At 43.6% G+C, this 1,153,433-nt stretch overlaps 1 non-coding gene and 3 pseudogenes across 1 annotated transcript; 1 reads left to right on the top strand and 3 right to left on the bottom strand.

The window, feature by feature from the left end:
* The first annotated feature begins 59,382 nt into the window (after positions 1 to 59,382).
* Positions 59,383 to 59,500, top strand: LOC126472310 (5S ribosomal RNA; annotated as a pseudogene).
* Positions 59,501 to 503,218: 443,718 nt separating this feature from the next.
* On the bottom strand, positions 503,219 to 503,291 carry Trnaa-cgc (transfer RNA alanine (anticodon CGC)). The gene has a single exon. It is a non-coding gene; the product is annotated as a tRNA-Ala (tRNA).
* An 81,519-nt stretch (positions 503,292 to 584,810) lies between these two features.
* LOC126472166 (5S ribosomal RNA) lies at positions 584,811 to 584,928 on the bottom strand (annotated as a pseudogene).
* Positions 584,929 to 811,181: 226,253 nt separating this feature from the next.
* On the bottom strand, positions 811,182 to 811,299 carry LOC126471740 (5S ribosomal RNA; annotated as a pseudogene).
* Between the last annotated feature and the right edge of the window lie 342,134 nt (positions 811,300 to 1,153,433).

Below are 1,153,433 nucleotides of genomic sequence, written 5' to 3'. Positions count from 1 at the left end.
CCACTCGTTTGCGGGCTCGGAGTTGCTGCCCGATAGCGCGCCATATGTAGTCCAATGGGTTCATATTACGTGAATTTGATAGCCAAGACGAAAACGTGAGTTCAGTATCATGTTCCCTGAACCACTGCAGCACGATTCAGGCCTAGAGATTCGGACAGTTCTACTGCTGGAAGATGCCATCGCCGATGGGGAAGACATCAGTAATGAAGGATGCAGGTGCTACGCAGCTGTGTTCACGTAGACCGCAGCAACCACGATGCCTCCGATTACTGTCACGGGTCCCATGGAATCCCAGGTGAATGTCCCCCATAACACATTAATGTCTACCAAATGAGATTAATCCTACTAGACGGCACGTGTCCATTGCTGGACAGTCCAATCTCCCTTGCCCACTGCAGTGGTAAGTGACGAAATCGTTGGGTCAACATGGAGCTACACTATGTTATCGAATGTATCCGGATAGCTGGCTGAAAATGACGTACAAGTTCGTGGCACCCTCCATCGGTTATGCTGGAATTCAGTATGGTGATGGCCCACCCTTAGCCTTGATGACAGCTTCCACTCTCGCAGGCATACGTTCAATCAGGTGCTGGAAGGTTTCTTGGGGAATGGCAGCCCATTCTTCACGGAGTGCTGCACTGAGGAGAGGTATCGCTGTCGGTCGGTGAGACCTGGCACGAAGTCGGCGTTCCAAAACATCCCAAAGGTGTTCTATAGGATTCAGGTCAGGACTCTGTGCAGGACAGTTCATTACAGGGATGTTACTGTCGTGTAACCACGCCGCCACAGGCCGTGAATTACGAACAGGTGCTCGATTGTGTTGAAAGATGCAATCGCCATCCCTGAATTGCTCTTCAGTAGTGGGAAGCAAGAAGGTGCTTACATCATCAATGTAGGCCTGTGCTATGATAGTGCAAGCATAACAACAAGGGTTGCAAACCCCTTCCATGAAAAACACGACCACACCAGAACACCACCGCCTCCGAATTTTACTGTTGGCACTACACACGCTGGCGGATGATGTTCACCGGGCATTCGCCATACCCACACACAGCTATCGGATCGCCCCATTGTGCACCGTGGTTCATCACTTCACACAACGTTTCTCCACTGTTCAAACATCCAGTGTTTATGTTCCTTACACCACACGAGGCGTCGTTTGGAATTTACCGGTGTGATTTGTCCCTCATGAGCAGCCGCTCGACCATGAAATCCAAGTTTCCTCACCTCCCGCCTAACTGTCATAGTACTTGCAGTGGATCCTGATGCAGTTTGTAATTCCTGTGTGATGGTCTGGATAGATGTCTTCTTACTACACATTACGACACTCTTCAACTGTCGGCGGTCTCTGTCAGTCAACAGACGAGGTCGGCCTGTACGCTTTTGTGCTGTACGTGCCCCTTCGCGTTTCCACTTCACTATCACATAGGAAACAGTGGTCCTAGGGATGATTAGGAGTGTGGAAATCTCGCGTGCACACGTATGATACAAGTGACACCCGATCACCTGACCACGTTCGAAGACCGTGAGTTTCGCGGAGCGCCCCATTTTGCTCTCTCACGATGTCTAATGAGTACTGCGGTCGCTGATATGGAGTACCTGGCGGTAGGTGGCAGCACAATGCACCTAATATGAAAAACGTATGTTTTTGGGGTCTCCGGATACTTTTGATCACATAGTGTATTTGCAAACAAAGTTAACGGAAAAGACAAAGAAGAATCAAAGAAGAGCTGAGTGGTTCATCACGGGTTAGATTAGTGAACAAGAGAGCGACTCAGAAATCCTCAATAAACTCCTGCTGGAGACATTAGAAAAAACTTTCGTATCGCGAACAATGGTAATATACTACCAAGACAGTGCGTTGGCTTGCGTAGCACTAGTATAGTTATAAACAGATTGCTTACACAGCAGGGAAGCAACAATTATCACATGCTTGTTGGACTTTTGACGGGAGAACAACAGAGATGTAGAAAAAATTCAACTTGCCGAAACTTAACGAAGGGTGTAGTATCTCTTTTAAACCTACTCACAAGGGAAATAACTCACTATGAACGGGTAAAAGCCAATAACACATATTTAAGAATACGGAGATGTGTCTGTTCTACCACTCATCAAGGTTATTTACCCGTAAAACTCAAACTTTGTGTACAGTCGATGTATAGAGGTTAACGAAGCTAAAGACTACAAAAGCAAAAGTGGCTTAAGAAACAATATCTTGCATCCGACGGTTATAATCAGCAGATTATTGGAGCTATCAATTAAGGTTTTGTTTGGCATAAGTCTAATGTACGAGGGTGTAGTGGAAATTAATGCCTCCGAATCTTTCATGTGAAAACTCTTAAAGGCCTTTAAATAAAACAACATTATTAACATTCTACAACTTTATGCTTCATGTCTACATATCTGCAGCCTCTGTCACTAGAGGGCTCAAAATTGTGGCGTGTAACATGGAGGTGTATAACGTAATTATGTCAGTGTGTGGGAAACGGCGTGCTGTAATCGAGTTTCGAATTCTAAGAGTTCGTCCGCACCTGTAGTACCTTCTCCTTCAGCATGACAATGCAAAATCACACACGAGCGCTGGGACATTTGCAAAAATCCGACGCCTTAGGTTAATTGATCATCCTCCATACAGTCCATACTTGGTCTCATCCTATTTTCATCTGTTCCAGAACTTAAAGAACACCCACGGAGACTTCACTTCGACAGTGATGAAGCGGTACAAGCAGAGATGGGGCTGTGGCTCCGTCAACAAATTTGAACATTCTAAAGTGACGGTATCAGCTATTAGGTCTCTTCTTGGGAGGAATGTGTTCGTCGCCAGTGTGACTGTTGGGAAGTAAATATGTAGACATGAAGAATAAGGATGTAGAATGTTTATAACGCCTGTTGTCTTTAAAAAGCTTTCAGAGTTTTCATATAAAAATTCGGAGGCATTACTTTTTTAACATGATCTCGTCTATTAACACACGCAGGTGCAGTTGAATCTAGGGTCTTTTTCAGTGAGAGTTCGACACTGAGTGTACAGAGTAACGTCTCAAAGCGAAATTTCTTCAACCCCGTGGTTTTTTAATGTATGGGGAGGGGCTCTGCAACCTCATAAATATGCGAGCACTTACTCTGGGCTGCTGTGCCGGCTGAAGATCAGCTGACTATCATTTTGCTTCACGTAGCTATTCTACTGTCAAAGCAGGGACATTCTTGGGATGCTCCTCCTTTTAACAGAATAGCATCAAGAGAATAGCATAAGGAATTGCAATGGACAGGAAAAGTTGGTGGCGCTTTATCACTAAAATTATTGATACAAACAAATTTATTTTGCCTCTCACTATTAACGTATTGACAATTTTTGTTGTATGTTATGTCTAGTACCAGATCAGGGAAGCCACTGCAATGAACACTGACATCGGAGGGGTATCCAGTTGCTGAAGTACTTCTAGACAATGTCATTGAAGCCAAGAAACATGACTGACAAGAGAAATCTTCCGTGATTAAAATGTCAAGTGTGCACACTCGTCCTGTGCACTGTGTTATTGTCGCTTCGGTGAGATTCCACTTTTCCATTTCGACGACATGTAAGGTAAGAATGTACGATAACACTACAAGTTTTAGTTTGGGAAATAGCGCTCTGTAAGTATTGTATATGTTACCGTGTTGTTCCAAGATAACGTTACCTTTTTGCCAAAGTACCCCTTTTATGACTCTTGTGAATCTGCTAGTCAGTATTGCTTGTTACACGGTATTGTTTCTGCACTGTTTTGAGCTTAGTAGTCTTTAGATTCTGAAACGCATCAGACTCTAGCGAGCCTCATGTTTCAATTTTATTACGCGCAGTAATTTAATACGTAATACGATAGTGCGCTGTTATTTATAAAAGCAGGAGAATATGGAAAATTAAGATGAATTTTGCGTAGAAGTGAGTGATGAATGCTGAAGTTACCCTTTCTTCTCGCGAATTATAATTTGTATGGCATTTTTTCCTTGAGTAGCTAGGTGGGACTGCAGTGTTGTGGCGCAGAGGCTCCCGATAGCCGCCGAGACAGGTGAATAGAGCTCGAAGGGCTCTGGGGTACACCAGATGGTCTTAAGGCCCTTAGGAAGGGCGGAATGATGGACCTTCCACGTATTCACTGGCCAACGAGTGCGGCGCGGTCTTTGAGTGCATTAGTAGCTGTATGTGCAAACGGCGCCTGGGAAGCCGCGAGATATTACTTCAGCGTGGGATGAACAGAACTCCTTCGTTACACTTGGCTCTGTAGCGTACCACTGCCACCATGGCGACGTAATTAAAACATTTCTTCTGGAAAATTTAGGAAGGGAAGGCGTGACCGCATTTGATAGGTCGGCATTCGCAAACATTGATAATGGCGACTTGCTATTGGGCAGCACTCGCAATCTCTCGAAATCGCACAGAACATTCTGGAAAATGGGAGCCACAGTGTTGTAACAAGATTTCCTGTTGGGAAAATTAGAGATGGGGCCATAGACTACAAGGAGCAGAGGACACAAGATTTCACGCATTCGGGGCGAGACCTTTTTACTTCTCAGATGTACAGGGTGTTTCAAAAAGAATATACGTATTTCGAATGCATATATTTATTAAACTTTAAGACATAGGAATATGAAACTTTACACAAATATTTACGAACCTCTCAAGTTCGGGTTACAGATGTTCAATATGTCCTCCATCAGCGACACGAACAATATCACATCGATACTCAGATTACTCCCATACTTGGGTAAGCATGTTCTTCGTCACTGATGTTATGGCAGTACGGGTCTGGTCCTTGAACTCTTCCAGCTTGCGTGGAAATGGTGGTACATAAACGCTGTCTTTAACTAAACCCCACAGGAAGAAATCAGAAGCCGGCCGGGGTGGCTGAGCGGTTCTAGGCACTACAGCCAGGAACCGCGCGACCGCTACGGTCGCAGGCTCGAATCCTGCCTCGGACATGGATGTGTGTGATGTCCTTAGGTTAGTTAGGTTTAAGTAGTTCTAAGTTCTAGGCGACTGATGACCTCAGCCGTTAAGTCCCATAGTGCTCAGAGCCGTTTGAACCATTTGAAGAAGTCAGAAGGTGTCACATCCGGTGACAGGAGCCCAGCTGAGACATGCTAAGTCGCCGGCTCCTTGACGACTAATCCAACGGTTTGGTAGACTTTCATTCAGATATTCACGCACTTGGTGACTCCAGAGAGGGGGTGCTCCGTCTTGTTGAAAAATGTAGTTGTCTTCGTGCAGCCTCGCAAACAAACAGTTTCGTAACATAGCGAAATTCTGGTGACCTTTAACCGTGTTTCCATCAAAGAAAAATGGACCGAAAACAGATGATCGGGATATCGCACAAAACACGTTGACTTTGGGCGAATCTCTTACATTTTCAATCGGTGCATGTGGGTTCTGTAGGCGCCAAATTCGAACATTGTGTTTGTTTACCTGACCACTAACATGGAAAGTCGCTTCATCAATGAACACGATGCGTTGTGCGAAAGTGTTATCATTGTCAATAGCATCAAGAATCTCGTTACAAAATGCCACACGTTTGCGTTTGTCATCAGGACGCAGATCCTGTAACATCTGTAACTTGTACGGCTTCATAACCAACTGACGTCTCAAAACACGCCAAATTGTTGTTGTAGGCAGTTAGTTTTAACTCCCGACTGGCACGACGAGTTGATTTTGGAGGACTATGTTGGAAAGCAGTTTGAATTCGTGCAAAATTTTCTTCAGGAACACGAAAGCGGCCAGGACTCTTTCCTTTGCATACATATCCTGTATCTAGAAACTGTCGATACCACCTGCGAATGTTCCACCTATTCAGAGGATCAATTTGGTATCTCAACCTGAAACGTCTTTGGACTGTAATCACGGAACTGCACTTCGCAAACTCCAGAACACAACGTGATTTCTGCTGCGGAGTAGCCATTTTAAACATATGACGGTTACGAAACAAAACAGAAGACAGCTGACATCTAGCAGCTATTAATATAAACTAGATTATGTATTCGTTTCTCCAATAGCCGAGCTGAGGCGCAGCGATCTATATTTTGGACAAAATTAATACTTTGTAATACGTATATTCTTTTTGAAACACCCTGCATATTCTGGTTAGAGACTCCTGGTGAGCGGACTGAAGCAGTAAAACAGAAAAGAGACAGCACGCCAGAGTCCCACACCGCCTGTAATTTCGTCTCACCTCGAATCACCTTCTTTATGTATGTGTCGAAGCAATCTGCCGAGCGTCTAATGCTTGCAAGATAATAGGCGCTTATTTTGCAGAATAGTCAAACATTCACTTTCGGGGTTACCTCTTGGCCGTCACTTTGCTATTTGGGGTTCTCATTATGTTTATTGCTCTCACTAAGCTACCGATACAGTCATCACAATTAATTCAGCTCTGCGTTTAAATTCATTTAGGGCAGATCGTAATGTTTGTAATCACTTCAGACATTATCTTTATGCAGCAAATCCGCTCATTCCTTTTCCTATGATCTTCCATAATTGTATTTTGGATTTTAGTATCCACACTCATTTTCTCCGAATAAAATATTTGCTACACAATTTGTTCTCGCATATTATCCACAAACTCTGATGAATAAATTTATAACGTTTCAGAATTTTTGTCTCCATTGCTAATGACTGAACTGGTAATGTTTGTCAGGGCACACAGCTACGGTTCATATCTTGAGGCCATCCTACCTTCCGTTTCCTTGCGCACAAATCATTATCAAACCTCTGAACAACTCTGGGGTAGTTTTAAAATTCAGCGTTTTACAGATAACTGAACCTGGCGAGTGGTAGAAAAGACATCTTGGTATTATTGTATAAATAAACACCCTTTCTCGTTCCATTGAGCGTTTCCTAATGCACTGTAATTACCAGGCACTGAAATGAAATACCTGTCTCGTTATGACTCAATAATCGTGCAGCTTATATTACTACGACATATACAAATTTAAATTTCTTGAAATTCCGTAGGAGAAAGCTTTCAGTATTTTAAACACGGTGGTATATTCACAATATATGGCGTACTAAAAGACAATTATACCAGACAGTACAAGCAGAAGTGTCTCATGTGCTTTTCGTCTGCCAGCAGAATCAAGGTATTAGCCATTGAATGGACAGGTAATGAAGCCGAATATACACGAACTGTCTCATACTAGTATTTTATAATAGTTTATATTTTCTGCCTTGATCGAACTGCAACAGAATGAAACAAAAGGGGAACTTGTAGCAGAATTCAGAGCCCAGAACTGCAACGAGGCCACAGCCAGAGAGCAGGTACTGGTGACTGAACTGCCTGATCAGCTCATGTGCCGTCAAACCACAAGCGCTGTAATCAGGCCGTAGTCCCAAGTCGCGTAATGGACGCAACTTGGCCGACCTACTGCCGGTTACGTCACACCTTCCGGACATCGACACGATCCAAATGTTTCGACGCGACCTGGAAACACCGCTGCTACCGTAGAATTAGTAGGGAGAAGAATTATTTAACCACGGCCGGCCCAGCTCGCCATCGCTCGACCTGTTGGACAGTAAGTGACACCGTGTCAGTCGGAGCCGCCGCCGTAGCTCAGCCGTCACTGGGATGCGAACTAGGGACCTCTGCATGTTTGCCCGGCTCGGGCAGCCAACACGACGCCAGCCGCCCACCCCTGCTCTCCAGCCGTCTGTCCACAGATCGACCCCGGGCGACGCCACCGCCGCGCCACCGGGGACACCGCGGTCTGGAGTAAAGACAGAAGGCGCTGCTAGCTGGTCTTACTTCGCACCGCACCCGTAGCGGACCTCGTGCGGGGAGGCCACGAGAAATACGGGCCCCTGAACGAGCTTCTCGTGTCACACTAGTCGTCTCGTCCGCCACACTTCGCGAACGGTCGGTTCGCTGCAGAGCACACGGGAGATCAATAGGTAAATGAAAAATACCCACTAAAGGTCTTTACACTAGTAGTGCACACCTCTGAAATTGTGACACGAAATGTACTCCTGGGATACAGTGATGCTCAGTCATTTACTGGAGGAATTGCCTGCATATAGAATATTTTATAATGAAATTGGACTCCCATATACTAAACGCATTTTATTTCACCTCTGTCACGTAGTTTCTTAATCATTATTAGTATTGATACATCCAAATTTCAAGACTAAGTAAAAACTGACATGATAGCTTTCCTATGATGAAACTTATAAGTGATCCATATCTAATACTTTATTTGGATTTTAATTAGATGACGATGCTATTCATTTAACTAAGCGCACATATTACACAAATATTTTGAGGTGCTATCAATTATGCATATATCGACTAATTGATTATTTACAAACTCTAGGAATATGGACTACAGAGTTACAGGCAACTGACAGGCCTCTTCCGTTAGGACAGCTGTGTTCCAACAAAGACCGTTCATAACGTGGACGACTGTATTTTCTTCATTGCTGTTTGAAATTTGGCGGGCTGAACAGTTTCCCCATTGCCCATGACTTCTGCAGGAACATCAGCTCCAGAGTCACGTTCATCACGAAAGCTTCTTACGTCAGTTTCACATTTGAATTCTTCTAACAATGCTTCCTGTGTAACCTCTTCAGTCAGTAAAATGTCATTAGTACGTGCCATTTTCACATAAATATTCTTCACACTCGGAGACAGAATAGTTACATAACGTGCACTCCAGGCTCACAGTGACACCTTAAAAATATTTCTGTCAGATTAATCAAACAGCAATACCCTACAAATTCGGACGTCCGCCCGCTACTAGATTTCACTAAATGCTGCGGGCTTTGTATCTGCAGTGGGGCATGCACAGTAACGGACAAAAAACTCCAGGCTCAGAGTGACCCTGGTGTACATTCCTAGCGTTAACTGTGTCGTGTGCTATTGAGAGCTTGTCGCAGGAGACGGCTGCTGACACTCGTAAGACCTGTAGAGTCACGTGCTGTGACGTACGTGCCACCGCCTGTCTTTCTCGTGGGCCTCGCCTCGTGCGATGACTATCTCACCGTCGCCGAGTCAATGCAGCGTGACGATACTACGTTGTGTAAGGAGTTGTGCTCTATGTGCCACTGGCCGTCACTACGTCTGACGCTTAGCGTGGATTATAACGTGAAGAAGGGAATACACTTGAATGACTGTACTAACTGGATTTAATAACGGAAGACTTTTTTTGTGTTCATGGAGGAGTCAAGTGCAATTATTAAATTACTGGATTGTGCATGTCCACCGCTGGTCTATCTGTCGCTTTCCCACACGTCTCCTCTGTCTCCCAAGCCGTCTACGGATATTGCCACTCCCACAGGAAGACTCGAACCCATCTCGATAAGCAAGAACTGCCCATGTTTAGCTCTGGTTTCTCCGCAACTATCCGTGATCCGGCAGATTTTGGTACCAAACATTTTTCGGCATCCACCTGTTATAGAATGATCGATATTTCTTCCGATGAACGTTCTAGAAGACAGAACGATCGCTGAAATAGCAGTTGCGACAGAACCGGCTGAACCCCACCATCCTGCTTTTTATTCCTCATGTTTCATGTATTGAGATATGTATAAAATTTTAGCTATCTTTCTTTACAGAATTCCACGTAAAAGTTCTTGGATTAGACACATAGTATGCATATTATGGAAATGGTAGCAACAAATTCCCCTCAGAAAAATTTATTATTTGGATAATTTAGTTTGTTCTTCTGGTTGAAATGAGCTAATTGGTTTCGTCAGAAATGATGGCAATCAAAGGTTATTGCAATTATATAACTTCGTATATCAATCCGTAGGAAATTCTCACTAGCTAATATTTAAATTCAGAAGGAAAGGCCACTTTCAAATTAAGGAGCTATTTTTCCTCTTTTTTAGTAAAGTGTTTAAATTAAGTCAAACGCAATTATTTTAAAACATATTATTCATTAAAGATTTCATTTGATCCTAATTCTCGGTGTCGATTATAGCTAAACTACTGTAAATTTCCGGGTTATGTTAATATACTTCTGATCGACCGGTTTTTCTGAATAGATTGACACCCATAGTAATGAGAAAGGATCCTTAATTAAAAATTACTAAATTTTGAATACTAAAATTTTAACATACAAGGTGGATCCCATGGTCATAAACCCGGGATTACCTTTGCGTAGGAGTAAATTAGTGATGCATACTTTAACAGGTACTACTCATGAGAAATAACATACAATCAAAATATAAGGCAGACTCTGTGACAAATAAAAGGTGAACTTTTTGACCTATGGAATTTGTAAACTGTTGTAAATTAACGAAGTTCAGTAATATCCTGGAGCGTGTCCTTATAAGGCCCAAGCTAGTGTGATTTTCGGTCGTTCTGTTCATTTCAGTCATACTCTTCGGCTGGTATAGCTAGTCTGTTCTCCAGCGCAGCCTCGGGAACTATTCGAGTTGTATTTCCGTTCGTGCAAACCTGGCTGAGAGAACGTGTTTTACAACAATGAGCATTAGACAATTAAAAGATGTGTTCAATCATTTGAACAATGTTTTTGACTAGTACAGTTCTTTGACTTTTGGTACTTAATTGGGTGAGAGCAACTTTCATTCACTTCTTCTGTGCCGGGTGAAGTTTTACTTTTTGAAGAAATAAGAACTATTACGCTCCGCATATGTCCGTGCTAACTACCTGTTTGTAAACTTTATTAGAGACTGTAAGAGACCTGGTAATCACCGGTAGGAGCCTAGAAATGTGATTAAAGAGTGGTAAATTCCAATTCTGAACTTAAGAAGAAGCTATTGGCTGTTCATTTTAAGGATATTTCCTACACCAGAAGTATTAGGTGGTGATCCAGCGAAAATGCGTAGCTGCCAAGGCTAATTCCATAATAGGTAGGACAAGTTCACGTGACACAGTAAAATTAATCTTATTAATTAAGGTGGCTGTTGAGAAATGGAATTCTGTTTTAATACCAACTTAGAACAAAGGGAAAAGTACTAATAAATCGACTTGACCAGCTCGACAAGATATGGTAATTATCCTTTGCCCAGTAAGGTCCAAAGGTTGGCCTCTTTGTAAGTGAAGAAGGTATAACTATATACTCGATACAGAGACAAACATTAACGTAAACTGCGTCAGCACTTTGTGTCAAACGGGCACATTGAATCATGTAGTGATCAAATTAAAACTCCTTCGTTAACTTCACGGCAATCTCAAGCCAGACTATATACCCCCGCGGTGGAGAACTCTTTGTTTTGTGGTTAGCTTTGAAACTGAGTGAGGGATTTAATATTGGCACTGATGTCAACAGTGTTTACTTACAAATGCCTTTGATAACAAACGTTTCGGACGCGCGTTTATGAAATGTGAATGGTACCGAGTGCTTCTTACGTCGGTATTTCTGTGCATTTTATCTCCAGGGACGCTAATGGAAGGAGGGAGACAACGGATTGAATTAATTCAATCATCCTTTTAAAGTTTATGGGTATGTATGAAGTATATTATGAAATAGTTTATTATTAGGACAGTGTTTCCAGAAATTATGACACTTACAAAATGATCAGTGTAAGCAGCGGTTATCCTATGTAACAGAGGCTTGAAACTGTCTTCCCTGTTGTTCAAACCAACGCTCGTCACGCATATACTCTGATGTTTAGAAACTGTTTTTGTTGTTTAACTGTGTTATAGTACTTCTTGTAATTTGGTACCACGGTATAATCTCACTGCAATATGGAATTGCTTCTTATACTAGAACAGGCATCGATAATTTCCCGATAATATACTCATCTTCCTCACAGTATCTTTTTGTACTTACTGTAATGTCGAAGTAAAACGACAGTTTTCAATGTTTATGAACCGTCAAAATCACAATGGCCCTATTGTGTAGTCCTCATTTTCAACTCGCACCACCAACTCTGTGGAACAACAACAATTATACAGAAGGCATAAACTTAGTAGACTGATCAGAGCGAGATAAACTACAATTTGTATTTGATACTAAGCAGAAGCTAGCCTTCGAATCTGCAAGATGGAGGAAGCTGTGTAATTCTGACTTAAATTTTTAACCACAGCACACAACTAAGCCACGTTGTTAAAGAAGTGCACGACAACTTCACCAAATCTCAACATTGACCAATTTTTATCATACTAGGCGTAACCATTCCCATCAATTGTTCCCTTCCCCTTCCTAGATGGAATTTTAGAAAGGTTAACTGGAACAAATTCTGCGAACTATTGGAAAATGACATCAAAAATAAAGAGTTACGAAAGACTTGAAGCCTTAGCTCTGCCAAGAAACATATCACCAGACGAGTAACAAAATCCTATATTCTTTGTTGGAATGAAGAATGACAAAGATTGTACGATTCATATGAACTCAAACGAGGCCTAGATTTAATAAACAACTGTCAGAAGCCTTAACAAAGCAAGAACAGTTTGATGGAAAGAAACACGGGAGAGCCGAGACTTTAAACACAGCAGCTGAACATTATACCTTACTGCGCAAAATGGAAACTGGACAAAAAACATCCACCGTTTCTGCTGACTCCCTTGGGCCAGAAATCATAGTCAAAAGAATTGAACATAAATCTAAGACCACCACTGCTAAGACGCAAAACAGAGAAGTGAGGTATGTAATTAGGGACATCCGTAAAAGCCACCAACAGCTCTTTCCTTTATGGACCTTATCAGAACGGAAGGCCTCAATACTGCAATCAGTTTTAACAAATCGCAGAAAAGCTACATGGCTAGACAACATATACCCTGAATTCGTTAAACATATGGGTCCAAACACACGACAGTGGCTTTTAAATCTTTACAGTGGTGTCCTGCGAAGAGGCAAGTTACCAAAGCCTTCAGAGATGAGCAAAGTTGTTGCTATTCCTAAGCCTGCGAAAAACATTACTGTGCAAGAAAGCTACAGACTAACGGCACTTTTAAGCATATAAATTTTGGTCGCAGATGCGAATATGGACAACCACCAGCTGTAAGTGTAGCTGTAGCCGCTGCATGCTGGTCCGAAGGAATATTGAATCGTAATTCGGAATAACAAGGCACTGCAATATCGTAAATATAGCACTTTTAAGAGTTTGCTTCGAGATAGTTGAAAAAATACTTTATGTGTGTCTAATAGCATAGCAACAGAGCAAGCTGGTTTTATGTTGGGAAGAAGCTGTTGCGGTTAGGTCCCTCGCTCACAACCTACATGGAGAGAGGATTCCAACAACAACGCAAGACATCCGCTGCGGTTATTGGTTTAAGTTCAGCCTATGACACAATTTTATAAACGGACTGCTACTCACGGTATAACAGCTCCTGCGTCGAAAATTTTTTCTTCATCTACTCAACGAGATGTTCAGTGACAGACTTTTCCAATTACACTTTAGTGGAATGTGAAGTATTTACCACAACGTACAATATGCCCTGCTACAAGTATCTGTACTAGCTCTTCTAATGTGCAATACATACATCTCAGATATACCACCAACACCATATTGGAAACTAATGAATGTGGATGATATTGCTATCTATACCCACAGTTCGAGCTTTGCCCAAACCGAGGATGTACTGACAGGAGACTTTGGCATAATTAGTAAATATTAAAAAAAATGGGGACTCCAGCCGAATCCAAACAAAACAGAAATCACGTTGTTTCATCTTATATGATAGTCTCACTGAAACATAGTCCACACCCTGCGTACTTCTATGTCACCTCAACATAACACTCACCTTCAAACAACATTTGAAAAAATTATCGTAACAGATCAAAACTAGAACTTACTGATTCGGAAACTGGCCAGTACGCCGTGTGTTACTACCGCCGAAACTATAGGAGTTGCCATTGTACACTCAACAGCAGAATACTGTGCCTCTTTCTGGATCAATAGCTGCCATAATAACCTTACCGACACACAGTTAAACAAGGCAACGGGAGTCATAGCTGAAACCATTAGAACAAATCCGCTCCAGTGGCTTCTATCAGAACAAGACGACTGGCAGTCCTCAAATCGCAGTTGGGAAAATGTAATGTCATACCGATGCAGATTTCCTTAAAAGGAAGAAAACGAGACTGAAGTAAAGACATCCACCCGTAGAAGTTGCCAACCAAATAAAGGACTTCAGCATCAATAGTCACTGAACGTTATTTAGGCAATATCAGTATGTCACGTAACTCCATCCTCGTGACAGATCAAACTTGGAAGATACCATGATTTTGCCTTGCCAGAAGACAGTGGTGCAACGACAACAGGATTCGCACAGACCATGGTATCTGCAATAATAGCCTGACTCAATGGGGATCTTCAGAATGCTCCCGACGTGGAGCTGAAGAGCAAACAGTAGCCCATCTGGCCCTGATTTTCACCTATACATCCTTCGGGGGTGCGTTACAAGGTATCAGTGACCTCACCACCGAAGCATTGATGGTGACCTGCGTTTCAGATAAACATGTGCAAGCTGTAGTAGACAAAATAAATATATGTTCCATTAGCTTATATTTTCAATAGTTATTGTAATTTTTAATTTGTTTGTCGCAATTTGTGTAATCTCGTTCAGATATATAGCCCTTTCAAAAAAGTTGTTCATATTACGTATATCACGAATTTTGTCTTAGATGAGACGACACGCCTTTTGTAAATATCTATAGGCTACGCTGCACAGCACAGGTAACTGACGTGTGACGACAGTAGTGTTAAACAAATTTCATTGCGCGAGGATCATTTCTAAAGTACTGCTACTGAGGTTTTGTGTTGATCTATTACATTTGAGGCGAATGTTGGTTGTATTGCAGCGGGGTGAGGGTGCAGGGGGGAGGGCGAACCTTCCGGCCAACATATTCTTCATTTGGCTGTCGTGATACAAATAGTGGCAAGAGGACAGAATAACGAAGTGCATATTAATGAATTCTTTACTGCAGCACAAACTGCACCCATTCGTATTCACAGGCTATTGCTATGGAGAGGGTATAGCGAATGAGTACAATAACTTCTCAGTGAGGGTAGAACAAACGGGCAAAGCAAGGGACTCTGAGCAGGCTTCTACTAAGCTATCACAGAAAGCGTCCTGATCGACTTATTTTTGCTTCAAGTATCATTTTTCTTTTGCTCTCCAACATGCACCGCAGTTAGCAAAAGTTTTCATCATATGCATTTAGATGCATTTGTAAAGGATAGTGAGTAGTCACTGCCGTTTACTGTTCCTTTTCGCTTGTTATAACTTACGATGTCAGCGGAGGTTAAAGTCAAAACCTTGACAACACATTTAGTACTCAATTTATCTGGCTTTTAGAAGCTAAATTTTTCTTGACCTGCATTAGGTTTATCTGTATGTATGCACTTCACATAATTTTAGCAAAACTCCGTGTTACAGGTAACCCCATATAAATTCTAGTGCATCTGAATTTTGAACTCGGTGCTGTGTTGTTGTGTGGTTACTTGTTTTTGATAAAAACATGAATTTTTTTCTTATTTATTCATTACTCATGTATCGTGGAACCATGTGAGCGTAAGCTGCTCGGCCATGGAACGCCTTTCCACCTAGTAAACAGAATGCTCTTAAAAATTTCAAATGAAAAATTATAAATATTAAAAACACGAATGAAAATGGCCTCGTGCAGTAAATTACACATTAAAATTTTAACTGGTGTGAGGAATCCTCGCACAGAATAGCAGGAGTTACACAGCATCTAAAAATATGGTATTGTCCACTCTATTTTTTTCAGTTAAATGTGAAGACCATGGGAAACTGACTCTGAACAACGTCCAGTACAATGATTAAGAAAGTATTTTCTTCGTGCAAATCATGTTTGGCTCTAGTATTCGCTAATAATGGCGTGTAACGAGGGCCTCCCGTCGGGTAGACCGCTCGCCTGGTGCAAGTCTTTCGATTAGACGCCACTTCGGCGACTTGCGCGTCGATGGGGATGAAATGATGATGATTAGGACAACATAACACCCAGTCCCTGAGCTAGTATTCGCTAAGTGAATGCTGCAGTTAGTTTGGAATGAGTCCACGTTATCAACCGCAATAATATCGTTAGTGGCCCAAACAAATTGAACGCAAATATTCTAGTGAGTAATAGGGCGAATCTTTTGTGTACACTGATAACTTTTGCGATACAGTGATGTAGCCGAAGTCACGCGCCACGATTAAGCAGGCGGCAGCTACAGCGTCAGATTTCGCGCGCGGTGACAGAGACGCGGAACAATAGCTTTCGTTATTCAATATAAAAGTTTTGACCATAATTGGTTCATTTCAACGATAGTAACTTATGCAAAAAACAATTACAGGACCAGGTGGTCACAGAACAGCAATTTTATAATAACTGTAAAATAAGAAACATGAAGTGATTGTACACAATTTGTTGTCGCTTTAAACTACAGATTGAGTTTACGTAAAATCGTGACGGCTCGGTCGCACATTCATACTTACTTAGAACATCACACAGTTTTGGGTTGGCGTAATTTGGATTATCTGTATTAATCCGATTTGTGAGAAAATGGTTGATGCGTGAGGAAATCTCGATAGAAATGGTGTGACCAACATTAAAAGAAAAAAAAAAGCGTTATAGAGAAATGAAGGTCTCTTCTTTGTCAAGGTAATTAAAAATGAAATTATGGCTTAATCTCCCAGAAAACAATAAAAAATTAGAATAGTGTGGTCATGGAGGGATCTGAAGTCTTATTCTTTTAATGCAACTTCAATTTTTCAGGCAGTAAGCCAAATTGCTCTATGTGTGCTTTACAGAAGGCTGGTAGAGTAAAACTCATGTGTTTCCCATTTCCACGTCTGAAACCAGGCAAAACAAAAGTAGAGTGCAGAGAACAGAGAGGTGCGTGATGCCTGTTCTGCTCCTAGTGTGGCGGGAGCTTCCCTCTGCAGAATCTTTGTCATGTCGGCACCGGCGACCATCTCCTTCTAGTGCCATCAAGGGACGTATACAAGCGGGGCGGCTCCGTCTTGTTGGCGCCGTACAATAGCACCCCCAGCGGACAATTTCTGGCAGAACGTTCCTCAGGAGCACCAAGTCCGAAAGTGCGGGTGAGTCGCACAGGCCCATCTGCGCACGCTCCTTCTCTCGAGGCTACGAACTAGGCCGACAGACTTGGCAAGTGCGCTAAATATGTCACAGCTGTAACTGATCTAAAGAGAGAAGTGAGCAGCGAGAGATGACCACGTAAGAGTGAACTCCATGAGTGGACTGTGTTTGTCTATATTTTCTGTATTAATGACCTAGCATTAGAGTTTCGCTCTACGAAAATTACGGTTCGGTCGTTTTGGTAAATGGCGTAGTAAATGGTAGAATTGCCGGTATCATTGGTAGGGTAAATGAATGTGGAAGAGACTTGGAGTCGATGACTTCTTTCTTTTTTGTTTGTTTTGCATATGATTAGAACCCCACATCATTCAGTGTTAGTCATTATGGATTCTATATCCTTACGTAATACCAATTGCATTTTGTAAGTAATAAAAAGTAGTTGATAGCGTAGCTTCTGCGCTATTATGTAGCCAAAGCAATTTTTTAAGAATAAATTTCAGTCGTCAGTTGCAAATAAATTTTGTTATAATTTACAGGTTTCGACAAATCAATTTGTCATCTTCAGAAGCCTACAAAATTACGGATATTAATAAAATTTATCTACCAATGATGACTGAAAAATAATACTACACTTGCTTAAAATTACAGCCACGAATAAAATAATCAAGGCAATTAATTTTGATGCAAGTACAGTTCACATGCACAAACATCTAAAATCTATATTGCTATTGTTGTTTTTTGTACTCAGTAGAAAGTTCTCCAGCATGATTAAAGGCAAGAGTTCCTTGTTGTTACTGATAAGTGCGAGCACTGGTAATGAATAGCAAAAACATGCTTTAGATAAGCTCGACGAAGTATTGAAGAAATGTTTGATACATTTTTGCTTTGATTTTTTTAAAATTTTACCTTCTTTGAGGGAATTACGTTTTCTAGCTCCGTATAATAAATCTGTATTGTTTTTAATTCGTACTACAATACCCCTGTGTTTCACGTTACAAATCAACAATTTTCGAATAAAATCTGAATTAAATATTGATTATTTTATTTTGCTGTAAATGCCGTTTATTTTTAGGTAATAAACAGAAGAATAACTACGTAGAACATAAATGTACCATATGTTACGAGGCCCTTTACATGTCTCCGCTCAATTTCTAGACGGTTCACAGCTTCCGGTTTCTAGGGGTTCTAGTAAGACACTGATCGCATACACAAACAAAGCGATCGTAATGACGTAATGCTAGATAGGTATGCAACACATCTAATGTACAGGTAACCCGATTATGATCTGATCAAAACTATAAGGAAATCTACCGTAGTCCAGGCTTACTTGTGGTGGTCTACAGTAACCGACGCTAGTTTTACAACTCTGTCTAGGATACAATATTTCTTCTCTTCTCAGGAGACCAATTAAAGGCACAAGATAGTGGTATCATAGTCATTCATAAATTTTTAACTGACAGTCGGCGATTGCCCTTAAATGCATACACAAATGAAACATATTAACAAAGTTACAATCGAAGTATGCTGCGTTAACCTGCTATACTTGAGTAGACTTCCTGTAACTTCCGTAATTCGCTTCAGTCGAATTTTTGGAAGTTTCCTTCCGCGAGGACAATTCTTTCTTTCACTGTAATTGAAACTGAGCCAGTATTAGCTCTTGAGCGTGAATGTTATGACAGATACGTGGTACTTCAAAAGGTAAGTCACATGTTATCATGACAGACTAACTTCTACTGAACTACTACGGTTCACCGTGACACAGTTACATGACAAATTCTTCAACATAGTTGAATGGAAACAATGGTCGGGATGTTTTATCAATTGTTTAATTCGACGACAGTAGAAATCCACTCCTTGGTCAGGCAGTATTCAAAGGCTGTGTGAACGCCGTCATGTTGGAAAAATCTGTGATTGCTGTGAATCAGTTCCTCAGTTCCCTCTACATTGTTGTTTACGGTCGATGTCGATAGCATCACTTCCAGATCAATATCACCGTCTGTTCGGACTTGCACCAGAATTTCACGTTGAATCTATGTACAATATGTGGGTTTTGCCCACAAGAATCATTCTGTACCGAGTAATTGAGCTTTGCAATACATTTGCAGTTGCCACGCCATTTCATTCGCACAATACAATGCACTGTTAACCGTATGGCAGTAAAACTGTGCCTGAAGCGAGGCTAGAGCACGTACTCTGTTCTAACATTGCGCCAGTCTTGTTGCTCAGTGGTCTTAGCGTGGGACGAAATGTATAACTTACGTTCTGAAGTCACGCGTACCACTTGACACAATATGTTACGTTTGTTTCCTAACATTCGGATGATGGGACATACCCGAACGAAGTTTTTGTATGTCCATCCTTGGGACTGGAGGTCTGGGGAACCTCGGCCGTTCACTTATGTAAGAAAATAAAACACCTACTGCCATCCTTATGATGTCATTTATTGTACGGCTACCAGTTTCAGTGATTCAGTGCACCATCGTCAGGCGTTCACAGATGCTATGGGGTTAAAGCCATCCGTATACATGATGAATTAGTGGCCAGCATCTATAATTGGTTTTCACAGACTTCCTGTAACCGCAATGTTGTCTCTTCAACCATCAATTATCAAAAAATTAGATGGTTGGAGGGACTAAATATCTGTTACAGGCAGGCTGCAAAAACCAGTTTTAGCCGTCGGCCGCTGATGCACCATGTATACGGATGGTGTTAACTGCATAGCATGTGCCAAGGCCTGAAGATGCTGCACTGAAGCACTGAAACTGGTAGCCATACAACAAATGATATAAGGACGGCTGTAGGTGTTTCGCTTTTTTACGTACCCGAATCATGTCAATATACACTGCGCAATACAATTAAAGCACAATTTTTCGAAACACCATGATTGTTACACATTGCGGCGTAGAAGTTTGAAAGTGTCTCTAAGATACCTTCCTCTGTAATGGTGCACAAGCGCGGCTCCCTGCGACGTCATTCTCGCGCTCGGCTGCGATTCAAACAGCAAAGTAACACATGCGAAGAAAAGGCCAGAGTTCGGGACCTCATGTGAGGTGTAGTGTGTGTCAGATTGACTCCATAATTCACAAAAATTCTGCCCAAAGCCACCGTTGACGTGCTACGTGATGGGAGGGTCATCACATTCCTTCTTACCCACATTTTACCCATTCTTTTGACACCTCTGTGATGGAGCTTAGAATCGCTCCGTCCAGTGTTAGAAATAACGCCGCGTCCTTATGGGTAACCGAGGAACACATTTCAGACATATCGCCGCTGAGAACAGACACAAAAAGGCTACAAGGGTTGGCCTTAAGGGCGTCAATGAAACCATCCCTTTCCCTCAGGCGTTGATTCCCATACATTTCGCGCTCGAAAACGATAGTTCGCAACAGGACGACGTTCTGGGTAATATTTGACGCTTCTGACACCCCTGGACGTTTCAAACTCTCTCTATGAACATCGTGGGCCTGTAACTCCGTTGGTCATAAGCCCGCCACTTTGGAGTGCGACCACAGTTTTTGCTCTAGTGTACAGTGTGGAACCACTACAGGGCGTTCAAATTCATTCGATGCACTTTGAACGCGATCCAAAGCAGCAATTAATGTTTATGCTATTTAAGCCCTCCTTTTCTGTGACCTCGTATAGCATGATTATGGAGGGGTGTTACATTGACAAGTCCATGAAAAAAACGTCAGTGTCCCTCAAAGACCCCCAGTTCGGCAACATCCACTCAGGTTTCTTAATTACTTTAAAATATACCTATACAGAGAAAACCCTTGAAAGAGTCCTGGCTGCCTGCTTGTAAGCGTTCAGAATTGGGCGGATGTCGAGGGGTTGCCTGCCTGCAGGGGCCTAGGAATTTCATCACAGGTTTTCTCTGTACAGGTATTTTTTTAAGTGATCACCAAATGTGGGTAGATGGCACTGAAGGTGTTGCAGAACTGGAGGGCCTTAGAGGGACACTTTGCTATTTTATTCAGCGAAGTGTCAATGTGACAAATCTCTGTGATGACGCTTCAGGAGTATGCAAAACAAGGGGGCTTAAAAGCAGTCACCATTTGCTGTTTCAGATCGCGTTCAAATTTCGTCGAATGATTTTGAACTGTCCTTAGTGGTTCCATAGTGTACACCAGAGCAAAACTTGCGGTTCTACATCTACATTGATACTCCGCAAGCCACCCAACGGTGTGTGGCGGAGGGCACTTTACGTGCCACTGTCATTACCTCCCTTTCCTGTTCCAGTCGCGTATGGTTCGCGGGAAGAACGACTGTCTGAAAGCCTCCGTGCGCGCTCTAATCTCTCTAATTTTACATTCGTGATCTCCTCGGGAGGTATAAGTAGGGGGAAGCAATATATTCGATACCTCATCCAGAAACGCACCCTCTCGAAACCTGGCGAGCAAGCTACACCGCGATGCAGAGCGCCTCTCTTGCAGAGTCTGCCACTTGAGTTTATTAAACATCTCCGTAACGCTATCACGGTTACCAAATAACCCGGTGACGAAACGCGCCACTCTTCTTTGGATCTTCTCTATCTCCTCCGTCAACCCGACCTTGAAAGGAGTATGGTCACGTTGTTTGGGATTTATGGCCAACGATGCCCTTAGAGAAAGGCTGAAGCGTCCGTGGGGTCCCAACAGTGCCAAAGATTGGCAAGAACGTCATCTTGTTGCATACCGTACAGAATTGTCGTTTTCGACCGCGAAATGTGTGGGAATCAACGTCTGAAGGAGTGGTTTCATTGACGCCCTGTATACCACCACCTGTGACCTTTTCTTATCGATTCGGGGCATTGGTGTGAAATGTTTCTCTCGTAAACTCGAAAGAAACTGATTTCAACGCTGGACTTTGCGATTCTAACATCCATCGCGGAGGCATCAAAAGAAAGGGTGAAATGTGTGTAAGAGAGGGTGCAACCACCTTTATCATCATGTGACACGTCAACAGTGGCGTTTGGAGTAATTGTGTTGAAATATGGAGCAAATGGGACATCATTAATCCTTCTTTCACGTTACATGAAATTCTTATATAAAAGATGTTTCTGCTATTCGTTAACAGATTTAAGACTTATCAATAATAACAGGAAACTCTTGTCTTTGATCTTGTTTATGGCTCTGAGCACTATTGGACTCAACTGCTGTGGTCATAATTCCCCTAGAACTTAGAACTACTTAATCCTAACTAACCTAAGGACATCACATACATCCATGCCCGAGGCAGGATTCGAACCTGCGACCGTAGCGGTCGTGCGGTTCCAGACTGTAGCGCCTTTAACCGCTCGGCCACTCCGGCCGGCTTTGATCTTGTTAAAGAGCCTTCTATTGAGTACAAAAAAGGACAATAATAATATATATTTTTCATGTCCACGCATTTAAAATGTACTTGAATGAAAAGTAATTTTCAAACGTGATCTAAGACAATACACAGCACAGAAATTACGCCATCAACTAATTTCTATTACTTACAAGAGGCAATTTTTATTTTGTAAGTATATAGGATATACAATGCACTGACCCTGAACAATGTGCGGTTATAATTATGTGCAAAACAAACAAAACAAAAAACAAAGAGAAGTCATTGGCTCCCAATTTCTCTCTCACGCATTCACTTTTGTTTCCCTACCACTACGGGTAATACGATTTACTACGTCATTTACGTATTGTACCAAAACGACGGTACCGCAGTTTTGTTAGAGCGCAACTCTACAATTAATACATGGCACTGGTGGAAAGACTTCTGATCAGGATCTTTACGGCACCAGCTGTCCTACCGTTGTCAGCCAAATACTGACAGTGAAAGTTTCATCTACCACCAGGATTCGAACTAGCTTACCTTCGAGTCGATCACCACCGCACATGCGTGTGTCGTTAGCGACCTTTTTTATGTTCCAGTAGTCTACTTTATTGATTTGTTTTTCGTTCCAGCAGTCTACTTTATCAATTTGTTTTTCATTCCAGCAGTCTGATTTTTTAATTTTTTTTTTTTAAATTCTGTCTTCTCAAAAGTAGAAGAGGAATCAAAACACTTTTTAGAAGGAAACGACTAAAACTGAACAAAATCCACAGTTATTTAGAACGATATCATTTACCAGGCATTCTTTAATCAGGAAATGATACGTGTTCTGGAATAACTAAGGAAAAGAGGAAAAAAAGAATCGCCGCTGGTGGGTGAGTATAAGAGCAATCCTCTCCAGACCTTCTGCCTCCGGGCACGTCGTCTTCTAGAACTGGGGAAAATAACCTTTTCGTCTTGGTCACCGTATGCCTCTTCATTGTGTTTAACATCAGCTTCTTATTCCCGGGATGTTCCAGCTGTGCGTGGGATCTCGAAACTCAGTACCCAGGAAATTAGGAAAAATTGTTAGTATTTCGGTTCACGCGCAATCGTCGTATCTCGTTCATACAAACGGTTTCAGATGTCCAGCACATTCTTGAGGCCGTCGCGAAGCAGATAATGCACCGCTTGGGTTTGTAGTCATGTCACCGCGTTTGTGTTGGGTTCGGGGTAGAACGTTGTGTTCGGAAAAAGAACAATCGTAGGCTCAATAGCTCTTTATCCTACGCGGAGAAGGAAGGCAGTCATCTTTATCACTAGATGCTACACTTCCACAGAGGCGCCGCACATAAGACGATGGGAGCCGTCGTCTCAAACATAACATACCTGGTATAATGGAGAGGTCAGCATGCCGATGGCGTGGAGGCGAGATCCGGTGACTACCAGGTACCGCGTTGTTCATGTTTCTGTGTCAAAGGTGGTATGGTAAATTGTCCGCCATATCACGTGCAGTGAATTGTGTCGCGCCGTGTTTCCGCACGTTTGGTGGGGTGCCTCTTCGCGAGTATTCAGTAGCTGTCGCCGGTCTATTGACCGGTAGATCTGTCATAAAGTACGATAATCAAGAAACAATCTCTGATCTGATGAAATGATTGGGCAACGTTCTTCACTATCACCGGCGCAATTCGAGAAGCTGGTGACATTTTATCTATCAAGAATCCCGATAGACTTGACTGTTGTCTACCTCATATTTTTAACACCGCGCAAAGATAAAGCGCCACCTTGCAATCGTGAACGTGTACGAGCCAGAGATCTCCTCTACCATTGGGTAGGGTCAGGGCATCGCATTGGATCTTGAAGAGTATTCTTACACTGATGAAGGATCCAGACGCTGCCAGTATGCGTCGAGTGATCATCTTCGGCATCGGAAGAATCTGTGCGTAGTGGGAACTACGTGAAGCTAAGTTTGTATTTACATAGGCAACCCGCCGAATCCTGTCTAAGGCGCTCATGCCGTTCGCTCTGTCACCATTCCTGACGGCTTGGAGCAACCGCTTGAAGTTGATCACCGCCGTGCGTCGTACATCATTCGTCAATACAATCCCCAGACACTTTATACTGTCCCGTATCTGGAAGGGTGCAACGCAGTCAGCAGTCAGTTTAGTACCAATATTCAGAGAGACCGATCTACCCACATTCTTGCGGTTACCCATACTGGCACCGTATCTGTTGATCCAATGCAATGTCGCATTAGTGTCGTTGCCATTCTGGACCACCAGTAATAAGTCATCTGCATAAACCTTGCACTGGAAAGTGTCTCCCCGTATTTCAAGTCCTGTCAAGCGTTGGCGAAGGCCGCTGAGAAGTCGTTGAAGGACCAGTACATAAATGATCATGCATAAGGGACATCATTGTCGGATTGATCTCGTAATAGTAAGTGGCCCTACTAACCAGACATTAACAAGTACTTCAGAGGTGGCTCTGTGCAGTAACCGCTTCACTGTGGTGATGTAGGGCGTGGGAACTTCATTTGCTTCTATACCTCCGTAATGTAGGTGTGGCAAACCCTGTCAAAGGCTCGATAGAAATCTGGATATTAGAGCTTCGTGTAATGGATATGCTACCGTCAGTGCGATCGAATCGGGTATTCGCCGATTGTCGCCTGGATGTTGCTATCACCACCGAAGGAATTCTAGTCAAGTGACGCCATGTCATGCAATATTCAAATAAGTCGTGCCGCCATCAATCTGGTAGAAATCTTAAATTCACAGTTAAATAACGATAGTGGACGGTAGGTTCAAATGGTTCTTAGCACTATGGGATTTTACATCTGAGGTCAGCAGTCCCCTAGACTTAGAACTACTTAAACCTAACTAACCTAAAGACATCACACACATCCATGCCCGAGGCAGGATTCGAACCTGCGACCGTAGCGGTCGCGCGGTTCCAGACTGAAGCGCCTAGAACCGCTCGGCCACTCCGGCCGGCTGGACGGTGGGCTCTGAGTCTAGTGCCACCTGAATGCTTAGGTATTGGGAAGATCAGCCCCTCTACAAAGACAGGCGGAAGTAGCACGTCTCGGGGACATTATAACACGGCGGATTTCAAAGGTCCGATAAACTCCGAAGGTATACCGTCTGGCCCCGGGGACTTATTGAGCGCCCCTTGCCTATAGCTTCTGCCACTTCGTTCTAGTTAATTTTCTCCCGTAGTATGGCCTCCGCCTCTTGATCGAGCGTCCAAAAGAACGTGTGACTAAACGTCTTATAGGGCCATCTTCTCGTGTCCTTCTTCGGTGTATAATCGGGTATAATGGTCAATGAAAGTATTTGTTGTGCCATTTGGTGTCACCAGATGTGGTCAGTGGTAAGCATTAGGACTTTGAGTGGCCGCGTATATTAATTAATGACATGGTGCATCGATGAGTGTTCGTTCGCGACACAAAGTAATGTCCTCGCACGGACCGCTGCTCCTTCCATATGAGAACACATAAAAACAATGATTTTTACCTAGGCTCGTTGTAGCACCACCTGTAGATGAGGAGGGGGAGACTCTTTGGTAGACTCACGTAATATTGTGAAACAGAAATTTAAAGCTCGCCGTCTTCACAGGAACGTTTGCACTCCAACACAATCAGTTCTCGCTGTTTTGCTGGATTGGTACATTCCAACCTCCAAACTAATGTCGTAGGGTATATTCGTCGACGTCCTTCACAATATTGCCAACTTTCTTGAATAGCTTCGCTACATTTTGGTGCTTAAAGGTGGCCAACATTCATTTTCCGTAGACTGCGGCTTCGCGTCGCCTCTTGGCTGTGGAGGGCGATCGTCAGATATATATTATTCAGTCGGTGAAGGCCGCTGGCCATAGTTCTGTATCATGAATGAGAGGTTGGCGGCAAGTGATGTAGACGCGATCGATGCGGTTGGCTGGCGGTGTGACTAGTTACGTATATAAATCCGGTTCGGTCACCATGGACGTGTTCCCCCAAATCTACTAACTGCAGATCTCGTACAAATGTTCTCAATTCTGGACATGGGTTATAGCGTGGGAACTAACCCTTTGGCTCCAGCACACAAGTGAAGTCGCCAATGAGGATGTAATGACCGTGCCCTCCCAGAAAGAGCGTGGCTAATTCTTCTGCGAGGAATCGTGATTGTTCTCTTCGTTTTTCCGTGCCTGAGGGCGTGTAGATGTTGGTAGGCCGCACTCCAACTATTGTTATAGCCGCTCTACGTGCCCATAGTAGATAGGTGTCGTCCTCCGCTACGATACCTTTTTTAAGGAGTATCGATATGCCACTATTGGTTTATGAAGCTGATGACATCAAGTTGCTGTAACTATAGAACGATGGGAATTTATCGATGTGTACTTCTTGCAAAGGAGCGATTACTATATCTGCCGCAAGTAGCATGTCTTTGAGTAGGGTCGCCTAGAACCATGATAGTACTGTATTGGTATTAATGGATGCGATGCGGAACGCCTGTTGACGTTCTACATGTCGTGGGGCGTGAATGTTAGGCGAACGTCCTTGTCGGTGAGGTCTCCGTCGGTGGCGTCAGTGAATTGACCATCGTCAGTAACAATGTGGGCTCTGTAGGCGGTTTCGCCTCAGCCGGGACATCTGCAGTTACAGGCAGCTGGATTTCCTCACTGTCATCGGTCCAGTTCTGCCAAGACGAATCCTGTGGCCAGACCTTCTCAGTATCAGCTGTTATGGCCATGTCTTCCTCTACTGTGTCGAGTTCTAGGATTTTCTGGTACTCTGCCTGAAAGGTCTCGCTGGTGTAGAGAGCACCATCGCATTCGGTGGTGTGCAGTGGTCGTCATTGGAGACCCAACACTCTCTACTGTGGTGTCGTCATCCTTTGTCTGTTCGCATTCATCTTCTCCCGTACGAAGAAAGCAGTCTTTCGATGGTGTGTGACGTCTTTTCTTTCGCCGCTTTGGTGACCTCTGTTTTGTGCTGTCGTACAGCCATATCCATATCGGCCTGCTGTTATGAAGCCCCGTTGTCTTAGATGTTGGGGACAAGAGCAGCCGTTGTTTCCAACAGCTGGCCGATTTCCATATTCACCTATGTTCCTGCGACATGAGACTTCTGTTGCAGCTGCTCAGCGGTGCTCCCTCGCCTGACTTCTTGGACGTATCGTCATCCACCTGTGTCGACTGTGTCCTGGGATCGTCCGCCATTTGGTACTGCGGAAAGCGCAACGGGGAATCCTTCCGGAAGCTGGCAATGTACGTACGAAGTATGGATGCTGTCGTGAGTGTGAGTACAGCTTCACCCGTCGATATTTGAATTATCCTCCTTTGGACATACTCTGGACTCTAACATGGCCCTCCTTGCTACAACCCAAGCAGGTCCTGGGCTGCGCATCATAAATTTTTATCTCTCTACGGCCACTATTAAGGAGCTTAGATGGGACATGCCGTGTAAGATCGATCCGAACTTGCCTCACCCCGTTAAGAACTGGGTACATCTATTCCCATATTGCCATCAGAATGTTTGAATTTTAACCCATTCTTATGGTCACATACAATTTTATCACATTCTGTGTGGTTAGATGTCTATCTGGTCCAATGAATCTGTTTTAATCTCTTCCCCTACCAATCGTTTGATTTCGAAGGGTTTGGGTAGCTCGAAGCCGTAATCTAAGCTGATCTTGATGGTTGACTTATCATATGAGTGAGCCACGTTGAGTCTATAGCTTAGTACTCTCAAGAAAAACAAGAGGTAAACAACCCCACACGCAGACATAAACAGAGGTCTGTGTCGCTCAGCCGCTGGTGGCGAAGTGACCCCGGCTGCGGAGGCGAGGAATTAAGGGTGGCACGTCCAAACACAGCAGATGGTTTTCGGCATCCTGTAACGTCTCCACGTCGACCTATCTTACTACACTTTCCATACAATCGACCGGGACACACACACTACTTTACTACCTCGACATCTGTCAGTGTTGGATGGTTAGATGACCCCATGTACCAGTTCTACACGATCTAAAACGTTCCAAAGAGACCGTGTGCTCTTTTAAAGGGCTCACTTAATATTTTGTACTGTGAATGTACTATAATTATTATATGTATACTCATTTTTCGCAGTTTCGTACAGTTTCACTTGAAAATATCTTAAGCCCAAAATTGTGAACGCAGATTTTACAAATGAATAACTTTAAAAGTCGAAGTCAGCAATGACGATTTTTGAAAATATTATGCGGCTGTGAATCCCACCCAAGAAAAGATAAACGGAATTATAGACGTCATTGGTGAACGATACCTTTACAGTACAGAATTATAGCTGCATTTAGATGAATTTGACAGGAAATACACAAAACAACAACACCAGGGAAACAAATTGACAACACAATAATATCGTTCTCTCTACCAGCTCCAAGAAAATAGGTCGTCATATTATAAAATTTTTGGGAGAGTGCAATCGTACAAATTCTGAAAGGATGCGCACCATTACTTCTTCGTGGTAAGTAAGAAAGAAACGAATGGTTGAGTTTGTCTCGTTGCATTCGAGATTATAGGACGAAGGAAGTTGGGATGGAACGTCTCTCCTACTACGAGGTCCTTATAGACAAACACTGAATTGAGAAGGATGGGAGAAGAAATGAACTGTGTTGTTTTAGAAGAACCATCGCGTTTTGCAAACAAGGGAACCACGGGGAACACAATTCTGGAATGCTGGATGTGTATTTAATCCCTTGTTTTCCCGAAGTGGAATCCCAGTGCCTTAGCCATTCCGGCTAAATGGATCTGAGCACTATGGGACTTAACAGCTCAGGTCATCAGTTCCCTAGAACTTAGAACTACATAAACCTAACTAACCTTAGGACATCACACACACCCATGCCCTATAGCCATTCCGACTCTCTGTCTGAAGGAAGGAGACATGTGAGAACAGCAACGAAACTATAAAGATTAATGGTATCCAGAACACTCGCGAAGTAGCCTCCATTAATAAATAAATTTTGAACATATTACGATGATAACATCGTAAATTTCCTTAAGAGCGAAAAGCGTCTATCTACAAATCAATTCGGATTTGGTAAACATCGCTCTTGCGGTGCTCAGCTTACCCTTTTCTCGTTCAATATCCTGCGAAGAGTGGGTAATGGGCAACAGACAGAGTCCATATTCGTAGATATCGGGAAAGTATTTGACTCAGAGCCACACCATAGACTTCAAAAACGTCCTAACTCATGCTATAGGTTTTCATACGTGTGAGTGCGCGCAGAACTTTTGAAATAATAGAAACCAGTATGTTGTCCTGGACGGTGAGTGAGTGTTCATTGGAGATAAAAGTATCATCAGGGGTACCCCAAGGAAGTGTGATGAGATCGCTCTTGTACTTTATATACATGTGACGGACTGGTGGGCAGCTGTCTGCTACTGCTGATGACGCTGTAGTGCACGGGACAGTGTCGTATTTCAGTGACTGTAGGAGGACAGCGGATAACTTGGATAGAATTTCTGTCTGGTGAGACGAATGGCAGCTTGCTCTGAATGTTGGCAATTTTAATTTAATGTAGATGAGTGGGAAAAATAATCCTCCAACGTTCGAATATAATATTAGTGATGTAGTGTTTGACGCAGTCATGCAGATAAATGTCCAAGCGCAATGTTGCAAAGTTACATGAACTGGATCGAGAAACTAAAGTCGGGAGTAGGGAAGGCGAATGGTCAAATTTGGTCTATTCGGAGAATTTTTCGAAAGTGTAGCACATCTATAAAGGTGACCACGCACAGACCACTAGTGCGACCCAGTCTTGAGTAGAGCTCGAGTGTTTGGGATTCCCACCACATCGGATTAAAGGAAGACATCGAAGCAATTTAGAGGAGTGCTGCTAGATTTGCTACCGATAAATTCGATCAATATGAGAGTATTACGGAAATGCTCCGATAACTCAAATGGAAATATCTGGAGGGAAGGATACGTTCTTTTCGCGAAAAAAAAAATTCAGAATGTTTAGAGAGTCGGCATTTGCGTTACACTACAGAATTATTCTGATGACAACAACATACGTCTCGTAAGGACCACGAATACAAGATAAGAGAAATAAGGCCTCGCACCGAAGCAAACTGACAATTGTTTTTTCCTTGCCCCATTTTCGAGTGGAACAGGAAAGACAATGACTAATAGTGGTTCAAGGTACCCTCGGCTTTGTATCGTATCTAAATGTGGATATTGACGCTAAGCAAAGGAGAAGAAGAAAATTTTTTGAGATGACTGCCAGCTTTCGGTAGAATATCATAAGAAGGACATCACTGTAATTTTAAAGTACAAAGGCACACCTTTTATCGCGCCTTAATTATCTGCGTACAGATATTTGCTTGTCTCTCTTTTCTGGGAAATATTTTAATCCACGTCGGCATCGCTACTTCGCTTTATATTACCTGCTGATCTGCTCCTTAAGGGATAGCGGCGTGTGTATCTTCCGAGGGTCGGGCAACATGTTTTGAGACATAATACCGGCCTGAGGAACGTGATGAAGTTCCGGCAATTGCCGGCGGGCACAGAATTCCTCTGGGGCGGGTAGTTCAATGTGCCCAGAACTTGCGCCGGCGCCCGTGCCGCTGACAGAAACCTGCGTGAATACCGGCGCCAGCAGTGGAGAGCTTATTCACGTTGTACCTGCTAACCTGGAATGGACGTAATCTGAAGAACGTACTACAGGCCGGATACGAATATGACGGAAGTTTCCACATTTCACGAAAAGTAGTAAAGAAAACACGCCCGTATTTTTTATCGATCCAGTCTAGCGACTTGACAAACAGAATGCCGAGAGATAGCGTTGATGGAGAATCTTCTATAGACACAAAAGTTCTTCGAGTTGTATCCCTGTGAAGTGTGATATGTCCATTACTGTTCATGATGCCCGCATCTCGTGGTCGTGCGGTAGCGTTCTCGCTTCCCACGCCCGGGTTCCCGGGTTCGATTCCCGGCGGGGTCAGGGATTTTCTCCTGCCTCGTGATGGCTGGGTGTTGTGTGCTGTCCTTACGTTAGGTAGGTTTAAGTAGTTCTAAGTTCTAGGGGACTTATGGCCACAGCAGTTGAGTCCCATAGTGCTCAGCGCCATTTGAACCATTTTTTGTTCATGATGAATATTAATGACGTAGCACAGGTTATTATAATCTCAGATATTTCGCAGAGCTAGCCGAGCGGTGTAAGGCCCTGTAGTCATGGACTGTGCCGCCGGTCCCGGCGGAGGTTCGAGTCCTCCCTCAGGCATGGGTGTGTGTGTTTGTCCTTAGGATAATTTAGGTTAAGTAGTGTGTAAGCTTAGGGACTGATGACCTTAGCAGTTAAGTCCCATAAGATTTCACACACATTTGAACATTTCGCAGAGCATGTGTTTATCGATTAGGAAGTCTCATTACATAACAGTGAGAACTTACGAAAATGTCATTTTAATGCAGATTTTGGCAAGTGGCTATCAAGACGATTATATACTATCCCTTTATTACATGAGCCACAAATCGAAACATGTAAATCATATAAGTGTCCGACTAGCAGTACATAAAGATCTCAAGTGGAACGCTCAAATATGCTATATGTACATATGTACATGTCATATGTACATATGACACATTTTAATTTATTAATTAATTTTTAATTCATTGGCTGTCGGGGCGTTTCCACGCAGCCATATCAACAGTGGAATATCAATTAAGACGGTGCGACCGTAAGGTCAACAGAACACCCAGTCCCCAAGCGGAGAAAACCTCCAATCTGGCCAGAAATCGAACCCTGGACCCTTCGGATAGCAATCCGCTGCGCTGACCACGCAGCTACTGAGACGGACCAAAATTTAGTGGGTGGATGCTGGGAAACTGTAGATTGCTTATGGAGGGAAAGAAACAGCTTACGAAACACTTTCGCGGCCTGTAACGGCGTGTGGAGTTTAAATCACGCCAAACTACGAGGGCTTTAAAAAAAATACATGATGGTTATAATCAAGCTTTGGCTACTTGAGGCGGTGTAGACGGAAAACTGTTTACCTAATACGTACCCAACACTGTAGGAATGATGTTCAGACTGTGCGCTACAGGTTGGTTGGTTGATTTGGGGGGAAGGGACCCAAACAGCGATGTCATCGATCCCAAAGGATTGTGGAAGGATGGAGAAGGAAGTCGGTCGCTCCCTTTCAAAGAAACCAACCTGGAATTTGCCTGAATGAATTTGAGGGAATCACAGAAAACCTAAATCAGGATGGCCGGAAGCGAGTTTGAACCTTCGTCCTCCCGTATCCAGTCCAGTGTGCCACTGCGACACCTCACTCTGTGGGCGGCAGGATTTGCCTTCTTAGTAGTGTTAGCGTCATGATTTGCCGTTAGGCACAGCTGCTGGTACGGTGACGTAGGGTTGAAACAGGTATTAGTGTGCATTAGAGTTGCAGACAGCCAACGTGAGTCTGGATGAGGTGAGCAGGGTCTTACTCGTAAAGCGGCTCTATCAGAACGACACCAGTAGTGTAACTGCCCTTTGCGAGTATGGAGCTCAACCTTACTTTGCTCGTGAGGTCACTGTACACATTTGGATAAAACCGAATCATTAGCCGAATGTTACAAACTGAGTGGCCAGAATGATAACCAGATTTGAACCCGTGTGATGTCTGGCTGTGGGGTTACCTGAAGGACAGGGTTGGTCTACGAGGCGCTAACACACGTCGGACGTCGAAATTGAGTGTAACGAGGGACGTAGCCAACATCCCACCTGAGACGTTTCGGACAGTAGTAGAGCAATCTGTAGTGCGGCTCCAGGGTACTGTGCATGCAGATCGTCGGCACGTTGAGCAACGTCTGTAACCTGGACCGTAAACATGGTACGCAATTAATAAATGTTATTCTCTCATATGGTTATTAAAATGTGTTTCTTTCAATGGTTTATTTATTATTTCTCTTCAGCATGTCCTTATAAACGTATCCACGAAGTTTCGTAATCCCACGATAACTGGTTTTTCGTGCGGGTCCTTCTCAGGTAGAGAAAGTTTAATTATAACTAACCAGTGTGTGTCACAGTATTATGGTTGGACAAATATCTTTTATTGATAATTACACTACATTTAAAAAAGACACAGATATACGACAATTTTTTTCGTTGTACTCACCAAGTCTCTGTCAAAACCAGTCGGAACGTTCTGCCAGTCGTTCCAATTCTCAACAATAGTACTGTGCTCTTTGGTCGCGGAGCCATTCGAGAAAAACTTTTGAAACCTCCTCATCATCGGAGAATCTGCTCTGTTGATAATGATTTCTTAGATTACCTGTACGTTGCCGTCTATGGTCAATATCGATGTCGTTCCTTCCCGATCAACATCAGCCACTCCTGTGCGACCAAATAGTTGGCACTATTTCACTACGACGGGACGCCTCATTGCAGTTGGTCCATATACCGTCAGAATTTCGCGGTGAATCTGTCTATGGTTTAGTACTTTGGCCCACAAGAATCGTATTACCCCGAGTACGTGATCTTTAAAGTACATTTCAAGTTGCCGCGCCATTTCACTCCCGTACCTGTTACCTGCGCATCATAACTGTGGCTCTAGGAAACCAAGAACATGTACTTCCTTCTGACAATGCGCCACTCTTGATGCACAACGGTCTTAGGGTCGGACGACATGTGTACCTTACTTCAAATGTTCTCTCGTAACAGGGTACACCGATCGTCTGCAAAGAAGGGCAGTGAGAATGGTCAGAGACTTGTTCGCCTTAGCGGAGAATGTAACAGGGATACAGCAGAGTCTCGACTACCAGATACTTGAATAACTTACTCAGAACTTTCAAGAAGTTGTTTTCAGGTCGGAAGCTATGGCTATTCTCCAGCCTTTGATGTGTCTGTCCCGTAAAAACTTAACGAAACAATTAAAATATTAATATGTCGCACTGAGACATTTAAGTAACCATTTTTCTCATGTTCCATCAGTGAATGTAACCGGAAGAAACTTAATAATTGGTAGAAAAAAGTACCCATTGCCACGCACCTCATAGTAATTTTTACACTACTGATGTAATTTTAATTTAGATCAGTGATTACCATGTTAGGGAGAGCGTGCACACCTTTGATACGTATTTTTCAGCCTTAGCTCGCGTAAGGGATGAGCTTTGGTCTAAGGCTACATCATAGTATCTCGAGCGTAATCACACATGCAAGGTTGTTATCAGCAGACAGGCTGCTAATAGGAACCTCGCATGTGTAACAACGCGCGACACAGTCTGACGCTGCATTATGCCATCGTCGCCCGCCGCTGTGGCCGAGCGGTTCTAGGCGCTTCAGTCCGGAGCCGCGCTGCTGCTACGGTCGCAGGTTCGAATCCTATCTCGGGCATGGATGTGTGTGATATCCTTAGGTTAGTTAGGTTTAAGTAGTAGTTATAAGTTCTAGGGGACTGATGACTCCTGGGCCAGATCGGATCCAGAGTCAGACGATTAAACATCTCTCATCTGACTAGAAGCGACATCTCCTCGTCATCTTCAACCGGATCTGCTGCGATGGCGTCTTTCCATCGCAATGGCGGGAGAGCACCATCATTCCGATGCTCAAATCTGGTAAAAAACCGCTTGATGTTGATAGCTATCGGCCCATCAGCCTCACCAACGTTCTTTGTAAGCTGCTGGAATGTATGATGTGTTGGCGGTTGGGCTGGGCCCTGGAGTCAAGTGGCCTACTGGCTCCATGTCAGGGCGGCTTCCGCCAGGGGCGCTCTACCACTGGAGTCTACCATCCAAACAGCCTTTTTCAGACGCCAACACCTGGTTGCCATCTTTTTTGATTTACGAAAAGCGTATGACACCACCTGGTGACATCATAGTCTTTCCACACTAAACGAGTTGGGTCTCTGAGGCCCGCTCCCGATTTTTATCCAAAATTTCCTGTCGCTTCGTACTTTCTGTGTCCAAGTTGGTGCCTCCCATAGTTCCCCCATATCCAGGAGAATGGGGTCCCGCAGGGGTGTGTATTGAGTCTCTCTCTCTAATTTTAGAGGCCATTAATGGTCTAGCAGCAGTTGTAGGGCCGTACGTCTCACTTTCTCTGTATGCAGACGACTTCTGCTTTTCGTACTGCTCCACTAGTATTGGTGTTGCTGAGCGGCGCCTACAGGGAGCCATACACAAGGCACAGTCATGGGCTCTAGCCCACGGTTTCCAGTTTTCGGGCGCGAACTCGTGTGTTATGCGCTTTTGTCGGCGTCCACTCACTGTAGTTGAGACATATCGATTCTTAGGACTGGTTTTCAACGCCCGGTTGTCGTGGCTTCCTCACCTTCGTCAGCTTAAGCGGAAGTGCTCTCAGCACCTCAATGTCCCTCCGCTGCCTGAGCAACACCAACTAGGGTGCGGATCGCTCTTCGCTGCTGCAGCTCTACAGAGCCCTTGTTAAATCCCGCCTTGTCTATGGGAGTCTGGTTTATGGTTCGGCGGCGCCCTCAGTGTTGCATTTACTCGACCCAGTGCATCCCTGTGGTGTTCGCCTACCGACAGGAGCTTTTAGGACGAGTCCGTTGACCAGCGTCCTTGTAGAGGCTCCGTTGCAGGTAAGGCGTGCACAACTGCTGGCCAGTAACACTGCACACGTTCGCAGTTCTCCTGCGCATCTGAATCACTGTCTCCTTTTCCTACCCACGGCGGTTCATCTCCCGCATCGGTGGCCCAGGTCAGGGCTTCCAATTGCAGTTCGTCTCCGATCCCTTCTCTCCAAACTCGAGTCCTTGCCTTTACCACCTATACTTGAGATCCATTCACGTACACCTTCATGGTGTACACCTAGGCTGCGGGTTCGTCTGGACCTTTCACATGGCCCTAAGGACTCAGTTAATCCTGCGACTCTCCAATGTCACTTCCTCTCGATTCTCGACATATACCGGTGCCATGTAGTGGTTTACACCGATGGCTCGATGGCTGATTGTCACACTGGCTTAGCCTATGTTTATGGAGGACACGTAGAACAGCACTTCCTGCCAGAGGGCTGCAGTGTTTTCACTGCAGAGCTGGCGGCCATATATCGTGCTCTTGAGCACATCCACTCATGCCCAGGCGAGTCATTTCTCCTGTGTACTGACTCCTTGAGCAGCCCACTAGCTATCGACCAGTGCTACCCTCGTCATCCTTTGGTAGCGACCATCAAGGAGTCCATCTATGCCCTGGAACGGTCCAGTCCTTCAGTTGTGTTTGTCTGGACCCCAGGTCATGTCGGAATCCCAGGCAACGAACTTCCCGACAGGCTGGCCAAACAGGCTACGCGGAAACCGCTTATGGAGATCTCTGCAAGTGACCTGCGTTCAGTACTACGCCGCGTGGTTTTGCGGCTTTGGGAGACGAAATTGCATAACCTCAGCACGCACAACAAACTGCGTGCCATTAAGGTGACAAATGTGTGGTAGTCCTCCATGCGGGCCTCTCGCATTTGCCACGCTTGGGTGACACACGGCTACCTCCTGTACCGTGATGACCCACCTCAGTGTCGGTGCGGCGCTCGACTGACAGTGGCTCATATCTTGGTGAGTTGTCCTTCTCTGGCTGCCTTGTGACGGACTTTTCAGTTACTGGACTCGTTGCCATTAATTTTAGCTGACAACGCCTCATCCACTAATCTAGTTTTACGTTTTGTAAGCGACGGTGGGTTTTATCATTCTATATCAGTTTTAGCGAATGTCCTCTGTCCCTTTGTGTTCTCCACTCTAACGCTTTTAGGGTGGATGTTTTAATGTGTCGCAGAGTGGCTGGTTTTCCATTTTATACTCGTGGTCTGCCAGCCACGGTCATCTGCTCTCTTGCCAGCCGGAGTGGCCGAGTGGTTCTGGGCGCTACAGTCTGGAAGCGAGCGACCGCTACGGTCGCAGGTTCGAATCCTGCCTCGGGCATGGATGTGTATGATGTTCTTAGGTTAGTTAGGTTTAAGTAGTTCTAAGTTCTAGGGGACTGATGACCTCAGAAGTTAAGTCCCATAGAGCCCCCCAGAGCCATTTGAACCATCTGCTCTCTTGTTTTTACCCCTTCTACCTATTTCTTTCTCTCTCTGTGGTTTTCTTTTCCTGTTTTGTCCATGGTAGTGTTGGTTGTCCTTCTGTCGTTCTTCTGGTTCTTCCTTTTTCCTGTTATTGTGCTGTACGTGTCCTTTCTTTTCTTCTTTTCCTTGTGTAATTATTTTTCCGTGAACAGTGAACAAGGGACCGATGACCTCGCAGTTTGATCCCTTTGCCCCCCCCCCCCCCTCTTTTAAACCAAACAACCAACTACAGTATATTTCACAGATATTAAAAAATTTGTCAGTTGGCTGATCAATTACCTGTGTCTTCGTACATCCATAGATGAAATGGATGACAGTGGGGCGTCAGCTGGGATAATTTTATGTTAAAAATGAAGAAATTCCTCCAGCTGTATTTAAGGTGCCGATTTCATTTTGGCAACTTGTTTTAACGTTGTAACAACGTCTTCTTCAGGCCCATACTCTTGTTGACGTCAACTGCGTGCGGCTGATACTAGAAGTAAGTGGTGGGATACGGACGTGCTCCGTCAAAGCAACGTTGTTACAACGTTGAAACTAGTTGCCAAAATAAAATCGGCACCCTAAATACAGCTGGAGGAATTTCTTCATTTTTATTATGAATTATCTGTGTAGCTTACCCTCGAGGACTCTTAGCTTAGTGAAATGTATCTTAATGGGAAGTGGTCATTTTCAGTACAGATCAGCGACCACCTCTCAAGTAAAGTGTGCACGAGCCGGAGGGAGCAAAAAGAGGTTAGTGATAGACCCCCGCAGTTACAATGAAGCACGTGTTCTGCTGCAAGGTCAGAAGGTCAGATCTTCTCTAAACACGAGCATCTTGACCGTACGGCCTCTTCTGTAGGAAGACGGAGAGACTTGTAGTGAATTGCGTACGTTCAAATCCTCTCAAAGGACAAGTGGAATGGGGAAACGTGACATGAGGGCATGGAGATTCTCATGTAGAGGGTAATTAGGTGGAACTAAAGGGAACGTCTCGTCACTGACACTGGAACTGCCGTTTCTGATGAACAGAGCACGCCTGACCTTCCTGCCTCAGGTGTCGACCTAAATATCGCAGACTGAGAAATCTACAGCCGAGATAATCATTCGGCCAAAAGCAAGAGGACGACAATCAGTCCGGGGAACACTCTTACAAAACTGTAACCGTGGTGAGATATCGCAAGGTAGCTGTCCTCATCTCTTCCTTCACTCTTTGGGAAGAATCGCTGTTGTTTAATTTCCCATGTTACAGATGTCATTGGTTCCATGTAAGTGACAATCGGTACCTCAACACACCTCCCTGATTCTGCTGCTCACCTGGAGAGCAATTCCTTCTAGGGGAGGCACCGTTTGTACATTGGAGTTTTTAGCCATACTGTAACGCTGTTCCCTTAAGAGGTCTCATCATGTCACTAATTTTCAAGCTTCATATGGAAGGTAAGGACCGCACGCACAGGCCTGAGAAATTTTTCCACTTACGACATTAATTTGAAGATACAGGAAGAGAACAGATGAAAATATCTGAAGTTACTTAACCCATCTGTTAATAGAAAGTTTATGCCTAGCGTTACTATGTTCTTACATCGTCTCGTAATAACAAAGTAAAACATTTCCCCAGAAAACTATTACGTGCGTGTAATTTAATGACAGAAATGTCGGGGATAAGTGTATTTAAAAATTCGAAAATACACTCCTGGAAATGGAAAAAAGAACACATTGACACCGGTGTGTCAGACCCACCATACTTGCTCCGGACACTGCGAGAGGGCTGTACAAGCAATGATCACACGCACGGCACAGCGGACACACCAGGAACCGCGGTGTTGGCCGTCGAATGGCGCTAGCTGCGCAGCATTTGTGCACCGCCGCCGTCAGTGTCAGCCAGTTTGCCGTGGCATACGGAGCTCCATCGCAGTCTTTAACACTAGTAGCATGCCACGACAGCGTGGACGTGAACCGTATGTGCAGTTGACGGACTTTGAGCGAGGGCGTATAGTGGGCATGCGGGAGGCCTGGTGGACGTACCGCCGAATTGCTCAACACGTGGGGCGTGAGGTCTCCACAGTACATCGATGTTGTCGCCAGTGGTCGGCGGAAGGTGCACGTGCCCGTCGACCTGGGACCGGACCGCAGCGACGCACGGATGCACGCCAAGACCGTAGGATCCTACGCAGTGCCGTAGGGGACCGCACCGCCACTTCCCAGCAAATTAGGGACACTGTTGCTCCTGGGGTATCGGCGAGGACCATTCGCAACCGTCTCCATGAAGCTGCGCTACGGTCCCGCACACCGTTAGGCCGTCTTCCGCTCACGCCCCAACATCGTGCAGCCCGCCTCCAGTGGTGTCGCGACAGGCGTGAATGGAGGGACGAATGGAGACGTGTCGTCTTCAGCGATGAGAGTCGCTTCTGCCTTGGTGCCAATGATGGTCGTATGCGTGTTTGGCGCCGTGCAGGTGAGCGCCACAATCAGGACTGCCTACGACCGAGGCACACAGGGCCAACACCCGGCATCATGGTGTGGGGAGCGATCTCCTACACTGGCCGTACACCACTAGTGATCGTCGAGGGGACACTGAATAGTGCACGGTACATCCAAACCATCATCGAACCCATCGTTCTACCATTCCTAGACCGGCAAGGGAACTTGCTGTTCCAACAGGATAATGCACGTCCGCATGCATCCCATGCCACCCAACGTGCTCTAGAAGGTGTAAGTCAACTACCCTGGCCAGCAAGATCTCCGGATCTGTCCCCCATTGAGCATGTCTGGGACTGGATGAAGCGTCGTCTCACGCGGTCTGCACGTCCAGCACGAACGCTGGTCCAACTGAGGCGCCAGGTGGAAATGGCATGGCAAGCCGTTCCACAGGACAACATCCAGCATCTCTACGATCGTCTCCATGGGAGAATAGCAGCCTGCATTGCTGCGAAAGGTGGATATACACTGTACTAGTGCCGACATTGTGCATGCTCTGTTGCCTGTGTCTATGTGCCTGTGGTTCTGTCAGTGTGATCATGTGATGTATCTGACCCCAGGAATGTGTCAATAAAGTTTCCCCTTCCTGGGAAAATGAATTCACGGTGTTCTTATTTCAATTTCCAGGAGTGTATGACCAATTTGAAGATAATTCTGATTACACGCCACAGGAATGGTAGATGGCAGTTTTCCCACGGCATTGAGACAGTCGTGAATATATAAGCCAGCGGTACGTTGAGTTGTAACGAGAGATTTATACACCCGTAGCATTTTATCTAATCTTTGACCTTTTGATCAGAAATAGAGCAACTGAGCGGTTGTTGGAAATTGGGGCAAAAGACCCTTGTTAACCTCCGCTAGCTGTCAAAGAATTTGATTCACGATATTCCAGTTCATCCATTTAAAGGAAGCACATAAAATACAGCCACTTTAAAAAGTGTTATAAATAAAATTATGCCACAAGTGAAGTTGACATTTCACTTGCATATTTTCGAAACGTGTACCAATGTAACGAAACACAGTTTACAATGGCAGCCTGTCCGCGCTGAGAAATTTTCATCTTTCTCTTGTGTCTACTAATTCCCATATTAAGAGTTTCTCCAAGGGCAGTAGCTTTGGACATAAACGACCTCTAATACAATTAAGAACCGTCAGCCTTCCTTAAAAATGTTTATTCTAATAATCATGGAAAATTACTAATGAACGTTATTATTTTATGAATATTCGGTAAGCCATATTGGGATAACATGCTGTGTTTACGATGGAAACTGTGTCCCACTGAATTTCTTTTTGTGGCAACTTTCATTTTGGAATGACAGTTTCAGAGACTTTATTGGTCTCACACAGATGTGATTTTATGTGTATAGACTGAAGCAGAGAATGAAGATTTGTACGAAGCACGGGAAATCAACCCGCGTCTCCTGCTTACTAGGCAGGTGCGTTAGCTACTAAGCCACCTTGGCATAGCGGTTCACACAACTGCACCGATGACCCTGGCACGCGCCCCCTGCGGGTTCGGGGGTAAGAATAGGCCCGCGGTATTCCTGTCTGTCGTAAGAGGCGACTAAAAGGAGTATCAACTGTTTCGGCCTTTAATGTGATGGTCCCCATTAGGGTTTGACATCCATTCTTCCAAATTCACCAGAAGTATGAGCCTTTTGGGGAAGGACGCCTTACGTGGTGCACCAGTCCTCTGTACCCTAAGACCTTGGCACTCTTCATCGTCTTGGCGTCGTAACTGCAGCCTCAATCCCTCATTTTGGGCGTACACACCTGATGGGTTGCGTAAGTTACACCCTTTGTGCGTCACCATCTGAACCCACGATAACTATGGACTACCCATGGCACCCAAAATCCTGCACGGTAGCCAGCCCGTTGTGGTGGGGTCAAATGGTTCAAATGGCTCTGAGCACTATGGGACTCAACTGCTGAGGTCATTAGTCCCCTAGAACTTAGAACTAGTTAAACCTAACTAACCTAAGGACATCAAAAACATCCATGCCCGAGGCAGGATTCGAACCTGCGACCGTAGCGGTCTTGCGGTTCCAGACTGCAGCGCCTTTAACTGCACGGCCACTTCGGCCGGCGTGGTGGGGTCGTCATGTACCCTCTAGGTTGTAGCCCCCTGACAACACAGGGATCGTACTGCCGATGCCTGAGCTGACACCTCCCCACGTAAGCCAAGGAGTAGATGCCCGTCTCTCTGGGGCATCGGGACTCCCAGCAACGGCCATCCTGGCAGGTGGCCTTTGCTGCGGCTGGGTGGCGCCCGTGGGGAGAGCCCCTGGTCGGAGTGGGTAGTATCGGGGCGGATGCCCCCCTATGAAGCGGGTGAAATCTCAGTCTGGTGATCGCCCGACCGCCAATGTCTCTAAGCGTGGTAAGATGGAATTTAACGCTGTGACATATAACCCCAAATCGTTCCCTTCCCTAGCCACACCATGGGAGGAACTTAGGGCTGCAGACAGACAGGAGCTGTATTCACCGTGATACCTTGTGTGCAGCAGAACTGATGGGGCTTCGTTTTAGGGGACTAAGCCTCTTTTCTTTGTGCACAATCTCGAAGATAAGTTTGGGGAAGTGGCGTCTCTTTCCAAAATGAGGAGCGGGGCCATTCTGATACAGGCAGCTTCATCTGCGCAGTCACGGGCATTACTCGCCTGTGAGAAGCTCGGTGACATCCCCGTTAACGTCACTCCCCATAAGTCCTTAAATTTGGTCCAGGGGATTATTTTTCATAAAGATCTTCTGCTGCAGTCTGATGATAATAGGGTCGCTACCGGTGCCTTCATCCTGGCCTTTGAGGGTGACTGCATGCCTGAGAAAGTCAAGGTCATGATCTACCGGTGCAATGTCAAGCCCTATGTCCCGCCCGCTATGCGATGCTTCCAGTGCTGGAAATTCGGACACATGTCCTCCAGGTGCGCTGCCAGCCCCACGTGTCGTGATTGTGGACGACCTTCGCATCCTAATGCTCCATGTGCTCCGCCTCCCACCTGCGTTAACTGTGGGGAGCTTCATTTTCCCTGCTCACCAGACTGTGCAGTCTACCAACGAGAGCGGAAGATACAAGAAATTAAGACCTTGGACCGTTTAACTTCCCAAGAGGCAAAGAAGATGCTAGAAAGACTCAACCCCACACCTGTGTTGAGGAGTTATGTTACCGTCACACTATCGCCACCAGTTCCTGCAAGGACTCCCTTCTCGATTGGCCCACAGAGCAATCAAGTTACGCCTGCACCACCGCTGGTAAGGGCCACTCTCTCTTCCACTACTCCCGAAACACCCAGTTAGGGAGTAGCGTGGCCCGAACAACTGGGGACGTCAGTCCCCACCTCTCAGCCGGAGAAGCGGCAGCCTTCTCCAGCTACCCAGCCGGAGAAGCGACAGCCCTCTCTGGCTACTCAGCCGGAGATGCAACAGCCTCCTCCGGCCTCACTCGTTCGGAAGGGGTCCCTTGGGGCAGTCCCTTCCAAGGACTGTACCAATGTCTCACAAGACACTAGCCAGTGGCTGAAGAAGCCACCAGCTGCTGGTCGAAGGGCTTCACGCTCTTCCTCTGTTCCTGACAATATGTCAGGAAAGCCCTCCCAGCATGAACACCCTCCTCCCAAAGACAAGAGAGAGAAGAGGAAGCTCTCTAAAAAGAATAAGGACCCAGTTGTTCCCGCACCACCACTTCCTGTCAGTTGAGCCTCTGAGGATGAGGTCGAGCTCTTTGCGTCCCCTGATGACCTGGATCTCGCCGTCTCCTCAGAAACGATGGACTTTGCGACGTCAGTCACTCAGTCGGTGGCAGCGTGTGACCCTGCAAAGTAATTTGCCTTTTCAGTGCCTTCATGCCCCTACAGGACACGCTTTGTACCATCCTCCAGTGGAATTGTGGCGGTTATTTTAACCATCTACCTGAGCTACGCCAGCTTCTAAGCATGACACCTGCTTTCTGCATTGCCCTCCAGGAAACCTGGTTCCCGGCAATGTGGACCCCTGTCCTTCGTGGATACAGGGCTATTACTGTAACCGTAGCACTTACCATAGTGTGTCAGATGGAGCCTGCGTGTATGTCCTTACGTCTGTATATAGTGCTCCTGCGCCCCTTCGAACATCATTGGAAGCTGTGGCTGTCCGCGTAAGGACTACCCAAGACATAACCGTCCGCAGTGTCTATCTCCCTCCGGGTGTTACGGTCCCCCAGACCGAATCGGCTGCACTTGTCACCCAACTCCCCACGCCTTTTCTTCTCCTGGGGGATTTTAACGCCCACAATCCCCTGTGGGGAGGAACGAAGATTACTGGCCGAGGCAGAAGTGTCGGGAATCTCATCTCGCAACTCGACCTCTGCCTCTTAAACACCGGCGCCGCCACACATATCAGTGTGGCGCATAGCACGTTCTCGGCCATAGATCTATCGTTGTGCAGCCCAGGGCTTTTACCATCGGTCCACTGGAGAGTCCATGACGACTTGCGTGGTAGTGACCATTTTCCAATTTTCCTTTCACTGCCCCAGCGTCGCTCCCCTGAACGCTTGCCCAGATGGGTATTTAGCAAGGCAAACTGGGAAGTGTTCTCCTCTGCTGCCACTGTTCAATGTCTCCCCCACGTTACCATCGATGTGGCGGTTGAGACAGTGACTGCAGCGATTGTTTCCGCTGCAGAACGTACCATTCCTTATTCGTTAGTGTGCCCCCAGCTAAAGTCAGTGCCTTGGTGGTCGCCGGAGGTCGCTGAAGCCATTAAAGAACGTCGGCGGGCTCTTCAGCGACATAAGCGGCGCCCGTCTTTGGAGAACCTAATTTTCTTCAAACGTCTCCGTGCTCGGGTCCGGAGGCTCATCAAACGGCGGAAACAGGAGTGCTGGGAGAGGTACGTTTCCACCATTGGTTCCCGTACTTCACCCTCCCAGGTGTGGATGAAGATTTGGCGCATCTTTCGATTGCAGCACTCTAGAGGTGTCCCAGGGCTTTCCATCATCGGGGCGCTATGCACCGATGCCGATGTAATCGCTGAGCATTTCGCTGAGCACTATGTTCGGGCGTCTGCGTCGGGGAATTACCCGTCTGCGTTTCGTGCGCTAAAACGCCGGGAGGAAGGCCAACGACTTTCTTTTGCTTCTCGTCACCCTAAGGCGTATAACACCCCGTTCAGTTCGTGGGAACTCCAAAGCGCCCTGGCACAGTGCCCCGATACGGCCTCTGGGCCAGATGGCATCCCCAATCAGATGCTCAAACACCTGTCCCCGGACTGTCAGCGATGTGTTCTTGCCATCTTCAGCCGCACATGGGACGATGGTGTCTTTCCGTCGCAGTGGCGAGAAACTACCATCATTCCGGTGCTGAAGCCTGGTAAGGACCCACTTAATGTGGATAGCTATCGGCCCATCAGCTTAACAAACACTCTGTGCTAGCTACTGGAACGCATGGTGAGTCGACGGCTGTGTTGGCTGCTCGAGTCTCGGGGTCTTCTGGTTCCGTACCAGAGCGGCTTCCGTCAGGGCCGTTCCACCGCCCATACTTTGGTCTTTCTCGAGTCTGCAATCCGCACTGCTTTTTCCAGTCACCAACACCTCGTCTCCGTCTTTTTCGACCTCTCCAGAGCATATGACACGACGTGGCGGCACCATATTCTCGCCACGTTGCACGGGTGGGATCTCCGGGGCTCTCTCCCCATTTTTATTCAGAATTTTTTATCTGTTCGGACATTCCGCGTTTTACTTGGCACATCCCATAGTTCACTTCATGTCCAGGAAAACGACGTACCACAGGGCTCTGTATTGAGTGTGCCACTTTTCCTTGTGGCCATTAATGGCCTTGCAGCAGCAGTGGGTCATCTGTTTCCGCCACGTTATATGCTGACGATTTCTGCATCTTTTTCAGCTCCTCCACCATTAGTGTTGCAGAACGTAGGTTGCAGGGAGCCATACGCAAGGCGCAAGCGTGGGCCCTCACCCATGGGTTTCACTTTTCTCCCGCGAAGACTTGTGTTATGCACTTTTGTCGGCGTCGGACTGTCCATCCCCAACCTGAGCTCTATCTTCAGGATGCCATGCTCAGGGTTGTTGACACTTACCGTTTTCTGGGATTGCTGTTCGATGCCCGGCTTACTTGGCTTCCACATATTCGTCAGCTCAAGCGTAAGTGCTGGCAGCATCTGAATGCCCTCCGCTGCCTCAGAAACATAACTTAGGGTGCAGATCGTAAAACGCTGCTGCAGCTCTACAAAGCCCTCATGCTGTCCCGACTGGATTATGGGAGTGTGGCGTATGGCTCGGCGTCGTCCTCAGCGTTGCAACTGCTGGACGCCGTTCACCACTGTGGGGTTCGACAGGCGGCAGGAGCATTCCGCACCAGCCCTTTTAATAGCCTACTTGCTGAGGCTGGCGTTCCTCCACTTCGCATCCGGCGTCAACTGTTAGCTAACTAGGCTGCACACGCCCGTTGTTCGCCCCATCACCCCAACTACCGTCTCCTTTACGCTAATGCGGCAGTCCAAATCCCACACCGGCGGCCGAGATCAGGCCATACAATTGGGATCCGTGTTTGGTCGCTCCTTAGTGAACTCGAGTCTTTGCCTCTTCCATTTGCTTTCCAGGTCCGCCCACATACACCACCTTGGTGTATTCGTCGGCCGCAGCTTCGGCTGGAACTTTCCCGATGGCCAAAAGATTCAGTTCCTCCTGCAGTCTTGCGTCGCCAATTTCTTGCTCTCCTAGGCGCATACCGTGACTCGGAGGTTATCTATACCGATGGCTCGATGTTTGATGGCCATGTGGGGTACGATTATGCTCATGCGGACTATGTCGACCAGCGCTCCTTGCCGGAAGGCTGCAGTGTTTACACCGCAGAACTGACAGCGATTTTTCGTGCCCTTGAGCGTATTCGTACTAGCACTGGAGAGTCCTTCGTCATTTGCAGTGGCTCTCTCAGTAGTCTGCAGGCTATTGACCTGTGCTACCCACGCCATCCCATTGTTGGTGCCATCCAGGAGTCCATTCATGCTCTTGAACAGCGTGGTCGTTCGGTGGTGTTCATATGGACCCCGGGACACATTGGGATAGCGGGAAACGAACTCGCCGACAAGTTAGCCAAAGAGGCTACCCGCAAACAGACGCTGGAGATCGGCCTCCCGGCAACTGATCTCCGATCGGTGTTGCACCGTCGGGTCTTTGGGATGTGGGGAGACGAATGGCGCACTCTGTCTGCACCCAACAAGCTGCGGCGAGTAAAGGAGACCACGACTGTGTGGGGTTCCTGCATGCTGGCCTCTCGCAGGGATTCTGTTGTTCTGTGTAGGCTCCGCATTGGTCACTCTTGGCTGACGCATGGTCATCTGCTGCGTCGAGAGGACCCCCCTCATTGTCGCTGTGGTGCAAACATGACGGTGGCCCATATATTGCTGGAATGTCCTCTTTTAACCGCTCTCAGTCGAACTTTTTATCTCCATGGTGATTTATCATCTCTTTTAGGTGACAATGTCTCTACGGCAGATCGGGTTTTAAGTTTTATTCGCGCAAGCGGCTTTTATAGATCCATATAATTTTATTGCATCACCCTCTTTTGTGCTGTATCTTTTACTTAGTTTTGTGTTGTCATTCGACTCCACCCTAATCTTTTAGGCTGGCGGTTTTAACGTGTTGCAGAGTGGCTGGCTCATCCTTTTATTTTCGTGATCAGTCAGCCACGTTCCTCTGATGTACAGTTTTAATTCCTTCTGCCTTTCTTCTGTATGTTGTTTTTGTTGCTGTACTCAGTTTTCCATGTTGCTTTATTATTGACCTTGGGGCTTTTCTTCCCCCGGAATTTTTCTTTTAGTGCCTCGAACGACTAATGGATGGTTTCACTGTGCTCTGTGTGTTTATGAAACAAGGGACCGATGACCTTTGCAGTTTGGTCCCTTTAATCTTTAAACCAACCAACCAACCAACCCTGGCACGTTTCCCTCCTCGATCCAAAATCCCACTGCCGCCCCAGTCTACTTTAAACTATGATTTAATTGGAAGAGGAGTGAAGAGAAAAAAAAACAGAAAGGGAAGCTGCATCAGGATTTTGTGCAGACTTAGCGGTGACGAGCGAAAATGTGTGCCGGATCGGAATTCGAACCCGGGATCTCCTCCTTCCTAGGCAGTCGCGTTAACCACTGCGCCACCTAGAACACAGTGTTCACCGGAAATGGGCGGACATCTTGGTACGCCCCACACTGCCACCTAGTGCCACCTATCCGCACTATTTCCTCCGTGCTCACTATTCTGATATTCCCGCGGGAAGTCGGAAGTACTTGAGCATCCGCGCTGACGGAGATGGATCCCTTGCCCATCTACGCAGATAAATTATGTGCATGTGTGATGTCTGTTCTTTTGGACATGTGCTAAAGAACAGACACCACACATTCATGTATTTTAAAGTAGACTGGGGCGCTAGTGAGAATTTGGATCGAAGGGGGAGGCGTGCCAGGGTAATCCGTGCAGTTGTGTAAACCGCTGTGTTAGTGGCTAACACACCTGCCTAGTAAGCAGGAAGCCCGGTTTCGGTTCCCAGCCTTGGTAAAAATTTTCACTCGCCACTTCAGTCTACATTCAAAATACGTCCATTTTTCGGTTAGGTGAACGACTAATCCGTTATTGCTTCGCCTGTGGTTGTCCGAAACGTTGAATAAACAAAACGTATTGTATGCGAACGAATAGCTTAGGTTGATCTCGTTTACAATAAAACGTCTAAAAAACGATATTATTTTGGTTCTCAGTTCAAAGTTGTCCCTTCTACATGCTAGGAAAGGCACTTCAGCTCACAGGCGATTGCTGCCATAACCATTAGAATAAACGAGATGGGAACCACCTATTCCCTGTGAAGTGCTCGTTGTGCAGTTGATTATAGCCCCTTAATAATTTCACATCTACATCTACATCGCTGGCAGATGAAGTTCACCGGGCATTCGCCATACCCACACACAGCCATCGGGTCGCCACATTCTGTACCTTGATTCATCACTCCACACAACGTATTTCCACTGTTCGATTGTCCAATATTTACCCTCCTTACACCAAGCGAGGCGTCGTTTGGTATTTACCGGCGTGATGTGTGGCTTATGAGCAGCCGCTCCAATATGAAATCCAAGTTTTCTCACCTCTTACCTAACTGTCATAGTACTTGCAGTGGATCCTGATGCGGTTTGGAATACCTGTGTGGTGGTCTGGATAGATGTCTGTGTACTACACGTTACGACTCTCTTCAACTGTCGGCGGTCTCTGTCAGTCAACAGACGAGGTCGGCCTGTACGCTTTAGTGCTGTAGGTGTCCCTTCACGTTTCCACTTCACTGTCACATCGGAAACAGTGGTCTTAGGGATGATTAGGAGTGTGGAAATCTCGCGTGCAGACGTACGACACAAGTGACACCGAATCACCCGACCACGTTCGAAGTCTGTGAGTTCCGCGGAGCTCCTCATTCTCCTCTCTCACGTATCTAATGTCTACTGAAGTCGCTGATATGGAGCACATGGCGGTAGGTGGCAGCACATTAATATCTAATATGAAAAACGTATGTTTTTGGGGGTGTCCAGATACTTTTGATCACTTAGTGTACAAGGAGGTGGATGTTCCTTGCGCATACAAATAATAATCAGTACAAATGGTGCAATTAGTTGGAACTCTTTCAGTGGTAATAATTTTGGATAATTGAATTGACAAAAGAACCCCTTAGTAGTTAGTAGTGCTCCACCATTAGTAATAATTTACCTATAATGATCATTAACTTTCTGCTGTAATGTACAGATAGTAAGTGTTATTGAGAACCGGTTGTTGCCTAAACGTATTAATACTACTCCTGTATAGTTCATGTTAAACCACTGGTATATTACTTGCTAAACTGCGCTACTGCCTTTTATGTTATCAGCAAAACAGATTTTCAGTAACTTTCTTTAATGAACCATGCTAGTACTTGGTACAAGTTTGGCTAAATAGGCTGGCTACCGTTAACTTTTAAGAAATTACAGTTTACTTGATTACTAATGGAACCTAGGTTCGAGTCCCGTTTGTTCTGCTACCACTTCCTTTCAATAAAAATCTTTAGAGAAACAAAAACAGATAAGCATTCTTTCACAGGAGTAACGTTATCGGTGTATAGCGAATTTGACAGTAACCATACGTGTCATAACACGAACACAAAAGTGCACAAGCCGGCCGCGGTGGCCGAACGGTTCTAGGCGCTTCAGTCTGGAACCGCGCGACTGCTACGGTCGCAGGTTCGAATCCTGCCTCGGGCATGGATGTGTGTGATGTCCTTAGGTTAGTTAGGTTTAAGTAGTTCTAAGTTCTAGGGGACTGATGACCTCAGATGTTAAGTCCCATAGTGCTCAGAGCAATTTGAACCGTTTTTGAAAAGTGCACATGAAGCATGAAAAACATGTTTTTACGTCGACCAAAGATGTAATGAAAAGATCATGACTCTTATGGGAAGCGAGTAAAGTTCAAAGCAGTTCGTATTCTCTCGTTGAAAAAGGTTATAAGGGATAAGACTATTGTTCAAAATGGTTCAAATGGCTCTGAGCACTATGTGACTTAACATCTATGGTCATCAGTCCCATAGAACTTAGAACTACTTGAACCTAACTAACCTAAGGACATCACACAACACCCAGCCATCACGAGGCAGAGAAAATCCCTGACCCCACCGGGAATCGAACCCGGGAACGACTATTGTTTGTTACTTCCGCCATCACCCTGTAAACTTTGCAGTTGTTTGAAATAAGATGGATTTGACAACAGTACTCTGGCTCTGTAGAAATGGCGCAACTTGTAGGGTCCATAATTCTCTGTGAGGAGGAGTTTTATGGCACGTAGGACAAGCCGACATGCAAACCGGACATGGTTGGCTAAATATCAGTGTGACAGGAAGTGATAAATAGGAGCAGAACCACTGATTGTGGCAACTAATGATACTCAGAGATCGTATCGCATTCCGGAAAGAAAAATGACGCAAGGAAAAAAACGGCAGTTTTTGTTTGTATCACTGAAAAATACGCGGGAAGTGTCCCAACGTGCACAAGAAACGTCATAGCTCTATGTTGCAATTTGTCCACTTCAGAGAAGTTTTGTCAGTTTCGTTGTAGACTACTTCATGTTTCGCCCCGAAAGAACAGTGTCACTTCAGCGTTGCTACTAGCATGTGCGCATGGGTCATTCAAGAAGAGAGGCTCATTCTGAATTGTGACACTTTCCATGTGTAAGGTAAGTGGAAAGTACTTTTTAATATGATTGATTATTACTATATCTGTACTTATGAAATGTCTGCATCTTACAGACATTACAATGTTCTTCAGACATGCATTCATGTCCTAAGGAACAGATAGTATTTAACAATTACGGCTGTTGTAAATATTACGAAATTTTATGCGGTGCAGCGAACAAGAAAAAATGGAAATTTCTACCATAAAGGAAGCTCATATTGAATCCCTTTTCTCGGTGAAAAGCGTCCCTACATTACATGAACCCATTTATGATTCTGTGTTTTCGTAAGCTGTGTTCCTTACATTGCACTTAATTGATATTTTCTACTAAATTGTATTAATTTTCATAAATTGTAATTTTGCATTTTGTATTTTTCTAATAGAAACATTTCAACCTATTCTTCATTTTTCATTCGAACTTAAATACTAATTTTTCTTTATGGACGTTCAAATGTCGTTTTATATCAGTCAGTAAAAATATATATAGATATATTTTTGGGGGGTTGAAAAGTGGCAAAAGATTGCAAAATGTTTTTATAAAACAGATAAAGTGTTCCAACTCAAAGAACTATTTAATAATAATTACCTCACATTCGACAAGAACAGAAGTACATTTCCATATTACTATTGCATTGAATGTAATGTAATTTACTGGGAAAAATACTTACTTGAAATTTAAAGGAAGCTTATACTTTTTCAATGTAAGTTCTGTAAAATTCTTGAAGTTGATTTTTCTCAAGTATTGTAGTTTTGAGCTGTGTTACTGTCCTTACTGGAGTGCGATATGTCATGCCGTATCCACGAAAAAAGCCAAGTCCTGATGATACAAGGTGTAATCGTAAAGTTTTGACGATCACCTCCGTAAAATAAAATTCCGTAATTAATTTTTTGTTTGCGTGTAGGTAAATGCCTGCAATCATAGTTCACACTGAAATTCGCGCTCCGCAGTACCGTAGCATACTGCTAGAGAGGACAAAAGGTTATGCTGCAGCCATCTCCCCTTTATCAATGGTCTGATTGGATTGTAATTAAAACTTTATTATTGCCCCTACTATTGGTTGGTTGGTTGTTTTGGGGAAAGAGACCAGACAGCGTGGTCATCGGTCTCATCGGATTAGGGAAGGATTGGGAAGGAAGTCGGCCGTGTCCTTTCAGAGGAACCATCCCGGCATTTGCCTGGAGTGATTTAGGGAAATCACGGAAAACCTAAATCAGGATGGCCGGACGCGGGATTGAACCGTCGTCCTCCCGAATGCGAGTCCACTGTCTAACCACTGCGTCACCTCGCTCGGTGCCCCTACTATTAAACAAAATTATATCGAAGAATATAATCGGGGATTTGCCGGAGAAGAAAGTACGGCGCCAAATAGCTGCGCCACAGCATACATGACGCGTTGCCTTTCTTCAGCCGGCGTGAAAAATATGTATTCAAACGTTTGTCAAATAAGGTTTTGAAAACAACCACAAGTCGCGGTTAGCATTTTTTCGCTCTTCGAATGAACAAGAGCATCGTCAGAACACGCACTGCAAAAGCTACAAATTTAGACAATACGTAAAACTTACACTAACGTTACCTAAAGTACATATTCCATTCCCAGTATGGTGACTTTACGTTTAAAGTTGGCTGACAGCGTGCAAACATTAAAGACGAGAGTGACCAAGCCACGCGACGCAATCCTAACGGAGCCAGGTATATACGAAGGAGTAAGAGGTTTATTGTGAAGAAAGGTTGAAGACTGTGACAGGATACGTGGTAACCACATGAAGCACTGCCTATAGTGTCTACTTCTACGTAACAGACAGACGGGAATGAGAGCACACATGGCCAATATCTCAACAGGTATTGGTTTCTCGACATATAATGTAGAAAACTTATCTTCTAGTTTTGACCATTTATGCCTGCTGTAGGTATATATGACATGTTTTCCACATACTGCGTATGTAATTACATCTTTACTCAATTAAACGCCCTTGTGACCTAGAAATCAAAAACGCAGAAAAAATGTAGCCGTTGGTTTACGAGACCATGTATAGTATGTTTTTCTTGTCTTCCATTTACGCTGCTATTTTTTTTTTTTTTTCATACTTGAGAAACCGTTTAACTGCGCTATTGGTATGATAATGACGCTGTTTTGATGTGCAAATTAGCACGGCGTCCATTACACCAATTTAATTGCTGCGAGCTCTCGGGAAAAAGCACTTTCGCTTTGTTTCTTTCCGCGATATTAAAACACTCACTCGACGCAGCTCCTCATATCCAGTCTCCTTTAAATTTTTGCACGAAATGAATTGCAGTTCATTTGGTGGAGACATCTGCCGGCAGACAACGCGATTTCGGAGGGATTAGTGAGCGCGTCTCTAACGACCTGGCCGTCGACGCCCCGAACACATCAGGCGGGCAGATTAGCGCGCCGGGCGGCCAACTCATTTCCTGGCTCTGCTCTGCACTTAGTCCATAAATCAGGACGCCGCTTCCTTAATAACGCTGACGTGTGTGTCGCTACAATTCACGTGAATACAATCCTCTTCTGCATTCTCTACTTAAAAAAGCGTTAGTTTTGAAGTCGGGAAGAAGTAATTTGCTCTTTTTACTGTAAAACTTGAAATAACGCTATTTGTTTATGCTTTTCTGAGAGGACATCCGTATTCACATGCATACGGGAACTTCGGCATTGTAGTTTGATAGTTAGCAGTCCTTGTGATCTAAAACAAATGACAGTAGTTAAAAAATCTGTTTGTTTTTATCCAGGAACTAGGATAATTGCCTATGGTGTCGCATATCGTACAGGCTGTAAGTGAAAGTCGTTCAGTAGATTATTTTTCAGCACGGAAAATTTTATTTTGGCCACTATGAACTTAAATTTCTGCAAATTATATTCTGCTGAAGCACAGCTGAATAATTAATGAGCGGAGAAAATATTTTTATATTTCTCTTCTTTCGCATTGTGGGAATGTGTGCAGACATGAAAGGCACCGTCTTGAATGAAACGTTTATGCCTTCGAAATACAGAATACGCACCACAAGTCAGATTCTACGAAACGATTTAGAAAAGTAAGACAGTGCCAATTGATTCAAGATAAAACCAGAAGTTTCTTAAACGACCTCAAGTCAGATTTAACGAAGTGATTTAGAAAAGTACGACGGTGCCAGTCCTCTCAAGATAAAAGCAAAAGTAACGTTAACGATTAGCATATGAACAGGATGAGGTTCGAAATTTTGAGATAAAATTACAGATGATGTTTATGATTTTCGGGAAAGTAAGATGGTGTTAGTTGTGTCGAGAAAAAAGAAACAAATTGTATTAATTATCATAAGAAATCAAGATGGCATCAGTTTCTCGAGAAAACAAGCAGATGTTACTATACTCATTCACGCAAATGAGACGTGAAACATTGACTGTAGAGATACCGGTATAACACAGTCCCACGCTTAAACGAAATTCTACAACGTTGATGGAAGCAAAATACTGTTGAAACAGTAAAAAAAAAAGTTTAGCAAGTGAAAATTATCTTCTTCGTGGTGCGATACGAGAGATCGGTACAATTGAAAGAAACTATAAGACACCCTTCAGAAGATATTACGTGTAGGATGACGAATTCCATGGCAGTGCCTCCAGAACTTAAGATACGCCTAAGGAATACAGTGCGAAGTAACATTGTCCGATAGAAACCGGATAAAATACAAACAAATATCTATTGGTAACCTGTTTTAAAATTGGTGAATACAAACAAGATGCTTTGGTGAGGCAAGAAGGCACAAACTCTGCACTACCGAGAGTGGGAGCATGCAGTGTGGTACAATGTGTCAGATTTCTAATTGCTAAGTGGAGCTTCCTCAGTGGTACGGGTACGCATGTCATGATTTTCTCTGGGTTCTATAGCTACAGTGAGAGGTCTATAAAAACTTAGTAGTTCATTCAGTGACGTATTCATTATTCACAGAGGGGATGTGTATCTTCAGAGATGATGATAATCCCAGTCACGCTGACAGTAACGCCGATTTTGTGGCCTTGAGAATGGAATAAGTTACTCTCAAGAGCTTTCGAAATCGCCGGGTTAAAATACTATGCAGTATTTGTGGTCAGCATTCTTGCAAATAATGGGAACTGTTACAAAAATAGCATTAAATGCCGTTGAGCATCATTTAGTATTTGAATGGGTCGATTTCGAGGTTTATGGCTTTCTTGGATGCCAGTGGTGACATTACACTGCAACATACACTGCATTAGACTGAAGAGCACTGTTTTATCAATTTCATGTTAACTTGATCTGAAATCTTTCCTAATAAAATATGCAAAATGTTCACTACGATTACCATTTTTACAAGAAGTTACAGTTTTGTGGCTGGCAGGGACACAGTTGTCATCATTCTGCAAGATGCTAGCCTGATTTTTTATCACCTTGACCTGTAGATAGAATGTGTCGTACACACACACACACACACACACACACACACACACACACACACACACACACACACAAACAAACACACACATACACACAAAAGACAAATAATTTGATTACGAACAGTTTTTAGCTGACGCTGAAGTGATTAACTGCATTTGCATTTCCGAATATCTACTCACTACATGCACACACATCCTCTAACCCTTTTGAACCACTCTTCTCGCGTGCCGAGCTAGGGATAGTCGATGAAGTGTGACAATGCCCACAGACGATTACACCTCATATTCAGCTATCGGTAGAGGTAAATCTAGATAGCACGCTCAGTTCCCGTACAATTAACGTTTGTACCCCTTTTGTCGGACAGCCCATTTGCATCCAGAGTTTCCAGTTAGAGGTATTTGTGTAAGGGATATGGTTGAAGGTAATAAATAGATCGCTATCACAATGCTTGCGGACGTTCAGATCGTATCAAACATTAGTACATGTGTTTAGCCGAGAATTTACTAGGAGGATGCGGTTTCTTCAGTCTAACTGCTCAGAATGCGCAGAAATCATCACTCGTACTTTATTTTGGAAGTGCTCCGTGACAGATACTAAATCTAAAGGCGCCTTAAGTGATAAAGGCGATATAGCGACAATTTGAATGTTGGCATCGTTAGAGACGGAGCACTACCTCGGATTGCACAAAAATAGTGGGAGGAATGGCCGTTGTCATTTTGAAGGAACCACTCCAGCATTCACCTGCAGTGATTTACGGAATAGCATTAAACGTTATTAAGATAGCTGTTTAAGGTTTTGAATCCCACACCATCGTAAGCGTCACTACGCGACCTCGCTCGGGGCGTGTCTTTACATTCATGTAACATCAACATTTACACTTCCACTCTGTGAATCATCATACGATGTGTAATGGAGAGTGCATACCATTCAAGTACCATTTCTTTCTTCCTGCTCGAGCTATAAATGGTCCGCGGGAAGAACGCCATTGGGTACGTATCTCCGTAACATTAGCACAATAATGTGAAATGTATGTTGCAGGAACAGATGATTGTAGATTTTCGCGTCGTAGGGCTGCAGTGTAACATAGTTCACAGTACTACAGTTTAAAGAATACTTAATTCTTGGTACCCCTTAGAGTTTATTGTTCTTTCGTACTATATGCTTATGGCGTTATTGCCACTTAGTTCAACTTGCAATCCTTATACATATTACAGATGTTTTCACCTAGATGGTAGTTTACATAGAATATGTACAAAGGTATACGTGCGTTAAGGTGTTCATAACGTATGTGCATATTGCATCTCTGTACGAGACGCTTGTCGAGACTAAAGGGGATCTCCTGACAAGAATTGTCGCAGACTGCGACACTGTTTAAACGACATCGTCGATATTAGAACGAGTACGACAGAACTTTCTCTGACGATGACATGCCTGCGCTGGGGGAAGCCATTTTGAACGACTGTTGTAAATGTAGCAGAGTGTAAAACTTGTGCAGGTAAATAGAATTCATTATTACTGCACTGTAGACTCAGGATATTTGATCTCTCCGACATAAAGCAAATAAGTAATCTCTAGGTTTCTTTTTTCGCAGACACTAAAACTTTCACTTCGTGAAGAAATAGTGTGGTGTCTCATGAAGTTTCTCCTGATATTGAATATATTCTGTTTTCTGAATTTTATGTTTATTAGAACTCGGCAGATAGCAGAAGTCATTTGTTGCCTTAAGCAGTCCTGCAGAATACGATGGAAATGGGTAGGAAGCTGGTTCCCACAAATGTAGTGGTGACGAGTGAATCATATAGCACGGTAGTGAATCTTCAGAGTGGGGAGAAAAAATGGTTCAAATGGCTCTGAGCACTATGGGATTCAACTGCTGTGGTCATAAGTCCCCTAGAACTTAGAACTACTTAAACCTAACTAACCTAAGGACATCACACACATCCATGCCCGAGGCAGGATTCGAACCTGCGACCGTAGCGGTCGTGCGGATCCAGACTGTAGCGCCTTTAACCGCTCGGCCACTCCGGCCGGCAGAGTGGGGAGAAGTACGTGAGCCTCGAGACCGTATTTTACTTGGCATTCAATACGTAGGAGAACCACTGGTGTTCTGGCGAGAAACTCAGAATTTTCTTTGTTAAATATTAGTTATTAAAGTCCACTTTTGACATAGAAAATACTAGGAGGAGTCTACGTGTCATCAGGTTCAAAATGGCTGTAAGCACTATGGGACTTTCCATCTGAGGTCATCAGTCCCCTAGACTTAGAACAAATTAAACCTAACTAACCTAAGGACATCACACACATCCATGCCCGAGGCAGGAGTCGAACCTGCGACCGTAGCAGCAGCGCGGTTCCGGACTGTAGCGCGTAGAACCACTGGGCCACAGCGGCCCGATCGTGTCATCAATGCTTTTATACCATAGCATCGGTGTGCGGTAAACCAGTTAATTAAGTAGACAAATGAATGTAGTTAAATTACCGAAGATGTACGAAGAGCTACGAAGTTTTACGATGCAAGCAAAAGATTTCGGTCGCACGCCAATCTCACCACTTGGCGATGTCGTCAGAATTTGTTCTTAAGTGATAGTCGGTCTTACCATCCTCTCGAATTTTATTATCTTTTTGAGAGAATTCGTTTCGAAATATTAAACTGTTACTGTTTTACGATATTTTCTAATAAATGCATCGTAATAGCATCCCGGGACAAATTTCAAGTAAAATAGCTATCCGCTCGTCCACTTATAATCACAGGTAGCCTGCTTGCATCATCTGAAGAATCCAGTACACTAAAATAACTGCTTCGTGGAAAAAGTCATCTATGAGAGATTAATAGAAAACAGGTAGGAGGAAATCCTACCCGCCGATTCATTAAGATAATCAACGAGAGGATTAGCTTAACTAGCGCAGTCTCGGATGAGAAGGTACCTGTACCACTTTCTATTGGCTCACTGTTAAACTGAGAAATTTTTATGTCGGTTTAGTATAGCTAGGGGCTTTGACAGTGTCTGTTTAAAGCAGTTGACTTCAGTGATTGAGCGTATAAGATAGTGTTGTTTTATGGTAATGATAATGGCAGGAGATAAGGGACAGAATGGGACGCCGTACCGGCACGCAGCGTATTCCTCTTCAATGGTACCGCAAAGTTTAACGATATTGTCCGGCTGACGATCGTCATAAGGATCGTTTCATGCCCTCCCTCCGCGAGGCACGGAGAATTGGTTTGGTACTTAACTCTCGGGAATGAATAGCGTTAGTGACGGGAAGGCAGCTTGCACTCTTGTAGGGGACTCTGTGAGTGGATTACGTAACGCTAATCTCGCAGTGTCCACATCGTTTTCATGTACGATCGTGTAAAATATACTTCCTGAGATAGGGCAGAAAGCGATTCCAATTTAATGTACGTTTAGTAAGCGTACTTGTTTCCTCCGCTATTGTTACTAATACATTGTTAGTTAGTGATCAACATTACGGACTGGTGGCGTTGGTTGTAACTTGGCGAAGTTTTTCACGTCATTAGACGACTTGCGCAACCTATACACTATCGACGTATACACAATGAGATTTAGTGGAACGTCGGAATACTGTCATCCGACTTGGATGCTTTCGAAAATACATTATTGAATTTCATCGAACAATTGTTACTTTTAACGATTCTGAACAAGGCGCTGCACAATAATTTTTACGCTACTATACAGAAAATACGGTAGGATAGCACAGTTGAGCTGACAAGTCACAGAAATAACTTCCTTGATCCTTATTTTGTGGTACGGTTTTTTTTCAGTTTTTACGTTGTGCTCAGCTTTGCATCACTGTTTCTAAAGTCTTTCGCTGTTCAAGGGGCAGAATCTTCTCCTTCCTCGTATCGATACTGCGCTTGAACATGAACTCAAATAAAAAGCTCAGAAAATGGTTTTCACCACCTGCATGTCACCGAACGTATTTGGCTTTATGTCCAATCAGACTAGTGAATGAAAGGATGAACCTTACAGAATAAAAAGTAACTATACTGTGAAATATAAACAAATTAATAAACAAAATAGCCAATGGCCTTGCCACAGTGGTAACACCGGTTGCCGTCAGATCACCGAAGTTAAGCGTTGTCGGGCTGGGCTAGCACTTGGATGGGTGACCATCCGGTCTGCCGAGAGCTGTTGGCAAGCGGACCCTTATGAGGCAGACTGAGGAGCTACTTGATTGAGAAGTACCGGCTCCGAAACGCAGTTTATTCGAGTGTATGCGTTTCTGTACATTCATGAAAACAAAATCTGATGCTGGTTAACACTCAGGGTTACTCCATCCGATGTGTTGTAACGTTCTTGCATCCTCCTTGGCATGTTCTGCACAAGGATGTCGAGACGTCCTTAATCAGTCCTTTCGCACTCTTTGAAGGCGGCTTTCCTCAGCCCAGCGAGTGTGAGAAAAGGGGTTTCTGCTACGACGCACTGCTGCATGTTTCAGTTCTACACCTACATATCTACATCTACGTATATGCTCCGCTAGCCACCAAGCGGTGTGTGGCGGAGGGCACAATTCGCGCCAAAGTCATATTTCCCCCCGTCTGTTCCACTCGCGGATCGCGCGAGGGAAAAACGAGTGTCTGAACGCCTTAGCACGAGCTCTAATTTCCCTTATCTTTGAATGGTGATCACTGCGCGATTTGAAAGTTGGTGGTAATAATATATGCTCTACATCCACGGCGAAGGTCGGATTTCGGAATTTAGTGAGCAGCCCCTTCCGCTTAGCGCGCCGTCTATCTGCAAGTGTGTCCCACTTCAAACTTTCGATGAGGTTTGTAACGCTCTCGCCATGGCTAAATGTACCTGTCACGAATCTTGCCGCTCTCGCCATGGCTAAATGAACCTGTCACGAATCTTGCCGCTCTTCTTTGAACCTTCTCAACCTCTTGAATCAGACACAAAAGGTAAGGGTCCCATACAGACGAACACTACTCTAAGACTGGACGAACTAACGTATAGTAAGCTATTTCCTTTGTTGAAGGACTGCATCGCTTCAGGATTCTACCAATAAACCGCAATCTAGAGTTCGCGTTGCCCGTTACTTGTGTAATCTGATAATTCCATTTGAGGTCACTTCGAACAGTCACACCCAGATACTTGACGGATGTTGCCGCTTCCAAAGACTGGGCATTTATTTTGTACTCGTACATTAAAGGGGATTTTCGCCTTGTTATACGCAGCAGGTTACACTTATTAATATTGAGAGATAACTGCCAGTCATTACACCACGCATTTCTTTTCTGCAAAAGCTCGTTGATTTGTCCACAACTTTCGTGTGATACTACTTTCCTGTAGACTATAGCATCATCGGCAAACAGTCTAACGTCGCTGTCAATGCCATCAACCAGATCTTTTATGTAAATCGTAAAAAGCAGCTGAACTATTACACTGCCCTGGGGCACACATGAAGTTACGCTTGTGTGTGTTGAAGTCACCCCGTTCAGGACGACATACTGCTCCCTGTCTGTTAGAAAACTATCTATCCAACCGCATATGTCATCGGGTGAAACAAAGTCTGTTACCTAGCCTAGCATACTTAATCGGATTCACGTCAGCAGATACCGTAGACCACTCCACTCAGCTGATTTCTGGCTATAGGGGGTAGCTGTCAACGCGGTAGGCGTGGTGTGTTCTTGCATTATAGTCTTGCAAGATGAACCAATCATCCGAATGTTTTATGCAGGCTCGTACAATAAATTGGAGAATCTTGTGTCGGACTTCACCGCCGATAGATACGAGGGACGTCTGACGTCGTTACGTAATACTGGTCCAAAATACCCTGGCTGACGAAGAACCTGAAGGAATTAGAAGGCATGGTCTGATGTTACTGTAACTTCCTGAACACACACACACACGCACACAAGCACACACGCACACAAGCACACAAGCACACACGCACACACCCCCACACACACACACACACTCACATTGGGTATGTAAATGACTGAAAATGCAATTATTTGTGACTGGTAGGCCGGGTGCCAGAGTGCAATAGTGTTGTTCGTGTTTAGTATTTTCACCGCCTCTGATAGGATATATAAGGGGCCTGAACAACGTCAGATTTTGAGTCATCACCGTCAAAGATACATAGATGTTAATTACGCGTGTGAGACACGCTTATCAGCGTTGGCAGAGTTTGAAAGGGATGTAATAGCTGTTGTCCAATTGGTCGGCCGGTCGAACTGTGCAATATCCAGATTTGTGGGGCATTCGGGTGTGACAGTGTCCCAGTGCTGGACCGCTAGGGAACTTCAGGGCGATAATTTTTGTCATAAAGATCACCACGTCTGTCCACCATATGGGAGAATGGCCGCACTGTGCACCAGTAACGTAATAACTACTTTAAATCTGCAGGTGCTATCCGAAAACCTCCTGTAACATTCTGTATCATCCCACACCATTGATTGGGGACAAGCAGCAGTCGAGCTATGGGACTGCCGTTGTAAGCGTAGACTGCAGTTAACACCACCACACGAACGGCTGTGTCTGGAGTGGTGTCGTGGCTGGGAAACATGAACTACTGATGAATGACGTCGCACTGTGTTCAGCGATGAATCGTAGATTTTGCGATACCTCGGATGACGACCGTCGCCCGAGTGTGGCGGTGACCAGTTGAGAGGTCCCAGTCATCCAATATTTTGGACAGACCCAGCGGAGTTACTCCTGACGTCATGGTGTGGAGAGCCATTGCGTATGACTTTGGTCAGAGCTAGTAGCGGTTGAGGTAACTCTGACGGCACGACGGTATATTACGGATATCCAGCGTCGTCTTATGTAAGTTCTCATGCCACATTATCGTCGTGCCATTTTTCAACAGGACAACGCTCGTCAACACCTGGCACGTATCCCCATGAACTGTCTGCGTGATTGAGTTGGGTTGATTTGGCGGAAGAGACCAAACAACGAGGTCATCGGTATCATCGGATTCAGGAAGGGGAAGGAAGTCGGCCGTGCCCTTTCAAAAGGAACCATCCCAGCATTTGCATAAATCGATTAGGAAAATCACGGAAAACCAAATCAGGAAGGCCAGACGCTGGATTGAACCGCCGTCCTTCCGAATGCGAATCCAGTATGCTAACCACTGCGCCACCTCGCTCGGTTTTTGCTTGATGTTGAGTTATTCCTTTGGCCAGTGAGATCCAGAGACCTGCCTCCTATAAAACATCGCTGAAATACATGATACACCTCTCAAACCGTAAAGTTACACTGAGTTTTCACCTACCCTTCTAGGTGCTCTACTTTTTTTGTCAGGCTGTGTATTACTGACGCACTCCTTGCTGAACACGTGGCACCACATACCTATGTCCACATTGGTACGTGGTCACTTCCGCACTGTCGCCAGACGTCAGTGAAGAGAACCCAATTCCATTGACCTACGTTTCATTCCATGTGTTCCCCTGCCCGCCATCTTAGCGCACCACGGTGCTGGAGGTCGGTATTTCTATTTTGTAATTGTCGCCTGGAGAACGCTTTGACAGCGTGGAGACGGTTTCACGCTGGCAGGGTCGACAAAGCCATCACAGTTGCGTATTTCCGTTACATTCTTATTGGGAAGGGGAGCGGGGTAGAAGTGGTGGCGTAACCTAAGAGCCTTAACTTACAAGCATTGGTCATAATATAGTAGTGTTTTGCATCCGACTACTAGCAGTTCAGTGTTGTGTACGAGAATTGGGCAGCTTGAGATGGCCGTTCACAGCACGTTGACAGCCGGAACAGTCTACAATAGCCGCATTTGTCACGTTTCCGACTGAAGACACAGCGCTATCTACTGAACTACACTGAGAATGGAGGTTCACATTTACCTCTGACACAGGTGGTTGTACACTGTCTGACCAAAAGTAGCCAGTGACTACCATGTAATGCGGAACCGATCACTACGTGTCTTGGGAGTCGGAGCCGCGAGTATGAAAAGAGATGATCGTACTGTGTTGTCAATAGAGAAGCAGTGACAGCAGAATGGGTCGGTCAGGAGAGGTCAATGACTTCGAACGTGGAATAGTCATTGGATATCAACTAAGTAATAAATCCATCTGGGAAATTTCGTCTGCACCTCGTGGTCTAAAGGGCTAGCGTTGCTGCCTCTGGTTCAAGGGGGTCCGGGTTCGTTTCCCGGCCGGGTTGGGGATTTTCTCTACCCAGGGACTGGATGTTTGTCTTGTCCTCATCATTTCATCATCATTCGTGAACGTGGCGAGATTGGATTGTGTAAAGATTGTGACTTTGTACGGGCACTGATAACTGCGCAATTGAGCGCCCCACAAACAAAACAGGCACATTTCAACATTTCTAAAACTACGCAAGTCGACTGTTGATTATGTGATTGTGAAGTGGAAACTCTAAGGAATAACTACAGCTAAATCATGTATAGACAGATCTCATTTGCTCGCAGAAACGTCGAGTATCGCATGTGGTGGCTGTAAGAAATCGCATGAAATCAGCGGAAGGAGTCACTCGCGAGTTCCAGAGTGCTAACAAATGGTTCAAATGGCTCTAAGCGCTATGGGACTTTACATCTGAGGTCATCAGTCCCCTAGACTTAGAACTACTTAAACCTAACTAACCTAAGGACGTCACACACATGCATGCCCGAGGCAGGATTCGAACCTGCGACCGTAGCGGTCGCGCGGTTCCAGACTGTAGCGCCTAGAACCGTTCGGCCAGCCGGGCCGGCAGAGTGCTACCAGTTATCTACATAGCACAATGACTGTGCGAAGGGAATGAAAAAGAATGGAGAACCATGGTCGATTAGCTTCTCATAAGCCACAAACTTCTTTAGTGAATGCTAAGTGGCGCTTTAGATGACGCCACTGGACAATGCATGACTGGAAACGAGTGATTTGGAGTCATGGATTACGCTATACGCTGTGTCAATCCGAAGTAAGGGTTTGGGTTTGGCGAATTCCTGGAAAACTTTTCCTGCCATCATGTGTACAGTGAAGTACCGAGGAGGCGCTGTTACAGTCTGGGGGTGTTTTTCCCAGTTACTGTATGGTACCCTTACTGCAATTAAGAAAACGCTAAATGCAGAAGGATATGAACACCTTGTAAAAACTTGGGTACTGCGTATATTACAGGAACACTTGAGAGACGATGTTTATTTATACCAACATTACAGTGAGTTCTAGAGGCAATGGTTTGTGCACAATAATATTATTGAAATGGACTGTACCGTCAAGTCTCGACTTCATACTTTTAAGAGGAGTTACAACATCGACTGCGCTCCAGAACCCAGCGTCCAGCGTCGCTACCTTCTTCAGTTTCTGGTGTTGGAGGAAGTATGTGATGCTATTCCTCCAAAGACATTCAGACACTTAATGTAAAGTGTCTCAGCTTGGTCACCATACAGGCGAATGATGGATGCACCCATATTCATTTTCTATTAGGTGTCGGAAACATGTCATATAATAATGTACTTGTCAATTTCCTTTGGTAAAAAGATTATTCATAAGTCGGTTTCCCACAGAAAACGGGAAATGTGCAAGTCATCATAGTTGTACAAGCTGCTTGTGAGCATGTTAATGATTTTGGGCTCGCTTAACTACAAAGTTTTTGGAGATTTCGTTGTAAATTGTTATGCATTGCCTCTCTTAACGTTTTTTCTGCAAATGGGCTTCACAACTAACAATTATATTGTGGAATAAAAAGAGTGGCTGAGATATAATCACTGTCATAAAGGTTGTCTTTGTGACGGCACGTTTATTTTTTAAAGAACAATTTGTCTTCAGAAATAGTCATAAAATCTCATCAAAATATGCGACAAAAATATAATTACTAGCGAAGACACATCCGTGCGATGTTGCAATAATTAAGAACAGAGTACTCCACTGCTTATTGAGGAACATATAACAGGAGCATCAATTCAATGTTTCATTGCTATGGAACAGTTAAATCAACAGCTGGATCACCAAACAAATGGAAAGAGGTAGTTTTTGAGATTTAAGTTCCCAACATTTTCTGCGAATATAGCAGTTCATGAGAATGTAGGTCATCATTTATCCTTATACAGATAATGTTTGCAAATGTACAAATTATTGTAATAAACCTTTAGAGAGAGATGGTATTGTTGTTTAGCGATATGAATAATAATTTCATTTGGTTACACTAAGAATAAATCTTTGATGTGTCTGTTTATTTTATTTGGCTTTAGGCAGTGCTGTCGCCGTGTTACTGGCTTGCAGTCAAATGGTTTTTCCAATGAATAACGCTCAAAAATTTTCCGATGGTAACACCGAAAAAAACGGGAAGCAGTTGTTACGGCAAAACTGTTGGGTCTGATCATTAGTACCTAATTGCGGTACGCCACGAAGACTAAATAGGCCAATAACAAGGTAGCGCGGTGAACAATCTGTCACCTGCCCCGTTTAATCGGTCTCAAAGTTAAAGCGCTGCGTAAGCACACCTAAGAAGATCAGAAACAGGTGAAGCGACTAATGAGATCGACTCGTGAAGTAATGACATCAGCTCCCCAGGCCTTACAAATCGTTCTCAAATATTTGTCAAAATGGAATATTTCACATTAATATCTAATCTTACGTAGGAAGCATTGTTTGTATCTAAGTCAAAGTGTTAGATTGTTGTAACAGAGTTTTGGTCTCGAAGGTACGTGTTTTGCATTAAACATACTATAACTAACATTTAGAAGGAATGCAGAGCCATGAACTGCAAGTCACAGTCGGCCGCGGTTATAGGCACTTCAGTCCGGAACCGCGCGACTGCTACGGTCACAGGTTCGAATCCTACCTCGGGCGTGGATGTGTGTGATGTCCTTAAGTTAGTAAGGTTTAAGTAGTTCTAAGTTCTAGGGGACTGATGACCTCAGATGTTGAGTCCCATAGTGCTCAGAGCCATTTGAACCATTTTTTTGCAAGCCATAGTATAGGAGAAGCACGATTATGCTACCGAAATTGCCAACATTATGTACAAGGGATGCACTAACTTTCTCTCTATGCTTTGTTAGAGAATAATGATCATTTTACGAACTAATTAAGTTATTATCGGTGCGTATAAATTCATTATAAAAGTTGACAGCCTTTTAGCATGATTGCTTCTTCTGTAGCGGACAGAAAACTCTTTGATTACCTAAACGTGAAATGAGGGACTGCCTTCATGTTGTCATTCGTGACAGACGGGAACGGCAATGCCGAATCCTAGCATTAAATACAGAATTTAGGCGTTTTACCTTAATGAGACATATTCAGAAGATCGAAACCTTAAAAACCACGTCCCAAAGCGCAAAGCCCCTGCATAATGCGCTGACGAAACTGAGCGCTGAAGATTAAAATATCATACATGCTTCTCTGATAAAATATGGATCGAAATAAAAGTAGACCATGAATACAGAGTCTCTCTGTCTCTCTCTAAAACGTGTATACTTTGAAACAAGTTCTGCTCATTAAGACACGGGCTTCAGCCTACTATCAGAAGAAAAATTCAAAAACAGAATTATGAAATAACATGACTAAAGGCGTTCGCTTTTTCACAACGATAACGCTAGTATTACATACACGATGACGAATCAGTCTTTTAATCAGGAGTGCTGCGCGCTGCCAGAGGCAAGGGAAAAGCACTGCAAAGCGTTACGGGAGATTGCGAAGACATCCTGAGTGATATCATTCTTTCTCTGTTTCGGCTAATCATCGATTTCGTGCAAAAGAGCCGCCCACTGCCGACGGCGCTCACTCACGCTCCAGACTTTACAGCGTCAGTAGCGGCTATCTTGAATTTTGCTGCGTTGCCAGAAGTAACAGATATCTGTCCATCGTGAAAAACAGCTCTCGGAAGAGCTTACACGAATTTCTGTGCTGTTAGCTATCGGTGTTTATCGACCTTGTAAATCGGGGAGCCGACAAGTGCAATGTGTCCTGACTCGTCGGCCGAGGTCGTGTGCTGTGCACTGCTGATATACTGACCGCAGCAGGAGGGGAGAAATGAAATATAGTTGGTGAGGACAGCTATGGCCATTGGGACTCTTGATATTTCCCAAATAGGGTACCCTGAAATTCGCACTGTAGCTCTCCACCACGCGATGCGTCCTTGTATGTGAAAACCAAATTCTCTATCCCAAAATAAAGTGTGATCTGTCATTTTTGAGAGAACCCCTCATTGACTGCACGACGTGGCAGCACTGAAGAACGGGAAGCATGGTTTAAACTTATCCCGAGACTCCAAAATTCAATTGATTACAAAGTTTTGTAGCCGAAGGTTTTTTTTCCGACTATAAAAGTTTGCGTGTTCGAATCTCACACATTTCAGAGCTGTAATTTGTTAAATTTTTTCCATTGTGAGGTTCTTCAGCACCGCATATGAATTCCTTTCGTGAGAAGTACAGATCAGCTACACCGCAAATTTAGAGAACATTATAACTATAGTAGAATCGTTCATTACAAAGAAAAAAGTGAAAAGATTTGGTTTAATTAACAATAGGTGTTCAAAATGGTTGCCGTAACTAGCGACCGATTACTGGTAGTCATGGCTTCTTGGAGGCATGACCTGAACTCAAACATAGTATCTGTTTGCTTCCTGTCGTAGCCTCAAAATCATTGTTAACGTTAAACATGGACATCCTTTGTTACAAGACTATTTTAACCTTACTGCTTCTTTTTTTAACATCATTTGTGTACACTGAGAGTTGTTCTCTACCCTGGCGCGTTAACACATCACATACTTTGTTAGAAGTTCTCTCGCATGCGATAGACCGTAAGACAACTTCAGAAAGACTACTTCTGTTTTGAAGGGGATTATAACCACTTTGATGAACTCATCCATGCTCTGCACATTAATTACCACCTGAGAATACCCTAATTTTTCTCTCATAGAACACTGGAATCTTTTTGGCAGATGAAATCAGCTTCACCTTTTTTGTTGCAAGGGAACCAAGTTTCACACATTGCCTCGGCTTATCTGTTGTTTCTGACATGAAATGGTGGTCTCATCCATACTATAACGGTTGAGACACATTTAGTGGATTCGTTTTCATATATACATTTGGATGACAATCAAGAGTGCACTCTCATAGTTATTTCTTCACGTAAAATGTGTCATCTCTCTTCTTTTGATACAACTGTGGCCTTAGCTATTACACATGCAATCAAACACTGAATTTCCAGTACCAGATTGTCACTTGCTCAATGTTTAAATTATGGTTGGAATTTTGCAATGTCTTTCATGTTCCGTGCGGTTCTAAGCGCGTCAGTTTGGAACCGCGTGACCGCTACGGTCGCAGGTTCGAATCCTGCCTCGGGCATGGATGTGTGTGATGTCCTTAGGTTAGTTAGGTTTAAGTAGTTCTAAGTTCTAGGGGACTGATTACCTCAGTAGTTAAGTCCCATAGTGCTCAGAGCCATTTGAACCATTTGTCTTTCATGTTAACCGCCTTCAAGAGAACAACAAAAATTGTTTCAAATGGCTCTGAGCACTATGGGACTCAACATCTGAGGTCATCAGTCCCCTAGAACTTAGAACAACTTAAACCTAACTAACCTAAGGACATCACACACATCCATGCCCGAGGCAGGATTCGAACCTGCGACCAGAGCAGTCACGCGGTTCCGGACTGAAATGCCTACAACCGCTTGGCCGCAGCGGCCGGCATCAAAAGGACACACATGTTCGTCTTATTAAATTACGATTATAGTTTTTATTTGTGTAATCGAAAGCTGAACAGTGGCAACATGGTCGCTGCCAGGCTGCCCTCTAGGTAAGGGCGGGGGATGTAAATAACACATAAATTAAAAAGAACTCACTGTCATAAGTAGCGTTAAACTCGACATTTTTTTTGTATCTGTTACTACTGTGCCGATTGCTTCTGTTTGTGTGTGTGCATTTGGGGATATTCGTAATTCAAATTCCTGAGGCTATTTTAAGCACAGCTTGCCTTCTGTCGCATCTGGCTTTGGTTCTGTGTAGAAAATCCTTTTGTTAAAATAGGAACAGTATTAGCAGAACACGCTTCGGTAGCTGTCTTCTCATTTACTCACATCTCTCAGCGTCTGACGTTTTCATATTTACCGACAGCGGCTCATAGTCTGGGTGTCTCACTAGGTTTGAAACGTCAATGGTTAATGGGAAAGGAGGACCTAATTGCAAGACATACGAGTAAACCCGGAAGGCAAAGTAGTGGAGAGCAGCACAGGTGAGGGTAGATATCTTGCTGGCCATTAAAATTACGACACCTGGAAGGATAGCAAATAACAAAATTTTACTTATTGTAAGTATAGTTATTGTAAGTATACAAAGAATGTAGCCTTAAATTTTCAGTAAGTTGGGATATATAAGGTGCGAAAATCAGTACACAGAGTCGCCGTCTATGATAGCGGCAGCGGCTCAAATCCAGCTGGGCATGGAGCGGAGCTGAAATTGGATGATAGATCCGGTTACGTCGTTCCATGCTGCTTCAACTCTACGCCGGAATTAATTAATTATAGTGGCTAGTAAGTTGTAACGTGGGTGTTTCTCGGCAACCCACGACCAGATGTTTTCAGTGGCTGGGCGAACTGCTGACCACGTCATCAGAAGAACACTCTCTGTGCCGAGGTAGGTCAGGACAGCACGTTACGATCCGGGCTTTCGTTATCTTGTTGAAAGATAAAGTCACGGCTACGTCTAAGACAGGGCACAGACACCGGATTTAACAAGTCAGAAATATAACGGCTGCTATCCAGGTACAGGCTGTACGAATCTGAGGTCACAGTGTTATGTACCTAACATGTTCCCCATATCATCACGCCAGGTGCTGTGCCCGTACGACGATGATGAACACAATTTAGACATGCTAGCCCTTGTCAAATCCTCCATTCACTGATCTGTCCATCTTGATGCTCTACGCAGAACCGGGACACATCTAAAAGCCGACTTGGTGCCGCTCTTGAGTCCATGGTTGCTGTTAGCGCATCACTGTCAACACATCTGTCTCTTCTGCCGCGTTAAGAAAGCCCTAACAATGGTCCCCGTGCTGACAAACTATTATGCTGCAGATGCATTATTGCCACATCGAAATAAGTGTCCAAGGAATAGAAAAGCAACTGGAATCACTCAACAGAGGAAAGTCCACTGGACCTTACGGGATACCAATTACATTCTACACAGAGTACGCGAAAGAACTTGTCCCCCTTCTAACAGCCGTGTACCGCAAGTCTCTAGAGGAACGGAAGGTTCCAAATGATTGGAAAAGAGCACAGGTAGTCCCAGTCTTCAAGAAGGGTCGTCGAGCAGATGCGCAAAACTATAGACCTATATCTCTGACGTCGATTTGTTGTAGAATTTTAGAACATGTTTTTTGCTCGAGTATCATGTCGATTTTGGAAACCCAGAATCTACTATGTAGGAATCAACATGGATTCCGGAAACAGCGATCGTGTGAGACCCAACTCGCTTTATTCGTTCATGAGACCCAGAAAATATTAGATACAGGCTCCCAGGTAGATGCTATTTTTCTTGACTTCCGGAAGGCGTTCGATACAGTTCCACACTGTCGCCTGATAAACAAAGTAAGAGCCTACGGAATATCAGACCAGCTGTGTGGCTGGATTGAAGAGTTTTTAGCAAACAGAACACAGCATGTTGTTATCAATGGAGAGACGTCTACAGACGTTAAAGTAACCTCTGGCGTGACACAGGGGGTGTTATGGGACCATTGCTTTTCACAATATACACTCCTGGAAATGGAAAAAAGAACACATTGACACCGGTGTGTCAGACCCACCATACTTGCTCCGGACACTGCGAGAGGGCTGTACAAGCAATGATCACACGCACGGCACAGCGGACACACCAGGAACTGCGGTGTTGGCCGTCGAATGGCGCTAGCTGCGCAGCATTTGTGCACCGCCGCCGTCAGTGTCAGCCAGTTTGCCGTGGCATACGGAGCTCCATCGCAGTCTTTAACACTGGTAGCATGCCGCGACAGCGTGGACGTAACCGTATGTGCAGTTGACGGACTTTGAGCGAGGGCGTATAGTGGGCATGCGGGAGGCCGGGTGGACGTACCGCCGAATTGCTCAACACGTGGGGCGTGAGGTCTCCACAGTACATCGATGTTGTCGCCAGTGGTCGGCGGAAGGTGCACGTGCCCGTCGACCTGGGACCGGACCGCAGCGACGCACGGATGCACGCCAAGACCGTAGGATCCTACACAGTGCCGTAGGGGACCGCACCGCCACTTCCCAGCAAATTAGGGACACTGTTGCTCCTGGGGTATCGGCGAGGACCATTCGCAACCGTCTCCATGAAGCTGGGCTACGGTCCCGCACACCGTTAGGCCGTCTTCCGCTCACGCCCCAACATCGTGCAGCCCGCCTCCATTGGTGTCGCGACAGGCGTGAATGGAGGGACGAATGGAGACGTGTCGTCTTCAGCGATGAGAGTCGCTTCTGCCTTGGTGCCAATGATGGTCGTATGCGTGTTTGGCGCCGTGCAGGTGAGCGCCACAATCAGGACTGCATACGACCGAGGCACACAGGGCCAACACCCGGCATCATGGTGTGGGGAGCGATCTCTTACACTGGCCGTACACCACTGGTGATCGTCGAGGGGACACTGAATAGTGCACGGTACATCCAAACCGTCATCGAACCCATCGTTCTACCATTCCTAGACCGGCAAGGGAATTTGCTGTTCCAACAGGACAATGCACGTTCGCATGTATCCCGTGCCACCGAACGTGCTCTAGAAGGTGTAAGTCAACTACCCTGGCCAGCAAGATCTCCGGATCTGTCCCCCATTGAGCATGTTTTGGACTGGATGAAGCGGCGTCTCACGCGGTCTGCACGCCCAGCACGAACGCTGGTCCAACTGAGGCGCCAGGTGGAAATGGCATGGCAAGCCGTTCCACAGGACTACATCCAGCATCTCTACGATCGTCTCCATGGGAGAATAGGAGCCTGCATTGCTGCGAAAGGTGGATATACACTGTACTAGTGCCGACATTGTGCATGCTCTGTTGCCTGTGTCTAGTTGCCTGTGGTTCTGTCAGTGTGATCATGTGATGTTTCTGACCCCAGGAATGTGTCAATAAAGTTTCCCCTTCCTGGGACAATGAATTCACGGTGTTCTTATTTCAATTTCCAGGAGTGTATATAAATGACCTAGTAGATAGTGTCGGAAGTCCCATGCGGCTTTTCGCGGATGATGCTGTAGTATACAGAGAAGTTGCAGCATTAGAAAATTGTAGCGAAATGCAGGAAGATCTGCAGCGGATAGGCACTTGGTGCAGGGAGTGGCAACTGACCCTTAACATAGACAAATGTAATGTATTGCGAATACATAGAAAGAAGGATCCTTTATTGTATGATTATATGATAGCGGATCAAACACTGATAGCAGTTACTTCTGTAAAATATCTGGGAGTATGCGTGCGGAACGATTTGAAGTGGAACGATCATATAAAATTAATTGTTGATAAGGCGGGTACCAGGTTGAGATTCATTGGGAGAGTCCTTAGAAAATGTAGTCCATCAACAAAGGAGGTGGCTTACAAAACACTCATTCGACCTATACTTGAGTATTGCTCATCAGTGTGGGGTCCGTACCAGATCAGGTTGACGGAGGAGATAGAGAAGATCCAAAGAAGAGCGACGCATTTCGTCACAGGGTTATTTGGTAATCGTGATAGCGTTACGGAGATGTTTAATAAACTCAAGTGGCAGACTCTGCAAGAGAGGCGCTCTGCATCGCGGTGTAGCTTGCTCGCCAGGTTTCGAGAGGGTGCGTTTCTGGATGAGGTATCGAATATATTGCTTCCCCCTACTTATACCTCCCGAGGAGATCACAAATGTAAAATTAGAGAGATTAGAGCGCGCACGGAGGCTTTCAGACAGTCGTTCTTTCCGCGAACCATACGCGACTGGAACAGGAAAGGGAGGTAATGACAGTGGCACGTAAAGTGCCCTCCGCCACACACCGTTGGGTGGCTTGCGGAGTATAAATGTAGATGTAGATGTAGATAGTTTTGTTGCTGCAGACAAGCCCAGTCACTGACCGGTACGTAACGTCGTTGTACGATCCTGCACGGTCGAGAGAATAGTGTCTGTCCTCTCTGGTTCTAGTCACGTAGGGCTAGATGGTGGTGATGAGTTTGGTTTGTGGGGTGCTCAGCGGCGGGGTTATCAGCGCCCATACAAATTCGCAACCGTTTAACTTTCCAGTCTCCCCATTTTTCTGGATGACAAGGAGACGATGATGACAACACAAACACTCAATGCACGGGCGGAGAAAATCCCCCACCCGGCCGGGAATCGGACGTGGGACCTGAGGATCCAGAGGCAGCAACGCTAATCATTGGACCACAAGCTGTGGAATTTGGGCTGGAGAGATCCCGCATGGTGTTGTGTATGGTCTTCCTGGGCCCATTGATTCCATATACGTGCTGGTAGACAGTTACACTTCTTACTCGAACGTATCAAAACCAGCCAACGCTCAACTGCGATTTCTAAATAAGAAAAAGCTGCATAATGTGCAGAATGTATATGGGGTTACTCGTGCCTATTTGGTAAGGTTGCACTAATATTCTGTTTTAAATATACAAGCATGAAGTACACTTCATCCCAGTTTTACATTTGTTGCATTTTGTCTTCATGACGTTTCAGTTTTAAGGGCCAGCGTGTAGAACGGCGTTATCCATGGTACAAATTTCGTTACTAATTTCACCAATAACCCCAGTGTTATACTCAATACCGCCTCTGGTTGGATACGTGACCACTCAAATATCGATTCTGGGATCGTTTGTTTGCTGTTGAATTAGAGTAGATTTTTGGTTAATGTAAACTGTTCATCACATCTGAGCGGCGATTGCGTTATCACGTTGCTACAATTAATGTAGACTAAATGACTTTGTGTGGATTATAGGTAAAGTAGTAGTGTCGGACAGATCAGAATGTTGTTCACTTTCTTCATTTGCTTCAGGAGAAGTAGAGTTTATTTTTACTGGATGAAGAGCAACGCATAAATAAAGATACATTTCCTGAATTAGGAAAATCAAGCTTCATGCCAACAACCCTTTATTCTGGGTAGTAGGATAATCTGTGAACAGATATTCGTACTCTCTGTTCCACTATCTTGTAAACAGTCGTTGGCTGGTGACAAAACAATTACTACAAGGGACGACCAAATAGTTTCAATTCGAAGGTCGTACAGGCCAGAATATGCATGCCAATCAGGCAGAATCGCCGTGAGCATTGAGGCAATCGTCCCAATGACGCACCAAGTTGAAGATACTCGTTTGGTAAAACACAATGTTCTGCTGCGTGAGGAAGTCCGTAATGGCCTGCTGCACATCTTCGTCCGACAAGAATCGTCAACCCTTCAAGGCTTCTTTTTTTATTTTTTTCTCATACGGAAACCTTTCGATCTCTTATATGTACACTGGAATATGCATGTGTCTTTACTAGTTCAGAAGTTTTCTAGCTGTTAGACGTCCTCAAATTATTATCTTTTCTCCAAAAAAAAAAAAAAGAAAGGGACCGAAGGGGTCGCTTGGGGAGAGTTCAGGACTATAAGGCGAGTGCTCGATTGTTTCCCACTTAAGTTGGCGTAACTTCTGCGTTACAGATCGACTCGTACCTTGTGTCGAAGCGACCAGAACGGAGCTTAGCGCACTATTCACAACTGTGGTTTTTGACAGACATGCTGCTCCATATACATTCCTCATTCCCCGATGGAAGTCTAACGGCGTTTGACCTCCGGGAGCCAAGAAAAGAATAACAGCACGTTGGTCCTGTTTGGCGTATTTGGTAATACCGTCGCTATAGTTCACGCTTCAGCATGTACCACACGCATGTCACACTAATCTCTTCTCCACACGTCGGTACTTGTATACCTGCATTGTAGTTGCGCTACTTTCCATGTACGCTGCAGTAACGTCCTCAAACGGAAAACTTTCGATCGCCTCTTATAAGTATGTACACTGGAACAAGCATGTGTCTTTACTAGTTCAGAAGTGTGCTAGCTCTCTGAAGTCCCAAAATTATTTTACTACTTCGGCCATTACTTTGCACTTTTTTAAAAACGCCCGTAATGTAGGCGTGTGCAAAAAAGCTGTAAAGGAATTCCGAACATATTTCATGGCGTGGAAAGGTTCTTAAACACCTCTACTTGAAAAATCACCACCACCATCACCACCACAACCACTATCTTCTCGTTCTCCTTTCCCTCCTCATCCTGTTCTTACTTCTTCTTTCTTCCTTCTCCCTCTCACGAGTTCACAAACATCCATAGTTACTTCGTACTGATAATATAATTGATTTACTGATGCAATATACACAACTGGCTATTAAAATTGCTACACCAAGAAGAAATGCAGATGATAAACGGGTATTCATTGGACAAATATATTGTACTAGAACTGACATGTGATTACATTTTCACGCAAGTTGGGTGCATAGATCCTGAGAAATCAGTACCCAAAACAACTACCTCTGGTCGTAATAACGGCCTTGATACGCCTGGGCATTGAGTAAAAACAGAGCTTGGATGGTGTGTACAGGTACAGCTGCCCATAGAGCTTCAACACGATACCACAGTTCATAAAGAGTAGTGACTGGCGTATTGTGACGAGCCAGTTGCTCGGCCACCATTGACCAGACGTTTTCAGTTGGTGAGAGATCTGGAGAATGTGCTGGCCAGGGCAGCAGTGGAACATTTTCTGTATCCAGAAAGGCCCGTACAGGACCTGCAACATGCGGTCGTGCATTATCCTGCTGAAATGTAGGGTAGAGCCACGGGTCGGAACACGTCTGAAATGTAACGTCCACTGTTCAAAGTGCCGTCAATGCGAACAAGAGGTGATCAAAACGTGTAACCAATGGCACGCCGGGTGATACGTCAGTATGGCGATGACGAATACACGCTTCCAATGTGCGGTCACCGCGATGCGACGATCATATTGCTGTAAACAGAACCTGGATTCATCCGAAAAAATGACGTTTTGCCATTCGTGCAGCCAGGTTCGTCATTGAGTACACCATCGCAGGCGCTCCTGTCTGTGATGTAGCGTCAACGGTAACCGCAGCCATGGTCTCCGATCTGATAGTCCATACTGCCGCAAACGTCGTTGAACTGTTCGTGCAGATGGTTGTTGTCTTGGAAACGTCCCCATCTGTTGACTCAGGTATCGAGACGTGGCTAGCGATCCGTTACAGCCACGCGGAGAAGATGCATGTCATCTCGACTGCTAGTGATACGAGGCCGTTGGGATTCAGCGCGGCGTTCCGTATTACCCTTCTGAACCCACCGATTCCATATTCTGCTAACAGTCATTGGATCTCGACCAACGCGAGCAGCAATGTCGCGATACGATAAACCGCAATCGCGATAGCCTACAATCCGGAAACGTAATGGTACGCATTTCTCCTCCTTACACGAGGCATCACAACAACGTTTCACGAGGCAACGCCGGTCAACTGCTGTTTGTGTATGAGAAATCTGTTGGAAACTTTCCTCATGTGAGCATGTTGTAGTTGTCGCTTCCGGTGCCAACCGTGTGTGAATGCTCTGAAAAGCTAATCATATGCATATCACAGCATCTTCTTCCTGTCGGTTAAATTTCCCTTCTGTAGCACGTCATCTTCGTGGTGTAGCAATTTTAATGGCCAGTAGTGTATTTGAAATAACTGAGGATCAGATTGTGATATTTGGCAGACATAATAAAATCGATTCAGATCTAACATGTGAATATCGCTTTTCGTCTTCCAGAAGCTGTGTATCATATCAGCGTTCTATATCTGCTCATGTACGAGAAACAGAGATTAGGCTGCGACTGCGGGAAGGGCGGTAAGTTCGGGCAGGTGTGTGTAGGCGAGCGGTGGGAGCAGGTCGCGTGGTGACCCAGTTAGGACTGCGACATGAGCGTGCTGCGCTCACAGCTGGGACCGCGACGTGAACGTGCTCACAGTTCGCCGCGGGGCCTCTCGTGCGCACGCAGCCCCAGGCCCCGGCTTTTACTACCGCCGCTGAAGGAGCTCAGCACAGGTCACAGCCATACGGCCGCGTGTCTCTCCTCCATTACGAGTACGTTACTTTCAATGGATCCTAGGAAACGAAGCTTATAGTTTGTCACTCGGTCGACGTCATCATCACCACCAGAGACAGTTTATTAGCTCGAAAAGGATTAGACTTTGGAAGGGAATAGGCTGTGAACTCGTGAAAAGAACATTCTGACAAGCTGCTTAACATTCTGAATGAAACTATTGATGTTGATGGTTGGACGGAAATATGAACCTCGCCTTAGAAGACCACGAGTTCAGTGCCTTCGTTAATTGATGTACTAATGGTATTTTATATTTTCTCTTTCTCTGTTCGGCGTTAAAATAACATTCCAAACAAGTAGAGAAGAAATTTAAAAAAATATTAATAATGACAGCTTTCATTTTCGAAAAGAAATGGGAATACAATAAACCAGTTCATAATCTTTTCACAGATTTTACAAAAGCATATTATTCAGTATTGCAATCAAAACTGTACAGAATTCTTTTGGAACTTGGAATACAAAAGAAGTATGTTACACTCATAGAAGCGAGTTTGAAAAACACAAAAGGTAGAGTACGCCTGGGGAAATTGGAGCCAGAAGAATTTGTAATAAAGAACGGACTTAAGCAGGGAGATGCCCTGTCTCCGCTACTTTTTAATTTAGTCCTAGAATATATTGTACGAATGGCAGCAGATAATTCAGAGGATGTGGAGTTAAATGGAAATATTAAAATATTAGGGTCTGCAGATGATCTAAACATCATTAGCGATAGGAAAGAATCTGTAACAGCAAATGCGAATGCGTTAATCAAGGCTAGTGAAGATGTAGGTCTAAGGATAAGTGAAGACGAAACTAATACCTGGTTACTACTACTCGTAGAATGTCAACAGCAGTAGATCAGGAAATATTAAGAGTTGGAGACATGCAGTTTGAAAAAGTGAACACATTTAAGTATCTAGGCGTGGACATCACTTCGAGAAATGAGATTGAATCCGAACTGAAGAAGAGATTACGGGCGGGAAATGCGTGCTACTTCTCACTGAATAGATTACTTTCATCACGGATATTGTCTAGGCATTTAAAGATTTGAATATACAAAACTATTATTCTACCAGTTATGCTGTATGGGTGTGAGACTTGGTCTCTCACTGTGCAAAATGAAAAGCCGTTTCGAGTATTTGAAAACAAAATTTTGAGGAAGATTTTCGGAGCTAAGAGAGCTGACATTAGCGGAGAGTGGCGAAAACTGCATAACGAAGAGGTTCACGAACTCTATTCAAGCCCTGACATAATCAGTATTATTAAATCACGTAGGCTGCGATGGGCGGGTCACGTAGCTCGAATGGATGAGGCAGGGCAGCGCGCAGAATACTGGTAGGGCACTTAGAGGGAAAACGTCCTGTGGGGAAACCGAGGCGTAGATGGGAGGACAATGTGAAGGCTGATTTGATTTGAGGAGCCTAGGTATTGAAGGTGAATGGAAGGAAATGTCCCAAGACAGGGACAGATGGCGAAAATACGTTGCTCCGGTATGACCAGTGATTGAGTGAGTGAGTGAGTGAGTAAGCTTTCATGAGCATTATGTTGCAGACTTCACTAAACACTCACTCACGGCTATCGTGAGTGTTAAGGCGCCGCTTCCGTGACGCACCGGTCCCAGATCGAATCCGCCCGGTAGATTAACGACATGGTCGATGTGCCGTCCAGCCTGGACGTGGTTTTTAAAAAATGGTTCAAATGGCTCTGAGCACTATGGGACTCAACATCTTAGGTCATAAGTCCCCTAGAACTTAGAACTACTTAAACCTAACCAACCTAAGGACATCACGCACACCCATGCCCGAGGCCGGATTCGAACCTGCGACCGTAGCAGTCCCGCGGTTCCGGACTGCAGCGCCAGAACCGCTAGACCACCGCGGCCGGCCGTGGTTTTTAGGTTTACCAAGGTGAACACCGGGCTGGTACCCAAGTACCATCTTAGTTAACACGATTCGCAAACATTCAGAAAACTTCGTTGCGGGGAGTCGATAGAAAGGGCATCCTGGTACCCCTTCAATTAACCATGTCAAATCCCTTAATAATCATCCCGAGACTGCGCAGATGTGGGACAAAGGCACAGGAAAAAAGATCATACAGACATCATAGAACTCGAAGTTACACGAGGTGACTTAACGGAAATAGAGATAAATTTCAACTACTTAAACGCGAACTCCTTTACAGCACCACCAAAAAGACTGTATGCAGAATGGATTCTTTTAGCTACCTGAAAATCTCTATACCGAATGAAATAAAACACGTATGTCAAATGAAAAATAAACAATAATAATAATAATGGTCAAATAAATAAGTATAATAAGAACTTACATTTTTAGCTATCCGACCATTCATAGACATTATCAAGAGCATTGATACTATCAGTGCTTGTGCCATAATGGCAACCCAGTGTAATACGGAGAATCATCCATACCTTTGCATACATACCCTTAGGGGAGAGGGAAGGCGCAAATTGCTTTCCGATGCAGTACTCGACCTCTGTTACTACGGTAGGCCAAGCTCTCCTTTAAAAATCGTTTCTCTATATTTTCTACGAATATCAGTTAATTTTATTATTTTTTTCTTACTGCCTTATCCCAGGTTTTCTACAGCTGTATTACACATCGTGCATAGATAGCATAATTCTGTCAAGACCTTGTAAATGAAGTACTAGAAATCCTCAATGATACACCTGACGTTATCTGAGGCTTTTTAACATCGTCAGAGATAATATATGATGATCTGCAACTAACACTTTACAAGAAATATGAGATTTCATTAATTACGTGCGAGTTTTCATAGATAGTCTGCAGAACTGGTTTGATGCTGCCATCCACAAATTTCTCTGCTGTGCTGTTTATCTCAGAGTACCACTTACCACCTACGCACTCAGTTATTTACTGGATGTATTCCAATCTCTGTCTTCTTTTACAATTTTTACCATCTACAGTTCCTTCTAATATCATGGAAGTTATTCCCTGATGTCTTAACTGATGTCCTACCATCCTGTCCTCCTCCGCCGGCCGCTGTGGCCGAGCGGTTGTAGGCGCTTCAGTCCGGAACCGAGCTGCTGCTACGGTCGCAGGTTCGAATCCTGCTTCGGGCATGGATGTGTGTGATGTCCTTAGGTTAATTAGGTTTAAGTTGTTCTAAGTCTAGGGGACTTATATATTCGAAAGGAGATAATTATTTAAGATTCTGAAGCGAGCACACTAATAATCGTGCAACACAAATATGATATTCATGCAGGATATCTAAGTGTACACTTTTGAGTATACCTGTAGATAATTTCGGTATATAAAAGGAAGACGTAACGTGTATGGGACACGCTGGTATATCTGGACTGAATTTGCACTTAACTACAACTCTGTATTGTCACATTTGATCGTAAATTGCATATTTGGCCGTAATGTTTATATTTTCTTTCGACTGGACGCTACCACGGTATCAGAGAGCTGGGAATCATACTGTCCCCATTTACCTTAACGCAAAGCTCTTCGATGCATCGTAGCTGTCGACCACCACCTCCCCTGCAGACGAAGGAAGCGTCATCACCGGTGTGATTCTATTCCCGCTCCGCGATGAACGTTTTCCGCTGGGGAGACATTTCCTGCAGTCAGTTCCGCTGTTTTTGTTCTTGTAGCCAGTTTCCTTACAGTCCGTCAGAAGCCCCAGTGGTAGAACTGAATCATCGTCCACAACCTGGAGCTAAATGGTACTTTGAAACGATATTTTAAAATCTGGATTAAACAAAGTATTCACTGAAGAAGTTCTAGGAAGCTTATGCGTTTCCGCATAGAAAGAATTATATCTAATGGTCTTGCGTATTTCTCCCAATTTTTATTACTATCTAAATCTATTTTACACCTTCACATAATGTGCGAACGCTTTGCGTCAGTGGCAGATTTAATATGTCTAACCCAGCGACTTAGTATACGCGCTCAGGCGCTGGATGCAGTGATGCGACGAATATGAGGCCAAAGACAACATTCCAAAGCAGAAATCCAGGTAGTCCGTTCACAATAAAGCCAGTGTTATTATATAATCCACTGTTTGATTATATACAGGAAATGTGAGGCGAACAGACCACCTCGGTAATAACTATCCTTCATTGGTGTTACACACAACTAATTCCGATCTGTACGTTTAGTTTCAAGTATTTTTTATAACAAGAGAATGCATATAGAATACATTGGTCTCTCAGAATTTTGCACGTTATTAACATGTCATGATTCCGTTAACATTATACGTGTTACGTGGAAGTCCATCGGTCATGTCAGACAGTACAGTCTTGTTTAGCTCCCTTAAACGTCAGAAGTAAGGATCGAGCACCGATCAACACTAAAAATCAGAAGGTGCATATTTCAAATACCATCTGCGCTTAGATTTTCTGTGATACCCTTTTGTCATTTGAAATGAATGCAGGCATGGTTCCCTAAAGAAGTGCACGGTAGATTCACTCGCTATTCTCTTAACCAGTCTGAGCTTGTACTGCGTTTCTAATGACATTACTTAGACGGGACATTAAATTCTAACCTTTCTTCGATCTTATTTTAACAATAAAGTAGGACCGCCTATTATGTACAGTGCATTATCAACGGTCTTATCAGTATATGAATTACTGGTAATGATTCAGATGTCAGCGAGATGAATCCAATGTCATTTAGGTTTTCAAGATTTCCCCAAATTACTTTGATCGAATAACCGGATGTTTGCCTTAACCAGGCACACCACCACCACCACCACCACCACCACCAAAGATATTCTACCATGACTGAGCTAGTGTTACGTCAGTAATATACTTTGTGCGAATTGCAGTTAAACTGAAGTATTCTTGTAAGAAAGCTCGTATTGGGGATAGTTTTGTGTTCAAAGGAAAGAAAATTAGTGTTAGCACCCGTGGACGACGAACACAAGCTCGCATTGGGGAAGTAAACTAGCACTCATCGAGGCGTTTGGCTTAAACGATTTCGGGACACATCGGAGAACCTAAATCTGAGTGGTCGGATGGGTATTGGAACCGTCACACTCCAAACTGAGAGCAGGGTTCAAAAAGCGTTCCGAAAATCCGCGGTCTCCCCAAATCACGTCAGACGAATGCTGATATGGTTCCCCCAGAGAGCTGTCGAACTAACAAGTGCACATTGTCTAATGACCTCGAAATCGGCAGGCCGTTGAACACTGAGTTTCTGTCACCTATATAACTGATGGCGCCTCTATTTGATTGAACCGCTATCCAGAAAAGAGTGTGACTGAAGATTCAAAGGCGTACATTCGGAACTATTTGTATCCATTTACGCTTCAAATCCCCTTTGTTTCACACATGTTGTAACCCCTACACAGTCACGCATTTGGTAGACTGTAGATAACTTGCATTAATTACGATACAGACGTTGTCTTGGTGCCACTGCATAATGATTTAGTTTGTAGCAATCCCAACATTTTGCTTTAGTTTTCTCGACACGGTTCGTATTCCATAGGTTCCACAATTAGCAATTAAAAGGGTACGTTGAAGGGATCAATTACTATGATAACCACCGATGCTGTGACATGTTTATGGAAGTATCTATATATCGAGATTGTCATATTGTGGGGCGGCGGGTGGAATAATTTGGTTTATAAATATAGAATGTAAAGTAGAAAAGATGCATTTCCCGGCCGATTAACCATATGTGGGGCGGCGGGTAGAATTATTTGTTATTAACTGTTCTATTATTTATGCAGTCTTTTACCGTTCTCAACACTGGCTCTCTAACTACAATATTGGCAACCAGAAAGTGATTAGCAAAACCTGAAGCCTGTAATTAGAATTCCTAGTGCCCACTTCATCTGAGAAATACACTTATAGCTACAGCTTATAGCTCTGAGGAATTAGGAGATTGTCTGGGATTCATAATCAAAAACGATTCTTTAAAAATGTTCACTATATTCTGAAAGTCACAGACCATAAGAATTCACACAATCCAACTATCAGAGCAGTTCAGAGTCTAATACGCTGATGCAACTATAACTGTTCAAATTAAATGTTTAAGTGAATGCTCGCCATAATTTGATGATAATGTTCATCAAACGCCACGCTAAATAATAGTAGAATGTCTGTCCCGCGACGGCACGTGAAAATACGACATACGCAAACTGAAGATAGATCATTAAAGTCATCCCAGAATTAACACTTCACTTGAAAACGATTTCATGGTTACGCGTATCCCGAGTAACGTATTACGGCATCCGAGACTGTTTATAGCAATGATACCGACGCGACGCGACTCCCGGCACAGGTTGTGTGCTATTCAGCGTCTGGAGAGAACTGGGGCCTCCTTCTCTCGCGCAGCGTTCTTATATGTAACGCCGCGGTGCGGACGGCTAAGCCAAGGGAACGCCTGATCAAAATTGCTCTCCCGACTAGCCGCTGGGCTAGTGATGCACCACTTCAAGTTATGGAATAAATCATTGCTTCCTTTGCTGATGGCCGATGAAGCTGTCAATTTAAATGTGCATTCAGCACACAGGTAAGTAATCATAATAAAAGTCGGACGTGGCTAAGTCAAATATTTTGGGCGAGAGAATTAATTTAATTACACTACACGCAGTAGACGAGCTCTGAACTTGCCCTTCGGAGATACGCTATCGCTATAGTTTTATAGTTATTCAATTGAAACTTTTCACATCTTTATGATTATAGCGGTTCTCCCTTCTATATAAATTTATACATCCTAGCCTTATTTATTCGCCTACTTAATCTATCTTGCTTCCTTAATTTCTAAGACAAAAACCAGAAAATCATGAATTTCAACTAAAATTTTAATTTGTGAGATCCAGAATACTGTTTTTACTAAATTATAATGCAAAAGGAATCTAAATACAAATTTTTAAGTTTCTATCTCTTTTCTGTTGCGCCAATGATTTTTACAGAAAAACGTCCAAATTTCGAAAATGGTTAAAGTTATTGAACTGATATTCAACATATTGATTTAGTATTACTCCTGACATGCTAGAAATGTTTCAGGTTATTTACTTGATTTTTTAAAGTATTGCGCAACATTTATGACGTCAGAGCTAGTTACAGCGGACTGGCTGGCACACAATGGAAAGACTGATGTGAATTTTATAGGGCGTGAGTAGGCTGCTTCCCTACAATATGTTCCGTTTCATATACTATTACTTGCCCGAACAAAGCGTTACCGCTCCTACTGGTTTGTCGCTAACCGCAGACCATAATAGTCTTTTGGCTTGTAAAACATTGTACAACGAAAACTACTTCTGCTAAAACAGTTACAACTGTAAATGTTTAGCGAAACTGTTAAACTGGGCATCATTGTGACAATGGCACGCCGTAGCTTTTTATTCTTGTATAATGTAAATCGGGTTAGCGTCCAACATACAGCTGTACTGCAGTGTTTTCTTGCATAGTTCTACTATTGCTGATAGAAGCTACAAGTACGTGTATTATACTTGAGCTGGTAAGGAAGCCTTTTAGTCTATGGGTGGAAAAACGTTTTTGTAAAGTTCTTGAAAATTTTCTGATTCTGCCGATTACTTTGTAGAGCTGATTAATTAACGGGAAGCTGAGTAACTGAAAGTAAATTGATATTAATTAGTTATATGCGCAGATCAACCTGTGTAAGATTTCAATTTTACAAAAATTTTCTTCACCCACTGGAAAGCGAAGAATGTTATTTCCGTAGATTGCAGGAATAGCTTTGTGATCGTACACACAACTACGGAAACCAGTGGAACAATTGAAATTACAGAAGACAAGTCTCTTTAAAGAAATTAGGGACATATGTGAATGGTTTCGTAAAAAAGACAGTTTTATTTGTTATTATTTCTCTGTATATAAATATAACATACAATTACCTAGAATATTATATTAAACCCCCCCCATGAACCACGGACCTTGCCGTTGGTGGGGAGGCTTGCGTGCCTCAGCGATACAGATAGCCGTACCGTAGGTGCAACCACAACGGAGGGGTATCTGTTGAGAGGCCAGACAAACGTGTGGTTCCTGAAGAGGGGCAGCAGCCTTTTCAGTAGTTGCAAGGGCAACAGTCTGGATGATTGACTGATCTGGCCTTGTAACAATAACCAAAACGGCCTTGCTGTGCTGGTACTGCGAACGGCTGAAAGCAAGGGGAAACTACAGCCGTAATTTTTCCCGAGGGCATGCAGCTTTACTGTATGATTACATGATGATGGCGTCCTCTTGGGTAAAATATTCCGGAGGTAAAATAGTCCCCCATTCGGATCTCCGGGCGGGGACTACTCAAGAGGATGTCGTTATCAGGAGAAAGAAAACTGGCGTTCTACGGATCGGAGCGTGGAATGTCAGATCCCTTAATCGGGCAGGTAGGTTAGAAAATTTAAAAAGGGAAATGGATAGGTTGAAGTTAGATATAGTGGGAATTAGTGAAGTTCGGTGGCAGGAGGAACAAGACTTCTGGTCAGGTGACTACAGGGTTATAAACACAAAATCAAATAGGGGTAATGCAGGAGTAGGTTTAATAATGAATAGGAAAATAGGAATGCGGGTAAGCTACTACAAACAGCATAGTGAACGCATTATTGTGGCCAAGATAGATACGAAGCCCACACCTACTACAGTAGTACAAGTTTATATGCCAACTAGCTCTGCAGATGACGAAGAAATTGAAGAAATGTATGATGAAATAAAAGAAATTATTCAGATTGTGAAGGGAGACGAAAATTTAATAGTCATGGGTGACTGGAATTCGAGTGTAGGAAAAGGGAGAGAAGGAAACATAGTAGGTGAATATGGATTGGGGGACAGAAATGAAAGAGGAAGCCGCCTGGTAGAATTTTGCACAGAGCACAACATAATCATAACTAACACTTGGTTTAAGAATCATGAAAGAAGGTTGTATACATGGAAGAACCCTGGAGATACTAAAAGGTATCAGATAGATTATATAATGGTAAGACAGAGATTTAGGAACCAGGTTTTAAATTGTAAGACATTTCCAGGGGCAGATGTAGACTCTGACCACAATCTATTGGTTATGACCTGTAGATTAAAACTGAAGAAACTGCAAAAAGGTGGGAATTTAAGGAGATGGGACCTGGATAAACTGAAAGAACCAGAGGTTGTACAGAGATTCAGGGAGAGCATAAGGGAGCAATTGACAGGAATGGGGGAAATAAATACAGTAGAAGAAGAATGGGTAGCTTTGAGGGATGAAGTAGTGAAGGCAGCAGAGGATCAAGTAGGTAAAAAGACGAGGGCTAGTAGAAATCCTTGGGTAACAGAAGAAATATTGAATTTAATTGATGAAAGGAGAAAATATAAAAATGCAGTAAGTGAAACAGGCAAAAAGGAATACAAACGTCTCAAAAATGAGATCGACAGGAAGTGCAAAATGGCTAAACAGGGATGGCTAGAGGACAAATGTAAGGATGTAGAGGCCTATCTCACTAGGGGTAAGATAGATACCGCCTACAGGAAAATTAAAGAGACCTTTGGAGATAAGAGAACGACTTGTATGAATATCAAGAGCTCAGATGGAAACCCAGTTCTAAGCAAAGAAGGGAAAGCAGAAAGGTGGAAGGAGTATATAGAGGGTCTATACAAGGGCGATGTACTTGAGGACAATATTATGGAAATGGAAGAGGATGTAGATGAAGATGAAATGGGAGATACGATACTGCGGGAAGAGTTTGACAGAGCACTGAAGGACCTGAGTCGAAACAAGGCCCCCGGAGTAGACAATATTCCATTGGAACTACTGACGGCCGTGGGAGAGCCAGTCCTGACAAAACTCTACCATCTGGTGAGCAAGATGTATGAAACAGGCGAAATACCCTCAGACTTCAAGAAGAATATAATAATTCCAATCCCGAAGAAAGCAGGTGTTGACAGATGTGAAAATTACCGAACTATCAGCTTAATAAGTCACAGCTGCAAAATACTAACACGAATTCTTTACAGACGAATGGAAAAACTAGTAGAAGCCAACCTCGGGGAAGATCAGTTTGGATTCCGTAGAAACACTGGAACACGTGAGGCAATACTGACCTTACGACTTATCTTAGAAGAAAGATTAAGGAAAGGCAAACCTACGTTTCTAGCATTTGTAGACTTAGAGAAAGCTTTTGACAGTGTTGACTGGAATACTCTCTTTCAAATTCTAAAGGTGGCAGGGGTAAAATACAGGGAGCGAAAGGCTATTTACAATTTGTACAGAAACCAGATGGCAGTTATAAGAGTCGAGGGACATGAAAGGGAAGCAGTGGTTGGGAAGGGAGTAAGACAGGGTTGTAGCCTCTCCCCGATGTTGTTCAATCTGTATATTGAGCAAGCAGTAAAGGAAACAAAAGAAAAATTCGGGGTAGGTATTAAAATTCATGGAGAAGAAATAAAAACTTTGAGGTTCGCCGATGACATTGTAATTCTGTCAGAGACAGCAAAGGACTTGGAAGAGCAGTTGAATGGAATGGACAGTGTCTTGAAAGGAGGATATAAGATGAACATCAACAAAAGCAAAACGAGAGTAATGGAATGTAGTCTAATTAAGTCGGGTGATGCTGAGGGAATTAGATTAGGAAATGAGGCACTTAAAGTAGTAAAGGAGTTTCGCTATTTGGGGAGCAAAATAACTGATGATGGTCGAAGTAGAGAGGATATAAAATGTAGGCTGGCAATGGCAAGGAAAGCGTTTCTGAAGAAGAGGAATTTGTTAACATCCAGTATTGATTTAAGTGTCAGGAAGTCATTTCTGAAAGTATTCGTATGGAGTGTAGCCATGTATGGAAGTGAAACATGGACGATAAATAGTTTGGACAAGAAGAGAATAGAAGCTTTCGAAATGTGGTGCTACAGAAGAATGCTGAAGATTAGATGGGTAGATCACATAACTAATGAGGAAGTATTGAATAGGATTGGGGAGAAGAGAAGTTTGTGGCACAACTTGACCAGAAGAAGGGATCGGTTGGTAGGACATGTTCTGAGGCATCAAGGGATCACCAATTTAGTATTGGAGGGCAGCGTGGAGGGTAAAAATCGTAGAGGGAGACCAAGAGATGAATACACTAAGCAGATTCAGAAGGATGTAGGTTGCAGTAGGTACTGGGAGATGAAAAAGCTTGCACAGGATAGAGTAGCATGGAGAGCTGCATCAAACCAGTCTCAGGACTGAAGACCACAACAACAACAACAACAACATTATATTAAACGTCCCAAGACAATTTTTTCTCACACCATTGAACTTGTGAGTCTTATTTACTTATTTTAAAAATCTAGACGGGCGAAATGACGATAATAACGTTGAGCGCACAGTCTCTTTCTCTCTGTTGCGGGAATCCAAGTAATGTTGCGAACATTAGGGAATGTACACAATGTGGCATATGGAAGTTTGGATCGATGCAGGGAACGTGCACAGAAACCTGAAGTGATTAAGGCGTCCGCTTGCGATAAGCGGGAAATCAGCGAATAAATTCTGTCGGTGTCTAAGAGTGTGAACTAATTTCCTCGCTTAGTGGAATTGGGTTAAACGTATTGTGACCTTTTCTTGTCGCACGGTTCCACTGAACGGATACGCAAAAAGGACTGCGTAATATTTTGTTTGATTACCTTGTTTAATGGAGTTCAATTTTTTCATTCTTACTTCGTTTCTGTTATTAAAGGCCTATAATAAATTGGATTTTAAGAAAGTTAGAAAAATTTCTTTCACTAGATTAACAAACTTTGTTATAAACGTTTATTTTCTCTCATACAATGGGACAAATTTATAACTGAGTTACAACCGTTTGTCGTAAAGACAGACCAAGTCAGCCCATCTTCACGACAGATTAATTGAACTCTGCTTTCCGCCGGCCGGGTTGGTCTTGCGGTTCTAGGCGCTACAATCTGGAACCGCGTGACCGCTACGGTCGCAGGTTCAAATCCTGCCTCGGGCATGGATGTGTGTGATGTCCTTAGGTTAGTTAGGTTTAAGTAGTTCTAAGTTCTAGAGGACTGGTGATCTTATAAGTTAAGTCCCATAGTGCTCAGAGCCATTTGAACTATTTTTTGAACTCTGCTTTCCCTGTCTTAGACTTCACATCAGAGTGCTGTCCTGAACTGGGAATGCCTTTTCGACAGTTAATTATCCATATTGTAAATGTATCATTGCATATAAAAACTTCATTGCAGCAAAATTAAAAGATAAAGGTTATATAATTCCACATATGTGTAAAATATATGAGGTTGTACATAATTTTATACAAGGGCATGCTGAAAAGTAATGCCTCAGAAGTTTTCACGTGAAAACACTTAAATCGTTTTAAATAAAAGATACACTATGTGATCAAAAGTATACGGACACCCCCAAAGCATGAGTTTTTATATTAGGTGCATTGTGCTGCCACCTACTGCCAGGTACTCCATGTCAGCGACCTCAGTAGTCATTAGACATTGTGAAAGAGCAGTATGAGGAGTTCCGCGGATCTCTCGGACTTCGAACGTGGTCAGGTGATTGAGTGTCACTTGTGTCATACGTCTGTACTCGAGATTTCCACACTCCTGAACATCGCTAGGTCCATTGTTTCCGATGTGATAGTGAAGTGGAAACGTGAAGGGACACGTACAGCACAAAAGCGTACAGGCCGACATCGTCTGTTGACTGACAGAGACCGCCGATAGTTGAAGAGGGTCGTAATGTGTAATAGGGAGACATCTATCCAGACCATCACACAAGAATTCAGAACTGTGTCAGGATCCACTGCAAGTACTATGACAGTTAGGCGGGAGGTGGGATAACTTGGATTTCATTGTCGAGCGGCTGCTTATAAGCCACACATCACGCTGGTAAATGCCAAACGCAGCTCAGGTCTAAATTGATATTTTAAGCACCTTCTTGTTTCCGATTGTTGAAGAGCAATTGTGGGATGTCGATTGCATCTTTCAAGACGATCGAGCACCTGTTCATAATGCACGGCCTCTGGCGGAGTAGTTACATGACGGCAACATCCCTGTAATAGACTGTCCTGACCTGAATCCTATAGAACACCTTCGGGATGTTTTGGAACGCCGAGTTCGTACCAGACCTCACCGACCGACATCGATACCTCTCCTCAGTGCAGCACGCCGCGAAGAAAGGGCTGCCATTCCCCAAGAAACCTTGGGGTATGCCTGTGAGAGTCGAAGCTGTCATCAAGGCTAAAGGTGGGCCAACAACATATTGAATTCCAGCATTACCGACGAAGGGCACCACGAACGTGGTGCCATTTTGAGGCAGGTGTCCGGATGCTTTTGATCACATCGTGTATGTTATTTGCATCGTACATCTTTATTCTTTATGTCTACATATTTTTTTCTCCACATATTCACCCTGGCAACGAACACATTTTTCACAACTAGAGACCAATCTGTTGACACCGTTGCTATAGAATGGTTGGCTTTGTTGACGGAGGCACAACCTTGGTTGCTGGCTTGCACCGGTTGATCACTAACAAAGTGAAGTCCAAGGTGTCAGATTGTTGCCTAAGCCGCAGCGCTCGTATATGTCATGCTGAAGGAGAGGGTTCTCCATGTGTGGACGAACTCTCCTAATCAGAAACTCGATTACGGCACGCTGTTTCTCAAGCACTGACGTAGTTACGTTACACGCTGCCGTGTTATACTCTTCAATTCGGAGCTCTCTAGTGGCGGAGGGCATGCTGCGTAAAGATGTAGAATGTTAATAATCTATGTTTCATTTAAAAAGCGTTAAGAGTTTTCACAAGAATAATGCGATTGCATAACTTATCATCACGTCTTCGTACAAGGTGATGTTGGAAAAATGCTAAAAGTTCCAATGCACGCGTTTAATTACACGCAGACTGGCGTGAGATCTGGAACAGGTCAGAGAAATAAGACTAGCAAAACAGGAGGTACTGGTAGAGTACTTAACTTTAATCCACAATCGGTGAACATCTCTCTTGACTTTACATAATTTCCATTTTCAATAGACACTGGTAATGGCGCCTTGCTAGGTCGTAGCAAATGACGTAGCTGAAGGCTATGCTAACTATCGTCTCGGCTAATGAGAGCGTAATTTGTCAGTGAACCATTGCTATGAACGTCGGCTGTACAACTGGGGCGAGTGCCAGGACGTCTCTCTAGACCTGCCGTGTGGTGGCGCTCGGTCTGCAATCACTGACAGTGGCGACACGCGGGTCCGACGTATACTAACGGACCGCTACCGATTTAAAGGCTACCACCTAGCAAGTGTGCTGTCTGGCGGTGACACCACAAAATCACCTCAAATTTAGCTGTTCTATATACAACAAATTCTCTGTTGTCTCTCAGTATCACAGAACTACCTATCCATCTTAACGGTCTGTTTTGCAAACTCTCATTTCCTCCGCTCTCTCTACAACGTCATCATTCGATGTATTATATAAGACGACAATTTTTAATTCTTCTGGTAGATGCTACATTTATCAGTGGGGCCAGAAGAATGATTGTGTGGAAGATTATTGTTTTGAAGAGCAAGACTTCATGGCCGTTGCTCGTTTTGTCTTTAAAAATGAAAAATTCATAATGATGATCATGAAATTTAAAATGTTCCTGGCGTGCGTTATGACGCGCGGAATGCGCACGGCGAGCTCATAAATTGTGAGATGGGAAGTCTTCGTTGTTTCTCGATGGCTTACCTGAGCATGAATGGCAGGTATCAGTCAAAATATCGTACTGTGAAGCCGACCGGGGTGGCCGAGCGGTTCTAGGCGCTACAGTCTGGAACTGCGTGACCGCTACGGTCGCAGGTTCGAATCCAGTTTCGGGCATGGATGTGTCTGATGTCCTCAGGTTAGTTAGGGGACTGATGACTCAACTTCTGAGGTCATTAGTCCCCTAGAACTTAGAACTAGTTAAACCCAACTATCCTAAGGACATCACACACATCCATGCCCGAGGCAGGATTCGAACCTGCGACCGTAGCGGTCTTGCGGTTCCAGACTGCAGCGCCTATAACCGCACGGCCACTTCGGCCGGCTTAGTCTGTTGGGGAAAGAGGTGGTTTCCGATATAGTACTTCAGACTTTAAAAGTAAAACATCTTGACACTGATCGCAGATCATGACAGAGAACTCTAAAATGTAAAAGTTTTCTTGTAACAGACTCCATTGCTTTTTGATCATCAGGTTTGTTCCTTTTGGCGCCCATGTTGTCCAGTACACGTATGAATGTAATGCTGGTGCCCGAATCGTGAAACTCTGTCAGAAAATCATGAATACACAATAATTTATCATATGTTTCGTGTAGATAGTGCATCGAACCGCCACTCATGAGATATTTGTTTTTTTCGAGTCTGCATGTGATCTGAAACAAGAAGGATGGCTTTCGATTACGCAGTATATAGCCATCAGTAGCAATAAACGTCTTTCTCCGAAAGTGGCAACTACACCCAGCAGATTCTCGGAAGATTGCGGTGGTCAACGAATTCCGTTATTTGAGGGATACAGATTTCTCCAATCTTTTTCGTATTTGGCTGTCAGATTCTTGGAGATTGCAGTGGTCAACGAATTCCGTTATTTGAGGGATACAGGTTTCTAGATTCTTATTCGTATTTGGCTGTTGTTAAGGTATGATAATAACAACGAATTATTTAATTTCTAACAACCGTTAGCTAGGTCTTTGTTCGTCTGCAACGAATTACCAATTAACGCATTGTTTTAGTAATTTCAATGATGAGAAATTCTTATGATCTTCAGTTGCCATCACGTAGTTAAATTCTCGCAATTGATTCTGAATAGCATTCTGCACTATTAAATTAATGAGAAGACACTGTCCACTGCCAAACTAAAGAGTAACAAGTGCCGCAACTGCAGCAGGAACGTTAAGGCTAAAGCAGGAACATATGTGAGACGTATGAAGCAAATTGAATGCTCACCAATGAGTTTGATCTACTGGGAAACAGCTCATCATAAGAGAGCGCAACGTTGTTTCGAAATGAGTACGTCCTTCTGTGGCACGAAAGAGGTGCTGTGGTGAATAAGACACGACACGAAGGGGAAATCTCAGAAAGGGATGTAAATGGTAATTGAGGGACAATTTCGGACCACATTTTCTGTCCGTGGTACGTACAAGCTACTTGAGAACAATTCCCGTTGATGAACTGTGACTAGACTCTGGTGCGGCTGGAATTTTCCAAATGCATCATGTAAATGTTGTTACGTTTAAGCGCCATTTACATTTAGTAATGATCTATATACGAGCTGTGGCACGTGGCGATAACGAGGAACAGAGCCGAAATGACCATTGCGCAAGAGGTTCGTGCAGAGATTAGTTTTCTAAATGCAGAAAACGTGACAGTAGCAATTATTCACATTTAAGCCTGAGAGGTTACAGTGACATTGTCATGAGTCAGTCAATTGTTCTCAGATTATAGGAACCCCTTCACAGCTCGATGTGTCCTTGCAGATCAGAAAGAGAATATTGTAATGTAATATTAAGTCTAATACAGGAGAGATCTCAGAAGTAGTTCTACTTATTAAAGGTAATAATGCTAATGTAATATTAGGAATGGAAGGCTGACTGAAACCAACGAAATCTTAATTTTAGATTGCAATATACATGGCAAAAGTAGGTTAGACACCAATACTGGAGTAGTATTTATTGGCGCAAAGGAATTTGTAATACAGTGAAAGTTATTACCAATTCCTAATGTGAATTAATCTGGATGAGGACAAGCATCAAAGATGGGATGCTTTCATAGAACAACCGCTTCAGGTATTGCAGAAGCAGAATGTCGCTGACAAAATTTGGAGAATATCATGCATAAATTTCCTAATCATATTATTGCAACGAGGCAGATTTCAGCTTGTCAGCTGTAGAATCGAAAGGGTCACGCAATTAAAACTCGTGCCAGAGACTTCGAGCCCTTGATTAGAGATCCGAATCCGGAAAAGTAAGGAAGGAGGATTGGAGTTTAACGTCCGATCGACAGCGTGGTCATTAGAGATGGAGCACAAGCTCGAACTGCGAAAGGATTCGGAAGTAGCTCGACCGTATCCTTTTCAAAGGAACCATCCCGGCATTTGCCTGAAGCGATTTAGGAAAGTCATGGAAAACCTAAATCTGGATGGCTGGACGGAGGTTTGAACTATCGTCCTCCCGAATGCTAGTCCATTGTGTTAGCAGCTGCTCCAGTCCGCTCGGACCTCCTGCTGAGAGCAGTTTCGATCTCACAATAACTAACAAAAGAGAATTTTCCGAATCCTTAAAGTAGAGGAGGGAGTCAGTGACTCTTAGGTTGTTGTAGCATCAACGTCTATGTGTGCTAAAAAGAGTATTAAATCCGGTAGGAAAATATTTGTGCTCAACAAGTGGACAGGAAACTTTCTGTAAGCTATCTGAGTAGCCACCATCAGACATTTACGTGGTGGCCGAAGACTTGTAGCATCAATTAATATGATTCAAAAATATTGTATGTTACGTTTTAGACATGTATGTGCCAAGCAAGATTGTGAGGACTGGGAAAGAGTCATAATGGTTCAATAGACGTGTTTAAAGTTACTGTGAAAGCAGGGATTCGTCACAGATCCAAGCGGAGTTGATAAACAAAGGCTAAACGAACCCAAAATAAGCATAAGAATGTGAAAGACGTTCAAAGAACTGCAAAGACAAATATTGTCAACAGGTCAGTTCAAAAGAATTACAAAGTCGGTTTACGGAGCATAGCCGTCTGCTAAGTCGCTCAGTGACCATATTGGCACCGAAAGCTAAGATGACAGACACAAGTTCGAGGTTTCTAACTTCTGAAATTGTTTCAGTATGGGAAGATGGTGAGATTTTCCCACCTCATATCACTGCACAAGTGCCGAACCAACCGCCAGATATTGAAATAAATTATCACAGAATAGAAAATCAACTAAAATCGTTCAACATGCGAAGAAACTACTTCCTCTTCTAGCATCAGTGTAGGGTATATCACAGGAGCTACGACGACCTGCAGGCGATCGGAAAAAGGCGTAGAGTAATCGGGTAGGTACGCATAATTTACAGGACTATACAGCTTGCGTCATTCTGTTCCAGAATTATGAAACACTTTTTGTTATCGATTACTGTGAAACGTCTGTTCTAGGGCAATCAACATGGATTACACAAACTGAGGTCTGATAAAACGCTTTAGCTCTGTTCGTTCATGAGAATCAGAGGGCTGTAGATAAGTGTGCTACAGTTGATTATAGATTCCATGACTTCCGCACTTCCTTTAGCTGACGAAATACGAGCCCACGGAATATCAGAGCAGCAGCTTTGTCACTGAATCCTGCATCCCCTGGCAGATGGAACTTAACATGCTATTCTTAATAGGATGAAATCATCCTATGCAAAAGTAACATAGTGATCCAGAGCTGTTATTGTTCATGACATATACAATGTTATTCAAAAGTGTAAACCTTGTAGATCAGGCAACAACAGCTGTGACTAATCATCTTGAGGATTAAGAAGCCGCTTCAGCTGTATTTAATCCTTTCATTATCAGATCACAATCGGTTTCGTGGCAGTAAAACCACATCCTCGGGTGATATGTAACTAAGTAATAAGAGCTAAGTAGTCCGGAACATGGAACCCAACCTTCAAGTGTAAGACCAAACTAATAAACTGTTAAATGGCGGTACGTCGATGAATCGAAATCAGCCTGACTTAGGGATCCAAGTCCAAATTGGTCGCCGGCCGCGGTGGCCGAGCGGTTCTAGGCACTTCAGTCCGGAACCGTGCGACTGCTACGGTCGCAGGTTCGAATCCTGCCTCTGGCATGGATGTGTGTAATGGCCTTAGGTTAGTTAGGTTTAAATAGTTCTAAGTTCTAAGGGACTGATGACTTAAGATGTTAAGTGCTCAGAGCCAGAGCTCAGAGCCATTTGAACCATTTTGAACCAAAATGGTCTACAGAGCCACAACTCCAGTCTAGGCGCATTCCCGGAACACGGGGCGAGACCGCGTACAGTACACGTGAAAAGAGTGCCGTCTTCCCTCCAGATATTCTCATTCGAGTTCCCAAAGTATCTCCGTAATAATTGCGTGTTGATCGGACATAATGGTAACAAATCTAGCAGCACACTTCCGAACTGATTCGATATTTTACTTTATTGCGACCTGGTGGGTATCCCAAACGCTCGAACAATACTCAACTACGGGTCGCACTAGCATTCTGTTCGCCGTTTCCATTATGAATAATCTACATTTTACAAATATTCTCCCAATAAAATGAAGTTGAGCACATGGCTTCCCTACCGCCAACCAGACGTACTCATCGATATGACTGTGTCATGCAGCACCCCACTAATGCCATATTCGAACGTTATAACATTGTTTTTGTACTCATCAGCACTAACTTACAATTTTTTACATTTAGAGTAAGCTACCATTAATGAAACAAACTACAAATTCTGTGTAAGTAATGTTGTATACTCCTACAGTTACTCAACGACGATGCTTTCCCCTGTATCACGGCATTGTCAACGAACATCTATTAAGTTGACGCTCACCCTGTCCGTCAGATCATTAATGTACAGAGAGAATAAGAACAGTCCTACCACACTTGCCTGGGACACTCCTGACGATACACTTGTCTCTGATGAACACTCGCTGTCGAGGGCAACGTACTGGGTTCTATTACTTAAAAGTATACGAACCACTCGCATTTCTGGGAACCTAAACCGTATGCTTGGACCATCGTCAACAGCCTGAGAGTTGCACCGTGTCCAACTCTTTGTGGAAATCTAGGAATATGGAAGATGCCTGTTGCCCTCCATCACGGTGTGTAGGATATCATATGAGAAAAAGGCACGAGCGATGCTTTCTAAACTCGTACTGATTTGTGATCAGAAGCTTCCCTATCTCAAGGGAATTTATTAAATGCGAACTCATAATGAACTCAAGTATTCTGCAGCAAACCTACGTTAAGGATATTGGTATGGAAATTATGCAGGCCAGTTCCTTTACCCTTATTATATACAGGAGTCTCCTAATCTCTTTTCCAGTCGCCTGAGTCTTTGCGGTGGACGATAAATTCGCGACAAATGCAAGCTAAGTAAAGGGCCAATGCCGCATAGTATTCTCTGTAAAAGTGAACTGGGATTCCATCTGGACCTGGCGACTTGTGTGTTTTCAGCTATTCAGTTGCTGCTCTACGCCACGGTTTCCAATTTCTATGTCGTCCACGCTGGAGTCTGTGCGACAGTCAAATGACGGTTCCTTTTTTACGATCCTCTCGCGTTAATGAGGACACTCCTCGCGAATGACTTCAGTTTCTGTGTTTTTTGTAATAAGGTGTTATTTATTAGTACTACCTGGGAACATTATTGGCGCCGGCCGCTGTGGCCAAGCGGTTCTAGGCGCTTCAGTCCGGAACCGCGCTGCTGCTGCGGTCGCAGGTTCGAATCTTGCCTTGCCGCGGGCATGGATGTGTGTGATGTCCTTAGGTTAGTTAGGTTTAAGTAGTTGTAAGTCTAGGGGATTGATGACCTCAGATGTTAAGTCCCATAGTGCTTAGAGCCATATCACATTGTACGGCGGTATCGTTTATGGAGTGGAAGCAACGTTTGTGGGACTCTGGGTCCCTCAGACAGTTTTCCCGTGATTGTTCGACCAAGACACCCGCTTGCAGTAGTTTATTGTTGCACTAAAACACTAGCATACAATACAGGACACACTCAAACGGTAATGGAATATTCCATCCTTCGGGGAAATTTGAAGCATATGTTAACTGTATTTAGAAGCAGACAGGGGTACAGTTTTTCGGTCAGTCTAAATACTGTTAATACATTTATCCTAATGTGAGACAAGCGGTCAGTTCCTTCGTGGTAAAATGTATGCGGTTGCTTAAGGAACCATGATTTTCATCCAGGAATGGGCGGGCTAACATGATAAGAAGATCGATTCGACTGTGCTCCAGAAGTTACACTGGGAAGTTCTTACACGTCCTCCATACAGTCCCAAATCCTCCCCATGCGATGTCCATGTTTTTGGAGCCCTGAAGAAATATATTACCGGCGTCGATTTGCTTCGGATGAAGAAGTGCACGCCTGGGTACAATCACGTTTCCATAGGCAACCGTAAACATTTTTCCACGAAGGCACTGACCGCCTTGTATCACGTTGGGATAAGTATATCAACAGTTAAGGCGATTACTTTTGGAACAACAAACAGTTTGCTTACTTTTTTACATCTTTCTGATTTTCATTTGACTCCCCTTATACTTGGCTGGTTTACTTACAATTTGTACACTATTGTGGCGAAACTGAATACAGTAACTTCTGCTATTCCACTTAAAATGACGAGAAATGACGAACACGCTGTTAGTACATATTCCTGTGTTAAGTGGCCAGTTGATCTGTGTTCTGCTTGTATTGATTGGACTCCATGAACAACTGTATAGCTTTCGAGAAGAATCTTACAGTAAAGGAGAAATTTATAACGTTCCTTTACACGCTGTTTCAGACTCGCTACTGTTATCCTCAAGGTAGCTATTATTTGAGTTTACCTAAATCTCTACACCTGAGTACGTACAGTAGAACCTCTCTAATCCGTCACCTTCGGGACCGGGACCATGGTCGGAACGAGAAAAAGGTCGGATTATCCGAAAAATCTAATATTTATTGCAAAAAATATAAAAAGACCAAAAAAATGGTTCAAATGGCTCTGAGCACTATGGGACTTAACATCTGTGGTCATCAGTCCCCTAGAACTTAGAACTACCTAAACGTAACTAACCTAAGGACATCACACACATCCATGCCCGAGGCAGGATTCGAACCTGCGACCGTAGCGGTCTTGCGGTTCCAGACTGTAGCGCCTAGAAACGCACGGCCACTCCGGCCGGCTATAAAAAGACATTTAGTACAAAAAATTAAACGATATAAGAACTAAAATACGTTTACAATAATATAAAAATACATTTTTTACACAGTGTTAAACAATATATTAACTACAAAACGTCTACACACACTATAGTATGTATTGGTTTTAAAAGGAAAAACGACAAACAAATTACAGTCTGTACTGTACTTAATAACGTATAAACGTTATATACTGTAAACTAAAAACTGTTTATAGCACTGTATATAACAAAGAAATTTTTCACAAAGAAATAAACTACTGTATGTATAAATTAAGAAATGATTTTACTGTATGCATTGTTTTTACGGTAAAAACGAGAGCATATTACTTGGAAAAAAAGTCAGTTATACATTTTTGTTTAGCCGATGTTGTTCTAGATTTAGCTGCAGTGTCCATCCATTTTTTTTAATCCGCAAAACGTCCATTGGAGTTGAAGTTGGACTCTGCTCTATGTATTGAAGGGCGATGTCAAAAGTGTTTTTTGCATCGTTGTGTGAAATCCGGGTGGGGGTTCGTCTTCGCCGTCCGAGGCCTCATTCACAGTTTCCTGGCTAACAGCGGCAACAATCTGGTCGTCATTGAGCTCTTAAAAAGTGTCACATTCGTTGATCCACTCTTCAACTTCATTGGCAGGGACGCTCGGCTTCAGAGTTTGTAGATCTTTAACGATTTACAGTGCGTCGTTATTTTGCTCATCTTCGGTATGCTCATTTTCAGTCATAACTTGCGGCCAAAGCTTACACCACGATTTCCGCAGTGTGTCAGGTTTCAGTTCACCCCATGCGATTGTGTAGATAACATCTTTGATGTTCAGGGACTTTATTGCCTCGAATAAGTTATCACCTCCTTCAGATTTTTCCAAGATTGAGCAGATATACTTTCTGCGATATCGCCTTTTTAACCATTCTATAACGCCATGATACATTGGTTGGATGAGTGAGGTCACATTAGGAGGCAGGAAGAGAGCTTTTATGTCCCCTTCACCAAATATTCCACAGACGGAGGTGATGGTGCGTTATCCAACAGCAGTAGAGCACGAACAGGCAGATTGTTTTGCTTCAAGTCTTTTCCGACCGATGGCACAAACTCGTCGAAAAACCAGGATTTAAAAAGTTTGCAGTCCATCCAAGCAGATTTTTGATTGCGGTAATAAACCGGCAAGGAAGATAAGTTTATATTTTTGAATGCCGTTGGCTTCTTAGATTTGCCAGTGACGAACAAGAGGATCTTGTGGGTACCATCTGCGTTGCTACGAGGAATGAGTTATTCCATCTTTTATAAGTTTCGCTCCTACCACGGATTCATTTGAAGCTGCGAGCGTTTTTGTTGGCAACATTTTAAGGTTCAGCCCTGTCTCGTCGATGTTATACACTTGGCAGGGTAACAGTTCATTTTATTCTACAAAATCTTGAAACTTAACAGAAAACTCCGTAGCAGCTGCGGCATCGGCAGATAGTTTTTCACTGGAAATAGAAACAAATCGTACACCATGACGAGTTTTACAACCATCAATCCAGCCTTCAATAGCAGCAAATTTACTTTCGGCTTCCAGTTTTTGTGCCAAACTATCGATTTTTCTTTGAGAATTGGCCCGGATATTGGATTTCCTTTCCTTCTTTCTTGACAAAACCACATCCACAATGCGTTATCAAGCAGTTTAAGTTAAGGCTTTTTTAATGTTTTACGATTTTTCAGAATGTTTTCATCAATCGAAACTGTATAGGATTCAATTTCTTTACGATTCTTCTTCCAATCCTTAAGTGTCGTAACACCTACATTCAGTTCCTTTGCAATTTTTTAGAGCGATTCTCCTTCGTCCAGTCTTTGTAGCCCTGCTAATTTTTCATTTAGTGAAAGAGTTACGGGTTTACGTTTGAATCCAGACATGTTGAAGAACAGCTGTACACACAGTGAATCTACAGTAATAATTACTGTAATTACTCTAGAGAACACGGAATAAAGCAAACAACGACGTTTTTTAATCCCAACAAAGGATAAAACTGCACAATAACGTACAGTATAACAACATGCACAGCGACAGACACCGCAGCAGTGGCCCGACAGGCGTCCAGTCAGTGACAATTCGACACAGGCTCCCGAGCCTGAGCATGGTCGGGCTAACCGGAGTGACGGATCATCCAAGGTCTGATTAGAGGGGTTCTAATGTACTAGGATTGTATCTACATCCACACACAGATCATTACTCTGCAGTCAGTACTTTGTGTTTGACAATGGCTTAATGAAATCCCTTTAAAACTACATATATCTCTGCTAGCCCGAAGGAAAAATGAACACCTAAATCTTTCTCCCCAAACTTTGAGTTTCTCTCATGTTATTGCGATGGACATGTCTCTATAAGTAGGTGGAAGTCATTAAAGTATTTTGGCATTCGGAGGAGAAGATTGGTGTTGAAGTTTCGTATAAATACCTTTCCGCAACGTTTGAAGTCATTTTTTAATGACTGCCATCCTCAGCTCACACTCCACAACGTTTGACGTCATTTTTAATGACATCCTCAGCTCACGTATCATATCCGAGAAATCTCTCCAATACATCGCAGTAATACAGTACGAGCTGCTCTTCTTCGAACTTTGTCGATTTTCTCTGTCAATCCTATCTGTTAAGGATCCCATGCCGTGCATAAATACTCCAGAAGACGACGGACAGACATAGTGTAGTCAGTGTCTTTATCAGATTCGTGTAATATTTTCAAGTGTTTTGCCAATAAAACGCAATCTCGTTCGTCTTCCACACAAAATTTTCTATTTAATGGAACTAATATAAGTCTATGCCTGGTTGCTTTTGCAGCTATTGGCCTTTAGGTGAAGCGTTCCGTTTGATATCACCGGGCTTTAATAAAAAGCTTCTATTGCAGTTGAACTCCAAACGTAACATATTTTCCCGATTTCTGCATCCACTGCTGAACATAGCTTCACTGCGAATTGCCCTCTGCTGTCTTTCACCCTTCACAGTGCTGATGTCTCATAAATATTTATTGTTATTATTTCAGCACGTAGCAACGCACCAAAAGTATCTGCATATGTAGATTTATTTAATTTACTGTTTGTGTTAACCCTGTTGCCCCCTTTCTTTATTGCAGTGAAGCCGTTAATTTATAGTATGCATTTTACGGACTAGGCTACGGATACGATATAATCCGTAAGATATAAAATTTTATTCATATTTAGATAGCCGTTAACAATAATGCACAGATTTTTTGAAGGTGATACAGAACATATTTTAATAGAATGTGATTTTTATCTTGTGAATCAACCTCTGTTTCTCATGAGTGCTGTGCTGTTTGTTTAAAAAGCGATACGTGAATCAAAAAACAGTTACAATAGCATGTGTTTTAACTACAAGTGTCAACCAGAAAGGGAAGCGAGAAAGAAACATTTCTAAGATTCAACCACGAATTTAAACTGAAAGAGTCAAGGAGCAAGAGATCCTTTGTCATCTTTGCTCTGGTGTTATGTAAATCATCCCAAATGGCACAACTACTGCCCACTTTTAGTAACGGTGGATAATAAATAAACTTCCTTTGATTTTTTCAGAAACTTAAATATTAGAGCTAAGCACGTAACACGGGATGTTTCCTTCCTGTGGGCAGAGTTACATACGTGTAAGGCGACGGTATTCGGCTTGAATCGTCACCAAACAACTTATAATGCCACTCCTGCTTCTAATGTGTGAAGCTGCTCCGAATACTTTAAGCCTCCAGTTTGATCGTCTTTGGATACCACACTTTGAATTTTTCACCTAGAATTACTGGTGCACGCAAAAATGTCAATATCTATGTAATATTCACTCTACGACTCTACAATTCATTCCCGAAAGGGTAGATTTACCGGCGGAGTGTCGTGTAACGAATCGGCTATACCTCACCCGGGGAGTGTAGATCTGTGGGTACGTGGGATTCCTCGACTGAAAGTAATCGTAATGTGTTCGTCCGGTCCAACATTGATAACTGCGTTATAGCCTACCGCGATTGTTTGCTGTTAGTGGCTTCTGAAGAAAAAAAATGACATCTACACCAACAGCATACAAATAGTGATGGAAATTTAAGACACTGTTATCCAGTTAAGATTTAAAGTAGGGACTTTGTAGATTTACATGTGAGGATTCAGTTAATCCTTGGTAACTTGAGCCACCAAAAGTTGTCGCCCGAGGTTCGAGATTGACTGACCTGTATTGGTTCTCGTCTCTGCTACTGAGACGCGTTGTCGTGTGTCGGATCCATCGGACAGGGGAATACTGTGGAATCCACGCCTGCTGCGCACCTTTAAACCGATTTTACTTAAATACTTCAGCGCCAGTTGTTTCGCACGGGGTTTTTAAAGAGCGAGCACAATCCCTTTGTGTTACAGAAGGTCGCATTAGTGAGGGCCTCTGATTTGGCCTCTCGGTTGTCACTGAATCTCGTGTTGCAAGATTAAGTTCCAAAGAAGTTGATGTTCCGAATGACTGCATATTTCTCCCACCTCTGTTCTCCTACAGGGTGCTTTGATATGTGTAGAAAATGGCGAGAACCGTCGATCAAGTGGAAGGAGAACCAACTTTTGCGGCAGCAGGAGAACATGTAAGCGCACTTATTAGATTGGTATTAGGTTCGACTCCAGGCGCCGTGTGTGAGTTTTGCTGCCATGAGCCAAGACATCCGATGACAGTGGGAGGCCGTTAATCAAACGGCCTACATAGTAGGAGTCTACCTGAGAAGACAGATTTCTCGCGAGATTTGAGCGCTTGAGCTGCTAGCCGGGCAGTGTGTGCGTAGGCGGTTTAAACCGCTACGGTCGCAAAAGTTTGGGGCTGAGCCTCGTATATAATCACAGCCTTGCAACCCTTTCCTATCAGGTAAGAGGGAATATGCTAATTCAGATTTATTTGCATAGTTTGCTAGCTAAACATATGAATTACTATTACATGTCGGAAAGAACAGACACCACACATACAGTATCTTCAATGAGGTTGCATCCTAGGTCCGACCTCTTGCGGGAATCATGCGAGATGCTGAGAACAATGACGAAAATGCACAGGGGAGCGCTACGGAGGTAGGGTGCGAGAAATTGGGAATTTGGGTTGGACTGAAAGTGTACTCGGGTAGCCGGCAGTCTGTCTTCAGCACTGAAGCGATGCGGAAGGAGCTGTTTACGTCCACGCTGCGACAAGTGTCTTGCGTTGTTTACTTTCAGAGTGGTATTCATGCGTGATACGATCGACGATATAATGATCATAAAATCGTATTGAAGTTCACTTTCTCGAAAGACTATGCGCCACCGAAAGCACTTGCTGCCGAACACTTCCTTTGTGACGAACTGAAGATCCCTTGAGAAGACCTGATTGGAATATACCTGTCCATCGTCAGTAGTGTTAGTTACGTTAATTTGACAAACGACGCAGCTTATGACAAGATCTTAGCGTGGATGAAATTTTGGACGGCCTGATGAACCCAGAGTTCCTGGTGCCACCTGAAGATGTTGACAGACGTGAATGTGATACGGATCTCGATGCAGTGGTTGTGCTGCCTTCATTCCTGAACACCACGACTCCATCCTGTCGTTCAGCTCGGAACCACATACCCGTAAACAGAGGTCACCAAAACGACGCAAGAGCCGCAGATGTGTGGGATGATTCCACCGAATGATTCCCAGGAAGAGGTGACACGCGCAGTTGCCGGTTCCCACCACCATCATGGGCAGGATAATTCACTGAGTGACTCCGAAACACAGCAGTGTCCTGAAGACCCTGACGGTGAAGTTCCTCGTGCCGCCAGCATGGACACCCTGATGACAACGGCTCTTCCTGCCTCAGTTGCGAACGAATCTTACCGCCCCATTTCGTGGGCAGACGACACACGAATTACTTAACCCGTACGAGCTGAAGAAATGACGCAGGTCATCCTGATGAACTGGGCATGATCAGGAGACAGAAATTGCTTAAGACCCAACGACATTCGTTCTTACAGATATGAGCGCGCACAGCAATGGGCTGCCGATGCAGACATACGGAATTGCCGCCTTCTGTTTGGATATGATCGGCTCCTACATTAATCTCCTATTCTTATGTGACGCCTCACGAGCAGTGGACATTGCCCTGTTCCAAGAGCTACGGACGGAGACTTGGCCCTCTAGTATCGGGCTGCGCGGAGGTTCAGTGCCCGCCAGAGCAAATGCAACCCGATGGGCGATAGAGGGCAGTGTCGCCACAACTCTGCATTCGTCTAGTGAGTGCGTGCGCCACCGTCTCGCCACGTGAATACACACACCAACAGTATCCATCGCAGCCGGCATAAATACCGCCGCACCTTGAGTGCAACCTCAGTCGTGTACTTCGTCTGATAGCGTTTGTTACTGTTTCTGACTACTGCCTTCTGATTGTTCGCTGACGGCTTCGCTTTGGTATTACTTTCCTCTTTGGTCTCGCTTTGGATTGTGGCTTGTACTTGACCTGTTGACTGCGTTGTGCCGAAAGTTCGTTGCACTTAGTTGTTGTACAGGTTGTTATTGACTTGCCCTTGTTGTGCTGGGTGCGTCGTTTGGTCAGCCTGGTTTCTCGAGTACGGAGTGGGTTTGAGTCCCGTCCGCAGGCGGTCTTCCTGCCTTCTGTCGCCATGGTTTCCCCCCTGTTTTTCTGACGTGTGCACCTGTATCCGGCTACTCGCAGATATAGAAGGCCCGATTTTTATCGTTATGCTGTAAAAGTCACCCCAGCCGACAATGGAGATAATGGAGCCGCGAACATCGTGCACGATGGCATTGCGGCACTAGACGTCACCTTCTTGCAGTCAGTGAGAAGTTTACCAATAACAGTGCACGCGACCTGAGTAGTGAGATCTATGCGCCATCCGGCACAGACCAACGACGCGATTTCTCACACTTTTATTCTGAAACGATCACGCCGCTTTTTCTGGGACGATATCAGCACATCATTGTCGGCGGACATTTCAACTGTGTTCTTCCGAGGAAGGGCCAATATCCAAATTTTACCACCTGTCCCGAACTCCGTTACTCAATACATCGACTCAGTCTCGTAGGCACGGCGATCGCCTGGGATATACGTACGTCATGATCCACTGAGCCAGTCGCTTAGATTGCACCTACGTGAGTTTCCCGCTCGCTTCGAATGTCCTAAATATGGAAAGCTGGCCTTCAGCCTTTTGAGACAGTAGCGTTTGTGTGTCCACAATCAGCGTCCAATGTCAAACAATATGGTGCAGTCTGAGTCAGAGGACACTTAACATTGCCTATTTGCCAGAACCATAATGTCGACGAATCGTCACGATCACATGGGAATCCTGTGCAAAATTCATCACAAAATACTCGTCCATACTTCTGTGGTGGGAACAAAGTGCAAAGCCAGCCGTACGCCACACATTGGTCCAGTGTATTAAGGAAAGAGTGGAATGGTACCGACATACGACAGAATTTTACTACGTGATCCACTGGGACTTTATAGAACATCCGCCGTCCTCAGAACATCTGATCGAGGTTCATCGCGTTGAGAATGAGATTTAACCCTTACTCGTTGCCGATTGGAAGGCATAGTAGTCCGAGCAAGATGCCAAGACAGTAGCAACAGAGAATTATGTCGTTTCAGATCTGAGACACCGTCGACAAGCGCTGATCCGATCTTTATTTTATCTGACGGCCGACGGCTGGGATTACAGGCTGACACAGGAACAACCTTCGAAACTCACTATCCTCACTTCTATCGTGAGGAAGACCCTAACGTTTCGGTACTTACAGACATGCAACAGACTGTCCATCGTGTTCTTGGTGACCAGGTGGAGGACTCTCTTTTAGCAAACATCTCCACTGAAAACATCACTGACGTGTCCGTAAAGGGTGCTCTCAGCCGATCGCCCGGGGACAGAAGGATTTGATGCTGCCGGAATGGAGGAAAATGTGCGTGGAGGACTAATTATTCCGATAGCCAAACCCTCTGGAGATACGTGGCCTGACGGATGGCGGCCGATCACTTAACTCAGATTTTATGACTTTTTTTTTACGCGCCTCCTCGCAAAGTGTTTCAGACGAGTCCTGTACCAGGTCCTGTCACCCACGCAGACGTTCTTGTGCGGAGGTACTAATACACAATCGGCTATGTGATTATAGAGACATCGCCATTGCAACAGTCTGGTGACTGCAGGGACCCATGATTTCCATGATTTCCTTCGACTTCGCTTAGGTATTCGGTCGCGTAAACCACACCTATCGCGAAGGTGATGGGAAGAATGACTTTTCCACTTGCCTTCGACCTCGTTATCATGCGCCTACTTCGTGACACTTCGTCGAGGTCGTCGAAGATGATGGTTGGTGGACGGATGACTACCACAATATCGATGGGCATGATCAGTCCGACTGCGTTGTCCTCTTTCAACGATCATGTACGCCATCACCAGTTCAATTTTACACAGAGTACGCGAAGGAACTTGCCCCCCTTCTTGCAGCGGTGTACCGTAGGTCTCTAGAAGAGCGTAGCGTTCCAAAGGATTGGAAAAGGGCACAGGTCATCCCCGTTTTCAAGAAGGGACGTCGAGCAGATGTGCAGAACTATAGACCTATATCTCTAACGTCGATCAGTTGTAGAATTTTGGAACACGTATTGTGTTCGAGTATAATGACTTTTCTGGAGACAAGAAATCTACTCTGTAGGAATCTGCATGGGTTTCGAAAAAGACGGTCATGTGAAACCCAGCTCGCGCTATTCGTCCACGAGACTCAGAGGGCCATAGACACGGGTTCACAGGTAGATGCCGTGTTTCTTGACTTCCGCAAGGCGTTCGATACAGTTCCCCACAGTCGTTTAATGAACAAAGTAAGAGCATATGGACTATCAGACCAATTGTGTGATTGGATTGAGGAGTTCCTAGATAACAGGACGCAGCATGTCATTCTCAATGGAGAGAAGTCTTCCGAAGTAAGAGTGATTTCAGGTGTGCCGCAGGGGAGTGTCATAGGACCGTTGCTATTCACAATATACATAAATGACCTTGTGGATGACATCGGAAGTTCACTGAGGCTTTTTGCGGATGATGCTGTGGTGTATCGAGAGGTTGTAACAATGGAAAATTGTACTGAAATGCAGGAGGATCTGCAGCGAATTGACGCATGGTGCAGGGAATGGCAATTGAATCTCAATGTAGACAAGTGTAATGTGCTGCGAATACACAGAAAGATAGATCCTTTATCATTTAGCTACAAAATAGCAGGTCAGCAACTGGAAGCAGTTAATACCATAAATTATCTGGGAGTACGCATTAGGAGTGATTTAAAATGGAATGATCATATAATGTTGATCGTCGGTAAAGCAGATGCCAGACTGAGATTCATTGGAAGAATCCTAAGGAAATGCAATCCGAAAACAAAGGAAGTAGGTTACAGTATGCTTGTTCGCCCACTGCTTGAATACTGCTCAGCAGTGTGGAATCCGTACCAGATAGGGTTGATAGAAGAGATAGAGAAGATCCAACGGAGAGCAGCGCGCTTCGTTACAGGATCATTTAGTAATCGCGAAGGCGTTACGGAGATGATAGATAAACTCCAGTGGAAGACTCTGCAGGAGAGACGCTCAGTAGCTCGGTACGGGCTTTTGTCAAAGTTTCGAGAACATACCTTCACCGAAGAGTCAAGCAGTATATTGCTCCCTCCTACGTATATCTCGCGAAGAGACCATGAGGATAAAATCAGAGAGATTAGAGCCCACACAGAGGCATACCGACAATCCTTCTTTCCACGAACAATACGAGACTGGAATAGAAAGGAGAACCGATAGAGGTACTCAAGGTACCCTCCGCCACACACCGTCAGGTGGCTTGCGGAGTATGGATGTAGATGTAGATCACACTATAACCACTTCTATGCGGCCTGCAACGTCGTTTATCAGGGCTCACGCTGTGGGGATACACATTCAGACGCTGCGCCTATGCGGACGACCTTGTCGTCATCACACACACCAACGAGTAGGTCCAAGAGGCAACAAGGTTCAAAATGGCTCTGAGCACTATGGGACTTAACATCTATGGTCATCAGTCCCCTAGAACTTAGAACTACTTAAACCTAACTAACCTAGGGACACCACACAACACCCAGTCATCACGAGGCAGAGAAAATCCCTGACCCCGCCGGGAATCGAACCCCGGAACCCGGGCGCGGGAAGCGAGAACGCTACCGCACGACCACGAGATGCGGACTAGCAACAAGGGAGCGGAGCGGGCAGCCATATGAACGTCGCCGAATCCTGCACTATGACCACTGGAAGGGGAAACCCCGATGAAAGTGGGGCTACGTTCAGGACGATGGAGACTACGCCGTCTAGGAATAATTTTCACTCAAGATACCTGTCGCACCATGGCGATCAACTTTCGGCATCCTCTTCAGAACGTCACGACGGACGTTCGAAGCCAGTTGTTGTGAGCAATGGACATTTAACAAAAGGTATAGTTCAATTTCTATATGGCATCCAGCATAATACGCATCGCACAAATTTTGCCTCTCTCTGCAGCGATGGCGCGTCGGATCTAAAAGGCATCTGGTTATTTTGTCAGTACCGGTCACATAATCAAGGTCAAGCATGATACTCCCAAACTTCGTAGAATAAGAGGGGGGTTTAGCTCTGGTCAGTGTCCATGCGTGCGCTACGGCTCTTTACGTACATACCATCTTGAAGTTAAGGAATCGCAGCCTCACTGGATTTCTGGTCGACGAAGTCGGACCTAGTTCATGTCAACTACAAACCCGCATTGCACCAGTATTATCACAAATCGAACTTTCTCTCCTTGAATACAGTTATGTCCATTAAGACTTTCTTCGCACTAGGGCTCCCAAGATACGAGGCATCTATCACATCTTAGTGCGAACTGTTCCCCAGAATGCTGTCGAAGGACGCCACGCAGACCTTAGGTGGCTGGCAATGTGGTGCGTAGTTCAGCGACCATACTTCACCACGGCATTGAGGGCCACCTGGGACATCGTCGTTACCGGTAAATACCCGACGCACCACCAACTCCATTTTTATCGCCCTGGCAGACAACTCCTATGCCTGTGATGTAATGTGGACAACACAGACAAAAACTACTATTAAGTACTCGACTCTTACCGATAAACGTTGTTGTGCTTTTAGGGTTCTGTACCTCAGCTGGTACGACCAGAACTCGTATAGGATCACTTCGTTGTCCGTCTATCTATTCCACTACTAAAACCCTCTTCCTCAGAAATTGGTAGACATATGAAGTTGAAATTTATGTCTCGTACTATTGTCTATGGTTAATTGGCGGTGAAAAAAATTAAGCTTCTAACACAATGCAGTCAGAAGATACTGCAATTTTTTGTTATTGGTCTTTACTGACTGGTCTTATTACGGTTCCGTCTTACTTGAGCACTTACAAATTGCAAAACTGCCGTTTGTGTAAATTTTATATAAGAAATTTGTAAATTTTAATAGCATAAAATAAACAATTACTCCGTTGTATTCCTTAGGCCTTCTGATTAGAATCTATTGCGCTCGTGAGGCATAAGTATGGACCGAACTGTCAACGTAATTAGTTTCAGTTCAACGTTAACAAAACTCATTTTTTTCGTTATCCCCACGGGCACGTTCAAATTAATAAAGTTAACAAAATAGCTGCTGGTAACGTAACAGCCCAATGAACAGAGAACAAAAAGGGACTAATATCGGGAATAGTTCGTGTAATCGGAAATTTTTGTTCTGTGGTGGGAGGGAGTACAACGAACAACATGCTAGAAGCCCTGACTGGAGAGGGATGAGTGTGGGGGTGGAGGTGCTTTTCTACGTTTCTCTTGAATACCTCGAAAACCGTGGCCTCCAGCGATAACGTATCGCAGTAAAAAATTTAACTAAATGGAATTTCCTAGAAAAACGTCCTGTTCATTTTTTCTGTCAAACTAATAGCTTGCGCATAGAGAGCGAGAGAGGAGGAAAATCTTGCTCGTGTTTTATGAATCCCAGATACAATGTTGTGGGTGGCATACAGTGACATAGGTAGGGACTGAATCACCAAGTATACATAATTACGTTTGTACGGAACCCCCGTGGGAATTTAAGGACCTGGATAAGCTGATTAAACCAGAGGTTGTACAGAGTTTCAGGGAGAGCATTAGGGAACAATTGACAGGAATGGGGGAAAGAAATACAGTAGAAGAAGAATGGGTAGCTCTGAGGGATGAAGTAGTGAAGGCGGCAGAGGATCAAGTAGGTAAAACGACAAGGGCAAGTAGAAATCCTTGGGCAACAGAAGAAATATTGAATTTAATTGATGAAAGGAGAAAATATAAAAACGCAGTAAATGAAGCAGGCAAAAAGGAATACAAACGTCTCAAAAATGAGATCGACAGGAAGTGCAAAATGGCTAAGCAGGGATGGCTAGAGGACAAATGTAAGGATGTAGAGGCTTATCTCACTAGGGGTAAGATAGATACTGCCTACAGGAACATTAAAGAGACCTTTGGAGAAAAGAGAGCCACTTGTATGAATATAAAGAGCTCAGATGGAAACCCAGTTCTAAACAAAGAAGGGAAAGCAGAAAGGTGGAAGGAGTACATAGAGGGTCTATACAAGGGCGATGTACTTCAGGGCAATATTATGGAAATGGAAGAGGATGTAGATGAAGATGAAATGGGAGACACGATACTGCGTGAAGAGTTTGACAGAGCACTAGACCTGAGTCGAAACAAGGCCCCGGGAGTAGACAACATTCCATTGGAACTACTGACGGCCTTGGCAGAGCCAGTCCTGACAAAACTCTACCATCTGGTGAGCAATATGTATGAGACTGGTGAAATACCCTCAGACTTCAAGAATATAATGATTCCAATCCCAAAGAAAACAGGTGTTGACAGATGTGAAAATTATCGAACTATCAGTTTAATAAGTCACTACTGCAAAATACTAACGCGAATTATTTACAGACGAATGGAAAAACTGGTAGAAGCCGACCTCGGGGAAGATCAGTTAGGATTCCGCAGAAATGTTGGAACACGTGAGGCAATACTGACCCTACGACTTATCTTAGAAGCTAGATTAAGGAAAGGCAAACCTACGTTTCTAGCATTTGTAGACCTAGATAAAGCTTTTGGCAATGTTGACTGGAATACTCTGTTTCAAATTCTAAAGATGGCATGAGCAAAATACAGGGAGCGAAAGGCTATTTACAATTTGTACAGAAACAAGATGGCAGTTATAAGAGTCGAGGGGCATGAAAGGGAAACAGCGGTTGGGAAGGGATTGAGACAGGGTTGTAGCCTGTCCCTGATGTTATTCAATCCGTATATTGAGCAAGCAATAAAGGAAACAAAAGAAAAATTCGGAGTAGGTATTAAAATCCATGGAGAAGAATTAAAAATGTTGAGGTCCACCGATGACATTGTAATTCTGTCAGAGACAGCAAAGGATTTGGAAGAGCAGTTGAACGGAATGGTCAGTGTCTTGAAAGGAGGATATAAGATGAACATCAACAAAAGCAAAACGAGGGTAATGGAATGTAGTCGAATTAAGTCGGGTGATGCTGAGGGAATTAGGTTAGGAAATGAGACACTTAAAGTAGTAAAGGAGTTTTGCTATTTGGCGAGCAAAATAACTAATGATGGTCGAAGTAGAGAGGATATAAAATGTAGACTGGCAATGGCAAGGAAAGCGTTTCTGAATAAGAGAAATTTGTTGGCATCGAGTATACGTTTAAGTGTCAGGAAGTCGTTTCTGAAAGTATTTGTATGGAGTGTAGCCATGTATGGAAGTGAAACATGGACGATAAATAGTTTGGACAAGAAGTAAATAGAAGCTTTTGAAATGTGGTGCTACAGAAGACTGCTGAAGATTAGATGGGTATATCACGTAACTAATGAGGAGGTATTGAATAGAATTGGGGAGAAGAGGAGTTTGTGGCACAACTTGACAAGAAGAAGGGACCGGTTGGTAGGACATGTTCTGAGGCATCAAGGGATCACAAATTTAGCATTGGAGGGCAGCGTGGTGGGTAAAAATCGTAGAGGGAGACCAAGAGATGAATACATTAAGCAGATTCTGAAGGATGTAGGTTGCAGTAGGTACTGGGAGATGAAGAAGCTTGCACAGGATAGAGTAGCATGGAGAGCTGGATCAAACCAGTCTCAGGACTGAGGACAACGACAACAACATGGGACCCCCAGAGCACGAATTCTACTAACACTTACCCGGATTGTTAGCGATACACGGACCCTGAAATTGTAGTTGCCACACACACAAAATTTGCTAATGTAATAATTGTCATTGTACTCTTGTTTCCAGTTAAAAAATTTTTTGGCTTGAAATTCCTATTCAGTGAACGTATGTTTTCAAACAAGCAGATAAAAATTAACTTGATGCCTTCCTGAGAGACACTCTCCACTCCTTCCAAATTACACTATTGGCCATTAAAATTTCTGCACCAAGACGAAATACAGATAATAAACGAGTATTCATTGGACAAATATATTATACTAGAAATGACATGTGATTACATTTTCACGCAATTTGGGTGCATAGATCCTGAGAAATCAGTACCCAGAACAACCACCTCTGGCCGTAATAACGGCCTTGATACGCCTGGGCATTGAGTCAAACAGAGCTTGGATGGCGAGTACAGGTACAGCTGCCCATGCAGCTTCAACACGATACAACAGTTCATCAAGAGTAGTGACTGGCGTATCGTGGCAAGCCATTTGCTCGGCCACCATTGACCAGACGTTTTCAATCGGTGACAGATCTGGAGAATGTGTTAGCCAGGGCAGCAGCCGAACATTTTCTGTATCCAGAAAGGCCCTTACAGGACCTGCAACATGCGGTGGTGCATTATCCTGTTGAAATGCAGTGTTTCGCAGGGATCGAATGGAGGGTAGAGCCACGGGTCTAGACGGCCGCGGTGGCCGTGCGGTTCTAGGCGCTCCAGTCCGTAGCCGCGCTGCTGCTACGGTCGCAGGTTCGAATCCTGCCTCTGGCATGGGTGTGTGTGGTGTCCTTAGGTTAGTTAGGTTTAAGTAGTCCTAAGTTCTAGGGGACTGATAACCACAGCAGTTCAGTCCAATAGTGCTCAGAGCCATTCGAGCCACGGGTCTAAACACATCTGAAATGTAACGTCCACTGTTCACAGTGCCGTCAATGCGAACAACAGGTGACCGAGACGTGTAACCAATGGCACCCTACACCATCACACCGGATAATACGCCAGTATGGCGATGACGAATACACGCTTCAAATATGCGTTCACCGCGATGTCGCCAAACACGGCTGCGACCATCATGATGCTGTAAACAGAACCTGGATTCATCCGAAAAAATGACGTATTGCCATTCGTGCACCCAGGTTCGTCGTTGAGTACATCATCGCAGGCGCTCCTGTCTCTGATGCAGCGTCAAGGGTAACCGCAGTCATGGTCTCCGAGCTGATAGTCCATGCTGCTGCAAACGTCGTCGAACTGTTCGTGCAGGTTGTTGTTGTCTTGTAAACGTCCCCATCGGTTGACTCAGGGATCGAGACGTGGTTGCACGATCCGTTACAGCCATGCGGATAAGATGCCTGTCATCTCGACTGCTAGTGATACGAGGCCGTTGGGATCCAGCACGGCGTTCCGTATTACCCTCCTGAACCCACCGATTCCATATTCTGCAAACAGTCATTGGATCTCGACCAACGCGAACAGGAATGTCGCGATACGATAAACCGCAATCGCGATAGGCTACTTTCCGACCCGACCTTTATCAAAGTCTGAAACGCAATGGTACGCATTTCTGCTTTTATACGAGGCATCACAAGAACGTTTCACCAGGCAACGCCGGTCAACTGCTGTTTGTGTTTGAGAAATCGGTTGGAAACTTTCCTCATGTCAGCACGTTGCAGGCGTCACCACCGGTGCCAACCTTGTGTGAATGCTCTGAAAAGCTAATCGTTTGCATATCACACTATCTTCTTCCTGTCGGTTAAATTTCGCGTCTGTAGCACGTCATCTTCGCGGTGTAGCAATTTTAATGGCCAGTAGTGTAACAATCTGGGTGTAAACCAGATGTGGCTTGAACTGAAAGAAATACACTCCTGGAAATGGAAAAAAGAACACATTGACACCGGTGTGTCAGACCCACCATACTTGCTCCGGACACTGCGAGAGGGCTGTACAAGCAATGATCACACGCACGGCACAACGGGCACACCAGGAACCGCGGTGTTGGCCGTCGAATGGCGCTAGCTGCGCAGCATTTGTGCACCGCCGCCGTCAGTGTCAGCCAGTTTGCCGTGGCATACGGAGCTCCATCGCAGTCTTTAATACTGGTAGCATGCCGCGACAGCGTGGACGTGAACCGTATGTGCAGTTGACGGACTTTGAGCGAGGGCGTATAGTGGGCATGCGGGAGGCCGGGTGGACGTACCGCCGAATTCCTCAACACGTGGGGCGTGAGGTCTCCACAGTACATCGATGTTGTCGCCAGTGGTCGGCGGAAGGTGCACGTGCCCGTCGACCTGGGACCGGACCGCAGCGACGCACGGATGCACGCCAAGACCGTAGGATCCTACGCAGTGCCGTAGGGGACCGCACCGCCACTTCCCAGCAAATTAGGGACACTGTTGCTCCTGGGGTATCGGCGAGGACCATTCGCAACCGTCTCCATGAAGCTGGGCTACGGTCCCGCACACCGTTAGGCCGTCTTCCGCTCACGCCCCAACATCGTGCAGCCCGCCTCCAGTGGTGTCGCGACAGGCGTGAATGGCGAGCCGAATGGAGACGTGTCGTCTTCAGCGATGAGAGTCGCTTCTGCCTTGGTGCCAATGATGGTCGTAAGCGTGTTTGGCGCCGTGCAGGTGAGCGCCACAATCAGGACTGCATACGACCGAGGCACACAGGGCCAACACCCGGCATCATGGTGTGGGGAGCGATCTCCTACACTGGCCGTACACCACTGGTGATCGTCGAGGGGACACTGAATAGTGCACGGTACATCCAAACCGTCATCGAACCCATCGTTCTACCATTCCTAGACCGGCAAGGGAACTTGCTGTTCCAACAGGACAATGCACGTCCGCATGTATCCCGTGCCACCCAACGTGCTCTAGAAGGTGTAAGTCAACTACCCTGGCCAGCAAGATCTCCGGATCTGTCCCCCATTGAGCATGTTTGGGACTGGATGAAGCGTCGTCTCACGCGGTCTGCACGTCCAGCACGAACGCTGGTCTAACTGAGGCGCCAGGTGGAAATGGCATGGCAAGTCGTTCCACAGGACTACATCCAGCATCTCTACGATCGTCTCCATGGGAGAATAGCAACCTGCATTGCTGCGAAAGGTGGATATACACTGTACTAGTGCCGACATTGTGCATGCTCTGTTGCCTGTGTCTATGTGCCTGTGGTTCTGTCAGTGTGATCATGTGATGTATCTGACCCCAGGAATGTGTCAATAAAGTTTCCCCTTCCTGGGACAATGAATTCACGGTGTTCTTATTTCAATTTCCAGGAGTGTAGTATTGACAGTAATTGAGACATTTGTGCTAAATAAATTAACATACTACGGAGTTGATTCCCCATGGTGCACAAAATGGGGCAGAACACTGTTGCAGAAGCAATGTAAAAAGCGTTCAGAATTTAAATGAGCACAAAATCTCCAAGATTGGCGATCTTTTACAAGAGCTCGATATTTAGCGCGGACTTCAATGCGAGACGCTTATAATAGTTTCCATAACGAAACTTTGTTTCGAAACCTGGTAGAAAATCCAAAGACATTCTTGTCGCATGTAAAGTATGCTGGGGACAAGGCACAATCAATGCCTTGTCTGCGCGATAGGAATGGAAAGACTATCCACTACAGTGCTGCCAAAGCAGAGTTACTAAACACAGCCTCTCTTAATACCTTCACCAAAGACGACGAAGTGAAAATTCCAGAATCCGAATCAAGGACAGCAGCCAACATGAGTAACTTATAAGCAGAGTAGTGAAGCAACATAAACAACTTAATAATAGCATGTCTTCCGGCCCATACTGTACACCAATTATGAAATTAAAATGAAACCCAGATCTTTAGCTGCCTGCAGGCGTTGATAAATATCAACGGGGACAGTTGACAATGTGTGTCCCTACCTGGACTCGAACCCGGGATCTGCAGATTACAGGGCAGACGCTCCATCCGACTGAGCCTTCGAGGACACACAGGATGGTGTGACTGCAGCGACTTATCTCTGGCACGTTCCCCGTGAGACCCACACTTCCAGCTTACTGTCCACACACCACATGCTTAATTCCCCTGCCCACTATATTCATTACTCGCGGCTGTCAATCTATCGATTCCCGTCAGAGTTCGGGCAATGTGAGTGCATCCGCACTGAAGAAGATCATTGGCAGGTAATGCTTATCTATATGAAGATACCATCTTCATATATATATACCAATTAGGTTCCTTTCAGAGTATGCTGATGCAATAGCTCCATACTTAATAATCAGATGCTAACGCTCACTCGACGAAATATCCGTACCCAAAGACTGGAAAGTTGTGCAAATCACACCGAAATTAAAGAAAGGTAGTAGGAGTAATCCTCTAAATTACAGGCCCATATCATTAACGTCGATATGCAGCACGATTCTGGAGCATGTATTGTGTTCGAACATTATGAATTACCTCTAAGATAACGGTCTATTGACACACAGTCAACGCGGATTTAGAAAACATCGTTCTTGTGAAACATAGCTAGCTCTTTACTCACACGAAGTGTTGAGTGCTATTGACAAGGAATTCCAAATTGGTTCCGTATATCTGGACTTCCAAAAGGATTTTGACACTGTACCTCGTAATGAAATTACGTGCTGATGGAATAACGTCCCAAACATGTGAGTGGATTCGTGATTTCCTGTCAGAGACGATGAGTTCGTAGTAACTGACGGAAAGTCATCGAGAAAAACAAAAGTGATTTCTGCTGTTCCCCAAGATAGCGTTATAGACCTTTGCTGTTCTTTATGTATATAAACGATTTGGGAGATAATCTGAGCAGCTGTCTTAGGTTGTTTGCAGACGACGCTGTCGTTTATCGACCAGTAAAGTAATCAGAAGATGAAAACAAATTTGCAAAACGATTTATAAAATGTATCTGTATGGTGCAAAAATTGGCAATTGACCCTAAATAACGAAAAGTGTGAGGTCATCCACATGAGTGCTAAAAGGAATCCGTTAAACTTCGGTTACACGAAAATCAACCAAATCTAGAGGCCGTAAATTCAACGGAATACCTAGGAATTACAATTACGGACGACTTAATTTGAATGAACACACAAAACTTTTGTAGGAATGGCAAACCAAAGGTTGCATGTTATTGGCAGAACACTTCGAAAATGTCGAAAATGTAACAGATGTACGAAAGAAACTGCCTACACTACGCTTGTCCGTCCTCTTTTGGAGTACTGCTTCGCGGTATTGGATCCTCACCAGATTGGATTAACGGAGTACATCGAGAAAGATCAAAGAAGAGCAGCACGTTTTGTACTCTCGAAGAATAGGGGGAGAGAGTGTCACTGCCATTGTACGGGATTTGGGGTGGACATCATTAAAACAAAGGCGTTTTTCGTTGCGTTGGAATCTTCTCATGAAATTTCAATCACCTAGTTTCTCCTTCGAATACAAAAATATTTTCTTGACGCCGACATACATAGGAAGAATCGATCATCATAATAAAATAACAGAAATCAGAGCTCGCACGGTACCATATAGGTGTTCGTTTTTTCCGTTCGCTGTTCGAGAATAAAATAATAGAGAAATAATGCGAAGGTGGTTACATGAACCCTCTGCCTGGCACTAAAGAGTGATTTGCAGAGTATCCATGTAGATGTAGATGAACCGTTGTTTCTCGATTAAAGTAGACAGTGAAAACAATGGTTAGATCACAGACTTGTAGAAAATTGTGTAAGGAAAGGAAGATTCAATAGCGAAGCTGTCTGACACCGGTGCGCGCTGTACTGTAACGCTATACGTGGAAACCACTTGTGAAAACGCAGGTAGTAGCTGTACACTGCTGTACTCCAACCGAAACGTATCGTAAAAATCATTTTGGGGCATGTGCACACGAGACTGTCAATGGAGGACCATTCTCGTCGAGGATCAATTGTTTGTTAACCATGCAACGGGAAAGAATATTATTTTGACTGGAGTCAGGCACCATACATCATTCGTGAAATGTCGGTGAAAGGGCAGCTTTTGGAAGAGTATTTGTGTGTGTGTCGATCGAAAGATATAACACAACAAATGAGACATGAGGATGACACGGCGGCCGGTCGGTACCCTTGGGTCTTCCAAGCCACTCCGGACTGTGTTTGTTTGTTCTAGATTCTGTTTCAGGCACTCGTGTGAGATTAAAATGGAAAGTGTTACACCAAGAAGTACCATTTTGATTTTCATTGAAGCTTGAGGAGATGCCCATCACATAACGGGCTTTAAATGATTAAAATTTCATTCCATTCGGAATAGATCCCGATATCTAAACCAGTAGTCCGCATGGTTAGCTGCGTGGTAACGTGCACGGATGACATGCAAGCGGGATCGGGTTCGATTCCCGGCCGGGTTGGAGATTTTCTCCGCTCGGGGACTGGGTGTTGTGTTGTCCTCATCATCATTTGGCGTCGATTGAAATAAGACTTGCACTTGGCGGCCGAACTTCCCTCGATGGGACCTCACGGGCAACGATGCCATACGCTCATTTCATTTTATTATGTAAACCAGTATGGCATGTGTTCTCACACACTCTGATACACTCTTGTGTTAGTTTGACATGGAGGCAAACAGCCTTCCCACGTGAGTTGTAGGAATTTCTTGCCGTGCCTATAACACGTGTAAGTTCACGAAGGCTGATGGGTGCAGGATGGTATGAAAGTACACATCTCCCCATCGCATCCCAGACATGCTCTATGAGTGACAAATCAGGGGCCGGTAGGCTAGTCAGAGACCTATACATTTCTCGAGCTCTTTATGGCGTGCACTGAAGGGTGGGGTTCCGTATTATCCTGTTGGAATACGCCATTTCGTACCCATATCACGAAGGGTTTGCTATATACTGACGAGCATTCAGCCTCCAACAAAAACAAAGTGAGTCATATTGTCGTATCGAGTAATGACACACGAACATGAGGTATTTGAGAGGTACTTATATCGAGGGCCGCCTCTTCCTGTAACCTATCACCAGATCGTCCACGGTCACATTGGTCTCGACCAGACCGACTCATGGGGCGTAGGCTCTGGATGTACACCATATAACTCGCTGTCGACTGTTGAATGGTGAAAAAGACGCATGGCATCTCGACATCTGAATCGAGCCTCAAATAACGTATTCCAAACTGTTCGTGGTGGCACTTTGGCTGTAGTTACCCTTCGGATTTCAGCTATTCTCGTCCGCCTATTCGTCAGAACTGATCGAACAATCGCATAATCTTGTCGGTTTATAATGCTTTTGGATGGACCCTTGCAAACTACTCTTGCCACACTATCTTTCTGAGTTGATCTCGTGACCACTCGCTATGCAGTCATTGCCCTACAGCCAACAACTATGTGATCTGACGATGCTCCAAGACCGTAATGCCAAACATTTGATCTTTCTCAAAATCGAAAAGGTGGCGATAAGCTGCATGTTCACCTCTAATGTTCATCGTGTGCTGTAATTTCAAAATGAAAAGTTAGACGCACCCAATAGCTATTATCTCGGGGAGTTTCTCATTCCATTTTTAAATGAGGGTACTCAGTTTCATATTCTGCAATATCTTTCTGAATTTACTACCTTTTTTTCTATGATAAGGTGTTTCTAAATTTAAAAGCATTTTCCAAGATACAACATGATCATGTACCTAGGGACAAATATTATATTGGAATGTAACAGAGTTGCAACGAGGAAAATCGTTAGAGTACACGAATACAAGAAAATTTATTTGTACGTATCACACCTGCAACCTAATGTATAAAAATAAAAATGTAAATGTTCGTTTATTTATTTATTTATTGTTCCGTGGGAACAAATTAAGGAGAAGTCTCCATGGTCATGGAACGAGTCAATACATGAAATTATAACACGATAGTAGAAACAGATAAAATGAAATATAAGAAATATATTCAGGCGACAAGTCGTAAGTTTAAATAAAGAAAATCAACGATGTAACACTGGAATTTGCTTAATTTTTCAGCTCTTCCAGGAGCTCCTCGATAGAATAAAAGGAGTGAGCCATCAGGAAACTCTTCAGTTTAGACTTAAAAGTGTTTGGGCTACTACTAAGATTTTTGAATTCTTGTGGTAGCTTATTGAAAATAGATGCAGCAGAATACTGCAATCCTTTCTGCACAAGAGTCAAGAAAGTCTATTCCACATGCAGAATTGATTTCTGCCTAGTATTAACTGAGTGAAAGCTGCTAACTCTTGGGAATAAGCTAATATTGCTAACAACAAACGACATTAAAGAGAATATATACTGTGAGGGGAACGTCAGAATTCCCAGACTATTGAATAGGGGTCGACATGAGGTTCTCGAACTTACACCACATATAGCTCGAGCAGCTCGTGTTTGAGCCAAAAATACCTTTTTTGAATCAGAAGAATTACCCCAAAAAATAATACCATATGACATAAGCGTATGAAAATATGCGAAGTTGGTTTGTTAAAAATCTTAAATTTTCGGAAGTTCTTCCCCGAGTTCTTCGAAAATGAGACGCAACGTTGAATTCGAATACGTACGTGGTTTTCTACATCTACATCTACATGGATACTCTGAAAATCACATTTAAGTGCCTGGCAGAGGAGTCATCTAACCACCTTCACAATTTTCTATTATTCCAATCTCGTATAGCGCGCGGAAAGAACGAACACCTGTAACTTTCCGTACGAGCTCTGATTTCCCTTATTTTATCGTGATGATCGTTTCTTCAATGTAGGTCGGTGTCAACAAAATATTTTCGCATTCGGAAGGAAAGTTGGTGACTGGAATTTCGTGAGAAGATTCCGTCGCAACGAAAAACGCCTTTCTTTTAATGATATCCAACCCAAATCCTGTATCATTTCAGTGACACTCTTACATGTACGCAGGAGCGCCATCTGAACATAACAGCAGCAAATGCAATACTACAATGAGGTGACAAAAATCTTGGGATAGCAATATGGACATACGTACACAGACGTGGTAGTATAGCACACAGAAGGTATAAAACGGCAGTGCATTGACAAAGCTGTTATTTGTACTCAGCTCGTTCATGTGAAAAGGTTTCCAAAGTGATTAAGGTTCAAAATGGTTCAAAGGGCTCTGAGCACTATTGGACTTAACTTCTAAGGTCATCAGTCCCCTAGAACTTAAAACTACTTAAACCTAACTAACCTAAGGACATCACACACATTCATGCCCGAGGCAGGATTCGAACCTGCGACCGTAGCGGTCGCGCGGTTCCAGACTGTAGCGTCTAGAACCACTCGGCCACCCCGGCCGGCCGTGATTAAGGCCGCACCGTGGGAATTAACAGACTTTGTATGCCAAACAGTAGTTGGAGTCAGACGCATGGGACACTCGATTTTGGAAATCCTTAGGGAATGCTACATTCCGCATAAACAGTGTCAAAAATGTGCCGAGAACATCACATTTCAGGAATTACCTCTCACCAGGGACAATGCAGTGGCCGATGGCCTTCACTTAACGACCGAGAGCAGCGGCGTTTGCGTAGAGTTGTCAGTGCGAAGAGACAAACTATACCTGATATAGCCGTAGAAATCAATTTGGGACGTACTAAGAACGTATCCGTTAGGACAGTGCGCCGGCCGGAGTGGCCGAGCGGATCTAGGCGCTTCAGTCTGGAACCGCGCGACCGCTACGGTCGCAGGTTCGAATCCTGCCACAGTTGTTTGTAGAACATGCTGGACTATTCAAGCGAATGATTTGGCCACCCAGATCGCCCGACATGTATCCAATCTAACATTTATGGGACATAATAGAGAGGTCAGTTCGTGCCCAAAATCCTGCACCAGGGACACTTTCCCAGTTACGGACGGCTATAGAGACAGCATGGCTCAATTCTGTAGGGGGCTTCCAACGATTTTTTGAGTCCACGTGCTGCATTACGCCGGGCAAAGGGAGGTCCGACAAGATATAGGGGGTTATCCCAAGACTTTTGTCACAATATGTTAACATTGCTCTTGCCAGGCAGCATGCTTCTTGACAGGTGTGGTTTCGTTTCCTTCTCGCAATCAATTTTAACTACTACAAGAAGGTACGTAAATCATTAGACAAAGTTTTCCTCCCGTCTGTATTTTTTCTGCTTATATATAAGGTGTTTAGAAGAAGTCTGAAAAATTTGTAGCGGGCCGGAGTGGCCGAGCGGTTCTAGGCGCTTCAGTCTGGAACCGCGCGACCGCTACGGTCGCGGGTTCGAATCCTGCCTCGGGCATGGATGTGTGTGATGTCCTTACGTTATTTAGGTTTAAGTAGTTCTAAGTTCTAGGGGACTGATGTTCTGAGCTGTTAAGTCCCATAGTGCCCAGAGCCATATGAACCATTTTTCGAAAAATTTGTAAGGGTGTTGCAGGTTAGGTTGCGCTGGGAAATACTTATTAAGAAAAAAAATTTGAAACGTTGTGGCAGTTCCGAATTAATTAGCACTGAAAGCCGATCAAGCCGTTTGGTGCGTAGATTCAAGAGTCCCGTCAGATCCAATTAGTATTCGTGGTCCTCATAGCGCAGATTATAGCGCGCGAGACTGACCAGCCTTTGGCCTTTCGATCCGACTACCAACCCACGCCCAATTTTTGTGTCGCTCTATTGTTCAGTTTTAGGAAATCAACCTAAGAATTCGTTTGGCGACACCGTCGCTTGCGGGCCGCTTGGATTTGCTCGCGAAACGGTCTGATTGGCAAACTTCAATACTTATTAACTCGGAAACGGTGCAACGTATCGATTTTTTCTTAACCGTTATTACTGACCACCACCGAATTATATGCTGTTCCGTTTTGTTACCCGCAGTCGGTTTTAACAAAAACAGCCAATTCGTGTTTATGGCTTACCGGCTTATGATTAGAATGTTACTGCGGAATCTGAATCGTCCGTAACTTCGTAATCATACCCTTTCGCAGATTAAAACCATGCGAATTACTGTCACTGAAGCTAGTGTCCTCATAGATACAGCAACAGGAGAGATCTCTTGTACCCCGTATTCCAATGATCCCTACCGATTTACCCGTTCATTTTAAGCTACTTCATTTCACAATAAACGATTTGTAGGCAGACTCTTTCTCGAGAGACTGTTAACGATACGTACATTTCTAAAATATGTCCCTATTCAGACGTATTAAGTTTTTTTTCCTGAGAAGTCTTCAGTCCAACCGCGACCAACGCTGCATAACTGTGGGCAAAGGCAGGCATCCAGGACTGGAATACCCATACTGTTCTAATATTAACTGCGCCAGTAGAGTTAATGTCGGAATACACTCCAATTCGTACCGGAAGTAGATTTTCGGAACGTGAAAACTACTTACTTCCTAAGGTCGAGGCAAACTTAATTTGTTCCCCCCCCCCCCCCCCCCCTCCCCCCGAGCTACAGTATAAAATCCCCTCAGATACGATGATCACAATGAAAACTCATCAAAGTAGAAAAGCCATTAGAATAATATGTGAAGTTGTGTGCAGGAGACTGACCAGCGAGTAGCGTGGCTCGTTCTGGTAGATGGTGCCGACGCGTGTCCAGTTGAACTCCTGCAGCAGCTTGAGGCGTGGTGCGTTGAAGGCGTTCTCGCTGGGCACCACTCGGAAAAAGTTCGGGAAGTGGTCGCTCGTGAACATCGGATGCGTGTCTGCGTACGATAGCTGCAAAAGGCCCAAAATTCACAATCAAACTATTTGGTAATCTAAAACAAAATATATGGAAGACAAGTGAAAAACGCACGGAAAAATTAAATTATAACAAAGTCTTTTGATGCACTCCATTGTCACATTTTTGGTACGTTGATCACAGATTTTATTTTATAACTGAACAGCTTTAGATCAGTTAAAATAATTGATAGATATATACGTTCATTTCTGGAAATAACCATAATGCTCTGTAAAATCTCCAGAATTCTGCTGAGCGAGGTGGTACAAGGGTTAGCACACTGGACTCTCAATCGGGAGGACGACGGTTCAGATCCGGGTGCGGCTATCCTAATTTAGGTTTTCCGTGATTTCCCTAAATCGCTCCAGGCGAATGCCGGGATGGTTCCCTTGTAAGGGCAGGGCCGATTTCCTTCCCCATCCTTGAAACAATCTGAGCTTGTGTTCCGTCTCTAATGACCTCGTTGTCGACGGGACGCTACACTCTGATCTTTCTTCCTGCCCTCCACAATTCCGCTTAGAACAATCACTTAGATATTCATTTAGTATGTATACACTGACGGAAACTAAAAGTGTGCCAACATGAACACCTTGACCGAATACTACCAAGCTGATACTCCAGTATTTCCGTGTTTGTGGAATATGTTCATTACAATTTCATCCTTACGCCAGCTTATTTTCAGTATAGATAGCATCCCTCGAGTTGAAGACTGAGTGCATGGTGGCTGTTTGCTGTGTCTGGTGTTATAGGAACTTTTAATTTGGAGACTGGAACACAGGATGGCGACAGGACGTGAACGTACTGCTTTTGGCCACATTTTGGACTTTGAGATAGGTCAAATCATTTACAATATGGGCACTGACGCATAGTTGTTGATGTAGTCCTATGACTGCATAACGAGTGGTCGCAAGATGGACTCATGACAACTTTGTGGCAAAAGTAATGAGCATGATTCCAACTGGAGGTATTACAACACGAGAAGATCATACGATTTTCTACTAGCTCTGTCGAATAGACAGATGATAACAGCTGAAATCTGGGGAGAGACTGCAAGCAGAATGCCACCACGAACCGTCGAAAACAGATGACTTGTAGCCGGATTCACATTTCGAGCTGCCATGCGTCTTTTACCACTGGCATCGTACCACAGACAACAGAGATTCCGTGGTGTAGAGCCACTATCTACTGGAATATGACGTGACATTCAATGCTGTTCGGTGATGTGTTGCTTGTTCTTTGTGGCGGTCAGGTCGACGCCAACGTGACTGTGTACAACCTGGTAAAATGTTGCAGGAAGCTGCCATTCTTAAGACCCCTTATCTGTCTAATTCCTCGGATCATAATGCGTGGAGTTACTGGATGTGACAAAGAGACTCATTCGTTTGTTGTTGGAGGGAGACTGAAAGCTCGTCAGTATGTGGCATAAATGGGAAAACATGTTGTCATACCTTTCATGACCAGGGTATGAAATGGCAAAATTATAGCAGGATAATGCAAGATCCCACACTGAAGTTCATACCAGAAGCAGCTCGAGGACTGTACAGGACTCAGAGCAGACTGCCCAGTCTCTTGGTTTGTCATGCATAAAGTATGTATGCAAAGACGTATATTTTCGTACCAACACCGGCCAATAGTATTAATGAACTGACACAGCACGTGATTCAGGCATGACAACGAACTCCTCCAGTTGGGATTCTGAGACTTTTTGGTTCTATGCCGAAACGAATAAAAGAGTCTATCCGTGCCCATGGTCGCACCACATACTGGTGTAAGCGGAGGGTATTAGTTTCGTATAGAATGAAAATTTAATTATTTGATGAAAATATCTACAAAATTTGAGTATCGGACTAGTGGTTCATGATGTAACACTCCATTTCCGTTAGTTTATTGTTACTCAAACAGTCGATGCGACCTCGTACAGCTTGCTAATAACTCTTTATTAGTTTGGTCATCTCAATGTACTTATTTATTAAATGCAAGTTGCATGGCAGTTAGCCTTATTCTGCGTTACACCGATTTACCAGCACCATAAAAATTCTGTCTGCTGATTTTTAGCCATATCCCAGTATAGGGAACCATGGCGAACATTTGGACTGGAAAATGAGTATAGTTTCTCTCATCCCTTCAGTGTCTCACCCTCGTTGTTGTATATGAAAATGATGATCAACGAGATTGTTTTCTCTTTCAACATCTGATCGGTCGCGAAATTAAAATCACAGTGAAAATCCAATGAAGCTTTGCGCAGAATTGTTACATAGTGTCTCTAGTAAGTCCATCGATCGCGTCAAGGTCCCAGTTTTCAGTTCTGAGCACACAGCGAGCACGTAAAGATGCTTAGAACAGTAGGGACTCCCGTCAAATGTGAAATGCCTGCTGAGGAGTTTCGTCTGATTTCATGTAGCCCACAAAACGTAACTGGCATGCATTTCCTTCTTCGTGATAATACTCGTCCACACACTGCAGTGCGACAACGACGATCCTGCAACGTCGTCTATGGGAAGTCTTTGATCACCCACCATACAGCCCGGACTTGGCTCCCTCTGAGTTTCATCTCTGCCCACATGAACAGCTGGCTATGACGACAACATTTTGGCACAGACAACTAGCTGCAGACTAACGTAGAGAATTCGTGGAAAGCACAGGCGGCTACTTTCTATGACGAAGGTATTGGAAAGGTGGTACAATGCTACGACAAAGTCGGAGCGGTCACTATGCAGAGAATTTGCGGGAAGGTGTAGCTAAATGTTGCAAGTAAAACGTTTTAGTTTTTCACTGTGGTTTCCGTTTCGGAGCCGATAGAAGGTTGGGGAAAAAATGAACCACGTATTATCAGAAATCAAGTGACAGTCGGATGTTGGTTAATAATTTCTAGAGCAGTGCAACTATAGCGACAGTTCGCACCTCCTGGAGCAGATGTTTCCACAATAGATACCTACCAAGACAGTGGATTGCTTAAGGCAGGGATTGGCTGGGTTCACATTCCCTACTAGCGATTCCGATTTGAGTTTTCTGTGATTTTCATAAATCATTTGAGGTTAGTGATGAACTAATTCTATAAAGACGATGGCCAATATCCTTCTTAAACTTTGCCCAGTTGAGGTTGTGGTCCGACTCTAATAAACTCAATATCGACTAGACATTAGATTCTAACAATCCTACAAATAATGAGGTCCTGAATAATATGCAGGTCGCCTTACATTTCCAATGTTTTCTGCAACATTTTCGAACATTATACCTAACAATATCTGCCTATAGGAAATGATGGCGATAGTGTAACATACTGTACTAATGATATATGAAAGTTTGGTTCTAAGGATGTAATCTAGCTGATGCAAGTGCCTCCATTTCCACGTGATGTTGAGACATATGTGGTCTTCACCAAAAACTGTCTAAACTGTTTTACTACAGATGGCTGAGCACTTGATTAGTTCATTAGTCTAGGACACTTTTCAAACACAATATCTGTCAGTCTTCCAGCAATAGTTGGCGAGAACCGGAAATGGAAGTGACGATGGCGGCATTGAAATCCTCTCGGAAAGAGATACCACTGACTGCAATACGATTCGTCTTGAGAAATGTTTACGTGAATCAAATTTAACGAAGTGGTCCGTCAGATAATTGGCGCTCATCCGCGGAGCTCCTTTGTGAGCGTTGGTAATGATCTCCATTACGCTCTCATAGATTTGTGAAGCTACTCGTAAAGAAAAAGCAATGACTCTACGACGTAGGAGATGCCAATTAAGGAAGAAGTAGAAAAAGCACTAGCTAAAACGAAAGCTGTTTAAAAATGAGCTGTTGCGTCAAAAGATTCTGTTGTGGGGTAATTTCCGGTGTACTTCCTATCGCGTACAAAGTCTGAAGAGAGGACGAAGTAATGACTGCAGTGGGGCATAAAGCTGTGGCATAATAAAAGACGGCGTTCTGTATCTTACATTAAGAATTTCTGCTACCTCTGAATACGCACAAACGTTTTCTATTTCAAACAGCGGAGCAACATACCTACTACCTGTAAATCTGCTATTTCTACACACGGTTGTAACAAATGTGATTCAAGAAAAAATGTTTTTTGTTACAAAAATATAACGTTTACACTTGTGAGATACGTGAGCTGGAGATGCTCGTTATATAGAATACATTGTACTGTATTAAAACTGAAGATAGAACTAAATCAGAAAGCATTTGTGCAGCCCATCACACGGCAAAAGCTTCACAACGCATCATTGCAACTTTGAAATCGATTATCTGTTTCTACTAACTTCCTTCTCAGCACTTCATTTAATCCCTCCTGAAACAGATCGAATATAATACAATAGATATATTCTCACATCATCTACAAAGTATATACTACTTCACTTTTAGACTCCAATTAAGCCGGCCGCAGTGGCCGTGCGGTTCTAGGCGCTGCAGTCCGGAACCGCGGGACTGCTACTGTCGCAGGTTCGAATCCTGCCTCGGGCATGGATGTGTGTGATGCCCTTAGGTTAGTTAGGTTTAAGTAGTTCTAAGCTCTAGGGGACTGATGACCTATGATGTTAAGTCCCATAGTTCTCAGAGCCATTTGAACCATTTAGACTCCAATTAAATTCGTCTATCCACCAAATTTTGTACGACTTTCACTTATGCTACTGTTTATCTTAAAATGATGGACTGTTGGCCGTCTTTTAATCATTTTGCTTTCATATAATTGCTCTAGCTCTGTTTGCTGTATGAGAGTATGACGATGCCAGTTATCGGATACATACTTTACTGGTGCATTTTGTAAGGAAATGGGTAAAGCTAATCTGAAGATTACAAATTAGCAACCGAAATAGACTATAGAGGGTGGTCAGAAATAGTCTGAAAAGTTTGCAAGAGTGTTGCACGCCGAGAAATAATTGTTAAGAGAAATTCGGTACGTTGCTCCGTTTCCGAGACAATTAGCGTTGAAGTTAACTGAACAGGCCCTTGCGCGCGCAAATTCAAGGGACCCGCCAGAGGCGGTGCTGCAAACGTGTTCTGCGTTTGGTTCCTTACAACCGAACAAGAGAGCGATACGAAAATTGATCATGGGAAAGTAGTAAGAATCGAACCCGAAACAAAGACCGAGCAGTCTCGTGCGCCATTATGTACGCTATGTGAACAACTGACATTAATCGTATTATGGGGGGCCGATTCAATTTGCACGCGCAACGGTCTGATTGACTAACTTCAATGCTAATTAAGTCGGGAACGGCGCAACGTACCGATTTTCTTTCTTAGCAGTTATTTCTTAGCACAACCTACCTGTAATACCCTGACAAGCTTTTCAAACTGTTGGTGACAAAGCCGTATATAAGGAGAAATGATACATATGCAGTAGCAGAAACTGATCGCCGTACTTCTGCGTAACGCATTACCCGCAATGCCGACCTTAACAATTTATTAAATCATATAAGAGAGTGTCTCGTAAGTCTCCACATACATATAATATATTTACTGGTTTATAGCATAATAGATACTTCATAGTTTCACATCCGTGGCAAAGTTTAACTATTTTTATCGCGTACTGAATTTAAAGAAAATTTAAGTTGATGCTGAATTTCGCCACTAACTTCACCAAAAGAATCGATAAATGAAAAATAGCGTGTTTCTTATATATTGCTGTAAATGTCAACGAAATGAAGCAGACTCTCACACATTGACAACATCAATAGAAATCGCTTAATGCACACAAAAAAAACGCACTTGAAAATGGGAATCATTTTCCGAAACGCGTCGTGCGAAAAGTAAATAAAGAAAAATCGTGACTGGTAGCAGAAGATTTATTTATAAACAAACCTACTGTTTTCACAGTCACAGGCTTTCAAAAATCATTTATAATGGGTCTGATCAGATCAACTGGTAATGTTCTTACATATTTAAATCACTGCGGTTTTGAACGCTTCCAGATAATTTTTCCGATCCATAAACAACTACATCCTACCTATGTCGTAATTCTTCGCTAACTGGTTTCCCCCTGAACACTACTGTCCTTTAAATAATAAAATGATATTGGATACGAATCGATAAAGTAAGCTAGAGTAGGTCGTTAAGGATCACTCTCGTTAAAGCATGGAAGGCATCGTAGATTGCATCCAGTTTGTAGACACAGTAAATCTTTTTTAGCTTGACAGCAAACAATGCTTTTCTTGAAACCTTCCAATAAGCCTGGATTTCCAGAAAATTCGGTACCCATTTGTTTCGCGTGTTTATCAGCTCTTTCCAATAATACAGGCCCTAGTATCGGAGCATTGTAAGCCCTACCTTGCACTACACAAGCTATACCTTCGTGTGTAGCCTCTCTCACACATTTTCTCTCTGATCGAACATACTTCGTTCATATGTTGCCATAAGTTGATCTCTACTTTGAATTACCGAAAACTATTTACAAATTTCCCTTTTCCACCTGCGTTTTTAATTAACCGGCTTAAGCAGTGCAGTCTTCATTTTAAGCGGAATAGCGGTTGTTTTAGTTCTGATGTCCCTGTCATTGTGCTTAAGAATACATTTACTGTACCTGTATTTAAAAACGAAAACTATGGAAAGGTTGTTACACAAAACTGATTGATTTCGACACAGTTCACAGCCTTTGACAAACCTATTAATGAATCCGAAATCTGAAAAGTTTTGACAATGATATTACATAAAAACAACAGGCGGTAGCGTAACAGCAACGCCAACCAGTATTTTCTTTGTTAGGTAAAAGAAAAATATAAGCCAATAAATCTGAGTGATATCGCAGATGCAGAAATTAGGTATTTTTGTTTGCGAGAGAAGGAAAATCTATTAGCGTTAAACGACTTTTGTTTCGTGTTAAAAGAAAGAAAGTGCATGAAACTGTTTAATATTATGTTGGGACCGCAGTATATTTTTCATTTTAACCGATTTTTTTTTGTTAGGCGTTTTTGTGTTAATCGTTTTCCATTGTAACGGAGGAAACTCTATTATAACAGATACTTCACTGGTAAGTCACGAAGCAACGTTGGAGAGAAGTAAGAAGAGAACATCAACTACATCAGATACTGCTGGCACGCTTTTCGATAACACTGCGATCAGGCGGGTAGCTGCAGCCGTTCTGGCCACGGACGATATCAGAAAGATCCCATTCTGGATATGCGACTAAAATACCTTCGTTCCTCACTGCCATCCATCGTCCCTCACCTGAGAGGAGAAATGTCCATATGGATGTAAACACCACAGGTCACGCCAGTTCTCGAGCCAGGAAAAGTGCATAATTTGAGAAACTTCACACAATAGCAAAAGCACTTATCAGCATTGCTTTAATGCAACGGATATTATTCAAAGAACTCTGTCAGTGAGAAATAATTAACAAAGAACATTCGGAATAAAACTCTACAACTGGGAGAGTTTCAGTCGAACATTTCAACGCACACATTAAAACAACCATAATAGATAATGCAATCTATTTATTATTCTGGCATATCCCGAAGGCTTTCCGTGTTTGAAATTTCTCTTGTTCATCCTTACATAAGCAGTTGCTGTGCTGATACAGCAGTGTAATACTAAATGTGGAGAGAGTTTTCAACAGAAGTAATCTGTCCGCATACTGTTCTACTGTCAACACGCCTTTTCTTTTAAATATAAGACATCCTTATTTCTTATAGGCAACCATTTGTTGTACAGAATTATTGTGAAATAAACTCTTTATTTAATTATCAAGCAAGTAAGTAATTTACAATTTTCTGGCGTTACCAAGCTACAACAGAATAAAAATTGCTATGCTTACATCATGTTATGTTCAAAACAGAATGGGCAAAAAGAGACATGTGATGTCGTTCCTAATTAGCCAGGGTACATAATACATTAAATTTTTTATTGTGTTGTAACTTGATAATGCCCAACGGCCAAAATTAACTAATTTGCAAAAAATTAAATACACTCCTGGAAATTGAAATAAGAACACCGTGAATTCATTGTCCCAGGAAGGGGAAACTTTATTGACACATTCCTGGGGTCAGATACATCACATGATCACACTGACAGAACCACAGGCACATAGACACAGGCAACAGAGCATGCACAATGTCGGCACTAGTACAGTGTATATCCACCTTTCGCAGCAATGCAGGCTGCTATTCTCCCATGGAGACGATCGTAGAGATGCTGGATGTAGTCCTGTGGAACGGCTTGCCATGCCATTTCCACCTGGCGCCTCAGTTGGACCAGCGTTCGTGCTGGACGTGCAGACCGCGTGAGACGACGCTTCATCCAGTCCCAAACATGCTCAGTGGGGGACAGATCCGGAGATCTTGCTGGCCAGGGTAGTTGACTTACACCTTCTAGAGCACGTTGGGTGGCACGGGATACATGCCGACGTGCATTGTCCTGTTGGAACAGCAAGTTCCCTTGCCGGTCTAGGAATGGTGGAACGATGGGTTCGATGACGGTTTGGATGTACCGTGCACTATTCAGTGTCCCCTCGACGATCACCAGTGGTGTGCGGCCAGTGTAGGAGATCGCTCCCCACACCATGATGCCGGGTGTTGGCCCTGTGTGCCTCGGTCGTACGCAGTCCTGATTGTGGCGCTCACCTGCATGGCGCCAAACACGCATACGACCATCATTGGCACCAAGGCAGAAGCGACTCTCATCGCTGAAGACGACACGTCTCCATTCGTCCCTCCATTCACGCCTGTCGCGACACCACTGGAGGCGGGCTGCACGATGTTGGGGCGTGAGCAGAAGACGGCCTAACGGTGTGCGGGACCGTAGCCCAGCTTCATGGAGACGGTTGCGAATGGTCCTCGCCGATACCCCAGGAGCAACAGTGTCCCTAATTTGCTGGGAAGTGGCGGTGCGGTCCCCTACGGCACTGCGTAGGATCCTACGGTCTTGGCGTGCATCTGTGCGTCGCTGCGGTCCGGTCCCAGGTCGACGGGCACGTGCACCTTCCGCCGACCACTGGCGACCACATCGATGTACTGTGGAGACCTCACGCCCCACGTGTTGAGCAATTCGGCGGTACGTCCACCCGGCCTCCCGCATGCTCACTATACGCCCTCGCTCAAAGTCCGTCAACTGCACATACGGTTCACGTCCACGCTGTCGCGGCATGCTACCAGTGTTAAAGACTGCGATGGAGCTCCGTATGCCACGGCAAACTGGCTGACACTGACGGCGGCGGTGCACAAATGCTGCGCAGCTAGCGCCATTCGACGGCCAACACCGCGGTTCCTGGTGTGCCCGCTGTGCCGTGCGTGTGATCATTGCTTGTACAGCCCTCTCGCAGTGTCCGGAGCAAGTATGGTGGGTCTGACACACCGGTGTCAATGTGTTCTTTTTTCCATTTCCAGGAGTGTAGAAAGTTTATTTCAAAATAAAAGAAAAACCTATTTCGGAAAATATTTTCATGTAAGAAATTTATAATGCCTATGGACCAATACACACATCTTTATGTTGTATCTTCGCGCGATTAATCAACGACAGTATTACAGGGTGACAATTATTGAACTCTATGAAAAAAAAAAAACGTAAAATAGTTACGAACTACGGCGTGCACCCATTTTATTCAACATGTAAACGTCACTACAGATATTCGAATTTAGGATATGACGTGTTTGGTATGCATGCGATCATTGGCGATTATGTGGTGCAGATGAATAGAGAAATTCTGCATAACACGCAGATTTATCGGAAGATCGATGTTGTCGATTACCTCCTGAATGGCTGTTTTCAACTCAACAAAGGTTTTGGGGTTATTGTTCCAGACCTTGTCTTTAATATAGCCCCACAAAATGGAGTAGCATGTGTTCAGATCCAGAGAACAAAGAGGCCAATCGGGCTTCGTGCCAGTGGCCTCTGGATACACCAGAGCCAGAATGCGGTCCCCAAACTTCTCCTCCAGGACATAAAACACTCTCCGTCTTGCGTGAACCACATTTTGTTGAAATCAGGGTCACTTTAGATAATGGGGAAGAAATCATCCTCCAAAACCTTCACGTACCGTTCGATAGTCCCCGTGCCATCAAGGAATATCGCACCGATTATTCAGTGATTGGACACTATACACCACACAGTTATCCGTTGAGGATGAAGAGACTTCTCGATCGCGAAATGCAGGTTCTCAGTCCCCTAAATGCGCCAATTTTCTTTATTGATGAACCCATCCCAATGAAAGTGAGCTGCGTCGCTAAACCAATCCATATTAATTCCTATCATGCCCCCCGGCCAAACGTGCAGTTTCAACGTCTTAACGCAAACCGTTCAGAAGTTATTACGATTTCATTTAATATAGTTCAATAGTTGTCACTCTGTTACGGTGTGAAGTCAAGCGTCGACACGCTAGTCGGGAATGAAATGGAAGAGAAGGCTATGAGAAGAAGTCAGCCAATCGCACGCTGACCGGACCTCCTTCCAGGACGACAACGCGACAATAGCGGTCTGTATGTGAAGAGGACATAAGCGCCGTGACCGACTGGTGACGGCACAGTTCAGTAGCAGCTTCAAGATTAGCCAGTTCTATAGCAGCGTCAGCTCTCTACACTGCGCCTGTACACTCTATGTAGCACAGACATGGAATTCTTTATACTGAAGAAGGTTGCTTATTTTGCATGTCAACCTTTGCTTGCGACCCATCTGTGTAATTGGAGAAGTTAGGTATTGTAATTTCCTTTTTGTAATAAAACTCATTAATAGGATTTGTTTGAATGTTCGCCCAGCGAACCGACTATGCAGGTTCCTAGACACCACACACCCTGTATATAGAAAGCATTGATGGTAAGTAAGGGCTATTTTCTTCAAGATATTGCTTGAAAGGCACCGTAAAACGGGTCGAAAATGATGAATTTTTGTTACTAATGCATCTACTCTTAAAAGACTCGTCTAATTCGAAGTTACTCGCACACTCGGTTATCCGAGCGTCCGCGATAACACAGGAACGCACTTTTGCCCTCCTGGATAAGACCGGAGCGCAGGCGGTTTGCATTTACCCTCCTTCGACTTCTTACAGAGTGATCCAGTACTGCAACTAGCACTCGAGGAGGGCTCCGTACTTGAGCGCCTTGGTTTAGGTTTTTGTGGTTTCTCCAAATCGTTTAAGGCGGGTGATGCACGGTTCCTTTGAAAACGCCACGTCTGATTTTCCATTGCATAGTTAAGATTTTCTCTAATTGCCCTGTCGTCGAGTGTACGTTAAACTAATATTTGGTTGCAAGACGGTCCACAGCCACCATTGACTCTTTAGTTGATAATATTGTACCACAATGAGTGTCATTGGTTGAACTAAAATATCTTGAGTTTTGTTTGCATTGCTACAGTTTCGGTTGTGAAGTCATTTTCAAATATTTGTACAACACATAAAAAAGGCTGAGAGGCTAAGAACTCGTCAAAGCAAACAAATAATTGTGTATTACGTTTGTCCGTAAGTTTGTAGAGTTTTCATCTTGTATGTTGTTATTCCAGTTGCTATGGGTTTATTTATCGATGGTCATTTTTTATTTGTAGATTACTGTGGCTATTTAAGTTTACATATTGTTATTTTGTCGTTTGGAGGTAGTGAGTGCTTCTAGGCGCTTCAGTCCGGAACCGCGCTGCTGCTATGGTCGCAGGTTCGAATCCTGCTTGGGCATGGATGTGTGTGATGTCCTTTAAGTTAGTTAAGTTTACTAACAAGGGAACGTCCCCATCGCACCCCCCTCAGATTTAGTTACAAGTTGGCACAGTGGATGGGCCTTGAAAAACTGAACACAGATCAATCGAGAAAACAGGAAGAAGTTGTGTGGAACTATGAAAAAAATAAGCACAATATATAAACTGAGGAGTCCATGCACAAGATAGGCAACATGAAGGACAGTACGAGCTGAGGAGCGCCGTGGTCCCGTGGTTAGCGTGAGCAGCTGCGGAACGAGAAGTCCTTGGTTCAAGTCTTCCATCGAGTGAAAAGTTTAATTTTTTATTTTCAGTCAATTATTATCTGTACGTCCGTCCGTCCGATGCGAGGTAACTGCGCCGTAGTATGGGGACGCTACACCTAAACAAACATAGAAACGACAACATATTCCTGTGATTTGACGCACATGCCGTCACCAGTGTCGTATAGAATATGTCAGACGTGTTTTCCTGTGGAGGAATCGGTTGATCTATGACCTTGCGATCAAATGTTTTCGGTTCCCATTGCAGAGGCACGTCCTTTCGTCTACTAATCGAACGGTTTTGCGGTGCGGTCGCAAAACACAGGCACTAAACTTATTGCAGTGAATAGAGACGTCAATGAACGAACGGACACATCATAACTTTGCGAGAATAAGGAAAGTTATCTTTTCACGCGAGGAAAGACTTGAACCAAGGACCTCTCGTTCCGCAGCCGCTCACGCTAACCACGGGACCACGGCGCTCCTGAGCTTACGCTATCCTTGATGATGCCTATCTTGCACATGGACTACTCAGTTTGTATATTTTGCTTATTTTTTTCATAGTTCCACACAACTTCTTCCTGTTTCCTCGATTGATCTGTGTTCAGTTTTTCAAGGCCTATCCACTGTGCCAACTTATAACTAAATCTGAGGGGGGGTGCGATGGGGAGGTTCCCTTGTTAGTTCTAAGTCTAGGGGCCTGATGTTAAGTCCCATAGTGCTCAGAACCATTTGAACCGTTTGGAGGTAGTGAGTGGAGCTGTCAACGCTAGAAATGGAGTGCCAAGTGGAGAAATCGGAATATTTCCGACAAGTTTTTCTGTTTGAGTTCATTAGAAAGGTGACAGCAGCAGAGGAAGCCAGAAATATTTGCACCATGTATGGGCATAGCGACATTGGACAGAGCGCGGCAAGAAAATGGTTTTATCGCTTTAAGGAGGATCGTTTTGACAGTAGTTACCCTACGTTCAGAAAGAGCCGCGCGGGGAAGCCGTGCGGTCTATGGCGTATTGTCGCGGTTCGTGCGGCTGCCCCCTCCCCTCTCCTCCCCTCCCCCCTCCCCTTCGGAGGTTCGAGTCCTCCCTCGGGCATGGGTGTGTGTGTTGTCATTAGCGTAAGTTAGTTTAAGATAGGTTAAGTAGTGGGTAAGCCTAGGGACCGATTACCTCAGCAGTTAGGTCCCATAGTCCTTACCACAAACTACAAAAATTAATTAAAAAATTCAGGAAGACCTTCATTGTTTGATGAAGATCGTTTAATAGCCTTAATCCACAATGATCCACATCAGTGTACTCGAGAACTGGCAGATGTGATCAACTGTGAATATTCCACCGTCGTATCACATTTTCATGCAGTGTGGAAGGTCCAAAAGATTCGGTGTGTGGGTACCGCATGCTCAAAGCCAAAATCACAAAAATCAGCCTGTGGCCATATGTGCCTCTCTCTTTTCTCGTTATCAATTGGCTAGCGAACAGCACCGACCATGCCTTTCCTGTATCGTTACTGGTCTCGAGAAAGGGTGTTTTTATGCTAACACAAGGCAAAGAAATTAATGGTTGAGCCCAAAAAAAGCAGTAGCGCCCCCGTACAAAGACCTCCACGCTTCCACAAAAGATAATGTTATGCATCTTGTGGAAAAGCGACAGTAACTATCACTGCTGACATTTGCTGTGAACAACTAAGACGTCTTACAGACGCAGTCTAAAAGCAACGACCGGAAAGACTGCGTGAAGTGATGCTACTTCACTATAATGCTTGGTCGCACTATCCTAGACTGCTTAAAAAGAAACTCTGCAGGAGTTGAGCTGGGTAGCCATTTCGTTCCCACCTTACTCACCTGATCTTGCACCCTCAGATTTCACCTTTTCCACTCTCTGTCCAACAACCTTCAAGGAACTTCCTCCAAGATGAAAATGCGCTCCGAACATGGTTGTGCGATTTCTACAGCCGTAGAATCGAAAAGCTACCCCAGCTTTGGCGGACCGTTGTAAATAGTGAAGGAGAGAGTCTCTGTTATATGTATCTGTTGCGTTTGTAAATTTTATGGAAAGCACTACGAACTTATGTACCAACCTAATAAATGTTCCTGAAAAATAAGGCATTAAGAATTTTATTGAATGCTGCATGGGCCATTAGAAGCACAACGATTCACGGTGATTTACAAAAAAAAAAAAAAAAGACTGTTCTAGAGAAGATCCGCTCCATATATGAAAGCTTTTCTGCTAAAATTCCTTCCGCAACCTACTTACTCATTCGGCAGTTATCCACATATGATACCACGGACCAGCACGAACATAATCGTCCTATATTGGTACTGTAACTGGGTCGGTAATACAAACTGAAGTAGACGGCTACATACAATGTTCTAACAATCATTCTCACGTACGTACGTACGAGGGAAGATCAAATGAAAACGAGACAAATGGAGAAAAAGTAAGCAAACTACTTATTATTTCAAAAGTTATTGCCGTATCTGTTAATATAGAGATTCCATTGTGAGGCAAGGTGGTCAATGCCTTCATGGAAAAATGTTTGCAGTTGACTACAGAACCAAGATTTTTCTCTGGCGAGCATCTCTTCGTACGAAACAGATGGATGGCTAACAGCAAACATTTTTTCACGAAGGCATTGAGCGTATTGCCTCACAGTAAGATACTTGTATTAACAGTTATGGCGGTTTACTTACTTTTCCATTTGTCTCGTTCTTATTCGACCACCTCTCTTATCTTACAGGTCGCACGCCATTGTCAGTAATATTTTGTCACATTGTAAATTGTAACGTTGCATTTGTCATATTGAACATTGTAAATAATGCTTTGATCTTTTTTATTTAACGATGTACGTTATCCAGTCTTATGTATAAGGCTCCTTGTAAATCTAGCATTAATTAAAATTTACTTGATATGATGTACTTGTAACACAAAACTTGAATCCATGTTCAGCAGTCACCTGTATCTTGTCTTGTTGGGAGATATTTTTATTGGCTCCGTGGTAAATGTTTTGCTGGCAGAAGCAGATGTTACACTGGTTCGCCGTCTTCAGGCAATTAAAGCAAGACAGCAATCCTGATGCCGACTTGTAGCATGTGGCTGACCTTATACATACTGCCGGTGAATATTTCATCCTACGTGGAACAATCTCAGCAACTATCAAACGTCACTATTAGCGACAGTCTGCTTCCGCCCACCACCCGCTGATTGTGACAGGTCTTTAGTCCGCCAGTGATTGCTTCACGTGGGATGTAATCCAGATGGGTTTGCTGTACTGTTTTTTGTCTCTGTGACAATGCTGAATACCAAATGCACACAGAATGCAATCAGAACTGCTATACCCAAGAGATGGACTTCTGCGTGCTCATTAAGCGGTCTTGTACACGTGTGCAAAGTATGTGATGTGTTTCCGTGTTGTCCCGCCACTGTTTAGGCTCAATACTGTCGCCATAACGTACTACTTCTAAGTAGATCTCGAAGATCTGTTAACTTATCGACGGGATTTTATATGCATAATTACGAGGGCCTTTGAGAAGCAAAGCCTCCAAGTTCTGAATGTGAAATTTCTTAAACCCTTTTAAATGAAAGAAACATTATTAACTTTTTATATCTTTATTCTCCGTATCTACAAATTTTCAGCCCTCTGCCACTAGGGGGCTCTGAACTGTAGCGTGTAACATGGTGGTGTATAACGTAACGATGTCGGTGCGTGAGAAACAGTGTGCTGTAATAGCTCAGAAAATTGAGAGCACGAATTTTAAGAGTACTTCCACACATGGAGCACCATCTCCTTCAGCATGACGATGTCAGACAACACATGAACACTCCGACATCTGCAAGAATCCGACGCCTTAGGTTCGTCGTCATCGATCATCCTCCGTACAGTATCAACTTGGCCCCATCCGATTTCTGTCTGTTGCCAAACTTAAAGAACTTCAAAATAATTGAAAAGCCACGATCGCTTCAATATCGTTTACGATATTGAAGCGATCGTGGCTATTCAATCATTTTAAAAACAGAGTGATCGCCCCACGACACACCATGTGTTCACTGCATTAAAGAACTACTTCCAGGACCTCACTCTGATAGTGATCAATCGGTGCCACCAGAGTTGAGGTTGTGGTTCCGTCAGCCGGCCGCGGTGGCCGAGCGGTTCTAGGCGCTCCAGTCCGGAACCGCGCGACTGCTACGGTCGCAGGTTCGAATCCTGCCTCGGGCATGGATGTGTGTGATGTCCTTAGGTTAGTTAGGTTTAAGAAGTTCTAAGTCTAGGGGACTGATGAGGGTTGGGTTGTATCGGGCAGAAGACCAGACAGCGAAGTCATCGGTCTCATTGGAATAGGGAAGGACAGGGAAGGAAGTCGGCCGTGCCCTTTCAAAGGAACCATCCCAGCATTTGCCTAGAGCGATTTAGGGAAATCACGGAAAACCTAAATCAGCATGACCGGACGCGGGATTGAACCGTCGTCCTCCAGAATGCGAATCCAGTGTGCTAGCCACTGCGCCACCTCACTCGGGACAGATGACCTCAAATGTTACGTCCCATAGTGCTCAGAGCCATTTGAACCATTTTTTTTTCTTTTTTTTTTTTTTGTTCCGTCAACATTCTACAGTGACGGTATGAGCTAACTGTTCTCTCATTGAGAGAAACGCGTTAGTCGTCTGGGTGATTATGTGGACGTGAAGAATAAAGATGTAGCACTTTAATAACGTTTGTTTTATTTAAAAAAACTTTAACAGTTTTCATATCAAAATTTTTTAGTCGTTACTTTTCAGCTCGCCCTCTTAGTAAAAAAGTTAGCATATGGAGCTGACAACAATGTCACACCATTTATTCAAATTTCATCCGTTATCACTGCACACACGTAATATACGGAGTGTATCAGAATTAATGGCGTAAACGCATACAGTTGAAAATGCACGATTCTATGTAGAAGAAAAAATGTCTCAGTATACATAGCCTCTAAAACACATACCTTAAGAGCTATGAGAACCTGTTTAGTAGAAGAGATGCTTTAAAGCAGCGGAGATGAAAAATTGCTCACACCTCTTAAAGAATACGCTTTACAGCCCATGTTTACTGGACTCTATTTTTAGTTTTGATCTGTGCTGCCATCTCTCACAAAGTGGAACATAGAGAGCTTGCAGTAGAAGAGATTTTTTTCACAGTGCTGAAGATGAAGAAGTGAAAGTATGCGTTTTATAGCTCATGTTCGATGAGACATTTTTCCTCCTAATATCGTCTACTTTCAGTTGCATGCGTTTATGACATTAATTGTGATACATTCCGCATACTTTTCAACTGGCATGAAGATCATGACGATACTGCCGCATTTATTTTACTAAAAACTGAGTAGGCATCACTTCATAACGAATAACATGCTATACTCCGGAAGATAATAGATAACCAGTATTGTCCGTCACAGAGCTAGAATTTACAGCAAAATGCTTTACATTGTGAAATAGACTGTATACTACTTGTCCCAGTTTTTATCTGTTCGAATACTTGAATAAATCTGTTTCCATTCCTGCAAAGCATAACACACAACAGAGCTATTCTCATAATGAGAAACTCACTTCACACTTTTGCCGGATATTCGAGGGTCGGAACCGTTGATACGAATGAAAGGAAGTTACAACGTTTCGATACGATCTCTGTAAGCGGGAATTACGTGCCATTACAGGGGTTGCTGCAGCAGTTTTTCAACAAAAGGTACAACCAACTATTTTCCTCAACTAGGCAGGAAGTTTCCTCCTATAAATTTCGTTTACAGCAGCACCTGCCTGCACAGATTTGAAATGTTGTTACACCTGAAATTAAAACATGGATGAATTAGAATTTGAAACTTAATTTAGCTCTGGCAATGAACATGTCATGGAGAGCGAACGAGTTACAGGAACTTCAAGAGGAGCCGTTGAGCGGAAACAGCCGTGGAAAGGTACAGACGTTTGTTTGTTAACAACATATGAAATAGTTTAAAAAAATACAGCCCTGAAAAACGGTTGTGCAAATAGTTCACTTACTACGAGTGAACGCCGACAGATAAGTGTTGCTCACTTTTTCGCATATTGCCTGGACAGCGCGTTTCATCTTTTACATTAAGACGTCCTTAGCGGAGTAACCCAGAATAATACAGTTCTGTTTTTACGAGGGCTATTCGGAAAGTATGTTCCGATCGGTCGCGAAATGGGAACAACTGTGAAAATCCGATGACGTTTTGCACAGATACGTTGGTTAGTGTCTGTAGTATGTCCGTAGATGGCGGCACGTCGATCTTTTCAGTTCTGAGCGCACAACGAGCACGTAAAGATGCCTACAGAATAGTGTCTCCGGTAAAGTATGAGGGCCTGGTGAGAGTTTCGCCTGATGTCGTGCAGCCCACATAACGTAACTGTCATGCGTTTCATTCTTCATGACAGTTCTCTGCCGGACTCTGCCGGGGCAACGAAGATGCTCCTGCAGCGTTTTCTGTGGGAGGTGTTTCATCACCCATAACACAATCCGTAATTATCTTGCCCTGAGTTTAACTTTTCAGCACCATCATACACTACTGGCCATTAAAATTGCTACACCACGAAGATGACGTGCTACAGACGCGAAATTTAACCGACAGGAAGAAGATGCTGTGATATACAAATGATTAGCTTTTCAGAGCATGCATACAACATTCGCGCCGGTGGCGACACCTACAACGTGCTGGCATGAAGAAAGTTTCCAACCGATTTCTCATACACAAACAGCAGTTGACCGGCGTTGCTTGGTGAAACGTTGTTGTGATGTCTCGTGTAAGGAGGAGAAATGCGTACCATCACGTTTCCGACTTTGATAAAGGTCGGATTGTAGCCTATCGCGGTTGCGGTTTATTGTATCGGGACATTGCTGCTCTCGTTGGTCGAGATCCAATGACTGTTAGCAGAATATGGGTCGGTGGGTTCAGGAGGGTAACACGGAACGCCGTGCTGGATGCCAATGGCCTCGTATCACTAGCAGTCGAGATGACAGGCATCTTATCCGCATGGACGTAACGGATCATGTAGCCACGACTCGATCCCTGGGTCAACAGATGGGGACGTTTGTAAGACAACAACCATTTGAACAGTGGACGTTACATTTCAGATGTGTTACGACCCGTGGCTCTACCCATCATTCGATTCCTGCGAAACCCTACATTTCAGCAGGATAATGCACGACCACATGTTGCAGGTCCTGTACGGGCCTTTCTGGATACAGAAAATGTTCGAGTGCTGCCCTGGCCAGCACATTCTCCAGACCTGTCACCAATTGGAAACGTCTGGTCAATGGTGGCCGAGCAACTGGCTCGTCACAATACGCCAGTCACTACTCTTGATGAACTGTGGTATCGTGTTGAGGCTGCATGGGCAGCTGTACCTGTACACGCCATCAAAGCTCTGTTTGACTCAATGCCCAGGCTTATCAAGGCCGTTATTACGGCCAGAGGCTGTTGTTCTGGGTGCTGATTTCTCAGGATCTATGCACCAAAATTGCGTGTAAATGTGATCACATGTCAGTTCTAGTATAATATATTTGTCCAATGAATATCCGTTTATCATCTGCATTTCTTCTTGGTGTAGCAATTTTAATGGGCAGTAGTGTACTTTTTGAGTTATACTAGGTGGCAACAGTTAGCGTCCCACCCTGTATAGCTTGCTTACATTTATATCTCGCGAAAACCTCACGAAAGTCAAATCTGAGAGATTTGAGCTCACACGAAGGCTTTCCTATAATGATTCCTTCCGCCGATAATTCGTAACTGAAACAGCAAAGGGGTTGCTAATAGTGGTAGACAAAGTGGTCTCCACCATACAAAGTAAGGTGGCTTGTAAGTGTAGAGATAGAGGAAGGCTCTACCCGCGATATGGGCTGCAAATGGAGAAACCCTCTGACATAAGAGACTTCGACAGAAGGCAGCATCTGGGAACGAGTATCTTCGAAACGGCTGCTCGCATACCACAGTTGTGAGCATCTATGTATAGTGGCTGAAAAACTGTGAAACCACGAGTAGTCGACAAGGTGTCGGACGTACAAGTTACATCACAAAACTTTGGTTCAAATGGCTCTGAGCACTATGGGACTTAACTTCTGAGGTCATCAGTCTCCTAGAACTTAGAACTACTTAAACCTAGCCAACCTAAGGACACCACACACATCCATGCCCGAGGCAGGATTCGAACCTGCGACCGTCGCGGCCGCGCAGTTCCAGAATGAAGCGCCTAGAACCGCTCGGCCACTCCGGCCGGCCACAAAACTTTGAGGTCGGAGTCTTCCCCACCCTGCAAAGGAGGACTGAGACCGATTTGTGGCAGATCTGACGACAGAATACAATGCTATGCAGGCACAAGCATTTAGGACCACACCGTTCAGCGTACATTGTTGAACAACGGGCTTCACAGCAGTCAATCCTTTGGATTTCCCGTGTTGACCCAACGACACTGTCATTTTCGATTGCGGAAAGCACGTGATCAACGAGATTGGACCGTGGATCAATGCAAACATGGCGCCTCGTCGGATGAATCGCGTTTCAGAATCTAAGCGAACGGCTGCTCAAAACATGCACCGCTACACAGAGGCAGTCCGATTGGTGTAGTATTACACTATGAGGGACGTTTGTCTGGACTGCCATGGGACCTATTGTAGCAATTTGAGGCAGCACGACAGCCGAGCGCTGGGTGAAAATCATTGTGGAGCACGTGCATCCCTGTGTGCTCTATGTCTTCCCCGGCGGGGACAGCATCTTCCACCAGGATAATTGTCCATGTCGCAAGACCAGAATGGTGCTGAAGTGTTTTGTGTAGCATGACAGTGAGCTCGTATTGATATCTTGGTCACCTTGTTCTCTTGATCTGAATGAGATGGAACACGTCTGGGACGCTATCGAGCGCCATCTCCGAGCCCGTAATTTACGGGACTTACAGGATCTGTGCGGGGACATATGGCGGCACATACCTCAAGAAGCTTAGCAAGGAATTTTTAAATCCATACCACTCAGAATAACTGCTATGTTGCGTTCCAGTGATGTACCAGCACCCAATTAAGCGGCTGTTCATGATTTTTGCCTCCTCAGTGTATATCTGACTAATTACCACGGCAATAAAATTATAGAAATATGGGCTCTATAGAAGGCTCTAAGTTAGGATCAATTCCCTGCAAGCTGCGCTCTGAGCGAAGGTGAGGTCCACCTAACGCTCTCACACTTGTCAGTATGCTTTTAGGAATGTATGAAGGTACCAGATTTGTATTTAGTGATGTGAGCCGACGTACGTTGTTGTCGGATATGGTGCTTGATAGTGCGGTTGTTAGTACGAGAGCGGCGGCTGCCGGACTGTACCAAGCAGAGATATTCAGAACCAAGCCCAGGTACCACAGACCTAGTTGAGTGATCACTGAGCAGAACAAGATACCTCGAGCACATCATACAGCCCATTCTGTCCACGTTCGTACAAAATGAGAGACGACTTCTTCAAGCGGCATATTTTCCGCACGCTTTTTCCATTACCCAACGCGCTCGTCAAGATATTCGATTGTCTCTCTTGGCTAACACAGTTACAATAGGTGGAAGTAGTGTGAAACACCCACCCCTTGTTGTTACAAAGAACTTTAAGGAAGAGACGCTGCTGCAAAAGGCGGGAATGTGTAAAAGTCATTGTTAATTTGGGAAGTGTTGTATAGGACAAACCACAGTCACTGTACGAGAAAAACGTGCTGAACAACATTTGCACGCCATCTAACTGTGGCGAACACACCTACAGTTGGTTTTCTATGTATTACAGCAACATTTAGATACTGATCAGACACTTTCATTGATACTCTGTGGCTGAAGAAATGGTAGAAACACCATTAACAGGCAACTTATTCAACCGAGACGTTGGTTTTAATTCAGCCGAAGTATGGACTCCGCTCGTGTCTCTTGTACGCTCTCATAGGAGTTTTCGTCCTGAATCTGCACAGTCCAACCATATGACGCATACCCCTAGTGAATACCAAGTGCTGCCGGCCGAAGTGGCCGCGCGGTTCTGGCGCTGCAGTCTGGAACCGCGAGACCGCTACGGTCGCAGGTTCGAATCCTGCCTCGGGCATGGATGTGTGTGATGTCCTTAGGTTAGTTAGGTTTAACTAGTTCTAAGTTCTAGGGGACTAATGACCTCAGCAGTTGAGTCCCATAGTGCTCAGAGCCATTTGAACCATTTTGATACCAAGTGCTCACGTATTTTGAACGATGATTAGCACACGCTTTGCCACAGTTTGTCTGCTTGAACACGTTGGCGCCATAATGAATAAATAGGGACACTGTCGCCATCAGAAGTCAGTCAACAGCTCTCCGTGAAAGATGATTAATCCTTTTTACCAGAAATACCGGAAGAAGAAATAATGTCTCAGGCGCACTACCAAATTATACAACTGACAGGAAAGCTTTGAGACATTTGCTATCTCAGAGAAATGCTGGATGGAGTAGGTTATCTTTCCTGTATGCATACTACAGGCATCGTTCCCCAATTAGACAGTTCAGTATCACGTATTGTTCGTGGCGTCCATGACTTAATCACAGCTGCGGCGATACGACTTCTATTCTGACTTTGTAATTCGTCAGCCAATCCGCCTACTAGGTAGGAGTGAGATGCGTTGTTTTCGTAAAATATCCCATTAACATGCTATACGGAGCAACACGACCAAAAAGTGTAGTTACGTCGAAGCAGTTGTGCAACAACATCTAACAAAGATCTTGAAACCTATATTATTCGATTTCAGTATCAGTCTAGGTTCCATGTTAGGTGTCTTAAAAGTTACTAGTGTTGGAGTCGTAATGTGACTGTTATGGAGTGAAATTTTAAGCAATCGATTGTGTACCTTTTATCTCGTTCTAAATTTTCTGTGGTTTTCTTCCATAATGCTGCTGCGATTTTTATATCTAGGAGTGTAATTCCTCTTCCTGTTGAGCCCACTTCAAAACTTCTGCTTCAATCATAGATTTAACTATTAATATAAAATTTTTACACATTTCTGCACTAATAAGCGCATTATTATAGCATATGTGTATTGTTAGGGCTTTCTGTAGTTATACGTATTACTTTGCCGATTGTCCACGGTGTTTAGCATGTGTCATTGAGAGAAAAAATCCCGGAACTCTAATTATATATATTCGTTAGCTACTAGAAATATAAATATTTTTAAATGGAACACACCGAATATCTTTCTGTTGCGTAGACACCGTAGCACAACTGAGAGTGAAGCGTTTGTATTTCAGTGCTCACAAAATTGCGGCAGGGTGCTCTGTTTCAAGTGACGCACGCATTGGCTCACAAAAAGAACGCGAGTAGAGCTATCTGACGCCATAGTTTTATAGTAGCATCTGTTAAAGAGCATTGCACAAATAAAGGAGTACTGACGAATTCCACTGGCAATGGGTTTGAAAGGGCTTGGAATGTGTTCTCTAAGTAATGGATTTTGTTTGCTGCTGGCATATGTGCCTTTCACAACATAGTGGACGTTGTAGCGATTACTTTGCAGGTCTGCGAACCACACTTACGTCAGAGGTCGGTGTCACCGCATTTTAGTTCGAAGCATGTATCATGCAGCAGAGACTTCCGTGGGGGGGGGGGGGGGGGCGGATTTGTAAAATACATAGTACCAGTTACTTACCTAGTGTGAAGGACGAGCTAGACATCATGGTTTGACAATAGTTTTCAGAAATGGGTAGCTCTTATTTCAGTTGCATTTACCTGGAGCAGTGGTTAAGACACTGGACTAACATCGCTGTGGATCGGAGTTAAGATTCCCGTTCGAACGTGCTGACTTGTGTATTTCGTGGTTTCCGTAAAGTATTTAAGGCAAATGCCACGAAGTTCCTTAGCAATAGCTCATTTACAGTTTCTTTTTCCATCATCTACGTCTACATCTGCATCTATAACCGGAAAACCACCGTCAAGTGCGCGATAGAGGGTACTTCCTATTGCGCCTGGTACTAGGGTTTCTTCCTGTACCATTCGTGTATGAAGCGCGAGATGGATGCTTACTAAATGCCTCTTTGTGCGTTGTAAGCAGTATTATCTTGTCTTTGTGAACCTTCCGGCAGCGCTAGAAGCAGGCTGTAGTATATTCCTATATCTTTAAGCGTCTGCTAGTTCAAGATTTTCAGCATTGTGTGACGATTTTCCTGGTCAAAGTAACCGATCCTCACTGATGGGGGCCTTCTTGTTATGCTCTTGGTATTCCTGTTCCATCTACTTGGTATATTCACACGCAGTTGGGCAGTATGTACGAGTGTTCTGCGAGCAAATTACTTGGCAGCTTCGTATTATGGTCTTGATGTGCCAATCGCGAACGACCGACTGCCATATCACGTTGCCAATGACGTCGTTGGATGCGGTATGGAGGGTCGTGAGGTGACCACGCAAGAGATTACACACTGGGTGAGTTTGAGTCTAGTATTGATGGTTGCATACCAACCTCGTTTCTGTGTGGGCTTCTCTCCTTCCCCTATAGTTCGGCGAGTATGACATTAGCGCTGAGGTCGCTTCCTACTCGTCGACTCGTTCCCTTGCTAAAGGTTCAAAAATGGCTCTGAGCACTATGGGACTCAACTGCTGTGGTCATTAGTCCCCTAGAACTTAGAACTACTTAAACCTAACTAACCTAAGGACATCACACACATCCATGCCCGAGGCAGGATTCGAACCTGCGACCGTAGCAGTCGCACGGTCCTTGCTAAAGGGTGAAGGAGTGTGTCATCATTGGCGAGTTTTAGGTGACGGCTACAGTTCTCTTATTATCCTGTTAAAATTGTCGCCTTTTGCCAAAGTTCGACAAAGTTTATGAAAATTCACTTCGCTAAACTGCTAATATTGAGACGGAAACCTGAAACAGAGTCTGATTAAATAAAAAACAAAGGAAATGACACGTCAATAGCATATGAAACAGCTCATTCTCAGCATAAAAATAAACGTCTTATTTGTTCGTTAATGTTGTTACACATCCTCACCGACTTCCGTTTCATCATTCATGGCCCTTAAAAAATTGCATTATTCCAGTGAAAAACGTCTGTATTTGCTTGGATATTGCGGTAGATAATGAGATAACGCATATTAAAAGCTTACTATTTGTGAATTAGTGACACTCATGTACTACTAATATCTTAGACCATTCAGTATCGTTCATGGCTCAAGTTTCAAAAAGGTAGCCCAAGTACTCATTTCTGTAGGAGCTGAAGTGGGTTATGAGGTTGATGTGGGGCTATGTTATCCGATTGTAGTTAAGAATCGAATAAAATCCATTGTCGACGCTCTTAAAAAGTTCTGGTTATACGAGTTGCTGCTGCTGTTACCGATAAAAGAACATCATATCAAACTGATATGTGAATGTACTATGCACGTAAAACAACCTACTACAGTAACTGTATCGATTAGTAGTGAAATGTGGCATATAGAGAACATAATACAGTTTATTGCCCCACTTTCCGATGAGGAAAAAACAGCAGTTTACGTTTTATCGGAGTTTGTTCATTGTTTCGAGTCCTTGTAACTTTCTGAAGATTTAATGAAGACAGCACCCGCCGTAAAAGACCAAGCTTATAATATAGTGGCAGCACTGAAAGACTTCACTACACTTCTTTGCACCTGTCATAGTCTCAGTAGTTTGCTCAAACATACTTTGAAGCCGCAGTTATGAGCATCGCAGTCAGTACTAACTCGTGTAGGAGAGATAATAAACTTGTGTAAATCACCGGCGTCTTATTGTAAGGGAGCTGGTCTCACAAAAAGACTCACGAAATCACTCAAACACGAGATCGAACTCCGTTGGAACATTTTATTAGACAAGGTGGTTTCAGTACGTGATACTCTCATTGAGCTTAAGTACTTACTCCAACAGAAAAAGTTGAGTAGTCTTCAGAATATAGATCAACAGACTCTAAACGTGCTTATCATGTTCTTTATGCCATTCAATCACGCTAGTAACAATCCAGAACGAGACAGCTTTCCAACCCTCAGTCTCGTGCTTCTCTGTCAATGTTAAGTACTGGATGATCACTTGAGTTCTAATTAATTAGATAGCGATGCTCTGTCAATACTATCATTAAGATAAAGAAATTACAAGAACCGAAGGAATGATAAGATTAAATTGCACTTGCACCGTAAGATCGCTACGCTTCTATGTACCCCCATCTCGTGATCTTTTGATGCTGAGCGCTGAAGCCAGCGACAATGATTACAAAGAGGTTGTTGCTACGTGTGGAAGCATTCCAGGTGAGCGAACATCTACTTACGCCTAATATTCTATGACCCTGAAACATGATTATAAGTGAATGTTGTTAATAATTATGATTCCGTTCTTTCTAGTTACTCGTGGTTCACAGAAAACACGTCAGGTCCATCGAACCTGCGGCAGTCGTTGAAATTCAAGAGGTATGCGAAACGTCTGGACCATGTGGACAAACTCCGCGAAGTATTGTTGTACCTCCAAATTGCTGCTACCGAAAAGGATACATAGGTGGAATCTGTTATTCTTGGATGATGGAAAGAACATGAAAAGACAATGCCTTCTCTGGCTCTCATAGCTAAGAGCGAAGACACCTGGATCCTAACGCTGCGGATGACATTTTATCGGTTCACAGTAACAATGATCTTTTAAATGCTTTTGACTTATCTTAACTGACGACGATACTCCACAGAAATTAAAACAGTATCACAATATAATGTTATTTAAATTTGATGAACCTTTCTAACGATCTCCTAAGAACGCTCAGGTGGATGACCATCGCCTATGAGGGATTTTTTAAAATTCCGATAGCAAACGACAGAGAATTATCGCATTAATCATAAGCATTGTTGAATTACTCCTGGTTGGTTTTTAACAAACGCAGCTATGAAAAGGCAATGTAATGCAGTATCTGTGAATTCACAAGAAAGAATTCTACATACTACATTAATATACACTAATATACACTAGTTAGACAAGCTTGTCAGTCCATGTATTCATTTTGTCATGGTAACTTGCATGTAAAGGCTAACAGCGAATTGTATAGCGTATCACTCATTTCTGGAGACTGGTGTCAATTTATTTTAATATTTAACTACTACTCAGAGAATAAACCTCAGTATAAACAGGTGATAGTACAGTAGAAACAATGTAAAGAATAAACAAGGTAATCAACTGCAACATGCATAACGGTCTACAAAAATGTACTTCGTTTTTTTCCAACGGAACGGATTTGCACTCACATTCTGACAACTGGTTAATTTACTCAGTATGGGGTGTGACAATGTCGAGACATATTGTGAATGATGTCGTCAATCTTACGTTAATAGCACACATTCGTCTTGCGGAGAGTGGTTGGTGGATGCTGAAGTGCTGCAACCCGTTTCTCCAGTGCATCCCTTGTATGTTCTATGGGATTCAAAGCGGGAGAGTGAGCAGGCCACGCCATGCGTGCGGTATCTTTCGTTTTCATAAAAATAATCAACCACCCGTGCTCTATGAGGTCAAGAATTATCGTCCAACAGTGCGAAGTTTGGGCCCACAGCATCTCGCCATAACCGCGCACGAGATCCTCACACCACATAACAACAGTTCAATCTTGCTGATTCACCTGTGCAGTTTCATGAAGAGGTGTTAGAGTGCCCACACTATTAGGGATCCTCCTCGATACCGCTCTCTTTCCACAATATTTGTGTCCCGAAATAGTGATCCGCGTGCCCTCCAGATGCGAATCCGTCGAGAATCATTCTCCACACCAAATTGGGACTCATCTGTGAAAAGAACATTGGCCCGCCGTTCGACCGTCCAGTTTGAATGTTGACGCCACCACTCGGGATGTTCCCTTCTGTGAAGACATACCAGAGGTAAACAGACAGACAGCAGACCACTCTGCGGAAGCCTTCTGTACACCGTTTTCCTCGATACAACACGTACAGGAAATGCTGCGGGCTCAGATGCCACTTGGCAGTGCAGTAGTAAGGCGGTACCGTGGTTCCTTTACAGTCAAAATACACTCCTGGAAATGGAAAAAAGAACACATTGACACCGGTGTGTCAGACCCACCATACTTGCTCCGGACACTGCGAGAGGGCTGTACAAGCAATGATCACACGCACGGCACAGCGGACACACCAGGAACCGCGGTGTTGGCCGTCGAATGGCGCTAGCTGCGCAGCATTTGTGCACCGCCGCCGTCAGTGTCAGCCAGTTTGCCGTGGCATACGGAGCTCCATCGCAGTCTTTAACACTGGTAGCATGCCGCGACAGCGTGGACGTGAACCGTATGTGCAGTTGACGGACTTTGAGCGAGGGCGTATAGTGGGCATGCGGGAGGCCGGGTGGACGTACCGCCGAATTGCTCAACACGTGGGGCGTGAGGTCTCCACAGTACATCGATGTTGTCGCCAGTGGTCGGCGGAAGGTGCACGTGCCCGTCGACCTGGGACCGGACCGCAGCGACGCACGGATGCACGTCAAGACCGTAGGATCCTACGCAGTGCCGTAGGGGACCACACCGCCACTTCCCAGCCAATTAGGGACACTGTTGCTCCTGGGGTATCGGCGAGGACCATTCGCAACCGTCTCCATGAAGCTGGGCTACGGTCCCGCACACCGTTAGGCCGTCTTCCGCTCACGCCCCAACATCGTGCAGCCCGCCTCCAGTGGTGTCGCGACAGGCGTGAATGGAGGGACGAATGGAGACGTGTCGTCTTCAGCGATGAGAGTCGCTTCTGCCTTGGTGCCAATGATGGTCGTATGCGTGTTTGGCGCCGTGCAGGTGAGCGCCACAATCAGGACTGCATACGACCGAGGCACACAGGGCCAACACCCGGCATCATGGTGTGGGGAGCGATCTCCTACACTGACCGTACACCACTGGTGATCGTCGAGGGGACACTGAATAGTGCACGGTACATCCAAACCGTCATCGAACCCATCGTTCTACCATTCCTAGACCGGCAAGGGAACTTGCTGTTCCAACAGGACAATGCACGTCCGCATGTATCCCGTGCCACCCAACGTGCTCTAGAAGGTGTAAGTCAACTATCCTGGCCAGCAAGATTTCCGGATCTGTCCCCCATTGAGCATGTTTGGGACTGGATGAAGCGTCGTCTCACGCGGTCTGCACGTCCAGCACGAACGCTGGTCCAACTGAGGCGCCAGGTGGAAATGGCATGGCAAGCCGTTCCACAGGACTACATCCAGCATCTCTACGATCGTCTCCATGGGAGAATAGCAGCCTGCATTGCTGCGAAAGGTGGATATACACTGTACTAGTGCCGACATTGTGCATGCTCTGTTGCCTGTGTCTATGTGCCTGTGGTTCTGTCAGTGTGATCATGTGATGTATCTGACCCCAGGAATGTGTCAATAAAGTTTCCCCTTCCTGGGACAATGAATTCACGGTGTTCTTATTTCAATTTCCAGGAGTGTAGTACAAATGGCTCTGAGCACTATGGGACTTAACATCTGAGGACGTGAGCCCCCTAGAACTTAGAACTACTTAAACCTAACTAACCTAAGAGCATCACACACATCCATGCCCGAGGCAGGATTAGAACCTGTGACCGCAGCGGTCGCGCGGTTCCAGACTGAAGCGCCTAGAACCGCTCGGCCACAACGGACGGCCCTTACAGCCAAATAACGGCCCACCCTTTCTGATGTCACACGTGGGCGGCCTTGTCCTGGTCTCCAGGGCACAGTTTCGGTCTCTCTAAACTGTCACCTCATCCGAGAAACAGAATAATTCCCATTAAGCCCTAGGGCCATAGTAGTTTGCGACTCTCCTGCTTCCATTTTTCCTATGGCCCTCCACAGCAGAGTGTCTGTAGGCGTCTTCTTCGTGACATACTGCACCGACTTTGTGTGCACCACGATTGTGGATGTACGACTACCCAGCAAACACTACCCCGGTTGATAGGTGCCCTGACATTATTGCTGGCATGGTTGTCCGTCGATCGGAACTCCATCTTCCGTGCAGAACATGTAGTAACGACGTCTGTTGACAGTTAGTATGATTATATCCTGGATAAGACACAGGATGGGGAAATAGCGGTTTGTTGCTTTAATATACATAGCAACAAACCGCTATTTCCCCGTCCTGTCTCTAATCCAAGATTCTCTTTAACGTTTAGAAACCCCTGAAGTGAGTAGATGATGTTGAGACAAGTAATTTAATATAGGACATGTGGGGTCACAAATGTCGGGAAATAGAAATACCCCGTACGTTTGCATGAAGATGCTTGCATTGAAGATGTGACGTTACCAGATGACGTACCTCGACGTACGTGCAGCAGTGAAGCCTATCAATCTGTCGCACCTGATCATCCGTGTTGTGTCTAGACAAGACAGCCTAGACACAATGAGAGGAAGCCGAAAGGCACGCGCTAAGCCAAAGCAGGGTGCGTGAGGTCTGTAACAGGATACGTAATGAATGCTATAAAGAAAAGTATGTAGCTTCTGGAATACTTAACTTTAATCCATCCTTTTGGTACATCTGGAGATTGTGGCGATACAAGTGAGACTCTTTAGATACATGCAATGTTACTAATGGCGCCTTGCTAGGTCGTAGCCATTGACTTAGCTGAAGGCTATTCTAACTATCTGCTCGGCAAAGGAGCGAGGCTTCGTCAGTATAGTCGCTAGCTACGTCGTCCGTACAACTGGGGCGAGTGCTAGTCCGTCTCTCGAGACCTGCCTTGTGGTGGCGCTCGGTCTGCGATCACACAGTGGCGACACGCGGGTCCGACATGTACTAATGGACCGCGGCCGATTTAAGCTACCACCTAGCAAGTGTGGTGTCTGGCGGTGACACCACAATCCCAACCCATGTCAAGGAATCGGTGTGGCTCTGTCACGCGTGCGGCTATAGCGCGTGGGGCTCAGGTTTCGAGTCTTGCGTCTGGCAGGCAGAATTTTTTGCATTGCGCTAGACAATTAAGTGTTTATATGGAGGTAATATTCATTATTTTATTTGCCGATTTCACTGTCTCCGCTGGTTAATTACAAAGTACAGTACAACAAAAATCTACGTATTGTGTCACAAGTAAATAAGTATAAGGTTCCGAATTGTTTCGCTACCAATAAATAACCTACGTGTTCTTTACTACATAAAGTCTAAAAAAAAAAAAAAACAACGGGGAAGAAAGAAACACAAAACAAGAACAGCTTTTGCTTTGTTACGACGACCACAATAATTTTGTAAATTTTACGTTCTCAACAGATCACAGTTACGAAAGGTGTTCGGAAACAGAGTAGCCTAGCGGATTTATAGCACTGCCACCTACTTGCGAGGTTAGCTTGAAGAGCCCTTGCTGACATACAGGGTCCATGGATTCATGAGGTTTTCTCCATACCCGTACAGTCCATCCACTCGATACAATTTGAAACTAGACTTGTCCTATCAGGCAGCATTTTTCCATTCATCAACACCCAAATGTCGGTGCTGACGGGCCCAGGCGAGGCGTAAAGCTTTGTGTCGTGCAGTCATCGAGGGTACAGGAGTGCGCCTTCGGCATCGAAAGCCCATATCGATGACGTTTCGTTGAATGGTTCGTACGCTGACACTTGTTGATGCCCCAGCATTGAAATCGGCAGCTATATGCGGAAGTGTTGCACTTCTCTCACGTTGAACGATTCTGTTCAGTCATCGTTAGTCCCGTTCTTGCAGGACGTATTTCCAGCCGTAGCAATGTTGGAGATTTGATGTTTTGCCGGATTCCTGATATTCACGGTACATTTGTGAAATGGTCGCAGAGGAAAATCGCCACTTCGTCGCTACCTCGGAGATGCTGTGTCCTATCGCTCTTGCCCCGACTATAACACCACGTTAAAACTCACTTAAATATTTATAACCGATCTAACAACTGCACGGGACACTTTTTGTCTTATATAGGCGTTGCCAGCCGGGCGGAGTGGCCGGGCTTTCTCTGCCTCGTGATGGCTGGGTGTTGTTTGCTGTACTTAGGTTAGTTAGGTTTAAGTAGTTCTGAGTTCTAGGGGACTTATGACCACAGCAGTTGAGTCCCATAGTGCTCAGAGCCATTTGAACCATTGAACCGGTTCTAGGCGCTACAGTCTGGAGCCGAGCGACCGCCACGGTCGCAGGTTCGAATCCTGCCTCGGGCATGGATGTGTGTGATGTCCTTAGGTTAGTTAGGTTTAAGTAGTTCTAAGTTCTAGGCGACTGATGACCTCGGAAGTTAAGTCGCATAGTGCTCAGAGCCATTTGAACCATAGGCGTTGCCGACAGCAGCGTCGTATTCTGCCTGTTTACATATCTCTGTATTTGAATACTTATGCCGATATCAGTTTCCTTGACACTTGACTGGGTATATCGTCATACCCGACCGTGGGGTGTTTAGCGTCAATGCCGAGTGTCCTCTGTTATACTCGCGCACACTTGTTCTCGCTCGTCTTTCTACGCTCGTAGGGTCCACTTGTAGCTGACAAGACTCAAGCAACGTCTTTACGATTATAGGACAGCGCGGAGACCAGCGAGGCGAGTTCCCGAGCATACGGAGAAGGTCAGTTCGGAGATGAAGTCATACGATCCGCTAGCGGGTGTAAAGCGAATTTACGGAGCTCATTTCTGATCTCTACAGCACACCGCTCTCCCCGTCGTTGTCGGCTTTCTTGACACTGGAGCCGCTACTTCTCACTCAAGTAGTTCCTCAGTTGGCAGCACGAGGCTGAGTGCACCCCGTTCCAATCCACCCACCAAAGAAAAATCCCTGCAGTACTGGGAATCGAACCCGGGTCCTCCACACTGCAGGTAAACGTGACCTCAACGTCGACGGAACGTGAAACAAGAATTCTCCTTCTTAACACCAGACTAAATAGCTATGTAAGTGATATTGTTTCCACCATTCGACGTGTGTCGGCTGTGTAGTGGCTGGTGTTGCAATATTATTTCGCGGAAGGTTCCTCAGAACCTGCACCAGCAGAATGTAAAGATTGCGCGAGTGGAGACAAGTCTTAGTGGAATGGCAGATAAAGGCACAGTGGTACGTTGTATTACGGATAGCTTTATGTTCCGACGCATAGTACATGCTGAAAGACGTTTCCTGCGAGCACTGCCTGCATTAACTGCAGATATTTTGATCCATATGCTACCTAATCTAAGTCACTGATGTCACATACTTCATCATGTGGTAACCTTGAACAAGCTATACTCCCTGATAACGTAAACTCATTCGCTTAAAGTCGCCGTTCATTTTCCCCGCCTCTTGTGTTTACGACTACTGAACATGTACTTTACGTGGAAAAATGTCTTTCATTATTCGGTGTAACGTGTTGTTTACGCAAAAGTTATGGAAAAAAAGCGGACAGGACAGTGTACCGTAATTCCTTCTTATAATGTATGTAATTTCAAACAGGAAGTGTTATCGGACTTTTTGTTATTCTGCTTGTGGTGGGCTTTGGACACAGGTTATTTTTTTTATTTTCTCTCTCTAACTTTGTGAAGTGCAATTTTATAGCAATTCCCCGGAAAGTATTATTCGAAACGTTTACCAGCACAATGCTTGCGGGACGTTGGAGGTAGTGAAGTACTTCCTTGAGGAGGTACACTGTCTGGCGTTTAAGAAATTTCGCTGTAAGTGAATTGCCTACTCCTGGACTAAGGGCTGCCCCTACTTTCACCTAGTGCAGGAGATGATCGCTGTGGGAGCACAGCAAAAGTTTGGTGTTGTTGCTGTCTTATTCAGCAGGAAGACACCAGCGTTTTTTTAACAAAAGTACGGTGATATGAGGCACCGAACGAAATTTCTAGAGGGAAGCAGAATGTCATCGACAGAAGTGGAAATACACTGACCATTAAAATTGCTACACCACGAAGATGACGTGCCACAGACGCGAAATTTAACCGACAGGAAGAAGATGCTGTGATATGCATATGATTAATTTTTTAGGGCATTCACAAAAGGTTGGCGCCGGGTGGCGACACCTACAACGTGCTGACATGAGGAAAGTTTCCAACCGATTTCTCATACACAAACAGCAGTTGACCGGCGTTGCCTGGTGAAACGTTGTTGTGATGCCTCGTGTAAGGAGGCGAAATGCGTGCCATCACGTTTCCGACTTTGATAAAGGTCGGATTGTATCCTATCGCGATTGCGGTTTATCGTATCGCGACATTGCTGCTCGCGTTGGTCGAGATCCAATGACTGTTAGCAGAATATGCAATCGGTGGGTTCGGGAGGGTAATACGGAACGCCGTGCTGGATGCCAACGGCCTCGTATCACTAGTAGTCACGAACAGTTCGACGACATTTGCAGCAGCATGGACTATCAGCTTGGAGACCATGGCTGCGGTTACCCTTGACGCTGCACCACAGACAGGAGCGTCTGCGATGGTGTACTCGACGACGAACCTGGGTGCACGAATGGCAAAACGTCATTTTTTCGGATGAATCCAGGTTCTGTTTACAGCATCATGATGGTCGCATCCGTGTTTGGCGACATCGCGGTGAACGCACATTGGAAGCGTGTATTCGTCATCGCCATACTGGCGTATCACCCGGCGTGATGGTATGGGGTGCCATTGGTTACACGTCTCGGTCACCTCTTGTTCGCACTGACCGCACTTTGAACAGGACGTTTCACTTCAGATGTGTTACGACCCCCGTGGCTCTACCCTTCATTCGATCCCTGCGAAACCCTGCATTTCAGCAGGATAATGCACGACCGCATGTTGCAGGTCCTGTACGGGCCTTTCTGGATACAGAAAATGTTCGACTGCTGCCTTGGCCAGCACATTCTCCAGATCTCCCACCAATTGAAAACGTCTGGTTAAAGGTGGCCGAGAAACTGGCTCGTCACAATACACCAGTCACTACTCTTGATGAACTGTGATAGCGTGTTGAAGCTGTATGGGCAGCTGTACGTATGCACGCCATCCAAGCTCTGTTTGACTCAATGCCCAAGCGTATCAAGGTCGTTATTACGGTGAGAGGTGGTTGTTCTGGGTACTGACTTCTCAGGATCTATGCACCCAACTTGCGTGAAAATGTAATCACATGTCAGTTCTAGTATAATATATTTGTCCAATGAATACCCGTTTATCATCTGCATTTCTTCTTGGTGTAGCAATTTTAATGGCCAGTAGTGCCTCAGGAATGGATGTGTGTGATGTCCTTAGCTTAGTTAGGTTTAAGTCCCATAGTGCTCAGAGCCATTTGAACCATTTGATGTGAGTAGCCGGTGCACCGAGCCACCACGAGGTACCGACTGGTAGCTGTCGCGAACTGACAGGTACTACACAGCGGCTCCCTGCCCTGGCTACTCCTGCATCCCAAATTAGAATAACACTGAAGTGTGTTGGACACTTACCAAATGAGACTTACAAGTGACGCAGAATGTTTGCAAAGAAGTACGACAGACTACACAGAAAACTACATTTTCTTTCCTTATATTCTATAATAATAATAAAATGTAGATTGTCACTCATATGGATGTAGAAGTCATCCAAAGTTAAGTGTTCTATATTAAAGTGTTTTACTGAAACTGAACTAATACTGTATATATGTTGTGGCCTCCATTCATCCTCCTCCATAAGTCAGACCTAGTGAACTATTGTCTAGGCTTGCTACGACATATATAAAATTATTGGTCACCATGAAGATTAAAATTTATCAAAAAAGTTGAGTTAGTTACACTGTCATCAATATTAGCTTACCACTAATATTTATTTTAAAAAAGAAAACGTAAATTCACTTTGAAATCTGAAACAGAATGTTTCAACATTCATTGTTGTGTTATCTGCGAATTATACTATAGAACTACCGCGAAAATATGGAAGTATATAGGTGAGCACTGAAAAATAAATTCACGTCACAATATCTTAACCTACTATCGAATGAGTGATGAGCACTTTCTCAGTCCCGCTGTAAATTACTGTAAGAGTCATAGTAAAAGCTACTTTTGACGGCATCTTCTGTTAATGCTTCTTCCCTTGCGATTCTCCATGACGACGTGGAAGCAATGGCTGCTTGTAGGTCTCTGTACTATCCATATTGAAAACAACTTAATCATTTTTATCACTACGGAAGAGGAACTTAGGGGGTTGCAGAATATTCTCAAGATCCTTGTTGTTGTTGATGTTGTTCTTGTTTTTCTGGTCTTCAGTCCGAACACTTTTTTGATGCAGCACTGCACGTTAGTCTTGTCTGTGCAATTCTCTACGTTTGTACATAGCTACTGTAGACTGCATCGATCTGAACACGCCTACTGTAATGAAGTAACTGTCTTCCTCTACAATTTTTAATCCCCACAATTCCTACCATTATTAAATTGATTCTGAGACCTAAGAAGTTATAAGAAGAGGAACAACACCAAAAATGCAATAGGAGCGGAATATGTAGAAAATCGTCTACGCAACCTGTAAGTACAGTTCAAAATATTACTACAGAATAGCAAAAACCAACTACCAGAACTGTTTGTAACCTATAGGTACAGTGACCAAAATGTAAACAAAATAACAAAAATATGTACATATTCCAGGCCACTGAAGATGCCTTGCAGAAAATAAAGGCGAAACGCGTATGGCACGAAAATTGTGTTTCGTTCAGTTGTAGCAAGAGGGTCCATAAAGTAAAAATTATCAGTATACCGTATATAAAAAGCTTCTATTCTCTTCTTGTCCGAAATGTTTAACGTCCACGTTCTACTTTCGAATAAGACTACACTACAGACAAATGCTTTCAAACACTTAAATTGATATACGATGTTAACATATCTCGTTATGTTCTTGAAATTTAGTAAATCGGTTTTGGCAATAAATTGGTGTCTTTCTTTGATCATGTGTCAAATAAGACTTCACATTTGTATGACAACTCTCCGCGTGTACACTCTGTTTCATAGTTAGTTCAATACGAAACGGATTTCATACATCAGATAAGTCTTCCACCATGCTTTGTACAAGAGTTTTACTTATAAACTATCTTTTTTTAGGGGCCTGCAGTTTCCCATCGATGAACAAAATCATTCCTCTGACTGAGACTAAATGGTCATCTCTCTTCAATATTTACATGTATTTATCTGTTTATAAAGCCATCTCTCTACTGAATGAAGCGTTAGAAACGAAACAAAAATCTAATGGTGAGTATCAGAAAACTGCTTCTGTACCAAGTTTGTGAAAATTTAACACATGAATTTCATTAGTGATGTAAAGCTATCGAAACTGAAACGTTTTCGATACAAACGTGGCTACTATTCGCTCAGGAGATTTCAAGGCAAGAACCTCGGGTGTCGTCGCCGCTTCGGCTGACCGCATATGGACAATGAGGTCCGAAATGCAATCATAATGTGTTGGCAAAGGTCCGAGGAACAATGGCAGCGGTGGTAACTTCAACTGTGCCGCACAGCCTGGGTAAACGAGCACAGCACTAGTACGCTGTGATCAAATCCCCCTGCCTTTTAATTACCTTACCATTACCAGGAAGCTCATCAGTAGACACATCTTCTTACTGTTGCTGCAGTTCATTCATTGTCTGTATTCTTAACATTGAAACAATTATTATATCCCCAACATTTGAGTCTCTTAGATTTAACCTTCAGAATTGTTTGCAATTCTGCATCTACATATATCTCCACAAGCCATTCAGCAGTAGGTAGTACATCGTACCAATATTACCGATTTTCTTTCCTATTCCATTCACGTACTGAGCGTTCGAAAATTGAGTACGCAGTGTGATACATTTCGTCTCATTCTCCCTACGCGAGAGATATGTTAAAGACAGCTTAATGGTAGCACACAGTTTTTCGAATACAGATCTGCTAAATTTAACCAATAAGTTTTCACGAGAACTACATCGTCTTCTTTCCAAGGATTCCCTGTTTAGTTGCCTGTTATGATCTGACGGAAAGGGTGAACAGAAGTTTACGGCTGTTTGCTGCTGACGCTGTGGTGTACGGCAAGGTGTCGCCATAGAGTATCTGTAGGAAGATACAAGTTGACTTATACAGAATTTCTAGCTGCTGTGGTGAATGGCACCTAGCTCTAAATGTAGAATAATGTGAGTTAATGAGGATGAATGCGAAAAACAATCCTGCTACTTTCGAATGCAACGTTAGTAGTGAGCAGCTTGACAGAGCCAGATCGATTAGATATCTAGGAGTAACGTTGCAAAGCGATATGAAATACAAAGAGCACGTCAGGATGGTAGTAGAGCAAGCGAATGGTCGACTTCATTTTATTGGGAGAATTTTGTCCATGTATAACTAATGTATAAAGGAGAAGCCATATAGAATGTTAATGCGACCAATTCTTGAGTATTGCTCGATTGGTTGGGATACCCACTAGGTTGGATGAAAGGAAGACATCGATGCGATTCAGACACGTGCTGCTAGATTTGTTACCGGGTTTTCGATCAGCACTTACGTGTACGGAGATGCTTCGTGAACTCGAATGGGAATCCTCAGAGGGAAAACGTGGCTTTTTCCGCGAGGCTTTACTGCGGGAATTCAGGGAACCGGAATTCGAGGTCGGTTGCAGATCGATTCTGCTTCCGCTGCAGTACATTTCGCGTAAGGAACACGAACAAAAATTGAGAGAAATTAGGGCTCATATGAAGGCTTGTAGACAGTCGCTTTTCTCTCGCTCTATTTGCGAATGGAACACGAAAAGAAACGTCTGGTAGTGGCACAAGGCAGCCTACACCACGCGCCATATTGTGGGATGCGGAGTAATAATGGTTCAAATGGTTCAAATGGCTCTGAGCACTATGGGACTTAACATCTGGGGTCATCAGTCCCCTAGAACTTAGAACTACTTAAACCTAACTAACCTAAGGACAACACACACATCCATGCCCGAGGCAGGATTAGAACCTGCGACGCGGTTCCAGACTGAAGCGCCTAGAACCGCACGGCCACACAGGCCGGCAGTAATAATGGAGAAGAGATCTAGTTGCAGAACTGGTCACACTGGTGTGTTGTATACAATTTCCTTTGCAGGTGCACTGCATTTCCCAGAACCACCCAACAAATCTGAGCCTTCTATTCGCCTTTCCTATTACTGAATTTCCGTAATTGTGCCCTTCCACGTCGCTTCTTAGTATTACACCTAAACACTTTCGCATGTGACGCGCTCACAATGTTCATTACTAATCTTGTAATCGGATAACATACGGTTCGTTCTCTTTGTTACAGGTATTATCTTACATTAACCCACATTTAAAAAGAACTGCTATTCATTGCACCGCCGGCCGTGGTGGCCGTGCGGTTCTAGGCGCTCCAGTCCGGAGCCGCGCTGCTGCTACGGTCGCAGGTTCAAATCCTGCCTTGGGCATGGGTGTATGTGATGTCCTTAGGTTAGTTAGGTTTAAGTAGTTCTAAGTTCTAGGGGACTGATGACCACAGCAGTTAAGTCCCATAGCGCTCAGAGCCATTTGAACCATTTTGAACCATTGCACCGAAAAGTAATTTTTTCCGTGTCTCTCTGCAATTTCCTACTGTATAATAAGCTTGTTATAGTTATTATCTTACATTAATCCGTATTTAAAAAGAGTTGCTATTCATTGCACCGAAAAGTAATCTTTTCCGTGTCTTTTTGCAATTACTTACTGAATAATATGCTAGCGCAGAGCAGTAAAAGGAAAAGAAAATGTGAATTTCAGTCTGAAGACAGATCATAACTCTGTTACATCAAATGTAGATGAATATCCTGTAGATTGTATAACAAACACATTATTGGTAGCGACTCACTCTCAGTTGAAACGGAATGAACACTAAGAGGTATTAGCAGAGGGAATGTCATCATCATATGAAGGGCTTATGTCAATAGTGGTACAAGTCCATTATCTCCACTTTTCTGTCTATAATGCTTCTGAAATTAATGAGCCAAACAAACAGAAAGAAAGGTTCATCTCTAGCAAGAAACCATATGCTTGAATATTTCTGGTGTCTCGACTGCAGATTTTTCAGCGCCCATTTAACTTTCGAACTCTGTATCTCAATATGAACAAAAATGGACTTGTACCACTATTGAAATAAGCCCTTCATATTACGTCAGGTACTGTTTTTAGGGAGCAACAGAAAGTCCACGTAGTACTATTCCTTTCGCACTCAGTCTTTGGCTTTTGGGGATTTAAATGTACAAAATGTAGCTCGAGTATTCAGACTACAGGACAGTGCCATAAGAAAAATGACTAAAAAGAATAGTGAGGTTCGTTGTAAGATCTGTTTAAACAGTTGAGAATTCTATTTAAACCATCTGAGTACATCTACAAATCCATTGTGCACATTACGAAAAACGTTGGTAATTATCATACTAACAGCTCTATTCACAATCACGGAACAAAATACATACTTGAACGACATGTATAGAAAGAAATTACCCAAAAATTTGAAGCAGTATTTACTACTTAGGAAACCAACTTTACAACAAATTTCCAGAGCAAATGAACAGAAGGGCTACTACCGTCGTGTTTAGAAAGTCAGTTGCAACATAAGTCTTAAACGAGTAACCAACACAAAGTAAGGATGAATAAAAACAGTTTAGGGCTGATAAAACTGAAAGTAATGAAACATCTCTGTCATTGCACAATACACTTACAGAGAATAACGCACGTTACTTAAAACAGTCTGCACAGGATCCGTGGTGGAAGATGTTGATCTCATTTTATATTTCTGAGCTCAACATTTCCTTCATTGCAGAAGGATGCTAATCCAGTTTGTCAGACAAACAAATGAGGACGAACAAAGAATGTAACAGAGAGGTAGTGATATCATCATGATCCTGACTCAGCCGAATGGGTGTGTGCAGTGACGCGTAATGAGATGTGAATAAATAATGTAACATTAGTTTTGTAATTAACTAGACCTGTAAATAAATATATGCCTATGTGTATGTTAACATTTAATTATGTTTCATTATTGAATTAAGCTAACATGTCTAATATCGTTGCGAAATGATATGTGGATGAGTAAACAACTAACAGTAGAACTAGGTTTCATCCCCGTCAGCTCAGTGAAACTACTGTTTAAAACTCTCCCTGAAAGGGAACCCAGCGTACATCATCCGCTCCCAGTTGCCTATATTAAGGCGCATAAAATATTTTCCGGACCACTCCTTGAGTGCGAGATCGCAAAAGGTCAATGATGTTTACGGCATTCAAACGGTTCAAATGGCTCTGAACACTATGGGACTTAACATCTGAGGACATCAGTCCCCAAGAACTTAGAATTAATTAAACCTAACTAACCTAAGGACATCACACACATCCATGCCCGAGGCAGGATTCGAACCTGCGACCATAGCGGTCGCGCGGTTCCAGACTGTAATGCCTAGAACCGCTCGGCCACCCCGGCCGGCCCTCCGAGCCTATAAAGCATATTATCGCACTATCTGCAGCTACAACTTAAAGGATGGCCAGTTTCACTATAAGCTCCACAACGGACTGTTTCGCATGTCATCACATTCCGTCACTTTTCATCATTCACTGGAATCGCATTCGGGAGGACGACGGTTCAATCCCGCGTCCGGCCATCCTGATGTAGGTTTTCCGTGATTTCCCTAAATCGCTCCAGGCAAATGCCGGGATGGTTCCTTTCAAAGGGCACGGCCGACTTCCTTCCCCATCCGCCCCTAGTCCGATGAGACCGATGACCTCGCTGTCTGGTCTCCTCCCCCAAAAACCAACCAACTTTTCATCATTCCATTACACCAGTATGATTCTATATGCATTCTTTAAGAGTGGATACCTATCTGATCTTGATAGTGCGAATCTTTGTGCTCACTATGGCGCGGCATTTCTCATTCGGTGTTCATGGGGGAATTTAATGTTTTTTTTTTTTTTTTTTGTCGACGATGTCCATTTTAAAAATGAAGCGTAATACATACATACAATAGAAGGTGGTTCTTTGCACTCTCTATCGTCTTCCTGATGCATATCGTGGTTCATTAGCAGATAATATTTTTCATGTCATAATGCTCAACACAACACTTTCAGAAGAAAAAAGGACACGCCACTGAAGGAGTTATGCGGATTGGCCACAAATTGATACTGATACAGTCATATCGACGGAAAATACAAAATTGTGAACTTTAGCGGCCGATGGATGAATGTGTGACGCTGCAGCGCAATTTCAGCACTCAACTTGCAAGGATAGTGAACTTGGGACACGTCGATATAGTAGGGCCCATAGAAGCCCGCTGAAGTAATCGGTGAATCGCTCGTCTTCTCAATAGGAGCGTTGCCACTGTTCGAGGACTGGACAGGATTTAGCACGATATCTCTCAGGAGCTCATTCGACAACTCTCTCAATCAATGTTAAATCGCATAACTGCTTCTACAAGGGTGAGAGGTGGGCCAGTGCATTATTGACTTGCTCAATTTGTGAAGAGCTGTCTCTTGAATAAATCATACAGCTTTTCTGAAAGTGTAATTACTTTTTGTATGTAAATTTACATCACATCTACCGAACTTCCTCCAATTAGGTTATTTCCTTTGTGGTGCGCCGTTTTTCTTGAAGTGAATTTTGTCCACCCTTCAGATGCTTCGTTGGTGACTGATGCACTGATAGGAGCAGTAGTGGTTAGTAATATCCTCCACGTAAAGCAAATCAGTGCCAGATATATCATTATTCTTAGTATTCTCACAATAAAAAGAAAAGGTACACATACTTGGAAGTCGGTCGATAACGATCCATATTATTATCAGCAACATCGAATGAAAACTAGACAGATGGAAGAAAAAATAAGTGAAATGTTTATTATTTCGAAAGTAATCAACACAGCTGTTACTACATTTATCCCACTGTGAGAGAAGACGGTCAGTGCCTTCATGAATAAACGTCTGCAGTTGCCTACGGAACCGTGACGGTATTCAGGAGTGCAACTCTTCGCAGATCCGAAGCCATTCGACGGTGACTAATGTCTTTCTTCAGAGCTCCAAAAATAAGGAAATCACATGGGAAGAGATCGGGACTGTACGGAGGACGTGTAAGGGCTTCCAAGAGAAACTTCTGTAACGTAGTCCAAACAAACTTGGCAACATGTGAGTGGACCCATTACGATGCAGAAGTTTCGTTGGGAACCCTACACACGTCCTCCATGGAGTTCCCACCTTTCCTCATGCGATGTCCACGTTTTGGAGGCCTGGAGAACGACATTCCTGGCCATAGATTTGTTTCGGGCTGACGGACGAGTGCATGGCTGTATACAGTAATGGTTCCGTCAACCGCAAACATTATTCCACAAAAGCATTGACGTCTTGTCTCCCAGCGGAATGAATGTATTAAGAGTGGTGGCGATTACTTTTGAAATAATAAACAGTTTACTTCCGTTTTTTTCCATCTACCTTGTTTTCATTTGTCTGCCCTTTGTACACATAGTGCCATGAGAAATTTGAGCTGTAAACAGCAAGGGCGGCCGATAGTTGAGGGATGAATGGTATTTACAGTTCGGCGTGCCGTCTGTTCATTTTTCCTGTAGGGTTACGCAGACAGATAGGAACACTCAAAAGTTCTCTTGACTTCTCTCGATTTTATGAACTGCAGTTTCATTGCCAATTTTTGGAATACGAGCGTAGGGAAAACGTTTTCGTGTATGTAGCTCATTGTATTCTATTGTGATTCACCCTGGATACGTGCAGCAACTCATCCCCTGATAACGACCATCCTTCTGCTTATTTTTAATCTGAAAATAAGTTAATTGTTTCGAAAGCGATCTTTAAAATAAGAATACACGGTGTAAATTGTGCTTTCGCGTCATATTATAAAACAAGATCGTCATTATCCCCAGATAACACAATAACGCCTTTCTCCTGCTTACTAGCTTACCAAAAGTATTCGGACACCTATTAATAAACGTTAACACGGGGGGGGGGGGGGGGGGGGTGTGGGGGGTGTGTGTCTATCCTTCACCTTTATGGCGGCTTGAACTCCGCTGGGGATGCTTTGAATGAGGTGTCTGAATATCTGTGGAAGAATGGCAACCCATTCTTCCTCGAGAGCCAGAGCCAGAGAACGTAGTGATGTGGGACCCTGGGGTCTGGGGCGAAGTCGCCGTTCCATCTCGTCCCAAAGTGTTCCATTAGGTTCAGTATGGTATTCTGTGCAGCCGAGTCTGGAAGAAATGTTATTGTGCCCAAACTATTGCCTCACAGATGATGGTTTATGACTGGGTGCATTGTCATGGTGATACATTTCCTCTTCTGTAGTACAGAATGTTGCAAGCCGTGGCCGGCCGAAGTGGCCGTGCGGTTAAAGGCACTGCAGTCTGGAACCGCAAGACCGCTACGGTCGCAGGTTCGAATCCTGCCTCGGGCATGGATGTTTGTGATGTCCTTAGGTTAGTTCGGTTTAACTATTTCTAAGTTCCAGGGGACTAATGAACTCAGCAGTTGAGTCCCATAGTGCTCAGAGCCAGCCATTTGCAAGCCGTGTTCAAGCCCTTCAAATGGTTCAAATGGCTCTGAGCACTATGGGACTTAACTGCTGAGGTTATCAGTCCCCTAGAACTTAGAACTACTTAAGCCTAACTAATCTAAGGACATCACACACATCCATGGCCGAGGCAGGATACGAACCTGCGACTGTAGCGGTCGCTCGGTTCCAGACTGTAGCGCCTAGAACCGCTCGGCCACCTAAGCCCTTCCACAAGTAGCATTTTCTTAACTGCAGTATGGAGTCCACACCCTAAGAATGAAAGAGACTCCCATACCGTAACGACCACCTCCATCGCACTTCGCTGTTGGCACTACGCACGATAGCAGGTACGTCCTCCAGGTCTTCCAGGCATTCGCCAAACCCAAACCCTGCCATCTGATTACCACCGAGTGATTCATCGCTCCAAATCACTCGTCTCCACTGATCAACTGTCCAGTGATGTCGCTCTTTAGACCGAGTCAAGAATCGCTTAATACTGAGTTCAGAAATGTGTGGCTTATGAGGGCTTCTGGACCACTGTACCCTGCCATTTCAACCCCCTACGCCCCAATCATTGCGGAAGCTGCACTGCTCGTAGCGCTTTGAAAGTAACGAGTCTTTCCTTCGGCTGATTTGGTACGATTTTTTGCAACCAGCCTCTGCAATACTCGACAGTACCTGTCCGTCAGCACTTGAAGGCTGCCAAGTATTTTTGCTTGGCGTTTCCACTTTACAATCACACCACATCTAATCGAATTTGGCAGTTTTAGAGAGGTTGAAATGTCCCTGATGGATTTGTTAGTCAGGTGACATTCAATGACTGGTACACGTTTGTAGTAACAGCTATCCTGGCCAACCCATACCTGCTGTTAGTGCTTTTCACTGATAACACAATACAGGTCCTCCTCTTATGTCTTTCAGCGGTAAATTCCGTATTACAGACGGGTGCCCGTATACGTTCGATCAGATAGTGTATGTGCATTGTTTTTGTTCGCATTTGGTTCAAATGGCTCTGTGCACAATGGGACTTAACATCTTAGGTCATCAGTCCCCTAGAACTCAGAACTAAGGAAACCTAACTAACCTAAGGACATCACACACATCCATGCCCGAGGCAGGATTCGAACCTGCGACCGTAGCAGTCCCGCGGTTCCGGACTGAAGCGCCTAGAACCGCATGGCCATGTTTGCATTTAAATGGATACTTGAATAAATATTACACGTATACGTTTGATCAGATAGTGTGTGTGCGTTGTTATTTGCTCGCATTTACATAGATACCTGAAGAAATATTATTACTGTGCAACGAAAGTTTCACACTGGTACGGAACAAAAGTGTTTATCCAAATCCTAGCTTCATTCAATGCGACAAGAAGCGAACGACATTAATTAAAGAAATAGCATAGTTTTTTGAGTAATTGTTGTGTTGGGGTGGAGGTATTTTGTTTCCATTTAATCCCACGCTACGGCGGTGGAGAAGCGGCCGCCTGTTGCAGCTGCAGGCAGCTGGCGATACGTTCAAAGGCAGCGGCGGCCCGCCTCCAGAGGCCGGAGTTCTGCACCACTTTAGGTAATGAGTCGTCTGTGGGCGGTCGCCACATTTCACCTCCATTTCTCATTATCTTTCCAAATTAGTTTATGTCAACCCTCGAATGATCCTTTGCAGTTTCAGAGAGAAATGATATTGCTTCTTCCCGTAAAATTAGACGTTAGCCACGTTATTGAAAAATCCAATACCAACCAAAATTCGGTAACTAAAGTGCTTTCTCTCTGTATATACATTATGTACATTTTTATGTATGTGTACATTTTGTGAATGAAGTGTGAGAAAGTACAAGAAAGTTAGTGCGTTACGTACTTTTTATGATGCTTTTTTCTCTTCTCCACAGTTATCTGTATAACGTCTCCGTTCTTATTCTGAAAGAAATTTACTCATTCTTGTCCGACAGTGATGTTCTTTATCCCTCCACCTGGTTGGCATCTTTATTTTATTGCATGTAAGTACTCGGCTGTGTGACTCACGTGTTCCTTTGTAATGTTTTTCTCCAAACTCCGTTCTTCCGAAGCAGTCATAGACATACACTACTGGCCATTAAAATTGCTACACCACGAAGATGACGTGCTACAGACGCGAAATTTGACAGACAGGAAGAAGATGCTGTGATAGGCAAATGATTAGCTTTTCAGAGCATTCACACAAGGTTGGCGCCGGTGGCGACACCTACAACGTGCTTACATGAGGAAAGTTTCCAACCGATTTCTCATACACAGACAGCAGTTGACCGGCATGCCTGGTGAAACTTTGTTGTGATGCCTCGTGTAAAGAGGAGAAATGCGTACCATCACGTTTCCGACTTTGATAAAGGTGGGATTATAGCCTATCGCGATTGCGATTTATTGTATCGCGACATTGCTGCTCGCGTTGGTCGAGATCCAATGACTGTTAGCATAATATGGAATCGGTGGGTTCAGGAGGATAATACGGAACGCCGTGCTGGATCCCAACGGCCTCGTATCACTAGCAGTCGAGATGACAAGCCTCTTATCCGGATGACTGTTACGGATCGTGCAGACATCAACCATCTGCACGAACAGTTCGACGACGTTTGTAGCAGCATGGACTATCAGCTCTGAGACCATGGATGCGGTTACCCTTGACGCTGCATCACAGACAGGAGCGCCTGCGATGGTGTACTCGACGACGAACCTGGGTGCACGAATAGCAAAACGTAATTTTTTCGGATGAATCCAGGTTCTGTTTACAGCATCATGATGGTCACATCCGTGTTTGGGGACATCGCGGTGAACGCACATTGGAAGCGTGTATTCGTCATCGCCATACTGAACTGTGGTATCGTGTTGAAGCTGCATGGGCAGCAGCATACCTGTACACGCCATTCAAGCTCTGATTGACTCAATGCCCAGGCGTAACGAGACCGTTATTACTGCCAGAGGTGTTCGTTCTGGGTACTGATTTCTCCGGATCTATACACCCAAATTGCGCGAAAATGTAATCACATGTCAGTTCTGGTATAGTTTATTTGTCCAAGGAATACCCGCTTATCATCTGCATTTCTTCTTGGTGTAGCAATTTTAATGGCCAGTAGCGTGTGTTAAATACTCTTCATTAACTGGCTGTAACATAGCTTAGTAATTCCTTTCGGAGTTTACCTAAACAGCTGAAAAAGAAATTCCAGAGAACATAATTAATACAGACCATTGTAGACATAGCTAGCTAAAGTGTGATGAGGTGGCATTAAAGATGAGACATAATACAAGAAGAGACAAAGACGGGAAATGTCCTGTCCTTTTGAAAGGAATTATTTCCGAGTTTGCTTTAAGTGACTTAGGGAAACCACGGAGTGCCTACATTTAAATCCTTCTGCGAGATCCTACGTTATAGTGTCTGAATATAACTGCAGAAAGTTAGCTTTGACTAAGAAATCTATTTCCGTGCGAACCAGAATAATTAGCAGACTTACTGGTACTATGAAAGTAACTCGTATTATCATTCGAGGTTAACTTTAAATATGACATCTAGATGATAGACAGTGCAACGAAATGAATAGGCTTTTCATTTTACAAAACGTCCGCTACAGTAACTCTGGTGGACAAAGACCTATGATTCTATTGCTTTCTCTGAATTACCTATAGCTAAAGAACGCTCTATTTTAAAGAAATGGCTTTGGATAGTAGTCATATTCTGGAAGGATCAAGTCAAATCCCTGGGATGGACGCTGAGATGTTTCCTTGAGAAGAAGTATAACAGAATTTGGCTATCGTCCTCCTTTAGCAAACATACTGAGAGGTTCCCGATATTCTCCATGTCGCCATAATTATTAATTACGAAATGAACACGGTTACAAACAATACCGTACGAAACCCTTAACGTACTTGCATGTCTCTGCGATGTGACGGTATAGACTTTAGTTGCAGATCACTCCTAAGTAATTTCAGAATTATGTGGCGGCATCTTCGTCAGTTATTGATCGCTGGTGAAGTCCCATACCTACAAGCCAGAACCGCCTGGCATGTAGTGCTCTTGCTTGCAATGCTAACGAGGCGCCTGTTTCATTGACTTGCCTCATCTTCAGCTTTACTGAGCACTGGAGTGTTTCATCGTCTGGCTTGTGCATTATTTATGACTCTCGTGACCTTTGAGCTAACGTTCGTCACAGTTCGCTTTTCAGCTGCTTGCAAGTTCATCGGTTTTTGGATGCGTAACTTCGAAGTGCTCTCCCTTATCACATTCGTTATCCCCACCCCGCTGAATCTGCTGTGATATTTCTTTGTTTGATGTTTAATATTATAGTTGATATACTACCTTCTATTTCTTTCAATTCCCCGTTTATTATTCTACATTATTTAATTCACAACATCAATGTAAAATGGAGTGAAGTCCCATGCTTCTTGACAGAGCGTAAGGGAACGATGCGGGAGACCCGCACCGCCTTACTAGGCAAGGTCCTAGTGGAGGTGGTTTGCCGTTGCCTTCTTCCGGCCATAATGGGGATGAATGATGATGATGAAGACGACACAACAACACAAAGTCATCTCGGGGCGGGTGAAAATCCCTGACCCCGCCGGGAATCGAACCCGGGACCTCGTGATTGGGAAGCGAGAACACTATTTATTGGTTCGCTCTATATTATACACATTATAGTCCGCAGCTCGTGGTGTAATGGTTAATGTCCGGGGATCGATTCCCGATTATGACGGAGATTTTGTTCGGTTTGGGCCTGGTTGTTTGTGTTGCTATGACGTCATCTCAACTTCATCATAAGGACGTGCAAGTCACCGAAATAGTGTCAAATAGAAAAACTTGAACCTGGGGGCCGAACAACCAGGCCAAAGAATGCCATTACAATCATTTCGTTCACAGCGAGAACCATAGAGGTCTTGTACGAACTCATAGTATTTAACTATGACTAAATGTAATTCTCTTCGATTTTCGTCAGCTGCAAGACCTGTTCGGATGGAGGGTTTTTTTTTTTCATTTATGTTGACAACGGCCGGGAGAGCCGCGTGCTGACCACATTCCGTTCCATATCCGCATCCGGCTGAAGATATGGCAGGCGGTCGGTCCCACTGGCTCTTCAAGATCTGTTCGCAGTGATTTTTGTACGTCTGCCGAGGTGAAATCAGTTAAGATCCGGACGATATGAAAACGCACAGTTCAGGTGAACTTGAAGCAGCAATACAACTTGGAACTGGAACGTTGCATTGAACTGCCTTTTAGCCAAACTTGTTTCCACGAGGCTCAAAGAGTGTACCGCAAGTAGCCTTTTACAACGAAACTGTTTCATCTTCTTTGTGCCCGATTTGCCACAATTCATCTAATTTATATTGGAATGTCAAGATCACATCAAGACGCTGAGCCATAATTTTCTGTGCTTTTCTGAATATAAAATAGTGAGCTTTACTTTCAGTTTCGGGAATTTTTCTCTCCGTGTGCAGAGCCCCATATTCTGTCAACGGCTCGCCCAAATTAAACTAAAAAAAAAAATCCGTATTGTGGGGCCCGCAGCGTGATATAGGTCACAGTACGATATTTGAATGAGTAATTATTTACTGTTACCTGTTTAAACTTTGTTTTTCTTTCATACTATAAGCTTATTTCGCCGTTATTGCCTCTAATCATTATACATAATATAGATGTCAATTAGATGGTATTTTAGATGAAATACGTACAGAAGTATACCTACTTTAAGCTGTTCACAAGGCGTATCCGTACTGCATCTGTGTCTGGTCGCTATTTTCTTGCTGTCATATCAGGAAAAAGTATATATTTTCCATAATATTTTATAGCTGCCTGTTTTGACAGGTTATTAACTTGATGCGCGTTCATTTGTGTTAGGTTTCTACAACGTATTTATTTGCTGGATTAATGCGTGGTCGTTGAAATGGCTTTGAGCACTATGGGCCGTAACATTTGAGGTCATCAGTCCCCTAGAACTTAGAACTACTTTAATCTAACTAACCTAAGGACATCACACACATCCATTCCCGAGGCATGATTCGAACCTGCTACCGTAGCGGTCTCGCGGTTCCAGACTGAAGCGCCTAGAACCGCTCGGCCACACCGACCGGCCGCGTGGTAGTAATTTTCTTGCTGTCTTATATTGTGGATAATTACGCATTTTTCATAAGATTTTACAGCTTTATAATTTGATTCAAAAAGATGCTGTATGTTTACATTTGTTTGTCTATATCATAGATAGTGTGGTTTGAGTTCCCATTTGTTCATTCTTTGGTGTATGCTGAATTTGGTTTATCACTTCAAAATGCTAATGATGTTTTCTAAAATGTGTTAATGCTTTAGATCCGTTTGTTGGTTAGGAATATTAATTTTAATTTTAATAATCAACAACCTCTGTTGCACCGTTTAGCCGGCCGGAGTGGCCGAGCGGTTCAAGGGGCTACAGTCTGGAACCGCGCAACCGCTACGGTCGCAGGTTCTTATCCTACATCGGGCATGGATGTGTGTGATGTCCTTAGGTTTAAGTAGTTTTAAGTTCTCGGGGACTGATGACCAGAACAGTTGAGTCCCATAGTGCTCAGAGCCATTAGAACCATTTTTTGCACCGTTTACCTAGAATTAAACGGTGCAACTGAGGCTGTTGATTATTAAAATAAAAATTAATATTTATACGGTTGCTGACAGGGCCGCGAAATGTTGAAGATTTTCAGGTTATGAATATCTTGTGGGTTCTTATTGTATATGTAGGTAACCCACAGGATGCTCTAAACGAGCAAATATGTATAATGATTGCAGGTTGTAACAGAAAATGGCAATAACGCCGAAATAAGCTTACGAGGTGTGGCTAGAAAAAAACCGGACTAGTACTGGTGAAACAATAAGACGAATGCAATAAGGCTGAAAGTCGCGTGGCCTGTCACGTGACTCTCGCTCCACCTACTGCTCGAGTTTCATCTGCCTCCTGCACTCAGTCTGCCCGTGGCGTCTGTTTTAAGTAGTTGACGTTTTGTCTGTGCGTCGGAAAATGTTGAGTGTACAGAAAGAACAGCGTGTTAACATCAAATTTTGTTTCAAACTAGGAAAATCTGCAAGTGAAACGTTTGTAATGTTACAACAAGTGTACGGCGATGATTGTTTATCGCGAACACAAGTGTTTGAGTGGTTTAAACGATTTAAAGATGGCCGCGAAGACACCAGTGATGACACTCGCACTGGCAGACCATTGTTAGCAAAAAATGATGCAAACATCGAAAAAATCGGTAAACTTGTTCGACAAGATCGCCGTTTAACAATCAGAGCAGTGTCTGAGTTAACAGGAGTTGACAAGGAAAGTGTTAGGCAGATTCTTCATGAAAGTTTCAACATGAACAAAGTGTGTTCAAAAATGGTTCCAAAGTGTCTCACAATTGAACAGAAGGAACGCCGAAGAATGATTTGTTCTGACATCCTGGAAAACATTGAAAGTGATCCCACCTTCTTACAAAATGTTATTACTTGCGATGAATCGCGGTTTTTTACTTACGATCCCGAAACTAAACGCCATTCGATGCATTGGAAAACTCCTGGTTCTCCACGACAAAAAAGCACGAATGTCAAAATCGAAATTCAAGGCAATTATGATTGTTTTTTTTTGACATCAAAGGGATTGTGCACATTGATTGGGTACCAGAGGGACAAACAGTGAATCAGCATTACTAAATTAGCGTCCTGGCTACCCTACGTGTGCGAGTACGGAGAAAACGGAACGATTTGTGGAGAAAACAGTCATGGATCCTTCACCAAGACAATGCCCCAGCTCACAGTGCGTTGTCAGTGAAGACGTTTTTGGCAAAACACAACATTCCCATCTTATACCATCCACCCTACTCACCTGATTTGGCCCCCTGTGACTTTTTTCTTTTCCCTAAAGTCAAGTCAGCTTTGAAAGGAACTAGATTTGAGACTGTTGAAGCAGTAAAAGAAAAAGCGACGGAAGTAATGTATGGACTTACCGAAAATGATCTGCAGCATTGCTATGAACAGTGGAAAATTCGTATGGAGCGGTGTAGAGACCGAGGAGGAGAGTACATTGAAGGAGATAACATGAAATTGTAAATAATTGTAAATAAATGTTTTTTCCAGCATCAGTCCGGTTTTTTTCTAGCCGCACCTCGTATAGTACGAAAGTTCAATAAAGTTTAAACAGCTAACAGGAAACAACTACTCATACAAATGTCATACTGTAGTAAAAATATGTTCGGTTCCCCAAATGTAATAATATTATGACTGATCCACATGCGAAAAATATATCCTATATACAAAATAAATTCGCGGTGGAGGAAGTGGACAACCATATGCTGTATAATGGAATGACAACAATGACAATTTGTGCCGGAACGGGACTCGAACCCGGATTTTCCTCTTATCGCGAGCGTCCCTTACAATTAGCCTATTCGAGCACGCCTCACTACCAGAGTCAAACTTCCATATGTCGTCAAGCATGTGTTTACAACCTGCACTCTCACATCCATTATGTATATTTCCGCACAGAGGAGACATTTTAACTGATAGACGCTTGCCCGGTGTCGGCCGATAAATACATTGCAGTGCATGCGTTGTTCAGAAGTACGTTGCAGTGTTCCTTTGGACATGCGTGCAGTACTTTTGTAGTAGCTGTAAGATATATTTCTTGTGCGTCCGTTAGCGCTGCCGGTGTGTATTCTCTGTGTTTATGCATGGAACATATTCCCATTCTACCTTTCTTCGAATCTTTACCCAGTTGTTTACATAAGTTAATAGCAAATATCACACATATTCAGAATTTCTAGGGAAAACTCTGAACTTTACATGTAAACAAACGGTGGGCTGCAAATGATTTAATTTTAAAACAGATGGACGATTTCACAGAATATGCACGATCATAAACATACCGTGGACATAAATTGTAGGCTACTAAAGGTGGGTCCGAAGGTGATGTCAAATCTCTTAACAACAAGATCGTGCGCTACGTATCTGTGTGAAATTCAGACTTTTTTAATATTCATGTTTTCTTCCTAAATTCGATGCTACTGATACACTCAACCTACTCGGTGCGTAACTGGCGCATTTGGCATCTGCAAATAAAGCCCATATGATGAACTGAGCATAGCGTTGTCGCTAGGGACGTGTTGACATTTGACTACTGCTGTATAGGACCGTCATCTACTTCACACAGCGTGACTCGAATCAAATACCTATTTGTCAGTGTCCTTCACACTTTACCAACGGTCTGTCACTTCCCTGCATTGGGAGCACTTTCCATTCACTTTTAATTATTCTTTTCATGGAGGTGGAATTTTTCCACCTCTGCTGTATTTGTTTTATTGGTTCACGACTACTGTCCGCAGTTCGTGGTCTTGCGGTAGCGTTCTCTGTTCCCGCGCACGGTTTCGGTTCCCAGCAGGGTCAGGGATTTTCCTTGCATCGAGATGACTGGGTGTTTTTGTGTCGTCTTCATCATCATAATTCATCCCCATTACGGTCGGAGGGAGGCAATGGCAAACCACCTCTCCTAGGACCTTGTCTAGTAAGGCGGTGCGGGTCTCCCGCATCGTCCCCTACTGTATAGGACCTCATCATCACTACTGTCTGCCTTTCAGACAGTTTTAAATTGATTTTCCTATCGGACACTTACTAGTTTGATGATGATGTTTGGTTTTTGGGGCTCTTAACCACGTGGTCATCAGTGCCCGTACGGAGTCCTAATTTGACACAGTCCAATTTCTTTCACAATCCAGTCTAGCCAGTGTCACGAATGATGATGACGAAATGATGAGGACAACACAAACGCCCAGTCCCCGGGCAGGGAAAATCCCCAACCCGGCCGGGAATCCAACCCGGGACCCCGTGATCCAGAGGTAGCAACCCTATCCGCTAGACCACGAGCTGCGGACGGAACTCCCCAGAGGGGATCAGGAAATGGAATGGAACCTAACGGGTTGAGACGGTATGTGATATTATATCACAGATGGCAAAATCGCCGGCCGGAGTGGCCAAGCGGTTCTAGATGCTACAGTCTGGAACCGCGCGACCGCTACGGTCCCAGGTTCGAATCCTGCCTCGGGCATGGATTTGTGTGATGTCCTTAGGTTAATTAGGTTTAAGTAATTCTAATTTCTAGGGGACTGATGACCTCAGAAGTTACGTCCCATAGTGCTCAGAGCCATTTGAACCATTTTTTATTGCAAAATCGAGTCATCGAGTCAAATTTACAAAGAAATTGGCAGTATGAGCTCAGTTATCATTACGACACTGGCTTGTACGCATGCACTGTTCCGGTTGGAGAGGGTGTTATGAAGCAGTTGTATCCCCCTCTGAGGCAAGCTGGCCTACAGCTGTTGTAATTGGTCCTTGATATTCCGGATATTAACACTGGGACGGTGTTGACATCCGGTCTGGTCCCACACTAGAAGCTCTATAGAGTCACATCTGAGGATCTTGTCTACTTCGGGAGTACAACATAGCGCAGACAGTTCATAGAGACTCGTGCTGAATATGGACTGTCATTCTCCTATAAATATTACTAATATTGTTTTCAGTATGTTATCCACTTCTAATATTCGTGGTTTTTAAAGCTTTTTCAGTACAAAACCTAGTTTTGAAATTTGTGTTTTTAAAGGTTTGAATTATCCTGCCAAAAGCGCAACCAACCGCGATTTAGAAGTATCAGCTCTCTGCATGTTATCAAACATCAGTCAGTTCTATTGTTCCCTCATCATGCACGTTTGCAATTTAATTTCTGCCGATTAGTCTTATCGAGTTTATTATACCGTTGCTAGATCATGATTATCACCTGGTGCTATGACTGATTTCTCAGATGAACGAGTTAATCATTCACTGCATGCAACCAATGTTTAACCGTTTCTAATAGCTTATCTGGTGATATGGAGCTGACTGTGAATTTACATAGTATTTTAATACAAACGTTATTATGGATAACTAGTTACAATACTAACACACTGTAAGACTCCCACATCTTACGAATTGCCAACACAAAAAAAGCCTTGTCGTTGTTTGTTTGGCTGGAAGTTTTTATGACTGGCTGCCTTCAGTCGAAACAAGAGCAAGACAGTCTGTGTTCTCCTGTCCGGGTTGTTTGGAATTTAATCTCAATTCGTTTAGCAGTAAAGTAAGAAAAGTTAAGAAAGGGTGTGATTGGATCACGGAGAGAAGGAAATGAAGCTGGAGAGGAGCAGCAGGACGGATAGGTAATGGTGGCGGCTAAAAGCAGTCGTAAAGTGGGGTATTGGGCCGAGAGGCGCGCAGTGGCTCACGCGACCAGTCGAATTGGGCCGCAGTCAGCCAGAGACCAGTGCGGGGAGCACCTTCCGAGTTTCTTCTCCGGCCCCTTTTATCAGACTTTCTTGTTTTACGGGGGACTCCTGCCCGCCGAAGTAGCGCACAAACAAGTAAGTTGCGGAGATAAGTCACTCGTAAGTTCACACTTTCCTCTCAGTGTTTACGGGCGGGAGCGAAATACCACTAGTCACTTTTCACCGTCTGCCAAGCTGTCAATGACTTTAGAAGTTGGAGAAGTTTCATTACATCCTCGGTTGTCTGCCGTCGTATAATGTCTTGACAAAATATGTGACTGAAAGAAGTTACTTAGCCGTCCTATACTCGTGCCCACTTTCTTTATTTATGACGGCAGATACATGGGACTATAGCTGTCGATTTATTTGTCTGTAGCAAGACTAATGGCGCGTGGAACATAGATCACCTTTGATTACGTATTAGATTACGCATTATTATTATGCACTGACATTGCGATATTGCTTGCCTGTTAGAGGTTATAACTCACATATAAGCTTCATGAAGTCGATATCTCGATCTACTACTTCAAAGCTGGTATAGCAGTGCACAACGCTGACTTTGCTACTGGAGATTCATATTCAAATGAGGCAACGCTTCAAAGTGACTACCAGGGTCAATGTTCGACGGTTCATTATTCTTCCCTAAAATTCTATGGAAAGACATAATCTGAAAAACAATATACGCTGATGAGTTAAAACTTTAGGGACATCTATTCAATAGCGTGAAACTCAATGCAGCAGTAGTTTTGCGCTTCAGTGTTTCACGATAATACTTATTTGGCTAGATCTACACACAGGTCTCTTTGCTGTTCACTTTTGGCTGTATTATGGCGCTGGTTATTAATCAGTAGAGTGTCTGGGCTGTCTTCTTTACACAGAAAGAAGGCGCGTCCCTGTGGACCTGAGGCGTAAGATGGCAGACATACACAAATACATTCCCCAGAGATGGTGTGACTTCTCCTATACTCCTCATCGAAGCTGAGAGGCATCCTTTATTGTCTCAGAAGAGGTTGGAAACGCAGCCCAGAACATTAAAATTTTTCTTAGGATGCACTACAATAGCTCTCGAAATGAGTTTTGATAACACACTGGAAATATTTTGCCGCCTATTCGGGATAAAACAATTACTATTCTATTTCGTTGTTTTCTTTGGCGCATAGACCTAACTGAGTGAAATGCTTGTTCTTAGAAAGTATTTAAATTTTGTTCTTCGGTGTTGTCCAGGAACTGTTCACCTATGAAACTTAGTTTAACATCATATTTGTAAATCAGTTTAAAAAATAATACAGCGACATACATCTGCTCCAGAAACAAAACTGATTTTGAAACTTTGCCTTTCAATAAGCGTAAGAACCAGTTTCGTACATGACAGAGCAGCACGCAACATTTATATTTTCGTAGTTTCTTTCTACGTTGCTCTAAAAAACTTCGTGAAATAGTTCTTTCTAAATTTCGTGATGGATAATTTACTACTTTTTTGATGGTGATGTAATGTCTATACTGATAGGCAGTAGTGATGTAACGAAAGAAGACCAAAAGAGAGTAAAGGACCAACAACCACGTAAGCAATTTCTGTAACAGGGTTTAGCATGGACTCTGGAACACTATTTTCTACGCTTGAACAATAGGGTAATATCACCGTCAACAGTAGACGCTGGAACATTCCAATAGTCTGGTACGTCGGTGAGAAAATGAAACGGTGGTTGTTTCTGTTCATATGTAGTGTTTAAGATGCGTGACCCCTTATGATGCTCTCGGACGAATATAACTTACTTGTTCTGTCCGGCGAGCGTCTAGAGCCCTGTACATAAAGAAAACCACTGCACCAGTTGATGGTTGGAATCATGAGACCTCAATCAGGGGAAGCTTTAGATGAGAGATATGTCTGCTGCGCCGGCCGCGGTGGTCTCGCGGTTCTAGGCGCGCAGTCCGGAACCGTGCGACTGCTACGGTCACAGGTTCGAATCCTCCCTCGGGCATGGATGTGTGTGATGTCCTTAGGTTAGTTAGGTTTAAGTAGTTCTAAGTTCTAGGGGACTGATAACCACAGCAGTTGAGTCCCATAGTGCTCAGAGCCATTTGAACCATTTTTTTTGTCTGCTGTGTCTGTGGCTGTCAAACGCACATGGATGAGCAACGTTCCGGCACCTCGGAGTTATTGGGAAGCTAGGTTCCATTCACTCGCATAACATAAGCACCAGTACAGTTCTCGAATCACAGGAGTACTCCTACCCTCCAGTATATTCAAAAAAATCATTAAAGAAACCTTCCACGATACGTGAAATCAAGTTACTACTCGTTTCCCTGAATGAACATGTGGAAGAACGTAAAACCCAAAGTTTAAAACTCCTATAAAAGGAAAGGTAAGTATCTTATACCCCAAAAACCATACAGAATGTAAATCATAATGGGTTCAGTTAACAAGTATTTGTAACTAGTTTCCCTGCATTAAGTATAACTGTACAGTACGATGAGGTGAAAGGATGTTGATGTTTGGAGTCACAACATTCCACTCCGTAAGAGCTGCATCCAAACACCTATGATACATCATATGCAGGGTGAAGAAAAAATGCCACACTTGAGGGTTGGTACACGATTCCTAATCCCAATTCAAGACAAAAACGTATGTAGCAAAACCCAGTCCCGCCAATAGGTTTAATAGAAATGTGAAAAAAACGAGGTTCTGGCAACACTGTAACTGCGTGCAGCGTGGCCAAGAACTGGTGGCATGAACTTTGTGCTGTGCCAGAGCTGACCCGTTGGCTCAGTGATACGAGGCAATGCTTTAGGGAACGGATATGCGGAAACTTCTGTTTCAGTTAAAGCATCAAACTGTGCCCGTTTACACCTCCACAGTGATGAATCTTCTGTATTTCTTTCTGTCACTGATACTTTTCTGTAAACATTAAGACATAATGCGAACTTCTTACAGATTTAAAAGTCACACGTGGGCCAAGGGCGCGGAGTCGTAACAGCGGCCGTCCAATCTGGCCTGTTGGTGTGACCTATCGGCAGTAGAAGTGACGCAGTCTTATGACTATGTACTGTTGTACTAACATTTAAGTTTGACAAGGCCAGTATCTGTCATGTTTTAATTTAATTTCATATTGTGACATTTCTGAAGAAGGCTACATTATTATAGTCAAAACCTAGGTAAAGTTTCTTTGCTTATGCAACTGGAGGCTGAAATTTAATATAATTACATTTTGCAGTTGCTGACTCTGCTGCACCATGCTAAAAATGGTCATTATTGAGCATATCTGGAATGCCTTGAATGACCTGCAACGTGCTGTTCAGATGAGATATCAACCCTGTCCTACTATTGCGGGTTTATGGACAGCCCTGCAGGATTCATTGTGTCAGTTCACTCGACCACTACTTCAGACATTAGTCGAGTCCATGCAAAGTCGTGTTGTGGCACTTCTACGTGCTTTCGGGGGCCCTACACGACATTAGGCAGGTATACGAGTTTCTTTGGCTCTTTAGTGCATTTTAATGCGTATAGTTACCAGCCACTTTGTTGTTTATTTTAATGTAAGCTAATACGCATTTTGGGCTTTCACCCATCTTCAGTTAGCGATGTACGAGGCCTGTTCAGAAAGTAAGCTCCGATTGATTGCCAAATTGAAACCACAGTGAACATCAGAAATGTTTTACTTGTAACAATTAGCTACACCTTTCAGCTACTTCTCTACGTAGTCGCCGTTCTGACTTAGACTTTTGTCATAGCGTTGTACCAACTTTTCAATAGCCTCATCATAGAAGGCAGCCGCCAGTGCTTTCCGCCAATTGTCCACGCTGGCCTACACCTCGTTGTCTGTGTCAAAATGTTGTCTTCAAAGACAGCGGTCCATGTGACCAGAGATGAAACTCAGGGGGAGACAATTGCGGACTGTATTGTGGGTAATCTAACATTTCCATTTGAAAACGATGCAGGAGCATCTTCATTGCCCCTGCAGAATGCGGCTGAGAATTGTCGTGAAGACGAAACAGCACGACAGTTATGTAATGTTAGCTGCATAGCTTCAGGCGAAATTTCTCACCAGGCCCTCGTACTTGGCGGCAGACACTATTTTCTAGACATCTTTACGCACTCACTGCGAGCTCAGAAATGAGAAGAGCGACGTGATGCTAACTGGGGTTATACTAGAGACACTACCCAACACATCTGTGCAAAGCTTTATCGGATTTTCATAGTCGTTTCCATTTCGGGACCGATCGGAGCTTACTTTCTGAACGCCCCTCGTACATATCCAAGGTTTTAGTCAGTACATAATTAGAACATTGACTGCAAACTGGATGCTGCAGCTGCTTTTCTCCTGTGTTTGTTGTTTTCCCGATTTTTGCACTTATGGATGTGGCACAATCACTTTTTTCAGTTGTATTTTGCACAAAGCTGTCCAGTATCCGCCATGATGCCGACTAGTGATGGTATACAAGCCGGGCAGAGACGAACGGGAAACCATTCTAGCGCTGATACGGTTCGCAAATTGGGAACTTCTCTGGCATAATAACCTTTGAAAAAGGGCTGACTTTCATGGCCAGGTACCTGGAAACGAGCAAGCTAGTCGGCTGTCGCGTACCACTGTTGTAGCATCTATGGGTAGGGGTGAAGAACAGTGAAATAATGAGTAGGCGACAAGATGTTGGACGTCATCGTCTCATCACAGAACGTGGAAGCAGCGGCTTGCCTGCTGCGTACGTCAGGAAAGGTGTTGATCTGTGGCAGATCTGACAACTGAGTAAAACGCTCATGCTGGCGCAAGTCTATCAGAGCACACCATTGAGCGTACACTGGGCTCCACACCAGACAACCGCTACTTGCTGTTCCCTTGTTTACCTGGCGACATTGTCAGTTACAGTTACAGACTGCCCGGGGTCATCGAGATTCGACTGTGGATCAATGGCTCAATAGGACCGTGTCGCCTGGTGTGGTTAATCATGGTTCTTTTTACACGAGGTCTGTGGGCGTGTCTGGACACTTCGTCATCCAGACGGACGCCTACTGGAATTGGACACATGCCAATGGGGGTAATATTGCGAATCTGTGCTTTCATGGGACCATGATAACTGTGGACTACGTAAGAATTGTTGCGGATCGCCTTCATCCCTTCGCGCTTGATATGTTCCCCGAGGGCGATGGTATTTTCCAACAGGACACCTGTTGGTGTTGCAACGCCACAGAATCGTGCTACAGTGAATTAAGGAGCATGATAGGCAACTCACGTTAACGTGTAGTGTAGGCCACGAAAATTGTGTTACCTGAACTCAGTGCAAGGTGAACGCAAATCGCAGTAAACAGCTTCACACTGATTTGTCTTATCAGTGTATATATACACATTATACTCAATTAATTTGTCTAATTCTACCTATAGTCGTCTCTCCTCGACATTCTGGCGAAGTTCGACAGTTCGGTTTCAGCTATAATGAAAGTCATGAAAACTGACGCCGTTTTGAGGTAATAGATAGTGATATTTCGAAAGTAGCTCTAGAAAGGAAGTGCATTCGCAAGTGCTTAGATGTGGTTAACTACAAGTCGACATCTTTACTGAAGGAGTGTCTGATCAAATACCTGACAACTCGCTCAATAAAGACAACGGCCTGCACATAAATACAGCGTAGAACCCATCCGTCGGAATGTTGAAGCATGTGCATAACGTAAACATTGCGTTAGATAGCGCTGGACTGGGCGCAATTCAGCACCATGGCTATAAAGGAATAAAAGCAGCAACCAAAAGAAAGTCACCATTTGAAAATGGCCGAAGAGCACTATTCCGAATGCTCCTGGACGCTTAACCACTTGACGTGGCTGGAAGTTCGAGAAAATTTTATTAGTTTCTATCGCAGCGCAGCGAGACCACAGAGTCGTAGCTCTGTTATGTAGAGAACGACCAAAGATCATTTTCTGTGTATTGAATATAGCCGAGGTGAAACTTCCTTGCAAATTAATACTCTGTGCTGTATCGAGTCTCCAACTCAGGACCTTTGCCTTTCATAGGCTAGTGCCCTGCTAACGTTCTTTTTTTATTTTTATTTATTTTGAGCACTGCTAGCATAATCCGTTGCTCCCCGTTTCATCAAATGACTGTGGGATTTGGGGCAGGGGAGAATTTAGTTTTTTTTTTTTAGTTTATTTACATGATTAGCAAACGGCAACAATAGCAATATACATGAAAACAAAAACAAAAAAGGCCACGTCGGCCGTACAATTATTCATGGCTTCCGAGAGTAGTTCTTCATCGCAATTTTCTGGTAGACGACTCGCAATCTTGTGGATAACGGTCTCTGTGGCAGCGGGAAACAATTTATTGTGTATGCCGCCAGATTTGTGCGTCACCTCTTTATCCTGTGAAGGTGGGTCACTAGCTGATTCTGATGTCTTGCGGCGTTTATTGTGTGGTTTGGCCGAATTTTGCTTCTAGCAACATGTGTCAGTAATTGAGGAAGGGAGACACTCCCTTCGCTCCAGTACAAAAGCCAGGACCAGTATAATTCAGTCATCAATCTCGATAAGACTCTCGTGTTATCCTTGTTAACTTCGAGCGTAGGTGTGTCCGGATGGAAATGAGGTTCTTGGGTGGAACTATCGGTGGCGAGATTCAGTGACCTCTTGTTGTGTCTGTCCTGAGGTAGGGTCATGAAATGGGTCTTGTGAGGGCTTGACGTGCAATGCCGCCACATAGGTGTGTGAAATGGTGGTTGTCATTCAGTCTGTGTTCACGTTGTTGTGTCATACTGGGTGTTGTGTGATGTCTTTAGGTTAGTTAGGTTTAAGTAGTTCTCAGTTCTAGGGGACTGATGACCATAGCTGTTAAGTCCCATAGTGCTCAGAACCATTTGTTGTGTCATAGTTGTGTGATGTGATGGTGTAGGTATTCGTGATGGACGTATCCTTCTTTGCGAGAACTGGAGTATGATCGAGTTAGTCCGTCTTGAATCACCACTGCTCGGCATCCACGCCCATGGAAGGCTTACTTATACCAGTGTAGAAATACACGGGAGGAATACGGCTTGATAGTTACCAGCCAATCACGTTAGCAAATTCCGATTTCAAGATTTTCACGCACCTGCTAGCTATACGATTCAAACATGTGCTACGAAAAGTTGTGTCCCATGAAAAATCCTCCTCAGGTGGCGATAAAGTATGATGGGACATGTCGTCTGAAGCGTGTCCAAAGCTGTCTCACACCATTGAACACTGGGTAAATGCGCGGGGTAGCCCCGCGGTTTAGGGCACCTTGCCACGGTTCGCGCGGCTCCCCCCGTCGGAGGTTCGAGTCCTCCCTCGGGCATGTGTGTGTGTGTGTGTGTGTGTGTGTGTGTGTGTGTGTGTGTGTGTGTGTGTTGTTCTTAGTATAAGTTAGTTTAAGTTAGATTAAGTAATGTGTAAGCCTAGGCGCCGATGACCTCAGCAGTTCGGTCCCATTGGAACTTACCACTGTCACCAGTACTGGGTAAATTGTGTCTGTGTTTCAGTGACATGACTGTGGACTTTTTCATATGGGCTCATGCCTTTGCTTCATGCCGCTCGAAAGGCAGTTCGGAAATAAAGGTTATTTGAGGGCCAACTCCGGCATGGTCCATGCCCACCAGTCCATTGTTGCTGTTGGAGTGTCCAAATTTGAGTCCCTACCGCGTCCATTGGATAATCTCATTGCAGGCAGTGTCAGAAGTCATCTCAACATAGTCGACTGGGCTGACGATCGATATGTTAATGCCAGTGTGATCGTCGTGGGGAATCATGACATCACCATATAAGAAGCGCTCGACGGCCAGTGACTGCTTCGTATGCATGCATTCGAGAAGATGAACTCGAGAGTTGGTTATGACAGTTTGTTCAGCTTAGAAGCAAAGTGTTGTGGAAGTAAGGTATCACTAAGCATGCGCACTGGCGAGGACGGCTGAGGACGTTCTCATCGCGAAACTAACAGAGGCAGACCGGACGAAACGGAAATTTTATTTATATTTCAGTTTCATGTGTGCTGTAAGTGAGCACACTCTGCCTACTGGATACAGATACTTGAAACAAAGATACTATCACGCCCTCCTACAGCCAGAGAGACCTTACCTGCTTTTCTGTTAAGAAAACTTGGACCATGATGACATTTTGGGTTTTTCAATTAATGCTCGGTGGTACTGTAATACACATGTCAGGAAATTACATAAATTTGCTTGATAAGAGAGTCTTTGGAGAATTTTGCCCTCTGTCTCTGCACCCATAATACACATTAATTGGTATATGAAGAGTGTAAAATATTCACGCTTACGTGCAGACATTGCGATAGTCGTTCTATTCAATGAAGCAGGTTGGGCTAAGATAGTAGTTACTATTTTAATAAATACAATAATCAGCCACTTTGTTATCAGTTTTTATGTAACCTAATACGCATTTTGGACTTTCACCCATCTTCTGTTAGCGTAATACATGTTTGAGCATTCAGTCAATACATTGGTAAGCATTGACAGCAAGCTGGATGCCGCAGCTGCCTTTCTACTCTGTTGTTATTCCGATTTTCACCCCTGTGGATGTGGCGCAAACACTGTTTAGTCGTGTTTAGCACAAAACTGCCCAGTATACGACATGATGTCGACTAATCGTAGTATATAAGAGGCGCAGAGACGAATGTGGAATTATTCTAGCGAAGATAAGGTTCGCAAATGCGAAAATCCTCTCTCATATGGAACTTAAAAAAGGGATAACTTTTATGGCAGGACGCCTGGAAACGAGCATCTCGGAAATGTCGAAGCTAGTTGGCTGTCGCGGACTTCCGCAGCAGATGCGGGAAGAGGCTGAAGAACGGTGAGAGAACGGGTAGGCGACAAGGTGTTGGACGTCCAAGCTTCATCACAGAACGTGGAAGCTGGAGATTTGCCCACTCTCTAAATCCGATTGTTGTTGTTCCGTGACAGATCTGACAACACGGTACAACGCTGATGTAGGCGTAGGTCTTTCATGACATACCATTCAGGGCAGATAGTTGAACATGGGGCTCCCCGCCGGACGACCTCTGCTTTTTCCCATGTATACATAGTGACATCGTCAGTAACGATTACAGCGTGCATGGTACCATCGAGATTACACTGTGGATCAGAGGGATCGTGTCGTCTGGTCTAGTTAATCATGTTTCTTGTTACAACAGGTCTATCACTGTGATCAGATACGCCGTCATTCAGACGAATGGCTACTCGAAACTGAGCAGACCGAAGGAGTAGTATTGCGCTATGAGGGACATTCAGCTGGTCTTCCATGGGGCCATGAAGGCTATGGATTACGTAAAAATTATTGCGTATCACCTGCATCCCTTCACACTTGATGTGTTCCCTGAAACCGATGGCATTTTCCAGTGGGATATCTGTCTGTGTCGCAAGGCCAGAATCGTGCTACAGTGATTTAACAAGCATGATAGTAAGGACACGTTAGTATGTTGGTTACGAAATTCGTCTGAACTCAATCCCGTGGAACACATATTGCACACAGTCGGATGTATTACATTCCAAATGCGGATAGACGTGATAGTAAGCAGGTATTCGCATTGTTTGGATTATCACTAATATATATATATATATATATATGTGTGTGTGTGTGTGTGTGTGTGTGTGTGTTTGCACATTATACCCAATTAATTTTAGTAATTCGACCTGTACTCGTCCCTCCTCGTTATTTTGCTAGATTTTTGACAGTTAAAGTACAGCTATAATGAAAGTGATGAATACTGATACCGAATCCGTTATCTTGTAGTGATAACTCGTGATGTTTCGGAAGTAGCACTAGAAGGGAACTGCATTCGTAGATACTTACCTGTAGATGTAGTTAACTACAAGCCGACATCTTTACTGACAGATTGTCTGATCAAATACCTGACAGTGCTCTCAATAAAGACAGCGGCTCGCAGATAAGTGCAGCGTAAAACGCAGCCGTTGGAAGTTTGAAGCAGGTGGGTAACGGAAACATTGCGTTACATAGTGTTGGACTGGGCACCATTCGGCAGCACAGCTATATAAGGATGAAAGTAACAATCAACGGACAGCCACCATCAAAAAAAGACCGAAGTGCAATTTTCAGAAAGCTTGTGGACTTTTAAATGACGTGACGCGGCAAGAAGTTCGACAAATTTATGAATTTCTATGGCATTGAGACCTTGCAGTCGTACTTGTACATGGTTAGATTTAGCGTTTCTCCACAAAAGAGCAAAAAATTGCTTGCTCCGTTTTGCAGAAAACCATTAATGCTCATTTTCTGTGTACTGAATACAGCTGAGGTGGAAGTCCCTTGCACATTGAAACGTTCAGCTGGACCGAGACTCGAACTCAGGACCTTTGCCTTTGACTGGCAAGTGCTCTGCTGACCTTTTTTTATTTTTATTTATCGGGAGCACTGCTTGCATAATCACCTTCTCCATTCTGTATGAGTACTTCTGTTTCTTTTTTTGTGTATTTACTAGGTTGGCAAATGGCCATGAAAAAGAAAAACATATAAGGCTGTGGATGCAAAGCCATCCGCGAGTAAAAAAGTTTAAGGGAAAATGTTTATAAGGGAAGATAAAAAAGGGGGGAGAAAATTAAGGCATATGCTAATAATGCGTCTCTTTTCCTTTGTACTAGGGCATGCCGAAAAGTGTTGCCTCCGATTTTTTGTGTGAAAACTCTTGAAGCTTTTTAAATAAAACAGAAGTTGTTAATGACCGTATTTATTCTTCGTGTTTATATATTTATTTCACAACATAGTCACCCTGGCGACGAACATATCTCTCCTAATGAGATACCAGTTAGCTGATGCCGTCTCTGTAGAACGTTTGTCTTTGTTATTTTATTTATTTTTATTTATTTACACGTCAAGTTCCGTAGGACCAAACTGAGGAGCAAATCTCCAAGGTCATGGAACGTGTCAGTACATGAACTTACAACATAAAAGTAATAACAGATAAAAATAAATGTTCATGAACCTGAAAAAAATGTCAATCCATAAGTTTAAGTAAACGCTATCAGCAATACAATAAGAATCAGCTTAATTTTTCAAGGAACTCCTCTACAGAATAGAAGGAGTGACCTATGAGGAAACTCTTCAGTTTCGATTTGAACGCGCGTGGATTACTTCTAAGATTTTTGAATTCGAGTGGCAGCTTATTGAAAATGGATGCAGCAGTATACTGCACACCTTTTTGCACAAGAGTTAAGGAAGTCCGATGCAAATAGAGGTTTGGTTTCTGCCGAGTATTAACCGAGTGAAAGCTGCTTATTCTTGGAAATAAACTGATATTGGTAACAAGAAACGACAATAAGGAATATACATATTGAGAGGCTAATGTCAAAATACCCAGACTCGTGAACAGAGGTCGACAAGAGGTTCGTGAACTCACACCACTTATTGCCCGAACCGCCCGTTTCTGAGCCAAAAATATCCTTCTAGAATGGGAAGAGTTACTCCAAAACATAATACCATACGACATAAGTGAATGAAAAGAAGCAAAGTAGACTAATTTACGTGTCAATACCGTTCGAATAGTGAAAATGGCAGTATTAAGTCTTTGATCAAGATCCTGAACGTGGGCTTTCCACGACAGATTACTATCTATCTGAACCTAGAAATTTGAACTGTTCAGTTTCACTAACCATATGCCCGTTCTGTGAGATTAAAACGTCAGGTTTTATTGAATTGTGTGTTAGAAACTGTAAAAACTGAGTCTTACTGTACCACAACCTCACCTCTGTTTGCAGCGCTTCATCACTATCAAAGTGCAGTCCTCGAAGATGTTCTTTAAGTTTTAGAAATAGATGAAAATCGGTAGGGATCAAGTCGGGACTGTATCGATGAGAGTGAATCCAATACGTCGAATTGTCACGGATATGTCACAGCGCTCGTGCGTGTTCTGGCATTGTCATACTGAAAGAGGGGGTGCTCCATGTGTGGATGAATCCTTCGAATTCGAAACTCGATTACAGCACGCTTTCTCTCACGCACCGTTATAGTTATGTTACACACCACCCTGTTTCACTGAGGTGACAAAAGCCGTGGGATAACGATTTACACGTATACAGATGGCGGTTGTGTCGCATGCATAAGGTATGAAAGGTCAGTGCACCGGCGAAGCCGTCATTTGCACTCAGGTGATTCATGTGTCAAGGTTTACGACGTGATCACGGCCGCACGAGTAAAATGTGCAGACTTTGAACGTGGAATAGTAGTTGGGGGTAGATGCATGGGGCATTCCATTTCGGAAAACGTTATGGAATTCAGTATTCCGATATCCGCAGCGTCAAGAGTGTTCCTAGGGTAACCAATTTCGAGCATTATCTATCACCACGAGCAACGCAGTGGCCGACGGCCTTCACTTAACGACCGAGAGCAGCAGCGTATGTGTCCAGTTGGCAGTACTAACAGACAAGCAACACTGTGTGAAATAACCGCTGAAATGAATGTGGGGCGTACGACGAACGCATCTATTAGAACAGTGTGGCGAAATTTGGCAGAAGGTAACCGACACGAGTGCCTTTGCTAACAGTACGACGTCGCCTCTTCAGGGCTCGTGACAATATGCGTTGAACTCTGGACGACTGGGAAACAATGGCCTGTTCAGATGAGTTCCGATTTCAGTTGACAAGATCTGATGACAGTTTTAGAGTGTGGTGCAGACCCCACGAAGCTATGGACCCCACTTGTGAACAATGTACAGTGAAAGCCAGCGGTGACTCCGTAATAGTGTAGATTGTGTTTACATGGAATGGACAGGGTCCTCTGGTTCAACTGAACCGATCATTGACTGAAAATGGTAATGTTCGTCTACTTATAGACCATTTGCAACCATTCATGGACTTCATGCACCCAAACGACGCCGGAATTTTTATGGATGACATGTCAGCGGCCCTCAGTTGTTTGTGATTGGTTTGAAGAATATTCTGGACAGTTCAAATGGCTATGGTTCAAATGGCTCTGAGCACTGTGGGACTCAACTGCTGAGGTCATTAGTCCCCTAGAACTTAGAACTAGTTAAACCTAACTAACCTAAGGACATCATAAACATCCATGCCCGACGCAGGATTCGAATCTGCGACCGTAGCGGTCTTGCGGTTCCAGACTGCAGCGCCTTTAACCGCACGACCACTTCGGCCGACTCTGGACAGTTCGAGCGAATAATTTGGCCACCCATCTAACAATCACGGGAGATAACTGAGAGGTCATTTCGTGCACAATATCCTGCACTGGGAACAGTTTCGCGGCTATTGACGGCTATAGAGGCGGCATGGCTCAATATTTCTGCAGACGACTTCCAGCGACTCGTTGAGTCCATGTCACGTCAAGCTGCGGCAAGACGCCGGGTAAAAGGAGGTCCGATACGATACTAGGAGGTAAACCATGAGTTTGATCACCTCAGTGTACGTGTTATAACTCGGATCCCTCAAGCGACAGAGGATTGCAAATATGTACACATGAAGACTAAAGATGTAGAGAAATACCGTTTGACTGACTTAAAGAGTTCTCAGATAAAAACTCCAGAGACATTAATCTTAAGCTCGACCCTCGTATTTACAGTTTCTGAATGTAATATTCCCGGCTTCCGAGTAGCAAAACTCATCTTTCCCTAGTTTTTGTATCTATGTTAGTTTGCTCCCATTATGTAAATCGTTACATTTGATACCCTCAGCGTTTCCAACGTTTGCATTGAACCATCTGTTATTCAGTTACTCATACTCTTCATTATACACTCATGATCATGTGTTATGGGACCTTTATATTCACGAAACAAAAAATGTCGTATTGAAAATCTTCGGAGTAAGGACAGCGTTTGTGTGATGTGTGTGTTGATGGCTCATGGGTTCTCAACAGCAAGGTTATCAGCGCTCTTGATAAAATGAGTAGAAAGGACTGGTTAAAACGTCTAAAATGTTACAAAACAACTATGAGTAAAGCTCATATAAAATTCCACTCCCATCTTTCCAACCTCACTCACTCACTGCTGCCAATCGCACTATCATATTATCTCACATCCATTGTCTTCAAATGCAATGGAAATATGGCCAGATAGTCTTGTACTGTCAATGAAAAAACAAGTAAGACAAGGAGAAAACTAAGATAATTACACAGGAATATGTGGCTGACTCATCACTTACAAAAAATATGGATGAGATAGCCGCTATAATATATTAAAAACTTCTCTCTAAATTTTAGGTAACAAGTCCGGCATTTCACAGAACCTTGAAAATCGTAACACATTCGGGTTATTGTCAATTATAATAGAGGTGAAATCTTTAGGTAAATTAAGTGCTGCCCTCTTGACTGAACATAAAACAGTCTACTAAAACGTACTGCTCTGTGATCTGAACACCACATTGAAAGGTACTCTAGCCGGAGCAAACGGCTGTGATTCATAAGGTCTCATACTGTCTGTGTGGCTGGAAGGAGATAAGCGATGGCCGAACTATCGACTTTGTTAGGCACAGCTCGTTGTCTGTTACTTCCAGTGACCCTTCTTTGCGTCTGCACATGACTCTGAACCTCAATAGTGAGGTGATAACATGCCAGGGGATGGCACACCGAATTATCTGATCATCGCGACGCGCAGCCTTGGCCGCTACATATGCCATTTCGTTTTCGTTAATCCTCATATGCCCTGGTACTCAGCAGAAAGACACTTCCTTCCACAGCCGTTGTAGCTAGAGAAGGTTGTCTAGGATATTCTGGACTATTTTGTTCGCTGGATACAAGTGTTGTAGAGAGTTAAGGATGCTGAGGGAGTCGAAACAGACGAGGAATTGAGCAATCGTAGCACATCTCATCTGCTGCAGTGCCCTAAAGGCTGGATGTAATTCGACATAGAACACAGAGATTCCTTGAGGCAACCCGATCTTGAGGAAACTATCAAGGAGAACGACAGAGCAGCCAACGGAGTCCCCTCCTTAGACCCATCCATAGATACAGGTATTTAACTGTGTTGCTCATTCGAAACGTGGCAGGAGAGCATGGAAACACACAACATTCATGGTTCACCAGCACGAGAACTCTGACTTCGCGCTTTAATCGGTGTAAGAGATAGTTCCGTATGAGGAATAAGATGATCTTCATACAAACAAGAAACACTGAGATTCAGTTTTTGAGTTAGAAACCCGCTGCACAGTCTCTCCTTACCTGGTGGTTTGATTAGTCTGTAAAAAGCAAGATAAAATGTTTGTTTCGTAAACAACTCACCTTACTTCCCGACATAGTCCCCTTTAAGGGTGATACACTCGGTCCAGCCCTCTTGCAGCTTCTTAATCTGATCGGAAAAATAGGGTCTGCCAAACTCTGCAAAATACTCGTTGACTGCAACTATTACTTTCTCATTTTATGAACATTTCTCGCCAACAAGACGAAGTTTTAAGTTCAGGAATAGGAAGAAGCCCTTGGAGCTAAATGTGGTGAATAATGTGGATGAGGAACAAACTCAAATCTCCATTCATGCACTTTAGCCACTGTTATCGCTGATGTGTTGGATGGTGCACCATTCTGGTGAAAGAGTACGTTTTTGGGTGCCAGCCTTTGTCTTTTTCCAGCCAACGCAAGTTTGAAACGATCCAGCAATAAAGCATAATACGGTCCAGTAACTGTTCTGCCTTTTCCAAGTAATCTATGGGCATTATTCTTTGGAAGTCCCAAAAAATGGTAGCCATCACCTTACCAGCTGACACAGTAGTCTTCTTCGGCGCACTTTCACCAGCCATTGTCCATTGTTTTGACTGCCGTTTTGACTCTGGTTTGTCGTGATAGATCCAGGTTTCATCAACAGTCACAACTTGGAGCAAAAATATCTTGCAGATTGTGATTAAACATCGCCATAAATTCTTTCGAAATGTTGTGACGGATTTACCTTTGGTCGACTGTGAGCAATCGTGGCAGCCACCCCGCACACAGTTAGTTCATTACCAATTCTCCGTACACAATGTTATCCACTCGCTCAGTTGAGATGCCTACAATCTCAGAAAACCCACAAATTTTTATTCGGTGGTCTTGTATTAGCATATTATGGATTTTGTCAATCGTTTCATTTGTAGTGACCTCAAATGGACAATCAGAGCGCCCTTCCCCTTCGGTGTCTGTCCGACCACGTTTTAATTCATTAATCCAAACCTAAATCGCCTTCAGTGAAGTTGCAGAGTCCGCGTGAACTTCATCCAATTCTGTTTTGATTTTTGTGGCACTCCAAACTTTCAAATGAAAATGTTTAATAATAGCACGAAACTCTGTTTCCTCCAGTTTCCATCGCAGTCGACGCTCACCAATTCAAACGGCAGTCAACAATGAACTTTATGCTGAGTATTGTTGAAATTCTGTATACGATTCTTGGAATAATCTAGCATACTAATCATGAAGACGGAACAAAAATACTCCATAATTTTTTGGAAATTTACCAGACTTATCAGGTCACCCTCGTATATATCCAGAATGTAGAGTTGCTGTCAGACGGTCCATAAGTAAAAATTATCAATATACCGTAATTATTCCTATCTACTTCACGAAGATACGCTGAAATGTTGCCCATTTGCATCCACAAGTCTCTAGCGCATTTTATGGCAGTTTCGCGTTTGTTGTGTGCCTCGTTCATTGAGTTTTTACTTGAATGGTGAGCAGTGTATTCATATTTCAGTTAATCTCCAGAAATGAAATTTTTAAATAAGAAATGTATAGTATTAAGTTTTCCTAAATGTTACTGTAAACCACAACTCAGTCTCATGTGTTTCTTAACGTGGATATCCTGCCTCTTGCAAATTGAGGCCCGGTTTTAATTTGATGGGCACTTCTTTTTGTTAATTATTGGAAAACTACCTACAATATTAAATAATTAGCAGAGTGTAGTCGTTAGCATGAGGCACAGTAATAAGAAATGTGTGAATACAGAACGTGTCTCCCGTTTTCTCTAACAAATCAATTTCATTTCTTTAATTGACGTCCTGTAGACATTTATATCTGTTTATATTCTACTAGATACAGAAACACGTCCTGTAGACAGCAGACTATTGAAATAAAGCACAGTTGTGACAAGACACAAAGACGAAATGGATTGTCGGATTGTTGAAGGATGTGACATTTCTGGCTTTGGAGCCATAAGACTCAATCCCAAGATTCACTTGTAATTTGATTGAGACTGCAGTACCTGAGGCATGACTTATTAAGTGGTGAGAGACAGACAGAAGATGGTACAGTGAGCAATAATTCAGTGAGAAATTACCACAGTTTATTACGAGAATAATCTAGCTGCCGCCACAGGAGCCATCTCTAAATCTCTAAGATCCATTCATTAATATTTGGTAAAGTATAATTCATATTTGTTGCCATGCTGAATACACTTTCAGCAGAAAGCTATCATGAACTTATTTCAGATCTCATTTTTATAACAATTTTTATTAACGTTAGAATAATGATTTTCAGGCGAAGTACTTCGTGTATTATCGGCTCCCATGAAAAGTGTGCTACGTAGCGACGTTATTCGGGCTGTCTAGTCAGTCGGGCACGAGAGGTTGTACAGTATGGATCGCTCTACAGGGCGCACACTTAAGGTCTCGAATTCACGCCATATAAAACTGCATTGAATAATCGCGACTCAGCGTGCAAAGCAGAGAATGGAGTAGAAATATACATTAATTGTGGACATAGATTACCCAACATATTTAATCTAATAGACTTGTGATCGTTTCACAGCTGATGGTAGGGTTAGTGTGTGTCACAGACCCCTCGAATCAATGGACCCTAGTAGTCAACAAGACACTGTGCAAGCTGGTGGTGGCTCCATAATGGTGTGGACTGGGTTCTCTGGTCTAAATGAACCGATCATTGATTGGAAATGGTTATATTCGGCTACTTCAAGACTATTTGCAGCCATTCATGGATTTCATGTTCCCAGTCAAAGACAGAATTTTTATGGATGAAAATGCACCATGTCGAGGGGCCCCAGTCGCTCACTTCGGGTTTGAAGAGCGTCTTGGACAATTCAAGCGAATGATTTGACCACCCAGATCGCTCGACACGGATCCCATCGACCAGTTATGGAACGTAATCTAGAGTTCAGTTGGTGCACAAAATCCTGCACCGGCAATTTCGGAGTTATGGACGGCTATAGAGGCAGTACGTCTCAATATTTCTACGGGGGACTACCAGCGACTAGTTGAGCCCATGTCACGTTGAGTTACCACACTGCACCGGACAAAAAGAGGTCCGACCCTTTATTGGGAGATACGACTTTTGTCTCCTCAGTGTATAGGCGTATGTTTGTAAAATAAATTGGCTGGCGTTTAATGTTTTGTCTGCAAAGTGATTCGTGTGATGAATGAATAAAGAAAAGCATCTGGCATCCCAGATTTGGAACTTCATAGGTCATTTCGTAGAACTGAGAGCCTTAGCCATCTCAGAAGTTATTTTACAGCCCCATCTCAAGAAAAATGAACTCGCGTCCTGAGCACTACATCTGCCCAGGGGCACGGACATCTATAGAACATCTCAGATTTCTGGAGTATTTCACAATCTCTACCAGCTGGCCCCTCGCACGCCCTATGTTTCCAGTACAAATGGAAACAGTTACATATTATTTGTGATAACACGGAGGAGGGAAAGGAAGCATGGATTAATGTGGATAATGCGCGCTGCATTGGATACTAGCTAAACTCGTTACATTCAGTGGTCAGCTCAGTCAACGATCCATCTGATAGGAATGCCACAACCCATCTTCTCCTGCGTTCGTCCTCTTCGTCCTTTGTACCGCCGTAAGGAGTTATCTAGCACTCCCCTTTAGACTTCTGTATGTGGCTTCGGGACATTACCTTTTACTATGGAGCCATTTAGTGTAGTACCAACGATGTCAGCAATATATAACCATACATACGCTAGCTTGTTTAGTCTGAGCAGCGCCATTCGCTGCCATCACACGGCTTAATGCATCGCATAATTCACTGCAGCCGCTAACTTGGCCGTTAGTACAAAATGTGTCTGCTTACAATGAGCAGCAGCACGAAATGGCGCAGTAGTAAAACAAAGAGTTGTATTCGTTCTAAGCTATATGCAGTACTTTGGGTGCAGACTTGAAGTGAGTAAATGCCTGCAGCCTGGCGGCTGGATGGTGACATACTGTTCTTATTTCTATGGTCACCCAGTGTGCTGACTAAAACAATCTCTATATGTGGCTATTCTACTATTAAACATAAATCGGTAGCTCAAAAACTGAGTTATAAGATCAATCATTCAAACAACTACGCGAAGTTTCCTTTTGGTAATGTTGTGCACAGAAAGTTAACTGTCTCTGGTCCCCAAAACCGGACTGACGAATCAGATCTCAGGCTGAGGGAAGGCAAGAAAAAAGCGTTATCTATACAAACAAAGATACAAGTATAGCTATCACACCAGACAGACTAGAATTAACTGGTGAAATTGTAAACGATGTTTTTCAGAAAATCATTAAGTGGTTCTCTGCAAATGGGCTCTCATTAAACTTTGACAAAACACAGTATATACAGTTCCACACAGTAAATGGAATGACCACATTAATAAATATAGACTTCGATCAGAAATCGATAGCTAAGGTAGAATATTCAAAATTTCTAGGTGTATGCATTGATGAGGGGTTGAACTGGAAAAAACACACTGAGGATCTGCTGAAACGTTTGAGTTCAGCTACTTATGCTATTAGGGTCATTGCAAATTTTGGCAATATACATCTGAGTAAATTAGCTTACCACGCCTATTTTCATTCTCTGCTTTCGTATGGCATCATATTCTGGGGTAACTCATCATTGAGTAAAAGAGTGTTCATTGCACAAAAGCGTGTAATCAGAATAATTGCTGGAGCTCATCCAAGATCATCCTGCATACACTTATTTAAAGAGCTAGAAATCTTCACTGTCGCCTCACAATATATATATATATATATATATATATATATATATATTCCCTTATGAAATTTGTTATTAACAATCCGAACGCATTCAAAACTAATAGCAGTGTACATGGCTACAACACTAGGAGAAAGGATGATCTTCACTACTCAAGGTTAAATCTAATTTTGGCTCAGAAGGGAGTAAATTATGCTGCCACAAAAGTCTTTGGTCACTTACCTAATAGCATCAAAAGTCTGACAGATAGCCATATAGCATTTGAAAGGAAATTAAAAGAATTTCTTAATGGCAACTCCTTCTACCCATTAGATGAATTTTTGGATATAGTGAGTGGGTAATTTCCCAACCTAAAAAAAAAAAAAAGGGTATTGAGTGTCATGTAATATTTTGTCTAATGTAATATCTTATATAGACACCTTTTATTAACCTTTATTAACCTGACACGTTCCACATCATTACGAAGTGTCGTATTCATGATCTATGGACCAAGTACTAATCTAATCTAATCTAAACACTTTCAAATAATGCACGGTGACTGTCAGAGAAACCTCCTCGTTGTAGATCGCTTTACTTTTTGTGTGTTGTAAATAACAAGGTAGCCGAAGCGTTTGATATTTTAAGAGACATCGTATCGAAGATTTATACAGCATACAGTGAAAATCATCATCCGCTAAGTCACAAAGCGTACAAACATGTACGTTGAGTGATCGTGGTGATCGTAGCAGACGCTCATTGAAGAGGATTGGGACGAAAATAAAAGAACGACAACTGCAAAAGTCGCTGTAGAACTGACTGTCGCACTCGAGAGCCTTTCTGAAACAAAGAAACAGGAAGGGAGATCCATAAGCACGGGCAGGCCGTTGTGGCCGTGCGGTTCTAGGCGCTTCAGTCTGGAACCGCGTGACCGCTACGGTCGCAGGTTCTCATCCTGCCTCGGGCATGGATGTGTGTGATGTCCTTAGGCTAGTTAGGTTTAAGTAGTTCTAAGTTCTAGGAGACTGATGACCTCAGAAGTTAAGTCCCATAGTGCTCAGAGCCATTTGAACCATTTTTTGAACCATAAGCAGGGAACTTCAGGGCGAGCTGGAATTGAAAAAGCACTAATCAGTGATGCAAATGTCCGTTACAAGAAAACGTGATGCCGAAGTCGCAAATCCTGGACTATGGAGCAACGGAAGAAAGTAATTTGATCGGATGAGTTTTGTTTCGCACTGTTTCTAACTTATGGACGAGTTTTCCCCCAAGAGTGAAACATGACGAGGGATTTGTGACGATTTGGGCAGCCATATCGTAGGCCTCACGATTACTCAAAAATGGTTCAAATGGCTCTGAGCACTATGGAACTTAACATCTGAGGTCATCAGTTGAAAGGTGGCTACACTGAGTCACAGCGCCAGAGACTGCGCCAAAGATTATTATTCCGTCGCCTCCACTAGTGCAGTAGTAGTTCAGAGGTTGTCGTGGGCAGTGCTTGTTGAGAGGATGTCGAGAGCAGTACTAGTTCAGAGGATGTCGTGTGCAGTTGTTGTTCTGTTGGGCGAGACAGTAGATGCTGTTCGGTTGGTGTAATGTATAGATGGAAGATGTTGCAATGATCACAGTGTATTTTTCGTCAATATATACGGAGGTAAAAAAAATAATTATTTCACATTTCCCTAATGACAATGCCTCTTGGTCACAGGTTCAGTCAACAAAGCATCTGGCTCGTGTTCATGTATTAGGCTTGTAATTCTGGTTTCTATGTGCAATTATAGTATTTCTGGTTTTTCAATTAGTTCATTGTAAATGGTGTTCAAAATATCTTGTCCTATTGAGGAAGAACCGTGCCAGATACATGTACGTTGAATCACACTTCCACATACAGAACAGTTACACTTGTGCTTTGTTGTTTCGTAGCTTTTATAGTTGCAGGGGACATAATTAATCAATTGTGTTAACGGAACTTTCCTTTCATTCTTTATTGTTATTTTATGCAGTCAGATTGCGTACTAATACTACTCAGGGCCAACCGGTTACGAGACTTCGTAACCGGACACACAGCTACTAAAATTATTGTATTTTAAATAATTAAGCCTCCACGCACAGTCCCCTAGAACTTAGAACTACTTAAATCTAACTAACCTAAGGACATCACACACCTCCATGTCCGAGGCAGGATTCGAACCTGCGACCGTAGCGGTCGCGCAGTTCCAGACTTAAGCGCCTAGAACCGCTCGGCCACACCGGCCGGCTCTCACGATTACTCTCTAAGGTCGCATTACTACTAAAAATTATACCATTTTGGCTGATCAGGTCCACCCTATGGTACGATGTTTGCTCCCCAATAGTGGCACTGTGTTCTAGACGACATGGTTCCTGCTGACTCAGCTCATTTTGTCCAGTACTGATTTTGCAAACACGTGAGTGACTCCTCCCATGTTCCCTGCTCACCACAGTCACATCTCAATATTATTAAGCCTTTTTAGTCTACTTCGGAGAGAAGGGTGCGTGATCGCTGCCCACTCCCACCATACTTTCCTGAGCTTGCCATTGATTTGCAGGAAGAATTGTATAAGGTTCTAGCTAAAACCATACAGTATCTATAGTTACCATTCCGAGAAACTGGAAGCTGTTTTGAATGCCAATGTTTTTCCTTCGCAGTGATAGGCGTAGTAATGTGTTGTGTTTTTGGTTTTTCGATATTTTTGTCTACCGTCTGTATGCTGTGCTCTGTGTATTTTCTGCCCTTTCTTATTTTCATTAGACTGATCCAACAGTAAAGTGGAGAATATTATTTATAGCACACCGCTCTCAGCTTCCCATTTCCGCTGTATGACAATGGCGTTATGGGTGCAACAAAGACTGATGCGCTCACAGTTAACATTAGCGCAACGTTCCGGTACAGCAGTAAATTATACTATGTTCTGCTGAGTTTTCCATCAAACATTTTTCTATAATTTACGTGAGTTAATGTAGCTCATTTGCAACTCAAACACAGTTAAAAAAAACAAGAACTGGAAAACTCGTAGTCTGAACTACAGTTTGCCGTAGAACATATGCAACAAGCTTTTAAATATGCAGTTGTTCATTTGCGCAGCCACGGTGGCCGTAGTTGCCGTATAAATACTTCATTAATTCTGGTACTCTCTATGGATTAAGTGAAATGCTTTTCTTCATCACTCTACTACTTCTGTTTTATAATGTCGTCAGTGGTCTAACAGAGATCGTTAAAAGACCAAAATAGACAAAGTAAAGGGAAATGAGTGGTGCTGAAAATTAAAACGAACAGGAAAATAGGAATTAAAGACGGAAATACATGTTAAATATGCAGGCAACGGCTGATCACTTTCCTCTGTCTAGTCACTCAGGAAGCAAAAGATCTAAGTTCAATTGGTTATTGAGTCAAAAGTTTCAGAAATTGCAAAAATCTTACCTAGTTCATTTTCTGGAGATACTTTGTTCTAACAAGAAAGCGAATGGATAATTAAAAAAAAAAGTTATACCGAAACAAGAAGTAGCGTGATTCATTTGATTTTCATATTACTCTTCAACGAATTGGTTCTTGTGACCTGATGTCAACGATAGTACTGAGTATTTTAACCCACATATCACTAGACGAAATCCTTCTTCTATATCTACATCTACATCTGCATCCATACTCCGCAAGCCAACTGACGGTGTGTGGCGGAGGGTACCTTGAGTACCCCTGTCGGTTCTCCCTTCTTTTCCAGTCTCTTATTGTTCATGGAAAGGAGGATTGTCGGTATGCCTCAGTGTGGGCTCTAATCTCTCTGATTTTATCCTCATGGTCTCTTCGAGAGATATACGTAGGAGGGAGCAATATACTGCTTGACTCCTCGGTGAAGGTATATTCTCGAAACTTCAACAAAAGCCCGTACCGAGCTACTGAGCGTCTCTCCTGCAGAGTCTTCCACTGGAGTTTATCTATCATCTCCGTAACGCTTTCGCGATTACTAAGTGATCCTGTAGCGAAGCGCGCTGCTCTCCGTTGGATCTTCTCTATCTCCTCCATCAACCCCATCTGGTACGGATCCCACACTGCTGAGCAGTATTCAAGCAGTGGGTGAACAAGCGTACTGTAACCTATTTCCTTTGTTTTCGGATTGCATTTCCTTAGGATTCTTCCAATGAATCTCAGTCTGGCTTACCGACGATCAACTTTATATGATAATTCCATTTTAAATCACTCGTAATGCGTACTCCCAGATAATTTATGGAATTAACTGCTTCCAGTTGCTGACCTGCTATATTGTAGCTAAATGATAAGGGATCCTTCTGTCTATGTATATTTATTGCGCCTGGTGCCAAATGCAGTTCTGAAACACTACTATCATCTCCATCTTTCTATTTGATGGCCATAAGTAGTATCTGAGAGGTCCTCCATAGTTAATTCTCCAAATATTATATTTAATACATTTTTCAGCAGCTCAGGTTATTTTTGATTTGATGGAAAGGGGTGGAGTAGCCCGAAATGTAAACAACTTTTGTTACAGAAGCAGAAAAGTAGTCTGAGCAGATTGTGGTAAAACGACGAAGACAATTAACTCTTGGAAGCCAAATGGTCATGGCTGGAAAACATACACCTCCAGCTTAAAAGAAGGTGAGGAAAGACTTCATTCTACTTGGGTGTGTTTTAAAAACTCACTTTATTCAACACTACTTCAAGTGCATCTATGCAGATGTGGATATATCGTCTTTGTCTTGTCATACAAAAATAGCATGGCTTGCGTAGTTGTGCATAACTCTGCATAACTCGCTGGTCAAAGTGCATTATCTCGTGATGGATAGTCACAAAACACTAGAACATTCAGCTTTTTATGGTTCTGACACATGCTTACAAGTGTGGACTTGAAAATGGTCCATTCCAGAGACTAGTAGTGCTGAATAAAGTACAGTCCGCTGGAATGAAGCCTTTACTCAGGTTTATAGAGACTGTGGTGCCCACCCAGAAAAATAACATGTTCAAATTAGTGTAGTGTCAGAAAAATTTTACAAGTGTACAGCGTGTAGTATCTGCCCCTGAAAGTTTGAAGGTTTGTAGCTCCCAAACTGAAAGTGATAGGAATGTAATTTAAATTATTGTATACACAGCTGGTGTTACTGATTCCAGTGCATGATATAAACGACTATTGTTGCATTTAAAAAAAAGTATCTTTTTGCTGTAACTCTTTGGATAATAACACAATGAACTATGTTCATAGCTTCGCAGACAGTGTAACGTTTCTTATGGTGACCTACCGCAATAAATACTTCCGGCGCCTATTACTTTGTAACTTACAGAGGCAAACACATTTAGTGAAACACCCTGTGTATACTTTGATGGCAGTAAGTGTTAACAAATTCCAGGCCTGTACGGACGGGTTAGCTTTATTGTGAACACCGCTGAACCAGTGACAAAACGGTTCTGGACGTTTTTATGAGTGTTTGTGAGTATCAAAACATGTGCGATAATGGCAGTATCTTTTGATTGCATTGACTTAAAGGCTTAACATTCTCACACCACCAAGAGACAGTATATTTTAGTATTTGGCATTAATTTCAACTTGATACTTCTATCCGTTCCTAAGAATAAGGGTTTTTAACTGTCGGACAAATGAGTAGAAGTACAAGAAAATGACCCAATAACGGGTCCTTTTACTGAATGAGATATGGAACCTTAAAAACGAGTAGGATGATTACAAAATACAAATATATCGTTTATTTGTAAAGTATTGGAAAATGTCTTAACAGAGAACTTCAGCGTCATAACGTGGGTGAAAGCTGAAAAAATAATAACAGGATAACAGCGCCACTAACCACTGTCCTTCGGTCAGGAGGAAAGTTGCCACGAACATATGCCCTGCTATACAAAAACAAAACAAACCCCTAACTCAAGTACGCTTCGTGTGCTTAAGCCATCATCTGTTGTAGTGAAAAGGACGTTGACGTCAGTAGTGCTCTTCACGCGAAAAGGCAATATTATAACGATTACAGAAAGAAAATTATAAAATATTTTGTACAGATGGTTAGTCATGCCATGTTACAATTCTGATCGGTCCTAATGACTCTTGGCCGAGTAGCTAATGGCGCTGGGCTGAACATTTTTCATTGTGGATACTTCAGTAGTTATTACAAGGCCACCAGTTCAGTGTAGTGAATCATTTAGGTCCATAAGTAGCAGTAGCACTTTCCGTGCTATTAGCTCAAACGTTGAGCTCCCAACGTCATGTGAGCTGAAGAAGGAGCCGTATTCTGCTACTGCAGATTGCCTTAACTTGTACGCTCTGTTCAAAAACCTCAGCTGTATCACGCACCAGATTTGCTGCTGGGACCTATATCGATTTCTGAATGTTGGTCTTACGGTATTAGTGCGTGACTGATTTTCAACGTCGAATTCATTCCTTTCACTGTGACACGTATCATAGTTATCAATCTGTGCAATGGCATTGGAAGAGCAGTTTATTGCACGCCATTTCTTGCGCATTGCAAGATTCCAGAAACAACTACCACCCGACTTGGAAAGGGACATGCAAAAATGTATTGAGCATGTAAGCAAAAAACGCAGATGTATGTGATCTCAGATGGGCCCTTCTTTGCGGACGAAAAAAATGGCTCTGAGCACTATGGGACTTAACATCTGTGGTCATCAGTCCCCTAGGACTTAGAACTACTTAAACCTAACGAACCTAAGGACATCACACACATCCATGCCCGAGGCAGGATTCGAACCTGCGACCGTAGCAGTCGCGCGGTTCCGGACTGAGCGCCTAGAACCGCTAGACCACCGCCTTTGCCGACGACCACCGCCAAGTAACACAATTGGTAAGTTAATAATTTGCCGCATCATCCTCATTCCCTTTGCGCCAGATCAAGTAACAGTATTTTACGGCACTGCTTCTGGGGTGTTCAGTTCGACTGATTGAACGTAGGGTGCTTGAGTTCTGCAAGGATTTCTGGAAATGTAAGAATTTTTTTTCTTGATCAATTGCAGCACATAGAACGAACCCGTCACTGTCGATTATACATTGAGGTGTTCAACTCACGAATGGAAATCTTCAGTACGTCATAACTGCACTACACAAGACGTTGCGTACGTACTGCAAAAGTTAAAAGGTACAGCATGCAATTGTTTCATCTGGCCGATTCACACGAAGTAATTGATGTCTCTCATTGTTTCCACAATGCTATAGCTCCAGTTTTTCGTTGAAATATGGAATTATTAGAGCTATTTACAAAATTCAATCTGACGAGATCCTGGTGTATTTACCCTTCGCAGCGAGGCCGTCAGTGTGTATGATCATATGTCAAGAACGCAGATTCTATTTCTAGAAATCTGAAGATTTTTTTTCTCTTGTTTGAAAGCTTCCTAGAGAGCACTGAAACTTGTAAAGAGATTCGAACAGCTACTTGAAATAGAGGTGTCGACTGCAGTTTGGAACATTTGCCTTAACGGCTGGAAAAGCTGTATGCAAACCACCTGCCTGCCAATACTGATACGCAATAACGCTATAGGCAGAGGTTCACAGGAATCGGGAGGCACTCTAATCCAGATAGCAAAGTCAAGTTTTGAGTAGCAAGACTAAAAACTGATACGTACACTGCTGCCTATAAAAACTGCAATATAAAGAAGAAGACTTTAACAAACTACAAACTTGCATGAAATGTACGAGGGCTATTCGAAAAGTAAGGTACGATAGGTCACGAAATGGAAACCACAGTGAAAATCAAACTATTTTATTTGCAACAGTTAGCTACAACTTCCAGCTACTTACCTCCATAGTGGCCGATGCGACTTAGACGTTTTTCGTAGCGTTGTACCAACTTTCCAGTAACCTCGTTATAGAAGGCAGCCTCCAGTGCTTTCCGCCAATTGTCTACGCTGACTTACAGCTCGTTGTCTGTGCCAAAATGTTGTCTTCATAGCCAGCGGTTCATGTGAGCAGACATGAAACTCAGAGGGAGACAATTACGGGCTGTATTGTGGGTAATCAAACATTTCCAACTGAAACAATGCAGGAGCATCTTCATAGCCCTTGCAGAATGCGGCTGAGAATTGTCTTGAAGAAGAAAACGCACGACAGTTATGTAGTGTTGGCTACATAGCTTCAGGAGAAATTTCTCACCAGGCCCTCGTACTTGGCGGGAGAGACTATTGTTCTACGTATCTTTATGTGCTCCCTGTGTGCTCAGAACTAAACGAAAGACGTAACGCCATCGACGGGCATACTAGAGACACTGCCCAACACACCTGTGCAAAACTTCATCGGATTTTCACTGTGGTTTCCATTTCGCGTCCGATCATTCCTTACTTTCCGAATAACCCTCGTACTTGGATACGCAGTTCATTATCAGTTAAGCGCAACTGAACAAAATAGGTAGTAGCTACGCAGTCTGTTATTTGTTAATAAGAAAACGCGAATTTCTTATTCATCAATCTGATTTGAATGCCATTCAGGATTCAACAGCCCCACGTGATTGGCACCTGGGAGCGCAGACATACAGGAGTTTCTGCTTGCGTTTGTCAGAATGCCACGACTGTCATACGAATATGGAATCATTCATTGGGTTCAGGAGGATCATACGCAATAACACGCAGGATTCAATAGCACCACGCGACTAGCGCCTGAAAGGACAGACATACACGGGTTGTATAAAAACATGGAAACACCACGAGAAGGTCATGCTTGAATATAAATGCAGATGACAGCCAAATATACAGGTGGCGCTGTTGTATTTGACCACGAACGACACCTGTGCAGTCCTCAATACGTTGGAAGTGTCACTCGTGGTCTGAAAAGTGGTCTGTGTAGTTGTGAGTGCATTATTTCGGAGCTCAGTGCATTCGAATATGGGCAAATAGTTGGCGCTCATATGTAGGGTACTTTCTAAACAAGGAATCCGAAGTGTTTGGTGTTTCAAGAGCCAAAATATCGAAGATCTGTACCGCATACAGGGAAAGAACTTGCCCTCCTTCTAACAGCCGTGTACCGCAAGTCTCTAGAGGAACAGAAGGTTCCAAATGATTAGAGAAGAGCACAGGTAATTCCAGTTTTCAAGAAGGGTCGTCGAGCAGATGCGCAAAACTATAGGCCTATATCTCTGACATCGATCTGTTGTAGAATTTTAGAACATGTTTTTTGCTCGCGTATCATGTCGTTTTTGGAAACCCAGAATCTACTATGTAGGAATCAACATGGATTCCGGAAACAGCGATCGTGTAAGGCCCAACTCGCTTTATTTGTTCATGAGAAGCAGAAAATATTAGATACAGGGTCCCAGGTAGGTGCTATTTTCCTTGACTTCCGGAAGGCGTTCGATACAGTTCCGCACTGTCGCCTGATAAACAAAGTAAGAGCCTACGGAATATCAGACCAGCCGTGTGGCTGGATTGAAGAGTTCTTAGCAAACAGAGCACAGCATTTTGTTCTCAATGGAGAGACGTCTACAGACGTTAAAGTAACCTCTGGCGTGCTAGAGGGAAGAGTTATGAGGCCATTGCTTTTCACAGTATATATAAATGACCTAATAGATAGTGTCGGAAGTCCCATGCGGCTTTTTGCGGATGATGCTGTAGTATACAGAGAAGTTGCAGCATTAGAAAATGCAGCGAAATGCAGGAAGATCTGCAGCGGATAGGCACTTAGTGCAGGGAGTGGCAACTGACCCTTAACATAGACAAATGTAATGTATTGCGAATACATAGAAATAAGGATCCTTTATTGTATGATTATATGATAGCGGAACAAACACTGGTTGCAGTTACTTCTGTGAACTATCTGGGAGTATGCGTACGGAACGATTTGAAGTGGAATGATCATATCAAGTTAATTGGTGGTAAGGCGAGTACCAGGTTGAGATTCATTGGGAGAGTTCTTAGAAAATGTAGTCCATCAACAAAGGAGGTGGCTTACCAAACACTCGTTCGACCTATACTTGAGTATTGCTCATCAGTGTGGGATACGTACCAGGTCGGATTGACAGAGGAGGTAGAAAAGATCCAAAGAAGAGCGGCGCGTTTCGTCACAGGGTTATTTGGTAAGCGTAATAGCGTTACGGAGATGTTTAGCAAACTCAAGTGGCAGACTCTGCAAGAGAGGCGCTCTGCATCGCGGTGTAGCTTGCTGTCCAGGTTTCGAGAGGGTGCGTTTCTGGATGAGGTATCGAATATATTGCTTCCCCCTTCTTATACCTCCCGAGGAGATTACGAATGTAAAATTAGAGAGATTCGAGCGCGCACGGAGGCTTTCCGGCAGTCGTTCTTCCCGCGAAGCATACGCGACTGGAGCAGGAAAGGGAGGTAATGACAGTGGCACGTAAAGTGCCCTCCGCCACACACCGTTGGGTGGCTTGCGGAGTATAAATGTAGATGTAGATATAGAAAGCTGACGAAAGTGCGAGTTGAGTGAACGTGAATAACGATCACTGAAAGGATTGTGAAGAAAAATAAAAGGACAACAGCTGAAAAAATTACTGCAGAACTGTTTCAACAAAATAACAACACTAATTGAGGACTATGCGCTGGGAATTACAGGGCGAGGTGGAACTACAAAATCACTCATCAGTGATGAAAATGCCCGTAACAGGAAAACGTGGTGCTGCAGGGATAAAACCTAGACAACGGAGCAATGGGAGAAAATCTTGTCTCACACTGCTTCGAACTTCTGGCCGAGTTTATGTGTGGCGTACACCATCGCAAGCCTGCGATCCAGACTGCTTGCTGCCGAGAGCGAAACATTGTGGGAATTCGCTAATGATTTAGGCAGCCATATCGTGGTATTACATCGGATCCTTGGTTACTCCGCAAGGTCGCATTACGGCCAATGATTATGTGATCATTTTGGCCGTTCAGGTCAACCCATGGTGCATTGGTTGCTCCAAAATTGTGCTGCTGATTTCCAAGACAACAGGGGCACTATTCACACAGCTCACATCGTCCAGGACTGATTTTGACAGCTCGAAGATGGATTGTCGCATCTCCCTGGGCCAACCCAGACACCAGATTTCAATGTCATTGAGCCTCTGTGGTCTATTTTTGAGAGACGTGAGCTTGATTACTGCACACCTCCACCATCGTTACCTGAACTCACCACTATTTTGCAGAAAGAATGCTATAAGATTCCTTTGAAAACAACGTAGTATTTTTATTTACTCGTTACGAGACGACTGGAAGTTGTTTTGAATGCCAAAGATTTTCGTACACCGTGGCATAGTGATATGTTCTGTTTTTGCCGTTTCCATATTTTTGTCTACCGCCCGTATAGTATTTTCAGCCACGTAATTTACCTTGGGTCAGGAAAACGCCTTCTTCGCAGTAAGACAAGTTTCAACACCGACAATGAGATGGCATCTGCAGTACCAGAGACTGTCAGCCCTTCGACAGTAAACTGTTGCGAATACCTGACGCGGCGGTATCCTCTAATCAGAGGGTGTTCGACTGTTGCCCTCGTCAGCACGTTCTCTAGAACTCTCACACAATCAAAACATCGCTTGCTTGCCGAGACACTGGCACGCCATCTCTCATTACGTACTAAGATTGGTCAAAATGAAGCAGAGTTGAAGCTGTACGAGATGACGTTCCTGTGTGTGTTTTCGGAGCACAGCTCAACTTGATGCCCAGTCTGGTTAAAGCCATTCTTAGTCGCAGAGGTCGCAGCTCCGTGCACTAAATTTCGCATGCTATATGCCCCCAAATTACCTACAAATATAATAATGTGTTCCTTCTACCATACTTTACACGCAAAATAATACAGTTTCGTTACTTGCAAACTTTCTAGTGAGGCAATTTTAAGGCCAATGGTGTATTATGAACGCACATAGCTTGATATTACATCTGTTCCATTAAAGTATATGTTCATGCCAGCCGCGGTGGCCGAGAGGTTCTAGGCGCTTCAGTCCGGAACCGCACGACTGCTACGGTCGCAGGTTCGGATCCTGCCTCGGGCATGGATATATGTGATGTCTTTAGGTTAGTTAGGTTTAAGTAGTTCTAAGTTCTTTGGGACTGAAGACCTCAGATGTTTAGTCCCATAGTGCTCAGAGACATTTGAACCATTTTTATATGTTCATTTTAATACTTTTGAGTAATAGTAGATATGACACGATAAGTGATTATTTACGATCACATAGTACGTAGCCTTCACGTGAATTATTGAGAGTATAGTGGATGGTGAACGTTAAAGTTGTGGAAATAACACCGGGTGGTTATGATTAAAGTGCAGGTATTCACGGAGGTCCAATGTGGGATGGAATTAACGTCTGGCAGTTCAGTTGGTAGATATGCTAATGTGTTGAGGCAGAACCGATTTACGCTGGAAAAAAATTAGTCCCAATTTGGGACCGAGCGAGATGGCGCAGTGGCTAGCACACTGGACTCGCATTCGGGAGGACGACTGATCAATCCCACGTCCGGCCATCCTGATTTAGGTTTTTCGTGATTTCCTTATATCGCTCCAGGCAAATGCCGCTATGATTAGTTTGAAGGGGCACGGCCGACTTCCTTCTCCGTTCTTCCTTAATCCGATGAGACCGATGACCTCGCTGTCTGGTCTCCTTCCCCAAACAACCCCCAATTTGGGCACCAGGCGCAAATCTCGTCGACGTCTCCGGTGCTCATATTGAGGACATCAGATATATAAACGTTTCTGTATCTTTCTTGTTCTCACTGCGCTAGATTTGCACCTGGTGTCTTAAATAGGAACAATTTTTTCCCAGCGTAAATCGGTTCCGCATAAACGCATTACAATGTCTATCAAGTTTCATTGCCATACGATACTTACAGCCCACACTGGGCCTCTGTGGGTAGCCGCACTTTAATTATAACAACCCGGTACACTGGTCCCCTCGGCAACATGTCTGTTAAGATCATACACTACGCGTTAACATCTGTGGCTGTCCAAGCAGATGCTTGCTGATACACCCCGCACCACACAGTTTTATCAACAAAACACGCTCTGGTAGTGCGACGAGCACCTGAATTTGACGATCAACGGAAGAAGAAACATACGTAGATTAGACAAGCCATGGTTTTTATTCCACTTCATGGACACATGTACGCGTATTTGGCACCATCCGTATAAGGCTATGGATGTAGTGTACATTTGTAGAGGTGGTTGTTATAGTGTGACACGTTAACATAGCCTGAACGTGGACGTGTGGTGCGAGACTCTCCTAGCGGACTGGGCGTCTACAACTCTTTCCTAAGTGGAGTGCTACAGTTCGTATTTGCTTATTGAGGACGGTATGCCCGTTTTTTCTGCCTCCTTGATCCAGTTCACCCAGACAGTTATACTGCGACCTCCAGTCTAACTACTGCGCTACTTGGGTTTTCACATGGACCAATCTATGACATAGAAGAAAGTCGCGATAAATTACATTAAAAATGTCGTAAGGACACAGTGAGTTCTAGAAACAGCCGTGGAGAGCGTTGTCAAGTCCGGAATGTGGAATGAGGATCAGTCATTCAGGCACAACTCAGCAGTTATGCAGATGTAGGCTCACAACCCGCTCTCACAGGTTTACTTGCGCCACTATATTTCTCCTATTTTCTAACCTTACAGAAGTTCTCCTGCATACCATGCGGAAGTACCACTGCAGGAAGTGCGGAAAAGTAGTTCCTCAAGGTAAGCAGGAGAATTTCTGTGTGGTTCGAAAAGTAGCAGAGTGGTATTCCATTATCCTTCATCCGGGACAGTAACATTTCATACACCTGTTTATCTTAGTTGCTGACTGAATTAAAACAACTTGACGCAACGGGGGGTATTGGCGAAAAGAAAGATGTGAGAGAGGTTGGTGAGTAAAAACTTGATAGTCCAGTCGTCAGAGCATTTACACGTCAAAGAAAAAGGTTCCGGGTTCGAGTCCCGGTCCGGCACCCAGTTTTAATCTGCTACAGAGTTTCAAATCAGTGCACACTCCGTTGCAGAAAGAAAATTCATCCCATGACTTGTTATTTAATCATGAGGGCATTACAGATTCTTCACTGAAATCAGTCCGTCTGATGGAGCAGTTTAACTCGGTAGCTCCCTAGAAGCTCTTCGAGAGGGCTGGGCTCGGGCCTATGTTCCCCTCTCACTTTTTCTGTCAATTCCAAAGTCATCCTTAACGTAAGTAACACAAAACTGTACTCGTTATGTACATCTACAGTTTTCCGTTTCACACGGGACCAGCAGTGAATGTCAAAGGAACGTAAGGGCGCAATGTTCGTTGCTAATTAACCCCATACGCTACTAGAGCAGCTAAAATGTTTCAGGGTTAGGCAATATTACAGGATTTGGCTTGTAGTCAGTCACGTGATTGCAGCGTGGTGAGACGCACAATGTTGCCTTTTAAGGTAACAAGAGAGTTCCTTGACTCCCATTGGAGAACTACAGGCCACAGCGACAGGATCATCCCATCATATTCTAAGGAAGTGTGAAATTTTCCCCTCATGCAGTTGACTAGGAAAGAAAAAACAGAGGCCCTTGTTAAGCTGAAAACCTACAAAGTACACACCAACTTCGGCGGTCGCACCTACAAATATTGCAGATTAGTGTACGTAGGGATATTGGTACTGTATATAACAATACTGTACAATTTTTTTTAAAACTTTTCAGCTACTCACTTGAAATAAGTCGTCACGATCAATGTGAAGAGAGTTATTTATTTTGCCTGATGTGTGGACAACTGTCGCGCTCACTAAAAGTGTTATTATCAAATATAAATCGATAGTTTATAAATCATTGCCAACTCCCTATTAGCCTATTTCTTCGTAGCGACAAACGTAGCGTCAAAGGTGAGTGGACAATGAACTGGCGACCACACACCACCTACAGTGACAAGAGACATCGTATTAAGATTATAAGTGAGTGAAAATGAAAATCTTGTGTCATATATCTGAAGCGAAACATCATGTGAACTACTGCAACCAGTGGCACTCCACGTCCTTTGCAGTAATGTCAGATCGGGTTATTTCAGAAGGGATACTTACTTGTACTAACATCTTACCCAGGATGAATTGTTTTTCATACCATTTAACCGCCTTGCAGGGGGGGGGGGAGGGGGGGGGGGGGGGAAGGCGGCGGGCGTGATGTTTATTCCAGCAGATATTTCACGCCCTCGACGTGCTCGCTTGGTTGCGACAATCTGGCGCATAACCACTTACCCTTCGGCGTCCGCTATTGATCTACATGAAGATTACAGCTACCAGCTGAGAGAGCCATACGTTTGTGCCCACGACTCGCCATAAACGATACCTCTACTGCCTGACAAAGAAATAATTAGTACTGGAGCCACTAAGTATTTACTATCGGAAGTGTGGCGACTCAAAACATGAGATAAATCTCTCTGATCAGCGAGCAAAGAGTAGGCTTTATCTTGTTGTACAGTAGAAATCACAGGGCATCTGTGGCTGTCGCATATTTTGTTCTGGACACAGAGTTACTTACTGCAGTGCATTAAAAAATTACCCGATGAAATTATACATGTAGCCCCCTTTAATGGACTCGTGTGCACGCGTGCGTACTCGAGTACGTTTTATGTTTGAGTTTGTCTGTGTGTGTGGGGAGAGAGAGAGAGAGAGAGAGAGACAGAGAGAGAGAGAGAGAGAGAGAGAGGGGGGGGGGGGGAGGAGAGAGAGAGAGAGAGAGAGAGAGAGAGAGAGAGAGAGAGAGAGAGAAATATTATATGTGCATTTTTTTACACTTTGTGGTACACCATAATTTTGAAATAAAAGAGCATGAATAACATTGTGCGGTGTATATAGAGTACACACACTGACAATATACTGTGTGTGAATCAATTACGAAGCAAAATACGAGGGCGTGCTGAAAAGTAATGCTTCCAATTTTATCATTCTCTTAACAGTACTGAATGAGGTACTACAGGGTGGGCCAAATGAAAGTGGCCCGAACGAGTGGATACTATTGGACGTCAATTTATACAGCATTAACGGAGGAGGAAATGACACACTGTTACCTCGAAGAGGATGGAGCAACTGCTCGTACAGCTGGCCGAACGTTGGAGCACATTTACACAATCTTCACGCATGACAGAGACGTTATCAGAAGTCACTCAGGTCGCGGTCCTAGCTGACTACGCAGGTCACGTTATCAGACAGTGTACGATTACTTTGTTTTGCGAGCCCTCAAATTTAAGGTGTATCGCAACAATCCTCATAAACTTCAAGAACTGCAGCAGAACATTTCGGATATTTCGGATGAGGATGCAGCAATTCCAGCAGTGAAGCTTCGATTCGCCTTCAACAACTTGCTGACCAGGGCCCAAAATGCCAAGAGATGAATGGTGGTCACTTTCAACTTTTGTTATAGTCAGGTTAGTACTGTATTTCCTTCCCTCTGCTGTGTTTCTTCGTACCCTGGAACTTTGTTCTCTGAGTCACTTTTATTTGTCCCACCATGGACATATCATGCATATTACTCGATCGACTTTCCCTCTTCGTTGACCCAAGTTCTAACCCTCTGCCGCTAGAGGCCTCCGGATTGTAACCTGTAACACGGCGGTGTGTAACGTAACTATATCGGTGTGTGTGAAACAGCCAGTTGTAATCGAGTTTGTAACCTCCAACTTAAATCCATGAAGAATGAAAGATGCTTACGGTGATGACTGTGTTGACATCAGTAAGCTCTGTTCCTAAAGACTGGAAAGTAGCCCAGGTCACACCAATATTCAAGAAAGGAAAGAGGAGTAACCCATTGAATTACAAACCCATATCACTGACTTTAATTTGCAGTAGAAGTTTAGAGCATATACTGTACTCGAACGTTATGAATCACCTTGAAGAAAATGACTTACTGATGCATAACCAACACGGATTTAGAAAATATCGTTCTTGTGCAACACAGCTAGCTCTTTATTCCCATGAAGTAATGAGTGCTGTCTACAAGGGATCTCAGATCTATTCCGTATTCCTAGATTTCCACAAGGCTTTAGATACCGTTCCTCACAAGCGACCATTAATCAAATTGCGTGCATATGGAGTATCGTCTCAGTTGTGTGACTGGATTCGTAATTTTCTCTCAGAGAGGTCACAGTTCGTAGTGACAGACGGTAAATAATCGAGCAGAACAGAAGTGATATCTGGCGTTCCGCAGGGTACTGCCATAGGCCCTTTGCTGTTCCTGATTTATATAAATTATCTAGGTGATAATCTGAGCAGCCCCCTTAGATTTTTTGCAGATGATGCTATAATTTACCGTCATGTAAAATCATCCGACTAACAATTCCAATTACAAAATAATCTAGTGAGAATTTCTGTATGGTGCGAAAAGTGGCAATTAGCACTAAACAAAGGAAAGTGCGAGGTCATCCACATGGGTACTAGAAGAAATCCGATAAATTTTTGGTATACGATGAATCGCACAAATCTAAGGGCTGTCAATTCGACAAAATACCTAGGAATTACAATTACGAGCAACTTAAATTGGAAAGACCACATAGATAATATTGTGGGGAAGGCGAAACAAAGACTGCTCCTTTGTTGGCAGGACACTTAGATGATGCGACAAACCCACTAAAGAGACAGCCTACATTACACTTGTCCGTCCTCTGCTGGAATATTGCTGCGCGGTATGGGACCCTTACCAGGAAGGATTGACGGAGGACATCGAAAAAGTGCAAAGAAGGGCAGCTCCTTTCGTGTTATCGCGCAACAGGGGTGAGAGCGTCACTGATATGATACGCGAGCTGGGGTGGCAGTCACTGAAACAAAGGCGGTTTTCTTTGCGGCGAGATCTATTTACGAAATTTCAATCACCAACTTTCTCTTCAGAATGCGGAAATATTTTGTTGACACCCACCTACGTAGGGAGAAACGATCATCATAATAAAATAAGAGAAATCAGAGCTCGAATGGAAAGATTTAGGCGTTCCTTTTTCCCACGTGCCATTCGAGAGTGGAATGGTAAAGAAATAGTATGAAAATGGTTCGATGAACCCTGTGCCATGCACTTAAGTGTGAATTGCAGAGTAACGATGTAGATGTAGTAATGTGCGACGTTGGGTTGTTTGTGCTGGTAATTAAGGAAACGGTGGTGTTAACCTCAACTTGGTCCCATCCGATTTTCATCTGTCTCCAAAACTTCAAGAATACCTTCGAGGACATCACTTCGATAGTGATGAAGTGACGCAAGCAGAGGTAAGGTTGTGGTGCCGTCAACAAAGTCAAACATTGTACAGTAACAGCATTAGCAAACTGATCTCTCGTTGGAACAAATCTGTTGATCACCAGGGTGACTATGTTGAGAAGCAAATATGTAGACATGAAGAATAAATATGTAGAATGTTAATAACGTGTGTCTTATTTAAAAAGTTTTATGACCTTCACATAAAAAATTCGGAGTCATTACTGTTCAGCATGACCTCGTACTTTATAGACAAGTGGTGTTTTTAAATCTGTTAATACACGAAGCTTTGCACCAGGAATTACAGAATTCCCAATTATTAGAGTTAATAACTATGTTATTGAATTTTACTGGTCATGTTGTGTTCGTATTTCAGTACTATCTGGTAGCTAGTAGTGGGTTAATACAGCAATGGTCAGCTAGCAGAGTTTATTAAAACGTGTAGGAGTTTCCTAACTTTATTTCAGCTACGTTCCGTTAGTTGAAGATAACTTGTGTGAGTTACGGCAGTATGCAAAATTGAAGATGCGTAGTAGCGTGTTACAATTGCCATAAACGTATATAAATTATGTGACTATCAGACTGAGCAAACAATCGTAAATTATTCTCGGACGCCGTCGCTCATAGAATGTCAAAGGGGTAGGAAATAAAAAACAATAAACTATAATAAATCACACTAGAAACTGGTAAACGCAACATAATCAGCATAAACAGAAGGATACGATGTTGTACGAGAACATGAACTCATATACATCGAAGGGAGAAGAAGAGTCTTTAAAGCACAGTGTAATGCTTTAGCATTTCTGAATCCTTACCGAATAACATTGCAGAAGAAGACAGGAATATTTAAACAAGATACTGCTGATTCAGGAGCGTACCGGTCTATTCAGTACAAGACGTGTGGCGTTACTGATCAGTGGTTCTCCTCGGGAAACTTAGAACGGACACAACATTCACCTTTGCAGAGCCTTCTGGCAAAATTACAAGAGACTGTAGTCCAAACAGATAGAAAAAATGTTCAGTTGTATCAGCATACAATACGTCATTCACATACAGTAATCGGTGGAACGTAAAGACTAAATTCTTTCACCACCCTCCACATCTTAATGGCCTTGATCCGTCCCATCATCTTCTAAGCCAATGTATTCGGAATATCTGTTGCACCAAAGTTCTATCACTCTCGTCTTATCAATGGGTACCAAGCCGTCCGTCTTTCTTTCCGCTTCCTTTTATCATCCCATAAACGAATCCTTTGTCAGTTCATCACTCCCCCCCCCCCCCCCCCTCTCCTCACACGTATGAAAACCTCCGTATGTCCCATCCATCTCGTAAACTCTACTCCCACTCAACTGACACACAACATGTTACATCAGAGCCACTCAAACCGTCTTCTCTCACACTATCCCCTCCCACTGCAGACTCGAACTCGGGACCTGTCAGGAAGTTTCATATCGGTGCACACTCCACTGCAGAGTGAAAATCTCATTCTGGAAATATCCCCCAGGCTGGGGCTAAGCCATGTCTCCGCAATATCCTTTCTTCCAGGAATGCTTGTTCTGCAAGATTCGCAGAAGAGCTTCTGTGAAGTTTGGAAGGTAGGAGACGAGGTACTGGCAGAATTGAAGCTGTGAGGGTGGGTCGTGAGTCGTGTTTGGGTAGCTCAGTTGGTAGAGCGCTTGCCAGCGAAAGGCAAAGGTCCCGTCTTCGAGTCTCGGTCCGGCACACAGTTTTAATCTGCCAGGATGTTTCATATCGGCGCCCACTCTAATGCAGATTGAAAATATCTTTCAGGAAACATCCCCCAGGCTGTGACTAAGCCATGTATCCGCAATATACTTTCCTCCAGGAGTGCTAGTTCTGCAAGGTTCACAGAAGAGCTGTGAAGTTTGGAAGGTAGGAGACGAGGTACTGGCAGAATTGAAGCTGTGGGGGTGGGTCGTGAGTCGTGTTTGGGTAGCTCAGTTGGTAGAGCGCTTGGCCGCGAAAGGCAAAAGTCCCGAGTTCGAGCCTCGGTCCCACACACAGTTTTAATCTGCAAGAAAGTTTCATATTTTATGCTCCATGACACAGATGGCCGTTAGCGAGTGCGGCCCTGCAACGATCGTCTGAACGGATCAGGCCGGAAGAGGGAGCGTTGCTGTCTGGGGAATGGTTACTTGGCGTTCACTGGCGGATCTCGTCGTTGTGGGAGGCACAATGGATCAACATATGTAGGCATCTATCCCTGGGGACCATGCAGTTCGTTTTTACTCAGCACAGTGGCATCTACCAGTAGGACAATGCAACGTGTCACACAGGTTGCAGTGTACGCTCGTGGTTCGTTCAACGCCAGGCCACCAAACCAGCCGGATTAAATCCCAGTCGAGAACCTGTAGGACCGTTTCGATCGGGTTGTCCGCGCCGTGGATCCTCGACCGTGAAACCTCGGGCAGCTTGCCACGGCTGTGGAGTAGGCATGGCTGCCATCCTTGTTGGTACCTTCCAGAAGCTCACTGACTCTTCATGCACGTCTCTCAGCGCTTTGCGCTGCAAACTGTGTTTAATCAGGGTTTTGCCAGCTGGTGACATTAATGTGACTAGGCTGTATATTTTTACTGGTATTAATGGTTGTGGATAAAGAGCGGTGTGTTGAACCATTGCCAGACTACATTCTCCCTTGGTGGAAGAGAAAATGAAAGAACAATAAAGGAAAAAAAAGTCCTAGATAACTCAAACACCTAAAACCAGTTGATAATTGAATGTTCCTAGATTTAGGAGTTAATATTAAAGTACTTCGTTAAAAGCCATGACGTTAAACGTAATTAACTAAATACTCTCGCCACGTGCAACGAGCGCAGCTATATTTCACACATCGAAAAATTAAATTCTTCTGTTGACGAGATACAGTGCAAGCTTTATTAGAAACTAATTAAATTGTTATTTGCATATTCATGAAATACCTCATTTATTCCTTAATTGTATGCAACAAATAATACACACATCCGCCACATATGAAATTATTTTAGTTATTAATCTATAGTTACAATTAAGTTCGTTGTGATGCAAACCTTCTTTAACGTTCTATGTGGGAATTCAAACATGTTTGTTTGACTCCCTGAACGATAAATAATACTCATGGGGTAGCACGTGTGGCGATTAATATGTTTATATGTTTGCAAACAGCAATCAGTCCAATAGTTTTACCTGAAATGTGAAGGTCATAAAGTATGATTGACACTCGACAGAAATTTTCTTCCTTGAGAAATTATTACTGCGCCATTCAGCTTTGTCATCAAAAACACATAATTAAATGTCTAAACTCCAGTGCTAAAGTGTGAGTGAAGACTTTACTGATAGCTTAAGTATTACAAGCGCCTATTCAGGAAAACGAAATCTAGTTACATACCTTTCTCTAGATTAATTCAATTTAATATTTTAAACTGATTCTAACTGAACATTTTACAATAAAGTATGTACTCGACAAGAAACACGATTATCTGTTCTATAAACAGGAGATTTAAGCGTGAACTGTGATGAATTAATGACATTTTGTTCGAAGACAAGTGCATTTTAAAAAGTCGACTCTGTGATATTGTCTGCACGTCTTCCCAGAAGTTCCATGCAACCAATGTATACCCTTCTCCTTACTTTTAAAGCTGATACAAACCCAATTCCAAAATCTATAATCACACACCTGCTGCATAGAGATTTTTGTACGAGGTTTTCTGTGAACAGCATTCCAATGTGAACATGTTTTGCATTCATTACCCTTGGCGCACTGAGTTGTTGAAAGCCTGTGTAACTTCAACGAAAGCGCTTTGTGCGACGCAATGAATGCATACGAGAGTATACCAGTACGGAAAGGCAGGGTTAAGGTGCCGGGACGGAAAAAGTGGCCATTGCATATTTTTTGTCTTGAGCAATGCTGCTCCCTGCTGAGAAGTGATCACGCTAATCCTAATGAAAACCGTTGCTGTTATCAAGGAGTCCGACAGAGAAAGGTTGTTCCCTTACCTTTTAATAACAACTTTCTTGATTTTCAGTCGCCTGATGTATAGTAACTCATTCATAATATTCTTGTTACCTAATTATACGTAGACTAATACTTTCTCATAATATCATTGTTTAAAAAATGTCTTTTGGGTTACAAACGTAGTTATTTGTTGTTCGGCTCGGTTTGATCCACAGTAAGAGTTACTTAAATGTATCAAGCATAATACTTCAGACTGACTTCTATATCGTTTCATATACAAAGCTGACATCAGTCATTCTATCCCTTTATGATGATTTTGTATTAATTAATCTTATATGAAACAATTTCTTTTGTGTTATATTTAGGCTAGAACAAAATTCCGGTTGAGAACTGTTTGCTGAAACCGCTTGGTATTGTTTTAGATGCTAGGGCATAAAGAAGCTTTCAAAATATGTTCGGAAATTAGAGGAACAAACGTGGGGTCATCTGATGTAAGGTAACTCATCTGTATAATTTTTTTTATCTCATTTGTACGAAGAGTAATACATTTTTACAATATCAGTGTTTAAATAAAATCATGTGGTTTACAAATGCAGCTCATTGTTGTTTCTTTCGGCTTAATAGTTTCATCTGAGAACCACTAATGTTGATACGGCGTCCGACCGGGAAAAGTGGCCGCGCTATTCATCAGGGAAAGTGGCCAAGCTGGTTTCTTTCTCCAGCAGTTAATTCTTAATCTGTTTACCCCAACAAGAGTTACTTCGATTTATGAAGCTTAATACTGCAGGCTGATATCTAAATAGTTTATATATAAAGCTATCATCCTAGTACCCGTTTTGATGATTTTGAATTAATTACTGGTATTTAGAACCATCTATTTTCTGTTATATTTACGCTAGAATCTAATTCCAATTGAAAATTGTCTGATGAAGCCGTTCGGTATTGCTTTAGAAGCTAGTGCATCAAGGTGCCTTGAAAACATGTTCGTAAATAAGTGGAAGAAACATTGGATCCCGTAGCGATAGAAAATGCGAGTGAAGAATTACACTGGTGAACAAAAGATTATGACCACCTGCTTAATAGCTTGTTGGGTCACCTTTGTAACGCAATGTACCACCGATTCTGCGTATCATCAGTTCTACAGTTTGTTGGTAGATTTGTGGAGCTAGGTGTCTACACGCAAGTCATGTTAGTCCCGTAAATAATTGTTCACTGATTTGTGTACGCGGTGGTGGCGCTCGATAGCGATCCAGCTGGAATCATCGGAATTTGGTGGTGAAGACTTTAACGTAATTTCACTACCACCCTCTTCGAACCACTCGTGCACGATTCTGGCTTGGAGAAATGGACAATTATGCTGTTGAAAGATGACGTTGTCATCAGGGAAGACATCGAGCATGATGGGATGCAAGTGGTCCGACATGGTGTTTTCGATTACTACCACAGGTTCAGTACCATATAGTTAAGCTGCATGCCCTCGGTAAAAATTACGGCTGTAGTTTCCCCTTGTTTTCAGCCGTTCGCAGTACCAGCACAGCAAGCCCGTTTTGGTTAGTGTGAGAAGACAAGATCAGTCAATCATCCAGACTGTTGCTCCTGCAACTACTGAAAATGCTGCTGCCCCTCTTCAGGAACCACACATTTGTCTGGCCTCTCAACAGATACCCTTCCGTTGTGGTTGCATCTACGGTACGGCCATATGTATCTCTGAGGCATGCAAGCCTCCCCACCAACGGCAAAGTCCATGGTTCATGGGGGGAGTATATAGAGGGTCTATACAAGGGCGATGTTCTTGAGGACAATATTATGAAAATAGAAGAGGATGTAGATGAACATGAAATGGGAGATACGATACTGCGTGAAGAGTTTGACAGAGCACTGAAAGACCTGAGTCGAAACAAGGCCCCGGGAGTAGACAACATTCCATTAGAAGTACTGACGGCCTTGGGAGAGCCAGTCCTGACAAAACTCTACCATCTGGTGAACAAGATGTATGAGACAGGTGAAATCCCAAAGAAAACAGGTGTTGACAGATGTGAAAATTACCGAACTATCAGTTTAATAAGTCACAGCTGCAAAATACTAACGCGAATTCTTTACAGACGAATGGAAAAACTGGTAGAAGCCGACCTCGGGGAAGATCAGTTTGGATTCCGTAGAAATATTGGAACACGTGAGGCAATACTAACCTTACGACTAATCTTAGAAGAAAGATTAAGGAAAGGCAAACCTACGTTTCTAGCATTTGTAGACTTAGAGAAAGCTTTTGACAATGTTGCCTGGAATACTTTTTTTCGAATTATAAAGGTGGCAGGGGTAAAATACAGGAAGCGGAAGCCTATTTACAATTTGTACAGAAACCAGATGGCAGTTACAAGAGTCGAGGGGCATGAAAGGGAAGCAGTGGTTGGGAAGGGAGTAAAACAGGGTTGTAGCCTCTCCCCGATGTTATTCAATCTGTATATTGAGCAAGCAATAAAGAAAAATTCGGAGTAGGTATTAAAATCCATGGAGAAGAAATAAAAACTTTGAGGTTCGTCGATGACATTGTAATTCTGTCAGAGACAGCAAAGGACTTGGAAGAGCAGTTGAACGGAATGGACAGTCTTAAAAGGAGGATATAAGATGAACATCAACAAAAGCAAATCGAGGATTATAGAATGTAGTCGAATTAAGTGGGGTAATGCTGAGGGAATTAGATTAGGAAATGAGACACTTAAAGTAGTGAAGGAGTTTTGCTATTTGGGGAGCAAAATAACTGATGATGGTCGATGTAGAGAGGATATAAAATGTAGACTGGCAATGGCAAGGAAAGCGTTTGTGAAGAAGAGAAATTTGTTAACATCGAGTATTTACTTAAGTGTGAGGAAGTCGTTTCTGAAAGTATTTGTATGGAGTGTAGCCATGTATGGAATTGAAACATGGACGATAAATAGTTAGGACAAAAAGAGAATAGAAGCTTTCGAAATGTGGTGCTACAGAAGAATGCTGAAGATTAGATGGGTAGATGACATAACTAATGAGGAAGTAATGAATAGAATTGGGGAGAAGAGGAGTTTGTGGCACAACTTGACAAAAAGAAGGGACCTGTTAGTAGGACATGTTCTGAGGCGTCAAGGGATCACAAATTTAGCATTGGATGGCAGCGTGGAGGGCAAAAATCGTAGAGAGAGACCAAGAGATGAATACATTAAGCATATTCAGAAGGATGTAGGTTGCAGTAAGTACAGGGAGATGAAGAAGCTTGCACAGGATAGAGTAGCATGGAGAGCTGCATCAAACCAGTCTCAGGACTGAAGACCACAACAACAACAACAACAACACAGGTTCGATGCAAGCACAGGACAACGTCTGTCATAGCATAATACTGCTCCCACCAGCTTGCGTCCGTGGCGCGGTGCACGTTTCGGACACACGTTCGCCTGGACGTCGGCGTTTGTGCAGGCGACCATCGACCTGGTATAGCAGAAACGTGATTCATCCGACGAGCCGACAACTTTCTAGTGATACACGGTCCAATCACGATGATTCGTAACCAACGATGTCGCTGGGCCAACGTGTGAAGGCGCTGGGTCGTGTGCTGCGGTGCCCCTTGTTCAACAATATGCGCTGATGGTGTGTTCCGTAACACATGTGCTTCTACCGGCATTGTGCTCTTCCGCCAGAGGTGCCGCAGATGGACATCTATCGTACTTGATAGAGCAGATGACCTTTCAAACTTCACGTTCTGTGAAGAGTCGTGGATTTCCAGCGACTTGGGGTCTCGTGGTAGTTTTTTCTTTACGTACTACACGATTATTTAATAAAAAATGGGGGTTCCTATTTAAAAAAAAGCAGTTGATGTCCGTTTGACCTATGGCAGTTCCATCTAGCGGGCCAACCATAGCGCCATCTCGTTTCCCCCTTCAAGCTAGACGAGTTTCGTTTTTTGTAGTTTTTTCGTTTGATGCTTATTTCGTGAGATATTTGGCACGGTCACTATCAATGAACCACCCTGTACAATTTGTGTTGTATGGCGCTGTTGCCGGTTCAGTCGTCTAATCGGAAAAGGTTTTCTTACTTTTTGCACGATGGCACTTTTTCCCATGGTGTGCGAGAGCTGTGTGTTAACTGTATTAAGTTTAGGTGACTGTAATGGATGCCACGTGCAGTGTTATGTTTGTGTTTTATGTTCAAATGTGTGCGAATTGCTAAGGGACCAAACTGCTAAGGTCATCGGTCCCTAGACTTACACACTACTTAAACTAACTTATGCTGAGAACAACACACGCACCCACTCCCGAGGGAGGACTCGAACCTCCGGCGGGAGGGGCCGCGAAGTCCGTGACAAGACGCCTCAAACCGAGCGGCTGTGTTTTATGATAGTGAGAGAGGGGATAGGGTTGAACCGCGTACCGACGTATATCCTTTTCCTCTCAAATAACATCAAGAGGTGGGGGGGGGGGGGGGAGGGGCGAGCGAGACGCCCAGTTGAACGTCTCCATCTGACGGATCATCTTTAACAGTGTCACGTGACCTCACTCCATGAGGCATCGCGGGGAGGTTTCGGATTTAACTTAGGATATTGGCGCCAGGGCCGGTAATCAGGAACGTTACGCCATGATCTCTTCTTTCCTTTCTAACCAAATAATGGGAGTGAAAATGTCTTCCACCATCTGCAATCTTTACAGCTACTTCCGAGTGAAGCACGACGGTACAGGTGTGCATGCGTTCGGCTTGTCGACTCAGGAGGCTGCTTATCTTGATAAAAGTACTTTTTGTAATGGCGCATTAGTCTGAAATTGCATCTCAACTTTGAACTGTGTCCTTAAAATCTAGCAAGATTCTTTAAAACTGATCTATCAGGGGTAGTGGATGAGTAGATTACTATAGGCGTGTTCTTTTCCTCCAGCGGAAGGCAGAAACGGCAGACCTCCTGTGCAGCCTAAAGGAAAATGACACGCAGATCTGTCTTGAGCAATGGAAGGAACGCATGCTGACGTGACTCGATGGTGGTGGTGATGATGGTGATGATGATGATGATGATGATATTTGGTTTGTGGGGCGCTCAACTGTGCGGTCATCAGCACCCGTACCAAGTCTCAATTTTTACACAGCCGTTGCCACAAATGATGATGATGAAAATCCCCAACCCGGTCAGGAATTGAACCCGGGGCCCCGTGATCCAGAGGCAGCAACGCTAGCCAACGTGACTGGACTCAAACGAGTGCTGCCTGATGACAACTGCGACTAACTGTACACATCCGAGGAGGTTACGAATGTGCATCTTTAGTCCTTCTGTACTGGATCCTTTTGTGTACCCCACAGCTGGGCGTAAAGACGGTGAAATACGAAACGGATTGATCTGATATACTGAATATAGAGGAAATTGTGATACTTTGGTTGTTTGACAGAATCCTATCTCAGAACGATATGCGCCACTAAACGTTAGCCTGACTTACACTGGAACAGAGTATGAATGTGTACCATCCATATCGCAGTGAAAGGAAATAATGCATTTAACCTGCACTAGAAAGTGTGAAACATCACGAGTTTGTTCTAAGTACTGCCGAGCATCACGGAAATTTTAAGAACTTGATGTGTAGGCCGATCAAAGTAAGACGCCTGTATCTCGAAAAAGTTCTAAAGTACAGTTTCAATGTACAAATCTGACAATGAGCCACAGTATCCCATGTATCCGTACCTAAGGTACCTGGAAGCTTGATTAGACTAATGGAAACTTTCACAGAGGTATATAAGTAGCGTTTCTTGTAATTCTGTCTTAAATCTGACTGACGGGAACTTTAACATATAGTACAATAACAGGCACAATAAACGGTCCCGACTAAGCTGTGATGATCTCTAGACTTTATTTGATTTACTCATGACGTGCAGAATAACTACTAATATACCTCCATGTTGTTGTTGTTGTTGTGGTCTTCAGTCCTGAGACTGGTTTGATGCAGCTCTCCATGCTACTCTATCCTGTGCAAGCTTCTTCATCTCCCAGTACTTACTGCAACCTACATCCTTCTGAATCTGCTTAGTGTATTCATCTCTTGGTCTCCCTCTACGATTTTTACCCTCCACGCTGCCCTCCAATGCTAAATTTGTGATTCCTTGATGCCTCAAAACATGTCCTACAAACCGATCCCTTCTTCTAGTCAAGTTGTGCCACAAACTTTTCTTCTCCCCAATCCTATTCAATACCTCCTCATTAGTTACGTGATCTACCCACCTTATCTTCAGCATTCTTCTGTAGCACCACATTTCGAAAGCTTCTATTCTCTTCCTGTCCAAACTAGTTATCGTCCATGTTTCACTTCCATACATGGCTACACTCCATACAAATACTTTCAGAAACGACTTCCTGACACTTAAATCTATACTCGATGTTAACAAATTTCTCTTCTTCCCAAACGATTTCCTTGCCATTGCCAGTCTACATTTTATATCCTCTCTACTTCGACCATCATCAGTTATTTTACTCCCTAAATAGCAAAACTCCTTTACTACTTTAAGTGTCTCATTTCCTAATCTAATTCCCTCAGCATCGCCCGATTTAATTTGACTACATTCCATTATCCTCGTTTTGCTTTTGTTGATGTTCATCTTATATCCTCCTTTCAAGACACTGTCCATTCCGTTCAACAGCTCTTCCAAGTCCTTTGCTGTCTCTGACAGAATTACAATGTCATCGGCGAACGTCAAAGTTTTTACTTCTTCTCCATGAATTTTAATACCTACTCCGAATTTTGCTTTTGTTTCCTTTACTGCTTGCTCAATATACAGATTGAATAATATAGGGGAGAGGCTACAACCCTGTCTCACTCCTTTCCCAACCACTGCTTCCCTTTCATGCCCCTCGACTCTTATAACTGCCATCTGGTTTCTGTACAAATTGTAAACAGCTTTTCACTCCCTGTATTTTACCCCTGCCACCTTCAGAATTTGAAAGAGAGTATTCCAGTTAACATTGTCAAAAGCTTTCTCTAAGTCTACAAATGCTAGAAACGTAAGTTTGCCTTTTCTTAATCTTTCTTCTAAGATAAGTCGTAGGGTTAGTATTGCCTCACGTGTTCCAACATTTCTACGGAATCCAAACTGATCTTCCCCGAGGTCGGCTTCTACCAGTTTTTCCATTCGTCTGTAAAGAATTCCCGTTAGTATTTTGCAGCTGTGACTTATTAAACTGATAGTTCGGTAATTTTCACATCTGTCAACACCTGCTTTCTTTGGGATTGGAATTATTATATTCTTCTTGAAGTCTGAGGGTATTTCGCTTGTCTCATACATCTTGCTCACCAGATGGTAGAGTTTTGTCATGACTGGCTCTCCCAAGGCCATCAATAGTTCTAATGGACTGTTGTCTACTCCCGGGGCCTTGTTTCGACTCAGGTCTTTCAGTGCTCTGTCAAACTCTTCACGCAGTATCTTATCTCCCATTTCGTCTTCGTCTACATCCTCTTCTCTTTCCATAATATTGTCCTCAAGTACATCGCCCTTGTATAAACCCTCTATATACTCCTTCCACCTTTCTGCCTTCCCTTCTTTGCTTAGAACTGGGTTGCCATCTGACCTCTTGATATTCATACAAGCGGTTCTCTTCTCTCCAAAGGTCTCTTTAATTTTCCTGTAGGCAGTATCTATCTTACCGCTAGTGAGACAAGCATCTACATCCTTACATTTGTCCTCTAGCCATCCCTGCTTAGCCATTTTGCACTTCCTGTCGATCTCATTTTTGAGACGTTTGTATTCCTTTTTGCCTGCTTCATTTACTGAATTTTTTATTTTCTCCTTTCATCAATTGAATTCAATATTTCTTCTGTTACCCAAGGATTTCTATTAGCCCTCGTCTTTTTACCTACTTGGGTTAAAAATAATTTCATCTTAGATTCTTAGCAGTTATTGTAGAAGTTTGCCAGGGTACTCAGAGGAACCCGTTGCTTGAAATTAAGTAGCTTTGTTTCCGTCGTAGTCGGTGTCTTCATTTAAACCTCCATCACTTTATTTAGTTCGTACTTATGTAAGGGGCTGAAATAATAATGAATATACGAGGAATTGTTATACACAGTCAATGTCCAATGTTAATCTTTTTAATGGATATTCCTCACATGCAGTGCGCGTAGACAATCACTTTGAAATCAACCTTCTTGGTAGAATACACGCGTTTCTCCACTATACAGCCAGTCAGTGGGAGCTTGCTATCTTCACTAACGAGGACAACTTGAAGTGACGCTTCCTGAGCAGAGATTGCATCTTAGAGGAAACTTGTGCAACAAGGAGGTCTCTGAAACTGAGCCGTTCCCACGAAAAAGCTTGTTTATTGCCTTTAGACAATGGACCCATAGCACCGGTATGTCGAGATGCCGATGCGTCTGAAACTCGAGGTAACAATGGAGAGCAAGGGACTTCTCCAGCCGCTATCTGCCTACGCTTTGTGCGCTAGACACTGCTGCGGAGGAATATTACGGCCTTCTAAATAGCAGTCCTCCAGGCGAATTGAGAGTTCTGCATTTAATTAAGTTCTGCACAGTGGACCTGGAACCTTCACCGAGTGACTTCGCGAATCTGTCGAGAAATGAAGCGAAGAGGGCGCGTGCGGAATTCCGGAGTGTTCCTATCACCACACAATGAGCGTGAAAGTCGCAATTTGCACATTACTATAAGGAAGGAACCACTGCTAGACAAACGAATTGCAATACCATCAAATACTTTTTAGAGACGTATAAAATTAATGTCAAATGTCGGCAATGATGTCGCTAATAAACGATTGCCTATTGGGGAGAATAAGCAAGTTCAGCTTGCTAGTTGCTTTGTAGACTTACCAAATGATGCTACCTTGTCATGACATGACATACTTCCGGATGTATAATATACAGGGTGTAACTAAATTCCCTTTACAGACTTTGATCACATGTTCCTTACTCCAAAACAAGAAAAATATGTCGAGTAATCATGGGCTCTAAAATGAATATCTTAAGATCTATGAGCACTTGTTCATCTTCGATTCTGTGAAACATACCTCTTCTACTGCAAGCTCTTTGCTAGTATGGACAAAAAAAGAAAGGTCCAGTAAACATGGGCTCTAAAATCCATGTATTAAGAACAATGAGCACTTGCTCATCTTTGCTACTGTGAAACATATCTCTTCTACTGAACATGTGCTCATAGCTCTGAAGATATGCATTTTACAGACCATGTTTACGGGATATTTTTTCTTATTTTCGTCCATATTAACTCTTCCCAAAATATGGAAACCAATGTGCTTGCAGTAGAAGGGATGTTTCACAGTATCGAAGATGAACAAGTTCTCATAGCTCTTAACGTATACATTTCAGAACTCATGTTTGCTAGACATTTTTCCCTTGTTTTGGTGTGAGGGATCTGTCCTCATAGTTTGTAAAGGGAATTTCACTACACTGTATGTCGGTTACTACACTATGTGTCTTTTTGAGCTTTAAAATGGATCGAAAATACTCAATAACAATAAATTCAGCTGCTTGGAGATAAATAAAAACAAAAGAATATAACTAGTTTTTACTATCCGTAATGGGTTAGTGGAGTTAGGTACTGTGTGTGCCGAGAATCTTACCATTTTGCTAGATATAGCCCCACAGAAAAATAAAGAACCGCCACCTGTCGAGGCAGGGATGACTTAAAACCTATTTGCCGAGAGTGCGTGTAGACAAAACAGATGATGTACCTGGTTAAGGACAGTCACGAAGTCATTGTACCTTGAATGTACCAAATTCCTTGTCAGCGTGTAAGCAACTATATATACGGATAGTACTTGGATGGGTGACCGTGCAGGGAAAACCGGGTGCCGTTGTTTTTAAGGACAAATAAGTTGTCCAAGTGACGACCAATTGAAAGACTTGCACAAGGCCGTCGTGCCACACGACTTTTGTTTTACTCAATCCGTACAGTTTCGTAACGTTGTGCAGAACAGCAACGGCAAATTGAAAAATCATTTTGAAAAATTAGTGCCTGTTGAGCACAGACTCACGAAGAAACAAAAAATTACATTTGATGAACAAAAATCTTCTCCTACGCATGGACTTACTGGGACTCTGTCATCAAAGAGTTCACAAAGGTGAGAATGTGAAACAATAGCTTTCACGTGGACAGCCTGTAGTGGTGCATGGAAGCGGGATCCTGATGTTGAGAGACTACACAGAGATTGCCGAACTATGTGAGTTCTAACGGACGTCACTAACAAAGATCACATCGACGCGATCTCTAGCAGCAAGAGGGTCGTCATTTGCTCCTGACGATGGAGAGTACCGCGTCAAATACCGTTAATATTTCATGGAAAAATGTCTAATAATTATCTCATTGTGCACGGGACCTTACCTCAACCCTCCCCCCTTCCCACACATGGATGTTCTCGCAAGAATTCGTGTTCACATTACATAAGTCGTATTCCCTGGATCCCATGGAGGGTGGTCTCTGGGATGTGGAAGGAAATAAAAGGTGTACATGTAGGTTAATTTAAGTGTAGTACAGTGAAATGACTTTACATTATTGTATTTATAAAAATGTCGTGCGACTAGGGCCTCCCGTCGGGTAGACCGTTCGCCGGGTGCAAGTCTATACCGGTATTTTCATTCTCGTTTACTATTTTCAGCGCAACAGCGATACAAAGCTAACTGGGACAAGAAACCAAATGAAATGCGTTAACTCTATAACGAACCGCTGGAGACCTTGGGTCCGAGCTACTAGTAGCTCTTTTCAACTATGTGCAGAACTTTCACGTTAAGGAAAGATGGAGGAGGAAGGTTGTGTTTCTCGATATTGAAGTGGTCTGCAAAAGTTGACTTACATGAATTTTCACCGTCTTTGCTGAGCAAGTGCTCACGAAAACTCATTACTTATTTCTGTTTTATACTAGAGGTCGCTATGAATGGCTTTAGTTACTTTCCATTAATGCGTTTTATGAACTCGATTTTGAGTAGCGCTGTATCGAAATTACGTCCGTTTGGCCGGCCGGCGTGGCCGAGCGGTTCTAGGTGCTACAGCCTGGAAGCGTGCGACCGCTACGGTCGCAGGTTCGAATCCTGCCTCGGGCATGGATGTGTGTGATGTCCTTAGGTTCGTTAGGTTTAAGTAGTTCCAAGTTCTAGGGGACTGATGACCTCAGAAGTTAAGTCCCATAGTGCTCAGAGCCATCTGAACCATTTTTTGCGTCCGTTTATTCTCCACATATCGTCCTTACTCTTCCGTGATACTCTAAAGGTGATAACACAGGATTTGAAGATACGTGTATGGTTTAATAGCCATAGGGAAAGATAAACGATTATGCTAAGGTCATAAATGAAAGCAGAATTTATAAGCAGCAACGAGGAAAACTGGAAAACTTTAATGGCTAAACCAAGATTTAAACCTTCAGAGTAGTTCATGAAAGTAATATTGAGCCTTGCTGGTTCTCTTTCATGAAAGAATCTCAGCCTGGGTATGAAGAAGATGACGCTAACGTAACATGCCACAAAAGATACACGTTGTGCAACGACATCACTCGCCTCTAGCTCACTAGCGAAATTATTCAACAGTACCTATGTTCGATTACCGTTTCGTCTGTGTCCAGTGAGACTCGAAGGACCAGATTAAAGCCGACTCGCGACGGTAAATCGAACATTGATAAAACGTCTCGCTGACAGCATTCTAACAGGTTAACTTTGTAACTGTCACTCAGAAAACCAAGTAAAGCGCGCATCTTTTCCCCTCAGAGGCGGTTATTTATTGACTTCGCCGTTGCACCTAAATTCACCACGTAAGATAACGAAGTACGTGTGCAACGTGATCGAGAAACATTGTAACATTGCAACTGTGTGTCGGTTCATCCTCCTTATTCCTCCTTCACACTGGCGCTGGAAACTTTTCCAGAGAGAAAATTGTGGCTCTTAATAAAATAATGACATTGCTTTAGACAGCCGGATTGCCTACAGACAAAGAAAAGGAATGATAAAATATTCTTACTTGATCGCGATTAGGTTCTACAGCTCGCAAAGGCAACTGATTAAAACGTTGGTGTATTTCACAACATCCACGACAGTCAAGAATATCCTGACTATGCCCACAAAGTATTTTTGTTACTCAGGGGCTCATGTGCAAACTCCTGCAATGGTCTACGACTATGAGGTTCCAGGAGTACTAAAGGTCTCGTAGAGCTTCGAGACTTCACAAAGCTATGACATAAATACAGATGCTATCCTGAAATAGTATTCCAGAATTTGAAGTTGTCGACGTTCAAACTCAAAGACGTATAATTTAAGTCTTCTGCATTAATGTAATGGTACTAGACATCTGATATCAACAATATAGAACGCGCAAGTCTTATGGCCTGTGTCCAACATAACTCATTTTTATAGGTTGTTCTTAGATCTTTTTTGTATAGAAGGTGTCTGAACTATGTCTGATTACCCGCGGAAACACTGAAATAAAATAAATCAATGGAAATACGATATGCGGAAAAGTAGGAGTGTTTTTGGAGTATTGTGCTCTAAGTCACACATTAGGAATAATGACGCTGCAGATACTTGGTATTACTATGGATTTTTTGACGCAACGACAATGAAGATTACGTCAGGTGCAATTGGAAGCTTGAGGAAGAAGCAAGTGTTTTCTTTTTCCTTATGTACTCTAATATAAAAGTGGCGAGAGGTAGAAATGGACCCTGCAGGGGTCTGGAGGTATTGTAACTGTTGAACACTAGAGGTCGTACATCAAGATTGAAACATTACGAGGCAAAAACCGACAGAAATCCCCAGTGCGTCAAGTGAAGTGTTTGTGGTGAGTTTACAGTGGACCGTAGTACAGTTTCACGTTGGGTTAATCGTTTTCGTGGTGGTCGTATGAGCATAGGCGGTAATCAAAGACCCGGAAAGCCAAAGCTGTTAACAGATGAACGAGTTGTGAAATTTGTGGCAGACGCTCTTGAAGAAGATCGCAGTGCGAATAGTGAGGAACACTCTGAAGACACGGGAATTCCCCTAACATCAATGTTCCGTTTTCTGGCAAATTATATGAAGAACAGAAAAATTTTTGCGTGATGTCCCCACACTGGTTGACTGCTGAAGAGAAATGCGGAGCATCAGACCAGCTGGGTGGCTGGATTGAAGAATTTTTAGCAACCAGAATACAGCATGTTGTTCCAAATGGAGAGACGTCTACATACGTTAAAGTAACCTCTGGCGTGCCACAGGGGAGTGTTATGGGACCATTGTTTTTCACAATATATATAAATGACCTAGTGGATAGTGTCGGAAGTTCCATGCGGCTTTTCGCGGATGATGCTTTAGTATACAGAGAAGTTGCAGCATTAGAAAATTGCAGCGAAATGCAGGAAGATCTGCAGCGGATAGGCACTTGGTGCAGAGAGTGGAAACTGACCCTTAACATAGACAAATGCAATGTATTGCGAATACATAGAAAGAAGTATCCTTTGTTGTATGATTATATGATAGCGGAACAAACACTGGTAGCAGTTACTTCTGTAAAATATCTGGGAGTATGCGTACGGAACGATTTGAAGTGGAATGATCATATAAAATTAATTGTTGGTAAGGCAGGTGCCAGGTTGAGATTCATTGGGAGAGTCCTTAGAAAATGTAGACCATCAACAAAGGAGGTGGCTTACAAAACACTCGTTCGACCTATACTTGAGTATTGCTCATCAGTGTGGGATTCGTACCAGGTCGGGTTGACAGAGGAGATAGAGAAGATCCAAAGAAGAGCGGTGCGTTTCGTCACAGGGTTATTTGGTAAGCGTGATAGCGTTACGGAGATATTTAGCAAACTCAAGTGGCAGACTCTGCAAGAGGGGCGCTCTGAATCGCGGTGTAGCTTGCTGTACAGGTTTCGAGAGGGTGCGTTTCTGGATGAGGTATCGAATATATTGCTTCCCCCTTCTTATACCTCCCGAGGAGATCACGAATGTAAAATTAAAGAGATTCGATCGCGCACGGAGGCTTTCCGGCAGTCGTTCTTCCCGCGAACCATACGCGACTGGAACAGGAAAGGTAGGTAATGACAGTGACACGTAATGTGCCCTCCGCCACACACCGTTGGGTGGCTTGCGGAGTATAAATGTAGATGTAGATGTAGAAACAGAAACGCCTGGATATTGTTCCCTCGTCAAACAACCATTCAGCTGCAAAGGTCAAGGATTCTTGTGTCGAACTGTCGCTATTGATGAAACGTGGATTAGAGATTTTGAACCGGAGGTGAAATCACAGTCCAATGAGTGGAGAGCTTCAGATTCTCCATGTCCAAAGAAAAAAAAAATGCCGACGCGCTCAATCAAATGATGATTTTTGCTTATGATCACCAAGGAATCATCATGACACATAGAGTCCTACGTGGAAAAAGTGTCACAGCGGTGTGTTATAGTAACTTCATGCGAAACCTGCACAGAGAAATAAACGAAACCCGACATTAGTTGCTGGAGGCGGGGCCACTAATTCTCCACAATTCTCGCACGCATATCGGCACCAATCGGATACCAACTATTGCCGGATTCTCGCAACATCCAGGACATGAATCTAACAGACTTCGATTTGTTACCAAAGTTGGAAAAACCTATGCGTGGACATCGTTATCTTTATCTGGAAGAGCTTCCAACCACCGTTACCCGAGCCATTCCACAGATGAACAGAAGTGGTGTCCTGGATGGATATAACAGAGCTTCCGAGACGTTGGGATTCAGTCATAAAGAATCAGGGAGGCTATACTGAATGACTGTAAAAATATATTGAAAAAAAATAAGTAAAAAAAAGTAGTGTGCATCGTTTATGAAATGTCCCTCGTACCTTCTCTAAAGCTGTTGCGGTTTCAGGTCCGAGGGGATTATCCCAACGCTTTTTATTGTCAACAACAAGACACGAGTCTACCAGATACTGGCAAACTAAATCCCTTAAAAAGTGACATTCTTCGCAAGAGTGTATTTTTAGCATGGGAAGAGAGTGCTTAAGAATGTTGCTAAGAAATAATTCCATCGTTGAAATAAAGAATCTCGCATGGCAAGTCAAACGTAAGGGCACACTCAGAGAAAATTTAACAGAATGCTAAGGGGCATGAGCATCCTACCGTGGGATACGTAGCAGGCCTGTTGTCAGTGTCTGTTTATACTCACAAGCAAAGACTTGGGAGAAGCCCGCAAGCAATGATTATCAGTCAAATGCATTGTTGGTGGATGTCTTGTGCAGCCTAAAACCATCCACAGCGACAAACGACTAGCTGCCAATGCTCGCAGAGGTTGATTTTGTGCAGGACAAAGCAAGGACATCACACAACAGCCAATTCTGCCATTAGACCGATCGACATCTGGTAACGACATGCACTAAAGCTCTCCCATAAAACTACAGTTGTTAGTTCTATCTGTATCATAACAATAACAAACAACCAGGAAAGTGACTGTGGGATAGTTATGTATACAGTGAGAATGTTATTGTCTTGTTTCTAGTTACTGTGTGTGTGATGGAAAGATGTTAGTTGTTTCAGAATAAGTTTTGTAGAAGGTAACTCGAATCAAACTAGGCATATTCAAAACTGCGTCAGTTTTTAAAGAAAAAAGCAATTATAATACACTGAAGCGCCAAAGAAACTGGTATAGGCATGCGTATACAAATACTGAGATAAGTAAACAAGCAGACTACGGTGCTGCGGTCGGCAACCTCTATATAAGACAACAAGTGTCTGGCGCGGTTGTTAGATCGGTTACTGCTGCTTCAATGGCAGGTTATCACAATTTAAGTGAGTTTCAACGTGGTGTTATAGTCGGTGCACGAGCGATGGGACACAGAATCTCGGCAGTACCGATGAAGTGGATATTTTTCCCGTAGGACCATTTCACGAGTGTACTGTGAAGATCAGGAATCCGGTAAAACATCAAAACTCCGACATCGCTGCGGCCGGAAAAGATCCCGCAAGAACGGGACCAAAGACGACTGAAGAGAATCGTTGAACGTGATAGAAGGGAAACCATTCCGCAAATTGCTGCAGATTTCAATGCTGAGCTATAAACAAGTCTCAGCGTCCCAGCCATTCGACGAAATATCATCGATGTGGGCTTTCGGAGCCGAACGCCCACTCGTGTACCATTGATGACTGCACGACAAAAAACTGTACGCCTCACCTGGGCCAGTTAGCACCGACATTGTACTGTTGATGAAGGAAAACATGCTGCCTGGTCTGACGGGTCTCGTTTCAGATTGTATCGAGTGGAAAGACGTGTACGGGTATGGAGACAACGTCATTAATCCGTGGATCCTGCATGTCAGCTGGGGGCTGTTCAACTTTGTTAAGGCTCTATAATGGTGTGGGCGTATGCAGTTAGAGTGATGAGGGACCCCTGATACGTCTAGACACGACTTTGACAGGTGATTCGTACGTAAGCACCCTGTCTCATTACCTGCATCCATTCATGTCCATTGTCCATTCCGACGGACTTGGGCAATCCCATCAGGAAATGCGACACCCTGCACGTCTAGAATTGCTACAGAGTGGCTCCATGAACACTCTTCTGAGCTTAAACACTTTCACTGGCCACCAAGCTCTTCGGACATGAACATTATTGAGCATATATGAGATGTCTTGCAACGTGCTGTTCAGAAGGGATCTCCACCACCTCGTACTCTAATGGATTTATGAACAGCCCGGCGGGATTCATGGTGTCAATTCCGTGCAGTACTACTTCACACATTAGTCCAGTCCATGCCACGTCGGGTTGCAGCACTTCTGCCTGCTCGCTGGGGCTGTACACGATATTTGGCAGGTGTACCAGTTTCTTTGGCTCTTCAGTGTATATTTAAATAATATTCCTACAACTAACACAGTTAATCGTTTTGTATTTAACGTTGTTCGCAAATACTGTACTGAAGTAGAATTTTCATAGTTTGTAAATGTAATTAAACAAGGAAGCTACTCAGTCTGCGTAGTATAATGAACCAATTACACCACAAAATATCTTCTAAAAATTAACCAACCCATGCATAAAATAGCTGCTCAACGTACGTCTAACAACAAAACTGATCATCAATGGTTCCTTAACAGGTGCTATATTAATAGCATTTACAGCCTTTTTACCTAGTGGATGGCATTCTACGGCTTTGCCGTTTTATTCCGTTAAACAAGTAATGCAGTTGGCGGATGTTAATTGCAACTGGCATATGATTTTATGTGTGTAAGTATTCTCAACAGGATTACTTCGTCTCATGTTCAATGCTTTGCCAGAGCGTAAACTATTCCAATATGTCTTACTTTAGATGTTTTCTTCCGTTTGTGTGCTTGTGAGATAGAAATGTAATGGTATTTTACTAATAGCTGGCACCACATATTTTCATCAAGTCAAGTCTGTAAGTGGGCGACTCATATCGTTAGTCATCAGAGGTTGACTATGTGCGTGATCTTTTATTCAAATGCGTTTGTCCTAATCTTTTCATGCTGAACCACAAGTGTACTTACGTAACTGCAGTAAAGATATACGTGTAAGATTTAATTCCAATGTAACTGCAAACATAATGTGTTTACTTTATGGAAAACTTGTAGGATATCATTTCCCAGCCGTTCACGTCTAGTAGCCCTTTCGATATTGCAGTCACCTCACAATCAACCGGTCTCTGGCTGCAGGGGGAAGGGGGCTTTGTTCAGAGTGAAGAATATGGGCCAGACTTTCCCTAATCCTCCTAAATGAGTAGTGGTCAGAGCCAACTAGACTCAGCTTAAGGGCGAGTAATTCCCACATCACGGCCGGTGTTTTCCGACACCCGTCGCAGAGAATGTTCGTAAAGTCCTGCCAGGAATGAGCATCCCATAGAAGCTCTGTTATGGGAGCAGAAAATAGGATATGATAGTATCGACATTCTGCTACTCATTAGGATTGCCTGAGAGGCCTGAATGTAAGGTAATCTCGCGGAGCAATCCGGGGCACGCAGTGTGCAGGAATTGGACGCTAGCCCTTGCGCTGGCGCTGAGTTGTGTTTTAAGTGCTTATCATTTCGGATGTCTGATGATAGTGATCCTTCGTGATCAGCAAACCTGCATTACAGGTACAGGGAGCCTTCAAAGGATTCGAAAGTGCGTCCGATGCACGGGAGTCGAATTGTGCACAGGCACTATCCTAGATTGTGTAAGTAGGCTGTTCAGGTTTTTATGTGCTATATAAGTAGGCTGTTTAGGTTTTTATGTTGGTAACGCCACGTAGCGCTCTGTATGAAAATCACTTACTGTGCTGTGTGCAGTCTGTGACTGCTTGGCATTGTTGGAATATTCGCTATTGTAGTGTTGGGAACAGCGCGTGGCGTTGCGCAGTTGGAGGTGAGCCGCTAGCAGTGGTGGATGTGGAGAGAGAGATGAGATGCCAGAGTTTTGAGAAGTTGCTATAAGCGGACGATCTGGACGTGTGTCCGCGAGAAAAAGGAAATTTGTAAATATGGATGTCATGAATTAATGACTTTTGAACACTATTAAGGTAAAGGTAAATACATTGTTTGTTCCCTATCAAAATCTTTCATTTGCTAACTGTGCCTATCAGTAGTTAGTGCCTTCAGTAGTTAGTGCCTTCAATAGTTAGTGCCTTCAATAGTTAGAATCTTTTATTTAGCTGGCAGTATTGGCGCTCGCTGTATTGCAGTAGTTCGAGTAACGAAGATTTTTTGTGAGGTAAGTGATTCATGAAAGATATAGGTTATTGTTAGTCAGGACCATTCTTTGGTAGGGATTACTGAAAGATTGCGTTGTGCTAAAAATATTGTGTGTCAGTTTAGTGATGATCAGAATAAGTAAAGGGAGAAATGTCTGAGTACGTTCAGTTTTGCTCAGCTGTTTGAAAATCAAATAACGTAATAGATTTACTAGCACAGTCTTTCATAAATTTTCTAATAGACGTTACAATTGTTTGCAGATGATGCTGTTGTTTACCGTCTAGTAAAGTCATCAGAAGATCAAAACCAATTGCAAAATTTGCTGTGGATCCTATATAATGAAACTTGTTACGTTATCCACACGAGTACTAAAATGGATCCGTCAGATTTCGGTTACATGAGAAATCACACAAATCTAAAGGCTGTCAATTCAACTAAATCTTCAGGGATTACAGTTAAGAACAGCTTAAATTGTAACCTTAGGTAATGTAGTGGGAAAAGCGAAGCAAAGAATGAGTTTTATTGGCAGAACAGTTAGAAGATGCAACAGTTTTACTAAAGAGACTCCGTACACTACGCTTGTCCGTCCTCCGCTACAGTACTGGTAACCAGTATGGAGTCCTTACTATATTGCATTGACGGAGGGTTTTAAAAAAGGCATTTTTCATTGCGGCATTCTTTCCACGAAATTTCATTCTCCAATGATCTGCGAAAAAACTTTCTTGTCACCTACCTACATGGGGAGCAATGCTCACTGTAATAAAATAAGAGAAATCAGAGCTCGCGCGGAAAGATTTAAGTGTGCGTTTTCAACGCGCGCTGTTAAGAGAGTGGATCGGTAGATAAATATAGTAAAAGTGGTTCGATGAATCCTTTGTCAGGCACTTAAGTATGAAATGCAGAGTAATGCTGTAGCTTTAGATGTAGATATAAATACTTCTCTCTGCGAGTGGCCAAGCGGGGAAGCCGCGCTGTCTTAGGAGCTTTGTCACGGTCCGTGCGACTCCCCCGCCCTTCGGAGGTTCGAGTCCTCCCTTGGGCATGAGTGTGTGTGTTGTTCATAGTGTAACTTAGTTTAAGTTAGATTAAGTAGTGTGTAGGCTTAGGGACTGATGACCTATGCAGTTTGGTCCCATAAGATCTTACCACACATTTTTCTGCGAGTGTTGCGGATTAATGAGTGTGGACGTGTTCGCGAAAAGACGGCCTCAGAACAGAGACTGAAGACATTTGTTAACTAGAGCTTCTGTTGGATAAAATGATGGTCTTGACTAGGGTTAATTGATACCAGTAAATTTCATTTGCCTCCCTGCAGATTTGAGCGTGGTATCTTTGGATGACTTTTTTCCCTATTGGCTTTCATATATAAGGGGCTTTAAAAAAGAAACTATCCGGGGGCATAATTACAGAAACCAGTACCAGTATGTTACAAGTATTGATCCTGACTGTTGAGATACTTGTCCCAATGTGACACAAGGCGGTAAATGGCAGTCTCATAAAATTCCCAGCACTGCGATGTTAACCACACGTACAGCTGGTCGTCATCGTTTGAGGTGAATCGTTTGCCCCTTTAGAGCTTACTCAATGTGTAAATTATATGACGTGTGGGTTGATTACAACTCTGTCTCATTCCCTTTTAAACAAATCCCTCCCTTTCACGTCCTTCAACTCTTAGAACTGCAACCAAACTTTCCTATATTTTAACCTTGCTTCCTACAGAATTTCAAGGTTCAAGTAGCTTATTAAAGAACTATCGTCTTTAATAAATACACTGCAAATCCAAATGAACACATGTCTGGTTAAAATTAAGTTGTGCTGCACTAACGCTAACTAGATATTCTCAGGTATGCTTTTTGGGAAGTGGACCAGTCGATGTCAGTGCTAGATGTAATTAGTAATGTTATTTGAATGTTTTTGGGCTACTTCCCGTGCGATAACAACCAAGACTAGGCCAGCAGAACAAGAAAATAATTTGAAAAATGGGAGAGCGTTATGAAAAAAGAATCTGAAACAATGACTCTACGTACTTTAAAACTTCAGAACTAGTATTTCGAACGACAACGGTAAGGATAATTATTCTAAAATGACGGTTGCAAGCAGAGAAAACAAAGAACTGGATATTTTAAAGAATTATTGATTAACTTCGAGTAATTATGAGCTCGATCACTCACTGAAGCTTTCGGCTGTGTTGGTAAACTAAAGAATCAATGTTGCGATGCCGTTCTAAGGAATAAATTACAGTCGAATTAAGGCGTGACAAGAAAATAATGACTGAAAGACTATCACGAAAATGTCTTTCCTTTCCTCGCGTGAGCGACCGTGAGAAAGACAGAAACCAGCCCGTGTCTTCATTTCTACATAACTGCTGCAACCGACATTCGTTCCACATTGCTTATTGTATTCAAACATTGGTCTCTCTCTCTGCATTTTTTACTCCTAGCATGTCCCTCTATCATCAAATTAGCTATTCCTTGATGTCTCAGGATGTGTGCAATCAATATATCCCTTCTTATCAGGTACCTCGACCAAATAACGCCGCGTACACCTTCAACGCCACCGAAGTCATTTCGTGTAATCGTACCAGACAGCGCTAGTGTGCTGTTCGTGCCTGTACTGCGAGGCCAACTAGCTGTAGAAAAAGGTACTACAAGTTCCCCATCACCCTTCAACTCAGTGTTGCACACATCATTGGGTCTTGTGTCGCTCAGCTGAACTGTTGCTATTATATCAAGCGAAGCATTATCGGTTGTTTTTTCCGCTGTGTTAATGAATAAATATGTAAAACTATGTATTTTCGTGATCCTTCAAGGTTCTTCCTTAAGGTTACAAACCTTAATTTATAACAATACTTTGTAATATTAGAGAAACGAATGTATACCCTTACGAAGTACATAGTGGCACTTCCACGCCATGGTGATGTTAAAGGTATAGGTATAGTAGTGTAATGGCGTTATAGGTATACGAACAAAAGATTTGTGATGTTACAGTTACGGTACCCTATCTAAATGTTCTTTACTTTATTTTATATATTCATAATATTGAAACAATCGTGTTGCGTAAAACTAACGTAGCTGCTGTAAATGGCATTTGCTTTAATTTTAGATGCCGAAAAGAGCACTTCTGACAAGAAAAACAGTTGAAGGCTGCAAGGAATGCAGCAAACGAAGGAATGAGTGTGAAAAGAGCTTCAGAAGTACATAAAATTACTTGGAGGATTCTACGCGATCATATCCAGACTGGATCAAGTGCCACGAATCTTGGGCTTATCCTTACCTTAGTAAGGAAATGGAAGAAGAACTATGTTCTCGTGTTTTATGAAATTAAATAAATTTGTTGTGAGAAATCAGTTTTCAAAGCTACGAAGTATTTTGATCGACAAGTACCTAATGATGAAGCCAGAGAGGATATATAATATGGATGAGAAAGGGTGCCAGCTGACTGTGCATCATCACGTAACGGTTTTGGCATGGAGAGGCGTCAAAAGAGTGCCTATGGTTGCACTAGCGCATGCGGAAGACGTTACAGTTGTTTGCATGCGCCAGTACTCTTGGTACATCAATCCCACCGATGGTAATTTTCATAACCAACGTTTGAAACCTGAGCGGAAAAAAGACACGCCTAGTGGAACTGTGACTGTCACGAGTGGAAAGGGTTCAATGACAATTGTTTTATTCATCAGGTGGTTTGACCACTTTGGCCGATGTAAGGTATCTGGAGGAGTGGTTCTGATATTTGACGGAACGTCATCCCATTTGGATGCTCTGCAGATAGAGATAACATCATACTGTACTGCCTCCCAACTGAAACAACACATAAACTGCAGCCAATGGACAAAGCAGTTTTCAAAATTCCCGAGACCTTCTGAGACGAAGAAGTTATGTTATTCTTCGACAGAAACAAGTCCAGTGACTTCAGAAAAAGTGACTTCGGGACAATTTTCAACACAGTATGGACAAGAACATTGACACCGAAGAACATAATGAGTGGCTTTAGTATCCACTGGGATATATCCGTTCAATCCTAACGTCATTCCATAAGAGAAATTTATTCCGTCAGCTGTATCTGAAGCAGCAGAACGAGCAACTGAGAATCAAACTACGCCTACAACAGAGTACTAAAGACAAACCACCAAGAGTTCCCCCTAATTGGAAATACCTTCACAAAGTTCTCGCACAGTAGAAACCCCTAATTTTAGTCGTTATATCTACAATGGTAACGAAGAAATGGCAGAAACATCACGAACAGTTACACCTCCAACCATAGTGTTGTTAGTGTTTAGAGTTGTTACCAAGGCTAGTAGGGTATATAAAGGGGCCTTGAACAGTGCCAGACGCTGAGTAATCACTGTGAAGGACATGCACATCCCACGTTGTCACTCGTGTGAGCGACGTTGTTAGCACTTGACAGAATCTGAAATACGCCTCATTGTCGGTATTCATTTGGCTGGCTTGTCGAGGCATGCAATATTCAGATCTGTAGGGCATTCGGATGTGACAGTGGCCCGATATTAGACTGCATGGCCGGCCGAAGTGGCCGTGCGGTTAAAGGCGTTACAGTCTGGAACCGCAAGACCGCTACGGTCGCAGGTTCGAATCCTGCCTCGGGCATGGATGTTTGTGATGTCCTTAGGTTAGTTAGGTTTAAGTAGTTCTAAGTTCTAGGGGACTAATGACCTCAGCAGTTGAGTCCCATAGTGCTCAGAGCCATTTGAACCATTTAGATTGCATGGGAATGTGAGGGCCGGTATACTCGTCGTCAAGGAGCCGGCTGACTACGTCTGAGCCGGCCGGTGTGGCCGAGCGGTTCTAGGCGCTTCAGTCTGGAACCGCGCGACCGCTGCGGTCGCAGGTTCGAATCCTGTTTCGAGCATGGATGTGTGTGATGTCCTTAGGTTAGTTAGGTTTAATTAGTTCTAAGCTCTAGGGGACTGACGACCTCAGATGTTAAGTCCCATAGGGCTCAGAGCCATTTGAACTATCAACTACGTCTGACGACCACAAGGGTGAGTCGCCGTGTTGTACACCAACCACATTGTAGCCCCTTCACATCTGCGCCTGTCATCCAAGAACAAGTAACGGTTTCCCTGCAACATTCTGTGCAGTTCCGCGCCATTGGTCTGACTCTAGCCACAGCCGGACGGGGGAATTGCTGTTAAAACCACAAAACAAGCGACTGGAGTGAAGCTGTGACATGGGAGTAAGTGCATGGTCATACCTGACGTTTCGCTAGCAAAGCGTCACGCCCGGCAGGATAAAGTCGCAATGAAGGCAGGTAGTATCAGGCGTTCCCTTGGGTTCGGTATTAGGCCCTATATTCTTTTCAGTATATGTCAATGATGTGTCATCAGTTTTGTCACACTGCAAATACCACATGTAAGCTGATGACCGTCAGTTTTATGTAAGTGCAAAGCCAATAAACCAGAAGACAGTTATCGAGAATCTCAAAACCGACCATTGTGGACTATCAAAATGGGCACAGAATATATGCTTAAAGCTCAACCTATCCAAAACCCAAGCGGTACTTGTTGGTCCTTCTAGGCGCATTATTCCGAATTATCGAATATCCCTACCGTATATAACCATAAATGGAACCAATATCAACTTCTCTACTTCAGCCAAAAGTCTGGGAGTGTACCTAATAATAGATGAAAATCCAAACTGGACTGAGCACGTAATTGCAATGTACAAGAAGGCATCAACATCTCCCGATGCTCTACAAAAATGAAAAAAAGCTCTTCCCTCTTGACCTGAAAAAGAAAGTTGTCCAGTTATTGATTACAGCAATGTTATCCTGAAAGTCCAATCTCAGGAAAGCTCACGGCGCCTGGAACTAGTTACGAACGCCTCTATTCGTTATATCCGTGATGTTCGAGTCTTTGATCACGACAGAGGGATAGAGAAACAATTAAAATCGCTCAAAAGAGGAAAGGCCTCTGGACCTGATGGGATACCAGTTCAATTTTACACAGAGTACGCGAAGGAACTTGCCCCCCTTCTTGCAGCGGTGTACCGTAGGTCTCTTGAAGAGCGTAGCGTTCCAAAGGATTGGAAAAGGGCACAGGTCATCCCCGTTTTCAAGAAGGGACGTCGAGCAGATGTGCAGAACTATAGACCTATATCTCTAACGTCAATCAGTTGTAGAATTTTGGAACACGTATTGTGTTCGAGTATAATGACTTTTCTGGAGACTAAAAATCTACTCTGTAGGAATCAGCATGGGTTTCGTAAAAGACGGTCATGTGAAACCCAGCTAGCGCTATTCGTCCACGAGACTCAGAGGGCCATAGATACGGGTTCACAGGTAGATGCCGTGTTTCTTGACTTCCGCAAGGCGATCGATACAGTTCCCCACAGTCGTTTAATGAACAAAGTAAGAGCATATGAACTATCAGACCAATTGTGTGATTGGATTCAGGAGTTCCTAGATAACAGGACGCAGCATGTCATTCTCAATGGAGAGAAGTCTTCCGAAGTAAGAATGATTTCAGGTGTGCCGCAGGGGAGTGTCATAGGACCGTTGCTATTCACAATATACATAAATGACCTTGTGGATGACATCGGAAGTTCACTGAGGCTTTTTGCGGATGATGCTGTGGTGTATCGAGAGGTTGTAACAATGGAAGATTGTACTGAAATGCAGGAGGATCTGCAGCGAATTGACGCATGGTGCAGGGAATGGCAATTGATTCTCAATGTAGACAAGTGTAATGTTCTGCGAATACACAGAAAGATAGATCCTTTATCATTTAGCTACAAAATAGCAGGTCAACTGGAAGCAGTTAATACCATAAATTATCTGGGAGTACGCATTAGGAGTGATTTAAAATGGAATGATCATATAATGTTGATCGTCGGTAAAGCAGATGCCAGACTGAGATTCATTGGAAGAATCCTAAGGAAATGCAATCCGAAAACAAAGGAAGTAGGTTACAGTACGCTTGTTCGCCCACTGCTTGAATACTGCTCAGCAGTGTGGGATCCGTACCAGGTAGGGTTGATAGAAGATATAGAGAAGATCCAGCGGAGAGCAGCACGCTTCGTTACAGGATCATTTAGTAATCGCGAAAGCGTTACGGAGATGATAGATAAACTACAGTGGAAGACGCTGCAGGAGAGAGGTTCAGTAGCTCGGTACGGGCTTTTGTCAAAGTTTCGAGAACATACCTTCACCGAAGAGTCAAGCAGTATATTGCTCCCTCCTACGTATATCTCGCGAAGAGACCATGAGGATAAAATCAGAGAGATTAGAGCCCACACAGAGGCATACCGACAATCTTTCTTTCCACGAACAATACGAGACTGGAATAGATGGGAGAACCGATAGAGGTACTCAAGGTACCCTCCGCCACACACCGTCAGGTGGCTTGCGGAGTATGGATGTAGATGTAGATGTAGACCATATTTCACCATCATATGTGCAGTTATCCTGGCTGCGTGAGGATAAGTGCCAAGATTTCCATACCCTCTTTCTTCTCTACCGCCTTATCAACGTACACTGTCCCCATATCTGTTCTCCACCTTAACGCTTTTATGTGAACAACATATGGCAGAAACACCCGTTCGGCTGAGCGCAAAATTCTTTCTGTCCCACTCCACTGTTCAGCCACTTTCTCAGTAACAGGAACCCGACTCTGGAATAAACTGTCACAATATATTAGAGAACTGAATAACATCTCCAGCTTCAAAAGACAGTTAATGAGACATCCATTAAAGCAACAATAATGATTACCAGATTCACTGTACACGCTCGTTACCATTGTACAACCTTATTTCCAGCCAGGTCTTCTTTATTTTCCATTATTCTCAACTGGTATAATCGCCTTAAATTTCCTTTCACCTCACTATATCAGAAAACACTTATTTTGTACAGTTTTAAGTTATTTTTATATCTTCCACTATCATTGTTTTTACTACAGTCATTATTATTATTCTTATTATTATTATTGCTATTATTATTACTACTACTTGGTATTAGTAGTAACACAACTACCACCACTATTAACTTCATTAGTTCATAGTCAATATTTACTTACATTGTCACTACAGACACTCAAATCATTTTGACTCTAGTTGTCATATTGGCGTTGTTATTTCATAGGTAACTATGACGCAAAACAAGTACTGCATGAGTGAGACCCTGCTCCGAAGTAAGAGAGGGTCTGATGGCCCTAACCAGGTGAGATCAAATAAATAAAGTGGTTTATACTCCCATGATCTGACACCCAGTTCTTGCCCAATAGTCGCTTACGCAAAACAAGGAGATGCAAAACTCGCTTACATGAGTCAGAAAAAAATTACCAGAACTGGAACGTAGTTGCTATTTCTTAAAAGTTCCTGATACTGTAAGAATTAATTTTTTGATGACTGTGATCACTAATATCCTACTTGGGAAATACGCCACACTTTTGGACGTCTCCTCCACACCAAATGACACTCTTCCCCTCTTCTACATCCATAGGCCTGCCCGGAAGACTTCCATATTTCGTGGCTCGAAGTAATTGGCTAAATTCTTTGAACGTGACAATCAGTCAGGTGGCGCGAAGTGGTTGTATTTCTATTTAAATGTGGGAATCCTTTAGCCGTCATCCTTTTTCTCCCACTAAAAGCTCTTCTCTGGTAAATGCTGTCTTCTAGGAGGGTCTTTAGTACTGTCACTTCCCAATTAATGTTGCTTGGAGAGTACCTGACGTTATCTGAAAGTCTCTCACTCTATCGTCAGCCTAGCAGACGCCGACAACAGTATTCAGCGATTTATTTTCGCAACAAACCAAGTTTTGTCATTAGGGACAACCAGCCCGTATATACCCCATGCAGAAACAAACGAGCACCCACAGCTCGCGAGACCTGGAAGCTCAGTATGACTTTGGCTGACAGTTGCGATCACGTTCCATGGAGTGCCCACATCAGGCTCAATTGGACCGCCGTGCGACAATGTGTGCGAAAGATACTACTTCATGGAGCAAGTCACTATGCTATTCACATAAGGCTCATAAGAAGTTTAAAAACTAAAAATGCTAAAAAATAAATGCAAATACAAATACAAAAGAAATGGCAGAACAAAAAAAATCACAAAAAAATTACAGTGAAAGGTTGTGAACTATTGCTAGCAACTTCTGTAAACAACACATTAACTGTGCTACAAGGGAGACTTTCCGTGTACTGTGCTTTATTACACAAAATTATGTTTTGCTGGAATTTTATTTGAAAATGTAACAGGCAGTATAGTGCACACCATTATTCAAAACGGTTAAGCAAGTTTTATCCAAGACATTTTTTAATCTAGTGATCTTTGAACGAATGCTGCAGTTGTTTTTGAACCAGTCTGTTTTATTTACCACGACTTCCACGAGGAAAGATATGTACAGGGAATGTGAGAAGCCAAAGCATAGATGTAACGAAGGATATCGTAAAGAAATACATAAAAGTTTGTCGAATGCGCGGAAAATGCTGCCTGTCACAGACAGAGCGACAATTCTGTCGAGCTGCGACAAAGTTTTGAAAGTGCTTCGGGACTTCCTTCGTGCGTAAGCAAATGTAAACAATTTGGATGGTAGACTGAAAGAACGGTACGCACGTTTTTCGTCGGCTTTGCGTGTTTGTTTTAAAGTTGCAGTTTTGAGACTGTTTTAATTGGCAGATTTACGTTTTGTAAATAAAAAGAAGTTGTGGAACGGGATCTTTAATTAACAGACACGTAATGATATCCGCCCGGTTTCCGACCGATAGAAAATGTGAATGTCTTATAATTGTCACGTCGGCGTGAAAATGGGCGTTTTTGAGTTACGAGACGCTTGAATAGTTATTTGCATCAAGTTCGTGAACTAACGCAGCAGATCGTCCTTAGCGCTCCTTTACTAACTAAGTATATAATACCAGAGGAGGTAATACAAGGAAAATAAAGGTAAAACGCAAAGTTTGGCGTTTTAGTCCTAGACAGGCGAATCGGTCCCGATCAACCACCGTGTTATCTTATGCCAATGATGTCATCGGATGCAGTGTGGATGGGCATGTGGTTAGCACACCACTTTGCCGTCGTTGTCTGGTTCTTGACCGTGGAACTGCTGCTATGTAGTCACGTTGCACCTTAGTTGGTCTCACGAGGCTGATCACGCCTCGTTCGAGTCCTTCCAACAAGCAAAAATTCCTCTGAAAATACCGGGAATCGAATCCGGTTCCCCGGCATGGCGGTCAGCGGCACTGACCACGCAGCCAAGGAGTAGTACGATAAAGGTAAAATACGGAAAGTAAAGAGGGTACGGGTTTAAGTGTTAGTAAGAGTGGAGATTATTATTATTATTATCATTATTATTATTACATTGTATATAACGACTTTTAATTTCTGCAAAAAGTAGTAAGTACGATACTTACGTTGGAGTTTTCCATACGTATTCAATCATAAAATTTTAAAATTATCAATTTTACTGTACAGTAACTTAGTTTTCAGAGTAATTCAGGGGGAAAAGTGTACACATTGTGTTTTTTTGCTGTTAAGCGTTAATCTGTTCTTTTTAAGGGACAAGCAATTGTTACCATTTATCCTGTGTATCAAACAGTTTAAACAGCATTCACATACGTTACAAGGGCACTTATTTCATTCGAAAATAGAAAAAAATGGTTCTGGAGAGCACTGTACACGAAAGAGGAAGGAAAATGTCAGTCATAACGTTAATTGCAAAAATTATCGAATAGATCCACAGATAATACACAGTGCGAAGCCGAGGTCCCCAGACAAAATTTCGTAGGTTATCTTGTATTTTGTTATAAAGAACCCACGTTCTCCAATGGTTCGTTAAAGATTAGTAATGTAGTTATATTCGGTCTGTCATCCTTAATTCCTTTGTTTCTGTGAAAATAACTTCACAACGATGAACAATCATGTAATGTGGAATCACCATAACACGGACGAATCTAGTTTCTCGTTGCCACCTATATATATGTGCAAAGTATTGTGATTGGGTTGCCTCTGCTGTGGGAACAGCTGAGCATAGCGTCGTTCTGCTGGTCTTCGATTACATTCAATGGACCCATTCACGAGATGCATATCGGCCGGCTCTTCATCAGCAAACCAATCTATCGTACATCTAACGCTAATGGAAAAAAGAGAAAAAAGGAGAGACTGAACCGAGAAGTACTGAATTTAAGCTTGAGAGCGAAGAATAAAGTGATTATTATAGTTGTCAACAACAAGTATAGTGAGCAAGTGGAAAACGTTTGTTTTCCACACAAGATACACTACGCATACCGTCGACAATTGTACTGTTGTGTAGATACTTTTAGTGCAATACAGATAGAAAGATAAAGATAAAGCGACCATTATACCAAAATACTCAGAAAATATCCCAGAACAACCTCTGATATTTAGTTGGTGGAATCTGTGCTCATCCTGTATGAGAAGGAATTGCAGATGGCGTATTTGGTGCCGTGAGCAAGAAACACAAGTGTCCTATTGCAGAAATGGAATGTTATTGTGATGGCGTTTTATTGACAAAGGTGCTGTTGTTTCAAGAAACAGTTTTGAATGTAGGGAAGCCTTTTGCTTAGCAGGTATTACTTTGACGCATATAAAACCAACTTCACAAACCTGCACTCAATTCATTAGAGTATACATACAACTGAAATAGACTAACATGTGAAAAAAAAATGGCTCTGAGCACTATGGGACTTAACATCTTAGGTCATGAGTCCCCTAGAACTTAGAACTACTTAAACCTAACTAACCTAAGGACATCACATACATCCATGCCCGAGGTAGGATTCGAACCTGCGACCGTAGCAGTCCCGCGGTTCCGGACTGAAGCGCCTAGAACCGCACGGCCACCGCGGCCGGCTAACATGTGAAGATAAACCCACAAAATGCATTGTATATTATACTAAAGTATATGCAGTTTCTTGACTGAAAGCGCCACCGTCGTATGTTTCTTGTACACATACTTGCAGTTTGAAGTGAATGTTTAACGGACTAGTTAAATTTAACAGATATTTTAAGGAATTATCTTCTTCTTCTTTTCCTTCTTCCTCCTCCTCCTCCTCCTCCTCCTCCTCTTCTTCCTCTTCTTCTTCTCCTCACGTAAATCCGATCAGTAAGTATAATGCATATGGCTGAGAGGTACGGACACCTATGGCATTCATTAGAGATAAATTTCTGTTCAAATGTTCAAATGTGTGTGGAGTCTTATGGGACTTAACTGCTAAGGTCATCAGTCCCTAAGCTTAGACACTACGTAACCTAAATTATCCTAAGGACAAACATACACACCCATGCCCGAGGGAGGACTCGAATCTCCGCCGGGATCAGCCGCACAGTCCATGACTGCAGCGCCTAAGACCGCTCGGCTAATCCCGCGCGGCTACAAACTCTAGGGACTGATCGATGAGAGGATACGGAACAAAAAAGATCTAATGAACTTATGTCCTGAAATGCTTTGTTTCCATGCCAGAGACCATTTATGCAACCATACATTGTTACAAGGCCTGCGGTCTACACGCTGTATTATGCAGCAACAGTTACAGTATGTGTTGAAAATGGTTTCTACGTGCCTCAGCGCATGGGTGTGCGTGCCGTAACATGCTTTGTCTCACACGTTCACATCGGCCATGCTGCATCCGATCAGTGTCAGAGGCAGTATCAATACGCTCTCCAGTGGCTCCGAATCTGGAATGGGCTCTGCGTACACTATACTTTTGAGATGACCACATAACCAGAAATCGCACAGGTTGAGATCCGATGAACAAGCAGGCCATGCAACTGGAAAATCCTCGTCCGATCCATCGACCAGGGAAGACACGATTGAGATGCGTCCGGACGTTAAAGGCGTAGTGGGCTGAAGCACCATCATGTAGCAGCCACATAACACTACGAATCATCAATGGCACTTCTTCCGGGAGGGGAGGCAAAGTCACCCGCAAGAAACGCCGGTTGTTCCGACCTGTTAGGCGACGTGGAAGGAAGAAGACTCGTCCCTAATGATTCGGTGTCACCATACATTGGGCTTCTGCATATTATCCCACAGACGAGTGTTACGAAGTTGAAGATACCATTCCGGGTAAATGTGGCTCAGTCTGTGAATAGGATTGATGACACAAATCCTGGAATCGTGGTTGCCTGGTGAAGAAACCAGTAACAAAACTGCTACCGATGTGGTAAAGTCTGCACACGCTGTAAGTGATATAGGTAGTAACAACGGTCATGGAGAAGGTTCCACACTTTCGTCTAGCTTACATTGTACTGGGAGGCAACTGCCTGGTACTAACACGGCGGTCGCTTTCCACAGCGTTAATCATATTTTTTTCCAAGTGTGGTGTCCAAACATTTCGGGCAAGTCCTATATGATTTCCTTTATCCTGAAACGAACCTGTCTCAGACAAACGGTGAAACATTGCTGCAAACACTGACTGCTGTTGTTGTTTTCGGCGGGGATACGTCTCCTGACACAACCTTGCTACCCGCAGCCCGTTGCCATTTGCCTTTCCGTAAGAAAACGCCTTGTCAACAAGATTTCGATTCGAATACGGAACCATTGTGTACAACTCTGCATCACATCGACTCACATGAGTCAGCAAGAAAAGTGAACCGGACAGAACATTACCAATTGCTATAGCAGGAGATGGCGCTAGAGCACGGCGTATGAGGAACAGTACCATCCTCTAGGAGGAAACCATCCGTATTGTAACTATGGCTTCTTGGTACAGTGCGTATGATTGAATAAATGGTCTCTAACATGGAAACCATGCGTTTGCGGACACAGGTTCATTAGAACCCTTTTGTTCCGTATCCTCTCATCAAAAAAATCATCTTATATATATATATGCGTGGTGTGGCTTCTGAAATAATGTAATAAACAAAAAAAAATTATCATCAATACTATTGAAAAACATTAGACGTGGATACACGGGAAGATATATGCGATAAGTATTGAATTACGTAAAACATAGATCACCGTTCTCTACATTCCTCACAAATACTCAGAAAACACCGAAGTGTGTACTTAAATTAGCTGAAATGCCATTGTTGAAAATACGGCCTAGAACAGGTTGAAAACGACATTTGTTTTACATTATAACCCTTGTAAACGAATTAAATTACTTATAGTTTGCGGAGTTTTTACGTACAGTACAGATGTGTCCCTTAACGGCCTGTTTGCTGTACCAAGCAGCACGCATTTTCTCGAATGTCCTACAAGTGATCGAATAATTTTCGTTCTGACAGAGCGTGGTTTAATATCAGTCCTAACTAAAGTTTGATCCATCACTCTAGTAGAAAACTTTCATGTCAAATGGCTCGAAGCAACGCCTATTATTATTTCACTTTTTGCTTATACGTCTGATACACATGTCTGTATCGATCTCAATGTTGAAATATTATAAACTTTTGAAAACGGAAACATTTCGTTTGTGACAGCAGGACATTTACGAGCCGTTGTGTAACACACTAAACTATATTGCGTGCGCATGTACGTTGAGACTGTCCAGATAGACAAAACCCTAATAACAAATCCGAATTGCCAGTAAAATAAAGGCAGAGAGAGAATTTCATATCAGAACGACGAATATAACTGAAAATTCAAAACTGTATTTATTTTTGCAGTTTCTTGCTTGTCGGAACTTTAAATGCGTCATTGCAGCGCTGGGATTTAATCGCAAGCTTTCCGATATTCCGTTTTAAAGTTCCTGGCTCTTATTGACACGCCTTTTATGCTGCTTCTCCGTGCTTTGCTTCGGTGAAGAGGAGGTTATTCGTTCTTTCATCTTCTACTTTGTCCCGCCTCCTTGACGGGTTGGAAACCTTTTAGCCGTTCCTATCTTGTGAAGTAAATTAAGTTGACCTCCCCGGCAGCGCACAGCTTCCCTCATCGTATCCACCGATACGTAATTCCGCTAGCGTCCCGTTTAATCTTCACTCCTGCCCACCGATTGCGCAGTCATCTCGCCTCTTAAATTGTCCACAGACGTTATTTAGAATAGTGATCACGTACCAGAAAATCAGTAGCTGCAAGATTGTTTTTTCTTTTCTCTTTTCTTTGGCACGTTGCGACGGTTCATTTTCGGTAACTTCACTTGTTTCTCTCACCGGCTTGTATAGCCTATCTATTAAAGCTTTGATTCTTATTCCTCCTCTTCCCGAACCCGATGCTCCCCCGCACTTATTTCTCTCTCCATCCTCCATCCCATTTACATGTCACCCCTGTCCCCTCTTTCCCTCACCCCTCTTATCACCTCCTTCAATCTCAATTACGGCCTCATCCGTCTGGCCACCCCCATATCTCTCTCTCTCTCTCTCTCTCTCCCTCTCTCTCTCTCTCTCCCTCTCTCTCTCTCTCTCTCTCTGTCTCTCTCCCTTTGAACACATACAGTTCATCAACTAATCACTGTTCACAATTTCCTCCATAAGGTAATTTATTACACAATAACTGGTCAGTTATGAGAATGTAAGCAAATCGGACGTTTTTCTCGATATTCCGAACAGTCCCCGGAATTTTCCATGGGATTAAGGTCGAGTGATTTAGCAGACCAGCCGAGATGTGAAAGGGTTCCTGAATGTTTATCAACCAGGAATGTACACGGCAGCCCTGTAAACATGGCTGTTATTATCTTGTAAGACAGAAACGTCCACAGTATACTTAACATGAATATATACACTGAAGAGCTAAAGAAACTGTTCCACCTGGCTAATATCGTGTAGGGCCCCCGCGAGCAAGCAGAAATGTCGAAACACGATGTGGCATGGACTCGACTAATTTCTGAAGTAGTGCTGGAGGGCTGTCCATAAACCCGTAAGATTACGAGGGCGTGGAGATTTCTTCTGAACAGGACGTTGCAAGGCATCCCAGATATGCTCAATAATGTTCATGTCTGGGGAGTTTGATGGCCAGCGGAAGTGTTTAGACTCAGAAGTGTTCCTGGAGCCACTCTGTAGCAATTCTGGACGTGTGGGGTCCTGATGGAATTTTCCAAGTCAGTCGGGATTCACAAAGGACATGATTGGATACAGGGGATCAGAAAGGACGCTTACATACTTGTCAACTGTGAGAGTCGTATCTAGACGTATCAGGGGACTCATATCGCTGCACACGCCTCACACCATTACAGAGCCTCCACCAGCTTGAACTATCCCCTGCTGACATACAGGTTCCATGGATTCATGAGGAGGTCTCCATACCCGTACACGACCCTTCGCTCGATACAATTTGAAACGAAACTCGTCCGACCAGGCAACATGTTTCCGGTCATCAACAGTTCATTGTCGATGTTGACGGGTCCAGGCGAGGCGTAAAGTTTTTGTCGTGCAGTCATCAAGGGTACACGAGTGGGCCTTCGGCTCTGAAAGCCCATATTGATGATATTTCGTTGAATCGTTCGCACTCTGACACTTGTTGATAGCCCAGCATTGTAATCTGCAGCAATTTCCGGAAGGGTTGCACTTCTGTCACCTTGAACAATTCTTTTCAGTCGTCGTTAGTCCCTTTCTTGCAGGATCTTTTTCCGGCCGCGGGGATGTCAGACATTTGAAGTTTTACCGGTTTCCTGATATTCAAGGTACACTCGTGAAATGGTCGTACGGGAAAATCCCCATTTCACTGCTACCTCGGAGATACTGTGTCCCATCGCTCGTGCGCCGACTATAACACCACGTTAAAGCTCAGTTAAATCTTCATAACCTGCCACTGTAGCAGCCAGTAACCGATCAAACAAGTGCGGCAGACCCTTGTTGTCTTATCTAGGCGTTGCCGACCGCAGCGCCGTATTCTGCATGCTTACTTTTCTCTGTATTTGAGTGCGCATGCCTATACCAGTTTCTTTGGCGCTTCAGAATAGTAGAAAATTCGACATTTGACAACCGAGAAAGCTGAAATAGACATTCTATTTCACGCTCATTGTAGCAGTGTCCAAAGATCACGGTGCTACGTGGAAGTCGGCAACGCGCATCGATACCACAGACATTAGCTATGTCTGTAAACGGCAACACCTAATGGGAGGCGCTACTTAAGACAAACCCTCTCTTTCAGTACTGGAGAGCCATTGCACGGAGGTCAAAAGAGACCCGAGCATGAACTCGCTCTGCCCCAGTTCGTGACTTCTGATAAAGCAGTCAACATCCTCTAGTTAGGAGACCAGTGCTATTCAAGTCTCAGATGGAACTGTACTATTGTAAATGTTGAACTTGTGCTTCAAGAGAAGAGTTTGTAATTGTGTGCTTTAAGTGGCGATTTACTGTTCAAAGAGAGTTGTAAATATTCAGTTCATTCCTGTGGCAATGCACTGTATGATGTTAACTATACCTTTTTATCCTTCTGAACTAATGTTTCACATGTTGTAGATCCGATTAGCCATATCTCAGTACGATCACACAACCCACATTTACGACTGTACGATAGTAGTTTCGTCAGATCATAACAAACACAGTACCCTGAGAGATTGAGGAGAAATCACAGTACTAAGAACACCTCCCAAAACGTCACAGGACCACATCTGGTTTAAACTAAACTCCCTATACACTTCGATCCAAACGCCTAGCATTATTTGAAAATAGACGAATACGCCAACACGTTGGACCACACCAATGGCCTTTAGGCAGCTACTGTCCAGATTCTGAGTTGATTGTTCCATTGAATATGTGTAGTCCTAGGTGCTGCTATGAACAATGGCCAGTTGCATAGTATCCGACCCCAAATGCCCATCGCACGCAGGCTCCTTCGCAACGTTTGCTGGGAAACAGGCTGCGATTGACCTACATCCATTGCCAGCAGCAATTCCTGCGAGTTTAAAAACATATCGTCATTGACAAGAAGTGACCCTTGTTTTCGGTCCTTTCGGTTTTGGACTTTTTGTTACCTCTTTTCTTACGCCATATTACATGGTACACCATTACTTGTAGATATGTGTGACAGCCAGTGCTGACATGCCAACCGTCAACGGTGGTGATTCAGAAGACAGCCTGGTACCACTTCTTTTATTGAGGATTTCATGTCGGGTAGAAAACAGTATGTAAATGTAGACAGTAAACAATATGACAATTTGCAATGTGATCACAACATTTTAGTGTCATTGCAGTGTAAGCAAAACTGTAGAGAGATACAACTTGTGTCGTTATTCGGAAGAGTCAGTTTTAGACACCATATCTGTCAAGAGAATTTCACAATAGCTGTCGTTTCCCTACCAGATGCTGCAATTTTCGCAATCACCGACTTATCGACGACTACATGCAAAGGGGCATAATAAGTATAGGGTCATTCAGCTGCCACTGTCGATTTGTTTTATGCAACGCGCATTATGTTAGTAACGGGAACGGTATCCAGACAGGCGACAGCCACGTAATCGATATAAGTTCCCTCTCAGAGCTTTGGGCTACTGTTGAGAAACAGAATCGTACTGTAATAACTACAAGTGAGGACTGGCCATGAGTAACACGGTATTTTTGGGTCAAAATATATCTTACTTCTGTCATACTTATTCAAATGTCTACAATCTTTCTTTGTGTAATTAGCGGCATAGTCATACAAGTTTTGGATGACCCTGTAAGGTTTTTCCAATATAGTACTTGATCTTTCGTAAATGGTTCAGAAACATTGTCTTATACAGTGTGTTTCAGCATCGGAAGCAATGTAATTAACAGGAGATATCAAAATGTGTTGCCTGGAAGAAACAACTTTGCGGTATATAACCTCTGAACTATGTGTGTTTGTGTTTGTGCGTGTGTGTTTGTGTGTGTGTGTGTGTGATACTTTGTTCGAATGCTAAGCATTTGTTTTCTCCTTTCTGTGTGCCTGTTTTCAGTGTGTCTCATATACGTATTGCCCATCCCGGATTTCCATTGTTGTAAATACAAAGTAGATTTTGGAACACATTTTTTTAAATATGCATCTACTTTAATAGCTTGTCTCCATTTAATCATGCAACAAAATAACATGGCAAGATGTCACGATAACACAGAGATAAAACTGAAAATGTCAAGGGAAGAAGATTTAGAAGATTTCATAGAAAGTAAGAAATGTGACACGCTGATTCAAGAAGAAACGACACCCAGATTCTTCCATTCGTGTTATGTATAGATTGTCTCAGGATAGAGAAAATCCAAATTTTGTAAAGGAAATTTTCCTTGTTCCTTCCTCCGGTTTCTCGTTTCACAGATTCGAGGTCTTATACTGGTGGATAATGCTACCAAATATTAATTCATACGATCCCAAATCACGGTTCCCAAATTTTCTGTTCTAAAATGCGAAGCAAATTATCGCACTATGACGCCAAAACGCAATTAATTGCAAAGTAAGAATGCTAAAATTTTTGTATCCCAATTTCATCCTGTGCATATTTTCGATAGAAAATTTAAGTCAAACAAAATCGATTTGGCAACGCTGTAACCACATACCGACAAGTATTTTCACTGAAAAGTGTTCTGCAGTGCTACACAATTAGTACACAGGGTAAAGTTTTGTGTTAGAGCACTCAAGTCCAAGAGTTCGATTCCAGGTTCAAGTGCAGCACTTTTTTTTATTTTATAATTCTACACAGTGTGATGTAGTATTTAGCTTCTTATTAGTTATACAGTAATTACAGCAGGTCTTACTGCAAAACACATATGATTACTTAATACTAACACAGTAATGAGAGTACAGAGAAAGGCATGATGTCACTTATAGCACATTAAAATATTAGAACTGGCCGCTCTTACTCAATGTCATATACAGGGTGTTCCGTGATGATGCTACAATCTTTGAGGTATAGTGGAGAAGGGTATATGCATAAATTTGCGGTGAGGGACCCTGGTCTGGAAATGACCGAGTCGAAAGTTATAAGCAAAAATCGTTCCTATAGCTCTGATAGTGGAACACATGTACCGGTTCTGATGTTACTAAGATTGTAGGGTAGGCAGCTTTTTGAGATGGTGGTATGGGCCAAAATAAAAAAAAAGTTTAGTGAACATGAGATTCAAAATGCGTACATTAAAATCTATGCTATGAACTCTTATCCATGTTTGCTACTGTGAAACACGTCTCTTGTACTGAAAGATCTTTGGTTTCCATGGACGAAACCAAGAAAAAATGCCATGTAAATAAAGACTCTAAAATGCACACTGCTGTACACTGAGGTGACAAATGTCGTGGCATATCGATATGCACATATACAGATGGTGGTACTATCGCATTGGTGGAGCTATGATTTGTACTCAGGTGACTCATGTGAAAAGGTTTCCGACGTGATTATGGCCGCGTGAAAGGAATTAACGACCACTGTAGGCGGATTGCTAGTTGGAGCTAGATATGTGGGACATTTAATTTCGTAAATCGTTAGCGAATTTTATATTCCGAGATCCACAGTGTCAAGAGTGAGCCGAGAGTACCGAATTTCAAGCATTACCTCTCACCACTGACAACGCAGTGCCAACGGCCTTCACGTAACGACCGAGAGCAGCGGTGTTTGCATACAGTTGTCAGTGCCAACAGACAAGCAGCACTGCGTGAAATAACAGGAGAAATCAATGTTGGACGTAAAACGAACGTATCCATTAGGACATTGCTGCGTAATTTTTGTTAATGGGCTATGGCAGCAGACGACCGAGGCGAGGGACTTTGCTAATATGAAGACATCACTTGCAGCGCCTCTCCTGAGCTCGTGATCACATCCGTTGGACCCTAGACGACTGGAGGCACAGTGGCTAGCACACTGGACTCTCATTAGGGAGGACGACGGTTCAATCCCGCGTCCGGCCATCCTGGTTTATGTTTTCCGTGATTTCCCTAAATTGCTCCAGGTAAATGCCGGGATGGTTCCTTTGAAAGGGCACGACCGACTTCCTTCCCCGTCCATCCCTAATCCGATGAGACCGCTGTCTGGTGTACTCCCCCAAACAACCCAACCCCCTAGACGACTGGTAGCTCCATAATGGTGGGGGCTGTGTTTACGTTGAATGGACGGGGTCCTCTGGATGTTCGGCTACTTGGAGACCATTTGCCGAGACAACGATGGTATTATTACGCATGACACTGCGCCATATCACCGGACCGCAGTTGTTCGTGATTGGTTTGAAGGACATTCTGGGTAGTTCGAACGAATCTTTTGGCCACCGAGATCGCCAGACATGAATCTTGTCGATCGTTTGTGGGAGTTAGTCTAAAGGTTAGTTCGTGCACAAAATCCTGCACTGATAACACTTCCGCAATTAGGAACGGCTGTAGAGACAACACGACACAGTATTTCTGCGGGGGACTTGCAACGACTTGTTGAGTACATGCTACATTGATATGCTGCACTACGCTGGGCAAAGAAGGTCCGCCACGATTCCGCCTACGTACGCTTCCAGTACGACGCCTTCGCCCTGCGGGTTTGCCTACACGTCGCCTGCAGGCCCCTCTCCTCCAGAGGATACAACACTAAAACCACGCGGGCATTGCTTGTTACGGACAACATACTGTATACAAACTTTCTGTTGATTCACCGTCTATTACACGCTCCACCAGCTACGATTGGAGCAGCGCGTGCACCAGGAAATCGCTTATTTCCAGACCAAGAGCCGGCTACATTTGTAGCCTATCAATCGGAATCAACTTAGACCAGCTAGGACGTTCCTTTCTGGCGCACAGTCTCCGTGTTGCTCCACGTTACTTCACACGGCATGGCCGCTCACTAATGCCGTTCTACACGCCACTCGGAATGGGACTGCCCTCTCAATTGATAGCACGCCAGTGATATTTGTTTCTGTTACTCTTAAGCGAGCATTAACGATCTTTCACTTGTTATTGGAACTAACTTACTTGTGAACCTATGTCGTGAATAAAGGTGTTCTTTACTTCAACCTGGGAATCATCAAATGTAGCAGGATAAAACAAATACCTTCACAGCCATGTCCAGTTGTTCAATAGATAAAAATTTTCACAGTATTGAAGATGAACAAGTGTTCATACCTCTTAAGTTATGCTTTTTATACCCACAATTTTATTTGAGTTTCACAAGCTGCGACATGGTAGTGAATTGAACAGTGACCCGAATGTAGAATACATTTCCTTTACTTCACGTCTATGGTTACAAATTTTTTGTCGTCAGACTACCGGTTTCTGTCTATAATGACCATCTTCAGATCTGTTTTATAAAGACATGTCCTAATATACTGGAGTCATTGTGGCATCGTCAAATGCTAAACTCAAAATCAGCACCAGCAACGTCAAGTGTATATAAATAATGGTATATACAAGAGTCATCTTGTCAACAGCACTAATATGCTTTTAACAGTTCTGTTGACAAGATTTGACGATGCCACTATGGCTCCAGTATATTAAGACTTTTCTTTCTATAACAGATCTGAAGATGGTCATTATAGACTGAAACCGGTAGTCTGACGACAAAAAATTGTGACCATAGGCGTGAAGTAAACGAAATTTATTTTATTTGACTTCCTTTTCTTATTTTGATCCATAGTACCACTTTAGAAAATTGTCTACCGTACAGTCTTAGCAATGACACGGGTATATGCACGACGGAGGTTTCAGAACGATTCTCGCTTTTAACTTCCGAGCCGATCGTTCCTGGAACAGAGGCCTCTTGCCTCAAATAGATACATATTTACTCCTTTCTGCTACCACTGAAAATTTGTAAAATCATCACGGAGTCACCCTGTAAACATTTAACATCACCACACTGATAAATGTTTTAGTTGTTTCTGTCTTATTGCAAGTAATTTATTTTTAACTGATTATTAGTTTTCTTCACGAATATTTTTGACATCGCTGGCTAATAGTTGTTATTCTGAACATTAAAATAACTGTTATTGTATGATGCGTATCGTTCAGGAAACAGTGTATGCTACAGCATTACTGGGAATATCGAAATTAGAAAGTAAAGCCGTTAGAACCGGAATCGAACTCAGGAAATTGGGTATTCTAACACAAAACTATACAAACGCTCTGACTGGGTAGATTAGCTACCGAGTGTTGGCTGAAGGTAATCGTTGAACAAGTAATTACAGTGTTGCCACATTGCCTTTCCTTCACATCCATTTCCTACCGAAAATATTCAGGGGGTGAAATTATCCTAAAGAGATTTTTGTATTGTTAGTATGCTAGGAATCGCTCTGTGGTATCCGAGAGCTAATTTTGATTCATCCTATATGTATTACGTTCCGTTATAGTCAACATATTTTCTACCAGGGCATCAGGGGTGCTTCAGAAAATGGGACATTGCTTGCTGTTGACAGTAAACCTACGGCGTGGAAATTGTGTGATGTTTTGGGAGAATAATCTCAATATCAAACATTTCAGCATTCTAATTAGTATTTTCCCCAGTTAAATATCATAAAAGATGGAATTCTGTATCGCGGCCTCCCCTGTGTTATTCTCTCTTTCTGTGTCCGCATGATCACTGATAAATATTGTAGATGCCTTTGATCCACTGATCGATTCTACATATGTTCACAACATCTTAGGATTTATCATCAGATCTCTTCGTAAAAACTTATTTTCAGATTCATTAGACGCTTTACTCATTGCTCTGGCTGAAGCTCCTGGATTCGTTCCGCGTTTCTTTGTCAGCAAAGTTTTGACATCGTTTAAATCTGTGGTGAAGCTCTCTTTACTTTCGAAGCAACCTTTTAACACGGCAATTGAACCACGGCGTGTCTTTCCAGTCGTTTCAACTCCTTTTAGCATCAGTATACTATTCCACAATACTCCAGAACTGCTTCCATTAATACTCTACAAATAGTCGGCTATTGAGACGACTGTTCTATTTTTGCTATTCAAGCAATATGCAGTTTGTTTCCTGTCGTCCTTGCTAAGTATAAATATGTTCTTACCTTTCTTAACGTTGCTTTTAATATATAAACTATGTGATCAGAAGTTTTCGGACACCTGGCTTAAAATGACTTAAAAGTTCGTGGCGCCCTCTATGGGAAATATTGGAATTCATATGGTGTTGGCCCACCCTTAGCCTTGATGTCAGCTTCCACTCTCGCAGGCATACGTTCAATCAGGTGCTGGAAGGTTTATTGGCGAATAGCAGCCGATTCTTCACCTGGTGATGCACTGAAGAGAGGTGTCGATGTCGGTCAGTGAGGCCTGGCACGAAGTCGGCGTTCCAAAACGTCTCAAAGGTGTTCTATAGGATTCAGGTCAGGACTCTGTGCAGGCCAGTCCATTACAGGGATGTAATTGTCGTGTAACCACTCCGCCACAGGCCGTTCCGTGCATTATGAACAGGTGCTCGATCGTGTTGAAAGATGCAATCGCCATCCCCGAATTGCTCTTCAACAGGAGGAAGCAAGAAGGTGCTTAAAACATCAATGTAGGCCTGTGCTGTGATAGTGCCACGCAAAACAACAAGGTGTGCAAGCCCCCTCCGTGAAAAACACGACCGTATCATAACACCACCGCCTCCGAATTTTACTGTTGGCACTACACACGCTGGCAGATGACGTTCACCGGGCATTCGCCATACCCACACCCGGCCATCGGATCGCTTATGAGCAGCCGTTCGACCATGAAATCCAAGTTTTCTCAATTTGGAAATTTGTGGTAAGGTCTTATGCGACCAAAGTGAGGTCATCGGTCCCTAAACCTACTCACTACTTAATCTAACTTAAAGTATCTTATGCTTAGGACAACACACACACCCATGCCCGAGGAAGAACTCGAACCTCGATTGGGGTAGCCGCACGGAGCGTGACGAGGCGCCTGAGACCGCGCGGCCACCCCGCGCGTCTTGGGACTGCTACGGTCGCAGGTTCGAATCCTGCCTCGGGCATGGATGTGTGTGATGTCCTTGGGTTAGTTAGGTTTAAGTAGTTCTAAGTTCTAGGGGACTGATGACCTAAGATGTTGTGTCCCATAGTGCTCAGAGCCGTTTTGAACCACCCCGGGCGTCTAAGTTTTCTCACCTCCCGCCTAACTGTCATAGTACTTGCGATGGATCCTGATGCAGTTTGTAATTCCTGTGTGATGGTCTGGATAAATGTCTACCTATTACACATTACGACCCTCTTCAACTGTCGGCGGTATCTGTCTGTCAACAGACGACGTCGGCCTGCACGCTTTTGTGCTGCACGTGTCCCTTCACGTTTCCACTTCACTATCACATCGGAAACAGTGGACCGAGGGATGTTTAGGAATTTTGAAATCTCGCATACAGACGTATGACACAAGTGACACCCAATCACCTGATTACGTTCGAAGTCCATGAGTTCCGCGGACCGCCCAATTCTGCTCTCTCACGATGTCTAATGACTACTGAGGTCGCTGATATGGAGTTCCTGGCAGAAGATGGCGCCACAATGCACCTAATATGAAAAACGTATGTTTTTTGGGGTGTCCGGATACTTTAGATCACATAGCGTATTTTCATTGATCCAATAACTGGCTAGTGGCTTCCGATTATCTGCTCTGCAGTAACTGAATGTAAATATTGGAATCTAATTGTTACTAGGATATTTAAGACGCTGGTCTCAGCCGGCCGAAGTGGCCATGCGGTTCTAGGCGCTGCAGTCTGGAACCGTGAGACCGCTACGGTCGCAGGTTCGAATCCTGCCTCGGGCATGGATGTGTGTGATGTCCTTAGGTTAGTTAGGTTTAACTAGTTCTAAGTTCTAGGGGACTAATGACCTCAGAAGTTGAGTCCCATAGTGCTCAGAGCCATTTGAACCATTTTGAACGCTGGTCTCACGAGTTGATTTTCTAACTGCTGAAAGTAATTTCCTCTAAATACTTTGGACGCACTCACGTGAAACTTTGTCTGTGACACCTGCTGCAGGACTGGTATAACTGTCGGAAAACCAGAGTTAAAAATGAGCAGTTCTTGCTTCACAGAATGGGTTGTAGTGGTCCTGTGGGTGCGGTAAGGTCTGTATTTGGTTTGGGAGACAGGAGAGAGGTACTGGGAAGTGTCAGACAGACCAGCGGTGGATATATACACAGTCCTTTACTCGATCATTCAACTTGATTCCTCCACGAACATTAACAAACTTTTAATTGTTCCACCCAGCTAGAAAAGTCACTCAAGTGCATTTTCTTCTGCACGTAATATTACGGCGTTGTAAGTGTAGGCAATAACGTACGGCGCAGGGCTTGCACGTTCTGCCCGTGGGACGGAGCGCTGCGCGGGCGTCACCGGTATGCTAAGGGAGCTGAGACGGCGGGATGCGGCAACACTGCGACCTCGGGCAGCCACTATGTCTTCTCTACTGCGGCAGGTCGCGGCATCTTAAAGGCACAGCAGTGGGGTGGCCGTGAGTCGACCTCAGGACTGACGCTGAAGAGCAAGGGTGGATGTCTGTCAGGGGTTTGGCTACCCGGGCTGGGCAGACGGGCGGCGGTCGTCGGTTCGCTACCCGGTGGCGGCAGAGTTACGGCGGCAGCTCCGATTGACAGAGACTGGGCGTCACTTACTGCCCAGTTGGCTAAACGATGACGAGCTGGTTCGGCCGTGGTTCAGTACTACTTCTCCTTGCTCATTAGACTGTAACAGCGGCACATCCGGGTCACGTCGAAGCGTCTGGTGCGTGTCGATGTCCGGAAAGTGTGGCGTACCCGGCAGTAGGTCGGACAAGCTGCGTCGATTACGTGACAACGGGCTATGGCCTGGTTCCGGCGCTCGTGATCTGGTGACACGGGAGCTGGTGAGACATTTCAGTAACGAGCACCTGCTGTTTGTCCATGGCCTCATTGCAGCTCTGGGCTCTGACTTCTTCTGCAAGTTCTCCTGTAGTTGCACACATGTTTGAATCGCGTGGGAAAGCTGAAGCCTCACCCTATTCGCACACCAAGATTTACCCGCGATATTCTCCATTTTTCACCGAAGCATTATACCACTATATTTTCTGAGAGAGGAGGTCAATAAAAGCATCCGACTGCCACGTTTGATCCACATTTAATGCTTCGCACTGGTTATTTCACATTATCTGTAATAACCATATTGGATATTACCGAAATTTTACGGAGGAGGAGGAGGAGATTATTGTTTAACGTCCCATCGACAACGAGGTCATTAGAGACGGAGCACAAGCTCGGATTAGGGAAGGATGGGGAAGGAAATCGGCCGTGCCCTTTCTAAGGAACCATCCCGGCATTTGCCTGAAGTGATTTAGGGAAATCACGGAAAACCTAAACCAGGATGGCCGGACGCGGGATTGAACCGTTGTCCTCCCGAATGGGAGTCCAGTGTGCTAGCCACTGCGCCACCTCGCTCTGTCGAAATTTTACGGCGATAATTCCTTGTTTTGGCGATCAGCGTATGCTTGCGGCATACACGGTGTTCAGTTGATCTGAAGACACTGAAATATCTCGAAAACAACTCATTGGATCCAAAAAATTATAGTTTAAATTTGTTTGTCTCGGAATGAGACATCCAATGAAACCAAATTCAACTCCCATCCCACCCCGTCAGGGGGGGAGGGGGGTGGCGGGCGGGGACTTCGAAATCTTAAATGAAACTCCCCATTTATTATTGTAGATTCTGATTCTACGGAAAAACTACGTAAATTTTGTCTGAAACATTTATTTCGTTACGCGACAGATGGCGCTGTAATCGGAAAAATCAAAATGAGTAGAAAATCGTGTTTCAAAATGCTATCCAATGACACTTGAAGTAACCCTCCACATACAAAGTGCGAGTGTAGGACAGGCAATTATTTCATAACTGAAAAATTCATATAAAATAATGTCAGTGGTAAGTATGAGTGGATTACTGTTTCCACAGCTTTATATCTGTCTTCAGGGACCTCAATGTTTATTAGAACCAAAACGAAAAAAGACTGTTTAGTGGCAAAAAATCTTATAATCGACCTATCAAAATCTGAAAAAGTATGAAATAATAATTTTTAACACTTCGCTCAAAACTGTTGCAGAAATTAATTCACTGCTTTCGTTGGCTCTTGGTCTGGACATAACGACACCTCCATCTTTGGGGAGGACAACAAAAAGCCTGTTGATATAATTGAGATTCCACCCGAAACGATCAGTGTGACTCTCGATAAAGAATATGTCTGGACCGTGGAAAGTGTTTTTAAGAGAACTGTCGGACAATATTGTTTCCTATAGCTTTATGTCAGTTGAGGTTTATCAGGAAAACAGCAGTCTTAAATTTCAGTCATTTCTGAATTATCAGTTCGCACCGGCACGTTTTACGAATTGCTTTTAGTATGACAGGTATACAACAGAACAAGTAGAGCAACAGTCAGGGCCATTTCTTACGCCACCGCAGTTCTATCTCTATAAAATTAGTAATAAATATGGAGTGCCTGAAAGCGTTAATTTTTCTGCGGTCAAGTGTTTTGGTGTAAGGATAATGTTTGTTCTCGTCGTTCAAATGACACTTCACCGTTTTGTGTCGACTTAAGGGAATAAACAAGGAACTATTTTATTTTTGTCCATACTTGTAGTGACACAGCGTTACTAGAACATCGACACCGCAGTCAATGTAGAGATGTGAAGTAATCAGCACATGCCGAACCCTGACCCAGACACAACCATAGACTTACATCTGATGTGATAAAAACTATGTACAGTGCATTGACCAACCGGATCCATGTCATCAAGGAAGGCGGTGAGCTCAAATGGCTCTGAGCACTATGGGACTCAACTGCTGTGGTCATCAGTCCCCTAGAACTTAGAACTACTTAAACCTAACTAACCTAAGGACATCACACACATCCATGCCCGAGGCAGGATTCGAACCTGCGACCGTAGCAGTCGCACGGTTCCGGACTGCGCGCCTAGAACCGCGAGACCACCGCGGCCGGCGCGCTGAGCTCAAATTATGACACCACTGAAAGGGCCAACGGCTATACCGTAAGTGGTACCACTGCAGATTGAAAGCCTAGGGAAAAGATGATTACCTGGTCAATGGTTATACCGGCATTTCCCCATCTCAGGCATCAAAGTAATGTCTGGAAGAGTATGCTAATTCCTTGCCTCGGGAACAGGCCTTGAAGGCCGCCGTGTCATCTTCAGCCCTTAGGCGTCACCGGATGCGGATACGGAGGGCCATGTGGTCAGCATACCGCTCTCCCGGCCGTTGTTGGTTTCCATGACAGGCACCGCTACGTCTCAATCAAGTAACTACTCAATTGGTCTCACAAGGGCTGAGTACACTCCGCTTGCCAACAAGTGACCCATCCAAGTGCTAGCCAAGCCCTATAGCGCTGAACTTCGGTGATCTGACGGGAACCGGTGTTACAACTGCGGGAAGGCCGTTGGTATAATATTAGTGCAGCATCTGTTAAAATACCTGTTACTAGAATCATCTGTTACCGGATGAAGTTGTTGAAAGTTTGAAATACCATTAAACCTGAGTGGGCGGAAAACCAAGGGAATGTTGTCCTTCAGACCCTAAACAAATAATCTTTGTATTTCTGCAAACTGGTACTTACGTCCCACCTGGACAAAATGGTTATCACAACGCACATCAAGGGAGAATTATGGATAAGGACGAATCAGATATCCACAGATGCGGAAATGTAGCGCAGAAGGTGTACAGGGATAAGGTACCCTATATGTTCGGATAAAATTATGTAGTATAAGATACAGAATTTGGTACTAAATATTACTTTATACCTATGAACACGTAAATAAATTTGCCAAAGTTTGGGAAAATATGACGGAATTTGAAGGTCACGGCAAACAATGAGTACCGCATAGGAAGTTCGTTGACATTCTACACTTACTTAAGAGCCATAGGACTTTATTTTTTATATTTTTCTTTTAAATAAAACGCCAGAAACTGTCATTATTCTACCGTTCGCAGTAGTTGATTCGTGATAATACGACCACATTCCTTGCTCCTTGCTTCTTTGTACACGAATCCTATTGAATTAGATTTCGAACTCAATTAAATTTCTTTGGATATTGCATTCCTGGTGCATAGCACTATGGTAGTTGTATAAACGTTATTGTTGTTGTGAGTTATGTAAAGGAGCTGTAATAAACGAAATACGTGAGAAGTTCATATAATATGGTCAGTCCTTCTGGAACGACGATTTGTCGACTTTAAGCGATGGCCGTCTCTTATGTAGTACCCAGTATTTCAAAAAACATTTATAAATAGTGAGACTGTAATGGATGGCATACAGACTCTCGAAAATGTGAGCCACATTAGCGCAACACAGAACACGCAACTGAAGGACTTGTTTGTGTCGTGCGGCAGCATGTTCTTCAATATCTCGTCCGGGCAGACATCCATTGCGTAGCACTGCAGAGTAAAAGAGAATTTTAGCGATAGCTCAATGATGATCATTTGTTGTTGACAGCTGTTGACAGCTGTTGACAGCTATGTGCTACATTTGGGGTAACCTCTGACCGTAAGTCACTTGTTTAACAGTTTGATGGCTGACACACTCGTACGGCTTAGATTTTTAAGCTCACAGCGTCCTCACTCCCTATTTTTCGATTTGGCTAGTAAATTTCTAGTCAAAACATTAGTAACTGTTAGACATGTCTACTACCAACTTTTTATTCATTACCGATTTTTTCTGGTGCTGCCCCCATCTGGTTAAGGTGCAAATTCCTCGTCGTGAATTGAATACTTATCATAGTTTTGGTACTTGTGTTAGATATTAATGCGCTTTTGTTGGAATATAACATTTACTGTGACTCGAGAAGTAGGCTTAAATTACGTACAGTAATTGTCAGTCCTTTTTAGTGTCAACGCACTACATACATTTTTAAAAATGCTTTATTATCATTCATTATACACTATTAATGGCATTTTTGGATTTCTGAAACTCTGCAACCCTTCACTGACTGACGTCTGATTAAGAAAGTGAGTTCATACTAGATTGCCAGATAGATTTCCTCTGGTCTGGTGACTTCTTGATAGGCCGAACACAGCAAGTTCTCGTGGACGCAGAAGCATCCGCAGGCACAAAGGTAATTTCCGTGTGCCCCAGGGGAAATTAGATAGGAGCACTGCTATTCACATTAATGACTCTTCGGTATAATTACTTACAACCTCAGACCTTCCTTACATGACATGGCAGTGTAGGGTGAATTGCTAACGAAAAATTTTGGAGGTATGTCCAGTTAGATCTGGACCAGTTTTTAAGACTAGTAACTAACTCCAAACACAGAATACTAAATTTGTGCTCGAAACGTAAATCTTTGGTAGACGCCCGCTACACTATTAGTGAATTACAACTGGAGATATATCAACACATACTTAGGAGCATCGATGAGGGGAGGTTTGCCATTGTTCATTTTACGAAGGCGGTTGCCTATAAAATGATTCTGTGCCCGTACGTTAGTATATTTCATGTGTATGGCATTTCCAGTATCGAATTGGAAAAATAGAGAACATCGAATATAAACAAGCAAGAGCGGCACGAACAGGCACCTATTTGGTATACGCCGAAGAGTGTCACAAACGTTTTGGAAAATGTGACGTGACAATCGATAGAACAAGAAGAGAAGAAGAAGAAGAAGAAGAAGAAAAAGATTCTTAATGTCTGAAAAAAAACTTAGAAAATTATAAAGAGTATTTTTCTCCGTCGAATATGCAGAGGTTCTTCTGCTTCTTGTAAAGATTGAAAGGATAAAAACTGGTTAACGACAGCTCTCAGAACAGCGTCTAAACAGTCGTTTTTATATAGCTCAACCCATGATAGAACGGGAAGAAATCTTGATATACTGCGCAATGCGAGTATTCTTTGCCACTTTCCTTGCATTGATTTTCAGAGCGTATATCATAACTGGATTATCTTGACGTTCTGATCTCAACTGAATATTTCACATAAATAACTGGAGTGCCGTACTACAACCCTGTGCCAAAACAACGTTGGCACTGACAGTTTCATGCCAGGGACAAATTATGGGATATTGAGGCGATGAAGGCTTGAACTGGATCTTACGGTAGATGTACTTTATAACTGTTCCTGACATCACCCGTTAAGTTTTCATTGATTGTTCTAAACCACGCCAAGAAAAAACGTTTCCTACTTCATCCGTGTTAAAATTTAGCTAGTACTCCATCTCAAACGACTTAGTCACTGCCGAAGTTATACCTTAACAAAAACTACATGATATGGCATGCTGGTGGAGACACTGGACTCGTAATCGTGAGGACCAGTCCACCACCTATACTTAGGTTTTCCTCAAATCGCGTAAGGCAAATGCCATAATAGTTGCTTGGAAAGCAAACTACCTATTTTGATCTCCATTCCGAGAGAGTCTCTCTCTCTCTCTCTCTCTCGTGACCTTTTCGTCGAATGGACGTTAAACTCCAGTCTTCCCTTTTTTTTAACAGAGCGTGATGAATAAGGTGCACTAGAAAACAAGAAAATATTAAGAGTGCTTGCAATTAAAGATAACCTGTCACGTGATGAACAAACATTTTACTGAAAATGAAGAAAAGTTCATGACTTTGGTCGATGTAGTTAAGACAGTCTGAAGAGCTCTGGTGATTGTACAATAAGGTTACAAAACTGAGGTATTAACAAAATACCAGGAAATTAGCATATAGCTTTGTGGTTAAAGCTAACACGAGAATAAACTCATATCATAAAACAAATATTCTACTAAGCAATCTTCGATTGCATTAATATCTTGCATACTAGTGGCATGAAATCAGAATCGCCTACAATCGGATTGTGTTTATATGTCTGGTTCGTTTGTATTATACAGTCTCTTTGCTCCACATTTAGTGACAACACACATTTCGGTACCGCTATTGCATCATTAACTCGTAAACATAAATATAGGGTGATTTAAAAGGTCTTAACAACTTCACATACATAAAAATTTTATTGAGACGACTTGGATATGTGGTTAAGGTGCCATCTTGTAGCAAAAGTGGTGTCAGAATTTAGTTCAAGTTTCCAGAATGAAATTTTCACTCTACAGCGGAGTGTGCGCTGACATGAAACTTCATGACAGCTTAAAACTGTGTGCTGGACCGAGACTCGAACTCGGTACCTCTGCCTTTCCCGGGCAGGTGCTCTACCATTTTTTTGTTTGTTTGTAGATTTCATTTTGTTTTATATTGTTCGTTGAATTTGTTCAGGGCGGACGTCCGATGACACCCGTTCACTCAGTTCACTTACGCGATAAGTCACACAAATCTGAAGGCTGTAAATCCAACTAAATATTTAGGGATTACAGTTATAAATAACCTCAATTGGAACGATCTCATAGATAATATCGTGTGTAGAGCAAACTAAAGACTGCGATTCATTGGAAGAACACTTAGAAGGTGCAACATGTCTACCAAAGAGACTGCTTACACTACGCTCGTCCGCCCTATTCTGGAGTATTGCTGTGCGGTGTGGGATCCGCATCAGGTGGGACTGACGGATGACATCGAAAAAGTACAAGGAAGGGCAGCTCGTTTGCATCATCGCAAAACAGGGGAGATAGTGTCACAGACATGATACGTGAATTGGAGTGGCAATCATTAAAACAAAGGCGTTTTTCGTTGCGACTGGATCTTCTCATGAAATTTCAATCACCAGTTTTCTCCTCCGATTGCGAAAACGTTCTGTTGGCACCCACCTACATAGGGAGAAATGATCATCACGACAAAATAAGAGAAATCAGGGCTCGCACGGAGAAATATAAGTGCTTTTTTTTCCCGCGTGCCGCTCGAGAGTGGAACGGTAGAGAGACAGCTTGAAGGTGGTTCATTGAACCCTCTGCCAGGCACTTTATTGTGAACAGCAGAGTAATCACGTAGATGTCACGTAGATGTACAGAGGGTAGTTAACCCTCTGACCGAGCACCCTGAGCTACCGTGCCGGCTAAACCATCTGAGCTATCCAAGCACGACTCACGCCCCGTCCTCACAGCTTTACTTCCGCCAGTACCTCGTCTCCCACCTTCCAAACTTCACAGAAGCTCTACTGCCATGTCTCCGCAATATCCTTTCTTCCAGGAATGCTAGTTCTGAAAGGTTTTCAGGAGAGCTTCTGTGACGTTTGGAAGGTAGGAGACGAGGTACTGGAAGAAGTAAAGCTGTGAGGACGGGGCGTGAGTCGTGGTTTAGCTCTGCCGGCACGGTAGCTCAGCATGTTGGGTCAGGGGATGAGCTGCCCTCTGTAATTAAAAGAAAAACTGAGTGAAAGGATCAACAGTGAACTTGAACGGGTGTCATGGTAGAGCACTTGCCCGTGAAAGGCAAAGGTCCCGAGTTCGAGTTTTGGTTCGACACACAGTTTTAATCTGCCAGGAAGTTTCATTTTAGTTCAAGTTGGTTGTAGCATACGTCATAGAAAATCTCCATGTCAGCCACGACTTTCTTACGCTGTCGTCGAGCGAGTGCTTTGTTCGCAGTTCCAGGAAATCAACACATCGTGCATCGTGAGAGTTTGGAGTTCCTCAATCAACTGTCTGGAAAGTGTTACGAAAAAAAATTGCGCCTGAAGCCGTACACACCAACATTGTTACACGCCCTCCCATACGCAGATAGGAAGGCGCGTGACATTTTGTGCAGAAATGTTACGTAGGATACAGGAATATAAGACATTGCTTACACATATGGTTTTTAGCAACGAATCAACATTGCACATCAGTTAAGTCGAAGGGAATGCTCTGGATTCAACTTTCAGTATTTTCCTACACGATGATACCTACTACCTGTATAAGCCTTCTCAATAGAATTCTGTACGTAAGTGAAGTTGCAAACTCCTTTTAAAATTCCCACTATTAATGCGGATCGACTGTGGAGCTCCGATTTATTTCGAATGCCTTAGATGTATTTAAGAGAGAATATTGACTTGTAGCACTAGGCTCACAGCCCCACTGATATGGATATTGGATATCCTCACAGATAAGAGTGAAGACAAATTGGGGGGGGGGGGGGGGGGGGAACCCGTCCAATACAACTACGTTCAGTCCGGCTACAGCTCTCTGATTATAAAATATTTGCATTTCGCTGACGACCGTATGACGGGTGGTATATGACATACCGAAATAATTTCCCTCTTTCTGTTCCATTCGTTTAAGGTGAGGAAGAAGAACGATTGTCGGAACTCGATGGTGATTGATGGGGTTCATATTTACAGGGCGAGAAGGCGTAGTGGTAAGACAATGCACTCATATGCGGGAGGATGATGCTTCGAATCACCAGCCTGCGGTCCATATTTAGTTTCCCGTATCGCTTATACTGTAACATGGTACCTCTGAAAAGAACACGGTCGATTTCCTTCTCAAATCCACGTTTGCTATCCGTCTCTAACGATCTCGTCGTTAACAGTACGTTAAATCCAAACCTTCCTTATTTCCTTTTTCTGATGAGAAGAGTTTTCATGTTCTTTTTATACAAAATTAACACCCCTTACCGGTTATCATCTTACGGTGCTGATTTCGAGAAGAAGGTAACATCGATGGATAAGAGGAAGGAAATACAGAATGGCTTAGTTAGTGGTCCCATTGATGTACTGAATGGCATTAAGAGAGTACCATCGGATGACAGGCGGGAATTTGGACATTTCAAGAGGCGTGCTTCAGTAGCCTAATGGTTAAACCAGCTGCTCATGAAAAGCCTACATTCCAAATTGAAGTCCTCTTCCGGAATCATATTGTTATGTTTCATTTTAGATGTATTAGTGATAATCTTCTGAGGTGAACCACTTCTTTCGAATACCTAGGAATAATACCACAAAACAATATGAAATTTGTTGCAAGGATTCAGGGAAATTTTGTTAAGATAACGAGAAACAACACGAAAATATGCCTTAATAAAGTGAAACATCCCCTTAGAAAAATTAATGAATTACTGTGCTGATAAACCCCTTACGTTATTTGATTTTCAAACAGCTGAGCAAAACTGAACGTGCACAGACATTTCTCTCTTTACTTATTCAGATCATCAGTAAACTGACACACAATATTTTTAGCACAACGCAATCTGACTTTCAATAATCCCTACAAAAGAATGGCCCTGACTAACAATAACCTATACCTTTCATGAATCACTTGCCTCACAAAAATCTTCGTTACTCGAACTACTGCAATACAGCGAGCACCAATACTGCCAGCTAAATAAAAGATTCTAACTACTGAAGTCACTAACTACTGATAGGCATAGTTAGTAAATTAAAGATTTTGATAGAGAACAAACAATGTATATACCTTAATAGTGTTCAAAAGTCATTATATATATATATCAGTTCATGACATCCAGTCTTACAAATTTACTGTCTCTGATGGACACACGTCTAGATCATCCGCTCTCAAAACTCCGCCATCTCTCTCCCCACATCCACCACTGCTGGCGGCTCACCTCCAACTGCGCAACGCTACGCGCTGTTCCCATCCAACTGCCCAACACTACAATAGCGAATATTACAACAATGCCAACCAGCCACAGACTGCATACAGCACAGCCAGTGATTTTCATACAGAGCGCTACGTGGCGTTACCAATATAAAAAAAGCCATAGCGCAACACTTTTTCGGAACCCCGTAATGTCTCCCATTGCCACGTGTAAGTTCGAAATTTGGCTCGAAGATGCCTACAATCTACCTCTGTAACGGTGCAAAAGCGTGGCACCCTGCGACGTCACCCTTGGGATCGGAGAATCTTAAAACGGTAATGTGTTGACACTTGCGCAGAAATGACCTGACCTCAAAACCATTCCGACACCCGTCAGCTGAGTGGCGCTATGTCGGTGAAATAGCGCCTGCTGGCCGCATGTGAAAAAGTGCTCAGCAACGCTGTCCAGGTGGGACCGAGGTTGTTGCCGAACTGAGAAATCTTAGAGAAGAGACATTTTTGCGTTTTATTTACGCGTGTGTCAATGCTGCACCTCCTGCACATCTCGCTATCCTCCCCACCCCCACCCCAACCCCCACCGTGATCACGCCACAGAAAAACGCAGACCAGGAGGACTGAAAAAGCATATACACCCTTTGGTGCTTCGGATCGCATTTTAATGTCGTCGAATGGTTCTGAACGTTCCCTAGTGATCTTACCCTGTATATCAGAGCAAAACCTGTCGTCACGCTACCCTCCAACGGTGTGCGGCCGCATCCAGTGGGGTTGCAGGCCACGACGTCCGTAGAGAAGAATTGTATCGTGAGGACTTAGCCCAAGATAGTGGGCCATAGTATGCTGATCTGGAACATTACTTCATAACGTCTCCTTGTTTTGCCGGCCGAACAGTGGTGACTGGGGTATCTTACCGCAGATAATCTCCACCTTTCATCTACATCTACATACATACTCCGCAATTCACCATACGGTGCTTGGCGGAGGGTACCTCGTACTACAACTAGCATCTTCTCTCCCTGTTCCACTCCCAAACAGAACGAGGGAAAAATGACTACGTATATGCCTCTGTACGAGCCCTAATCTCTCTTATTTATCTTTGCGGTCTTTCCGCGAAATGTAAGTTGGCGGCAGTAAAATTGTACTGTAGTCAGCCTCAAATGCTGGCTCTCTAAATTTCCTCAGCAGCGATTCACGAAAAGAACGCCTCCTTTCCTCTAGGTCTAGAGACTCCCACCCGAGTTCCTGAAGCATTTCCGTAACACTCGCGTGATGATCAAACCTACCAGTAACAAATCTAGCTGCCCGCCTCTGAACTGCTATGTCCTCCCTCAATCCGACCCGATAGGGATCCCAAACGCTCGAGCAATACTCAAGAATAGGTCGTATTAGTGTCTTATAAGCGGTCTCCTTTACAGATGAACCACATCTTCCCAAAATTCTAGCAATGAACCGAAGACGACTATCCGCCTTCCCCACAACTGCCATTACATGCTTGTTCCACTTCATATCGCTCTGCAATGTTACGCCCAAATACTTAATCGTCGTGACTGTGTCAAGCGCTGCACTACTAATGGAGTATTCAAACATTACAGGATTTTTTTTCCTATTCATCTGCATTAATTTACATTTATCTATATTTAGAGTTAGCTGCCATTCTTTACACCAATCACAAATCCTGTGCAAGTCATCTTGTATCCTCCTACAGTCACTCAACGACGACACCTTCCCGTACACCACAGCAGCATCAGCAAACAGCCGCACATTGCTATCCACCCTATCCAAAAGATCATTTATGTAGATAGAAAGCAACAGCGGACCTACCACACTTCCCTGGGGCACTCCTTTCTACATCCTGCCTAAGCGCCACCGCATTTGCGTCTTTACGTAAGGTGTAATACGACTGTGTAATGTTGGGGGTCATAAAGCAGTAATCACACAGTCTATGTGACTCGCGATATCGTACGCGTAATGCGATCGTGCCTGTATGCCTAATATCGGATTAGGTCCCGCGCTGAAAGGGTATCTAAATTGTTTTCACAAGTACAAAGATTAACTGAAGCGCCGTTCGTAGTACTGATTATATGAAAAATTATCTCCACACTCCCGGTAGGTGTGAATGACCACAAAATGCTTCCTCTACCTGAGTGTCTTTTTTTCCTTCTTATCCCTCTCAAAGGAAAATAACGCCTCTAAGTTTTTCTCTACGACTGTTTCACCGTAATGGTCGTACTTGTTTCTCATCGCCTTAACACATGTGGCGCAGCCGAAACTGCAGCAACACGCGCCGTTACCTGCTTTTAGGTGTTACTAACTGCGTTCCATTCCACCACAGGGAGGCGTTTATAGTAGCACTCTGAAAAAGTCAGCTTGATGGTTGGCGCGCCACCTGGCCATTCGCGCCGACTTCTGTTCTGCGGGGAACGTTGTAACGACGCTCCAGGCTAGAAGGGTTCTTTCGCCTCGGCCTCCTGACAGAACTACTCACTGCCCTGCTCTGGCCTGTAATCTCAAGTCACTAAAGAGTTAGTCTTTGGCAGCGTGCAGCTGTTGCCAATACAAATTTTGTGAACTTACGTTGTACTGTCAAACGTATTCACAGCTATCCACATCATTTATCTATCGTTCCACGCCTCTAAAATGGTTCAAATGGCTCTGAGCACTATGGGACTCAACTGCTGAGGTCATTAGTTCCCTAGAACTTAGAACTAGTTAAACCTAACTAACCTAAGGACATCACAAACATCCATGCCCGAGGCAGGATTCGAACCCGCGACCGTAGCGGTCTTGCGGTTCCAGACTGCAGCGCCTTTAACCGCACGGCCACTTCGGCCGGCTTCCACGCCTCTAACTTGATGTCTATAAATGGCCAGACATTTCGCCATTTGTGATCAGACTCTGATTTCATTTTAAATTCTTCCTGTATGAGGCTTCCTGTGTCATTTTCCGATGTCGTTTCTCGAGTTATCTTTTTCCATATCTGAATATTACTTTCAACTTTTTGGGCTAATGCTTGATTCCCTATTTTCTCGCGTGACCAAAGCAATTATTTGCACTAGGTTATAGCTAGTAACCGAAACAATATAGTTTCCTGAAACTGAAATTATTACGCTTCGATTATTTTCTTACCACTGTTACTACTCCCTAAATTGTGCTTAAATTGAACTAGATTTCCCTTCATTACTTGCAAATTGCTATTATACAACCTCATTGTACGCTACATCGCTACCTGCTACGGTACGTTAGACACAACGCTATTCATTCATTTCACAGTCTTTGCGTTTCATCCAGTTTGCACTTACGTAATTACAGATTGTTTTATGTGGTCTTGTATTACGCCAGTGAGCAAGCCCATGAGTTGTGCAGAGTGGAGAATGAGGTATCGAAGATTTTGGAAGCTGTTAGCAACTAGATAAAGTCGACATGTAAATTAGTCGTTTCTTAATCCAGCCCACGCGTTAAGTAGTACTGAAATTATGCACTTGATGTCATTTTACGACTCACTGCTTTCGCGACTGCATGAATTATTCAGTTAGATGGCTTCTGAAGTTCTGTTGACACTGTTTAGGTTTAAAGGGTGTATTTCATTTCTGATGTAGAGCATATCAAACTAGCTACTATAACCAGATATTTGATGAAACATAACCGAATGAAAAAAACTTTGTGTTTTATTACGTATATGTGACAGTCCTTGCGTTTTTGTGTTATTCTAGTATGATCACACCCTTCTCCCAGTTTTTACCCGCTTTTTTGTGTCCCTTCGGCAGCCTCTTTAAACTTTACTTTATGCAGCGACCTTTATTTCGTTGTGAATAGCTATCTTGTGACCACATGGATGATATTATTTTTTTGGCACAATATCTTCGTGAAAGTTTAGTACGCAGAGCTCTGACATTTCTTACACCAGAAATCACTTCTGAAACTTCCTCTGTGTAGTCAAGATTTCATTTGACTGTCGTTATATACATAGTTTGCTCAGCGAGAAGCAGCAAAAATGAAAGTACTGAGCTAACAGGTGTCGGGGGTCTAACTCTAGTAAGAATAATGATATCCACATGATAGTGAAGGACCCTAATGCCGATAAAGGAATTCATATCTCGCCAATCGTAACCCGGAGGAACAAGATGGTCATAGCTGGTTGAGCATCCAAGGGATATTCTGCATATTGGCATAATATGTATACACAAAGTCACATCCACGAATGAGGCTAGAGCTATAACAACTTTCCTCTACATCATTATTGACATAGATGTTCAATGAGCATAACTCGAGAAGGAGAAGGGGTTAATAGCAATGTTAGTAGTCTGGCTTTGCCCCACCTGTAGCGCCAGAGTCGTGTAATTTGATCCCATTGTTGTAGTTGTCTCACCGTCGTCTTAGATTCCGCTTGCTTGTATTAGCGCTATCCTTCAAGTTATACAATTATTTCGTATTATGTAGTTTCACATAGCGGAAGCCAACGGCCTTGTCACGTTGGCAAGCCCGGTTCCCGACAGATCACCGAAGTTAAGCAACGTTGGATTAATGAGGAACCGGGGAAATCCTGGCTCCGTTGGCTGACGGGCATGCGATTCACCGTAGTGGCGTCCAGTTCAAAGACTGCTTCAGGCGGGTGTGCAACACGACATTATTACATAGCGGTAGATGTATGGGGGCTGTGTTTGTTGTACGTAAATGAAAGGAGTATTGACCATGTCTAGAAACAGCTATAAGCTGCGTTTTCCCCGGCCAGCAGGGTTCAGACTGCCGTCCTGGTCTCTAGCTACGTTGGAGCACGAGTGGCGATGGCACTCGAACCCCTTTGGTCTCTGGAATCTCCGGAAAATCCCGATAACACTGCGCATTCCAGTGCACTTTTCCTGTCCAATTCGCCTTTGGCCGAAGGTGAATTGCGCAGCAGTGGTGAATTCTCCATTCTCTTCGTGGAAGCCGAATGTGGTTATTAAACGCACGGCTGTCTCTTAGAACTTAGCAAAAGATACGAGGTGTTGCCCATTGTTAAGAGCACGAATGAACAATTAGGGGAAACCTCTTCTATTGGGGCTTCAGCCGCTCTTCCTACGCACTATGGACAAGCACAGAGAACGAATACGCTGATTGTTGGGACATTCAACATTAAATCAGTAACTGAACCCTGGGAGAAATAGTTGGCACGTCGTGAAGATGGGCCAGTCTGGTCTGTCGCTTTGGCGGTGGGTCTCGGCCGAGATGAAGAGGAGGCACTATTGGCAATTACTGAAGCATTAAGTGCAGCCAACTGCAGACTGCGCCTCGTATCACCACCACTGACGGTTGCACCTTGTTTCGGATTCCTTTCCTTGAGACGACTGGCTAAATGGGTCTCACACACAGGCTAGAAGCAGGGCTCGTGTTTCGCAGCATCATACTCAGAACAGATAATAGAACCTTGGCGTGCAGCCAAATGGATGGGTTTCACTGGAGGCACTGACGATTCTACGAAGTTATTGAATGCGAACTTCTTGACCATGACTTTAGAGTCGAGAACTGTAGAGCCGTCCTCAATAGATGGGGCTTACACAACGCGGGTAGCAGAAAATGAGTGAGGTGCAAATGAGGCATATTTATGTTAGAAGAACATTTCTTGGGCTTGAAGATGAATTATATGTCGTCTTCGGAGGTATGTCTAAATCAACAATGTTAATCACAGAGGAACACATTCATCTTTGCAGATCAATAAAAGAAGTTAACGTGATCGTCCATGATAACATGGTAAGATCCGAAAATTGTCTGACTGATTAGTGGTAAGAATCCCCTGATTGCAGCAGGAGCAGAATACTGTCTGGAGTCAGGAATCAGCAGAGATAAATGTTAATTCAGGTTAAAATATAAGACTCTTGTCTTTTTTTGCCTCGAAATGATAAAATGCGGTTTTCTCGCAGTTGTTTCACGAAACCTGACTGATCGGCGTTAGGCACAGCAGATACGAGGATGACAACAAGTTTCTTCGACTTCATGTCAGCTAAGAATTAATGGCATCTCCTTTACACCTTTACCTGAAGTAAACATCTTTTTTTTGCAACTTTCTATACAGTGTGGTTTCTTGAATCTGCTTAACCAGGTGGAAGAAGACTTGAAATCGGCAATGTTCACATCAACTGCCATTCGGAGGGCCCACTCTAGTAGATAGTCATCGCTAACTGTGCTTTGCCTCTCATGAACAGCTCTACATGATTGATATCTCAAGAAAACTCTTCTAAAGAACGGTTGTTCACGTTATTTATTTAAGTTTAGGGCTTTATGTTGGTTGTTAATGGGGTGTAATGGGCTCTGTGGCCACCTTGTACAGTAACTGTTTCTGACAGTTTTTATTTCCCATTTCTGCGAGTTTCATTTTGGTGCGTAATTATTACTTCGTGCAAGTATTCTTCCATTTATACAATTCACGGTCAGAGTTTTCGAAACAAAACCGGTTTTGCACAATGCTTAACATTATGCGTCAAATACAATTAAAACTAATTCAGTTTTGTCTCCATTGTTCACACTTGCGCTACCGCAAAAGCAAATGGTAATTACTATGGGTATGAAATGAAATGCAAATTTGAGTGCAGTTATTTCAGAGAAACTATCAACAAAATCTGAAATTCGTTTTACAAATTACAATCGCGTCGAATTGTGTTATCCGTTTAAAGGATCGCCATTATCCAAGGAAATACACCTGCCACGTCGCGCATGTGTAGTCTCTCCTACAGCTTCAGTAGGGGTGTACGTTTCACCAGCCGTATGGCACGCTACGATTGGCAATATTCCACATTAAAAAAAAAAAATACTTTAGTGCGTCTTAGCAGTTGAATTTTGACAGAGTTTTTATTTCTGTGTATTCTTCGTCTATAAAAAATTCCAGGGCATGTTTCGATATTTAGGATCGGATCATTCCCTTGTCAGCGTGGTTCCTGTAAATGCGAGTGTCATACGTTTTAAAATTGCCATTATTTTTAGGAAACACATTTTTCTGCATACCACTGCAGCAATTTTTTCCATGTTTTATAAAGTGTTATTTCTTAAAAGAACTTATGTAATCGCAAATCGTACAAATAATACTGGTGGCACCACAAACTCTAAACAGAAGTAACGAAATAAGTGGCGATGCTATCAAAGACTGTGAAATAGGGTACTGTTAGACGTAACTGCTGGATGGAGCGTTGTCGGTGACCTCTTGGTGTGGCACTCAAAATGCGTACTCACCTTCGTTACTGAAAAGGCGGAATGACGCAATCCCAGGGGCAGCTACGATTTTCTGAGGGAGAGGAGGCGTGTAGAGAGAGATTACAGGGGAGTAAAGTCGTGGCCATCAGGGAGGAAGAAATTGCAGGCCGAACAGGCTTTGAGATGTGATAAAATTTCTGTAGAACCGTACTCTCGAATACGACTTCCCTCCGGTACTGGAAAAACGTTTAAGCACATTTTAACACGAATTACTCGAGTTGAGTTAAAGGAAGCGGGATATACCAGAATACCTCGAAATGTGAAGGAATGAGTTTCATGTAAGAAGAAAAATCGGCCATTACTGGTTCAAATAAATTGGAAACAGTGTTTCACTTCATCTAGCTAAGGAATAGAGAGCGAATTGACCACAGCCTTATTGAAACACCTGTCCAGAAACTGACGTGGTATGGTTTATGACAACCATGGGAAACGTCAATTAGTACGGAGCGGTTGGGCTTGAATCACGTTTTAGATGGTTTTCCTGTCTCTCTATGCTTTAAACCTGTGTATTCTTCTGTTCTTGTTAAGGATACATAATACATAATGAAATCAAACAGAAAAATACAAATTTTAGAATTTGTACACTTTAGAGTGCTTGCATACGTTCTTACCTGTGCATTTCAGGTTAAGATAACACCGGAGCTGGAAGCAGTCGCCAAATCTAGGTGAGTGAAAGTTCATCACGTGCGGAGTCTGCGACAACGGCAGAACTATTAGGTAATTTAAATACAGAACTACCTCAGAAGAACGCAAAAGAAAATGGCGATTTCAACGCCGAGAAGAAAATGGTCATTTGCTTTGAGTTTAGCGTTATGGATTGGACTCCGGTTGGTACGTAATCGATACAGGATTCCGGGCGATTGGATTATTTATACGGCCCTACCCACGAGCTTTCTGTCTGGCAGCACACTTGTAGTAATCGAACCATCACAGCTTAGCTGCCGGTCTGTCTCTTCGGTAGTTCAAAGATCAGTGGGACTAGTGTATCAATGAATGTCACCATTTTAGACTAGGCATTAATTGATATGTGAGCGAGTCATCTCTGACGACTGCACGTCTTTGTCGAAATGCATCTACAGTACATGATGCGCATCATCAGTAATCAAACGAAGATATGCAATGACGCAGTGCAGGAAATTGGAAATTTGTAGTAAGAACTATGGGACCAAATTGCTTAGGTCATCGGTCCCTAAGCTTACGCACTACTTAATCTAACTTAAACTAACTTATCCTAAGGACAACACACATATCCATGCCCGAGGGAGGATTCGAACCTCCGACGGGGGGAGCAGCGCTAACCGTAACTGGACGCCTACGACCGCACGGCTACCACGCGCGGCCCTGCAGTGCAGGATCTACAACGAATTGTAAGAGTTACCGCATTACTGGGGTGGCATGGAGATACACCATAGCAACAGAAAAGGAAATTAGTGAAGCGTGGCATCACATTCCAATAGACAGGGATAACAGGCAGCCGTTTAATAGCAGTTTATCCGTTTCAGGTGGTTCAAATGGTTCTGAGCACTATGGGACTTAACTTCTGAGGTCATCAGTCCCCTAGTACTAAGAACTACTTAAACCTAACTAACCTACGGACATAACACACATCCATGCCCGAGGCAGGATTCGAACCTGCGGTTCCAGACTGGGCTTAAGGGCTTACCACTTTTCGATAATGGCAGTCGTTCTGCAGCACCTGCTGAAAATAAACTTGCGAAAAGACCTGTCAGGAAGCAAAACTTCCCAGAGAACTACTATTAACAGGTAATGAAATGTCAACGAGAATGCATAAGTTCTGTTCGTGAGTTGAACTGCTAAAAGGCCGGAACGTTTAAACATATTTCCGGAGCTGTAGGGAACTCGCAAAATCCACGAGTCGACCGACAGCCCTCTTGGCTGTTGCAGGCAAATCTTGTGCCGTCTTTGGGCGGAGGTGTTTTTTTTTAAAGTGCTTAACGTTCCTGAAGTCGGCAGTTGATAACACATCATGATCAACAAAGTTATTTTTCTGCTGTGTCCTCATGAGACACGAAACACAGTCGTACGCAGCAGAACACCGAGCAGCCTCCAACTCAGACAACACTGATTTAAGGGTACTGAAATGAAATGAAATTTCGTGTGCCGAGGGCGTCCCGGCGGGTAGACCTGATCGCCTGTTGCAAGTCTATTGAGGTGACGACACTTCGGCAACTTGCGCGTCGATGAAGATTAAATGATGATGATGATGATGATGATGATGAAGACACACCCAGTCCCTGAGCGGAGAAAATCTCCAACCAAGACGGGAATCGAACCCGGGACCCCCGGCATGACAAGCCGGCGCGCTGACCAGTCAGTGACGGTTCAGAGTGGACGCCACCGGGCAAGGGCAATTTTATGCTTCCGCCATAAGTCACTCAAATATTCCCCAAGTGGAAGTTAATCAGCTAAACGCGAATATAATCCGACACACGGCTCCAATCAATAGTATCAGCATCAGTATCAACAATACCTCAAGACAGTATCAGAGCCATGTCTACATTTGCCACCAAGAAGGGCAAAACTGGATGCTCTACAAGTGATCACAATTACCATTAACTGAGTTCAGGATTAGACCAGATTTAAGGACAGATCAATACCAATGATATTTTACCACGCCGTTTCTTCATATTTCTGTCTAGTAGTGCAATATTTCGCTTTATAAATTACTGTGAATTGTTAGCAGCGTTCGTAGTCATGTATTTTGTTTAGCTCTTGACTAACACTGTTGACCCAGTGACGAGGCAGTATAGTTACAGCGTACATCCAAGCCACCTGGTAACAGAACTACCGCTGGTGGCAATGGGTTCTCTTTCTGCTTCCTATTTACGTTTAACACCAAGTGCAATTGGTGAATACAACATTTTATTATACACAAAGACTGCGAGAGATCTAAAGTGTGTTACTGTGCGTGGGCAGTCATGTTACTCTTTTCTAGACGACAAAGTTTGCACGTGTTCCGTAGGTAGAAGAATTTGTGAACCCATTAGCCAGCTGATTATTGTGTTTAATGAACGAGGTCTTGTTAGTTATACTATAAATTTAAATGTGACCAATGTGCACGCAGTGGAATTTGAAAACTCCGCTACCTAGCACTAATAATGGACTTACAGCTTTCCAGTTACATCCATTCCCGGTGTTGCAACAGCATATTAACCTCATATTAGTTCTGCTAGTTTTAGCCTCTGACTAACGCTCCTTACAGTCTCACTCCTTTGACTAGACCGAGCGAGGTGGAGCAGTGGTTAGCACATTGAATTCGCATTCCGATGCACGACGGTTCAAATTTCCGTCCGGCCATCCAGGTTTAATTTTTGTGTGATTTCCCGAAATCTCTCCAGGCAAATGCTACGGTGGTTCCTCCGTAAAGGGCACCGCCGCTTTCCTTCGCCCACAGCTTTTGCTCTGTCTTTAATGACCGTGCTATCGATAGTACGTTAAATCCTAATCTTCCTTCCTTATTTCAACTTAGTTCGTGTACAGTGATGTGCATTTTCTAATATGAGACATGTGTAGATGGCAGAGCTGAAGGGACTTTCGATTAATATAAAGTAAGACGCTTTGTATAGAACGGTCCTATAAAAATGAAAGGAGGTGAGAATTCGTAGCAGATTCAAACCATTTCCTCATAAACAGGAACGTCACTATAGATCTCGGTGGTGGGATTTTCGTCTGTTAGTCCATGCAATTCAGAACTGAAATTCGCCACGTACGAAAGGCTTTCATTTACAAACACCACTTACTGGTTTCAGTAACAAGTCGTACTTGTAGTTACGTGTAGATACAACTTCGGTAGAACCATTTCATGAAACAGAGATACCAAGTTCCTTTAGAAGATATCTCGAGGTTTCAGGGCAACTCGTGGTCAGAGTGTGCTAGGCGGTGAAAGCCACGAGTGCAGGCGTAGCTAATTAATATCTGAAACGATCTCACCAGCTGTAGATGGGAAGACGCGAGATATTAACTCAGTTCTGCATAACAGAGTTCTCGTAGCGTGCACAGTGTGAGATGAGACCTGAAGTGACAAGTTTCAAATAATTTACAATCATAGCGTATTGCATACAGCGTGCTTCTCTTCGCGTACTTCGTTGTATGTACTCCATTAACGGCTTTCAAAGACACGAATTGTTCACCAGGTCCTACTTCGAAATGCAACGAAACTTTCTGTGGACCACATCATGCAACGTCGAGTTCTTGTGAGACAAATGGGATATACTACACGGGAAATTAGCGGTAATCTAATATCTTTCGCAAATAGTATTCATGTTTATACAGAAATGACAAGAGTCATGGGATACCTCCTAACATCATGTCGGGCCTCCTTTTGGTTCAAATGGCTCTGAGCACTATGGGACTCAACTGCTGAGGTCATAAGTCCCCTAGAACTTAGAACTACTTAAACCTAACAAACCTAAGGACATCACACACATCCATGCCCGAGGCAGGATTCGAACCTGCGACCATAGCGGTCGCGCGATTCCAGACTGTAGCGCCTATAACCTCTCGGCCACTACGGCCGGCGGGCCTCCTTTTGCCCGGAGTAGTGCAGCAACTCTACGTGGCATGGACTCAACAAGTCACTGGGAGTCCCGTAACTGCCAAAGCGTTGCCAGTGCAGGATTTTGTTTAAAAACTGACCTCTCAATTATGACCCATGAATTTTCGATGGTTGGCCAGATCATTCGCTCGAAATATCCAGAATGATCTTCAAACCAATGGCGCACAGCTGTGGCACGATGATATCGCTCATTGCCATCCATAAAAATTTCAACGTTGTTTGGAAGCACGAAATCCATGAATGGCTGCAAATGCTCTCCAAGTAGTCGAACATAGCAATTTCCAGTCGATGATCAGTTCAATTGGACGAGAGGACCCAGTCCATTCCATGCAAACACAGCTCACACCGTTATGGAGCCGCCACCAGCTTGCACAGTGCCTTGTTGACAACTTGAGCCTATGGCTTAGTAGAGTTTGCGCCACATTCGAATCCTACCATCAGGTCTTACCAAATGAAATCGGGACTCATCTGACCAGGCCACGGTCTTCCAGTAGCCTAGGGTCCAAACGATAGGGTCAAGAGTCCAGGAGAGGCGCTGCAGGCGATGTTGCGCAGTTAGCAAAAGCACCCGCGCTGGTCGTCGGCTTACATAGACCATTAACATTAAATTTCGCCGCACTGCCCAAGCGGATACGTATGTCCCCCATTGATTTCTGCGGTTAACCGACGCAGTGTTGGTTGTCTGTAAGCACTGACAACTCAACGCAAACGCCACTGCTCTCGGTCGTTAAGTGAAGTCCGTCAGCCATAATGTTGTCTGTCATGTGAGGTGATACCTGAAATGTAGTATTCTCGGCACACTCTTGACATTGTGAATCTCTGAATCTGAATTCCCTAACTGTTTCCGAAATGGAATATCCCAGGCATCTAGCTCTAACTACCATTCCACGTTCCAAGTCTGTTATACCCCGTCGTGCGGTCGTAATCATGGCTGACACCTTCTTACAAGAATCGCCTGGATAAAAATGACAGCTCCGCCAATGCAGTGCCCTTTTACACCATGTGTACGCTATATTATCGCCATTTGTATCTGTGCGTGTCGGTATCCCATGACTTTTCAGTGTACAAGACGCCATGATCTTTACCTGAGAGAGAAGTTTCACATGTGCCTCTTTTACCCAAATAACAGTGCAATAGTGTTTATTAGCGTCCTTATCTACGTAGGCCTGTTCGCCGTCACCTGGAACACCCAGATGTCTACCTAATCCCTGCCTGTTATTTGTCTTTGGAGGATAGCAATAGCACGAGCGGAATACCGTGACGCTGCGTCCACATTCTGCATGCTCGTCCGTATTAAGTGGACAATTTCTGCGCCTAAGATTCTCGAGAGCGCTCCCTGCTGAAACCTGATCTTTTGCTGGATATAGGCTGCAGGATGAGTGACGCATTGCGTGGACACCATTCTAGTCGTTCTGAAGCATTCTACCTGAAGATGGAAGGTTAGTAAGTTGTCACACAGAGGCCGATGTGATGTATCTGCAGTTCATGCCAGATTGTGATAACAGCTCATTAACTGCGTTCAATGGCTATGAGGTCAGTTGTTTCTAATTAACGATATCAGATTTGTGAAATTTTCTACGACAGTCGGCGTCACTGATCTACATCTACTACTTCCAGATATACATTCAGCAAGCAGTATAGTGGAGAGTACTTCGTGTACCTCTGTCGGTTCCCCTTGCCTGTTACAGTCGCGAATGCTTCGCAGGAATAACGATTCCATGTGAGTCTTCGTGTGGGCTCGAATCACTCTGATTTTATCTTCATGGTCTTTACGCGAGGTGTATGTAAGCGAAAGTAATATTTTTGTTCATTCTTATAGGAAGCTCTCGGAACTTCATCAGTAAGCCACAACAAAGTTAGGTAACTACTGCGAAAGCAAAGAGAGCTTCACTGAAAATATAAACGCAGCCAAAACCTCTCAGACAAACAGAAGCTAAACGATGTCAAAGTTAGCGTAAGGAGGGCTATGCGTGAAGCGTTCAGTGAATTCGAAAGTAAAATTTTATGTACCGACTTGACAGAAAATCCTAGGAAGTTCTGGGCTTACGTTAAATCAGTAAGTGGATCGAAACAGCATATCCAGACACTCGAGAGATGATAATGGCGTTGAAACAGAAGATGCCACGCTTAAAGCTGAAATACTAAACACCTTTTTCCAAAGCTGTTTCACAGAGGAAGACCGCACTGCAGTTCCTTCTCTAAATCCTCGCACGAACGAAAAAATGGCTGACATCGAAATAAGTGTCCAAGGAACAGAAAAGCAACTGAAATCACTCAACAGAGGAAAGTCCACTGGACCTCACGGGATACCAATTCAATTTTACACAGAGTACGCCCCCCTTCTAAAAGCCGTGTACCGCAAGTATCTAGAGGAACGGAAGGTTCCAAATGATTGGAAAAGAGCACAGGTAGTTACATTTTTCAAGAAGGGTCGTCGAGCAGATGCGCACAACTATAGGCCTATATCTCTGACATCGATCTGTTGTAGAATTTTAGAACATGTTTTTTGCTCGCGTATCATGTCATTTCTGGAAACCCAGAATCTACACTGTAGGAATCAAGATGGATTCCGGAAACAGCGATCGTGTGAGACCCAACTCGCTTTATTGGTTCATGAGACCCAGAAAATATTAGATAGAGGCTCCCAGGTAGATGCCACTTTCCTTTACTTCCGGAAGGCGTTAGATACAGTTCGGCACTGTCGCCTGATAAAAAGAGTAAGAGCCTACGGAATATCAGACCAGCTGAGTGGCTGGATTGAAGAGTTTTTAGCAAACAGCACACAGCATGTTGTTCTCAATGGAGAGACGTCTACAGACGTTAAAGTAGCCTCTGGCGTGCCACAGGGGAGTGTTATGGGACCATTGCGTTTCACAATATATGTAAATGAGCTAGTAGATAGTGTCGGAAGTTCCATGCGGCTTTTCGCGGATGATGCTGTAGTATACAGAGAAGTTGCAGCATTAGAAAATTGCAGCGAAATGCGGGAAGATCTACAGCGGATAGGCACTTGGTGCAGGGAGTGGCAACTGACCCTTAACATAGACAAATGTAATGTATTGCGAATACATAGAAAGAAGGATCCTTTATTGTATGATTATATGATAGCGGAACAAAGACTGGTAGCAGTTACTTCTGTAAAATATCTGGGAGTATGCGTACGGAACGATTTGAAGTGGAATGATCATATAAAATTAATTGTTGGTAAGGCGGATGCCAGGTTGAGATTCATTGGGAGAGTCCTTAGAAAAATGTAGTCCATCAACAAAGGAGGTGCCTTACAAAACACTCGTTCGACCTATACTTGAGTATTGCTCATGAGTGTGGGATCCGTACCAGGTTGGGTTGACAGAGGAGATAGAGAAGATCCAAAGAAGAGCGGTGCGTTTCGCCACAGGGTTATTTGGTAAGGGTGATAGCGTTACTGATATGTTTAGCAAACTCAAGTGGCAGACTCTGCAAGAGAGGCGCTCTGCATCGCGGTGTACCTTGCTGTCCAGGTTTCGAGAGGGTATCGAATATATTGCTTCCCGCTACTTGTATCTCCCGAGGAGATCACGAATGTAAAATTAGAGAGATTCGAGCGCGCGCGGAGGCTTTCCGGCTGTCGTTCTTCCCGCGAACCATACGCGACTGGAACAGGAAAGGGAGGTAATGACAGTGGCACGTAAAGTGCCCTCCGCCACACGCCGTTGGGTGGCTTGACGACTATAAATGTAGATGTAGAGTTCCTTACCAATCTTGTGGCTAGCATGAGAGAGCATTCCAGATCATGCACTGCTGCCCCTGGTGATCATACGCCCTGCTAAGAACCGTGTCCCACCTCTTTAACGTCCAGGGGACCATAGTGAGTCGCAGTGACTTTAGTGTAATTGTTGTGTCATTTCTGTTCGTCTCACTTCATGTTTCTTTCAGTTACCTTCTGTCCTATACTGTGGTAGTTGGTTTCTATGAGTGATTAAAGTTTCATCAAGCTTTGTTACTTGTCAGTGACACATCATGGTTAAGATACTTCCTTAAGTTTTGCACTCTAATCTGTTTTTCCTGTGGAAATGGAAATGAGCGTTCGGCGTCATTGGCCGGGAGGCCCCCTTGAGGGGCAGGTCCGGTCCGGCCGCCTTGGTGCAGCTCTTACTACATTCGACGTCACATTGCGCGACCTGCGCGCCGGATGCGAATGAAATGGTGAAGACAACAACACCCAGTCCTTGAGCGGAGAAAAACTCCGACCCAGCCGGGAATCGAACCCAGGCCCGTAGGACGGCAATCCGTCACCCTGACCACTCAGCTATTGGGGCGGACTATTTTTTATGTGATGTGTGATTAGTTCACGCCTGCAGATACGGAAACCAATGAACAGACTTCCGAAGCGGGCTGCTGCTTTTGCGCTTTCACTGGCACCAGCAGCAGTATCTGCAATGAATTCCATACATGTACTGACATTTGTCACATCGCAAAGTGTGTTCGTGTCGAGTACCTGTAATTTAAGTTAAAAACTTTGAAAGCTGCACTACCCACTGCTTTCCTGTACATCTCATAGTTTTCTTGGGATAACGATGGTTTCTCATCACGGATATGCCCGAGAGTCAGTCAGCACCGCTACGTCCGACTGGGTAGGTTCGACATTAACAGACTTTTTTCTTGCTATTCGCCGTATTAGCAATCTGCGGTTCCTGAATAAATGCTTCACAGAGTTTTTTCTATGTCAGATTTGTATTCAGTCCGAAGCATTTTGGTGACCTCCGCCGTCATCAACAGGAATGGCTCTAATGTTTTTTTGACTGCCATCAGTACGACTTTCGGAAGTCTGTCGTACGTCTTCCGGCGTACACTTTTTCAGGTCAAAATAAAAGTAAATGTTAGCAAGACACATCACGTCGTCCAATCTGTTGAAGTTAGCGAAACAATTTAATTTTGTCGATCCAAGACCAGTGACTTTTGTATTCATTGGCAGCTTCACAATTCGTACCGGAGAAGGAATGTACTGTTTTTCTTTGGCCATCTGCCCGTGAAGATAGACCCGTTGCTTTTCGATGTCGATTAGTAAGGTACGCGCCGTCTCCACCAAACTATCAACTAGTATCCGGAAACAAATACCAGTTACGATAAGGTAGTTAACAAGAAAGCATGGTTGTTAAGTGAGGAAGAGTGTTGTACCTTGAGGATATTGTACCTGGGAACACAAGATATTTCAAGGTTGGTGTTTAAGTCCCGTAACCAATTTTAAAATCGCATCAGGGTGAACGCATTAGAGATCTACCAGGGTTTTTTTTTTTACTATTTTTGTTGTTATGACGCATGATGTTCTGTTTTGTACAGAACTTTCGAAGTGCAGCATTTGTGAATTTTTTGAGATCTGTACATCTAAGTGCTGCATAATAAATTAAAGGTACATTTTTTTATTCGCTAATTATAGAATATCACTTTGAGTAAAATTCTATATATTTTTAAACTAGTGACATATCGTGTGGACTGTTAAGCCATGCATCTTTGAGTGTGCGCTATCTTATACCTCGAAACACAAGGAGGTCTTCAACCATCGAATATGTGATATTTGCAAATGAAATGAGTTTAATTATTGTCTTAAGGATTTTACCTGTCTTGAAAATGGAAATTTGTGTTGTTTCATTAGTTTCTATTTCAAATGAATTTAACTTGTAACTGGTTTTTGGTAATACTACAACTGAATTTGATTCCACTCACTGATTATTGGCCTTTGTTAGATAAATAATCTAGCAGATAGACAACTGAATACAGTATTGACAAGATTTTTTAGATTTTTATAATTTCGATAGAATATATATTCTTAGGTAGGCTTACATGACAATTTTGTACCTTTGAACATTTTTTCACATGTAGGAAAACCTTACTTTTCAGGAGTAATTTATGTTATTGAGAAAAATTTTGCAGCACACGAAAAGTGAAAGCTATCATTTAAAAATGGAATAGTAAAATATATTACATTTCTGTTACAGAGATAGCTAGAATTGAAAGTCTGAAAAGTTTTCCAAGATGCAGTACTTTCCCTTACACATGAAAATGTAGGTGGAACTGAACTGTTCGCCTTAGCAGAGACTACTTCTATTTGTGGATACACTGAATGTTATACTAACGTCCATTCTTCCGTAATTCAGTCCCAGGACTTTCTAAAAGCCACATATTTTAAATGATAATTAATTGCAAAGCGCGGAAATTGATGTGGTGCACCACACGTTATTAAACAGCGACTGCAACCGTGCACCAGGCGGTACTGTTGTTATGATGCAGGAAATTTGAAAATTAAAAACACATCGCAATTAATTTCCGAAAGAAAGAGTATAGTTTTTCTTAAATTTTTAGTGAAAGTATTTCATACGCATACACCAACATGGGTATACCCATTTCGTCTTATCTCTTTTATCTTAGTGATGCGTGTCCGTGCGGAAGTCTTGCGTTTCGCCTGTTGTACCACCTAACATGTAGTCTTGTATTGCAGGTCTTCTCCGGCTTGTTACCCGGTCTCCAAGGCGTCTCTAACGATACTTGCACTAGAAAAAAGTCGTGGCTTATTCGCAGGATCAAGATTTGCAAGCGGCTGATTGTGTGGACACTCCTAATTTCTTAAGAACTGTAAAGAGAAGTTTATACACTCTGTATATTTTCAGATGGTGGTGACCCACTGCTCCTAAATATTTGAGAAACTTCATAAGAGCGGAGTACATCGAATATCTTCGGTTTTAGCACTAATGATGACTTGATGCAGCATGAAAATGTATACTGTCTGCTAAAGTTTATGATAGACGGTATAAAGTAGATTACCATGTGACAACAGTGAGGAATTTTATTTCATTACCTGACGCCAACGATTTTATAACACCAAATACACGGAAGCGCCAAAGAAACAGGCGTAGGCATGCATATTCAAATACAGAGAAATGTAAACAGGCAGAATACGGCGCTGCGGTCGGCAACGCGTAGATAAGACAAAAAGTGTCTGGCGCAGTTGTTAGATCGGTTGTTGGTGCTACAACGGCAGGTTATCAAGATTTGAGTGAGTTTGAACATGGTGTTACAGTTGGCGCACGAGCAATGGGCTTCAGCATCTCCGAGGTAGCCAAGATGTGGGTTTTTTCGTAGTACCATTTCAGGAGTGTACCGTTAATATCAGGAATTCGGTAAAACATTGAATCTCCGACATCGCTGCGGCTGGAACAAGATCCTGCAAGAACAGAACCAACGGTGACTGAAGAGAATCGTTTAAGATGACAGAACTGCAACCCTTCCGCAAACTGCTGCATATTTCAATGCTGGGTCATCAACAAGTGTCAGCATCAGAACTGTTCAGTGAAACGACAGCGATATGGGATTTCAGTGCCGAAGGCCTACTCGCGTACCCTTGATCACTACACGACACAAAGCTTTACGCTTCACCTGGGCCCGTAAACAATCAGATTGGACTGTTGATGACTGGAAACATGTTGCCTGGTCGGACGAACCTGTTTCCAAATAATATCGAGCAGATGGACGTGTGCGGGTATGGTGAAAGCCTCATGAATCCATGGAACCTGGATGTCAGCAAGGGACTGTTCACGCTGGTGGAGCCTCTGTAATGGTGTGCGGCTTGTGCAGTTGCAGTGATATGGGACCCCTAATTCGTCTATATGTGACTCTGACAGGTGACACGTGCATAAACATCCCGTCTGATCATTTGTATCCATTCATGTCCATTGGGAAATTTCAGCAGGAAAGCGAGACTCCACATACGTCCAGAATTGCTACAGAGTGGCTCCAGGAACACTCTTCTGAGTTTAAACACATCCGCTGGCTACCAAACTCCCCAGACATGAACATTATGGAACATGTCTGGAATGCTTTGTAACATGCTGTTCAGAAGAGATCTCCACCCCGTTATACACTCCTGGAAATTGAAATAAGAACACCGTGAATTCATTGTCCCAGGAAGGGGAAACTTTATTGACACATTCCTGGGGTCAGATACATCACATGATCACACTGACAGAACCACAGGCACATAGACACAGGCAACAGAGCATGCACAATGTCGGCACTAGTACAGTGTATATCCACCTTTCGCAGCAATGCAGGCTGCTATTCTCCCATGGAGACGATCGTAGAGATGCTGGATGTAGTCCTGTGGAACGGCTTGCCATGCCATTTCCACCTGGCGCCTCAGTTGGACCATCGTTCGTGCTGGACGTGCAGACCGCGTGAGACGCCGCTTCATCCAGTCCCAAACATGCTCAATGGGGGACAGATCCGGAGATCTTGCTGGCCAGGGTAGTTGACTTACACCTTCTAGAGCACGTTGGGTGGCACGGGATACATGCGGACGTGCATTGTCCTGTTGGAACAGCAAGTTCCCTTGCCGGTTCAAAAATGGCTCTGAGCACTATGGGACTTAACTACTGTGGTCATCAGTCCCCTAGAACTTAGAACTATTTAAACCTAACTAACCTAAGGACATCACACACATCCATGCCCGAGGCAGGATTCGAACCTGCGACCGTAGCAGTCGCGCGGTTCCGGACTGCGCGCCTAGAACCGCTAGACCACCGCGGCCGGCTCCCTTGCCGGTCTAGGAATGGTAGAACGATGGGTTCGATGACGGTTTGGATGTACCGTGCACTATTCAGTGTCCCCTCGACGATCACCAGTGGTGTACGGCCAGTGTAGGAGATCGCTCCCCACACCATGATGCCGGGTGTTGGCCGTGTGTGCCTCGGTCGTATGCAGTCCTGATTGTGGCGCTCACCTGCACGGCGCCAAACACGCATACGACCATCATTGGCACCAAGGCAGAAGCGACTCTCATCGCTGAAGACGACACGTCTCCATTCGTCCCTCCATTCACGCCTGTCGCGACACCACTGGAGGCGGGCTGCACGATGTTGGGGCGTGAGCGGAAGACGGCCTAACGGTGTGCGGGACCGTAGCCCAGCTTCATGGAGACGGTTGCGAATGGTCCTCGCCGATACCCCAGGAGCAACAGTGTCCCTAATTTGCTGGGAAGTGGCGGTGCGGTCCCCTACTGCACTGCGTAGGATCCTACGGTCTTGGCGTGCATCCGTGCGTCGCTGCGGTCCGGTCCCAGGTCGACGGGCACGTGCACCTTCCGCCGACCACTGGCGACAACATCGATGTACTGTGGAGACCTCACGCCCCACGTGTTGAGCAATTCGGCGGTACGTCCACCCGGCCTCCCGCATGCCCACTATACGCCCTCGCTCAAAGTCCGTCAACTGCACATACGGTTCACGTCCACGCTGTCGCGGCATGCTACCAGTGTTAAAGACTGCGATGGAGCTCCGTATGCCACGGCAAACTGGCTGACACTGACGGCGGCGGTGCACAAATGCTGTGCAGCTAGCGCCATTCGACGGCCAACACCGCGGTTCCTGGTGTGTCCGCTGTGCCGTGCGTGTGATCATTGCTTGTACAGCCCTCTCGCAGTGTCCGGAGCAAGTATGGTGGGTCTGACACACCGGTGTCAATGTGTTCTTTTTTCCATTTCCAGGAGTGTATTCATACGGATTTATGGACAGCACTGCAGGACTCATGGTGTCAGTTCCATCCAGCACTGCCGGCCTGAGTGGCCGAGTGCTTCTAGGCGCTACAGTGTGGAACCGCGCGACCGCTACGGTCGCAGGTTCGAATCTTGCCTCGGGCATGGATGTTCAAATAGCTCTGAGCACTATGGGACTTAACATCTGAGGTCATCAGTCCCCTAGAACTTAGAACTACTTAAACCTAACTAACCTAAGGACATCACGCACATCCATGCCCGAGGCAGGATTCGAACCTGCGACCGCAGCAGTCGCGCGGCTCCGGACTGAAGCGCCTAGAACCGCTCGGCCACCGCGGCCGGCGGCATGGATGTGTGTGATGTCCTTAGGGTAGTTAGGTTTAAGTAGTTCTAAGTTCTAGGGGACTGATGACCTCAGAAGTTAAGGCCAATAGTGCTCAGAGCCATTTGGACCATTTGAACCCTCCAGCACTCCAGCTAGTGGAGTCCATGCCACGTCGTGTTGCGGAACTTCTGCGTGCTTCCAGGGGCCCTTCACGATGTTAAGTATGTGTACCAGTTTCTTTAGCTCTTCAGTGTATGGTGATGTACATGATTTTTCGGAACTGTTGATGGTCTGTGGACCGAAGCTGGTTGTTAAATAAAGAAATTTTTGTCAGCAGCTGTTGTCTGTAATCGTGAAATTTTTATACATTCTGTAGTTCCCAGACGAGCAGTACCGTGAGAAGGACTTTTGTGCCTCACAGCACTCAATTTTATTGGCATTCAATCTGTCTTGGCTTTCTTCTCGTGATGATGTATTTCATATGCTCTTCGTCTCACTATGCACTATGCGGGGCGATTCAAACAGTCGAGGTTGATGTAGATATATTCTGAAACTACTTTGATTATATTTCGTCCATGCTTTGGTTTTACAAAAATCTCATTACATCATTTGCTAACATTTTAAGCAAATATAGGAAATCTGTGTGAGGTGCCTTTGAATATGGTATGGTATACCTGAAGCTGCACATTGTGTAGACTGTTGGTCAGCCTGTTCGTTGCCGTTAATGCCTTTGATTCATGATAATAAGATTTCGTTGTATTGATGTGCAATCTGCTGACTTGTCTAATTATATAGGGAACAGAATTGTTGTCTCTCTGTATAACATGAGTTTTCGGGGTAATGACTACTGCATGGAAGTCGGACGAGATTGTAATCTTGCCTCAGTACAACATAACAGGCATTTACAAAGTTAGTTTATAGCATTTATGTCACCCTGTGGCATTATCATTCTTACTCCTTTTCGTATATAGGGCTGTGGTGTGTGTTATAAGTCCTGTGACTTTCTGTATTGTCGGATATCCTCTGAAGTTAATCATTCGTATAATTCGTACCTACTACGATGTTATTTTAATTTTTAAGAAAGAGGAAGGAAAACGAAATTCGACCTACCGTGGAGATAGAAGCAGATAACATTTGCTCATTTTAGGAATGGAAGTATTATTTCTATGTTCCTGCATTTTCGTTAAGAGTACTAACAACCTTGATATGTCTACAAAAGAACTAGACTTTAATTTTGAAATTGTAGGTTGTCGTAAGACCAACGAAGGTGGTAATACCGCAAAAAGTAAGGATGCCCTAGAAGACCGTCTCTAACATCCTCTGCAGTGGAATGTCCACTCCTATTATTCCTTCCTTTTTTTTAAATTCTTGTTGGCACAGTGACACGGAAAGATTCATAGTACTACACCTAAAATGCTATAGGCTTACATCATGTGCTTAGATTGCAAGCGACAGTCACAGAGCGAGAACCATCAGTGTTACCATCTCACAAGGTTGCGTTACATTGTAGAGCAGAAGTTTTCATTATTTTGATAAGCATCTGCATCTAACTCTGCTAATGTTATTGCAGCTCACTTCGTCGGGATAAAGATTGCCACAGGTATCTGTGAGTGAATCTCTGCTATTTGGTGGCCTTGCAAATTGAAGGCCCCTGTTGTTCCTGCTTTCTGTGGGCGGGTCGATCCTAATTTTGCCTCAAAGCTGCAATCTCCTTTTCGCTGGTAGTTGTTCTGTAAATCTGCTGTCCCCGGATTCGACTGTGCTCTCTTATCACCTCAGTGATTGCCTCCAGCGACGCCTCCTTGGAAATTGGCGTCCTCTTTCGCCAATTGGTGCCTCCTGCCTCCCCATTTTCCTCAGACGTCGCCGGCGGTGCAGCGGCTCGACGTTACGATCCTCCACTCAGGACGGAGAACGCTCCCGAAACTGGAGACTGGCATTACGCTGCCTGTTTTTGGGGTGTGTGTGTGCCCTGACTGCTTGGGAATTGCAACTTGATCTGTTCCTGAAATTTCTGTGGAAACGAAAAGCGTAAACAAAGAACCATACATTCCAAGAACTACATCACACAGGAAAGATGGAAGCACATCATCGTCTAAGAACTGCAGGTAGCAGGCTGCTGCTTGTGAACTCTGAACAGAGAAGGGACCGTCAATATGAGAATCCAATTTTCTATACCAAACCATCATTTTCTATACGCCAACTACCTTCGTGAATGTTGACATCTACCCAGCATCTGTATTGGTGATAATTTACTTTTCCATTTACATTGCGATTAGCTTCATCCATAAGTACGACGTCAAAGAGGATATTACGGCTTTAATTCAGTTTGCGTATCACCCATTGTAGAAACTGCAGACTTTAGATCGTTCTCGGTGTCTGTTATATGCTCTGAGACACATTTTTGACGTATGGATGACCCTAATTTCCTGCGAGATGTGGCGCTCTTGGCTGTTACTGAGCGATGCCAGAACAACGGCTGATGTTGCTTCATCCGTAGCCGTTTACGATCGACCATCTTTCGGTATGTCTGCGACAGAACCACATTCACAGAATTTCGACAGTTTCATCACAGAACTGTGGATAATGGGTAGGTTGGTTTAAATGCTCTGCGATAACACGGATGCTAATCTCTCCTTCTAGCAGGGTGATCTCAATACGTTCGACTTGGGTTCAGGCCATCAGCTTTCACATTATTTGTGGGGAAGGAACATATTACAACTTGAGAATGAATAAAGCTATTCTCAGAAGAAAGGCATCATAGTTTTTTCGAGTAGTTTTCTGTCTGTTTTATATGTCAATGTAACATGGCCTCGTAGGTATTCCCTCTCTCTCACTTCATTATATTTGAATTTAAATTTATTTTTGACCGGCTGGTTTCGCTTTAGCAGTGTGATTGCACCCCGATGGATCACCCTGTAGTATCGTCACTTATACTTCCTTGTGGATTAATTGTATGCTGAAATTTTGACCGTTGTTTTTTTAGATGATTTATAAAGTTATAGTGTTTTGTACAGCTTGGCACAGAGATGACGTGGTGTTAGGGAAGATTGTGCACAATTTGAAGTGACTGAATTAGATGTTTCACAAGATGAAAAAGTGATGATTTCCCACGAATAGGAGGTGAAACCAGATTACGAAACGGTACAGTACATGAGCTGGGGAAGTGTAAGGAATATAGTAAGTATGACTTAACATGTGGTGTTCAACATGGAGAGTGTCTCTGTTGATCTACTGTGGACCCGAGACAGCGACCGGTCAAATATTTGTCAAGGAAGATCACCAAACAGCCATACGTATTTGAGAAGCTATTTTGTTTTATTTTGACTACCAGTTTAGGCATTTCAGTATGCCAGCTTCAGGTACCATATGCACTTCATTTATAGATATTCAAATGTATCAATAATGGCGTACTGAAGCCATCAGTGTATGGATATTACGAATTCGTTATTCGAGTAATTTCTTCGAAAACATGATCACAACAGAGCATACCTGCAGTCCGAGACTGCATGTAGCTGTGTGTTCACCTGTACAATTATCGCTGGCTGGCTAGGGTGTCACCCGGCAGCGTTCCCGTAAGTAATTAAAACCTGTATTTACCTTTTTAGGATAGTATATTACTATTATTTGTAGGTGGAGTTGTCTCAACTCTGACATTTTTACGCCTCAAAAGAGAAAAGAGCAAGAAATTAATTTTTTTTTAAGTTCACGCTAGCACCACTCCAGGTGACACTAGGCGGAGGTGATGACGTAGCTATGAAGCAGAAAGAAACAATCAACAATGTAATTTGGTCACGAACTTAAGCACAAATTGCTGCATCGGCACCAATCGACAGGCACGAGTCAGACATTTAGGAGAACGTCCATTGACACTGTGTGAGTGGGGGAGAGAGAGAGAGAGAGAGAGAGAGAGAGAGAGAGAGAGAGAGAGAGAGAGAGAGAAATAATGTCAGAGATATTGTCGTTAGTTCTTGTTATGTGGAGCAACGGGGTACTTCGGACGTAATAACTTTTATCAGTGATTCGACAGTAGAGTTAACAGCCTGTAACAAATTGTTAAGCAAACACAGTGGGACAAGGACCACTGGCAAGTACTAAAAAAAATCAGTCTCACGTCCGTCCCCCACCCTTCTCCATAAATACTGTAGTTGTCCATTTCTGAATTCAGTTAGTCTTTAGAATTGATGGCGTTCATACCGAAGCACTCGATTCCATTATTACTACAGTTTAGGGACATCCATATATTAGATGTTCCAGCACATCTCGTCAACTCTCTGCTGTCCTTCCTGAACAGACAACAACATCCAAGTAACCACGGCATGCTACTTCGCACTGGCCGCCAACCACATCGCTGATAAGGATATTGAATGTATTCCAACACCAGTATACTACACACATCAAAAACGTTTTGCATCAGCTCGGTTCCGAGAAGAGTTCCGGAACCTGTACAGAAAATTGGAGTAGAGATCAACATAAACATCATTTCCGCCCTTTTTATTCCTCATTAAAACCATACATTGCATGTTGTACCACCATACAGCGAGACCAGACGTGGTTGTCCAGATTTCTGTACACACCGGTACATCTAATACCCAGTAGCACGTCCTCTTGGACTGATGCATGTCTGTATTCGTCGTGGCATACTATCCACAGGTTCAACATGGCACTGTTGGTCCAGATTGTCCCACTCCTCAACGGCGATTCGGCGTAGATCCATCAGAGTGGTTGGTGGTTACGTCGTCGATAAATAGCCTTTTCAATCTATCCCAGGCATGTTAGATAGGGTTCATGCCTGGAGAACATTTTGGCCACTCTAGTCGAGCGATGTCGTTATCCTGAAGGAAGTCATTCACAAGATGTGCACGATGGAGGCGCGAATTGTCGTCCATGAAGACGAGTGCCTCGCCAATATGCTGCCGATATGGTTGCACTGTCGGTCGGAGGATGGCATTCACGCACCTCACAGCCGTTACGGCGCCTTCCATGACGACCAGCGGCGTACGTCGGCCCCACATAATGCCACCCCAAAACAGCAGGGAACCTCCACCTTGCTGCACTCGCTGGACAGTGTGTCTAAGGTGTTAAGCCTGACCGCATTGCTTCCAAACACGTCTTCGACGATTGTCTGGTTGAAGTCATATACGACACTCATTGGTGAAGAGAACGTGATGTCAATCCTGAGCGGTCCATTCGGCGTTGTTGTTGGGCCCATCTGTACCGTCCTGCACGGTGTCGTGGTTGCAAATATGGACCTCGCCATGCACGTCGGGAGTGAAGTTGCGCATCATGCAGCCTATTGCGCACAATTTGAGTCGTAACACGACATCTTGTGGCTGCACTAAAAGCATTATTCAACATGGTGGCGTTGCTGTCAGGGTTCCTCCGTGCCAAAATCCGTAGGTATCGGTCATCCACTAGAGTAGTAGCCCTTCGGCGGCCTGAGCGAGGCATATCATCGACATTTGCTGTCTCTCAGTACCTCCTCCATGTCCGGACAACATCGCTTTGGTTCACTCCGAGACGCCTGGACACATCTCTTGTTGAGAGCCCTTTCTGGCACAAAGTAACAATGCGGACGTGATCGAACCGCGGTATTGACCGTCTAGGCGTGGTTGAACTACAGACAACACGAGCCGTGTAGCTCCTTCCTGGTGGAATGACTGGAACTGATCGGCTGTCGGACACCCTCCTTCTAATAGGCGCTGCTCATGCATGATTGTTTACTTCTTTGGGCGAGTTTAGTGACATCTCTGAAAAGTCAAAGGGACGGTGTCTGTGATACAATTTCCATAGTCAACCGGGGTGATGTAAAACATTTTTTTTTATGTTTGTACATCGTGGTGCTTGTTGCACAAACATCATCGTTACTGCTGGGTTAGAGAGACAACCATTACTTATGTCCATGATCACTGCCACAAGAACTTCAGGGTGACATACCCTATGGGGCCAGGATCACTGACTACATGACTTGCTACGGTGCAATACATCCCTATGGGTCACCGCAGGTATCGTCATCTTCCGGGGCAGGATAGATGGCGCTCTAATGCAGTATGGAGGCATAATATCACGCTACTGCTTTACCTACCAGATGGCAAGCCGCAAGACTTCGGCCGAACTGTTGGTGTAGCGGCCTCTACAGGTTCCAGCACACAATCCTGACAAAATAGAGGTGTCGCCGCCGGACTTCCTTACAATATACTGAGGTGAAACGATGGAACTACATTTATATGCTACCAACTTGAGACTTATAAGCAATTGTTCTTCGACCTTTGACTGACCGTCGTAACACTCGAAATTCCAGAAACTGAAGTGTTGCGTAACTGTGAAAGAACTGATATATATGTATGACAGAAGAAAATATAAACTTTTTGAATTGTTTGTTAAACGTCAGAGAACCTTAGAGCCCCCATAGAGAAAGACAAGAATATGGTAAAATGAAGAATGTTTCGTCTGTCCATTGGTAAGCTCCATTGAAATAATAGTGTGACTTCGTCAACTGATGCAGTGGAGTGGAGCTGTTCGTTTTGGTAACGTTTAAGAGCCCAATGAATCCTCGAATGAACTGTGAGTGCCTGCGTATTGGAGAATTTATACTTCGTGAGCTCGTTTATCCCCTCTTCTGCATGTGGACGGTAACAATATAAGCTCTTAGATATGACCTGTAAGAGATGCGGCACGAAAGTTTGCTGCAACGTATTCGAAACTACGCAGAAATGTGTGACATTCTATGATGTTTCAAGATATAATTTACCGTACGATAAGCTATTTTTTCTAATAAAACTGTGCTACCTACTTGCTTTACGTTTTGCTTGATAACTGGGCCACTTTAGGAGAGTGATAAATTACATATCCCATGCTTAATATTAGATTTAGGGGCATGGATAAGCAATTTTATTGCTACGTAGTATTTAGAAAGATTTTCTATAGTGGTTCTTTGCTTTGGGTTGCGCCACCCAAGGGGATTTGATGTAATAAAAATTTGATTACCGCTATGATTGCAATCAGTGTATCAAACAGTAATTGAAAAATAATTATTTCCATTGTTATCGGAATGCTATAAGCCATGAAAAGGAATAACGGAAATTGAAATGCGAGAGAGATAAAGAAAAAAATGGTCAATTTGATTTCCATTCCTTATATCTTTTATGTAGGGTCGTAATATCAATAGAAATTACTTTGTGGCGTACAATTGCCGTATCCGAACTTAATTTACTAGTAATTACAACCGACGGCGTTAATTTACTGCAGTGGGTTCTCTCATGGGACTCCTCATGGAGTAGGAAAAAAGCCCAAAGCTAAATTCACGTCTTCGTATAGCGCAACGTCTGCAATGTTAGTATCGCCTACCACTGTGAAGTATATTTCGAAGATTTTGTTAATAATCCGTTGCTAGTGCATTCTACCAAATGTTATGATTTCCTACCATGCGTATCTTTTATAGATTTCTGTTAAAATATAAAGGACATTTGACATGTCGGTAAAATTCTGGGTTTTATTAATTGACTACGTTTACATCTTTGTTGAAAAGGTGGTAAGTAGTCACGACGTTTGAAAAAGGTTTTATTTGATACAGTAAAGGAAGGCGAAAAAGAGAACCATCCGCAGATAAGTTTGTGCAGGGTATGTGCCAGTTATTTAGGACTGCGTGCTTCAGAATAGATTACTTTAAAGCTGGTCACTAGTATACTTAAATATTAATCATTAGCGTTTTTAGCCTCATCTGTAGATCGCAATCACATTAACCAATTCAATGGAGAGAATTTATACCAACCTGCAGAAAAACCGCAGAACTTCTGAAGGACGAGGTAAGCTATATCCAACATTGATCAGGAGTGTACGTGGAAGAAAATTTTCCACATGTTTTTAAAGTTAAATATGCTAGACATCATATTAAATATACGATGGTGAAATAAAGGTAGAAACACTGATAGACACGTGAGTTGATTCACCACTGTAGGCGGCAAAGAACGACTGGTGAAAGTGCATGAATTGAGAGGTTCTGTTCTGTAGCTCGAGAAAAATCACGACCAGTTTCTGTTATTGCCAACGGAGAGCCATAAATGGCTCTCTGAAAGCAATATCGGAAGGATGTTATATCGCTTTATTGGGCCGTTGAAAAATGAAACTGCTTATAAACGGCTAAAGTACGCTTATAGCAAGTTGTCCTTTGAGCTAGTGGATCGTAACACTAGCGAAAAACATGCTCTGCGTGTTGGGTCCCTTCATCATTTACCATTTACCGCAGGCTTCGCCCAAAGCCATATTGTTTTGATTCCAAATATAAAAATGTGAAATGATGTAAGGGAAAATTCATCGAACAAGTATATAATTGAAGTCGATGACGCTTATTCCGCAGTATGTGGAACGGAGAAATCTCCGGACTTGCAACCTAGATTTAGAGACGAGCTGCATTCGAGACTGAAATTAATTTAATCTCAGAATTGCATTTTTTAACCAGTCGTTTGCAATAAATCTTATAAGTGGATAGAAAAGATTTCTCTACGCGACGATACCTCTTTCCTTGCCATTGTGATGCACAGAAGACACACACGTTGAGATTGTTTCATAGTTGATCTCAATTAATAACGCCCTAAAATCATTCTGTAATTTTTGCTTAAAATATGTTGCACTTACGCACGTTTCAGTTTCAATTTGCTAATAATCGAGTAATAATTCCGCATGGACTTAATTCTGCTCGCTTTAAGTATCTGAATTTGTTTCTTGTCGCTCTGAATAGTATCTCAAACTCATGAATATTTCTCAACTGACTGTATGAGAGAATGACGTACTATACATCATCAGAATTTTCTGGATAATCTGAATGTGCAGATGAATGAAAGTTATGTGATGTTAGCCCACCCGTATGAGAACACATGAGACAGGAAACGACCTCATTTAAGAGGTACTTTCGAATTTCTTAAGGGCGTGTGTAAGTCTTTATAATTTCGTGTCTTATTCCATGTTTATAACAACAAAGTAGACTTCTACGTATTCATTTGACGAAAAGACTAATGCTTTTGGTATTGTTTTAGCTGGCAGGATGATTCGAATTCAGATCAAATGATGTCATTAATGTAATGAGAACCCTAGTGCAGTGATAAGCGTTTGATTTTTCCCTGAACACCAACATAAACACAGTAGTATTAAACTTTCGTTGCCTGCAGAAATCGCACTCAAAATGGTAACAATGATAATTTCGCTTTTGATTCCCATACTGTATTTTATAAAAATCAACTTATTTTGCTAAGGTATTAAACCATGATCTGAGATGGTAATCAGTGCTGTATTAAACTCACTTTCCAAACTGTAATTGGCTTTATATAAATGCGTTTATCTGAATTTGTTTTCATGTCATAGCGTAAAATAGGTGTTAATAAAATTTACACATACACTTGTTTAACGAAAATTCGTCTTTCTAATTATCTGCAAAGTGGAAAATGAGCGTCTGTTAACAGCTACACGTGTTTTCGACTGACCTGACATCGTGATTGCTATTTAATGCTTTTCTGTGTTATATGTATGGATTTTAAATATCCATTTCTAGTGATAAATGTTAACCCTGTGGTGCAGTTGTCCTTTGAAGTGGACAGCTGTTAATACCGCTTCTTTGGCGTTTTTAATCAGTCCTGAGGCTGCAAATGCACGCAGTCCACTCCAGTAGATGCTCCCTACGGGAGCTGTGTCCTGCGTGAATTCGCACCCTCAGGGCTGATTATAAACGCCAAAGAAGCAACATTAGCAGCTGTTCACTGCAGCGGACAACTACACCATAACGTTAATACATCTTGGTACATTGGTTTTAATTTAAATATCACTACCCAAGGAAGGAAACAAGAACACCACATACGACATATGACGTACACCCGAGCCTCATATTGCATCAATTTTTTGAAATCAAACAAAGGACACGATAAATTTTAAAGGGGAGGTTAATGCAGTGTTAACAGTACTTAGATAAGAAGAGGAAAAGAAGATTGTGGATAACAGAAAAGTCGTAGAGAAAGGCACTCTGAACAGATACTAAATACTGTCAGTCTGCATATGTACGAACAAAGTAATATGTATGGCGTTATATAAGGAAATATGAATCGGAAGAATGAAGGGGAATTTTCGAGGAAGAGATAAAGTGAGATAAAGCAAATAATGGATAGACTATGAAGAAGTAACCACGGAGTCAAAGTGGTGAATAGGGGACTCATTTACGTCAGTGAGTATGTTAACCGGATTTGTGTTAGTGACACAGCAAAACTCGCTGGGAGAGGAGGAGAGTGAAAGAGAATTTAAGTAATTCCAGCAGGTTGGAATTAAGTCTCTGGGCAGGGTACAGAAGGAATACTGGAATACATGCACTGGGAATTTAGGGAAGGAACTGTGTATTAAAGGGCAGAAAAAAGTTAGGGGATTTTATTCTGTAATCACGCTTATGAGATAATCAACATAAAATAAAGCAAAATACGGTGATGTGTAAGTGCATAAGGAAATTACATAGCAATATAACGAAATGGGAAGCAATTAGAGAGCTAAAAGAGAATTTATATTAAAAAAATCTTAAAAGCGTTTGGAATGTAATTGTTACGTTGAAAATGAAGTGAATGAATTTCATTGAGTGGAAACAGATGATGGTAGCAAGGAAATTTTGGAATTGAAGAAACAATGACACAACGTAAGTAGGTAGACCACGAGGTTGAAGAGATAAAGAAAGATTTTGGTCTTACAGTTGTGGAATTGTTAAGTCCTTTGCGTATAACAGTGTGGAATGCAATGTAGGATTATTTTCATTAATAAAAAAAATTAGATTAGAAGGAGATTGCATCTAACGAACATGTATTGAAAGTTTACCCCTCGTTTGTTAAGCTGATTAATTTTCATGTGAGAAGTATCTCCCTTTAATACAAGCGGACGCAGTGCTCCATGGTTCTCATTTCTACCGCTGTGTGTCTACTTCTTTCAATTAGGCCCGATAAATTGAGATGTGGGTAATCAAACCCGCTAGAAAAGATAGTATTCTAATTTAAAAAAGAAGCAACGGATAAAGCAACATCGGTGAATTGCCATGGAACAATACGTGCACATTACAGACTGTAAGACTTTCTTTTTTTTTGATACTATGAATTCAGTTAGTCGCATGAAGTGCATAATGCATACAATGGATATGCCTGGATTGAAAATTCATAGAATATAGTCATTATCTCAGTGGTATGGATGAAGGATACTAAATAACGCTAAGAGAGAATTTCAATTATCATTCTGATTTATTTCGATAATATTTAATAAAACTATTACTCTCTGTGACAAAACATACATGAAGTCTATTATATTTAAGGAAACTACCACTCTCAGTGACAAAACCTTCATGAAGCACTCACTATCTCTTGCATCTCGTCATACCGGAAACATAGACAACACTTCGTTGTCAATTACATCCACTAATGATTAAAATGGGTAAAAATGAATGTTACTGAATGGTGGCCTCTTAACACCATTTAGTTATTGTCACACCTATTTAACGCGCGGAGAAGGAAAGGATACCACCTTTCACTCTCTCAAACATTACTGCTCATCCCCACTTGTGTTACTTCACATGCAGTACCATGCGGATAAGTTCATGTTGAAACTGCGTATTATGCAACCGCAATGCAACGTGAGCAAACCAGCCCAGGCTTCATGACTCCACATTATTCATGCTATGATTAACGAAAGGCAGATCTAGCGACTACCGTTATGAATGCCGCCAACACGTGGCCAAGTTCGACAACAAAGGAACGAATAAAATAAATCGTTGAATCATGGAAAATTTATATTGCTTGTATCTGGAACTAAACCATGCAACAAATGAAACATTAATGAACCTATCTGCTATTGACCTAAGAACAAGAACCGTTGGTTCATGCCCTCAATCACCTCGCGCTCAATCCGCTAGTTGAAACACATTAATCTGAAAAATTTCTACAAATACAATATCGCTGAACGTTTTCCGGTATTAATTCACACATGAATATGTTTCATAATCAATGTTACCCTAAAAGACCTACATTATGAATAACTTTTCTCACCATCCATGACGAGCGCTGCACCCCTGCGTCCGTCTCGTTCAATCGGCGGCCCCAGAGTGTCCTAACATGGCGCGTTCCAGGACCAACAGCCAATTATTCAAAAAAACTGGTGGTGGGGTAGGACCTCAGTGAGAACCAACCTCACAAACTCTGCCCTCCTCATCCCCACTATCTTTGGAATCACGAACTCTCTGCCGAATCTGCTCACGTTGTTATGTTGGTACTAATCTACCCTACTGCTACCATCTTTGACTAACCCAGATTATTATATATTCCATGCATAATTACGTTTATCCATCCACATACATCACGGGATCAAAGGATGAGAGAGGAGGTGTGATACCAACAGAAGAAAAAATATACACGGAAGCATTCTTGAATCCAGAGGTTAATTAATTAGGCGAAACATTGAAAGGACGCTCTCGGCGTAAAATGCATTATTAAACATGTAGAAATTTATCAGTTAGTTAAATGAAGCGTAAAGCTGTGACGTTTCAGTATATACAGAGTGTTTCCCTAGGAGGCGTCAGGTGCCTTTTCTCTGCTGTTTCAGCACTTACCTGTACTTCCACGTTTGAAATGTGTAACTGGTGTCAATCCAAACAAACATCACTCATCGCGTCTTTCAAGCGACCCCCAGTGTCGACGCAATGCTTTGCTCTTCTCTCGTGAAAAAGGAAAATTATTTTTAAAGAAGAATTTTATTTTACGTGTCTGATCGATAGACCAGTCCCAGATTTGTCCAGCGCGATATTTGTTTGATCGTCATGTATTGACATGGACAGTAAAACACGATGAATAATTAGTACTCCAGCAGCGACGGAGCAGCACGGCTGCGAGGCGGTGGCAATCAGTTCCCGCCAGACGCGTGCTGTCGCTAGTAGAGTACTGGCTATTTTTTGTGTTTTGCTGTCCCTGTCAACACATATCAACAAAAAATATATCGCACTAGACTAATATAGGACCGCCATGGAGACTAGGCAAGTAACATTCCACTTTAAAAATCATTTTGTCTGTAAGGGGAGACAAACCGACACTTTCCGTCGACATTGGGCGTCGCATGAAAGACGTGATGAAGCAATATCTGTTTGGCCTGACTGCAGCTACACAGTGAAACAGTGAAATTGCAGTTACCCCCCCCCTTCCCCCAAGACCAGAGAAAGAACGCTTTACGGGTCTTGGGAGAGACACCCGCTACATACTGTATACTGGGTGCCTCTCCTAGGGGTCGTCAGACGTTTACCTCCGTTGTTTCGTCAAATATTTGCAATTTCGTTTGTTTTTTCTGCCAACAGAAAACGTCGGTTTGTTTCCCATAAAAAAAAAAAACAGTTTTATGTACCCATTCGACGGAAACTCCGAAATTAGTCTAGTCCAAAATTCGTTTTAACGTTACATATTAAAAAGAACGGTAAACCACAAAGAATAAACGACAATCCAGCAGCTATTTGGTAGCGCTGCATGCTTGGCGGTAGCAGTCAGCGTGGGCCAGGGCAGTGCTTTTACTGCTCCTCTACAGATTAGTTTTCCAGTTTTACTGTCCTTGTTAATGCATATCGATAAAACTAATATCACACTAGACTGCTCCATCAACTGTAAATCTCCTGTTTAAAAATTATTTGTATGTTAATACGAAGCAAACTGATGTTTCCGTCGACATTGCGCATCGTCTGGAAGACGCACTATTTATCTGTACTGATTCCAGCTACGCAATGCAAAAACTAAATTGCAAATATCTGCTGAAACCCCAGAGAAAATGCACCTTACGAGTCTTAGGAGAGACATCCTATTTGCAGGGTGACTTAACTGTCCCTACCTGTGCGTTTTCTGCAACCCATAATGCCTTCAATAGCCAAGCAAAAAATTTTCGTATTCTCCCACTCACTACGTGCAAACTATTAGCCATACAGAGAAACCGAAGAGGAGCTTTTTGTAGGAAATTTTAATGTAGTTAAACTGTGTGCTGGGATACTTTTCCACTAGAGGCCGCAGTTTTCGAATTATTCAAGAAAAACATATAAAAGTAACCTAATGCGTTTCTCTTGAATAACTGAAAAAACCGTGGCCCCCACGAGACAGTTTCCCAGCACACAATTTAACTACATTAAATTTCCTACAAAAAGCTCATGTTTATTTTTTCTGTAGGACTAATAATTTGCACTTGGTGGTTGAGAGAATATGAAAACCTCACGTGTGGTTTTCGAAGGAGTCGATGGTTGCAGAAAACCCATAGGTAGGGACAGATGTATTACTTTAAGTATACAGGGTGGTCCATTGATAGTGACCGGGCCAAATATCTCACGAAATAAGCATCAAAAGAAAAAACTATAAAGAACGAAACTTGTCTAGCTTGAAGGGGGAAACCAGATGGCGCTATGGTTGGCCCGCTAGATGGCACTGCCATAGGTGAAACGGATATCAACTGCGTTTTTAAAAATAGGAACCCACATTTTTATTACATATTCGTGTAGTACGTAAAGAAATATGAATATTTTCAGGCCATTGAGTAGGAACCCCATTCTGATGGAGAATCACTACTCTAGTGATTCTCCCGCAGAAAGAGGTTCCTACTCAATGGTCTGAATGTGACCACAGCAGTGGTCGAAACCGGTCACCTTAATAAATAAATCGTGATCAAGACTGTTTTTAATAATAAATATCACATTTGTGCAATACATCCTGACAGATTACAACTGTATGCCGGACTGAGAATCGAACCCACCCTCTAGCTTTTCGCCAGGAATGCACTTTCTGACTGAAATATACAGGTACGAGTCACAGCTTCACTTATAGCAGTACCTTTCTGCTTTCCAAACTGTACGATCCATACAGTTTGGAAAGTAGGAGAAAGTAATACGCGGCCTATATTCTGATATTCCAAAAATATATTTAAGCTCCCGCTCCCCTCAAATTTGAATTTATTGTTCAATTTGTTCTTCCCACTGCACTGATTCCACTGATACGATTAGTTTAGTTATAGGGCACCTTAATTAAAAGTTGCAGTTAATTAAGTTTAGCGCTATAAAGTACTTTAATTTATCAGGAACTAATTCACTGAAGAGACAATGAGCATTCTATTTCATAAGGAGCCCTATTATCAATCTTAGATTTCGTCACAACTGCCGTTAGATTCTGACTTCTGTCTACTTACTTTTTTTACCTTAATTTTTCTGTGCAAAATGACATACACTGCTAATTAATTGACTTGCCAATTAATAATTTCGTTTATATTACTTTACTACACTGTGCAATATTGTGCTCCTACATCTATACAAGGGGATCCACACCACGTAATAGTAATATTAACGATGTATTTTTCTAAATTTCTGACCAACAACATTTTCTATAAGCCAAAGCTAGTTTTTTAATTTCATCGAAGCAACTAAAATCCAACCTGGCCACTGTTTTCAGCATTATTTAGTTTTCATAAAAACAGTTTATTAATGCACCCTTTTGTAAGTTATTAGACGTCGCTCAAAATTGGCAGTTGTACGTTAGACAGCTCACAAGTAAGATCAGTAATGGGTGTACTTTTGATGTTAGCTCACAACACAGGTATGCACCTTTTGTACGCACTGACAACCACGAAACTCATTAATCTTAAAGTCTAAAGACTTTCGAGTGATTACAGTACTGAACATTAAGGAACATTTTAACTGAACTCTGTTGCGATTAGCGACAGTGTGGAATGTCATTGTCAGCGAAACGACTGAAACTGTGACTACCATTATGGTCTGGATTAGATGAACTACCGAAATGTAAACCTCGCTAATAAATTACTACAGGCAGTACTAAGTGTGAACTGTGACATTTCGGTGTAACTATGAACTTTGTCTTTGAGCCACAACAGAACAAATTACTTCTCCTCCGTAATTGTGGGTACTGATCTGTTTCAATACCCTAAAAGGTTTTCGTAGTCAACTAACTGTCCCCCGTTGCTAATAATCAGTCTTAGTGAAAAAGAAATGAGTCTCTTAGTACAAACTAAACTGAGTTGTCGTGTATGTCTATGAGCAAACACCGTCCCATACTCATTTACACTTGCAGCTTTGCGGTGATAAAGTGTCGTACTACCGAGAAGAGACAACGAAAACCAGATTAGTGTAGCTACACATTGACACAGAGATTACTGTGAAAGACCGTGGATACATGGTCACTGTTGCCTGAAATTGTGAGCTATGCGTGGAAATGTTTATTCTTTTGCTCTTAAAAACCGTTTTCTCAATTAAATATTTCAGTTTAACGTCTCAGTGTGGGTCGTCCGATTGGTTCTATTGCACCCCCTTCAGCATTTCTATACTTATTTTCACCTTCTCTGGTCGATATACACTGATAAGCCAATCATTATGACCATTGTACACCGCGACGTTGAATGCCGCCTGGTGACGTTGCTAGCAAGAAACGCGGTAAGAAAAGTATGTAAGCTGAGCAAAACGAAGATATGGACTGCAAATGGGAAACCCTTTGGTATAAGCGACTTTGACAAAGGGTAGATTATTATTAGGCAGAGCCTGTGAACGAGTGTCTCGAAAGGTGGTGAAACTGGTCGAATGTTCACGTGCTACTGTCGTGAGCATCTACGGTTAGAGATAGAAGGACGATGAAACTATCACTAGCAGCTAAATGGTTGGACGTCCACGGCTCTTCACAGAAAGTAGGGTTCGGAGGCTCGTCTACTCTGTATAGTGAGATAGATAGTGATCTACAGCATCTCTCCCGAAAGAGCGCAACACTGGTGTACGCACAAGTGTTTCGGCGCACACCCTTCATTGTACATCGTTAACCATAGAGCTCCGCAGGAGACTGCACCTCCATATTCATATATTGTCCCAACGATATCGTCAGTTACCACTGCATACGGTACAAGACCATCGGAATTGGACCGTGGATGAATGGAAACATGTCTGCTCTTCGGGTGAGTCACATTTCTGTTGCACTGTGTCGATGGTCGTCTCCACAAACGCCGTCATCGAGGTGAACGGCGGCTCGAATCGTGCAGCGCACAACGGACACATGTTGGTGGGAGCGGTTTTATGCTGTGGGAGACAATCTCCTGTGCTTGCATGTGACCTGTAATAGTATTCGAAGACACGCTGACAGCTGCGAACCACCTGCATCCCTTCAGGCTTCATGTCTTCCCCGACGGCGATATCAGCTTTCAGCTGTATAACTTTTCATGTCACGGAGCCAGAACCTTGCTAGAGTGGTTTGAGGAGCATTATAGTCAGCTCACGTTGATGTCTCCGCCACAAAATTCGCCTGCTGTAAATCTTACGGAACACATCTGGGTCGCTATTGGGTGCCTTCACCGCGTATGCAAATCAGCGGCCCGTTGTTTACGCGAATTAAATGCCTATGCGTAGACATCTAATGCCAAAGACCTCCACAAACCAACAAAAACCCGTCGGGTGCCTGATATGTAGCATTAGTTATGTATTTCGTTCCAAAGATGGACAAACAAGCTATTAAGCAAATGGTCATAATGTTTTGGTTCATCATTGAATGTGTGCTTTCCATTCTGGGGAAAAGGATGAGCAACAGAGCGCTTTCTTGGCAGCCACAGTGAAAATTTATGGACAAATATCGTCATTCCTCAATTAACGCTTTACATTTCATACTAAGTGTATGTGTAGTCCTGAGTTTCGTTTTCCCATTTTTCTTAGTTTCAGTTTCTATTCCTCGTCTCGTCTGCTAGTGTGTGTGTGTGTGTGTGTGTGTGTGTGTGTGTGTGTGTGTGTGTGTGTGTAGAGCTTCCATGTACTTTGATTCTTGGGCAGGGATTTTTTGAGTGGTAGTGGCAATTCAACCAGTTTTTGTGTGGAGACTAAGTAGCTTCTATTGATCCAAAGAGGCATTGGGGAGACTGGTCAGCAGCTATTGTAGAAGATGGTATAGGTAAACGGAAGGCATTTTCTCTACCAATTTCCTCTACTACCTGCTAACCTCAGTCCTGTAACGTGGAACAACACTATTCGCTGGATCGTAGGAAAGTGAGATTGACTGCTCTGGTCATATCTCACAATGTAAGTTAGGTAGTTAGAATCTGTAAGACTTCTGTTTAGGTAAAGGTACAAAAGCGTTTCTTATAAGCATAGCCATAGTAAATCATGCTGGAGCAGCTAGCCGGCCGAAGTGGCCGTGCGGTTAAAGGCGCTGCAGTGTGGAACCGTAAGACCGCTACGGTCGCAGGTTCGAATCCTGCCTCGGGCATGGATGTTTGTGATGTCCTTAGGTTAGTTAGGTTTAACTAGTTCTAAGTTCTAGGGGACTAATGACCTCAGCAGTTGAGTCGCATAGTGCTCAGAGCCATTTGAACCATTTTTGAACCTGGAGCAGCTGTTTCAGTTAGGACGTGAGACCGTGGTTATTAATGTTCCAGTAATTTAACGCGATTCTTTGACCTACTACTGCTTAGTGATGGTACATCGCTTTGTTCAACCCATGTCTTTTTTCAGTTACTGTGAATCTCAATGTGTGAATGCGTTGCGTATGTGTTAGCCGTTTTTCATGTTAGACTCCTTTGCCGTGTTTCAGTTTTAAATTCAGTTATAGAGATCGGTATTTCTTTGCGTCGACTAGCTAAACTAGACGACGTGCCTTTCCGCCACGTAGAGAGCCTTCAGCTCTTCGTTTCTATTCATTCAAGCGTGCTATTTAAATTGAATTTCGATGCGAATGAGGATTTGCTTTCATCCTGTATATTTCTGTACTTTTTGTACCTCCGAGATGGAGAATTTCTACGCAAGCTACCGATCACTTGGCTGATTAGTGAAGTTAACGTTTCTCTGGTCCATCGTGTTTCTATCTGGTCTACATATTTGTCTATACATTCTTTTCCTTCTGTGTGGCTAGTGTAGCATAAATGTGTGTATGCGTCTGATGAGACGAATCCATCCTTACACCAAACCGAGAGTTTTCCCAGGTGTTAAAAATTTTTTGCTGAAGTACTTCCTGTGCCATACATACACAATAAAGCATTCCTAGACCTATCTTTATTGGGCATAATTGACGTTCTCATATGAACTGATTCGTGATACAAATCTTAACTGTCTGTTAAATTGGGTTCGCAACGTTACTCGCGCAACCCGTCCAACATTTAGTCTGGTTCCCGCAGTCATCTGATTTAATTAACTGGTTCTTTTCTACATTTCTTTTGACATTCATACCAAAGTTTTACCTTGAATCTAATCTAATACTAGTCAGGGAGATAACACCACATTGACTCAGTGCAAACATAGTTGATTTACCTATTAATCAGTTTATAAATTAATTGATTGAGACTTACTCCGAGCAAACGAACATTAGGCTAGATTTCAGTGTGACCATTCAAAAGGGATGTGTAGTTGTAGTACGAGTAGGTATCATTCAAAGTGTCGACTCTACACATTTGATCGAGCGAGATGCCACAATGGTTAAGACATTGGACTCGTGGTTAAAATCCCCGTCTGACCATCCGGACTCGAGTTTTCCGAATTTCCTAAATCGCTGAAGTCGAATGCCATGAGGGTTCTCTTGAAAGAGCATACTGATTTCATTTTACGTGATCACTCAATTCGAGCTTGTACTGTGTCTTTAATGACCTTAAACCCTAGTCTTCCTTCTTCGACATATTTGATTTATATTTGACTACAGATCTGTAAACGAGAGTAGTATATTCTCACAATACAGAAATACAGCAGCTATTAGCTCAGATTAATACCTACAATGGACAGTACTCGATGAGTGGTGAGCATTGTCTTGTTAAAACCAAATATTGCTTTCCTTCTCTAAATTTTTGAACGAGAATGCAAAATTGCCATAAGCATGGAGGCTACTATAGTTGTAAAAGTACCGCTAGTTATAGATGTAAGACTAGACTGGTATGCAATGGTTTTGAATTGCTAGACAACGTATTATTCATTGTAATGTAACTTCTATTTCACGTTTGAGTTAAAAGATTTTAAGAAGTACTTCTAGCGACGTACAAGAAGAAATAAAGTTATGAAATACTTTAAACATGTTTCAAAACGACATTCGACATCTACAGTGTTGACTATGACAATTCTAACAACACTAGGTCGAGATACGGCAAGCGTGAAATTTGCGCGGAGTGCACTACATGTTTGGAAACGCAGATGATGAGTGTTTCAGCGCAAGGTAGTTAGTGTTAACGTAACCTACATTCTGTGTAAGGAAAAAACACATAGAGCATTTGCACGTTGTTTTCGAGAGAATCGTATTATGCCTCATGCAGGAAGGAGAACTACAACACTTTTGTACCACAGAGTGATTGTTGATTATAAATAGTTCTTAATTTATACAGAAAAACTTTTTAATGGTCGTAATGGAAAAATACACTGTAGAGCCAAAGAAACTGGTACACCTGGCTAATATCGTGCGGCGCCCCCCCCCCCCCCCCGCCCCTTCCCCTACACCGAGCACGCAGAAGTGCCGCAACACGGCGTGACATGGACGTGACTAATGTCTGAAGTAATGCTGGAGGGAATTGACACTATGAATCCACCAGGGCTGTCCATAAATCCGTAGGAGTACGAGGGGATGGAGATCTCTTCTGAACAGCACGTTGCAAGTTATCCTAGATATGCTCAATAATGTTCATGTCTGGGGAGTTTGGTGGCCAGTGGAAGTGTTTAAACTCAGAAGAGTCTTCCTGGAGCAATACTGGACGGGGTATCGCATTGTCCTGCTGTAATTGTCCAAGTCCTTCGGAATGCCAACTGGACATGAATGGATGCAGGTGATCAGACAGGTTGCTTACGTACGTGTCACCTGTCACAGTCGTATGTAAACGTATCAGGAGTCCCATATCACTTCAAGTGCACACCCACCACACCATTACAGAGCTTCTACCAGCCTGAACAGTCCCCTGCAGACGTGCAGGTTCCATGGATTCATTAGGTTGTCTCCATACCGCATATGTCCATCGGCTCGATACAATCTGAAACGAGGCTCGTCCGACCAGGAAACATGTTTCCAGTGATCAACAGTTTAATGTCGGTGTTGACGGGCCCAGGCGAGACGTAAAGCTTTGTGTCGTGCAGTTATCAACGGTACACGAGTGGTCCTTCGGCTCTGAATGCTCATATCGATGATGTTTCGTTGAATGGTTCGCACACTGACACTTGACGATGGTCCAGCATTGAAACATGCAGCAATTTGCAGAAGGATTGCACTTCTGTCACGTTGAACGATTCTCTTCAGTCGTCATTGGTCCGTTCTTGCAGGATCTTTTTCCGGCCGCAGCGATGTCGGAGATTTGATGTTTTACCGGCTTCCTGATATTCACGGTACACTCGTGAAATGGTCGTATGGGAAAAAACCCACTTCATGGTTATCTCGGAACGGGTGAGTCCCATCACTCGTGCGCCGACTATAACACCACGTTCACACTCACTTAAATCTTGAGAACTTGAGATTTTAGCAGCAGTAACCGACATAACAACTGCGCCAGACGCTTGTTGTCTTATATAGGTGTTGCGGACCACAGCGCTGTAATATGTGTGTTTACGTATATGTGTATTTGAATACGCATGGCTACACAAATTCCTTTGGCGCTTCAGTGTATAAATATGTTTTTGATTTTAATTTTAAGTATTTGTTCTAGATTTTTTTTAGCTGACGTGTTCCATTTCATAGCGTTTACAATGAATATTATTGTGGGAAACTTAGCTAACTAGCTAACTACCTATTAGCACATGCAGAAATTCAACGTCAAGACCGTGGCCTAGAACGATGACGGTTTATCTTTCAGTGATATTGCTACTCGCGTTGTTCGGGACCCCACGACTGTCAAGCAGATATGAAATTGGTGCGTTGAGGAGGTCCATCTCAACGCCACGTAGTATCGTAACACCCCCAAACGACTTTCGCGCGAGAAAAGAGGCATATTGTTCGCTCGACTTTGTGTGACCGTAAAGTCGCGTTACGTAGCTTTAGTCAGGAAATGGGCTTGTCTGCAATAAGACAAATATCCGTACGTACTGTGCGAGAAATTCGCATCACCGTGGCCTATATGCAAGGCGACCATTGTTACATCCGTTGAGAGAGGTCCGCCCACAGTAGTGCGTCCGTCGACGACGCTGGAAGAGTGGCACCATGTCGTCATCGCAGACGAGTGCCGGTTCTACGTATAGCAGCACGATTGACGTATCCATGTGGGGAGGCTCCGACGAGAACGAGTGTTGAAAGACTGGATTCGTCATCGTCATATCAGTCCAACACCTTGCGTCATTCTATCTCCTAGTATTGGGTACACAAAATGATTACATCTGGCTAGCATAGCTCGTACGTTAGATAGCATACTTTACCTTTCTGAAGTGTTAAGGTCGTTGGTTGTGCAGTGTCTTCGAGATCTCTGTGATGTTACCTTTCAACAGGATAAATTAAGTTCGTAGTTTGGCCTTATTATCCTGACCTACCTCCATGCCTGAGAAAACAGCTGCTCACGGGTTGCTGTGGTGTCACTACTCGGCAACCACTACGGTTGATGAATTGCGGCGTATAGTTGCAGCAACATGGAATGACGTATCAGTATTTAAGCTGAGTTTGACTGTATGCCCAGCCACGTTAGAGCTATTGGTGTTGCCAGAGATAGCAGCTATGTGTGCTACATTTTGCACCATGTCGACCTCCAAATCACCCACAAACTCAATCATCCATTTTTTGTATTGGTTGGTTGGTCGATTCGGGGGAGTCGTCCAAACAGAGAAGTCAGCGGTTCCATCGGATTGGGGAAGGAAGTCGGCCGCGCCCTTTCAAAGGAACCGTCCCGATATTTGCCTGAAGCGATTTAGGGTAATCACGGAAAATGTAAATCAGGATTGGCAGACGCTAGTTTGAACCGTCGTCCTCCCGAATGCGAGTCCGCTGTACTAACCACTGAGCCACCTCGCTCGGTCATTCTTTGTATACTAGCGTGTAAGCACAATAAGTGAAATTTCATTATTTGCTATGTCGTAGCTTTAATGGTCAGTGACGTAATAAGCGACCACATCTGATTTAATCTTACCGCAAGAGGTGTGGACTTAGAAACCTTTTTAGCTACTCTGCTAATCCATGCAGTGAAGTTAATTCCAGTAGTGCAACCTTCCATGTGCACTGCTATCAAGCATTCTTTAGATACAACAATGAGGGTCAAGTTACCGTCTTTATTTTTCATTTTTCTAGCGTTCAAATCTCCGTCGGACTTCCTAGAACGTCCTATGTCAGTCGGTGTACTATAGTATCGGTAAGGTGTCTTCCCTGAGTAGTTGTTGGCTCTATTTGCATAAACAGAGGTGGAAATTGAAAGTGAACTAAAAATGAAACTAAAACCTGTAATTTAAAATGACACGTTCCTCATTTAATGTATCTTTCACTATCTTACTTCTCCAAAAAGGCGCAAATAGAATCAACATGTTCGGGTATAAAATGACCAGTCTCTCTCTAACTATAGCCGCCAACTCTGTGGCAGAGGTTTTTAAAGGCATCCAGTACCGTTTCAATGTCTAAAGGAAGTGGCTCCTGTAGGGATCCGAGTACACAAAGAAGCTTTTCGTGAAACGATTTCATTAACTGTATTCCATAGTAACAGGGGGACCACTTAGCAATTGGACTTATGTATTTTTTATATTTATGGCACGTGAAGTTCAGAACTCAGATATCAATCATCAATAGCAGTTCGATGAAGCTCTTAAAAATTCTCGAGCAGATCGACTTCAGAGTTTTCCGCCTGCCCTTAATATAATAAGCAAGGTCAATTCATTTCTACAGATGGTATGGCTGTACCGTGCAATGTTCACCTGCCAAGTGTGCGTGATACTGTTTCGATTCCTGGCCCTGCCAAAATTAAAAAAAAAAAGGTATATGTTCCATGAACATTCCCATGAAGCGTATAATGCGTGAGGGTGAAAAAGGATTTAATTTGTCATTTTTTATTTTAACAATTTGTTATAAAGTATCAGTAATTAAGAAATTACATCCACACTGAAAACTTGATTTCGTTGTGTAATAAGTAATTAGAAATACGAAGACCTGCATTTTTCCTCGAAATAGCAATTATATATCTGTTAATGGGCATATATTTGAAGAATTTTATGTTTAAATGACGTAGGTATTCGAACTGACAAAAAAAAGCAAAAACAACAAAAAAAAAAGAAAAAAGACCGACACAAGACTTGAACCAGCGATTATCAGTCTATCAGTGTGAAGCGCTACTGATATTTTTCCATCATCATTAATTTTAAACTTCACGGAATTGCTACCAGAACATAGGCCTCTACCCGAAAATTTGCAACAACCGGGAACTCAATCTAAAACACCTACGTGACAGGGAGTTTTCCACAACACAGCCACACGGCCTGTCGAAAAGAAAATCAATCTTACTTTGGCATATTTAAGACAGTCGGAAAACTTCAAAGTCAGTTCTGAACTTCACATACCATAAATATGTAAAATAACAAAAATCAAATTGCCGTGTGGTCCCCTTGTAATCGCGTTATTATTCGACGACAGCGGAGGTTACGACCAATGTTTTCGAACTGCTTCAAACATCCGTTTGAAAATATCCGCGAAAAGTATCATGTTTGTTACAGGGGTTAGAAATTATTTTTTATATTAATGAGAAGTCAAATTATCCATCTGTACTAGTTACAAAAAGTACATAATTTTGAATCAAATACTGGCTATCTAATTAGTGTTTCATCTACTATAATAATTTTGTGGAATATTTTGCCATGGTAAAATTTCATGTTGTCGCACCAAATGGACTTGAATGCTTGTTACTGGACTTGTAAAACTACCATAGGCTACCGTAGACTATCACAAGTGAGTTTAGATTACGGTAGTTTTCCAAGTATCTTTCGTCAGTTTAGACTGCAACCGCGTTACCTGTATATTGAGTTCAATACGTAAGGCGCATTACCTCATTTCGGTTGCTTTGTTTGCATATGCGATCAGTGGCTTACTAGATTCCCGTAGTAACCGGAAGCGGCGAAGCGTCTAGAAACTGAGGATTACAAGGTGAAGCGAAATTCGCGCACTCGGACTTTTCATACATCTGGCAGAAAAAGGACGTTAAAGAGTGGCAATCTGGCAACATTGCAACCACATGTATGGTAAGTCCCTCTGTCAGCTGTCAGGACATATACGACGTGCTGTACAGTTGGTACAGGGAATAGAGTTTTGGGTTAGCATGCATGAGGTTGAGGGTTCGATCCCGGGATGGGGCACATTTTTTTTGATTTGCTAATTTCATTCTGACATTTCATACTGTAATATACACCGTTTCTTAGGTTACATGTATCCTAAATTTACAACATTTTGTAACGCTGAACGTAAAAAATTCATGATTAGACAAATAAGAAGTAGACAGTTGGAACAAATGACCTGTGATAGGACAGAATAACTACAAAAACATTATCAGTTTCGAGATGCTAGAGATGATAGCACACTACAATAACACAACATCTACCTGTCATTTGTACTACACGTAATATGAGCGCTCAGGTGTCGCACATTACCAACCAGTGACAATAATAATGTCCATATTAATGACTGCACGACCCTCACAACAGAATACGTTGTCCTCAGAGCCACAGATACTTAAAGCGACCTCCCTGCACTCCCAAACATTGCGCAACCTGCTGGATCATACAGCTTTGGAGCTTTCGTAACAAAGCTGCGTCCACAGTAACAAGAGCAGCATGAACACGTGCTACCTATTCTTCCACATTCGACGGCGGGGATGAGTACATGTGCTCCTTCAGGAGTCTCTACAGGAGGAAATCCAGGGGATTTAGGTCAGGTGAACGCGGTGGGCATACAACTGGAACTCCACGTCTGAGCCATTTCCCTGGAAATGGTCTGTCTAAATACTCTCGCACATTGATTCCAGAGTGTGGAGGTGCGCCATCATGTTGGAAACATATCCTCTGCCAAACGTGTGCGGCCGGAGTGGCCGAGCGGTTCTAAGCGCTACAGTCTGGAAACGCGCGACCGCTACGGTCGCAGGTTCGAATCCTGCCTCGGGCATGGATGTCCTTAGGTTAGTTAGGTGTAAGTAGTTTTAAGTTCTAGGGTACTGATGACCTCAGAAGTTAAGTCCCATAGTACTCAGAGCCATTTGAGCCAAACGTGTAGTGGAACATCTTCCAGCTCATTAGGAAGTTAGTTTGGGATACCTACGTGCGGTCAACCGGCCAGGCAATATGTAAGGACCCAAAAACCTGTCGCCCCATATTCCGGCCCAGGCGTTGATACCAAAGCGAACTTGATATCCATGGTCGCGGGTGACTTGCGGGCTATCCTCACACCAATGGTGGGCATTGTGCATATTGAAGACACCCTCACGTGTGAATGCTGCTTCGTCCGACCATATTACAGTGTTCACGAAGTCATCGTTGGCTTCCTGTTGTTGTTGGAACTATCCACAGAATTGTTCAAATGTTCAAATGTGTGTGAAACCTTATGGGACTTAACTGATAAGGTCATCAGTCCCTAAGCTTACAAACTGCTTAACCTAAATTATCCTAAGGACAAACACACACACCCATGCCCGAGGGAGGACTCGAATCTCCCCCGGGACCAGCCGCATAGTCCATGACTGCAGCGCCTTAGACTTTCCGCTAATCCCGCGCGGCCCAACCACAGAATTGCATCGGCTGACGGCGATCTACAGGATGCGAATGTTGCTTGAAAGCATAATGATAGGGGTGCGGCCCGTGGTCGTGCAGCTCGTTAACGACGGTGCGTTGCGAGACACGCAACTGCCTTGCTACGCTATGTGTACTGCGCTGATGTTCTCGGTGACGACCTCCAGAATAGCTGGAGTAGGACGAGTCCGTGGACGACCTCTGTCACACGATGGTGGAAGGAGAGAACCTGACTCCCGAAGGGGCAGCTCCAGATGCCAAAACACATTTTTATCTGGATGGCGTCAGTGAGGATATCTAGCAGCATATTCACGAGCGGCAACACCAGCACGGTTATCAGATGCACCAAGGACCAGAAGTATATCCACATATTCGTCGTTTGTGTATGCCATACGTCTGCCACTCTGGTTTAGAGGTTTACAATGACAAAATTCGATACGTGTATGCATGTACAATGGAGTCTGTCACGGGTGAGTTACTCTGCTCTCAACTAGTCCCTGTCTGGTGTACTTCGCATACAATATAAACACGCCGTCAGTCCTGCTTGCTGTTCCACCCGACGCACATTACCCACCTGACAGATACTGTTCTGCATGATTCATCCCGACATCGCTAATTGTGAAATGTTCGGTTTAGAATTACACTATTTCCCTAACGGTAAAAGACGTGATGTTTCCACAGTTCCATCGATAGAATGGTTCAAATGGCTCTGAGCACTATGGGACTTAACATTTATGGTCATCAGTCCCCTAGAACTTAGAACTACTTAAACCGAACTAACCTAAGGACAGCACACAACACCCAGTCATCACGAGGCAGAGAACATCGATAGAATAATAATAATAATAATAATAATAATAATAATACATTGACATACGTACTAAACAGCATGCGGTTACCAGACTCAATGTTGAAAGGCATAATTAGTGGGACCATGGCAATAACACATACAAATAGAAACCGAGTGGGTAACGTCGCAAAGTACATTGGTAGTCCTATCGGTGACGTAAGGCCCTAACGAAATGTAATGGACCTGAATGAGGCAAGAATAATAGTTGCTACTAATCAATGGGACCATTGGAGGAGGGTACAAAGAAAACAGATTTCGCATCTAGAAGATGAAGTGGTGCGAATAAATTCACGCCAACGACGTGGAAAGGGCTTCTTTCAAAGCTGACCACTCTTCCATTTCTAGGGTTGTAGTATGTAAGTGCAAATGTTTTCTAGAGGACTCGCTACAATCGCTGTTGACGATTAAGATGCCAGATACCGTACCACCTGGACTACATTTGCCAAATAAAAAACATGTGCCTCAACCCAGGATCGGACCCTCGACTTCCTGTATTCTAACCCAAAACTCTATCCACTGTACCAACTGTAAAGCACAACTAATGTGTGCTGACAGAGATAGTTACATACATGTGGATACAGTGTTGCCAGATTGCCACTTTTTAACTACCTTTCTCTGCGGAAGTACTCGTCGGACGAAATTTTGTGAGACATTTTTCACTTCACCTTGTATAAAGGGCCGCATACCGTATGGAACATTTTTGTGCTCTGTAGTTACCATCCTATCTGATACTCAAAAATCAATGGTATTTGTAGCAAAAATGAAACTGTCACTATTTAATTAATGTTTTATTCGAAAATTGTTGATTTGCAACATGAAACGGTGGGATTTTGTAGTAAACATTTAAAAAGACAATACAGATTTACCATACAGCGCTAGGAAACGCAACTTTCGCAAAGAAAGGTAAAACTAGAAGAAAAACGAATCAGACAGTTCTTCAATACTTCGTCGAGCGTCTATAAAACCAGTTTCTGTTATTCATACACAACTTTCGCACTTATCAGTAATAACAGGAAACTCTTGCTTTTAATCATGATGAAGAAGGCTCTATTGATTACAAAAAGAACAATAATACAGATTTTTCATGTTTGTGCCTATAAACTGCACTTGCATCAAGAGCAATTTCTTTGGTTACATGAAAGCGCAGACATTTTTATTACGTATAAAATGCAATTTATATTTTCTAAGGATGTAGAATACACAGTGGCCTAACATTAGAGCTGTAAAACTCCGTAGACTACTACAGACAATCATAATTAAACTTAGAGTACAGTAGATTTCCTAGTAGCTTTGGTACGTTAAGGTTGTACCCGCGGTACCCGCATGTTAGGTATGTTGCAGGCCTCACGAGTGTTAACTCATTTCGATCGCTTTGGTTGCATGTAAATCAATGTCTCATTAGATTCCCCTAGAAACCGCAAGCAGTGAACCGTCTATAAACTGAGAGAGAGTATACAGAAGGCCGCATGATCTACGGGACATTTTTGTTCTACATGGCTATCCTCCTGTCTGCTACTGAAAAATGAACGGTATTTATAGCAAAACTAGAATCGTCAATGCTTAATTCAGGTTTTACTAGTCAAGCGGAGGGATGATGTAGCAGAAACAAAAATAAAAAATATGTACATTTTTTATATAGCGCTAGGAAATCAAGCTTCCTCAAGTAAAGGTAAAATAAATAAAAAAAAAAAACTTGCAGAACAAAGTATATCAAAGATCGCTTCAATACTTCGTCGAACTTATATAAAACATGTTTCTGTCATTCACCAGCAGCATCACCTTTATCAATAATTACAGGAAACTCCTGCTTTTCATCATGATGCATGTAAACTGTACCTGCATGAAAAGTAATTCCTTTGGTTATGTAAAAGTCCAGAAGTTACCCCATCAACTAACTTTTATTACTTATAAAATGCAAGTTATATTCTCTAAAAATACAAAATACACAATGGACTAACGATAAAGGATGTGCGGTTCTAATTACGTGCAAAACAATAAAAACAAAGAGGAGTCATCTGCTCCCAGTTTCTCTCACACATATCGTATTCATTTGTCTTTATTTCCCTACTAATGCTACCAATGCTATAATTTACTGTCATTTATGTATTGAACCAAAACGACGGAACCCTAGTTATGGTAGAACGTAATACTACGTGTTAAATATGGAACAGTATTATTCTTTTGTGTTACACGATACACTTGTACAAGTAATTTGGTGTGTAAAATTTCCGCTTACAGAGGAGTGCAAGATACCTAATACGGTATGTACCATGTCATATCGAGACCACTATATTTTAAGAACATACCAACTGTTTCCACGGAATTATACTACTTCCTCACATAAATAATTCTAAGGAGGGAGAAATTATTAAGAAGCTAATCCAGGGGGCTTCAAAGGAAACTTTTCAACCGATAGCGATATATACCCTGAAGTAGACGTGAGATGAAATATTGTAGTATCACGCTCTGCTGCTAAAGCGAAGTGCAGTTTTACCCCGTGGCAGCGACGATCTGAATGCTGGGGTATACCAGTCCGTACCACAACTTCAATCTCTCACGTTTTTTCCTCTGTCGATTCGAATCTCTTTGAAGTCGGAGCCGACTGCTCCGCACGCACACCCACTCGGCGGTCCGCAGAGAAAGGTTAAAGTGGGGCTGCCCGTGGCCATGCTAATGAACGGCTTTCATTCAGCTCTGCGCATGCGCCACCTGCCGCATTTCACGTTTCGCTGACACTTAAAGCAAATTTGTTCTTTCTTCATCTTCTGATGTGTCCTGGAACGTGACCCTTACAATAACAATTTTACAACAGTTTCTACGAAAAAGTTTCCCGTTAGAGGCGTTTAATCTCTTTTGAGAACACAAAGAGGAATAATTTGTTTTTCGATTTACCAGTCGGTGCAGCTGGAACTGCAATTACACCTTTTGAAGCTTTTTCGCTATTTCCCTAGTCGGTCCACGTCCTGCATTCATGTTTGAGAGAAGTTTCTGACAAATCAAGTCATGCACATACTGAGTAACATTCCTTGTTATACAATATCAAAGCAAGAGACTTTTAGAATGGTATTTTAAATAACAAGTAGAGATCACCCGCCCTGCTTTGTCAAACTGAGCAATTGATTCAGATCCCATACGTTTTTCAGGTCAGACTGTAGAGACCAAGATGGAATACCCATGTCTTCGTTTCGTCTTCTCCGAATTGACTAAAAATGTAAAACAACGAGACATTTTCTCGTCTTCTGGAATAATACTTTAAGGGGGGTAGGACGTCAAACGGGCCGACTTGGAGCAGGAGAGGCACCACCGGACATTTTAATTTCCACTGTCTATACTTTTACAAATAAATTCATAAAACTTTGTCAGCATGACCAGGAAGGATTCAGAATTCACACTGATAGGAGAGGAAGTTCGAAAACATAACGAAATGTTTTTTTTACATGTGAAATTTCATCATTTTTTTCACTTACTAGTGGCAGTATTTGTTGCTATAGGTACATTTTTCCTCATAAGTAAGAGAGATTCTTCGACGAATTTTGCACAGCATACAAGCCATACTGAAAGATGTATGAAACTCTAGAATTTTCGAAATCTATTAAAAACTGTGGTAAAAAATGAGGTAATTAACTGTAAAATTTGCGTTTTTTCTAAACGTGAAATTTAAAATATGACAGTTCATTCGTTTTTTCATAAATTAAATAAATTCTAGAGTTTCATACACCTGTGAGTATGGTATGTATGCTGTGCAAAATTCATCGAGAATCTCTCTAAATTATGAAGAAAAGTGTACCTATAGCAACAAATGCAGCCATTACTAAGTGAAAAAATGATGAAATTTCGCACGTAAAAAAAAATTATTTTGTGTTTTAGAACTTCAACTGCAATGAGTGTGAATCCTGAATCCTTCCTGGTGTTGCTGACAAAGTTTTCGGAATTTATTTATAAAATTATAGACACTGGAAATTAAAATGTCCTGTGATGCCTCTCCTGCTCAAAGTCGGCCCGTTTGACGTCCTACCCCCTTTAAGGCAAGCGAAACCTCTAATAGTAAGCTTAAAAACACGTTAATACATGTATTTACTGGTTAGTTTGTACTAAACTAACTGTATTTACAATCCATTTAACTTACGTTTGCGGGGGAAAAACGCGCGTGTCTCGCCTTTCGCAGGGCTGCCAACAGGGTTGTACTATTATCATCCAGCTGCAGCTCTGACTGCGACTAAAATTCACCTTTGAATACGTTAAACTTAATCATCCTCCGCATTGTCGTATTTCAGTGGAGAACCGGAAACCAGGCCGCCATTTGCTTATGAGAAATTTGAAAAATGTTATAAACAACAGGCAAAGGCTCGCCCTTGTCACAGACCAATATTCTTTAGCAGGGCACGTGGACTCTGCCAGCCGACTCAAGATGGGTGACTGCCCCTCTCGTGGGAGGTTCGAGTCCTCCCTCGGGCATGGGTCAGCGTTAAGTTAGTTCAAGTAGTGTATAAGTCTAGGGGGCTATGACCTCAGCAGTTTTGTCCCTTAGAAATTCACACACAGTTGAACATTTGAAGAAGTGTGAAATGTATTATTTACTTTCATATTTTTTTCAATGCTATGAACTTCTAGATCCTGCCTCTTAGATTTTTGAAGCAAGACATAATACTATACTCTTATTGATTGACCTAACAGAAACAGAACTTGGTCAGTATTACTGCAGCTCTTTGACTACATGTGTTTACCCGTAATCCTAACGTGAAGGTAAAAAATATGTACGTAGCTACATGCTGGCCATAAACAGGTCTTTTTTGTGTAGCTGGTAATTTTCTGTTCTAAACTTACTCTATGGTATATAAGGAGCTGCACGCGTTGCTCCATGCAACGCAAGGCACAACACGATTCTCTCGCAAGCAAACAAACAACATTCAAGACACTTATATACTTACGCGAATTAGAATATATGTATAAAATAACAAGAGTTATGAAATAAATGTATAAAATAAAGACCAAAATATACTTGTACGCCGGCCGAAGTGGCCGTGTGGTTAAAGGCGCTGCAGTCTGGAACCGCAAGACCGCTACGGTCGCAGGTTCGAATCCTGCCTCGGCCATGGATGTTTGTGATGTCTTTAGGTTAGTTAGGTTTAACTAGTTCTAAGTTCTAGGGGACTAATGACCTCAGCAGTTGAGTCCCATAGTGCTCAGAGCCATTTGAACCATATACTTGTACGTCGATATCTGAGACTTTTAAGTAGTTTTCAATACTGTAATACATCCTTCTCTCATCCGCACATAACAGGTTTGTAGGGAACGAAAGTAATGGAGTTTTTAACTCATTTATTTCAGATACAATTTTGTATGCTGTCAGGAATGTTTAATTTGTCTTGTGATACATTAATGATTTGTGTTGTACAGTCAGAAAGTGGTAGAGAGCTGATTTTTCACTAATGAGAATTATGACTTGTGAACTATAACGTTGACTTGAAGGGCACACACACAATTACGCAATATACCACAGTTTGTTATTTTATTTGACGGAATATGTTTACAATAAAAATAGCGATAAACGACCGACTTCATTATTTAGATGAGATAAAAGCCTTTTAGCCTGTTTCGCTGTAAATCCGTAAGTACCTCTCATCAAAAGGCAATGGACTCAAGATGCCCCAGATACCTCCGTGCTGTGATACGACATCGCATGAAGACGTTAGGCTGCGTGGAATGGTGCGCGGTTTGATGCGCTATTTCAAGGACTGCCCCCTCCGGCCAGAGGTTCGAGTCCTCCCTCGGGTACGAGTGTGTGTGTTGTTCTTAGCATAAGTTAGTTTAAGTAACGTGTCAGTCTAGGAACCGATGACCTTAGCAGTTTGGTCCCTTAGAAATTCGCACACATTTGAACATTTTTTGAAGATGTCGGGTTGGTATAACTGTTAGAGCATAAGTGGCAAGGTACTACTAGGCCCCTTACACGACATCCGACTGCATGAGTCAGTGGAGGCCGTAACCTGCTATCTGTAGTAATGCAGAGAATGGGATAGCGCTCTGATTTTTTAACCACGTGCCATTTACTACACTACTGGCCATTAAAATTTCTACACCACGAAGATGACGTGCTACAGACGGTAAATTTGACAGGAAGAAAATGCTGTGATAAGCAAATGATTAGCTTTTCAGATCATTCACACTAGATTGCCGCCGGTGGAGACACCTACAACGTGCTGACATGAGGAAAGTTTCCAACAGATTTCTCATACACAAACAGCAGTTGACCGGCGTTGCCTGGTGAAACGTTGTTGTGATGCCTCGTGTAAGGAGGAGGAATAAGTACCATCATGTTTCCGACTTTGATAAAGGACGGATTGTAGCCTATCGCGATTACGGTTTATCGTATCGCGACGTTACTGCTCGCGTTGGTCGAGATCCAATGACTGTTAGCAGAATATGAAATCGGTGGGTTCACGAGGGTAATACGGAACGCCGTGCTGGATCCCAACGGCCTCGTATCACTAGCAGTCGAGATGACAGGCATCTTATCCGCATGGCTGTAACGGATCGTGCAGCCATGTCTCGATACCTGAGTCAACAGATGGGGTCGTTTGAAAGACAACAATCATCTGCACGAACAGTTCAGCGACGTTTGCAGCAGCATGGACTATCAGCTGGGAGACCATGGCTGCCGTTACCCTTGACGCTGCATCACAGACAGGAGCGCCTGCGGTGGTGTACTCAACGACGAACCTGGGTGCACGAATGGCAAAACGTCATTTTTTCGGATGAATCAAGGTTCTGTTTACAGCATCATGATGGTCGCATCCGTGTTTGTCGACATCGCGGTGAACTCACATTGGAAGCGTGTATTCGTCATCGCCTTCCTGGCGTATCACCCGGCGTGACGGTATGGGGTGCCATTGGTTACACGTCTCGGTCACCCCTTGTTCGCATTGACGGCGCTTTGAACAGTGGACGTTACATTTCAGATGTGTTACGACCCGTGGCTCTACCGTTCATTCGATCCCTGCGAAACCCTACATTTCAGCAGGATAATGCATGACCACATGTTCCAGGTCCTGAAAGGGCCTTTCTGGATACAGAAAATGTTCGACTACTGCCCTAGCCATCACATTCTCCAGATCTCGCACCAATCGAAAACGTCTGTTCAATGGTGGCGGAGCAACTGGATCGTCACAATACGTCAGTCACTACTCTTGATGAACTGTGACTTATCGTGTTGAAGCTGCATGGGCAGCTGTACCTGTACACGCCATCCAAGCTCTGTTTGACTCAATGTCCAGGCGTATCAAGGCCGTTATTACGGCCAGAGGTGGTTGTTGTGGGTACTGATTTCTCAGGATCTATGCAGCCAGATTGCCTGAAAATGTAATCACATGTCAGTTCTAATATAATATATTTGTCCAATGAATACCCGTTTATCATCTGCATTTTTTTTGGTGTAGCAATTTTAATGGCCACTAGTGTAGTTTCGTATTTAATCACTGCGGGGAAAAGCCGCGCAATGTTGATTTTTCCGTGTAAGAATAGAATGTTAATGATGTAAAGAAAAGGAGTGCAACAAGTAGCACAGGAAAAAAAGTTTATTTGTTTCTAACATCAAAACTTCTGGTGCCTGCCATTGAGAATAATTATTGAAACAACTGTAACTGAACTGACCATTGTTATCACAATAGATATTACTGAAAAATGCATAATAGCCCTACTGGCAGATGAAATAAATACAAAAATCGGTCTGCTGCGCAGGCAAGAGGATAATCCCCTGTAGCTTTCATCACAGCAAGCCAATTGGCACAATTTTCCAGTTGCCTCATCGCACCTTTTGACGTAATATTTCTGTTATTGTAGCCTCTCTCAACTCAGTAATCTGTAGGAATAAAGTAACGGCTGCGAGTGACAGAAAAGCTGCCCTTGCCTGTGGCACTGCACACCGCCGCCAAAAGTGTAGTTAACCTTGCAGGTATTTTTTTCTGATCCGTACCTCAATCGGTAAAAACGGAACCTTTATAGGATCACTTTGTTGTCCGTCCGCTTGTCTGTTAAAATCCCTATTTTTCAGTAACGGCAGAGGCATTGAGCTGAAATTTAATCCCATATTACGGTCTGCGGTCCCTTGGCAGTGTGAAAAAGTTAAGCTTCCAAGTCAATGCACTTAACCGATATGGCCATTTTTGTCACATATTTCAACACTCGCAAACTTGCTCTTTAAAACAGACGGGGTACTTCCTGGTGATTTAGAAACATAAGATTTTCGAAGAAGCTAGGTTTCACAGTACAAGTAAATGTAGGTATCAGGTTGATATTTGTGTCAAATACTGAGGTTTACGATCCCTTGGCGGTGTACGTAATTTAAGCTTTTAAGTCGATGCAGTCAGAAGATTTGGTCATTTACGTCAAATATTTTGATAGTCCCAAACTCTTCTATAAAAACATGTAGATGGGCTAGTTATACACGGTGGTCCATTGATCGTGACAGGACCAAATATCTCACGAAATTTGCGTCAAACGAAAAAAAACTACAAATAACGAAACTTGTCTAACTAAACTTGAAGGGGGAAACAAGATGGCGCTATGGTTGGCCCGCTAGATGGCGCTGCCATAGGTCAAACGGATATCAACTGCGTTTTTTAAAATAGGAACCCCCATTTTTTATTGCATATTCGTGTAGTACGTAAAGAAATATGAATGTTTTAGTTAGATCACTTTTTTCGCTGTAATAGTCACAAACGCATAAGTACGTGGTATCACGTAACATTCCGCCAGTGCGGGCGGTATTTGCTTCGTGATACATTACCCGTGTTAAAATGGACCGTTTATCAATTGCGGAAAAGGTCGATACCGTGTTGATGTATGGCTATTGTGATCAAAATGCCCAGCGGGCGTGTGCTATGTATGTTGCTCGGTATCCTGGACGACATCATCCAAGCGTCCGGACCGTTTGCCGGATAGTTACGTGGTTGACTTAGAATCAAAAGGTCTGCTAGCAACGCATCTGTCCATTGTCTCCAGCACGGTCTACCTCAGACACGTAGACGAAGCGGATTTTGATAGTCTGCTGTGCAAATCCACAGATGGCTACCACATTGCCGTTCTGACGGGAACGTGAGTGTGGTCGCAGGAGTTCGAACTTTGCGAGTTTTCGAAACCCCCTTTGAAATCCCCGCCGCTCTGGTTACGGACGCTTTGATGCCATATGGCACACGTCTTAGCCATGTGAAGAAAAAATGGAGAACTTTTGGCACGTATCCCACGATCAGTGGAGTGCGTCAAGATCGTACTGAAGCCCAAAAACATATAACATCATGCAGGGTGACAGTTATCAAACTATATGAAAAAAATATATTAGTTGCGAACTACGGCGTGCACGCACTTTATTCAACATGTAAACGTCACTACAGGTGGCGCTGATGAATAGCGAAATTCTGCATGACCTGCTTAAGTGTCGGAACATCGATGCTGTCGATGACTTCCTGCATGGCTGTCTTCAGCTCAGCAATGGTTTTGGGACTATTGCTGTACACCTTGGCTTTAATGTAACCCCATACAAAGGAGTCGCATGCGTTCAGATTCGGAGAATATTGCGTCCAATTGAGGACTGTGCCAGTAGCTTCGGTGTACCCCAGAACCAGAATGCGGTCCCCGAAGTGCTCCTCCAAGACATCAAACACTTTCCTGCTACGATGCGGTCGAACTCCGTCTTTCATGAACCAAATATTTTCGAAATCAGTGTCACTTTGATACTGGGGATTAAATCACCTTCCAAAACCTTCACGTACCGTTCGGTAGTCACCGTGCCATCAAGGAACAGCGCACCGATTATTCCTTGACTGGACATTGCACATCACACAGTCACCCATTGAGGGTGAAGAGACTTGTCGATCGCGAAACGCGGGTTCGGAGTCCACAACTGCGCAGGTTTTGCTTATTGACGAACCCATCCAAATGAAAGTGGGCTTTGTCGCTAAACCAAACCATATAGTACATACAAATTCCCATCATGCCCCTCCGCGAACCACGAAAACTGTTCAGAAGTCATGACGATTTTATTTCATATAGTTCAATAATTGTCAACCTGTCTATCTCTTGATGTCACTCGATTGTCATTTGTGACGGACAACTGGGGACCTGCTCCGGTTGCAGACAAGAAGGACATGTTCACTCGGACTCCCTTCAGAGACGTCTCGTGCAGGTACCTCCTACCATACTGACACTGACACGCCACAAATGACGCCCATCCCTCTCACATATGTGGAGGCCTTGAGGAATAAAGTGGGTGTGGACCACGACCGGCCCTCATCTCAGGTGACCGTGAGTTCTGCCGACGATCCTATGGTGCAGCAGTTGTATCTGATCCAGCAGCTCATCCGTCCCATTACCCCACAACTACATCGGGGTCAGAGCAGTCGACCTTTTCTCCAGATTTGAAGCGGGGATTCGAGAGGATAATACCGACGCTGGACGCAAGTCCAATGTGGAGATGCGCCAACCCAAAGAGAAATCCCCGGAACGGCGTAAGAAGAGGAGCCTGTCCACAGAAGTAGGCTGCACAAGGGAGGTACACTGCCGGAGAACGATGACGACCCTAACACACCAATGCCGGCCGGATTAGATGCTGCCATTTTTATCACGTAGCTACCACACGCCGAACCGAAGCATCAAACGCATGGCGACGAGATAGATGCTACTATGCAGCAGGATGATCACATCGATTGCGGGGCAAAACGACGGAACCCATACCACAATACTAATTGGGAGACTGGGCTAATGACATCATATTGATGCAGGAGACAGATAACGATCGGACGCCTCCCGGTGACCCTGCGGACAGGTCCCGCACGCAAGGTGACCTTTAACTTGTGTGTTGGCTGCACCGGTGACGGGACGACGCTTAGTTCACGGTCATAGCGATCCCGTGACCTTTACCAGTCCGACGATTTAACTATGATGTCACAAGTACACTGCACAGGTACCGAGAATATCAACGGTATACACACTCCGATAAAGGTCCAAATGTTAAGGGATACGCTACAGGCGGCGGAAATGGGTATTGGTTTTCTCCGGGAGGTGTGACCTGACGTCAGAATAGACTTATGTGGTTACGACGCTTATAATTTACCGGCGGCGACGGTAGTGGTGGGACGGCCATACTCTTAAGGGAAGGGTTTCAGGCGTCGGAAGTGACTTATCCTCCGTCGGCGCCGGCCGGAGTGGCCGAGAGGTTCTAGGCGCTACTGTCTGGAACCGCGTGACGGCTACGGTCCTAGGTTCGAATCCTGCCTCGGGCATGGATGTGTGTGATGTCCTTAGGTTAGTTAGGTTTAAGTAGTTCTAAGTTCTAGGGGACTATTGACCGCCGGCCAGAGTGTCCGAGCAGTTCTAGGCGCTGCAGTCTGGAACAGCGAGACCGCTGCGGTCGCAGGTTCGAATCCTGCTTCGGGCATGGATGTGTGTGATGTCCCTAGGTTAGTTAGGTTTAAGTAGTTCTATGTTCTAGGGGACTGATGACCTCAGAAGTGGGGTCCCATAGTGCTCAGAGCCATTTGAACCATTTGAACCTCCGTACCACGTGCTGCCGCGCTTACAGTCGGTGTGGTCCGTTTGATGAACGTTTATGAGCCATGAGCCATGAGCCTCGTCGAAGCGCCGAGAAAGGAGTGTCTTCTGCTATGAGGTGACCCCGTTGTTTCAACAAAATGCACAGCATTACACAATGGGAGGCGAAATCAACTGCGTTCTGCAGCCCGAAGTCCATTAGATGCACTTCGTCCCCTACCCACGCACTTGTACGGGACCTCGAGCTGTAGGACACCTGGAGTCTACGCCGCGAAGATAACTGTAGGTACACGTATCTTACCAGTCACTTGGCCAGTTGCTTAGACAACGTATACGAATCGCAAGGACTCGGTGCGGCGACAGTTGGTGATGAGATATGGCCGACGGCTTTTATTGGCCACCACGCTTTTACCTGCCTCGACAACAGACAAGACTTACTGGGACCCATGGAAACTAATCATCTCCCACGTCTGCGATGAAACCTGTAGCCGTGAGATTGACGATACTTGACACCGAAGCCAATGGCGCCTCGAGCATACAGTTCCACATTCCTGTGGTGGACTGGTTGTCCCAAACCGTCTGTTCTGATAGCTGAATGGTCACAGTTCGGCGCTAGCGGCCGTGCGAAGCGGAGGTCCGATACTTCCGCCTGTGCGGCGCGTGCGAGTGTTTGTTTACTTGTGGACTTAGTCTGCGCGCGAGCTAGTAAGAACGATCATGGCGAACAAGTACAGGAAAACTACATTACGGTTCAATTTCAGCAAAGACTACGAACGACCAAAGGCTTTAGCAGTGGAACGATTCATTCGAGAGGACGTCAAGATACCGCCAAATGATATTGTTGGAATTCACCTGTCCATCGTTAGTCCCACGGTGTATGTTAAGATGGTAAATGACGCGGCGTGTGAGAGAATTCTACAGGCGACAAAAGCAGGTCTCCGATTTTGCCATAGTGACGGGAATGTCGGCACGGTAACTGTAGAACATGCTGGTCTGGGTATACGGACAATACGTGTTTTTGAGCTGCCATTTGAGCTCCCGGCTGACGAAGTTATCGAGGCTTTTAAGCCATACGGCACAGTACATGGTCACACAGCAGAACGCTGGACACAATTCGCCACATACCCCGTTCTTAACGGAGTGCGGCAGATCACTATTGATCTTCAGAAGCATGTACCGTCCTATCTGACAATTGGTGGTTGTCGGGCGGTGGTGATTTACGATGGTCAACCACGTACATGTTCTGGATGTGGCCAGGAGGGACACCTCAGGTCGAACTGTATGCAACGACGGATTACGCAACTGCCTTCAGATGTGCGGGAGCCGTCGCCGGCGATGACAGTACTACCGATCACCTATGCCAAAGCCCTCACTGCGTCCGCTGATGACCGAAAGGGCACAGCCTCGGTGGAAGATCAAGATGGCACTCTCCGAAACCTTGTCGCAGACGTCGGGATGACAGAGCATGCTGCTCCGTCGAGCATACAATCTACGGCGACATCAGATGAGACCGAACTCCCACCCAGCACACCGATAGTACAAGAAGCAGTTCCAGCCACTACGGATGCTGCTCCGTCTGAAACGCACTCTGAGACGACATCATTAGTTTCGACCGAACTCCCACCAAGTTCAACGATGGGACTCGAAACACTTCCAGTTCCTACGGATGCTTTTCTGTCGGGCAGCCGTGATTCCCTGCAATCTGAGGACACGGACGGAAGATCACGCAAACAGCGTTCCCCGAAAAGGAGGAAACGGCGGCGTCGCACGACATCTCCTCGGGATGACTCCCCTTGCCCCGACGACGATGTGCCTGTGGACCAAGACGACACAACAGCCTCTACGAAACAGGATGAGGTACTGGGAACTGTTCGATCCGACCCACAGCGGTCAGTCACATTGACGGTACCGGGACGTGGTGATTCTGAAGAGAAATCACAGCCAGTTGGCTCTCCAGACGCAGTTGCTGTGGCTATGGACACGAATATATCACAGCCTGAAAAGATGTGGTATGAGGATATTGAGGAGGCGCCGGACGTCATACAGAGGCAGCCGGCACTCACGAAGACGGACTAATAATTGCTGAAGGTGAAGGGAGAGGGGCGAGAGAACGTCTTCTAACTCAGCCCCCGGCGCCGGTGCAGGGAGATGTTGTTGCGCCTCGACAGAGTGGGATTCAACGCCATGCGAACCGTATTGCGACATTAAATATCAATGACGTGCGTTCCCCGGCCAAAATACACCTATTGAAGGAAACGGTTTGGGCATCTGATGTGGATATTGCTTTGCTGCAGGAAGTCCACATAGCTGCACTCCCATACATCGCAGGCTACCAATCCTATTCGTCACATGGAGATCACAATGGGAGTGGGGTGGCAGTTTACGTGCGAGATGGCTTCCCAGTGGAAAACGTGTGTTATCTTCCGTCGGCCAGGGGAATGGCTTTCACGACGTTTGGGACACGCATCATCAATCTTTATGCACCGTCGGGAAACAATCGGCGGCGGGAAAGGGCGCGATTTTATGCAGAAGACATTGCTCCACTATTCCATGGACGTTATGAATGTGTAATAATTGGTGGAGATTTCAACTGTGTTCTCAGCCAGAAAGACCAATGGCCGCAAGCAAACATCAGCCAGGAGTTGCGAATCGTTGTCAACGACCTTGTACTTAGTGGCACGTGGGAATTACGACATGGAGCTGCACCGGGATACACCTATGTGACAAGTCATTCGGCGAGCAGATTAGATCGCATTTATATCTCACGGGCTCATGCAAATGATGTCCAGGACGCGGAACGCTGGCCATTGGCGTTTTCCGATCACAGCGCTTACATCTGTACGGTGCTTCTTCCCCGTAGAGAGGTGTGGAACAGTAAGGCCCCGTGGAAACTAAACATTCAACATCTACATGATCCTGAATGCCGTCAACGGATCCTTGAGACATGGACGATGTGCGAGCGAAGGGTTGGAAGGTATGCGACGAAGCTTGATTGGTGGCTGACTTGTGCTAAACCGGCGCTTCGCCGTACGTTCATCTCATATAGCAGGGAAATGGCTGAATGGCGCCGCCGTACCACCGACTTTTATTTTGCAGCACTGCGCGACCTGGATGTTGGCCCGCCGGGACAGGACTTATGGATCGAACGCAAAAGGATAAAAGCTAAACTAGTGGCTTTAGCTCGGAAACATCTTCAGGGAACCATGGTGCGCGCCAGATGTCACGATACGATAAGGCACGAGATTCCTTCCATGCACCACGTCGTGAATGAACGAAAGCACCGACGACGCGTTTTGGTACGGGAGTTAATCACCCGCGAAGACCGAAGAGTGACGCGTCAAGCTGACATTGTCTCTGCATTCGTCGACCATTACCAACACATCTATCGGGAAGAAGCAGCCTCTTTCGATGACCTCGACCGTATAGCCACGTCCGTCTCCCGTACACTGACGGTGGAAGCCGCGGGCACCTTACTGGAAGCCATTAGCTGTGAGGAAGTACATGATGCGATCGCACAAGGTGCGTTGAATCGGTCCCCAGGCATTGATGGGCTTCCTGCTGAATTCTATCGCGAATTTCGCAACGAAATGGCACCGCGATGGACGGAAATGTACAACGAGATGTTAAATTCCGATGCGCCTATTCCACCGGCTTTTATGGAAGGCCTCCTGGTGCCAGTACATAAACCGAAGCCAGGAATTACGGTCACACATTATCGCCCCATCACCCTGCTTAATGCCGACTATAAGATCTTTGCACGGTTGCTAGCGTCCCGATGTCGTATGTTAATTCGTAGCGTTCTCTCTCCGGAACAGACGACACCGGGTGGATCGGTGAATGTGCAAACAGCTACTGGCGAATGCCGTGATGTGATAGCGCTGGCGGAGGAGTGCCGGCTTAAAGCGGCGATGGTGGCGGTTGATTTTGACAGTGCTTTTGATAAGGTGCGCCACAACTATCTGTATGCTGTACTGGAACAAATGGGTTTTCCAGACCGTTTTACTGGTCTCATTAGAAGGATTTACGGGGGCGCACAATCCTTGGTACAGGTTAATGGGCGTATAGCAGGGCCCATTCAAATTCGACGATCCATTCGCCAGGGCTGCCCTCTTTCGATGCTGCTGTTCGCGATAGCGTTGGAACCATTAATTGGGAGGCTCACCAATTCTCTTTCTGGGATGGAACTACGGGGCTACACCTTCAAATGTCGTGCCTATGCGGACGACCTCCTGCTGCTCGTTCGTTCTGAGGAAGAGGTGAAGACGGTCCTTGAACTGTTGTTGGACCACAGTGTGATCGCGGGTGGTGCAGTGAACATGAACAAATCGGCGGCAATGCCGGTGGGAAGGGGCCTTACGCCGGAAGAAATCAGTCCGTTTCCTTATGTGCAACGATTCCGCTATCTCGGCATAGACTTTACCTCATCTGTAAAACATAGTGCAGCAGTTAACTACCGACGTATTTTACAGACAACACGTACCATGGTCCGACAACATCTCCTACGGCGCCTTGATCCTTTGCAGCGAGTCGAGTACCTGAACACTTATGTGGTTTCTCGAATGGTGCATATTTCGCAGATCCTGCCCCTACCACTCACGCTCGGACGTCGCCTTCAATCAGCACTAGGCTATTTCGTGATGATTGGATCGCCCCTCAAGGTGCGATACGAAACGCTCACTCTCCCTACGGACAAGGGGGGACTCGGACTTACGAATGTTCACTGCCGTGCGACGGCGCTCCTTCTAGCCACAATGTATAAGCAATGGCGTAGCGGGCGTGATTCCCTTACATCCCGCCTACTGGATCTCCTGGTTCCAGCGTCCCTCACACCTCCGGTGGCGGTGGGCAACATTACGCCACATTTTGCGCATGTCTCAACATTTATCGTGGAACTTAGTTATATCAGAGACGAGCTTCCGCGCACGAGACCGCCATGCGCGAAGGATTTTTATGTTTGGCTGCTACGACGGATACGTTGTAATGTAATTGAACTGAAACACCCCAGGTTGCATTGGCCGAAGATTTGGAGACATGTGCACCAAAAATTCTTTCCTACCTTCGTTCGGGCACTGTGGTTCTCTGTCGCCTGTGGCAAGTTCAACACCCACCAACGGCTCCATGCAATTGGACTAGTGGACACTCCACTATGCCCGAAATGTCACCAAGTGGATGACGACCATCACCGCTTAACTTGTATCGCGGTGGAGGACGTCTGGCTCCTAGGAAGACAGATGGTGGCTTGCTACCTCCGTGTGACCCCGCAACATATTACACCTGCTTCCTTCTTACATCCAGAGAGTGACTACTTTCCGGCGACTAAATCACAGTCGATCATCTGGATCAAAGGTTGGACGATCGCGTACCTCTATGGGGATACTGCCACGTCGCGACTTGACTTTTGGTATTTCTTGCAGCAAGCCCACAGTGAGGTTCATAGATGGTCACACTATCGGAAAACCTTTGCCAATTATCTTCAGGCAGTCTTCCTCGACCCCCCACGCAGTTGGGATGTGCCGGGTGCAGCCGGTGTGCACATTTGACAGCTGATGATGAACCTCACGCTTCTCTCACCACTCACTATGTGATGCACATACCATACGATGAAATGGTCTATATGTTCCTTTTAACAGAGTGATCCTTATTGAAAATAAATAAATAAATAAAAACAACATCCCTGTTCCTTTAATTTGTGATTTGTTTTAAAATATTTTGTTTTCTTTCTTTTTGGCAGAGGATGCATTTCATTTAGTGTAAAAAAAAAAACAAAAAAAAAAAGAAAAAAAAAATGGTCAGTGTGACGGACTGCCGTCCTAAGGGGCCCGGGTTCGATTCCCGGCGGGGTCGGGGATTTTCTCCGCTCAGGGCGTGGGTGTTGTGTTGTGTTCTTCATCATCTCATCTCCATTCGGCGCGCAGGTCGTCCAATCTGGCGTCGAATGTAATAAGACCTGCACCAAGGCGGCCGGACCTGCCCCGTAAGGGGCCTCCCGGCCAATGACGCCAGACGCTCATTTCCATTTTTTTGTGCCAAACCTGTCTTACACAGAACCGTTTTCGGCTATAGCAGGGATAAGCCCGTCTCGCAACGGACGACTTCAGAATTTTATTACACAGCATTAGGGGAACTGGCAGTGTAACTGCCATCACCAGACCGTCAACAGGCCTTCCAACGCATCAAAGCCCGCTTGCTCCAATTCACTGCGGCACATATGGGAGTAATCGGAGCCTGTGCAAGAAAACAACACTGTCTCCATGGCGAACAAGCACCACTGCATTACATAGTACGAGAAAGGTGTGAGCGCAAACGCACGCTCTTCACGGCAGTCGAAACGGCGGAGAGAAGGCAAGATGTGACACAGGTACATATTTCCCGAGCGTTCACATAATATTACTGCAACTTCTATACTGAGGGATCAAGGAGCGACGTAGGACTAACAGACGTGCTGCACGACATGGCAGCAACCGAGGCTGTGCAGGAAGATGGCACGCTTCTAGCAGACATTAACCGAGACGAACTGGATACGGCATTGAAGAGCGTTGAACCAATCATCTGGTTCTGATGGGCTCCCTATTGGTTTTACCGCTCCTTCTCCGGTCTCATGGCCGCAACATGGGCCCGAATGTACAAAGAACTTACGACGCCCACCTTCATGAAGTATAATGATTCCTGCGCCCAATCCTGGAGGTGGGCGGCGCCCTTAGATACTACCGACACCTGACTTTTTTAAACGCTCACTGTAAGCTTTTTACAGACATACTCCGTGCCCGTCTGCATTCCACAATCAAGGATGCAATACATATTGATCAAACGTCCATTGGTGGAAAGATCAAAGTTCACACAGTGTGGAATCGTATAGGGACGTGATCGCACTGATGTCTGCTTGCAACCTCTGGAGCGCCCTTATTGCAGTGTATTTCGTCATACACTCGATCACGTTGATCGTGGTTTTTTGCGTGCGGTTATGGAATGCATGGGCCTCCACCGCGTGTTTGTAGATGTAATCCTGCGATTGATTCACGTAGCACATTCGAGGGTAATGGTGAACGGTCATCGATCAGAACCCATTTCTATTGACAGTTCCGTAAGGCAAGCATGCCCGTTTTCCGCCATTTTGTTTTCAGTAGCCCTCGAGCCAGCCCTGCATGATCTTCGCCGACGCTTGGAAGTGGTCTGTTAACGGATCACGAGGCTCCGATGTTGCGCATATGCCGATTATGTTATATTCCTGGGCAGATCAGGGGATGACATGCAGACGGCGCGTGTGATGGCTTCAACAGTACGGTAAAGTGGCGGGCAGTACCATCAATCTGTGGAAGACGAAGTACACGGATGTGGTCAGGCGGCTAGTCCCGGGAACGACACTGACCATTACTGAAGTACCCACACTAAAGTGTTTAGTGGTGCTGTTTCATGGCCACATTAAACAAATGTGTGTGAAACCTTATGGGACTTAACTGCTAAGGTCATCAGTCCCTAAGCCTACACACTATTTAACCTAAATTATCTTAAGGACAAACACACACACCCATGCCCGAGGGAGGACTCGAACCTCCGCCGGGACCAGAAGCACAGTCCATGACTGCAGCGCCTGAGACTGCTCGGCTAATCCCGCGCGGCCCATATTAAACGTTCTGTGGCGGTCACGCATCGTAGGCTGTTAAAACAGATACGTGTGCTGGTGCGACACAACACGCTACGCAAAATGGACATATTCCAGCGGGCGCAGTACGTTATTGTCTACTTAGCTCCAAAATTAAACCATTTCGCCGATTTCCTATCGATGTCTATTATGTTACGAAGCTAAAAGCTGCATTTGGACATTTCATGAGTGCTGAACGTATTTTTAAAATTTGTTATGACTCCTTGACATTGACCTCACACGAAGGTGGCGTAGGTTTGACCAGTGTCAGGGACACAGCGTGGGCTCTGTTTCTTGGAACGACGGACCGACTATGGCATTCTGAACAAGTAAACCCAACAGGCACCGCGATCGACAAAGTGGCGCAATTATTAAATCCTCCAGTTACTGTGGTTATATTTCGCCGGCACTCACTCACGTTAGAACGTTCCTCGTTGACTATGTTTGTCTTCTGGATGACCTACCTTCTACACCGCCGCCCACGACGAAGGTCTGTTATCACCACTTACAGAGACTCGACCGAGAAAAAGTGGTTGAACGACGCCATCCTGCCGTACGATGGAAGAGAGTATGGCGTAAGGTTCATCTATGCTTTCTCCCCAAGGAAGTGCGGGCTTCGTGGTACGTCGTAGAGAATGATACACTACTGGCCATTAAAATTGCTACGAAGATAACGTGTTACAGACGCGAAATTTACCCGACAGGAAGAAGATGCTGTGATATGCAAACGGTTAGCTTTTCATCAGAGCATCCGCACAAGGTTGGTACCGGTGGCGACACCTACAACATGCTGACATGAGAAAAATTTCCAACCGATTTCTCATACACAAACAGCAGTTGACCGGCGTTGCCTGGTGAAAGATTGCTGTGATGCCTCGTGTAAGGAGGAGAAATGCGTACCACCTCGTTTCCGACTTTGATAAAGGTCGAATTGTAGCCTATCGCGATTGCGGTTTATCTTGCAGCCACGTCTCGATTCCTTAGTCAACAGGTGGGGACGTTTGCAAGACAACAACCATCTGCACGAACAGTTCGACGACGTTTGCAGCAGCGTGGACTATCAGCTCGGACACCATGGCTGCGGTTACCCTTGACGCTGCATCACGGACAGGAGCGCTTGCGATGGTGTACTCAACGACGAACCTGTGTGCACGAATGGAAAAACGTCATTTTTTCGGATGAACCCAGGTTCTTTTTACAGCATCATGATGGTCGCATTCGTGTTTGGCGACATCGCGGTGAACGCACATTGGAAGCGTGTATTCGTCATCGCCATACTGGCGTATCACCCGGCGTGATGGTATGGGGTGCCATTGGTTACCCGTCTCGGTCACCTCTTGTTCGCACTGACGGCACTTGGAACAGTGGACGTTACATTTCAGATGTGTTACTACCCTTGGCTCTATCGTTCATTCGATGCCTGCGAAACCATATATTTCAGCAGGATAATGCACGATCGCATGTTGCAGGTCCTGTACGGGCCTTTCTGGATACAGAAAATGTTCAACTACTGCCCTGGCCAGCACATTCTCCAGATCTCTCACCAACTGAAAACGTCTGGTTAATGGTGGGCGAGCAAATGGCTCGTCACAATACGCCAGTCACTACTCTTGATGAACTGTGGTATCGTGTTGAAACTGCATAGGCAGCTGTACCTGTACACGCCATCTAAGCTCTGTTTGACTCAATGCCGAGGCGTATCAGGGCAGTTATTACGGCCAGAGGTGGTTGTTGTGGGTACTGATTTCTCAGGATCTAAGCACCCAAATTGGGTGAAAATGTAATCACATGTCAGTTCTAGTATAATGTATTTGTCCAATGAATACCCGTTTATCATCTGCATTTCTTCTTGGTCCAGCAATTTTAATGGCCAGTCGTGTAGATGTAGTGCTGCGACTGATTCACGTTACACATTCGAGGGTAATGGTGAACGGTCGTCGATCACAAGGCATTTCTATCGACCATTTCGTAAGGCAAGGATGCCCATTTTCCGCCATTTTGTTTGCAGTAGCCCTCGAGCCAGCCCTGCACGATCTTCGCCGACGCTTGAAAGTGGTCTGTTAACGGATCACGAGGTTCCGATGTTGCGCATATGCCGATTATGTTATATTCCTGGGCAGATCAGGGGATGACATACAGACGGCGCGTGTGATGGCTTGAACAGTACGGTATAGTGGCGGGCAGTACCATCAATCTGTGGAAGACGAAGTAAATGGATGTGGTCAGGGGGCTGACCCCGGGAACGGCACTGACCATTAATGAAGTACCCATACTAAAATGTTTAGTGGTGCTGTTTCATGGCCATATTAAACGCCCTGTGGCGGTCACACATCGTAGGCTGTTACAACAGATACGTGGACTTGCGGTGACTCCGCACGCTATGCAAAATGGACATCCGGCATTCTGAACAAATAAACCCAACAGGCACCGCCATCGGCAAAGTGGCACAATTATTAAATCCTCCAGTTACTGTGGTTATATTTCGCTGGCACTCAACCACGTTAGAACGTCCCTCGCTGACTATAGTTGTCTGCTGGATTACTTACCTCCTACACGATCGCCCACTACGAAGGACTATTATCGCTAGTTACAGAGACAAGACCGAGCTAAAGTGGTTGAACGACGCCATCCTGCCGTACTATTAAAGAGAGTATGGCGTAAGGTCCATCTATGCTATCTTCCGAAGGTAGTGCGGGCTTCGTGGTACGTCGTAGAAAATGGCTCTGAGTACTATGGGACTCAACTGCTGAGGTCATTAGTCCCCTAGAACTTAGAACTAGTTAAACCTAACTAACCTAAGGACATCACAAACATCCATGCCCGAGGCAGGATTCGAACCTGCGACCGTTGCGGTCTTGCGGTTCCAGACTGCAGCGCCTTAACCGCACGGCCACTTCGGCCGGTGGTACGTCGTAGAGAATGATAAATTCCCTAATCGCCTAAGATTGCACTTCATTTATCTGCTTGACTAGCCTTTTTGTCCTCGTTGCGCCATAATTGATTCTGACACACATCGATTGACATGTGGTACGGCGGCTGCGTGTTGGCTACTCAAACATCGAATGTTAGCCCTGTCCTTACGACGGCCGCCAGCGTCGGTTGTTTCTTACGCTCCGTTTCACCCGAGTGCCATCTACTTCCCAGCCGCGGGACAAATGCAGTCAATTGGAGCAAACGAATGGCGCTGTAATACTTCTTTCGCGGCACTTTCAACGAAGTGTTAGACTTTTGCTCCGTCCTGCTGGACAGATACACGGACTTACAATGCCGGACGAAATACCGGTCCTGTTTAGCCAAGTATCTGGGTTCGTTGTTCATGGACCCTCCAGCTAGTTGGGATGTTCCAGGTGCGAGAAGAGATACATGACGACGGTCCACTATTCAAGATTGATCTCAACATGTGTACAAAGGAGACACTACTTCTCATCATACGAGGGGACAACTTGGGCAATCTGAACGCTCAGCTGTTTTAGGGTTTTCGTTGTCTAGTGAGTAAGGTCTTCACTTTGTAATAAAAAAAAAATTTATCTCCCTCCTTCGATTCCTCATCCACACCCCTGAGCAACGCGACACGGTGGTTAGGCCTCATGTGGCGACCCCTGCCCTCTCTGCCACCGTGATCCATATCCAAATGTGATTATGAAGTTAGAATTGTAAAAAAAATGGGGTCACGAAAACAATCTTCTGACATACAAAGCGCGTAAAGCGCGTGGCTGGGAACAGGGACGAATCTCACCCAGACTACGGATTTTTCAGTCTTCTTTTTAACCCAGCCTTCCCCTCTTAACAATGTGAGAAGTCGCCAGAAACAACACGTGTTTCAAATTCCGCGTTAAACTGTAGGTCCCCTTTCCCCGGTTAGGTAACTGGGGTACGATAGGGACACGCAATAAGCCGCATTGGCATGGAACAGAAATACTTGCATCAGGCTATCGAGCCACACGAAATTATTATCTATATACATAATCACGTTTGTACAGAACCCTCAGAGTGCGTGTCCTTCTCGCACTTATCCGGTTTTTATTAATCTCGATTAGTGTATAATTTTTCGTCTGTTGTGAGAATGCGCTAACTAAATGTGCCGATCAGAAGGCACCTAAGAATGTTTCCACTTAAATATTCTTATTTATTGCGGAAATTTTAGATCCACACGGATAGCCATGCGCGGCAGCACGCGGCTTCCGGCATTCCGGGATGTGCAGAACTGAATCCTCCCGATGGATTCCCGACGAGGGCCGATGTGCCAACCATTCAGGATGTGGCATTTGAGTGGTTTCCCATATCTGACTTTGTCAATACCGCGTTGGTAGCCACGTCTCGTCTCAATCACACCATTCGTAAACGTCTAGGAATCGTTTGCACATTTTCACATGAGGTAACACTTGACAGCTAGGGTACGGAAACTCCGTCCCGGAAAGGGGGGGAGGGGTGGACCCCATGTAAATACAGGTTAAAGGCTTGAATAAAGAAGGAAGAAGAGGAACCTATAGTGGTAACCGAAATATCTGACGCCACACATCGTCGCGGATTAGTCGACGTACACTGAGGTAACAAAAGTCATGGGACACCTTGTAATATCGTGTAGGACCTCAGTTTGCCCTGCGTAGTGCAGCAGTTCGACTTGGCATGGACTCAGCAAGTCGTTCGAAGACCCCTGCAGAAACATTGAGCCATGAATACTCTATAGTCGTCCATAATTGCGAAAGTGTTGCCGGTGCAGAATTTTGTGCACGAATTGACCCCTCACTTGTGTCCCACAAATGTTCGACGGGATTCATGTCGGGCGATCTGGATGGCCAAACCATTCGCGCGAACTATCCAGAATGATCAAACCAATCGCGAACAATTGTGGCCTGGTGACGTTGGGCTCTGTCATCCATAAAATCTCCATTCTCGTTTGGGAAAATAACGTGAATGACTGGCTGAAATAGGTCTCCAAGTAGCCGAACACCTGGAGGATCCAGTCCATTCCGCCGGCCGGTGTGGTCGAGCGGTTCTAGGCGCTTCAGTTTGCAACCGAGCGACCGCTACGGTCGCAGGTTCTAATCCTGCCTCGGGCTTGGATGTGTGTGATTTCCTTAGGTTAGTTAGGTTTAAGTAGTTCTAGGTTCTAGGGCACTGATGACATCAGATGTTAAGTCCCATAGTGCTCAAAGCCATTTGAACCAATTTCCAGTCCATTTCATGTAAACACACCATTATTGAGCCACCACCAGATTGCACAATGCCTTATTGACAACTTGGCTACATGACGTCGTGGGACTCCGTCTCACATGAACTGTACCATCAGCCCTTACCAACTTAAACCGGGACACATCTGAGGTGGCCGAGGTTTTTCAGTAGTCTTGGGTCCGCCCCATACAATCAAGAGCCCAAGACAGACGCTGAGGGCGATGTGCTGTTAGCAAAGGAACTCGCGTCGATAGTCTGCGGCCATAGCCCATTAACACCGAATTTCTCAGTTCGTAACGGATACGTTCGTCGTACGTCGCAGATTGATTTCCGCAGTTATTCCACACAGTGTTGCTTGTCTGATAGCACTGACAACTCTACTGGATCGCGGGAAATTGAATTCCCTAACGAGTCACGAAATGGAATGTCCTATGCGTCTAGCTTGAACTACCATTCTGCGTTCAAAGTCTGTTAATTCTGGTCGTGTGGCCATAATGGCGTCGGAAACCTTTTCACAGGAATCACCTGCGTTCGAATCACAGCTCCGTCAATGCATTGCTCGTTTATACACTACTGGGCATTAAAATTTCTACACCAAGAAGAAATGCAGATGATGAACGGGTATTCATTGGACAAAGATATTATACTAGAACTGACAAGTGTTTACATTTTCAGGCAATTTGGGTGCATAGATCCTGAGAAATCAGTACCCAGAACAACCACCTCTGGCCGTAATAACGGCCTTGATACGCCTGGGCATTGAGTCAAACAGAGCTTGGATGGCGTGTACAGGTACAGCTGCCCATGCAGCTTCAACACGATACCACAGTTCATCAGGAGTAGTGACTGGCGTATTGGGACGAGCCAGTTGCTCGGCCACCATTGACCAGATGTTTTCAATTGGTGGCCGGCCGAAGTGACCGTGCGGTTCTAGGCCCTGCGGTCTGGAACCGAGCGACCGCTACGGTCGCAGGTTCGAATCCTGCCTCGGGCATGGATGTGTGTGATGTCCTTAGGATAGTTGGGTTTAATTAGTTCTACGTTGTAGGCGACTGATGGCCTCAGAAGTTAAGTCGCATAGTGCTCAGAGCCATTTGAACCACTTTTTCAATTGGTGAGGAATCTGGAGAATGTGCTGGCCAGGGCAGTAGTCGAACATTTCCTGTATCCGGAAAGGCCCGTTCAGTACCTGCAACATGAGCTCGTGCATTATCCTGATGAAATGTAGGGTTTCGCAGGGAACTAACGATGGGTAGAGCCACGGGTAGTAACACATAAGAAATGTAACGTCCACTGTTCAAAGTGCCGTCAGTGCGAACAAGAGGTGACCGAAACGTGTAACCAATGGCACCCCATACCATCACGCCGGGTGATACGCCAGTATGGCGATGACGAATACACGCTTCCAATGTGCGTTCACCGCGATGTTGCCAAACACGAATGCGACCATCATGATGCTGTAAACAGATCCTGGTTTCATCCGAAAAAAGTGACGTTTTACTATTCGTGCACCCAGGTTCGTCGTTGAGTACACCATCGGAGGCACTCCTGTCTGTGATGCAGCGTCAAGGGTAACCGCAGCCATGGTGTCCGAGATGATAGTCCATGCTGCTGCAAATGTCGTCGAACTGTTCGTGCAGATGGTTGTTGTCTTGCAAACGTCCCCATCTATTGGCTCAGGGATCGAGATGTGGCTGCACGATCCGTTACAGCCATGCGGATAAGATGTCTGTCATCTCGACTGTTAGTTATACGAGGCCGTTGGGATGCAGCACGGTGTTCCGTATTACCCTTCTGAACCCATCGATTCCATATTCTGCTAACAGTCATTGGATCTCGACCAAAGCGAGTAGCAATGTCGCGATACGATAAACCGCAATCGCGATAGGCTACAATCCGACCTTTATGAAAGTCGGAAACGTGATGGTACGCATTTCTCCTCCTTACACGAGGCATCACAACAACGTTTCACCAGGCAACGTCGGTCAACTTCTGTTTGTGTATGAGAAATCGGATGGAAACTTTCCTCGTGTCAGCACGTCGTAGGTGTTGCCACCGGCGGCAACCTTGTGTGAATGCTCTGAAAAGCTAATCATTTGCATATCTCAGCATCTTCTTCCTGTCGGTTAAATTTCGCGTCTGTAGCACGTCATCTTCATGGTGTAGCAATTTGAATGGCCAGTAGTGTATGTCATCAGCACAGGTTGGTGCAGTAGGCACAAGAGGAGGTGCAGAGCCGTGCGGCCGCTTCTGCAGTGGCGGCAGGGCAGTGACAGCGTCGCCTCGCCCCGGGCGCAGCCTGTGCCGGCGCTGCGTGCTGCCTGCTGGAGCCGCGCTGACGTGGGGCCGCAGGGACACGCGACACGCCAGCCACGCCGTCGTGCGTCACACGCGGCGAGTCGCCGCTGCCTGCTGCCCGCACACTGCAACCCACCCCCACCCGCCTGTGTCGACTGAGGCACGCAGACCATTCTGGCCGGTTCTGGACTCCCTTAGGAGTGCGTAACTGAACACTAGACGTCACAACAAATGGACTCGCCTGTATAAAAGGAGGCATGGGTGCCAGTAGAGAAGCAGTAACTACAGAATGAATAGGTCAAGAGAGCTCAATGACTTCGCACTTGTGCTTGTCGTCGGAACCGAGCCAGGTGGAGTAGTAGTTAGCAGAGAGGATTAAAATTCTGGGGGACGATGGCACAAATCCGTATCTTCCAATCCTGATTTAACATTTCCTTGATTTCCCTCTATCACTCCGGGGAAATAATGTGATGGTTCCTTCGAAAGGACACGGTCGATTTCCTTCCTCATCCTTGAACATACCCTGCATGTGCTCCGTCTCTGTCATCCATGATGTCGGCTGGAGATTAAGCCTTCCTTCCTTGTTGTTGGATTTCAGCTGAGTACTGAATCCATCACAGACATGCAGGGTACCTATTATTGAACTGCAAGGAAAAAAGTAAATTAGTTACAAACTACGGCGTGCATACACTTTATTTAACTTGTAAACGTCACTACAGATATTCGGATTTAGGTTATGACATGTTGGATATGCGTGCCATAATTGGCGATGTTGTGACGCAGACGAAAAGCGAAATTCTGCAGAACCTGCTGAAGTGTCGGAACATCGATGCTGTCGATGACGTCCTGAATAGTGTTTTCAGCTCAGAAATGTTTTTGAAGTTAAATGTGTGTATGTGTGAAATCTTATGAGACTTAACTGCTAAGGTCATCAGTCCCTAAGCTTACACACTACTTAACCTAAATTATCCTAAGGACAAATACACACACCCATGCCCGAGGGAGGACTCGAACCTCTGCCGCGATCAGCCGCAATGTCCATGACTGCAGCACCTCAGACCGCTCGGCTAATCCAGCGCGGCGGTTTTGGGGTTATTACTGTACACCTGATCTTTAACATAGCCACACAAAGAGGAGTCGCATGCGTTCACATTCGGATAATATGGCAGCCAATCGAAGACCATGCCAGTGGCCTCTAAGTATCCCAGAGACAGAATGCGGTCGCTAAGTTGCTCCTCCTCCAGGATATCAGACACATTCCTGCTTCGACAGGGTCGAGCTCCGTCTTGCACGGACCACATCTTGTAGAAATCAAGGTCACTTTGGATAATGGAGATGAAATCATCCTCCAAAACGTTCTCGTACAGTTCGGTAGCCACCGTGCCATCAAGGAATATAGCACCGATTATTCCGTGACTGGACATTGAACATCACACAGTCACCCGTTGAGAGTGAAATGACTTCTCGATCGCGAAATGTGGGTTCTGAGTGCCCCAAATGCGCCAGTTTTGCTTGTTGACAAACCTATCCAAATGAAAGTGGGCTTCGTCGCTACACCGCACGCGCCAGCGCATACTAATTCTCATCACGCCCCGCGGCCAACTGTGGAGTTTGAACGTCCTAACGCAAACTGTTCAGAAGTTATGACGATTTTATTTCATGCAGTTCAGTAATTGTCACCCTGTATTAACCCATCTAAAACTGCCAAAGTAGACTTGTTGAAGTGACGGTGAAGTTAAAACGTGAAGTACCAACCACATCCCATTCAAGCCCACGAGGACGTCACGTACTGACGACAGGGACAGTCGACAGTTACGGAGGGCTGAGTGGTTCTAGGCGCTTCAGTCTGGAACCGTGCGACCGCTACAGTCGCAGGTTCGAATCCTGCCTCGGGCATGGATGTGTGTGATGTCCTTAGGTTAGTTACGTTTAAGTAATTCTAAGTTATAGAGGACTGATGACCTCAGATGTTGAGTGCCATAGTACTCAGATCCATTTGAACCATTTTTGAGTTACGGAAGTGGTCGTAAGAAATCGCATAGAATCAGCGCGAGGAATCACTCCTGAGTTCCAAAGTGCTCCCAGCAGTCTAGGTTGCACAATACCTGTGCGTAAAGAATTAAAAAGAATGAACTTTGTGTATCCAGTGCTAACCGATACTTTGAGGTGGTCTAAAGAGCGATGCTACTGGACGTTAGTTGCTGTAAACAGTGTACTTGCAGTGATGTCTCAAGCTGCATAGTGTGGCATTTCGATGGAAGGGTTTGATTTTGTTACGCTGTGGGTGTGCTTTACGTGGTTAGGTGTGGTCTACTTACAGTGTTTAACGGATTGCTAAATAGGGAAATATACGAATATATTTGACAGTATTGTGTACTGTGCACAGTAGAGGAGGAGTTCGGGGACGACGGTTGTTTACACTAGCATGACATTGCACCCTATCGTAAAGTTGCATTTGTGAGACAAAGGCTTTCGGACAATAACTTTCCTGAAATGGAGTGAACTGTCTAAAGTCCCGATCTGTACCCAAGGGAACGATATTGGGAAGATCTGGAACGTTGACTCCACTCTGAACCCCAATTTTCAAGCGTCCAACATCACTACCTTCTCTAGTTTTCGCTCTTGAAGAAGAACAGGCTTGTTGATTCGTTGGTGATATGGGGGAGGGGACCAATCAGCGAGGTCATCGGTCCCATCGGTTTAGGAATGAATGGTGAAGGAAGTCGGCCGTGCCCTTTCAAAGGAACCATCCCGGTATTTGCCTGAACCGATTTAGGGAAATCACGGAAAACCAAAATCAGGATGGCCGGGCGCAGGTTTGAACAGTCGTCCTCCCGAATACGAGTCCAAAAATGGGCTGTCATTCGTTCACAGACATTCAGACACCTCCCCAGCAGAGTCCAAGCCATCATAATAGCGAAGGGTGGACACACACCACATTAATGTACACTAATAGATGTGCGGGTGCTTTTCATGAGACAGTGTACCTTGTATGCTAGTAATAACAGTCACCCTGGCCGGCCGAAGTGGCCGGGCGGTTAAAGGCTCTGCAGTCTGGAACCGCAAGACCGCTACGGTCGCAGGTTCGAATCCTGCCTCGGGCATGGATGTTAGTGATGTCCTTAGGTTAGTTAGGTTTAACTAGTTCTAAGTTCTAGGGGACTAATGACCTCAGCAGTTGAGTCCCATAGTGCTCAGAGCCAAGCCAATAACAGTCACCAGACGAACAGTGCTCTAACAAAATGAGAATGGCTTCATATAGGTAAAAATAAAAGTTGTAACCTCTATTCAGTGAAAAATTGAAGACGCGGTTATAGCATAAAGACGTGAAACCTGAAGACAGCTATTAGGCAGAAGGCTTCATTTCCTTTATTTTACACTGCCAGAACAGTGTATTCCCTCAGCGTAAAAAAATTGAAAGTAAAATACAACGCAGAAGAGATGACATAGTTTTTGTTTACTCACGTACGCTGCGACTACAGCTGTACAGCTCACGTTAAGAGTGAGATAGCCCGTATGCAAATGTGTCAAAGCGTCTGGTATAAAATTGTGTCACAGTTTTTGGTGCTGAGGTAGCGGAATTCAGCGTACCGTTCGAAAGGGAGGAATGTAGAAAAGCGGGAAGCAGTGCCCCAGTTTATGGTGTCAAGGTCGGGGGCCGAGGGAGGCTCGTTTTGCAGGAGCGTATCCATGGCCCGCGCATTCGGGGCAAGCTCAACTCGCTGTCTAACCCGAGCACCGCGGTCGATTATCGATTCCGTGAACGGACGCGAGCGCGCCGCGCCGGTATGCAACCTGCACGGCATGCGCCCGCCGCACGCGCCTTGCCCAAACTTTTTCCTCTTTCGGCGAAACATTTCAAATGCTTTCTTGCAAATTGGGTCACCAGACTCGTTTTTGCGTACACTGCCAGCCTTTGCCATGTACACTCTGCGGTAAAGTCACTTCGTGTTATTTCCATCGCTGCAACTGCTCATTTTGGCTGCGCCAGTTTTGCTGTACTGTCAGAGACGTGGGTGAGGAATGCTAAATATCTTAATATAAGGATTGAATATCAGAAACGAGATTCCTGGAATGACTTCCTGAGACTGAATAGATTTAGAAATAATGATATGACGAGAGAATTGATTTTTTTTAAAAACAGGAGATGGAGTCAAAGAAGAAAAAAAAAAAAAAAACATGATGCCTCTCATACCAGAACAGAATGTGTCGTGTCGTCTACAGAACGAGCTCTCATGCAAAAGTTGGTAACTCATGACTGCACCAGAAGTAAAGACAGTCGCTACCAGAAGTAGCAAAGAATCGGAGATGCGGACATAGACACGCTCCCAAGTGTTTTCTTACAGCACCGCTGCCGGAAAGTTATTTATGTCCTAGCGCATTGCTGGTCAGCCCAGTCTCTATGTGATCATCTAGTCTCTATGTAGTCAGCGACCACTTGCAATGTGTCGTCGTAATACAGGTCCCACTGCGTGCTAATATAACAGTTATTTAGATCTTAATATCCTCGGATTTGAAACTACAATTCTGCAATGACGAAGCGCTAAATGTTGTATCAGTTACAGAATCAGATACGTGTCATCATTGTGGACATTGTTTCCCAAGTCAAGTATTTACCAAGTTCACATATTAATGAAGTAAAATAATTTTTATTTACCAAGTTCACATTTTAATAAAGTAAAATAATTTTGTGTTTGTTTTAGTACGCACTCGTCTTCTTCCTGAAGTAATCTAGTTGCTACGACACACCTTACACTGCTACTGGGAAGAATGCAGCTTAGAGGTGCACAATGGCGCGGTTATCAGCGAATACTAAAGATGCTTTATCAAAAATGGTTCAAATGGCTCTGAGCACTATTGGACTTAATATCGAACGTCATCAATCCTCTAGACTTAGAACTACTTAAACCTAACTAACTTAAGGACATCACACACATCCATGCCCGAGGCCCGATTCGAACCTGCGACCGTAGCAGCAGAGCGGATCCGGACTGAAGTGCCTAGAATCGCTCGGCCACAACGGCCGGCGATGTTTTATCGTGTAGACCGAATGCCATATGAGACATTGGAAGATCATGTAAACGTCGGTAACCGGAACAGATGGATCGCCTACTCCTTGAAAGAAAGAGAAAAAGAACAAGAATTCCCATAACTCGTAATGTGAAGTAATGTTATTCGATTCCGGTAACGGTCGACAATAAATGTTCAATGTCACGTTTACTTACCTATGGAATGGTTCTTTAAAGCAAGTTACAGCTGAATATTTCAACACCGTTTTTTAATAACTCGGTCAAAATTTCAACAAGAGCTATCACGTTGGCATTGTCTGAAGTTTCAACTAAAGTAGCTTAACAATATAATTTAGTGGTTGATACACATAATCTCTTCGGATACCACTGCTTTTGACATCCCCAATGCACGCCTCCGCAGCAGCTGCATCAGCATGCCTGGATGCCAGTCGAAGGGGACTGGCTTCGTTTCGCGGCTGGGTTGGGAATTTTCTCTGCTCGGGGATTGGGTATTGTGTTGTCCTCCTCATCATTTCATAATAACCGACACACAAGTCATCTACATGGCGTCCACTAAAAAGACTTGCACACCGCAGCGGCGAGCCGCCACATGAAAGCGAGAGATAGATAGATAGATAGATAGATACGTAGATAGTGTGTGTGTGTGTGTGTGTGTGTGTGTGAGAGAGAGAGAGAGAGAGAGAGAGAGAGAGAGAGAGAGAGAGAGAGAGAGAGAGAGAGAGAGAGAGAGAGAGAGGGAGGGAGGGAGGGGGAGGGGGAGGGGGAGGGTGTTCCAGAATTTCGCGTCTCCACACCGGCCAGTAGAAGAGTCCGGGAGCCCATGACAAAAAGTACAACTGTTTTATACTAAACATTAAACATTTTTGACGTTGCTGAACAGTCATAAAACAAGTTTTAAATGAACACACCGCCATTTCACTGTATTGTTGTTTATTTAATTACGAACCAGATTTCGGCTTTTATGCCATTTTCAAGTGATATACATGTTAATGACATAAACTCAATCACTTGAAAATGGCCTAATATGCCGAAACCTGGCTAGCAATTAAATAAACAACAATACAGTCAAATGACAGTGTGTTCATTTAAAAATTTAAAAAATATTTTATACTACTTAGTGTTTTAATATGTTGACGACTCAGCAAAGTGCCCATTATCATAAAATTGGAATTCTGGGACGTGCGAAGCACATTCATTAGCTGAAACTTTTTTATGCATTATTATCAGTATAAACTGTTGGTAGAAAAAGTGAGCAAGTATATAGTTGTGACTAACGCCATCAGCAACGTTCCAGAGGTGTCAAAAAAGTGAATATGATGCAACCATTTTATACTCTTTTCCTTCGCTTCTCATCATATTGCTATAAGAAATTAGAAAACAAAAATTTTTTGAATGAATTTTATCCATAGTGGATGCTGTTGAATTCCGTGAGTGTTTCTTTATAGGGTGTAGAGAAGTTTCCGCTACCAGTCACAATATCATGAGTGGTAGCGAAAATTTTTCTACACCCTAAAACTGTTTTGAGACTATTTCAGTCAGCAACGCTGAATGTGAAAAGACGAGCGCAATACAGATCACGGCAAAGTTTTACTGTCTTTTATTCTACGTTTTTAATATCTGAAATACCTCTTTCAAGTTTGATTATGTAAAATTTTTATGATAAATAAACGTTTATTATTAATATAATTTTACTGTTTTACTGAAAATATTATGGTACCTATTGACACCTGTGCCTTCGTATATGCGTCACTTAGATGGGAGGATGTGTAAACAAAGAAATTTGCTCTTGGAAAACGCCTATAAATAGACATTCACAAAACATCACTGCCACACTTTGATGTTATTTTAATCGACGTTTTTTTCGGTTTATGTTGAGTGAAAAATGAGCAACAAACTTTCACCAACATTTCACTACAAGTCTTACACATCGTACGTCATCGAACGATATCACTATAAATTTTGATTGCCACAAAACGCCTTCCGTAAAAGATATAGATGGTGCAATGTCTTCGCATCATGGCTAATTACGAGGCTACCATATCAGCGAATCCAATAAAAATCATTTTCCGGATTTCTTGAATTGAGGAACATAACATACAAGACGCATTTGTTAAATTATTTGTTAACGATTAGGAGCGTGACGAAATAATACGACTCCTTGGTACGAAATACGTGAAAATGAGTTACGGTAAATGGTATAAATACACGAACCTCAAAGGCGAATTGCGAAAACAGTACAACGTAATTTTGACTGCAGTTCACACGAAGAAGCGGATACTAATATTGTTTATCAGGCTTGTAATATTAATAATCGGTAATATTTCGATTCGTTGTTCCCACAGAGATACTTTTAAAATCATGTAAAGTAACAAAGGCAACTTGAAAAGTAGTACCGCAATGGCGATGGAAGTGGGCGTGGGAAAAGCACAAAGATACTCTGACCTCACTTCATTCCAAATATCAAGTGGCATTCAAAAATGTAAGCCATTTACTTGTGGGACGTAATATTTCTGACTCTAGAAAAACTTAAATGTCATCTGAACGGCTTCAAAAGTCTCTGTTCCATTATCGATTCAGGATAAGCAACTTTTTCTAAAAGACACAATTCTAAAATTACCGACGATAGTTTCAAAATTACAGCGAAGAATATTGGCACCCCAAATTTTCATCCCTTTGACAAAGAACTCAACAAACAAAATGAAAGAGTGGAATGTAGCTTCTATATATTGAGAAATGCTAATATGACAATACCTACACTTGAATCACTTTTAAACAATGGATCACAAAAGTTAATAACTTGTATCAATGGCGTTGATTCCGTGGGGTCATACACGGACCTGAATAAACGATGTTTGCATCCAACCGAATCAACCATTATATACATATTTTCACATAATAAAGTTATAAATATCTGTTTAATTCAGTTTCTTAACTCTTTCATAATTACATTTATTCAGAAGATTGGGAAACAGAACGAGAGAAAGAAATGGAAAGAAGCCGCTGCAGTTCTAGTGATGATAAGAGAGATTGTAGTGGGGATGAGAACGATAAATTATTACATATTTTTTAGGATAAGCTCGAAAATTGTTTAGTTGTTGTGATAAGTACGATTATAATTTTTATGTTTGTAAAAACAGTGCTGCATAATTAAAAGACTTAGAATATAAAACAGTAAATCGTAGGCGCGACGCACGTCGTGCATTGAGTGCTCATTTTCACTTTCAGTGTTGCTGACTGCCCGGTTCCCAAAAAAATTCTATTGTATAAAAAGAGAATGTTTCAAAGAGCATAACATGGCTGCACCACGTACATCTTTGACACACATGTGGAACTATGCTGACAGCGTTTGTCCCAAATAGGTGCTTGCCGACTTTTTTCTATCAACTGTGTATACTCATAATAATACATAAATGAAGTTTTAGTTAGTAAGAGGTAGTTTGTGGACATTACATGTGGTGTCACCGCCAGACACCACACTTGCTAGGTGGTAGCTTAAATCGGCCGCGGTCCATTTAGTACATGTCGGACCCGCGTGTCGCCACTGTGTGATAGCAGACCTAGCGCCACCACAAGGCAGGTCTCGATATACGATAGAGCATTCGCCCCAGTTGTACGGACGACATTGCTAGCGACAATACGGACAAAGCCTTCCTCTCATTTGCCGAGAGTCAGTTAGAATAGCCTTCTGCTAAGTCCATGGCTACGACCTAGCAAGGCGCCAATTGTAACAGTGCATGTATCTTACGAGTCTCATTTGTATAGTCAAGAGAGATGTATCACAAGGAATAATAAAGTTAAGTATATTCCAAAGCTACGTATTTTCTTGATAGCAGTCATAACGTATCTTGTTCCAGACTTGACGCCAGCCGGCGTGTGTGTACGCGTGCCTTTCTTTCGGCTACTTCAGTGTGGCGTAACAGTCTTGTTACGTCACAACATTACATTTCACGACATGTTTGAAAGTGCGTGGGCGAAGCATGTCCCAGAATACAAACTTCATGAAAACGGGCCTTTTTTGTTCTGTTATCAGTAACAACACATTAAAACAACTATGAGTATAAAATAGTGGAACGTTTTCTCACTGGCTCTTAGCTTAGTACCAATGTTTTATTTGAATAATTTACTACTTTCATATAACTGTTGTACAATAGATTCAGTACGATTCCTTTATAATCAGGCAATGGGATCAATCAGAACAGAAACCGTCTAGATAGGCCCACGTCAAAAATTCAGTATTCTCAAAACAGAAAAGAAATTATACGCGTAATTGTAAAAAAATTATGTTAAATTTTCCTCTACATATCATAATGGTTCTGTAACATGCCTGAAAACTTTAATATGCTCTTACACTTGTAATATTGTTTTCACATTTATTAATATTTATAATTTTGCAGGCTTCTAGGAAGATACACAATGCTGCCATCGATGGCGCTATTCTTATATCACAGAATGTTACACAGAAGCTTTTCGACAGGTAGGACCGACCAGGCGTTATTTGCATAATACGGGAGAGGTTATTCCAGTTCAGACGGTTATATTTGTCGTTCTCAGATATTCCTGCCACGTCGCGTGTTTTTCTAGACTGTGCACGATAGGAAAAACTTGATACACACTAACTTTGCTGCAGATCCTATCAGGATACATTCATCGCAGTGAAGAAAACGCTGTTGCATTTGGTGAACATTCGCGGTATTCAGTTTTCATCTTGATATGAATGTTATACTACTAGAATCCTTAACGAAATTCGGCTGTTCTAATAATCAAGAGGATACAAGTTGTAATGGTTGTTCTCTTTTCTTGTATGTGATAGAAATCAAGCTTGCAGTGAAAGAGCATGTACGAAAAAAAAAAAAAATTAACTCGGCGAATAACTTACGAAGAAAGTCTCACAATGACGGATATACTTCTTGGAAAATAATCCGGCATAATTACTCTGAGCAGTTTTCATTCGCCGCTGTTACTCTTGTCTTCTAGAGTATTTCACATTAATGCCATGGACAATATGGGAGATGCATTATCAAACTTAAATCAGACGTACCTCATGGAGCCAGATTGCTGGTCTCGTAAAAGTCTGAAGATGGTTCACCCAAATTTGGGTTTACTATCGCGTTCTGCCGAATACTGCTGCTCTAGCTGAGCATTGAAATAGTTCATTCGCCAGATTAGGCTGATCTCTATAAATTAGGGAAGAGATTTACAAAAAGCAATACGTTGGGATAAAATCTGACGCCCGAAAGAAGTTCATTATTGAAACTAGTGTTGCTCCGAGAATAACCGAAAAGAGCTGGGTAGTTCACTCGACAGAATAGCACAGAAAGAGTTGACTCTGGACTCACATACAGGGAGACGTGGGTTCAAGTCCCAGCGCAGCCATCGAAGTTTAGGTTTTTCATAATTTTTGTGAATTTTTTAAAGCGTGTGCCAGAAATGAATTTTTTAAAAGGGCTTGGTAGTTTTCCTTCCCATAGTTTCCCCAACTAGTGCTTGTGCTCCCTTTAGAGACCTCGCCAAACCCTCGAAGCCTCATCTACCGGAAGAACTGTTTGACTGTCTTTGTCAGATTAGAGGTGGCAGTGGTAAACTGTTCCGCTTCTAGATTATCGGTAGGCAGCCAGTCACGTGTGTACTGTCCACTGGTGCATCATACAGGAGGACGCGTTTTCACTGAGCACGCCAACTGTACTGCAGATCAATGGATGACCGGTCTCTTCACGGATGAGTCCCATTTTAGCTTTCAAAGTGAAAACGAGCGACGTAGCGTAGTGACTTAATAATGCATTTGCATTCGGGACGAACACGATTCAGATACCTCCCTAGTTATTCACATTTATGTTTGCCATGATTCGCTAAACAGCTTCAGGATGCCGGAATAACTCCTTGAAAAGGAGTTTTCCAGTACTGTGTGTGTGTGTGTGTGTGTGTGTGTGCGCGCGCGTTTATAGCTTACGAGCTCTCAACGGCGACGGTATCAACGTCGTTATACATATTAAAAGAGTTGTCCAATCCTAGCTTTCGTTCCATACGTAATACCCTTTTTGTCAACTGGACGTTAGACCCTAACTTCCCTTTCTTTGTCGGCGTGTTTTGGTTAGCTGATAAGTAGGAAACCGTCATCGTCCATCAGACGTTTTTGAAAGAAATTCCGCCAGGCTAGAGTGAATGTGGAGTGGTGTATCTTTAAATTGCCACAAACATTATTATGTTTTCCTAAGTGCTTCGCCCTGCTGATGTGATATCGTATGTGCTATTATGTGTGCGCTATAGAAGGTAATTTCATTCTGTAAGACGACACAATACGAATAGTCAGGTTTCATGCAGTGAGTGAATATTTTCCAACTGCTAGCATTTCACTGCTGTGTGCTCGGGATAATCACAGTCAATGTTGACCTTATTTGTGCTACATTAAACTGACCCAACCCGTTGATACGTTTGGAAAAAAAGGAAGATTTGGATTCAATGCCCAAGCGGCGACGGTGCCATCAGAGCCTAAGCACATGCTCGGATTGGCTAACGAAATCCACCGTGTCCTTACCAAAGAAACCATGCTGGGATTCGCCTTAAGAGATTTGGGGAAAAACTTTGCAAAACATTACACTCGAATATCCGACCGGGGAATGAACTGCCTAGTGGCTTATCACACCAAGTCGTTCGAATTGTTAATCGGAATCACAATATGGATTCAAATAATTTATGTTTCGTTTTAAACGTGGATATCTATTAGGTTTTTACCGTGTGATTATTTTCTGTACTACGAAACCAGTAATCCATGCTTTTACGGTGCTCCTCGACTTTGAGATGACCGGTTCGAATCCCTGCGAAGAAAACAATTTTCACCCCCAGCATTTGACGGGCAAGGGAAGCAGAAGTGGTGGTGTCAAGTTCCTGGTCACCAGATATTTCCCCGATGTCTTGGATTAAATTCCAAACTTCTTCACAGCGGAACGAGGGGATGTGATACAGTCGATAATGATCCTTACATCCGATCTGACGTTAAGGTCGACGTCCCACTAGGAATATTTTCCAAGGAGGTGGCTATGAGTGGACGCAGGTAACCACCATCTTCATTCACTTTATCCTTAATAAGACAAAGACTGCACTAGGCCGCCCAAGCACTTATCACAGTCATCCACTGGAAACAGATACAGTACACACTTGACGCTATATAATATTCCGGAGGAAGACAGCGCAAACGATCTCCATTAATATATTATCCGGCAAGGCAAGGCGGGATTTTCTCATCCAACCCAACACTCCTTTCCATATTACGGCCTTGCCTTTGTCTTAATTATACTCTGCACTTCAGTATGTCCTATTTAATTCGACAGAGAACGTATTGATTTATTGTTATTTTGTGTTTTTCTATTCATTACGGAAGTAAAGCAGATGAGACTTATGAGCAACGTGATATTAAGCATTTCACTTCGTTCCTAATCAAAAGATATGAATACAGCTGTAACAAGAAATTATTAAACAATTACATGTGCTGCAATGTGTACGAACAAATGCAACTGCAGACCTGTGATCATCATGGTTACATCACATTATAATCGTACCACAAACAATAGAAAGAAAAGTTCTCAAGAAACAGTTTTTTTTTTGTCAAACAACGAGTACCTCACTCTGTTGTAAGGCACAGCATGTTCTCTCCCATTATTGAGAATCGCCCTTTCAGACGTGACGTGCTCGAAGTTACTCACAGTATGAGAAATGTCTCTCTTGATCCGATAAGAGGTGCTGGCGCAAACATTTTCAAAGCGGGGATTGCATGGTAAGCCACATATGACTGGGGCGGGAGAAAGTCCCAGCTACCGTGAGGGTAAACCCAGCACGGAAATATTCTGCCAGTATCTCGCAAGGACGAGAAGAAAATTTATACATGCTGACTTCAAAGCAACTGATGTGAAGTGATTGGAAACGTAGCTGTGTTCTGGCTTTCGCTAAAGTTAAAAACTGATATTTGTCGATTGCAACATTTAATGAAAATCTAAGCAGCTCGTAAGGATCATCCGACAGCTGTAAGTGATCAACACAATGTCGATATAATGAAGTATAGAGGCGTTAAAAGAAAGAAATCAGTTAGTGTACCACTTAATGTTTATGACAAAAATCTTACAAACGTTGTTTTTTAGTCTAATACGCTTTGGAGTGTTTTCTTACTTCTATCGCATATGGTGTCATTAACGGAATTTTGTAGCGCGCACCTAGCTGAATATTCTGTAGCTGTTCACGGGTTTAAATTATTTTAAAGATTCCTTTTCTGAATTTTCACTTATTTTTTATTTATTCGCTTTCACGACTGACAGAAATTGATACTGAAGTAAAGAAGTTTCGGAATCTTTGCAGTAGATCCTGAGCGCATTGAACACAAATAATACTAAGAACCTGAGGCCAGATTTTTAATGTTAGGACTGAGATGGTTTAATAGGAAACTGAGGGACGGAGATCGAAAGTTTTTCTAAAATAATCGTCTGCATTACATAGTATGAACTCTCCAACGGACGACTGTGAATTTGTGCTTACCATGGAGACAATAGGCATTACGCTGTGCGTGTGAGTAAACTATTTTCAGTTACTATAAACAAAATGTTCATTAAAGTTATTAAAAAAGTCGCTGCACATCCAGACCATTTTTAAAATGTGATTATAAGCCGTTAGCCGAGGAGGAAGTACTACTATAAATGAACGCTACGTGAAAAAAATGCAGTACTCATGCGATTTAAGAAAACTGATGAGAAGGGATAAAAAATAAATGAGGCGTATGAAGTGGATGGCATGCTTCTTGAGTTCCCATTGAATTATCTCCAGGTAGAAATCACTAACAGTAATAATGCTTGTTTTTGGGTGCACCTTCTGCCTGGCAAAAGAGTAAGGAAGAGGAACAAAGAGAAAAATCACTGGATGATGAACTAAATACTACACCAAAAGGAAGAACGAAGAAATGGTGAAAATAACAAATCGCAGTAATGTCGAATTCAAAGATTAATTACGTGGGAAATTGCAAAGACAAGGAGGAAGTGGATGAAAGGTAAGCACAAAGCTATTGACAATCTCTGTCAAAAAGATAACTTTTTCAATCCACATTACAACACCCCGAAAAAGAATGACTCTTATTATGTAAAGCTGCTTTGGTAAACACATCATTAAAATATATCGAAGGCCTCTATAGTGATGATAGACCAGCAATAAACAGAGCAAAAAACACTTGAATGGCGTAATTAGCCATTTTTGAAGTCCTACTCGGTAATGATTCATGTCTATGTAAATGACTATGATATGAAGAAATCTAGAAAATACCAGTAAAGCCTACGAACTTCTCACTTCAGTCCTGAAGCAGATTTAAAACCTCTGAGGCCGTTTTGTGTTTAACAGTCCTTATTCAGTGTTGTTGGGATCGTTGCCAGTGTTTTTCGACAATTTTCATAGATCAGGAATTGTACAAAGTGATGAGTGTGTCATACTAATAATAAATACTGGATTTGGAGATACACGTACAGGGGATCCAAGGAAGAGTGGGCAATATTTAGGATATGACAAAAATGCTTATGTGAAGCAAAAACGTCTAGTAAACGTGGGTTCTAAAATGCATACCTTAAGAGCTACGAACACTTTTTCAGTACAAGAGATGTTTTTCATAGCAGTGAGGATGAACAAATGCTCATCCCTTTTGAGGTATGCACTTTAGGGCCCATTTTACTAGACTTTTTACTTCGAATAATCGTTCCTGCCGTATCCCTGAATATTGACCATTCCTCCTGGGGACCCCTGTAGACGTGTAACACAGTTAAAACATATTTTTGGCGACAGACTACTGGCGTGCACATTAATAAGGTTGACAAAGTTAAGGAGAATGAATTATCGCATTGAGATATGCAGACAGCTGGCTGATACTAGCTGACGGTACTGAAAATTTGTATATCTTCTTGGAGAACCTGAGTGCAGTAGAAGAGACTGGTTTCGATCTCAATATTTGCAAAATAAAATAATTAGCGTAGAGTAAAAAAATGGCTCTGAGCACTATGGGACGTAACATCGGAGGTCACCAGTCCCCTAGAACTTAGAACTACTTAAACCTAACTAACCTAAGGACATCACACACATCCATGCCCAAGGCAGGATTCGAACCTGCGACCGTAGCGGTCGCGCGGTTCCAGACTGAAGCTCGGCAACACCGGCCGGCTAGCGTACAGTAAAGAAAGACTAAAATCTGTTATTAAACTCACGGCAGTTGGTAGAAAAACATGAATACCTTGCTTCTTGGATAACTGGCGACGTGAATTCAAATTTTGGTAGGAAGATTCGAATAGAAATAGCAAGATGGATATTTATAGAAATTAAAAAGAAAAACAAATGTGCTGAATCTTCATCATTATGTTGAAATGTTAAGTACAGACTACTTTGTTGCATAAACACAAAATCTGAACGGTAAGAGAGAGTATTGTAAAACGATATCTTTAAATTTTGCTGAGAAGTCTGGACCAATATCAAATAAGACTAATAGAGGATGTAAGTTTTTAGGGTTCCATACTACGATCTTAAAAAATGGGACCTTCATAGAAATTCCTTATTGTACGTCTATCTGTCTGTCATAATAGCACAGTACTGAGAGCGTCTCCCACGCTATATTGTACTATATCTGAAGATAAATTTAGTTACAGTAAATAAATGAAATAATCGGTTTGGCGCGCAGACAATAGGAGAATCCCCTGTAGCTCTCTGTACAGTTGGAAACTAGAATGGAAGTGGTGTCAGTTGGTGCAATTTCCCACGTGTTGTCTCATCGCACCTTGTGACGCAGTATGTCCGCTTTTAAATCATCTCTCAACACAGCAGTAATCTGTGGAATCAAGTAACAGCTGCGAGCGACAGAAATTCTGCACTTGACTATGGCATTGCACACCGTCGCCGAGCGTGTATTTAGTCTCCCGGCAATTTTTAGCGTTCTGTGCCTCGGACGGTAAAAACTGAACCCTTGTAGGGATATATTGTTGTGCGTCCGTCTGTCCGTCTGTCTGTGTGTCTGTCTGCTAGACTGTTAAACCACTCTTTCTGAGGAACGGATAAACTCGTAAAGTTCAAACTTATGTCACATACCAAGGTCTGTGGTCCCTTGGTGTTGTTAGGAACTTTAGCTTCTACGTCCATTTGCGTCACATATTTTGATATTTGCAAACTGACTCATTAAAACATATAGGGTACTTAATATTGACTTACAATCATGAAATTTGGAAGGAGTAATGTTTCACAGTACAAGTAAGGAAAAAATACGAAAATTAACAATCTGTAATTATATAATACGAAGAAAGTATTTTTTTATCATATGTTATCCAAATGTGTCTGTTAGGAAACATTTTTCTCAGGAATTACAAACGCTAATGCGCATTTACATAAAAAAATTTAAACTTAAAGTTGAAGCATTCTCGAAAGTCTTGGGAATTTCCAGGACCAATATCTTCCCAGTATCGATATCGATAACAGGAGAAAATCGTCGAGATTCTTTATCCCCGGGGGAAGTATCTTTGTGAATAATTAAGTCCATTCGCAGTTGGCTATTTTTGTCTTTTTAAGGAGCTCCAGTGGTGGGCCATTCAGTACCAACTGGCCCTGGTATGCGGTATGGGGGGCGTGGACTCAACACGCCGCTCTCTCGGCTGTTATCAGCTTTCCAGGTATTTGAGCCACTTACGTCTCTCACAAGTGACTCCGCAGCTGGCATCACAAGGCTTAGCGTACCCTGTTTTAGTCCTCGCACTGAGGAAAATCACTGGCAGTACTGGGAAGTGAACCCGGAACCTCCACATAACAGTAAGACACGCTGACCACTGGGCTACGGAGACAGACAACAGCGAAAATGAACGTGTACATAGAGAGGCAGCACGAGTTCACACATGTGTGTTTGAATCACGAAAGAGCGCTACGGAATTGCTGAAAAACGTGATTTGAAGGCCACTTCAGTGTAGGTGGAAACGCGAATTTATTATAGAGTTTAAAGAACCAGGATTAAGTGAAAAATCTAGGAATACACACAGTCCCGTATGTATCACTCCTATCGGCACGGCGAAGACTGAATTACTCTAATTCAATCGCGAATGGATTGGGAAGAAATCCCAATATATAGTACAATGTGAGTAACCTTTGTCATGCACGTCACAGTGGTTTGCAGAGTATGGCTCTAGATGTTGATGGAGAGTGGATGTCCTCCAACTAAGGTTTTTGTGGAGATTGCTAAAAACCATATGGGTGGAACACGCTAGCATTGAATTAGAACTGTAAACGGGATACTACAAATGAAAGCTATAGACTGATATCAATTGAAGATAACGTGCTCGGGATAATTGTGATCCAAAGGTTTTTAAATTTCTTTTTATGATATCCTGACAGCTTCACACAACACATGCATATACTTATTTACCTTTTATCTGAAGCGCATATCCCAACCAATATCCATTTCACAGTGACTGTCTCTCAGCTTTGAGCTTCTGTTAACGCTCGATCACATGACGAGCTCTCCTTCGAAGTTATAGAATCATCCCCTTTTATGTCGTACGTGAACATTAGATTTTGGGCGAAAATGAAGATGCATATTCTAAACATTCTGTAAATTAAAATCCTGCAGCGCGTTTTCCTGGTTGTATGTGGGGGCTAATCTCAAGAATTAGTGCAGGGATTTTGATACGGTATCTACTAATAGACTGATTCAGGAGGATGCTTTATGCATATAATTTATTACTTCTACGTCAGACGTCCGGCCGTAGATACTTAATGGTCTGTATGCCAAAAGCGTGGGGCTGTTAAAGGTCGGTTAATAGTGTCCGCATCTGACATACTTCACTGACACAAAAGAAACGTTTCAACGGTATTGTTCGTCGGTGATTACTGTTACATGTCCCTAAACTGTGTCACGTTTCATGAGCTTAGTAAACGAATGTTTTGTTTTAGACGTGTTCTCCCGCATGACCTCAAGAAAAACAAAATGCAGAGAGTTTCTGAGCTGTGAAAGGAACAAATGCAGACGTATATGGACTCAAATAGGTCCTAAATTGAAGTCGGCCACAGAAAACTCAAGAGTAATCCGGCCGCAAGGTATGTCACATGATGCACGCTGCATTATAATACGAGCACTTGGCTGCAGCTTCTGTAGCTTCACTGTTTGATGCGTTTCGAGACGGACATCGGTAGGTCTTACTACCTTGAAACGTTGAGGAAAAGCCGTACAGTGTTGCCCAATTTCATTTCTTTGACGATTATTTTATAAGTAAAATATGCACAGGACGAAATTTTGTTAGACATTTTTGTACTGTTAGGTTCCAAGGAATCGCATTGTGGTGTCCGAGTGCGCGAATTTTGATTCAGCCTGTACACGTAACATTTAAGGCAACTTCTCTCGAAAAACAGGAAATTGGGATTCAAGACCTGGAGGGGCACGGATTTTTCAATTATGACGGCGTAGTCATCTCACAAAGACATCTATATTTATCGACGGCGAAATGTGGTGGTATCCACAAAAATCAAGTTTCACCGCTGTGTTCCCTGTGCTGCAAGAGCTTCGATGACAAGCCCAATCTCAGTGTCTTGACACGACGTCATGACCATAAAACTACCCAGGCCATGGTAAAGAAAATCCACTAGCTAATAGAAAAGAGTTGTATGTTTAAATGGTATAAATGATATTATTCCCGCAATACGTTCTGGCTTTCGCGACTCTTGAAAGTTGACAAGAATTCGAACCTATATTTATGCTGTGGCTCGATCGTTCTACACCACGTGTTGTTATCTGTGAGGGGTGCTGGACAGCAAGAGTCTATGGAGAAAATCTGTGAAATTAGGAGAGAAACGAGAGAGATTATATTACACTGAAGATTAGAATAGGGCCAACATATTTTACATAGCTCAGATGATGGATCATAGATCAGAGGAGGTGAAGATCCACGTTGAACCCGTGGCGCACTTCACGTTTCTGTGTGTGGCGGACTCTCCTCTCACTCTAGTGTGGAATCAGTATTTCATATTGGGTATTTCTCGCTCTTGGAGCTGTTCGTAACTATGCTTCTTGCACTGAGCGATCAAATACCCTCGTGGAAGTTGAGATTGCCCTCTTGATAATGGGCTAATGATTCGTGCAAGTCAATTACAACTAGCGAAATAACTTATGTGAACAAAACTGATGTAGATGAATGAGTAAGTAGAATACGGCATATTCCTTGTGCTAATGATACAGAATTGTTTGCATGAACTACGAACTGTGGCACGCATAGCGATCTTGTCTCTCAAATCGCTCAGCAATCAAAGATTGTTGTTCTGGCACGTCGATTTTTCCCTGATTTCGCCTTTGCGTGACACTTTTACCGTTGACGTACTTACGGTTCGGTGCGGAGGAACGGGGCGAATTTTGTGACTTTACTGAGTAGTTCAGAAGACCCTCGAAAAACAACCGAATTTAATCTGTATGAGAGAATACACATTATATTCATTTCACTTTGAGTACATACAACAACTGACTTGAAACACTGCAGAGAAATTTCACAAGCAAAAAATAAAAAGCAAACCACACGAAGTATTTCATCTGAAAGGGATTATTTCTTAGGAGTGAAAAGTTCTTAAAGTAAAATATCCAAGATGCATAATATACGTTATAAGTAGTAGGAACTTAACTTTCGCCTTCAGTCAACAAAAATTACATGTCATAAGTTGATGGACAGACAGGTGAAGTCTATATAAATGTATGAGAGAGGCCTGCGAAGTACCAAATGTTGCTCTTCTGTTACGGTCTGTGGCTTCATAGATTCTCAACCCACATTAACTGACGATTGTGTTGTCAAGTACGCATGTAGAGGATGCCTAGAAATAAATTACAGAAAATATACTGTCCAAATATTTACAGTAGTTTAGTAAAAGATTCGTCAGTCATTGATTTGTAGATAATCTGGATGATGGCTAGTGTCAACTGCTTCATATCATATATGTTCTGTCACATGGGGTGCTGAATTCAGTACAAAATGTTAGCAGCGAGGAACGTTAACATGAACATCTAAATGTCCTAAGGAAAATGAACGGCATCGGCACTTTTAACGTTGTTTGAATAGAAATGCCTCATATGCAATGCAGAGCTTAATGTAGTGGATTTCCTAAACGTATTGAGCACGAGTGCCCAAGTGCAGTAGAGACCAACACAGATATTAGTGGCGATTGGAACTGCACGTCAGTGACAAACTTCTCGTAGCCTTTCTCTCCGATGGCGTAACCAACGTTGGAGAGGTGTCCAAGTTCTGGTCAGCCTTCCATCGCCTTACCGGAGCTAAACCCTCCCCCAACTATCCTCTTCTCCATGATGATCATCCCTTCCCTGACACCCTCAGTAAGGCCAACCACTTTGCCTCCCACCTCTCCTATGTCTTTTCCATCCCCAATGATCCCCAGTTCGATTACTCCCTCTTACCAGATGTCCGCAATCGAACTGACACCTCTGTCCCTCCCCTCGCACCTGGTTTCCAGTACTTGGACAACATTGCACACACGGAACTCAATGCCCCTATCACTACACAGGATCTCCATGCTACACTCCGTACAAACCTTCGTGAAGCTCCTGTCTCTTTCCTCTCCACCCTAGCCAGGCTCTACAATGTAGTCCTGTCCACCGGTTACTATCCCGACCTGTGGAAAACTTCCCGTATCCTGATGCTCCTTAAACCTGGTAACCTGCCGTCCGCCGTCTCCTCCTACCGTCCTATCAGCCTTACCTCGGTCTTCAGCAAGGTCCTGGAATCTATCCTCACCCGACGCATCCAACAGCATCTCCGCCAGCACCGTCTCCTTCCCGTTATCCAGTGTGGCTTTCGGCCGTCCTTCTCTTCCGACGACCTTTTCCTTCACCTCACACATCTCCTTTCCGAACAGCTTAATTCCCGTCGCTCTGCAATCTTCCTCTCCCTGGACCTCGAACGTGCTTATGACTGCGTATGGCATTCCGGTCTCCTCTTCAAGCTCCAAACCTTCGCCCTTCCCATTAACTACGTCCGTCTGATCGGCTCCTTCCTCTCCCACCGTCCTTCCTACGTCACCATCCATAACACGGATTCCTACATTCTTTTTCCCTCCGCCGGTGTGCCCCAAGGCTCCATCCTCTCCCCCCTTCTGTACCTTTTGTATACGGCGGACATGCCGCCGCCGTCACCGCCCGTCCACCTTCTCCAGTTTGCCGATGACACCGCCTTCCTTGCCCTTGCCCCCACCCTGCAGCGCTCCCAACACGTTCTCCAGTCCCATCTTGACCGGTTCACGGCTTGGTGCAACCAGTGGTTGGTCAAGGTCAATCCCTAAAAAACCCAGGCGAACATTATAGGCAAAACCACCTCTCCCTTACGCCTCCTTGATTTCTATCTCACCATCTATGGCCGTCCTATCGCCCTCACCCCCACCCTTAAGTACCTTGGCGTTACCCTCGACCGTTGCCTCTCCTGGACCCCCCATCTCCGGACAATCCAACCCAAGGCACGCTCCCGACTCCGTCTCCTCAAGCTCCTTTCCGGCCGTACGTGGGGTCTGGACCCCTCCACCATACTTCACACCTATAAATCCCTCATCCGCCCTATCCTTTGTTATGCCCATCTGGCCTGGATCTCCGCCCCCCTACCTTTTATAAATCCCTTCAAATCCTTGAACACCATGCTCTCTGCCTCGCGTAGCGCATCCCTCTCCCCTCCCCCACGCGGATCCTGTACAATCTCATTCCGTTCCCCCACCTCCTCCTTTTCCTTGAAAGGATACGGATCCTGTACGCTTCCCGTAAACTCGATCCTCCTCACCCGCTTGTCTCGCCCATCCTCTCCCACCCCCACCCACTGCCGTGCCTGTATTCCCACGTCCCACACGGTCTCCATCTCTCCACCCTCCTTACCGTCTCCCAAGGTAGCTTCTGCCAGCTCCCCCTCCCTGATGATGCCCTCCTGCCCGCCATCCACCCCTCCTATCAACTTTGACCCTCCCCCCCACTTTCTGTGTCTTTTCCTTTAGGCACCTTCCCTCCCTTCTCTCTCCTTTTCCCCCCATCCCCCTTCGTCCACCCCTGTTCCCCTGGGCTTCACCTCCCCTTCCTCCCTTCCCCCTATCTCCCCTGCCTGTGGCATCTCTGCTCTCCCCTGTCCCTCTCCCACCCCCCCCTCCTCCTCTCTTGGCAGGTCCCCGGACTCGTACACGCTTAGTGAACATTCGCGCGCGAGAGATCTGTGTGTGCCGTCGTTTTGTGCTTAAGTGGTTCAGTGTTATTCGTTTTGTGCACCTACGTTCACATGTGACAATTTTCGTCTATGTATGTGTCCAAGTGTCTGAACAAATTTTATCTTGGACTCTACACCCGTGAACGGCTCAATGTATTTTAAAAAGTGTTTGTTTCCGTTTATATGTCCACCATGTTTTTCTCTAATTGTCTTCATTTGTCCCTTTTGTGTTTCTCTATGGCCAAAGAGCGGCGTAGTATGCTGCTGCTGGCCTGCCTGTAAACAGGTTTAAAAATAACAACAAAGTAAAAAAAAACTCAGCTAACTCCCCCATCTGCTCCTGTTCCTTGAACACATCTGCATCCTCTACACCTCCCGCCGCCTTGATCCCCCTCACCCCCTGGTTGCTCCACTCCTCTCCCAACCCTGACCCTTGCCACATCTTCACTGTTGTGTCCCCCCTACCCTCCATCTCTACACCCTACATCTCCTCTCCCAAGGTGGCTTCCATCAACTCCCCCTCCCGGATGATGCCCTCTCTCCCTCTATTTATCCCTCCTATCAACTCTGATCCACAATCCCCCTCCTTTCCTCTGTCCTTTTCCCAGGCTCCCTCTCCCCGCCTGTCCATCCTCTTTTTTCCCCACCTCCCCTCTCTCTGCCCCCTTCTCTCCACCGAGTCCTTTTGCATTCCCTCCTCTGCCTCTTCTCATTCCCTCTCCTCCCTCCTTGTGTTTCCCCCTCCTCCAGGTCCCTGCCCCCCCACGTGCCTTTGGCTAAGGAGTGCCATCTTTGTGCCGCCATTTTCGTGCAGTGTTTTATAGTGAGTGTTCCATGTTGTGTCTTTTGGGAAGTGTTGCGAATGGCCATCATACTGTCGCTGGGTGTGATTTTTTATTTCTTGCGGACAGAAACCAGACTGTCGCCATGTTTTTTAATTGTGTGTCTACAATGTTACTTGTCTGATTCCCGTGTATTTTATTAACATTGCCAACCTCTTTGCTTTCTGTTTTACTTTCCGCATTTTACCGCCATTTTACACTTTAAGTCACCATTTTATCGCCTGTTTTTCTTGTTTCTTTTCCTCTTCCGTTTTTAAAAAAGTCTGTAGGCTGTAGAGCAGCGTACTAAGCTGCTGCCAGCCCGCCCCCTTCAGGGGGAATTGAAAATCAATAAAGAAAAAAAAAACTCAGCTAATCCCCCAAAATTCTATAAGTCCCTCCAGATCCTTGAGCGTCATGCACTCCACCTCACCTTCCATATACGCCTCCCGTCTCCCACGCAGATCCTCTATGACCTCATTCCTTTCCCCCATCTGCTCCTATTCCTCGAACATATCCACATACTCTACACCTCCCGCCGCCTTGATCGCCCTCACCACCTGGTTGCTCCTCTCCTCTCCCACCTGCGCCCCCTGCTACGTCTTCACTGTTGTGTCCCCCCTACCCTCGATCTCTGCACCCTTCATCTCCATTCCCAAGGTGGCTTCCATCAACTCCCCCTCCCGGATGATGCTCTCTCTCCCTCCATTTATTGGTACTATCGACTCTGATCCTCACCCCCCCTCCTTTCCTCTGTCCTTTTCCTGGGCTCCCTCCTCCCACCCCCCCCGTCCATCCTCTTTTTCCCCACCTACCCTCTGTCTGCCCCCCCCCCCTCTCACCCCTGAGTCCTTTAGCATTTCCCTCCTCTGCCTTTTCCCATTATCTCTCGCATCTGCCCTACCCCCCCCCCCCTTATGGGTCCTCTACCTCCTCCGGTTCCCCCCCCCCCACCCATTTCGTTTTTCCTCTCCTCCCTCCTTGTTTTCCCCCTCGTCTGTCCAGGTCCCCTCCCCCCCCCCCCCTCCATCTGCCCTTGGCTATAGTGTGTCATCTTTGTGCCAACATTTTAGTGCTGTCTTTACAGTGAGTGTTAAGTGTTGTGTGTCTTTTCCGAAGTGTTGCGAATGGAAATCATACTGTCGCTGGGTGTGATTTTTATATCTCTTGCGAACAGAAACCAGACTGTCGCCATATTTTTTTAATTGTCTGTCTACTATGTAACTTGTCTGCTTCCTGTGTATCTTATTAGCATTGCCAACCCTTTGTTTTCTGTTTTAACTTTCCACAATTTCCCGCCGTTTTACAATTTAAGTCACCGTTTTACCGCCTGCTTTTATTGTTTATTATCTTCTTCTTACGTTTAAAAAAAGTCTGTAGGCTGAAGAGCAGCGTACTAAGCTGCTGCCAGCCCGCCCCCTTAGGGGGGAATCGAAATTCCATAAAGAAAAAAAAAGCTCAGCTAAGCAGTCTGATATTCTTTAGCCATCTCGACTTCACGGAGCGTGTTTACCGTTCTCTGTTTTCGTTTACTAGTGGACTTTGTGGATTCGTTTGGTTCTCGCTTGTGACCCCGTTGCTTCTTGCGTGTTGTCGTCGTATGGTCTTGCTCTCTCGTCCGTCGTTGTTCGTGTCCGTCCTTTCCCGTTTGTTTGTTTGTTCGCGGGACACACCCGTTTGGTCCTGCCACGCTTCGTTGTCGGCAACCCCGCGACCGGAACTACTGACGGATTGTGTCATCAATAAATAGCTTTTTTATACTATCCTGGATGACCATCGTCGGCAGGTATGGCGGCCACCTAGGAACAGGTCCCATTCTTCCAATGTTTTGGAGAGGCACAGTGGTGTTACTTCTCGCATCATGGTGTAAGGAGCTATAAGTATGGCAAGGTGTTAATACCGATTGAGGGAGCTCTAACACAGCAACAACATGAACGTCCTACGATCTTACGTGTTACCTCTTACGAGACAGTATCGTGGTGCCATTTTTCAACAGGACAATGTTCATCCACACATGGCATGTGTCCCTATGAACTGCATGATGCTGAGGTACTACTTTGGCCAGCAAGACACACATATCTGTTCCCATAGAACTTGTGTGGGATCGGCTGGGACGTCAGCTCTTTCCCAGAGCCAATATCCTCGATGTCGAGGACCAGTTACAACAGTTGTGGGCCAGACTGCCTCAGGAGAAGATGCAACGGCCGCATGGCACCCTCCACAATCGAATCAGTGCACCCATTCAGGCCAGATGACCTGCAACATCATGCTAATAAGACGGTTCATATCGCCAATTTCCTATTCTCTGAAATAGCATCATACACCCTCTCAATCCTTGAAGTTTAACTTCGCTCCCTTCAGCTCTTCTTGGTTATTTGCTTGTTTTTGTCAGGCAGTGTACGTTTGATTCTCTTTACATTATTTCTCAGCTCTGCCATCATTTGATTTTATCTCTCCAACCAACCTTCGTAATTAGATCAAATTTCTGACTGCCATCACTAACTTAAGACGAGTTATCTCTTGACCGAAGTATTGACGACCACGCTGTTTAATCTTTTAACCCCACAAACAAACAACTAATCGAAATAGTCTCTTCTAAGCTCACGGGGAATTGGCTTAACATTTTCATTATGATCGAACAAAGTGATAACAAATCAAGCAACATTCTTCTGAACTGCTTCGCTTTTCCTTTAACACAACGTGATGAGGATCCCAAATACTTCACACAAATTTTCTGTACACATTTGCTCTTGTAATTGCGTTGTACTATTCTTAGACTTCCCCAATAAACTGTAATCAGCTGACCTTATCAGTTCGTTACATTTCATATCGGTGTATAATCTTTCTTTCACGCATACATTCTTCGCCATGTTCCTGCAGGTCCTTGGCATAAAAACGCGTTATTTTCATTTATTTCAGTCTCTATAATTCATCGAAATTTTGCCCTTCAACGTGAGAGTTGATTAGCCTGTTGTTTTCACTTTCGATACACTGAGTGTCCGATGTCCCCTCGCCAGATGTCCGTTAATGTTGTGAATAAGTGACGAGAACAATAACTTTAAATTTCCTGTACAAAAACATACATATTGTTGTAATATTTTATTTCTCATTTGTAATATCGTAGATTCAAACTAGTGATCTTCGTTACCAGATATCGGAAACAGATCATCATTAGTGAACTAACACTTCACTTGCAACAAACAGAAAAGAAATGTCTTCCTGATAGATGACCTGCCCCTATGTCTGAGTGTCTGAGGTCAGTCAATCGATGAGACGAGATAATGGGCGGCCCGGAATAGCCAGTTGCTATCTTTGGCGAGGAAAGAATTTTCCAGGTCTGTAATTTATCAGACAGTGAAAAGAGAAGAGGCGCGTACATTTCCTGACCACTGCATTGCGCACTGTTATACTGGTCTTAAAGTTCAGACGCTTACATAATGGTTTATAGAGTGAGGTCATTGCGACGTAATTTATAGCCAGACATCGGTCCGAAATAAACTTTTAACCTATGCCCCTTCCACGTAATGGTCGAGAAAAATGGGCTGCAAGGTTTTATTCTTTTCTCACCTTGGGTTAGCATTACGACAAAGGCAAAACGTTGCATGCACCATCAGTGAACAGAGCCATTAATGTGACTTTTTCTTGGTGCGCCTTTGTCCAGAAAGAAAATGTTCGGGTCTTGGACTGATGACCTCAGATGTTAAGTCATATAGTGCTCAGAGCCATTTGTTCGGGTCTTGCGTTGTCCTCAGAGCTGACTCTGCTCTGCCGCGGAGTTCCGTGATCAACAATGTACAATGAACGGTTCCTTCAAACACTTGTGCGTACACCACCACTGTACTCTTTCGGTAGACATGCCACAGACCACCATCCATCGTACTTTACAGAGCAGACAATCCTCCGAATCCCACGTCTTGTGAAGAGTCGTGAAGTCCAACCTTTTAGCGCCTAGTGGTTGTTTCACTGTTCTTCTACCTCTTTCCGTAAATAATAATACTCTGCCCTTTGTCGTTTATCTCAATGGATTTCCCCATTTTAGCCATATCTTCGCGTAGGTGCTACCCCGTCCCTGTCTGCTCCGCTTACATACTTTAGTTACCGCTTTACGTGTCCGCAACGCCACCAGGTGGCATCTAATGTTGCTGTGAGCAGTGGTCATAATGTTTTCGTTAATAGGTGTATCTTCAAAGTAATGTGTCTTTACTAACATATCAACATACCTATAAAGACCAGAGATACATGCAGCATTTATTTTTATTACGACTTTCTCGGGACCCGGGAACCATCATCAGTTGCAAGTTGCCTACGCAAAGGTTTCCAAGGGCAAAAAAAATCATTTTAGATGTTTCGCGTAATTATTGAAAGACTTCAAAAATTTAAAATGTTTTCATAATCTGTTAGTTAAGAGATATAATCTTATGTTAATATTTAACACAATAAGACAACTATTATTTTTAGAAATTGTTTGTTCGTCTTGAGGCAACGCAGCTGATGGCACAAAAATACCCAGATTTCATTCATCCAGTATTTGAGAATGAGAGCACTTAGCTGCTTCCAACAAACATTGCACGTAAAATTAAACCTTTACGAAACTTTTCCCCCTGACACACATCACACAATGATTAAAAAAAAAATCATTGCTTTCTACACTCCTGTTGTTCATGCGTCAGATACGGCGTTTTCATTTATTACTTTCTTACTACTCACTCTGTTCACAACCTAGTTTGCAAACAGTATCCACATCTACCACTGATTGTACCTCCGAAATTACCAGGGACGATCAATAAGTAATGCACCATATTCTTTTTCCCTCGCCCAACTTCGGTTGAAGAAATGCGGAATTCGTTGTGGAACGTCGTGTAATATTCCTGTTTAGCCCCCATAGTTTCACGAAGTTACTGTAGGTGGCGAACTATACGTTGCCTTCAAACTGGTTCAAATGGTTCAAATGGCTCTGAGCACTATGCGACTTAACTTCTGAGGTCATCAGTCGCCTAGAACTTAGAACTACTTAAACCTAACTAACCTAAGGACATCACTCACATCCATTCCCGAGGCAGGATTCGAACCTGCGACCGTAGCGGTCACTCGGCTCCAGACCGTAGTGCGTAGAACCGCACGGCCACTCCGGCCGGATCCTTCAAACTGGCCTCTGTAACAGAGGCGCGCTCCAACCAGAGAGCTGTCACTGAGTTTCCTTTGGCAAAAAACCACAGCAATGCAGATATTCATAGGCGCTTGCAAGATGTCTACAGGGTACTGGCAGTGGAAAATAGCACGGTCAGTCGTTTGGCGAGGCGTTTGCCATTATTACAACAAGGTCGTGCGAACCTGTCCGATACGCCGCGTACCGGCCAGCCGCACACAGCTGTGACTCCTGCAGCGTTCGAACGTGTGGACACTCTCATTGGAGGTGATCAACGGATCACAATCAAACATCTCGCTGCACAAGTGGGCGTCTCTGTGGGGAGTGCTGATACACTCGTCCAAAATTGGGATACTCAAAGGTGTGTGACCGTTGAGATCCTCAGCAACTACACCCCTTCAGATTTCCATCTCTTTGGCCCAATGAGGGATGCACTCCGCAGGAAGCAGTACGTGGATGATGGGGAGATTATTGAAGCAGCAAGGCGTTTGCTCCGACGTCGACCAATACAGTGGCATGATGCGGGCGTTCATATGGTTAAAATGGCTCTGAGTACTGTGGTTCAAATGGCTCTGAGCACTATGGGACTTAACTTCTGAGGTCATCAGTCCCCTAGAACTTAGGACTACTTAAACCTAACTAACCTAAGGACATCACACACATCTATGCCCGAGGCAGGATTCGAACCTGCGACCGTAGCGGTCGCGCGGTTCCAGACTGTAGCGCGTAGAACCGCTCGGCCATCCCGGCCGGCTGAGTACTATGGGGCTTAACATCTGAGGTCATCAGTACCCTAGAACTTAGAACTACTTAAACCTAACTAACCTAAGGACATCACACACATCCATGCCCGAGGCAGGATTCGAACCTGCGACCGTAGCCGTCGCGTGGTTCCAGACTGAAGCGCCTAGAACCGCTAGGCCACAACGGCCGGCGATGCGGTCGTACAGGCTCTCCCAGTAAGGTGGCGAAAGCCTTCGCTACGAACGGAGATGATGTCGAAAACATGATTTTGTACTCAAAAGAATGATAATAATACGGTGTATTGGAAACCTGAATAAAACCAACATGCTTTCAGAAAAGTGTGTAGCGTTAGTTACCGAACGCCCCTCACGTTTCACTGTATGACCCATACACTGAGATGCTTAAAAAACTAGTTTTTGCTTTAAATAGAACGCAAATTATCGAGATTATGTTCATCCAGTGTTTCGTAATGAGAACACTTAGCGACTTGCGACAGACTTAAAGCATAATTTCAGACCCTTTCCAAACTTTTTCTCGCTTACATATATAACGTCAAATATTTAACATGTTAACTCATTTGTAAAGTAATGTGGCGTTTGAAGCTGTTTCATGCATGGGAGCCCGTTTCTTAAAGAATTGGGGGTTTACTGATACTACCCTTATTTTATGTTGCTAAGGCCGTGAGAAATGGGGATTTAGAGTAGGATTCATCTAAACAGGTGTCATCATCTGTGATTGTGTTGTTGGAAAAATTATAGGGAGAAGCAGCACATACATACTTGAGTGTAAACGGGCATAAACTGTTAGGAGAAAGTTACGTTCATCGTGATAGTTATCGCTGTCATCGTTGTATAGAAGTAACACACAGGGGATGCCGGCCGGTGTGGCAGAGCGGTTGTAGGCGCTACAGTCTGGAACCGCGCAACCGCTACGGTCGCAGGTTCGAATCCTGCCTCGGCCATGGATGTGTGTGATGTCCTTAGGTTAGTTAGGTTTAAGTAGTTCTACGTTCCAGGGGACTGATGACCTGAAAAGTTAAGTACCATAGTGCTCAGAGCCATTTGAACCAACAGAGGGGATAGGCAAAATAATGTGAAAAGCGTTAGTAACGGGATGGTTGTGTTTGACCGTCAACAACGCAGGAAAGGCACGTGTCGCGCTGGACTTGCGTGTTCACTATAGACTACACATCAGTGCAGGTTGTTTACGAGTAGTTCACACTTCGTATTTGCATTCAGAGGTCGAGGTCTACGTTCAATGAAAGACGTAAGAGAGTTCAAAAAAAAAAAAAAATATGGCTCTGAGCACTATGGGACTTAGCATCTGAGGTCATCAGTCCCCTAGACTTAGAACCACTTAAAACTAACTAACCTAAGGACATCACACACATCCATGCCCGAGGCAGTATTGGAACCTGTGACCGTAGCAGCAGCGCGGCCGACAACAGAGTTCGAAAGAGATTGTGGGGACCCGATTAGCTGGAGCACCAGTAACCAAGACAGCGAACTTGCTGAATGTTTCTAGAGCAAGTGTTTCAACATCCATGACAGCCTACAGAAACCATGGAGAGACATCATCGTGTAAACGTAATAGTGGGCGCAAATCAAAACTAAATGGCAGAGATCGTCGTACGCTAGCACCAGTTGTGTCAAATCAGTACAAAACTACGGCGGCGAAAGTGACTGCAGAGCTCAATAGCCATCTTCGAGACCCCGATCTACCGACACTGTCCGCCGAGAACCCCATAATGCGAATATTCGTGGACGAGCTACTATACCGAAACAATGAATGACGACAACTAACGGAAAGAAGCGTAAAACATGGTGTCAGGAGCATAAATCCTGGACGGCTGATCAGCGGAAACACGTCATATGGTCCGAAGAGTCAACGTTTTCGTTATTTCGAACGTCGGGCCTGGTTTACGTCTGGAGGACGCCAAAAGAAGCTTACAGTACTGACTGCTTGATTCCAACCGTTAAGCGTGGAGGTGGAAGTGTGATGGGATAACATTCCACTGGAGGCTATAAAATCATTATATGCCAGTATTCCAAGAAGAATCGCGGCTGTATTAGGGGCAGATGAGGGTCCAACCATTATTAATAAACCATTCCCAAGTAAATACAGGTGTTCACATTATTTTGCCTATCCCCTGTATGTGAGTGAATTTTTTTGAGGAGGTTGTACAGTAAAATCTGTTCACCGATGGCGTTGTCGCTGAATAAAACAACTGTTACCATTGGATGAGTGAGGCACAGTGTACCACACACCACAGAAATCAGGCTAAGGTATTTTCTATGTAAGAGGCTGCTGTCCACGCCGGTGCAAGACATAATGATGATAGAGAGGCCGGTTCTAAATTTTAGTTGTAAGAGGAATATCTGAATGCCAAATTTTAGGACTTAAATCTGGTCCAGCATAATGGAAAAAAGATGAAATTTCCTAATAATTGAAGTGTGATTAGAACCTTCCACAGAAGATGAAAATTACATGTCTGTTTCAACTACTCTATACTTTACTAACAAAAGGGCAGAAACCTTGTGCGAAATGCCAGAATACCATGACGAAAAATTTCACTGGGGACCATCTGTTGTGTTAATTATTTGGATATAGTAAGAATGAACCTCAAAAGTCAATGAACTCCATAACAGAAGACATTTCCTTAAATATAAAAACTGTGTTCTCGAACGCGAATGAAACCAGGAAACTTGTCTTTCGCGATGACTGTTTTCCTGAGCTACCTGGGCTCGACTCACCAACCCCTTCACAGCTCATATTCTTACAGTACCTCCCACGAAGACAGTGATTCAGGTTGAATGATCGATTCGACATTGAAGTCTAGCTTGTTATATGGAACAATAAACATTAATTAAGATGATGGTATTAATGTTTCATTGACTGGCAGCAGCTCGACAAGTTCCTTAAATAAAAGTGATACCCTCTGATGACAGTAACGTTCGTATTGTGAGAGCATAATACCCTAGGAGAGGGTGTAGTACATCACTACGCAAGATACAAATTTGATGCGTTCTTTTGTATCCAATATAACACATTATAGCGCCTAGAATTTTCTGCACTACGTCTTTATGGGATTCATTTTTCGTATCTAGCTGCAGGTTTGTCATTGTAGTCATCATTGCTGAACTTTGGGAACATGAGTAATGATTGCGATATTGCAGTGCTTGCCAAAAGGAACTTTGAATCGTAATCGCAATAACACAGGCACTGCAATATCGTATATATCCGCCGATACCGGCCAAGGGACTTTCAAGTACAAAGTGTGACCTGTATGGCAATATGCATAATCGATGTATGAGTGCAAGTCGTAAATGCAAGGTCGAAGACATATGGAGGTTTGGGTGTGGCCATAAGTCGTGCACGGATCGCCAAATAGTAAGGCGACAGCTCGCGATAAGCGGGAAATCCGTGTTTGAATCCCGGTCCAGCACAAAGTTTCATTGTCGTCATTCCATTCTACAGCTGATGGTTATCCTCATTCGCAATTGCGAATACATTTAATGAGATATGATTTGTTTTTCCGCTTTTCGTCAGTTTAATGGATTCACTTTTAGTTCAGCATTTTGTCTTCTGTGTATTGCCTGTGGTATGAGAGTTGTTATATCGCTACACTTTATCCTCTCAGCCAAACAGATTTACAAATCTGTTTTAACAATGTGGCTTTATTTAAAACGTAAATAGGTAATATACACAGCTCCAAAGTACACATTCGTGACGTATTAAACCTCTGTGCCAGATCCTTGCCTTCCACGAAGAACTGTGAGCAGTTTAGACGTTTTTATCATAAGAATAGTATTGTCCCACGTACATAAACTTTGGAGTACGTTTCCAGTTGGCGTACCATTTCATTCGCACGTTGTGATGCACCTCTTAACCGCTCCGCAGCAGAACTGAGTTTGCAGGAAACCCAGAACACATACTCTCTTCTGGCAATGCGCCACTCTTGCTGCACTGTGATCTTATCGTGGGACGACAATTGAGAGCTACTGTCTGATGTCCCTACGTATTACACTATGAGTACGGCATCTATCCATACAAACGATTTTCGAAAATATAAGTTGCTCTTACCTACTGCTGTTAGTTTGCAACTTTTCTTTTTCTGTTGTTGCGTTCATTTTACATTTTGACATCAGAACAATTTTAGAAACATTTATATCTCCCATTTTAATTTTAGTTATCATTTCTCTTTTATCTGTTTTTCAGTATTGTTTCCTGTATCCAAGTATAAAGGAAAGGTTGAATTAGGCCGGCCGAAGTGGCCGTGCGGTTAAAGGCGCTGCAGTCTGGAACCGCTAGACCGCTACGGTCGCAGGTTCGAATCCTGCCTCGGGCATGGATGTTTGTGATGTCCTTAGGTTAGTTAGGTTTAACTAGTTCTAAGTTTTAGGGGACTAATGACCTCAGCAGTTGAGTCCCATAGTGCTCAGAGCCATTTGAACCATTTTTTTTGAAAGGTTGAATTAATAAAATAAGGGATTGTTTACGGCTATATTTTCGTGAACAAGACTTATCCATTTTTCCATTCGTGTGTGTGTGTGTATTTCTTTGTGTAATACTTCCATAACCAGTCTTGATTAGATTCGTCAAAAGTTTGTGACCAGTGTCCATTTTAGATACAGTATTTGATATTCATCTGGAAAATGGGACAAAATTTCTTATTCGTCAAGTTACAGTAAATTATGGATTGTAATCTCTGAAATAATCTAAGAAGGTGGTACATAAGTTCACGTCTAAAAAATAATTGACTCCTAATTTTATGGCTGCGGATTGTTCTTAAATTCCATTTTGATACATTTTCATTTGATTAGTTTCTAGTAAATTATCAACATATGCATTTCGATCCTTGCATTTAAATCACCAAATATTACTTGGTTATACTGTTTTCAGCAACCTGTTACATCGTATTTGTTACGTAAAGTTCCTGCTTTATTTCAAGCTGTTGATGTATGCCCCTTTTTCGTCATTTCTTTCCAATTTGAAATGCTCAGTCACTATCCTATAATGTATCAATGAATATAAAACAATCTTTTTTCGCGAAATATGCATATCAACGAAGGAAGATTATGGTGTTTCGTCTTGTCGACGACGCTGTTATTAAAGCCAGAGCCTGAGGTCGGATTGAGCCAAGAAATCGGCAGATAGTTTTCTGGTGAATCCTCCTGCCATTCACCGCTGTCAATTAAGGTAAACCATGACAAACCTAAATCAGGCTGGTCAGTGAGAGATTTCAACCCCACTCCTCCCGTTAATGAGGTGAGTGCTGTATCCATTGTGCCTCTTAGCTCTCCACGATTAGAGTTTTGTCTCTTATCACCTTCAAAATAAACAATCGAATGTTTTCCAGTTTAAGTGAATCTTTTTCTTTCCGTTTCTCTTTTGTGTTTCCTTTGCGGGTTGGTGGCGTTGTTTAGGTTTAGTACGCTCAACGATGAGGTTATCAGCTCCCTTTGTGTGTTTATATTGCAGTGCCATAATGAGTTGTTAGCCACTGCTATTTTCGCATTCGTTTCCGTGAAATGTTTTAACAACACACCTTGGTCTCTGGACCGCTCCCTGTTCACTGAGGGCTCCAGGTTTGTCTGCTGATTACGTTTACAACAAGGCAATTATCGGACCGTCGTACTGTGTCTAGAGTCGTGCACCGCTACATTTATTACTCGAGACTGGCTGCAGAAACAAATTGAGAGATGTACAAGTACGGATTTCAGAGACAAGCTTCCCTTAAGAAACAGGATGAATCGGCACTCCACGGAAGAAATTTCAGATGGTGTTCTGAGATACCTTCTGAGTACTTTGGTACAAGGCAGCCACGGTGTCCGTCTCTTTGTTACAGAGTAATAATGTAATTATGGTTTATTCGGTTTGTAATGGTAGTCGTCCTTGTTTCTTTGAAAATACCTTCACCACAGTGAAGTAGCCTGTAATATGCAATATCCAACACGTTCAACACACAGCACAGAGTAATCTAACAACCCTCTGATGAAACAGGTACTTTATTATTAGAGTGTATTCAGTCGGTTCCGTCTGTGTACAGTACAGAAGATAAAGAGTTCAGGTGTTTTCTCTTAGAGGTATTGTTCAAAATATCGGCCAACATGGTCACGGAAGAGTGTATAGCGACGCTACTTTACACGCTCAAGAATCCCAGGAGTTTTGCGTGCTACTTCCGTGGCTGCCCTAAGGTGCTTGTGATCACATGCTTCCAGAAGAAGAATTCCTTTGGTGACATGTCTGGTGACCGAGATGGCCATGGAACAGAACCAACGTGACAAATCCATTGTCATCCAAACTATACTTCAGTGCTGTTCCTAACGTCGAGTGCAAATTGTGCTGGCGTCCCGTCATGTTGAAACCACGCCCGCTGACGAATCCACAGTGGCACCATCTCTGGGACGACATCTTGAAGGAACATTTGGTACACGACTCATTTCAGTGCATCAGGAAGCAGGTAACGTCCAGACACAAAATCGTTGAAAATAACATCCTTAACATTGGCAGTAAACGTACGTTGATGGGATCGACACACCAATGCGTGTGGATTTTCGTCATCAGATTCATGGCTATATCTGCTGTTGATCATACCATCTTGTCAACATTGGCGTCATCGGAAAACAACACGAAACCAGGAAAGCTGGGTTTTTCTGTAAACTGCTGTAGGAACTGTGGTGTCACCCCCAGACACCACACTTGCTAGGTGGTAGCCTTTAAATCGGCCGCGGTCCATTAGTATACGTCGGACCCGCGTGTGGCCACTGTCAGTGATTGCAGACCGAGCGCCACCACGCGGCAGGTGTAGAGAGACATCCTAGCACTCGCCCCAGTTGTACAGGCGAGTTTGCTAGCGATGCTACACTGACAAATACGCTCTCATTTGCCGAGACGATAGTTAGCATAGCCTTCAGCTACGTCATTTGCTACGACCTAGCAAGGCGCCATTACCAGTTTATATTGAGATTGTAATAATGTCTAAACAAGAGCGATGTTCTCCAATTGTGGATTAAAGTTAAGTATTCCAAGAACTACGTTCTTTTCTTTATAGGATAATTACTTTACCTTGTTCCAGACCTCACGCCAATCTGCGTGAGCTCAAAAGCGTGCATTTCGGCCTCCTCTAGCAACACGGTGTTGGCTCTTCTGCCAACACTTCAGGAACCAATTTGCAAACGCCACTCAAAACGGTAATTCTACTGGCTGCAATGATTGCACCTTCTACTGATTAAATGGGTGTAATTGTTATTCATGTACGACTCTCAAACGAGTTGATTGACTTGTGCTGATCTCTTGCAACGCACCGACTATTAGAGGCAAGATTCTGGCCAGTCACGTGCAGCACATTGTCTTCCATATTGGATGTTCTAGCACACCGCACACAACAAGTACCTTCCATTGTGACACGGCAGTATCCAGTGATTTGTAGGAGCCTATGCACACATGCAAAAGTACTGTGATGTGGTTGCCGTCGCTGCACGTAAAGCTCAGCATAATGTATTTATACAGTTTTTGCATGGCATTCATTTCACCCACACATGAGGTGCATATCGGCTGACTCTTCATCAGTAAACCTACCCAGAGCACCAAGCGAGCCGGCAGCGCAGTGGTTAGCACACTGGACTCGCATTTGGGAGGACGGCGGTTCAAACCCGCGTCCGGCCAGATTGATTCAGGTTTTTCGTGATTTCAATAAACTGCTTTAGGGAAATGCCGCGATGGTTCCTTTGAAAGGGCACGGCCGATTTCCAGCCCCATCCATCGCTCATCCGATAGGGCCGATGACCTCGCTGTTTGGCCCCTCCACTAAATTAACCAACGTTTACTGTGTATCACCGTTACTACACCTAACACTGCCGGACTGCTTATGATATAATTTCAGATATGGTGTGAATTGGTGAACCAAAACTAATTTACTTCTAAAACTACACTACTGGCCATTAAAATTGCGACACCACGAAGATGACGTGCTACAGACGAGAAATTTAGCCGACAGGAAGAAGATGCTGTGATTTGCAAATGATTAGCTTTACAGAGCATTTACACAAGGTTGGCGCCGGTGGCGACACCTACAACGTTCTGACATGAGGAAAGTCTCTGTTGTGTACATAGTTCCGCGTAGTCAGCGCGTACACAACTTTCCCACTAGAGCGCGCCCCGCTAAGCACAACGCACAACAGCGCAGGCGCAGCGCTCGTCCGTCTCCATACTACGAGATGGCGCTGCCTTAGTGACGGACCAAATTCCGCGTATTAATATGAAACGCAGCCAATGAGATTGCTGATAACGTAGAACCTTTTCTCCTCGCGGATCACACTCGCGCAGTGATACCTGAACGCGCCAGGTATTATAACGAGTGTACAGACCTCCGATTAGTCAGTCTGCATTTGTCTGCACCAGTCTGTACCAGTCCCCATTAGTCTCTACCAGTATATAGTCAAGTTTCAGTCTGCACCTAATAAGATTATCATATTCATGTACATAGCCATGAAGATAAATGTATAGACACTTGGTCAAATATCAGAGATATGTGAGAATAAGATTAACATACCAAGCCCAAAGGAACTTCAGATTGTCAATTTTTGTCACTGTCAATCTGCTACTCTAAGCGTGCAAGTGGCGTTTCTATCGTCTGACCTAATGGCAGAACATAAACACGCCACGATAAGACCACGAGACATATTGCTGACACTCGCCTACTTCGTTAGAGCGACAAGTCAAATAATCTGATGGTGTGTGTAACGAAGGTCTTACAGTACGCACACCACAGTTTCCAATCGATTTCTCATACACATACAGCAGTTGATCGGCGTTGCATGGTGAAACGTTGTTGTGATGCCTCGTGTAAGGAGGAGAAAGGCGTACCATCACGTTTCCGACTTTGATAAATATCGGATTGTAGCCTATCGTGATAGTGGTTTACCGTATCGCGACATTGCTGCGCGCGTTGGTCGAGATCCAAGGAAGGTTAGCGGAATATGGAATCGGTGGGTTCAGGAGGGTAATACGGAACGCTGTGCTGGATACCAACGGCCTCGTATCACTAGCAGTCGAGATGACAGGCATCTTATCCGCATGGCTGTAACGGATCGTGCAGCCACGTCTCGATCCCTGAGTCAACACATGAGGACGTTTGCAAGACAACAACCATCTGCACGAACAGTTCGACGACGTTTGCAGCAGCATGGACTATCAGCTCGGAGACCATGGCTGCGGTTACCCTTGACGCTGCATCACAGACAGGAGAGCCTACGATGGTGTACTCAGCGACGAACCTGGCTGCACGAATGACAAAACGTCATTTTTTCGGATGAATCCAGGTTCTGTTTACAGCGTCATGATGGTCGCATCCTTGTTTGGCGACATCGCGGTGAACGCACATTGGAAGCATGTATTCGTCATCTCCATACTGGCGTATTACCCGGCGTGATGGTATGGGGTGCCATTGGTTACACGTCTCGGTCACCTCTTGCTCGCATTGACGGCACTTTGAACAGTGGACGTTACATTTCACATGTGTTACGACCCGTGGCTCTAACTTTTATTCGATCCCTGCGAAACCCTACATTTCAGCAGGATAATGCACGACCGCATGTTGCAGGTCCTGTACGGGCCTTCCTGGATACAGAAAATGTTCGACTGCTGCCCTGGCCAGCACATTCTCCAGATCTCTCACCAATTGAAAACATCTGGTCAATGGTGGCCGAGCAACTGGCTCGTCACAATACACCAGTCACTACTCTTGATGAACTGTGATAGCATGTTGAAGCTGTATGGGAAGCTGTACGTATGCACGCCATCCAAGCTCTGTTTGAATCAATGCCCAAGCGTATCAAGGTCGTTATTACGGCGAGAGGTGGTTGTTCTGGGTACTGATTTCTCAGGACCTATGCACCCAAATTGCGTGAAAATGTAATTACATGTCAGTTATAGTATAATATATTTGTCCAATGAATACCCGTTTATCATCTGCATTTCTCCTTGGTGTAGCAATCTTAATGGCCAGTAGTGTACAAAGATAGCGGAAAACAAAACGTTAGACTGAACCGAGCAGTACTGACTGCAGACCGGATGGCAACAAGGTAAGGAGGGCATTACTTTTGTCAAACGTAGGTGCCGTGAGTTAGTGGAAACAAGACACACAGCGCAAAAAATGGTTGAAATGGCTCTCAGCACTATGGGACTTAACATCTGAGGTCATCAGTCCCCTAGAACTTAGAACTACTTAAATCTAACTAACCTAAGGTCATCACACACATCCATGCCTGAGGCAGGATTCGAACCTGTGACCGTAGCGGTCGCGCGGTTCCAGACTGTACACACAGCGCATACCGTCGACATTTGCACTATTCTGCACTATTTTCAGCGCAGTACAGAAACAACGTTAACCGAGACAAGAAGCCAAAGAAAATGGAATAACTCTGTACTGAGCCGCCGGAGTCTGTGGGCCCTTTTTGGCAATGTATACAGGTCTGAAGGAACACTGCGTTGTTCTCCTTAACAGCACGTGCACTGCAATATCTTACTTATCCGCCGACACTGGACAGCGACTTACAATTGAAATGTCCTCCCTGTACCTGAATTGCATAATATGTGTACGAGTACAAGCTGTGACGCAGGAACGACAACATATGAAAGTTTTGGTCAAACAGTGACTCGTGCACGGATAGCCAAAGCTATTAAGGCGACAACTCGCGTAAAGATGGAAATCCCGGTTTGAGTCTTCCACAAATTTTCGTTGTCGTCATTCCCTTATACAGCTGACGGTTGCTCGTATTCGTAGTTTCATATACATTTCATGTAGTCCACGTTTCACTGTCACTATATACGCTCCAAAGAAACACCTTTGGGAAACTTCCTAACACTCGAAGTTTTATTCTACATTAAAATTCATTCATTTTTCAAGAAATATTTTCTTGCTAGTATTAGTCTGCGTTTTATGTTATCTGTCCTTTGGTCACTGTCATTACTTTTCTGGTCTACAACTTTTAGTGTCTCATTTCCTAATCTAATCTCTACAGCATCAGCTACTTCAATTTAACTGCACATCTATTCAAGATAACATCCAAATGTTCTTCCAGTTTTTTGACGTTTCTGACAGAATTAAATTAACAGCTAACCAAAAAGTTTTATTTTTCTCCTTGAACCTCGAATCCTTTTCTGAATTCCCTCTAAATTTCCTTAAATATTTGGTCAATGTACAGATAGAATAACTTACGAAATAGGCTGCATTCTCGTTTCACCCCTTATTCTATTACGGCATCCGTTTCAAGACGCCCGGTTATTACAACTGCCGACTGGTTCGCGTATAAATTGTAGAAATCATTTAGGCCGCTGTATTTTATCACTAAATGCGTCACATCTTAAAGTGTTTAGTATACGAATATAACTATTACTGTGCTTATAAATAAGTGGTGGAAACTTGTACGTCCTTTGAACAGACGATAATCGCTTGTCATCCCGACTCGTCAGTCTTCTGGTGCATTATATCTCTGGTTTAAAAGCCACTTATTACTACAGACAGGAGTCAAATTATTGTAGACTACTACTCGTTCCGTGAGTAAGCAAAACACAAACTCTCAAAAATTACACACTGATACCTAGCAAACTTGCTAAATTGTGGTTTACAACATTAACGAAACTAAACGGTAAGTTCTTCTACGACTACAAAGGAATATTATAGTTTAACATCTCATCGATGACAGGTCTACACTACATCTAGATACATACTCCACAAACAACTCTGCGATGCATGGTGGTGAATACTTTATACCACTGTTGGTTATTCCTTTGGTGGTCCACTTACAAGTAGAGCGATCGAAAAAGATACCCTCTGTACGTTTCCAAACGAGCCCTGATTGCTCTAATCGTGTCTTCGTGGTTTTTACGCCAGGTGTATGGTGGTCGTAGTAGGATCGTCTAAAAGGCGGCCATAAGTGCCTGTTATTTACATTTTCTCAATACGGTTTTGTGAAAAAAACGTCTTCGTCACTTCTGGGGTTCCTGTTTGAGCTCACGGAGCGAGGTGGCGCAGTGGCTAGCACACTGGACTCGCATTCGGGAGGACGACCGTTCAATCCCGCGTCCGGCCATCCTGATTTAGGTTTTCCGTGATTTCCCTAAATCGCTTCAGGCAAATGCCGGGATGGTTCCTTTGAAAGGGCATGGCCGACTTGCTTCCCTAATCCGATGAGACCGATGACCCCGCTGTCTCGTCTCCTTCCCCAAACAACCCAAGCCCCCCCCCCCCCCCCCCGCCCCCTGTTTGAGCTCATGGAGAATTTCTGTAGTTCTCGCGTATTGATGAAACCTACCAGTAACAATATAGCAGCCGGCCGCGGTGGTCTCGCGGTTCTAGGCGCTCAGTCCGGAACCGCGCGACTGCTACGGTCGCAGATTCGAATCCTGCCTCGGGTATGGATGTGTGTGATATCTTTAGATTAGTTAGGTTCAAGTAGTTCTAAGTTCTAGGGGACTGATGACCATAGATGTTAAGTCCCATAGTGCTCAGAGCCATTTGAACAATATAGCAGCTCATTATACTACGCAACAAAATTAAACTTTCTCCCTGCTACTTGGTTGAAAATACGTTCCTTATAGTAATTCATGTGCGCTGAATACGGAAATGCAGTTGTATTTGATCTGGCACGTCAGAAAAAGAGTTAAGTACTAGTTAAGGTTATCAAGGATAACGCTATTAACTACGTTGAATCGCGAATGTGAGAAATTTTAGGGAAATTAATTTGTGCACTTTGGGATGAAAAGACAATATACTACATTTTAATTAATGAAGACGCCGGCCGTGAAAGCCCAAACGTTATGACTAAATATCATAATGAACAAGTGAAGCCGAGCGGTTCTCGGCGCTACAGTTTGGAACCGCGCGACCGCTACGGTCGCAGGTTCGAATCCTGCCTCGGGCATGGATGTGTGTGATGTCCTTAGGTTGGTTAGGTTTAAGTAGTTCCACGTTCTAGGGGACTGATGACCTTAGAATTTAAGTCCCATAGTGCTCTGAGCCATTTTTTGAAGAAGTGAGTTATAAATATTTATTTACCTCTGAAATGAATCAGGGACGCTTAGTTACACTAAGATTGACAGTTGCTTGGTTTAAAAGTGTGTAGAGCTTCTTGCTTTCCGCCTGTGAATATCTTCTGCTGCTCTCTGCAAGAAGTAAAGGTAGTCCCCCATCATGTTCGGGTTGAAGCGACCTTGATAGTGTACCTTGCTTCCATGGTGTACGTCTCCTGGTGGAAACTTTCACCGAGCTCGTCACTTAAGACTTCCATATTTGACAGAAAGAAGGTGAGATGCGAATGCAAGAAATGCATCTTTAGTGACATTCGGCGGCGGAGGTGCTGGAAGGCTCTTAGCAGGTTGTCCACAGTTAATGCATAATTATCTTCTTTGTGGTTCCCAATAAAGTTGTGCACAACAAGCATAAATGCGTCCCAAGCTGCCAGTTCTCGTTCCGTGAATTGTTGATCTCGAATCTGGTCCAACGAGGACTGCTGCTTTCAGTTTTGCGTCAGATTTCATCTTTACAAACTTGTTTTTTAGGTACTGAACCCACTGATTTGTTTTATCCATCGCTGCAACAAACTGTTTCATAAGACCCAGTTTGATATGGAGTGGAGGTAGGTAAATTTCCTTACGATCCACAAGGGGTACATTTTGAACGCTCTGCTGTCCGACTACGGGTAACTTTCGGAGTAGCCGATTTTTCACTATGTAGTGATTCTTGTCATCGCGACTGTTCCACGGGCAAAAAAAGCACATATGCTTTGTATACCTAGTCCACACTCCTAACAGAAGGGCTACAGTCTTCAAATCACCGCAAATATTCCAGTTATGCTCAGAGTACTTACTCAGCAACAAGAGAGTGTTTATTGTTTCGTAGATTTCCTTCACTCCCACGGCATAAGCAAGAGGAGCAGATGGTTTCTGGTTGCCATTTTGTTATAATGCGGCTTTGAGACTGCCTAAGCTACAGTCAATAAAAAGTCTCCACTCTTCTGCTACGTATTTGTTATATGGTTCCTTTATAAGTCCTGTCAAGTCATGACAGAAGCAAAAACCGCTTTCACCAGCACAGTATCCCGCGAATTTCATGTGGCGATCTCGAAAATGCGTAACTGTAGCACCTCCCTCGAATAAGTTCCACACCTTCAGTCTGGAACCTAACTGAACTGTTTTCTTTCGACAGGGACAAATCGCGAACCAGATCGTCGATTTCGGCATGTCTGATCAAATGTGGTTTTTTAATGTCATTTTCGGCATCATTTTTGTATTCCACAGCACCAGCGTCACTTTCGGTATAACTTTCTTCGTTGTTCATTGCATCTGATGAAGGAGGAATTGGTATTGGATAATCTGTACCATGCGCCACAGGCTTTAGAGCAGACTAAAATCCGGATACACGATTTTCGGCTTGTTCTTCTTGCTGTACCCGGATATGTTGGTCAAGCAGAAATAGCAATCTGAGTGGTGATATTTCTGGTCCAGCCAAATCATGGGAACAGCAAAAGACATTCGATTTCGCTTACCGTTTAACCACTGGGTTAGGCCGGAGTAACAGACGGTCCAACAGAGATGAAGAGCCCAGGAGCTTTTTTTGATCTCCGACTTCACATCTGAAGTAATGTTTGGAAACTATATGTATCTTTCTGGTCATGTTCTTGCGCTGGTCGGACGTCGTATACTTGCCACAAATGCAGCAAAAGCAGTCCGGACAATTCACATAGCTGCGCATATTCATCTTTCGCCGGCCGGGGTGGCCGAGCGGTTCCAGGCGCTACAGTCTGGAACAGCGCGACCGCTACGGTCGCAGATTCGAATCCTGCCTCGGGCATGGATGTGTGTGATGTCCTTAGGTTTAAGTAGTTCTAAGTTATAGGGGACTGATGACCTTAGAAGTTAAGTCCCATAGTGTTGAGAGCCATTTGAACCATCATCTTTCGTTTTCCCCGCGCACCGTCCGAGAGTGGAACGGTAGAGAGATAGCATGAAGATAGTTCACTGAACCCTCTGCCAGGTACTTTATTGTGAATAGCAGAGTAACCACATAGATGTAGATGTAGATGTACTGAATCATCATATACCGAATTACTGAAGCGTCTTATACGAAATCACTTATATGTATATTACTGCGACTGTTGATTAATAAAACACAGAACACTAGCACGTACTATTCTCTAGACACCTCCGAATGAGACTGATAGACAAACAGGAACAAGCCGGCCGAAGTGGCCGTGCGGTTAAAGGCGCTGCAGTCTGGAACCGCAAGACCGCTACGGTCGCAGGTTCGAATCCTGCCTCGGGCATGGATGTTTGTGATGTCCTTAGGTTAGTTAGGTTTAACTAGTTCTAAGTTCTAGGGGGCTAATGACCTCAGTAGTTGAGTCCCATAGTGCTCAGAGCCATTTGAACCAAACAGGAAAAACTTCATGGGAACTAATTTTATAAAACATGTTGAAATAGAACGTCTCCAAGTCTCCCTGGTTGTTTTTACTAGTGCACTCTCGCAGGGTGAGAATTATTGAGCTGTGTGAAATAAAATCGTCATAACTGTTGGACAGTTTGCGTTAGGACGTTCGAACTGCACGGTTGGCCGCGGGGCATGATCGGAATTAGTATGGTTTGGTTTAGCGACGGAAGCCCACTTTCATTTGGACGGGTTTGCCAATAACAAAAATTGGCGCATTTGGAGGCCTGAGAATCCGCATTTCGCTATCGAGAAGTCTCTTCATCCTCAACGGTGACTGGTGTTCAATGTCCAGTAACGGAATAATCGGTGCGATATTCCTTTATTGCACGGTGACTACCGAAGGGTACGCGAAGATTTTGGAAGATGATTTAATCGCCATTACCCAAAGTGACACTGGTTTCGACAAGATGTGGCTCATGCAAGACGGAGCTCGATCCCATCGAAGCAGGAGAGTGTTCAATGTCCTGAAGGAGCACTTTGGGGACCGCATTCTGGCTCTGGGGTACCCAGAGGCCACTGGCATGGTCCTCGATTGGTCGCCATGTTATCCGAATCTGAACACATGCAACTCCTCTTTGTGGGGTATATTAAAGACAAGGTGTAAAGCAATAACCCCAAAACTATTGCTGAGCTAAAAACAGCCATTCAGAAGGTCATCGACAGCATTGATGTTTCGACACTTCAGCGTCTCATGCAGAATTTTGCTATTCGTCTGCACCGCATCATTGCCAGGCATATCGAACAAGTCATAGCCCAAATACGAATATCTGTAGCAACGTTCATATGTTGAATAAAGTGTGTGCACGCCGTAGTTTGTAACTAATTTACGATTTCTTTTTCATATAGTTCAATAATTGTCACCCTGTATCTTTCCACAGACGCATAAAGCAGAGTAACTTTGAGAATACACACACACAAACACGACTCGTTGATGCAGCTACATATTAACACATACAAAGGCTTTTAATATCAGATGACTATCAGCTACAACTTTAAATCCAGACGTCCTACAACATTTCTGACTGCAAAATCGGAATTACACAACACTCGCGTTATTTTCACTCAGTAGCAAATTCATTGTTGCGTAGTGTTAGAGACAGAGCAAAATCTCACGTTGCGGACAGGTAGGGAAGAAAATCGGCCATGCCCTTTCAAGAAATTATCCCAAAATTCTCCTTAAGTGGCTAATGGATAGTTTAGGTGATCGAATTGGGATTTGAACCGCCTTTCTCCCGGATACCAGTCCAGTATCTTACCATTGCTCCACCTCTTTCGGCTTGTACGATTAAATTTTCATCTGCCTAGTTGATATAACCACAGAACACATGAATCAACACTTATCTGTCGAATAGCTGCTCGCGAAGCAATGATACGCAAATGGAAGTGAGTATTTACATGAATATACACTTAAAGGGTTTTCCTCTCACAGAAAACGTGAAATGTATAACTGACTGCTTTAATAGTGATATTAAACAAATAGCCGCTCGACAAACGATCCTGTATCCACTTACTGGTAGTGTTATTTAATTGTGGATCTTTTTCGTAAATGTCTGATTGAAAGAATTGTACAAACGTATCTTATCATGTTTATCGCGATGATAAGAAGCTCTTAATACAGCTCATCGTACTTATTAATAAGATTTCATCATTCTTTGCAGAGGTAAATATCATTGGTAATAAATGTAAAATGTCTTAAGTAGTAGAGTTCACATAATTTGGGAGACTCTAGTAACAAGGCTTTTCGCCTATTTTTAATTCGACCAAGGGCTAAAAGCACACCGAAAAGCTACGAGATGGAAGAACGAATCCGGTTAGTCGCCTTAGGGAACACCTAACTAGCTAATGGAATGGTTTCAACTTTCGATAAACTCCTAACTCTCTTTTCATTCCCCTTGACTCTGCAGCGTGGACGTCCAGAACCAGTGGCCAGCCTTTCCGCTTGGTACCAACCGCTGGTTTTCTTCTCCGTAGATGGCGTTAATATGTTTACCTGGCAATGGGCTTACATAGCTCAAGAGTCGTCAACGAAAATTTAAGTTACATGAAGACACCGGTATCGATAATCAAATATTCACAATATTATAACAATAAAGAGAACACATTTGATAACCCAGAGTTTTATATCAACCCGCTATTATATTGTCTGCCCTGTGTGGCTGTTTGTGACATTATACAGACTTTCCGTCACAAAGAAATAAAACTATGATGTTGGAAAATAATAAAAGCACCAAAGTAATATGATGGATGTGTCTTCTATAATGCCGTCCTCAAAAGTTCTCAGGAAAAATATTGGTTGCTGGACAGTGTAAACAGTTTGGTCAACGTAGTTACGTAACACAGAAGACATCTGAAAATGACATTTCTCCCAAAATACCGAAATGAATCATTGTGAGTTTGCAAAAGAGGATCGAAAAAAGATTCGTCATATGTCCCGTCGACATCGAGGTCATTACAGACAGACCACCATCTCTGGTTTGAAAAGGACGAAGCTTGGAGAATGGAGGAGTATTGCCTTGCAGTTGGAACCAGCCCGGCATTCATTTTATCTGATTTACGCAAACATCAGCATTTGACGTGAGAATGCTTGAACACGAATTCGAACGTCGCTTCTCTGTAAGAAGATTGTACCATCCGAACCACTGCGCCATTTCGTTTAGTGAATGTGGTTAATTTTCCGTGAGTGAATACAGCAACAGTGCTCACAAACGGTGTATTAAATAATTTGCGTTGTTCACCAGTTTTATGCTGAATGACTAATGGATAAACAGGTACATGTATTTTATAGGGTAACAAAAGTCTGTAAGTATCAGATTTCCAGTTTTTTAAACATAAACTATGTCCACCTGAATGCTGTAATTTTTGATGCCTGTGGTACTTTTTAAAGGAAGTAATAGATATACAGAATACGGTAAAACGTATTCTTAAAATGCGGACGATAACTTTGTGAAATTAAGTGTGTGTGTGTGTGTGTGTGTGTTTGTGAAGTAGCATAAAAAATAAACGAAGACAAAAAAGAAAGACTCCCAGATTTAAATACTTATCCTATTTAGTTCTGTATTAAAACTGTAGAGCATCCACAAGTCACATGTAACTTTCTTTATTTTTACATGTTTCACTCGCCCACCGCGAGCATATTCAGAATTTACGTAACCGTGGGCCACACGATGCAGCTAACGGGATGTGGATAGCGCCGCCGTCATACGTGAAATGTTTGTATGCCCTCGGTTACGTAATTTTTGAAGATGCTCGCGTTAGTCGAGTGAAACATGTAAAAATAAAGAAATTTATATGCGGTTTGTGGGTGCCCTACAATTTTAATTTCTAGTCCGCTTTCGTAGCTGTGTGCTCAGCGCGTGCGAGGGTTGTGAGTTTAGTTCCCAGTACTAGCAGAGGTCTTTCCCTGGTGCGAGGACTGGAACAGAGTCCAGTCAGCTTCGTGATGTGAACAGAGGAGCTGCTTGAATGAGAAGTAGCGGTTCTCGGAAGGTGACAAAGTGAGGGAGAGTGACTCCATGCCGCGTCATATAGGGCTGCCAGGTGCAAAACTAGAAAACCTCGACTCAAAAGTATATTTAACCGAACATTTTGCCCTAAAGCCCGGACTGCCCTTTTAAATAGAAATAGAGTCAGTTCGGAATTTTCAGTCATTTATTAATAAACAATTACCATCACTTTTTTTGAGGATAAACCTTAAACGTGCTTAAACTAAAAGAACGTAATCAGCCTAATAATTTGGCAACGATACCAAGTAAGTGTTGACTTTTCTTAATTACTCAGTCTTTTTCCTAATATAATCTTGCGTCAAAATAAACTAAAGGCTACACATTAAACAAAATAAACAGTTATGTGTTCTTCTGGGAAGAAAATCGAAAAGATTTGATATAACTTTGGTCATTTCAGTTGGATTTATGAAGAAGAAACAGTAATCTATAGTTAAATGTTAATACACTTCATTTGAACGCAAACTATCAAGAACGTTATTTTTTTGGAAATCATTTAGTGGATCTCTTGACACGATAATTTTAAATTACCTAACAACTATATCGTCTTCGTGAGTGTGTCAACTTGCAATTTATTGCGTTCCTTTGTCAACTGGGCGCTTATGAAACAGAAAATTTCGACGTTGGCGTTACGGTCTGGAATTGTAAAATAATATACTGCCAATTTCAATAATTCTGGATAAGATTCTTCATTGTGACGTGATGTGAAATAAGCTGACCATTTTTTATTACTAAAAAGTTTCGTAATCGGAGAGTCGTCTTTTATTACCACGAATTTGGTCAGTAATCGAAGAATTTACCGTCATCCAAATTTATGTTTTTTTTTCTAGAGTAGCATTTGTTAGTATATCTAAATGTCCTTACGGTGTACCTCGTTATTTATTCTAATATGATGCTTACTCCTCGCGCTTAGGTCATTGGCCTGGAAAGGGCCTTGGTCGTGCGTTCTCTACTTCGTCGCTAAAAATCCGAACAAAAGACTTATAAACTGGACTTGTATAAATATGGCTGGACACGAGTGTAAAACAATGGACATGTACAGCTAAAGCCTGACACGTGGAAACCCTACTCCATACCGTATCCGAATCATGCCATATGCAGAGGATGGCATAGCGGCCGGCCAGAATCGCGCGTTTCTCACAGCCTGGCCGCTGATTTAAGTTATACTTACTTAATTCTGCAATATGTAGTCCTTTATCAACGTTCGGTATCGCCTCCCCTTGAGGCTGTGACGCCTTATCACAATATAAGTGTATTTCTTTGCGGCTAAGTCATGGGTCAGAACACATGGATTATTACGAAGTCATTTAGGCAGAGGGTTTCCCACGTGCCACAGTATCGGAGCTGTACCGTGGCTAAGTCGATGAGAGGAAAAAGTTCACCACCTGTGTGAATGTATAAGGATAACTAAGAGAAACGAGACTGGTAGATGTCGACTATCTTGGATTTCAAGAGTGGTTAGTGACCGACAGCGCAATAAGTAAAACACTAAATGATTGGCGAATATCGAACCAAAGTCGAACTTTAGTGTAAATCTCTCATCTAGAACCGTATACTCAGTACTGGTTGCAGAAGCAACAACGTCACGCGTGTATTTCTGCTTACCGGATACCAGAGGTTCCCTTCCACCGTGGGATGCTCTAAGCATGGAAATTCCCGGCGGAGGTTCGAGTCCTCCCTCGGGAATGGGTGTGTGTGTGTTTGTCCTTAGGATAATGTAGGTTAAATAGTGTGTAAGCTTAGGGACTGATGACCTTAGCAGTTAAGTCCCATAAGACTTCACACACATTTGAACATTTTTTGAAGCATGGAAAAGCTCGTTTAGACTGAAGACTTGTGGGAAGCGTTGGTACATACTTACCGGAAAGGTGGGAGAATCTCTAAAATTAAATAAGGCGAGGCATTTCACTTAAAAAAAACTGAGCACATTTCAGACGAGTTATGAGGTACTCTCGTGTTATTTACGTAGGTTGGAATGATGTTCAAGTTACGTCTGCCACTATCAGTGAATTAAGCATTAGAAAATTGTAGCGAAATGCAGGAAGATCTGCAGCGGATAGGCACTTGGTGCAGGGAGTGGCAACTGTCCCTTAACATAGACAAATGTAATGTATTGCGAATACATAGAAAGAAGGATCCTTTATTGTATGATTATATGATAGCGGAACAAACACTGGTAGCAGTTACTTCTGTAAAATATCTGGGAGTATGAGTGCGGAACGATTTGAAGTGGAATGATCATATAAAATTAATTGTTGGTAAGGCGGCTACCAGGTTGAGATTCATTGGAAGAGTGCTTAGAAAATGTAGTCCATCAACAAAGGAGGTGGCTTACAAAACTCTCGTTCGACCTATACTTGAGTATTGCTCATCAGTGTGGGATCCGTACCAGATCGGTTTGACGGAGGAGATAGAGAAGATCCAAAGAAGAGCGGCGCGTTTCGTCACAGGGTTATTTGGTAACCGTGATAGCGTTACGAAGATGTTTAATAAACTCAAGTGGCAGACTCTGCAAGAGAGGCGCTCTGCATCGCGGTGTAGATTGCTCGCCAGGTTTCGAGAGGGTGCGTTTCTGGATGAGGTATCGAATATATTGCTTCCCCCTACTTATACCTCCCGAGGAGATCACGAATGTAAAATTAGAGAGATTAGAGCGCGCACGGAGGCTTTCAGACAGTCGTTCTTCCCGCGAACCATACGCGACTGGAACAGGAAAGGGAGGTAATGACAGTGGCACGTAAAATGCGGAGTATAAATGTAGATGTAGATGTAGAAGTATGAACCACCGATCATGACCATCTACATCACCCCCTCGATCCTGAAATGTGTCAAAACGATTTAATCAAGAGTAGTGACTGGCGTATTGTGACGAGCCAGTTGCTCGGCCATCATTGACCAGACGTTTTCAATAGGTGAGAGATCTGGAGAATGTGCTGGCCAGGGCAGCAGTCGAACGTTTTCTGTATTCAGAAGGGCCCGTACAGGATCTGCAACATGCGGTCGTGCATTGTCCTGCTGAAATGTAGGGTTTCGCAGGGATCGAATGAAGGGTTGAGCCAGGTGTCGTAACACATCTGAAATTTAACGTCCACTGTTCAAAGTGCCGTCAATGCGAACAAGAGGTGACCGAGACGTGTAACCAATGGCACCCCATACCATCACGCCGGGTGATACGCCAGTATGGCGATGACGAATACACGCTTCGAATGTGCGTTCACCGCGATGTCGCCAAACACGGATGCGACCATCATGATGCTGTAAACAGAACCTGGATTCATCCGAAAAAATGACGTTTTGCCATTCGTGCACCCAGGTTCGTCGTTGAGTTCACCATCGCAGGCGCTCCTGTCTATGATGGAGCGTCAAGGGTAACCGCAGCCATGGTCCCCGAGCTGATAGTCCAAGCTGCTGCAAACTTCGTCGAACTGTTCGTGCAGATGGTTGTTGCAAACGTCCCCATCTGTTGAGTCAGTGATCGAGACGTGGCTGCACGATCCGTTACAGCCATGCGGATAAGATGCCTGTCATCTCGACTGCTAGTGATACGAGGCCGTTGGGATCCAGCACGGCATTCCGTATTAAGGAGGGCCTTAACCCACCGATTCCATATTCTGCTAACAATCATTGGATCTCGACCAACGCGAGCAGCAATGTCACGATACGATAAACCGCAATCGCGATAGGCTACAATCCGACCTTTATCAAAGTCGGAAACGTGATGGTACGCTTTTCTCATCCTTACACGAGGCACCACAACAACGTTTCACCAGGCTACGCCGGTCAACTGCTGTTTGTGTGTGAGAAATCGGTTGGAAACTTTCCTCATGTTAGCACGTTGTAGGTGTCGCCATCGGCTCCAACCTTGTCTGAATGCTCTGAAAAGCTAATCATTTGCTATCACAGCATCTTCTTCCTGTCGGTTATATTTCGCGTCTGTAGCACGTTATCTTCGTGGTGTAGCAATTTTAATGGCCGGTAGTGTATGTTCTCAGAAATGTGTCTACAACCTGTACTCATACATCCATTATGTATATTCCCACTCAGGTGAGACGTTTTACTTGAAAGTCGCTTGCCCGTTGTCGATGCAAAGTTCATTTGGACACTCAGAAGAATACAAGCATTGCAGTATCGCCTTTGTAGTGGAGTATGTGTCACGTTGCGTCGCTGGTTTCACCAGTAACAAATGAGGTGTTACACACTATCTGGTTGGTATTTCTTATTCCACTGCTCATGAGTGTACTGTAGCCGTTCCTCCGATGCTGAGTGGTTGGCGTAAATGGCTGCCATACGGAGGAACCGGGTTCGTTTTCAAGGAGTATTCATTGTTGGGAGGAAATGTATTGGGTGTGCTCAGTTTCGTGATGCCAACTGAGCAGCTACATGACTAAGTAACATCGTTTACACGCTCTGTAAGACCCGTGAACCGGCGGGGACAACGGTTTGCTGCCCACGCGTCTCTTCATACCGAATTCACATAACACCGCATGGCAAAGGAAGAGCTCGTTCTTCAGCTATATTTGCGACATCTGGAGGCTCAACTTTTAACAGACTTTTCTCATATGCGTATCTCATATAAGCGTTCTCATTAACATCCGTATGATCTGTGAGTTCTGCTCTGTGTACACCGTTGTAGTTTTTTCATTTTTACCGCGAAAAAGATTAAATATGGGGTGAAAGACTAGCTAAAACAACGGCCACGAGTTACAGCAACAGACAAAGAGTAATGGCGAAAGAGTTTTGTGTATGCGGCTAGGTGACTACGTTGACAGATAATGTCATATTTGAAACGCGAACGTGAGCAGAGAGTTGCAGAGTGCCCTTTTGCATATATGAATATGAGTAAAAGGAGAAAGTAAAATGTTTTCCACAGAAACAAAATCAGCTCGAAACTAAAATAACTGTCACGAAAACACAATGTGTTACTACCAACTACTCTATGTCCTTGCGTTATTCGTGCACAGAATAAATCTGAGTGTAGACTCAGCTGATATTCTGTCAGCGAGGGTGTAACCAATTTGGTCATGGAGACATCTGGTGCTAGACGATCAGGGTGGAAGGTCATTGAAAGACATTAGTGTAAGAGCTCAGAGGTGACCAGGTGGTTAAGAGTTTCTCCTGTTGTTGTAAGAGTGCAGTAACAACAGCATGTGTGGCATTTTGAAGGTTCAGCCTATACAGTATGCACCGACGACCGATATTTAATATGATACACTCTGAGAAATAACATTTTGATTTCATTTTGTTTACGGACGGTCCTTCCTGCAGACACCGGAAGAGTGATATACAGCTTCTTTTAGAATGGATCAGTGTGGTTTACACAGAGTGGGCACAGTTGGAAAAGCTTGTAATGGCGTTGAAGAGTAGGTTGTGCTGAGAAATAGTTGTTAAGAAGAAATTATATACGTTGCCCTTTTCCAACTTAATTAGCAGTGAAGTCAGTCAATTAGGCCTAAGAGACGGTGTCTCTAAACGTGTTCTCCAAAAAAAATGGTTCAAATGGCTCTGAGCACTATGGGACTTAACATCTGAGGTCATCAGTCCCTTGAACTTAGAACTACTTAAACCTAAGTAACCTAAGGACATCACACACATCCATGCCCGAAGCAGGGTTCAATAAACATGGGTCCGGAAACGCATACTTTCCGAGATAAAAGATAAATACGTGTTTGTAGGAAGGGCTGCGCGACGCTTGGTTGCGGATATTAGCACAGTCGTTGCACTGGCACTCCGTCAAATGTGTCGGCAGGGTATTATGACGTTTTACTCACAGTACTCTACCCACCTTTAGGTGGTCAGCAGTCAGTTGTGTGGTTCGAGTCGTGTTGTAGGCTACGTTAGTTTTCGTCGTGTCTGTGTGCCTTATTGTACAGTACTGTCAACTCTGGGTATGAATGAATGTGAAGCCAAACGCGGATTCACTTATGTGTTTACTGTTATAGCGCTGTTTGTACGTGCAAATGGTGTAGTACCAGACATGACTCTTCAAGCTTTCCCGGCGGGTGTGTTGAAAATAGTCTTCACGGGTTTGCCGCCGGATCACGTTGTGCAAATTCCACAATATTTCCTCGGAGCAACTGTCTGATATCTTCAGGTGATTCAACCTTGCTGATGGCTGGGTACGACTGACGGATCCCGCACGTCGACGCCCCGTTTCTAGAACACGCGCGCGAAGAATCCGCAGGCGCGGAAATCGCGCATGCGCAATGATCTGCAGTTAGATGGTGCAGTATTCAAACTCCCTCTGCCGATAATCGCAGGACGGCTCTCCTGCGCGTGCGCTGTACGCTGCGTTTGTCAACAGTGCGGCCAGACGTTACTGACCAGCGGCCGTACTTGACCAATGTTACGACTGACCTGTTATCGAAGAATCTTGATTTTCGCGTCGTCATTTAATAACAGCCAATGCAGGGTTCCAGGCTGTGCTCATTTGAAATCCCGTATCCTTGTTGATGAGATTACCCGCTGTACGGATACGTATTGCTTCCTTAATGACACAATCCCAGAAAGATGATGCTGGGAATAAAACTTCCGTCTTTTCATAAATCATCCGATGTCCTGTATTCAGACAGTGTTCGGCAATTGCCGACTTTTCCAGTTGACGGTGTAGTACATTTTCATTTTCTCTCTTCCACCACTTGTTAGCAATGGAAGCTATGTGAAATGGCGAATTTTATATTCTGCTATGGTTTATCAAATGGACGAAACCTGCGATCCAGTGCCCTCTACTCTGAAAAATGTGTGCAGTGCAAAGTACCTTCTGATAAAGCTGTTCGGCAGACTTTTCCAGCGCCTGAGGGACACAGGCACTCTAGCACCTCGGAAGACTGACAGTGGAAGGCCCCGTACAGTCCGCACTTCTGGCATGGAGGAGCGTGTGCTACTTTCGGTGGAAGAAACCCTTGGGACCAGTGGGCGACGATTAGCAGCGACAGGAAGAGTGTTTCGCTGTCTTATCTGGGAGGTGCTTCATGAACAATTGCTGCACCCATATCATCTACAGCACGTTCAGCCCCTAAGGCCCCAGGATCATTATGACAGATGGCGGTTCTATCAATGGCTGTTGAAAAACTGTGCCGCAGATCTACTGCTCACATCCAAGATATTATTTTCCCACGAGCCAGGGTTCACAAAATATGGTTTTGTGAATTTCTGTAAGCAACTTTTGAGGGCAAATGGAAATACCTAAGCAATTCAGGCAAGAGAGTATCAACACCAATTCTCATTCAACGTACAGACGTATTTGTCAATAGATTAATAGGGGCCGTCCGCAGTGGCCGAGCGATTCTAGGCGCTTCAGTCTTGAACCGCGCTGCTGCTACGGTCGCAGGTTTGAATCCTGCCTCGGGCATGGATGTGTGCGATGTCCTTAGGTTAGTTAGGTTTAAGTACTTCTAACCAGGGAAGTACTTGGGCTCGAACAAACACAAATACACCAAAATCGTGTGATAAATAATATAAAGGTCTCTTATTGTACTAGTGATACTCTCGCATCTGTAAAACTCTGCAGTCGTCCGTTAGAGGCCTCTGCGTATGCCATGCCGCATTGCACACTGACCTGCCGGTACGCCAGTCGGGGCCAGTAGGGACGGTGCAGTGTGCCTCTGAAGTTGCGTTTTGTGACATTATTTGTGTATTGAAGCGTCAGATGGCTCGGCGATTGGTAATCACTCCTGCTAATGTATTGCGATTGGTTGAGATGAAGTTACGAAGAACCCTTCTTCGTGAAGATGGTATTGGTGTAGAAGACCAATCATTCGCATGTTTTCTGGTATCTATTATAGTGCAGAAATGTGAGCATAAGTTAGAAACAGATGCTGTTGTAACACTAACACATAATGATGGTTCAAATGGCTCTGGGCACTATGGGACTTAACTTCTAAGGTCATCAGTCCCCTAGAACTTAGAACTACTTAAACCTAACTAACCTAAGGACATCACACACATCTATGCCCGAGGCAGGATTCGAACCTGCGACCGTAGCGGCCACATATTGATGATGATAGGGATGATAATTACGAAGAACTCACTGCAAACGGTAGTGCTACGGCAAGTGCGGGAAGAGGCGATGGAAGCAGTGACAGTGAATACCAACCGTCTCCCAAGAAGAAGGTTAAAGTTGCAAGTATCATCACGGCGTTTGATGACAACACACTGGATAAAATGTACGATGATTATTACGTAAGAGGTTTCGACACATACGACAAGCTTCTGAAAAGATACCCTAAACTGAAGTCTAAAAGCAATATTAAATACATACTGGATTATGTGGCAAAGAAAAGAGAAGGAAATACAGTTTTCAAAGGAAATCGTACACTGCTGTTCAAGACCATCAAGGAGCGTGTAATGGCGAAATTCGATGAAGCGCGAGAATGCGGTTCCGCCGTTCATTATTGGCATTTACAACATTGGGCATTGGACGTAGCCAGAAATCTCGGGTGTACAAACTTTACAGCTTCACTAGGATTTATTACTAATTTGAAAAAGGAGTTTGGGATAACATCACGCCGTATCACTATGCTCCAAGCACGAGAAGGTAAGGATGACGAAGAAGAGCTGATTGAAAGAGCTCAAACGTTTGTTGCTACGTCAATGAGCATATCACGAGAGAAAACATCGATATTAGTTCTGTATGGAACTATGATCAGAGTCAGTTCAACTATGAACTTTCTTGTGACAGAACACTATCCGTGAAAGGGGAGAGAAACACTGTCGCGATGTTGCAATCAGTTAACTGTGCACATAGTTACACTATCGATGTTGTTATATCAATGGACGGACGATTGGCAGACAAACTCTATATTTGCTTCCAAGAATCCAGTGGAAAGTCTGGACCCCGCGTGTCAAGGGAAATAGAAACGCAGTGCCCTCCAGATGTCGTCGTCGATGTAAGTGTGAGTGGGAAGATGACGAAACAACATCTGAAGACGTTTTTTCTGACAGTTTTGAATCCACATTTGTCGAGAAAGTCGTTAGTACTTTGTGGCTCCTGGTCTGGATATAAGGATGAACGAGTACTACTAGAAGCATCTGGCGGAAAACATGTAGATTTAAAACTCATTCCACCTAAAACTACAAAATATGCACAACCTCTGGATGTGTACTTCTTCAGGCAATGTAAAATATATGCCAAGAGAATAACAGACTTCATTAAACTACGCTCCAGTAATAAGCAGCCGAAATTGCACGACAGATTCTTTATCATGAATATGCATTCTGTCATTTACAATCAGTTATCTGCGGGAGTATACAGACCAATGCTTCGTTACGCGTGGCAGAACGCTGGCTACGATATTGGTGAACCAGTGAACAACTTCAAAAGTGTCATTGACGTGGCGTTCAACACTGATATTATAGAATGTGCAAATACGCCATGCGATCAACTTGTATTTCTTCACTGTGCGTATTGCTCGGAGCATTTTATTGACATTCCGCATTTACATTTATAGTTAAGATTGCTGCATTGCGTATGGCGTCTACAATTTCATCTACAGTGATATCTAGAGCATGACTGCAGAGTTTTGCAGAAAAACGACACCCACCAGCACATCCAGAGGTACATAATGGTCCTGTAACCAAACGTTCACACAGATCTGTTTGTTCGAGTCCAAGTACTTTCCTGCTAAGTCTAGGGGACTGATGACCTCAGATGTTAAGTCCCATAGTGCTTAGAGCCATTAGAACCATTTTTGATTAATAAGGCCATACATGCTACCAAAAATGTTAACTGGGGCGCATTATTTGGACTTTCTCATTAATGTCTTGCCCACCTTGGTGGATGCAGCAGCATTACAACAACGAATACTAATATGGTTTATGCATGATGGTGCACCAGCAGACTTTCGTCACGATATGCGCGAACACCTGACGCAGACATTTTAGGACCCCCGGATTAGTTGGGGTGGCCCCACGTCTTGGCCTGCTCGATCCCCAGACCTCAGTCCCCTGGAATTTCAATTATGGGAACACTTCGTGTACGCCACGCCAATCACCGAAGTGCGGACACTACTAGGTTGCATCTTCAATGCCTGCTGGCAGGTAAAACAACAACTGGGTATACTTCAGAGGGTGCATTATTCCTTACGCCGTAGGGCAGAGGACTGCATTGCCGTAAATGGACGTCATGTTGAACACATCCTGTAAATACGTGTTTATCTTAGGAAGTATGCGTTTCCGGACCCCTGTTTATTGGACGTATCTCAGAAGTTATGCATTTCCGGACCAATGCTTCCTGGACTTATTTCTATTGTTCCGATGAGTACTACCACCTCTCAAAGTATTCGACACTTTTTTTTGAACACTTTTTATAGGGACAGTCAAATGAAAATCCAACACCGCCACAACGGGACCATGGAATGGTTCCATTCAAAAATAATCACACACGCCTCAAGACATTTATTCCACTGAAAGACGAGACGATCAGTTCGTGCTTCGTAGAACGCGGTCTGCCACTGGCGAATCCACAACCGCAACCACTCTTGCACTTTCTCGTCCGGCTAAAGCCGATGTTGACGCATGCCTTTCTTCAGGTCGCCAAAGATGTGAAAATCACACGGTGAAAGGTCCGGGCTGTGCGGAAGATGTTGCAGTGTGCCCCAACCACTTCACTGAAGCATAGCCTTCGTCCAGTTGGCAGTCTGGGGACGGACGTTATCGTGCTACAGGATACTTCCACCTGACAGCATTCCAGGTCGTTTCGACGCTATGCCGTATCGCAGTTCCAGCAAAGTGTCTTCAGAGCGCTGCACTTTGATTGTGGTACCACGCTCGTGGAGCCTGACGATCAGAGGACCCCTGCAGTCGAATAAGTAGGTCATTATGACCTGAAAGGAGCTTGTGTGAACAGCTTTGGATTTCTTTGACGGGGGAGATGTAGGATTTTTCCATTGTCAGCTTTGCCGTTTGCCCTCGGGCTATCGGAATGCTGTCAGACGGAGTCATCCTATTGCACGATAACGCCCGCTCCTACACTGCCGATTGGAAGAAGGCTAGGCTTCATTGACTTGATTGGGAAACAATGCAACATTCTCCGTACAGCCCGAATATTTCACCGTGTGAGTTTCACGTCTTTGGCGTCGATTTCAGTCGGACGAAAAAAGTGCTAGACTGGGTGCGACTGTGGATTCGTCACCGGCTGATCGCATTCTACGAAACGGGACTGATCATCTCGTCGCTCTGTGGCATAAACGGCTTAATGAGTGTGATGATTACTTTAGAATGTAGCCATTCCATGATCCCATTGTGGTGGGTGTTAGGTTTTCATTTGACTGCCCCTCATAGTACACAGCACTTTATATATACTTTTGTACTGATCGCTTCGCTTTTGTACATAAAATCATGGTGTGAGATGAGGACTGCATTTGTTGGTTTACATCCATAACGTAAGTTCAGTTTGTCATCGAGAAATGGGGCGTTATTGGCTTTTGCCAATTTAATATGCTTTTCAAGATCACTGGTGCTGATTATTACCTCATTTATCTTAGCAGTGGTACGGCTATTGAATGGTCAGAACAGTTTCTCGATTTTACTTCCTAAGGGAAATATAAAAACAGAATTCCATTACTTTGCTATTTTTTTCGGTTCCTGTCTCGTCCACAAAGGTTACGGCAAAAGTTTTGAGCCACTAACAGTCACCACATGTGGCCAATATTTCATGGTATTTTGAGACACGGTCATGAAAGCTTCTCCGTACGAATGCAAGTCCGTTACGCTGCTCGCTCGATTTGAAACGTTTTGTCTTGTTCCACGTGATGATCTGGCTGAGTGGCTTCGTGGCCGAATGTAAGAGAGGAAAACGATGTTTATGCGGCCATAGAGGTGAAAATCTTTTATACAGGCTTGCTTAATTTTCACGTTTGCCAAAATATGAGGCATAATTTAGCAAAATATTTTGCGTCAAAGATAGACAAGCTTCATGAAGCTCCACGTTTCTATGCCATCTGAATCTGTTCTGGAGTGGATACACGCTAACTCGTAGTAATGACCCTTCTAAATAGCACAGCCATGTCTGAGGCAGGATTTGAACTCGTCACCACTACTTCAAGAGAAAACAAGACCAAAAACATCTATTCCCTATTTGGCACGTTTTCCGGCTACACTTATAAAAGATTTTACAGCAAACATATTTAACCTTCCTTCCCGGTATGGCATTGAAAATATATATTACTCAATTTAAAAAACGCTGCAGTTATTTCGGTTTCTCCGTAGGTAAAACCGGCGGAAAGAGTGGTCTTTCATTGTTGGTTGGAAGACCCCAAGGGGCAGCTCAGTCGTCTAATGGGAAAGCGTTTTCTTCCTGCGCACACAATGGCCCATTTCGTCGCAGTACGTGAAAATTGAGTACCAAACGACTCTCTTGATTGTAGATGACTGTAATGGACGTGGGTATAATGTGCTGCATGCTGTTGAGAGAAGGGAAAAGCTGGTGCCAGTACGTAACCTACTCCTCTCGAATAGCAAGGGGGCTGTCGAGCTTATAGTCCCTATCCGACGGACGGATGACAATCAAAAGTGTGACATACTTTTACGAGACGCTTCGGAGAGGTTTGGGATTTAATCTGGAATAATAGCACAAATTATGGTGTCCAGTAATTTTACACCACCAATTCTGCTTAGTACTCGAAATGGCTGCGACCGAGCCGAGAACCACCATATTGGTGTGCGATAGCAACTTCGGCAACGGAGGCGAGTAGATAGAAAAGTTGAGACTACGGCAACATAATCGTCGGTGTGTCCTATCTGCATCTTCACTTGTAGATAACTTGCATGCTACAGCCTCTGTTTCTTCTGCATTTGGTTCAGTTATTCCGACTCTATGTCGACCAAAGTCGTATGCGGAACATATGCCGTAAAATAAACGATTCGCGTCTCAGTTTGGAATATGAGCTGTAAGACACTAACTGATGTAGATGCTGGAGGGAGAAGGATGTAAGAACCAACCTGCGTGAGATGCCAGCGGCGAGACGCCTTGGCGATGGGGTCGGTGACTTGTGTGCAAGCTGCGCCGAACAGCATCAGCTTATGCGGCCCGCCGTGCATCATATCGAAGAACGCCTTCACGCCCACCGCCGCGTTGCACTGCAATGAAAAAGAAAAACCGTGAGTCAAGTACAGTTTCCATTAGGTTGGACGGTGTGTGCTTTCTAAGCATCGTCGTATGGTTCAGAACAAGACGCATTTAATATACTTGTCTAGTTCAAAGGCTATGTTAAGGTACTACCTAATGTCTATCGTCCTAACAAGGGAACCTCCCCATCGCACCCCCCTCAGATTTAGTTATAAGTTGGCACTGTGGATAGGCCTTGAAAAACTGAACACAGATCAATCGAGAAATCAGGAAGAAGTTGTGTGGAACTATGAAAAAAACAAGCAAAATCTACAAACTGAGTAGTCCATGTGCAAGATATGCAACATCAAGGTTTATGTGAGCTTCGGGGCGCCGTGGTCCCATGGTTAGCGTGAGCAGCTGCGGAACGGGAGGTCCTCGGTTCAAGTCTTCCCTCGAGTGTAAAGTTTAATTTTTTGTTTTCAGATAATTATCAAAGTTCAGGCACTCACACATAATCAACTTCGCTCTCCAAAATTCCAGGACATCTTCAGATTTGCTTTGACGGTCTACACACGGAAAAATTTGAAAACGTTAAAAACATATGTTTTGACAGAGCACAGGGGAAACTGTGCGACTGTGAAACTGTTGCATTCATTTGTTGCAGTTTAAGTGACAAACTCTTATGTTTTCATCACTTTTTGGGAGTGATTATCACATCCATAAGAAAATCTAAATCGGGCAAAGTAGAAGAATCTTTTTACCTATTCGCCAAGTGTACAAGTTAGGTGGGTCGACAACATATTCCTGTCATGTGACGCACATGCCGTCACCAGTGTTGTATAGAATATATCAGACGTGTTTTCCTGTGGAGGAATCGGTTGACCTATGACCTTGCGATCAAATGTTTTCGGTTCCCATTGGAGAGGCACGTCCTTTCATCTACTAATCGCACCGTTTTGCGGTGCAGTCGCAAAACACAGACACTGAACTTATTACAGTGAACAGAGACATCAACGAACGAACGGACAGATCATAACTTTGCGAAAATAAAGAAAGTAAACTTTTAACTCGAGGGATGACTTGAACCAAGGACCTCTTGCTCCGCAGCTGCTCACGCTAACCACGGTACCACGGCGCTCCTGGGCTTACGTTATCCTTCATGTTGCGTATCTCGCACATGGACTACTCAGTTGCCGGCCGGTGTGGCTGTGCGGTTAAAGGCGCTTCAGTCTGGAACCGCGTGACCGCTACGGTCGCAGGTTCGAATCCTGCCTCGGGCATGGATGTGTGTGATGTCCTTAGGTTAGTTAGGTTTAAGTAGTTCTAAATTCTAGGGGACTGATGACCACAGCAGTTAAGTCCCATAGTGCTCAGAGCCATTTGAACCATTTTGACTACTCAGTTTGTATATTTTGCTTATTTTTTCATAGTTCCACACAACTTCTTCCTGTTTTCTCGATTGATCTGTATTCAGTTCTTCAAGGCCTATCCACTGTGCCAACTTATAACTAAATCTGAGGGGGGTGCGATGGGGAGGTTCCCTTGTAAGAAACTTGTTCACTGTGGCGCTGTATAAACTGTGTATTTGAAATTTCAGAGAAAAAGTGTCTGAGGAGTACTAAAATACACGTGCAAACTTATTTGTCTACTTGTTTTGAGGATTCACAGATTACTTTACATCACTCTTTTACATTTCTTTAGATCTTCGTGCTCTTAGTCATCGAAAACAGTGCGACATGTCAAGTGCCGAGTGCTGGATATTTAGGAGATCGTAATATTTTCGAGGTCGTGTCATAGTTGCAGTCAACCTCAATTTTACTTTAAGATTTTAATGAGTCTAGTGGAACCCTAATGAAATTGCGAAATTCTTAATTATTTGTAGGTTTTTCGTTCTGAATTACAAATTTTAACTTACGGAAGCAAATCTTTATTCACAATACAATTACAGAGATCGACGCCGAATTTCTTCCATTTCTGGTAGTTGCCTTATGAATCACGTAGCTTAACTTCTAACTTACAGTTGTTCAGTTGCAGACTATAGCGTAGACAATCTCTTGCACTCAAGTATCAATGTACGAGGGTTGGAACTTAAAGAGTGGCAACTATTTATTCACAACCGATACAAAAGAGTTACATGTTTGCATCTGTTACTGTCCTTCAAAATAGTCACCGGCGTTGAGTAGAACCCGTTGCCAGCGATGTGGAAGGCGTAGTATGCCGTTTACAGAGCCTTTCTGTTGATGGTGCGAATGGAGCGGTCTGCTGCCTCTCGAATCTCTGGAACAGTTTTGAAGTGATTGCCACGAAGCCAAAACTGAAACGCCAATCCAACGAATGACGTCATTATGGGTCGCCGCGAAAGTGTAACGTGCGTCAGAGCCCAAGTATGGTGAAAGTTACGGTGATTCTCGTGTATGACTGTGATGGTGTTATCCTAGCGCATTACGTTCCTCCACGGCAGACCCTCAATGCACAATATTACTGTTCGTTTTTGGAGCATCACCTGCCACCAGCTTTGCGAGAGAAGCGGTGACATTTTCTGCGCAGCCCACCCATCATTTTGCACGACAATGCGCGGGCGCATACAGCACAAGCTGTGGCTACTCTGTTCGGTCGATGGGCTTGGGAAGTACTGTACCTTCCACCATACTCCCCGGACTTAAGTCCTTGTGACTTTCATTTGATTCCAAAGAACTGTTCCAGAGATTCGGCAGGCAGTAGACTGCTCCATTCGCACCATCAACAGAACAGGCTCTGCTAACGGTATACTACGCCTTCCACATCGCTGGCAACGGGTTCTACACAACGCTGGTGACTATTTTGAAGGGCAGTAACAGGTGAAAACATGTTACTCTTTTGTATCGGTTGTGAATAAATAGTTGCCACTATTTGAGTTCCAACCCTCGTATATTATACAGGTTGGAGAGAAACAGTCTGAAAACCTTCTAAGGCTATTACAGGATAGGCTGTGCTGAGACATAATTTTTCAGAAAGAAATTGGATGCGCTGCTCCGTTTCCGAGGTGATCAGCACTGAAGTTAGCCAAGCAGGTAGTTGTGAGCGCAAATTCAAGCGGCCCGCCAGATGCAATTAGTGTCCGATCTCGTAGCGTAGATGATAGCGCACTCAACTGCTCGGTCTTTGGCTCAGGTATACGTACACAAGTGGGTCCTGGGTCGATTCCTGCAGGGGTACTGGGTGTTGGGTTTTTTCATCATCATTGACACGCAAGTCGCCGAAGTGGCGTCAACCAAAAAGACTTGCCATACAGCAGCCGAACCCTGAAGAGGATATCCCGCCCATCCTATGTCCAATTTCTGTATGATTCTCTTGTTCTGTTTTCACTTTCACAAGCTTTTCAGGCTGTTTCTGACCACCTTGCATAGCACAGAACTGCGCTGTCGACGTGATGTGATTACACTCGTATCCAGATTTGGAGCTGAATTCGTCTGTTTCCTCTTTGACCCTTACAGGAAGACACTGGAATGTTGAAAATGTATGATCAGGGTACGAATGCCATATATTTCTTATGAGATTCAAAGAAATAAACAATGTTGTCTGTATCCGAACTTACTATGGAGAAATATTCAAAGAGCATGTAAATTTTAATAAACAGATGAAACGTGTTCAGAATGCAATGGGTCCGTGAATTTTGAAGAAAAACTCATTAAGACAAAGTACAAATAAACGAAAGAAAAACAGTCGTTCCTTCTGCGTCTACGTGATTTGTTTCCTGGACGCAGTGAAAAGCGAGATCACCGTTACAAGTCCGTGTTCCATCAGCGAGGAAATCTTAGGGGCACTGAAAGAAAAGTCATGTGATTTACAACATGCGATTTACTGTCCTGCATCGGATCGTAATCGCATTTATAGAAATCATGAGGTGGAGTTATAGTATCTACTAAATAAAAATGGCGTTGGAGTGAAATGAAACTGGTTTAGTTATTGTAACCAACTACTCGTCAAAAATGGACATTTCTAAAATTTCAGACATTCATAAATTACTGGCCATTGTAAGTGAGGAAAACTCGCCCACAGAGTAGGCTTCTTCTCCGTTGGTACATTTGACACAGTAGACGTCCAATCTACTCGGGGATCGTCCAAATTCCTGCAGACTCTTTCGAAAATGTGTCATCTGAATCTCCTAGCATTACTTGAATGATTGTGTGGCCAGAAGGAATGAATGAACGAGAAAGCAGTAAAATAAAATAGATCGACATCTTTTGGTAAAAAGCTTCCTGTTGACAAGATCGCATAAATACTTCTTTGGTTTCGACAACCAGTTTCGATAGACTTTGGTGTTACCTTCTGGTCTTCAGAAATTTTTGTTACAAAACGTGTTCATTGTGAGTTGGAACCTCATGCCAAGTTATCATATTAGTGAATAAAGTATAGCACATTATGCAAAGGTTTGTCAGAAATAAAACGTTAACAATCAAAACGCACGTTGTGAACACGACCATGTCCATATACGTAGCACTCACAGATGATTGTTAAGTCTTAAAAATCACAATAGATAGTAATATGTACAATATCACATTTGTTTACATTAGCTTGACATGTTCCATTAATTGACGATCCACCTTATAAGATGTATGTGGTACAAGGTGAATCATCATTAAATGCAACATGTCAAGCTAACATAAACATATGTGGTATTGTACTTTTACTGTATACAGTGACTGTTAAGACTTAACAAACATCTGTATTCGCTACATATATGAACACGGCATTGTCCACAAGGGCCGGCCGCGGTGGTCTCGCGGTTCTAGGCGCTCAGTCCGGAACCGCGCGACTGCTACGGTCGCAGGTTCGAAGCCTGCCTCGGGCATGGATGTGTGTGATGTCCTTAGGTTAGTTAGGTTTAAGTAGTTCTAAGTTCTAGGGGACTGATGACCACATATGTTAAGTCCCACAGTGCTCAGAGCCATTTGAACCATTTTTTTGTCCACAAGGAGCTTTTTCATTGTAAAAGTTTTATTTCTGACAAATCTACATATTATCCACTAACATGGCAATTTTTCCATGAGGTTTCAACTCACAATGAACACGTTTTGTAACAAAAATTTCTGATAAAGAAGTATTTATGCGATCTTGGCTATAGTAATGTTTTTACCAGCTAAAAAAGAACGCTTCTTGTCATTTCTCAACATGAGGAAATTCAATCAGATCGACATCTGCACTCCGCATGGCAACTTTAGGTGTGTGGCTCTGGGCACTTTCTGTCCCTGTGTCGGTCTCCCACTTTCCTGTTACGATTGTAAATGTTCAAATGGCTCTGAGCACTATGGGAGTTAAAATCTAAGGTCATCAATCCCCTAGAACTTATAACTACTTAAACCTAACTAACATAAGGACATCACACACATCCATGCCCGAGGCAGAATTCGAAGCTGCGACCGTAGCAGTCGCGCGGTCCCGGACTGAAGCGCCTAGAACCGCTCGCCCACAGCGGCCGGCTAATGTAAATGGTGTATCGAACGTACGACGACAGGCAAACTTCGCTTTCAGTCTGAACTACTAAATTTTACTTGCACTGTCTGTTCGTGAGGCACATGTGGAGGAAGCAATATATTGGCTGACTCTTCTAGGAGCATATGCTTCCGGAATTTTAGCTGTAAGCCACATCGTGGTACACATCGTCGCTCTTTTAATTTGTGCCACTGGATTTAGATAAACATCTATGTGATGATTTGGAGCACACAAAACGAACCGGTAACAAAACTTACTTTTCGTAGCATCTCCTTTATTTTCTCTTTCAGTTGTGCCTATTAAGGGTCCCAGATTGCCAAACGGTATACGAATAGCGATAGAATGAGGGTTCTGTAAGCTGTCCCCTTCATGGATGGTCTACACGACCTGAATACTCTGCCAATGAATTCGGGTGTGGCATTGGCCCAATCTACGATTTGTTTTATGTGATCGTTTCACTTTAAATCGATCCGTATGCATCGTCCCAAATATTTAATGTATGCAATAGGATCAGGTGCAACTATAATTTCTGTTGATTAGTTACTTCACAGCGTCGATCAATGTATTACAACCGCGAAGTGTCGTTCATGAAGCCAGATAAAGACGTAAATAATCATATAAAAGTTACCTACATTGTTCAAAATATTTATATATTAAATAAGTCAGAAAGAACAGATACCATCTTAGTAAATATATAGTTACGGCTAACCGGCCACTTGACCATCTTCTTCTTCTGTGCGAATGCACAAACAGTGCCCGAACTCTTACGGGAATCGGCAACGCGCCGCGAGTAATGAGTATAATGAGCGGGGGCACTATGAATGTAGTGCGGGACAATACGTTGAGAATGTGGGTTTCGCGGGAGGCGTGCCAGAGATAAATCCCTGCAGTCACGTTATCCTCTGTGTCCTCGGTGGCTCAGATGGATAGAGCGTCTGCCATGTAAGCAGGAGATCCCGGGTTCGAGTCCCGATCGGGGCACACATGTTCATCTGTCCCCGTTGACGTATTTCACCGCCTGTAAGCAGCTAAGGGTGTTCATTTCATTGTAATTTCATTATATTAACATATTTTCTTCGTAGAAACATTTCAGACTGTTGAAACAGTATTATTCAGTTGTAATTTACAAACATGTCGAATTCCCAGAATGAAATTTTCACTCTGCAGCGAAGTGTGCGCTGTTATGAAACTTCTTGGCAGATTAGAACTGTTTGCGGCAACGTGACTCGAAATCGGGACCTTTGCTTTCGTAGGCAAGTGCTCTACCGACTGAGCTACTCAAGCGCAACTCACGACCATTTCTCACGGCCATACTTCCAGAAGTGGCTCGTCTCCTACTTTCCAAACTTTATAGAAGCTCTCCTGCGAACCTTGCACTTGCACTTGCCCTCGAGGGGCAAAGGTCCCGAGTTCGAGTCTCAGTCCGACACACAGTTTAACCTGCCAGGAACTTTCATGTCGAATTTGATTGTCATTGAGTCACTGAAACAATGATTCGTTGTGATATAACAGACTTGAATTCAAACATACATTTTTATTTTGAAAAGTTAACACAAGGTGCTTATCATTGATGATACTTTCATTACATCTAGAGTTCAAAACATGAAGAGAAACGAGTATTTCTCCATATCGCTGCAGTATCTGGATATTAAAGAAAGCGCAGATTTCTAATTGACATGGAAGCTTGCTCTAAATGCGGAGTCTGAAACTGTGTAACGGTTCCGTTGTTGGTAAATTTCAGAAATGGCCTCCTCTCTTTCTCCTTTAATCGACTGGTGGCGGTATATGTTGTTAGGAGTAAACTTTTTAATCTCAGATTAGGTCTTAGGGGAACTGTGACACTCACCTAGGTGAATTTCTGTCTTGTCTCCAAATTCCAGTTAGGTACAGACTTTGTGGTCTGCTACATTGCATAAGATACAGGTAAAAAAAGGCTCTACGTATGACTTTTCATTTTCTTCCCCATTTGAAACATATTAGCTTTACTAAAAGAGTTGAATGACATGTCTCTGAAAAAAAGAGATTTCTCAAAATATGCGTCTATACTACAGATTCAACAATTTGTAACGTGATATTAAAAAGCTTTTGCAGGTCAAATGATTAACTATTTCAGTAGACAAGGAGGTATAAATTTAAATTTACGTATCAGACTGTGAAATGAGATAGATGATATGACGTAACGAAAACCATATTTGTGTGAATCCTTAACTTCATGTTAGCAATGATATCATTAGCTTGTGTATCGAATTGGCAGCTGCTTTGTTGCCGTAATCATCGTCATCTTCCCCCGAAGTGCCTTATAAAACAAAGGAGAACGGAAGTCCGTTATTTAAAGTTGGCTCGTGCCAGTGCAAGTTTCGCATCTACACAGCTACGCCGCCGGACTCGGTGGTCATTGTTAATAAAACGACGCTGATTTAAGTGATGATGGTCTTCGAACATTAATCACATTAATCTGCCAGGAAGTTTGAAAGCAGTTCAGTATCTGCTGCATTTCATTCTGAAATCAGTAAAAAAAGATTGAAAATAATTCTGGTTCAGCTCTTTCTTCATCGATATATAACCAGCCAACTCATCTTTTTGAAAGTTTGAAAGTGGGGAACATCATGCAAACAATATTCAGCAAGCACATCTTCAACTTACATGTTATCATGGAAGGTATCGAAATTTTATAGGCAGCTCACAAAGGAGCAAAAAGCAACTTAATGTAGTACATTGCTTCCGTGGATTAATGTTATTTTTCTGAAAGAAATTCGTCATTCTTAATTTAATTGACAAGGAGAACCTTCTTCCACTGAAAGTGTAACATATCGTCATCTTTGAGTTTTATAGCTCCTTTCCATTTGCGAGTCCTTTAATAATTACTCATTTAGGTCCCATGGTACGCACTTCCCAGTTACAAATAATTGATACCTGTTCTTAGCATTGCATTAGGGATTATACTGCAGACTTTACGACGTGTGCAATGGACTGCCACATTTTCAGGCTGTAATGTAAATTACAAGACGAGGCGTTTCGTTTTTATGATAATTAAATAATGTTTTACTCCCCTCTGTAGATAAAAATCTAATCGCAACGCAATTTTTCCAGAATTATTTATGTTTTAAAAGGGAGCTAAACGTTTATGAGCAATGAAACACTAGCCCGAAGAAAATATAGCTCAACCCTACTGCAGTATTTATTTTATATCCGTATACCTGTTTACGTCCAGCTTAATGCCCGGGGGGGGGGGGGGGGGGGGGGGGGAGTCATAATGGCAAAGCAAGGCTTGTACGTGAATGAGAATTTATTCAAGGCCGTATCTTTTTTATTTGTCACTTTATGAACAGGTCTAATGTGAGTTTCTTATTTCTTTATGTCCTGCGGACGTCGACTTTGTTGCTACATACATCCTCAACACCTACTCTGTCCATTTCTGCATGAATTCCACCTCTAGATCTTCACAACGAGCTGAGGTATTGGTTTTGACACTGAGTTAGTGTTTAGAGAACCATGAGAGCAGACTAACGGCCGAATACTCTATTAAAATGTACGTTTTTCCCCGATTGATACAGATGTTAAACACTGACCTATTTTTTCAATGTCTAGGAGTGCTTCTACCAAGCATCTGTGAACTAATACGTCACCAACTGGCAATGAAATATGCAATGTGGCTATGTAGGAAAAAGGAAAGACAGTCCAGTGTCCATTCTAATATTCTCGTTGGAGTATTAGACAACAAGAACAAAGTTTTTCATGCTGCTCCCTGTTAAGGTTGTGATGTGGGAACACATCTGCTCGTACATGTGAAGTCTGTTCTTTCGGACATGTCCGAAAGAAGAAAAACCACTCTGATCCAGCAGCCATTATGAATTAAGACACAAAGGAATTACAGACACTGGCTGCGAGTGGGTATTGATTGAAATCAATAGGGGAGTTGAAAATTTGCCCGGACCGGGATTCGAACCCTCCTGCTTACTAGACAGATGCTCTGACCACTAAGCCGTCCAGACACAGTAGACTGTGCAACGGCATGGACTACCCTACCACGCCTCCCGTCGGGCACAAACTCTCAAATTAGTCACACTACTCATGTAGTGCCTCTTGTATATTATCCTTATCATTCGGGGCATTTCGCCGATTTCCTTATGAGTTTGAACCTGTTATGCGGAAGGGAATTAATGAAATGCCACGAGTAAGGGGCACTACATTAGTAGTTACCGACGATCAACTTTATATGATCATTCCATTTTAAATCACTCCTAATGCCTACTCCCAGATAATTTATGAAATTAACTGCTTCCAGTAGCTGACCTGCTATATTGTAGCTAAATGATAAGGGATATTTCTTTCTATGTATTCGCAGTACATTACACTTGTCTACATTGAGATTCAATTGCCATTCCCTGCACCATGCGTCAATTCGCTGCAGATCCTCCTGCATTTCAGTACAATTTTCTATTGTTACCACCTCTCGATATACCACAGCATCATCCGCAAAAAAGCCTCAGTGAACTTCCGATGTTATCCACAAGGTCATTTATGTATATTGTGAACAGCAACGGTCCTACGACACTCCCCTACGACACACCTGAAATCACTCTTACTTCGGAAGACTTCTCTCCATTGAGAATGACATGCTGCGTTCTGTTATCTAGAAACTCTTCAATCCAACTACACAATTTGTCTGATAGTCCATATGCTCTTACTTTGTTCATTAAACGACTGTGGGGAACTGTATCAAACGCCTTGCGGAAGTCAAGAAACACGGCATCTACCTGGGAACCCGTGTCTATGGCCCTCTGAGTCTCGTGGACGAATAGCGCGAGCTGGGTTTCACACGATCGTCTTTTTCGAAACCCATGCTGATTCGTACAGAGTAGATTTCTAGTCTCTAGAAAAGTCATTATACTGGAACATCACTCGAACATAACATCGATGGCTTTATGGGGTTTGCGCCATACTCGAACACTACCATCATCTCTTACAAACTGAAATCGGGACTCATCTGACCAGGTCACGGTTTTCCAGTCGTCTAGGGTCCAACTAATGTTGCCACGATCCCGGGAGAGGCGCTGCAGGCGACGTCATGCGCTTAGCAAAGGCACTCGCGTCGGTCGCATGTTGCCATAGTCTTTTAACGGCAAATTTCGCCGCACTGTCCTAGCGCATACGTTCGTCGTACGTCCCATATTGATTTCTGCGGTATTTTCACGCAGTTTGGCTCGTCTGCCAGCAGCTATACCTTTACTCCAACGGCACTGCTCTGGGTCGTTAAGCGAAGGCCGAAGGCCACTGCGTTGTCCGTGGTGAGAAGTAATGCCTGAAATTTGGTATTCGCGGTACACTCTTGACACAGTGGATTTCGGAATATTGAATTCCCTACCGATTTCCGAAATGGAATGTCCCATGCGCCTAGCTCCAACTACCACTCCGCGTTCATAGTCTGTTAAATCTCGTCCTGCGGCCACAATCACATCGGAAACTTTTTCACATGGATCACCTGAGTACAAATTACATATCTGACAATGCACCGCCCTTTTGTGCCTTATGTACTCGATACTACCGCCATCCGTATATGTGCATATACAAGGTGAAAAGTATTTAAACCGACAAACTCTGTAAGGTTGTAGGGGACATCAAAACAAATATTTTTCCCTAATGTCATTTTTTCCTGTGAGGAGTATTTAAACCGGTAGAGGAAGATTTCTCTGGCGGCAAATTAATTAAACCAACAAACACTTTTCCATTTTTTTATGACCAAGAGACAACACATTAACAAATGGTTCAAATGGCTCTGAGCACTATGGGACTTAACATCTGTGGTCATCAGTCCCCTAGAACTCAGAACTACTTAAACCTAACTAACCTAAGGACATCACACACATCCATGCCCGAGGCAGGATTCGAACCTGCGACCGTAGCAGTCGCGCGGTTCCGGACTGAGTGCCTAAAACCGCATGGCCACCGCGGCCGGCAACACATTAACACAACCCAATTTCAATTACAGTAGATTTTAAAAAATGCCTCCATTGACACGTAAACAATGGTTACACCGTCGGATCATGTTTTGTCTGACACAGGCAAAAACCCCAGGAGTATCGTGAATTTTTCCTGCTGCTGCTACTATCCGGGCAACCAGATGCTCTTCTGACGCAACGGGAGTTGCGTAAGCAAGGCTGCACATCTCTCCCCACACAAAAAAGTCAAGAGGGGACATATGTGGGATGGAGCAGGCCATGGTACAGGACCACCTCTGCTAATCCACTTTTCTGGGAACCGTCGGTCCAGGAATTGACGCACACGATGACTGAAATGTGTCGGCGACCCGTCATGTTGGAACCACATGCGTTGTCTTGCAGGGAGCGGGACGTCTTCCAGCAATTCTGGGAATGCTCTGGCGAGAAAATTGTAATAGAGCCTGCCGTTTAATGGCCTAGGTAACAGATACGGCCCAATTAAACAGTTCCCAACAATACCGACCCACACATTGACGAAGAACATCTTCATCGGTAAACAACACAGAGGATGGAAATGTAGGATGCATTTCACACTGTTCCAGGTACCACTGTGAAATCTGTGCTCTGGGTGGATAATCAACTGGTTCCAGGTTGTGAACATGCTGTAAGTGAAATGAAAGTAACAACTGCTCTCGAAGGACTGTTCTTACATTCGTGTGATTCGTCCGCGTGTTACGTGCAATTGCACGAGTGCTGATTGAAGGATCCTGCTCCACATGTTGCAAGACAGCTTCCTCAAATTGCTGCGTTCTTACAGTGCGACGGCATCCCCGTCCAGGTAATCTGCTAAATGACCCGGTCTCACGCAGACGTTGGTACACAGCAGCAAAGGTTGTATGATGTGGAATACGGCGATTAGGATATTGTTGTTGATCAACCATATTACTCCACGTGTATCGCTCAATTAGCAAACAGAGACAATGCACTGCTACACTGGTGGACAGCAGTTGCCTACAACTGAAGAGCGTAATACGCCCTCCACCAACTACGGCCTCTAACAAGTGAAGAGCATAATAATGCCTCCACTCGTTTAAATAATTCTCATAGGAAAAAATGACATTAGGGAAAAATATTTGTTTTGATGTCCCCTACAACCTCCCAGAGTTTGTCGGTTTAAATACTTTTCACCCTGTAGGTATGTCATGACTTTTGTCATCTCGACCTTAAGTTCTAATGCTATCTGGAATGTCGAGTACTGCACTTGTCGTAGCTTACGTTTGCGCCTGTATTGTGCTCTGCGCTCGCAATGTGGTGCACTTGTAAAAAGCTTGGTCGTGTGCAGATAAATCTCTGTGCATTGTTCTCACTGCATTAGACACTGTAGATAAAGCACATTTGTGCGTATTTGGTAATCGAGATCGGTACGCTACTACCTTTCTTGCTCATGTGGAACAAATACAGGCCATGAATGTTCCTTCTATCTCTAGAATTCGGACCGATTACGTTCGGATCGAGCGACACCGTACTGGCGTGCGGCAGTGACCTCAGATACGGAGGCGGGTGCTGACCCTGTAAAGTGCCGCTAGGATCGAAACTGGTGCACGATAGAGCAAATAAAACCGTCCAGCATTGTAACAAAGGTGTACACGTGAGCTCCTACTCCTCCCACAATCCGATAAATTCGTAGAATGCTTTTGCAGTCCTGGCCAGAGAGTGAGGTATTTTTTGACGTGACGCAAGAGCTCTGACATTTATCAGAACTGTTGACAGGCGACATTTGATCGCAACGGAACTTTGCAAACAAATGTACCTCGTTTCGTAATGCCTCGCAGCAGAATCCACCCACTGGTCACCAGTTGCTAATGGCAGCAGCAAAAAGTTTTAGCAGCACTTTCATGTTTGATCAGAAACGTGAAATTCTTCGTCGCTGAACAGTCTTGTGAACACGAGATTCTGGGGACCGCTGATTGTTCCGAGTATACCCTTACACCTTCCTATGCGTCGTTGAAATGACGATCAGACTTCAGTTCCCTACAATTTCTGTTATATTGATCTGAATATATGAAGAAGGCGATCGCTAATGGTGTGTACTTAGTAACAGAGCGATGCTTCTTGCAACTATTTGCAGCGCCAACAATCAGTTACATTATCGCTAGTCATCTAGAGAGAGTAAACGGAGTTTACCCAGTAATACACGTCAACTGCTTTGTCAATGTTTTAACCAGTATAGCTGTGATTCTCAGAGACTGATAGCGGACGGCAGATATAAATATAGGGACACCACATTGTTACGAAATCATCGCGAAATACAAGAGGATTATCAGCACTGGGTTCAGAAATTGCCAGATACCGTTCCATATGAATGTAAGATTGTAGGTAGGCGAAAAGTTGCGATTCTGTTTCACAACATTCTTCACGTTAGCCACAACCACAAAATCTCTTACGGTAGCTGTTGGGAACATATTAGAAGCGAAGATTTGGGTTTATCTTCGCTAGAAGCTGAGCACAGTATAGGATTCCAGAATGAGATTTTCACTCTTCACCGGAGTGTGCGCTGATATGAAACTTCCTGGCAGATTAAAACTGTGTGCCGGACCGAGACTCGAACTCGGGACCTTTGACATTCGCGGGCAGGTGCTCTACCATCTGGGCTACCGAAGCACGACTCACGCCCCGTCCTCACAGCTTTACTTCTGCTAGTACCTCGTCTCCTACCTTCCAAATTTTACAGAAGCTCTCCTGCGAACCTTGCAGAACTAGCACTCCTGAAAGATCCTCCGAGTTCGAGTCTCAGTCCGGCACACAGTTTTAATCTGCCAGGAAGTTTCAGTATAGGATTGGTGAATCTTCTTTGCATTGCTTAAGCAATCTATGGAAAACAAAGTTAAATTTCATCTAGATAGCCGGAAGCGGATCGCTTGTTCGATGGAGAAGTTAGTTGGTATGCCATATGCCAAATAGAGATCCAGAGGAAGAGAACTTAGAAAGTGCAATTCAAGCCCGGAAAGAAATTATTTCCAGAATCTCATCTGACTGATTTTTGGCTTTTAAACGTCACTCCGCGTCATTTATCAAGGTCAGTTATTGGCAGGAATAGAAAAAAAATCTGAGCAGATCTGCGCGATGTATGGCCACTTTATCTGTCAACAAGAGGACAACACAGATATACTCTGCAACCGCCCCTGGCAAACGAAACAGCGGAGACATCCAGTGCAGCGCAGCGCAAAATCAAATGTTCAAATGTGTGTGAAATCTTATGGGACTTAACTGCTAAGGTCATCAGTCCCTAAGCTTACACACTACTTAACCTAAATTATCCTCAGGACAAACACACACACCCAGGCCCGAGGGAGGACTCAAACCTCCGCAGGGACCAGCCGCACAGTCCATGACTACAGCGCCTGAGACCGCTCGGCTAATCCCAGTCACGCAAAAACTCACGTTAAAAGGCTGTATATACTCTGACTACACAAGAAATATGCCCTTATTTCCATATATTTTCTGAGTGTTTTGATACCGAAGACCGTTGTTCTCCGGTGGCTGGTTACAGAGTAATAATATACACTGACGGAAAAAAATCGCAACGCTAAGAAGGAGGTTTGCAACATAAACGAAAGTTGGTAGGCGTGTTTCTACATTTGAAACATGATGTCTGTTCAGATTTCGGGCCAGTTGCATAAGAGTGACGCTAGTGGTGTCACTATGAGGATCAAATCAGGTTTGTTTTAAATACACGCTGTAACGGTCGTGAGCGTTAGCTACCGTTGAGACTGGATGTGGTGAGTTCATGATAGCCAAGAATGCCTTTAAGGCGACAAAAACGCATTACCAACACCTCTCTGAGTTTGAACGGGGACGTGTTGTAGGGCTACGAGAAGCTGGGTGTTCCTACCACGATACTGCAGAAGGACTTGGCAGGAATGTAACGACTGTACATGATTCCCGGCAGAGGTGGTCACGAGAATTTACGGTCGCAAAAAGACCAGTCTGGAAGGTCACGGCCGGCCGTTGTGGCCGAGAGGTTCTAGACGCTTCAGTCCGGAACCGCGCGACCGCTACGGTCGCAGGTTCGAATCCTGCCTCGGGCATTGATGTGTGTGATGTCCTTAGCTTAGTTAGGTTTAAATAGTTCTAAGTCTAGGGGACTGATGACCTCAGTTGTTAAGTTCCATAGTGCTCAGAGCCATTTGAACCATTTGGAAGGACACGTGGCACTGCCGAGAGGGAAGACCATCTTGTAAGGCGTATGGCTCTGGTGCATCGTACTGAATCAGCAGCAGCAATATGAGCAGTATTTCACACCACAGTGACACAACGGAGTGTTACAAATCGGTTACTTCAAGGACATCTCCAAGCCAGACGCCCCGTAGCGTGCGTTCTACTGACGCTGAAATACTACCATTAGTGTCTTCGGTGATGTTAAGCGAGAGCTCATTGGAGGGAGTATAGAAGTCTGTCGTCTTTTCTGATGAAAGCTGGATATGCCTCGGTGCCAGTGATGGCCGTGTGTTGACTAGAAGGAGGACAGTTGAGGGTCTGCAACCAACCTGTCTGTCAGCTAGACACACTGGACCTACTCCTGGGTTTGAGGTCTGGAATACGATTTAGTATGAGAGCAGGAGCACTCTCGTGGTTATATCACTCACTCTGATTGCAAATTTGTACTTCAGTCTGGTGATTTGACCTCCTGTGCTGCCATCATGAGCAGAATTCTATGGGGGATTTTCCAACAGGATAACGGTCGCCCACATACCACTGTTGTAACCAAACATACATTTTCTTCATGTTGCCTCGGCCTGCTCAATCACCAGATCTCTCTCCATTCGAGAACATATGGGTTCAAAATGGTTCAAATGGCTCTAAGCGCTATGGGACTTAACATCTGCCGGCCGGTGTGGCCGAGAGGTTCTAGGCACTACCTTCTGGAACCGCGCGACCGCTACGGTCGCAGGTTCGAATCCTGCCTCGGGCATGGATGTGTGTGATGTCCTTAGGTTAGTTAGGTTTAAGTAGTTCTCAGTTCTAGGGGACTGATGACCTCAGATGTTGAATCCCGTAGTGCTCAGACCCATTTGAACCATTTTTGAACTTAACATCTTAGGTCATCAGTCCCCTAGACGTAAAACTACTTAAACCTAACTAACCTGAGGACATCACACACAACCATGCCCGAGGCAGTATTCGAAACTGCGACCGTAGCAGCAGCGCGGTTCCGGACTGAAGCGCATAGAACCGCTCGGCCACAGTGGCCGGCTGAGAACATAACGGACATCATCGAATGACAACTCCATCGTCATCCACAAACAGCATTAACTGATCTTGTATTGACTGACCAAGTGCAAAAGGCGAGGAACTCCATCCCAGAAATTGAAATTCGGCACGTGGAGAACACAATGCATGAATTTTTGCATGCTTGCAGTCAACATTCTGGCGGTCACGCCGGTTCTTAATGGATCAGCAGTTCACATTTCCAATGGCTTGTTCCGCGCTAACATTAATACTCGTGATCTTGCAATGTTAATCACTTAAATATATTACCTAGACAAATGTATTCCCAAAATTTCATTAGTCTAGAGTAACTGCTGTCCGGAGTGGCCGAGAGGTTCTAGGCGCTACAGTCTGGAACCGCGCGACCGCTACTGTCGCAGGTTCGAATCCTGCCTCGGGCATGGATGTATGTGATGTCCTTAGGTTAGTTAGGGTTAAGTAGTTCTAAGTTCTAAGGGACTGATGACCTCAGAAGTTAAGTCCCATAGTACTCAGAGCCATTTGATTTTTGATCTAGAGTAACTATTTTATGGTGTTGTTATTTTATTTAGTTTGTCACTTCTACTACAAAGGGAATTAGAAAACTTAGTGACGCTTTAGCATGGAATGCTGCACGACGCTTCATAGTGAGAAAGACACGTATGACTATTTTAAACATAGTCACCAAGTCTATGCAAACAACAGTCGGAACGTTGTAGCAGTTCCTTGTAGCAATCTGCCCCTTGGTGACGGAGCCATCTGTGAACCATTGTGTCACGGTTCTCGTCGTTGATCCTCATCGATACGGGATTGCTGTAAATCAGTTCCTCTGTTGTCTGAACATTGCAGTCTGAGTCGACAGCGAGGGCCTTCCTTCGTGATAAGCATCTCCAATGTCTCTGGGGTCTTGGTCATATTGACACAATATCACTGTTACTGGAAGCAACATCGCATTTGGTCCACATACAACCAGAATTTCACGGAGATCCTGTTTGCAGTTTTGTCCCCGGTTTCCCACAAGAATCATAGTGTCCCCCATTGGAGTACATTCCCAGTTCACACACCATTTCACTGTCACACCGTGATGCACCTGTTAAACGCACCGCAGCAGAACTTTGACAGCACGAATCAAAAATGATCAAATGTGTGTGAAATCTTATGGGACTTATTAACTGCTAAGGTCACCAGTCCCTAAGCTTACACACTACTTAACCTAAATTATCCTAAGGACAACACACACACCCATGCCCGAGGGAGGACTCGAACCTCCACCAGGACCAGCCGCCAGCAGGAATCACAGAACATGTACTCCCTTCTGATAATGTGCCACTCTTGTTGACAGATGATCTTAGCGAGGGACGATAAGTGTAGTTTAGTTTTTAAAGTCCTCTCGTATTTTTGTTCCTGTAAAAATACCTGCAAAACAGTGAAAACTCTGTAATATAGCCGGCCACTGTGGCCGAGCGGTTCTAGGCGCTTCAGTCCGGAACCGCGCTGATGCTACGGTCGCAGGTTCGAATCCTGCCTCGGGCATGGATGTGTGTGATGTCCTTAGGTTAGTTAGGTTTAAGTAGTTCTAAGTCTAGAGGACTGATGATCTCAGATGTTAAGTCACGTAGTGCTTAGAGCCATTCGAACCATTTGAACCCTGTAATATGATCTCATAAGACCCCAGTGTTCATATAAAATACTCAAAACAAATGTTTGGTTTGTGTTTGTCGCTCGTGAAAGGCGGCTACTATTGGTGGCACGATTGACACTAGTCGCATATAACACATTCGTTTCCAGATTGGAAGCTTTCGCATACCTCGGATGGCCAACATCTTTCATTATAACACGAAAGGATCCGATTTCTCGTAGGTGCTTATGTACACATACGAAAGTACTTCGATGTGGCTACCGTCGCTGCGGGAACGGCTCGGCATAGCGTCGTGCCGTTCTTCCATTGTATTACACTCAGGTGAAAAAAGTCGTGAGACACTGATTCCATATATACAGATGGCGGTAGTATTGCGTACACAAGGCATAAAGTGGCAGTGCCTCGACGGAGCTGTCATTTTAGTCAGGTGATTCATGTGAAAATGTTACCGATGTGGTTATAACCGCACGACAGGAATTAACAGACTTTGAACGCGGAATGGTAGCCGGAGCTTGACGCATGGGGCATTACATTTCGGAAATCGTTAGAGAATTCAGTATATCGGGATCCAAGAGTGTGCCGAGAATACCAAATTTCAGGCTCTAACACCACCACTTGCAAAGTAGATTAGAAATCAGTTTAATAATGTTGCTCACGCAGCATATGTTCGCTTTATCGGGCAACAACTAAGTTATTGACACAGATGGTATCGTCAGAATAGAAATAATGAGGTCACCGTAAAAAAGTCATTAATTTGGCACTTATTTTGAATGGATTACCACGTAGATTTCGTCGAAGTCGTTATGGCTCATCTTGTTGATTCTAGGGTGATTCCACTTTGACTGCTAGAAGGTCCAGATCTGCATTTAGCAATATTTGAAGACCTAACAAATGCGTTTTTCAGGAAATTCTTGATGATCAAACAATCCCAGATCAGAACAATGGCATAGTAGAAATAATTTTTGACTTGGTGTTCACGATACACATTTTTAATAAACTTCTTGTGAATTCACATATACTTCTTCTTAATTGTCACATCATCAAGAAAACAGTTTTGTATCAATCTTCATAGCCGGCCGAAGTGGCCGTGCGGTTAAAGGCGCTGCAGTCTGGAACCGCAAGACCGCTACTGTCGCAGGTTCGAATCCTGCCTCGGGCATGGCTGTTTGTGATGTCTTTAGGTTAGTTAGGTTTAACTAGTTCTAAGTTCTAGGGGACTGATGACCACAGCAGTTGAGTCCCATAGCGCTCAGAGCCAATCAATCTTCATATATTTAATTTCCACTTTAACCAAACACAAGACTTGACTGTTCTTTTACTAAGCGAAATAACAACTTAACTTCTGCAAAGTGAAACAAAGACTGCTCTGTGCGCATTTGCGCCAAAACAGTTACAAGTATGTCAAAGATTATGACAGTCTCACAGAAATGTATACACACAAGAACCATATCACTGTAATATATCGATACATGGGAGTATCTATACATTAATAAAACCAAATGTGAGTATTGTCACCAAAATATGTCCGTTACTTCGCAGAAAAGTAGTTCGATATTACTGGTATCGAGAACTGGGGTTGGAGTCACGTAATGGTCACGTAAATAAAGAACCATTACAAGGCACTACCTCTCAACACGGCCAAGGCACTGGTCAACGCCTTCAATTAACGATCGAGAACAGCGGCGTTAGCGTAGATTTGCCATTGTTAACAGACAAGCAGTACTGTGTGAAATAACCGCAGAAATCAATGTGGGACGTAACACGACTGTATTCATTAGGAGAGTGCGGCGAAATTTGTCGATAGTGGGCTATGGCAGACGACGACCGACGCGAGTGCCTTTGGTAACAGGACGACATCCCCTGCAGCTTCTCTCCTGGGCTCGTGACAAAATCGGTTGGACCGTAGACGACTGAAAAACCGTGGCCTGTTCAGATGAGTCTCGATTTCAGTTGGTAATGGCTTATGGAAGGTTTCGAGTGTGGCTCAGACCCCAAGGTGCCATGGACACAAGTTGTCAAAAGGGCACTGTGCAAGCTGGTGGTGGTTCCATGATGGTGTTCAAAAATGGCTCTGAGCACTATGGGACTGCTGAGGTCATCAGTCCCCTAGGACTTAAAACTAATTAAACCTAACTAACCTAAGGACATCACACACATCCATGCCCGAGGCAGGATTCGAACCTGCGACCGTAGCGTTCGAGCAGTTCCAGACTGTAGCGCCTAGAACCGCTCGGCCACCCCGGCTGGCCATGATGGTATGCCCTGTGTTTGTATGGAATGGACTGGGTCCTCTGATCCAATTGGGCCGAAAATTGACTGTAAGAGGTTATTTTCGGCTACAGTGAGATCATTTTCAGCCATTCATATACACTACTGGCCATTAAAATTGCTACACCACGAAGGTGATGTCTCATACACAAACAACAGTTGACCGGCGTTGCCTGGTGAAACGTTGTTGGGATGCCTCGTGTAAGGAGGAGAAAAGCGTACCATCACGTTTCCGAATTTGACAAAGGTCGGATTGTAGCCTATCGCGATTGCGGTTTATCGTATCTCGACATTGCTGCTCGCGTTGGTCGAGATCCAATGAATGTTAGCAGAATATGGAATCTGTGGGTTCAGGAAGGTAATACGGAACGCCGTGCTGGATCCCAACGGCCTCGTATCACTAGCAGTCGCGATGACAGGCATCTTATCCGCATGGCTGTAATGGATCGTGCAGCCACGTCTCGATCCCTGAGTCAACAGATGGGGACGTTTGCAATACAACAACCATCTGCACGAACAGTTCGACGATGTTTGCAGCAGCATGGGCTATCAGCTCGGAGACCATGGCTGCTGTTACCCTTGACGCTGCATCACAGACAGGAGCGCCTGCGATGGTGTACTCAACGACGAACATGGGTGCATGAATGGCAAAACGTCATTTTTTCGGATGAATCCAGGTTCTGTTTACAGCATCATGATGGTCGCATCCGTGTTTGGCGACATCGCGGTAAACGCACATTGGAAGCGTATATTCGTCATCGCCATAGTGGCGTATCACCCGGCGTGATGGCATGGGGTGCCATTGGTTACTGGTCTCGGTCACCTCTTGTTCATGTTGACGGCACTCTGAACAGTGGATGTTACATTTCAGATGTGTTACGACCCGTGGCTCGAACCTTCATTCGATCCCTCTGAAACCCTACATTTCAGCAGGATAGTGAACGACCGCATGTTGCAGGTCCTGTACGCGCCTTTCTGGATACAGAAAATGTTCGACTGCTGCTCTGGCCAGCAAATTCTCCAGATCTCTCACCAATTGAAAACGCCTGGTCAATGGTGGCCTAGCAACTGTCTCGTCACAATACGCTAGTCACTACTCTTGATGAACTGTGGTATCGTGTTGAAGCTGCATAGGCAGCTGTACCTGTACACGGCATCCCAGCTCTGTTTGACTCAATGCCCAGGGGTATCAAGGCCATTATTACGGCCAGAGGTGGTTGTTCTGGGTACTTATTTCTCAGGATCTAAACACCCAAACTGCGTGAAAATGTAATCACATGTGAGTTCTAGTATAATATATTTGTCCAATGAATACCCGTTTATCATCTGCATTTCTTCTTGGTGTAGCAATTTTAATGGCCAGTAGTGTACTTCATGTTCCATGTAACACGCCATGTCAATGGGCCTCAGTTGTTCGCGATTGCTTTGAAGTGCGTTCTGGACAGTTCGAGCGCGTGATTTATCCCGCCAGATCTTTCGACATGAATCCCATCGAACGGTTATGGAACATAATGAGAGGCCATTTTGTGCACAAAATGCTGCACCGGTAACACTTTCGCTGTTACGAACGGTTATCAATTTAGCACTCCGTCTTCAGGCCACAAGTGGCCCATCGGAACCATCCGACCGCCGTGTCATCCTCCGTTGAGGACGCGGATAGGAGGGGCGTGTGGTCAGCACACCGCTCTCCCGGTCGTTATGATGGTTTTCTTTGACCGGAGCCGCTACTATTCGGTCGAGTAGCTCCTCAATTGGCATCACGAGGCTGAGTGCATCCCGAAAAATGGCAACAGCGCATGGCGGCTGGATGGTCACCCATCCAAGTGCCGGCCACGCCCGACAGCGCTTAATTTCGGTGATCTCACGGGAACCGGTGTATCCACGGCGGCAAGGCCGTTGCCTGTTATAAATGTAGCATGGCCCAATATTTCTGCAGGGGACTTCCAACGAGTTGTTGAGGAATGCCACGTTCTGTTGCTGCACTACGCATGGAAAACCGAAGTCCGACATGATATTAGCAGTTATACCATGAATTTTCTCACCTCAGTGTATGGATTCACACCCGAAGTTTATATAGATCAACAGTACGCTTCTCTATACTGCTGTGTACAACAGCAGGGAAACAAAGCCGTGACGGAAACGAGTGTTACTGAATGCAAGATTGAGGCTGAAGACTGAAATGGGCATTTGCATGGAGCGATTTAGGGAAATCACGGAGAACCTAAATCTGAATGGCCGGAATTGGGTTTGAACCGTCATCAGCTCGAGAACAGGTATAATCACGATGAACTCTTCGAACCTCGCGTTTTGTTCAAGGGCAGTGAGCTTAGGTTCAAAAAATGGCTCTGAGCACTACGGGACTTAACTTCTGAGGTCATCAGTCCCCTAGAACTTAGAACTACTGAAACCTAACTAACATAAGGACATCACACACATCCATGCCCGAGGCAGGATTCGAACCTGCGCCCGTAGCGGTCGCGCGGTTCCAGACTGTAGCGCCTAGAACCGCTCGGCCACTCCGGCCGGCGTGAGCTTAGGGAACTGGATTGTGTTTCTCAGAATGTATCCCTCCTATAACGCGGTTTTCTTTTTAAATGCATTCCCATAAAATTATAAAGAAGTATTGTTCACCTTGCAGTGCCTTAGTGTAGGCAGCGTCAAGTCCACTTAAATGCGAGGGCTACTGTCCTTTCCGGATCTTCTAATTTTCATTCCTAGACTCATTTTTCATTTATAAATCCAACAATAGCGAGTTTTAATTCGAAAAATCGCTCTAGGTATGCCCCTTGACTTAACCATCATACTTTGCAGTAATGCATAAAGTCCCTACACTCTTCGTTCAGGTCAATCGAAACGTGCTGCAGCTGACTGTGGAATAATGCGTGCGACTTCAGAAATTTTACAGTTAATACCACCAGCTTCTTCCCGTGCTCCATACTCGCAAATTTAGCACAAAGTATTTTTTGATGTACGGAACAATGAATCTCATCTCTTGATCGTTGTAATTTTGTGTTCTTTCATTGAGAACTAAATCTTTAAATTCTTTCTCCGTGGTAATGTCGTTTCGTAGCAGATTTGAAGTACCCGTCTCTTATGCGATTGTATGATATATATTGAGAAATTTCATCCCTCTATTCTGCCATTCCCTTTGATTTTTGTGGCTGTGGACGATAGATCGCTAGGTGACCTCTTTCTGTGTAAACAGCTGCTGGTCATGTAAAATGCTTTATACCACGAATAAAAAGCGAAGGATAAAAGGCGCTGACACCGTGATTGTGCCAAAGTGGAGAGAGCTGCGCCGACGGAAAAATGACACGTCGCAATACTCCGAGAAAGGCCGAACAAAGCCGTGGCTGGCCCTGATCTTGATGGATACACGAAACTCCAGTCAATGGCTTTTGTTCATAACTGTCATATTGTAGAGAGATTTCGACTGAATTTTCTAGAAGGAAGCTGGTCAAAAGGCCAACAGTCTAAACGTGGGATATTCGATGCTTGTAATTATCCTGATGGTGGAAAATATGAAAGCATAGCTAAAGAATTTACTTTTGTCCCATCTACTACATCTCGAGGAGTTGATTTATGAAGGGATTAAAAAGTTACCGTAGCACGTACATGCGATTGCTATCACAAACAGAAAATACAGAATGGAACAATTTATTACGTCGTTAGAGGATTTGGAAAATCACAGCCGAACTGGCAATAATAATGATAAAAGGGAAAGTTTCAACCAGAAAGACGTTTTTAGCAGTCACAACGGAATTTACAGCCATGGAATCAGTATAACCTGTATCAAAATAATAGGTGGTGCAGATTTATTAACGAATGGCTCAGGAATGGAAGCGGTGTTCGATGAGACGATGATTAGCAGAACAAGAGGCCTCAGCAGCGGACAAGAAGTGGTAATAACAATAGTAACGTATAAAGGCAACCTCCGGCCCAAACGCAGATGAAATGCAATGACCATGTTTCAATAACCAATGCAAGCATATGATCAGGCAATATTTTAATAGGGCCACTTCAACCAAACTCGTAATGGAAATATTGACTCGGATGGAAATTTACAGAGATACGAACATGAGAGTATAAAGGATCAATCGCAGACATGGAGCATTACACGCTGATGTCTTGTGCCATGAGCGGATTAACCACCACAAGACAACTTCTGAACGTGACAGACATTAAGAAAGTATTGGAGCAAATGAAAAATATTTCTTTACTATTGACGCTGAAAGAGAAGAACATTTCTTTATAAACGCACTGAATATTGAAGATGTTCGACAGGATTGGTACGTATAGGTTCAATTTTTCAAGAAATCTACTCTGTCCTGACATTTCTGTAAATTTTGATAATACTGAACTAGTAATGACTGTAGGCATTGCAAGCGTGGCCCCGGTAATTTCAAGGATGCTTTGTGGTAATGTGAAGCTATGAAGTCACATAGAAAGTGGCAGTTATGGAGAAATACGAGTATGTCAAAGTAACTGAACGGATCGAAATAGTTGTGGAAAGGTTAGTGAGATAACTGGAATAAAGATTATTAACAGGTGATGTCATATTAGGCATTAATTATTTAAAAGGAATAACAGATTGCAGAAATGAAAGTGTGGAGTACTTGATCAACAGTCTAAAAATTGTATTTTGATTTGAGGAAAACTGAAAGAGAAGCCTGGATTCACCATGTTTGATATATATGGAAGAATGACTTGAAGTTTCCTCTAAAGATATTTTATTGGTTCACTTTGAAGTAGTTTAACAAGGACGAGAGGCAAGTTTGAGAATCAATAATATGGATGAAAAAGGAGCGTCTGTAGCAATAGATTTGGAGGATGTGGAAAAATTCTCGATAGTGTGAAGAACTGTTATCCAGTAACGATGCAGCAGAGCACTTGGAAGTAGAAAATGTAGAAGAAGCCGAAACTGAGCGATTTGTCTACAGTGACCAAGAAAGAGTCTCAAAACTTCAGCATATGCCATCTGATTTATAAATTATGCTAAAGAATTACGAAAGGGGAAAGATGGAATTTGAAGAATTGTATAATAAAAATGAATGCTTGAAATGCAAATGTTTAGTCATGGAAAGGGAACTGCAGTCCCCTAAAATGACGGTAGTAAATGGAAGAAGGGAAATATTCATACCCAAAACTAGATTAAACCAAGTTTCTACATCTACATCCATACTCCGCAAGCCACCTGACGGTGTGTGGCGGAGGGTACCCTGAGTACCTCTATCGGTTCTCTTTTCTATTCCAGTCTCGTATTGTTCGTGGAAAGAAGGATTGTCGGTATGCTTCTGTGTGAGCTCTAATCTCTCTGAGTTCATCCTCATGGTCTCTTCGCGAGATATACGTAGGAGGGAGCAATATACTGCTTGACTCTTCGGTGAAGGTATGTTCTCGAAACTTTGACAAAAGCCCGTACCGAGATACTGAGGGTCTCTCCTGCAGAGTCTTCCACTGGAGTTTATCTATCATCTCCGTAACGCTTTCGCGATTACTAAATGATCCTGTAACGAAGCGCGCTGCTCTCCGTTGGATCTTCTCTATCTCTTCTATCAACCCTATCTGGTACGGATCCCACACTGCTGAGCAGTATTCAAGCAGTGGGCGAACAAGTGTACTGTAACCTACTTCCTTTGTTTTCGGATTGCATTTCCTTAGGATTCTTCCAATGAATCTCAGTCTGGCTTCTGCTTTACCGACGATCAACTTTGTATGATCATTCCATTTTAAATCACTCCTAATCCGTACTCCCAGATAATTTATGGACTTAACTGCTTCCAGTTGCTGACCTGCTATTTTGTAGCTAAATGATAAGGGATCTATCTTTCTATGTATTCGCAGCACATTACACTTGTCTACATTGAGATTGAATTGCCAATCCCTGCACCATGCGTCAATTCGCTACAGATCCTCCCGCATTTCAGTACAATTTTCCATTGTTACAACCTCTCGATACACCACAGCATCATCTGAAAAAAGCCTCAGTGAACTTCCGATGTCATCCACAAGGATATTTATGTATATTGTGAATAGCAACGGTCCTATGACACTCCCTTGCGGTACACCTGAAATCACTCTTACTTCGGATGACTTCTTTTCATTGAGAATGACATGCCGCGTTATGTTATCTAGGTGATTTCTAGGTGATTTCAAACATTCATACCTAAAGCTTCATTAAACAAAGTATCAAGGTGACTTCAGAGAATGATACTCCTACACCTTTCAGTAAGCGTGGAACTGTCCAGTATTGTGTCTTAGGAACACGAAGATGGAAGTTGCAATTTCGAATAAAAGTTTCCCATTCAAGAAGCAAGTATTCATGACGTTAGAAGGTCTGAATCTCATTATAGAACCATGTCTTTTAATAGTAGAAGGCATAAATGCACACGTGAATACTGGGATGAATTATTTGCATGAAAAGGATGAAGTAATAGACTTTTTTAATGACACTATTTTTATAGAAATTTCTAACAACAACGTTGAGTTAGAATTTGACCAGAGAGTGAAGAGATATACGCCAGTTACATGGTTGTGCATCTTCATATTTTCGCGGCGCAAATACTGATCTATAAAATTTCTGGCGTGCAGCCGCATAAATTTGACTTCTTCTTCTGATATTTCGGCTGAATACCGTCCAGCCATCTTCAGAGTGAGCCCAGGTGACTGACACTCCAGCACTTGCTCCGTCTTTTTGAAGCCGTGGACTGCACCACTGCACATGCGGCCATAGATACACAAGGCGCCAGAGACGTTAATCGGCGGCAAAGACGTATGTAATATGGATGGAAATAGATCTATGGCTGTGCAGTCGATCCGCACGGTGATATCGATGTATCGCTGCGAGCTGTACCGTCGCGACGTTTTTGTGATTTTATTACAGAAATTGCCGGATATCAAGATTTGTCCAGGCTGAAGCTGCTATCTCTATTAATTAAATTCGTCGCCAAGCGAATTTCAATTGCTTCCTCCACTACTGAGTTCCAGAAGGATGAAGTCGAGGCTAAAATTTCAACGTTATCGTACAAGATAGAGTGCCCAGTGTCAATACAGTGCTCGGCCACCGCAGATTTATTAGGTTGTAAGAGCCGGGTGTACCTGCGGTGCTCTGTGCATCTCTCCTGTATAGTACGTATCGTCTGCCTGATCTAGGAACGGCCGCACTCACAGGGGATCTTGTAAACCACAGGTTTCCGATGCACCAAATCATCCTTAACTTCATGCTTACTGAGGATCCGTCCTATTTTTGACGACAGGCTTCCCACGTATGGCAGAAAAGCCATCGATTTAAAACTTTCCTTGTCTTCTTCTGATTTTCTTATACCCACAGTTAGTTTCATTTGTAGCGCCCTATGTATCTGCTGATGTGAGTACCCGTTGGCTTCAAAAACTCTTCTCAGGTGTAAAAGCTCGTCCTCCAGACTGCTTTCGTCAGCAATGACATGTGCTCTGTGTACTAGAGTTCTGTGTACACTCATTGTCTGTGAAGGGTGGTGACAGCTATTTGCGGGTAAATGTAAATACTTATGGGTCGGTTTTTTAAAAAAAATGGTTCAAAAGTCTCTGAGCACTATGGGACTTAACATCTGAGGTCATAAGTCCCCTAGAACTTAGAACTACTTAAACCTAACTAACCTAAGGACATCACACACATCAATGCCCAAGGCAGGATTCGAACCTGCGACCGTAGCGGTCGCGCGGTTCCGGACTAAAGCGCCTAGAACCGCTGGGCCACAGCGGCCGGCGGTCGGTTTTCGATAAACCGCGTGTCCAAAGGCGCCATCATCTTTACGCCGTACCAGCACATCCAGAAATTGAAGGCATCCATCTTTTTCGCTTTCCATCGTGAGCTGAATTTGTCTGTGGATGGAGTTCAGATGATCTAAAAATCCTTTTAACTTGTCTTCACCATGGGGCCACACTAGAAACGTGTCGTCAACATACCTCCAAAACACTGTGGGCTTCGAGCTTGCAGATTCCAGCGCCTTCTCCTCGAAGTCCTCCATTAAAAAGTTGGTCACCACAGGCGACAAAGGACTACCCATGGTGACACCGTCAGTCTGTTCATAAAATTCGTGAGGCCATGCAAGGTGACCACATCCTGTTCTCGTGATGACAATGTGGAACATAGGTAGAGGCACTCAACTGAAGAGATATCACGTCAGTTTGAGATGAACGGTAGCAGTGATAGTACAGAGTTGGATATGCATTTAGTGGTAGTGCGTGCAAAGAACTGATATTAACATTTGGTATAGGATGTCGATGATGCAAGAAAGACGTGATTCTTATAAGTAAAATAATGAACCAAGCCCCCAGGTTATTTCAATGTTCGACAAAGTGTCTAAGATGACTGATAAGGGGTGTGCAGTCGATACGGTGAATTTATTATACACGAATTGCAATAACGACTTTACATCTTAGAACTGCAATCGTGGTTTAATTCTCTATCGACCATATTGAAAAGCTTCCGTAATTATAAATTCAGTATACTTTACTATCTTTTAGAAGTAACTGAGCACTGTTCCTTACAAATGTCAAATGAACTTATATGACATAGATTCAGTATTGCTAGTGTCCCTCTTTGTAACGCTGTCGAAAAGAGTATCACGCCAGATTTAGAGAGTGAAACGAACACGTAACAAATGTTTGACATACTCGCACTTAACACAACTGAGAATCATTCCTTTGAGCCAACAATGAACTTTAAGAAAAAGTTAACGTTACATATTTCGAATTGTCTCTGTGTTGTCTTAATACAAGTTCAATGTAAATATCCACCTCTAAGTTTTCTTAATTTAAAAACAATGAAAAGGCCAACGATTTGTTTCTAAAAACTAAACGCAATACGACTTAAGGATAAACCAACAACGGCAAACCTCCCATATATCAAATTTAAATGCAACAGATTACTGTTTCAAACATAACAGCTTTCACATAAGAGTCATCTTTTTAATCTATCGAATGTCGGAGAGATCCAAAATTTCGATATTTCATCACTGATATATTGTCAGCATCGACATCATTCGGACGACTTATCGAAATGACAATACTTAAGACGGTACGTAGGACATTTATTTCATCATTACACACAGCACACCAGCGGCCACGTACACTTGTTTATTGCAGTCCGCTGCAGTTATTGCTTGTGTGTGGTGCAGTGAAACGCAATTACATTTGTACGATAAGTACTCACAGTAGACAGTGCACTGTCATCGACGCAGACACTCCTCGTCCTCCTGATGCTATACCTTCTGGTAAACGCTTCGGATGGAGCAGTAGAGTCTGATGTGAATATGTGGACAAGATGGCGTTTATTCCGTGCCATTATGATCATATTACGTGGTCTAGTTGCTGCAAACGACCCTCTCCTTTCCATTTCTTCCATACACGCCTAACTATAGGACCAATATGTTTCACAGTACCAGAAAAACTACTGGCCCATTTCATACTGGTCTATCGCTATGTTCCGATCCCACTCATCACAAGATGACATAATGTTAAGGGGAAATATTGGAACTTGGTCTCAAGTTCGCACTTTATTTTGTTGATATACATAAACTGAGCTTTGGTTTAACTCTCATCTTTCCAGTCAGAAAGGAGAGTCTGTGGTTGGGTCCGCATGAATGTCGTATTATTCACGCCTTTATGATACTCTGGGATATCATTATTCAGACCGATTATTTTGGATGTTTTAATTTTCACGGAAATTAGTGTTTGATAGAAACTCTAGGGTTTCTTTAAGCGCAAGTTTCGATCGCTAACGGTAGTTTATTAGGTCAGCACCCGCCCCCGAGCCGAGGCTGCTAACACGCTAGTGCGGTAGCGTTCGATACGGAAATAGCCGACCGAATTCTGGTGCTGAATGAGTTTTTCATGGAAGCATTTCACGGGGAAGGTGAGCTATACGAGTGTATTGTTCTGTCTCACAGGTCTATGCGCTACGGTAAATCTTAAACTTCTGTAACACACACCTAACCTTGATGATGGTGGCGCAGTGGTTAGCACACTGGACTCGCATTCGGGAGGACGACGGTTCAATCCCGTCTCCAACCATCCTGATTTAGGTTTTCCGTGATTTCCCTAAATCGTTTCAGGCAAATGCCGGGATGGTTCCTTTGAAAGGGCACGGCCGATTTCCTTCCCAATCCTTCCCTAACCCGAGCTTGCGCTCCGTCTCTAATGACCTCGTTGTCGACGGGACGTTAAACACTAATTACCTACCTCCCCTACCTTGATGATGGTGGGCCGGCGGGGTGGCCGAGCGGTTCTAGGCGCTACAATCTGGAACCGCGCAACCGCTACGGTCACAGGTTCGAATCGTGCCTCGGGCATGGATGTGTGTGATGTCCTTAGATTAGTTAGGTTTAAGTAGTTCTAAGTTCTAGGGGACTGATGACCTCAGCAGTTACGTCTCATAGTGCTCAGAGCCATTTGAATCATTTGATGATGGTGGTCCATTCGTCGGATGGGGATGGTAAACTCCAGAACCGGAGTCCATTTTTCCCTCCTTCTTCAAACAGCCACCAATGAGAGAGGCTCTTCATTACACTCTACACGCAGTTGATCACAGTCAACTATAAGGAACATTTAGAGTTAAGACACAACAGTTATACATAGTAACCAGAAAGGGCACAATGGGTGCAAATAAAGGAAATCTTCTGGTTTTAGGCATTTGAATGACTAGGAGATACACTAATCAGCGTTTACAGTATTTACACTTTGAGGGGGATGGGTGCCAATAGATCAAGTGACTTAAAGAAAAATAAAAAAAAAAAGGTGCCCAGTTGGATGGATGATCAATCCAGACGGATTTTGCAGCTACGAACAGTAAATTGCTACCCAATGAATAGTGCATGTATGAAGCCTTAAGAAATGAGGATGGTTGAAGGCGGTATGTCAACTGGATAGCGCATCTCGATAGTAAGGTTTTTACAGTTAATTTCGTCTCGTCCATTTGATTTAAGGATTCTTGTTACCAGACTGAACTGATTACATGTACACCTATATCTACACTTAATGGACAATGATTATATTTCTGCTTAATGGTACTTTTTATACTGTCATATACTAGATGACCGAAATGCTTCGGTCACAGATTGATAGATTTTAGAGGAAAATAAACCGACTACTTTGATATAAGCCACTGATGGTGAGAAAAGGCTGTTTAGATATTTAATTGATACAAATAACTTTTTCATTACGGAAGGGTTCATTTGAATGAATTATTTAAAACAGTGCATAAAATTTTGCCGCACTATCTCAAATCTCACTCTTGTACAGTGAGACAGGCAGGGTTTCATACATCACGACTTCATGCAGCACCATAGAAACACCCATAGGAGTTGAACGCCGCTAAGTCTCTAGAAATGGGACAGAACTCCCCTTGCAATCCAGTGACGCGCGTGTACATTTTTACGTGTCCACCGGCATTAATATGGAAGTGAGATGTTGTAACGTCGCACTGAAAATACGTAATGTCGTGGACAAATTAGATACAGCCTGCAGTGACAGCACGTCGTTGAGGAACACTAGGAAATGGAGAGAAGTCTTCCGAAGTAAGAGTGATTTCAGGTGTGCCGCAGAGGAGTGTCGTAGGACCATTGCTATTCACAATATACATACATGACCTTGTGGATAACGTCAGAAGTTTACTGAAGCTTTTTGCGGATGACGCAGTGGTATATCGAGAGGTTGTAACAATGGAAAATTGTACGGAAATGCAGGAGGTTCTGCAACGAATTGACGCATGGTGCAGGGATTGGCAATTGAATTTAAATGTAGACAAGTGTAATGTGCTGCGAATACATAGAAAGAAAGGTCCTTTATCATTTAGCTACAATATAGCAGATCAGCAACTGGAAGCAGTTAATTCCATAAATTATCTGGGAGTACGCATTAGGAGTGATTTAAAATGGAATGATCATATAAAGTTGATCGTCGGTAAAGCAAATGCCAGAATGAGATTCTTTGGAAGAATCCTAAGGAAATGCAATCCGAAAACAAAGGAAGTAGGTTACAGCATACTTGTTCGCCCACTGTTTGAATGTTGCTCACCAGTGTGGGATCCGTACCAGATAGGGTTGATAGAAGAGATAGAGTAGATCCAACGGAGAGCAGCGCGCTTCGTTACAGGATCATTTAGTAATCGCGAAAGCGTTACGGTGATGATAGATAAACTCCAGTGGAAGACTATGCAGGAGAGGAGCTCAGTAGCTCGATACGGGCTTTTGTTGAAGTTTCGAGAACATACCTTCACCGAGGAGTCAAGCAGTATGTCGCTCCCTCCTACGTATACCTCGCGAAGAGACCATGAGGATAAAATCAGATACATTAGAGCCCACTCAGAGGCATACCGACAATCTTTCTTTCCACGAACAATACGAGACTGGAATAGAACGGAGAACCGATAGAGGTACTCAAAGTACCCATCGCCACACACCGTCAGCTGGCTTGCGGAGTATGTATGTAGATGTAGATGTAGAAAGGTACCCCAACCTAAGGCGGTGATTGCAAATTAAGTTCTATTAGTTAACAGTGTGCAGTTACTTCCTACAAGTTCACACAGACTCGATGCTAGTGATCTGAGCCGAGAGTAGTGCTTGGATTTTTATCACTCCAGGGCATAGCTACTGAAACTTTTTGAGCAGCCGCTATGAGCCCAAGTTCTCGCTATAAGCAAACTCTGGTTCTACAAATTCCCTAAGGCGATTATCTAGAGGTATTAAACATTTTGTTAAATAGTGTGCCGACTGAAGTTAGTCAATATGTCCTTTACTCTTTTCAGTTCTATTTTGTACTTGTTCTAGGTACTTTTTTGATCCCTACCTGATATGCCTTCCAAACACTTCAATAATATTGGTACTCTTACGTGCTTCAGACTAGAAGTGAATAGTAGCTGTTTATTTATCTGCTTCTGGTGTGATATTTATTTTATGGAAGATTTTTAGTATATTTTGATCGTTTATTTTGAGTGCGTTTACTTTTTAGTGTACTGTTCCGCCGCAGAAGCTACTAGTGCCGCTTTACTCGCTTAATTCCGTGACCGTTGCAAACGATGAATATTCAGTAGAGGTCCAGTCTCAGAGCAGAGCGGAGTTCAGCAGCAGCAGCAGCAGCTTACCGTTTGAACACAGATTACGTACATCCTTTAGTTCTGTGGTATTCTTATGTGATATGAGTGGGAGTGAACAGTACTGCTTATTTAAATGTTGTTGGTAGTGCTATTTATTTTGTTATAAGTGTTTGCTTATTTTCGATTGTTTGTGCTGAGTGAGTTCAGCTTCTTGGGTTAGTGTTGCATTGTCTGTGGTACAGCCAAAGTTGTTTGAAGAAGGATACGGACTGAGCCTGTTGTGTACGACGCAGGGGGAATTGGCCTCTGTCCGTAAACAGTTTGAAGCTGTTTTGGCCACTGTCGATAGGCTGCAGGCCGCTGCTCTGGGCTTCGGTGGGAAAGGGAGAAGGAAGGAAGGCTGGCTTTGACGTGCCGTCGACATCATGGTTGTTAGCTCTGATTGTGTCAAGCATGGGGAACGAAATCGGCCGTGCCCTTTCACAGAAACCATCCCGGCATTTGCCTAGAGTGATTTAGTGTAATACCGTTTCTGTGGCGCCGAGGCACCTAAGACAATGGCTTCGACAACTCTGGTGCCAATAGCGTCTCCCCGGATGTCTCTGCGCATTTGGATTTGCACGCCCTGGCCGGTCAATATTTGCCTGGTGTTGATTGGCGGACAGTGGCGGCGTCGTTAATTTCTGGGCGGAAGGCGAAGGTGTGTACCGGCCGTGCGGCTGCCCCCTTACGTCTTAAAAATGGGTTTGAGGTATTGCCTAATGCTGAAAGTACATCTGAGCCAACAAGGGACGCCTCAGCTTTTGGAACTGTAGCCTATCTTCCTGAGAGGGCCGGACGAGCGCAGAGGGTTGGTTTGCTTGTCATTGGTAGCTCCACTGTTAAGCGTGTGATGGAGTCCCTCAGGGAAACAGCGGGAAAGCCGGGAAAGAAGGCTAGTGTCCACTCTGCTTGCCGGGTGTTCTCGTCTGAGATATGGAGGAGGCTCTGCCAGCACCGATTGAGCCTACTGAGTGCACGCGGCTGCAAGTCGTGGCTCATGAAGGTATGAACGACATCTACCGCCTGGGTTCAGAGGCCATCCTCGGTTCCTACAAGTTTCTCGCTGATTTGGTGAAGACAATTAGCCTCGTAAGTGGGGTAGAAGCCGAGCGATTGTTTTCCTGCGTAGCTCCCAGAACCGATCGTGGTCCTTTACTTTGGAGCCGAATGGAAGGCTTAAGCCACAGGCTCAGACGTTTTCATGATGAACTTAGATGTGTATTTCACGATATTCGTTATCGGATAGAGGATTGTATGAACCAGTTCATAGCTCACGCATGTACTAAACGCGGGTAGCGACTACTGGGATATCGGAGTACGTGTGGCGTCCATTTGTCGGTTGTAGCCTCCACAGGCTCTATAAGAAGTGTTTTAATTCTAGAGATGTTAGCAGCCGCCACAGAAGTTCAGAGAATGAAAATGTTACTATATAGTATCAGTCAAGTGTAGGAACATCTGTGAAAAGTTACTCTAACTAGTCTCGCTTATAAACGGTATCTATGTGCACATAGTACTAGAGAGAGAAAGCTGGCTGAAACCAGCTGTTCATAACAACGAAATTATAAATTTCGATTGGAATGTATATCGCAAAGATAGGTTGAACGCTCGTAGTGGAGGTATGTTTGTAGCCACAAAAATACGATAATATATAGTGAGATTAACGTAGATTGCGAATGCGAAATAATTTGGGTGAAGATAAATGCTAAAAGTGGATCAATGTTTTGTATTACCTCGGTTCCGAGTGTTCCAGAACCTGAACAGAAAATCGGATAAGAATCAACATAAACATAATTTCCGCCCCTTTTATTGCTCATGAAAACCGCACACTGCATGTTGTACCATCATACAGCGAGACCTTCAGTGGTGGTGGTCCATATTACTGCAGACAACGGTACCTCTAATACCCAGTGGCACGACCTTTTCCATTGATACATGCCTATATTCGTCGTGGTATACTATCCACAAGTTCATCAAGGCACTGTTGGTCCAGACTGCCCCACTACTCTATGGCGGTTCGGCGTAGATCCCTCAGAGTGGTTGGCAGGTCACATCGTCCATAAACAGCGCTTTTCAACCTATCCCAGGCATGTTCGATATGGTTCATGTCTGGTGAACGTGCTGGCCAGTCCTGTCGAGCGATGTCGTTATCGGTTTGAGGCGTCATGTCACGAACTGCGCGAACCCTCCCGTCGGAGGTTCGAGTCCCCCCTGGGACATGGGTCTGTGTGTTTTTATGAGCATAAGTTAGTTTAAGTTAGTTTAATTAGTGTGTAAGTCTAGGGACCGACGACCTAAACAGTTTGGTCCCTTAGGAATCCAAACACATTTGAACATTTTTGATGTCGTTATCCTGAAGAAAGTCATTCACAAGATGTGCACGATGGGGGCGCGGAGTGCCGTTCACGAAGACGAATGCCTCGCCAATATGCTGCCGATATGGTTGCACTATCGGTCGGAGGATAACATTCGCGTATCGCACAGCCGTTACGGCGACTTCTATGACCACCAACGGCGTACGTTGGCCCCACATAATGTCACCCCAAAACAGCAGGGAACCTCCACCTTGCTACACTGCCAGACAATGTCTCTAAGGCGTTCAGCCTGATCGGGTGGCCTCCAAACACGTCTCCCACGATTTGTCTGGTTGAAGGCATATGCGACACTCATAGGTGAAGAGAACGTTATACCAATCCTGAGCGGTCCATTAGGCATGTTGTGGGTCCCATTTGTACCGCGCTGCATGGTGTCGTGGTTCCAAAGATGGACCGCGCCATGGACGTCGAGAGTGAAGTTGAGCATCATGCAGCCTGTTGTGCACAGTTTGAATCGTAACACGACGTCCTGTGCCTGCACTAAAAGCATTATTCAACATTGTCGCGTCGCTGTCAGCGTTCCTCTGAGCCATAATCAGTAGGTAGCGGTTATCCAATGCAGTAGTAGCCCTGGGGCGGCCTGAGCGAGGCACGACATCGACAACTCCTGTCTATCTCTATCTCCTCCATGGTTCACTCCGAGACGTCTGGACGCTTCCCTTGTTGACAGCCCTTCCTGGCACAAAGTAACACTGCGGACGCGATCTAACCGCGGTATTGACTGTCAAGGCGTGGTTGAACTACAAGCAACACGAGCCGTGTACCTCCTTCCTGGTGGAATGACTGGAGCTGATCGGCTGTCGGACACACTCCTTCTAATAGATGCTGCTCATGCATGGTTGTTTACATCTTTGGGCGGGTTTAGTGATATCTCTGAACAGTCAAAGGTACTGTGTCTGTGATACAATATCCACAGTCAACATCTATCTTCAGGAGTTTTGGGAACCAGGGTGATGCAAAACTTTTTTTGATGTGTGTAATATTAGGTAGAGATTTCAACTTACCAGTTAGAGACTGAGACACTCAAGTGATTAGGGCGGGTATTAAGGACACGGTAATCGTGTGAAATTCTTTTAAATGCCTTACCCCGAAAATTACCTTGAACAGTTAATCAGAGAACCGATTTGTGGAGATAACATTTTAGATCTTCTGGTCACACAGGCCCGAACTTTTCGACTCAGAATAGAACAGGAAATCAGTGACCATATCAGAGAAGGCGGGTGTAAATAGGAATACGAAGAAAGGTACGAAGATATTTCTGCTTAGCAAGAACGACGAGAAAAGATTTCAGGTTACCTGAGTGGTCTGCATGAAAATTTCATCTTCAGCAGAAACAAGGTTGAGTATGAATGTACAAAGTTCAAGAGCATTGTAAAATACTCTTTAGACAGGTATATGCAGAGCAAAGTTGTGAGGGATGAAGAAGCCGTGCTAGAAAGTTGCTACCAAATCAAAGAGTGCTCCACTGCACAAATTAAACAAAGGCAAAATTGTCGTAAGGAGAAACACACTTGAAGCATTCAACGAATTCGGAATTAACATTATGTCCACCGACTAGACAGATTATTTGATGAAATTTTGATCTTATGGTAAATAAGTAAATGGTTCTAAGTCATCTGCCCAGACTCTCTGTGACCTTCACGGAATGGAAACGAAGGACGACACAAAAACGGTCGAAGTACTAAACGTCTTTTTACAAAACTGTTTCACAGAGGAAGAGCGTACTATAGTACCTTCTTTAAATTGTCACACGAACAACACATTGGCTGATATCGAAATAAGTGGCCATGGGATAGAAACACAGTTAAAATCTCTCAACAGAGGGAAAGCTGCTGAACCTGAAGGGACATCAGTACGATTCTACATAGAGATGCGAGATAACTTGCTCCTCTTCTAGCAGCAGGGTACCACTGGTCTTTGGAGGAGCGAAGTGTTCCTGATGACTGGAAAATAGCACACATCATTCCCGTCTCCAAACAGGATCGTCAAACAGACTCACAAACCTGTACCTTTGTAATCGCTCAGTTGTAGAATTTTCGAACATGTTTTATGCTCGGGTATTAAGATATTTCTCTAGACCGAGAACATGTTCTGCAGGAATCAACATGTGTTCCGCAAACAACGATAGCGTGAGACACAGCTCGTTCTGTTTGTCCACCACACGCGGAAGGCGGTAGATTCTGGCACACAGGTAGATGCCGTGTTCGTTGAGTTCCGTAAGGCATTCGAAACAATTCTGCGCAGCCGCTTAATGAACAAAATAATTATTTAAACAAAAACATTTTTAATATAACATGTTTTGAAAACGTATCGAAAAGTATGAAATAATTTCTCCCAGCTCCTTACAGATTCCTAACCCCACACAGATAGTCATAGAAGTTGGTGCTTCTGAATTTTTAATAGCCATGATAGAAACTTGGGGCGCATCCAGAAGATAACTGATGCATTTATGGTTCACCTAAGTCACTAACAATTTTATCGAACCGCAAATCATACGAAAGACAGCTACCCTCTACACTCCTCACTATTATCTGTTGCATGCGTCTCGCTTTTTTCGTTTTCAAAGCTACAAGCAATGTAATAACTACTAAAAATTCACAAGCACAAATTTTCAGGACGTTCTGTATGTTTATACTTTTCATTGCGTTTTAAAAATGACTTACATTAAAATTGTTTTGATTTAAATAATTAATTTATGTCCTTTAGTCTTAAATGTGCGAAATCTTTCAATCTATTTCATAAATTATCATGAGATTATACAATTGAGACATGTGATAAATCTCAGGTTTATTCCAGTTTCCCTTCATCAGAGTCCTTCTTCCTACGTGTATCTCGCGAAAAGACCGCGAAGGTAAAAATAAGTGAATCGAGCTCACGAGGAGGCTTACCAGCGATCGTTCTTACTACGAAACATTCGTGACTGGAATAAATAAAGGAGGAAACAACAGTGGTACACAAATTATTCTCCGCTATACACCAGATACGAAACCGAGGTAATATTGCATTGTCATCCATTTCCGAGCTCTGTTGAAATTTCAAGTCTGTACGTCGGAAAGTTAAATTAAAATCAGTCGCAATAGTTGCACCAAACAGACAGCTAAACGATGTCCCATCCACTGCACAGTAAACAAGAAAGCGAGTTAGTATGTCGTTGTCAACATGTTTTGTGCTATGTTGTAAGTTTGAAGTCCCTAGATCTTCGGGAAAGTAGTTTGAAGTCAACCGCAAATTTTGTACCTAACAGACAAAAACCTAGAACAACAAAGTACTCTGCACCACATATCAGACAAGAAAGAATGTTGTTGTTGTACTGTCATCCAGATCTGAACTCTGATGGAAGTTTCAAGTATCTGGTAGTTGTTCATTAGTGGCAATATTTGCATGGAAGAGACAGACAGATAGCGATCCAAAGTACCCTCCACCATACGCCACAAAAGAAAGCGAGTTAATATTGCATTGTCATCCAGTTCTAAGTTGTGTTGAAAGTTTCAAGTGTTTAGCTCATCGGGAAGTTAGTGTAAAACCATTTTGAAACAGGAGCGCAAGGAATTTCTGGCGAAATGTGTAACTGGATTGAAAAGGTTCTAGCAAACAGGTCACAGCATGTTACTCTCAATGGAGACGAGTCTTCAGACGTAAATGTGACTTCGGGCATACCCCAAAGGGAGTGTTATAGGTCGATTACTTTTCACAGCATGTATAAATGATAGTAGACAACAATGGAAGTTTCGTAAATTTGGAAATTTGTGGTATGCTCTTATAGGACCAAACTACTTACGTTATCGGTCCTTAAGTCCAAACACTACTTAATCTAACTTAAACTAACTTACGATATGGACAACACACACACCCATTCCCGGGGGAGGACTCGAACCTCCGACGGGGGGAGCTACACGGACCCTGACAAGACTCCCTAGACCGCGAAGTGGAAGTTCCGTGAAGCATTTTGCAGATGATACTGTTGTGTACGGAGAGTCACAACAGTATATGATTGTAACGAAATGCAGAAATATCTGCAGTGGATCGAAGCTTACGAAACCCTTGTTCGACCAGCACTTGAATAGTGCTTATCAGTATGGGATACATGCCAGACAGGATTGATGGAGGAAATAGAGAAGATCTAAAGAAGAGCAGCGCGTTTCGTTACAGGTTCATTTACACTGAAGCACCAAAGAAAATAGTATAGGAATGCATATTCAAATACAGAGATATTTCAACAGGCAGAATACTCCGCTGCGGTTGGCATCGCCTATGTAAGACAACAACTGTCAGGCGCTGTTGTCAGATCGGTTACTGCTGCTACCATGGCAGGTTATAAAGATTTAGGGGGGTTTGAACGTGGTGTTATAGTCGGCGCACGAGCCATGGGACACAGCATCTCCGAGGTAGCGATGAAGTAGGGATTTTCCCGTACGACCATTTCACGTGTGTACCGTGAATATCAGGAATCAGGTAAAAAATCGAATCTCGGACATCGCTGCGGCCGGAAAAAGATCCTGCAAGAACGGGACCAGCGACGACTGAAGAGAATCGTTAAATGTACCATAATTGGAACGCTTGCGCAAATTGTTGCAGATTTCAATGCTGGGCCATCAACAAGTGTCAGCGTGCGAACTATTCAACTGTCCAATGGGCATTTCGACGGACCTGGGCAATTCCAGCAGGACAATGAGACACCCCACACGTCCAGAATTGCTATCGAGTGGCTCCAGGATACTCTTCTGAGTTCGAACACTTCCGCTGGCAACCAAACTCCCCAGACATGAACATTATTGCACTTATTTGGGATGCCTTGCAACGTGCTATTCATAAGAGATCTCCATCCCCTCGTGCAACCCCGCAGGATTCATGGTGTCAGTTCCCTCCAGAACTACTTCAGACATTAGCCGAGTTCATGCCACGTCGTGTTGCGGCACTTCGGCGTGCACGCGGGGGTCCAACACGATATTAGGCAGGTGTACCAGTTTCTTTGGCTCTTCAGTGTAGTAAGCGCGAGAGCATCACTCCAGTGGCAGACGATGCAAGAGAGACGTGCTGCATTGTGGTATGATTTACTGTTAGCGCTCGTAGAGCGTACTTTCCTAGAAGAGTCAACAAATACAGAGGGGTCCAAAAAATAAGGTATCCACTGTTTAAAAGTCCATAACTTGCAAACTAAATGACGGAGTTGTCTCATTTTTAGTGAAAGTGTAGCTTAAATTCCAACCTAAAGATATCACCGCAGATGTTCGAAATGGCCACCATTAACATCCACACACAAACGATGCCGCCGAACTGCAGTACGAACTACTGACTGCAACGTGTTCAGTTGGATATTTGCACATGAATGTACGATGGATTCTCGAAGTTCATCCAATGTGCGTGGCTTTTGTAGAAAAACGACGTCCTTTAGTGTTCCCCACACGTTCCTAGAAGAGTCAACAAATACAGAGGGGTCCAAAAAATAAGGTATCCACTGTTCAAAAGTCCATAACTTGCAAACTAATTGACGGAGTTGTCTCATTTTTAGTCCAGAGGAGTTAGGTCTGGGAATCATGGTGGATACTCCACAGCACCTCTATGGCCTATTCATCTTCCTGGTAGATTTTCGTCGAGATACGCTCTAACACGATTTTGGTAGTGGACTGTGGCACCATCTTGTTGAAAGTAAACTCTTCCGACTCCATAGAAGTCTCGGATGGCAGGTAAAATGGATGTCTGAAGCTTCTGAAGGTACACCTCACTGGTAACTGTGCTGTCAGAGAAGAATGGCCCAAAAAAGCACCCGTAAGACAACCCACACCACACATTTACTCGTGGCAAATTCATGGCTTTGTCTACATGGACGTTCGGATTTTCGGCTGTTCAGTAGATGCAGTTGTGGCGATTTACTGTACCATTGAGTTTGAACTGTGCCTCATCAGATCACACACTCATCTCTGCAAACTCTTCATCGTTGCGCATCGTGTTACTAAACCACTTGCAGTACTCCATTCTACGATCTGGATCGTCGTCGTTCATTGCGTGTAGCAATCGTGGGATGTAGCTCTTCCACTTTGAGCCGGCCGGCGTGGCCGAGCGGTTGTAGGCGCTTCAGTCTGGAACCGCGCGACCGCTACGGTCGCAGGTTCTAATCCTGCCTCGGGCATGGATGTGTGTGATGTCCTTAGGTTATGTAGGTTTAAGTAGTTCTAAGTTCTAGGGGACTGATGACCACAGATGTTAAGTCCCATAGTGCTCAGAGTCATTTTTCTTCCACTTTGCTGTCTTCAAAACACTAAACGACGTTGTTTATCGACAAAAGCCACGCACATTGGATGAACTTCGAGAATCCATCGTACATTCATGTGAAAATATCCAACTGAACACGTTGTAGTCAGTAGTTCTTGCTGCAGCTCAGCGGCATTGTTTGTGTGTGGATGTTAATGGTGACCATTTCGAACACCTACAGTGATATCTTTAAGTTGGATTTTAAGCTACACTTTCACCAAAAATGAGACAACTTCGTCAATTAGTTGCGAGTTATGGACTTTTAAACAGTGGATACATTTTTTTGGACCCCTCTGTATATTGTCTTCTCCTTCGTATGTCTCGTGAAACGACCATGAAGATAAATTTAGTGGGATTCTAGTCTACACGGAGGTTTAACGGCAATACTTCATCACTCGAACCATTGCAACAGGATAGGGCGGAAGTGACAGTGGTACTCAAAGTACCCTCCACTACCTACTGCAAATTTATTGTGGAGTATAGATATAGATTGCAGCAAATATTTGAAAGTGTGTTTGTAAACAATCTGTATAGCAGAAAAACTACATCTGTCCAGAATTCTAACAATGAAGCGGAACCTGCCATTCACTTCAGCTGCAAACAATCCTACAGCGTCCAGTCACATTAATGTGACCATCGTCTATGTTCGACGTCAACTTGCCGTAACTACTCACAGACTACAGGTGGAAGCACTGGAAGCACAGTTTACACAAAGGGTGTCAGGGGAAGTCGGAAGTAAGTGAAAAAAAATGGGACTTAACATCTTAGGTCATCAGTCCCCTAGAACTTAGAACTACGTAAACCTAACTAACCTAAGAAAATGACACACATCCATGCCCCCTGCAGGATTCGAACCTGCGACCGTAGCAGTCCCGCGGTTCCGGACTGTAGCGCCTAGAACCGCAAGACCACCGCGGCCGGCGGAAGTAAGTGAGGTCGTTGTCATAATGTGGAGACGGAGCGATTCATCAGTCGGCAAAAAGGGCAAGATCATTCACTTCCTGGACAAGGGTGGAGCATTTCCGAAACGACTAAGTTTGTTAACTCTTCGGGTGCCGCAGTAGTTACATTATACAACGCATGGCAAAATGACGCCATCCAAAACCGGCATCGAGATAAATGTGGCGTACCACGGGTCATACACTACTGACCATTAAAATTGCTACACCACGAAGATGTGGTGCTACAGATTGGAAATTTAACCGACAGGAAGAGGATGCTGTGATATGCAAATGATTAGCTTTACAGAGCATTCACACAAGGTTGGCGCCGGTGGCGACACCTACAACGTGCTGACACGAGGAAAGTTTCCAACCGATTTCTCATGCACAAACAGCAGGTGACCGGCGTTGCCTGGTGAAACGTTGTTGTGATGCCTCGTGTAAGGAGGAGAAATGCGTACCATCACGTTTCTGACTTTGATAAAGGTCGGATTGTAGCCTATCGCGATTGCGGTTTATCGTATCTCGACATTGCTGCTCGCGTTGGTCGAGATCCAATGACTGTTAGCAGAATATGGAATCGGTAGTTTCAGGAGGGTAATACGGAACGCCGTGCTGGATCCCAACGGCCTCGTATCGCTAGCAGTCGAGATGACAGGCATCTTACCCGCATGGCTGTAATGAATCGTGCAGCCACGTCTCGATCCCTGAGTCAACAGATGGGGACGTTTGCAAGACAACAACAATCTGCACGGACAGTTCGACGACGTTTGCAGCAGCATGGACTATCAGCTCGGAGACCATCACTGCGGCTACCCATCACTCTGCATCACAGACAGTAGCGCCTGCGATGGTGAACTCAACGACGAACCTGGGTGCACGAATGGCAAAACGTCATTTTTTCGGATGAATCCTGGTTCTGTTTACAGCATCATGATGGTCTCATCCGTGTTTGGTGACATCACTGTGAACGCACATTGGAAGCGTGTATTCGTCATCGTCATACTGGTATATCACCCGGCGTGATGGTATGGGGTGCTATTGGTTACACGTCTCGGTCACCTCTTGTTCGCATTGACGGCACTTTGAACAGTGGAAGTTACATTTCAGATGTGTTACGACCCGTGGCTCTAACTTTTATTCGATCCCTGTGAAACCATACATTTCAGCAGGATAATGCACGACCGCATGTTGTAGGTCCAGTAGTGGTCTTTCTGGATACAGAAAATGTTCGACTGCTGCCCTAACCAGCACATTCTCCACATCTCTCACCAATTGAAAGCGTCTGGTCAATGGTGGGCGAGCAACTGGCTCGTCACAATACGCCAGTCACTACTCTTGATGAACTGTGGTATCGTGTTGAAGCTGCATGGGCAGCTGTACCTGTACACGCCAGCCAAGCTCTATTTGACTCAATGCCCAGGCATGTCAAGGCCGTTATTACGGCCAGAGGTGGTTGTTCTGGGTACTGATTTCTCAGGATCTAAACACCCAAACTGCGTGAAAATGTAATCACATGTCAGTTCTAGTATAATGTATTTGTCCAATGAATACCCGTTTGTCATCTGCATTTCTTCTTGGTGTAGCAATTTTAATTGCCAGTAGTGTAGATGACAGGGGTGGACGATGTCTGTGGAGCTGTGTACGGGCGAATAGTCTTGCAGGCGCCTGGTTCATGCGTCCATGCTGATCGGTGTTCATCCGCGACGAAGGCTGCAATTTTCACGCCACTACCACAACTGGACGTCCACTGAGTGGCGACAGGCGGTATTTTGGGATGAATCGCGTTTTATGCTCAAGAGGACAATGCCCGTTGGCGTTTACTGCGTGAAACGTGTGAAAGCAAACTTCCTGTAACAAAGTCGAAAGGGTCCGGGACGGAAGAGGGAATCTTGTAGTTTGCGAAATGTTTTCTGTGGGTGATCTCGTCGTTCTGGAGTGGCCGAATGCATCAACACAAGTACGCATCTATCCTTGGGGGTCCATGTCCACCCCTACATGTACTTTGTTTTTTCTCGGCACGAAGACATCTACAAGCAGGACAACGCAACGTGTCACACAACTCGCAGGGCGCGCTGCTGCTACGGTCGCAGGTTAGAGTCCTGCCTCGGGCATGAATGTGTGTGCTGTCCTTAGGTTAGTTTGGTTTAAACAGATCTAAGTCTAGGGGACTGAGGACCTCAGATGTTAAGTCCCATAGTGCTTAGAGCCATTTTAACCATTTGAGCTCGCAGGGTACGTGTGTGGTGTGAATAGTACCAGGACGAGTTTTCCGTACTCCTTTGGCCACCAAACTCGCCGAATTGAAGCCCAATCGCAAATCCGTGGGACCACTCCGATCAGGCTGTTCGCCTCATGAATGCTCAACCGAGAAATCTAAAGCAGCTGGCCACGACATTGGAGTCGGAAAGGCTCCAAACCCTTGTCGGTATCCTTCAGCAACTCACTGACTCTGTTCCTGCACTTCTCGCAGCGGTACGCGTGCTAAATGTGGTTATTCAGGCTTTTAATAGGTAGTCACGTTAACGTGACTGGACAGTGTATGTGATAGTTCAACTTAAATTCCGTGCACACTGTTACTCTCAACTGGCAGAGCAGTTCTAGGCGCTACAGTCTGGAACCGCACAACCACTATGGTCGCAGGTTCGAATCCTGCCTCAGGCATGGATGTGTGTGATGTCCTTATGTTAGTTAGGTTTAAGTAGTTCTAATTTCCAGGGGACTGACGACCACAGTAGTTAGGTCCCATAGTGCTCAGAGCCATTTGAACCACTTGTTACTCTCAACTAAATGTGTGGAATAACCGATTGAAGATGTGCGGCATTAAAACAGTTGTCTTACATTTGCATTTTTTAAGTTCGAGGAATGTAAATCTTCATAGTTCTTTTAACTGAGAGGTGATTACTAAAGTTTTCACCGAACTAATAATTTCTCCTTGCCCATCTCAGTATTACGAAAACGTTTACCACGTAACAGTTCCTCATATATAAAAGCGTCATATGCGAAAATTGAGAGGATGCGGTGGAACTTCCCGCAAAGCCATTATTTCAGTTTACAGCATTAACAGTAGTGGTACTGACGCTGTTCCCTAGAGCACATCGAAATTGACTCTTGCGCATATGAATGACGCTCCCTAGAATAAAGTGCTGTGTTCAGGGCAATTAAATCTCTGGTATATTCTAAATTCTTATAAGTTGCTGTTTAACCAAAAAATGGTTCAAATGGCTCTGAACACTATGGGACTTAACTTCTAAGGTCATCAGTCCCCTAGAACGTGGAACTACTTAAACCTAACTAACCTAAGGACATCACACACATCCATGCCCGAGGCAGGATTCGAACCTGCGACCGTAGCGGTCGAGCCTTTCCAGGCTGTAGCGCCTAGAACCGCACGGCCACCCCCGCCGGCTGCTGTTAAACCAAGTTCACGTCCATATTTACACGAAAGTGATCGCCACTCAATAAAAATGCTAGACACAATTGTTTTTAAGTACGTAGTGAGGACCTTTATAGGAAGCCAGTGGAGGGACAGATCGAGCTTTGGAAAACCAAGTCGGCTAAGTGTCAGATCAGCAAATGCAGTTCGGTGGAACAGAAAGCGACGAGGAAGAAGGTGTGTAATAGCACAGCAGAACAAAACAAACACGCTCTATCTACATGGCAGTGACCAACGCGATGCGTGCCGCTCCCACTGTATTTGCGCACTGCCGGTGCTACGCCATAAGCCTGTTTTACGTGCGCAGTGCAGCCGGACCACGACTATTTGCAGCACGGGATTGGGCTACGTTAATTCAGATCAACAAGCATTTATTCACAGCCGCTTGTTTTCTTTTTAGTGTTGTGAGATCAGCTAGACAAGAGACATCACAAGAGGTATCTCCTGGAAAAAATAATAAAATGTTACTAGCAACTGAGTATAAGCAGCAGATTAAAATCTGTTTCTTGTACTACGGTTTGTAATTTTTTCAACAGATTTATAATGTCGAGCAGGAGAGTATTTCGGTAATAATCAGCTGGCCGCAAATGAGGAGCCTTCCGTTTTTTTACTGCAGGTTAGGCCGTTGACATCTGTCAAATTAATGCATACATTTACTTGAAGATGGATAACACGGCAATGGAATACATTCTTAGCAAAATAGACGGAGTGAAGTCGTGTACTTTTTTTTGGCCGTGCGGAGTGGCCGCGCGATTTGAGGCGTCCTGTCACGGACTGCGCGGCCCCTCCAGCCGGAGGTTCGAGTCCTCTCTCGGGCATGGGTGTGTGTGTTGTTCTTAGCGTAAGTTAATTTAAGTAGTGTGTAAGTCTAGGGACCGATGACCTCAGTAGTTTGGTCCCTTACGAATTCGCACACATTTAAACATTTAAACTTTTTTCGAGCGATTTAATAATGTTTATCAGCACAGCAATCAGCGATGATGAGGCAGGAAATGTGCACTCTGCAACAGATACTCGACAGTATTTTAAGACGACGGATTAGAACAGTGAAGTATGCTAAAATTCACCCACAATATCGATAGAATGTAACTGTGAAGTGAACCATTGCAACCTTAGGCGATTACGTTCTTAACATCACTACTGTTATTAATAGAAGGAGCGTTTAACTCGTCTGCTGAATCATTCCCGATGACAACTCCGAGAAATAAGTGTGGAGGTGCAAAAAAAAAAAAAACCTTTTTTGGAATAGATTTTTTTTTGCGGAGTGTGTCTGTTGACGAGAGAATAGTAAGAATAATCGGTTGTGTATCACGGGCTTCGTATGGCACGTTACTATTGCTGTTTGTTACGGAATTATCCTGTATCGTAAAATTTATGTGTGTTTGCTGTGCCCCATTATGCGGATTATTGTAGTTTATCCATACGTTAGAGGCTTAGGGGGATGTACGATCATATTTCAACCTGCATCAGTAATGATTATAATGTCAATGCACCTACTGTCTACTCCTTCAGTAGTCACTCCATTAATATGTCAACAAACTTCATCACTACTCAGAAAGACGTATTAAAATGTAGGTAAGGTACTTTACATGCGCTTTTTATACACGTCACAATCTGCAGAAATCGGAAGGTCAAGCAGTATTTCACACATGCAACTGCTAGGGCCGGCTACTGTGGCCGAGCGGTTCTAGGCACTTCAGTCTGGACCCGCGCTGCTGCTACGGTCACAGGTTCGAATCCTGCCTCGATCATGGATGTGTGTGATGTCCTTAGGTTAGTTAGGATTAAGTAGTTATAAGGCTAGGGGATTGATGACCTCAGATGTTAAGTCCCATAGTGCTTAGAGCCATTTGAACCATTTTGTAACTGGTACACCATCTTGCAAGTTTTCGTAATCAGTCACCTTCGGAAAATACAGTTTACAGTTAATTTGTAGGATTACGTCGTTATCATGCTTCCTTAAACGATGAATTTCGTGAAGGTCGACAAAAATCGTTTGTTTTTCCGAAAAATGTCGAAGCTGTGAGCAACATTTTGGCTGAGGAATGACACGTGTCGTTCCGGGAGAGAAAGTCATATCGAAGAATGCAGTGCATTTGATTTGAATCAACACTGTGAAAAGGATCTGTTTCCCACGATATTCGCCCAGTTCGACTGAAGCGGAAAAACAATTGTAGAAAATCCTCAACAATTCGATAGAGGAAATATAAAGTACGCACACCACATTGTAACAGGAGACGAAACTTCGACATTCTTATACGAAACGAAAACTTAACAGAGGTCAGCTGTTTGGCTGTCTCAAGATGAATCTAAAAAAAAAAAATTTGTTTGGCCATGAGGCACTTCGAAGTAAATGACAGTTTGTTTCTTTGGTTAAATGGGGAATGTCGCGAACAGTGCTTCAAAGGATCGAAGAAAAATTAATGCAAAATTGCACACAACAATTTGTTTTGCCCGCATCTCGTGGTCGTGCGGTAGCGTTCTCGCTTCCCACGCCCGGGTTCCCGGGTTCGATTCCAGTCGGGGTCAGGGATTTTCTCTGCCTCGTGATGGCTGGGTGTTGTGTGCTGTCCTTAGGTTAGTTAGGTTTAAGTAGTTCTAAGTTCTAGGGGACTGATGACCACAGATGTTAAGTCCCATAGTGCTCAGAGCCATTTGAACAATTTGTTTGCCACAGGTAAACGATGTAATCAGGTAAAATTATCGAAAACTTCGATCAGCCTTCATCAAGATTACTCCACCTGTCTCACAGGATATACACAATTGATTATATGAGAGAAAAAACACGAAAGTAATGTCTCACTGGCCTCACTCATCGCCTTACGACTTGTTTCTGTACCTCTTTGTCCGACAAAAGATGCTTGGACATCGATTTTCGTCATTTTAAGAAGCATTTGAATCGTTCCCAAATTATTTTTATGAAGCACCGAGATCAGAATGAAAAAAAAAGAAGTTTCCGTGTTTTGGATCCTTCTAGAGCAGTATTGGGGAAATTCGCGCGAATGTGGCTGTGCTAGCGTCCGCTAGTTACCAGCAACAGTCCTTACTTAAGTGCTGATTACAGTTTAATGCTGATCTGACAATAAATTCTGGGAGCTGCCACGTGCACTCTATTCCACATGTTCACTCTGTTGTGACAGATGCGCCGGCCTGAGTGGGCGAGCGGTTCTAGGCACTACATTTTGGAACCGCGTGACAGCTACAGTCGCAGGTTCGAATCCTGCCTCGGGCATGGATGTTTGTGATGTCGTCAGGTTAGTTAGATTTAACTAGTTCTAAGTTCTAGGGGACTGATGACCTCAGATGTTAAGTCCCATAGTGCTCAGAGCCATTTGAACCATTTGTGATAGCTGCCTGTTCCAGGCTGGCTCTGAGCACTATGGGACTTAACATCTGAGGTCATCAGTCTCCTGGAACTCAGAACTACTTAAACCTAACTAACCTAAGGACATCACATACATCCATGCCCGAGGCAAGATTCGAACCTGCGACCGTAGCGGTCGCGCGGTTCCAGAATGAAGCGCCTAGAACCGCTCGGCCACTGACCGGCGCCTGTTCCAGGACTGGCAACGATGCTAGTGTATCTCGTAGTACCATTCTCAATCTTTCAGCAGTGTCGTTGGTGATGCATAATTTTTATTTAGATTGCTTATATCGTCATTGTTTAGGTGTGCATTTATGAGTTAACGTTTTATACCCACCTGTTATGCGAAAATCATGCAGATACTCAAGCATAGATCAAATGTGAGGAACTGTAACCTGGTGGGGCGAATTTAATGTCATAAATGTTCTACGTCAACAAATTAACAAATTCACTTGAAAGATTTTGGAGGTTATGAAATTGATCAACATGATAAGTAAGGTGCAGCAAGAATAGGAGGAATTCACTGACAGAGTAATTGTTCCTCCTGCTGTCGCGGTAACAACTGCTTCATTAAAACTGCACTTCATTTGGCCATTTTGCATGACATGGTAATATATTACATATATTTATTACCGCTGTTTAGAGGACGCTCAGTTGACAGGATATCACCCTTCCGGATGATCCATATATATCAATAAAATATACTTCTAAAGAACGGATAGATTACTTGAAGTTCTCATTATGAAAACAAATCAACAGGGGCTCACAATAATAAGTCGTTTCTGTGAGAATATTCCCGCGAACATTTCACATATATTGTTGGGCGTATTAGATGTGTAATAAGCAGGACATAGTAATATGTTGTACGTTCTTATTAGTGAAACGGAAGCACACATGTATAATTCGTACTGACAACCAAAATTTCCTACTCAACGTACAGCTGCATCTTGCTGCGCAAGAAGGCTAATCAGGTTGCCTTCCATGTCGCAGCATCGAGCGAGGAATTTCCAGTGAGTGTTCGCATGGGCGACATTCTGTGATCGTTGCTGACGAAGCGACTGCTGAGTCGCATTAGACTGCCTCCCATGTGTGTCCGCGTTGCCAAAGAAAAGAGAAACATTAGTCACTGTGACGTTCCCAAGTGTAGAAATGGGACGTGAATAACTTAATTGTAGATATTAAATGTTCACACACTGTCGCAAGAAACTTGTACTGCTCGAGTATTACCACTTGTAAGAGGGTAAGCTCGAAGAATTCAGTAAGAGAGCTCTGATCTGACCCGCATACTACTACCACAAAGCCAATACGGAAGACTGCAATAATCTTGTAAGAAAGTGGGAACACTCTTCAGTAAAACTGATTTGCACGACTGCTTTAGTTTTTTCAGAAAGCGGTGGTAAATGGCTCCAACCTCAGTCATGAACACACATTTCCTCATGGATTTGACAAGTGAATGTAAGAGTGGTCGTGGTGTTTAGCTCCTGGTCACCAGATTGTAGATCAGAGTTCTGGAATAAATCTTGAAACTTTTGCGCTGTTGTTTTCACTGAAACCAGAAAAAGCAATTCAGAGAACAACTCTCTGACACAGTATGGTTTCACAGCCAACACGTAGGTTTCCACCCATAGTCAGTCCGACTACTCGAGGCCATTTGCTTCACTGAAATGCTGTGAAATAACGTTATCTCTAAGATGCTGCCTGTATAGACCTGTCTTGTGAGATCTTGACGAAATAACTGAATGCCAGTAACACCTTGTGTTTGATTACGGAAATGATCAAATGAATCCAAGCTCTGTAGCTACGCCCCATTCCCCTACAATTTCAACAAAACATGCAATACTATAGTTAAAGAATACTAACGTATTATATGATTAAAACAACAACTAATTCTTCAGTTTGTCGCCTTAAAATCATTCTTGACTAACACGAACTCACCACGCCCAATCTCAAGGGTGACTAACGGTCATGGCTGTTGCAGCGTGTTCATAGAGCAAACCTAATTTTCATCCTCATAGTGGTGCTACTAGTTCCACTCTTATACGACTGGTGTGAAATCTGAATAGATGTAGAAACACGCCAACTAACTTTTGTATATGTCGCACAGCTCCTTCTTGGTGGTTTGATTTTTGTTCCATCAAAAAAAAAAAAAAAAAAAAAAAATGGTTCAAATGGCTCTGAGCACTATGGGACTCAACTGCTGTGGTCATAAGTACCCTAGAACTTAGAACTACTTAAACCTAACTAACCTAAGGACATCACACACATCCATGCCCGAGGCAAGATTCGAGCCTGCGACCGTAGCGGTCGTGCGGTTCCAGACTGTAGCGCCTTTAACCGCTCGGCCACTCCGGCCGGCTTTGTTCCATCAGAGCAGTACAACTACTACTACCACTACTGCTACTACTACCGCTACCACTACCGCGGCTTGGACAGTTTCTTCTACAACAAACTACTGAAGCTTATGGAGTACGTTTTGGACATTCTTGCAGCTGATTACGGTCGTGTCATTTCCGATGATGTGGTATACCACTGCAGTGTCTTACGCCATCCTGTCATACAGTGTCAGTGTTCAGTGAACTATATATACATACCCAAAACATTCAATTCATAAAATTTCACTTTTCTCACTATGTTATTTAATAAATACTACCAGATTAGGAGGCCTAATCTTCACTCTTCAGGACTTAATAAAAGCAGTTACAATCTTATTATAAAGGATAAGCCACAGGCCCCCAATTTTGCTTCGCCGACAGCATCTTCCCATTCAAATGGGAGACTACAGACATATCGACTGTTGGTAATAGAAACGCAGCGGATGCCAGAGATTGAATATAAGATACCACATTAAAATGCATGAAGATGGAGAATTAATCAACTGACACTGGAAGCACTTAATAAAGGAAACGGTGACATAGATGGAATTAAGTATAGTAGGACTGAAAGCACTTCGAGAAGTCGCAAATGGATATGCCTCACAAAATATTTAGCTGGTTCTCAATTCGTGTTAATAAGCAGAAATTTCTAACAATCGGCTGTTTTCTCAGTCATAAAAGAAATAATCCTCAGAAGTGAAGCTCTGTATCAAAAACATTTATTCGTAGAATACCTTAGAAGGTGTTTTGAACAGTTTGAACGTCTGATTTAAATTTGCGTTTGATTAAACATTCAGTTTATTGCTTCTTGTCTTCTTTCGCTTGTTAAAATAACATCGAAGGCATCCGTCAGTTGGAAATGATGCCATTTCAACGTAATGAATTCAGACAGACGTGATGATCGTTAACTTTTTTATAAGTGAATGACTGTGATCGAATTCTAGCACGATAATTGTTTTGAGAGATGCAGAGTTCTTTGTTACGATCAGCACGTATAGCTTGATTTCCGATCCAAATGAGCATAGATAAAGGTCAGCACAACTACTATTCTCAGTGGAAGACTCTAAAGGTTATCGCTTCTTTTTATTTTTTCATAATTATTGATTACCATATTAGCTTGGCGTCAAAAGCGTGCGGTTCGCTCAGGTTGAATTAATGTGTGTTGTCGGCAAATTCTGGTCGCTGTCGACGCCGTTAGCAGTGAGACATTGGCATGAGTTGGACGAGGATGTAGGAAGGAACATTCCTGTGGCTTTACTGAACGAATCGTCCGAGGTTTCGCGTGAATTAATCTTGGAATATCATGGGATCTGTAAATAAGATTGCCGAACGTATATGTGACTCACGTTCATCGTGGAAATGGGTCCAGTCAGTTAACCCCATGTTCCTGAATATGAGTCCAGTCATTTAAATGCAGAAGCATAGAACTTCTGGGAACATAGTCTGTGTGTGTGTGTGTGTGTGTGTGTGTGTGTGTGTGTGTGTGTGTGTGTGTGTGTGTGTGGGTGTCAGGTATCCACATGTCAGGTAGTGGAGTGTCTCCGTCAGTACCGATTTGAGCTAGAGGCTACGTCTTTTCTAAAGCGTTAAAGCTTCCAAACCTTATGTCGAACAAATAAATGGAAGCGTGGAGAGTTGCTTGCAGGTTCGCTGTTGTCATACACAAGGCGACACCTGCCTGTCGCGGCGATATTGCTACATATTTTCCGCTCCAGAAGCTTTGTGAACGAGCTGTCTTCGGCAGTATTCGATGTCATAGGCAGCAGTGGAGCTTTATTGCGTCAAATAAACTCGCCAGACGCAAGATTCTTTTTTCTCCGTGTCGTCCTGTCCTGTATTTCCGCAATATTGACGACAGCGATGTATTCTGCAGATGAGGTGGGCGGTCTAGTTCGGCGAAAGAGCTTCTGCTTTATTGCGATGTGAGTCGTCTTGCTCGATACAAATATCTCTTCACGCAGGCTCCAGTAACTCTAGGAAATGGGAACAAATTTTGAACATCTCTCTCTGATGATTGATGGCGTACAATACATGCTAGTTCTTATAAATTTTAGAGAAGTTCTGAAAGAATAGCTGATTACTATCAAACTAATCTGTCTAAACTGCTATTCTACGATAGCCATTTTCTTAGGTTTGGCCCCACAGCTGCTTGTAATTTACTGAAGGTTAAAAGTATTGTTCATCGTGGCCTAAACATTAAAAGTTTATTAACATCCACTACAGTTTGTTTCGGCATTTGAGGAATTGTCAAATGGTATTCGCATACCGATGCATGTCACAACATTTTTGCACTGACCACATTTTCATTTAGCATAGATTGCATTAATTATGCAAAAGTGGCGTAGAAACATGAAACACCACAAGAGGAAGACGTACGACGCCAGACGCTAGTTATATAGTACAAATAGTATTGAATGCTTTCTGAGAGAACTGTATCGAACAATGAGTTCGAAAGCCCATTTATAGACCGATGGGCTACATACGCAGCCGACTTTATCGGTAGAGTTACAGAATAAAAATTATCTAGCATGGTGCTAAAATAATCATACTACCTGACTTCACAAGAACTAGAACTATTGCATTACTCAAGAGGGCGAATGCAAGAATTTCATAGATTTTAGAACACTAGACCTTCCGCCACATGCGAAAAAACTATTTGTGTTGGTAGTTACAGAGAGGATTAAACAGAAAATAGACTGAACTTAGCCAATGACCAGTTTGGCTCCAGATCAGGAAGAGGAAAGAGGGAAGCAATATTGGCACTACGACATATTTTGGAAAGGATATTAGAGTTAAACAGAGAAACATATATAACATTTACTGGCCGAGGAAAGGCATTTGGTATGATGACTGTAAGTTATCATTTAATGCAATGCGTAAAGTAGGACTTGTCTGGAAGATTGGTGATTAATTTGTAGCATATTCAAAAATGAAAATCCTAAACTGGATATTAATAGTAACAAGAAAGAGACAAAACTCAGAAAAGCTTGGGACAGTGGTGCCTTTTAGCATCTTCCTAGTTTAATATGTTCATCGAGGAAGCAATAACAACAATGAAAGACTTTAATAAAAATTAATGGTATGCATATTCACTGCATCAAATTTGTAGATGACATTGTCGTAGTGGCAGACTCAGAGAAGGAGCTAAAAAAATGCTTAAGTTTGTAAATCAAGAGATAACAAAATAAAGCTAAAAATAAATACTGAGAGGACAAAATTTGTGGTTGTAGACAACATAGGAGGTGGAGGCAAGATTGACATAAGAATAGGCGGTGAACAACTCAACGAAATAATCGAATATCTCTATCTCCTTTGCAATTTGGAGGAAAACAATAGATGCCACATGGAAATCAAGAGAATAATAACACTGGACACGATAAGAAAAACGTTCTGCTGAACAAGCATATCAACTTTCTCAGTAAGAAACCAATGGAAAGATTTGTAAAGACATTTGTATGAGGTGCTGTGACATGCGGATGTAGAATCGGGATGTTACCAAAGCTGGACAAAGCTCGCCTCGAAACTGTGAAAAAGTATTTCTGGGAGAGAATTACAAGAACTAGCTGGTCTGAGAGAAAAATGAATGAGATGCTCCTACAAGAAGCGGGAGAGAAGAAAGAACTTCTGAAATCAATACGCCAAGGGAAACCAAAGCTCACTGCGCACTTAATTAGATATGATATTCTTTTCCAAAGCATTTTCGAAGGCAAGACAGTAGGGAATAAAACAAGGGGACGACGGAAAACACCTTATCTAATAAATAAAATTATGATTAGTGAGGTGCGATATTCTTCATACACGAAGATGAAGAGGACTGTTGAAGAGAGGAAGGTCTGACTGTGGAGACATGGCTCCGCCTCTTGAAAGTAGAAGAAGAAGAAGAAGAAGAAGAAGAAGATACTAAAACAGACGGTATGCCCACAAAAGTAAAAAATGAGGGACTAAATAGCAGAGAGTGTATCTTTATTAGATAACCACTACCACTCTATTAAAAATGTAGACTGAGAACACTTAGATCAAATGTGGCCGAAGCGGAAGAGTTGTCGTCAGACCTTAACTCGTCGTAAATTGCATTATGGATACATACCAACAAAGTAAAGCAGTCACAGTTAGCCAAGACCCCTTTGGATTATACATATCTTTCAGAGAACGTTCTGGAAAACTGAGAGCGTTACACTATCACTTTAGAAGAAATATGGAGAAACTGAACGATAAAAATTAACTGCTGGTCGCGTTTCAGTGACAGAGGACATGTGTATAGCCAACACCGTCTCAAAGGAAGGCCTCAGCGCTTGTTGGTGACGTCACGTCAGCTAGGCACGGCGAACGCCAGGTCTGTTGCAGGCAGAAACGCCTGGGCGTGCTTATTTTTGGACAAAATGTTTGGTATTGTTTTTAATTCTGCAGTTTTATTTAGATGAATGATTTTCTTACTATCGTAAAGCTACAAATGAAGATCATAGTTCTGTATTGCTGAATCCTGTCGAAGCAAACGTAGATCAATATGAGAAGATGCTTTGCCCCTTTGCAAGCTTCGGAAATTTTACATTCAAGTAACTATATTTACTTGATCCATTTTGTTATCGAAACTTACCCCAACCCCCTCACAATTAACTCGTTTCTTTTATTTATTTAACTATTTTCGTTTGACATCGTCACTGGAAATGTGAACTAATTTACATGTGTAAATGTCAGACTGTTGCCAATCATTAGATTACAGTCGCTTTCAACGAAAGGAATTCTAAACAGGAAACAAAATAGCTTCATACATCGAAAATACTGCTGAGCTTAAACTTTTTTAAGCATGCACATTAGAAAAGATAAATATTCCCCTCTTGCAACTGAAAGGAGAAACTTTATAAGATAAAAAAATTTATTTGATAAAACAATTATCTCTCTTCTGCCTCTTCTTCTGTCCCCCACCCCCTCTCCCAACGTGTACAATCGCAAGATATTTCATTAACATTCAATGCTCCTCACCCCATAGTCAACCAAGATACCTAAAGAAGAGCATCAATATGTTCACAGTTTCTTGTAAAAGCAACCCAGTACAAACGTAACTTCCTCTGATTTACAAATAAGGTAAAGAAGCACGATTTCTGTTGCTGCTGGACCATGAAGTTGTTTTTGTATGTCAATCCTTAAAACAGATGGAAATTTAAGTTCAGGAGTGCACTATTTGTTAAGAAGTGTAATGAATTGCTCAATTAATTGACTGCAGAAATCTCTCAGAACAATGTGTGTTGGTCAACTACCGCCAATAGTTTCACATTTTCCTGTGTCAGAGAGGGAGACACCAACATTATGCCTGCAACAAGCCTGGCGTTCGCCGTGCCTAGCTGACGTGTCGTCACGAACAAGCGCCGAGTCGGTGTTGGTATAGCTAGGAAGGCCAATGTAAGACTTCCATTTGGAGTGAACAATCAGGGAGAGAGCAGTAATTCCGCGATGGAAAATGCACAGAAGGACTAGTGAGAGCTATTTTAGACGGCAGCTCAAGTGTTTGGGGTCCTTGTTATGTCAGGCTAGGCCGATCAGAAATGCTGAAGAAACTGAGAGACGCTCGCCGAGGATGTAACATGTCGGTATTGCCCACATGATAATTTAACTGAGCCACTCAGAGATCAGTTTCATATTCGTAAGAAGGCGTAGACTCTCTCTCAGTGACACTATGGGATATTAACAGCACAGGGAACGGTTTAATATTATGAAAAGGCATATCACCGCCACACTGGACTCGCATTTGGGGGGGGGGGGGGCACGGTTCAATCCCGTCTCCGGCCATCGTGATTTCCCTAAATCGCTTCAGGCAAATGCCGGGATGGTTCCTTTGAAAGGGCACGGCCGATTTCCTTCCCCATCCTTCCCTCACCCGAGCTTGCGCTCCGTCTCTAATGACCTCGTTGTCGACGGGACGTTAAACACTAATCTCCTCCTCCATATCACAGCCATGCCATATGCTGTGGTTTGCGAATTGTGTATTTACAATTAGACGGATATTCACAAATCGTTATTTTGGGAAAATCCGAGAAATCTTCATAATGATTTAAACAGTCACCGTGAAGTAAAGATGAGATGGCAGTGTAGCAACTCGACGTGGCATAGATTCAACAAGTCGTTGGAAGCCCTCTCCAGGAAAACTGAACCATTCTGTCTCTACAGCCCTCCATAACTGCGAAAGTGTTACGGTGCAGGATTTTGTGCACCAAATGACCTCTGACTTATGTCCCATAAATGTTCGATGGGATATGGATGGCCAAATCACTCCCTCAAACTGTCCAGAATGTTCTTCAAACCAATAGCGAACAAATGTGGCCCGCTGACATGGCGCATTGTTATCCACAAATATTACATCGTTGTTTGGTAACATGAAGTCCATTAATGGCTGCAAATGGTCTGCAAGTAGCCGAACATAACTATTTCCAGTCAATTGTCGGTTCAGATGGACCAGAGGGCCGAGACCATTCCATGTAAATATGACGCACATCATTAGGGAGCCACCACCAGCTTGCATAGCGTCTTGCTGACAGCTTGGATCCACGGCTTCGTGAGGTCTGCGCCACACTAGAACCTTACCATGAGCTCTTACCAACTGAAAACGGGACTCATCTGACCACGACATTATTTTCCAGTCGTTTAGAGTCCAATCGATATGATCACGAGTCCAAAGACAGGCGCTGCAGGCGATGTCGTGCTGTTAGCAAAGACACCGCCAAATTTCGCAGCACTGTCCTAACGGATATGTTCGTCGTATGTCCCACGTCGATTTCTGTGGTTATTTCACCCAGTGTTGCTTGTCTGTCAGCACTGACAACTCTTCTCAAAAGCCACTTCTCTCGGTCGTTAAGTTAAAGCCGTCAGTCACTTCGTCGTTCGTGGTGAGAGGTAATCTTGTAATGTGGTATTCTCGGCATGCTCTTGACAGTGTGATTCTCGGAATATTGAATTCCCTAACGATATACGAAATGGAATGTCCCATGCGTCTAGCTCCAACTACCATTCTGTTTTCAAATGGTTCAAATGGCTCTGAGCACTATGGGACTTAACATCTATGGTCATCAGTCCCCTAGAACTTAGAACTACTTAAATCTAACTAACCTAAGGACATCACACAGCACCCAGTCATCACGAGGCAGAGAAAATCCCTGTCCCCGCCGGGAATCGAACCCGGGAACCCGGGCGTGAGAAGCGAGAACACTACCGCATGACCACGAGCTGCGGACCCATTCTGTTTTCAAAGTCTTCTAATACCTGTCGCGCGGCCATAATCACGTCGCAAACCGTTTCACATAAATCATATGAGTACAAATGACCACTCCGCCACTTCACTACCCTCTTATGCATTGTGTACGTGACACTACCGCCGTCTGTATACGTGAATATCGCTGTCCCACGTCTTTCGTCACCTGTGTGTACATCGCTAACGGAAACACGTGAAGATGGAAACTAAGGCACTGAGAATTCTTTTTCTAATGCCCAGCGGGGTAAAGTCGATAGGTTCTCTCACTGGGTGTGTCAACCACACGCTGTTTTCAGTCAGATGAATAACCGCAATCCTTGGAGAAGCGTCGGTTAGGTCAGAGTCGTTGTTTTTGTTGACTATGTTCGGTAATTTTCCGATGCAGATATTTCAGAATAATTTGTTAACATCAAATCATGCTTCCTGTCAGCGAAACAACTAGCAGAAACAGCGCATATGATTCTGCAGGTGTACGGGAAAGAAGTGATGGGTCAGGCACGATTTTAAGAGTGGTTTTCTCATTTTGCAAGGCCCTCAGTCGAAACGTTCCAAAATTTTGAACGAGAGGGAACATTCAAAAATTTCAGGATGCAGTAATCTTTGACTTGAACAGAAGAAATGATGAATTTTAAAAAGTTACTAGAATATCCTTTCGTTTATATAATTACGTTTTCTCTAAAAATTTAAATTTGAAATACGTGGTAGTGCAGTTCGTTTCGCATGTACTTTGCTACGAACACAGAGCGGCCAGTGTCATTGTGAGTCTGGAGTCGAAAGGACAATTAAAAATCGATTCCAACTTTGTTACAGGGAAGGAGACATGGTGTTACAAGTATGACTCAGAAGCCAAGCAACTATTTAGTCAGTGGAAGACTGCTTTATCAAAATGATCAAAGAAAAGGAAAAGAATTGTGTCACGTAGGGGATAGTCTTTCATACACCTCTTCGCCAAGATAGCACAGTTAAGAATCATTACTACGTTCAAGTGCTAAAATGTACTGCAGAAAGAAAGTGTCAGTTGGATGACCATGATTTCTTTGGAGTAACCAAACCAAAATTCAGTGCAAGTACTTTAGGAAAACCATGGACAACTTGAATCGGGACATCCGAACAGGAAGTTGAACGATGCCTATCCCGAACAACTCCAGCATCTTTACCTCTGGGTGGTGCTGATGAGTAGTGCATGACCAATGGAGTATTAGTAGTTTTGTTCATCAGTATATTACATTTTCAAGGATATTAGGCATGACATTGAAGGTCATAACTGCCAGGTTTCTTTTTAGCGCCAGCCTCGAAACTCCATGAGGCAGTAGATCACCCACTGTAGTGGTCGTCCATTATTTCATTTTGTCACCCACTATTTTTATTGGTAACGAACTACATCTGTATTACTGCTGGTGAAATGTGGTTTCATTGACTGACCGCCAGTGTGAAGTCCTAAGTTGCCCAATGATTTTTCCTGAAATGCTTCCGAGGCCGATACTGGACCTGGTAGTCCGAGAGACGGACCGTAGCGTATGTGGCGATGGGAGTCTCACCCCTTAGTATTGGTTTCCTCATAAACGCAGAAGAAGATGCTAGCATCGTATGCTGAAAACTGTGTACATGACGACGAATGTGCAAATTTTCGGCGAACAAGAACAGTTCCCTCTGCTTCAGTGGTTTTCCCGTCTGTCCGTCGCATCTCCAATGGAACAGCTGTAGCCTAAGGTTAGTCGAAACTACTCAGGGTGTTACAAAAAGGTACGGCCAAACTTTCAGGAAACATTCCTCACACACAAAGAAAGAAAATATGTTATGTGGACATGTGTCCGGAAACGCTTACTTTTCATGTTAGAGCTTATTTTATTACTTCTCTTCAAATCACATTAATCATGGAATGGAAATACACAGCAACAGAACGTACCAACGTGACTTCAAACACTTTGTTACAGGAAATGTTCAAAACGTCCTCCGTTAGTGAGGATACATGCATCCACCCTCCGTCGCATGGAATACCTGATGCGCTGATACAGCCCTGGAGAACGGCGTATTGTATCACAGCCGTCTACAATACGAGCACGAAGAGTCTCTACATTTGGTACCGGGGTTGCGTAGACGAGAGCTTTCAAATGCCCCCATAAATGAAAGTCAAGAGGGTTGAGGTCAGGAGAGTGTGGAGGCCATGGAATTGGTCCGCCTCTACCAATCCATCGGTCACCGAATCTGTTGTTGAGAAGCGTACGAACACTTCGACTGAAATGTGCAGGAGCTCCATCGTGCATGAACCACATGTTGTGTCGTACTTGTAAAGGCACATGTCCTAGCAGCACAGGTAGAGTATCCCGTATGAAATCATGATAACTTGCTCCATTGAGCGTAGGTGGAAGAACATGGGGCCCAATGAAGACATCACCAACAATGCCTGCCCAAACGTTCACAGAAAATCTGTGTTGATGACGTGATTGCACAATTGCGTGCGGATTCTCGTCAGCCCACACATGTTGATTGTGAAAATTTACAGTATGATCACGTTGGAATGAAGCCTCATCCGTAAAGAGAACATTTGCACTGAAATGAGGATTGACACATTGTTGGATGAACCATTCGCAGAAGTGTACTCGTGGAGGCCAATTAGCTGCTGATAGTGCCTGCACACGCCGTACATGGTACGGAAATAACTGGTTCTCCAGTAGCACTCTCCATACAGTGACGTGGTCAACGTTACCTTGTACAGCAGCAACTTCTCTGACGCTGACATTAGGGTTATCGTCAACTGCACGAAGAATTGCCTCGTCCATTGCAGGTGTCCTCGTCGTTCTAGGTCTTCCCCAGTCGCGAGCTATAGGCTGGAATGTTCCGTGCTCCCTAAGACGCCGATCAATTGCTTCGAACGTCTTCCTGTCGGGACACCTTCGTTCTGGAAATCTGTCTCGATACAAAGGTACCGCGCCACGGCTATTGCCCCGTGCTAATCCATACATCAAATGGGCATCTGCCAACTCCGCATTTGTAAACATTGCACCAACTGCAAAACCACGTTCGTGATAAACACTAACCTGTTGACGCTACGTACTGATGTGGTTGATGCTAGTACTGTAGAGCAATGAGTCGCATGTCAACACAAGCACCGAATTCAACATTACCATCCTTCAATTGGGCCAACTGGCGGTTAATGGAGGAAGTAAAGTACATATGACGAAACTAAAATGAGCTCTAACATGGAAATTAAGCGTTTCCGGACACATGTCCACATAAAATCTTTTCTTTATTTGAGTGTGAGGAATGTTTCCTGAAAGTTTGGCCGTGCCTTTTTGTAACACCCTGTTTATGTTCTGTGTACTCACCTATAAAACTCGCGCAGGAAAATTCCCTCAAGGAACACATTAACCCCCGGTCTGATTCAATGGCACAGCATTTACAGACTCTTTTTGCTACGTATGGAAGACTCAAACCATATTTTGTGAGGGATAGGTCACGCACACGCCTGTGTTCCTAAAGATTTGCCTATCACCTTGTATTAAATCTGTGGTATAAAGTTATTTTCAATCAGGCATCTTCTTGGTGCTTGTAATTTATCAATCACTTGTGAATATGAACTTTCTAGAAACATTCGACTATGTTTATAGGGTGTGTCACTGGCATTTACCGGTAGAAGAATACAACTGTGGAGTATAGCATTTTGACGGTGTGTATAAAAAGAAAAGAAGTGCGTAAGGCCACATTATTCTTACTACAACATCAGTTCATAGAAAATGAGAAATGAAATTGAAATACAGGGTGATTATAATTAAAGTTATACTTTCAAAATGCTGTAGAAACAACACCACTGGTCAGAATGACGTCAAATTGGAACGGAATATTATCGGAGAAGGGTGAAACGTATGGCAGAAGAAAAAGAATAGTGTGAAAATTGATCAACTGATGGCGCTTTATGTGCCAGAATACGTAAAGGAAAACACCTGTCATGGGCACGACCCATTGAAGATGGTATAAACACGACGGGTACACGGATTTTCCTCCTTTCGCGTCTGCGATGTTCGCCATGACTGTCTCAATGCAGGATCGTGCTCTGCTTGTAAAGCTGTATTACTAGAATGATGACTGTTCACACGTCACTCTGCAGAAGTTGAAAAAAGGAGTTGGTCCGATGACTGCCGTGGGTCTGGAGAAAATGATTCGGAAATTCGAAAAGACGTGTTCTTTTGGTGTGCATCCTGGTAGAGGAAGAAAACGAATTGATTCGACGTCAGAGCAAGCAATGGCCATAGCAGTGCAGGAGGAAACAAGAGGTGTTGTGCAAAAGTGTAGTGCACGGAGAATTGCCCGAACATTGGACATACCCGCGAGCACGGTGCGTAAAATCCTACGAAACATGCTTCTTTAGCCGCACGGGGTAGCCGCGCGGTCTGAGGCACCTTGTCACGGTCCGAGCAGATCCCCTCATCGGAGGTTCGAGTCCTCCCTCGGGTATGGGTGTGTGTGTTGTCGTTAGCGTAAGTTAGTTTAAGTTAGATTAAGTAGTGCGTAAGCTTAGGGACCGATGACCTCAGCAGTTTGGTCCCGTAAGACCTCACCATAAAATTTCCAATTTTCCGTCCTTCTTTGCTATTCATTCAAAATTATCTATGTGCACGATTTGCTTCCTGTTGACCTGCCAGCAAGAGAGACTTTTGCTTTATAATTTCTTGCTGGCTTAGAAATGGACAATGACTGGCCGAGAAAGATTTTGTGGACAGATGAAGCCCACTTCCAACTGACAGGATATGTTCAAATGGTTCAAATGGCTCTGAGCACTATGGGACTTGACATCTGATGTCATGAGTCCCCTAGAACTTAGAACTACTTAAACCTAACTAACCGAAAGACATCACACACATCCATGCCCGAGGCAGAATTCGAACCTGCGACCGTAGCGGTCGCGCGGTTCCAGACCGAAGCGCCTAGAACAGCTCGGCCACAGTGGCCGGTGTGATATGTCAGTACACAGAAGTTTCGGATGTGGGCAACGGAAAATCCACACGCAAATCAAACAGTACCACTTCATCCTGAAAAGGTCACTGTGTGGTGTGGTTTTACGGCATAATTTATCATAGGAACATATATTTTCGAAGAGACAGGTGCTTCCGGTTCTGTTACTTGTATCGTCACTGGTAAGCGCTAAGAGTGTCTTTTGCGCAACCACGTCATTTCAGACCTCCAACAGCGTAGATGTATGGATGGGATCATTTTTATGCAAGATGGCGCACCTTCGCACGTTGCAAATCCAGTTAAGCAGCTGTTGAAGCGCCATTTCGGAAATGCTGGAATTATCAGCCGCCATTTCCCTACAGCCTGACCATCCCGATCATCTGATGTTAATCCGTGTGACTTCTGTCTGTGGGGCTATCTGAAAGATAGTGCCGATTGCAAACTTAGCTGCATTGATGGGACGCATTGCGCAACACATTCTGATCGTGTCCCCGGAAACACTTCGATCAGTTGTGAAACATGCTGTTTCTCGGTTTCAACTTGTTCCAGAAAACGGCGAACAGCATATTGAAGATGTTTTGATCCAGTCACATGGAAAATGATAATCCGATTTCATTTTGATTGATGCTTTTTATGCTGTTTTTGGCCTCAGGACAGTTAAAAACCGATGTGATTGACGGTTTTTATGCAGATTTTGGCCTCAGTACAATAAAAGCCGATGTGAGTGATGCTTTTTATGCGATTTTTGGCCTCAGGACAATTAAAAACCGATTTTGCCCATTCGCTGTGATATGACCTTGCCGTGGTGGATGGGCTTACGTAACTGACCGTATCACACCTGTACACCCATGCACACTGAGTAGCACAGGTTGTTTAACGTCAAACGTATACCTTAGACATTGTTGTATGAGTCATTTGTCATTTGTAATCGACCACTATTAAATTATGTTGCTTACAGTGCCATCTATTGCTACATTTTGTAACTATTTATTTTTCTTCTGCCATCCGTTTCCCCCCTTCTCCGATAACATTCCATTGAAATTTGACTTGATTCTGACCAGAGGTGTTATTTCTACAGCAGTTTGAAAGTGTAACTTTAATGATAGTCACCCTGTATATTTATCCATGAACCATAAAATACTACAGATCCCTCCTAAATAAAAACTGTGCCGTGTGATTGGAAGAAAGTACAGGTCAAATCTGTCTACAAGAAAGGTAGGAGAAATAAAGATCTATACCACTGGCATCAATTGACAGTCTTGAAAAATCTGACCTTAACCGTTCCAAAGTGTTTCGAAGAAAATGATCACCTCCATGCCAAAAATCACGGTTTCCGAAAACATCGATCATGCGGAATAGAATTCGCGCATTTTTAACATGATATCTAGGAACTAACGATCAAGGCATTTATGCAGATGCAATATTTCTCTTTTTCTGAAAAGCCGTGCACTCTGTACCACAGCAGTGCTTATTAATGAAGTTAAAATCTTAGGGATATCAATGAAAATATTGGACTATACTGAAGATTGATCTGTGTGGAGCTCTCAGCAAGTTACCTTGGATAGAAAGCGGTCGACGGATGTAGAAGTAACCTCAGGCGTCCCCCACGCAAGTGTTTGGGCCCCTTGATGTTTAGTTTGTGTATTAATGACCTGGAGGGCAATATTATTAATAACTTTTTCTTTCAGATGATGGAGTTATCTGTAATGAAGTAATTGACAAGAAAACCTGTAAAATTTGTAAACACATCTTGATTTCAAAGCTGTAGAAAGATTGGCAACATGCTATAAACGTCAAAAGTGTGTAACTGTGTACTTCCCAAAACGCGAAAACATAATATCCTATGGATGACTCATAGCTGGAATCAGCAACTCGTACAAATACCCTTATGGAGCTATAGAATGAAATGACCAAATAGGCTCAGTCATAGGTACAACAGGAGGGAGATTGCAGTTCATTGGTAGGATACTAATAAAATTAAGTCATCCACCAGGGAGATAGTTTACAAAAATTTGCGCGACTCATCCAAGAATAATGCTCAGTATAAAGCTGGTCGGCAGTTAATAAATAATAGTAGTAAGAGACTACAACGCCGGCCGCTGGTGGCCGAGCGGTTCTGGCGCTACAGTCTGGAACCACGCGACCACTACGGTCGCAGGTTCGAATCCTGCCTCGGGCATGGATGTGTGTGTTGTCCTTAGGTTAGTTAGGTTTAAGTAGTTCTAAGTTCTAGGGGACTTATGACCTCACCAGTTGAGTCCCATAGTGCTCAGAGCCATTTGAACCATTTTTTTAGACTACAACGGAATGGGTGGAAATCCTCCTACAAACCCTCTATCAAGGTAAGTTTACATAATCATCAGTATAGGCCTAGTCACCAGAGAACATAGACAAGAATCTGTGTAATAACAATGAGAATTGCGTATGATATTATCCTTTGCGAAAATAAATCTGCCGTGTTATGTAATGACCTACCACGTCTTTCACCATCGATGAACCTGATAGAAAAATATACTTAGGAAACGTCACTTGCTTTCTATATTGTAATATAAAATTCTAGTATAAATCAAACAAAGACGAAGAAGCTAGGCGCTTCAGTCTGGAACCGCGCGACCGCTACGGTCGCAGGTTCGAATCCTGCCTCGGGCATGGATGTGTGTGATGTCCTTATGTTAGTTAGGTTTAAGTAGTTGTAAGTTCTAGGGGACTGATTACCTCAGATGTTAAGTCCCATAGTGCTCAGGGCCATTTTTCGAAGAAGCTATGAGCAACAGAAGTACTGAGATGTTTACGGAAATAGGAAACGTTTCTCTTAAATGGCTCTGAGCACTATAGGACTCAACTGCTGAGGTCATTAGTCCCCTAGAACTTAGAACTACTTAAACCTAACTAACCTAAGGACGTCACACACATCCATGCCCGAGGCAGGATTCGAACCTGCGACCGTAGCGGTCTCGCGGTTCCAGACGGCAGCGCCAGAACCGCGCGGCCACTTCGGCCGGCAGGAAACGTTTCTTCGAACTTTGTTATGCTAAAGGATTTGATCGAAACTTCCTTATAGATTAAGTCTGTGTGCCGAAAAAAAAGCTCAGCCAAATGTCTCACCTCCCTCGCTATTCTCTCTCCTGATAGTCATAAGAAACACTCTATCATTTGACCCATTCAATGGCATTCCATGGTCCCACTAAGAACTTTAGTTTGCCACGAGATATACCTTACTTTCTCTGAGCCGCGGAGGCTCAGCCGCATTCCTTGCTGAACTAGCGTCCCTGGCAGGAGGACATGTCGGGGAATGGCTTAGCCGCAGGCTCGAGGGTGTTTCCGGAATGAACCTTCTGCTCTGCAACGGAGTGTGCGCTGTAATGAAACATTCCTGACAGATTAAAACTGCGCTCTGGACCGAGCTCCCCACTGGGATCTTTGCCTGCCACAAGCAATAGTCTTCGAGCTGAGCTATCCGAGCAAGCCTCGCAGCCCACGTCAATGTGCTGGCATCTCTCTCTGAGATCCGTGTCTAGTGATCTCGATATCAATGGGGCGTTTATCGCATTTTTCATGCCTTTTCAGATATACACTGAGGTTTTGGAAATGGCTTTCCATTTCCAGATGAAATATCTATTTTTGCCGTTTAAAATTCTAATACTTTGTCAATGGATAAGTCGTTAGAAACTAAACTGTAGCTTAATTCTCAAAATCATTGGACGGCCTCATGCCCGTTAAAGGAACGTTTCTGAAATTCGCTTGGATTGGCGGAGAAGGTTCTGGGAAACCTCTGTCGTTATGGACGACCGGATATGATTGGCGTCCTTTTGCAGTGCGAATGCATTATATCACCAAAATGCCTTTTGTCTCAGATTCAGCCAAACTGTTTTCTTTCTTTACATAGATCACAACAGTCAATGTTCAGCTATTTTATCTGTTTTTCAATTATCAAAAGTCCTATGTGAGATATGTATTATAAACATAAATGTAAGATTTCGCTGTTGTCCTCAGTGGTAATGAACTGTCTTCCGCTTACATATCCCCATAAGATCCTAGAACATACTACTCTTTAATGTTAAGGCATTATTAAGAGTGTATTGTATACATATGACAGCTTGATCTTCTTGTGCTGGAATAAAATGTTATTGTACTTTATCAATTGTTGCACTTGTAACTGAATGATCTTCATTAGTTACTGAGCTTGATACTGCGCACTTGCATCAGACTGAAACTTCTGTTGCGCCGATCTTTCCAAATTCTGTGGTAACTAGGTGTAATGCGTCTCATTCATTGAACATCGCATGCGCATTCATGTATGGGTGTCTTCTCCTCCTTTCGTTCTGCAGGAAATTCTGCCAACTACCAATATGGATTTATAGCTCACCTAAGGCAACTGTTCTGCGTTATTTGAAATATTTATATTCAGCTTCTACATGCTCCCCTGTGTACAAACTCAATGTAGATATTTCTGATTTGATTGTTAATTGACTTGGGTGTAGTAAAGTTACAAGTTTGTAGGCTTCCACGGCCTGTGTCATTTTGAATACAATAATTTTGGATACTGGGTCGCGTCATTGTAAACTATTAAAGCAAATAAACTGCTCTGAAAAGGACCGCAGCAAGTCGGTAGACAAGTCGGCGATTAAGTTACTTTAGTCGTTTAAAATGACGTAATCTATTACCCAAAATTATTTTATTCATAATAATAAAGTTGTTTGCACAGCAGCACTGCTTTCACATACTTTCTGTACCTTCTCAGTCAGCGATTAAAATCGAGATGGTCGATGACGTAGAAAGCGATAAAGTACTGCCTTAGATTTATACCCGACGATTCTTCATGTCTGACAGAAGGCTTGAAACGTATGTGAGGGCTTGGAAATAGTCCTAGAGATTTTCTTTCGGACTCCATACTGCTCGATAGCCGAGAAATGTTACAGCATTACTTTTACCTTATTTTATTCTCTTACTTTATTTTAATATTTGGGGATGAAGATTCCTTTCTTGTTTTCTGAATTAAAATCAGTGTATTTTTGAAGCACATAATTCATCGGTCCATATTTTTTTAAAATTATTTACCCACTGGTATAATCGTACAAAATTTCTACAGAAACTACTGATTTCGTCCCTCTCAGGCCATCTACTGACAGCAATCATATAAAATTTCAACACAAACGACCTTTTCCGATTCTCATCGCGCATTTTTACCGAAATATGTTATTTCTGGAGATGTTTTGTGTATTTGTGTAAGTGAATAAACAAATTAAAAATATAACTTTTTCAATCACTAACTAATGTCTTCAACGATAAAAACGTTTTCATAAAGATTTGCCTTCATCGATGGTTGATTATCGTCTAGATTTGTTCTCCTGAGATGAAGAAGTTGGCTGTGTGTCTTCTACGTACCGCCCAGTACTTTTAGGGACTATGAGGCTATGTGTGCTGCAGAAAACGATAGTGATTACCTAATGAAGTGGTCTCTGATAAAGAGCGCCCGCATACTTCGTTCTTGCCTTCTCTGTTTTGATAAAGGCAGCTGATACTTGTACTTAGGTACAATTTTACTATTTAGTTCATATCCTAGTTATTCTGCTTCTTGCTATGGAACTTAATATGAAATTTTTGTTAACACTGTAACAATAAACAGTTTATTTGTTTTTGGAAACTGTATTCGGTTTAAGTTGAGAGAGAGAGAGAGAGAGAGAGAGAGAGAGAGAGAGGAGGGAGGGGATGTTAGCTTGTTTTGTACGGAGAACGGAGCACGGAGCACGAAGCCATACTGACGTAGAGAAACATTTGCACATTTATTATTAAAGGATGTAAGTGTAATATTAATCGCACTTTATTTGCATTCACGGTTGCACCTGCCATTTAATAGATGATCGGTTTCAGTCTATGCAACCTAGGGACATGACACTGCGTTTTTTAGGCTGGAGATTTTGGTGTGTTGCAGATTGGCTGGCTCATCCTTCTTTAATTTTGCGATCAAACAGCCCAGGCCATATACTATATTATTTTAATATCTTCGCCGGCCAGTGTGGCCGAGCGGTTCTAGGCGCTACAGTCTGGAACCGCGCGACCGCTACGGTCGCAGGTTCGAATCCTGCCTCGTGCATGGATGTGTGTGATGTCCTTAGGTTAGTTAGGTTTAAGTAGTTCTAAGTTCTAGGGGACTGATGACCTCAGCAGTTAAGTCCCATAGTGCTCAGAGCCATTTGAACCAATTTAATATCTTCCACTGCTTTTCCTTTTAATCCACGTTTTCCCTGTTTTGTTTGCTTCTTTCGTTTTGTCTTTCAGTGTGGTTCGAAGTTAGTTTAACGTCTTTTACTTTTGCAGACTCCTTTTAGGACTATTTTTAACCCGACTGGGACTATTTTTAACCCGAGACCTGTTTGAATGTGGAAAGAGGGACTGATGGCCTCGTAGTTTGGTCCCTTTACTCCCCAAACCAAACAAACAAACAAACAAACAAGAAGCAGCGTGAAACATGAATGACACACAAATAAACTACTTGCCTCTTGTAACTATCATTACTATCAGATTCCTCCGTAGCTGAGGTCGCTAAGGCACGCCAGCGCGGCGGTGATCGACTCGGGAGTAAGCCAGTTAGAATCGTGGTGGTGGATAAAATTTACACTACCAATATTTGGCTGGAAATGGAAGGATAGATGGTGAAGTACCAAGTTTCTGATCAACAGGCTTTGCTCCAGTGTCGTGGATTAAATTCCAAACCTGTCGACAGTGTCTCTTGAAGTGGAGGTATATGACACTGTTGATGGCGATTCATCCGTCGGATTGGGACGTTAAGCTCCGTTTCTCCCTTCGTGTTATTCGAGAGGCTACGTGCTGGTACCGAGTTTCACTCTCTTTCTTCTCTCGTCACCCTCGTCGTCATCATAATCATCATCATCATCATCATCAAACGACACAAAACTAACACCGCACTATATACGCATGCATTACACTCACCTACACAACACATATGAGCCAAGTCTCACATATCCGCATGCAAGGCATGATGTGCGCGGAGGAAGAATTCCCTTGCCGAGAGGTGGCTGAACCCACCACGTGGGATATCACAGCCTACAATGCCATACAACATTTTATTTTGAAGACGTTATTGATCTTAACTGTCTTATGTATTGCTCTTACGCTGAATACTTTCACAAGAACGTAGAGTGTTGTAAGTTTATTCACGACTGCTTGCTTGTTATAACTTCCTAGTTCCGTCAGTTATGCACTTAATCTCCGGATGGCCGTTTAGAGGCAAGTCATAACAAAGAATTAGGCGAGGTGCAGCTTCTATGATCCGTGGATAGTAAAAGAAAGGGAGATAAAGATTTATTCTCTCCACGTCGACGAGGTAATCGAAGACGTAGCGCAGATTCACAGAGGACAAGGATGGAGAAGACACCTGCCGTGTCTTTTTAAAAGAAACCATCCCAGCATTCTCCTTACCTGATTCAGGATCTCAGAAATATTGTAATTTAATGTCTCGTCGACAATTACGTCATCAGAGACTAAGTACTTGCTGTGAATGGACAACGTAGGCGAAGAAACTCGGTTGTGTTCTTTCCGAAGTAATCATCCTAGAATTCGACCTGTGTTATTTACTATAGGTAAACCATTTAAAAACTCGATCTTAATGACCGGATGGGTATTTCAAAACAGCTCCTATTCGGAATGCGAGGGCACTGTTTTACTACTAAGCCGCTTCACGCGGTATGGATAGCGATTACTCTGAGGAAGTTTGAAGTTTATCTTCCCGCCGACTTTATGGTGATTAGAAACGAAATTCATATTGAACTCAACAAAAATGGGGCAGGAAATTCACTGTAATCTGTTCGAAGCAACTTCCAAGTAAGTAATTTATGGAAGCGATGCAAAAAAAAAAAAAAAAAAAAAAAAAGAATCTCATAAATGCATGTTTAGGGGTCCACATGGATCGTATTTTCGGAGGCACAAGTCAGATTTATCGTTGTAGTTTGCATTGTTTGTGATGGACGTATTCACACCGTCCGCCCAAATGTTAGGAGATTGGTTTCATTCCTGGCATGTAAGCGATATCGGGGCAGTAGCTAAGGTGGCAGCCTGAACTAACGACTGTAAATAAGAGAGGAGTATTCGACAGTCAGCTGTAAGCAGTCGTTGTTACAGAGTGGATGTGAGGCCGTGATGTGTCAGCGTTGTTGTGTCAGCGTTGTTGTGTCACAAATTTCACTGGAACAACATCGTTAAATTAGGTGTTTGAGACCTTCTCCAGAATGCTTTAAGACGATAAAAATGTCAACAAAGTTTAATCCTGAGTCAAGGTGTGCAGGACGAAGATAACGACGCGTAGACGCCTGCCGCGACTTGACTGAATGCCCAACGTAGACTTTTTTTTAAAAGAAAAAGTTATCAGGGGTGACGAGACTTCGTGTTATCAATACGAAGCTATTACAAAACGACAAAGTGCAGAAATTCACGTTAAGAGCCAATGCTTTGACGGCATAACCGACATTCAAGCCGATGTGACGCGTAACTTAAACAACATCCCAAAGAAGGCCTTGCTGACCGTTTCACATCGTTGTACGAATGTTCTGTGCGCTGTGCTCAAGTGGGTGGAGACTATGTAGAACACATTAAACGCTGAAACCATATGCAGGTATCTTATGAGCCAAGTCACGTCTTTTGTAAAGTTTAATAATGTACTGCTGGCCGCTGTGGCCGAGCGGTTCTAGGTGCTTCAGTCCAGAACTGCGCTGCTGCTACGGTCGCAGGTTCGAATTCTGCCTCGGGCACGGGTGTGTGTGATGTCCTTAGGTTAGTTAGGTTTAAGTAGTTCTAAGTCTATGGGACTGATGACCTCAGATGGTAAGTCCCATAGTGCTTAGAGCCAATAATGTACTCATAGAAAAACAACAGAGCCTACCTGATTTTCAGTGGCTCTGAGCACTATGGGACTTAACATCTGTGGTCATCAGTCCCCTAGAACTTAGAACTACTTAAACCTAACTAACCTAAGGACATCACACACATCCATGCCCGAGGCAGGATTCGAACCTGCGACCGTAGCAGCCACGCGGTTCCGGACTGCGCGCCTAGAACCGCTAGACCACCGCGGCCGGCCCTGATTTTCTGTAAGACTCTTGTAATGGGATGAGTGAGACAAAACGTAATTTCAGTGGATTAGTTTCATCTTTGAAATTCCGTGTTGTACTTGCAATGAGGTGCCCGTTGACAAAATACCGAATAATCTAAATGCATTTACACGCAATAGTAACATAAAACAAAATGTTTCCATAATTTGTAAAAGTCTGTATAGTGTGGATAACAGAGACTAAAATACGATGCACGAAAATTTTAGATATTGTTTTTCCAGTCAGTATGTATCAGTAATATTTTACACATTAACACTTCTTCGGGCTCTTAGAAGTCAAGCATAATTTACTTCCATCTGAGTCTCCTCATAGACGTGTCACTAATAGAAATCAATTTGTTTCTTCGATTAAGGCTTACTTTCATGTAAATCGTCGACAACGTTAGCTGTGTTATTACTCGCTGCGGACTGTTCGTGTCACGAGAGACCAGTATATCAAACAAACAGTTCTGGTGGTACTCTAATTTCGTGCAGATAATAACGCTGATAATTATTTCACCAGCAGTACGAACGCATATCTCACAATAAAATGTATCAAACGTAAATGCACACTTATTTTCTGTTTCCACGAATGTCATAAAATTCTGAAACGAGACATATTTCAGACTGAGAGTCAGTACGTATTTCACTGTATACGTTTCTAAAGATCTATTTTTCTCTGATTATCATAAGTTATTTCCTTGACATTATGAAATCAAACAGCTTTTTGATTGCTAGTGGCTCAAATAATGATGAAGCAACCTTAGTCATTAAGTTTTGTGCATCACAAGACGATTTACAGTTTCAGTAAATTACGAGCTAGAATTTTTCACCCTGTACAGTTGAATAAGGTATAGTGAAAGTTGACCTTCGCGAAAACCTATCATCGTAACATTCTTCATACGTCTCAGAACTGTCAGATAAAGATGGTTACTGAAAGTGTCATTCTGGTTTGAATCTTACACGTGAATATAAATTCTGACTTTAATGAATTCAGTTACATTTATTTATGGTACAAAAGGTTTCTGTGCACTCTGACACGCAGACCCAGCATTGATTTCTGCAGCGTCAGACACGTGCTTAAATAATGAAGATAAGATTAAAATTGTTGGAACCTAAAGGAGGTAACGCGGTGTTGACTACACATCCAGTGGCTTCAGTTCTGGACGCGACCCTACGGTTTTAAAATATGACTCTCCAATTTACTTAACTGAAGACTCTAAACAGGTATATTTACTCCCAGCCATATTTCCGCTCGTCAGTACCTTACTTTTATTGGGAAGAAAATTAGGTTTGAGTTGTTGGTAACACAGAGTGACTCCGTAAATACTGATCTGCAGACTCAGTGTAACTTTCTGCTAGATCAGAACAAGTACAGAATTTATATAACTGTGGGTACGTGTTGCGCTGATGTACAAACAATTGTGTTACTGGTGCCATTGTTTAACTGATGTTAACCGCCTGACCTGAACTGAATCGCCCTGTCCAGCAGACAAAGCCGCAATGCGGGCAACCGCATGCTGTACACCAACATGACGCCCTCGGGATCGCTTTAGAGCTATGCGGTTTAATGCGGCATAGCAAATAAGAGATGAATTACTGAAACACTAATTACGAACAAGAACGAATTTATTTCATTCTTTACTATTCATGACGAATGGCGTCAGGGTAAGGTACATCATTTCATTGGCGTCGCCCTGTCTTTCAATACAATTTTGTCTCCTGTTACGAGCCAATTACTGAATAAGATTCGCCCAAACGACATAGCTGCGGTCGTAGCTGCGAAGGATTTTCAGAAGTTTTATTCTTTATGGAGATACATTATTTTATATGTTAATCACTTATAATGAGTCGATTTACAGCTTGTAATACGGGAGATGTTTCCTGAATTATAACATTTAAAAAATCCGTTCTAGTTATAATTATTCTGTACTGTAGGAAACTATGTTACGGTGATTTTTTTATGTTGATGGCGGAATAAACGAGTTGTCTTAGAATTTTCCAACTCCCAGACATGGATTTGTGGTTGAACGCTGGCCTAGGGGAAATCCAGCGTCAAATCCTACAATGATCCCTTGCGGGGATACTGTGCACCTGTGATATTTTTGTCATATAAGAAGAGTGTTTCTTTTAACTCTTCTAAAGATTCTAAAATTTTGTGTGTAGCTTTTTTACATCCTGTATATATGCTGCGTGATCATGCTGATCTTTTCACCTTAAACATTACTGGAACAGCTTAAGCGATCGCAGTTGTGTGTTCACTTATTTGAATTGTAAGCAAGTACTCACTACACGACGTATCGTCTCTTTTCACAGTTATATTAACTGTAGAGATATTGTATAGCAATTTCTGCTGCTATTGTTGTAGTTCTAAAAGACGATTTCAACGGAGTTTCAGTCTTCAAAATCCTATTGGTGGTTACGGGGAGTTTAAATATTTGTAATTTGGAATTGATCTGTTCTGAGCAGGAAATCGATTGCTGTCTTACGCGGAAGTTCGTGAGTTCATAACCAAATAAGGAATTACGTCACGTCGGGTAAGAAAGAATACCAGTATAAAGGGAGGACATAGGAAATGTAGCTTTCATTCTGTCTGCGTCGAGTGATGCTTAGTCAGAAAAAATAAATTTTCTCCACAAACCAATAGGAGCTAGATATGTTACTTCTTTACGGAGCATACGGACGGCACGCGAAGAGAGCAGTTCCGTTGCACGCCGTAAGGTTTCCCGACAGATGGTGTCCAACAAGAGTGAGAGTTCATCGAATGTGCAGAAAAGTTGTTATTGGAAGGACACTGGAATACTACGCGGAGACTAAGGAACAAGCCTGCGAAGAGCGGAGCAACTGGAATAGATGTTCTGGCTGCTGTTCCTCATAATCCATACATTAGCTCTAGAGAAATTGCAAGTGCCTCTCTAATTAGTCAGCCCAGTGTTGTTTGCATTTTGCGCGCAAATAGGCGCCATCCGTATCATGTGTCTCTTCACCAACAGGTGAGCTATCGCGGCTGCAGAAGACAAGTGGAAATCTCTCGCTTGGTTCTGATGCGACATGAAGACAATATGTTCTTTCTTCAAAGAATTATCCTTACCGATGAAGCTACCATTGCAACTCATAGAAAGATGAACATAATAAATACCCGTTGTTGGAGCGCTAAGAATCTGCACAGGCTGAGACAGTTAACATTAGAGGCAGAGGAGCGTGGACGTTTGGTGCGGGGTTATTGGAAACTATGTGATCGGTTCTTACTTCAATGAAGAAACCTTGACGCATAAAACAAACGCGCAATATCTTATCGAAGTGCTACCGGCTCTCCTAGGAGAAATACCACTTTAAATACGTGGATTTATATGATACCAGCACGATAGGTGCCTGGCTAACCGTTCAGTAGTGGCTAGGAAAGCACTCACGCAGCTCTTCTCTCGTCGCTGGATAGGACCGGAAGACCTTATCAGTTGGAATGTACGTTCGCCTCATTTGACACCAATGGATATTTTTCTCTGAGATAAACTGAATAATGAAACCCATTCAAAAATTCCGACGACACAAGGGATTTTAACACATAGTATTGTTGCAATATGTGCAATGACATTGAAGGAATTTGTTCAGCCTGTTTAGAAGTCCTTGCACCATCAACTGCAGACTTGTATTTCTACAGTCAGTGAGCATTTCGAACGCTTGACGACATTAATGGAATTTTAAGGACGTTTTTATGACTACATTCTTTTCTGACTTCCTTTTTGTTGCTGTTGCTAATGTAACTTCGCAACGTGTGTATCTGGACATTAAATTCATGACTTTTACTAATTAATTAACAAGTTTCGTACTTCAATTTCTTCTTCTATAAATCCGATCAACTTTTGCGTGCACTTTTCTGATAGAGCTCTGGCAGAAACAACAGCATAACTAGTACGGTAGTTGACTGGTGGATCATCCTTAACTGCAACTTCCTTTGCCTTTCAGTTATATCGGTTCCACCACGTGTGGCTAATTGTGATTATTAAACTTTTCCGCACTATTACACTTATATAAGTAAACTCTCTTAACTGTTTCAAGCTGTAGTGCTCCATCAGCCTGACGTGACATTTCCGTATAACATCACGAATTTCCGAGTAAAATAGCAACAGGTTTCGTATTGAAAACAATTAAATTATAAGTTCTAACTGTTGTAATTTCTCCGAAGCTACTAATACAATTTTTAAAATTTCAACATCGTTGAATTCATCCCTTTTAGAACTGCAATAGTATCAGCTGAAATTTCTATAGTTACATTTGAAAAAGCGACGTTGATACCAATATCCCTCTAATTAATATAGCTATGAAAAGAGATTATGCATCATTTAGAGAGCAATTTTTTAGCCTTAACTTTGGTGAAAACAGAAATCGATAACTAAAACTGTTGTAGAAATATCTGAGGTGAAAACCTTAGTTGAATCTCGCTAAGCAGGTGTATGCTACGTATTTTGTATTTGGAACTGGCATTTGTCACACGTAGCGTTCGCGCATTGTATGAGGGGATGGTAGGGTAAGGTGGTCGTGCGCACATCAGTTTTCCATACTGAAAGAATGCCCTAATGCTCCGTAAGAGCTACTCCACATTCGAGCATAACAAATTAAATAAGCGAAAATTTATTTGATACACAAATAGCACGTAAACTGATGGCTGATCATCCTTACCTTGTAGATACGGCCCTCCTTCTGTTCGAAAAAACATTGAAGTGGGGTAAAATTATTTGCAGTGGGCTTCTCTGCTGAAGAGACACACGACGAAAAGATTTGCACATACTATAAATATCAAATCTAAAATCCATTGTACAAGTAGAAATCTATGAGACTAAAACCTGTATACCAAACCAAAGTTAATTCGTGGTAATAAAATATTAGAATAATAAGTGTATGATTTTTATTTCGGCTGGTAAAACTTATGAATATTAGAGGGCCCTGCAAAAAAAGCAAACACATTTACAGTGACAACTTGAACAAGTAACACTACACTAAAAACGAAATACAATACGATTATAATTTTATAGGACGGTTCTTCTCCTGTGGTCGGTGAACAGAAGTGATAGAACTTTAAAAAAAATTAGATATATTTGCGAATGATGCGTATTGGTACTACACTAGAAGAATCAGTAAACGCAAGAATTACTAATAAACGCCTGCAGATTATGGCTCCAAAATGACAGTTAATTAAGGTACAACATCTCAAGCACAATGGACAAGGAGATCTTGTAAATGACTGTACAATTTCTGACGCTGCAAAAGATAGAGGAGCATAAGAAGAATCAACATAAATTTGTTTAGTATAGGATAATCGTTTACTGACGAAGAAAGTTTTACCGATAAATAATTTTTTTGTTGTTGCTAGCAAACACAAATTTGAATGAGTATATAAAGGTATCAGGAATAATGACAAGTTATAGTATCATATTAAGTGAAACTAGATGCGGATTGATTTGTTTCTCGAACTGATAGCAGCTAGCAAGTATATTTATTTTTCTTGGTGTTCCAATATTTATGTCCTGTAAATTTGTGGTCGTTGATAATTCTGTTCATTTACGTAGAATATTTTTAATGGAAGAACTAGCGATTAAAGCATATATGCCCTGAACCTCATGTGAGCCAATATCGTATCGCATTTCACTGGGTCGTTAATAAAACAAATCTGATCAGTGGTAGATGTGAAATTCACACAAGCAAACACAAAACGGGGAACCAATCAGAACTCGGATTGTAATTGATTAACTTCGGTGCATGAAGGTTTGCGTTATTTTGCATTCAGTAGACTTCCAGATGAAATGAGAAAGGTAATAGACACAACTAAGATTATCAGATCCAGGTTGGGAATACCCCGTATTGTATACTTCCGTATCCAAGGCAGAACATTTTACAGTGGATTAGGTTGTATTATTGCGGTGGATTGTGCAAACGTAAAGAGTCAACATAGCGGTTGCTCTACTGAATATTCTAAGACATAGAATAAGAAATAGCGGTTGCTCCACTGCATTTATTAGTGACCCCTGTCTACCAAACGATACAATATGCTATGAATAGCCTTAGTTGTTCGATGATGTATCACAAGCCACTTTCGAGAATAATTAGCTGCGATTTAACGAGTCATTGACTCACGTCAGTAACTGCGACTATCTTACTATTTAATTTTCTGAACCGTGAACTGAAACAAGAGCTCATATTGTCTGGCTTGTGTAGTCACCCGATATCAAAGCGTACGACTAGTTTCTATCAACACCTCTGTGCTCTGTGGATACGGTTAAGGAACTATGTATCGCTACTATAGCTATCTTCTGTTATTATTGGAGGAATACCATGGTTTTTGAATGGATACTGTAGAATTTTGAACCTTTTTCATCTCTGGGCTTTAGTGGAGTACTAAGATTTCCGCTGTGTGTGCGTAATTGTGAATCCCGTATATTCATTTGCACTTCAGAATGTCAGTAATAGACTTAGCTAATACAACTAAAATCCCCATTCACAAAAGTGTTAGTGGAGCATCCTTCATTTTGTTACCTATAACAATATCCTTTCTGCAACACATTGCCGGCCGGTGTGGCCGTGCGGTTCTAAGCGCGTCAGTTTGGAACCGCGTGACCGCTGCGGTCGCAGGTTCGAATCCTGCCTTGGGCATGGATGTGTGTGATGTCCTTAGGTTAGTTAGGTTTAAGTAGGGGACTGATGACCTCTGTAGTTAAGTCCCATAGTGCTCAGAGCCATTTGAACCATTTTTTTGCAACACATTATTCAAAATGCGTGGAGGCAATACAGACATTGGATTTAAGCGCCTTATTAGTCAGCTGCTATGATCACAGAGCAATCATTTCTTCTAAGATTGCTCTCACGTATCGTTGGCACGTTGTACGCTAGTAACTGATGAGTATTCTTTTACATACACTCCTGGAAATTGAAATAAGAACACCGTGAATTCATTGTCCCAGGAAGGGGAAACTTTATTGACACATTCCTGGGGTCAGATACATCACATGATCACACTGACAGAACCACAGGCACATAGACACAGGCAACAGAGCATGCATAATGTCGGCACTAGTACAGTGTATATCCACCTTTCGCAGCAATGCAGGCTGCTATTCTCCCATGGAGACGATCGTAGAGATGCTGGATGTAGTCCTGTGGAACGGCTTGCCATGCCATTTCCACCTGGCGCCTCAGTTGGACCAGCGTTCGTGCTGGACGTGCAGACCGCGTGAGACGACGCTTCATCCAGTCCCAAACATGCTCGATGGGGGACAGATCCGGAGATCTTGCTGGCCAGGGTAGTTGACTTACACCTTCTAGAGCACGTTGGGTGGCACGGGATACGTGCGGACGTGCATTGTCCTGTTGGAACAGCAAGTTCCCTTGCCGGTCTAGGAATGGTAGAACGATGGGTTCGATGACGGTTTGGATGTACCGTGCACTATTCAGTGTCCCCTCGACGATCACCAGTGGTGTACGGCCAGTGTACGAGATCGCTCCCCACACCATGATGCCGGGTGTTGGCCCTGTGTGCCTCGGTCGTATGCAGTCCTGATTGTGGCGCTCACCTGCACGGCGCCAAACACGCATACGACCATCATTGGCACCAAGGCAGAAGCGACTCTCATCGCTGAAGACGACACGTCTCCATTCGTCCCTCCATTCACGCCTGTCGCAACACCACTGGAGGCGGGCTGCACGATGTTGGGGCGTGAGCGGAAGACGGCCTAACGGTGTGCGGGACCGTAGCCCAGCTTCATGGAGACGGTAGCGAATGGTCCTCGCCGATACCCCAGGAGCAACAGTGTCCCTAATTTGCTGGGAAGTGGCGGTGCGGTCCCCTACGGCACTGCGTAGGATCCTACGGTCTTGGCGTGCATCCGTGCGTCGCTGCGGTCCGGTCACAGGTCGACGGGCACGTGCACCTTCCGCCGACCACTGGCGACAACATCGATGTACTGTGGAGACCTCACGCCCCACGTGTTGAGCAATTCGGCGGTACGTCCACCCGGCCTCCCGCATGCCCACTATACGCCCTCGCTGGAAGTCCGTCAACTGCACATACGGTTCACGTCCACGCTGTCGCGGCATGCTACCAGTGTTAAAGACTGCGATGGAGCTCCGTATGCCACGGCAAACTGGCTGACACTGACGGCGGCGGTGCACAAATGCTGCGCAGTTAGCGCCATTCGACGGCCAACACCGCGGTTCCTGGTGTGTCCGCTGTGCCGTGCGTGTGATCATTGCTTGTACAGCCCTCTCGCAGTGTCCGGAGCAAGTATGGTGGGTCTGACACACCGGTGTCAATGTGTTCTTTTTTCCATTTCCAGGAGTGTATTTATACGTGCAATGACCATCTGTGATTTCTCCGTCGTTCACATGGACCCGAATGCAGTGAAGAATAAAGTAAAACTTTGAAATATGACAATTCTTACTCTAAGAGAAATCAAAACTCCTTTCGTGGTTAAAGAGGAGTAGGTAGAACAGTTTGTGCGGCCACTGTAAAGTGTTATCAGACGCTACTTGATATGTTCTTCTGTCCTATTCCTTTCGCGTACAGAGCTCTCCGTAATTCTCAGTACGTGACCTCTTCTTGATTAAACTTGTGGTCTCTGCGCGAGATATAGCTTCGAGGAAACACAAATGATACTCACTTTTTCTCGAATACTGTTTCTCCAAATTTATCGAATACATCCCGCGAAAACTTCGTCTCACTTACAAAGGTTGCAAATTAAATATCCTGGTGGTTACGTGACACGTTAGTATGGGCTATAGCGTCCTGTTACGCTCGTAACACAGCATTTCTCTGAAAATGTTTTTATTTCTGATGCCACTTTTATCTAGTAAGGATTCCAAACGCCCTAAACAGTAATACAAAATTGGTAGTATTAGCGTCTAGGATGAGATTTTCTTTGCAGATTATCGCATCCTCCCAGAATTCCCCCATCGGGTCTAATTCTTCCAGTTGCATTCCCTGACACTGATCTGACGTGTTAGTCCAATTTTATATCGCTTCTTAGTATTACTTCCAAGACTTCAATCTACCGGGTGGTCAAAAAGTCAGTATAAATTTGAAAACAGAATAAATCACGGAATAATGTAGCTAGAGAGGTACAAATTGACACAAATGCTTGGAATGACATGGGGTTTTATTAGAACCAAAAATATACAAAAGTTCAAAAAATGTCCGACAGATGGCGCTTCATCTGATTAGAATAGCAATAATTAGCATAACAAAGTAAGACAAAGCAAAGATGACGCTCTTTACAGGAAATGCTCAATATGTCCGCCATCATTCCTCAACAATAGCTGTAGTCGAGGAATAATGTTGTGAACAGCACTGTAAAGCATGTCCGGAGTTATGCTGAGGCATTGACGTAGGATGATGTCTTTCAGCATCCTTAGAGATGTCGTTCGATCACGATATATTTGCGACTTCAGGTAACCCCAAAGCCAATAATCGCACGGACTGAGGTCTTGGGACCTGGGATGCCAAGCATGACGAAAGTGGCGGCTGATTTCACGGTCATCACCAAACGTCGCGCGCAAGAGATCTTTCACGCGAGTAGCAATATGGGGTGGAGCGCCATCTTGCATAAACATCGTACGTTCCAGCAGGTGTTTATCAGCCAGGCTGGGGCTGATGCGATTCTGTAACATATCGGCGTACCTCTCAACCGTCACGGTAGCAGTTTTGCTGTCCAGCGCCATCTTTCAGACATTTTGTGAACTTTGTTTTTTTTGGTTCTAATAAAACCCCATGTCATTCCAAGCATGTGCGTCAATTTGTACCTCTCTATCTACATTATTCCGTGGTTTATTAAGTTTTCAAATTTATACTGACTTTTTGAGCACCCGGTACATGATAGGTGCTACAGTTAACGATTTTACTTCTAATAAACGGCTCACATCGGGAACAGTGGACCTAGGGATATTCAGGAGTGTGGAAATCTCGCGTACAGACGTATGACACAAGTGATACAAATGCCCGTAAAAGGAAAACGTGGTGTCAAAGCCATAAAGCAAACACAGGCTATGGAACAATGGAAGAACGTCATTTGGTCGGATGAGTCTTGTTTCTAACTAATGGCCGAGTTTACGTCCCAGTAATGAAACATCGCGGTGGTTCGGAGATGATTTGGGCAGCCATATCGTGGTATGTACCCCATAGACCCCATGGTCGCTCTGCAGGTTCGAATTAACAAGGATTATGGGCAATTCTGGGGGATTAGATCCATCCCATGCCACAATGTTTGTTCTGCAATGTTGATGCTGTGTTCCAAGTCGACAGGACCCCTGTTTACACAGCACGCATAATTCAGGACTGGTTTTGTGAGCAGGAGAATAAATTGTCGCATCTCCCTTAGCCATCACAATCAACAAATCTCAATATTGTTCAGTTTTTGTGGTCTACTCTGGAGAGGAGGGCGCGTGACCTCCGTCCACTTCCATCACTACCTGAATTTGCCAATATTTTGCAGAAAGAATGATATATTCCTTTGTAAACAATATACTACCTTATTTATCCATATCGACTGCACTGGAAGCTCTTTTGAATGCCAACGCTTTTCGGGGGCGTATTACGCATGATATTGTGTAGTATTTATGATGTTTCCATATTTTTTTCAGCTCACTGTAATTTAGAAGCTCGCTTGGAATGAATGCAAAAACCGTTAAAAGTATTTAGTAACAGTTCGAATATTGTCTTACGGAAGACCCTGTTTCAAAACGTTAGTGGTATTCTGTGTCTGACGTCTTCAGAAGAACATGAACGTCTTCTGGAGATTATTAAAATCAGAAAAAAATTGTGATTGAGGGGTAAAAAACGTTACGACAGAAAGTATCTAGGCCGAATTACGGCTGCCAACTTTTATTTGTGAAATTAAAGGAAATTCGTACCACATCGGGTTAGCTGTAATATATAATAATAATTTGTTCATAAACTGTGGACAGCACGATCACACGAATAAGGTAGCACAGCCAAAGACTAATATAAGCACAAATACAAACGAGGTTGATAAACCTTCTGGAATAAGAACCTTAATATGACAGTAAAACCATAAACCCGTGGTGGCATTGCATCAAAAACTAGAAGAACCAAAAAATATTCCCTAGAGTTTCAAGAAAATGAGACCCAAATTCCGATTCCTTACGCGTATTAAGAAATATCGCTCTTTTCAAAAAATGGCTCTGAGCACTATGGGACTTAACATCTGAGGTCATCAGTCCCCTAGAACTAAGAACTAGTTAAACCTAACTAACTTAAGGACATCACACACATCCATGCCCGAGGCAGGATTCGAACTTGCGACCGTAGCAGTCGCGCGGTTCCAGACTGAAGCGCCTAGAACCGCTCGGCCACCACTGCCGGCTATCGCTCTTTTGTGAAGACAATATTTCATTTCATCAGAGGAGTACTTGGTAGGAAACGCTCGTGATGGAAAGATCTTCACTAACTGAGTAAATACCGGAGTAGTGAAATTATCTCGCTGAAAATGTTACTGATGTCTCTTAATAGAAGAGTGTCAAATTAAACGAAGATAAGTAACGAACTAAGACAAAAACAGAGAATCTCATTTATACAACTTTTTAAGTGAGTACGGAGTCTTAAACTACATTCGACCGTAACCTAGCATCTCGTCGTAATTTTTTTTTTTAACCTTGTATTTACTTATCGTTACAAAGCTTTTGCGTATTGACAGTTGTATTAGGATGGACATGACATAGGAGTCATTCCCTAACGACTAAGATTTATTTTGGAATCCTTGCTACATTAGCCGGCCGAAGTGGACGTGCGGTTAAAGGCGCTGCAGTCTGGAACCGCGAGACCGCTACGGTCGCAGGTTCGAATCCTGCCTCGGGCATGGATGTTTGTGATGTCCTTAGGTTAGTTAGGTTTAACTAGTTCTAAGTTCTAGGGGACTAATGACCTCAGCAGTTGAGTCCCATAGTGCTCAGAGCCATTTGAACCTTGCTACATTCGTACATTCTTAGGGTTAACGTTCATCAATATCGATCCTCTGCAAATCTTCCTGCATCTAGCTAGAATTTTCTAACCTGATGACGTTCGTATTACAATAGGTTTTTTCGCGAACTGCGTCATAGTTTTTCCCACATTATCCACGAGGTCTCTCTGTTGTGTGGCGGTTCGGATAATGTCTTTCAAGTGATTTAATTTAAAAGCGTGTTGATGAGGACATGCGACTAGATCTTCTGGATCCATTTAAAGACAAAAAAATGATCAGATAGTAATACAGTCTCACGATCTCCAGTTATCATGTTCCTAACAGTTGGTACCTGATTTTGCTAACGCGCTTCTGTAACCAAAACATTAATCATTAAATCACCACTTGTGGTAAACTGCCTGGCCGACGTAGTCGCTGTTGTTCTTAGGTATGTGTACGCAACTCGTTACCAATAAACTAAACAGTATTCAAGAAAATACAGTATCTTTTATTTCCTTATTCTCGACTCAGAACTATCTAATACTTCTTTTATTACTGAAATTACATGTCTTTTATTTTCTCCACCAGCATATTTTGCTCCCAAAGCATGTAATCTTCTATCCATTGTGCGTAAAACTATCTCCGCCATATCCACTAGCCTCTTCCATCTCTTTTTCCACCTTTATGTTGGATTTCTGTCCTCATTTTCCAGTCATCTTCCTACCAAATTGTATTCCTGCCCCATTACAAGGTCGTTCGTTCCACGCGTCTCTGCCATTCCACTGATGTCTTGTGACATGTTCCTTATAGTTTATCCAATAGCATTTTGATACACCTAGCGTCTTTCGAGCACTCAAAATCAGTGATACCTGTGCCGCATAGAGTTGTAAAAGTACCGTAGGTTTCCGTTGACTACCATACGTAAGCCTAGACTGCGGTAATTTTGCTAGTAGCTTTGGTCAGTTACGGTTGTACCCACATTTCCTGTGCGTTCGGTGTGTTGCATACCTATCGAGCGTCACCTCATAACGATTGCATTCTCTGCATACGCAGTCCGTGTCTAACTGGATTCCCATAGAAACTAGAAGCAGTGAACTGTCTTGAAACTATGTGAGGATATAAAAAAAAATACAGATTTATTATAGAGAGCTAGAAAACCCAAATTTATCAACGAAAAAGGGTACTTATGTAAAATAAAAAAAATATCAATGAAATATCATTATTACTGGATATTTTCCAAGGCTAAATAAACAACTTCAAACGTCAGGTAACAAGAATATACACTATATGGCCAAAGTATCATATTAGGTGCATTGTGCTGCCACCTACTGCTAGGTACTGCATATCAGCTAGGTACTGCATTTCTGCGAAATACTTACCTTTCATCCATATTTGATTCTTCACATGGATGACTACCTAGTTTAGTACAAACATAATTTTACTCTCTGCGGATTGAACTGCACGAGTACGATATTTACGGGCTTAACTGAACTTTCTGAAACAATAATTTCTGCTATGCACCGTACAGTGGGTTACAGAGAATATACGGAGATCAGGATGTATACATTTTTCTTCAATATAGAACGCCATGACAGCTTCAGAACAGTTTAGGATTCTGTATTATTTACTTCTACCACAAACACAGCCGAAATCATGCTGACTCGCAATGTTCGCACCGGATGAACAAAGAACCAGTCACATAAGCTAAGTAGTCACAAGTGTTACGTCAACGATCTCTTGGTTATTGTTGAGTAATTTTTAATGGGCAGGAGGACACGCCTATCAAAGGTGATACAGCGAATCAGTTTCCGATTCGAAAATATTTGCTCGCGCATTTCATTAGTTCCTATCAAGCCATGTACATGCACCGATTATTTGCTTTCCTGGTGACAAAGCTGCTGGAAAATACTCATGATGTTTTTAATTTAACTGCCTCGTTATATCTTGATTTAATACGGAGGAACTCGAAGTCCTCGTTGTGCGCCGCATCGAAATCCGATACCGTACCTCGTTGCGAAAGTGTATATTTATGGCGCCCTAATTTACGTGAGCTTGCGCTACGTCACTGGAATGGGTTTGGAGAATTATGTCGGGTCTTTGCAAGTTTCTTTGACACTGAGAGAAATGATATTAGCGTGAAGTAGCCAGAAATCAATTACATTGAATTCGCACTTATTAGAGAGTAATAGTACAAGATATGCTTTTATATTGTTGTCGATAAACATTCAGCAATAAGCGAGGTCTGCAGCAATGATCACGTACACGCATGTAGGGTGACTGAAATTCACTTTTATCAAGATATTTTCTTGAAAATTGACGTGTTTTGGCGGTGGCTACGTAAAAGTACAGGTTAATTGCTGCGAACAAGTAAATAAAGTAACAAGTCACTGTTAATTTATTAAAAACAAATGGCGACGTTACAGTTCCGAAACCTCAGCTTTATCTGAAACTTCTGTTCATGATTTAAATTATATTTATATTGTATTACTACATGCAGTATTGGCTACTTTACTGTAGCTGGACATAACATTGTATTAAAACGACGTAAACAGCTTTGCAGGATCACACACACACACACACACACACACCTAACTATTTCGGCCATACTGTCTATTTACAAAGACAAAACAGAGCAAAGGGATGAACATGTCAGAGACATTACAAAAGGGAACTACATAAATGCTCCAGTATAAAATTCGAAATTCGTATATGTGTTAGTCCATGCAATATACGAGGGTTGTTTGGAAAGTAAGGTCCGATCAGTCGCGAAATGGAAACCACAGTGAAAATCAATTTTTTTTTATTTCCAACAGGTAGGCACACTTTCCAACTACCTCTTTAAATAGTCGCCGCCCCGACTTAGACATGTGTCGTAGCGTTGTACAAACTTTCCAGTCTCCTCGCCACAGAAAGCAGCTGCCTGTGCTTTCCGCCAATTCTCTACGCTGGTCTGCCTTTCGTTGTTTGTGTCAAAATGTTGTCTTTGTAGCCAGCGGTTCATGTGAGCAGAGATAAACAACGGAGGGGGTCAGTTAAGGGCTATATTATGGGTGATCAAACACTTCCCATCGAAAACGCTGCAGGAGTGCCTTCGTTGCCCCTGCAGAATGTGGATGAGAAATGTCTTGAAGGAAAAAACGCATAACATTTAAGTTATGTGGGCTGCATAGCTTCAGGCGAAGTCTCTCACCAGAGCTACATACTTGGCGAGAGACACTGAAGTTTTAAGAATTTCTACGTGATCACTTTGCGCTCTGAACTGAAAAGAGCGAGATGAAGTAATCAACAGACACACTAGAGACACTGCCCAACACTCTGTGCAAAGTTCCACCGGATTTTGACAGTGGTTTACATTTCGCGCCAAATCGGACTTTACTTCCTGAGGAGGAGGAGATTAGTGTTTAACGTCCCGTCGACAACGAGGTCATTAGAGACGGAGCGCAAGCTCGGGTGAGGGAAGGATGGGGAAGGAAATCGGCCGTGCCCTTTCAAAGGAACCATCCCGGCATTTGCCTGAAGCGATTTAGGGAAATCACGGAAAACCTAAATCAGGATGGCCGGAGACGGGATTGAACCGTCGCCCTCCCGAATGCGAGTCCAGTGTGCTAACCACTGCGCCACCTCGCCCGGTTTTACTTTCTGAATACGCCTATTTAACAGAATATTTGTTTCTAATAGACCTAAAGAGCATCATTAACAATGGATGTCTGCTTTTACTTTTTTTATAAGAATTACTTTGTCACTTTTGTGCAATGGCCTTGCCACAGTGGATACACTGGTTCCCGTCAGATCATCAAAGTTAAGCGCTGTCAGGAGGGGCCGGCACTTGGACGGGTGACCATCCGGGCCGCTATGAGCTGTTGCTGTTTTTCGGGGTCCTCTCAGCCTCGTGATGCCAATCGAGAAGCTAGTCGTCCGAATAGTAGCGGCTCCAGTCAAAGAAAACCATCATAACGATCGGGAGAGTGGTTGTGCTGACCACACACCCCTCCTATCTGCATCCTCAGTGAGGATGACACGGCGGTCGGATGGCCAAATGGGCCACTTGTGTCCTGAAGACGGAGTGCTTTTTTTTTACTCTGCCTGGCTAACCATGCGGTCTAACGCAGTCGTTCCCGAGCGGGAAGGAGTGCCGGTCCCTGGCACGAACCCTCTCGGTGGATTAGTGTCGAGGCCTGGTGTGCCGGTCAGCCTGTGAATGGTTTTTAAGGCAGTTTTCCATCTGCCTCGGCGAATGTGGACTAGTTCCCCTTATTCCGCCTCAGTCACACAATGTCAGTGATAGCTGCGCAAACACTGTCTCCATGTTCGCGTACACCATGATTACTCTAGCATGCAAGCATTGAGGTTACACTCGCCTGGAATGAGATGTTCCCAGGGGGGAGGGAGTTCGCTGGGGGCCGAACTGCACAATAATCTTAGGTTCGGTGTGGGGCGGTGGTCGGGTGAGTGGAGTGCTGTAGCCTGTTGTGGAGTTGTGTACCACTGAGGGCTGCAGCGGGGACGAAGCCTCTCCGTCGTTTCTAGGTCCCCATTTCAATACATACATACGTACAAATGTTAGAGAGAAAACTAACTGGTGCACGTACAACTCTCGTGTGGCTTCTTAAAATCCATAAGTTTCGTTATATGTGCAACGCAAGTGTGATAGACCAGTGAAATATTAAATGGCGGTCTACACAGTACTGCCAACAGGAAAAATATTTTCAGGAGGATCATGAAATGCCGAGTGTTGCCCAACTGAAAAATGTTTCTTTTCTGAGTAAGTCGTATATGTGACTTCCCATATCACTGGCATTATTCTTAAGGGGGCGGCACGTTATTTTGGATTTGGTAAAGAAGTTAGTGGTTCAGTATCGCCTGATGCCATTTCTGTTGCACCCCACCCCCCTTTCCCAAGGATGGACTTTATGCACCCCTTTGTCTGCCTCTAGTGTTATCCATGTGGAAGTGTGAGAACTTTTAAGAAATGTTTGCGAATCGTGTAACTTACACGAAATATGGGTACCAGCTCGATATTCATCTTGTCAGACGTGGAAAACCGCTTAAAGAAGAGCATTCTCGTTGGCTGGTAGACAGACCCTCCTCGGTAATCCGCAGGGAGGATTCGGTCGGGTTCCCTCGCATCTGCCCGAATCACGGAAGAGGGGTGCTAACCTGCGCGGCTATACGGGTGGGTCAATGTGACTTTTCAAATGGAATGTACTTCTACAATAATCAAGTGCTAAATTATTCGACCGTAGGTATGGCTGAGGGACATAGGTTATTATTTGCGCGGCTTGTGAATGAATTCGGCTATAACGTTCCCTTGTTGTATAGTATACGCAAAAGTTCTGTATTTTGCACATGCAGGAAGAGAGGCGTTTAGCGCCCTGTCATATTCAAAGACGGGATTTACTGTCAAGTCAAGAGAGACGGAGCTGTAGCCTACAGAAGGGGGAGGATCGGGAAAAAAAGAGCCAGTGTTCTTTTCAGAGGATCCATTCCGGAATTTTCTTGAAGTAATCTAGGAAAACCACAGAAATGTTATAACATTGTGGCGGGGTGCAGATTTCAACTGTCATCATCCCGAATAAGTCCAGTGCCCAGCCCTCAAGCGTTTCATTTGACGTATTTTATAGCAAATACCCGGTTTTATGTACACTATGTGATCAAAGGTATCCGGACACCTGGCTGAAAATGACTTACAAGTTTGTTGCGCCCTCCATCGGTAATGCTGGAATTCAATATAGTGTTGGCCTACCCTTCGCCTTGATGACAGCTTCCACCCTCGCAGGCATACGTTCAATCAGGTGCTGGAAGGTTTCTTGGGGAATGGCAGCCCATTCTTCACGGAGTGCTGCACTGGGAGAGGTATCGATGTCGGTCGGTGAGGCCTCGCACGAAATTGGCGTTCCAAAACACCTAAAGGTGTTCTACAGGATTCAGATCAGGACTCTGTGTAGGCCAGTCCACTACAGGAATGGTATTGTCGGGTAACCACTCCGCCACAGGCCATTAATTATGAACAGATGATCTATCGTGTTGAAAGATGGAATCGCCATCCCCGTATTGCTCTTCGACAGTGGGAAGCAGGAAGGTGCTTAAAACACCAATGTAGGCCTGTGATGTGATAAGGCTACGCAAAACAACGAGTGTAAGTCCCCTCCATGAAAAACACGATCACACCATAACACCACTGCCTCTGAATTTTACTGTTGGCACTACACACGCTGGCTGATGAGGTTCACCGGGCATTCACCATACCCACACCCTGCCATTGGTTCAAAGGTTCAAATGGCTCTGAGCACTATGCGACTTAACTTCTGAGGTCATCAGTCGCCTAGAACTTAGAACTAATTAAACCTAACTAACCTAAGGACATCATACACATCCAAGCAGGATTCGAAGCTGCGACCGTAGCGGTCGCTCGGTTCCAGACTGTATCGCCTAGAACAGCTCGGCCACAGAGGCCGGCCCCTGCCATCGGATCGCCACATTGTTTACCGTGATTCGTCACTCCACACAACGTTTATCCACTGTTCAATCGTCCAATGTTTACACTCCTTACACCAAGCGAGGCGTCGTTTGGCATTTACCGGCGTGATATGTGGCAGCCGTTCGTCCATGAAATCCAAGTTTTCTCACCTCCCGCCTAACTGTCATAGTACCTGCAGTGGCCGCGCGGGATTAGCCGAGCGGTCTCAGGCGCTGCAGTCATGGACTGTGCGGCTGGTCCCGGCGGAGGTTCGAGTCCTCCCTCGGGCATGGGTGTGTGTGTTTGTCCTTAGGATAATTTAGGTTAAGTAGTGTGTAAGCTTAGGGACTGATGACCTTAGCAGTTAAGTCCCGTAAGATATCACACAGATTTGAACATTTTTGAACTTGCAGTGGATCCTGATGCAGTTTGGAATTCCTGTGTGACGGTGTGGATAGATGTCTTCCTGTTACACATTAAGACCCTCTTCAACGGTCGGCGATCTCTCTCAGCCTATAGAAGAGGTCGGCCTGTACGCTTTTGTGCTCTACGTGTTCATTCACGTTTCCACTTCACTATCACATCGGAAACAGTGGAATCTCTCGTACAGACGCATGACACCCAATAATCCGACGACGTTCCAAGTCCGTGAGTTCAACGAAGTATCCCATTCTGCTCTTTCACGATGTCTAATGACTACTGAGGTCGCTGATATGCAGTACCTAGCAGTAGGTGGCAGCACAATGCACCTAATAAGATACTTTTGATCGTATAGTGTATATTCTTGTTACTTAACGTTTGAAGTTGTTAATTTAGCCTTGGAAAACATCTAGTGATAATGAAATTCTGTTATTCGTGATGTATGCATCAATGTACGAATTGTAGTTCATGAATATTACTATGAAATAAATTCAGTATCACAATTTATTTGACGCTAGGTATCCAATAACACATTCTTCCGTCATATTAACTCTAAAATTGTGGTAGTAGAACATCTTATTCGCGCCGGCCGGTGTGGCCGAGCGGTTCTAGGCGCTTCATGTCTGGAACGGCGCGACGGCTACGGTCGCAGGTTCGAAACCTGCCTCGGGCATGGATGTGTGTGATGTTAGTAGGTTTAAGTAGTACTAAGTTCTAGGGGACTGATGACCTCAGATGCTAAGTCCCATGGTGCTCAGAGCCATAGCCATTTTATTCTATTTCATACAAACATACTACTGCACACGGGCGGGTATAAAAAAGCGGATTTATGTTGTTTTGCGTTGTTAATGATCTTCTGGCGAAATATTAACAACGAATGAAAAGTGTAGACCCTGTAGTACAGTACTAAGGAGGAGTGTGTTGTGCATCAGGTACACATTGTTTCATTGGTGCAACACCGTGAACTGATCTTTGGGGAAGCAAAAGTGACTCTTTCCTAGAACTGCAGAGTATGTGGAAGGAGAGATCTGATTAAAAGATAGTAGCACATGTCTGTGTCTTTCAGCCACGTTTTGAGGGAAGAAGGAAAGAATTGCTAAGAATCAAGGGTAACAGGTAGTATGAGGCTGGAAGGGAAATGGTCGCTGGTAGGGACAGATTACGGCCTGGAAGTTTTATTGTTCACAAGAAAACACATTTCTACAGCTGTCAGAGTCAGGTGAAGAGGAGCCGTAGGCAAAAGTAGGAGTAGACAATACATGGGATACTTTAGCCGTTGTCGGCAAGCATAGGACTGTAAAAGTTTTAGCCAAAAAATAAGTACTACGGTTAGACAGTGGCCGTGGATGAAGTGCAGCCTTAAGTTTCCGAAAAGTCAAGGGACAAGGTGCGAGGCCATCAGCATTTCTAAAGCAAGGGTTTTGCTGAGTTAAATGGAGAGAGCTTAGTTTCAAATCAGGGAACACCTCGCTGCAGAGTGTGCTCCGCAATATTCTTTCTTCTAGTCCCCAAAGCTATGCAGGAGAAATTCTGTGAAGTCTGAAATGTAGGAGAACAGGTACTGCAGGAAGCACAGCTGGGAGGACGGGTAGCGACTCATGAAAGTAGTGGAACAGATATTTGTGAATGAATCACCTCACAAAGACATGCAGCAGTGATTTGCAGCCTTCCGTGCTTTACTGGCCAACTTTCCAAATGACGTGTCTCAAAATGGTTCAAATGGCTCTGAGCACTATGGGACTCAACTGCTGAGGTCATTAGTCCCCTAGAACTTAGAACTACTTAAACCTAACTAACCTAAGGACACCACAAACATCCATGCCCGAGGCAGGATTCGAACCTGCGACCGTAGCGGTCTTGCGGTTCCAGACTGCAGCGCCTTTAACCGCACGGCCACTTCGGCCGGCGACGTGTCTCACTCAAGTGTGTTACTTTCTGATAAATGTACAGTACGTTGCTGTTCAGATGGGAGGAACATTGATTAGTGATCTAATGTAAATGCCCATTATTTGAAAGAGTTTGAAGGGAACGCACCTCATGTTGTTACACATTAAAGGAAATTCTTATTTGGAAATGTAGCAAACGTGCTTCATACCTCAGCTGGAAGACGAGAAAATCATGGGTCATATGAAATTACAGCGGAAAGGATCTCCAGCACACACGTAGTGGCCAAGCGGGTCTAGGTGCTTCAGTCTGGAACCGCGCGCCCGCTGCGGTCACAGGTTCGAATCCTGCCTCGGGCAGGGATGTGTGTGATATCCTTAGGTTAGTCAGGTTTAAGTAGTTCTAAGTTCTAGGGGACTGATGACTTCCGATGTTAAGTCCCATAGTGCTCAGAGCCATGTCCAGCACACATTGCTATTCAGGTGCGTGCGTTTCTTGATGACCAATTTCGAGGCTGATGGAATGGGCGTAGTTCAGCAACATTCGGCGCTACTGAAATAGCCATCACGAACTCCGGATCTCACCACGTTAGATAACATATTATGGGGAGTATTGTCCCATGTGGCTCAACGTTGATACAACAGTAATGAAGTATTGTGCTAAAGTGTTGAGGAAGTGTTCCGAAAAGGTCTTCTGATATGGTCCGCAAGAGATTAAGGAGGACGTCTTCGTGTAAGGCACGATGGTTGACATACAGATCCGCTGGATATACACGCTGCGCGAGAAAGACGTGTGGCATCCAGAGGTGGAGGAGAAAACTAAATTGAACTTCACAGATTCAGAGGATATGTAATGTTATTTCATCAGTTACAAAATCGAGTCAAATTTGCAAAGAATTTGGTAATACAAGCCCACTTATCTGCATCACGTTGCACACGCTCTGGCCTGGATGAATGCACTGATTCGGTTGGGAAGGGTGTCTTAAAGCCGTTATAGCATCTCCTGAGGCAATCTAGACCACAACTGGTGTAAATGGTCATTGGTGTCCTCTAAATGGCGCTGGGGCTGAGTTGACGTCCGTGGTGGTTCCTCACATATTCCATCGTGGGTAGATCGATGCGCTTAGTGCACAACGCTCTGGCGTAACATTAAGCGCTAACACGTCGGCATGGAACGTAACCGCAGGGAAGGCTGTGAGAGGACTTCAGCCAATAGTACGCTGACTAGGACCGCACCACGACAGGATCTTCCTCTAGACGAAGAGAATATAAGCACCGTTCCAGATTGCCTTGGCCGCACTAGAAGACGCACTAGAAGAGCCGCACTAAAAGACGAGCCGTCGTCCTAACTGTTTACCTGAGACTTGTGCCTTATATTAATTGCTAGCATGGAAATTGTATATAGCGAAGGACATTGGTTAATTGCATACCGCCAATTGCTTCAAAGTTAAGTATTGTCAATTCAATTTATTGTAGCAAACTCCATTAATATGATTTGCATGTATGTTGTCTAGGTATCCGAGAAAGCAGCTTCCTAGGCACCCTGTATAACAGCAATGGGCAGAATCCCACACACAGTACGGTGATCCTCCGTTCTGGTGGTCAGGCGTGGCCGACTGCTACATTGACGACAAGTATGCCTGCCCTCACCTTCCCATGCAGTCCAACACTAGGCCACTGTCACATCTGAATGCTTCAGAAATCTGAATACTACACGACTCGACTACTCAGTCATATGGAGAACCACAATGAATCCCCTTTCAAACTCTATCACGTACTGATAACGCATTCTCACACCAGTACGCTGAATCTTTGTGTTCTTGACAATGATCACTTAACATCTGACGCTGTTTATGCCCTTTTACATACGTTACCAGTGGTGAGAGCTGCATCAAACCAGTCTCAGGACTGAAGACCACAACAACAACTAGGCCTGGTAACAGCACTAACCACGAGCAAAATTAATGCCGTCTGGTAGTCATTCTACCTTTCATAGAGAATTGCAACTCAAGTCGATTACATACTCACCGATTGTGGGTAAGTGTACGAAGTTACACTGACATCTCACGATGTTTTCCTTGCGCTTCTCTTTTTTGTCGAGAAGTGTCGTTTTTTCCGCATTCGTAGCTACTCAGCGTAGATGGCTATTATACGGAGGATGCGCGTACGATTCCTGATACTACTATGGATTTTTCCTTAGTCATCATCATCATCTTGGACAGTTTCCAGCCACTGGCTGGGTCTGTCGGGAACACAAGCCTCTCCATCGTGTTCTGTCTTTCCACCATTCCCCCTCTTCCACCTTCGTCCAGTTCTCTCCTCTTCTCATCAAACATTCCTTCACTCCCTTCACCCATCTATCTCTTGGTCTTCCCCTGGGCCTCTTCCCCTCCAGTTGCAGATCAAACATCCTCTTTGGAATTCTTCCCTCATCCATTCTCTTCATGTGTCCATACCACTGCAGTCTTGATTTTTCTATCCTGTCCTGTACTGGTTCCTCCTTTAGACTTTCCCTCACATACACATTTCGCAATCTGTCTCGTCTCGTTACACTCAACCTGCTCCTCTGGAACTTCATTTCACTAGCTTGTATTCTACTTTTGTCGCTTTTGTGCATTACCCATGTCTCACTTCCGTATGCCAATATGGGGACAAAGTAGGTTCGGTATATAATTCCCTTGGATTTCTGTGGCACCTCCTTGCTCCAAATAAGCCCCCTAATGCATTTGAAGAACTGCCCTGCTTTTCTGCACCTTTCATTTATTTCCATTGCGTTTCCCCCCTTACTTTCAATCATGCTTCCCAGGTACTTGAAGTTCTCTACCACTTGTAGTTTTTCCCCTCCACAAGTTATATCCACATTTGGCCTATTCTTCTTCCTTGTTGTGACAATTATTTCACGTTTCTTTGCAGAGAAATGCATTCCATATTGTGCTGCCGTTCCCTCCCATACATCTAACTGCTCTTGCACCTCCTTCTCGCAATTTCCCCATAACATCAGGTCATCGGCAAAAAGCACTGCTTTCATTTTATGATCTCCAATTGCATCTGATACTTGCTGTAGGATTTCATCCATAACAATAATAAACAATAAAGGCGAAAGTGCACTTCCCTGTCGCAGCCCATTTTCCAGTTTGAACCATGCAGTACGTTCCCTCCCCACTTTCATACAACTCTCACTTCCCTCATACATTTTTCTGACTTTTCGTGTTATCTCTTCATCTATCCCTTTTGCGTTCAGCACATCCCAGAGCTTGTCCCTATAGATACTGTCATACGCCTTCTCAATATCTAAAAAGGCCATGATTAAGTCCTTCCCGTACTCATAGTGCCTTTCCTGCAGTTGCCTTACCGCAAATATGAGGTCCGTTGTTGATCTTCCCGGTCTGAAACCATACTGCTCCTTTTGCAGTCTACTTTCAATACTGCTTCTTATTCTCTTCTCCAGGATCTTTTCATAGATTTTTCCACAGTGGCATAGCAGGGTGATTCCTCTGTAGTTCTCACATCTCCTTTTATCCCCTTTCTTGAAGATTGGGACTATAATTCCTTTCCTCCAATCCTCAGGAATTCTGTTCTCCTTCCACACCACCCTCAGCACTCTGTATAGCCACTGGGTTCCTACTTCTCCTGCTGCTCGTATCATATCCACTATTACTTCGTCCCAACCTGGTGCCTTGCCCCCTTTCATCCTCTTTATGGCTTCTTCCACTTCATTCCAAGTTAGATCATCAATTTCCCCACTATTATAATCGTCTGCTGCCTTAGGCTCTCCATCGCTGTTAGTTACCCGCTTGACGGCATTCAACAGATCTTCAAAGTACTCCTTCCAAATCTTTCCTTAGTGTGAAATGATAATTAAATCAAGACCGTAAGCTGTCGACAGGCGTTGATATACATCAACGGGGACAGTTGAAAATGTGTGCCCCGACCGGGATCTCCTGCTTACATGGCAGACGCTCTATCCATCTGAGCCACCGAGGGCATAGAGGATAGTGCGACTGCAGGTATTTATCCCTTGCACGCTCCCCGTGAGACCCACATTCCCAGCTTAACGTCCACACACTACATTCGTAGTGCCCCTGCCCATTATAGTCATTACTCGCGGCAGACAATCTTACCGATTCCCGTAAGGGTTCGGGCAATGCGTGTGCATCCAGATCAGAAGAAGAAGGTCAAAGGCCGGTTTGCTTTACTATATGAAGATGGTATCGGTTCTTTCGGACATGCTGGTTGCACTCACATTGCCCGAACTCTTACGGGAATCGGTAGATTGACAGCCACGAGTAATGAGTATAGCGGACAGGGGTATTATACATGTAGTGTGTGGACAGTAAGTTGGAAGTGTGGGTCTTACGGGAAGCGTGCAACGGATAAATCCCTGCAGTCGCACTATCCTCTGTGCCCTCGGTGGCTCAGATGGATAGAGGGTCTGCCATGTAAGCAGGAGATCCCAGGTTCGAGTCCCTGTCGGTGCACACATTTTCAACTTTCCCCGTTGATGTATATCAACGTCTGTCGACAGCTTAGGGTCTTGATATAATTATAATTTCATTCTAAGAGAGCTGCATGGTCACCGATGGTATCTGTTCTTTCGGACATGTCCGAAAGAACAGATATCATCCTCATATATTTTCCTTAGTGGATGGGCTGACAGGGGTTGCGCTCAGCTCGTGATACCAATTGAGGAGCTACTTGATTGAGAAGCCGGAAGGCAGAGGATGATACGGAGTCCACTCGACATTCCTTGGGCCTTCTGGGCCCGGATGATGAGCTCGTCTTTGTAATGAACTTTTTATATACAAGTACTACAATAATCTATGTTCCTTTTTCATCTACCAGTGAGGGAAATTCTCGGACTAGAACCTTACTTCTGTGAACATGGGACACCTTTATATTTTGATCAATTCACACTGCTCCGTGCACAATCTCATCCAGACTAATGGGAGTATGTAATCTGATTTTGTGTGATGTTACTTGATAATGTCCACGAAGGTGGAATTAATAGTCTCCAATAAAATAATGCGTTTGTTGCAAATACAAAGAAAACTATCTCGCACTCGAAAATGCATTTTTCCACGGGACATAATAATATCTGTTTATGACATCTGCTATCTAAAATCTTTGACCGTAGCAGTGAGTATTAACGTAGGCCTGGAAAGCTTATTTAACCTCGTCGGTGGAGAACGCATCGGTCTTTCACAGTCCAGCAATTCATCTGTTTAAGTACCTTTAGAAGTAGAGTGATAACCTCTTGCCGACTTGGCAAGTAGGCCACCGAGTTAGCTGATACCCGCAGCCATTCAGAGCGGAGCCCTCACAGAGCGCGATGGGTTTGTAGGTCGAGGTCGCTTCCCCAGAAGCTTGCCCAGGCAGCTGTATTGTCGCGTGCTGAAGGCTGTGGGAAGTGAAGGAAGAAAGCGCTTATCGTGCGCCCAACCTGTGCCAGGCCGCCGTTTCGGGGCGAAGCGCGCCATCGATCGCTGCCCGCGGACCGAAGCGCACTCGCTGGCCCCCACATGCCTTTCGGTGCCGCGCAGGTCAAGGGTCGTTTAGAATACCGCTACACGCAACGCGCCAGACACGGGCCGGCCCGCCGCGACTGTGTGGCAGGCTCATCTCGCAGCCACTGCCGTCAGCGTCTCCCTATCAGAATTTCTGCAGCTACCATGTTAGTTCACCGTGGCCTCGGCTTGAAGTGACTTTCACCAATGAAACACAAAATAGAACAGTACATGTAAACTATCTGATCAAATGTATACGGACACAATGTATCGTAGAATTAACCATCAAATTTATCGAGACGCGTAACCGTCAATATAAAAGAGACGGTCAGTATTGTGCTGTCAGTAGAGAATCAGCAACAGCAGAATCTGTTAGGCAGGAGAGCTCAGTGCTTAACATCGTGGATTAACCGCCCGAGTAAGAAATACATCAGGGACTTTTCCACCCTTCTAAAGCTGCCCAAGTCTATCGTTGGTGATGTGATTGTGAAGGCAAATGCAAAATAACAACCGCACTTAAACCAAGAGCGCAGGATTAGCCGAGCGGTCTAGGGCGCTGCAGTCATGAACTGTGCGGCTGGTCCCGGCGGAGGTTCGACTCCTCCCTCAGGCATGGGTGTGGGTGTTTGTCCTTAGGATAATTTAGGTTAAGTAGTGTGTACGCTTAGGGAGTTAAGTCCCATAAGATTTCACACGCACACACGCAAACCAAGAGTAGGAAGACCTCACCTATTGTCGGACAGGAACCGTGGAGCACTGCAGAGGGCGGTTGTAAAAAAACCGCATGCTACCAGGAGAAGTTCTAAAGTGCTACCAGCACTCCAGATAGCACAATCACTGAGCGTGGGGAGTTAAAAATGGCTCTGAGCACTATGGGACTTAACATCTGAGGTCATCAGTCCCCTAGAACTTAGAACTACTTAAACCTAACTAACCTAAGGACATCACACACATCCATGCCCGAGACAGGATTCGAACCTGCGACCGTATCTGTCACGTGGTTCCAGACTGAAGCGCCTAGAACCGCTTGGCTACACCGGCCGGCGGTAGTTAAAAAGAACGGGATAAAATGGTGGACCAACTCCTCATAAGTCATACATTTCCGTAGTCAGTGGTGAGCGACGTTTGAGGTTGTGTAAAGAGACAGTGGAGGACAAAAAACGACTGATTTGGAGAGATGAATCACGCTATAACCTACGGCAGTCCGATGGAAATGTTTGGGTTTGGCGAACACATGGTGGACGTTACTTCCCATCATGTGTGGTGTCAAAAGTGAAGGGCAGAGGACGTCGTATTGTGGAATGGCGTTGTTTCTTTGCGATTAGGATGTGGTCTGCATCTACATACCTACTACACAAGCACCGGCCGGGGTGGCCGAGCGGTTCTAGGCGCTACAGTCTGGAACCGCACGACCGCTACGGTCGCAGGTTCGAATCCTGCCTCGGGCATGGGTGTGTGTGATGTCCTTAGGTTAGGTAGTTCTAAGTTCTAGGGGACTGATGATCTCAACAGCTAAGTCCCATAGTGCTCAGCGCCACTGAACAAATCCGTTGTCTGCTGCTTACAGTGGAGGAACAGTTCAGAGACGAAGATCGTTTGTATCAGCATGACAGTCCAACCTCTCAACTGTGACGCAACGATTTTTGGGCAATATCATTCCTGAAGTGGGCTGGCCTGCCCACAGTCCCGACCTTAACCCAATGGAAGACCTTTGGGATGAGTCAGAACATCGATTTTGCTCCAGACTCCGGCGTCCACCATCAGTACCTTATCTGGTTCCGGCGCTTCAGGAAGAAAGGGCTACTGTTTCCCCACATTCATTCAGTCACCTTTTCGAAAGTCTCACCAGCAGAGTTCAAGCCGTCATAAATGTGAAGGGTGGAAATAACAGGAGTCCGGATACTTTTGATCAGATGATACATATACAGATCTACACGTATACACTGCATTCCAACATTATGAAATACCTCGAGAGACCTCGATTTATTCATACACAATCAGCACGGGTTCAAATGATACCGTTCTTCCGAAACAGAGCTGGCTCATTATTCCCACAAAGTAATGTGCGTCGGAATCAAATCAAGGTCACCATCACCTACGACCAGCTTTGCGAAAGAAGCGGCGACACTTTCTGCACAACTGACCCATCATTTTCCACGACACTGCGCGGGCGGATACAGAACAAGCTGTGGCTGCTCTGTTCGGTCAATGGGACTGGGAAGTGCTGTACCATCTACCATATTCCCCGGACTTAAATCCTTGTGACTTTGATTTGATTCCGAAGATGAAGGAACCACTTCGTGGTATTCGCTTCAGAACTGTTCCAGAGATTGGGCAGGCAGTAGATCGATCCATTCGCACCATCGACAGAACAGGCTCTGCTAACGGTGTACTACGCCTTCCACATCGCTGGCAACGGGTTCTACACAACGCTGGTGACTACTTTGAAGGACAGCAACAGGTGTAAACATGTAACTCTTTTGTATCGGTTGCGAATAAATAGTTGCCACTATTTTCGTTCCAACCCTCCTATCTAGCAAATGCTTCATTATTTCATTTACCTCTGGGTGACAATAATCGCCGATCTCCTGTTTCCTCCCTTACCTGGACCGTGATAAATCTATGTAAAGCAAGCTGAACCCCAGGTGAACACTACAATGAGGGTCCTAAGACTTTGGTAGTGTTCGGAGCAGAACGCATGTATATTATAGTATTCTGTCCAGTGTTCAAGTTCATGCGTCATAATAGTAACTTCAAAGACGTAAAACCTGACACATCTACCGAGGGATCCCAAACACCCGAACAGTTTTTTAAGAATAGGTCTCACGAACTTCCTACACACCGTCTCCTTTATGGTTAAGTTGCGTGTTCCCAAAATCCTTCCACTAAACAAAGTCGAACATTCGCCGTCCTTACTAGCAATCTGACTTGCTGATTCCGTTCCATATCGCTTTGCAACGTTGTGTCAAGCAACACACTACTAATGCTGTTTTCTAACGTTACAGAACAGTTTTCCTACTCGTCCCCATTAACTCACATTTTTCTACATTTACAGCTAGCTGACGCTCATCACTCCGATTAAAAATTTCGTCTAAGTCGTCTTCTATCCTCCTACAACCATTCAACGATGACACTTGTTATCACAACACAGTATCATCAAGGAAACAGCCGCAGATTGCTGCTCACTCTGTCTGTCAGATAATTTGTGTATGTAGAGAATAATAACGATCCTATTACGCTTCCCTGGGGCACTCCTGACAATACCATTGTCTCTCATGAACACTCGCTGTGGAGCACAGCGCTGTACTGGTTTCTAACACTTAAGAAGTCTTCGATCTAATCACATAACGGGTAACCTATTGTGTACCTTCCTTAACAGACTACACTGGCTGCCTTGTGATGACTGGGTGTTGTGTGATGTCCTTGGGTTAGTTAGGTTTAAGTAGTTCTAAGTTCTAGGGGACTGATGACCATAGATGTTAAGTCCCATAGTGCTCAGAGCCATTTTTAGACTACACTGTGGCACCGAGTCAAAATATTTTCGGAAATCTAGTTGTGTGGAATCTGCTTCGTCCATGGTTCGCAAAATATCATGTAAGGAAAGGGCACATGCGTAACCTGGTATACATTATTTACTTATGTACAACATGTTTTGTTTGGATCACTTATCTTTGATAATTCTGGTATTCAATGGAAAAAATACTATACAAACTCTTTGATCAAACTTTTACTCGCGGTAGTTAGTCCCATGGAGACAAGTACGACGCCACTGCAAAATATACGATTTTCGCTTCCGTTTCGGCATCGAGCTCTAATCGACATTAAAAAAGGAAAATTCTGCTCAGGTTTCTAGAGTTCCTTTCTCAACACTGCCCACATTTAACGTAAAACAAAATTATGTTTTAGAATGCTTTTTAATTTCAACGCACCTACACCAATCTCGAACTTATCTATCTTTGTGTACATTCCATGTCGTCACTGAGGCAGGAAGAAGAGGTATGTGATGCACGACTTCGAAAACGGGGGTGTAGAGGAAGGCAAACTACAGCCTGGAGTTCTTCAGCTGAAGCTGCAGGCGTGTCCCCTCTTGAAAGTTCAGGCACTTAAGAAGGAGTGGCGGAATGGCTGTGTGCTTCTCATTTGCATAGCCAAACCACTTGCGGCGCTCCGTGGCGGATCACAATGAAGGCTGCCCTTGGCTAATCTCCGTGATGCACCAGTGGCCCCGCGACCTTCCATTATTCGCAGCTAGTTGAAAGTTCTGAGCTAGTTCAAAGATGACTGATAGAAATTCTAGTAAGAAGCTACGTTGCATGTTACTCGCTTCTAAGCGCTAATTACCGACTAACAGCTTTGCAAAGTAACGGCTTTCAACCGAACTGTTAGTCGTAATAATTTATTTACCATCTACGACAAAGATAAGATCGCTTAGTGATATTACTGTAGCACTTTCTAAACAGCCTCCGCTGTTTTAGGAACCGAACTGAAATACTGCCAGGCTACGCTGCGCTGGAATGAACATATATTTCACTAACAGATTACTGGCTTCTTTTACATTTTTCGAATAAGGTTATACGTCGTTGGAACTGCTCCTTAATTATGATGAAACTAAGCTATTTACCCATGTGTTTTCACGAGAGATTGAAAGAGCAGGCATATTTAAGACACCAAAGTCACATACGCAGTTACAAATCGCATGCTTGTAATCCTTACTATATCTGGAGCTGTGGATGGTACAGGTGTGTTGCGAGGATGCTCAAAACGAAAAACGTTTCACTTCCTTTTCACAGTAATAAATTTAAAAAGAAAGTAGAACCTGTGAACGGAGAAAATATGTATTCCATTAAGAACTGACTTTATGATTAAAAAAGAATTAACACTGTAAAAAATTTACAAAAACTATTTTCGTTTGCAGTTGATGGTCAAAAGAGATGGCATTAATCATTAAATAAACGTTCAATTAACGAATCTGGCGTTTTTTATAGTACAAATGCAGTGTGTGGAAAGAGAAAACGAACAACGGTATACGACTTCAAATTGCTATAAATAGTGTACAACTGCAACATTTTGCTTCAGATAAACTAACCAGAGCGAAACTCAGCGTGATTTGATAGTAAATACACTCTCATAACGCAAAATAGTACCGGCAGATCATTTTCAAAATTGAAGTTTAAAGAAAACGAATACTGTAAGGAAACATACACATTTTCGGCGATTTAGAACACACTCTTAGAGACTCTGGCGCAACGAAAGGAAAATTAATAAAGAATGAATAACTTCGGAAGCTCTATGAGATTGGATTATAACGTCGTATCCAGAGAAGTGAAAGTAACAAAGCTAGAAAAATGTAGCTAAATCCAAGAAGAATTGGTATAGGTCGATGCCTAAGGCAGGTATTAACAATCGACCTTCAACTTAAAGAAATGTAGCATACTGCGCCTAAATAGACCCAAAAGTACTTGGGAAGTCTCCATAAAACTAATAGTAGGACGTAGAATCATTAGAGGAATCCTCATATAGTCTAGTTCGCACGTAAAGTAGCTTATAGCATCCTCGTTCTATCGATACTTGGTGTTTATCGTCTGACTGAGGCCCTTACCGGGCAGAAATGATAAAAGAATTAAGGAAGATGTTAAGAAGAGCAGCGCGTTTCGTCACATTAAGTGCGAAAGCTTCACGAAGATGCTGATTCAACTTCAGTGACAGACGCCACAAGACAGGCATCTTGTATTATTGTGTGGTTTACTTCTAAAATTCAAAAGTGTATGCTATTAGATGAGTCAGCAGCGTATTTCCTCCTCCAATATCCCTTTCGAAAAGACAATGAATGTAAAATTAGAGAGATTCCAGCATATAAGAAGTTTATCAGTAGTCGTTGTTCCAATGCACTATTCGCAAGTGGAATACGAAAGAGGGAAGATGTAGTGGAACAAGAAATAACCACCACCAGGCGCCATAAAGTGACTAGCAGTGTGTAGATACAGATGTGTATTTTAGTCATTACGAGTTTTACTTCCTTGCAAGATAAAAAAATTATTTTAGTAATGGAGTTAGGTAATAATTTCAAATACAAAGGCCTGAGGTGAGAGAAAAATATAAACTTAATTTTATTAGCTACATGTTAATAGCATCCATTTAATTTTCAGTATGAAGATGATAACGCTCTATATCGAGCGCACCCTTCCTGTGAGATACCGGAACCTGAAATAAAATACTAGACGTTCCTCTACTGGGGTTTATATTTTGATAATAATCCATCGTATATATTATCTAAAGGTATTTTTTGGCAGACAGGGGCATGACAAGGTCCGTTGACGTGTAATCAGAGTTATCGATATGGTACAACAGCGTTGGTAAAAGATTCCTTATCCAAGTTCATGTTAAATTTCTTAACGAAAGTCTCTATAGTTTGACATTTAATATTCAACTAGTGAAAATATTCCGGAATATTACGCCGTGGGATTTCACTTCAAAACCCGACGTTTCGTCCCCATCTGCGGAGGACATTTTCAAGGGGGATCGTAGCTTTGTTGAATATCCGATTCACACCCTGGTTCGCTACTGACTACAGCAAAATTCCGCTTCCGCGAGCTTCCGCTCAGTGGCGTGACGTCACATATTTTGAATATGCGAGCGCAACTGGCCTTTGTCGACTGCCGTCGTCCGCTGTTACTATTCCCACGGTGGAAGACTGGTACACATCTTCTTCAGCACCGGAATCCAAATTTCATTCAATTTCACTCCCTTCTCCTTCCTATTAAAATTCCTGGGGTGCTTCACAATCTCTATGGTCTCTCTGTATAGCCTTTCGTGGTATCCGTTTGTGGCTGCCAGTGTTTAAGTGCAGTCAAAATGAATGTGGTGGCCTCTTGGCCGTAAAACATGTTCCGCAACAGCTGATTTGTCAGTCCCCCAACTTCTGCAACTGCCCTTGTGCTCTTCAAGTCGTTTTTTGACAGTTCTTTTTTTAGTACCAACGTACACGTCCCCACAGCTACACGGAATCCTATAAATTCTAGCTTTTTCCAGTGGTATGCGAGCATCTTTGGCCGATTTTAGATGATCTTGTATCTTCCGTGTGGGTATGTAAATTACCCCAATGTTCCGCTTTTTCAAGATCTTTTTCTATGCGGTCAGTCACGTTCTTAATGAATCACAGAAAAACTTTCGATTTCACCGGCGCTTGAGCATCGTTATGATTTCTACGCGGTGGTCTTAACGCTCTTTTTATTTCAGCGAACGAATAAGCATTCTGGAGCAATGCATTTGTGAGATGTTTTAATTCTGCACCAGGCAGCTATGTTTCACAGATTTTTCCTGCTCTATCCGCTAACGTCTTTTATGACACCTCGCTTTTGTTGTGGGTGATGGTTCGAATCCCGGTGTAGGTAACGGTCTGTGTGCATAAGTTTTCGGTAAACTGTGTGGCCCAAGCTACTATCTTCTTTCTTGAAAACAAGTACATCAAGAAAATTTAACCTTTCGTCTGCCTCCTCCTCCTTCGTAAACTGAATCTTCGGATTGATCCCGTTCAGATGTTTGTGAAAATGTCCTCCGCAGATGGAGACGGAACGTCGGGATTTGATGTGAATTCCCTTAGACCACGGCATAATATCTCGGAATATTTTATTAATTGTGACAATGGCGGCCGTGAAAGTTTGCATTTTACATTTAATACACAGTTAAGTTTTGTTCGAGATAACCCCTCTGTCTTAACAAGGAACAAAATGGTAAGCGTGTTGCGTAGTGTAGGCCTAAGCTACTAAATTTTCGAGTAAAGAGAATGCAAGCCAAATTAACATATCTTCATTAGTGACATAAGGAAACTCATACAAAACACACACGTTTGTGCTAACTGTTATTCCGTGAATCGGACGACAGCCATTTTATTAGACACTGAACTCGACACGGGGTCAATATTGTTGACGTAAATGTTCGACAGCGATAATCATACCTTCGACAGAGACAATGTCTTAAAGCTTTGTTTGTAACTACATATTTTCAATTCCAATGATAGGTATGATAGCTAAAATTAAAATTCATCTATTGAAGATAACATTTTTTTGAGGATTTCGTAATGAAAAAGGAGATATTTAGGAAAGTAATGAATGCCCCACAGACTTACGTGAAAATGCATGAGGCAATACGGTCTCGGCTGTCGAATGCTTATCAAACTATTATTGTGAAAAGAAACTTAAAGGGTTCCTATGATCAGAAAGGTTCCCAATCCATATTTTTAGCTTTTTAGTGTTATAGTGTAGATTACAGTCATTGGCAAACCCTGCGGATTCCGCAGAAAGAACAAATCAGCTTTCCTATCTGCATGACATGTTAGTCCTACCCCGCAAATGTAGTTAATCTGGTGCAACACGGCAGTTTATCAATTATTTCGAGGGATGAGATGGACGCACAGAACGCTGAGCCACAACTGGAAATTACATTTCAGGTGACCTGTTATCTCATTCAGGCTACGCATTTTCAGCTTTCTGTTGTGAACCGTTGTGTAGTTCGCAACGGAAATGGCTTCGGAGCACACTGTGGCCACACCTCGCTGCATTCTATTAATCATCCCTCTGTATAGAAATGCCCCAGTTTTCTTGGCTACATCGGTGAAATAATCCGTCGATAAAAACAGTTCTCTCATCTACAGAACGTATGAGAGTAACCAAAGTAGGTTGTAACTTACACTTTCGCCTCGTACAGATCGCTTAAGACTTACCACTTTCTGAGTTGGGAAAGAATAATACAAGGTTTTTCACCATGAAATGTCTAAACTATCAACACGAGCGATCCGGCCGGCCAGAGTGGCCTAGCGGTTTTAGGCGCTACAGTCTGGAACCGCGCAACCGCTACGGTCGCAGGTTCGAATCCTGCCTCGGGCATGGATGTGTGTGATGTCCTTAGGTTAGTTAGGTTTAAGTAGCTGTAAGTTCTAGGGGACTGATGACCTCAGAAGTTAAGTCCCATAGTACTCGGAGCCATTTGAACCATTTTGAAGGTCGCTGCCAGCTGCAGCCGCGAATGAGAGACGTCAAGGAAGACACGCCCTCAAGATGTTGTGTACTCTGCCGCTGCTTGGAGCCTGCTTACGTTAGAGCGCAGCATCGCTCGCCCTGCTATGATAGCCAACTATGGTATCAGAGTCAATATAGCTCAGATCCGGCAGTGAGCTAGTATTATTAGTCACAACTGTGTACCAAAGTTTATAGTTAAATGTGCAGCGATATCTGACTGCCATCTAGCACTATTCAAAGTTATAAACAGTTACTGTGTTCTACGACAGTACCATAAATATATATTGTCATTTATGCCGACAAGGATTGCACCCAACTTACGTAAGCCATTTCAAAGAGTTTAATAAAGGGAACTACTATTTGCTATGCGTTGTAGTTCCATCTCGACCTTCTCCAGCAGTAAAATTTTAGTAATGGAATCTAGGTTTGTTGCGACATAAATCAAAATTTTTCTGTGTTGGTCTCAGTATCAGTTCGTTAGGTCACTGCATCAGACGAAAGGTAAACAGTTATAGAAGGTTCTGGGAATCCAATTTACATACATTCTGTGATCCAAAGTATCCGGACACCCACAAAAACATACGTTCTTCATATTGGGTGCATTGTGCTGCCACCTACTGCTAGGTACTACATATCAGCGACCTCAGTAGTCATTAGACATCGTGAGAGAGCAGGATGGGGTGCTCCGTGGAACTCACGGACTTGGATCGTGGTCAGGTGATTGGGTGTCACTTGTGTCATACGTCTACGCGAGATTTCCACGCTCCTAAACATCCATAGGTCCACTGTTTCCGATGTGATAGTGAAGGAGAAACGTGAAGGGACACGTGCAGCACAAAAGCGAACAGGCCGACCTCGTCTGTTGACTGACAGAGACCGCCGACAGTTGAATGTCGTAATGTGTAATAGGCAGACATCTATCCATACCATCACACAGGAATTCCAAACTACATCAGGATCCACTGCAAACACTATGACAGTTAGGCGGGAGGTGAGAAAACTAGGATTTCACGGTCGAGCGGCTGCTCATAAGCCACATATCACGCCGGTAAATGTCAAACGACGCCTCCCTTGGTGTAAGGAGCGTAAACACTGGGCGACTGAACAGTGAAAAAACGTTGTGTGGAGTGACGTCATCTGCTAGCGGGTGTAGTGCCAGCAGTAAAATTCGGAGGCGGTGGTGTTATGGTGTGGTCGTGGTTTTCATGGTGGGGACTTGCACCCCTTTTTTGCGTGGAATGAGTTAGAATATTCTAATTTGAGAGTTCGATTCCGGATTAGGTTTAATTTTTGCTGTTGTTTTCTAATTTTAATTTGCCCAGCAATGCTGTAGAATAGAGTGTTCCTTAAACGTTACATATCCAACCATTACAGTTTCTTTGACGTTGAACATAACAATTAGTGCTCACAAATGTCAGCACTATTCGTGGAGAGTAATAATCAGTCAAAATTAATTACCTCTTATAGGACAGAATTACATACAAGACGTATGAATGTGGAGATGTTAAATATGCATATGAGATTGAGTAAGAGCGGCCAATTGATTGAAAGCTGAAGGACATAATTAGTCATTACCCGATGACTATAATAAAAATAGTAACAGAACTTGGTGATTACCTTTGTAGCGGGTTGCCTATTATCGTAAAGAAATGTAACAGAAATGAAAATAATAAGCATTATGGTTGGTCATAACTGACTGAATTAGTGACAGGAAAAAATAGTGAAAACTGAATTCGAATGTAACTGGTAATGTAGTGCGAAACAACATACTTAGGTGATGTAATCTGCATAGTTACAGTGCAACTGCCCCTGATAAAAGAAGCGGGGATTGAGCAAGAAGAAGTTGTGTGAAGTCGTTTTTTTCTTCCTTCGGGGGAAGGGGTATAACTGGAGAAGTGGAAAGTAATGCTGTTAATGGAGCAGAAAGCATAGAGGGGTGTAGTGGGTGGAGGACAACAGAGAAAGATTTGAATGCAAAATACGTGTTTAAAAGTGGAGTAGTAAAAAGGCGATTGTACTCTCATTTCTGTGATAGTATTAAACAATTGTACATGCTTTGTGTGAGACCGGCTGTATAACGATTAAAAAGCCGAATACCATATGTATGTCATGCACACTAGAAAACATAGAAAAAGTTTGTCTTGACTGGGAGATATCCCGGTTTCTTTCGACACGTTTGACTTGGCTGCACATTTTTAGGTTGACGGCTATTCAGCAATAAGGTCTGGAATACAAATTCCAATTTCTGTGTCACAGAGAGTTTTAATTTAAAGGTCAAGTCCATTCTATCCGCAACATTCAGAATTAATTACAGTAGCGGAGAGATTCTTTGGTTTCTTAAATTTCAAAAGCGTGATTTCTACTTTACGGTTCAGAAGCAATTCATTAATGCTTGCCCGGGTATTGTGTATTCACTATTTAACCGCAGAAACGTCAAACGCAGACAATAAACAACCAGGGAAAACTTACCCTCGTTTAAAAGGTCTTTAAATTATTACGGCAAAGTAGTTCAGAGCACGGCTCCTTTAAAGAACAGAAAAGAAATTGTGCCGCAGCATTTTAGTAATTAACTTTTGCGCCTACTTTCCTCTCCTGAATAACGTGCACAATCTCCCTCGGCGTGTTTCATCTTTCATTTCGCTTCCCGGTATCTCCCTCGCTCCCGTCTGCCTTCCTTCCTTACTCCGCTCTCTCTTGATTCCATCGCTGCTTTTCCTCTTTCTACTCGGCTCCCAGTGGTGCGTAATTGTCATCTCGCTGCTGCGGCTTTTCTAACCAAATTTTCATCGTTTACGCGCTTTTGTAGCGCGTTCCGGGGCACTGATCACATCTTAATCCGTACAGTGTCAAAGTTAGTTGTTGCAAGAAGAGAGTCACCCCTTAATACCTGGACACAGAGAATACATCAACGGGCACAAACTTGTGTGCGTGTGAACGTTCTTCAAATTGCAGACTTACTGACGGAGATGAGATTTTTCTCAAATAGATTATTTTGTACCGAACTTGGTTTTCAAACAAGTTTGCAGTTTTTCCTGTAATTATCATGGTTTTTCTGCAAACGTCCAATAATTAAGATTTCTCGGAATTTCTACAATGCTGTTACAGAAGCGGAAGTGACTTGTCACTATCCGCTGCTCTCACTTCTCTCCGTCCTTTATCTTTTCTTAATCCATTGCGGCAGGAATCACTTATGGTCAACAATATTTAAATAAAACCCAAAAAGAAACAAAAAACAGTAACAAAACGGCAGACAATTGCTGTTTTAATGTCTTGTTTCCATTGTGGTTATTACAGAGAAAGCTGTATCTCAGGGACACAAGAAAGAGATTCAAAATCGTCCTTGACGACCATGAAGGAGTCATCTGTACACTCACCACTAGGGAGTTACAGGACTGCAGCAAACTAATCAGAATGACAGGAAGTAGTTTTGAGGGTCCCTACTTCCGAATACAAGTCCACTGTCTCAAAAACTGCAGCGTCTCAACAGATTAATCAGATACCAATGAGTCGGTATTTTTATAAGTTCTCTTTTGTAGTCCAGCAAATATTTATTAATGATTGTGTTAATTCCAAAATTCAGCTGTAAACAGACCTGCAACCAAAGCTGCTACTTTTTTAAATATAGAATAGATGAGTAATGCTTCTTTTACATCTAAGAGAAGGCGTTTATATCAAGCTGTAATCTTAAAAAGTGTAATACTTGTGGAACTTGTTTGCCATAACATACGGCGAAATGTAACTCTGTCGGACGGTCAAATCGAGGAGCAGAAGTAGGAAGCTACATTTATCGTAACCCTTATTAGTTATTTAGTCTATCACTATTTAACTAGGACTACGTTTTACGACACTCCGGAGTGCGGCGTGTTAATAATCGATAGCAGAAGGCGGAGTGGAAGCCATATATTTTTGCAGCTGTGTCGCACTGCACTTCCGAAATGGAAAAATAATATGTTGTAAGATTTGCGAAAACGTTAAATTACGAAGACTATGAATCTTATTGTGAGAATTGTATGAAGAAATTACCTCTTCAACCTCAGTTGTATAAAACCCTGACACTCGATGAAACATTTACATTCCAGTAGACCCTCTGAACTGTATTAGAACAATTAAATATATAAAAATACAAACTCTACAGAAATTCTTTCATGTTCAACACTATTTCAAGACAAAAAATAAATTATGTGCATCTAAAATTCACTGTACTCAAAGCCCGTTCATCTTGTGAAGAGATTTTGGTAACAGATGGGCATGGGATTAAAACTGTCACCATCACGGCTGAAAAAACAGCTTGCGAAGACGGTACATTGTACTTCCTGCGGTTTATACATTTTTCAGTATTACGAGTGAGAGTTTGCTTTTTACTCATCATTTAACTAGACCACACAGTCACCTCACCCCCTTCGAAGATACACTGACGAAAAAAAATCGTAGCACAAAAAATAATTGATGTTGAGTAACGAAATGTCGGGAATACATCTGTCTAGATAACACATTTAAGCACCGGCCCGGGTGGACGAGCGGTTCTAGGCGCTACAGTCTGGAACCGTGCAACCGCTATGGTCGCAGGTTCGAATTCTGCCTCGGGCATGGACGTGTGTGATATCCTTAGGTTAGTTAGGTTTAAGTAGTTATAAGTTCTAGGGGACTGATCACCTCAGAAGTTAAGTCCCATAGTGCTCAGAGCCATTTGAACCATTTGAACACATTTAAGCGATCAACGCTGCAAGATCACAGGTTAACGTAAGTGCGAGATATGCCGTTGCAGGTGTGAAATGCTGGTACATTAATAGCCGGTGTAACCACCAGAACGTTGAATGCAAGCATGCAAACGTGCATACATTCTGTTGCGAGTTGTCGTCTAATGATGCCCCATTTTTTCTCGATTGGAGACAGATCTTGTGATAGAGCAGACCAAGGCAATATGTCAACACTTCGTAAACCATGTTGGGCGAGCACGTGGGCGAGCGTTATCCTGTTGGAAAACGCCCGCGGGAATGCTGTTGATGGATGGCAGCACAACAGGTCGAGTCACCAGACTGACGTACAATTTTGCAGTCAGGGAGCGTAGCATAAGCCCGAGATTACTCATGCTGTCGCACTCCAGGCCATAGCTCGATGTGAATGTCCAGTGTATCTAGTATGCAGACAGGTTAGCTGCTACACCCTCAAACTGGCGTCGTTCTAAGCAACAGTTGGGCATCACTGACACTGAGGCAGAAACAGTTCTCATAGGGAAACCCAACATACCTCCACTCTGCCTTCCACTGAGCTCTCGTTTGACAGAACTGAAGTCACAAATGGCGCTGGTTTGGGATGAGTGGAATACACGGTACAGGGCGTCTGGCTCGGAGGTATCCTCGAAGTAACAGTTCATTGTGTCACTTTGATGCCAACTGCTGCTTCAGCTGCTGCTCCAAATGCAGTACGATGCGCCAGAGCCATACGACGAACAAGACGGTCTTTTCTCTCGGTAGTGCCACGTGGCCGTCCGGAGTCCGGACTTCTTGCAACCGTAATTTCCCGTGACCACCGCTGCCAGCAATCATGCACAGTGGCTACTTTCCTCCCAAGGCTTTCTGCAGTATCGCAGAAGGAACGTCCAGCTTCACGTAGCCCTGTTACACGACCTCATTCAAACTCACTGAGATGTTGATAATGGCGTCTTTGTCATCTTCTTGACTTCCAAATGGTTCAAGTGGCTCTGAGCGCTATGGGACTTAACATCTGAGGTCATAAGTCCCCTAGAACTTAGAACTACTTAAACCTAACTAACCTAAGGACATCACACACATCCATGCCCGAAGCAGGATTCGAACTTGCGACCGTAGCGATCGCGCAGTTCCATACTGAAGCGTCTAGAACCGCTTGGCCACTCCGGCCGGCTTCTTGACTACCATCAACTCACCACGTCCAGTATCAAAGGCAACTAATACTGACGAGTGTGACAGCATGTATTTAAAGCTAACGTGATATGCATCCTCGTAGTGGCGCTACCTGGCGCCAGTCTTATGCAACTGCCGCGAAATTTATATAGGGATCATATTTCAGATGTAGAAACACGCCTACCAACTTTCGTTTATGTCTCACAATTTCTTTTTACTGCGATTTTTCCCCCGTCGCTGTGCATCTATTTCGTATGCACTTATTACTCCTTCACGTTATACTTTTATTTCAAAATATTTTCTTCATTTTTCCATTTTTACACTCAGCAAATAATTTTACATTTGAAATTATTCAGGCCTATTGGTTATCGCTCTGAAAAAAAATAAAGCAAAATATTTTTATTGCAATTGGTACAAGACGGATCTATCACTTGTGCGCTATTTGGCGATATGAATATTCGTATCCATAGGTAATATTTGTTGCTGTCTTGATGACTTCATGAAATAATTTATTGCAGTCATCGTTCTGATCGTGTTGTTTCAGAGGTAGAACGTAGATAAAGCATCCGAGGTCGGTGCGCCGATTTACTGCGTGCATGCGGTATGGGGAAGACAGCTGGTACGGCACTCAGCCAAACAGTGCTGAGAATTCTGGCCAACGTCCAAGATGGGAGGGTGGAAGCCGGTAGGACATCGTCCAACTGGAATACCATCTGAAATGCATCTATTCCACAAGATTCCAGCTACAAGCTTTTGATAACCATTAATTAAAAAATACTATTGTTATGATTCCTTAAGATTTCCCCCTAAAACTGAAAATTTGTAAGTTTTTGGGCTTGCAACCGAGTAGGAATTTTTTACACGACATTTGGACTATTATCCTGGTCGTCTTTTTCAGGTGTTGAGCGCAGTTTACGTTGCTCGCTATTTGGATCCCTGCCATGGACGATACGCGCCAGACCTCAACCTAGCGATTGTCTCTTAGCGTCGTCAATGATCGATACACTCTCACAGAAAAGTCTATTCTAAGTCTCAAAAAAATGTTATAAGTGAGGGTAACATCGACAGATATATCACTTCACCAAAAAATTTCTTGATATGTATTTCTCTACAAAGAGAGTCGTCGCGCCTGGTGTCTAGTAATAACGTGACAAGGCGCGTACCTGAAAACCGAGAGGTCGGGGGGTTGTACCTCGGTCGGACCACAAAAATTTTCAGTCTGCCTCTAATGTAACCTTCACACCTCAACGATGAGAGGTGTCGCGAGGAGAGAACGTGGTTCAGATTCCACGTTAAAGTGTAGGATCCCTTTCGCCGGCTGGATAGCTGGCGTAGATTATAAACACGTAAGTCGCCTAAGAGGCGTCTAATTGAAACACTTGCACCTGGCCACTGAACCACACGAAAATCGTATCTATAAGCAGTGAGAGAGAGACAAAGAGCACTCATATTTTCTTACGCGATTTAGGTAATTTGGCTGCTTGATCCAAAACCTTTACTTAAACTGAAGTGTTTGTCCCTGTTAAGTAAATTTACCCTGGAAAATTATCTTGACCAACATTTATTATACTGTATCAAAGATACATCGCCCGCAACACGATGCAGGTCATGTTCAAAACCGAGGCAATATTAGAGACAGTTGACTTCATCCACTGCGTGTAACCTCGTGTTCCCTACACTTTTCTTTTGTAGATATTACAATCGGTGCAACTCACCACATGCCGCCGGCCGAAGTGGCCGTGCGGTTAAAGGCGCTGCAGTCTGGAACCGCAAGACCGCTACGGTCGCAGGTTCGAATCCTGCCTCGGGCATGGATGTTTGTGATGTCCTTAGGTTAGTTAGGTTTAACTAGTTCTAAGTTCTAGGGGACTAATGACCGCAGCAGTTGAGTCCCATAGTGCTCAGAGCCATTTGAACCATTTCACCACATGCCAGATGCATTGATATGAGGTATGAACTCGGCTTCCGGAGCCCTAGGTTATCTTTTACCTTAAATTTCGTCCTGTTTTTCCTATTTCCCCGGTAAAGGTGCCAGCGTATGGATGATATGTGATTCTGGCTTCATATTACTAGGTGTCGTCTCCTCTTGCAGAAAATGTTGACTTGGGCAATGGAACTCACTTGATCTGTTGTTGTGAGTCCTCTTTCTTTAACTTCTGCCCGCCTCCGTAACTGCGGTCGTTAAGCGACGCCTGCGCCGTGGCGCTCAACAAAGTAGTCGGTGCGGGTTCTGGTGGTGGTAAAAAGTTTCACCATCAATATAAGGCTGCTAAGGGGTGCCATACTTTCCGTTGAAAGAAGGTCTCTGCTCTGCAGCTCTTAGTTATGTGAGCTTGCAGCAAGAAACCACCATATGAATGTAATTTTATGCGAATCGCCAGGGATAGAATTCATCGTGAATTATATAAGATTGCATTATGACTTTCGACTAAAGCAATCAGTCTAAATCAGAATGACGGGACTCTAAAAGCAAGTTGAGCCATTTACATTTCTGGGGATTTAATAAAGTGATACTTTGAATCGACTCAGCCCTTGTGAGGCAAACTGAGGAGCTACTTGATTGAGAAGTAGCGGTTACGGTCTCGTAAACTGACACACGGCCGGGAGAGCGGTGTGCTCACCACATGCCCCTCCACATCCGCATCCAATGACGCCTGTGGGCTGAGGATTACCCAGCGGCTGGTAGGTACCGTAGGGGCCTCCATGGACTGTTCTGGCGGAATTTTTCTTTTTTTCTTTCTTTTTAAAACGGAACGAACTATGTGCCACAGCAGTATATGCATTTCACTCATATTTGTAAAATTATCGTTCAAATTCGTTTTATGACATCCTGGTTTACTTCATTTTCTGTTTTCCTAAATCACATCAAGTAATTATTTAGATTATTGCTCCGCTAAGAACACGGGATACTTTTCTTTATCTGTTCCAGTATAGCTGGAGTTCATCTTCTAATGAACACGAGGTCGACGAGACCTTTATCTCTCACTCTCCTCTCGCCCCTCCCCCCCCCCCCCCTCCTCATCATCAAAGCCTCCCCCCACACCGAACCCACTTTTGGAACTCAATGTGTAGTTACATCAAAAATTGTTGTGATGGTTGATATTGTGAAGGAGTCATTCTATCACATCAAAGAGGCTTCGGAAGGAGAGGGGTCAGTTAGGAAACACGTTATCAGCATCGGTATAACAGTGAAACAAGTGGCGAGGAAGGCAAAGGATCGTTAATGATTGGTGATTCGTTGCCTACCTTCTACAGACGCTGGAGGTGATGGTTTATTCACAGACCAACTACACTGAAACATTTCATATGCCTTCGTTCCAGATATCTAAGAGCACATACCACGAATAGAGATTCAAAATTCCCGGAATCTAGTTACTGGCTTCATGAAGTAGAGAGAGCTACAGGTGTTCGGACAGCTTCACTATTCAGGTCCGCCTGGAGAGACACACAAGTTGAATCTCTGTAATCGCTAATTCGCTTGCACCCTCAGAAAAATAACGGTAACAGCTCCTGGCTTTGCATGAAATTTAGTCGAAATAGAAGGCTCATTCAATTAGTCGTTTGACAAACAGGTAGTGGGAGAGGGGGCACGTTAGCTAGAGATATGTCGATCAATAAATGTACAGAAAAGTCCACATCATACCCACTGATCTTGGAAGCCTCGTTCTGACATGATACCATCATCCCTTGACGAGTTCTTTATCTCTCAATGCTAAAAAACAGCAGATCCATTTCATATCTGTGTACGTGCACCGCCTGTCGTCTATGAAACTCACCGTTTATGACCTTTAAATACACCCATAATCTGTGCATATTTCGGGGGCATCAAACATCCTACCAAATGTACATATTTCGATGTACTATCTGGTTATAAGGTTTTACATCATCTATTCAATGTCAGACGTATTACTTGTGGAATTTTCGTGCTTTTCGGTAGCCACCAAGTACCAGTGGTGGAGTTACTCTTACAGAAAAGTAAAGATGATGTACAGATCACACGGCTCGAAATTGTGACAGTGGCTGCAGTGGAGTACAGAGACGCGAAAACTGGCTTTCAAAGCAGTCACCCTTAGCTACAACACATGACATCGCTTGGAAACTGGAGCAATCGCTTCTTATGAAATTGTTGGCTATCGGCATCATTACAGGAGAGGAGACCTGGTACTGTCAACACGATCAGGAAACCAAGTGACAGCCAGTGGTGTTCATGTTCATCGCCTTTCTCGTCCCCACAATCCTGGGTAGAAATTCATGATGGATCCAATCCTACGACCAACATTATCTTAATCTTCTATTCTGTCAGCAGACTTGTTTTGGGAGGCGGGAAAGACGATGAACATCATGCCATTGACTGTCGCTTGCCGGCCGGAGTGGCCGTGCGGTTCTAGGGGCTACAGTCTGGAACTGCGAGACCGCTACGGTCGCAGGTTTGAATCCTGCCTCGGGCATGGATGTTTGTGATGTCCTTAGGTTAATTAGGTTTAAGTAATTCTAAGTTCTAGGGGACTGATGACTTCAGAAGTTAAGTCCCATAGTGCTCAGAGCCATTTGAACCATTTTTTACTGTCACTTGGTCTCCATATCGTATTGGTAGCACCAGGTCTTACCTCCCGTAATGATCTGGTGCTTCTAGCAATTCCACAACAAGCGTTTGATGACAGTTTCCAAAAACCTTACAACCGATGTCAGAAGTGTGGTGTCACCGCCAGACACCACACTTGCTAGGTGGTAGCTTTAAATCGGCCGCGGTCCATTAGTACATGTCGGACCCGCGTGTCGCCACTGTGTGATCGCAGACCGAGCGCCACCACAAGGCAGGTCTCGAGATACGGACTAGCACTCGCCCCAGTTGTACGGACGACTTTGCTAGCGACTACATGGACGAAGCATTGCTCATTAGCCGAGCCAATAGTTAGAATAGCCTTCAGCTAAGTCAATGGCTACGACCTAGCAAGGCGCCATTAGTAACATTGCATGTATCTAAAGAGTCTCACTTGTATCGCCACAATCTCCAGATGTACCAAAAGGATGGATTTAAGTTAAGTATTCCAGAAGCTACGTACTTTTCTTTATAGCATTCATTACGTATCCTGTTTCAGACCTCACGCCATCCTACTTTAACTTAGCGCGTGCCTTTCGGCTTCCTCTCATTGTGTCTAGGCTGTCTTGTCTAGACACAACAAGAAGTACACACACAAAAAATGTTTTGCATCACATCGGTTCCGAGAGTCCCGGATCCTATACAGAAAATCGGAATAGAGATCAACATAAACATCATTTCCGTCCTTTTTATGCCTCTTAAAAACAACACATTTCATGTTGTACCACCGTACAGTGAGACTAGAGGTGGTGATCCAGATTTCTGTACACACCGGTACCTCTAATACCCAGTAGCACGTCCTTTTGCATTGATGTATGCCTGTATTCATCGTGGAAAACTATCCACAAGATCAAGAAGGCACTGTTGGTCCAGTTTGTCCTACTCCTCAATGGCGATTCGGCGTAGATCCATCAGAGTGGTTGGTGGGTCACATCGTCCATAAACAGCCCTTTTAAATCTATCCCAGGCATGTTCAATAGGGTTCATGTCTCGAGAAGTCCGCCCCGATAGCTGAATGGTCAGTGTGACGGACTGCCGTCCTAAATGGCCCGGGTTCGATTCCCGGCTGAGTCGGGGATTTTCTCCGCTTATTTCATCCCCATCCGGCGCGCAGGTCACCCAATGTGGCGTCGAATGTAATAAGACCTGCACCGAGGCGGCCGGACCTGCCCCGTAAGGGGCCTCCCAGCCAATGACGCCAAACGCACATTTCCATTTTTTCCATGTCTGGAGAACATGCTGGCCACTCTAGCCGAGCGATGTCCTTATCCTGAAGGAAGTCATTCACAAGATGTGCACGATGGGGGTGCGAACTGTCATCCATAAAGACGATATGGGTGTGGATGGACTATCGGTCAGAGGATGTTATTCACGCATCGTACAGCCGTTACGGCGCCTTCCATTACCACCAGCGGCGTATGTCGGCCCCTCATAATGCCACCTCAAAACAGCAGGGATACTGCACCTTCCTGCACTCGCTGGACAGTGTGTCTCCTACGATTGTCTGGTTGAAGGCATATGCGACACTCATCAGTAAAGAGAACGTGTTCCCATTCCAGAGCGGTCCATTCGGCATGTTGTTGGGCCCATCTGTACCGCGCTGGCTTTCAAAGCAGTCAGCCTTGGCTACAACACACTTCTGACATCGCTTGGAAACTGGAGCAATCGCTTGCGAAGATGGACCTTGCCATGGACGTCGGGAGTGAAGTTGCACATCACGCTGCCTATTGCACACTGTTTGAGTCGTAACTAGACGTTCTGTGGCTGCACGCAAAGCATTATTCAACATGGTGGCGTTGCTGTTAGGGTTCTTCCGAGCCATAATCCGTAGCTAGCAGTCATCCACTACAGCAGTAACCCTTGGGCGGCCTGAGCGAGGCATGTCATCGACGGTTCCTTTCTCTTTTTATCTCCTCCATGTCCGAACAACATCGCTTTCGTTCACTCACTCACTCACTCACTCACTCACTCACTCGTTGAGAGCCGTTCCTGGCATAAAGTAACAATGCGGATGCGATCAAACCGCGGTATTGACCGTCTGGGCATGGTTGAACTACAGACAACACGAGCCGTGTACGTCCTTCGTGGTGGAATGACTGGAACTAAATGGTTCAAATGGCTCTGAGCACTATGGGACTTAACTTCTGAGGTCATAAGTCCCCTAGAACTTAGAACTACTTAAACCTAACTAATCTAAGGACATCACGCACATCCATGCCCGAGGCAGGATTCGAACCTGCGACCGTAGCGGTCACGCGGTTCCAGACTGCAGCGCCTAGAACCGCTCGGCCCCTCCGACCGGCTGACTGGAACTGATCGGCTGCCGGACCCCCTCCGTCTAATAGGCACTACTCAAGTATTGTTGTTTACATCGGTGGGTGGGGTTAGTGACATCTCCGAACAGTCAAAGGGACTGTGTCTGTCAGACAATATCCACAGTCAACGTCTATCTTCAGGAGTTTTGGGAACCGGGGTGATGCAAAACTTTTTTTGATGTGTGTATATTGTGTTCAATGGTGATTACTCCGAAGGGCAATAAAGGTATTTTGTTTGAACCTATTGTTTCCTGTATTTTCTGAGAGCATTCACCGATCTTTTGAGGCGCGCCTTGTCGTTTAAGGTAAGCGACGTTTAGAGAAAAAAAGGTGCGATGCATTTCACACTAACAATTATGAAGAACACTTTCTGAACAACATAACTCCATATTTATTGACTTTTAATAAATATGAAATACAAAATAAAGTTCCTCAGTACTGATCTTAAAGCTTGGTACGCAACTGTGAAGAATTGTTTAAATGATTTGATACCACCGCTGCTGTCAGTTTTTCTTTGTTGTTTGTAAACAGGTTCTCAGTAATGTTTTGGATGTCTGATAGATAATTCAACGGATTTAGCACACCATTCATTAATATGGATGGGGCGTTGGGCCACTACTTCACGCTACAAACGAGACAAAAATTGAAACAAACGGGTGAATTCAATTTAATTTGCCTGCATAATTCTTGATAGTTATTTTTAGGTTATTACAGGAGGCATTTGTCATACGACTTCACCAGATTTTAAATCCTTTGAGTCCCACCCAATCTCACATCTAAAGATATTTGTGGCTGCCATTCATTTACAGTCGTATGAATGTTGTTACGTATATTTTTCTGATAGCATGCTTGGGGCGTCATTAAGCCACTAGAAAAACAAAGGTTTATGTTGCATTATGCTAAAAGGTGACTGTATCGAAAAATTAGTGCATTTTATCCAGCTTCCACAGCGATGCCGACAGTCTTTGTTGTTATTCTTGTACAGTAACTGTAGTGAAGCAGAAAATACAAATTTCACAGTATGATCAGAAGGCGGAAAATAGCGAAAATCAGTCCGTTTGAAAACTATGGATGCCGTAGTAGTTTATGATTGGAATAATTCTTCAGCTCTTACCTAAACAGTTTCTATTTCGCCGGCTAATACAGACCATACTTTTCCCTTTCATCTACATCTACGGTGTGTGGCGGAGGGCACTTTACGTGCCACTGTCATTACCTCCCTTTCCTGTTCCAGTCGCGTATGGTTCGCGGGAAGAACGACTGTCTGAAAGCCTCCGTGCGCGCTCTAATCTCTCTAATTTTACATTCGTGATCTCCTCGGGAGGTATAAGTAGGGGGAAGCAATATATTCGATACCTCATCCAGAAACGCACCCTCTCGAAACCTGGCGAGCAAGCTACACCGCGATGCAGAGCGCCTCTCTTGCAGAGTCTGCCACTTGAGTTTGCTGAACATCTCCGTAACGCTATCACGCTTACCAAATAACCCTGTGACGAAACGCGCTGCTCTTCTTTGGATCTTCTCTATCTCCTCCGTCAACCCGATCTGGTACGGATCCCACACTGATGAGCAATACTCAAGTATAGGTCGAACGAGTGTTTTGTAAGCCACCTCCTTTGTTGATGGACTACATTTTCTAAGGACTCTCCTAATGAATCTCAACCTGGTACCCGCCTTACCAACAATTAATTTTATATGATCATTCCACTTCAAATCGTTCCGCACACATACTCCCAGATATTTTGCAGAAGTAACTGCTACCAGTGTTTGTTCCGCTATCATATAATCATACAATAAAGGATCCTTCTTTCTATGTATTCGCAATACATTACATTTGTCTATGTTAAGGGTTAGTTGCCACTCCCTGCACCAAGTGCCTATCCACTGCAGATCTTCCTGCATTTCGCTACAATTTTCTAATGCTGCAACTTCTCTGTATACTACAGCATCATCCGCGAAAAGCCGCATGGAACTTCCGACACTATCTACTAGGTCATTTATACATATTGTGAAAAGCTATAGTCCCATAACACTCCCCTGTGGCACGCCAGAGGTTACTTTAACGTCTGTAGACGTCTCTCCATTGATAACAACATGCTGTGCTCTGTTTGCTAAAAACTCTTCAATCCAGCCACACAGCTGGTCTGATATTCCGTAGGCTCTTACTTTGTTTATCAGGCGACAGTGCGGAACTGTATCAAACGCCTTCCGGAAGTCAAGAAAAATAGCATCTACCTGGGAACCTGTATCTAATATTTTCTGGATCTCATGAACAAATTCACACGATCGCTGTTTCCGGAATCCATGTTGATTCCTACATAGTAGTTTCTGGGTTTCCAAAAACGACATGATACTCGAGCAAAAAACATGTTCTAAAATTCTACAACAGATCGATGTCAGAGATATAGGTCTATAGTTTTGCGCATCTGTTCGACGACCCTTCTTGAAGACTGGGACTACCTGTGCTCTTTTCCAATCATTTGGAACCTTCTGTTCCTCTAGAGACTTGCGGTACACGGCTGTTAGAAGGGGGCAAGTTCTTTCGCGTACTCTGTGTAGAATCGAATTGGTATCCCGTCAGGTCCAGTGGACTTTCCTCTGTTGAGTGATTCCAGTTGCTTTTCTATTCCTTGGACACTTATTTCGATGTCAGCCATTTTTTCGATTGTGCGAGGATTTAGAGAAGGAACTGCAGTGCGGTCTTCCTCTGTGAAACAGTTTTGGAAAAAGATGTTTAGTATTTCAGCTTTACGCGTTTCATCCTCTGTTTCAATGCCATCATCATCCCGGAGTGTCTGGATATGCTGTTTCGAGCCACTTACTGATTTAACGTAAGACCAGAACTTCCTAGGATTTTCTGTCAAGTCGGTACATAGAATTTTACTTTCGAATTCACTGAACGCTTCACGCATAGCCCTCCTTACGCTAACTTTGACATCGTTTAGCTTCTGTTTGTCTGAGAGGTTTTGGCTGCGTTTAAATTTGGAGTGAAGCTCTCTTTGCTTCCGCAGTAGTTTCCTAACTTTGTTGTTGTACCACGGTGGGTTTTTCCCTTCCCTCACAGTTTTACTCGGCACGTACCTGTCTAAAACGCATTTTACGATTGCCTTGAACTTTTTCCATAAACGCTCAACATTGTCAGTGTCGGAACAGAAATTTTCGTTTTGATCTGTTAGGTAGTCTGAAATCTGCCTTCTATTACTCTTGCTAAACAGATAAACCTTCCTCCCTTTTTTTATATTCCTATTAACTTCCATATTCAGGGATGCTGCAACGGCCTTATGATCACTGATTCCCTGTTCTGCACATACAGAGTCGAAAAGTTCGGGTCTGTTTGTTATCAGTAGGTCCAAGATGTTATCTCCACGAGTCGGTTCTCTGTTTAATTGCTCGAGGTAATTTTCGGATAGTGCACTCAGTATAATGTCACTCGATGCTCTGTCCCTACCACCCGTCCTAAACATCTGAGTGTCCCAGTCTATATCTGGTAAATTGAAATCTCCACCTAAGACTATAACATGCTGAGAAAATTTATGTGAAATATATTCCAAATTTTCTCTCAGTTGTTCTGCCACTAATGCTGCTGAGTCGGGAGGTCGGTAAAAGGAGCCAATTATTAACCTAGGTCGGTTGTTGAGTGTAACCTCCACCCATTTTACGGATATTGATACTAACTAGCTGAATTCAGTAATGCAAATAAACATATAGATTTCAGGATCATGTCAGTGCATGGAATGTCACAATTTATCGCTGGAGGGTAGTGATATCTAGCGGTTTTGACCTTCGAGTTTATCTTTCACCGCATTACTTTGTGTCGCTTCAGTTAGTACCCCATAATCTGTAACGGTGCCAGGCAAGCATGTCGTTGGAACAGCTGATAAGTACAAAACAGTGTTCAGTGGCACGTGGAACGAAGTGTCGTTGATGGAGGACCGGCAGCTGGTGGTCTAGTGCAGGTAACATGCACTGCGCGGCTCGTCGTGTCAGCTCATCGCTGAGGATGATTGAGTGTATGCTGCGTGTTAATGCACGTAGACAAGACACCAAAGTTGCGCACAAAACTCGAAAAATTTCTTTCACCTCGCACACCAATCTCCCCGTTCCGATATCTCTATGTCTGCTTTTCAGTCGAAAGTAACAGCCACTTACTGTATTTACAGCGACAAACGTTTCTTACTTTTCCGAACATTGCGGTTTTGGGGCCCCGGAACCCTGTCTATTAAACTTATCCGACAGTCACCTAGGGCGTAACGTTTCTACTTTTTGGATGGGTGAACCAACGAAACAATATTTTGTAAACGGATTATATTAAAGTTTCAGCGTCAGTGTATGATGATCCCAGAGCATCGAAAACCTGTAAGTATTAGAGCCAATATTCTTCTTATATTTTGCTAACTGAGGAGTTACCAGCCATAATATACACCAATAGTTAAGGTGTACTCGATAAGATACAAAAGAAACAAACTAGTGGTACGACACAAAGTCTAACACATTCCTCGACAACGAAATAGTTTTCTGATTATAATTACGAACACTTCAAACGTTTGTATGTCATGGGCAGAGGATCAACTTACAAAAAGATTCAATCAGATTATTGCTGTTTGAAGGTTACTAAGGAATGGTTAAAGTTTAACGTCACGTCGCCTATGAAGTCATTAGGAAAGAAGCACGAGTTCGGATCGCACAAGAAGGGAGAAGGATATCGGGTGTGCGCTTCTCAAAGGAGCCGACCCACCATTCGCCTTAATCGATTTAAAGAATCCACGCAAAAACTAATACTGTATTAGAAACTTGCTTCGACCGCGATGTTCAAACCACGGCACAGCCTCGCTGGGTAATACCATTGTGTTTACTACCCTGGATGTGTACGCGCTAACAGAAAAATATTTATAGTTTTGTGACTGAAATAAGACTGATGTATAGTCTAAACTATTGGTCACGACCTAAATTTGAAAACGAATGGATGTTAACTAACTTATTCGTCGTTCAACGTCACCGAACATTATAGTTTGCTTTCTAATCAGATTTGATAAGCAAAAGATACTGTTTGGCTTCCGAAATGTCTTGTAGACTCTGCTCTTCTGTATCTCTCCGATCATTATCAGTCATATATTTTTAGGTACTTTTCCAAATGAGATTGCACTGTTGATTACTCTGTAATATCAACAAAAGGCCGGGGTTCCAAGGAATATCGCTTATTTCACAAGCTATAAATTAATTTTATTTTAATCTGTTGTCATGTATTTCTTACTACGACAACTTAAGGCACTCAAAGACAACATTCAATCAGCAAATTTTAATTCCCTAAGCACCGTGACACAGTAGATTCTTCCAGGATCACCTTCCACTATAACCAACTCTCTGTTTACAACTTAATTTTACTTTCTTGCTTTTGTGAATGTGATGTAATGTACACATAAAAGTAACTAACGGTTAGTAGTTTTGCTAACATAATTTCTTCTGTAACGGATTTCGGAAATGTTACCAGATTTCAGAGAGGCCAGAAGAGTGTTTCCCAACATTTATGAGGCCATTTCCCCCCCCAGTGCAATCTGATATTACTTAGTACCCACCACCATCATGAACATTAGAGCCTAACTAAATTTTCGAAAGAACACTTTTATGTTTATAATAGCGAAAGATCGTTTCTGTAGACGTTTTATTATGTCATGAACTAATGATTCTGCTTATGTCTAACAATCTTTTTTAATAGTATGCCGAAACACTTAGCAGTGCACCATGAGTGCTTACTATAATTCCTCTTCAGGAAAGAAAGCTAACTATCCACATTAAGGTTAGACACTTGTCACAAAATATGCTTCCTTTGCACCACTCCTCTCCCTAACGACTCTTGATTCACCCACATTCTACGCCCTCGTTTAAAAGGTGCCGAAATAAATACGTGCGTTACACTTACTGTCTGTAAATTACTTCATTTCTGGACTCCTTCCAGCTGAACTGGTAGAAATTGGAAGAGCTTTGGCTGCCAATATTTTATACCTGACAACTACGACTACAGCTACTACTACTTCTACTACTACTACTACTACTACTACTAATAATAATAATAATAATCTTGATACATGTTCAATTACCCGAAAGTTCCTAAATGCAATATAACACATACCGTACAGTTAAAAGGACGTGACGCTTGATCAAGGTCCGCGTCACTACATTTTTAACCGGACTTAACGTCTGAGAAAGTGAAGGAAATAGTAATAATAACACTGTGAAGGCCATGCAGCAATTTAGTAACTACTACGTAGTTATTGTTGTATCGTGCCGTCAATTAGATGGATTAGCTGTTGCCAAATGAATAATGAAGCAATTTGTGGTCCATTGCGGAAACTACCTACAGCTGAGGGAAGGAATTTCGATGAGATATGAAAGCATATGTGATGTATAAATCTCAGTTTTACTGTGATTGATGCATAACGAAAGTAAAAAGTTGTGGGTAAAAAGTGGACTATGTAAGAAGAAGATGTTCTTACATTCGCTTCATAAAATTTAACCTAAACCAAATTGTGTCACTGGTTAGTGCCCGGGTTTGAAAAAAGCTAAGGACTGCCAACTCAATATTCAGTAATCAGTATTACAGTCTTACGAAATAGTGGTAATAATAATGTTCTTTAAATAAATAATTTGGTTTCGTAACCGTAACACAATAGAATTCTTTTGTTTTTACCCCTTAGAAAATTTCATTTTACCTCTCAGGGAGTAATTAACTCCATGTTACGAACCAGTGGGTTAGAAAATATTAAAAATACACAAAAAATACCGACGAAGTATGAAGCAGGTTTCTGGATTGCCAAGTTCACAGTCCTATCTCCACAGGTTAAGTAATCTTTGAGGTCCATGAAAAAAACATTGCATCATGGCAAAACTGTCTAGAGGAAACTGTGATGAGATGACACAGAAACGTAAGACGTAAATGGCACGCCAGTAAGAGACTTACTAATGCGCCTATAGCAGTTAGTGTGGGCGGAGTTCTGCGGCATAATTGTTCTGATTGAGTGTTGTGTGCTTTGGGCACAAAGTATTCAAGTCGCAGGGAAGCAGGATGCTACAAGAACACAATTTAACTGCAATGTGTGTAGATGAACAATTTACGGACATAGTCTGTCTGAGATGAATGTTGCCTGTAGCATCGTTTACTGGATGTAGAGGAGATCCAAAATGAAGGAAGCAGTCACTGACACCACGGAAACAGCCGATCACATGCTACAACACAGCGCAGGGCCGTTATCTTCCTCTAAGTACGTGAAGTCTTCGCGTCAGACCTCAAGGTAGAGTATACGTCACACATCTCCTGTCAGACAGAAGGAAAAAGGAAGTAAGATTAGTTCAAGACCTCTCGTATATAACGAGGTCATTACGGTTGGAGCATAATCTCGGACTGGGGAATTATGAGCATGGAAATAGGCCGTGGCCTCCTCAAGGGGACCATCCTGGCATTTGCCTTAAGCGATTTAGGAAACCACGGAAAGGAAGATCTAAGATGGATCTGAACCACCTTCCTCCTAAATCCAAGTCCATTCCTTTTCCAGCGCTCCTCCTCGTTCGGACTCGAAAGCTGAGCTTGGACATGTTGCTTAGTACGTTTGCAGAAATTATAGTTGCATTCCTTCCACAGAAATGTACAGTGCCTGACAAAAATGAGAGAACCCAGAATATATGGTCTGATTCAAAATTCGAATACGTGTACAGCATCGGCGGGTAGATAGTTTGTTGGATTTGAAATTATCTGTAACAGAGTGAACAGTCACCAGAGTTCATTAATGCCGCTCGTGTTTAGCGTTGTTACCAGGCCTAGTACGGTACATAAGGGGCGTGAACAATATCAGATGTAGAGTGATCGCTGTGGAGGACACGGAGATACCGCGTACACGTGTGAGGAAGCATTATCAGCACCTGACACTGTTTGAAAGGAGCCTCATTGTTGGTCTCCATTTGGTCAGCTGGTGAAGTCATGCAGTATCCACATTTGTGGTGTATTGAGATGTGACAGTGACCTGAAGTTGGAATGTATGGAACGTGAGGGCAGGAAAACTCGTCGTCCAAGATTCAGTCGACCACTTCTGACTATTACTAGGGAATATCGGCGTACTTTGTTTCAAGCACATCGTAAACCCTTCACATCTGGGACAAGTACTGAATTCTCTGCAGCATTCCCTGTCACCTTGCACCGTTGCTCAAAGACAAGCAGCAGTCAGACTAGGGAATTACCGCCCCATGCGTAGGCTGCCGTTAGCATCACAACTCAAACGGCTACGTTTGGAGTGGTGCCGTAATCTGAAAGCATGGATCTCTGACGAAAGACATTGTGTTCGGCGATGAATCGCGCTTTTGAGTGCCCCGGATGGCCATCGACGGCGAGTATGGCGGCCACCTGAGAAGAGGTTCTATTCATTTCTGAGGGACACAGCTGTTACTCCTAGCGTCATGGTGTGAACAGATATCGGTAATGACTTCAGGCCACGACAGGTAGTCATTGAGGGAACTCTGACGCTACAACGGTCCGTCACGGTCATCATGTATCCACAGGTGTCAGGGTGCCATTCTTCAACAGGAAAATGTTCGTCAAAACATGACATATGCTTCTATCAACTGTCTGCATGATGTTGAGATACAATCGTGGCACACAAGGTACTCAGATCTGTCCCCGATAGAACATGCATGGGACCATCTCGGACGCAACTCCGTCTCTGTGCCTCTATCCAGGATAACAAGGACAAGCTACAACAGTTGTCTGCCAGCTTGCCTTAGAAGAGGATGCAACGTCTTTATGGTACCCTACACAACCGAACCAATGCATGTACACAGGCCAGATGAGATACAAAGCGATACTAATAGTGGGATCATTCCGCCAGCACACCTTTTGTGAATATAAGTACGTACTGTGAAGCATTGTTGAGACTAATAGCCGCAATTGGTGATCAGGGACTCTTTATGACAGATTTCTTCGTCATGCTACGCAAAGAATTGTGTCCACTTCTAGGTTTGATTCAAGGAAAGCATAAAGCTGAAAGATGAGTCATCTGCTGCACTGCTGGTGAAGCAAAGTTTCTGAAATAGTAGATTTTCGGAAAACGTTTTCGTTGAAGCATAAAAAATAAGATACGACACATTTTGGATTCGCATGCTTTTTCGATATGCAGCTCTCATGAAAAAATTGCAGGGAAACTATTAGTTTAAAATATTTGATTATTTCAAAATGTAAGACTCACATGACATGATGAGAGGTTATCTTCTCGTTATTGGTCATATTTGTTAGAATGCTTCAATTCTCAGTAACTCACTGTCCATTGTTCGAAGCTTTTTCTGTGAATTAGGACTGCAAATTACGATTGCTAGTGTGACGGAAACGAAAACTGACAGTGTCAAATTGTCGTTATATTTCGAAATGCGTCCCTCAACCATTTGTAAAAGTATTTCGAAATATTGTGTATTTATCCGCACGAAACTTCTAAATCCCATTCAAGTAAGTCGTTCCCATGTTCTTATGATATCTAAAAGGCCTAAATCTCTTTGTTGCCGATGAAGATGCTTTTACCAGTCTTCCGTGTAATTTGAAAGTGTCCACCACGCACAAAACCGTTTTCTGAGTCCAGAAAAGCAGAAAACAAAGTTGAGTCATATGATGCGCTGCTGTGAATATTTATTTATGTAAACGAAGCAAAGCTGCACCCCATGCTGCATTTTTCTTCATGCATAAAGAATTGAAAACCACAGATTTTGGATTAGCACGTTTGTTTCCCTATGCTGTTGTTACGAAACGGTTGCAATCAAATGGATGCCACTTAGCCGGCCGCGGTGGTCTCGCGGTTCTAGGCGCGCAGTCCGGAACCGTGCGACTGCTACGGTCGCAGGTTCGAATCCTGCCTCGGGCATGGATGTGTGTGGTGTACTTAGGTTAGTTAGGTTTAAGTAGTTCTAAGTCCTAGGGGACTGATGACCACAGCAGTTGAGTCCCATAGTGCTCAGAGCCATTTTTTTGATGCCACTTAGGTGACTTGCATCTCCCTAACTAATTATCCAACCGAAAAAAGGGGGGCTGTAACGTAAAGTGGAATCCGAACCACGTTTCGTTTCTGGTGAATCCCACGTCATTTAGAGGTGAATGCTAGGTTAAAAGACAGAGTGAAAGGAAGTTGTCCAGCAAGGGTTCGATCCCACAACCTTCCCGTTGCTAGCCAAACGCTCTACCACACAACACTCACATCATATATGATTTGATAATGCTTTCTAATAACTCAACGTACTGCTTTTCCCTCGAGTTATGGCGGCTGTCCGCTAGGTGGCAATGGCGTCGATTTCACAACTTAACTTTAATTCATCACAATTCAGACAACATATACGAAATATTTATAAATTATACACAGAAACCTTCCTCGGGAATCAATGTATCTGATAGTCAAAACCGGATCAAAATTCGTACAGCAGATCCTGACATTTGCATGTACATGCAGACGAGCACAAGGAGGCAACTTCAAGTATAAAGAAGATGAATCCTGCTGCCATGTTACCATCCATAATGCCAATTCTCACACCTTCTACCCCTCTGCAGGTGTGCCCCAGGGCTCTGTCCTCTCCCCTCTCCTCTACCTCCTGTACACGGCAGATATGCCCCAACCCCCCCCCCCCTCTCCAGTACACCTCTTGCAATATGCTGATGACACCGAATTCCTCGCCCTCGGTCCTACCCTCCAACGTTCCCAACGCCTCCTCCAGAATCACCTTGACCTTTTTGCTGCATGGTGTAACCAGCGGCTCCTGAAAATCAATCCTTCCAAGACCCAGGCAATCATCATAGGTCGTACCACTCGCTCCTTCCGGCTCCTGGATTCCTCCCTTACTGTCTGCACCTGTCCTGTCCGCCTCACCCCCACCCTCACCTACCTTGGCCTCACCATTGACCGTCACCTCACCTGGATCCCTCATCTCCGCTCCATCCAATCCAAAGCCTACAACCGCCCCCGACTCCTCAAACTCCTCTCTGGCCGGACATGGGGGTTGCACCCCTCTACCATCCTCTGCATCTACAAATCCTTAATCCGTCCCATCCTCTGTTATGCCAGTCCTGCCTGGATATCTGCCCCCCCCCCAAATTCTATAAGTCCCTCCAGATCCTTGAGCGTCATGCACTACGCCTCGCCTTCCGTATATACCTCCCGTCCCCCACGCGGAGCCTCTATGATCTCATTCCTTTCCCCCATCTGCTCCTATTCCTCGAACATATCCGCATCCTCTACACCTCCCGCCGCCTTGATCCCCCTCATCCCCTGGTTGCTCCTCTCCTCTCCCATCCCCGCCCCCTGCCACGTCTTCACTGTTGTGTCCCCCCTACCCTCCATCTCTACACCCTACATCTCCTTTCCCAATGTGGCTTCCATCAACTCCCCCTCCCGGATGATGCCCTCTCTCCCTCCATTTATCCCTCCTATTAACTCTGATCCTGAGTCCCCCTCCTTTCCTCTGTCCTTTTCCTGGGCTCCCTCTGCCCCCCTTCCATCCTATTTTTTCCCCACCTCCCCTCTCTCTGCCCCCTTCTCTCCCCCGAATCCTTTTGCATTTCTCTCCTCTGCCTCCTCTCATTCCCTCTTACGTCTGCCCTGCCCCTCTCCTCCTTTATTAGTCCTCTCCCTCCTTGGTTCCCCCCCCCCTTTTCGTTTTTTTCCTTCCTCCCTCCTTGTTCCTCCCCCTCCTCCAGGTCACGCCCCCCCCCATCTGCCTTTGGCTCATGAGTGTCATCTTTGTGACGCCATTTTCGTGCAGTGTTTTACAGTGAGTGTTCCGTGATGTGTTTTTTGGGAAGTGTTGCGAACGGCCATCATACTGTCGCTGGGTGCGCTTTTTATCTCTTGCGAACAGAAACCAGACTGTTGCCATGTTTTTTAATTGTGTGTGTACTATGTTACTTGTCTGATTCCTGTGTCTTTTATTAACATTGCCAACCCCTTTTGCTTTCTGTTTAACTTTCCGCCATTTTACACTTTACGTCACCGTTTTATCGCCTGTTTTTCTTGTTTCTTTTCTTCTTCCGTTTTTAACAAAAAAAAGTCTGTAGGCTGTAGAGCAGCGTACTAAGCTGCTGCCAGCCCGCCCCCTTCGGGGGGAATTGAAAATCAATAAAGGAAAAATAAAACCTGCTGCCACCACGTTTTACTGTGTGAAGAGATCTTTGATTCCTTTGTCTATAGAGCAAGAAAAATCGCCGATGGAGAGAGTTTAGTAGCAGAGGTCGAATAAATTTCAGAAAATGTTCAAACGAAAGTGCACTCACAAAACAACAAGTTGAGCATGAGACCATGTAGGTGGCAGCATACATCCCTAAGAAGACGAACGACGGAATCATAGGATAGCATAAATTTGAGTGTGCTTTCTGCCATAATTGGCTTTATTAGGATGAGTGAAAGACGATGTGAGCCTCATAAAGTGGGGGAGCTACTGTATTGACTGCCGGTGTAACACAGCAAACTTTGGCTATGCAGTACACATAATTGATGAGAGAGGTTCCGTGAAGGTCAACGGTACAATTAAGTCCATCAACTCACTAAGTCGGCCGTTGTGTAGCGCAGATTAGGAACCAGCCGTGCTATGGGCAAGAAAACGCGAAGTTAGGGGAGAGTGTTGTACCTAGAGAATGGTGTACGTAAGAACACGTGATGTTACGTGGTCAGTGTTTCAGTCTGGTGACTGATTTTAGAATCCCAGGAAAGAATTTGTGCTAGAGACCGTCATAAGCATTTTCCGGTATTTTCTGCTGTTTTTGTTGTCGTAAGATAAGATGTGTTTTTTGCACCGTGTGTAAATATTAACAGTTCTACACATTTAAGTGCTGTGCAATGTATTAAAACTGTTTGGAAGATATTGCTAATTCTTCAGTTAGAGAGTTTTATGGTAGGTAAAGTATTGTATATTTCAAAAAATTGTATCATAACGTGCGGACGTGTCTTAACAGTGTTCCCTAGCTTCAAAACAGAAATTTGTGTTCGATGCCAACGGTTTCTGTTTCAAAATATTTTTAACTTTCGTCTGGTTTTAGGTAATACTTCTCAATTTAATTTCACTTATTTATTATTTGTATTTTGTGGCGTATTAATGTAACAACTAGACTGTTAAATACAGCATTTACAAGATTTTCTCTATTGAAATTATTTCAAATTTGAATAGAATGTTTATTTGTAGATACATTGCAATGCTGTATCTTGTTCAGAAAAGGACTGCGTTACACAGAGAGAGAATGCTATCATTTCAAAATTGAATAATAAAAAAATAATGTACCTCTATTACATGGCCTGTCAAGGGACTCACGACTCTTTCGTGAGCTCTTGACTCACGAACATGGCGCCTCAAACTACTGCAGCACCTGTTTCCTGTCCTGTGCTTCAATCTCTCACCTCAAAATACTCTTCCTTCTCTTGATATTTTCCTCACGGCAGCAGTCTTTGATGTCGACCCAGCTATTCCCTAGGTCCTGCTTCCTTTTTTGGAATATTCTTTCATTCACCACGTTTTAACTGAAGTAATTTGTGGTGCCCTTCCGGGTTTGACCTTCATTTTCGAAATTTTTGTGTAGTGAGGATGACTGGGGTGCAGCTCTTTAAATAGTGCCTATTGCATGCAACGTTAAAGATCATTCGCGCACAATATCTGTGTAGGCACTTACTTGCGCTTCAAAGCCAACGTGGTAGCCAGTCTGACATGGTGCGGTCGTTTTGTATACCTTCTGTTGAGCCCCCTGACACACAGGGATCAGACCGCTTGTTCCTGAGCCGGCCAGGGTGGCCGAGCTGTTCTAGGCGCTACAGTCTGGAACCTCGAGACCGCCACGGTCGCCTGCTTCGGGCATGGATGTGTGTGATGTCCTTAGGTTACTTAGGTTTAAGTAGTTCTAAGTCTAGGGGACTGATGACCTCAGAAGTTAAGTAGTAGTAGTGGTAGTGGTTAGTGTTTAACGTCCCGTCGACAACGAGGTCATTAGAGACGGAGCGCAAGCTCGGGTTAGGGAAGGATTGGGAAGGAAATCGGCCGTGCCCTTTCAAAGGAACCATCCCGACATTTGCCTGAAACGATTTAGGGAAATCACGGAAAACCTAAATCAGGATGGCCGGACGCGGGATTGAACCGTCGTCCTCCCGAATGCGAGTCCAGTGGGCTAACCACTGCGCCACCTCGCTCGGTCTCAGAAGTTAAGTCCCATAGTGGTCAGAGCCATTTGAACCGCTGGTTCCTGAACTGCGAAGGAGGTGATGACCATATTCATGGGGCAACAGGATTCCCAGCAATAGCCCTCACACCAGGCAGCCATTGCTGTGACTGGTGGCCCCCGTGGGGAGAACACTTGATCGGAGTAGGTGGCACCTGGGTGGACGTTTCGCACATAAAACGTATTAAATTACATCAAAACAATGGCCGTTCTGATCCGGCCGTCTCTTTAGACAGGAATCGAAACTTCACTGTGGGCAGCCACAACGCTACTGGTTTCCCTAACCTCGTTACCCCCTTGGGTAGAGGGAAAAGCTAGATTTCTAGGAGTAAAAACAATTTATCCAGTACTTATTATGTACCAAACGTGACGGGTATACTTCCACTGCGGCAAATTCATTATTTTTTTTAGGAAGATATTGAGGATAAATTTCGAGAATTTGAGGTCTTGGGTAAAATTTGCAGTGGGTCGCTGTTGATTAAAGCCTCCTCTGTCGCCAAATCTACACATCTTTAGACATGCCAACGTCTGGCTGATATACTAGTGACCATGTTCCCAAACAAGACATTAAATGTGGTCCAAGGAATCGTCTTCCATCGAGACATCACACTCCCAACAGATGAGGAACTATCGGCTAATGGGTAGGCGCCTTTGTCTTATCCTTTGAGAGGAATGCGCTCCCGAAAAAAGTTAAAGTCATGGTGTACGGGTATGGTGTGAGATTACCATAGGGGAATACCAAGTGGGCTGAGGCGTGGACGGGAATTTTGGATTAAGGAGGGAGGCGAGCTAGGGTAGTCATGCAAAGGCAGTGTGCCAGGGTGGCGTAGTGATTAGTGCATATGCATCTGCTTAGTGAGCAGAACACCTAGCCTTGGTACATATTTTCATTCCTCGCTCCAGTCTGCATATATACATCACAGCGGTTTTGTGATTTGACAGTGTTTCTGGAACCATATAGTTTCGTTTTACCATCCACTTTGCCGCATACACACGCTCCATGTACGCCAGCCTCTCTTCTCTCCTTTCCGGCTACTTGTTGGTGATGAAATTGTATCTTCGAGGAAGGTTCGGAGTGGCTCTCTCCACTTGGAGCGCCAGAGCACAAGCGTGCCTCAGCGATGTCGGCCACGGAGGCGGGTTGAAGAGGACTGACAGGACACTGCAATCAATAGCCGTGCCCTGCTGACCCGGAGTCTGTAGGTAACGGACAGTGTTGAGAACTTTATGACTCTGCGGCACGAATCACTTGTGGATGCGGTCAGATACTGGGGCAAGATATTGGCATAATACCGTTTTAGACCGCGAGTGACGCAAGAAGGAAAACAAGTTGCCAAAAGCAAAGGCTAATTTAACGAATTCGATTAGAGGCGCGTAAGACAGAAGTTGGCTAACCGAGTACGAGACACCTCCAGTGCGAGCTTCGAGCAAGCTTCGGTGAACCTATGAAAAGAGAGATAGAGAGGTATGCATTAGATTTCTTGTTGAAAACATATAACGAATGGAAATGTCAATCGTTCTAAGCGTCATTTTATCACAAAATATGTTTTCAGTGGTATTGTGTTTTCGGTACTCTGTTGCATGTTCCTAGTCTTGTTCCAAGTGCCAAATCACGGAGAAAGTGTTTCAAACATTCACTACTAGATGACGCATGCCTTTGTGTAAATCAGTGCTTCCCTCTGGAGTTCTAAGTGCGATGCGTCGAGGTTTCCTCCATTTAGCGACGGTTGGTTTGAAGAATCACGTTTTTGATTGTTGATGCCCTTTTTTCTTTCCGTGCTTGCTGAGAAAAATTAGTCAAATATTCCACCTTGTGCAAGACACTATTTGTTTATTACACTTTTCCCAAACACATTTCAGCTCTGTTTGTGCTATCACCAGTGGGATATATTTATTTTCCAGTCTTGCATGACGCTAATAAATTGAGTTTATGTTGGTAGATTTGTATCAACCACACGCTTTATTACATCCTGTTATAATATTTGTTTCTTCTGACCTTCATTCCCGTTATTTGCGACTTGTTAAGACACATATTTTCTTTATAACGGAACTTCTGCAAGTTTCACACACAGTTTACTTTGTCACAACAATTTGGAAATTTGTGGTAAGGTCTTACGGGACCAAATTGCTGAGGTCATCGGTCCCTAAGCTTACACACTACTTAATCTAACTTAAACTAACTTACGCTGTGGACAACACACACACACACCCATGCCCGAAGGAGGACTCGATTCTCCGACGCGGGGAGCTGCACGGCCGCGACAAGGCGCCATAGACAGCGCGGGTACCCCGCGCGGCTTTTGTCACAACACATAAGGTTACTGTTGCTATGACAAACATGTGGAGGAAGTCTATATTAAAGCCTGTTCTGAAACCCAGATGGGACCACATATGCTGCAGTGGTTATCACATTATTGATCTCATATTCTTGGAGCAGCTGGTGTACCGACGTCCCGAAATAAAACAGCTCCGTAGTCGCTTGTCTTCTAGTGTGGGTTCAATACATACTATATCATTCAGTTTTTGGCTCTGCTTGAGGTGTCTATGTTGCTCGTTTATATGCTATAGCTGCACTTCTTAAGTGTTTTTTTCCATACTGTATGTCGAGTAGCCCTTGGAGAAATAATATTCGTTGGAAGCTCCACAACATCCATCGATGTTTTACCACGTTTATAAGGCCTTTGGCGATACGTCATTCTGGTATACCGAGTCGGAAAATTCCTATTAGGACGCTTCCTTGTGAGGCGACATGTTCCTGCTGAAACTGGCCTAAGTGTAGACGTCTTTGATGTCAAAGCAATACCATGGTAAGAAAGTTGCGAAGGTTTTTGCTATATTTGAGCGGTCCCACAATTCAGTAATATCTCCACCGATATTCACCGAGATCGGAAAAGCGGACGCTACCTTCAGGCTTCCGCCACCGTTGAGATGCGTATATAATCCAGCCCCAGGCTGCGCGACTTGCCCAAAATTCACAAAGAAGGCGTTCCATTGCGCCCTTTACCTATTAATATGCATTTTCCCATCCACAGACAGCTAACTATCCAACCAAGTTAATGGCACTAATAATTGGTGACGGCGAACATCACGATGAAAACTACACTCCTGGAAATTGAAATAAGAACACCGTGAATTCATTGTCCCAGGAAGGGGAAACTTTATTGACACATTCCTGGGGTCAGATACATCACATGATCACACTGACAGAACCACAGGCACATAGACACAGGCAACAGAGCATGCTCAATGTCGGCACTAGTACAGTGTATATCCACCTTTCGCAGCAATGCAGGCTGCTATTCTCCCATGGAGACGATCGTAGAGATGCTGGATGTAGTCCTGTGGAACGGCTTGCCATGCCATTTCCACCTGGCGCCTCAGTTGGACCAGCGTTCGTGCTGGACGTGCAGACCGCGTGAGACGACGCTTCATCCAGTCCCAAACATGCTCAATGGGGGACAGATCCGGAGATCTTGCTGGCCAGGGTAGTTGACGTACACCTTCTAGAGCACGTTGGGTGGCACGGGATACATGCGGACGTGCATTGTCCTGTTGGAACAGCAAGTTCCCTTGCCGGTCTAGGAATCGTAGAACGATGGGTTCGATGACGGTTTGGATGTGCCGTGCACTATTCAGTGTCCCCTCGACGATCACCAGTGGTGTACGGCCAGTGTAGGAGATCGCTCCCCACACCATGATGCCGGGTGTTGGCCCTGTGTGCCTCGGTCGTATGCAGTCCTGATTGTGGCGCTCACCTGCACGGCGCCAAACACGCATACGACCATCATTGGCACCAAGACAGAAGCGACTCTCATCGCTGAAGACGACACGTCTCCATTCGTCCCTCCATTCACGCCTGTCGCGACACCACTGGAGGCGGGCTGCACGATGTTGGGGCGTGAGCGGAAGACGGTCTAACGGTGTGCGGGACCGTAGCCCAGCTTCATGGAGACGGTTGCGAATGGTCCTCGCCGATACCCCAGGAGCAACAGTGTCCCTAATTTGCTGGGAAGTGGCGGTGCGGTCCCCTACGGCACTGCGTAGGATCCTACGGTCTTGGCGTGCATCCGTGCGTCGCTGCGGTCCGGTCCCAGGTCGACGGGCACGTGCACCTTCCGCCGACCACTGGCGACAACATCGATGTACTGTGGAGACCCCACGCCCCACGTGTTGAAATTCGGCGGTACGTCCACCCGGCCTCCCGCATGCCCACTATACGCCCTCGCTGGAAGTCCGTCAACTGCACATACGGTTCACGTCCACGCTGTCGCGGCATGCTACCAGTGTTAAAGACTGCGATGGAGCTCCGTATGCCACGGCAAACTGGCTGACACTGACGGCGGCGGTGCACAAATGCTGCGCAGCTAGCGCCATTCGACGGCCAACACCGCGGTTCCTGGTGTGTCCGCTGTGCCGTGCGTGTGATCATTGCTTGTACAGCCCTCTCGCAGTGTGCGGAGCAAGTATGGTGGGTCTGACTCACCGGTGTCAATGTGTTCTTTTTTCCATTTCCAGGAGTGTATGTTGGTTGACACAAATAAACAAACCAAAATTGGCCCAAACAAAATTGTGGTCATCCTGTATGTTATTTCAACACGTACAAAAATTCGTTTGAAAAAGACTCAAAGCTACTGCCAAACGACGTAAATCCTGAAAATATCAAGGCTCTCTCGCCGTATTTAGACTATCACTACTTTCTGCCGGCAGGGAAATGTTATAAAATTAGTAGTTGCGTTATACTTTGCCTCCGATAGCGAGGAATTTCTCTAGAGAGAATTTGGAGCAACACGGCTTAAATATGATAAGAACATCTCTTGTCTAGAGTGCACAGCTCTGTTCCTAAATTTCAGTCGAGTTAAACGTGTATGTGACAGTCTAAGAGGACGAAGTGCAGCAATATCAACGCCTTTACATACTATTTTTCCCTACAAACAACGCTTGTCCAGTATTGAAAGATGCCACCGTAAGCCATGTTGGAAAGCCTGATTAACAGTATGGGAAGGCTTTGTGCACGTTGTAGTCCCACACGAGGACATAGCAGGACACGTACAGGCATAGGGAGAGCACGTACACCACACGCTATCCGCAACTCATGTCTAGCAAGCGTTAAATACGTATCATTGTTAAACATGCCACAATGTTACCATAGCGTTTACCGCATTTTATCAAGCACGTCATATTGTTTTGTGGCTGCCGAAGCACTCTTAAGCTACGGATATAAGTATATTTCGTTCACAATAAAAAGGGGTTTGTTGCTTTTTCATTTATTATTTGCTGATTTTACATATGACCTGCACTGTGGAAGTAACTGCAGGCCGTGTTTTACAATTCTTGTTATTGTTGTTACAATCCACAGAGAATTAATAATCTTTTCCCAGCTTTTATACTATCCGCACAGCTTCAAAACCCAACCGCCCATTATATTACTTAACTACTTAAAACGAAGGAAAAGAATTAATGAACAGAAAGCTATGTTAAAAAAATAGGTCAGACAGAGGAAAGGAGCGAATGAAACTGAGGAAAGAAAGTCACCAGGGGCATTCAGAAAGTAATGCAAGACTTTTTTTTTTTCTAAAAGCAGGTTGCTTTTATTTAGGATCCCAATACATCGTATTATTCTCCACTCTTTTGGCTAAAATACCCTGTTTTTCAACATAATGACAATGCGACGGCATTACGCCACCTTACTGGGAGAGCCTGTATGACCGCACTGTGCTACTGTACTAGTCGACGTTGCTGCCGGCGTCTTGCTGCATCAATAACCTCCTCATCAACCACGCACTACTTCCCGCAGAGTGCGTCCTTCTTTGGGCCAAACTGATGAAAGTCGGAAGGTGCTTGATCCGGGCTGTAGGGTGGATGAGTACCCCAACTAGTGGACGAGTATGTCAGCATTGCCAACAAAGACGTCCAGTTGTGCAGCGAGGCGTTTGTGATCCGTCGGTCACCTCGAATAAGACTGTCCGCACGTTCCAGCATTGCAGGAGTCACAACTGTGTGCGGCCTGCCAGCACGTGGAGGTCAGACAGGTTTGTGCGACTTCGTTGTGATGATGACAGACGCATTGTCCAACGACTCACCGTGCTTTTGTTCACTTCCAGGTCTCCGTAGACATTCTGCAAGCACCTATGAATATCCGCAATGTCGTGGTTTTCCGTGCAGAGAAATTCAATGACAGCTCTCTGGTTTTAGCGCATCTCTTCACAGACACCATTTTGAAGGATAGGTACAGCGCCGCCACCTATCGGAACTACATGTAACTATAGAAGCTGACGCGAGAATATTCCACCATGTCGCACAACGAATTTCACAGTTTTTCAACCGGAATTGGCAGAGACAAAAAATGTATTGCATTACCTATTGAATGCCCGTTGTACAATCTAACTATAAAGAACCGTGAAAAAAGTAGTGAGATTATTACATTACTTAACTGCTTAAAACGAAGAAAAAGAATTAATGAACAGAGAGTTACTAGGTACGAGGGTGAGTCAAATGAAAATCTTAAACTTGTAATAACAAATCAACATTTCGTACCGTTATCCTGTAAGTTGGTAAGCGTGCTAAAAACAGAGTGCAGAATGGCCTGTAGGTGGCAGAATAGTGCAGATGCACACATACCGTCGCACTATCAGTATAAAGATGGCCGCCCACTTGCGACTTGCATAAGGGAAGAACAGCGTTCTGTTATTCGGTTTTTGCGCAGTGAAGGTGTGAAACCTACTGAAATTCATCGACGAATGGAGGTTCAGTACGGTGATGCATGTTTGTCACAAAAAAGGTTCAAATGGCTCTGAACACTATGAGACTTAACTTCTGAGGTCATCAGTCCCCTAGAACTTAGAATTACTTAAACCTAACTAACCTAAGGACGCCACACACATCCATGCCCGAGGCAGGATTCGAATCTGCGACCGTAGCGGTCGCGCGGTTCCAAACTGTAGCACCTAGAACCGCTCGGCCACCCCTGCCGGCCATGTTTGTCACAGCGGCAAGTCTACGACTGGAGTAGGATGTTCGCAAATGGTGTGACTTCAGTGGAAGATGCTCCTCGTCCAGGTCAGGCACAACGAGCTGTGACTCCACAGAAAATTGCAGCAGTTGGAGCCATAATGGAGGAAAACCGTCGAGTGACACTGAATGACATTGCTGCATGTTTACAGATTAGTCATGGGTCAACACACCACTTTGTGCATGATGTGCTCCAGTTTCACAAAGTGTCTGCAAGATGGGTGCCACGGCAGCTGACTCCTGAAATGAGAGAACGACGTGTTGATGCTTGTGAAGATCTTCGGCTCTTAGAACGAGAAGGTGATGGCTTCCTTGCAAGAATCGTTACTGGGGACGAAACCTGGGTTCACTTCCACCAACCGGAAACGAAGAGAGCGAGCAAGGAATGGCGGCATTCCTCATCACCAAAACCAAAGAAGTTTCGAACAGAACCATGAGCAGGGAATATTATGCTGACTCTCCTTTGGAATGAAAAAGGCGTCATTTTGGAGCATAACATGCCTAGAGGGACCACTGTCACCAGTGCACCATACACAGATCTCCTAAAAAATAATCTGCGGCCTGCAATCAAATCAAAGCGACGTGGATTGCTGTCAGCAGGTGTCCTTTTTCAACATGACAATGCAAGGCCCCACACTGCCCGTACCACAGTTGCAACAATCACAGACCTACATTTTGAGTGTCTTCCTCATCCACCATACCCACCAGAACCTTGACCCAAGTGATTTCCATATGTTTGGACCACTCAAAGAGGCAATGAGACGAAAGAAGTTCCGTTCTGATGAAGAGGTACACCACGCGGTGCATGAGTGGTTGCGCTGAATACCAAAAGAATTTTTTTCTAAAGGAATTTATGCACCTTGTAAGCGCTGTAGGACTTTCATTGAGCGTTGGGGAGATTCTGCACAATAAGTAATATTTTAAAAAAATATTTAAGGTTTTCTTTTGACTCACCCTCGTATTATTTGTTCATAATTCTGTTATTGTTTATCAGTGTTTCATGCAGGGTACGCCACCAATCGGAATCCATAGCTCAGTATCCGAAACGTTGTAGCACTCCGGCACTCGGCGTCAGACTTGGAAAAATTGGTCTCCATCACTCTGTAGAGGCTCACCCTTATCTCCGTGGAGAACGTCTGATGTGGTATGATACGTGGTCCTTATACAGGGGGAAAAGTATTTAAACCGACAAACTCTGGGAGGTTGTAGGGGACATCAAAACAAATATTTTTCCCTAACGTCATTTTCTCATATGTGGAGTATTTAAACCGGTAGAGGAAGATTTCTCTGGCGGCTAATTAATTAAACCAACAAACACTTTTCCATTTTTTAATGACCAAGAGACAGCACATTAACACAACCCAATTTCAATTACAGTAGATTTTCAAAAATACCTCCATTGACACGTAAACGAAGGTTACTACGTCGGATCATGTTCTGTCTGATATGGGCAAAAACCCCAGAAGTATCCTGAATTATTCCTGCTGGTGCTACTATCCGGGCAACCAGATCCTCTTCTGATGCAACAGGAGTTGTGTAAACAAGGTTGCGCATCTCTCCCCACACAAAAAAGTCCAGAGGGGACATATCTGGGGACCGAGCAGGCCATGGTACAGGACTACCTCTGCCAATCCACCATTCTGAGAACCGTCGGTCCAGGAATCGACGGACATGACGACTGAAATGTGCCGGCGCCCCGTCATGTTGGAACTACATGCGTTGTCTTGTAGGGAGCGGGACGTCTTCCAGCAATTCTGGCAATGCTCTGGCGAGAAAATTTAGTAGTGCCTGCCATTTAATGGCCTAGGTAGCAGATACGGCCCAATTAAACAGTCCCCAACAACACCGACCCACATACTAACGAAGAACCGCACTTGATGAGCGCTAGTAACTGTGGCATGTGGGCTATCCTCACTCCAAACATGTGAATTGTGCATGATGAAGACTCCGTCACGCCCGAATGTTGCTTCATCGATAAACAACACAGAGGATGGAAATGTAGGATGCATTTCACACTGAGAAATCTGTGCTCTAGGCGGATAATCAACTGGTTCCACGTTGTGGACACGCTGTAAGTGAAATGGACGTAACAGTTGCTCTCGAAGGACTGTTCTTACATTCGTGTGATTAGTCCCCATGTTACGTGCAACTGCACGAGTGCTGATTGAAGGATCCCGCTCCACATGCTGCATGACAGCTTCCTCAAATTGCAGCGTTCTTACCGTGCGACGGCGCCCCTGTCCAGTTAATCTGCTAAATGACCCGGTCTCACGCAGACGTTGATACAGAGGAGCAAAGGTCGTATGATGCGGGATACGGCGATTAGGATATTGTTGTCGATAAACCCGCTGTGCAGCTCGTCCGTTGTGGTGCGCTACGTAGTACGCACCAACCGTATCAGTCACTCCAGGTGTATCGCTCCATTAGTAAACAGAAACAATGCACTACTACTCTGGTGGACAGCAGTTGCCCACAACTGAAGAGCGTAATACGCTCTCTAACAACTGAAGATCGTAATACGGCCTCTACCAAATGAAGAGCGTAATACGGCCTCCACTGGTTTAAATAATCCTCATAGGAAAAAATGACATTAGGGAAAAATATATGTGTCGATGTCACCTACAACCTCCCAGAGTTTGTCGGTTTAAATACTTTTCACCCTGTATACCAGGAACCCAGAGAAAAATACTTTTTTTCTTCAAAATACTCAGAGACATGTTGTCTCTCACTTGTCCGTGACAGTGATAACATGTAGCTTTATGTTTATGACTGCAACCAGTAACATAACATTTTTAATTCATATATTTTTATTTCTTACGTAGGTGCATCGGTACGCGTTATTCACTTTCATTCATCAAATGATTCAAATGGCTCTGAGCACTATGCGACTTAACTTCTGAGGTCATCAGTCGCCTAGAACTTAGAACTAATTAAACCTAACTAACCTAAGGACATCACACACATCCATGCCCGAGGCAGGATTCGAACCTGCGACCGTAGCCGTCACGCGGTGCCAGACTGAAGCGCCTAGAACCGCACGGCCACACTGGCCGGCGGTTATAAAAGGCGATACTTTGAACGGCCTTTACAAGATGTTAAGGGTGATGCAGTAATGAGAATCACCAACAAACAAAATACAGAAATATCGTGTTAGGCGCTAATTTGCTACACAGTTTACCAGTTCACGCAATTTTAATTTAATTACTTTTAAGAAGCTACATTCAAGATTGACCCGTCGCCAGAAATCGAGTATATCAGCAATAAAATGAATGAAAATTATTTATAAAAGCGCGTGTTTGCGACCAATTCGTTAGTGTGAATGGCAAATTTTTAGTATGTTTGTTAATATCGATGTCTTGTGGAGCACCATTAAGAAGTTGAGCCTTCGGTACAGCGGCGATAACAAGGTTCACGGAGCCGGCCTGTAGCGAGAGGTAACGAAGCTGAGAATGTAAATTGCAGCGCTGTTGTCGCTGGTAATTGGCGTGAATGCATTTCCATGGCAAGCGGCTGGTGGCTGGCGGCTGGCGGCTGGAGCCGCGGCGCTGCTCCTCGCACGGCAGACGGCAGCGTCTGCGAGCGTACAGAGACGCCGCGCCGCTAATCAATACGCGGTGGTTTTTTTGTGGCGCCGTCACACCTGCGGCGGCCGGCGGCCGGTGGCGCGTTTCACGCCCATCCAGCCACGCTGCTCAATTTTTCAGGAAGCCCCCGCGTCACTACTAACCGCCCTCCACGCCAAACACTCGCGCCCTTGCACTCACAACTCGTTTTCGTTTGCAGAAGGTCGCTTTGGGTCACGTGCGCGCAGCTGCCCGGCGATGAATGAATGTTGGGTCTCCCTCCCGCCTCCGGTTGAAAGATGCTCCTAAGATCCGGCTAAGATAAACACAGTCACTGCTGTTAAGGTGGACACAATATCTGATCAGAAGTTTGCGGAAACTGCTACATAATACGGAACTCACTACTAGACCTCACGAGAGGCAGACCCACCAGTATAAAAGGAGGCGCGGAGTATTGTGTCATCACTAGAGAAGCAATAACTGCAGCATGGGTCGGTATTGAGCTCACTGACGTCGAATGTGGACTAGTCACTGGATTTCAAATGTGGAAGAAATCCAACCCTTCTTAGAGCTGCCCAGTTGATAGTTGGTGACACGATTGTGAAGTGTAATCGCGAAATAATAGCCACAGCTAAACCGAGACCAAGCATACACTATGTGATCATAAGTATCCGGATACCTGGCTGAAAATGACTTAAAAGTTCGTGGCACCCTCCATCGGTAATGCTGGAATTGAATATGGTGTTGGCCCAGCTTTAACCTTGATGACAGCTTCCACTCTCGCAGGCATACGTTCAATCAGGTGCTGGAAGGTTTCTTGGGGAATGGCAGCCCATTCGTCACGGAGTGCTGCACTGAGGAGAGGTATCGATGTCGGTCGGTGAGGCCCGGCACGAAGATGGCGTTCCAAAACATCCGAAAGGTGTTCTATAAGGTTCAGTTCAGGACTTTATGCAGGCCAGTCCATTACAGGTATGTTATTGTCATTTAACCACTCCACCACAAGCCGTGCATTATAAACAGGTTCTCGATCTTGCCGAAAGATGCAATCAACATCCCCGAATTGCTTTTCCACAATGGGAATCAAGAAGGTGCTTAAAACATCAATGTAGGACTGTGCTTGATAGTGCCACGCAAAACAAGGGGTGCAACCTCCTCCATGAAAAACACGACCACACCATAACACCACCGTCTCAGAATTTTCCTGTGGGCACTACACGCGCTAGCAGATGACGTTCACCGGGCATTCACCATACCCACACTCAGCCATCGGATCGCCACATTGTATACCGTGATTCGCCACTCCACACAACGTTTTTCCACTATTCAATCGTCCAATGTTTACGCTCCTTACACCAAGCGAGGCGTCGTTTGGCATTTACCGGCGTGATCTGTGACTTATGAGCAGCCGCTCCACCATGAAATCCAAGTTTTCTCACCTTTCGCCTAACTGTCATAGTACTTGCAATGGATCCTGATACAGTCTGGAATTCCTGTGTGATGGTCTGGATAGATGTCCCTATTACACATTACGACCCTATTCAACTGTCAGCGATCTCTGTCAGTCAACAGATGAGGTCGGCCTGTACGCTTTTGTGCTGTACGTGCTCTTTCACGTTTCTACTTCAGTATCACATCGGAAACAGTGGACCTAAAGATTTGTGGAAATCTCGCGTACATGCATATGACACAAGTGACACCCAACCACCTGACCACGTCCGAAGTCCGTGAGTTCCGTGGAGCTCCCCATTCTGCTCTCTCACGATGTCTAACGGCTACTGAGGTCGCTGATGTGGAGTACCTGGCAGTAGGTGGCATCACAATGCACTTTGTATGAAAAACGTATGTTTTTGGGGATGTCCGGATACTTTTGACCACATAATGTACCTCACTTGCTGGCGGACAGGGACCGTCGTGCACTGCGGAGGGTGTAAAAACAGCATGAAATAAGCGGAAGGAATTACTCGTCATTTTCAGACAGATACCAGCGGTCCAGCCAGCACAATGACTGTGTGTAGGGAGTTAAAAATAATAGAGTACAGTGGTGGAGTAGCTCTTCCTTAGTTTCACATTTCTATTGTCAGAGATAAGCGACGCTTGAGGTCGTGTACAGTTCGATGCCACTGGACAGCAGATGACTGGAAACGAATGATCTCGAGTGAGGGGTCACTTTGTACCTAATGGCAGTCCGATAGAAGGGTTTGCATTTGTCGAATGTCTGGAGAGCATTACCTCTCATCATGTGTAGTGGCAACAGTGAAGTACGAAGGAGACTGTATTACAATATGGCTGCGTTTTCCATAGTTACGGTGTGGTTCCCTTATTGTGCTGAATGCTAAATGCGGAAGGATATGAACACATTTCACAGCAGTGTGTACTGCGTACAGAAGAGGAACAGTCTGAAGGCGATGATTGAATCAGCATGACAATGCACCTTGTCATAAGGCAGCATTTGTGAGGCAGCGATTTGCGGCCAGTAAGATTCCTTAAATGAACTAGTCTGCCCAGCGTTTCTATCTGAATCCAATGGAACACATTTTGAACTACTTGTAACATTGCCATGGCTCTAGATCCTAGCGTTCAACATCACTACCTTCTCTGGTTTCGGGCCTCGAAGAACAAAGGGCTGCCATTCCTCCACAGACCCCTTTTTGAAAGCGTCCCCAGCAGACTACAAGCTACAATAAAGGCGAAGTCGGACACATCCCATATTAATGTCCACAGATTAGTGTCCGGATACTTTTGAACAGATAGTGTATCTCTGTTGTCAACGAAGAAGCAGCTATTTCGCAAAGACAACACCAGTCATAATTTATGGAGACATCTGTCGCCTAGAAGAAGAGAATCTACTTGTGGATCATAATACAGGGTGTTTATAAATGAATATCGGGATTTTAACGCGTTGTAATATTTATTACATTAAACTTACAGTTATAAATGATATGTCAAATGAAAGAGCAACTCAAACAGTTTTACAAAGAATCTTATAAATGTTCAATGTGAGCACCATTTGTCACACGGCACACATCAAGTCTATAGCCAAAGCGCTGGATAGGCCGCAAGGGGCCCAATTACAGGGCTTGCTTTGGATGGCCTCCACGTTCACCCGACCTAACGCCATGCGATTTTTTTCGTTGGGGCTTTATCAAGGATCGTGTGTACGTACCTCCGCTATCAGCAGACCTCCCTGAATTAAGAAACCGGATTGAAGCAGTTGTTGCTACAATCACTGAAGACACACTTATCAACGTTTGGGAAGAACTCTGCTATAGACTTCACGTGTACCGTGTGACAAATGATGCTCACATTGAACATTTACAAAAATGGTTCAAATGGCTCTGAGCACTGTGGGACTCAACTGCTGAGGTCATTAGTCCCCTAGAACTTAGAACTAGTTAAACCTAACTAACCTAAGGACATCACAAACATCCATGCCCGAGGCAGGATTCGAACCTGCGACCGTAGCGGTCTCGCGGTTCCAGACTGCAGCGCCTTTAACCGCACGGCCACTTCGGCCGGCCGAACATTTACAAGGTTCTTGGTAAAACTGTTTGAGTTGCTCTTTCATTTGAAATATCATTTATACCTGTAAGTTTAATGTAATAGACATTATAAAGCGTTAAAACCCCGATATTCATTTATAAACAGCCTGTAGTTTACCCAACGAATACCCTCATGTACCCTTGCCTTTCGCCTACTGTCCTGCCACCTGCCGCATAGTGGTGTACCACGGGTTGCCATCCTTCCTTAATTCCAGCATCATGACCGCGGCAGATCGCACCTCCAGTAGCGTCACGCTACCAAGTGGCTCGAGGTTCGCCATTTGGAGCACTGCTGTCTTCAGTACTATAACGCCGCTGCGGTTCACGTGCCGCTACCACCACATTTTCTCTGTATTCTTCCTCTGGACGGCTTTATAGGACGGCACCCTACCGGTCTCCATGCATTTGACATCAGGCGTTCACAGTTTATGGTTGTCTAGGCTTAACGCCGACCGCGCCGAACAGTTCCTCAATCAGATTTCCTTCTTCGTGCCCACAGTATACTTTTGGACTTTACGCTGGTCACACTAGTGGCTCATCCATTGGAGATCACTGCCTCGCATGCCGCATCCAAACTGCCGAATGATTTCCTGTGCCCTAATCGCGGTCTACATTTGCGGACGAACATTTTCTGGTTACGTCAGTGACACCCTATTACGACAGACCATTGCATTGTCAGTGACTGCAGTCATGAACAATAAAACTCGCACATTCTATGGAACTATTACTGTGTTTGTTCGGAAGGCTAATCTGGAAATCGCGTACCATTAGCTTTGATGTCTGGTATGCTGAGCTCTGGCTGTGACCAATGCGTTATGGAACCCATACAAAACCACTCCTTAGATGTTGCTTGACGGAGGTAAACCATCACGGGATTTAAGCTGAAGCTATACGATTAGTACATGAAATGCCCTTTATTCTACTTGGATGACTCAGAAGGTGACCTCCGAGCGCGTTCCTCTCACCCTTTACAAAGACATGTATTATGGCTTATATATAAGGATATCTTAACTATCTATTCTCTTATTTTTACTTGTGTCTAATATCCTTTTGTACCATATCGTTGACCAAATTTTAATTTTTAAAATTGTGGGTAACAGGTGTGACATTTTCCGTTTCAGAAGCATGCCCTCTTAGAACGTCGGTTGTGTCGAGTATACTTGTGAACAGAGAGACTGATGCAGGTGTCGGACAATCACAGCGTTCATTCAGTCAAGAGGGAAACACCTCATAATAAACTAACGCAATTAGCGGACGAATCCATAATTAGTGGAACAAGACCGCGTCATTAGTCTATACCAATCAGTGAGTTTCCCGCGCAGTTAATTCGACGGATAAATCTCCGTTTGGCGCTACGTACCTGAAGTGGAGTTTTTTCAGTTTGACAGGCTATGGGACACGTTTGTTCTGTGTTATATACCATTTGTACCAGCCCTCTATGTGTTTTCCAAAACTTTCAAAGATTCAGTAATTACAACTATACGGGTGGTGGCTATAGAGCGTTATTTATACAGTGTGTCATAACCTAGAATCAATAGATTAAGTCCGTTATCAAATTGCTCCTTAAGAAATACTGAGTTACACACTAACGGGATAATCATTGGCGGATACCTGGCACACGAAGATACTTCGAGAGGAGGCAGAAGACGGTTTTCTGGTCGTGATACAGCCGGGTAACCACCGATTAGGTAAACAAATGTAAGGCATTGCTTATATTAAGGCAAACAATTGTATCATTCATCTGTGGAACAGTGATTTTATCACGAAATTGATCACTGTATATGATAAATCACGTAGCCAGTATGAGGGTCTACGATTGTTTCGTTTGGACTGGGCTCAGATAGTCAGCTTTTCTCGATGACAAAATGAATTCACATGTTTACGAAAACATTTTTGACAACATCGTACTTTCCATGCTGCAGTACCCGTTTGAAATCTTCGAATCAGCAAAATTATACACATATAAACAGAGAAATGCATCGAGGTTTTCAAGACTGTCCTACTCAAACAGCAATGTGAGTGCTATTGAACATCGTGTGAGTTTCAAATGATCTCATGTTCCGAAAATACGACTGATATAAACCCTATCGAACCCATCTGTCTCAGTAGGTAAAGGAATTTCTAGTAGGAGTGAATCTTAACTCTTCAAATATTAGTAATTCATTTATATTATCTCAACTGTGCACAAATTCTGGTCTTAACAAATTAAAATTGAAAAAAAAAAGTGTTAGGGTTTAGCGTCCAGACAACAACAAGGGTTTTAAGGATGGATCGTAAGCTCAGATTAGGAAAGAATGGGGAAGGAAATCGGCCATGTATTTTCAAATGAATCATCCCGGTATTTTTGCCTTAAGCGATTTAGTTATATAAACTACTGAGATAAAAGCTACTACATAACATAATACAGATTCGAATAATTACCTGTGTGAGCTGTGACCCTTCTTTTTAAATAGATCATTAACACCAAATTTGACTCCATACTGTAGCTACAACGCGCATATGACGTGCACATAGCTGTAGGAAAGTATTGGTTATCAGCGCACTTTTAGCTGGTTCCAGTCTTAAGATCAGGACAGACGCTGTCAGTCAATCGAATTGGCAAGGTGAAGTCGTATCGTATTGTTTTAGATCCAAGATTATGTGATTACATAGTGAGTTACAAATATATTTTATTTTCCTATGTACTGAACATTGCGTTCCACGGATCCGTTGGTGCTTATCCAGGAGGTCAAGAAGAAGAGTTGAAATGCCTCTCTGGTAATTAAGATTTACGTTTTCCTTAATTATCTTGAATAACTTCGGCTGAATGCCACCACGGTACTTGGACAGAGTCGCAGTCGATTTTCTGCCTTACCATACTTATCCAAATTAGTTAGTTCTCCGTCTCTATTTTACTCAGTTACCTTTCCTCGTTCCTTTCTTCCCACTTACTTCATACAGTCTGAAATGTACAATGAAGAGTTTGAAAGAATGATTAAGCTTAAAAGACGAAGACATTCCATCCTGAAAACACTCCATTCGGGGCAATGCAATTGATCGCAATTGATGTTGACTGGTCAACAGAGACGCGATCAGGGACGCAGCATTAGTAAGACGGGAGCAACTGGGGGAAACTGTCGCTGTTGTTGTAGAAGAAAAAGTAAAGTGATCGGCTCAGGCGATTGTCTGCCTGGCTTAAAACATATGTGTCATCGTAACAAAAATATAAAATTTGGGAACAGTGGCGCTGAAGAAGTGAGAGTAGCCGCAGACCGGCGTTCCCTCTACACATCACGATGACAGACGGAGATGTTGTTCAAATGCGCGTGAAATCTTATGGGGCCTAACTGCTAAGGTCATCAGTCCCGAAGCTCACACACTACTTACCCTAAATTATCCTAACGACGAACACACACACCCATGCCCGAGGGAGGACTCGAATCTCCGCCGCGACCAGCCGCACGGAGATGTACTAACAACGTGACCGCCAATGGAAGTACGCGATGTCTATCCGTATGATTGGGCACGTGGGACTAGTGTATCGATCATTAGTGAGCTTCTACACATCGTATTTGGTAAAGAGGTCATGTGTCGTCAGATGGGTGGTCTCTGGTGTGACATGTTGAGAGAAGGAAGGCAGAGTATGGAGGATGAAGTTCGAAGAGGGCGTTCCTCTACATCCACGAATGAAAACAACACAGTTAGAGTACAGAACACAGTGTTAGCTGGCAGGCACATAACGGTGTCAGGTATTGAGTTCACAATGCGTGTTGGCCGTGCTCAGGTCCATCACATTGCTTCATGACATGTTGAGCTACTGAAAAGTCTCTGCAAGATGGGTGCCAAGCAATCTGACCCCGGATCACAAGGGTGCAAGCATAAGAATCAGTATCGATCATTTGATACATGACGCGTGAGAGGGACATGAGTTCCTGTTCACCAAAGAGGAAGTAAATTCAAAGTGTCACCTTCCGCAGGAAAGGTTATGGCCACATTATACTGGGGCGCAAAAGCTGTGATTCTCCTTGTTTTTCTCCAACAAGTGACCATCAATGCGACACGCTGCTGCGACACACCAAATCCGGGTCATCAATTCCACGAAACAGACCAGGGTGCTAGAGTGAAGGTGTTGTACGCACAATCACACACAGAGAGGATCACACAGGATCAGATTCGTCGCTTCGGATGGGAGAGACTGGACAACCCGCCCTACAGCCCCGATCTTCACCCATCGGACTTTCAGCTATTCCCTGCATTGAAAGCCGCAGTCTCGCAACATCGTTTCCAAACCAATGCTGAGGTGGAGCAGGCTGTGCGGGGGTTACTTGCATCACAGGCGTGAGTTTTACTACAGTGGTTTCTTCAAGCTGACTGCACTGTGCGACAAATGTCTCAGTGTCAGTGGTGACTATGTTGGATAATAGTACAAGGTGTGTAGCTCTTGACACCATGGTGTATTTCTATTTTGCAATAAAGTTTCCGTGTGAAAAGCAGTGACGGAACTTACAGGGCGACCGTTATTGAACTATACGAAATAAAATCGTCATAACTTCTGAACTGTTGCGTTAGGACTTTAAAACTGCACGGTTGGCCGCGGGGCATGATGGAAATTAGCATGCACATGTATGATTTGGTTTAGTGACGAAGCCAAAATTCATGTGGATAGGTTCATCAATAAGCAAAACTGGAACATTTGGGGGACTGAGAATTCGCATTTCGCGATCGAGAAGTCTCTTCGCTCTCAGTGGGTGACTGTGTGGTGTGCAGTGCCCAGTCACGGAATAATCGGTGCGATATTCCTTGGCGGCGCGGTGACTACCGAACGGTACGTAAAGATTTTGGAAAATGATTTCATCCCCATTATCCAAAGTGTCCCTGATTTCGACAAGATATGGTTCACGCAAGACGGAGCTCGACCCCATCGAAGCAGGAGAGTGTTTGATGTCCTGGAGGAGCACTTTGGGGACCGCATTCCGGCTCTGCTGTACCCAAAGACCACTGGCATGCGCCCCGATCTCTGGATCTGAAAGCGTGCGACTCGTTTTTGTGGGGCTATATTCAAACCGAGGTGTACATCAATAACCCCAAAACAATTTGCTGAGCTGAAAACAGTCTTTCAGGAGGTCATCGACAGCATCGATGTTCCGAAACTTCAGCGGGCCATGCAAAATTTCGCTATTCGTCTGCGCCACACCATCACGAAGGATGGCAGACATATCGAACATGTAATAACCTAAATCCGAATATCTGTAGTGACCTTTACACGTTGAATAAAGTGTCTGCACGCCGTAGTTTGTAACTAATTTACGTTTCTTTTTTTTCGTATAATTCAATAAATGTCATCTTGTAATTTCGGAATATAGCCTGATAAAAAAAAGAAGCACCCAGGAAACATGATCTATTTTCGACGTAAGTTCTCACACATACATGCTATGGACAGATATGTAAATAATTAGAGTTGCAATTGTCTATGGAAAGTAAAATGGTTACCGGAGTAAATTTGTGTTATTCGTGTTTAGTGCTGTTACCAGAACCCTGTAGGTTATATATGGGGCGTCATAAGTGTCAGATTTTCAGTGATCAGTGCGAAGGACAGGGAGATGTCGCGTACGCATGTGAGTCAGCGTTATCAGCACCCGACAAAGTGTCATGTATTGACGTCTTATTGACTTATTCATTGTTAAACCTGGGGCTGTTGCGAGTCGATAAGAGCGCTCAAGACATTAAACCAAAGGCATAACACAGCTGTCAGGCAAATATGGTAGCGTTTAGGTTACGCTAGGGAACTACTTACAGTAGCGGAAGGAGCTTGCAGATGCTCTGGACGCCTGTCGCATGGTAGAAGTTTCAGTTCCGAGATTCAACTGGTAACTCTATGTACCATCTAGATACTGTTGTAAGGTAGTCGCAGACAGGTGCATCTTAGCAGTTTCATTTCAGGGACTTAACTGGTAACTCCGTATACCACCTAGACGCTATTGTAAGGTAGTCGCAAACAGGCACATCTTAGAATATGCAACAACTCCTGCTAACGTCAACGTCAGTAGGTTCATACAAGTTACAGTGAGACGCGAAATAATTAAAACTGCTGAATTAACGGTCCCCATTTGCGACATGGAAGCCTCAACATGCAGGGTGGAGGAAAGTGGCGTAAAACACTGTCATAGCTAGCAGTGCTAGGAAGGCTGGTAACGTTTACATTTCAGCTGAACGCTGTTGCTGCCAAATGCCAAGAACACCACTCTTACAGAGTAGAAGGGAAGGACTCAAACATGATTGGCCCCATGGAGATGCAAAGCCTCGCCTCAGATTTGCCGATGACTGTAATGAACCAGTGGGGTTGTTGGGCCAACTGCAACGTGGGAGAACGTTGTAACACCCGGATCCTTCAAAAACCCTGGCTTTCTGTAATGAAAGGAATTCTCAGTCAGAACGTTCGGACGCCAACTAAATGTCGCTCGACCTCTCGGGTAAGCTGCGATTTAAGTCTGTTTCTCACTTGGATTGCTGCTCACATATGTTCGTAGTTTATGATGCTGTTAGTGATTGCTACTTCTGTTAGCTCTCACCCCAGTGCCTCATACACTGACTTCTGTTGTACCGAAGGTGGAAAGCTTTGATTATTCTCATGTTTAGAATTAGCCTTCGGTGTATTAGTTTAGTCTGAATGCAATAAACAAGTGTTATTGAGATATGTTTCAAAAAATGGCTCTGAGCACTATGGGACCTAACATCTATGGTCATCAGTCCCCTACAACTTAGAACTACTTAAACCTAACTAACCTAAGGACATCACACAACACCCAGTCATCACGAGGCAGAGAAAATCCCTGACCCCGCCGGGAATCGAACCCGGGAACCCGGGCGCGGGAAGCGAGAACGCTGCCGCACGATATGTGAGTTCCTTGAGTCTCCTACAAGAATCCTTATGGAATACCAAAATCCGCGCATCTCATAGGTGCCGTGTAGCAGTGTTTGGGGCTAATCCAAGCAATCAACCAGCATCCACTGGAAGTTTGTCTTTCTGCATTAGCTCCTGACCACTTGGAAATTACAGACTGATCTAAACACCTTGCTCTATGCTTAGATAAGAAACGATAGTAGTTGGAAAGGGGCCTCGCAGTGGATCTGCATTTGGCTGGCTGGTCGAATCACGAAGTATTCAGATTTGTGGGACATTCAGATGTGGCAGTAGCGTGATGTTGGACTGCACGGGCCGTGACCGTAAGCATAATTGTCGTCAAGGTTCCAGTAGACTATGTCTGATCGCCACGTTGGAGGATCGCAACATTTTGCGGCAAGCACATTGTAAGCCCTTGACGTCTGCGGCTGCCATACGAGAACAAGTTATAGTCTCCCTGCAATATTCTGTGGTATCCCATAACATTGGTCGGAGATTAGCAGCAGTCCTACTAGGGAATTACCGAACCATGCGTTGGCTGCCGTTAACATCGTAACATGGACGGCGGCGTTTAGAGTAGAGCCGTGACATGGAGGCATGGACTGCTGGTGAACAGCGTCACGTTGTTTTCAGCGATGGATTGCAGTTCTACACTACGTCAGATGACCACTGCCAGAGAGTATGGTGGCGACCTGGGGAGAGGTCTCGTCCTTCCAATGTTTTGGAAAGGCGCAGCGGTGTTATTCCTGGCGTTATGGTGTGGGGAGGCGGCGGGTATGACTTTTGATCGCGGTTAGTAGTGACTGAGGGAACTCTCATGCCACAACGGTACGTGACGGACATCCTGCGCCCTCCCGTGCAACGTCTCATGCGACAGTGCCGTGGCGCCACTTTTCAACAGGAAAAAGCTCGTCAACATATGGCACGTTTCACTATGAACTATCTGCGTGATTCTGAGGTGCTCCAATGTCCAGTAACATCTCTAGATCTGTAGCTGTTAGAACATGTACAGGACCAGCTCGGTCGTCAATCTCACCACAGTATCAGTATCCAGGATATCAAGACTGTGGCCAGTTTACCTCAGAATAGAATACGACAGATTGACGACATATCCCCAATGGAATCATTCTAAACATCAGGTTAGAGTGATTACAATGTCATATTAATAACAGGGGCCATATTACCAACTTATTTGTAAATTTGACTGGATTGTGTAAACAGTGAAATAACATCGCAGTCCCTATCAGCTCATATAGTTTCATTTCGTTTCCGCCTCTTATTCTCGCGGGTTCACATTTGTTGTCAGGCACTGTGTGTAATTTAATAATATTCGAAATAAAACAGGGTACTGAAATCGCTCTGATAGTTATAGCTGAAAGAATAATTTGATGCGTATGCACTGCCTTCTGTAATTTGTGAAGTTAGATGCTTCTGCGGCTATCTATTGAAAAAGTTTGCTTCTTAATGTCAAATGCACCCGAAAATCGGTTAGAATAATAAGTTGATCGTTGTTGTTCCTTTCAAATGATGTAGAGCATTGCTTGTCAGTATGTGAAAGCAGTAACTGTTCCCAAAATATTTTCTTGTATTGGAAATTAAGCCTGTTTACAAGCATTTCATTGTCCCACCCCAACACACATACATATGGGTCTTACGAGTTTGCGCTACACGTGGCAACAGTATATAGCGGTGGCATCTACTTTTGCTGCTTCTTGTTAGTGACGAATCTAAAGTAGCTGAGCATGAATGAGCCAACCAAATATGAAATCTTAAGTATCTAGTTGGTATTTACAGAGATTTTTAAGTGGCCAACTTGATTTCATTTTATTGTTGTTCAACTCAATTTGGCGAAACCACAAGTTCAAAATGTAAACGGAACGAATCGCTCACCGGGAGTAGGAGTATGAGACGTTGTGAAACACCCTAATGACAAATTAATACTGTGTGCCGCGACAGGAATCGAGTTCACAAGCTTTCATTTTGTGGTAAATCCTCTTATCTACTGAGCTATCTAGGCAGGAGATATGAACCAGCCTACAAGCTTCAGTTGTGCCATTATGTTTTCCAGTTTCCAAAGCGTGCGCAAACTCTCTTGCATATGTTGCTGGAAACGTTTTATCTAATTTATCTCCATATGGGAGAAGGTTTCGCCACTGTAGCTTGACCGTAACATCCAACGTGGACCCTTACACGTATCTCATACACAACAACCTAGACTTTGTAGCAGGCTATGATTATTAATCGATGATATATTTCAACATATATATATATAAATTTCATTCATGGGAAACAAAAGGATCCAGGAGAAAGGGAACTGTTCAGGCAAAAAATGGAAGAAGTACATAAAATTTGTGATCTTGATACCTCGCTTCTCCACAATTCTGTGAGTTATAATAATGTCGTAGTAATTTACTGATGATTACGGCAGAATCAATAAACTGACGCAATTCTCACCCAGAAAATACTGAATAACAGAGGACGATGTAGCACACCCGCCAGGATAACCGAGAGCGCTAACGCGCTGCTTCTGGACTCGCGTAGGAGCGCCTGCCCCGGATCGAATACGCCCCGCGGGTTAACGACGAGGGCTGGTGTGCCGGCCAGCCTGGATGTGGTTTTCAGGCGGTTTTTCATATCCCAATAGGTGAATACCTGGCTGGTTCCCACGATCCGCCTGAGGTACAGGCGTCGCAGACATTTGAAACACGTTCGCACTCTTTGCCTATTTACACTAGATGCAGACAGTTGGGGTACACTGATTCCATCCCTGGGGGTATGGGGTGGCGGCAGGAAGGGCATCTGGCCACCCCTAAAGCTAACCTTGCCAAATCCGTTCTAACCATACCGACTCTGCGATCGCTGCGAGACTATGGCGTAAGCGAAAGAAAGAGGACGATGTAGCACAGAGTTGCTTTAATGTTTTATGATATTACGTTGAACTTGCAACTTTCATATTTAAAAATTTAGCTCTAGACAGCTCACCACCGGGGGGATCGACGTTGAAATCCCCGTATAGCCTGATTTAGGTTTCTCGTGGCTCGTCTAAACCGCTTCAAGTGAGTAAGGGGAGACAGCGTCCGAGGGGTCTATCCTCGTTCTGTCCTACCTCGTGTTCCGTGTCAAGTGATTTATTAGTCAACGAGACGTAAACACCAATCTGACGTCTTCCTTTAAGTCATTAGTATATTCTTAACGAAGATTACTGCTTAATATTATTTATGGCGTTCTTAATATCTTTCGTTTTTCACATGATAGTCATATATGTAACCATACAGCTTAACTACGTAAAAATGGAATTGCCTTCTTCAGAATTGGCTTCATTACATAAAATATTACGAACTACAATTTCATCCTGCCGTTTCTTTAAATTTTCTGCTTTTAAATTCAATGGGGAATATGGCGTCGACTTTCCTTAGAGGGAGACTCAACAAAAACTTCTAACATGATTCAAATTGTGCTTCATATTTTCGCTGGGCATTTAAAGCGTGCGACTTGAGACATGCATAGCTTACCTCAGAAATCAACGAAGTATTTCATCTCTGCTCATTGTAATCATTAAATAGCCTATCACGCTACCGTTCTACATCCTCACAGTCTAGCTGTAGCTTATCATCTATTAAATAAAAAGTACCTGAAAATTAGTCGCCCAAAGTGGCTAAGTGCTGGTAACAGAAAGAATAGAAGGAAAAGGTGCTTTATGATGAAACACGTCCTGTGAACATCTTTATGTAAGTGAGCTAACTCTGTGTGAAGTCGAGAAGAGCGTTTCATATTTTTAAGTGGATTTTACGACCCGTCGACTCCCATCGCATCTCTTGGGACTAGACTGAATTACTGCACGTTGCAATCAACCCCTCGTAAACGGAATGGAGTTACCGCTGCGAGATGCGCAAAATAAGTAGATTTCAATACTTTTTACGTTCTGTATATCTCAATTATGGGAAGATGAAGCCCGTTAGGACGAGTTCCCTGGTGTACATCGAATACCATGACAGACGACTGTTGTTGTAGTTTTAAATACCAAAGCCATTTCCTTTTCTGTTCTGTTTTTAAGTATCTCATACGATACTTTTTGCTGCCATTAGACTGCTATTAACTGGAATGCATTGTGTGTTCGCCATCCTGAATATAAATATTTACTCTAATTGGGTTTAAAATAAGTTTCTTGGCGTCTTCTTTAATAAAGAACAGTGGTAACCTTAATCGGTTCTTGGAGTAGAAGAACGTATTGATCAGATGTAGCTTTCACACGGAATAAAAATGGATAGCAATGATAAGCTTTTCACAGATTATTGCTCAGTGGTTTTATGTTATGGAATCAATGGCTTTGAATGCTGGTTGTAGGAAAAATTACGATGTGTTAGTATATGCGTTTCGGGTTCCACGACGGGGTACTTTTTAAACAACGCATCGATCCCCCACCACGACTGTACGTGTTACACTTGAAATGTTATTTAAAACATTGGTTTTTATATTAACATGCATTAGTTGACTACTCAGTTTTGATTCCTTAACTGCTTGTTGAGTGTATTCTGTGTCTATTATACTTGGTAAACCGAGCGAGGTGGCGCAGTGGTTAGACACTGGACTCGCATTCGGGAGGACGACGGTTCAATCCCGCGTCCGGCCATCCTGATTTAGGTTTTCCGTGATTTCCCTCAATCACTCCAGGCAAATGCCGGGATGGTTCCTCTGAAATGGCACGGCCGACTTCCTTCCCTAATCCGATGAGACCGATGACCTCGCTGTCTGATCTCCTTCCCCAAACAACCCAAACCCCTATACTTGGTAAGTTAAATCTATTTGTTTGAGCGGGACTCGAACCCCAGTACCTGCATTTCTGTTACTTGGGTCTTCAGAACATGCCTTACGGAATGAATCGAGGCTTGCTGCTCTCTCTTATACATTCCTCAAATGATCCGATATATTTGGTGGAATAGCCTGCTCAAACACCCAACCTGGACACGGTCAAACAGATTTGCAAAGAAATCGAACTTAGGTTTCGTGCCAGATAAAGTCTCTCTTAGATTCGGTTACATCTATCTACTATGCTTCAAAAATAATAGGAACGAGTAACATCTTCAGAGTATCAGACTGGGGCAAATAGTTCCCAGAGGTAAAATGTTGCAATAACTTGCAATAACCCGTCAGGTTAGCCGAGAGCGCTAAGGCGCTGCTTCCTGGACTCGGGTAGGCGCGCCGGCCCCGGATAGAATCCGCCCAGCGGATTAACGACGTGGGCCAACGTGTCGGCCAGCCTGGATGTGGTTTTTAGGCGGTTTTCCACATCCCGCTAGGTGAATACCGGGCTGGTCGCCACGTCCCGCCTCAGTTACACGACACGCAGACATTTGTAACACTTCTGCACTATTTCATGGTTTACGCTACGGAAATTACAGTATGAAGGTCAGACTTGGAAGAAGACGACTGTAATTTGAGATGCATTTTGCTGACGGAGTATCCGATAGATACAGAAGAGTACTCTAAACAAACCTATAATTATACTGATATGTAGTGGTTATAAGCTAGAGGGAGTTTAATGATTATAAACTATTGACTGAAATACCCTGTATTCGCAGACTCATTGGTGTAAATAAAGCGGAAAATGTAAGAAATATCTCTAAGCCTCCTGAAGAGGAAAATGAATTCGTCGAAGTGGTAAATGGTAAGACATCAGATAAAACTATAATTTTATGACATGTTAGGAAGATAACGATAATAGGTCCTGTTATTGGTTCAAATGGCTCTGAGCACTATGGGACTCAACTGCTGTGGTCATCAGCCCCTAGAACTGAGAACTACTTAAACCTAACCAACCTAAGGACATCACACACACCCATGCCCGAGGCAGGATTCGAACCTGCGACCGTAGCAGCAGCGCAGCTCCGGACTGAAGCGCCTAGAACCGCACGGCCACCGCGGCCGGCTGGTCCTGTTATTCCCGTACATTAAAACAGCCGCGTGGTTCCGGACTGAAGCGCCTAGAACCGCTCGGCCTTAGCGGCCGGCTGTAGTCAGAAATAAAAAAATGTAAACTAATGTATCTGATAACGTTACTTCTGGTGGTAGCACATATTACGAGTAAGTCTCTTGTAGGTCACGTTCGAATTTGATACCGCTCATATTTCTCTGTTACGGTTCTACGGCAAAGTGAAAGTGATATTATGCAATGAGTTTTGCTGTAGTATACTAAACATATCTGCTACCAACTTTGACACATTTCTCTACAAACATAATAGTTTTCGACATTGCACTAACAATTGTGTTATATCTATAATTCGCAATACTTATGAAAAAAAAGGTCGCAAGAGAAACAGCCTTAACAGTAATAAAATAATCTAAGTAAAAGACAAAAGTATTGATAGGGATCGAACAAACATTCAAGGCGCTTTCACGAAATCATTATTGCGTGTAAATATATTCAAATGGCCAACACCACGTAGGCGTTTTTGAAAACGTCTGTGTTGAATTATTTCTCAAAAAAATTGCGGCAAATATCACCAGAATGATAAGTCACTTGGGTGGAAAATGGATGATAAGTATCGAACAGAGTAGCTACTACAGAAAAGAGTAGCTATTAGAGAAAATGACCATACGATTACGTATCGTCAATTGCGTAAATGGCGGAATCCAATATGAAAATTATGAAGCACTTGTACAGAACCACTGGAATTTATAAATGGCGTAACTGTCGTTCAATATTAACGCTTTTTCTACGGCAAATGTCAAGGAGAAATTGGAAAAAAGAAAACTAATACGCAGTCAATAGATATTACGGATCACATTTCCTCCGGTAACTCATGTTTTTACGGGTAGTAGCTATATTGAAACTGCCCTATTCCCAGGCAGATCACAACCTGAAGTTCATTCTCTTGAAAGCTTTATCCCGGCTACTCAAAAATTCTTGAGCATCAAACTGATTAAAATATTTCATTTCATTATTGTGAGTAGCCGGAACTAAATGTAATTGTATTTGTTTAATAGCGTGACGGAAGCTTTCACCGGCAGCACGGACTGGTTTTTCTACCACCACACAGCGATACTGTAACTATTTTGTATATTAAGATGAACATTAGAATGCATATAAAGCATGGAAGGTTTGTGGGTGAAAAATTCAAATAGATCAGTTTGTTGCTCTTCGTTAATATTCTTTGCCGATAAGTGAAGAGTACGTCTGTCGTTGAGTATAATCTGTCACAGTGTGTCACAAACACACACACACACACACACACACACACACACACGCACGCTCGGCGGAAGCTCGCTAGACCGAGTTTGCCAAATCACATATTTCTGACGAGTTGTTGTAATATATGTGTTCACGCATTTCCATTTATTTCCCGCGTGCTGTATGCCGATATTTGATTGTATGCCGGAACGAGCTCCACAATTCTCCCCTTAATAAATTACAATTAGTAGTGATTCGTTATACTGACCTAATTAAACTGCGATAGCTGACTTTTTTTCAGTTTTAAAATCGAGGGTCGATAGAGAGAGGGGGAGAAAGAGAGAGAACTGGCTTTAACGTTCCATCGACGACTAGATCATGAGAGACGGTGCTCAGACTTATAAAGAACAGGGACGTAGGCCCATACCGGCATTTTCGCTAAACAGTTTGCGGAAATCATGGAAAAACTATATCAGGATGACTGGACTGTGAGCAGAACCGAGTTTCCTTTTTTAAATGAGACTGCATCATCTCTATCGAGTGGGAATCAAACCTCAGTTGATTTATTAAATGAGAAATTCGATTCACTCAGCATGGCAGAGACGCAATGGGACCCTGACATAGTATTCTAGAGGAGGTAATTAAACTTTATAGCCGTTTTCTTGAATAAATTGAGTTTAATTTCGAGTAATGCCTTCTAAAACTGCCTTAAAGTTGCTATTAATTACTGTTATGCAATGGCTCTCTCGAAACGGAAGGAACAGAATCAGAAACTCACTGGGTACCTGAAATTATAACAGCCCTGGCTGCGTCATTAAGTGAGTTTCGTTCTGAATGTGTTCCTTTCTATTAAGGGGAAGCAGTTCAGAGCTTTACAAAGCACAGCTAATATGATATTAGTGAAATGCAGAGGTATTTCGTTACACTGACTCTAATAAAACTGTCAAGTTGCGAAGTGATTTATTAAATCGTTAAAATCATTTATAATCATGCTGCGCTCCGTTGGGCCTTTCACATTATTTGAGAACCTTTACTATAACTATAAATACGTCCCATGTATTGAACAAGAGAGCCCTGATACTTGCAGATTTGACACTGGGACGACGAGCCGAGAGTCATGCGTACGCTACCTCCCGTGGCAAGAGTGCACCCTGCCCAAAAGCAATTTTCCGGTCTGACATACAGTTTTAATCTCCCTAGAAGTTTCAAAACAGTACATACTCCGATGCTGGATGGAATATTCAATCTGCAATAACACATAGGCTATAGCTATGCAATTTCTGAACAATAACTTCTCTTCCACGAATGCTACTCCACTTGGGTATTCAGGAGAGCTACCGCCAAAGTTTGCAAAGTAGAACAGAGGAACTGACAGTATTGGAGCTTTTACGACGCATAAGAAGCCGTTCCTTGATAGCTCATCCGGTAAGAGCATTGTTCTCTAAAGGCAAGGCTTCGGATTCGATTAGCGGTCAGGCAAACAGGACGTTTCTAGCTCTAAGGACTTTTCAGAAAATTGCGTAAACATAAAATAGGGCATTCAGAGCGAACTTACGAAGCAAAAATAATGAAATGTACACTATCTTGTCAAATTTATCTGGACATCTATTAGTGTAAACTAACATGCGGTGTATCTACCCATCGCCTTTATGACGGCTTCAGCTCTGCTGAGGACGCTTTCATTGACGTGTCTGAAGGACTGGGCAGGGATAGCAACCGATTCTTTCTCAAGAGGTGAAACCAGATAAGGCAGTAATGCTAGACGCTGGGATCTGGAGCAAAGTAAACGTTATAACTAACGCCCAAACGAGTTGCATTGGGTTCAGATCGAGACACTGGGCAGGTTGTTTCATTTCCGGAACGTTCTTGTCCACAAAACATTGCCTCATAGATGCTGCTTCATGACGGGATTTATTGTCACGCTGGAGGCGGATAACCTCGTCACTGAGTGCCTCTAACCCAATGATACACACACACACACACACACACACACACACACACACACATACATACACTACTGGGCATTAAAATTGCTACACCACGAAGATGACGTGCTACAGACTCGAAATTTAACCGACAGGAAGAAGATGCTGTGATATGCAAATGATTAGCTTTTCAGATCATTCACACAAGGTTGGTGCCGGTGGCAACACCTACAACGTGCTGACATGAGGAAAGTTTCCAACCGATTTCTCATACACAAACAGCAGTAGACAGCGTTGCCTGGTGAAACGTTGTTGTGATGCCTCGTGTAAGAAGAAGAAATGCGTACCATCACGTTTCCGACATTGATAAAGGTCGGATTGTAGCCTATCGCGGTTTATCATATCGCGACATTGCTGCTCGCGTTGGTCGAGATCCAGTGACTGTTAGCAGAATATGGAATCGGTGGGTTCAGGAGAGTAATACGGAACGCCGTGCTGGATCCTAACGGCCTCGTATCACTAGCAGTCGGAATGACAGGCATCTTAGCCGCATGGCTGTAACGGATCGTGCAGCCACGTCTCGATCCCTGAGTCAACAGATGGGGACGTTTGCAAGACAACAGCCATCTGCACGAACAGGAGCGCCTGCGATGGTGTACTCAACGACGAACATCGGTGTACGAATGGCAAAACGTCATTTTTTCGGATGAATCCAGGTTCTGTTTACAGCATCATGGTGGTCGCATCCGTGTTTGGTGACATCGCGGTGAACGCGCATTGGAAGCGTGTATTCGTCATCGCCATACTGGCGTATCACCCGGCGTGTTTGTATGGGGTGCCATTGGTTACACGTCTCGGTCACCTCTTGTTCGCACTGACGGCACTTTGAACAGTGGACGTTACATTTCAGATGTGTTACTACCCGTGGCTTTACCCTTCATTCGATCCCTGCGAAATCCTACATTTCAGCAGGATAATGCACGAGCGCATGTTGCAGGTCCTGTACGGACCAGCACATTATCCAGATCTCTCACCAATTGAATGGTCAATGGTTGCCGAGCAACTAGCTCGTCATAATACGCCAGTTACTACTCTTGATGAACTGTGGTATCGTGTTGAAGCTGCATGGGCAGCTGTACCTGTACACGCCATCCAAGCTCTGTTTGACTCAATGGCCAGGCGTATCAAGGGCGTTATTATGGCCAGAGGTGGTTGTTCTGGGTATTTGTTTCTTAGGATCTATGCACCCAAATTGCGTGAAAATGTAATCACATGTCAGTTCTAGTATAATGTATTTGTCCAATGAATACCTATTTATCATTTTCATTTCTTCTTGGTGTAGGAATTTTAATGGCCAGTAGTGTATATTGTCATGCGGCTGTAATTACGGTATCCGTACACAATGCTGTAAAATGGGTTAGTATTCTTCCGCATTTAGCGTTTTGTTAAGCGCAGTAAAGGGAACCACAGGCTAAACACGATACCCACCACTAAATCGTAACGATGTGTCCTCCATATTTCACTCGTGGCACTACAAATGATGGCAAGTAATGTTCCACGGGCATTCGCCAAATCTAAATTCTTCCACTGGACTGCCACAGGTATTAGTGTGTTTCATCACTCCACATCAGTCGTTTTCAGTATCCACTGTACAGTGGTATTGCTTTTTACAGCACGTCAAGTGTCACTTAGCATTTCCTGCAAAATGTGTGGCTTAGGAGGAGCTGATCGACCATGGTATCCCATTGTTTGTCTCTCCATACGCACAGTCACTGTGCTAGCTGCGTCGCCCGCTGTGGCCGAACGGCTCTATACGCTTCAGTCTGGAACCGCGCGACCGCTGCGGTTGCAGGCTCGAATCCTGCCTCGAGCATGGATGTGTGTGCTGTCCTTAGGTTAGTTAGGTTTAAGCAGTTCTAAGTTCTAGGGGACTGATGACCTCGGATGTTAAGTCCCGTCGTGCTCAGAGCCATTTGAACCATTTGTGAACCCAGTTCGTTAGTACATGAGGTCTGCCTGGTCTCGGTTTGGCTGTGATTGTTCCTTCGCGTTCCCGCTTTACAGTCACATCACCAACAGTAGACTTGACCACCGTTAGAATGTCTGGAATATCCCTGATAAATTTGTTATTCAGATGACATACAACGACTAGTCGAGTTTCGAAGTCAGTAAGCTCTACTGACCAACTCATTCTGTTGTTAATGCTTCTCTACTGACAACAACCGAGCGAGGTGGTGCAGTGGTTAGGACACTAGACTCGCAATAGGGAGGACGACGGTTAAGACCAGCGTCCGGCCATCCTGATTTAGGTTTTCCGTGATTTCCCTAAATCGCTTCAGGCAAATGACGGGACGGTTCCTTTGAAAGGGCACGACCGATTTTCTTCCCCATCCTTCCCTAATCCGCTGGGACCGATGACCTCGCTGTTTGGTCCCCTGAATCAACGAACCAACCAACCACCCAGCTGACAACACAATATTCCCCGCCTCCTTTTGTACTGGCTGGAATGACTGGTGGTAGCATTCATATTGGAAATTACACAATATCCTAATTTATACGCTGATTACCACTAACTAGGGATGCACAATGATGTTCAATCGCTGGATTTGATTTCATCATCGACGTCTAAAAATGAATAGCTGGTAATAATCGATCCCAAAACTTCGATATTATTAACATCAATGTTAAATGATGAATTTATAGAATGATGTAAAAAAACACAGAAAATATCTAATATCACATTGATTAATCAATAGATATAGCCATAATAAACATTACAAATTACAACATTTTTCGTGTTCATACTGCAAAAATAATATTTTTAAGAAAGCTTTCCACTACAGCGTATTGTGTTGTCGGTAGATCGGCATTTGAAAACGCTCTTTCAGAAGCTTGCTCACATATTCAAGTGAAGTTTTATGGAGCTTTAGATAGAGAACACCGATTATGTGATTCCATACTTCCTTGTTTAAGGCGTAGGAGGGGAACTTTCAGATAGCAACTGAACTGTCATGGCAGGTCCGTTTCTATTCCAGTTTGCGCGTTTCTCTTTTATTACGGTATTTTACAGTGTTCACTCTATAAATTAAATTTGGTTTCTTAGTTTTCCCGTAATGTATCAACCTGCTGCGTTTCCTCACCCACAGGTGTTGCAACAGCTACAAACAAATCTTAGATTGTTTTGATTGCATTCGAACACGCTAAATCATATTGGTAACGCAGGTTCTTGTATCTGGGATTGAACAATGTTGACACGGCTAACACTTTAAAATACTCAGCTAGTGGTAATAGCTTTTTTATTTTTGTTATGATGTTACTCTTCGGATTCTCACCAGTAGTCTATATTGGTTGCATACAAGATATTTTAAAGTTCAACATATTAGTAATTCGGGTTACTTAACTGCTTAAAACGTACAGGTACTCTTTTACGCAAATGTCATGAGTCTTCACTTCTATAGACAGCAGCCTGCCACAAACATCTGCCACACCTACAATATCTGCAGCTGTTAGCATGGGGATGCAATAGCTAGGCAACTAATGTAAATGTCGTGTGACTAGGGCCTCCCGTCGGGTAGGCTGTTCGCCGGGTGCAAGTCTTTCGATTTGACGCCACTTCGGCGACTTGCGCGTCGATGGGGATGAGATGATTATGATGATTAGGACAACACAACACCCAGTCCCTAAGCGCAGAAAATCTCCGACCCAGCCGGGGATCGAACCCGGGCCCCGAGGATTGACATTCTGTGACGCTGACCACTCAGCTACCGGGGGCGGACAGGCAACTAATAATTGATCACAAGATACAGTTGAAAAAATCTTTAAACATATGGAACGTTAAATTCCATCAGACAATTCTTGTATTAGATTGAAATCTTGTTCTTTTCATAGTTCGTCACTTATTACTACACTTTATTACAGTACTTTTCATAACAGTAATCGACTTAGGTAGTCTGCTCAGTAAGTTCTTTTGCTACCAAATTGAGACTGTGGGCATAAGATAATATGTGACATTTTCCTCCAAATACTACGTCTACTCCATAAAACACTGTACCGATATTACGAGATATGTTCAGAAAAAGACTTGTTTACATCACGAAAAAACAGTTCGTTTGCTAACATCGAAGTTCGATACTTTGCCTTTAACGTCAATGACATGATGTCCAAGGGCTTCATCATGGATATGTTTAAACTTCCAATACCGATATTTTGTAGATATCGATGATCATCGCGTATCCCTACAACTATCACATTATTTGATAATATACGAATGTTCGCAGCTCACAGTTTTGGTTTGGGCCAACAAACGAGTATACAGGGTGTTAGGAAAATAGGTACAGATTTTGTCATCATTACTACCTTAATATATACCCACTTCAGTGTGTTAATTGTTTTTTCTCTGCATCTAACAGTCTTCCCGCAAACATGTCACATAATTTACTACCTGATGTTTCCTGCAGAGTCGTAATTGTGCCACAAATTGACTACGTCTGTCAGTATAGTGAATCCGTCTTGTGTTCAAGTATACATACTTGAGTACCTCACCTGCTGCTCAGGGAAAACTAAACTAAATTGCGCTCGAAAAGGCCATGAAGGCCCAATGGTACCGACCGGCGGCCGTGTCATCCTCAGCCCACAGGCATCACTGGATCGGATATGGAGGGGCATGAGGTCAGCACACCGCTCTCCCAGCCGTATGTCAGTTTACGAGACCGGAGCAGCTACTTCTCGATCAAGTAGCTCCTCAATTTGCCTCCCAACTGCTGAGTGCACCCTACTTGCCAACAGCGCTCGGCAGACCGGATGGTCATCCATCCAGGTGCTAGCCAAGCCCGACAGCGCTTAACTTCGGTGATCTGACGGGAACCGGTGTTACCACTACGGCAAGGACGTTGGCGTTGTCATGGGAAAACAAACATTAATTACTTGCTTTTGGCATGTGTACTTCGAGGTACTAAGCACCCTAAAACCATTATACTGGTAATGGCTATAATTATTAGTCTACATAAGAAGTAAATACTGTTGTAGTGTTGTTCACTATACTGTCCACAGTCATCACTAGGAATATGTGCACTTATATGCCTAACATTATGTATATACGACACTGTTTGAGGATAGTCTGGCAACAGATTAATGAAAAGTACACGCCCACTAGCAGCTAACTTCATGCTTCCTTGAAAAACAGATGGGCCAACCATTATGACCATGGGCCTCCACGAGAACTAATGCCGCATGATGGTGTTGCTTACACGTAATGTAATAAGTATGTAAGCTGAAGCGAGACGAATTAGGACTCATTCTAGCGACAATACGGGCCGCTAATTGGGAAATCAATTGACGTAAAGAACTTTGACAAGTTAGAGATCATCTAGGAAACAGCGAAGCTAGTAGGCCGTTAGCAGCTTGTGAAACCACACGTAAGACGGAAGGAGTCGAACGTCCACACCTCAACACAGAATGTTCAGGTCAGGGACTTCTCCACTTTGGAACGCAGGATAAGCTACAACTTGATTTAGGACGACTGGGTAGACCTCTAGTTCAGGCAAAAGTGTTTCGCAGTACACCGTTCAGCGCATTCAGTTGAACATGAGGGCAAGCAGCAGATGACTCCTGCATTCCCCATTGTATTGTATTGTATGGAACCGGAGACCAAGAATCTATGGAGAGGCTTCGTCCCGCCGCAGCCCGCAGGGGCACACAACCTCACAATTGGCTACAGCAGTCCACTCATCCCACCACAGCTCCACACCGAACCTAGGGTTATTGTGCGGTTCGGCCTCCAGTGGTCACCCCCTCTCCCCCCCCCCCCCCCCCCCCCCCCCGCCCGCCACCCCCGGGAACGTCTCACATCAGACGAGTGTAACCCCAATGTTTGCGTGGTAGTGTAATTATGATATATGCAGGCGGATTCGTGCTGGCGACCGACATTCCTTGTCGCCCGGAAATACTTTCCCCATATTGACCTAACGACATCGCCAATAACGATTATAGTGGGCACTGAATCATCTAAATTGGCAAATGGACCAGTGGAAACGTGTAGACAGGTCGGACGAATCAGCCATACTGCTTGTTGCGCTGGGTCGATGGTCGTCTCCTGAGCGCCATCATTCAGGCGAGCGGCTACTCGATACATGCGCCGCCCAAGGGACGAAAGCAGATGGTGAGCAACATTATGGTCTGAGGGAGAGTCACCTGGGCTTCTATGGGACCTGTGGTAGTGATCAAAGGCACCATGTTAGTAGTTGACTACGTGATCACAATTACGGACCACCTGCATCCCTTCATCTTGATTTATTCCCCGACAGTGATGGACATCCATGCCAGAATCAGGATTCTAAAAAAATGGTTCGAATGGCTCTGGGTACTATGGGACTTAACATCTAAGGTCATCAGTCCCCTAGAACTTAGAACTACTTAAACCTAACTAACCTAAGGACATCACACACATCCATGCCCGAGTCAGGATTTAACCTGCGACCGCAGCGGTCATGCGGTACCCTAGTTGTCTGAGGAGCATGATAGCGAACGGACGCTGATTTATTGTTCACCTTATTCGCTGATGTGAACCCTGTGGACCACATCTTGGACTCCATCAGGCGCCAGATTCGTCCACAATCTACCAGGTGGTAATTTACGGGATCTGCAGGACCTGTACCTAGACATATGCTGCTACATACGTAAGGAAACCCACCAAGGCCTTATAGAACCCACGCTACGTAGATTAGCTCTGTACTACAATGGAACATTGATGGATAAACACGCTATTAAGCAAAATGTCATAGTGTTTTGGCTCATCAATGTATTTCTACTATTTGCCAGCTGCAGAATACTGCATATCCAAGATTTTCTTTTTAAATTTTAATTTTTGATACCAAGTTAACCATTACAGCATGACATTTGGTAAGTCTCCGTGCCACATAGAACACAGAGCTTCAAGTATAAATTAGCAGAATGGGTTCAAAAGCTATTAAGCTGCAGCTTATTATCTATTGCCATGAGACAGAACTATACGACGAATATTTTACTGCTATTCTAGTCTCCCACAGTTTCTGTAGTTTCATTATGTCTTCTGCAGTATTTGAAATAAATTTCTTATAGTTCACTGCATTTTTGTCCCTGTAAGAGACAACACAATACATCAACGTAGTAGATCAGAAATTCCCGGCGGGGTCAGGGATTTTCTCTGCCTCGTGATGACTGGGTGTTGAGTGATGTCCTTAGGTTAGTTAGGTTCAAGTAGTTCTAAGTTCTAGGGGACTGATGACCATAGATGTTAAGTCACATAGTGCTCAGAGCCATTTGAGCCATTAGATCAGAAACTTGTCGGTTCTTCAGCCGGATCAAACTGTTATTAGCACACAATATCTCGCCGGCCGGGGTGGAATAGTGGTTGCAGGCGCTACAGTCTGGAACCGCGCGACCGCTACGGTCACAGGTTCGAATGGTTCAAATGGCTCTGAGCACTATGGGACTTAACATCTTAGGTCATCAGTCCCCTAGAACTTAGAACTACTTAAACCTAACCAACCTAAGGACATCACACACATCCATGCACGAGGCAGGATTCGAACCTGCGACCGTAGCAGTCTCGCGGCTCCGGACTGCAGCGCCCAGAACCGCACGGCCACCGCCGCCGGCATCACAGGTTCGAATCCTGCCTCGGGCATGGATGTGTGTGATGTCCTTAGGCTAGTTAGGTTTAAGTAGTTCTAAGTTCTAGGGGACTGATGACCTCAGATAGTTAAGTCCCATAGTGCTCAGAGCCATTTTAACCCGCAATATATCTTCGGTCCACCTGGCCGCCATCAACAGGCGAGGAAAGCTAAGCGATCTCGCATGCAACTGATTCAAACCGTGAATGACGGAACCGTTATATGCAGCAAAAATACGAAAGCCCAAGCGCTAAGATAATGCACAAGTGCTCAATCGTTGCTGCTGCCCCCTGGCGCAAGAAGAGTTGGAGCGTCTCCAGTAGAGGATACTGTCGAAAAAAGATATATCTTTAAAAATTATTGCTCACAGCTGGCTGATTCAGATGTCGTTGTTTCTTCATATCTGCTAAAACAGGATTCCAAATTTTTCTTAGCAAATATCCATTATCACGGTTAATGATGATATCTGTTAGTCTGATTTCGACAGATTCTTTTAAAACACAATTCCAGTAACGCGAAGTATTTGCAGCCACTTGTGTCTCATTGTATAACATCCTACGTCCCTCAGTAACAGTGCTCAGCCACCGCAAATTTGTCGTGTTGTAATAATCGCGTATGGCAGTGATGTTAAATACAACCGTCATTGACGGTATGAATAGTTTGGCCAATGTATATTTTACTTCACTCACATAGTATTTTGTAAATGCCGTTCTTCTTCAAGCCCAAGTTGTCCTTAACAGAGCCAAGAAGTGCTCTAACCTTAGCTGGCGGACGGAATACATATCTGAGTTCATGTTTCTTCAAAACTCTACCTATCTTGGCAGACACGTTCCCAGCATGTGGAAGGAAAACCACAGGACTAAAAGCATCTTCAGCTGGTTTAGGTAAATGGTCCAAACTGAAAAGCACGTTGAATCTGTCTGCCCGTATAGACGTTATGATTAAACACGTCCTTAATATGTTGTAGCTCTTTGGTAAATTCTCAGCGTCCGTGGTAGCATACGCTCTTTTGACCAAGGTCCGTGGGACTCTGTACGTTGAAGCGGCGAATGACAGCTAGTAGCATGTAAATACTTATCAGTATGTGTCGGTTTCCTATAAACTCTGTGTCGAAGGGTTCTATAATAATTTTATACACCAGTATATCCAAAAAGAGTAACTTCCCCTCCATTTCAATCTCCGTCGTGCATTTGATTTTAGGATGAAGACAATTAAAATGGTCAAATAATCGGTGCAAAGAATCTATTCCATGTGGCCAAACAAGAAACATATTGTCATCATACCTCAAAAAACAAGTAGGCTTCAAAAATACCTTTCCAGGGCCATATCCCCGAAGTCCACCAGAAAAAGATTAGCGATTATGGGGTAGAATACTTGTTACCTGAACTATGATAACGATATGTTTGGAATGGAATAGATTCCTTACGCCGGTTATTTGACCATTTTAATTGTTTTCATCCTACCATCAAATTCACGGCGGAGATTGAAAAGGAGGGATGTGCTGGTTTATAAAAAGGTGACGCAACTCATGGACAGAGAGTTTATAGGAAACCGACACATACTGACAGGTATTTACATGCTACCAGCTGTCATCCACCTTTTCATCGTATAGGAGTCCTACGGGCCTTGGTCAAAAGAGCATGTGCTACCGATTTAGCACGTGGTGGACTGAGGGTTAACCGCAAGAGCTGCAACATCTTAATGACGTGTCTAATCATAACGGCTCTACAGACACACAGATTCGACGAGCATTTTACTTCTGTGGCTTTCCTTCTAATTGCTGGGAATGTGTCTGCCAAGATAGGTAGGGTTTTGAAGAAACATGAACTCAAATATGTATTCCGTCCGCCGGCTAAGATTAGAGCACTTCTTGGCTCTGTTGAGGGCGATTTGGTTTGGGGAATCCTGGCGTTTACAAAATACGAGGGTGAGTGAAATGAAAACCTTAAATTTCGATTTGTTATTAAAAATTTAAGGTTTTAATTTTTTTAAAGATTGCAGAATGGCCTGTACGTGGCAACATAGTGAAGATGCACACATACCGTCGCAGTATCAGTATAAAGATGGCCGCCCCACTTGCGACTTGCACCAGGGAAGAACAGCGTTCTCTTATTCGGTTTTTGCGTAGTGAAGGTGTGAAACCTTTTGAAATTCATCGACGAGTGAAGGTTCAGTACGGTGATGCATATTTGTCACAGCAGCAAGTCTACGAATGGAGTAGGAAGTTCCCAAATGGTGTGACTTCAGTGGAAGATGCTCCTCGTCTAGGACAGGCACAACGAGTTGTTCCTAGAGGGACCACTGTCACCAGTGCATCATATGCAGATCTCCTAAAAAATCATCTGAGGCCTGCAATCAAATCAAAGCGACGTGGATTGCTGCCAGCAGGCGTCCTTTTGCAACATGACAATGCAAGGCCCCATACTGCCCGCACAACAGTTGCAACAATCATAGACCTGCATTTTGCGTGTCTTCCTCATCCACCATACTCATCAGACCTTGCCCCAAGTGATTTCCATATGTCTGGACCACTCAGAGACGCAATGGGAGGACAGAAGTTCCGTTATGATGAAGAGGTACGCCACGCGGTGCATGAGTGGTTGCGCGGACTACCAAAAGAAGTTTTTCTAAAGGAATTTATGCACTTTGTAAGCGCCGGAGGACTTGCATTGAGGGTGGGGGATATTATGTTGAAAAGTGATTCAGCTTTGTACCACTTCTGCACAATAAATAATATTTGGAAAAATATTTAAGGTTTTCATTTGACTCAACCTCGTACCATGTGAGTGAGGTAAAATACACATTGGCTAAACTGTTCGTACCGTCAATGACAGATATGTTGAACGTATCGCCATACGCAATTATTACAGCCTGACAAATCTATGGTAGCTGAGCATTGTCTTACAGAGGGACATAGGATGCTGTACAATGAGACACAAGTGGCAGCAAACGCCTCGCGTTACTGGGATTCCATTTTAGAAGTGTCTTTCGGAATCGGACTAGCAGATAATATCATTAACCGTGATAGTGGATACAATCTAAGTGAGATTTGGAATCGTGTTTTATCACATATGAAGAAACAATAACATCTGTATCGGCCGGCTATGAGTAATAATTTTTAACGATATATCGTTTTCGACTGTGTTCACCACTGGGGCACTCCAGTTTTCATTGCATCAGGGCCAGCAGCAACGATTGAGCGCTTGCGCATTATCTTAGTGCATGTGCTTTCGTATTTTCGCTGCATATAAAGGTTACGTCGTTCACCGTTTGAATCAGTTATCGGCGAGAGCTGCTTAGCTTTTCTCACCTGATGTTGGAGGCCAGGTGGAACGCGGAAATATTGTGTGCAGATGACAGTTTGATCCGATTGAAGACCCGACGAGAATTTGATCTGTTAATACGCCCGGAAAGTCGACATAATTACATTAATGTAATAGATTTCAACGGAAATTGTGTGCTAATTGCGTTTTGGATTAATGACCATTCTAAAATGACTCTTTAAAGGAGAGTATTAGTTTTATCAGCTTCCAAAGTAGGTTAGCTGTCTCTGACGTGGCGTTTGGGAGTATCAGGCGGTCGTTAAAGGAGAGAAGTAAATGAGAATAATTGAAGCTCGTAACTCCTACTTAGCTACATCATTTTGCTCTAAAGACTATGCCTGACACGAAATGAATAGTTCTCATCTTTTCGCTTAGAGGATATTGTTGTTTTAAACTCACTCACGTTAATGAAGCGAAACAGTTTATCTTGCAAAAAGGTGGCCTCCAAACTAAATAAGTGACTGGCACCCGTAACTATCTCCCAGATCGAACGGGTTCCAAATGTAACGGCAGGGTCTTGTAATATAAACCTAACGATTCTCATACTTGCCGCTCTACACCTTTGACTTATCAACTGTCCGACGTTGCTTACGTGCACTTAATCTGCCCCCACTGCCTTGTACGTTGACCTACGTTACACTTGGGCTTTCTTATGGAAATACATAGTCTACTAGCACACTGAATGGCGTTGTTTATTACAGACTCTACACTGTCTGACAAGAAATGTGAAACATCCACAAACAATAGTCTATGTCATTGTAACTTCGCACATATACGAGGGGGTACTCAAAAAAACCTGAATATCATTGCCGTGGGCGGAACTTGTGTAGCACGAATTTCTGCTGCTAAGCGTGTATAGCTCAACTCATTGCCAGTTCATTGCCGCCTGTTTTGTCGACCTGGCTTGTTCTGTTCATCTGCAGTGATTGTTTTTGCTAGCGCTGTTTCCTTCTTGTTTCGTTTTTTATGATGACAGGCTTGCGAGAACAACGTGCAGCTGTGAAATTTGTTTTCTACTCGGTAAAAATGCTGCTGCAACAGTTTTAATGTTGAAAACAGCTTACCAAGACGACGCTATGGAAAAGCTTCAGTGTACTAGTGGTTTTCTCGATTTAAAAATGGCAACATGTTGACTGATGAAGAACCTCGTTCTGGACGTCCATCAGCTGTACGAATCGACGAAAATATTGAAATAACTTTTCCCCCAGGTCAGACAGACAGACTTTTAATTTGGAAGTTTTAAGAAGATTGAGCAACAGTGGTCGTCAAGAAAGACCCGATTTGTGGTAGACAAGAGATTGATTCTTCCACCATGACAACGCACCTGCAAACACAGCCATCTCTGTTAGACAGTTTTTGGCTAAAAATGGCATGGTTCCGCTCTCCACTCACCTTGCTCGCCTGACGACTTTTTCGTATTTTCACGCATGAAAAAGGGCGTGAAAGGACGCTGATTTGACAACAGTGAGGAATTCAAGATAAAGACGAGGGAGGAGCTGTCAGCCATTATTAAAGATGACTACAAAAAATGTTTCGACCAGTGGAAGCACTGGTGGGGCAAATGTATTAGTTGTAATGGAGCCGGCCGTTGTGGCCGAGCGGGTGAAGGCGCTTCAGTCTGGAACCGCGCGACCGCTACGGTCGCAGGTTCGAATCCTGCCTCGGGCATGGGTGTGTGTGATGTCCTTAGGTTAGTTAGGTTTAAGTAGTTCTAAGTTCTAGGGGACTTATGACCTAAGACGTTGAGTCCCATAGTGCTCAGAGCCATTTGAACCATTTTTGTAACACACAACCTGATTCAGCTGACCATATGCATGGGTTTTATGCAACACGCAATGCCGTCATATACCACGCGCAGGATTTACATATACTCAAATGGTTCAAATGGCTCTCAGCACTATGCGACTCAACTGCTGAGGTCATCAGTCGCCTAGAACTTAGAACTAATTAAACCTAACTAACCTAAGGACAGCACACAACACCCAGCCATCACGAGGCAGAGAAAATCCCTGACCCCGCCGGGAATCGAACCCGGGAACCCGGGCGTGGGAAGCGAGAACGCTACCCCACGACCACGAGATGCGGGCTACATATACTCTTTCGCTCGCTATGCGCAAACGGTTAGTCCTACAGAAAAAAATGAACAGGACCTTTTTGCAAGAAATTTAATTTAGTTACGTTTTGAACTGGGTTATGTTGTTTGCTAGAGGCCGCAGTTTTCGAATTATTCAAGAAAAACGAACGAAAGTGACCTTCAGACGCGTTTTTCTTGAATAACTCGAAAACCGTGTCCTCCAGCGAAAACGTATCCCAGAATAAAATTTAGCTACATTGAATTTACTACAGAAAGTACCTGTTAATCTTTACTGTACGACTAATAATTTAAATGTAGCGAGCAAGAGAATATGAAAATACCGCTCGTGGTTCTTAAGGCTTTCCGGACTGCATAAAGAATACAGCAGGGGTAGCTGAATCACCCAACAGGAGATCATTTGGCGGCACTGGCCAAACCATACACATTGAAGCACTGGTGTGAGTGATAGACGAGGTAGAAGCACGCGTGCTCGCAGTCGCACATATACTAACCGCTTAGCAACAGTTCGTGATGACTCGTTTGAGGTCAGATTTGTACTAATCTATGCTGCGGAGGCTTAGCGGTCTGCCGTTGCTGCCCTTACATTACGACAGTCATGGGGCGGGCGTCTGCGTGGTGCACCTGTGCGGGGACCTTGCCTACAAGGATGAAGATGTTCACAAATCCAGTATCGCTACAGAAGTGACGTGCCACATCCAGCACTAGTGAAAACCCTACAACTAAATCTACTCTCCTCCAAGTAGCATACATTGTTATCAGACAAATATCGACATCGTCGTACCAAGGGTTCAACCTTTATTTTCAAAAGTATGTTTCAAAATATTTATGTAAACGTTGAAGAGCGACATATAGCAATCTGCATTGTAAATTCGCATCTTTCTGATCAAAAGCTTTCCGAAATCAGTTATTGATTGGATTACCAAATTTATTTTATTATCCGTTATTGGTTTCAAGCGCTTCAGTGTTAATCTACAGATAGAACTATATTTCATTTTACTACATAAAACAAATAGAGGCCACGATATTTGCTCCTTTTAAGTACATCTTCGTTTCTCTCATTGTAAGTGTGACCCATGAAATCTTTACGCAATTCACTGCAGCCACAGCATATAACATACACGTGAGAATTTTCACGTATTATACAAGTAACGTAAATTTGAAAAGTGATTGGTTGCTGAGAGTCCTCCGCACACAAGTATGGTCATGTGGTAGCGTTCTCGCTTCCCGCGCCCCGGTTCCCGGGTTCGATTCCCGGCGGGGTCAGAGATTTTCTCTGCCTCGTGATGACAGGGTGTTGTGTAATGTCCTTAGGTTAGTTAGGTTTAAGTAGTTCTAAGTTCTAGGGGACTGATGACCATAGCTGTTAAGTCCCATAGTGCTCAGAGCCATTTGAACAATTTTGAACCACACAAGTATACCATCACAGTTGCTGTTATCCTTAAGCCATTATAGGAAAAATCACGTAAATACTTCTTTGTTTTTACAGAGTCAAGCTAATTCTCATTCTTTGACAGTTAACAAAATACGTAAGTATTATATGAAGAGAAATGAGGAGAACAAAACAATGTATATTTCTATTTGTACATAACTTATTGTGAATAAAAAAAAACTTAGAGATTACGCTGATATCACAGAATTACGCTGCCCACCTCATCATTGCAAAAAAAAGTAATAATATGACAAACGAGAAACAGTTAATTAAGAATTTCTAAGTATCATGCCGGAAAATGACTTCCTCTAAGTGCCAATAAGAAAGATTTGTTTCAATTAAGACGACAGAAATACAGCAGTAATATTTTAGTTAGCACTAGTTTATTCAACAAAAATCATTTAGAAATCCTTTTAAATACAGTTATAGGCCGGAACATTACGGCTCAAAAAATGGCTCTGAGCACTATGGGATTTAACTTCTGCGGTCATCAGTCCCGTAGAACTTAGAACTACTTAAACCTAACTAACCTAAGGACATCACACACATCCATGCCCGAGGCAGGATTAGAACCTGCGACCGTAGCGGTCGCGCGGTTCCAGACTGTAGCGACTAGAACTGCGAGGCCACTCTGGCCGGCGGAACATTAGGACCACCTACCTAATAGCTATTAATTATTGATGCAATGGTTTACCAACAGCCGTATGTATCGTTGAAAATTGTTTTATGAACTTCTATGTGCTACCAGTTTCGGCATTATATTGATGGCATCTTCAGGCCCCACTCGTCATAGTCGTAAAATCGCTATACACTGAAGGAGCCATAGAACTGGATCGGTGAATCAATCGTCCTGCAACAGCTCTTGGTGGCCAGGCGACACAGATTGATTAATAGCTATTATGTCCGTCACTGTCACGGATAAGAGCGGCGAAGCATTGTGGCATGGAAGCAATGAGGCCTTGGTAGGTCGCTGGAGGCAGCCGGCACCACATCTGCGCACACAAGTCACCTAATTCCTGTAAATTCCGGGAAGGGGGCGATGAGTTCTGACGCCGCGTTCCGTCACATCACAGATGTGTTCGACCGGGTTCAGATCTGACACCAAGCGAGGTGGCGCAGTGGTTAGCACACTGGACTCGCATTCGGGAGGACGACGGTTCAATCCCGTCTCCGGCCATCCTGATTTAGGTTTTCCGTGATTTCCCTAAATCGTTTCAGGCAAATGCCGGCATGGTTCCTTTCAAAGGGCACGGCCGACTTCCTTCCCTGTCTTTCCCTAATCCGAGCTTGCGCTCCGTCTCTAATGACCTCGTTGTCGACGGGACGTTAAACACTAACCACCACCACCACCATCAGATCTGACGAGTTAGAGAGGGGCGGGGGGGGGGGGGCAGCATATCATTTGGGACTCCCCACTGTGTTCCTCGAACCACTTCATCACACTCCTAGCCTTGTGCTTTGGAGCATTATCCTGTTGAAAGATGCCACTGACATTGGGAAACATTGTCGTCATGATGGGGTGTACATGGTCTGCAACCAGTGTTAAGACACTCCTTGGCCATCATGGAGCCGTGCACGAGCTCCACTGGACTGACTGATGCCCAAGTGGAGAGTATAATGAAGTCACCGTCAGCTAGTCTCTGTACCACAGTACAGGTGTCAAGAAGCTGCTCCTCTGGAAGACGACTGATTCGCAGCCTCTCATCGGCGTGACGAAGAAAGTATCGAGATTCAACAGACCATGCAATACTATGCCACTGCGCCAGCGTCCAGCACTGATAGTCACGTGCCCATTTCATTCGTAGTTGCCAATGTCGTGGTGTTAACATCGGCGCATGCACGGGCCCATCGTTAGGAGTGTTTAGACACACTTGTACTCTTTCCAGGATTAAAGTTTGATGTTAGTTCTGCCACATTTCGCTGCGTGTCCTGTTTTACATCCGATCTGTAATGAAGGGTGGTCGCCCAACCTCACGACGTCTGGACGCGGTTTCACTTTGGTAGATTGTGAATCTACCCTCGGCCAAACTGAGATACATCGCACGCCTTCCCCGTTTTATATAAGGACAGCACGTTCACTGATACTACATACACCGTGTGTGTGTCTGACTAGCAGTCATTCCTCGCCAGGTGACGCTGCAATGGCCTGGACGGAATTATATCGACAGCAGGTCGGTGGTACTGGCAGAAGTAAATCTGTGGGTACCGGGCGTGAGTCGTGCTTCGGTAGCTCAGTTGGTAGAGCACTTTCCCGCGAAAGGCAAAGGTCCCGAGTTCGAGTCTCGGTCGGGCACACAGTTTTAATCTGCCAGGAAGTTTCATATCAGCGCACACTCCGCTGCAGAGTGAAAATCTCATTCTGGAAACATCCCCCAGGCTGTGGCTAAGCCATGTCTCCGCAGTATCCTTTCTTTCAGGAGTGCTAGTTCTGCAAGGTTCGCAGGAGAGCTTCTGTAAAGTTTGGAAGGTAGGAGACGAGGTACTGGCAGAAGTACAGCTGTGGGTACCGGGCGTGAGTCGTGCTTCGGTAGCTCAGTTGGTAGAGCACTTGCCCGCGAAAGGCAAAGGTCCGGAGTTCGAGTCTCGGTTGGGCACACAGTTTTAATCTGCCAGGAAGTTTCAGGTCGGTGGTCATAATGTTCTGGCTGATCGGTGTATCTTACAAGAGAACAACGTAATTAAACTCGAGAGAAAATTCTCTTAGTATTTGTAACGCAAAAGCGTTACATTTACATCTGCATCTACATGGATGCTCTGCAAATCACAAGTGCCTGGCAGAGGGTTCATCGAACCACCTTCACCATTCTCTATTATTCCAATCTCGTAGAGCGCGCGGAAGGATGAAAACCTATATCTTTCCGTACGAGCTCTGGTTTCCCTTATTTTATCGTGGTGATCATTCCGCCCTATGTAGGTCGGTGTCAACAAAATATTTTAGCGTTCGGAGAAGAAAGTTGGTGATTGGAATTTCGTGAGAAGATCCCGTCGCAACGAAAAACGCCTTTCTTTTAATGATTTCCAGCCCAAATCCTGTATCATTTCTGTGACACTCTCTACGATTTTACATTCCGTAGTATGTTGTCAGCATCTGACATAACTTATTAATGATTATTTGAATGCGAATATGGACAGAGAGAGCCGGCCTGAGTGGCCGAGCGGTTCTAGGCACTACAGTCTGGATCCGCGCTACCGCTACGGTCGCAGGTTCGAATCCTGCCTCGGGCATGGATGTGTGTGATGCCCTTAGGTTAGCTAGGTTTAAGTAGTTCTAAGTTCTAGGGGACTGATGACCTCAGCAGTTAAGTCCCATAGTGCTCAGAGCCATTTGAACCTTTTTTTTTTTTTTTTTTGGACAGAGAGATGTTATAAAATGATTGTCAGTGTATCTAGAGATTAGCGATTGAACACTTTGTTTCACTGTTATATACTTACGTATTTAAAACAGTTATATTTTTGACGTCTGGACTATTACTAAGGAAACAATAATTTATTATGTGACTTCTGAAATTTTCCCGGCGTATTTCTTCTTCTAATAATTTCCGGGTATGCAGCCGGATCCCGTCGACATTCTGCCACGATATTTCGGCCCAGAGACGTCCGGCCATCATCAGGTGAGTACACAACTACTGAAGAGCCCAGGGGCAGTCGCGGTATTTATGCCGAATCGTGGCAGAATGTCGACGGGATCCGGCTGCATACCCGGAAATTATTAGAAGAATAATTTATTATATTGAAAGGACTGTTAGTCAGTGGAAGCTATTAGGTCTGTGAACAAATAAGCTTTTCCCCCGATAGTTTCCGCTGCTGGAACGCCTGTTCTACGGAAGAAACGCGCAGTCGAGTGACCCGGAGGACAGCATGAGTATAGGGTTACAGGTGGTGTTGTCTTCTTCGTTTCAGGAACGCCTTTTCTTTGGAATGCGGTACACGGCTGGCTGAAGTGAGAGAAGAAGCCAGTTTGTGGTGGTTAAGTGTGGTCATGTAATGGTGCGCTCTTTAAGATTTTAATATTTTGTGCTAACATTGGTGCAAATTATGGAAGAGGGCAATAATCAGTACTTTTGGAGTAATAAATCGTCTTATGTGAGTTGCAGCCATGTATCCAAAGTATCAACAGGCAGAATTATAGTACTGCAATTATGTGGACATCGTACTGTAATAATGGTTCCAAAATATAGACAATATGGCGAGATTATTCCATATAAATAATATGAGACGTGATGACACTATGGATGCCAATTTGCACCTTATTCTCAACTGCACTATTTCTGACAAGGCGACCTAAGGGAACATATTTCGTAATTATCAATGTAACAGAAAACCCAGACGTTTGTTAGCGAAAAATGTGATGATCGCACTTTTGGATTAATACAGAGATAGTTAATTCTCAAAAGTGTTATCTTCTTACTTCGGGTACCTTACATGTACTTTGCTCAAGCCCCGACTTAAAATTACTATTTACTAAGTGGAAAAGTACTGATTCTAAAGGCCTCCATGTCGACGGGACGTTAAATTCTAATCTTCCTTCCCTGAAGTGGAAAATTAATTGCAATTAATGCTATGTTTGTGTGGTTCATTAAGTGAGAAAGGGGGACACGAAATTTTGATGGGTCACATTGTAACAGTACTTGAGTAAATTCATTTGCTTAGTTTCTCAAGACTAAAGTAAATTCAATCTGGAAAGAATAATCAACTTCATTTTTATTTGAAAAGCTCCGTAAAGTGATTGTTGAAAAAGTCATTAAAGATCTTGTGAGTTTCATTCTGGTACTAAAAGCTAAAATTACTTTTATTCAAAGATAAATTCATTAACGGTTTCAAGTTTGATGAAAAGAATTATTCTCAAACTTCGTTCCATTAGGACTGGCGACCAGTATTAGAAGGCAGAATTATTTATTTTCAGAAGGAAAGTTCTCAAGGTGACTTGGCATTGGTTCCTGTCTCGGAGGTAAAAAATGGAATTGTGTTTCAGTCGGAAACATTAATTATCAAAACGATAATTAAAGGTAAAGGATGAAGTCAAGTTTTATACTTCGTTTCTGGAAAGAGCGTCGCCCTAGTTTTTCTCTAAATGCTCTGAAATAAGTGCGGTAGCCCAAATAACATTCAAATAGGTTTACATGCGGTTAGCAATTGTAAGAGAATTCACTTTACATCCAAGCAGTTCTCAAAGTGTGATTTTTTTGTTCTTTGGAAGTCTGTATTAAGATGCTATGAAACACATTCAGGGTTATAGCAACGTGTCGCAGTTTTACAGGCGTGATCAGTCACTCGTAATAAAAGTACATATATTTACGAACAGAGTAGAGTTGCGCAGACCACGTTATATGTTGCGCGTAGATGTTGTAGTGTTGTTATACATTGACTCCTATCGTACAGAACTTCTTAGGATTCTTAGGAACAGATCTTGTAGAGTTTATTGTAAAACTCCCAGTGCTGTTCAGGAATAAATGACAACATCGTCATCAGATCTTCCTGTTTTGCAGCAAATAAATATGGCTGGTCTTTTAGATGAAATATGGCATGACCTACACCTGCCGTGATTTTTCCTCTTTTGAATACATTGATATTTTTCCATTCTTCAGTTTCAGGGTAAGAATTTTTAATAGCTATTTGAGATGGATGAGTATAAAACACCCTGATCATGCTGCATCTGGCGATCTTAAATGTCTGCATTGACAATTTTTTAGCATCATTTTCAAAGTCAAGGAAGTCAGTTGAGCGCTCTAAAAAACGTGGGATGGGTTCATAGCTTTAACTAACTCAACACTATTTTGTAAATCTGGAAGAAAAAACGCCCTTGCTTCCCTTTCTTCATTTTTCTATAATTGCCAAATCTCCATCAGTAGTTGTATGTATGTCGGTCATGGATGGTTTGTGTGTAAAAAATATCGTTGGTAGCCAAAGTAAGGACAGTTAAATGTGGAAGTTCAGCGATAATTTATTGCTAATAAAACTTATATAATTCGTTTCTGATAGCTATTCCTCTTTGTTAAAGTATATTTAACTTGACCCATACACCTGAAGGTCCTTCTTGGTGACGGAATCCACGAGACACAGTGAATGATGAACAGTATGCTGTGTCTGCGCAACTGTATATGCTTGCACAGGACACTTTTACACACATAATCAGTGTTAGATGTTTGCCCATAACAAAGATATCGATAAACTCTAGGAGAGATTTCCAGCGTATCACATAAGCACACAACAGTAATAAAAGGAACACCCAGTGTAGTAGCAAAGAAGTGCTTCGGAAGTAATCTCTTCACAGCTAGGTCCGCCATTAATTAGCGTAGTCGATGGTTACGGCGTTGTTTCGTGTGAGGTCAGAGGTCACGGATGTTGCGCAACATGGCTACGCGACAAGTCCACAATGAGAAGCCGCCTTGCGAGAAACCACACATGACGTAACGCTGTAACGAGCAGATTAGCTCTCACGGACTCCCTAATCGATATTCGATGAGGCACTGGATTATAACTCATCCGTATAATGAAAAGACTGGCGCCAACTCGGCCCCAAATCGAAGGAGTGCGCGCGCATACGTAAAACGGCTTATACGCATGGCCGCAGCGGTTATCCACGGCTACGGTTTGCGTGCCATATGGAGCCTTCCCACGTTTAGCCACCGTCCTAGTGCTTACATTAGATTACCAGCCACGCCATTGGTACACAACTGGACACAAAATTTTACCTCGCATGGCGTTTTCATTCATCGTCAGCATATAAACTAACTTACCTGCTTCTTTGCAGAATGAAGACAAGGTTGGAACCACATTTTCATTCAAAGGGCACGCATGAAAACTCAGATGATCACAAACACCGGTGCTACATTATTAATCTAATTTCATAAATATCTGTGGTATTTACCTCTAATTATAACACTTCACAGTACGAATTATTTCGAGATATTAATCATCAGTGGCTGTCACACACTGATGTAGTAATCATCACGAGACAGTTCTTATAAATATGTAAATTTTGATATGTTCATTCTTCTTTGAAATGAATCCTATTGCGGGAAGTTTACGGGTATTTTTAAAATGTGACTACGCCTATTCAGGCTGTTTTAATTTTATTTCTAGATCATGCCCTCGTAGACATATTATAGAATCAGGTATATCTTCGAAGAAGGCTCAATTACTTGTGCTGAAACCTAGGTAAAGGTTGGTTTAATTACCGCAACCGAGGCTAATAGTTTCTTACATATTAAAACATTATTCAATATGCAATTTTAGGCAACTATGATGCAAAAAAGCGCTGCGGACTATAACACTGTCAGTAAGATTATATTATCGCTTCAAAAAGAAAAAAAAGAAATGTTTTCTAAAACTACTGTGTTTGTTGTGTCAAATACGTATTACAAATGCATACAAAGTTACGTCACGGAACCAGCAGGACATAAGTCACCCTTATTCCTGTCTCCTGCTTGTTGCTTTGAACAGTGATTCACTTCGTATCTGATGCACACGATGAAGTCATCCAAAGATTGATCAGCTGTTGGGTATTACAGGTACGTTCTTTGACTGCAGGGTCAACTGTTGAGTTCCACAGAGCTGTGCTAAACCCGTTACTTAGAGAACTAGCAGTTCACTGTCATCAGTCAGCGAGTACGCAAACCATAGGTGGGTGTGACTCAATGTACCCTCTTAGGAAGCACTTAACAATGGATGAAGTTCCAGTGTCATTTATCCGAATCGTAAACTTCGTGTAAATGAGTTACAGTTTCTAATCTATATCTACATCTACATACACACTCCGCAAGCCACCGTACGGTGTGTGGCGGAGGGTACCCTGTGCCACTACTAGTCATTTCCTTTCCTATTCCACTCTCAAATATAGTGAGAGAAAACGACTTTCTAAATGCTTCCGTACGATCTTAATAGCTCTTATCTTATCTTTGTGGTTCTTAGGCGAAATGTACGTTGGTGGCAGCAGAATCGTTCTGCAGTCAGCTTCAAATGTCGGACGTCTAAATTTTATCAATAGTGTTACACAAAAAGAACGTCGCTTTTCCTCCAGGGACTCCCGATTGAGACCCCTAAGCGCCTACGTAATACTTGCATGTTATTCGAACGTACTGGTAACAGATCTAGCAGATCCCAAACATTAGAGTAGTGCTGAAGAATGGGTCGAAAGAGTGTCTTACATGCAGTGTCCTTTACAGATGAACCACATTTTCCTAAAATTCTCCCAATAAACCGAAGTCGACGATTCGCCTTCCTTACTACCGACCTTACATGCTCGTCCCATTGCATGTCACTTTGCACCGTTACGCCAGGATATTCAATCTACGCGACTGTTCCAAGCAGCACAGTACAAATGCTGTATTCGAACATTACGGGTCTGTTTTTACTACTCATCTGCATGAACTTCCATTTTTCTACATTTGCATTCATCACATCAGGTAGAAATTTTGTCTAAGTAATCTTGTTTCCTCCTACAGTCACTTGACGACACTTTCCAGTATACCACAGCATCATCAGGAAACAGCCGCAGTTTGCTGTTCACCCTGATCATTTAGTTATACAGAAAATAACAGCGGTCCTGTCACACCTCTCGGGGGCACCCTTTTTTCAGATTAACACTAGCGTTCGAGGATAAGGCTGTGTGTACTGTTACTTATGAAGTCTTGGAGTCACTCAAATATCTTGGAACCTACTCCGTATGCTCGTACCTTCTTTAATAGTCTGCAATGGGGTACTGTGTCAAACGATTTTCGGAACACTAGGGATATGGAATCTGCCTGTTACCCTTCATCGATAAGTCGCAAGATATTATGTGAGAAAAGCACAAGCTGAGTTTCGCACGAGGGATACTTTCTAAAACCATGCAGATTCGTGGGCATTACCTTTCCCGCCTCAAGGAAATTTATTGTATCTGAACTGAGAATATGATCAAGAATTTGTTCCAGTCGTTTGGAACTCTGCGAGAGATTTTTCCTCTACGCCAGGGTTGCCCCTTATTATACCCTCCATACGGGAGAGTCGAATTAAATTCAAAAGGAAAATTGTTGCCAGTGTTTTAATCAGCTTCCTGTAAGATAATTAAAAGAAATTGAAGTGGGTTGAAGTTGAACGGATCACCAACACAAAGGTTTTTAGAGACTGAACAGAGTTCCTAGATAACAGAACGCAGCATGGCATTCTCAATGGAGAGAAGTCTTGTGAAGTAAGAGTGATTTCAGGTGTGCCGCAGGGGAGTGTCATAGGACCGTTGCTATTCACAATATACATAAATGACCTTGTGGATGACATCGGAAGTTCACTGAGACTTTTTGCAGATGATGCTGTGGTGTATCGAGGGGTTGTAACAATGGAAAATTGTACTGAAATGCAGGAGGATCTGCAACGAATTGACGCATGGTGCAGGGAATGCCAGTTGAATCTCAATGTAGACATGTGTAATGTGCTGCGAATACATAGAAAGATAGATCCCTCATCATTTTGCTACAGAATAGCAAGTCAGCAACTGGAAGCAGTTAATTCCATAAATTATCTGGGAGTACGCATTAGGAGTGATTTAAAATGGAATGATCATATAAAGTTGATCGTCGGTAAAGCAGATGCCAGACTGAGATTCATTGGAAGAATCCTAAGGAAATGCAATCCGAAAACAAAGGAAGTGGGTTACAGTACGCTAATTCGCCCACTGCTTGAATACTGCTCAGCAGTGTGGGATCCGTACCAGATGGGGTTGATAGGAGAGATAGAGAAGATCCAACGGAGAGCAGCGCGCTTCGTTACAGGATCATTTAGTAATCGCGAAAGCGTTACGGAGATGATAGATAAACTCCAGTGGAAGACTCTGCAGGAGAGACGCTCAGTAGCTCGGTACGGGCTTTTGTTAAGGTTTCGAGAACATACCTTCACCGAAGAGTCAAGCAGTATATTGCTCCCTCCTACGTATAGCTCGCGAAGAGACCATGAGATTAGAGCCCACACAGAAGCATACCGACAATCCTTCTTTCCACGAACAATGCGAGACTGGAATAGAAGGGAGAACCGATAGAGGTACTCAGGGTACCCTCCGCCACACACCGTCAGGTGGCTTGCGGAGTATGGATGTAGATGTAGATGTAGAACAGCAGCTTTATGACACTTAGCACCTCGAAATTAAAAAAAGAAAGAAAAAAGGAGAAGCCCTTGTAAGCTGTTACTTGCGATCTGCCACAATGTATGACCGAGGGTATCATGCCGGCCCATGGACAAATGTCGCATTCTGACACAGTTGTCATGTCCCTCATATGCAACGGGTTTAATTCCACTCGATATTTTGTGTGGGGCAACTTTAAGCGTCGAGAGCAATAAAAGTACGACAGAAATATGATAAGATCTTTTCGATGAATTCTGATTACGCAAGAAGACACCGGTGTCACAGCATAACTCTCAGTTGAAATACGCTGCCCTTTCAGAGGTTTCCAATTCACTATAGATTTATTGTTGCAATAATGCACACGGAGTACATGAAATAAAGCATTTACAGATCAACAGCAGAAGCGGTTCTGAGGTACCACGTATCGACTCATGCTGCAACACCCATAGTAGTACATCGTGGGCCGGCCGGCGTGGCCAAGCGGTTCAGGCGCTACAGTCTGGAACCGCACAACTGCTACGGTCGCAGGTTCGAATGCTGCCTCCGGCATGGATGTGTGTGATGTCCTTAGGTTAGTTAGGTTTAAGTATTTCTAAGTTCTAGGGGACTAATGACCCCTGAAGTCAAGTCCCATAGTGCTCAGACCCATCTGAACCATCATGACATGGCGTAGCTTCCACTGGCGGCAACGGAGACGCTGACTCTGGCATCCAGTCGATCGTACAGATGGCGAATACTGTCCTGAGATACGTTATTCCACGCCTGTCCTACCTGTTCACGTATTTCATTAAGAGTTGTTGGCTGGTGAATCACACGAGCAATTTCTCGTCCCATCATATCCCACACGGGCCAGACTGGAGACACGTCCGGAGGTCATGCTGGCCAGGGAAGTTGGTGCTCGTCTTGAAAAACAGAGCACGTTGAATTTTACAGGCAGCGAGTGGGCAATCTTTATCCTATTAGAACAACACACCATCTTCCTGTTCCAAGAACGGCAAAAGAACGGGTCTAACAACATTCTTCACGTACCGAGCGCTGGTTAGCGTCCCCTCCAGAAACACCAAAGGTGAACGAGAATTGTAACGCATCGCATGCCAGGCTATAAGCCTGGGTGGGTTCAGCGTGTCTTGGACGAAAGCACTCTGCGAGTCACCACTCAACTAGGTATACGTAGTACGCGATAACGACCATCACTTGCATCTGTAGAATCTACTTTCATAGCTGAGGACTACGGCATGAATTCCATGGTCCGAGTGATCCTCTGGCGCCACCAGTCGAACCGTGTACGTTGATGCTGTGGCGTGAGTGGAAGACGGGCTAGAGGTGTGTGTGTCTGTAGTCGCACTGATAATAATCTGTTCGCAACAGTTCGTGTTGACACATGTGGGTTAATAAGCCTTCTTACCTGTACTGTGGTAGCTGCATGATCTGCTCTGCTGCCCTTACAATAAGGCGATCCTTGCGGGTGTCCGTGCTGCATGCACGTCCAGAACATCGTCTACAGGCGTGGATATGTTCACGTGATCATTCATGGCTGCATCATTGCACAACTGACGCAGCTCGTCCAATTTGTGTGGTAATTCTCCGAAAGGAGCATCGCGCCACTCGGAAAGCCACAATTGGACCCCTTTCAGACCTGTCCAGATGGCTGTAGGAAGCACTAGACCATCTCCGTGTTTGCTTGCGTTAGACGTTTTGCACAGCCCTGAGCCTTCTGGCTGTGAGCGTTCCCTATTAAAAGATAGACACAGACGGTGCTCTGGTGGCTACACCACTACGCTATCTGTTGGTGGACGGCAATGAAATGATTATCAGTACATCTACTACCCACCAGATGGCATATGCTGTCATCGGATCAAAATTGACGTCGTCTTTCCATGATCACCAATTTTTTTCATGTAGTATATTTGCGTGCGTCCCACAAGAAACCGCTGGTGGGCTACGAAGGAACATAGTAAACAACCCGAGGAAGAAACCAAGGTGATATCACGCTTGTGAAATCACAATAAGACAAGATAAATATCATTTACGATGACGAAAAATAAAAAAAAATCGTTTTTTGTAGATGGAGAATGCTGTAGGTTAAATGGGTAGATCGGATAACTAATGAGGATGTACCGAATCGAACTGTGGTGCAAGTTAAATAAAAGAAGGGATTGGCTCATAGGACACATCCTAAGGGTTACAGGGATCGTCATTTTGGTAATGGACCGTAGTGAGGGTAAATGGTTCAAATGGCTCTGAGCACTATGGGACTTAACTTCTGAGGTCATCAGTCCCCTATAACTTAGAACTACTTAAACCTAACTAACCTAAGGACATCAGACACATTCATGCCCGAGGCAGGATTCGAACCTACGACCGTAGCGGTCGCGCGGTTCCAGACTGTAGCGCCTAGAACCGCTCGGCCACTCCGGCCGGCCGTAGTGAGGTTAAAGAGGATACAGGGATGGTAACAACTGCAGAGAGAAACCAAGTCTTGAATAGAGTGAACAGGTTTAAAAGGGTGTTGGTTGCAGTATTTACTCTGAGGTGAAGAGAATTGCACAAGACAGACTAGACTGAAGAGCTGCATCGAACCAGTAACGAAACGAAAACCGCACCCACAATAACAACCATATTCACAAGAGAACCGTTGATTCAACTGTGGTGCCGGCCGGGGTGGCCGAGCGGTTCTAGACGCTACAGTCTGGAACCGCGCAACCGCTACGGTCGCAGGTTCGAATCCTGCCTCGGGCATGGTTGTGTGTGATGTCCTTAGGTTAGTTAGGTTTAAGTAGTTCTTTAAGTTCTACAGGACTGATGACCTCAGAAGTTAAGTCCCATAGTGCTCAGAGCCATTTGAGCCATTTCAACTGTGGTGGATTTTCAACCATAGAAGTGATTATCCTTGTCTTGTGCAAAAAAGTACGGTTTTTCAAAGTCTTGGTTTCTGTTCAAAATATTATGTACTCAGTACAAGCACCGAGTTCGTAATATCAGTTTATAATCATCTTGAAGATCCGGAGCAACAGGCTAATCGATGGCTACAAGAATGGCAAAGTTTTGGAGACGTGTTGTGTTGTCTGGCACCACGCTGTTTCTGTAAGTGAGGGAGCAGAGGGTGCAACGCGGCTGCGTGTGGCTGCACAGTTCGCCTGTCGTAAAGAAGCCGTTACCTGTTGCAGCGACTCGTGCCTAATGATTTCACGACACGCAACCACGGCGCGGAATTTCCTGCCAGCCGACGAATAGTGTGCAGCGCAGCGACGCGTGTCTGGGCGTGGCGCTCACTGGGAAAACCGACCCACACACACACACGACTCCAAATTCTCCAGCTATTCGGCCACCATTTTCAACCCGATGTAAACTGTCAGTCATATATTTCGTTGTTTTTTCGAACAATAAATTTGATGTTCTCGTGGTGTGATTGACGATGACAACATCCACTAGATGGTCAACCGCCTTTTCACGCATCACTGAATGCGCTCTCAGAATTGTTAGCCTACACACCCAAGTGCATGTAAGTGGAGACACAGTGTATAAACACTAGACTGGTGTTTCCTAAGAGAATAATCCCATGAAGAGAATTACGTGGATCCAAACCGAACACGAATGAAGAGACATGTATGAGGGGTGTCCAGAAGGTACACTAAGGTGACAAAGGTCGTAGGATAGCATATGCGCATATACACTACTGGCCATTAAAATTGCTACACCACGAAGATGACGTGCTACAGACGCGAAATTTAACCGACAGGAATTAGATGCTGTGATACGCAAATGATTAACTTTTCAGAGCATTCACACAAGGTTGGCGCCGGTGGTGACACCTACAACGTGCTGACATAAGGAAAGTTTCCAACCGATTTCTCATACACAAACAGCAGTTGACCGGCGTTTCCTGGTGAAACTTTCTTGTGATGCCTCGTGTAAGGAGGAGAATTGCATACCATCACGTTTCCGACTTTGATGAAGCTCGGATTGTTGCCTATCATGATTGCGGTTTATCGTATCGCGACATTGCTGCTCGCGTTGGTCGAGATCCAATGACTGTAAGCAGAATATGGAATCGGTGGGTTCAAGAGGATAATACGGAACGCCCTGCTGGATCCCAACGGCCTCGTGTCACTAGCAGTCGAGATGACAGGCATCTTATCCGCATGGCTGTAACGGATCGTGCAGCCACGTCTCGATCCCTTAGTCAACAGATGGGGACGTTTGCAAGAAGACAATCATCTACACGAATAGTTAGACGACGTTTGCCGCAGCATGGACTATGAGCTCGGAGAGCATATCTGCGGTTACCCTTGACGCTGCATCACAGACAGGAGCGCCTGCGATGGTGTAGTCAACGACGAACCTGGGTGCACGAATGGCAAAACGTCATTTTTTCTGATGAATCCAGGTTCTGTTTACAGCATCATGATGGTCGCATCCGTGTTTGGCGACATCGCGGTGAACGCACTTTGGAAGCGTGTATTCGTAATCGCCATACTGGCGTATCACCCGGCGTGATGGTATGGGGTGCCATTGGTTACACGTCTCGGTCACCTCTTGTTCGCATTGACGGCACTTTGAACAAGGGACGTTACATTTCAGATGTGTTACGACCCGTGGCTCTATCCTTCATTCGATCCCTTCGAAACCCTACATTTCAGCAGGATAATGCACGACCACATGTTGCAGGTCCTGTACGGGCCTTTCTGGATACAGAAAAAGTTCGTCTGTTGCCCTGGCCAGCACATTCTCCAGATCTCTTACCAACTGAAAACGCCTGGTCAATGGTGGCCGAGCATCTGGCTCATCACAATACACCAATCACTACTGTTGATGAACTGTGGTATCGTGTTGAGGCTGCATGGGCAGCTGTACCTGTACACGCCATTCAAACTCTGTTTGACTCAATGCCAAGGCGTATTCAGGCCGTTATTACGGCCAGAGGTGGTTGTTCTGGGTACTGATTTCTCAGGATCTATGCACACAAATTGCGTGATAACATAATCACCTGTCAGTTCTAGTATAATATGTTTGTCCAATGAATACCCGTTTCTCATCTGCACTTCTTCTTGGTGTAGCAATTTTAATGGCCAGTAGTGTACAAATGGAGGAGTACCGCGTGCATAGGCCATGAAAGGGAAATTCATTGGCGGAGCTGCCCTTGGACTTTGGTGATTCGTGTGGAAAGATATCCGACGTGATTATGGCCGAACGACGGAAATTGACAGACTTAGCAAGCAGAATGGTAGTTGGAACTAGAAGCATGGGACATTCCACGTCGGATAGCATTATGGAATTCAATATTTCGACATCCACAAGGTAAGGAGTCTGCTGAGGATACCAAATTTCAGGTATTACCTCTCACCTAGGACAACGCAGTGGCCGACGACTTTCACTTAACGACCGAGAGCTGCGGAGTTTGCGTAGAGTTGTCAGTGTTAACAGACATGCAACACCATGTAAAATAACAGCAAAAGTCAATGTGGGACGTGCGACGAATGTATCCGCTAGGACAGTGGGGTGAAAAAGTCTGATATTTGTGCTCAGGCCTCTGGTGCTTACTTTTGTACAAAGAATTAAAGTGTTTCAAACTTTTTCTTCTAACACCCGTTATACACACATCAAAAGAGTTTTGCATCAACTCGGTTTCGAGAGTCCCGGATCCTATACAGAAAATTGGAATAGAGATCAACATAAACATCATTTCCGTTCTTTTTATTGCTCATGAAAACCACACATTGTATGTTGTACCACCATACAGCGAGACCTTCAGAAGTGGTGGTCCAGACTGATATAGATACCGGTACCTATGATACACAGTAGCACGTCCTCTTACATTGATGCACGCCTGTATTCGTCGTGGCATACTATCCACAAGTTCATCAAGGCACTGTTGGTCCAGATTGTCCCACTCCTCAACGGTGATTCGGCGTAGATCCCTCAGAGTGGTTGGTGAGTCATGTTTTCCACAAACAGCCCTTTTCAATCTATCCCAGGCATGTTCGATAGGGTTCATGTATGGAGAACATGTTGGCCACTCTAGTCGAGCGATGTCGTTATCCTGAAGGGAGTCATTCACAATGTGTGCACGATGGGGGTGCAAATTTTCGTCCATGAAGACGAATGCCTCGCCAATATGCTGCCGATATGGTTGCACTATCTGAGGATGGCATTCACGTATCGTACAGCTGTTACGGCGCCTTCCATGACCACCAGTGGTGTACGTTGGCCCCACAAAATGCCACCCCAGAACAGTAGGGAACCTGCACCTTGCTGCACTTGCTGGACAGTGTGTCTAAGGCGTTCAGCCTGACTGGGTTGTCTCCAAACACGTCTCCGACGATTGTCTGGTTGAAGACATATACGGCCGGCCGAAGTGGCCGTGCGGTTCTAGGCGCTGCAGTCTGGAACCGCGAGGCCGCTACGGTCGCAGGTTCGAATCCTGCCTCGGGCATGGATGTGTGTAATGTCCTTAGGTTAGTTAGGTTTAACTAGTTCTAAGTTCTAGGGGACTAATGACCTTAGAAATTGAGTCCCATAGCGCTCAGAGCCATTTGAACCATTTGAAGACATATATGACACTCATCGGTGAAGAGAACGTGATGCCAATCCTGAGCGGTCCATTCGGAATGTTGTTGGGACCATCTTTACCGCGCTGCATGGTGTCATGTTTGCAAAGATGGTCCTCGCCATGAACGCCGGGAGTGAAGTAGCGCATTATGCAGCCTATTGCGCACAGTTTGAGTCGTAAACACGACGTCCTGTGGCTGCACGAAAGGCATTATTCAACATTATGGCGGTGCTGTCAGCGCTCCTCTGAGCCATAATCTGCAGGTATCGGTCATCCTCTGCAATAGTAGCCCTTGGGCGGCCTGAGCGAGGCATGTCATCTACCGTTCCTGTCTCTCTGTATCTCCTCCATGCCCGAACAACATCGCTTTGGTTCACTCCGAGACGCCGGGACACTTCCCTTGTTGAGAGCCCTTCCTTGCACAAAGTAACACTGCGGCCGCGATTGAACCGCTGTATTGACCGTCTAGGCCTGGTTGAACTACAGACAACACGAGCCGTGTACCTCCATCCTGGTGGAATGACAAACCGTTAGGCTGCCGGACCCCCTCCGTCTAATAGGCGCTGCTCATGCATGGTTGTTTACATCTTTGGGTGGGTTTAGTGACATCTCTGAACATTCAAAGGGACTGTCTGTGAGACAATATCCACAGTCAACATCTATGTTCAGGAGTTCTAGGAACCGGGGTGATGAAAAACTTTTTTTGATGTGTTTAATCAGACACACAAAGTAAAAGAAACTCAGCAAGTTTAAAGTAATTTCTTACCGTTCTGTAAAATATTACTCCACCGAGAGTGCAATTTCACTGTGTTTGCTGTTCTTTGGCTCGGGATGAGTTAGTTGCTGTTCATAGGCGGCTGGAAATCGCCCTGACTACTAATGAAGTGACTGCAAGTTGCTGCGGATGGCTGTGTTGTGAAGGCTACCGAGAATCATGCACCAGGTATTCCAAAGAGAGCCCAAGCATATTGTCTCCTCTACAGGAAGTATGAGATCTATCACTGGTCGTTCATTTGACTTCGAGTGACATATAAGTGGTAGGTCTAGTGGCCGTGTACAGGCAAGACATGGAACGCAGACTACTCTGGATGTCGCACCCATTTTCCTAAACAGCACGTTCGAGGTGCAGTCTTCCACTGAAACTGGAACTGAGCCAGTGAGACTCACTTCCCCTCGCGGCAAACGTGCTGTGCCTCTTGACAAAGGAGGTAAACGCCCTCCATCAATCATCGGCGGTTCACACGTGTGGCGAATAATGATATCCCTTAAGAAAATGTCAGCAAGGGATGGGAAGGAACGCTAGGTGTACTCAGTGTGTGTACCTGGGGGCCTCATTCAACATGTTAAGAGGCTATTCCGGGAGCCACTGATGGAGAAGGGTGCAACCAATTGCAGAGTGCGACTCACATTGGGACCAACGATGTCTGTTACATTGACTCCTAGATAGAACTTGGATGTTTCCAGCGACCGTCAGAGAAGGTTGAGACTACGAGCTTCACTATGGGTTTTCAAAGAAGTTCACAATCTGTAGTATTGTCCCAAGAACAGATCATAGCCCCTTGGTTTTCAGCGGGGAGGAATTCTTGAACCAGATACTGTGAAGGATCACTGACAAGTTGGGCTCCGGCTTCTAGACTTGCGACGTTGTATTGAGAACTATAGGATCACTCTGAATGGGTGAGGTGGGAACTGGACACCACATGCTACTATATAGGTAGCTGACTGTATGTGAGATGCCCAGAAGGTTTTTTTTTAGTTTAAGCAACTCTGCATCCAGTCGATATAACGATAGCTGTAAGAGGCCAGGGAAGTTGCCTTCTACAGGCGGTTGTAGTACAATCATAGTGATTAACTACCGAAACATTCGCAAGAAAATGTCGGAGTTCAAAGCGCCCCTAAAAACCACTGAAGCTCAAATAATGTTAGGTACAGGCAGCGTATAAAACCCGAAATCACTAGGGGATAAGCCAGGCTTATTCATGACCCCTGCTTCCTACTTTGAAGAGTGATTCACTTGATACCGCCTTTCCGATAAACATGATAATGCCACTCCAAAGATTAATCAGCTGTTGCGTATAACAGATACCTTCGTTGACAGCAGAGCCAACTGTTGAGCTCCACAGAGCTGCCGTAAACCCGCAACTTGTAGAACCAACAGTTCATTGTTATCCTTCAAAGAGGCCCCCAACCATAGACGGTGCAACTGGTGTGGCTCAATGTACACACTTAGAAAACACACACAGTGGATGAATTCCCAGTGTTATTTATCCGATTCGCTGACCGCTGTATAAATGGCTTACAATTCCTTATATTTTTCAGGGTAATTAACGTGTACATCGAAAGGATAGGCTGGTGAGAAACAGATGTGGTGTATTCGTCACAGTAGACAAGAAATTCAAACCCACCAAATTAGAAATTTGAAATGCATTTGAGGTTGTTTGAAGAAGACACACTATCAGGTATGAGCACAAAATTATACCTGGATCCTTCTATGGACCACCAGATTTTTCCACGGATGTGGGTTTAGAGAAAACATTAGTTCACTGGTAACCATTCATACTGAAATTATTGGAGGTGACTATAGTCATCCAGTAAGCAACTAGGATAACTACAGTTTTGTTGGAGGTGAGTGTGACAAGACATCCTGCGACATATTGGTAAATGCCCCCTCTGAAAATTATCTAGAAGTAATAGTTCGGGATCCCCGTCATGATAAAAATATATTTGATCTAATGACAACAAATAGACCCGACTTCTTCGAAGATATCCATGAATAAAGCAATCAGTCACCATGATGCTGTTGTACGAACAAAGATTACCAAAGTACAAACGTAAATTAAATGAAGTAGAAAGATTTATACTTTGAGAAAACTATACAAAGAGGCAGTAATGTCTTATGTTAGTAACGAACTCGAAACATTCAGCAATGGAGACGAGCATATAGAGGAACTGTGAGTTAGTTTTAGATGAATAGTTGTCCATGCACTTGATAGATATGTAGTTAGTAGAACAGTTCATAATGGCAGAGACACTCCATAGTATACAGTCACAGTAAAAGAAGGCTTCTAAAGAGACAGGAAAATAGTGCACTATAGGTGTAAACAATGCATAGGGCTATAGGCAGAGAGATGTTGAATGAAACACGCTTGGCTGTCAGGAAGGAAATGTGTAGTTTAGTTTAGTTCAGTGAGTCCTTCAACGACTACCGTAATGGAATATTACCGGAAGATTTCTCACAAAGCCCAAAGAAGTTAACGTCATATGTAAAGGCTGTTGGTTGAACCAACGTTCGCGTCCAGACACCCACGACGAAGACAGGAATTGAAACTGAGGGTAGCAAAGCAAAAGGAGAAATGCTTGACTCCGTTTTCAAATGTTCCTTTACAAAGGAAAATTTTCTTTCCTACTATGCGCAGGTAGAACACAATTTATGATTCACTCGCTCTGGCGGTAGCGCAGAGACAGAACAGGAGGTTGCTGAGGTCGATGACTGCCGAGTTGGCGAAGTGGACAAGTCCTGATCTCAACAAAACCGTTAAGCATGTATATACAGACCATGGAGCAATTCGAGTCCAAAATGTAATACAGGCAAAGTCAAAACACTTTTGATTAGTGGCACATACTTAAGGCTTCAGTGACTAGCGGGAGACTGACTGACAAATGAGGGCCATATTTACAGACAGTCTCACGTCAGTAGACGGCTCCAAGTGACATTCGACTGCGGCAGTGCACCGGAATATGTAGTCACATTACTTCTGTACTGTTCCCCATATCGATACCCGGTCTGGGTGGGAATCCGAATCACTGTTCGATACTAAAGAAAACCCAGGAGTATTGCCCAAACTTAATTCTCGCAGCTCTGCAAAGATGAGTGACATGAATATTAGTGTCAATGGTGTTGAGAAACAGCTCAAATCATTAGAACGGAACATAGCTACAGAGCCCACTGTTATCGTTAAGGCGTAATGTCAAGCTCCGGCACGCCAGTCGGGAATGAGAGAGCGGAGAGGACTGCGAGAAGAGATCAGCCAATAGCATGCTGACCAACCACCCCTGACTGATCGCGCCCCGGTCGAACAGCAGCCTAAAGACTAGAGACTTGATAGAATCGTCAAAGCTCATTACTTCGCTATGTATGAGACTTTGGAATTGTTATACGGAAGAAACTTGATTATGTCGTGGGTCGCCCTTTGCTTGCGACACATCTCTTTAACACGAAGTTAAGCATTGTATTTGCTCATTTTGTGATAAAACTCATTAATACGAATTGTTTGAATGTTGTATAGCGATCCGATAAAGCAGATTACCTCGACCCCATATTTGACGACTAGGCAGTATTTATCCCTACCAGACTCTATACAGAATTTGAGGCTGAGGTAGCATCTGTTTTAGCCTTCATATACCGTACGTCTATCGAACAAAAAACTGTGCTCAGCAGTTGTAAAAAGCACATGACACTCCTATCTACAAGAATTATTGCAGAAGTGATCCACAAAACTACCGACCAATATCCTTGAAACCCATTAGCTGTAAAATGATAGAACGTATTCTGAGGTCAAACGTAATGAGTTATTTCGAACAGAATGACCTCCTTCGCGAGCAGTTCTAGGCGCTTCAGTCCGGAACCATGCGGCTGCTACGGTTGCAGATCCGAATCCTGCCTTGGACATGGATGTGTGTGATGTCCTTAGATTAGTTAGGTTTAAGTAGTTCTAAGTCAGGGGGACTGATGACCTCAGATGTTAAGTCCCATAGTGCTTAGAGCCATCTGAACCATTTTTGACCTCCTTCAAGCAAACAAGCATGGATTCCTAAAACATCGATCATGTGAAACCCAACTCACGCTCTTATCACGTTACATAGTGATAGTCATGGATCAAGGCAGTTAAGTAGACTGCAGTGTTTCTAGGCATCGAAAATGAAATTGATTCAGTGCCACAAATACGCTTATTATCGAATGTACGAGATTTGTGACTGGATTGAAGACTTCTTGGTCGGTAGGACACACTAAGCTATCTCAGATGAATAGTCATCGACAGTTATAGAAGTAACTTCAAGTGTTCCCAACGGAAGTATCTTGGGACCCTTGTCGTTCATGGTGCTCTGAAGGGTGTAAGAAATTACTTGACAAGTATCACTGAACATACTCAACAAACCAGTCTGCAGACATTCTTGTTATCTGTTTCAGAGGACCTTTATTGAAGCTGCGAGAAAATTTCGATAGAAGACAATATTCTAGAGAAAAGAAACTGTACGTTCAGAGATAATAAAGTTATGAATCACTATAAATTTATTCATGGCCCGTTTGGATCTGAAGTTGCAGATATATGTTATCTTTGATTCGTTTATTTTACAGGCTTTCATTTCTAGTTGTTCATGCTGTGAAATTCAATTCAGACATGAATGAAAATAGCTACAAGGCGAAGTAGTTGACCCAACTGTGGTATTTCGTCATAAAATTGCAATAGGCCTATGTTTACCTCGTTGGTAATTCGTACACTAACGTCACAGTACATATATTCGCTTTTGAAATTTGTGCTTGACAACACGAACTTGTCTGAAAGGAGCGGAAGCATCCATTTAGTGAACACAAGAAAGATGAACACTCTTTATGTTTTAAGAGCTTCCTGAACTACCGTTCCAGTCATTGTACACCACTTTGAAACATACATTTCAATCAGGTTTCCATTAGGACTGAAAGGCCTTTTCTCACAAACGACTGTTTTTCCAACCCTGGTTGAAGCCTTTGGTGCTAGAAACCTTTTGTATTTATTGTATGGATACTTTGGTTCACTTACTCATATTATGGAAATGTCATTCAGTGTACTGAATGGAATACTGAACACTACTAACCACGCACATAACTCACTGAATTAGGTTTAAAAGTGCGAAAACTGTTCACGTAAGGAAGATAGTCTTCTTTTTTAAATTGATCCAGCCATTCTAATTTCTGTTTTTAATGGTTTTTACCAAACCCATGTGATTTCAGGTGTGGTTCCTAGTCACTGGCCAAGGCTGACACCTGCATCTGCCCTTGTTCATTATTCGGATGAATGGAATGATGTAATTTTTATGCTATATGTTGTTTGGTTTCATTGATTAAAAACTAAATTAATGCATTATCCGTTGGGTGCCAATATAACTCCTTTATGCTGTGCAGAAACCAATTATTACAAAAATGAATATGTGACGTCACATAGGGTGGTCCAAACGATGATGTCATTGTTGTGCAGATCAATGTAAATTTTTTTAGAGTGATGATTCACAGTAGATGACTTGGTGGCTACACGTGGCTCCTGTGTGGTTCTAAATGCAGAACACCTCCATTTCAGGGAACTGAGTCTTCAGGGCATGAATTCGAGCTAGGCGAATCCGTTGTTCCAGAACTGGAGGTTAGTAGGTCCCATCAGCCCTCTGTCACTGTACGTTCCAGGCATTTTTCACCTATCAGCGTTCAGCCTAATGGTTTAACACTGTTGTGCACAGAGATCGGGACTGTTACCTTAACCGTCTGTCTTGTAATTATCATTCTCATCTTCATACCGTTACGTTAGGCTCACTCAGACGAACTCGACTATGTCTGGATCGCCTTTTATTTCTATAGCTTTGTGTTGGACTTGAGGAAATCACCATCTCTAGTAAATGCATACCAGCTGTCCGGGTTGGCTTATTGGTAACATTAATACACAAGCTAACAAAAGAAGTAGCAAGTTCAACCCTATGAATTCGCACCAACAAAAACTTGGCACGATAGCAATCACAAAACACATATCAACTGTTAGAATTTTTCCCGCTGTATGGAGAGCAAGGTACATTAGAAAAGCTGTCACTTTTGTGGACACAGGCTTTGTATGAGATAGCAGTAACTTTGCAGTCAGTTTAGCTGAACTTGCAACACGAAGCTGCCACACTAAGTTCAACTACAGTGCTGAAAAATGTGAAATCACTTGGAGACTACACGGTTGAGATGGATTTGCATCATATTAGATTTTAGGCATTTCGATTTGTAGTGGCTGGATTTGGACATCACTGAGTTAAAAGAAAAGTGGGAAGCTAAGTAGCTAATATAAACTTTTGCACTTGATGCCAACATCAGAAATTAATTTGGATGCCAGTCGCACGCCCTTAGGTTGCAATGTTGCTTGATTTTCGTATTGCCTGTCTTTCGGTGGGGCAGTCATACCGTGAGAAAGGTAGTGAATTGTACCAGCACACCTTCCATAGCTGGCCTACATCCGGTTGACAAATTATCATGGCTTACCTGGTAGTTCAAAGCTGGATGAGGTAAATGTTCTGCATGGCATGTTGCCAAGTTCTAGTTGGTCTGCTTCGGTTTACATGTGCCTCCATTTATTGGGATTAAAACAACGGTTGTCTGGTTTCCAGCTCTTCTTATATGGGGAATTCTTGATTGCAGCCTAATCCTACGCATGTCAGTTATTTATTAGCAGTTGTGACTTTAAAAAACATTGTTGTACTCCGACAAGTTCAGTGATCATCCGAGTCGTTCGAGACAGGATGCGGCTTAGATCTGGTAGTTGGTGACTTGGTGTTGATCTAAATGTGCCCGAGATTAAACGCAGATGGAGATGATGCAGCTAAGGCATCAGTCTAGACTATAAAGAACAGAAACCTTCAGTATGACACTTTCTGATTACTGTATATATTCCTGAAAACAGTCACTCAATGTTCTACGCAGAAATTAAGTCGTCGCCTGAAACGTTGTCCTCAATAAGTGTACCCGTTACCATAAACTCTAGCTCTCTTCTACCTGACCTGTTAACATAGTGGAAGGTGAAAGGAAGAAAGTGCAAGTCCAATATGCCAGCGGAACAGACCCAATGATCCATCGATCGAACAGAAACGGTCCGCGCCGTACCCAGCGAAATAGCTGACTCCGCAGCAGCTGCTGAAGGAACAGATGGCGCTGCACAAATGTGACCCCTGATGCACGGTCTCGGGCGACTTTCCCGCTGTGGGAAATGAACCGGAGCTATCCAGCGTGCAGACGTGCAAGTGTCAGCGCGTCTCACGCCAAGACTACCAGCCATCTACCCTGTGTGAGCTGGGACGATGTATTGTAGCATGAGCACGTATGGACCCTGTGTTTTCTCCACTTTAAACGGATACTACTTGAGACACATATATCCGTACAAACACTGACTGAACGTATGATATAAATGTCTAATACATATGTAGATGTAATAATAAATATAGTTCACATAACTACTAGCACACACAGGAAATCAATTCCATGTAGTTAGATTAGACCGGTGGCTTTTAGGTTCTAACAGAAAATAGCTGTAGGGTTTATCTGGCTAGAAAGATACTTGTTACTTCAAGAGAGTGAGTCATTTTTCCGCCCCTGTAGCGCAGCGGTAGCGGTACCGCCTACCGCGCAAGGGGTCCGGGTTCGACTCCCGGCAGGGGATTGGGTGTTGGCGTGTCTTTCATCATCATTGACATGCAAGTCGCCGAAGTGGCGTCACCTAGAAAAAGACTTGCAATACGGTGGCCGAACCCCAAAATGGGATATGCCGGGCAATTAATGCCATACGATCATTTCATTTCATCTGTTTACTTATCATTTTTAAAATACACGAAAAGCGAATATTTTCTGGAAGTCTGTCCCCGATAGAAAATGTTAGGGACCATGTAGGACGTCAACTATGTCTCATAACAGTATTCATGGTAGCAAAGACAAGCTACAACAGCTGTGGACCAGCTTGCTTCAGTGGAGGATACAATGGCTTTCCAGCTGAATCAGTGCATTCATTCAGGCCAGAGCGGGTGAACGCCATACAGGTAAGTGGACTCGTAGTGCCAAGTTCTTTACAATTTTGACTCGACTTTGTAATCGTTGAAATAACATCACATATCCTCCCAGTACGTGAAGTTTCATTTTGTTCTCTTCTCCCATTCTGAATGCAGTACATTTTTGTTAGGAAGTGTGCTTAAAAAAAATGGTTCAAATGGCTCTGAGCACTATGCGACTTAATTTCTGAGGTCATCAGTCGCCTAGAACTTAGAACTAATTAAACCGAACTAACCTAAGGACATCACACACATCCATGCCCGAGGCAGCATTCGAACCTGCGACCGTAGTGGCCGCTCGGCTCCAGATTGTAGCGCCTAGAACTGCACGACCACTCCGGCCGGCAAGTGTACTTCATTAATTATAATTATTAATATTGTTTTATCTCTAAGATGTAATTTCATCAATATTATATGGGTTCTTCTAACTTTATTTACTTCAGTACCTGAACAGCATCCTGTACAATTTAACATTCATTTTGGCCATGTGCTATAATGGTTATATTGTATCGAGACGTGACACACTATGGACCTAAGTAGAAAACTATATAGTGTGTCAAAATAACTCTCAACGATAAAAACAGAAACTAAAATCAGTACAGTATTACAAAGAAGTCTAATAATCGTGTGGTGAGAGATTACTTCACTGCAAAGCAGGTATCAAGGAAGAACCTTACCGTTTACAAGTGCCAGTAAGAATACCCATTACAAAACGGAGAACGATAAGGTGGAACGCAGATTTTTAATAGTATGCAGTATAGGACTATTTGGGGTGGGGAGAAAATTCTTAGTCTATCCTCAGCATTCGATAATGGATAAGCAAGCAAGTCCTCCATTACCACAAACACTGGGCATGCGGCACTGACTAACGTTCGACACATCACAAGCAACGTGAAACTTAACATAACTACCTGGATAGCGAGAATAATATGCAGCTCAATAATTAAAATCTCAGTGAATGAGTGCGAAGTTCTGCCCTAGTCAACGTTCAAGTTCCCAGGTCCGAATGAGAAGAAAACCCAAAATATTTCGAACGGGATGGGTGCACCGTCTGGGGACATACCTCCGTCAGCAATAAGGATGCCCAGTTTCAAATTAAGCATTAACAGTTTACATGTACTTCAGAAGTGAAAATAGATAGGGGCACATCTGAGATGTTGTTCCGATTTTAAAAATCAAGAAACGTTCGAAGCAAATATGACGGAACACAAACCTTCCGTTTTATGCTTTCAACAGGAATATTCATCATGAAATCTACAGTAAATATTACGGCAGATATTGTTGGAATTTAAATCGTGAAGTGGAGCTCAGTTCCTCATTGAAAGAATCGATGTACTGCATGGACATTTGTCTGATTCTGTTTGTAAAATTAGTTCAGACGCAATATCTGTCAGTGTGGTGTGCACTCTACCTTTGCTAGGAAGCAAATCTCCTATTGGAAATTTAAGTTATCCAACATGACTGCTACCTCTTCCTCCTTTTCTATGTTATTTTCCGTAAATTAATACCAGAGAAGACATCACGAATAAGTTCCCTAAATCGTGAGGTACATTTTTTTTCACGAGCTTTTAATAGAGGGGTGTAACAAACACCAAAAGAGATACTGCATCAGGAATTATACATAACGTGAGAAGCTGGATTTATGATTACGAGAATTCATTTTTATAAATAATGTCCATCTATATACTGGGTAACACAAAAATATGGACATAACAAAAATACAGCGCAATAGAGTGTAGAAAAACCTTTAGCATACAAAACAGCTTCCAGTCATCTCGGAGAGGATATATACAGGTCCTATATAGTTTTGAAGGGGAAGCATATATCATTCTTCCCAAAAAATAGTAGCTATTTCACGTAAAGATGATGAAGGTAGGTAGAGATCATGTACTCTTCTCTCCAAAGCAGACCACACAAAGGTTCTGTTATAATGAGACCTGGTGACTGTTGTGGCCAGGGGAAATGTGAAGTCTTCTTGGGTGCACAAAACAAGTCCTGGATCATCGGAGGTCTGCGAACAGGGGGTCTGTCGCCTTGGAACACAGCATCACTATTGGGGAAAAATTTCGTACCATACGGATGGATTTGATCAGCCAAAATGGCCACATAAATCTTGGCAGTAACGCGCCCATGCAATACATCGATGTGGTTGATCAAATCATCGTCCAGCCCTCGACATGTTTCACTCTCGGAAGGTAACCTCAGTCATAAGTTGAAAAGAGTGTGGAACAAAACTCATCTGACCGGATGACTGTCTTCCAGTTTTCTGTTACTGGCATTTGCATCACAGATGAGTTGTTTTGGAATTCCATCTCGACCTGCAATTCTCAGCTTCTTCTGTCACATTCACTCAACACACACTTCCGTCCGCGTTGTGGCTTAGCGGAAGATATATAGATCTTCGTAATGGTGCCTCTTGACTCTTAAAACAGCGAACACTTGGCTGCAGAAGCACCTATCACCACCATACGAGCGCCAGCAATTTGCCCACGTTCGAATTCACTTAGTTTCAACATTCACACAGAAAACTGTTCTGACGATGACTGACGCTGGCAGCTTATTGAGGACATCGCACAGATGCCGTTCTTCGTCAAATACAACAGCGCAATATTCACGCTTGTCTAGCACCTGCATTTATTTTCAGGCATCCATTTCTCCCGGTGTTTACATATTTTTGTCACACCTCAATATATATCAATAAAGAGGAAATAAGATACTCTTAGAGACAATACGACACATGCTCAATCAGACATCCTGATTTAGGTTTTCCGTGATTTCCCTGAATCACTCCAGGCAAATGCCGGGATGGAGCCTTTGAAAGGGCTCGGCCGACGTCCTTCCCAATTCCGATAAAAAGGTAAATGTCGTGTGACTAGGGCCTCCCGTCGGGTAGACAGTTCGCCGGGTGCGAGTCTTTCGATTTGACACCACTTCGGCGACTTGCGCGTCGAGGGGAATGAAATGAGGATGATTAGGACAACACAACACTCAGTCCCTGAGCGGAAAAAATCTCCGACCCAGCCGGGAATCGAACCCGGGCCCTTAGGATTGACATTCTGTCGCGCTGACCACATTTTTTTTCTTTTTTTCCTTTTTGTTCGATATAGTTCGTTGCGTTTGGTCTTGGCGGACGTCACAAGACATCCGTTCAAGTTGATCGTTGATTCTTTGACTCAGTTTTTTTTATTACAGAGAGCACGCAGCTCTCTGACCACTCAGCTACCGGGGGCGGACCCCTAATCCGATGAGACCGATGACCTAGCTGTTTGGTCTCTTTCCCCAAACAATCCAATCAGTCATACCAGCAATCGCATTCACGATATTGCATTCATGAACAGAACATTAAGGGAGATATGTGATACTAATAATGATACTCATTGCTATACACTCTATGGTGTTTGGGCGGAATATACTTGTAGATATTGGACCTCACTTGAAACAAATTACCCTGGCAAGCACAAGGGCGCCATTGGTGAGCCAATATAAGCAATAAGCTGTATTGTCGCTACGTAATTATCACGGCTATCTGTATCGCTGAGGCACGCAAGCCTCCCCACCAACGGCAAGGTCCATGGTTCATGGGGGGGGATGATTGACTGATCTGGCCTTGTAACAATAACCAAAACGGCCTTGCTGTGCTGGTACTGCGAACGGCTGAAAGCAAGGGGAAACTACGGCCGTAATTTTTCCCGAGGGCATGCAGCTTTACTGTATGATTAAATGATGATGGCGTCCTCTTGGGTAAAATATTCCGGAGGTAAAATAGTCCCCCATTCGGATCTCCGGGCGGGGACTACTCAAGAGGGTGTCGTTATCAGGAGAAAGAAAACTGCCGTTCTACGGATCGGAGCGTGGAATGTCAGATCCCTTAATCGGGCAGGTAGGTTAGAAAATTTAAAAAGGGAAATGGATAGGTTAAAGTTAGATATTGTGGGAATTAGTGAAGTTCGGTGGCAGGAGGAACAAGACTTCTGGTCAGGTGACTACAGGGTTATAAACACAAAGTCAAATAGGGGTAATGCAGGAGTAGGTTTAATAATGAATAGGAAAATAGGAATTCGGGTAAGCTACTACAAACAGCATAGTGAACGCATTATTGTGGCCAAGATAGATACAAAGCCCACACCTACTACAGTAGTACAAGTTTATATGCCAACTAGCTCTGCAGATGACGAAGAAATTGAAGAAATGTATGATGAAATAAAAGAAATTATTCAGATAGTGAAGGGAGACGAAAATTTAATAGTCATGGGTGACTGGAATTCGAGTGTAGGAAAAGGGAGAGAAGGAAACGTAGTAGGTGAATATGGATTGGGGCTAAGAAATGAAAGAGGAAGCCGCCTGATAGAATTTTGCACAGAGCACAACTTAATCATAGCTAACACTTGGTTTAAGAATCATGATAGAAGGTTGTATACATGGAAGAACCCTGGAGATACTAAAAGGTATCAGATAGATTATATAATGGTAAGACAGAGATTTAGGAACCAGGTTTTAAATTGTAAGACATTTCCAGGGGCAGATGTGGACTCTGACCACAATCTATTGGTTATGACCTGTAGATTAAAACTGAAGAAACTGCAAAAAGGTGGGAATTTAAGGAGATGGGACCTGGATAAACTGAAAGAACCAGAGGTTGTACAGAGTTTCAGGGAGAGCATAAGGGAACAATTGAAAGGAATGGGGGAAACAAATACAGTAGAAGAAGAATGGGTAGCTCTGAGGGATGAGGTAGTGAAGGCAGCAGACGATCAAGTAGGTAAAAAGAAGAGGGTTAGTAGAAATCCTTGGGTAACAGAAGAAATATTGAATTTAATTGATGAAAGGAGAAAATATAAAAATGCAGTAAATGAAGCAGGCAAAAAGGAATACAAACGTCTCAAAAATGAGATCGACAGGAAGTGCAAAATGGCTAAGCAGGGATGGCTAGAGGACAAATGTAAGGATGTAGAGGCTTATCTCACTAGGTGTAAGATAGATACTGCCTACAGGAAAATTAAAGAGACCTTTGGAGATAAGAGAACCACATGTATGAACATCAAGAGCTCAGATGGAAACCCAGTTCTAAGCAAAGAAGGGAAAGCAGAAAGGTGGAAGGAGTATATAGAGGGTCTATACAAGGGCGATGCACTTGAGGACAATATTATGGAAATGGAAGAGGATGTAGATGAAGATGAAATGGGAGATACGATACTGCGTGAAGAGTTTGACAGAGCACTGAAGGACCTGAGTCGAAACAAGGCCCCCGGAGTAGACAACATTCCATTGGAACTACTGACAGCCTTGGGAGAGCCAGTCCTGACAAAACTCTACCATCTGGTGAGCAAGATGTATGAAACAGGCGAAATACCCTCAGACTTCAAGAAGAATATAATAATTCCAATCCCAAAGAAAGCAGGTGTTGACAGATGTGAAAATTACCGAACAATCAGCTTAATAAGCCACAGCTGCAAAGTACTAACACGAATTCTTTACAGACGAATGGAAAAACTAGTAGAAGCTGACCTCGGGGAAGATCAGTTTGGATTCCGTAGAAATACTGGAACACGTGAGGCAATACTGACCTTACGACTTATCTTAGAAGAAAGATTAAGGAAAGGCAAACCTACGTTTCTAGCATTTGTAGACTTAGAGAAAGCTTTTGACAATGTTGACTGGAATACTCTCTTTCAAATTCTAAAGGTGGCAGGGGTAAAATACAGGGAGCGAAAGGCTATTTACAACTTGTACAGAAACCAGATGGCAGTTATAAGAGTTGAGGGACATGAAAGGGAAGCAGTGGTTGGGAAGGGAGTAAGACAGGGTTGTAGCCTGTCCCCGATGTTATTCAATCTCTATATTGAGCAAGCAGTAAAGGAAACAAAAGAAAAAGTTGGAGTAGGTATTAAAATCCATGGAGAAGAAATAAAAACTTTGAGGTTCGCCGATGACATTGTAATTCTGTCAGAGACAGCAAAGGACTTGGAAGAGCAGTTGAACGGAATGGATGGTGTCTTGAAGGGAGGATATAAGATGAACATCAACAAAAGCAAAACGAGGATAATGGAATGTAGTCGAGTTAAGTCGGGTGATGGTGAGGGTATTAGATTAGGAAATGAGACACTTAAAGTAGTAAAGGAGTTTTGCTATTTGGGGAGCAAAATAACTGATGATGGACGAAGTAGAGAGGATATAAAATGTAGACTGGCAATGGCAAGGAAAGCGTTTCTGAAGAAGAGAAATTTGTTAACATCGAGTATAGATTTAAGTGTCAGGAAGTTATTTCTGAAAGTATTTGTATGGAGTGTAGCCATGTATGGAAGTGAAACATGGACAGTAAATAGTTTGGACAAGAAGAGAATAGAAGCTTTTGAAATGTGGTGCTACAGAAGAATGCTGAAGATTAGATGGGTAGATCACATAACTAATGAGGAAGTATTGAATAGGATTAGGGAGAAGAGAAGTTTGTGGCACAACTTGACCAGAAGAAGGGATCGGTTGGTAGGACATGTTCTGAGGCATCAAGGGATCACAAATTTAGTATTTGAGGGCAGCGTGGAGGGTAAAAATCATAGGGGGAGACCAAGAGATGAATACACTAAGCAGATTCAGAAGGATGTAGGTTGCAGTAGGTACTGGGAGATGAAGAAGCTTGCACAGGATAGAGTAGCATGGAGAGCTGCATCAAACCAGTCTCAGGACTGAAGACCACAACAACAACAACAATTATCACGGACGCCGGTTAATGTTCATAACTACCAGTCAAATGCTACTTAAACTTTTCGTAATTTCCCCACAACTGTTTATAAGCGAAATAAAATTAATTTTATCATCAAGCTTTTCTTGCATGTGACCGCTGTTTTCTAACATAGTTTTTAAACTGAAATGATTTATTCCCGAATAGTAAAATTAGTTGCTCACGTTAGTAATTTATTACCGTAAAACATTAAAGTGTAACGAATATGTTCATTGCTTTATACCTCGTGAGCGCTACAGAAATAATGTTACGCAAGTCATGCTTGAATGCGCTGGCAAATATTGAGAGGAATACGATTTATTGGAATAGTGTTTTAAACATTTACTCTGCACCTGAAAGACGTCGTGCAGGAGACCATATTTCGCTCTATTGTTGAGTGCTATTAGGGCTGCTGACGCACCTGGCAACCTGAGCACCAGAAGACTTCAAGAGAAACGCTCCATACCGCAAATGATGTTGACATTGGGCGCTTTCGGGGCCTTTCACATGTCAAAACTAGCTTGGTTTGCGTACAGTATGACGGCTTTTCTGGACTCCAACATTGCTTAGCAGGGCCAACGGTCAGTTCAATGCTGGACGTGAGGAACATGTGAGCAACGCCGTGCGGCAACAGTTTCTCGCTATGCGATATACGCGTCACCGTTCCATATTGGTATTTCTGCTGCGCTTTCGCTTTATATTAGCGTGGGAGCACGATAATAAGTTTTTGCATTTATCAGGAAACATGAGTAATAGTATGCAGTGGAATGGACTCCAGGCATGTCCACCGTCATTAGGTAAAAAAGGGGAGATCATATACTAGGCGACGGGCTTACTAATTCAACTGCTGATTTGCGATAGTAGTAAATATAGAATGGCATATCATGAAGTGGTTGGCTTTTGGCTACTGAATCTGTTCTTACATTTGAATAAAGCTCCTTCGAAATAACGCTGTCTACGTAATTTCAACTCAGTAACCACAGTCATCTACGGTACCTCATATAGACCCGACGTACCCCGGAATTTGCTCTAGTGAAGGCAGCTTAAAACACACAATTGTGTATTCACAATGATTTTCCACTTGGTATAATGTGCAGAGCAATTTGATCAGTATAGAACAAAAGGTGAATTCTTAGGAACGAGGCGTAATCCTGTACAACCCTTAACACAGGACAAATACTAGCGTAATAGAATGGAGAATTTTGATGATCTACATCTACATTTACATTTATACTCCGCAAGCCACCCAACGGTGTGTGGCGGAGGGCACTTTACGTGCCACTGTCATTACCTCCCTTTCCTGTTCCAGTCGCGTATGGTTCGCGGGAAGAACGACTGTCTGAAAGCCTCCGTGCGCGCTCTAATCTCTCTAATTTTACATTCGTGATCTCCTCGGGAGGTATAAGTAGGGGGAAGCAATATATTCGATACCTCATCCAGAAACGCACCCTCTCGAAACCTGGCGAGCAAGCTACACCGCGATGCAGAGCGCCTCTCTTGCAGAGTCTGCCACTTGAGTTTATTAAACATCTCCGTAACGCTATCACGGTTACCAAATAACCCTGTGACGAAACGCGCCGCTCTTCTTTGGATCTTCTCTATCTCCTCCGTCAGACCGATCTGGTACGGATCCCACACTGATGAGCAATACTCAAGTATAGGTCGAACGAGTGTTTTGTAAGCCACCTCCTTTGTTGATGGACTACATTTTCTAAGCACTCTCCCAATGAATCTCAACCTGGTACCCGCCTTACCAACAATTAATTTTATATGATCATTCCACTTCAAATCGTTTCGCACGCATACTCCCAGATATTTTACAGAAGTAACTGCTACCAGTGTTTGTTCCGCTATCATATAATCATACAATAAAGGATCCTTCTTTCTATGTATTCGCAATACATTACATTTGTCTTTGTTAAGGGTCAGTTGCCACTCCCTGCACCAAGTGCCTATCCGCTGCAGATCTTCCTGCATTTCGCTACAATTTTCTAATGCTGCAACTTCTCTGTATACTACAGCATCATCCGCGAAAAGCCGCATGGAACTTCCGACACTATCTACTGGATCCAAAAACTTCGTGAAATTTTTAAATGAAACCATTCCGTTTTTGGCTGCTAAAACAGTATTTATAGCGACTGCAATACAGACATGCGGTCATTTTCAAGCATTGTGGGATGTTGTAAACCACTCAACAATATAAATCTGTGACATGCTCTGTAAGAGCAGTTACATCAAGTGTTGGGAATTTATCTGCTGTTCCATAAACCATATATGTTATAAAACTGGTCAGATAGTGATATAAACACTTAAGTTTAAGTTTGATGCAGCAGGTGTAATAAACGGATCACAAAAGTGGCAAAAATGTAAACATGAACTCCTTGTTGTAACTGATGTGAATTTGCAGAAACAGCAGCATTAAGTCAGCTACTGAGTGAAGGTCCTATGCCAACGAAATTAAACTTTCTGTATGTCACATTGCACTACTACATCTGGAGAAGTTACTTGTTTGCGTAAGTAGTCGTTACAAGTGTGAGTAAAAACGGTTACTTTGCAGACGATGTGATACTGAAATCTATACGCACGTGGAAGATGATAATTTCAGGTGATTTAATAAAGACAATTATCACGCTCCCAACGACCCGGAAAATTGCATTCATCTTTAACGCTGCTCTCTTGGATAAGTGGTGAAGAGTAATTTGTACTCCACAGTGTACTGTTAAGCCCATTAGAACAGTGAAGTCATTTCACGCTGCCTACGCCTGTGTGTCTAAATATTTCAGCGCGGCCACTGCAGTTCCCTTTTTCCACTTGGAGGCAAAGCGCATTAAGTTTCCATTTGAATCGTTGCAGATTCTTTCTGATGCTGCGAGGAAGAAGTAACGGGAATCCCTCTGGGGCAGCCAACTTTTCAGGATGGGTGGAGTAATTTAGTTTGGCGTCGGACTGTGCCTGTCGGTTGTTCGACGTCTCGCCAACGACAGGGTCTTCAGAGATCCTCTGAGTGCATTAGGAAAGCAATTTCCTGTGGCCTTTATTGAGGAAATACTCTCCTTCATCCTTTCGGTCGCCCCATACACCTCAGACGCTTCAGCGAGGGAAAAACCCAATCGTGGTAACCGAATACGACCACATCAAGGATTGAAACTCAGCGCGTAACTGCTGCAGCTCCCTTTGACTTTGATACGGTCTCTGCTCACAGAAAGCGGTAAAACTATCGAGATTAGAACGATTACTTTGTAGCATTTCGTATATTACACCAAGTCGTAAAACAGAGTGGACTAGGTGAGATACGGGGGAAATGCTTGCCTCGTAACAGAAAGGCATTTGGTGCACAACTAAGTTCAGTCTGTATGATGTACGTTTTCTTTCTTTGTGTCTATCACGTAATACGATTGCCTAGCAATATTCAGCCAGTTTTTAAAACAGACGAGAGCTCGGAGTCTTTCCTCTGACGTTTAGGTGGAACGACGAGCTTTGTACATCTTCCTTTTAATGCAATGAATCTGTCTATTATTTCATTATTTTAATAGCTTATAAGGTAACTGTGTATGTCTTTGCGCGCATGTGTGGTTTCTAACATATCTGTATTTAATCTCATAAACTTAAGAATAAAAATACAAGGGTTTTCGGTTTATGTGCTCGCTAATTTTTACAGCATATTTTTGTAGCTAACTGTTTCTGTAATGTGCGATCCTAGTGCGGCAAGATAGCAAAATAAATATTTATATTTTGTCGATTTTATTATATCAAAACAGACCTTCATTCGGATGTTTAAGCTATTGAACACCAGTATTTCGAAGTTCTTCAGCTCCTACCACACAGGGTAAATACTGCTGTGTTTATTTATGAGAAGATTGATGCAACACCTGTGTTCAATTGTTCAACTGTGTGAGAGTTTTTAAGGGACCAAGCTGCTGAGGTCATCGGTCCCTAGACTCACACACTACTTAAGCTAATGGTTAGAACAAAACACACACACACACACACACACACACACACACACACACACACACACACACACATGCTCGAGGGAGGACTCGAACCTCCGGTTGGAGGGGACGCTCACCTATGCGTAATATATTTGACTTAGTACGAAAGTTTTTAATCATGCCTCAGAGGATGGGTGCAACGCCTGGTACTAGCTAGATAATACTGTAAATAAATATTTATGTTACGCAGCTTTAGTCGATATTATTATAAAGTGGGTGGCCTTGATGTCCATTAGCATAGCCAGTTTAAATTATAGTATCCTTATGCGATATATTTGGGATATAAAGTACCCATTATTATATCAACCGTTAGAGCCTTGCGTACGTTAATTGCCTAGGAATTTGTGGTCAAGGTGAATGAATCTTTTTTCAGTGATCACGTAGTTTCGTTGTTACATGCTCTAGTTTTATAAAAACGGGTTTTTCTTTCACTATTCATTCAATATACAGAATGTCCTGTTTACTCTTCAAAAATATGAAATGTCTATAAACTATTCTCTTTAGTTTATTAAAAATAAAATATCGCATTATTGAAAGGAGTGATTTGTAATGATAGTTATTTAAGAGATAAAATTTTAAATACTTTTATAGTGTTTGATAGCCTTGTTATGAAAATGTTGTAGAAAATAGTTAATTTTAATAATAGAACTGTTTAAAGAAGAAACGTACCGCAGTTTCTGGAATGCAGTTATTTATAATTCTCATGAAATAGTACTAGTTCAGAAGCAAATCAAGGCAATACACAGTTCAAAAAATTTAAAATATTTTTTGTCTGACATGTATGAAAATACTGATCCAGTTAGCTGAGCATGCTGAGGGTAACCCCAGTGTTCGATTGCTACCGTGAGCATGAGTGCGAATTTTAACAAACGAACACTTAGTATGGGTTACTGTTGGGAATTATGCGAGACTCATATTTTTTAGGGGTTCATTGATGCGTCAACTTGTATTGTGGTTTGGAAGAAATAATATTGCGAAAGAAAAAAGGGTGAGTATTTCTGAAATTGTAGAAGTGGTTCTCGGGCGAAAATTCAGATGTTGACATCCGACATCTTCCCCGAGCACCATTGCTGCAACTAGTCCGTCGGGAAAGCCTCTGGCACCACATCTCTGAAATTGTCTAAGACATTCCATCCAAAATATACGACAAAAATTCTTAAGTTAACACTGGGACGTTTTCCTACTTTACGAAAAGGTAGACGAAGTGGGAAAGTTGGTATTTACACTTGAAGACTTGAGAAGTCCAAGTTGTGTTGTAAGAGTTGGAGGAGGAGCTTAGAGCAGAATTTTTATTTCGAGAAACAAAAAAAAAAGGTTCAAATGGCTCTGAGCACTATGGGACTTAACATATGAGGTTATCAGTCCCATAGACTTAGATCTACTTAAACCTAACTAACCTAAGGACATCACACACATCCATGCCCTAGGCAGGATTCGAACCTGCGACCGTAGCAGCCGCGCGGTGCCGGACTGAAGCGCCTAGAACCGCTCGGCCACTCTTGCCGGCGAGAAACAAATGTCCACTATAATATTTTTTTATATTTCCACGTCTATGCGTATATATACACTCCGCACGCCACTTTACAATTTATGGTGACGGTATTTGGTGTACCGCTGACGCATTCCCGTTTTTCTGTTCCATTCGTGGATAGTGGGCGGGAATAACTACTGTTGGTAAGCTTTCTCGTTAACAGTCAAACAAATCGCGATACAAACGCCTGTCTTCTAGTGTCTCCCACTGGAGTTGGATGAGAATATTTGGGACGGTTCGCACTTACAAAACTGTGACGAAATGTCACGTAGAATTTCTCTGTTTCCTCCACCTGTCCTGCAAGACTCAAGTATCAACCGAACGATGTTTATGAGAGAGACTTCCATCATAGGTGAAATGAATGTCCTGAAGACTCTTCCAATGAAACTCAGGCTGGAAAATACTTGTCTTATAAATGTTTTCAGTTGATTTTTTACTTCAAATCGTTCCATATGCATTCGGTAAGACATATAGTGGTGGGACGTTTTTCAGTGACTATCCTGTAATCAAAAAATACTAGCACCGGTTCCTATTCCTGCGCAGTTTACGATGTTTCTCTTTAAAATGAGAGTCACCTGCCAAGCCCTGCAGAAAGCATCTATCTTCCGCGGGACTTTGTGCATTCAGTTATATTATTCTGTCGTGGCGACTGCTCTATATACAGTGTTGGCAAAATAAAAATGCCACGGGGAAATTTCATGCGCCTTAAGACGGACAATCCAACATTGTCATCCACATCCGCAGCGGATGATATAACTAAGCATGAAATAAATTTCGGGCCAGTTTTATTTCGTCCTTACTGTACAATGCACAGTCTGCGAACAGCCTCTTGGAGATTCCTACGTCACCTATTCGGTCACATATGTTTAGGAATTAAAAAAATATGCCGACAAACTCGGAGGAACTGTAGAGGGTACATCTACATCTACATCCATACTCCGCAGGCCACCTGACGGTGTGTGGCGGAGGGTACCTTGAGTACCTCTATCGGTTCTCCCTTCTATTCCCGTCTCGTATAGTTCGTGGAAAGAAGGATTGTCGGTATGCTTCTGTGTGGGCTCTAATCTCTCTGATTTTATCCTCATGGTCTCTTCGCGAGATATACGTAGGAGGGAGCAATATACTGCTTGACTCCTCGGTGAAAGTATGTTCTCGAAACTTCAACAAAAGCCCGTACCGAGCTACTGAGCGTCTCTCCTGCAGAGTCTTCCACTGGAGTTTATCTATCATCTCCGCAACGCTTTCGCGATTACTAAGTGATCCTGTAACGAAGCGCGCTACTCTACGTTGGATCTTCTCTATCTCCTCCATCAACCCCATCTGGTACGGATCCCACACTGCTGAGCAGTATTCAAGCAGTGGGCGAACAAGCGTACTGTAACCTACTTCCTTTGTTTTCGGATTGCATTTCCTTAGGATTCTTCCAATGAATCTCAGTCTGGCATCTGCTTTACCGACGTTCAACTTTATATGATCATTCCATTTTAAATCACTCCAAATGTGTACTCCCAGATAATTTATGGAATTAACTGCGTCCAGTTGCTGGCCTGCTATATTGTAGCTAAATGATAAGGGATCTTTCTTTCTATGTATTCGCAGTACATTACACTTGTCTACATTGAGATTCAATTACCATTCCCTGCAACATGCGTCAATTCGTTGCAGATCCTCTTGCATTTCATTACAAGTTTCCATTGTTACCACCTCTCGATGTGCAACAGCATCATCCGCAAAAAGCCTCAGTGAACTTCCGATGTCATCCACAAGGTCATTTATGTATATTGTGAATAGCAACGGTTCTACGAAACTCCCCTGCGGCACACCTGAAATCACTCTTACTTCGGAAGACTTCTCTCCATTGAGAATGACATGCTGCGTTCTGTTATGCAGGAACTCTTCAATCCAATCACACAATTGGTCTGATAGTCCATATGCTCTTACTTTGTTCATTAAACGACTATATCGAACGCCTTGCGGAAGTAAAAAAACACGGCATCTACCTGGGAAACCGTGTCTACGGCCCTCTGAGTCTCGTGAACGAATAGTGCGAGCTTGAGGAACAAAATGAGGGCAGAAACCCATGTCCTGGAACGTCATCTAACGACGCTACAGAGATTCAGAATTGTAGGACCCAACGCCTGCAGCTAGGCCACCCCTATGGCAGAACACGTACCAGGCGTGGGACAGGTTAAACGCCGTCTCTATTACTAAACTCTCCGAGGCCCAATGCTAACAATTTCGTTTGCGGTCCGTCGGGGTAAAAACTCACCGTTGCTGCCGAAGGGGTCACCTAGTTACAGATGTTGACCCCCAAATTTGCGACGCTCTATAGGGTCGGGTTGGATGAGGTTTCCATGTCCCATCTACAATTCTTCGAAGTTTGTCGGTATGTTTTCGTTACACCCTGTATCCCTTTCCGCTCTGGCTCGCACAATCGTGCAGGTTCGATTATAAATTATTCGTGTTTCAGCTACATCACGTTTCTGTGTCACTCCAGACTACAGCGATGGTGCGAGCTCCCAGCTTCCGTTTGGCAGCTGTTTTATTTCATGCTGTGACCACCAGAGTACAACAGATCATTTAAAACTTGAACGACAAGGCAAAGCCATGCGTTACCGAGATAAATGAATTCTGTTTTCCTACATTTCATTAGTTTAAGAAAATTCCTGTATCATTTTAGACTGAGAATCTTTCACTTAAAGTGTGTGAGGCGTCTAAACACTTCCATGAAATGCTACTTGCGTTTTATAAATGTTTGAATTTTGAGTAGCACGATAATGCTGGTGACTTCTTGAACAAACTATCACTATGCGAATTTTTTCAGTATTTTTACCTGATTCTACACGTAATAATGTATGGTAATTGGTACATATCAGATAAAATTTTAAGAGATTTCCTCTCAGGGTGGAAAGGGGTGTACTGTGAAGAGTAATTCTTTTTAAAAAGAAACCCTTATGGGGTACGCCAGAAGTTACTTTTCCTCTGAAGATATCTTTGTGTTAAGAACGGTCTGTCTGTGTCTGCCCACACAGGGAGAGCCACATAATAGTGTCGATTACTTTTGAACACACCAGGTAGTCGCATACCTCGAGACACAGCTCGGACGTTTGATCGGTTACGACAAGTTGTAGCTGACAGTGGCGACTTGTAATTTGAGACGAATGTGGGGAGTAACGCGGAGTGCCGCCGCGGGATGTAAATAAAGCGTCGCTGGAGACGGCGGCGGTGGCAGCGGCAGCGGCAGCGCGGCTCGACCTCGCCACGGTCGATAGCGGCGCACCTCGCCCTCGGCCACGAATGCAGTTTCCGCAGCCGCGCCGCGACAACACGCTCCATACCCGGCGCAGCTATGCGCACCACGCGCCCAAATACCACTCTCCCCCGTGACGTCACGCCGCGAGCACGTGGCCACGGGCACTCGCCCGTCGCTCCGCCATTCGTTGCTCGTCGTCCTCGCGTCGCGTTGCACAGACTTCCCACCCTCCTCGTGCAGTTCTCGCCTTGAGATAAGGTTTTGTTTTCAGGGAAATAATAACAGTCTTAGAGCCTAGAAAGTGCTATACTAACGAGATGAAAAATGCAGGGTGTCCGAAAAGACTTTCCCTGATTACATAAATTGATAACTCACAAGGGAACATCCCCATCGCACCCCCCTCGGATTTAGTTATAAGTTGGCACAGTGGATAGGCCTTGAAAAACTGAACACGGATCATTCGAGAAAACAGGAAGAAGTTGTGTGGAACTATGAAAAAAATAAGCAAAATATACAAACTGAGTAGTCCATGCGCAAGATAGGCAATATTAAGGAGGGTGTGAGATCAGGAGCACCGTGGTCCCGTGGTTAGCGTGAGAAGCTGCGGAACGAGAGGTCTTTAGTTCAAATCTTCCCTCGAGTGAAATTTTACTTTCTTTATTTTCGCAAAGTTATGATCTGTCCGTTCGTTCATTTACGTCTCTGTTCACTGTAATAAGTTTAGTGTCTGTGTTTTGCGACCGCACCGCAGAACCGTGTGATTAGTTGACGAAAGGACGTGCCTCTCCAATGGGAACCAAAAACATTTGATCGCAAGGTCATAGGTCAACCGATTCCTCCATAGGAAAACACGTCTGATATATTCTATACGACACTGGTGACAGCATGTGCGTCACATGACAGGAATATGTTGTCGACCCACCTAACTAGAACACTTGGCGAATGGGTAAAAAGATTTTTCTACCTTGTCCGATTTAGGTTTTCTTGTGGATGTGATAATCACTCCCAAAAAAGTGATGAAAACATAAGAGTTTGTCACATAAACTAAAAATAAAAAGTTGAACTTTTCACTCGAGGGAAGACTTGAACCAAGGACTTCTCTTTCCGCAGCTGGTCACGCTAACAACGGGACCACGGCGCCCCTGAGCTCACACTCTCCTTGATATTGCCTGTCTTGCGCATGGACTACTCAGTTTGTATATTTTGCTTATTTTTTCGTAGTTCCACACAACTTCTTCCTGTTTTCGCGATCGATCTGTGTTCAGTTTTTCAAGGCCTATCCACTGTGCCAACTTATAACTAAATCTGAGGAGGGTGCGATGGCGAGGTTCCCTAATCAGGCTAGAAGTAAGATACAACTATGAAACTTGTGTCGAACTGTTTACAAGTATCAAAGTTCTTTTTCTGTTTTAGGTTCGCAGTACGTAAGTAGCGGATGAGGTGCAGTGCCCAAGAAGCCATGTAAACCAATCAGGAGAAGGCACAGTGTGTACTGTGGCACCATGAGACACGATCACAAACCACAGTGCAGAGACACTTCCAGACAACATTTGGAAGGAATCCACCTGATGTCAAGAGCATTAATGCCTGGTATGAGAAGTTCAAGAACACAGGATCGGTTGCTGATCTTCCGAGGTCTGGTCGACCGAGAACCTCAGCAGACACGGTGGAAGCTGTAAGGCAGCCTTTTCTGCGAATTCCGAAGAAATGGGTGCGCAGGGCCTCACGTGAATTACAGATGCCAAAAAGCTCTCACCATGACATTTTACACAAACGTTTATTGTTTCGTGCATACAAAGTGCAAATAATTCAGGCCTTGTTGCCCAATGACAGTACACGTCGATATGACTTTGCGGTCGAAATGCTGTCGCGTATTGAGGTCGATGATGGTTATCTCAGACGAATAGCCTTTTCCGATGAAGCGACCTTTTTTGTCAGTGGAGTAGTGAATCACCATAAAGTGCGCATTTTGGGTTCACAACCACCTGGCGAGGTCATGGAGTGCACCAGAGGCAGTCCAAAGATGAATGTTTGGTGCGCGCTACTGCACGATCGAATTATCGGGCCATTCTTCTTCGCTGAGACTACTATCACATTTGCAGTGTATCTGGACATGCTGCAACTGTATGCTGTTTCTCAGCTGCTTCAGTATCACCCCGATGTCTGGTTTCAGCAAGACGGTGCACCGCCTCATTGGGGTTTGGACGTTCGTGCCTATCTCGATATGGCCTTTCCTGGGCGATGGATTGGTCGTGATGGGCCAACGGCTTGGCCTCCACGCTCTCCTGACATAACCCCATTAGACTTGTTTTTATGGGGTTATGTGAAGGGCAAGGTCTACCGAAAACGTGTACCAGATCTTGAAACCCTGCGGCAACGGATAACCACAGTTGATGAATCGATCCCTCCAGTGATGTTGGCTAATGTGTGGACGGACATTGAATATCGCCTAGGTGTGCTACGTGCTACCGAGGGTGCTCATGTGAAAGTTTACTGATGTGTGAAAAAGACTTTGATAGTTTGTAAACAATTAGACATCAGTTTCATATTTGTATCTTACTTCTAGTCTGAGTTATCAATTTATGTAATCTGGGAAAGACTTTTCGGACACCTTGTATAACAAAATTAGTTCTGAGGCAGTGTTGTCTCAAGTACGCCCTTTGAAACTCTGAAGGTAGCAGGGAGCGAAAACAACTTGTACAGAAAGCAGTCTACAATTATACAACTGTAAGGGCATGAAAGGCAGGCAGTACTTAAGAAGGGAGTGAGACAGAGTTCCAACCTGCCTCCCTCCCGCATCCCGCCCCGTTGTCCTTACATATAACAAGCAGCAAAGGAAACCAAAGAGAAATATACAGGGCACTATCTGAGGTACCTGGTGTTGCCCAGGAATTTATTTATTCCAATCTATTGGTCCATCTCCTCCTTCCCCCTCTCTCAGGGCTTCTCCTCCTCCCCCTCTCTCTCTTTATTTCCTCTTTCTTCCTCTCTCCATCCAACTCTCTCCCCCCCCCCCACTCCCCAATCTCCATATTCACCACCTCCTCCCTCCTCTCTCTAACCATTCCCGATGACTCCGTCCATCTCCTCTTCCCCTCCCTCTCTCTGCCTATCTCCTCCTCCCTTTCAATCTGTTCATCTCCTTCCCCCCAACTCTGTCCAGCTTCTCATCCCCCTCCCTTTATCCACCTCCTTCGCTCCTCTTCTCTGTCCGTCAACCAACAGTCACACTCGCCGCCACCCAAATGGAAGTCAGGTGCTTTTTACTTAAACAGCATTGCTGAGCAAGTGTTTAACGAGGCCAAACAGCTAAGGTCATCAGTCCTTCATTTATTTCCAAATTCTAAATCATATGTGTAGCACGCTTGGTTGGCCGCGCGGGTAGAGGCGCCATGTCACGAACTGCGCGGCCTCTCCCGCTGGAGGTTCGATTCCTCCTTCGGACATGGGTGTGTGTGTTGTCCTTAGATATCAAATGGATGTAAACAAATAGAGCCCGCCTCCACGTGGCGGGACACGGGCAACGGTGTGAGTGGGGATGGGAGCCGGGGTGGTGTTACTTTCCGTCACACCGGACCGCGGACCCAGTCACAGCGGCTAAGTGGCAACATACGACCCACCATGAGAAATTAGACGGTGGGTCATAAAAAATAAGCAGCTAGTGAAAAAAAGTGTCCTTAGCGTAAAATAGTTTAAGTTAGTTCAAGTAGTGTGTAAGGCTACGGACCGATGACCTCAACAGTTTGCTCCCTTAGGAATTCACACACATTTGAACACGCTTGGTTGAAATCGATCCAGGGATCCAGGATCCAGGAGAAGATGTTCAACATATGCGTATGCGACACGTATTGCACACATACATATCAGATTCTCTCGGTTGTACACCATACGACTCCAGAGAGGACGTTAAATTCATCTGTGGTTTTCATCCTTGCTGAAACCAGAAAGTGGACAATAATTACAGAAGGATAGGCTAAAGGTGAATCAAGACAAAATGGATTTCGTGCGGTTAGGAAGACGTCAAAAGCAGTAAGAATTTCTTGATATACGTAGATGACATGAGTTTCAAGAGGGTTCACCAATTCAGATACTTGCAAGCTTGGATTACCAGCAACAATAGTATAGAACTGGACATCAAGGAAAGAATAGCAGTGGAAATGAAATGCGAATATTCCCCCAGGAAGACGCTGAATCAAAATCAATATCAGGGATGAGAATATATAACACACTGACATGCCCGCCAATCATATACGGTTCAGAAACCTGCAGCACGATTAAGCGAGAAAAGGAAAAAAATAAAATATTCGAAAGAATGGTAATTAGAAAGATATGGGAAAATGTTAGATAAAGGAGAATGGGCAAGGAGGTAGAATGAGGCAATGCATCTTTTCATGCAACACTGAACAATCCTGCAGAAGCTGAAGAGCAAAGGAATCCTGTAGGCGGGACATTTAGTCCGTTTGCCAGAGAGAAGACAGGTGAAAAAAGCACTTGAGGGGAAATCAAACACCAGACGCACCACAGAACGACCACGGCACTGCTGGATGGACGACCTGCTATCCCTGGGGATCGAAGGCACAGAGAGAAATGTCGGCAGTTTGCGAAAGCAGCGCGTGGTCTGCAGAGTGTGTGACCGCTGGATATGTGACATTCGTCAGTGTGGCTTGATCGTGTGTCACGAAAGTCGTTGACAAAATTATTGGCTCGCTGCCCCTTCTCACCCTCCCTCATACTCCTAGTGACAGTTGGTAATGTTACTTCCACAGTATTTTTATACAAATAATAAGTCATGTACGCATCAAATTTCGTTTAAATTGCTCCTTGTGTTCCTGAGTTATGTTTCAATATCACCCCTTTTTTATTCCCGCCCTTGTGGGATGTAGGTGGTTCTTAACCTGACAGCGCTTCTTACCAGACGTTAAGTAACAAGTACACCACCGATTCTTTGCGGAACCGAGCTCCCCTGTATAAAACAGTTTCAAACTCTGTTTAGAAATGCTGTAATGTATTAAGTATTTGACTTTTTCTTAAAGTTTAGAAAAACTCTGAAATTACGTTTTTCAGTTTGTAGGAAGTCTCTATGAGATCACATTATTAAATACTGTATGAGTGTAGCCTGCATAACATGCGCTTCGTTTTCAGAAATCCCAGGTTTTCACTCATCTAAGCGTTTATGACGGCATGTCTCCAGAACTACGTCTCGCACAATTTTGCAGGTACATTCAGTGGTATCTACATCTACATGTACATCTACAGTTTACTCCGCAAGCCATCCAACGGTGTGTGGCGGAGGGCACTTTACGTGCCACTGTCATTACCTCCCTTTCCTGTTCCAGTCGTGTATGGTTCGCGGGAAGAACGACTGCCGGAAAGCCTCCGTTCGCGCTTTAATCTCTCTAATTTTACATTCGTGATCTCCTCGGGAGGTATAAGTAGGGGGAAGCAATATATTCGATACCTCATCCAGAAACGCACCCTCTCGAAACCTGGACAGCAAGATACACCGCGATGCAGAGCGCCTCTCTTGCAGAGTCTGCCACTTGAGTTTGCTAAACATCTCCGTAACGCTATCACGCTTACCAAATAACACTGTGACGAAACGTGCCGCTTTTCTTTGGATCTTCTCTATCTTCTCTGTCAACCCGACCTGGTATGGATCCCACACTGATGAGGAATACTCAAGTATAGGCCGAACGAGTGTTTTGTAAGCGACTTCCTTTGTTGATGGACTACATTTTCTAAGGACTCTCCCAATGAATCTCAACCTGGCCCCCGCCTTACCAACAATAAATTTAATATGATCATTCCACTTCAATCGTTCCGTACGTATACTCCCAGATATTTTACAGAAGTAACTGCTACCAGTGTTTGTTCCGCTATCATATAATCATACAATAAAGGATCCTTCGTTCTATGTATTCGCAATACATTGCATTTGTCTATGTTAAGGGTCAGTTGTGTTGATACTGTATGCAAAATGTGTAGCGAACGGAGTTAGTAGTAAGGAATTACTAAATTTAAACGTCGTGGCAGATGCGGTAATTAAACTCCTTTCTCTTTCGTCTGTTTGTGAGGAGTGTCAGTGAGAAGAAGTTTCGCTAAGTTTTGAAATTATGCATAAAGTTCGTTGCAAATTAATTAGTGTTCTCATAGTCAAATATTGGTTAAATATAGTCTGGGTATTTGCCTACAGTCCTTTACGCTTCTTTCCCATCCCCACTCCCACCCTTTCGGGAGGCAGGTGGCTCTTATTCCCATAGTGCTTCTTTCCACATAGAAGTAATGTGCATACCACGACTGGTTGAACTCGATCCAGTACTTTAAAAGGAGATGTTCAAAATACACGCATACAGACATTTTATAATATACAGAGATTTAAATTCAAGGAGAAGCAGTAAAGACTTTGAGGTTTGTCGATTACATTGAAATTCTGTCAGGGATGGCAAACGACTTGGAAGATCGATTTAACGAACTGGATAGTATCTACAAAAGAGGTTATAAAACTAATATCAACAAAAGTAGGACACGGGTAATTGGTTAAAGTCGAATTAAATGGGGTGTTGGCGAGTGAATTAGATTAGCTAATGAGACAGTATATGTAGTGGAAGAGTTCTACTATTTGGGCAGCAAGATAACTATCTGTAGCCTAAGTAGAGAGAGTAAAAAATTCGGAGTGGCAACATCAAGAAACGGGTTTCTAATCGGGGAACTGTTTTCATGGCTAATGTAAATTTAAGCGTTAGGATGTTTTATCTGAAAGTCTTTGCCTGGAGTGTTGCTTTGTACGAAAGTGAAACGTGGAAGATAAACAGTCCAGAGAAGAAGAGAATAGACGCTTTTGAAACGTGATGTTCCAAAAGAATGGTAAAGAATAGGTAGAAAGGTTGGGCAGCTAATGCGAAAGTACTTAAATTAATCGGAGAGAAGTGAAATTTATTGTACAACTTGACTAAAAGAGGGGATAGTTTGATAGGAATGATCATGACGCAGCGAGAAATAGCCAGTTTGGTAATGAAAGGTAATGTAAGGGTAAATATTGTAGAGAGAGACCAATGATGCTGCCGTGGGAAGCATCGTGTTCATAAAGGTAGTCACCTTCGATTATTGTGTGGTATCGACTGTATCACATGTTGGAGCCCACCGACGTCGAATGATAATATGTCGAGAACCATATGAAGTGATGCATCCTACTGGGCCGGCCGAAGTGGCCGAGCGGTTCTAGGCGCTACAGTCCGGAACCGCGCGATCGCTACGGTCGCAGGTTCGAATCCTGCCTCGGGCATGGATGTGTGTGATGTCCGTAGGTTAGGTTAGGTTTAAGTAGTTCTAGGTTCTAAGGGACTGATGACCTCAGAAGTTAAGTCCGATAGTGCTCAGAGCCATTTGAACCATTTTGAACCATCCTACTGGCTAACGGGACACCGTGCAGGCAAGTATGGGAACCTGTATGCAAGTATTGGGCATATTGTCAGTTTCTCACTGGCGACAGGTACGGGACCGTGCTGTCCTATCATTTGTTTATTTTTTTTTCCATCTCGCAGGCGACGTATGCATCTAGACCTCCACGGAGGCAATACATTTCTGCGTCGTTTCCGAATTATTCGATAACATTTTGAAAGCACATTCCACTTGTATGTTCATGCTTGCGTGGTTGTGTGGCCCCTGGACCACTTGTCCTGTCCTCTTGAATGCATCTGAGACGCCGACGAGGGACTTGCACGTGCCTTGGAACTAAATCCAAACATCCTCCGTCAGTAGTCAAAAGTCATGTTGGCTCCTCCAACTGTTTTAGTGTCGTCGAGTCAATGTGACGATGTGTGGCCACTGTCATCTGTGTGAAACTGTGCGCTACGTATTAGTAGAAACGTGACTCATTACTGCCGGCCGCTGTCGCCGAGCGGTTCTACGCGCTTCAGTCCGGAACCGCATTGCTGTTGCAGTCGCATGTTCGAATCCTGCCTGGGGCATGGATGTGTGTGATGTCCTTAGGTTAGTTCGGTTTAAGTAGCTCTAAGCATAGGGGACTGATGACTTCAGATGTCACGTCCCATAGTGCTTAGAGCCATTTGAACCTTTTTTTTTTTTTTACTTATTACTCTGTTTACTCCCTAGCATACAATCACCTTGTTTCGATAATTTGCATCAACTTTCTGCAGTCTTGCAGATTGTAGATCGTGTGGATCTATATGAAATGCATACGAAAAAGAACAAATGAAGTCCGAACGATGAGGAAGTTCATGTTTTCTGGTTCAAAAATGGCTCTGAGCACTATGGGACTTAACATCTGAGGTCATCAGTCCCCTAGAACTTAGAACTATTTAAACCTAACTAACCTAAGGACATCACACACATCCATGCCCCAGGCAGGATTCGAACCTGCGACCGTAGCGGTCACGCGGTTCCAGACTGAAGTGCCTAGAACCGCACGGCCACACCGGCCGGCATGTTTTCTGTCATTAATTCATTAATTCAAAACCTCAGTTTCAGCTCTACGGCTACAAGAACGAAAGACGAGTTATGTTTAAAGTCCTGCAGACGAAGAGGTAATGGCAGAGGGAGTACAAGCTTGGATTGGGTAAGGATGGGAAAAGAAATCGAACTTCTTCTTTCCAAATAAACCATAGTGCGGAAACCACACAAAACCCAAACTTGTTGTTTAACACAAGGATATGTTAAATTCATATTTGATACTAATACATCCAATATACGAGTATAATGTTTCGGTTTTAGATGCCTGAAAATGACCCAAGGCCAAAATTGTATAATCGTAATAAATAAAAAGTCAGCTGAAGGCATCACAAAACTGTCTAAAGATTCATCGCAGCTGCCAAAATAGTCGCAATGATTATTATAAAAATAAATATTGGAAATCATGCAATGGAAATTTTTGTGGTTATATTGGGAACTCAATACCGTTGATGGAAGGGAAATTACACTGAGGTGACAGAAATCATAGGATAGCGATATGCGCGTAAACAGCTGGCGGCAGTATCGCGTACACAAGGTATAAAAGGGCAGTGCATTTGTACTCAGGTGATTCCTGTGAAAAGGTTTCCGATGCTGTTATGGCCGCACGACGGGAATTACCAGACTTTCAGCGCGGAATGGTAGTTGGAGCTAGACGCATAGGACATTCCATTTAGGAAATCGTTGGGGAATTCAATATTCCGAGATCCACAGTGTCAATACTGTGACGAGAAAACCAAATTTCGGGCAGTATCTCTGACGACGTACAACGCAATGGTCGACAGCATTCACTTAACAACCGAGAGCAGCTGCGTTTGGGTAGAGCTGTCATTTGTAACAGACAAGAAATACTGCGTGAAATAAACGCAGAAAACTGTGTGAGACGTACGACGAATGTATCCGTTTGGAGAGTGCGGCGAAACTTGGATTTAATGAAATATGACAGCACAGTGTTTGTGCTAAGAGCACTGTTTCGCTTGCAGCCCATCTCCTGGGCTCGTGACCTTATTGGTTGTCTGAAAAACCATGACCCGGTGAGATGAGTCCCGACTTCAGTTGGTAAGAGCTAATAGTAGGGTTAAAGTTTAGCGCAGACCCCACGAAGCCATGGACCCAAGTTGAGACACTTTACAAGCTGGTGGTGGATCCATAATGATGTTGGCTTTGTTTACATGGCATGAACCTAGTCCTCTGGTCCAACTTAACCGACCATTTACTGGAAATCATTCTGTTTGGGGATGGGCTGTTTGGGGGAGGAGACCAAACTGCGAGGTCATCGGTCTCATCGGATTAGGGAAGGAGGGGGAAGGAAGTCGGCCATGCCCTTTCAAAGGAACCATCCCGGCATTTGCCTGGAGCGATTTAGGGAAATCACGGAAAAGCTAAATCAGGATGGCCGGACGCGGGTTTGAACGGTCGTCCTCCCGAATGCGGGTCTAGTGTGAAATGATTATGTCCTGCTACTTGGATACATTTGAGTTGGAGTTTTTATGGAGGGCAACGCGACATGTCACCGGGCCACAATAGTTCGAGATTGAAGAGCATTCTGGACAATCCAAACGACTGATTTGGCCACCCTGATCACCCGACATGAGTCCCATCGAACATTTACGGGACGTAATCGAGAGGTCAGTTCGCGCACAACATCCTGCAGAGGTAACACTTTCGAAATTATGGGTAGCTATAAAGGCAGCATGGCTCAATATTTCTGCAGGGGACTTCCAACCTCTTGTTGTGTTCATGCTATGTCGCGACGCTGCACCACGCACGATATTAGGAAGTGTCCCATGACATTTCTCACCTCAGTGTATTTTTAAGGACGATGGAGTAGAGAAAAATAAAGGAATCTTGTTCCAGTTTGAAATGTGTGAATTTTGCATTTTATCATCGAGCTCAATTCCCAGTCCGAATATTCAGAGTTAGGTTTTCGCACATTGTTCTAAATTACTTCATGCGAATTCCAATTTTGATCCTGAGTTATATAGGTTGATCTCTTTTTCTATCCTTATCAAATACAAGCCTTTACTCTATCTCCGATTACACTGCCGTCGACGGGACCAAATCTTCCTTCCCTTTTGGTTTTCAGTATGTACCAAACACGTACCAGAAATATGTCTTAAATTGAGCGTGGGGTGACAAATAAAACCGAAGAAATGAAAAGGAAACCAAAATTTAAGTTCTACAAATGGGAAGTCTGAAGCCGAAATATTTTTAATGTGTTTTTCTATCGGCAACCAAATGCACCAAATGGTCCTTGGATTACATCTTAAGCAGTTATCGGACTTGTATAATTTTGCTTCCCTTTCAGCAAGTCACTCGAATGGAGATATGGAGTTGTTTAATTTCTATTTGTTTTCATAAATCACAGATATATGCCTCTTTCTACTAAGGAAAATTAGTGTTTTTTTATGATTTCGAGAACTTTAAGTTAATGATACTTGGATTTTATCAGTCGCGCATTTTGTTGATTCATAGCGACTACGTGCGAAATTTTTAATGTAATAATGTGTAATTATTATTTTCACCATGTTTATGTGACAGTAACTACTTTTCGGCTGTCGACTCCGGCAGTCGTATCAGGAACGGTGACTTTTGAACAGCAGTGCACTATCACAGCAAGGATTGCACTTACTGACACTAACTCATTGTTACCAGTCGACTTTAGGATGACCCATTCCGCCTCTCATCACATAGTGTAAAGGTGAGAGATACTTATTTAATGTAACAATTCACAAGGCAACGATGGCGTTTCGTATCGACGCAAGCCCTGCTATTTGAGGCTTTACTGATCGACGGAAAGGGTATGACACTCTCAAACTTGTGTCGCTATTAGTACTGAAACGACTACGACTGACTGCTACGGAGTGAAATTACAAGTTACATAAACCAAATTTAGAAGACGCTGTAACTCGAAAGAAGGTCATAGCTTAATGTCAAGGCTGCGTGAGATCATCAGAAACTGAGCGCAAGGCCAATTTGAGTGGGGGAAAGATGCGGTCATTACATGTATGATGGACTAGTATTAACATTCCCATTACCTGATTTAGTGAAACCTTGTAAAATGAAATAATGACGGTTTCATGAGAATAGGATGTATCTCGCTCCAATATCTTAACTATAGCACCACGTCACTGTGTGCTGATTTTTCTGTTTAATATTTAATCGAAGAATGTAAGAAAATAAATTCATCTATGTCAACAATAAGGAAGAGTTCTGGAAAGCAAATAAAACCGAGTTAGGAACACGAACAAGAATTAGGTAACATAACGTTACCAACTTGCATTAAGTACTGGGCAACGCCTAACTACCATTACGATATTTAATGCCTAACAGTGGAAATATTGCTTGCAACGAACTTGGTACACACTGTATTATTTTTTTCATTCAGCCAAGCCAAAGAGGATCTGGGTATTATACAAAAAGAAACTCTGAACGAACACAGCGAACACGAGAGAGAGTATCAGAGAAAATACATTTCCTTTCGTTGGTGCATGATATAGTACAAGAAGTATATACATATAAACAGTACATTCGACACAAACAATTGATTCGACACGTCGTTAAGATTTAGGTTCGGTCAAAACTCAAGTATTAAGGAGATACTTCGGGAGCTGAAATGGAAATACCTGAAGGGAAGACGAAGTTCTTATCGAGGAAAACTATTGATAAAATTCAGGAAACTGTCATTTGAAGCTGACTGCAGAACAACTCTATTGTCATCAATGTACATTTCGCGTGAGGACTACGAAGATAAGGTAAATTAGGGATCATACGGAGGCGTATAAATAGTCGTTTTCCCATCGCTCTATTTTTGAGTGGAACAAGAAAGGAAATGAATATTAGTTGTACAAGGTACCCTCAGCCGCGCACCATACGGTGGCTTGCTAAGTATGTATGTAGATGAAGATGAATCCTTGAAGGTGATACAGTATTAAACATACTAGTAAATGTAGCCACTTCGAGTTCTATGACTGGCTGAAAACATTCGACTGAATTTTTGAGCCGCTTGTGACTTATTGAGCGTGTTCACGGAACAATCAGCTCTCTGAACAACGCCCATCCTGTGACTCGAAGTTGCTCTTTGGTTACTGTCAGCTCATTTTAACGTGGCCGGCTTACTGAACTGGTTACTTCAAATCTCAAACAATAATTTTAATTAACAGTGAAGCAACGTACTCGTTTATGTCAAATTGGTGTTATTGTGTCAACATGAATGCTTTAATGAACCAGTCACTTTCGAATCACAAGCGCTATGTGTGACCCACTTACGCAGAAAATTTCAAACCTCTGTTCTGAGGGAATGAAAATTGATTCATTGTTTTGTAGATGGCCATTCTCTTTATCACTGAGAGAAGGTTTGTTTAGCCGAAGAATGGACAGCTGATTACTATTTGCTACGCCTGCAACTGCCGTAATAACACTGGCAGATGGATCTGGTAATTAGTTTTGACCGGCTGTTTCGTGAATAATTGGCAAGCCTGTTAGGAAAACGACGTCAGAGGCTTTTGGTGTTATTTTCATTCTGTATACAATGTGGCAATAAATTTTCACTCACTGTACGAATTTTGTACCCTGTTTACTTCAGATCTGATTCACATATTCAGTGAATCTTCATATGCATCTCCTTCCAGATTTTTTGGTACGCATATGTATATTGCCTGTTACTACAGTAAAGTTTCAAGTATCACAGCTGCAAACACATTCATAATGACATGGCGTGCGGATACCGAAGAAAAACTGCAAATAAAATTTATCGTAAATCGAGTACGGGTCCTACCAAACACAATATGTTGCGATCTCTGTCGCAGAAATATTAAGTACAGCTAGTGTCAGCACTGCCTTTGATGTTGAATGTATCTCGTAGCCGCTACAAAAGCAGATCACACGAACGTAACTAGCCGTATTGAAATACTAGTAACCACTCTCTGGCTGGAGCTAAAACTCGGCCACCCTGTGGGCTTAATTCATATATCAGCGTTAGCCTTAACCACTTTTACTCTTTCTCCCATTCGAATATTGATCTACAATAAACCAGCAGTTCAGAAACGATATATTATGTCAACACAACCAATTTGACTTTGCAAGCCGCTGTGGCCGAGCTGTTATACGCTGTACAATTGGAGCAGTGGACAGAGTTTGACGGAACGGTAACTCAGCGTGTTCGGTCAGAGGGTTAGCTCCCCTCTGTAATAAAAAACTGCGTCAACAGCTCAACGCTGAACTTGAACGGGTGTCATGGGACATCCGCACCGAACAAATGCAGCGAACGAAATCGAACAAAATGAGAACAATAAAAAAAAGTGGTTCTAGGCACTTCAGTCCGGAACCGCGCTGCTGCTGTTACGGTCGTAGGTTCGAATCCTGCCTCGGGTATGGATGTGTGTGATGTCCTTAGTTTAGTTACGTTTAAGTAGTTCTAAGTGTAGGGGACGATAGTTCATCTGGAAGGTGAGTATCGTAGATGAATCCTGGCAACTCTGCTGTGTGGCTGCATTTCTGAGCATGCGCAACCCATATGGTATTGTTTTGGCCGGAAACGTTGACCATAAGCGTTTAATTATGAATTGTAAAAGTGGTGTTAAGTGTACATAAGGAATACCATTGATATGGCCTCCACATTTAATGTTCTGGGAGTGATTCATTTTCTGAAAGTGCGGAAAATGACAGCGGAAAACTTTCACCGACAAAAAAATGGTTCAAATGGCTCTAAGCACTATGGGACTTAACATCTGAGGTCATCAGTCCCCTAGACTTAGAAACTACTCAAACCTAACTAACCTAAGGACATCACACACATCCATGCCCGATGCAGGATTCGAACCTGTGACCGTAGTGGTCGCTCGGTTCCAGACTGTAGCGCCTAGAACCGCACGGCCACTCCGGACGGCTTTCACCGACAATTTTGAGAAGAATTCGGAGTAGGGGTAGTGAGAAAATGAGTGATTTGTAGGCGGATGTGAATGCATAGCACAACTTGTAAAACTATTCGATTTTAGAAAATAACTAAAGAACTGAACACTGATACTTGGCCAGGTGACGTATTTACTTACGTGTGTGCGACAGAGGACATGGTTCAAAACGGTAACAGTAATTTGGTGTGCAACACGTTATCATGAGGCAGCCGGCCCATGGCGGATCATGGCAGATGAAGCGCTAAAGAAAATGTTGAGACTGAGGAGACTACATGTCTCGATGACTATATTTCCATCTTAATTACAATGGGAGAGTACACTATACCTGGGTATATGTGTCAACAACGAGGACAATTGGGTTTAGATTAGTGGAAGAAAGAAAAATTCGGGTTTCAAAAATGGTTCAAATGGCTCTGACCGCTATGGGACTTAACTTCTAAGGTCATCAGTCCCCTAGAACGTAGAACTACTTAAATCTAACTAACCTAAGGACATCACACACATCCATGCCCGAGGCAGGATTCGAACCTGCGACCGTAGCGGTCGCGCGGTTCCAGACTGTAGCGCCAAGAACCGCTTGGCCACTCCGGCCGGCAATTCGGGTTTGACTTTGAAGTCATTACAGATTGCATTCAAGCTTGGAATAAAGAAGGATAAGGAAGGGAGGCTGCCATACCCTTCTCAAGGAAACCGTCTGGGAATCACCCTCAAATGATTTACGGCAATAACAGAACACCTAAATTTAGATAACAAATGAGAGTCCAATGTGTTGACCACCGCACCAATACCGTAAAGTAGTCAAAGACACATTCCTGCACATAGAAGTAACGTGATTTGTATATGTGTTTCATCTATGTTTTGTATCATAAAGGAAACTACTTTCCAGACAATCCTCGTAACTATACGGATTAAAACCAGAATTTGTACGATAAATGAAACTTCCTTGTTCTTTCATATAATGCTGCCTTTGACGTATTTGATGATTTTGCGTTTTACGGACATTAGACGTCTTCCAAGGCATATTGCTCTCAGTGATGATGTCCCCAGAATTGGAAGACAAAACGGTAAGGAAACAGATATGCCTTGGACAACTGAAAATACGAAAGTAGTTAGCCACAGCGGAAATGATTAATTACTTGTTTCCCTTAGTGAATAACAATATCAATAACAAAAGTTGTTCGCTTACTTCGCTAAAATATTGTGGACGTTCTGAAGAGTGGAGAATCAACGAAACAGCAAGTAAGAGCAGATTATCCTCGAATAACAATAAAATTCTGCAATAGTAGTCAGCATGTTGCTGCTTCCGGAACTATTTGTATTATACACAAAATCTGCGTCCCTGCTGTGCTGTGATGATGAATGTTACCGTAGAAAAGGTGAATTTTTGCAATATGAATCGTTGGACAAAAGCGCTGCATCAAATTTTATGTCGAGTTAAAAATATATTTAGGTACGAATAAAATTCCCCATTTTTTTCTCTTTCAAACAATGCATACTAAATGAAAATTCAATTTCTGGTTTGAAAACCATTTGCGTATGACAATACGAAGAATTTGCCGGCGTACTCCCGTGCTTTGACATCGATGTTGTATAATTCACAGCGAACGTAGCAAAAGAGATTTATTTTTCGGTTCGCGTACGTGTGGAAAATGAATCATACCTGACCTCAGCCGTCTGTGCTACTAGGTACATGGTTGAACCTCACTACGTTTTTATTTAAGGAGACTCTAATCCCGAAAGTAATTAACTCTGCATGCAGTTGTGTAGAAGTCACTTGCCATTTGTGATAACAGGGACGTTCAAGTATTTGCACAGCGTATCTCTGCTTGGAATATCTGGCACCAGTAATGAATATTCAGCAGTGCCCTGTTGTAAAACAGTGAAATGGACATGCGAGTCGACGACTCGCCCCGAGGCTACGAAGGGTAGCTGAAACTGCGGCCACTCTCTATTTACCGACTATTTGCGGCGCGATGCATTCTAGTAAAAACCGGGCTTTATTGCAGTTCCGCACAACAGAGCATTGCATAATGATACCATCTAACGCCTGCTGGAATTCGCCACCACACAATGCCACGTGCAAAGAATAAATTTTCTCGGAAACGACTAATGACAAAATACTGGTTTCAGTGGTGAGTGTCTGCGTAAGCGCAATTAACATGTACTGAATGACAGTAATGTATCTGGAATTCAACATAGGGTTTATAGCTTCAAAAACAGTCTGGGTTTGTCGTGGGTGTAACTGAATCGTAGAGGTAATAGCAAAAATGATTTAATTCGCTGTTTAATTAGAACTGGTGAAGGAATAAGTCGTAGATATTTAATCTTAAAATCAATGCCAGTTTTCCTTTATTGAAATAAATGGTTGGAACTCCGTCCAAAGACGCATTATGAAGCATTCTTTATTTATTGGTGGAGACTAGTTTCCGACCATTTTCGAAGCATCCGTCTTCGTAAGAAATTAATATACATTCAAATGCGTATGATGAGGTGGTGTTCGGTTATGAGGGTGTTTTAGTGGTTAGCAGATGGTCCTGTTTCTGTACTTAGGAAAACTCTGAATGCAGGAAGATATTAACACAAATGGTTCAAATGGCTCTGAGCACTATGAGACTTAACATCTGAGGTCATCAGTCCCCTATAACTTAGAACTACTTAAACCTAAATAACCTAAGGACCTCACACACATCCATACCCGAGGCAGGATTCGAACCTGCGACCGTAGCGGTCGCACGGTTCCAGACTGAAGCGCCTAGAACCGCTCGGCCACACTGGCCGGCTAAACAGTCATCGTCTCTGCACTGTTACTCTACTGTACGAAGTATACAGTGCTGCAAAATTTATTCATATCCTTTTGCATTCAACGTTTTTCTAAGCGCAGTAACAGGACCACCTGCTAACCACGAAAAACATCCTCATACCGGAACACCACCTCCTACGTACTTTACTGTTGGCACTATACACGATGGCAGGTATCGTTGTCCAGGAATTCGGCAAACCCAAACCTTTCCACCGGTTTGCCACAAGATATAGCATGATTAATCACTCCGAATCACTGGTTTCCAGACATCAGTTGTCTAGTAGGGTCAATCTTCACACCACGTCAAGCATCGCTTAGCGTGTCTACAAATATGTATGGCTTACTTTTAACTTCCTACCAGAGTCACCGTGCTGTTAGCAGTTTGGACTTATGAGTGATTCCTCCGCTGATTTGATTTAATTTTTTACAACCACCTTCCGCAATGCTCGACGGGCCCTGTCCGTTAGAACATGAGGTCTGCCTGGTCTCAGTTTAGCTGCGGTTGTTCCTTGTTGTTTTCACTTCACGGTTACTTCACCGACAGTCGAGCTGGGCAGCTTCAGAGGGGTTGAAATATCCCTTATGGATCCACGCCCGATGTCACAGAGCTCTCGTGATCGACCCATTTTGCTGTTACTGCTTCTCTAGTGACAACACAATACTCCCCGCCCTTTTTTTACGGGCGATCTTGCCTCTCGTGATATCTAGTGGTTAATTTCCTATTATATAGGGATTTCCGGAAGGTTTTGATCAGATAGTGTATGTGATTCGTCATATTCACACGCGCGTTTAGCAGTTGCAAAGATGGATTTTGAATATTTAAATTGAGGATTCGTCACTAGCGTTTCACGAAACATCCATATTCTTCCCGCCAAGGATCCTCATTTAAGTTCACGGAGAATTTACTTAATACTCACAACTGATGTAAGCAACCGGCAACAAATCCAATGCCGGCCGGTGTGGCCCAGCGGTTCTAGGCGCTTCAGTCTGGAACCGCGCGACCGCTACGGTCGCAGGTTCGCATCCTGCCTCGGGCATGGATGTGTGTGATGTCCTTAGGTTAGTACTGTGTCACGTACTGACTCATTGTCATTGAGGAAGACTGGGTATGTGTCGTCGTTGAGTCACTGTACAGGCATTCAGAATGATTTGAACCGGATTTATATTTCGTGCGAGGAAAGGGTGACTGTCCTTACCACTTAGAGCATATGCAGGGCTTACTAGCGATAGAACTTCCACATTCGGAGCAAATTTGACACTGATTTCTTCACCAGCCAACCACGATTCCGGAATTTGTGTTATGTATCCTACTGACAGACGAGGCCACATTTACGCGGAGTGGTATCTTCAACTTTCATAACTGTCATCTGTAGGATAGTATGTAGAATCCCCACGGTATGGTTACAACAAATGATCAGCATCGGTGCAGGCGGAGTATGTGGGCCGGGATAATTGGCGAACGTATTTTGGGAACAAGGTTCTTTCCACGGAGCCTAACAGGCCGGAACTATCGGCGTTTCTTGCGGGTGACTTTGTCTCCTCTGCTGGAAGAAGTGCCACTGACGATTCGAAGAGTTATGTGGATGCTACATGATGGTGCCCTATCCCACTTCACCGTTAACATCCGGACACATCTCTATCGTGTCTTCCGTGGTCGACGCATTGGACGAGAGGTCCTGTTGCATGGCCTGCTCGGTCACCGGACCTCAACCCTTGCGATTTCTCGTAATGGGACCATCTCAAAAGTATAGTGTATGTAGAGCCAATTCCAGATGTGGAGACACTGGAGCAGCGTATTCATGCTGCCTTTGACACTGTTGGGATGCAGCCTGGTCGATGTGAACGTGTGGGACAGAACATGCTACGGCGCGTACACGCATGCGTTGAGGAATATGGAAACCACTTTCAGCATATTCTGTATCTGTGGCTGGATGGTAGAATGCGTATTACCCCGCAGCCTCTGTAACAAAGTGTGGCTGAATAAATGGTGTCTAGCATACAAACCATGCATTTCCGAACATAAGTGCATAAGACCTTTTTCTACGTATCCGCTCATCAATCAATCCATACAGTTTGTACACGGCGGAAAAAATCACCCTGTAGATCACCAAACAAGCAGCTGTCGTACTGTGTCACGTACTGACTCATTGTCATTGAGGAAGACTGGGCATGTGTCGTCGTTGAGTCACTGTACAGGCATTCAGAATGATTTGAACCGGATTTATATTTCGTGCGAGGAAAGGGTAACTTGCTTTAAATGTGGGTAAATGTAATGTAATGCGGATGGGTTGAAGAAATTTTCCTGGATTTTTCGAACTTAGCATTTATAATTTCGTGCTTGACTTAAACATGTCGATTTAAGTTACATCTGTACGATGTAGCTTTGTGAAAAGACATGCAATGGAACGAGCACATAAGGTCAGTTGTGACCGACAACTGTTTATTGGGAGAGTTCTAGGAAAGGCTAGCGCACTTCTAAAGCAGACAGCATACGCAGTGCTTGTACGGTCTACCCATGAGCTCTTGAGTACTTTTCGAATGTCATGTATCCCCGTCAGGTAAGATTAAACGAAGATATGGTAGCAGAGTTTGCGGCCGTGCTGTTGGATTTGTTCAAATGGCTCTGAGTACTATGGGACTTAACATCTGATGTCATCAGTCTCCTAGAACTTAGAACTACTTAAACCTAACCAACCTAAGGACATCACACACATCCATGCCCGAGGCAGGATTCGAACCTGCGACCGTAGCGGTCGTGCGGTTCCAGACTGTAGCGCCTTTAACCGCTCGTCCAATCCGGCCTGCCGCAGTATGATGCTCCACCCCATATTGCTAGACGCGTGAAAGATCTCTTGCGCCGGTCGTTTGGTGATGATCGTGTGCTCAGCCGCCACTTTTGTCATGCTGGGACTCCCAGGTCCCCAGACCTCAGTCCGTGCGATTATTGGCTTTGGGGTTACCTGAAGTCGCAAGTGTATCGTGATCGACCGACATCTCTAGGGATGCTGAAAGACAACATCCGACGCCAATGCCTCCCCATAGCTCCGGACACGCTTTACAGTGCTGTTCACCACATTATTCCTCGACTACAGCTATTGTTGAGGAATGATGGTGGACATATTGAGCATTTCCTGTAAAGAACATCATCTTTACTTTGTCTTACTTTGTTATGCTAATTATTGCTATTCTGATCAGATGAAGCGCCATCTGTCGGACATTGTTTGAACTTTTGTATTTTTTGGGTTCTAATAAAGCCCCATGTCATTACAAGCATGTGTGTCAATTTGCACCTTTCTATCTACATTATTCCGTGATTTATTCAGTTTTCAAATTTATACTGACAGTATGTTGGTGGCAGTAGAATAATTCTGCGTTCGGCATAAAATGCAGGTTCTCTATATTTTTCAATAGTATTCCTCGAAAATAAAGTCGCCTTCCCTTCAAGGATTCCCATTTGGCCCCCCGAAGCATTTCTGTAACACTTACGCGTTGTTCGAACTTATCGGTAATGAATCCGGCAGCCCACCTCTGAATTTTTTCGATGTCTTTCTACAATCCGTCCTGGTACTTATCCCAAACACTGAACAGTATTCAACAATCGGTTGCACTAGCATACTACACTCCTGGAAATTGAAATAAGAACACCGTGAATTCATTGTCCCAGGAAGGGGAAACTTTATTGACACATTCCTGGGGTCAGATACATCACATGATCACACTGACAGAACCACAGGCACATAGACACAGGCAACAGAGCATGCACAATGTCGGCACTAGTACAGTGTATATCCACCTTTCGCAGCAATGCAGGCTGCTATTCTCCCATGGAGACGATCGTAGAGATGCTGGATGTAGTCCTGTGGAACGGCTTGCCATGCCATTTCCACCTGGCGCCTCAGTTGGACCAGCGTTTGTGCTGGACGTGCAGACCGCGTGAGACGACGCTTCATCCAGAACGATGGGTTCGATGACGGTTTGCATGTACCGTGCACTATTCAGTGTCCCCTCGACGATCACCAGTGGTGTACGGCCAGTGTAGGAGATCGCTCCCCACACCATGATGCCGGGTGTTGGCCCTGTGTGCCTCGGTCGTATGCAGTCCTGATTGTGGCGCTCACCTGCACGGCGCCAAACACGCATACGACCATCATTGGCACCAAGGCAGAAGCGACTCTCATCGCTGAAGACGACACGTCTCCATTCGTCCCTCCATTCACGCCTGTCGCGACACCACTGGAGGCGGGCTGCACGATCTTGGGGCGTGAGCGGAAGACGGCCTAACGGTGTGCGGGACCGTAGCCCAGCTTCATGGAGACGGTTGCGAATGGTCCTCGCCGATACCTCAGGAGCAACAGTGTCCCTAATTTGCTGGAAAGTGGCGGTGCGGTCCCCTACGGCACTGCGTAGGATCCTACGGTCTTGGCGTGCATCCGTGCGTCGCTGCGGTCCGGTCCCAGGTCGACGGGCACGTGCACCTTCCGCCGACCACTGGCGACAACATCGATGTACTGTGGAGACCTCACGCCCCACGTGTTGAGCAATTCGGCGGTACGTCCACCCGGCCTCCCGCATGCCCACTATACGCCCTCGCTCAAAGTCCGTCAACTGCACATACGGTTCACGTCCACGCTGTCGCGGCATGCTACCAGTGTTAAAGACTGCGATGGAGCTCCGTATGCCACGGCAAACTGGCTGACACTGACGGCGGCGGTGCACAAATGCTGCGCAGCTAGCGCCATTCGACGGCCAACACCGCGGTTCCTGGTGTGTCCGCTGTGCCGTGCGTGTGATCATTGCTTGCACAGCCCTCTCGCAGTGTCCGGAGCAAGTATGGTGGGTCTGACACACCGGTGTCAATGTGTTCTTTTTTCCATTTCCAGGAGTGTATATGCGGTCTCCTTTACACATGAACCAAACACTCCTAAAATTCTCCCAATAAGCCGAAGTCGAACATTCTTCTTCCCTACAACCGATCTTACATGCTCGTTCCATTTCATGTCATTTTGCAAAGCTACGCCCACATATTTAATGTACGTGACTGTTTCAAACAGCCGGCCAAAGTGGCCGTGCGGTTAAAGGCGCTGCAGTCTGGAACCGCAAGACCACTACGGTCGCAGGTTCGAATCCTGCCTCGGGCATGGATGTTTGTGATGTCCTTAGGTTAGTTAGGTTTAACTAGTTCTAAGTTCTAGGGGACTAATGACCTCAGCAGTTGAGTCCCATAGTGCTTAGAGCCATTTGAACCATTTTTTTTTTGTTTCAAACAGCGCACTAATAATGCCTTCAAACGTTGCGGTTTGTTTTTCCTACTTATCTGCATGAACTTACATTTTTTTCTACATTTAGAGCTAGCTGGCATTCAGCACACCAACTAGAAATTCTGTGTAAGTCATCTTGTACCTTTCTACAGCCACTTAACTTCCCCACCTTACAGTACACCACAGCATCATCAGCAAACAACCGCAGATTGCTGTCCACCCAGTCCGCCAAATCATTTACGTATACAGAGAACAACAGTGGTCCTATCACACTTCTCTGGGACACTCCCAACGATACCCTTGTCTCTGACGAACACTCACCCTCGAGGACAACATAATGGGTTCTACTACGTAAGAAGTCTTCGGGCCACTTACATATCCGTGAACCTATCCATATGTTCGTACCTTCGTTAAGAGTCTGCAATTGTGCACCGTGTCAAAGGCTTTCCGCAAATCTAGAAATACGGAATTTGCCTGTTGCCGTTCAACCATAGTTCGCAGTATATCATGTGAGAAAAGGGCAAACTGAATTTTGCACGGGCAATACATTCTGAAATCATGCTGATTCGTGGATGTATCCCTCTCAGTCTCAAGAAAATTTATTGTATTCGAATCCCCAAAACAATCAACCAAACAAACAACCAACTCACCTGCGCTATTTTCCACTCACTTGGGACTTTGTGCTGGGTGAGAGATTAGCGATAAATGCAAGCTAGGTAATTGCCAATGCCTTAGAGTACTCTTTGTAAAACTGAATTGAAATTCCATCCCGAAATGGTGACTTACTTGCTTTCAAACCTTTCAGATATTTCTCTACGCCACGGACGCTTATTATTATTACGGAAGTCTGTCCGGTTGTCAAATGAGGGTATGTTCCCACGATTCTCCTGCGTGCACGATTTATTGAATGCAAAATTTAAAACTTCAGCTTTAGTTTTGCTCTCTTCAACTAACATGCCAGACCGATCAACAAGAGACAGAACGGAAGCCTTAGATTCGCATAGGTGATATTTTAAATAGGACCAGAATTTTCTCGGGTTCTCTTCCAAATCAATAAGCAAATGTATTCACTATGCATGTGATCAATAAATACCCATTATTGTTTGACAGAGAAACATATACAAGTGACTTGGATTTAGAGGATAATATCAATAAGCCTACTGTGTAAATTATGAAGAAGGTAGGGAACCTAGCCGCCTTCCATAAACTGACACTGGAATTGGAAACGCCGTGGGGCTAGGTCCTCCCGTCGGGTAGACAGTTCGCCTGGTGCAAGTCTTTCGAGTTGACGCCACTTCGGCGACTTGCGTGTCGATGAAGATGAAATGATGATGATGATGATGACAGGGACAACACAACACCCAGTCTATGAGCGGAGAAAATCTCAGACCCAGCGGGGAATCGAACCCGGGCCGTTAGGTATGACATTCCGTCGCGCTGACCACTCAGCTACCAGGGGCGGACAAAACTGACACTAATACTGATCTAACACAACTGAAGATATTGCAAGTTACAGGTATTAACATATGGAAACACAACGGATGATTATCATCTTGTTCTTGGCGATATAGTCTATGAGGTCACTAGAAGAAATAAAAGAAAGTAAACCAAGTTAATACATTAAGAAAGCAAACTGGGAGGCAACCCGAGCAGATTTAAGGTTCTTAAGACAGTAAGAAATCAGATACAAAACGGAGGCAAGCGTTAAAATTGGTGAACTAGCGCAGTGTGCTAGAGAGGAGTGAGTATGTTTTATAATATTTCCCCAATGAAGACAATCACTGAATTTCCCACACGTTGCTGTCACGTAGTTTCTATTCCGAAGTCTTTCCTTTCAGCTCCAAAACCTAGTGCCAACAAAAAAGGAATCTACTGTTGTTATCGGCAGGGAGCGAAGGCGCATGTTTATCTTAACGTCGGCCGTGGGTAAAACGCCAGCCGCCATTGTCCGACTGCGTTCTGCTATCGCGTCTGTGTTTCGTTGCGAGAAGATAACCGATCTGGTCTGCGTGAGAACTTTACACACCATTATACTGGTTCTATCAGATTGAACACGTCACATCAGTTACAGTTGACCTGTTCACTTTCGCAGCCTACTTCGTACAATCGCTCACTTTTCTCACCAGCATTAGCTGCGACATTTCATAACTGATGTGCGACTGGAATATTCTACACGGCTACCGCTACCGACAACAAAAATAGAACCATGCCGTTTTTTTAAAGACCTTACGATATATATCTCTTACATCACAATATGGCGACTGAAATACGAGGTAGTGATATTATTAGGCCGGCCGGGGTGGCCGAGCCGTTCTAGGCGCTACAGTCTGGAACCGCGTGACCGGTACGGTCGCGGGTTCGAATCCTGCCTCGGGCATGGATGTGTGTGATGTCCTTAGGTTAGTTAGGTTTAATTAGTTCTAAGTTATAGGGGACTGATGACCTCAGCAGATAAGTCCCATAGTGCTCAGAGCCATTTGAACCATTTTTTTGATATTCATAATTCGGGTACGTGGCTATGTCGTTTTACTTGGTACGTTTTGGCACTCAAATTTAGCTAGCAGGGGAGACATTCCTACCTGAAGGCATCAAACTTCGATATATGATGCCACATACGAAGGCTTCCAGAAATCAACTGAATATCATGGAGGATAAATGAGAAAAAGTATGAAACTTCCTGGCAGATTAAAACTGTGTGCCCGACCAAGATTCGAACTCGGGACCTTTGCCTTTCGCGGGAAGTGCTCTACCATCTGAGCTACCGAAGCACGACTCACGCCCGGTACTCACAGCTTTACTTCTGCCAGTATCTCGTCTCCTACCTTCCAAACTTTACAGAAGCTGTCCTGCGAACCTTGCAGGACTAGCACTCCTGAAAGAAAGGATACTGCGGAGACATGGCTTAGCCACAGCCTGGGGGATGTTTCCAGAATGAGATTTTCACTGCTGCGGAGTCTCGGTCGGACACACAGTTTTAATCTGCCAGGAAGTTTCATATCAGCGCACACTCCGCTCCAGAGTGAAAATCTCATTCTGGAGAAAAAGTATGGTCGGAGTTCTATGGCACCGAAGCAATGTCGCACCGGTCATGGACAGCATCAAACTTCGAACTGCGACCTGTCGTAACTAAATTATCTATTCAGGGCTTTCATCATCTAATATGCAATAACAAAAATTATCACGACCCAACCACAACATGTGTGTGTGAACTGTGTAACGAAGCCTGTGAACGATATCACATAGAACTGTGCAGTAAAAGAGTGAAATCTATAAATGAGTATGCAGAAATGTAAAATGTTAAGCAAAGTAACTATATGTGGCTATTTAGCTGCAATTTTATTAAATAAAAATTTAGCTCAATACTGAACAGCTTTCATAATATGGCTTCATGTCGCCGCTATGTTACTTATCTTTTTCACGATTTACAAAGATTAATATTTTAATATTCTATGCCATGGCACACAGTGCGTACCAGTCACAACTCTTCATCCGGTGAGTTGGGGAGTGCCTAGCGTTTCGTCACTACGGCTCTTGCGTCAAGTGTCAGTAAAAGTGCCCGATAATCATGTTCGATACACCTTGAACCCATATCTACACCAAAATCATTTAGCATTCGGAATCTCTTCTACCCTCGCTAGATACTATCGTATCTTTCATGGGGGTAACCAAGCCTTTACTACAGAAATCGCCGGCCTCCGGCCTACTTCATGGAAACGTCTGACTTCCCCACAAATATAGATATTGCACGATTCCACCACCCGGCGAAACAGAGACCCAGAGTACACTTTAAAACTCTGTCAGGTGCTGATATCGGCGTCTCACGTGAGTACACGCTGCTCACGCTCCTTGTATACTCTAAAAGGCCCGATGACAACACTACACACGAAGAACGCTAATGCATACTGGTGGTCGTTCTTTCTGTAACAGAGAACATGCCCCACGATAGTGTGTACGTCTTCGAAGTTATAGTGACACCCCACCATGTGTTTCACTTTTTTTTATCAGGCAGTGTACATTCTTAGTGAAAAAGATGCGTTAAGATACAGTCACCTTTATTTCTGCTAACTGAAATATATTTTGTCCATCAAATAATGCAAGAGATATGCATTAATTACACACATGCATTTAAAACGTACACTAAACGAGACAACGTTAGTATCTAAGATCCACTTTAGGATAGCTTTTGTATCCTCCTATTGAATGAAATATGTTTTCTGTAAGTCATTTATGTGTGTTGTTGCTGAAAGCCCTAAGTTACACCACATTTCGTTGCTGTCAGTATGTCAAGTAACCATAATCTCATTTCCATGTAAATGTCTTTAAATTTCTGAGATCGTGCAGCTGGAATATCAGTCTACTGTTTTTGGCGAGTGCTACGAACAGGCGCGCTGTTTGTGTTTCTACGTGTTTTCATCTGCGTATATCAAGAAATTTAGAAATGTTGGTATCTTTAGTTTTTTTGCTATTTTTCTGTTTTGTTTTCTGAAATACATTTTACACGACGCACCACTTTGGACTCCACGAATGCATGTGGTTACCTTTTTTTAATTTTTATTTATTTATTTATTTATTTATTTATTTTTTTTTTTTTTTTTTTGAGGAATAAGATTTTGAAGCTTGCTGGACAGGGACTTGTACATGAAACCTTTGTCGTTTACTGACATGTGCTCTACTCTCACGAAAGGCAAAGGTCCCAGACACGTATCCTGGCCCGCTACACAGTTTTAATCTACCAGGATGTTTTCGGTCAGCGCACACTCCGCTGGGAAGTGAAATTTTTTTCTGGAAATTATATTTTCTATTTGGGACCAGAGCAATTGACTCAGAACAGAGCTCCACATGTTGTGAAAAAGCCATAGCATAAAACTAACGTAGGACTGAAGCTTACTTAATAAACTTGTAATACGTTCTAGCTTTGGAAACATATATTTAAAATGACTTTTCCATGAAAAAATGAGCCAATATGAATCCCAAATAGTTTACAGGAAGTCCAGTCATTGCCACCATCTTTAATACTCAAATTGAAGGGGATGTTAAGTAGTTTCATTCAAGTTTCTATCGCTATACAAAACACCTCTAATCTTAATTTTAGCACGATGTGTACATTATGAATTAATTACAAAAGCACAGAAGAGATGTCGCGGTGCCCTGTTTGTACAAGGTTGTGAGCACAACGGTTTATGCTACAGCGCGCAATAAGGTGATGCCGCCTCCCCTCGAAGCGAACTGCCGTGGCGTGTTGGTGAAGGGGTGGTTGTGGGGGTGGGGGTCTGCCCGCTGCCCGCTGCTCGCCGAGGCACACAAAAGCGGCTCGCCAGACCTCCCACTTTCCCAGTCGGCCGCTCTTTTCCTCTTTCTGCCGACCGGGAGCGTTTCCATACACTTGTCGACTCTGCTACTGGTATTCATCGTGGCGTGTGGATCGCCACGCAGGTATAAGTGGACAGGGTACCTCTCCATTACATGAAAACGTTACTGTAACAACAAAATTGGCATATTACTATGTATTTTTAAACAGTTACGTGTTCTTTATCGTTTACTACTTTTGTAACGATCTTTTAGATAAAGAAAATAAAAAAGAATCTTCCCATTTTTCAAAGCAATGCAACAGATATTGCATTATACATACAACTGGAAGTGCTCTCATTCTTAGTGTAGCTCAGGACTGATGAAATCAAACCTCTAGTCCAAAATCGCTCCAAAATCGAATAAATTAAAGAGGGTACTAAGTTGTTGTATGAATTGATACGGGTTGGACCATAGCGTCGAGTACTTGAAATAATCATCTTCAATTTTATTGAAGAAATTTTGTTTCAGCTTATATAGTCATCATAGATTCTTATGTCGTTTTTTTACAAGTTGTTTATAAAAGTCTTATTTGAAAAATGGTTCAAATGGCTCTGAGCACTATGGAACTTAACTTCTGAGGTCATCATTCCCCTAGAATTTAGAACTACGTAAACCTAACTAACCGAAGGTCATCACACACATCCATGCCCGAGGCAGGATTCGAACCTGCGACCGTAGCGGTCGCGCGGTTCCAGACTGTAGCGCCTAGAACCGCTCGGCCACTTCGGCAGGCCTGAAAGTGGTCTGCTGCCAGACAAATTTTATACCATGTATTCATGTAGGTAGCTACTTGCCAATCTCAAAGAATCAGTAGTCACTCCTCCATCTGTTAAGGAAACTTATCTTTGAGTGAAGAGTGTGACTTTAGGTCACCTGAACTTAGACATGAAACAGCAAATACTAAATTAGATTACGCTTATCCATTACGGATATTTTAGAACCTGTGACTGTTAACTTAATGCCGGCCAGTGTGGCCGTGCGGTTCTAGGCGCTTCAGTGTGGAACCGCGTGACCGCTACGGTCGCAGGTTCGAATCCTGCCTCGGGCATTGATGTGTGTGATATCCTTAGGTTAGTTAGGTTTAAGTAGTTCTAAGTTCTAGGGGACTGGTGACCACAGATGTTAAGTCCCATAGTGCTCAGAGCCATTTTTGTTAACTTAATGTAAATACATAAAACTGCAATCAGTCGTTTTTTTTTTTGAATATTTATTTATTATTCCATGAACCGGTTTACAAACCTTTTGAGGTTCATCTTCAGATGGTTTTATGGATGTTACATCATTATTGCTATCATAATACAGGTAGCTGGCTTGCGACAGTGTGGACACTAACAGATAAAAAGCTGTCTATTCTATCGCAAGCCAGCACCCTCCATTATGCTAGAAATAGTGATGTAACTTACAGAAGATCATCCGAAGATGAACTTGAATAGGTTCGAAAACCGGTTCATCGAGTAATAAATAAATACTCAGAAAAGTGACTTGTTGCAGAAATGGTTCAAATGGCTCTGAGCACTATTGGACTTTACATCTGAGGTCATCAGTTCCCTAAAATTTAAAACTAGTTAAACCTAACTAACCAAAGGACATCAGACACATCCATGCTCGAGGCAGGATTCGAACCTGCGACCGTAGCAGCCGCGTGCTTCCGGACTGAAGCGTCTAGAACCGCTCGGCCACCGCGGCCGGCTTCTGATCTGTCTAATACATAAGTGATTAGGCTGACAGTGTGGGCACCAATCTGTGGTTGTTTGATGATGATGCCGTGGTGTAGGGTAAGGTTTCGAAAATGGTTCAAATGGCTCTGAGAACTATGGGACTTAACATCTATGGTGATCAGTCCCCTAGAACTTAGAACTACTTAAACCTAACTAACCTAAGGACGTCACACAACACCCAGTCATCACGAGGCAGAGAAAATCAATGACTCCGCCGGGAATCGAAGCCGGGAACCCGGGCGCGGGAAGCAAGAACGCTACCGCACGACCACGAGCTGCGGACAAGGTTTCGAAGTTGAGTGACTCTAAGAAGATACAAGACGATTTAGACAAAATTTCCAATTCGTGTGAAGAATAGCAGCTAGCCCTAAATGAGGAAAAATATAAGATAATGCGGATGAGTAGGAAGATCAAACCTGTAATGTTCAGCTACAGTATTACTACAGCTCTGCTCGACACACTCATGTCGTTTAAATACATGGGCATAATGTTACAAAGCGATATGAGTTGGAAGGAGCATGTGAGAACTGTAGTAGGGAAAGCGAATGGTCGACTTCGGTTTATTGGGAGAATTTCTAAGAGAGATTCACCTGTAAAGGAGACTGCATATAGGACGCTGGTGACACCTGTTCTGGAGTACGGCTCGAGTGTTTGGGATCCGTACCTTGTAGCATTGAAGGAAGACGTCCAAGCAGTTCAGATGCACGCTGCTGGATTTGTTACCGGTAGGTTCGAACAACATGTAACTTTTACGGAGATGTTTCGGGAATTCAAATCGGAATCCCTGGATGGAAGGCGACGTTCTTTTGGAGAAACACTATTGAGAAAATTCAGGGAACCGGTGTTTGAAGCTGGCTGCCCGATAGATTCTTCTGCGGCCAACATACATTGCGCGTAAGCACCACGAAGAGAAGTTACGTGAAATTTGGGCTCATACGGAGGCATAAAGACAGTCGTTTTTCACTCGCTCTGTTTGCGAGTGGAACAGGAAAGGAAATGAGAAGTAGTCGTACAGGCAACCAACCGCCACTCATCGTATGGTGGCTTGTAGATGTAATCTTCAGCATTCTTCTGTAACACAACATTTTAAAAGCTTCTTGTCCCTCCTTGTCTAGACTATTTATCGTCAGTTTGATTTGGGTGTAAAAGTACACTCCAGAGCAATACTTTCAGCTAAGACTAAGTACCATTAAATTAAAATTCACTCTTAACAAATTTATGCTTTTCAGAAATGCTTTTCTTGCTATTATTATTCATAATTTTGTATCTTTTTCATTTTACCCGTTGTCAGCTACTTTGCTGGTCAGATTAAAAAGTTTCTCTATTATCTTCAGTGTCCCATTTCCTAATCAGAATTTCTCAACATCGACTGATATAATTTTAATACTCAGTTGCCATTATTTTACTTTTGTTGATTTTACAGCTTTTGAATACACTATCAGCTCTGTTCAACTGATCTTCCAAGTTGTTTGTCGTATTTTGGAACTACAATGTCATCAGTAAACCATAACGATTTTGCCTCTTTTTCCCTAAACTTTAATTCTTTTTCCACAGACTCCCTTCCCTGATTTTCAAGTCTCATAACTATAGTCTGACGTCTCCACAAGTTGTATGAACTTTCGTTTCGCATATTTTAACCCTGCTTCCCTCAGAATTTCAAGGAATCTATTCCAGTTAACTTGATAGCGTTTTCTCTAAATCTACAGATGCTACGACATTGTGCTGAAAGGTACTGCTTGCGAATTTTTATTCTGTTCTCAATACCGGTTGAGGTATTACATGTCATGCATGTTACTCGGCCGACTTTGCAGCTTCGCTGACGCAAGTTGCAACCTTGGCCGCTAGAGGGCTCCGAAATGTAGCGCGTAGCGTAGTGGTATGTAACGCAACTATGTCGGTGCGCGAGAAACAGCTTGCTGTAATCGACTTTCTAAACGCAGAAGACGTTCCTACGCAAATGGAGCTCTCCCTCCTGCAGCATGATAATGCCAGACCACACACATCTGCAGCAGTCCGATAGCATGGATTCTCTGCTGCCGGTCATCCTCAATACAGCCCCAACTTGGCCCCATCCGATTTTCATCTGTTTGCAAAACTTAAAGAACACCTTCGAGGGCTTCACTTTGACAGTGATGAAGCGGTTCAAGCAGGCGTGATGCCCGTCAACAAAGTGAAACGCTATACAGTGACGTCATCAACAAACCAGTCTCTCGTTGTGAGAAACGCGATCGTCCTCAGTGTAGCTATGATGAAAAATAAATATTTGGGATGAAGAATAAAGATGTAGAGTGTTAATAAAATTTGTTTTATTTTAAAAGTTTTAAGAGTTTTAACATAAAAAACTGGGAGGCATTACTTTTCAGTGCGCTATCGTATAAATTTAGGTTTACATTTCTTCAGTCTAGTAGTAGCAGAAAGTGTTCATTTGAAATTAAAAAAGAAGCTTACGCAGAAAAATGACTTCTTTTAAGGGATTAAGTACAATATCGAACCAACAGGAATAATGTTGGCTCGAAACAGCATATCCAGACACTACGGGATGATGATGGCATTGAAACAGAGGATGACACGCGTAAAGCTGAAATACTAAACACCTTTTTCCAAATCTGTTTCACAGAGGAAGACCGCACTGCAGTTCCTTCTCTAAATCCTCGCACAAACGAAAAAATGGCTGACATGGAAATAAGTGTCCAAGGAATAGAAAAGCAACGGGAATCACTCAATAGAGGAAAGTCCACTGGACCTGACGGGATACCAATTCGATTCTACACAGAGTACGCGAAAGAACTTGCCCCCCTTCTAACAGCCGTGTACCGCAAGTCTCTAGAGGAACGGAGGGTTCCAAATGATTGGAAAAGAGCACAGATAGTCCCAGTCTTCAAGAAGGGTCGTCGAGCAGATGCGCAAAACTATAGACCTATATCTGACGTCGATCTGTTGTAGAATTTTAGAACATGTTTTTTGCTCGAGTATCATGTCGTTTTTGGAAACCCAGAATCTACTATGTAGGAATCAACATGGATTCCGGAAACAGCGATCGTGTGAGACCCAACTCGCTTTATTTGTTCATGAGACTCAGAAAATATTAGATACAGGCTCCCAGGTAGATGCTATTTTTCTTGACTTCCGGAAGGCGTTCGATACAGTTCCGCACTGTCGCCTGATAAACAAAGTAAGAGCCTACGGAATATCAGACCAGCTGTGTGGCTGGATTGAAGAGTTTTTAGCAAACAGAACACAGCATGTTGTTATCAATGGAGAGACGTCTACAGACGTTAAAGTAACCTCTGGCGTGCCACAGGGGAGTGTTATGGGACCATTGCTTTTCACAATATGTATAAATGACCTAGTAGATAGTGTCGGAAGTTCCATGCGGCTTTTCGCGGATGATGCTGTAGTATACAGAGAAGTTGCAGCATTAGAAAATTGTAGCGAAATGCAGGAAGATCTGCAGCGGATAGGCACTTGGTGCAGGGAGTGGCAACTGACCCTTAACATAGACAAATGTAATGTATTGCGAATACATAGAAAGAAGGATCCTTTATTGTATGATTATATGATAGCGGAACAAACACTGGTAGCAGTTACTTCTGTAAAATATTTGGGAGTATGCGTGCGGAGCGATTTGAAGTGGAATGATCATATAAAATTAATTGTTGGTAAGGCGGGTACCAGGTTGAGATTCATTGGGAGAGTGCTTCGAAAGTGTAGTCCAGCAACAAAGGAGGTAGCTTACAAAACACTCGTTCGACCTATACTTGAGTATTGCTCATCAGTGTGGGATCCGTACCAGATCGGTTTGACGGAGGAGATAGAGAAGATCGAAAGAAGAGCGGCGCGTTTCGTCACAGGGTTATTTGGTAACCGTGATAGCGTTACGGAGATTTTTAATAAACTCAAGTGGCAGACTCTGCAAGAGAGGCGCTCTGCATCGCGGTGTAGCTTGCTCGCCAGGTTTCGAGAGGGTGCGTTTCTGGATGAGGTATCGAATATATTGCTTCCCCCTACTTATACCTCCCGAGGAGATCACGAATGTAAAATTAGAGAGATTAGAGCGCGCACGGAGGCTTTCAGACAGTCGTTCTTCCCGCGAACCATACGCGACTGGAACAGGAAAGGGAGGTAATGACAGTGGCACGTAAAGTGCCCTCCGCCACACACCGTTGGGTGGCTTGCGGAGTATAAATGTAGATGTAGATGTAGATGAATGTGTTTCACTTCTCAAATTACAAGTTTTATTTTTACCTGCCTATACTCTGGTTCGGCCCTTAAGTCCCCCCCCCCCCCCCCCCCACCCGTTCTCTCCCTCGGAAACTCTGAAACACTCAACTGCTTCACGCACACGCACACGTATGTGTGCGTGTTGAGTGCTATGTGCGTGTATGCAATGCGTGGTATCACTTCTCCTTATATACCTTTTCACCTGTGCACTGCAGGCACGCACGTGACGGTAAACGTTGAAATTCACATATTAAAACGACAGTGACACAGGATACATAGAAAATTACACTCACTAATGTCAGCATCAAGATTCAGTTGACTTTTTTAATAAATCAGCTTGCGGCTTTAGAGGTAATTCTCCGAAACACTTAGCGAGGACATGAAGTAATTGATTACGTGCGCCTCCACTTTAGCTGACATTCGTGTACCCCACGGTATGGTCTAAATATGATAAGAAACTGTGGGTGAAACTATCGGAGCCGCGCGGGCTAGCCGCGCGATCTAAGGGCGTCATGTCACGGTTCGCGCTGCTCCTCCCTTCGGAGGTTCGAGTCCTCCCTCGGGCATGGGTGTGTGTGTTGTCCTTAGTGTAAGCTGGTTTAAGTTATGTTAAGTAGTGTGTAAACTTAGGGAGCGATGACCTCCGCAATCTGCTCCCATAAGATCTTACCACAAATTTCCAATTTCCAAAACTATCGGAATGCCAGTATTAGTTTACACAGTGCGCAATATACGCGTGTGTGCTCTACGTAGATAGTATGGAAAATATGTATATTAAAGTAGTTTAACTTATAAAAAAATATTAAGAGGATCGTGCGAGATTGGCAACTCAGTATGAGAAAGATAGTACGGAAGCAAAGACAAACTACTCTCTGCTTTCTTATGATGTGAGTGACGTGAAATGTCCTACCATACTCATACTTCAGAGGCGTCTTCCGAGGACACGCGCTTCCTCAAAATAGCGTGCCTGCACTGCAGCCGTAGTAAATGATTCCGTCTGGTGACTCGGGTTCCACGTCATGGACCACTGCAGGTCATGGCTGCATGCATCACTCCTGGAATGCGAGTGTGGTCGCCGGAACACCAGTATCTCAATATCCGTCGACCTCTATTGTCTCCCGTAGTGGAATCGACGCTAAAATTACCGCCGTATTGACCGCTGAACACCACCACAACGTGCATACCTACTGAGAACCGCCCGCATCTCGTGGTCGTGCGGTAGCGTTCTCGCTTCCCACGCCCGGGTTCCCGGGTTCGATTCCTGGCGGGGTCAGGGATTTTCTCTGCCTCGTGATGGCTGGGTGTTGTGTGCTGTCCTTAGGTTAGTTAGGTTTAAGTAGTTCTAAGTTCTAGGGGACTGATGACCATAGATGTTAAGTCCCATAGTGCCCAGAGCCATTTTACTGAGAACCACGGATGAAGGACTACAAGCAGATTCCTTATTACTAGATTTCCGGAAAGCGTCTGATATAGTGGTTCATTGGAACTATTAACGAAGTTCCGAGAATACGGAATAGGTTTTCAGAGATGTGAGTGACTCGAAGACTTCTTCAGTAACAGAACCCAGTAAGTTGCCCTCGACGACGAGTGTTCACCACGCGTAAGAGTATCGTCAGAGATAGGACCACACTTGTTCTCTACATACATAAACGATCTAACGGATGGGGTGAGTAGCGATCTTTGACTGCTTGCTGCTGACGTATTATATGGGCAAGTATCGTCGTAGGGTGTCTGTAGACTGTGACATAAACAGAATGTCTATTTGGTGTGATGAATGGCAGCTTGCTCTAAGTGCAGAAATTGGAGATGAGTAGCAAAAAAATGCAGTAAAGTTTGAGTATAGTAACAGTGCTGTGCTGCTTTACTGAGTCATGTGGATTCAATTTGTAGGGGTAATGTTAGAAAGCGATGTGAAATGGAGCGAACATGTAAGGTCGGTAGTAGGGAAGTTGAATGTTCGAACTATTGGTAGTATCTTAAGAAAGGGTAATCATGTGCAGAACTCTAGTGCGATCCGTTCGTGAGAATTGATAATGTGTATGGAATCTCCACCAAGTGGGATTAAAGGAAACATCGAAGCAATTCAGAGGCGGCCTGCTAGGTTCGATCAACACACGAACATCATGGAGATGCTTCGTGGACTCAAATGGGAATTCGTGGAGGGAAGACGTTCGTTTCGAGAAACACTATTGATAAAATTTAGAGAACCGGTATTTGCAGTCGATTGCAGAATGAGTCTATTGTCGCTAACGTATATTTCTTGTAAGGTCAGTGAAGACAATATAAGAGAAATTAGGGCTCGTACGGATGCATACAGACGCTTTTTGCCTCGCTCCATTTACGAGCGGAACAGAAAAGGAAATAAGTTGTAGTGGTACAAGTACTCTGTGCCATGCACTATACGGTAGTGGCTTACGGAGTATGTGTATAGATGTAGATACGAAAAAAGATTTCCGTTAAACACAGGATTGTAGCTCTCTGTATTATACGATCGCTAGTTGTGAGCACATTGGACATGGTAGCAGGAGGTAAAAGTGTCTGGTCGTTCTTTTTACTTATTATATGTGAACTGCGGAGACAAATTCAGTAACAGTGAAACTATATCAGAATCATCATTAAGTACCACCCCTTTCTCTTTGTATAAAATCTACCAACAAACTTCGTGTTACTGACGATTCTATGCGGCGGGATCACAGACGACAACTCACTGTGACAGTTTTGTGAGCAATGTGGCGCAGACCGTGTAGGCAAATGTGTATGAGCGCCGGTATGGTTGGGCCTATTTCAGGCTGTGTAATGAGTCTGTGACAATTGACCAAGTTTACGCCTGTGGTCGCCACTGACAGAATAAACCTGTAAATTGCCCAGTTCTGCTAGTAGTGCTCGGATATCATAGGTGGAAAGAATAGCAACAGTGGAAGCTGTACGGAGCCATGGAGAGTTGCTGACGTAGCCTCACAGTTAAGGCGGATCAAATGGTTCAAGTGGCTCTGAGCACTACCGTACTTAACTGCTGAGGTCATTAGTCCCCTAGAACTTAGAACTACTTAAACCTAACTAACCTAAGGACATCACACACATCCATGCCCGAGTCAGGATTCGAACCAGCGACCGTAGCGGTCGCTCGGTTCCAGACTGTAGCGCCTAGAACCACTCGACCACTCCGGCCGGTGATTATATTGTCGCTAACGTATATTTATTGTAAGGACAGTTAAGTCAATCTAAGAGAAATTAGGGCTCGTACGGATGCATACAGACAGCATTTTTGCCTCCCTCCATTTAGGGAGCGGAACAGAAAAGGAAATAAGTTGTAGTGGTACAAGCGCCCTCTGCCATGCACCATACCGTAGTGGCTTACGAAGTATATATAAAGATGTAGATACGAAAAAAGATTTCCGTTAAACACAGGATTGTAGTTCTCTATATTATACGATCGCTACTTGAGAGCACTTTGGACGTGGTAGCAGGAGTGTCTGGTCGTTCGGGATAATTGAGGAATGCGTATGGGTTTAGCTTTCTTCTTATTATATGTGAACAGCGCAGGCAGACAAATTCAGTAACAATGAAACAATATCAGAATCATCATTAAGTACCATCCCATCCTCTTTGTGTAAACTCTACCAACAAACTTCGTGATGCTGACGTATCACTGGCTGACAGTTCAGGCGGATCAAGATATCGGTGTGCGACACAGAATTTCATTAGTCACAGGATATTCATTAGATTGTGGTTCGAAAACGTTTGGTCGTTTGTCTTGCTGAAATGTAAGCCCAGGATGACTTTGCATAAAAGGCAACAGAACGGAGCGTAGAATATCGTCGACGTATCTCTGTGCGCTAAGGGTTCCGCGAATGACAATCAAAGACAGACACGTCTTCGGCCTGGAATCTCATTGACTGGTGTAGAACTGTCTTCAGTTATGAGTCCCGCTTCGACTTCAGCCCCAATAAACAGCGCAGAGGTGTCCGAAGACGCCCCGGACACTGCTGGGATACCAACATGTCTTTCGCCCGCCATACGGCTCGACAGCCAGGAGTGATGGTCTGGGGTATCATTTCCTTTCGTAGCAAGACCTCTTTGGTTCTCCTCCGCGGCACGCTTACAGCGCAGCGGTACTTCGACGATATTCTACACACAGTTATGTTGCCTTTCATGGCAAGCCACCCTGGTCTTACATTTACACAATTCAATGCCCGACCACACACGGCGAGAGTTTCTAGTGCTTGTCCTCATGGTTGCCAAACCCTATGTGGGCCATCAAGGTCGCCGGATCTCTTTCCAATTGAGAACATTTGGAAGATTATGCGAAGGGCCTTCGAACCAGCTCGGGATTTTCACGATCTAAGGCGCAAGTTGGATACCATTTGGCACGCTATCCTCCAGCAGCTCTATCAATCAGTCACAAGCAGAATAACTGCTTGCATAAGGGCCAGAGGCGGACCAACGCGTTATTCACTTGCCCAATATCTGAAACTATTTTTCGTAAATAAATAATCCAAATTTTCCGAAATTATAATATTTCGTTTGTCTGTAAATCTACCTATTTAAATCCCAATCTAATAATTCCTTAGTGGTGCGTCTCTCTCTCTCTCTCTCTCTCTCTCTCTCTCTCTCTCTCCCCCTTTCCCTCTCCCTCTCCCTCTCCATCTCCCTCTCCCTCTCCCTCTCCCTCTCCCTCTCTTTGTCTTAGAGTGTATGGAGAGCTCGCAGTATTTACATACGCTGTACATAACACAACCGTATGTCTCACAACTACAAATACGTCAGTAAATGTCGGAAACTGCTTTCTGATGCGCATTCCACCCTTTGATTTTAAAATCGTTCACTAGAATGAAACACCGAGCAGGAGACACCATGTGCTCCTAAGTACGTTATCCTGTCGGCACAACTCTTTCCCCAACTATTCGATATACAGGTTAGCTTAAAAGTGAATTAGACTGCTCAGCTAGGTACGCCTGACAATCCTACGACGCCACTTTGCGGAAAACTACAAGATAGCCGAAAAACATAAACATAATAATTTATTTTCCGAAGTGAACGGGTGATATATCACATTAAGTTAAAATTGTAGCCTCTGGTTTGGCTTGTCTGCTGCCATTCTGTAGAAGTCTTTGCTGAGCTCATGACATCACCTATTTAGTGTTCCCCTGTAAAGAACATACTATATCTGGAATTGAGGTTTTGTAGAATGGACTGCCAATTTTAGTTTCCTGCGTGAAGTCCTGCTCTCGCTAAGAAGTCTCTCATATGTACATATACTCACTGGGCAAATATCCTGTTTGACATCGTATGTGAACGAGAGGCTTTTTCTTCTATTTTTTGCATCGGAGGAAACTTGTCTGTTCTGGAGTACAAACAAATTATTTCGAAACAAATATTAGAAACGCACTACCAGAGGCACTTTCCATTTGGTGAATGATATCTCCCATTCTCCCTCATCCCCTCTATTTCTTTATATTTAAAACCTCCTCCTCTTTTTTTATTCGTCAGACAATCGAGCCACATGGACGTCGCTGAAATGAGATGAACCTCACTCACTATTGTCAGAGTCTAGGAAACGAAAGTGATTTGTACCATTTGTTTGTGAAATCCACAGATTTTGAAAAGTAAACCGTGAACAAATCTTATGACCTGACTAGTTTACATCGAATCCGTTCATGTACGTGCAGGAGACTGTCTCTGCTTGGTAGAGTAGTGGCAGCAGTGAATGTAACATAAATGACAGCTTTCGTGAATTATCATTTTTGAGGAGAAATCCAAATTCATATGTCATGAGTCCAGTATTTATTTAGAAAGTGACCTTTTAAATATCTTTACGACAACGTAAAAAGCCTGGACCTCTTCAAGTTGTATATCCCTAAATGTTTTGGACAACGAACTGAGTCGAATATTCCAGATGAATATTTTCATTGTTTTCTAAAGTTACGTAACAATTAATTTTGGAACGGATTTTCTAGTGCCGTCTTCCAACATATACTGATTTATATGTTTAGTTAATCAAACTAAGAAGTGTTACTTTGAAACTTAAATTTCTTCAGTGTATTATCGTCGTGTTGTCTGAATTGAGGGAAGGCTTGACTAGAACATCAATCACCAGGATTAAAGAATAGTATACGGATCACAGTTCAAATTGCCCTTAAGCCCAACTATGGCACTAATTTTAGACGTTCGCCAAGAAAATGGTGAAAGAAAATCGAGAATTGAGAAATACCATTGCTTTCGGAGTGACGAATATAATCTGTTTCTTTCGTAGTAGACTGAAACCTTTCTTCAGAGCCAGCAATTTTACTCACAGGGCTTTAATACAGTTTATAATCTAGCGAAAACTGAAAATTACTTTGGCAGGTAGCCGAAGGTGGAAATGAGGAAGAACTTTCGGCGAGGGTGTGATAATAATATAGTGAACAAACAAGTGTAGAACTGGCAACATAATGTTAAAATGCTGATGAACAGCAACGGAGATTATCGTAGATTCTGCTGCTTCCTGACATCCAGAGTTATAGATCGACATCCGGGGAGACGCTAGGTGTGGTATACTGAACTAAGGCTGGAACCACCTTTTCATTAATAGAAGAAAAGGGAAGGAAGCGTCCGCGAATTTTAATGAGCAATGCAGCAGCTGTGGTCTACGACGCGGAATCTCGAATCGCATTCAGGCTGGTCGTAGCAGAAGGCAGTGCATTTGTTTCGCTGCTCGGCGCACAAGCTGAAAGGGAGCTGCTCCGCGACCGTTCCAAATGACGCAGCGAAAGCAGCAGGAAATGCGCGCTTCTCGTTACACTCGGTACTTCCTCGCTCTGTAGGGATTGTCAGCCGCCTACGCCTCGCTGACTGGGCCGCAGTCTTCGCGTGCGCTGTGGGCTTCCTGTTTCTTGAACATACTCAGTCTCCGCAGGGGCCATTCCTTTTCCTGCCATTATACAAATTCTTCGTGCTACTGCACTACTTCAAACGGTATGTAGATCATGAACCAGTACGTTTCTTTCTTGTAATCCCTTCTACGCTTCCGTTTTAGTAAGGAATTCTGTCTTGGAATTCTGGTTTCTAAACGTTTATTATATTCTTCCAGGTGTGCTCCTACAAAACCAGAGGAAACTATCTTGTGATACATTCCACAATTAAATCTTAAATTCTTATCTTTCTTGATAGACAGTAGCTAAAACCTCAACATGGTGTCACTAAGGTAAACTATTTAAGCAATGTTCTTATTAAAAGTAATCGACTCGGATACTTGTGGAGTAACACAGATTCATCACCTGAAATTGACGAAGAAGATAGCAGTAGGCGATTCCATAAAATTTGTGGTCAGTATGCTATGAGCCATCGTCTGTAAGAAATCTCAAACCTTGCAGCATTGTCTCATAGTATAGGTATGCGATATTATTACTGGCGGTCTGTCAGTGGAGCGGAAACATGAGCAGACTGCAATTTTACTTACGGGGAGATGTTGGTTCAGCAGCATCGCCATATACCTTCCCATTCCTTCAATTCATTCCTTACCCATCAATTACAGCAGAAACACAATACTATTTATTAACCGATGACGACGTAACCTACACTAGGACTTTGTGAAGGACAAAGTTAAAGATATCTGAACGATCACTGAAGATCAGCTTTGAATATGGTACTGATTTTGATTTTAGCTCCGAAAATAAGTAAATATTTTGAGTAGCACATACAATGGGTAATCGCAAACCTTTAATTATCACCTCAGAAAAATGATGATATGTAATTAATGTTTTATTTTCTGCAGGTACGTGTCTGCAGTCGTGGTAAACATTACAATCCCAGCGTCCCAGCGTCACAGTCCAGCAGCATGACGCTAGCGGAGCCTAAACCACATCAGACAGCCCACTAGTGATAGTGTGGTTAATACCACAAACAGATCTCCACATACGGATGATTTTTTTTATTAGGACGACCTTCTAGATGCGGTATCTACATTGAGTAGACTGCTACAATGTTCCTCGAATATCTTTCATAGATGTCGCAGATAAAGGAAGCGGTTTCTCTGAGTTTCATGTTGGGATACCACAAACTTTCCATGCCAAAAGGAACTACGATTCTCTAGGGTCGAAACTCGTGAAATGTTAAGCGTACCTCTGAGATGAAAACGTATCAGGAGTGAACAACTGACAAACACTGTGAAGAAAACTTCTGTGGTAGGTCTAAAATGCTTATGAGAATCAGATCCATTGAAAGTGTCGACTGAGACGATATGTGAGGGACAACCGAAATCCTACAGTGAAACACCTTGCATAAAAGAAAACAGTGACAACCAAGCAAGTTCCCATCATGAATTTCAGGGAACTCGGATACGAATGGTTCCCAAAATGAACGGATACACGTGTTAGCGACGGTGAATCAATGTAAAAGACTTGCAGTTGCTTGGAACTATCGAAACTCGACTGTTCCAAATTGGTGGCTATTAGCTCTCCCCACTGTGATATGTTTCCTCCTCCTTTGGACGCATATGTATCACTGGGTGAGAAATATCCTAGAACGAACACTCTGCAAGTATTCTGGAAATATAACTTGTGATCTACATACATAGTCTGCAAACTGCATTACAGGGTACGGCGGAAGGTACTTCGTTCCAATACCACCGATTATCGGGCAGATTCCATTCGCATTTTCCCCTCAGGGGGCTCACGACTCCTTCGTACGTGCGTGACGAAGACGGGGCACCAAGCTGTTGCAGCGCCTAGTTCCTTTCTTGTGCTGCAATCTCTCACCTCTCATTTTTAACTACATTGTTTCTCGTGGTGACAGCCTTTGATGCTGATCCAGCTATTTCCATACGTGCAGTTTTTTTTTAGTCGACAGCTTCATTCACTTCCCTTACATCACTTTTCAGCTGGAGTAATTTTGGTTTCTTTCTGGGCTTGGCCTCCACTTTCAAAATTCTTCTGTAATGTGGACCGATTGGGCAAGAACACCTGAAACAGCACCTACTGCCTACAGTGTTGACGACCCTCTGTGCACAATAACTGCGTAGGCTTATACATGCTCTTAAAGGCCATTGCGGTAGCCAGGCCGACATAATCGGGTCGATCTGCACGCTTTCTGTAGAGATCTCAGCTATTCCTCTTTCTACAGGCACGTTCCACCGCTGGTCAGTTCCGCGGTTGATCAAAGTCATTGCAGCAGCAATTCGTTATAGTCGTAGGGCCCTGCAACAACTCAAGCGGAACCCTTCGCAGACCGCCCTCCTCACTTTTAAGCGACTGCGCGCTAAGGTTCGCTACGTGATTAAGCACAGTAAGAATGAGTTCTGAGAGTGCTGTGTCTCCTCTTTAGGAATGTATGCCTCTTTCTCCCAGATGTGGACCTGGCTCCATATTCTTATGGGTTGCCGAAGACCTAAACATGTCCCGGGTCTTTTCCTTCAGGGCGATGTTTATACCAATGAGTCGGTTCTTGCTGCAGGCCTTGCATCCCACTTTGCGTCATCGTTTCTACTCCAGAAACAACGAGCTGAAGACATTCCCATGTTTCATCTCCCGCAAAGTCCACTTATATAATGAACCTTTCACTGACTGGGAACTGCTTCACGCCATTGCTTCGTTTCACGATACAGCCCCAGGCCCTGATTCAACTCATAATCAAATGATCCAGCATCTGAATGTTACTCAAAGTTGCATCTATTCGTGGCTTTCAACCATAATTTGCTCGAAGGTGTCTTCCCTTCCAAGCGTAGAGAGAGTATCATCGTCCTAATCCTCACGCCAGGCACAATCCCAACCTCTATCGACGTCTACTGACCGATTAGGCTCGCCAAAGTGCTCTGCAGACTGCAGGAAAGGCTATTTTATCGCAGATTATTCTGTGTTCTATAATCTCGGAGTCGTTTTGTCCCTATACTAAAGTGGTATCCGGGAGGGATGATAGACAACCGATCATCTGATTAGGTTGGAAACGGGATCCGAAAGCATGTATCTAAACGCCAACAACTCATCACAAATTTTTTGACATACATAAGGCGTACACACCGCTCGCCAGCGTGATATTTTACTTACCCTACTTGATTGGGACTTACGAGGCTCCAGGCTCCCTACTGATTTTTATTCGGCAGTTTTTATCCCACTAGTTTGAGGCGTAGCGCCTTAGATCGTGCCTATTGAGATCGTAACAGCAGAGAACGGGCTTGCAGTATGAGTCACGAGCAAAACAGGTGGCGTCAGAGGCTCGAGTGTATATAGTTTCTATGGGATCTGATATACGTTCCTATCACCAACAAAACAAATTTTAGTGCGACTTGTGGTTACAAGGTACAGCTGTTTTTTCTATAGCTTTTTCCGGCTGAGAACTGCATTTCAGTAAATTCATGGAGGCGTGCGAGTGAGATTCACCACGAGGTGAGTGGACAACACAGCAGCAACGCATCGCTCCGCCGCAGGCTGTTCCGGATTCGAGTTGGTACGTCACGCAACTCTCACGGGTCCAAGACAACGGCATCTCATAGGGCTCTGCGCTGAGTATCACACTCTTACTCAACGCCATCAATTGGCTAGGGTTACTAATCACCTCCGCACTGTATTTGACGGCTTCCGCATTTGGTGCATCTCAGGCTTCGTAGCCAATACTGAACACCAGCTCCAAGGCAGCGTCTGAAGGGCCTTCACTTGGTCCCTTTACACCCATGGTTTCAAACTCTCTCCTGCAAAAATGCCTGCCATTGTGTTATGGTCCATCATGACCCGAAATACAACTTGGATACACGGTGCTAGGACGTGGTCACATAATCCGGTGTTTTGGGCCTTCACTTTGATAAGAAATAATTTGGCTGTTCCATATTCGTCAAGTAAAGACTAGCTACCTGCAGAAGCTCTCTGATTCCTCCCCCATATCTCTTGAGGTGTGGGTCATGCTACTCTTCTTTATATTTATTGGACTCTGGAGTCGTCCCAACTGCACTATGTTTGCAAATCTTATAGCTCGGTGACATCATCATCTTAGGGACTGTTAGACCGAGTCCATCATCATGGTATTCGACTGGGTGACTTCCAGACTAGTCTCATAGACATTCTCTTCGCCAAAGTCGGGATCGTATGTCACCAATCTATTGCACAGCGCTAAAGTTTCAGTCGCCCTCATGACCTTTCGGCTTCTGTTGCTTTTGAGTTCTCCAAGCATATTAAGGGGCTGCCGTCATTTACAATGACAACTCGAAAACCATGGACAGGAAGGGATACGGTTTTGAATTTCCCGCCGGACAGAAACGACATCCGTTTCTGGGCACATGTAATGTCTTTACAGCGGAGCTGATAACCATAAACAGAGCCCTCCATTTTATTAAACACACCTCCTTTGATCGCGTTTTAATTTGCAGTGACTCAATGAGCAAATATCCAGGCCACTGATCACTGTTACTCTTGTCGCTCTGTGACATCTGTTATTTATGACCTTTCTCTCTGACTTTAGTCGTACTGCCTACTCAATTGTCTTTTTCTGGGTGCCCGATAATGTAGGTATCTCAGTGCGAGAACTGGCCGACCGTTCGGCTAGAGAAGCGATTACTGGTCCGACATTCGCAGGTTCGGATATGCGGGACAAATTAGACCTCTGCTCAGTCGGAAATGGAAAAAAAAACTCTGCAGTGGCAGATTCTCTCCCCCCGAAGGGAATCAGCCTTTCTATGACGCCGTAGCCCCAGTCATACCAGATTAACCATTTTTTGTTTTGTTTTATGCAACAAGCCACCCCCACATTGTGATTGCTGCGCCTTACAGACAATAGTTCGTATCCTGATGAAATCCCTCTCCTTCTTACCTTCACTGCTAAGCAAGGTCTTCCAAATTCTTGGCCTCTAATACCGGTGGACGATTCCTGGCCAGATAAACTGGTTCTGCGTTTGGTCCATGAAAGTGGCTTTTATTTTCAGATTTAAAGTTTTAAACTGCGTTCGGGCGGGAGCAGTGTGGTCGGGTTTGATGCGTCATCTTCTGCATGGAGACCCCCCTCTGTATCTCCTTCGTCAGTTTCGTCTTTCACAGCTCTTTTACACTGTTTTAATTGCTTTTAGACACGGTCTGCCTCTTTATTTGCCGCACCTTATTTTCCATTTTTGGGTAGCGCTCTGTTGAATGGTGAGTGCTCTTTAACGCCTCGACTATAAATGATCAGGGAGTGACGGCTGTGGGTGGGATGGTATCCGTTGCACACGGGGGCCTGGGGACACGCACTTTCTGCTCTACCTGTTTCTGTCATCTTGTTCTTCCTATTGACCACCCATTACGTTCTTAGCCTTATCACTTTTACTGTTCTGAATCTCACGACTAGAGGGCATCCTTTAACCTGTAACTGTTATCGCCCTCAATCGGGTCGGCTGTGGTGGGGGTTTCCTTCACAATGGACGAGCCTTGAGAGACCCCTCGTCTGCTCAGACCCACGTACCGACTCAGTACATATACTTTTCCGTCAATTATTTTTCAGATCTGGCATCAGTCTTGCATGAAATACCTCGATTTTACAACTCTTTCGTGCTGTCTTCATCAGGGCACGCTCCTGCCGCATGAACTACTCCGGACCGAGCGACTGATAACCTCGCTGTTCTGTCCTTTAACTCGCAACCAACGAACCAACCAAACAAACAACTAACAAACCGTTACCGTTATGAGCGAAGGAGAAGTGTCCACACACTCTTGTACTCACTCTAACATCTTTTATCTCATTCTAATCATTAACAAGAAACTTGTATGACACATGGAGCGGAATTGCACCACATTCTTCCTCAATTACCGGTAGTGTAAATTTACGCAACATTGTACAGAGCAAACCCACCCACTTCCCAAAGAACTCCATTTGAATAACTTGAGAACATACGTTACGCTTTCATACGCCCCGTGCCCATCTGTTGAATGGATACCAGGCTTTTATCGATATTTAGTGTCATGACTACGTGATAAGAATTATTCTAGTGTTGGTTGCGCTAATGGTTTGTATGCGGTTTCCTTTATAGACGCTCTGCACTTCCTTAGAAAATTTTTAATAAGTCTAAATGTTCTACTTGGCTTCCCTACCACTAATTTTACGTGACATACGGGAATACAGCCGGGTTACGTCGTCGACAACCGCCGTTATTTTTAAACCAAAACTGCAGCAAGTAAGCGCTGTGCCAGCGAATTTAAAACCCCCATTTTCACAGAAACTGCATAAAGATAACACACACACACACACACACACACACACACACACACACACACACACACTCTGTAAAACCAGCGCCATCGCAAAGCAAAGATTACCAACCACAGAAATTATCGATAGTGAAATTAATTATCAACCGGTGAGTTAGCTAAGCTATGTTCCTCTGTTTTCTGACAAGTGAGGGAACAGGGTTGCATGCAGAACTCAAACAAGAAGCCCCATATCTATTCATAAGATTACTTGCTAATTTAATCTTCGCATTATTATATCCCATTGGAATATCAACGTAAAGACAACGGTCCTCCACCGTCCTGATAGTCTGGCCAATATATAACATGCCACAGCTGTAAGGAATACGGCAGACACACGATTTGCGCAAACCAAGATCATCCTTTATGGAACCTAAAGGGACCCTGATCTTACATAGTGGTCGTAAAACACACTTCACATCATATTTCCGCAAAATACGACCAATCCTGTCAGAAATGCTCCCTGCGTGAGGCAAAAAGGACGTAGACTTTGGTGCCAGCTCGGTACTGTCAGCACTCATCCGGTGCACATTTGGTCGAGAAACGGGTGGTGACAATTGTCAGCCTGCAGGTACAAATCAATGTGAGAAGTAAGTTCCCTATAAACAGTATGTCCCAACGCCCCATCCACCTTCCTCCTGACCAACACATCAAGGAAGGGAAGACAGCCGTCCCTTTCCAAATCCATCGTCAAATGAAAATTCAGGTTCATCGAATTCAGGTGTTCTAGAACGTCGTTCTCACTCTGATTGACATGAGGCCAAACAACAAAAGTAGCGTCTACATATCTGAGAAAGCACACAGGTTTCAAAGTTGCCTACTGCAAGGCACGCTCCTCGAAATCTTATATTGGTCAGACTATTAGGAATGTGGGCGACGTGTGCACTGAATATAAGCGACACACGCTTAAAACAGCCGAGCAAATCCACCATTACAGAACACCGTCTTGACACCGGTCATCCTCTGGAGTATAATAACACGGAGATTCTGACACACACTTCCAAATACTGGGACAGTGTTAAAAACGAACCTGTTGAAACTGAATTAACAAGCAAATTTATAAATGGAGATGGTGGTTTTTGTTTGAATTCTGCATGGAATCCTGCCCTCTTACTTGTCAAAAAACGGAAGGACAGAGTCTATTATATCTCACACGTTGATTATTAATTTCACTATCGCTAACTTCTGAGGTTGGTCATCTTTCGTTTGTGACGGCGCTGGTGTTTACCGTGTGTGTGTGTGTGTGTGTGTGTGTGTGTGTGTGTGTGTGTGTGTGTGTGTGTGTGTGTTTATGTTTGTGTATGTGTGCGTGCGTGTGCATGTGTTATCTCTATAGAGTTTCTGTTAAAACCGAGATTTTAAATTCGCTTGCACAGCGCTTACTTCCTACATTTTTGCTTTGAAAATGGCAGAGTGTGCCCCTATCGAAATATCGGAAGTTGCAGACAACGTCAAACGGCTGAATTCCCGTAAGTTGTTTGAACATATTTAAGTGATTGACACAGGAAGATCACAGGTTACTGTAAGTGCGGGTAAGCCAATGAAAATGTGAAATGCTGCTACATTAACAACAGGTGTAGCAGCCAGAATGTTGAATGGAAGCATGCAAACTTACATGCATTGTGTTTTACAGGTGCCCTATGTCAGTTTGTGGGATGGAGTTCCATGCCCGTTGCACTTGGTCCGTCAATACAGGAACGGTCAATGCTGGTTGAGGGTGACGCTGGAGTTGTCGTCCAATGATTTCCAGTATGTGCTTGATTGGAGATAGATCTGGTGATTGAGCAGGACAAGGCAACATGTGGATACTCAGTAGAGCATTTTGGGTTACGACAGCGGTATCTGGGCGAGTGTTGTTCTGTTGGAAAACACCCTCTACAATGCTGTTCATGAATGGCAGCACAACAGGTGGAATCACCAGACTGACGTACAGATTTGCAGTCAGAGTGAATGGGATGTCCATGAGACTGCTCGTGCTCTCATACGAAATCGCACCACAGACCATAGCTCCAGGCTTAGCTCCAATGTGTCTAGGACATAGACAGATTGGTTGCAGGTCCTCAGCTGGCCATCTCGTATCAAACACACGTCCATTACTGGCCCCGAGGCAGAACCAGCTTTAATACAATAGGTCTCCACCCTGCCCTCCAATGAGCTCTCGCTCGACGCCACTGAAGTTGCAAATGGCGGTGGTTTAGGGTGAATGGAATGCTCGGAGCTGTACCACAAGTAACCGGTTTGTAACAGTTGGTTGTGTCACTACGGTAGCAACTGCTGCTCACATTGTTGATGCGAATGCAGTTCGATAGCCTCGTGATGACTGGGTGTTGTGTGCTGTCCTTAGGTTAGTTAGGTTTAAGTAGTTCTAAGTTCTAGGGGACTGATGACCGTAGATGTTAAGTCCCATAGTGCTCAGAGCCATTTTTTTTTTTGCAGTTCGATAAGCCGGAGCCATACGCCAAACAAGGTGGTCTTTCCTCTCGATAGTGCCACTTGGCCGTCCGGAAGTCGGTCTTGTTGGAACCGTACTATCTCGTGAGTACCACTACCAGCAATGCCGTCCATCCCTGTCGCCTTAAAGGCAATCTTGGCTAGCACGAGCTCCCACCTCCAGTGTCAAAGGTAGCTAACTAACGGCCGTTGCAAGGTGTATTTAAAGTAAACCTATTCTGCATTCTCACAGCAGCACGAAATCTTAATAGGCTTCATTAACCTCTGCCTGGCACATACATGTGATTTGCAGAGTATCCATGTATACGTAGATGTAGATCTTTCAGATGTAGAAACACGCCTATCAATTTCCGTTTACGTCGCACGATTCCTTCGTGGTGCTGCGATTTTTTCCCTGTCATTGTACTTACATAGTATAATCATGTGGACATTACCTTGCATTTATACATATTTAAAGAGCAATGCAATTTATTACACAAAGCGGTGTGTAAAAGATGTTCTGCATTTCCTTACGATCATCTAAGGACGATACTTCCCTCTAGGCAAAAGCATTATAGGAGTTGAATTCGATAGTTATAGTGACCCTGTCTGACAAATAATTCAAGTATTCTGAGAACGTTAACATACTTATTCTATTTACTACCAGAACATCCGATGTTATCTGTGTTTCCATTGAACACTCGTTATTCAGTGTAATTTACAGGCTCCTGTTTTAGTGAGGGAAGCGCTGTGGCTTATAGAACGTGTTAATATCGTCATGTAAGTGCAATAATGCGTATGGAGAATATCCATGGCTAATACGGCAACAAATAAACTCACTACTATAATTTTCATACGTTCATGACTTCACTAATGGGAACTTTGGGTACTTCGCACACGCTGGAAGTTTCCGTAAATTGCTGGACGAGAGCGTAGTCAGGAGTTAAAAGTCTATCCCTGCCCCTCAGTTTTTCTGGTTCTCAACATCTGAGGAGCCATCTTTACCACTGTGTCAATATTTCACAGCTCACTCTCCCAAGACTATAGGAAGAACTGCATACAGTATGGAACCTGATGCCTGTGGAGACCCACCATTAATTGCACGAGTCATTTGCAGCTGTATGCGGTACAACAAGTGATTACTGTCGATATTACCTGCTGACCTTAATAACGGAACTCAACATTATAAATATTAGACGTTGCTAATACTCTATGAGTCTCTACAGCAATCAATACTAAAATGGCAAGTAGGGCTTCCATGCTTACGCTGACGCTCCTGCCAATTATAGTAATACTTTCGTGGCTCTAGAATATCACATGTAAGTTACGCCTGAGAGACAAGAAATGTACGTATGGGCGGAGGTGTCTCTTACTCTCTCTTCCACTCGAGTGCAAACCCTTCTGTTTACCGACGTTCAGGTCGAAATAATCCGGAAAGAATTAAATAAATAATTTAATAATTAAAGTGCGAACATAGAGACGAACTTATCCATATGCAAAGACAGAAAGAAACTGTGCTAATGAACCTCCAGTACAGCACCCACCAGGAGGTGCCACTGGAAAGCCGTAATAAATGTTCAAAGTTCCGCTTAGCTTACTCCGGGGCTCATATATCATGCGGGCTGCTCTCAGCGCCTAGTTGCCATTCAACTTCTCTTATCAGTTTGGTTTTATATAAAATTATGAAATTAAATAATGTAACAAGAGCTTCCATTTAGACCAAATCAAATACGAAATTAAAACTATAACTCTAAACAGGTAAACGTTTTTGTCAGTGCCTCGCAAGGTAATAAAAGTTATTCAGTTTATAATGTATCAAGTCTGGGCACATTCTGATCTGAATGTTCAACTGAATGTTGTTCTGTGTTACTGACACAAGAAACGTTTTAACCCCAGTACGTGTTACACAATCCGTTGGCATTCCCAAACTGCTCTTTCAGTCTATGCTTTCAATCTATGCCTCGCTTGCAGCATTTGAAACACGACAAAGTTAACACTGTCCAGAGTGACAGGTCTGGAAGTTTGATATTCAGAACATTCTTATACACGATTTGTGCAATGCATAGATGATCGCCATTTCATTTATAACTAAATTTTATAGTGATGTTCATCACACTGAAGCAGTGCTTAGTGATTCGTATTTGATCTCACACTTTACGCATGCTTCCTTTCCTAGTAATTTTATTACTTAATCACAACTCGCCTCCATATTCAAAACTTTATTATTAAATCGAAGATCCATTTCTACTAAAAAAAAAATCCCTGTTAGTGTGTAGCGAGTAATTATTCATACTCCGCCCCAAACACAACTAAGAACGCTCGTCAGTTACGAACTTGAGCCGTCATATGTGGTCCAACGATTCTCATAAGAGAAAATCAAATTCTTTTATCTCACCCATATTGAATGCTTATGCATATCCCATATTTACAAAGTACTTGATGCCAACATTGTCATTTCCTTTCTCAACCGTAATCTTGATACCCTGAGATATGTATCCCTCATTTCCACCTCAACGTCAGAACAACGACTACCTCCCGATAAATTCAGAAATATTGATTTGGTATCACCAGTTTTATACCATCCGTTCCACATTTTCGTAATTAATTTGCAAACCACTGCATCGGGAACAGCATATGGTACTACTTAATGTACCAAGTATTAATTTTTTCGAATCATTCACGGATGGAGCGTGAGAAGAATTATTATCTCTTGTCTCTGTGAGCCCTGTTATGTCAAGTTCCACTCCATATTAACGAAAATATTATCTTCTGTTGATAAACATTTGCTTTTTAACTACATTACGTCCGTTATCTACACTCCTGTGTATGTTGTATTCTGTCTTCAAAGCTGAGGATCTGTTGTTATTACTACAACTGATATTATATGTTAAGACACATTTTGATACATTTTTTAATTCACCTCTCTTTTACCATCGCTAATTTAAGCAATACTCCTCGTTTTAGTTTCTCTACTCCTCCATCTTCTGTTACGTTCACCTTTTTTCTGTTTATTTCTGATTCAGATTTTTGCCGAAATTATGGCTATTATAGATACAGAACTACTTCAGTTGGACTGAGCGAGATAGCCGCGCGGAGTGGCTGCGCGTTTTGAGGCGCTATGCCACGGATTGCGCGGCCCCTCCCGCCTGAGGTTCGACTCCTCCCTCGGGTATGGGTGTGTGTGTTGTTATTAGCAAAAGTTAATGTATGTTGATTTACGTAGTGTGTAAGTCTAGGGACCGATGACCTCAGCAGTTTGGTCCCTTAGGAATTCACACACATTTGTACATTTCGAGCGAGATAGCTCAGTGATAAGCATTCTAGACTTCGAATTCCAGTCCGGCCATCTAGATTTAGGTTTTCCGTTATTTCCCTAAGTCGCTTAGGGATGTTGGGATGGTTACTTTGACAGGGCACGGCCGATTTTCTTCCCCATCCCTGAAACATTTCGAGCGTGTACTCCATCTTTAACGAGCTCAATGGTTCAAATGGCTCTGAGCACTATGGGACTTAGCTACTGAGGTCATCAGTCCCCTAGAACTTAGAACTACTTAAACCTAACTAACCTAAGGACATCACACACATCCATGCCCGAGGCAAGATTCGAACCTGCGACCGTAGTGGTAGCGCGGTTTCAGACTGTAGCGCCTAGAACCGCTCAGCCACTCCGGCCGGCCGAGCTCAATGTCGAGACGTTAAACCCTAATCATCCTTCCTTCATTATCTTCTAAAAGTCTACGACATTTATATAACGGATTTCACTTACAAATCTAAGAATATTTTGCCGTACCTGCGTGCTTCTCATATGGGAATCAAGAAAATAATCGAAACTTCTTGGCAGATTAAAACTGTGTGCCCGACCGAGACTCGAACTCGGGACCTTTGCCTTTCGCGGGCAAGTGCTCTACCAACTGAGCTACCGAAGCACGACTCACGCCCGGTACTCAAAGCTTTACTTCTGCCAGTACCTCGTCTCCTACCTTCCAAACTTTACAGAAGCTCTCCTGCGAACCTTGCAGAACTAGCACTCCTGAAGTAAAGCTGTGAGTACCGGGCGTGAGTCGTGCTTCGGTATCTCAGTTGGTAGAGCACTTGCCCGCGAAAGGCAAAGGTCCCGAGTTCGAGTCTCGGTCGGGCACACAGTTTTAATCTGCCAGGAAGTTTCATATCAGCGCACACTCCGCAGCAGAGTGAAAATCTCATTCTGGAAGAAAATAATTATTTGTTGTCACAAAGTGGCACACGATTGTTTTGTTTCTTCACACACTTCTCATGGGCGAGACAGGAATAACACTAAATATATATTTTTCAAGCACGATTCTTTCATTCTGCAGCGGGGTGTGCGCAGCTTTGTAGCTTCCTCACACATTAAAGCTATGTGCCAGACTGGGACTCGGACCTGGAATTTCGCGTACATTCCACTTACCGACTGAGCCGCGCACGCAGAATTCACGACTGCCGCTCTGAGCATAGCCTCTATTAGTATAAGCGATGATATGTGACGTCACTCTCTAACCACAGCGGAGAATTTTGGGAAGGACTCTCAAAAAATTTCATAGTTAGAAGCACTACCTATTTGTATATCTCTACCCTTCAAATCACCTTCCGAGCTTCACAGCTCTCCAGCATAACTTGCTGGACGACTATTCCTGGACTAATGGCAAGGATCTGTGTTCAAGGAATCGCCTAGTATACTTACCATACATGGTGAGGCAGCTAAGAGAGGCCACCACAGGTGTATCCAGAATGAATAAATACGCGTAGGCGCGCTTTTCACCCAGTTACAGCGGACAATACGGCAAATTTCCTTACACCCGTAAGTAATTTTTATGATTTAAAGTCGCCGAATCATGACACCGACTTTAATTTGTTCCTTATAGAACTATACAGGGTGAGTCACCTAACGTTACCGCTGGATATATTTCGTAAACCACATCAAATACTGACGAACCGATTCCACAGACCGAACGTGAGGAGAGGGGCCAGTGTAATTGTTTAATACAAACCATACAAAAATGCACGGAAGTATGTTTTTTAACACAAACCTATGTTTTTTTTAAATGGAACCCCGTTAGTTTTGTTAGCGCATCTGAACATATAAACAAATAAGTAATCAGTGGCGTTTGTTGCATTGTAAAATGTTAATTACATCCGGAGATATAGTAACCTAAAGTTGACGCTTGAAACCTCCGACGTTCAGTTGCGTGTTGTAACAAACACGGCCACGGTCGGCGAGCAGCATCTGCAGGGACATGTTTTACGATGACGACCGTGTTTACGAGTTTGGCTGTAGTGCACTGTTGTAGTTTGGTCTAGCTGTCGCAGTGTCCGCATGTAGCGCTTGCTGCTATTGTTATTCTGCATTCGTCTCCGCACGCAAACCAACTGTAGTACACCGTGTTACCAGACGTCTGTGACAGTGTAGTGTCGTAGGAACTGTGACCATGGTGTATTCTAACTCTGAAAAGGCGGAGATGATACTCATCTATGGCGAGTGTCGACGAAATGCAGCTGAAGCCTGCAGGGTGTATGCAGAACGGTACCCGGACAGAGAGCATCCAACGTGCCGCACATTGCAAAACATCTACCGCCAACTGTATGCAACAGGTATGGTCGTAGCACGCAACCGGGTCCGTAACAGGCCCGTCACAGGAGAAGCGGGTGCAGTTGGTGTGTTAGCTGCTGTTGCCATGAACCCACACATGAGTACACGGGACATTGCGAGAGCCGGTGGACTGAGAAAGTAGTGTCATGCTCATACTGCATCGTCACCGCTTTCACCCGTTTCATGTGTCGCTACATCAGCAATTACATGGTGATGGCTTTAATCATCGAGTACAATTCTGTTAATGGACATTAACAGAGAATGCGTAGCAGTTCTACCTGTTTACCGATGAAGCGGGTTTCACAAACCACGGGGCAGTGAATCTACGGAACATGCATTACTGGTCCGTGGACAATGCTCGCTGGCTCAGACAGGTAGAGCGACAGCGACCGTGGACTGTAAATGTATGGTGCGGAATCATTGGCGACCACCTCATTGGTCCTCACTTTATTGCAGGGGCCCAAACACCTGCAACATACATCGCGTTTCTACAGAATGATCTGCCAACGTTGCTCGAAAATGTCCCACTGGAAACGCGTCGACGTATGTGGTATCAGCATGATGGTGCACCTGCACATTCCGCAATTAACACTAGGCTGACCCTTGACAGGATGTTCGACGGGCGTTTCATAGGACGTGGAGGACGCATAAATTGGCCAGCCCGTTCTCCTGATCTTACACCTCTGGACTTCTTTCTGTGGGGTACGTTAAAGGAGAATGTGTACCGTGATGTGCCTACAACCCGAGAGGATATGAAACAACGTATTGTCGCAGCCTGCGGCGACATTACACCAGATGTACTGCGGCGTGTACGACATTCATTACGACAGAGATTGCAATTTTGTGCAGCAAATGATGGCCACCACATTGAACATCTATTGGCCTGACATGTCGGGACACACTCTATTTCACTCCGTAATTGAAAACGGAAACCACGTGTGTACGTGTACCTCACCCCTCGTGGTAATGTACATGTGCGTCAGTGAAAAATACCAATAAAAAGTTGTTAGCATGTGGACGTAATGTGCTGTTCCAGTCTCTTCTGTATCTAAGGTCAATTACCGTTCCCTTTGGATCCCTACGTAATTCGGTGCTCTCCGATACACACGATCGAACAGCGGAGGAGTGGTACTCAAGCGTCAACTTTAGGTTACAATATCTCCGGATGTAATTAACATTTTACAATGCAACAAACGGCACTGATTACGTATTTGTTTATATGTTCAGATGTGCTAACAAAACTAACGGGGTTCCATTTAAAAAACGTAGGTTTGTGTTAAAAAACATACTTCCGTGAATTTTTGTATGGTTTGTATTAACCAATTACACTAGCCCCTCTCCTCACGCTCGGTCTGTGGAATCGATTCGTCAGTATTTGATGTGGTTTAAGAAATGTATCCAGCGGTAATGTTAGGTGACTCACCCTGTATACTTTTCCCTGTTGCACTCGAAAGAAGCTTCTAACAGAACTGCAACTACATAACATGCATGGGATTTAACCAAATAGTATCCAGATAACAGCGCCGCAAACCACTTTCCCGCCGTCAGGGGAAGAGGTTCCGGAATCGTGTGCTGTATTATATCAGATACAAGCAAATACGTAATTCAGGAATGGTTCTTGTGTCTACCTGAGCACTTGTAGCACATCATTCCGTGTTCTGCTGTTGTGTCAATCATATAACTTCCCCGTAAAGGTATTGAGTAATAGAGAATTTATACGACATTCGAAAAAGTGAATATCGCTTATGGCGAATATCGCCAAACTATTAGATCAGCGGTGCGGTTGTATACTGTAGAGTATCCAGATCGTGCCTAGTACTAACGGTCTGTCTTTGCAAATATTATAAAAAAGTGTTGTAGAAACTGGAGATGTGGAGAATAAAATACGGCAAGGAAAAAGAAGAGCAATTGATGAAAGAAATGTAATAAACATTTGAGCAGTAGTTACACAAAATGCAAATGTCACTAAGATGCCCTCAGAAGTACGAGAGGATCAACTAAACTAGTGTTCTGCTATCATTATGTTCCATAGTATTTCATTCTCTTCACATTTCGCTGTGTCTACAACACCATGTAGTGACCTCCAAAATTGGCTACAGTTCTCCGAGTGTTATCTATTAAAGGAGCTGATTGTTGCGGCATATCCACACGAAGTTTTGTTAACACTACGGGGACTGTAATAAGCGAATTTATTTGGAAAGACCTCTACAGTCATTTTAACGGGTGATGTTTTTCTTTCTTTTCTTCAGCTTTATTCGTTACATTAATTGAATACTGTGTCTTTAACTATCAGTAGTGAATTATGCTTACCCTAACAATGTACTATGTTTAAATTTTTCAATGAAAAGTATATCAAAGTAAAGAATACATTGTAAACACCATATTTATTGAAAATAAACTTACAAATGCAAATAAACGTATAATTATAAAAAATTGTTATCTCTGTGACGTTTTCTCAATCAAAGCCCAAAACAGGCCATAATTATATATTTGTAAGGAAATGGAAAGAAAAACGGACATAAACTGCTGTCGCAATTGCGATAAAATAACATTTTTTTCTCTGTGCCATGTTTTCAATGAAAGCTACCATCTTTTTTAGAACACTTTGCACCTACGTACTGAATAATTCCAGCATATGGACCACATACGAGTCTCTTGCACTACACACACATTTTTAGCTTTGTTTGTACTCCTGTCTGGCATTTCTTCTGTACCAGTACGTGACATAGTTCAGTGGTCCCAATGAATTTATGAACAGTCTCGCTCCTTGACTGTACATATACAGAGTAGAGTTCTTCTGCTAATCTCAATAGAAACATTCGCCAGGTAACTTTGTCTTTTGTTGTCTCTTTGTAGATGGATCTAGTCATCCATTCTAGCAAAGTCTAGCACGTTGAAAGAAACGTACATAGGCCGTCTGCGGCAGCTACACTTGACAGTGTATAGCAGTTACATCTGGTACAGAACATCAACTCCAAATTTTGTGGAGTTGTAGAAGCTCATCTAAGCGGAAACAGCGACGCAACGTTATAATAAGGAGCACTAAACTTCTGCAGAGCACAACAACGCTTTGACAAAGAACAGCAACTAAGTATGTCCACTGTTCCATTAAATAAAGCAAAATGGAAAGAACAAGTAGTAATGAGGTCAGACAATGAGGTGAAATTAGACAAGCGGAGGTAAAAATCCATTATTGTGCCTTTAGAGACATGAAATATAAGAAATATCACGCTGGTCAAAATGACAGCTGCGATCCATTAACATAAAAATGGTTATAGTTCGTCCAGTTTTCGTAATAGATGTTTGTCTGTTACTGAAATTATAAAACAATTAAGTACATACAAAGTCATGAAGTGTAAGCTCCCTAATTTAAAACATACGCTATTTATTAAATGTTAAACAACGCTTACCGGTCGCATTGGGTGGTACGGTCCTTCTGATGTTAAAGAAAGACGCAACATTACAGACCATAGGCAAGTCAATCTTCGCAATACGCAGTGATTGTCAGTCGAGAATGCACGCTGACTCAGAGAAGTAGATGAAAACAACTCTCTTGGTCTATCAACATTTGTGTAGGTGTATTTGTGTATTAAACCGGGGATCTAGAAACGATGGAGAGGATTCGTCCCGCCGTAGCCCTCAGTGGTTCACACAATCCCACAACAGGCCACAGCAGTCCACCCACCCCACCGCCGCCCCGCATCGAACCCAGGATTATTGTGCGGTTCGGCCCCCAGTGAACTCCCCCTCCCCGGGAACGTCTCATACCAGACGAGTGTAACCCCAAATGTTTGCGTGGTAGAGTAATTATGGTGTACGCCTACGTGGAGACAGTGTTTGCGCAGCAATCGCGACATAGTATAACTGAGGCGGAATAAGGGGAACCTGCCCGCATTCGCCGAGGCAGACGGAAAACTGCCTTATAACCATCCACAGGCTTGCCGGCACACCGGACCTCGACACTAATTCGCGGGGTGGACTCATGCCGGGGACGGGAACACCTTCCCGCTCGGGAAGCAGCGCGTTAGACCGCGCCGCTAGCAGGGCGGGCTACTATCAACATTTGGTAAGTATCATTGGTCCCTGTTTTATTAAAGAGAATTTAAATACATTCAAATACCTTGAGTTACTAAGATACACTCCTGGAAATTGAAATAAGAACACCGTGAATTCATTGTCCCAGGAAGGGGAAACTTTATTGACACATTCCTGGGGTCAGATACATCACATGATCACACTGACAGAACCACAGGCACATAGACACAGGCAACAGAGCATGCACAATGTCGGCACTAGTACAGTGTATATCCACCTTTCGCAGCAATGCAGGCTGCTATTCTCCCATGGAGACGATCGTAGAGATGCTGGATGTAGTCCTGTGGAACGACTTGCCATGCCATTTCCACCCGGCGCCTCAGTTGGACCAGCGTTCGTGCTGGACGTGCAGACCGCGTGAGACGACGCTTCATCCAGTCCCAAACATGCTCAATGGGGGACAGATCCGGAGATCTTGAAGGCCAGGGTAGTTGACTTACACCTTCTAGAGCACGTTGGGTGGCACGGGATACATGCGGACGTGCATTGTCCTGTTGGAACAGCAAGTTCCCTTGCCGGTCTAGGAATGGTAGAACGATGGGTTCGATGACGGTTTGGATGTACCGTGCACTATTCAGTGTCCCCTCGACGATCACCAGTGGTGTACGGCCAGTGTAGGAGATCGCTCCCCACACCATGATGCCGGGTGTTGGCCCTGTGTGCCTCGGTCGTATGCAGTCCTGATTGTGGCGCTCACCTGCACGGCGCCAAACACGCATACGACCATCATTGGCACCAAGGCAGAAGCGACTCTCATCGCTGAAGACGACACGTCTCCATTCGTCCCTCCATTCACGCCTGTCGCGACACCACTGGAGGCGGGCTGCACGATGTTGGGGCGTGAGCGGAAGACGGCCTGACGGTGTGCGGGACCGTAGCCCAGCTTCATGGAGACGGTTGCGAATGGTCCTCGCCGATACCCCAGGAGCAACAGTGTCCCTAATTTGCTGGGAAGTGGCGGTGCAGTCCCCTACGGCACTGCGTAGGATCCTACGGTCTTGGCGTGCATCCGTGCGTCGCTGCGGTCCGGTCCCAGGTCGACGGGCACGTGCACCTTCCGCCGACCACTGGCGACAACATCGATGTACTGTGGAGACCTCACGCCCCACGTGTTGAGCAATTCGGCGGTACGTCCACCCGGCCTCCCGCATGCCCACTATACGCCCTCGCTCAAAGTCCGTCAACTGCACATACGGTTCACGTCCACGCTGTCGCGGCATGCTACCAGTGTTAAAGACTGCGATGGAGCTCCGTATGCCACGGCAAACTGGCTGACACTGACGGCGGCGGTGCACAAATGCTGCGCAGCTAGCGCCATTCGACGGCCAACACCGCGGTTCCAGGTGTGTCCGCTGTGCCGTGCGTGTGATCATTGCTTGTACAGCCCTCTCGCAGTGTCCGGAGGAAGTATGGTGGGTCTGACACACCGGTGTCAATGTGTTCTTTTTTCCATTTCCAGGAGTGTATATTGCTTTCACAATATTGGTGGAAGACATACCATTAGAAACGTTCAAATGTGTGTGAAATGTTATGGGACTTAACTGCTAAGGTCATCAGTCCCTAAGCTTACACACTACTTAACCTAAATTATCCTAAGGACAAACACACACACCCATGCCCGAGGGAGGACTCGAACCTCCGCCGGGACCAGCCGCACAGTCTATGACTGAAGCGCCCCAGACCGCTCGGCTAATCCCGCGCGGCATAACGTTAGACACAAGGCAGACATTGTGGTACGAACATGACGGATGTACCTTCCATTCCGCACATATAATAACAGATCCTCTTATGAGAATATTTGCAAAGCACTGGAACGAACGTTCAGGAAACGCAAAATGGTCTACACATTCAACAAACTTAACACTTCTATACTTTTATCTGAGTTAAATATTAAAACAAGAGGTGTGCTAGGAAACACCAACGATTCCAGAAGGCCTGAAACGCACTATAACATAGGCCTGCGCTATCGTTAACTCCAGCTGAAATTCAAGGTGCAGTATTGTTTCTCCAGAAACACTTTATAGCGTGCAGAAATGTTCCAGGTCAATATTTTGAGCATTTGGTACGACAGCCGTGATAATAAACACGCTAAAAATACTTCAGTTATGTGTTTGCTTGCATTTGGTACAATAGGGCAGACGTTTGTTTAACCTCATCTCCTGATGGTGGGACAGTGGTTTGCCGCGCTCTTGTCTTGGTACTATTTAATCAAGTCCCGTACATGCTATGTCATTGAAGATCTCTTAGAACCATCTTTCAGCTGTCACAGAAATATAAGTGTATAATTCCATTAGAGGAAAACCTGGTCGGTATCGTAATTAGGCGAATATTAACGACAAAAGTTATTTGCGGAAGTCAGAAAATTTGCCATATTTTCCTCTGTAACTAGGAGAAAACGCACTTTGATATATTTATTCATCCTGGATGTATTTGGTTCAAATGGTTCAAATGAATCTGAGCACTATGGGACTTAACATCTGAGGTCATCAGTCCCCTAGAACTTAGTACTACTTAAACCTAACTAGCCTAAGGACATCACACACACCCATGCCCGAGGCAGGATTCGAACCTGCGACCGTAACGATCTCGCGTTTCCAGACTGAAGCGTCTAGAACCGCTCGGCCACTCTGGCCGGCTTGATATATTTGGGATGGACTGTCTTAGCTGCCTCACCACGTATGGCGCAACGTAAGACATTGCGGTTAACTTCCGTCGTTTGCAGAGTAGAGATTTATAAATAAGTAGAGCTTCTAATTATGAATTTTTTGAGACTACCTCCCAAAAATCTACGCAGTGATTACAAAGTGACATCAAATCCCACCGCTGATGGTTGTGGGTCCAATGAATTTTAAGGCCTTCTTGTTCTTCTAATTATCTTCTGAGAGGGAAGGAGGAACAATGGATTAAGGGATACAAAACAAACGTATCGTCGATATCGACGCCATTAGTGACGGAGCAGTAGTTCGGTTTGAAAACTGATATAAAGAATCAGCCGCGTCGTATTGAAGGAACCATTCGGGGATTTGTTTGTAGCGATTAAGGGAAACCAAGAGAAACATACACTGCCTGCAAAAAAAAGTGAAGCACCCGGAAGATATGTTCGGATGTCAATGTAACTTCATACACGTTTCCAGCATCGACGTGTATCTATTGGTTAGATTTGCAATTCTCAGTGACAGGCAAAACGGCCACCAGAGGACATTAGTGCTGATTGCGCTTGACGTCGTTACCAGTCCTGTTGGGGTATATAAGGGGCGTCTATAGCGTCAGATATTGAGTGATCACTGTGGCACATGGAAAAGACACGTATTCGTGTGAGACAGCGTTATCAGCACCCGATAGACTTTGAAAAGTGTCTAATTGTAAGTCTCCATTTGGCCGGTTGGTCGAATCATGCAACGATTTGAGTTTCATTCTAATGTGACGGGGGCCCGATGGTGGACTGCATTGGAACGTGAGGGAGGAATGCTCGTCGTCAAGTTTCCAGTCGACCACGTCTGACCACCACAAGAGATGATCGCCGTACTGGGCACCAAGCACATCGTAGCCCCTTCAGATCAGCAACTGACATTGCGTAGACTCCACTGAGTCACGTTATATTCAGCTCTGAATCACAGTTCTGCACTACCACGGATAATCGTTATAGATGAGTATGGCTGCAACCTGGGAGAGGCCCCATTCTTCCAATGTCTTGGAGAGCCACAGTGGTGTTAGCCCTGGCATCATGGTGAGGGTAGCATGGGGTATGACTCCAGGCCGCGGCCGGTATTGACTGAGGGAAATTGGTGGCACAACGGTATGTTATGGACGTCCTGAGTCCTCATGTGTTATCACCCATGCAGGAGTATTGTGGACCGAGCGAAGTGCGCAGTGGGTAACACACTGTTTCGCATTCGGGTGGACGACAGTTCAAACCGGCGCCCGGCCATCCTGATTTAGGTTTCCCGTGAGTACCATAAATCGCTTCAGGCTAATACCGGGATGGTTCGTTTGAAACGGCACGGCCAACTTCCTTCCCCATCCTTCCCTAATCCGATGGGACAGATGACCTCGCTGTCTGGTTCCCTCCCACGAATCAACCAACCAAATGGTTCAAATGGCTCTGAGCACTGTGGGACTTAACTTCTGTGGTCATCAGTCCCCTAGAACTTAGAACTACTTAAACCTAACTAACCTAAGGGAATCACACACATCCATGCCCGAGGCAGGGATTAGAACCTGCGACCGTAGCGGCCGCGCGGTTCCAGACTGTAGCGCCTAGAACCCCTCGGCCACCCCTCCTGCGAATCATCCAACCAACCAGTATTGCGGTGCTATTTTTCAACAGGACAATGGTCGTCCACACGTAGAATGTGTCTTTATGAACTGTCTGTGTGATGTTGAGCTTCTCCTATTACGAGCAGGTCCCCTAATATGTCCCCGACAGATCATACGTGGCACCAGCTACGACGTCAACAATGCGCCAATCCAGGTACCGAGGATATCGAGGGCCAGTTACAACACTGTGGGTCAGCTTTATGAAATCCTTCCCCACTGAATCAGAGGATGCATCCAGGTATGATGAGGGTGTGACGTTATAATGATAAGTGGGCTAATATTGCTATGTTCTTTGTACATCTGATTCTATTTTGTAATCACTGAAATGACATCGTATATCCTCTCAACACGTGAGACTTTAATTCGTTTTCCTCTTCCCTTTCCAAATGCTTTTTTTTTCCAGGTAGTGTATATCAGGATGCAAAGATGGAGATGTGAGCTTCGTTACTCCTGAGTGCAGTTCTGTTGTAACCACTTCCTACCTACTTCATTCGATTTCCCCTTACAGTAGGGTAAGTTAGGCGCCGGTACCCACATAAACTCTCTCGCTCAGTTTAATATTCAATTCTTCGTTAAATAACACAGATATAGCGGTATGCTTTTAACAGACCTACTGCAAAAATATATGCCCATCTGCATTATTTACACGTTTGTATACATGCCATGTGATTCAGCAGTTATCGACGAAACATCCTAAGCAAGTAGGTCACCGAAGCATTTATTTGTTTCTGTGATGCACGACTGTCCATTCCCCCACCAACCCAATCCCAGTGACACTGAACTGTGCTGCAATTTAGTGTTTTATATCTCCTACAAGAACGTGGTAACTTCTAGTGTTTTCTTCGGTTCATTTTATGGACACAGTGGTAGAATTATTCCCTAAAGGAGCATCGCGCTCTGATATTAAGAGAAATTCCTCACACTTTGAGAGTGACTTTCTGAATATATCGGCACACGAATAATTTTAGCTGACTTGTGCTCCCATTCCACGACTAGTCCGCGCCTTACAGTCGGTTAGCTCCCATTCCCACGAGAATGGTCCATTCAGCACTTTATAAGCGGCTCAACGGCTTCGTCGAAGTGCGCTTCTGCTGAATATACGTCCGCGGTATTAGCGAGCAAACAGGGGCGCTCATTTGGTGGGACGCGTGAACCAGGCCTGTCCGTACACCACCGGGATTATCGAACGTGTGCTCCGTGTGCTTACGCAGCTAACTCATTTAAAGTTTCCTTCGCACTCAGTCACCAGTTTTCCAATATAAAGAAAACTTGCCACAATATTTTCATCCGTTGAACCTCGAGAGACATAAGCGTGAACCATTCCCGGATCGAATCCGCGCACTGTAATGATTGTAACACGATCTATGTTAATTCTGCCACCAGGAAGTCAGCTATAACACTGTTCTATTTAATTTTGCGTTTCTTAACTATATTGAATTTACAAATATACTTTAACTGTCACGTGTCGTATCGTGCTGCAACTTAATACTCACATGAATTAATTACATTTACGCAATGCTACATGCTCATTAGCTTTGCACAAGAAAGAGGTAATATCACGAAATAGGTGGTTTCTACAAAAGTTTTTAGTGATTTTTGATTTATGAAATGTTTAACCTCGACCTACATGTGTTTCGATTATTATTAAGGGTCGTGTTCAGCGGGTGCTAAAATGAGTCTTTTTCGTAGCGATTTTGCACATGCACTGCAGTTCTTACCGTACACATTACTTTAATGACATCGAGACGTCTACTAAACCACATTGCTTGTCGTCAGTAATGGGACGAGAGAGTTTTGCCACCTGAAGAAACAACTATTTGCTAAAGAATACGGTCGCCAGTCTTGTAGGAACTGAATTTAAGAGTTGTTTCTGTATGTTTACTCAGAATCGTGAACAGGAAATTTCTTAAAATTTCGCTGCTTGACTTTAATGAAAAAATTAAGCAACCAATAACAACGTTATTTTTCTAGCTTTGCAATTCGATACTGAATTATTCAAAATAAATGAAAATACTTACTAATTTTGATGTTTTCCGTTAATCTTACAAGATCCTAAAAGTCAACGTTACCATTAAGTATGACAAAACGAACATCACAATAACTGGTCTAAATTTTTGCTTAGCTTTGAACTGTTACTCTTTTAGTGAAACTGTAGGAATCAAAGTAATTCAGTGAACTGTAAGAAACTATATCATCACTTTTCTGTGTGCTGAAGGCATTTCATTTATGTCCCTATTAGTCACATTAGATTCACCGCAGAAACATTTACATCGCCTAAAATTACTCTTTGACTAACAATATGATTTTGGAAAATTACATGGAAGGAAGCAAATGATATGCGATTTTACATGCTTGAGGCAACAGATTGGTCCCAAATTATCGCCTCAGAAAATACGATAGAAAAACAGTCAAAATAAGATGACATACAGAATAAAGTTTACACGTTTCACGGACACGATGTGCAGACGACTTCCATCCATCGGGTTAACAGACGTATGCGATGGGAGGAACGGTATGCGGCTACAGAGTTAATACGAAATGAATTTGCCAAATCGTGACAACAGCGGGCCCTGTAAGGAGGGATAAAAGCTAGGAAATGGAGAGGAGCTCCGCATAGAATGCAGCTAGCAGTGCTATAGCTCCCTGCAGCTTCCAAAATAAAGCTCATAGAAGCTCTGCTGCCAGTGCTAGGGCTATACTAAACACGTGGCTTTAGAAAATAATGTTGATAAATATTCATGAGAGGAATCAGAACAATACCTCAAGACTTGGTGGTTGTCACATAGAGGCTCCGAGAGACGAAATCTGGGTAAAGCAGGGGAGATCACAGCACGCTGAATAGCAAATTAAATAAAAAAATTAATGAGAAACAGATACCAACTGTTTCGGCATACTCTAAAACAGGCAGGAGATTGCATCGATAGCTTCCATATATCATAGAAGAGAGTGAATCGAATACACGACATAGCACGCATGAACAGGATGCCACTGAGGAAGTGAGAACACTAGACGTAGGAACGCTAACTCGTATGGACCCCTCCAAAATGTTCATAAATATTCACTAAATGAGCGATGTAATTCCTACAACTCAATGAAATGAATCTAAATATTATACGTAAAAGATCTCCCCATTGAGGAATTCAGAAAATGTGCTACAGGCATACCTGTATGTTTCACTTCTCTATCTCTACACAAATGATTTAGTTTACTTGTGGTGCATGAACATTAGAAAAGGACTGAAGAAAATGGGTATACAAACAGAAGACACAAACCGAAACATCATCTGAACAGCTATACATTCCGTGACGAGAAACTGACAGCTGGTGCTATTTGGTCGGTTGAACTCCGTGCTTGATACACTGAATGAAAAATATTTAGCTTAAACCAATAAAACTTGAATCAGCACAACTGTTATAATGGCTTTAAAGTGATCATGTTCCTTAAATGGCAGCCTAACTAAATAACTAAGTAAATATTATTGCATGGATATCGAAAACTGAAATCCATACAGCTGTAGAAGGTAGTGTGTTTCCAGATCAACTGCGACAAAAAGCCTGCATCGCTTTCCAGTTGATACTAACTACCTTTAACTTTTTTTGATAACAATGAACCATTTACTATTATTTCACTAACAGCCGTGTCTTAATGTGACGTCTCCTCAGGGTTCCAACCCGTCTGAGGGACCGAGCCACGGGGCTACGGGTGAAACTGTGGAAACGACGCAAGAAATGCTTGACTGAACATAAATGGAGGTGGTAACTAACACTACGTGTTGCACTGTTGTGCCACGCGGGATTAGCCGAGCGGTCTCAGGCGATGCAGTCATGGACTGTGCTGCTGGTCCCGGCGGAGGTTCGTGTGTTTGTCCTTAGGATAATTTAGGTTAAGTAGTGTGTGACGTTAGGGACTGATGACCTTAGCAGATAAGTCTTATGAGGTTTCACACGCATGTGAACATTTTTGCACTGTTGTATTTGACCTCAAACGGTGCCTGTGCAGTGTCCTCAATATGTTGCATGTGTCAGTCGTGGTCACATCGGTGTTCTGCGTAGTTGTGAGTGCTTTACGTCAGAGCTAAGTGAATTTGACCGTAGGAAGATTGTTGGTTCTCGTATGGTGAGTGCTTCCGTAACCAAGGTTTCAGAAGTGTTCGGTGTTTCAAGAGGCACAGTATCAAAGATTTATACTGCATACAGGGAACTGTGGAAAAACATCATGTGCTAAGTCATAATGTGGACGAGAGTGTTGAGTGATCGTGACATATGTTCACTGAAGAGGATTGTGACCAAAAAGAGGACGACAGTTCTAAATATCACTGCAGAACTGAATGTCGCACTCGCAAACCCTGTCAGCACCAAACTAACGCGAACGGACCTCCATAAGCAGATAACTGCAGGGCGACCTGGAATTCCAAATCCAATCATCGGCGATGCAAATTCCCGTAACAGGAAAACGTGGTACCGAAGCCATAAAACCTAGAAGATGGAACAGTGGAAGAAAGTAATTTGGTTTGACGAGTCTTTTTTCACATTGTTTCCAATTTCTAAGCGAGTTTACGTCCAATGAGTGAAACATGGCTTGCGTAAAGTAATGAGTTGGGCAGCTATACAGTGGTATTCTATGGGCCTCACGGCTAATCTGCGAAGTGCCATTACAGCCAACGATTATGTGACCAGTATGGCTGATCATGACCTTCCCATGGTACAATATTTGTTCCCCTGTGGTGATGTGTTTCAAATCAACAGCGCTCCTGTTCGCTCAGCTCGCATCGTCCAGGGCTGTTGTTGTGAGCATAAGGATGAAGTTTGGCATCTCCCCTCTCCACCACAGTCGCCAGATCTCAGTATTATTTGGAGAGAAGGGTGTGAGCTCGCTATCCACCTACATATTAAACTTCCTTGCAGATTAAGACTGTGTGCCAGACCGAGACTCGAACTCGGGACCTTTGCCTCTCGCAGGCGAGTGGTCTACTATCTGAGCTACCCAATCACAAGTCACGACCATTTCTCACAGCTTTAATTCCGCCTGTAACTTGTAGACGAGGTACTGGCGGAATTAAAGCTGTGAGAACGGGTCGTGAGTCGTGCTTGGGTAGCTCAGCTTGTAGAGTCTCTGAGATGGAACATCTCCACAATGCACTAATGAAGAACGGATATTCGTCCGCCGAATTAAAACGTGCGTTGAGACAGCCACGCAGAAATCATAGTGACGTATAGGCTACTGCAAAATCTAAGGTTTTCCTGCCGTTTGTTGAAAATGTAACGGAAAGAATAGGGAGGATCTTGACGAAGCGGAATATCACCGTACTTTACAAGTCCACCAGGAAGGTACAGGAATACCTCAAGCCTGCCAAGGAGGCTCGCAAACCATTGGAAAAAGCAGGAGTGTGTAGGATCCCATGCAGCTGTGGAGATGTTTATGTGGGTACCACCAGAAGAACGGTTTCAAAACGTTTGGAAGAGCGCAAGGGCAATTGTAGAAGAGGAGAAACGGAACGATCAGCTGTTGCGGAGCATGCTTTCCAGCCAGGGAACCACCATATTCGTTTCGAGGAGACGCAAGTACTAGCGGCCACAAACAGATATTACGAAAGGCTCTACAGGGAGGCAATCGAAATCGCTAAACAACCTAATAATTTCAATCGTAAGGAGGAGGGCGTGAAATTAAACGGTATATGGATGCCGGTGTTAAAGAAGATGTGTACCACCCGTCCACTACTGGGCGATGGTAACGGCGATCGACGGCAATGGACAGCGGCCAATTGCACTGACGTTTTCAAAACACCTGACGTCACGCCGTGGTGCGGGAGCGCGCGGACACGGAATTTAGCGGCAGTCAGTAGCGAGCCAGTGGGTGTGTTGGACCTTCCATCGAGCTACAGCCTCCTTGAAGATGTCTCCCGTTGACGGGGACGAAACGTTGGGATTTGACAAAGAATTCTCCAACCGACCACAGCATAACAGTCCGGATAATTATAATGGACATGACATTTCCGGCCGTGAAAGTCTACATTTTAGTATGTAGAGCACTTGCCCACGAAAGGTAAAGGTCTAGAGCTCGAGTCTCAGTCCGGCATACAGTTTTAATCTGCCAGGAAGTTCCATATCAGCGCACACTCCGCTGCAGATCGAATATTTCATTCTGGAATCATACCTCAGGCTGTGGGTAAGCCATGTCTGCCCAATATCCTTTCTTCTAGGAGTGTCAGTTCTGCAAGGTCTGCAGAAGAAGTTCTGTGAAGTTTGGAAGGTAGGAGACGACGTACTGGCGGAATTACAGTTGTGAGGGCGTGTCGTGAGTCGTGCTTGGGTAGCTCAGATGTAGAGCACTTACCCCCGAAAAGCAAAGGTACCGAGTTCGAGTCTCGGTCCGTCACACAGTTTTAATCTGCCAGGAAGTTTCATATCAGCGCACACTCCGCTGCAAAGTAAAAGTTTCATTCTCTCCTCCACGGTCTTTACCTGAACTTACCACTATGTTTTGATTACCTTGAAAATCATATAGGAGCTGTATTAATCAATTCCGAGACGGCTGGAAACTGTTCTGAATGTCAGCAGGTTTCCCACACTGTACTAATATTGGTAATGTGTTGGGTTCCGGTGTTTCCATATTTCTGTCGACCCCCTGTAGATGGCTCAGTTTTACAACACTGGACACCAGTTCTAATTCCCGCCTGCATGTCCTGATTTACGTTTGCCGTTTTTTCCTAAATAGCTCAAGGCAAATGCCGTGCTGGTACCTTCTAAGGAAGGATATGACCTATTTCCTCCCACAACCTGCCCCAATTCGACCTCTTGCTTCTACTCTGATGAAGTTAAACCCCGATATCCTTTCCTTCCTCCGTTAAAAGACTGTTATTCTGCTGGTAAGACGACTAGAACTTATTAATGAAATTCACCGTGAAAACTTGAAAGAATGGCAGAAGTGAAAATACAGGCAGAGCAAAAAGTCTTTCGCTGATTACAGAAATTTATTTTAAAGGAACTATGCTACATGCAGCTACGTAATTTGTTGCAAATAGCAGTCTAGTAGTCAGTGCCAGTGGTTCAAATCCACATGTACGGGGTGACAATTATTGAACTATATGAAATAAAATCGTCATAGCTTCTGAATGGTTTGCTTTAGGACGTTCAAACTGCACTGTTGAGCGCTGGGCATGATGGGGATTGTATGGTTTCGCTTAGCAACGAACCCAACTTTCATTTGGATGGGTTCGTCAATAAGCAAAATTGGCCCATTTGGGGGACTGAAATAACGCATTTCTCGATCGAGAAGTCTCTTCACCATGTGTGGTGTGTAATGTCCTGTCACGGAATAATCGGTGTGACATTCCTTGATGGCATCGTGACTATCGTACGCTACGTGAAGGTTTTGGAAGATGATTTAATTACCGTTATTCAAAGTGGGCCTGATTTCGACAAGATGTGTTTCATGCAAGACGGAGCTCGGCTCCATCGAAGCAGGAGAGAATTTGATGTCCTGGAGGAGCACTTTGGGGATCGCAATCTGGGTCTGAGGTACCCAGAGACCACTGGCGTGGGCCTCGATTGGCCACCATATTCTCCGGATCCGAACACATGCAACTCCTATTTGTGGGGCTATATTTAATACAAGGTGTACAGCAATAACCCCAGAATCATTTCTGAGCTGAAACCACCCATTCAGGAGGTCATCGACAGCAGCGATTTTCCGACACTTTAGCGGGTCATACACAATTTTGCTATTCGTCTGCGCCACGTCATCACGAAAGATGGCAGGCATATCGAACATGTCATAACCTAAATTCGCATATCTGTAATGACGTTTACGTGTTGAATAAAGTGTGTGCACGCGTAGTTTGTAACTAATTTACGATTTTTTCATGTGTTTCAATAATGTTACCCTGTATATGGCTTTTTTCTTCAAAGTAATAGCTTAAAATATGAAGTTTTTATGAATATTCTTCTACATGTGCTCTGACAGAATCTACAATACTGGACATTAAAATTGCTACACCAAGAAGATGACGTGCTACAAACGCGAAATTTAACCGACAGGAAGAAGATACTGTGATATGCAAATGATTAGCTTTTCAGAGCATTCACACAAGGTTGGCACCGGTGGCGACACCTACAACGTGCTGACATGAGGAATGTTTCCAACCGATTTGTCATACACAAACAGCAGCTGACCGGCGTTGCCTAGTGAAACGTTGTTCTGATGCCTCGTGTAAGGCGGAGAAATGCGTACCATCACGTTTCCGACTTTGATAAAGGTCCGATGGTAGCCTATCGCGATTGCGGTTTATCGTATCGCGACATTGGTGCTCGCGTTGGTCGAGATCCAATGACTGTTAGCAGAATATGCAATCAGTGGTTTCAGGAGCGTAATACGGAACGCCGTGCTGGATCCCAACGGCCTCGTATCACTAGCATTCGAGATGACAGGCATCTTGTCCGCTTGCCTATAACGGATCGTGCAGCCACGTCTCGATCCCAGAGTCAACAGATGGGGACGTTTGCAAGACTACAACCATGTGCACGAACAGTTCGACGATGTTTGCAGCAGCATGGACTATCAGCTCGGAGACCATGGCTGCGGTTACCCTTGACGCTGCATCACAGAAAGGAGCGCCTGAGATGGTGTACTCAACGACGAACCTGGGTGCACGAATGGCAAAACGTCATTTTTCGGATGAATCCAGGTTCTGTTCACAGCATCATGATGGTCGCGTCCGTGTTTGGCGACATCACGGTGAACGTACATTGGAAGTGTGTATTCGTCATCGCCATACTGGCGTATCACCCGGCGTGATGGTATGGGGTGCCATTGGTTACACGCCTCGGTGACCTCTTGTTCGCATTGACGGCACTTTGAACAGTGGACGTTACATTTCAGATGTGTTACGACCCGTGGTTCTACCCTTTGTTCGATCCCTGCGAAACCCTACATTTCAGCAGGATAATGTACGACCGCATGTTGCAGGTCCTGTACGGGCCTTTCTGGATACAGAAAATGTTCAACTGCTGCCCTGGCCAGCACATTCTCCAGATCTCTCACCAACTGAAAACTTTTGGTCTATGGTGGACGAGCAACTGGCTCGTCACAATATGCCAGTCACTGCTCTTGATGAACTGTGGTATCGTGTTGAAGCTGTATGGGCAGCTGTACCTGTACACGCCATCCAAGCTCTGTTTGACTCAATGCCCAGGCGTATGTACGCCGTTATTACTGCCAGAGGTGGTTGTTCTGGGTACTGATTTCTCAGGATCTATGCACCCAAATTGCGCGAAAACGTAAACACATGTCAGATCTAGTATAATATATTTGTCCAATGAATACCCGTTTATCATCTGCATTTCTTCTTGGTGTAGCAATTTTAAGGGCCAGTAGTGTAGTACGAAAAGTTAGAAGAGACGGGCAATATGGTGACAATGCAAAAATCGGTTGATCTGAAGTGAGTGATGTCAGTGTTGACGGCTTGTGTACAACAAAATGGTTCAAATGACTCTGAGCACTATGGGACTCAACTGCTGAGGTCATTAGTCCCCTAGAACTTAGAACTAGTTAAACCTAACTAACCTAAGGACATCACAAATGTCCATGCCCGAGGCCGGATTCGAACCTGCGACCGTAGCGGTCTTGCGGTTCCAGACTGCAGGGCCTTTAACCGCACGGCCACTTCGGTCGGCCTTGTGTACAACATTCCAATGCCGTTTGCAGATATCGACACGTCTTTTACCACAGAGACAGACGTACCTCAGAGCACAGTGGTGAAGATTTTAAACCAACGTTTGCACTTCAGTGCATAAATGTGCAAGCCGTGTGAGATTTGCAACCATATCATCCAGATGTTGTGTGTTTGTTGGCAAAAACGTGAAGAGAGATTGAGTATGATCTGAACGTTCTATGGGCAACAAACGGATGACATGTACACATGTAGAAGTGTAATCACAAAAAACATTCAGTTCAGCTGCGATTTACAACAAAACGCATAGCTGTATCTAGCATGGTCAATTTTTGTAATCAGGGAAATGCTTTGTACTCACCCTGTGCATCTTCATCTTCATTCGGAATGGAAATGAATAACATTCTACATCTACATCTACATCCATACTCCGCAATTCTCCTGACGGTGCGTGGCGGAGGGTTCCTTGAGCACCTCTATCGGTTCTCGCTTCTATTCCAGTGTCGTATAGTTCGTGGAAAGAAGGATTGTCGGTATGCCTCTGTGTGGGCTCTAATCTCTCTGATTTTCTCCTCATGGTCTCTTCGCGATGTATACGTAGGAGGGAGCAATATACTGCTTGACTCCTCGGTGGAGGAATGTTCTCGAAACTTCAACAAAAGCCCGTTCCGAGCTACTGATCGTTTCTCCTGCAGAGTCTTCTACTGGAGTTTATCTATCATCTCCGTAACGCTTTCGCGATTACTAAATGATCCTGTAACGAAGCGCGCTACTCTCCGTTGGATCTTCTCTATCTCTTCTACCAACCCTGTCTGGTACGGATCCCACACTGGTGAGCAGTATTCAAGCAGTGGGCGAACAAGTGTACTGTACCCTACTTCCTTTGTTTTCGGATTGCATTTCCTTATGATTCTTCCAACGAATCTCAGTCTGGCATCTGCTTTACCGACGATCAACTTTATATGATCATTCCATTTTATATCACTCTTAATGTGAGCTCCCAGATAATTAATGAAATTAACTGCTTCCAGTTGCTGACCTGCTATATTGTAGCTAAATGATACGGGATCTTTCTTTCTATGTATTCGCAGCACATTGCGGTTGTCTACATTGAGATTCGGTTGCCATTCCCTGTACCATACGTCAATTCGCTGCAGATCCTCCTGCATTTCAGTACAATTTTCCATTGTTACAACCTCTCGATATACCACAGCATCATCCGCAAAAAGCCACAGTGGACTTCCGATGATTCTAATTGCTTTACCAAATCTATCGAAGGATACTTTGTCTAAAGTGAGTAAGTGCGTTGGATCTGAAATTAGCTGACGCGTAAAAAGCCTGAGAGAGATGAAAGAAGACCGTGGATTCGAACCAGGTGCACAGCTCGGGCGGATGTGCGCGGCACGGGAGCGCGCCCGACGGCTGAGCGCTGGCTCCAATCTGGCGGCTGCTCTCTGCTACTGCTTCCAATCTCGGCTCTCCTGCAATCTCGCTAGAGGGATGACGCTGCCAGCCGCCAGCCGCGCGTTCACGGCTCACCAGCGCCGCCCCGTGCTACCCACTCGTTTTTCGCCACCAGTCGCGCGTAAAATATTTACCAGCGGCGCCACGTTACAATCTTCGCGAACGTGCTTTAAGAATATCCCCTAAATGAATTAAAAAAATATCACCGGTAGAATAACAAGAACATTCGGAAACAACGCTGAACGAACAATTCGACATAAGCCGCTGACCCTTAATATCTGTAGGACAACGAATTATGAAACTTTACGAGAGCTTAAAAAAAAGTTTCACCATACCGAGATACTCTGATGCCTCAAATGGCTGTAAGAACTATGGGACTTAACATCTGAGGTCATCAGTCTACTAGACTTAGCATGACTTAAATCTAACTAACCTTAGGACATCACACACCTCCATGCCCGAGGCCGGATTCGAACCTGCGACCGTAGCAGCAGCGCGTTTCCGGACTGCAGCGCCTAGAATCACTCGGTCACAGCAGCCGGCAGATACACTGATCAGCCAGAACATTATGACCACCTATGTAATAGCCGGTATGTCCACCTTTGGCACCGAGCGAGGTGGCGCAGTGGTTAAACACTGGACTCGCATTCGGGAGGACGACGGTTCAATCCCGCGTCCGGCCATCCTGATTTAGGTTTCCCGTGATTTCCTTAAATCGCTCCAGGCAAATGCCGGGATGATTCCTTTCAAAGGGCACGGCCGACTTCCTTCCCTGTCCTTCCCTAATCCGATGAGACCGATGACCTCACTGCCTGGTCTCCTTCCCCAAAAAAACCCAACCCAAATCCACCTTTGGCACGGATAACAGCATTACACGTCGTGGCATGGAAGCAACGAGGACTTGGTAGGTCGCAGGAGGGAGCTGCCACCACATCTGCACACACAAGTCATCTAATTACAGCAAATTCTGGAGAGGGGGGGGGGGGGATGAGCTCTGCCGCAACGTTCAATCACATCCCAGATGTTTCGATCAGGTTCAGATCTGAAGAGCTGGTGGGCGAGCACATCAATTGGAACTCACCACTGTGTTCCTCGAACCACTCCATCACACTCGCCGGCCGCTGTGGCCGAGCGGTTCTAGGCGCTTCAGTCCGGAACCGCGCTGCTGCTACGACCGCAGGTTCCAATCCTGCCTCGAGCATGGATGTGTGTGATACCCTTAGGTTAGTTAGGTTTAAGTAGTTCTAAGTTCTAGGGGACTGATGATGGTTCAAATGGCTCTGAGCACTATGGGACTTAACTTCTGAGCTCTTCAGTCCCCTAGAACTTAGAACTACTTAAACCGAACTAACCTAAGGACAACACACACATTCATGCCCAAGGCAGGATTCGAACCTGCGACCGTAGCAGTCGCGCGGTTCCAGACTGTAGCGCTTAGAACCGCTCGGCCACTCCGGCCGGCCGGTTATTGATGACCTCAGATGTTAAGTCCCATAGTGCTTAGAGCCATTTGCACCATTTTTCTATCACACTCCTGGCCTTGTAACATGGCGACTTATTTGCTAAAAAAATGATAGTCATGAATGGGTCTACGTGGTCTGCAACCAGTGTACGATACTCCTTGGCCGTCGTGGGGCCTTGTAGGAACGGCACTGTACCCACGGATTCCCACTTGATTGTTCCCCAGAGCATAATAGAGCCACCACCAAGTTGTCTCCGTCCCGCAGTACAAGAATCAAGGAGCTGTTACCCTGGAAGACGACGGATTTGTGCCCTCCTATCGGCATGCCACTGCTCCAACGTCCAGAACCGGTGGTTACGCTCCCATTTTAGTCACAGTTGTCGATGTCGTATTGTTACCATTGGCACTTTGATCGGACGTCGTAAGGAGTGTTCCGTGCACTGTGTGTTCAGACACACTTGTACTCTGCACAGCATGTTTGAGCTTAGTTGCGCCATAGTTCGCCGCTTGTCCAGTTTTACCAACCTGCCCAGCCTAAGACGTCCGACATCTGTAATGAGGGGTGACTTCCTAGCCCCACAACGCCTGGGCGTGGTTTCACCGCTTGTTGAAGACACCACAGCACTCCTCGAACACGCGACAAGTCGTGCAATTTCCGAAATGCTCGTGCCTAGCAACCGGTCAATCTTAAATAGATCGCACGCCTTCCCCATTCTACACAGGGACAGCACTCTCACTGATACGACATGCACCGTACGCGTCTGACTAGCAGTCATTCCTTGCCAGAAGACACTGCTATCGCCTGGATGGGTTTATATCGATAGTAGGTTGGTGGTAGTTATGTTCTGGCTGATCAGTGTGTTTTTAATTAATAACGCAGAAAATGAATATACACGTTTTGGCACATACTTTGTCTATTTTTCCATGGGTGCAGCCTGACACAGCAACTTCGATTAAATATCTAAGAGTATGGCTGCAAAGCGATATGAAATGGAATGAGCACGAAAGTTGTGTGTAAAGGATAGAAAGGTAATTAAGAGTCTGGGTAATAGGAACTGCAATTTATATGCTGTAGTCCAGAAGGAGACACCTTTTTTTTTTCCAGATGCCTCCTGCTGGTCGGGCTGTATGGCTGAGGGGTCAGGATGTCAGACAGCCACGGATTTTTCTTCGGTGGTGTACTAGAACTGGTGCACATAGTCTTGAGATAGTAACTGGACGAGTGGTACGTAACAGGTCCAATTTCGCTCAAGCTACGAATGGTGAAGAGTGCGTTGTACTGGCCGCACATTCTCCATGCAGCATCCGAATGACGCCACTGTCATAGGATGACCCCGCGACAACTGGTACTGAAACGTCCGTCAGGGATGGAACAAGGCCTGGTGATAACATCTCCTGCAGGCCTACTATCACTTTGCAAATATATTAATCAAAAACTATGTTTATGGCTTTCAAGGTTACCCGACGTTGTATTGACTTTAATTAATATATTCGTTAAATACTTTCACTAAACACAAGTGATGAAGATGTGGGACACACCGTAAGTGGTTCGCCGATATACGTTTGTCTGCATGGCCATCTTCCGCAACAGCTGTTACAATCAGTTATTATTGGTTTTCGTCTTGAGCTTACTGTAATTTAACTAAAAAGAATTGATTTTTATTTATAAAGCATTTTCCGTGGTTATTCTGCAAATTTGGTATATACGTTTGTACATTTTTGTTGTTTTAAGTTAAAAACAGCGTTTTGTTTATAAAGTTGGTGTGCAAGTTACTCATGGTGCACTTTACATATTCTCCAAACCACTGTTTCTTCCCTCCTTGCCAGCACCGGTTGACGTCGAAATACTTCTATTCATATACACACAACGCAGTTTTTGACATTCTGCAATATTTCTTCCTCTGCATTACTTACGCTTCACTTTTGTACACCGAACTGAAGTTATGTGTTTCTCACTCTAAACAGTACTACTGTTTATGTCTGCTCGTTTGTCTTCGTTCACGTGAGTGTTGCCAACCTGTGAAACTACTTCTTCCTTTAAAATTCATGTTTGTTTGTACGAGTTAGTGTAAATTAATGAAAATATCCCTTATGTTATCCATAAATGTGAGAGGAGATAGGGGTGTTGACTGCAAGTAGTTGGGAGGGGGGGGGGGGGAGGCGAGGAAGAGGATTGGCCGTGAAGGGCCTGAATGGTGATTACAGGACAGAATATGGGAGGAGATGGTAGTGGTAAACGGAGGCTGTGATTATTATGTGTGTGTATAATGTTAAATTAAGTGATCACTCAGTGTACAGAATGCGTGGTTTGCCAAGGTGACCCGATCATTTATGAATTGTTTCTTTTCTGTTATTTTTTTTTTAATTTAGTAGTTTTCATGTAGGGCGAGGAGTGTCTTTTGTTGTTGTTTATCCTCATGATTTCCATTTCTGTGTCTCTAGTGGTAATTTTATGTTGGTGTTGGTTTCTTTCACAATCTGTGTTGTTCCTGTTCTTGTATTTTGTGTGTTTGTTCGGCATTATAACTAAGTTCTCTTTGTATCCATTGTTTGTGGCCATTTGTATTATGGTACTCATTTCTTTTTTGTAATTGTCTGTATGTAATGGTACTGTGTTTCGGCTGTAGCATGTATCTAAACGGTGCCTGCTTTTGAGAACTGGATGTGTTGTGATGTCTCATATACGCTGAGCCAAAGAACCTGCTACACCTGCCTAAACTCGTGTAGGGCCCCGCGAGCGCGCAGAAGTGCCGCAATAGGCATTGCATGGACTCGACTAGTGTCTGAATTAGTGCTGGAGGGAACTGACACCATGAATCGTGCAGGGCTGTCCATAAATCCGTAAGAGGACAAGGGGTTGGAAATCTCTTCTGAACAGCACGTTACAAGGCATCCCAGATATGTTAAATAATGTTGATATCTGGACAGGTTGGTGGCCATCGGAAGTATTTAAACTCAGCAGAGTGTTCCTGGAGCCCCTCCGCAGCAATTCTGGACGTGTGGTGTGTCGGCTCGTCCTACTGGAATGGCCCAAGTCCGTCGTAATGGACAATGGACATGAATGGCTGCAGGTGATCAGACAGGATGCTTACGTACGTGTTACCTGTCAGAGTCGTATCCAGACATATCAGGGGTTCCATATCACTCCTACTGCACACGCCCCATACAATTGGTGTGTATCCACCAGATTCAACAGCTCCTGCTGACTTGCAGGGTCCATGGATCCGCTGGATACAATTTGAATCGAGACTCGTCCGACCAGGCAACATGTTTCCACTTATCAACAGTCCAATGTCAGTGCTGACGGCCCCGGCGAGGCGTAAACCTTTGTGTCGCGCAGTCATCAAGAGTGCACGAGTGGGCCATCGGCTCCGAAAGCCTGTATCAATGATGTTTCGTTGAATGGCTCGCACGCTGACACTTTTTGATGGCCCAGCATTGAAATCTGCAGCAGTTTGCGGAAGGGCTGCACTTCTGTCACGTTGAACGATTCTCCTCAGTCGTCAATGGTCCCGTTCTTGCAGGATCTTTTTTCGGCGGCAGCGATGTCGGAGATTTGATGTTTTATCGGATTCCTGATATTCGCGGTACACTCGTGAAATGAGCGTACGGGAAATTCCCCACGTCATCGCTACCTCTCACATGCTGTGTCCCACCGCTCGTGCGCCGACGAGAACACCACGTTGAAACTGACTTAAGTCTCGATAACCTGCCATATTTGCAGCAATAATCGATTTAACAACTGCGCGAGACACGCTTTGTTTTATATAGGCGTTGCCGAGCAGAGTACCGTATTCTGCCTGTTTACTTATATATGTATTTGAATACGCATGCCTATACCAGTTTCTTTGGAGCTTCAGTGTAAAATTGTGTTCGCCGTTAGTGTTCTCGGAACAATACACGATACATCAGATGTGGAAATATGGGTGGATGTTAGTGACGAACAGCATATGTTATGAGAGAAAGATGAAAGCCTCATCATGAACTGAATGCACAAGCTGCTGTTTCGATGACAGTGCTCGTACAGAAGGTTATATCCAAGCATACAAACGTTCCGGCTCACAGTTTATATCTCACACGTACCTTGCGGGACTAGCATTGCTAGATATGGAGCAGTATGGCGTATCCACAGCCTGTAAGTGTTTTCACGCGACATCCACTGTGCAGCGGAGAATGCACTATTATTATGAGAGGCTAGTGATGCAGTGTCCTCAGTACTTCAATCGGTTTGAATATTGTCCATCAAATGCAAGCGCCCGAATTCGAGGACCGATCTGGCATTTTAATTTGGCAGGTAGTATCGTTAAAGTGGAAATTCTATTGCGGAATGATGATTTATTTATGCACAGTGATGACTGCTTGTGAAATGTTCTATAATTCTTCGTTATTGTGGAGACAATGGGACGGAACAGAGTAAAACAGCTTCCAGCTATGAAGACTGTCAACTTCAGTATCCACATGGACGGGCGGATAATAATCAACAATACCATGTTCTCTCACTCCACGAGTCGCTGCACACTGTCTGCTGATCTAGAACTCCATATTCCCACTCCGGTTGGTTGAACGTCAATTATTTGTGCTGAAAACGTAGAGGCGTCGAATACGAAAGAAGGTTTTGATTCAGTGACGTGCAAAACTTAAGGATGAAAGCAGCTTTCGCATGAAGTGGTGTCATTGTCAGATAACGTAGCTGAGGGAAACTGGGCCGTATATAGAGAGAACTTTTTGAGTGTAGTACGGAAGATAACTGAGATCAATACGCAGTGAGACGAACAGAAATAGCACTTTTATTAAATACAATAATTACATTGAAGGCACCGCTCATTATGATGGCCCCGTGGCCATTGTAAAAGACTGGACATGGTTCTTAATAATACACTACTGGCCATTAAAATTGCTACACCACGAAGATGACGTGCTACAGACGCGAAATTTAGCCGACAGGAAGAAGATGCTGTGATATGCAAATGAGTAGCTTTTCAGAGCATTCCCACAATGTTGGCTCCGGTGGCGACACCTACAAAGTGCTGACATGAGGAAAGTTTCCAACCGATATCTCATACTCAAACAGCATTTGACCGGCGTTGCTTGGTGAAACGTTGTTCTGATGCCTCGTGTAAGGAGGAGAAATGCATACCATCACGCTTCCGACTTTGATAAAGGTCGGATTGTAGCCTACCACGATTGCGGTTTATCGTATCGCGACATTGCTGCTCGCGTTGGTCGAGATCCAATCACTGTTAGCAGAATATGCAATCAGTGGGTTCGGGAGGGTAATACGGAACGCCGTGCTGGATCCCAACGGCCTCGTATCACTAGCAGTCGAGATGACAGGCATCTTATCCGCTTGGCTGTAACGGATCGTGCAGCCACGTCTCGATCCCAGAGTCAACAGATGGGGACGTTTGCAAGACAACAACCATGTGCACGAACAGTTCGACGCTGTTTGCAGCAGCATGGACTATCAGCTCGGAGACCACGGCTGCGGTTACCCTTGACGCTGCATCACAGAAAGGAGCGCCTGCGATGGTGTACTCAACGACGAACCTGGGTGCACGAATGGCAAAACGTCATTTTTTGGGTGGATCCAGGTTCTGTTCACAGCATCATGATGGTCGCATCCGTGTTTGGCGACATCGCGGTGAAGACACATTGGAAGCGTATATTCGTCATCGCCATACTGGCGTATCACACGGCATGATGGTATGGGGTGCCATTGGTTACACGTCTCGGTGTCCTCTTTTTCGCATTGACTGCACTTTGAACAGTGGACGTTACATTTCAGATGTGTTACGATCCGTGGCTCTACCCTTCATTCGATCCCTGCGAAACCCTACATTTCAGCAGGATAATGCACGACCGCTCATTGGAGTTCCTGTACGGGCCTTTCTGGATAGAGAAAATGTTCAACTGCTGCCCCGGCCAGCACATTCTCCAGATCTCCCACCAGTTGAAAACTTCTGGTCAATGGTGGCCGAGCAACTGGCTCGTCACAATAGCCGCATGGGCAGCTGTACCTGTACACGCCATCCAAGGTCTGTTTGACTCAATGCCCAGGCGTATCAAGACCGTTATAACGGCGAGAGGTGGTTGTTCTGGGTACTGATTTCTCAGGATCTATACACCCAAATTGCGTGAAAATGTATAACATGTCAGTTCTAGTATAATATATCTTTCCAATGAATACCCGTTTATCATCTGCATTTCTTCTTGGTGTAGCAATTTTAATGGCAAGTAGTGTATGTATGATCACCACGGACGGTAATACATGCTCTGCAACGTGTTCCCATGCTGGCCACGATGTTGGTAAGGACTTCTCTTAGGAGGGTGTTCCATTCCTCAAGCAACGCGGTTGACAAGGGCAGGATGGTTGTCGGTGCAGTACGTATCCCTAAGGCATCCCCCACCTGGTCGATGGTATTTAAGTCGGCGGAACGTGCAGACCAGTCCATTTCCTGAATACGCTCTTGCTCCAGCAGCTTCTGTACTCGCGCACTTTGATGCGGTTGCGCATTGTCATCCTTAACGTGTCTGCGTGAGTGAGTTTGCGAGTATCAAAATATATGACATAAATGGTCGTAGCTTTTGATTGCACTAACAGAGAAGCTGACATTTCTTATTCCGCCAAACGACCATAGATCTTAGTGTTTGACATACAATTCAACTAAATTAGAATTATATTAATACATTCAGCTGCTAATGGGCGTTGATATATATCAACGGAGACAGGTGAAAATGTGTGCCCTGACCAGGACTCGAACCCGGCATCTCCTGGTTACATGGCAGTCGCTCTATCCATCTGAGCCACCGAGGGCGCAGAGGATAGCGCGACTGCAGGGACTATCTCGCGCACGCTTCCCGCGAGTCCCACATTCTCACCTTGTATGTCCACACATTACATTTGGCATGTCCGAAAGAACAGACAAAATATCCATATAAGTATATAGTTCTGGCAATACCGGCAATGACCTTCTTCTTTTGTGCGGATTCACACATATTCCTCGAACTCTTGCGGGACTTGGTAAGAATGTCTTCCACGAGTAATGAGTGTGTTGGGGTGGGACACTAAGAATGTAGCGTGTGGACATACAAGATGTGAGTGTGGGTCTCGTGGGAGGTGTGCGCGAGACAGTCCCTGCAGTCGCGCTGTTCTCTGTGCCCTAGTTGGCTCAGATGGATAGCCGGCACGGTAGCTCAGCTTGTTCGGTCAGAGGGTTAGCTGCCATCTGAAATATAAAAAAAAAAACTGAGTTCACCGATCAACAACGAACTAAAACGGGTGTGTTACGACGTCCGCCCCGAGCAGATACAACGAACAAAAGCGAACAAAATGAGATTAAAAAAAAGATGGATAGAGCGTCTGCCATGTAAGCAGGAGATCCCGGATTCGAGTCCCGGTCGGGGCACACATTTTCACCTGTCCCCGTTGATATACACTCCTGGAAATGGAAAAAAGAACACATTGACACCGGTGTGTCAGACCCACCATACTTGCTCCGGACACTGCGAGAGGGCTGTACAAGCAATGATCACACGCACGGCACAGCGGACACACCAGGAACCGCGGTGTTGGCCGTCGAATGGCGCTAGCTGCGCAGCATTTGTGCACCGCCGCCGTCAGTGTCAGCCAGTTTGCCGTGGCATACGGAGCTCCATCGCAGTCTTTAACACTGGTAGCATGCCGCGACAGCGTGGACGTGAGCCGTATGTGCAGTTGACGGACTTTGAGCGAGGGCGTATAGTGGGCATGCGGGAGGCCGGGTGGACGTACCGCCGAATTGCTCAACACGTGGGGCGTGAGGTCTCCACAGTACATCGATGTTGTCGCCAGTGGTCGGCGGAAGGTGCACGTGCCCGTCGACCTGGGACCGGACCGCAGCGACGCACGGATGCACGCCAAGACCGTAGAATCCTACGCAGTGCCGTAGGGGACCGCACCGCCACTTCCCAGCAAATTAGGGACACTGTTGCTCCTGGGGTATCGGCGAGGACCATTCGCAACCGTCTCCATGAAGCTGGGCTACGGTCCCGCACACCGTTAGGCCGTCTTCCGCTCACGCCCCAACATCGTGCAGCCCGCCTCCAGTGGTGTCGCGACAGGCGTGAATGGAGAGACGAATGGAGACGTGTCGTCTTCAGCGATGAGAGTCGCTTCTGCCTAGGTGCCAATGATGGTCGTATGCGTGTTTGGCGCCGTGCAGGTGAGCGCCACAATCAGGACTGCATACGACCGAGGCACACAGGGCCAACACCCGGCATCATGGTGTGGGGAGCGATCTCCTACACTGGCCGTACACCACTGGTGATCGTCGAGGGGACACTGAATAGTGCACGGTACATCCAAACCGTCATCGAACCCATCGTTCTACCATTCCTAGACCGGCAAGGGAACTTGCTGTTCCAACAGGACAATGCACGTCCGCATGTATCCCGTGCCACCCAACGTGCTCTAGAAGGTGTAAGTCAACTACCCTGGCCAGCAAGATCTCCGGATCTGTCCCCCATTGAGCATGTTTGGGACTGGATGAAGCGTCGTCTCACGCGGTCTGCACGTCCAGCACGAACGCTGGTCCAACTGAGGCGCCAGGTGGAAATGGCATGGCAAGCCGTTCCACAGGACTACATCCAGCATCTCTACGATCGTCTCCATGGGAGAATAGCAGCCTGCATTGGTGCGAAAGGTGGATATACACTGTACTAGTGCCGAAATTGTGCATGCTCTGTTGCCTGTGTCTATGTGCCTGTGGTTCTGTCAGTGTGATCATGTGATGTATCTGACCCCAGGAATGTGTCAATAAAGTTTCCCCTTCCTGGGACAATGAATTCACGGTGTTCTTATTTCAATTTCCAGGAGTGTATATCGACGCCCATTAGCAGCTGAAGGTATTAATATAATTATAATTTAGTTCTAGACGGCTGCAGGTCATCAATGGTATATGTTCTTTCGGACATGTCCGGTAAAACAGATACCATATCCATATAAGTATATAATTCAACTTGTGATTGCTACCAGTTCCTGAGGAAAAGGGGCCGTAACAGACAAGCAGACATCCTGACAAGAAAGTGACCTCATAAGGCTTCCGTTCCTACTGAAGAAGTGCGGAACGCTAAAAACGTAGTCAGAGCCGATAGCGCCTCTGCAAAGACGCATTTGAGGAAGAAGTACAGTGTCAAAATAGCGTTGAACGGTGAGTTTCACCATATGAGGCCACGTAATGCACCAAGAAACATTGTCATTTAGGAGGCCCGTGGTTGTGGTGTGAGGTGGTTTAACGTCGCATGGGTGTACTAAACTCCAAATCTCTAGAAAAGATGCACTCGACGCTCAACGTTAATTTGGCACTCTACTGCTTTCCCATGTGTCTTATGCGGGGTGCTTACAGCTCTGACTTCATTTTTATGGATGATCGCATCCAACTGTGTATCTGGAGGAGCTCTCGAAACGAGAGGATATTAGGCGAATGGACTGGCCTGTCCATTCCCCGCTGGTCGTTGTGGCCGTGCGGTTCAAGGCGCTTCAGTCTGGAACCCCGCTGTTGCTACGGCCGCAGGTTCGAATCCTGCATCGGGCATCGATGTGTGTGATGTAGGTTAGTTACTTTTAAATAGTTCTAACTCTAGGGGACTGATGACCTCAGGTGTTAAGTCTCATAGTGTTAAAGCCATTTGAACCATTATGTCCATTCCCCCCCCCCCCCCCGACTTAAATATCATCGAACACATGGGGGATGCGTTAGGTAGACGTATTGTAGAACGTCCACATGGACCAACGACCATTTAGTAGTTGTCAACAGAACTGGTGATGGAATGGAACGCCCTTCTATAAGAATCCTCACCAGTCTTGTGGCCGGCACAATAGCACGTTCCAGAGTATGCATCCCGTCCTTGGTGATCACACACCCTATTAAGAACCATGTCCCAAATTTCGTAATGTCCAGCGGACCATCACAAATCGTGGTGACTTCAGTGTGATTTTAATCTTTGAATAAAAGTGTCGTTTTCTCACTGCGTGTTTATTTCAGTTGCCTTCTGTACTATAGTGCAGTAGTTCTTTTTATTATGGTCCAAGTCTCACCGAGAAATGTTACTTGTCAGTGACACATCATGTGAAAGTTACTTTCGTGCGTAAGTTTTGCGCATCAATGTACATAACTCATTGAAATTTGGTCGTTAATGAGGCTTTTTCCGAGAGATGGCAATAAAGTTTGAACTATCACCACGAAAAAATCAAATTTTGGCAACCCAATTATGCAGCAAGTGTACCTGCCCTGTGCAGAATGGATGAAAAGGAAGGAAGATTGGGTTCAAAGTTGAGCCATGCGGGCATTTAGCTGGAGCGATGTAGGGAAGTCACGGAAAACCTAAAAAAAAATGGTTCAAATGGCTCTGAGCACTAAGAGACTTAACTTCGGAGGTCATCAGTCCCCTAGAACTTAGAGCTACTTAAACCTAAGTAACCTAAGGACATCACAAAGCATCCATGCCCAAGGCAGGATTCGAACCTACGACCGTAGCAGTCGCGCGGTTCCGGACTGCTCGCCTAGAACCGCGAGACCACCGCGGCCGGCTGGAGGGAGCCAATTAAGGGTTGTATTGTTGGTGATCAAACACTTCCCATCGAAAACGCTGCAGGAGCGTCTTCATTGCCCCTGCAGAATGCGGCTGGAAATTGCCATGAAGAAAGAAACGCATAGCATTTATGTTATGTGGGCTGCATAGCTTCAGGCGAAATCTCTCACCAGATCCACATATCTATCCGGAGACACTGTTGTTTTAGGCACTTCTACGTGATCACTTTGCGCTCTGAACTGAAACGAGCGACGTGAAGCGATCGATAGACACACTAAGGACACTGCCCCACATCTGTGCAAAGTTCCATCGGATTTTCACAATGGTTTCCATTTCGCGCCTAATCGGACCTTACTTTCCGAATACGTTTCGTGTGATAATCCTGAGCGCAATGTTCTAACAGTCATTGATACTACTTTTCGCTGAGCAGTCAGCCATATTGCGATCTGAAATATTAAAGAAAATTGCAAATAAAGTGGAAAATAGTGTAAAACACGCAGGCAAAATTAACAAGACGTAAACGAAGTCATATGCATACCAATTCATAAAATGAACGCAGTGTCTATTCACAAGATCGGGTGAAGACAAATTGGCATCAGTGTATAAGGGGCTACCAAACAGTTTCAGTCTGAGGACGTTGCTGCACCGTATATGAAACGTAGCGTGTCTCTCCGATGCGGGCACATAAGCACTGACATGCAGGAAAGGGATTAGTGTGGCATTCTTGTCTTTCCGACGTGCGTACGGTAAATGCGGAAAAGTGAACTATGGCGTCCAAACAGGACCAATATGCTATTATTATTTTCTTGGCTTCCGAAGGCCAAACACAGGTACACATAAATCGGAGATTGAAGCAAGTGTATGAGGCAGAATGTCTGTCGAAACTCACCGTTGTGGAATGGTGCACTAACTTCCGTGGTGGTCGAGATTCGACACAAGACACTGGCCTACCTGGGACACAGAAGTTACATCAACTCGAGTGGGAGACGGTCGAGCACCAGCCCTATAGTCCTTATCTCTCTCCATGCTATAATGACGCCTTATGCCCCTTAAAAAGGCCTTGAAGAGTCGACGATTCCTGCCGGACGAGGATGTGCAGCAGACAGTTAACGGACTTCTTCTCACAGCAGGACACAGTGTTTTACCAAACGGATATATATAACCTGATACGTCGGTGGGATGACTACTTCAGTCGTCACGGTGGTTTTGCCTGATTAGCATACCGATTCTGGACTGTACAGCCTTCGAACGGAAACTTCTTGATCGCCCCTTATAACACATAAAACTTCATGGTGGAGTAATAGCCTGTGTGCCGGAATCACACTCGAATTCAGGACCTTAGCCTTCCACGGTCAAGGGCTCTGAAACTTACTTCTCTCTCCCCCCCCCCCCCCCCCCCCCCTCAAATTGCCGGTGGAGGCGGTATCGGGCATGGATCGAACACGAGACCTGGCCACAATGTCACCCTCACTGCCATAGAACCTGTTGGGTATAGGAAAGTAGGAGAAACACGAAGCTTTATTATTCACATAACTCTAATATGTTCGGATGAACTTATAACTGTCCATGAAGGGAACCCGCTACCTTCTGGAACGTCACGACCACGCAGCAGGAAAATAACAATAAGGTGGGCCGCCTCAGACACTCTTAACAATTAAAAAACATAACTTAAAAAAACTTTCTGCTCCTAGCCTCCTATCTGTTCTGTGTTTACAGGTCGTCGTCTGAACTACCCAAGCATGACCCACGACCCGTCCTCAGCCTTACTTCGGCCACTATCTCACCTTCTACCTTCCGAACTTCGGTCCGGCACGCAGATTTAATCTGCGAGAAAGTTTCATATCAGCGCTCCCTCTGCTGCCGAGTGGAAATTCATTCTGGAATAAAACACTTACTTGCGCACGAAATGGCCACAGGAGAAGTTTGGCACGTTACCAACCGATGAAACATTTCGTAGGCAATATCTTTCTTATTCAAACACGTAAGAACGTCAGAGACACTGTACAATAACACTGTGCGCCACAGTCACTAAAAAAAATTGTTAAGTGACCAATACAGAGCAGTGAAAAGACTTGCAGCCGTAATGTGGTGTAAGTCAACAACAGCGATTTCTGTTGTTTTTCAATCATCAGTCCTCTGACTGGTGTAACGTAGCACGCCAACATTTTCTCCTCAGAGTTACACTAGCAACCTATGTCTTGAATTATTTGCTAGATGAATTCCAGTCTCTGTCTTCCCCTACAGTTTTTACCGTCTTCTGCTCCCTCTAGTACCACGGCTGTTATTCCCCAATGTCTTAACATGTGTCCTATCACTCTATCCCTTCTTCTTGTCAGTGTTTTCATATATTCCTTTCCTCGCCATTTATGCTTAGAACCTCCTCATATCTTATCTTACCAGTCCACCTAATTTCCAGTATTCTTCTGTAGCACAACATCCCAAGTACTACTATTCTTTTCTGTTCCGGTTTTCCCGTCGTCTGTATTTTAATGTCATAGAATGCTGTGCTCCAAACGTACACTCTGAGAAATCTCTTCCTCAAATTACGGCCTATGTTTCACACTATTTAACTTCTCTTGGGCAGGAATGCATTTTTTGTCAGTGTTCGTCTGCTATTTACGTTCTCCTTGCTTCGTCCATCATGGGTTGTTTGCTGCCTATATAGCACAATTCCTTCACTGTGTCTACTAACAAGGGAAACTCCTCGTCAGTTTTAGTGGTAAGATAGCCCAGTGGATAACCCGTCAGAAACTGGGTACGGATCAAGCATGAAATCGGGGAGGAGGTGTACCGAACTATGAAAAAAAGAAGCAAAATAGGAACAGTCTATGGTCCAAGCTCAACATGTGCAACATCGAGCGAATTGGTAGAGCCAAGGGGTCGTGATTATGTGGCCACGGTGTCGGACTGCAAAATGGGAGATCCTTGTTCAAATCTCCCTTATGCCATTTTTTTCACAAAATTATGAACTTTCCGTACCGTCATTTACATGTCTGTTCGTTGTGTTCAAATTTGTGCCTATGTCGTGATGTAACGTCCGCCTGCAATAGCGAGATGTAACGAAGGCACCTATAATGGAAGTTGATTCCGAGACCTTGTGTATTTTCACAGGTATTCTACACTGAGCTCCATTGATCACAAGGTGATGTGGCTCAAGACGTATGTACCTCCTATTTGTTCTACAAAAGTACCACATGTTCTAATTCTTGATTCTTGCGTTCCATTTTGGAAGTTTTGACTCTTTTAATTCCTTTGTTGTTACATAGTTTACATCCGTTGATTTCTTGTTTTCATTTCCGTGAAAGGTCTCTGCGGTATCTTTCCTCATCTCTCTTATTGGGGGGGGGGGGGGGGGAACTAAACAGCGAGATGCGAGATCATAGGTCTCATCGGGTTAGGGAAGGCAGTCGGCCGTGCCCTTTCTAGGAACCATCCCGGCCCGCATTTCCCTGGAGCGATTTAGGGAAATCACGAATGGCCGGACGCAGGACTGAACCGTCGTCCTCCCGAATGCGAGTCCAGTGTGCTAACCACTGCGCCACCTCGCTCGGTCACTTATTGCCACATTCACTTCCGGTGGTATTATATTCTTACCACGTGACTCATATTATAACCAATGTACAGCATGACGATTGTCAAGAATACAGAAAGAGAAGAGACTTGTTAATGACCGGGTGGACAGTTCATAATTTTGTGGAAAAAAAGGTAAACAAGTGGGATTTGAAGACGGATCTCCCACTTCGCAGTCCAACACCGTCACCACGTAACCACAATGCTGTGGCTCTGCGGAAGCGCTCAGTGTTGCACATCTTGAGCTTGGATCGTTTTCCGTTTGCATTTTGCTTCTTTTTTCACAGTTCAGTACACTTTTTTCCAGTTTTCATGCGTGATCCGTGTACAGTTTTTCACGGGTTGTCGACTGGGCCATCTTACCATTAAATCTGAGGGGCGGTCAGATGGGGAGCTTCCATCGTTAGTAATCTCCAATTTGGATTTTAAGTTACTCGCTGTTCTCAGTTCTGCTAATTCTCATTACTTTCGTCTTTCTTCGATTTACTCTCAATCCATTATCTGTACCCAATCAACTGTTCGTGCCATTTAACAGATCCTATCTACATCTACATCCATACTCCGCAAGCCACCTGACGGTATGTGGCGGAGGGTACCTTGAGTACCTCTATCGGTTCTCCCTTCTATTCCAGTCTCGTATTGTTCCTGGAAAGAAGGATTGTCGGTATGCCTCTGTGTGGGCTCTAATCTCTCTGATTTTATTCTCATGGTCTCTTCGCGAGATGTACGTAGGAGGGAGCAATATACTGCTTGTCTCCTCGGTGGAAGTATGTTCTCGAAACTTCAACAAAAGCCCGTACCGAGCTACTGAGCGTCTCTCTTGCAGAGTCTTCCACTGGAGTTTATCTATCATCTCCGTAACGCTTTCGCGATTACTAAATGATTCTGTAACGAAGCGCGCTACTCTCCGTTGGATCTTCTCTATCTCTTCTATCAACCCTATCTGGTACGGATCCCACACTGCTGAGCAATATTCAAGCACTGGGCGAACAAGCGTACTGTAACCTACTTCCTTTGTTTTCGGATTGCATTTCCTTAGGATTCTTCCAATGAATCTCAGTCTGGCATCTGCTTTACCGACGATCAACTTTATATGATCATTCCATATTAAATCACTCCTAATGCGTACTCCAAGATAATTTATGGAATTAACTGCTTCCAGTTGCTGACCTGCTCTATTGTAGCTAAATGATAAGGGATCTTTCTTTCTATGTATTCGCAGCACATTACACTTGTCTACATTGAGATTCAATTGCTATTCCCTGCACCATACGTCAATTCGCTGCAGATCCTCCTGCATTTCAGTACAATTTTCCATTGTTACAACCTATCGATATACCACAGCATCATCTACAACAAGCCTCAGTGAACTTCCGATATCATCTACAAGGTCATTTATGTATATTGTGAATAGCAACGGTCCTACGACACTCCCCTGCGGCACAAAAAAATGGTTCAAATGACTCTGAGCACTATGGGACTTAACATCTATGGTCATCAGTCCCCTAGAACTTAGAACTACCTAAACCTATCTAACGTAAGGACATCACACAACACCCAGTCATCACGAGGCAGAGAAAATCCCTGACCCCGCCGGGAATCGAATCCGAGAACCCGGGCGCGGGAAGCGAGAACGCTACCGCACGACCACGAGCTGCGGACCCCTGCGGCACACCAGAAATCGTATATATCTTCATATATATGTTCATGTATCTTCTTCGTCACAACAGTGATGTGCACCCAGTTCAGAGTAACGCGTGGCTCTCCTCCAAACGCAGAAAACGAATTACTGCACAGTACCGCAGTTTATCAGTGGGCTGAATCTATATGTTTTGGATACTCTTGTACTCTTGTGCGATGGCACACTACTGCGTTGTGGGGATTTCAGTGTGTACCAAGACTGCAAACATGTAGCTGCTAGCAACCAAAAATGATTTACGTAACTTGGTTTCTTCGAAGACTTTACGGCTACCCGTCGTAAATTGTCACTACTTGATCTGTCCTCCTGCAGTTTATATCGTTTATTCAGGGACTGATATGGATTTCCTGTGATGCAACAACGTATCGATCACCACTGTTTACTCAATCCTCTTGAGATCTTCGCACCAGAGAAAATCCGCGGTATCCGGCAGAGATTTTTGGAAGTTCCGATTAATTCTTAAAATCGACGGAGGACTGAGATAAGTTATTCTTAGACCTGAACTAGTCCCGGCATGTTTGGTTTAATTGGAGTGCTGTGCAATGTTCATCCACACGCGCAGTAAAATTCTTGATGGCTGTGACTCATTGCCTCGAAGAGAGTTTTCGTCCCATTTGCGCTCTCACGCTCCGTATGAATAACGAGCGCTCGCTTCAGCCATTACTTACCGTGCAATCCCGATAAAAGGGCGGCGCGCTAAATGTCGTTCCGATACGGCCCCGTGCCGTCCCCTGATTAGCCAGTAATGCGCCGACGCACGCTATCGACCGTCTCATCGTGCGTGACACCTCACGCACTGCTCGGCCAGCTTCTCACAAGGTGTGCGGTAGGCTGCTATCTGTCTTCAGCCCGTACGGCGAGATTAACGCGTAATGGAATACCTACGGTATCTCATTTGACTATGTGCAGGCTGGGCTCTGTGCACTATGGGACTTAACATCTGAGGTCATCAGTCCCCTAGAACTTAGAACTACCGAAATCTAACTAGACTAAGGACATCACACACATCCATGCCCGAGGCAGCATTTGAACCTTCGATCGTAGCGGTCGCGCGGTTCCAGACTGAAGCACCTAGAACCGCTCGGCCACATCGGCCGGCGACTATGTGCAGGTAAATTCGTATTGATCGTGATATGATTGTGACGATAATGACTGTTATTATTATTGTTATTATTATTATCATCGTTATTATTATTATTGTTTTTCAAAATAATTCGTACAATGACAACGTAAAAACCTGGTTGTAATCCTTTATTTTCTCCTCTTCCAGTCATAATTATATTCGCTCAGGAATTCGAATCCTTTACTTAATACTATCAGATCTGTTTAAAATATACTATGAAAATTCATAAACGGCAGCTCTATAGAAACTAAGAAAGACATGAACGTACTGAAACGTCCTGGCAGATTAAAACTGTGTGCCGGACCGAGATTCGAAAAAAAAAAAGTTCAAATGTGTGTGAAATATTATGGGACTTAACTGCTAAGGTCATCAGTCCCTAAGCTTACACACTACTTAACCTAAATTATCTTAATGACAAACACACACACACACACACACACACACACACACACACACACACACACACACACCCATGCCCGAGGGAGGACTCGAACCTCCGCCGGGACCCGCCTCAAAGTCCATGAGTGCAGCACCTCGAACTCGGGACCTTTGCCTTTCGCGGGCAAGTGCTGACTGAGCTACCCAAGCACGACTCACGGCCCGTCCTCACAGCTTTAATTCCGCCAGTACCTCGTCTCCTATCTTCCCCATTTCACAGAAGCTTCTGTCAAGTTTGGAAGGTAGGAGACGAGGTACTGGCGGAATTAAAGTTGTGAGGACGAGGCGTGAGTCGTGCGCGTGTAGCTCAGTCGGTAGAGCACTTGCCCGCGAAATGCAAAGGTCCCGAGTTGGAGTCTCGATCCGGCACACAGTTTTAATCTGCCAGGATGTTTCATATCAGCGCACACTCCGCTGTAGAGTGAAAATTTCATACTTGAACGTACTGTTTGTGGATACTGCCGCTTAGCAAAAAATGGTTCAAATGGCTCTAAGCACTATGGGGCTTAACATCTGAGGTCATCAGTCCCCTAGACTTAGAACTACTTAAATCTAACTAACCTAAGGACATCACACACATCCATGCCCGAGGCAGGCTTCGAACCTGCAACCGTAGCAGCCGCATGGTGCCGGACTGAAGCGCCTAGAGCCTCTCGGCCACCGCTACCGGGGCCGCTTAGCAAAGAAATGAATCAGCTACCGACCATGAAAACACATTTAATAATTTGAGACCTAAGCTTAGATAACTTACGGGAATGCAGCCGGGTGACGTCGTCAACAAGCGTTGATATTTCGAAAGGAGTACATCCGGCCATTTTTAAGGCATTACTGCAGCAGTAACTGCTGTGAAAGCGAATTAAAAACCTCGGTTTTCGGAGAAACTCCGAAAAGATAACACTAGCACACACTGTGAACAGTAGCGTGCTTCCACTCACAATTTAAACAAAAACCGCCATTTCTGTTTATAGGGTAATTTACTGATTTAATTTCAACAGATTCCTCATTAACACTATTGCAGTAGCTGGAAGTGTATGCCAGAATACCCGTGTTGTAATGTTCCATAAGGTTACCGGTGTCAAGACAATGTTCTGCAATTGCGGATTTGCTCGGCTATTGTACGCGTGGGTACTGCTTATGCCTCCAAGTAACAAGAAAACTTATAAATAGTGATGATGGTTTTTATTTAAAATCTGCATAGAATCCTCCTATCTCCTTGTGAAAAAAACATGCAGACATGTTCACTAAGAGTCTAACGGGACAATTTAAGGCGTCCAGAATACGACTGATGGTTCAATCAGTTATATTTGTGGCCCTGATGTTTCTTTATAAATGTTATTCTTACTTCACGTTCATTAATGCGATTTGTAATAATATCATAGTATAAATAAATAAATACCCTTCATCCTATGAATAGGCGATTTTGTGTGATCCGTACGATCCGGAAGGTCAGAATACGATAAACACATTACCATACTGATATAGATTTCCGTGGTTTTCTTAAACCGCTAAATGTAAATGACTAGACGGTTCCTTTGAAAAGGACATGGCCGATTGCTTTCCCTTCTTCCCTAATCGAAGTTCCAGCTCTTCATTAATAACCTGATCGTCGACGGAACGCTAAACCCTAACTTTTCCTCCTTCCTGTAGATCAGTCTTTCCATTGTGTTTTATGTTATGTTCAATGACGCCGACGAAGAATACTGGTACTTGGTTCAACGTTTCTGCTTTGTTTGATGATTCTCAATTGATCTATCGTGATATAACCCTGACTTATTTGCTCAGAAATAATGCTATTGGACCTCCGTATATTCCGTCTCCCTGCGATATCAGTCCTTTACTGATTTTACGCTGGTTTCCATATCTTCAGGATTAGTATCGAACACAACCATTTTTACTGAGTGTTTCAATTTTAAAAAGTGTTATTGCATATAATTATACAATAGACGAGAGACAATTCTCAGTAAAATATCTCTTTACGATCGAAACGTTTGTTACGAGGCTCAGTTCCAGGTATATATCTCTATTTGTGACGTATCTCACAGTTCTGTAGCATGTCACAGTCTTGTTATGTAAACGTGATTCTGTCGTCCTGATTAAGGCTCACTGATTAATATAACTTCCTCGCACGCTGTGTGGTTCCTTAGTGGATACAGGAGTTAGGAACAAATGAACAGAGAATTCAGATATTAATTTATTCTACATGTAATATCAAATAATAAAAGTAATAAATAACTTTATTTCTGTATTTGCAGCGTCAGTTGCTGAAAGTAGCTTTAATGTTGAAAAATATACAGATACAAAACATTTATAAACCTGTCACTTTTTAGTACCATGTCTATCGAGAAGATAGCGTGCCCTGGCCACTATGGAAGTCTGTAAATGTTATTCAACTGGCAGACACACGTAATGGGCTCAGTGCATTAATGTTCAAACTTAAGTATACCCGCCGCTGTAGCTCCGGAGAGGGGATAGTTGCAACGCATTATCAACGGCGTAAACGCTCGCGGGAGCATCCTCGTGTCGCGGTGGCGGCTGCAGAAAACGCGGCGGCGTGCTGCGCGTATTTGCAAGTGCGGCCGACCGGATATCGGCCGATACCGTACTCAGCTGCGCTTGTAACACAACGATTCCTTCAACAAGGCGAAGACCGGCGCCTTTGGTATTTTCTTGCCAAACCTAAGCTAGTATTTTCCAACACACTTGCTGTGGTTTGGGCTGGTTGCTGGGGTCTTGCCATATTTTTCTGTCGAGGAGGAATTATTCTCAAGCCGCCCGGGGTGGGCGAGCGGTTCTAGGCGCTACAGTCTGGAACCGCGCGGTTCGTATCCTGCCTCGGGCATGGATGTGTGTGATGTCCTTAGGTTAGTTAGGTTTAAATAGTTCTAAGTTCTAGAGAACTGATGACCTCAGATGTTAAGTCCCATAGTGCTCAGAGACATTTGAACATTTAATTATTCTCAGACTCGATGTCAAGCCTCTTTCACTTTCTCACAAGGACGTTGACAGTCCTCGGAGCAAGCAGATTTTGAACGTTTCATCAGTAATTGCATCAATGGTCTAGCAACATCTGCAAATCATTTTATGAATCTCATACAATAATTTGTGACTCCAAGAACTGATTGTAGTTTCTTCACCAATTCAGATATAGAAAATAGACATATAGTTTCTTCTAATCTCAAATCTGTCCTGACTGCATCTGTGTTAATTATGTGACTAAGGTATGCCACCTCTTACAACAAATAATTACATTTCTCTGTACTCAATGTTAAACTCATGGGTCTCAATCTCAGGAATACTACCCTTAGGAGTTGTATGTGCTGCTCCATATCACTCGCATAGACGATTATATCATCAAGACACACCATGCATTGACGTGGTTTCAGTCCTCTGAGAACTCCGTCCAACATCCTCTGAAATGACGCATGTCTTCAGTCCGAAAGGCAGCCTCCTGAACTGATGCTGTCCACAAGACGAAGATAATGCATTTATTGGTCAGTCCTCCAGAGCGACACCTAGCTGATGTTAGCCACTGCTTAAGTCAATCGTTGTAAAAATTGCACTGGCATAAATACTCTATGGTTTCCGTTACATTCGGCGAAAGGTAGGCATCCAGCATAATTTTGGCATTCTTGGCGTTCAGTTGATTTACCAGGAAATGGAGAAACACTGGGGCTGCGAAATCTATATTTAGCTTTGGTGACTGTGCTGCGAGCAAACTATCTTACTCCATGTTATCCACTGTCAACTGCACTACTTTTTGCAATAATATATGAACTGCCTGTTGTTCTTATACTCATAGCATCCCTGACTATTCCAAATATTTCCCTACTTGACACTCATTTTCAAAAACCTGTAATTACAAGACACACAAAATAAAATACGTCTAACCATTAACTATTTTGATTGTTGGTACTGCCTAGCTACATGCCCCTAAAATTACACATGAAACACACTACTGTCACTAATTCCGCACATGGTGCTGAATTACTTTCCAAGCTACACTACATTCGTCTGAGAAGTACTAGAACTACTAGACTCTAGAGAGCAACAAATGTACTTTATCCTTACATTTAACAAATCTCATCTCACAAAGAGCATGGAAGTCAATCTTTTTTTCCATTACCAAGTCATTTTGACAACAACAATTAGAATCCTTAACTCCTAGAACCTTAGGCCATAGGTTCAGGTATTGAGCTCAAAGGGTGACGTCAGTACTATGGCACCAGTAAAGTTACGGATGTCGGGATGGTTCACAGAGGAGGCCGTGAAATGCCAGACAGACAGCCAGAAGTAACAAAATCTCTTCATTATGGTTTATCGCCATGGTTTAGTTCTAGCAACACCAGCGAGGCTGAGGCATCCAGCAGCTTTCTGTGTGAGAGAGTAGTTAAGAGTGAAATGTAACCTATGGAAATAGGTTTGCTGCACGCTTTTACCGTGAGAACTACCAAGTTATGCAGAAAACTTGTTTTTAAAATAGTTTTCTCTGTCTATTAAAACATGACCACAAGAGCAAATATGTTGTTGTTGTTGTGGTCTTCAGTCCTGAGACTAGTTTGATGCAGCTCTCCATGCTACTCTATCCTGTGCAAGCTTCTTCATCTCTCAGTACTTACTGCAACCTACATCCTTCTGAATCTGCTTAGTCTATTCATCTCTTGGTCTCCCTCTACGATTTTTACCCTCCACGCTGCCCTCCAATGCTAAATTTGTGATTCCTTGATGCCTCAAAACATGTCCTACCAACCGATCCCTTTTTCTAGTCAAGTTGTGCCACAAACTTCTCCCCAATCCTATTCAATACCTCCTCATTAGTTACGTGATCTACCCACCTTATCTTCAGCATTCTTCTGTAGCACCACATTTCGAAAGCTTCTATTCTCTTCTTCTCCAAACTAGTTATCGTCCATGTTTCACTTCCATACATGGCTACACTCCATACAAATACTTTCAGAAACGACTTCCTGACACTTAAATCTATACTCGATGTTAACAAATTTCTCTTCTTCAGAAACGATTTCCTTGCCATTGCCAGTCTACATTTTATATCCTCTCTACTTCGACCATCATCAGTTATTTTACACCCTAAATAGCAAAACTCCTTTACTACTTTAAGTGTCTCATTTCCTAATCTAATTCCCTCAGCATTACCCGATTTAATTTGACTACATTCCATTATCCTCGTTTTGCTTTTGTTGATGTTCATCTTATACCCTCCTTTCAAGACACTGTCCATTCCATTCAACTGCTCTTCCAAGTCCTTTGCTGTCTCTGACAGAATTACAATGTCATCGGCGAACCTCAAAGTTTTTATTTCTTCTCCATGAATTTTAATACCTACTCCGAATTCTTCTTTTGTTTCCTTTACTGCTTGCTCAATATACAGATTAAATAACATTGGGGAGAGGCTACAACCCTGTCTCACTCCTTTCCCAACCACTGCTTCCCTTTCATGCCCCTCGACTCTTATAACTGCCATCTTGTTTCTGTACAAATTGTAAATAGCCTTTCGCTCCCTGTATCTTACCCCTGCCACCTTCAGAATTTGAAAGAGAGTATTCCAGTCCAAATTGTCAAAAGCTTTCTCTAAGTCTACAAATGCTAGAAACGTAAGTTTGCCTTTTCTTAATCTTTCTTCTAAGATAAGTCGTAGGGTTAGTATTGCCTCACGTGTTCCAACATTTCTACGGAATCCAAACTCATCTTCCCCGAGGTCCGCTTCTACCAGTTTTTCCATTCGTCTGTAAAGAATTCGCGTTAGTATTTTGCAGCTGTGACTTATTAAACTGATAGTTCGGTAATTTTCACATCTGTCAACACCTGCTTTCTTTGGGATTGGAATTATTATATTCTTCTTGAAGTCTGAGGGTATTTCGCCTGTCTGATACATCTTGATCACCAGATGGTAGAGTTTTGTCATGACTGGTTCTCCCAAGGCCATCAGTAGTTCTAATGGAATGTTGTCTACTCCCGGGGCCTTGTTTCGACTCAGGTCTTTCAATGCTCTGTCAAACTCTTCACGCAGTATATTATCTCCCATTTCGTCTTCATCTACATCCTCTTCCATTTCCATAATATTGTCCTCAAGTACATCGCCCTTGTATAAACGCTCTATATACTCCTTCCACCTTTCTGCCTTCCCTTCTTTGATTAGAACTGGGTTGCCATCTGAGCTCTTGATATTCATACAAGTGGTTCTCTTCTCTCCAAAGGTCTCTTTAATTTTCCTGTAGGCAGTATCTATCTTACACCTAGTAAGACAAGCCTCTACATCCTTACATTTGTCCTTTAGCCATCCCTGCTTAGCAATTTTGCACTCCCTGTCGATCTCATTTTTGAGACGTTTGTATTCCTTTTTGCCTGCTTCATTTACTGCATTTTTATATTTTCTCCTTTCATCTATTAAATTCAATATTTCTTCTGTTACCCAAGGATTTCTACTAGCCCTCGTCTTTTTACCTACTTGATCCTCTGCTGCCATCACTACTTCATCCCTCAAAGCTACCCATTCTTCTTCTACTGTATTTCTTTCCCCCATTCCTGTCAATTGTTCCCTTATGCTCTCCCTGAAACTCTGTACAACCTCTGGTTCTTTCAGTTTATCCAGGTCCCATCTCCTTAAATTCCCACCTTTTTGCAGTTTCATCAGTTTTAATCTGCAGTTCATAACCAATAGATTGTGGTCAGAATCCGCATCTGCCCCTGGAAATGTCTTACAATTTGAAACCTGGTTCCTAAATCTCTGTCTTACCATTATATAATCTATCTGATACCTTTTAGTATGTTCATGATTCTTCCAGGTATACAACCTTCTTTTATGATTCTTGAACCAAGTGTTAGCTATGATTAAGTTATGTTCTGTGCAAAATTCTACAAGGCGGCTTCCTCTTTCATTTCTTCCCCCCAATCCATATTCACCTACTATGTTTCCTTCTCTCCCTTTTCCTACTGATGAATTCCAGTCACCCATGACTATTAAATATTCGTCTCCCTTCACTACCTGAATAATTTCTTTTATCTAGTCATACATTTCATCTATTTCTTCATCATCTGCAGAGCTAGTTGGCATATAAACTTGTACTACTGTAGTAGGCATGGGCTTTGTGTCTATCTTGGCCACAATAATGCGTTCACTATGCTGTTTGTAGTAGCTAACCCGCACTCCTATTTTTTTATTCATTATTAAACCTACTCCTGCATTACCCCTATTTGATTTTGTATTTATAACCCTGTAATCACCAGACCAAAAGTCTTGTTCCTCCTGCCACCGAACTTCACTAATTCCCACTATATCTAACTTTATATCCATTTCCCTTTTACATTTTCTAACCTACCTGCCCGATTAAGGGATCTGACATTCCACGCTCCGATCCGTAGAACGCCTGATAACGACGTCCTCTTGAATAGTCCCCGCCCGAAGATCCGAATGGGGGACTATTTTACCTCCGGAATATTTTACCCAAGAGGACGCCATCATCATTTAATCATACAGTAAAGCTGCAAGTCCTCGGGAAAAAATACGGCTGTAGTTTCCCCTTGCTTTCAGCCGTTCGCAGCACCAGCGAAGCAAGGCCGTTTTGGTTAATGTTACAAGGCAAGATCAGTCAATCATCCAGACTGTTGCCCCTGCAACTACTGAAAAGGCTGCTGCCCCTCTTCAGGAACCACATGTTTGTCTGGCCTCTCAACAGATACCCCTCCGTTGTGGTTGCACCTACGGTACGGCCATCTGTATCGCTGAGGCACGCAAGCCTCCCCACCAACGGCAAGGTCCATGGTTCAAGGGGGGAGAGCAAATATAAAGACTGTTATAATTTATAACAATGAATTTCAAACGTAGATCAACAGTTTAACACTTCAAAATCTGGTAGATCAAGCCATTGCAGTTAGGCAACTGATAATAGTCAGCTAGTTGAATGAGGGTGATTTCTTTTTTGATGAAGCCATGAAGATTATTTATTGAATTCGTTCTCAGTTAGGCGCCTGTGCTAGAAATATATCGCATAGAATACGTCTTGAGATTGCCATAGCCAAACATAGCATAATGAAACATGGAACTATGCAATCTCAAAATGAAAATACACTGTGATCAAAACTATCCGGACACCACCAAAAACATACGTTTTCCATATCAGGTGCACTGCGCTGCCACCTACTGCCAGGTACTCTATATCAGCGACCTCAGTTGTTATTAGACATCGTGAGAGAGCAGAATGGGGCTCTCCGCGGAACTCACGGACTTCTAAAGTCGTCAGGTGATTGGGTGTCACTTGTGTCAGACGTCTGTACGCGAGATTTCCACACTCCTAAACATCCCTAGGTCTACTGTTTCCGATGTGATAGTGAAGTGTAAACGTGAAGGGACACGTACAGCACAGAAGTGTACAGACCGACCTCGTCTGTTGACCGACAGAAACCGCCGACAGTTGAAGAGGGTTGTGATGTGCAATAGGCAGATATATATCCAGACCATCACACAGGAATTCCAAACTGCATCAGGATCCACTGCAAGTACTGTAACTGTTAGGTGGGAGGTGAGAAAACGTGTATTTCATAGTCGAGCGGCTGCTCATAAGCCACACATCACGCCAGTAAATGCCAAACGACGCCTCGCTTGGTGTAAGGAATGTAAACAATGGACGATTGAACAGTGGAAATACGTTGTGTGGAGTAACGAATCACGGTACACAACGTGGCGATCCGATGACAGGGTGTGGGTATGGCGAATGCCCGGTGAACGTCATCTGCCACCGTATGTAGTGTTAGCAGTAAAATTCGGAGGCGATAGTGTTACGGTGTGGTCGTGTTTTTCATGGAGGGGGCTTGCACCCCTTGTTGTTTTGCATGGCACTATCACAGCACTGGCCTACATTGATGTTATAAGCACCTTCTTGCTTCCCACCGTTGAAGAGCAATTCGGGGATGACGATTGCATCTTTCAAAACGATAGAGCACCTGTTCATAACGCACGGCGGAGTGATTACACGACAATTACATCCCTGCAATGGACTGGCCTGCACAGAGTCCTGACCTGAATCCTATAGAACACCTTTGGGATGTTTAGGAACGCCGACGTCGTGCCATGCCTCACCAACCGACATCAATACCTCTCCCCAGTGCAGCACTCCGTCAAGAATGGGCTGCCATTCCCTAAGAAACCTTCCAGCACCTGATTGAACGTATGCTAGCGAGAGAGGAACCTGTCATCAAAGCTAATAATAGGCCATAATGAATTGCAGCATTACCGTCGAGGGCGCCACGAACTTGTCAGTCATTTTCAGCCAGGTGTCCCGATACTTTTGATCACATAGTGTAGTACTAAAATCAGGAATAATAATAACCATACAGTGTACGACCTTATTATGTGTATTAGTGGACTCCACATTACTCACCTCCTTAGCTGCGGTCGCTGACGTCCACCTGTTTGGTGACGATTAAGTCGGAAGTAAACCGGTTTGAATCCTGGTGGTGGATAAGATTTTCAGTGCCAGTATTTGGCCGGTGAGGTGAGGAGATGTGGGGGCGTTAAATTCATAATCACCAGTCTTTGCCCCAGTAGCCACTATTAAACTGCAGATCTCTCTGCAGTGTCTCATGAAGTGAGGGAATGTAACACTGCCGAGCGGTTCTAGGCACTTAAGTCCGGAACCGCGCTGCTGCTGCGATCGCAGATTCGAATCCTGCCTCGGGCATGGATGTGTGCGATGCCCTTAGGTTAGTTAGGTTTAAGTAGTTCTAAGTTCTAGGGGACTGATGACCTCAGATTTTAAGTCCCATAGTGCTTAGAGCCATTTGAACCATGTAACAGTGCCAGTGGTGATACGTCCGTCGGAGGGGGACGTTAAGCTCGGCGGCCTCTGTAGAGCTTTCGAGAGGTAAATAAATGTCGTGTGACTAGTGCCTCCCGTCGGGAAGACCGTTCACCGGGTGCAAGTCTTTTAATCTGACGCCACTTCGGTGACTTGCACGTCGATGAGGATGAAATGATGATGATTAGGACAGCACAACACCCAGTCCATCTGTCGCGATGACCACTCAGCTACCGGGGGCGGACTATCGAGAGGTTTTGGCAATGTGACGACACCGGGTTTCAAACTCTACCTTCTTTCATTATCATGATACAGCACAAACATAACACTATACTATACGCGCATCCATTACACTCACCTAAAGTGCAATGTGGGGAGTGATACAGCATATATTTGTCAACATCTTCGGAATACCTTACAGCTGTATCGTCAGTTGCCGCTGTTGCTTCGGACTCGATCCGACACATCGACTGCGCTTGTTTGTGGCACCAATCTGACACAATCCCCGTTATTGGGCCGGACAGCTCGCGGTAGTCCACTGAGATGACGCCCTCTTTCGAGTTAAGCCGAAATGCAAAGGGGCTTTCCATCAGCAGTGCGCTGCGTAGATATTCGGTGAGGGAAGCAGAGGCATTTCCCCTTCGCAAATCCGCTAAGCAGCAGGTAGTAAATCCCGCTCTCCCTCGTAAACTTTTATGAAATCGGCCTCCCCTTTACTGCAGTCAACTGAGCCAGACGCCTTCTCCAGACGAGACGTAGCAAATTGCACGGAAACCGATAACGAACGACGCTGTCTACGGTTTTGCTTTAGCCGAGGTTCTTTTCCGCCAGTAGCGCGAGGAAAGATTTTGTGGTGTATGTTAGGCTCCACACGAGGCAGTAAAATTGATTTTGTATCAAGAACAGCGCTTCGTCTGATGGGGAACATGTGACAGCTGATCGATCGCTGCAGGAGACACAGAGGGGATAGGCAGAACGCCATAACTGCACTACACAAGTGGAATCTACACATATTACTGAATTAGAGTCTGTTTGTATGTGAAGACTAATCTGAGAAATTACTGTAGGAATTCTGCTTTCTATAATTCACGAGAAGGCTGCTGTATATATACTTGGCAACAGAATTAGATCGCTTTTTCGAAACTCCGTTAGAGCCTCCCATTGCGACGCACAACACCTTCTTTTGACGTCCCTGCAGTGGAAGTCAGAACCGCGATACCCAGCGTTGAAATTACGTAGTATTTTTATTGTGGGTGGCAGAAGAAAACATTTGAGACACACCGAGCCTCAGAATCGACACGAAGAGGTCGCGGGGTTTTGCATAGAGGGCGTCAATGAAACCACCCCAACCCCTGGGACGTTGATTACCACACGTTTTAAGGTCGAAAACGACAATTCGCAGTGCGATGAGCTACAGGAAGAGTTTCTTCACAAGCTATGACACTTATGACAAAATGGTTCAAATGGCTCTGAGCTCTATGAGACTTAACATCTGAGGCCATCAGTCCCCTAGACTTAGAACTGCTTAAACCTAACTAACCTAAGGACATCACACACGTCCATGCGCGAGGCAGGATCCGAACCTGCGACCGTAGCAGCAGCGCGGTTCCGGACTGAAGCCCTAGAACCGCTCGGCCACAGCGGCCGGCACACTTATAACATCCTCGGATATTTCAATCCCTCTCTAAAGACATCCACACTGAATGAGAATGCACTGCTTCGGAGTGCAGCACGACTTCACAGAAGCTCTTCTGCGAACCTTGCGGAACTAGCACTCCTGTAAGAAAGGATATTGCGGAGAAATGGCTTAGCCACAGCCTGGAGAATGTTTCCAGAATGAGATTCTCACTCCGCAGCGGAGTGTGCGTTGATATGAATCTTCCTGGAACATTAAAACTGTGTGCCGGACCGAGCCTCGAGCTCGGGATCTTTGCCTTTCGCGGGCAAGTGCTCTACCATCTAAGCTACTCAAGCAAGACTCCCGACCCGTTCTCACAGCTGCAAGGTTCGCAGAAGAGGTTCTGTGAAGTTTGGAAGGTAGGAGACGTGGCACTGACAGGAATGAATCTGTGAGGACGGGTCGTGAGTCGTGCGTGGGTAGCTCAGATGCTACAGCATTTGCCCGCGAATGGCAGAGGTCTCGAGTTCGATTCTCGGTCCGGCACACAGTTTTAATCTGCCAGGGAGTTTCAGTGCGAATGCAGACGACGGGGAATTTTGTATTATAATATGTTAAGTAAGTTTATGGTAAAAGGAAAGCTAATTCGAGTGCAAATGAAAATAGTTAATAACGTAGAGTATAAACAACATATTAGAATGTTAAATACGTATTTCGGGAAAAAGTACAGTTCGAAAGTGTGTTATTTGTTGATTGGTTAGTCATGAAAACAGCTGACTAACGCAGGAGGATAATGTTTTTCTATTGGCCTTAAAGGAAACTGACCCATCAGGACGGAGTATTCTTTGCGCGTCTTTTCTCTTGGAGATAGAGAATACTTACAGCAGTCTAAGTGGTCGGTTGTGCGTAGTACAAGCACCGAAGGAAGGTATAATTTGCCGGTTTTACTTGTGCTACACGCTTCAAATGTGTTTTAAATCAAAGGCATATTTATTCCGGTGTATTGTTTTAGAAAGTACGGATTTTGTAAGTAATTCTGTGTATGAGAAAAGATAGTAATTCCGCGTGGTATATTGAGGAAATCGGTGACTAAAAACTTAAGTTTATTAGACACCAATAAACTTCATAGTATGGCGAGCATTTTCATTTACGAACAGTCCGTGCTTAGTAGCTGTTTAGATTTCGGGAAATACTTTACCATAAACTTGCTAACGTGAATGAAAGGGTTGGTGTATGACTGGGTTAAGATTAACGCGGGCCTGGCAGTGAACGCGTACGTTATCAAGGTTCAGAATATACCGACGTTTGGCCAGTATTTCCACCTTTCATTCAAAATTGAAACCTTTTCCCGAGTCTTGTAATAGTTACGTTGTATGCAGCCTGGTAGGAGTTGCAGTACGGCAGGATTCTGCTCCCCTTTCCTACCGGCGATCTGCTGCAACGAGTTCACAGGTAGGTGCACGTAAAGGGCGAAAGGAACCGCACCGCCGCACAGTATAATTTATTACCGCTACGCGCCATAAGTCGTCTGACGGTAGATATTTAATGCTACTCGTACGAAACCGGGCGGGTCGCTAGTGCACCTCCAAAATTGGAAGAAGCTACAGTAAATTCTATAGCTTGACTATTTTCCTTTTTGTATTTATTTAAAATACTTCAGTCAGATGTCTCTCCCACGCAACGCTAGGCAAGGGTTTCAGGAGATAGTCGTTATGAACTTCCTTTTCAATTTTAAAACCCTCCCTAAAAAATAAGCTTGCATCTGAGAAGATCAGATATTAGAGACCCGGCCGCGGTCCAAATATTTATTTTCCATTGTTTCCCTAAGCCTGTTAAGACGAATTTGTGGATGGTTCCTTTGAAAATGGACGTACCCGATTTCCTGCCTTGTTATTGTTCAACCTTACGTCCCATTCTGCGTCCAGTGGTCTACATGTCGACAAGATGTATATTTATATCGAATTCTGCTCTGCACGCGATGTTACATGAGTTCATGTAAAAGAGATTTTGAGATTCTATTAAAGAACAGTTGCTGTGATGATAGTTTGACTTAAAGATGACAGCTGCATTGAGAAGTGAGTGCTCCTATTGCCTCACCAACCCATGGAAAAACTAAATCGGTGGGGCCCGACGGGGACTGGAAACGTAGCCTACCGAAAGTGACTCCAGCGTCTAACCTCTGCCCCAATTCACTAGTTTATTGTTTCGATCACGTACAAGTTGCGAAAGACATATGTCTGCACCTTTTCTTTAAATTTGTGCCGGCGCGTGCTTTCTCATGGGATTCGGAGCTCGCTCGATTAGGATAAAACCACCCCCATGTGACCCAAGTGCCGTTGTCAACAATGGATGACAGGTTTCGCAGTCGATGACCACTGACTAAGAAAGCAAAGCTGTGGTGAACAACAAGAACTTGTGAGGAACTTTCCAGAACACTTCCCTTGCTGTGGCAGGAATATTATACTACATAAAGAACACAGGCACCAACTGCTTTATGGGGAAATGTCAACTGCAGTGATTAACACATGTACATCTTAGTACATGCTCTGACAGTGTAAGAATTCGCTGAAAAACATAGATTTTTCTTGCGAAATGTACAGTTGAGGTTGGGTGCGCTTTCCACGCTTGAGGAACATTGCCGTGGGAAAAAGTGGAAGCCCTGGTCTGCCTGCCATCGTGCTTCGTTGGCAAATGCCTCTTGTACCAGTTTCTTCCACTAAACTACCGCGCTGGGGATTTCTACCTTTAGTAAGGTCTTATTTCCGCTGAAATGAGTCAAAACAGATGCAGAAATCATAGACGATCCGATTCCATTACTACTGGGAATATCTGAATGGATGTACGCGGCGATATTCCGAAATCGTCACTATCAAATTGTGCCGGGAGTACCAAATTACTTCTCACTATTGACAATGCAGTGGCCGACGAGCGCCTTCACTTAACAAGCGAGAGCAGCGGTGTTTGCGTAGAGTTGTCAGTGCTAACAGACGAGCATAAATAGATGTGGGACGTACAACGAACGTATCCGCTACGAGAGTGAGGCCTTTGCTAACAGCACGCAATCACCTGCAGCGCCCCTTTTGGGCTCGGGACCGCATCTGTTTGATCCTAGACAACTGGAAAACCGTGGACTGATCAGATAAGTCCCGATCTCAGTTGGTAAGAGCTTACGTTAGGGTCGAGTGTGGCACATACACCACAAAGCCATGGACCGACGTTCCCAATAAGACACTGTGCAAGTTGGTAGTGGCTCCAGAATGGTGTGGATTGTATTTACATGGACTGGACTGAGGCCTCTGGTCCACTTCAATTGATCATTGACTGGAAATAGTTATGTTCGGCTACCTGGAGTCCATTTGCAGCAAATTATTATTGATAACAATGCGCCATGTCACCGGGCCACAATTGTTCGCGATTGATTTGAACATTCAAGACGATTCGACCGATTGGTTTGGCCACCCAGATCGCCCGATGTGAATCTCATCGAAAATTTATGGACATAATCGAGGGGTCAGCTCGTGCACAGAAACCTGCACCGTCAACATTTCGCAATTATGGACGGCCACAGCGACAGCATGGCTAAATATTTCTGTAGGGAACTTCGAACGGCTTTTTGTGTACATGCCACGTCGAGTTTACGCACTACGCTGGAAAAGATCGATCATACACGATATTAGGAGGTATCCCATGACTTTCAGCAACTCAGTGTATTTTGGTTAAATAGATTACTTACATAGCACAGCTATGAGGTGTGATAAATATCAATAAATTGATGTTTTATTTGCGATCTGTATTAATATCCAGGCACCGTAATGTAAGAATAACTTTAGAGCGCCCGTTTATGACCTAGATGGTATTCAATAAATTATTTTAATTTAGGGTATGATAAACTGAAGATGAAAAGAAGAATAAGGATGGACGACTCTTCGACGACGAGATCATTAGGCAAGAAGCACAAGCTCTGACTAGAAAAGTGAAGAAGATAAGCAGCTATGTTCTCTTCAAAGGAATAATCCCCCTATTCTCATTAACAATTTAAATAAACCACGAATAAACTAAATCCGGATGTCTAGATCGAGTTAAACCATCCCGAATGTGAGTCCAACGGTTAACCACAGCCCAACCACTTTTGCGATAGTTACGATAAAATAACGGTGGCCTCCCTATACACGTATCTGTGATGGACCACTAAACTGAAAATCAGTAAACAATAATGAAGCACTTTCTGTGAGTATGTCATAGAAAGCAGCAACACTTCAACAACGAGTAACTACAAAGTGTCGTATGCCGATTTTCAGCACATCGTCGTTTTCAATGGGACTTGCTTCGCTCTTAACAGTCGAGTTGTTGGAGCGTGCATCACTGAGGTGAAAAAAGTCATAAGATACTTCCCAATATCATGTCGGCCCCTTTTGCCCGGCGTAGTGCCGCATCTCGACGTGACATGGAGGCAATAAATCGTTGGGAGCCCCCCCGCAGAAATATTGTGCCATTCTCTCTCTATAGCAGTCCACAATTGCAAAAGTGTTGCCGGTGCAGGATTTTGTATACGAACTGACCCCTCGATTATGTCCCATAAATGTTCGATAGGATTCACATCGGGTGATCTGGGTTACCAGAATGCTCCAGTTTGTTATTCAAAACAATTGCGTCCGGTGACATGGCGAGTTGTCATCCATAATAATTCCATTTTAGTTTCGGAACATGAAATCCATGATTGGCAACAAATGGCCTCCAAGTAGCTGAACATAGTCATTGTCAGTCAATGATCGATTCAGGTGGACCAGAGGACCCAGTCCGTTCCATGTAAATGCAACCCACATCATTCTGGAGCCACCACCAGTTTGCACAGTGCCTTGTTGACAACTGGAAATATCTTACAATTTAAAACCTGGTCTCATACTCTTTGTCTTACGGTTATATAATTAATCTGAAACCTTCCGGTCTTTCCACGTCTCTTACTCGTATACAAACTTCTTTCATGATTCTTAAACCAAATGTTAGTCGTGATTAAATTATGCTCGGTGCAAAATTCTACCAGGCGGCTTCTTCTTTCATTCTTTTCCCGCAGTCTATATTCACGTACTACTTTCCATTCTCTTCTGTTACCTGCCACTGAATTCCAGTCTCCCATAACTATTACATTTCCGTCTCCTTTAACCATCTGAAAAATTTCTTTTATCCACCGAAGTTCACTAATTCCCACTGTATCTAACTTTAACCTATCCATTTCCCTTTTTAAATCTTCTAACCTACCCGCCCGATTAATGGATTCCACACTCCGATCCGTAGAACGTCGCTTTTGTTTTTCCTGGTAATGACGCCCTCCTGAGCAGTCCCCGTCCGGAGATCCGAATGGAGGACTATTTTATCCCCAGAATATTTTACCCAAAAGAATGCCATCATCATTTAACCATACAGTAGAGGTGCATGTCCTCGGGAAAAATTACGGCTGTAGCTTCTCCTTGCTTTCACCCGTTCGCAGTACGAGCAGACCAAGGTCGTTTTGGTTGGTATTACAAGACCAGATAAGGCAACCATCCAGATTGTTGCCTCCTGCAACTAATGAAAAGGTTGCTGCCCCTCTTCAGGAAGCATACGTTTATCTGGCCCCTCAACAGATACCGTTTGTCTGGCCTCTCAACAGATACCCCTCCGTTGTGGTTTTACCTACGGTACGGCTATCTGTATCGCTGAGGCACGCAAGCCTCCGCACCAACGGCAAGGTCCATGGTTCATGGGGTGAAACGTGAACTATGGCGTAGTTATTGTCAAAAGCGTGCAAACGGGGCCAACGTTCCTTGAGCTCATTGCTGCAGGCGACGAAAGATGGTTCCACCGCTGCGAACCGGGACCGAAATCGTCGACGATGCTGTGGTCTCATTTTTCATCACCTCGTCCCAAGAAGTTCAAGAGCCAGCCATCTGCTGGAAATTTGATGCTCACCGTTTTCTTTGATTGCTGGGGACCATTGCTTATTGTATTCAAGCAGCATGTTGTCCCTATCAATGGGGAAAGGTATTTCGCAACGCTGGAGCAATTACGGCGTGCAGTTAAGGCGAGAAGTCCGGGAAAACTGCGACAAGGACTGCTGCTGCTTCATCGTAGCTCACGTCCCCAAATCGCATATGTCGTACCGCAGAAGTTACGACAAATGAAGTGGGAGATACTCGGACACCTGCTCCATTGTCCTGATCTCTCTCCAAACGATTATCACGCCTTCTTTAAGGGTCGACGATTTCTGTCGGACGAGGATGTGCAGTGGGCAGTTACGGACTTCTTCACCCAGCAGGACACGGTGTTTTACTAAACGGGTATCTTCAACCTGGTGCGTCGGTAGAATGATTTCCTCAACGCTCACGACGATTTTGCTTGATTGGTGTACTGATGCTGGACTGTACGGACTTCGAGCTGGAACTTTTTGATCGACCCTTACACTCTGAAAGGGCGTGGTCGTTCTACTTCCCTAATACAAGATTTTTCTCAGCCTGTAACGACTAGGTCGTCGGCGGGCGTTAAACCTTAATTTTCATTACTCGGTTTCCTTAAAACAATGAGACTTTCTGTAGTTGGATATAATGTGACGGAACAAAAAGCGGCCTGAAAAAGCAACTGCGTATTTTTGTATTTTAATCATTTTGTGCTACATCTAATGTGCGGCAGACGAAGTGAAGGTAAAACGTAAGTTTTTGTAATGGGATCGCGTTCCAGGAGAAGATTGTCCCGAGTTTCAGGTGTACGCATCAGTGGAAGCGTGGGACGTATCGCCCGCTCTGGCGGAGCCACTCCACTGGCCCTTTGCGACAGGTAGGTCACGTCTCGGATCGATAGCTCACTCAAGAAACAATCCGATGCTGCTGTTCACAAGGAGAGGGGACGCTCCTGTCTCGTGCGCTCCTGTGGCGTGCGTGGATTAACTCCGACACTTTCCGGGGAGGCTGGTGGCCAGGGAGAAGTGTAAACTAATCCTGGTGCTCTTCTAACATCACACATACACTGCGAGCTGTGTGATACGTTGCTTGTCATGTTAGTACATGCCGTTGAGCCGAGGAAGAACAAACTGCATGTAAGGGGGAAATGATCACCAAGGATAGATGCATTCTTGTGTCGATCCATTATGCCTTCCATAATGACTAAATCAGCCAGGGATTGACATGACAGCCGGCCGCTGTGACCGAGCGGTTCTAGGCGCTTCAGTCCGGAACCGCTCTGCTGCAACGGTCTCAATTTCAAATGCTGCCTCGGGCATGGATGTGTGTGATGTCGTTATGTTATTTAGGTTTAAGTAGTTCTAAGTCTAGGGGACTGATGACCTCAGATGTTAAGTCCCATAGTGCTTAGAGCCATTTTGATTGCCATGACAGCATTCCCTCCTCCGTTCTAGACACTTCCGACAATTGTTGCAATGTAGTTTCACTCCTTACACGCCAACGGCCATCTGCCCGATGGAATACAAAATGTGATTCATCTATCAAGGCCACCTGTCACCGCTTCGTTGCCAATGAACAGCAGTCAGCAAACATGCATGAACCAGCCGCCTGCTGCGAACGCCCATACGCAACAACGTTCGCAGAACGGTCGTTCATTCGAACGGTTAGTTGCTCAACAGTTGCACGTCTAATCGCCCGTACACACAACCGCAGCCGTCGTTCACCCCTGTCATTTATGGCTCATGGTGCATCACAGTTAGCTTGACGCCGGTTGTGGAGACCGCCATTTTGCCATGCACGGTATACTTTATCCACGGCGACACGTCAACAGTTTACAATCTGGGCCATTTCGGAAATGCTTCCAACCATGGCCCGAAAGCCAATGATAATTCCCTTCTTGGCGTCAGCTAAATCGTTCCGTTTCCGCCTTACGACAACGATTGAAGCGTTTTTCGCGTCCCTCCCACACACTTTATACACTATATACTGCGAGTGCTGCCACGTATCGTCTCTGTGTGGTTACTGCACGTGGGCGTTGAACAGAGGCGTTGGTCCAGTTAATGGGACTGGACGGTGTAAATTAACTATAGCGGGCAAAAAAATAGTCATCCCCAGGAAACATCATGCTAATACAATGTAAAATCTCCTCTAGCCTTGTTCATGCCCTCAATTCAGTAACTAAGAGTTCGTACAGTTCTTCAGCTGAAGTCACTCATCGATGATTACACCCTCAAAGAGATAATTAATTGTTGTGGCACTGACTGCTACATTTCACACGCTGTTCCAACTTGTCGCAGACTAAGAGCTGATGATTTACGCCGTCAGTCGACGCGCAATAGGGTCCCTGAGTGTTTTACAAAGCAGGAACGTTAGTGTGTAGCTCTGTGAACACAGCTGTTGTCAGCATGGGCGTCGGAAGTGTCCTGAGCATACTAATCATGAAGATGTTGAGGAAAGGGCAACACGTCATTACCGATAATGGTGACACAGACATCGTGGTGCATCTTAACAGTAACCTGAATGTTTGGCCCCAAGTCGTAATAGGGAAAACGTGCTCAATTCATCAGGGGACCACGTCCCGCCTGATCTATACCATCCACATACATCGGTTGAAACTCCTCATTAGGCTGTTGATGTACTCGACGTCTTGAAAAGTTGAAAAGAGACAAAATTGCAACTCTCGAGTCAGTTACTGTGCAGCTTTATTCGATGCTGTGAGACACTCGACTCCAAATGTCCATTGCATGCAGTTCCCTTCACAACGTCCGCTTGGGAACTGATTGAGTTGGACCGGAATTAATTGAAACGAGCTATTTCTGTCAAATTTGAGATATATTGTCGTGGAGAAGGCGTGAGATTCGCCTCCGGTCTATGTCGGTTAGGATCTTATAACGGCCACTCTTTGTATGCATTCTTACATGGCTACAAGTGAGTCATCACCAAATTGGGCAACATCATTCACAATGTGATCATGGGCACGCCAAACATGACAGCTCCTTTCTGTTATTGTGTCAGGTCTCCAAGTCATTCCATCTTACTAGGCTGATTCCATTCAGTTGACTGCTCCACTTCGCTATCATGAGACGTCGACTGTGGAGGATCCCATAACCGCTGTAGCATCTATAGCGCCCCAAACCGAACAGTGTGTGGTTTTAAGGTGGTGATTTATTTTGCACGTTGAGCTAAACGTCTGCCTGTGTATTTCTACGGCAGTGATATTCTCGTAGGAATGAGCCCGTTGTGTAGAAATTCTCGTCCTCCTATATTCGATGCCATAATGATGAAATGTTGAAAGTAAGATCTCACGTGAAGTATACGTTACTTGGAAACTGTTTACAACTTATTATCGTCCGGGGATCGTCGTATGACGAGTTTTCAATTATTTTCTTATATTTCTGAAGGGAAGCTTGGGTATTACATTAGAAGTGGATCGATAAATTCCATTTCAGTTTGATATTTATCCGGAGTACGCCGTTTCGGCCCCTTTCGCTGTCTGGCCAGTTGGAGCAAACTATTAATGTCGGAGACGTTTTATAGTTAACCTACTACGGTATTCTTCATGATATCAATTATACACTTCTTGTCTGATGTACTTCGTTAATATTCAGTAAGGAGCAGCATAACTTACATTAATGTAGAGTAACTGTGGAATATTTTGGTTTGCGTTGTAATGTTCGTTCGAAAAGACAATATGGCTCTCAACTGTGATTTTGATATGCCATAACATGTTGCCATACTTTACTTGGTAATGAGACGTTATGCCTGCTATCGACCTATGTCATGAGGAATTAAAATGCAGCGTAAGTGGACACCAACGGGAAAATTATTTTTGCATGTGCGACAACTGTAAAACGTTTGGAATAGAGGACTATAGTTTTGATATTTTAATTCTGTACTAGCTACAGGCGTCCACGTTTTCAGATGCTTCGCTACAACGTACAGAAATAATAATAATATTAATTATTATTATTATTATAGGTAATTAACAAATGAACACCAGATAAATTAAAAATCAATATCTTCCGTGTGTCCTATGTTAATCTGTTTATTATGTCGCTTCAGGAAAATGAATTTCTGCTTTCTGCTTTTGAGTATCACGCGTTTTTTCTCTTTTGACAAGTAGATATCTTATCGTTTGTCTTAGTCAAAGAATATTATATTCCTAGCTGTAGTGTAACTCACTGTACAATGTACAACAGGCAGTACCACAGAACGTTTATTAGACAGTAGGTCTTAGCTGTAAACCGCAACGAAAAATTTTAGCTTTAATATCGAAACTGCAGGAATGTGAACTATACATCTGTGACATTTTCATTCAACACTTTTTTTTGCTCAAGATCTTCGTACACAACACACATCTATCACCTAAACTTACCGTAACCCTTATTTGACTGTTGATGCACTAACATTCCGTCATATGCGTCAATAAAAATTATAACCAAACAAGCAGTTAAAAATGAAAGTAGAGTTTCAGATTATTACCTAGTATTCTAGCTAAGGATTTACAAAGTAGTAATCAATACTGGAAATAGTTTTTTGATTGTGTGCTAACACGAGAGTTCAGGTGGGGGTGTTCAATATGAATACGGAAGATCCATAATTGACCCTCCTACGACCATTAATGCAAACATAACTCAGTTCCATAGAAGATGGCTTGTTTGTATTGCAGTTAAAATGTCGGAAATGAGTGCCAAACGTATAGCAACTTAGGCTCATAGTGACAACTACTGGTCAAAATGAATGCGTTACAACAGTGAATAAAACTTTTCACCCTCTCTCAAATACATCTGTTATCTGTTGTGCAATGGATTCGTATACAGTATTTAAAAGGATCTCGTCCACAAACGACGTTATGTAACCCCATAGGGAACCATCTGTGGGAGTCTGATATGGAAATCTTGCTGCTCGTCGCACTGCACCTCTTCTTAGAGTTCAACGATGAGGATAGATATTGTTTTGATCCTCACAAACATTAATGTGAGGGATGGTGTATCGCCGTGTCGAAACAGCTTTCTCTCGTAGGCAACAAAGTGTTGTTGTTGTTATCATTGTTGTTGTTGTTTCGAGGTCTTCAGTCCAAAGGCTGATTTGATGTAGATGTCCGCGCGAATCTTTTCTGGTCAAGCCTCTTCAGGGTGCAGTCTTCAGTTGTTGTGACAATACATCTCGAATAAACACAGAAAATGTGGTTGCACTCAGAGTGCCAGAAAATGAGTTCCTATCACATGATGTTGCACATCTCTAGACCAAAATTTAACAGTAAGTGGTTTTTGGTGTTCGGAGAGAAGTGTGATGTATTAATTGTTACTACGACGGACCAGTTGAAACCTCATCACGGTGGAAAGATGCGTCATCCGTGATCAACACAATCAGCAGGCTAATTTGGATAAGCCACTGACAGAATTGAACTCTGTGTTCAAATTCATTTGTCTCCTTCGCTTGCGTACGTCGTTTACCGTAGAGCAGCATCGCTGCTCCGCGAATACACGTCATACAACGTTGTTCGAAACGTTTATTACGCGTAAATTGTCCTTGTTGAGGAAGCTTCCGCAATAAGATCTAACAACGTCTTCTGAAAAATTCGGCAGTGTCAACAAATCTTTGTCGAGAATCTTGGCCAGCCGACAGCGGCTTTTATGATCCAGTTTCTCTCCACGGTGGCAAATCTCGTCTAATCAGGACGACGCCTGTTACGAAAAACCAGTACATTCGTTGGCCTTTTCGCCGTATATGTAATGTGACCTGTTCGGCCAATAGCCATAAGCTGTTAACAGTGGTAGGACGCACACGTGGACATTTCATAGATAATGTTGGGTTGTTTCTCAAGGTAGATCTGACAGACAGTTGTCTGTGACGAAATAGAAGCGCTTTACAAACATGTGCTTCCCCACGTATAGGTCATTCAACGGCTCCTACGACCTGAAATATCCATCTAGACCATGTATTCCATATCTCAAAATATTCAGGTCGGGATAATCTATTATTTGTATGATTTTACCATAATGGTTTGGTACACTCTTTATTTCGAAACTGCAGCAATGCTAGACGAGAATTATATTATTATCTCCAAAACTCAGTTATCTCCGTTCTTATTCTAAGTGGATAATATTTTAACACATTAGTGTCAAAAATATTCGAAAGAGTACAGGAATAATTTGTTCAGATGGTTCAAATGGCTCTAGTCACTATGGGACTTAACATCTGAGGTCATCAAAAAAATGGTTCAAATGGCTCTGAGCACTATGGGACTTAACATCTATGGTCATCAGTCCCCTAGAACTTAGAACTACTTAAACCTAACTAACCTAAGGACAGCACACAACACCCAGCCATCACGAGGCAGAGAAAATCCCTGACCCCGCCGGGAATCGAACCCGGGAACCCGGGCGTGGGAAGCGAGAACGCTACCGCACGACCACGAGATGCGGGCTCTGAGGTCATCAGTCCCCTAGACTTAGCACTACTTAAGCCTAACCTAACTAACACCCGAGGCAGGATTCGAGCCTGCGACCGTAGCAGCAGCGCGGTTCCGGACTAAAGCGCCTAGAACCGCTCGGCCACAACGGCTGGCGAATAATTTGTAATCCCTTTACTGTTGACGTAGTGATATTTCCAAGACTCACGAGCAACATTTCCTTCAGGCAGTATTTTCTCGGTATGGGAAAAAATGAAACTAAGGTGAACAGGTAACGTGTTACAATAACTCGAAAAATTATATGCCTCAGGCAGATTACTACTTAAAACTTTTCAAGAAAAGAAGAAATGAGATATTGTACGACAGAAGAAGTTCGTCCTTGAGTCGTAAAACTGAAATAAGGTCCGAGATTAAATTCTGCGGTTTGCTGGAAATTATGAAGAAGAAAAGAGCATAAAATGAGTGGAAGTTCCATGAGTACTTCTTTATTTGTTTGTGTGCACAACTGTACGTCTTACAAATGTTTGACAGGCGTGAAAGGTTGAAGCTGGTGGTAATTTTCGCAGTAACTTGTGTTTTTGTAATTCACACGATTGTAAATCCATCTGTGTTATTGAGGATCTCGCGCAAATACACTTTCACTTCTGCAGCATAAATAATTTACGAAAACGAAAGATATTTTATGTTGCATACATGGTGTATTTTTTGTTTAATTGTAGCAGCTACGGACAAGGATACATATAAAGTGGTGGAACTACTGTACGCTACCTTAGACTATCGTAAGTAAGCGTAGACTACGGTGGTTGTCCTAGTAGCATTCGTCAGTTAAGGTTGTAGCCTTCGTTAGTTAATGTTGTACCCGCATTACATGTACGTTAGGTGTGTTGCGCACCTATCGGGCGTTACCTCATATCGATCACTTTATTTAAATATGAGATCAGCGTCTCACTAGATTCCTGTAAAAACCGGAAAGCGGTGAACCATCTAGAAACTAAGTGAGAATGTATAAAGGGCCACCTAACTTTCTGAATATTCTTGTTTTGCATAGTTATCCTCCTATCTGTTAGTTAAATAGAAATACTATATACAGCACAAGTGAAACTGTTAATGTATAATTCAGGTTTTACTCGAAAACGATTGATTTGTAACTGGGACGGAGGAATGATGTGGTAAAAATAAAAAAATAAGTAGATTTATTATACAGCGTTAGAAAACGCAGCTTCCTCATAGAGGGTAAAATAAAAAAAAAAAACGTAAAAAGAGTATGTTAGACATCGCTTCCATACTTCGTCGAACTTCTATAAAACATATTACTGTTATTCATAAACAACTTTCGCTTTTATCAATAATAACAGGAAACTCCTGCTCCTGGTTATGATGAACGTTCTATTGAGTACAAAATAGCTGTAATAAATACATAGATATATTTATGTTTGTGCATGTAAACTGTACTTGCATCAAAAGTAATTCCTATGATTACATAAAAGGGCAGAACTTACGTGATCAAATAATTTTTATTACTTATAAAATACAGTTTATATTCTGTGAGGATATAAGATAGACTTGGGACTAACACTGAATGATTTACGGTTCTAATTATGTGCAAAACGAACAACCAACTGAACAAACAAACAAAGACGTCGGCTCCCTGTTTCTTTCTTACACATTAATTTATGTTGTTTTCCCTACCAGTATTACCGGTAATCCTATCATTTCTACGTCATTAGTGTACTGTACCAAAACTACCGAACGGTAGGGCGTAACTCTAGATATATGACATTTCCGGAGCAGGCGATCCATGTCCTGACCTCATCTAGAACCGTTGTGCCATTTGATGCATAATTGCTGGTAGTCACGCCAAGTATTGATTCGTGGGCTGCCCCTGCAGATAATGTTCGTGAAAGAAAGTCGACTCCCCGCTGTAGCCCCATTTACGAGCACGCGGCTGTTAAATTCGGCATTTGGTATAACAGTGCGCCCCAGGGTCTCGTTAGCAAGCCGTTAAGTAGCTCTGTTACTGAATGAACAGTCTGCCCTTGTAACGTTTCACAGGTTGCTGGTGAGATATATTGCCATCTGTCCTTTGAAAAGGGTATAGTCACTGATGAAAGGCGCGTACTTCACATTTCCTGAACCAATCGAAAGGCAAATACGCTTACCTCGTTGGACCCTTAATAAATTCGTGACTTAATTAGTGGCAGTTTTTTTAAGTATTGAGGTTCTATTACGAATTTAGTATGATTAAAAACGATTATTTCTTGCTGCACGTATTTGTATCGCGTTCTATGGGAAACTTGCTGATACGATGTTATATACTGAATTACAAGAAATGGAGAAAACAAGATTGAGGACGATGACAGAAGGGACAATGGTTCACATTATTTGATAAAGGACTCCTCCTTACCTGCTTTTTTAACTAGAGAGACGATCCTTCTTAAAACAGTCTCTTTCTCCTGCTGCAGTGACACATGAAGTACAAGACTTTGAATTCAACTTTATGTTTTCGATTTAATCAGATATGAATTTTTAGCTTTCTATCATAATTGATGGAAGAAATTTTTTCGGTAGTCCAGTCATGTTGACAACTTCACTTTTCTGCACAAAATTTCGACAATGGGAATAGTCTACTTCAGCAAGTGTGAAAGACATTCTCACAACTACGAGTATATTCCTACCAGGGTAACTTAATTGCCGAATCAGCGGAAGACAATATACGCTCGTTTAGAGGAGTTTCTTTGCACGTGCTCGCCCAGCTGTCAGAATAAAGAGCATTCAAATATACTCAGGCGTTACTTCGCGAATGTAACCAGAGGTATAAAAGATTTATCTTGTCCATTTTAGATGAAAATGCAAAAATTCACGAACTTCACTGAAAATTTTATTTTTCCATTCATTAGCTTTCAAATCCATAGCAGGCTTACTGACAGATGTTCATATGTTAACCTCTTAATGCCCACTGTCGCGAATTCGCATCATACCAATTCTGTGCTAATAACTGGAAGGTCAACTGTTTTTAAATGCCAGTGCCGGTAGATGCAGATTCTTCATGAAGATAGCAACGCTTCTGACAAATTCTGCATTCTACTGAGTGTTTCGGGTACCTCTAAAGCCCCACGATGTTTGATTTTTATCTTTAATCTAGAAATGAATCCATGCATTATGGGGTTAAGACGTAAGTGGTTCAGATCTTAATTAAAAGTTATAGTGCTGTGGTGATACAGGGAACGTTATCAGAAATTTTCATATTAGTAACATATTTAGAAATATCAAATAATTGCGCACGCTTCCTATCGGACTTCTGGGAGACTATTTAGCTACTTCCGTCGTGGCAGTGACAAACACTTGAAACGCACGCCATCGAAATGGCGTTAAATCGGAATGTTCACACCAGGCTGGGAGACTCAAAACCTCTTTTATCTGCGTGACATTCAATTCTTGTGCGCACTGGTATTTCATTTTGAGCTGGATGAGTTATCGAAGATAACTTATAGATAAAAATATCAATCATAATCGTGGCCGCAGGTGCTGTTTTGAAAGCAATGAATGCAATGAAAGCAAAATGAGAAATCCAGCAGCGTTTGTGCAGACTGCACAAAAAACTGGAAATGAGACAAAATTTAGTTACTGACTGGATTAGGTCTCCACCCTGTGGGTCTGGGTATTCTCATAGAACTGATTTACTGAGAGAGAGGGTGATTAGACGTTATTTTGTAACAGAATTTATTTGTTTGAGTAACACAGTTTTGTTCTCTTAAAACTGGGAAGAAAAACGTCATGGCGAAATATAATGCAACGTCTGGCGCTTCCCTTAGTCGCTAGAATTGGATTAAAGGAATTCGCATTCGACCATTAGAATGTAAGAAAGTTTCTCGTAAGAAATGTACCACACCTTTGATTTATTGGTAATGAATAACTGACATCTTGAGAAACATCAAAAGCTGCCTTCATCTACATGTTAACACTCCAGTAGTCTGTCGGACTATTCATAGACCCACTTTCAGACTGTTTCTCGACTGTATTAATTTTGAATAAGACGTGAGAACAATGAACGCCTAAAAGACTCCGTGCGAGCTGTGACCTATATTAATTTATTACGATGCTCATTTCTCCCTGTGTAGGTGGGAATGAACAAAACGTGTGAGCATTCGGTAGATAAAATTGGTGATTCAAATTTTTTGAAAAGATCTGGCTGCAGTGAAAAACGCCTTTGTTTTAATGAATGCTACCCAACTCGCTTATTTTATACGTGACACACTTTCCCGTATGTCGCGATAATGAAAAACGAACTGCCCGTCTTTGAACTTTTTCAGTGTCGTCCGTAAATCCTATACGGTAGTGCAGCAATACTCCGGATGAGGACGGACGAGCGTAGTGTGGTTATCTTCAACATGTTCTGCCAATAAAAGGCAGTGTTTGCTTTATCTTCTCCCGAACATTTTCAGTGTGATAGATCCAACTGCAGTTCTTTGTAATTGCAAACCCCTGGAATTTAGCTGCAGCTATAATCTTTAAACCTGTTACTGTTGTGTACATAGTCCCGCGTAGTCAGCGCGTACACAACTTTCCCACTAGAGCGCGCCCCGCTAAGCACAACAGCGCAGGCGCAGCGCTCGTCCGTCTCCGCACCACGAGATGGCGCTGTCTTAGAGATGGACCAAATTCTGCTTCCGCCGATCCGCGTATTAATATGTAACGCAGCCAATGAGATTGCTTCTAACGTAGAACCTTTTTTCCTCGCAGATCACACTCGCGCAGTGATACCTGAACGAGTGAGGTATTATAACGAGTGTACAGACCTCCGATTAATCAGTCTGCATTAGTCTGTACCAGTCTATAGTCAAGTTTCAGTCTTCACCTAAGAAGATTATCATATTCCTGTACGTAGCCATGAAGATAAATGTATAGACACTTTGTCAAGTATCAGAGATATGTGAGAATAAGATTAACGTACCAAGACCAAAGGAACTTCAGATTGTCAATTGTAAACAGCATCCAGAATCAAGTTACGTTATGTCAATGCTTTTTATTATTTTAATAAATGTGTGTAAAAATTAATCAAGTTCTGTTTAAAGTTGGTCACCGTCAATCTGCTACTCTAAGCGTGCAAGTAGCATTTCTATCGTCTGACCTAACGGCAGAAGATAAACACGTCACGATATGACCACAAGACATATTGCTGACACTCGCCTACTTCGTTAGAGCGACAAGTCAAATAATCTGATGGTGTGTGTACCGAAGGTCTTACAGTACGCACACCACAGTTATTTATCACGTAACCGCAATGTAACGGATTTTTTGTACTAGTTATGTGAAGGACATAACAGATAATAATTTTATTTTACAACTGCTGCTACTTGTTTGTAACAATGACTGTCATCGGCAGATAAATATATAAAATTCATGTAGTAGTTTGAGGTAGTAAGTAGCATGTAGTGAAGTAAAATATTTTAAACAAATGCGTCCTGTCAGTTCGTGAAATTGCGAAAACGGAGCTGTAACCAGTGCGTCTCATCCTCTTCGCTAGTAACCTTTCGCATTCGGCTGGTTTAGAGTTTTATCGGCGATGAGCATTGACCAAAACGTATCACAAACTGCACAAAAGAACTTCAAACATCAACTCCTTTCACGATCCATTAAATAAAGATTTCCATCAGTTTTACTGTTTAATCGCAATTTCATAACTAGAACGTTCTTGGTTCAAGTCAGTTTCCGAAGGAAGCCAATGATAGGCAGTGTGCATTACGGTGCTCTTCAGTACAATGTTACAAAATTCGTCAAATGATGACACTCATTCGCTTCTGTTTCGGTTTTTTGTACGTGATACGAAAAATTGGTGCGTTTCATTAGGTGTGGAACGTCATCAAACTTTTGCGACTGGCTCGCTCGGGGGATGCTGCGAGGCCAGAACACGGGGAAAGGGGATGCCGTTTTTATTTCAGACGCCGCAAACCGGCCGCGACGTATGCGGACCAGCAGCGGCGCTAAACTCCCGCAATAGAACTTCTCCGGGGCTCCGCTAAAAGCATTTGCTGACGCCGCGTCGGCCGGAATTTCTCAAGTACAGGGACAATGTAAGTTTGAAGCTGCACCAGCACCACACAGGCAGCAGCGCTTACCGTTGGCAATGCGAAAACATTGCGCGGTGTAACACAAATGTTCAGCATACCATTTACAATAGCTGCTGCACACCGCTTCCAGCAGAGGCCGCAGGAATTCATAGCACCTCGACTATTCGTGTATTGTCCCATAACACATTAACACATTACCGTACGAGTGATAATAGATACTATGTGATTGTTGTCTGCATCACAGACTTCTTCAGAAAAATCTCATGCTGATCGCTGTAGTGGAGTTTGAAACTGGAAACTCCTGATTACGATCATACAGTAAATCGCTCGTCTTAAGTCTAGGGAATTAATTGATGTGCGTTTGTTGATCGGCTTGCATTTTTATTTTTTGTTGTTGTAAACCATCACTGTATTTACCTTAACATTTTAGTAACCTTACCTTTGATATGATTTATGATTTGTTGAAAACCACCCCAATCGGGTATTTTAGATGATCATTTTATTGTTGAGGATGGTTTTGGTTAATGACCATCATATCGTTGGTTGTAAGGAAGCAAAATAAAAGGTTAAGAAAATTTTTAACCTTCGTTTGGCAACAAGTAAGCTGATGAGTGAAGTGTCTCGACGATCGTTGCAATTGCCTAAGTGTAAGGATTTAACGCTCTCTAAGAAGCAAATGAGCGCTAGATTTACAGGGTGTTACAAAAAGGTACGGCCAAACTTTCAGGAAACATTCCTCACACACAAATAAAGAAAATATGTTATGTGGACATGTGTCCGGAAACGCTTAATTTCCATGTTAGAGCTCATTTTAGTTTCGTCAGTATGTACTGTACTTCCTCGATTCACCGCCAGTTGGCCCAATTGAAAGAAGGTAATGTTGACTTCGCTGCTTGTGTTGACATGCGACTCATTGCTCTACAGTACTAGCATCAAGCACATCAGTACGTAGCATCTACAGGTTAGTGTTCATCACGAACGTGATTTTGCAGTCAGTGCAATGTTTACAAATGCGGAGTTGGCAGATGCCCATTTGATGTATGGATTAGCACGGGGCAATAGCCGTGGTGCGGTACGTTTGTATCGAGACAGATTTCCAGAACGAAGGTGTCCCGACAGGAAGACGTTCGAAGCAATTGATCGGCGTCTTAGGGAGCACGGAATATTCCAGCCTATGACTCGCGACTGGGGAAGACCTAGAACGACGAGGACACCTGAAATGGACGAGGCAATTCTTCGTGCAGTTGACGATAACCCTAATGTCAGCGTCAGAGAAGTTGCTGCTGTACAAGGTAACGTTGACCACGTCACTACATGGAGAGTACTACGGGAGAACCAGTTGTTTTCGTACCATGTACAGCGTGTGCAGGCACTATCAGCAGCTGATTGTCCTCCACGGGTACCCTTCTGCGAATGGTTCATCCAACAATGTGTCAATCCTCATTTCAGTGCACATGTTCTCTTTACGGTTGAGGCTTCATTCCAACGTGATCAAATTGTAAATTTTCACAATCAACATGTATGGGCTGACGAGAATCCGCACGCAACTGTGCAATCACGTCATAAACAGAGATTTTCTGAGAACGTTTGGGCAGGCATTGTTGGTGATGTCTTAATTGGGCGCCATGTTCTTCCACCTACGCTCAATGGAGCACGTTATCATGATTTCATACGGGATACTCTACCTGTGCTGCTAGAACATTTGCCTTTACAAGTACGACACAACATGTGGTTCATGCACGATGGAGCTCCTGCACATTTCAGTCGAAGTGCTCGTACGCTTCTCAACAACAGATTCGGTGACCGATGGATTGGTAGAGGCGGACCAATTCCATGGCCTCCACACTCTCCTGACCTCAACCCTCTTGACTTTCATTTATGAGGGCATTTGAAAGCTCTTGTCTACGCAACCCCGGTACCAAATGTAGAGACCCTTCGTGCTCGTATTGTGGACGGCTGTGATACAATACGCCATTCTCCAGGGCTGCATCAGCGCATCAGGGATTCCATGCGACAGAGGGTGGATGCATGTATTCTCGCTAACGGAGGACATTTTGAACATTTCCTGTAACAAAGTGTTTGAAGTCACGCTGGTACGTTCTGTTGCTGTGTGTTTCCATTCCATGATTAATGTGATTTGAAGAGAAGTAATAAAATGAGCTCTAACATGGGAAGTAAGCGTTTCCGGGCACATGTCCACATAATATATTTTCTTTCTTTGTGTGTGAGGAATGTTTCCTGAAAGTTTGGCCGTACCTTTTTGTAACACCCTGTAAATGGGAATTGGTGGTGGCTGTGATATTAGTAGAACTATGAATAGTGGTAGCTGATAGTAGAGGCCCATCTCTTCGAGGTGGTAATGGTAGCCAGCCGTATCTATCCCATCGAAGTTTAGGGACTAAATAAACGTAAAATATTTAATGTCGTTCATGTTGCCGCTCTTTGTGAGGATTCTCAAAAAGCTGGACAGAGTGATACAGGAGAGCTGAACGTGTCGTCTATCAAGGAATCGCCATAAATGAAAACTATCTGTATGTTTTCATGAAACCTGGATGTCAAGAACAACACAACAATCTGAGCGAGCGTAAAATACAAAAAAGCACGTTCAGATGCACTGTATCACTGTCCGACTATATTATAATGAAACTCAATACCTCGAAAACATCCATTTGAATAATAAAAATGTGTCCTAATATTGACTTTAGAATTATTATTCATAGTATTTTTGCGCAATGCAATGCAACGTCTAGCGATGCAGATGATCAAAACATATGCAGTAGCCGAGCGGTTCTAGGCGCTTCAGTCTGGAACCGCGCGACTGCTCCGGTCGCAGGTTCGAATCCTGCCTCGGGCATGGATGTGTGTGTTGTCCTTAGGTTAGTTAGGTTTAAGTATTTCTAAGTTCTAGGGGACTGATGACCTCAGCAGCTAAGTCCCATAGTGCTCAGAGCCATTTGAACCATATGCAGTATTTTGTTAATGAGATTTCTTGACCAGGGCAAATGTATGAGTACCCATCTTAGCATCGTCCCCATGACGTCACACACTGTCTTGCAGCACATCGATGAAAGTGTGGAGGTTGTTGGGGGTTGGGGGGGGGGGAGGAGTAACGGGCTGGAGTGATGCCTGTCAGCGCATTCACACCTGTACATGCGCGCACGCACGCACGCACACACAGTAACATATAATCGAGATGGATTTTGAATTGGTAGCATGTCATACTCGTTTATTGTAGAGGGGAAAACATTAATTAAGAATAAAAATGTTTACTGGAAATAGGTTTACAAGTAATGTCGGACATGAACAAAGATTTTGGTATTTTATAATACACAAGAAGTCAGTTTTCTTACACTGAGCAATACTAGCAGCTTCATGAAGCTCTCCCTCGACTGGAACAATGTCATATTACAGCGTCCTGAAAAAGTTCGGCACGTGAACTGCAAATTTTTTTAAGTTCTTTCCAGCTGCGGCTATGCAGTAGAGGCTAGGACGGTCCATGTCCTAATCTAGTAGGCTACTGGACACAGTCCGTACAGAAGCAGGGTTGCGACACCGGTCACAGCTGAGACACATAGAACGGCTAACGCTGCAACAAAGTGTGACCGAGAATGAAGTAACATTTTGCAACTAGAGGTACTTGCACTTGCACGCTACCGAGAAACTCTCCCGTGGCAGATTTGACCGGGCATTGTAAGCGGTGCTCCAGGCAGAGTTAGATAGGAAATACTGAACCAGTAGGACTATGACAGAAGTGTAGCTCTAAGGCTATAAATAATCGAGCTTAGGCCCTCAAGGCATTCAGTCGTGCTGCCATTCTGTCTGTATCACGTACCGGAGAGAATGACGGTCATTTGAGCTTCAGAGAAACCATAGGTAACACAGGGTAATGAAGACTGGCTGAATGCTTGTCCGCTAATTAACTCGTCGAGTTCCGGCATGAGGTGTGCCACACCTGTGGCGTGGTGGCTGCGGGAAACTTCAACGATGCGAGGAGCTGGTGTCCGGCCGGCCACCGCCTTCTGAGAGACTTCGACTCGCAGACTGCAGACTAGGGAAGGCGCATCCTCGCGGACTCCTAACCATCTAAACGTCATCAGTCACTGTCCTGGTCAACCCCTCGGTGGTGATCGGAGCATTTCTGCTCGGCATCAGGGTATCTAAAGTCAGTTATCGCACACATGCGCGCAACATGGAGTCAACAAGTAAGCGCAGGGGTGCATAGCCAACGAAACTCCGGAGGGCCTCGGTGGACCGCACTGGTTCTTAGCCCACCGGCGACTCACATAGTGCCGCGGTGGCTGCTGCTCGTGACCTAGGACACGTAAGTCACCGGCGTGATCGGGGCGTTAGCGCATTCCGCAGTCGGTTGCGTTCCCACGGGCGTAGTGCGACCCAGAGACTGGGCGGAATGGTGTATAAAGCTGCTTGAATAAACACTTATCAGTACTGCCACTTTTTAAGTCCACACCCCAGTCTGAATGTGCCCTCTCCCACACCTTTTCTCCCCCCCCCCCCCCCCCCCCCAGCCTGAGCATAGTGGCTCGGATTGGGTAGGATCGTTAAAATGTGAATTTTTATGGATTTTGAAGGAAGCAAGAGAACTAAACGTTCCAACATCTCATTACGATTATTCCAAAGGACGTAGTATGTCTGTGTGTGTGTGTGTGTGTGTGTGTGTGTGTGTGTGTGTGTTTGTGTGTGTGAGAGAGAGAGAGAGGGAAAGAGAGAGAGAGAGAGAGAGAGAGAGAGAGAGAGAGGGAGATAGAAAGAGAGAGAGAGAGAGAGCATGTGTGGATGTACATACATGTGCAGACATTTCTCCTTCCCTCACTTTCCCTCCCCTCCCCACCCCCAACACTGCCCTACACGCCACTGGAGCAGCGCTGGCAGATACCTAGGGGCGGTGCTAAGATGAATACGTACGTATATGTACTATTACACATTCCCTAAGCCAGTATCCCCATCAACAAACTACTAGAGTCAGTTCAGTGCCACATATTACAAACTGAGCTTTATTCTAATAGATAAATAAGGAAACCATAGCTAACACTTGGTTCAACAATTATAAAAGAAGGTTGTATACATGGAAGAAGCCTGGAGATACTGAAAGGTTTCAGATAGATTATATAATGGTAAGACAGAGATTTAGGAACCAGGTTTTAAATTGTAAGACATTTCCAGGGGCAGGTGTGGACTCTGACCACAATCTATTGGTTATGAACTGTAGATTAAAACTGAAGAAACTGCAAAGAGGTGGGAATTTAAGGAAATGGGACCTGAATAAACTGAAAGAGCCAGAGACTGTACAGAAATTTAGGGAGAGCGTAAGGGAACAATTGACAGAAATGGGGAAAGAAATACAGTAGAAGAAGAATGGGTAGCATTGAGAGATGAAGTAGTGAAGGCAGCAGAGAATCTGGTTGGTAAAAAAACGAGGGCTAGTAGAAATCCTTGGGTAACAGAAGAAATAGTGAATTTAATTGATGAAAGGAGAAAATGTAAAAATGCAGTAAATGAAGCAGGCAAAAAGGAATACATACGTTTCAAAAATGAGATCGACAGGAAGTGAAATATCGCAAAGGAGGGATGGCTAGAGGACAAATGTAACGATGTAGAGGCTTATCTCACTAGGGGTAAGATAGATACTGTCTACAGCAAAATTAAAGAGACCTTTGGAGAAAAGAGAACCACTTGTATGAATATCAAGAGCTCAGATGGAAACCCAGTTCGAAGCAAAGAAGGGAAAGCAGAAAGGTGGAAGGAGTATATAGAGGATCTATACAAGGGCGATGTACTTGAGGACAATATTATGGAAATGGAAGAGGATGTAGATGAAGATGAAATGGGAGATACGATACTGCGTGAAGAGTTTGACAGAGCACTGAAAGACCTGAGTCGCAACAAGGCCCCGGGAGTAGACAGCTTTCCATTAGAACCACTGACGGCTTTGGGAGAGCCAGTCCTGACAAAACTCTACCATCTGGTGATGAAGATGTATGAGACAGGCGAAGTACCCTCAGACTTCAAGAAGAATATAATAATTCCAATCCCAAAGAAAGCAGGTGTTGATAGATGTGAAAATTACCGAACTATCGGTTTAATAAGTCACAGCTGCAAAATACTAACGAGAATTCTTTACAGACGAATGGAAAAACTAGTAGAAGCCGACCTTGGGGAAGAACACTTTGGATTCCGTAGAAATGTTGGAACACGTGAGGCAATACTAACCCTACGACTTATCTTAGAAGAAAGATTAAGGAATGGCAAACCTACGTTTCTAGCATTTGTAGACTTAGAGAAAACTTTTGACAATTTGGACTGGAATACTCTCTTTCAAATTCTGAAGGTGGCAGGGGTAAAATACAGGGAGCGAAAGGCTATTCACAATTTGTACAGAAACCAGATGGCAGTTATAAGAGTCGAGGGACGTGAAAGGGAAGCAGTGGTTGGGAAGGGAGTGAGACAGGGTTGTAGCCTCTCCCCGATTCTATTCAAACTGTTTATTGAGCAAGCAGCACAGGAAACGAAAGAAAAATTCGGAGTAGGTATTAAAATCCATAGAGAAGAAATAAAAACTTTGAGGTTCGCTGATGACATTGTAATTCTGTCAGAGACAGCAAAGGACTTAGAAGAGCAGTTGAACGGAATGGATGGTGTCTTGAAAGGTGGATATAAGATGAACATCAACAAAAGCAAAACGAGGATGATGGAATGTAGTCGAATTAAGTCGGGTGATGCTGAGGGAATTAGGTTAGGAAATGAGACAAAGTAGTAAAGGAGTTTTGCTATTTGGGGAGCAAAATAACTGATGATGGTCGAAGTAGAGAGGATATAAAATGTAGACTGGTAATGGCAAGGAAAGCGTTTCTGAAGAAGAGAAGTTTGTTAACATCGAGTATAGATTTAAGTGCCAGGAAGTCGTTTCTGAAAGTATTTGTATGGAGCGTAGCCATGTATGGAAGTGAATCATGGACGATAACTACTTTGGACAAGAAGCTTTCGAAATGTGGTGCTACAGAAGACTGCTGAAGATTAGATGGGTAGAACATATAACTAATGAGGAGGTATTGAATAGGATTGGGGAGAAGAGAAATTTGTGGCACAACTTGACTAGAAGAAGGGATCGGTTGGTAGGACATGTTCTGAGGCATCAAGGGATCACCAATTTAGTATTGGAGGGCAGCGTGGAGGGTAAAAATCGTAGAGGGAGACCAAGAGATGAATACACTAAGCAGATTCAGCAGGATGTAGGTTGCAGTAGGTACTGGGAGATGAAGAAGCTTGCACAGGATAGAATAGCATGGAGAGCTGCATCAAACTAATCTCAGGACTGAAGACCACAACAACAACAAATAAGGAAATAATCGCAAATGTAATAAATGAAATAAATAATAAGCTATTATCTTCGATACCTCATTGCTAATAGCCGGCCGCGGTGGTCTCGCGGTTCTAGGCGCGCAGTCCGGAACCGTGCGACTGCTACGGTCGCAGGTTCGAATCCTGCCTCGGGCATGGATGTGTGTGTTGTCCTTAGGTTAGTTGGGTTTAAGTAGTTCTAAGTTCTAGGGGACTGACGACCTTAGAAGTTAAGTCCCATAGTGCTCAGAGCCATTTGAACCATTGCTAATAAGTTAACAATCACGGAGTCGATTATAAATTATCTAACGTATCCAGCCTTCTACAACCAGTACTCTATGTCAGTTCCTCATAGGCAGTCTGAAGGTACTTATGGTGGGTCAATGAAATTCAGTGAGTGGACGCTAGTACTTAAATTTCAATGGGTGTTAAAAATGCGTCCATGTGTATGGAAACACACGTCGAGAACACTAATTAGCTTCGAACGCACAAAGCAAACAAAAAGTTATCTGCAGCGGCTGGTGGATCGCAGCAAGTATTAAGGCTCACGTCGAAGAGAAAGGGACCAACGGATAAATTCCGGTGGGAGATGTAAGTGACAGTACTTCAAATACACGGTGCAGAGGCTCTGAGCAGGAGCCGTTTTTATGCTTGGTTCAAATGCAGCAACAGTTCCACTTTGGCAGCCGCAGCGAGAGCACAAGGCTCGTCTCGCTGGATGTAAATATCTCGGTCAGGAGGAACTTGTAGGCTCAGTGTAGCAATTAGAGGAGAAGTGCGGAGCTCTGTAAGTAGTACAATGAGCCGCGCTGCTGCAGTACAGCTTGGTACTCTTTGTTTTGAACTATAGTTCAGCTAATCGGGCCCCCCTTTCACGGAACTGGACAGATGACAAGTCAAAGTAGCCCATACCCAGGGAATGAGCACAGTGCACCAGGTGCAGGAATCCTGCATCGCCGTTCTATGCAAGGTCCTAGTGGAATTAGATTGCCGTTGCCTTTCTCCGACCTGTTTGAGGTGTGTATCTGCGTCATGTGGATGTGTGTACTGTTCAGTTTGTGTCGTTATGAGGGAAGGATAGGGAGAGGGTGGAACTCAGTGCTGGTACATAGCCTTCACCTATCGAATTGCACCGAAGAAGCCGCCGAACTTAACGTCCCCGTTTGACTAAATTGTACCCACAAACAGTCACTTGCCCTCACATCTTGAGACACTGCGGAGAGGTTTGGAATTTGATCCAGGACTTTTTTTGCAAAGACTTGACATGAGCCTTACACCACCACCCATCATCCACTTGCGGGCCAAATACTGGCAATGAAAATTTTTCACCACCAGGATTCGAACCCGCTTACCTCCGAGTCGAGCGCCACCTCACGGGTGTGCATTCGCGACGTCGATCACGGCTGGTTGGTCAGATAACGAGTTTGAGAACATTAGACTAAGAGAACATGAAGTTATGGACTTACAATGTAACTTCCTTGACAGAGTACATCTACCTTAAATTAACAAATGATGAGACATGTGATAGAGTAGTGATGGAATTCGATGTGTCAATAGAATTCAGGTGTGATACTTGCGAAACTATAATGTTACAACTACGGATACTAGACTTGACTAATGTTCCTCTGAGTTTGATTATCTGCTTTTGAAGTTCCTGATGATATCCTACAGAAGTCATTGGAGCCATATGGGTCGGTCATACAGCTAGATAATGCGAAATATCAGGATAATAGGTTTTTTTAATGCGGAACGTGGGGTGAGATTGGTGCATATAGGGTTTCAGACATACCGTCCGATATTGACACACAGTGTCAGAAGATTATTTTATTCTTCTACTTTATTTTATTTACTTATTTATTTTTACGATGAGTATCTGCATATCAGTGCAACCTGCGGGGAAGCGGGGAATTTCTGCGAATAATTAGCAGTCGCTATGTTCTAACGCCGTGTAATATTCATTTAAGCAAGGTGAAAAACCTACACAACTAAAGTAGTAGGGGCAAACAATAGATAACAGGTAGAACGGATATTTGCTGATATGGAGATCTGGAATCAGAATCGCAATAACCTCCGGTCCAAAATGCGTTAGAAAACAAGAGCTGAGACCGATACACCACGAGCGGATAAGGTGGCGAAAACATGCGGTTTGTGGAGCGATCGTATTCCGATAGAGGAGACTTCAAGGGCAGCACTCAGACAACGGACCTAATTTCGAAGGCGCCTTCGCATGTGTATCCCAAGACGGCGCCCCACCGCAGGAAATAAGCGACTGAAGCTCCAGACAAATATGAACTCTGAAATAGACTATCGCGGGCAATATCTCCAGAAGATCTGATCGACGTTGACTACACAGAGCCAATAAGAACGGGCAGGAACAAACGTTTCACGAGAACGCGTATGACTCTCAGGACAGAGGAAGGGAAAAGAAATTAAATCTTGATGTAGGTCTAATGGAGGCTGGAGAAAGAAACACCTAGAGGTGAAAACACCCAGACAGAGGGACACAGTCGTATGGCGCAGCTAACGTTGCGATTCGATGAGACTGTATGTAGATATCACAACAAAAGGTAAACAAAATCTATACGGCATTTACAAATCGTTCCACATATCATGTTAGTATTACTCAAACACCATGAATTAGCCAATGATCTGGAGAATTAAGGGAAGTTCACTGAAGCTTACTTCTCGATATAAACTTAGAATGATAACGAACGGAGACTTGCCGTGGATGTAAAGGGGAGACGAGAACCTACACTGATGAGCAAAAACATTATGATCACTGTCCACTGCGACGTTGGATGCCACCAGATGGCGTTGCGGGTAAGTGGCTCAGCAACGAAAGTATACACGCGGAGCAGACACGGACCGGGGTCACCCTAGCGAACATATGGACTGCAAATGGGGAAATCCATTGAGATAAGTGACTTTGACAAAGAGCAGATTATTACTAAGCAGAGTTTGTGAACGAACATCTCGAAAGCTGTGAAGCTGGTCGAATGTTCACGTGCTTTTGTTGTGAGCATCTACGAATAGATATAGGACAGTGAAACTACCGCTAAGCGCTAAATGGTTGCATGTCAACGACTTTTCACAGAGAATGGAGTTTGGAGGCTTGTCTGCTCTGTAAAGTTGGATAGATGGTGATCTGTGGCATCTCTGCCGAAAGAGTACAAACTGGTGCACGCACATGTGTTTCAGAGGACACCGTCCGTCGTACACTGTTGAAAATGCAGATCCGCAGCAGACGTGTTCAAATGCAGACCGAACGACATCGCCAGCTATGACTGCAGTGGGCACAGGATCATCGGCATTAGACCGTCGATCAATGGAAACGTGTCGACTCTTTGAGTGAATCACATTTTTGTTACAGTAGGTTGATGATCGTCTCCGCAAACGCCGTCATCGAGGTGATCGGCGGCTCGAAATTTGCAGCACGTCACGAAACCTGGTGGGATTAGTATTATGCTATGGAAGACATTCTCCTGCGTTGCCATGGGACATGTGATAGCAATGGAATACACGTTGACAGCTGCGAACCACCTGCATCAGTTCATGTTTGATGTCTTTCCCGACTCATTGCCATGTCTCGGACCCATAGCCGTGAGACAGTGATTTGAAGAGCATTATAGTAAACTCATGTTTATGTCTCGGCGACCAAATTCACCTGATGTAAATCCTATGAAACCCATCTGGGTCGCTATCAGGCGCCATCACCATGTACGCATATCAGTGGCCTGTTATTTACACGAATTACACGATCTGTGTGTAGAAATCTAATGCCACATACCTTCACAAACCTATCAACAACTTGGCGGATCTCTGATTCACAGATCAGTGATTCAGTGATGTATTTCGTTCGAAAGACGGACAGACATACTATTAAGGAGGTGGTCATAATGTTTTGGCTCATCAGTGTATAAGAGATTCCATGATTTATGGAGAACGCTAAACCCGGATTAATCGACTTCGTGAAAAAGTACGCTGAAGAAAAGGCCACCTGCGAAAAACTAACGACAGAAAATCATTTTCTGGCATTTCTATAATTATACGAGGTAGGCACACCCACACTAAAATATACTGTCACGACATGTAGCAATATAGCGGAAATAATTAGTCTGATAAGGAGGTATACGACAGGCTATTGCATCACTGCAAGGGACGGAACCAATGTATGGAAACAATTAGTAACCACACATGACCAGTTTCATGAAATCAAATCAAGACACATGCTCCTTATAGCAAATTCTCGGATAGAGGATGGTGATGTGTGTGACACACAACGTATCATCAACCGTTCTAAAGCGGCACATTTCACCTCCTTGTCTTCTACATAAGATAGGGTACAACCTCTTATTGAAGACTGTTTACTTACTATTTTAGCTTTATCTAAGATTACAGATGAGGAAATTACAAATCTACCTGCCTCAGCTACTATGGATGTGATTTATGACATACCGCCGCCGGTTTCGACGTATTCCGGTAGACATTTATAAGAAATTTTGGCACGCCAGAGAATCTGCAATCAATTCTTGGGAGGCATAGTACAACGCTGACCTTCAAGAATGGTATAACGGCACTAAATCTGAAGAAATCAAAATCACTGCAGCCAATAATACGCAGCTGAATGCCTTAAGCAATGGTGATTACTGATTACAAAATATTCGCAAGGATAGACCGACTATAAACTGAATTTTCCAGAGACTCAGGACACTATAAAAATTCGCGGTCCCACGGCTTACCGTGACTCATATTAGCCACTTTACTCCTAATGTGTAGGTTGCTTTTCGAACTGAATTTCTCGATTTTCACTAATCATCACGTAAGGTTGAATTTGACTACCTTGAAAGAGCAATGTAAAATGGGTATTGATTGGAAATTCGTCGAAATTATGACTGTATGTGTGTGTATTGGAACGTCGTTCTCAACTACTACATCTTGGATCCTGGTGAGAAAGGTGCTTTAGGTAACTAAACAATTTGAGCTAGAATTGTTCATCTCAGTTATATTTTGAAAGATTGTGTAAGGAGAATATCAATTACATTATTATACATAAAATTTAATTATATTTGCCTTGTATTTTCTTTCTCATTTTATGCAGAAGGGCCCAGGAGGGGGCAGGAAATTTATACTCGTAGGTTGCTGCTTGTGATCAGTATCTGAGATCGCTTAAGGTGGGCTTCAGTGCGAATAGATACAGCGCAACATATAGTAATCACAAGACATGTTTTTCAGTTGCCCTGCTTTGCATTAGAAAAGCGAATATAAGGTTTCTTTCAGCGCTAAGAAAATACTTTCATTCAACTACACGTACTTATGTAGAACTGAAGTGTGATACAGATTTTAGGTATAGTTACTGCTGAAGTGGATGAAGATGAAAGCGGCAGTAAAAAGAATTTTATGTTAACAGTTCGTTCGCACATATGTTAAAGAGAAGGATAGGTCAACACAATACAGTGACCGTACAGAAATACAGGTAGCCAACAGAAGAACTGGTCCCGCAGAAATTTTTATGTCAGTAGCACCCACCTCTGCAGACATTTACTGTGAAGAGGGGCATTATGCAGTGGTACGGAAAGAAATTCGTTGCGGTATTTGTTGTAACTATATAAGAATATTGAGCAAGCGTCGTGGCAGTTAAACTACACTGCAGTCTGTTGCTAAAGCGCTGAAAGCCACGTGTAATCGAGTGGCATCCTTGAAGCCATTAATTTTGAAAAGGAGGGCATCTCTTTGTGTTTACATGTCCACAGGAGTGATTAATTCACCTTGCGTGACACAGGAGACACTCTCGCTAGTTCTGACTCATCTTCCATTCATGGTGCCTGCTACACATGTGATTACTACATCGACACAAAATAAACAACGTTCCTCGCACTAGTTACCATCTGTTTGTCATGGGGTATTAGCGGGCGACTAGTTTTAGATCTAGGACTGTGTCCTTCTATTGTGGCAACATTTCTCAAAATCGATTGACTCTGAATCAGTAGACAAGTAAGTCTGGAGTTCAACCAGAAAATTTTATGTACACAAAATATTCTTACGGTATATTGATAATTTTTACTTATGGACCGTCTGACAGCAACTGAATAAAACACAATTTTAGTGCCATACGCGTTTCGCCTTTATTTTCTGCAAGGCATCATCAGTGGCAGGTTGCGTGGACAATTTCTTACATATTACGCTCCTGTTGCATTTTTGGTGTTGTTCTTCTTCTTATGAACGCCAATTTGCGGTTTTTTCCACATTACACAGCACTATGCACTGAACGCTTGTTTTAAATTGGCGTTCATAAGAAGAAGAACAACACCAAAAATGCAACAGGAGCGTAATATGTAAGAAATTGTCCACGCAACCTGCCACTGATGATGCCTTGCAGAAAATAAAGGCGAAACGCGTATGGCACTAAAATTGTGTTTTATTCAGTTGCTGTCCGACGGTCCATAAGTAAAAATTATCAATATACCGTAATATTACACGCAACTGAGGAAGACAGGACTACAAAAGTTGAAGATGACAAAATATTCTGTACGCAAATGATAACAGAGAAATGCTAAAAATTTGTGTATTTGCCAAGTATGTTCAGTTAGTGCTGATCGCCTTGAGGACATGGTCTGCTTGTTTTCACACAAATCGAGATAAGTTATGGAATAGTGACATGCACATATGCAGATGGTAGTAGCATCGTGTACGCAACATATAGAAGGTATTTCATTGGCATAGTTTTCATTTATACTCAGATGATACTTGTGAAAAGGTTTCCGACGTGATTATGGCCGCGCGACGGGAATTATCAGACTCTGAATGCGGAATGGCAGTTGGAGTTAGACCCATGGGCCATTCCATTTCAGAAATCGTTAGGGAACTCAATAGTGCGAGATCCATAGTGTCAAGAGTGCGACAAGAATGCCACATTTTAGGAATTATATCTCACCACGGGCAGCGTAGTGGCCGACGACCTTCGCTTAACGACCAAGAGCGGCAGCGTTTGCTTAGAGTTGTCAGTGCTAACAGACAAGTAACACTATTTTAAATAACCGCATAAAGCAATGTGGGACGTACGACGAACGTATCCGTTAGGAGAGTGCGGCCGAATGTGACGTTAATGGGCTATGGCAGCAGGTGAACGAGGCGAGTGCCTTTGCTAATAGCACATCGCCTGTATCGCCTCACCTAGTCGCCATATCTGTTGGACACTAGACGAGAGGAAACCATTGCCTGGTCAGCTGGTAAAAGTGATGGTAGGGTTCGAGTGTGGCGCACACCCCACGAAGCCATGGACCAAAGTTGTCAACATAGCACTGTGCAAGCTGGTGGTGGCTTCATAATGATGTCGGCAGTGTTCACACGGAATGGACTGAATCCTCTGGTTCAATTGAGCTGATCATTGACGGGAAATGGTTATCTTCGGCTACTTTGAGACCATTTTCAGCCTTTCGTGAACTTCAGGTTTCCTAACGACGATGGAGTAATTATGGATGACAATGCGCCATGTCACAGGGTCGTAATTGTTCGCGATGGCTGTGAATAACATTCCGGTCGATTCGAACGAATAATTTGGCCGCCCAGATCGCCCGACATAAATCCCACCGAACATTTATGGAACATAATCGAGAGGTCACTTCGTGTGAAAAGTCTTGAACCGGCAATTATGAACGGCTATAGAGGCAGCATAGCTCAATATTTCTGCAGGAGCTTTCAGTGACTTTTTGAGTCCTTGCCACGTCGAACTCCCGCACTACGCCGTGAAAAATAGGGTCAGGCACGATATGAGGAGGTATACAATGAATTTTGTTACCTCAGTGTATGTCTGCATTCGATGCTTCCACAGCATGTGATATTTTGACAAGTTGCGTAAGTACATCGATATTTCTGTCTTCCAGCGGAGTGCAGCAATACCTTTGTAGTAAACAACTCATACAAAGCCACCGGTTTGACCTACTTTAAATCTCTGCCCAGCTTCAAATCACAACCTAAGGTCCAAAAAGTAGTTGCAGTTCACTACAAGTAGTTCTACAGTAATGCAAACAGTCTTGTTTTCTTGTGTCGAGGGAATATTTCCGACGTTAAGTGAATCATGGAGATGTTAACTATTAAAATTTCAAGAACAGTAAGTTTTAGCAACATAGTGATTCCCCCCACCTACATCTAGTGAAATGACCGCGACTGGAAATTCAGTCGAATTAGAGCTCATATGGAGACTCGCAGACTATCGTTTTTACCGCGCAGTTTTCGCGACTGAAATAGGAAAGTACTCTTCGCTACACGATGGCGTGCGACATATAAATGTAGATGCAAACAATCGTTTAAAGCTTGTGGGCTGTACCCTGAAAACGCGTTTCACTGTGCCTATGATCCTAAACGTAACTAGATTTTGTTTTAATTCTCTATTGCCATTATTTAATACAGCCGTCTTCAGACTCTCATGTCTATCTTCAGTATATTTCTTTGTTGTCCTTATTTGGCTTACATGAACGAGCCCTTCGTTTCTGTTTTGGCCTCTTTGCTGTAGCACGTAATGTGCACAAACCTGCACTAACTTTTCAGTCTCTTGATCTACTACAAAATGAATACGAAGAATAAAAGACTATTTTTAATTAATCGAGACACCATTGCAGCGATTAAAGCACGTAAGTCAGATTATTTCAGGAGCGAGACGCTAATACCTTCAAGCACAGCCACGGATGCATATCGCATAGCACAGTTACACCTGCCCATTAAGAGGCAGTACTGGAAGCCCTTGAAAGATGGGCACTGTTAAACCGGAAGAAGTCACTATTTAGTCCGGGAAGGCCTCGATAATAACATACCATTTCTCTCAATATCGTCGTTTGGTGAAGAAGTCACTGAAAATAAAATAACAGCGACTGGGCAATCACAGAAAAACCGAGCGAGGTGGCACAGTGGCTAGCACACTGGACTCGCATTCGGAAGGACGACGGTTCAATCCCGCGTCCGGCCATCCTGATTTAGGTTTTCCGTGATTTTCCTAAATCGCTCCAGGCAAATGCCGGGATGGTACCTTTCAAAGGGCACGGCCGACTTCCTTCCCCGTCCTTCCCTAATCCGATGAGACCGATGACCTCATTGTCTGGTCTCCTTCCCCAAAACAACCCCAACCCATACATGGCTACATTCCATAGAAATACTTTCAGAAACGACTTCCTGACACTTAAATCTAATCCTCCCTAATCCGATGAGACCGATGACCTCGCTGTCTGGTCTCCTCCCCCAAACAATTCAATCAAATCACAGAAAAGAGTTTCGTCCGACGTCTTGTTAAAGGAATTGTTGTAACATTCAAGAGAACATGAGAAGCGATCAAGGAAATGGCCGAAAACCTTAGGCGAGGTGACAGAACGCGTATAAGAACCATGCTCCTAACCCGTGGGATTTCTGTAACCTTCAGCATTCCTTAGAACAGAAGCTGGTCAGGGAGGATATTGATGGAGAGAAGCGATTGTGTAGTCAGTACTTAGACGAGAAGATGTGTCATGGCTGGGAGCTGCTCTCTATTGGACACTGAGATAAATGTTTAGTATATTCCCAGTGACATGAAACCAGATCATAACACTGTTGAGGTCAGTCGGCATAATTAGTGGTTCGTCTAAATTTCTTCATGTCATATGCATTCCCATCGACCGTTGAATACACGTTACACAAGTGATACACCACTAACAGTAATCTACCGTGTAATGATCATTCACTATTAGGACTATGCCTTCTCAGGGATCGTGAAGTCTTCTTAATGTAGAGGCAATAGACTGAAATTTAAACTGCAGCTCTAGTTTCGTTAAGCTAAGCCTCCAAAATTGCGATGGTGATCGCATTTCAAGCCACTACAGTACCTGTTAGGTAGAGCTGTTATTGTCTGAAAAGACAAAAACGGGCTAACTACCGAGCGGCTGCCGTGCGTGGATGACGTCGATTCCCAAGCGTCATACAGAAATAATAACTGGATTAGCGCCAGGACACTTGGGCAGGTCATTGTGGGCAGCTGTGAGATACGGCGCAGCGTCCCTGCTGGCAAGTTAGCACGGACTAATTATTTGTCGGGATAGCGCTGGACCGTGTACAACTGTTGAATACTGACGCTCTCGGAAGCGACCCGCGCAGCTTAATATGCGTGGAGCGTCGCGGCCATGCACGTGCCGCTAGCCCCAGTACGACTAGGGTGGAATATCGACAAGTTTCTCCAGCACCCTAAACGGGCGCAGTGACCTGTCACAGTAACAATTAAAAACTCCTCGGGATAGCGTGTGACGCTTTGCTCTTGAAAACGAAAGAATACACAGTATGCATTCAATGAAGGTGGTATGCAATAAAGGTCAAACTGACGTGAAACGTACCACGTACTTGGATATACAAACAATTTGAACCTCAGTGCCACTGCACAAAGTAGGGAAAAAAACGCCATCTACAGTCTGTATGTCAGTTCACGGGTTTATCTTTCCGAGGTCGTATTAGAATGTTGGTTGTTTGTGAGAAGCTAGGGTTATGCCTCGCATGAGAAGGAAATCATCTACCAGCAAGTGTCGGAATTTGACAGTGGCAGCATAGTGGCCTTTAGAGACTGCGATTTGTCATTCCGCAAGGTTGTCTTTCTCTCTCATCAGGATCCCACCACTTCAATTCGAATACGGACTTCATGGGTTCAGCAGGTCCATACTTAGCGCAATGCACGATCTCAACAGTCCCACGCGACTGGCTCCCAAAAGAATAGAAATGCTGTCTACTTTCCTGCACAGGATAGTGCAGCAACCCAGTGTAGTACAGCACCCCAGACCAACATTCCTCTTTGTCGCGCCGTATGGACAGTGTTGATGATATCCCACCTATTTTCTGGGGCGTCTCCAGACAAGTCTTCGGCCGGGAGTAGAATTGTCTTCAGTGTTGACTCCCGCTTCGAACTGAGCCCCAATGACCAGTGAAGACGTATCTGGAGAAATTCTGGATAGCTGTGGGATACCAGCTGGACTGTCACCCTCCATACTGTCCGACAACCAGGAATGATGGTCTGGGCTGCCATTTGTTTTCATAGCAGGACCATTTTGATTATCATCCGCGGCTTCCTTGAAGCTTAATGGTACGTGGACGATATTCTACACCCTATTTTGTTGCCCTCCATGGCAAGCCATTCTGGGCTTACATGTCAGCAAAATAATTCCCGCGTGCACACTGCGAGAATTTCTACTGCTTGTCTTCGTGCTTGCTAAACCCTATCTTGACCAGGAAGGTCGCCGAATCTCTCCCCAACTGAAAACATTTGGAGCGTTATGGGCAGGGCCGGCCGCGGTGGCCAAGCGGTTCTAGGCGCGTCAGTCCGTAACCGCGCGACTGCTACGGTCGCAGGTTCGAATCCTGCCTCGGGCATGGATGTGTGTGATGTCCTTAGGTTAGTTAGGTTTAAGTAGTTCTAAGTTCTAGGGGACTCATGACCTCAGATGTTAAGTCCCATAGTGCTCAGAGCCATTTGAACCATTTCGTTACGGGCAGGGCTCTCCAACCAACTCGGGATTTTGACTATCTACCACAACAACTGGACAGAATTTAGCACTGTCTACCACAGGAGGACATCTAGCAACTCTATGAATCAATGCCAAGCCGAATAACTGATTGCATAAGGGCCAGAGGCGGACCAAAGCGTTACTCACTTGCACAATTTGTGAATATCTTTCTCTTGAACAAATCATCCAATTTTTCTTAAATTGTAATGACTTGTTTGTCTGTACGTGCACATCACATCTAGCGATGTCCGTGACATTCGGATGATTCCTTCGTGGTGCTTTTTTTTGTCTTTGAGTGCATACTAGAGCACGTCTCCGAGAATGTATCTTCCAGCATGATAACGCAAGACAGCATGCTGCTAGTGTGCCCGTATGGTGATCTAATTCAACACAGAGGTTGCTTACCTGTGGCCTTGGCCGGCCTATTCTCCAAATCTGTCAGCTGTTGAAAACATCTGATCATGACATGTCACTTGCCTGTCACATAGTGCTAAGGCAGCGTGGAACATCGTACCTGTATGAGCCATCCAAGCTCTGACCGACTCGATACTCACCACGACTGCTGCCAGAGGCGATAGCTCTGTGTATCAAATTTCGCATCATTCATAACCCAAGTCAGGTACAAATTTTATCACACTTTCTTTCCACTGTATTGTATATGTACAACAAATAACATTTAGTTACTTGTTACATTGCCTGGTGTTGAACCTTTTATGGCCAGTAACGTGCCACTGATTAACTGAAGTGTGAAAACGATTAGACTAAATACGATAAACTGAGGGGATTACTACTTTCCTTCACATCAAAACAAGTTATTCATAAGGGTCTATATCTGACAACAGAAATAAAACAATGCTAACAACGACCGTTCTGTGTAGTGACCAATAATCTGTATTTTACACCATCATAAGTGCAACGCGTCCAACAAGCTAGTCACTAAATTACTGCTTACGCTGAGGCACTATGTTTACTGCTAGGAGTGAATGGAACGGATCAGCGTCGGGGCTAAGCCAAGTCCAAGCATAAGCTTTTATAATAGAGAAAGGTTAGCTGGTGGTTACATAACATACATTGCTTGTGGAATCGCGAGAAATATGAATCCTCCTTACAAGTCCGTTACAGCCTGTACCCATCAAAGAGTGCTCGATGACGCTTAGTATCCACTCTGTGATTCACTGATTGATGATATCCTTCACTAGCACATTAAATAAAGCAGAAATATTTGTGGGTTTCGCAAATTATTTCGGTCTTTTCTTCTAATATTTTTTGTACTACCAACATTTGTTGCCAAATTGTGCTGATCGCGATGCTATTGGCGAGCAGTGGGAGGAGAAATGGTCAGATGAAGTTCCTGATTTTCTGATCTTCAGACTCTTAATATCTAAAAAAAAATGGTTCAAATGGCTCTGAGCACTATGGGACTTAACATCTATGGTCATCAGTCCCCTAGAACTTAGAACTACTTAAACCTAACTAACCTAAGGACAGCACACAACACCCAGCCATCACGAGGCAGAGAAAATCCCTGACCCCGCCGGGAATCGAACCCGGGAACCCGGGCGTGGGAAGCGAGAACGCTACCGCACGACCACGAGATGCGGGCTCTTAATATCTCTCTGCAGTATTTCATGCAGTGAGGGCAAGGGAAACAGTTGACTGTGATGCCCTTCATTAATGAAGGATTATACTTGAGATATGTTGCACATAATGTTGCAAATCATCTGAATACCTTAGTGGGATGGTTAACTCTACGGTACAAAATCATGTCGAGCTGGCTATATGCTGGTAAGAAGACGTTTACCTTATCTTTTCCTGTCGCTTTATTCTCATTCGTGACTAATGTCCGACTAAAATTATTGGATATTTGACATTTCACGCCTTAAAAATGATTATGTTCAGTCAGAATTCGCCAAGACACGCACCAACTCTCCACATGTGGCTTACAATCTCGAGTAGTATAATCCACGCGAATTTAGTTACCGACGATGAATATTGAAACCATTTGGTTTACTTCTGTTGTTGCTTCTGGTACGATTATCATATCTGTTAAAATACAGAAAAAAATATATCGCTCAAAGGTTTGGGACCCAAAAACAAACAACGCAGAAAGCCGAACGAGGAATTACACATAAAAGACAATCGATCTAGTTAGTGTGCAAGGTGTGGCAGTACTCTAGAAGGAAACAGAAAATTAAGGACCACTCTGTTCAGTTTCTAAAGCAGTCGCCCCGCGAACTGCAGCTTCGATGCGTATATGTGGAATGACGCTGTGTCAAGTTTCCGAGGTAAGATACGAGAAGGGAAGCAGCGAAAAAGAATTTTAGTGCTTCGATACACCAGACAAGGAGACAGAGGTTGAGATGTACATAACAGAACTCGATCTTCTAGTATAGAAATTTCATCACAGTAATTACCTTACTTTAAGTAAACGTCTTACTGCATTGCGTGTATTTGAAAATCTTATGAGCAGAAAACCTTCATTGCAGCTCGTTCTCAATAATCTCGGATAAACTATAAAGTTATTTAAGGCTCTAAGGCATACCTAGCCCCACGTCGATACCGATTTTGTTGAGAAGTGAAAGACATTTCTTTTGAGGACATAGTTTGGTTGGACTAAGCATTGAAACTATGATCCTGGTCACAAAGCTACGAAAAGTTGCACTGATGGAGAGGCACAGTGTATACCACTCGAAACTGTCAAAGCTGGTAGAATTATCTTATACACGTTGGTGTATGCTATGAGTATAAACCCAGATCTCAACTGGTTTTCATATGTATGAAAACTTCTGGTACCACGACGAAATGAATGGTTTTTAAATTGATTTTGAAATTCACTGCGACCGCATTTAGAAAATCATTCAGGAATTATTCTTGTTATCCGCCATATCACTCCGTTTTAAGGGATATGGGTCCCATGTGTAATCTAGAGAGGGAGACAATGTTCAGTGTTTGTGACAACACGAAGTTCCTGTTGTCGACAAAGTAAACAAGTGGACTTACTTGAAGTTGTGGCACTTGAAATGCCATAACATCCAATATACGTTATCGACGAGGAAACGTATAAATACGAACTTCGTTCCCATCACACTTTAGGGCGGGCGCTGTAGAAATTGCTGCTCGAAACACGCAACTAACAAGAGTTTCGAAGTGAGCCATTGCACCTTTGTCGCCCATAGCCAGAAAGCAGCCGATGATAGCGGTGTGGCAACGCTGTGGCGCTGTTTGAAAAACGTCAAACAACAAGTAATTTTAATCAGAGATAAGTGACCACGACGTATGATCGTTTTTTGACCATTCAAACAAAACAACACTTCCGGGTGATCCTTATCGCCCTAATCGCAGTGTAGAATTGTAACTAAATTTTTTTTGGTTCATGTTACCTGGTTATCAGTGAACTCATGTTCCGTTGTGAGCAAGGGTAGGGGTGGTAATCAGATAAGATGATGCTCCGTTTTCCATTCTGGTTCCTGCTATGTGCCAGCAAGTAACATAGTGCAGGAGATAGCAAGATACTGCAAAGACAGCACATTTAGATAATGATAGTCTAGGAAATATCACCCGAATCACGTGAATATTGCTCTGAGCATCAAAACGTTCGAGCGTATAAACCAGGTTTGTACAGGTACGCGAGACACCAAGAAAAGAGTTTCAGCGCAGTGCGGCGCGACCCGTACGGACGCCAAACCGTGCCGAGCTACACAACAACGAACAGTTCGGTGCAGTGTCGATTCAACAAAGGAAATGCTTCGTTCAGGTGCACTCTGTCTGGGCGGTACTTCTAGTTCTCCATTTCTACTGACGCACTTGCTCACACATGGAAACATTGTTGCGCACCTAAGAGTACGTTGCTCCATTCTGCACTCCTCTAGCCAATCTGCACCGTTCTACGCAGCGCATTTGTGTCAATGTTTAACTTAGGTTTCATTCGAAAAGTTTTGATGTTGACGCGTAGTGCCTTACATCGTGCCTACTGAGATCGTAACAGCACTGAACAGATGTGCAATATGAGTCACGAGCAGGACAGGTGGCGTCAGAGGTCTGAATGTGTATATTTTCTATGCAATCTGGTAGGCGTCACTTGATTGACACTGTTTGAGCTGCTGTTAAAATACTGTCATTTTATTTGCAATTCTGTTTGTTTCATTTTCTAATTGTTTGTTAGTTACTATTATAATTTTGCTTAGTTATGAGAGCGAATGGCGGTGTGAATGTGACGTAATGTTTTATGTAAAGCTTTTATACTGTACATTGAAGTAACTGGTCTCGTGAGGAATGTTTGAGAATGACATGTGTGTTAGTCATTCGTACCGGGGAGTTTATTTTAACTATTTCGTCGGTTTATTTATGGTATTGGAGAAATGAGATTATGATTTCGCTAAAGTAGTGTTGTTAAGAGGGAGTTTGTATTTGTGGATTTTCAAAATTTATTGATGTTAATTTAGTGTTCTCATTCAGTGAAAAATTTTGATTTGTTGCGTATATATGTGCGGGATCGAGCGGGTTTGATGCTTTCCTAGTGGCTGTGATGTTTGTCTGCCAATCAGAAATTACCATGTTCGTGCGTAAATTGGGAACAACAAAGTTCTTTTTGTAAGGGCGATGAGTAGAGTCGGGGCTTTGATCTCCTAGTGATCAAACCTATTGATAGGTGCTCTGATGAAAATTATTAATATTGTGAAAAACATTTGAAAAGTCGCGTAAAGCGTAGAATAGAGTTCGATTTGACGCACGTTGTGAAATTCAGAACTTCTGCTGACATTTTAAATAACAGTATTCGGCGTAGCGTGTTGCTTAATCCCGAATGTGATCAGTTTGTTAAATGAGACTGATTATAGCAACATTTGAGCTAGCTATTCTAAAACAAACAATCCGTTTGTGAACTTTCGGTGAAGGATAATTAATAATTACCATAACTATCTTAACAGCGTATTTAAGCGGTTGCGCAGCTTAACCAAACACGTCTTTGAATAGCTACGGTAACCAGCTACGGCTCACAGACTCACATCCATTCACAGAGACCCCCAGAGACACACTGTTACTATGTGAATGAGTGTTTCTCTGTGAGCCGTAACTGGTTACCGTAGGTACTCGGAGTGAAAGACGTGTTTGTTAAAGTTGCGCAACCGCTTAAACAAGCTGTTAAGGTAGCTGGGCTGACCGGTATGGTCAGCGGTCTCTACTATTACTTAAACCGCTGACATAGAAAAATTCATTTACGGTTGCGCAAGCAGTGGTGCTAACTGGAAACTCTGCGGTTACAGCTGTGCTCTGGCAGCGGTTATGAATGATGTGCGCTTGTGGACTTTTCAGCCTTTGTATTGCTTAGGATAAGGCTTGATGGAACTGGTGTATGCAAGCTTACGGTAATAGAGTGAAATTTCACGCACATAAATACGAGTACTTTCATTTAACTATTATCGACCTTCCACCGACAAAACAATTTTTAGTGCGACTCATAGTTACTAATTTTACAGCTGTTTCTTCTGAAGCTTTTTCTGGCTGAGTACTGCATTTCAGTAACTGCTCGAAGGCGTGCGTATGAGAAGAGAGTCACCACAAGGTGTGTCTAACTTTATACGTAGCAGCACAGCACACTGCCTATGCAATATGTAACTCGAAACAGAGGAATGTCGTAGCGAAAGTTAAAAAAAAAATACAGATATATCATGTAGCGCTAGAAAGCGGAATTTCCTCAAAAATAATGTAAAATTTTAAAAAAAGAACGTGAAATGAAACATACCAAACACCGCGTTAATGCGTCTTCGACATTATACAAATCCTATTTCTGTTATTCATAAACAACATCCGCACTTATCAGCAGTAACAGAAAGCTCTTGCCTTTGATAATGATGAAGAACTTTGCATCGAGTACAAAATAGCAACAATAATTATATACATCTGTTATGCTCGGCACGAAAACTGTGCTAGGATCAAACGTGATTTCTTTGCTTGCATAAAAGCGCAGAAGTTCCGATCGCCCAAATTACGCTATCAGCTAATTTTTCTTCATTATAAAATACAAAGATACAAAATACACAATGGACTAACCCTGAACGATATGCCGCTCTAATTATGTGGAAAACAAAAAACAAATAGAGGTCGTAAGCTCCCAGTTTCTCTCTCATAAATTCATTTATTTTTCTTTCCCTTACAATGCTAACAATACCACACAATGCTATCAATACCACCGACAATCCTACAATTTACTACGTCATTTATGCACTGTAATAAAAGTACCGTGCTATAGTTCTGATGGAGCGCAGCTGTATTAAAGTGTTATTGAAAAGCGCCATATCGCGGTTGCCAAATTACAATGAAAGCACTAAACAGAAAATTTTTCAATAACGATGTTCCCTATTAGTTTCCGCAGAATTTAATAGTGGTTATATCGCGTTAGGAAATTAATAATTTTCCTCCCTTGCGCAAGATAGAGTTTTGAAGGCACGGGAGCTTATAAGCTTTGTATTTGAAGGAGGAAAGCGGAAACAGTCGCGGAAGCCTTAGGTAGCTGCGTCTGGGTCTGCGATGGCCTTCATACTGCGCTACGGAGAATAAAAGAACTCTTCAGAAGTTGTAACGCTAACAGAGGCTCTATCAGGCAGAGGAAGCCGCAATCTCGAATCGTTATTCACGGCTGCTCTCGTTTACAAACAATTCTCATTATAAGTATGCTGTAACGAAAACTACCTTCATAGAAAACGGTGAGGTGCGTTATTGTACTGAATTCCAGGTAACCATTACGTGAAAGTTAATCAGCATGAAATCTCCACTAGGGTCTTAAAGGGAAAAGTGCATCGTCCATGTATTTGGAGTGGATTCTACCTCAAGGGATATGTACGTTATAAAGCGGCCAACGCAAACTCTCTGCATGCAGTTATCTGATGTATAAATGCAAAATTCTCGCGTTGTCTTCCCGTTCACAGAACGAGAGTGTGGAATTGTATCTCACCGTGCGAAGCTCAGTTACCGTGCTGCTAGAACACCACTGCAATCTGTTACATTGGCGAGGTCTATAGATTACTGCGCCAGGTATTAAATGTAACGAGAGCACAACCGTAGCAACTAGTAATTAGCGTTGGAGTCTGTAGCTTGATAATGAGATGAAGTGTAGCTTATTCGGTGATGTTTCCAAACTGTATCCTGATACTGAGCACTTCGTAATGCTACATTTCGCTCAAGTGACTATGAGCCGTTCTAAAGGCAAGGCGGAGGCTGACAGTCATTTCCATTCGGTCCAGATTTATTTAATAATACTGGCATTGACTGAATATGTGCCAGAGACGATATAATGAGTAACCCGATGGTACATAAAAGTAGATAGCGCCTGTCGGTGGGAAAGCTGCAGCCAGACAAACGACATTTGGTTGGCGGGTTGCCGCTTCAACTCGTGGTAGGCGTAACCTTGTTTCTACAAGATGGCTGCAATTTTAAGTTAAAACTCGCCTATGAGTGGAAGTGAGAAAAATACCGACTCCCTACATTATTAAAATGAATATCTGTTGTCTCTGTTAATAAAAGTATATGAAAACAGGTTTTACACTGAAGTTCTGCAAGGTTCGTAGGAGAGCTTCTGTAAAGTTTGGAAGGTAGGAGACGAGATACTGGCAGAAGTAAAGCTGTGAGGACCGGGCGCGAGTCGTGCTTCGGTAGCTCAGATGCCCGCACGGTAGCTCAGCGTGTTCGGACAGAGGGTTACGTACGCTCTGTAATGAAAATACTGAGTTAATCGATCATCAACGAACTTAATCGGATGTCTTACGACGTCCGCTCCGAGCAGATACAACGAACAAACGCGGACAAAATGAGAATTAAAAAAAAAAAAAAAAAAAAAAAAAAGAGAGAGATGGTAGAGCACTTGCCCGCGAAAGGCAAATGTCCCGAGTTCGAGTCTCGGTCGGGCACACAGTTTTAATCTGCCAGGAAGTTTCATATCAGCGCACCCTCCGCTGCAGAGTTAAAATCTCATTCTGGAGGTTTTCCACTGCTTATCAATGATTAACGTATATTTTTATGTCCTAATCTATTGCAGGACGAATGGAATTCTTGTTCAGCCTTTTACATTCCTAATGTTAAACAAAGTGGTAGTGTCATTTATTTTAAATGCCACATTAATGCACCTCTTATCCGTTTTTAGGTCTTTCTTTCTATGGATTTCTAGTTTTTTGTCTTTTTTTTGAGACAGCGCGCTTCATTCGCTGCGCCTACAGTGTATTCAAATGTCCATTGTTGCAATGCGGTCATTTTTGATCGCGCCTTGGACCATAATAAGTGTTCTGTAACGGTCGGGCTGGGTCTATGAGACACCTAGTTTTTGTTTCATTGAATTTACACTGCAGCGCCAAAGAAACTGGTACAGGCATGCGTATTCAAATACAGAGATATGTAAACAGACAGAATACGGGGTTGCGGTCGGCAACGCTTATATAGCACAACAAGTGTCTGGTGCAGTTGTTAGATCGGTTCATGCTGCTACAATGGCAGGTTATCAAGATTTAAGTGAGTTTTAACGTGGTGTTATAGTCGGCGCACAAGCGATGGAACACATCATCTCCTAGGTAGCCATGAAATATGTATTTTCCTGTACGACCATTTCATGAGTGTACCGTGAATAGCAGGAATCAGGTAAAACATTAAATCTCCAATATCTTTGCGGCAGGAAAAAGACCCTGCAAGAAAGAGACCAACGTGACAGAAATGCATTTCTTCCCCAAATTGGCGGAATAATCACACCGAGCGAGGAAGCGCAGTGGTTAGCACACTGGACTTGCATTCTAAAGAACGACGGTTCAAGCCCACGTCCGGCTATTCTGATTTAGGTTTTCCTTGAGTTACGTAAATCGTTTCAGGCAAATTCCGGGATGGTTCCTTTGAAAGGACACGGCCAACTTCCTTCCCCATCCTTCAATAATCCAATGGGGACCGGCCGCTGTGGCCGAGCGGTTCTAGGCGCTTCAGTCCGGAACCGCGCTGCTGCTACGGTCGCAGGTTCGAATCCTGTCTCGGACATGGATGTGTGTGATGTCCTTAGGTTAGTTAGGTTTAAGTAATTCTAAGTTCTAGGGGACTGATGACTTCAGATGTTAAATCCCATAGTGCTTAGAGCCATTTGAACCATTTCTTGAACTAATCCGATGGGACCGATGACCTCGCTGTTTGGTCCCCTCCCCCGAATCAACCAACGAACCAACAATATCACTATAATACCCCCGGAACAGCACGGCTTCATTCCCGGAACTTCAGTGACTCAAGCGGTGGAATACGTTTTTGAATTTATAAGCGAAGCCCTGTCTAAATATAAATGCCTCGTATAAGCAATCTTACTTCATTACAATCAAGCTTTCCACAGGGTAAGCAGGAGTAGCGTATTGGAAAAACTATACGCAATACTAGGTGCAGAAAATCTCAAGTTCATAGCATCATCCGAGTATGGATTAACACCGTCCCAAGGAATCCTGCAAATGAATGAAGTACTGCAGGGGGTCCTATAGGACCCACTATATTCAACGTACTTACCGATGAAGTCATACAAAGGACAGTCAGAAGAAGTGAGAATACAGCTGTATACCGATGATATGATCCCACTATCAGAAGCCAGAGAGCGGGGAACAAGAACTGGATTTAGTCAAAAGATACAAATGCCTAGGAATCGCAGTGCAGAACAGGCTAAGTACAGGGTAGACAAAGCTCCTTCATTGAATACCTCATACCAGCTCATAGCCTGGTATCAACCCCACAGAGTGCCAGACTCTTCGGAGCCAGGTGGCAGAAAGGAGGAGATATACCGGGTGGTCAGAAACAGTCTGAAAAGCTTGTAAGAGTGTTGTAGGTTAAGTTGTACTGAGAAATACTTATTAAGAAAATAATTCAATACATTGCGCCGTTTCCGAGTTAATTAGCATTGAAGTTAGCCAATCAGGCCGTTGCGAGCGCAGATTCAAGCGGCCCATCGGATACAATTTGTATCCGGTGTTCCCAGACCACAGATGACAGCGCAGGAGACTGCTTGGACTCTAACTCGGGATCGATCCTTACTATTGCTTCACGTCCAATTTTTGTAGCGCTCTCTTTTAGGAGACCAAGGAAGCAGCCCACGGGCTTCATCACCGAATATGCTCAACCAACACCAACAGTTGTCAGTGACCCATTTGTGGCGGAACTTGCAATGCACATCACATAATCCAGTGTAATGGAAGAACGTTACACAAACTCGCTATGCAAATGGTAACTTTAATTAACTAATTAATACCTTGTACACATAGTTTTTAACAAAATCTAAATAATAATATGGATTTCAAATGCTTGAGCAGTCATATCCATGGTTTCTTCAACAAATGCACTGAATTTTTTTAGACTTTCCACACCACCTCTAAGTCACTCCCTACCTTCCCTGATACTAACATCACCGTTAGTCCAGTTTTACATTAATATCATTCTCCTTGTTCTTGCAGTCATCACGCGGTGGTACTTCTCAGTAGACAAAACCTTTTGTAACGAGTAATCTGAAAGTGCTGACGAAATATTGGAGAAATATTTCATTAATGGTACTACTACTTATTCCTGGGCATTCACAATGTTAAATGCGATTCTGTATAACATTTGCTGTTCACATTCTGGGTATTATTAGCCAATCTCATACATATATTCATCACATCTTGGTTATCAGTCGGCTTCGTGGTATAGTGTCTAAATCATTTCTACAACTTGGGATGTAACCTACCTAATGTTCGCAACAAATCGTGTGCGACTGAAAGGCAACTGTATTAGAAGCTAGTTGTTTTTCTTGAACACGTGCTGATCGTTTGAGAAAGGCTTCATTTCCTCCTGGAACTTCATACTGCTCGAGTTTAGTATATGCTCTAGGGTGATGCAACAGACAGAGCGTACAGATATGAAACTTCCAGGCAGATTAAAACTGTGTGCCCGACCGAGACTCGAACTCGGTACCTTTGCCTTTCGCGGGCAAGTGCTCTACCAACTAAGCCACCGAAGCACGACTCACGCCCGGTACTCACAGCTTTACTTCTGTCAGTATCTCGTCTCCTACCTTCACACTCCGCTGCAGAGTGAAAATCTCATTCTGAGAGTGTACAGGTATTGGTGTGTAATTTTGTGTCTGTTTCTTAACAACCGCCGGCCGGTGTGGCAGAGCGGTTCTAGGCGCTTCGGTCCGGAACCGTGCGACTGCTACGGTCACAGGTTCGAATCCTGCCTCGGGCATGGATGTGTGTGGTGTCCTTATGTTAGTTAGGTTTAAGTAGTTCTACGTTCTAGGGGACTGATGACCTCAGATGTTCAATCCCATAGTGCTCAGAGCCATTTAAACCATTTCTTAACACCTCATATAAACAAAGGTGACTTCGTCTCTTTGTCAGTCACATAGAACCATTCGTTGCGTGAGAAATTCTCGATAAATATGATTTAGATGTAGGCCGATCTAACAGGAACTCTGAGGTCTGGCGCCTAGTATGCTATGACTGGTGTTCATTCTTTTCAGTACCAGAATTTCTTACTTCAGAATCACCTACTTGTCAGTTCGTGCGGAGAACAAACGATTGTGAAAGTAGAATCCTGGTGGGCGAAATCATTTTTTTTTAAAAAAGAATTTAATATTTCGACTCTCTGTCTGTCGCCTCCAGTTTCAAAACGAAACACCTCATCTACATTTTCGACTGGAAATTAGGTTTCCATCTGTTAAATGTCTATTCATGGGACCGGAACTTCTTCGGATTAACGCAAATATCTTTCGCCAAGATATGACTGTGTAATTTGTTGTAGGCTATACGCATACCTCTTCATGGGATTCATGGGTTGTTGTTGCGTTTCGTGTATACAAATGTTTGTAGCTATAGTTCAACAGTATTTGTTTTTGCAAAATTCTTCGAATAACGCAAGTCGGTCTAGGTATAGTTTTGATTCTAGTATCGTTCTTGGTACGTATATGTCTAGAGCGCGATCTAAGACGTATTTCAGATTTAATCACATATCTCCTACGTTTGTCGGGTTTTACTTAACAATTCACGTTTTACGTAGGATGTCACTGATGGTCTATCACATCTACTTTCTGTCTTTCGTGACTGTCGTTGCTGTGATAGCTTAATAGTCGATAATGCCTGTCACGTGGTGTCAGTCACGTGAAAACCCGTTCTATATGCAGACAGCGGGTCTAAATTATTTCTCTCGCGTGTGGGCTGTCGGCTGCCGGCCGTCGGCTGCCACAGACAGTGTGCGATAGTGCTTTCTGCATTACTTCGTAATTCTGTTTGTCGATACCTAGGACAGTGCATGCACTGTCCCGCGAGTCCATAAAAGGAAAGTTAAAGTTACTTTTAAGTACTACCGTATGGTCGGAATATTTCCGTATTGTCAAATAAGCTATTTTGGAACGACTCTATGACCGATGCATCAAACTCTGTCGTCGAACATAAACAGCTGACTTAATTACGTCTACCACCAACGTTTAGTCCTGTCCAAATGAGATTGCTGAAGTATTCCCACAGTAACATTTACCTTTTCGTGTTTCTGAAAGCTTCGTACATTCTGCTTCATGTTTTAACCAACATTAAATCAACTGTATGGTCACTTGTCAAAGTGTAGTGTGATGCCCCTGAAAGAAAAGTGCTATAGATCCTGAAGAATTGTACCAGGAGGTCATGTATCCCATCATCGTTGACGTTGTTATGGCAATGAGGCAGGCCGCAGTGGCTGAGCGGTTGCAGGAGCTTCAGTCTGGAACCGCGGGACCGCTACGGTCGCAGGTTCGAATCCTGCCTCGGGCATGGATGTGTGTGATGTCCTTAGGTTAGTTTGGTTTAGGTAGTTATAAGTTCTAGGGGACTGATGACCTTAGAAGTTAAGTCCCATAGTGCTCAGAGTCATTTAAACCATTTAAACACACTGAGATCCCCGCAACGCAGTATGGCAATGAAGTGGTGTGTATTGGCCAATCGCTTGCGGAGAACTGACTGAACGGCAGAAAGGAGCTATCACGTTTGAAAGTGTCAATGCCCACACTGTGAATGAAGTTGCCAGGTTTGTGCTTGTATCGACGCGAACTGTCCAACTTGTCATCAACGGGTTGTGTACCAGTTCTGCCCACGTAATGCTGCATAATAACAGTGGTCGTAAGAACATCCAAACTGACAGGTACTGGAGACGAGTGCAGATGAAAATCTGCTTCAAAGCCGACAGAAACTGCTGCTGTCGGTGACGGAAGATCCATCTCACCCACTTGCCGGACGAACATTGTGAATTACGCTGCATACATTGGACATTTGGAGTCGGGTATCGCACAGAAAAACACTGCTGACAGCAGCACAGTAATGCGTGGACGCTGTAGTTTAGGCTGGAAGAGGTTTTGTGATGTTTTGGACGCGTCTTTAGCCCCACGACTTGGCCCCTCTCATTCAGGTCCCGCGAACATGAAACAGGATATTTATTTATTTTAACATTCTTGACGGCGAAGTATTATCTTAAAGTTGAGTATGCTGTGGAATTTCCGAGCCGACTTCAGCCGAGTTCACAGGGCTGCATTCATAGTTGCTGGCTTGGTGAATACTCAGGCATCGTATCGCACCTCGACTGTGCCGCTAAATCACCCTATATTAATCCAGCAGAAAATGTCTGCGACTATTCTGAACAGCAGGTGAGACACAACGATCAATATTCCCGCAATCTGCTAGCTGTGCGGCAGGGCCGAACACGGCGTTTCCAGTGCTAGATGAGCAGGCCGCGTGCGGGCAGAGACTCGGCCTGTGTCGACTTTGCTCGGTCCGTCTCGGAAGTACTCGGTACAGCACAAAATTTCATTTAGTATTGCTGTGTGGCGTTTTTCGGTCGGCGTACTGTCTTCAGTTCGGCAGAATCGTGGTGTCTGCGCCATTTACGGTTATCTGTTTCTTCATGATATGAAGGATGGTCACCAGTACAGTAGCTGTTTGCGCTAAAAATGGAAGTCTAACAAGCTTTTAAAATTTATGATGTATGCTACCTGGATTTACTTGCTTTCCACGGTACTTGTTGAATGGCAAACGGCACGAGAGTTCATCTGAACACAGAAGGCGGTGTGTCGGTGCGTGTCCACGTAAACGTAAAACAATGTCTTTCTAAATGTCTTTCTACCAATTTAGGACTAGAAACGACAGTCATATCCTATCCTGCTTTAGGCCTTCCATGGTTTCACTAAATCGATTATCATAGCTGTCCCATAAAGTGAAGAAGGAGGTATGCGACAATGTTGAAAGATCTACATCTACATACATACTCCGTAATCCACCATACGGTGCGTGGCGGAGGGTACCTCGTACCACAACTAGCATCTTCTATCCCTGTTCCACTCCCAAACAGAACGAGGGAAAAATGACTGCCTATATGGCTCTGTACAAGCCCTAATCTCTCTTATCTTATCTTTGCAGTCTTTCAGCGAAATGTAAGTTGGCGGCAGTAAAATTGTACTGTAGTCAGCCTCAAATGCTGGTTCTCTAAATTTCCTTAGTAGCGATTCACGAAAAGAACGCCTCCTTTCCTATAGAGACTCCCATCCGAGTTCCTGAAGCATTTCCGTAACACTCGCGTGATGATCAACCTACCAGTAACAAATCTAGCAGCCCACCTCTGAATTGCTTCTATGTCCTCCCTCAATCCGACCTGATAGGGATCCAAAACGCTCGAGCAGTACTCAAGAATAGGTCGTACTAATGTTTTATAAGCGGTCTCCTTTACAGATGAACCACATCTTCCCAAAATTCTACCAATGAACCGAAGACGACTATCCACCTTCCCCACAACGTCCATATGTGCAGTCTACAGAATGCTGAAATGTGTCATAAGGATAAAGTCATTGATCGAATGTAAGCTGGCTTTATTATTCCAATAGTACTCGTTCCGGACATTACCATCATCAAATGATTACCATAATCAAATATTCCATGTTGCACATGGATAAAAAAGTTAAATATTGTAGCAGTAACGTTCATAAGCAGACTCATGATCAGAAGACTTACGATCGTTACTACTACAACATGTAACTTTTGTATCTATGTGTAACATGATGTTCTAGGATATGTGACGATATCAGTGTCCAAAACGCGTAATATTGGTATTGTAAAGCCAGCTTGCATCCAGTCAATGATCTTTTCCTCAGCAACCTATTCAACATTTTGCAGACTGCACACACATCACTGATGCTAGAATACTTCTTCAGGATAAAGCTATTTCCATTACCATACTGCCCCAGCGTGTGCTCCTCCTCTAATGACCTCATCGAGGGAATTTTAAACATTAGTTGCCTTTTTTCGGTAACGTCGTCTTTCCTGATAGAAAAATTCTCTTTTCTTTAACATTTTAAGTAATAAAAGAAGTTTTTTGGAAGAAATCTTACAGATTTTAGTCTTAAAACATGGTATGTTTGGCTACTACCTTTCCCTCATCAGAAAGTCGTTGTTTACTAAGCCCGACATGTAATAAGAAAATTTTCTATGTCAGCACCTCGTAACTTGCTTTGTGGTATTTTGTACGCTATCGTCTTACACAGTGATTGTTGGTTTAAGTTTTAGTCCATGGGTTTAATTTTGTATACTGTCCAAGATCTAAAACGATTGTTGTTTGTCTGAGCATTGCAAGGGCTAACCCAGGCTATGCCGACAGAAAATGTTTAGCTTATTCGAGAAATAACACCATTATATTTCATCTGTTGTGAAGACAGAATTAACCAAACAATGTGATAAATTAAATCAGTCAGAGGTCATTGTTTCAATCGTTGTGGATGATGAACCGCAACAGCGATTTCAACTGGCGGTATATTCAGGTTTGTGATATGCAACCAATGGCTTTTTGCATATGATACGATTTATTGTACCATTTCGACACAGTGCGGGTTCATCATCAGAAGAAACTGTTGCAGGAACATTACTTCCTGGACCTTGTGTAGCTGAACGCTAGTGTCATGGCACTGGCGAAATTATCGGAAATTTAGGGATAAGTTACGAAATGTGTCCGAATTTTATTTTGGATTACTCCTCGATATCCTTGATAAATTCTTCCCGATAATGTACATTTTAGCAACCTTACGTTTACAGTAAACTCTCACTCAACGCAAGTACAAAGGCTATGAGGGTGTTAGATGTTACCCATCGCTATATTCGATGTTTGACATGAGATGGATTAAATTACAGAATAAAATATTTACAAACACGGTAAATGGTCGAAAATGAACATTTCAAGCTGCAAGTGTGTCCATACGTTGGCAATACGCGTGCTCAAAAGAGGAAAGGCCGGTGGACCTGATGGGATACCAGTTCGATTTTACACAGAGTACGCTAAGGAACTTGCCCCCTTCTTGCAGCGGTGTACCGCAGGTCTCTAGAAGAACGTAGCGTTCCAAAGGATTGGAAAAGGGCACAGGTCATACCCGTTTTCAAGAAGGGACGTCGAACAGATGTGCAGAACTATAGACCTATACGTCTAACGCCGATCAGTTGTAGAATTTTGGAACACGTATTATGTTCCAGTATAATGACTTTTCTGGAGACTAGAAATCTACTCTGTAGGAATCATCATGGGTTTCGAAAAAGACGGTCGTGTGAAACCCAGCTCGCGGTATTCGTCCAGGAGACTCAGAGGGCTATAGACACGGGTTCACAGGTAGATGCCGTGTTTCTTGACTTCCGCAAAGCGTTCGATACAGTTCCCCACAGTCGTTTAATGAACGAAGTAAGAGAATATGGATTATCAGACCAATTGTGTGATTGGATTGAAGAGTTCCTAGATAACAGAACGCAGCATGTCATTCTCAATCGAGAGAAATCTTCCGAAGTAAGAGTGATTTCAGGTGTGCCGCAGGGGAGTGTCATAGGACCGTTGCTATTCACAATATACATAAATGACCTTGTGGATGACATCGGAAGTTCACTGAGGTATTTTTCGGATGATGCTGTGGTATATCGAGAGGTTGTAACAATGGAAAATTGTACTGAAATGCAGGAGGGTATGCAGCGAATTGACGCATGGTGCAGGGAATGGCAATTGAATCTCAATGTAGACAAGTGTAATGTGCTGCGAATACATAGAAAGAAAGTTCCCTTATCATTTAGCTACAATATAGCAGGTCAGCAATTGGAAGCAGTTAATTCCATAAATTATCTGGGAGTACGCATTAGGAGTGATTTAAAATGGGATGATCATATAAAGTTGATTCTCGGTAAAGCAGATGCCAGACTGAGATTCATTGGAAGAATCTTAAGGAAATGCAATCCGAAAACAAAGGAAGTAGGTTACAGCATACTTGTTCGCCCACTGTTTGAATGTTGCTCACCAGTGTGGGATCCGTACCAGATAGGGTTGATAGAAGAGATAGAGTAGATCCAACGGAGAGCAGCGCGCTTCGTTACAGGATCATTTAGTAATCGCGAAAGCGTTACGGTGATGATAGATAAACTCCAGTGGAAGACTATGCAGGAGAGAAGCTCAGTAGCTCGATACGGGCTTTTGTTGAAGTTTCGAGAACATACCTTCACCGAGGAGTCAAGCAGTATGTTGCTCCCTCCTACGTATACCTCGCGAAGAGACCATGAGGATAAAATCAGATACATTAGAGCCCACTCAGAGGCATACCGACAATCTTTCTTTCCACGAACAATACGAGACTGGAATAGAAGGGAGAACCGATAGAGGTACTCAAGGTACCCTCCGCCACACACAGTCAGGTGGCTTCCGGAGTATGGATGTAGATGTAGAATGTGGATCAAAAAATTTGCAGATAACAAATATAGTGAAATATTTATTACATAATTAAAGAGTGAATGAGTTAGTAGCGTATGTGAGAGACATAGATGACCATGTAAGGCTGTTGTATGCACATGAATTGAGCTTTTATTTTTGGAAACGTGGAATTTCAGAATAAAAAACAAAGAATAAGACTAGTTACAGGTAAACTGAGCGTAGTAGGAGCTGACCTACTTCCGGGTATCATTCTGGGCAGCCAACGCCGAAAGTTATATGCCAAAGTTTTCCGGGCGCGAAAACAAGACAGTGTGAATTAAAAGTTTACTTGTCAGTGATAAAAAATGTGAGGAGCAAGCTGTTACCATATGAGGTGTCGCCCTGAAATGAAACACGGCCGTCCGACATGGTGAGGGAAGACGGGGCCGCCTCGAAGTGGGTCACGGGTCAGGGGAAGCGATTTATGGTGGCACGTGTTGTAAAAATGAAATAAGGCTTTTTACACATCGCAAATATTTTTGCGGTATGAGATGACAAATGTCAAGGCATTTAACAGATAGCTCGTGCTTTCAAGTAAACTAATAAAGTGTTAGTTTAACTCTGTTGTTTATTATCTCATATCGCCACGTTTCTACAATGCTAATATCAATTCATACACTCATCACAGCTTTCCACGGTCATCTCTGTGTCACATACGCTAGTAACTCACTGAATATTTGATTATGTAGTAAATGGTTCACTCTATTTGTTTAACTGTAGCTTTTTCATTCATCATCATCATTAGATGTTTTACTCATATCTGAATGTTGTGAACTCATTTATTAATTTATTTCTTAAGTAATCTTGACTAAAAGTCTCCATTGGCAACGATTTTCAGCTGCTCCTCCTGTAACTTCCAGAGAGATGCCGGTAATCTTTCTTGCTTGATCCAACCATCTATCTGTTGCTCTTCCTCCGGGTCTCCTGCCGTCGATTATGTCTTGCAAGAGGGTCTTTTTTTTAAATTGACCTATTATTTTCTGAAAATGTGATCAAGGGACTGGAAGCAAGATCACGTGAAGTTTATCTTCTGGTTTCAGTCAAAGGTAAGTTCATCTACAGTGAAAGGATGGATTCTTCTAAGCCTAACATCCTCCTGCAACAGTACATCTCGAAGGCATCAGTTCGGTACTTGTCACTTGCTTCCACGGTCCGGGTCTCGCAGCCGTACAAGAACACGGGGAACAACAATGACTCTATTAAACGCAGCTTCGTTGTTTTGGATACTACCTGATTCTGGATTTGACGAATGCGGCTCGGCCAAGAGTAATTCATCATTTTATTTGTTATCGCGATTTCCTTTGTCACCGATCAGAGATCCTAGACATACACAATTATTCGCTACTTCCACATCCCTTAAGCAACCTGTAAATTGGATTTAATCAAAACGCTGTCGATTAATAACCATTAGTCTGCTCTCTTTCTTTTTTATCTCTAAACTAAAATTTAAAGTAACTGTGTTAACTCTCGACAACAGATCACTAAGTTCTTCCTCACTCTCTGCAATGACGATAGTATTTTCAGCAAAGCGCAGATTGTCGATATTCCTGCCGCCAATTGAAACTCCACAATCCCACCCATCCTGTATGCTCCAGATGATATACACCATATAGGCACTATATAACTAAAGTGACAGTATACAACCCTGTCTGACTCCACTTGTCTCATAGAAAAACTCCGAGTATTCACCATCCACGTTTATTGCAGCAGCGACTGTTATGTGATTTATAAATTACAGAGCGCAGCAATCAGTCGTCCTTTTTTTCTTTTTCTTTTTTGGCTGATTTTATTACGGAAAGCCAGATTTCGGCTAGTGCCTAGCCATTATCAATGCACTATTTTCTAATCTCGATGCATGTTAGTTCCCTATTGTTCGGGCGTCGGTCACAGTTCTTTGAATACTACTGTATAAAGAAGGTAGGCTGTGTGGAGATCACCTTCTTTATACAGTAGTATTCAAAGAACTGTGATTGACGCCCGAACAACAGGGAACTAACATGCATCGAGATTAGAAAATAGTGCATTGATAATGGCTAGGCACTAGCCGAAATCTGGCTTTGCGTAATAAAACCTGCAAAAAAACTAAAGGATAACTGATTGCTGCGCTCTATAATTAATAAAATCTTTCAGTAATGCATCCTGCCAACGCAGGGACACACCCACATATTGCAATGCTCACTTACGACCGTTATATATACTTTTAAATACCTTATTATGTAACTTAAAGTATCCCATCTCATAGATTTCGATGTCATATGTAACTTTTCATACTCTTTGTATTTACATTGGGTGTTTGTTCACTGTAAAACGAAGAGCAACAAAGCACTGTGTTTGTTTGTTTGTGTTTGTGTGTGTGTGTGTGTGTGTGTGTGTGTGTGTGTGTGTGTGTGTGTGTGTGTGTGTGTAAGGTTTCTAAAATGCACACAACCGGAATGAATTTTTCAATGACGTCAAGACGTAATGCTACGTGAAACATGAAGAGTTTTTCGTTTCGGACAAGTTCATTACTTACGTCTGAATTTCTGTTACTTTCGCCAGCGCTACAATCCTGTTTCTGTAACGGCTTTATCTGATGATGAATCTGCAATGGCTATAAAGCTAGTTACTGGAACAATGAAGTGTATCAAGTTTATAAAGCGACAGGCTGCCTGTCACATCTACATAAACTGACAATCTGAGAACTGTTGTCCCGTAGTGGAAACAATATGTTCGATTGCAAAATAATACGAAAGGTTAAGAAAACAGAATACCTGCGATAGCTACCCTGGGCAGCTCTTTGTTTAGTTGAAAGCGAAACCTTGTAGAGATTAGTCAGTGGTTTTGCAAAGATGCAGGCGACGTAAAGCATATAGAAGTTATGCGACACAACATTTTCGAAAGGTTAAGAAAGATAGGGTAACACGTATAACGATATTCCCAATAGCTTCAAGTGTGTGCATCATTCTTTCTATGCATCGGTTATTTAAAAAAAATGTTGCTCTTATAAGAGTTTGATTTAGAGTCGTCGGATGGACTGCTGAAAATGCATTTGCAGATGTTCTTCACCGTTGCGTCCTTATTTTTTTCGTAAACAGGAGTAATCTGTTAAATGCCTTGACATTCCACATCTGATGCCGCAAAAATATTTTCCACATGCAACAAAGCCTTATTTCATTTTTGCAACACGTGGCCCCATAAATCGCGACCTCGCGACCCACATCCCGGGCCCCCGTCTTCCCTCACGCTGTCGGACGGCCGTGTTTCATTTCAGGGTGGCACCTCAGATGGTAACAGCTTGCTCCTCACATTTTTTATCACTGACGAGAAAACTTTTAATTTCCACTGTCCTGTTTTTGCGCCCGGAAAAACTTTCACATATAACTTCCGCCGTTGGCTTCCCGGAACGATCATCTTGTATACCGCAAAGTAGGTTACCAGTGTTAACAGGAAGCGTAAGAAAATAAAAAGAGAAATAAAAACTTCGAAGTTCTCGCAACAGTTGTCACTGACTGAAGCGGGTGCGTGAATAATTCTGTCGGCACGTTCCACCAAATTTACAGAAAAGCATAAAATGCGAATGGTGATACTAGTGGTAAGCAATTCTTTCGCAGCTTGTATCTAACTGTAGTTCACACTCAGGATACAAGTGATAGAACTGGAATTAATTTGATTCCAAGAATATTTTTGTACGTTGGATACAGCTGTACAGCCTTAGATATCCAACGTTATTGTTTGTCACGGGTTTCTTCGCTGAACGATGTGGATCACATTGGCAGTGTTTTCATTATTACTATATTAAACATTCACCTTTAAAACATTTTTTAGGATTACAGAATCGACCCTGAAAACAGAATTTGAATAAAATTTTCGTGTTTTAAAAGACGAAAGTTTCTTTGTTCTTTTTCATGTAAAGATATCTTGTGGTCTTCTGTTACGTGTCATTGTCAACCAGAAAACATTCGGTCGATTGACGCTTGTTTATCACAGTTCTCTCTTACGTGTATGTTCGTGTTAATGGTTTGCATGTCAGCCTTTAGGGACAGGCTAGATTCTTTGCAAGTCAACTGCTATACGTAAATTACTCATACAAACTGCAGCGTTACCATAGTAATATGAAGCGTTATTCCGCTCATCTTTGTTGGAGGTTGTTTCACCGGGAGCAGTTTGCCATTACTTCACGATGTGTGCTAAGGAGTGAAACTCATGTTCCTTTTGCCACGCACGTTGGCGGATTAGATTGTACAGCACAATGCGTGCAAAACAGCTGACTGGAATATCCTGTAGCACTGCACGCTGCCGGATACTATGAAAATTATTATCGCAAGCGTAAGAGAATTTTTAAGCAGTTTTATTCCAGCAGAAACCCGAAATCCGACAAAATGAGCCATATAGTATTATTTACTATCACACATTAATTACTTCAGATGATAGGGAGGAACGTCGTTTGATGCTCGCCAGAGAAGAAGTGACGAGAATGGTGATACAAAACTGATTCGTCTTCGTCCTGTAACCCGTGTTGTTTCGATTGATCATCAGTAATCTAACAGTAAGAATGACTTGAAGGAGCAATCAATGTATCTTTTCGTACTGACTTGACTTAAATCTCTCATAACACTGTCAGTTTGACACAGAGGCGTACGCATCTCGACGTCATTGCTGGGTGAATCAAAATTCCGTCGACAAAATTTCAGAGGTTATTAAGGAATATTTCCTGAGAATTTTGGTATAAGGGATCCTTGGTCTCCGGTGGCCCCTCACAGAGTAATAACTTTATTATTATTTAGTAGGTTTATTACCCTAATTATCTTTGTTTATGGGAAAATATCTTCTCAAAAGTGAGAAAGCAATAACTAAAACGTACAATACAAACCACAGAGTAATTGAACAGCCCTCAGAGAGATGCTGTGATGTGGTTGCCGCCACTCTGGGAACAGCTCGGTATAGCGTCGTTGTCTCACTCTCGTTTTGCATTCAGTGAACCTATAAACGTGGTTAACTCCTCGTCAGTAAAACTACACATCTTGCTGTTAACGTAACTGAAAGCAGGTTTGAGGGCGTAAGGCAAAGTGGAAATTGCTGCTGTCAACAAGTACAGTGAGTAAATAGAAAAAAAAGTTACCAAAGAAGACACACAGTGCACATCGTCGACATTTACACTGTGGTACAGTAAACAGGCAAAGATAAATGGCGGTAAAAAATCGAACTAGATGCAGTTACACTGTAACGAGCCACCGGGCATCGAAGGTCTCTTATACCACGATACTCAGAAAATATTCCCGAACGAGCTCCAAAATTTTGTCAGCTGAGTTCGGGTGCACCCTGAGTACTGTTGGTAACGTCCCTTTTATTTTACATGCACGTAAATTGGTTTTGTATGGTATATGTTCTACGTAAACCCTGTTTGATTAGCTCGTTGTGCTCCATAGGAGATTGATAAGGCAGTCATATGGATGCTCGAAGATGGTGTTACATAAGTCATAAATCGATATTATATTATACGCATAAGCAACAAAAATAAAGACAACTGATTGGAAAATGTCAGACATTTACTATTAATAAATACAGCAGAACATGAAAGAATCCCATTTGAGAAAATAATCACCCAATTTCGTCACATCAAGTTAGTGTAAGGAGAGAACTATAATTTAAATACCGAGCGAGAAGCGCAGTGGTTAGCATACTGGACTCGCATTCGGGTTCAAACCCGCGTCCAGATTTATGTTTTCCGTGATTTGTCTAAATCGCTTAAGACAAATGCCAGGATGGTTTCACTGATACGGCACGGCCGATTTCCTTCTCCGTCCTTCCCTAATCCAAGCTTGTGCTCCGTCTCTAATGACCCAGTTGTCGATGGGACGTTAAACACTAAACTCCTCCTCCTCCTTGTGTTATTTAAATCAGGAGATGGCTTTAATAGCTGCAGCAAGTGACTAAAGATCTCATCATAGACAGAACTAATTGTAATTCCAGGTGCCTGCAGAAGGCGTGAAACGAGGTGAGGTACATGGGAGAGTGCAGAACTTTTAATGTGCTGAGATGAGATACACTGCAGCGCCTGTGCTGTTAAGCACGTGTTGGAGGTGAGGCACACACGGGCATACCAAAGGTTTTTCAGTTAAGGAATTACCCACTGCCTCGTCATGTCTTGTACCATGGATCTGCAGGCAAAGTCAGACTTCAGGGTTCACATGGAGTTCACGACAAGAATGACCCTGAGATGTGACCGCAACGAACGTGGTGCTCCGGCCCGTGATATCGCTCATGGGTAAATGTTGCTCCTCTGTTAGCTACAAATTTGTGCACGACCTCAGTTCTGGTTGATCTTCACTACTTTCCGAACGAACATTTCGGGGGGAAATGCATGGCAGGGAAATTACACGCTAGAGCCAGTTACTTACAGCTCGATATGAAATTACGCGATTACACTTGTCGAAGAAAAAGGAAGCAATGAAGATTAAGTTTCAGCGTTCTCTCAACGACAATGTCTTATAGACGGAGCACAATATGAAAATGCTTGCTCTGCAAGTGGGAGAAGAAGCAGTAGTAGCGCTCCGTGGCGGACTACAACGTTGTGACCTGTCGGACATTTTATATTCTTGTCTGTACATGAATGATACGTGAGACGTCCTCATCTTAATTTCTCGAATACTCTCGGATGGATGCGTGCAGTGGATGGTGTGAACTCGAATAGTAATTGTGTAATAGTTTAGGTGACAGATAGCACGACTCAGAATTCGAGGAGCTATATAAAGCTGTGTGAAGTATTGTCATTTGCCTGTCAGTTTTATGGGACCCGTAACTGAGAGAGCGCAGTATGACGGACATTGAGGAGGTATCTGCAACGTCCTGCCACATTCGTGCATTTGAGCCCCATTTCAAAGCTGAGATACCGAATGGAACGACACACGAAATGTTAGGGACGCTCTACACGCTATCCACTATTCCTACGTGATTTGCCATAGCGAGCATGATAGAAGAATCGCAAGGAATATGCATCTAGAAATCTTCACCAGGGTTCATTAGTTGTATTTGTCCTAATTGCACTGTTTCGTCCTAGGCCACTTCCTATACATTTTAAAGTCGGATGATTAACGCCTTAATTACAGTAATGTCAATCGGAAATCGGAAGATTAATGATGATGTTTATCATTTCTTCGATAGATTTATCAGTGGTTGAGTGGCTCGGGTTCTACAGTGAGTTTAATACGTGTTTATGTCGTAAAAACATCTTCACCCTCGCAACACAACCAAAAACATTGTTGACCTAAAAATATAACGGAAAGACATCTACACACACACACACACACACACACACACACACACACACACACACACACACACCTGATTCATACTTATCAACAAACACCACTTCTTTCTCTGGTGGTTCTATTTAAAGATAGCAATGTATGCCTATGTGTTGAGGCAATAGTCAGTTTGATGAATACTATTTTTGGATGACGTCCAGATTTATGCATCTATTATTTGAGTACATATTTAGATGATGTCCCTCTCAGAATACGAGTTTTATTCCTTTGAAATCGCGACTTATAGCTCTTTGATTCAACAGAGTTTGGAAGAATGCAGTTTGGGTTATGCCTGAGAATGAGAATAATTTACTTCCCCCTTAAAATATAAAACTTCAGAAATAATTAGCCGAAGCTTTTGGTTCAGTTTCATTTTAGCGTATAGGTTGCTTCAGGCGGCATTGAAATATTTCTCGGATGTGTATTTATGAGGTAATTAATACTTCAGTATGGCTATATTGATTATTAATTAAAATGTAACCTTTTACTTGCATTTGACTGCCTGTATCGAGATAGCTTGCCTGATCAGAAATTGTGTAAGGAGGGCAATATACACTACAATACACACTGTACCCGTAAACTGATGTCTGCGTTCACTTTCTACATGCAAATGCTTTTTACCTTTTATCTCAGGAGGAATAGTCAGTTTTGTGGGAAATGATGGGAACAATCATTCCAAGCAAAAATCTCTGGTAAACACTGGCTCTAAACTGCATACCATAAGAGGTACGACCATTTGTTCAGCAAGAGAGATGTTTTTCACAGTTGGGAAGATGAACAAGTGCTCATAGGTCATAACGTATGCACTTTCGAGAAATGTTTACTGAACATTTTTCTTGTTTTGGTGCATACTACCATCTCTCAAAATACGGAATTCAAAGAGCTTGCAGCAAAAGCGATTTTTTTTTCACAATGTAGAAACTGAAGAAGTGCTCTTAGCTCTCAAGTTATGCATTTAACAGACAGTGTTTACAGGACATCTATTTCTTGTTTTGACCGTACCATCTCCTCCAAAACTATACGAAGTAAAGAGCTCGCAGTAAAAGAGATGTGTTTCACAGTATCGAAAATGAACAAATCCTCATAGCTTGTAAAGTATGCATTTTAGAGCCTATATTTATTAGTCATTTTCTTTTTTCGGGTTAAACTATTTATAGGCATCTTGCGGAGATGAAAAAGCTTGCATAGGATAGAGTAGCATGGAGAGCTGCATCAAACCAGTCTCAGGACTGAAGACCACAACAACAACAGGCATCTTGCGATTACGCAGTTCGACTTAACGCGTAAGCACCACGAAACTTTACCTACGTCTACATCTATTCACCGCAAGCCACCTTACGGCGTGTGGCGGAGCGTTCTTCTAGCACCACCAACTGATCCTACCTTCCTTCTTCCATTCACGAACTGTGCGCGTCGGCAGACCTTCATGTTAGCTCTAATTTCTAGAATTTTCTCGCTGTGGTCATGTCGTGAGAAGCACACGGTGTCCATAATTCAATTTCCAGTTTCAAAACACTGCAGCAAGAGAGCCGCTACTCATAATGACGTAAGAATTGAACAGCTTATAATTAACGCGGGGGGGAACCGTTGGGAAAAAAAGAAAATAATGAACAATAGACGGTGCTGCAAGTGTCAGAATAAGCATGCCAACAGACGCGCGGCACACAGCTGTTCCTCAGTTTGCGTCCGAGGCCGGCCGTTGTGGCCAAGCGATTCTAGGCGCTTCAGTCTGGAACCGCGCGACCGCTACGGTCGCAGGTTCGAATCCTGCCTCGGACATGGATGTGTGTGATGTCCTTAGGTTAGTTAGGTTTAAGTAGTTCTAAGTTCTAGATGACCTCAGATGTTAAGTCCCATAGTGCTCAGAGTCATTTGCACCATTGTTGCGTCCGAGACGCCTAACACGACTGCCTCGATGAAGGATTGAGCGCTGCTGGCAAAGCTCTTTTACAAGAACTGTGATTGTGCGCCAGTAGCCCTGCAGAAGTTCCGCACACCCAAAGGCATGGAAATAACTATTGGTCCAATGTCTGCTACGGGTCTGGAGAAAATGATTACAAAATTCTAAGACAGTTCCTTTTGAAGTGCAGTGTGGTAGAGGGAGGAAAACAATTGATCAGACGTCCGCAGTGGTTTACAAATATGCAGTGCACGAGGAATTACGCGAACATTGACGTGCACAATGCAGGAAAACCTACGAAACATCCTACATTTTTATCCAGGAAGAAACACCCATGTTCAGGAGTGGCTTCTTGCTGACCTGCCACCAAAGCGAGCGTTCGCTATGGAACTTCTTTCTCGCATGGAAATGGACTATGAACGGCCATGGAACATTCTATGGACAGATGGAGGCCATTTCCATCTCCAAGGACATGTCAATACTCAAAATTGCAGAATATTTATAACGCAAAATCCTCACGCGCGTCAACTGGTACCACTTCATTCTGCAAAGGTCGCTGAGAGGTGCGGGTTGGTAGCATCATTTATCGTGGGACCGTATTCTGCCGACGAGATGAGTTCTGTGGGTCCTGTTACCTGTACCGTCACTGGTAGATACTGTGACAGTCTTTTGCGCAAAAACGTCATTCCAACCCTTCAACAGCGTGAATGTGTGCGTAGGATCATTTCTGTGCAAGATGGCGCTCTCCGCACATTGAAGAGCCAGAGAAGCGGCTGCTGCTTAGGCATTTCGGAAAACCTGGAATTGTCAGTCGTCATTTCCTGCCCGTCCAGATCACCTGATCTTATTCCATCTGTGGGGTTATCCGAAAGATGTGTCCAGTGCTTCAATTACGAACGTAGCTGAATTGAAGACACGGATTGTGCAACGCATTCTACATCTACGTCTACATCTACATTTATACTCCGCAAGCCACCCATCGGTGTGTGGCGGAGGGCACTTTACGTGCCACTGTCATTACCTCCCTTTCCTGTTCCAGTCGCGTATGGTTCGCGGGAAGAACGACTGCCGGGAAGCCCCCGTGCGCGCTCGAATCTCTCTAATTTTACCTTCGTGATCTCCTCGGGAGGTATAAGTAGGCAGAAGAAATATATTCGATACCTCATCCAGAAACGCACCTTCTCGAAACCTGGACAGCAAGCTACACCGCGATGCAGAGCGCCTCTCTTGAAGAGCCTGCCACTTGAGTTTGCTATACATCTCCGTAACGCTATCACGCTTACCAAATAACCCTGGGACGAAACGCGCCGCTCTTCTTTGGATCTTCTCTATCTCCTCTGTCAACCCGACCTGGTACGGATCCCACACTGATGAGCAATACTCAAGTATAGGCCGAACGAGTGTTTTGTAAGCTACCTCCTTTGTTGATGGACTACATTTTCTAAGGACTCTCCCAATGAATCTCAACCTGGTACCGGCCTTACCAACAATTAATTTTATGTGATCATTCCACTTCAAATCGTTCCGCACGCATACTCCCAGATATTTTACAGAAATAACTGCTACCAGTGTTTGTTCCGCTATCATATAATCATACAATAAATGATCCTTCTTTCTATGTATTCGCAATACATTACAATTGTCTAAGTTAAGGGTCAGTTGCCACTCCCTGCACCAAGTGCCTATCCGCTACCGATCTTCCTGCATTTCACTGCAATTTTCTAATGCTGCAACTTCTCTGTATACTACAGCATCATCCGCGAAAAGCCGCATGGAACTTCCGACACTATCTACTAGGTCATTTATATATATTGTGAAAAGCAATGGTCCCATAACACTCCCCTGTGGCATGCCAGAGGTTACTTTAACGTCTGTAGACGTCTCTCCATTGAGAACAACATGCTGTGTTCTGTTTGCTAAAAACTCTTCAATCCAGCCACATAGCTGGTCTGATATTCCGTAGGCTCTTACTTTGTTTATCAGGCGACAGTGCGGAACTGTATCGAACGCCTTCCGGAAGTCAAGGAAAATGGCAACTACCTGGGAGCCTGTATCTAATATTTTCTTGGTCTCATGAACAAATAAAGCGAGTTGGGTCTCACACGATCGCTGTTTCCGGAATCCATTGTGATTCCTACAGAGTAGATTCTGGGCTTCCAGAAACGACATGATATGCGAGCAAAAAACATGTTCTAAAATTCTACAACAGATCAATGTCAGAGATATAGGCCTATAGTTTTGCACATCTGCTTGACGACTCTTCTTGAAAACTGGGACTACCTGTGCTCTTTTCCAATCATTTGGAACCTTCCGTTCCTCTAGAGACTTGCTGTACACTGCTGTTAGAAGGGGGGCAAGTTCTTTCGCGTACTCTGTGTAGAATCGAATTGGTATCCCGTCAGGTCCAGTGGACTTTCCTCTGTTGAGTGATTCCAGTTGCTTTTCTATTCCTTGGACACTTATTTCGATGTCAGCCATTTTTTCGTTCGTGTGAGGATTTAGAGAAGGAACTGCAGTGCGGTCTTCCTCTGTGAAACAGCTTTGGAAAAAGGTGTTTAGTATTTCAGCTTTATTCGTGTCATCCTCTGTTTCAATGCCATCATCATCCCGGAGTGTCTGGATATGCTGTTTCGAGCCACTTACTGATTTAATGTAAGACCAGAACTTCCTAGGATTTTCTGTCAAGTCGGTACATAGAATTTCATTTTCGAATTCACTGAACGCTTCACGCATAGCCCTCCTTACGCTAACTTTGACATCGTTTAGCTTCTGTTTGTCTGAGAGGTTTTGACTGCGTGTAAACTTGCAATGAAGCTCTCTTTGCGTGACCCCCGAAGAACTCCGTTGTTTGTGGTAGAAAGCGATGGACAGCATATTGAACATGTCTAGCGCGTCTCACGACGATTAGAAACCGATATCAGTTTGCTTTTTAGGCGATTTTTGGCCCCAGGACAATTAAAGATGATGTTATTTCGCTTTTTATTCAGTTTTTGAAGCCGGTATAATTAAAAACCGATCTCATTTTGCTTCTTATGCGGTTTTTGGCCTAAGCACAACTAAAAACCGTTGTTCCCATCTGATGTGGTACGGCCTTGCCGTGGTGGATGGACTTAGTGGTTAACAGTGCCACAGCTGTTTACTACCGAACTTGTCCAAACATGCACAGTTAACATTACGTATGGTGTAATGTGCAACTTGCGACCGTACCGGTTGCATGGGAATATGCGTCTGGTATGCATGACGAAACACAATACAAACTCTTTCATCAGGTCACCAAAAATCAATGTTCTCAACTATTCAGAAGTTCTGTATCAGCTCGGAACCCCGTCCACGTGCTCATTCACGAATAGAGTTACCCTCACATTACACAACACAATCACTTCAATTGGCCCCAGTAGATGTGGCTGGACTTACCAATTTGGCTACGTCTCGTCCATGGGGCGACAGCTCATATTCGTCCGAATGAACCGAATATTTTAAAACAGTATTTAAAGTAAATGCAGGTAGGATTTGCTATGCAAAAATCACGTATGCTCTCAAGTATTTTTTAAAGTTTCACAAATTCGAGATTATTTCCAATAAGAGCATAGCAAAATTGAAGCTCACAGTTCACGATAAATTAATTACAGACCCCGACCGAGTTCCTTAAGATCTTGGAGGCGGTTGAATAAATCAAGATTTGTTGCGTGAGTTATCTTTAGAATACCGTTAAAGTTCCACAGTATATCAGACCATAAATTCCACAATGGCTAAACACTGAAATCTTGAGAGTGCAGCTTGTATCACACGCAACCCGAAAAGCAACATGTTCATCAGATGCCGAAAACTATCTATATCCGAAAGTAGGAGCGCAGAATAATTCACACACGCGAACTAGCGGTTATTTCGCAGCTTATCAGATAAAACTTTCTCCTAACGCAGACTAACACAGCCTGTCCACCTCCAACGGCGTCCGAACCTATTCTCCCCTCCAAACTGTCGCTGTTGACTCAGGAAGCCTCGGTCAAGAACCACTGCAGTCAGTTAAACTACCGAACATGAAAATATCTAAAATTCTTAATTTGAACCTTTTATACAAATATGATACATCAGATCACACAGTAATTTTCCGAAAAATATTATGCTGTTATCTGTATTCTTTTAGCCTCCATAGTTTATTTATAAACAATAATTTCTATGATTTCCCTCCGTGTGTAGAAATCAACAATTTAAATTACATATTAAATAATTTCCTATATATCTGATGTTACAGTATTGCCGCTACTTTTAGTGTTTCTCTGTTTATTTAGTAAGATGAGCTGTTTCTACTTGCGACAAAATCCACTTTTCGGCCTCTCATTTAAATACGTGGATAATTTCAGTAAATCTACTATCACATTATGATACAGTTCTACAAGACGTATTCGTAGACACCTTGTTTGTGACAATCGCATAATGCGTTGCCGAAATATTCACTTTTACAGTTCAGGGATTATTTATGACATTTAACTTATAATAACTTATAAACTAATGCGGATGTCAAAGGCGCGTCTTCACATGCGTAATCTTCCATCTCTCCCGCTTCAAATGAGCCTACTCTCTCTTAAGTGAAACACATGGTTCAATATTTATTAATTTTGGGGTAAGCTGTAATTTTGCACTGGACGCGAAAAGCGGCCATGAGAAATGAATAGCCATTGTGCTGCCCAACGGACGGGTTTTCCCGGTCACTCGGTCACCTTAGTGGTCGATGGATGTCCCGAGACAACCGCATCTGTCGAGCACATTGTGAAGCTGGTCCTCCACGCACTGCTGTCAAGCTGATTTTAGTTGTCAACAAGAATATGATCCGATCTTAGCCGGCACCTGTGCCTTCGCGGTCTTGTGTTTGTGATTCAGTGAAGTGACTCTTCCGTGTTACAAACTCAAACCATAGCTGCCGCATTGCGATTCTTCTATCCTTTGTAGCCAGCCCTATTTGGATTAAGACGCAGAGGTCAAATTTGCGTCAGCTTCTTTTGTTCCATGATAATTCTCCTCTACGTCAATAATATGATGTTCAAATTTGACATCATTCTGAGCAGTGGTTTTCTTTCTACAGCGTTTTGGAACTGGAACTTCAGTTGTGGACACATTTTATCTAGGAGGAAATAACATCCTGTCCCACTCCTACCATAACATACTCTCTCGGAATTTCAGTTGCAAACCTCTCCGTGATGCGCAATGCCTCTCTTGGAGCGTCTGCCATTGCAGTTCGTCGAGGATCTCCGTAAGGCTGTCTCGCCGATTACACGATCCCGTGACGAAACGCGCCGCTCTTCGTAGAATCTCGTCTATGTTTTCTATTAATCCAACCTCGTAAAAATTCCAGATTGATGAGTAATAATGAAGAATCAGTTGAACAGGCACTTTGTAAGCTACTTCTGTAGTGGATGTATTACATTTCCTTAAAATTCTTTTTACGAATCTCAGTCTGGTATTTGATTTTCCTACTATTTGTTTTATGTGGTCATTCCACTGGAGCTCGCTCCCGGATGATTACGATCAGATATTTCACGATAGTCACTGTTTCTATCAGCTTGTCATCAACAGTGTAATTGTGTAGTAGCGGATTTCGTTTCCTATATATGCGTAATGAGTTACATTTATTTACGTTAATGGTTGGCCATTCATCAGAATTCTGCAGGTCTTCCTGCAGTTCGCTGCAACGTATTTTAAAAGTATTCATTATTGATCTTAAAAAGTGTATCCATTTCTGCAATACGTGCCGCTATAGCCCGTTAGCCCATTGATTTACATGTCGCTTGTCTTCTCGCATGTTTCCAGGGGCCCATGTTAAATTTCACATGTAAGAAGGGTAGTAACTTGCTGCTTATACTTTCTAGCACTGGTAACAAAACCTCTTATCACGTGAAACACCCACAAATAGATTGTGCGACATAGTCGTCGTGCTATTATCCCTGTAAGACAAGAATTGGGTTTGAATTTCTTTAACATCTTTAGAGAGTTCGCCCCGGACATTATTATTTATTTTTGCGATATTTCGGTAAAAACAACCTTTGCTGAAGAATTTCGATTATTGAATTCTGAGTGTGCTTGTTAATCCGTTGAGATATCAACATAAGTAAACAAAGAAGTTTCAGGTGACGAGGACTAACAGCTGTTTACCAACCAAAGTAGTAATTGGATTACGAAAATTCACAATAATTGTATGACAGATGTTTTGTCACTTATATGGCTATATCACCTCACCTGGAAAATTCCTGTGAGACCCTCTGAGAGATACGAACGGATTCAATGCCTTATCTAAATAAGAAATCCGTAGCTTTCCTGATGGTTACGTTAACATCACTTTCCAGTCATAAAAAGGTGAAACAGCTTCTGCCACAATAAATGGGAAACAAGATATTTAAAAAATTTTATTCCTTCGCCATTAAATCAATTAGAGCAGTTGGCTCCTGGATGATAAAAAATCATGGACCACAATTACAGTGCCCTGAGCGAGTCGAGTGTTACCTCATTACAATAGAAAAACTTAATTCCTGCAGAACTGGCAGTGAAGGCCCAACGGTACTGACCGGGCACCGTGTCATCCTCAGCCCATAGGAGTCACTGGATGCGGATATGGAGGAGCATGTAGTCACCACACCGCTCTCCTGGCCGTATGTCAATTTCCCAGACCGGAGCCGCTACTTCCAGTCAAGTAGCTGCTCAGTTTGCCTCATAAGGGCTGAGAGCACCCCGCTTACCAACAGCTCTCGGACTACCGGACGGTCACCCATCCAAGAGATAGCCCAGCCCGACAGCGCTTAACTTCGGTGCTCTGACGGGAACCGGTGTTACCACTGCGGCAAGGCCGTTGATACACCTCATTAAAATAAGCGCCGAATATATCACTTCGTAAGTGGACTCTGATGAACAAGGTTAGATGATAAATGTGTTTCGTCTATATTTAGACTTGAGACTGTGTAATTTAGTTGCTTTTTCTTATTACAGATTTTTCTGGTTGGTTGGTTGGTTGCTTGGGGAAGGAGACCAGACACCGTGGTCATCGGTCTCATCGGATTAGGGAAGGATGGGGAAGGAAGTCGGCCGTGCCCTTTCAGAGGAACCATCCCGGCATTTGCCTGGAGTGATTTAGGGAAATTACGGAAAACCTAAATCAGGATGGCCGGACGCGGGATTGAACCGTCGTCCTCCCGAATGCGAGTCCAGTGTCTAACCACTGCACCACCTCGCTCGGTAGATTTTTGTGGTGTCCGTCTCGTACTGTGGCGTGGTAGCAATCGATAATTATCTAGACCATCCAAGCTCATTTGTTTCCAACATATTCTCCTTCGGATTATATTTCCAAACGCGAATAGTAATACAATTTTGTTTCGTTTATGGGTTGTAGAGTGACCTGAAGTAATATAATCGAATTGCCGCATTAGCATATCGCGTTTATAGTAGAGTATTAACGTAAGAAGTATTAAAGTTCAATCATTGAATAATAGTATTCAACATCACTTTCTTTGAGTAACCTACGTAAAAGGTATGAATGGTCCATAGTAGTAAGAATATCGAGTTTTATGGTAACTTAGTGACCCGCATAAAACATATGGACCACGAAAATTGTCGACTGTTTACATGCATTGGAAAGACCACTCTTAGCATTGTAAAAATACGCATGCTTTCTTGACTTTTTCGAAACTTGGGTAATTACCACTTGATAGTCGATCTCCGAAGTACCGATAAATAGTAACCCATATTATGTCCGTCTTTAAGCAGCCAGAGGATCTAGACAGCATCTTCGGCGAGGTCCTCCCATCCTCTTCGAGACAACGAAGTGCCGGCCAGGGTGGCCGAGCGGTTCTAGGCGCTACAGTCTGGAACTGCGCGACCGCTACGGTCGCAGGTTCGAATCCTGCTTCGGGCGTGGATGTGTGTGATGTCCTTAGGTTAGTTAGGTTTAAGTAGTTCTAAGTTCAAGGGGACTGATGACCTCAGAAGTTAAGTCGCATAGTGCTCAGAGCCATTTGAACCATTTTTTACTACGTAGAAGGATGTCCAAACAAGTATTTTTAACACAACCCAGCTTTAAAAAATCAAACTACGTAGTGTGAGACAACCGCTGTATAACGGCACTGTTCATCTATGACTTCTTGTCTGTAATATTTTCATTGCGAAAACTTTCTTTTATTGAAAAATATATATTGACTATCCTCTTACAGTTTTCCAGGGAATCTACGTATCCTAACAGAATATGTACTACACAAATCATTAAATACATTAGCTGAGTTGTAAGAGGTGGAAAAGGGCGATTGTCGACGGACCTATCCTGGCACTTCTTACGAATAATTTAGGAAACTCACTGGCAATCCAAAACTCGGCTGTCAGACGAGGATCTGAATCAGACTTCTTCCGAAAACGAATCCATTACCTTAATCGCTGCACCATCTTGTTTAGTTGTCGGAGTCATAAAAGTGTTATTCGCTTATTACTTCATTCTACTATGGACTCTGTCATACAGACTGCGCGTACTCAGAGCATGAATGCGATTTTAGAATACGAAGAGAAAAGCCAAGGATGACAAAACGAAATCTCATACAAGGGTAACATTACTGATACGAATTAAACACAGATTCCTTCAAGAACGAGTACTGCAAAACGCCACTGAATATTTCATTAACTATAACTTCAAAATTTTAAAAAAAGTAGTGAAATAAGTTTTTTACAACTACTGTGTTACTAACAGAACTGGTATTGCATCCCTAAATATATTTCTGCAGAATCTATTGAGACTGCAAAGATCCACAGTGTTTGACAATAACATGGGAATAAAGAACTCGAGAAATGATTTCGGTCATCAAAAGAGGAGGTATTAGTTGGATGCAGTATGAAAATCCAACATAGTTTACTAATCAGTAATAATATGGAAGAATCAGCACTCGTTTATTTGATGTAAGTGCCCAATCGCGGCATGGCTTGCGTTTTCGGCGTGTGTGGTTTCCTAAATGATAGATGTCGATGTTTCGCTCGCGTCGTGTTTGTGTCGTCGCCATGCAACGCCCAACACGTCACACTCATTTGCGACCTTTCTCCTCTTCTCCTAGTGGCAACAGTACATGGTAATTAGCCTTAACTACTTGCTGCATTTCGTTTACTCTAAAGTTATGAAACTTGCATCATTTCGTTTAATTTACATGTAATATCTGAGAATCTCTATAAACTGCATTACAGAGAATACTTCATAATGCGACATGTATGACCATTTCTTCGGGTTATACACACAGACCGGGCTTGGAATGAACTAATGCTCATATGTCTCTATGCTAACTGTTAACAGTCTGGTTTTAGCTTCACAGTATCTACGCGAACGGTACGACTAAGAATATTTACTGATTGTGGAAAACGGTTCTTCAGACCTACCAAGTAGGTTTTCACCAAACGTTTCGAGCTTTTATTTCACTCTCTGTCAACTGACACAGTTTTCAGCGTTTCTCTTACTCTTTCCCGAGATGTGAAAAAGTCTTTGGTAATCCAGAAAGATCTCCTTTGTAAACTCTCAAAGTTATCTTGTGCTACTACCCGCTATAGATCCGACGACAATTATTGAGGTTTATTCTTGTTTCCAATAGCGGCAGTAGTATATCGCTGACAGCATAGCCAACCACCACGTAGCACAAGTCTGAAATATCAAAATCCATAAGATTCGTGTCGTAAATTGATGAGGAAATTATATATGATCCAAATCTTAACATCTTTTTATCACAAATTAATGTTCATTAATATTCCATATTGTAGTCTTCAAAGAGCTATGGAAGTCACCCGCAATTGTATTGTAAAGGAATATTATTCTTAAAATGGAATGTAAATGTTTTTAATTTTTGTGAAATGACGCTTGAACGTAAAGGCACTCAGTTTAACAGTTTAACGCGTCTTGACTCAGTGCTGAATAATCTTTATACTACCCTATGAACCATTGTTTAACCTATTCTCAATATTACTCCATCAAGTGTCTGCATTATACATGGCACAGTGAACTGGAGTAAAAAGTATTTTAATTGTTGCTTAAGTTTTAATAGAGAATTATTCGGCAGAACCGTTCAAAATTTATGTCTAATTCTCAGCCGTTCTTTTATGAAAGCTTTGTTCGAAAACCGTTTCCGATAATCGAATGCATCTTCCATCTAATATGTATCAAATTGTTTCTTGTACTTTTCATATACGGAAGAAACCTGTGATAACGTATAATTGTTATGTTTCACGATTACTAACCATTCAGAACTGTCATGTCGTTTTTTGATGCATGACGCGTTAGTCTCTGTTCGTGCCATCTTTCCTCCATGAAACAACAGCTACATATTATAACAGATGGCTCATTCTTGACAAGTAACACGGGTAGGACTTTTAGATTTTAAGTGAAGAGTAGATGGGTAGGTCATGTAACAAATGAGGAGGAGCTGAATAGAATTTTGGAGATGAGGAATTTGTGGCACAGCTTGACTAGAAAAAGTGATCAGCTGGTAGCACACATCCTGAGGCATCGACGTATCACCAATTTAGTACTGGAAGGAAGCGTGGAGGACAAAAATTGTAGAGGGAGTATAAGAGATGAATACAGCAAGCAGATTCAGAAGGATGTAGGTTGCAGTAGGTACTGGAAGATGAAGAAGCTTGCACAGGATAGAGAAGCATGGAGAGTTACATCTTTGGACTGAAGACCACAGAAACAACAAATCACTTATACAAGGGCATGGATCTGAAGTCCTCGTGACCACAGTTATTAAGTTATGCAAGAAAAACATTTTTGAAGGTTTGTTTTTCTTGAATAATTCGAAAACTACAGCCTTCAGCGAAAACGTATCCAATTACAAAATTTAACTACATTAAATTTCCTACTAAAAGGTCCTGTTTATTTTTCTGTGTAGAGTTAATAGTGTGCACAAAACGAGCGGGACGTTATGAAAATCTTGTACGGGGTATTTGAAGGCATTTCAAGTTGCATAAAACTCATAGATAGTGGCTGTTGAATCACCCTCCCCAAACCGCTGTACAGAGCATGGCGGAAAGTACTTCGCATGGAATGGAGGCTTTCTGTCCTTTTTCATTTGCATCTTGATCTAGGGGAGGTGATAATGTATATGCCTCTGTACGACCCCAAATGTCTACGAGTCCAATGTCTTACAACTTCAATATCTCATTTGGTGCATCCTGGTGGTGAGAGAAATGTTCATGTGTAGAGAAAGGAGAAACGGTTCAGAAGTGGGTGCTCATAGCCTGATTTCAGTTCGAAAACTGGCAGTAAAATACAATGTTAATGGCGGTCCATCCATCGGATGGGAACTTTAAGCTGGTTAGCTAGCATCTTTGGTATTTGTGTAGAGAGGTAGATTGTGTGGCGGCAACAGGTTTCGCCCAGTATCTTCCCCTGCTGCACGTAAATCCGTAACAAATATGATTGTTAAATACCCGATCACTGATCACAGGCGTTGACAACGTACAGACATACATTTAGCATTTACCGACATATCAGAGCGAGGCATTGGCAAATCACTACCACTAGGGCATCATTTTTCTTGATTATTTCCAGCACTAATTATAAATTGCGGCGATGAAGTATAAATGAAACTGACTTAGTTTGTTACACAGTATGGCAGAAGGTGATTGTAGGCCAATTGTATGGCTTCCTTCATCAACTATTTAGAGAATGATAGCAGCCAGTTATAGGACAAGAGATACCGAAACTTCTTTAGCATCAGAAATGAAGCAATGGTCCACAAGATTTCACAACCGGTAATTTATGAGAGTTGATGGAGGATCAGTTTTCCGTACATAAGAAAAGGTGCTTACATTGCGTAAGTATTTTTTGGATGGTATCCATTTACTTGTTGAATGATGTCAAGTGGAATAGTTACCCATCATGGGAGTAGAAGAAGTGCTACAGGATGTTTAATTCTCGTCTCATAGTTTATCTATCATCACTGACATATTTCTCACTGTGAGAAATTAAATTACTTCACTTAAACAGTAAAGCCGTATGTGGTTGTTGAGTAAGAGACTCAAAATAGTAGTTTCACCAACTTCATTGCAACAGATTTCTTGCTTTGCACTTTCCTTTGTCAAGTGAGAGCGTTACGTCTTACGTGTAATTCTTTAATACAGGTGATTCAGACGACTACGTTCGTTGTCTTAATCTGCTTGTGTCGTGGCTGACAGAGAGGGAGGTAGGAAAGGGCCAAGACGAAAGGCGGTAATGGCCTGATGTTTGTTAACACGTTTGGTTCAAAAATGGTTCAAATGGCTCTGAGCACTATGGGACTCAACTGCTGTGGTCATAAGTCCCCTAGAACTTAGAACTACTTAAACCTAACTAACCTAAGGACATCACACACATCCATGCCCGAGGCAGGATTCGAACCTGCGACCGTAGCGGTCATGCGGTTCCAGACTGTAGCGCCTTTAACCGCTCGGCCACTCCGGCCGGCTAACACGTTTGGTTAATGCATTTAACAACTCTAGATATTCTACGACTTGTGGTCTCTATTTCGGCTATAATCGTGTAATTCAATACTGCCATTCTGCCACGACAACTTATTTCGTTGAGTAAGTAATAACATGTTTCAGTTTCTGTCATATGCACAAAAGAGGAGGGAAAAACCAATAAATGAGACGGAACCTCAGCAATCACGATTAGGAAAAACACTGAAAAGATTAGCTTGAACATAAGGACTAATATCACTAAAGTAGGTTAAATAAAGCAGTTGTGTCACCTCGTCAATATGACTACAGAAGACAATAAATGTTTAATAAAAGAAATGACGAGAATGGAAGTAGAAAAACAAATAAGTGTGGAAATACGGGAATCTTTCGCAAAATCGCTTGCGTAGAGTACGATTACGTACAAATGTGACGGCTGTAGAGACGAGAGAGGACAAGTCTGACAGCAACAGAAATTTCGATATTGTGGAAAACTTGTGGAGAAACTGATCTGACTGAGTTGTAACACACTGAAGTGTACTGAGATACTGCTCATCTGCCTAATATCGTGTAGGGGCACACGGCGTGGCGTGTACTCGATTGGACTAGACTGATGTCTAACGCAGTGATGAGGGACTGACACTATGAATCCTGCAAAGGCTGTCCATAAATCCGCATGAGTACGAGGGGTGAGATCTCTTCTGAACAGCACGTTGCAAGCTTCCCAGATAGTGTCAATGGCCTGGGGAGTGTGGCGGTCAGCGGAAGTGTTTAACAACTCAGAAAGTGTTTCTGAGACTACTCTGTACAATTCTGAATTGATGGGTGTCGCATTGTCCTGCTGGAATTGCCAAGTCCATCGGCATGCACAATAGACATGAATGCATGCAGTTATCAGACAGGATCCTTACGTACGCGTCAGCCGTCAGAGTCGTATCTAGACGTATCAGTGGTCCGTATCACTCAATAGCTTACGTCCCCACACCATAACAGGACCTCCACCAGCTGAACAGTCCCCTGCTGACATGCATGGTTCATGAATTCTGAGGTTGTCTCCAAACCCGTACACGTCCATCCGCTCGACACAATTTGAAACGAGACTCGTCGACCAGGCAACATGTTCCCAATACTCAACAGTCCAATGTCGGTGCTGACGGGCCCAGGCGAGGCGTAAAAATTTGTGTCGTGCAGTTATCAGGTGCCCAAAAGTAAACCTTCTGCCTCCGAACGCCCATATCGATGTTGTTTCGTTGAATGGGTTTGCACCCGTACACTTTTTGATAGCCAGCATTGAAATCTGCAGCAATCTGTTTCCTGATATTCACGGTACAGTCGTGAAATGATCGTACGGGAAAATCCCCACTTCATGTCTACGTCGAGATTTTGTGTCCCATCGCTCGTGCGCCGACTATAACACCACGTTCAAACTCACTTAAATCTTGATAGCCTACCATTGCAGCAGTAGTAAACGATCTAACAACTGCGCCACACAGTTTTTGTCTTATAACTGCAACGCTGTATTCTATCTGTTTACACATCTCTGTATTTGAATACATATGCGTATACCAGTTTCTTTGGCGCTTCAGTTTATAAAGGAAAACTAATCGAGAAGTATTTTGATTAGTAAAGAAAGAAAGAAAGAATGGCAATAAGAGAAACATAATGAAGCCATTTTTTTGTCCATCCTTCTGACTCAAGGTCTGAGAGACTTCGGCTGTTCACTTATGTAATAAAATGGAACACCTGTAGCCATCCTTTCGATGTTATTTGTTACATAGCTGTCGATGACATATGGAATCACCAAAACTTGTAGCTATGTAATAAATAGCATCGAAAGGAGAAGCTGCAGGTATTTCAATTTTTATTAGATACAGAATGAAGGTTGAAATGCTCTAAGCACTATGAGACTTAACTTCTGAGGTCATCAGTCCCCTAGAACGTAGAACTACTTAAACCTAACTAACCTAAGGACATTACACACATCCAAGCCCGAGGCAGGTTTCGAAGCTGCGACAGAGCGTCGCGCGGTTCCAGACTGTAGCGCCTAGAACCGCTCGGCACACCGGCCGGCAGAATGAAGGAAAATGTAATTTGTGTGTCATATGAAACTTCCTGGCAGATTAAAACTTTGTGCCGGACCGAGACTCGAACTCGGGACCTTTGCCTTACGTGGGCAAATGCTCAACCAACTGAGCCACCCAAGCACGGCTCACGCCCCGTCCTCACAGCTTTACTTCTGCCAGTACCTCGTCTCCTACCTTCCAAACTTCTCATTCTGTATGTCATATGATTGTCGTCGTAAATAGATTTGGAGACAATGTATTACAGAAGAGTGCAAGATGAAGCACGAGAATAATGTACTTTAAGTACTTCAAAACTTGATCCAATACATTAAGGAGAGATCAAAAGTGTTTCGAGTGATAGTGTAGAATTGTTGCGCCGACGAGATATGCCGTTTGGAAACTGCTGGAATGAGGATGCAACTTGGTAAACCGTTCAAACAGTTTCCTCCTTTTCGCTGGCACAGAAGCTGAGTTAAGGGTGCTTAGTGATACAAGGAAGTTTCTTCTTCTGGCAGACAGCCGTCAATACCTAACGACTACAGTGAATTAACGGATGAATCAGTAGAACAATGGCGCGCAATTACAGTGAGCGCACTTTGAGGGAGAGTTAGTGGGAGTGGGTGTAAATGTTCCGGCGCGGTATTTAGCGGTGCGCCGGCCGAGTCGATAGTGGGTGCTGGCGGCTGGCGGCTGCTGTCCAGATTTGCTTCGGCCTTCCGTCTGGCGCTTCTAACGAGCCAACTGGCGACTGGCGACAGGCGACGGCGCGCTCTTTGCGGCTGTCGCGCTCCCCAGTCCACTCGCAGCATGTCGGCCTCAAACACACCACGTGGTTCTGCTGACCTCATTGCTGTTCCGGGTTGAAAACCACACGTGTTCCTGATACACGATCTAGTCACATTAATTTGGCCTCTGCGTATGTTCGAGCTCAGCATGCAATTACCACTCATAGACGGCAGGTGGCAACACTAAAACTAACACTGGAGGGTGTATAAAGCCTCTCGGGAGGACGCGGAAAACAGTGCACTCCTTATGTAATGCGGAAGCGGTGCGATTTATCTACATCTACATCTAAATGATTACTCTGCAATTCACATTTAAATGCTTAGCAGAGGGTTCATCGAACCACAATCATACTATCTCTCTACCATTCCACTCCCGAACAGCGCGCGGGAAAACGAACACCTAAACCTGTCTGTTCGAGCTCTGATTTCTCTTATTTTATTTTGATGATCATTCCTACCTATGTAGGTTGGGCTCAACAAAATATTTTCGCATTCGGAAGAGAAAGTTGGTGACTGAAATTTCGTAAATAGATCTCGCCGCGACGAAAAACGTCTTTGCTTTAATGACTTCCATCCCAACTCGCGTATCATACCTAAGGACATCACACAACACCCAGTCATTGTACTTAGTCTCCAAAAATATAATTTTTCAGACTAGTTTAATTTCAACAAGAGTAACACACTGTATTTCTAGGCGAAAGCCAAACGTGAAGGCTGTGCGTAATAGTTCAAGGAATAGCTAATTCACAGTTGCCCACATCTGCTACTACACTAATAATGATGTTCTAAAGGTGATTCCTGTAAGCAGTTTCAGACTATCAAAAGTATCAGTTACAATGTTGTTCTTTTTAGTTTATGCATAGTTCGTAGAGTAGAGCATTTGAAGAGTAAACCAACGTGTCTTAGTTGTTGATAACGGTAATAAAGATTACAGGTATCGATAATTGGTGCCAACATACAGCCTAGCATCTAAGTCAACATCAAAGTCTCCATCCGATGAATGGTTCACGATTAACGGTCCACATGTCATGAAAGACTTCAGAAAGGTTAGGACTCGAGTCCAGTATACAGGCGCAAAGAAGAGCGACTGGGAACTATAATCCAACAAATATTTCACCAGTGCTGGCCAAATATTGACGATGAAAATTTCTTCTGCTTCTAAGCGTCGATTGTGTTACCGCGGATTCGAGTTTCGCACACTGACGTGCGTTAGCATGCTAGTTTAAGGAGATCAGTGTACAGTAAAATTAGTTATAATTATTATAGTGTTGTTTCATGTGTTTGCTTGTGTAGCTTCTTACCGTATGGTCGGCTGGGAGGTAAACGACACCCAGAAAACATCCGAGCGTCTACCGATGGTACGCTGGCCGAACTGACTGTCGTTTTAGGAAGTTTCTCAAGCAAGCCTAAGCAAATGCTCCGTTTCTTTCCCAACTCCAACAAAGAAACAAACTTCACGAATAAATTACAATAGAAAACAAAGAGAACGAAGTGTTTACTGATTTACAGGTGCCTCCAAATGCAGTGAAGAGCCAAAGAAACTGGTATAGGCATGCATATTCAAATACATTGATAAGTAAACAGGCAGAATACGGCGCTGCGGTCGGCAACGCCTATATAAGACAACAAGTGTCTGGCACAGTTGTTAGATCAGTTACTGCTGCTACAAAGACAGATTATCAAGATTTAATTAAGTTTGAACGTGGTGTTATAGTCGGCGCACGAAATATAGGACACAACATCTCGGAGTTTGCGATGAAGTGGGGATTTTCCCGTACGACAATGTCACGAGCGTACCACCAATATCAGGAATCTGGTGAAACATCAAGTCTCCGACATCGCTGCGACCGGAAAGAGATCCAGCAAGAACGGAACCAACGACGACTGAAGAGAATCGTTCAGCGTGACAGAAGTGCAATACTTCCGCAAATTGCTGCAGATTTCAATGCCGAGTGTTGGCGTGCGAACCATTCAACGAAATATCAACGATATGGGCTTTCGGAGTCGAAGGCCCACTCGTGTACCCTTGATAACTGTACGGCACAAAGCTATACGTCTAACCTGGGACAGTCAACACCGAAATTGGACTGTTGATGACTGTAAACATGTTGGCTTTTCGGTAGAGTCACGTTTCAAATTGCTTCTAGCGGATGGACGTGTCGGGGGTATGGAGACAACAAGAGATCTCCACCCCCTCGTACTGTTATGGATTTATTGTCAGTTCTGCAGGATTCATGGTGTCAGTTCTGTCCATAACTACTTCAGACATTACTGGAGTCCATGCTACGTCGTGTTGCGGCACTTCTGCCTGCTCACGGGGCTCTACATGATATTAGGCATGTGTATCAGTTTCTTTGACTCTTTAGTGCATAATTTATACGACTTGCAGCCAGATGACATGTTTAACTTTCTTTCTTATGGAGCATTAAGGTGACATAGCGGCGCGAAAATTTACATAAATGATAGCTAAGACAGCTCATGTTAACATACCTCGTACCGTCACACGAAAGAGAACTTTAATATAAGGTCACGAATTTTCTTGTAAAATACTTGCGAGTACACGAAATAATGCCATTCACTCTTACATATCTACATCTGAAACTTATAACAAGAGCCCCTTCGCTGCGAACTCGTAATATTTTCATGAAGCGCACGCGGTGAAATTGAGATTCCTCAGCACCTGAATGATACACCGTCACCTGAATGATACGCCGTTTTTCAATATTCGCCTGCTCATAGGCAGAGAGCTGTGAGCCAGTTATACAGAAACATCCTCTCTAGCGACCAGTACCGACAGAACTACAATGTATATTCTAACAAAAGCACGAAAGAACTTCTGCAGACGCGTATGACGCATTTCGATGATCGTCGCGTATTTCTTGTATAACATAATAAAATGTACTGTTCTATTAATTTGTGCATTTTATTCGCTGTACAGAAGCTAATTAAATAAAGGATTGTAATATAATTTTATGGAGTAATATAATACGCAGCTAATGTTCCGGGGCAGTACGAGAGATATGTACTGCTTTATTTTGTGAGCACGCTAACTGACGTAATATTTGAGCACTGTAATGACACCTTCACATATAAAGCGAACATCGTAACATTTAACTCTGTCTCTCAGTTACCAGTTTGTAAGTGCAGATCGTCTTTATAAATTGGAATTACGAGCAGTATGTCTATAATTCATTTCTCACTATTTACAGTAAATACTGAGCCGCCACTCTGTAGAAGCTGGGAGTTTTAGCGCAAATTAACCATACGACATTAATTGTGACAGACCGATTGATTGTAACAGTTCTGTAGTTTACGTGAGATGTCACAGGTGGACAGATGCACGTCAAGCATACGTCGCCACATTCTAATTTTGAGCTACCTCTAATCTTTGTACGCTGTCCATTGTCACAGTAGGCAGTGCCAGGTTGCCAGTTCGTTGATCACGCATTGTTCACACTAAGTTAATCGCTACGAAAAAATGGAACGGCACTTGGCAAATTTTTTTAACTAACGCTCGGGACGCCAACTCTTTTCTTTTCTAATTGAGGCCCACAACAGCCCGTACATCTGGTAAATGAGTCAAACCATTTACAATTATTGTGACGACTTGGCTCACACGAGTAACTGACAATTTCAGAGGAAAGTATGCAGTATTGTGACACAAAATATGAATACATTATCTGCATTGTTCTCAGGTTTGCTGTAGCGCCTAACATGTTCACTCTCTACGCGAGCCAAACTTGGTGTGTACAGTTTGTCTTTCATCTGCTTAGCAGGAGTGTCTGGGTTCTATCTTATCCAGACAATCGGAAGCCAGGAAAAGCTATGTTTCCTTATCAGGTGACTTGATGCCTCTTTTTCTGTGGCCTAGAATTCACCGACAGCAGAGAAGTGAATGTATGATTACTTCATAAGGCAGTATAATGTTATCACTACATGACTGTGAGTACAGATCACTGCCCACAATATTGTGTCGCGAGGAGGCAACTCATACAACAGCTTCACTGTTCTAGTTAACGTAGGGGACTAATTAGTAATGAACGTTACCTTTTAAAATTCACTAGTTTTAGTTAGCTGTAAATAAAGTGCTGAATACTGTCATTGAGTTAACTGATTCTTGTGTCGCTTCCTGATAGAACAACATAATAATTAATACATACAATTATTTACATAAAAATGATTTTTAATGTAACACGTTTTTAAAGTAGACTAAACAGTATACAATTTCCCCTAGACCTACACAGATTTCTAACCCCATACAGATAAACCTGAAAATTTGTACAATATGTAATTGATGCATCCATATTATTATCCATTGCATAGCTATTAAAAATTAGTTGTCTCAAATTTTGAGGACTACCTGTATAGGATTAATAGTATCGGGATAGGAGAAATTATTTTATACTTTTTACTCTTATTAAAAAATTTGGTACATTAAATATTCATTTTTATTTACATAATTATTTTCTGCTTTTTAGTCGTGTGTGTATGTGAAATTTTTCAGTCCATTTAAAGCATTCTCACGTGTTTACAACAGAGGCATATGCTAAATGTTAGGTTTATTTCAATTTCTGTTCACCAGACTCAACCAATGATTTGCTTCCCCCTACATATATCTCGATAAAAGACTTTGGACTTCAAAATTAGAGAGATTCAAGCTCACACGCATGGTTACTATAGGGGGGGGGGGGGGGGTAAATTACTTAATATCTGACGCCTGTCATTTGCCACTACAGTGTTGCCACATCGGCTGGCGGCTACCAAGCTGTTATAGGCGACACACAAACATCGCGGGTCACTTCATAAATGCTATTAATGCGTAACGCGGAGCAAAGTTGGAAGTGACCGCTGTGAGATATGTCGGAAATGCACCATGCTGTGTCGACAAGTGATTTTAATTGACCAATGATTGAAGTGCGGCAGACGACGCATTTTGTAGCCCTGAATTTAGACTCATGTTCTAAACTAACCACAACCTCGTGATGTGCAATGTATCCGAGAACGGCGATCAATAATCTGCAGACGATCTAAAGTCATGATGCTCGGTGATTGAAGCTAACCTCTACGTGCAAATTCAAGACAGAAAAAAATCAGCTTCAGCGCTAAAAGCAAACTGAAATTTCTGGCTGTTATTTGTTGCCTGAACCTCTCCTCACACTGCCTTCACGAGCTGCCGCGCTACCAACCGATGAGCAGTACTCGTTGGCACTTGGTTGCAGATCACAGGCGATACAGACAGGTTCCAGACGGAAAACGAATGCCAGGAACAAAAATAACAGCAAATACAAAAGTCAGTACGATGATGTAAAACCGCTGCAAAGGATTAAAAATAAAAAACTACATTAGAACTATTTAACTGAATACAAATAAAAATGAAACACTTTTGGTTAGATTTAGAATTAAAAATAACGAGTTCCATTTGACAAGATTCGAACCTACAACTTTCTGCACTAACCATTGCGCTATCCTACAACATAGTTATAAGTGGCTATATTTACATCTGTAATGCCCAAACGTAACGATGAATTGCAATCTTCAAAAATTCGGTTTCACTTTATGTCGTGCAAAGCTTATCTAATGTAAGCCCATCTCTGTGATTATGATAACTGTATATGTGCCGCTGAATCGCGGTTTATGCCGAAGTATCCAGTAGCACTCGGTTAGTACTGTGTATGAGACGTGTATTTCATTAGCATCGATGTATGTGCGTGTTGTTTCTAGTGTGCGTACCATGTCTGTTGAAATTGTAAATAAAAGTGCCAGACCCATGACTCGGGATCCAAACACATCAAGAAAGAACGCCGGACAAGTAACTGCAAGTGAATTGACCAACTTTGTGGCAGTTTGGCAATGGGGAACAGTTGTAGCGTGACGTTGAGCGCTCTGATTGCAGTAAATCAGCTGCAGCGCGTAATGTGTCAACTATCAAGTAATTTTAATCAGACTGTAGCAGCAGTCTCTCGTAAGCCATTCGAGACTGGAACGGAAAAATGGTGGAATAGCAGTGGTACTGAAAGTACCCTCCACAACACGCCAAAAAAGAAAGCGAGTTACTGTTAAATTATAATCAATTTCTGTGCAATGTTTAAGGTTTCAAATCTCTAGCGCATCAGGGAGTTAGTTTAAAATCAAATGCAAAATTTGTACCCAACATGCAGGCAGGAAAAAAGGGAGTTAATAAAAAATGTAGTAATGAAAAGTGAAATAAAAAAAATGGTTCAAATGGCTCTGAGCACTATGGGACTTAATATCTGAGGTGGTGGTGGTTGTTGGTATGTTTAAGGGGGACTAAACAGCGAAGGTCATCAGTCCCCCAAATATCTGAGGTCATCAGTCCCCTAGAACTTAGAACTACTTAAACCTAACTAACCTAAGGACATCACACACATCCATGCCCGAGGCAGGATTCGAACCTGCGACCGTAGCGGTCGCGTCATTCCAGGCTGTAGCGCCTAGAACCGCTCGGCCACCGCGGCCGGCTAAAAGTGAAATATTGTGTGTTTTGTGCAAGATGGATTTATTTAGTTGATGAGTTTTCGGTTTACAAGACATTATCGGTCTTTATCTGACTTCTGTTATCAAAGAAGTTACAGTTTTTCTAAACAACATTGGAAAATATGTTACTCATCCAGAGTGAGGCATGGACACAGAGTACAAGTCATCCTTAACAGAGTATTGGTAAAGCAATTAAAAAGTTTAACGTTGAACAATCAATAAATATAAAGAGAGCAAACTAGGAAAACATTAACACTAAACTGAATAAAGAATGTCTAAATAATTTGAATTAAATTAACAATTTCAACAAAATTAAATTAGTACTTCAAGAGTACTAATGAATTGTTTGAAGAGCTATTACATACGGAAAGTGATAAGGAAATAGAGTGAAAGATACAAATAATAACTGTAACAACACAATATTCTGAGTACATCTCTCTCTCTACTCGTTTAGTCGGTTCCGACTCTTCGTGACCCCATGAACCAAATCACGCCACTTTTTCCTGTCTTGCACTTTCTCCCGTAAACCTTCCAGGTTGGAAAACACTGCTCCTTTGATGCCATCGATCCATCTCATCCTCTGACGTCCTCTTCTTCTAGTTCCTTAAATCTTCCCCAGCATTAATGTTTTTTTTCCAGCGAGGCATGCCTTCACATTGTGTGTCCAAAGTAGGTCAGCTTTTGTTTTAACATTAGACCTTACAGGGAGAAATCTGGTTTTATTTGATCCAATATTGATCTGTTGGTTCTCTTTGCAGTCCATGGAACTCTAAGAAGTTTCCTCCAACTCCACAATTCGAAGGAGTCAATTCTTCGCCGTTCAGCCCTTCTAATGGTCCAGGTATCACATCCATACATCACAACTGGAAAGACCATAGCCCTCACAATGCAGATCTTTGTTGCTAGTGTTATATCTCTGGACCTTATAACCTTGTCAATGTTTGACATCGCCTGTCTACCGAGCAACACGCGTCTCCGGATTTCATGGCTGCAGTCGCCATCAGCAGAGATCTGGGAACCGAGATAACTGAATGTGGTCACTACCTCCATGGTTCCTCCTGCTATATCCCACGAATTGGTAGGTGTAGTTGCCATAATTTTCGTTTTCTTCACATTCAGCCTAAGACCGGCCTTTTCACATTCGTCTTTCACCTTCAGCAAGAGTGTTCTCAATTCTTCTTCACTTTCTGCCAACAGGATCGTATCATCCGCGTACGGCCGGCCGCAGTGGCCGAGCGGTTCTAGGCGCTTCAGTCCGGAACCGCGCTGCTGCTGCGGTCGCGGGTTCGAATCCTGCCTCGGGCATGGCTGTGTGTGATGTCCTTAGGTTAGTTATGTTTAATTAGTTCTAAGCCTAGGGGACTGATGACCTCAGATGTTAAGTCCCATAGTGCTTAGAGCCATTTGAACCATCTGCGTACCTGAGGTTGTTTACATTTATTGCAGCTATTTTAATTCCTGTTTCTCCTTCATCTAGCCTCGCATTCCTCATAACATGTTCTGCATACAGATTGAATAAGTACGGTGACAGTATGTAGCCTTGCCGGACCCCTTTCTGAATCTTTATCCATTTCGCTGTTGCATACATAGTTCTCATCGTGGCTTCTTGGTCAAGGTATAAACTCCGTATCAAATGAATGAGGTGATCTGGTACACCCATGTTTTTCAGTACGTTCCATAATTTGTTGTGATCGATTCTGAGTACATAGTGAGTAACAATAAAATAAATAAATACAAGAATAAGGTTCGAGAAGGTACCACTAAACTGCGAGCTATGTGGCATGTTTTATTGTCCTGCTGGTAGATTCCATCGTGCCGAGGAAAACCAAACTGCATATAGAAATGGTCACGGTCTACAAGGATAGATACGCACGTGTGTTGTTACACTGGGCCTTCCAGAATGACGAGGTAATGCAGGGAATACCATATAAATATTCTCGAGACCATAACATTTCATTCTCTGTCGTGAACCCTTATGACGATCAAACGACCATCTGTACGATGGGGCATAAAACGTGATTCGTCTGAAAAGGCACCTGTCGCCACTCAGTGAATGTCTACTTGCAGTGCTGGCGTGCAAATCCCAGCCATCGTCTCCGATGAACAGCAGTCAGTAGAGTGCACGAACAGGGAGCCTGCTGCAGAACCCCATAAGCAGCATCAGTCGTTGAGGAGACACTGTTTTTGGCCCCTTGGTTCATCTGGGCAATCTGTTCGCAGGTACTACACATCTCAGCAGCCATTGTTCAAAACCGTCATCTAAGACCCACAGGTCACCAAACCTGCCTCGGCGACAGTTTTGGATAGCACCATATTGCCATACACGGTATATTGCAACAACAACGGCACGCGAACAGATTACAAAATTACATTGTTCAGAATGGTTTCCACCCTTGGCCCGAAAGTCAATAATAATTGCCGCCGGTTTGCAGTAGGGTTTTGGAACATATACTGTATTCAAACATTATGAATCACCTCGAAGGGGACGATCTATTGATACGTAATCAGCATGGTTTCAGAAAACATCGTTCTTGTGCGACGCAGCTAGCTCTTTATTCGCACGAAGTAATGGCCGCTATCGACAGGGGATCTCAAGTTGATTCCGTATTTCTAGATTTCCGGAAAGCTTTTGACACCGTTCCTCACAAGCGACTTCTAATCAAGCTGCGGGCCTATGGAGTAGCGTCTCAGTTGTGCGACTGGATTCGTGATTTCCTGTCAGGAAGGACGCGGTTCGTAGTAATAGACGGCAAATCATCGAGTAAAACTGAAGTGATATCAGGTGTTCCCCAGGGAAGCGTCCTGGGACCTCTGCTGTTCCTGATCTATATAAATGACCTGGGTGACAATCTGAGCAGTTCTCTTAGGTTGTTCGCAGATGATGCTGTAATTTACCGTCAAGTAAAGTCATCCGAAGACCAGTATCAGTTGCAAAGCGATTTAGAAAAGATTGTTGTATGGTGTGGCAGGTGGCAGTTGACGCTAAATAACGAAAAGTGTGAGGTGATCCACATGAGTTCCAAAAGAAATCCGTTGGAATTCGATTACTCGATAAATAGTACAATTCTCAATGCTGTCAATTAAACTAAGTACCTGGGTGTTAAAATTACGAACAACTTCAGTTGGAAAGACCACATAGATAATATTGTGAGGAAAGCGAGCCAAAGGTTGCGTTCCATTGGCAGGACACTTAGAAGATGCAACAAGTCCACTAAAGAGACAGCTTACACTACACTCGTTCGTCCTCTGTTAGAATATTGCTATAGTTCTAAGTTCTAGGGGACCATAGATGTTAAGTCCCATAGTGCTCAGAGCCATATGAACCATTTTTTGAACTAAGTACAAAGGCCAGTGCTTTTGCAGCTTCGGATGAGTTCTTAACATAACGTTATCCACACGATTAACAGAATTACGGAAGTAGTGATGTGGATGAGTCTACTTGACGGTCTGATATATTGTTTCAGAAAGGTACTCGAAGCCCTTCTTGTAGCTAGTATGGGTCCAACATTTTGATGACGCCGAAAATTGGCTCTTGCCAATCATTCAGCGCATCTACACGTTCACACGCACTGACGCAAACACACACACACACACACACACACACACACACACACACACACACACACATACTCATACGCACAAATTCGTGGATGGTAAGGTGGTAGAACGATTATCGACAACTCCATGCTGTATAAGCCTTTTGTCGTTCCCCAGAACTATTTGTTGAGTATATCTGTAACGATCTCATGCTGATGAAACGATCCTCTCCCCTTGATGAACTACGCAACACCTTTTCTCCATCTGTCCCGTTAACACTACGAGGGCCGGCTGAAAAGTAAACTCTCCGAATTTTTATGTGAAAACTCTTAAGACTTTTTCAACAAAAACATACGTTATTAACATTCTAAGTATTCAACCTGCATGTATACATATTTTCAACCCTCTGCCACCAGAGGGTTTCGAATTGTGGTATGTCACATGCCGGTGTATTACGTAACTACTTTGGTGAGCTAGAAACAGCGTGCTGTAATCGAGTTTGGAATTCGAAGGGTTCGTCCATACATTGGTCACCCTCTCGTTCAGCGTGACAATGTCAGACCACACACGAGCCCTGCGACATCTGCAACAGTTCGACGCCTTGGGTTATCTGTCATCGATCAGCCCTATCCGATTTTCACCTGTTTCCAAACCTTAAGTATCATCTTCGAGGACTTCACTTTGATAGTTATGAAGTGGAGCAAGCCCAGGTGGGATTATTGCTCCGACAACAAAGTCAAACATTCTACAGTGATACTATCAACAAACTGGTGTCTCTTTGGGAGAAATGTACTCGTCGCCACGGTGATTATGTTGAGAAATAAATATGTAGACATGAAGAATAAAGATGCAGAATGTTAATAACGTTCGTTTTATTTCAAAAGCTTTAAGAGTTTTCACATAAACAATTCGGAGGGATTATATTTCAGCATGTCCTCGTACATCTTATGGGTCGAAGACACGCCTCTTTTACTAAAGAATTTATCGAATGAGAGTTTCGTAGGCGACGTCTTTCGTTCGTGACTTACACTTCCTTAGAATTCGGCCAATAAATTTGTTTCTGGTATCTGCGTCCATACGCCAGAAATTTATGTGCTCGTTCCACCTTAAATCTCTCCGGACAGATACTCCAGGACACTTGACAAATGTAATTGATTCCAGTTATTGATTGTCTTGCGTGCACTCAACTGATATCGGTTCAATTCATCCATATACGCATGTTACACTATATTTATTTGCATTGAGAGTCGGCTTCTTGTCTTTATTCCGGCCGCTAACAACTGGAAAATTTCTGTGCATTCAGTAATAATATCCCGGTGATGCCATCTCCCGGTACACAACTGCTTCGTCTGCGAATAGCCTTACATAGTTGCAGTCATTATCTGCGAGATCATTTACTTATATTGTGTGATCTGCAGAAGTCTTTTCGCGCTATCTGCGTGCCCTACGAAAGCTACTTTCGCTTCTGACAATACCACCCCATTAAAGATGATGTACTGACACTTGTTTTCTAGGAAGTCTGAAATATAGTTGCGTATCCGTTCCAGTATGTCGTTTGTACGTATGTACTTCACAAATCGACTTTGCGGAAATATAGTGAAAGATTTATGGAAATCATGAAATATCATATTAGCCTGAGTTCCCTTACGTACTGTCTGCTGGATATGATTGATAAACAGAACAAGTTGGGTTTCATAAGTTCGGTTTTTGTGGATCCATGTTCGTTAGCAAAAAAAGTTGTTAATTTTCCAAAAATTCTTTATAATCGAGAATAAAATTTGTTCCACGACTGCAGAAGACATTGAATTCAGTCATCTAGCCCTGTCTGTCCTCCGGCCACTTTTAGAGAATGGAACGCCCTGTACCTTTTCCATTTCACGCGGCACGCTTCGTTGTTCCAAACACCTACGACAAACTGTTGCTAGAACAGAGGACCTGTCCTTTGCATATTTGATATAGACTCTAAAATGCAATTCCATCAGCCTAAAGTGAAAACAGGCATAGTGAAAATGGAGCAGCCACACTCTAACGTAGTCTTCAACAAAGCAGGTGAATGCGCTTCGCAGCACTTTCTCGTACATTTGCGTCGTGCTTGGATTTTGAGATAGTAGTACACTCGCCGAGGCCGAGATTGGGGCACAGCTATGGTCTCTCACGCTTCGCTGCAGATTAAGTCCGTAAATTCAAGCGAGATGGCGTAATGGTTAACGGAGTAGACTTGTACTGGGAACAGGCAGGGTTAAATCTCCGTGGAGTGTCCTGATTTCAGTTTCACTAAATTGTATGAGGTGAATGCATATAAAATATACGATTTCTTCTCTCCTCTACTCTAATTGAGCTAACACTTCATCTTTAATGGTCTCAAGGCAGAAGAAACGATGAACTATAAATTTTATTGCTGCTTTATTTATCAGGTCCGTGGGACCACGCGAGCCAAAGCCACTTGACCGTGGAACGAGTCAGTACATAATTCACAGAAACATGCTTAGAAAGTTTATAAAGAATATAATTAATGCATTAATATAGTGGCCATTCGGAAGGTAAGGTCCTATAGATCGCAAAATAGAGGCGACAGTGAAAATCCGCTGAAGCGGTGCACAGATGTTTTGAGCAGTGTCTCTCGTATGCCTGTTGATAGCGTCAAGTCGCTCTTTTCACTTCTGAGCACACAGTGAGCACTTAAAGATGCCTAGAAAAGTAGTGTCTCCTGCCAAGTATGGATGCCCAGTGCGAGGTTTCGCCTGATTTTATGCAACCCCAATAACATACCTTTCATACATTTCCTCCTTCATTACAATTCTCGGCCGCACACTGAAATGGCAATGAGGATCCCCTGCAGCGTTTTCGGTGGGAAAAGTTTAGTCTACCACCACCATACAGCCCGGAATTGGCTCCCTCTGATGTTCACCTCCGCTCGCACGAACCGCTGGCTACGCAGAACATTTTGTCAGAGGCAACGAATAGCAGACCAGCGAAGAGAAGTGGCGGAAAGCACAGGCGGCTGCCTTCTATGACGAGGGTATTGGAAAGTTGGTACAACGCTGCGATAAGTGTCTAAATCCGAGCGGCAACTATGTAGGGAATTAGCTGGAAGGTGTAGCAAACTGTAGCATATGAAAACATTTTTGATTTTTTCTGTGGTTTCCATTTCGCGACGGATCCGACCTTACTTTTCGAATAGCCCTTGTAAACCACGAAGGAAATTTTGGGAGAGTATACGAATAAATATAACTTTGCAGAGAAAAGTTCCCAACTACTGCGAGAAATTCGTGTAAAGAGTAGGAGTGAGCCACAAGGAATTCTCTGAAAGTTTCTTTTTTTTTCTTTTTTTTTATTCGCAGTTCTGCTGGAAGCCTAGTGACAACGAAACCTTGATAGAGCACATCTTCCTGCACGAAGCTTAAGGAGGTGGTTTCCAAGACCGTATCGCATTTTCTGTAAAGTGTTCACTCAATGAATGTTGCAGTTTCCTCTGAAATGAGTCAATACTGTCAACAACAATTGTCATGAGGAAAATATGTACAGGGATGGCAGAGCTAGAATTCCGAGACATCTGAACAACGACCCGCACGTGGTTTGTGAACTGACACCGCAGATAATTCTGACCGCCCTTCCCTGATCTTAGAATACTCTTTGTGATTGTACAGAGTTGCTCCAAAATATAACCCCATACGAGTTATCAGAGTGAAAGTAAGCAAAGTAGACACGCCACAGACTACCTTGTATGTAGGGCAACAGCTATATCTAGTCCTTTATATCACAAAGTACATGTGTTCAGCACCTCAAGAAAAGATCTCTACAATATTTTAAAACTTATTCTGAAATGTTGTTATGATGTACATTCATTGTCCTTTGTGGTACTGTTTTTCTTTTGCTATATGTTCTTTGCACCTAATAGTGTCCAGACGCCATATATATATATATATATATATATATATATATATATATATATATATTTTTTTTTTTTTTTTTTTTTTTTTTTTTGCAAAAATGATGGTTTACAGATGATGGTTCAAATGGCCCTGAGCACTATAGGACTTAACATCTGAGGTCATCAGTCCCCTAGAACTTAGAACTACTTAAACCTAACTAACCTAAGGACATCACACACATCCATGCCCGAGGTAGGATTCGAACCTGCGACAGTAGCAGTCGCGCGGCTTCGGACTCAAGTGCCTACATATGATGTGTTATGACTGTGAAAGGAACCTGTGACCGCTGGAGGTATCCTATTTCACTTCTATTTTTACTGTTAGATATACGTTTAGTTTTTAGTAATAAACAAAATCCCAAATTCATGTTCCTAAATAAGGTTTTTGTTCTCCACTAGACGGCGCCACAAGTTCTCCTAAAATCGTGATACAACACACACGTATGTCACTCTAAAACTGTAAATCCACTTAATGATGGAGGTTTAAATCTTAAAAACGCGTCTTCGAGATAAATAAACAGTGACTGGTAACAGTAAATTTGTTGTTTCATTCTAAAATTTTGTTTATATGCTAGTGTTGCATTTGCAGTTTGAATAACACACAGTAAAATTATGATTAAATTTTCTTCAAACGCTTCAAGAAGGGTCATTACGGTTTTGAAACTGTCAGCTTGCGTGCATCGTGTCATTCTGGTGCTGTGAGAACGGGTTTTTTTCAATGGTCGCCTGCTAATGTGTGCACTGCGCACGATGGAGTAGGGCATGAAGAGAGGCCAAAGCTACTATCTATCCAGTAATTTTAGGCGCTCGTTGTTTAGTACATGTACTATTGAGTGTTGCTAACATTAAGTTGCTGTAAATGTGTCAAAATAAAATATTACTCTAATTCGCTTTCAAATTTTCTCATAACTGAAAACCAAAGAAGACATACAATTTTTAACTCTCCATCAGTGCTTTATGTACCATAAATATTTTATTATCAGTTCAAAGTACCCGAAGGTACTGTAAAAGTTGCTCCAAACGTATCGAATGTAAGTAGCAGGACATGTCACACATTAAAGTCACCACTCCACTCGATAACGAAATTTAGATCTAACAGTCACTCGAATCCAAGCACAAACATTGTTCCGTCCTTCACATAAATTACGCACTACGACGTGAGATTGTGTGGCTCGCTGTTGTTAGCTGCGATCGTGATGGCCATTTGACGCTGGACGAGCTGTGACAAATGATCCTCTGATTGCGGTGCTTTAGAAGGGTCCGAATGTCTGCTTCATTATGAATAGGTTTGTGACACATATACCGACCTATAAAACAACCATATCTTCATTATTTATCACGTCCTTTATCTGTAAAAACAGTAAGTATTCCCTCTGACGACAGATCGATATAAACGGTCGCTGGAACAGAACTGTGTTTGAAACCAGATGACAGACTTCTTCTCGTTTCACTTCACAATGGAACATGAAAATTTTTATCGTCTTCTTGTATGTTACTTGCTGAAAGTGCTGTAATTATTACACCAGGTAGAAAGAGAGTTCCTAAAAATTCCGGAGCAGAAAGCAATTTTCTTTCTGGTGTTGAAAATGTTATTGGTAGCTTGCTAGCTCATTAGGCTTCTAGAATACAAATAAAAGAGACCTGGGTTCTATCCCACATGGGTCAAAAGGCTTTTTTCTGTCACTTAAGGCTTCTAGCATACCCGACAACACTATATCAATGTGAAACATGTTACGTTGCACCTTTGTTCAGAGTCCACGTTGAACTATTACCAGCGACTCTGAAACCCCCTTACAACGTCTACAAAGAATACAAAACAGCGTGTTTCATTATGGGGTATGCTGGCCTTTCAGCATCGAGGTATCATTTGGTGAAGTAAATGAGAGGAAGTTGTCTGACTGGATCATAGGCAGCTTTAATTCTATACGGGACTGTTGCGCACAGCGACGATAGACCATAAGAAAGGCACAAAGCAATCAGTTCCAATCCCATTAGTTTTTATTTCTCTCGTATATCTAGATTTCGGCTATAAATAACCATCTTCAGTACTAAAATACAAGAAAATTGCAGAATTAGAATTAATTTACTTTACATAGAACAATAAGTAAAAAACATGTTATCCAGAAGCATTATCCATCCTGATCAACATACAATGAGTGTTACTTTCCAACAAACTCGCTGCAGTACATGTCACCATGCAATCTTACTGGTGCATAGGCAGAAGGAAACCGAGGCCGTTGCTTACGGCAAGTACGGCAGTCATGTATTGCGAACTCCCTCCATGTAACAAATTAACTAACAGAGTTTCATTTCAACACAGTAGTTCAAAACTCTTTTTAATGTAAAATCAACAAGCATACTTTCTTATCACTTCGAAATATTCAATGAATGCCAACATAGATCGCGCTTGCTCATATCTTAGTGGTGAAGCGATCCACCAAAACCTACGCAAATGATCCTTGATAGGGTTATACAACATCTATTATACAAATTTGTTACATCACATCACATCTTCGACAATCTTCTGTTTAGGGGCAAGAGACGTCACGATGCAGGAGAAATCCAATTTGTAAATTGTAACCTGCCTTTAAAAAGACACCACTTGGTAAGGTAGTATGTTAGAACATAACTTATTATTATTGGTGGATTGTTTTGTCTTCCATTTTGGTGGTACTATCCAATGTTAAATCTGTTTACCACAAAAGAAGTAAATCAATTTTCAATTTTCACCCTTAAAGTCTAGGTATAATTGCAGATTGTTTTATCATCTTTCTGCAAACATCGCAACTCAATTTGAGCTACATCGTTCGTTTATGCATGAAATTTTACGTCAGTAGAGGACGTTTGTAAGTTTTATTAAATGTACCTGGCTAAATCAGCCATATCATGTTGATTTTCATTACATTACTGTGGTGTTAACAGATATTCGTAATAATTGTTTGTAATGACTTTTATATTCCTTTTATACTAAATATTTAGTGGATCACTTAACGACTATGATACAAGCGGCTACTATGTTGCCGCTTTAGACGCATTTCAAATTGGTAGGTAACTGTAGTTTATGAAGACGATCTTCAACAAAATCTTTCTAATTTTTATTTCTAAAGTGAGGTAAAAATTTTGTATAAGATAGTTATATGAACCTATTACTGATCCTTTACATAGGTTTTGGTGAATCCCCATACTCCTAAGATATGAGCAAACATGTTGTAAGCTGGCATATATTGAATATCTAAAAGTGAAATGCAAATACGCTTGTTGAATTTAGACCTTAAAAATGCGTTTTAAAACACTGTGTTGAAACGACACTCTTTTTGTTAGTTAAGCTGTAACAGAGAAAGCATTACTTGCACTACATGACGTAAACTAAGGCTACTGTACTGGCTGTAAACAACGGCCTCAGTTTCCTTGTACCCATACACCAGCAAGACTGTATGGTGACACGTACTATTGCTAGTTTGTTGTATTTTAGTTCAAACTCTTTTTGTTAGTTAATCTGTAACACAGAAAGGATTACTTGCACTACATGATGTAAACTAAGGCCGCTGTACTTGTTGTAAACCGAGGCCGCAAATTTCCTTGTGCCCGTACACCAGCAAGACTGTATGGTGATATGCACTATTGCAAGTTTGTTGGATTTTAACTCAAATAGTATGTTGACAAGAACAAATAGCTGCTATTGGATAACATGGTGTTTTTTTCCTTAATGTTCTACCTAAGGTAAATTAATTCTGAGTCTCTAATTTCCTTGTATTTTAGCACTGAAGTCGATTATTTATATATAGATATACAAGAGTAATAATAGATATTTAGATATACAAGAGTAATAATATCTAATGGGATTGCGACTGATTGTTGTGTGCCTCTGCTTCCAGACTGGATCGCGTCAAACGCAGAAAGAACTCACCAAATGGCGATATGTGGGCTCTTACGTGGTGACAGGATTTAAGATCAATATTTTGCTCATTGATCTCCGCTAATCTACCGGGTGATCAAAAAAGTCAGTATAAATTTGAAAACTTCATAAACCACGGAATAATGTAGATAGAGAGGTAAAAATTGACACACATGCTCAGAATGACATGGGGTTTTATTAGAACCAAAAAAGAAACAAAGTATTGCTAGACGCGTGAAAGATCTCTTGCGCGCGTCGTTTGCTGATGATCGTGTGCTCAGCCGCCACTTTCGTCATGCTTGGCCTCCCATGAACCCAGACCTCAGCCCGTGCGATTATTGGCTTTGGGGTTACGTAAAGTCGCAAGTATATCGTGATCGACCGAGATCTCTAGGGATGCTGAAAGACAACATCCGACGCCAATGTCTCACCATAACTCCGGACATGCTTTACAGTGCTGTTCACAACATTATTCCTCGACTACAGCTGCTGTTGAGGAATGATGGTGGACATATTGAGAATTTCCTGTAAAGATCATCATCTTTGCTTTGTGTTACTTTGTTATGCTAATTATTGCTATTCTGATCAGATGAAGCGCCATCTGTCGGACATTTTTTGAACTTTTGAATTTTTTTTTCGGTTCTAATAAAACCCATGTCATTCCAAGCACGTGTGTCAATTTGTACCTCTCTATCTACATTATTCCGTGATTTATTCAGTTTTCAAATTTATACTGACTTTTTGATCACCCCGTAGAAAGCAAATCGATAGGAGACGTTTCCTGATTTGAGGCAAAGCAGGAAGCCGTAATAAAGCATCAAAAATTCATACACTGATCAGCCAGAACATTATGACCACCTACCTAATAGCCGGTATGTCCACCTTTGGGACAAATAACAGCGGCGACGCGTCGTGGCATGGAAGCAATGAGGACTTGGTAGGTCGTTGGAGGGAGTTAGCGCCACATCAGAACACACAAGTCACCTAATTTCAGTAAATTCCTGGCAGGGTTTCGATGAGTTCTGATGCCACGTTCAAGATGGGTTCGATCGGATTAAGATCTGGAGATCTGGCGAGTTGGGGGGATGGGGGGCAGCACATTAATTTGAGCTTGCCACTGTGTTCCTCGAACCACTCCATCACACTCCTAGCCTTGTGACATGGTGCAATATGTTGTTGAAAAGTACCGCTGCCGTCGGGAAACATGATCGTCATGAAGGGGTGTATGTGTTCTGCAACCAATGTACTATACTCCTTGGCCGTCACGGTGTCTTGCACGAACTACACTGGACCCATGGATGTTTACGTGAATGCTCCCCAGAGTATAATGGAGCCGCCGCCAGCTTGTCCCCGTCCCGCAGTACACGTTTCAAGGAGCTCTTACCCTGGAAGAGGACGGATTCGCACCCTCGCATCGGCATGATGAAGAGGGTGTCGGGATTCATCAGACCATGCAACACTCTGTCACAGCGGAAACGTCCAGTGCCGATGCTCTCGTGCCTATTTCAGTTGAAGTGGTGTTAACATTGCCACATTGAAGGGTCCTTGTGTGCAGAGGCCCATCATTAGAAGTTTTCAGTGCACTGAGTGTTCAGACATACTTGTACTTTGCCCAGCATTAAAGTCTGTTGATACTTCCACCACAGTTAGCCGCAAGTCCTATTTTACCAGTTTGCCCAGCCTACGACGTTCGACATCTGCCCTCGGCCAAATTCAGGCGCCTTTCCCATTCTACGCATGGACGGCATGCTCACTGATATTACATGCACCGTTCGTGTGTCTCACTAACAATCATTCTTCGCAACGTGACGCTGCTGTCACCTGAACAGGTTCGTGTCGATAGTAGGTCGGTCGTTATAATGTTCTGGTCGACCAGTGTAACTGACATGTCTGTATCTTTAAGTGGACGAACATCCACTGTTTCCACGTGGAGCTGCGGCTTCTTAAGCCAGTAGATATGACATCATCGATGCCTATGTACGTCCTTAAGTCAGTCCAGTAGTCGATTATTTAATCGTAAATATCGACACTGCTCCGCGAGATTTGTTTGTGTCATGGAGGTAAATCTAGAACCGAGAGCAGTTCAACACATGCCACCTCCCACTTCTTCCTTCAAAAGCCCGGTCCTCATCTTTGAGACTTTAGCGGACATGTGTAGTTACTCTCACTTCTAGCACTCACATATTTACGCTGGTGACATGGGCTCTGTAAGAAGGCAGGCAATTATATTACCGCTTGCGAAGCCTGGAGAAACCAGGCAATGAGAAATGGACACGCTTCATGAAAAGTTACAGAACACGAGTCGCACGTATAGTTCAGCAATCGCAAATGTTTGTTTGGATCGGTATAGATATTTGAAATTATTGAAACGAATAGAGGATGTCAGTGTCACTTGCCCAAGTTCAGTTTACAGGGAATTGTGGCTTGAAGATAGCAACTCCCATGATTAATCACATATGTGGCCAACGATGAAGTTTCTATGACCACAAAATACCTAGAATACACATTGAAAGTTCAGTACGTTAGAGTATAAGTTGCTAGTACCATATTTCATCCTCACTATCGGTACCAATATTCAGCAAAATATGAGGAATTTGTGTAGATGTTTGGTCATTTTATGTAGGACGTTCATCAGCGTGGTGATTAGTGTCATTGCATATACTTTAGGAGATGGATATGTTTAATATATTGAAAATGGAGATATTATTGCCATAATAATTCAAAAATAATTTTCGATTCACATTAATTACCTTTAAGCATGCCCAAACTAATACGGCTACTATAATTTTAGCATAAAATGTATGTATGTTATAAAATGTATGTATGTTTATTGTATTTGTGTATGTATGTTCCACATCTCTTCCTAAAGCAATGGACCAATTTCAAGAAACCTTGGTACATATACTACTTAGTGTCTGGAAAGAATTGATATGAGCGTAAGAATCACCTATTTATCACAGGTATGTGTGGTGGAGGTGAAAACGTGGGATAGGACATAATATGCCAATACCCATAATTTATTTATCCAGTGCTTCAGAATGAGGGCACGCAGTGACCTGAAACAAGATGTACACATACTTTCAAACAGTTACGAAACTTCTTATCGTTGACAACCTTGACAAAATGACGAAAGGAAAAAGTTTGTCTCTGAGTACATTTTCGTTGTTCATGCTATAAAACTGCAGCACCAGGCATGACAGTTTAGTTTATTACTTTTTTACTACTAACTGCATTCGCGGCATACTGGTCAGATAGTATCCTCAGATGCTAGTAAGTACAACTGCAAAATTATACCATTGTACGACACATAGTTCAGGAGATATGACGTTGTAAACACTAAGATGCGGGAAAAACTGTCGCATCATATATGACATTAAATTTATTAGTTCTTTGTTACTAACTCTATTCTAAACAAATTCCGCAGATAGTAACCACATATGAATTATATCTTTGTACTGTTCAAATGTGTGTGAATTTCTAAGAGACCAAACTGCTGAGGCCATCGGTCCCTAGGCTTACACACTACATAAACTAACTTATGCTAAGAACAACACACACACCCACGCCCGAGGGAGGACTCGAACCTCCGACGGGAGGGGCCGTGCAGTCAGTGACATGGCGCCTCTAACCGCGCGGCCACTCCGCGCGGCTATCTTTGTACTACACATAGTTTGGGGGATATGACGTCACAAACATTGAGCTGCGTGAAAAAGAAACTGCAGAACGAAAATCGCTAGAGATACATGTCAAATATGTGTGAAGTATGTTAAATATACGCGACATGTGCGTACGACATGGCAGTGTCGAATACGAAAATTTGAAAGTAGAAGTGTTAATGTAACGAATGGAATGAAGTGTCTAAATGGAAAGAAATGTGCAGAAGCATATATCGATTATCATTATGTAAGTCTGGGACACCTGTCGAAAAAGTAGCACACCATCTCCACAGACTTTGATATTTCCTGCAACTATTCATATACGAGCAATCTTGATGTGACTACACAAATATCGTCTATGTGCGACAAAGCCGGTCGAAATATGCACAGATCAACATCATATGGGTCGTTATATATACACGTGACATGTGCGTACGAGGGCAAAACCAAGGGTAAAAAGCTGCTTCTACACTTCCTGAACGATTTCAACCAAATTTGGCACACAAATTATTTACTATCTGGAAAGAAATATCGTGGGGGTAACAATCATCAGCCTACTATCAGGGTGGGAGTGATAACGTGGAGAGAGAAGGGGTGGGGAGGAGATGCACAGACACAGAAGGTGATTCGGAAACATATAGGGTGAGGAGGAGATGGTCAGAGGGAGGGGGAGAGACAAATTGACAGAGAAACGGAAGAGGAAGTGATGGATGGAGAGAGAGGGCAGAGGAGAAGATAGATGGGGGGGGGGGGGGTGTAGGAGATGGACAGGTATGGAAAGAGGAGGGAGAAGGAGGTGGACATAGACAAGGAGGGGGAAAAGATGGACAGGAAGAGGGGCGAGAAGGGGACGGACAGAGAGAGAAATGAAATAGGAGGAGATAATCAGAGAGAAGGGAGAGGAACAAGTGAACAGCGAAAGAAAGGATGAGAAGATGGACAGACAGAAGGAGAAGGGTAGATGAACAGAGAGAGAGGGGGAGGGTGGTTGAGGTGGTCAGAGAGGGAGGGTGAAGGAGACAAACAGAGAGAGAGAGGGGAAGGAAAAGATGGACAGAGAGAGGTGGAAGGGAGGAGGCGGACTAATAGAAGGCTGGAATAAACACATACACGGGCAACGCCGGGTGCTCAGCTAGTTCTAATAATAATAAAGTAATAAATTAACGCGACAGGTCATTTTTGTTCACTGATCTCTCGAGCAATAAATTGGCATACTTCACACCGATGAATGCATAAAAATCATCTACAGATCAATTTAGATGTGTATACAGATGCTACTCAGAATTTTAAACTTGGTGACACATACATTTCATCGACATTTAATGAAAATCACAATAAATATGGCAGATAAGTAGGTCATCGTGTGACAGAAGGAAACCACTTATCTGTGGGTGTGTACTGTTTGGAAACGTCGCAAGATGACTGCATCACATCGAAATGGTAGGAAGATGTCGCGCCATGGGCTTACACTAAGTGTAATCGTCACCTTCTATACATCACCTGCAGCCACTTTTCTGTCCATAGCTACACAACACACTTCATAATGATATTACATGACCCAGAGGGACAGCACGTTGGATCACATTGCATCGCCTACATCTCTGCATGACTGCAATATGATCCAACTTCCTTTCCCTTTGAGTACAGTAATAGCATTTTTGAGAAGATGTGTCATTTAGCTATGGACAGAAATGTTGATGAATTGGAAGTGATGATGACACTTAAGCAGTTTCATTGTAGTGGATTCAAACGTACTATAGTACTCACGATAATGATAGCTTTTTCTTGTGTCTTTACAATTGCATCCTGGGTGTTTGGAGTGCTTTATCTGCCTGGTAATAAGGCTGAATGGTTTGCATAGCATTAACATAATATAAACAGTTGGGGATCTCAGCTTCTGATCAAGTTTCGTATGATCCACGGCCCTCAGAGTGGCATTTAGAGTTCAATATCAAATCTCGGAATACACTGGAAAACCAGATTTCATAACCCGGGCGAGTGGGAACACTGCATACTGAAGAATATCTTCTGCACGGACGAAGCTACTTTTTATGTCGTTGCTCACTGAAAACGCCAAATATTTCTCCTTAAGGAATTTAGTCAAGAATAAAAAATTTGTTTTACCCTGTAAAGTCTAAAATTATCTACCCTAACAAAAAAAAACTGACAGGATTACAATGTTATGTCACAGAAGGACCCGTATGATGTTGATCTGCGCATATTTCGACCGGCTTTGTCGCACATAGACGTATTTGTGTAGTCACATATGAATAGTTGCAAGAAATATCAATGACTGTGGAGATGGTGTGCTACTTTTTCGACACGTATCCCAGTCGTTACATAATGTTAATCGATATATACTTCTGCACATTTCTTTCCATTTAGACATTTCATTCCATTCGTTACATTAAGACTTCTACTCTCAAATTTTCGTATTCGACACAACCAAGTCAGTTTCTTTATCAGATACAAGACCAAGGAACCTTACTGAAAACTTAAAACGAGAATCGTATCTCTTAGTTGTATTTCGAATGAATTAAAAACAGTATGGTCTTTATTAAATACAGCACAAACAGTTTTATCACGGAAGAAATTAATTATTTTCTGGGCACCTAGTTAACAGTCGGCTGACACTGACGGTGAGATGAGACTGAAATGGAATAGAAAAATTCACCCACAAATAAAAAACTGTTAACAGGCATGACAACTGTCTTCAGTCCGGAACCGCGCGACTGCTACGGTCGCAGGTTCGAATCCTGCCTCGGGCATGGATGTGTGTGATGTCCTTAGGTTAGTTAGGTTTAAGTAGTTCTATGTTCTAGGGGACTGATGACCTCAGATGTTAAGTCCCATAGTGCTCAGAGCCATTTTTTAGCGTATTTCCTTTGCACCTTGCAAGGGTGTTAGTATCATAGCTCCTGGAATGTGCTAGAGCCTTCCGTGATTACTTACATCGGCCAGGATATTGGCTTTTGCTCCATAGTATGTTAAAATGGGGACGATGTATTATTTTAAATATTGTTAATATGTCCCAGCGTGTCACAGTGAATAAAATGTGACCCAGAAGCTATAACATGAGCTACAGAAAGCACTGCATTCATTTTTAATACTGATTAAGGTCAGTTATAAAATTTTTCATTGATTGTATTTGAATTGAGTCTTCTTCTTTCCCTAGCTAGTCTGTTTGGCATTAATTTCGCCAGTCAAGAAACGGTACATTCACTTCACTGCCTACCTGAAGTTTTTCGCTTTGGTCATGAATGTGACTAAAAACGTGATTTATCAAATCCTGGATTCTTTCTCTGTATTCAAGTATAGCCAGCTGGCTATAGAGCACTCTGTTTTCCCTCCCGAGTATCCGTTTCAGTGATTTTTCTTCCTGGTTCTGTTTATGTATAGGTAGACAGAAGCAGGAAAGCTTGTAACGCGTCACTGATCTGCACCAGCGAGCATTGCTGTGTATGAAAACAACTGGACGACTCAGCACGCCAAGCCGCTCTGATTAGTCTGTCTGGCGTAAATTGATTATTGCTGGAGTATGCGTTCGCGTTGATGGGCGTAGGCCCCAAGAAGTCGATCAGCACTACAGCATAACCGTCTCAAAGCTTTGGACGTAGTAGCTTCTATGAGGTCAGAGCCGATCTACCTTTGGTTTTCATTGCTGAGGCAGTGCATCCCCAAGCACCGTAGGTTTCTCCACGTAGTATGATGGAAACACATTTTTATCGTTGGTCACAGTGCGATTAAAAAATTCATCGTCCTCATCCCCAAGAGGTCGTTTAGCAGCGACTTCTTTTAGTGTATGTAATATCCAACAAGCGTGCGATTTCCAGAAGGTCAATCTGTCCGATACAGTGTCGTGTAGACACAACCTATAAATTTGTGAAGAATACGCTATCAGATTCTCCTTAATCTTCAATTCCATGGCGTTGAAAAATTCGTCTTTCACAAGAGACGACCGCCCATTGCTTTCTCATCTCGCCAAATTTCTACCCTTCGATGAACTACTACTTCCATCTCAGTACCTCTCACACTCTCACGATGTTCCTTTATGATTTGCATATTTGACAATGAATGAATATGGTTGAGAGATAATATACATCTCGAAACCATGTGAATGCATTTCACAACTACTAAACCAACTAATTATGGCCTTAATATAACTGAGTGTCAGTCATCTAGAGACGATGGTTATTGTTGTGAGATATTGCCACAAACCTCTAAAGGTTTAAGTAACTACCCGAACAGTACTTGATTACCAGTGGTGGTCATCAAATTAAACCGACACTGACAGCAATGCCGTTCGAGAAAAGAAATAAAATTCGGTTGCAAGATTCTGTTCTCTCAGCACTGAAAGCTGTTGCCACAACATATTACTTAGCGCATATACATCTCAAGTCTGTAGAGTTTTCTGATTATTTAGATGTAAATATTCTGAGAAAATATACGCTTTGGAACTACTCCGCGTCTACTCTAATCTTCTCATATTTCTTCGAACGAAGTGAGTGTAGCGACCGATATCAACTTCCTTATGAACACGTGAATACTTGGAACCGGGAACTACTTATGTTAAAGTGGTCACCAAATCGATAGCTGTGCCCGCCTAGCGGATTCGTTGCTCTCAAGGAAGGTTCCATTTTGTCGAAGAGTTCCTCACATGGATTTATAGCAGATTGCAATATGAGTAGAATGTTACGTCATTTAATAGCAACATTCACTAGCAGGAGTAATAATAGATAACAAAACATTTATTAGTTTTTCCTGTACAGCCGTCGATGGAATACGAACTGAGGACTCTACTGCTTCTTCTACCATTAATTTTACCAATACTCGCACAGCACTGGCTATGACAACTACACTAATAACTGTAAGAAATGCAGCATCAAGAATGATACACGCCTTTGATATGAAACTTGTTGCGGAGATGTATGCGAAGATATTAACAAGAAGACTAAATGCTTTGTTAGACAATAAGCTATTAAGTTTCTTAATAGGAAGATACATTATATTTAGTATGAAGCAACTAATTGAAAATTTAAGAAATTAGCAACCGTACATTTGTAAAATCATAGATTAAAGCTCTTGACACTATTGTTAGACATAACTTATATGAAATTACAGAAAAAGAAAGAATTCTCAGCTCATCTGCTAAGCTCTGTTAACACTCAACTCGAGGTAGTGCGCAAGAAAGCAAGCAAATAACTGCAGACCAAGGTTGCAGAGAAGGCTGTCCTTTATGACGTGCTTTACATAAATTTTAAATATATGACACTATTCGTAAGTGAGAAAAGCCCTTGGTTTTTAAACATAGCATACGGCTACTGAAGACGAACTTGCTCGTTGCAAATGACCAAGTAATTATAACAGAATCAGTAGTTGACTGACAAATATGAATCTTCGTAATGCACTAATAAGAAAAAAATGTAAAATTTTGGAATATCTCTAACTAAAAATAAGGTTCAAGCATTCGCCGGGAGACAATCGGCAACACATATATCTTAATAGGAGACAAACCTGTAGAACAGGTCAATATTTTTTGTATCTTTTGTTGTAGTTTAGGTTTAGACAATTCCAGTGACACTGACTCTAAAATACGGAACAATTAAAAGGACATTAGATGACAAATCCAGTGGTCAGTAAGTAATAAAATTGCATAGAACCATGGACGTCCCTACAAATTTTTTACGAAGCACAAAGGTAGACCATGAAAGAAAAATAAACATAAGTTCTAGGCACAATAAATGTGGTTTCTATGGTCCAGTTCTACGATACACAAGAGTTGATAGCATCCTCATTGAAGATATAAGACTTTGATTAAGTGTCAAGAGCATGCTGGAAGCAAATTAAGCATTAAAATAAAATGGTTGAATCATATTGAATGAATGGCACGTAACATATTTCCGTAGGGAAACGTGGTAGAGAAGGACGGCAGGAAAGATAGAAAGACCAATTTTGAAATATTTGAAGATGGAACAGTTTTAAAAAGACCAAAGCCTTGATGATGATAATGATGGTGGTGGCGGTGGTGGACCTGAGAATTAGGATTACAGCACTGTGCATGACAGCCGCCTTTCAGTACTTAAACTCAGACGCTGCACTCAGATCCAGTAAACGTCGTGGAACTAACAGGAATCTAGGCATTTTCCTAGAAATCTCCCCCTATGTGGTTTCTGTTCGAGCCTCAAAAGTGGCTGTTGGAGGACCGTGACGTACAAGTCATTCGATGAGCTCGCCAACGAATGTGCTGCGCAACATGGCCGCTGTGGTACCCTTCCATCTTTGGAGGCTTGCACATTCGTCGCTACATGCGGCCGCGTATTGGCTTGCTGAAATATGACGTATGGAGTTGACTAAGGCTTTCTGGTAAAGTGATGTGGCTCATTCACAAAAGGATTGTATTTCTCAAATCATATCGAAACTACGGTGGAGTTCCGCTTCTAACATCCTGATAGGCGACTGGCAGCTGTGAACCATGGCATTCGAAGACCGCACATTGGTCTTTCGTTTGACACACCTGCCAAACAGAATTCCGTGTAGTTTGCTTAAGGGTTTTACATTTAATTTTATTCTGGAATCATATGTGGTTCTAGCCTTGTACAGCCCAAGTTGCAACGTATCTTTTTACCAACTGGTAGTTGGCGAAGATATTATTCGCTCCAGAATACAATCCGTTAAGAACTTATTGGTGCATTCATTACAGAAATCATTGTACGGGTACAATCATCAGCGGGGATTCCGGCAAATGTTCCGTACTGCAAGGTACCTAGGGTACTAGTTTGTCAGCACCCATATGGTTTTTCTCCTTCTTTTTAGTGGCGGAGGAGGGAGAGCGGGAGATTTTCCCAATATCCAGTGAATACTTATCTACGGTTTCGGAGCTAACCCTTGGTCAGACCAATGTTCAGAAGGTTTCTCGAGGTGTCACTGGACTTTTTACGATCATTACTTGTCAAAATTAAATTACACGTGGTTCTGCGCTGTGGTAACACTTAGTAGTCGGTTGTTAATAGCTGTAGAGAGAACTTCATTTCCAAGTGTTAAGAAATGGGTTTCTGAAACCAAAAGTGGTGCCAGCCGTTGAGGCCGAGCAGTTCTAGACGCTTCAGTCTGGAACCGCGCGACCGCTACGGTCGCAGGTTCGAATCCTGCCTCGGGCATGGATGTGTGTGATGTCCTTAGGTTAGTTAGGTTCAAGTAGTTCTAAGTTCTAGGGGACGGACGACCTCAGATGTTAAGTCCAATAGTGCTCAGAGCCATTTGAGACAAACGTGGTCATCCTGTTGAAGACGATCTTTTGTAGGTGAATGACGTAATTAAACTGCAATCACGGATAAAAGAAAGTCGATAAAGCGCACACTGTAGTATAGGACAATACGAGGTGTGTGAAATTAACAGAAGTATAGTAAGAAGAGTAAGGTATATTTTCAGCGAACGACTGACGTTGTGCAAGATTATTACTGTATTGTTGGATGGTGTCCACAAACAAGTGTGTAAACTAGCTTCTCATTAATGGTTACGGAACACGGTAGAGCTTGTGATTAATGTACTGACTCTTATCCCAGAGGAGTGTGTCCAAACCTCCTTTACAGACCAATGGTGATAACAACACGTGTACTAGTGAAACAAAAACGTCATTGTACTCAACTTCGCCAGCCGCGGTGGTCTAGCGGTTCTAAGCGCTCAGTCCGGAGCCGCGCGAACGCCACGGTCGCAGGTTCGAATCCTGCCTCGGGCATGGATGTGTGATGTCCTTAGGTTAGTTAGGTTTAAGTAGTTCTAAGTTCTAGGGGACTGATGACCATAGATGTTTAGTGCCATAGGTCTCAGAGCCATTTGAACCATTTTGTTGAACTCAACTTCATCGAAGTATCTCACGAGAACGTTTCACTTTGCTATCATACTTTTGTAGCGTCAACTGGTCTGCTATGGTTCAGTAAAAATGCTCCTCGCGTGCACATGCAGAAATTAGAAAAAAATGAGTCACAAGTGCATAGAATTATAAATCCTACTGTTCTTGGACTGCTTATAATCGGGCGCAGGAATACTGTAAGTCAAATGGAGGAAAACAAGTGCAAGTTCAAAATTTGAGTTATTACGAGAGGATTCTGTGGTTCCGTGGGTAGCACAAGTGTTTGCACCCTGCCAGCAAACGATAGCGATCAGATTTAGTCGCCCAGTTCAGTACACAATTTTAAATGGCTCTGAGCACTATGGGACTTAACATCTGTGGTCATCAGTCCCCTAGAACTTAGGACTACTTAAACCTAACTAACCTAAGGACATCACACACATCCATGCCCGAGGCAGGATTCGAACCTGCGACCGTAGCGGTCACGCGGTTCCAGACTGAAGCGCCTAGAACCTCACGGCCACACCGGCCGGCACACGATTTTAAAGTGTCACAAATTTTCACTAGGTTAAATAATTTCCTATCGGTACCACCATTCGATGTGAGCTTTTATGTTAGTGGACTGAACGAATGAGATTATGTCACGTGTGTCGTGGCCTCTCGTTTGCTAACAAAAGTTGTCACTGTGAAAGTGCTGTGAAAATTAAAGGCCTGCAAATCGTTCTAACTTCTGCTTTGACAAAATGTTGTATCACAGGATTTGATCTGACGTATCAATTACATTCAAAGGGCTCAAAGAGAGCTGTAGCGTTTCGAAAACTTTAACATCAGGTATTCATCGGCGTTAATGGAAACTACGTATTTTATCTAGGCGAGACTGAGAATGTGTGCGTGGGGGAGGTGGTCGGACGTGCTCCTGTGAAACAGCCTTATCTCAGTAGCCCATAATCATCATAGCTCGTACAGTAATTTCATGATATGTGACACTGTCTGTTGGAGCACTCAATCTAATTTATTCAGTTACTCTTAGCTCCCTAGCCCATATTCATCAGAGCCTTTACTCTAATTTAGTGAACTCTGACACTGCCTGTTGGGGCACTGAATCTAGTTTATTCACTTATATTTTTATTGAGATGGTTTTCATAACACTAAATATATTGACAAAGTTGTATAATTTGGAATGCTAAGCAATCATCATCAGAGCTCTAAGAACAGAAACGACAAAAATGGAAAAACTGTTATTAAATATATTTATAAAAGGAGAATAAGACACTTTTTAGGACTACGACCTTTGTCGACCACACCAAAGTGACCTGCCATTATGTCTTTATTTTACATTCTGCCTTTTACGATCTTTTCTGCGTGTTTTGTGCCTTTTAATGGTAGATATTTAATTTATTTATTTACTATTTTTACTTCTAAATTTTATAATAAATACGAGCTGATCGTAACCAACTCTCCCCCACAGTACGTCTTTACAGATGGTAAGAAAATTGTTTGTACCAAGTTTGGTTGGGATCGATCCGGAGGTTTAGGAGTAGTTTCTTATCTGCAGCTTTACCCGCATACACATATGTCATAGATATATCACATACATTTAACATACTTCACTCATATTTCTACACATCTTTACCTCTGGCGAATTTTCCCCTGCAGTTTATTTTTGACATGTTTATGCAGTCATATCTGTTAAACTTTTGTGGTACAAAGATATATATTTTGTAAGTACATTAGCGTCATATGTGGATACTGTCTGCGAAATTTGTTGCAAATAGAGATAGTAGCAAAGAAGTATTGAATTTAATATCGTGCCTCATGCAGCAGTTCTTCACGCATCTCATTGTTTATGACGTCATATCTCCTATAACTATGTGTCGTACAATGATATAATTTTGCAGGAACATTCAGCAGCATATGTGAATGTTGTCTGCAAAGCGTGTAACGAATGCAGCCAGTAGTGAAGAAGCAATAAACTAAACTGTCATGCCTTACGCGGAAGTTTTACTGTATAAGCAGCGAGAATGTAGTAAGCGATAAACTTTCTTCCTTTCAACATTCCGTCGGTTTCTCAACGAGATATTCGTGATGGTTTGAAAATGTGTGACGTTTGTTGCAATCCAGTAAGTGCTGTTAGTCTCAAATACTGGAGGAATGAAGTCCGGGTATTCGTGCGTCGTCGCCTACTCACCCACACCAGCCATTTTGATGGTAGGTTGTTTTTACCCCCACAGTTAATTTTCCAAAGAGTAAAGCGTGTACCAACAAGCGTGTACCAACTTTGACTGAAATCAGTCCAGTTGTTTAGGAGGAGATGTGAAGCATACATAAATACATAGATATACAGGGTGAGTCAGGAGGAAAAGTACATGCTTTAAGGAGTGATAGTATTAGTGATTCTGAACTGGAAACTTCATATGGACGTATGCCGTAATCCGAATGTTTTCCGAGATAGAACACATTTAATATCACTTTTGTACATTTTTCTTGAATAACTCAAAAACCGCACCCTACAGCGAAAACGCGTTGCAGTACAAAATTGAACTATATTAAATTTCCTGCAAAAAAATCCTATTTTTTTTTCTCTAGAACTAATGGTTTGAGCGAACAGAGCGCGAGGATGTTGAAACACTCGCTCGACGCGCATGGGCTGCAGCTTGTATGCCAGTTCGATGGACCATAAGTGTCCCGTATCAAACTGTTCGTCTCAACTTGCTGCCTCGATATGCTACCTCAAATTGGCCTATAAAAACTACGTAAGCTATAGCGCATGCGCGTCGAGCTAGTTTTTCAACATTTTCGCTCTCTCTTCGCACAAACCATTAGTTCTAGACAAAAAAATGAATACGACCTTTTTTGTAGGAAATTTAATGTATTTTAATTTTGTACTGCGACACGTTTTCGCTGAAGAGTGCGGTTTTCGAGTTATTCAAGAAAAACTTGCAAAAGTAATATTAAATGTGTTCTATCTCGGAAAACATTCGGAACAGGGCATACGGCCATATGAAGTTTTTGTTTTGTCTAGACAAGACAGCCTAGACACAATGAGAGGAAGCCGAAAGGCACGCGCTAAGTTAAGGAGGATGGCGTGAGGTCTGAAACAGGATACGTAATGAATGCTATAAAGAAAAGTACGTAGCTGCTGGCATACTTAACTTTAATCCATCCTTGTGGTACATCTGGAGATTGTGGCGATACAAGTGAGACTCTTTAGATACATGCAATGTTACTAATGGCGCCTTGCTAGGTCGTAGCCATTGACTTAGCTGAAGGCTATTCTAACTATTGGCTCGGCTAATGAGCAATGCTTCGTCCATGTAGTAGCTACCAAAATCGTCCGTACAACTGGGGCGAGTGCTAGTCCGTATCTCGAGACCTGCCTTGTGGTGGCGCTCGGTCTGCGATCCCTGACAGTGGCGACACGCGGGTCCGACATGTACTAGTGGACCGCGGCCGATTTAAAACTACCACCTAGCAAGTGTGGTGTCTGGCGGTGACACCACAGTTTTTTGTTCAGAATCACAAATACTATCACCCCTCAAAGCATATACGTTTCCTCCTGACTCACCCTGTATACACTGAGTTCACCTCAATACACGGGATAGCGATACACACATACAGATGGCGGTAGTATCGCGTACACAAGGTATAAAGGGCAGTGCAATGGCGCAGCTGTCATGTGGATCCATGTGAAAAGGATTTCGACGTGATTGTGGCCGCATGACGGGTATTAACAGACTCTGAACGCGGAAAGGTAGTTGGAGCTAGACGCATGGGACATTCTATTTCGGAAATCGTTAGGGAATTCAATATTACAAGAGCACAGTGTCAGAAGGGTGCCGTGAATACCACATTTCGAGCGTTACCTCTCACCACGGACACCGCAGTGGCCGACGACCTTCATTTAACGACAGAGAGCAGCGGCGTTTGCGTAGAGTTGTCAGTGCTAACAGACAAGCATCAATGTCTGAAATTACCGCAGAAATAAACGTGGGACGTGCGACAAAGGTATCCATTAGAACAGTGCGTCGAAACTTCGCATTGATGCACTACAGCAGCAGATGACTGAAATGAGTGCCTTTGCTAACAGCAAGACATCATCTGCGCTCGTGACCGCATCGGTTGCACCTAAGACGACTGGAAAACCGTGGCCTGGTCAGATGAGTGGTTGGTGAAAGTTGTTGGTAGTGTTAGAGTTTGGTGCAGGTCCCACAAATCCATGGACCTTGGTTGTGAACAAGGCACTGTACAAGCCGATGGTGGCTCCATAACAGTGTGGGCCGTGTTTTACATGGAATTGACTGGGTCCTCTGGTCCAACTGAACCGATCATTGACTGGAAATCATTATATTCGGCTACCTGGAGACCATCTGTAGCCATTCGTGGACTTCATGTTCCCAAACAACGATTGAATTTTTATGGGTAACAATGCGCCATGTGACCATGCCACAATCATTTGCGATTTGTTTGAAGAACATTCGAGACAATTCCAACGAATGATTTGGCCACCCAGGTTGCCCGACGTGAGTCCTGTACAACATTTTGGGACATAATGTAGATATCAGTTCGTGCACAACATCCTTCACAGGCAACACTTTCGCAGTTATGGACAGCTATCCCGGAAGCATGGCTCAATATTTCTGCAGGGGAATTCAAACGACTTGTTGATACCACGACAGCCGGCCAGTGTGGCCAAGTGGTTCTAGGCACTTCAGATAGGAACCGCGCGACCTCCTCCGTAAACTGCTGACCATCATCTAACGAGGACAATCTGAAATACTTTGAAACATTGCACGTAACTGATAGCTGCAATTGGAGACGTTATTAAACTTACATGGAACGCTCTGAGAGTGGAGTAGAATAGTCATACTAACATTTATTCTATATTTGTTAAATTAATACGTTATTTACCAGACAGCGTCGGTATTAAAAGTTAAATAGCGTGCACGCTTTCATGTATAATTACTTAGTTTCTACTTATTTAAACAAATCCCCTCGCTTGCCGTGGTTGCTTCGTGTAAGTGCACAAATTATCTACCTCGTCACTGGAAAACCGTTGGTACCGGGACCATAAAATTTCTAATGAAAAGTAGCGTTTATAAGTTTATTGTAATACACAAAAGCTTAATACACTGATATGCTTTCCCTGTGTTACGAAAACTATGTCACTTAAGGTTTATCGAGGAGGATGTTATTAAAGAAGTATTAAAAGCTAGAGTTGGAAACGAATGGAAGAGAGAATTGGCTGCATTTTCCTAAATAACCGACGTTTACTTTATATAATTTAAGAAAACACGAAACATTAAATACAAAGGGCTGGTCGGGGGCTTCAACTCAGCTCTACCCTAATGCAAGTCCAATGGCTAGCGTTTTTTTGCCCTCCCCTCGACAAGGATTTCGTGTCAGAATTGTATGTACATTCGTTTATAAACGGGTCTCTGAAATTTTATATTAAAGATGGAGATATACTATGTGATCAAAAGTATCAGGACGCCTGGCTGAAAATGACTTACAAGTTCGTGGCGCCCCCCATCGGTAATGCTAGAATTCAGTATGGTGTTGGCCGACCCGTAGCCTTGATGACAGCCTCCACTCTTACAGGAATATGTTCAACCAGGTGCTTGAAGGTTTCTCGGCGAATGTCAGCCCATTCAACACGGAGTGCTACACTGAGTAGAGGTATCGATGTCGGTCGGTGAGGCCTGGCACGAAGTCGGCATTCCAAAACATCCCAAAAGGTGTTCTATAGGATTCAGGTCAGGATTCTGTGCAAGCCACTCCATGACAGGGATGTTATTGTCGTGTAACCACTCCGCCGTACGTTATGAACAGGTGCTCTATCGTGTTGAAAGATGCAATCGCCACCCCCGAATTGCTCTTCAACGGTGGGAAGCAAGAAGGTGCTTATAACATCAGTGTAGACCAGTGCTGTGATAGTGCCACGCAAAACAACAAGGGGTGCAAGCCCCCTGCATGAAAAACACGACCACACCATAACACCATCGCCTTAGAATTTCACTGTTGGTACTATACACGCCAGCAGATGATGTTCACGGGGCATTCGCCATACCCACACCCTGTCATCGGATCGCCACATTGTGTACCGTGATTCGTTACTCCACACGGCGTTTTTCCACTGCTCAATCGTCCACTGTTCACGTTCCTTACACAAAGCGAGGCGTCGTTTGGCATTTACCGGCGTGTTGTGTGGCCTATGAGCAGCCGCTCGACCATGAAATGCGTTTTTTTCACCTCTCGCCTGATGGTCTGGATAGATGTCGGCCTATTACACTTTACGACCCTCTTCAACAGGCGGGTTCGACCTGCACGCTTTTGTGCTGTACGTGTCCCTTCACGTTTCCACTTTACTATTACATCGGAAACAGTGGACTTAGAGATGTTAGGAAGTGTGCAAATCTCGCGTACAGACGTCTGACACAAGTGACACCCAATCACCTGACCACGTTCGAAGTCCGTGAGTTCAGCGGAGCGCCCCATTCGGCTCTCTCATGATATCTAATGACTACAGAGGTCACTGATATGGAGTACCTGGCAGTAGATGGCAGCACAATGCACCTAATATGAAAAAGTATGTTTTGGGGGGTGTCCGGATACTTTTGATCACATAGTGTATTAAATGAATCGGATCTGAAACTAATGTAGTTATGTGTCAAGTCGATAATACTAACGCAAGACTATGATTTGCAGCTATTGTAACATTTTGTTCTTTGACACTAGAGATTTTTATGTTTGATAAACGTGTGAGTGAACCATGGAAAACTTAAATTTGGGAAGTATGTGTAAAGTCTCGTGCAGGGACAGTAATTATTGACATGATCCTTCCTATTTTGTTTCATGAAGTCTACTCCAAATTCACTTGCTCACTTGTCAGGCACACTGTTCTATAGAAGTTTTAAGCAGCTTTGATCGTTGTTTTCATTATCTAAGGCTTTTTTAATTAGAGTACCTCTGAAAATTCATTAATGATTTCGTAAGTGGTCTGATAAAATACGAAATAGGGAGATGCTAAGAAGAATTATTGACGAAGGAAGTATATGAAAAATTGACAGCAGGGAAACGACCGATTAATGAAACAACTGCTACGCCATCCAGTGCTTAGTAATCTGATATTGGACCGAGCAGCTGAAGTTAACAAATCATAAGGGATTTGAAAAATCGGAGCATGAAAACTGGATTTTTATCGATATCATGTGCAACAGAATTAGTTATTAGCACGAGAATTGAGAACGAAATCAAACAATCAGCACGTGACTAAAGTTGTCGTTCGTAGTGCCGCTCATTTGATGTCTCTGAGTTACTTTCAGTATTCTCCACAACCTTCATGCTCGCCAAAAACTGGGAAATTGCAGAGCAGCCGAAATGAAACAAGTGATAAAGGATTTTCGGGAACTTCCTGAGGACGTTACCCGTGCAACAAAAATGTCACTAGAAAACGCCACGAAAGGAGTTCGAAAACCAGAAAGTATTACCTATGTCAAATATAGCTTCCAGCCAAGTCCGACTCGCACCTACATGCTCTCAAAGAGTCGTTTGTGCATTAATTATTGCCTCCAGACCTTACTGCAGTGTTCACTTCTACAGGTGCTTTCTGAACGAAATGCTATCAGAACATTTGTATTCTAATTTTTTCATTCTTCCAAATGAGGTCTGGGTCAGCTTATCTGAACATCTGAACTATGCCACTTTGCATCAGAAAGCCTGTGTAGAACAGCCGTTGCATACAATTAAGTCTGGTATTTTGTGCCGAAGTCCCGGCCCAGTTTTATTTTAGCCGCCCAGTATTAAAACATCAAGTGCTAAAAAATTCGCGTTGTTTGGTAATACTATACTAATCAAAAATTTTTCAAGTGGTGTCCTTTCGTAGTTATTGTTAGTGCGGTGTTGTCGATAATCGATAACGTCACACCAACAGTCGACCACCGCAAAGATGCTGCATGTCCACGTAGCGTCCTCAGCAGCTCCAATCCAGACGAGGCTTTAGCCGCGCCTCCTGGGAGTTGCGAGACACCACCGCTGCACAGCAGTAATCAAATACGGCCGCATTGGACAATCGCAGCTGTTTCTCCTGGAGTACAGTTCGAGTTCTACTTCTGCTACGAGTGGACAGTCGTCGCGTTATTGCTCAGCTGAGCTTATGTCAGACTTATGTATTCAGAGTGTTTAGCTGTACCTAGAAGACAGTGTTTATGGTAAGTAATGACACTTAGAACATTTAGAATGCAGGATTTACATACTTGCCTCATCACGCATCTCAGTGCCTTCGGCTGCTTCTTTGTCTGCATTGGAAATCAAGATTTATAACGTACAAATAATTCCACACGTGTTACCGTCAGTCATAGTAGTGGAGAGCTGCACTTCTTAAAAAAATTAGGGGAACATGAATTTTGGCATCTGCCATACCCCATTGACAAATAATTGAGGACTGGATATGTTGCCAAATTATACCTTTATCTTTAACAAATTCAGTACACCATTAAATATCGTTACACCCTCGACTGTTTGCATAAAAAGAACTGAAATGTCCGACAGTTGTCGAAAACAATGTGGAAATAGTCATTCATACCGCCACCCTGGCTGCTTTTCGTTGGACTTTGAGAGCTTCAGTACCGTGCATATCACCCGTGAGCGTTTATCGCTGCTTGGCACCTACGTGGCATGCTCTGTATAAGAATACGGAGGTCACTCTATGGTATCCGTTCCCATTCTTCAACGAGAGTCCATGAGAGTTCTTGGAGAGTCTGAAGTGGAAAAGGACGACCATAAACACGTCTATAAAGCCTGTTCCACATACGCATGATCGGGTTTAGATCGACACTGCTGGCCGTTCCATTATCTCAATGTCCGGGCTTCGCAAGACATCCCTGCTGACGCCCTGCACATGGACCCTGATACTAGAAGGAATTCAGGGCCACCGCCGTATGCAGCTTCCACCATACGGTCAACAGGACCTGCGCAATTTACTGCTTCACAGTAAGGCGACCACTGACAAGATCCGTATGACTGTCAACACTGATGCTTCCCCACAACATCACAGAACCTTGGAAATCTGTCGATTTCCTGGAGATCATCTGGGAGGCACCGCTCAAAAATGGCTCTGAGCACTGTGGGACTTAACTTCTGAGGTCATCAGTCCCCTAGGACTTAGAACTACTTACTAACCTAAGGACATCACATACATCCATGCCCGAGGCAGGATTCGAACCTGTGACCGTAGCGGTCGCGCCGGTTCCAGACTGTAGCGCCTAGACCCGCTCGGTCACTCCGGCCGGCGGCACCGCTCACCACAGGTCTCTGCGCACGAACACGTTAATCACCAGTAACAAAGTTGCCAGACGACATGGGACAGGCGAAACTGTTGCAAGATGTGTCGATCGGGGTACTCGAACAGGACGCTTGCGTCGTACGGTCCTTTCTCAAAACGTGTTCGTTACAGTGTTAGTGGGCAAAGCTGCTCCACTTGCGCTTCTAAGAACTCCCTGTAGTGCTCTGGTGGTATCTATGCTACGCGATAACGAACAGATGGCCGAATATCGGCTTCACGTGGAGTTGTAATGCGTTGGCGATCCTGCCCAACTCACTTGTGTAGAAATCTATCTCCCGGTAGTGTGCCCACAATCTATGGATGACAGATGGAGCGACATTGGCATCTGCAGCAAAACGACGGAAAGTCCATCCTTTTTGGCACAAACAAACCGCCCTTGCAACTTGCATTGCATTAAGATGTCACATTGCATGTGCTTGGTTGAATACAACGTTCAGAAATGACAAACTCCATCTACGTACATCACGAAAGAACGCTGGGACACCGGTACACACTTCACTCTGAAGGGTCACCTGACGCTGTAATGCATCACACAGCTAATAGGTGGCGAATGTTTTCAATTGTTCTTCACATATGAAGCAGTCTTCGCTTGCCAGTGACAAGTGTAAGATTACGGATGCATCCCACTGAAGTCATTTTGTCTATTACGACATTTATTCGAATGAAGACAAAATTTTTAAAAGACATGGGCTTTGGTCATTCGCCCGATCAAGACTGATGTTCTTGTAGAAAAATTCAGGAAACTGACCAAGAAAGGATATGACATCAGACTTAATGCATCGGATTCCTGCCTTTTGTCTGTCTTTTACATGTCACGATTTCTACTATTTATTTACAGTTCGTAGCAAGACGCATTTATTTACTTTCTGAAAAGTTTACCCCGTGACAAGGCTACAAATTTACACCATTGCATTAACTTTTCTGATCGTCAGATATTACACTAAAATTTCTGTTCGGCGTCCCCAGACGCACTGTGATAAGTTTCTACTGGGATTCACAACTCAGTTGTAATCAGCTGTTGCTATATGAGGGTAGTTTTTCAGGCATTAGATAAATTGATTTAACTTTGTTTGTACTGTTCTCGGGTGTCCAGCCGGATTTTGTCGTCTCTTCGTAATATGATATTTCAACAGCGTACCTTGCCTTTCATCTTCACGCGATACCTGTAGAACGAGTGCCCTGTGACGCTGAAACTTCATTGGAGAGCTATCCTTGCTCGACACGTTGAGCAGTGTCAGCATGAAAATGCTGTTCCTGCCGTTTCTGTGGGGAAGAACAGGAAAACCGTATCTATACGAATTGTCCTTGGGCGATGTGGTGAATGAGCACCTTCGCTAGATCCCCCTTCCTTTACACTGCGAACTCTCCCCATCTCTGCCCCCACTACCCAGTCACACGGTGCGTGGGGTTGAGTGGTGGGAGACGCCATCGCCGAAAGCTGTGCACGAACCCCGGTCCCTCAGTGTTGCTGCAGCCACCGTCAGGCACGGAAGTGGTTCTCGGCCGACGTTGCCATAATAGTTGACTGAGCACCAGGTCCCAAACTTTGTTTGGTGCGTAGCCACTATCTCTGTTGATCAGCCTGTCGACCTCCTGCAGAACACAGTCCCAAAACGATAAGGTCTGTCTTAACACTTCCGTCTCTTCATACTTCACGGAGTCCCCAGTAGCCATACAATATTTCGCAAAAGCAGATTATGTTGTTTGCTTAAGTTCAGTGTGTCTTCTTTCTTCTTTGAATCTTTCTTCGATTACCCGCACAATCTGCCAGATGTATGCCTTACCGCATTTACATGGAATACGGTGAACATCCGGTTTACGTAGCTCCAAATCGTCTTTCACCGTATCAAATAGTGCATGCGTTTTCAGAGGTGGGCGGAAAACTCATTTAATATTACGTCGAGCAGGGATTCTGCCGATTTTATTCGATAGGTGCCCAGCGTACGGCAGATAAGCTACTGCGTCATGTTCTATTTGCTATGCCTGTAACTTCTATCTGAAAACACGCCGCATTTGTCTCCCGCCACTCCATTCTTCTTGAATACATCCTGAAGGAGTTTGAGCTCCCTTGGTACTCTTTCTCCGCCCGATATTGCACAGGCTCTGTGCACCAGTGTGCGCAGTGCACCATCACGCTGTGAAGGCTGATGGCAGCTGGCAGCGTCACCTCCATGCTGAATTTGATACTTGGGTGCCGATAACTCATATGTTGAACGAACTTCTGAAGGTTTTCGCTTCTATGTGACCATAACACACATTTGTCATCATTGTATCTGTAAAAGCATTTAGATTTCAACGGAGCTGTTTCTAGAACTTTCACTTCGAAACCCTCCATAAACAAGTTTGCCAGACAGGTGACAGAGGGCATCCCATGGCGACGCCATCCTATTGTTCGTATTAGACTCCACTGAAGAGAAAGAATGTTAATCAAAGAGATTAGTCATTGTCGGGCTGATTTACTCCCTGATCAACTTGAGGGAATCAGCAAGCGGCACTCTGGTGAAGAAGAAGACCGTTGGACGCAAAGGACATCTTGTTTGTGAAAATTACGTAAGCCATAGAGCCTTGGTGGTACAGCAGTTCGTGTTCGAAGCTTCTTAACAATTTCTCTCGGCAGTGGCCTTGTTCTTCACTCTTCGGGTCTTCCTACAATTTTCTCCATGCTGGGTCTTCGAGTAGGCTGCACATTCTGCGATAGCACCCTGACAGGGTAAATAGTACAGTGACATTTCCTTTGTGCGCAGTTGGAATAGCCTTTTCAGGATCATTCCAAAGTTCTCGAATGATGTTCGTATCTGGTAGAACGGTGGTGGTGAATGCGCCGCACGTTTCCTGAAATACTTCTCAGGCATTGTCACTGGCGATGGTGGAAATTGAACCACCCCATTAGCTGAATGGTCAGCGCGTTGGATTGCCACGCATGGGGGTCCGAGTTCGATTCCCGGCTGGGGAAGGAGATTTTCTCCCCTCAAGGACTGGGTTTTGTGCTGTCCTCATTATCATTTCGCGCCCATTGTCGACGCGCAAGTTGCCCAATGTGGCGTCGCACTCAATAAGACCTCTACTTGGCGGCCGAACTTACTGCCTGCCAGTGACGCCATACGCTCACTTCCGTGTGAGTCCCTTTTTCAGAACTGATTTTGCCGCGTCGCTAAAAATTGATTACGGTTCGTCGTCACTCTTCTTCCTGCTGTTACTCTCCTGCTGCCAGACGTTCTAACTTAGAGACATGTCTGCTAGTAGCTCTGCGTCGAGATCAGTCTGCATAAGTTCAATAAATAGCATCAGCCCACTCCCAAGAATCAGGCGAGAGTAGACAAGTAATCTCTGAGTGGAGTACGAATAATTTCTTAGACGTTGTATCCAGTCGCAGAAATGTGAAGCGGATCCTATCCTTTATTAGCACCAGACAGGCTTAGCGTTTTTGCTACTAGCATTCAACAGATAATTCACGAATATGTGACGGCTCTTTTACTTACAGAAACCCAGGACCTGTTTCACTCATACATTCATAGCTTAAAAGATATAGTAGTTGATAGGACGAAGGTAAAGATTTCACTTAGGGCTGTTAATAGCAGGATTTACAGCATACAACCTCCATCAGGATCTAAAATCCTTAACCTATAAATTAGAACTCCCACTGTGAGGGAGTAATAGCTTTTATTGACGAAGGAGCAATCTGGGAGCAGCCGTGGTATAATAACATGACCGAATGTTTCTTATTGAAGCTAAAAGACTTAGTATATTCCAGTTCGAATGCTCACAGTGTCACGTCTGAGAGTTACAGATTTCTTAATTACGGATTCAGGGTTAACATCGGTGAAAATAGGGAAACAGACAAAACCCTTAACAGAAGGAGGCAAAAATTACTGTTTTATTTTTTCAGATTGTCCGTTGGAATCTAGAGGACGAGTCAGTTCTGGTGAATAGGGTTTCCTTTTTCTTTTTTGAATACAGAAATGAGTTACCAAGGAACTAAAATATTTTTTCTCTGCAAGTGCATCAGGACTGATACAAATATCAAGAGTATGGTCATTCCACGGCATGCGATGGCAGCTTTTTAAGGCACCATTCTGGCAGATTTTAGTGATTATATTTAAAGAAATTACTGAGATACACTATGAAGCATGAAGGCATATATTCCATCGGATGTTTTACGAATGGGACAATTTAAAGTTGAAGTTTACGCATTTGCACTTTTGCGCATTGTGCTTACACGGGAAAAAATATTTTAATTCTTTGGTAACTCATTTCTACATTCAGAAAAGAAAAAGCAAACTCTATTCACAGGAGTTAGTCTTTTCTCTAGTTTCCAAACGAAAAATTGTAAACTGAAAGCAGAAATGTCTGCCTCCTTCCGTTAAGCATTTTGAAGAATTGCTCCGACTCATCTGCGTTTAGTTTGGCTGTTTTCGTATTTTCACGGTTGTTACCCCTGAATTCGTAAGTATGAAACACATACTCAAACCTATACAATTAAGATTCGTACAATAAATACCCTAACGCTGAGAACAGAACCGTCGTTTACACTGAATACTGATTTTACCTTATATTTCCCCGTAAAAAATCATCGTACTCTCAATACAATAAAAGCTACTTTCTTAACAAGCCAACTGCGTAAAACGCTGTGTCTTCAGAATATATTTTTAAAGAACGTGTTTGATGATTCGTAACAAAATTAAAATATTTGTGGAAAAACTCACATAACGTATTCCAATTTTGAAACAAACACTATGTGCCACGTAACAATTTTCCTATCCTACACAAGGAGGTAATTATTAACTATAGAATATACCTTAACATCACGAATGTCATTACAAACAAGAAAGTTATTCACCGAAGTATCTGTGTTTCTGACGCCGTGTAATACCCTTCATAAGTGGGGAATCGCGTGTAGCATCTTGTAATATTCATGTCTCTGATTCAGATCGACTTGTCATTACACTTGAAATCGAGTTAATGTGGTTGAAGTCAACTGTGACAGTAATTATTCTAATTTTAAGACGTCTTACGCAAATAACACATTCGCGACAAATTGTCCAAAGAATCTTGAGTTATACCAAGACTGTAGCTTTACAACTCTAGATTCCAGGAGGATGTTAAACCTCGTTCCTACGCCACAAGTTAGTGACATTTATTTTCTTATGTTCGGGGAAGTATAAAATATGATGTAAAGCAACGATGTGATATCTGAAATCAATAATTTGAAGTGTATCCTTTTAGCACTGTGTTCTGTTTTCGAATGTCCTAAAACGTAGGTCACAAAAAATAATAAAAAGAAGAGAACATCGTGAAAGTTAAAGACAGTTGTAAATAAGTGAATTACGCGATGGTATCTAACGTGCAGAGTTTCTAAGCATCGATTAAATCCCAGGGATGATGTTAATGTATCATATTTTAGACGAAAGGCAGAAATAATGACTGGAATTCAATTTTCTAAGCTGTGACTAGAATACATACAAAATTCAGTATGGGATTACGATACGAGTCGAGGTGCATATTGGGACAATCCACTGCGATGGGATGCAGCGTTTACCTAGGCAGTTTAAATAGATCCCCCCTTATGTGTTGTACTGGATATATATGACTAACTAGTATCGTGAGATACAAGTAAGGATACTTCATCAGAGTATGCTAATGAGGATCAAAACATTTATATTTTTTAAGTAAGCCACATAGTTTTACAGAAAATTTACTTCGTAGTATTTCCCAGGCGACACGCAATGATTTCAGAATGAATCCACTGGTGTCTTAAAAATGTCTCAAAATCGGTAATGGACACAGAGGTCCTCTTATTTGTTCGATATGAAATTCGGTCTGATACTTATGACATATTTTATAAGATACCGAAACAGATTATTGCTCTGGCTCAGATTTAGGCTATAGTGGTTCATAGGGAAAGCCTAGCTGTGTTGATTTCACGGAATACTGGCCTCAGGAAGTCATCTGTGCTACTCAAGGGTATCCGCAAGACGGATAAGAAACCTATGTGGCCGTTACCAATAACACGCATTTGATGTGTATAAGAAGATAAATTACTTTACCAGTCACCTGAAACTGACTCCCAGTGACATAATAATGCCATTAAAAGCACTTGTAGAACGAGTACGCAGGACATAACACTATAGGGAGGGAAGAACGAGACGTATTGCTGATTGACTGACCTCTGTGTCGTTCCAGTACATGTGCAGCATATAGTTGCGCAGTACAGTGGGGCTCTCGTTGATGTGATCGACGGCGAGCATGACAGATGGCATGACGCCGCGGCCGACACGGCTCTCGGGCACGTGGCGGCCGTACGGGAAGAATCCGGCGATGTACACGTCGCGCCGGCGGCTCGCACCCAGGCTGGGCTTCTGCGCCGCCGCCAGCGCCACGACCAGCAGCATGGCCACGCGCGCGCCCATGCTACTGCCAGCTGCGCGCCGCCCGCCGCTGCGCATCCATCCGCGCCGGCACACCACTTCTGCGCAATCACAATCGTCAGCACAATTAGTAACATGACCAGCTGCACGGCCACGTGCGCGCCCATGCAACTGCCAGCTGCGCGCCGCCCGCCGCTGCGCATCCATCCGCGGCAGCACACCACTTCTGCACAGTCACAATAGTTTGCACAGTTAGAAACATGACCAGACACACAGCCATGCACGCGCCCATGCTACGGCCGGCTGCTCACCGCCCGCCGCTGCTCCTCTATCCAAGCTGGCACACCAGTCCTGCGCGAGCACAATTGTCAGCACATTTACAAACACGACCAGCTGCACAGCCATAGACACGCCCATGCTACTGCGTGCTATGCGCAGCCCACCACTGCATCCCCATTTGCACAGGCACACCACTCCTGCACAAACACAATCGTGAGCATAATTGTAAACACAACTAGCTGTGCAGTCACGCGAGTCCACAGGCACGTGCTACTGACACCTGAATGCTGCTCGACCCTGTATCACCACATGTGTGGGATCATGTTTTCTGTATATACAGTCATCATTTCAAACGTGAACGTGACCATCAGATCGACCAAACGCATGCAAATGCTACTGTTGCTGTGTGCCCCTCGCCACTGGCTGCTCAACCTCCCCATGAAATAACTGCTGCAGAAGAACTACAAGCAGCAAAAACACAAAAAATTTGTTTACTCATCCTGAGTATGAAGGGGCGATCTGTATTTACTTTCTTAGGAGAAGAAAAACTTCTTAGCCAAGATCGCAATAAAACATTGTTTTTTGATGACCAGTTTCGGTAAAACTATGTTACCATCATCAGATGTTCGTACAGATGCACAACGTATGAGATGAATGATGTGTTGGCATGTGAAAAGCAAAAGTTAAAATTACTATGTACACATGTCACCACGGCATTACATCTATATGATCACATGTCATGCCTACTATGGCGCCACAAGACTCTTGAGTCTTGGCTAAAAAGTTTTTCTTCTCATAAGAAAACACAAATAAGACTAGCGGCAGAGACTTGCACGTGTCACCTTGCTACGGGCTGCACGCCGTCTGATATCACATCTCAATCAGCACTAGGTCATTTTACACGCATTCTCAGGTTCGGCCGGCCGGAGTGGCCAAGTGGTTCTAGGCGCTACAGTCTGGAACCTCGCAACAGCTACGGTCGCAGGTTCGAATCCTGCCTCGGGCATGGATGTGTGTGATGTTCTTGGGTTAGTTAGGTTTAAGTAGTTCTAAGTTCTAGGGGACTGATGACCACAGCAGTTAAGTCCCGTAGTGCTCAGAGCCATTTGAACCATTTTTCTCAGGTTCTCACGAGCTGTGATCCACAGACTAAACACTGTGTTCGTTTGTATGGAATCAACAAGTGCTGAAGTCAGAATGAGCAAGATCAGTCATAGGTTTACATTCATGCCAGAGCTAATGTTGGTAGAATAAAATAGCTTCATAGGCGTTAGTTTGGTGGACAGTGTCCTGAGTGTTACTCTACCCAATGTATCCTGCCCCTTCGGCAAGGCCTTGGTTGTGCCTACACCATAGTGAGCACGCCAAGATCATTGAAGAATTTTTGTAGGGTGAGTCTGGCTGCTACCACTCAAGTCGCTGTAACTTTATTCACAAAGTTATTTTAATCGAAGTATACAGGATATTCCAAACTTTTTGCGTCAGACATCTAGGGGTGATAGATCACATCATGAGGAACAAATTTTATTAGAGAAAAATTTTCTTGATGCTTCCCAGCGGCACTAGGCGTCCTTCAGGATTCACTGCCATCAGAGAATGAGACTTCACTTATCTAGCAGGATCTGCTAACCAGGTGCATTGCATACTATCTACCCTAATACATTATACAGTAATCTCCTACAAGAAAACTTAAGAATGAATGTGTCTACTTGGACAAAGGTATTTTAGAAGCGAATGAGGACATTTAATTTTGCTGGGCCTACCCTCTTTCATACAGAGCAAATGAATTGATTACAGACAACACATAAGGCATATGCACGCCACACAGTGCCTGTGGTCTACCATCTCTCAAGGACTAACCAACACAAAAGATAATCTAGTGTCTCTGCAGAGAATCGCCGAACACTTAGTCTGTGACAAAAGTTACTCGCAATGATGTGACGTGTCACCCCTGGACATTTGATGCAAAGACTTTGCAACGGACGCCATAATTTGTACCCTGCCCACATTTCATTTACAGTCAACTTAATTAGGTACCTACTCATGAATAATTGGTAGCTATACGGAACCGGTATGTATATTTGATTGTTTCATTGCTTACAGGCAATCATTTTGCAGTGATTTTTTGTCTTCATTTATGAAGTTAATGAATAATTTATGAACGTTGTATCACAGAGAAGACATTTGTACATTATCTGTGGGTAGAAACTGTAAAGGTCGACTAGTGGAAGTTTAACTGAAATCAAGCGTAATATCATACACAATTATGTGTATTGCAGCATAATTTTACCTATTTGTCAGGAAAAATAAAAATATATTTTAAATGTTGTATCGAAAGTGTCCTTTGTATTGTCAGATCTGTATACAGAATCAACCTGTAACAATTTCTATGTTTGAAGAGTAATAGTTTTGCGAAAGGTGGTTCAGGATTTCAGATAACAAGTAGACCCAGATAACTCAAATTTATGAATGTTTACATTTATGGCCAAAGAGAATCATGAAATAATTTTGATAGTCGTTTAATGGTGTTTCTACTGAGACATTGTTGTATCATGGTTGGCTAATGGGGAGATGATTTATGGCTGTTTGAAGTTGATGTGCACAACATAGAGTTCCACTTTACTCATAAAGGCAACACATGGTGCTATACGTATTTCAGTGAGCTGTTAAGCGATGCACTTATCCAGATCACTTTAACTGTCTTGTAAAAATTTGATTCAGTAGCCTGCACATGGGCAAATGGTGCGTTGGGTGTTTTTAACGAGGAAACGAATGGATAATCTGAAATTATTTCTTAAGTACTTTGTGTGTGTACACTACATCTCTTTTAATGCTAAAATGTTAAGGATTAAAATTATTATACTCACACATTGGTTCATACTGGATTTTGAGTCATTTTGTGTTCAATTTATAAATTTTCTGGTCTGCAGCTCCTGTTATTAATGTAAGTAACTGATATGGCTTAAAAATGAGATTATAAATTGGTTTATTTTTTTACTTATGTGATGTTAAGGAGAAGGGACGGGGTAACCAGCGAGTGGGTTACTGGAATACTGTATATTATAATTTTACTTTCTGGTTTACTATCTACTGTCAAAGAATTTTTTGTTCAGGCTTCATTTTACTTTATACACTTTCAGATAATACCTTTGGGTTCTAATTCGGAGTACTGTCGCTATTTCCAAAGTTTGCTGCCGCTGAGAGGTATTTGTAACCTGTTATATGGCCTGTGGGCAAGAGATACTTTTCTAGTTTTGGAAAGCCTCCGATTGTAGAGAGTGAATCCTCAGTCGTGAAATTACGGGCTTCAAGGCCTTAGTGGCATATTTAGAATGATAAGCTTCTTTCTTACCAATGCGGTACAGATCAGAGTCAGTCACGTTTGTGAGACGTACCATCGCTAGTTTCAAAATGGAAACAAGCAACAAAAACAAACCGTTACTGAACTCCATATCTTGAGCAATCTGGGCACGACCAGTTAACATATGAAGATGAAAGGGCAGCCTGTTTCTTTTTCTCCTTTATAATGTCATATTCAGTTGTTGTCCTCCAAACCATTCCTGGCACAATATTCTCCTTTGGGTATTTCAGGATTTCTTGACTGATCTCGCAAATGTTTTGGCCTGTAAGGTTGGCGCCAGGAAACGTTATCGTCTTTTTACATTCATGCAAAGAACCGTTCCCATTAATCGGATAGCTGGTGTCATCTCCACCCTGGATCTAAATATGAGCCACACTGTGTCCGGTCTACAAACCCTACCTCATTAAGGAAAGGTATTCGGATACAAGTGGTTCCAGATAAGTTGCATATCGAGCACGTGACAGCTTATATAGCGTTGAGCCATGAATTTACTTTGCATGCACAGAATGTTGAGCCAATGGATACGGTGAATGATGCTGAGGTTCGGGCAGCGATTGTGTCTTCTAAAGAGATACTCATGTGGGAGAATAGGACTGAAGTGCAGGAAGGAAGAGGGATGATGTTCGATACTGCGTAACAGTCACTTGTAACGATTACAACATTACATGACAAATATTAGAAGGCTGTCTGCATGAAATAACAGTAGGACAAGCAGAAGACGAATTCAACGGAAGTCGTGTGACAGCAATGTTACAGCTTTTCACACGTTCCTTTCAGAAATTATAATCCATATGGCAACTTTCCCGCGTCAAGCAAGAGTAAATAATGTGTTAGCTGCATTCAAAGAACGCAAAGCGGAAACCTACCATCCCAATTTTATTGCCCACAACAGGTAAAGTTGGTGAAGATGAGTGCGGCGAGTGGCAGTGGACTGCGGACATGGGCAGTGACCTGTTAGTGGAGCATAACTCGATGCGCGCTAGGTTACGAGACACGGAGTTGAAAAAGACGCGAATCCCATTGGAGCGCCAGATTAATGACCGTCATTGTCGTACATTGGCCGCCAAGAGTGATGTTTTGAGTGGGTTCCCATATCTGCCCAGGCAAATGTCAGACTGCTTCATCTCTGCCTCCGTAACGCAACACTCAGATAGTTAAAACACTTAAACGCACCGAATAAAATTGACAGTACTAAGACAAATTCCATAGTTTACACAATTAGACTCGTGTACGACAGGAACGTCCAGTGATACAGATTTAATTTCTACGAGGTTTTCGTAAGTCTAACACAGACGGGTGCTGACATGATTCTTTCCAAAGTGACAAGGCCGATTTCCTTCCACATACTTTTCCATTCCGTGTATGCGCCCCATACCGAATGAAATCTTTGGCTATGGGAAGTTAAACTCTGATTTTCTGTATTTCCTTGCGTTTAGTATTAGACTAAATGGTGATACGGTGACAAGAATGGCATATACCACAGAAGTGTATGATCTGTCGAACTGAGAATCGGCGAGTGACCAATATCTACTGAAATCAAAAACTGTGAGGAACACCCGAAAAGAAAAATACACTACTGACCATTAAAATTGCTACACCAAGAAGAAATGCAGATGATAAACGGGTATTCATTGAACAAATATATTATACTGGAACTGACACGTTATTACATTTTCACGCAATTTGAATGCATAGATCCTGAGAAATCAGTACCCCGAACAACCACCTATGGCCGTAATAACGGCCTTGATACGCCTGGGCATTGAGTCAAACAGGGCTTGGTACAGGTACAGCTGCCCATGCAGCTTCAACACGATACCACAGTTCATCAAGAGTAGTGACTGGCGTATTGTGACGAGCCAGTTGCTCGTCCACCATAGACCAAAAGTTTTCAGTTGGTGAGAGATCTGGAGAATGTGCTGGCCAGGGCAGCAGTCGAACATTTTCTATATCCAAAAAGGCCCGTACAGGACCTGCAACATGCGGTCGTGCATTATTCTGCTGAAATGTAGGGTTTCGCAGGGATCGAATGAAGGGTAGAGCCACGGGTCGTAACACATCTGAAATGTAACGTCCACTGTTCAAAGTGCCGTCAATACAAACAAGAGGTGACCGAGACGTGTAACCAATGGCACCCCATGCATTCACGCCGGATGACACGCCAGTATGGCGATGACGAATACACGATTCCAATGTACGTTCACCGCGATGTTGCCAAACACGGATGCGACCATCATGATGCTGTAAACAGAACATGGATTCATCCGAAGAAATGACGTTTTTCCATTCGTGCACCCAGGTTCGTTGTTGAGTACACCATCGCAGGTGCTCCTGTCTGTGATGCAACGACAAGGGTAATCGCAGCCGTGGTCTCCGAGCTGATAGTCCACGCTGCTGCAAACGTTGTCGAACTGTTCGTTCAGATGGTTGTTGTCTTGCAAATGTCTCCATCTATTGACTCATGGATCGAGATATGACTGCACGATCCTTTACAGCCATGCGGATAAGATGCCTGTCATCTCGACTGCTTGTGATACGAGCCCGTTGGGATCCAGCACGGCGTTCCGTTTTACCCTCCTGAACCCACCGACTCCATATTCTGCTAACAGCCATTGGATCTCGACCAACGCGAGCAGCAATGTCGCGATACGATAAACCGCAATCCCGATAGGCTACAATTCGACCTTTATCAAAGTCGGAAACGTGATGGTACGCTTTTCTCCTCCTTACACGAGGCATCACAACAACGTTTCACTAGGCAACGCCGGTCAACTGCTACACTCCTGGAAATTGAAATAAGAACACCGTGAATTCATTGTCCCAGGAAGGGGAAACTTTATTGACACATTCCGGGGGTCAGATACATCACATGATCACACTGACAGAACCACAGGCACATAGACACAGGCAACAGAGCATGCACAATGTCGACACTAGTACAGTGTATATCCACCTTTCGCAGCAATGCAGGCTGCTATTCTCCCATGGAGACGATCGTAGAGATGCTGGATGTAGTCCTGTGGAACGGCTTGCCATGCCATTTCCACCTGGCGCCTCAGTTGGACCAGCGTTCGTGCTGGACGTGCAGACCGCGTGAGACGACGCTTCATCCAGTCCCAAACATGCTCAATGGGGGACAGATCCGGAGATCTTGCTGGCCAGGGTAGTTGACTTACACCTTCTAGAGCACGTTGGGTGGCACGGGATACATGCGGACGTGCATTGTCCTGTTGGAACACCAAGTTCCCTTGTCGGTCTAGGAATGGTAGAACGATGGGTTCGATGACGGTTTGGATGTACCGTGCACTATTCAGTGTCCCCTCGACGATCACCAGTGGTTTACGGCCAGTGTAGGAGATCGCTTCCCACACCATGATGCCGGGTGTTGGCCCTGTGTGCCTCGGTCGTATGCAGTCCTGATTGTGGCGCTCACCTGCACGGCGCCAAACACGCATACGACCATCATTGGCACCAAGGCAGAAGCGACTCTCATCTCTGAAGACGACACGTCTCCATTCGTCCCTCCATTCACGCCTGTCGCGACACCACTGGAGGCGGGCTGCACGATGTTGGGGCGTGAGCGGAAGACGGCCTAACGGTGTGCGGGACAGTAGCCCAGCTTCATGGAGACGGTTGCGAATGGTCCTCGCCGATACCCCAGGAGCAACAGTGTCCCTAATTTGCTGGGAAGTGGCGGTGCGGTCCCCTACGGCACTGCGTAGGATCCTACGGTCTTGGCGTGCATCCGTGCGTCGCTGCGGTCCGGTCCGAGGTCGACGGGCACGTGCACCTTCCGCCGATCACTGGCGACAACATCGATGTACTGTGGAGACCTCACGCCCCACGTGTTGAGCAATTCGGCGGTACGTCCACCCGGCCTCCCGCATGCCCACTATACGCCCTCGCTCAAAGTCCGTCAACTGCACATACGGTTCACGTCCACGCTGTCGCGGCATGCTACCAGTGTTAAAGACTGCGGTGGAGCTCCGTATGCCACGGCAAACTGGCTGACACTGACGGCGGCGGTGCGCAAATGCTGCGCAGCTAGCGCCATTCGACGGCCAACACCGCGGTTCCTGGTGTGTCCGCTGTGCCGTGCGTGTGATCATTGCTTGTACAGCCCTCTCTCAGTGTCCGGAGCAAGTATGGTGGGTCTGACACACCGGTGTCAATGTGTTCTTTTTTCCATTTCCAGGAGTATATATATATATATATATATATATATATATATATATATATATATATGCTGTCAATTTCTAAACACAGTTATTTTTAGAATGAGTAAATGGATATAACTCTTCTGATGCAACTGACATCTCCTTTCACAGCATGAATTCTCAACAGATGACTTACTTGGCAGTGGACCGCAAATGAAAGTGCTATAGGAGCCACATATTTTGTGTTGACCACTAAGCACTCAGCTGGTGATGGTCACCATAATTCCTATCCTGCAGCAAGAGTGAATTAACCACGTACATGACATGGTGTCAGACATGTCCAGTAAAACCTCTATCACGTATTCAGCAATACTCTTTAGCAAGTATGTCCCTCATATAAGACCTAGTTTGTATCAAAGTTTGTAGCATTTTCTGAAGTAGCATTACACAGATGTTATCGATTGTGTGTCTATATCCTATGAAATGAAATACGCACCTTGCGCGTGAGAAACTACACTGAGGCGACAAAAGTTATGGGGTAGCGATATGCACATGTACCGATGACGGTGGAATCCTGTACACAAGGAGCTAGACGCATCGGATATTCCATTCTGGAAATCACTAGGCAATTTAGAATTCCGATATCCACAGTGTCAAGAGTGTGCGGAAAATAACAAACTTCATGCATTATCTCTCAACACGAAAAACGCAGTGGCCGGCGCCCTTCACTTAACGACCGAGAGCCGCGTGGAGTAGCCGCGCGGTCTATGGGCGCCTTGTCATAGTCCGTGCGGCTCCCCCCGTCGGAGGTTCGAGTCCTCCCTCGGGCATGGGTGTGTGTGTTGTCCATAGCGTAAGTTAGTTTAAGTTAGGTTAAGTAGTGTGTAGGCTTAGGGACCGATGACCTCATCAGTTTGGTTCCACAAATTTCAAACTTAACGGCCGAGATCAGGGGCGTTTTCGTACAGTTGTCAGTGCTAACAGACAAGCAACATTACAGAGAATAACAGTAGAAATCAGTGTGGGACGTACGACGAAGGTATCCGTTAGGACAGTGCGGCGAAATGTGGCGTTAATGGGTTATGGCAGCAGACGACCGACTCTAGTGCCTTTGCTAACTGCACATCGACTGCAGTGCCTCTCCTGCGCTCGTGACAACATCGGTTGGACCCTAGACGACTGGAAAACCGTGGCCTGGTCACATGAGTCTCGAATTCAGTTGTTACAAGCTGATGGTAGTTTTAAACTGTAGCGCAGGCCTCAAGAAGCCATGGACTCAAGTTGTCAACAAGGCACTATGCAAACTGGCAGTGCATTTCGATGGGAATTTCTGTGACGCTGTCGCAGTTAAGTGAACCTGAAAATTACACGCAACTCCTGATTAGACATTCTCAACATTTTCCGTTTGTCTTCCCTAGCAAGTATCCCAGATCGTCAACAATACATAAGGCATCGCTCGAATGGGGATTCTCTAAACTGCATCAGTATGTCATTTACATCAGCATATTTCTAACGAATTTCAACTTGACACCTACTGTTCCTGCAACTAGTTTTATGTGGTTGATACATTTTAAATGTGTCTAGACAAATACTCATATATATTTTACAGATATGATCAGTGACTGACCATCAGTAGCCTAATGAAATGAAAATTCTTTCCTGTACCTGTTTTTTTTTTGTTATGTTGATGGTCAGCTGGCAGCCCTTGAATTGAATCTCAATCCTCTACCAGTGCACTGCATTTGGCTAAACGTTTATAGTGTATCGGGTTTCATATAATTAACAGCATCGTTTGCTAATAGCCTTTGGGTCTCCCGATGTTATCCAACAAGTCACGCACAGAAATCATGAACAGTGCCGGTGCTACACCGCTCTTGCTGTACACCCACAGCACAGCTATTTACAACGAGTTCTGTCAGTTGCAAACGAGATAACGATTTCTATATTCTGGGAAGACTTCAGCCCATTCATAAACACACTACTGACTATTAAAATTGCTACACCACGAAGATGACGTGCTACAGACGCGAAATTTAACCTACAGGAAGAAGATGCTGTGACATGCAAATGATTATCTTTTAAGAGCATTCACACAAGGTTGGCGCCGGTGGCGACACCTACAACGTGCTGACATGAGAAAAGTAGCCAACCGATTTCTCATACACAAGCAGCAGTTGACCGGCGTTGTCTGGTGAAACGTTGTTGTGATGCCTCGTGTAAGGAGCAGAAATGCGTACGATCACGTTTCTGACTTTAATAAAGGTCGGATTGTAGTCTATCACGACATTGCTGCTCGTGTTGGTCGAGATTGTAGCCTATCGCGATTGCGGTTTATCGTATCGCGACATTGCTGCTCGTGTTGGTCGAGATCCAATGACTGTTAGCAGAATATGGAATCAGTGGGTCCAGGAGGGTAATACGGAACGCCATGTTGGATCCCAAAGGCCTCGTTTCACTAGCAGTCGAGATGACAGGCATCTTACCCACATGGCTGTAACGGATCGTGCAGCCACGTCTCGATCCCTGAGTGAACACATGGGGACGATTGCAAGACAACAACCATCTGCACGAACAGTTCGACGACGTTTGCAGCAACATGGGCTACCAGCTCGGAGACTATGGCTGCAGTTACCCTTGACGCTGCATCACAGACAGGAGCGCCTGCGATGGTGTACTCAACGACGAACCTGGGTGCACTAATGGCAAAACGTCATTTTTTCGGATGAATCCAGGTTCTGTTTACAGCATCATGATGGTCGCATCCGTGTTTGGCGACATCGCGGTGAACGCACATTGGAATTGTGTATTTGTCATCGCCATACTGGCGTATCACCCGGCGTGATGGTATGGGGTGCCATTGGTTACACGTCTCGGTCACCTCTTGTTCGGATTGACGGCACTTTGAACAGTGGACGTTACATTTCAAATGTGTTACAACCTGTGGCACTACCCTTCATTCGCCGGCCGAAGTGGCCGTGCGGTTAAAGGCGCTGCAGTCTGGAACCGCAAGACCGCTACGGTCGCAGGTTCGAATCCTGCCTCGGGCATGGATGTTTGTGATGTCCTTAGGTTACTTAGGTTTAACTAGTTCTAAGTTCTAGGGGCTAATGACCTCAGCAGTTGAGTCCCATAGTGCTCAGAGCCATTTGAACCATTTTGAACCTACCCTTCATTCGATCCCTGCGAAACCCTACATTTCACCAGGATAATGCACGACCGCATTTTGCAGGTCCTGTACGGGCCTTTCTGGGTACAGAAAATGTTCGACTGCTGCCCTGGCCAGCACATTCTCCAGATCTCTCACCAATTGAAAACGTCTGTTCAATGGTGGCCGATCAACTGGCTAGTCACAATACGCCAGTCACTGCTCTTGATGAACTGTGGTATCGTGTTGAAGCTGCATGGGCTGCTGTACCTGTACACGCCATCTAAGCTCTGTTTGACTCAATGCCCAGGCGTATCAAGGCCGTTATTACGGCCAGAGGTGGTTGTTGTGGGTACTGATTTCTCAGGATCTATGCACCCAAATTGCTTGAAAATGTAATCACATCTCAGTTCTAGTATAATATATTTGTCCAATGAATACCCGTTTATCATCTACATTTCTTCTTGGTGTGGCAATTTTATTGGCTAGTAGTGTATGAATCTATGGGGAAATTTCGCTCTCAGTAAGAGTCTCAGCACGTGAGTACAGAACGGTTACATGAAACTTCATAGCACACAAAACTGTGTACCCGACTGGTACTCGAAACTCAGACCTTTTCCTTTCATTGGCACCTGCTTTACCGACTGAGCTATCTAAGCACGATTCACGACCCCCCACCCTCCCTCTTACTTTTATACTTCCACCAGAACATCACCTCATACCTTCCGGGTAACCACAGGAAGTGGTTAAGCCATCTATCTGCAATAACCTTTCTATCAGGGGAGAGAAATCCGCAATGTGTGCATACTTTTCGCGAAAGACATAGGTCTCAGTTTCGAGTCCTCGTCCGGAATACAGTTTTAATCTGCCAGGAACTTTCAGATCAGCGTATACGCCACTCCAGAGTGAAAGTTCAGTATGTCAACATATTACACGATTGTACGACAGCTTGATAACAGCTATATAAACCTACAGTTGTGCACAACAGATCTTTGGGTCAAAGTAGATAAGCTGAGGAACAGAAATCGTGTGAATTGCTCAATGAACCAACCCGGTATCCTCATTATACTACATAGGGACACCATCGACAAGCGAAATTATCGTGATCAGTCGAGGTTTCAAGCCTGCTCCCGACGAATACACGTCCAGTATGTTAAGCGTTCTGGGCGTCGACATTGAAGAGTAAAGATGCAGCGGTAACTCAAACTGGTTTTGGCCTGGTGAAGGAACGATCATAGCAATCACCTGTAGTTGTTGGCCATGTGTGACGTGTGTGACAACAAGAAAATCATGGTGTCGAATGTCAGTTCGGCTTCACTCTAAATGCGTAATTGCTACCTATAAGAAGTCAAAATAGTTCGCAAATGGTATGCTGTATCCCAAAGCCCATTTTTGTTCTTACATTTTTTCCATGTTCTGTCGACAGTAATATCCTTAGAGAGGAGGAACTTTTTCAGACGTGACACAAATTTCGAAGCCGAGCGACGCGTGGCCATTATAGCGGCCACTGAATGCTCTTTAACCGTAGAGAATCCGAATAATTTGATTGGGCCCGAAACCAATATCCTGATGATAAAGGGTTGAGGGTAGGTTTTGCCGGTGTTGTACGTGGCTCTGCAAACAGCAGCGCGGTGCACAAAGAACGGCTGCGATTCTCTCGTCGAGCCGATAGCGTGCACAATACAGCCACCCAGCAGCCAGCGCTCCCTGCTAGTGCTCCCATATATCGCTGCCGTGAGCAATTCAGTGGTCAGCGTAAGAGTAAAAACAACAGGCTAGTCAACGAAAGCAGGCATTAAAACATAAGGGGATTAACAGTATTAGGTTGGTGGATATAGTCTCTTTCACTATTTACAACAGACTACCAATGCTGAGGTAACTTTTAGATTTCCTGACTTTAGAAGTCACGTGGTCCCGCGGCGAAGAACTCGTAGAGCCTACGCACCGATTTCTTCGGAGTTCGCAGAAAAGGTTCTTGCTCGACCAGACCTCGGAAGGTCAGCAACCGATCCTGTGGTCTTGAACTTCTCATAGCAGGCTTTAATGCTCTTGACATCAGGTGGATTCCTTCCAAATGGTGTCTGGAAGTGTCTCTACACTCTGGTTGGTGATCGTGTCTCACGGTACCACAGGACACACTGTGCCTTCTCCTGATTGATTAACACGGCTGCTTGGGCACTGCACCTCATCCACTACTTACGTACCGCGAACCTAAAACAGAAAAAAATCTTTGATATTTGTAAACAATTCGACACAAGTTTCATATTTGTATTATACTTCTAGCCTGAGTTATCAATTTATGTAATCAGGGAAAGTCTTTTCGGACACCCTGTAGTATTATAGGTACTGCGGGAATCAGTTAGAGTAGTTGATGATGCCAGGACGAATATTTTTAACTATACTCAGCGATAGACGGCCTAGGATGAAATTTATGATGAAGCAAATGCTGACATAAAATTTCATCTATTCCGTGAAAAATTCCCATCATTATTTGAAAACAGCTTTGCACACAAGTTAATCAGAAAGCACATTAAACAGCTGTGTAAAATCCCTTGGAGCAGTACAGGGATTAAAGCATCGTGTGAAAGGAACAGGGGGTTGCATCTGTTGACAAGAATAAATAAAGATCCTATAGTAGTTCGACACTACAAAAACTACTAAAAATTACGTTCCGAGCGCATTTTCATCCGGAAAGGAAGTTCCTTGAAGATCGTTCGCCAGAGAACGGAAAGGGCGAAAGTCTGAGGGCGCAAGATCAAGTGAATAATGTGGGTGCGAAGTAACTTCCAAAACCAACACCTGTATAGTGTTTTTTTTTTCAGTCTAGCAGAACGCGGGTGGGCGTTATAGTGGAGGAGCATCACTTCACGCAATCTTCCTGGTCGTTGTTGTTTGACTGGATCTGCAAGACGTGTCAGTTGTCGATAGTAAATCTCAGCAGTGTAGGCTGCATCTGAGGGAAGCAATTCGTAATACACCACACCGTCGACGTTCCACCAGATGCATAACATTAACTTTTTTGGATGTGCGAAGGATTTCGTACGGGAAGTTGTTGCTACGTATGGGCTCAAATGCTTCTTTCTTTTTCCTTATGTTATCACGAGGACAACATTACTTGTCAAAAATGGTTCAAATGGCTCTGAGCACTATGGGACTTAACATCTATGGTCATCAGTCCCCTAGAACTTAGAACTACTTAAACCTAACTAACCTAAGGACATCACACAACAACCAGTCATCACGAGGCAGAGAAAATCCCTCACCCCGCCGGGAATCGAACCCGGGCGCGGGAAGCGAGAACGCTACCGCACGACCACGAGCTGCGGATCATTACTTGTCGCCAGTAGCGATACAGGATAGGGATGGTCGCTGTTGTTCACGGGTCAAGTGATGGTGTGCAAGCAGAGATGTACGTGTGGCCACCTGCAGATTTTTGTAATTTTGGCTTAGAGTTTGCTGCACCCATACATTTGATTTTTGGACCCTCCCCATTGCATGAAAATGTCATACGATGATGGAATGATAACGCTTCATCACGTCTGAAAGTTCTCGAGTACACTCACGTGATTCATTGTAGATTAATGCGTTGAAACGATCTTCAACAAACCCCGAACGTCTTCTTGAACGTGGTGAGTTACTAATGTCAAAACGATTCTCCTCAAAACGAGAAAACCATTTTATTGCCGTGCTTTGTCCAATGGCATTATCCTTATACACGGCGCAAATGTTTCTGGCTATCTCCGCTACTGTCACCCGTCTACTGAACTCAAGCAGAGGAATATGTCAAAAATGTTCCGATTTTTCCACTTAGCACTCCATTTTCTAGCATCCACTGATCCTCTCACTATCTCCAAATGGCATAATGACAATATGTAAACACAAACAGCAACAGTGAACCACAAATGGAAAGTGCCCATCGATAAATAAATCCACAGTGCCTGGAATACCAACATGCAAAACAAAAACACTACGAACTTATACACCAACGTAATACATTGGATTCTCTCATGAAGGACACATATTCTTTGTAATATACAGAAATTACTGTTGGAAGCGGACCCCGCGGAAGGTCAGTTTTCACTCCGGAGAAATGTAGGAGCGCGCGAGGCAATACTGAACCTATGAATTCTCTTAGAAGATACTTTAAGGAAAGGCAAAGCTACGTTTATAGCATTTGTAGACAGAGAAATGCTTTTGACAATGGTGGCTGGAATACACACTTTGTTGTTCTGAAGGTAGCAGGAGTAAAACGCAGGGAGAGAAAGGCTGTTTACAGCTTGTACAGTAACCAGAGTGTAGTTATAATAGTCGAGGGGCATGGAACTGGAGCAATTGTTGAAAGGGTGGTAGCCTATTCCCGACGTTATTCAATCTGTTCATTAAGCATGCAGTAAAGGAAACCAAAGAAAAATTTGGAATACGAATTAAACTTCAGGTAGAATTCCGATGACATTGTAATTCTGTCAGAGCCAGAAAAGGACTTGGAAGACCAGCTGAACGGAATGGACGGTACCTTGAATGGGGGATATAAGAGGAACATCAACGAAAGCAAACCAAGGATAATGAAATGCAGTCGAATTTAATCAGGGAATTAGATTAGTAAATGAGACACTTAAAGTAGTAGATGAGTTCTGCTATTTGGGCAGAAAATTAACTAATGATGACGGAAGTACAGACGTTATAAAGTGTAGACAGGCAAGGGCAAGAAAAGCGTTTCTGAAGAAGAAAAATTTGTTGACATCAAATATAGATTCAAGGGTTAAGAAGTCTTTTCTGAAAGTATTTGTATGGAGTGTAGCCATGTATGAAAATGAAACATGGACGGTAAACAGTTTAGACAAGAACAGAAGCTTTTTAAATGCGGTGCTAAAGAAGAATGCTGAGGATTACATGGGTAGATCACGTAATTAATGAGGAGGTACTGAACAGAATTGGGGAGAAAAGAAATCTGTGGCAAAACCAGATTAGAATAAGGGATGACTCTGAGACATCAAGGGATCAGCAATCTACTAGTGGAGGGGAGTAGAGGCGTGAGGGAGGGGGGGGGGGGGAGAATCGTAGAGGAAGACCAAGAGATGAATACAGTAAGCAGATTCAGAAGGATGTAGATTGCAGTAATTATTCGTAGATGAAGGGGCTTGCACAGGATAGAAGAGCATGGAGAGCTGCATTAAACCAATCTTCGGACTGAAGGCCACAACAACAACAACAAACAGAAATTGAAAGTAGTATTTAAATTCGGCTGGCACAGATTTAAGCAGCTTTGCTTTCCATAATTTTGTTAATGTCGTTTAGGGTAATAATTTAGGGCAACCCTGACCAGGTACAATGTATATTTTCAGTAGAGAGAATTACCTACCGAAGCATGTGTGGTGTGTGCGTATGGTATATCTGGCCGGAGGTCCCCTTTTCTGGAATTCTGGCACCTGGTGCAAGTCCTTTTATTGGCGTCACATCGGTGATTTGGGGTCGATGGTAATGAAGACTACACACACACACCCAGTCACGATCGGAGGAAGTCCCTCACCCAGATGGGAATCGAACCGGAGGCCTGTTATCGAGAATCAGTAACTGTAATCACGTGACCAATAGGTGCTGATCTTGTGTGGCGTTGCTTGATGAAGGTCTTGTAGACTGCTACGTAGGAACTTCAGGGAGTAAGTCACACGTGTCGTCCCAAGCTATGAACAATGCGCAACAAGAGTGGCACGTTGGCAGAAGACAGTGGACGTTCCGGACTTCCTGCAGATACACTTCTGCTGCGGTGCGGATTACAGTGCATTACGGAGTACGACTGAAATGGCACGGCAACTCGGAAGTTGAAGTAAGCGGGACAGTATGATTCGTATGCGCAAAACGTCTAAATCGCACACAAATTCATCGTGAATGTCTGGTGATACGTGGACAAAATGAAATATCGTGTTCAGACGTAATGAAATGGTGCCTACAATTTGACCAAGGCCGCACAGACGTGGGTGATGCTGATTGCGAAGTCCAGATCTTGCACCATGAGTTTTCCATCTTTTCGGAAAAGTGAAATACATCTGGAGGAAAGGGATTTCAGAATGACAACGACGTTCACAAGGCAGTTCTCGAATGGTTCCGTGAGCAAGAAGCGGATTTTTACCGTATGGGAACTGAAGACTGGTAGAACGTTCCGATCGTTGTTTACAGAGACTCGGTGGTATAATCTTTATACCCTGTATAGCCAAATCGTGTAACACTTTCTGCACTTACCCTATTTAGCATGATCAAGACATAGGAGCTGCGTCTGATGCCATGTACCAGCCTTCGTTGCACCTACGTAAGCCATAATTTAAATAGCCCTTTTAGTATGTAAAGCTGTGTTCGCATAGCACTTAATGAAGTGGAAAACAATGTAGAACTGGTGCTTAGCTCTTTTAGCATGATAACTCTTCAAATACATTCGCTGTGGTGACAGGCATGTTCTCCCATTAACACTACCGTTATGTACACTGGTGCGCAGAACACAAGGACGAAAGTAACTTTGCCGGCTGGTGTGGCCGAGCGGTTCTATGCACTTCAGTCTGGAACTGCGTGACCGCTACGGTCGCAGGTTCGAATCCTGCCTCGGGCATGGATGTGTGTGATGTCCTTAGGTTAGTTAGGTTTAAGTAGTTCTAAGTTCTAGGGGACTGATGACCTCAGATGTTAAGTCCCATAGTGCTCAGAGCCATTTGAACCAATTTTTGAAAGTAACTTTCTCTTGGTGTGTCACTGTAAAGGAACATAACTTTATAAAACTTGGACCATACGTAGAAAGAACTACTACAGTACAGTACAGAGCTTAACTGATAGAAATACGCAATGAGACGAACAGAAACGATACTTTCATTCGAAGACAATAATTACACGAAGCAACCGTGATTTGTTATAAGCCTTGGGACATGGTTCTTCATAGGGTGTGCGAACACAACGGACGGCAGTGCATGCTCTACAGCTTACTCCCATGCTGTCCACAAGGTTGACAGCTGCTGGGTGGTCGTTAATGTACGTGTATGTACTGCAGTTTGTCTCCCCAACACATTTCACACGTTATCGATGAGATTTGGGTTGGAAGAACGTGACGGCCGGTACGTTCGCCGAATATCCTCTCTTTCGAAGAGCATGCCCACCTGACCAGTTAGATGCGATTATGCCTTGTCATATATAAAAATGAAGTGAAGGTCGAATGCACCCCTGAAAAGACGCACATGGGGAAGGATTGGAGAGTGACAATAGTGCTGACCGGTGAGAGTACCGCGCTCAAAGTTTTGGAGATCAGGATGCCCAAGCAACATTATGCCTTCCCACGTCATAACTTCTGGACCATCAAAACGAGCATGTCAGGCAAATTTCCTGGGTACATTACGTGTTCCCACCTCCCACCACACATCATGAGAAAGTTGCTTTTGTCCTTAAGTTTTGCGCACCAGTCAGGAGTGTACTGAACTGTGTCAGGTAGTACGAGGGCAATAGGTGACGTTCTGCCAAATCATTTATCTATGGTTAGTGTTACACTATATATACAATATAACTATTATAAATGAGAATGTCACAGTGTTTGTACGTAGAATATAGTACAACCGAGACTGATGATCGAATTTCGTACTGCAGGGTGGTTATAATTAAACTTTCGCTACATGTGAGCCCCCCCCCCCCCCCTTCCCCCATGAAAAACGAGTGATCGCAGGACAATGGAAGTTTGTGGAGAAATTTTTAGGTATATGAGGAAGAGAAATACCAAATAAACCGTTGAAATAAACACATTTTAATTTCCACATAAGAGGATAACATTTGTTAATTCCATACTTTGTTGACGTTCCATGTTATAAACTTTGGTCAAAGTGACGACAGCCTTCCTCGACGACTGCCTGGGACCGCACTAGACATACTATTTCACAATTGTTCGCCGTCTTGGAACCAGCACCTGTATACCCGCACGGTAAAATTCTGGACCAAAATGTTGGAGCCACTGTTTGGCAGCGTGCACAAGGGAGTCATCATTTTCAAACCTTATTCCTCGAAGAGAGTCTTTCAGTTTCCAAAAGAGGTGATAGTCACATGGAGCCAGCTCAGGACTGTAAGGCGGTTGTTTCAGTGTTGTCCATCCGAGTTCTGTGATCGCTTCCAAGGATTTTTGACTGACAGGTGGCCGTGCATTGTCGTGCAACAGCAAAACATCCTGCTTTTGCCGATGTGGTCGAACACGACTCAGTCGAGCTTGAAGTTTCTTCAGTGTCGTCACATATGCATCAGAATTTATAGTGGTTCCACTTGGCATGATGTCCACAAGCAAGAGTTCTTCGGAATTGAAAAACACCGTAGCCATAACTTTTCCAGCAGAAGGTGTGGTTTTGAATTTTTTTCTTGGCTGAATTTGCACAATGACACTCCATTGATTGCCTCTTCATCTCTGGTGAAAAATGATGGAGCCATGTTTCATCACCTGTCACAATTCTTCTAAGAAATTCATCTCCACCATTCTCGTATTGTTCCAAAAGTTCGCTGCATACCGTTTTTCTTGTTTCGTTGTGAGCCACTGTCAACATCCTGGGAACCTACCTGGCACAAACCTTTTTTATCGCCAACACTTTCAGTATTCTGCAAACACGTCCTTCCCCTATCCCAACGTAGCGTGACAATTCGTTCACTGTCATGCGTCTGTCAGCAGTCACCAACTCGTTAACCTTCTGCACATTGTCTGGAGTGTGTGCAGTACGAGGCCTGCCGCTGCGAGGACAATCCTCAATATTGCCGTGCCCGCTTTCATCACGTAACCTGCTTGCCCACCGACTAACTGTACTGCGATCGACAGCAGCATCTCCATACACTTTTTTCAACCTCTTGTGGATGTTTCCCACTGTCTCGTTTTCACTGCACAGGAATTCTATGACAGCACGTTGCTTCTGAGGAACGTCAAGTGTAGCAGCCATCTTGAAGACGTGTTATGACGGCGCCACTCACGGGAATAGATTGAACTAAGTTTGAAAACAAGCGGGAAGGATGTATCTACACACTGTAAAATTTTCACACATGCAGAATGAAAACTGTATTTTTACAAAAATAGTGCGCATTTCTTTTAGAGTGACCCTCGTAGTGTTGTCGTGACACAGCTCATTCACTGCTTGAAGACCGCACATTACGTCTAGCGTTTCCAACCGTGGCAACTTCTTCAATTATTTGTGGTGCAAGTGGCCTTACGCTGCTCTAAGTAGTCTTTGACAGATCCCAACAGCAACGAAATTTTTGCAGGAGAGAGAATGATAGCTTTCACTTTATATTTTCTTAGTATTCTGCCTATTTGCGCTGAAATATTACCAATATATGATAAATCTGCAGTCATTTTAAAGGCCTCTTTCTCTTCTTTGCTCCGTCGTATATAGGTCTGCAGCGCTCTCTCCACTTGCTGGGACGAATACCCATTCTTCAGTAATACAATCTGCAGTTGCTCCGGTTCCGTTTGCAAACTATCTGTGTCAGAGATGGCGTCGGCTCGGTGAATCAATGTCTTCAAACCACCCATCGTTGCAACTAGCGGCTTACAAGTAAAGGTCTGAGTGAGTGGGCATTCTATATACTGAATGACCAAGTGTGCCATCGGTCTTACGTCGCACCAAGACGTCTAAAAACGGCAGGCAACCCTCCTTCTCCAACTCTATAGAAAATTTTATGTTTTCGTGTATGGAGTTCAGATGTTGTAGGAAATCTCGCAGACGATCCAAATCATGAGGCAAAACTATAAAGGTATCATCAACAAACAGCTGGGGTCATCAGTCCCCTAGAACTTAGAACTACTTAAACCTAACTAACCTAAGAACATCACACACATCCATGCCCGAGGCAGGATTAACCGCTCGGCCACACCGGCCGGCAAACAAGTGGTGATAATGCTTTGGCTCATTAGTGTAAATTATAAACTGCAGCAAGTAAGTTTACCTACCTGCTGCTCGAAAGGCACCCACTCACGAAATTGTATTTTAAGAAATAGGAGAACTTCGTTGCGCTGCAATGAGGTATGTAAGTATTTGGGCATAAAATTGGATGAGAGGCGTAACTTTCACCCATGTATCTCTTATGTATGTCAGAAAACTGACAAAGGTAGGTAGAAATAGGTAAGAATGGGCACCACTGGCTTCAATGTCCCACCGGAATAGCTTAGATTCTATCATGATGTAATCCTCACTGCTTTCGTAAAATATGCAGCCATCGTCTGAGCACACAAACTGCGATACAGCTGACATGAGTCAATACTAAGGAATACGCAAACGAGTATACTGCAGACACTCACAAGAGCTTTTGTGATAATACTGGTTGAGTAGTGCTAGCCGTGTGTCCAATGAATATTACTCTCAGATGCAGAGGTTCTCCTTACAGACTTCACAAAGGGAATCTTCAGAAGGTCACAAAAACTACTGATCAGGAAACAGCAGTCAACCTATAATTAAAATGAAGGAATTTGCGTCAGTGCAAAGAGATTGGTTGGTTGGTTGTTTGGGGGAAGAGGCCAAACAGCGAGGTCATCGGTCTCATCGGATTAGGGTAGGATGGGGAAGGAAGTCGGCCGTGCCCTTTCAAAGGAACCATCCCGGCATTTGCCTGGAGAGATTTAGGGAAATCACGGAAAACCTAAATCAGGATGGCCGGACGCGGGATTGAACCGTCGTGCAAAGAGACTGGGACAGTATCACAACAGGTCGCGGAGTGTATGACATATTTCCATACATTAAGGTGGGAATGCTTAGGAGCGATGTAAATCCATGGTTCACGGTGAGTCACTGTCTCACATTCTATGGACCTTACCATGATTACGTCAGAATTGTAATCAGTAATAAATAATTACATAAATACATACACACACAGTAAATAAATAATGGTAATTTATTTCAAACTATTGTGCAGTTGATGTCGGCATTTGCTGAGGTTTACGATTAAATTTTGAAATAAGTTTTGTCGAAAGTTATGTGCCATGGTGACATATGGAGATGCAGTCAACAAGTTTTTTAAACCTCTGCTTTGTGTACGAAGATCTTTCGTTGGAGTTATGCCGTAATTCAGGACCATTATTTCACGACATTATTATTTACCAAATGGTATTATACGAGGGCCGGCCGGAGTGGCCAAGGGGTTACAGGCGCTACAGTCTGGAACCGCACGACCGCTACGGTCGCAGGTTCGAATCCTGCCTCGGGCATGGATGTGTGTGATGTCCTTACGTTAGTTAGGTTTAAGTAGTTCTAAGTTCTAGGGGACTTATGACCACAGCAGTTGAGTCCCATAGTGCTCAGAGCCATTTGAACCATTTTTTTACTATACGAGGGTTGCCCAGAAAGTAAGTTCGGATCGGTCGCGAAATGGACACCACAGTAAAAACCCGATCAAGTTTTGCACAAATGTGTTGGGTAGTGTTGAAACGTCCCCTTTGAACAATTATACAAGACTGTCCTTAAACTGACACACAATATTTTGTTAGCGCAACGCAATCTGACTTTCAAAATTCTCTACAAAAGAATGGCCCTGACTAACATTAAACTATACCTTTCACAAATCACTTACCTCACAAAAATCTTCGCTGCTCAAGCTACTGCAATACAGCGAGCGCCACTACTGCCAGCTAAATAAAAGATTCAAACTATGGAAGGCACTAACTACTGATAGGGATAGTTAGCAAATGAAAGATATTAATAGAGGACAAACAATGTATTTACCTTGATATCATCATATATAAATATAGCAGTTCATGACAAATTACAAATCTCCGCCATCTCTCTCCCCACATCCACCACTGCTGGCGGCTCACCTCCAACTGCGCAACGCTACGCGCTGTTCACAGCCAGCTGCCTAACACTACAATGGCGAGTATTACAACAATGCAAAGCAGCCACAGACTGCACACAGCACAGCCAGTGATTTTCATTCAGAGGTGGCATTACCTATAAGAAATCCTAAACAGCCTACTTACATAAGAACCTAAACAGCCTACTTACATAAAGAAAACATAAACAGCCTACTTACATAGCCCCCATGCTCCCCACAAAAAATTTTTACAAATGGTGTTGGGCACTGGCCAATACAGATTTGACAAAAATTGTTCACAATTACAGTAACAAAGATATAAAATGCACACACTTATTGATACAACGTTGGTCAAAAGCTCAAATTTTCTCACAGTCCATAAAGACAGTCCTAATCGTACATAACAGTAGAAGAGCAGCGTTTTTCTCAAAGTCTGAGCAGTAAAAGAAAATGCACACAGAAGTAGTGGATTTCCATGCTGTCTTGAAGAAGTAGTGTTGTCCTTCCAACGGAAAGACAGTGCTGACTCTTGACATGCAGACAAGTAATGGGTCACAACAGAGCAAACCCACTGCAGAGTCAGTCGAAGTTTTGATGAATATTGGTAGGTAGGTCATCACAGAGCAGACCCACTGTAGTCCTGGTAGGGATTACGATATTGGTGGGCCACCAGAGGCGCAGACCCACTGCAGTCCTTGTAGAAATAATGGTATTGATGGATCATCAAAGATGTAGACCCACTGTAGTCCTTGTAGAGATAATGGTATTGGTGGGCCACCAGAGGTGTAGACCCACTGTAGTCCTTGTAGAGATGACCAGCAGCCATCTGTTGCGATTGTGCAGGTGCACATTCACCATCGAAGAGTCTTGCGGAGAATATAGCAAGTCCATAAACCACCACTTGTGCACTCACAAAGTTTTTGGAATTGTCCTTAGAACGAGCAATGCTGTTATCCAGTCCCTTGCTGAATCATTAACACACATGCAAACACTATCAGTCCCTACTTCTCACATATTGTCCATATACTATGACCAACAGAAACGTATGCAGTGAAATGTAACTTAATTTGAAGAACTGGTGTCTGTACAATTATAAATTTACAACATGAAAATACAATTACAAAGGTACAAAATACATCATTAAAGAACATAACAATACAGATAACATTTGTAGTACAGGCTTTACAAAAGAATTAGAAAGACACTTGTCATAATCAGGTGTGCAGATGTACGAATATTTCCCATCAATTCATAAGCATTTCAGCAATTAGCACAAAGTGCGAGTAATCATATGTTTTCAAGTAACGAGAGTGTCGCATTAGCGATGAAAGGCACACCCTAATGGCTTGTTCTCCAGGTGTTTTCCTGTGCTCTGAAAGGCACGCGCTAATGGCTTTTTCTCCAGGCGTCTGACACAGCTGGGTGCCCACGACGCATTATGTGTAGGTGGTCCATTAACTTTCTTACGGAAATATTTACGACAGCAGTTTCCGCTACAGAGACAGTCGCATATAAAAATATTTCACAGGTCAAGAATTTGCGTTACAAATCTTGATATCATCATATATAAATATAGCAGTTCATGACAAATTACAAATCTCCGCCATCTCTCTCCCCACTTCCACCACTGCTGGCGGCTCACCTCCAACTGCGCAACGCTACGCGCTGTTCACAGCCAGCTGCCTAACACTACAATGGCGAGTATTACAACAATGCAAAGCAGCCACAGACTGCACACAGCACAGCCAGTGATTTTCATTCAGAGGTGGCATTACCTATAAGAAATCCTAAACAGCCTACTTACATAAGAACCTAAACAGCCTACTTACATAAAGAAAACATAAACAGCCTACTTACAGTGTCTCTAGTATGACCGTCGATCGCATCAAGACGCTCTTTTCGGTTGTGAGCGCACTGTGAGCGAGTAAAGGTGCCTAGAACAACAATGTCTCCCGCTGAGTAGGAGGGCACACTGAGAGACTTCGCCTTAATGAATGCAGCCCACCTAACACAACTGCCACGCACTTCCTTCTTCATGGCAATTCTCTGCAGGGGCAGTGAAGACGCTCCTGCAGCCTATTCGATGGAAAGTGTTCGATCACCCACAACAAAGCCCTAATTGGCTCGTCCTGAGTATTATCTCTGTTCACTTGAAGAGACGGATACGAAGACAACACTTGGGCGCAGGCTACGCGCTATAGACCAGCGTAGAGAACTATCGGAAAGCACAGGCGGCTGGCTTCTATGACGATGGTGTTGGAAATTTGGTATGACTCACTGTGGTTTCCATGCAGCGACCGAACAGAACTTATTTTCTGGACAACCCTCGTAAAAAAGAATGTGGATTTAATTTCACATACTTTTACGCATCTTGTCTTCATTTTCTGCTTTTAGGCATCATGACAAATTACTCACATTATCGTGGAAAATCAAAAATTTTAACACTGTCAATAATTCAATCCAGCTAACACGAAAGTATCTTGTGGAAATCGTAAAAATACGAGTATTTTCAGTGCCTCCAAATTAGGTTTGTACCTTTCATGAGCAGGCCTAACGTAAAACGTGAAGATTAAGTCCATGCTGAGATACGAAGTAAACTCATATTCTAACTTCTAACTTGCACAGTAATAAGTAGTGTTTGAGAAATTGTCAATCGATTAGCTACGATGATTAGTTGAATTACCAATTACAATATTATTGAAGTCTTGAATTAAATGTATGCACGTTTTACAGTCAACACATTTCAAGTTCTAAACGCACTGGAAACCACTGTAATCTTAAACATATACTTTGAAACGTTTTTTCTTCTTGCTAAACTTCTTATACGGATATGGGTTTAACCTTCTTGATATTAATTTTGTAATCTGATGCCATACCTGCTGCCACAGTCATGCATGAAGATAATGGATAATAGGCTTGTGTGCCACCTGTCTGTGAATTGTGTTAACTTTGTTATGTTGTATTTTAAATTTTTGAGGAAGAGATTGGAGATCAGCACGGAAGTCACTTATGCGAGGTTGTAAGACTGCCTAAAAACACACTAGCCACTGTATCAAACCGATAGTAATAAACAAGAAGAGCGTATTTGATCAGTGCCTGGCTCACCGCTCTATCTTGTATGGTATCGCACTAAACGAGAAGCTACGCAACCTGCTCTATGCTTAAAAATATATATAAGTTGAAATAAAAGTTGCATCTTCCTCAGTCAATAAACAAAGGATTTACACCAAACAGCATTTGTCTCAAATCTTTGACTGACTAAGAAAAGTGTGAAAGGTAACAGAATATAAAAGAAATGGATTCTCCAAAAGTGACACTGATCCCTGCACAATCTTCTGAGTGCTGTATGAATAAGTCACATTTGGAATCACTCAACTCACCCTAAATACTTTGATGGAGTGATCTGAGTGGACATGAAATGAAATGATAACACAGTCTCAATCGGAAATAATGAAGGTGTCAGAGCCCAGTTTATTGGTAAGATATTGAAAATGCAGTAATTCTGCAAAATACTTGTGCGACACATACATGAATATTGTTCAAGTGTGTCGGAACCATACCAGCTAGGAACAACACAGGATGTTGAACGTAACCAAAGAAGGTCAGCATGAATGGTCATATATTTGCTTAGCTCGCTGGAAAGCGTCATGGAAGTGTTGAAATTTCGTGTTGCTCAATGGCTGAGTGTAAATCCTTCAATTCGACGCCACTTCAGCAAGTTTTGCGTCCTTACTCTACCCAGATATCAAACCGGAAAAGAGGGGCCTACAGTTTAACGAGGAATCCGAAACCACGTGTCGTTCCTTGCGCCACCTCTGAAGAGATGAACACTGCGTTAAAGACAGGTTAAAAAATTATGTGGCCCTGCCAGGATCCGATATCTCGACATGTCGGTTTCCTTGAACGCACTTTACCACTAGACCACCAGAATCGACATGGTAATGCTAAAAAAAAATGAGTAGTGGTATGTACGTAAAGACAGATGCTCAAAAATGGTTCAAATGGCTCTGAGCACTATGGTACTCAACGTCTTAGGTCATAAGTCCCCTAGAACTTAGAACTACTTAAACCTAACTAACCTAAGGACATCACACACACCCATGCCCGAGGCAGGATTCGAACCTGCGACCGTAGCAGTCCCGCGGTTCCGGACTGCAGCGCCAGAACCGCACGGCCGCCGCGGCCGGCAAGACAGATGCTTACTTTATCGCAAAAGCCTACTTAAAAAGCTTCAAGACCTGTTTTAAATAAGGTATCTTAAAATACACACGGCCCCTTATGTGTTGCACCCACAACGACCGACAATACAACATTACAGTAATTATATCAAGCATAGCCGCATTTAAACAGTCATTCTTCCCGCGCTCCAAACTCCCGTAGACCGGGAAGAAACCCTAACATGTGGTTCAATATGAAGTTCTCTCAACTAGGCACTTCACAGTGAGTAATTTTTGCGAACATGTGTCCCTGGAGTACAGCGGTTTATTTATTATTTAAAATTGAATATAAACAGTCGAAACCGCAATAAACATTTTATATGGGATTACTGGTTTTGGTTTGTTTTAGACCATCTTCAGACCCACACCATGATGGTAGATGGTGGCTGCGAACGGAGCAGGGCTACGCCTCCACGAACGCCTGCTCCGTTCACAGCCGGCATCGGCCATCATGGTGTGGGTCTGAAGATGGTCTAAGACGGACCGGAACCGGTAACCTTATATAAAAAATAAGTTTTTGCGGTTGTGACTGTTTATATTCAGTTTTAAACTTTACAGTCAATCGTAGCATATGGAAGTACCGGGTGATCAAAAAGTCAGTATAAATTTGAAAACTTAATAAGTCACGGAATAATGTAGATAGAGAGGTAAAAATTGACACACATGCTTGGAATGACATGGGATTTTATTAGAAAAAAACCCATATTGCTAGACGCGTGAAATATCTCTTGCGCACGTCGTTTGGTGATGATCGTGTGCTCAGCCGCCACTTTCGTCATGCTTGGCCTCCCAGGTCCCCAGACCTCAGTCCGTGCGATTATTGGCTTTGAGGTTACCTGAAGTCGCAAGTGTATCGTGATCGACCAACATCTCTAGGGATGCTGAAAGACAACATCAGACGCCAATGCCTCACCATAGCTCCGGACATGCTTTACAGTGCTGTTCACAACATTACTCCTCGACTGCAGATATTGTTGAGGAATGATGGTGGACATATTGAGCATTTCCTGTAAAGAACATCATCTTTGCTTTGTATTACTTTGTTATGCTAATTATTGCTATTCTGATCAGATGATGCGCCTTCTGTCGGACATTGTTTGAACTTTTGTATTTGTTTGGTTCTAACAAAACCCCATGTCATCCCAAGCATGTGTGTCAATTTGTACCTCTCTATCTACATTATTCTGTGATTTATTCGGTTTTCAAATTTATGCTGACATTTTGATCAACCGGTAGATGTAGATTGAGAAACAGGTCATTCCAGTCTCAGGAAGAAGAGCTACGTGAGCAAAACCTTACCTGGGGACCTACATTCGATAAGCGTAGGAGTCATGTAAAACTTTATTTTAACTAGCTTTCAACTATGCTCGTAACTGAGCATCTTCTGTATTATCACTGACAAGACGGGATTAAATGTATCCTATTTAGTCCAATCAATCACCGTGAAAAAAGTGACGTGGCCCACAAGATACATCTGTAGTTCTATACCTACTCAGTCACACTGTTTTATCTGTCTCCGGCTGACTGCTCGTGGTGTCCCTGGCCGACCGGATGCTTCGACCCGAGCTATCGGCTGCCGAGGCCGACTGTCCTATTGACCTGTGTGCAGCCTAGCACGATTCCGGGTCACAAAGAAGGAAGTGCAGACCGGCGAGTTGACACGGCCGGCCGTGTCTTGTTACGGCGCGCGCTCACGCGAAACAAAAGCGCGCGTCGAGCAGTTCTTTTTGCCGAGTGTTCAAGGGGAGCGGCGCATGGCCCGCGGCTGGGCTGCTCCTGCGCGCTAGGCAGCCGTGTGACACATTGCCGGCTGTCGCCGCCGCCACGTGCTACGCAGGGAAGTGTGCAGCGCACGCCACCCCTACGTGCCACGACGCTAACTGCAGCTTGTTCATAAGCAACTCGGTTTGTGCTGCTGCGAAGTGACACTTCGTCCCACACAGCAATCCGCACTACGACACAAAATACCACAGCACTGTGTACTGATCTTCCGCAGTGCGCAGCATGTATCTAATCGCCCATACGAGCTACGCCGGACACCGTCGTGATGACGCCTGCTTTAGCGTGCTGTAAAACAGGGCTTGAAACGTTGTAAGCATTCGCTATGTGATCCATAACTAGGCATAACATGCTGACATCCTACAGAATGATCCTAGGTGCTGCACAGCACGGTTAAAGGTTCTGCAGATCACCATTATGTGGTGGTGTTGTGGCCTTCAGTCGAAAAACTAGTTAGTGACTTAAATAATTCTATCTTGTGTAAGACCATCTGGCCTCTATGAAGACTCTGATTCGGCTCTTAAGGCAAGTTGACCCAAAATTATTTTAAGTGGTCCTTAATATGCTTCCAGTGGGACGCGGTTAATATCCGAACTGAGCACTCACACGTTCTTTCGGAGGGAGATATGGAGAGCTTGCTGGTCACGAGATTACCTCTACATCACACGTGTCGTGTGTAGACGAGCGTTGTCCTGCTGAAAACTGGCACCAACGTACCATTACGTGAGAGGTAACATAGGAGGACGCAGGAAGCCCGTGACGTACCGTTGTGCCATCAGAGTTCCCTCAGTCAGCACCAGTCGTGTCCTGAAGTCATATGCAGTGGTTCCTCTAACTATGGCGCCAGGAGTAAAACCTCTGTGTCGCCGACGATGGGAATTTCGGGGTAGTGCAGAACTGTGATTCATCGCTAAACACAATGTGACGCCATTCATCAGCAGTCCACGTTTCCTGGTCGCGGCTCAACTGCAAAGGCAGTCGTTTGAGTTGCCTAAGCAATGGATGGTGATTCCCCACTCCGGCTGCTGCTAGTCTCTGATCAATGGTGCGAGATGACACAGGATGTTGTAGGAAGTCCATGGCAGGCGCAGATGTGAAAGTGTTATGATGTGTGTGCTTGGTGCACAATACAGCGATTCTCCCCCACCGTGGTAAGATATGAATGACCAGAACGTTGCCTGTGCTCACGATTCCATAAGATCCAACATCGAGCTACTGTCGTATCCAAACGCTCCACGTATCTGGATATTGCATATTTGACCGAAAGGCCAAATGGAGACCGATAATAAGGCCCCTTTAAAACTGTCAGATTCTGAAAACGCTATCTTACACTAGTAAGTGGCATTCCGTGTTCTTCACAGTGATCACTCAACAAAAAATTGTTCAAATGGCTCTGAGCACTATGGGACGCAACTGCTGAGGTCATTAGTCCCCTAGAACTTAGAACTAGTTAAACCTAACTAACCTAAAGACATCACAAACATCCATGCCCGAGGCAGGATTCGAACCTGCGACCGTAGCGGTCTTGCGGTTCCAGACTGCAGCGCCTTTAACCGCACGGCCACTTCGGCCGGCGATCACTCAACATTTCACGTTATTTACGCCCCTTAAGTACTATAAAAGGGCTGCAAACGACCCTAAAACCGACATAACTAATGCATTCTGGTGGCCGTTCTACCTCTCACAGAGAATTGCAACTATAATAATTTACATATCCGCCGATGTAGTGAGCATGTACGAAGTGAGATTGACATCCGACCATGTCTTTAGGTGCTTCACTTTTTTGTCAGACAGTGATTTTCATTTTACTTTTAATCTATAGTTTCTTACTTAGCTGTGAGACAAAGAATGTTTTGGAAGCTACGCTTTTTCTGCTGATAATTTGTACTATTAATTAATCATTTGTCATAATCAAATCATCAAATAGTGAGTGAATTTAGTCTCCATTGTTCGTACTCTGGCAATTGGGTTAGATCAGTCTCCCTTGTCCCAGAGAATTCCATACTCATTGCCTTTGCAACCGCAGTTCCTTCTAATGCCACTCGTGCTGTGCTCCTGTTATACAGGTAATATTTTACTCTGGACTCATGGACCATCTTATTTCTATTCTAGTAATCAAGTTATCTTAGAAAGCGTCATACTGGGATGTCCTGCGCATTTCCTTTCCTTAATGTATTTCCTTTTCATTTTCGGAATGTGGTCTGAGTTATGCATTCATGCGACAAGTGATGAGTTTGAGAATTTTCATGATAATGATGTCAATATAACAACAGGAAAGTACATGGAATGGAAAAAGTAAAGGAAATTGGTTCTTGATGACCCATATGAATGTCGTGATTGCTGTTACGTTTATTATACATTCATAATGGGTTCCAAAACTACCATCTTCAAATCTATGGTACAAAAATACGTAAATGAGCCATGTAATTAAGCAATAAATGGCACCGTAGCGTAATTACAAACGCAACATCAGAGAAAACTAGCATCTAACCGCTCAATCGAACAGCAAGGTTATCACTGATTTACAGTGTATCGAAAGAAAATACCTCCTGTCCAGCAGTGTCGTGAAGAGCTTAAGGAAAACTTGAAAGACGCTAGAAGGCTGCAGCGTTAGACACAGAGATGTTAACATCTTATATCTTGTAGATACGCATGGCATTATTGTACATCCAAAAGAAACTATGTTAACTTGACCATTTAGCGTGTATAAAACATGTCATGTTTATCTAATAGCTACACGTTAGTACAAATTTTGCTTAGAAGCCTCACAAGAGAGTTGACTTGTTGAACTTTGTTCCCATACAGTGTAAATATTTATTTATCTTGTTATTTGACTAAGCTGAAGGATGGCTGTACATTTCGATGTTATTTTTGTAAGTATTGTATTGTGCGTTACATTCCGTGCTTGATTTTAAATGGCTCTGAGCACTATGGGACTTAACATCGATGGTCATCAGTCCCCTAGAACTTAGAACTACTTAAACCTAACTAAGCTAAGGACATCACACAACACCCAGCCATCACGAGGCAGAGAAAATCCCTGACCCCGCCGGGAATCGAACCCGGGAACTCGGGCGCGGTAAGCGAGAACGCTACCGCACGACCACGAGCTGCGGGCTTGATTTTAAATATGTAGTTCGTAATCACTTGATTTATGTGTTTTTATATCGGTCAGGCTACAGCATCCAAGGCTGTATAACACAAATTCGTGACTTGCAGTTATCTGGTAAGTGTCTGCAATGCAGCTGGCGATAAGAGCGGGTGGGAGAGAGGAAGGAGACGGTAAGGTAGGGCAGGATGCGCGCCGTTGTGTGAGCACCTGCTGTGGAGGGAGGTGCGTGTGCCCGCATGTTGGCCGCACTCTTTGCGAAATCTTTTTACGTGATTAAGTGTGAGGCGAAGGTGTTACATAAACTGTTAATCAGACATAAGCGTCGTTATTGTATCGTGACTACGTGAGTTTGAACACTTACACCAGTGCTCCAACCACCGATAAATTAAAAACCGTTTCTTAATGTGCAGTTAATGATTGATTAACCTAGAGACTTAGTTCATCAACGTCAGCTGGTAGCTGTGCTCGTCTGTAATTGTTTTAAATATATTGTATTACATACTGTAGGAGACAGTATATAAATTTGTGGGATTTATCGTGAGGACCTGTACCAACCAGTAGACGGTTGGATTCTCGTATACTAGAGATACAGATATGGTGAATTTTTTACCAGTCCAGAATATGAATAAATAAATTGCTACGAAGATATTCCAATATTTATAATATAATATAATAATGGTCGCTTGGATTTGTATAGCATTTATTTCATATTCCAGCAATAAAGTACCTTCGCTATTAATTTTCATTTGATGATTGCAGTCCATTGTACCATGGGTCCACACATATCACTTACTGCTAGAAAGAACCACTTTAAGGGTAAAAAATATCTACCTCTCAAAAGGCCGCATGTGAGGGTCAAAAAGAACGTAGCTCATGACGCACAAATAGCCAGAATATATTCATCCAGTACTTGAGAATGAGAGCATTTAGCAACTTGCAGCCAACTTCACACATGGTTTCAAACCTTTACGAGACGTTCTCTCTCTGCCATTCCTCACAAACTGATAAAAGAGAAAAAAGTTTATCGCTTACTACATTTTCGCTGTTCGCGCAGTAGCACTGGGAATCAGGCATGGCCTTTTAATCTATTACTTCTTTGATTATAAATCTATTCGCAACACGTTTTGCAGTCAGTATTCACATATACCACTAAATGTACTTGAATGAACTTGCAAAAACATATCGTTGTGTGACGTATAGTTCAGAAAATATAACATATAAACATCGAACTGTTTGTAAACGAAGCTACAGGGCGAAATTCGATAGAGATATAGGAGAAATATCTGTACAAATATGAGTGAAATATTTTGAGTATGTGAGAAATACACAGGGTGGTCCACTGATCGTGACCGGGCCAAACATCTCACGAAATAAGCGTCAAACGAAAAAACTACAAAGAACGAAACTTGTCTAGCTTTAAGGGGGAAACCAGATGGCGCTATGGTTGGCCCGCTAGATGGTTCTGCCATAGGTCAAACGGATATCAACTTCGTTTTTTTTTTTAAATAGGAACCCCCATTTTTATTACATATTCGTGTAGTACGTAAAGAAATATGAATGTTTTAGTTGAACCACTTTTTTCGCTTTGTGACAGATGGCGCTGTAATAGTCACAAACATATGGCTCACAATTTTAGACGAACAGTTGGTAACAGGTAGGTTTTTTAAATTAAAATACAGAACGTAGGTACGTTTGAACATTTTATTTCTGTTGTTCCAATGTGATACATGTACCTTTGTGAACTTATCATTTCTGAGAACGCATGCTGTTACAGCGTGGATTACCTGTAAACACAGCATTAATGCAATAAATGCCAAATCATGTCCGTCAACCTCAATGCATTTGGCAATACGTGTAGCGACATTCCTCTTAACAGCGAGTAGTTCGCCTTCCGTAATGTTCGCACATACATTGACAATGCGCTGACGCATGTTGTCAGGCGTCGTCGGTGGATCGCGATAGCAAATATCCTTTAACTTTCCCCACAGAAAGAAATCCGGGGACGTCAGATCCGGTGAACGTGCGGGCCACGATATAGTGCTTCGACAACCAATCCACCTGTCATGAAATATGCTACTCAATACCGCTTCAACCGCATGCGTGCTATGTGCCGGACATCCATCATGTTGGAAGTACATCGCCATTCTGTCATGCAGTGAAACATCTTGTAGTAACATCGGTAGAACATTACATAGGAAATCAGCATACATTGCACCATTTAGATTGCCATCGATAAAATGGGGGCCAATTATCCTTCCTCCCATAATGCCGCACCATACATTAACCCGTCAAGGTCGCTGATGTTCCACTTGTCGCAGCCATCGTAGATTTTCCGTAGCCCAATAGTGCATATTATGCCGGTTTGCGTTACCGCTGTTGGTGAATGACGCTTCGTCGCTAAATAGAACGCGTGCAAAAAAATCTGTCACCGTCCCGTAATTTCTCTTGTGCCCAGTGGCAGAACTGTACACGACGTTTAAAGTCGTCGCCATGCAATTCCTGGTGCATAGAAATATGGTACGGGTGCAATCGATGTTGACGTAGCATTCTCAACACCGACGTTTTTGAGAATCCCGATTCTCGCGCAGTTTGTCTGCTACTGATGTGCGGATTAGCTGCGACAGTAGCTAAAACACCTACTTGGGCATCATCATTTGTTGCAGGTCGTGATTGACGTTTCACATGTGGCAGAACACTTCCTGTTTCCTTAAATAACGTAACTATCCGGCGAACGCTTCGGACACTTGGATGATGTTGTCCAGGATACCGAGCAGCATACATAGCACACACCCGTTGGGCATTTTGATCACAAAAGCCATACATCAACACGATACCGACCTCTTCCGCAATTGGTAAACGTCTATTTTAACACCGGTAGTGTATCACGAAGCAAATACCGTCCGCACTGGCGGAATGTTACGTGATACCACGGACTTATACGTTTGTGACTATTACAGCGCCATCTATCACACAGCGAAAACAGTGTTCCAACTAAAACATTCATATTTCTTTACGTACTACACGAATATGTAACAAAAATGGGGGATCCTGTTAAACGTTTGACGCTTATTTCGTGAGATAATTGGCCCGGTCACTATCAATGGACCATCCTGTATACGTCATGTGGGTACGCTCGCAAAGCTTCTCCTAGACACCTACATAGATTGCAATTACATTTGGTACACATATTACTTACTATCTGGAAAGAAATACTATGGAGATAAGAACCAGCAATATACTATTGGGGTGCGGTGTGATAACGTTGAAAGAGACGGGGGGGGGGGGGGGGGGGCAGGAAATGGACACAGAAGGGGAAGAAAAGAAGAAGATAGTTAGAGGAGGAGGAGATGACTCAGAGGGGGCAGGGTGAGATGGACAGGAAAGGGAAGAGAAGGAGATGGGCAGAGGGAGAAGGGAGAAGCACGGAGAGAGGAGGTCGGGAAGATGGACAGAGTGAGGTGGGGAGGAGATGGACTAAATGCGCACCAAGGCAACGCCTGGTACTCAGCTAATATTGGCATACGCAGCAAGCAGTTTGATTGTTGGACCTGCAAGTACTCGATCAAATCTGTACAATCTAATCTTTGTGCACATCTTATGCATCTTAAGCTGTCTCTCTCTGACTGGCTTCAACCACATGGAGGGGACAGTTTTTACTTATTGTGTTAAACGTTAAACTATAAGCGAAATTGCGTTGAAACGTAACATATTGATTAAATATGTATGCTTTTTTCACTGCCTTTTCGCCAATCACGTTATTCGAACAATTGCCTGAAACGTAAGAAAGCGAAGATATTATGTTATCTCCGGAAGTACCTGTCAATTTTTCCTGCCAATCACACAATTACAACCGTTTACTTACAAATACTCGGATGGGAGCTTATAGTAAAAAGGCCAACAAAACAATATTTCCAAGTCCAGAATGAGATTTTCACTCTGCAGCGGAGTGTGCGCTGATATGAAACTTCCTGGCAGATTAAAACTGTGTGCCCGACCGAGACTCGAACTCGGGACCTTTGCCTCTCACGGACACACAGTTTTAATCTGCCAGGAAGTTTCATAGCAGCGCACACTCCGCTGCAGAGTGAAAATCTCATGCTGGAAACATCCCCCAGGCTGTGGCTAAGCCATGTCTCCGCAGTATCCTTTCTTTCAGGAGTGCTAGTTCTGCAAGTTTCGAAGGAGAGCTTCTGTAAAGTTTGGAAGGTAGGAGACGAGATACTGGAAGAAGTAAAGCTGTGAGGACCGGGCTTGAGTCGTAATTCGGTAGCTCAGATGGTAGAGCACTTGCCTGCGAAAGGCAAAGGTCCCGAGTTCGAGTCTCGGTCGGGCACACAGTTTTAATCTGCCAGGAAGTTTCAACATTTCCAAGTGTTTATTCTGGCGGCTATACACACCAGCACCTCCACTCTTCTTAGAGAATTCCTGCAGTGTGACACAGCATGAACTTTTCGTAGTGCCTCCTCATACTCGACTGCAGTCTAAGCCCGTCCCTATGGGAGCGGGACGCCGCAGACCGTCTGTGAATGACGGGGGAGGGGAGCACAGAAAGAAAGCGGCCGCTGCGGCGCGATCGTCCGCGCTGCATTGACGTAACCTGTAATGGGCTGAGCTGCGCGGTCTAAGGCGCTCTGGGACTCACTGAATACACGCTTAATGAAGGAGGACGAGCAAGAACGAAGCTTTCACAAGTTTGAGCTACGGTCGTTGCAGCTCCTGGTAAGCGTAGAATTTCTTGAAATCAGACAATCCACCTTCAAGTTCTAACCAGGACGATTTCTATAAAAAGACGAAAACGTGTGCGTTAAATGAAAAATCCCAGAACGCATTTATTATCGTATGACATTCCCAACCTTTTCCGTTCTCGCTTGTTGCTGTCTGCCAGAGATTACCGACACTCCTCATCTTGATTGGTTCGATATGTTATGTGAAGAAGACAACAGATTTGGAAATCTTAGATGGTTAGTAGGCGACCACCATTCTATATCGGGCTGTGAGTATAAGCAGTCACTTTGAAAAGAAGTTGTTTATGTGAGGCTACGGCTCAACCTGTTAACCTATTACATGCAAACAGTTAGCAGAATTGAGTTACGATATTTATCTCGCTAGGAACAGGAAATTAAAAGAAAACTGGACATTAGAAATGTCTGCCGTTCAGAATAATAAAAAATGTCAGCATAAACGGTTGAAAATTTCAGGCACTTCTGTTTTAACTGTGAGATTATCAGTTGGTGAAAAATTAAATAAATGAGCTATCATATTGTAGTCCTGGGACTGGTTTGATGCAGCTCTCCATGCTACTCTATCCTGTACAAGCTTCTTCATCTCCCAGTACCTACAGCAACCTACATCCTTCTGATTCTGCTTAGTGTATTCATCTCTTGGTCTCCCTCTATGATTTTTACCCTCCACGCTGCCCTCCAATACTAAATTGGTGATCCCTTGATGCCTCAGAACATGTCCTACCAACCGATCCCTTCTTCTACTCAAGTTGTGCTACATACTCCTCTTCGCCCCAATTCTATTCAACACCTCCTCATTAGTTATGTGATCTACCCATCTAATCTTCAGCATTCTTCTGTAGCACTACATTTCGAAAGCTTCTATTCTCTTCTTGTCCAAACTACTTATCGTTCATGTTTCACTTCCATACATGGCTACACTCCATACAAATACTTTCAAAAACGACTTCCTTACACTTAAATCTATACTCGATGTTAACAAATTTCTCTTTTTCAGAAATGCTTTCCTTGCCATTGCCAGTCTACATTTTATATCCTCTCTACTTCGACCATCATCAGTTATTTTGCTCCCCAAATAGCAAAACTCGTTTACTACTTTAAGAGTCTCATTTCCTAATGAGGGACGCGGGGGGGGGAAATACTTTACGTGGCAGATAACTGGTGTTCCATTTACGCATTCAGACGACAATGGTAGGTAAATGATTCTTATTCCAGAACGCATTTCAAACCACATACCCTCATCTTAGGTTCGGCTTTCTGAGTCTTCTCAAAGTCTCAGGTATTGTTCGATGAAAGTGGCCCAATATGAGACTATACAACGACTTTTATAAGCTTTTTATTCAGGGGGCGCTACGTTCTACATTTCGCAAGACCCATCATTTCCTTCTGATTAACTTTTTCTGCGTTTCCCCTAAATCACTTTCGGCTAATGCCAGTATATTCCGTTCAAGAAGGCCATGGCACATCTGAAAAAATGGTTCAAATGGCTCTGAGCACCATGGGACTTAACAGCAGTGGTCATCAGTCCCCTAGAACTTAGAACTACTTAAACCTAACTAACCTAAGGACATCACACACATCCATGCCCGAGGCAGGATTCGAACCTGCGACCGTAGCAGTCGCACGGTTCCGGACTGCGCGTCTAGAATCGCGAGACCACCGCGACCGGCCATGGCACATCTGAGAAAGCCGTACGTCCGTTATGACAACGAAGTCGACGACAAGGCCTCGACTTCAATTTTCATTTTTACATAAGCGCAGAAGTGCTGGCGTTTGCCGTATGGAGGCATATATTCCTTGGATCACACTGACTCGGCGTTTATCCTCTTCAGTCCTGAGCTTAGATTTCATGAATGAGAAGTTTACACTGGTGGTCAGTGCATTGTTCTAGATCAGCATAATACTAAGTTTAAGTGAATTGTGTGACTCACCAAAATGTTAGGATCTATTTAAAAAATAACTGAAAAAAGTGGGATACTGAGAAATTAAATGTTAAACACCTGAACATTATGAAAGCAATGTTACTAGAATGTGACAATATAGGTCACTGCCCAATGTAGTCTCTGTGCTACAACGAAAAAACATGCTGTATTATTTTGATGAAATAATCGATTACTTTTTCAATAATTTAGGTTATATTAGCATATTATTTTCTCTGCAGTGGAGTGTGTGCTGATATTAAAAGTTCTGGCAGATTATAACTGTGTGCCGGACCAAGACTAGGGGGAACTAAGTTTAAATCGAAAAATACAGGTCGTTTCACGTACGTCGCAAGCGGATTGTCCGGATTTGTGTGATAACCAGTACCTTTATAGGCAGGAGGTTGTCTCCTCATACCCTCCGGCCCATTGCAGGGATATTGTGGGAAACAGCGTATCGCTTTTAGATGAGAACAAAATAGACGAATTAGGGGCGACATTGGAAAGAACTCCGTCAAATTCGTTGTGGCATCTAACATTTTAGACTGGTATGTCAGTAGTGTCTGTGCACCAAAACGCAGTCTACAGCTTTACAAAATAACGATTATACGTCGACTGAACACTTCGGGTACTATTGCTCGATGGCACTATTACAACTGGATGTTGCACTTTGTTAACGATGGACAGATTGATCCAAAATCGCACTTTTTTCCTGATGAAGCATTGCCGCGTTTATTGGAGCTCCATGTAGTTTTACTGTTTTATTACTCGCAATATACACCGACAGAAGAAAAATTTGTACACCTCCAAAGACGATGTCGATTTTTACACCGATGACGGCATATGCCACCTGTGGGATAGTAGATGTACTGATAATGGTTTCAGCGTCCGCCAACAGATAGCGTAGTGGTGTAGCCACCAGAGCGCCATCTGACTCTACCCTTTAATAGAGAATGCTCACAGCTAGAATGTTCAGTGTGAAGCAAGGAGTAGACCATGAAGCGGAGACGCAATCGTGCTTCCTACAGCCAACTGAGCTAGTTTGAAAGGTGTCAAGTTTTGGCTTTCCGATAGGCGGAATGGTCCTTTCGAAGACTGCCACATAGGGTGGACGTGCCGCGTCAGTTGTGGAACGATACTGCTATCATTGGTTACGTGAACATTCTCACACTCATAGACGAAGTTCTGGACGTCCACACAGCATAGACGGCCACCAAGATCGTCGTGTTGGAAGGGCATCAGTGGCAGATCGCACAGCTACCACAGCAAAGATAAGGTGGCTTGTGAACTCAGAAGTGTCAATACGAACTACTGAGAACTGGTTATAAGCAGTTGGACTACGGGCACGCGCACCTCTAGTGCGCAGCTCGACTGGTGACGTCAAAGGATCACTTAGAAGATGGAATGACGCGCCGTGGTGTTCAGCGATGAAAACAGATTCTGCCTGAACGCAGGTGATGGTCGTTTGCGCATACGACGTAGACCTGGTGTGCTCTGTCTCGTAAAGTGCATTCGTCCGAGACACACTTGCCTCACCTCAGGCCTTCTGATCTGGGGTGATAAGCTAGGCGCTACAGTCTGGAACCGCGTGACCGCTACAGTGGCAGGTTCGAATCCTGCCTCGGGCATCGATGTGTGTGATGTCCTTAGGTTAGTTAGGTTTAAGTAGTTCTAAGTTCTCGGGCACTGATGACCTCAGCAGTTAAGTCCCATAGTGCTCAGAGTCATTTGAACCATTTTTTGGTGATAAGCTACAACTTTCGTTCACCTCTAGTGAAGGGGATGCTAACCAGCGCTCGCTACCTGCAGAATATTGGTAGACAAGTTCTTTTGACGTTCTTGCAACAAGAAGGTGATGTATTGTTCCAACAGGATAATGCTAACCCACACCCTGTCTGTGGAACTCAACGTGCTTTGCAAGACTTGCAGCAACTTCCTTGTTCATCACTCTCTCCGGATTTGTCTCCAATATAGCACGTATCGGATATACCCGCCAAGGTAGCCGAGAACGCTAACGCGCTGCTTCCTGGACTCGGGTAGGCGCGCCGGCTCCGGCCGAATCCGCCTGGAGGATTAACAACGACGGCCGGTGCGCTGGCCAGCCTGGATGTGGTTTTTAGGTGGTTTTCCACATCCTCCTAGGTGAATACGGGGCTGGTCCCCACGTCCCGCCTCAGTTACACGACTCGTAGACATTTGAAACACATTCACACTATTTCACGATTTACACTTGACGCAGACAGCTGCGGTACACTTTTTCCGTCCCAGGGGGTATGGGGTGGCGGCAGGAAGGGCATCCGGCCACCCCTTACAATTAACCATGCCAAATCCGTACTTAACCCTGCCGACCCTGCGCACAATGCGGGCTAAAGGCGGTAACGAAAGAAAGAAAGAAAGAAAGAAAGAAAGAGCACGTATCGGATATGAGGGAACGAGAAATGAGTCATGCGACTCCTCAACCAACATCTCTTACAGAACTACGTGAACAGGTCGAGTAGGGCAGCATAACGTATCCCAGGACAGTATTCGCCATCTGTACGGTCGACTGGACGACAGAGTCGGTGCGTGCATTGCCACCTGTCAAGGCTACAACACGTACTAATGTGGGTGCTTAGGCGTGGATCGATATCTGTCACCTCGGAACCGCTTGTGCTATTACACTGAAGCGCCAAGGAAACTGGTATAGGCATGCGACTTCAAATACAGAGGTATGTAAACAGGCAGAATACAGCGCAACGACTATATAAGACAACGAGTGTCTTGCGCACTTGTTAGATCGGTTACTGCTGCTACAGTTGGGGTTATCAAGATGTAAGTGAGTTTGAAGGTGGCGTTAAAGTCGACGCATGAGCGATGGGACACAGCATCCTTGAGGTAGCGATGAAACAGGGATTTTCCCGTACGACCATTTCACGAGTGAATATCAGGAATCCGGTAAAACATCAAATCTTCGACATAGAACGCTGCCGGAAAATGGTCCTACAACAATGGGACCAAGGACGACTCAAGAGAATTGTTCAACGTGACAGAAGAGCAACGCTTCAACAAATTTCTGCAGATTTCAACGCTGGGCCGTCAACAAGTGTCAGCGCGCGAACCATTCAACGAAACATCATCGATATGGGCTTTCGCAGCCGAAGTCGCACTGGTGCGCTCTTGATGACTACACGATACAAAGCTTTCCGCCTCACGTGGGCCTGTCAACACCGACATTGGACTGTTGATGGCTGGAAACATGTTGCTTGGCCGGACGAGTCTCACTTCAAATTGTATCGAGCGGATGGAACTGTACGGGTATGGAAAGAACCTCATGAATTCATGGACCCTGCATTTCAGCAGCGGACTGTTCAAGCTGGTGGAGGCTCTGTAATGGTGTGGGGCGTGTGTAGTTGGAGTGATATGGGACTGCTGATGCGTCTAGATACGGCTCTGACAGGTGACACGTACGTAAGCATTGTGTCTGGCATCCATTCACGTCCATTGTGTATTCCGACGGACTTCGGCAATTCCAGCAGGACTGCGCGACACTCCACACGTCCAGAATTGCTACAGAGTGGCTCCAGGAAGACTCTTGTGAGTTTCAATACTTCCGCTGGCCACCAAACTCCCCAGAAATGAACATTATTGACCATATCTCGGATGCCTTGCAACGTGCTGTTCAGAAGAGATCTAACTCCCTCGTACTCTTACGGATTTATGGACAACCCTGCTGAATTCAAGGTGCCAGTTTCCTACAGCACTACCTCAGACATTAGTCGAGACCATAGTACGTCGTGTTGCAGTACTTCTGCTTGCTCGCGGGGGTCCTATGCGACACTAGACAGCTGTACCAGTTTCTGTGGCTCTTCAGTGTAATTTGTAAATGTAATCATTTCATGTATTCCATGTGCACTCTTGTAACAATACATCCTAAGAGAATTGTAATCCTCTAAAAGAGTGTACTATTTTTTCCGCAGTGCGTAACCACGCAGGCGTGAAATCTTAAGACGTTTTTCAGGTGATAAACTGCAGTGACGGAAGTCCACTGGAATCATAAACGAGAATTCTCTACAATTGGGACAATTGAGGATAAGACGAGAAGTGACAGCGATTTTTGACAGTGATTTTTTACAGTGACACTGCCGCATCGACAGACGAATTTGGAGCGCGGCTGCCGATGTCACGTCAGCGGAGCCTGCCTCCGACCTGGCATAGCGGTCGTATGGAGCGGAGCGGTGCGCCACCTGCGGCCAACTGGCTGCTCGCTATTGGACGGTCGCGGCGCACTGTTTGCCGACGCGCGAGGAATATTAACGCGGCGCACGTCAATCAGTCTGGGACCCGTCGGCTGGTCGCTACAGGATCCCGCGCGTGTTTACACATCTGGCTAGTGACATTTCCGCCGCCGCCACTGCGCTGCCCGTCTCGCTGGAGTGCGACCGCATCATTCGTCACTTCATTTGTAGCAGTCAACACATGACCCACACGAATAAATAAAAACAAAGTAGAGTCACTGAAATAGTATGAAAATAAAGGCGTGGAATGGTTAGACCAGAAATCTGAATGTTTAGTATTTGATCCTAATATACATCTATTAAATTATTTTTGCTTTTAGCTCTTACAGATTTTAACATCTGACCACGCTAAATATCTACGAGAAGCGTTCAATAACTGATGAAAAAATTTCTTTTTCTCGGCCAGTTTCTGTTGAAAAAATGCAGAGTTTGTTGTGGGATATAATGGAATATACTCGCTGCAGTCCATATAGTTTCAAGAAGTTCCAAAAGGTGGTGGTGCTAAATGTAGCCTTCAAATGGCGAAAGTGAGCTCCAAGCGGACAGCTGACATTGAGTTTCTTTTGGTATCAAACCAGACTATCGCAGATATTCATATGTGCTTGCACAATGCCTAAGGAGACCTGGCAGTGAACAAAAGCACGGTGAGTCGTTGGATGTGGCACCTGTCATCATCGCAACTAGGTCGCGGAAACCTGTCCGATCTCCCTCATGCCGACTGGTCGCACAGCTGTGATTCCTGAAATGTTAGAACGTGCGGACATTCTCATTCGAGGTGATCGACAGATCAAAATCAAACACCTTACTGCACGACGCAACACATCACATCAGTCTACGCATCCGAGAAGAACGCACAAATCCTTATTGGACTACTCTTCCTCATGCAACCTACAGCTCGGATATCGCAACTTTCGACTTCCATCTGTTTAGTCCAATAAAAGATACACTCCGCTGGAAGCAATACGTGGATGATGTGGGGGTTATTGATGCAGCAAAGACATTGTCTCCGACGTCGACCAGTAGAGTGGTAGCTTGAAGGTATACAAGCCGTCACAGTCAGATGGCGTCACACCGTCGCATTGAACGGTGATCACGTTGAGAAATGGGATTTTGTGGACAGAACAGTGGGGCATAATATGGTGCATTGGAATCTTCAGTAAAACCAACCTGCTTTCAGAAAAAAAATGTTGCATTACGTATTGAAGGCCCCTCGTACTACTCAGCCGTTGGTTACCAAGTTAAATTTTAGGTTAAGACTAGCTAACCACAAGCCAGAGGAAGCCTTTGGAAGAGTAGCTCAATCCGAACGATGTGGACAGTTGGTTAAGACTCTTGACTCGTTTCCCTAGAAATGGGATTCAGATCCCCACACTGATCATTCTTATTAAGGGATTCCATGGTTTCAATATGATTCCATATGCCAGATGGTTCTAAAATGGCTCAGAATGGTTCAAATGGCTCTGAGAACTATGGAACTTAACTTCTCAGGTCATCAGTCCCCTAGAACTTAGAACTACTTAAACCTAACTAACCTAAGGACATCACACACATCCATGCCCGAGGCAGGATTCGAACCTGCGACCGTAGCAGTCACGAGGTGCGGGACTAAAGCGCCTAAAACCACTCGGCCACAGCGGCCGGCTAATACCGACTACCTCGGAAACGGCGCAACCTGTCGATTTTTTTCCTTAACAATTATTTCTCATCACAGCATATCTTGAAACACCCGTACAAGTTTCTGAAACTGTATCTGACCACCCCGTACTTGTGGGATGCGTGACACAAAAGACGATAACCGCTATGAAAAGGAGAACGACAGAGTGTGAAGGGAAACGCAAACCTTTGCCCATGTGTGCGAATCGATGCGTTCTTTATTGCCTACAGGCTTGTTTTGCTTTTGATTCGTGCAAGAGTGGAATAGCAGGAACGCCTTAAGGTATTGGAAGAAACTGAAATCACTTTCTGCCAAGCGAGAAATTGCTTGGCTGTTACGAACTCCTGTTTCAAAAGCTACTTTGGTGCGGGATGGCCCCCGCAGCGAGTGTCTGCCACACGATATACGACGTGTGATCAAGAAGTTGGCAACTCCCGGGTTGCGGGACCCTGCTGCGGCCCCAGCCTCTGTTTCCCAACCCAGCAGCCGGCAAACACGCCTACAGGTCATTGACCCGCCGAACGCACACTCTTCCCGGAAACAGAGAAGAGCACGGAATAACTTTCTGGGACCGGAGTTATGTAAACGCCGAGGTCCTGTCTGAAGTTCTCGAAATCATCCCGATGCCTTCCGCATATTTTAGCAACTTTCGATGGTCCTTTACATAAGGAGTTACCGTTGCCAGAGTTTCAGCCCCAATATTGTTTCCTATAACGTGAAGTTTTTCGGCGAGAATGGTAAAAGTGTGATTTGAAATGAGAAAGAAATACGTAGAAGATTCGTGAAATAAATAATTTTCCCGTGTGAGACTTTTATCTCAAATCGGCGTACTTCTGTTCTCTGCAGTCTTAACACTTTACCTAATACATCGAAATGTAATGCAACAGTAATGTTTTTATGGTTTGTTCGACGGTCTTAATAAATTTCTTGAAAGAATGTGCGAGATTTTTGTTTGTTTATTTATCTTGACAGGTACTGGGTAAGGTGCTCACATACGAAAGAAAAAGGCTAATGCTGGTACGGTAATTTGAAATAAAAAAACAGCCCCACCCAAGATATATTACTGGTGTGGATACAAACATTAAAAATACTATACGAAGATAACATGCTGCTCATTTGAACTGTCTGAAATGTATCGATGTACTATTAGTGTTGAATACGAAAATTTCATTGATGACTACTGATCCAGTGACCACGACGAACATAGTATTTGATGAATCTGCGTATAACGACTCAGGACGTTCAGAAGAACTGGAAAATATTTCCGCCTGATATAATGAACAAGAGCTTGCTCTTTAAATTTAGAATTAATGGGAGACGCGAAACACACAGGAACGAAAATTTGACCTGCCAACGGCGAAATTATTATGTAGAAGATTCAATCCTACCAAATATCTAGAGTTGAAAAAGTGTCTCATGGCACGGACAAAGCACACGGAGCAGCCAGAGCCTTATGATTATCCATGTGATGGTATGTTAGCTTTTATTGTTGTTGCAGCATTTAAACCGAAGACACGTTTGATACATCTCTCCACTCTAGTTTAGCCTGTGCAAGTCTTCTCATTTCTGTGTAAGTACTGCAGCCTACATGCATCTGAACCTGCTTCCTGAATTCGAGCCTTGGTCTCACCCTACAAATTTCCTACCCCCTCCCCGTCTTTTCCACATTACCAAACTGACGATATCCTTTATGCCTCAGACTTCGTCTTATCAAGCGTTCCATTCTTATAGTTAAGTAGTTTTCCCCAATTCGGCTTAATAACTTTTCACTAGTTAAGCGACGTGTGTATCTAATTTTCAGCTTCTGTAATACCACATTTCAAACTCTTCTACTCTGCTGCTGTCTCAACTGTTTATAGAAATACTTGTATCCACAAAAGAACAGCTTAGAGTACAGTTTTGTACGCTGAGGGTGATTTTTAGTTCTACACATTCAAGTGATGTACAATATGTTTAACCTATTTGGAAGATACTATCAGTTCCTCACTTACAAAACATTTCGTTGAGTAGAATTCCATATATTTTGAAAGTAATTACGAAACGAGTGGTCAGTTACGCCATACTTCGTCGGTCATGCGAAATTTGTACACTGAAAAGGACGAAACTCTTCTACATTGGAATATGTGATATTTTCAAATCAATTTAGTTTGTTTAATGTCCTAAAATTTTATGTTTCTTGAAAATGAAAATTTGTGTTAGTTTTCTGTCTTCCATTTCAAAATGTTTTCAACTAGTAACTGGCTTTTCAGAATACTTCTACAAAATTTACTTTCATTTCTGGTTATGAGTATTTAGTAGAGTAGTAATGTAACAGGTAGTCTATTAAATACTCTACTGACAGGTATTTATCGGTTGCAACACTTTTAAATTGCAATAGATTATCTGTTCCTGGGTACATGACCATATAGTACGTTGAAATGTCCTTTCACATTTGAGAAAACCTCACTTTTCCGCAGCAATTTTAATAATTGCAAAAAAACAGATTTCAGCACACAACAAGCGAATGCCTTTATTTGTAAATGGAATAAGAAAATATTACAGAGCTGGCTATAGGCTAAAGTCTGAAAACTGTTCCAAGGCACCAAACACTCTCCTAATATAAATATCTAAGTGAACTTTATGTTATTACATAATTTTACTGAGCTTGTCGCAGTTTATATGTATTTTAGTTGAAAAGCTTACTGTCTACGTTTGATCGAATGGAAGAAATAAATAGTTTTTTATTCACAAGTTCGATAATATTTCTGTTGCGCAGAACACTTCTGAATATAACAGTCTTAAAATAGAATAATTTTATTATGTCATTCAATGACGAATTAATATTTTTCTTTCCATATGACGAGTGGTTCTAGGCGCTTCAGTCTGGAACCGCGCGACCGCTACGGTCGCAGGTTCGAATCCTGCCTCGGGCATGGGTATGTGTGATGTCCTTAGGTTAGTCAGTTTTAAGTAGTTCTACGTTCTAGGGGACTGATCACCTCAGATGTTAAGCCCACTAGTGCGCAGAGCCATTTGAACTATTTTTTTTTCGTAGGAAGCGTGTGCTAATCTTGCATATTATCCTGCGAAATATCCAACAACTAATGAATTCGACTGTGTCTTGAAATATGCTGTGCAAAATTGTTCATTCTGTATATTAAGCAAAAATATTCTTTTATCCTCATAAAACTCGTGCCTACTGCAGCGACTGTGACAAGATGTAGCATTTCCGTGACGCTCTCACGTGATCGAACGAAACCTTGACCATTCGTGCTGCGCTTCATTGCACACGTTGAGTAGTAATCTCCGATGATCGCACCACGTTATTTGTACCAGCTTAATTTGAACCCGAACGTTTCCAAATTCCAGCACATGACAAATGTTTGCACAACATGACGAATATCCGTGACCACATGTATTTAACAACCATGCTTACATAGAATATGATGGTAAATCTTCGTTAGAGGCCGCTTATATTTTCTGCCTACGTACCATGTAAACTAAGCGTTACACCGAGTTTGCTCCCCGAGGAAGCCACTTTTAGCTCGGCACACGTAAGTTTTATGGTTTTGTGATTTACAATGTACGACAATAGAGGAATGTTTCTTGAAGACCTTATCTGACTGATATGCCCTTTCTTACTATGCTAAAGAATACGGTCTGCAAAACTTCCAGTCTATATGAGCGTTAAATAAGAAATAACAAATAAGAAAATAGTTCCATGTGTACAGTATAAGCTGACAGTTCTAATTTGTTGGTACAATGTTGATCAATACAGCACACAAGAATATGTCTGCATCGATACTGTGATGTTACTCATCGTAAAAATGGGTGCTAGATTAAAGAAAGTTTTCCGAAAGTTTGACGTGCGAAGGGAGCAAAGGAAGTAGGTACATGGAAGTAGGTAATCCCCAGTGTATCATTTATTAGTATTTACCACCTTTCCATTCGCTTATAGAGCAAGCAGCCTAATCTAACCCCTTCGTGAACTCTGCAGGTAGGACGGTGTATTGTATTCCTAGATTCGACATTTACTATCGTTGCCTGAGACATAGTAAGTAGAATTTCAGGGGATAATTGACGTCCATCGTGAAACATCTGCCAGTTTAGGTTCCGCGGCATTTCCGTGACGCTCTCGCGTGACCGAACGAAACCTTGACCATTCGTGCTGCCCTTCATTGCACACGTTCAGTAGTAACCTCTGATGATTAAATTTTGTATAGGTCTCACAGAATATATATATATATATATATATATATATATATATATATATATAGAGAGAGAGAGAGAGAGAGAGAGAGAGAGAGAGAGAGAGAGAGAGATTATTACCTTGTTTTTAAGTGCAGTCAACACTGATCATGTATACGTATCCTATAAGCTGATTTGTTCCGTATCACTTCGATAAAAGAATCGTTCAAATGATCCATTGAACAAGTCTGTAACAGACAAACTGATAAATTAATTAAGACTTTTTTGTCATACTCATGAAAAAGCATTTAAAAACTAGATTTTTTTATTTTTGTTCAGGTTACCAATTTTTAATTAGATATTCGCCCATGGACTAGAAGAAGCTGTAAGGGAGAAACGATTTCAGGTTAGATTTATATCTTGCTTTGCTATATCTCAGACATTTAATGGTACTGGGCAAATGATTACAAATGTTTGTTGCTGCATATCGAACTCCTTTATGAAACACTGGCAGTTTTTATAATGTGTAATAAACGTCATATTTTCCTCTGGTATTACAAGTATGGAGGTCACTGTTCTTCTCAAATTTTGATGGATTATTTATGACAAATTTCAGTAGCGTATATATGTATCGTGATGATGTAGTTAAAAATGCCTAATATCTATAAGAGGTACCTACTTGATGACCGTGAGTGAACTATACATATTATTTTTATTGCTCGCTTTCTAACTGACAAGCAAGCGCAGAAAATTATTCCATAAGACGTTGCCGAGTGAAAACATGCAAAATACGTCATGATGTTGATTATACTAGCAAAAATTCCTAGAGAAAAAGTAACTGATCTTCATTGTTTGAGAAGCTCAGCAGTACGCTTCCTATAGTATAAGTTTTCATTAGTAAGCAGACAAAAATATTTGGAACGTTTTACCGTATTTAATGACTCCTCTTCGTGTGCTACATGATTTGTTGGTATTACTATTTGTTGAACATAATTTAATATAGTGCGTATTCTCAAAATTTAGGGAAAGTCTATTTGCATAGAACCACTTAATAATTCTTTTAAGAATACCATTAACAATCTCTTCTGTTGCTTTCTCTCTAATAGAATTTGTTATAACACTTGTATCGTCTGCAAAAAGTAGCAAATCTGCTTCCTGAATGTTATGTGGAAGGTCATTTACATATATAAGGAACAGTAGAGGACCCAAAAATTAAACGCTGAGTGACTCCTTTTGTGATTTTTTTCCCTCACAAATGACTAAAATTTTCCTCCTTCCCAGCGTTGTCTGAATTATCCAGCACAAACTTTTGCATTCTGCTTTTTAAATATTATTCTGAACATTTGAGTATAAAGCCATTATTTCCATAGAATGTTTCGTAAGCACCTACTTAATGCAGTTATTTAATTTTCCAAAATTCCTACGGGGTGACAATTACTGAACTATATGAAAAAAATGTAAATTAGTTACAAACTACTGCGTGCGCACTTCATTCAAAATTTAAACGTCACTACAGGTTTAAATTTTCTCTCTGCAATGGAGTGTTTGCTGATATGAAACTTACTGTCAGATTAAAACTGTGGGCCAGACCGAGACCCGAACTCGGGAACTCTGCCTTTCGCGGGAAAGTTCTCTACCATCTGAGCTACCCAAGATGGTGGAGTACTTTCGCGCGAAAGGCAAAGCTTCCGAATTCGAGTTTCGCTATGGCATACAGTTTTAATATACCAGGAAGTTTCATATCAGCGCAGACTACGCTGCAGAGTGAAAATTTCTTTCTGGAAACATCCCCCAGCTTGTGGCTATGCCATGTCCCCGCAATATCCTTTCTATCAGGAGTGCTACAAGGTCTGCAGTATAACCTCTTTGAAGTTCGGCAGATAGGAGACGAGTTACTGGCGGAATTAAAGCTGTGAGGACGGGTCGCGAGTCGTGCTTGGGTACCTCAAATGGTAGAGCACTTGACCTCGAAAGGAAAAGGTCTCGAGTTTGAGTCTTGAACCGGTATACAGTTTAAGTGACTACAGGTATTCGGATTAAGGTTATGACATGTTCGACATGCCTGTCATCATTGGCGATGATGTGGCGCAGACGAATAGCGAAATTCTGCATGACCCGCTGAAGTGTCGGAACATCGGTGCTTTCGATTATTTCCTGAATGGCTGTTTTCAGCTCAGCAATGGTTTTGGGGATACTGCTGTTCACCATGTCTTCAATATAGCCCTTCAAAAGGGATTCGTATGGGCTCAGATCCGGGGGGTATGGTGACTAATCGAGGCCCATGCCACTGGCCTCTGGAAAACCCAGAGTCAGAATGCGGTCCCCAAAGTGCTCCTCCAAACTTTTAAATACTCTCCTCTCTAGGGTCAAGCCCCGTCTTGCATGAACCACATCTTGCGCAGGGTCACTTTGGACAATGGGGATGGAAACATCTTCCAAAGCATTCATTTATCGATCGATAGTCACCGTGCCATCAAGGAATATCGCACCGATTATTCCGTGACTGGACACTGCACACCGCACAGTCACCCGTTGAGGGTGAAGAGACTTCTCGATCGCGAAATGCGGATTCTCAGGAATCCAGATGCGCCAATTTTGCTTGTTGACGAACCCATCCAAATGAAAGTGGGCTTCGCCACTAAACCAAACCATGCATGCGCATACTAATTCCCACCATTCCCTGTGGCAGTTCGAACATCCTAACGCAAATCGTTCAGAAGTTATAACGAAATACTCTGCTCTAAAGCATTGCTGTTGTAGTCTTCAGTCCGAAGATTGGTTTGATGCAGCTCTCCATGCTACTCTAGCCTGAGCAAGCCTCTTCATTTCCGAGTAAATACTGCAACCTACGTCCCTTCACCCGCTTCACTCCAGTACTAAATTGTTGATTCCTTGATGTCTAAGAATGTGACCAACCAACCGATCCCTTCTTTTGGTCAGGTTGCACCATATATTTCTCTTCTCCCCATTTCTATTGAGTAAATCCTCATTAGATACGTGCTCTACCCATCTAACCTTCAGCATTCTTCTGTAGCACAACATTTCAAAAGCTTCTATTCTCTTCTTGTCTAAACTATTTTTCAACCATGTTTCGCTTCCATATTACCCTACTGGCCATTAACATTGCTACACCACGAAGATGACGTGCTACAGCCGCAAAATTTAACTGATAGGAGGAAGATGCTGTGATATGCAAATGATTAGCTTTTCAGAGCATTCACACAAGGTTGGCGCCGGTGGCGACACCTACAACGTGCTGAAATGAGGAAAGTTTCCAACGGATTTCTCATACACAAACAGCAGTTGACCGGTGCTGCCTTGTGAAACGTTGTTGTGATACCTCGTGTAAGGAGGAGAAATGCGTACCATCACGTTTCTGACTTTGATAAAGGTCGGATTGTAGCCTGTCGCGATTGCGGTTTATCGTATCGCGACATTGCTGCTCGCGTTGGTCGAGATCCAATGACTGTTAGCAGAATATGGAATCGGTGGGTTCAAGATGGTAATACGGAACGCCGTGCTGTATCCCAACGGCCTCGTTTCACTAGCAGTCGAGATGACAGGCATCTTATCCGCATGGCTGTAACGAATCGTGCAGCCACGTCTCGATCCCTGAGTCAACAGATGGGAACGTTTGCAAGACAACAACCATCGGCACGAACAGTTCGACGACGTTTGCAGCAACATGGACTATCAGCTCGGGGACCATGGCTGCGGTTACTCTTTACGCTGCATCACAGACAGGAGCGCCTGCGATGGTGTACTCAGCGACGAACCTGGTTGCACGAATGGCAAAAGTCATGTTTTTGGATGAATTCAGGTTCTGTTTACAGCATCATGATGGTTGCATCCGTGTTTGGCGACATCGCGGTGAACGCACATTGGAAGCGTGTATTCGTCATCGCCATACTGGCGTATCACCCGGCGTGATGGTATGGGATTCCATTGGTTACAAGTGTCGGTCACCTATTGTTTGCAATGACGGCACTTTGAACAGTAGACGTTACATTTAAGGTGTGTTATGACCCTTGATTCTACCCTTCATTCGATCCCTGCGAAACCCTACATTTCAGCAGGATAATGCACGACCGCATGTTGCAGGTCCCGTACGGACGTTTCTGGATACAGAAAATGTTCGACTGCTGCCCTGGCCAGCACATCCTCCAGATCTCTCACCAATTGAAAACGTCTGGTCAATGGTGGCCGAGCAACTGGCTCGTCACAATACGCCAGTCACTACTCTTGATGAACTGTGGTATCGTGTTGAAGCTTCATGGGCTGTACACGCCATCCAAGCTCTGTTTGACTCAATGCCCTGGCGTATCAAGGCCGTTGTTACGGCCAGAGGTGGTAGTTCTGGGTACTGATTTCTCAGGATCTATGCACCCAGATTGGGTGAAAATGTAACCACATGTTAGTTCATGTATAACATATTTGTCCAATGAATACCCGTTTATCATCTGCATTTCTTCTTGGTGTAGCAATTTTAATGACCAATAGTGTATATTTCCATGTATACTTTCATGTAAATACATTTAATACTTATTTCATATATTTCAGTAATTGTCACCTGTACATGTAACCTTAGAAAAAAACTCTTTGCAACATTGGAGTGTGAAAATGGAACCATGTGTAAGGCCGCCCTGTGTGACCGAGCGGTTCTAGGCGCTTCAGTCTGAAACCACGCGACCGCTACGGTCGCAGGTTCGAATCCTGCCTCGGGCATGGATGTGTGTTATGCCCTTAGGTTAGTTAGGTTTAAGTAGTTCTGAGTTCTATGGAACTGATGACCTCAGATGTTAAGTCCCATAGTGCTCAGAGCCATTTTTATGGTCATGTGTAACTTGATAGTTATGGTCCAACATACCAAGGAGGTCCTCGGCAGTCTCACAGCACGGAAAGAATTCTTGCGAGAGTGACACGACAGCTTGGCTCCTCACGCCACTTTTATTTAGTTATTTATTTATTTAGAGACAGCATTTCGTGCTCAGCATTTGCGTGACGGCAAGAGGTTAGCACCGGCGGGGGGTCGTCTGGGAAAGCGCGCGGCGCGCGGCGGAGAAGCAGGAAATGCTTTGCGGCCACTCGCCGGCGACTCCACTCCCTGGCTCCTTCCTGTCAGCCCCCCACACCATCTCCTAGTTGAAGCGGAACAGCGTGCCGCTGAATCTTGCATGGCTGCAGTGCCGATCTGGTTATGTATACATGTGAATGCCCGTTGTGCCATAAAAGCCGTAGAACTGCATCTTTGTCTAAAAAGCCGCCAGGAAATTCACTACACTGCACACAGGTGTGGGATTGGACACACCTCAATCATAATTCACATGTACACCTGTAACAACAACGACTCTGTCCTATTGTATATATAATATTTTTTCTTCTGATTTTTCGATAAACTTGTGTAATTGACGTTCTGATTTCATTTCTTTTTGTTTCATGTCATTGTGTTAAGAAAACTGTAAACAAGTTTCAATGTGAAGATTAATGTTTATGTTAAATGTCGAGTAATATTGTGATAGAGTTGAAATGTAACAAATTTTTGAACTGTTGTAAGATGTTTAAAATTGTAACTGTGCGTCTGGTCCATACGTAGGCAATGTGTTAGGATATGTAGAATGCAAAGCCTCGGGTGAATACCCTGTCTGTAAGGGAGCGGTAAAAGGTGGATGGCAGGCGAGCGCGGGAAAATGCGCACGGGTACTGCACGGCACAACGGGCTCAGCAGAAGTAGTTGGAGTTTGGCACTGGTTTGAGCAACACCTTCTGGAGCGAGGAGGCTCTCCTGGAAGACGTAGCTTCACTGAGCCTCGGGTATGACGTTCCAACGTCCACACAGCATGGCAAAATTCCATAGGCACTAATGGAAAAGTATTGCGACGCTAAGAAGAATTAAAGTGCCGATACATCAATAGCCATAGCTGTGGTTGTATGTGTGCTCTGTGCCTCGCTATCTCGCCGCCCGCCAACCGCCGCACCGATACTAGCAGGTTGAAACTTTTAGTACTGTTTTCGTATAGATGAGAGAGTGAACTGTGCAATAATAACCTAAATTTTACCAGAACTTTCCAATCATTTAATTATCCTAACAACTAACCTAGACAGGGTCCTTTCCAAATGTTGTGCAATCCGACTGTCCCGAAATGAAAATCAAAATTTGTGTTAATAGTAATTATTTGCAGACCTAGCTATGTTAGAATGGTGTTTAAAGAAATGTTTCGTTAATGAACCAGTAAATGAATAACGAAAGTCTCACGAAGTTGAAAGATAACTTTAATATTGATATAGTAATGAAGTTTAATTATTTCGAGACAGATATAAAGGTATTTAAATGAGCAGTAAATAAGATGGAAAGAGTAGTAAGTTATACACTGGAAATCTTGAGCGCATAATAAATTCAGTAACTATTTTTTTTAATACAGTGACCATAACATTTTCAGGGTCCCCCCCCCCCCTTCCCCTTTATTCATTTGAATTCTGAAGTGTTCTAAATTTGTTTGACCAGCAAAAGTTAAAGTAAAAATAAAAGTCAAAATTTATCAGTTTTATTTTTATCAAAATTGACATTTTGTGTGTGGCTCGAAAGCGCTATTTCAAGCGTAACCTACGCCCGATTTTAATCAGATTAATAGACAGTATAAATTTTTGTAGTATACATTATAATGTAGTGTTATGTACTCATGGTTTTTTCCATATCAGTACAGAACGTGAAACTATCAGTTCAATAGATTTTCTGGTTCTAAAATTCTACTATATTATGCAGTGTTATTACGTGTTGTTTTGCATGAATGTATACCAACTTGTACAGGGAAAAAACTCAGTTAATGCCTAATTAGGTTGGCGACCGTATTATTATCAAATTGGTAGCACCTTCAGTGTTGCTCTTGGTCCATCCTGACGTGTAGTTGCATTTCGGACTTGCTTGACGGATCATTGTTATTACAGAGTGGGTGTAAGTCTGATTTGCCACCATTCAGGTACACGCGGTCGATATCTATACGAAAATCCTTTCTCATAAGGTGAACCCCGCTCACTTAGCATAGTACAGGCTTTAACGAGTATTGTGTGCCCCACGCACACATTACGCACCAATCAACTTTATCTACATGGCAATTACACAGTTGAGCAACAAAGATTTCATAACATCAGTACTTAGAATCTTAAATGCTTCCAGGATAGTCCACATTTTTGTACACAGTGACCTGTAAGAAGTGAAAATCTTGAAAAAATCGTGCAAAAACCAGAAGCAATCAGAAAAATCGAAATAAACGTAAAATAGGTCTTTTTCTGACAAATAAAATTGTCATTATGCTCTTCATCTTAAGAGCGAGTTACTCAAATTATGAACGTTTGAAAATTTGCAAGTCAACAACCATCTGCTCGAACAATTCGACGACGTTTGCAGCAGCATGGACTATCACCTCGGATGGCTGCGGTTACCCATGATGCTGCATCACATACAGGAGCGCCTGCGATGGTGTACTCAACGACGAACCTGGGTGCACGAATGGCAAAACGTCATGTTTTCGGATGAATCCAGGTTCTGTTTACAGCATCATGATGATTGCATCCGTGTTTGGCAACATCGCGGTGAACACACATTGGACGCGTGTATTCGTCATTGCATATTGGCGTCTCACGCGGCGTGATGGTGTGGGGTGCCATTGATTACACGTCTCGGTGACCTCTTGTTCGCACTGACGGCACTTTGAACAGTGGACGTTACATTTTAGATGTTTTATGACCCGTGGCTCTACCCTTCATTCGATCCCTGCGAAACCCTACATTTCAGCAGGATAATGCACGACCGCATGTTGCAGGTCCTGTACGACTGCTGCTCTGGCCAGCACATTCTCCAGATCTCTCACCAACTGAAAACGTCTGGTCAATGGTGGCCGAGCAACTGGCACGTCACAATACGCCAGTCACTACTCTTGACGAACTGTGGTATACTGTTGAAGCTGCATGGGCAGCTGTACCTGTACACGCCATCCAAGATCTCTTTGACTTAATGCCCAGGCTTTATCAAGGCCGTTATTACGGCCAGAGGTGGTTGTTGTGGGTACTGATTTCTTAGGATCTATGCACCCAAATTGCGTGAAAATGTAATCACATGTCAGTTCTAGTATCCCAAATTGCGTGAAAATGTAATCACAAATCAGTTCTAGTATAATATATTTGTCCAATGAATACCCATTTATCATCTGCATTTTTTCTTGGTGTAGCAGTTTTATTGGCCAGTAGTGTAGGTTTTGCATCACTGGGTATATTTTCAAGAAAACAAAGTACAGAGCTATGAATATGGTGCCCTTTGACGAATAAGTTCTTCCATGGTAATCACAATGATTTTCTGAGTAAAAATGTGCAAAATGTAGACGCCGATCTTAGAGGTCAGAAGTTGTCAACAAACCTCGAGAGAGCAATTATAGTGATCATACAACAGATATCATGTCATGGTATGTGGTACCTGTTGGTAAAGTAGTTGAAGAAAAGATTGCAGCATCTCAGTGTACCGTTACGAAGAGCGCTGTCATTGGGATCCACAATTCTTTTTTGAAAAGATTCGGTCCGATGATCCGTATCACAACGGTGTCACACTGTTGTGTAAAGCCGTTAATAAACTTCATCACAGTTGCCGCCTGTCCAATAAAAATAATTGATTGTGCGGTAAACTTGGGAGTCGCCAATCGGAGCTTGTACACTGTATCTAATGACGTATCTACAATTCACAATTAAATACGATTGGTTTTCACGGTTTCCTTTCTGCTGAAAATTTCCACGAAACCAAGCTGTCGGTATAGCGCTTCCCAACGAGCCACCGAGTAAATATTTAAACATCAGGTCACTATCGTAAAGTGACAATAAATTTAGCGATTCAACGCAAATGAATTCCTATTGCTGGATAGCTGGGTATTCTCACTGACGATATTCCGATCTGCGAACTCTCCGCATCAAATACATGTGCAAACGATGCGGTTTACATCTCGTGCCTACTTAATTCAAGCAGATTTTGTGCTTCCCACAGATAACCAGGTCTGTTCTTGCTGAAGAGAAGTATTCAGTGATCTGCGTAGAACGAATGAACACATCGTAATAACAATAGAAGTGATTCCACGCCCAACTACTGCGTAGCCCAGAAGCTGAAAAGTATGAATAAATAGTTATCCTCGTAAATCAAGTAAAATTTTTCTTGTGATATAATTTTATGGTTACAAAGTGGCAAAAACGCAATAGCGTCAAAACATTGTGTTATATCGTCTTTACTTCTTGTATAGCTATGTTAGTTTAGTTGGCAGTCACTTTCTGTAGTGATGAACTCGTTGTTGAGTTTCAGCAACTGGACCGAACATTAAAAATGGTAAGCTCAGTGCAGCTTTGCTGAAAAAAGCAGAAGCATGTGACGCGCCCTGACACTATGAAACAAAGTTTTTCGGATTTGTTTCACATGTTGTAGCGGAAAATATCCAGTTTATTGTTCATGGCTGGAGCTGAATAACCCAGAAAACATATTATTCCGATTGTCTCGCAAATAATATAAAAAAGTGAGTGAGAACAGTCAGTTTTTTATATTTTTCACATGCTATAACGGAAAGTATATTGTTCTTTGTTGTAACTGAAAGGCAAATATCCGATTCACCTCGGCTCCTTGCTTTTTCGTATCTATCGAGAAAATGCGCCAGGAAGCAGACTTATCCCAAAGCTGAAGTATTGGGAAAATATCTCTCGTGCGCATCACAACATTTAATAACGAAACGAAATCAGATTCTATTTGAATATTCAGAAGGAAATTGATAGATACATTGTCTCATTTCAGCTATCTTCGGCGTGAACACTACATAATATTTTGCTGAAAAATGAACCCTGAAGCAACGTTTCAGATGCTTATAGTTCAAACTTCAGTTTTAGGTATCTTGATGTTCTGGCCGTTAATCAGAAGTGCAGCTTCAGTTTGAAATGAACTTTATCAAGAGAAGTGGTGCAGAAGTTAAGACAATGGACTTGCATTTCCAATGAGCAAGACTCAAACCCTCATCCAAGAAAGCAGATTTAGGTTCCCCGTGGTTTCCTTAAAGTGGTTGAGGTGGACTCCTGGACTGTTTCTTGGAAAACAACTAGGCTTTCTACGTCATCGCCAGCCATTAAAGCGTGTGGTACGTGCCCAACAACCTCGTAATCTACAATACGGTAAATGCTAATATTCCATTCACAATTTTCAGAAATGAATTTTCAGTTTCATTACAACGATTAACGAATGAAGTATATAAGTGAAAATGAGATTAACAGCATTTGCTTCAAGTGAAAATCTTTAATACGCCATCTTATAGCTATTTGTGTTTAATGTTCTGTAATATAGAACTAAATAAGAAGCCAAAAATGCGCTCCTGTCTTCTCATTTGTTTAGACGAGAACTGTTACACTAAAAGTGCAGTCAGCTTCAGTATGACCTACATTTTATTTTCGTCTGCTCCAAACTCTTCAAATGTTCTGTAGCAAATCCTCTCTCTACAGAGCTCCCACCCGAAGGGATTTGGTGGGAGGACTCCGAGCGAGCCAACTTACATTTGCATGAAATGGCTTTAATTTAGCAGCGGAGCGTGGGCCGACTTCAACCTGAAGTGTTAAATTAAAAGTGCATCACTGCCGTCTGTTGACCGGTTATTCCTGGCGGGAAAGTTTTTTAAATTATAATTCTCTAAAGGAAAAGATTAAACAGAAGCAGATTAATGACGAAGCATTATAAAATTATTTGTCTGATGTCACAGCCGTCAAGTCTCTTAGAGTACACTGGCTCTCTAGTCACGTCAATACCACGTCTCAACTAACACGCCAGCAAAGAAGTCATATAAACAGCAGTAACAAGTCGGTTGGAAATTTCAGTGAGACTATAGTAGTTCGGAGGGAGGAAGTATACTACGCTATGGTCATTCAGAGAGAAAGAGAAACGCACATTATTCTTGAAGAACTACATTTGCCAATACCGCTAGTAACTCTCTTTATTACTATTACCGGTTTTTACAGGTCTCCGCTGACATCATCAGAATTTCTAACATTATAATATGTAAATGCTCTTTACAACACTGAAAGTCACATAGCGATGTTGCGTCAAATAAAATGTGACAGGGAATACCTGCATGTCACTAATAAAATACCACACAGATAAGACATGTTGCATGTTTTAATGGTGTGGTATTTTATTTGTGATATCCTGGTTTCCTCACCACCTTTTATTTGACGCCACGTCACTATGTGATTTTCAGTGTTGCAAAGAGCAAAGGCTACAAGATCCGATGATGACGGGGTAGACTTGTCGAAATCGGTAAAATTAATAAAAAAAATTACTTGTGATCTTGGCAAACTAGATTCTTCAAGAATAATATAACCTTCAGGTCGCTACTAAAGACAGACGCAATGTCAAACATATATGAAGTACGATATGTTGTTTCGACATTTGAAATATTACCATAGCTATACAGATTACTAGCAGTATAGAGCAATGGAGATCACCGATGGTATGTGGTGTAGCCCGTTCGGCTAGCGGTGTGGTCTTACGTGCTGCTTCCCGAGCGGGAATCCGCCGGCGGATTAGTGTCGAGGTCCGGTGTGCCGGTCAGCATGTGGATGGTTTTTAGGCGCTTTTCCATCTGCCTCGGCGAAAGCAGGCTGGTTCCCCTTATTCCCGCTCAGTTACACTGTGTCGGCGATTGCTGCGCAAACACTGCCTCTACGTACACGTACATCATAATTACTCTACCACGCAAACATTTGGGGCTACACTCTTCTGGTATGAGACGTTCCCGGGGGGTCCTCTGGGGACCAAATCGCACAGTAACCCTGAGTTCGGTGTGGCGCGGTGGTGGGATGGGTGGACTGCTGTGGCCTGTTGTGGGATTGTGTACCACTGAGAGCCACAGCGGGACGAAGCCCCTCCGTCGTTTCTAGGTCCCCAGTTTAATACATACAAACATGTGGTATTTCTCGACACATTAAAGCGAACGAGGTGGAGGTTTTTAACTTGACCATGTGACCACTTGATGACTGTGACCTACCTTCCCACCACCACGTAGCACATACAGCGACAAAAGCACCGGTAATCCGTCGTCCGACTTTAGATTTTCTCTTATTGCTCTATAAACGAGTAGCTTAAGGTATGTGCCTGGATTGATCCTTTGAACCATAAATGGTCGATATCCATCACCGGCCTTCCAAAAAAAAGACCTTGTTCTCCGTCCGTAATTGCCTAGTTGCTGAAGAAACGTTAAACTCTTACCTTCCTTCTTCCTTCTTTCTGCAGTCATACCCCTCTTGACGAAAATTCATGTACGTCAATAACCGTAGGCAACCCAACTTTCTTCACCCGCAGCCGGGTCGGATGATGTACTGCTATGCACAAAAGTATCCGAACGACCAGAATTACATTTCCCCTAATTTGTATGCAACTCATATAATGCAGTCGTCTGACTGTACAACATGGTTTCTTCAAGAGACGCTAGAGAATACTTCTCTCTAACAAGGACTACCTTTAGTCCGAGGTCGCAAAAGGCCAGTATGTTTACGGTATTCGACGCCCCACTAATTTTCTACCATGCAACCACAATATTGGTTTACAATGGCAACAGAGGCCGGAACTGGTATACAATGGCGCGCACAGCATGAGGGTACGGAGCATAGTTGAACTGCTTAGTCACCCAGTAACTCACACCTGTACTACAGTGCCAGTGGTGTTGATAAAAAGCAGAGAAATGGCATCTATAAACAAAGCAAACATTGCAGTATATCTACGACAACAGTTGTCGAAGTTGACATTTCGTGAGAAACGAATACAAGAAATTTAGAATAGTAAAAAATAATTGATAGATGAAATGTTAGCGTTTTTGCAAGATGAGTCAGTGGAATGTGTTGTGTCGTATACGCTCGACTGTGTGGAAAATGTACATGAGCTGCACAATGACGATGATACGGACATCGTGTGAGACCCAACTCGCTTTATTTGTTCATGAGACCCAGAAAATATTACATACAAGCTCCCAGGTAGATGCCATTTTCCTTGACTTCCGGAAGGCGTTCGATACAGTTCCGGACTGTCGCCTGATAAACAAAGTAAGAGCCTACGGAATATCAGACCAGCTGTGCGGCTAGATTGAACAGTTTTTAGCAAACAGGACACAGCATGTTGTTATCAATGGAGAGACGTCTACAGACGTTAAAGTAACCTCTGGCGTGCCACAGGGGAGTGTTATGGGACCATTGCTTTTCACAATATATATATATATATAAATGACCTAGTAGATAGTGTCGGAAGTTCAATGCGGCTTCCCACGGATAATGCTGTAGTATACAGAGAAGTTGCAGCATTAGAAAATTGCACCAAATGCCTATCCGCTGCAGATCTTCCTGCATTTCGCTACAATTTTCTAATGCTGCAACTTCTCTGTATACTACAGCATCATCCGCGAAAAGCCGCATGGAACTTCCGACACTATCTATGTATGATTATGATTATATGATAGTGGAACAAACACTGGTAGCAGTTACTTTTGTAAAATATTTGGGAGTATGCTCACGGAACGATTTTAAGTGGAATGATAATATAAAGTCAATTGTTGGTAAGGCGAGTGCCAGGTTGGGTTTCATTGGGAGAGTCCTCAGAAAATGTAGTCCATCAACAAAGGCGGTGGCTTACAAAACACTCGTTCGACCTATACTTGAGTATTGCTCATCAGTGTGGGATCCGTACCAGGTCGGGTTGACGGAGGAGATAGAGAAGATCCAAAGAAGGGCGGCGCGTTTCGTCACAGGGTTATTTAGTAAGCGTGATAGCGTTACGGAGATGTTTAGCAAACTCAAGTGGCAGACTCTGCAAGAGAGGCGCTCTGCATCGCGGTGTAGCTTGCTGTCCGGTTTCGAGAGGGTGCGTTTCTGGATGAGGTATCGAATATATTGCTTCCCCCTACTTATACCTCCCGAGGAGATCACGAATGTAAAATCAGAGAGATTCGAGCGCACACGGAGGCTTTCTGGCAGTCGTTCTTCCCGCGAACCATACGCGACTGGAACAGGAAAGGGAGGTAATGACAGTGGCACGTAACGTGCCCTCCGCCACACACCGTTGGGTGGCTTGCGGAGTATAAATGTAGATGTAGATGTAGATAACAAGTGAAAGTGATACTGAGGTGCCGAGACATGCAGTACATCATCCTTGTCGGACAGGGAGCTACGAATCCCGTCTCCAGTGAAGCGTAGTGAAGGACAGTCGTTGTCCAGGGAGCGGGTACTAATCATAGAAACGACGGCTACTGAAGGGAGGAGAAGGCATACTTGCTACATAAACTCGTTTCTTGCGAAATTTAAGGGTGCTAGATGTAATTTACAGGATGTGCATGATACTGATCTGCTATATTATGCACATCAAATTTCGATCGACATAGATTACAGTGATTTCAAGGAAAACAGTGGATGGTTGCGTAACTTCAAACAGTGCATCAGTATTGGAAGACGCAAGATATCGAAATTTCAAACAAAACGTCAACTTGACGATGCACTGCAAACTGTAGACTCGGCCAGAAAATTTGTAGATGAGGTGAAAAAAAAACTTATCCCATCGTTTAGTAACGAATTTGTTTTCGGGTCCAACTAATTGAGATTTGAAGACGAAATCCTTATGAAAGGAGCCCTTAACGTATTACTACATAATTATGCCGACTGTTAATTTGGATGGTAAATTGGCTGGAAAGTTATTAACTGTGCTGCGAGAAGTAGGACGTCCTCTGCCCCCTATGATTCTTTCTCGTGTGTGTGATCTGGCTAGGGCAGAACGGAATATTTACGTCACAGCAAGCAGGAGTAGGAAAATGAGCATAAGAGAACGACGTGTACGGTAGGAGCACTGCTTTTGGCCAATAGCTGGTCAAAAAGCTTGCTTTCGCTTGATTCCTGGTCTGCGGATAAAAATCATATTCCTTTAGAGCAAACCGTCCCTCCTGAGAAGTGTGTGACATTGCAGTTCATACCACCTGGAATCACTGGACAAACTGAACCTCTGGATATTTTCCCATGACTATAAAACATTTTGTTGCAGTATCTGCAACTGCGCCTCAAAGGATAGCCACTGTCACGATAAGCTCCACGAAAATGTGTTTCATATTCGGTTGCATGCCATTGCATCCCAACAATTCTCATCACTCCGTTACACCAATATGATTTTATACGCATTCTTTAAGAGCGGACATCTGTATGAACGTCAAGCACGGTTTGTAACTTCCAAGGAGTTCGCCTTCAATCTTCATGGTGCGAACTTTTATGGTCACTGCGGTGTGCAATTTTTCATTCGATGTTCATGGTGAAACTCAATGGTTTGTTTTGAGCATTTCTTGAATGTTGACGACGTCCATTTTGTAAAGTGTAATGCATACATCCCATAGAAAGTTGATCTTTGCACCTCCCAGACACTAATTTTCCGTTGCCTTTCTGATGCACATTGTGAGTCATTAGCGGCTACTAGTTTTTGTATCATAACTGTTAACACAACACTTTAGTATCAGCCTCACTAAAGATTGAATTTCCGATCTCGCGCTCAAGGGGTTCATTGTAAGGCTATCAGTCCACATGTTAATTAATACCAGGATAACGAGAATACTGAAAAGTATATTGACACAGATTTTAAAGCTTGTAAACAAAAATTTATTAAAAATATGACATTTCAGAAAGCTATTTCCAACTTAAAAATTATAAGAAGTAGTTTTTAACGGACCGAGACCAGGGACTACTATCCAGCAACTGTTGTCCCTGTTAACTAACCAGTAAAGACCTAAAATATGGTTTCTAACACAGGTAATATCTGCCTCGATAGCTGAGTGGTGAGCACGGCGGCATTCCATGCAAAGGGACAGGGTTAGATTTCCGGCCGGGTCGGAGATTTTCTCTGCAAGTCGCCGAAGTGGTGACCACTAAAAAGACTTGTACCAGGCGACCGGCCTGCCCGACAGGCGACCCTAGCCACACATTTCCGCACATGTAATAACGTGTGCCCATGTCTAAACTTTAAATAAAGAACGTAAGCCGCGCGGGGTAGCCGTGCGGTCTAGGGGATCTAGCACGGTTCGCGCGGCTCCCCCCTTCGGATGTTCCAGTCCTCCCTCTGGCATGGGTGTGTGTGTTGTCCTTAGTTTAAGTTAGATTAAGTAGTGTGTAAGCCTAGGGACCGATGACCTCAACAGTTTGGTCCCAAAGGAATTACCACAAAATTCCAATTTCCGAGATCGTAATCCGATTGCTAAGTAAGCCCAATCAAATACCAGATATTAAATTTTTTTCAAAAGCACCGAGATGAATGAAAATGAAATCACAGGATAAAAAGTCTTGCCTTATTGGAATCCGAACCTCCTGACGGCGTTGTTTTCTGGCGTTGTCAGATACCGATTTATTTCAAGAGCAGCAAGATGTGCGTATGTATGAACTTTAAACAACGTGACGAAAAGTTCTGTACTGACTGGGACTCGATTCTTGCATATAGCAGGAGCTCACATTCAATAAATGGTTCAAATCGCTCTGAGCACTATGGGAATAACATCTGAGGTCATCAGTCCCCTAGAACTTAGAACTATTTCAACCTAACTAACCTAAGGACATCACACACATCCATGCCCGAGGCAGGATTCGAATCTGCGACCGTAGCGGTTTCGCGGTTCCATACTAAAGCGCCTAGAACCGCTCGGCCACACCGGCCGGCAGCTCACATCAAAAGAGACTTTGTCCACAAAATAAAAAAAAAGTAAGTTAAATACAATTTTCACCATTTGACATTAATCCTGTGGTCTCAGTACTTTGGTTACTATCAAAAATGTTTTTTTTTTTTTGTTCAAATGTGAGTGAAATCTTTTGGAACTTAGCTGCTAAGGCCATCAGTCCCTAAGCTTACACACTACTTAACCTAAATTATCCTAAGGACAAACACACACTCCCATGCCCAACGGAGGACTCGAACCTCCGCCGGGACCAGCCGCACAGTCCATGAGTGTAATGCCTTAGACCGCTCGAATAATCCCGCGCGGCTTACTATCAAAAAGAAATTTGTCACAATGATACTGGTACCTGAAAGTAGACTGTTCAGTAAGAAAGCAACTTTGTCCATTGCTGTATTCATTCAAACAAAACTGTGACCTTCAGCCAATAAGAACAGTACCATCCTAGAAAGTTACTCCCATAATGCATTACATCACCAGCTGTAGCAAAAGCGAGGAGAAGCAGAAAGTACACGGCTATTATTCATGCACACATCATTAATGTGGATTCTTATTAACAGCAGTTAGTTGGAGAATACAGAAGAGGTATTAGAAAGATAATCTCAGGTTTAACAGCAAGAGGATCAGAAAAAGGAAGAGGCACTGGAAAGCTTTTGGATATAATCTGTTCATTCCTTGCACATATGGAAACATACGTTTTCAATTGAAACTGTTCGTGCCTTAAGTCTTTCCTTTGTAAGGGATAAGTTGTTATCAATCCCTGATAAAGTTTTTCAAGGTAATTGCTTCCAAACGTATCATTGGATCAGTTAATAGAAGACGGCGTCGGCAGACAGTAAATATACAACTGTATGCCTACCGTCTAAAATTTGTCTTACCAACAAATCTAGAAAAGCCTGTGAATGTATAAAAGAAATTATTTATGTTTGTGCTTTTGGTAAAATCTACAAGATTAAGAAATGTAGCACGTAAGGTTAAATGTGGTGAACATATTTCAGAGAAGCGAGTTGGTGACAGAAGGTCTTGCAAGTCTATAGAGAAGAAGGAAAGTGTGCATCACTTTCTGAATAACCTTAAGGACCATGAAAGTCATTACAAGAGACAAAAGTTAAGGAGGATATACTTAGACAGCTCACTTAATATAAGTAAACTGTACAGACTGTATAACAGAGATGCAGTTGTTACACTCAAAGTAAGCTTCGCAAAATTCGCCGAATTTTTGAATCAGAATTCCACCTTGGGTTTAGAACACCAGGATCACATGTTCGTAGGTATTATGCAAAATTATGATTTCTTATCAGAACCAGAGAAAATCCAGGAAAATCAAAGTACTTGATGGAAAAATAGGGCACAAATTGCGTGCTAATGCATTTCATAAAGATCTTCAAGAAAATCAACCAACAGAAAAAGTCACCTTATGTTTTGACCTAAAAGTACAGCCTCTTACCAAGAGCCCAATTCAAGTGGCAATGGGAGACAAATAAACCTACGTAATTTCTCTATTGTTGACCATATGGAAGCATCGCCAGTATTCTATGTATGGACTGAAGATCAGGCTGGTCGAGGTGCAACAGAGCTATCCAGTGCTGTATTACATCGCTTGACTTCTTGAGAACTGTAGAAGAGGAAGAAAACTGGATTATTTTGCGATGGATGTGCTGCTCAGAACAAAAAACCACGTACTGCATACTCACATTCCTTTTCTGCTGAAAACAATAGGTATTGAAAGGACTGTAATTATGTATCCAGTGGGGGGTCATAGATGTTTTCCGGCTGACCGAGTGTTCGGTAACATTGAGAAACTTGAGAAAGATGCCTACAGTTATTGCCAAAGAAGAATATGCTAATGCGTTTAGAATAATGGGTAACGTTATGTTGTTAGGTACCGACTGCAGAGTGCACGATGTCAAGCAGCTTTAAAGTATTTCAAGAGTCTAGAGAAAATCAGTGAAATGAAACGAATAAACATTAAATGTAGAGAAATTGATGTTAGTGTAGTTTAAGTAAAGGTCTGTGACTATTACAGATTTCGAAGTCAGAAAATTCTTTTTCAGTCAGTGCGGAAGAGTGGCAGGAGCTCAAAACACCTTAGGGACTTTAGGCAACAGGAAATTCAGCCATCACAGTCACTATCAGCTGTGAAAATTGAAGATGCGTTTAACAGCACTTTTAGCACCGTTCTAGGTGCTACAGTCTGGAACCGCGCGACCGCTACGGTCGCAGGTTCGAATCCTGCCTCGAGCATGGATGTGTGTGATGTCCTTAGGTTAGTTAGGTTTAAGTAGTTCTAAGTTCTAGGGGACTGATGACATAAGATGTTACGTGCCATTGTGCTCAGAGCCATTTGAACCATTTTTGTCTTGTCATATTCTTCTAAATTACATGCATATACTTAAATGCCAAAATTAAACCATGACATCCTACTCTGGTAAAAATTAATTTTATGGTCGTTCTAGAATCTTGAATTTGTGTTTTTTGAATTCGATCTCCTTACACAATCATTGTTGCCTATACACGAAGAGACTTTAACAATTGCACACTTTTTCACCAGTAGCTAGGAATGTCATGTTTGAACCTGAAATAATATACGCAAAGTTCTGTTTCTGGCTTTTAGTTGAAACCGGCACTAACCGTTATCATTGACGATTCTCAGAAAGACAATAAAAATCGTAATTATTTTCACATATAGCTTGGTGTGTGCATGCTAGAGCTTGAAGTGACATGACAAAAATTTTTGTGTTACACCATGATTCAAGCTCGGGTACTCGTCCTTAATGAAGACTTTGAGAAGTTTGGAATGTAGGGGACAAAATGGAACAATGGAACTGTATCGTCCTACAGGGGTAAAACACCGCCAAAGACGAGACCTGAATTGAAATCCCGTCCAGCACAATACTTACAACACTGTGAGTTCAAACGCAATAAGACAGTAGCGCTAAGACATGAGCACGAGATACGGAATGAGTGTAGAAAGGATTACTGATGACAGAGTTTATACAAGCCACGACTTCCACCTCTGTCAAGGTCTAGCCTCCAGTCAGGTCTCCTCCAGTCAGCAAAGAAGGGAAACCATGTTTAATGTGGATTTGGAAGCTTGGTGCAACCCTACGTTGTTTAAACGGCGTTACTAGAGATGAAAGGATCTGCTCGTGCTCGTTAAAAGTATTTGCTCTGAATTGCCAATCGAAATCAGAATTTAAGCATACGAAGCTAGAATCGTTCCAAAAGACCACCGAACTACGAGTACACTGATGGCTGGCTCATAATATTGCCGTAACGAAGGATATCCCACACTGGGTGAAAATTCTGACCCGTCTTTCATCAGTCTACCCTATAAATACTTTCGACTTAATTTATACATCACTAAAATAAAATCACATTACGGCTATCTGCACGAACTGATGCGACGGTGTGATGTGGAAATTTGATAATAAAATATTGTTTTCCACTCGAGCTGCTGTAGTGTTGAATGTATTTATTTTCTAGTGGTAAACCCACAACTGTGTAAACTCAGAGCCGAGGTATCGAGTACGCTCTTCCATTAATACTTTAAACCGTATTTCGTCATGAATTGTTACGTAGGCAAGGACGTTGTGACCTTTCCTCATGTGAAGAGTATTGAAATATTCGTATCTAATCTACCAGGAAAAAAATTACCTAAGAAAAGTAGGCTGATGCATACGTTAGTGACCGAGCGAGGTGGCGCAGTGGTTAGACACTGGACTCGCATTCGGGAGGACGACGGTTCAATCCCGCGTCCGGCCATCCTGATTTAGGTTTTCCGTGATTTCCCTAAATCGCTCCAGGCAAACGCCGGGATGGTTCCTTTCAAAGGGCACGGCCGACTTCCTTCCCTGTCCTTCCCTAATCCGATGAGACCGATGACCTCGCTGTCTGGTCTCCTTCCCCAACACAACCAACCAACCAACCATAAGTTAGTGGGGATTTTATTTGATGTGTTGTCACGCATGTCGACCTTAGTTATTTGAGGTTGTCCATGCGGTGAATTACTGAATGTTACGTAAACTGAAGGTAGAGAGGGGAGAATGTAAGGTAAAGAGAAGGAACTCTTAATGTCATCTGAATCAATAGTTCTTTCCCTTCCTCCCCCATCTACCTTCGATTTACATAACACGTATTACAGCTATGCATTTCATATGGTGTCTGTTCTTTCGTTGTTGTTGTTGTCGTCTTCAATCCTGAGACTGGTTTGATGCAGCTCTCCACGCTACTCTATCCTGTGCAAGCTTCTTCATCTCCCAGTACTTACTGCAACCTATATCCTTCTGAATCTGCTTAGTGTATTCATCTCTTGGTCTTCCTCTACGATTTTTACCCTCCCGCTGCCCTCCAATGCTATATTTGTGAGCCCTTGATGCCTCAGAACATGTCCGACCAACCAGTCCCTTCTTCTTGTCAAGTTGTGCCACAAACTCCTCTTCTCCCCAATTCTATTCAATACCTCCTCATTAGTTATGTGATCTACCCATCTAATCTTCAGCATTCGTCTGTAGCACCACATTTCGGAAGCTTCTATTCTCTTCTTGCCTAAACTATTTATCGTCCATGTTTGACTTCCATATATGGCTACACTCCATACAAATACTTTCAGAAACGACTTCCTGACACTTAAATCTATACTCGATGTTAACAAATTTCTCTTCTTCAGAAAAGCTTTCCTTGCCATTGCCAGTCTACATTTTATATCCTCTCTACTTCGACCATCATCAGTTATTTTGCTCCCCAAATAGCAAAACTCCTTTACTACATTAAGTGTCTCATTTCTTAATCTAATTCCCTCAGCATCACCCGACTTAATTCGACTACATTTCATGATCCTCGTTTTGCTTTTGTTGATGTTCATCTTATATACTCATTTCAAGACACTGCCCATTCCGTTCAACCGCTCTTCCAAGTCGTTTGCTGTCTCTGACAGAATTACAATGTCATCGGCGAACCTCAACGTTTTTATTTCTTCTCCATGGACTCTAATTCCTACACCGAATTTTTATTTTATTTCCTTTACTGCTTGCTCACTATACAGATTGAATAACATCGGGGATGGGCTACAACCTTGTCTCTCTCCCTTCCCAACCACTGCTTCCCTTTCATGCCCCTCGACTCTCATAACCGCCATTTGGTTTCTGTACAAATCGTAAATAGCCCTTCGCTCCCTGTATTTTACACTTGCCACCTGCAGAATTTGAAAGAGAGTATTCCAGTCAACATTGTCAAAAGCTTTCTCGAAGTCTACAAATGTTAGAAACTTACGTTTGCCTTTCCTTAATCTAGCTTCTAAGATAAGTCGTAGGGTCAGTATTGCGTCACGTGTTCCAATATTTCTACGGAACCCAAACTGATCTTCGCCTAGGTCGGCTGCTACCAGTTTTTCCATTCGTCTGTAAGGAATTCGCGTTAGTATTTTGCAGCCGTGACTTATTAAACTGATAGTTCGGTAATTTTCACATCTGTCAACACCTGCTTTCTTTGGGATTGGAATTATTATATTTTTCTTAAAGTCTGAGGGTATTTCGCCTGTCTCATACATCTTTCTCACCAGATGGTGGAGTTTTGTCAGGACTGGCTCTCCCAAGGCTGTCAGTAGTTCTAATGGAATGTTGTCTACGCCGGGGACCTTGTTTCGACTTAGGTCTTTCAGTGCTCTGTCAAACTCTTCACGCAGTATCATATCTCCCATTTCATCTTCATCTACATCCTCTTCCATTTCCATAATATTGTCCTCCAGTACATTGCCCTTGTATAGACCCTCTATATACTCCTTCCACCTTTCTGCTTTCCCTTCTTTGCTTAGAACTGGGTTTCCATCTGAGCTCTTGATATTCATACAAGTGGCTCTCTTTTCTCCAAAGGTCTCTTTAATTTTCCTGTAGGCAGTAATTATCTTACCCCTAGTGAGATAAGCCTCTACATCCTTACATTTGTCCTCTAGCCATCCCTGCTTAGCCATTTTGCACTTCCTGTCGATCTCATTTTTGAGACGTTTGTATTCCCTTTTGCCTGCTTCATTTACTGCGTTTTTATATTTTCTCCTTTCATCAGTTAAATTCAATATTTCTTCTGTTACCCAAGGATTTCTACTAGCCCTCGTCTTTTTACCTACTTGATCCTCTGCTGCCTTCACTACTTCATCCCTCAGAGCTACCCATTCTTCTTGTACTGTATTTCTTTCCCCCATTCCTGTCAATTGTTCCCTTATGCTCTCCCTAAAACTGTACAACCTCTGGTTCTTTCAGTTTATCCAGGTCCCATCTCCTTAAATTCCCAAATTTTTGCAGTTTCTTCAGTTTTAATCTACAGTTCATAACCAATAGATTGTGGTCAGAGTCCACATCTGCCCCTGGAAATGTCTTACAATTTAAAACCTGGTTCCTAAATCTCTGTCTTACCATTATATAATCTATCTGATACCTTCTAGTATCTCCAGAATTCTTCCTTCTTTTATGATTCTTAAACCAAGTGTTAGCTATTATTAAGTTATGCTCTGTGCAAAATTCTACCAGACGGCTTCCTCTTTCATTTCTCTCCCCCAATCCATATTCACCCACTATGTTTCCTTCTCTCCCTTTTCCTACTCTCGAATTCCAGTCACCCATGACTATTTCATTTTCGTCTCCCTTCACTACCTGAATATTTTCTCTTATCTCATCATACATTTCATCAATTTCTTCATCATCTGCAGAGCTAGTTAGCATATAAACTTGTACTACTGTAGTAGGCATGGGCTTCGTGTCTATCTTGGCCACAATAATGCGTTCACTATGCTGTTGGTAGTAGCCTACCCGCACTCCTATTTTTTTATTCATTATTAAACCTACTCCTGCATTACCCCTATTTAATTTTGTATTTATAACCCTGTATTCACCTGACCAAAAGTCTTGTTCCTCCTGCCATCGAACTTCACTAATTCCCACTATATCTAACTTCAACCTATCCATTTACCTTTTTAAATTTTCTAACCTACGTGGCCGATTAAGGAATCTGACATTCCACGCTCCGATCCGTAGAACGCCAGTTTTCTTTCTCCTGATAACGACGTCCTCTAGAGTAGTCCGCGCCCGGAGATCCGAATGGGGGACTATTTTACCTCCGGAATATTTTACCCAAGAGGACGCCATCATCATTTAATCATACAGTAAAGCTGCATGCCCTTGGGAAAAATTACGGCCGTAGTTTCCCCTTGCTTTCAGCCGTTCGCAGTACCAGCACAGCAAGGCCGTTTTGGTTATTGTTACAAGGCCAGATCAGTCAATCATCCAGACTGTTGCCCCTGCAACTACTGAAAAGGCTGCAGCCCCTCTTCAGGAGCCAAACGTTTGTCTGGCCTCTCATCAGATACCCCTCCGTTGTCGTTGCACCTACGGTACGGCCATCTGTATCGCTGAGGCACGCAAGACTCCCCACCAACGGCAAGGTCCATGATTCATGGGGATAGGTGTTCTTTCGTACATGTCCGAAAGTACAGCCACCACGCATTCGTATAACTTACTGAATGTTACACGTCTGAAGATTATGAGAATCTTGGCTTAGGCATAGACAGCTCAATGTGAAATGTAATATGTCTAACAACTGTGGCTTTTTGTTCTCTTTGGATTTAATACATGCTTGCAGCCAGCAGAGGCAGCTGGAGACATTTGCGTCGTGTGTGTGGTAAGTGCACAGAAAAAAATTGAAAATATTTTTCTCCTTTCCAGAAAAATGTTTTATCAAATACGGACACACAGACAAAAATTCACCCAAATTAATGGAGAACATGGTGATAAAAGTGACTATTTAATTGAAATACGTTGTGTCTAACTATTCAGGACGTAGTGAGCCAGGTGTGATGATTTTATTTTAATACCTCAGAAGAGGAACTTGTCGTATAGAACGGATATTATGACGTAAGAAGTCGTCGTTTAATTTAATAACTGTGTGTATAACTATTCAGGATTGAGTTAATCAAGAGTTAAATTTTCTTATTTTCATTTCCCATTGAGTTCCCGATTTTATACTGTGTAATGAAGGTTATCATTACAAAATTTACTACAGTGGTGCTGTACATGCCATACATCTTTCAACTGCGGAATAACACGAATATTTGCGTTGTGTTGTTTCATGTACATATTTCTTCCAGAAAGTTCTCTAAGATTGAGCATCTTTGCATTTACTGTGTATCACTCTATAAAACCCAAGCAGTTCAGCTCATGATCTGCGAAAACTAACATTCAACGATTTACTTACGCAATTTTCTGATTTATGCACTTCGATAATTTCAGAGAAACTTCCTGGCAGATTAAAACTGTGTGCCAGACCGAGACTCGAACTCGGGACCTTTGCCTTTCGCAGGCAAGTGCTCTACCAACTGAGCTACCCAAGCACGACTCACGCCCCGTCCTCACAGCTTTTCTTCTGCCAGTACCTCGTTCCTAACTTCCAAACTTTACAGAAGCTCTCCTGCGAACCTTGCAGAACTAGCACTCCTGAAAGAAAGGATATTGCGGAGACACGGCTTAGCACTTGCCTGCGAAAGGCAAAGGTCCCGAGTTCGAGTCTTGGTCCGGCACACAGTTTTAATCAGCCAGGAAGTTTAATGTCAGCGCACACTGAGCTGCAGAGTGAAAATCTCGTTCTGGAAACATCCCCCAGGCTGTGGCTAAGCCGTGTCTCCGCAGTATCCTTTCTTTCAGGAGTGCTAGTTCTGCAAGTTTCGCAGGAGAGCTTCTGTAAAGTTTGGAATGTAGGAGACGAGGTACTGGCAGAAGTAAAGCTGTGAGGATGGGGCGTGAGTCGTGCTTCGGTAGCTTAGTTGGTAGAGCACTTGCTACCATGTGCACATAATCAAGACTGTCTTACAGAATGAACATGTTTTCGTATAAACTTTTTAATACATAATATTTGTTTCCTTTCACATATCTGTATCACATATTCACCTAAAATGGCATGAAAGATTTTTATTTGGAAATATCTCTAGCAATGTCTTAATCTCGAAACGTTGACCCTTATGACCTAGCAACAGGTAACTAATCAGGTTCTGTTGTACCCTGTCTCGTATTTCTTCACAGATGTTATTATTTTGTGGGAAATCATTACCAAATCTTTCATTTTTACACAGGCGATAGAAATTGCTCTTCCGATATGAAGCCAAAAACGAAAAGCGATCCTTATAAAATTTACGTAACAGCTTCCCATAATGAATCACTGGAAGCTGAAAAGAATCAGTTGCTTTGTTAAGGCGATGGCGAGAACTGACTTGCTTCCATCAATCCTTGTTGTTGTTGTGGTCTTCAGTCCTGAGACTGGCTTGATGCAATTCTCCATGTTACTCTATCCTGTACAAGCTTCTTCATCTCCCAGTACCTTCTGCAACCTATATCCTTCTGAATCTGCTTGGTGTATTCAACTCTTGGTATCCCTCTACGATTTTTACCCTCCACGCTGCCCTCCAATACTAAATTGGTGATCCCTTGATCCCTCAGAACATGTCCTACCAACCGATCCCTTCTTCTAGTCAAGTTGTACCACAAACTTCTCTTCTCCCCAATCCTATTCAGTACCTCCTCATTACTTATGTGATCTACCCATCTAATCATCAGCATTCTTCTGTAGCACCACATTTCGTAAGCTTCTATTCTCTTCTTGTCTAAACTATTTATCGTCCGTGTTTCACTTCCATACATGGCTACACACCATACAAATACTTTCAGAAACGACTTCCTGACACTTAAATCTATACTCGATGTTAGCAAATTTCTCTTCTTCAGAAAAGCTTTCCTTGCCATTGCCAGTCTACATTTTATATCCTCTCTACTTCGACCATCATCAGTTATTTTGCTCCCAAATAGCAAAACTCCTTTACTACATTAAGTGTCTCATTTCTTAATCTAATTCCCTCAGCATCACCCGACTTAATTCGACTACATTTCATGATCCTCGTTTTGCTTTTGTTGATGTTCATCTTATATCCTCCCTTCAAGACACTATCCATTCCGTTCAACCGCTCTTCCAAGTCGTTTGCTGTCTCTGACTGAATTACAATGTTATCGGCGAACCTCAAAGGTTTCTTTTCTTCTCCATGGATTTTAATACCTATTCCGAATTTTTCTTTTGTTTCCTTCACTGCTTGGTCAATATACAGATTGAATAACATCGGGGAGAGGCTACAACCCTGTCTCACTCCCTTCCCAACCACTGCTTCCCTTTCATGTCCCTCGACTCTTATAACTGCCATTTGGTTTTTTGCACAAATTGTAAATAGCCTTTCGCTCCCTGTATTTTAGCCCTGCCACTTTCAGAATTTGAAAGAGAGTATTCGAGTCAACATTGTCAAAAGCTTTATCTAAGTCTACAAATGCTAGAAACGTATGTTTGCCTTTCCTTAATCTTTCCCTAATCGGCCTCTACTAGTTTTTCCATTCGTCTGTAAAGAATTCGCGTAAGTGTTTTGCAGCCGTGACTTATTAAACTGATAGTTCGGCAATTTTCACATCTGTCAACACCTGCTTTCTTTGGGATTGGAATTATTATATTCTTCTTGAAGTCTGAGGGTATTTCGCCTGTCTCATACATCTTTCTCACCAGATGGTAGAGTTTTGTCAGGACTGGCTCTCCCAAGGCTGTCAGTGGTTCTAATTGAATGTTGTCTACTCCCGGGGCCTTGTTTCGACTCAGGTCTTTCAGTGCTCTGTCAAACCCTTAACGCAGTATCATATCTCCCATTTCATCTTCATCTACATCCTTTTCCATTTCCGTAATATTGCCCTCAAGTACATCACCCGTGTATAGACCCTCTATATACTCCTTCCACCTTTCTGCTTTCCCTTCTTTGCTTAGAACTGGGTTTCCATCTGAGCTCCTGATATTCATACAAGTGGTTCTCTTTACACCAAAGGTCTCTTTAATTTTCCTGTAGGCAGTATCTCTCTTACCCCTATGAGATAAGCGCCTACATCCTTACATTTGTCCTCTAGCCGTCCCTGCTTAGCCATTTTGCACTTGCTCTTCGATCCTTATACAATAGAAATTGCCAGAGCAAATAATTCCTATACGCGGTTCTCGCCAGCAACGCCGGATAATACTGTTAGAATTATACGATGTGATACTTCGGCAGGATATCTTAGAGTTCTCAGATGAGTTCCTTGTACTCTAATTATTCTAATACGTAAATTCTCTATCTTTCGTACGACGTGAAAACTAATAATTCACAGAAATGTCTCTGCAACGCAACAGGAGTATTAAACTTTGCGGGATTTCAATGAAGTCTCAGATTCATGGGTATTAACGTGGTGAATTTTACATCGAAGCAGGCACTGGATTAAACTGCGATTACGTTTTTGTGAAATGCTGCAGTTTTTTTAACTCCATTTTAAAACGAAAAGCCTTGATAGCTCTCTAAACAGAAGGTTACTTATACTCTTTTTACAACTCAGAAACAGGGACCTTTTATACACAATTATTCCTAGTGTTTTCTTTGTACTATTTCCCAGAACGAAAATAAAAACAAATAGCAATATCGGTGTTTGCAATTTACGGAACTACCTGGAACGCGGACGAAGGGAATTGAAGGAACTGGCGTTTCATCAGTTATTGACGTCTGATAGCGGCGGATTTACAGTTTCCAGAAAAAAATTACTTTGTGAGATGTCAAAAATATAGAGTGGCCTACTTCCATCTGTTGGCACGGCATACATCAAGTCTCCGCGTAACTTTCGTTAGATGAAAGAAATTATTTGTCTTCGGTCTTTTGCAGAATTTATGGAAAAGGGGGAACTAGACAGCGTTCCCTTGGAAGTTTACCCACACGCTCTTTCACAGGGAAATTAATTGCGGTAATAACGGAGCCGGCAAGCAGTCAACAAGTGGCGCGGTCGCGCCCAGGAATCTAATTTCGGCTCACCGGAAAATAGTCTTGATTCTCTTACTGTTGATAAGAGCAGCTCTCTTCGTCAGATTGTTTGCACAGCAAGAAGGGAATTATAAGTGGGAATAATAGCGTGGAGAATCTTTTCAACGAAGATTTGATCCCTATTCTCAAGTCCAGAATTTCGTTTCGTGGTCTTTCACCAAGCCCAAGGCTTGTTAGATATTAGCATTTAAATCGAAGGCTGTAGACTCGTGATTTTGCGTTCATATTGCGAACCTGAACCTCCGTGATCTCTAAACGAAAAGCTGTGACGATTCTTTAATTGCTTCTTTCTTACTTAACAGCTACATTCTACTTAACCAATAGCATACCCTAGTAATACAAGCTTCTTTCAAAATACTGGAATCGCATACTCCGTTACACGTGACTGCTGAACTTTATTTACGTCTTATAATCCGTTATGGAGGCTGCGCCCCACCAGCAGGTACTAATTTTTGATCTTATTACGAATTCATGGATCTGTCGTGAATTTTGATGAACCTTTGTTTCTGAGCAGTCTAGAACGGACTTGGTAAAACGAGCTGCACACATTTGGTTACTACTAACAACGTTGTATACTTCGTGTACTGGTCGTGCGGTAGTGTTCTCGCTTCCCACCCCCGGGTTCCCGGGTTCGATTCCCGGCGGGGTCAGGGATTTTCTCTGCCTCGTGATGGCTGGGTGTTGTGTGCTGTCCTTAGGTTAGTTAGGTTTAAGTAGTACTAAGTTCTAGGGGACTGATGACCATAGATGTTAAGTACCATAGTGCTCAGAGCCATTTGAACCACTTCGTGTACACAAACATATTTAATATTTTGTTGGCTACGATTAGGAGGCCTTTCCATTAAATACAAGAAACTTTTACATCTGCGAAAAACTGATAACAGTTCCTAATAACACCACAAATAATGCAAGTAAATTATATTTCACAAGAAGAGCTACAACTAAAACGTAACACTAGTATGTACGAATTTTACTAAGAATACCAATGTCCTTGTACTTGTACGAGTATATTCTGCACCTTCTGGATCCACAAACAAACAACTGTCAAAGACGACTCATATTATCACATATTAAAAGAGAGCAAAGAAGAAGTTAGTTACTGAAATTCCGAACATACAGTTGGTCCGATACAATATTTCTACAAACTACAGTGTATCAGTCATTGGTACATTCTTTTAACAAATATTTCATGTGCTGTTATACAAAGACGTAGGTCATAGAAATGATCGTATCTGAAATTTCGAGTACTTCGATATATTCACAACCCCTTCCTCACCCCTCCCCCCCCCCCCCCACCCCAAGATACTTCGGTGAAGAATTAAGTAGAAAATAATTATGTTCCGTAACTACATAACAATATGACACTTGGGCCAAGTGAAAAAAAAACTGTGAAAGAGACGAATGAAATTATCTCAGTTATGCAAATCAGTATCTTGGGCATGTCTTTCTCCTTGTTTCCTGTTTGAGAGCTCCATGGCCACGGCACAGTAACCTTCGTTTCAAGAAGGCAGGTTGGTTTATGGGAACCATGATCTTAAGTTGTGGTTTCCAAATACTCGAAGAATGACGCATCGCTTCGCCATCTCACACAATGCATGCGGTTGTCTTTCTTCAAGATACAACCTTGGTAGCTGGTTTCAAAACAACATTATTTCCATCAGAAATTCACAAAACGCTTCACTTCGTGTATTTGTTTCATACAGAGAATATCATAAATATTTATGTATCTATTGGTACAAAAATTTCGAAACACTGATTTTAAACACTTTGGAGTGATCGTTCCAGACAATCAAAGAAACTTTATTTCTGTTAACGTCTAGCAGCTGAAAAAAAAGAACGAACAAAAAATTTTTCTTCTTCTTTCTCCCGGCCTTTCCCCAGTATTATGACGGCGTCGGCTTGTTAATCTAGATCTGTCAATGAAATTGGTGGAGGTTGACCGGCTCCCCATCCCGCCGCTACCCTTTCCCACCGGGACGAAATTTGAGTACCCCATCTGCCTGCATTCTTTCGTTATTCCGAGTGAAAATGTGATAAAGTTCTAGGAATTTTAGCAAATCGTTTGAAACGAATCTTGGGTGCCAGCCGATTTACCCCCTGAGGGGTAAAATTTCTGAGAAGTAAAAACTAAACGATTCAATTCTGTTTCAGTCACGAAACCAAATTGTTTTTTAAAATTATTAGTATTATCACAGTTTTGTAAGGCTCTAATAAGTTATCAAAAATTACTTCTTCTCAATTAGTAGCATTAATGCGGTGGAGGTTGCAGGTTCCTCACATAGTTCACTAATTGCACACGTATGTTGTGCTTTCTCCAGTACATTTATGATGATAAAAGTGAGACAGATACGAAAAAAATGCTAAATATGTGAAGAAAACGTCTTCTCCAAGTTGTAGATAGTACCTGCAGTAGCCCATAAACTGCTTCATTACTTGCTTACAAGGGAACCTACCCATCGCATCCCCCTCAGATTTAGTTATAAGCTGGCACAGTGGATAGGCCTTGAAAAACTGAACACAGATCAATCGAGAAAACAGGAAGAAGTTGTGTGGAACTATGAAAAAATAAGCAAAATATACAAACTGAGTAGTCCATGGGCAACATAGGCCACATCAAGGATGATGTGAGCTCAGGAGCGCCTTGGTCCCGTAGTTAGCGTGAGCAGCTGCAGAACGAGAGGTCCTTGGTTCAAGTCTTCCCTCCAGTGAAAAGTTTAAATTTTTATTTTCAGACAATTATCAGAGTTCAGGCACTCACACATAATCAACGTCGCTCTCCAAAATTCCAGGACATGTTCAGATTTGCTTGGACATATGCAGGATTTGACGGTCTACACACGGAAAAATTTGAAAACATTCAAAATATATGTTTTGACAGAGCACAGAGAAAACTGTGCGACTGTGAAACTGTTGCACTCATTTGTTGCAGTTTATGTGACACACTCTTATGTTTTCATCACTTTTTTGGGAGTGATTATCACATCCACAAGAAAACCTAAATCGGGCAAGGTAGAAGAATCTTTTTACCCATTCGCCAAGTGTGCAAGTTAGGTGGGTCGACAACATATTCCTGTCATGTGACGCACATACCGTCACCAGTGTCGTATAGAATATATCAGACGTGTTTTCCTGGATCAAATGTTTCCGTTTCCCATTGGAGAGGCACGATCTTGCGTCTACTAATCGCACAGTTTTGCGGAACGGTCGCAAAACACAGACACTAAACTTATTACAGTGAACAGAGACGTCAATGCACGAACGGACAGATCATAACTTTGCAAAAATAAAGTAAGTAAAGTTTTCGCTCAAGGGAAGACTTGAACCAAGGACATCTCGCTCCGCAGCTGCTCGCGCTAACCACCGGACCACGGCGCTCCTGTGCTTACATCATCATTGATGTGGCCTATGTCACCCATGGACTACTCAGTTTGTATATTTTGTTTATTTTTTCATAGTTCCTCACAACTTCTTCCGGTTTTCACGATTGATCTGTGTTCAGTTTTTCAAGGCCTGTCCACTGTGCCAAATTATAACTAAATCTGAGGGGGGTGCGATGGGGAGGTTCCCTTGTTAGAAACAGATCAATGACTTAATTGACACCACGACACAGCAATAACTACATACGGGCTATTATAATGTGGTAAACAGTGTTATTATTATTGTTATTAGAATTAGAATTATTAGACATAAAGCATTAACAGCATGAAGTTATTATTATCATTATTATTGTTATTATTATTAGAGTGATATGTCATCCAACTGCTCCCACTTAAGAAGTTAAGAAGTAAGGAATGCAACAATCAAGTGTTTTACGAACAGTAAGTATAGTGCACATATCTGAAGTTGCTTGATTTTAAATGCGGTTGCGCGGGGTAGCCGTGCGGTCTGAGGCCACATGTCACAGTTCACGCGGCTCCCTCCGTCGGAGGTTCGAGTCCTCACTCAGGCATGGGTGTGTGAGTGCTGTCCTTAGCACAAATTAGTTTGACTAGTTAGATTAACTAGTGTGTACGCTTAGGGACCGATGACCTCCACAGTTTGCTCCCATGAGGCCTTACCTCAAATTTCCAATTTAAATGTGGTTGCAGTGAGCAGGTCAAGCAAGTGCGCAGTGGAGAGAAGTAAAGGAGGAAAAGTATGTTTCGTGACAAGTGTCTATCCTCACTGTGGATAGTTAGCTTTCCTATATGAAAAGGAATTGTTGGCAGCAGTTCGATGTAGCACGAATTCCTCTGTCACTCATTCTAACAACCCCTCTCCCCAGCCGGCCGGAGTGGCCGAGCGGTTCTAGGCGCTACAGTCAGGAACCGCGCGACCACTGCGGTCGCAGGTTCGAATCCTGCCTCGGGCGTGGATGTTTGTGATGTGCTTAGGTTTAAGTAGTTCTAAGTCTAGGGGACTAATAACCTCAGAAGTTGAGTCCCATAGTGCTCAGACCCATTTTGAGCCCTCTCCCCACCACCACCATCCTCCCCTCCATATACAACCACAAACTAAATACTATTCATCTTTCATCATTTTAAAAATAGAGGTGTTCCAAGAAATGTCTTTCATTCTACAGCTTAGTTATGTGCTACAGTTAGTGATATTGTGGGGATGAGGGCGGGCAAAAAGAAATAAAAATAAAAAAGAAAATTCAAATGACTCTGAGCACTATGGGACTTAACTTCTTAGGTCATCAGTCCCCTAGAACTTAGAACTACTTAAACCTAACTAACCTAAGGACATCACACACATCCATGGCCGAGGCAGGATTCGAACCGGCGACCGTAGATGTAGCGCGGTTCCAGACTGTGGCGCCTAGAACCGCTCGGCCACTCCGGCCGGCGGCAGGCAACAGACGACAGGTGGGGGGGAGGGAGTATTAGCTATTGTCTGCTTGCACTCAGGTGTAACCACTAAACCTGACCAGGGTGAACCACTCATGCTAGTCGAATGTGAGAAACCGCTTAAAAACCACATACGTCCTGGCTGGCCGGCACACATACCCTCGTCGTTAATCCTTCTATCGAAATCAGTCCGATGCTACCATGTCTCCCCCAATCCTGGAAGCGGAATGCTAGCACTCGTGGCTTTACGGACTGATCAGTAAAGGAACGAAGAAATGAAACATGTAAATTAGGGTTTTGTCGAAGACATACTTAAACCTAACTAACCTAAGGACATCACACACATCCATACCCGAGGCAGGATTCGAACCTGCGACCGTAGCAGTCGCGCGGTTCCGGACTGGAGAGCCTAGAATCGCTCGGCCACCACGGCCGGCTAGTGACGTTCAGAGGTGGTTTTCAAACAGCCGTGTGATGAATGTCGTTTTGGAGATATTGCTGAAATTGTGGTACATTTACAGTAATACACAGCTGATATCTGAGTGCTAATATTTATCTAACACTCTCAGAACTACCAGGTGCTTCACGAAGAATGGCTGTAGCTTGATCGAAACGGGCAACAAACTCTAGTACAGAAAACGCTTCATCTCCCCACACAAAGGAAGGAGTGAGGTCGGGATAACGTGATGACCAAATTGACCACCAGTCCCAATCCAACAACTAGGGGAAACATTGTCTAAATGTTCTCTGACGTCAACGGCAAAGTGTGATGAGGCCTCGTCACACTGAAATCATAATCGTCGCCTGATTGCTGTAGAAACGTTCTCCAACATTTGTGGTATACTTCACGGAGAAAGATACGTAATTTCCTAACGAGCGTGTTAGGCAAAGGATACGGCGCAATCAGATGGTCGGGAACAATACCAGCCCCGATATTTATGGTAAATCTCTGTTGATGATGAAACACACAGGTTGGCTGAAAATTGTGGCTGTTGAATGCACCTTCTGTTGTGAAGGCTGCGTCATCAGTAAACGAAACATAGATGTTAAAGTCACTGATGTTTATGTTTATTGTAGGTACCATTGACAGACCTTCAGGGGCTGGAAGGTCAGTGGCTGACAGATCTAGTATTTTATGATACTTGAATACATGCATGTCACTTTTGTGCAGGACATTCCACACAAAGGCTGTGGAGGTACTCATTTCCTTGGGTATGGATCGTGTGTTGGTATTGGAGCTGTCCTCAGTTCGCTATAACATAGCTTCCTCACAATGAACTTTTCGCTCACAGCGATGTCTACCAATTTCCGGTCTATATGGTCTAAGGGATCCTATTTCACGAAGCCGACCATCAAGAATTTGAAATGTGAAATGATTTGGTAACTTCCTGCGTGTAAATCGTCCTCCGTTCTGGTGCCTTGCAGCTCGACTCTTTCATCGTGCCCTCTCATAAACAAGATGTAACTCAGTTACAGTGCAATCAGCCAGCAAGAACATGTAAACATCAGTAGAAACTACCGTGTGAACAATATAAAGTTAACAATAATAACGTATTTGTTTATATAGGGACGTGGACACTGCTAGCGGTAATGAAAGCTTAACCTTCCTAGCACTGAGATGTAACTGCGTTCCATATCAGATTTCAGGGTCAACGTGTAGCATACGAAGCATTCATAGCAACTGTGATCCTAAGGGAAAACCAACGTCAAAACCTACAAGGCCCCCTTTGGCGAAATGATGCATCTGTGACATTTCTGTCACATAATGAGTGTTTCTTTCTATATTTTCCAATAACTTTACTGATTTATATACCCAGGATTTTTACACCCAGTAGATCAAATCTGCGACCATGACTGTAGAGCAGAAAGAGGATGAGATACGGTAATGGTAGCGTTCAACATTTACACTGTCATGAGTACAGGATTTCACTACGTCACCCATTTAGGTCCTTAGAGCCGTCTGTACAAAGTCCATTTGCTTGCGTTTTGGTGGGCCACCTGAATCGCTCCCAGGCCAAGAAACAATAAACTCGCACACGTTGTTGATGAACAAACCATCCTTACATTCTTCATAAATCATTTAGGGAGTGTGGGGTGCGGGCATCCAATAGCGAGATTAACAGCAGCCAAGTAACATAGCGAAATGACGTGAAACCTACTTCAAACAGAAACTCGTCCTCTTGCATCGTCCTTGTTCCTTAGGTCGTAGTGTCAAAAGATGGAGCATATTCTTGATATACGCTTGTTGGAGATAAACAAATATTTTGACGCTGGTTTAGATAAAATCTAGCCCTTTTAGAAAATACCGAAAGCAGGTATGTAACGAACAGGACAGTATTGTGTTAAATCAGCTTCAGTCTTTCTTGATCAGCCACTATATTTTACAGATGCCTACTCGATAACTCTAAGTCGTCTCATCACTTCTGTTTTCATAACAGTTGCTTCGCATATGGACGTAAAATCATCACATTTGCTAAATATGTGTGTGCAGTGAGGTCATGACCGTGGAGGGGAATGTGTGACGAGAAATAGTAGTAGCGTAATTAGGCTAATGTGCAGCTCGTCTTCTGTCAAATTTCTGGCTCAGGCATCGTCTGTGTGGCCATCGTGAAACCACTGTATGCTCCCCACAAGCTACCTTATCTCTAACGGCGCGTGAGAGGTCACATTCGTGCTTGGGAAAAATATAGGCGTTTAGTTTTGGATATTTTGCCAGACATTTCTGTAACGAAACGTGTCCCTTCTTATTGTTGTCTGCCCTAGCGGATGCTACATCAGTGCCATACACCAGACGTTAACAATAAAACTAGAAATGATGCATCTGGAGTAAATTTTTACCGGAAAAATGCTCATTGAAAATGTCAGCATCATTCGGGTAACATTTTCTTCACCAGCCCTGACGGCTACGCGTATTACAGCGCCCCTTCCGAGACTGGAGGTGCGCCGCCGTCCCCAGACTGAATCCGCCCGGATGGTTAACGACGAGGGTTGGTATGCCAGCCAGCCTGGATGTGATTTTTAGGCGGTTTCCCACATCGCACAAGGTAAATACCAGGGTGGTACCCAGGTCCAGTCAGTTACAGTTTTCCCAAACATTTAGAAAACTTACTCATAAGAACTTAAGAATAATCTCATAGTCTTATCTTCGCTTGGAATTCTTGAAAGACAGGCACATGAAAAGATTTTTGCTCTTCAGTATGCCATCCAAATTCTACGTTTCGTACAATACACTGCTCATCTAGAGGCCTACTATACAATCACTTAGCTGCGCGGGATAGCCGGGTGATCTGAGGAGCCTTGTCACGGTTCACGCGAACCCCCCCGCCGGAGGATCGAGCTCTCCCTCGGACATGAGTGTGCGTGTTTTCCTTAGAGTAAGTTCATTTAAGTTGAAGTTAGATTAAGTAGTGTGTAAGCTTAGTGACCGATGACCTCAGCATTTTGGTCCCATAAGACGAGGGACAAATTTCCAAATACACTCCTGGAAATTGAAATAAGAACACCGTGAATTCATTGTCCCAGGAAGGGGAAACTTTATTGACACATTCCTGGGGTCAGATACATCACATGATCACACTGACAGAACCACAGGCAAATAGACACAGGCAACAGAGCATGCACAATGTCGGCACTAGTACAGTGTATATCCACCTTTCGCAGCAATGCAGGCTGCTATTCTCCCATGGAGACGATCGTAGAGATGCTGGATGTAGTCCTGTGGAACGGCTTGCCATGCCATTTCCACCTGGCGCCTCAGTTGGACCAGCGTTCGTGCTGGACGTGCAGACCGCGTGAGACGACGCTTCATCCAGTCCCAAACATGCTCAATGGGGGACAGATCCGGAGATCTTGCTGGCCAGGGTAGTTGACGTACACCTTCTAGAGCACGTTGGGTGGCACGGGATACATGTGGACGTGCATTGTCCTGTTGGAACAGCAAGTTCCCTTGCCGGTCTAGGAATGGTAGAACGATGGGTTCGATGACGGTTTGGATGTACCGTGCACTATTCAGTGTCCCCTCGACGATCACCAGTGGTGTACGGCCAGTGTAGGAGATCGCTCCCCACACCATGATGCCGGGTGTTGGCCCTGTGTGCCTCGGTCGTATGCGGTCCTGATTGTGGCGCTCACCTGCACGGCGCCAAACACGCATACGACCATCATTGGCACCAAGGCAGAAGCGACTCTCATCGCTGAAGACGACACGTCTCCATTCGTCCCTCCATTCACGCCTGTCGCGACACCACTGGAGGCGGGCTGCACGATGTTGGGGCGTGAGCGGAAGACGGCCTAACGGTGTGCGGGACCGTAGCCCAGCTTCATGGAGACGGTTGCGAATGGTCCTCGCCGATACCCCAGGAGCAACAGTGTCCCTAATTTGCTGGGAAGTGGCGGTGCGGTCCCCTACGGCACTGAATAGGATCCTACGGTCTTGGCGTGCATCCGTGCGTCGCTGCGGTCCGGTCCCAGGTCGACGGGCACGTGCACCTTCCGCCGACCACTGGCGACAACATCGATGTACTGTGGAGACCTCACGCCCCACGTGTTGAGCAATTCGGCGGTACGTCCACCCGACCTCCCGCATGCCCACTATACGCCCTCGCTCAAAGTCCGTCAACTGCACATACGGTTCACGTCCACGCTGTCGCGGCATGCTACCAGTGTTAAAGACTGCGATGGAGCTCCGTATGCCACGGCAAACTGGCTGACACTGACGGCGGGGGTGCACAAATGCTGCGCAGCTAGCGCCATTCGACGGCCAACACCGCGGTTCCTGGTGTGTCCGCTGTGCCGTGCGTGTGATCATTGCTTGTACAGCCCTCTCGCAGTGTCCGGAGCAAGTATGGTGGGTCTGACACACCGGTGTCAATGTGTTCTTTTTTCCATTTCCAGGAGTGTACAATCACTTACAATGTACGTAGCTACATTTAACAGCGATTTTTTAATTTCATGGTCCCTAATTTCTTCTTTAATTGACGTCCTTTGGCGATTACAAGAACATATACATCTTCCAAATTTTCCTCGACCTACTAACATCTTCTCCATACACAATTATACCCTATTTTTTTAGTAAGGAGGCTTCTGCCACTGAGTTTACCGCGTTAATGAATTGTAGGGAAAAGAGAATGATCATACGAGAGCTAATCAGAAACTAAGGTCCGATCGATCTCGAAATAGAAACCAAAGCTAAAATCCAATGAAGCTTTCAATAGATGTGTTTGACAGTATCTGTACTCTGCCCGTCGATCGCGTCACGCCGCTCTTTTCAGTTCAGAGCGCACAGTGAGCACGTAAAGATGCCTAGGATATAGTGTCCCCCGCTTCATTTCATGCCACCAGGAAAGCGTAACTGTCATTCATTTCCTTCTTATTGGCAGCTCTCTGCCGCACACTGCAGGGACAATGAGGACTATCCTGTAGCGTTTTCGATGGGAAGTGTTTGATCACCCACCATACAGCCCAGACTTGGCTCACTCTGGTGTTCATCTCTGCTCGCATGAACCTCTGACTATGAAGACAACATTTTGGCTCAGACAACAAGCTGCAGGTTAGCATAGAGGATTGGCAGAAAGCAGAGGCGGCTGCTTTCTTTGACGAGGGTATTGGAAAGTTGGTGCAACGCTGCGACAAATGTCTCAGCCGGAACGGCGACTCTGTAGAGAAGTAGCTGGAAGGTGTATAAAACTGTTGCAAATAGAACATTTTTGACTCTGACTGTGGTCTCCGCCTCGGGACAGATCGCAACTTACTTTGCGTATAGCCCTCGTATCTATTAAATGATATTCTGTCTACCGCACTCCTACATGATTGGTAAGTTAAGTTTCATAAAACAAAAGCTCAAAAAAGGAAAAATAAGTACAAGGAGAGCCAAGCGTGAAGCGTTGGATAAATTAGAAAATAAAATTTTGTCTACCGATATGACAGAAGATCGTAAGAAAGTTTGGTCTTACGGTACATTTGTAAACGGACCGAAGCCCTCTCTCCAGCCGATCTGCGACCATAGTGATACCGAAACGGATAACGACACAGAGAAGGCCGAACTACTAAACGTCTTTTTCCAAAAAAGTTTCACTGAGTGAGATCACACTGTAGTTCCTCCTTTAAATCGCCGCACGGACGTCAAAATGAAAGATTACCAAATAACTTACCATGGGACAGAAAAACAACCGCAATCGCTCAAAAGGGGAAAGGCCACTGGACCTGACGGGATATCAATGCGGTTCTAAATTCTCCTCTTCTAGCAGCAGTGTGCCTTAGGTCGTTACAGGAGCGAAGCGTGTTTGATGATTGGAAGGAAGGTCGGGTCACTCCTGTTTTCAAGAATCGTCATTGAACAGCCGTACAAAACTGTAGATTTATCTCTCCGACGTCGATCTGGTGTAATATTTTGGAACATGTTTTATGCTGGTATGTTTTCACATTTCAGGACACCAAAAAATCTTCTCTGTGGGAATCCACATGGGTTCTGAAAACGACGATCGTGTGAAACCCAGTTCGCTCCGTTCTTCCACGAGACCCAGAAGGCAGAAGATGCAGGCGCTCAGATTGATGCAATGTTGCTTGACTTCCAGGAGGAAACTTCCTGGCAGATTGAAACTGTGTACCGGACCGAGACCCAAACTCGGGACCTTTGCCTTTCGCGGGCAAGTGCTCTACCATCTGAGCTACCCAAGCACGACTCGCGACCCCTCCTCACAGCTTCAATTCTGTCAGTACATCTTCTACCTTCGAAACTTCTCAGAAACTCTTTTGCTAAAGGCAGAGGTCCCGAGTTCAAGTCTAGGTCCGGCACACAATTTTAATCTGTCAGGAAGTTGTATATCAGCGCACACTCCGCTGCAGAGTGAATATTTTATTCCAGAAGGAGTTCAGTACAGTTCCGAACTGGCGCCTAGTAAACAAAGTACGAACGTACGGCATAGCAGATCAGCTGTATGACTGGATTTAAGAGTTTCTGGCAAACACGACACAACATGTCATTCTGAATGGAGAGAAATCTTCAGATTTAGAAGTTACTGCGAGCGTACCACATGGAAGTGTTATCGGAAAATTACTTTTCACAATATACAGACACTCAAAGAAAAAAGCGACGTATCTCCAAGGAACTATCCGAATGGGACGGAAATCGATAAATTTTATGTACATGTATAGACAAACAAATGACTGAAATTTGAAAAGAAACTGATGATTTATTTAGGAGATAAAGGTTCAGAAATTGAGCAAGTTATTAACGCGTTGATCCACACCTGCCTCTTACGCAAGCAGTTATTCGGCTTGACACAGATTTATAGAGTTGTTGGATGCGCACCTCAGAGATATCATTCCAAATTCCACCCAGTCGGCGGGTTTGATCATCAAAATCCCGAGCTAGTTGGAGCCCCTGACCGTAGTGCTCCAAACGTTCTCAATTAGAGAATGATCCGGCGACCTTTCTCGCCATGATAGGATTCGGTAAGCAAGAAGACAAGCAGCAGAATCTCTCTTCGCGCGTGGGCTCGCATTAACCTGTTTAAATATAAGCCCAAAATGGTTTGAAATGAAGAGCACCTAAGAGATATCATACCAAATTCAGCCCAGTCGGCGAGTTTGATTGTCAAAATCCCAAGCTAGTTGGAGCCCCTGACCGTAGTGCTCCAAACGTTCTCAGTTGCGGAGTGATCCGGCGACCTTGTTCGCCAAGATAGGATTTGGTAAGCATGAAGACAAGCAGCAGAATCTCTCTTCGAGCGTGGGCTCGCATTAACCTGTTGAAATATAAGCCCAATATGGGTTGAAATGAAGGGCAACAAAACGGGCCGTAGAGTATCGTCGACGTACCGCTGTGGTGTAATGATGCTGCGGATGACAACCAAAGGGAACCCGCTATGAAAGGAAACGGCACCCTACGCCGTCACTCCGGCTTCTCGGGCCTCATGGTGGGTGACAGTCTGGATGGTAATCCACTGATGTCCAGGATGTCTACAGATACCTCTTCACTGGTCATCGGGGCTCAGTTCGAAGCGGAACTCATCACTGAAGACAGTTCTACTGCAGTCAATGAGATTTCAGGCCGAATGCGTGTCTGGAGATGCCCCTGACGGCAGTGGGATACCTACATCACTATCGCCCGCCATACTCTTGACAGCCAGCAGTAATGGTCTAGGTTGCAATTTCCTTTCATAGGAACCCTTTGGTTGTCATTCGCGGCACCCTTACAGCAGAGCGGTATGTCAGCGATATTCTACACCCCATTTCATTGTCCCTGATGGTAAGCCATTCAGGGCTTACGTTTCAGCAAAATAATGCCGGCCCCCACACAGCGAGAGTTTCTTCTGCTTGCCTTTGTGCTTGCCAAACCCTACCTCGGCCAGCAAGGTAACCGGAACTCTCTCCATCTGAGCACGTTTGGAGCGCTATGGGTAGGGCCCTCCAACCAGATCGGGAACCTGACGATCTAACGCGCTAATTGGACAGAAATGGCTTAAATGGCTCTGAGCACTATGGGACTTAACATCTGAGATCATCAGTCCCCTAGAACTTAGAACTACTTAAACCTAACTAACCTAAGGACGTCACACACATCCATGCTCGAGGCAGGATTCGATCCTGCGACCGTAGCGGTCACGCGATTCCAGACAATTGGACAGAATCTGGCACGATATCCAGCAGGATGACATCCAAAAAGTCTATCAATCAATGCAAAGCCGAATAACTGCTTTCGGAAGAGCCAGAGGCGGACTAACGCATTACTGACTTGCTCAAATTGTGAAAGTCCTTCTCTTGAATAAACCATCCAATTTTTCTGTCATCGTAATCATTTGTTTGTCTGTGTATGTACATCACATCTACTGCTTTCTGTCCAACGCGGATAATTCCTTCGTGGTGCGTTGTTTTTTGTCTCACGGTGTATGAAGCACCTAGTGAAAAACGCCGAAAATTCCATGAGGTTTTTCGCAGATGATGCTGTTGTAGTTGTATACAGAGATGTCCGAAGCTAGGAAATTATAGCGAAATGTGGGAAGACCTGCAGAGGATTGACCCATGATGCGGGAAATGGCAGTTGCCCCTCAACATAGTCAAGTGTAACGTACTGTGCCGCAGGGGAGTGTCGTAGGACAGTTACTATTCACAATACATTTATAAACGACCTTGTGGATAACATCGGAAATTCAGTGAGGCTTTTTGCGGATGATGCTGTATTATATCGAGAGGTTGTAACAATGGAAAATTGTACTGAAATGCAGGAGGATCTGCAACGAATTGACGCATGGAGTAGGGAGTGGCAATTGAATCTCAATGTAGACAAGTGCAATGTGCTGCGAATACATAGAAAGAAAGATCCTTTATCATTTAGCTACAATATAGCAGGTCAGCAACTGGAAGCAGTTAATTCCATAAATTATATGGGTATAGGCATTAGGAGTGATTTAAAATGGAATGACCATATAAAATTAATCTTCGGTAAAGCAGATGCCAGACTGAGATTCATTGGAAGAATGCCAAGGAAATGCAGTCCTAACACAAAAGAAGTAGGTTACAGAACACTTGTTCGAACACTGCTTGAATACTGCTCACCGGTGTGGGATCCATACCAGGTAGGGTTCATAGAAGAGAGAGAGAGAGAGAGAGAGAGAGAGAGAGAGAGAAGAAGATCCAACGGAGAGCAGCGCGCTTCGTTACAGGATCATTTAGTAATCGCGAAAGCGTTACGGAGATGATAGATAAACTCCAGTGGAAGACTCTGCAGGAGAGACGCTCAGTAGCTCGGTGCGGACTTTTATTGAAGACAGGATTGATAGAGAATGTAGAGAAGATCCGAGGAAGAACAGTCCGCCAAATACCATATACTGCTTCATCTACATCTACATGACTACTCTGTAATTCACATTTAAGTGCTTGGCAGAGGGTTCATCGAACCACAATCATACTATCTCTCTACCATTCCACTCCCGAACAGCGCGCGGGTAAAACGAACACCTAAACCTTTCCGTCGAGCTGTGATTTCTCTTATTTTATTTTGATGATCATTCCTACCTATGTAGGTTGGGCTCAACAAAATATTTTCGCATTCGGAAGAGAAAGTTGGTGACTGAAATTTCGTAAATAGATCTCGCCGCGACGAAAAACGTCTTTGCTTTAATGACTTCCATCCCAACTCGCGTATCATATCTGCCACAATCTCTCCCCTGCTACGTGATAATACAAAACGAGCTGCCCTTTTTTGCACCCTTTCGATGTCCTTCGTCAATACCACCTGGTAAGGATCCCACACCGCGCAGCAATATTCTAACAGAGGACGAACGAGTGTAGTGTAAGCTGTCTCTTTAGTGGACTTGTTGCATCTTCTAAGTGTCCTGCCAATGAAACGCAACCTTTGGCTCGCCTTCCCCACAATATTATCTATGTGGTCTTTCCAACTGAAGTTGTTCGTAATTTTAACACCCAGGTACTTAGTTGAATTGACAGCCTGGAGAATTGTACTATTTATCGAGTAATCGAATTCCAACGGATTTCTTTTGGAACTCATGTGGATCACCTCACACTTTTCGTTATTTAGCGTCAACTGCCATCTGCCACACCATACAGCAATATTTTCTAAATCGCTCTGCAACTGATACTGGTCTTCAGATGACCGTACTAGACTGTAAATTGCAGCATCATCTGCGAACAACCTAAGAGAACCGCTCAGATTGGCACCCAGGTCATTTATATAGACCAGGAACAGCAGAGGTCCCAGGACGCTTCCCTGGGGAACACCTGATATCACTTCAGTTTTACTCGATGATTTGCCGTCTATTACTACGAACTGCGACCTTCCTGACAGGAAATCAAGAATCCAGTCGCACAACTGAAACGATACCCCATAGGCCCGCAGCTTGATTAGAAGTCGCTTGCGAGGCAGGGTGTCAAAAGCTTTCCGGAAATCTCGAAATACGGAATCAACTTGAGATCCCCTGTCGATAGCGGCCATTACTTCGTGCGAATAAAGAGCTAGCTGCGTTGCACAAGAACGATGTTTTCTGAAACCATGCTGATTACGTATCAATGGATCGTTCCCTTCGAGGTCATTCATAATGTTTGAATACAGTATATGCTCCAAAACCCTACTGCAAACCGACGTCAATGATATAGGTCTGTAGTTCGATGGATTACTCCTATTACCCTCCTTAAACACTGGTGCGACCAGCGCAATTTTCCAATCTGTAGGTACAGATCTATCGGTGAGCGAGCGGTTGTATATGATTGCTAAGTAGGGAGCTATTGTATCAGCGTAATCTGAAAGGAACCTAATCGGTGTACAATCTGGACCTGAAGACTTGCCGGTATCAAACGATTTGAGTTGCTTTGCAATCCCTAAGGTATCTACTTCTAAGAAACTCATGCTAGCAGCTATTCGTGTCTCAAATTCTGGAATATTCCATTCGTCTTCCCTGGTGAAGGAATTTCGGAAAACTGCGTTCAATAACTCCTCTTTAGCGGCACAGTCGTCGGTAACAGTAACATCGGCACTGCGCAGCGAAGGTATTGACTGCGTCTTGCCGCTTGTGTACTTTACGTACGACCAGAATTTCTTCGGATTTTGTACCAAATTCCGAGAAAATGTTTCGTTGTGGAACCCATTAAAGGCATCTCGCATTGAATTCCGTGCCAAATTTCGCGCGTCTGTAAATTTCAGCCAATTTTCGGGATTTCGCGTTCTTCTGAACTTCGCATGCTTTTTCCGTTGCCTCTGCAACAGCGTTCGGACCTGTTTTGTGTACCATAGGGATCAGTTCCATCTCTTACCAATTTATGAGGTATGAATCTCTCAATTGCTGTTGCTACTATATCTTTGAATTTGAGCCACATCTCGTCTACATTTGCATAGTCAGTTCGGAAGGAATGGAGATTGTCTCTTAGGAAGGCTTCTAGTGACACTTTATCCGCTTTTTTAAATAAAATTATTTTGCGTTTGTTTCTGGTGGATTTGGAAGAAACGGTATTGAGCCTAGCTACAACGACCTTGTGATCACTAATCCCTGTATCAGTCATGATGCTATTAGCTCTGGATTGTTTGTGGCTAAGAGGTCAAGTGTGTTTTCGCAACCATTTACAATTCGCGTGGGTTCGTGGACTAACTGCTCGAAATAATTTTCAGAGAAAGCATTAAGGACAACCTCGGAAGATGTTTACTGCCTACCATCGGTTTTGAACAAGTATTTTTGCCAGCATATCGAGGGAAGGTTGAAGTCCCCACCAACTATAACCGTATGAGTGGGGTATCTATTTGTTACGAGACTCCTGTATATATCTCGCGAAAAGAGCATGAAGAGAAACTTAGAGAAATTAGATCTCACACGGACGCTTAATAGCGATAGCTCTGCCTGTGAACCACTCGCGACTGGAACAGAAAAGGGAAAGTGACAGTGGTACACATAGGACTCTTCACCACACACTGCTATGTTGCTTCCGGAGTGTAGAGGTGCATGTAAATGTAAAAGACAAATGTCAGTGCTCAAGAAATCACCTACGAGGTGCGACAATAAAGTAATGAGACTGGTGTTGTCTCCTTCAGAGTAGTTCCCTTCTGATTGCACACACTTTTTCCAGCGCTTCTGCCATTGATGGTAACATTTCTGGAACTCATCTTCTGTAGTATCCTCCAAGACCCTCGTCACAGCTTTTTGGACATCTTGTGTTGTTTGAAAATTGTATCCCTTGACCGACGCTTTGACTTTTCGAAATATAAAAAAGTTGCACAGAGCGATATCTGGTGAATAAGGTGGTTGTAGTAGTACTGAAATTTGTTTTGAGGTTGAAAATTGCTGTCTTGACAGAAAAGTATGGGATGGCGCATTATCGTGATGCAAAATCCAATCTTTCTCATACCAGGATCTTCAGTTATTATTAGATGAACCGTTCCTCGATTGGTGTTCAGTTCTTCTGCTATCATTTTCACGGATAATCTTCGATCAGATTGTACGAGTTCAAGCACCCTGGCCAAGTTGACATCTGTCCGTAAGGTTGATGGTCGTCCACTGCGGTCTTCATCTTCAACATTCGTTCTGCCTTCACTAAACATTTTATGCCAACGAAAAACTTGAGCTCTTGACATAACCTCCTTTCCAAAAGCCTTCTGAAGCTTACCGTAAGTTGTCGTCGCGTTTTCACCCAATTTAACTCAAAAAGAAATGGCATACCGTTGCGCAATATTATACGGTTCCATTTCCGTGCAAGAGACACAAACACATGTTAACTTATTACAGCAGAACTAACGTCTGAACAGTTCCATCGATGTGCCGCTTGGAGTAGAAGCAGGTTATAGACCAAGGTCCAAGATATTGTGCCTACGCAAGCCTGCAGGTTTGCCACATCTTGCAAAGAAAATCAGTCTCATTACTTTATTGTCACACCTCGTATACTGGTAGTAGTGCAGATGTTCATCTTAATTAACCTTCTGTTGCTGTCGAGAAAGCGGCACAATCTATGGTTTTCGTCATGAGAAAAACCATAGGCGGTTTTGATGTCTGTATCAGGTACTACGTGGCTAAAGGAATGAAACGAGGCTGACTTGCCTGAATAAGGCATTCTGTAAGTGAGGAGCGTCCGCTTAGTGAAGCAGCGAGAGGCGGGGAGGCGTGACCTCCGTCGGCGTGGGAAGCTGGTGGAAGGCTGGCCACCGCTGCCGCTTCAGGGCGCCCAATCGGAAATCGACAGCGGCTCGGCAGCGCCGCTGACAAGTGTCTTCAGTCGTACGGAAACTTCCTCGTGGCCGAACAAAGGCATCGCGCTCCGCATTTCTTTCATTGTTCTAGCCATCACTGGCTCACGAAACAAATCGTAATTGTGTGTTTCAGTATGCCCGTCTCGCAGCAACCCTTCCGTGTGCGCCTTTCTCAAACATCATTTGTTCACACTGTGCAGTGATGAAAACTCTCGCGTTTGGTAAAAAATTATCTTCTATTTGGAATCGCAAAAGACGGGAATTTTTTTCTCGGGCATCTCTATATACGTCAGCTGCTGGATACAGAAAAATTGAGAGGGCTTCATGTCTTTAATGACATCACAGTTTTAGTTTTTCAACTGTCTGTAAGTGTCTGGATTGCTGTACCTTTACAATCAGAGCACGTGCTGTCAACGTCAGATAAATAATGTGTCCATCTCAGGTGGTCTTGTGAATTTACGATTCTGCTATATTTATATACTAGCTGTTGCTTGCGGCTACCCTCGCATATCAGTAGTTTTGTTGTGAGTGGTGTTAAAGTAAGTAAGCTACAGTGTGTGCAGTAGCGTCAGCTACTCTCACGTTCGCACGTGTCTGCCTGATCGGGTAAGCGTAGCATGACGCAAATATGCGCCCCACCTCCTCCAACTACCCCGAAACACGACGACGTGGCATACATACAGCGTTGCTGTCAGGCGGTGCATGGGGACGGGCGTGGGCAGGTGCGCATCTATGCATCGTGCTGTTGAAGCAGCTATACATTATGCAGTTTGTACACAACGCAAAAAATTTAGTAATTTTTAACACAGTTTATGTTCACTGATAAAAAATGTGTTCTATCCCCTGCTTCTCACTTTTAAGTGTCGACTTTTCCTTTTTGCTTAATAAAGTAGCCTGTGTTCTTCCCCGGGGTTCAAGCTACCTCCATACCCAATTTTATCGAAATTGGTCCAGTGGTTTAGCCACGAAAAGTTAAGAGCTACTATCACACGTGTTATATTCTATTATGGAAGTATGGATTAAACACAGTGAGGATTGTGTAAGACTTGTGTTCATTATGTTGAATCGTATTACGTGGAAGATATCAGTCAACAAAAGGATTTCACAGATATGACAAAGTTTAAAAGTCAAAGAATAAACAACGCTATCAAAAAAAAATGTTTTCCCAAATTCACGTAATGTTCTTCAAATGGGAAAAAAGGAATCAAATGAACACACATCCGTATTTACAACATTTTAAGCTATCATGTCTATTTTATCCGTGATCCGAATTTGCTGAAATGGTAGCTGTATGTTGCCCCAAGTTACACTCAACTTTTCTGTGGAAACCCGGCAAAATTTCGCCAAGTAGTTTTGGAGATTGCAGTGTAAAAAAAAAAAAAAGAAAAAAAAAGGAAGTTGAATGTTGTATTAGCTCCGAGACCATGGCTGCGGTTACCCTTGACACTGCATCACAAACAGGAGCGCCTGCGATGGTGTACTCAACGACGAACCGGGGTGCACGAATGGCAAAACGTCATTTTTTCGGATGAATCCAGGTTCTGTTTACAGCATCATGATGGTCGCATCCGTGTTTGGCGACGTCGCGGTGAACGCACATTGGGAGCGTGTATTCGTCATCGCCATACTGGCGTATCACCCGGCGTGATGGTATGGGGTGCCATTGGTTACACGTCTCGGTTACCTCTTGTTAACACTGACGGCACTTTGAACAGTGGACGTTACATTTCAGATGTGTTACGACCCGTGGCTCTACCCTTCATTCGATCCCTGCGAAAACCTACATTTCAGCAGGATAATGCACGACCGAATGTTATAGGTCCTGTACGGGCCTTTCTGGATACAGAAAATGTTCGACTGCTACCCTGGCCAGACTATTCTCCAGAACTCTCACCAATTGAAAACGTCTGGTCAATGGTGGCCGACCAACTGGCTAGTCATAATACGCCAGTCACTACTCTTGATGAAGTGTGGTATCGTGTTGAAGCTGCATGGGCAGCTGTACCTGTACCAAGCCCTGTTTGACTCAATGCCCAGGCGTATCAAGGCCGTTATTACGGCCAGAGGTGGTTGTTCTGTGTACTGATTTCTCAGGATCTATGCACCCAAATTGCGTGAAAATGTAATCACATGTCAGTTCTAATGTAATATATTTGTCCAATGAATACCCGTTTATCTTCTGCATTTCTTCTTGGTGTAGCAATTTTAATGGCCAGTAGTGTATATTCTGGGAATACGTGCAGACTGCACGGTAGAGAGTACTGTTTACTGTACATATACTGTGTTTATTTCTCATTTAATTCACGCTAGGAGCGCGTTACGAATAATTACGTATACTCTTTTGCGTGAGCCGTTATTCTCCTAAATTTATCTACGCGATACCTGTCGGATAGATACGTAATGTGGCTCAACATTATTCGTATTTTCTGCCCTCAAAGAACGATCCTTGACCTTTTTTATGCAGGTTCTTGTGACGTGTGTGACCAGTTAAGACTTTTCGACGATTTTATTCCTCACAAATAGAAGTAGGGCCATTGGTATTTCAGGACAGGACAGGGTCAGGTGGCGATCTGTGGCATATCTGACGACAGAGTAAAATGTTGGTGCAGGCACAAGTGTTCCGCAGTGGATTGTCCAGGACATTCTGTTGACTACGGGGCCCTGCAGCAGACGACTTCTACTAGTTCCCATGTTGGCCCAACGAAATCGTAAGCTACGATTGCATCGATTCTGGACCGTGGAAGAATATAAATGTGTCACGTAGTCGGTTGATACATGCCTCTTCTTAAACCATGTCAGTGGTCGTGCAAGAATACATGGTCATTCATGCGAACGGCTGCTCAAAACATGTACCGTGCAATGGACGCAAGTCGACGGAGGCAGTTTTATGCCATGACTACACTCACGTGGGTTTCCATGGGACCTGTAGTAGTATTCGAAAGCTCAATGTGAGCTGTGGGCTGCGTGAACATTACTGCACATCACCTGTACCCTGTTGCCCGACGGCGATGGCATCTTTCTGCCTGATGAGTATCAGTGCCACAAGGACGGAATCATGCTACAGAGGTTACTGAACTCTCTTTGATGTATTGGCCACCAAATTTGCCTAATATGAAAAAATTGGAAATTGGTGGTAAGGTCTTCTGGGACCAAACTGCTGAGGTCATCGGTCCCTAAGCTTACGCACTACTTAATCTAACTGAAACTGACTTACGCTAAGTACAACACACACACCCATGCCCGAGGGAGGACTCGAACCTTCGACGAAGGGGATCCACGCCCAATCTGAACCAGCTGTTACACATATGAGACGGTGTCGTGCGGCAGATCTTTGCCCAAAACCGGTTAATGTTTTACGTAAATTTTGTGAGCTCTGTGTAGACATCTGGTGCTACATACCAGATTTAACGTACCAATGACTTGAATTCATCTCAGGCAGCATTGCTGCTGTATTCCGTTCCAAAGCTAGACCAGCATAGCATTAAGTAGGCAGTTATAACGTTTTGGCTCATCATTGTACATGGTATTAGCTGCTGGGCTAACTTCTTTGGGTACAATGTATGTCAATCAGGAGTTTACTTAATGTAATATTACGAATGGCTCTGAGCACTATGCGACTTAACTACTGAGGTCATCAGTCGCCTAGAACTTAGAACTAATTAAACCTAACTAACCTAAGGACATCACACACATCCATGCCCGAGGCAGGATTCGAACCTGCGACCGTAGCGGTCACGCGGTTCCAGACTGAAGCGCCTTTAACCGCACGGCCACACCGGCCGGCAATATTACGTATCTGTGCGTTATGTCAGTTATTACGAATCGATCAATTATATGAGGTTATAAGACTGACGCACGGATCATAGGCCTGTCTCACCGATCTCAGTATCTCGCAGAAATATGCAGCAAGAATTGTGCTCACGCATTATGACTTTTATGGACACCGATTAATACCCATGTACGAATCAACATCGTTTCCGCAAGACCGCTCCTGTAAAACTAGAATTCCTCTGCTCGTCCATGAAATCCTGACGAGCGTAGATAGTGAAACTCAGGTTCACTCTGTGTTCCTTGACTTACAGAAAGGCTACAATACAGTTCTGTACAGCCGCTTGTTAAACAAAATTTCGTACTTACAAGATATCGGAGTAGACGTGTGACTGCACAGAAGAAGGCATTGCGGAAAAAACTTTTTTTAATTTTATTTTACGCTTCTAGTACCGTAGGACCAAACTGAGGACCAAATCTCTAAGGTTACGGAGCATGTCAGTACATGAAATTACAACATAAAAGTAATTATAGATAAAATAAAATGTTTATGAACCAAAAAATACAAACCATAATTTTATGTAAATGCAGATAACAATATGACATAGGAATCAGCTTAATTATTGAAGGAACTCCTCTACAGAATAGAAGGAGTAACCCACGAGGAAACTCTTCAGCTCCGATTTGTTGAACACTGTACTTGGCATTTTGGAAGATGGGAGTGTCCATAGAATGGTGATTATGAAGAAGTATATGAGCGGGTAATACTCGGTCACCGAGATTATTGAAAAAAAAATGCAAGTCCTGGTTGATAGTAATTGTGAGCTGAATAAGAAGTCCCATGTAATGATAGGAATGACTCCCTTAGAACATAAGAGAGGAACCTCGTACCTGAACTGCATCCTCCGCGCACTGCGGGTTAAACGCATCGTTGGGCCATCCGTGAACTCGACGCTTGCACCATTTAAAAATACGCCAAATCGCCATTCGTGAGAGTGCACTCCCAAAACTACATTCACCTACTCTGCAATTACTGTGTTGTTTGTCCCACTGAAGACGCGCTGCTTTACGTATCCCTGTGACTGAAAAGGAAGCGCATTCACTGACAATATCAATCGTGTCTGCTACGAAACCAATTGTCACTGACAAGGTTTTACATCCGTGACTGGTCCCTGTCGCTGAGGATATTTCCGCGATGGCTGTTCTTAAGCCGTATTACGTGGCTGAGAGTGGTACACTAGTCCTTGTAGATACATGTGACAGTCCAAATCATACACTGACAAACTGGGCAACTCCACCCCACCCACGGTCTGACCGTGGGCACGATCGAGCACGATAGCTTCTTCTTCCCGTCACTCTGTGACGTCTCCAAATCGACCCTTCTTTCTTAGCTGGTGCAATACGACCGACTGCCACATATATATTACTTCACTAGTATGATTTACATCAATGATAGAGGGCCCCATGACCGTTTGGTACCAGTTATGCACCATCTGCAGCGCTCCAGAGCGACGCTTGTGCTCTTTTATGGGGTTGACATATATTCTGTCTTGTGTGCTTTTATTTAAATGTTGTGATGAATAAGCCTCTAGCCCTATGAGACTATTCGTAAATGTCTCAGAATTAGTACAGGTATATGACAGTGTTAAAACTTGTTACAAAATGCAGAGTGGGCTGCAGATGCTTATTGCGCGCTGCAGATACTACCAGCTGATGCTACACACAGATAAGGACAATGCACACTCTAAGGGAAAAAAAGGGAATTATCTTAATAGGGTGGAAATCTATAGATGTGATGTACATGTACAGAAAATAAATGATTACAAATAACTTACGGGTTTGCTGTCGGGTGACGTCGTCGACCACCGTCGATATTTCGACAGGAGCACACCCTGCCATTCTCAAGGCACAAATGCAAGGAGGAAGCAATGTGCGAGGGAATTTAATACCTCGGTTCACAGAGGAGAAACAAGGAAGATACCACACACAGAACAAGTGTCAACACAAACAAAAATAACCAACATCAGAAATATCGATAGTGACTATTAACCAACAGGTGAGGTAGCGCTAATTCTGCCTCTCTGTTTTTTGATGAGAGACAGAGCCGGCTTCCAAGCAGCATTTAAACAAAATCCACCATCTCTGTTTATAAGGATGCTTGATAGTTTGATTTCAACAGCTTCCTTAATAACACTATCCCAATAGCTGGACGTGCAAGCCGGAATCTCCGTGTTGTTGTATTCCATAGGATGACCGGTGTCAAGGCAATGTTGTACAGTAGCGGATTTGCTCGGCTGTTGTAAGCCTATGTGACGCTTATGTTCAATACACCGGTCTTGCACAGTCCTGATTATCTGAACAATATATGACATGCCGCAACTGCAAGGAATACGATAGACACCAGCCTTACGCAGACCAACATCATCTTTTACGGACGCCAACAGGGCCTTAATCTTAGAAGGTAGTCGAAAAACACATTTCACATCATATTTAAGCAAAATACGGCCAAACCTGTTGGAAATGCTTCCTGCGTAAGGCAAAAAGGCCGTAGACTTAGGTGCCACTTCGTTGTTATCGTCACTCACCCGCTGCACAGAAGGCTGATACCGCAACGCACGTTTGATCTGCCTCTCACTATAACCATTCTGACGAAAGGTGACTTCGAGATGTGATAGCTCAGCTGCCAAACTTTCAGGGTCTGAGATAACGTGGGCCCTGTGAACCAAGGTACGAAGTACTGCTTCACGCTGAGCTGGATGGTGACAACTATCAGCTCGCAGATACAAGTCAGTGTGAGTAGGCTTCCCATAAACAGAATGTCCCAACGTACCATCAGTCTTCCTTCTGACCAACACATCAAGGGAAGGAGGGCATCCATTCTTTTCCACCTCCATAGCGAACTGAATATTCTAGTGGATTGAATTCAGCTGTTCCAAAAACCGGTTTAAATTCTCACTACCATGAGGCCAAACAACAAAAGTATCGAAACTTACTGGCAGATTATTCTAAAAACAAAAGTATCGTCTACATATCTGAAAAAACACGCAGGTTTCAAGGTCGCTGACTTCAAAGCACGTTCTTCAAAGTCCTCCACAAACAAATTGGCCACAATAGATGATAATTGGGTTCCCATTGCAACTCCATCAGTCTGTTCGTAGTACTGACCACTGAATAAAAAGTTGGTGGAAGTCAGCACATGTCGAAACAAATTTGTTAACTCGACACCAAACTTAACCTCAAATAGCTGCCACGAATCAGAGAGAGGAACGCGAGTGAAAAGAGAAACCACATCAAAACTGACTAAAATGTCAGAGTCATTCAAACGAAATCCCTGCAATCGACGTAAGAAATCTGCAGAGTTCTTAATGTGTTGTTCACACCTACCTACTAGTGGGCTCAAGAAACTAGCAAGATGCTTAGCTACACGATATGTCGGAGCACCAATATTAGAAACAATAGGCCTTAACGGGACAGCCTCTTTATGGACCTTAGGGAGGCCATATAATCTAGGTGGTACAGCACAGTAAGAATTAAGACTCTTGATAGTCTCCTGTGACAAATAACTTTTCTTCAGGAGGTTATTAGTCTTTCTCTCAACACTCTTAGTAGGGTCAGCACCGATTTTGCGATACACCGAATCAGAAAGTAGACACTGTATCTTTTGAATGTAATCGTGCTTGTTCAACAAAACCGTGGCATTTCCCTTGTCCGCAGGTAAAATAACAATATCAGGATCCATTCTGAGTGAACGTAAAGCAGCCGCCTCAGCTGCTGTAATGTTACACTTGGGTGGACGGGCCCCAGTCAACACACGACAAGCTTCCCTCCTAACCTCTTCCGCAGCCTCGGAAGGTAGTTTATAAACAGCCTGTTCAATAGAACTAATAAAATCAGCGACCGGCAAACTCTTAGGCGTCGGTGCGAAATTCAAACCTTTCCTCAGCACAGACAAAGCTGCGTCGTCAAATGTTTTCTCCGTGAGATTGATCACAGAACGTCGAGAATTAAAATTAAAATTAGACAGCCAGCCAAGGAAACGTTCAAACTGCGCTGAATGACGAGCAGTTACAGATTGAAATTCCCAGTCAGACTGCGACCAAGAGGCACCGTCCACCTAATCTCAAGAAAATTCAGAAACATTAGACGCCATCATTAAATGAAGCTGAAATAAAATCTTAGAAACAAAATCTAAGTGACGGCGAGTATAGTGGATCCTTTCACGAACAAGAGCTAAACCAGCATGTTGCTTGATGCGATTGGCGGCAGGAGAATTAATATGATGCACAACCTTAGTAAACGTCGGAACCACGCTATGATTAGGACACTTCAATAAGAACGATAATGCACATTCCAATCTTACTCTACTGCCGCGAAGTTTATCCAACCTCCGCAAGCAACAATACATTTCCTCCCTATTTATGTGTTTCCACTTTAGCAACTTGCATGACGCCGAACATCCATTTCCCAAGCAATGAAAATCTTAAACCACTTCCGGTATCGATCACAGGACCCCACGCTCTACAGGCAGTTACACTAACCTCTAGACCACGAACTGCGGACAGCGTTATAAATTATTTAGTGAAGCTATACATGACGCACGTCTATGCACTCCTGTCAATGCTGCATAGCCACCTTTCTTTTTTAAAGTGATCACCTTTTAGATTTTTAAAGAATTACTACTAGATGGTGGTCTTGAAACACGACATTACTATTGTTATAAGCTCCGTCATTTTCATTTGTGAAGACAATGCTTGTTCAGAAATTTACCAGGTAGGTTTTTTTTTTTTTTTTTTTTTTTTTTTTTTTTTTTTTTTTTTTTTTTTTTCAGTGTGCTTGTAAAGAAACAGTTCTGTGAAAAATTGAAATTTCGAATGTATGTTTGCCTTTCGTACATGGAGCGTCGATTACATAAAGTATGGATTTCGGCGATAGACTTGCTGCATGGGCTCGTGATTAATATGCAGATTAAATATTTGTCTATCGAATTTCATTTGGATTCAGATGTATTGCTTTCTCTCATAAACTGGACAACGTATGCTCGTCTCCTCTCGTAGCACTAAACCGTCGTTTCTTATAAACTGCGTAAGTCAAAAGAGGCTTACAAAGAGTCATTTTTCGATTAAGTTACTACTATTGGTAAGTAAAATACAGCATGTTTGTTTTAGATATACACTTTTAGACTCTCGATCAGCTAACAGGACAACAAAATCGCAGAACTCGTTTTACCCACCTTAGACCCAGCAAAGTAATTCTAAATTAAGATATGCTTTCAGTGTTTCATTTTCTTCCTCTCTCCCGACTCATCTGGTATACCGACATGAAAGTTGTGAAGGTGAACTTGAAGCGCATGTTTCGTCTTGGGGTCATCGAGTTCATATAATTGAATATGTTGCCAGGAGCTCCACCTGGACTTAACAGTTATGAGGGGATTTTAAAAACACTATTAATTCAAAAGCAATAATCTACACTCTGCTCATTCTGCGGTGTGACAAACTGTTTATCAGGCAAAAATGAGCGAATCTGGTGAAAATATATTTTCAGTTGCCACTAGGTCAGGAATGGAAACGGGTAAAGGTGACTGAAACGCATTTTGACGTGTTACCCGATTGCGACGTACTGTCCAGAGCGCAACCGCCATATTCCCTCGTTTTACTTAAAAATTTGCAGAAAACGTAGTGGTGTGTGAGGACTGCTCCGACAATATTATTATCACGGTGTGATATATAGTGTTACAAAAAGGTACGGCAAACTTTCAGGAAATATTCCTCACACACACAGTAAGAAAATATGTTATGTGGACATGTGTCCGGAAACGATTACTTTCCACGTTAGAGCTCATTTTATTACTTCTCTTCAAATCACATTAATCATGGAATGGAAACTCGCAGCAACAGAACGTACCAGCGTGACTTCAAACACTTTGTTACAGGAAATGTTCAAAATGTCCTCCGTTAGCGAGGAGATTCCATGCGACCGAGGGTGGATGCATGTATCCTCGCTAACGGAGGACATTTTGAACATTTCCTGTAACAAAGTGTTTGAAGTCACGCTGGTACGTTCTGTTGCTGCGAGTTTCCATTCCATGATTAATGTGATTTGAAGAGAAGTAATAAAATGAGCTCTAACGTGGAAAGTAATCGTTTCCGGACACATGTCCACATAACATATTTTCTTACTGTGTGTGTGAGGAATATTTCCTGAAAGTTTGGCCGTACCTGTTTGTAACACCATATATATATATATATACGAGGGTTATTCCAAAAGTAAGGTCCGGTTATAAAAAAAAAATCTAAACTAAAATGTTTTTTCAAAACAATTGTTTTATTTACATTCCTTACATCTTTATCTATTTTTCTACATAACTTCCATACTTATTTAAACATTTGTCACATCGTTCAACAAGCTTTTGAATGCCCATGTTATAGAAATCGGCCGCCTGTGACGATAACCAGTCCTTAACTGCTTCTTTCACTTCATCATCTGTGTCGAAGCGCTGCCGCCGAGAAACTCCTTTAAGTAACGGAACAGGTGGAAATCACTTGGCGCCAGGTCCGGACTGTAAGGAGGATGGTCCATCTGTTCCCATCCAAATTTGTTGATCAGAGCTTGCGTTTCATTTGCAGTGTGGGGTCTGGCATTGTCATGCAACAACAAGATTCCAGACGACAAAAGACCACGTCGCTTATTCTGGATTGCACGTCGAAGTTTAGTCAGGGTAGCGCAGTAGGCGGCTTTATTAATCGTTGTTCCTCTCTCCATAAAGTCGACTAACAATACTCCACGTCTATCCCAGAACACAGTCGCCATAACCTTACGTGTTGAGATTGTCTGCTTTGCCTTGACCTTGACTGGCGATGACGTGTGACGCCATTGCATTGACTGACGTTTAGACTCTGGAGTGATGTGAGAAACCCATGTCTCATCCCCTGTGACAACATTGTCTAAAAGACTGTCACCTTCCTTATGATATCGCTCCAAAAAATCAAGAGCAAAAGCCATTCTTTTCATTCGTTGGGGCTCAGTAAGCAGCCTGGGAACCCAACGGGCACACAATTTGTGAAACTTCAAATGTTCAGACACAATTCTGTACAAAGTTGTTCTACTCACATTCGGAAAATGCATGTCTACGTCTGTAATAGTGAATCGGCGATCTTCACGAATTTTTTTGTCAACCGCATTGACCAAATCGTCAGAAATCACTGATGGTCGGCCACACCGTGGTTCATCGTGCACATTATCCCGTCCTTCATTAAAAGCTCGCACCCACTTGCCCACTTTACTGTCGCTCATTATGTTAGGACCGTACACTTCAGTAATCTGCCGATGGATTTCCGCCGCTGAATTGTTTCTTGCAGACAAAAACCGTATCACTGCCCTTACTTCACAATCGGCGGGCTGATCAATTGTCTTAAACATTGTAAAGTGACACTGTGAACTACACTCAGCAACAGTAACAAAGCGAATGGCGGCGTTTGACGCGCAAGGCTTGCCGGGAGTCGGCGCGCATGCGTGTTTTGTCATTGGCGCCAAATTTCAATAGTTACGGCGAATCGGACCTTACGTTTGGAATAACCCTCGTATTTTTATATATATATATATATATATATATATATATATATATATAGAGAGAGAGAGAGAGAGAGAGAGAGAGAGACAGAGAGAGAGAGAGAGAGAGAGAGAGAGAGGGTCATAAAGCCAGAGGATATGTGAAACTTGCGCACCTTGCTTTACCAACTGCTCTTAATACAGTTTGTGAATAAAACCATCTAAATAGCTTAAAAAATTAAAAAGTTAAGAAATTTTAAAAATTTCACTCAGCAAAAAACTAAGAACTTGTTAAACAACGTTTATTGTTAACATTAAGAACTTGTGTCTAATACTAACACGGTACCTTGTTTATCACGTTCTAAGCTTTTTGCTGAGTGAACTTATTAAAACATTTTTACCTTTTTCATTTTACATTTTTGTTGCTTTTTTGCTCATACCTTTAACCTTAAGTGCAGATATTTGATGGTGGCAGTAACCGAAGCGGAGGATAAAAAAAAGAAATTTTATTAAGCAGCCCAAATGGTATTATTCACAAAATATTCACAATGATTGCGGACTGATACAGGAAATCTATTTTCTTCATAAATATGCAAGTAATATCACTTAATTATTATATAAAGTCGTTGAAGTTTTACTAGTCGTATGTAAAGTACTTGTGCTTTATTTCGCAAGTTGCGGATGTTTATGATCCATTTAATGTACTGCCGAAAAACGGGGGCCTACTTCGTCACATTCAGACACAGAGGGTGATGGGCGAAGAAGGCTGCTCAGAGACTGCGGCGCTGGGAATTGTTGTCAAGCATATATAGTTACGAAATCCATTTCATACAATCTTCCAACATTAAAATTATACGTGCTATCGTGCCTTCCCAGACGACCCAGTGGTTTCCCAACCCGAGCTAGGTTGAGAATTGCTTAAGTCACTGGACTCACAAATGGGAGACGTCGATTCCAACCTCCGTCTGGCGACCCAGATTTAGGTGTCTCGTATTTTGTCTAAGTCGCTTCAGGTAAACAACGTGCTGATCCCTTTGAAAAGGACACGGTCGATTTCCCTAACTATCCTTCCCCAGTTCCAGCTTGGGTTCCACTGAAACTCACTTCGTCGTCGACGGAAGCTTTAACTCTTTGAAGTGTCGCTGCTAAATATAGATACCACTGGTCTTAAATGCTGTTTAGTACTTTATTTCCAACAAACAATCGATTTTATTGTAATTAATATAGTCATAATAGTTCCTGTGACAAGCATAAATAACATTTCTGTTTCGATGTTGTTAGGCTTCAGGTATCAGCGAACAAGTAAGTTAGTGGTATGAGTATTTACCAAAGGTCATTGCGGCGCTCGTCTTCAGAGCTGGTTTCTAGTTCACCTAGCGTTTGTCGTCTGTGGATTTATTCTTCTGATATCTTTTGATATAAAAAAGGGTACGTGTAATACACGATAACATTTTCTTCATTATTAAGTATGAAAATAATGCGAGAGTCGTGTGTAAGCTTATTTATCGCTAGTTTTCTTCCAAGTCGTACATTGAAGCAAATAAATTGTCGTCGATTCCGTACCTAGTTACATTCAGTTTTACTCATTACATGCTGCGAAATGTTGCTTCTAATGAGGAGTGACCGTTGCAGATAATATTATTTCACCAATAATCTCTAAACGCTAGCTACTAAGAGAATATAAATTATTTACGCTGACTGCACCTGAAGGGCGGTTACTGAAAGTGCAGAACATGACGGAAAAAGTTTATGCATATTTGTCAATGTAACAGGAGTCTCATTTACTAATTTTTGGTTGGTTTTATAGTTAGAGGGGTCATACCGGCATTCGTGATTATTTCTTATATAGCTATGACAATGATGTGTTGGACATGTCATCGTTCTATGACAGATATGCTACTGGCTGGTCCTGTAATGAAATGCCGGAAGAGGTTGCAGAAGGGCATGCTGAAGATTCATACACAACTGACCATGAAAATTACTACACCAAGAAGAAATGCAGATGATAAACGGGTATTCATTGCACAAGTATATTATACTAGAACTGACGTGTGATTACATTTTCACGCAATTTGGGTGCATAGATCCTGAGAAATCAGTACCCAGAACAACCACCTCTCGCCGTAATAACGGCCTTGACACGCCTGGACATTGAGTAAAACAGAGCTTGGATGGCGTGTACAGGTACAACTGCCCATGCAGCTTCAACACGATACCACAGTTCATTAAGAGTAGTGACTGGCGTATTGTGGCGAGCCAGTTGCTTGGCCACCATTGACCATACATTTTCAGTTGGTGAGAGATCTGGAGAATGTGCTGGCCAGGGCAATAGTCGAACATTTTCTGTACCCATAAAGGCCCGTACAGGACCTCCAACACGCGGTCGTGCATTATCAGGCTGAAATGTAGAGTTTCGCAGGTATCGAATGAAGGGTAGAGCCACGGGTCGTAACACATCTGAAATGAAACGTCCACTGTTCATAGTGCCGTCAATGCGAACAAGAGGTGACCGAGACGTGTAACCAATGGCACCCCATACCATCACGCCGGGTGATACGCCAGTATGACGATGAAGAATACACCGCGATGTCGCCAAACATGGATGCGACCATCATGATGCTGTAAACAGAACCTGGATTCATCAGAAAAAATGAAGTTTTGTCATTCGAGCACCCAGGTTCGTCGTTGAGTACACCAAAGCAACGCTCCTGTTTGTGATGCAGCATCAAGGGTAACCGCAGCCACGGTCTCCGAGCTGATAGTCCATGCTGCTGCAAACGTCGTCGAACTGTTCGTGCTGATGGTTGTTGTCTTGCAAACGTCCCCATCTGTTGACTCAGGGATCGAGACGTGGCTGCACGATCCGTTACAGCCATGCGGATAAGATGCCTGTCATCTCGACTGCTAGTGATACGAGGCCGTTGGGATCCAGCAAGGCGTTCCGTATTACCCTCCTGAACCCACCGATTCCATATTCTGCTAACAATCATTGGATCTCGACCAACGCGACCAGCATTGTCGCGATACGATAAACCGCAATCGCGATAGGCTATAATTCGACCTTTATCAAAGTCGGAAACGTGATGGTACGCATTTCTCCTCCTTACACGAGGCATCACAACAACGTTTCACCAGGCAACGCCGGTCAACTGCTGTTTGTGTATGAGAAATCAGTTGGAAACTTTCCTCATGTCAGCACGTTGTAGGTTTCGCCACCGGCGCCAACCTTGTGTGAATGCTCTGGGAAGCTAATCATTTGTATGTCACAGCATCTTCTTCCTGTCGGTTAAATTTCGCGTCTGTAGCATGACATCTTCGTGGTGTAGCAATTTTAATGGCCAGTAGTGTAATTTGAAAGGGACTCTGAAGAAGATTATGTAGCTACTATTTGTACCGTTTTAAACCCTACGACAGTTTCTAATGGTTGTCTAGATAACACAGTGTCAAGTGGATCTGTGTGTGAAACGTCTAGTATGGATGCAGCAGGTAACGTACGCTGTTAGCCCGTGCTTAAATAATCATTTTATGAAAGTCGTGTAACTGATTCTGTTACTGAAGCGGATACAAATATGAATTTATATGAATGGTCACTGGTCAACCCCAGTCCTTTGGTAAATGTCTTTTTCCTGAGTGCATACGTTTAGTAACAGAAGTTGATACTGGCAATTTGCAGTGAAACTACCATGTTTGATTTTGTGCTTTTAATCCATTGGTGTGAACATTTAACACACCATATTTGACGGTCAACTTGGAAACAGCTACTAAATTGAGCAGTTGTACTGACAACTATTCCGAAAGAGGACACACAGACACGTATTTCTCTGCTGTTCTGGCTAGACCATCTTGACACTTAAAGGATTAGATCACAATCTTCCTTCCTTCCAAAGGCCGTTATCAATATTTCGGGCCGGCCGGAGTGGCCGAGCGGTTCTAGGCGCTACAGTCTGCAACCGCGCGACCGCCACGGTCGCAGGTTCGAATCCTGCCTCGGGCATGGATGTGTGTGATGTCCTTAGGTTAGTTAGGTTTAAGTAGTTCTAAGTTCTAGGGGACTGATGACCACAGCAGTTAAGTCCCATAGTGCTCAGAGCCATTTGAACCATTTTTTCAATATTTCGACTCCCATTATGTGATCCATTTCCGTATTACTGCGGGTGTCCTGCATATCCTTTAAGATTTTCTGATCACTATTAATACTTCGCAAAGGATACAATCCTGTGCCTTCTCCTAGTCAGTGTTTTCCATAGATACCTTTCCTCACCGAGTCTTTGGAGAACCTAATTATTCCTTTTCTTATCAGTCCATCCAATTTTCAACATTCTTCTGTATCACCACATCCCAAATGCTTCGATTCTCTTCTTTTCCGGTTTTCTCATAGTCCATGTTCCACTACCATACAACGCACTGCTCCAAACGTACATTCTCAGAAATGGTTTCCTCAAATTAAGCCCTACGTTCGATACTAGTAAAGTTCTCATTCCCAGGAATGCCCTTTTTGCCGGTGCTAGTCTGCTTTTGGTGTCCTCCTTGTTCCTTCTGTCATGGGTTATTTTACTGCCTAGCTAGCAGACTTCCTTAACTTCATGTCCTTCGTGATCACCAATCCTGATTTAAGTTTCTAGCGGTTCTTATTTCTGCTACTTCTCATTACTTTCGTGTATCTTCCACCTACTTTCAATCCATATTCTGCACTCATTAGACTGTTCATATCATTGAGTAGATCCTGTAATTCTTCTTCACTTTCGCTGAGGCTAGCAATATCGTCAGCGGATCTTATCATTGACATTCTTCTATCTGGAATTTTAATTCCACTTTTTAACTTTTCTTTTATTTCCGTTATTGATTCTTCGGTGTCTAGATTGAACAATAAGGGGTGAAAAATTACATCCCTGCCTTACATCCTTCTCAATCCGAGAACTTCGTTTTTGGTCTTCCACTCCTATTGTTCCCTCTTAATTCTTGTAAATATTGTATATTACCCGTCATGCCTTATTGCACAATGTCACGTTTGCTAGCGCTGTCGTACCTCAACAAGTAACATGCACACAATAAAATGATCATACTTCTCCCAGTAACGGCACAGATCCTTGTGTTGCTTCACTGTAGCCCCTGAGGGTTAACAATCGCCGGCCGCGGTGGCCGAGCGGTCCTAGGCGCTTCAGTCCGGAACCGCGTGACTGCTACGGTCGCAGGTTCTAATCCTGCCTCGGGCATGGATGTGTGTGATGTCCTTAGGTTAGTTAGGTTCAAATGGCTCTGAGCACTATGGGACTTAGCACCTGAGGTCATCAGTCCCCTAGAACTTAGAACTACTTAAACCTAAGTAACCTAAGGACATCACACACACACCCATGCCCGAGGCAGGAATCGAACATGCGACCGTAACGGTCGCGCGGTTCCAGACTGTAGCGCCTAGAAACGCTCGGCCACCTCGGCCGACGGTTAGTTAGGTTTAAGTGGTTTTAAGTTCTAGGGGACTGCTGACCTCAGATGTTAAGTCCCATAGTGTTCAGAGCCGTTTGATTTCAGGGTTAACAATCATGAAAGCTGTAGCCATGTCCCATGCTTAGAGGCCAGGTATTAATGCCGATATCGAACGCTCCGTGGGGGCACAGCTCGTGTACGCAACACGGTAACCGGCGTTCCCACAGTCCTTCTCATCAAGCCCATCTGCAGTCGACCGTGAAATAGCCTGCAACTAAACCTCTCAGAGCGTTTACTCAACACAATATTGGTTTTCAGAGTGGTAAATTGTTTTCATCATCCTCACTTGTTCCATTTCGTTGGAAGCCACGCCCACACCTCTCGCAGAAGTCTTCACGACTGAGAACTTTCCACTGTTGTGATAACCATTGTGGAATTCGGCTATTGGAACTGTATATATCATACAACGAGTCTCACTCTTTAGCCACAAATTTTACGGTGACACAGAGAGGGCGTTTTAATGGACATGTGTTTAATGTATGCAAGGATCCACACCAGACGTCTGCCTTAAGCAGACAATTAACTGGAGGATATCCTCCACAGGTGGCCTTATCACATATTTCAACTGCTACACCTGACACCTTTGGATCTCAGACGTAGCAAACACGTTTGATATAGTACCAGTACGCGAGTCTGTTCCGGACAGGAGGTTGTATGTGGCAATAGTTTCGCGGCCACCACGTATTTGTTCTTTGGTGACACGTAAATCAGCTACACCCATAAGGCCCACTCCAGCAATCTCCGTATCCGAGTGCTACACGTATATGAAACTTATTTCCACCCTCCTACACCTGCAGAGCACTACGTGGCCTCTGTTCGATGCTGGTCGTGGCGCTGCAAGCCTGAAATTGCCCTGAAAAAACTGAATGCACCCGTACACGTTGGACAATACGTGGTGTAGAGGTATGCGTTTCAGCGCTATTCCAGCGCCTTATTGTTGCTTCCTTCTGTATTGCCATCTTTTGGAGGCATAAATATCGCATTTCAGTCTAATTCAGGAACAAAGCCACAGACACAGAGATGTATGGTGCCCACAAGAGGTAGAGGGCTCTTCCAACACCATAACTTTTCGCTCCCCTCAGCCAATGGGCCACAAAGGGATCTCGTGGAGAGGTAACGAGTCGGCACAGAAGTAATAATGAGTAACACTGTGAAGAGTAAATATACGTTTCTTATGTCTATATGGAGGGCTACGACTCAAATACTTCTTCGCCCAATACGTTTTATGTGGTTTCCCTAAAATCACTTTTAGCATGGTTTCTTTGAATAGGACAGCTTCGATTTCCCGCGTCATTCAACCTTAACCCAAGTTTGTGTTCGTTCTGTAATGACGTCGTTGTCGGCAGAAAGTTGCTTCCTAATCATTCTGCCCTCTTTTTTCGTGTAATACTTTGTATTTGAACGTGGCCGGCCGCGGTGACTGAGCGGTTCTAGGCGCTTCAGTCCGGAACCTCGCGACTGCTACGGTCGCAGGTTCGAATCCTGCCTCGGGCATGGATGTTTGTCATGTCCTTAGGTTAGTTAGGTTTAAATAGTTTTACGTTCTAGGGGACTGATGACCTCAGGTGTTAAGTCCCATAGTGCCCAGAGCCATTTGAACCATTTTTATTTGAAAGTCAGGCATGCACTAAACCGACTACTTGTTAGAATATGCAAGATGCTATTTAGAAAATAACTGCTAGAGTAGTTTAGGGTCTCTGCTTAGGTGCTCGGATTTATCATGGCTTTTTGTATCGGTGTGTTTTAGCTTGTTTTAAGACAGGGAAATGAAACTTCGGCTTTTTATGTATTTTCATGGTAATTGTCTGTATTTGCATCTTGTAATACACTTCGATGACACTACAGCTGAAAAAATAACGCCTCATTCTGAATCCGTCTCCGTCTCCGTACAGACACCTTTGAGCGTGGTTTCGGCCTTCTGAAAAATTGAGGGAAATATATCTTGGTTGCACAGAAAGAAACCTCTGCTCCGGGGAACAGCACTGCCTACGGCTAGTGATTTTCTACAGCCATTCGCTGCCGCTAGTTGACTGTTGCGCGTGGAAGTTCTATTGACTTAAATTTGTAGCGTTAGCTTGTGTTATGCTAACGTTGGATTAATACGATACAACGGATATTCCAGTAACGTCAACAGGCACACACAGCGTGTTATCATCCTTCATTCCTTCCTGTCAAACTTGTTGACACGTGCAAGTATGACAACCGCCAGCAGATACACTATGCTGCAATTGTCGGTTTACCTAGCGCACACGTATTTCTGAAATTAATGACATGATATCCAAAGCTTTGTCAATACCCAGCCATAGAAACAAATTTAGCATGTACGTGCTTCATATTACTGTTGATCTCCAAAGCACTGTACTATACAGAGTGTTTCAGCATTTCGATCAACACCCTCCCAGAGCTACACAGCTCTCTTGACGTCCAAAGCTACATATTTACCTTTTGTAAAATATTAACCGAAGTGGTGGAAGGCGTTCTAAGCATATAATTCACTGAAGAACAGAATAAAACGCGCTCAAGGACATGAATAATAATGATAATGAGCGTATGGCATTGGTGGCCGGGAGATCCCTCGCGGGGCGATTCGGCCGCCGCTCCACAAGTTCTTTAACGCTACTACGGCGACTTGCGAGTGAATGAGGATGAAATGATGATGAAAGACACAGAATACCAGTCATCCCTGACCCTGCCGGGAATCGAACCCGGGACCCCGAGCGCGGGAAGCGAGAACGCTACCACAAGACCACGAGTCGCGGACGCTCAAGAACATGATAAGAATACTATAACTGTTCACTATTTACATAAATGATTTCGCGGACAGGGTGGGCAGCATTCTGCGTTTGTTTGCAGATGAAGCCCTGGTGTATGGTAAGATGAAAGTTGAGTGACCGTAGGAAGATACAAGATGACTTAGACAAAATTTCCAGTTGGCGTGATGAATGGTAGCTACCCCTAAATGAGGAAAAATGTAAGTTAATGCGAATGCGTAGGAAGAAGAACATGTAATGTTCGGATACAGTATTACTAGTGTCCAGCTTGACACAGTCAAGTCTTTTAAATATCTGGGCGTAAAATTGCGAAACAATGTGAGGTGGAGCGAGAATGTGGTAGCGAAGGCAAATAGCTGACTTCCGTTTATTGGGAGAACCTTAGGAAAGAGTGGTTCACCTGTACGGAAGACCGTATATAGGACGCTGGTACGACCTGTCCTTGAGTACTGCTCGAGTGTTTGGGATCCGTACCAGGCCGGATTGAAGGAAGACACCGAAGCAATTCAGAGGTGGGCTGCTGGATTTGATACCGGTGGGTTCGAACAAAACGTAAATGTTTCTGAGATGCTTCGGGAAACATTATTGAGAAAATTTATGGAACCGCCATTTGAAGCTAACTGCCGAACGAATCTGCTCCCGTCAACATACATGCCGCGTAAGGACCACGAAGATAAGATATGAGAAATTAGGACTCATACAGAAGCGTACAGACAGTCGTTTTCCCTCGCTCTATTTGTGAGTGGAACAGGAGGTGAAATATAACTGGTGGTACAGGGTACCCTCCGCCACGCACCTTACTGTGGCTTGCGGAGTATCTATGTAGATGTATATAAGAAACGCAGCTTCGAGTGAAAGCAGATGTTTATTACAAAACCTTAATTAAAAGTTTTGTTGGAATCCACACGGTATCAAATGGTTCAAATGGCTCTGAGCACTATGGGACTCAACTGCTGATGTCATTAGTCCCCTAGAACTTAGAACTAGTTAAACCTAACTAACCTAAGGACATCATAAACATCCATGCCCGAGGCAGGATTCGAACCTGCGACCGTAGCGGTCTTGCGGTTCCAGACTGCAGCGCCTTTAACCGCACGGCCACTTCGGCCGGCCCACACGGTATCAAAATTTTTAACAATAAGGAAGAAAGTTCATTATTAGACTGTGTTTGGATTCCGACATCACTCGCATCAGTTTTACGAGATGTTAATTCAATATATGTGTAAGCAAGGGTAGGGATGTTCTTAAGAGACAACAGCATCATCTTCCTAGAGGAGGCAAATGGCTACGCAGCTCCCTGGCTTATATAAAATCTAATCCCTGCATATGACCCTCTTCTGTCGGAAGATTCCAAACACAGCTTTCCTTCTTATTCTCTTGCCTTCAGGAGCAGAAATACTAGACTTTTTGCCTGCATCTCGTGGTCGTGCGGTAGCGTTCTCGCTTCCCACGCCCGGGTTCCTGGGTTCGATTCCCGGCGGGGTCAGGGATTTTCTCTGCCTCGTGATGGCTGGGTGTTGTGTGCTGTCCTTAGGTTAGTTAGGTTTACGTAGTTCTAAGTTCTAGGGGACTGATGACCATAGATGTTAAGTCCCATAGTGCTCAGAGCCATTTGAACCATTTGAACTAGACTTTTTCAAACGCATTTCCTGGCGACTGTACCTTTATTTCCATTGAGAGACGGTCAAGCGCTCACATTGACCCCTTTGATGTCGAAGAGACATCCTGGCAATTTTTTTTTTTTTTTTTTAGATTTATACTTTGTTTGACATATTTCCACACTAAGTTCCACGTAAGACTGATCTTCCGGTCAGGTAAGAGTTATCGTATAAGTCGATTTAGACAGTAAAATATTCCACCAACGGTCTACGCGAGGTGACTTTTCTGTTCAGTAAATTGTTTAACCTTCTAAAAAAACCTAAATTAGCCGTTTCATCGACCAAGAAAGATAAGTTGGCCATTAAGGCAGAATAGTTCGTTTGTGATTAAAGGACAGCCAGTACATTGGAAATAATCTAGTTCTGCATCATGTAACTCTTAGCTGTAAGATTACGAAAGTTTATTTAGATGTGGTCTCCTAATGACAACGATTTTCGTTTTAACGTAGGTGTGCGCCACTATGTCTGAAATCTGGTGAAATTAGAAAGATAAGTCTGGATTAATTTGATGAATACATTGAATATTTTATTAATATTCATATTTTGTAAGTCAGGAAAACTGTTTATTGCGCGATCTTCTCAGACTCTGACAACGGGTAAGCCGCGGCACGGCGTAGTCTTTTGGTAGGATGAGCGCGCGCTTTGAAGGCTTCTGAATCACAGCAACGTGCCGTCGCGCACCACTAATCCTATCATGGACTTCCCAACCTACATTACTGTCAAAAGATGCTTCAGGAATGGGCTACACATTATCTCTCATGAAAACTGATTGAGATGCTGCCTGCACGGAACAAACAAAGAGTGGATTGTCTGAAAGTAAGATTCCGGTTCGAATTTTGGAAGCAAATGTTCTTATGAGAACTGAAACTACATTTCTAGCGTTCTTCAAGTCCGCTGAGGAAAACCCACAAGAGATCCGATTAGGAAATAAGTTCGATTCAGAACAGTAACTTCTTCACCTAGTTCACCACTTGATCGGCTACAATGGACATTACGCCCCATTACACTTCGCAGACCTGTCAAACTTCGAGACTTGGGAACATTTGCTTAGCAACGAACACCTCGACATTTTCTCTTAACTTATGCTGACACAGTACGGTTTCTTTGTCACAAGCACTAATGTGTACTTAACTCACTGATAAAAGGTTCATCACTTCTGCATATCACAAGGACACCCATGGAAAATTTTTCATGCTATTAGTAAATCACTCCGCCGCTCACGAAGTGAAAAAATGCGTGTAACGTGAAGCAGTTGACACTTCACATCATAACAGTGCTTGGAAACTAATGAATGATAAAAGAGCAACGTTCCGTCGACGACTAGGTCATTAGAGACGGAAATCAAACTCTGTTGGGGAATGATGAGGAAGCAACCATCTTGCAATTCACCTTAAGCGATTTAGGTAAATCATGGAAAATCTAAATCTGAACAGTCCTCCTCCGAATACTAATTCAGAGCCTTACCAGCGCGCCACGACGCTGTGTGTCAATGGCTAATACGTATTCGTAAGCCGCCGCCTATCATGGTATTTGTTCAGATACTTAACTTGTTGTATGTACAATGCGTTTCTCAAGTCAAACGTGTTTTTACCGATTCATTACATTTCAAACGATCTGCAAGTCCAGTATGAGATGATAAAGCGTTTTGGTATATTTACTGCATTAAAAATAGTAAACTTATCGTTTGCGGCGTTTGCATTCATACAGTTACTAGAAAATACAGGGTGATCAAAAGAAAACTAACCCAGATAATATTTATAAGACGGATGCGGAACTGACCCTTGTTAGTGAACAGAGAACTGTTCTTCACAGAAACTGCTGAGAAAGCCATCATTTAAAAATGGAATAACAAAATATATTAAATTTCTCTTACGGGGCTGGCTGGTGGTGAACCACTTTCGTTCACTTTTTTCCACTATGGAACCACTCTGACGATGGGAATATATTGCATCTAACAGCAGAAAATAGAGCTGACCTTTTTGAGGATGTCATAGAAACTGGTATCAGTGACCATGAGGCAGTTGTAGTGACAATGATTACCAAAGTACAAGAGAAAATAAAGCAAGTAGAAAGATTTATATTTTTCGTAAACTAGATAGAAAAGAAATAATGTCATAAATCAACGACTAACTTGACATTTTTAGATGAAGACAGGAGCATGTAGAGGAACTATAGTTCACCTTTAAAAGAGTAGTTGTCCATCCAGTGGACAGCTATGAACGTAGTAGAACAGTGCATGACGGGAAGAATTCTCCATGTTACACAGCCAAAATAATGTAATTTCTAAAGGAGTAGAGGCTACGGCATAACCAGTGTAAAACATAATGTAGCGCTATATAGAGAGAGATGCTGAAAGAAAGGCTTGAGGTTGTCAACAAGGCAATGCGTGAAACTTTCAGAAACTACCATAGCAGAATATTATCGAAATATATTTCACAAAACCTGAAGAAATTCTGATCGTATGTAAAAGCCGTTAGCGACACCAAAGTTAGTAGACACTCACGGACGAGAGAGGAACTGAAATTGAGTGTAGCAAAACAAAATCACAAATTCGTTTTCAAATTTTCCTTTAAAAAGGAAAACATGAGCAATGAGCCATTCTAATTCTCGTACCATCGTAACGATGAGTGAACTTGTAAATATTAGTGCAGGTGGGGTTGAGAAACAGCTGTTGAACCAAGCTCCAGTGCTTGGTGGAATCCTTATCAAATTCTATACCGAATTCACAACTAACCCCTATTTTAACGACAATATACTTAAATCCCCTCCATCGAAATATCTGTGCTCAGTAGTTTAAAGAAAGCACAGGTCGCAGCCATCTACAAGAAGGGCACAACAAAACTACCGTCCAATATTCTTGACATCCATATGGAGAAAAATCATGCAACATATTTCGTGCTCACATGTATGACGTGTCTCGAACACAGTGACCATCTCTATTCCAGCAAGGATGGATTCCGAAAATATCTATCAGATGAAATTCAGCCCGCGCTTTTATTACATGATATCTTGAAAGCCATACATCAAGTCAGTGAGATAGATACAGTGTTTCTTGACTTCCGAAAGGCATTTGACTAAGTACCACAAATGCCCTGAGTGTCGAAGTACGATCATATGGCATATTAAGAGAAATTTGTGACTGAGCTGAGCATTTATTGGTAGGGAGAACAAAGCATGTTATCTTTGATGGCGAGTCATGAACAGATTTACATGTAACTCCAGATGTGCCCAGGGAAATGTGTGGAACCTCTGCTGTTCATACCGTATATTAATAATTTTACACACAACATACAATATGAATGGTGACCTCATGCTTTTCGCAGAAATAATACGAGGGCTGGAACTTTAATAGTGGCAACTATTTATTTACAGCTCGTACAAAACAGATACGTGTTTCAAAGTTTTACTGACCTTCAAAGTAGTCACCAGCATTGTGTATAACCCGTTGCCAGCGATGTGGAAGTCGTAGGATACTCTTAGCAGTGCCAGTTGTGTTGACAGTTCAAGCGGCGCGGTCTATTGCCCGGCGAATTTGTAGCAGTTCTGAAGCGAATGCCGTGAAGTGTTCCCTTCAGTTCAGAAATCAAGTTTAACTCACGAGGGCTTAAGACAGGGAAGTGCAGTAGGTGGTATAGCACTTAGCAGCCCCATCAGTCAAACAAATCAGTAAGAGCTTCCACTCTGCGTGCTTGAGTATTGTCCTGCAAAATGATGGTCAGGTCCTGCAGAAAGTGTCATCACTTCTCTCTCTATGCTGTTCATTTTTGGAACACAACCTACGACCAGCTTAGAGGCATTCGCTTCAGAACTCCTACAAATTCGTCGGGCAATAGACCGCGTGGCTCGAACTGTCAAAATAGCTGGCACTGCTAAGAGTATCCTACGACTTCCACATCGCTGGCAACGGGGTTAAACACAATGCTGGTGACTACTTTGAAGGTCAGTAAAACTTTTAAACTCATACCTATTTTCTACGAGCTATAAATAAATATTTGCCACTATTTAAGTTCCAACCATCTAATTTACCAATAACGAAATACTATTCGAAATAACTTGCATAAATATCCTGTCAAATCTTGATAAGGCTTCATGGTGGTGCAAAGACTGGTTACTCGCTTTAAGTGTTCAGAAATACAAACCGAAAAAGCGTAGTATCATATGACTGCAATGTCAGTGAGTCTCAACTGGAATCGGTCAACTTATACAAAGAACTGTGTGTAACAGTTCGTTTGGAAATGAAATGGAAGGCTCATGTAGTCTCCGTCGTAATTGTAGCAAGTGGCAGACTGCGGTTCATTGATAGAATACTACGGACATGCAACCAGTCTACTAAGAACACTGCACATACATCACCGAGCGACCTATTCTAGATCCGTACCAAATAAGATTAGAGGGGATACTGAACAGATGTAGGAAGGGCAGCACTATTAGTCACACGTTTGTTTGACCCACGGTAGAGAGTCACGAAGATGGTGAAATAAACTGAGATTGAAGACAGATGCAAAGTATCCCGCGAAAGAGTACTTAGAAATTTTCTAGAACCAACTTTAAGTGATGAATGTAGGAATATATGACAACCCCCTATGTATCGCTACCATAGGCATCGCGCAGACAAAATTAAACTAACTGCTGCGCGCACAGAGACGTTTAAGCAATAACACCTCCTGCGCTTAATAAGTGAATGAAACGGCAAAATGCTGTAATACCTAGTACAACTGAACGCACCTTCTGACTTGCACTCACAGAGGTTTGCTGAGTGTAGAAGCACTTCTATAAACTACGGTTCCATGGCTTGTGGGCGTCGATCTGGCGTCCGGTATCGTCCCTCATGTGTTCCATTGGATTCAGATCTGTCGAATTTTATGTCCAAGATAATAAACCGGGTTCACTATCATGCTCTTAGAACCGCTGTAGCACAATTATAGCCTTGTTAAATGTATATTTATCACGCTGGAAGATGCAATCGCCGTTGGAGAGGTCATCAATCATGAAAGGATGCACGTGGTCCGCTATAGTGGTCAAGTAGTACAGCTATCATAGTGCCTTCCATTACTACCGCAGGTCCCATAGTAACCTAGGTAAATGTCCCTATAGCACAATATTGCGTCCACCGGCAAGCGTCCGTGGCGCAGTGCATGTTTCGGGCAGCCGTTCGTATGGATGACGGCCTGTCTGCGCCCGATGGGGATGGACGCCGCCACGCAGACGCTGATTTCCATGGTCTCGCCACCGCGGGTGCCGATGGACGTCATGTCACCTGGACTGCCTCCCCCTGTGGCGGCAGTCCCACGAACCGGGGAAACGGCGCCGCCAGTCACCTCCCACGTCGAGGAAGAGATTATAGAGGAGGAGCTGCCCCTGTGCCTGGCGCTCCCTGATGAGCGTAGTGCGCAGCCCTTCCGCAACATGATCGCGGCGTCCATTGCGGATGGGTCCTACCCTCATGGGGACAACCCTTATCCTTTTACGCCGCCAGACGTTCCCAAGCCTCCCCTTCCCCGCCGCCCGTGAGACCTCCGCCACACTCGTGGTCTGTTACACGACGTGGTGTCTCGGAAGGAGCTACGAGCGATCAACGCCCTCCCCATCTTCACCCCCGACGACTGGGAGCACATCTACCAGGTCGCCGAGAAGTGGCTGAAGGAGGAGTGGCGTTCCGGCAGAATAAAACCTGCCCCAGAGCACGCAGCCGCCATCGCCTACTTCGAGAAACCTTGGAAGTAGCCTGAGGACCATCCGTCCCAGAGGCCATCGATACCACCAGTGCCTACCACGGAGGAACAGCAGCTTCGCTGCTTAGACTCCTGCCACATCGGACTCGATGATCAGTCCGTGATATAAGTGAGTGAGTGAGTGAGGACACAACCATCGATCTGTGGTACCAAAGGTCATCATCCACCCGCCGACACATTTCTGTCGATACACGGTCCATTCCCAATGATTCCAGGCCCACTGCAATCGTAGTAGACGACGTCGTTGGGTCGAAGTGACAACACGTAGAGAACGTCTGCTGTGGAGCCCCACATTCGACAATGTATGCGGAATAGTGAGCTCCGAAATATTTGTGCCTGTCGTCAGATCTGCCTCAGACCGCCGACTGTCCTGTGTTACAAAGAAGTCAAGTCTCCGACGTTTACTTTCTGTGATACGTGTACGTCCACCACCTCGCACCTACTCGTGTCATCTACTTTCCGTTCATACACACGACAGCATCTGGCAAACAGACAAACAGCTTCCCCGTTCTTAGAGATGCTAGATCCCAGACGCCATACCATAGCAATCTACCTTTTGTCAGAGTCTCTTGTGTTAGTGGAATATTCCTGTTTTGGATATTCATTTCTTACCGTGTTACGTAGCCGCAACGTGGCACTCATTCCCACGTGGGCAGTGGCCATACTTTCTCAGCGCGTTAACGTATAACTCCAGGCCGCATTTCAGCCTATTCTCCAGAGTGCAGTTTTTCTTACATATCTTGCAAAAAATTACTATGTACGGAATTTACAGTAAGAGATACTGCAGAATTATTAGCGGCGACTTGCAGCGTGGTTCGGAGACCATGTTAAACTGTACGTCCCCCTATAATCGGCTGTGTAAGTCAGTTCAAAGTTCGGAGGAAGGCAACTGCGTACCATATGAAATAAGACTATGCCTAACAAAAACAAAGTCTATGGCGTTCATATAACATTTGTGTTAATGACAGGTTTAACTTATTCTTTAGATACTAGAAGACTGATGCTTTACTGAGGCAAAAGTCTTTCAATATGGTCATTTCAGCTGAAATAAAAATACCAGCTCCGTCATAACAGGCCTTCAGCGTTACCGACCGGCCGCCGTGTCATCCTCGGCCCTTAGGCGTACCGGATGCGGATAGGAGGGGCATGTGGTCAGGACATCTCTCTCCCGGCCGTTGTCAGTTTTCGTGATCGGTATCGCTATTTCTCAGTCAAGTAACATCCTCAATTGACCTTACAAGGGCTAGTGCTCCCAATTGGCAAAAGCATTTGGCAGGCCCTGACAGTGACCCATCCAAGTGCTAGCGAAACTCGACAAGGCTTAACTTTGGTGATCTGACGAGAACCGACGTTACCACTGCGGCATGGCCGTTGGGATTACATGGGAAATATTCTAGTTACATTTGGATCCAGATGGTAATCTGTCTAGTAAGATTTGTTCTACACGGTACAGTCACATTACTGTAGCCACCACCTCTGTTCGTCGTCAATGTGCAATAACCATTCACAGTCGGCAGGGGCAGCATTAGCAGTGGAGGGTATAAAAAGTGTGTTGGGGGACGCGGGAAACAGTGCAGTCGTTGTCGTAATGCGAAAACGGAGCGCTTTATCTGACGTTCAAAAATTGGTTCAAATGGCTCTGAGCACTGTGGGACATAACATCCGAGGTCATCAGTCCCCTAGATTTAGAACTACTTAAGCCTAACTAACCTAAGGACAACACACTTTCATGCCCGAGGCAGGATTCGAACCTGCGACCGTAGCAGCAGCGCGGTTCCGGACTGAAGCGTCTAGAACCGCTCGGCCACAGGGGCCGGCGACGTCCAAAAATGCATGATTATTGGCTTTAGGACCAAGCATGGAAGCATTTTCGAAACGGCTGAGGCTGTAAAATGTTGGCGTGGCAAGGCAAAACGAGCAACCCAAACCCGACACCGAGGCAGTTGCGGTGCACCACAGCCTATATCTGACAGGTGTGAACGACAGCTGCGAAGATGTGTACGGGCGAACAGACGTGCAACTGTTGAGCAACTGACTGCCAAGATGAACCAAGGGGCTACCAAAAGCATCTCCTCAACGACCGTTGCTGCGTATGGGTTTCCGCAGCAGACACCTGGTTCACGCGCTCATACTGGGTGCTGTTCTTCGGCGACGAAGGCTGGAATTTGCACGCCAGTAGTGCAACAGGGCGTCCACAGAATGTCGACAGGTGGCCTTTTCAGATGAATCGCGTTTTATGCTCCAATGGACAGATGGCCCTTGGCGTGTATGGCGCGAAGCGTCTGAAAGCGTCGGAAGCGTCCAGGTCGGAGGAGGCATCGTCACGGTGTGGGGAATGTTTTAGTGGCATTGACTGGGAGTTCTCGTCATTCTGGAAGGCATAATGTTGCAACACAACTAGGCATCTATCCTTAGAGCCCATATTCAGGCTTCTGACAGGTGGTTACATTAATGTGACTGGACAATGTATGTTTAACGCTGCGTATGTGCGTGTGTAAGTGATGAGGAGAAAGGACCGACCATCATAATGGAAGAAGTAAAGTCTGCCATAGCTGCAATGAAAAATGGCAAAGCGGTAGGTACAGATACAATACCGGGAGAAATACTAAAATGCTTGAACCACGATGGTATAAGAAAAATATTGAGGTTATGTAATAAAATATATGACAGTGGTGAATGGCCTGAGGACGTTCTGACAACAGTAATGATTCCATTACTGAAAAACAAGGAACCAAGAAATGCAGCAAACACAGGACAATCAGCCTCATTTAACATGCAGCCAAAGTGATGTTAAGAATAATTAATAAAAGACTTGAAAAAGTAATGTAGGAGAATCTTGGCGAGGAGCAGTTTGGCTTTAGACGGAATACAAGCACCAGAGATGCAATAGGGCTCCTACGAATCTTGGGAGAAAGGTTTATTGAAAAAGGAAGAGACCTATATATGTGCTTCATCGATCTAGAAAAGGCATTTGACAATGTGGTGTGGGACAAGCTGGCGACTATAATGAGGGAAAAGAGAGTGGACTGGAAAACCAGAAGACTTATAAAGTCATTCTATCTTAATCAAAAAGTTTCAGTTAAAATGAGAGGAGAAAGTACAGACTGGATCAGACTAGGAAAAGGAGTCAGACAAGGATGCTGTTTATCACCTACTCTTTTCAACCTCTACTTGGAAAATATGATTGACCAATGCTCATTGCCGGCCGGAGTGGCCATGCGGTTCTAGGCGCTACAGTCTGGAACCGAGCGACCCTTACGGTGGCAGGTTCGAATCCTGCCTCGGGCATGGATGTGTGTGATGTCCTTAGGTTAGTTAGGTTTAATTAGTTCTAAGTTCTAGGTGACTGATGACCTCAGAAGTTAAGTCACATAGTACTCAGAGCCATTTGAATCATTTGAACCAATGCTCATTAGATAATAAAGGAGTAGAAATTGGAGGAAGAAGAGTAGGGTGTTTGAGATTTGCTGATGACATGGTCCTTCTAGCCACAGGGGAAAAAGAATTACAGGATTCGGTGGACACCATTGCAACTAACGGAAAAAAATATGGAATGAAAATTAACACAAATAAGACAAAAGTTCTGGCACTAGGAGGAAATAAGGAAATAAAAATTATGCTGAATGGAGAAACACTAGAACAGGTGCACAATTTTAAGTATCTTGGAAGCAGGATAGACACCGACTGGAAGTGCACCACAGAAATTAAAACAAGGATAGCAATGGCAAAAGAGGCGTTTTATAAGAAAAGGAGAATCTTCTGCAGCGGTCTGGACAGAGAACAGCCGGCCGGAGTGGCTGAGCGGTTCTAGGCGCTTCAGTCTGGAACCGCGCGACCGCTACGGTCGCAGGTTCGAATCCTGCCTCGGGCATGGATGTGCGTGATGTCCTTAGGTTGGTTAGGTTTAAGTATTTCTAAGTTCTAGGGGACTGATGACCTCAGAAGTTAAGTCCCATAGTGCTCAGAGCCATTTGAACCATTTTGACAGAGGACACAGAAAGAGACTCATAAAATGTCTTGTATGGAGTGTTCACCTATATGGCGCTGAAACATGGACTATGAGGAAAAAAGACAGAGAAAGGCTGCAGGCTTTTGAGATATGGACATGGAGGAAGATGGAAAGAAGAAGTTGGATGGACAGAGTAAAAAATGAAGAGGTACTGAGAAGAGTGGGAGAGAAAAGACAGTTACTAGATGTAATAAAGAGAAGAAAAAGAAATTGGATTGGGCAAATATTAAGAAAGAATGACGGACTGATAAAAACAGTTTTAGAAGGATATGTAGAAGGGGAAAGGAAACGAGGAAGGAAGAGATTCCAGTAACGGACGACATGATGGACGGAACAACATACAGCAGCCTTAAGACGGAAACAATGGATGGCAGAAAATGGAGAGGCAAAGGACCTGCGAATATAGCAGATAACTGATGATGATGATGTGCGTGCGGAGCGGTTTCTACCCCTTTAGTTAGTTATTACGCGTCGTTTTAATAACTAACATTGCTTTCCCGAGGCGTCTGATTATTAATTATGTGCAAAGTTCATTCCATTATACGACGTTTGCGCTACGAAAATCCTTTGTATTAAAACTAACAGAAATGTCGAGACTGTTCGTCGAGGCCTGTGTTAGGAGTGCGAAATGTTACCTACGACATGTGCCAGACGTTCAGCTGATATTACATACGCTTCTAATTTCGGATTTTCATTGAGAAAGGCACAATGATTTCCACAGGGAAAAAACTCTCAAAGCAATCCGGCTTATCGGAAATCGAAGTACATTCCATATACCTGAGTGCTCTCACACATACCGTCTAGAATTTCACGCAGAGGGGAGCCAGTTGGGTTTCTTCTGCGTTTATTAAACTGCATTCTACATTATATATATTATTTAGAATTGAATACCTCCTCCAGCTTAAATACACTCCTGGAAATGGAAAAAAGAACACATTGACACCGGTGTGTCAGACCCACCATACTTGCTCTGGACACTGCGAGAGGGCTGTACAAGCAATGATCACACGCACGGCACAGCGGACACACCAGGAACCGCGTTGTTGGCCGTCGAATGGCGCTAGCTGCGCAGCATTTGTGCACCGCCGCCGTCAGTGTCGGCCAGTTTGCCGTGGCATACGGAGCTCCATCGCAGTCTTTAACACTGGTAGCATGCCGCGACAGCGTGGACGTGAACCGTATGTGCAGTTGACGGACTTTGAGCGAGGGCGTATAGTGGGCATGCGGGAGGCCGGGTGGACGTACCGCCGAATTGCTCAACACGTGGGGCGTGAGGTCTCCACAGTACATCGATGTTGTCGCCAGTGGTCGGCGGAAGGTGCACGTGCCCGTCGACCTGGGACCGGACTGCAGCGACGCACGGATGCACGCCAAGACCGTAGGATCCTACGCAGTGCCGTAGGGGACCGCACCGCCACTTCCCAGCAAATTAGGGACACTGTTGCTCCTGGGGTATCGGCGAGGACCATTCGCAACCGTCTCCATGAAGCTGGGCTACGGTCCCGCACACCGTTAGGCCGTCTTCCGCTCACGCCCCAACATCGTGCAGCCCGCCTCCAGTGGTGTCGCGACAGGCGTGAACGGAGGGACGAATGGAGACGTGTCGTCTTCAGCAATGAGAGTCGCTTCTGCCTTGGTGCCTATGATGGTCGTATGCGTGTTTGGCGCCGTGCAGGTGAGCGCCACAATCAGGACTGCATACGACCGAGGCACACAGGGCCAACACCCGGCATCATGGTGTGGGGAGCGATCTCCTACACTGGCCGTACACCACTGGTGATCGTCGAGGGGACACTGAATAGTGCACGGTACATCCAAACCGTCATCGAACCCATCGTTCTACCATTCCTAGACCGGCAAGGGAACTTGCTGTTCCAACAGGACAATGCACGTCCGCATGTATCCCGTGCCACCCAACGTGCTCTAGAAGGTGTAAGTCAACTACCCTGGCCAGCAAGATCTCCGGATCTGTCCCCCATTGAGCACGTTTGGGACTGGATGAAGCGTCGTTTCACGCGGTCTGCACGTCCAGCACGAACGCTGGTCCAACTGAGGCGCCAGGTGGAAATGGCATGGCAAGCCGTGCCACAGGACTACATCCAGCATCTCTACGATCGTCTCCGTGGGAGAATAGCAGCCTGCATTGCTGCGAAAGGTGGATATACACTGTACTAGTGCCGACATTGTGCATGCTCTGTTGCCTGTGTCTATGTGCCTGTGGTTCTGTCAGTGTGATCATGTGATGTATCTGACCCCAGGAATGTGTCAATAAAGTTTCCCCTTCCTGGGACAATGAATTCACGGTGTTCTTATTTCAATTTCCAGGAGTGTATGAAATAGTTCTACCAAGAAGTGACGTGAGAATCTACTATTATGATTTGCATTACCTGTAGAGAAATGGTCGATTGAAACAAAAATTACTACCGCGGATAATAATCTTTGCTATAAGTCGACAACATCCTTCGCTTTCGTTACAGTTGCATCCAAAGAACATTAATCAATTTTCTGCTACTGACCGTTGGAACAAGCTTGTTTTCTCTCACTTCTCTGGAAGTGACATATCTCTGATAAATTCAGTTTTCGTTCCTTATCTTTTGTTTCACCCAATTCGAAGTTGAAAAGTAACGAGATGGTACCTTCTGTTTTAGGGAGGAGACATACTGATAATCAGAACAGTGACACAAATACTTTCTGTGAAGTTTCTGCAAAAATTTTAACATAGCTTGAAATTTTTTAAGCAAGAAAATTACTCTCCTCCTTCTCCATGAAACTGAATTTATGATTTTCGAAAGAGGACAGGAAATATGGTTCAGAAAGCTTTCGGTACCGCTTCTAGATTGTATTTTCGTTATATTTTGAAAAGAAAGATTCATGGGACGTCAGTTAAAAATATTATTCGGAAAAGTGATACGTTCGGAGCTCTGTTTCTTATTTTCTTTTTATTTTCTGCATAACCGTGTGATACGCCTCCTTGCTTACAACAGCGAACCGGATGTGACGCTCTCGGTGTTCTCCATGTGTGACCCTTAACAATATCCTTTTCATAAAAACTTGTAAATTTTAGCTCCGAGACAAGAGTGAGATAAATAATATTGTCGGCGTTCTCCACGTGTGACCTTTAACAATATCCTTTACATAAAAGCTTGTAAATTTTAGCTCCGGGACAAGAGTGAGATAAATAATAGGGTTGGCGTTCTCCACGTGTGACCTTTAACAATATCCTTTTCATAAAAACTTATAAATTTTAGCGCATGGATATCTTGAGTCGTTGTCGGGCCGGGACGAGAGTGAGATAAATAATAGAATTTCGGGCTCCCCATTTTCATGTTGGTCTGAAACGGAAATTCACGTGAATTTTCTTCGTCCTATTGTATGTAAATCCTGAAATTTGCTGTTGTGAGAATCTTGTCACAGGCGTTATCTTTTTTCTAAAGAAAAGGGAGTGAAACAAACCTCCTCGAACGCAAGTTTTTTTCGGTGAGGAACTTAATTAAAAATCGTATTAATTTCACAGTGACCTTCCACACAGGTAACGTATAATAAAATAGACTGCAGATACTGGTACGAATTTTGTGTTGGAATCATACCGAAGACACCAGCTCGGTTACATGTACTTCCATGTATCAGAGCTAGAAAGGGCCACTTATTCTCTGTAGATGTTTGTGTAGGTCTGGAAGAAACTAATTTCTATTATGTTTAGAGGTAGCAGTATAACTAAGACGTACGAGAGGAATAACTCAGCTTCAGATTTCGTAAATGAAAGATAACTTTTAAAATACACTGCGTTTGAACTGAGTTTCGCTTCACATTGCTGCAGCCGAAAAAAAACATTTTTTTAACGTAACGAGTAACTGTATGTTACAGACAAATATTGCTGTCATTCCCCTCCTGACAGGTGAAGACTGCAGGTTCTGTGTGGGCCAATGACGTCGAGAAAAGTGTACACTGAGACTAAACCATTGTTAGGACGTCTAAGAACTGTGCTAGTGGCGTTCACCGTTTGTGGGCGGGCATTATATTACTGAAGCTTTGCATAACTTGCCATGAAAAGCAACAAAACGGGGCGTAGAATATTGTCAACGTACCGCTATGGTGTAAGGGTGCCACTGATGACAACGAAGGGGGTCATGCTATAAAAGAAATGGCACCCCAGAAAATCACTGCTGGTTGTCGACCCGTATGGCGGGCGAAAACCAGGTTGGTACCCTACAGCTATCCAGAGTCTCCAGGCACGTCTTCGCTGGTCATCGCGGCTAGGTTCAAAGCAGAACACAACACTGAACACAATTCTACCCCAGTCAATAGATTCCAGACCGAAGACATGTCTAGAGATGCTCTGGATAGCTGTGAGATACCAACCTGATTGTCTTCCGCCTCACGGGCTGACAACCAAGAGTTATGGTCTACAGTGCCATCTATTTTTATAGCATGAACCCAGTGACTTTCATCCGTGGCACCGTTACAGTACAGCGGTACGTTGACAATATTCTATGTCCCGTTTTGTTGTCATCCTGGGCTTACATTTCAGCAAGATAATGCCGGCCGCACATGGCGAGAGGTTATGTTGCTTCTCTTCGTCCTTGCCAAGCCCTGCCATGGCCAGCAAGGTTGCCGGACCTCTCTCCAACTGACAACGTTTGGAGCATTATGGGCAGGGCTCTCCCATCATCTCGGCATTTTGACGATCTACTGTGCCAGATGGACAGAATTCGGCACTGTATCCCTCAGGATGACATCCAAAATTATATCAATCAATGCCATGCCGAATAACTACTTGCATAAGGGCCAGAGGTGAACCAACACGTTATTGACTTACTCCATTTGTGAAGCTCTTTCTGTTGAATAATTAATCCAATTCTGACGAAACTGTAGTCAATTGTTTGTCTCTACACGTACGTCATATCTACAGACTCTCATGGCATTCGGATAATTCCTTCGTTTTTTTTGTTTTTTTTTTTTTTTTGCTTTTTTCGTTTTTTTCTTTTCAGCCACTTGAGCGCTGCTGTTAGTAAGCATATCGTATCGGCACTTGTTTATGATATAAATATGCTCGTATCCTACCACTGATAGCATACATCTGTCCAGATGATAGTTTTCAATGCTTCAAGCGTCCAATGACGGTGTTGCTCGTCTCGTGCTAGTCACAGTGCCCTGTGACCCATGTATCAGCCGTTCCAGTGTGCAGTAATCGACAGTGATCCCTGCCATAAACATCTTATCGATGACTGTAGTTGACTATGGCAGCAGCAAGTTCCCTCGAATCAAGGTAATCGTGGTGCAGCCTTGACACAGTGGCACGTGGGATACTACTATGTGCACGAGCTCGGAGATGGAGAGACTCGTGCATCGGGCACCCATGATCTGCCCTCGGTGAGATGTGCACACGACATAAATTTCTTGACAACCGACGCATATAACTTTCAGTAGCGTCTTTCAGGACAAAAATAATTAAAATTATTCAACCCGCTGCGTATCTATCCCGTAGAGATTGCAGAGATAAAATTAGGCAAATAATAGCCCGTATGGAGGCGTAAAAGCGTTCTTTCTTCACAAGTCCATTCCCTGAATGAAACCGTAAAGCGCCATAATAGATCCTGTAATAAAATGTACCCTCTGCTACACACTTCACAGTGATTCTAAAATTATAGATGTAGGTGAAGGTGTTCACGACCTACGACATTGTCGTGAATAAAACAGTTACACGAATATAGAATAAATTTGCTTTACTTTACGTCTATGGTCACAAAATTCTTTAACAGATTACCGGTTTCAGTCTATAATAATCATCTTCATATTTGCAGCAAAATATGGGAAAAAATAAATGTACTAGCAGATGAAAAGTACTTCTTACATACATATACCGGGTGATCAAAAAGTCAGTATAAATTTGAAAACTTAATTACCCACGGAATAATGTAGATAGAGAGGTAAAAATTGACACACATGCTTGGAATGACATGGGGTTTTATTAGAACCAAACGAAAACACCCCATATTGCTAGACGTGTGAAAGATCTCTTGCGCGCGTCGTTTGGTGATGATCGTGTGCTCAGCCGCCACTTTCGTCATGCTTGGCCTCTCAGGTCCCCAGACCTCAGTCCGTGCGATTATTGGCTTTGGGGTTACCTGAAGTCGCAAGTGTATCGAGATCGACCGACATCTCTAGGGATGCTGAAAGACAACATCCGACGCCAATGCCTCACCATAACTCCGGACATGCTTTACAGTGCTGTTCACAACATTATTTCTCGACTACAGCTATTGTTGAGGAATGATGGTGCACATATTGAGCATTTCCTGTAAAGAACATCATCTTTACTTTGTCTTACTTTGTTATGCTAATTATTGCTATTCTGATCAGATGAAGCGCCATCTGTCGGACATTTTTTGAACGTTTGTATTTTTTTGGTTCTAATAAAACGCCATGACATTCCATGTATGTGTGTCAATTTGCCCCTCTCTATCTACATTATTCCGTGATTTTTCAGTTTTCAAATTTATACTGACTTTTTGATCACCCGTTACATTTGTGCGCTTGAAGTATGAAGTGGCATACCTGTTTTATAAAACCAATGTCCTAATGTATTGCATCCATTGTGGCATTGTCAAATGTTAAAAGCAAAATCAGCACCAGCATCGTCATATATGTATAAATAATAGCACATGCTAGAATCACCTTTTCAGCAGCACTATTGTTCACAACAAACTGCCGTACAGTAGCCACAAGTTGTTTGTGTTGTAAGTTCACCAGATGTCGCTACTGTAGGCGAACACAAACATGGGTTCATCACTTCGAAGTGGAAACAAAGCGGCAGACCATGGACTGGCGCCACACTCTCTCTTCACCGAAGGAAAAGTTCAAAGCCGCACCCCTAGCCGATGAGGTTATGGCGACGGTCTTCTGGGACTCTGAATATGTTATTCAGTTTGATGTCTTCTTTCCTAGTGCAACTATCAACTCTGATGTCAGGAAATTTACCGTCAGGAAATGGTTGAAACCAGTTCGTCATGTTCGTCGCCACAAAAATGCAAACGTAGTTCACCTTGTCCGTGAAAAGCATACTTTTATGACAGCATCCTTTCAATGATCTGCAGGCTCTATCCTCCAGATTTTCAACCAGAGGTTATCTTTTATATGTTTTCCGCCAACTGTGTCTGCTCATACAGAACTGATACCAACCTAGCATCTCGAAACAGTCCTCCTACCCCAGAGAACTTCGATCTGACTTAAAACCAACGTTGGTGTACTTCTGACACTCCACGAGCAAGTTGTCGAGATGGTCGCATGAAACTTTTGAAATAGCAGATAGTGAGTTCATTCATTCACAAAGTTTTTCATTTTCTGTTCTTGTTTAATATTTCATGGCACATCATCTGGGTCTGTCTTTTACCCTTACTTTTCAGTCTTTAATTATTTTTTGGACAATAGGTTTTAACTTCCTTTCTTTCCACAGTTCTACCGCACTTTTCCTTTAACTAACTTGGACTTGAATATTAGTAATCTCCAATATAACTTGAACTAGCCATGTCATTTTCACCTTTCTTGTCATAGGGATACAGAGCCCTTTTGAAAGTTATTTGCATAAGTTAAGTCAGTATGTGTATACAAAGTTTTATCGGATATTTGGTATCATTTACTGTGTGCAAATACAGCGTTGCCCTGCAGATGGCGGCTTGAATATAGGAACGCTACACTATCGCCATTGAGCGGTCTTGTTATTTTTAATAAGAGATAGGTGATCGAGTATTAGAATCGGAATTTAAAAGAGCTTTGGAGGACTTACGGTCAAATAAGGCAGAAGGGATAGATAACATTCCATCATAATTTCTAAAATCATTAGGGAAGTGGCAACAAAACGACTATTCACGTTGGTGTGTAGAATATATGAGTCTGGTGATATACCATCTGACTTTCGGAAAATCATCATCCACACAATTCCGAAGACGACAAGAGCTGACAAGTGCGAGAATTATCGCACAATCAGCTTAACAGCTCATGCATCGAAGCTGCTTACAAGAATAATATACAGAAGAATGGAAAAGAAAATTGAGAATGCGCTAGGTGACGATCAGTTTGGCTCTAGGAAAAGTAAAGGGACGAGAGAGGCAATTCTGACGTTACGGCTAATAATGGAAGCAAGGCTCAAGAAAAATCAAGACACTTTCATAGGATTTGTCGACCTGGAAAAAGCGTTCGACAATATAAAATGGTGCAAGCTGTTCGAGATTCTGAAAAAAGTAGGGGTAAGCTATAGGGAGAGACGGGTCATATACAATATGTACAACAACCAAGAGGGAATAATAAGAGTGGACGATCAAGAACGAAGTGCCCGTATTAAGAAGGGTGTAAGACAAGGCTGTAGCCTTTCGCCCCTACTCTTCAATCTGTACATCGAGGAAGCAATGATGGAAATAAAAGAAAGGTTCAGGAGTGGAATTAAAATACAAGGTGAAAGGATATCAATGATACGATTCGCTGATGACATTGCTATCCTGAGTGAAAGTGAAGAAGAATTAAATGATCTACTGAACGGAATGAACAGTCTAATGAGTACACAGTATGGTTTGAGAGTAAATCGGAGAAAGACGAAGGTAATGAGAGGTAGTAGAAATGAGAACAGCGAGAAACTTAACATCAGGATTGATGGTCACGAAGTCAATGAAGTTAAGGAATTCTGCTACCCAGGCAGTAAAATATCCAATGACGGACGGAGCAAGGAGGACATCAAAAGCAGACTCGCTATGGCAAAAAAGGCATTTCTGGCCAAGAGAAGTCTACTAATATCAAATACCGGCCTTAATTTGAGGAAGGAATTTCTGAGGATGTACGTCTGGAGTACAGCATTGTATGGTAGTGAAACATGGACTGTGGGAAAACCGGAACAGAAGAGAATCGAAGCATTTGAGATGTGGTGCTATAGACGAATGTTGAAAATTAAGTGGACTGATAAGGTAAGGAATGAGGAGGTTCTACGCAGAATCGGAGAGGAAAGGAATATGTGGAAAACAATGATAAGGAGAATGGACAGGATGATAGGACATCTGCTAAGACATGAGGGAATGACTTCCATGGTACTAGAGGGAGCTGTAGAGGGCAAAAACTGTAGAGGAAGATAGAGATTGAAATACGTGAAAGAAATAATTGAGGACGTAGAGGACGTAGGTTGCAAGTGCCAGTCTGAGATGAAGAGGTTAGCACAGGAAAGAAATTCGTGGCGGGCCGCATCAAATCAGTCAGTAGACTCATGACAAAAAAAAAAAAAAAAAAAGTCTGTGGGGGCAACCATGTCAACTGAGGAAGGACGCACCGAGCCAGACAGTAAACTGAGCCGGGAAAAATCCCTCTGTCTATTAGCAGAGGGATAGCTCCCGCCACACTCTAGTCTCTGTCTCTCTCCCCCCCCCCCCCTCGCTCTCTCTCTCTCTCTCTCTCTCTCTCTCTCTCTGTCACATGGTTCACGGGCGGTGTTGAGTAAACTCGGACCGTGCGCAGGCAAATTCATTTGGAAAGCTGTTCGCCAGGAAACTTGACTGTGTCATGAGCAACAGTGCACTTAGCGAATTTTGCGCGTCGCCATGCTGTTAATCACCACCATTCCAAAGGTTTTTACGAGTCGCGGAAGCAGCATACTGTGACGTATCTGAACACTACAATGGCCTACTAGAGGGAAGGTCATTGACTTGTTCTCATTCTTCAGTTATCCACCGACGTATATGACGAAGAAGACGTTCTCTGATGAACGCCCCTTTGAGGATTCAGGACGCAATGACCGCGGGCAAAGCTATATAATATATTTATGTATAATATTTCTAGCCAGAAAGACATAAATAAACAGTAGTAGAGTTACATTATGTTGTGCTTAACAACAACAATTTCATAGTTTTGCAAAGCAGTGTGAGCCTAGGTAAGAAAGAACTGTGCCAGAGGAAGAAACAATCCATAAATGCGCAAGCAGGAGGCGTTCCCTGGTGTGAGTGCAAAATCACGCATTACTACCACAACCGACGGTGTTTTATTTCAATAAAACGAAACGCGTTTGCCGATAAAAACACGCAGTTTCTTGTAGCTGCAAATACGGATTTAAAATACCCTTAATGATTGTAAACTACGGACAATACGACCATTCAGATAAAAAACATCTCAGTCTTTCGCTGAAATATTTTGCATATCTGACACAACTTTTCGGCCGAAAACTTTTTCTTGTCCTGTTCCTTGCGATTCGCGAGAAATACATTCATTACTGATCATGGTAAATAGCTGCTCGTAAAGCGTTAGGCGCAGCGCTCTAACTTGCGAGACAAGAAGGGAAGCCACACCAAGACTGGACCCGTGCAGCGGAGTAATGACCGTGTCTGACTGTGGTTTTTTGGCGGTTTCCCACGCTCTTCTAGGCAAATGCTGAACTGGTCTCCAATTTCCGTATAAGAAAATGCGGTATGCAAAGAGTTAAGACACTATCACACACAGAAAAACGTTTACACAGTTCACAGACAGTTGTAGCAGAAAGGCATCAGGCTGCAGAGTTAATTAAATAAATTTGCCAAATTCTTGAACACAGTGCACCCTGTACTACACTGGATTAACGCTAGTTAAAAGAAGAAGACTGAATGTGACCAACTGATACCGAATATAGCTCTTCACGGTGAATGTGACAAATGAATCTCAGACTTAACCATTCATTCATGTTAAATAACTAAAATACGGCCGTATAAGAAAAATGTCTACCAGACAACAACATGTGCAATAAGATAAATCGTTCAGAAACAACTGTGGATCTTAGGAAGCATCGTTTAGGGAATATCATATTTCACCATGTTTCTCATTGTGACAACTATCTCCAGCTTCTTCATTGGTGGATTAACAAAATATTTTGCAACTTTGGCAGGGAATGAGGAAATACGCTACTGGCCATTAAAATTGCTACACCACGTAGAAGACGTGCTACAGACGCGAAATTTAAAAGACAGGAAGAAGATGCTGAGATATGAAGATGATTGGCTTTTCAGAGCATCCACACAAGGTTGGCGCCGGTGGCGACACCTACAACGTGCTGACATGAAGAAAGTTTCCAACCAATTTCTCATACATAAACAGCAGTAGACCGGCCTTGTCTGGTGAAACGTTGTTGTGATGCCTCGTGTAAGGAGGAGAAATGCGTACCATCACGTTTCCGACTTCGATAAAAGTCGGATTCTAGCCTATCGCGGTTGCGGTTTATCGTATCGCAACATTGCTCGCGTTGGTCGAGATCCCTTGACGCTGCATCATAGACAGGAGCGCCGGCGATGGTGTACTCAACGACGAACCTGGGTGCACGAATGGCAAAACATAATTTTTTCCGATGAATCCAGGTCCGTGTTTGGCGACATCGCGGTGAACGCACATTGGAAGCGTGTGTCCGTCATCGCCGTACTGGCGTATCACCCGGCGTGATGGTACGGGGTACCATTGGTTACACATCTCGGTCACCTCTTTTTCGCATTGACGGCACTTGGTCAGTTGACGTTAGATTTCAGATGTGTTACAACCCGTGGCTCTACCCGTCATTCGATCCCTGCAAAACCCTACATTTCAGCAGGATAATGCACGACCGCATGTTGCAGGTCCTGTGCGGGCCTTTCTCGATACAGAAAATTTCGACTGCTGTCCTCGTCAGCACATTCTCCAGATCTCTCACCAATTGAAAACGTCTGGTCAATGGTGGCCGAGCAACTGGCTCGTCACAATACGCCAGTCACCACTGTTGATGAACTGTGGTATCGTGTTGAAGCTGCATGGGCAGCTGTACCCGTACACGCCATCCAAGCTCTGCTTGACTCAATGCCCAGGCGTATCAAGGCCGTTATTCCGGCCATAGCTGGTTGTTCCGGGTACTGATTTCTCAGGATCTATGCACCCAAATTTCGTGATAATATAGTCACATGTCAGTTCTAGTATAGTATATTTGTCCAATGAATACCCTTTTATCATCTCCAGTTCTTCTTGGTGTAGCAACTTTAATGGCCAGAAGTGTATTTCAGTATCTGCTTAGCATAAAAATGCAATGAGATTATTTTGCATCACTTATTCAGTTGCACTAAATACTGCCTCTTGGGACATGCAATTATGTGTAATTAAAAAACTCCACTTACTGTAGCGCAGGTTTTACAACACCATGATTATTACGGTGGCAGTGTGAATTATACTGTATGTCTCTCCTAAGAGTCGTCATGCGCATTTTCTCTGGTGTTTCGGCAGATATTTGCTGTTTCTTTTTTGCAGTGTGTAGATGGAGTCGACTCAAGCAAATACTCCTCATCATGTCTTTCATGCGACGTCCAGTGCCGACAGAAAGCATCGGTTTTTTTCCAGTTACAAACAAAATGATTTCTTAAAACGGAATTTTACGTCAGCACTCGATAGAGCAGTCCAAAATTAGTTCAGTGAGATGTTCGTATTATCGATGTGTTAATAGGAACAGTGAAACACGAAGACTAACCAGTACTGCAGCAGCAACAACACCGCCTCGACCCATGCTGACTGCTGCCGCCATTCAGTAGTGCTACTCAGTCGCTGCTGAAGTACTGATTAGTCTTCCAGTTTTACTATACCAGTTAATACATATCAATAAAATGGATATTGCACTAGACTAACTTGGGACCGCTCTATGGAATGGGCATATAAAATCCCGCTTTTAAAAATAATTCTGTTTCTAACTGGCAATAAACTGAGACTTTCCATCGACACTGTACGTCGCAAGAAACATATGAGGAACAGTATTTTTTCGGCTGATTACAGTTACACATTACAAATACGAAACTGAGAATATTCGCTGAAACACCAGAGAAAATGCGCCTGACGATACCATGTTTACAGGGTGCTTGGGGAGGAAACGTCAATATTTTACACAGTGATAGTATAAGTAATTCTGAACAAAAAATGTTACGTGAACATAGGTCCTAAATGCTTCGTTAGGGAGGTATGGGTATTGAAAGGAACTTTAATTCTGCAAAAATTGTTGTGAACAACGTGAACGTATACGCAATACAACTGGACGGTAACGTGATTTTCTTGAAAACAATGTTACATAGAAGTACAGTTATGTTACACATTTTTACATAATGTTTACTTACTTTGCATTTAGTACATAATGCATTACAACACGCATGTTGCATGTATTCAGTTGAAAAAGACGTACCACGTCTTTTACAAACGGCTTTAACACTTATCGTGCAGATGTTTTACAGTTACCAGAACAGGTTCGAATATCCCACCATGAACGCCAATGCACTTCTGCGCTCTAGTGCTAACAAGTTGTGTTGCTTGTGCAGTTGCCTGTGGTTGATTCCTAATCAATTCAGTAGCGTCCATAATGCAACGAAGCAGTTCATCTCGTGTACTTACCTTCACTTTGTGCACCTTTGATTTGATACAAATTCTAGGTCCCAATTACCATGTACGATTACTGCGGTAGGTTAGTCACGCAATTCGCCTAAACGACATGACATTCAAGGCCGTTGAGGCGTATTGAATTATTATTATTGTTATTATTATTATCGCGTTTCAGTCATTGTATTTTAGCGTGAATAGTAATATAGAAATACAAGGACACTGAAACATCGTGAGGTAATGAGCAGCCCATAGTGCCGTAGTTTAAGGAATGGATAACCTCCGTACTAATTTCAGTTCTGCTCCCGGGCCATCTGACAGCCGCTTTCCACCAGTTATTACGTGTTCGGTTACCAGGTGGCCTTCTGTATCTAGAAAAGCACCGCAACAGTCTCTTAAAAACACAAAGTAACTCTAGAATTTACCACAACGTTATAGAGACGAAACATAATACCGGTAGAAGAAAAAAGCATGCATCATTGAACAAAACCCTCGTTTACGTTTTGTGGCGAGGGCTGTTAATGATATACCGTCTGTCATTTTTATCCTTTATCCTTGGAGTACCTGTCCAGCGGGAGAAAGGCTTATTGACAATAATCGCTGGCCAATAAGCTAGACTCCCACGTACCAACGGTATAGATGGCGAACTGAAATTCTGCTACTATTTGCAACGTGTAATCCTATCATGCCGGACCTAGCGTTCCTCAGTGGTACATCGCAAAGCATTGCTTTCCATCAGTGATCTCATCAGAGAAATGTTTCTAAACATAATTGTGAAGCCGGCCGGAGTGGCCGAACGGTTCTAGGCGCTACAGTCTGGAACCGCAAGACTGCTACGGTCGCAGGTTCGAATCCTGCCTCGGGCATGGAAGTGTGTGATGTCCTTAGGTTAGTTAGGTTTAAGTAGTTGTAAGTTCTAGGGGACTGATGACCTCCGATGTAACGTCCCATAGTGCTCAGAGACATTTTTGAACATATGCGAAATGGGAACTTCATGTCACATTTTCACGTTTTCATCATTTTCTGTTACTGGCTTGTTTGCCCTTATTTTCCTAATTCTATGTAACAGTCCGCGTCGAAGCTGAATGGTCATAGAATGACTCAGCAAATACACTATGTACACAATACATTTTATAAATAGACGTATGCCAACTCTCTGTGTTCAATATATTACTTCCCACCCGTATTTCAGAGTGTCAGCTCCGTTATCCGTGTCTCGTTGTTTCACTTGAGGTTTTTCTTCGTGGCCTGGAGTAGCTGTTACACCTGACGGAGGTCACGATATTAAACAACCGGGAATCACATATAAGCGTTAGTAATAAAGTAAGGAGACGCTATATAACCGCATCATGTTCAGTGGGACGCCTGGTGCTATACTTTGTTTTACAGTATGCTGAATAAAGACAAGACAAGATTTCCGGTAGTATATACACTGATAAAAAAAAGTGAAGCACGCCATGTCATGGTCGGTTGTCAGTTTAACTTCGTACATATAGAACCATCGGCAGGTATGTAAATGATTAGAATTGCAGTCCTGTGTGACAGGTAGAACGGCTGCCATAGTGCATTAGACTTACTGTTGTTGTGGTTAGACACTGGACTCGCATTCGGAAGGACGACAGTTCAACCCCGCGTCCGGCCATCCTGATTTAGGTTTTCCGTGATTTCCCTAAATCACTCCAGGCAAATGCCGGGATGGTTCCTCTGAAAGGGCACGGCCGACTTCCTTCCCCATCCTTCCCTAATCCGATGAGACCGATGACCACGCTGTCTGGTCTCCTTCCCCAAAACCAACCAACCAACCTTACTGTTGTTACCAGGCCTGGTAGGTTTATACGGATCGCGAGCAGCGTCACTTGTTGAGTGATCAGTGTGGAGTCCACAGTGTGAACACGGAAATGTCACATACTCGTTTGAGGCAGCGTTATCAGCATCTGACACTGTTTGAAAGGGGCTTCATTCTGTATCTCCATTTGGCCGACTGGTCAATTCATTCAATATACAGATTCGTTGCGCATTGGGTTGTGATAGAGGCCTATGTTGGACCACATAGGAAAGCGAATCCAGGCGTGCTCGTTGTCATGATTCTGGTCTCAGCATCACAAGGGAGGGTCGTCGTACTGTGTACCAATTACGTGGTGACCCCTCCACCTCTGCGCCTGCCGTCCGAGAACAAGTAGTGGACTACCTGAAACATCTGTGGCTTCCTTCACCGTTGGTCGAAGACAAGCAACAGCCGGACAAGGGAATTACAGGCTCATGCTTAGACTGCCGTTTCCAAAACACAAAGGATGCGTTTGGATTTGTGCCGTGACTGGGAAGCATAGACTTCCGATGTATGGCGTGTAATTGTGTTCAGCGATGAAGCACAAACCTGCACTACCTCAGATGATGACCACCGTCGGCGAGTGTGATGGTGACCTGGGAAGAGGTCCCATTCTTCCATCGTTTTGGATAGGCACAGCAGTGTCACTCTTGGCGTCGTGGTATGGAGAGCTGTCAGGTATAGCTACAGGTCACGGATGACATATACTGAGGGAACTCTGCGCAACATTGCATCACGGACATCCTGGTCCTCTTGTGGTACCTCTCATGAGACAGTGTCGTGGTGTCATGTCTGAACAGTACAATGCTCGTCCACAAGTGACACTTGTCTCTATGAACTGTCTGCGCGATGCTGAGGTACTCCCTTGGCCAACAAGACCACCAGATCGCTCACCCATAGTTCATCTACATCTGCATCATACTCTGCACGCCACCTAATGGTGTGTGGTGGAGGGTACTATCGGTACCACTATCTGATCCCTCCAACCCTGTTCCACTCGCTAATAGTGCGTGGGAAGAAAGATTGTCGGTAAGCCTCTGTAGTGGCTCTAATTTCTCGAATTTTCCCAAATGGTTCAAATGGCTCTGAGCACTATGGGACTGAACTTCTAAGGTCATCAGTCCCCTACAACTTAGAACTACTTAAACCTAACTAACCTAAGGACATCACACACATCAATGCCCGAGGCAGGATTCGAACCTGCGACCGTAGCGGTCGCGCGGTTCCTGACTGTAGCGCCTAGAACCGCTCGGTCACTCCGCCCGGCGAATTTTCTCCTCGTGGTCAATACGCGAGATGTATGTGGGAGAGGGGGGGGAAGTAACATGTTGTCCGACTCCTCCGGAAATGTGCTGTTCCAAAATTTCAATAGTAAATCTCTTTGTGATGCACGGATCCTCTCTTGCAACGTCTGACAGTGGAGATTGTCTAACGTCTTCATAACGCTCTCTCGCCAGCTGAACGATTCCGCGACGAAACGCGCCGCTCTTCGTTGGATCTTCTCTATCCTTTCTATAAGTCCTACCTGATAGGGATCTCAGATAGATGAACAATACTCAAGAATCGGGCGAACACGCGCCTTATAAGCCACTTCTTTCGTGGATGAGTTACATTTCATTAAGATACTTCCGATGAATCTGAGTCTGGTGCCTGCTTTTCCCACTGTCTGTTCTATATGCTCATTCCACTTAAGGTCGCTCTGGATAGTTACGCCTAGACGCTGTCTACATTTGTCCAACAAGTTCGAACGTCTTATCCGTCCCAGGATATCAAGGTCAGTTACAATAGTTGTTGGTCAGTTTACTCAGGAGAAGATTCGTTGGGTGTCACAAAGCCGTTGGGCTTTGTGACACCCAACGAATCAGAGCATGCCTTCAGGCCAGAGTGAGTGAAACGCCATACTGCGCTGATAAAGTTCTGTTGACTATATATTCTGTTGTGGCTTGGCAAGACAGCCAAGCCACTAGGAGGAGGAAGCCGAAAGGCACGCGTTTAAGCTCACGCAGGCTGGCGTGAGGTCTGGAACAGGTAAAGTAATTATACTAGCAAGAAAAGTACGTAGCTGCTCGAATACTTAACTTTAATCCATTATTGGTGAACATCGGTCGGACGGTACATGCATCACAAGATAAATAGCAAATGATAATGGCGCATTGCTAGGTCGTAGCAAATGACGTAGCTGAAGGCTAAGCTAACTATCGTCTCCGCAAATGAGAGCGTAATTTGTCAGTGAACCATCGCTAGCAAAGTCGGCTGTACAACTGGGGCGAGTGCTAGGAAGTCTCTCTAGACCTGCCGTGTGGCGGCGCTCGGTCTGGAATCACTGACAGTGGCGACACGCGGGTCTGACGTATACTAACGGACCGCGGCATATTTAAAGGCTACCACCTAGCAAGTGTGGTGTCTGGCGGTGACACCACATATTCTACGTAGGGAAATAACATCTCATACCCTCTTAACCCGTGAAGCTACACTTTACTTCCTCCTCTTCTTCCAGGAGCTTCATCCGTGTACTTAGGGGAAAAACACAGAGAGAAGCTCTCAACTACCGCGAGGCATTCCCGTGAAGAACAGAAGGCGAGTGTCACAAAAGTCTTTCACCCTAGATGTAAAATATCTTATGCATATTAGTCACCTTTTCATTACCGTTATAAGCTTATAGAAAATAGAATCTGCAGAACAGTCGACACATTTCTGAATAGTAGGAAGAAGCAGAAATTTCATACATGTCTATTGTCAACGAAATGAAAGCTTCCGTCCATTTCGAACAGGCACAAATGAGGAAGTTACACGAGAATCTTGAGCGTTAGACCTCAGAGATACCAAACACGAAGTATGCGAACAGACACGATAAATAGGTGTGATAGCCCTAGTTTCGGCTAAGATAATTCCTTGTGGATTGGCTTACTTGACCCCAAGTCCAGTGTCTCAGGTACAACGCGATTACAGAAACACCTCGTATTGTCGTCACTGAAGCTTTGGCGGTGTCGGAGCACAGATTATCCTCCATGATCTTAGGTATTTCGCCAATTGACAGTCTTCTGAAAATAATTTTGTGGGATATTGTTCATACACTTTTCAGAAGTTGTGGTCCGGTGGAAAAAGGTCGGTCCAGTAATTCTTGATGCACTAATTTCACACCACCCTCCTGTTTTCACATCACCCATTGGTGCAGCTGGTGGTGAATTTTAGAACACTAACATCGATCATTCTGCGGGTTCCTCTACAACGATAAATATAGCAACGCTTAATCATAAAAGAAAGAGCGTTTCAGTACCAAACTCTCCATTATGCACAGACTGCAATAGACAGTTGCAGTACAGACAGTACCTGAATTGTTGATATTTGCTCTGTAGGCATGAGACAGTGCTCCAAAGCACAGTTCTCTGCCTAATGTATCGTCTTCCACTGCTGGAGATTTCATCAGAGGCTTTAGCAAGTCACAAAGCAACTGAAGTCGCAAACAAGCTTAGCAAGCCGAACTGTTTATACGTATCCAACTATACAAGCAATGGTGGGTTCGTGGCGTCATCAGACCGCTGACTAATATCGCGGAATCGTGACGACGTATGTTATGGAATTTGTAGTGAGGAAGAGTTGAAGAGTTGGCAGTGTTTGTTTTATGTGGCACTTGGACCCAAAGAATGTCTAATTTCAGTCCTTCTTCTATTCTGTTGTAATTATTTTTGTGCTTTTGAATTTCTATTTCCTCTCTGTAGTTTCCAGCGTAGTAATTATTAGATCTTGTCAAAACTACAGCTTCAAAGAAGAGAAGCTGGTGATTTCCTAGTCCTAGTGTATGATCTGCTATTGCTGTTCAAATGTGTGTGAAATATAATGGGACTTAACTGCTAAGGTCATCAGTCCCTAAGCTTACACACTACTTCACCTAAGTTATCCTAAGGACAAACACACACACACCCATGCCCGAGGGAGGACTCGAACCTCCGCCGGGACCAGCCGCACAGTCCATGACTGCAGCGCCTTGACCGCTCGGCTAATCCCGCGCTGTTGCTACTGCTGATTTTTCTGTCTTGTCCAGGTGAAAATTGGTCTCGTGTTCTTCGACGCGGGTGGTAATGCTTCTTTTTGTAGTTCCTAAGTACACTTAGCCTCAGGGGCATGGGATTTTATATACCATTGCTGTGGCAAGTGGCAGGCGTAGTTCCTTTGCAGTGTTCAAATATTCGTGCACCTTTCTTGTTCGTTTAGGCTCTATATCACTGCCGTCTTTTATGAGTGCTTTGCCCATGCGGTCTGTGATAGTTTTAAAATTGAAAGGATAACTTTCCTTTTAAGTGGTTCTTTTTCATTAGAAGCTCTAGATCTTTAAGGACGTGGTGCCCTGTTTATTTCTTTGTCAAAGCTCTCAATTGTTTAAAAATATCACAGACTGCATGAGAAAAGCACTCATAAAACACAGGAGTGATACAGTGTTTAAGCCAACAAGAAAGGTGCGAGAATTTTTGAGCACTGCAGAGGACCTAAGCCCGCCGCTTGCCACGGCAGGGGTATATAAAATCTTATGCACTTGCGGCCAAGTGTACGTATGACTACAAAAAGAATCATTAACTCACGCCTAAAGGAACACAAGAACAATATCCACCAGGACAAGACGGGTAAATCAGGGGTAGTAGGTCACGCACTAGGACCAGGAAACCAACAAATTACTTTCTCTGACATTGTGGTTTTAGAAAGATCTAATAATTACTACACTGGGAGGTACAGAGGGGCCACAGAAATTCAGAAGCACGAAACCAGTTTCAACAGGAAAGAAGAAGGAATGAAATTAGACAGATTTTGGCTCTAGTGCTAAACAAAAAAAACAAAAAAAGAATACGCCAACTTTTACCCACTACAAGCTCCGAAGCACACGTCGGCGCCGCTCCGCGAGCTTAAGCAGCGTTCTAATGACGTTACGAAGCGACCATTGTGTGGATACATGTAAGCAGTTCGGCTTGCTGAACGTGTTTCAGTTTGTAGCAGCTTTCTCATTCGTTAAAGTCTCCGATGAAGTATCCAGCAGTGAAGAGGAAACGTTTGGCAGCGAATTATGCCTTGGACTACGGCCTTATGACCATAAATCAGATATCAGTAATATCGCAAATACCGGCCGTCAAAGAGTACATTGTACTAGTATCTGAATTAGTTAGTGTATGCACAACCGTTTCCTTGCACGGTTTCAGCGTGAGTTTATGTACAATTCTGTGAGCAGATGCTGCTTACAGACGAGTCGTAAGTGCTTAATGCTACAACAATTTTATCGGCCTTCTCTCCAAGGCGCTCCTTACTAGTCTAGTTAACTAGTTGATTCCCGGGAAAAACTGTCTTAGGGGGGTGAGGTTGGTAGAAACCGCCGTGTGGTGATGCAGGTCTGCACACGGGATGATTGGTTCCTCTCACCACCTTCACCATATTACGCAGTAAACCGTAATCAAAGTAGGCCATGTGAACATTTTGCGGTTTCCGTAGAGATGAATTTGATGGTGAAGGCAGCAGCATCCAGTTTTTGCAATTCAACGTGACAATCATATTCGAAGAATGATAGCTATCTACAGTGCACAACACAATTAAAGGTTCTCTTTCTCGAAACCCAATAATTGTCTCCATTCAGACGTATAAGCTTGAAATTTGGCTCAAAGGTGCCTGCAATGCTGCGAAAGCATGACGCCCTGCAACGTTACCCTCGGGATCTACAACGCTTCAGACTACACTGTGTCGATACCTGCGGAAAAAGGTCACATAGGAGAAGTTCCTGTGACTTAATGATATAACATTGGCATCAAATTTCATCAAAACTCTGGCCAACGCTACCGTGGACGTGTCATACGATGGGAAGGTCGTCACAGCCCTTCTGACCCACATTTCGCTCCTTATTTCGACGCCTCTGCGATGGAGGTCAGAATTCGCGACGACTAGTTTTGAAATCACGCTGTTTTCTTTTGTGTAGCAGAGGAAACTATTCCAAGAACATCGCCGCTCAGAACCGGCACGAAAATGCCTTATGGGGTGCCATAAAGGGCGCCAATGAAACCAGCCCTATCTCTGGAGCGTTGATTCCCACACATTTCACGGTCGAAAACGCCAGTTCGTAGTTTGATGAGCAATAGGGAGACATTCTTGATAAGCTTTTACACTTCTGACACCCTCGGACGTTTCAGCCCTTCTATAAGGCACTGTGGACCTACATCCACATCGAACGTGGCCGCACCCCTTTGGAGGGCAGCGCGACTGAGGTTACTCAAGTGTACAGGTTGGAACCACTAGGGACCGTTCCGAACAATTCGCCGAAATTCTATCGTGATGCAAAACACCAAAGTGTGCTATATGTTTTTCACCACTCGTATTTCTCGTCCTCCTGTGGTGTGATCACGGGAGGGGTGGATGAAGGAATGCGACATTGTCACATGCGTGAATAAAACGGCAACGGGTAGGTCTACCTGTAAAAACCAGCAGTTCGGCAAAGCTCTCGTTGGCAAGCGACAACATTACTGAGCATTTTAAATATGATTGTGTACAAAGACAACCTGTAAAGTACGATATTGCAGCAGCTCTGTAATGGGCTGAGGGCAATGAAAATTTGTGCCTGGCCCGGACTCGAACCCAGATCTCCCGCCTATCGCGAGCGGTCGCCTTACAACTGGGCTATCCAAGCACGCTTGACGGCCAGAACCAAACATTCACATATCGTCCACCATGCGTGTGGGCTGGAAGAGTGCTCGGATAGACTAATTGGAAGGCGACCGTTAGCATGCATGCATGTCAAAAGGAATATTCCATCGTACTTCCAAACAAGACAAGCACTGAAATATCGTACTTTACAGGTCGTCTCCGTACACAATCATTTTTAAAATTCTCAATAATGGTGGGCGGATGCTACCGAGGGTTTTGCTGAATTGACGGGTCTTAGTGGGACACTTTGCCGTTTCATTCACGCTTGTGTCAATGTCTCATCCCTTCGTGTTCACGCTACAGGAAGACGCGAAACAGGAGGGCTGAGAAAGTACAGTCACACTTTTCTGCTTCGGATCGTGTTGAATGGCTTTGAATGGTCCGTAATGGTTCTAGCGTGTACATGAGAGCAGAACTTGCGGTCGCACTGCGCTCCAAAGGGGAGCGATCATGTTCAGTGGGGATGCAGCCTCACAAAGTCTTTAGAGAAGGGGTAAAACGTTCGAGAGTTGCAGAAACGTGGAAGCCTTCTATATGCATGAAGATGCGAAGCTAGTTCTTTTTGCTGATAATACAAGTATAGTAATCACACCAAACAAGGAAGAATCAGCTGAGGAAATTGCAAATAATGTCTTTCAGAAAATTGTTACGTATTTCTCTGCAAATGGACTCTCACTACATTATGAGAAGAAACAGTTTATACAATTCTGTACAGAAAATGGCATAACACTATTGATAAATATAGACTATGAACAGAAGTCTATTGCTAAGGCAGAACACTCAAAATTTCTGGTTGTGTGCAGTGATGAGAAATTGAATTGGTAGGAACACATTGATGATCTGCTGAAACGGTTAGGTTCAGCTACTTACGCTATTAGTATTATTGCGGATTTTGGTCATAAACATATCAGTAAATCAGCTTACTATGCCTATTTTCATTCACTGCTTTCATATGGCATCATATTTTGGGGCAATTCGTCATTAAGTAAGAAATTATTCATTGCACAAAAGCGTGTAATCAGAACAATAGCTGGAGCCCACCCAAGATCACCTTGCACACATTTATTTAAGGAACTTGGCGTATTCATAGTACCTTCGCAATACTTATATTCACTTACGAAATTTGTCATTAATAACCCATCCCAATTAGAAAATAACAGCTAAGTACATAGCTACACCACTAGAAGAAAGGATGATCTTCATTATTCTGGATTAAATCCCACTTTGGCACAGAAAGGGGTGAATTATGCTGCCACAAAAAGCTTTGGTCATTTGCGAAATAGTATTAAAAGTCTGACAGATAGTCAACCAACATTTAAAAGCAAATTAAAAGTATTTCTGAATGGCAACTCCTACTCAGTAAATGAATTCTTAGATATGAAGTAGTGACAGTAAAAAATAATTATTAATTACTTATTTTGTGTAAAGATAACTTATGTTGGCTCTGCGATCTGTCGTTTTCGACTGCCAAATGTGTGGGAATCAACACCCCAAGGGAAGGGGTGGTTTCATGGTCACCCTTTGTATGACCGCCCCATCACCACCCTATAGCCCCCCCCCCCCTCTCCGTGCCCCCTTCGCGACGATTCTGAGCGGCGGTGTATCGGTAATGTTTACCTTCGCCACTCATAAGAAAACCGCACGATTTCAAACGCTGGTCGTCACTGTTTTGATCTCCATCGCAGAGATTTCAAAAGAGGGCAAGGGTAGGGAGGGTAAGAGGATCTGTGACTGCGTTTCCATTGTGTGACACGTCCACAGGGGCGTTGAGCAGAATTTTCCTGCCATTGTGACATCATTAACACAGCTTACACGTCACACGAACATCTGAGCTGTGGACTTTTTTGGCAGGTGTTGACACATAATAGTCTGAAGCGCCGCCGAGCCCGAGGGTAACGTCGCAGGGCTCCACGCTTTTGCAACGTTACGGAGGAACGTTGTGTGCACGTTTGAGCCAAATTTAAAACTTACGCGTCGCAATGGTAAGCAACCGCGTGGTTTCGAACAAATTTTCCTTTAATTCCCTTGGACAATATACAGAGTGTTACAAAAAGGTACGGCCAAAATTTCAGGAAACATTTCTCACACACAAATAAAGAAAAGATGTTACGTGGACATGTGTCCGGAAACGCTTAATTTCCACGTTAGAGCTCATTTTAGTTTCGTCAGTATGTACTGTACTTCCTCGATTCACCGCCATGATTTCATACGGGATACTCTACCTGTGCTGCTAGAACATGTGCCTTTACAAGTACGATACAACATGTGGTTCATGCACAATGGAGCTCCTGCACATTTCAGTCGAAGCGTTTGTACGCTTCTCAACAACAGATTCGGTGACCGATGGATTGGTAGAAGCGGACCAATTCCATGGACTCCACGCTCTCCTGACCTCAACCCTCTTGACTTTCATTTATGGGGGCATTTGAAAGCTCTTGTCTACGCATCCCCGGTACCAAATGTAGAGACTCTTCGTGTTCGTATTGTGGACGGCTGTGATACAATACGTCATTCTCCAGGGCTGCATCAGCGGATCAGGGATTCCATGCGACGGAGGGTGGATGCATGTATCCTCGCTAACGGAGGACATTTTGAACATTTCCTGTAACAAAGTGTTTGAAGTCACGCTGGTACGTTCTGTTGCTGTGTGTTTCCATTCCATGATTAATGTGATTTGAAGAGAAGTTATAAAATGTGCTCTAACATGGAAAGTAAACGTTTCCGGACACATGTTCACATAACATATTTTCTTTCTTTGTGTGTGAGGAATGTTTCCTGAAAGTTTGGCCGTACCTTTTTGTAAGACCCTGTATATTGAGTACCGCAAATTTAAATTGTTATCTATAGCTGGCAAATGCATTTTGTTGTGTTCATAAAAAGATAAAGTTACGTGAGTTCCCTGTCAGAAAGTACATCGCCTGGCAGAAAAAGTGAATTCTCCAAAACGGAAACAGGAAACGAAATGAAACTTCAAGAGTCGAGACGATATACAATGTTATTTCAGTTAATCGACGCAGATTTACGAAGAACTTCGGTGTATCAGTGCGCATGTGAGTATGACGTTGTACTCACTCTGGCCTGGACGCATTCAGGAATCCGGTCCTGAGGTAAGCTGGTCCACAACTTTTGTAGCTGGTCCTTGTTGTCCTGGATACTGGCGCTAGGACGAAGTTGACATCCGAGCTGTTCCCACACTTCAAAATCAAGCAGACAGTTGATAGAGACAGTACCATGTGTGTAGAAGTGTTGGCCTGTTAAAAAATGGCAACAATATATTTTATCGTGAGAGGTAACATACGAGGACGCAGAACGTCCGTGACGTACCATTGTGTAACCAGGGTTCCCTCGGTAAGTACCATCCGTGACCTGAAGTCATACTCGATGGTTCCCTCACACAATGACACCATGAGTAACACCGCTGTGCCTCTCCAGAACATTGGAAGAATGGGACCTCTCCACAGGTCGCCAACACACTCGCCGACGGTGGTGATATGAGGTAGTGTAAACCCGCGATTTATCGCTGAAAACAATAACACGCCACTCATCAGCATTACATGTCTCCCTGTTACGGCACCACTCCAAACGCGGCCTTTCGTGTTTTGTTAATGGCGGCCTACGCTTTAGACAGTAGTTCCCTAGCCGGTTGCTGCTAGTATCCGACTAATGTCGTGGGAGGCCACAAAATGTTGCAGGGACTCCACTACTTGTTCTCCGATGATGGGCGCAGAGATCAAGAGGTTACAAAGTGACTGGTGCACAATACGACGATCCTCCCTTGTGGCGGTCAGGCGTTGACGATCAGAGCCATGACGACACCTGCCACTAAATTCCCATGCCGCCCAGCATCAGTCCAATATCACATCCGAATGCCCCAAAAATCAGGAACTTCGTGATTCGACCAGCTTGTCTAATGAAGATTCATAATGAGGCGCCTTTGAAACTTTGTTAGGTGCTGATAACGCTGTCTCTCACGAGTACACGACATCTCGATGTCCACAGTGATCACTCAACATCTGTCTCTGTTCACATCCCCATTGAATTTGAACAACGCTGTGGTACTCTAGTGGCCATTCAACCTGCCAACGAAAATTGTAACTCTGAACATTTACATATCCGTCAATTGTGTGTATGTGTTTGAATTTACATAGACATCCGACCATGACTCTTGGGTGCTTCCATTCTCTTGTCAGGCTGTGTATATGTGTACAGCAAGGCATCCTTTAGTCTAAGACCAGAGTAAAAATGTTCCAGCTGAGTCAGCATATCAGCATATGGTGCATACTGCCTCACCAGAGAAGTAGGAGCGTATGAATTACTTCACCCTCTTCAGTGGAAACAGTAGTGATGAGTTGTGAAGTACTGTAATGAGACGTCACGGAAGATATCCTGAGAAACAGCGCTAGCTTCTGTACATTCTCGAGTGCTTAATATTAATTACTTCAGTATGTTTCCCTGAAAAATTTTCATAAGTTTCAATGAGTATTTACGTATCATGTAGTTATAAGGATATTATGGATCTTATGAGAGATATATATTGCAGCACCGTGTGTAGACTATTAACACGAAGTCTTTGAGGCAGCAACTTCATCGGCCATATTTGATCCACGTGATCACATGTCTGATGTTCACCATATCTTTTATTTTTTATTTACTCTGTGCTAAGAATGATGTATGGTAATTTGAATAATTTGATAACTAAACAAATTATGATGTAAACTGAGTGGATGCTAAACGTTTACAAGAATCGTATTTTTTATGTTAAATATTGCATTCCTCGGGAATGGGTAAAGAGGAATATTAAATAAATACATATTTTAACAAACCACCGAACACTAGCATGAAAAAATTGTATCTATTAAATACATTACTTCCATAATATTTTTAATTTTTCTAACTGTGTGTAAGTCACCACGAGAATAAAAATACCTCTGCAGGGTATTTGTGATAAACCAGAGCTTTGGAGTTGATCCAACTTCCATATGTGATGGCTCAGATATTATGCCATAACTGGACCTCAATAAACGGTCGACATACCGTATCTTTCTAATCACAGTTATAAATCCAAACAGATCCCTAACACTAGGGTCGCTTGGACTTTTGACATCCTGTTAGCGATGAAAAGTGAAACTTACAATCACAGTTATAAGCCCAGACAGATCACTAAAACCAGCGTTGCTTGGACTCTTGACATACTGTTTGCGATGAATAGCGAAACTATTATTCTGCGACAGTTCATTTGTGTTATTTCTTTCAGAAATTAGCACATCTTGCACTTTCAACAACTTGTTCTGTACTTTATGATAGAGGCTTTAAGTTCTCAGTCCATTTCTTCTTAGGTGCTTCCACACATCTTCTACTGGCAGCTCTTCAGTTAAGTCTAATTTGGAAAGCTGTGTGATGCAAATATTCTGTATTATACCAGGTATTGTTCCATTGCTATTCATTCTTTAACAAATTTAAGTTATTACTGAACTCTCCTTGCATTCCTCCAATGAAGAAGCAGTGTAAAACCATAGCTCCTTTAAATTTGTCTCTTACGTATTTTATCCTTCATTTTTAAGTGAGTTATCGATGGTAATTTACCTTCTTTTTTGAGCTCCGGCATTTTTATGTGAGTCGTGGAATCGTTAGTAATACTTTATTCTTCCTGGCAAAACCACTGCCTCTGTCTAGTGTAAATCTCGTGTTCGAGTGTGAGAACTTTTTATAAACGTTTGCGTTTTGTCGGATGTGGGCACCAGCCCGAGATTTATCTGGTTATATGTGGGAAACCACCTAAAAACCTGACTGTGTCATCAGCCCTTATCGTTAATATCCGCGAGGTGGCTTTGATCAGAGCAAGAAGGGACGCGTTAATCGTGCTTCTATCCAATGGCGGCGGGGGAGGAGGGGGGGGGGGGGGGGAGGGAAGACTAAATGGTACCATATACAGTGTGCGAAAAGACTACTTTACGGCAGGCAGAGATCACATACTAAATTTCGAAGTGGCCTGCAATATTAACTTTCATCATTGTGGCAGTCCAGATGGAAAAATATTTTTGAAGGAACTAAACCAAAGAAAATAAAATACAATTTTTCTTGGTAGGCAGGCAAAATGAATTTACATTTGAATATTAAAAACTTACAATGAGACTTATAATTAATGAAGAATAAAATGAATAAAACGAAAACTTACTAATACAAATAACATTTTCTTTGCTTACAAACTTCTTCCCTATTTGGAGATATATTCCATGTCGAAATTCCGAAAATTACACTCAGATGGCTGTCTGATAGCGAAGATCTTGGTTTAGATCTTACACTTTTCATTCGTGAAGCAACTGCTCGTAGATATATGAGCTGCCAAATGAGGACACTTGTTGAAGTGCTACCTTGGTACAATGGGATAGTGACAGGTTTTGATATTTTCTTATATAAAATTCTATAATTCCATTCTGCTGGCAACTATGGTAGGCTGTTTTAGGGCTTTCATTACTTTTAAGTTCAGTCGACTATAACTGTACATGTGACATGGCCTCTTGCATCTTAACCTCAAAAGAATTTTGGAACACTTTCATATAAGGGTTTAAGTTTTTAGAATCTGTGAATCTTTCCTCAGACCCATTCCTTATTTTTCGCAGAAAAGACAGAATTTTCCCATTTTGAGAAACCCAAAAAAGCGATCTGTCTACCTGCTAGAAACATTCAAATTGCCTAGAGCGCATAAATATTTCTTTATTTAAGACGATCAGTTTTGACAGACTTTCGTGTCATTTTCAGGTCTTAAAAAATCTTTTTGTTATGAATTGTACTCATTTTTACGCTGGACCTCACACCAAGTTGTCATGTGGATAAAAATGAGCACATTATAAAAGGTCTGTTATAACTAAATTACTGCATTTGAAAACATAAAGCACCTTGTACGTATGGCTATGTCAATGTAGTATGTACCACTGACATATGCTTGTTACATCACAAAAACACAGTACACAGTAACACATCTGTTTGTTTAAGCTGGACATATGCGAACATATGCCGGGTAACTCAGCTGTATTACTCGGCGCCACGGCTACACTGATGGCCACACACTGCCGAAAATATTGTGCTCGTTTACGACCTCACTGTAAGCACATACACAAGCGGCACACATAAAGCTACTCACACTACGCCTCACGCATTTGTCGCTTTTAGAGCTGGTATGTTGGCTAATTTAAGTTTCTTCCTGAATTAAAATCAATTATGTATATTTACATACCCTTAATCACCCGCGCGCGGACGATGGGAAATATGCAACCTTGAACACTAAATATTAAGCAACGCACAACGACTGCATCGGCATAGAGTGAGTATGAGTGACTGACTTAAATGAAAAGAAGGAAGAGAGCGCGTCGTCCATGTAGCTAACGTAGAAAGCGCATGAGTCACTACTGGTTGGGGAACATGCGGCTCGTAGCAGGTGTGAAAGACAGCTAGTAAGTAGGTTAGCAGGGAGGTAAAAAGCAGATTAATTTTGCTACTGTGTGTGAAAAATCAACTTCGTCGGGCTAAGGAGGAGTCGGATTCTTCGTGGCCGTGGGTCATGTTGTGGCCCACGGGCCGTATGTTGGACAGCCCTAGTTTAGGGAATGACAGAAAATATCAAAAACAACTACTTCATATTTGAGACAATGGGTCGTAAAAGCTTAGTTATTTATTTTGAGATCGTAGTTCTTATAAGTAAGTAGTGCCCCAGATATATGAGATTTTACATGTGGGTCACTGTGAGGCAGCTAATTATACTGGCTATTTCGAGAGGGTAGCGCTTGTTTTTTATTTATAAGTCAATGTTCAGTTATTCAAGAATATTGTTGCGGTATTTTCAGTGTCAGCATAGAGAGGTTTACTTGGCACGAAATGGCCGCACCTTATGTGTGATTCTGCACGTGGCTACTCACGTCAATCCAGAAGAGATTATCGGGACATGTTTCAAGATCGTGGCATTTCGAGCCTCCTACGTTGCAATGGACAGGCAATGACGAGAAAGTACACACAATTCTTTCCCCGTTAATCGGCGTGAGAGTAACTGGAGACGAACGATACGCTCACTGTAATTCAGTGAGAGGATTCTCCAGTAACCAATACCTTACACAGAGCCCGCGTATTTTACGCTGTTCTCAAAACGACTATAGAAAGACTATTTGAAACATCCTGAATAAGAAGATCATGACCTACAAAAGGTGCACAACCAGCCATAACAAAGCGTCTTTATGAGTCTGTAGTTTGTTAAATGGATGTTACGGATATTTTAGGTGAAGCGTACTTTTACCTTGTCCACACTGTGTACCAACGAATCATACGTCGCCAAAGGAGGACGTTGCAGAAGTCATAAAAGTCAGTTTTGGTGAAGGCGTCAACGCTCACGCTAAATTTGTACCAACGGTTAGATGCGAATGTTCAGACGATATTTTACGCCGTTTTTGAATAGACCCTGTGCTGAATAGAGGGATATACGTTTTCTGTAACAACTGGTGACTTATTTGCTTCACTACAGTGCATTTAGGGGAATTTAAATGTGATGTGGCTCCAATCAATTTTAGCAAACATCATCTGACACCACGTGGGAACAAGATATCGGAAGTGAAGCACCTGTTCATCGGTCACTATGATTACCCATATTTGACAGTAGCAGTCTACATTTTGTGAGATCGTGTGATAACTTTAGTGTAGGTCCAACTTCTACAGACAGTGGGAAATGTAGTCACTCGCATTTCTTCATTTATCGGAACATCATTATTTTATTTTCTTCTCCCACTGATATGAAGCAAATAGCGGGTCGATGTGGCCGAGCGGTTCTAGGCGCTTCAGTCTGGAACCACGTGACCGCTACGGTCGCCAGTTCGAATCCTGCCTTGGGCATGGATGTGTATGATGTCCTTAGGTTAGTTAGGTCTAAGTAATCCTAAGTTCTAGGGGACTGATGACCTCAGATGTTGAGTCCCATAGTGCTCAGAGCCATTTCAACCATTCTGAAGCAAACCATGCTCACTTGGTACAGAATTACATGTACTGACTACGCGCCTACTTGTCACTGCTGTCATTTTAGGTGTGATGATGGCTACAAAGCCGAAATCGGTTATCCATTTCAATAAGTTATGTCGTCACCACGACATTGATTTTTACGATATGATCTAAAACAGAATAGTTAAGCTGACTACTTTCACTATCCTCAAGGCACATAGATACGCCTTACTGCGAAACGTCCATTTCTGGAGATTAAGCAGGCAAGAAAGTGAAACGAAAGTATCATTAATTGAGTAGTCACTGTACTTAATTTTAAGGTTTTCTCAGTACAGCAACCATCACCTAATTCTATGTACCAGCGTTCATAAAGCGTCGTCCTTATTTCTCTGCCTAGTCATAACAGGTTTATCCGTTCTGCACTTCGAGAAGAAGTGCATTATAAGATATTACCTTTTATAGTCTTTTCAACATTTCTCTCTACTATTGTAGGTTTATCCGCGAGAATAAAATTTGTGGTACAGAATATAAGTTTGTAGACGTCGTAGAATTGTGGTGAAACTACACTGCGCAACAAAATTAAGGGGTCACTTCTTCAAAACCCCATAATTGTCTTCCATTAGGACGCATAAGCTTGAAATATGGCTGAAAGGGGCCTACAACCTTCCTTCCTAATGGTGCAAAAGCGTGATTCCCAGCGACGTGCCGGCCGCTGCGGCCGAGCGGTTCTAGGCGCTTCAGTCAGGAATCGCGCGACCGCTACGGTCGCGGGTTCGAATCCTGTCTCGGGCATGGATGTGTGTGGTGTCCTTAGGTTAGTTAGATTTAAGTAGATCTAAGTTCTAGGGCACTGATGACCTCAGATGTTAAATCCCATAGTTCTCAGAGCCATTTGAACCATTTGAACCCAGTGACAGCCTCAGGTACAACGTCGCTTCAAACTGCAAAGTGTCGCCACATAAGACAAAAAATCCAGAGCTCAGAAGTTCATGTGACGTACAAAGTGGGTTAATGATGTACCGTTGACACAAAATTTCACCAAAATTCTGCCCAACGCCGCCGTTGACGTTTCTGACTTCGTCTTACCCACATTTCACCCCTTCTTTTGTCGCCTCTGGGATGGAGGTCAGGACCGTAACGATCAGCGTTGAAATCGCTCGCTTTTCTTATGAGTGGCCGAGGAAATCATTTGAGACCCACCGCCGCTGAGGATCGACCCGCGAAGTCTCAGGTGATGGCACAGATGACGTCAACGATATCACCTCTTTCGTTGGGACGTTGGTTCCCACACATGTCGAGGTGGAAAACGACAATTTGCAGTACGATGGACAACAGAAGGACGTTCTTGACAGTCTTTGAGACTACTGATATCTCCCTGACGCTTCAACCTCTCTCTAAGGACATCGTGAGATAGCAATCCCACTGATGCGAACCCACCCCTCTGAAATTCAGTGCGACAGCAATTTTTGCTCTGGTGTACTACGGACCGTTTAAAACCGTTAGAAAAAATTTGAACGTGATCCGATGAAGCAAAGAGTCCTTATGCAATTTCGATGCTTCTGCTTCATGCCTTCCTGTGGCCTGGTCATGGAGGGGTGCGACATTGACACAGGTGTAAATAAATGCCAAAGAGTCGCTCTAACCCCCGCCCCCTGCCAGTTGGGCAATAATATCGGTGGTAGACCTCTTCTCCCCCAACATTTATTGAGAGTTTTATAAAAGTACATTTCCAGAGAAAACCTATGAAGTAGTTTCCTTGCTGCAGGCGCCTATTAGGAAGGAAACTGGCACCAGAGGTGCATCAAGTAGTTGCTTGTCAACAGGCGCCTCGCACTGCTTCAAAACTTCTCTCTTCAAAGGTAAACTTTTAACATTCTCAATAAGTGCAGGTACCACCGAGGTTATCACTGAACTGAGGTTCTCTTTGCCGTTTTATTTACGCAAGTTTTAATATCCGTGTCCCTTCATGATGACGCCACAGGAGGGTGTGAAATAGAAGCACTGAAAAAGCATAAGACACCTTTGCTGCTTCGGATCAGATTCAGATTTTGTCGAATGGTTTTGAACGGACACTAGTGGCTCTACCCTGTACACCAGAGGACTGCCCTGCTCACCAAAGAAGTGAAATCACGCTCAATGGCGTTGCTATCCCACGATGTCCTTAGAGAAGGTTCGAAGCGTCAGGGAGACGTCCGTAGTATCAAAGATTATCAACAGTGTCCTTCTGTTGTTTGTCACACTGCAATCTGTCGTTTTCTGCCACCGAAATCAACGCCCCGAGGGACAGTGTGGTTTCATTGACTACTTTCAGGCTGCCCCTTGAGGCTTTCTCATGTCGATTCCGAGCGGCGGTGTGTCTGAAATGATTTCTTCGGCCATTCATAGCAAAACTGCGTGATTTCAACGCACGGCGTGACGGTTCTGACCTCCAACGCAGAGGCGTCAAAAGAAGGGATGAAATGTGGGTAAGAGGGGCCGTGACGACTTTTCCATCGTGTGACACGTCCACGTTGGCATTGGACAGAATTTTGGTGATATTCTGAACCAATGGTACATCATTAACCCACTTGACACATCACATCAACTTCTGAGCTCTAGATTTTTGTCGACACCTTGCTGTTTGAAGCGTCGCCATGCCCGAGAGTGACGTCACAGGACGTCTCGCTTTTGAATCATTACGGAGAAAGGTTGTAGGCACGTTTGAGCCAATTTTCGAAGTTATGTGTCTCAATGTAAGACAATTACGGGCTTTGAAAAATTCTGCTGCTCAGTGTATATCTACAGCGTTTGTTCTGCAGGCATATTGCTTAACTCCCTCACAAGATTTTTTTAAAAGTAAAGTTATAAACTTAATTTTTTGCCAATAAATACATTTACTGCTATTTGTCTGTAACAACAATACATATTAATGAGTGTAACATTGTGTTACTCATAAACTGTGGCAATTTCATTCTACTCATTCTACAAAAAATGGGTAGATACGGTTCGACACCGCCTAAAAAATGTTATCACGTCTAGTCAACTATGGTACATTAGATCTGTGTAATTTTAAGTGTTATCCAGATGTAGGTATGTGATGACGAGTTCAAAATGGTTGGGTTGGGTTGTTTTGGGAAGGAGACCAGACAGCGAGGTCATCGGTCTCATCGGATTAGGGAAGGACGGGGAAGGAGGTCGGCCGTGCCCTTTGAAAGGAACCATCCCGGAATTTGCCTCGAGCGATTTAGGGAAATCACGGAAAACCTAAATCAGGATGGCCGCACGCGGGATTGAACCGTCGTCCTCCCGAATATGAGTCCAGTGTTTAACCACTGCGCCACCTCGCTCGGTTTCAAAATGGTCAAGTGGCTCTGAGCACTATGGGACTAAACATCTGAGGTCATTAGTCCAAAGCACTATGGGACTAAACATCTGAGGTCATTAGTCCCCTAGACTTAGACCTACTTAAACCTAACTAACTTAAGGACATCACACACATCCATGCCCGGCGCAGGATTCGAACCTGCGATCGTAGCAGCAGCGCGGTTTCGGACTGAAGCGCCTAGAACCGCTCGGCCACAACGGCCGGCTTGATGACGAGTGAGATCTAGCTTAACTGTTTAAGATGGGTGTAGACAAATAACAAAAAAACATGCATTTTTGGGCTGCTTTTTTTTATTTTATTTGAAAGATTTATTAATGAAGAATTTGATGACGTAGTACCATAAATCCTAGAAAATATAATTACCAGCAAAATGACAGTCGTTTCGTTTTCCTGTGACAGTAATGCAAGAAGAGCATTTAAGGACTGGGAAAAAGTATTTATTTTGGACCGACAATTTCTTGGTAAGTTTGTTTCTGTTGTGTGAGATTAGTCCCACGTTACACGGGAAAGTCATCATCTACATCTACATGATTACTGTGCAATTCACATTTAAGTGCTTGGCAGAGGGTTCATCGAACCACAATCATGCTATCTCTCTACCATTCCACTCCCGAACAGTGCGCGGGTAAAACGAACACCTAAACCTTTCTGTTCGAGCTCTGATTTCTCCTATTTTATTTTGATGATCATTTCTACCTATGTAGGTTGGGCTCAACAAAATATTTTCGCATTCGGAAGAGAAAGTTGGTGACTGAAATTTCGTAAATAGATCTTGCCGCGACGAAAAACGTCTTTGCTTTAATGACTTCCATCCCAACTCGCGTATCACATCTGCCACACTCTCGCCCCTATTACGTGATAATACAAAACGAACTGCCCTTTTTTGCACCCTTTCGATGTCCTCCGTCAATCCCACCTGGTAAGGATCCCACACCGCGCAGCAATATTCTATCAGAGGACGAACGAGTGTAGTATAAGCTGTCTCTTTAGTGGACTTGTTGCATCTTCTAAGTGTCCTGCCAATGAAACGCAACCTTTGGCTCGCCTTCCACACAATATTATCTATGTTTGTAATTTTAACACCCAGGTACTTAGTTGAATTGACAGCCTTGAGAATTGTACTATTTATCGAGTAATCGAATTCCAACGGATTTCTTTTGGAACTCATGTTGATCACCTCACACTTTTCGTTATTTAGCGTCAATTGCCACCTGCCACACCATACAGCAATCTTTTCCAAATCGCTTTGCAACTGATACTGGTCTTCGGATGACCTTACTAGACGGTAAATTACAGCATCATCTGCGAACAACCGAAGAGAACTGCTCAGATTGGCACCCAGGTCATTTTAATAGATCAGGAACAGCAGAGGTCCCAGGACGCTTCCCTGGGGAACACCTGATACCACTACCCCCTTTCTGGTCAGATACTGATAGTGAAAATTTTCCACCATCAGGACTCGAACAGCCGTAATTCCAACGCGAGCACCACCGCAAAGGCGTGTGCTAGCGACTCGAATACGGTGGTTGATGCATTGTGTGCGTCTTGAATATTTCCTGACATTTAGCAGAACACTTACACAAAAGGTATAGTATATGTTCTTAAGTGTCTTCATTGCCTACGTTAGTTCAAATGGTTCAAATGGCTCTGAATACTATGGAACTTAATATCTGAGCTCTTCTGTCCCATAGAATTAGACCTACTTAAACCTAGCTTACGTAAGGACACCACACACATACATGCCCGAGGCAGGATTCGAACCTGCGACGGCAGCAGAAGCGCGGCTCCCGACTGAAGCGCTTAGAACTGCTCGGACACAGCGGCCGGCGCCTACGTTAGTGTGTAGTTTTGATGGATAATATATTGTTACTAATACATATTTCATTTGTAATAAGAGATCTATTCCGCCCTTATAAAGTATTTGACACTGTGGAATATTTTTTCAAGAGACTGCAACTTCCATCATGGAGCTTCAATTCAGAACAGAGTTTAAATAATCGTATATTTTCTCGTCTGTTTTAGTGAAAAAATAAATGCATTTCGAGTGGATTTACGTAGTTAAAAGTTCCCTCCAGCTTCTTACGCTCCAGTTAGATCAAGGTGCTTCGAAAACATGTCATAAACAACAAAACTTGAGGTGGCCCGCAAAATACTGAGGTGCCTGAGGGTACCATTAATATCTCTGAAAGTAGAGCAGGCGGATTATCGGCCGCGACATCGCTACCAACTCGTGAAGCTAACGTTTTAGACCTCATAGCAACAAATAGACCGGAACTTTTCGACTCCGTGAATGTAGAAGAGGGTATCAGTGATCATAAGTCAGTGGTTGCATCAATGACTACAAGTGTAATAAGAAATGCCAAGAAAGGAAGGAAAATATATTTGCTTAACAAGAGTGATAGGGCACAAATCGTAGAATATCTGAGTGACCACCATCAAACGTTCATTTCTGAGGAAGAGGATGTGGAACAAAAATGGAAAAAATTCAGAAACATCGTCCAGTATGCCTTAGATAAGTTCGTACCGACTAAGGTCCAAAGCGAGGGGAAAGATCCACCGTGGTATAACAATCATGTACGAAAGGTACTACGGAAACAAAGAAAGCTTCATCATAGGTTTAAGAGTAGTCGAATCATAGCTGATAAGGAAAAGCTGAACGAAGCGAAAAAGAGCGTAAAGAGAGCAATGAGAGAAGCATTCAACGAATTCGAACATAAAACATTGGCAAACAATCTAAACAAGAACCCTAAAAAGTTTTGGTCATATGTAAAATCGGTAAGCGGATCTAAATCCCCTATTCAGTCACTCGTTGACCACGATGGCACCGAAACAGAGGACGACCGAAGAAAGGCAGAAATACTGAATTCAGTGTTCCGAAACTGTTTCACTGCGGAAAATCGTAACACGGTCCCTGACTTCAGCCGTCGCACGGACGCCAAAATGGAAAATATTGAAATAAACGATATCGGAATTGAGAAACAACTGCTATCACTTAGTAGCGGAAAAGCATCCGGACCAGACGAGATACCCTTAAGATTCTACAGTGATTATGCTAAAGAACTTGCCCCCTTTCTATCAGCAATTTATCGTAGATCGCTGGAAGAACGTAAAGTACCTAGCGACTGGAAGAAAGCGCAGGTCGTTCCCATTTTCAAGAAGGGTCATAAATCAGATGCGAATAATTATAGGCCTATTTCGCTTACGTCAATCTGTTGTAGAATAATGGAACATGTTTTGTGTTCTCGTATTATGACGTTCTTAGATAATACAAATCTCCTTCATCATAACCAACATGGATTCCGCAAACAGAGATCATGTGAAAATCAGCTCGCCCTATTTGCCCAAGAAATTCACAGTGCCGTAGACACTGGCGAGCAGATTGATGCCGTATTCCTGGACTTCAGGAAGGCATTTGATACGGTTCCGCACTTACGTTTAGTGAAAAAAATACGAGCTTACGGAATATCGGACCAGGTTTGTGATTGGATTCAGGATTTCCTAGAAGAAAGAACACAACATGTCATTCTTAACGGTTCAAAATCTGCAGATGTAGAGGTAATTTCGGGAGTACCGCAGGGAAGCGTGATAGGACCTTTATTGTTTACAATATACATAAATGACTTAGTTGACAACATCGGTAGCTCCGTGAGGCTATTTGCAGATGACACGGTTGTCTACAAGAAAGTAGCAACATCAGAAGACTCGTACGTACTCCAGGAGGACCTGCAGAGGATTAATGCATGGTGCGACAGCTGGCAGCTTTCCCTAAACGTAGATAAATGTAATATAATGCGCATACATAGGGGCAGAAATCCATTCCAGTACGATTATGCCATAGGTGGTAAATCATTGGAAGCGGTAACGACCGTAAAATACTTAGGAGTTACTATCCGGAGCGATCTGAAGTGGAATGATCACATAAAACAAATAGTGGGAAAAGCAGGCGCCAGGTTGAGATTCATAGGAAGAATTCTAAGAAAATGTGACTCATCGACGAAAGAAGTAGCTTACAAAACGCTTGTTCGTCCGATTCTTGAGTATTGCTCATCAGTATGGGACCCTTACCAGGTTGGATTAATAGAAGAGATAGACATGATCCAGCGAAAAGCAGCGCGATTCGTCATGGGGACATTTAGTCAGCGCGAGAGCGTTACGGAGATGCTGAACAAGCTCCAGTGGCGGACACTTCAAGAAAGGCGTTACGCAATACGGAGAGGTTTATTATCGAAATTACGAGAGAGCACATTCCGGGAAGAGATGGGCAACATATTACTACCGCCCACATATATCTCGCGTAATGATCACAACGAAAAGATCCGAGAAATTAGAGCAAATACGGAGACTTACAAGCAGTCGTTCTTCCCACGCACAATTCGTGAATGGAACAGGGAAGGGGGGATCAGATAGTGGTACAATAAGTACCCTCCGCCACACACCGTAAGGTGGCTCGCGGAGTATAAATGTAGATGTAGATGTAGATATCTGTATGAAGTAAGCGGGAGGTAGCGCACAGCCATGAGCGCCCGGAGGATAGGTTCCGCGTTAAAACAGTACAGTATGGTTCGTTTGCTCTGCGAGTTGAAGACTTTCGGTAACATCAGCTACTTCAGCAAGCAGCAATTACAAGACGTTTACTGACCTATTTCAACAACGAACAGTATCAACAGGTATTATATATAGTATTTCCGTGGTTGTAGCAACAGTAGTTATATCAGAAACACTCCATGAAGTGCAGACTTAAATTGACTGCGTAGGGATCGATCAAGAAGTTAGGAGAAAGTTGAAAGCAAGAATCATAAGAAAAATACGAGCTCCCGAAAGTAGCAGTGAATCACTATACAGATTAAACTCTGATACAGTACTGCATCTGAAAGCTGAAAAGGTAACGGATGTACTGAGTATAAGGTGATTAAAACTTTATGGACATATATGCAGGATGAATAATGACGAAATAACTAAAAAAACGTCTGACTTACTAAACAATTACAAATCCAAAATGTCGTGGTTGAGAGAGGAAAGATGAGACATCGAAAATGCGAGAGTCGGCATGGACACAATGAGAAACAGAAACTACTTTTTAGATTAGCAATAGATAAGGCAGGCTCTCAAGTCAGGAGAAAAATCAGGAACTGGAAGATTGTGGCCAGAAGAACAGCATGAACAACATTCTTGAACAATGGAAGAAGTGTGGACCGAAAGGAAACTCCAGTTCCAAATAAATACGTAGAAACAATGTTGATTTATCATAGCCTGTAAAAGGGCTATTCGAAACTAAAAAAAAACTAACAAATGGTATGAACAAATGCCGAAGGCGATCCTGTACGATCAACAAATAACCACCTACAAAACGGTTGCATCTAAGAAGCGTGGCGTTATTGTACATCAGCCACATAAAAGAACATCCCACGTAACTGATGTATCATTGTTCTGAGATGGAAACAGTAACGATAAAGAGGCTCAGAAGTAACTGAAATATAAAGATCTGAGCATCAAGATCAATCGAATGCTGAATTTAAAATATTTTTTCACACGTGTCATCATTAGTGGCCTGGAATCAATAACACAAAACTTGAAGAGCGCTGTCTCGAGTCCAATGTTATAGTAAAATGTAATACTGCTCTGAAACAAATAAAAATATCACTTCCAAATAAATAAAAGTAAGGTAAATGGTGGTAACAGGCCATATCTGGCGTAAAATTTTGTAAAACCACTACTAAGTCAGCTGACCAGCTCCTAAGGTGACTGGAAGTTGCCTGGAGTAGACTTGACTTTATCCACTAATGTAATCTACGTCGTGAAAACTAACGAGAAGTCCGCAGCTCGTGGTCGTGCGGTAGCGTTCTCGCTTCCCACGCCCGGGTTCCCGGGTTCGATTCCCGGGATTTTCCCTGCCTCATGATGACTGGGTGTTGTGTGCTGTCCTTAGGTTAGTTAGGTTTAAGTAGTTCTAAATTCTAGGGGACTGATGACCATAGATGTTAAGTCCCATAGTGCTCAGAGCCATTTTAACCATTTTGAACTAACGAGAATGATAACAAAATTAATAACAACAATAATAAATTATTGTTATTTTGAAGAATTTTCACTCTGCGGCGTAGTGCCTGCTGATCTGAAAACATCTGGCGGATTAAAACTGTGTACCGGGCCGGTTCACGAACCTGGGGCCTTTGCCTTCCGTGGACAGGTGCTCTACAGACATTTTTTTTCTTTTCTTTTTTTCTCATGTGATGGAGTGATGAGGTCGGATATATGTCGTGGCACAGGTTACAGTTAGGGTTCTGAAGAAGAGTTTCACTTCTGTCAGTATCTTATCTTCCACTTTCCAAACGTCACACAAACTCTCCAACATACATTGTGGGACTAACACTCCTGGATGAGAAATTATGACTGAGAAATGGCTTAGCGACAACCAATGGGACTCTTCCCAGAATCCATTTTTCACTCTGCAGAGGAGTGTGCGCTGATCTGAAACTTAAACAGCCCACGAAATGCAGAAGTCCAGGTTTTAGAGTCCCGGTTCGGCACACAGTTTTAATCTGCCAGGACGTTTCATTATTGTTAGTATTATTGTTATTATTATTATTATTATTATTAGTAGTAGTAGTAGTATCATCTTAATTATTATCATTAGCTTCATTATAATTTTACATGCAATGGTATGATGTACAGTAGCTAATAAAGTACGAGTTGTAGAATTCCGAAACTCAATCGGTTTTGTTTTAGTCATCGCCTCCGATGAATTTCCTGTTATTTTAGGTAACTGCAACGACTTTTACTGACCAGCTGTAACTAGATTTGCCAGAGAACCTTATGGCAGGGCGAATAAATAAGCACAACCTGTTATCATTGTTGATTCTCAGTGCATTCATTTCTGGCCATGTTCTAGTATGTTTAGATGTATGGGAAAAGTAAAGGAAAGGGAGATTATGGTTTAACGTCCCGTTGGCACCGAGCTCATTAGAAACGGAGTACAAGCTGGCATTAAGGAAGGATGGGCAAGGAAAATGGTCGTGTCATTTTCAATAGAACTATCTCGGCATTTTACTTAAGAAATTCAGGAAAAATGAGGAAAACCTGAAAGTGGATCGTCGGATGAATAGATTATCTGTCTGCATGCCGAATTATCGTCCAGTCTCACCACATTATCACCTCAATCGAATTTGTCAGTATAATTTCAAATATTACTTCTGATCGCTAGAAATAAAGTGTTCTTCACTGCAATACAATGGTGGACTAATTTCGCAACTGATACTTATAGTAGAGTTATACATTATTATCGCTATTATTGTCATTTACTATTATTTAATCTTCTGCAAATGGCAAATCTACGAACGTAATTTGCAAATTTTCATTTTCACATGTCCCTGCTCTCTTCGTATGGAAAAAAGAACACATTGACACCGGTGTGTCAGACCCACCATACTTGCTCCGGACACTGCGAGAGGGCTGTACAAGCAATGATCACACGCACGGCACAGCGGACACACCAGGAACCGCGGTGTTGGCCGTGGAATGGCGCTAGCTGCGCAGCATTTGTGCACCGCCGCCGTCAGTGTCAGCCAGTTTGCCGTGGCATACGGAGCTCCATCGCAGTCTTTAACACTGGTAGCATGCCGCGACAGCGTGGACGTGAACCGTATGTGCAGTTGACGGACTTTGAGCGAGGGCGTATAGTGGGCATGCGGGAGGCCGGGTGGATGTACCGCCGAATTGCTCAACACGTGGGGCGTGAGGTCTCCACAGTACATCGATGTTGTCGCCAGTGGTCGGCGGAAGGTGCACGTGCCCGTCGACCTGGGACCGTACCGCAGCGACGCACGGATGCACGCCAAGACCGTAGGATCCTACGCAGTGCCGTAGGGGACCGCACCGCCACTTCCCAGCAAATTAGGGACACTGTTGCTCCTGGGGTATCGGCGAGGACCATTCGCAACCGTCTCCATGAAGCTGGGCTACGGTCCCGCACACCGTTAGGCCGTCTTCCGCTCACGCCCCAACATCGTGCAGCCCGCCTCCAGTGGTGTCGCGACAGGCGTGAATGGAGGGACGAATGGAGACGTGTCGTCTTCAGCGATGAGAGTCGCTTCTGCCTTGGTGCCAATGATGGTCGTATGCGTGTTTGGCACCGTGCAGGTGAGCGCCACAATCAGGACTGCATACGACCGAGGCATACAGGGCCAACACCCGGCATCATGGTGTGGGGAGCGATCTCCTACACTGGCCGTACACCACTGGTGATCGTCGAGGGGACACTGAATAGTGCACGGTACATCCAAACCGTCATCGAACCCATCGTTCTAGCATTCCTAGACCGGCAAGGGAACTTGCAGTTCCAACAGGACAATGCACGTCCGCATGTATCCCGTGCCACCCAACGTGCTCTAGAAGGTGTACGTCAACTACCCTGGCCAGCAAGATCTCCGGATCTGTCCCCCATTGAGCATGTTTGCGACTGGATGAAGCGTCGTCTCACGCGGTCTGCACGTCCAGCACGAACGCTGGTCCAACTGAGGCGCCAGGTGGAAATGGCATGGCAAGCCGTTCCACAGGACTACATCCAGCATCTCTACGATCGTCTCCATGGGAGAATAGCAGCCTGCATTGCTGCGAAAGGTGGATATACACTGTACTAGTGCCGACATTGTGCATGCTCTGTTGCCTGTGTCTATGTGCCTGTGGTTCTGTCAGTGTGATCATGTAATGTATCTGACCCCAGGAATGTGTCAATAAAGTTTCCCCTTCCTGGGGCAATGAATTCACGGTGTTCTTATTTCAATTTCCAGGAGTGTATATATATATATATATGCTCAATCAAAGCCGGTCCCAAGTCCGGTTGAGAAACGAGGAGGACGAGGAGTAACACCTCGTAAAAAAACCTTGGTCCAGCTGGCAAGACTGGTAGTACCTTGTAGGGACCCCTTACCAGGGTACAGGTGATCATCGCCTTTGATGGCGAATGAAGATGACGATCTCACCGGCAGAGAAGGCGGAAGAATTCTCGTCTTAAAACCCATGCGGCGTCTGTTGTTGTGGAAACCACCAGCAATTTGGTCAGCGACTGCTCATCTGGTGGGACCGGCTGTAGCAACTGCTCCAGGAACTAACAATCCCTGGTTCCACACAACCAACCTCGCTGGACAAAATTTAATAACAAGCACTATGGTTCGTGAAAGCTACAGCAACATTACTCCAGGTGGTAACCAATCCACCGCCGGCCGGTGTGGCCAAGCAGTTCTAGGCACTTAAGTCCGGAACCGCGAGACCGCTACGGTCGCAGGTTCGAATCCTGCCTCGGGCATGGATGTGTGTTGTGTCCTTAGGTTAGTTAGGTTTAAGCAGTTTTGAATTCTAGGGGAGTGATGACCTCAGATGGTAAGTCCCATAGTGCTCAGAGCCATTTGAACAAACTTCTGGGACTTGCAGAGGGGACTGAGTAGATAGTATTCTGAATTGAGACCCCTGTCCGGAAATGGACCATGCTACAACCATTTGAAAAATGTTATTAACGCGACTACTTTTAGAAGCAATTTACTAGGTATGACCAAGTGCATCACTTATATTACAGTTCCACTCACTAATAGCCAAAGAAATAAAAGAAAAAAACCTCATTGACAGGTTCTCTTCAACGTGATGCAGTACAGCGTCTTCCAATTCGGGTGTCGGGGTATCCTTGGAGCATCACAGTCACGCCTGCTGACGGAGACGCTATCCCCTCCTCAAAACCGTTGTGTAATTGTGGCGAAAAGGGTATGCGATGGAGTCGGACGTTGTGAATAACAATCTCGATAGAGGCGATGAACAGCTCTTCCATTACCATGAACATCGCCATACAGAAGGATCGTGTAGGTGTATTCCGCAAACGTGTAGTCACCCGTGTTGCTCTAACACGCACAGACACGTAAACGAGGCTCGGACCAGGTCAGAGAGGTAAGACTGACGTCAAATGACATCAGCCGATCCGACGTAAGCACCATCCGCTGTTACTACCCTGTTGCATACCTATCTAGCAAACATGTTTTCAAACGGCTGTAGCTAGAAACGATACATTTGCGGACATTGGTTCGAATTCAAAATATTGTCTTCTCAGTCCCCTCTACGCGTCCTAGAAGTTTATAAGGGAAATTTTAGAGTACCTTGCATATATATGGACACGGTTATTCTTCCGAAACGACGTAGACGACGCTGGGACAACTAAATTAATATAAGACACGTGGATCGCAAATGTCTGGAAATACGCCAAAATTTGATAGCAGATGTTGAATATATGACGTCACTCGATGAGGAACCTCGCCGCACGTGTTGTGGTTGATGCTGTTGGTCAGTTGCATCTGATCATCCCAACCCAAGGCAAGTACTCACGTCGGTCTGCCTCTAGGTCATCCTGCGCGCAGTATTTTTTTCATTACGTTAGGCAATAAGCTGTTTACATTGAGGTAAGATTTATTATTTGATATACCGGTCTCGCAGCCTCTGCTGGTTTATTCGAAAGCATAGTACAACAAAAATGTACAGTATTGCGTCACAAGTAAATGAGTATAAACTATCGAAATGCGTCATTACCAATAAATGAAATATGTTTTCTTTACTAAATGACGTCTGTAAACTAAAGAAGAAGAGACAAAAGAGAAGAAACACAAAATATGAACAGCTTTTGCTTGCTTACAGCCACAATGATTTGTAGCTTCTACGTTTACAACAGCTCACACTTCCAAAAGATATTCACACTTTGTACCGTTTGCTCTAATTTAAGTATTGCATCGTTCAATCACCCCTTCGCTGCACGTGCGGTGAAGTACATCATTTGGTGACGTCACATGCTCAACGTTTCTCACCTGTTTTTGGGGTATTCCTCGGCATTTGCGACCCCATGTGTCTAATATTAAATTACTTGTCTCAGCGTGATCTACATCGCTTTGGGTTTTTTTTATACATTAATAAGAATCACCCTCTATATTTATGGGGAGATTCAGCTGCCCCAACCTATGTTGTTTCACGCAACCAACAATTTTGTACTTGGTCTTCAAAAACCACTTATGAGATTTTCATATTTTCTCGCTCTCTAAGGGAAAGTTATTAGTCCTACAGAAAAATGAACGGGGTACTCTTGTAGGAAAATTCAATGTAATTAAATTTTATGCTGTGATACTTTCTCACTCGCCTACAGTAAGATTCTGTAGGTGTTGTAGTTTCCGCGTAGTGAGCGAGAGATTATGAAAAAATCGACCGTTGTTATTGAAGGCCAGATACAGAGTTCGTGTTGCATAAAACGACGTCGGTAGAGGGAGCTGGAAGTCGCAGTTTTCGAATTATTCAAAAAAATAACTTACGAAAGCTTTCTACAGAACAGTTCTGTAGGACTAATAATTTGCGCATAGCAAGCGAGAGAATACGAAAAAACTCGTGTGTGGTTTTTGAATGCCAGATTTAGAATTCTGGTTGCATAAAACGGGGTAGATGAACCTTATATATATATATATATATATAAGAGAGAGGGTATATGTGTGTGTGTAAACATTATGATCCAAAGAGTTGTTATTTTTTTAACTGAATTTCGTTTCGCAAATTTGATTGAACAGAAAAACTTTAACGATTAGATATTTAAATGTCTGGTTAATAAACTACTGTTCACATAATCCAGGAACTACGACGCTGACATAATAGTTTTCTTTGGCCATCAGGGTGCTTGAGTTTGGTATGACACCTTGAATCTCACCATAAGGGAACTTGGCTTCGGTGATTCCCCCTGCCCCTCACCATTATTGTAATTCACAACTGTTGCTCAAGCTGACGACCTTCCATTTGAGTAGATTTATTAATTAATCCTTCGAATTCATATAAACAAATTATGATTATAACTGGTGTAACGTTCGTACAAGCATTTCTTGATACGTTCTAACATGTACCTCTAGTAGCTGGAAGTTGTGCATACACTTTGTCCTTAAGATAAACCCACAAGAAGGTACGTCTAATCTGGTAGGCAACTTTATCGGACAAACTGCACCGACTCAACCATTATAATCGTGAACTATGGCTTCTTGGGCTGTTGTGGAGTAAAGTGTTGGGTAACTATCTTGTTGAAACCACATATTCTGTCGCACTACGAGGGATACATCTCCCAACAGAATCGGTAGCTCATTTTACAGTAACTTGCGATATCTTTCTCCGTTCAGTATGCCTTCCAAAAATAAAGGGCCGATTAGTTTGTAGCCTATGACACCACACCAAACATTAACAGACCAAGGACATTTATGATCAGGTTCATGTATCCTGTGCTGGTTCTCCACCCTCCGATGATGCGTGTTATGACGATTAACTTAAACTTGGTTTCTAAAAGTTGTCTGGTCGGAGAACGTTACTCGACAAAATAATTGCGGATCTCTTTGTAATTGCATGAGTTCCCGATTGCAAAACCCTGTTCGACTATGAAAATCATTCTGATGAAATTCTCGATGCATGAAGATGAGGTAGGGATGGTATTTGTGCCGTTTTGGGATCGCCCAAACGATTGTGTGAGCAATTCATGAATAGTGAGATATTTCTCGGGTACTCACATGTGGATTATTGCTGTTCCGCGTAGTAGTTGCTCTACGAGTTCTTTTGTAGGCGACACAGTTCCGTCGGTAGTAAACTAGTTTACAACTCGATAAATTGTCGTCTCAGCAGAAGGTTCGGCATAAAGAGCGAGATGGCGTTCAAATTTCTTACAGTCTCACCATCAATTAAAATTATTTCGACTTTCGCTTCTACAAATAAAACACCCATTACTTTAAAAAATGCCAGAAACGGCTTCGGAGAGGAATGGTGTCGAGTCGTTCGGCGTTCGTGTTTATAAATCCTCCGGAGCTGCGTTGGGGTCCGCCGCGTGGTTGCGCGCTGAGGATGGGGCGAGTTGCGTGAGAGTTCACTCGATATGTGTTTATCCGTGGCAGGTAGCCGTACCACTATTTTCCCTACAATGACTGTGGAGGATTATACTCCGTAGCGGCCGGCGAGAGAAGTACGGCGGTTGGACGAAAGAATTCTCTGTAATCAATCAACCTGCTGGTCACACTCAATGAAATCAAGCATCCCGATAATGTGGCGACTCACCAAAATCAAACCTCAATGGAACGGAAAACTATGTTACATGAAAACTAGCTTATTTACCAAATTTCAAATGTCTAACCGTAAAAGTTTCACTGTACAATCAAAATTTGGAAAACTAAATTCAGTTTTTAACGAAAATATCAACTGTTTAGAACAAATAGGTTAATAGTTTTGTGACAAATGCAATGTAGAAATGAATGCGTCTGTTTTTAATTGCAATAACCGAAAATTTGAATTTTATCTATTACAGCTTTATCAACCACGAATGGAAAAAATGTTTCCGAGGTAATTTTTGGAGTAGAATACGAATCTGTAATAAAATGGGGGCTTCCATATTAAAAAGTTGACTCCCACATTGGGGAGCGGGGATGGGGGAAGGGGCTGGGGGTTGGGGGTGGGCCAGATTTAGCGCAGATGGATGTCCCCGTTGAAAATATTAACTTTTAATTTGCAACGTTGTTTTCGTATGATGCCATTTATGTAGACAAACTAGTTGCTTAAAGTTAACAACGCTTTCGATCTCTTTAGTCTGAAAATATGGTGCTATTAAATTCTTCACACTGATGGCAGACTGCAGTACCTACCGATCTCCTAAAGTTATCAAATTTACTTCTTGGTTATTTTAATGTTACAAGCAACCCTGTATTCATGTCATATAATCTTGTGAAATCAAAAAATAGGCTGGGTCATATTTGTAACTAACTGTGTCTATATAGCGTTTCATTGCTGTTTTATTTGCTTTTTGGCTTGGGATTTTGGCAGCTATGGAATACTTTATTACAACATATCTTTTTAGCTGTTACCTTACCCCTGAATTGCCACAATATTCTTCGAGGAACGTTCTTCTGTTCTGTGGTCGCAAACTGTCTGTCTTCATTTTTAAGGTTTTACCTGGAAACATTGTTGTCGAAGCCGTTTCTGAAGGAGATCATGAAAGGGCAGACAGCTCGTCTTTCTCCGAATTTGTGAAAAAGTCACCTTAGGTGCCTGTATTTATTAGGTAGACAGGGGAAAAAAATTAGAAATATGTGTGTTATTATCTTGACTTTTGAATGAAGTACGTCGTTGTGTTTTCTTCTGTTTTGATGATTTTCGTGGATTGTACCCAAGATATCACAACCATTCCGTTTTTGTTTTCCTTCTGTACCAACATCCGAAAGCTAAAATAGTAGGAAAGAAGAGCATGATAAGAGGAGAAATGAGTAACAACTGTAAGTGACCCTCAACATATCTCCACAAACAGTATATTCTCATAGGGAAGAAACAATGCTGGCTTCGTTTAGGGTATGACGGGAAGATAATGTAAAACTGCACATTAGACTCGGAGTGAAATATTCATAGCTGTAATTTCGTTGCACTCATAGTGTATGCTCCTCGGAACTTTACAAGGTAATACCACAAGACGCCCTTTTTAGATTAGAGTCCTCGGACGCCTTGAGGTAAATCAGGCACAGGCAGCGTTAAGCTTGTCACAAAGAATCGTTTGAAGACTTTTGCGGCGTTTATAAGATATAGTAAACAGGCCAGACCAATGGCAAACACTGCGCAACAGCACCGATATCCGGCATAAACAGTGCCATGAAATCCAATGAAATATGGAAGTAAATTACATGCATATCCTTCAGCTGTTCCGGGAGATGCAATTTCTTAAAAAATTAAAATAAAAAAAATGTGTCTATTGGAGCCACAGAGTGGTTGTGACTCTCTGATCACTAAAATAAAAATTGATTCCAATCTAAAAATTTATGCTGGCATCCAGATACAACTAAAAGTATTAATATTCAGATTACATTCGCTTCGAAATCAGTGAAAATACAGGGCAGGCTCGTACTTAAATTTATGCTGTTTTCTCATAAAAATGATACACATTCCGCTGGCAATGCCCTATGTGGGAATAGGTTACTAGCATTTCATCCCGTCTCTGTGATTCCTGAGATTATACTATCTGTGTTTATTTTTTTGAAAGATTTCCCGTAGTGAGGCTCCAGCTAACCAATGTGGCTCAACATTTCGATCTTGTTTACGCCTCTTCCGATTTATGTCAACTTCGTTGCTTGTTTATTCAAGAAGCTTCTAATTTGGTATCACGAGGCTAACTGGATCCTGTTCAAGATAATTCCCTGAGTCGAAAGGATTTTTTTAGTTATACAAGTAAAGGGTGTTTGGTAAGAAAGCAATGGGAATGAGCTAACATACAAAACAAAAGACACAGTACATAGCAGGTTCCATGCGTTACCCAGTTGCAACACGATAATGCAGTGTGATTTGCTGTTTAAATTGTTCAAATGGCACTAAGCACTATGGGACTTAACATCTGAGGTCATCAGTCCCCTAGACGTAGAACTACTACAGCCTAACTAACCTAAGGACATCACACACATCCATGCCCGAGACAGGATTCGAACATGCGACCGTAGCAGCAGCGCTGTTCCTTACTGAAGTGCCTAGAACCACTCGGTTACAACGACCGACCTTTGCTGCTTATCTGGTCTTCAAATTTAACGTGTTATTTTTCTTCTACCCGTGAAAAGCTTCACTAAAAATCCTCGTTTGAGGGTATCTACACTGCTGTCGAAATAAATACATCATTTATTAAAAGTCTCCCCAAAATGACAGTGGCACGTTGCTGCACGGGTACCATGAGGTGCCGGAAGCGATTGGGGGGTTGGGGGACATCCTGACCAACGTTCACGCAACTGCTATCCAGATATCAACGAAGACTACGAAGAATGCTCGGGCCTATGTGGAGGGCGATACGACATCTCGCGTGATGTCGACCGAGATTTGTTCACAAGCACCATATTATCTGTGGGAAGTGTAAATCAAATTATTCTGGTAAACTTCGAGAGCAATAGGATGGTACATTACCTTGCTGAAGGCAGAGATCGTCTTTTAGACAAGCAACCGGATGCACCTGGTTGGGCAGTAGGTTACTATCTCACGTGGGAGCCATGTTTCCCTCCAGGACAGTTAGTTACTCCTGACAAAGACGATGATAATGATAGTCAAAAATCTGAATTTTTACGCGTATTTGTAGCTACAAGAAAACCGAGAATGGTCTAGATTTGTTACTGTGTCATTTTCCAGCGAGAATCATGAGCAACATTTCACAATCTCCAAATGAGAGCCGGCCGCGGCGGCCGAGCGGTTCTAGGCGCTTCAGTCTGGAACCGCGCGATTGCTACGGTCGCAGGTTCGAATCCTGCCTCGGGCATGGATGTGTGTGATGTCCTTAGGTTAGGTTTAAGTAATTCTAAGTTCTAGGACACTGATGACATCAGATGTTAAGTCCCATAGTTCTCAGAGCCATTTTTTTCCAAATGAGAGTACTTCCATCTCCTGCCTGAACGTTACGCGTGTAACAAGCGGGACAGATCGTTCACGTGGTACTCCTTATACCCGTACCCGATCACCGGCATATAGCAAGTGTAACATGTTCCGTCGTTCCAGGCAACCTTTTTCCATCTGATGTGATGACGTCCAAGAAGTGTTCAACATTACTTACAAGGGAACCTCCCCATCGCACCCCCCTCAGATGAAGTTATAAGTTGGCACAGTGGATAGGCCTTGACAAACGGAACACAGATCAATGGAGAAAACAGGAAGAAGCTGTGTGGAAATATGAAAAAAATAAGCAAAATACACAAACTGAGTGGTCTATGCATATGATATGCAACATCTTGGAAAATATAAGCTCATGAGCGCCGTGGTCCCGTGGTTAGCGTGAGCAACTGCAGTGCAAGAGGTCCTTGGATCAAGTCTTCCCTTGAGTGAAAATTTAATTTTTTATTTTCAGACAATTATTATCTGTCCGTTCGTTCATTGACGTCTCTGTTCACTGTAAAAAGTTTAGGTCCTGTGTTTTGCGACCGCACCGCTAAACCGTGCGATTAGTAGACGAAAGGACGTGCCTATCCACTGGGAACCGAAAAAGTTTGATCGCAAGGTCATAGGTCAACCGATTCCTCCACAGGAAAACACGTCTGATATATTCTATACGACACTGGTGACAGCATATGTTGTCGACCCGCCTAACTTGTACACTTGGCGAATGGGTAAAAAGATTCTTCTACCTTGCACGATTTAGGTTTTCTTGTGGATGTGATAATCACTCCCAAAAAAGTGATCGCATAGGACGGACGGACGGACGGACAGATAATAATTGTCTGAAAATAAAAAATTAAAATTTTTAGTCGAGGGAAGACATGAAAGAAGGACCTCTCGTACTGCAGCTGCTCACGCTAACCACGGGACCACAGCGCTCGTGCGCTCAGGCTGTCCTTGATGTGGCATATGATATGCATAGACTACTCAGTTTGTAAATTTTGCTTATTTTTTTCATACTTCGACACAACTTCTTCCTGTTTTCTCGATTGATCTGTGTTCAGTTTTTCAAGGCCTATCCACTGTGCCAACTTAAAACTGAATCTGAGGGGGGTGCGATGGGGAGGTTCCCTTGTTAGTTGAAGCGACCTGAGTGACCACACAAGCATTATCATTATTGTGATGTAGTCTTGAAATCATTCTGATACAATTCAGAATTGATAAGGTGGTTCATTGTTTTGCTGAAAGTTCGCATCACATGGGACGTACTATAGGCTAACTACCAGAAAATACGTTTCTGTAACGACTGCTGATATTCGGGAGGACGACTGTTCAATCCCGCGTCAGGCCATCCTGATTTAGGTTTCTCGTGATTTCCCTAAATCGCTCCACGCAAATGCCGGGAATGTTTCCTTTGAAAGGGCACGGCCGACTTCCTTTCCTATCCCTCTCTAATCCTATGAGACCTCCTCCCTCAAACAACCCAATCCCAAACCCAACTAAATAATTATACGACGCTTGTCAAATTCGATAGAGATAATTCTATGTCTAAAATGTCTACAAAAATAACGTAACGTAACGTTTATGTCAAGTGTCAGCCGGCCGATGTGGCTGATCGGTTCTAGGCCTTTCAGTCTGGAACCTCGCGACCGCTATGGTCGCAGGTTCGAATCCTGCGTCGGGCATGGCTGTCTGTTATGGTTAGTTAGGTTGAAGTAGTTCAAAGTTCTAGGGGACTGATGACCTCAGATGTTAAGTCCCATAGTGCTCAGAGCCATTTGAACCATTATGGTGTCAACATTATTCTCCCCCCCCCCCCTTTCCCTTCACATACACACCCGAAATCGTGCAGAGTACCACTGTAAACATTACTAGCATAAAAATGAGAATATGTCTACTGAATAAACTGTTGTGTACTTCGCAAAAAAAGAAACAATTAACAGAATCGAACACTTATAAGTTAACTGAAGTCATTCACAACGATAACGTATTAGAGGAAGGTGTGTCGTTAATATAGATATGCAGAGGCATTTGGCAGTAGGAAACAGCGCTGTATGCCACAGAATGGTGTGAAAGATTTGCAGTAGCTGACGCGCTGGGGTGACGGGTATCGCTGATAGATCATCCCTAGCCCGACAGCATTCCAGGGAAACTCCGGAAGGAAGGCACCAACGGCGGCAGCCCGGGTATTCAATTCCTGCAGCCTCTGTGTGAACTTGTACGTGCCTGTTATCGCTGAGCTACATGAGATATTTATACGCTAAATTAGGAAAGTTGTTGAGTCCTGGCGTTAGCACGGGCGTCGCGGGAGACTTGCCAGGAAATTAAAGAGACATCTGTTCCGGCATTCCTACGCCATCACGGGGGCGTCCAGCGCTCGTCAGCAACAGGACAAGAGCTCACATCTTAGCACGTCGGTTACGCGGAACAATGGGTTATTGAAGGCATACCTGTAGCTGAAAATAAATGCTAACCCTTAACATCTTTCCGATAGGTTGATGTTATAGCTGCACAGCGTGATTTGAAAACTTTATATTTCCAACAGTCACGACCTACTGGCGAAATATAAATTACTTCTTAAAGATTAAGCTTATCCATTATAAATACCGTGACTGTATTATAACTGAATACAAACACAGATAACTGCGACTAGTCACTTATGAAACATTTATTTATTTCCATAAACTAGTTTTCGAGCCATTTAAGGCTCTTCTTAATATGGAGCATGTAGGAGTTCCATAATTACACTACTGGCCATTAAAATTGATACCTCACGAAGATGACGTGCTACAGACGCGAAATTTAACCGACAGGAAGAAGATGCTGTGATATGCAAATGATTAGCTTTTCAGAGCATTCCCATAAGGTTCGCGCCGGTGGCGACACCTACAACGTGTTGACATGAGGAAAGCTTCCAACCGATTTCTCATACACAAACAGCAGTTGACCGGCGTTGCCTGGTGAAAGTTGTTGTGATGCCTCGTGTAAGAAGGAGAAATGCGGACCATCACGTTTCCGACTTTGATAAAGGTCGGATTGTAGCCTATTGCGATTGCGGTTTATCGTATCGCGACATTGCTGCTCTAGTTGGTCGAGATCCAATGACTTAGCAGAATATGGAATCGGTGAGGTCAGGAGGGTAATACGGAACGCCGTGCTGGATCCCATCGGCCTCGTATCACTAGCAGTCGAGATGACACGCATCTTATCCGCATGGTTGTAACGGATCGTGTAGCCACGTCTCGATCCCTGAGTCAACAGATGGGGACGTTTGCAAGACAACAACCATCTGCACGAACAGTTCGACGACGTTTGCAGCAGCATGGACTATCAGCTCTGAGACCATGGCTGTGGTTACCCTAAACGCTGCGCCGGCCGAAGTGGCCGTGCGGTTCTGGACGCTACAGTCTGGAGCCGGGCGACCGCTACGGTCGCAGGTTCGAATCCTGCCTCGGGCATGGATGTGTGTGATGTCCTTAGGTTAGTTAGGTTTAATTAGTTCTAAGTTCTAGGCGACTGATGAGGAGGAGGAGGAGGAGGAGGAAATTAGTGTTTAACGTCCCGTCGACAACGAGGTCATTAGAGACGGAGCGCAAGCTCGGGTGAGGGAAGGATGGGGAAGGAAATCGGCCGTGCCCTTTCAAAGGAACCATCCCGGCATTTGCCTGAAGCGATTTAGGGAAATCACGGAAAACCTAAATCAGGATGGCCGGAGACGGGATTGAACCGTCGTCCTCCCGAATGCGAGTCCAGTGTGCTAACCACTGCGCCACCGCGCTCGGTTACGACTGATGACCTCAGAAGTTAAGTCGCATAGTGCTCACAGCCATTTGAACCTTGACGCTGCATCACAGACAGGAGCGCCTGCAATGGTGTACTCGACGACGAACCTCGGTGCAAGAATGGCAGAACGTCATTTTTTCGGATGAATCCAGGTTCTGTTTACAGCATCGTGATGGTCGCATCGGTGTTTGGCGACATCGCGGAACGTCCATTGGAAGCGTGTATTCGTCATCGCCATACTGGCGTATCACCCGGGGTGATGATATGGAATGCTATCGGTTACACGTCTCGATCACCACTTCTTCGCATTGACGGCACTTTGAACATTGGACGTTACATTTCAGATGTGTTACGACCCGTGGCTCTACCCTTCATTCGATCCCTGCGAAACCCTACATTTCAGCAGGATAATGCACGACCGCATGTTGCAGGTCCTGTACAGACGTTTCTGGATACAGAAAATGTTCGACTGCTGCCCTGGCCAGCACATTCGCCAGATCTCTCACCAATTGAAAACGTCTGGTCAATGGTGGCCGATCAAATGGCTCGTCACAATACGCCAGTCACTACTCTTGATGAACTGTGTTATCGTGTTGAAGCTGCATGGGCAGCTGTACCTGTACACGCTGTCCAAGTTCTGTTTGACTCAAGGCCGTTATTACAGCCAAATGGTTCAAATGGCTCTGAGCACTATGCGACTTAACTTCTGAGGTCATCAGTCGCCTAGAACTTAGAACTAATTAAACCTAACTAACCTAAGGACAGCACACACATCCATGCCCGAGGCAGGATTCGAACCTGCGACCGTAGCGGTCGCTCGCTTCCAGACTGTAGCGCCTAGAACCGCACGGCCACTCTGGCTATTATGGCCAGAGGTTGTTGTTCTGGGTACTGATTTCTCAGGATCTATGCACCCAAATTGCGTGAAAATGTAATCACGTGTCAGTTCTAGAATAATATATTTGTCCAATGAATACCCGTTTATCATACGCATTTCTTCTTGGTGGACCAATTTTAATGGCCAGTAGTGTATGTTTGTAGCGAGATTATGGGCATCGGCTTCTGGTATTGAGGGGAGAATTGTTGTTAGTAACTTCCTGGCAAGTACCATTTTCACTGCGTATTGACCACAGAACTAATCACTGTAAGTACTCAGTACCACAATAAAACCATCAGCATCCGGCATATGATGTACAAGTGATGTGTACTCCAAAGATACGAGTAATACATCAGCTGTGCAGTACATGCTTCACGCTGGCGAATTTATCGGCGTTGTCAGTGTTCACAGTGATTAATTCCGTGACCGTGAGGCGCATTCGGGAGGACGATGGTTCAAACCTGCTTCTGGCCACTGGTTTTAGGTTTTCCGTGATTTCCCTGAAATCGTTTCAGGCAAATGCCGGGATGGTTGCTTTGGAAGGGCACCTCCCTATTTCCTGCCCCATCCTTCCCTAATCCGAGGTCGTGCTCCGTCTCTAATGACCTCTCTGTCGACGGGGCGTTAAACACTAATTTCCTCCTCCTCTGTGACCGACATGCAATGAACATAGTAAATACTCGGTGAATATTGACAAAAATTTTGTCCACACTGCAACAATGGATTACTGAGAAACACATTCGAACGTAAATGTAAGTGTAATTCTTGTATGCTCCATCTGAAGATTAGTATAAAAAGGCTCGAAACCTAGTTCGTGGACGGAGACAAATATTTCATAAATGACTGGTCACAGTTATCTGTGTTTCTACTCAAATACACTATAAAAGGCTATTTACTTATTTTGGGAAACGATAACAGAAGATGAGAGCCATAGAGTTGTTGAAATAAGCATTACGGTATTTGCCAGGAGCCGTTTGAAGACGCCACAGCGAGTTGATGGCCTGATTGTCTGACTGGAATCTCAAAGTGGCTCAGCTGAGATTCGAGCGGTGTATCGTGTTCTCCACTCTAAATTTATTTGAACGTATATATTTGTAATGACAGTATATCGAACGTATCTTAAGCGTTCCTCATTATTTTCCTTGAAGGTTGCGGAACACCGCCTAAACAGAGCTGTGTTACTTTAGAAAAACTTGAGCAATCTATCAGTTCTGCGGGTCATATCCGAAGTGAGTAACGGCGAGGATCTTCGATTAAGCAGATAGAAGAAAAATTTATCTCATATTTAGCAAGTTACCATGAGCAGTAATGGAAACTGAAACAACGAAATTGAGCATTCGAGACACTGCGGAAAGTACAAAATATTTCACAGAGCCAAAAAGCTGTTAAGCGTGTGGTTTTTATCACAGGAAGTGGAATGCCATGCATGTGAAAGGCAATCATGGAGAGGAAAGAGAAGCGAAATACACAGAGAAAAAGAGAAAGAGAGAGAGGGGAAGAGAGGGAAGCGAGAGAGCACAAGCATCGGTGAGGTGATCGTGTGATGGTGTAATGCCCTCACAGAGAACCAGAAAACCAATTTCATGGAAAAACAGGAAGTGGAAATCGTTCACGCACCAAGCCCTGTGGAATATGTCAATAATTCATACAGGAAATGACGCTGCTAAGCCTACAGAGGGATGTGTGAGATGAAATTCTACGCAAGCTTTCGCTACGTTATGTGCAACAGATGCTCTATTCTGTGATTTAAATAATGTACTTACGGGTACACTAATGCTCTCGCATTCAGCACGGATTCAGATCTTCATCACTGACACTGTTATTTTTCAGCCCGTTAATGCATTCCCGTCGAGTAATTTTTGCCTCATGGATCGAAACTGTTGAGCGCTTCCGAGAAAACTCAGTGTTACATGTTAATTACGTGTTCATGACATAGTAATAAGGGTAAATTTCAATCACCCGTTGGCCACGAGACGAGCAGCAGAGGCGAACATTTAAGCAATACTGTGCTATACGTCTTTGCCGAGAGATATTCTGAGCAGTTAAGCAGCCCATTTGTGATGAGAGCAGCATGGCAAGAGACAGGACAAAGCTATCCTCTTAGCGACGAAAAGGACCCAATGTTTCGATTATGTGAACTTAAGAGGAAGTAATTGATGACTATGAAATAACGAAATTGAGTCTATACTTTCAAGTTCCCCGAAGGATTTTGACACCGTTCCTTACAGGCGACTTCTAATCCAACTGCGTGCTTATGGCATAAAATGAACATTAACAAAAGGAAAACGAGGATAATAGAATGTAGTCGAATTAAATCAAGTGATGTTGAGAGAATTAGATTAGGAAATGAGGCAGTTAAATTGGTAGATGAGTTTTGCTATTTGGGCAGCAAAATAAGTGATGATCGTAGTAGAGAGGATATAAAATGCAGACTGGCGTCGGCAAGGGAAGCGTTTCTGAAGAAGAGAAATTTGTTAACACCGAGTGTAGATTTAAGTGTCAGGAAGTATTTTCTGAAAGTATTTGTTTAGAGTGTAGCCATGGATGGAAGTGAAACATGGACGATGAATAGTGTAGACAAGAAGAGGATAGAAGCTTTTGCAATGTGGTGCTGCTGAAGATTGGATGGATAGATCACGTAACTATTGAGGAAGTGCTGAATAGAATTGGGGAGAAGAGAAATTTGTGGAACAACTTGAGTAGAAGAAGGAATAGGTTGGTTGGACACGTTCTGAGGCATCAAGGGATCACCAATTTAGTATTGAAGGGAAGCGTGGAGGGTAAAAATCGAAGAGAGAGAGACCTATACATGAATACACTAAACACATTCAGAAGGATGCACAAATGAAAAAAATGCTGACATCGAAATAAGTGTCCAAGGAATAGAAATAAAACTGGAATCACTCAACAGAGGAAAGTCCACTGGACCTGACGGGATACCAATTCGATTCTACACAGAGTACGCGAAAGAACTTGCCCCCCTTCTAACAGCCGTGTACCGCAAGTCTCTAGAGGAACGGAAGGTTCCAGATGATTGGAAAAGAGCACAGGTAGTCCCAGTCTTCAAGAAGGGCCGTCGAGCAGATGCGCAAAACTATAGACCTATATCTCTGACGTCGATCTGTTGTAGAATTTTAGAACATGTTTTTTGCTCGAGTATCATGTCGTTTTTGGAATCCCAGAATCTACTATGTAGGAATCAACATGGATTCCGGAAACAGCGATCGTGTGAGACCCAACTCGCTTTATTTGTTCATGAGACCCAGAAAATATTAGATACAGGCTCCCAGGTAGAGGCTATTTTTCTTGACTTCCGGAAGGCGTTCGATACAGTCCCGCACTGTCGCCTGATAAACAAAGTAAGAGCCTACGGAATATCAGACGAGCTGTGTGGCTGGATTGAAGAGTTTTTAGCAAACAGAACACAGCATGTTGTTATCAACGGAGAGACGTCTACAGACGTTAAAGTAACCTCTGGCTTGCCACAGGGGAGTGTTATGGGACCATTGCTTTTCACAATATATATAAATGACCTAGTAGATAGTCGGAAGTTCCATGCGGCTTTTCGCGGATGATGCTGTAGTATACAGAGAAGTTGCAGCATTAGAAAATTGTAGCGAAATGCAGGAAGATCTGCAGCGGATAGGCACTTGGTGCAGGGAGTGGCAACTGACCCTTAACATAGACAAATGTAATGTATTGCGAATACATAGAAGGAAGGATCCTTTATTGTATGATTACATGATAGCGGAACAAACACTGGTAGCAGTTACTTCTGTAAAATATCTGGGAGTATGCGTGCGGAACGATTTGAAGTGGAATGATCATATAAAATTAATTGTTGGTAAGGCGGGTACCAGGTTGAGATTCATTGGGAGAGTCCTTAGAAAATGTAGTCCATCAACAAAGGAGGTGGCTTACAAAACACTCGTTCGACCTATACTTGAGTATTGCTGATCAGTGTGGGATCCGTACCAGATCGGGTTGACGGAGGAGATAGAGAAGAAACAAAGAAGAGCGGCGCGTTTCGTCACCGGGTTATTTGGTAACCGTGATAGCGTTACGGAGATGTTTAACAAACTCAAGTGGCAGGCTCTGCAAGAGAGGCGCTCTGCATCGCGGTGTAGATTGCTGTCCAGGTTTCGAGAGGGTGTGTTTCTGGATGAGGTATCGAATATATTGCTTCCCCCTACTTATACCTCCCGATGAGATTACGAATGTAAAATTAGAGAGATTAGAGCGCGCACGGAGGCTTTCAGACAGTCGTTCTTCCCGCGAACCATACGCGACTGGAACAGGACAGGGAGGTAATGACAGTGGCACGTAAAGTGCCCTCCGCCACACACCGTTAGGTGGCTTGCGGAGTATAAATCTAGATGTAGATGTAGGTTGCAGCAGTTACTCGAAGGTGAAGAAGCTTGCACAGGATAGAGTAGCATGGAGAGCTGTATCAGACCAGTCTTTGACCTGAAGACCACAACAACAACAACATGGAGTGTCGTCTCAATCGTGCAACTGAGTTCGTGACTTCCTGTCAGAAAAGTCACAGTTCGTAGTAATTGACGGAAAGTCAGAGTAAAATCAAAGTAACATCTGATGTCTCCCAAGGAAGTGTTAAGGCCCTCTGCTGTTGCTGATCTACATAAACGATTTAAGAGACAATATGAGCAGCTCTCTTCGATTGTTTACAGATGATATAGTCATTTGCCGTCTTGTGAAGTCATCAGATGATCGAAACCAACTGCAGAATGATGTAGACAATATATCTGCATGGTGCGAAAAGTGGCAATTGACTACAAATAATGAAAAATGAGAAGTCATCCACCTGAGTACTAAAAGCAGTCCGCTAAATTTCGCTTACACAATAAATCACACAAATCTAAAGGCTGTGAACTCAACTAAATACTTTCGGTTTACAACTAAGAATAACTTAACTGGAACGGTCACATAGATAATGTTGTAGTGAAAGCAAACCACAGACTACCATTTATTTGCAGAACACTTAGAAAATGCGACAGGTCTACTAAAGAGACTGCTTAAAATACACTTGTCCGCCTTCTTATGAAGTACTGCTGAATGGTGCGGGATAAACGTAAGACAGAATTGACCGAGAACATCTAAAAAATTAAAAGAAGGGCAGCTCGTTTTGTATTTTCGTGGAATACGCTAGATAGTGCCACAGAAATTGTTAGCGAATTCGGGTGGCAAACATTAAACAAACGCGTTTTTCGTTGCAGCTGGATATACTCATGAAATTTTAGTCTCCAACTTTCTCCTCAGAGTGTGAAAATATTTCGTTGGCGCCTACCTATACAGCAAGAAATAGTTGTCACAATAAAATCAGAGAAATGAGAGATCTCACGGAAAGATTTAAGTGTCCGTTTCTCCCGCGCGCTTTATGAGCGTGGAACGACAGAGAAATAGGTTGAAGGTGGTTCTGTGAAACCACTGCCAGGCATTTAATTGTTAATTGCAGAGTATCATGTAGATTTAGATGCAGATGAAATGGTTTAAGTTTTATAGAGGTTAAAAAAATAATTTAACATAAAAATGTGAAAATTGGTATGTAGTTACCGAATAATAAGTAGCTATCATCTAATTCTGGCGTAGAAAATGACACGGAGTAAAATGCATTTATGAATCATGTTAGATACAAATTTGGAATGCGAGATACTGGCGAAAAGGAAGTTCAAAATGTTGGCTCTGAGCACTATGGGACTTACCAAAAAAATGGCTCTGAGCGCTATGGGACTTAACATCTGTGGTCATCAGTCCCCTAGAACTTAGAACTACTTAAACCTAACTAACCTAAGGACATCACACACATCCATGCCCGAGGCAGGATTCGAACCTGCGACCGTAGTGGTCACGCGGTTCCAGACTGAAGCGCCTAGAACCGCACGGCCACACCGGCCGGCTCTAGGCACTACAGACTGGAATCGCTCGACCGCTGCGGTCGCAGGTTCGAATCTTGCCTCGGGCACGGATGTGTTTGATGTCCTTAGGTTGGTTAGGTTTAAGTAGTTCTAAGTTCTAGGGGCTGATGACCGCAGAAGTTAAGTCCCATAGCACTCAGATTCATTTGAACCTGAATAAAGCCAAGCGTACGGAGTACCGACAGTTATGCAAGAAGTGTCCAATGAACTGTGAAGAATACTAAGGCTTTCTGGTTCTATATAAACACAGTCAATGGATCAAAATCATGTATTATGAACCTGTTTTACTGGTATTGCAACGAAAGACGACATAACAATGGTCAACGTCTTATTTCTACCGAAATTGTTTCTCTTTGTAACATGGTACGACAGTTCTTTCTTTGATTCTCCGTCCGGTAGCAACGTAAAAGATATAGAGGTAAGTGACTGCAGACTCAAAGACGCAAAAAGAGGGAAGGCCACAGCACATCTGCTGCGTTTTATCTCAATCGCGTGGAAGAACTGGACCCTCCTGTGGCAGTAGTGTATTAGAGAAATTTCGGGCAACCGAGAATTCCACTTGTTTGTGAAAAGAAATAGGTCGTTTCAGTGTTTAAGAACACCTGTGTAAAAATAAAGAGAAACACGGACCTATATGACTAACGTCAATTTGTTACTGAATTATGGAACCTGAATTGTGCACACGGTTTAACCCTAACTACACCATTTGAAAATCAACACGGATTCCGCAAGTAGTGGTCGTGTCCAACTTGCCTCCCTCTTTCCGTTCGCAAGGCAAAGAGGGCTAACAGCCTGGAAGCTTTCAATAGGTCTCTACAGTGCGTCTAGTAACAATAATGCGTATTTAAGGAATATCAGAGCAGTCTATCTCATTTAATTGAAGAACGATTTGCAAACAGATTTCAGTAGTTCTTTATCCATGGACAGATATCATCGGAATGGAAAGAAGTATCTGACGTGCACTGAGGTAAGTTGATAGGACACAGGTATGAACTGTAGTTCGAAGGACCAATTTCATAGTGCTATACGTTCTAGTGTACGAGAAGTCAAAGTCAAGGCGACACTCAGTAAATGAGTGGAGGGGACAGTTGATGGAATGTTGCATTGGCATCTTGGGGAAAGGTTCCAGTAGAGGTGGTCTCCCGTTCCAGAACGAGATATTCACTCTGCAGCGTAGTATGCGCTGATATGAAACTTCCTGGCAGATTAAAACTGTGTGCCGGACCGAGACTCGAAATCGGAACCTTTGCCTTTCGCGGGCAAGTGCTCTACCAACTGAGCTACCCAAGCACAACTCACGCCCGGTCCTCACAGCTTTACTTCCACCAGTACCTCGTCTCCTGCTTTCCTAACTTCACAGAAGCTCTCCTGTGAACATTGCAAAACTAGCACTCCTGGAAGAAAGGATATTGCGAAGACATGGCTTAGCCACAGCCTGGGGGAAGTTTCCAGAATGAGATATTCACTCTGCCGTGGAGTGTGCGCTGATATGAAATTTCCTGGCAGATTAAAACTGTGTGCCGAACCGAGAATAAAACTCGAGACCTTTGCCTTTCGCGGGCAAGTGCTCTATCAACGGTACTTGGGTAGCTCAGTTAGTAGAGCCCTTCCCCTCGAAAGGCAACGGTCCCGAGTTCGAGTCTCGGTCCGGCACACAGTTTTAATCTGCCAGGAAGTTTCATATGGTCTGCCGTTTTCTTCCTTCTTCCTATTATAATGTGTCAAATGTGCATCTCTATCGTGCGATGTCTTGTACAGCGTAGTGTTGGGTTTGTGTTGTTACAGGTCAAGGGTAGAGCTAATTCTGTCACGCAGACTACCGCTGTAGAGTAGACTGGAATACTCTCTTTCAAATTCTGGAGGTGGCAGAGGTAAATTACATGGAGCGAAAGGCTATTTACAATTTGTACAGAAACAAGATGGCAGTTATAAGATTCGAGGGGCATGAAAGGGAAGCAGTGGTTGGGAAAGGAATGAAACAGGTTTGTAGCCTATCCCCGATGTTATTCGATCTGTATATTGAGCAAGCAGCAAAGGAAACAAAACAAAAATTCGGAGTAGGAATTAAAATCCATGGAGAAGAAATAAAAACATTGAGACATTGTAATTCGGTCAGAGACAGCAAAGGACCTGGAAGAGCAGTTGAACGGAATGGACAGTGTCTTGAAAGGAGGATATAAGATGAACATCAACAGAAGCAAAACGAGGATAATGGAATGTAGTCGAAGTAAGTCGGGTGATGCTGAGGGAATTAGTATAGGTAATGAGACGTTTAACGTTGTAAATAAGTTTTGCTATTTAGGAAACAAAACAACTGATGATGGTCGAAGTAGAGAGGATATAAAATGTAGACTGGCAATGGCAAGGAAAGCGTTTCTGAAGAAGAGAAATTTGTTAACATCGAGTATAGATTTAAGTGTCAGGAAGTTGTTTCTGAAAGTATTTGTATGGATTGTAGCCATGAATGGAAGTGAAACAGACAAAAAGAGAACAGAAGCTTTCGAAATGTGGGGCTACAGAAGAATGCTGAATAATAGATGGGTGGATCACATTACTAGTGAGGAGGTATTGAATAGAATTGTGGAGAAGAGAAGTTTGTGGCACAACTTGACTAGAAGAAGGGATCACTTGGTAGTACATATTCTGAGGCATCAAGGGATCACCCATTTAGTATTGGAGGGCAGCGTGGAGGGTAAAAATCGTAGAAGGAGACCAAGACATGAATACACTAAACAGATTCGGAAGGATGTAGGTTGCAGAAGGTACTGGGAGATGAAGAAGCTTGCACAGGATAGAGTAGCAGGGAGAACTGCATCAAACCAGTCTCTGGACTGAAGACCACAACAACAACACATTGACACAAACTGTAGTGACCAACAACTTAAGGCAGCTACCTGTCCTTCACTGTGCCGGCGGCGGTGGCCGAGCGGTTCTAGGCGCTTCAGTCCGCAACCGCGCGACTGCTACGGTCGCAGGTTCGAATCCTGTCTCGGGCATGGATGTGTGTGATGTCCTTAGGTTAGTTAGGTTTAAGTAGTTCTAAGTTCTAGGGGCTGATGACCACAGATGTTATGTCCCACAGTGCTCAGAGCCATTTGAGCCATTTTTTGTCCTTGACTTGCCGTTCAAATATTGGCGGTGACGATTTTTTCTACAGCCAGGACACGAGCTGGCTACTTTTGAATCCAACCCAACGGCACAAGCGTACGTTTGTGACTACTGCCACAAAAGTGGGCTTTTGGAATATGGGACCCAGTGTCTACCTTTCCTACGTACCCTACTTTCCAAATAACGAACGTAGTGACCTATGGCTGCTGGGTAGTCGCATGATGCAGTGGAAACATATTTTCAAAAAATGGTTCAAATTGCTCTGACCAGTATGGGACTTAACATCTGAGGCCATCAGTCCCCTAGAACTTAGAACTACTTAAACCTAACTAACCTAAGGACATCACACACATCCATGCCCGAGGCAGGATTCGAACCTGCGACCGTAGCGGTCGCGCGGTTCAAGTCTGAAGCGCCTAGAACCGCTCGGCCACAGCGGCCGGCCTTATTTTGAAGCTCATTTTTCAATCGATGAGTGGTTGGTGGTGGTAAGTGATATGTTCAGCTGTCATCCTATTTTGGAAGCTCGAATGAGAGGGCAATTCTTCTTAAGATAATTTGGTTGAAAACCTAGAGGAATTCCGTTGACCACATGGAAAAGCGTGAAAAAGCCCCTTCCATCCCACTCTACATTTTACCACACGTGTGAGACATCATCTCAGATGGATTTTCTCTCATGGTTGATTGATCGTTGTATCACCATTAAATGGCTACAAGTATCTCGAGACATAACATCGTTTAACAGTTATAGTACATTGTCTTAGTGTATTACGTTGGATGACTGCAGAAGTGTACAGAAGGGCTCTGTAAACGCGAGTTCAATGGCTATTTAATATAGACGCCCAAAAATATAAACTGGTTGTGAATTTTTAAACATTTATCATGTACTGCTATAGATGTTCAACCTGAGAAACACATAATAATTCATAAAATTGATAAGGAAATCATTTCATAGTGATAATAAAATTTAAAACGCATTTGTAATAGGAACTATTACAAATTTAGCATACGTCCATAAAAACGTATTTACTTTACAAGGCAAAATCTGTCACTCCTTGAATATTAACCTTTCATTCTGGGACAGATTATATAAATGATATGACGAATGAAGTCAGTAGCTTCTCTGGCTGTTCGTCGATGACGCGGTTCTATACAGGGAGTGTGTATGATTAAAAAAGTATAATTGAGGAACTGTCAAGATGAGGATTTAAGTTTAATTCATCACAGTCTTCGCTGCAGCGCGGATGTGCCATTTACTGATTCAAAATATTTTTTCTCGTTTCGTCAGATGGATGCTAGTTCCTAAAAAAATGTATTCCAACCAAGAACTTGCTAGCAATCAGTAATCTTCCTTCTTCTGTTAGAATTTCTCAAACATCTGAAAAAGGTACGATGCGCTGAGCAATGTTTTGAAATCGTAGTTACAAATCTCTGACGTATGATGTGAATTCAAAAAGCATTTTTTTATGTTATCCGAATTTCAGTAGCAAAGTTAACTAGGTACAACCAACTTTCCGTTTCTACAATATCAAAATAAAAAAAGGAAAGTCTTTTAAAATTTAAATCTGTAAGTCAACAGTATTACTCTCGTTAATATAACAAAATTTCTGACAGTGAACTACCCATCGCTAGTAAATCTCTTATAGCAGATTTCCATACAAAAAACTAGGGCAAAATACACCAGAACGTGCTTATGATGACAATACAGCGTAAATGCATGTATGATTGAGCGCATCGTTAAGAAATTAAACTGAAACATTCGTTTCCGCAATGTTCGACGATGTAAGTGTATGCATCGTCCGCCTTCGTGTTGAAACTATGCGCACAGCTGTTTTTATTGAAAATATACTAATGTTTCGATTATTTTTAATTGGCTATCGAGACCTTCTCATACAGATATCTCAATAGTGAAGCATGAAGTATGACGATACGAAGATGAGGACAACACAACAACGAGTCCCCGAGCGGAAAATCTCCGACCGGACCGGGAATCGAACCCAGGCCTCTTCGGTTACCCATCAGGCGCACTAGCCGGACAGCTACAGAGACAGACATTCTTCGACATTTTTCACGTGAACTTCAGATGAGCCTACGTAGCGAATTCATGTAAGGACAACGGTCCTGTTTTCAGTTCAGGTTAGCGTGTAACGCACTTTTATCAATATAGACATAATTTGCTCATAAATACATCTTAATTTTTTATATGATTTATTGCCTCTCTGAAGACTAGGCTTCAATGACGAACTCAGTTTGGCAGTAATTGTAGGAAACGATCTGCCATGTTCTTACGCGAAGATCATTCTGGTATTAATTCAGTAATTAGAAAAAAATATATAAAAATGTTTATGGAGCTAGCAGTGGAACCTCTCTGTTCCTTATGCAGAGTCCAACGGTGTTTCGCAGCCTCACATTGATTTCTATACGTAGATTTCATTTTTCACATTATTGTGTGTAGTTGGTGAGAGAACTTGAAATTCCACGTTACGTTCATCTAGACGTTTGATGAACATCGCTAAGTAACTGTATAGCAAAGATAGAACGCTCATATCAACTTACACTGCGCCCAAGGAACTTAGAGCAACGTAAACGTTGACTGATAAATATTTCCTCTTTGTGTACTCTACAGCTTCCCGATTTCAGTCTTAGTATTCCATTAATTTCGAATATTTCTTCAGTATGCTGCTCATCAAGGAAATAAATGTTCGTTATTTCACGCGATGCGAGTAATTCATACTAAGAAAACAATAATTATCCTATGCATGAATTGACAACCGTACCCTACACTTGAGCTCTGTAAAACTGAGATTCAGTTTTGAATTTACAGATACCAATGCTACTCAAGAAAGTTTAAAACCCGGGTAGGTTCTAAAATAACGCGCATATCACGGGCCTTTGTAGATTAATGTTAATATTATGGTCTCCTAAAATCGTAGCGTTAGATGTTTCAGCTTAGTATTTGACTGTTTTTGATAGGGGAATTCCACCTTTGAGTTGGCGACCCTTCGATACTCTGACGGCTGAATACGCACAATTTTATTCCCTTGAAGAAGCCCTTTTGATGTCCTCCCATTCCGCCATAGATCGGGTGAAATGCCATATGAAACACATCAGCTACACCGTTTTCCCCTGAACGAAAGCTTTTGTTCTGTTTACGATCTGTTTCCATTTACGTCTAACACGTTTTTCAGATTCACGTTGTTTAAGAAACGTATTTTACAAGAAAGTAGCTCATGTAAAGGTTATTCTAGGGCTCGCGACGTGGTTGTGCGACATCTGTATCGTTAGCTGCGAATCGCATGTAATACGTCATTGTGAACGTATTTTGATCCAATTACAGACTGTAAAGACTCCATAATTTGGCGCTTTTTTAACATTTGAGAATTGTTACACATTATTGTCGGTTAAATAAGGAGTTGGTAGAATTACTTAAGAATGTCTCCCTTTTTCTAATGACGTGAGCAGGAAGATAATTTTACTGGTATTGAGAAACAAATTTATTATAACTGCCGGCCAGAGTGGCCGAGCGGTTCTAGGAGCTACGGTCTGGAACCGCGCAACCGCTACGGTCGCAGGTTCGAATCCTGTCTCGGGCATGGATGTGTGTAATGTCCTTAGGTTAGTTAGGTTTAAGTAGTTCTAAGTTCTATGGGACTGATGACCTCATAAATTAAGTCCCATAGTGCTCAGAGCCATTTGAACCATTTTCATTGTAAATTGGAAAACACAGTTTCGTTCTGAACAATAATAGTAAGTTTATACGACGACGTTTATCAATTCTGACGTCTGATGAAAGACGTTACAAAAAACTGCACTGGTTTTTTTTTAAAAAAAGAATAGTGATAAATACTGTCCGGAGGAGTTAGTTCACTGCACAACGCTTGTCTTACCGTATCCATCTTGCAGGACATATCACGCAACAAGTGTGTCCTCTGTTTTGCTTGTAATTTATTGGCTTTCGGGACGTGCGCATACAACTGTCTCAACAGTGGACTGTCGAGTATGACGATACGAACTTGAGGACAACATAACGGCCAGTCCTCGAGCTGTTAGCAGTATGCCGTGCTGACAGTGTGGTTACCGAGGCGAACGACCATTAGTTTCAACAGATGAAACAGTCTCCTTCTTTAGTGTATCTCTCTTATGACAGGTTTCAACTGGAGTCTGTCCATCGTGTCCTGTTATGACCTTCTTTCTTCACCTGTTTGTATGTTCTTCTTCTTCTAATGTTATACATCATTACAATTCTTTCCCTACCTGTTCCTCGCACTTCATCCACATTTCCCTCTATAATTCTTTGTTGCGGGAAATACCAGCTAATATATTTTTCTCTTCTGATCACTCATAATAATCATATTTTTCCCGTGTTTCCTTTATTCCTAAGTTTGTCAGTCCTCTTCACCTTAAGCATTCGTCTTCATAGGCACATTTCAAAACGTTCTAAATATAATTAATCTTTCTTCTTAACTGTCAGTGGTTCGCTGATGTATAACATTACACTCCATATATAACGTTTAGGAAATCTTTTTCTCGTATCCATTGTAATTCTTCGAGATGTTAGAAACTGGTTCACCCTTCCACATGTTCTCTTCCCCATAGATATCGTCCGCCTTCTTTCTGCTCTGCAGTTTTCATTCCATCTAATTAAACTTACCTGGTATAGGAAGGATTCTATTGATTTATCTTTTTTCCGTCTAGGAATAAGTTAACTAGAGCTTCCTTCTTGCTTATACTCGTCACTTTTGTCTTTCCCCTATTTGTCTTCATTTCATATTCCTTGCCCTTTCCACAATACTCATCAACATCTTCTGCAGCTCCTTTTCTTGTTCAGTTAGCACTCCTTGATAACTTGCGTATTTTACATTCTTTATCCTTTCTCGCCCCATTACATTTTGCATACTCTATGAAACAGTGCTGGACATAAAAAAGCTTTAAAATCGGCGATGAGACTAAAAATTCGGTGATAACATTGTTGATAATGGAGACGAAAATTGTAGCGATGTTATCATGTAGAAACACGCACTCAAGTCCACAAAATGCATAGATATCGGTGATGATTGTATGGGATAATAGTGGAAGGTATTTTCTGTCATAAGTTAAGTTAATACGAAATTATAGCCCACGAGAATTATTTTAACTGATATTTTGTCTTTTTCTTGGTCGGCTGTTCTAATTCATCATCAGAGTTCATTGTCAAACCGATCCCATAACTGTATTTTTCGGTCTGCACAAACATTAATAAGTTATACGCTAGTGCAAAGACCATTCAGTAAGTCGTCGGCAATCTGCAAAATCTCCGTTCTCAAAAAACCGTTAGATGTATGTGCATAGCGAAATTCTGTAAGCGTCTGGTGTGCCGTTGAACTTCCACGAACTTTTATTTGCGTTCGGAAGGACAGTCGTTCAGATCTCTTGCCATCATTCAGATTTAGGTTTTGCGTCATTTCCCTAAATCGCTTATCGTAAATACCAGGACTGTCGCTTTGAAGCTTACGGACGATTCCCTTACCAACATTTCTTCTGCGCTCCGTCTTTAATGACTTGGTTGTTGACGGGACGCCAAACCCGTATCATCCTTCCATCAAGGAGCTGCTGTATCACAAATAGACATCTATTTAATTGACCTTGTTTTCATTTCTTGTATTTCTCCTTTCTTTCCATGGGCGTGAAGATGAGGCTCAGGCATTCTCAGGGCAGACCCTTTCTGTGAGTGACCTCGGGCTCACTTCGCAATTTTGCTGTGTAAGGGTAAATGATAAACACAAATTATACAAACATTTCGCTATAACTATTGCAAGCAGACAGTGATAATCAAATAATATGAGTACGATATCAAACAGCGTTTTCATTGAAGAGAGCACAAACGATGATGGCCGATCTAATGAGTCGACCACACACGAGCACGATCACATGCTCGTATCACGCATTTCTAGTCGACAAAAATAACTGAGAAATAAGGAATTTTCTGGTAAAACCTGTTCTTATTTGTGACAAAAACCAAACTTTACAAATCCATTCGCTGCAATTTGTTTTCAAACTGCATGCGTAATTATGGGGGCCATTGGCATATTTCGGGTCTGTCGTATGATGACAGGAAAATGTTCGTTGGAGCCATTGTGGGATGTGTGCGTGTGTGTTTTGGCGGCTCCCATAGCGCCGCTCAAAGAATACTCTTGACTTCCTCTGACTGTTTGTAAGAGGTACACCAGTTGCGGGGTACTAAGTGATCCTGAAATTCGTACTAAGACGTATAAAATCAGTATGTAAACAGTGAATAGAGTGAAAGGTAGTTGTAGTAGAGTTTGAAAACTTCTCCTTCACTACAGCAAGGAGGAATAGAGGCGGTGAAAAAAATGAAAGATAACCGACATAAAGTGCAAATATTTTATTTATGATCCAAGTGGGTTAAAGTATGCAGGAATAATTTCAACTCGCAAAATGGCGATAACGAGTGATGATGAAATTCTGTCGCACGTTAGAAGTGTGCGCCACACGAGGAACCTTGCCTTTCGTGGAATTACTCTCAACGACTGTGTTGTCCTGGCTAGACTCACGACTCGCGCTTACAAATTTGCAACATTCCGGGTTCGAGTTCGGGCGGACATACACTTTTAATCTAGAAGTATGTTTCAAAAGCGTTGATAGTTCACTGCACAATGGAATATTCGTCATGGAGACAAATTTGGCCAGTTATTGTTAATGTTTGCTGGTAGCCCCGTTTTCTTTCATTTTCTTTTGCATCTGTACGACTTTTTTAATATTGTAAAGTTCGGACAAGGTGGAACTGTTCACATGTTTTCGTTTATTTCCCCAATAAAATTATTAGTACTCTTAAATTGAGTTATTCACAAAATTAATATACAACAGCAGCATGCATCTGTTTTTCAGGAAGGGCAGTAATTTTACTTGTTCAATACAGGATTGTTTTATGTTTATAGAGAATTATGTATTAGTAATATGCGTTCTTATCAAAGATTCAAAGTGTAACCTACAACGAAACTTTAACTGATAGCCAGCTATAGCGAAGCAGTGCATAGTGAAGTATCTTCCCAAGAAATAGCAGCTTACGTGACTAATAAATAATACATGTATATTACTTATACCTAAGTCTCATGTAACAGTATTTAAATGAATGCAAGAAAAAAGGTTGAGGTGGGTGTGGGATGGTAAAGGTAACATAATATGACGCGTACTTGGCTTTTGAACGTTTGTATCGTCTCGCTACTAACTAAAAAAGTCTCCTCAGTAGCGTTCACAACAGTTTCGAGTGCTCATTACGAACGCGAAAGCTATCTTTGCTGGCAATAGTTTTCCTGGCTCAAGAACTGGACCCCCACCGAGACAATAATCGACAACTGTTTGCGCTACTCCTCGGAACAATAGATAAACATGTATTACTGTATGTAAGTTGAATGGACAGACAAGCTGGGTTCGAAAAACTTTTAGCACTACGATGAAAACGGACGACAGCGTGCAAAGCACTTATTTTATCTCGTCATCATCGGCAGCACTGTGTCTCTGGAATATTGTTGGACCAGATCACTGTAACAGTATTTAGATTCTACGTTCTGCAATTACGTGAGAGATTAAACGGCAGTAACCGCAGTAGGAGTAAAAGTCATTCGATGCTAAACAGCGAGTGTAAAATGTCGGAGATTCCGAGGTAATCTTAACGGAAGAACGGTCTTACTATAACCAATCGATAAGGCGAAACGCCACGATTACGCAGGTTATGCCCCCGCGTCCAGTATCCAGGCCAGTGGAGCGAACACCTGCTGGAGCAAGACTCCTCAAAAATGTTATCGATTCTCGCAGTCGGCCCAGTGTGCGCTCGGCGAGGAAAAGAAAAGGGGCAGCGCGAGCTGGAGAGCGGTGTGGCCGGCGGAGCACAGGTGAGCGGCCAGCGGCCAGCGGCGTGACGCCGGGCGGGGCTGCCGCCGGGCGACGCGCCGCCCACGCCGAGCCAAATGTCATCCCGCCGCCGCGGCCGCAGCAGCCGACACGCCGCCCCGAGTCCGGCCGCGTGCTCTCAGTAGTCATACGCGGGCGAACGGCGGGCGGCCGAGGCGGGCTGCGCGGCGCGGCGCGGCGCCAGCGCGGAGTTTACCTTTGCAGCGGCAGCGGCAGCGGCAGATGCGTCCGGGCGTCTCGGCGTCTGCCGGCAGAATGAGGCGAGCAGCGCGGCTGCCGGCGACCGGACCGGGACTGCAGCGGCGGCGGCCGCGGCCGGGCCGGGCGGGCCGTGTGCGCGCGCGCTCTGCGCACCACCCCCACCCCGCCCCCGCAAGACCGGCGCCCCCACCCCGCAACGCGCCAAGCCGCGCCGCGCCGCGCCGCGCCGATACCACCCCACGCAACCCCGCCTCATGAAATATTATGCCGCCCCACGCTTCGCTGTCCGTTTGCTCGGACGGAACGCCGTCGTCAATAAATGACCGACTCTCTGTTTTTGAGCTAGGTGGGCAGTGCAACAGCCACCCCCTTTCCTGCACCCCCCTGACGGAAGAATCCCCGAAGTACGCGGTAGACTCGGATAGATTTCTCTCTCCCCTGTCGCCTCCCTCTCCCACCTGACGTCGAATAGGATTGTCGACCGTCGAAGATACGCGCCTCCCGGAGAATAGGAATCACCTATTCCGGTTCGGGGGGCAAAGGATACGAGCGATGCCGTTCGGGATCGACGTTCACCCGATCCCGACGTGTGTGTAGCTGTCTGTTGTGTCCTGCGACTGTCGCACGGTCGGAAACGTTAGGGGGATCAGACTGACCGATCTTCTCGTAGCTGAGCTCTTACACCAGTGGTCGTCAAACATCTTTGCTCCAGGGCCAATACTGAAATTGTAGCGCGACACCTCGGGCTGCATAGGAAGTACTTTGTCGGTGGGTGTGATGGGCAGGGGGGAGGGGGGGAGGAGAGGGGGGATGGCCAATCAAAGAGAAATTCAATTTTCACCAAACCACGGTTATTGATAGCTTACCACTTACACATTTGGAATCTACATATTATAACGTTTTAACATACCAGGTGAAACTGTGTGACTGAAACGGAGGTATCAAAATGGTTCAAATGACTCTGAGCACTATGTGACTTAACATCTGACGTCATCAGTCCCTTAGAACTTGGAACTACTTAAACCTAACTAACCTAAGGACACCACACACACCCACGCCCGAGGCAGCATTCGAATCTGCGACGTAGCAGTCGCGCGGTTCCGGACAGAAGCGCCTACAACCGCTCGGCCACCGCGGCCGGCGAAACGGAAATATTTGATTTGTATCCACCTTTATACACAGGGTTGTGGGACCTCCCTTGTACAATACAGAAGGTCGACTCAAAAAACCTTTCAATTGTCTACATATGTAGTACATATGTAGTTATTATATCTGAGCGCCGCGCGGGATTAACCGAGCAGTCTGGGGCGCTGCAGTCATGGACTGTGCGGCTGGTCCCGGCGGAGGTTCGAGTCCTCCCTCGGGCATGGGTGTGCTTGTTTGTCCTTAGGATAATTTAGGTTAAGCAGTGTGTAAGTTTAGGGACTGATGAAAAAATGGTTCAAATGGCTCTGAGCACTATGGGACTCAACTTCTGAGGTCATCAGTCCCCTAGAACTTAGAACTACTTAAACCCAACTAACCTAGGGACATCACACATATCCATGCCCGAAGCAGGATACGAACCTGCGACCGTAGCGGTCCCGCGGTTCCAGACTGTAGCGTAGGGACTGATAACCTTAGCAGTTAATTCCCATAGGATTTCACACACATTTGAACATTTTTTTTATTTGACCAAATAGTTTCGGCGCAATGTTACACCATCGTCAGCTCCCTCTGGTCCAGTCAAAATAAGAGCCAGCAAGCAGTGACTGGTATCCGTAAACTTTTGAAACAGCGACCCCTACGATCATCACTTGCCGACGGGTCAGCAAATGTTTGCGCTGCTCCTCGGAACAATAGATAGGTGGCCGCTGTGACCGAGTGGCCCTAGGCACTTCAGTCCGGAACCGCGCTGCTGCTAAGGTCACAGGTTCGAATCCTGCCTCGGGCATGGATGTGTGTGCTGTCCTTAGGTTAGTTAGGTTTAAGTAGTTCTAAGTCTAGGGGACTGATGACCTCAGATGTTAAGTCCCATAGTGCTCAGAGCCATTTGAACCATTTGAAAAATAGATAAACATGTATTAGTGTGTGTAAGATGAATGGACAGCCAAGTTGGGTTCGAAAACCGTTTAGCGCTACGATGAAAGCGGACGGTCATGTCGGCATTAGCGATACAGAGAAGAAACTATCACACTGAACTACACCTTTATCGTAAAAGACACTGACACTGTAAAAAACTGTTAACTTTCATGCTAGTCAGGGGATAATTAGAACTAGTCTGACCACTTCTCGCTGTTCACGATAAAAAATATGCAATGGCCAATTCTCCCGTCCTGACCACTTTACATCTTCCCCAGCAGATCTTACTATTAATTGGTTGCCTACATAAAGTAGTATTTTACATTAGTTAAAAACTAAACTCCACCCGAACAGGCCACGAAGGCCCAATGGTACCGACCGGCCGCCGTGTCATCCTCATGCAGGCGTCACTGGATGCGGATATGGAGGGACAAGAGATCAGCACACCGCTCTCCCGGCCGTATGTCAGTTTACGAGACCGGAGCCGCTACATCACAATCAAACAGCTCCTCAGTCTGCCTCAGAAGGGCTGACTGCACCCCCGTTGTGAACAGCGCTCGGCAGACCGGATGGTCACCAATCCAAGTGCTAGCCCAGCCCGGCAGCACTTCACTTTAGTGATCTGACGAAAACCGGTGTAACCACTGCGGCAAGGCCGTTGGCTGTTCTATCGATTAATAACAGTAACTGCAACATGAAACACGATCAAATATGTTAACTAAATGTTTTAATGTAATTTTTCTTTTAGTCGCTTAATCCGATTTCGTATTACTTCCTACCCATTTGAAGAAGTCCGTCTCTACAGGGTGTTACAAAAACGTACTGCCAAACTTTCAGGAAACATTCCTCACACACAAAGGAAGAAAATATGTTATGTGGACATGTGTCCGGAAACGCTTACTTTCCACGTTAGAGCTCATTTTATTACTTCTCTGCAAATCACATTAATCATGGAATGGAAACACACAGCAACAGGACGTACGAGCGTGACTTCAAACACTTTGCTACAGGAAATGTTCAAAACGTCCTCCGTTAGCGAGGATACATGCATCCACCCTCCGTCGCATGGAATCCCTGATGCGCTGATGCAGCCCTGGACAATGGCGTATTGTATCACAGCCGTCCACAATACGAGCACGAAGAGTCTCTACATTCGGTGCCGTGGTTGCGCAGACAAGAGCTTTCAAATGCCCCCATCAATGAAAGTCAAGAGGGTTGAGGTCAGGAGAGCGTGAAGGTCATATTGTTGAGAAGCGTACGAACACTTAGACTGAAATGTGCAGGAGCTCCATCGTGCATGAACCACATGTTGTGTCGTACTTGTAAAGGCACATGTTCTAGCAACACAGGTGGAGTATCCCGTATGAAATCATGATAACGTGCTCCATTGAACGTAGATGGAAGAACATGGGGCCCAATCAAGACATCACCAATAATGTCTGCCCAAACGTTCACAGAAAATCTGTGTCGATGACGTGATTGCACAATTGTGTGCGGATTCTCGTCAGCCCACACATGTTGATTGTGAAAATTTACAATTTGATCACGTTGGAATGAAACTTCATCCGTAAAGAGAACATTTCCACTGAAATGAGGATTGACACATTGTTGAATGAACCATTCGCAGAAGTGTACCCGTGGAGCCCAATCAGCTGCTAATAGTGCCTGCACACGCTGTACATGGTACGGAAACAACTGGTTCTCCCGTAGCACTCTCCATACAGTGACGTGGTCAACGTTACCTTGTACAGCAGCAACTTCTCTGACGCTGACATTAGGTTTATCGTCAACTGCAAGGAGAATTGCCTCGTCGATTGCAGGTGTCCTCGTCGTTCTAGGTCTTCCCCAGTCGCGAGTCATAGGCTGGAATATTCCGTGCTCCCTAAGACGCCGAGCAGTTGCTTCGAACGTCTCCCTGTCGGGACACCTTTGTTCTGGAAATCTGTCTCGATACAAACGCACCGCGCCACGGCTATTGTCCCGTGCTAATCCATACATCAACTGGACATCTGCCAACTCCGCATTTGTAAATATTGCACTGACTGCAAAACCACGTTCGTGATGAACACTAACCTGTTGATGCTACGTACTGATGTGCTTGATGCTAGCACTGTAGAGCAATGAGTCGCATGTCAACACAAGCACCGAAGTCAACATTACCTTCCTTCAATTGGGCCAACTGCCGGTGAATCGAGGAAGTACAGTACATACTGACGAAATTAAAATGAGCTCTAACATGGAAATTAAGCGTTTCCGGACACATGTCCACATAACATATTTTCTTTATTTGTGTGTGAGAAATGTTTCCTGAAAGTTTGGCCGTACCTTTTTGTAACACCCTGTATAATGGGCATTCACGTATAAATGTTACTTACATTTGACATTTATACCACAGCAGCTGTTCGGCACTAGTTGCGTACGCTTGTGAGATGTCAGCACTGGAATAAAGAAGAACATAATATTCCCTTTCTCACTTCTATCAAACCCGCAGTGTCTGCGCTACGTACCGCTCTGTTGTTTCTTTATTTTGGCTTTGGGTTAAAAGTGGTTCAAATGGCTCTGAGTACAATGGGACTTAACAGGTGAAGTTATAAGTCCCCTAGAACTTAGAACTACTTAAACCTAACCTAAGGGCATCACACACATCCATGCCCGAGGCAGGATTCGAACCTGCGACGTAGCGGTCGCGCTGTTCCAGATTGAAGCGTCTAGAACCACTTGGCCACTGCGACCGGCTCAACAACGGTTACAATGTGCCAAAGAAACACAGTCGCAAAGAAAGCAGAATAGTACAAAATTACGAAGTGACCGTAGAAACAAACCCTCAAAGTAAAACAAAAGCGCAATTAGACAAACATCAAACTGCCGGCGGCAGTGAAGACCACGACGCTGGAGCAGAATTACAAACGGCGCTATACAGCAACATTATGACAAACATGCATATGCTATTATAGTAAAAGACAAAACATGAAAGGACAAAGACGCACGTCATACAATAAGTACAACAACAGCTGAAGAACAAAATTGCAAATAACATCATATAACCATGAGAGGATGTAGCATAAAAGAAAAACTCAAACTGACACAGTAAACCAACTCTATGTACAACAGTGCCAGTAGAAAAGTGACATAAAATACACAAGAGAGCAATGATGAAAATTTTATGTACAAATAGGGGTCTGTATGCAAACTAAAACACAAAATTATGCACACGATTACGAACCGGGCTGATGCCTTGTGCAAATTACCTCGGCAACTCATAAATTAAATTCAGATGCCGGTTTGAGATTTTAACTCTGCAGTGCAGTGTGCGCTGATATGAAACTTCCTGGTAGATAAAGACTGTGTGCCGGACCGAGACTCGAACTCGGGACCTTTGCCTTTCGCTGGCAAGTGCTCTGCCAACTGAGCTTGGAAGGTAGGAGACGAGGTACTGGCAGAAGTAAAGCTGTGAGGAGGGGGCGTGAGTCGTGCTTGGGTAGCTCAGTTGACAGAGCACTTGCCCGCGAAAGGCAAAGATCCCGAGTTCGAGTCTCGGTCCGGCACACATTTTTAATCTGCCAGGAAGTTTTAGATGCCGGTTGTTTTCAAATAGTTGGTGAGCAAGTTATATTTATCAAAACGGTGGAATAAAACAGGGACACTGGTGGGGAGGGTGTAACCTCTCAACCTCTCACAACCAATTTCTTATACGAGGGATATTCGGAAAGTAAGATCCGTTCGGTTGGGAAATCGAAACCACTGCGGAAATCAAAAACGTTTCATTTGCAACAGTTAGCTACACCATTCAGCTACTTCTCTACGTAGTCGCCGCTCCGACGTAAGCATTTGTCTTAGCATTCTACCAAACTTCCATCATCGTCGTCATAAAAGGCAGCCCCCAGTGCCTCCCGTCAATTTCTGGGCTGGTCTTCAGTTCGTTGTCTGTGCCACTGTGTTGTCTCCATAGTCAGCGGTTCATGTGAACAGTGAATAAACTCTGGAGGAACGAATTACGGGCTGTATTGTGGGTGATCAAACACTTCCAGTTGAAATCGCTGTAGGAGCATCTTCATTGCCCTGCAGAGTGCGGCCAAAAATTGTCATAAAAGAGGAAACGCATGGCAGTTACGTTATGTGTACTGTATGAGATCAGGCGAAATCTCTCACCAGGTGCTCATACTTGGCGGGAGGCTCTACTTTCTTGTCGTCTTTATGCGCTCACTGTGCGCTCAGAGCTGCAAAGAGTGACGTGATGCGACCGACGGGCATACTAGAGACACTGCCCTTCACATGTATGCAAAGTTTCATCGGACTGTGACTCTAGTTTCCATTTCGCAACTCATCCGACCTTACTTTCCGAATAGCCCGCGTGCAAGTCCGATTGTGCCGTCGTGTACTGGGAAGACGCCAATACGATGTGGTTAAGATCCGCTACTGCCGTTGTGTCCTTACCGCACTGTGCCCTGCGAATGTGGCAAACTTTACTTAGCACATGGCTGAATTTACCAATCAATTACATTTAAGCGCATCTTAAAATATTACTCCATGGAAGTGTTTTTCTTTGGTACTAAGCAAGAAGAAACTCTCTTAAGGAGTTGTCGTTTTTGGATTCTGCTCTTAATTGCTTGAAGCAAGCATTACTATAAAAAACCCAATGAGATCCGCGGGCCGCACCAGTACTTGATTCTGACCGCCACAGTTTGACGACCTATATCTTACACAAAAAAAAAGTTTGTTTACAAAATGGCTCTGAGCACTATGCGACTTAACTTCTGAGGTCATCAGTCGCCTAGAAGTTAGAACTAATTAAACCTAACTAACCTAAGGACATCACACACATCCATGCCCGAGGCAGGATTCGAACCTGCGACCGTAGCGGTCGCTCAATTCCAGACTGTAGCGCCTAGAACCGCACGGCCACTCCGGCCGTTCTGTTTACAGTTTACGACGCTGCTGCCCCTTATTAACACACATTTTCATGCTTGGGCATCGTATAGGGAAATGTGCGGTCTGCAACGAAACCCTTTGGCTCACTCTCTTACGACAAGACAGGCGCTTAATATTTTTAGTACCAGTTATAGGGTGTAAATTACTTTCGTGACAACACTTTGTTAAATTGAACACTTTTATTTTAGTCCCATATTGCTTTAAATGCAGTGGCATGAATAAACCAGTACCCAATAACTTGATAACGCTTCAATTAAATATAAATTCGTCTCATTTCTCATTGACACGTTTGTAAACCGTTCATATGTAAACCAACATTAAATATTCTCCTTTATCGATATAAATTCAACACCATCCTCTCCGGCATAAGATTCTACGCTCTAAAACTAGAGGCCATATCACGACGTCAGTCCGCTCTCTGGATCTGCAGTGCAACTCTTGCCAAAGCTCCCTGGAATCTGCTTTCTCATAGGCAGCCCGGAGCGGTCCCCTACCATTTTACATTCTAATAGTCCCATGTCACTGTTGTTCAGTACATCATTCATTATTTAGTTCAATTAAACCAGAACATGTTAATTAAATTGTCGGTTGTGCGCTGGAACGCTGTTTAAAATGGTATATCGCTTATAATTTTGTGACCGAAACTACTATCTAACATGTGTGATAATAAATTTACGTCGAATAATCGCAACATAGATGATGGTTCCACAATAATATAAAAAATAATTGTGCCAAATTAATCTATATCGGTTTTATTTGCTGGTTTCGCTGGCGCAGTTACTTCTTGTTAATGTAAAACATGGATAATCGGGATCAAAGATAAGCGAAGGGTCAGCTGCCCTACCTATGGACATTTCTTTAGTGGAATATGACGGATAATTAATGACAGTCATTCACTATGCTCCTCTGCCGTTACTCAATCGACTTGCCCACTCTGCTGACGCAAATTGCAACCCTCTGCCGTTAGAGCGCTTCGAATTGCAGGATGTAACATGGCGATGTTTATCGTAACTACGTCAGTGCGTGAGAAAAAACGTGCTGTAATCGAATTTGTAACAGCAGAACAGTTCGTCCACGCATGGCGAACCCTCTTCTTCAGCATGACAATGCTAGACCACTCACCAGAGCTGCGATACCTGTAACAATCTGACACATTGGGTTCACCGTCAGCGAACATCCTCCATACAGTTCCGTCTCGGCCGCCTCCGATTTTCACCTGTCGAGGACTTCACTTTTATAGTGACGACGCGGTGTAAGCAGAGGGCCACTTGTCACGCCGCCAACAAAGTAGATAACTCTACAGTGACATTATCAACAAAGTGATCTCTCGTTGGGAGAAATGTGTTCGTTGTCAGTGTGACTATGTTGAGAAATAAATATGTGGCCATGAAGAATAAAGATGTAGAATGTCAACAATGCTTTTTCTAACTGAGAAAGCTTTGAGAATTTTCACATAAAATAATCGGAGGCATTACTTTTCAGGGCGCCATCGGACATATATATTCTGATCAAATGAATCATAGCACTAATATGTAGACATTAGTATGAGGTGTGTTCAGCCTTCACCTTTATAACCGCTTGAACTCTGCTGTGGACACTTTCAATGAGACATCTGCCGAGGAATGTAAACTCATTCTTCCTGAAGAGGTGAGGTCAGAGGAAGTTGGAACTGGGGTCTGGGGCGAAATCGATGTTTCAGCCCATCCCAGAGGTGTTCGACTGGGCTGTGATCAAGACTCTGGGCAATCCAGTCCATTTCAGGAATTCTATTGTACAGAAACCATTGTCTCGCAGATGCTGCTTTATGACAGTATATGGTGATACATACACTTATCATCTTCAGACAATTCCTACTGTAAGCAGTTCACAATTCTGACATTTGGGGTTACCTTAAAGGCAATAAGTTGTTGCCAATAACAGCATCACGTAAAACACCACCGTACTGTAACACCATCTTCTCCCTACTTCGCTGTTGGTACTACATACGATATGCGCGTATAGTTTTACAGAAATTCGCCAAACCCAAACCCTTCCATGGGTTTAACAAAGGTATTGTGTGATTCATCACTCTAAATCATTCGTTTCCAGTCATCCACTGTCCAGTGGCGTTGCTCTTTACACCACCTGAAGCGTAGCTTAGCGCTGACTACGGTAACGTGTGGCTTATGAGGAGCAGCTCGACCATTAAACCCCATTCTTTTAACTGCCTACGCACAATTGTTCCGCTAGATGGACTTCTGATAGCTCTTTAGAACTCACGAGAGATTCCATCCGCTACTCCGATGCAATTTCTTTCATTCAACCTCCGCAATGATCCTCGCACAAACGAAAAAATGGCTGACATCGAAATAAGTGTCCAAGGAATAGAAAAGCAACTGGAATTACTCAATAGAGGAAAGTCCACTGGACCTGACGGGATACCAATTCGATTCTACACAGAGTACGCGAAAGAACTTGCCCCCCTTCTAACAGCCGTGTTCCGCAAGTCTCTAGAGGAACGGAGGGTTCCAAATGATTGGAAAAGAGCACAGATAGTCCCAGTCTTCAAGAAGGGTCGGCGAGCAGATGCGCAAAACTATAGACCTATATCTCTTACGTCGATCTCTTGTAGAATTTTAGAACATGTTTTTTGCTCGCGTATCATGTCATTTCTGAAAACCCAGAATCTACTATGTAGGAATCAACATGGATTCCGGAAACAGCGATCGTGTGAGACCCAACTTGCCTTATTTGTTCATGAGACCCAGAAAATATTAGATACAGGCTCCCAGGTAGATACTATTTTTCTTGACTTCCGGAAGGCGTTCGATACAGTTCCGCACTGTCGCCTGATAAACAAAGTAAGAGCCTACGGAATATCAGACCAGCTGTGTGGCTGGATTGAAGAGTTTTTAGCAAACAGAACACAGCATGTTGTTATCAATGGAGAGACCTCTACAGACGTTAAAGTAACCTCTGGCGTGCCACAGGGGAGTGTTATGGGACCATTGCTTTTCACAATATATATAAATGACTTAGTAGATAGTGTCGGAGGTTCCATGCGGCTTTTCGCGGATGATGCTGTAGTATACAGAGAAGTTGCAGCATTAGAAAATTGTAGCGAAATGCAGGAAGATCTGCAGCGGATAGGCACTTGGTGCAGGGAGTGGCAACTGACCCTTAACATAGACAAATGTAATGTATTGCGAATACATAGAAAGAAGTATCCTTTATTGTATGATTACATGATAGCGGAACAAACACTGGTAGCAGTTACGTCTGTAAAATATCTGGGAGTATGCGTGCGGAACGATTTGAAGTGGAATGATCATATAAAATTAATTGTTGGTAAGGCGGGTACCAGGTTGAGATTCATTGGGAGAGTGCTTAGAAAATGCAGTCCATCAACAAAGGAGGTGGCTTACAAAACACTCGTTCGACCTATACTTGAGTATTGCTCATCAGTGTGGGATCCGTACCAGGTCGGGTTGACGGAGGAGATAGAGAAGATCCAAAGAAGAGCGGCGCGTTTCGTCACCGGGTTATTTGGTAACCGTGATAGCGTTACGGAGATGTTTAATAAACTCAAGTGGCAGACTCTGCAAGAGAGGCGCTCTGCATCGCGGTGTAGCTTGCTCGCCAGGTTTCGAGAGGGTGCGTTTCTGGATGAGGTATCGAATATATTGCTTCCCCCTACTTATACCTCCCGATGAGATCACGAATGTAAAATTAGAGAGATTCGATCATGCACGGAGGCTTTCAGACAGTCGTTCTTCCCGCGAACCATACGCGACTGGAACAGGAAAGGGAGGTAATGACAGTGGCACGTAAAGTGCCCTCCGCCACACACCGTTGGGTGGCTTGCGGAGTATCAATGTAGATGTAGATGTAGAATGATAATCACAATCACATGACCAACAGTCGAAACGCGCAGCTTTAGAAGGGGTTATATCGCCGCCATGTGTTTGTTACTCAGGTGACATCCAATGATTTGTCAGCATTCTAAGTGACTGAGCTCTGTAGACCGACCCATTCTGCTGCTGATGGTTCTCTACTGACAACACAATACGCCCTGAGTCCTTTTTACACGCGTCAAAAGAAGTTTTGCAATCATCCCGGTTCTCAGAACTTTTGGAGACAGACGTTGATTGTGAATATTGTATCACAAACACAGTCCCTTTGACTGTTCAGAGATGTCACTGAACCCGCCAAAAGATGGTAAGAACCACGCATGAGCAGCGCATATTAGACGGATCAGTTCCAGTCATTCCACCAGGAAGGAGGTCCACGGTTCGTGTTGCCTGTAGTTCGACCATGCCTAGACGGTCAATACCGCGGTTCGATCGGGTCTGCTTTGTTACTTTGTGCCAGGAAGGGCTCTCAAAAAATGGTTCAATCGGCTCTGAGCACTATGGGACTTAGCATCTGCGGTCGTCAGCCCCCTAGAACTTAGAACTACTTAAACCTAACTAACCTAAGGACATCACACACATCCATGCCCGAGGCAGGATTCGAACCTGCGACCGTAGCAGTCCGGTCTGAAGCACCTAGAACCGCTCGGCCACACCGGCCGGCCTTATTTTCAAGATCATTTTTCAATCGATGAGTGGTTGGTGGTGGTAAGTGATACGTTCAGGTGTCATCCTATTTTGGAAGCTCGAATGAGAGGGCTTAATTACTTGCAATTCTTTTTAAGATAATTTGGTTGAAAACCTAGAGGAATTCCGTTGACTACAAGGAAAAGTGTGAGAGAGCACCTTCCATCCCACCCGGCGAAGGGCTCTCAATGAGGGAAGTGTCCAGGCGCCTCAGAGTGAACCAAAGGGATGTTCTTCGGACACGGAGGAGATACAGAGAGACAGGAACTGTCGATGACATTCCTCGCTCAGGCCGCCCAACGGCTAGTACTGCAGTGGATTACCGCTACCTACGGATTATGGCTCGGAGGAACCGTGACAGCAACGCCACCATGTTGAATAATGCTTTTCGTGCAGTCACAGGTCGTCATGTTACGACTCAAACTGTGCGCAATAGACTGCATGATGCGCAACTTCACTCCCGACATCCATGGCGAGGTCCATCTTTGCTACAACGACACCATCCAGCACCGTATAAATGGTCCGAATAACTTGCCGAATCGGCCGCTCTGGACTGGCATCACGTTCTCTTCATCGATGAGTGTCGTATATGCCTTCAACCAAACAATCGTTGGAGACGTGTTTCTAGGCAATCCGTCAGTCCGAACTGAAAAATGGCTCTGAGCACTATGGGTCAACTTCTGAGGTCATCAGTCTCCTAGAGCTTAGAACTTCTTAAACCTCACTAACCTAATAACATCACACACATCCATACCCGAGGCAGAATTCGAACCTGCGACCGTAGAAGTCGCGCAGTTCCGGCCTGAAGCACCTAGAACCGCTCGGCCACACCGGCCGGCCTTATTTTCAAGATCATTTTTCAATCGATGAGTGGTTGGTGGTGGTAAGTGATACGTTCAGGTGTCATCCTATTTTGGAAGCTCGAATGAGAGGGCTTAATTACTTGCAATTCTTTTTAAGATAATTTGGTTGAAAACCTAGAGGAATTCCGTTGACTACAAGGAAAAGTGTGAGAGAGCACCTTCCATCCCACCCGGCGAAGGGCTCTCAATGAGGGAAGTGTCCAGGCGCCTCAGAGTGAACCAAAGGGATGTTCTTCGGACACGGAGGAGATACAGAGAGACAGGAACTGTCGATGACATTCCTCGCTCAGGCCGCCCAACGGCTAGTACTGCAGTGGATTACCGCTACCTACGGATTATGGCTCGGAGGAACCGTGACAGCAACGCCACCATGTTGAATAATGCTTTTCGTGCAGTCACAGGTCGTCATGTTACGACTCAAACTGTGCGCAATAGACTGCATGATGCGCAACTTCACTCCCGACATCCATGGCGAGGTCCATCTTTGCTACAACGACACCATCCAGCACCGTATAAATGGTCCGAATAACTTGCCGAATCGGCCGCTCTGGACTGGCATCACGTTCTCTTCATCGATGAGTGTCGTATATGCCTTCAACCAAACAATCGTTGGAGACGTGTTTCTAGGCAATCCGTCAGTCCGAACTGAAAAATGGCTCTGAGCACTATGGGTCAACTTCTGAGGTCATCAGTCTCCTAGAGCTTAGAACTTCTTAAACCTCACTAACCTAATAACATCACACACATCCATACCCGAGGCAGAATTCGAACCTGCGACCGTAGAAGTCGCGCAGTTCCGGCCTGAAGCGCCTAGAACCGCTCGGCCACCGCGGCCGGCTCAGACTGAACTCCTTAGACACACTATCCAGCGATTCCAGCAAGGTGATGGTTCCCTGCTGTTTTGGGGTGGCACTTTGTGGGGCCGACATACGCCGCTGGTGGTCATGGAAGGCCTCGTAATGGCTGTACGATACGGCAGAGCCATCCCCTACCGATATTGCAATCATATAGGCAGCATATTGGCGAGGCATTCATCTTCATGGACGACAATCCGCCCCTCCGTCGTGCACATCTTGTGAATGACTTGCGTCAGGATAACGACATCGCTGAACTAGAGTGGCCAGCATGTTCTCTAGAGATGAACCCTATCGAGCATGCCTGGGATGGATTGAAAAGGTCTTTTTATGGACGAAGTGACCCACCAACCACTCTTATATAGCTACTCCGAATCGCCGTTGAGGAGTGGGACAATCTTGACCAACAGTGCCTCGATGAACTTGTGGGTAGTATGTCACGACGAATACAGGCACGCATCAATGCTAGATGACGTGCTACTGAGTATTAGAGGTACCGGTGTGTACAGAAATCTGAACCACCACCTCTGCAGGTCTCGCTGTGTGGTGGTACAACACGCAATGTGTGGTTTTCATGAGCAATGAAGAGGGCGGAAATGATGTTAATGTTGATGGTTCAAATGGCTCTGAGCACTATGGGACCTAACTTCTGAGGTCATCAGTCCCCTAGAATTTAGAACTACTTAAACCTAACTAACCTAAGAACAGCACACACATCCATGCCCGAGGCAGGATTCGAATCCTGCGACCGTAGCGGTCACGCGGTTCCAGACTGTGGCGCCTAGAACCGCTCGGCCACACCGGCCGGCGTTTATGTTGATCTGTATTCCAATTTTCTGTACAGGTTCCGGAACTCTCGGAACGGAGGTGATGCAAAACTTTTTTTTTTATGTGTGTATATTGGCTATTCTGCCACTCGTGATATCTGGTGGCCTATTTCGCACTACTTTGAGGAGTCCGAATACTTCCGGTCAGATACTGTATTTACTTACATACCGCATACTACTGTACTGTACATGGCTGAAGGTATTTTGTAGCATTATTAGAAAATACGTCTCTCATTAACTTCACGTATGTCTGCACGAGTAAAGGCTGTCTGTATGCTTCCGTACGTGTATTATCATCTCTTATCATAGTCACATGACTTCTAAGCAAGATATACCTCGAAGAGTGTAGAATTTTTCCACTGTCTCTCTCTAATACCAATTGTTTAAATTTAATTAGTTTGTGCGAGAACGCCATCGCGTATGTACTAGCCTATTTACATTCTTCGAGTATAATTGCATATGAGCTACCCCGGCCTCTTGCGATGCTAGCAGTGCAGCTTTCATTACCTTCTACGTCCGCTTTCAATCCTACTTTGGTTTTTTTTGTAGTATCAGTCTTTAGTTCACAGTGTAATTAGATGCAGCTCCTCAAGTAACACTATTCTGTGCGAGCTCTATATCTTTGCCTAACTACATCAACCTACATCCATTTGTATAACGACCGGAAGCGGACAATTCCAGAACTGACTTCAGAATCAGTAGTGGCCAGCCCACTAGCCGAGAGCGTCAACAGCGAGTTGCCAGAGAACAACAGGTGGACAATACGAGAGAGCGACAAACAACGGAGAGGACACGACAGAATAACAAATCGTAAGGGCAAACCAAGATCGAATTCGGAACCAAGACAACGACGTTCAGCTAGGTCTACATCGTAACGCGGAGTAATCATAAGACGGGGGAGGGGGGGGGGCGCTGCTGGCTTTAAAGAGCGGCCGCCAGAACTGATAGGCCGGCAGGACTGGCGTGGCTTCCGGCAGAGCTGGTATCGGCGCCCGCAGCGCCCGCAAATGCAGTCGCGCCAATTTGAGCTTGCTTATTGAATTCAAGCCTTGGTCTCCCTCTACAGTTTCTAACGCCACGCTTCCCTCCATTAACAATTAACGTTTCCTTGATGCTTCGAAAGGGGCCTTATTAACCAGTCTCTTCTCTTAGCGTTACGATATAAATTTCTTTTATCTGTCATCCTGTTCAGTGCCTTTTCACTATTTATGTGATATACCTATTCAGTTCTCTGAATTCCTCTGTAGAAAGCTTTTATTCTCGTCACGTCTCAGTTGTTCATTCACGTGTTTATCTGCTTGCTTTACAAGTTCCACAAATACTAGAATGTTTCGTGCTAATTTCTTGTATGCGGTACGCATAATGGATGTACTGTGTTTTCCCAGAATCCCCCCAACAAATCAAACCCTTTCTTAAGCCTTCACCAACATATAAACTTGATCTTCGTTTCATGTCTTGTGGATTACCGACACTAAAATGATCTATTCCACAATTTCGGTGAATGTAATCCCTTCTCTATCATCAAAAACGGCTGAAGACAAATCTCGTAAAACAACAACAGTACATACACTGGAGTCCACACGCACCCTTTGTCGCAGTGCATCTCGTCGCTGAAGCAGCCTACCAGCGTTTCTCCTTCTTAAAAATCACTATGTCACTATATTTCACTGTTGTATAATCAGTGATGTTTATAGTTGCATTTTCTTCATTTACGATTACTGTAATACTAACAATAACTAATCGATCCGAGCGATTTATTCGCATTCTGTCCTGATCAGGCTCCGATAGCTAATGTAGTAATGGAGTTCTTAGTATAGCCATGGAGTTCTTAGTATAGTCATTCTTACGCTCTCTGAAGTTTTGGAGCTCTGCACAAGCTGCAATGGGCTCTAAGTTAATCATGGCAACACATCGTAGGAGAACTGTCACCTAACTCCTCTGCAGACAACCTTGCAGAGCAGTGTACGCACATTTGGTCCATGTTACCAACACTGTGTGTTTGCACTTCACTGTCTTTAGACAAAGACGGGCAGAACAATATGTTTTAGGATGTTTACATAGTTGTCTTCTTGCACCGATGATTTGATGGAGCTGAAGTAGTTAATTGGTAACACAAAGTTGTTGTCTTGCACTAACTGTTGCCGACGTGGAAAAAGTTTTCGGTTATCTACGGAACAATGATTATACCGAGGCGTACACCTCTTAGACCGAAGAAAATCTATGGCAGCAGATGTCTTTCTTCTGGGCTCTAATAATATTGAAATAACATGGGGAGAGATCGGGACAATATAGATAATGTATAAGGGCTTTCCAGCGGAACTTTTGCAGCGTCCTCGAAAAAACATAGGTAAGATGTGGGTGGGCATAATCCTGCAGCAGAATGATGCCACCCGTGAACATATCTAGGCGTTTGAACTCGATGGCGCCCTTCAGATTTTGCAAAGGATCCAGGTACCGCTGACCGTTACTCGTGACGCCATGTTCCATAAAGTCAACGAGCAGCGGACCCTTTCAGTCAAAGAAAAAGTTCGTCATGACTTGTCACATTGTTTCGATCACGTTGTAAACCTTTCGATGGGAAGCCCTTACATATCCCCATACAGTCCCTATCTCTCCCCATGCGATTTACATGTATTTGAAGCGTTTAAGAAAGACATTTGTGTCTATCCATTTGCTTCTGACAAAGAGGCCCACGCCTGGGTACAATCATGGCTCCATAGGCCATCGCAAACACTTTTTCACGTCTTGTCTCACAGTGGGATAAAAGTGTTAATACACTAAAGAACCAAAGAAACTGGTACACCTGCCTAATATCGTATAGAGCCCCCGCGAGCACGCGGAAGTGCCGCAACGCGACGTGGCATGGACTCGACTAATGTCTGAAGTAGTGCTAATGGGAACTGACACCACGAATCCTGGCTAACCATAGATCCTTAAGAGTACGAGGGGGTGGAGATCTCTGGGGAGTTTGGTGGGCAGCAGAAGTGTATAAACTCAGAACAGTGTTCCTTGAGTCACTCTGTAGCAATTATGCACGTGTGGGGTCCTGCTGGAATTGGCCAAGTCTGTCGGAAGGCACAATGGGCATGAATGGATGCAGTTGGTTGAAATGGCTCTGAGCACTATGGGACTTAACATCTATGGTCATCAGTCCCCTAGAATTTAGAACTACTTAAACCTAACTAACCTAAGGACATCACACAACACCCAGTCATCACGAGGCAGAGAAAATCCCTGACCCCGCCGGGAATCGAACCCGGGAACCCGGGCGCGGGAAGCGAGAACGCTACCGCACGACCACGAGCTGCGGATGCAGTTGATTAGAAAGGATGCTTACGTACATGTCACTTGTCAGAGTCATATCTAGACGTATCGTGGGTCCGATATCAATCCAACTGCACATGCCTCACACCATCACAGAGTCTCCACCAGCATGAACAGTACCCTGCTGACATGCATGGTCTATGAAAGGTTGTCTCCATATCTGTACAAGTCCATCCACACGATACCATTTGAAACGAGACTCGTCTGATCAGGCAGCATGTTTCCACTAATCAATAGCCCAGTTTCGGCGGTGACGGGCCCAGACGAGGCGTAAAGCGTTGTGCCGTCCAGTCATCAAGGGTACACGAGTGAGTCTTTGCCTCCGAAAGCCCATATTGATGATGTTTCGCTGAATGGTTCGACCCTGACACTAGTTGATGGCCCAGCATTGAAATCTGCGTCAGTTTGCTGAAGGGTTGCACTTGCGTCACAATGAACGATTCTCTTCAGTCGTCTTTGGTGTTGTTCTTGTAGGCTCCTTTTCCGGCCGCAGCGATATCGGAGATTTGATGTTTTACTGGATTCCAGATATTCAAGGTACACTCGTGAAATGGTCGTACGGTAAAATCCCCACTTCGTCGCTACTCGGAGATGCTGCGTGACATCGCTCGTGCGCTGACTATAACGCTACATTCAAACTCAATTAACTCTTCATAACCTGCCATTGTAGCAGCAGTAACCGATCTAACAACTGTGCCAGTGATACGTTGTGTTATATAGGCGTTGCCGAGCGCAGCGCCGTATTCTGCCTGTTTACGTATCTCTGTATTTGAATACGCATGCCTACACCAGTTTCTTTGGCGCTGCAGTGTAGTTATTGGCGCGTCGCGGAAGTTACCAGGCTACAACGCCACCCTGCGACACACCTCTGCCAGGCGGGCTGCAGCAAGCGCAGCTCCTGCTACAGAACCATTGCAGCCCGGTGAGCCAAGAAATTTGCAGCCCGGCCCGATGAGGGCCTTTGCGTACACCAGACACAAAGAACAGTTGGCGCGTTCAACCGCGAAAGGGGTCGCTCCTGCTGCGAACGTTTTGCTTCATCCTCCGTGTCAGGCGCAGCCAATCAAATGAATCATATCTCCGCCATGAGAGTATATAGGACCACGCCGGTCCCGTTCCAGACAGTTACGTCGCAGGTAGCCAACTGATGTCATCTGCCACCAACCCAGCACCGCTTCCGACCGCACACCGACTTTGCCTTCATATGGTGCTAAGTTCGGCGACGTGCTCGCGGAAACTGTTGGTATCACTCGTTACTGTCAGACAGCTTCGATGAGAATGAAAGGACTTTTTAAATTATACCGGTCCCGCCGGAACCTAAAATTTCATTCTGTTCAGACTTACGCCTCCCAGTGGGAGCGTGAACTTTAAGTTTGCCCAGTGTTCGGTCAAGGGGGAAGACAGTAGCACGTCACAGAGAATATCTTTTGGTACTACAGTAATAGGAATGTGTTGTCAAGCGTTCGGTGATCTTTCCGGTTACTCTACGAGTTGGAGTAGATTATTGACGTTCCTGCACTTCGTCTTTGTTGAGCTTCAGTATCAGTCAGAGGAGACTATTTGCGTTAAGTTGAGAAAAAAGAATTTGTTAATAAAGGGATACAGAACTTTATTCTTATGTTTTCTTGTGGGAATGATCTGTGTCTGGAACACTTCAGTTACGGCGATGACGTTTGAAATGTAAATGTAAATGTCGTGTGACTAAGGCCTCCCGTCGGGTAGATCGTTCGCCGCGCGGGATTACCCGAGCGGTCTATAGGCGCTGCAGTTATGGACTGTGCGGCTGGTCCCGGCGGAGGTTCGAGTCCTCCCTCGGGCATGGGTGTGTGTGTTTGTCCTTAGGATAATTTAGGTTAAATAGTGTGTAAGCTTAGGGACTGATGAACTTAGCAGTTAAGTCCCATAAGATTTCACACACGTTTGAACATTTTTGGGTAGACCGTTCGCCGGGTGCAAGTCTTTCGATCTGACGTCACTTCGGCGACTTGCGCGTCGATGGGGACGAAATAATGATGATTAGAGCAACACAACACCCAGTCTCCGAGCGGAGAAAATCTCCGATGTAGCCGGGAATCGAACCCAGGTCCTTCGGATTGACATTCTGTCGCGCTGACCATTCAACTACCGGGGGCGGACACGTTTGAAGTAATAAACAGATTGTGGTTCTTCAATTTATCCAGGCGTATTTTATGACAAAATAATGCTCGGGTGAACAGCCTGGTATGAGTGTGTCCTATGCACACACGTACCAGGCTGTTCACCCGAGATTTATTTTGTAATAAACAGTTTATTCACTTTTCCCCGTCTGTCTCGTTTTCATTTGACTGCTTCTTATAAACTGAGAAAATTATCGGTCCTATTATACTTTGTGTGTGGAATACCTAATTTGGCATTTATTTCTGCTGAACATTCGATATCTATTATGAAGATCTGGATTTTAACGGCAGTAAATTCTTAGTGCCAGTTGTAAATTTTCTTATTCTTAATTGACCAGGTTCACCACTCTCATCTAAAGGTTATTTCCTGGTGAGACAGGGCCATGTTATGTTTGTTAAATCCAAAGGACTTCCGACTTCCATTTCTCGAACATCCGAGCAGGGTCGTTCACTTGATTTTGACATGATAGAAGTTGTATTAGTCTAGTTAATGTATATTAATGACACACAAAAGAAAATTATGAAATGGAACTACCGAAAGTAAGCAACGAAAATAATCGCAACTCTGAGATTATTGGGTATCAGCTGCACTCGTTTTGATTCCGATTGTTTCTGCTATTGAGTAGTGGTAGAAACCTACTCCTTTTTCACAGACTGCGAGACGGCGTCGGGTTCTGTCTCCAGCCGGCAGTCGTCAGTTGTGTCCTGGCCCCGTCCTTCTAAGTGTATTGTTTGTTTTTGTGAGTGGTTCAAACGGTTGAAATGTCTCTGAGCACAATGGGACTTAACTTCTGAGGTCATCCGTCCCCTAGAACTTAGAACTACTTAAACCTAACTAACCTAAGGACATCACACACACCCATGCCCGAGGCAGGATTCGAACCTGCGACCGTAGCGGTCGCACGGTTCCAGGTTGTAGCGCCTAGAACAGCTCGGCTACCCCGTCCGGCTTTTGTGATTGTACCTGCGAGACAGTGCGGGAAAATCTCCACGTGTCAACCAGCCGCTGGCGCAGGTGTAATGACCGCCGCTACGCCCCCACAGGCTCCACGTGTCACTGATTCTTTCCACATATCGTTTACTCCCACGGAAGCTCTGTTTACAAGCGTACTCCTGCAGAAACGTGAGAGATGAAGGGGAGTGTTGGTCTCAGCAGATGTCTGTTGTACCCTAGTTAGACTCCCTTCAATTACGGCTTCCCTATGTTCACCTTGCACATCAGTTGCTCACAATATACAGTAAAATAATCATGAATAGTAACCCGGCTCACTGTAAAGGCCTGTTTAAATCCTGGGGAATATTGACACCATCATCAGAGTAGTTTTATTGATCAGTTATGTACATAGAAAATAAGCTTGGCAATTAGTGCAAAAACAGCTCTGCGCATGGCCATGGAACAAGATATGAATTGAATTTACATTCCGTGACACAGAATAAACGTAAAACAGCGCATCCACCAATAATTAAAACTGTGCAATAAATAGACAAAAAAATGATAGAGATTACTAAGAAAACTTATTTTAAAAGTTAAGTGCCAGTTAAACAATACATTCCATATTGTGAAGGATTACTTAGATAACACCGAGTTGGGATTTGCTAGGATATGTAACACAAGTAAATAGTAACGACCCACCCGGTTGGCCGTGCGGTGTAACGCACGGCTTTCCGGACGGGAAGGAGCGCCGGTCCCCGGCACGAATCCGCCCGGCGGATTTGTGTCGACGTCCGGTGAGCCGGTCAGTCTGTGGATGGTTTTTGCCTTGGCAAATACGGGCTGGTTCCCCTTATTCCGCCTCAGCTACACTATGTCGGCGATTGCTGCGCGAACATGTTCTCCACGTGCGCGTACATCACCATTATTCTACCACGCAAACATAGGGGTTACACTCGTCTGGTGTGAGACGTTCCCTGGGGGGTCCACCGGGGGCCGAACCGCACAAGAACCATGGATTCGGTGTGGGGCGGCGGAGGTGTGAAGTAGACTGCGGTAGTCGTCGTGGGGTTGCGGACCACTGCGATTCCGGCGGGGACGGAGCCTCTCCGTCGTTTCTAGGTCCCCGGTTAACATAAGGTAGCATAACATAAATAATAATGAAGCATCTCTGTCGTTACACAACACACTTTGTTGTTTCTTAATTTCAGGATAATCTTGCAACAAAGATCTGCATTAGATAATGCTCACAACATGCCCTCATTCTGAACTCAATACAAAATTTGCTATTGAGGGATGTTGACTTAATTTTTCAGAACATCAAAAGGGAAAATGGGAAATTACTGTGCACAAAATTATAATCGAACATCGGGGTCGTGATATCACCGGATAGTCTGTGTATGGTCGATGTAGTGCGTGCAAAGTGATTGTTGTTAAGAAATGCACTAACAATGTACAGCTACCTTTTTAAATTAGGAGAAACCTTATGTGAAAAAAATATATAAAGAAACAGAACTAGAGATGAACGAAAAGTGTTTATATTTCAAAACAACAGATAAAAATTCACTTGACGCTTTCTGGAAAGACAACCTTCATTCTTCCAAATTAACAACGTAAGTGTAGACCAGATGTGGCATAAGTTCATAAAAATAGTATCGACAGCAATTGAGAGATTCATACCAAATGAATTAACAAACGACAGAGTTGATATCCCTTGGTACACAAAACGGGTCAGAACACTGTTGCAGGAAGAACGAGAAAAGCCTGCCAAATTAAAACGAATGCAAAATTTCCAGGATTGGCGGTCTTTTACAGAAGCTCGTAATTTAGCGCGGACATCAATGCGAGATGCTTGCAATAGTTTCCACTGCGAAACTTTGTCTCAAAATCTAGGAGAAAATCCTAAGAGATTCTGGTGGTATGTAAAGTATGCTAGCGGCAAGAAACAGACAATGCCTTCTCTGTAATGGAAATACTATCGACGACAGTATTGTGAAAGCAGAGTCACTAAACACAGCCTTTCGAAATTGTTTGACCAAAGAAGACGAAATAAATATTCTAGAATTCGAATCAAGATCAGCTGTCAACATGAGTAACTTACAAGTGGATATCCTCGAAGTAGTGAAGCAACTTAAATCCTTCAATAAAAACAAGTCTTCTGGTCCAGACTGTGTACCAATTAGGTTTCTTTAAGAGCATGCTGATGCAATAGTTCCATACTTAACAACCGTTCGTTTGGCGAAAGATCCGTACCCAAAGACTGGAAAGATGCAGAGGTCACACCAATGTTCAAGAAAGGCAATGGGAGTAAGCCACTAAATTGCAGGCCCATATCGTTAACGTCGATATGCAGCAGGATTTTGGAACATATATTGTGTTCGAACATTGTGAATTACCTCGAAGAAAACGGTCTGTTGATGCACAGTCAAAATGGATTTAGAAATCGTCGTTCTTGTGAAACACAACTAGCTCTTTACACACACAAGGTGTTGTGTGCTGTTGACAACGGATTTCAAATTGATTCCGTATCTCTAGATTTCCAAAAAGGCTTTTGACACTGTACCACACAAGCGGGTTGTAGTGAAATTGCGTGCTTATGGAATATCGTCTCAATTATGTGACTGGATTCGTGATTTCCTGTCAGAGAGGTCGCAGTTCGTAGTAATTGACGGAAAGTCATGGAGTAAAACAGAAGTGAATTCTGGCGTTCCTCAAGGTAGTGTTATAGGCCCTCTGCTGTTCCTTATCTACATAAACGATTTAGGAGACAATGTGAGCAACCGTCTCAGGTTGTTTGCAGATGATGCTGTTGTTTATCGTCGAGTAAAGTCAGCAGAAGATAAAAACAAATTGCGAAACGATTTAGGAAATACTATTGAATGCTGCAAAAATTGGCAATTGACCCTAAATAATGAAAAGCGTGAGGTAATCCGCATTCGTGGTAAACTTCGGTTACACTATAAATCAATCTCATATAAAGGCCATAAATTCGACAAAATACCTACGAATTACAATCACGAACAACTTAAACTGTAAAGAACATTTAGAAAATTTTGTGGGAAAGGCAAACCAAAGACTGCGTTTTGTTGGCAGAACACTTATAAAATGTAACAGATCTATTTTAACGAAATCTAAGCTGATCACCCAGCCCTTTAGCTACCAGTACTGCGAAGTCCTTCACTTACTAGTATAACAACTTCTCAGCGTTGATCGGAAATACGTATTTTACAGATCACCTGTTGCCCAACTCCTATAGCCCACTTCCATAGAGCATTCGTTGTTAGTATTTTAGTGAGTATAAAACATTCGATTCGTCAGGAATATTTTCTGTAATTAGTCATTTAGGGGAAATCAGCCGAAGTGCGTTACAGCTATAGGCAGGCATCCAGTTTCCTGACTTCGTTTTGGGCTTTTTAAACTCGGCAAAAGAATGTATTTCCTTTTTATTTATCCAGATATATTTTGACACCTATGTATCATTTCTGTGGGCCTAGATGTACTTCTTGACTTACACTGCTTGTGAAAATTGATTTTTACAGTTGATAAGTGAGAGTGAAATATAAAAAAGGTAATGGAATACATTTCAAACAATATCAGTAGAAAGAGAAATCCATCAGAGTTGCAGAACTGGACGGAAAATATGACATACTCTCAAAAACGGTAAATGCGCAACAAAAAAAAGCCCATCTGTGAAAATCAATTTCCACAGGCAGTGTAATTCCAGAAGTAAAGGGAGACTCACAGAAGATGACACCGGACGTCGAAACACGCCTGGATGAAAAAAAAATGAAATGCGTTGTGTTTTGCTTAAGGCGGAGTTTAAAAAACCCAAACTGAGTTTGCTAACAGGGAAAAAACGTCAACAGGAGATTCCAGCACGAGTAAGGTGATACCTCACTTCCTCTTTGAATCTGGATTTTAGCATTATAATGACTGCTCGTTACTAAGGGATTCCTCTAGCGCCATCGTAGCCCATCCACTGGCATCATACCTGGTGATATGTTTGGAACCGCTATGTTAATTCACTCGTTATCGCTGATTTGCCCTGTTTCAACCCTGAACGATTCGAAATTCCGTTTCTTGGTCTGGGAGTTTGTGTTCAAGTGTCTTTAGCTTCCTCTTTTCTACATTTGCGGTAATATCGAACCTTTTCCCTGTTTTACACAGTTAATTCTCTTGCTCTTTTCCCAGCTACTTACTTCTAACGATACTTGCTGTTGTACTTATCTTTTAAAAGTCTCTTGCACCAGTTTAAGTTATTGAATCAAGTATCTGCTAAGTTACTTACGGTCCACCTCCCACTGTTTTTCCTCTTGTGCTTCTCATCCCCTGTTTCATTTGTAGCCACTTTTCAAGCTTCTTCCTAGTTTTTTCTGCTTCCAGTTACCTATTTTCTTTCCGTTCCCTGTTTTTCTCTTCTACTTCCTACTCTTTACACTCTGTCTCCATTTCCCCTGGTATTATCGCTTCCATCCTTCCCTTTTATCTCAACACTCGCCATTAATTTTTATTTTTTATTGGTGTTTTTTGCCTTATTCAGTTCCTGTCTTCTCCATGAATCGATTGATTTCTCTGATCTCTCGTCTCTTTTCCTGTTTCAGGATTTATCACTACTAACTGTTTTTAAAATTATCGTAAGAATAATTTATATAGCTCTCCTACTACTGAATGCGTTTGGCCTGTAATTATGAGTTGCTTTTCCATACTACCTGAAATCGATTTGTAGGCATTTCATATAGTTGACTAGCTTATTCACATGTAAATATTACTATCCTAAATTGCTGAGGATCACCATTCTCATGTACAAGTTTGCACCGTGTGAGATATATTCAAGCTTTCGTTTGTTAAACCCACAGGCATTTTATGATAAAATTACCTCCGATTTGTTTCCTCAGATTTGCTACATACAACAGGATAGAATAGTAGGAACTGCCTCTGCCTGCGCTAACACACTTGTCCTGGAGCAGGCTAGTGGCAAACTCAGTCCCTATTCCTTCCACATTAGGGGTTTTCTCGCCTTGGCTGGAAACTTTCACATCGCTCGGCCGCAGACTCGTACTCGTGGCTACACAAAGTTACCTGCACAATTGCCCCGAGTTTCTTGGACTGCTTAAGTTGGAACACAATACTTGTCTGAACTTGGAGTCAGTTTGCCTACCCAGTAGAGCATGCACACTTTGAGACGCGGCAATGCTGAAACCTTTCACGCCCTCGTCTCCTTTTACCACAACTGTTCGCTCACGAGTCTCAGAGGCAGCAACCAATTAATTTAGCTCGCCCGGCGCTCTCTCCAATGAGATATCACGCAGTCACACATATAGTAAAATACTAAGTTTATTCGAATCGTGGGTATCAGCCACCAATATAGCACAACGTCGACAGCAATGATCTTCTACTTGCAAGACATAAAATGTGACTGTGGCGAGCTTTGCTTCACCCTAGTGGTATGTCCTGGACTACTGTTAGCTCCCTTTGAAAAGTTTCTTTTTCTCGGGAAAAGTGACGTGGGAGACATTGGTCCGAAATTCTGTTCACCAATTCCTTTAGCCTTGTTATAAACAGTAGCGCCTTCTGCTCTTACTCAGTCGCAAAGGGCTGTTCTCTTCGTGAGGGGTTTCCATTAAATATGAGATACAAAGTGCCTAAATCTTCCTCGCCTACAGTGTAAAATGTGGTAGCAACATCAGCAACATGCTGGCAATGCATTCGCCTTTACTCTTATTTTTCTTTTAACTCTGATCAGAAAAATTCTAAGTTTTAACTGAATAAAAACAATCACAGTAGAATCTAAATCTTCATTACATATCTGCAAAAATAAACAATCTCTTCAACATTTCGCAAGTCAGTTAATGTTGGAGAGAAATATCTGATATAACACTGGCTGGGGGCGGTAATTGCGATCAGTGATTGGAAGCTTTCTGAAAGCATTATGAATCAGTTACAAGAGGAGACATAGATCTGTGCTTCCTGTCAGCACTTTCGCCTTGCTCAACCTGTAATCTTTGTGACTAATTTGAATCTGGATTATAGGCTCAGAGATCTCGAAGTTTGCAGTCGGTTGTCCAGTATATTTCTCAATATGTTTAACGTGCAGTGTTGGTGGTAGAAATTCAGGGAGCAGTTCTTATCTGATTCTTGGCAAAGAATAAGCTAGTAATGCTGTTTCGCCCGAATGTGTTTCGACATGAAAATCCTTAGGAGGGGCGCCTACCATGCGTAGCATCTATTCAAGTGCCTCGGTCTTACCTTTACCCTAATAAATTTATGGAGGATTCCCAGTAGTTGGTCTCAACGCGCTCTTCATAGAAGAGCAGTTTGTAATCGCTTTGGGTACGCGGTGACTGCTGTTGCGTGCTCAGATTTCTTTATTATTTATTTACTTACTTATTTATTTTTATATTGCACTGCACTGCATATTATTCATTCAGTTTCAGTGTAGCGGTGCAATATAGAAGTCGAGGCTTAGATAAGTTCAGATCCCGATATGGTGCTTTCTCTTGAATAAGGATTTTCGTTGCTTTTATTTATCTCTCTGAACCAATGCCGGGAATGTACTTTCTACAAATCCACTAGCAATAATTTCTCCCTTCTGATCCAGCAGGTACATTTCTCTGTGCATAGCATTCCGAAGCAACGACTTCCAGGTAGAAGTATGATATTTCTATTACTCATATTGAACCGTAATTGAAATTGAAATTTATTACGGTTCGTGATAATTGAGTCTTCCGTAGCTGCTTAATAGAATAATTTAATATTTAAAAGTAAAAAGCAAGCAAACATGTATAATACACTCCTGGAAATGGAAAAAGGAACACATTGACACCGGTGTGTCAGACCCACCATACTTGCTTCGGACACTGCGAGAGGGCTGTACAAGCAATGATCACACGCACGGCACAGCGGACACACCAGGAACCGCGGTGTTGGCCGTCGAATGGCGCTAGCTGCGCAGCATTTGTGCACCGCCGCCGTCAGTGTCAGCCAGTTTGCCGTGGCATACGGAGCTCCATCGCAGTCTTTAACACTGGTATCATGCCGCGACAGCGTGGACGTGAACCGTAAGTGCAGTTGACGGACTTTGAGCAAGGGCGTATAGTGGGCATGAGGGAGGCCGGATGGACGTACCGCCGAATTGCTCAACACGTGGGGCGTGAGGTCTCCACAGTACATCGATGTTGTCGCCAGTGGTCGGCGGAAGGTGCACGTGCCCGTCGACCTGGGACCGGACCGCAGCGACGCACGGATGCACGCCAAGATCGTAGGATCCTACGCAGTGCCGTAGGGGACCGCACCGCCACTTCCCAGCAAATTAGGGACACTGTTGCTCCTGGGGTATCGGCGAGGACCATTCGCAACCGTCTCCATGAAGCTGGGCTACGGTCCCGCACACCGTTAGGCCATCTTCCGCTCACGCCCCAACATCGTGCAGCCCGCCTCCAGTGGTGTCGCGACAGGCGTGAATGGAGGGACGAATGGAGACGTGTCGTCTTCAGCGATGAGAGTCGCTTCTGCCTTGGTGCCAATGATGGTCGTATGCGTGTTTGGCGCCGTGCAGGTGAGCGCCACAATCAGGACTGCATACGACCGAGGCACACAGGGCCGACACCCGGCATCATGGTGTGGGGAGCGATCTCCTACACTGGCCGTACACCACTGGTGATCGTCGAGGGGACACTGAATAGTGCACGGTACATCCAAACCGTCATCGAACCCATCGTTCTACCATTCCTAGACCGGCAAGGGAACTTGCTGTTCCAACAGGACAATGCACGTCCGCATGTATCCCGCGCCACCCAACGTGCTCCAGAAGATGTAAGTCAACTACCCTGGCCAGCAAGATCTCCGGATCTGTCCCCCATTGAGCATGTTTGGGACTGGATGAAGCGTCGTCTCACGCGGTCTGCACGTCCAGCACGAACGCTGGTCCAACTGAGGCGCCAGGTGGAAATGGCATGGCAAGCCGTTCCACAGGACTACATACAGCATCTCTACGATCGTCTCCATGGGAGAATAGCAGCCTGCATTGCTGCGAGAGGTGGATATACACTGTACTAGTGCCGACATTGTGCATGCTCTGTTGCCTGTGTCTATGTGCCTGTGGTTCTGTCAGTGTGATCATGTGATGTATCTGACCCCAGGAATGTGTCAATAAAGTTTCCCCTTCCTGGGACAATGAATTCACGGTGTTCTTATTTCAATTTCCAGGAGTGTATATGTTTACTAACGTGTTTTCTATTTGACAACTGCTGTTCAATCACCATGGCCTAGAAAGACAGAAGCCAATATCAGCAATATGTTTTATTGTTATTATTCCTTATGATACTGTTGTACGATACGCACAAATTCTGGATTTATATGTGTGTTTCACTGAATAAGTGTTCACGTCTTATGAATCGAGTACAAGACTGATTTCCTGTCGAATTTCCTACTCCTTATCTTCTGGTGGCGATAAAACATCAACATCGCAACTACTATTCGGCTCTAATCCTAGAATATTCAGTTTTCTTGCGCTGCAGCTTGAGTTGCACAACAGGAATCACCGGTAAATTTTGAAAATGAAAATACGTACATTCATTCGGATTTCCCAAATATTATTCTCAGTCCTAGCCTCTTAGGTAATAGCCCGCTTTTTTCCTGTTAACACAGAGTAAAGAAATGTTTCATGTAATGCCCCTTCTGACCCCGTAGGAAAATTAAACATAATTTGCCATGTGCTGGTTCCAGTAAGTGCTGCAGGATGTTTACTATTAACAATAAATAGAGCGATTAATACTTCAAAACATAGGTAGCTTCCCGTTGCACTAAAAGACAATAAAGATTACCGACCTAGACATCCTCCTACCTCCTCCTCACCTTGAAACTTTGGCCTCGTGCACATTAGCGCGAGAAAACTTGCGGTTTTCCTCTGTCCAAATACGCCTCAGAAAGACGGTGTTGGAAAATATGAGGATACTTTCACGAAGCTTTCAGCTATTGCCCGAGGAAATGCGAGATTGTCTTGTAGTTTTATCTACGTCTGCATTGTTTGCAAACCTGTAAAACTACGAGGTACGCTTCATTAAAACTTCAGCGTTTTGCCATCAAATAACAGCAGTGTTCCTTTCCTTAATTGAAGAGAGTTACCCTGAAGTTTGCTTAACACTGAGGAGCGAAGCGAAAAAGCTATCTTTTCGCTTGGTGGTTCTCGATGTAGACTCAGAGCAAGTACAAAAGCTGTTTCCTTGCGCATGTGTGAATGACAAAGTGTACCTCGAGCGATGAGGCAAGTGGTGCAGGAGTCCTTTAAACACTCTGTGTAAGAAAAGATTTTTATGTTTATCAGGAGTTTGATTTTTAGTTCACCAGCCATTACTATCTAACGTGGTGACAGTTGCATACAGAAGAGTCAGTTGGAAATGTGGAAACCAGAAGCAGCATTTTCACATTGGAGGTAGCCACTTAAAATTCCTGATCTTAACAGAATGGTTAAGGTCTATATTTTATTCCTCCAGAACCATGAAACGTTTACCTCATAACATGATGGAATGTTCTTTTGATTCTGCTTACAAGAAACTCCTTTGCCATCCTCAGGTAAGTCATTTGCGTTATTTCAAAACATATAGAAGGAAAGTTGGGTTCCACAGTTACGCAACAATTGTTAGGCTACGCTTTGGCGAAAGTGTCTCCAATTGGCTCATAAGCGGAGGACGTGCTATTGTATTGTAGAATTATACGTATAGAAATTAACGTGATATTTTCTCTCTGTCTGCGTGAAGAAATATGTATAGTCATCTGGAAGATGTCTTTCATGGAACGTTAAATGGGTTCACAGGAATTTCGTGGATACTTCTCACGAGCACCTATCAATGTAGACTATCTCAGTTGTCTAAGATACATGCATAGCCTATGAATTTTAAAAAAACGTCCGATTTTCTCTTCTCCATGTTCGTTTAGACCTACTCTCTCTACTTATATAACATGTCGGGTTGTTAGCATTTTTTATGATTCTTGCATACTTCAATTCATTAAAATGTTGTAACTGAGCATAGTATTAATAATAACAAATAACGTAAATAATAATAACAATAATAAGTAAAGTAATTAAAAGTAAGAACAGTAACAAACAATATAAATAATAATAACAATAATAATGATTAAATAATGGTAAACCAATATTGTGTATCAGTAACAATATTACTTGAGAGACTTTACGGATATGTACTGACTAAAATATGGAAAATTATAGTTTCAAAAGAGAAATGAGTACAAGAGAGACAATACAGAGTTATTCACAAGTAGGGCCTGTGTTTCAGAAGATGACTGTACAAAAACTACAGGACACACAGAAAATGGACACACATCAGTGGCACGGCATGTCTCCAAGTTTTTGACTGACACGACAGGTGCTCAGTATGGGCAATGTTTTTCACGTATCGGACGTCAATACGTGTGTTCAATTCACTTAAAATGCCTGGGATGGCACAACGACAGTATCTCGCTTTAGATAACTGTCTGCTTGGTTGCCTATTTGTAGGCGCTAACTCAACCGATGCGACAATACGGAGCGTATGATTTTTCGGCATGTTGTGATACGCGGATCGCTTGTGTATCCGAATGGTTAGCGTTACTGCCTTTGGTGCTGGCGCACCAGGATTCGGTTTCCGGTTCCTCGGCTTTTTTGAGGTGGGGATGTCTGGTGAGGATAAATGAGGTATTCCTGAATAAAGAAGCAGCGAAATCAACCGGATTCATCTACTGCAATGACGTATGGAGCGATTGGCGATATGCTGACCACATGTCCCACAATCATAGGACGCTCCTCCTACTTCATTTCAGGTAGTAGTCGGCAGTGGCTGAGGGCCTAATCTGCAATTGGTGTTTACGTTTACGTTACGTTACGACGTGCGTGCCACCTAGTAGCGCGCTCTGCATCTATGCCAAGGCATGTAAGACACACGGAAAAACGAGCGTGAGATTTTAGAAATGTATGCGAATAACGTAAATGGGGTGAAAATTGGGTACCAGCCTGGTATTCACCTAGTGGTCTGTCGGGAACAGCCTAAAAACCGGCACACTGATCCTTGCCACCTAGAAGCGCGCTCTGCATCTATGCCAAGGCATGTGAGACACATGGAAACTTGGAGACATGTTCTATCCAGGGATGTGTCTCAGTTTTCTGTAGTTTGCGCACAGTCGTCTACTGAAAACCCAGAGGTTCTTATGAATGACTCCCTTAATAGTAAGAGCCATTATAGGGATTTTAAGAACCATTTACAATAGTTTTGGGCAGCCTCCCTCTTTGAAAGGTACAAAGGTTTTATGACACCCTCCCAACCGAATTAGTGGACGCATTCAGACCAGAGTGGCTGCAGTCTCACAGTGATAATGAGGCTCATACTGCTAAGTTCTTTACAATTTTGACTCGATAGTGTAATCACTTAAATAACATGACATACAGTCTCAGTCTGTGAAGTTTCATTTCGTTTTCTCCTCCCCTTATAGGAGCTTTTTCTAAGAGCTTTGCTAGTACGTGCATACATGTATATTAGAAAAGTAAGGTCCGATGGGGTGTGAAATGGAAACCACACTTAAAGTCCGATGAAGCTTTGCACGGATGCGTTGGGCAGTGCCTATGGTATGCCCGTCGGTCGCCACTCTGGTCTGAATGCGTCCACAGATTCGGTTGCGAGGGTGCCTTAAACCTTTGTACCCTTCCCAGAGGGAAGCTGCCGAAAACTATTGTAAATGGTTCTTGATATCCCGGATACTGGAATTGGGACGGAGCTAACTTCGGAGTTGGTAGCACATGTGTTCCATAGGGTATAGGTCGGTGAATCTTGCTGTACACGGGCGTACCTCAACGTTACGCAGGAAGTTCACAGACGCGCGCGACATGTGTAGATATATATTGTTCTGATGAAAATGGTAAATTTCCACATTCTGCTTTTAGACGGGCTGGATCAACCAGGCCCGACAAACCACCGTGTCATCTTCTGTCAATGACGTCATCCGATGCGGTATGGAGGGGCATGGGGTCAGCACACCGCTTTTCCCGTTCGTTGTCGGGTAGCTTGACCTTGGAACCGCTACTAATCGGTCGAGTAGCTCCTCAGTTCGCGTCACGAGGCTGAGTTCACCCGTGCGAGTCCTCCCAACAAGGAAAAATCATTATTATTACCGGAAATCGAACCCTAGTCCCCCGCATGGTAGTCAGCCGTGCTGACCACTCATCTCCGGAGGCGGACAATGAAAAATGGTATCACGATATTACTGCATGATACATAACACTATTGTGCCATCCGAGTTCCCTGAATCACTATCATTTGTGACCTGAAATCAATCCCCACAGGTCTCCACTCCACAACGCCAGCAGTAACACCTTTGTGCCTCTCCAGAACATTGGAAGAATGGGGCCTCACCACAGGTCACTGGCGTTCTCGCCGAAGATGGTCATCCGAAGTAGTGTCTGAAGCTTGATTAATCGCTAAAGACAATGCAACTATATATATTAGCAGTCCATTGTTCCCAGTCATTCCACCTCTCCAAACGTAGCCATTTGTGCTGTAGCACTAACGGCGGCCTACGCGTGCTACAGTAATTCCCTAGTCCTCCTGCTTCTAATCTCCAACCGGTGGTGTGGGATGACACATAATATTGTAGGGAGTCCTGTACCGCGTGAGTCTGCAGCAGTCTAATAGATGCACATGCGGGGAAGAAGGTTCCCCTGAACATACTGTCTTCTTCTGCGGACAACGCACGAACGTAAGACACACAGTACACATAAATACGCGACCCGGAAAGGTGGACTGAACTCAACAAACTAACGGACGAAATCTCGAAGATCCAACAAATAGAATACTTGCGCAACAGACCCTACCAAAAGCAAGTCGGTCCAAACAGACGTCACGATGCCCAGTGGGACACAGATATGATTAGCACCACGAGTAATGAAGAAGAAACAGACACAGACCAGGGCACCAACACAGATATTGAAGCGTCCAGCGCGGATGATCCATAGTGTCAACCAAGTCAAATTCAAAGAACAGAGTGGAACAATCGACAAGAGGTGCACAAGTCCCACACAATCCTAAAAACAGATTGCACCTTGTATGTAAGTAGTAAACAGCATCTCCATGTCTAATAAGAGCTTAAAGCTAGGTACCTCTTCAAGGGACCTACGCCTTCCGTTAAGAGGCAGCGCACAGTCTGGATGGAAGGATCTTAATTGTGGCCCCTCTCTTTTGAGCCCAACCCGACGGATACCTATGGTAGATCGGGGAAAACCACCGTTCAGGCTGTGTTGCTGGCGGGGCCGGAAGGTGCTAACTGCCACACCACGTATCATTGTAAGTCTCATTGGCTCAGCGTGAACTGTTTATACAGCCAACCTACACAGCCTATACCTCAACCTCCACTACACTAACAACTTCTGATCTGAAGATAAAAGTTAGGCACCTCTTCAAGGGACGTACGCCCCCCTGGTAAGAGGCGGCGCACGTCCATGGATGGAAGGATCTAAATAATGGTTCCTCTCTTTTGAGCCCAACCCGATGGATACGTATGGTAGATCAGAGAAAACCACCGTTCAGGTCGTGTTGCCGGCGGGGCCGGGAGGTGCTTGCGCCTGATGTACTCTACTAGGAGCCTTGTAGGCTCAACACAAACCGTTAGCGTCATTAACTTATTACTTTTACCACAAGTACCCTTTCATTAGCAACTTTGAGCCAAGCACAAAATCAGTTACCTCTCTATTGTATATCGTTAATAGTTTAGCAGGCTGGACATGGAGGTCTTAGTCTTAGTTTCTAGCTTTAACGTACCCTAATCTCTTCTAGTTAAGTTAGTTTTTGGGATGGTAGATGTTAAAGGCATGGTGAGCAACGGCCAGTGTCTTGAGGGTCATTCCAAGACCCGGGCCGCCGCCCACAACCAGGTGACGGGCAATATTATACCTATCCCTTCTCTATTCAGTTCTCTTCCTTCCTTCTTTCTAAATATTGAATTTCGTTTTGTTTATTAATATCTTACTTGATTTTGTATTAGTTATAAGTTTTTATAATGCTGCACAACAACAACAACAACAACAAAGAAAGATATCAAATGGATCTAAACAGAGCCCGCCCCCACGTGGCGGAACACGGGCAACGGTGTGAGTGGGGACGGGAGCCGGTGTGGTGTTACTTTCAGTCACTCCGGACCCCGGACCCAGTCACAGCGGCTAAGTGGCAACATGCGACCCACCATAAGAAATTAGACGGTGGGTCATAAAATATAAGCAGCTAGTGAAAAAAAAAAAGTCCATTGCACGTCCGATGGCATGTGCAGATGTGATGGGTTACGATGTGCTTGGCGCACAACACGGCATCCTTCCCTCTGGTGGTCAGCCTTGACCACGAATATACCTGCCCTCACGTTATCACGCAGTCCAGCATCAGGCTATTGTTACATCTGAATGCCCTCTAAATCAGGATACTGCACCATGCGACCAACCAGCCAAATGAAAAACCACAATGACGTCGCTTTCAAACTCTTTTATGTGCTGAAACGCTGTCTCATATGAGAACGGGGCATCTCTGTGTCCTTTTACGGCAATCACTCAACATATGACTGTTCGCGCCCCCTTACGGTGTTTGGTGTTGTGGTTTCCACAAGCCTCCGTTGTTTATCTCTTCCTTGTTGTGTCATCATAGTCGGTCGTGGTCGGTTGTTGTGAGTAGTCGTTGGTCTTTCGTCCGACTCGTCCTGTGTTTACCCGGTGGTGCGTGCTCCACCGCCGGCGGCTTCCCCGCCTGGCGGCTCCGATCCGCGGCCCAAGGCGTTCCCGCTGTTGGTTGTGGTTACTACATATACATCGACCGATGTGTTCAAAAATGGTTCAAATGGCTCTGAGCACTATGGGACTCAACTGCTGAGGTCATTAGTCCCCTAGAACTTAGAAATAGTTAAACCTAACTAACCTAAGGACAGCCGGCCGAAGTGGCCGTGCGGTTAAAGGCGCAGAGGTCTGGAACCGCAAGACCGCTACGGTCGCATGTTCGAATCCTGCCTCGGGCATGGATGTTTGTGATGTCCTTAGGTTAGTTAGGTTTAACTAGTTCTAAGTTCTAGGGGAATAATGACCTCAGCAGTTGAGTTCCATAGTGCTCAGAGCCATTTGAACCATTAACCTAAGGACATCACAAACATCCATGCCCGAGGCAGGATTCGAACCTGCGACCGTAGCGGTCTTGCGGTTCCAGACTGCAGCGCCTTTAACCGCACGGCCACTTCGTGTGTGTATGTGTGTGGGAGCGATCTGGAATTATGTCAGAGAAAATAACCGTTCTACCTCAGCCATAGCAATCTTTTCTTTTTCAATAAAATCTCTGAAAACAGTCTCGGTAAATCATCGCATCGTGACTGTACACGAGCCTACTTTATTACACGTCATGTGTTAGCACCCCCCCCCCCACCCTCTTCCCCTTCCTCCTCGTCTCTCCGATACACACTTCTTTGCTCATCATCACCGACGTGAGACTGTATCACATGGCGACCGAGTGCTAATTTTGTACTGCAGGTTCTTCTTTGTGAGGCGGTGTGATGCAGGTTGCTCATACACATTCTGTAACGCAACACTCGCATTCAGATTCTCCAGAATACTCGATGGACTCGCTCGACTTTGTTACTTACGTTCTATGGTGATGCTGTGCGGTGCGGGAGGGCTTTTGTAACTATCGTACCCTGGCAACTTCGTCTTTTAATATCGGAAGATGGTGTTAGCAACGTTGTCCATATCTGTTCGTCATTGGTAATTTCTCAAAAGTGCGTGTAGTGGTTCCCCAATTGCATTATAGGCTTTTCAGTTAAAAATATTGTGGTTATGTGTTCTTGTATGATCACACTGACGAAAGTCATTGTCTTTCCTGTTGAATCCGTAAAGGTAAATTCGACATCGGAAGTGTCGGATTAGGTAATGTACCATGCCTTGACTGGGGTTTGCGTGGCGAATCCATGGGAAAGTGAGTGGACTCATTTGACAGTTTCGCTGTTGTCCCAGTTGTTCTCCCATGTTCTCATTTTGCAGTTCAGGAACTGGGCTGTAGTTGTTATTCTTTGGTTTAACACTTAGCGGGAGGCTGACATAACATTTCGGCGAATTTGAATAATATTACCTCGCTTCAGTTATGATGATTTTCCACGGAGTCAGACGTATATTTACGCCTTCAGCAAACGCCTATCATATTTGCAGACTTTGTAGGTTTTGCTAGATGGTAGCAGCAGTATCACCAGAAAAATTTATTGTTTTTGAAGCTTTGTTATCGTCTCCTTTTAAGTAGTCGTTAGCTGACGTTCACCGTATCTCTGTTTTGTGCGTTTTTATGTGCTTTTGTGTTGATTGTGTGTTCAGAATTTACAGTGAAGAGGAGAAACGTCTGCAGCAAATGATTTACAAAGTCCTTGGCGAGTCTGCAGGTGATGGGAACGAAATATTTCGTGACGATTCGGATTACACGTTTATTGTATTATTTTCGCAGATTGTGCTGTTGTGAAGGATTTTCCTGCAGGTAACTCAGGAAAGCAATCCGAGCATATGCTTCCAGTGAGTGCAATGCTGGTCTATGTATCTCTTCAGTTTGTATCTCAGTGAACCCCATTATGTACGCTAAATTTTGCTTTGTTCTTGTGTTTCTTTAGATTTAAACGGGTTGTAAATGAAATTTAAGCAGGAAGATCACGGGTTTGCTTACCGGTGTGTATATTTGAGTACGAGAACTCGTTTTCAGTTTTCTTCTGCGACAATTAGTATTACATTGAAGTCTTATTTATGAATTCAGATTTAACCCTAGCGATGCCAGAATATGCATATTTGAGATAGAAAGACCAATAAACCTGAAAATGTTTTGATATTCCAACTATACATTTGTACACACGAGTTCTAACTTCCAAAAAAGCCAGTCCACAGCTGATGGCAGCTATGTACATGACTAGCACCGTAAGTGTTACGATTTGTTGTACTTTCGCCTGATCCCCTTTACATAATCAGTAGAAGGTTGCACGACATCACAGCATAATGTCTTCTCAGTAGAATCCGAGGATCACCAGTAGGGCTCGGGTTCGCGTGATGCCAAAGCTTCGTTGAGTCTGTGGAGGACACTACTGTGTGCACGTATCAGGTTTTACCCATTCCGCGCGCATTGATGTAAGTGTTCCCAGACATTTACTGCGAAGAAAATGATGGATGCGAAAATGGCATCATCATAAGGCCTCCCCGCATGCAGCCGTACTTTGTAGTTAGCTGTTGAGGGGCAACCAGTTTTGTGCATAATGATGCTTGCTTTGTGCGTGATGTAACTTTAGAATTTCTGCTTAGTGCAATTTTTCCTTTTAAGACTAAGGAAGTAGGTTTCTGTGGGGGTATGGTTATTCTGTTGAGCACGCATTATCGTTACATCTGAAAATCCGAGAAATACTGAGAGATTCCCAGCAATAAAAATTTCTGTGGTGCCGTGCAGTAGGCTTATATGTCAGACTTAACCTGTTTGTAGCTGTCCACAGTCGGTTACGGTGACTTAGTAACGAGAAAAGGATTAAGGCAGAGACGGATTGCCGAAGTTGGCAGAGTAACTGTGGCCCGACTGTTGGTGGGACCTCGGCACCCCTCTTCCAAGCAACTTGCTGTCCGTTGTGTATCCCCTGGGTTAGAGCTTTAGCGCTTCTCCCAAGTTACGTCTAAGGCAACGAGTTTCGGCGAGCCTCTCCGCTACTACCCCATTGGTCATTTCTGTTGGGAGATACACTTACCGATGAGCCTTGCACAGTGTTATCATTTTGTGGGTGAAGAGGTTGTTTCCCCTGATATGATTATACTTCTGAACAGTTTATGTTTATGGTAACTGTCGATGCGTCTGAAGTTTCCGTTTTGATGTTATGTGCGACTGATAGACAAGCATATTCTAGTAACGGAGAACTTGTGCGAGGTATCTGATGTGAAGAACTACAATGAACGATGACAACATCAAGCACAATAATCATCAAGGAATACGATATGAATGTAATAAGTGCTCCTAGTGAACGCGTAAAACGACTTAGGCACTTATATATTATGGTTACGGGAAAATTAGATCAAAGTATGTGAACAACAAGCCGTATTGCACAAAAAGGTATAACGTTTTTGTAACAAACCATAAATCTCAAGACGAGAGAGGAAATATTTTTATGTTACATTTTGTTCATCCCTTGTAGGATGTGCAGAAATGAATTTCTAAGAACCTATTACTGAATCATGTAAAGGCATTTGAAATGTTATTCGACCGCTAAATGCTATGTGTACTGGTAGAATATCTAATAAAGAAGTCATCGAGAGCACAAGACCACGGAAGGACCAATAGCAGCTATAGAAGCTCCAAGTTCGCTTACCTTGTTTATATACACTCCTGGAAATTGAAATAAGAACACCGTGAATTCATTGTCCCAGGAAGGGGAAACTTTATTGACACATTCCTGGGGTCAGATACATCACATGATCACACTGACAGAACCACAGGCACATAGACACAGGCAACACAGCATGCACAATGTCGGCACTAGTACAGTGTATATCCACCTTTTGCAGCAATGCAGGCTGCTATTCTCCCATGGAGACGATCGTAGAGATGCTGGATGTAGTCCTGTGGAACGGCTTGCCATGCCATTTCCACCTGGCGCCTCAGTTGGACCAGCGTTCGTGCTGGACGTGCAGACCGCGTGAGACGACGCTTCATCCAGTCCCAAACATGCTCAATGGGGGACAGATCCGGAGATCTTGCTGGCCAGGGTAGTTGACGTACACCTTCTAGAGCATGTTGGGTGGCACGGGATACATGCGGACGTGCATTGTCCTGTTGGAACAGCAAGTTCCCTTGCCGGTCTAGGAATGGTAGAACGATGGGTTCGATGACGGTTTGGATGTACCGTGCACTATTCAGTGTCCCCTCGACGATCACCAGTGGTGTACGGCCAGTGTAGGAGATCGCTCCCCACACCATGATGCCGGGTGTTGGCCCTGTGTGCCTCGGTCGTATGCAGTCCTGATTGTGGCGCTCACCTGCACGGCGCCAAACACGCGTACGACCATCATTGGCACCAAGGTAGAAGCGACTCTCATCGCTGAAGACGACATGTCTCCATTCGTCCCTCCATTCACGCCTGTCGCGACACCACTGGAGGCGGGCTGCACGATGTTGGGGCGTGAGCAAAAGACGGCCTAATGGTGTGCGGGACCGTAGCCCAGCTTCATGGAGACGGTTGTGAATGGTCCTCGCCGATACCCCAGGAGCAACAGTGTCCCTAATTTGCTGGTAAGTGGCGGTGCGGTCCCCTACGGCACTGCGTAGGATCCTATGGTCTTGGTGTGCATCCGTGCGTCGCTGCGGTCTGGTCCCAGGTCGAAGGGCACGTGCACCTTCCGCCGACCACTGGCGACAACATCGATGTACTGTGGATACCTCACGCCCCACGTGTTGAGCAATTCGGCGGTACGTCCACCCGGCCTCCCGCATGCCCACTATAGGCCCTCGCTCAAAGTCCGTCAACTGCACATACGGTTCACGTCCACGCTGTCGCGGCATGCTACCAGTGTTAAAGACTGCGATGGAGCTCCGTATGCCACGGCAAACTGGCTGACACTGACGGCGGCGGTGCACAAATGCTGCGCAGCTAGCGCCATTCGACGGCCAACACCGCGGTTCCTGGTGTGTCCGCTGTGCCGTGCGTGTGATCATTGCTTGTACAGCCCTCTCGCAGTGTCCGGAGCAAGTATGGTGGGTCTGACACACCGGTGTCAATGTGTTCTTTTTTCCATTTCCAGGAGTGTATAACATGGAGATAATACTACCTTCATCAGCTGTTTTCACAAGAAACCTGTGAGTAAAGTAGGCACAATTCAAAGGTATCAGTCATAGATAATATCAAGATCTAAAGGGTAATCAAAACAACTTATGAACTCTTAGAATTGTTGAAGACACGAACATACTTTCCCATAATCCCACCAAAATTAGGAAGACCAAACTATACAGCTGCCCCTACAGGTGTCATCTTATGGAGCCCTCGATGTTATAGTTGGGATTCATAAACCACGCAAGAGATTTTCATATTCCCTTTCTCACTATGCGCAGTCTATTAGTCCCACACAGAAAATCAGTGGAACCTTTTTGTAGAAAAATTAAAACAATTACTTTACTTGAATACGTTTCCGCTGGAGGCCATGAATTTCGAGTTATTCAAGAAACACTTACAAAAGTTACCTCCGAATGCACCTCCGCCCCACACTCGTCCCTCACCACTCAGGATTTCTAGATTCTTGAAGCAGTCCCTCCTTCCAATGTACAAAAGTTTCCGACTAAACCAACTATTCCCGATATTCGAATACACCGCTGGCAAGACGCAATCAACAATTTCACTGCGCGATAACAATGGTGATATTACTGAGGGCAGTGGCACTAAAGCAGAGTTACGAAACACGGTTTTCCAAAATTGCTTCACAAAAGGAGATGAAGTAAATACTCCAGAATTCGAATCAAGAATAACTGCCAACATGAGTAGACTAACTTAGAAGCAGACATCCTCGATGTAGGGAAGCAGCTTAATACACTTAAGAAAGGCCAGGTTTTCCGTCCAGATTGTATACTAACCAGGTTGCTTTCAGAGTATGCTGATATAATAGCTCCATATTTTGCAGTCATACTCAACTGCTGGCTCGTAGGAAGATCCGTACCCAAGGACTAGAACGTTGCACAAGTCACATCAATACTCAAGAAAGGAAACAGGAGTCATTTGCCGAATTAGAGACCCATATCACTAACGTCAATTTTCAGTAGGATTTTGGAACGTATACTGTGCTCCAACACTATGAATCACCTCGAAGAAAACGATTTATTGAAAAACATCCAACACGATTCCAGAGCCGGCTGGGGTGGCGCTTCAGTCTGGAACCGCGCGACCGCTACGGTCGCAGGTTCGAATCCTGCCTCGGGCATGGATGTGTGTGATGTCCTTAGGTTAGTTAGGTTTAAGTAGTTCTAAGTTCTAGGGGACTGATGACCTCAGAAGTTAAGTCCCATAGTGCTCAGAGCCATTTGAACGGTTCCAGAAAATATCTTTCTTGTGAAACATAACTGGTTCCTAATTCTTACGAAGTAATGACTGCTATCGACGGGGGACGTCAAATTGATCCCATATTTTTAGCCTTCGAAAGGCTTTTGACAACGTTCCTCGCGACTTCCAGTCAAACTGCTTGCTTACGGAGTATCGTCTCAGTTGTGTGACTGGATTCGCGATTTCCTATCAGAAAGGACTCAGCGCGTCTTAACTGACGGAAAGCCACCGAGTGAAACAGAAGTAATACCTGGAATTCCCCGAGGAAGTATTGTAGGCCCTCTATCCGAAGTGGCCGTGCGGTTAAAGGCGCTGCAGTCTGGAACCGAAAGACCGCTACGGTCGCAAGTTCGAATCCTGCCTCGGGCATGGATGTTTGTGATGTCCTTAGGTTAGTTAGGTTTAACTAGTTCTAAGTTCTAGGGGACTAATGACCTCAGCAGTTGAGTCCCATAGTGCTCAGAGCCATTTTGAACCTCTATTGGAGACAATCTGAGGCGTCCTCTTAGACTGTTTGCACATGAAGCTGTCATCTACCGGCATGTTAAGTCATCAGATGATAGAAAACGAATTAAAATATAATTTATATGAAATGTCTGTATGGTGCAAAAAGTTGCAATTGATTCTAAATTATGACGATAAAACACACAATTCTAAAGGCTATAAAATCAAGTACATACTTTGAGAGTACAATTATGAATAACCTAAACTGGAATGAGTACCCACAGCAGGTCTTGGGTTAACCGTCATATGTAACGACCGCACCACAGCACTAATGTTTAAATAGGGTGGCACATGACAACGAAGATCAATTGTGACCTGACGCACCCCGTTTCAAACGGAGTACGTACTGCACTTTCAGCGTGACAGAGGTGTAGGCCATATAGAGCAGATTTCGATATCCTGTCACACGCCGCATAGTCGAAGACGTTGACATAAACCACATCGCTGAGAACGGAAAGGTATATTCCCAGTATGTCCTATGGTGGTGTCTTTGCCTCATCACGGAGGAAGCGTTCTACTTCCAGCACTTTCGGTCGTGTATATTCATTGTCAAAAATGAATTGAAGTGTTACTTTCCTGAAGAAGCTGGCCAAGAAGGCGGAGTCTAAGTCCGGGAAGTGAACAAGGTAGGCTGTGTGCGTCGCAGGTGGAAACACAACTCACGTCCACACTGCTCGGCTTCTAAAGCCAGACTGATCGGGCATCAGGACACGGTACCTGACCAGCCCAAGTATCCAACTTATATCACTTTCCAGAGCAGCATCAACCGTCCTTTAACCTCCTACTGGCAAATTATTGGTTGGTTCAATATTGATTCCGTAAGAGTTCGAACAATAACAGTGCAACTGCACTAAAGCAGATGTCAAGGAGCCGTCTCGCTGTATACAGGGTGGCCCATTGATCGTGACCGGGCCAAATATCTCACGAAATAAGCGTCAAAGGAAAAAACTACAAAGAACGAAACCTGTCTAGCTTGAAGGGGGAAACCAGATGGCTCTATGGTTGGCCCGCTAGATCGCGCTGCCATAGGTCAAACGGATATCAACTGCGTTTTTTAAAATATGAACCCCAATTTTTTTATTACATATTCGTGTAGTACGTAAAGAAATATGAATGTTTTAGTTGGACCACGTTTTTCGCTTTGTGATAGATGGCGATGTAATAATCACAAACATATGGTTCACAATTTTAGACGAACAACCGGTAACAGGTAGGTTTTTTAAATTATAATACAGAACGTAGGTACGTTTGAATATTTTATTTCGGTTGTTCCAATGTGATACATGTACCTTTGTGAACTTATCATTTCTGCTGTTACAGCGTGATTACCTGTAAATACCACATTAATGCAATAAATGCTCAAAATGATGTCCGTCAACCTCAATGCATTTGGCAATATGTGTAACGACATTCCTCTCAACAGCGAGTAGTTCGCCTTCCGTAATGTTCACACATGTATTGACAACGCGCTGAAGCATGTTGTCAGGCGTTGTCAGTGGATGAACAGTAGCAAATATCATTCAACTTTCCCCACAGAAGGGGATGTCAGATCCGGTGAACGTGCAGGCCATGGTATGGTGCTTCGACGACCAATCCACCTGTCATGAAATATGCTATTCAATACCGCTTCAACCGCACGCGAGCTATGTGGCGGACATCCATCAAGTTGGAAGTACATCGCCATTCTGTCATGCAGTGAAACATCTTGTAGTAACATTGGTAGAACATAACGTAGGAAATCAGCATACATTGCACCATTTAGATTGCCATCGATAAAATGGGGGCCAATTATCCTTCCTTCCATAATGCCGCAATATACATTAACCCGCCAAGGTCACTGATGTTCCACTTGTCGCAGCCTTCCTGGATTTTCCGTTGCCCAATAGCGCGTATTATGCCGGTTTACGTTACCGCTTTTGGTGAATGACACTTCGTCGCTAAATAGAACGCGTGCAAAAAATCTGTCATCGTCCCGTAATTTCTCTTGTGCCCAGTGGCAGAACTGTACACGACGTTCAAAGTCGTCGCCTTGCAATCCTGGTGCATAGAAATGTGGTATGGGTTCAATCGATGTTGACGTAGCATTCTCAACACCGACGTTTTTGAGATTCCCGATACTCGCGCAATTTGTCTGTTACTGATGTGCGGATTAGCCGCGACAGCAGCTAAAACATCTACTTGGGCATCATCATTTGTGGCAGGTCGTGGTTGGCGTTTCACATGTGGCTGAACACTTCCTGTTTGCTTAAATAACGTAACTATCCGGCGAACGCTCAGGACAGTTGGATGATGTCGTGCAGGATACCGAGCAGCATACATAGCACACGCCCGTTGGGTATTTTGATCACAATAGTCATACATCAACACGATATCGACCTTTTCCGCAATTGGTTGGTTGGTTGGTTGTTTTGGGGAAGGAGACCAGACAGCGTGGTCATCGGTCTCATCGGATTAGGGAAGGATGGGGAAGGAAGTCGGCCGTGCCCTTTCAGAGGAACCATCCCGGCATTTGCCTGGAGTGATTTAGGGAAATCACGGAAAACCTAAATCAGGATGGCCGGACGCGGGATTGAACCGTCGTCCTCCCGAATGCGAGTCCAGTGTCTAACCACTGCGCCACCTCGCTCGGTGCAATTGGTAAACGGTCCATTTTAACAGGGTTAATGTATCACGAAGCACATACCGTCCGCGCTGGGTGAATGTTACGTGATACCATGTACTTACACGTTTGTGACTATTACAGCGCCATCTATCACAAAGCCAAAAAAGTGGTCCTACTAAAACATTCATATTTCTTTACGAACTACACGAATATGTAATAAAAATGGGGGTTCCTAGCCGGCCGGTGTGGCCGTGCGGTTCAAGGCGCTTCAGTCTGGAATCGCGTGACCACTCCGGTCGCAGGTTCGAATCCTGCCTCGGGCATGGATGTGTGTGCTGTCCTTAGGTTAGTTAGGTTTAAGTAGTTCTAAGTTATAGGGGACTGATGACCACAGATGTTAAGTCCCATAGTGCTCAGAGCCATTTGAACCATTTTTTTGGGTGTTTCTGTATAAAAAAACGCAACTGATATCCGTTTGATCTATGGCAGCGCCATCTAGCGGGCCAACGATAGCGCCATCTGGTTTCCCTCTTTAAGCTTGACGAGTTTCGTTCTTTGTATTTTTTTCGTTTGATGCTTATTTCGTGAGATATTTGGCCCGGTCACTATCAATGGACCACCCTGTATACACGAGTAGTACTTGTTCTGTTGGACATAAAAAACTTAAATCATCATGGTTAATATGAACTTTATATTTATAAGAATTCGCTTATTTCGGGTGCTCTGCTCATCCTAACGCTAATAAAGGAAAACGACAGCCAAACAACGAAGACGCTATATTCCATACGTTAATAAATGTACTGGGTGTATCATAATTAATAGCGAAAACTGACACTGAAGTACGTAAATGTTAACAGAATTTCCCATGGTTGGAGGATGTGTTACATGCATGATGTACTACCTTCACCTTTTGCTTCTGACATCTGTCTCAACACTATGACCCAAGGTGGATAGCTGAAGCAGAGCCTTTGGCTTGGGTTCCGTAATCACCTTACCCAATCCCCTGAATTCCTCTGCCTGCAGTCATCCCGTAAGTGAAGTGCGCTACACATCCGTTGACACAGTTGAGGAACTGGAGCAGCGAATTATACGGGGTGGTTGGAAACAGTATGAAAAACTTGTAAGGGTATTGCGTGGTAGTCTGTGCTGAGAGATAACAGTTGAGAAAAAAATTCGATATGTTGCGCCGTTTCGAGTTAATTAGCATTGACATTGGCCAATCACGCCTTTGCGCACTCAAATTCAAGCGGTCCCCCAGAGACGGTGTCGTCAAAGTGTTCTCCGTTTGGTTTCCTAAAACCGAACGAGAGAGAGATACCAATCTAGGACTTGGGAACACAGTAGGAATCGAGCCCGATCTAACGACTGAGCTGTCTCGTGCGCTGTCATCTACGCCAGGCCTGGCAAAGTCTGGCTCGCCAGACCTTCACCTGTAGTCACACTTTCCACATCAACTCTCCTCATGAGGTGTCGTTACCACTTCGCCACAGCCACGCCAACCAATTTCAGTGACAACCGCCAGTCGTTCTGGACCGTGAATCCTAACTACTGCATTCAAATTATTTACGTGGTATGTAAAATCTGTTAGAAATGCTAATCCTCTTAAAAATGTGAATCCTTCCGTTTGTTTTCAAATTCTAAGGATCTAATTTTAAAACTTTATTTAAAAATATGTGTATGTCTGTGTGTGTAGGGGGGGGGGGGGGCGATCTAAACAGTTTCTCACCCTCAAACAACGATTTTCCGAATTAAAAAAAATTATCCCCTCATTCTTCATCAGCTTCTAACAGAAACTGCTTACATTGACGATGAGATAGTGACCGATTTCCTCAGGGCATTATATTCGCGATTTTCGTTATGTCTTTCATTGAGGACACCATTCTAGTACTTTTCCTACGTAGTGATTCCTGATGAATAATGCAGTGCCCGCATGTCGTGGTCGTGCGGTAGCGTTCTCGCTTCCCACGCCCGGGTTCCCGGGTTCGATTCCCGGCGGGGTCAGGGATTTTCTCTGCCTTGTGATGGCCGGGTGTTGTGTGATGTCCTTAGGTTAGTTAGGTTTAAGTAGTTCTAAGTTCTAGGGGACTGATGACCATAGATGTTAAGTCCCATAGTACTCAGAGACATTTGAACCATTTTTGAACAATGCAGTGAAAAGTCACAAAATTTAATCCGCTTTCTCATAATTGACCAACGAAGTCATTTTCGTTACCGATCATAGTTTTCGCACCATGAGTACAAATTGTAGAGCATTTTTGAAAACCACCAAGTTTGTCAACATACTTTTTAACTGCATTAAAGAACACAAATTTGTTATTCCGAGCAACAGAACAAGAGCTACTAATTTTTAGTGCACAGAAAAGTTGTCCATTGTTATGTCAATATAAATTAATAGTTGACCAAGATCTGTTGTATCAGAACCCTCCACAGACAGTTTTCAGTTAAATTCTTTAGTTTCTTTTTCATGCACTAGTCCCTTTCAAGAAATAGACGTTTTACAATGTTACGTTACAATGTACCTGTTTTTGAATGTTCAGCACCATTGTCGTAACGTAATGCTTATGCCATATCAGTTTGCACATCCTTTCATGAATATGCCGTCATTGAAGCATTTCTCATCGTTAGCTAATTTTAGGCACACCGCACATGTGCAGGTAAACACTTTTCTCGACGACTCGACGGTTCAGGTATCTTTTGTACTCTTTTAAGCCATTCACCAAAGCTCATCGTTCGTCTGTGTTTTGCCACAGGGAGAGAAGAGAATTGTCAACTTAGATTACTACCTATTCAAAACGACTTAAGAATATTTTTACATACTAAACAGTAAGCTTTTCATCATGCCAGTGTGCAAAAATCTTAATCGTCAAGTCCTCACTGAAACCACCGTTTTCAGTGTTCTTTCTTTTCGACTTTCCTAAGAACCGTAACATGAAAATAGCCACACTAATAACCGGAATGAAAACAGTAAAAGCAACAGAAACAACAAAAATGACAACCTGGGTGATAGTGCAATATCAAGCAGAGTAAATCTGAATAAATCGCCGAGAGAAACCGATGCCTGTAGGACGAGTGAGAGTGCGAGAGCATATTCTTTGAGGAAACAGTCGAAGGGACGCTGTCTGTCTCAACTGCTGGGAAACTAGCCGATCATATGCAGCTGTCTGACAGTGACGGCACAGTGCGAGTTGACGCAGAAGGGGAAGCGTTCGCTGGAAGGAAAGAGGAACAGTTCGTGAGCCACGCTTTGTCGGGCATGAATTCCACGTTATCAGAACAACGGAGTCAGCCTGCTTAGCTGGGTGGTAACGTGTTTGCCTCCCAAGCAGCGGGCTCGGGTTGCGATTCCCGGCCGGGTTGGAGATTTTCTCCGCTCGTGGACTGGGTGTTGTGTTGTCCTCATCATCATTTCATCCTTCTCACCGGCATGCAAGTCGCCCAATGTGGAGTCGACTGTAATAAGACTTGGACTTGGCGCCCGAACTTCCCCGGATGTCGCCTCCCAGCCAACAATGCCATACGCTCATTTCAATTTTTTTTTTCCAGGAGAACTGACGCTAACTGTATCCAGTTGGCCACTTGAATTTGCACCCGCAACGGCCTGATTGGCTAACTTAAATTCTAATTAACTCGGAAACGGATCAAAGTATCGAAATTTTTTCTTAACGATTATTTCTCAGCACAGCCGAACTGCAACACCATTAGCTGCTTTCCAGACTGTTTCTGACCTCTCCTTACAGTATTTTCAAGATTAAGAGATGTGTCTGAAGAACTTAACTCAGTGTAAAAGCAAGTGCAGTAGTGGGAAGACGTAATTGTACTGTAAATTGTAACATGTAACGTGATGACGAGGTATTGTATTTCTTCCTGAGGTAGGCCATGAGTGAAATTCGAATCCAGTTACGGGAAGACTTAATTCAAAAGCTTGGTTTTCAGATACACAGGGTGAATATAATTAAAGTTAGCCGGTCGCGGTGGCAGTGCGGTTCTGGCGCTGCAGCGCCAGAACCGCGGGACTGCTACGGTCGCAGGTTCGAATCCTGCCTCTGGCATGGGTGTGTGTGATGTCCTTAGGTTAGTTAGGTTTAAGTAGTTCTAAGTTCTGGGGGACTTATGACCTAAGATGTCGAGTCCCATAGTGCTCAGAGCCATTTGAACCATAATTAAAGTTAAATTTTCAAACGCTATAGAAATAACACCACTGGTCATAATGACGTCAAATTGCAACGGAATACTATCGGAGAAGGGGGAAAACGTATGGCAGAAGAAAAAAATAGTGTGAAAATTGGTCAATAGTTGGCGCTGTATGTGTCAGAATACGTAAATGAAAACACTTGTCATGCGCACGACTCACTGAAGTTGGTGTAAAGACGCCGGGTAACGGCTTTTCCTCCTTAGTCTGCGACGTTCGCCATGACTATCTCAACGCAGGATGGCGCTCTGCTTGTAAATCTGTATTACAAAAGTGATAACTGTGCACACGTCGCTCTGCAGAAGTTCCGGACACTGAAGCGTTTGAAAAAAGGCGTTTGTCCGTTGACTCACATGGGCCTGGATAAAATGATTCGGGAATTCGAAAAGACGGGTTCTTTTGGTGTGAAACCTGGTAGAGAGAGCGAACGAATTGATTCGACGTCAGTGGAAGCAGTGGCCACAGCAGTGCAGGAGGAGACGAGTGGTGATGTACATACGTGTAGTGCACGGAGAATTGCCCGAACATTGGATATACCCGTGAGCACGGTGCGTAAAATCCTACGAAACTTCCTCCTTTGTTATCCATTCAAAATTGTCCCATGTGCACGAGTTACTTCCTGTTGACCTCCCAGCAAGAGAGACCTTTGCTTTTAAATTTCTTGCTCGCATGGAAGTGGACAATGATTGGCCATGGAAGATTTTGCGGACAGACAAAGCCCACTTCCATCTGACAAGATATGTCGATACACAGAATTGTTGAATATGGGCTTCGGAAAATTCACATGCTAATGAACCAGTTCCACTTCATCCTGAAAAGGTCGCTGTGTGGTCATGTCATTCCAGCTCTCCAACAGCGTGGATGTGTGGGTAGGATCATGTTTATGCAAGATGGCGCACCTCCGCACATTGCACATCTAGTTAAGCAGCTGCTGAAGCGCCATTTTGGAAATGCTACAATTATCAGCTGCCATTTCCTTACAGCCTGGCCGGCCGGGGTGGCCGTGCGGTTCTAGGCGCTACAGTCTGGAGCCGAGCGACCGCTACGGTCGCAGGTTCGAATCCTGCCCCGGGCATGGCTGTGTGTGATGTCCTTAGGTTAGTTAGGTTTAATTTGTTCTAAGTTCTAGGCAACTGATGACCTCAGAAGTTAAGTCGCATAGTGCTCAGAGCCATTTGATCCTACAGCCTGGCCACCCCGATCACCTGATCTTAATCCATATAAATTCTGGCTGTGGGGGTATCTGAAAGATGTTGTGTTCAGTACTCCGATTGCAAACTTAGCTGCATTGAAGGCACGCATTGCGCAACACATTCTGGACGTGACCCCGGAAACACTTTTATCAACTGTGGAACATGCTGTTTCTCGATTTTAACTTGTTACAGAAAACGTTGGACAGCATACTGGATATATTTTGATTGATACTTTTTATGCGGTTTTTGGCCTCAGGACAATAAAAAACCGATTTTTCCCATCCTATGTGATATGACTTTGCCGTGCTGGATGGGCCGGCCGCGGTAGCCGAGCGGTCTAGGCGCTTCAGTCCGGAGCCGCGCGACTGCTGCGGTCGCAGGTTCGAATCCTGCCTCGCGCATGGATGTGTGTGATGTCCTTAGGTTAGTTAGGTTTAAGTAGTTCTAAGTTCTAGGCGACTGATGACCTCCGATGTTAAGTCCCATAGTGCTCAGAGCCATTTTTGAACCGTGCTGGATGGGCTTACATAACTAACAGTATCACACCTGTACACCCATGCACACTGAGTAGTACAGTTTGTTTACGTCAAACGCACACCTAAGGAATTGTTGTATGATTCATTTGTCATTTGTAGTCGATCTCTATTAAATTATGGTTCAAATGGCTCTGAGCACTATGGGACTTAACATCTGTGGTCAACAGTCCCCTAGAACTTAGAACTACTTAAACCTAACCAACCTAAGGACATCACACACATCCATGCCGGAGGCAGGATTCTAACCATCGACCGTAGCAGTCTCGCGGTTCCGGACTGAAGTGCCTAGAACCGCTCGGTCACAATGGCCAGCTATGAAATTATGATGCTTGTTGGCCGAAGTGGCCGTGCGGTTAAAGGCGCTGCAGTCTGGAACCGCGAGACCGCTACGGTCGCAGGTTCGAATCCTGCCTCGGGCATGGATGTTTGTGATGTCCTTAGGTTAGTTAGGTTTAACTAGTTCTAAGTTCTAGGGGACTAATAACCTCAGCAGTTGAGTCCCATAGTGTTCAGAGCCATGATGCTTGCAGCGCCATCTATTGCTAGATTTTGTAACTATTTATTCTTCTTCTGCCATACGTTTTTCCCCTTCTCTAATAATATTCCGTTGCGATTTGACGTCATTCTGACCAGTGGTGTTATTTCTACAGCGGTTTGAAAGTTTAACATTAATTATAATCACACTGTATTTGTCCTAACTAGGACAGTGTGGCATACTGAAGTCAGTAGCATCTTATAGCCACACATTCTCAATTATCTTGCAAACGGTTTGTTAGTAAAACCACGTTTATCTCGTATTTTCGCTCTTGTCAGTTTCGGCTATTAACTGTGATTCACCCCGTATATTGTGCAAAATATGCTGACCGTTCGACTTGTGTTTTCCTGCTGCTATCTTAAACACCGGGATTAGCTCTGGAGATGAAAAATAAATTCACCGAAACTACGGTAGTTTGGTTACTTGATCTTGGCTGTAGAAGGGGCTCCGTGGCTGACACGGTGCACCACATCTGCCGATATTGGGGACACGCCCATCTTCTCTAAGACAGCCTGCAAGAAATGCTGCTCAACTCGGTCAAATGCGTGCTCTAGGTCAACTGTCATGAGTGCGTCTTCTAAGTGGCATGTCGACATGAGCACCACAACATTTGTATAAAAGCTTAACACTGTGTGTACATTACTGCCACCTGTCAGACATGTTTGGTGGGCATCAATGGCATCTTTGCCAGGAGGCCTTTGCGAGGAGGCAAGCGCGAAGTATGCGGGCGAACAGCTTGTAATCCGAATTCACTAATGTCAGCGGCCGGAAGTCTTGCGGTCTACATCCCCTATTTGGTTTCTGAACAGGGATGATCATTCCTCCAAAACTTTTGGGGGGTGCGTGGGGGGGGGGGGGGGCGGTGCGAATGTCTGGATCCAGGAGTTCGCAGCACATCTGAGGTCAACGTCCATCAGATCGGAAAAGGTGCTATAAAATTCAAGCAGAAGATTATCAGATGCAGGGGATTTGTTTCTCGCGCCCCGCGACAGGGCCATGCGCATTGCTTCCCCGTGTGACGGCCTCCAAGAATGTGGCCTCACCTGGCGCCCTCCTCGAAGGTAGCAGGTCGTGCAGGACGTCCTCAACGTCATAGTCAGGCCGTTGACATGCCACATGGAGAATGTGATAATAATCTGTAAGTATATGGGTGTGTGTCTCTGCACGTTGCCCATTCGCCGAAATAACTGCTTTGAGGAGTTGGTTTTTACGATGTCTCCGTTCTCTGAGGATTTGACAAAGAGAAGCATGTTCCTCTGGGATAGAAACATAGAAACTTGCATTCTCGCTCGAACCTGCGTGCCGTCCAATTTGTCAGCCGTGACCTGCAGAAGCTGTGCCTGTGTCCGGTGGACAGCCGTTTGGCGCTCTGAAGAGACAGTGAAGTAAAACTCAGAGAGTGGATCGTAGCCAGAGCGCCCTGTCTCGTACACTCGCCAAGAGTATGCTGCGAATAGCTGGTTTGGTGCAGTGTGTTCACCATCGTGTCGCGGAATCGTATGTATGACATCGTCGCTCACATTTGTGCCAAGTGACGGCTACACGGTTAGCCTCTTCCCGGAGAACGTTGACATTAAGAGTCCAAGGTCCGCCACTACAGCTCGTCTGTTGTCGTGAAAGAGTCGCGGCGCAGATGAAGGCCTGATGGTCGGTGAATGCAGTGGTCCACAGCTCGGCATCTACAGTCGCTGCACGAAGACCTCGGGAAACGTAAATCCTGTCCCAACTGCTGGCCAAAAGACTGGTGAAGTGTGTATATCCGCATCGGTCACTGTGGATTAGTTTCCATGTCTCATGCAAAATGACCATAGCATGAAGAGCCGGAAATGGGACATGATGAGGTCTCTGATCCTCAGGGCGTAAGATGCTGTTACAGTCCCTGCCCACCACAAAGTGCTCTGTAGCGCCTTCAAAGAATGGAGCTGCGGCAGCAGAGTATTTGAGCGTCCTCTCACGACGGTTCGCAGTACCAGACGGGGCATACAGATCCACAAGGCATACGGTACCGACGGGATGCGCAACGCATCGCGCTGATAGCAAGTACTGAATATCCGTTGGTCCTATGGCATCTCGTGGTAGTATGGCCTTACCACTACCACCGTAAGTAACTGGGTTGACGTAAGACATGTATCCATAAACATCCAGGCGCAGTTCAACCCGTACTTCTTGAAGAGAACTATATCAATGTCCACCGACAGAATCATGTCCTTCAACAGCTACGTTTTGATCGTGAAACTAATGCCGTTGACATTGACTGTACCTGTCCGATACAACTGGGCCATTTTTATAGTACAATGACATATCCTGCAGTCCTTTCAACCAGTAAGCGCCACGTCGCCCGCCTGACAGTCCCTGTCACCCGCACCATATATACACTCCTGGAAATGGAAAAAAGAACACATTGACACCGGTGTGTCAGACCCACCATACTTGCTCCGGACACTGCGAGAGGGCTGTACAAGCAATGATCACACGCACGGCACAGCGGACACACCAGGAACCGCGGTGTTGGCCGTCGAATGGCGCTAGCTGCGCAGCATTTGTGCACCGCCGCCGTCAGTGTCAGCCAGTTTGCCGTGGCATACGGAGCTCCATCGCAGTCTTTAACACCGGTAGCATGCCGCGACAGCGTGGACGTGAACCGTATGTGCAGTTGACGGACTTTGAGCGAGGGCGTATAGTGGGCATACGAGAGGCCGGTTGGACGTACCGCCGAATTGCTCAACTCGTGGGGCGTGAGGTCTCCACAGTACATCGATGTTGTCGCCAGTGGTCGGTGGAAGGTGCACGTGCCCGTCGACCTGGGACCGGACCGCAGCGACGCACGGATGCACGCCAAGACCGTAGGATCCTACGCAGTGCCGTAGGGGACCGCACCGCCACTTCCCAGCAAATTAGGGACACTGTTGCTCCTGGGGTATCGGCGAGGACCATTCGCAACCGTCTCCATGAAGCTGGGCTACGGTCCCGCACACCGTTAGGCCGTCTTCCGCTCACGCCCCAACATCGTGCAGCCAGCCTCCAGTGGTGTCGCGACAGGCGTGAATGGAGGGACGAATGGAGACGTGTCGTCTTCAGCGATGAGAGTCGCTTCTGCCTTGGTGCCAGTGATGGTCGTATGCGTGTTTGGCGCCGTGCAGGTGAGCGCCACAATCAGGACTGCATACGACCGAGGCACACAGGGCCAACACCCGGCATCATGGTGTGGGGAGCGATCTCCTACACTGGCCGTACACCACTGGTGATCGTCGAGGGGACACTGAATAGTGCACGGTACATCCAAACCGTCATCGAACCCATCGTTCTACCATTCCTAGACCGGCAAGGGAACTTGCTGTTCCAACAGGACAATGCACGTCCGCATGTATCCCGTGCCACCCAACGTGCTCTAGAAGGTGTAAGTCAACTACCCTGGCCAGCAAGATCTCCGGATCTGTCCCCCATTGAGCATGTTTGGGACTGGATGAAGCGTCGTCTCACGCGGTCTGCACGTCCAGCACGAACGCTGGTCCAACTGAGGCGCCAGGTGGAAATGGCATGGCAAGCCGTTCCACAGGACTACATCCAGCATCTCTACGATCGTCTCCATGGGAGAATAGCAGCCTGTATTGCTGCGAAAGGTGGATATACACTGTACTAGTGCCGACATTGTGCATGCTCTGTTGCCTGTGTCTATGTGCCTGTGGTTCTGTCAGTGTGATCATGTGATATATCTGACCCCAGGAATGTGTCAATAAAGTTTCCCCTTCCTGGGACAATGAATTCACGGTGTTCTTATTTCAATTTCCAGGAGTGTATTACTGATCTAGAGAGTCTGACACGATTCTTTCCATCTCCATCTCGGATGCTCAATCACCAAGATGGAGATGTGGTACGTTAGATGACGGATGACGTTCATTGGGTGCCTGAACCGCAAAATCGCCAGGGGGCTCGTCGGTGGGTTGAGCATCGTCAACTTCTTTTTGTCGTTGTATGGACGTTGTCAGCAGCGAACCAGGAACCGTGACAGTGAGGTCCACAGCCCGGGCCGCAGAAGGATTTGACTCGTACTCCTGCAACGTGTCACCATCTCGCGAAGCATTTCCTGCGGACAGCCTCCTCTTCTTTCGTCATTTGGGCTACTTCTGCTTGCGGGAACGCGTGTCCGCGTCCTGTGGATCACGACGAACAGTAGGCACTACCGGCATCTCCGTGTCCTAGCTGGAATCGATCTTCTGGTGCTCTCCTTCTTCACACGGCTGGACTGCAGACGCGTCGCTGTTGTCGAGTTCGTCGACGGTTCCAATGCAGTCCGCGTCGCCGTCGTGGGTAACCTCTGGAGGAACGGAAGATTCCAAATAATTGGAAAAGAGCACAGGTAGTCCCAGTCTTCAAGAAGAGTCGTCGAGCAGATGCGCAAAACTATAGACCTATATCTCTTACGTCGATCTCTTGTAGAATTTTAGAACATGTTTTTAGCTCGAGTATCATGTCGTTTTTGGAAACCCAGAATCTACTATGTAGGAATCAACATGGATTCCGGAAACAGCGATCGTGTGAGACCCAACTCGCTTTATTTGCTCATGAGACCCAGAAAATATTAGATACAGGCTACCAGGTAGATGCTATTTTTCTTGATTTCCGGAAGGCGTTCGATACAGTTCCGCACTGTCGCCTAATAAACAAAGTAAGAGCCTACGGAATATCAGACCAGCTTTGTGGCTGGATTGAAGAGGTTTTAGCAAACAGAACACAGCATGTTTTTATCAATGGAGAGACGTCTACAGACGTTAAAGTAACCTCTGGCGTGCCACAGGAGAGTGTTATGGGACCATTTCTTTTCACAATATATGTAAATGACCTAGTAGATAGTGTCGGAAGTTCCACGCGGCTTTTCGCGGATGATGCTGTAGTATACAGAGAAGATGCAGCATTAGAAAATTGTAGCAAACTGTAGGAAGATCTGCAGCGGATAGGCACTTGGTGCAGGGAGTGGCAACTGACCCTTAACATAGACAAATGCAATGTATTGCGAATACATAGAAAGAAGGATCCTTTATTGTATGATTACATGACAGCGGAACAAACACTGGTAGCAGTTACTTCTGTAAAATATCTGGGAGTATGCATGCGGAACGATTTGAAGTGGAATGATCATATAAAATTAATTGTTGCTAAGGCGGGTACCAGGTTGAGATTCATTGGGAGAGTCCTTAGAAAATGTAGTCCATCAACAAAGGAGGTGGCTTACAAAACACTCGTTCGAGCTATACTTGAGTATTGCTCATCAGTGTGGGATCCGTACCAGATCGGGTTGACGGAGGAGATAGAGAAGATCGAAAGAAGAGCGGCGCGTTTCGTCACAGGGTTATTTGGTAACCGTGATAGCGTTACGGAGATGTTTAACAAACTCAAGTGGCAGGCTCTGCAAAAGAGGCGCTCTGTATCGCGGTGTAGCTTGCTGTCCCGGTTTCGAGAGGGTGCGTTTCTTGATGAGGCATCGAATATATTGCTTCCCCCTTCTTATACCTCCCGAGGAGATCACGAATGTAAAATTAGAGAGATTAGAGCGCGCACGGAGTCTTTCCGGCAGTCGTTCTTCCCGCGAACCATACGCAACTGGAACAGGAAAGGGAGGTAATGACAGTGGCACGTAAAGTGCCCTCCGCCACACACCGTTGGGTGGCTTGCGGAGTATAAATGTAGATGTAGATGTAACTGGAACGGAACAACGTCCGCGTCCGCAATGTTCCTCGGTGCCGCAACGTATGTAATAGGCAGCGTTGTCGGTTCCGTTGCAGGTGTCGTGTGCGCACGTGATGTCTGGACGAGGCATTCAGAGCCATCATGCACTTCCTGCCCGCACTACGAACAAGTACGCGGTTGACCGGCATAAATGACGATCGCTCAGGAAGCAGCAACGGTCACGTCAGACGGGATGTGTTTGCGCAGTTCGATTCCCACCTGACGCACTCCTTTCAGTAGAGGACAGCACTACGCCTCGAACGTATGCCACTTTTCCTCTACGTGACTTAATCCTTCCCCGTAAGGCCGCAGAGCGTTCACGACAAACGTGGCCGGAACTTCAAACGGCAGCTCGAACATTCGTGTGGTCCGAACGCCGAGTCCTGCATGGCCACAGTCACTACACTCACATTGCAGTCCGAATGGTGGAAACGATATCCATCGGTGGAACGGCGAATGAGCCGTTAGCACGCTGCTCCATAGACTAATTTCAGGATATGTGCTGGATATGGTCGAAAGATGTGTACTGAGAAGTTCCTCTGGATCGACATGGGTTGCTTCAAGCAGGAAACCTCTATTTCGTATGCTTTAGGTCGTGCGTACTGGGGATGCAACGTTAATTTAATTGTGGCCTTTCTATACGAAAGGGCCAGCGTCGTTCGAGGCGATCTGTTTACACTACAGTACCACAACCCGCGCGTGTAAACAACGGCCCGTTCGCGGAGCGCCGCACAGAGCCACGCGTACGTCCGCTTCGCAACACGACTGAGACCCGACTGACCAGATATGCATCGGAGCAGACTAAGGTGATCACTGACTTCGACGAAAAAGTGAGGCAGTAGATGAACGAAGTAAATCTGCTGTGGTCGAAGTGCAAGAGCAACTAACACTTTACTTATACTCTGAATACTGAAAAGATATACATAAGTTATTTGAATCGCCAGCTTTTTCGACGTGGTAATTCGGTTCTGGAAGATGGAGACACCATGAAGTCATTGCCCGTGGTTTTCAGCAGACAGAGCGCAAGTTAAAATATGTCACCTGTATATATTTAAGGTATTTTTTCGTGGTTTGAATAGGCCCACTAATCTTATAGCCGGCCGCGGTGGCCGAGCTGTTCTAGGCGCTCAGTCCGGAACCGCGCGACTACTACGGTCGCCCGTTCGAATCCTGCCTCGGGCATGGATGTGTGTGGTGTCCTTAGGTTAGTTAGGTTTAAGTAGTTCTAAGTTCTAGGGGACTGATGACCACAGATGTTAAGTCCCATAGTGCTCAGAGCCGTTTGAACAATTTGAACTAATCTTATAGCACTGGACAGTACTTGGTGGCTGTAACGAAAGGCTCCTTGGCAACCATTTCTAACTATCACCTGGGGCAGGGTGATATTACGAGATGATCCATACGGTCATAAGTTAACTAACTCCATACTTGGTTTGTTTATTATTTTCCAAAATTTAACCCCAAGAACCTACTACTTTTTCCGCTCGATTCGAATGTCTCTGTAAAAATGCAGGGCATAGTAAAGAGATTTAACGCCATCCAAAATTACCTTTTTGTAGGTTTCGACGATCGCCGAGATCCAATGGAAATTCATAGTTTTATCTGCGTGTTACAAAAACAATAAAATTTTTTGTAGTGCAAAACGTAATGACGAAAGTAACTTTCGCATGACGTATCACAGCAAAGTAATATAGTTCGATGAAACTTGGACCATACATAGAAAGAACTGTTCCAGTATAGTACAGAATATAACTGAAAGAAAAGGCAATGAACAGAAACGACACTTTTATTCAAAGATGATAATTGGACTGGATTCACCGTGGTCTATGACGTTCAACTGGACATTAAAAAAGGCGTGACGTGGTTCTTAATAAGATGTCTGATCACTACGGACGGCAGTGCATGTTCTGAAACGTTCTCCCATTTTGGCCATAATGTTGTTAAGGGGTTCGTTTGTTGGGGTCTTCCATTCCTCTACCAGTTTGGTTCACAACTGCTGGAAGATCGTTAGTGCACGTGGCCGTGCTGCAGTGCATCTCTTCGAGCCATCGATCATATGCTCGATGGGATTTAAGCAACCCATTTAAGTAGCGGAAACGGGAAGGACAATCCATACGTCGGATATCTTCTCGTTCCAAGTGCTTCTCCATCTGTGCTATTCAAGGCGGTCGCCCATTGTCACCCATAAAAATGAAGTAGGGGCCGAATTCACTCCTGAAAAGGGGCACATAGGGAAGGAGTAGAGTGTTACAGAAACGTTGACCGGTGAGTGTACCGTGTTCAAAAATTTGAAGGTTTGTCCGCTCATGCAGCATCATGCCTTTCCACACCATAACACCTGGGCCAAAACGATCATGTTCGAGAACGCATGGATGTACCCTCAGGCGAGAGTTGCGAACACGTAATCCACGCAGGAACAAAGTGAACATGTTCGGTTAGCCACAAAAATTTAAACCATTAATCATTAACGAAGTAATTTCCTGCGCTTATCCACTGACTTACTTATCCAAATGAAGAAGTTAAACGTCACGAATCATTGATTGATTTTGGGGGAGGATACCAAACAGGGAGGTCATCGTTCCCATCGGATTAGGGAAGGATGGGGAAGGAAGTCGACCGTGCCCATTCAAAGGAACCATCCCGGCATTTGCCTCAAGTTATTTAGGGAAATCACGGAAAACCTAAATCAGGATGGCCGGATGGTCGTCCTCCCGAATTCGAGGCCAATGTGCCAACCACTACACCACCTCACTTGGTAAACGTCACGGATTACTTTCGTTGTATGTTTTAATGTTTAGGTTAATTCGTAATTTTACACAAGGATGTCGATAACAGTTACTATTTGAAATTCACAGACAGCAGACGATAAATGCAAAATAATGTGAATTGCGGAAACTTATAGTGCATGACGAGATTTCTCGTCAGAATAAGCAAAGAATAGTACGAAATGCTCGTGTTGACGGCTGCGGACAAACTGCTCCCAAGCGCCACATTCCGTCTTTGATGACCTTCATACAAGTCGTCCAATTAAAGTACAACAATGAGACCACCAAGATTGATTCATTTCTAATAATTTAGAAAAGTCTGAGAGGAGTAACAAGGGTTGTGCAAGTATACTCCTATTCTGAACTTTACTAAGAGTGGTGACCGTTTTTAAGATTACATTTTCAATGTTTGTGATATGTCTTTATGCTTTGTTTCCTCCTCCATCTTTGTGACTTAATCGATCTTATAATAGCATTTTTTATAACCTAAGGCAACAAATGTACACACTAATTGTATGTGATATTTTGTCGTCATTTTCTTATGTTGATGGTTCTAACTAGCAGAAGAAATTACTTATGCATCTATGGCTGTGGCCTGTAATTTACGAGCAAAATTATCATGCGTGAAGTAGGTATACACCATTTAGCTTTCTATAACAGAGACGCTACGATACTGTTGTATTCGGTGAGGCAAGAAGACTACCTCAGATCATTTTCTTCTTAAGTGTACATCTAGATTGGCTACAAATTTCTAATTTACGGTGCGGTTATGTAATTTTGAAGAGAGGAAATTAGTGATAAATTTCGTGTACGCAGTGGGGACCAACTTTCCATGAAAAGAAACACGTCAAAAGCGACAATTATCAAGAAGAATAGAATGTTTCTCATCTATAATGATGGGCTGAACAGGAACTGTGGATCGTAGATGCCAAATCTGACGACATTTATATGTCTGTATCCTGTGACCAGCCATAAGCTGAAGACCACACGACCGATATGAATTAGGTAGCCACTGAAACATTAACCCATTGAGTACAAAGGTATTCGTCCTTTGATGGAGCGGAAGGTTGCGTTTTGTAGGTGAGTTTTTAGGAATATGAGGCATTCAGAATAGCAGGTTTTAAATATTTTGTATTTCCGCCCTGTATGCTCTGATGGAACACATTCAGACGTGGGCCGATTAGTAGATTTGTTGAATTCTTCAGTGGGAGTGTCGCGCTATTTTTCGGTGTCATTTCTGAAGTGTCTTTTTCTTTAATATATACTAAGATGCTCGTTAGAATGAAATGAACACCTTTAGCTGCTTAGAGGCGTTGACATACGTCAACGGGAACAGGTGAAAATGTGTGCCCCGACCGGGACTCGAACCCAGGATCTCCTGCTAACATGGCAGACGCTCTATCCATCTGAGCCACCGAGGACACAGAGGACAGCGCGACTGCAGGAATTTATCTCTGGCACGCCTCCCGCGAAACCCACATTCTCAACGTATTGTCCCGCACTGCATTCGTAGTCGGGGCACACATTTTCATCTGTCCCCGTTGACGTATGTCAACGCCTGTAAGCAGCTAAGGGTGTTCCTTTCATTGTAATTTTTTCTTTAGTCATGCTCTTCTGGGCCTATTATGTTATTGCTGGGACTTACAGCAAAGATTGAACAGAAGTATGTAGGGCCAAAGACTGGAAGAAGAAATCGCAAACGTACCTGGACTCACTACTTGGTAGAAATGGTTGCTGCTGCAGACTGTGATGATGATGTTTGGTTTATGGGTCGCTCAACTGCGCGGTCATCAGCGCCCATAAAGAGTCCCATTTTTTACACGGTCCACCTTGTACACAATCCAATCGAGCCACTGTCACGAATGATGATGATGATGATGAAATGATGAGGACAACACGAACACTCAGTCCCTTGACAGAGAAAATCTCCAACCAGGCCAGGATCAGACCCGGGACCCCGTGATCCAGAGGCAGCCACGCTAGCAGGTAGACCAAGAGCTGCGAACTATGACTATGATGATGATTGTGGTGTCACCGCCAGACACCACACTTGCTAGGTGGTAGCCTTTAAATCGGCCGCGGTCCGTTAGTATACGTCGGACCCGCGTGTCGCCACTGTCAGTGATTGCAGACCGAGCGCCGCCACACAGCAGGTCTAGAGAGACGTCCTAGCACTCGCCCCAGTTGTACAGCCGACTTTGCTAGCGATGGTTCACTGACAAATTACGCTCTCATTTGCCGAGACGATAGTTAGCATAGCCTTCAGCTACGTCATTAGCTACGACATAGCAAGGCGCCATTATCATTTGCTATTTATCTTGTGATGCATGTACCGTCAGACCGATGTTCACCAATTATGGATTAAAGTTAAGTATTCCAACAGCTACGTACTTTATTTGCTAGACTCAAATCCTTTAACTGTTCCAGACCGCACGCCAGCCTGCGTGAGCTTAAACTCGTGCCTTTCGGCTACCCGTCATTGTGGATTGGCTGTCTTGCCAGTCCACAACAATGATAATGTGCACTCTTGTACTGTTGTGTCCTGTGTGTAATGCGCACTTGTGTTGCTGTGTATCTATTGTGTGTCCGACAACCAATAACGTCCCTCTGATATCGAGGTCATTAGATGGGATCTGTTTGCTTCTAAAATGACAAGTTACATAATATGGTGCATCCTTTTTGAAATAGCCACCTCCACGTTCGTCTGTAGAGATTTACGGATACCTCGGAAACTCTAAATTTGGATACGCTGGTGGGATTGTCTCCCCGCTCCTTGCCAATACATGACTAGCGTATCACCTCGCCGTCTTTCGTCAAGCAGGACGAACGGAATTTGCGAGGCGGATTATGGTAACGGGAATTTCTATTATTGAGTGACAGCAATTCAATCGCGCAGTATGTAGGGCAAGAGAGCGGGGAGCCGTGTTCAATAACAGAATTCTTCACAAAATAGGCGTCTGGCAATAGAAGCGGTGCCAACGGAAGCAATAACGTAGTAGGCGAGTATTACGTCTAGACCGAGAGGCGGGAGATTCGTTGGCTGTCAATATATTGAGAGATACATGACATTGTATTCGGAGCTCGTACTGGGAAATTCAGAGCAGTATTATGATTTCTAGACTTCTCTTGTTCGGTACAGTGTAGGATAAAAGTATACATTCCTTACAGGACGTCCCGATCAAATACTAAAACGAAAGCGCAGATTTTAGTTTTTATCATCGAATCCTCATGCCGCTACGTGACTAAGTATGTGCAGCCCCAAATGTGGAACTGAATCGGGTGTTGCAGTGGCTATGGCACTGGACTTTCTTTCCGATGGACCATGTTCATATCCTCGACCGACCATCCACAGTTAAGTTTCTGTGGATTCTGGAAATAGATTAAGATGAATGACTGGATGATTCATTCTTAAATTACAGGCTGGTGTTTTTCACCTTAAGCGTCCTATCCGAGTATCTGTTCGATATCTAATGATCTCGCCGTCAACAGGAAAAATTTCTTAAATTCGTGGTAAGCTCGTATGGGACCAAACTGCCGAGGTCATCGGTCTCTAGGCTTACACACTAGTTAATCTAACTTAAATTATACTTACGCTGAGGTCAACACACACAGCCATGTGCGAGGGAGGACTCGAACCTCTGACGAGGGGAGCCGTCATCAACAGGACGTCAGATCCTAATCTTCCTTCCATACTGAACTGTTGATGCTTGTCTTTAATTCTCCGCCTTTACTTCAACCGTATGAAAGCTGCCACAACAATAGTTTAAAGTAACTTTACACTGAGATACCTCCTAATATCGTCTCGGACCTCCTTTTTCGCGGCATAGTGCAGCAACTCGACTTGGCATGGACTCAACAAGTCTTGAAAGTCCCCTGCAGAAATACTGAGCCATACTACCTCTACAACCGTCCATCAATGCGAAAGTGTTGCCGGTGCAGAATTTTGTGCACGAACTGTCCTCTCGATTACGTCCCTTAAATGTTCGATGTGGGGTCAAATCATTTTCTCGAAGTGTCTAGAATATTCTTCAAACCAATCGCATGGCCGGACGGTTCTAGGCGCTTCAGTCCGGAACCGCGCTGCTGCTGCGGTCGCAGGTTCGAATCCTGCCTCGGGCATGGATGTGTGTAATATCCTTAGGTTAGTTAGGTTTAAGTAGTTCTAAGTCTAGGGGACTGATGACCACCGATGTTATGTCCCATAGTGCTTAGAGCCATTTGAACCAAACCAGTCGCAAACAATTGTGGCCTGGTGACATGACATCGTTGTTAGGGAACATGAAATCCACAAACGGCTGCGAATGGTCTCTAAGAAGCCGAACGTACGCATTTCCAGTCAATGGTCGGTTCAGTTTGATCAGAGGACCCAGTCCATTCCATGTAAACTTAGGCCACACCATTATGGAGCCAACACCAGGTTGCACAGTACGTTGTTGACAACCTGGATCTATGGCTTCGTGGGGTCCGCGCCGCATTCGAACCCGACCATCAGCTCTTACCAACTGAAATCGGGACACATCTGACGAGGCCACGGTTCTCTAGTAGTGTAGCTTCCAAACGATATGGTTACGAAATCAGTAGAGGCGCTGCAGGCGACGTCGTGCTGTTAGCAAAGGCACTTTCCTCGGTCGTCTGTTGCCATAACCTATTAACGTCAAACTCAGCCCCGCTGTCCAAACGGATACCCACATTGATTTCTGGGGTTGTTCTACACAATGTTGCCTGGCTTTTAGCACTGAGAACTCCACGCAAACGCCACTGCTCTCGGTCGTTAAGTGAAGGCCGACGGCCACTGCATTGTCCGTGATGATAGACAATACCCGAAATGTGGTATCCTCTTACATTCTCGACATTGTGTATCTCGGAATATTGATTTCCCTAACGATTTATGAAGTAGAATGTCCCATCCGTCTATCACCAACTACCATTCCGCGTTCAAAGTCTGTCAATTCCCGTTGAGCGGCTGTAATCACATCGGAAACCCTTCCACATGAAACTTCACAGCTCCAGAAATGCAATGACCTTTTATGTTGTGTCCTGCCCTCTCGTCTAATATAGGGTGCCTAGGAAACTGATTTTTCGGTTTGTTAGACAATTCAAGCAAATCGTATTAATAGATTTTTATTACTGTAGGATAAATGACAATACTTAACTTTGAGAAATTTACAGTGGGATGTCGCAAGCATAGGGCGACATGAAACATTAAGCAATCTCTTCAGTATATTCAATTCGTAAGCGAAACAATATAGTTCCAAAGTCACTGATGTAGCGTATGTAGACCGTCTAGACTTCAATTTGGTAGCGGCCAGGCGGTGCGGTGCTTATGTCCTCTTCGTGTAGATGGCACGGCCGTTTTGTTGTCGTCCTATGGAGGGGTTGGTCAGCGTGCTATTGGCTGACGTCGTCTCACAGCCCTCTCTGCTGTAACGTTCCTGACTGGCGTGCCGGTGCTTGATGTTACGCCACAACGTTTTATACCTTGTGTACGCGATACTACCGCCGTCTTTATAAGTCTATATCGCTATCCCATGACTTATGTCTCCTCAGTGTAATACTGAATTTAAAAATTTTCATGTTAATGTTTCATTTGTTATTGGCCGTTGTGAAACTAAAATTCGCGTTGCATAATTAACTCACACATATTTTGCTATGTATATCCACAGTTATCATTAACTAGCGACTGGCCCTGCTTTGCACCGGTAGCACGAAGTATTTACGGCTAGGCGACTTGTATCGCTTAGCAGTAATAAAGTATATACACAAATTTTCTCGTGAATACGTCTATGTACCAATGAAGACCCTATCAAAATCCCTACAGTGGCTCGTGCGACTAACATTCACATACAGGCAGACAGACCGACAGAAAAAACTTCCATAAGACAGATGGAAAAAGTAAATAAATTGTTTATTATTTCAAAAGTACTCGCCATAACTGTTAATTCATATATACCACTGAGAGACAAGACAGTCAGTGTATTCATGGAAAAATACTTGCGGTTACCTACCGAACCATGATTGTAGCTGGCGTGCATCTATCCATCCGGAGAGAATGGCAGGCCACGAATATCTTTTTTCAGGGCTCCAAAAATATGGAAAGCGCTTGGGGATAGATAGGGAGCGTATGGAGGATACACAAGTGCTTTCTGACGTTCGAAAACATTGCTGCTCATTCTATTAATTTCTTCGATTACAAAATTTTTTGAACGTGTTTGCGGAGGAAATCAATAACGTACAGGTCTTAACAGGGCTTAGTAAAAAAAAAAACTCGATCTCTTAATGAGTGTTTCATATTTTGCTTATGTATGGACACTGCTAAATTGTTTTTGACACTACACTTACCTTTGCTTGTTACAAATCTATGAACATGTTACAGAGATATAGCCAAGGGTGATGCCGAAATAGTTAACGATGTAGACTGCTCTGCATATATTAGAAGATGTTCCACACCTGACTGGTGTGTTCACATGCATGTAACATATAATAGAGAGCTATAGATGCAGGCAAATCACAAATAAGATAGTGTGACACCAACTATCGCCAAACTGAACATAAAAATAACTCTAGTCTTATTTTCAGATACGTGGTTCTGTCACTAATGACACTAATGTCGATGTGAAGCACTGTCGCTAACTTTCTTCGGATGTGGGAGTAAATATACAAGGTAAAGTGGAAAGAGATGGGGTACATGTACCGTCAAAATGAATGTAAAAGTTCAGTACCACTTTTCACACAAACATTTTATTACGGCCTTAATATTGTTGTTTGAAGATTAGTGACTACACATTAGAATAATATAGAACATTAAACTTGAAGGGAAAAATATTAACGGTATAATCACGTTCTGGAGTTGAGTTGATAAATCTTTAACCTTTGGTCATAAATGGACAATTACTTTTGAGGAAATTGCAAGTGTACAATGGTAACAGGCACCAGGGAACCAAGTTTTTAACTTAGATAGAAGTGGTTACGACAACTACCAACAAATAGAGGAGGCTGGCATTAGTTGTTCGCTCGACTGTGGAGTAAGCGGGCTAAAAGAGGTTTTCGGATTGCTTACATATTATCAATCCTCTGTACCTTGCGTATTAAGTACTAATAGGCACTGACAACTATTTGTCCGTAATTTAATTATCTGAGTACGGTACAATTCTAAATGACCCTGACTGGCTCTATCAGTCCCAGGTTGCTGTTTTACATTACAGGGATCATCTGTCTCTAGTAGCTACGTGAACTGGATTGTCTGTAAACGTGAAGAGATAATTCATGATTGAGAAAAAGGTAACAGAAATTTCTTACATTCAACAGAGATATAGCCAAGGGTGATGCCGAAATAGTTAACGACGTAGACTGCTCTGCATATATTAGAAGATGTTCCAGTAGTTGTTTACTTGCTCGTTCCATAAAACGATTCGTTTGACATTTGTTGCCGTAAAATAATATTTTATGCCCCCCGCGATAAAAATTTTATTGTTGCCTCCTTTTCCAATGTAGAAAAGTACAATACAGTTAACGTAAAGTTTTGCAAATAAAACCTGATCCTCGGCAGGCTGCCGCAAAGACAAATTCTGTGTCGTTCACTTACATCTACATCTACATCTATACTCCGCGAGCCACCTTACGGTGTGTGGCGGAGGGTATTTATTGTACCACTATCTGATCCCCCCATCCCTGTTCCATTCACGAATTGTGCGTGGGAAGAACGACTGCTTGTAAGTCTCCGTATTTGCTCTAATTTCTCGGATCTTTTCGTTGTGATCATTACGCGAGATATATGTGGGCGGTAGTAATATGTTGCCCATCTCTTCCCGGAATGTGCTCTCTCGTAATTTCGATAATAAACCTCTCCGTATTGCGTAACGCCTTTCTTGAAGTGTCCGCCACTGGAGCTTGTTCAGCATCTCCGTAACGCTCTCGCGCTGACTAAATGTCCCCATGACGAATCGCGCTGCTTTTCGGTGGATCATGTCTATCTCTTCTATTAATCCAACCTGGTAAGGGTCCCATACTGATGAGCAATACTCAAGAATCGGACGAACAAGCGTTTTGTAAGCTACTTCTTTCGTCGATGAGTCACATTTTCTTAGAATTCTTCCTATGAATCTCAACCTGGCGCCTGCTTTTCCCACTATTTGTTTTATGTGATCATTCCACTTCAGATCGCTCCGGATAGTAACTCCTAAGTATTTTTCGGTCGTTACCGCTTCCAATGATTTACCACCTATGGCATAATCGTACTGGAATGGATTTCTGCCCCTATGTATGCGCATTATATTACATTTATCTACGTTTAGGGAAAGCTGCCAGCTGTCGCACCATGCATTAATCCTCTGCAGGTCCTCCTGGAGTACGTACGAGTCTTCTGATGTAGCTACTTTCTTGTAGACAACCGTGTCATCTGCAAATAGCCTCACGTAGCTACCGATGTTGTCAACTAAGTCATTTATGTATATTGTAAACAATAAAGGCCCTATCACGCTTCCCTGCGGTACTCCCGAAATTACCTCTACATCTGCAGATTTTGAACCGTTAAGAATGACATGTTGTGTTCTTTCTTCTAGGAAATCCTGAATCCAATCACAAACCTGGTCCGATATTCCGTAAGCTCGTATTTTTTTCACTAAACGTAAGTGCGGAACCGTATCAAATGCCTTCCTGAAGTCCAGGAATACGGCATCAATCTGCTCGCCAGTGTCTACGGCACTGTGAATTTCTTAAGCCAGCCAATAGAACCGGCCGATCCTCAGAATTCAAAGTCGGCACAAATGCACGGTTTGGAAACACTGCAGGATGCGGAATAGCTTGGAGGAAGTGTCATCTTCTTCTCGATGTGTTGCACTGCTACAGCAGCTCATGGTCTACTGGCAAACATTGCGCAACGTACACAGGAAGTAGCGAGTTCAATTTTACTCCTTCCTTTATTTTCTAAACAGCATTTCGGCTGTGTTAAGCCTATCAATCGGACGTAGCCTCAAAGATAATTCGCTTTCATGTCTAACCAAGGATTAATAGCAAAAACGTCTATAAAGAATTTCGCAAGAAAGAACTGTCCACACTCAAGAGTTTCGTCACCTTCCACCGGCCACCGGCTACTGGCTACACGCCACTCTCCACCCGCCGCCAAAACCCGGGCATCATACGACCAGGTGACAGCAGCGTGGCGTTGTGAGTGTATTTATCAACTGTCATTTTCTTATCTGAAGTTGTAGTATTTATCTTGTAGTTACATACTGAAGTTCGCATACTGGAAACTTATAATCATTGTTTAAGTATTGTGAAATAAGATCACAAGTGGAAAAGTGTCTGAAATTGGCAACACACTATACGCCTACGGTAACCCTTAACCGAAATCGTGGGTCATTTTGGACCCGCCGACAACAATAAAGCCGTTTAACAATAAAAACGCTCGGAGTTTCAGATTCGCGCGCCAGTGTAATCTCAGTACATTGTGACGTGCAACAAAGACCATGAGCTCGCTGCTTGAAATTTACTGGAAGTGGATGTAAGTGCCTTCCCTGGATCCAATTTGACCCGAGATTCCAGATACGGGTTTTTTAATCAGTGTATACTGACTTATTTTGTGGTGTTTCAGGCACTTTATTGCCACACTGCTGTGGGGTCTCACTGAAAAAGAAATCTGTGAACTATTATTAGACGAAAATTATTCAGATACAGAATCTTTAAGTGATCTTCAATCTTGTGGGGAAGAGAACATAAGTGACGATGACATAAGTGACGATGACACAACAAGAAATTTCTTCTGACTCAAGTAATTCATCGTCTGATGATTCAGTAGAGACAGGTAGCCGGCTGTCAAGTAGTGCTTATTTTCGAGGTAAAAAGTCGATTCAAGTGGTCTACTCATTCACCAGCTAGGTCCAGAGACAGAAGCCGCAACATCATTACTCACCTGCCTGGTCACATCGGTACAGCTCGTGAAAAACGGAACATGTCACCAACTGAATCATGGCAGTTGCTGATATCAGATGAAATGAGCTTACATATTTACACTCACACTAATCAGAAAATAACAGAATATTCAGAAAAGTATAAAACTAATGCTACTTACACTAACCATGTGAGTATTATGGAAATGAAAACATTCTTTGGGTTGTTGCTATTATCAGGTGTATTCAAATCTGGCCATGAGGATATAGAAAGTTTATAGGCAAATGATGGAACAGGCCGAGTTATATTCAGAATAACGATGTCAGTAAAGCGATTTATGTTCCTGTTATCTGCTTCGAGATTTGATGATGTGAATTATAGGGAAGAAAGAAGAACTAATGATCGCGCTGCTCTCATCTCACAAATGTTTGAAAATTTCTTTCAGAACTGTCAAAGAATCTATAGCTGCTCAGAATATTTGACAGTTGATGAAATGCTTTGCCCTTTTAGAGGGAAATATTTTTCAGGGTTTGTATGAAATTGAAGCCTGCTAAATGTGGCATCAAGATTATCTGCCTTTGCGACGCTAAAACACACTGTTTATACAATGCTTTTATCTGTACGGGCAAAGCAATCACTAATAAAACAAGCCAGCTTTCAGTTACAACACAGAATGTACTGCAGCTTGCAGAACCTTTTTGGAACAAACAGAAATATAACTGCCGATAACTAGTTCTCTTCTGTGGAGCTGGTTGACAAACTGATTGAAAACGCTTTGACTTATGTTGGAACGATGCGCTGAAATAAAAGGGAAATACCACCAGAATTTTTAGCCAATATACAACGGGTTATAGGATCTATGTTATTTGGTTTCGCAAAGGATAAAACATTGGTATCTTATGTCACAAAAAAGAATCGAAGCGTAGTGGTGATCTCATCAATGCACCATGACAATTCAGTCAATCAAAACAGTGGACAACCTGAGATGATTGAATTTTACAACAGAACAAAAGGAGGTGTTGGTACATTAGATCAGAAATGTGCCAATTACTCAGTCTCTCGAAGACGATGGCCATATGCAATATTTTCAGCAGTACTGAATGTTGCGAGTGCAAATGGATTCGTATTATGGAAGGCATCAAATGGCGGAAAACATATGAAACGTAATCATTACATAAAAGGAATTGGACTAAATTTGATAAGGCCATTTATCACAGAAATAAAGATGGAGTATTCTTCATTTTCAACAGATTTGAAGAGTAGGATAGATAATTTTTAGGGGCAACTGATGAACCACAAAATGACCTACGACTAGAAAATTCACCTTATAATCAAAATGGCTCACGAAAAAGAGGAAGACGTTATTTATCTGGTCCTAAAATTGATAGCAAACAATCACAAAAATGCGACATGTTTTAAATTCATCTGTAAACGACATGCAGAAAAAAAGTGTTGAGTACCAAGTGCTATTCTTAGTTCAGGTACTGATACAGACAACATTTGGACACTTCCACGCTTCGTTTTCATTAATTTTGTTTCTGATTGATAGCATGAAGAGTCGCTATTTATGTTAAGGGGAAGTTATGAGAAACTCCATAGTATATCTAGGTTTTTTAATCTAAGCCCTTTTTGCAATCATGTAGCATTCCAAAGTAAGATACTAAAAATTCTTGTAAAATATGAGACATATGACTTAAAGTTAAAAAAAGGAACACAATTTAAAATTTTTACTCAATAAAAGTTGATTGATATTTGAAATAAAACTTATTTTAATACAGTCATTACACATTTACGTATAAATTATATCTTTTATGGGGATTATGTTGAATTTTTATTCAAGGGTCCATTTGGACGCGCGATTCCAGTTATGATCGTCAAAATACAGATTCCGGTTAAGGGTTAATGGAGAAGTGAAGACAGCAGATGGAGCTCTAAACCTTTGTATTGAGACTGAAGGAGTCCTTTTGCACAAGAAACGTCACAAAAGAATTTTCTTGTTAGAAGAGAGGTAGTTCTGGAATGACTGATTTTCCACATTCAGGGAGTCTTCATAACTGACATATATGATGGATTGCGACCATTTAACAGCCCTGCAGCATTTGCATTCAAGGTTCAGAATCCCAGATATAATTCAAAGCAACAAACATCAAAAAAGCGATTATTTTTGCATTTTAGCTTGATTGTCATCAATTTGCTAATTGAGCACTCCTATGCAGTATTGTTACTGATGACGAGCTATGTTGCCTCTGTCAACTTCTTAAGAAGAAATTAACAGTTGAATTCTAAGACTAGAGCAAAGGTTAATGTGAACAGAATAGTTCGCATCTGGTGGCTTAAGAATATGTTGTGCTTTACAAACTCCTCGCCAGATGTGTGGTCATCGCTGGTGGTCTTTATTGTCCAACAAGTGAGACACCTTTCGGTCACAGAGTAAGAAAAACGATCGACAAAACTTCATCGCATGCTGATACAACACGCTAATCCACTCTGCTGATTTCACAAACAAATCTATCCAGCAGATTGTCTGGAAATTCATCCATCATGCATTTGTTATTGTGATCCTATGCCCTCAATATTTTCCACTCCTTATCAAACAACTATTAATAAAATTCGTTCCCAAACAAAACCTTGTTTGTCAACATCTTTAAATCAAACTCACTAGGGTGTTACAGGAAAGGGCTCGTCAACCTACCACGGCATTGTCAGACTGTTTTAGATACTGTGAGAGACTACATTGTTGACGATTACTTTCTCTTACATGTTTACTGTTTCATGTAATAAATTATTGTGAAACGGTATTAAAATATGAGCCAATAAGTACAACATACCACGATAACCTTATAACGAAAGTCTGTTTTAATAAAACATAAAGCATCTGTAACACCAGTGTGCCTATATAGGCATCAGTCAGTAGGATATTATTCACTTTGGGCATCGAAACAGCCTGTGTTTACTTACTTTTCTGTCACATTCAAATAGTATGGAACTATGGCATTCCATAATTAAATTTGTTCATTCACAAAAACCTGAAATTATGTCGGTAGAAGAATTATCAGTTGTGCAGTATAAGTTTTTTCCTCATAGACTATGAGGTACTGGAAGTAGCGAGCTGACTTTTCATGCGGAATTATTCTTAAGGTTTCCTTATTGATTTTCATAGTGGCAGCTTGTAGCTGTTCAACAGAATGGGTAGAAATTTGAAATTCAGCAAGAGTTGAACCGCAAGCTGTAGCATCCTTCTTGTTACAGACCACCACCTCAGAGCTAATGAAAAGCTGCAATATATGTCTCTCACTTATTACTCCAGCGGTGGCTAGGACAGACAAATTGAAATGTGAAAGACGAGATTAGTTGCAATTTCCACATGGAGCAACCCTCCAGGATTCAAAACAGCAAATTGATAACCTTACAGTGCACCTTAAGTGAAAATCACAAAGCTCATTCAATGGAAATCACATGAAAATGAAGTGAATTTAGCAAGATACTTCTGCGTCATCCAGGATGTAACTCGTTGGTCACAAATATGCCAAACATATTCTGCATCAGTTATAGTCCAGCAGCAATAGTATCCATATCCTGAGAGGAACTTGCCCTAAAAACCTTAACCACTCAAATTGCAATTAATTCTTATACGATCCTCTACCTTTTCTGAACCCACATTAGACCAGTATGAGGAGATAAATTCCAAATATTCCCTGAATGAAAATTTCGAACTTTAAAATAAGCAGTCCTCAGGCAAGTAGATATGGAGGCACAGAAACTCACACTGAAATGTCAGCCTGCCCCATGTATTCTGGGCTAGGGGAGGGGTGATGGCAAAAAATCTACTAATCAAATTAAAAAACGAAACCAATGCAAAATAAATAGATACAGTTTGAAAAAAAGTGTCTATACTGCAGCATGTGATATTCGCTCCAAGAGACTTGAAGAACATCTCGCCTATTTGGAACAGGAATTGCAGAACATCAAATGGGACTACTCGGAATCAGTGCGATGACGCTCAGAGGTGAAGCGAATACTATACTGAAGCCTGGACACCTCCTATTTCAGAATATTTCGAATGCAAATTCCCATGTTGGTTGTTTAGTTCTGCCAATTCACAGCAGGTGAGAACACCGTATCACCAATGCCACGTCTGTTTGCGATGGTTAAGATGAATGATAATATTAGCCTTCAAGTCATTTGTGCTTATGCACCTACTTCTACCTCTACTGACCAGGAACTAAAATAGTTCTAGGAAAATCTGACAACAGCAAACAATTCAGAAGTACCACATTTTCCTTAACACTTGAAGATTTTAATACCAAAATAGGAGTGAAGTTCACAGAAGGCCAACTTTCATTGGGTATATTGGACTTTCAACACAAGACCAAAGAGGGCAAACGATGAAAAATTTTCTTATTAAAGAACGTTTATTCCGTGCACCTTCATGTTTTCACTGCGCAATGATTGCTCCATTAAATTTCTGGTTTGCAAAAGTATAAATTCCACTTCTTCTTCTGATATTTCGGCTGTGTATCGTTCAGCCATCTTCAGAATGAGCTGAATGACTGATACTCTAGCATTCGCTACGTCCTTTTAAATTCGCGGGCTGTTCCACTGCTCATGCAGCCACAGATACACAAGGCGACAGAGATGCTTTTAGACGGCAAAGAGGTACAACATATGCGCGGTTGGTTGGTTGGTTGGGTTGGAGGGAAAGGGGCCAAATTACAGGGTCAGGGATATTGATGGATCACTGTGAGCTGTACTGTCGCTGTGTCTTTTTAAGTTTATTACAGAAAGGGCCGTATTCCATGATTTGTTGGAGCTGAAGTTCCTATCTTTATTAATTAAATTCGTCGTCAACCGAATCTGAATTGCTTTATTCACTGCTGAGCCCTAGAACGATGGAGTCGAGGCTAAAATCCTCTGTGAGTGTGGCTTTTCACACATCAGACAGACGACATATAAAGTCCACGAGAGATGCACAGAACACCACAGGTTCACCCGACTCTTACAACCTAAAAAAATCAGCTGTAGTAGAGCACTATATTGAGACTGGCAGCCTATTGTATACAAATGCGTAAAGATGTCGCCACACTAAAGCTTAAAGTGATAGATCGATTTCCCAGTGTAGACTGACTGTGCAGCCACAGATCTAATTTACCCATATGTTGTACCTCATTGCTGATGATAAACGTCTCTGGCCCCGATGTGTCTGTGGTTGCAAGTGCAGTGCTGCGAATCCACAAGGACGGAGCTAGTATTGGAGTGGCCTTCATTTGGCTAAATCTGAAGATAGGTCAAAGATACATGACCAAAATATGAGAAGAAGAAGTGGAATTTATGTGGCTGTATGGCATAAACTTAACGAAACATTCATTCTGTGTTAATAAATTTTACAGCAAAAATCTGAAAAGGACATGGACTGGGAAAAGCCCTGGCGGCACAGTTAATAATGGAGCAGATTGCATCCTCATGTCAGATAGTTAAATGTGGTGAGATTTCTCAGTCATAAATCGCTTCAACGCAGGTCACTTCTCGAAGAACACATCGACTGTATTCTTCTTGCTGGTAATATAGCTAAATCTTTGCAACAATTCAGTTTAAGTTTGGAAAATCAGTGACGAACGAGTTACATTATCGATGGCACAGACGTATCCTACTAAATTCGTTTGATTTTTCATGTGATTTTCATGGAAGTACTTTTGGGATTTTCACTTAACGTATCCTACTAAATTCATTTGATTTTTCATGTGATTTTCATAGAATTACCTTTGGGATTTTCACTTAACGCGTGACATAAGGTTATCAGTTTATGGTTTCGAACCAAGGAATGTGCTTTGCATCTCGAGGCTACCACTGTTGCAGAAAGTGAAAGACAAATACCACAGCACTTTACTAGCTCTGGAATAACGTGGTCAGCTGTAACATGAAGGATGCTTTGGCTCGTAGATTAAGCCTCGGTAAATTCCAAAATTTTAGTTAATTTGTTACAGACCTACAAACAGCAACATCGATAATCAATAAGGAAAACTTAAGAAAACTTCTGCATTAAAAGCCGTCTCGCTACTTCCAATATCTCATAGTCTAAGGACGGAAAACTTGTGATACTGTACCGTTGATAATGCATTTTTCCAGTTTTATGAAGACACTGTTTCATTTATGAAATAACATATTCCTATATTACTTCAGTTTGATAAGACAGCAAGTAAACACATACCAAATTGAGTAACATCTTACTAATTCATGCCTGTATAGGCAACCTCATGTTATAGATACTTCATGATTTGTTGAAACAGACTTTAGTCATGTGCTTATTGTGGTAAGTTGTATTTATTGGTGCATATTGTAATAACGTTTTCCACTAATTTATTGTACAAATCAGTAAACATTTGAGAGAAAGTAATCATCAACAACACATTCTCTCACTTTAACAGTCTGACAATACCGTGGTACATTATCGAGTCCAGGCTGGTAGAGGCCTACTCAGCCTGAGCTAAATATGTCGATAAACCAGGTTTGAAATGCGTTATCGACCAGAAATGAATGTTCTTGTTGTTTGATCGATAAGGAGAGGGCCTAGGACAACAATAACAAGTGCATGATGGACTACTTCCCAGAATAACTCATGGACAGTTTTGTTTGAGAAATCAGCAGCGTGGATTATCATGTAGCAGCAACACGTGGCACATTTTTATCGATCGTTATTCTTACACTGAAACTGGAAGATGTCTCAGTTGTTGGTAAGAAAGGTTAACAGCGATGGTCACATCCCTCGGGAGCTGTTAGTAGTACACGACACCTTTTTGCGGCACCAGATGCTGAGTATTATGTTCACAGTGACTTTTGTTTCAGTGTGTGTCTTTTGTTAGGGCTCATACATTAACTGCTTCTTAAGAGGTTAACATACAGCCAACTTAGCTCGTCACCTATAACAGTACTGCAGGGGAATGCTCAACAAGCGAGCTCATGACGTTCAAGAAAAAATGTGATAGTAGTCACCCATTTTATTTTTGTTGCTGTGAATTAGAACCTGGAATACTCCTACAGCTGACATATGAACCTCACCTCGTGATTGTAAATATTGCGCCATGGTTAAATGGCTACAATCCATCACAAATGTCAGTTATCGAGAGTTTCTGAATATGAAAAGTCACTCATTCGAGAAAATCATTCTTCGAAAAAGAAAATCTTTATCTGGGGGTTTTTGCCCAAAAGCAGTCTCCCACACACTATACAAAGGCTTAGAACACCTTCCACTGCCTTCACCTTTTTATTAAACAGAAAGCGTACAATAGGTCGTAAATGTTAGACCATTTCCCATTTGTGATTCTGTTTTACAATGCTTAGACAATGATCATAAGTCTCAAGTATGTAAGCTTCAGTATGTAGCTTCAAGATAGATACTAAAACTTAAAACAAGAAAACGACAGTTGATAAATATACCCACAGCACCACGCCATGGTCAGCTAGTCAGACGGCATTTGAGATTTGGCGGTGGGCAGCGTGTGGCCAACAGTCAGTGGGCGCTCTAGGGCGAGGAAATTGTAGAGCGTGAGCTGTTCTGTCTCGTAAAATAGTTTCTGAAAGTTTTTGCCATTACTGGTTGGTCAGAAATGGAAGCCAATTACCTTAGAAGTTCCATCAGACTGATAACTTTAACAGACAGTCAAAAAGCAGTTTAAAGAGTGGAGGGTGGAGTGAAATCGAACTCTACTTTGCATTAAGTTTACCGGTAGACCATGCACTGATATAGTAGTGTAACACCTCGAGAAAATGGTAACACTTACTGCAAACAATTCTGCATCCTCCAGTTTTATCATATTGTGCATATGGATGGACTTAGAATTCTGAGGAGCGGCCAGTTTTATTGGCAGCCTTAACAGAAAGAGTCGAACTCAGTCTCTGCGGCGGCCAGCTGGTGGCCATGTTGTATGTCTAAGGCTAGTTTCGTTTATCATAAGGTCGATAATGTTGCAATCTGGTTTATATTACGACACTGAAACTTCTGTCATACTGTAGTAAGAAAATTAGTATGGAAACGAAATGAAGATTTTTGTTTAACATCCTGTCATCGACGAAGTCATTAGAGACAGAGTACAAGCTCAGATTGAGAAAGGATGGAAAGGAAAGTGATTGTCCGCGTAACACATGTTGTTATGTTAAGTTCAACAGAAAATACATATGAATTTAACTGCCAACAGTATAATACATATCACTATTTCATACACTCCCAGTTTCGGTATTTAACGAATATGGTGACAATTAATTCAAAAATATTTGTTATACATGTAGATCAGTAGATTCGTGTAAAAATATATGTTACAATACGACAGGTTTAATACTAAATTTTGTAACAGTGATGCTAAAAATTGGAAGTTTGTGGTAAGGTCTAATGGGACCAAACTGGTGAGGTCATCGGTTCCTAATCTAACTTACGCTAAGGACATAAGGACAACACACACACCCATACCCGAGAGAGGACAGGACTCGAACCTCCGACGGGGAGGGGGGGTGGGGGGGTGGGGGGGGGGAAGCTACGCGGACCGTGACAAGACGCCCAAGACCGCACGGCTACCCCGCGCGGCAGTGACACTGAAATTATCATTCTTTCACATTCTCATGAGCTACATAGTGACGGGTTTACATGTAACGACAATAAATACTTGAAAAATAATTAAATCTGTTTGATGAACGATCAGAGAACAAATCTCTATTAAAATAAAACTTTGGTGAATAACAGCTCAGTGTTATCCGTGAATCATTATAAATTAAGACACTTCAATAAAAGAATAAAAGTAGAGATCGAATACTACTGAATTACAATGCTATCTATAAACATCTGCACGAAATAACATTGATTAAGTATCCATAAAATAAGTCACAAGTAGGATGAATAGTTCTCAATTGCCCATACGGTAGGCTTAGAAATCGGCGAATTCTAAAGCACGCTGTACTAAATAATCGTCTGATACACTTGGCTGCAGATGAGCTACGTTGCAGCAAAAGCGTTGTGGTCAGAGAAAGAATGATTCAACTAGAGGCAGCCATATCAATTGTGTTTCGTGGTCTCACCACAGGCCACAAGGTTCTGGTTACAGGGACGAATCAACGACCAAACTTACATAAACGCAATAATAGGGCTGTGGATTATTTGAAGGACATTCTCTGGAGTCTCGGTAAATGGCTTACCACCCTGACAGGCGTGGTAGGCCTGGTGTGTGCTCTGAAGTGTCTACTGTGAAACTTGGTTCAGGTGATACAATTGTTTGGGATAGTTTTAACTGCTTAAGGTCCCGTAACGGAAAAAAAGAAGTACTGGTGTCCACAAAAACATTTTGCATAATAACACGCTTTCTACACTGTGATACAAGTTTGGTACGAGACGTATTTATGAATTATCATGATAATGATTCTGTCCATAAAACGAGGACTATCATTTTGTAACTAGGAATAAAATTAAAAAAAAATATGTTAACTGGTCTACTCAAAGCATTGAGGAGAAACCACCGAAGTGTCGTAACCCGACATGGGTTGCAACATACTTGCACTAGTGTCCAAAAGCTATGCTTATTCACGGAAACACGAAAGGGGAAAGAGAAAAGGTGAGCAATCACCTAACATCGTCGTAGATACGTTTATACCTACGAAACCTACTTGTTCGCACTGTGTAGGAAAAGAGCATTCTGTCCTGTAAATAGCGGCGTAACCGTAAGGTACCCACAAACAGTGTATGAGACCAGTCACGTTTCAGTATTGTGTATCCACTGACAAAATAATGTCACAAAGACGCCAACTGGACCCTGTTTTGCACGGTATAATACCTGACCGCCTGCAAACAGCCCAAACACAGACGGAAATGTCAGTATCGTTGGATGTGCTGGAAAGTGTAATTTTGAGGCTTTGGTGACGGTTTCGAAACACTGAAGATGTTCTTTGTAGGCCACTAAAAGGTCGATCAGGAATACTCACCCCACAGCAGGATCGAAATCTGGGCGTAATTGCCTGACGAAATGGCAGTGCACCTGCAAGAGAAGTGGCTGTAGAGCGTGCAGCTGCTCAAGGAGTTGCTGTTCGCGACAGACTGTGCATCGGTGGCTCAAAACAGCAGGCAGGGCTGTTTGCCATATATCCGACCTTGTGCAGTCCACTCATTCCAGCACTGAGATAGTAACATCAAACCTGTGCTATGAATGAATGGATGAATGTGCTTTTCACAGATCAACTCTACTTCAGTCTGAAAAATGATTCTCGTCACACAACACTCTGGACAGAACATGGTACCCAGTACAACCCCAGGAACATCATGGAAAGAGACCACTTTCGTGGTGATATCGGCATGGTATGGGGTGGCATCATGTTGAATGGACCTACGAAGCTGCACGTAATCGTTGGTGGTCGGAGGAATATTGTAAACGCTCAGGGGTGCAGAGACGAGGTATTGCTACCACATGTTCGGCTTTTCAGAGGTTCGGTTGGTGCAGACTTCTCCTTTGGACGATACGCCGGTCCGCATCGAGCTGCTCTAGTGGCTGAATTTCTTGAAGATGAAGATATCCGTCGCAAGAATTATCCAGCGAGGCCCTGGAATCTCAGTCCTACATACCTGGGATGCTTTAGGGAGACGAACAGGATACCGTCAGCCTCCACCGAGGACACCACCAGGACTCCGCACCGCTCTTGCCGCAGCACACGATCGACTGCCAAGAGATCTGTTGAACTACCTAGTAGAGAGCATACTTCGTCGCTGTGTAGCATGGAGACAGGGAAGTGTACGGCAATAATAATGTAATTTGACACCATTTTATCTATCATTTAAATACTATGTTGTGGATGGAAAGAGGAGAAGGTGTGGAGTGTAACACACCATTGGTCTAGATCCATCAGATCAGATGTTTAATGCTCAACTTTGACTGGCTGGAGACAAGTACTGCACTACGTGATTCGTTATGGATAGAGGCGGGGGAGGATTTATTTTTAATTTTATACATAAACGAAATTGAACTATTTCCGCCATTTTTTAGTTTTAATGCTGTGCTATGACTGGATGGAGATAAGAAGGGGCGTGGATCCCTCTGATAAGGATGATGACATAATTGATAAGAGTGATCACATCACTGAAGGTGTCGTGAATTCAAGACCATCGATGACGGCATGCATGAAGTTACTGATGAAGATGATGACTTCACGTTTCAACTTCGACAGATAGTACACATCTATGCTACTACTCTTAGGTTTCAGTTACATGTCACTGTGGAAGTGACAAATATAGTACACTAATCACAGGCCAGAAGTACATACAGGCAAGTTTTACAAGTCCTTTTCGGTGTAATAGCTTAGATGAGTAAAATTGTCACTCACATGGTTCCTGCTGTCGGTTGGTGATCATCCGAGGAGCTGGCTTCGATGGACGTCGGGATTAAACTTTGCTGATGACTGAAAGTCTCCTTGCTTGTCGTCTGAAGGTCTTTATACAGGGTGGTCAGAAACAGTTTGAAAAGCTTGTGACGCTGTTGCAGGGTAGGTACGATCCTTAATACCGCCCCAAGCCCAAATTTTAGACTTGGTCGGTCTTGGGAAACTCAACGAAGAACAGGTTTAGCGACACCGTCTGTGGCGGGCAGCTTGAAATGGCGCGGCACGTTTGTTTGGCTAACTTCAATGCTAATTAACTTGTAAAATGCGCAACATATCGAATTATTTCCTTAACAATTATTTCGCAGCACTACCTATCCTGAAAAACCCTTACAAGCTCTTCAGACGGTTTCTCACCACGTATACTGCATTTTGGCCTCCTTGCTTACAGATTGTGCGTGACTCCACCGTCTTTAGCGTCGAATCCTCAATCAGCCAGCGTAAAACGAGCGGTTTGTTAATGTGTATGACCTTACAGCAACTGGCGAAAGCGATTGGTATTGTTACCATGCTTACTGTTAACATTCATGCCCAGATGATTTTTTTTTTTCTGATAACACTTCGTGATTCGGGTATTACAGAACGAACTTGGGATGAATTCCTTATTATCTTGTCAGCTCACCCAGAAAACCTAAAACCGTTACCATGCTTCATCTACATTGTATTAGATTTATGGAACACATTCTCTTGTGATTAAATTCTGTAACAGCGAAACGAGGTGATAGTGAAACAAACAGCACTGAGCTGTTAAACCCTCTAGAACACATAGTGCAAAAAGTAATATTATTTGGTATGATTCACAGCTTAGCGATAGATTTTGATTTGACACCACTTCAACGGATTCTCATACTTATTTATTCCATCAGCTTATCATTTGACCTCAATAGTTGCCGAATACATTTCGTCCATCTTACTAATTAGCACCGCAACTCTATTTTTGTTCTTTTTCTTTGTTTTCGTTTTTACTGAATACTGTCTTCCCATATAACCATTCCTCTCTCGCCAGCTTTACGATATAGTATCCGCGCCAACAGCGTCGGCCACTCGGAGACGTTACAACTCATTAGCAGGGAAGTATCCGCGGCTGGCAATCAAAGAATAGATCGACGTATTACGCGGTGGTGCCGCTAATGAGGATATAAACCCGGCCGGTGGCCAGTCTCACCACTTGTTCCATGCTGCACGAAGTGCCTAGCCAATCACCGTAATGACGCCTACAGCGGTACAGTTATCGTTTAGGACTGGCTAGTATAAATTCAGTGCGTAGTTGACGACGACTCTTGCTCTGTTTATATTTTATACCTTTTTGAGGACACAGAAGTGGCGAAGGCGACTTATCTTATCGTGCGTGTAATGAAGCAATCTCATTCAGTACAGACACTTTGGATCAGAAGATTCTTGAACTTTGGCAACGACAGCAACAGGCAGAGACGTCTAGCATAGCGGTTTCTGCTGTACACCAGTTACTTCGAAATTAAGTAGCAAATCACAGTATTTTCGTGTTACAAAGTAACTAATTCATGGCAGTCACAACACTAGCAATCATACTATAAAAACTATGGAACTTACATCGGGCTGCGTATGAATAATATTACAAATTCTTTGTAAAACAACGTATTATAAACGCTGTGAACAACCTTTAAAATAAATGTGTTAGACTCTAGCCGAGGTCACTAGCTGTCGTCATTGAGGGTTACATTTTCATATCTATGGCACATAGCGAATAATACCATGTTATCATTATTGTCAATTATGCAAATGAGTCATGCATCGATGCCTCCACATTTACACCCGAAGTGAACGCAGCATGTTATACCTTGAACCATTACCTATTTATCAATACATTATATTTATAGTACATAAATTGATTTCTTGGTTAGTTAATTAGATCTTCATGTGGCCTATAACAAAGATGCAAGTCGCGTGGATGTGGTACTCCGCATGAAAATTCCGATACCACGACTGAGTAGGGCCCAAGGAGATACCTCGGTTTAACAGGCCACCTTTATTGTTAAATGATTATTTTTAATGTTTTCTTTGTCGTTAATGTTGAGCACATGAGCATAAAATTCGTATTTAAACTATTTATGAGAAAAGTATTTAGCCTAGAATATTGCGTTGGTACGTGAAGGACCGGCGAAGAGGTGCACTCCTTCGACCCTGTATATTACATAAAATTCGAAATTTTTTTCTCTTTTAAATGATGGGCCATTTTGTCCATTTCCTGTATTGCGGCAGCTTAATAAGGCGTATAACGGGGTGCAAACACCCACTGCCAAATATTCTGTTTATATCCATAGAGTTGAAGGTAGGATAGAGTTGATTTGAACTTGTAAAATGTTAGATTTGGAGTGACAACTGGCCGCACAATACTTTGACATTTGTTTGACTTAGAATGTTTCTCTGTTAAGTTTGACTTGGAAACTGGGAACCAATCAGAACGTTTTACTAATGTCTGGCGGTTTGCAGATCTGAATTTGAATAATTTCAGTTGCATTAGATGATTACTACAGATTAGCTTCATACAATATACAACTGTCTGCGGGAATCCAGACATGTTAATCTAATTTCTGAGCTTTGAATATTTGTGAATTAGGCATTGACTTATGAGCAATTAATTGGCATGGTACATTTATTTTCCGCACTACAGGTGGTTAATTGAATTTTAGTGAATCCACTAGCACCTTGTGTCACATTTCAGCAATCTTAACTGCATTTGTTTTACTTTTGGAACCACCATTTTGAGTTATTGTGTGATTGAACAAATAAACGAACCATCAGTTCGTTAAAATGGTATAACCTACCATTATCCATCAGAAAGGCTATGATAATTTGTCATATTATTTCATTAATTATCCAAATTTTATTTTAATTAATTTGCAAAAATTATCAATATGTATTGCAATGAGTGTAGCTGCTGGGCAGAAAGGAGTTGGTGTACGGCTCCGGCCTATGGCAATAACGATTAACTATTTAAAATTAGGTAAATGGTGAGCCGCACTTGGTTCGTCTACTCTGAGGCAAACGATGCTGTATAAAACCGTATAGCAGCAAGCAGTGACATTTAACGGATTCGACTTTCCTTGTGCCATTTACAAGGAGATAGATAGGCTTTTAGAAACATTTGCTAGTTATATATCTACGCCAAAAATTTTTGGAGCTCACCCTCTACCGTCTGTTGTTAAGTATGATGTTTAGTGCGAGCTCACACAGCTTCGGCAGCTAACCGTCATTTCACTGGTATCAGCCAGTGAATGGGCGGGAACAGTCTTCGTCATTAAAGAACCTAACGAGTCAGCACGCACATGTGGCTATTTTAAACCAGCTGTCAATGTTTAATCAAATGTTGATCTATGTCCTATATCACCCCCAGAGGATTTGGTAACAAAACTATCTTCTTTCATAAATTGATTTAAAAGAGGCACGAGAACAACTCCCGTTAGAAAGCCAATTAAACTTTGCTAGTCTTAAATAGAAATTCGTCATATTCCAGTTTAATCGTTTAATGTTGTGGTTGCTGATGCTCCACTCAAATTTCGGAAATATCAAGAGCAGTTGATTCATTGTATTCTGCAGTGTGCTACTAGGGGCAATACCACTGTTACATTGGCAACGCAAACGTGACACCGTAAAAACTTTACATCATTTTCAAACGCATCTGAGAAATAGGCTTACGTTTTCAATTAAATAAGTGGAGACTTTTCCCCCATCGTTAAATAACTGGGGCATTTCCTCGGCAGCAGAGCTAACACGCCCACTCAGGATCACGTAGGCGTGATATCAAAGTTGCCAGCGCCCACGAACCCGAGAAAATTGCAGTATTGTGTTGGCAAAAGAACGTAGTATGCTAAGTTATACCCCAATCAACACAAGTCACTTACCCGCTAATTAGCTGCGAAAATGATGCGATCGGCGGTATGTCACCAGGCATTTAAACGCCTTAAGGATTGCGTATAAATATTACAAAACCTGATATCACATACATCGGATCAACGGGTGATGCTCGCAATGTTTATGTCACAAAACGGGATTGGAGCGATTTTTTCGTAATAAAATGTCGGATGGATCTGTAAGATCGACTGCCTAATCCCTGTAAAACACTAACAGTAGCGCGACTGTTCACAATTTAGAAAAGAGGCTTCAACAATACTTTACGGTTTGAAGACATTTCACTTAGAGGGTGTCTCTCCTGAGAGTCGCCAGGTGCGTTTTCTTTTGAGGTTCGAAAGGTATTTTCAATTTTGTTGTTGCAGTATGTAGATCGAATTGGCCGAAACAAAAATCGCTCTTAAAGTCTTTCACGCAATGCACAGTGTCGACAGAAAGCGTCGCTTTGTTTCCTGTTAGAAACAACTTTTAAAGTGGAAATTTATGTGCCCAGTCGATAGAGCAGTCCCAAGTTAGTGTAGTGCGAAATTTGTTTTATCGATATACGGTAACAGGGTCAGTGAAACATGAAGTATAACCAGTACTCTAACAGCAACTGACCAGCACTTATGCATGGTGGTAGCAGTCATATCTACTAGTTACTCTTCGTGCTTTAATTTCCCTGTTAATACACATCCATAAAACGAATATCGCAATAGACTATTTAGCGACCGCTCTATCGACAGAGTACGTAAAATTCTGCTTTTAAAAGCATTTTGTTTGTCAAAGGAAACAAACCGACGCTTTCCGTCGACAATGAGCGTCGCATGAAAGCTGTGATGGCAGTATTTGTTTGGCTGGCTCCAGCTACACAGTGCAAAAACGAAATTGCAAGTATCAGCCAAAACACAAGGGAAATACACCTGACGATTCTTAGGAAAGAGACCCTGTACATTTATATTCCACCTATCAACAGACCACAAACCATTAATTTTGTTTTTCGACGTAGTTCAAAGGTAACGAAAGGCAACGCAATTCTGCAGCGGGGGCGTGGCTTTAGGATAACTAGAGTAGCGCTCTTCCAAAACTGCGCTTCGGTCGTTTTCGTACAATACATAAATGACATAGTAATTGGTAGGATTATCAGCAGTGTTGGTATCATTCATAGGGAAAGAAACATAAATTAACGCGTGAGATAGAAACCGGGATTCGACGAATTCTCTTTGTGTTTTGTTCGTTTGTTTTGCATAGAATTAGAACTACACATAGTTCAGTGTTACAACACTGTGTAGTTTACATCCTTAAAAGCTATAAATAGCGTTTTATAAGCAGTAAAAGTTAGTTTACCACGCAACTTCTGCGCCTTAATGTAACTAAAGGAATTACTTTTGATGCAAATATAGTTTACATGCACCAACATAAAAAAATCAGTTTTATTATTGTTTGCCGGTCATGTGGTCGAGCGGTTCTAGGCGCTTCAGTCCGGAACCGCGCTGCTGCTACGGTCGCAGGTTCGAATTCTGCCTCGGGCGTGAATGTGTGTGATGTCCTTAGGTTTAAGTAGTTCTAAGTCTAGGGGACTGATGACCTCCGATGTTAAGTCTCATAGTGCTCATAGCCATTTGAACCCTTTTATTATTGTTGTTTACTGTATTCTACAGTACGTTTTTCATTATAATGTAAAAAGCAACAGTTTCCCGTTCTTACTGATAAGAGAGAAAGTTGTTTATAAATAACACAAACATGTCTTACATAAGGTTGACCAAGTACTGAATCGATGTTACATACGTTTTTGATATACGTTTTTTTTTCAAATTTATTTTATTTTATTTTTTATTATTTTTTCTTTGTGCGGAAATTGCGTTGTGTAGCGCTACAACTTTCAAATTCTAAAGTTGGCAGGAGTAAAATACAGGGAGCTAAAGGCTCTTTACAATTTGTGGAGAAACCAGACGGCAGTTACAAGAGTCGAGGGGCATGAAAGAAAAGCAGTGGTTGAGAAGGGAGTGAGGACTGGATTGTAGCCTAGGCCCGATGTTATTCAGTCTGTAAATTGAGCAAGCAGTAAAAGAACCAAAAGAAAAATTTGGAGTAGGAATTGTAGTCCAAGGAGAAGAGATAAAATCTTTGAAATTCGCCGATGACATTTTAATTCTGCCAGTGACAGAAAAGGACCTGGAAGAGCAGTTGAACGGGATGAACAGTATCTTGAAAGGACGATATAAGACGAATATCACCAAAAGCAAAACGATTAGAATGGACTGTTGTCCAATTAAATCAGGTGATCCTAAGGGAATGAGATTAGGAAATGACACACTTACAGAAGTAGATTTCTTTTGCTATTTGGGAAGCAAAGTAACTAATGTTGGTTGAAGTAGGGAGGACATAAAATGCGGCCTGGCACTGGCAAGATGGAGTATAGCTTTGTATGGAAGAGAAATATTCACAATACACAGTCTAGACAAGAAGAGAACAGAAGCATGTGAAATGCAGTGTTACAAAAGAATGCTGAAGATTAGATAGGTAGAGGAAGTACTGAAAAGAATTGGTGAGAAGAGAAATTTGTGGTACAATCTGACTAAAAGAAGGGATCAGTTGGTAGGACACATTCTCAGGCATCAAGAGATCACCAATTTAGTACTGGAGGGAAGTTTGTGGGGTAAAAACGTAGAGCGAGCCCAAGAGATGGATGCAGTAAGCACATTCAGAAGGATGTAGGTTGCAGTAGTTACTCGGAGATGAAGAGCCTAGCACAGGAGAGAGTAGCATGGAGTGCTGCACGAAATCAGACCTTGAACAGAAGACCACAACAACAACAACAACAGCGCTATATCATAAATCTATGCCGTTTTGCATTACTTTTGTTACGTCATTCCTCTGTTTTCGAAAAAAACCTGAATTAAACAATTACAGTTTCAATTTTGCTACAAATACTGTTAAGTTTTAAATAACAGAAAGAGGATAACTATGTAGAAAAAATATGTCCCGTAGGTTATATGAGTGTTCACATTTCCTCACACAGTTTCTATGAAGTTCAACGCTTCCGGTTTCTAGGGGAGTCTACTAAAACAATGATCGCAAACACAAACAAAGTGATCGGAATCATGTAACGCCCAATAGGTACGCAACACACCTACTGTGCAGGTAACGCGGTTAGGATCTTAACTGACCAAAATTATTAGGAAAACTATCATAGTCTACGCTTACCTGTGACAGTCTACTGTATCCTACGGTAGTTTTACAGCGCTAGTTATAACTATGAAATGCACTTCCGAACAACTGACCAACATGACAACGAATGCCCTATCTCGCCTTCCCATAGTTCCCGGTGTCGAGTTCAGTGGCCAGGAAACCGTTTGCTTTGAACTCTATCAGCACATGCAACAAACTCGGGACAAGTTACTGCTGACAGTGCACGATATAACCAAAGCACTGGCCCGAGACCCGTTACTGCGCAAACATTTGTCAGTGATGTGGTCTAGGTGGCCGAAACCTTTACCATAAACAAACTAATGCGGAATTTGGTGATTATCTTGCAATGCAGCACAGGCTCAATGCAAAAAACTCCATCTTAACATTAGCTACAGATGACTCTGAATGCTGGGTCGTCATTCCGCTTTGGCTCCATCCCCCCATCTTCCAGCTATTTCGTGCCTGGATTAGGGGACGAAGCGTGTGAAGGCGTTAGCTCGGACGTACATATCGTCCTGCATCGGCGCGACAATGAAACATGTATGCTGTTCTTGTCATGTCTGCGCCCTGAACCAGGTGGACCCTGCACAACGTTTCTCTAGAGCGGGAGAGAGTGGCTGTTGATTTCCCAAGTAGGTTTCAGGGACTAAGTGGTTGCTTGTTGTGGATGGTCTTTCTACTACCTTTAGCGTCACGGATGCCGTAATCGATCTCCAACGCTACCATCCATGCCCTGTCTCCAATATTTTCAATCGAGGGAGTTCAATGGGATGAGCTCCTAACTACTGTCCCCTCCTACTCAGCATCCATCTCAGAGGCCGAACAGATGGTCAGTCTATTGACACACAGTCAACATGGGTGTAGAAAACATCGTTCCTGTAAACACAACTAGCTCTTTATTCACATGAAGTGCTGAGTGCTACTGACAAGGGATTTCAGATCGATTCCGTATTCCTGGATTTCCGGAAGGCTTTTGACACTGTACCACACAAGCGGCTCGTAGTGAAATTGGGTGCTTATGGAATAGCGTCTCAGTTATGTGACTGGATTTGTGATTTCCTGTCAGAGAGGTTACAGTTCGTAGTAATTCATGGAAAGTCATTGAGTAAAACAGAAGTGATTTCAGGCGTTCCCTAAGGTAGTGTTATAGGCCCTTTGCTGTTCCTTGTCTATATAAACGATTTGCGAGACAATCTGAGAAGCCGTCTTCGGTTGTTTGCAGATGACGCTGTGGTTTATCGACTATTAGTCTTCAGAGGATCAAAACAAACTGCAAAACGATTTAGAAAAGTTATCTGGATGGTGCGAAAAGTGGAAGTTGACCCTAAATAACGAAAACTGTGACGTCATCCACATGAGTGCTAAAAGGATTTCGTTAAACTTCGGTTACACGATAAATCAGTCTAATCTAAAAGCCGTAAATTCAACTAAATTCAACAATGCCAAGTGAAAGTAATTAATAATCAAA

This window comes from Schistocerca serialis, chromosome 3 (assembly GCF_023864345.2).
Source record: "Schistocerca serialis cubense isolate TAMUIC-IGC-003099 chromosome 3, iqSchSeri2.2, whole genome shotgun sequence".
NCBI classification, from domain to species: Eukaryota; Metazoa; Arthropoda; class Insecta; order Orthoptera; family Acrididae; genus Schistocerca; species Schistocerca serialis.
This window is presented reverse-complemented; position numbering and strand designations above follow the sequence as displayed.